The sequence below is a fragment of the Anser anser genome (genome assembly GCF_964211835.1).
Source record: "Anser anser genome assembly, chromosome: 1".
NCBI lineage: Eukaryota > Metazoa > Chordata > Aves > Anseriformes > Anatidae > Anser > Anser anser.
In genome coordinates, this window is record NC_139720.1 from 45,756,624 (window position 1) to 46,910,056 (window position 1,153,433).

At 38.0% G+C, this 1,153,433-nt stretch overlaps 15 protein-coding genes and 6 long non-coding RNA genes across 58 annotated transcripts in view; 8 read left to right on the plus strand and 13 right to left on the minus strand.

Moving 5' to 3' along the window:
- The window catches only part of UTP20 (UTP20 small subunit processome component), a 63,579-nt gene extending 61,426 nt beyond the window's left edge, over nt 1–2,153 (minus strand). The window contains exons 1-4 of the mRNA XM_083821201.1: nt 1,996–2,153; nt 1,460–1,540; nt 597–663; nt 269–401 (exon numbers count right to left, since the gene is read on the minus strand). Of these exons, the coding sequence (XP_083677327.1) occupies nt 269–401; nt 597–663; nt 1,460–1,540; nt 1,996–2,040 (326 nt within the window). The 5' untranslated portion in view covers nt 2,041–2,153. The remainder of the gene's footprint in view (nt 1–268; nt 402–596; nt 664–1,459; nt 1,541–1,995) is intronic.
- A 9,951-nt stretch (nt 2,154–12,104) lies between these two features.
- On the minus strand, nt 12,105–15,981 carry LOC310892947. Its single transcript, XR_014578589.1, has 3 exons — nt 15,842–15,981; nt 15,066–15,228; nt 12,105–14,231 (listed from the first exon to the last, which is right to left on the minus strand). It is a non-coding gene; the product is annotated as an uncharacterized lncRNA (long non-coding RNA).
- Nucleotides 15,982–16,196: 215 nt separating this feature from the next.
- On the plus strand, nt 16,197–42,133 carry SLC5A8 (solute carrier family 5 member 8). Of its 2 annotated transcripts, XM_083821224.1 has the most exons (15): nt 16,197–16,668; nt 18,734–18,799; nt 21,755–21,806; nt 23,014–23,081; nt 23,926–24,080; nt 25,108–25,248; nt 29,263–29,392; nt 30,393–30,481; nt 31,112–31,224; nt 32,547–32,614; nt 32,903–32,989; nt 33,774–33,973; nt 34,823–34,926; nt 36,776–36,861; nt 38,343–42,133. In XM_083821224.1, the coding sequence occupies exons 1-15, from the start codon at nt 16,336–16,338 to the stop codon at nt 38,472–38,474; spliced, it is 1,824 nt and encodes a 607-aa protein (XP_083677350.1). In that variant the 5' UTR covers nt 16,197–16,335; the 3' UTR covers nt 38,475–42,133. The 2 variants fall into 2 exon arrangements, with proteins under 2 accessions (XP_083677350.1, XP_083677351.1); XM_083821225.1 differs by lacking the exons at nt 36,776–36,861; nt 38,343–42,133 and adding an exon at nt 35,425–35,532.
- On the minus strand, nt 41,894–262,288 carry ANO4 (anoctamin 4). 3 transcript variants are annotated; one of them, XM_083821204.1, is made up of 30 exons: nt 261,506–262,288; nt 258,758–258,994; nt 169,165–169,371; nt 153,283–153,393; nt 145,154–145,290; nt 138,939–139,097; nt 113,741–113,841; nt 113,396–113,497; nt 110,516–110,560; nt 105,813–105,944; nt 95,050–95,156; nt 93,186–93,241; nt 92,534–92,655; nt 87,356–87,490; nt 86,488–86,584; nt 85,884–85,944; nt 79,332–79,414; nt 72,931–73,071; nt 70,388–70,552; nt 66,717–66,753; nt 64,086–64,197; nt 63,230–63,287; nt 60,908–61,005; nt 57,446–57,588; nt 56,307–56,459; nt 54,523–54,670; nt 51,076–51,195; nt 48,795–48,900; nt 45,608–45,803; nt 41,894–42,559 (listed from the first exon to the last, which is right to left on the minus strand). In XM_083821204.1, the coding sequence occupies exons 1-29, from the start codon at nt 261,675–261,677 to the stop codon at nt 45,612–45,614; spliced, it is 3,537 nt and encodes a 1,178-aa protein (XP_083677330.1). In that variant the 5' UTR covers nt 261,678–262,288; the 3' UTR covers nt 41,894–42,559; nt 45,608–45,611. The 3 variants fall into 3 exon arrangements, with proteins under 3 accessions (XP_083677330.1, XP_083677331.1, XP_083677332.1); XM_083821205.1 differs by lacking the exon at nt 113,396–113,497 and having other exon boundaries at nt 261,506–262,287; XM_083821206.1 differs by lacking the exons at nt 258,758–258,994; nt 261,506–262,288 and adding an exon at nt 230,363–231,517.
- A 12,085-nt stretch (nt 262,289–274,373) lies between these two features.
- Nucleotides 274,374–293,480, minus strand: GAS2L3 (growth arrest specific 2 like 3). Of its 4 annotated transcripts, none has more exons than XM_083847987.1 (9): nt 293,424–293,480; nt 288,825–288,872; nt 287,657–287,825; nt 286,883–287,001; nt 285,298–285,439; nt 281,557–281,620; nt 280,692–280,830; nt 279,629–279,736; nt 274,374–278,918 (listed from the first exon to the last, which is right to left on the minus strand). In XM_083847987.1, exons 2-9 carry the CDS (start codon nt 288,852–288,854, stop codon nt 277,500–277,502), a joined length of 2,190 nt encoding a protein of 729 aa, XP_083704113.1. In that variant the 5' UTR covers nt 288,855–288,872; nt 293,424–293,480; the 3' UTR covers nt 274,374–277,499. The 4 variants fall into 4 exon arrangements, with proteins under 4 accessions (XP_083704113.1, XP_083704114.1, XP_083704112.1 ...); XM_083847988.1 differs by lacking the exon at nt 293,424–293,480 and adding an exon at nt 292,827–293,398; XM_083847986.1 differs by lacking the exon at nt 293,424–293,480 and adding an exon at nt 290,154–293,398.
- A 255-nt stretch (nt 293,481–293,735) lies between these two features.
- NR1H4 (nuclear receptor subfamily 1 group H member 4) lies at nt 293,736–338,276 on the minus strand. 5 transcript variants are annotated; one of them, XM_083848034.1, is made up of 10 exons: nt 338,202–338,276; nt 326,899–327,035; nt 317,152–317,514; nt 311,553–311,705; nt 308,044–308,177; nt 307,434–307,532; nt 306,286–306,385; nt 304,619–304,765; nt 296,128–296,241; nt 293,736–294,693 (listed from the first exon to the last, which is right to left on the minus strand). In XM_083848034.1, the coding sequence occupies exons 2-10, from the start codon at nt 326,981–326,983 to the stop codon at nt 294,455–294,457; spliced, it is 1,434 nt and encodes a 477-aa protein (XP_083704160.1). In that variant the 5' UTR covers nt 326,984–327,035; nt 338,202–338,276; the 3' UTR covers nt 293,736–294,454. The 5 variants fall into 5 exon arrangements, with proteins under 5 accessions (XP_083704160.1, XP_083704159.1, XP_083704158.1 ...); XM_083848033.1 differs by lacking the exon at nt 338,202–338,276 and adding an exon at nt 334,405–334,995; XM_083848032.1 differs by lacking the exon at nt 338,202–338,276 and adding an exon at nt 333,570–333,796.
- An 11,674-nt stretch (nt 338,277–349,950) lies between these two features.
- SLC17A8 (solute carrier family 17 member 8) lies at nt 349,951–378,777 on the minus strand. The gene is made up of 12 exons (XM_083833413.1): nt 378,090–378,777; nt 371,202–371,454; nt 368,739–368,857; nt 362,364–362,478; nt 361,814–361,901; nt 359,074–359,160; nt 358,163–358,302; nt 356,389–356,538; nt 355,441–355,573; nt 353,988–354,098; nt 352,478–352,605; nt 349,951–351,826 (listed from the first exon to the last, which is right to left on the minus strand). Exons 1-12 carry the CDS (start codon nt 378,188–378,190, stop codon nt 351,488–351,490), a joined length of 1,764 nt encoding a protein of 587 aa, XP_083689539.1. The 5' UTR covers nt 378,191–378,777; the 3' UTR covers nt 349,951–351,487.
- An 8,687-nt stretch (nt 378,778–387,464) lies between these two features.
- SCYL2 (SCY1 like pseudokinase 2) lies at nt 387,465–425,547 on the minus strand. The gene is made up of 18 exons (XM_083820762.1): nt 425,262–425,547; nt 420,310–420,507; nt 411,935–412,092; nt 409,487–409,631; nt 408,776–408,925; nt 407,911–408,132; nt 406,934–407,050; nt 405,223–405,348; nt 403,666–403,842; nt 400,870–400,992; nt 399,637–399,750; nt 399,030–399,162; nt 397,082–397,200; nt 396,304–396,404; nt 395,557–395,623; nt 395,340–395,429; nt 394,032–394,151; nt 387,465–393,401 (listed from the first exon to the last, which is right to left on the minus strand). The coding sequence occupies exons 2-18, from the start codon at nt 420,484–420,486 to the stop codon at nt 392,748–392,750; spliced, it is 2,793 nt and encodes a 930-aa protein (XP_083676888.1). The 5' UTR covers nt 420,487–420,507; nt 425,262–425,547; the 3' UTR covers nt 387,465–392,747.
- A 1,659-nt stretch (nt 425,548–427,206) lies between these two features.
- Nucleotides 427,207–436,166, minus strand: ACTR6 (actin related protein 6). The gene is made up of 11 exons (XM_083820763.1): nt 435,919–436,166; nt 435,499–435,616; nt 434,441–434,509; nt 432,927–433,050; nt 432,049–432,184; nt 431,902–431,958; nt 431,094–431,192; nt 430,829–430,907; nt 429,319–429,490; nt 428,317–428,455; nt 427,207–427,499 (listed from the first exon to the last, which is right to left on the minus strand). Exons 1-11 carry the CDS (start codon nt 435,984–435,986, stop codon nt 427,370–427,372), a joined length of 1,191 nt encoding a protein of 396 aa, XP_083676889.1. The 5' UTR covers nt 435,987–436,166; the 3' UTR covers nt 427,207–427,369.
- A 4,884-nt stretch (nt 436,167–441,050) lies between these two features.
- BLTP3B (bridge-like lipid transfer protein family member 3B) lies at nt 441,051–498,605 on the plus strand. 4 transcript variants are annotated; one of them, XM_083820759.1, is made up of 21 exons: nt 441,100–441,337; nt 458,343–458,505; nt 459,553–459,591; nt 462,646–462,737; nt 464,236–464,425; nt 466,615–466,755; nt 467,287–467,457; nt 468,764–468,944; nt 470,317–470,400; nt 475,717–475,899; nt 475,999–476,117; nt 477,941–478,082; nt 479,795–479,988; nt 481,033–482,522; nt 482,955–483,130; nt 484,548–484,684; nt 486,160–486,310; nt 489,522–489,778; nt 491,911–492,019; nt 494,564–494,733; nt 496,533–498,605. In XM_083820759.1, exons 1-21 carry the CDS (start codon nt 441,294–441,296, stop codon nt 496,656–496,658), a joined length of 4,359 nt encoding a protein of 1,452 aa, XP_083676885.1. In that variant the 5' UTR covers nt 441,100–441,293; the 3' UTR covers nt 496,659–498,605. The 4 variants fall into 4 exon arrangements, 3 of the variants coding, with proteins under 3 accessions (XP_083676885.1, XP_083676886.1, XP_083676887.1); XM_083820760.1 differs by lacking the exon at nt 441,100–441,337 and adding an exon at nt 448,612–448,743; XM_083820761.1 differs by lacking the exon at nt 441,100–441,337 and adding an exon at nt 448,797–450,884.
- A 273-nt stretch (nt 498,606–498,878) lies between these two features.
- Nucleotides 498,879–513,386, plus strand: LOC310892666. The gene is made up of 3 exons (XR_014578298.1): nt 498,879–501,209; nt 505,322–505,494; nt 509,752–513,386. It is a non-coding gene; the product is annotated as an uncharacterized lncRNA (long non-coding RNA).
- A 306-nt stretch (nt 513,387–513,692) lies between these two features.
- ANKS1B (ankyrin repeat and sterile alpha motif domain containing 1B) lies at nt 513,693–954,583 on the plus strand. 13 transcript variants are annotated; one of them, XM_083852386.1, is made up of 26 exons: nt 513,693–514,149; nt 564,250–564,330; nt 567,972–568,128; nt 579,932–580,228; nt 588,403–588,478; nt 591,615–591,716; nt 600,172–600,282; nt 603,398–603,573; nt 625,115–625,255; nt 647,500–647,665; nt 670,864–671,000; nt 689,977–690,157; nt 730,988–731,571; nt 733,573–733,645; nt 756,169–756,275; nt 783,202–783,300; nt 795,584–795,736; nt 901,571–901,678; nt 907,026–907,205; nt 919,710–919,784; nt 924,914–925,042; nt 929,349–929,420; nt 939,701–939,787; nt 944,418–944,555; nt 951,190–951,357; nt 952,673–954,583. In XM_083852386.1, the coding sequence occupies exons 1-26, from the start codon at nt 514,016–514,018 to the stop codon at nt 952,781–952,783; spliced, it is 3,843 nt and encodes a 1,280-aa protein (XP_083708512.1). In that variant the 5' UTR covers nt 513,693–514,015; the 3' UTR covers nt 952,784–954,583. The 13 variants fall into 13 exon arrangements, with proteins under 13 accessions (XP_083708512.1, XP_083708517.1, XP_083708518.1 ...); XM_083852391.1 differs by having other exon boundaries at nt 919,713–919,784; XM_083852392.1 differs by lacking the exon at nt 919,710–919,784.
- On the minus strand, nt 946,872–951,182 carry LOC310879825. The gene is made up of 3 exons (XR_014571121.1): nt 950,750–951,182; nt 950,491–950,590; nt 946,872–948,872 (listed from the first exon to the last, which is right to left on the minus strand). It is a non-coding gene; the product is annotated as an uncharacterized lncRNA (long non-coding RNA).
- A 13,283-nt stretch (nt 954,584–967,866) lies between the features above and the next one.
- Nucleotides 967,867–1,005,841, minus strand: APAF1 (apoptotic peptidase activating factor 1). The gene is made up of 28 exons (XM_083851312.1): nt 1,005,629–1,005,841; nt 1,005,107–1,005,182; nt 1,003,602–1,003,743; nt 1,003,128–1,003,317; nt 1,002,045–1,002,242; nt 1,000,835–1,001,018; nt 996,786–996,898; nt 996,123–996,254; nt 995,509–995,747; nt 994,749–994,916; nt 993,442–993,573; nt 992,196–992,309; nt 991,679–991,857; nt 988,696–988,822; nt 986,507–986,632; nt 985,528–985,659; nt 983,272–983,397; nt 982,058–982,216; nt 981,657–981,785; nt 980,765–980,890; nt 979,839–979,958; nt 977,257–977,382; nt 976,801–976,926; nt 974,369–974,488; nt 973,964–974,089; nt 973,048–973,173; nt 972,456–972,602; nt 967,867–969,485 (listed from the first exon to the last, which is right to left on the minus strand). Exons 3-28 carry the CDS (start codon nt 1,003,737–1,003,739, stop codon nt 969,342–969,344), a joined length of 3,747 nt encoding a protein of 1,248 aa, XP_083707438.1. The 5' UTR covers nt 1,003,740–1,003,743; nt 1,005,107–1,005,182; nt 1,005,629–1,005,841; the 3' UTR covers nt 967,867–969,341.
- Nucleotides 1,005,830–1,015,982, plus strand: IKBIP (IKBKB interacting protein). Of its 3 annotated transcripts, XM_083851409.1 has the most exons (5): nt 1,005,870–1,006,009; nt 1,006,097–1,006,197; nt 1,007,025–1,007,252; nt 1,008,866–1,008,983; nt 1,010,341–1,012,460. In XM_083851409.1, exons 3-5 carry the CDS (start codon nt 1,007,059–1,007,061, stop codon nt 1,011,169–1,011,171), a joined length of 1,143 nt encoding a protein of 380 aa, XP_083707535.1. In that variant the 5' UTR covers nt 1,005,870–1,006,009; nt 1,006,097–1,006,197; nt 1,007,025–1,007,058; the 3' UTR covers nt 1,011,172–1,012,460. The 3 variants fall into 3 exon arrangements, with proteins under 3 accessions (XP_083707536.1, XP_083707534.1, XP_083707535.1); XM_083851410.1 differs by lacking the exon at nt 1,010,341–1,012,460 and adding an exon at nt 1,014,951–1,015,982 and having other exon boundaries at nt 1,005,830–1,006,197; XM_083851408.1 differs by having other exon boundaries at nt 1,005,830–1,006,197.
- A 913-nt stretch (nt 1,015,983–1,016,895) lies between these two features.
- On the minus strand, nt 1,016,896–1,018,381 carry LOC310905313. 2 transcript variants are annotated; one of them, XR_014588938.1, is made up of 4 exons: nt 1,018,257–1,018,381; nt 1,017,860–1,017,957; nt 1,017,697–1,017,779; nt 1,016,896–1,017,012 (listed from the first exon to the last, which is right to left on the minus strand). It is a non-coding gene; the product is annotated as an uncharacterized lncRNA (long non-coding RNA). The 2 variants fall into 2 exon arrangements; XR_014588939.1 differs by lacking the exon at nt 1,016,896–1,017,012 and having other exon boundaries at nt 1,017,646–1,017,779.
- A 3,063-nt stretch (nt 1,018,382–1,021,444) lies between these two features.
- Nucleotides 1,021,445–1,030,904, minus strand: SLC25A3 (solute carrier family 25 member 3). Its single transcript, XM_083851431.1, has 8 exons — nt 1,030,696–1,030,904; nt 1,030,411–1,030,564; nt 1,026,516–1,026,637; nt 1,023,707–1,023,886; nt 1,023,415–1,023,596; nt 1,022,579–1,022,751; nt 1,021,887–1,021,997; nt 1,021,445–1,021,778 (listed from the first exon to the last, which is right to left on the minus strand). Exons 2-8 carry the CDS (start codon nt 1,030,556–1,030,558, stop codon nt 1,021,618–1,021,620), a joined length of 1,077 nt encoding a protein of 358 aa, XP_083707557.1. The 5' UTR covers nt 1,030,559–1,030,564; nt 1,030,696–1,030,904; the 3' UTR covers nt 1,021,445–1,021,617.
- Nucleotides 1,030,905–1,034,994: 4,090 nt separating this feature from the next.
- Nucleotides 1,034,995–1,057,930, minus strand: TMPO (thymopoietin). 9 transcript variants are annotated; one of them, XM_083851333.1, is made up of 11 exons: nt 1,057,540–1,057,930; nt 1,048,496–1,048,622; nt 1,046,680–1,046,838; nt 1,045,119–1,045,219; nt 1,040,363–1,040,482; nt 1,040,164–1,040,259; nt 1,039,499–1,039,612; nt 1,038,501–1,038,590; nt 1,038,353–1,038,418; nt 1,038,096–1,038,190; nt 1,034,995–1,036,843 (listed from the first exon to the last, which is right to left on the minus strand). In XM_083851333.1, the coding sequence occupies exons 1-11, from the start codon at nt 1,057,780–1,057,782 to the stop codon at nt 1,036,552–1,036,554; spliced, it is 1,503 nt and encodes a 500-aa protein (XP_083707459.1). In that variant the 5' UTR covers nt 1,057,783–1,057,930; the 3' UTR covers nt 1,034,995–1,036,551. The 9 variants fall into 9 exon arrangements, with proteins under 9 accessions (XP_083707459.1, XP_083707452.1, XP_083707454.1 ...); XM_083851326.1 differs by having other exon boundaries at nt 1,039,499–1,039,609; nt 1,057,540–1,057,914; XM_083851328.1 differs by lacking the exon at nt 1,038,353–1,038,418 and having other exon boundaries at nt 1,039,499–1,039,609; nt 1,057,540–1,057,914.
- A 20,958-nt stretch (nt 1,057,931–1,078,888) lies between these two features.
- Nucleotides 1,078,889–1,097,827, plus strand: LOC310892860. The gene is made up of 2 exons (XR_014578526.1): nt 1,078,889–1,079,034; nt 1,096,962–1,097,827. It is a non-coding gene; the product is annotated as an uncharacterized lncRNA (long non-coding RNA).
- A 15,935-nt stretch (nt 1,097,828–1,113,762) lies between these two features.
- Nucleotides 1,113,763–1,116,253, plus strand: LOC310892866. The gene is made up of 3 exons (XR_014578531.1): nt 1,113,763–1,113,929; nt 1,114,496–1,114,605; nt 1,115,881–1,116,253. It is a non-coding gene; the product is annotated as an uncharacterized lncRNA (long non-coding RNA).
- Nucleotides 1,116,254–1,146,726: 30,473 nt separating this feature from the next.
- Nucleotides 1,146,727–1,153,433, plus strand: part of LOC310893794 (uncharacterized protein) — a 22,684-nt gene continuing 15,977 nt past the window's right edge. For both annotated transcript variants that reach the window (XR_014579292.1, XR_014579293.1), the window contains exon 1: nt 1,146,727–1,149,250. The gene's annotated coding sequence lies outside the window, so the exon portion shown is untranslated. The remainder of the gene's footprint in view (nt 1,149,251–1,153,433) is intronic.

The following is a 1,153,433-nucleotide window of genomic DNA, read 5'->3' on the forward strand; positions in this document are numbered from 1 at the left end:
CACATTAATTTCTGCCTGACACTTAGGAGGCACTCATGCTAATTTGCTTGCCTTGTCATAGTTTTTTTTTTTTTTTTTTTTTTTTAAAGACTCGGGACCATGAAGCTCTATAAGATAAATGCCAATTATCTAATCCCATTTTGGACATCTCATTGCTATACCTCTTTCCTCATGCACAATAAAGAAAAATAGCACTCACAACAGAACTTGAATTACTTACTTGTAATACCTTCAGATTTCTGACTACATTTTGTCAACAAATACTTACTCTAATAAGGGTTGATAGGCAAGACTGCCTTTGACTTGCAAATGTGTCTTCAAGCTCTGCACAACAGTACTCTGGTAATAGACCAGCTGGTTGAAGGACTGACATTTGTTGGCCACTTCTTTGTAGAACTGCACTGTTCAAAGCACAAAAAAGAAACCATGAAAACTCTAGTCCAGTTCCTGGTGAACATGAAGGATGCTAAAAGTTAATAGCTCTCCAGAGCCCAATACAAAACCCAATCAATGGAAAATCTCCCAGGTGGCTCTGGATGCAGAAGAAACGCATTTTTACAGTTTAGGGCAAACAGTGACAAATAAAAATTAGGTACCAAAATGTTGAGTAAGGTTCAGTTCCCTCCATTTCTGTAGTCCTTCAAAAAAGTAGGTTTCAACCTCCTGTCAAAATAAAGACAAAATAACAGTTTGTCAACTCCTGTGAAAACAGCCTGTAAAGATGAGAGGTTCAAGTGAAAAGAACTATCAAGTGCTTCAAATATTTTAAGAATATTTAAAAAAAATGTGATGACTTCATTTCAAAAGGTGCTGTGGAATTTGCCTGAAAATAAGACTTTTGTTTCTATATTCAAAAAACATTTGAAAATATTTTCTAGTGATAGGACTCATTTACATAATTGTTTTTTAGACTTCCATTGACTGGCCTTGATAATCTATGACGCTGAACCACAGACCACACTGCACAAACGCTCTGGGACTTCTTTTGGCATCATCACAGCTATTGAATGGGAAGTTCACAAAAACAATCCAGCAGGCCAGGAGGCTATAACCCGCTAAAGACTCCATTCACTGATGATCTACAGGACATGTGGATGATCTTTAAAGACATGCACATGCTGTGACTATTGCAACTACTCAGCATCCTTAAGTCTTTGCAGGGCTGGACTTAGAACTGCTGTCAGAGCCATGACTTCCATGCTCAGAGGCCCATGAGCTACATGGAAGCGATCAGGGTGACGCTGTCAAAGAGTCTCTATGGCAATACCGTTTAATATTTCAAAAAGAAATGGGGAACAAAGCAGGAAACGAGACTCCAGAAAAGGCAACTCTTCCATGAGCTTTCTTCTAATTTCCGGCCCCCAAGAGAAGTTTTTAAGTGAATATTTCAGGGAGTGCGTCTACTTGTGTTGTGATCTGAGATCCTCTTGCAGAACATGACTGCTGTCGCTTTTCTCACCTCAGCATAACTTCCAGTTCTGTCAATCCGATGAATAATATCAATATTAACATTACTTAAGCGCTCCGAAAAGGTCAGAAACTGTAAAACAAAAGGACATACATGTTTATGCTCTGTTCTGAAAAATTAGGAAGCCCTTCTTAATAGCACGCACACTACAAAGAACCTGCTTCTGGAGGTGGACCATCAGATCGCACCAATCAATCTGTAAATGGCTCAATCCCAATCTTAAGGCAAAAAAAGAGCTCACAGTACCAATAAAGGGAGGAGAGGCCGTTTGTAACCGAAGAGAGGAATTAAAAGCCCACCCCACAACACCTACAGCCACAGCGTGCTTCCTGTGCACCAAAGGGCGCAGGGAGCACTTCGGGTGTCCCCAAAACACGGCGCAAGGGATGCAGGAAAATCTACCCAAATGCCCATCAGTGGGTAAGGCTAAATTCAGCCGCCGCTCCCCCGTGTCCCCCCCAGCTCCGTGCAGGTGGCACCGCCGCCCCGTTACCAAACCCTAGCGACCCGGCGACGCGGGCGCTCACCCGGTGCGTGTTCCCCGACTTGGGGGCCGAGGGCTTGCCCGGCATGGTGGCGGCGGCCACACGTGCAGCACTACGCGCTGGGCGCCGCCATGCCGGCCGGGGCTGCCGGGAGCAGGGGGAGGAGAACGAGGAGGAGGAGGAGAAGGAGGAGGAAGCTGGCCCGCCGGCGGAAGGGGCGGGCGGCGGGGCTGGGGCTGGCTCCGGCCGGGGTTTGGCAGCGTCCCGCCCGTCCCGCAGCGGTGGGCGTCTCGCTGCCTTGGCCGGGACCTGCGTTTCCCGGAGGAGTCTGGCCCGAGCCTGTTTTTGGGAAATAGCGGCAGACTGTCACGGGCAGACAGCGATAGGGCAAGGGGGGGTGGTTTTAAACTAAAAGGGGAGATTAGATTAGATGTTAGGAAGAAATTCTTCACTGTAAGGGTGGTGAGGCACTGGAACAGGTTGCCCAGAGAAGCTGTGGATGCCTCATCACTGGAGGTGTTCAAGGCCAGGCTGGATGGGGCTTTGGGCAGCCTGACCCAGTGGAAGATGTCCTTAGGGGGATTGGGGTTAGATGATCTGTAAGGTCCCTTCTAACCCAAGCCATTCTATGAAAGCAGGGAGAAGCTTCTAGGTAGATGGACACAACTGCCAGCTAAGCAATGATGGCAGGGGATGAAATCACAGAATTGTAGGGGTTGGAAGGGACCTCAAGAGATCATTGCGTCCAACCCCCCTGCCAAAGCAGATTCCCTACAGCAGGTTGCTCAGGTAGGCGTCCAGACAGGCCTTGAGTATCTCCAGAGAAGGAGACTCCACAACCTCCTTGGGCGGCCTGTTCCAGTGCTCCGTCACCCTCACCATGAAGAAGTTCTTTCGCATGGTGGTGCGGAGCTTTCTGTGATCCATTTTGTGGCCATTGCCCCTTATCCTGTCCCCACAACCACTGAAAAGAGGTTGGCCATATCCCTCTGTCTCCCACACTTAAGGTATTTATAAACATTGATAAGATCCCCTCTCAGTCTTCTCAAGGCCGAACAGACCCAGGTCTCTCAGCCTTTCCTCATACGGAAGATGCTCCAGGCCCCGTACCACCTTTGTGGCCCTCCGCTGGACTCTTTCCAGGAGATCCCTGTCTTTGTAGCCGAGAGCCCAGAACTGGACACAGTACTCCAGCTGAGGCCTGACCAGGGCCTCACCTGGTCATCGCACAGCTATGCCCTGCTTTTAGTAGACTTTTTTCCAGAGCTCAAAGAAACAAAACAAAACCAACAAACATCCCAGGCAAAGTAAGTGCAAACTAATGCTTCGCAAATAACTATGGACTGACCATTGCATGCATGCTGCTGTGCTCACAGAAGTACCTGGGCCTGTGGGAGCTTCTGGCTGTGGTTGCAATTACGGAGGTAGAGAGTGTGGGCTAGGAAGATAAGAGGTGAACTGGAAGTTGGTTGAAGCTTTGGTTTGGGCAGATGCGTTATGAGCAGCCCCGAGCTGTGTGTGCCATCTCGTGAGGCAGCTGACAGGGCTGGGCAGTTTGCCTTTCCCTAGCCTGCCTGCCCTGCTTGTTAGAGGCAGCTCGAGGCCACCCTGACCAGCCAGGCATGCAGTTACTCCGCAAGCCACCAGGCTGGACTTGAGCATGGCTGAAGTGCACGTGGGGACCCACTGCTCTGAACAGACCTGACAGGTTAAGTGCTGCCAGGTGTATCAAGAAAAGCTGCCCAGGGGCAGCCAATAAGCTATTAACACAATAGCCATCTGGACAGGCAGGGGAGTGTGTTCACTTCAGCACCTGCTCCCAAAGAACCACAGGTTTTGGAGCTTGCTATTCTATGGGAATAAATAAACAAACAAACAAACAAACAAATAAATAAGGACTGCTGGCATTTGCATTGAGTCAGAAGAGAATGTCTAGGCACTGGAATTTGAGAAGTTTGGCTTTAATGCCTTCAGCCCAAATACCTCCATGGCAATGTGCAGCTATGAGCATGTGGAAAGGGCTAGATCCACAGAAGAGCTTAGTCACCAATATGCCACTGTTTATGTGTACAAATACCTCTCTGGCTATGGTTAGTAAATTCGTCTAATATACTCCTCATATATATATCGTGAGCTTGTGAAAAACAGTCCACAAGATCTTTTTCTTCTGTTACGAATAGCATCTTGTAGAGTTGTGCAAATTCCTGGGATGCTCCAAAATAATCCTGGGATGCTCCTGGGATGGCTCCAAAATCATCCAGGGGTAAGAATCAGCTCTAACACCCATGGAAAGCATGAGGGGGAAGAGCTCAGGTGTGCTTTGCCTGTTGCAGAAAAGGCAAATCACCAACAATAATAAAAGATAGTAGGGGAAGTTTTAAAAAGTTACAGATGTTATTTTATGTTTGTAGGCTGGCAACTTTGCAGAAGAATGAGCCTGGCTAGCCCTGCAACCACTGATGTGTGTGAGAGCTGCCTGAAGAACTGATAGACTGCAGTTCAGCCAGCACTGTGAATATAGCGCTTGGAGAGACATCTGAGTGAGCCTCTGGGGAGTAGCTCAGGTACCGAAACCAGTGTGGCCACAGCAGTAGGGCTGAAACTTCAGCTGGGAGGGTTCAGTGACACAGAAGATCCCTTGTCTGCTTCTGCATGAGCAACATCTAAATTAACAACATCCTGCCTACAAGAACTCCTCTCTGACTGCAGTGCCTCAGGCCTTAATCCTTTACACTTCCAGGAAGAGATGTGACTCTCCCACCTTTGGGCAGGCCCCGGCTCCAACACCCTGGGATTATATGGCAGGCCCAGCTGTCAAACAGTCTCTCCTTCAGAAAGCCATGCTAACGGCAAGCAGATGGCCTTCTGAAGAGTGATGGTTTATTGGTAGTAATACCTGCAGAGGCACGTAGTGGAAACTTCTAAAACAGCACGTGTGTGTCTATCAAAGTAGTCACCTATGCAGATCTAACTTCAATCACTTGCTGTGGGCTACAACCTGACAGTAATACATCAGCACTTCTGGAGCCCGTCTAAGATTCCTATTGTCTTCTCCATTCCTGGGCTTTTTAGTCCTGCTGTCCAAAATTTATTTGCTGGACTCAGCAAGAGCAAGAACCACTGTGTAGACCCAAAAGCATGTTTGTCCTCTGGAAATGTGTCTTACCTTGAGTCAGTGTTATGCTTTCCAGGTTGTTTTTTTGTGTTGTTTGTTTTTTCTTTTAAATCAGCACTGTCAATTTAGCATAATAATAGTAATTTGGATAAAATACATTAGTATTTTATACTCAGGCTGGTCTCACAGAACTCCTCTTGCACAGTTTGCAACATTTACAATGCACCTGTCTGTCTCTTTAGGCTCCCTTTTTATTCAGAGGAGATCTAGACACATTCTTGTGTTTAAATAATCCATGTTAGAATAAAACAAATCATGCCTTAGAAGTGTAGTCTAGATGACCTCATTATATGTGTGTATCTGCAGCTGACCCTGCTGAATGCCCCTCAGTTGAAACAGATTAAGAGAAACACCGTGAATTGAGCCAAACTACTTCCAAGCTTGAATGCCCAAAGGTAGATTCTTCAATCAGTATTTAAGACACTAAATAAGTTACTGGAGTTTTGAAGTGTTGAGAGTTACCTGCCTTGCTTGTGATCCCAGAAGTCCTTCTCTTTGTTTCGAGTCGCCCCACAGAACAACTTGAGGTGCACAGTTTGTGTGCTACACGGCTGGAATCCCGCTGCATCACAGGATCTCTCTGAGATCCTCAGTGAGGGGGAGGCTGGCATGGGTCTGATTACAAGTTATACAGGTGCATGATGTCTTTGGAATACTTATACAGCTAATGAAAACAGATTTTTATTTATTTATTTTTAATTTGTCTGGAAAGCATGAAAAGCCCTTTGAAACACAAAGACATTTTTTCTTTGCCAGTTTCCTCCTCAGCTTCTAGCTGGCATTTTGCCTTGTCTTGCAGAAGAAAACCCCACAAGATTATGTGGGATATGGTCGAAAGCACTTGCATTTTCAAAAACAAAGCAGACAAGATATTGGAATCCTGCTCTGCAAACTGGTGGAACTGTTTGGCCACATTTTTTCTAATATGCCTGGAGCACAGAGATCCTGTAAATAGTGCAACTCCAGGTCAATGCTGGCTGAGTCCTGGGGAGAATTTCACCTACATTTAGGTTTGCAGATCAGAGAGAGTTTTGAACTAGGAGCCGGACTATAGATCCCAGATTTCTATTTGAGTAGGGGGAGAAGCATTCATCCCTGAAATATCCTGAATTTAGAGCCTTCTTTCATGGAAGGGAGCACCAATAACATGACTTAGCCCTTCAAGGCATCTACGTCAGTGGCTCCTCTATTGCTAGACAGGTTTCTGCTGCAGATCTGGAGCAGGTGTGCTGCTCTAGCTCCCTCTCTGGAAGTAAACTGAATAGTGCCAGAGCACAGGGATCATCCAGATCAATTAATCGTTAACACAATCCCTGGCACAATTTTGTTTCATGCCAAACAGTACCGTTCCAACATTTCTGTTCAGTAGGAAGTCACACTTTTTATTTTATTTTATTTTATTTTATTTTATTTTATTTTATTTTATTTTATTTTATTTTATTTTATTTTATTTTATTTTATTTTATTCTATTTTATTCTATTTTATTCTATTTTATTCTATTTTTTTGAGGTGGGAAAGAAAGTGTAGTATAATTTGTGTTGGAAAGAAGAAGGGCCTGATTTCTGCATGGACAACATTTATACAGATGGCCCTGAGACAGGAAGGGATTACAGTGCTGCTGTTCTTTATCCCACTGCTTTGTCACAATGGCAGCATCAGAACTGGCTTCAGCCTTGTTGACAGCAACAGCAACACGGACAACAGGCGCAGGACCCACAGAAAAAGCAAGGGACACAAAAAGGCAAATGAATAGGGAGGATGGAGTCTTTTCTCACAAAAAGGATGTGAATTGTCTCCTGTATTTTTCCCTCACTACTAGAATGAAGGGCATCTGGATCTGACAGAGACAGTCTACATTTCAGGCTGTCTGTTAGCTGTCTGGGAGTACTAAACATCTGATTACAGTCTAGCTCAGATTTCTGACAAGTGACCTGAAACCTGGATATTTGGCGTGTCTAGGAACAAAGCATAAAGCTTAGTAGTAAATCTGACTATGCTGCCAGATTTCTCCTTCCCCCAAACGCCACATCCCTCTTCATTGTTTGGTAGCTTGAAGCTACAGCGTAAGGTGAAGAACTGGGTGGGGCGAGATCACAACCGTACGTTTTAAGGTAGAGTCTGACCTTCCAAACCAGGGAAGATGGAAAATGGTAAAGATCTCTTAGAAACAGGTACACACAGGGGAATGCTTCCCTCAACATAATTGCCACCTTTCACATACAATTTTCTTACTCTTTTTTTGTTCTCTTGTTTTGCTATGTCTTTATTGGATCCTTTATCTGTAAAAGGCCACTGAAGAAATAATAAATCAATAATCCAGAACAGCAGTTTCCCTGCTGAAAACAGTACTCATGTCACAAGGATGTTGAGAAGCCAGTGTTCTTGAGTGGAAAACATGAACTGATAGAAGGATGGGATCAAGTACCCTTTCTCAAATAGTTTCTGCCTTCAAACTTGCAAAGTCAGCTGTGCATAGCATTCAGGAGTAAATAAGGCCAGGCTCAGCATTTTGTTACTGAAAGGAACAGCACGTTCCTGCCACTGAATAGAAGATAACAGACAAAACAAATGATGCTATTCTTCATGTCTCTGCATACACCTGGTTCATACAAGATGAGTCCAGAATTTAGGTACTTAGATTTGACATTTTGGCTAATTATTTATTTTTATTTATTTATTTATTTTTCTTGTTTGCAGCTTGAGCTATCCTAATATTCATGCAGCTCTCATTTTGCTCTCAGGTACCAGTGAAGGCAGTACCTCAGTTAAACCTTCTGATTTTGGTGTATATTGCTTGGTGAAATATTTGAGAGTAGCCTGGAGAAGCGGAAGAACTTACACAACATCAAGATACAAAACCCTTCTTGCCACTTCCAGTGTGTCAGGAGATTTTCATCAGCTATTGGTGCTGGCTGCTAAATCATAGATGTTCATGAGAAAATTCCAGCATTGGACTATACAAGCTAGAAAAAAACATGGCTAGATTCTTGGCCTGTTTTCCAAAATCCCGCATGATCTGAAGAAGGATTTGTCACCATAATCAATTATGCTTCCAGACAACATCCCTAATCATAAAGCAGTAGGACTTTCAGAGACTTCTCAAATGTATGCTTTTAACTATATAGCAGATACAACTCTGCTTTGCTTGGAAAATTATCATCTCTGGAGAAAGAAATGCAAAACTTTATTAATGCTCTGACTGCAGACATATTGATAACTCAAAGGAAAGAAATAGGGCTGTCCCTTCTTTTCCAGTAACCTTATATATGCTTTTGGATGCTGCTGCTTCTTCTAATACTGCTTGTAGGTCTGAATCAAATAGGAGCCATTAAAGCAACCGATACAAGTAACATGCACTAAAATGATAGATCCCTGTGTGAAAGATATCCATGTGGAGACTGGCATTTCAGAAACAGAAAACTGTCATGGGCATCACCTTCCAAGTGAGGAAAAGGATGACACTGAGGCACATTAAGTCCTCGTTGCTTGTAATGGTAAGCAGCTTGCTTACACAAGGGCGCAGTGCATCTCTCCGGCTACGGCTCTCTGCTGTGTGGACAGCTGCATTTGACCTAGTGTTCCTAGCCAGTGGAAGACAATCAATACTTACAGGGTGCCATATATTATATGGCATCAGTACTTATAGGGTCAGTTTGCAGGTGCTCCACAAGTGCCTATTCTGAAGCAAAATGAAAGAAGCTGTCTTCAAATGGTGATCAGCTAATCCTACTGTACAGATACAGAGTACCTGCTGAGTGAAAAGATGGATTCCCTTAAACCCACCTGCGACCAAAGTGCTCCTCCGAAACTGCCATTTCTACCTCTATGCTTCTTTGTACATCATTGCATTTGATGATTTGTGAATTGCTAACACTATAACATGACATTTACACGATGGGTATTAACCTGCATGTGCAGAAGCTATGTGGGGTTTGTGGCATTGGATCTGCACCATTCCTTCTTGCATCTTCAGAAATGGATATTAAAGTTACTGTGTCTTCCCCCTTGCCTTAGGCCACAATCCTCATTTTCCTCAAAAAAACCCATCGTCTATTTGAATGCATACCGACACCGAAAACCAACACACTACAATAATATAGACATTCACTGTAAAAGTCCCAGTGTGCTGGGATTGGTAAAGTCCTACCCCCATGGAGTTTGGCCACGAAAATCATGCTTTCTGCCCTCCACACCTCACTCACCAGCACCCTGCAACAGCCTTAAGACTGCAGTCCAAGAGACCACAAAAACTATGGTGTGGCCCAGCAGGATACTGGGAGAGACCAAGGATGCTGGCAGTATCTCTGCTCTCCAAAATGTCAGGGATTTGCTATTTGAAATGTCCAGACAGTATCAGAAATAGGTGCAATGAGTCCCGTGTTCCGGAGGAAAACAGAAGAAATGAATTAAATCAAAGCCAACAGCTGCAGACAGCTGTTTTCCCTTGGACCCACGGGAAAACCTCCTCTCTGATCTGCATTTGGTGATGATTACATCTTTGAGGATGTCTGACAAGCAAATCAGATAAACATAGAGAGCTGGTGCAAATATGTGTAACTGCCTTGAAACATTTGCAAGCAGTGTATGTGTCTGTGATCTCCTGCATGGGCAGCCTCAACAGAGAGTAGAAGAGGGGCTGGAGAGGATCAAAAAGGGGTTTAAAGAGAGGCAAGGCAGTCAGCTCTTAGAGAGACTTTAAAAATGGAGGAATGAACTGAATAGCAAACAGCAATTTGGGGGGAAATGCCTCTTAAGACTGAGGTTCAAAAAAAAGGGATTCTGGCAGAAGAAATGTTTGGGCTAAGAGAAAGAGAGGAGATGAAGGGATGAAAGGAATGAGGGAGCACGAGGATTTAGCACTAGGAATTACAAAGAAGGATGGGAAGTAGATATCAAGGGACGTGCCAGAACTGGTGAAAGACATTCCTGAGTATGAATGGAAGAATACATCAAAATAATCAAAAAGAAGAGCTACTCAGGGCATTGGGATAGTGGCAGGGAACATTTTTCAGAGTATTCTTAAGTGCCAAGGTGAGGAGGCTCATTTTCAGAGGCTTCCTCTGCAGATAAGAGGAAGAGACAAGTTCCTCCAGGGAACACATCAAAGCAGCAAGCAGTTTCTTTCTGAAGAGGCTGTCTCTCTGCACTGGTTAGAGAGGAAACATAGGGAGCCAAGCTGCACAACCACAGTAGCTACACCGTGTACCTAGAGCAAACACATCTCAAAATAACAGCAGCTAGGACATGTGAACAGAGATCATCTGGATAGCAAGTAGTGGAAAAAGGGAAAACAACAGAAATAAAACAAGGAAATTCAGAAAAGATCTACTCAGAAAAAAATCAATTTTCCTTGATCATTCTGGTGAACTTTCGACAGCCCTTTCTCATACATTAACTGCGAGTAAGCAAACTAGTTGAATTGTAATTCTGTTGATGCAAAATTGAACACCTTAGATAAACAAAAGATCCCAAAGCTATGAGAATAAAGTTCAAGCATGTAACTTATTTATCCTTTTCAGTTAAAGAAGGGACATCTGTACCAAAATTTTATTCCCAAAGTAATTATTCTCTTGAGCAAATAATTATGCATGTCACATCTCACTGCATGAACAGTCCACAAATAAATTGTGAAATTTGTTCTTTTAAATTAAAGAGCAGAATTCTCTAGCAAATAAACTATAGGCTCCAAATCAGTCAGATTTAAATACTCAGCATTCATGGGTAACTTAACTACTTCCTTCAATCCTGAGGCACTGCCTATTGATTTTAAAAGGTGCGTTGGTATTAGGGGGTTACACAACCTCAAGGTTTCTTCTCAGGACCATTAAGCGTTCACGTTTAAATCATTTTGCTTGCAAATTGCATTCGTTCGCATTTCTGTTGAATGCAAAATAGAAAAAAACAAACAGCCAAGGAGGTTTCATTCAAAATGTCAATAGGAACTTGATTTATTTCTGTAACTTTAATGCAGCTCTCTGGCTCTGAGAATGGAATCATAGAATGGCTTGGGTTGGAAGGGACCTTAAAGGTCATCTAGTTCCAACCCGCCTGCCATGGGCAGGGATGCCCTGCCTCTGTTGCTCTCTTTCTCTGAAAGTCACTCCATCTCTCTTCTGTGTCCTAAAGCTAAACATGAGAGGACAACCACATCAAGCAATCAAGTTGTTACTCAGGTAGCAATAATCAGGGTCTTAATTTTATCTTCCTTTTGCAAACCTAGCCTCTGAAAATTTAGGAATAGGTTTGGAAATGCTAGAGAAATAGAATTAGGGAACTATACTTCTTGAAATATTTAACCTTTAATATTTTGTTTATGGTGGTGTTTTGAGGCATAAGGCACTTGTAAATTGCATCACATTCTTGCTATTGCACACAGTGCACAGTCTACATAAGAGGAACTTTCAAACATACTAACCTGTGCTTTTACCATTGGAAATCCTGCTAGCTGGATATAGGTTTCCAGAAATATTTCTGGAAATGTACTCGAGTGATTAGAAATAAGCAGGTGACAACTGCAGGACATCTCTGTGCAAGAAAACCCCAGTGCTCAAAATACGGGTGCCACATGGCTATATCTGATCCTAAGGAATTCATCCAAATTTCACAGCGAATGTGGATGATGATACTGCTCTTCTGAATACACTTACTTGCAATGTCATTCTTTAATGTCCAAACACTATCAACAGAAGAAGAACTGACCAAAAAAAAAAAAAAAGTTAGACAGCTAAGAACACCACTGATAACACCACGGAAAAATTTGCTAAGGGTCACATTAAATCAGGGGAAACAAGGCCAATGATGATGGCAGTCAGGTAACTAGCTGTACCGAGCTCAGCCATTCAAAGCAACAGCATGGACAAGCACAGCAGCAGGAGAGATTAGAGTGGAGCCAAACACTAACTGGTGTTCAGATATGTAAAACTACCACCAGCAATGAACTTCCATGACACCAAAATCCCAACAGGTTTTTCAAGGTGATAAATGAATGCTGTGCATTTTATTAAATTTGTTGGGAAAAAATCTTTCAGAAATATAAGAAGTGCGTTTTCATAGAATCATAGAATCACTGAGATTGGAAAAGACCTTCAAGTCCAGCCATCAGCTTACCCTCCCAAGTCCCATCACTACACCATGCCCCTTAGTGCCATGTCCACACACCTCTTAAATACCTCCCAGGGATGGGGGCTCCACCACTCCCCTGGGCAGCCCGTTCCAATGCTTGACCACCCTCTCCGGGAAGAAATTCCTCATCATATACCAATCTAAACCCTCCCGGGTGCAACTTGAGGCCATTTCCTTGTGTTCTGTCACTTGTCACCCGAGAAAAGAGACCAACACCCTTCTGGTTGCAACCTTCTTTCAGGTAGTTTGGAGAGCCCTTCAGGTAGTTGTAGAGAGATTTTGACTAGAAGCACTGGGAGAAAAATCAAACTGTCTAATTTGATATGTTATTGCTAATAATGATGATTAAAGGAAAATTAAGCAGTTAGCTCCATGAACAGAGGAGTAAATGGAACCTGGATCCCCACAGCTCTCAGTGTTGGTTGGAGCACATTCTTAAGAAGATGAGGAGCTTTGCCTGCAGTTGGGTGTTTTTAAGGTCTTTCTCTCATATGGTTTCACTGTTATCTAACAGAGGCTCAGTTCCCGCTGCAGTCTTCCTTTCAACAAGTCCATTTACAGGATGTCTCTTTCCTCCCCATCTACTTTGATAAAAACTGGTAGCACGTTACTACCTCTGAGGCCTCCACCCCTCTGTTAAATTTGGTCATGGTGTTCAATGGTTACCGGAGAATGGGCAAACACCTTCCATTTACATACATGTATGTATATACACAGAGGGCATGATCCCATGCCTTTCATTTCCTAAGCAACTTATCCAAACAAAAATAAACAGAGTTTTTCCAAGTAATAAATCACAACACATTGTTCCCAGAAAAGGCCAAACTTGACATTTTTTTCTTATCAAAATTATTTTTTGCAGCTTTCATTTTGAAATGATTTTTTATCTTACCAAGTCATTCTCTGGGAAAGTTTCCAAACAGATCTCTGTATAAGCAGAGGAGAACAGAGCTCAGACTTCTTAACCCAGCCCTTGCACTACACCGGACTGTTGCTTGGTGTGAACATCATCTGCACTCAGCTCTGCTGCTGTAGGTGCAGTTGAGCCCTACACAGCCTGAAACTGCATACTCGAGAACAGAACCACAGGAAGTCAGAGGGCTCCCAGGCTATCAGGGCAAATTGCAAAGAGCCTCACAGCACTGCTGAGCAGCATCACCAAGCCTCCGATGCTCTCCTACCTCACCTGCAGGAGCTTTTGCCTGTGCCTATGAGCAGGAGAATCCCTCAAAGTGTATTTCCACAAGTCAGTTCAGACAGGTGGGCAGTATATCAAGTGCAGGGCATGATATTCTTGTCTCTTGTCTATAGAGGGAAACCCATCTCACTGATCTCCTACCCATGCCTATCCACGTGACAAGCAGTTGGGAGGGACTGTCCTTCACAACATCACAGACACTTCCAGTGACTCCTCACAGCCATGTCCAGTGATGGAAATGAGCCCTTCCCAGCTCAAAGGAAGGAATTGCTTGGACCAAATAGAGAGGTTTGGGGTTTGTTCACAGCTTTTTTAAATTGAAGATGCCAGAGGGATGTGAATCTCATGCTTCCCAATATTAAACACAAAATTCCACTGATGTCAGTGGCTGTCACAAGAGCGGAGTCACAGTGAGCTGAGGGGGCACATAAGAGCCCATGGAGATGGGGCCAGGCATTACAAGAAAACAATGAGATACACTCTGTGAGTTTGGAAGGCATTTAAATATCTACTGTAGCATGAGAAAAAGCAAACACACACTGTTCTCTGCTACACAGCACAAGTCCGCTGTGTTCCATGGAACTGATTTGATTTTGTGTGAAAAAAAATCCAGACGAAAAATATTTAGCGTTGTTCTCCAGGTCCACTTGCTGTGATTTAGGACATGGGTGTCATACAGCTTTGCTGCTGGTTCCTAAGATGGAAACATCCCAAAGGGAGGATCCAGCCTCGCTTGCCGTATCGTTCATGATGACATTTGAAAGACAATTTGCATAACACTCCTATAAAAGAATCAAAGATGCCACCTGAAACCACTGAGTGTGATGTATTTCCTTATAGCACTGCTTGCGTTTCAGTTAAGAAACACGGTTTGTTTTCCAATACATGTTATTGCTTGCTGTGTTTACACTATGTCAAAAATGATAAAGAAGCAGAATCAAAACTGTATTAATCCTGTGCAGTTAATACTTTAAATACATGTTATTGTTTGAATGGTTTGAGCAACATAACACCTGAAAGAGTGCAAGTAACTAACACCAAGCGCTGAGCAGTACGAGACGTGGATCTGGGCAGAAGGCTGCTCCTGTCCTTTCTACATGAATGTGCCTCATGTTTTTTGAAATCGCATATTTATGCTGGTCAACACCAGTTCATTGCACTGTGTGGGAAGGTGCTGGTTTCACTGAGGTTTTGCTGGCAAGGCTTCTCATTTTCCGTGTGGTCAAAAGCTGACAGCAAATGAGGACAACCACCTCACTACGGCAACCACCTAAGGTAATCAATAGCTCAATAGCCTAATTGGTAGGGGTACAGGGTAAGTTTCTCTCTTGTTCTCTCCCAGCAGGCCATCTGGAAGCTGTTACTCATTGTGTAAGTAATTACAGAGGAATTGGGCCAGGGACAGACGCCCTAACCTGCTCCGGTGAGATTAGGACATGCCGCTTGCACCACAGTGGCTGGCTTCTGTATGTTCGGGGACGCTTACACTTCCAGATGGGTGTCTAGAGGCCAGGTCAGCTCACACACGATTTCACAGCAGCACAGTTCAGCCTAACAGCCCTGCCAGCCCAGCCTTCCACCTGCACCCCCTGCTTCCAACATGCACTCAGAAATACCTGCAAATGGCCTGCCAGGTGGAGAACTCCCAAGGAGATAAATGAGCTCCGTGAGCTGGGCTGGCCGTCGGGTGTCTGGTCAATCATTGGTCTGCCATAGGGAAGAAGCCTGCTAAAAACGGTCCCAAATTGGTCAGATTCAGGCAGGAGGGCGTGCCCTGTGCTGAACCCAGAGAATTTGCGTCAAAGACCACTTCCAGCGAACCCAGCTGTAGATTAGAGCAGGGCAAGGCTGAGCAGGAAAGAGCCATAAAAGGAAACTCTGGGATTTTTATCCTCAAATTGGTGCCGTCTCATGCCAGGAAATCTCCTCCAGCAGAGCACTTTGCCAAAGCACAGGGGAAGCCTGAAAGCCTCTGTGCAAAGCAGCCGAGCCCTGCTGCAAGGCGTGCAGCTGCCCAGCTGCCAGGCCAACCTTGGCCACCTTTGGCATCCTTACATCTCAGTCCCCCCTCGGGGGCTGCTGACACATGGCACGGCGGCCAGATGTAGTGTCGGCTGGTTTAGTCCTGGATGTGCTGCTGGCCGCGGAGCCAGGCGCACATCTCCACCGCACAACATCCCTGGCCTTGAAATCCCCCAGATGGTTTTGGTGCATTACCCTGTGGATCAGATAAACGGAGCTCCATCTGCGATACCCCTGCGCACTTTGACTCTTGAACCTGCGGTTCGCTGAGGAGCGAGAGCAACGCTTCCGTGAGCGGAACGCAGGTAGCGGGGCTTCCCTACCACGCAGCCTTGGCGAGCCTGCCGAGAGATCCCAGTTAGCAGCTTACCTTCCAGATTGCTCAACCCATTGAAAACGTATGGAATAAAACGTATTCTCGCCTTCTTCGCGTGAGGCGACGGTGGCGTGTCCTAACGGAGAGAGCTAGGGGACACCACCCCGCGGGGCGAGCTGCCTTCCCTCTGAAACCCAGAGGCTGCGGGGGCTGAGGGAAGGAGGGAACGAGGGAAGGAGGGAAAGAAGGATGGAAGGAGGGCACCGGGGCGGCGGGGGCGCGCTTCCCCGCCTCACGGCCCCGCGGGGCGGGCGGGAGCTGCGCGCCGTGCCCCGGCCGCCGGGATCGCCGCCCCTTGCCGCTCGGCGGGGGCGCGCAGCGCCGCGGGGAGGAGCGGGCGCCGGGGCCCTATAAGGCCGTCCCGGCGGCGCGGCCCCGGCTCTCGCCTCACACACACACACACACACACACACACACAGACACAGACACAACACCGGGGAAGCCCCGTGTGGGTCTGTGTCAGGCCGTCGGGCGCTAGGGCAGGTGGCATGGGGCGCTTCAGCGTGTGGGACTACGTGGTCTTCGCGGCCATGCTGCTGGTGTCGGCTGCCATCGGCATCTACTACGCGTTCGCGGGAGGGGGGCAGAAGACGTCCAAGGACTTTCTGATGGGGGGCCGCAGCATGAGCGCCCTCCCCGTCGCGCTGTCCCTCACCGCCAGCTTCATGTCGGCTGTCACGGTGCTGGGCACCCCCGCCGAGATCTACCGCTACGGGGCTATCTTCTGCATCTTCGCCATCACCTACGCGCTGGTGGTGCTGTGCAGTGCTGAGATCTTCCTGCCTGTCTTCTACAGGCTGGGCATTACCAGCACCTACGAGGTAAGGTGGAGCAGCAGGAGCCTTTCCGCAGCCTTCAGGGAGCTGGGGGCCTTCTCACGTCTGCTCTCTCTGTGACTTCTCTCACGCTTTTTCCCAACAACTCCCCACACTCTGTGCCGCCCCGTGTCTCGTGTCTCTCCCGAGGACGGGCTGCAACACGCTCTGTCCCCAGATCTGCTCACACTGCCTCTGCAGAGAGGAGATGCTCACCCTGCTGTCGCAGCTCAGGAGCTTTGCACCGTGCCAGATCTGTTTCCTCACTTCAGCTGCTCAGTTTAGTGGTGGGTTAATCCTTGTGCAGCTTGGGTGGTGACGTGTGATTAATGATGTGTAATTAATATACCAAGAGCATCTAACATACAGAGTGCATCCAACATCAACAGCATCTAACGTAGTAACCAGAGTTCTCGATTCATGCTCCCTCCAGGTAGGTTTCTAAGCTCAGGTGCAGCCACAAAAGTCCCCCTCTGGCAGAGTATATGTGTGTGCTGTTCCTAGAGATTTTGGGGAGACACCTGCTGCAGCAGTAAATGTCATTTCCATTGCTTGAACGGTGAGGTCAGCAAGTGCTCTGTGTCTGCAAAGGTTTTTTTGCTTTCACCAAAATATGGCTGAACTGGTCTTCAGCCCAGAATGTAAGTTTAAGCTATAGCTAGCAGTGCAAAGAAATCTGGGGTGGTGAGATGCATCACAGGTCAAGTCTGACTCTTTTTAGGTGAGGAAGCATCTGGTCAGGGCTTTCTTCTGACACAGAAGGTCCATGCAACCTCTTGATCGTGCATGGAAGATGGTTCCTAGCTGCAGATTTGGAGGCAAATTGCTTTTCTCACAGAGGGTGTTAGGGAAGGGGCGTCAGTGCAGGTGAAAGTCCTTGGATAGCTACTTTGGTCTTTTGTATTTTATTACACTGAGCAGGGGCGTTGCAGCACTGAAGGCTGAAAACAAGACTTCTGTTGGTAGATTTAGATAAGAATTCCCCAACAGAAATGACTGGTGGCTTCCAGTGCATTTTAAACTACTAATCTTTGGACCTGTTACTTGTGATATTTAAAATACGTCCCTTCTCATTAAAGGCTGTTAATTATGACTAGAAACTCACTGATAATCTCAGTGTTTAGTCAGGGTAACACACCTATAAAAGATATACATTCTATCTGCGGACAGAGTTCAGAGATCAGACAACCTTTTACATCCATCTGGGGGTTCAGCATTGCTTCCAGGCATGAGTATGCTTGCAGATCACAATTTAAATGCTTACCTCACGAGTGAGCTCTCTAGATTTTTCAGTGTTTGTCTGTGTTAAATTAATAGATTGGCAGGTAAAGGAGATCCCTTTTGTGCCACCACATGCCCTAGGGGGTTGTTAGGACAGAGGGTGGAACGAAATCTGCCCTACAGCGTGACAAACTCATTCAGAGGTTGTGTGCTCCCAGGCTGGACATAAAAGCGATAGTTCCTCTTTTGAGAAAGGCTAAATTTCCACTTACTAGTAGAAAATGGCAAGCTGCCTTGGGCAGCACAAGGTGAGGTTACCGTGGGAGGAAGAAACCGCTGGCCACTGAAGATCTTCTGCCCTCTCTCAGCAGTCTAGATGGATGTTCATAATGCTGGAGTTTCCAAACCGACTAAGGCTCAGGCATAACCGTAATGTTTTTCTTTTCACTCTGATTTCACAATGCAAACAGGTTCTGTTGTTTGCTGGAACGTCGTTGTGAGCGTTGCAGAGTGCATAGCAGGTGCTGGTCTTTGCCAAGTCCCAGTGCGCAGCTCCCTGCCTATGGAGTGCCCTGAGGCAGCAATGTAGCACCAGTTTCCACTGGGGGGGCTCTGTCACTGACTAGCTGATGTCTATTTCACCTGCTCAGGTGTGGTTACCTAGCAGTGAGGTCTGAAGAAATATCAAATGAAGTTGAAAGAGATATCCGTCACAATTATACTAAGTTTTGTCCATTCGTGAAAACGTTAAAAAAACACTATGCCCTTTCTGTATTGCTCATTGCCTCACTGTAGTCCTACCGATAATGCCAAGTTCTGATAAACATTTGGTTTTTCTTCTCTTTTGCAGTATTTAGAGCTTCGATTTAATAAATACCTGCGGCTCTGTGGAACGGTCCTCTTCATTATACAAACGGCAAGTAAACCTCAGAGCACTTCCCTGGTCCTTGTAGCCACCAGGACTGTCCAGCTCAGCATAGCTGGCTGTTTCTCTGAGCAGCTGACGAGGTCACCGCAGTGCACAGGTGACTGGGAGCAAGACAAAGAAATCTCTGCTCCAAAGCATGCAGTGGATGCTGGGCTGCCTGCCCCAGTGGTCTCCCCAGGTGCTGCTGAGCACCCAGAGCAGTCACTTGGCATCAGCGCCCCTGCCAAGAGACGAATGAGCCTTCCTGGCAGGGAAACAGCATGTAAAGGAGTTGTTTGCCTGCCCTCATGAGAAACCCACAACAGGTTCAAAATGTACATGTCCCTATTATCTACCGCGTCAGTTTTTATCCTGTGGTCCGTGGATTCTGGGAGTCTGACTAATTCCCAAGGGTCTGTGACAGGTGACGAGGAAAACAAGCTGTCAGGAGCCTGTCGCTAGCGGTACAAGGGTTTGCACCACTGCTGGGAAAAACCTGGGCGTCTGCAAACAAAAGTTGCAAATCACTGCCTTAGGGAATGTCAAACTAAAGCAGTCCCTGCAACTTTTCTTGGTGCGGTTTGCTGTATCCAGCCCGTTCGGTAAGTCAGTGTGAGACCACAGCTTTCAGATGTACAGTGAGCGTGTGCCAGATGCTGTGAAACACCAGCAAGAAAAATGTGTTCTGTTCACAGTTATGAAGTGGATGTTTTCTGGAATTCAAAGCAAGAATGAATACAGAATTAGAAGGCTTTTCAAGTTACACTTCTGCTTGGTGACCTTTTTGGTATTTTTAAGACCCGCTATGGGAGTTTTAGGGCAATCACAGTTGCACCACTAAGATAGTGATCACTGAAGTGTTAATTTCTTGTGTAAACAGTGCTACTTAGCTGGATTTTGTGGATACACAAATTCATAGGAAAAGTGGAGTGGTAGCATGCATGAATCATGGTGGTATTTCATGGGCAGACATGAAGACATCACAGTTGAGTAAGTTGGAACAAACCAACTGTAATCTTGTAAAGATCAGAAAAATAATTCTATACAATTTAAATATGTGTACAAGGAAATTAACTAATGATCTATAGCTGTCTTTCCGTGCCCAGCACTAACAACTTAAATAACCTGAATCATTAAAAGAATAGTGAGGAAAGGGAACTCCCTAAGATCCTAACGGTGTAGTTTTAACCGTTCTGTGACTATTGGCATGTGTTTAAAATACAAATAATAAGGATAAATAGTAATACAACTATTTGCATTTAAATGCAAATATGAAAAATGCAAAATGAAAAAAACACTGAAGATATGGAAAGATTTTTTTATCTTTCTTGCTTCAATTGACACAAAAATGTGATTGTATTTGCATCATAAAAATTAATTTCTGATGGTTCAAAGCTTCTGGCACTGATTCATACAAGAAAACCCCTTTCTTGTGGTGACCCTGAGTGAGTGGGATTCAGCAGCCCACGCTGATGGTCATGGGCGGAAGTCACACGGAGAGAAGTCACACACGGGGCTTGACAAGTGTCAGTACTTGTTGGTTATGAAGTGATGCAGCTGGTGCTGAGGGGAGGTTTGTCAGGGCTGGGAGCTCTCTGGGTGTACAAGCTATGTGTGTAAATCTGGGGAGGACTTAGAGCACAGAGAGAAACAAGCACATGCACACACACATGGGCAGCTGTAGACTATTTCCCTGGTTTTCCCACCATCAGCAGATGCTGATCTCTTCTTCCCCGGTGGTCCCACAGTCAGGGGCAGATGCTGATCTCTTCTGTGGCAGTCCCACCACCCTTTCTGGCCTGTGCTTGTACCAGGCACGCAGCATGGGGCCAGGGTGATGTGGTAATGCTGGGTGCAGTTGCCCCTCCATGCTCGTTGCTTCTCACAGCTGCACGACCACTCCCTGTACCTCCTGGCTCGCCCCAGCATAGCTGCTGGCCATGTGGCAGAGCTCTGTCATGGGGACTGGGTTTTTCCTGCCCAAAAGCCACAGCAAGTGGTCCACCAGTTAGCTATCCTGTGCTGGATTAGCTGGGCTGGACTCCATATTTGCAGGAAGGGCAAAGGCTTGCTGAATTCTGGATAACTTCTGATTCTGCTGCACTTCCGTGCCCAGGTCCCACTGGTATAAATCAGGGAATCAAAAGAGTTCAATCATGAAAAGCTGATGCAAGTCAGCTCAGCCTGGATTTCAATCCCTTGAATCAAGACCGCTGACCTTCACAGAAGTCATCTGCTCATTGCAAGCTGTATTGCTCAGATCCATGCCACTGCTGAGCTTGTCCTGGTAGTACAAGGCAGTAATAACAGTGGTGAAAAGGCACTTAAAAATAAACATGAAGAAATTATAGAGGATACCAGTGTATGAATCCCGCTGTGCTCTTAAAAGTGGATAGAGTAGCTCTTTGATTTGTATGTATCTTCCTGTATTGGGTGAAAATCAGCTGATCATGCATGGCTTCATCTTACATCAAGGACTGTAAACCCTTATAATGCAATCCATAATGCCTAACTAATGCTGTATTTCTTGTTCTTATTCATGTGCATTGCAGTTGCATACTGAGAGCCATATTGATCCCAAGACTGAGAAAATAAATTGTAATAGATTCCTTGGCAAACCATGTGTAAACCTCACCAATTTCCTTTTGCTCTTGTTTCTGCAATATGACTGCAGTTTTAAAGCAATAAAACAAGTTAATTATAAGAGCCAGGAAAAACTGAAGAGGAATTGGGTATTTAAGAGTCACTGTGGTATTTGTTTTAAGCAGACTAAGTTGTGAGACTGCAGTGCTGGTTAGTATCAGACATGCGTCTTCTAACAGTTTAAATTATTTCTCAGCAGTTAAGAATTTAGGAAATATAGGCTGCATAAGTGCTTGAAGAGAAACCATCTCAGAAACCTGTCACCTTTTCCAGGAATTTATGATTCTTCTTTTCATTTTATATCTTTTTTTCTCCATCTAGATTTTATATACTGGCATTGTCATTTACGCTCCAGCGTTAGCACTAAATCAAGGTAAGATGACCGTATTGCACTGTTTTCTAAATTATAGTTTTATTCTGCACGTAGCACTGGCGTGCTTTTCTTTTTGTAATGCTCACCAAAAGATACAGCTGAAGGACTGACTGTGAAGTCTTCCAGGATTTGTTGATCCTGATGGGAACACTGATAGAAAGCCTCCCAGCTGTAATTCTGCTCCCTAATCCTGGCTGTAAAGAATTACAGAAGTGGCTCAACAAAAAAATCTGCTCTCACTTAGTCCAGCTCTCTCGTGCTGTCCTTAGGTCATGGCTACACTCAGAAAACTTATGAAAAATTAAGTATATTTTGAAGGAATGGACAGAATAAGACACATTTAATCCCCCTGATTAAGTGCATTTCTTCAAAAGGAGACAGCTAGGGAAATGTTCTGCATTTTTTTTCCATACAAATCTGTTTTGGGGCTGCCTGGAACTGTTAATCCAGCCTATCTTTTTGCCTGGAAAAAGAAAAATTCAAGAACAATGACATTATGAATTTAAGATACTGGTTGTGATATTTACAAAATGAAATATTGCCATTGTTAGTTCCAGAATGACTTATTGCTTTGAAGATGGGCTACATTTATTTTTAAATGGGGGAAAAGCTTTCACAGGGAGCCAAATGAAACTTTTAATTAGGCACAATTAATTTGTGTACTTGGCAAGAAAAGGCAATAACAAAGTGAAAATAGAAAAATTAATTGTTTTGGCTAGAATGAAAATCACAATCATTCTTTTTTTGTCCATTTGTTTGTTTGTTTTTGGCTTGTTCGTTGAACAAAAAGGAAGAAAAAAAACCAACGCTGTCTGCACTGGTGTCCTCCGGTGTACGAGTCCCACATGTTTTGTGTCCTTGATGCTGATACTTGACCTGTAATTACAGGCCATAACAAACTATGACCTAGCTAGAAGCAATGTTTTCTGTGAGCTTTGCTGCTGTGCTTCCCGTTAGCCGGGGCTGTCTGTCAGGGAGCCCCACAGAGCCGTGCCGCACAGCACGTGAGTGTGTCAAGCTCAGGCACTGATGGGAATCCCCTGGTTCAGACATGCAAATCTTTTCATTGCAATTTTTTATTACTTTCTGCTTTTGCATTTAACTTGTTTCCATTTGTCTTCAGTAACCAGACTGGTGTGAAAAATAGACCTTAAGTGTTTTGTCCCCAGTGCCTCCCTCGTACTAATGTCCTTTCACTCTTTTTCAGTCACGGGCTTCGACTTGTGGGGTGCCGTGGTGGCGACCGGCGTGGTCTGCACTTTCTACTGCACATTGGTACGTTGGCCCTTCAGCTGAGAGAAATGTCTTTTCCTCTCACCATTCACATCAAATGTGGAATTTACTGAAAAGTCACCTAGTAACTGGGTTGCCCCATTTCACAGCACAGCTGTAGGCCCAGACTTCACCCAGGGACTTCCCTGGATGCATAGGCAGCCACAACGTGACTCAAACTTTTTCTGTTTTAATACATTCAAAATGGTGTTGTTGCTGAAATAACAGCAAAAAGATAGATTTCCTTCCTTAAGATCCTCCTGTGACTTTTCTGCTAGTCTTGTAGAGTTTAGATACGTAATTTGGCAAGCACATGCTCACTGAAACCATAATAGTCCATGCTCATATGGACAAGAACCACTGAAAATAGCAAGTGCCTTATGAAACAATAGGCCTTTAGATCACTGCTAATTGACCAAATGCCTAGAAATGTGTAAATGGAACCTCCATGACATATTTTTTTTTGTGTATTTTAATACATGTGTGAATGGTATGCCTTCTGGAGGTAGTCTTACTATATAAGCAAGATGAGTACAGTCTGATCATTAATCTTTTGATAAAAACAAACTTCTGAATCAGTGGGATATGATGAAGGAAATACTGGCTTAACCTATGCGTATGGCCACCGTAATTTTTAGTGCACCTCACAGAAAGGCCAGCATGTCTTGAACAGATTGCAGGACGCAATTTCTGAACATCCCAATACAGAATTATCTCTGTTCAGGGGTAAAATGGAATTAATCTATCATGCATAATCTGTATAGTAACATTTCTCTTAGCTGCATGTAAGTGTGAAGCAAGAGCACGGCTGCCTCGTTGTACCTGATATGTGCTGTTCCTCATGCAGGGAGGTCTGAAGGCAGTGGTGTGGACAGACGTTTTCCAGGTTGGAATTATGGTCGCTGGATTCTCGTCTGTGATTATACGAGCTGTGGTGGTACAGGAAGGAATTGGACGCATTGTAAATGATTCCTACCATGGAGGAAGACTGAACTTTTGGGAGTGAGTTTGTACTTGCAGATGTTGTGCCTTTTTATTCTGACAAGTAGAGCCCATGTGACAAACCGTGAAATTAATTTCCTACCGAAGGTGGGGAGGAGAGTTGGGACCCAAATTTTACGTAATTTTAAACAAATTTACGTAGTTTGAGGGAGATATTTTAGGGTTTACACCATGCAAAATCCTGTGAAGAGCAAAATCTTTTTACTTTGTCAAGTAGGTGTCTTAAGGACTCATTTTGGGTTCCACCAAATGTGAATGGGGATATTCATCAGGTCATTCTATAAAATTCTTCCCCAAGTTCGTCAGTAAATAATAGTTTATCTACAGATATTTTTTTTCTTCTTGTGAACAGTGATTTTTCAACCTTTTTGGCTGAACTGCAGTGTTATACAGCATTGCTTCTTCCCCCAGTCATAGAGTTCACAGATGGAAAAAGAAAAGGAATAAAAGCATGTAATAGGTGAATTAATATTACATTATTCACCAAGCTAAGCACTTTCTAATGTTTAAATAACACTAATAAAGTGTCATTTAAAAATATTCATGCCATTTAAAATCTGTTCTTCACTTAGAGCTAAATCAGCAAATTTTTTACAGTCTGTCCACAAAGGCTGGGCATGCAAACACACCTTTGTATTGGTGTTAGACTCATGTCCTTCTAGATAAGCAGGCGTATTAGACTTTCTACTGGAACTTCATTTCATCACAATAGTCACAGAAATCATACTGCTTTACTTATAACTAGAGTTTATAGGCAAATAAATTAGTTAAAATTCACCTTTGGATAGATCAGAGTTTTGCTAGGTCAGGATTTCAGCTCCGAGTTTAAAATCTGCTTTCTGTGATTTCATGTAAAAGTGGAATATCGGAATATTCAACATCTGGCCAAATTAGGAGAGTTTATTTTAGAATTAGAGGAAATTTTTTCTCCTAGTCTTTAAGGTCTTCTGATAATGAGTTTTCCATCAATTTTTTTTCACAAGTTCCATTTCAATTTTTTTTTTTCTTTTTTCCCTTCTCATTGTAGCTTTAATCCTAATCCTTTGCAAAGGCATACCTTCTGGACAATTGTTATAGGTGGGACCTTCACATGGACTGGCATTTATGGCGTCAACCAGTCCCAAGTACAGAGATACATTGCATGCAAAAGCAGGTTCCACGCAAAAATGTAAGTCTGCCTACAGTAATTCTTAATGTCTTAATTTAGCAATGACTGTTCTTTATAGTGGAGACTTTTTTTTATAAATATGTTTTTTTGCCTCTATAAAACCTATTTGTAAAAGGTAACAACTTTTGCTTTCTGCTTTGTGGACCAGGTACAATACAAATCGTCACAATAAATGCTGGTATTTGAATTACGTATAAATGACTCTAACGTTCAGCTTTCTGCCAGACTGTTTCACTGTGCCACTATTCTTGCATACAAATAGCTGCATTAAGTTTATATGCAACCTAAAGGCCAAATAATATAGTACTTACTTGTGCTGAAGCCTTATCAAGACAGCATCTTGAATTGCTACTCTACTAAATATAAACCAGTGTGGGGGAATTTTACCTAAGTAAAAACTAAAAGATTTTTGGGTGTAAACGTGAGAAAATGTAGGAATGTTTTATTCAGTGATAAAATTGTTGGGGAATCATATATTTTGTTTTCACAATAGTCTTGACTTTTTCGATGGGAATTCATTATGGACACTGTCAGAGAGTTCTGTTTTCCTTGAGTTTATAAATTTCTGATCAGTCTTTACTCTAGAACAGAGTATATTTACTAACTCTATTATCTTACCTTTATCTTTAGTGTCATTCCCATACTTCACAACTCTGGATGTAAGAATTATTACCAAGTTTATATAGTATATTTATAGGAGAAATATATAAATACACATTGTAACTATAGTCCCTAAATTCCATAATGCAGCGATATGTGGTAGAGAAGGAGTTTTATGAGGGTTTTCACTTCATAAAGTCAGCAAAATGCCCGCAAAATCATGTACAATTTAGAACTGAAATATTTTTGGTTTCAGCAATAATGGAAATATGCTTTCCGGTCATTTATGCTGCAGACGTTTATGGCTCATCGGCAGCCACATCTCCAGTGTACAGTGCCACATTCCCAGCACACCATGTGGCTTCTCCACAGCACCTCGCATGACTGCGTAGAGGGGAACAGCCGCATACGTTGTGCCCAATCTGTGTGCCAGTGAGACTGTCCTTCCCAAGCACCTGCTCCACTTAGGACTATGGCCCTGTCTTACACCCTCCCTGCCCTCTTTGTGAGGTGGGACACCTCCAGGGCATCCCAGAGGAAGCATGGCCAAGGGGAATGTGACACCACAGCAGCTTCTGGGCTGATTTTCTGGGCTGTTGCAGTGGCTTTGACCAAGACTGGAGGCTGTCTGGTTCTGGAGGGTTTGGGTGGGATTCAAGAGTTACGAATAAAAGTACACATTTATTTGGTTGGACTTGATGATCTTTAAGGTCTTTTTCAACCTAAATGATTCTATGATGCTATGACTCTATAGCTCATACCATATTAGCGTTGGCACAGCCTTAATTGCTGGAGTCCTCTCCTGCTGGCGTGGGCAGCTGAACTCCATGGCATCTTGCTTGTGCCTCCCTTGCATGGAGAAATCTTTTTGTATAATGGTTACGGTTTGTTACAGCTGTAAACACTGTCATTCTGTGATGATAATCTAGTTCATTTGCAAACATAATTAAACACATCTGGCAAGTTACATTGGTGGCCTGCACCTCTTGTTGCCATTTAACCTGTACATAGAAGTGTCTAGTGTCATCAGGTCAAAATAATAAGGCTTTGCACCTCCATGTAATTTATTGTAAGGCTTTACTTAATAATAAATCAGATCTGAGGAAGTAATTCTTCCATGTGTCCCAACTTGTGGGCTGTAGGAAGGCCTTAAATGATGGCACAAAAGTTCTCAGCCTTTGGGAAAGGATCTCACCCCATTCAAGAAACAAACCAGTAGGTATGAATATGTGCTGTCATCCTAAAACAGTGACTAGGCAAATCAAACATAATGCTTAAATACGAGCAATATCAGGCACTCAGAGCAGGAGAGCTATGCTTTCAGAAAAATATAGTCTACTAGCATATTTTCCTCTACTTTCTTTTCAAGGTCATCAGCTGTCATGTTGCAGTGCTAAAATCTTAGAGACAGACTGAAACAACCAACCAAAAATAAGCCTTGCACAGTCACAGTACCTTCTTCACCCAAACTCCACCTCATGTTACTCATCTAGAATTAATGGGAACACCTCCCTCCTGCTACAATTATTATACTACAGTGCTTAGTCATAGGGTGTACCAGGAGCTAGAGGTGTAAATCAGATGAAAAACGCAGTTTTCTTTTCACTGTCAAACACTGACGCAATTTAAAAACAGGAATTGCTGGATGCAGACAATTTCTTTTGCTTTCATGTGTTTCTCTTGACTTTCTAATCTTTACTACAGGCTTTAGGCTAACACTACTATTGCATCTATTGAAAAGTTTTACATTGATTTAACTCATTGGTTAAATTTTGAGCTGTATCAGCTTCTGACTGCCTTATGTCAAGGTAGATTATGCCATGCCAATGCAGGAACAGCTTCAGCTAAATCGATGCTAGACATCCAGCCAATATGTAAGTGTCTATAAGAAGGGGACTACTTCATTTTTACGTACTTAGCCTAGAGAGAAATTTAAAGTGCTGCTAGTGCTGTGTTTCGACGAGCACTAATTGCAAATATGAAGCATAAATGCAGAGTTTTCCCTTCTGTGTTATCCAATCAGCCTTTATTTACACAGGTCTTTTTAAGAGTTTACATTGTGCTTGCCAATAATTTTTCAATGGTATAAAACTGCTGGCTCATCTAGTTAACCTATACTACTGCATTCTAAAAATACACATTTCAATGCCTAACAAGGTCTATAAAGTTATGTTTACTTCTTCATTCATCCTGATGATCCTCTGGAGCAGTCCAAAGGCTGATGCTCCTTGCCTTCCTGGAAATTGAAAGCACTAAAAGGCCCACTGCAGCAGTGCAGGCATGGATATGTTTGCACGGATACCAAAGGTCCTCCAGGGATCCACCCAGCAGAGGTCTTAGTTGGCACAGGTCTAGTGTATGTGATCTGTCAGGCAGTTCAATCTCTATCAGGAAATGATACGCAGATAACCAGAAGGCCACTGCTGGAAAGGAACGCTGTTTTTCAAGGCCAGGCTCCCTCTGAGTGTGTTTGCTTGAACTGACCACCTTAGGTGAGCCACAGCTTGAAGAGCTTTGTGAATCAGGAGTCAACAAGAGCTGAGAAACATCTGAGAAGATGGGATAGTTAGGTAGAACGGAAAAACCTTCACGGGGCAGGGGGGGGGGGGACGGCTTGGGAGAACGATTTGTTTTTCATGACCCATAGAGGTTGCTCGCTGTGTGTGGCAAAAGCAGCATTAATGCATCACAACCACACATTTCTTCTCTGTGTCAGCTGTAGCTCCCAGCAGGACATGGGGAGGGAACAGGATTCTTTGACTCTGTCAGGCTCCAAGGGGGTAAATTAGTAATGGGGAAGTTCTGGGGTCGGTGATCTTGATCTCTGATCTCTGAATCTCTGGAAGTGGAATCTGGAAGTGGCTCCAAAGCAGGTCCCTGGAGAAGGGAACACGTGCCTTGTTGCTGCCTTCCATGGAGGCTTTCCTGGGAGGAAACGGTGACTTTGTTGCTTTATGAGCATGATTCCAGCATTGTGTAAGTGTGGTAGTGCAGCTCCAGAGGCAAATGATTGCTGGTGCTGATTAAAGGTACCCAACACTTTGATCTGGGGCACCCCACCTTGCAAATCGATCTGGGGTTTGTCTCTGCCAAGGGGCATGGTGAGGGGGAAAGAGTGTTTTCTTGCCAGCTGCCGGTAAAGTAAAACTCGTGCACATGACGAAATATGTGGATTGACATATCACTGCCATCATCCCTCGAGTAGACCTTGTCAGAGGACAGGCACTGAGACTGCTACCAAGAACAATATCATGTCACATGGAGCCATGCCATGATTCCCTTTCAGGTGGGCAGCCACATGAGGCATGGGCACCTGCTTGCTTGGCTCTGGAGGGGACTCGTGGTCCAGTCTCTCAATTGTAGCATGGGGGGACGTCTAGCTCTAACATGTTGTGTCCGTGCATGTTGGCACAGGTCCCTCTACATCAACCTGGTGGGCCTCTGGGCGATCCTGGTCTGTGCAACGCTCTGTGGGCTGTCCCTGTACTCCATCTACAAGGACTGCGACCCCTGGTCTGCAAAGCAGGTGTCGGCACTCGACCAGGTATGGCCCCACATCTCAGCAGGTAGCAAGGGGCAGGGGCATCCTTCCCCTTGGGAAGGGTGATAAGGGAGCATGCGTAACCATTCCGGTGGGTTCAAGAGCTGGGGGATGGGAATGAGGACATGCCAAGTCCACATTGTGTGAGTCTGTAATACAGGGATTAAGTTTAGACCATGGTGGGAGGGAATACCTGGAGAAGGCAGCAGACCTGTCTTCAGGACCAGTCAGTCCCACCATCTCCTTGGCTCTCACAGATCTGCAGATCTTTTTGTTTGTTTGTTTATGCCTCAGATAATTGCAGGCTCTGGACAAATCCCCATGGATAATAGCTGGAAGTTGAGGAAAGGAGCAGAGATAATGGAGTATTGGAGGCAGTACTTAAGGATAGAGTAAGATGAGGTATGGAAGGCCAAGATGGATACCTGAAGACTCTTAGGTGCCTCCTTTCACTCAAATTATTTTGGTGGAACCTAGAAGTAAGATACTTCAAGAAGTAAGATACTACAAGACCGACTTGTTGGTAAAAAAAAAAAACGGTTCACAGGCAGAAAATCTTAAAATCTGTACCTTTTTCCAATACTCTGATCTTGCAAAGGTCAACAGATGGCACACAGCTTCCAATATGGAAATAGTTCTAAGGTACCTTAAAGTTATTGGACTGTATCTAAAACCTTTCCTTGGTGTCAACAGCAGATATAAGAATCTACTGACAGAGTGAAGTACAATCCAGACTACCTGCTGGTCAGTGCTAGCTACCTATACTGTCATCATTGGATATGTTCACCTCTGCTAGGTTGTCTTAACAGACTTGTCTGTATCTCAAGTGGATGTTTTAAGAATCGTTTTCTTTGTAGAAAACCAATAACTACTGCAAAATGGGACATTCAAAATTAGAAGAGCTAGGCAGAATGCCAGTGAGAAGGTTATAAAAAAATAATACAGCAAAAAAAGAAAACTTACAGCAAGATAGTAGTAATTCTTACACTCTGAATTTTTTCAGCTAATGCCTTACCTAGTGTTGGATATTTTCAAGGATTTTCCAGGAATGCCAGGGCTTTTTGTAGCTAGTGCCTACAGTGGGACATTAAGGTAAGTTGGATTCTAATGTCTTTTTTTCTTTTCTTTTTTCTTTTGTTAACACTAAAGGTGCATTTATACTAAAACTTCTGCATTTCATTTCCTTTTTCTTTAAGAAAAGCACTATGAGCTGTTTGATGTTGCATCTTACAAATTCATAGTTTTCAATAGCAGTGCTCTGAGGTCCTAAAACTCAAAGCTGTTTGGAGTTCCCTACTAACAGCATGAAGAAATAGCTAGCCACAGGCGATGTACAGAGCTAACAAGCCCTGTCTCTCTGTGCTTTAAAGCCCCTCTGCTGAAGGAATTCTTAAATATTATAAACACGTAATTGTACAACATAGCTACAGTAATGTTTATAGCATAACCACATGTAACAGATACTTTCATTGACTTCTCCAGCCCCATCTTTTCATTAAGATTTGCCTTGTCTTCACTAAGAGCAATTATTTTAAATGATTTTTATAAGCTATTAACCACATCACCTGCAGCAATAAGTCATTTCGACCAATACAGTGGTTGCATTTGTTCTCTGACACCGTTCTAGACAGCAGCGGTTTCTCTCTGCCAGTAATCCATCTGTTATCTGTGATTTCAGCATCTAAGATAAACAAAGAAATGTATAAATCTTGTGTTCTGCAGTACAGTGTCCTCCAGCATCAATGCTCTGGCTGCTGTGACTGTTGAAGACCTCATTAGGCCATACTTCAGATCGCTCTCTGAAAAGAAGCTGTCATGGATTTCCATGGGGATGAGTATGTCTGGAAAATCTCTTACACTTTTTCTTTACAAAGTGAGGGCTTGATTCAGATCTCACTTATGGCAGCATAAGGCAAGAGTAAGTGCATTCAAACCAGTAGGGCTACATTGGTGCAATACTAGGGGGAGCAGAGATCAGCTGTGCAAGTTTTATGCAGAATGGGGGACAAGCTATTTCTAGGGAAAAAAAGAAAAAAATCCATCATTTGATGTTTAAGCAGTAAAGCCAGACTGCCTCTGTATTCAATATTGATCTATAATAGTACAGAACCAAATATCTTGGATTAAAATTGGTGCTGTTTTTCTTTAATCTGTCAAAACCTAGAAGCATAGGAAACAGTTTTGTAACAAACCTTGTGAACAGAGCGATATGTGAACTACAGCACTGCAGAGAATGAGCAACTTCATGTCTTCCCTGATGTACCCTTGGACTTGCAGTCTGATAATCTCCTATGTTGAATGACCTTCCTCAGGGAAGAGGGTCAAAACTGTGCTGAGCAGATGGCTTACATCTCTGACATACATTTGCTGTCTCTGCTGGTTGTACAGCCTGATACCAGCTGCAGGTGTGGCCCAAGGCAGTGTGTGTAATAGATGTGAAAAAACACAGTCCCAGCACAGTGTCATAGCCCCTACCACAGAGCACAGCAGACTGGTGACAGGTGCCAAATATGAAATATTTTCACCTAAGAGCAGTTTCTTAAACATTTTTGCAAGCAGTGTTTATGCCAAAATTGTTGGTGCTCTGATATTGTCATGAGTTGCCTGAGCTATCACATTAACATTGCTTGTGCCCTTGTGCAGTGTAACTCAACAGGGGTGGAGGTGGAGAAAACAAATGAGCCAGTGTTGTGGGTGCTGACAAGAGCGGCTATGTCCTGGTGGCCCAGGATGTTCTTTGTCACACTGCTAGCTCCCGGTAATCTGCCATCATTTACTTTCTTGCTCAAAAGAAAAGCAAATTTATTCATTCAAAATAAGAACCACATCACAGGAGATAAGCTGAAAAATGTGAACAATGCATGGTGTATTGTCGTTATGACTAATCCGTATGGATCAATCCATCTAGGATCAAGTGCTTAAATAATCTTTAGTAGTATACAGGAATAGGATTTTGTCACGTTTGCATCATTTCCTTTTAATACAAACAGAAAACTGGCCATTTGGGCTCTTTTAGGAAAAAACAAAACAAAACAAAACAAAGAAGATGCTAGCAGGTTTGTTTTAGGGATGTCAGAGCCCTGCTGGGTTAGAAGGAAGCATTTCTCCATCTGTGGACATTTTGTCAGATGCACATCATTCTGCCTTTCCCACACAGGCCTTTTTTATGGTGGAGTCTGCATCGCTATGGCTGCGCTGGCATCTCTCCTGGGAGCCTTGCTGCAGGTGAGTGTCAGGCTGCTTTTTTATGCCTGCATTGAATAATCCAGAATGAGTTGTGTAAGGAAATAATTGCTGGATACCATTATGAGATTAGCTTTTATTCTTTGTTTGGTACTGGCCTCAAACAGACTAAGCTTCCACTCTGAGCACCCGTGTCACTATACCAAGTCCTGCCAGCTGAGAGGGACAATTAAAAACCCATAATATCCTTCTTACCAGCTTCCTTTCTTGCCCTGTTGGAAGCTTTAACTTTTCCTGCACAGCACTTAATAGACTCTCTTCCTTCCACAGGCAGCACTCAGCATTTTTGGCATGGTCGGTGGCCCCCTTTTAGGACTTTTTGCCTTGGGAATCCTCTGCTCCTTTGCAAATGGAATTGTAAGTACAAATTTAAAGCCCTGTTGGACCAAAATTAATTGATAATTTGTGGTTTGTCCTTCCCCCTCCACCCCTAATAATTTTGTGTTGGGCAGCAAGGATATGTCTTTGATAATTTCCATGTGGATCTTTACCCTTTCTCACCTTCCACCTTATCTCAATGAAGTGATGAACCTCTTTAAATGGCAGGCTCAATTGGAGTGCTCTGCTAGAGTGCTTCAGTGTCATGATATCAGCATTTCCAGAGGAAAAAGCTACTCCATCAAAAATGTATTTGACCAGCTCTGTGAGTATGGTCAGTCTGAGAGGATTGTTATTTAGTAAGATTTGCTAGTCACTAACCTTTACGTTTTTACAGTTGCAAATTTTAAGTATATGCTGCAAAAAGAATCACTAGCCGTCAGCTAGCAAACTCACCCAGAAGAGACTTTTGCAAAAACAAATCACATGAAGAAAAGGGGAAAATGCTTTTGTAGTCATTTAAGGAGGGCCTCAAATAAACCAGCTTTTTCCCAATACTAAACAACCCAAAGCTATCCTTTGATTATAAATTCACAGTGGCAAAATAAAAAGCGGTATGTTCAGGAGCCACAAGCAAACACTGTACTCTCCAAAAGTTAAATGAAGTAAATTCCCAGTTCTCCCCAACTGTATATTTTATTTTTCCTATGTAGCTTTCAGTTTAGATTAAGTGTTTCTTACTTATCTAGTTTTTGTTGTCGATATTGTTTTAAATATACCTTTGCTTTCCTTGTAAGTCCAAGTTTTGTTTTCTGTTTTGCAGGGTGCATTTGTGGGTCTTGTCACTGGCTTCGTTGTTTCACTTTGGGTTGGAATTGGTTCTCAGATTTATCCTCCACTCCCAGAGAGGACTTTGCCACTGCCCCTCTCAACTGCAGGCTGTAATATATCCATTTCAAGCAATCTGACTACATCAACAGCAAATCCATTAACAACAATTTTCAGCACACAAGCTCCCGAAAGGTATACGACGAGTTCCTCATCTGCAATATCTGCAGCATGTGTTTGATATAAAGCAACATGAACATCTGCCTAGCATTTGAGTTACTTCAGGAGAGATTATGATTGGTGTAATGGGAAAAACATAAGGGGGTTTCTCCCCTCTGCAATTGCTGTATGTCTGTCTTTGGGCACTCACAATTAAACATAAAAATTACAAATGATAGTACAGGGAACAGCTGGAACAGGAGCTAAACAAACATACTTCTAGAGATTCTTAATCATTATACTTCAGAGCATCGTATAATCAGCAGTGGATACCCTGGTGCACACACAGGTGCCCAACATCCAGTCTGACAGACTGTACCTCTCACACAAGACCTCCAGCATGATTCGTGGCTGTAGGGAAGCAGCAGAGCACATCCTCAAGGTGACCAAAACAAGATGTAACGTGAGGTGTGAGAATTGCCCTATTATTTCTGGCTGTTTAGAGCAGCACATGGCTGATGTCCTACCATATTTTTTTCTTTAAATAATGCAGCACATTCTAAAGATGGTATCCCCTCGTCTGGATAGCTGGAGTGCTCAGCTCTGCACTAGATTCTGAGCAGAGACAAGACTGTCCTGTTTTACCTGCTCAGTCCCACGTTGCCTACTGCGCTGACCAGTCTCCTCCCCTGTGAGGGCACTTCTGCAAGTTTTGTAACAGATTTTCAATGCACTTTTTATTGTTTGGAGGTACAGTACTAAGAGTACCAGCTCATTTCATTCAGAAAGTAACTCTTTATTTATACTCTGTCTGGAAACAGACAACATTTTCAGGTTGCCTGGAAGAAGAAAGCAGAGATTAATTCTTTTTCTGCTCCTTTTCAGGCCTGTCCTGGCAGACCGCTGGTATTCCTTGTCCTATCTCTACTTCAGCACACTTGGGACACTTATCACGATAGTTGTGGGAATGATTATCAGCCTCCTAACAGGTACTAGTTCCACAGCTGAGGTTGAACATAAGTCTTAGATCTGTTTCAAACTAAGATGACCAAATGGAGAACTGTCATTTCCGCAGTCAATGCCAGTGACCGTACTGCAAAGACTGGATATTAAGAAAAGGTTCTTCACCAAGAGGGTGGTTGGGCACTGCAACAGGTTACCCGGGGAAGTGGTCACAGCAGCGAGCCTGATGAAGTTCAAGAAGCATTTGGACAACACTCTCGAACAAATAGTTTAATTTTTAGGTAGTCCTGTGTGAAGCCAGGAGTTGGAATTGCTGATCCTTGTGGGTCCCTTCCAACTGTTACATGTTCTGTTGCATAAGGGTTCCCATCCTAACTCTCATTTCCTCTTCTCAGCCCTTCTGCGTTCTATGCTTAGTCTCTAATCACAGGAAAGAAAACTTCAAATTTCTAAGGAGAAAGAAGTTTCAGCAGTTTTTTAACCTGAGGGTCAAAAAACTCCATCTATCTTACCTGTTCTGTTAGATCCCAGCAGGGTCTGAAGTTGAAGGGTAGTCCCCGAACATGGCAGCAACTCGAAGCAAGGAGATGTACCCATGCTTCTTCTAGAGGACAAAAACAGTTTTACTTTAAGTGAGTTCAGAGCACTCAGGCATGCACCTGTGCACTGCATGCTTTTCACCACATTTCCCATGCATGTAGCAAAGAGTTGCAGACTGTGTGCATGTCAGTGTTAACTCCTTTCTCAGTTGCTCTGTACTATTTGTGAAGAGATAAAAGCAACGAATGAGAGCAGGGACATCAGTTCCAGCTTGTGGCCTCTCTACTCTTGCAGCTAAGTGAGATACAAACTGCACTTGTCATCTGCATTGTGCATGGCAGGAATAGCACAAAATCAGCTGCTCTCACTGCTTTCCCCACTATGCCTGGCCAGATGCCTGCTATATCACTCATCAGACTTTGGTGCTGTTAGAATTCAGACCTACTAGCCTGACCTATAACTACTTCAGGGATGAATTCTCTTTTCTTCAGGACTACAAAACTCCAAACTCAGCAGACAGATTGGCTTCCAGTACATTCCTTGTGCCTTGTAACTATGTGCACAAGATATGCTTCTACCATTTTCTTTTCCTCACAGACTTGTGGAGGATTTTCTCCCCTTTCTTCCCTCCGTTCTGTCCTTAGTTCCCTCACTGACATGCTCCTCTCTGCAAAGGCAAGGTTGAGCTCTGGCAGTGATGCTTGTAGACATATTTCACTTCTTACTAGTTTGGGATCGGGTCACCCGTAGTCACGCCACTGAAAGCCTCTCCATTGGACCATAAAACAAAGTGCAAAATCTGAGTAACTCAGTAAATCCAGATGAGAATTCCTCAGCCCAAGAAATAGAAACTCCAGAGAACCAACTCAACATCACCCTGGTCTTTGTGGAACAAGATGCCATTTAATTCTCAGGTGATAGAGATAATTCCCAGTACCCACCTCTCCTCTCTTTCCCACACACGTACTCACACAGTAGTTCATCTTCCATGCCCTAAAAGTGCCCAAACATCCAACTAATCCCCTACCCACCTCAGATGGTTGTCACAGCATTTTACATATATTTCATAGAGAAACCTGGGGAGGACCTAGAAAACTCTGAAGAGGGGTTGAGGCATTTCAAGTAGATCCTGAGGATCATTTCATATTTTGAAAGATGCAGGGGACACTTCATTGTAAAGAAATGATCCCTAAGGAAAGTAACATCCAGCCCGTGACTGCTTGATGGCTTTTCCTGCATGACTGTTCTGCTCACCTGGCTTGGTGCCCATAGCTGGGCTCTGACACATCATTCACATGTGTAAACTTGGCTGATTGAAACGTGCCTATTTTGTAGGAGGACTGAAGCAGAACACAGACCGTAAATTCCTGCTGACCAAAGAAGATTTCCTTTCCAACTTCTCACGGTCTAAATCGGATACAGTAAGTGTAGTTATTTATGCATCCTCTAATTTAAAGTAATATCTCCTCCTGGGGACAAAGGCAAGCAATCCTTGGTTTATCTTTTCCCACCAGGATGAATAGCACCTGATGCTTTAAGGCAGGAGCAGAGCACAAGGAGGGTGGGAGAAAAGCAGCTAGAACAGACAGGGAAGCTGTGTTTGGCCACAGCTTGACTTCAGTAACAACAGAGCAGCAGCTGAGATTAAAAGGGACAGTTGTTCTCCAGGTTTCTGCCAAAATACTCCCTCACTAGTCTTTTGGAAGCTGATCCAAGGCACACGTTGGACTCAGCAAAGCTTCCTTTGTTTGTAAACTTGTTCTCTAAATTCTTTTTTTTTTTTTTTTTTTTTCCAACATCAGCTACTGTTTGAGAGAAAGCATTTCTAGATAGACGGTGTTTCTATTTCCTCCCTCCCTCCCTATAATACAAGAAAAGGGGAGAAATTATTGGGAAGAGCAGAATAACATCCCTTAGAAACGCTAACATAGGGGAAATATAGTTTTTAAAATAAACTAGAAATAACCCCTCAGTTAGCGCCATCAGGATGCTGAACATGCAAGTTTAGATTTGCTCAGTGCTTTTTGAATACTGTAGTATGGGCAATGGTCATATTTTTAAGATGGACCAGTTTGCAAAATGTTTCTCCCTATGACAATAACACCTTTTAGTATGATCTCGTCTATTTTTGCTGAATACCAGAGAAATGAGGGACTTTTTACAGCACTCCATTCTATTTGCCCATGTCAAAACTGGACACCAGCTATCCAGGTGTTGTCATTCAGTCTTAAATGGACCAGCATCTGTTTTCACCGTCTGGGAGTTTAATCTCTGACGTCTTTTGAAACAAAAAGAAAAAACACCAAACATATGGAAGCTAATGTTCACAGCTGTACTGTTTTCTGCATGGAGTCAGAAACAAGTGTCTGCCTGGGTAGCAAGTGGCTGGCATCACCACTAGTGCAGAAAGTTAATTACTGAGAATAAATTGGGGGCAACTAAGCAACTTTCTGCACGTGAAGCGCTCAACATCTCATTATGTTTAGTGAAGATGGAGCGTCAAAGCAATGATGCATATTAATTTGCTTTTCGTGTCAAAGATGGGGCAAGGACCAAGGGTTGGGATCCAATAGCTCAGGGACGTGGTGGTGACAGAACACCAGACATGAAAACAGCAATTAAAACTTTGCACACCCAAAAATGCTTTAGATGCTTTACAGGACAAGAACATTTTATGTGACAAGAACATTTTACACAACTAGCGTCTTATGCAATAAGAAATTTTCCATACCCCTAGAAAAATACCAGCTGCTGCAAAGAATAACTATGCTCTGTCAGCAACTGACATGCGTTTTCCTGCAAGGCCTTCTGTAAATCGGGCCTGACTCTGCTTCCTACAGGTCAAAGAGAGGAAAACTGTTTCTTCCACTTCACAGCATGGCTTTTGTCTTTTCCTTTTTAGGCAGAGAAAGTGGTAGTGTTGAGCTGGAAAACATCTACTAATGCAGCTGAAGGAACCGACAACCCTGCTTTCAGCCACATCGAAATGGACGTAGCAACTGATAAGAACAAAGTCAATGGCCTCCACATATGACACGGGGCCTTGTCAGCCCTCGAGGACAGTTTTGTTGACGTGAAGCACTGCTGACATTCTTGTGCTGGGTCAGTTACCAGCCCTGCCGGGGGTACAGGCAGGAGTCTGCTGAGCTTCGTGGTACTGTTACCCTTGCACAACCTTGACGTGAGTTAAGAAAGGAATCAGGTCTTTCCTGCTGCTCTCTCTCTCACTCTGGATCTTGGTGACAGGGCTTAAGGTGATGGTTCAATGTGAAATATTTGCCTGATATTCTTGAGCCTCCTGGAAAATAACTGCTTTGAATTTCAGTTCACTCTTGGGGTAAATTTTTTATTTGGGAAGAGCACTGTTCCCCCCGACATGCTTGTTGTTCTCCTTTTTTTTTTTTTTTTTTTAAGTCATTAAAAGTACAAGGAGGTAGGTACTGTAGGATCATTGCAGGGTGCATCAGATTGAAAGAAACAGTGGATCTTTTTTTGTAGCACAGGAGATGTACTTATCTCCATCTGGTTGCTTTGCAGAACTGAGCCTGAGAGCATATTTATTTTGCTGGTTCTGTCGTATATATTTGCTTTCTTTAAGCCACTCATTCTTTGGTTACCTGCATCTACTCCTGTGTGCTCACTGTTGGAAGCTACAAGAGTGTCTTTGGAGATGGGTGAAAGCAAACATCACTAATATCTTGCTCTTTACTCCCTGCCTCACTCTTCTGCCTTGTCTTCCCCTTACGGATCTGGCCCTCATGATGAAGTGAGCTATCTGGGCTCTTTATTCAGTGCCATGTAGCAGAACCACTTGCTGGCCCAAGACCACTCTTGTACTGGGCTGGGTGTACTGTAGCAAAGATGTAAATGGAAGAAGATGGCCCTCTTTGCTGTACTGGGCAAGAGAGAAGGCTGCACCTGCAGTTGCCACTGCCGTTATGTGTGGGGCTGTGAGCTGAAATCTGCTATAGCCATTTGTGTTCGTGCAGTCCCTGTTGTCATTCTGGGGATTCACTTGCAAGATTGGGCCAGATCAGGCCAGAGCACGTTGTTTGTTTTGTCGTGGGCAGAGTCCACTGTGCAGTCCCCAGGTAGGGAAGGGATTACATAGGCTGTAGTTTGGTAAAGTCTCGTCCATGGCTGCAGGGCACTGGATGGCTCACCCTCTGGCGGGGCTGCCAAGAGGAGCTGAACAGCACATCCATCCTTGACCAGGTACTTCTGGCTTGGAAGGGTAAAAACCACCATAGCTTCCTTATTCTGTCTGCTTTCTGGTACAACAGGGACTAGACTCTTTGACCCACTGTGTTGTTTTTGCACTGCAGACTTTCTGCTACGGGTACACGTAGGTGTTCAAAACTTGTCTACAGCAATGGAACCAAGTTGGGTAATAAAAGTCATTGCAGGAAAGCCCAGCTGTGAAGCTTATAAAGCAGTCATGCTTGAGACTTAAAACAGTGACTGTGTAAGACACTCTGTAGAAGTTATGCTGCAGTTGTACCCTGTGCTGAGCTGCTATAATTTGGGGTTTGACACAGTGCTGGTTTATGCTGATTTGGGCCTTTTAGCTCTTAATCTATTCTATGCCCCAGTGACAGCGGGCGTTTGATGATCTCCTGCGTAAGATGAGCTGACAAGATCAGAAAACATTAGGAAGAAAAAATGGGAGCAGACCTCTCCTAGAGGAGTACAGACCAGATAGACCCTGCATGGCTTGCCACCAGGAGCACATCTCCATCAGCTAACCCAGTGCGAAATGACATGATGAAGGCAGGCTTCCTCTCTGCCTCCTGAAACATGGGTTTGCACAATCCAGTGCAGAGTTTAGGGCCAGCCCCTTGTCTCTCATTCCTCTGCTGCAGTGCTGTGATCAGGTTAGTGTCAGAACACTGTGCAGAAGGGCTGTGAGCAAGCAGAATAAATCCCAGGTGTTACACCTTGTGTCCCTATATCTAAGATCTGATGTGAGATGATCGATAGCATGCTGAATAAAGTATTCTGGGATTCCGGACAGAGGCCTCTGCTCTGGAACTGTCCTAGTCTCCCTGACAACTAGCCCACTGAGTGAATGAGCTGGCTATGCTTCCCAAACCTCAAATGGTTAAGTGCAGCCCATGCAGCCTTGTGCCTTGACTTCATGACAGAAACTGATATTGCATTTTGTGCTGCAAAATAGTTTTTGAGCCTTGGAGTAAAATAATTTGTAGTTACCAGGTACTTTTGGCCCACAGATCTGATCAAGGGTAAGTAGTGGTATCTCCACTCTGCTACAGAGAACCAAAATGTGGTGAAAAGGTCTGGTGTCCCTCTGTGTGTCTCTGCTTAGTGGCACATAGTAAGCCATGAACAAAAGAGAAGCCTACTGCAAGCCCTTGTCTTATGTACCTTCTGGTATGGCTACAGCACTCCCAACCCACATGCTGAACTCCCATCTGAACCTGTTCCTCAGGAAGGTGACCGATTGCTGTTTTATTAAACAGCATCAGTATGGCCTATGTTGCACCACTCTGTGCTGAGATCCCTGTTTGCACTGTTGTCGATACTGCCTTAAACTGTCCTGGGTGACCTGTGGCTTCTACCTGTTCTGTTCATGGAGAGAAGACTAATCTTTGCAGTTATCATAGTTAAGAAAAAAATGTAGTATCATGGAGTTTTTCTCAGTACTTTGAATTCACATAATTTATTAAAACAGAGAAAGCACAAGTCATTGCTTGAAGTTACTATTTGAGCACTGAGCAGTCGTTTAACTCTAATTTTGGTATGAAGTGAAAGTTTGGGCCAGATGATATCTGTGGGTCCACAGTCATGTCAAGATGAGTTTTTACTGGGGAAAATACCTTGCTGTAAGAGGCAAACATTTTTAAACTTTACAGATGACCCTTACAACTGTCTCTTTTCTTGTTCGTTCACCTCCCATGATTGCTGCAGAGCTCAAAAGTGACTCTTCCTGCTTTGCTTTTTTCTATATGCTTGTTACTTTAATTGACATCACTAATTAAAACAGTTAATTTTGAATAATATTTTATCTGGGATTATATACTGTCCTCAGCTGGTTGGACACAGAGCCAGGGCCTTGTGTAAAAGCAGCAAGGCAATTCTCAGGGTCTCCATCATGCTCCTGCACCTTGATCCTTCATCTGTCCCAGCTGAAAACTCACCCAACAATGAAATGAAGGATGGCCAAGCCCATTAATTCCGCAATGTCCAAATTACATGCAGCATCTGGCAGGGTTAAGAGAAAAAGCAAGTGGGAACATTAAAAAGTGAACTAAATACACAACAGGAAGAATAATTGACTATGTAAATACACAAAGGATTCACGGAGAGAAAGTAGTGATGGATCCTGGCCCTTTTTGCTTTGCATTTACTTTTGCTTCTACTCAACTGGTCTGTTTGCTTTCTGAACAAATAAGGGAAACAGAAAAAAAAATCATGAATGCCAAACAGCAAATATTTCATATGCATAATTTATTTTAAAGTTTATTGCGTCACATTATATAAGCATTATACATGGCTTTATGTTGATGATTTTTTTAAAGTGTGAAAACTTGATGTTCTTCTTCATAGGATTTTTTTTCTATTTACAAATAAACAATCTCTCTATATACTTTATATATATATTATATATATATATGGTAAATAACATAACTTCCATCCGAAAGACTTTAAATAAAGAAAGAACTGATTTGTAAACAGGGTTTCAGTTGTAATATTTGGTGGTCTGAACACAGATGATGTTCTATACTTAGGCTTTTTCTTTTGTCAAAGTATCCAGGTTGTTCATTTACATTTCTTCTAAGATTTGTAAAACCAATATGGGACAGAATGCAAAAAACGTAGCAAACAGGCTGAAAAACAGTCCCAATATACAATTTTTTCCTTGGTTTTAAAAACTGGCGTGTAACTGCTCATGAAGTACATGCTTGCTGTCAAGAGTGGTCTATTGAGATCAATCTATGCTGATTGCAGGATGATTTCACAGTAAATCCTTTGATGTGTGCTGTCCTGCTTGCTATGGAAAATGTCTGTGGCATGCATTGAGGTTGCACTTTTTCTCATTCCTTTGAAGGTAGCGCTCTCGTGGAGCTTGAGTAAGTAAACAACATATAGGACCATCACCTGGAGGTTTAAACAAAACCCATCAGCAGATCAGAAAGAAGGGAACGACATAAATTTGCTATCTAGAGACCATTTAAAATTCCTTTTATTATTATTACCCTATTGCTTGTATTATATTTTCCTAATTAATGAAATAAATAGAAAGAGGTAGTCTTTCCTGAGTGTTCCGCTATATAGCTTTGAAGGACTAAAGGGAAATCTATTCTGCAGCACTGAAACATCAGTGGGGTGACTGGTCAACATTAAGTGACAGAAATGTACTCAGGAACTGCCAGGGAGGTCAGAGCCCCTTTCAGCATCATGCTCAACACGAGCTTGGTAAACAGCCAACTCACATTCTCGGTTCGAACAGAACAGGACGCAACTTCTAGTAAGGTAGTGTCATGAAAATTTATCACAACGTAGCTATGTTGAAAACTTCTATCAAAAGCAATTAGTATGTATTGTATTTTTGATGCACTTTGTTTTGACACGTTATATTGCTGTGATTCCTCTGGAGTGGAAGTCAACTTATACTCTACTAGATTTCAGTTCAGTTCTGGGAAGTTACTGAGATCTCCAGTGACAAAGCTTTATCTTACTGCAGGAGTTGGCAAAGCTTTGCACTCATTTGGGTGAGACTGATATTATGCATGACTCACAACTCATTTTACTACTTAGCAAACAGTTCCTAAGCTAGTCATCTGTTAATTTAGATATTAAACAGAGGGTATGCAATCTAATCCGATTGATCATGTAAATTTGGTCTGAATGTGATTTTGCATGGTGATCCTGCTTGAGAGCATCCAGATTGCAAGTGCAATAGACACCCGTAGGTGGTGGATGGTAGATACTAACCCATCTGGCATGTGTGTATCGAAGGATGCCATTGCCTAACCTCCATCCCCTATTTACAGAGACAGAATATCCCCATTTCTGTACTGCCCATATGGGCTGTGTCCACAGCTGCTGAAGCAATGATGAACAAACAAGTTCACTTGCTTGTTAGGCAGAAATACACCCCATAACCATTAGTGGTCTTCCTCATTCATTTTGGCACCAAGTCAACACAGAACAGATTCATCCTGAAACCCCTTCAGTGACTACACTGCCTCATGGGAACACCAAGCTTGTACCAGGAGCACCTGATAATGGGAGCTGCTGTGGCATTTATCCTCTTCAAGTAGGATGACGGTCACTACTGGAGGATGTACCTTATTGCAAGGAAGCAAAGGGTAGGCAGGCAGTGGCTCTACAGAGATCAGGGTGCAAACATTTTCTTCCACTAAGACATATTACCTTTTATTAAAACTTTCTTCCCCATAGAAGTAACACAGTTCTACCCTGCAGTGGAAAAAAGTTAATGGATCTAATTTGGCAATATGTGCAAGTGGTCCTGATGTCTTGTTGAGTCCGAGGCATCCATCCACAGGGTCATGCACTGTGTGGTCACTCCAGAAGGGCAAATTCTGGCCCTTCTGTCAAATGGTTTCTAGAGGAACTTGTAGGAACAATTTGCCGATTTTTCCTCCTTCTTAAACACCTTCAGACTAACAAGGTCAATATTCCTTGATATTTCTGATGGAGCTCCAGTTATTTGGAAAAGGGTAAAGTGAATTGATCAGCTCCTGGACTTTGTATCTAGCTGTATCGTCACCAAGATATACATTTACTTCCACCTGTCTTCTTACAGTCTTGGCTTTTGAACCTCCTTCTTCATGTTGTGGCTGACTATGCCTCCGCACATTCTGCAAGAATTGCAGTGTTATCACTTCGAGACAAGAGGTGGTAGGGCTTTCACAACACTCAGCATTTTGATTCATGTTGCTCCATCCAACACTTCAGCAGTCTTCAGACTTACAACTCTCCTATTTTGGGCTAATGGTCAGCAAATTCTTTAATTTCTTAATGCTAAATGATTTGCAAAAGGATATAGACAGCGGCCCATTTCAGCCAAATCTAATTCTACAGCCTGTGTAGAATTGTTGTGCATGAAGGATTTCAAGCCATTTTGTGTTACCACAGTCTGGTTGTTTCCCACTCCTCCCCTCCTTAGATAACGAAGAGGAATAAAGAAAAAGTTACAAGAGCAGAGATTTTGAATGACTGTGTTCTCTTGTTCTGCTGACCTTGTTCATCTGTTTTTTTTTTCTTCTTTTTTTTTTTTTTCCCACTTAGGTCTTTAAGACACAGACTGTCTGCTGTTATGTGTATCATACACCCTAATTCCCGATGGGGCCTAGGTGTGATCTGGCAATACAACTATGTTGGCAATTTTGGGCAAGATGTCCTATCCTGATTTGTTTCCTTCAGAGAGCAGACAGTCCTGTAGCTGAATAGGCACCGTTCAAATATTTAAAACTTGTTACCAACCTTTCACAATAATACTTCCAAATAAGTGACACTACAGTTAGTCACCTCTGGCCACATTTGGATGCTTGTCTATCTGCCAGCACTTCTGCACACATAAATTGCTAGACCAGCGGATTGTGCTCATGATCAAGCATATCCTCCTAAAAATACTTAGGTACTGCTGAAGTTATAGAAACAGTTCACATATGTGACCTTAACTGATGGTAAATGCAAGCTAACACATCTTAGTCCACCATGGGAGAAGCCATCACTGCTGTGCATATGCTGCGGGTGCTGGCCACACACATGGACACGTACTGTTGTGTTGTTAATGTGCAGTCATTGGCTATGAAATAGCAGCTTGGTCATGAGCAGGAGCCATGGTTCTGTAAAGCACTGTAAGATATATAATTGCTTTAAAGTTCAGGGCCCTGAACTTAAGTCATGCATGGGAGCTTCCTGGAAAGAGTGCAGAGACTTACTCATTGGTCTACTCTGCTCATGCCAACATTAGCTCTGGAGAAGACTAAGCCTTGTAAGACCCCTAACTTCGAAAGATTTACCACAATATACACCATATTAACCATGGGCACATTTGTGATAAGTGCACACAACAGTGATTAACTAATCCTCTTTCACTGCACTCTCCACTGCAGAAAACCAGGAATTTTTTTATAAACTGAATTCCTATCTTCTTTTAAGCAGTTTCTTCCTCACCCCATCATGGCCACTCATTGTGATAAGATTTTCCGTTCTTCTTTCTTTCCTTTCGTTCTTTCTGTAGACGTTCTAATTCTGCTTCGTACATCATTTCCTGAATCAGGTATTTTTCTCTCCTCATCCGATCCCTCAGGTCTTTTGGGAGATCTGGGATTAAGTAGGAAATCAGGTGCTTTATGCAAAAGACAAGGTGCTGTGAAAAGAAAAGAAAAAAGTTGAAGAATGAAAATCTTAAGAAAACAAGTACTTTCCATACCTCCTGAAAACCCTTTCCTTCCAATTCACACAAAGATGCTGTGTTAGAACTAAAGCATTACTAAATCTGAAGAAACCAAATCATGAAGATTTTCCCCCACAAAAACTCCAGCCAAAGTCAACGGACTATGGATCTCAGCAAAGATCAAGAGCAGCTGGGTCCAAATGAAGCCTCGAAATTGTTGTATGACCTCCGTGTTCAAACAGTAAGGTTGTCTGGGCAGGGACTGGTATTAGTGGATTCCTCTGCAGGAGAAGGAAGATCAAATGATATAATACTTTCCTGTTGCTGGAAAACTCTTGCATCAGTACTGGAAGCAATGTTACCCATACAAAACAAAGCTTTTTTTTTTTTCTTTTTTTTTTTTCCTTACACTCTGTATCTCTAATCCAAAGGCATATTGCTATTTATTAAACATCCCAATTAAACACAAGGTGATCTTTTGTCCCTTGTGTTTTAGGCATGCCACAGCAAAGCTTGAGTGTGATGGGGGAGGACAGCTCAGGCGTCCTCTTTTGATTGATCAAAGATGGTGCTAGGAGATGTACACACTTCACTTGAGAGGAGGTGCTGAGAAACCAAAATCCTCCATCTCAGCAAGAACACTCATTCCAGATTGGAGAAATAAAAGTACTTCTCCAAACAGACCTCTTCCTTTGAAAGGCACTGAAAAGAAAATGTAACATATTTTCCCATATATTCTTCCCTCATGAGAAACAAACAAACAAACAAAAACTCAAACCTGCAAGACCTTAATTGCTGTTTGTATTCCAAATCTAAAAAAAACAAAAACAACAACAACAAAAATGCTTCTTCAGTCATAGCATTTTCACTGAACTCTCGGTTTAGCCTGGACAAATAATTCCTCTTACAGTGATAGGAAGTACTTTTTGTTTTTGAGGGAGGCCAAGATAGCCAGAAATAATTACATCCACTTGGTCAGTGTCAAATGGTTGTCTGAGCTGAAGTAGTTACTTAATTTGTGAAAAAAAACACAACAACAACCTGTCTTGAATCTCTTACCTCTTAATGCAATCTTCTACTGTAACTGCCATGGCAAACACAATACATCTATCAGTGTCTTCCATAGCGAAAGACAGGCATCATTTCTGCTGCAATTACGTTTATGATTTCACAGAGATAGTTAAGGAAGTGGTTTGCAGTGCCAAGAAATGGAGTGGTCCTCGCTGAGGGAGACAGCCATGAGCCAGTCTATGGCTTTGGCTGGAGCAAAACAAAGTCAGTTCTCTTGTGCAAGCATTGGGCAGATCCAAAAAGCTATTCCACAACAGGCTGCACATTTGGCCGGGCACTGATACTTCAGCAGGACTGATCCATCTTGCTGCAGTTACCTTTGTCCTTATTGCATGCTGCCTTTACACAGCATCACAGAATGGTTCAGGTTGAAAGGGGCCTCTGGAGGTCATCCTGTCCAACCCCCCTGCTCAGGCAGGGCCACCTGGAGCAGGCCCATGGAGCCAGGACCATGTCCAGGTGGCTTTTGAAGATCTCCAATGACCTATATACCAAGTACCTATTTGTGTCAAAAAACTAGGCTCTCTTCAGTTTTAAAACTCCTTAGGCTGACCTGCCAAGGCCATTCTTGTAGTCCTTTTTGGGAAGTGGTACCCTGGCTCTCAGTATGGACAGCTCAGGAAACAAAGAGATGAAGCCCACGAGGCCTCTATGAAATCTTTTTTTGCCCTAATGTTTCCTTGAGCATGGCAGAGGTCACAGAACAGCTGATCTACATAGGACTGGTCTCCAATTAGTTAGCCCAGCATAGGGCAAGGAGAGATGCCAGCCTGTGATGCTGTATTCCACCTTTATTTGGGGAGGGCTGAAAACTACAGTCAGGGGAATTCACTTGGACTTGTGCTGAGCCACCAAGACAACCCAAGGCAAGAAATAATCTAGAAAAGGTTTCCCCTTCACTTTTCTTCTAACTCAGAAGCTCAAATGTTCTGTCTAAAAGAGGTGCTTTGAGAGCTCAGTTCAGAATTAATTTACACAGTAACGTGAGTCAGAAATGCAGTATGTATTCATGAACAGTATGCCAATAATTTATGGTGATTACAGCTTCCATATCTGTGTTGGAAACCATGTTGCTATGACTTCAGAGAAGAGGATTGAGTAAAGAGTAGTTAAAATTTTTTTGTTCCCTGTTTGGCTTCTTCACAGTATAAAATGCATCTGAAACTGCTTGTGCTGAGCACTTGGGTTCAGACAGGAAATATTCAGGCACCTGAAATTTAGGCCTTATGAGTTGCATCTTATTTTGTAAATGATCACAGCTTATTTATCTACCTTCTTCTCTCTCTTTTTCAAAATCAGGATGGGAATACCAGCCATGTGAAGCTGGGTTTTCTCTGGTTTGTTTTAAATATTTTTGAGATAGTGACAGTAAGTACTAATATTATGAACGCTGTCAAAGGTATTTAATCTTTTTTATCATCTTCAGCTTTGTGATGCTAATCATTCTGTGGAAATGACTGGTATTTAAAATAGAGAAAAAAGCTAAATGAATAAACACTGTAACTTAAACTATCTTCATTTTTCACTTATTCAAATTTTATCTTTTCTTATTATGTTCCATACTTACTCACTAGCCCACATACATCTTTCCAGCCTAACTAGGGTACTAATGCCAAAACTCAAAAAGTAATTAAAAGCATCATTTCTTTCTCCTTTGCATGTCACTGTTATAGCTTTTAAATTGCTGCATTCCCCTGCTTGTTAAAACCTAAATACTTGTGACTGTTCAGAAAACAGATAGGAGAATATAAAGCACAATGCAAATAGCAGAAACTAACACAAGAAGCTCAAGAGGTGGCATCATGGAACAGCCCAATGAAAAAGCTTAAAATGGAAATCTGTTTCACTTTGTTGTTTTTGTTATAAATACTTGTCACCTGAACGGTCACTGACCTCAAATACAATAATGAAAGCCAACCGTGCTGCTAGCACATGCCAGAACTGCAGCGTGTAGCCATAGGGCACTGGGGAGTGAGGAGGGTCTCGGTAGTCTCTGTACCTGAAAGACAAGCAAAGTATTTTATTTAGTAAAATACCTGCCCTGCTGCAACATATTTCTATTAGCAACATGATAATTCCAACATATTATTGCAGAAACAATTTAAAAGTAGTGGAAAAATTGTATTCTCCTTAATTTGTTTTCTACATGGGACAGAAAATTCATTTTATAATGACTTATAAATTCCCCAAATCCCATATATAAGTTAGTTTTAAGAAACTAAAGAAAACACAGATGAACAAAAGAAACAAATGGTTATTTCATCTCTATGAGAGATAATGCACATTTCTCCCTGAAGATTCACCTTAGATTGCAGAGGGTGCTACACTAAATGAAATACACTATGTCTTGATGTCTAAGTCAGGAACAAAACCCTATCAAATTGTATTATCTCCAGTGCAAAATCTTAAATCTGAGATGATCTGCCCTTCTGCAAATGGCACTGTGACTTCATAGGTTAGGATGTTTTACAATATCCTAAGCATCCTGAAAACAGAAGCCCCCAGACAAAAGTCCCAAGTCAATAGAGTGTGTCTCCATGTTAGGAAGCACACACTACACGTGAAGAAATGGGGAAACATTTAATAAACAATCAGTATAGCATGGCATCATCTAGGTTCTGGCTGAGTTAACAGAATATAACCACTGTTTCTTGTTCAGACAGACTGCCTTCCTGGAAAAGTGCCTACACTACAGCAGGACATATTTCCTTACCTCACTATCAATACCTGGCTTAAAATGCAATTAAAATGACTGATGCTTTAGCAGAATTCAGATGGGCTAAGTAGCTGATAAACGCAGCTAAAGAAAGTAAGATGTTCACTTTCTTTCAAGGGTAGATATACATAACAATTCAGTGTCCCTCCAAGAACAGATTTATCTTCTAGAGATTTATGGCAACGGTTTTAATAGCATTCTATATATGGGATATTGAGGCGACAACTTTTGCATTTATTGATGGGTTTTCTACCACTAGCTTTAAGTAGCAGCAACCTCATGCTTGAAGCTGGGGAAGAAAGAAATTAAAGAAGAAAATTATCAGAATCCAAAAACGTTATCAAAAGGTGTGATGGCAAACTATGGGGAATGAAGTATTCTGAAAGCAGCTCTGCTCCACAGAAAATATTACCTGTGGATTCAACATTTGGATGTTCTTTCTGAAAAATAAGTTTCAACAGAGTCCTAAATATCAGTTATTTAAATGAAAGCATTAATCTCTCTCTCTCACACACAGCTCACTATGCTACACCACTTGATCTTATAAGTACAAATAAAAATGCGACGATATCACAAGGTATCAGTGACTTTTGGTGTATCACAGAGAATCTTTTTCTTGAGGCACTCATGAAAACATATATTAATTTTTCAAAGTGAAAAATACTGGGGCTACCTGTACCTGCAGCTACCAGGACTCTTGCCGGCAAACTAGTATTGCCATAGAAAAATGGCAACAGTATTTGTCATTTGCTATTTTTGCCTGGGACTCCATTTAAGACTTTGATTCTCTGGACCATTAAAATTAATCAGTTGCAAGTCTCATCACAGGCTACTCTCAGACTGCTATTTCCCCAATCTACTGGCTAATGATGAAGACACAAAGATGATTAACTGCTCATTTTATTCTGATTCAAACCAGAAGCATGTGATTACTACTAATAATTATACCTGTAAGCAATGACAAACATATTAACTATTCATCTGTTAGGAAATGATTGACTTGATGTTTCATAAAGGTAGCTTAGGACAGACCCTGTTTATGCCAGACAGACGTGAAATAACTCAATGTGGTCACTTCTATGCAATCTTTAGTTGACTTCCTTGTACAGGATATGATAAAATCTGATTAAAACTTCATCTGATATAATCAGTCACTCATTATTGGCCCTTTGATGCCATATTTCTCCACGATGGTTGCATCTGATTCAAGCCATGACATTATACTAATCCTGTATTAGGAACATCTCCCAGATATCCACTTTTCAACTTCTCCAGCATCTAAGGAAGGAATCATGTGGGTAACAACCAAGACGTATGCCACGTGCATCTTTGAATAGCACAGTTTTTTTTTGTTGTTTGTTTGTTAAGTTCTGAAAAGCAGTTTCAAACCAAAATGTACCATGATGTTTCCCCTTTAAAATGTCTTAAAGCAGAAAGGTATTTTGATCAGATACTTACCTACAATATTTTAATGGTGAACCAGAGAATTCACTTCCATTTGATGTAGGTTCTGAGCGGTTTTCAAAGTCAGACACCAGAAATACTGATAAACTGGCATTAACATAGCCAACCATACACCTAGAGGGGAAAAAATCCTTTAGACAAGACACAGCAAGGTTTTTCCATTAACTGTTGCACCCAGGAGGATGTTCTCTGGGTTTCACGAAATCTGCAGTTTAACTGTGATGCTTATTAATATTTGAAAGGGGTACTGAGGCAGTATAAAAGAATTCTGAAGTAGATCAGATGGACAATAAAAGTGAAGCAATGACAGATTTTTATTGGCAAAGATAATGGTGAAGACTAGGACTGGTTACCTTTGAAAAGAAGGGAGGCTTAGAAAATAATGAGTGGCACCTGGAAGATAATTAGAATACTCCCACTGTCACCCACTTGGTACAAGCACAAAGGGACATTAAATTAAATGGAATAGCAATACACCTAAAACAAGCTAAGGGAAATATGATTTTTTTTTAAGATTTTTTTTACAAAATGTCTAGTTAATCAGAGGAACTCATTGTTAACAGATCCCAGGGTGGCTGAGCATTGGGAGGGTTAGGCAGAGTTTGGAGAACAGAGTAGGAGAATGTGCATTGCCTGATAAAGGGTTGTAGGAGTCACAAGAAGGCTCAAATTTAGTATTAATAAGGCTGAGGAGAGATATGGCACATGCATTGTGCTTTTCACTCTGTACTGCTCAAGCACATATAAGTCTACACACACTGCTCAGCATGCTGCAGAGCTGTGGGGATGAGAAAGTGCTAAATTCTCCGGTCAACTAAGAAAAGATTGCAGCTAGCAAAACCTGAAATAAGCAGCCACATCACCACTGTGGCCATCTGTTTTCAGCGCTGTCCCACTGTTCTTGATATACTTGACCCAAATCATCTACAAATCTAAACTTAGAGACCATCAACAGAATTATAAAGGGTTACCAGATTTTGAGCGAGGGTGAAGGACGGATTGAATCAACCTATCTTCATTCGCCTAACCTATACGCTGAACTGAGCAAATCAGAAAGATATTTAAAACCTATTTTGCAACACTGAAAGAGGTACAATCTTAGCCATCCATGAAACAGTACTGCATACTGTCTTTAAATACTGTATTAGAACCCAAAAGATGAATATAATTACCACACAAAACACAGCTAATTCTCTCAAAAGCTGTAATCAATGAACAAATTTAGCTACCATAAGGATAGCTTCTAAGTACCCCTGTTGGTACAGTTTTGCCAGGCAGTTCTTACCCACAGGGATTTTTAAGACAGCAAGAGAAAGTGATTCTTACACATCCATTGAACCAGATCTGCTATAATACTGCTTTGATTTGAAAAATTCTACAGTTATTTAGACAAGTATCTGAACAGAGGAATGATAGGTCAGGCAACTTAGGTGTGAAAGCTGCTTTTAAAGTATATTTGAAAATCAATTTTGTCCTGCCAAGAACTGCTGCAGGTATTAACAGCCTTGGGTGATCTACACAGAAGTTTAAAAATCCACTTTGGCGTGATCTGGTGGACTTGGTCTAATACTGTTATCATTAAAATTCAGCACTACGAAACCAGAAAGCTTAAATTTGAGTTATTGTTTCTGGTTGTTTTTTTTTTTTAAGAAAAAAATTCTTTAAGAAATTCTCCATTATATCATTTTCTGTACAGTTAGAGTTGACTTTTTTTTTTTTTTTAAACTATGGATTTTAAAACCTTTCAGAAATTGCATTTAACTACCATGTAGCTTTGAGTCAAAATCTCCATAATGATTGGATTTGGAACTTAATTTAATCTCAATATTTTTCTAGTATCACTGGGTGTTATACAGATCTAATACCTACAGATGTCTTGGGAAAGAAAGGAGAACCTCTCTCATGGTTAGTTAATAGCAGGTGTTCTTGACTCCTTAATTTGAGAAAATTCAATATTCCTTTGTATTTTTTAATAGCTTCCTGCTTTTGTAACAGAGTTATGAATAACAATATCTAGAATGATGACATATATAGTTTTTATGTTAGTTGGCTCTTCCACAGGATTAATATCTGATGGTTTCAACTGAGAAATTCACTCAGAAAAGCAGCAAAGGTGTGATAACACTGTACAAGAGTTTTGTAAAAAATTAAGAGCTTTCTCTGTGAGCCAAGCTACTTCCCCTATGCAGAACAAGTTTCAAAACAAGTTTCAGTGAGTCATTTGATTCCTTACACAAATCAGATTTCTAAAGGCATTGTTTTTGTCCTGCGCAGTGGCTCTGAGAAAATCAGTAGCAAGGAAAATTGCTGACAGTGCCTCAGTGTCCTATGGATCTTCATCACAGCACAAGCAGAGGCACATGCTCAGCAACAGCTGGCACCAGACCAAACACCTTACCAGCAAAGGGACTTTAACTCTTCATGAAAATAAATGGAACGTTTCCCCAGGTACCTACTAAAATGCCAGACCCCTTGTAGGACAGCAAGTTAGCAGCATTGCTAATCAAGAACTGCAACACCAGCTGCTCTTCTTCTGTCAGTACAGTTATACAGTATTGGCAACCAAAAGATGGCAAAAAAAGCAGCGACAGGAGAAACCACTTCCTATAGCAAGGAAGAAAAATCAATCTGCCTTAAGTCCAACAGCAGAACGTAAGCTCTCCTGTTTAGCTTGGGTTTCTCTGAACAGCAGGTTCTTACTAATGGAGCTATCAGATTGTTTGCAAAATGTGTCCATCTGTGGTCAGCTGGATTCAGTGACCTTCCCTCTGCTCAACAGCCAGGGTTTTACAAGTTGCAATGTAGCAGCTATACTCGTACTTGCTGGCAGTGTGCACACTCTAAAGTAATCTCAGTGTTTACCAACACTGAAAGAAAATCTACTTAGGCAGCAGGGGTTCAGTTCACAAATGTCTCCTGAAAGATGTAATTGAAGGACTCTAGTTTTAGAAGAAAGACAAATTACTTTGCTCTGTAAGCGTATCTTGATTTATTACTTGGGAACTGCTTCATCTCGTTAGACACTACTTTTTGGAACAACACATACTGAATACAGGAAATACAGCTTAATGAATAAGTTTCAAATGCTGATTAAATCAAATCCATAACTGATAAATATCTGCACAGCTTTGTAATGAAGAGAGGATTTTATCCATGTACACCAGCTAGGAAATGCAACTTGTGCAGCATACTATTAGACATGCCAAATTTCTGCAATAGTTCTGCCATATTTTCCTTGAATTAATGTCACAGATTATAGTCACTCAGCAAGCCACTCTATGAATATGCAAAGTGTCAATATCTATGCCTAGTATCTGCTAACTAAGCACAAACAATCCATTTGGGTTAGTGTAATCAGTACATACACAGACGGTACTGTCGCATCTATTCAAGAAGTAAGAGATTTTTCATGCACAACTGTTTTCCAAAGGAAAAGCTTACTTTTGTCCAGCTTCTCCTTGGCCTGCACAAGGTCCGTATTTGTAAGCATAAACAAGTCGAGGGATGAAATCCGATGTCACAGCTATAACGAATGCATTTGTGATAACAGAAAGAATTCCAATGCCTTCCAGAATCCCATACCAGATTCCTGTATAATAAGGAGGGTATGTTAGCTCCGGGAAAAACAAGGTCCAAAATACTTCAAATACTGCATGCTCTGAAGCAGCTGTCCCACCACCCAAAACCTTTTTATGTAGTTTCTATTAGAGTCACTGACTGAAAATTATTTTTCTTATTGAGCAGCAGGACCTCAGTGGACAAGATTTATGTTCCCACAGTGTGGGAATTTTGTTTATCCTGCAAAGTATCTCAATGCTCATGAAGATCTTGGTTCCAGCAAACCCCATAACCATGTGGACAGTTTTAAACATGGTAAGCCTCCTTGCTTATGATGACGGCTATCCAGCATTTGAGGGGAATCTGCAGTGGCATATGTTCACACAGTGTGTCTGCTGTGAGTATATGTAATCTATGATCTGCAGGCCACAAAGGCCTTGCATATAACTTGTGTATGGCCGGTCAGCACGTACCTCTGCATCAAAATCTTCATGGCATGCTAATGCTATATAGTGGTACATGGCCCCCAGTATGCTCAGTTTTAACTGCCTGACAGATCTTGTGGTACAGACACAACAACTCTGATCATGAGGACCACCAGTGAGGAATACATGAAAGGCAGGTTAGATGTACCATTGATTTTAATGAGGCATCATGCTACCCCTAAAAACTTTTCTGAATAGGGACCAAGTGCAACTCATTTTGAGAAATAATACCTCAATCTGCCTGAAAAACAAAACAAAACAAAACAAAACAAAACAAAAACCCAAGAACTGTTTTTCTGTGCTTTTATTATTTAAATTACATAACCGTCTTTTCAGAAATTTTCTTCTGTGTATGCTGTGTACTGGCTGACCTCCTCATAGAGCGACACTGTTCACACACAAGGCTTTATTCAGACATAGATTTGAGGTACATGGTAGAGCTCTCTGAGAGCAGAAAGCCTGGGATTCTGCTATTTCATGGGAAGTGCTGCTCTTTTTTGGAGTGCACCAGGGATTCAGCATTGGGCAAATAAGTTTGCTTTATTGTGTCCTTCTGCTTTTGCACACTGGAAGGATGGAGGAGATTTATAATCAATATGTGTCCACAGAGCCCTTGCAGCAATGTATAGACGACTGACCTCAAAGTTATGCGAACCCTGTGTTTAGCAGTGTAGTCATTCCTCACTGAGGACAAGTAGTCTCTTGGGATTTAGACCCATCCTGTCTCATGCGAGTGGACCTAGTGGACATAGCCACTGAGTCACAGGTGAGATTTTTGGTCAGGTAAATAGAAAAAACACAGTAATCGTATCAAATGGTGGCTGCTTTAATTTGACTTTGATGTTTCTGCTGCTCTCCCTAGTTGTTATATTCAAACTGAGCAGTGGCATGTGTTCAGATAGTGTGTCTGCCACAAGAAGAAACCTGCAGAGAACATTGATCACTTCATTACACCATCTTGGCTGTTAAGTCACCCAGAAAGTCATTAAAGGAAGTTTTTTTTTTTTTTTTTTTCCCAATATTGACTATTAATTGCATAAATAGACTGGTATCTGTATAGATGTTTAAAGATTTTTGGAACAGTCAAATTGTGTATTGTTAATGTGGAAGAAGACTGAAAATTTCTTGAAGTGGTCAGTATTTTGCCCTAAAAATAGCACACACATGTAACAAAGAACTCACCTATATCTTTGGCTCTTGAAGCTAAAGGTCTTCTCCACTGGGTGACAAATTTGTATGCATCAAGCCGAATTTCAATAATATTGTTAAGTAAGGCCAGAAGTGGTGCCAGTGGAAAAGCTGCCACAAAAATGGTTGTGAATCCAAATTGAAGAACTAGGAAAGAAAGGGAAAGGTCACAGTGTAACTATTGAGCTCTAATTCCAAGTTCTCAGATACTGAAGTATCACACGTACAAACATTCCTTATTGTGCTGTACTATACAATAATCTTGTGACAATTATGCAGAACTTTCTTGCCAAATCTCAGAGCAAGGATGACCAAATCAAATGCACATCAATCACCAGAATGGACTTCAACATCTAGATTTTGTAATTTGGAGAAGAGTTTGGAGGTGGACAATCTATGCTTTTAGAAATTTACATTTTTATTCCAGCACCAATTAGGATCTCTCAATATTTGCAAAGATTAGGGTTTACTGTACAAGTAGGCAGCAGTTTGAAACCTTATGTAAGTTTCCTGAGGCAGGTCTTCAGACTCCCAGATTTGCCATTAATTCGAAAAGAATTGTTTGAGGGAGAAAAGAAAAAAACTTTCATGATAAACACAGTTCGGTCACACAGGGCAAAAGTTTTTTGTTCTTTAACATTTGTTACAGCAGTTATTCTCCCCTTTCCTCTGGATAAAGCAATGCCTTTTGACAGCAAGCTAATTTGTAAACATGAGGCAGTAGATGATGGTGAATTTTAAACATAACCAAGCATCCAAGTCTGTTCCATTCAGTTTAAAATAAAAGCCCAAGGGAACTTCCTTAAGCAAAACCCAGCAAACTTCTTCAGAAACATATACAGGTGAAGAGATGGGCTGCTGTTTAGAAAACAACCTTCCTCATACGAAGCCAGATTCAGAAGCATGTCATAAATGCGGGGTTAGCAAACCAGCAGCAGTGTGGTTAGCTGCATTGACTTGGTTTGGCTCTTAGAAATCCACTCCCATTCCTCACCTGACTTGTAAGAATAAGAACTGTTTTGCAGCCTCTTTAGCTCCACACAGCAATAGTTTAAGAAGTACACCAGCCCACATCAAAAAAAACCAATACCATTAAAATCTAGTGAAAGAGAGAGCTAAGGTCAGTGTCATACTCATTTCTAAGTATTCATCAAAGAGTCCATAAGCATTCATAGGCTGCAGATTGTAGTCCTTTTCCCACTGGGGGAAGCTTGTTTTTCTCTGTGTGCCATACTCTTGCCGTAGTTTTCTCCTGGTCCACCAGTTTTGAATTAGCCTACATTTTCAAATAAATTAAAGAGAACAAGTAAAGACTGTTATTGGGTATTCATCGATAAACTGGAAGAGGCTGAGCGTGCACAACATACCTTGCAGAATGAATTTTCCAATGCACAGGAAAACGGAGCATTAGTAATGCATGTGGCCGAAGACACAGTGTAATAGGTATGAAAACAGATAAGTCTAGTAGGATGTTACTAAAATGAAAAAGGGGTTTTGACATCTTTTTATTACTTATTTAGCTTATTTTTGCCTATACAAAATGGCAAATCATTTCAGGGTCTGTTTATAAGGCAGGACACAATGTTGTGTGAAGACAGTTAAGCTCTAAATGAGAAACCAGTAACCAGAGTGCTAATGCTGCTTGATCCCTTCCTGTGTGTGATGGCATCTCTGCACGGCTCTACACTGTGTGGGGGTGGCAGTCCCTGAGCTATCCTGGGAGGGAAGGAAATACATTGAACGTAATTATAGGGTCTGCAGCCAAATATTCAGAGAAATGAGGGGCAGAAAGAAGTGTGTGGACTACTGACAACATGTGGTGGCCAAGAGATTAACAGCGGACTTAAGAGAGCTCTCCACCTCACGGAAGGGGAAGACTGAACTGGACTTCAGAGGAAATATGCTGTTCCTGAAGAAATGCAAGTGTAGGGGCACGGGAGAGACTGAGCCAGAACGGAAATGAGTGCCCACATCTGAAGTAAACACCTTTGTCTCTCCAGGTCAAGGAATTGCACTTACTGGGCCAAAAAGGACTTGAGCTATAATTAGTATAGAAAGCAAAACAACACGAGCTTTTCTCCAAAATTGTGGTGGGCCCCTTCATCTCAGCAAGTTAGAAGGTGCTAACTCACCCAAATAATTCAGCCAGTCATCAATGTGAAAACTGGCTAAAAAGGATATTCCTGTGAATGAAAGATGGTTGTGACTGATGATTATGGGGCTTTGCCTCTCTTGTCCTGACTATGAGAAGGTGAGAGGGCTGAAAAATGAATTCCTGCAAAAAAGGCAAAACGCAGGATGAGGTGGGTGGGAGACCTATACTCTGAGATGTATCCCAGTTATTTCCTCCTTTGTGTGAGCAGAAACCCATAACCAGTGTTATTAATGTTGAAGACTGACAGTAAAATTCGAAGTGATGTCTTTTTCTGATTTATATTTGAGCAAAATATGAGCAATGTAATGCAATAAGGTTTTAATATTGATATGTGTTCTTCTTCCAGGAATAATATCAACTTGAAATTGCAGTTTCCCACCTCCAAATGAAGCAATAATTTATACTTTGTTTCCTAGTTATTGCAAATGTACATACAGTGCAGGAGAGAACTGTAAAATACTTTCAAAGGTCTTGAGGTGGTGTTTGTATGAAGCAGAAGCACCACACTGACATGCCAGCATTTGTATGAACACATAGAACTATGAAACAATAAAGGCCTTTGCACACCAAACCTAGAGCCTCTCTTTGATACCTTTGAAACCTAGTTTTTAAATTTCAGGTATAAATTTCAAAACACAAGCCAGTGCCGTACATATCAGTGTGAGATGAAACAGCAGGCACTGGAGTTCCTGTTGCTAAAGAACACCTGGAGCCCTGGGCAGCATGGCAGACTCCTGCTGCGTGCCCCCATGGTCCCTGTGGGAGCACACACCAGCACCAGGGCTGGACTGCCACCCTGAAATGATGCAAAATAGCACTCTCCAAAACAGGCTGCTGTGGCATCTCTCCTAGGACTGTCTTACGGAGAAGTACTCCCCACTATCAGCTTTGGAGTGGCACAGTGCTGGCACTGCCTGGGACTTGGCAGGCAATAGCCAGAGTATGCATGGAGGGGCAGTGATGTTCTAGACTGCAGAACAGTCAACAACATTTAGCAACATTTAGTTGCCTCTAAATCCTCTGGCCATCCATGTGGCTCCAACCATGCTGCTAGCAGAAATAACTGTTTTTTCATACAAAAAGGAAATGTGCTTGCCTGCAGCATATCAGGGCTAGAGAGGTAGTGTGAAAGGGCTGGAGAGAAAACACATCTCCCAGTAGAATAGGTTTAAGCTTCTCACATTGCTGTGACTGTGTGATTTGTGTTGTGACTCTAAATGAAGGGACTGACTTTACTTAAAATAGTTTATTCCTATTAAAGCACTTCTTCTTAAACAACCCCCTCTTATCTACTTCTGTCACCTTCTTTAATTCTCTTCAGTGTTTATTATTAGGTTTCAAAATCCCTATTAGTAGGTAGCAGAAAGATCTAATGAAAACTGACAAAAGAGTCTGGGAGCGGAAAGAGAAGTATCAGTGTTGCTGCTGCTGTTCCCCCCTCCCCACCCCGCTAATTCCTCCAGCCCTAACAGCTGCAAAATCCTGGCGAGAAGCGCGCTAGGCACTGGCTGGGGAAAACAGACGAATGGTGAATGTTGAGTACCTTGATTGCCCATTACTCTGTGCATTTAAATCATTTACTCCATTCTCCTTACGGCTGGATGTGATCACCGCAGAGGCTGCCTGAAATCACTGCTGCGACACGTTCTGCAGTTCAGGCACCGGCCTCTGCACTAGCTCTGCTGTGGATCCTGCAGCGATGCAAATCCCTCCGAACTGCAGAACTTTGCAAGGGCAAACTTTCTGACAATGTCAACTCTCTCTAATGTTTTCACACTTGCTAATTTCACTTGATGATCTGCCACAGTCTCTAGCATCAACTGTCTCTATTAATCATGCTTATTAAATACTAATCAATAAGAAATGAACCAATAGAAAATGAATAACTGTCAACCTTTGTAGCTAGGGCACAGCTCCACAATACCCAGAAGATCACCAGGGAATTTGTCTACATACCAGTCAGTACATTTTTCTATCTCTGAGAGCGAATATGCCAGCAATGCATTTTTTCCAGCTCATACCTGCCCTTTCAGGCATCTTTTATCACCCAGCAAGGAGAAATCCAATTTAGAATTTCCTGGTATAGATAAAAAATGATACATATAATATTGCCTATGCAAGGAATACAGTGGTCCTACAGTTATTTTTAAGGAGTTTTGAAACAGGGAATATGATTTAATGGAATCAAGTACTTCTCACATATTATTTATTTGTTAATATCTATATTACACTTTCCTTTTTTCAAACCATATCCAACATAAAAAAGCTACAACAACTATCTCTACAAGTCTGGAAATCTAGTTTAAGAGCTGTCTGTCTTAAGGGAAATTTTCTATATTAATGGCTACTGTACCTTGCTTTTTTGTAACTGTTCATAAAAAACCAATAAACTTAGTATCCTTCTGTGACCTACAAAAGCATAGACGTTATGTTTACTTACGGGTAGCCCAGTTCCATGAAATTATTCCATGTCTGCTTTAGCACCATTATAATACCCATTTGCATACAGAGATCAATAAGGCATCCACTAGGGTGGCACTACAGAAAAAAAGAAACAAAAGGTTAAGTAGAAATAATGCTCAGTTTAAGCATTTTTTAAAGAGCAAACACTTATATTAGACAATTTACTTAAAGGAAATTTAATGCTGTTCTGTTTAATGTTTTTTATAATATAAACTCACGGGAGCATACAAAACTGTATCATACCATGACCCCTGTAAGCCTATCATCTAATTCTCTGCAGGGGACAGAATCAGCTGAAACAAATATGGTTTTCACACTAATACTGCTAATATGTGCTGTGGTTTAACCTGGCCAGCAGCTAAGCACCACACCAGCTACTCAAATAACTCTATCCTTGCTGAAACCAGGACAGTATATTATGGAATTGTGGGTAGGATAGAGGTAAAGGCTACCAAATTCCTCCAAGGATTACAATAGCTTTTAAGGAGTCTGATTATGCCTCAAGTCAAAAAATGAAGAAAAAATTTCTCCTGGCTGCACATGCAAAGAGTTTATGCCTAGAGGATAATCCTAATACTGTTTATTGAGTACTTGTAACGTATACGACTTAGTAGATTCCTGAAAGTATTCTCTTCTTGAAGAACTGAAAGTCCCTAACTGTCAAACAGCAGTTCTCAGTGTCTCTTTCTGAGTGCTTACTTGTTTTAGCCATAGGTCCAGGCCTTGAAGAAATGGTGTTGGTCTGGGGAGAGATGCTCAGCTAATAAAAATTTAGGCAATGCCATAAAGAAGAAACAGAAAGTGCCCAAAACTTTCTGCCCTCAAACAGCATTTTTTACAATTGACTTTGCAGATCCAAACAGTGGAGTCCAAGATGTATCATTAAATCCTGGGTATTATGGGTAAGTGAAGCAGGTTACTGTCACATAACTGGAACTATTTCTCTTTATTTTTTAGGGAGAAAAAAACTGAAATTAGTTATGACCTGTAACAAAACGTAATACGAATTTCTAATACATACTGCATTATACAGTCCTCATAATCAGGGTCCCTGCTGAGGTTTCTGTTGACCTCATTGAGTTTCTTTTTAGATTAACAGGGTAGCACAAACACTTTTTAATTAACTTCACTAGCATTATTATTAAATCATCATCCTTCTATTTTTAGGAATCATCACACAAGCAAATATAGCCTAAGAGAGGTAGATGAAGTACTAATGAAGTAGCAGTGATGTTACAGCCATAACACCACTAATGTGCTATGTACACTGGGGTCTGAATATAACCAGGGACACCGGCCTAGGCTATATCATGTTCTTTTAGCAGCAGCTTAGGTCAACTTGGTCCCCCTCAGACTTTGGAGGGTTGTTCAGTCTATCTGTCCATTTATTACTTTTTCCTTGAATGTACAGAATTCACTACTTCAAAATTAGGACAGCCTTTTCAAATTATTCATTTTTTGCTAACGTTTGGATGACCTCTGTAAATGAAAATATTTAGACATCTGGAAGTGTTTGTAAATTCATGTTGGCAGTGTAAAGACCTGCATTTTCCACTTGCCGTTTGTCATGTATTTGCAAAGCTGTTTCCATTATTCATCTGCAAAGCAGGAAAGAAACCACAGGATTTGACTGTACAAACAGCAGCACTGAATGCTACAGGACCAATACAGAAACTGCTGCTGTTCACCTTCAATAACTGGTTTTTGAATTCTGAATGTATTTGCCAAAAAAATAATAGGGTTGGTACTTGACTTGCAAAAGCAATCCCTCACTTCTCTCGAATTTCATACGACTTTGTAGACATCCAACACTATGTCAATCACTCTTTTGGGAAGTTTGTTCAGGTGTTTTGGTCAATTTTTAAGTACATTTTATGTATCTATGTTTTAAATTGTTATTTTATTAATACAGCTCCCTGGTCAGCAAGGCTAGAAAAGCTGAGAGGAAGGAATTTTTCAGAAGCAAAAATTTGTCAGATTCATATCTGACTTTGATTCATTTTAAGGATGAAAGCCTTCCAACACAAAAATGTAAGAAAAGGCTAAACTATACAAATGTGATGCACTGACTGAAACTGCTAGCACTGAAAGGGCATATATCAATATAAGGACGGTTTTGTAGCAGATGGTAGAGTGTCAGCAGTATGGAGTTAGAAAGCATCTCAAAACCCAATAGCACACTCAAAAATACTTAGACAGAGTTATGTGTCTGCCTCTGCTTGCATTTACTGCATCTATGGGCAGCAAATAAATCACCGTGTAGCTTGTTTCAGAATCATAGGAGTTAAGAAGCACCCACCTCTTCCAGTCTCCACCGGTTTATCAGCCTTAGGTAGGCACCAGGGTGTCCTGTAAATCTTTAACACACAAATATACATCAACGATGTTGTATGAGCAGTCTGTTCACAGCAGTAGAAGAAAGCTCACACTGTTGTTTTAATCTAATGTCACCTTAGCATGACCAACTATAAAAGATGTTGTGCAGCAAAAACGATTTGGGGATCCCTGGAATAATTCACACGAAGGGCTAAATATATTTTTACTTCAAGTTTTATGTGAATACCAAGTACTGTGCTGTTTGATGTTCAGCATATGCAGAGCAGAGAGGAAATGTAAATAAAACTGCTTATGTCAGTCAAAAATGGTTTTCAACTGCCAGTCCATTTTCTTATTCAGGCTGTGGTATCTGCCTTTCCATGAAAACAGTGTAAATGTTAGTTTTCCCTAGGAAAAAAAATCTGATGGCTCCTAATTCATTGTTAACAGTTCAAATCTCATAATAAAAGCAGCAAAGTATTCAATACTCAGAAAGAAAAAAAAAGACACAATGTTGAATTATTTACTTACCATACAAATTACACACATCAAGAGAGAGCTAAGTGGCCTGCATGCGTATTATTGGGGGTGGCATCAGTTCCCAGTTGTGAAATTGCTAAGAGTTAGCATTAAGTCAATACGATGCTAGGAAATGAAAACTACATGTCTGTTTCTGGGCCTTTGAAAAGAAAATAAAACTGTAATTTGCCCACTTTGCTAGTAAGAAATTTGCATTTTAAGATGTGAGATAGTATGGTCCTATTTTGTTTCATTACTGACAATCTTATTTCTCCTCTCTACTTATTTCGTGAATATGAGGTTGAAGATATCAATCCTACCTTCCAAGGAAGAATGCTATATAAAAGGTAGAGCTGTTCAGGTTGACAAACTGAAAAAGAAACATTTTCAGAGTGAAGCTGTTCTCCCACTCAGATTCGGTACGAGGCTGTTCTGTGAAGAAAGAGAGCAGAGTCTGAGAGGCTTAATCAGATTAACAATTTCACTTGGCACAAAGGCTGCAGGAACCTATCTGAGCTGGCAATGTTTTTGTAAATAGCCTGCTGATTTCAATATATAAGCTGACAGTAGAAATCGTATCCAAAAGAAGCACACAGCAAGCTAGCTTGTAAAGTCTCAGAAACCTGTTTAGGTATCTGGATACGTATATTTCCAGGAGACTGCAAGATAACATGTATATTCTTACAGACTCAGGTTTTTCTCTCATTTCCCGCTCTGCAGCCTACCATGATGACACAGATGCAAAGCATGTCACTATAAGCTGTGCCTTTTTGTTACAAATGTCACACTGAACCGAAATAAATCCTCCTTCTGGTTCTGTTTCATGGATGTGCCTACCTTGCTGGCACCTAAGGACTTTACACAGGTATCAGCAGAGTGCCACTTTCCTTGTCCCAGGGAGCTCCTCACAGAAGATAGAGAAAAAATACTTTGCAATAGATGGGTAGGCAAATGGGAAAGGGGAAGACATATGCCTTCACTTCAGCTTGGCCCTTAATCTACAGAGTAATCAAGGCAGGAGTTAACAAAATAACTACTACACCAACACACCACTACCATGTCCTGCAACTGCTTTCCAGTAGTCATGAGCCTGTTTGTTAGTAATACATTGCTATGAACAGGAGTAATCAGAGAAGTAGAGGTAGTTATGACTACTACTATGAGTTCTGGGCATCATAATGGTAGTACTCGTATATGTACTTCAAAGGGTGTACAATCACAAAAATGATAAACTAGATTCTCTTTAATTGGAGCCACACTACCCATGAGGAAATTTCAAATAGACGATTCAACAAAACTGTAAAATAGACTATTAATTAACAACTGCTCTATAAATTTGGAAGTAACTTGTCAAGAAAGCCAAGTCTGTGCATGCCACTACATATATATTCAGCTAAGCAGAAAGAAATGAAGCATAGTGGATTTTTGATGTCAGTCTGTGGAAAGGATAAGCTTGACTTTTATAGGGCTGCTGCAGCTGAAGCTTTGCTCATATTTCTATCAGAGTGAATGGCAAAACTCTTGAGTAACACAGACATGAGCTCCAAAAAGGTCATGTAAAATACGAAGAAGGACATCCTGAATGTAGCTTTGCTGCCAAATCCACTCTGAGCTTATTACACTGATAAAGATCATTCAAATTAAATCAGCTACTTAGGCCACCAGAGTAAATAGCACAATAAAGGCTGAACATGGTCAGAACAGCTTGACCCACTGAGTCCTCAACACAAGTGCTATCTGCAGAGGCTACAAGAAGCAGACCTACCTCGATGATAACCTGGCAGAAAGTAATCAAACTTCAAGGTCTCTAGACCACGTCTTACTGTCCCCAAGATGTCAAAGGGAAAAAAGTGCATAGCCTACACAAACCACATACTTGAAAGTTGTATTTCTTAACTGTAACTAGTAGGTGTCTTTTCCATGGATGCAGAATGGCAATAATATTTTAAATTTAAGACATAAAAATGAGGAATCTTAATCTAAGAAACAACAGAACAAAATACTACCTCACACCGACACACTTTGGACACATCACCTAGGACTTTCCAGATGTAGAAAAGCCCTGACATTAGCTAACATTACCTGTTCCTCTAAGCAGAGGTGGAAATCTGTAGTCCTGGTCCAAAATATATTACTGAACATCAGCAACGTACACAGATAATCCACAAACTCTGAATAATCGCTTAAAACAACTTCTCATGCACATTCAATGATATGGTTGATTTAGCAGGACTTTAGCAGCATTTCATTTCAGGCTTCTTGACATCAAGGAGCCCTTGCCAACTGCCACCAACCACTGCAATCTTCCAGTGTGATCAAGATCTCCAGAGACTGCCTGAGCTGAAGGTAGATGAGTGATTTGCTACTCTAGTACAAGCTGCCTGTAAAACCAAAGAAATATGTCAACCTTACCCTAGCATAAAGATCACCTTTAAGGCTGACCTGAAAAATTACTTAAACTTAGAGCACCACTAGAGTTCAGGTGTTGGCAAAGCTGACAAGTCACCTTCTTATTTTCCCTCCCAAATACTGACCCTCCTACACAGATATGTTTGAGAGTCAGTAAGAACTTCAGTTTCAAGCTACAGATCTGGCTTCCAAAAGTGATTCCCTTGTTTCCAGGTTTCTGCAAAATCTGGGAGTTTTGAACATTCAGTCTCTCTGAAAACTTATGCTTCTGCCCTCATGGTAACAATTTGTTTAACTTTTTACAAGGTGAGGGGTTGGAACAGGAACCTAGGACTGCAGGTGGGTTTCTTGTTACTGCTGATTCAATTGCACTATAGCTTAGTTGATACACTTCTTTATTAAACTTTAGAAAAACATTCATTCTTATAGACATAAAATTAATCAGGACTTTTCATATCTATACAGACAGTTTGAATGCTGTCACAATATAGGGACAAAAAATCAGCACAATATCATTCAACTGTGTATTTAACTCCACTTACCTAAATTTGTCAGGAAAAGAGCTACCTTTTCATACAGCTGTAACAGAGGAGAAACAGCCTCTTAGAACATGGCCAATTCAAAAACTATCATACTGTTTCTAAGTAATCGCTTTTCCATGTTAAATCTGACATTCAAATGATCCCTGTGATGCTCTGGCAATGAGGATAATAAAACTATATAGTAATAATACAATAATCAGAGAATCAATCAAAGAATAATAATATTTGTAAAGCTTGTACACAGCGCTTTTCATCCCCAATACATGTGGAAAAAAAGCTATCATTGTCCCTATTTTATGTACACAGTGAAAAAGTGTTTGACAACTTTTCCAAAACACAAAGCAGAATTGTAGATTGGGATTTTTGTTTTAATTACTTATGGAACATTTTTCTCACAAAGAAAACCACTCTGTGCTCTGGGATGCAGTTTTCTGGTGCTTTTTTGTTTTTCTTTCTTTTTTTCCCCCTTTTTCTTTTTCCTTTTGTTTTCTTTTTCTCTTTCTCTCTGGTGCTGAAAAGAATGAAAGTCACTGGGGAGTCAGGGTTCTTCAGAGAAAGCCTTTCATAATCCCTACCTCCAGACACATATCTTACCCTGCGTCAGTGACGCTGTTCTAAATCCTAAGTGGCACTTGCTGAGGTTAGCATGTACCAAGATCTCAAATTCTCTGTGAAACTGCTAACTTAATAAAGCTTACGAAAACTAACTTGGAGTGTTTCCACAGTTACTGTTTGCAAAGAGCTTTTGAACCTGTAAAGCACACCACCATCATTATTCATGTAAATTAATACAACCATTTCCATTTGCTTCAAATGAGGCTAGGGCCTGCTCCCACAAAATGCTAAATGTCCTTAATTCTCACTGATGCATACAGGGGTAAAAAACTCCTCATATTTCAGGCTCAAGTACTTAGTTATTTCTGAAGTTCATATAAGCAATGTTTCTTTTTATTTGCAGTTATCCCTATAAACTGTTGTTACTTAAATTGAAGTAAGTACAATTTATAGATTAAACTGACTGTTTAAAATCTGAAGTTATCCTGAATTATCTCATCTGTGTTAACAACCACTTCTTGCTATGAACAGCTTTTTGCTGCCTTTGGTGTAAAAGGTTTTGATTCAAGTAATGAAAAAGATGGTTTCTACTAGGTTTAAAAGCATCTCCTAAGGGCAACTGTAAAAGTGCTAAGTGTCTGGAAGGTTTATATCTCGATCCCAGCAGGGAGTACACTATTTTATAAATGTACATTGCTCTGTGGATGTGGGTATCAAACCTGTATGTTGTTGCTGTTCCTCGTGGAACAGTAAGACTGCACTAGAGATTCTCTTAACAGCATTTGGACCAGATTACCTGCTACTGCAGTTTATCACTACTCATCCCAAGGGACCTCCTTTAGGATTATATAGTTGTTCTTATTTTCTGTGGACAGTGTCACTGGAATTAACAGCTTTTATTAACCTAAGTAAAGCCAATGATTGTTCCCAGGTCAGGCAGCATGACTGTCTGGGTGATTTTACGCTTGAAGGTCAGATCATTCTGTCATGATGGATGCGTCAGTGTATTTACCTAGCTCTCAGAGCACCCAGTCTAGAACTTACTTGTGGTCTGTACCTTTCCTCTGATGATTAGAGAGGTTGTTAACTTGTATTAGAATCACTGGCTGTTTTCCAGGCTTCCAAGCAGTGAATTCCCTACTGTTATATATGTCTTGGTCCATTCTGGTTTTATTACGCTGTCTTAGCTTTCTCTACTGCTGTTTTTCTTGAGTCACAGTTTGTACACGATTCAACTACCTGATTGCTGATGGGAAAAAAAGATTTTTTTTTTCAAAAGAAACCGCACTACTGTCCTTCAGTAAACTACATTCATCCATCATAGGAAGTGAGGTTTTATGTTTGTAACTCCTCTTACTAATGCAGCTAATGCAGTTTCATATTTTGGAGATCTTTTGTTTCCATGAGTGATATCCAGTTCTAAGGATATGGTGCCTATTGCATGGCAATGTGCACAAGGCTTAAGGAATCCATCTTTGCAGTGCTCTATTAATTTGATATATTTTGGGAAATAAATTTTCTCAAAAGGCAACCTCAAGCCATCCTTCATTATTTTAAAAATTTCTCTAAGCTGTAGAACTCTTTGAGAACCAAATATTTTTGTTTGTGCAATATTGCTTTGTTGCTGCTTCACTGCATATACAATGGCTTATACTAAGGACTTGGAAACAGATGCTGTACTGACATAGATATATATATAGTTTTCTTTTTATTTCTTCTATGCTTATTGTGTGCTCTAGGTAGATTAAAGAAAATCCCCCAAAGCTGCAGATAACAAACAATAAATGAAAAATAGCATAGAAGAAGGGAGCCCTCAGTACAAATTCAAAGAGAATTAATAGCTTCCACCTCTTTCTGCCCTTTCTCAGCCTATTGTCCCACCCTAGGGGAAACATAGTCAATAGTTCTTGATAGACTGTTCTAATCACCAATCCAGTCTTGCCTATGACAAGGGAGAAGTGAAGTCCTGCCACAACACTTCTTGGAACCTACTGCTGTATAAAAGATGGGCTGTTAGAATTATTTTTTTAGATGATGGAAATGCTTGGGTATTGCATAGGTAAGAAAATAATCTCCAAGCCAGCCCTTGTAAGTATGCAGGCCTGAAATAACACCTTATAATTCCTCTATAAGTTGCCCAGGTAAGTCAGCATATATTCTGAAGCAAAGCCTAACATGCTTTTGACAGAAGACTCTAGCCATTGAGTGGGCAGAGATACTCGGCCCTGGCTCCAGTACCTGGATGATTCGTAGGCTGATTCCTCCGCTCCCTTAAAATGCATTCTTATAATGACAATTGACAAAACACAATTATCTGAGAGTAAAAGGCCATACATTTCTTGCCAAGATCAATTAACAGAAGGCACATTGCTACCACAGCAGTATCTGCATCTTGATGGGAGGATGAAACTCTTCCCCTGTTTAGTCTATGGTAAATTCTCTTACTGGGGCTGTTGCTATCTGGAAATGTCCAAGCCCAGTTCCAAACCATCTCACATGTCCACAGTAGGCTAACCTCAGCCAGCCAGCAACCCCTTCCCCCCAAATGCACCTAGATCACATCTCTGCTGCTGTCAGCTTGAAAAGGCCATAAGCAGCTCATGGAACAAATCATGTCTGCTCAAGCCTTGTGAAGCTTTCCCCTTTCTGCATATGGGCATTGTATCTGTACATGCATATCCTGACTGGTGCTACCATGAAAACTGAAGCTGAAATAACAGAAATTAGTTTAAATAAGAGCTAAGCTTGGCCACTGTATTTAAAAAAGAACAACCAAACACTTATTAAAAACAAGGATATTAATGAAACAGACTGAAACCTGCAAACATGAAAAAGGAAAAAAAAAAAAAGAGGCAAAGGATAAAACAGAAGCATGGACGTGTCTTCCTAAAACATTTTTAGAACAATCAAACATGCTTTACTTAATGTATTGGTTTTAGAATTGTACTTTACATAAGTGGTGACATGTCCATAAACAAAAATGTCATGTCCAGCTTAGCAAGGCACCGTGTAACCTCTGTTTCTGCTGAAGTCAGGATTTGAAAGTATTCAGTACTCTGCAGGCTGAGATATCTACCAATCTGGTGACTCACTTTGGATATATGAGTTTTACTCACCACATTCAGTAGCATGATAATGCAAAAGTTGATGCACACTGCAGTCCCTGTAGTTGCAACCTGAGAGTTATTCCTGATTAAAGCCCACTTAAAGGCAGCAAAAGTGCTGACAGTCACAACACGGTAAATAACAATGCCAAAAACAGCAGCAATCACCACACATATCTGAAGGAGGAAAACAAAACAAAACAAAACAAAAAAAGAGAGATAGAACAGGGGTTAACTTTTTTCTGAAACTGAAAACTATACCAACGTAAAGAAAGGCTTGAAATAAACATCAACTTTGGTTCTAGAGAAAAGCTTCAACATGAACATTCCTCTTATTCTGAATTCCTTTTTATTTCCATAATGCAAAATACCTATAAAGTCATAATAAAATAATTTTTCATTTTAAGTATTTTCTTGGCCAATGTACCTGCTCCACAGCATTAATGTGGAAAACAGTATTGCCAGTTCTGGGAATTGGGAATTTTTCTTACACACATGTTTGACAATGTACAAAGACTATTCTCAAACTGATGTCCCAGTGTGATGGTGTTGTATCTGGGGTGGAATTTGTGCTTCACGCTTGCAGGAAAAAGTCTCCATTTGTAAGCACTGCCTCAGCAACAACCATGGCAAGCTCCCCTTGCAAGCTGTTTCTTGCTACAGTTCTGTAAAGATTCTATCTGGGGAAGGTAACAAATTCAATTGCCCTGGTAATGTCTTCTCTGATGAGTCTTTCAGCAAATGTGACAGTTATAATGTGAGAGCCATGCAGCTGAGCCAGCCTGCTAAATTGCTTGATGTTCCATATGCAACAGTTGAGCACTAAATGACAACTGTTTTCCATCGTGACCAATTTATGTCACAGTTTAGCAAACCACCTAAAGGACAAACAGTTGGGAATTAGTATGGGTGACTCATCTCATACAAATGCTGACACAGTACCCGTTAGCTATCTAATTAGATAGGGAGAGTTTCTTCAGTAAAAGACAGATAGTACTTCCAAAAGCTAGATGTATACTGAAGTTATGCAAAAACAACTGAAACCTGTCAAAACCAAAGCATATCTAAGGTAATTGAATGGGAAAAATGATTCTGAAAACATTAAGTGCTAATCAAGCTGCTTTCATATGTTATTAGTGACAACACTGTCTGACACAATCACAGTGCAGAAGAACAAAAAAAGTTAGGTGTGTGTGAATGTGAAGGGGCAGTTTATTAGATTCTCTGCTACCACACTGGCAGCACACAGAAACATTGCAGAGTTACTGAGTTAGAGGATTGCCTCTGGATTCCCTGCATAGTGCCAAGAGGAAGGACCCCTTTCCTTTGGTAACAAGGAACCACCGATCCAGTTGCAGCTGTATTTATAACTGCACTGTGAGTCAGTGCTGTGAGATTTTGAGAAAAGCTCTAACTTGAAGTTTTGGTAAGCATATCTCCTGTGCTTAAAACTATTCTTTTTAAGGGATATTTTTTACCTAAAAGGGGAAAAATCGTTGTTTTTCTACCTCATTGGAAACCCATGTTATGCCAACATTAAAAAGTATCTTCAGTGAAAACAATCCTTGTCTTGTTTCAAGGACTATTATGGAGACAATTTGTAGAGCATTTCATGAAATTCAGGGCAAGGCTACTCTCCCTGGCACTTTGAGCAAGATCTACCACTAGGCCAAGAAGATAAACAAATGCCTTTTCAAAGGGTAGAGAGTGAAAATTGTCCCCTTCAAGAAAAAAATACTATAATATATATATATATATATATATATAGGCAAAATACAGAAACACACCTGGAAAAGCACTAGTAAATTCCACTGGGGTCCAAGTTGATGACAACTGTGTTTTCAAGACAATCCTACTGCTACTGCTGTCATGTGAATAATACTGAATAACAGATTCAGTAGAGTTAGGGGATAGGGAGCATTTTAGCAGAAATGCATGCTGCTCTGTTAGGAGAGACTTCCCTGGTGCATGTAGCTTTGTGCTTTGGAAGGGGGAGGGATGCTTCATTTTCGAGAAGGAACATCAGTTTCTCTGTTTCAATTGCACTAGGAATATAAGCCCTCTTTTCTTACCCCTGTGGTACACTGAAAAAATACAAATATCTTTAATCACTTTAGTCACCTAAGCTAAGTTCTCTGTAGAGTATACAAAGAACAACAGACTCCCCCATGGCACCTCTTCATCACTCTGCCTTATCTACATGGGGAGGGTAAGGAAATTCATTCAGCTGAAGTTGGTGCCTAAATGTGATAATATCACTATTCCAGCACTTGTATAGTTACACATAGCCCTATGCATATAGCCTTAGTAATACTCCGGAATCTGGACCTCGAAAGAAAGATTTAACTAACTGTGAGAGTCAGTGAAGAGTAAACTAGTGTGGGACTTCACAGAAACTCAGGATATTTGCTCTGTGCAGATTTTCAGTCAGCAGTAAACATGATAGAGCTTATGGTACTTTCAAGCAGTCATATCCAGTATCTCCATACTCTCTCATCAGAGATAAAGTTACTTTGTATTATTTTAAACAGGAAAAGAAATAAAAGTTCTCAAACCATAAAAAATATTCCAGATGCAGAAACAATGAGTCTGCTGCATTTATCTGCAAATGCTTGATAAGGCTCTGGCTTTCCGGATATGGGGTTCATTCGTTCTTTCTTGGAGTACTTGGCTTCAAACTGCGGGCGTATTTCCTCCTAGAGAACAGACAGACAATGTTCATGTACAGTACAGCTAGGAAAGACTCTGTAGGAAACTTCAGATCATTTTTTCAGATCACCGTTAATGAGAATTACACCTTGGAATTCAGCAGCTGGCACAGCTACTATAAAAGCTGAGGTGGGAAATCAGGTATCCGTCATGAGGACTCAAATACATCACTATACCCATAAAACCATATTGGAACCATTTAGTGAACTCCCCAGTTGGCTACTTATCTAAACAATGCTTTTTCAAACTGTATGACTGCAAGCCATGTCATTTCAACATCATTATCACAGGGTTTTCCAGACTGGTATTATCCTATTTATACTGTAACTTTACAACAATGATGGGAGGATACTCCTTTTTCCAAACCCAATTGCTGTTTGCTTGGTAGTTAGGTAACAGCAGCAAAAGACTCTCATTATTTAGAGAGGCCATGCCATCCAGTATTGCTCAATTCCTTTCTAGCTTGGACAATACTAATAGCAGGAGCAGCTTTCAGCAGCAGACATTTCAAGTCTTGCTTTGCTGTAATACTCTCTTCTGAAATGAAACCTGGGGATTTCTTAGACTGCAACTTGGTTACATCTCTTCACAGCTGTGTTAGAAGACAGGGTTCAGCTGAGACTGTGTGGTTTTCAGCTGCAGTACAGCTCCCCCCCCCGCCCTGCCATCCAGCAGGTTCACCGCCAGCCTGTCCTGGCTTGTCCTGGGCCACCTCTCCCAAGTCTGACATCAGGGATGCTGCCAGAGACAAGGGCAAGCACCAGGCTGCGGGGATGCACTCTGGCAGCTGCTGGCAGACCATACACGTCGGATCGAGTGTTACAGTGCTCTGGTGCATGCTGGAGAACTGGCTCATCATACAGCTGGCTATGAGGAAGCACAGAGGCACCTTTCGACTGCCTTTGCAGGTTTTCTGCCAGGCCTCTGCTGCGCATTTTGTTGTAATAGTTAAGAGCCTAATGCACTGATTTCGTTCACTTCCAACACTTCAGCTGCTCTTAATTGAACTTTGCCTGACTGAAAGTTATTGATTATGGCTATAGGTTAATCATTCTAATAGCTTAGAAATAAGCAGACCTTAAATGGCTACATTGAAACTGGTGAATGTTAGTTGCTCATGCAAGCCTTTAAAACGTGAATAAAAATAAGATATCCTAAAATCTTACATTCTTTTAATAAAATTCCTCTGGGGAAAGAAAAAAAGTCTCATTCTCAGTCTTAAATTTTGAAGGCACTTTCTCAATACACTTAATTTCCAAATTCAAACAGCAACTTGGTAACATGCTATTTAAATAAAGATGAGAGTCATGTATGCTTGGCTGCAATGTTTGTCTAAGTATGTGCTTGAGGGAACCAGCACTGCATTAGCTAGTGGCTAAGCTAGACAAGCTAATATCTCTTTTCTCTGCCTATCCCTATGATTAAACACAGACAAAAATCTGCATGTGTAAAAAAAAATTAGAGAAAGTGAGAATGCAACATGACATACAGGAAATAAGCTTCTGAATCTTGGCAGAGCAAAACTTATTTGGGGTATACACAAAGGCAAAGCATGTTTCTGTGGAGGCGGGGTACTACCTCGCTCTTATTCTGCCCTGCTCACATTGTTTCTGCCATATCAGGGCAGAAGGCTGTTGAGAAGACGAGAATCTAGCAAGAGAAACAATACAAGTAATATTACCATGTGCCCAGGGACATCCAAAAGGACAGAGTGTGATGGCATTGAAGCAGGGCACTCGAGAACTGAGCTCTGCAGATTGTGGAAGGGCTCTGCCAGCTGACCCACTGAGCAATATGCAAGAAACCCTTTCTTTTCTGCAGCCCTTTCTAAGCCAAAGCTTGATTACATTTTACGATCTGCACTATAAGGAAGTTTTCTTACTGTACACACCTGTCCATAAATCTAGGTATCTTCTACAATCTCCAGTCAATTCAGATAATGCAAATGCAAATGCTATTTTTATAGATAAATCTCCACACAGAACTGAAACTCTGGCATGAACCTTCATACCTGTTTAATGACACTCAGCAATGCTGAGCACACCTTTGGGAAGGAAGCGGACAGTCCTGTATCTGCCTCACATTAACAATATACAGAAAGTGACACTGAAGAAAAGGAAAAGTGCACTGCAAATAGTGACAGAAGCCATATCTCAGCTCGGAGTCCCAGGAACACGGTGCAGTTGGTTTCTTGTTGCACACCCCAGGCAAGACCCTGTTACTGTCCATGTTTCTCACCTTGCATCTCATTTGCAAGGAAAGAAAATACAGATATGCAGGGCTGAAGGAGGCAGTACACCTTGTGCCCATGTCCCCAGGCTGGAGGACCCAGACACTCCAGGGGCTGTGGCATGCCTTCCTTTAGTGAAAAGCTGTAGTGGTCAGGAATTCACAAGGTCATGTATGTGAATAGTTTGAATTCTCCTTCCTGTTGTCTTAATTGCTTCATTTCTTTGTCTCTTCATTTAGAACAGAAAAGTGACAGTAACGTGATAGGAAGCCCTATAAATCTTTTTTTTTTTTTTTTTTTTTTTAATTTCAATCTATTGTTGGTAGGAATTAGCAAATTTCCCTTTGTAGCAGAACATTTTTCAATTTGACAACAAAAATTGAAAGAAGCAAAGGCTAGACATGGCAGCTAATGCTAATAAAAACAACAATTTTCATTAATAGAAGCTTGTGACTTAGAATGGTAATTAGAACTGTTTAATTGATTTCTGTGAAATAGCTAATAAAAGAAGTTGGCTGGGTTTGTCCAGTGCTAACTGAATGGAAATGAGAGATGAAATCTAATTGTCAGAGATTTTATTAGAAAGCAGGATTTTTAGGAGTAACGTTTCACCTTATGGAGACAAAGTTTCACTGACATGTACATCATGATCAACTCCACAAGATGTGACTTTTTCAATCTACAGACATTTCTCAATAAAACAGGCTGTTCTCCTTCCCTCCTTCTCAAACATGCATCATCCAAATTCTCTCTCTCTTTTTTTTTTTTTTTTTCCCCACAGAAGAAACCTTTCTGGTTTCTGGAATATCAAATACAGATTAATGTGTACTGCCTTAGCCCAGACCTTTCTGCACTAGAAGATCTACTCTAAATTTCTTTCTGCAATATATCCTTTTCTTTCAGGAGGTTTCTGAGTTCTTCAACAAGTGAATTCTTGTAGGAATCCAGTCTTTCCTAATCCAAGTATATATTGTCCTGTTTATCCCAGATGTAGAAAGGGAATTAACCAAAAAAACTACCAAAGTCTGAATCTTGATCACTGGGACAATGAGAGCAGAGCCACCCATGGAACTAAGTCTCCTTTGTGAAGGCCATGATTCGCATGTCATCCTGCTTGCAGCTGAAGGCAATTGCAAAGTGAAGGTGGACTTCGAACCACAGAACAGGGAAATAATCTCAATACTTCTTCACCTTGGGACACATGCTTCCAAATCTGTGACTGTCTTGGTGTCAATGTCCAGCAAAGAGCCCGGTGGCAAAGGAAAAGTGCGTTATCTGATACTTTTAGGAGAGAAGTCAGCGATCAGTAGAGCTGACCTTAAAGCAAGAACATTTTTGAGTGCAGCAGGGTTGGGCACTGGCAGCTGTAGCATCTCCAGAGAAGACACCTCTGGGAGGCAAGCAGCTCCCACCTCTGGGACCCCACTGCACACTGAACAAAGTAGAAGGGAGGAGGTGATGTCTCAAATGACAATTGAATACTGATGGTCTGATGTCTGGTCACATAAATCTTTGAGAAGCAGCCAATTGAGTTCTTATTGGCATGTTTAACCTCTAATTCAGGAGGGAAAAGTACCATCTGGCACACTGCTTCTGAAAGGCTTCTGCTTCCTGAGGTAGAGACCGACAAAACTCCCTCCAGAATGGCTCAGTGAATAGCTGTGGAGCAGGTACACTCAACACTGCCCCAGGATACAAGATTACAGCCTTGTTGACAGACCTCACTGGTAAAAGCCTGGTGTGAGAAAAAAGGACCAGCTGACCAGGGAGCAGGTGTCCTCTGAAAATCACTGATATGCATATGCTATTCTGCAGGCCAGACTGAAATAATATGCCAGTGGGACATAAACGTCTCTTATAAAACGTAATGTTATTTGACAAACATCATAAAATAAATGCATCACATTTCTATGAGGATAGTTTCAACTACCAGAAGCTCAGACAGTCTTTATGACTGGAAGAGAAAAAATCAAACTCTGTTGCTTGCCTTCTGTCTTTTCAGTTATTCCAGCTGATGGGATGGCTGCCTTTTTATTTATTTATTTATTTATTTTTCCTAAGACATAGACATGGTACTGCTTTTAGAAATCAGAGAGCAAATCTTACATACGAAATCTTTCCTCCAGCCTCTGCAAGAGGACAAGAACCTTCAGTGGAAGCAGCAAGGTTGCAAGTAGAGTTGTGGGCATGTGCATGAAGAGGAAACAGAATAAGGACTGGTCCTGAATGGGCTTGGACCTGTGGTTCTCACTCCTAAGAGAAAGGCTCTTCTGAACCTTACCACAGCAGACAGATATTGCTTAGTACTATTATTACAGGAAAGAATATAAAAAAGAAAAATGAAAAAAAGGAAAAAGGAAAGAGAAAAAAGAAAAAAAGAAAAAAGGAAAGAGAAAAAAGAAAAAAGAAAAAAGAAAAAAGAAAAAAGAAAAAAGAAAAAAGAAAAAAAAGAAAAAAGAAAAGAGGAAAAGAAAAAAAGAAAAAAAGAAAAGAGGAAAAGGAAAAAAGAAAAAAGAAAAGTTGAAAAGAAAAAAGAAAAGGAGAAAAGAAAAAGAAACGGAAAAGCAAGGCATCACCTAAAGATAACTTTACCAGGGAATCCAGTATTTGTAAATAAATTGACTATAAAAAAGAAAAAAATGGGTGGATGGCTTTATAAATCTGCATAAATCCCAATTCCAGGAAGCTTAAATGGCAAAAGGTGCAGACATATAACATCCCATTCCATGAATGTCTGCCAGACCCGTCTTCCTGGGGAAAAAAAAAAAAAAAAAGACTTGGTGGTGTATTTTTTCAGTCCAAAGGTTTCTTCTCCTTGTGGGACACTGAACTGGAATCCTGTCCTGACTTAACGTTTGATATATCTGTATTCTGCCCTACCTGCCAGCAGCAGCAGTGGCCTTTTTGCAACTAGCCAAGAGGGACAAGATCACTGCAATTCAATGGTGATCAATATCTGAAGCTCAGGCAGGACTGTCTCAGTGTCCTCTCTCTGTTACTCATCAGCATTGGCAAGAGCAGGCTGCTAATCTCAGGAGAGGTAAATCAGTATCAGTGTTCTCTAAATATACCAGAAAAGTCCTGAAGTGATGAAGACTTGGCAGCCTATGTGCACGAATACTGATAATCCTGTTGATATAAAGAAACCAGTATCTAGTTGTGTAAGTTATTTCACTTCAGGTTCTTGGCTTATTTTCCTAGTCATTAAGCATTTCAAAAAACAAACAAACAAATGAACAAATGAAAAAACCAACAAAAACAAACAGACAAACCAAATCAAAACAAAAACACACAGACACAAAAACCATCCTACCAGCAAATGAGCAATTGTACCATGTCATGGCCTCAATGAACTACATTGCCTCATGGACAAAAAGCCCATAACTCAGAAGTCTGCTTCTCTGCTGGCAAGACTAGTGAAAAAGATTTTTTTTTCCATGGAGGCAGCAATATAGAAGTTCAGCTGTATTCATACCACTCCAGCAGTCTCTTACAGTCCCTCCATGAACTTCAGTACAGTCTCTGGAGAGTAAGGAAAGCAAACTGTGGACACCTGTACATCCAAATCCCACTCAAGGAACAATTTTCCTGCCACACCCACAGAATCTTGCTTTTCTCCCGCACAATAAAACCTGCTAGTTCTCCTTAGACATCAGTTCTCAGTCCCAAGAGCACGGTGTTCCTTTCTAGTAACCACCACGGGAAATGATTAAGACCGCTTTTCACTGTTTGCTACTTTAAGGGACTTCTTCTGCCAGCAGGGAATGAATTAAGTGCATTGGGTTGGTTTAACTCCTTCAGTTTGGATTTGCAAAGGTGTAAAAGAGAGGCTGGTTTGCCCTGGGGAAAGTTTCTTCACATTCCAGAGGAAACATCTAAGGAAAAAAATGCTTATTTTCTAGTTTATGAAGTTTTGAAGAATGAATTAAAAATAAATCCGAAAGAAAAATGTTCTTACATTTTTAACCAAATCTTTTTGTATTGATGATTAGAGAGTACATTTTTTTTAATACAAACCTCTTCTTCTTCCCAGTCTATCAAGTCCCAGTCATAAGCAATTACTGCTCGCCTTCTTTTCCAAAACTCCAGAAAAACAGTAGCTGAAGCAAACAGAAAAACAAAAACAAAAACAAAACCACACGGAATTGTTATTAAGACTAGAAAATGTTAAGTACTATCACAGAGCTGTTGAATGAAGCTGTTGCGTTATTTTCATCTCTTTGCATAGAAGGGTTCTTTTGAACAAGAAATCAGGCTGATGATCAAAACTGCTTTTAAAACGTATTGCTTTCTAAGGATTACTCTGCTTGTGTCAAGTATGACTGAGGCTTTAGAGATTTCACTTAGTGCTAAATGAAAATGTTTAATTTCTAACCAACCAAGGGAGGACTCTCAAAAAATAAAATTGTTCCTATGAGTCATCATTACTAAACACAGCAGACTTCTGATGAAGCTAAATGTTTACCGAGGCTACTGTAGATAATGAAGTAACTTTCCTTCTTTGAAGATGATTTAAAATACACAGGAAATGGAATCCAGGGGAAGCCTATTCAGGTGAATGTGCAAATCTGCTGACTACTACTGAAGAAAATGGAATATTTGTCTTACACTTTTCTAATCCAGATGATGTCTTTTACCCTACATGATTGTGTATATATAGTGTGTCACACAGCTGACAATTAAACATTCTGTGCTGAATAGCATTTAATGACAGAGTTCAAGATGCTGTAATGTTCTTGTACATGACTGTGCTTCCACTTTGTGATGGAAAGAACAACCAAGGAAGCTCTCAGTCATCCAATCATACATTCATATTCTGGAGATTAATACTGAACGACTATTTATGGTTAGACTTTTAAAAATTTATTTTGTTAAAAGAATATGTGAGCTCCCACTGTGAGGTTTAGATCTTGCATTTACTGCTCAGTGAAAAGCATCTGACTGAAAACCATGAAGAACATAAACCTTTTTGTTCATGAACTAGGACAGTATCTGCTGTAACAGCGTCATGATAGCCTGGCAATATGTCCCACATCCAGTTCTAAAAGGATCTCCTTAATGGACCATCTGCCTTACTGCAGCATATTGATAATGACATGCTATCATACTAAGCACTGGAGTAAGTTTGGTGAATTTTTTAGCCAGGAAGAATTATTATAGTTTAATGCATCAGTCAGTGCAGCTAAGATATGCTTAGAAAATGAACACTGCAAGCAGATCAGGAAAGATATCAAAAAGCATGTTTAAGGAGGTAGTTTTTCTGTTTGAAGGCATTTTCATATATCATGCCATCCTCATTCTGAAAGCTGTAGTCCTGTTACAGCAGGTAACCGGCTACTTTAATATAATTAAGGAAGTCAGTTAATCTCCTGATCCTAATGTCTATGACTTTTTACAATAATTGCAGTGTGATTGGTTGGGATCAACAAAACTACTAAGTGCTAATGAGGCTCTGCTGCTGCTGCTGCTGCTGAACTACCACATTGGTTCATTCCTTGACTTGTCTTCTGGTGGAGCTGATTCTCTCCTATCAGCTCATGCTGATTTATTTTGTACAGGCTAAGCAAGTAGCCCTGCCCTTTTTGGAGTTCTGGGAGAAACAAGTCTGATTGACTACTGCCACTCTGCTTCCATACCAAAAAGCAGCTGGAAGCAGAACTTTAGTGGGTGTATGAGTACACAGGCCTGAACCTCTCAGATACATCTATGACAAATTGTACTTACTTTCTTTCTTGTTTTTCACTCACCTGTAGTGAGGACTCTATTCACACTATATTTAGAATATTTAGCACCTGTCAGAGTTAGTAGGTGCAGTTTCTGAAGCTTCTTTTGAAAGCTATTTTCAAATCATTAAGTATAAACTAGGATGAGCTCTACAACTCTGTTCTAGCTTTTACTGTACCACACTTCCCTCTATCCAGGTCATATGCAGTTGTCCCTTGCTAGATATTATAAAATGTGCTATAAATAATCGTCTTTGATTGATTCACTGTACTACTGATGTCTTCTCAAAAGTATTGCATTTTGAAATTTCTCTGCTCCTTTTGAAGTAACCACTAATAGCCTATATCACAGTTCAGCATTCTTTTCTGACTTTGACAGCGTAACATGACACAGTTGTACTTACTGTCCTCCTATTTTCCAACTGGTATATTTAAACCAGATGCTAATAATTCTCCAAAAATCCTGCTTGGAATTTTGAATTTCTCATTGGCCTTAACTCCCAGGTCTTCTGATATATATATATATATATAGTATATTATTTTTGCCCTGCTTTAGAGATCAGCCTTGCAACTCAAACTTCAGCTTCCACTCGAATAAACAGCTCTCTTAATATCACCTCCTCTGATGCTTTTGAACCAAGTTATGATCTTGTCTAGTAATGCAAATGGCCTTTTGCAGCAAACAGCTTAGTCCTGACTTTCTCTCAGAAATTCTCTCCCTACTGTATTTAAGAACACCTTTTAATATATCTATTCTCACCTTTAGAATATGTTCTACATGCCACTACTACTGCTAAAGGACCTCCTTAAATTCTGTCTCCTCAGAGAGCACATCAATGTGAATGTTTTATGCTAGTGGCAGGGTTTTTAGGAATATAGTATCTTTTATTAGACCACCTGATATATTTAGAAAAATGTTTTATGTTGGCATTTCTTATTGCTTGGAAAAAAAGTGTTAAGTTTTTCATGTAAGGCCTTTTTTCCTCTCCCGACTTTGCCTTTCAGCAAGTGTTCTAATGCTATCTCCTTTATCAAAGGAAACATGCTTGTAGATAGACAAGAAGAGATTATAAAAAGGACTTTTCTTGCATCCCATAGTCCCCCAAAGATATGCAGAGGAATGAACCAACATCAGTCCACTGTGTCTCTAGCAAAGCATTAGAAATGATAAATAGTTGGACTTTCTAGTTGAACTTTGCTGTTGAGCTTCAGGCAATGTCTAGACAGTGACATTTTTGCACTGGCTTTCTCCAGTACTGGAAAAGCAAAAGTTTCCTCCAACTGGAAAAGCAAAAACTACTTTTTGTCTGGCTTACAACAGTATAGTGGAAGTCAAATGATTTACCTATTTTTTTTTTCTTTTCTGAGAATTACTTCTTTCTGCACTTTAAATGACAACATTTATTTGGAATGAACATGTTTCTCTCATATTCTGTCTTTGCTATGAATCCAGTTCGGATAGAAAAAACAGAGAATGAGTCTTTCCCAGAAACTGGACCTATGATTTTGTCAAGCTTGACATATCTCAAGGCATACATAAAGGGTAAAGTGTAGGTGGTTCCCTCTAGCACAGAAACACAAAAACTACTATTGCTTCCCTCTTTTTGAAAGCTTTGATCATCTGAAAAACATTATTAAGACTACAGATTCTCAAAAGGAAAATTATTCTGCAGTTTCTGAGGCGAAACTGAGCATCAATGACAGTCTGTCCACCAAAAAAAAGAGTATTAGTGATTATAGGAACTTATTGTTTCCTATAAACAGCAGAGATTTATAGCTTTGACCATTTTGGAAGGATTTTTTCTTTCAACAGAAGCTCCAATACACAAAAGTTTAGAAAAACTATCAGGAAATTCCTTCAGTGTACTAAAGGAAGAATTTTGTTCTTTGCCCCATCAATTTAAAATAAAAATTACCTTAAGTCTTTTGTCTTTTGTATATACTTTAGTTAGTGTCTTTTTTTCCTATTATATGATTTACTTTCACTTCTTATGTAGTACTTTGCTTAAATAAGGCAGAAATACAACAAGTGAAGTGGTGGGTCAAAATATTTTTTTGATGAAAAGCGTGTTTCTCATCCAGTATTTCCTGGTGCACTTGGCAATTTCAGCCTTACTCTGATGGGACCCACTTCCTTCACAATGAAGCATTATAAAAGATGGGTACCTGTGCTTCAGAGTACTACAGCCAGGCTCTTTGCTTCTCCACTGCTCAAGCAGCCCACTTGTGGGGTGTGATGTTTGTGGTGGTGATTTCTCTCCCTAGGGTAGCCACAGCAGTTTTTTCATCATCTGGAGATGCATTTTATTTCTATTTATAAAGCAAGCAGGTAGCCTGCTTTGTCCATCAACTAAAGATGACTTTAGAATAAAAGGAAGAAAACAACCTTTTTCTTCAAAGAAAGCCCAACCACGGCTGGTTTCTGAAACCCCCACACAAATGGCTGAGACTTCTCCCTCAGGATGGGAATTTACCAATGTATTTAAAGATGGTGAAAAAGGTTCTTTGGATAATAAGGCAGTGGCACTGCCATCATCATTTTGTATGTCACTCTCTGTCAAACTGGATCATCTAGAAGGCTGAATTTTTCTTAGCCAATTTGTCACCTGCTTGCCATTTGTTTCACTCTGACAGAAAAATCATTTCCATGATCAAAATGTTATCATTGCTTCTTCTCTTCTCCTACGATTTACTGAAATGAAGGTAACACCTGCAGCTGCCAGTAGGCTTACTGCAGACTGAGAATCTATTTAAGACAGGAGGTAAGCCAACTCATAAACACAGGACCATAAAATCACTGAGGAGTGTGGTTTTCCTTATGCTAATGCAGATTTAGCCCTAACTGTATTGAGAATATCTCCATAATCTCATTGTTGTCTCAGCCAAGTGTTACTCAAGGGACTAGATTTTGGGTGGAGCTATAGCACTGGCCCATTCCCCAAACCATCACCCTATACTCACACCCTCCTTCCTGTTGCTGCCTCTACATCCCTCTGGGTGGCAAGCTCACAAGCACAGTGTAATCAAACAAAACTGGGGGAGAAAGTCCTTGCCCTAGCTACTGTCCTATATTCGCTTTCCACTAGCCAAAAATACACAGAGGACAACTTTTATTGTATTTTTTACTTTCTTCCCTGTGTGCTTAGGTGCTGGAGATGCACGGATGGGCAGTGCAATCCCCAGACCTGACAGGCTGGTGGGAAGACAACCCCCGAGGGCACTGGGGCTTGTAGTCTGACAGTGATACCTAAGAAGAGAGAAGAAGGAGAAGCTGACCCAAGTGGGGTGCAGCTTCTATCAACTAGAGCTAGGAGAGAGAGAAAGCCTACTCAACTAGGCATGCTCAGCTGGCCCAGCCTTCTCCCAGACATGGGAGACAGCAGGCATGGCTATGTGAGTAAGGGACTTCCCTAGAGCTGCTTTTTCCCTGTTTATGGGCAGTGCTAAGACATAGGTGCACAGTTGTTTCCAGGAAGCCGTGTTACTACTAAGGAAGAACAAAAACACTGGTGTAAAAAGCTTCACTCCAAAGACACACTCACCAACAATTAGAAACAGTGGTACACACATTCTGCTAACCTGTCAATTTTCCTATCTGAGATGAAAGTCCCTGTCTTGGAAATTCTCATCTTCCGTAAGCATATGGAAAAGAGGTTGGAAAAGCTAGGTATGCCCCTCAAAATTTCTTTAAGGCTTGACTTAGAAATTTTTGGTGATGCTCAGCTCTAGTGAAGCTCTAAAACAAAGCTGGAAATACAAAGGAGAAACAAAAAATCTGTACATTCTGTGGGTTTTTCCCTTAATATAACTTGTGATATTTTAATAGCATCAATATTACATGAAATGTCATGAATAGGCTTGATTAGAATATGACTTAATTTAATTAGTCGACTTAGACAAAAGCATAGTTTTGGAGGAAGGAACTAAGGCAGACCACTAAGATAATTTATCTTCTCCTGATGGCTCTGGCACTGTCTTTTGGATCTCTCTTGCAGTTCAGTAAAGAGATTCACAGATAAAAATGGAGATTATAAAAATTAATTTGACATCTTTCCCAAGCAGTTTAAGATGTGAATAAGAACTGGAAAACAATGACTAGGTCAGGATAGCTCAAGTACCTGGAGTTGTGAGATGGAAGCCATTTCTGAGGCACCTCATTAAGCCATTTTCTAAAGGTGTTAACCTTCTCTCAAGACAGTGTAGTAGCAGCAAAACATCTTGGCATGCTCAGGGCATGTTTGAAAGACTTTATGTGTTGCTAGAAATGACTGTTTCTTGTCTTGAATTCTGCCTACAAGACTACAGTAGGCAAAATAGTTGAGCCAAAAACAGAACTGTCCTGTGGGCAAAATTCAGCCTCCATGGCAACGGTTAGACCAATTTCGGATCAGTTTGTCATTCAAATAATTTTCAATTTATTTCATCAGATTCTTGCTTTGATTACAACCAGCTCACATGTATTTAAGCTTTACTGCCTTTCTGCAGGGAAGGTAAAACAATGCATTAATACATTTTAGTGAAGACAGAAAACTGGGCTTCCCTAAGCTAAGAGAAGCCCTAAGTATTAGCAGGCCTCAAAAACACACACAAAACCAGAATATAACTACCTGCACACACAGACACTGTATGTTGCATACTTTTTTTTTTAAAATTAAAATGATTATCACATAAAAAAATGATTTAAATCATTTCCATATTCCTTCTGCAGAAATAGAAAATAAGCAAGCCTATATTGTTTTCCTCAGTGTCTAAAAAAAAAGTGTGCTGGAAATTACAAAGACCTATGTTGCATCACAAGGTTTATGAAAAGCATTCTGCAGTCACTCATATTAAAACAAAAACTTACCCCACACTGCCATGAAAACAGCAAAAAAGACAGTAGCTCCATTGTCAAAAAGGTGTGTTACCTGATGGGGATATTAATAATCTGATCAATTTATGATAATATGGCTTTATTTTCTATTTTCCCCTAATAAAATTAGCACAATCATGAGTGCAGCTGGCCTGACAATCCTGAGGACTGAAACCCTTCCCTTGTTGTATGACATGCACCTGTCAATGAACTCCATATCAACTGACTAGTCACCAGCCTGGCCTGGGACTCACCCCTGCCAACAGTAAGCATGAGCATAATTTCAGACCCAAAGCATTCATTTTATGGAGCCACTTACAAAGGATGGATCATAAGATAATAGTTGATGCCAAGGACACCGTAGCACATGCATCTAGGATGTGACCTCTGGGACTGCTGAATCTGTAAGTGCAAATTGCATTCAAGTGTTTTACAGCCCAAACTGTGTCCTCGTAAAAGACAATGGATGTTAACATTGGCTGAATTTGATCTGTCCTTTGAAGATTTTATCTACCCAAGCTCACTAAAGACAAATGCAAAAGGTGAAAGGAATTCTATTACCAGGAAAACATTTCTACTTGAATAGTTTAAAATGTACCTTGGCATAAACACAGCTGTCTGACAACCTCATGAAGGGACAGTATTTATCACATATAGGACACATTATGATATCTGTAGCTTGACAGACTTCTTTACTGGAAAAATCAAGAAGATAAAAGTTAATAGTTTGATGCACAACAATCAGTCATAGAATAGATTGATAGGTTTCACTAATAAAAGTCAGTTACTTATTGAACAATATTGGTTCTTTCTGTAACTGAAGCCAAGATGTACACAACTGTATGTGCCTAATTAAGATTTGTTCACTATCCAAGACTTCAGCATTTGTAGTCCTAGCTGCAAGGAACAGTTCTTCAAGGCCAACTCAACAGTAGCTCTTTACCATTTCCAGCTTCTCTTTGAGTCAGAAGTGACCTTCAGCTGGACAAGGGTGAGAATGAGCGCAGGTAAGCTTGACTCAAGGATTCTCTCAAGGATTGTTTTAAGTGGGCAAGAAAACAGAGGTGGGGCACTCAGCAGAAGACTGAGGGGGTTCTTTGTCTGAAAAATGCCTCACTGAGGTGGACCTTTGGAAAAGGCCTTGAAGAGAGTGAAAATTCCCCACTCTTCACCTGGTCTGTTATGACTGCAGTGAAGGAGCCCAAGCTCTACTTTTCCTACTTCATGCTGAGAGGCCAACACCATCAGGAACTGGAACTGGGCTAGAAACATTGCCTCCCATTCCAGTTTAGGAACACAAAACAAGGGAAGCTCAAAACTGGGTATCTTACAAGTACCAAAGAGTCTTTTCCTGAGTATTCATTCAACAGTTCAAAATTAAATAATTGACTATTTGTACTAAGATCTCTTACATTATTCATAATATCCCAAAGCTGTAATTTCTATTATGAAAGTGTCCACATTACCTGACTTGGCAGTGGTTCAAAGTGGTGACTCCATACAAAAACACAAACAATCCAATGAAGGCAGCTGGGAAGAGCATCCCCGTGTACCAGCCTAACCAGGCAAAGTACAGCCCAATTTTCTCACCAAAGTATCGTCTGTTTTAAAATACAACACAGAGAAATTACCTGTCAATTAGAATAAATCTGCTTAATCATTCTTGTTAATAGAAAATAAATATTTCTATTATACCTGAAGAGCAGAGCCAGACCTTCCTAAAGAAAAAGACTGCAATTAGGCTTCTCAATCCACACTGAGGAATCTGCCCATTTCTAAAATGAATTTAAATATTCACTAAACACAGTTCATAATGAAATTACTGGAGACATCGGAGAGGAAACACTGAGAACATTAAAAAAATAGTTCTTTATGTCTGGGAAACTGATGAATTTGAGCTGAGTAACTGTATTTCCCAAGTAATTTCATTGAAATCAGTTTCATCACTAAAAATGGTATAATAGAAAAAAAAAAGACTTGAGCCCAAATTATTTCTAAGAAATTAATTAACTAGAGGTTATTCTCCAATCAAGTTTATTTTCATTTGCTTATTTCTTTTCTTATCTCAGTTCCTGGAAAATTAATCTCATGACTGTAACACAGGTGTAGCGTAGAGTGCAAGCGATGTAAAGAAATTATGTTTCATTTTACACTGATTTGAGGAAAATAGTCTGAATCAACACTAATCTGTTAGCTATATTGTTTAAAAACTAACAGCAATGTGATCAGGAACTTCCTATTTGTGACATATTCATTGGTATTTTTCCTCTTCCCAAACACAATCACACTTTATGTATCAATGAACACATCCAGCACGTAAAAAATCTTCTGGACTTATCAGCATAGGAGCAGTCTGCATGCGTTGTCCTGTGTTTGGGTATTATGTGTACCGTATGCTCTGATCAGATTAGAATGCTTTACAAATTAGTATGCAATGAGCATGAATACGATGGAATTTTTGAGAGATTATTTGCAAGAATAGTTTTAAAGAATGAGGTAAAATAGGTAAAATGATATTCTTGCACTTCAGAGACTTCATGGACAACTTAAAAGTGCATGTCAAGTGAATTTGAGAACAGCGGCTGATGAAAACCCACATTTACACTAATGATGAAACTTCTGATCTCTCCGGAAAAAAAGTGAAGTGAGCTAGCATTGCTGGCTCCTTTATGCTACCAGAACACTTTTTTTTTGGTAGAACTTTCAAAGTCAGGAAGAGCCCCACAATGGGCTTTGGGGCTGGAGGCAATGGGGAAGAGAAAGAAACACTTGGTCTGGAATAGACAAAATCATCAGTTTTCAAATGAATGTCAAGATTTTCCAGCATTAGAAATATCTATCAGAGCCCAGCTCACACTTTGCTGGATGATAGGAAGAAGACTGACCTGCACTGTTTATTATCAGTTGAGTTTACCAACATTGCATCAGAGGCCAAATACTGTCATGTTGTTTTTATTCTTCTGTCATTCAACAGAGAAACAAATTTTGGGGCTAAAGAGGTGGTAAGCTAACAATAACATACGCAGTTCTGACAAGGGCAGCAGGTCTGGTTATAAAAAGACACACTGGAAACTGCTTTTTGAGCCCTGACTTAGGAGAGTTAGTGAACCTTTTGGCCTTATTCTTTGTCTGACACACAGGATATAAAGCTGTGTCTGCTCCACTGAAAAAGAAAGCTCATATTTTAAGCTTTCTTCCAATTAATATTTATGGACTTATTTTCTCCATGTACATAGTTCAAAGTAAACCTAACATTCATCAAGATTTATCTTTTTGTTTCATTCCCTGCATTCAGGGATGAATGTTGCCCCTAATGTCTGCAATGAAAGGAAAAGGCACATTTCCCTTTTGTGAGGCCACTTGTGAACCTGGTTTTAAAAATAAGCGCTGTATGCAGACTTTTACTTTTGTGCCTATTGGCTTAATTATGAACAGCTTCAATATTTCACCATCACCCTTTGCTTCACAACAGGTATTCCACAGGCTGTACTACTATAACCAATGTCAGGATCAAGGTAGAATTTATTTCATTTCCTCTGAACCTGTAGATAGCATAGATATATATTTTTTTCTGTAAGTCTCTGCTTAGATGCTACTAGGTTGAGTGTTGTAGAAACAAACTATGACAATAACACGGTCTTTGGAGACCTCCCCAGGTACCACTTTCAGAGCAGTTCCACATGTATTCCAACCCATAACTGGGTTCACCTGCACGCTTAACATCCTCAGGAGGAGGTGGCTTAGAAAATCCTTTGCCACTCATTTTGTATCACATATAGTGAGCAAGGTCTTTGTATCTTTTCGGTAAGTATATACTGAAAATAAATTTCATAGACCTCTCCGAAGTGATGGCAGTTCTCTTATCTGGATGCTGGCACTTCACATAAAACTCAGCAATGTATATAAAGACTTCCAGGGATTTTTTTTTCTTCTCTTTTTTAGGGTGTACCAGTGTGCATTATTTATACCTGAATTTCACCTGTTATCACCCTGCTCACTGTAGGCCTCTTTGCATTTTTCCAGCCTTGATGACATTTGCATGTTTGTTAATTTTGCTGTCTCATTAGCATTCAATTTTTCAGGCTGTTAATCATAATAGAAAAAAAAAGTTCTGTATCTTTTATGGTTCTCCCACAGAAATTTTCCTCTACATAAAACCTTAAAAGCAGAGAAATAAAATCACTCCCAAGCACCTAATAGAATAACCCATTGCTCCTATGCTCATATATACTGTATCACTGGAATTAAAAAAAAGAAAAAAAAAAAGAAATCTCAGTTTCTTGGTTTTATGCCGATGTTTATGAGCTCTCCAATACAACCTATCTTAGCATCAAATTGTCTCTCTCTTTACCCCATTTCAGTGGAAGAACTGCCACAGATTGGGCCAAGATTTCAATTTCAGTATTTATCATTAAGGTACATTTTTGAAATTTAGCAAACTACAAAATCTGATTTCAAACCCACAAAATGTGTATTGGATTCTTCTATGTTTACTGACCTTCATTATATAGTTTTTTTTGTTTGTTTCAAGATGCCTAGAAGAAAGTCATGGAGCTAGAATATAGACAAGTCTGGTCTCAAGCTAAAAATATATCTTCATTAATCTTTTTGCAGGTCAGAATGAAATCTGATACAGAAATTTTTACACCACTGAAACAAGTTCTGAAGGAGCTAAAGTTTTCTAACATGTTTTGGATACATAATGCTCTCTGTAATATCTAGAACAATGTGGTGGGGAGGAAGGCTTGATGAGGGTTTGAAAAGAAGTTAGGTTGCAATCAAATCATTTAATGTACTAAGTGATAATGCACGTTATTCAGGCATTATTTTTGCTTTCAGATTCATTTAGGTTGCTTTATAATCAATTTATAAATATAGTTTTTTCCCACCCTTTCTTGTCCTGTAAATGGCATGTACAAGCAGCAGCAGGAATCATCTGTGAAAAGTCTAGGGGACAGCAGTTATACAAAGAAGTGTGAAGGAAACGATCCAATGCCCTTAGGAATTACTGCAACTGTTTTCATTGATGTATGTCATCCCAGAGCATATAAATATAAAAAGTCCTGCCTTTTTCCAATTGCTATCAGTTCTAAGGATCTTAAATTATTCTTGTTAAGTAACTACTGATACTAAACTCCAACAGAAGTGTAATTAAAATCACACTGCTACATCCTGATTCATAATGGTGCCTCTGCAATTGTGCTGAGTCTGCACCTTCATATTGCTGTGTGTTTCAAAGCAGAGTGAAAGCAGAATCGTGCAATTACCCTCAAATGACTTTTTCTCATTCATTTCTAGTGACTAGCATCTCCAATAACAGCCAGCTGATGAGAACAAATGAAATCTGGAAGGCACCAAATTAACAACAACAGAGATGTGAGCCTTCATTTTAACAGCTAAGGAAAACAAAATAGTATCAATGTATGTATGGACATTTTCACTTACCATTGTGGCACTTGACTTTAAGGTGGAAATATCATGTCTGTTAACGAGATTTTATGTTGTTTTATTATCTACACCTAACCTACTCCTTAGCTTTTCTAAAACATATAGTAAAGGGGAATATCAGCTAGCAGCAGTGAGTTCTGGCCAGATGTCTGTGAAGAATTAACAGCCATTCACTCCTTTTGTACAGATGACAACACTATGCCCTTCAAGCACACCCAACATAGTTGTTCTGGGGGGAAAAAAGCAAACAGAACCATACAAAATTGCCTCTGCTGCACAACTGGTACTAAAAAAGCTTTTGTTTAATCTATGCTTGCTGAGATACTTCCAAGTGAAATTAACAACAGGTCTTGCTGGTGTTGTCAGCTCTTCAAGTAAAAATCTCCCTATCACTAGACACGTGAGTTCCTGAGGCAGTAGAGAGGAAAGATGTGGCAGGAGCTAGAGAAATGTGAGGGATCTAGTATCCATGAAGTGAGACAAAAAAGGCATTCCTCCTCTTTTCTATCACTCCTCCTTCAGCGAATTCATTGCAGCCAACAGCGCACTCTAGGAAGCTAATGGCAAGACTGGGTTGGGGCTGCAGCTTTGAACCCTGCTGAGCTTGATGGCTGCTGAGACTCATGCTGCTGTGAACAGTCAGAGCCCTGCAGCTCTCCTTGCCCCTCTCCTCCTTGAATCGGCAACTACTCTGAACCACCACAGGACACCCATGACCATAGCTAAGGGGTCTGCTACTTTGCTTATTTTCTCTTGTAAGACAGTTCTGGAAAAATCTTTGCATGTTACTGTCTGATGAAAAGCTGGAGGATCTTACAAAATGTTAAACACCACACTTGGACTACTTAAGTAGGCTGCTACCAAAGCCCAGTACAATTGTGTGTCCAACCTTGTTTATTCTCACACTTAGAAAATCTTCCAGATGGCTGACGGACCATACTCACAAACCAAATTAAACTAAAACCCTGATATTGCTCGACAGCACTTTCACAAACAAGAAATGCTGATGAAGAACGTAGACTTGACAACCATGGGCAAATAATTAAAAAACATTGTAAAGAGAAGTTGTTTATACTGTGACATTGATATCTTATTGTATACATGGAAATCAAAAACAAACATGCATGGTGTTGTGAGAAGATAATCTATGCCCACATGACCTATAATTCAGCATATTAAAAGCAGGGAAGTTTTACCTCACAAGATCCAGTGGCTGGTATTTATACCAGACTCCCCAGGAAGCCCAGCACTCATAGAGCAGGTGTCTGTGGTTTTCTGCCCCATGGGTTTTTATTGAATTCTTGCTTCTGTAACTTCCCTAAAATATAGATCTGGACATTAATGAACAACAACAACAACAAAGAATACCTAAGAAATCTCTTTCACTAGTGGTATGGATAACACAATTTATGCAAATTCCATACCTGTGCATCAAAAGCTAAACAGGACATTAGAAGGAATATTTCCTCTGCCCACAGTGAGATTTGAGATTGTTCTTCCTAAGAAACTGGTGTTATGATAACTGGTGTTCTAGTCAAAAGGTATAAACTGGAGAATTTCAAAGAGAAAACCACAACATATTTTTCCCTTCTGAGAACATACTGATTTATCACATCCAAATACTTTTTCCGAAACAAATCCAGAACAACTTTTCTTACTCCTCTTTTTATAAGAAAAAAAGCATTTTTTTTCAAGAAAAAAAAGCATTACTAAATGGTGAGATGCCAGAGGCAGCTGTAGAATGTAAAAGAGAATAATAACATTAGTAAGACTGAGAATATTTACACAATTAAGTATTCATTTTGTGGGAAGCATCTCTTCAAAAAAGAAAGAAAAAGAGAAAAATACCTCATGAAGAGGAAATGCAGCTTCATAGGAGCCATTACTGAGCAATCGATTCAGACCTAAGAACCAAAAGTATCCAGTTATTTACCAATAAGGCCAGTAAAACTGCTAAGTAAAAAGCAAAGTACATTTTCATGATATACTGCTAAGTGAAGTCTGAAGCTCATTGACCGTAAGAGAGACAAGTAAAAAAATTCATCTTTAATAGGTTTTGAGGAACTAAGATATAACACAAGCAAAGATTTGGTCTAATATTAACCACAACCTATCATTTATTATGCCTGATGTTTAAAGATTCATTTGCCAAATCCATTTTTTAGTGTAACTTCAGTGAAATTAGGGACCTCACATCAAGACTGCAGTTTGATGCCATGTATTTTGTTCTAAAGAAGCTATACAGAGGAAGGGCAGTATTTCTTGGGAGATGAAAACTTCAGGGAAGACCTTTCCATTTCTGAACTCCAGGCCAGTAAAACAACAGAAGCTTTTAATTTCCATTTGATGACAATGTTGTAAAATATGTTCAATTTATGTCTTATGAAAGCTGCTGGACTAACAGACAGAACAGGAACAAGACAGACCGCAGTAACAGAAAACCAGGAAATATATTTGAACCTGAATCAAAATGTCATGAAAAAGTAATCATATGACCCACTCAGTCAGGTCTTGACTCTCTTTAATGAGAACTAGGACAGAAATAATGAATGATTCTGAGATGTGGGCCCTTTTCACTTGGAAAGTCACCAAAATAGGACTGAACGACTATATGGCAATGCAAAATTAAATACTGGCACTAACAGCCTGAAGGTAGTTGAACCCCACTGATGTAAAGGAAAAGGATCATGATTCCATTCCTAATTCACAGAGGAATGATAGCAGTGACAACACAGCAATGAGAAGTATTAATTCAACATAAACAGCACTTTCAGTGATAGCATTAGTATCTGCTTAGCAGAATACGCTTTCTCCTGAAGTATCTTTGGCAGAAAAGCAAAACCTGTACAGCTGAGCTGGGCTTTACTCAGCCCAGTGATCTGTGCAATCTTTTGTTCATGGTGGGTACCAGACAAGTAGATATGTGAGGGAACTTGGGATCTTGAGGCAGGCAAGGACTGCAGATGTATGTGCTACATGCAATGGCTGGATGCACTGCATGAATTGTCCCCTTTCTTTTCTCCTCTCTGCACACCACCATTACTCAGAGCTATCACTGCCCTCATTCCAGGATCTGGGGAAGAGACAAGTTAAATTCTGGTATACTTCTTTACCTCTTGAAGATGCATGGGGTTTAAACAGCAGGGAAATGAAATGTGCTGTAGACTTTTATGGGGATTGCATCTCTGTGTGTGATGACCAAGTCTCTATATGGTACAGAAGCAGTAAATGCTCTGTATCACAAGACAGAAAAGGTCCACTCTTTTGTGCTCCAGCCCTCATCCATCACTGTCTGCTTTCCTGGATCCACATATGTGCTACTCCAAAGGCCCACTCCACTCACTGTTTGAAAGAGATGCCATAGCTATGCACAGCATCCTTTGCACTGAGGACGTCTTGGTGAACTCCCCTTTGACCTATGGCAGCTACGGAGTTACAGGACCTCACATCTCCCTTAGGGAGGAACAGATATCCAGGGATGTACAACAGCATAAATCTTGCCTTCCTTTCAAATACATTTTTATGAAGGAGTAAATGCTTTTCTCCATAAGCATGATGATTTTGCTAGGACAAGTCCCTACCACAGCAATGGGTGAGGTGTACACAGTTCAAAACTGAGGCCATTGAAAATGAAGTAAGAGAGTGTAATCAGCCCCACCAGACTCCTCCTATTTTTCTGATGGAATTTAGCATCCACATTAAAATCACTTACCAATTTTGTTTTTCCCTTCTTCATATTTCACTCTTTGTAAGATATGGTGTACAATTCTACTTCTGGTAGCATTATTGAAGAAAGTGTCTTTGTTGTGTATGATGAAGCTGTATAAAAACACAAACAAGGCCATTTCAGGAATTATAGTATCATGTTTAAAGCAAATATTAAATTCCATTAATTTCTGTAGCACATTAAAAATCTACAGTTTGAGAGCAAGTGCAAGAAAGATTAAAGGACATCAGATTAAGTGAGATGATTCACCACATGAGATGATCTCAGTAACAGCATTCATTTCCTAGCAAAGAATGACATGAACGAGTCTGGAGAAAGATCAAAGATATTTATGATAAGCATCACATTCACTATGATAAGCATCACATTTAGATAAGTCATTGAAAACTACCAAATACTTGCACAAAAATTTGCAAAAGCAAAAGATTTATAAGTGCAGCTGTAGAAATCACATTTGATTTCTATTTCAGGCTTCTTTATTATGCTTTACCACTAAAAGTTGGATGGAAACATCCACTTGGTAAAAAATGACTGTTAACCATGCTTAATGAAAATCAAAATACTGATAGAAACTGAAAATATTAGATATTCCTATGTTTAGTGCTGGAAGCTAAAATAGAGTAGAAAATTAGCTTTCAGAAGGTATTCTTGGCATTACGTATGAATGCAGTTTCAATAGTTTAGACAGAATTGTGAGGAGTCTAGGGTATTAAAAAACTAGCCACAAAATATATTTATTAGATTTTCTGCTATAATATATTTTATATAGATTTATTAGTTACAACATACGTACTTACAGAAAACATATTTTAACATATCACCATAGTCACTGGAAAAATGTGAACAATATAAGTGTTTTAGTTTAGAAATACTGGTTCAACATGTCAGCTAAAAACTGCTAAAGAATTCTTATGTTTGCTTGAGTCATGTAGGGGCTTCAGAATACACTCTGGAAGTAATTTAGATACTTCAATAAGCATACAAGTGGTTGGAGTTTCTGATGAAGTAGGCCTCTGCATATATTTAAACAAATTAAATATTTTTGAAAATGTAGTCCTTAGTAACTGATTGAATGGAAAGGTTCATATTCTTAAAAATACTGTGGATAGGATGTAAGATTGTTTTCTTCCTCAGTATTCGTGAAGAGCTCTAGAGAATTGAATAAAGTGATAAATAAAATGGTAAAATCATAGAGATGTTATAAAGAGGCCAGCCTGTGTGCTGAACAGATGTGACATAAAAAGAGAAAATCTTAATAGGGAGCTTGGCATATATTTATGCTACCTTCTCTTCTGCACAACGTGGGATTCACTGCTCAGTTTTCACCTCAGGTGATTTTCCCAAATGAAAACCCTGTTTTTCAGAGTGATTGTTTACCCATGGGAAATGAGATATGGTTTTGCACCTCCACATTCATTTGGAAAGCCAGGTGAGGAGTCCAAATTATGGACTTTAAGGACTCCACGCACTCCTTCCTTCCTTATTATCCAAAAATCTCTGTGGAATTTTCCAAAAAAGACGGCCTATAAATTCATTATGTTCAGCCTCAAAGGTACATAGTAAAAAAATTCAAAAGTAAAGGTATAAAAGACAAGTTGCTCCAAGAGCAGCTTAATTAATGGAACCTGGTTTTCTAGAGATTACTGTCTCATGGCTTCTTTCCCTCTCCACTCCAAATACTCGTAGGTCATTTCTTTGTCCGCCATATATTCACTACTGCACTTCTGGCTTCCTCTCACATCCCACGGTCCTACACGTGCCCTAGAGTACCTACCATGATTTATGCATACTGGCTGACTACCATGTGTGTGATCATTTACTAGTGGGCTGGTACCAAACACCATGTACAGTTGGTGTGCACCAGCTGCCTTTTCTGCATAGGCACAAATTGTAGGCCACTGTCCCGTTTCTATCAGCTGATACTCATAAAGTAAATAAGATTCTGCTTATCTTTGAGACAGCTACACCTTTACCAAATTTAGCTGAAAACAACCAATATGCAAAACAAGAGTTAGTAGAAGGATTCTGACAAAAAAAGAGGAAACACTGCCATCACAGAATGCCTAGTGTTTAAGGATTAAATCAGAACAGATTAAAAAAAGCCTAAACTCCAAGCTGGAGCTCTGTATTAGGCTGTTTTCGTAGCAGCAGAAACAAATTAAAAGACAGTGGTGAAACAGAAATGAATAGCTATGAATTTTCCCACTTTATTTCATTTTCTTGTAATGTCTGACTTCCATCTCTAAGACCTCACCTTCCAGGTAGCACCGAATGTTAAAGGTCTATGAAAATAACTTTTGAAATCAAAACAGCACAGTAATTTTCATTAGCTACGAGTTCTTGCAGGATTCAATTGCAAATGGAATAGACTCATTTGGGAAACTAGCAACATTGACTCAGGTAATGGTAAAAAAATAATATCTATTATTTTTGCAATATAATGCTATTTTACCTATTTGTTATCATGACTATGACATTCTGCAACTACAGGTAATTCTTTCAACCACTTTTCTGGACAAGTAGGTTAATAGCCTTTCTACATTTAGTTGCTTCTATCTTTGTGAGTCATGAGTAGGGAAAAAAAAGGCTAAAACCAAACACTGTTCAATCTTGAAAGGCAATAAGAACTAGTTGTTTTAAAGAGCACTTTAGATATTTGCATTCATTTGTAAACTTAGCAACAGTATTGTATCTGTTGATCTCACTTGGCCACAAAGGAACAAGCAGATGTGTCTGTGAAGCAGATGTCAACACTTCAGTATGATAACTACCATGAAGAACACTGCCAATTCCAGCACTAACTGAAACAGTCCTAAAACATATGTGAATATGACAGCTGTAGAGGTTCTGCCCTGCCCATCCTTTGTGCCATTAAACTGCACCTGTCAACAAGATGGGGAGAGGAGAGGGAGAAGTCACCCCAGCTGGAGCAGGCCAAGAACATGTCCTTCAGTGTTTTCCAGCATTACTCACAGAGACATGGGTGCGGAGGAAATACTAGAGTTCACCAAAGGTGAGAGAGGAGTGCCAAACATGAGTCCTCTGGATGTACTGGACTATTCCTGTGTCACAGTTTTGGGGAGTAATTGCACATGGCAAAGGTTAAAATAAATCCTTGCCTATTTTTTAATAGAAAAATCTTTTTTTTTTCTTTTTGGTTATTTGGTCATTTTGATAATTTATGCATAATCGTATATAGAACAGCCCCAGACAGAGCAGTATCAGCACAGCCAAAGGGGCAGTGGGCTCTGGTACAGGGAATAAAAATAGGGAATAAAAATGACTGGGAGGCACTGAAAGACAGAAACTATCTGAAGTAGTTTTAACCATGTGTTGCAACATCTCAGTTAGAGGTTGACATATATTAGGACCATGTTGGGGGAGGTTCAAATTTGTCTCCAAAATCACAGGGGTTTCCCTTGTCTGCTGAGAATCACGCATTTCAGTGCAGGATCTATCCTTTTCTATCAACACCCTTCTCTCCTGCACTTTCTGGGCCTTCCTTCCTCCAAGGTTTTTGTGCTCTAGGTTGTCTCCTTTCTGAATGTGAGTGATAAATCCATATTCACAGAATAGTCATCAGGGCTCTTTCAAGGTCTACAGCATCCAAATTCAGAGGAGAAAGTCTTTTTCAGTCTATGTAGAATCTCACCCTTCAAATTTCACTGCACAGGGGTCAGAGCTGAAAATATTTCCAAACTAGGTGTAGAAAAACATTCATCAGACATTACTGAGCTACAAAATACACAAAATAGAGGCTTTGTAAGGAACTTTTTAACCCTTGCTACTTCCAGATGGAACAGTTTCCTCAGCTGTTCTATTTCTACTGCCATTGTTAGAATTTCAATACACACAAAGGTTTGAATATTCATGAGTAATGCAGCTTGTTTTCAGGATCAGTGAGGGTTCAGGCATTATTTAGGAGACAGTTCAGTTGAAGGTTTTGGTCACTTTGTCACCTCTTCTGTAGGACAAAAAAAATAAGTAAGGATTAATACACTAATATTTTTATTCCTTGTGAAGGTAATGCATAGGTAGATAATAAAATCAGTGATTTGTTCCACAACAGTTATACCCATTAACCTGGTCCTGTAAACCATATTTCTGTGAGCTGTCCTTACTCAAAAGGAGAATCCCAATGAAGATAATGAGAGCACTTCTGGCAGTAAAGGTTCCAGAGCTGATCCTTAATTAAAGTGCCTTTTAAAAATGTTGTTGTGGAAATATTGCTCTTAAATTCCTACTGTAAACGATGTGACAAGTCACTGAAGGTTAATTGCTTTGAAATTATATTTGTAGCTTTCTTAATTAGACTCTGAACTGGAGATTTCAAACTGTCTTTCCATGGATAAAGCACAGCAAAGCCAACCATCATCTAGAGAAGGCCCTCAAATGAATGTGAATTCAACAAACTGCCAATGAATTCCTGTTCTTACATTCTCCTTGTTCATTCTGCAGGTTGTACAAACCCACTGGGGGTAAAATTAAGTCTTGAATATGTGTCTAATAATTTGAAAAATCTGTGCTTACTCTTCAGTTTATATTGGAGAAGCAAAAGGCTTGAAAATGCTATTTTCTGCTGTACTGGTGAGATATACATGCTGAAAGCTGAACACCCATGGTCTGGTTACAAAACTACAATTGAGCATGGGTGCATACCCAATGCGTATTTTTGCTCCATTGTATCCCCAGACACTGAAAAGTTTAATGTCTGACACTCACCATATTAAAATGTATGATCTAAGCAAATCTGGTGCTGGAAGCAGTACACACTGGAAGCACAGATGCTGTCTGAACTTAGGAATCACTACCTGAGAAGCGTATTCCTCTGTACAGAAAAAAATGCCCACCTCTCTGCACTGCTAGGTAAAACACTGGAGCTAGCTAGCTGTTGTTGGCTGAGGCAATGGCAGGTCATTACCTCATTTGACAACAGAGAAAGAAAGTCATCAGCAACAAGATGAGGCTGCAGTATTGCAGTGAGAATATTACCACACATCCCTGTAGTTTATTTGTTTGAAAATGGGTGTATGATGATTACTTGCTGTTTATTTTCATTTTGCGTGACTTACAAGGCTGTGAGAGACTTTTTTGTTTATCTGAAATAAAATGTTTATTAGTGGTTATCAGTGATTTTTCCCATCATGTGCCTAAACCAGGACCACTTTTCACTTTGGGATGAAGAATGTATTAGTGGCTTTGTCTGTCTCAGATCTGGCACATCACAGCCTCAAAACTGCTAAAGGAAAATAGAGCCTTGAAAGTGCTGAACCTCTCCTCCACCTTCCTCTCCCAAATCACCCTGCTCCCTAAATCACTTCTTAATTTAAATTAGTTCACTCGGGAATATTAAACAGAGATAGAATGAGCTTTATTTATTTATTTTTTAGTAAAAATAATCTTAAAATTTATTTTACAAATTAAATAGTTTTTAAATTTATTTAAATTTAGCCCTGTTTTATTCAGTTTGCCAGGCAATTAGAACTTTCAGAATCAAAGAGAATTTAAGAAACCCATTGCAAGGTGCTTACAAGTTTGGTCAGGCAAAGATTTGTTTAGGAGCATGAATCTTACAGATATATGATCCCCTGCTTATAAGAAGCCATTTGCAAATGTGTAGTTATTACACTGTAGATTTATACAAACACAAGAACGACCATCCTGGTTTAAACCACGTAAGTGTCCATGCAGTTCCTTCCTGACCCATCCATGATCTCTGTGTGAAGCAGCTTGGTGGGACATAGTCACAGGTCATCTTGGTGAGGACAGCATTTATCAGAGCCAATCTGAGCATCAGAAAAAATGTAAAATGTAACTCCACCCTGACAGACAGATATCTTGGAAATCTGAGAAAAATACAGGACAATATGTACAAGGGGATTTGGTAGAAAGGAAAACAACTGCATTAATCTCTGGTATATATTTTAATTTTACTTTTTAATTGATTTTTAATTAATACAGGTACTTTCCCAGTCTCCAAATTGTGTAAAGTTTTTATCTAATTTTCACTGAAGTAATAAATATTTATTTAAAGAGGCTTATTCAATTATATATTATATTAATATTTAACCAGAGGGTTTATCACCTTTGGAAGAAAAAAAAAAAGGAAAATAGCTCCTGATAAAGTCTGAAATCTCTAAGCAGCAATTAAAAGCATTTTCCTAGCTACTATACAACTATCAAAGAAATTTCAGATAATTACCACTGTTACTATTCCCAGCTGACTAGCAGCTCACTACATAAAATAACTAAGATGTAGTAGAAAAATAATTAATTGTCATAATGTCTGAGGGAAAACATTTTTTAGATATTGTGAACTGTGCATTCTTGTAACTGATAATTTTCAGAAAAAATGGTTTGGCATTAAAAAAAACCCTTCCCTAGCTGTGGCTGAAGAAGAGAGATACTGCTCAGAAGACTATCTTGCAAATTATGATTTTGTATTCCACAAAATTCCAACAAAATGCTTGCCTCAGCCAGACAGAGCTTCTTTCCTCCAAAAAAAAAGATTTCCTATTGCTTAGGAAATATGATGAATTTTGGTCTTCTCTTGTACTGACAATTCTACGATATACCCTGTAAAGTATAATAATAATCTCTTTAAAAAAAAACCTGAACCCATGCTGCAAAAATTATAGGCACATCTTACAAATATGATTCTTACAGTTTTCTTTGCCTGTTTTGGAGGTACTGCAAAGGGTTTGCTATGTCTCTGAAAACACATCTAATTTTTTTTTTCAAGTTAGCCTTTTTCCATCTGAATGGGAACGAAATATTCAAGAAGGAACAAGGCTAGAAAACAACCTTTAAAGTTGCTCACTGTATTTCAGTACCTCAAAAGTATTAATTCCTATTGAAACAAGGCCAAATCAGGCCTTGTTGTTTTATTTTTATTTTTTGTTTTTATTTTTATTTTATGTTTATTTTAACTGTTTTCCTTCCCTGGAGGAAACTTGTCATTCCATGCTTTTAACGGTGACTATCACAAATGAAGACTGTAGTCATACCATGTTTCAAGCATCATCTGTATCAGACCAGAGACCTGGATATGAAAACTGTTTCTAGATCTAAAAAAGGATAAACGTTCTATTTTTTTGCTGAGATGAAAAACATCTGAGACTGTGAAGAAAGGAAGAAATTAGGAATTCAAGATGAACATCAAATATGAACAAGCTCATGTGAATATTTAAGGAATGATACCTTAGAAAATTGAAAGCACATAAGACAAGTTTAGAAGGAAGAACTCTGCAACCTCCAGCTATAGCATGTGGCCAAACCTACAGTGAGGACATGGACATCTTGTCAGCAAACTCAGGATATGCAGATTTATACTTCCAGGACAGTAGCATTTGTGAATGTTTTACTATGTGATTATTAAGAGTTCAGAATGTCTCGGACAAACATTGATTAATGATAACACAGAATTCCTAGACATATTCAACTGGCAAAAGAACATAGCTTGCTCTTGAGAAATACTTGTACAATAGCCAGCAAAATCCTCCTTAGTGTAATTAAAAGACTGATCATATATTTTAAGCTCCTGTAGATATTTCTTAAAGAAAGGTTTAATATACTTTTCACTTAGGATTCCAGATTTGCAAGAGAATTTCATCTTTTTTACTATAAACTTAAAACTGAAAATCTGTATGCAAGATATGATAAAAAGGAAAAGCAGACACTAATGACATTATTTATCTACAACCTTAACACAATGCAAAAGACTTGCATTTATTCTCCGTTTTCTGAGGACTTAAAGAACTTCAGAAAATGGCCCTGCATTGGCTGAAAGGTCTTAAACCTGAGGTCAGCCAGCTGAGCTTCTGTATGGTATTGGGATCCACCATGTCCTCTGCATGTTCTGTGTGAATCAGTTTTGGGACGTGTGTGAGAGAAACAGAAGCAGAGCTGTATCTAAAAGCCCAAGCGTAAGGAAGAGACTGTCACTGATACTCTAGACTACAGGATAATGTACCTGCAGAAGAGAATGTGAATTCCACGTGTCACTGCCCATGACAATAATGTAGGCCCCGTTATAATGCTAGGAGATAATTTAGTTGTAATGGCAATATGGTATGGTAACAGCACTCTAGCAAAACTTTAACTACACCAAATATGAAAATGCATAGACTTTTCCTATCATCAACCATCTGTAAGCTAAATTATCATAACTTTATTGCAGATAGCAATTATCATTTCTCAAGAATTTCACTATGTATCTTCACATTCCTAAAAGAGCATTGTGGGTCTCTGGGATATAAATTTAAATAAAAGACCTGATGGGTTTCAAAAAATCGCATTAAATTCAATCAGCAGCTTTTTTTGTTATTAAAAAGCAAGTGAAAGTTTATGTAACACATCAGTGACAACTGATAACTGAAGCTTCAATTTAATACGGAGGCATGACGTTTATCAACTTTGGAGGGTTTCTGTTACTCTTCTCAGTAGGGGACAATTAACAGTGCAGTCTTTGTGAAGGTTACAATACATAGCAGGGGGTAGATGTGAAAGAGAAATTATTTTCTTACTGATCAAACCCCATCTGTCAAAACTGACCCACACAAATGAAGGTGCCAGTCGCAGTATTTGTTACATCAGTTAATATGTGTTGAGATACACATCAACATTAATACATAAACCAACAATTTCTACTAGTATGTTCGCCATGTTTGATGTTCTGGCTGGTTGTATACAGGTTTTCCAACAGAATGTTTATCTATATCTTGGAAGAAACAGAAATTTACGTAAAGTAAGCAGCAACTTATATAAAGTAAGTGAACCTCAACATAATACACTTTTGGACTGGTAACTGATACTAATAAAATAATTCTAAAAAGAATTCTAAAATCATTTTATATCTACATTTCCAAATATTAGATACTCACACTCTACCACCAAAGATTAGAAGTATAGACCAAAGATGTTCCTGAAATGCTCTGCTTACCAACGTCCCCTGAAATTCTTGGAACAATTAAAAAGCTTGCATGCAATTCACTTGACAAATATTGAACAAGTCATTAGATTTCAAAATTCTGGTGAAGAATAATAAGATAGATACAGGCAACAGGCTGGAGCATAAGGGGAGTACAAGAAACCTGCCAGAGCCAGCACCTCTGGGGGGCAGGAGGGCAGCTCAGCCAGCATTATATCAGTCCCCACACAGCAGGAATGGTAGACTAAACAGAAAGCAAACTGAAAATATCAGACCTGCTGTGGGGTGGAGCTATAAAGTCTGTAATGATATAAAAGAAGCGCCAAACAACAGCGGGAATGCAAATGATCAGCATTTACTAAAAAGCTTGCTAGTTTACCAATTCAAATATAAGCAAGGCAGAACAATATAAAAAATACTCTGGTTCATATATGCCAATTCTCCTTCCAGCCACACACATACACACAAAGTCACATGCCATAATTTTAAGGACAGTTAACAGTTAATATTAATAAAAACATAAGTCCAGACTTTTTTTTTTTTTTTTTTTTAAATTACCACTGGTCTGCACATACTCTTCCTATTGCAGGGCGAAATAACGGAAACATCTTTTTGCTTAAATCTCAGAAGACTCTCTAGCCTGAATCCAATGTCTATTCAGGGCACAGACGTTTAGTGGAGATAACTCTGGCTGGTGACTGGTGCTAAGAGCACACTTCTACTGAAATTTCCCTGGAGATTTGCACCTGTTTTTGTTTTTCTGCTGTATTTGAAAAGACACTACTTGCAGCAGAGGACATCTATTTTATTCACTCCTATTGCAGTAAATAAATCCACTCCCTGAAAAACTGTTCATTCAAAGTGAGGCATTTGAATGAAATGTTTATTCAAAGAGCAGTAACTGTACTTGTCTTCTCCCTAAATAAAATCACATATTTCATATTTTTAGTCTTTGATCTGCCTGTGACTCATTCCACATCACATGAGTTTTCTGTTAGTACCTTGGTCACTGCTGCCTATTCTTTGTGGTTTTGTTTTGAGGTAGTCAGTGATTGCTCCCAATATCACAGGCCCAGTAACTAACCATAAGACACACTCTTTCTCCAAAGTTTGCCAGCCTTAAAAATTCAACATGGGATCTGAAAACAATACTAAGCCTTTTTCTGTTTTGCATTTTGCAAGAGAGTAAAGGCTTCTACTAGTCAAATGATTTCTTTTGTAACATTGGTGCAATACTGATACCACTGGTATTCTTGGACAAGGGCAACTGATAGACCTTAACACTGGCATTATGCAAGCAGCATTGCTTCTGTTGAAGTAAAAGGCAGAGAAATTCAAACAAAATAACACTGTCCTGTTTCTAGAGTTCTGTTTGGTTTACAGACATAACTAGGAATGAAATGCAGTATCAGTTTATTTTGACCATCAGTGTTAGAAAGACTAATATTGATTATATAAAAGACAGAAATGCTGAATAAGTTTTAATCACATCTTAAATACACAAAGAAAAGCTGTAGTTCTGACCCAAGAGAGAATTAGCCAGTTGACTACTTTAAGTATATAATTGAAATTCCAGTGAATCAAAAGGAACTTTTCCATTGATTTCTTTTAGCTTTGAGCTGGACCTTTAATTACTACAAACGTAGGCAGACTTTATGCTCTCTCAAGACTCTCTCCCTTTGTGTGACAAAGAACTAATCTGAAGACACTAGTCTTTAAGACGTGAACTAAGAAATTGATTTTTTCCAAGGTGAATCCAGAAGGAAAAAATTTAATCTTGTAATTAAGTTATGATGCTACGATATAATAAAGTACTCACTGATGGATCCTTTGTTGGCTGAATGGTGCAGTATAGCAGTCATTCTCCTCCAGATCCGGCAGTGTCTCCTTATCCAGTTTCATTGGCTTTCTAGGTAACCATCCTCGAAACCTGCTTATTTGTTTCTCGATCCTGCAGAACACGAAAAGTGTGAGCATTTGAGACAGTGAATGAGATATATCTTACTTTTTCATTACATTGCAGAACTCTTACAAAGAATATCTGTTGGCAAACTAGACCACTTAATATTTACAACTACAAAAGAAGCAATGTCTGATATTTTTGAGGCAGATTGAATTATACATGCTGAACTTGATTATTAATAACAAGCTTTTAGTGGAGAAACATCTTATTTTGTCTCAACAGAAAAGCAATGCCAACGTTACACACTCCTAAAAATCCATACTCATTAAGCTCTTGGCTACTCTCTAAACCTTTATTCTCAGCTTTTCAGTTACTTTAAATTTCAGGCTTAACTACACAGTAGACTTTGGACATATAAACCTTAGAATAACCCAGATCGTGACAGAGAGCTTTGGAACCTAAACCCCAGCAAACCGCATCCTTCTTCTGCTCTCTACAGGTTCTTACCTTGCAGCTGACGGTATACAAAATAGGCTACTTTGTTCATTTGGTTTAACTGTGTCTTGCAATACTACTGCCTCCACAAAAACAAAATACTCAGTGTATAGATTAATAGGTGACAGCTGCACAGATCCTTACATTTAGAAGGTGAAAGCAAACTAAGATTAAGTTGGAGAAAGTGTTGATTTAATCACAAGGGCACTCATGCCAAGATGTGCACTGGAATTACGGTAAAGGGAAGAATTAGAGCTGACAGGAGAAGACAATCTAAAACAAATTCACATCCAAACTAAAACATTATAATGAAAAAACATAACAAAGATGTGCTGGGTCGTCAAAATGAAACCTACCCTCCCTCACACCTTCAGTTCCTAACCAGTGATCTCTGCCTCCAAAAATCAGACAACAAATTACGGACATGCACGTTCTTCCTTGACTCCAACAAATGCTGTAAGTCCTGCGCAGTCACTTTGAAGGAGGGTAATTCATATACACGCAACTGAGTGTGTGGGACAGTGACATGAAATTATGATATAGTTCCATTTAAAATACGTATAATATTTCCTTGAATATTCAACCTTCTCCACACAAGGTTATCTTCGATAGGAAAGCTAATGCTAATTTTTAAATATGGGCATTCAAAATTGTAACCACATGAGCTCTACCTGTTTTGGTACCATTTGTGCATTCCCTGTCTGTGAGTAGCATGGGAGCAGGCACTCCAACTTACCATTGGGACTGTTCAGAAGAATGGCAATGTGTATGTGAGCATGACATAAGGCTTACACAAAATTTAATAAAAACTCTTAATGGGCATTGTTCACACCAACCCAGCAGTTCAGAGTGCAGGTGGAGGTAGCCTGCAAGTGTCTGTGCCTGAATGCAGGTGAGACGTTGTCAGATCCCAGCACTGCAAAGGGTCAGACCTATTATAAGTCTCCACTTGTCCTTTCAAGACTGCCAGCCTTGAGCCAGTCTGTGCAGAGACTGATAGGAATGACAAGGGAAAAGTAAGTTATCTCCTGAGGAATTCTTTCTCGGCCTTCAGTTCTTCCTCCGTAAAGGTTACAAGCCCTGCATTACAATATGTTCAGCAGGCTTAGTGACCCTGGGTGTGGAAAAGGGAAGAGGAATCAGGGAATTTCTAAATATCCCGGTCCATGCTTATATGTTGACTAAAATTGTTTGAATTCTCTAAGCGATTAACACCCTTGCTAATCTGCAATCCTTTCCCATTCACCCTGCAAGTCAATGTGCACATTTGAGATATGCATACTGCAGGTTTATCACAGCGCATGCAGGCACGCACAAAGTGCTTTCTCCACTTGAGAAAACTACATTATTCATTTCAGCTTCTCATCGAGCATACCCAGAATTTGACTGGTTTGCCACTTGCAAGGTTCAGATTACTTGGCACGCTCAGGGAGCGTGCTCCTTCCCTGCTGGCAACCAGGTCTGGAAAGGTTGCAAGGCCTTTCTGCAAAGCTTGCATCCTAGAATACAGCAAAGCCATCCCTAGGAAAAAAATGTACTTTTTTCCTTGGAAAAGAAAAATGACCAAACTTAAAATACATCCAGGCCACTTCAACAGTGCCATGAGCAAGCAGTGCAGGCTTTGCATTCTACCCGAGCCTCTCTCTTAAGAAAAGAAGCACAGTTTTAAAAATGTATTGTGCTTAATTGTTTCTTCAAGGCTAATCCAGGCCTCACTTTCCTTTATGGAGAAGCACCAGGTGCTAATATACTCAGCTGTATAGGGGGATGGTGTTTGGAAAGCAGAACAACCTACACAAGAGCAGTATAGCGCATGGAGTGAGGAGGCACTGTAGTCAGCCAGAATGAATGAGGAGAATGGAAACATTTCCTTCCTAAATTCCATTTTAAAATACTTGTTAGCCTCACATGCCCAAAATGCACTGTCTTAATTCACATGGTGTCTCAAAGACATGTCTGTTCCACTTCAGTCCTGACCTGGCCTCTGCTCTCCAGGTCTAGCCTTTACTCAGTATCCTCTTTGTGAAAACAGGTGTTTTACTTAAACCACACAAAGGGTTTCTCAAAGAATTTCAAATAAACACTTTACTTGCTAGAAAGTAGGGTAGAGAGAGAATATTTTTCTTTTTCTTTCTTTCTTTTTTATTTTATTTTTATTTCTATTTTTAATTTTTCTCCAAAAGAAAGAGGAAATTGGGAAAATAAAAACAATTTCTTTGAATTGAGATTGATTTTATTTTTCACTCAACTTTGAAAGAGCTTTATGCATATTGTAGTGCTAGATATTGTCTTAGTTTATTTTTTAACCACAGCCCAGGTACAGTTCTAGATACTGTGTATGCACCTGATACCCATACTTTCCTCTAGACTATACTAGGGGAGTTTTGTTATTTAAAACTTTGGGGTCACTAGAATTTTTCAGAAAGAAAATTCAAGTGTGACTGACAAGTTGCAAGAGATCTGCTCTGGACTTTGCCCTGTAACAAAAGTCCTCCTTAAAATAAATTTTGCCTAAATGACAATTTAATTTTAGCTTAGCGCAAAAAAATGGATCAAAGCTTCACTTGCTTCTGTTCTTCACTGAACTAAGGGTAGAGGAAATAGACAGTTTTATTGAAGCTGTAAATCTGAATTTTACATAAATGAAAATAGAGCTGAATATGTTTTCCTTTTTTCCCACTGGAACTATTCAGTTATAGATTTTCTGCCTCAAGTAGCTATTCATAGACCTGAACATAAAAATTGAATTTAGTCAAGTGTTGTCATCACTCAGGAGCAAGAAAAACCACAAACCCACAGAAAAAGATCGCACTATTTGTGACTTCAAATCATATGCTGACTCAAGAGAAAATGAACGTAAGGCAAAATTTCATATGCCACATATAGATGTTAAAATCTTTACCTACTCCTTCCTTTTAATCTATTGCTGTAGTGAAAGCAGCCATGTCTTAACTAAAATCATGACAAACTCTGAAATTGACAGGTGTTATGTATTCATCGTAAGGTGGGGATGGCAAGTGGGGGAACATTGACAAACTTCAGAAGAACAGCATGTGTTTCTTAGCTCTCATAAAGAGCCCATTTGGTGTTTGCCAGTGTAAAAAAGCATATACCATAATGTGAGGTCAGTGTTGGTACTCTCAAGTCACCAGCATAGTGTGATGGGATTTAATATATGAAATGCTTTTTAATATGCTTATGCAGCAGAGTGATAATACATCATTTATTTTCCCATGGATGTTCATTTAGTGATATTATCTGCAGAGTGATACAGCTGTTTACTCCAATACGCAGATATTTCAAATCTAATTCTTCTCTCTCAGAAGTTCAGGGGAGTTTCTCCACTGACTTAAGAGTGAGACAGTAAATCAAACATTAGAGCCTTTTGAAAACTGCATCAACAGCACTGTGGCATTAAATGTCAATGTATGAGCTGGTCTTTGCAAAGCTTTTATATATATTTTAGTCTTTTTGGAGACATTTTCATTTAATTGTCTGAGATATCGAAAATGCAAACTGTGGCACTGGAAGTTTTTTATTCCATAAAGTCAGGCACAAACCACATCAAACCCAACGTTAAGATATTTAATAATTGAGTGAAAGAACTTCAAAGACTCTTCAAAAGTACTCATCTCTCAAGCTCACACCAGAGATGAATTTGGTTCATTGCCTTCCTATCTACCAACAAAGTACTAAGCATCCCCACAGAGGAAGCAATAAATAAATAATGCCATCACTGTAAGAAGTAGGCAAGGTGTATGGAAATGCAAAAAAAGCAGTACCTGTGGTATTTTAACCCTAAGAAACTCCCTAATGAGCTATGTGAAAAGATAGTGTTTGCACTAACTCACTTATTCTTCCTTAAAAAAAAAGACTCCATCAGCTGGAAAACATTTCCTTATTCCTAAAAAAGGCAACACTGGTAAAATGAATTTCACATAGCAAATGCCTTAAAAATATAACTGCTGTATTTGTTTTTGCATATGTCCTAGTGTGTGATCACTCCCTCCAACCTTCCTACAAATGCAGCTAATAACCTTTTACTTCCAGCTTGACCTTCACAATTATTTTAGTTATCAGGTTCAAATTAACATAAGCTGAACTAACATGAGAACTGTACTCACCTATTCATGAACTTGTATCGGCGGTGCAGGTAATAGATTTTTCTCCTGGAAGAACAGCAAAAATGAAGCCAGTCGAGAAGAAAACCCATCGTCAGTTACAGTATGAACTAGCAAGGAAGGAAAGGAGATTGAAGACAGAAGCCTGTAAGAGGTGGAGGAAGAGACTAAAAGAGAGATTAACAGAACTGTCACAGGAAAGCCACACAGACTCTGGTGGCATTTGAATTGCAAGAAGGTCATCGTTTTCGTACTGTCTTCTCTTTTTCTGCTACTTGTCATGTGTGAAAGACAGGGACCCAAAGATGTTTCTATTTCCAAGACGTCCATAAAAAGTTGCAGGAATTTTATAGGACCAATACTAATATGGATAAATTATCCTCTATGCATCTCTTATCCACTAGTGAATTACTAAAACTGCATTTGATAAAATGCAAGGGAAATCATTTAGAAAAGCCAGGGAAGTAGTGCCTGATGTTGCAATATGCCAATAACACATGTAGTGACAACCAGGACCAGTGTTTGCTGCTGGAGTATCATCCCCAGAAACAGAATATAGGCTACACAAACAAATTAGTATGTACTCAACACCCACCCCAGGATACAGCCGCCCCTTCTGCCCCTCAAACAGGCATTGCTGATTTTTGTTGTCAGTGCAATAAGCTGTGTGGGAGTGCCTGTGGGGAGCCAGTGAGCAGACAAGGGTGCACAAGCAGATGCATGCTGACCACACTCTCTTGGCTGGCTTTCCGATGGGCCCTGTAGGGTTCACATCACCCAGGGCAGGTGGAGTGGCCCCAAGCCATTCTGTGTAGCTCCAGAATGGGCTGTCCACCTCCTGTCCCACTCTGCTGCTCTTGCTCTCTTCTTACGTGCCTATAGCACCACAGCTGTCAGGATTTGACCCATCACCTTCAGCAGAGATCACATCGTGATGAGAGGTAAGAAAATGTGAGGGCTTTAGGTGTGGCTTTGGGACTGATACTCTTACAGCAAGATTCGTGTGCCTGCCTGAACGTCAGTATCTTCCTCTGACTTTCCTCTAACCACTAGAGGTTACTGCTAAATGAAGGTGGTGTATTCTGAGAGGTGCCATCATGTAACACTGAACTGTATCACTTCTGGAAAAGGAAGGGCCACACCACACATTTCATTCTGAATATTTGTGAATATTAAATACAGTGTAGTAACGCTGCTGGTGCCTTGGAAGCAATCATGGTTGAGAGCATTCTAGAATAAGACAACCCCGATGCTCTATAAACTATAGAAAAAAAAGTGGTTAGTTTCCATGTTAATTTTCAGAACTTAGATTTAACACAATATTTTGACATTATTGTTGTTACTAGTGCCCATATTGTGCTGATGAAGTGAAAATTTGAAGAGAAATTCATGCTGGTCAGCATCCTTTGGTCAAATCCTCCATAAGATAGTGCTGTATCTCTTGCCCTACTCAGCAGGAGCAGAGATGAGTCAAAGATAAGTGTTACTGAAGATGACATACACCCCTTGATTTGCTTCAAATATTCAGAGGTATCCATTGCTTAGGGACCCCTGCTTTGAAACAGCAAGTTTTTTATTCAGTGATGTGTGGACCTTGGACAATTTCAACCTAAACTTACTGGGAGCTGTAAGCAATCAGCAACCCTTAAAACAAGGGTCAGACAAGTGTGCCTGGAAACAGGCAGTCTAGAATAGTGTACATTTTTAAAAATGCTGATTCTTGTCTTTAAGTGGTAAACAACATTGTTGCCCTTAAAATAAAAATTAAGAGCCTGCCTGTCAGACAAAAAAAACCAAAACAAAACAAAACAAAAAACAACCCACAATTTCCTCTTAGCAACACTGTCGATAAGAATGAAGCTGTGGACATGAAGCACATCTTTCTGTATGGCAGCTGATTTGCTAACTGCTGAGAAATAGATCTCAAAGCAGGGACTTCAGATCAGGAAAGAACAAACTGATCACAGTGACTAAAATCTGAGTTCCTGGTGTACTTCTTAATCATGGGACCTTATCCTTCTACTGGGCCAGGTTCATCTCAAGGAATGCCAGGGAATATAAAGGAGGTACACTTTTGACCCAGTCCATCTTTTCTGTGGCTAGAACACATTTTTAAAAGAATATGAATGTTTTGTAATGATCCATGATAACGTTTATGTTTTTCTCTAGCACTAGAAGCCCAGATAAGAGCAATTGAAGATTTGCTGTGTAAATGAAAACAAAACAAAACAAAACTAAGCATACAGACATAGAAAATAAGCCTGCAATTTTGTCCTTAATTCATATCCATTATTCCTAGGAAGTTCTGTAATATTACAGCTTGTCTCATACCAGAGGCATTTGTCATCCTTAAGTAAGAAGAAAACAGGAATAGAAATCCTGCAAAGGACACAAACTCACTAGTTGCATATTCTGGGTCTGATCCTTTTCTTGCTCAGGAGTAATTCCATTAAAATCAATAGAGTTATGCATCTATAAACCCTGCTAATTGAAAGAAGAATCAAGACCTCTCAGTTCATGGGTTTTGGTCAGTTTGAGTGGAAATCTTCATGCTATTTTAAATCTTCTGGTAACCAGCAGAGTAAAATAGATATTTTACAGAGAAAATTTCATAGCTCAACATGCAAATAATATTAAATAAATGATAAAAATAATCTGAATGATTATGTGAAATTAATTTGGTTGTCAGTGACATTTTATACAATTTCTTTATTTTCTCCACAGGCAAAAGCACTTACAGTCTGAATTGTTCTCTTATTAGATGTGATACTTATTTATAACCTGCATTTCCATAATTATGCACTATACAAGCAGAAAATTTACAGGTGCTGAACATACCAGATACGTCCAACAGACATGCACTTTCTGTGCTGCCTTACGTACCTGGATCTTCTTGACCTCCCATTGATTTCAATGAAATGTCCATTTAAAAAACAGCAGCGCACAAGTATGCAGGGGGCTCCAGCAGTGAAGGGGTTAAAGGGCCTAAGGATAGAATACCCCATGAAAACAGCTGCACTGCTACAGCTCACCTTAATTTCAAACCAATACTCTACTGAAATTGCAGGCATTAACAAGAAAGAACAATGACTATGGTATCTACGGCACTCCGTTTATACTTTCACAGGATGTGTGGTATCTTACAGATGAGCTTTCCATGTGCATTTCGGAGTTATTTTTACTTTAGCTTTACAGTAAAGTGTGAAGACAAAATACAGCTACACCTACCTGAAAGGCATTCTTACATTCATTAGTTCAGCATATTTGCCCAGGACCTCCCAAGGGGCATGCAGCTTCACAAAGATGATGTCACTGTTTGTTAGAGATGACTGCAAAAGAAGAAGAAAACAGCCACCACGGCTTACTTTTTCAGGCAAGAAAGAGAGAAATCACCGGCGGTGGTCAGTATTTAGTCTTGTCTTGTGTCACCCCTCCCATTTCCTGATTCTTCCTCAAGCACATGGAGCTCTATCTGGATTTTACCAACTTATTTTCCTTCTGGTTTCCTTCTGGTTTTCCCTGTGACTCCCGTCTGGCCTGTACACACATTCACTGACACTGTCTTCTTTCCTATGGGTTATATGTAGCGTATAGAGATTTTTATGCAGGATATTCACATCAGAATATCTAGTACTTTTTTAATAGTACTTTTCAAGAAAGCTACAGCAGGGTCAGCTGAAGCTGTATTTATTGAGAACACTGACAGTCAAATGTTAATACTGAAAGATGAATTTTTCAAATTCTAATGAAAATCAATGATATTCTCATAAATCTGCACTTAATAGAGCTTGCAACAACTAAACGGATCACATTAACAGGGACAACTACCACTGGCTGAATTCAAGGAATATCGAGGAAATGGGTGAAGGTGTACAGGTTATAAGAAAAGGAAAGTGTGAGGACTGAGAAACTAGGCAAGAAATTTGTTAGTTTAGAGATTAGTTAGGCTTTAGGGATGATATCCTAGTCTTTTATACATTGTAGTATATTAAATATTTCTCACATTAATTCTTAGCTATTACAACATACTGGGGGTTCTTAAATCTGGTGTCACTTATTTGGAAGCTGCAGTGACTATAAGGGTTGAAGGCTGACGTTTGTATTTTTGATGTCTTTTGATTCTTCCCTCCACTACTCTGATAGATGTAGAAATCATTGGAATTGTCATAGCATGTTCATATCCTTAAAGTAGCCAGAACATTATTACTAGTCTGTGAAGGGTGACAGGAATTAAAACTCCAGCAGTTAAGACACATATATATGACTTTTCTCAGCACAGACAAAAACAACAGACCAATACAAAACAAACCAATAACAACGAAACAGGAAAACAAAACAAAACAAAAGAGTCATTACAGAGATAACATTTTTTAAAACAAGTAGATTTTTTTGAATCCTCAAAAAAGGACACAGAAATTTTTGTTGCCAAATTATTATTAAGCTGCAAGAAAAAAATAGACGTAGTGCATAGTAGAACAAGTGAATTTCTGGTATTAAAAACTTCAGAAAAAATATCTTACTGTTCTATTGGTAACTTCCTGCAAAATATTTCAACAAGAAATGATAGAACAGCAAAAAAATGCCCTCAGGAGAGTTGCATCAGAGACAATGAATTCAGCTGTAATCTTTCCATTGACTTCTATGGATTCCAAATCAGATCCTTAATGATGTTTTTCTTTATAAGTACATTTTGCAAATTATCTTTAATTTGCCTACGAGACTTTAGCAAGTAGATACCACAAAAACAAGACTAAGTTCTGCTACTCTAAAATTTTACAGCAAACTACTCTCAATGATAAGGTTCAGAATATTCAGTGCAAAGAAGGCATTCTTAATAAAACAATTTCTTACAGGAATGTATTTTTAAAATTCTTGTTAAACACACTAGCAAGGCGTATTTAGTTTAATTGAAACCTGATCTTCAAAACCTAGAATCATAGAATCATGCAGGTTGGAAAAGATCTCTAAGATCACCTGGTCCAACCTTTAACCTAGTATAGACAAGTCGACTACTAAACATGATAGAATGTCTTGAATTAAAAGCACCACAGTCTGGCTTACAGATGTACAATATACAATGAGTTTCAGTCCTCAGTTTCATCCATCTACTATTTTTTACAAGCTGTAATTTTTCTCTCCTTCTTCCTGCTCACCTACTTCCTTTTTCAGTTGATCTGAAACAATCATATTATGTAATTCCTGAAAATACTGTATCAGTATTGAATAATCGCAAGTAGATGTTTTAGTAGCCCATACTTCAGTATCAGACATATTCCTTAATTCCCAACCTTTCCGGCTTCACTGACAAATCACTTCTAGCACTTTATCATTGCAGCTAATCTCAGAATACAGGTAGTGCCATAGGCACCTGTATAATAGACTTGCCCGACTAGCAAGATTATCTTTCTCTTATACCACTAAGTTTGTACAGGTACTGTGTTCCCAAAGAAAACAAATCTAACACAGATGTGCTTAAAAAGTAAGTACCATATTTCTCGGGTATCACTATGTAAGGAGTGGAAGAAACTAATGTCGGGGCCATTTACATAACTCCAAAAGTATAAACATCTTTGGCGAGTTACAGTCATCAGATAGGCCAAGGAAAATTTGTAAAGAAAGGGCAGGTTTTTCTTCTTCTGAAAACAGGCTTTCATGTCTAGAAACAGAGTGGTGTTAACTGCTGTTTAATTTAAGTCCTGGCCATCAAAGTCACATGTATTCCCACAAGCATTCTAGGTCCAAGACTTAAAAATATATATTCACTATTGACCTGACTCTTCTCTTTCTGAAGTTATCATTGTTAGTCTGAATGGAAGCAAAGTTATGCTGACATTGAACATCTCTTGAAAAGCCCACGTTTTGCAGTATTTGCAGGCTGTTTCTCAGGATCAAGGCTGGAGATTAGTGTCCTTTGTCAAATATACTCTTGAACACTCTCCTCCAACAACAAAGATATTTTTGTTCATTATCAATAATATTGTCAAGTCATTTTATGACAAAAACAACTGTAGGACTCACGTTTGGGTGAGTGTAATTGTTTATTTGCCTTGAGGCTACTAGGCAGACAACTGCAAATATCAATGCTCTAATTTATGTATGTACATCAACAGGGAAAAGATGTGAAAGGAAAACAAACCAGGATTTACCGTTAATGTGTTTTCCTTAACATAATTTAAGGAAACAAAATACTCAAGATTGGGACTCCTCCCACATTTTAGTCTTCCTTATCAAAGTAAAAGAAGAGGAAGAGATTTTGTAACAGACCCAGCAACCAGACTTAAATCTTACCTACATTAGGAAGACCCAGCAAGGCAACTTAAAAAGCCAGAATGGGAATAGTGCCATAATTACTGGCAAACAGCTTATTCTTGTTAGGAACAACATGCAGAAAAATCTAGAAAATAAGAGAAAATCAATGTCCTTCCCCTGATAACAGTCTTCTCTATATCAAGCTCCATATGATGTCTCAGTGCAGAGTATTAAATAGTAACTTCCATAAGTCCCACTTTTTGAAAATTACTCTGTTATGTTAATGGCACAGATTGATTTGCCATGTCAAGTGAATTAGGTGGAAAAAAACCAAACCCCACCAAATTATAGCTGATTAAATCATTCTTCCTCTGCAAAAACAAAGTAAATGTAAATTCACAAAGGTAATTCCATAGAACTGGACAAGCAGCAGTGATGTTCTGCCAATACTTTTCAAAAGTGCACACATTACCCCTAGGTAAGTACTTACATACTATTAATATATGTCCAGTTTGAGGGAAAATATTACACATTCAAATGCATTAACTTCTATGTTCATGGATCAAAGGAAAGTAGTAAATAATAGTGCCAATATCTTTCAAATACATCCTTTCAATCACAGCACAGGCTTGTTTGAAAAGTGGAATATACAGCTCACATTTAAACCAAGATTTTAAGAAGCTTTTGGCTTACAAGAAACCATAGGGCAAAGCAGTAAGGATGAAAATTAGATAAGAAAGAAAGAAAGAAAGAAAGAAAGAAAGAAAGAAAGAAAGAAAGAAAGAAAGAAAGAAAGAAAAAGGAAGTCCTAACTAATCAATAGAAAGCTGTTAATAAAATAATTTTTGCATAAAAGAACATGTATAAAATACAGAATGACTTGGTATAAGGAGACAGAGGTAAGTGATTACAATTTAATATGATTTTGATATGAAAATTTGATGATAGGGTAAAGCTTTATCTTTACTTAGCAAAATACTTCCAGAGGTTCAGCTTCACTGGAGTTAGTAATGCAAGCAGGTGGCTGGCTATTGCCAGCATTCAGGCAATGTGTCATCTAATCCAGCTCAGAGCAGGTGTCATTGTTACAGTGCTTAATTTCTGGCATCATCTGACAGAATCTCACTGCTGGAACAGAACAGAGTTAGTAACAAGGGGAAATGTTTGCAAATATCCTTTCATGTAGACAGAAGTGTGAGTGGAGAGGGAACTTAAAGAACAGGGTAGGTTACCTGAGTAGAAGCAAAATGCAAATATTATCTCATTGCTCAAGTTTACTGTGCAACAATGAGCTTAGAGTCTGCAAGAAAGAAATACAAATTGCTTAGAGTTAAGAAACAGTGTGAGAAAGGATGCCTTTAATCCTATCTCATGTCATCTGCATTCACTTAGAGTGGAGAGTGTGAATGTCCCAGTAACGTAACATAGATGTAGTAAATCTACCATGGAAACAATATTCTGACTTGGACTCCACTTCCTAGAGAAAGGATTAAAAATACCTGCAGCATGACCATCTTAATGGAAGAGGTTGAACTGTCTGTGAGGCAATGATAAAACATTTCTTGATAATCCCATTAGTAAATACTGAGTACAGGTTTGACGTGTGTGGATAAGATTCCTGTGACAAAATAGCTAATCACATGGATTTCATCTGACAGTTGATGGGATGCATCTTTTAATTCTTCTGGACTGGAAGATAGTACAAACATGTGAAATTATTTGCAGGGTTAAAAATTCAAATAGGTGAAACGTCTGAGTAGAAGAATATATTTTTACTTATGTACATGTTATTTCATATTGACTCTTTATGAGTGATCAGTTATACACTGCCATTTTAGATTAAAAATGTTAATATTTTATATAGTGATAGTTGAGATCATCAAACCTTTTGATTGTATTACGGACCAAGAAAGGTCCCTTAAGTACAATATTTTACTTTTAGCACCACAGGCTGTGAAAAATATATCGTAAAACTGAATTACGTTTTATCAGGCACTTCCACAGTGATTTATCCCAAGTGTAAAATAAAAAACCAATATTTTCACAATATAGATATATGTCGTATTAATCATTTTTTGAAGTTTAAAATGCTTACATTTAATGAATTGTCTATTAAATATTCATATTTTCTTTTAGAGGCTTGTTGGAGAAACATTGCTTTGACACAGAAAAGGCAATTTATTTTTTGTCAAACAGTTAATTTCACAAACTTAACAATCAGTCAAACACACAAAATGTGCAGGCAGGCTTATTATAGTTTTTGCATACAAATAACCTAGAGGAACTGAACAAGATGCTTATCACATAATCATAGAATAAATGAGGTTGGAAGGGACCTCTGGAGGTCATCTAGTCAAAACCCTGCTCAAGGCAGGGACAGCCACAACCACAACTGTGGTTGAATATCTCCATGGGTGGACACCTCACAACCTCTCTGGGCATCACAGCCACTCTGGGTGTAAGGACCATTACTGGCCTTCCACATGGTTGCAGAAGTGTTTGCAGCAGCACAGGTTCTGAGCACCTGCTCATGCTCCAGCAAGATGAAGGCATTTGTTTTTTCAACTTCCTTTTCAGGCTCTCTTAGTTCACACATTCAAGGAAGATAAGAATTACTTATATGACTGCCAACCAGGACACCAAAGTCTTTTTGGTGTCAATGCTTTCTCTGTAGTTCTCAATTGCAGTCTGTACACCTTTGTATTTGCCAGTGTAGTGCAAAATTCTTTCTCAAGAGAGATGCCAGTGAACTTAGCAAGACCACAGCTGAGGAAGATCCTAGTCCAGATTACACTGTTAGGAGAGAGGCTTTAGTGCAGACCACATGCCATAATGTAGCCCCAAGTTACTCAGGTCAGCTGCACACTCACAAAGTGATATGATATTCCTCACATCGAGGGAGTAGCAGAGTCAGTGCATGCACCTGGTTGTGCAGGGCACACGTGCTCTGAGACTGCTGCCTGCCTCTGCTCTGCAAGAAAGGGGAAGTCTCAGAAGACCACTCTGACAGTTCCTTCTCAGACGTAACACAGGTCCCCATTCTGCCAGACAAAGGAAAAGCACCAAACAAAACACATGATCCAGTTAAATGAAGGGGAATGATGCCCATGAAGAACATGAATAATTACCAGTTATAGTTGTCCGTAAACTCTGAGAGTTTGGGCAGCTTAGATGCTTGTTCCCCCAACCTATATCCCAGTTTTCTGTGCTTTATCTTACTGCTAGTATTATTAGAACTGGGAAGAGTTTGAGGAACCGTCTTTTGATAAGTCATTTTGCATTGTTTAACTCAATGATGCAAAACTATTCTGTCTGGCTCATTTGTGGGCAGACACTGAGTGAACCACTTTCCCATTCCTCTCTGCCATTATGCAAATAGTTAGAATATCCTTTAATAAGATGGCTATAGTGAATTTCTGAGCAACTGCACTCTGTAGTCTTACTAAAGGTACTCAAGTTATCTGATACAATGACAGGGTGTAAACAACAATTTTACAAGGGAAGTTGTTTTGGAAACTTGCAAAAGCATATCGCAGAACAGCTGACTCTCCAGATACAACACCATTACTACATGAAAGGAAAGTGCTTTCCAAAGCAAAATATGATGGTGAGAATAGGCTTGATTACTGCTGTTCAGCTCCCAGTTCAGATTACTGCACTTAGGTAGATTTACCTTTTTTTCCAAGTCCCAAACCATGCTCAGACTGTGCAAGACTTCCTACCAAAAAATAAAAATACATATAAAACAACAAGAATTAAAGGCTAATCCATCCTAATATTCTGGCTTCACCACATCACAGTTTCATGTTGATCATGAAAATGAAATTTTACAGTCTAGTGCAGAGAGGAAGTTCCTAATAATTGATAGTCTACATGATTTTTCATCTGTCTCTGCTCCTCTAGGTTCATAGTAGTTTGACTTCCATATTTAATTAAATCATCTGAAGTTAAAAATGCATACATTGGAAACAGAAGAAAAATAAAAGTTTCTTAAGAAAACATAGCATAATTAGAACTTAACTGGAGACAGAAGATGAAATTGAAATATGTAATAGGATCTCTAAACCTAGAAGGGAGTATACTGGATCCTTTGTGCATTTCTGTACAAATCCCTTCATTTGCTGGATGTACTTTAAATGAAACAGGGTAAATATGTGATAAGGACAAATTATGATTTTTCTCTGTTCTAATTTGTCATAGTAAGGCAACATCCCTTCATGGCACAAGGTACTGACAAGGCAGACACCTAAACAATAGCTCCAGTTCTAAACAATTATTGCCATTCGTAATATGCCTGTTGGCATAAGGTGCTTGATGAAAACACCTCCCGTATGACACAGAAAAGCAAAGCAGCACCATATGGAGCCCAGTATTTTAATGGTTTGGCTAAATGGGATAGAGGACAAGGATGATTTGCTCTCCTAGTTCAGAGCTCTTACATGAAGATATAGCAAGAGGTGTAGAAAACAAACAAGTCTTTTTTTTTTTTTTTTTTTGCCTGAAGGCCAACATCATCATCAAATGAGGTAATGTTAGTTTTGATCTGCTTGCATATGTTTCAATGTGATGAAACTAACCCTAAAATTGTTTGCTGAATAATGCTGAAATTTAAGATCCTTAACGATACACAGTTATTACGATAACACAGTGAAACTAAGTCTTCAAGTAATACATACACTGGCAAAGAATCCCCCCTCCAAATTCTCTTCCTCCATCGAAACCACTATAAAAATATCTTTGCTTAATAGACAGTATCATCTTTTTCTACAGATGAAGAAATATTCATTCTGTTTAAGAAGTCTTCAGCTAGCAAAAGGCAGACTGTTCAGATTAGGAAAGTGCAAACATCTTTGTTATCTATTGAGATCTTTTTTATCTATTGAGAGAATTAACATTATGTGTAAAGTTTTCTAGAATCTTTTATTTTGCCCACTTTACATAGAGGGGCTGTGTCACTAAGGGCTGCAGCAGAGAAATCACAGCCCAAAGGTGGAACAGAAGACATCAAAGTGCTTTTTATCTCTGTAGTACTATTTGGATACTTTTATTCAGAGTAGAACTTTGGAGTAGAATTGAAATTACCACCTATCATACCTCTAAAACTAATAGATTTGGTATACTTACAGCAATCTGTTTTATTCTCTTGTATGGGGAAGTGTAAAAATGCAAATTGAAAAGGAAACTAAGATAAAATCCCACTTCAATTAATAATCCCAGTCTTTCTATACACTTTGTAAATGCAATATAATTAGACTTTTTCTTCTATAGCAAAGATTTCCTGACTGAAAAATTACAATTCCATTAGATTAGATCTCTGAAAAGAGTCAATATGACTCATACACCAAGGGCCCTGTAACTTATAATTCAATCATTTTGTTGAAAGGAATTTGTTTAAAACCAAAGCTGGGCTTAATGAATATTGGAAAATATATTTTAAAAATGGGGGAAAATTCCATTAGTGCTACAGTAGTAGACAATGGGAAGAAATTATCCAAACTACAGAAAACTTTCTCAATATATCACCACTTAAGGAATTATAATTGTTAATACACTGCAGGCTGTCCTTCCACATATTTAAAATACAGAAATTTTAGTATGTCCAAGAAATGCAGTGTAGAAATGTTGTATTTTGAACCATTTTTGATTCAACTTTATAGAGACACTATACTTCTGCTGTAGAAACACCTATACCCTCAGGCATGATAACTTCCACACATGACAATATAGTAGTGAATTTGTTAAGAAAGAAATGGTATTAAAATTGTATGGCAGATACTTTTCTCTGTTCTTGTTAGTAGTTACTGAAAGGTGTATGACTGAATTGTTATCATCTCAGTAATAAAACTGATGAATTTCTTTCCTAAAATAATCTCCTTGCCCTACTCTCCACAATTGCCATATTGCTTTTCAAAGAAAAATAAAATAATAAAACAAAACAACAAACAAAAGTGATTTCTGCAGTGTAACATTTTAAAGCAGCTTCTCTCCCACCTTTCTGTCTTACACACACACAACTGACAAATGTTTCCCACTGATATATTTGTTTCCTCTTGCAGAATCCCATCTCTCTGTCTTGCTTGTCTCCTCCTCATCAGTCTGTGTCACTTTTCTCTCACCAGGTTCCTTAACACCACCACAGAAGGCTACTTCTCCTGCCGATCACTCTCTGACTGCACCATAACTCTAACAGATGTACGAAGGAGGCAGTTCCAACATCAGACCTCTTCTAATTACATAATTACAACCTCCAGAGTGTAATAAATTATTATTATTATTATTATTTTTTGAGCTGGAGGAAAATTGTATTAAATGAACTTATGTAAAATTTCACAGACTACCAAGATATGGACTAATTAAAGAAGGATCAGAGAAGGACAATAAGAATAATCATGAGTTTTGGGAAACTTGACCTAGAGGAAAAAATGTAAAGAACTGGGATGATTCAAAATACAGAAGAAAATGCTAAGCACATAACAGTATGTTTATTTATTTATTTATTTATTTATTTTTATTTATAAAATATGTAACAAGTAGTTGTGACTAGGAAGAGAATGAACTGCTCTCCACCTTCTGAATGAGGCAAGAAATAACAGGATTAAATTGTAGCAAATAAGATTTAGGTCAGATACAGAAAAAAAAAAAAATCAGGCTGAACAGTGCTGAAACATTAGAGTGATTTGTAAGGGAAGGCTTCTGACGTTAAGGCAGAGGTTAGACAAACTCTTGGCAGTGTGTCACTGTCCTGCCCTTGGAGCTGTGGGAGCCCTCCAGTCTCCTCTACTGCAATTTGCTAGAGGATCAAGTAGTTTTTAAAACATTATAAAATCAAACCTCTCTTATTTGGCATTGTTCATCTTCATTCTGCCCTGGAAGATGTGATAATACAAGGTCAATGAAACAGAGTATGTCATCACAAGAAATAATACACTAGGAAACATGAACGTAGCATGAACCAAGTACTAGGAAAAAAAAGAAAAGGCAATTCAGAGAGCAAATAGTGGTTAAATTTCCTTTTCAAAGCCACAGATCTGAAAGGGAGGTTCTATGCTCAGCACAACTACCTCTTGGATTTAGCTGTGCCAAAAAGCTGTGAAGCCCTGAAGTGTTGTTAGGGCTGAGTTAATAAGTAGGATTTCCATTGGCAAGGGAAACAAAGAATTTTGTAAATGGAGTCAGAACAATAAAGAGCAGTGCTGGGGACTGAGACATCACTGGTATATTTGGTATAAATCCCTGACATTCCTACCAGGAACAGGATGTAGAAGAAATGTGGGAATGTTTGAAAGAGGATGAGAGATTCAGCCTTGGGAAAAAGGCAGGGCTAAGAAGCAAACTCAGAGCACTCCACAGGACAAGCCAGTGCTGGGAGACCCAGAGTGGGAGAAGCAGGACAAAAAGAATTCCTTAGTTCCCCTGGTGTGGCTGAAACAATGGCTCAAGCAGGAAGACCTTTAAGTGTTAAGTATGAGCTAAAAGTATTGTTTGCCATATTTTCTGCTTAAGTTCCAGTACCTAATCCTTTGCTAAAGTAGGATGTGTTTGCTATTTTTATTATTATTATTTGGTATTTTTAGTAACCTCAGGTGAATCTGAAAAGACCAAGGCATAGCACCTTCCCAAAGGCAACAGATGCAACTAAAATGGGTCCACATGTCCCATCTAGTACCAGTCTGGGATTTCCAAGAGTTGGGATGTGGGGCTGGAAGGATCATAGGGTGCTTGTGAGTGTTAAATGTGGGGAAAAAATCCTATATCATGCTCCCATGGGGCTGTTAACATAATATGTCCTGGAAAGACGGCAGAAGTAAAGAGAACTCTTGACTCTGGAGAAATTAAAACTGTCACCCATCCACCCCATTGTTTTGCTTTCACCATTCTAAAATGTAATTTTTGAACATTATTTGTCTGCAGTACTTTCTGTGGAATACAGCATTATTTTACTTACAATCAAAATGAATTTCTGAGATCTCCAGGTTCTGTAGGCATCAAGATCAAAGTTAAGAGGTTAAGGGCATTAGAAAGATATCATTTTATAAGCTTCAAGATCAAAATTAAGAGGTTAAGGTCATTAGAAGCATATCTTCCCTTTGTTAAAGACATCCACTTGACTGAGAACAATTCAATTTACAAGAGGCTGGGACCTCAAGAGTAACACAATGTAACAGATCAGTGCTTTTGGATATTACCTGGATATAGCTTGTTGACAGTGCTCTAGGGCTTTATGGACAGTTAGTGAGAATGTTTTTTCCAGCCTTCAGAGAGGTGTATATGCACTTTTTAGAAAATACAAATTCTAAGTATTCAAGAAAACCTGAAACATATTCATGCTTCCATTGCAAGTTTTTAGGATGTGAATGTGACAATCTCTGAACATGGAATGAGAGATGGATGTGCAAGTAGTTCATTCACTTCCAAGTATACTCCGATGAGATCTGTACCAAACTGTAGGTCTGGCACTGTACCTCAGACTACTTATCTAATTGTACTTTCCTGTAGTCACAGGAAATAAAATGGCAGTGCAGTGAACCTGACTACAAAGGCTGCTGTCAGTTCTTTTCTGCACCAGGGTTCTAGTCAGGGCTTTAGAAAATCTGTTTTTTTTTATATTAAACAGTATCTGATGGAAAATGTCCTTACAGGTAATCTATGAAATAAATTCAGAATAAAATCAGTAAATAAATATTTTTGCTAGGTATACATAGTTAGTCCTACAGGAACCTTTCAGTGATCAGCTGTGATGACATTTAAGAGAACTGCATTTTATTTCAACACAGAACTGAACAAATTATATGAAAATGAAGAAAATTGAACACTATTTTTAAAAATGTGTAGTTAAACACATGAAAAACTTCAATTTGATTTAACTTCAAAAGTCATAGTCCACATGAAATAACATGTTTTCATGTGTTTCTGGATTATATAAGCACTTTTAAACATTCTGTTGTCTTTTTCCCCCCATTTTCTCTTTCACAAAGCTAAATCTTTCTAATCAACTATCATGGCATCAAACTATCAAACACCTAATTTTAAAAATTCAAAAAAGTTTTCACATTTTTTTTTCTCAGCTAAAACTGGTTGCCCCCTGATTTTACTACTAACAGATTTGTCTTTACAGTGGGGCTGTCCTACCTGCATCACATTATAGTGTATTGCTGTAAAGAAACATCAACTTCTTTAGCTCATGTCCAGGAGAAGAATGCAATCCCAGCCTGGGGCATCACTCCTGAGTTTTAACGCTGTGATATTACATATCCAGTGATGTGCAGTGTTATGGTTATATATGTTTCATCTCTGGTTTTGCTAGTGATTTCTTGGGTAAGCGGATGTTTTCTCTGTGCAGTTTTTCTTCAGCACTGAAATGGGAATGACACTTTCTTCCCCACAGTAGTTATGTGTAGACCCTGAATAGATGTTCTGTAAGTGCTTTGAGGGCCATCTTGCAAACAGTAGATTTGGAAATGGACTTTCATTCCCTCTCTCCTTCACTATCTTCAGTTATGTCATACTTCATATATATATAAGATTTGTCTTAAGATGGTAAGGGCTTGTGCAGTATTTCTAAATGTATTTTATACCCAGATTTTTTATATGGGAGCTGTACAGTGAGAAGATGTCTTTTCTTACTTGTCTGCCCTGATTTAATGAAGATATACCTCCATATCTTGACACTAGCTTCTTAATGCTTAATAACCATTATCTTTTTCCCCCTCTGCTCCAAAACTCCAATATGTTCATCTTCCCCATATCATTTTCACTTTGTGCCTTTTGGCTGGTGTAATGCATTAGAAACACACATGGATTCTGTTTCCTTTTGCAACATGGACAAAAAAAGTCCAATATTTAAATGTAAATTGACATAGAAAGCACTCATCAGTTCACAGTCAAAAAAACATAGAATAGGAGATGTCAAAGACTGGAAAATCTGTAGAAGCATAGTTTGGGGGGATGGGTGTAGAATTGAATGTTACAGTTGTCTCACAATTCTGTTTGCTGTTTGTTTTACACTCTACCAGTATGGGGGTGACCCTACAATCCATAGATCTACTCATGTAAAGCTGCAGATATCACCTGGGGACAAGAAGAACAAAAATGTGTATCTTTAGCAGTTTAAAGCTATGTTGTGTGCCTTATATCTGACCCAGTTTCCCCTGCTGGACACTGGCAAGCTGATATATTTGCATCAAAACTCTGGTTCTATCATGGCTCTAAACCCACTAATCCTGAGAAGTTGCCTGAAGGCTTAGTCCCAAAGAGCAGACATCACAGGTGTGATTCACGGCAACTATGTTTAGAAGTCTGCACTGGAGAGGAACAGGCACCTTCAGGGTACAATTCACTTGTTCTATTTTAGCCTTCCATCCTAGATTGAAATGAATTGCTGCCCAGAAGGACCTGTTACTTCCCAGCCAGATATCTGTTTTGCAAACAGCCACAGTCAAGAAGATTTTTTTTTTTCTTCCTCTTTTGGGTCTCTGTACCTTATTTTCACTGGGTCCCCATTACCCTCCTTCCTCATCATCCACCCCAACTTCTGCAGTAGTGTAGATACGCTAGTTCCTATAACTCCACCTTCATGGGTGGCTCTAATTCACTCTCCTATGAATTTCTGAAACTAATGATAAAATCCATAAACTTGCACTGGGTTATTGACCCTAGGTACTCTATATAGAGTAGAGTACAAGCTTCCCTCCAGACAATTGCTGTTTCAGGACATTTGTTTATCCCGGTGCTGTCTCAGAAAGCCACAGTTTCCAATAGCAGTGGCACTCATAGTACAAAATCAAGAACATGAAGGGCCAGGTTGTATTCTGCATTGAGCTACATATACAGACAAACAACAACAGCAACAACAACAACAACAAAAACAACTTCCAGCCAGCTCTTCTATGGCAGTAAGAGTGCTTGAGCTTCTCCAGATTACCCAGGAAGAGTGGTCACAGATCTGATTATTAATTTGTGAAGGGCATAGGCACAGAAGTTTAGGAATGGAAAGACAAGTTCCTAAGTGGAGAAAAACATATAAAAAGAAGTGTATGGTTTTGGGAATTTCTGGAAGTTAGGCTAACATATACTAAAACTGGGTCAATAGCTGCCTTTCACTTAAGACAAATGTAAAAAGTATTTGGGATCCTGTTTGGAATGGATATATATAAAAACAAATGAGAAAAAAAAAAGGAAAAAATGAGCAAAATAAGCAGGAGGTTGGACTACGCACCTCCTGAGGTCTTTTCCAAACCCAATTATCCTATAATTCTATGAAAGCGCAGGGAAAGAGCCAGTCCTCTGGACTAGGCATGAGTGCTTTGTGATATGCAAACAAACTTGAGAGACACAAGTCACTGCTCACCTAGTCAGAAGAGGTAGATGTGCATACACTGGGAGGAGGAAAAAATCACAATTTTAAAGAAACAGAGCTGGTGAAGAAAATGATCCTAAGAAAAATCTTTAGAGAGAGAACTTTTTGCCTCAGAGCTGGCTGACAAGTGTTCAGTATTATGAGCAAATAAAGCATCTTCCAAGTGATTCCACCATACTCTAAGGAAACTTTATACATTTCTTTTCAACAAACAGGATTGCAACAAAGGGAGAAAAAACTTCCTTCTGCTTTTCACTCCCTGGTCAAAATAGTGTGCAGGGTTCTTAACTGGAGCATGCTTCGGGTTACTTGGTGAAGGGATTTACAAGCCTAATCTGTAGAATAGTAGAATAACTCTAGAGCTGTTAAATCCCCATAAGGCCATCAAATTAAGGTCTGTTTCAAAACAGTTTCATATGCCTGCATTACAACAGATCAGAAAAAGTGATGCATGTAAACATGCCTGCATAGCTTTCTCCTGAATGTGGACAGCTTCTATTTTAAATAAATAAAAAAATGCATTACAGTAATGTATTTTATTGATGTTTGGTAATTGAGAAAATCAGACGTGAACAATTATTGGAATCATAAGAATGTCTTAAGTGTCTCATTTAAATTGATATTTTAAAGGGAATGGCCTGAATTAAAAAAGGTAGTATTAGACCGATTAAAAAGACTTCATGTAATTTTCCTCTCTCACACATGCACAAATAATAAGAAAAGAGATGAAAGTCACAATATATTCATTAGAATTTAGGAACTGCCGGTCACTACCAGTCAAGCAAATAAACTAGCTGATATATTGCTTTCAAAAAACATTTTTCCTTCTGAAACTAAGCCAATTAAACTAAAAATGTGAAAAGAATACACTAAAATCAGATGAATGGGTTGTAACAGCTCATTATGAAAGATAATTTTCCAACCAATTTAATTTTAAAACCTAAATTCAAACTCTTACATTTTCTACATAATGAAAAGGTTTATATTCAATGGTAGGTATGTCACTTCAGAAACACAGAAAGATGTAGGAAAACTATATACTTCTACTTCTTATGTATAAAAGTATGTGAAAGTCCTTGATTATTGAACCCTTATAACCAGCATATAATGGCATTTTTTCAAAATATGATATTTATAAACCAACCTGAAAGAAGGTAAAAAAAAAACAAAAAACCCACAAACAAACAAAAACAAACAAAACAACAACAAACAAACAAACAAACAAAAAAACACCCACACCACTACCATCAAAAAAAAAACAACACAGAAAACAAAGAGAAAATTTCCCCAAATCTACCAGTCATTAAAAATAATGGTAATTTTGCATTTTACAAGATGGAGTTATATTTTTGAAATTCCAAATGTACATGTCTCTATTGTTTTCTTCTGTCTTCATTCATTTTCAGTGTGGAGGTTTTCTTCTTTTTGAATAGTTTTGAATTTTAAACAGATTAAAGAAATGGTTGTTACAAAAGTAACCTCAAAGGTCTTATATTAGTGCTTGACAATGGAGACTTCAGAAAGGAGAATCAATCTTATTTCTTATAAAAGGAAATATCTACTTGAGTCTATTAACAGAAACAACAAGCTACACCTAAGAAAAGTAGTAAGTACTGCACCATGAAACTCTTCAAGAGGAAAGAAATGGGTTTCTAAATTGTTCCACCTACAAGGCACTTTTATAGATTCTTTCAAAAGCTTTCATGTATAAATACAAGTTGTCTGTACACAGAAGAGAGTTTTGTAAATTAGATAGGACTGTAAACAGAAGGACATGACTAATTAGGACAGAGGTTTCAGTCAATGGGCTATCTCAGAAATGTTATTTCCTCAGCTTTATTAAACTGAATTTACAACATCACTTCATTACCAGTCTGAAACGGCAAGAAACGAATACATATATACGCAGTGAATAATGTTGGTTTTAATTTGGGTCCAGAGAGCCATAAACTGAAACATCTTTGTCAATAAAGTCTGAGCACTGAGGTCATTTGACTAGCTCTATTTGTGAGGCTGCTACTGCAATTCAAATACAGTTAATCCAAGGCGCACAGCACCAGTACTCCGCTCACTCCATGACTGAGCTAACCTGGCACACCAAAGAAAGAAAGTGGCCGATGAGAGGACTTGGAGCCCCTGTGCCAAGAGACCATGAGGAAGGGAATTTTCCTCTCCAGAATCATGCTGCCCTCCTGGGACTGCTTGCAAGGGGTGCAGCCCTACACCACTTCGTGCTGCAGGGGAAGACTCAAACAATCCCTAACCATGAGGGTACTACAGGTATTTGAAATCATCACTATTTGTTCAGAAACATAATGCAGTAGATACAATGCCATCTTTTCAAAACAAGCTCAATGCCAAAATCACCAACACAATATGAGAACCTGAAACACACTCCTGGCATTTCCATATACTCTGTCTTTCTGCTCCCTACAGACAGCTCTAGATTTCTGCTCATTAAGACAGCACAGTCAGGGAGAGTTGCAGCAAGCCAGTCATGTCACCTTTGGGCAATAAAAACTCTCACTGTGCATTAAGTGATTGCAGCCTTGTGGATTAAACTTGGTCCTGATGCCACTGGCATGCAAATAACATCTCAAAAATAATTGCCGTTTAAGAGCAATTACTGTAAAGGGAAAGGTGACTTTTGACATATAGGGGACATCTCATATGAAACATGTTCTGTGTTTTTTAATCTATCTCCTGTCTGTTTTTTCCCTTGAGCTTGGTGTCCTTCAAAAGTTTTTTGACATCCTGATTTCTAAAGATTGATGACAAGAAACTCTTTGACAAAAAAGCCTACTCAGCATTTCTGAAGGAAAAGAAGTATCTCAAGGGCCTTTATATCCTTTTGCAGTTACCAACATATTTTCTATATTACCTCTGCACTTCATGCAAAAGCTATAGGTTTTTTTCAAATGTAAAACAAATTTTCAGCAACAGTTACATCCAATTTCTTAGTCTACTAGCTTTACATAGTCCTGTTAAGGAGTTTGTCAACTCAAAACATATATATTTCAGGGCTCCCTCAATCATTCAAAAAGGTAATTTTTAAAAACTGTTCACTGAAATTTGAGTTCAGACTCTCTCCATCCAGACCTCTATGAAACTCCTTAAATTTCTATTCAAGATTGTCACTGTGCTATTCAGTGGACATAGTATCTGAAAGTTAAAATCATTTCCCTCGGAGGCCCAGGTAGCTGGAAACACCTCCACTGTTCAGTGCCAATGTTTTTTGGTACAGAGCACTCTCTGGAAAAATACATCTGTTTATTCATACCTACACATTTTTCTGTAGAACACTGCTAAAAGAGACTCCACTTGCTACTTGCACCAGATAATTAACTCACAATAAATCTTTGGGAGACTAGTCTGCTTATAACTTGTTCTGACTGAACTTGGATGAAATGAACAGCCTTATGTTTAAATTAAATAGCTGGAAGCACTTTACTCGTAATGCTTGTGGTGGGCTTGTATTTCAGCCTGTTACCCTTTTTGCAGGAATAGTTTATGTCACTTTGATGTCTCCATCCATGATTTGTGGATGCAATCAGACACAGTGCTTAAACATTAAATAACAAACTGCACCTGCTAATGATGCGATATTATGCTGTTTGTGAAACTGAGCTCCTGCAGGCTGTGTAATTTGTACTGTAAGTTCATTAGCTGTAGTTATTTGCATATGGAATAATAGGATCAGGAAAGTGAGAGACTGAAATAACTTACTAGAGTGCATGAAAGCACCATGCACTAGAGTGCATGAATGGTTGGTATTAGTTACAGTAGTAGATCAACATTGAACTTCTCCTGATCTTCTCCAAAGACCAAAAAGTCCTAATGTTGCCCAAATGCAAGTTACTCATACTGGAGGATATCCATGCCACTGTTACTCACAGCTTACTGTTACACTCATTGTAGCTCTAGCACAAAAACAAAATTCTCTCCCATATGTCAAGTGACTGGAACATCTACATAGTATTTTTCATTATCTTCAGATTGATACTAGCTATCCTTGTTTTCAGTGTGCCTATACATGAGTGCACATATTTGTGTGCCCAAGGATGTATATGGGTAATTATGGACAACTGGAGGCACTGAGAGGAATTAGAAGAAGGAGGGTCTTCCATCCTTATTAAAAAGAGAAAAGAATGGGAAATAACTTGATTTTATTTCTTCTTGAAAATATCCTTGAGTATGTTTTAAAATTAAATCAGCATGGAAAGAAAGAATGTATAAACTGTAATACATACAAAACCATGTAATTTAAAGTGCATTAACATGAAAAGATCCCTCAGCTGACAAACAGTTGCAGAGCTGTTGACTTAAATGATAAGGTGACTGCCAGCAATCTGCCCCATTGCAATCAAAGAAGTCACACATTATTATAGAACAGAAAAGGAAGATATGAACTGTGTCAGAAATAAGAGACTCATTAGGTCAGCAACCCTTTTAAAATTATTTTTATTTATTTATTTATTTATTTTCCTAGCTGGAGCTATATAGTTTTTCCTAAAAGGAATCCTGGTAGCCGTGAGTGACATCCTCCATGTGGCCTGACCTACCATGGCTGTGCAGTATGGGTGATTATCACCCACACAGTTGTCCTGGTGCTTCCTAGTGGCAGGGTATATACTGCACAAGCATCACACTGTGCATGCACACAGATATCTTCCTCTCTGTAAAAAAAAGGCTCAGACAACAGCAGACACAACATTCGTGGTGGAAACTTTCCCTAGACACCCTTTTCTCTAGTGGATAGTGTGTTTGGTTTTTTTTTTTTTGGTACGTGCAGAGTAAGTTCAACACGACAGGGGAGAGATATGAAGACCAAAGGAAAAGAACAGCTAGGAAAAAGGATTACCTGGCAGAATGATTCACCTGACCTACACCCTGCTCCTGCCCATCACATAAACTATCCTCGCAAGCTGCAGATAGTTACTAGGCCAGAGGCTGAGCACTCTTATAAACTGTATGCCTTGACTAAATTAACATCTATAGCAGCAATAAATTACGTACAAACCATCGTCCTTTCAGTAAATGAATAAACTGAAGTCATAACTGAAAAAGAAACTTAGAAGGCACTGATACTTTATTGTGCACTGCTTCTCAGGGAGAGACAAATTACGTAAGCTAAGTTTATAAAACACCTTTTCTCACTCAGCCACTTGGGGACTGGGAGTCAGCTTAATTCTTTTCTGCCCATGAACCACAATCAGCAGCAACATTTATGTAACAGGACCCTCATGAACAATTGCAGTGATGACGCACAAGCTAGAAAAAAGCGGATCAGTCTAACATAATTGTTCTAGCTCTGCAGTACTACCAGCAACAAGAAGAAAAGTAGTAGATATCATTTTTTGCCAGAAAGAAAGATGATAATATTTGACTGTGCTCAAGAGGAACAGCTTTTGATTGTAACATCTCATATTCACATCATCACTTTCTGAGCATAACTATATTTAAAGTTTCAGTCTTTGAAGTTCCTGGTTTTTTTCATACTTGTTATTTCTAACTTTTACCTCACTTTGACATGGTCATAAGTCTATTTTGGTTTTACACTCGGGGACAAGCCAAGAGTCACAGAGACACTATATAGTGTGCTCTTTCTGTCATCTGTAATTTCTCACGACATTCATCATTTTAAACCAGTCTTCAAGTTGCTGCTAAATATATGTCTCTTACTGAATACATGTTTCTAGCCCCTAAAGTCCTGCCCCATTAGCGCAAAATTACAGCCACATTAAGAGAAACTGCTTTATAGAACTACTACTACCTCACCATGAAGTAATCTATATCTGTCTCCAAACTTGAAAAGTCATAAAATAACAGTATCCTCTAATTATACTGCATCAACTACTGGAAAAGATCTTAAAACAAACATTCAGGTACAGCTTATGCCTGATAGCAGATGTTTGTTCATACAACAAAAGTGAAGCTTATATTGAGCTTTTTTCCCCTTTCTTTCTTTCTATTTTATTCTTTTTCTTCAGAGAACACCTATTGTATACACCAGCTGCATATCTGCTGCCAGATGTTGCCCCAGAAATGTCAGCTCCTGCTTGAGGCATGGAGTGAATGCAATTAGGGATGCCCTGGTGACAGCTTGACACTTCTGGTAGCAATGTTTAAATTTTTAATCAGGCACGCAACACAAAAAACATACTGTTTGGATAGTTCCTGAAAACTGGACCAGCACACTAAAGTAACATCTTTCATGTGGGAGACACAAAGATGAATGTAGAGGCAGAACCCCAAATAGATTGACTGCTTTCTGTAAAATATCATAAACTACTTCCTGAAACATATTCCACGTACAATAACCGTGACAAGACTTGCTTTTTAGGGTGGTAAGCAATGCTATTGCTTTAAAGCAGTTCATTGGTTTTATATTGAAATATGAGTATACATAAATATGCAAAATATATGAAATATATAAAATACAGGGCCTGAATACTACTTTCGCTACTTAAGTGAATAGTTTCCCTTTACTAAATTTCTATTTATCAGTTTCTACTGGGGTGTCAAATGCCTTTTCAAATAAAGTCTGTATCAAATCAATTTACAAATTATAAAGTAAAAATTTGAGACACAATTATTAAGGAAAATTTATTTAGTACATTTAGTGGTACAACTGCTCTATATTAAGTAGTTTAGTGCAGTCATGAGAAGGAAAATAAAATAAAAGAGATCATGCCAAGCTCAACTTAAAAGTAGTCTATTCCTAGGGCTACACGGCTAGATCCTACCCAGCATCAATTCTTTTTCTATATACAGTAATTACTTAAATCTAAAATGACCCTCTTTTTTTCTCTTTCAAGAATTACAAATCCAAGGGTAGTTTGTTTTTGTTCAACCTACGTAGATTTCTTTGCAGTACCTTACCTCTGTCCTGCATTTGAATTGCATTGTAGTCCAGTGTAAATACGTTGCAGGTGAACAAGCAATGCCTGTTAACTGTTCCATGATGGCTACCTCTGTGCATGATCTATTAGTGTAGTATGATTTAAAGTACCTTATTAAAAGCTGTATCCACACACCAGCACAGCATAGTTACTGTTTACAGCTTACTTCTACTTCACCATTTAGGATAGGAACTGAAATATATTAGTTGAAGCTGCAGCAATAATTTAGGTTAGGGGAACTAAGCTGGATTTGGACCAAGAGGTTGAATTTATAAATCCTTATTCCTATGAAATATCCATGTGCCCAATGTAATCCTGACTCTTCATTTTCTCTTGCAAATATGGGCTTTCCATAAAAAAAAAGCTGGGTTTTTACTTTCTCAGAGGGATGAATGCTGTATTTTGAATGACAGAGACAATCTGCATTTTCTCTTTACATAAAAGAGAAAAGTAAATTTTTTTTTTTTTTCGTAGAGTTAATAGGCTGATCTTAGTCTCAGGGTAATCCTGGACTTGGATGAATATGAAACATACCCTCAGAATGTGGACATTCATTCTCTGTCTCCTGATAACCATTTGCTGGTTAACTCTGGCAGGCACGAGTCCCACATAATATTTACAGAAAGTACCAATTCCTGTTTGCAATCTTATAATCTTTGGTAAGAACTTGCTTCATTTGAAGACTGTTCTCTCCATTCTGCCCAATACACAAGCCCGTTTCAGAGTATTAAAAAATCAAAACAGTGAGGTCGTCAGGAATCCCAGAGCCAGGATATCATACTTAGTTACCTCTCTTGTGAGAGGCTGTAAAAAGGACAAATAAAGATAATAAATTTTATATCTCACTGAAAAGAAAACACAGTCTCTCTTCCCAGAGTGACCTATATTTTGCATTAACTTTCTTAGAGCTTCTGTGTACATCATCACATGTGTTGGATGTGATCCATACTGGGCTGGGACAGCACAGTAAATCTTATACGAATGGACTCAATATACACAGAAAAGCAAGGAGAAGGGTCACAAAAAAATCTATGCTGTTCCACTACATTAGCATTCATTCTTAGACCTCTGTTTTCCATACTTTCACTAATTCAGTGATCTATTCCTTGCTTTGAGATCTCCTTGTTGTTTACCACTGGTTATACAGAGCACAAAAACTGGAAGAACTTGCATAGGACAATGCTGTGGTACAGACAAAAAAATTTGAGTGTGAATTCATTGGGCAATACCTCCAAAAAGTTATCACCATTTTCTACCGTCAGAAACATATACCTGTTCAGGTCTTTCTTAGCTACATGTTCCTATTATTTTGCCTCAAGTTATCTCAACAATCATGAATTCATTTCAGATTTACTTTTTCATTTCATACAGTTAAGTAAATATTTCACTCCCTTCACCCAACATTTCCTAGGTATTTTGCTGTGTTATGCTTCTCAGTGAGTCACGGCATTGTTACTGAGGAATGTGGTTACAAAACAGCTGTGTGAATTGCTCTTTAGGTTTTCCTCTCTGCCACTGATTTCACTTTAAAAAAAAAAATAGGACTAGCGTGTTTGAATGTCAATATATAGGCAGCCAGAAGCCAAAGGAGAATGAACCCAGCACCACACAAAATTCATGGAATATTAAAAGTTTCTTTCTTTCAGTCCAGCAATTACAACCTGTTGCCTCTGTATAAGTTGTCTGGCCAAAGAGACAGAAAATTCTCTCATTTTATCTGTAAGCAAACTTTTCCCAGTGGAAGCAATATGTTTCATATGAACAACAATTAGAAAACAGACCTGCTGTTAAAATATTCCAGGACTGAAATTCATGTCAGTAGTCTCACCAAAAAAGAAAAGTAGAAATCATGAGAAATAATCTAGGCATTAACAAATCACACCACTTAGTTTAAATCTAAATGTTATTCAGCACCGTTTTTACTCTACAGAAAGGGAAAGAGAGTGTACAATGAATGTACTTATTTCCTTCAGGATTATAATTCAATTTGGAAACTAAAATGGTCATAAAATATACATGTTAGGTTTTAATTTTTAGGTCAGAGTCATACGTTTAAAAAGATTGGTATCCTAGCCTGAGTCATGTAGCACAGCCTCATTTTGATCGTTCTGAGTTTAGGAAATGTACAATTACTGATGCTGGCAAGAAGTCACACCAAGGCCAAATGAGATTAATAAGAAATAAAACTGCATGTCAGTAGCATAATAGAAACTGAAATGAATAATCAAATAGGCAGAACATTCATGCAGCCAAGGCAGCAAACTCCAAGTAAATGGGCTTGAAAGCCACAGGAAAAGTCTATAGTAAGCACTTAAATCATTAAGTTGAAAAAGCTCTCTGTACAGAATGCTGCAATAAGTTTCATAATACTTAAATTATAAAATGATTTCATAACTTTCACTGCTGAGCTTAGCACAGTAGTAAATGGCAAGATCTGCAAAAATCACAAAGTAGCAAAAGAATGATTCAAAACTGTTGGACAGATTTATCAATTAGGAAAATTCATTCCATGTTCACTTTCTGTCCAAACTTCAGAGACATTTTCAGTGTCTCTCCTGGTGGAAGTAGAGCACAATTCTAGGATGTGAAGCTGAACAACCACAGAAATGCTCCCATGTTCTTAGGTCTCAGGTTACAACTCTTACAGACAATGGTACTTTTACAGGAAGCAAAAGTAATAAGGGAACGATGGCTGCCATTTAAAGCATCTAGCAACTACTGCAGCATCAAAGATGCTAACTTCCAGGTTATTTCAAGGAATGTAACTGTATGGTATGGTAACTGATGTAAACAGTGACATGTATTTATACAGTTATATCTACCAGTAACTGTTCATTCATTCATTTAAAAAAAAAAAAAAAAAAAAAAACAAGGAAAAGAAGAAAGGAAACATTGTCATTATACTGGAGAGAAACAGCTTCCCTTCCATCATTCCTTCCCCTGGTATTCTGCGAAGGAGTGTGCCTTTCAAGCACACAGGCAGAATATCTATACATATAACAAGTATTCAGTGACAGAAGGGGAGAAAATGTACAGCACTTACATAGTTGACCAAAGCCTGTAACCTGAAAATTCCCGTACCATTTGCATCAGTGACAGCACAACAATGCATATCAATATCAGTGTAAGATGGTCAAGCACTAGTAAAGCTAAGTATTCAGAATATCTGTTCTACATGGAAGTGAGACTTAGGTCCTGTTTAAACATGCACAAGAAAGTTTAAGAAAGAACATCAGCAAAAAAGAGTCTCTTTGAGCCCTGTTCCTGCTACCTATCTTGTCAATACACTTTTAGACAGATTACATTCATTTTATACTCCTGTCCAGAAAAGATTCACTTTTTTAGGTCATTGTGCTAGAAATAGCATTGACATAAAAGATTCATATGTACTGTTCAATTATTTTGATGTTTAGGATTATGAAAGTAGGAGAGATTTTAGTCTGTTTTCAAGCTACCAAAATACCACCTAAGTTCCTGTGCCTAAGCTGACAGGAAAAGGAATGCAGGGGTCTTTGGAAAAAATCCCAAGAACCTCAGCAAGGAGTGGAGCAGGAAGGTGGCTAAAAGGAAAATGATGTGAAGAAGTGCAGATTGCATTCCACAGAATGTAGGCCATCCAAACCCAGCACTTGCTTTCTCTATAGCACAACTCGGTGGATGAAATTCTATGGCCTACTTGTGCATCAGGTTGAAAAAGATGACTGTAATGGCCTGTTTTGGCCTTCAGTCCATGTGTCTGATTTTCCTTCAAGCTATGCTTTCCTGCTGCTCTGGCAATAAGTAGCCTATATTCAGGCATGTTTAAAAGCACTTTTCCACTACTACAACAAAACAAAGAAGTTTCAGAGTAAATACAAACCATATACTGCCCAGCTTTAAATGTTGATTTTTATTTTTTTTTTCAGGGAAACTCTCTTACCTCTTTTTCCATCTGAAGTCCTTCTGCCCTGATATTTCTCTCAAATACTTCCCTCTTTTCTGTCTGTGGATTGGATTTTCGATATACCAGGATGTAGTCAATCCGACATTTCCCATCTCTAAAATATAGTCCATTGGCTTTGTTTTTGTCAGGTACTTCCTGTAAAGAGAAAGTTAAATATTTCAGTAAAGTTAATTAGCTTTGGTAATTGCTGTATCACCATTTGCATCAACAATTTTCAGTAATACTCAAAAGGAAAGATAAGGAATCAGAACAAGTCGTTCAAAATCGTTCGGTGTTTTGCATGCAGTTGTCTGAGGTTGTCTGAAAGGACTACAGACTTCCCCAGTTCAAAATCAGGAGGTCTTCTTAGGTAGATATTTGCTGAGACAGAGATAGGAAAGAACAGAGAATGCAAGTCAACCTTCCTCCCCTGTCACTTTCCAGAAAATGAGTAATAACTTCTTACAGAGAAGTTCTCTTCAAAGCAGAGAATCACATAATTGAAATTTAAGTTTGAAAGAACTTAGTATGGTAGAATACGCATGAGAAAAATAAACAATGGCTTGAACATTCACTGTGCTGAGAAACACTAAAACCTGGCGCAGAGATTCTCGTTGCTTTGTGATAACAGTAGTTCCTCTGCCTCACAGGACACAGAAAAGGAGATGAGTCTCGTACCTACCTCACCATACCTCATCAAACTAACTACAGAATTTTATTGGCTTATGAAAAAGCTGAGAAAACCCACTGAATTTATTTGAAAATAATTCCCAGTGTTTGGTCTAACAGTACATAAATTAAATATTATTTCTTGGCTATTTCCAGCAAAGAATGTGTCTGTTCAAAAGTTTGCTCTGAGAGAAGGAAGCAAGATGATTTCACTGTTAAGAAGAGGTCAGGCAGGTCCCTCTCCTGAGATCTGAGAGGCAAACTGCTGGTCTTTTTTAGAAATTCATGAAATGAAATTCTCTACAGCTTCTCCTCGCAATTTAACACTACTTCCACATAATCCAAATCTTGCTCAGGGGTTAAGCTTTTGCTTTCAAACAAGTTGAAATTGTGTGTCTGTTTGTGAATTTGGACTTTTTCATATAAGAAATTTACACAGTGAATGGAATACATGGCACTTGATATACACAGAAACAAACAGCTCTCCCTCAGAGGAGGATAATGGGCAGGGCCTCCAGGAATCTTAAGATGAGTTGAACTCCAAGCTGAAGGGAGGATTAGGATAATTCCTCTTTCTTTTCCTACAATTTGCTAAGTCATTCCTGCCATAAAAAGCCATGCCCAAAAATATAGGATCTTATCTCTGAAAAAAAAATAAAATTCACCTTTCACTTGTAGGAAAAGTAGGAAATTTTCAAAATACTTTCTCTTAGGAGAATTGCTTTCTGATTTAAATCACAAAACATGAACATATTTACCATAATAATAGTAGGTCGTGTTCTTACTGAAAAATGAAAAAAAAGAATATTCCCATTCAAGGAGTTCAGTGTAAACTGCTTTCCTGATTCTCAGTGTGCATTTTCTTTTAAAAACAAACAAACAAACACGAATGAAAGCATCCTAAATATCCCATCCCTTTGGTACACCCTGTTTACTGAAGACAGAAAGGCAAATTTTTCTAAGATTCTTTTATTACAGTGCCTGACTCCTGACACAGCTTAATACAGACTTGATATAGTGGGAACAGTTCTTTGGGCTGAAAATGAAGGCAAGAAAAAAGATTTAAGCCCTAAGGAAATAACAGTAACAAACCATTTATATCTATACTGCATATCATGCTGACAAATGTTATTATCAGGATATCAGAAGTATTTTTCACAGAGCATTAAATATGAAAACAGCTCAGGAAGCACAGTCATTTTTTTTCTTTTCTGTAAGCTATCTATGTTGGGGAGACATGAAAAACCCAAAAGGGTATTTAAACAAAAGGGTACGGCAGGAGATTTAGAGTTGGGGGCAGCTTGGTGGTCCTGCTCTGATTGCTAAGCCTTCTACTGAGCCATTCTTCCTGTTCTGTAAGTCCCACAGACACTATGTGTATTTTATCAAGTAAAGCAGTGCCATAGGAATGGGCTCATAGAGTAGAGTAAAATAAGAGTGCCTGCTGTCCACACCATATAGGCTTGAGGGCTTACTTTGGGTCAATTCTAATTTGGTTCATGAGACTCACTGGCCATTATCAGGTGGAGTACATCTCACCCTTATCTGTACTTGGAAGTCCTTTTTATTTTAAGAATATAGTATGCCAAATTCAGAGTAATTTGACTCTATTTGACTGGTATGGACTCTGAGAAGAAACCCTTGCTGTTGCCCTCTTATAGCTGTTCTAGCCTGTAAAGAGGATTTATAGACTGAACTTGTACTTATAAATACTCTGAGGATGCAGAGATCTTATATGATATGGAGACACTTAAGCTGGCTTTGCAGCATTAGGAAATAGCAGTTGCAGGGCTTTTGCAGTGTCCACAGTATTCCTGGCTTCCACTATTCTAGAGACTTTTCTGCCATCTTGGAATTCACCCTTTCCAGACATTGCCTCTTCTTTACCTCTGTCATAACTTCAAAATTCACTTTTGCTGCACTGATTAAAAAAAAATAAATAAAAAATCTAGAGCTGGGTTTGACTGGAGCTTTTATAGTCCCACTTTTGTAATCTATTCATGTATGTCAAATCTCCATTCCTTCACCTGAAGTATGCCAAAAGATAGTGGCAGAACATGGAAGACTTCACTTAAGCAATAAGTTTAGTATTTCTGGCTATCTGCAGGTTTAATGCAGTACGCATATCCAAAGTTGTGTGATTCAGAACTCTTTTTCAGGAACACACTAGTTCCCATAACCTCAGACCCTAAACTGGCAGCTGTTAATATTCATAGACATATGACTCATACACACATACATGCTTGGAAGTCTTTAGACTAAAGGTTTACTCCAAATATTTCAGTACCCCAAATCAGAGAATTTGTAATCCTGACAGCTATAGAGACATAAAATGAAACTTTTTAAACAAAAGCGTAGTTAAGAAAATAAGGAAATTCAAAGTTTTATCTGCAGGTCTTCTAGAAGATAAATCAGAATGGACTCCGGTGTTCGCTAATTTAATGACAGATTATATTTTTTCTTCATTGCTAGTTATTTTGGTACTTAGTCATTATTAATATGAGTGTTCAATTAAGATTAGATCCTTGAATTTTAAAGAGATCATCTTTTCCTGTTGTTTGTGGCTACTTGAAATTACAGTGCCCTGCATGCAACTTCACAACGGGTAGAGGTGGTTAATACTTGTGGTGACTTATGCGGAAATAGAAGAAGACAGAACTACTCAGTTTTTACAGCACAGTTCTAATCAAAATAGAAGTATATTTTCCCCATGTTTTCTTTTTTTTGTAATGTCATTCTACCCATTTAGATTATAATTTTGTGGATACTGCAACTGTATTTTTTCATATATCTTCACTGGTCAGTATATTCTTCTTGACATCATAATATATTTAATTACATGGAGCTTTTTAAATAATGAATTTATCTATGCTGCAAAATCAAGTGCCTAAAAGTTAAAAAGTAACAGATTTGTAGTTTTCTGTGAAAGCTTAAATAGTGTTTTTCTATAGCCATCCTCATCACTGAAGAAGACAGGGATTTGATGGAAAACTGATGTAGTTAGCATATATTCTGGTAAATAGACACAAGAAAACTGAGCTGAAACTGGGTATCAGAACTGCCATAAAGAACATCAGAATTCTTATCTGCAATATGAATAACAGTTTTTTGGCCATATTCTCTAGTGCAATTTCCAATTTATAACAAAAATTGTTAAAACTAACATTATTTTGCACTATGTTAATAACACTACACCCAAATATCATCAGAATTTTGAGTTTAGAGTGAAGACTGTAGGGGTGACTTCTACAATTTAAATATCAAAACTACTTAAATTGGCTGGAATCTCAAGAATGGGGCATATACACTAATTTAACTTGAAGACAGATTTTATACCAGTTCCATTATTCTGCATTCCTTAAGTACGGAAGGGTAATTTAATACTCCATAGAACAAAAAGCTGAATTCATGCATACCTGGAGTACAGCTCCTAAACCATTTTTACCTTTAATTTTTACCTTCTTTCTGCTGCATTTTGACAATACGTCCTAGGATTTAGGTTTTAAAATGTATACCTAATACCTTATGTTTTTTAATCAATGCTAACATGGGAACATGTAATTTTTAATTCAGCTGTGTCCAAATGAAACATAAAACTAAGAAATGATGTATCTTTGGCCAAAGGGCAAGCCAAATCCTTATCTGGCTCTGTATCTGTGAAGGAAATGTTGATAAAGCTCCATCCATAAACTGTTCCTGGGATCTTCTGGTCAAGCATTAACAACTGAAGCGAACAATATTTTATCTTGTCAGCTAAACAAACTGAAAAGAAACCTTTGTATTTTTTTTCTCCAAAGTTTTTGTAATATAAATTCATTTTAATGGATTGAAACAGCAACAGCTAAACAGTATCATTTCATTCTGCAGTTAATCAAGGGCCCACATGGACTTTGAAATATTTTTCATAGGCTACAGCATCCCTCAGCTCCAACTAAGACTTTCAATTTTCTGGTATTTTTTTTCTCTCCTCCCCGCCCCCCCCCCCCCTTTTTTTTTTTTTCCTCTTATACATATACATTACTCTTTTTTACGGTTATGGGTACACAAAAAAATAAATCCGTTCAACTAGGAAATTTCTCAGACATTTTCACTTTCCCTTTAAAAAATAACAAATAATACATCAAACAGTTGAAAAGTGGTTTAGCAGCATTGCTAAATTAACAGCAGCATATATTGCTCTCTGTCATCACTTGTCCTCTTGATCGTCTTCTGTTTAGCTTTCCTCCTCAACATGCAAAGACCACATACCTTTCACTCCATCCTTTAGTTAGGCACCATATGGTACATGATCACAAAATGCTACACAGGAATATTATGTCAGGTTACCCTATTATAATGCAAGCAGGTGAAGAGGGCCCTTTGTAAATTGCATGGGAAGCTGGGGAAGAGCAGTGAGAGAAGGGGAAGATGAAATTGTGAGCAAGGTCAAACATATCTCTGGATAGCCTGAATTTAGTTGCTTTAATTATCTGTCTAAACATTCCAGGAGCACAGCTCTCTGAACGCTGAAATTCTAGCACAAGGAAAATCTCTGACTCTTCTAAGCAGTGTTTTACAAAGTAGCTTGCACCACAAAATACTTTAGCTCCTGAAAAAGACACTGTCTGTCATTATATCTCCTAAATTGTATCTAAACCAGTAAATAAAAGAGGGTCAGGGCCGGGGCTACAACAATATCTTATGGTCTTCCATGCTTCTTAATTGTTAGTTATGTTTCCTGACAGTTCTGGTCTGCGCCAGTCAGTGCTCTGCCAAAAAATCCTCAGGCACAGCTTGGAGGTAACAACAGACCACTCCAGGTAAGTAGTCTGGATACAGCCACACTCCTGAGGCAGGGGAAAGGAGGCCTCAGGGCCAGAGGTGAGTCCCTGGACTTTTCACTTCCTGAGGAGATAGATCTAGTGTCCATGAGCTGTAGGGCAGTCAACGTAAAGTTAAAGGGTACCATGTTTTTTTCTGCATGAAGGACACAAAATAGAGTTTCAGCCCAAATTTTCATATTTAGGCTATAATGTTTTGCCTCCATTAAGACTTTATTTAAAAGGGACTATGCGATGAACATACCTGCCCAGTATGTTCACTGCATCACCATTATGCACCATCAAATCTCTTCTGTTCTTTATTGGATGGGAATGTGCTACGTATTTGACACTAAGTACCTCTCACAAGAGATTTATGATAATTTCTCTTCCTTCCTTTCGCCTAAGGGATTAATATAGGCAAATATTTTCCAGTGTTTTCAGAAGCAGTAAAACATTAGACTTCGCTGGTTCAGAAAACAAGTAGACAACAAAGGTCTGTATAGACATTTCAGTGGGTATGCATGAAGCCAGTAAAATCTATTTTGAGCTTGAGATATTTTGTCTCAAATTAAGATTGTAATATTAAAATTATAAACAAAGTTTATAATCTTAGAATGGAAAAACAATCCCCCTACCAAAGGTCAGATAAAAGATGTCTTGCAGAGAATGAGATTTTAAATGAAACTACATTTATTCCCTTTTTATAATGACCATCATATTAATAATTTTCTGTGTTCTTACCTCTCCCACTACTTCCAACCTGCTGGCATCATCAGAAGTACTGGTCAAGTTACCATGGTGAAGCAGGGAGTCATCATCTTTGGAAGGGCTGTTCACACCTTCTAACTCATCAAAAAAAATGTTGACATCCTTAGCTACTAAAAACAAAAATAAAAACATGTTCGAATCACATTTGAGCCAAATGAAGACACTGAGTGTAACACATCAACAACCCCACTTTTTAGTTCTGCTCTAAGTATCTATGTTAAGCTTAAAATCTCCTGATGCACATTGATGGAGATTTAGGATACCATAGTACCTCTCTGATGTCAAATAAGTAATCATCTGTCACAGTAAAACATACAGTAGCTATTTGCTTGGCTTCTCTCTTGGGATAAGTAGCTAAATGATTGCTTTCTGGATTATTATGGCCTCTGAAAATTTATTTATATAAGGAAGATGTTTTTAACCTACTACAAAAAGTATCCAGTTAGAACTTGTACAGATCTGTGGCAGAAGACCTCAGATAAGTACTACTACTTGAAAGACACTGAATAAATGAGCCTGAGGAGATGATTGCCTTTGTACAATCTGGTATCTTTTGGTACATGTAATGCTTGCACATTCAGATCTACCTACTGCACAACCCTCAGACATGCGTGAAACAATAGCTTAAGTCTCTAGGACACTATTTTAATTAAAACCAACCAGCCAAATAAAACAAACAAACAAACAAACAAAACAAACAACCCCCCGAACAAAAACAAAGCAAACAAACAAACAATGGAAGGCTAGGAATGTGTTAGGTGCTGGCGCTATACTCAAGATCAGAGCAGATTTAGCTTTAGGGTGACATTCCCTGCTCTGCTGAGTAAGGAGGTGATGTGAAGCTGTGGGCAGAGTGGCTGTGCACATCTGTAGTACTACATAAGGGTCATGGCTTCAAAGACTGAGTAGCTGTTGGATGGGAGACACGGGGCAAACAGGCTGCAGTCAGAATGGTCCACTGCTGCACCCCGGAGGCTGCAGATCTGGGGTGAAAGGATGCTGAAAACATGCGTGTGGGGAGAAGAAAGATGTCTCTGCTGAGGACCAAGACTTAGCTGTGCAGACTTCACCTCTCCAGCCTCATGTTTCATAGGCAAAATTCAGAATTATGACAGTATAGTCACAACTGTTGGAGGGAACCTGCAAGGTCAGCTGCTGAGCCTCTTTCCCTGACTAAGGCAGTATCCAATAATCATCATTCCTGGCAGAAATTTGTCTAGCCCACTATTCCTCATTGTTTTACAAACCTGACTGACTTTCGGACTCTTTCTGTTGTGCAATATCCTCCTGGTCCTTTTTCTTTTCTGCAGCTCCCCTAAGTAGGTGACAGGCAGTTGTAATTCCTGTTGATGTGAATTTATATTAGCAGGGAACAGCCAAAAATCTCCTAATTACTGATGGCAATTTAGCTCCATTTCTATCTACTGGCTGCAGGTGTAAATTCCCATTCCTTCACTGTGGAGAGACTGAAGAGCTGCCAGAAATTAAAGGACATTAACTGTTACCCAGACATCATGAGCACTTTGTGGCCTCCTTTTCACCCTTCCCTTCTTCATGGGGTTACAGCCTAGTTTAAGAAATCTTTTTAAAAAAATCTCCAGTGCTACAGACTCCACAGTATCTGCAGGTAACCTGCTCTTCACTATCACAAGCCAGAGAAAATTTTCTTCATAATATTTGTCCTGGATATGAACATATGCTGCAATTTATATATATTATTCTTTTCCTGTCAATCACAAACATTGCTCCCTTTTTCCACCAGCCTTGTACAGTATCTAAAGTCTGTTATTACAGCTTTAGGTAGATAAAAAACTCTATTTAAAAATTCAAGAATTCTTCTTCATTTTTATGCACATAATGAAGAGAGTGTCAAGAACATACCTTGCATTTTAGATTGCAGTGCATTAGCTTGTGAGGCCACTAATATTTTCAGCAGTAAAAGAAAAGTATTCATATCCAAATTAATCCACCCTATATACTAGGCTAATGAACCAACCTGAGCAGTATAATTTGGAAGTTAGAATTTTTAATACTTTTAACAGCATTTTTTTTCCATCTAGGCATCATAACAATAAGAAATTCTGTGCCCGTTTAACTGTTTTTAGGATAACATACTACTCAAGTTTAACAATTTTGGATTTGAACATTTCACCCTGTAAAATAATAATCTGGATGTAGATGATGACCAGCTTTTGCACACATGTTCATATGAGAAGAATTCATCTCAATGCTCAACATAAAGAACTACTGGAATAGAAGAAATTTTGAATTAATTTGAAACTTCAGTGAACTGAAACCCAGAAGAGCGCCTCCAAAAAAAGAGATGCATTAACCTGTATATGATCAACACCTCAGCACAGTCTGAAAAGAATTGTAAGAAAAAGAACCCACAAAAATAATTAAACAGTGAAACTCTCTGAAGATTATGAGAGACCTATATCTGTTGCAGACAGAGGCAATGAAAGATGTAGAAATGAAAGAAGTTTTGCCTGTACGCTGTCCTCCAGGGAATTTGAACTATATGCTCTTCCTGCTGTGAAGACTGCCCTGGTATAACTGATGAGACATTTGAGATACTAAATTTGCTGCTTCCTGAAGTGCCAGTAATGCTTTGGCTTGCAAAACAGATGTTTTTAAGTGGGTGTTTGAGATACACAAGTTGGTGTGTAAGAGAGTGAATATGTTTGGGGGTTTCAAGCAGAGAATTACTGGATTAATATGAGGTCTTGTGAGGAACGCAAAATCTTATTTCAAGGTCATTTTAAAAACCAGCCCATCTCAGCAGAGAGTAGAAGTTGTGGAAGCAGTGAATCCCAGCTGGCTAGTGAAATTAGCTACTGGGATCTGTCCAGACAGCCTGTAGTAGAAAACTGCTTATATCAAAAGTACACAGATAATTGGCATGCAGGTTGGTAGCTTCAGTAAACAGGATAGTGGAGAGTGTTAGGGGGATCGTTGGCCCAGATGATCTTGGAGATCTTTTCCAACCATAATGATTCTATGATTCTGTGATAGAGATGTGCTGAACTACCTTATCAGCGCTAAAGGTATCTATGACTCTCTTCCAGTCATGGTAAAGTTATGCTACTGGTGAGAATGTGGAGATCTGTACAATGCACTTCCCTTGCTGCTTCTCCAAGATAAACTCCTAGTATTTCAGTCATGGGCCCTAAACATGGGGCTGAAACATTTGCTGAGAACATCGTTCTACCCCAAATCTCATTGGACAGTTAAATATATTGTTTAAAAAAATATTGTTCCACAAAACCAAATAAATAATTAAAAAAGCAAATTCTAGTTGCATCACTTTAATAACGGTGATGGTACTTCAAATCCGACCCTTCTGCTGGCTGTACCTTTCTCAGCCACTCCCCTCCAATGAACATGAATAGTCTAACACCGCTGCTAAAGTCAAAATCAGGGCTCCACTTTTTCCGTTCCCCTCAGACCGCAATATAAATACATAGATATCCCCAAATGATCTTAACAGAATGATATGTAATAATTTTATTATATATATGCTTTTGACCTATTATTTGGGAGACAGACTGCTGCTAGTATCCAGTCATAACTTTTTAGGCAATGAAATTTAACAGCAATACACAGCAGCATGTATGTTACTACAGGAGAAATCAAGAACCCCACATACAACTTTAGATCAGCTTCGTTATGTAAGTTCATTTCTCTCTCTCATGGGAGGAAAAAAAATCAAAATGACTTTATAATCCAGAATACCTTGAGGAGTTAAAAAAATTAGTGTATATAAATATTTTTAAACCAAATGTAGCAGAATCACATATCCTGAAAAGCGAACACTAGGAAATTATGAGCAAGAGTCCCTGTGAGAAATCTCAGTGGTTCTAAAAACCTCTTTGGACCAGGAGGCTGATTTAGGTAGTGCTCAAAAGCAAGGTAAGATAATACCGTTACCTTCTGAGGATGGACACTCAAAACCCAAAATAAGAACATTCATTCAATAATAGGACCTGAATAATACTTGACAAGATGGAAGTATTATGTTTCTGTTAATTAACATCTCTTCTATTATCAATTGTCACACCATGCCACAGAGTACATTCTAGTTTTGGATAATGCAAGTTGTAGATCAATATTGCAGAAGCTGCCCTTGGGAGACTTTTAGGCCTACCAGTAACATTGAAGAATGAATTTCTTTAAAACTTAATATTTGCAATGTTTATAAGTGGAGAGCATTTCTATGTGTAGATGGTGGTGAAAATCATTGAGTTTAAAACCACTAGTACTGGAGAATACTCCTTAATAAAAACCCTGAGTAAAAAATACCTGGTTTTCAGAGACTTGGGAAGCAGAAAAGTTTGAGTATGAAAAACCAAGACTCCTTCTGCATCTTGTTGTGCTACATGCTATGTTTTTACTTCATTATGGTGGATTTTTTGTATACAAACATTTTCCTTAACTCAGTAGCCTGCCAGGTACAAGACAGAAATATTTTTGCAAGGTGGGCATCCTAGAGTGACCACAGCCCAGAACTTTTTCTCATGTTAAGTCTTAAATTCAGTAACTATGCAGTGATAAATTACCCTGTCTCAGGAAATTCATTGATTTCTGACTTCCAGACTAGGAGAGGAAAAATGACATAACAAAATTATTTATTTATTTTTATTAAACACTGTGGGAGTCAGTGTAAACTGGATGCTGAGAAATATTCTGAAAAGCCAGAAATTTCTTAGTTTTGACTTTACTGCAATGGCAGTGGAAAGAAGTTTCATACGTTGAAGCAAATTATGGGGATTCACGAAAAGAGCTTTGAAATCAGAGTTGTCTTTTCATTAACACAGTTGTTTAACACTTCTCCATAAGAAAAGTGGTTTTCCCTTCCAACCCAAACCATTCTACGATTCTTTGATTCTATGATTCCATGACACTATGAAGTCTATCTTCTCAGGATAATAACTAGGAAACAGCCATGAAAGCCTTTGCCAGCTTTTGTCAGGGTGCTGAGGGCACCCTCAGCCATGATGGCCCTTGGCCAGACTCCCAGGACTCCCTCCACCCTGTCCCAGGCCCAGAACCCCACGTCACCTCTGGGCCTGTCAACCCCTGCACCATCGAGGCTGCAGCAGGACTGGGCTCCGGATCCCCACAGCCCTGCCCTGCCAGGCCTTGGCTCGTCCTTAGCCGAGGTGAGGCCAGATGCATCACCCTGTTTGGCAGTTTTACACCCAGTGCAATCCTATATTTTACAGTGCATGTTTATAGCCATTTTCAGATTAGTAATTATGGTTTCCAGACTCTCTCTGATAGGCTACTGGTAATTTCTGAGTATACTGTGGTCAAGAAGAAACTTATAAAGACTTAGCAGAAATCTTTGGAAAAATGTATGTAAGAGTCTAACACAAACTATGGTAGTCAAGTGTAAAATTTAGCTCGGAAGCAGTAGAAATGACTATTAATTCTTTTATAATATTATATTCACATAAAAGTAAATAATATAATGGTAATTTTTTATCTTCATTTGCAGTCTAAGAGAGATTCAGGACAGAAATTAAAAAAATAGCTTTTGACCAAACTGTTTGTTTTAGGTAATAAAAAAATAAAAAAAATCTCTGCTATTGAATGATCACTCTTGGCAGTATACCAAACAGAAAGATATACCAGCTGGCTAAGTTTACAGAACACAGCTCCTGAAAAGTGAAATGCTCAGAAAACTCATGTTAGGAAGAAAAAAATGTGATCTTTAAAAGCATCACTAGCCTTTTTAAATTTTCATTCAGTACTAACAACCACTGGGAATAAAAGTAACAATGACTATTTGGAGCAACTACTCTGGAAAGAATATTTAGGCCTGTTTTATCCTAATTATTTGCTATTCACAACAGACTGCAAGTGACAAGATGCTCCCTTCGACATGTAGCAAGCCTTTGCAAATGGGGTTGTACAGCCATAGTGATGCTTTCATCTTTTCACAACAGAATGTATCTGAGGGTTACAGAGGTTAACTTCCCAACAGCAAATGTGTCTGTTCTGGATAAATGAAAAACACTGTATCAAGCCTGTAAAAGTGGCATCCTTTCCAAATGGCTCTAAAATAATCTTTAAATCAAAATGCTAATTCTCTTTTTTTTTTTTTTAAGAATGTTAAGACTCTTTGTGTAATGCCATTTAGTTTTGAAATTATATTCAAATTGCTAAAACAATTTAGAGCCTATTTCTATTCAGTTTATATCCAATAATCACTTTCAAATATTTGCTTTATATAAGGTAGGTTTCAACTAGATGCACATATCCATGGTGAAGAAATTTGTGCCTAAGCTATGGCTCTGATTTAAAGTAGCTTATCTCCTTAAATTCCATCTTCAGACAACAGAGAGAAATAACCACTTTCAAGTTTCAGGTCATGTAATCTATATTAGCCACCTACTTTAAAATGAGACAAACTGGATATACACACCTTTTTTACTTTCTATTGAATGTCAAAGGATCTTAGGCAATGAATGCAGATGTTTATATCTTCATTGCAAACCCTTGAGATTGAGTCAGATTAATCCCCTTTTTATAACCACAGAAAAATGGCATACTTTTAAAAGGAACTAGGAGTTTTTTCTAGAAGTTAAACATTTGAGGTTTTAAATAAATCTGTTCCCTGTTGAATAGAAATTTCAGGTTATTCAGCACAGGGATATAACCAGAGAGTATGCTATTGAAGTATGGCATAGCACCAAGGGAAGATGAGGTCTGGCCATTTAAATAAGAATCTGTTTTTGAAAAGCATTGTTAATAAATCTAATCTTGGCATCTAATTGTTTTAACCAAATCATGCATTTTTATTCTACTCCACCACATGCTTGAAATGGAGAAGATAATAGCTTCTTGTATTCAGACGTAGTCTCTTTCCAAACAGAATCTGCTTATCCTTTTTCATCTGTCTTGTCTATTCAGCCTCTGAAAGATTATAGTGTCTTTTCGGCCTTTCCAGTACACACCCACAACTTGCCCCAGGCTTGTATTTGGGCTGTGACATATTAATGGGGTGAGGAGAAGAAGGGAGAAAGCAAAATTTCATATTAACATTTCCAGATGCGAAAAGCTTTCTAAGGTAGAAAAAACAGAGTTCATCCTAAACATACAACTTCAAGAACCAGGTGATACATTTTCAAATGATTACCTCTGTCGTTAACTAACCTGAGAGTTTCCCTACCATACCCAAACTAATACCATCACCAAATGCCTTGATTCTAGCAGTGCATGAGTACTGATTCTCATTATAAAAATCAGAAGAAGTGCAGAGTTTTAGACATTCTTATACGCCTTTTAGCACTCAAGAATGTAAGTTGCTATTTCTTGCTTTAGAAAATTGTTACATAAAACCCCCAATTTAAAATAAAACTGGAAAAAAGGGAAAGTAGGAAGCTAGCTACCAATGTCATCATGCCATGCATTTTGTTTTTTCAACTTATTATGTAAAATTCTCACTGAAATTCCAGATTCATTTGGATTCCAGATTTGCATCAGTCTTTGGGGTGGGGTGTCTTCAGCCTTTGTTAATAAGACTAGTATTTTTTTTCTAGCATAAGTCTTGAGATTATTATGCAGTTAAATTTGAGAAGGGTGGACTAATCACTTCTCAGACCACATGTGAAAAGAGAGGGTTCCACACACTATCTGAGATATGCAGGCATTTGTTTATCATGTTAAGCTTATCATTTCTGGTCCCCAAAGTTGCTGGATGCAAAAATGTGAATATACCACAATACTCTGTAACAGATAAAACTTCAAGTCTACTCTTAGATCCCAGACAGAAGCATGTATATGTTAATATTAATTTACACAGGCATTCAAGAATGGATTAAAGTAACATGAATCAATATATCTCATTACTTCTGCACAGGAAATATATACTGCTGGATTCCTTAGGTACGTAGTAATCCAAATCTTACTATGACTTCTCTGATATTAAGATTTCTTACTGTCCTTCAATAGCCTATTGAAATTTCTCACTAATTTTAGTTACACATACTTATCATTCAGTTTTTTACTTTGTATGTTCCTTCAGTTATAATTTCAATGCATCACAATTGATTCTTTGACTGTATACTTGATTTTACATCCAAGTAATAACTTACTTTCTTGTATTGCATTAAGAATTTCTGAAAAGTCCACATCTGTCTTCTGTATGTCTGGTTTTATCCATATTTGCGTTTCCAACTGGTTAACCTGCAAATCCTCTGTTCCTTCTGAAGAAATTGAAGAGATTGATGGGGTTTGTGACAGTGCAGTAGAAAATCCAGCCAAGGGGCTTTCAGGTGAGGGAACACACACATTGGATAATACTACCTATTTTTTTTTTTTCCTACAGCAGAAATAATTTTTCTTCAAGCAGCTTTCAATATAGCCAGGACTGATTTAAAGCTAAATAGAACGAAACAACATTTCCTGCTATCAGCAATGATGCAGTCACCATTGGTGTGCTGCTCATTCAGAAGAACGTATGCCACCATGCCATGAGCATCCCCTCACCATACCATCCAGAAAACTAACTCCAAAATACAAAAACAGACAAGAGGTGTTCTTACAAATGACACGATACTACAGGAACAGCTGTAGTAAAATAAAAAACACACTAACACATGAACAACAAAATAAATCTCAAGACAGGAAGCAACCATTAGGATAAAAAGAGCATGGACAACATGTTTCAGCCACGGGACACCATATGGTCTCACATGACATGGTGGTGTGCTATGGTCTAGGAAGCACTCCAGTACTGCAGTCCTGCCGAAGGAGGTCACAGTGACATGTAAAGGCGTCAGTCTGAATGCCATGATGTTGGCTTAAAAGCATAACAGAACATAAAAAACATAGGCCGGGGATGACAGCTTCAATGCCCATGTAAATAGGCACGAGATTTGCACCTCTCTCAAGAATCAGGGTTCTTTCAACGTGAACGAAGAAACTAGGAAGTTTTCAAAAAACACTCTTTCCATGTTTAAAAAAAATAAAAAATGTCAAGAGCAGATAGGAAAAGATACTGGGCATAGGGGCTTAAACTCCTGGCTCCGGGGTGCTTCGATGCAGCTAGAGACAAAGAAAGACCTACTGGGCATACGGCCAGTTTTTAGAGTGACAGCAAAACCTGACATTTCACAAAGGCGTCTGTTAGAATTGATGCTCTTGAGTAACTGGTACAAAGATTTAGCAGAGAGCTGCAGGGATCAGGGAGATACCTGAGAAAGGACTTCAGAACAAAAAGGCCATGGTACAGGAACGAAATGTCAGGTTGTTTAGGCCATTACTCTGCCTCCACTAGAGGCTATCACTCATGCTTTTGATGGAAGCATTTTCCTTTCTTACACAGTTTGTCTATAACAAGCCAGTCTTCTTTTGAATTCCCTCCCAAACTACCGTAGCCACAGGAGGGGCAGAGACCTACTGTTGGTGCTCCCCAAGTGACCACTGCCTTGATGGGAGTGATGAATTATATTTCTGGGCACCAAATTACTCAACCCTATTTTAAAGACCCTAATTCACTTTCTGGAAATATGGACCTCAAAATGAGTATATTGCATTTTCAGTCTTTTTTTTTTTTTTTTAATTTGCCAATGCTAAAATATTATAAATTGCAAACTCCCTCATTCTTGCCCCAGCATATTCATTTGTTCCACAGTAAAGACCCACTGTTAATATGAGACACAGCTCCCCTTATAGATTCCTGTAAAGTGATCTGTCATAGCAACAGCAGGAGTCAGCATTTAATGATGTAGAACAAAGAGAATTTCTTAAGTGAGACAGCTGATTATTCATACAATAGCAGCCTTGGGAAATCTGCAGATGGCCTCAAAGGTGGCAGTCTTGAATCTGCCCCAGAGAAGAATTCTGGAGACTAAGGAAAAATACTGCAGCTGCTGGAAAAGACATATAAGCAGAGGATAGAATTAAATAATGGACAGCAATTCAGTCAAGCAGCTTTGTCAGTGATGTCATTCATTTTCCTGTTAAATACTTAACTGTCATTTGAAAACGTATAGAAATGAATGTTTGGATCCTCAATCCACCAGCCTGTCTTCATTCGAACCCGAGCTGGAGCAAAATAATGACACTACTGGTATATATATAATACCTCCTCTTCCCCAAAAGCCTCCATTCCTGTCACACTCAAATTACTTCTCCCCAGAACAGATGAAGGTAACACAATCCCTGCAGCATCTCCAACAGATCTGAACTAATTGGGCGGGAGAGAGAGGAAATGACAGCCAACCAACAATGGAGGTCCCAAAGTGCTGACATCAGATGAAAACCACAAGCCTATTAATAAAAAGAAGCTGTTGGAAAATTCATATGTTCCATTTCAAAACCACTTTTAATTAATGAAAAATACTGTCTAGAAAGGCATCAGAAAGTGTCCAGTCTAAACCAGACTGTTGTTCAGCCAAACACAACCTATGAAGCCAATACAAGTTTTGCTACAGTCAGATCTCTCCTGTATTTGACCCATTTGTAGTAAAGGGAGCTTCCAGCAATCCAATATAGACATGAATGACAGTCTCATACATTTATCTGATATACAAGAGTCTTAATATCTAGATTCACTGCACAAGTATCAGACCAACAATATCAGCCAGCCTATTTTCACTCAAAACTGTAGGCAGTCTTCCACCACTCCTTTGTGATTTAATACATGGTTAATCACAAACTTGCCTCCTCCAACACAAAGAGAAAAAGAAATGCATCTGCCAGCAACATAGTCTCTAAATAAGCGGTTACAGGAATACTCTTCTCCCACAATCTTCATGGTGTCAATAAACACAGTCAGATCAGGGCACATTTGTTTCTTCCCTTCTCCCTCTCCCTCTACACCCACTTTGCAGAAGGAACACTTCGCTGTTTTTTTTTTGTTTGTTTGTTTGTTTTTGTCTTAGCGAAACAACCCCTATGTGTTAGGTCAGGGACTGGCCAACTCAATCATTTCTGATTTGCTGGTGGACAGAGGTTTTACTCCAGCAGGTGTTTGGACAGTCTACAGTGTTCTCTCCTACATCTTTTGTCTTAACAGTGTTCTCCAGTACAACAAACCAGGTAGTACCTGGTGCTGCTGTTGCTTTTGAGGGATAACTAACCTGGCTTTAGCATATCCTTCTTGCTTTAGCAGCTGCTGATTCATACTTTATCAGTGACAGGTTTCACTGACTAAACTGTAAGAAATATTGCCCAGAAGGCCAAGAGGGAAAGATCTTCTATCTATGGAAACATGAGAAATAAGCAAACATAAATAAAAATGAAGTAAATATTAGATTTAACAAACTTTAAGTGATTTTATTAAAAGGTCAGTCTGAGATTTTTCTCGGCCTATTCAGACAGTAGTTCATCTGAGATCACATTTTAAATTAGCTTATTACATTTACTTTGATGTACTCTTTAAACTAGTGAATAAGTAGCATACTGTTACTGATTTTGAAGGGCCTCTACTAACTCACATAGCAAAACATATGAGATTTTTTAAAAGGCATTTAATTTTTTGAGGCTGGACGAAATGGCTTGTTCTAAAGTGGAATTTTATTAAAATTATATGTAACAGATAAGCAAATTGTGTGGCAAGGTAGTTAATATGGTGCTGATGTTAAACAAGGTTTTCCACTGCAGTGAGAGAGTTTCTGTATCTACTTAAAATTACGAACATATGTAGCACCTTGCTGGATGAGAGTCTTGCTACATATATCATCTAGTATCTACTCAATTATCACAAACAGCATTTCGAGCATGAGCTTTGAAAAGCAAAAGACTATTTTCTTGAACAATAAATACTTGGAGCCAGATTTTCCAAGCCTGCACATTTTTACATGTGATTTTCTGTGATGGGCAAACCATGTTTGCAGATGAGTTACTTCACACAGTGTTCTGAAATTGAGCATGAGCATTTGGATGCACAGAAAATGTGCAGAGTTTCAGTGTATGGCACCAAAATAAAGATCATGCAAATAAGTTGATGGGGCAAGTGCTTCTGTTTCTCAAGGCACAGTAAGGTTTCCATATTTACTCAATAATTTTGAATGAACATGTAAGAACATCTTTGTAATTTGCTGTGGCAGTCAGGTTTCTTGAGTAATTTTACTACTTGAATTTTTCTATTCTTGAAGAATTTTCCTACTTAGGTTCTGCTCATTGGTAAGAATAGAAATATTTAACTCAGTTGCTTGCTGAACAGTCTTCTTCGTCCTCCCTCAATTCCAATTAACTCAGCAAGTGCAAATAAATGTTTTGTCTACAGCTCTAGAAGTCTCTGCAGAGGAAAATTTATAGCTTCAAAACATCTTTCTGAAGAGGCAGCTAGCCAGAGACTTTTATCAGTGCAGTGAGATGATTTTTTTTAATCATTTTGGCAGCAAACTTGTACTTTCACAATGACTGTACATTAGCCTGGAAATGGAATACAAGTGGTAAATACCTAGTATGCCACGTGGGTATATGCTCTTGTCACAGAAAACCATCTACTTATTCATCAGTGACTTGGATGCTGCAACGAAGTCCACCCTCAGCAAGTTTGCTGATAGAAAACTGGGAGGAGTGGCTGGTAGACCAGAAGGCTGTGCTGCCATTCAGAGGTACCTGGACAGTCTGGAGAGTTTGGCAGAGAGAAACATCAGGAAGTTCAACAGAGGCAAGTGCAGGGTCCTGCACCTATGGAGGAATAACCCTGTGCCCCATTACAGGTTGGGGTTGATGTGCTGGAACGCAGCTCTATGGAGAAGGACCTGGAGTCCTGGTGGACAGCAAGGTTAACCATGAGCCATCAATGTGCCCTTGTGGCCAAGAAGGCCAATGGTGTCCTGGGGTGCATTAGGAAGAGCATTGCCTACAGGTAGAGGGAGGTGATCCTCCCACTCTGCTCAGACCTGGTGAGCCCACACCTGTAGTTTTGTGTCCAATTCTGGGCTCCCCAGTACAAGAGAGACATGGAGCTCCTGGAGAGAGTCCAGTGGAGGGCTACTAAGATGATGAGGGGCCTGGAACACCTGTCGTATGAGGACAGGCTGAGAGAGCTGGGCCTGTTTAGCCTAGAAAAGAAAAGACTGAAGGGAGATCTTATAAATGTATACAAGTATCTGAAGGGAAGGCGTCAAGAGGATGGGCCCAGGCTCTTTTCAGTGGTGCCTGAAGACAGGACAAGAGGAAATGGGCACAAACTGAAACACAGGAAGTTCCATCTGAAAATGAGAAAAACTTCTTTACTGCGAGGGTGATAGAACACTAGAACAAGTTGCCCACAGAGGCTGTGTACTCTCCTTCTCTGGAGATATTCAAAACCCACCTGGATGTGATCCTGTGCTATGTGTTCGAGGTGACCCTGCTTGGCAGGGGGGTTGGACTGGATGATCTTCAGAGGTCCCTTCCAACCTCAGCTATTCTGTGATTCTGTCATACTTCTAAGAGGGCCAAAGCACATGGTGCCCTTTTCACTAAAGGCAACCCTAGTCAATATGGGGTGAAGGATCACCCATGCAGGTACTTTTTCTACTGTCTTCTTACTCTGAATGTTAGGCAGGTCAGCTGCAGCAAAAGTGCAATTTGAAATGGAAATTGTTTAGAGTATTATCTAAACATCTTAGGGCTACACACGCATATGAAATCAATAGCTTTACTCATCTCAATTCTGGCATCATGTTTTCAGTGACAGAAATAAAGTAAAATCTACACCATAGTGGTTCTTCTCAGCATCCATCCCAGGATTATAGTGGACAACAAACCTCAAAGTATGAAGTACATGTTGGTTCAGTTACTGAAACTCAAAAAGTTTCAAGTACATCAGTTTTTTTTTTTTTTTTTTTTTCCCCACCAGAGGGATTAAAACAAAAAGTGTTTGGAAATGTTAAAGACTGCAGCTTTTTGACCCACCGGTCCAACACTTTTCTCTTTTCTGGAACAAGAGCATTACTTAGGAGCTTTCATTGATCCTTACAAGTAGTACTAAGTTTCCTCTATCTTGCAGTTTCAACACAATTTCAAATTTCTACAGGGTGTAGATTCCCTTTTTCTTTCATTTTGATGCTTGTTTCCAATCTTGTGTTACTTTTGAAGATTGCAGTCAAAAGGACAGGAAAAGGTATGTGTTTAATTCTCTGTTTCTAAGAACGTGTTGACAGATCTTTTTATTTAAGATACAACAAGGCAAAACCATCTGTCTACCATGTCTGCAGTGGTTTCAGTGTGGTAGGACAGTGCCAGCACGTATGTACCTGTTGTGACATATCAGGAGTATCTTAAACCCCAATTTTGCTATCTATACAGTTTTCCCTCATTTGAGGTACTTATTTTTACCTATGTAGGTCACAGGATTTGCCCCTATCTGTCTACAAAGCACAGTTCTGGAAGAATTATAGATACTAAGTAATGATACATGTTGAAAGAGAGACCTTTAGAGACTTCTAATTTAAGTAAAAGCACTGTATCCTTACAGCATTAATACACAATGTGTTTCCAAGACAGAAACATTTGGGTACCCTGTGGTAATATCTGCAGACCTTTGAAAAGCCTCTGACCTGGTAGACTGCTACATATGTCCATAACTCCTGGTAGTCTTAATTGGTTTACCAATTACTTTAAAAAATAGTATAATCTGTCAATGTTCAACATAGATAATTGAATATTTCACTGTGCAGAAAACATCATTTCTCTTAATGGTTTTCTCACTGATTATGGACAAAATAGTGTGTCTGTATATTAGTGCGAGAGAATCAAAAGCTGAGTGTAAAAACACAAAAATGCCTTGTTAGTTTCAACAATGCTTTGAAAGTGATTGGAATGAATACATAGGACTACTTCATTTTCTGTAGGAAAGTACAAACAACACTAGAAAAAAAAGAATTAAAAAACTCATGTCATTTTATTTATCATAAAGAATCTATGCAATGGCTGTCTCTGTGCATGGTCATGTCAAGGGTATCATAATAACTATACTGGAATTAATTTTGAAAGGCTACTTAAAAACAGTTTCCCTTTGCATTTCAATATACTGTAAGGCATGTCATATGTTTAATTGTTAACACAAACTCTTTCCTTATCTTACAGAAGCAGCAATAGTGAAGAGGGGACTTCTAAACACCTAGTACTACTAAATTATCACAGCCTAAGGTATTTTTAAGACTTATGGTGTCCACTCTGCTCTCTGTTAAACCCTGGCTGGCATCAGAAGCAGAGAAGTCCTCTCAGCAAATTAACCACAGAGAAGTGGGATGTCCTGCATTCAGCATGCCCTTTCTTTCTGTGTCTCTCATGCTGCCTATGCTTTTTCCAAAGACAACTACTGACAAAATGGATGGATAGCCCTCAGTGCAAACTCATATTTTGAAAAATTTCCTCTCCTGACAATGTCAGGAGTTGTTAGCAGGCAATCCAGGAAGGGGAGAGGGAGAAAACATTTGCTGAATAAACTGTTCATTGCAAAGCTTGCCTGGTTCTGAAGTCACTAGTTTATGATGAGAAAAAGAGAAAAGCTGGCTGCACAGGGGCATGACCTAACAGATAACTTTAGTGTGCCAAAGATTTACTTCATTATAACATGGAATACCAAGATAGCTTTTATAAGATACCCAGCTTGTCTTCCAGGGGTATTTTATGTAACAATCGTTTATACAGACTCACATTATACCATAGCCTATCATAGCCTTTTCAGTGACACACATCCTGCCAATTCATTCCCTCATAAAACACCAGCAGCTAAACCATTTTGGGAACTTCAGCTGTCCTGAAACTGCTGAGGAATTAACGTAGCAAAGGAATGTGAAAATGGTTATCCTAAATAGATGGTAGCAGAATAGAGGTGTATCCAGTGCAGGATCCTACATCTGACAGCAAATGCTTTCACAAAGGGAATATGAACAGAGTAAGCAAATACAGTCTATCCCCAGTCTGTCTCTTCCAATTTGCAGAGATTTAGAGGCTTCTGGAGTGGAAGGTTTAATCTAGACAATAATAACTAATGGCTACCAATGCCCCTCAATGTCTCAATGGCTTTGAGAGTATCTCACAAGCAATAGGAATCCTGCCCCTAAACCTGGTGCAGTTGGCCTTTCTTATAAAACCCTGTGACCTCCTAAAATTACCAAGAGTAACCAAAGAGAAATACAGCACTTCACCATTAAAATGCGTGGACTAGCTCTGGGCTGCTCACACAGGATGCCTGTCCAAAAGAGAGAATTTTCAGTAATTAGTGTTAAGCAGAAACTCCTTCACAAGCGGCAAGACAGTGTCTGAACCTCAAGGATCATCATTTTCAGGCATTCTGGCAGCACAAAGGGCCTTTAAATTATGTGCAGTTTTGATGACCCTTAAAAACCTTCCATTTTCCTTGAAGTTCAGGTTACTTCTTCATGCCATAGTCCAGGTGCTAAATTCCTTTTCTGTGGTGCATGTTCCTAAAGTAAGGTCAAAATAAAGCAATAAGCCTGTAGTGCTATCTCTCTTTTTCTGTTGTAAGCACCCTAAACTGTTGTCTGTAGGTTCATGCCCGGTGCACCACACAGATATCATAATGAAGACCTCAGAAGTGTGTCTTTCATGTTCTGCTGGACCTCTTAAGCCCAACACAATACAGAACTGCATACCCCAAGTATGTAACTAGCAAATACTGAGCCTCCATGGAGTTATACAGCATGTGGGAGAACACATCTGTTTCCCTGAGATGTTCAGCCACTTGTGGCACAGGGAAGGGTAGCAGTCTGCATGTCCCAACGGGAGTTTGCTCGTTTCTTGGAACAAGGAACAGATCAAAAATGATGCCACCTTTGCTACCCTTATATCTGCTGTAAGCAGTGATGTTTTTTTCATGCAATTCTTTTTAGGCTTGCCACCTCCATGTATTGCAGTAGTAGGATTTTTTGGTGGGTTCTGATACATAGATGTACTTACTTATGTCTAATTGTCCATGCAAATTCCACCCCCCACACACTTTTTTTTTTTTTTTCCCCTGAATTATAAATAAAGGTTTGGCTTAATTTTGAGATTTCAGAATGAAGCACAGGCTTGGAAAACGTTCTTGCTGTTTTTTGGACTGCATGAAAGCTTTGGTGGAAATTAGTAAAATGGTGCAGTCATGTTACAGACAAATATATTTCCTGATCTCAAAAACATCTCTGTCAAAGTAGAACCTAGTTAGTTCCATTTTTGACAGTCAACCTCAAGAAGCTTTCCTTAGAATATATGAAGCATATTTTACATTAGAAATAGAGGCTTACATAATACCTAGTCCCCTTTAAGTAAGGACTCTATCTATGAAAAAGCCCTATGTTTTCAGTAAAGCAATACAGGAATATAATAACTGATTATTCAAAGTCTCCCTGATTGCTCCTTGAATGATAAGCTATTTGCTTTTAATAAAATGGGTCATTAATTTCTCAGAAACACACCTTTCTTTCTTTCTTTCTCTCTTTCTCTCTCTCACTCTTTGTCTCTTTCTCTCTTCCTCTCTTTCTTCCTCTCTTCCTCTCTTTCTTCATCTCTTCCTCTTTCTTTCTCTTTCTCTCTTTCTTTCCTTTCTTCCTTCCTTTCTCTCCCCTCCTTCTCTCTTTCTCTCTCTTTTTAATTTATTGTCTTGTCATTTTTCTTCAGCAAAATCTACTGAGGTCAAAAATATTCTTAACTGTCTTAAGACAGTTATGGTACACTGGTCTTAGGACATTATGACCTTGCCTTGGAATCAGCAATATTCCGTATTTGGTGCAAAGCTACATCTGGCTGCTGGTTCCTATTTCAGACATGTTTCCCTCTGCGAGGAAACTGTCTGAGGGTGGAATGATCAAGAACGCCCAGAGAGACTGCCATTTTGCAGCCTTTGTGAGCTGACTGCGTGTTGTAAACTAACAACAGCTACAAGAGCTGAAATCTGAGGGTGAGCCATACTAATTTTAAAGTAAGCATACATAATTGATTGCAAGAGTGAATGAAAGATCATTTTACAACAGCAAACAGGAGGCTGATCAAAGCAGGAAGGGAAAAAAAAGAAGTATTTGAAAAGAGATAAGTTTAAAAATACATACTTCCCCAGAGAAGTAGAACGCTCTCAAAGCCACCAGTTAAAATTATTATTTTTGAAGGCCATTATTGAGGGTGTGCACAGGTCCCAAGCAGGATCAATATTTTTTGTGTCAGGTGGAGCACAAATTGAAAAAGAAGGGTGCAATTTGTGCCTAAACCATATCTTTTAAAATTAAACACGAGAGTTGCCAATGAAAAATACAGTTTATTCTCTAGCTTTGTTTGTTTATTTGTTTGTTTGATTTGGTTTAGGTGCAGGTATTTTCAAATAACTGGCTTTTGCCCTGAGAAAAGTAAAGTGATGAATGAACCAGGCTGAATGACTAAGCAAAGTGAAAAAAGATTTCACATTTCATGCTCTGCATCATCTACTAGCTAGTTCAACCCTTAAATTCAAAGTACTGCATAATCACCATCTGACGACCTGTCATTCAGCCCAGGGACAAAATGTCCTCCTTGTAATTGAAGCAAGCTCCCTGTTAGCAGCTTTGCAGAGGCTCCAGAGCTCCAACAGTCAGGAGAAAGTGTCCCTTTGTGCATCAAGGAGTTATTTCCAGCTCACACTTGAGGTAGAGATGTGGGAGAAATTTAGTTGGATGCATTGGACTTCCATTGTATGGAACACAGGCCGTAGATAAAGAGAAAAGTTAAATATCCAGGGCTGTTTCATTTGACATTAATCAAGATACTTCTGCACAGAAGTATCTGTCTATCTGTAAGCATGTCTTTTTTTGTAATGTGCAAATAAGCTTAATGAAGAGAATGTGAAACTTCTTTGAAATCTGCTTGCTTTTCACACGCTTCATTCCACATGAGAGGAAGTTCTTATATACACCTGGTGGAAGACATTGAAAAAGGCTGTGTCCCTAAGAGTGTTAGACAAGCAGAATAAAAGCACTACCGTCAATGTGAAGACAAATTTTCAGGTGAGTTGACACCAGCCATTCCCAATACACTGTGTGCATTTGCTGCCAAGAAGTACTTGCATGACAGAGCTTTCTGGCAGAATTATTTGCAGGAGTTTATTCTTTTTATCTGAGAGGGATATATGACATACATCCTGCCAGTCAGCAAAGAACAGAGAACGTGATTTAACCAAGAAATCACATCTAACTAACACAGATCTTCCGAAGAACATTCACACCAAATGTAAATGCTGACAAGCATGTGCACATTTTGTGATGAGAAAAGGTTATCTTTTGTGCAATAAATTATCGGTTTTATAGGGTTCAGTTCTAGCTTCCTTGATGATTCAAAGTTCATTATGTGGTGACTAAGCTCATTAAACATACATTTCCTCTTTTGCTTTAATTTTGATTGCCATAGCTTCAAGAACTGTGCTTTTTTCCTTGCTTCCTAAAGTCAGTTGTTCTGCTCGCCAATGCCTTTAGATCTTGCTTCTTCTTTCCTAACCAACAACTAAGTGCATCAATAAAAATGATGCAGTTCAATAAGCAATAATAAAATAACAAAAGGATCCAAAAATCTAGAAAAGCATGCCTAAGACAACATATATTCCTTTAACAATCACGGCCTCTCTATCAGGTACTATTTGTGGTAAAAGGCAAGAGACTGATGAAAAAAAATTCTCTCTGAATTCCAATGACTGCACTAAACTTCCATTGTAATGCCAGAAGCCAAACATTTCAGGAGGTGTTTCCTTGCTATTGAACATAAAGCTCATTCATATACCATGCATATGCCTCTATCATTTCAGATAGCAAGCAATCCCTATTCCAAAACGTACCATTCTCTGACACTGAAGGAGATCTATTTGAACAGTAAACTATTGAAAGCAGAAATCTCTAGGAAATTTTTATGCATTTCCTGGGGTGAAGTCTTTACATATTTACTAAATTCTGAAGACAAAGAATTTCAAAGACCATCCTTCCTGTTGGAAGAACTAATTTTTACAATTGATACAGAATATCTACTTTATTAAATATGTAAGATATGGGCTTATGTATATGGTGGAATTTAAAGATAACTTCAATAACACAATAAAAAATTGTATTATGCAGTCTTACAGAGTTACAGTTACTTTTTTTTTTTTTTCTTCTCCTTAAGCTCTGGCTTACCCAAAGACCTTCATCCTTCACAGAAAGTAAAGAGAGAGAAAATCTTTCTGGAGGACCTTCAAATCTTTCTTACTGCAGAAGTGGGTAACTGCTAGCAAGTGTTGCAAGTAGAGAAGACATCGGAAGTTTCCAGTGTTCTACACAATGAAGAATTCACTATACAACAGCGTAGAAGTATTGAGCAAGGTAGCCAGCAGACTTAACAACAGCAAGAGGAAATAGGTTTGATAAGTTCTTCAGAGTTTGAGAATAAAGGAATTCATCGTCGTGAGGAAAAAGTAAGGTAACATCACCCTTATATGAAATAAGCAGTGTCAATGGAAACGGCAGGCAGAAAATCAGAAACTGAAATCCTGCTCATTCCATAACAAAGGTGCAATGCAATCACAAGTGAGGATTTTTTTGTTCACAGATTTGCCTCATTGAGGGAATAGAGCGGGAAGACTTTAACTTTCAGGATTATTTGGTACCTGGAACTTCTGCTGTTACAGACAACCTAGATGCTGTTTACCATAGCTCTCAAAATAAGCCTCCTGTGTGCAACACAGACACGTTGGTCATAAACCTTCTTCAGGAGAGTTGTAACAATTTACACCAGGCAGGTGCTTTGAACCCTGTACTTCAGAATCCAGTATCCCATTAGCCACAATACACCACATCTGCTCAGATAAATGGGAGATGACAACTGAAGGTTTCTCAAAAATTTAAATACTGTCCTTCCATGAATCTGGCAGGAATGCACGTTTGCCGTTAATATGTCAATGCTGAAGTCATTGCAGCTATATTTAGCTATATTTACCTATATTTACCACCCGGTTGTTTTACTTGTCTTTGCTCTTCTCCTTTCCAAGAGAAACTTTCCTCAGACAGATGCATATGCAGAGGTATCAGAAATCTTTGCTCACAACACAGTTAATAACTTTCTTCGACTTATTTCTCCATTTCCCTCTCTATTTTGTTTCAGTTTTGTGATACCTTCTGATTTGGTTAATATCGGAGCTTAGAAGTTGGGATTCCACTTGTGGCTGAGCAGTCAGTACCTCTGCAAGTTTGCACAAGACTTTTATTTTATTTTATTTTATTTTAAGGACTTATCATGGGCAATTTACTGCTCGTTAGCCACTCTCACAGCTTACAACACCCAGAGTAATAGCAGAAGTCATCAACTTCAAGTTCCTGGCCAGCAGTAAATAAAACTGGCAGGGAAGCAAGCTGAAAAGGAATGCTGTAATGCTGAGTAATATCTCTAGTTCCTCCTCCTCAGACTGTAGCTAGCTATGAACCACAGTCAAAGAAAACAGCTGCCAATCAGAAAGAATTCACAATAAATAATAAAAAATGTCATTCTGAAAAGAAGTGGCCAAGGGAAACAAAGCAGAACTCAGAAAACAGAAGTAGTGTGCTGTCAGAGGGAAAAAATAGACTCGATCGTTTCTCTGTCACTTTATCAAAAACCTTTTCTTTCCATGGTGCTAACTTCTTTGGTTGATAAGAATTAGAAATAGCATTTTAAATCCTCAGAATACTTTTCTGTACAATCAATTATGCTGGACTGTCTTCATGTTCAAAATATTTGTTAACTGGACAAAGGAAATTTCAGACTGAATATGATGTATACTGTTTCAACAGCAATACCTATTTGATTGTGATAACAACACTCCAGTGTAAGGAAGAACTCAAATTGTATAAGATATTTAAAATTAGACTGAACAAAAACCTCAGGAATCTACTGTATGAAGCAGCAGGAAGATAGCTTAGAAAATGATAGTGCAAGATCTTTTACCTGGGTAATTCATATAGTCAAAACATTTTATACTAAACTATTTATAATGTATAGCCTTCAATAAGGTACTGTTACTGGCTAATTAGTGTATAAGAAAAAATATTCATGAAGTTAGAGCTGTTAATTTGTGGATGAGAAGGAATTAATAACATATGATTTCAATATTAAATTAAAATTTTCTCCTAGTAATTCCACTTATTACAATTGTTGCATAGTTACTATTATTACTTTCTTGGACTCTACCAACATATACAGAGAATACAGCTCTAACAATTGTAATTCAGCCCAGACAGAGAAAAAATTTAGTGTTCTTGAAAATAATAATAATAATAATAAACAGATCCAAATGATAAAATCATTATTTCTTTTCAGATGAAACAATGACACTGTAAATTGTCTAAGACAATACTTCTGTCATGCAAACTATTTATAAAAGTCTGCAGTCTTTAAGGCTCACGGTTCTATTAACTTCTATTAACTTCCATGAAACTCATGATAGAAAATGCCTCCTTAAACCAAGCTGCTGAGCAAACTCTCTGAAGGTCATAGATGCTGTTATTGTCTAAAAAGGAAGATATGACAGACAAAGCTAATCTTATATGACTGTAGTGAAAGCTAAAATCCTCTGACAAGCATAATCCAAATGATGCTCACTAATGAGCTCCATTTTAGGAAACCTCTGGGGTCTACCCAAAAAGGTGTCTTTTTCTCAGTCAGAAACCAGCTATATTGCTTGTGCATTATTTAGTATTAAAACATAGGCCATATCTATTAACACATAGCAGCAGCTCAAAATGAGCAGCTCAGAATAGCTAGTGTTACCTATTGTGCATGTTCATGATACTTGTTTCACAAACTGTGGTGCTGTTTCTTTTAATTGGTATTTTAACACGCTGCAGTCATGATTACATATCTTTAGCAGCAACAACATTTTGTAGTAGTAGTCTCTCTGTACTTCAAAGGAAAAAGACCAAAGATGAAAAAATAGAAGGACAAACAAGTGAACAGAAGAAATAAACAAAGCAAATGGTTACAAGTCACTGTAAATTTTTAATTAATACATGTTGACAAAGATTATGGTGACTGAATAGTATTGGTGTATGAAACTCATGGCAATAGACCTGCATAGCAAAACAAAATAAGCACTCAATATTTTCAACTTGTACAAAAATTGAGGCATTTCCTAGATCTGCAAGGCAATGGAAACACATGAAGGGTTTGCAGACAGAGCGACCTGTTTCACACAAATGGACTCTGTCCCATGGCACCCCAGCAGCTGTTACAGGGTGCCTCATGCCCTTTCCTGGGCAGCCGAGAGACTGTTGAAACCCTTCAATATGAAAGCTACAAAACTGACTTTATGGGCAGCCTTAATTCACTCTACTCAGGAAAGAAAGTTGGAGTTTAATTTTCACTTTGAAGAACAACTGAACATGGCCGACACAAATACACTCCCCTGTTATAAGAAAAGATACTTCTAAAATAGCTCTGGCAATTAACATAAGAAGGAATGAATTCATGATGTCAATTAGAATTTGATGGTTCCCAGGAGATTCTGGCTTTTGTTTAAAAAGTTTCATTTTGTTAACTATTTAATACATGTTGCAAAATCTCCTTCAGATCTAAAGTTTTTGTTTTCATTCTAGCAGCAAGACTTTGATCTGCATTCTGCATCATGCCACATCCTTAGTTCAAAACCAACATTAGTGTCAATTATGGAGTTCCATGGGGATGCCTGTAGCCTTTACAGCATTGACATCAGCTCAGGGCTTATCCAAATTAAGTGTATTGAAAGGGTATCAAAAAACAATAGCCCAAAGTTCTTTCTGCGTTAACATTTTGAACACGACTACTGATTGTTTTATGGCTTTTTTTTTTTAATGACTAAACTTACATTTTTATTCCCCAGTTTCAGCTGTCCCAACTCTTGTTACTCCTAGTGAAATATACAACTGTCAAAAACATACCAAACATACACAAACTATCAATCTGTAGCTCTGATGATCAATAAATTGATCTCCATGCAAGCATGATCTGATGCTATTAGTACCAGCTTCACAACACAATGGCACACCACACAAGAAATGGAACTGAAAAAGGTGTCAGACCAAATCGGTTACCTGGCTGATGGGGTTTTGCTTTTCCACCAGTGACTGCTGAAATACTAGATCCAGCAGACGATGCTTCCATCTTTATTGACCTTCTGACTTGTGGGAGTGAAGGTTGCCCAACCACAGGCGGATGCTGTAACACTGGGTAGCTTGCTGCAGTTCTCCTCTGACAGATTTGCACACGCTTTTCAGCCCCATGAATAGATAAACTTATACCTGACAGGAATAAGAATTAGTACTGTTAGATACAAGAGATCAGCATGGAATAACTACAATATAAGAAGTGCAATGGATAAAACGGGGCTATAAAAGCCTTCTTAAGGAAGGGAAAAAAAAAAGAAAAAAAAGAAAAAAAAAAGGAAAGGAAGAAAACTATAAAAAACTGAATTTTCCATAAAAAGGAAAAAATGTAAAAGTCTTTCCTGCTGTTGTGCTGTGGACATCAGAACCAGACACACTAATAGATATTTAAATTAATACAAAGTCATGGCTTACTGCATTACTTGCCTGAAGGAGGAATTATCTTCCATTCCTTCAAAAAACCCACACAGCTCACACAGGACAATATTAATGAGGTAACTACCACAGAGTTTTTTTAAATGACAGTTTTCTGATTGATGGACTAAAACGTGGAAATAATGGGTTCTTTTCTTCTGAGCATTCATGTGTACCAGAATATCTCATCATATGGAAAAGATGCTACACTTCAGGTAGTGACTAGTTTTTAACAACAACAACAAAAAGTATATTTTTAAGAAAACAGCAAGGCTACAACCAACAACAACATGACCTTAAGCTTGAAAAACAATTCCACTTTCACCAGTCACAAAATTTTCCCTGCAACACTGGAAATTATTTCACACCAAACATTCTCAAATTTGTCACATAGCTATTTTTTAAATAGAAATTGTTGTCTATGATGAAAAACAGACTTTACTTTTCCACAGAGAATAACAAAGTTGAATTTTTCGGTGTCTGTTGTATACTTTCAGAAATAAATGTTATTTTATAGCAGAAAATATTGCTTCTGACTTTATGTTGATATTAATGCAATTGCTCCAGCTTAATTTGAGTTACCCTCAGTATCCTCTGCTGAAAACCTTTAAACAAACTCTTTTAGGTAACAAAGTTGAATGGTACATAATTCAACAATATCGTTTTAATTTAATTGTGATTCTTGTTTCTTTCATCACCAGCCACTTTTTTTAAGGGAAGGGAAGGAAAAAGGAAAGGAGAAAGGAGAAAGGAGAAAGGAGAAAGGAGAAAGAGGAAAAAGAAATCGACTAAGCAGAAATAAATGGGTAAACTGAGAAGCAGACGGAAACAGCAGGCTCTAAGAACTGGAAATCCAAATACTGTGAGCACATGAACTGTAAATAGTAAAACTGGTCACTCAGACATCATTGACTAGACTGCATGTGTTTGTGAAAGGCGTTCTCTACTGCAATGTCCAAGAATGCCTTGGTGACTCCAATCTTCTAGTTCCACTGAAGGTCAATGTGACACTAATCTCCAGTCCACAGAAGAGATTTTGAAACTCTGACATCTTAATACACTTTGATACATAACATACTGGCATGGGGAAGAGAGCTTCTTCTTCTGTAGGCAGATGGTGGAAAAAGTGGGTTTGCACACATACACAACAGGTTGTGCGAATTGCTCTCCTCTGAGATGGCTTTGTGCACTCAAAACAGAAGCTGCATGCTCGCTACCTCATTTGCCTGCACTTCATCAGAGCTGATTTCCTGCAGGAAGCATAAATGGAAGAGTGCTCCTATGAGCAACCTCCCAGTTACAGCGCTAATGTAACTGCTGCCCGCTTCTAAGGACTGTTGAAATCACATCTTCGTTAACACAGACAGCAAATCCCAGTCACTTTATTCAGTTGATTCATCTTGTGAAAGCCAGTGTAATAAGCCACACGAGCAGAATGACAATGAGTGTGCCTGGACAGCACATTTGAATAAAGAATTTAGCTATAATGGGCTTCAACCAATGGAAAGATAAGCCCCACCTGTAAAACGAACTCTTTACTTCTCACACAGCCACTAGAAGTTCATGATGCTCGAGTTCTTGTGCAATGATCTCTAAGGTATAACAAAGGTATTCCTTTTAGCATAACAATTGTTTGTTGGATCATTTTAAACCACCACCTCTCTGAAGTTTAAAATGGAGTCAAGGTATATACTCTACCAATGCTAAACTTGAACTTGGCACAGGCACATCCATACGGGTTGGACCTCAGTAAGGCTGTATTTTAATTTGCTCATGAAACAAGGTATCTGTTTTAGGAACTGGTTCCAACATGAGCTGACTGCTACATTTCTCTGAGGTTCAAGTAAATTGCTTCTTTGCATTCCAAAAAATACATCTTTAAAGTGTTGTGCAGCTGTGATTCAGCTTCCTGAACTATTTGTGCAGCCACCAAATAAAGGATACTGCAGCCATATCATTCTTCCTAAGGACTGCAAAATCTGCACATTGATCACATCCAAAATGATGTTCAATCTACAGTTTAACTCTGATTACAGGCAACTTTTTGTTTTTGTTTCCACTTACGAGTGGCGCTATAAAGTGATAACACTGAACTATGTGAGAAAGAATGTGCCAACATTACAGGAAATTTTACAGAGTATTCCTTGGACATATTTATAATGCAAAAATGTTCAGAAAGTACCACAGTTTACATCAAAGATGTGTCACCAATATATTCAGTATATCTGGGAGTTCAACACACTCTCCTGATTTGCCACTGCAGTTATTATCTCCACATATGGCATTCTCTTGACTAGGAGAGTGAATTTCCCTTGTATATTCAAGAGAACCAAGTGTTCTTGTTTAATTAGTATTTCAGATTTTTCCAGAGAGAGCCCAGATCTTACTTTTCTCTGTGTGTTTCTTTTGTTAAATTAAATGTCTGCAAAAATGTAAGACTAATATTGCAGTAAGTTGAGGTATTACCTTGTCTTCATGTGGGCGAAAGTCCTTTTAAAAGAGATATTGGCACTTGAAAGTACATCTCCAGATAACATGCATAAAAGCAGAGATGAAGGGAGGTGGAATCAGACGCAGAGAAGCCATTAGGAACAGTGCATATAGCTTATGGGGGATGAAAACCTGGTGAACTATTGGCACTAGGCAGACTCCAGTGCAAACTCCCCCATTCTTCCTGCGAATAACCCACACTGTTGCTGAATCATGGAGTCTGTGGGTCAGTGATGTGAGAAAAGGGTGTGGAGAACTGAAGAATAGATAATCAAGTTGACACCTATTACTTTTTACAGTATGACAATACCCACGCAAAACATCTAGGAAGAAAGACAAGCTCTCCAGCAGTACACTGCAGACTGGATCCTCAGTTAACTCTGCTTGGTGGAGTGTTCCCCTACTTTCAGGTTTGGCACCACATAGTGGTTGACCACGGAAATCCCAGTGCTGTTGTATGCCTGACTGCACCTGTCCCTGCAGCATGGCCATTGGTAAGTGAGCTTGGCAACACCAGTAGCTGGAGGTATGAACACACTCAAATGATCTGACAGGTAGTAGAGATGCTACAAAAAATAAAATAAAACAAAACAAAAAAAATCACAGAAACAAACATACAAAAAACACCAAAAAACTTGCAGGTGTTTCTTTTATTGCTTTTCCCTCTGACTTACTATAAACAGATCATAAGAACCATTGCAACTTAGGTTTGCATGGCAGATGTAAGGGGAAGTCTAACATGCTGGCCAGTAGAACCTTAGTGTTTTCAAGCTGGACGAGATTTGGGCCTTCACGAGTTATATGCATCACTCAGTCCTTTTCATTTCCTGCTTAGAGCATAGAGATCCTTCTCTGTATTTTCAATCTTCATGTGCCTTTCCCTTCCTTACCTATGTTCCTGTCTTTTTTTTTCTTTTTTTTTTTTTCTTGTACAAGCTTCTTGTCTCCATGAGGAGCTGCTCTTCTTGATGTTCTTTTGTTCTCCTCTGAGGCCTCTGTTTGAGCTTGCAGGTTCATGTAGGAGAAACATCTTCACTCCTTTCCTAAAAAAACATCTCAGCTGTGCAGTTTGCCAGCAGGGATGAACAGCCTCCATCCTGCTCCTGGCTAACTTTTATTGTTCCCAGTTATGTCTTTGTATGATAATTCTTTTTTTCCAAAGCTTCATTTCTTTTATATTGAGCATATTTTGCCTTATATAAAGCCACAGTATGCTTATGAAACTAGAGAATTGATAATGCTCCAGATAAAACCTGTATATGAGCACATTAAAAGTGGAGTACTGAAGTACTTCAAAGTCAGGAAGCAATAAAACCAAACATAAAGAAAAAAAAGGAGGGAGAAATTACTAAAAGTAGAAAACACCACAGCATGCCTGTGGCTTAGAACTAGCCGGCGTGCAGAGCTTTATGTGACACTGGTATTTGTTTTGCTGGCTCTTCAGATGCTACTGTGGTGAACATCAACCTGTGCACACAGAAATCACTCAGACAAGGCATTTGACGGGGCATCTGCCGTGGTCATGCCTCAGCCCTGGCTATCAGGCACTGAGCACCATGCACCTCTGCATGCAGTAACACCTGCCACCAGCTGGCCTCATCCTGCACCATTTGACTGAGAGTAATTCAGCAGCTCTGGTACTGACAGAGAGGACTTTAATGCCAGAGCTGGGGTCAGCAAAGCACTGTGTCCAAATTACGCTGTGCTGGGACTGAGACAGTCTTTCCGACTGGGGAGGCAGGCTTGGGTAAGCCCCAGTTCTGTTCCAGTCTGCACCACCTTTAGCTACAGTCAAGTACTTACAGGCTCCTTCCTGATGTGTCTTTCTCTAGACAGAGATAATACGAACATGAATAAACAACAACAGTGCAATGCAGGCTCACAAAGCTGTATAAACAATCCATTAGCTAACAGTGCTTAATTAACCTCAAGTGCCCTGACCTGCATTGTAGATCTTCTCTGGGATAACAAACTGAGGCTGGCAGGTGCAATAAGGACTTTTGATTTGATATTATCAGCATGTCAGCGCTCATGCTAGAGACAAATTATTTCAACTATTTCTTTTCTTTATGTGGGTCTTTTATTCTGTTTTGGCCCTATGCAGAGGCCTTGAGAGCAGACTGAGGCATAGCCTTTCTTCAAGGTCCCTTTCTGAGCATATCGAATGGAGGGTTGCACAGAGCAAGAAGTAAGGAAGAAAATCTCAGCTGCAGTGTTATGTAGGGCCACAAGAAGCAAGGCAGCTCTGGGGAGTCTGCAGTCGTCAAGGCACAGATGAGCAAGGTCATAAGGAAGTACTTTGGAAAAATAGGCAGATAGCAAAAAATGGGGCATTAAGGTGTGATACATAAATAGGCAAATTGCGTATTTTATTCCTTTCGACTTTTACGCTCAGTAAAGGAGAAAATGAGCCAATTTGTCCACCTTAAAAAACTAGGGTCCCTTTCCTCAGCTTGCACAAATTGCCACATCTCCTATTAAAGTCAATGATGCTCCACAGACATATTCAGTTTTTTCACATTTTGAAGTTAGCCTTGAAAAGGAGGAGCTCAGAAAGCGAAGCAAGATAAAAGGTTTCTCATGAAAAATCATTTTCATCTGAGGCTCAGCAGAGAGACAGCTATGCTTGATGCCACAATTGACTCTTCTGCTTACCCTGAATCCTAGGTGAAAATGAATGAGCAGGAGAGAAAAATTCACTGCTGCCCTCTGTACTCATGCCTGAAAACATAGTCTAAAGGTAGATCTTTTTTCCTTCCCATCCTGTGCTCTACTTAGATAACAAACACATCCAGAAAAGCATAGCTATCTTTCTCTATACCTTGGAGAAAAATGTTACAACAGCATTAGGATTCCTACATGAGATTATATCATTTTTCATAGGTTTAAATATCACCTCTCTAACACTGCATCAACTCCTTTGCCATTGGTAACACAAATCATATCTAAACACAGATTATACTGTGTATATGTACTTATACAAGTACAGCTTTGAAAATGTTGAAATACTTCTGACTATATTGGATGAAAAACAACAACAACAAACTCCTCACAACAGCAAACCTTTAAATGAACAAACAAAAAAGCTTCTAGTTACAGAACTTCCCTGAAACGGGACAGGCTGGAGAGAAAACTGCTTAATAATATTGTGCATTTTGATAAATTACATGTTTTTGCTCTGCATAATCTTTTCTTTTTTCCCCTATATATTGGAGAAATGAAAATTGTCAAGATCCATAGAAGTTTGAGAAAATGTTCTGTGAATGTTACTTTTTTTCTGTTTTCTCTCAAAAACTCACACATTCATGGTGGATATAGACGTGGTGTATGTATCTTGGTTTTCAGTGTGGTTTAACATGCAGGATGCACTAATTTGTTGTTTAATTTTATATATATATATATATATTTTTTTTTTAAATTACATTTCTTACCCCCCACCTCTGCCAGACAGCCTCACCATTTATCCTCCAAAGGCCTTAAATTTCCTTAAAATTTCCTGGGCCTTGTGGCACATGATACAGAACTATTGTATGTTCGCCATGAACCTGATTTCATGATCTTTCATGCTTCTTAAGAAAGCCAAGGAAGAGAGATGTCATCGATCCACCCCATTTCCATTGTTTTGTTTGTTTGTTTTTGCTTTTGTTTTTATATAACTACTATAAACTGTAGGGGGTCAGAATACAGTTTCATCCAGCCCATCATCCTATCACTACTGGTGACCAATAGAAATTACATAGGAGAAAAGGGTGAACATGGTGATATTTTCCCAGCACTTTCTCCAAGCCTCCAACAAATTGCCAGCTTAAGGATTTTTTGAGGCAGAAGTGTACTATTTGAACTCATCATTGAGTTCATCTGTCCAGCTGAATTCTGAATTTATGTAAATGTTTTAACATTCATAAATTCCTATGGAAAGAAGCTACACAGTTTAAATATACAATCTGAAGGAATAACTCTTTTTCTCTGTCTGGAACCTGTCACCTTCAAACTTGTATTGGGATAGATCATGAATAACTATTTTATTTTACCTCTCTGTTCCACTCATGATACTATGGAGCTCCATGTTATCCTCTCTCTGTTGTTTCTATTCCCAAGCTTAGGAGACTCAATTTACACTGTTGCACCTCACAGATAGGCTGCTGTGGACCTCTGATCATCCCTGGCTATTCCTTCTCTGTCCCCTTCCTTTTTTAAGAATGGGGGGCCTGAAATGTACATGAAGAATGTTTCAAAAAGTAGGACCAGCAACTCACATGATGTTCAGGCTGTGGCTTCAACATGGGTTTACACAGTGACACTTTGACATACATTTCCAATTTTGTTCTTTCCCTTGTAACATTGTTTGCCCCAAGACACAGATGTACATGGACTTTGCCTCCCTGTTGCATGTGCCAGCTCTTCAAGCAATCCTCTAGTGAATCAGGGACCTCCTTCCTAACCCACCTGCTCTAGGTCCTCATGTCAAGCAAAGGCTACTGGGAACAATACTGTGCTCCCTCTCTCATGGGCAAGTTGCATCTTTTTCCACAGAGTTGCTTTCCAGGTCTCACATTTATCACATCTGTAAGAGCACTGCTGTACAGCCTCCCTGTATCAGCAAATCAAATCTTCACAAAGGCATTTTACCTGTCAGAGCATTTTTTTTTTTTTTTTCCAATCACCCTCCTTCAACTAGATGGCTGGCATCGTCCTGTGCCTGCCAGTCACTATCAGTGTTAAGATCTATGTTTTGAACTGCGATCAAAAGGATGTCTGAACTAGAACCAGGACTCCAGGAAGAAAGAGCTTGTGTACCCGCTGGGGTTGCACAGATTTCTCTGCACCAATTTAGAAAAGAATAGCTAAAATGACACAGACTCCAGGAGGACAAAGGTTTATACTTGCAAATATGCTTTAGGTCAGGAAAGCTTATTCTCCCCACCTTAACAGAAGTGGCTACATTACCTGTGGTATACCTGCAATCCAGAGCCAGTGTTAATTTAACTCTGTTGACACAAAACAAATCCCTAATGAATAAAAAGTTTATGCTTACCTTAGGCCCATCATCAGAAGGATTATTTTATAGACTTGAATGTAGTTTATTAAAGTATAACAAGCTCTAAAAAGTATAACAAACTTTAATAACAATTTTTTTAAAGTATATTAAAGTATAACAACCATATTCGATGGTGATTATCTACCATGACTGAAACATTCCTGTAGGGCTCAAAGAGAAGCAGGACAAAGCCATGAAAATACCTTGGAGAGAATCATAAAAGTCCTACTTTAATAGCCAGCATGACAAGCCGAAAAACTATTTGTTGTCTTTAGGCATGAATGAAGAAAAAAGAGTAGCTGAGTGAATATAAAGCTCTTTTTGGTTGCTCTTGACTTGTCGGTTGTTGTCGTGGGTATGCTGCAGGCAGCTTGCAGGAGGGACCTATGCTTTACTTGAGAGTGATGATGGGACTCCTTGTTGGAGGGCATAACCATAAAACAAGTGCTCAGAGGTGCACGGAGCTGTCCCTTCGTGTCCCTGAAGCTGGGCTGCTTCCACCTGTACTGCCTCAGGTACTGGCCATGGTACTGAATGCAAGGTGCTGCTTATGCAAACCTTATGAGCCCAAGTGAGTAAATGGATTTTTTTTTTTTTTTTTTTTCTCCCCAAGATGTCTAGTTTGATGCATTTCTAACTCTTGTATTATCATTTCTGTCTAATGTTTCACTTTTTATTTCCTCTCTACAAAAAAAAAGTAAAATAAAATAAATAAAATAAATTAAAAAAATAAAAAGTGTCTATACGCTTCTCTTTTTTTTTCAAGACTGTCAGGATATATGCCTAACAATTTTGTAAAACATGCCACACATCAGTTCTCCCAGCAAGCTGCCATCAGTGTCATTTGTCACCATTCCCACTGACTTAATTCCTACTGGGTTTCACTGTGTTGAGGTCTTTGTTACTCTTTTTGTTTTAGTATCCACTTTGATTTACTCTATTGTTGCACCTGTAACTGTCAACAGCATTAAAACCATATATACTCATATGTACCATTTGTAAGCATAATTTGTTAAAAAAAAAAAAAGGAGAAAGTTCATTTGCTTGCTCTAACATGGAAATAGGTGTGAGAAAGTACACCTTGTCCTGAAATGCCTGAAACATGATAGTCACAGTAGACACTGAAAACTAAGTTTTCAGTAGATGGTTTCTCTATCAAAAAATTGTCATTTTGTTAAGAAAAAATATATATTGCTGTTTGTGCTGTCAAAAAATTTGTTTAGAAAATAAATCTGACCCTATCTGGACTGGAATATCTTGGCTTTTTATATTGTAATGACTTGTTACTTTGAAAATGCAATCTAACATATCAAATTGAATATAAATTACCAATTAGAATACCAGTTGTCTCTGAGCAAGCCAAAAAACAATTATCGTATCAATTACTGAAACACCATCTGGAATACCAATCATCAATTAATGTTTTACTGTAATACACAAAGAGTAAGAAATAATTTGAAACATAGAAACTAAAACCAGAGAGCAAAACACATTGACAAAATAAAACAAAATACAGTGAAACAAGGAATCCCATCAATATGAAATATTTCATCTGTCTAGAAGCTAATTTTGATAGAAATATTTTAAGCTATGTGTTCAAAAGTGACTTCCAAAATTGCTCAAAAGAGATTCAAAGAAAAAAAATTCAAGAATATCAGAATTTCTGTTGATTGGGTGTTCTGGCTTTTGACCTGCTCTCACTACCATGAATGTAGATTCATACAGAAAACAACAGATTCAGATCTCTGTTTTTGTCACAATAAATAACATTGTGTCAGCTCTTCATTTTCTGAGGCAATATCTATGTTTTAAAAGAAATTGGGAGATTGGCTCTGTATTCTTAAGTGGCACTTACTGATTTGGAAAGTATACAGTAACTCGTCTCACTCATTTTACTACATATGCGCAGCATTTACTTGCCAAAAATAGACTCAGCGTTGAGATCATTTAAAACTTACTTTCACTTGCGTTAAGTGCTGTGTTCAAGATTGTTTTCTTCATTCACAACTAGCTATTTCTCCGATTTTCTAAAATCAAGGACATTCTCTTTAAGCCAGCCTGCACTGATTTTTAGCCTTTTGCTTGTATGTGCGCAGTGAAAGGTAACAGCACACACAGCTCTAATAGGCAGTAAAAACATCAGGGCAAACCACAATATCCAGTGAAACCAAACACTAAGACAAGTCCCAGAGGCTTTTTACTGACCAAAGAAAGAAGTGAAGCACTAACCATCAGATATACTTCATGTGTAGGTAGTTTTTAAAAGCAGAGCCTTCTTTTTTGATCTCTCTCTCCCTCTCCCTCTCCCCCCCACCTCCCCCCCACCTTCCCCCTCCCCCTCTCTCTTTTTACGTTATAATATGCTGCCTGAATACCAACTGCTACATTTCAAGTATCGTAAGTCTCATTTTATTTTATTTAATTGGATATTCTCTATAATGCAGAACAGCACAATCAATCTGAGACATCATCTGTGGAACAGGAAAAACCCAGAAGACTTCACAGATGGGGAAAACGATAGCTCAGGATATGTCTGAATGTGTCTGCCTCCATAGCGCAGTCAGTAACAATTTTCAGCACAGTAACTAGGCTTAATTTAACTGCCTTTTTTACATCCCATTTAGAGGACCAGTGTGCAATCCATACTCTCGGGCACTACAGCATGGTCCCTTACACAGCTTGGGTAGAAAAATAAGGATGGAGAAAATGAGGGGAATTCATGTTGACTTGTAGAAACCACCCTCACACAGCTCCAGCCCCATGAACTCTCCCTGATGGTAAAAAAAATATCTTGTGTCCTATACTGCAGCAAGGTGAATTTGAATAAAACACTTTTGAATAAAATACATTTGAATAAAACACTTTTGAACTAAATATGTATCTGGATTGATGTACATCTGACTATGTAGGTCACCTGTGCTGGGTTAAGTCCAGTGCCTAGGAGGGTTTTTGCCCTCTGGAACGACTGTCCTTGGTGGACATAGAGGCTGTTCACAATATCTGGGAACTGTGGGCACATCCTAGGCCCTAAAAGATGTTATCAAGGGCCAATTATATAAAAAATGTTGAGGCATGTGTGGTGCATGTCTTTCTCTCGTGCACCATTAATTTCCAGCACACTCTCTTGGCAAGTAACCATTTTGTTTGCAATAAAGCCTATGGTGCCAAGATTTCTAAATGGTCATAAAGTGAAGGTGATCCCCAGAGGAGATGGCAGCTGTAGTGTGCAGCAGATGCCAGCGAAAATCTGTGTTCATCTGCTATTTCATCTTTCTGTCAGGACTCTAGGCAATTAACAATAACAAGATGCTCTTGAAAAGAGTATGTAAACCTGCCATGTTCATACACACATTCCTCAGAGGGATCCAATTGATTGTTCTCAACTTATGTCAACACGGACTGACTAAAGTGCGTAGGTCATACTTATTTCTGTTCTGAGCTACATCATATTTCTGGTGGAAGACCAATAATCTCTGAAACAAAGCAATAATCACATAATGGTTGTCTGAACTTGTCAGAGTGGAGATGGGGAAAAAGTGCTCTACTGACCACTACCATTTTAATTTCTGAAGCTCTTTATAGCAGGATCAGAAAAAAATGTTAGGAAGCAATAAAAACCCAGTAACTACATCATAGGATGTGAAGTCTATAATATACAGATTCTCTTTTGTAAAAGGCAGTCAGTGTAACACATTTACTGAAGAACAAGCTTGTGCAAGGGCAAGGCCCATCGTTCTTTCATGTGTGAATAATTCTCTGACACATTAACTATTCAGAAAACCACATAACGTATGACAGACTTTAAGGTGTGTGTTATGCACAACATGTATAAGAAGTTAGTTGTATATTCCTAAAGGTTAAAGAAAGGCACAGGAGAGACATAAATTTTCTAAATCCACCTGAAAAAAATCTGATTATAGAGAGAATCTGTAAAAAGAAACATGTGCCTAGAGTTAGCTTCTGTGACCACCATCTTTTTCAGTGAAAGGACATTCACAAATATCGTTCCTAGAAAACTTCCTTGTCTTCATTCATACCTCTGACACCAAATGTCCCATTACTGATGATTCGTTTAAAAAAACACCTACAGAAAGTAATAAATAAATAAATAAATCACAAAGCATGTGCAGCAAACTTTATAAACATTTCTAAATTATCTTTGTCAGGACATTCCAATCTGAGAACGATGCTTAAATTGTTCTGAATATCTCAAGTGCTGAACATTTCAGTATTCAAAAAAAGCAGATAGTTAAGGAAGAAAGACTGTTCCTGTTCACAGATACCATTCCTCTGAGTCCAGACCATGCAGTTAAAGAGATTTGTAGAATTCAGTCCTTATGAACATTCCACAAAGTAAAATTTCATCACTAAAACTACCTGTACGATCATGAATCTTGTTAGTAATAATTCAGAGAAGAGCCTAATGTGTCATTAACCAGGGCTGTCTTTGAAAAATATGCAGCACCTGAGTGGTTAAGTATGATTGTGTTCTCTGCTGCTAAGATGGTACCATCCACAAAGAGAAAACTCAAATACAGAAGGTAGCAGCATATTTAGAAACCAAGAGAATAGTCAAATCCATCACTAGGGCACTTAAACCTAAAAATACTGAAGGGCCTGATAGTCAATGGGAAATAACAAACAATCAAAAAAAAAATCAAAACAAGACAAGCAAAAAACACCTAACAAACCCCAACATAACATCAATGCCTTCCAAATGCAAGACCCTTCTTTAAAAATAAAATAAAATTAAAAAAAAATCAAACAAACAAAACAATAATAAAAATAAATACACATGGACTCCTTAATTCATCCCCTGGGTGAATGTCTGGTTACACACAATTATGGAAAGCTGTCTTAGAAAGTCCCTAAAAGAAAGAGAAATGTGTACCTCTTTGTATTAGATATCAGCCCTAGAATCAAAATGGCACTAAAAAATCATGGATCCCACTGGACTCATCTCTTTCTTCAAATACCTTTATGATCACAAATCTATGTCCTGAAAGGGATGGACTTTAAAAATAGATACTCTTGTTAAATTTGCATGAGGAGCTAACCACCAAACAGCAACATTTTTCTTCATTTACAAAGCAATATGAGCCTGTTTACAAAGGACTGTTCCAGCAGTCATAATTCCAACTGCACTAACTGCAGTCCTGAAATAGATTTCCAAAGATGATTTTAATGTTTCAAACAATAAAGTATATTATGTGCCTAGGAGTGAAAGAAATAGATGAATTAGAATTGTAAGGGATGAAGTTTTGTGAGAAAAGTGAGTATCAAGTAAGAACATAATATGTTAGACTATTTCCTTTCAGTTCCTGACAATATTCATGATGTTTTCAGTCTCCTTATGTGACATCTCTACTTGGTACTAATTTTACGGCATGGTATTCATTTTATGGCTGCTGCTGCTATCTCCTTCAGTAATCAAGCCATGGTAAGAAAATTATTATTATATATATATGTATATATATTTTTTCTCCCACAAATGGCTGGTTTTGTGTACAACCAGGACAGCAACTCTCAAACTCATTCCTCACATAATGTATTTTCTAATGATGGGTCTTTACCAGCTCCTTAAAAAGTAAACCTAAACCAACCAAGATAAAGAAAATTCCATCATTTACAATCTTGAGCCTTTTTTTCTTCTCAGCTTTCTCAGTTAACAACCCATTTTATGGGAAAGTACATCAGAAGTTAAATATTAGACCAAATACAATGGTGAGTCATAAGAATTCCTAAACCCCAAATAGTGCTGTCCAAATGTACTTAAGCTACTTGGTGCTCTTGTCTGTTCGCTCCCTGTTTTTTTCCTTCTTTGAATTTAACTACTTATGTCGAAATATCTTATATATTATCTTCAATTAGAAAAAATTTAAAAAATCAAAGCAGTTACTTTAATCCAATCTCTCTGAATATCCACAGTTTAGAATTCAGTGATTATTCTCCCTGACACAAAGTTCCCATTCAGTGAATATAGGCCATAAATGTTCTTAATTCATGCATAATGATTATTCCCTGAGTACTTTCCTTCTGATTTATACAAGTGCAAGAGTCTGTAAATGCACAAAATAAAGTTCTACCTTTTTTATTGGTCTGTGTCGCAGCTCGTCTCTTCTTAGTTATAAAATTACAGTTGTTATTTATGATGCATAAAGACTAATTTTCACCCTTTCTATAGAAATGAGCAGGCATTGTCTTTAAAAACATGAAAATAAAAATGCATCTTCCATACTTGCAAATTCCAAATCTAACTTTCTCGGTAAAAAGTGTATGTTCTAGGTTTTGCTACATGCAGATGGATTGTATGAGAAATATTTTGATCCACCTATAATCCCATCAATCAGAAGCAATGGGGAAGGAAAGCGTTTGACAGCCTGCTTAAGGTCAGTCTTTCAGCCAATTTTTCAGAAACTCAGTCATGGTAATTCATGACAATTATTTATTTTCTGAAACCCTCTTGTTCAACTTGCAGTCATTTGGTATAACCTGCAGTTGGCTTTCTTACAGACACAATCCCATGCCTCAGTGGTATTTTGTAAATGTACTGCTTGCTGAGCTGCTCTCCGCCCAAACACCCGGTCAAGCTTTCAGCTGACTTTGGAATTTAAAATAAAGTTCTTGATAGGACTTTTACACACAAGAAGAAGCAACCCTTCAGCTCACACTGATGATATCCTCCATTAAAAAAGGCAATCTTTTGCTTACTCATATTTCACATGAATTAAGAATACCACTGTATGGTGGCAGAGATGTCTTAAAAGAGCATACACTTCAGACAACAAACTTTACTGCTAACTTTGCTGTAAAGGTGAGACTTTTCTAAAGATGTTACATAATATGAATAATTCAGTAATTGAGCTTATTTTTAACTGCATTTCCTTTTAATTGAACTACTGAGGTATCGAACTTAAGGCTGTCACTTTTAAATGACTTGTTATATTAATAAAATGAAATGAAAAGAAGTTTTTCCTGAACTTTCCCATGCTTGGAGGTGCTTTGTGAATTATTTCCTCCAGACAGGCACTGCACAGAGAAATACATCTGGAGCACCGACAGCATCACCCAGCCCTGACCCCAGAAGAATCTCTTTGCTCTCTCCATGTTGAAGACCAGACCAGTGTAATACAACAGAACAAGAGACTTCTATTTAGCAAGACAGCTAAGTAAAACCTGGTGGCAAGCACACAGCCAGAGCCCACTGTGCCTGTTACAGATGTCAGCGGTGTGGCTCAACCACCCACCTGCGGGCAGCCCAGACCCTGCAGTTACGCTCCCAGATGATGTGAAAGGAGATGAGGACACCTCTCTGCTGACCTGTCCTCCTGCACCCTATGTGCCTTGCGGGAACACTCCCCCGCTCTCACATACACTTTCTGATCATTGTATTCACCCTCAGTAGAGCTGACTGTTTCTTTTTTTTTTTTTTTAAACATTCTCCATGGTAAAATTGCAATTTGATTAAAACTGTCTCTCGCCAGTCCATCAGCCTCCATACCACCCTCTGAAGTCTTCGCTGAGATGGAGTTTCTCCCAGAAGAAGTCTCACACCTTTGGACATTAAAAGTTTCACTGTAAAATGCTCTTACTGCGATTCAGAATGAAACAGGTGATTTCACAATGAAACACCAGAGTTCCCATTTCAGGGAAAAAGTCAGGATTTCATATGGTGTGTAACAATATTTTCACTGGCGAATTTCCAGTAGGAAAAGAAATTCCACGTTCCTTGGATATAATACACACGGATATAGGGATATTAAATAATTCAGCTGAGTACTGAGAGAAATTGGAGGAACACAGAGATGACTACTAAAGTTACATTTCACTGAGCTGTAATGTGTGAGGGATTTTCTGCTTTTAGTGCATGAATGGCTTTTCCCCCCCCTTATTCTATTACTTCACATTCTTTTTATTATTATCTTTTTATTTTTTTTATTTTTTTTTTTAATTTTAAAAACAGTATTTAGTATTTACTAGTAGGATTCTGGATATGCATAAAAAACAGTCCAAAACTAGGAAAAATATTATTATATATATGAAAGAATCATTGGCAAATAGTTAACTATAAATTCACCTAGATGATATTTAGCGATATCACAAGTATTTCTGCTAGGCTCTATCTAGTTCTCCAAGTCTATTTTAAGCCAGCATTATGATGAAATTAGTTAGCACGCAGACTCTTTAAATAATAATAAAAAAAGACAACCACCACAACCATATAACTTTTCCTTTCTTTCTGTAAAACTCTCTAACTGATTTCTGTAAAATCTTATATTCTCTGGGAGCATTGTCAGAAGCTGTAAAAACTCACCTTTCTTTTAGAGAACCATGCTTCTTAAAGGCAACTTTCTATGTTTGGAAATTCACTGTAAGGGTTGCCATGGTGATTAATTTTAAAAGTGAAATTCTCCCTTTTTGAAGTTTTTTCTTTAAAGAAGAAGTGCTCCATACTAGGGCCCAGTCCTCTGCAAGGCAAATGGGAATGAAAATCTGTCTGTCTTGAAGACTAAAAGATAGAGCATCTGTGCCACTGAAACTTCAGCAACAGAGACATTTCTACTGAACAAGAACATTAGAAACATTTATTTTTACCTAAAAATGAAAGAAAAATATATTAATGGAAGAAAGAACTGATGGACAAAAGCAGCATCTTCCAGAGGTCCGACTGCAGCCAACAGACCAGGTTACATTAGTGAAAGGAAGGAGAAAAGGTAAGGAGGGAATAGCAGTGGTAACTGGTGCTCAGCAGCAAAAACAGTGAAGCAGTCAACTGAGCACCATTGCATGACAAGAGACAGAAGTGCATACTCAAAGAAGGGTCTTGAAGGCAAAGGTCATCAACAACTCTTTACCTAAGGCATCTTCAGTTTTCTTTTCATGGCTCAAGATGAAATTTCACATGGATGTCTCCATCTATTGACTCCTCCCCAGTACAGTGCTGCATTAAACCTTGGCTTTCCACACGGCTCTGTTACTGCAGGGAGCAGACAAGCATGCAGCCCTGCTCCTGCAGTGGGAGATGGAGAAGTACAATTTCTTCTCTAAAAACATATATAATGTTCAACATTACATCATGCAACTTGTACCTGCATAAGCTGTCACTCCAGAAATAATAGTAAATGTTGTGCAAGTTCAATACCCAGGCAATTTATGACTTCCTTATTCACAGTATTGTGAGACAGCTGCATTATTCATTATGTGTTTAATATTTTATTTTTCTAGACAGAAAGATCTGTACAAGCACAATTAAAATTTCTGACATAGACAAAGTTGATTTTAAAACAATCAAAAATTTTTTTCAAAGACTTTTTTGACCTTAAAGCTATAGTTTAAATGGCAAAAAGGAAAAAGCATGCTGCATCTCATGAGGTTTGGTGCCTGGGTGTCACTCATTTTACTTTGAATGACTAGCCAGGAAAGACTTTACTTGATCTACTACTACACCAGTCGTAGTAAACAAAAAATAGTCTAAGTTATAGCAAATGATTTTAAGAAATTAAACAAATGGTCATGAAGACAATGAAACAAATCAACAATTTAAAATGGCAGAACAGACAAACAGACACTATTACTACTTTATCTTTACTAACCATAATGTTTAATAAATCCTTATGCTTCATATTTACCTATTATGGCTTCCAGGAGAAAAACTGTTATCTGCGTGACACCAGAATTACAGCTATAAATGAAATGAAAGTTGGATAAGAAATGGGCATCACCTCTGCCCCCAGCCTTTAGAGAAGCAATGGTGCTCCTAAATCACTTGTACAACAGCACATGCCATTTTTCTTTTTCATACAGAGAAGGATCACACCTCTCAGTAACTCCCTGTTCCCTAAAAAAAGTCCAGTCTGATTTCAATGTACAAGAATTGCCAGAGAACTGTATTTAGCAGCTAACTGTTTTAAACACAAGAAACGTTTTTGCTGAGCAGGGAGAAAACAGGAGTCCAAAGTGCAAACAGTTAAACTGCTACAAGTGTCTCAAGACTTTATGTCTGTTATCAACAGTTAAGTTCACTCTTTTGCACACTAACTTTTATGGAGAAAGCAAATAGATGAAACCTCTACCTATTCCCTATATTCATTCTTGAATAAGAGTCTTTTTAAAAACCACATAGACAAACTACACTTCAGAAATCCAATCTTAAAACTTCCCAAATCTCCTTAGAGATTGATAGTTTCCAGTGTTCCTCTACTTTCATGGAAATAAGCCCAGGATTCCTCAAGATTATTCCAGACAGGTAAGAAAACAAGCTTTTGTCAGCTTCAGTTGATGGGGAAAAAATAAAAATAAAAACAAAAGAACAAGAGCAACCATATCCTGAATACTATCTTCCTCCATTGATTTTCATCAAAGCGATTTTGTTCCTAGCACTGAAAACACGTACACAGCTTTTGACTCAGTGATAAATATACACAAACTTATTATCAAAAGGTCATTTCAGGAATGCACATTCATGCAACAGAAGTGGAAGCACATGCTTACAGAGCACAAGAATTCTAAATTCTACAAAGCCCCAGAAACAAAAATGTTGAGATCTGTGAAAACTAAGCAGGAATTTGAAATATTAACTGCTCTGGGTCACAAGAGACAGAACATTCTGAGAAGTTATTGCTCAGTTTTTGGATTTATCTTGAAGAAATTATATTTGTCCCAGAAGAGCTTTTTAGAGAGATAATCAGCAACTCCATGTTACTAACAGTGTATGTTTCAAACTAAGCACACACAGTACTGGGCACACAAGTAAGCTGGGCACACAAATGGTGGAACTGAGAGATACTGGAAGAGAGATAAATCACTCCAGTCACTACTCAGCTTTGCTACTCAGCACCATCAAAGACTAACTTCTAAGTTATTGGTTTATCTTCATTTAAAGGTATGAATGTTCATACTGGACTTGAAAAGCACCATACGTCACTGGAAGACACTGAGGTGAGATGGTGAGGAGCATTATGTATTGCTAATATTCCTCTATAACCTATAATCCTCTATAAACCTCTATAATTTTCAGTGGTCTACAAACCTGTGTAGCCCTTGCCTGCTACCTCCAAATTCCACCTGGGAGCAGAGAAGGGGATGGAGGTTTCCATGCAGCTGACAGAGGTCTCTGTTTAGCTCAGAAAAAGAAAACAACAACAACAACAACAAAAATACAACTGAGAATCACTGGAACTAACTCACTCCATTAAATGTCTGTGAAAGTTGAGATGAATTTTGTGTCCATGAGTAAAGTAAACAAACTGAGAACAGTACTGAAACATCATTCATGTGCTTTGTACTTTTGTTTCTTTCCTTTCGCCTCTTTATGTTTCATGTTCTTGAACTAGCATCTTCCTTAGACTATGATTTTTTTCTTGTTTACTTGGCTTCAGGAAGCTGCAAAACAATTTCTTCCTACCTAAGGTGTTTGTGAATGGCTTTGGAAACACTACGGCTTAGGGGGGATATAAACTAGATGGGAACTAGTCTGAATACTGGCCAGTGAAGCCTGTAACACCCACTCTACTTGAAAGGCAATATCATATCTGCAACAGGCATTGGATTATGCATGAATTCAAGATCACAGCTTGCAGACATGGCACTTTGAAGGCAGGAAATCCCTAAAGAGGACAGGATTGATGGTTCAGCAAGCTGTATGAGCTGGCATTGAAGGAGAGGTGAATGAGCTACTGATCAGGCCTTACATACTGGCCTGGGACTCCTGCAAGACTTGGACCTAACCACCACAAACAGCCAGAAGAAAAAGTGGGAGCTATTTCATAGTTCTTCACACAGTGATGTGAGCCTGTTTATATCCTGAAAGGATGTAACCAGTGCTGATCTGTTCAAGCTTTGGCATTCAATTGAACAAGTACATGAAAAATGAACAAACACATTTTGTATAACTATCCTCTATTTTTAATTTGTTCTGAGCTTTACAAATAATAATGCCAAGAAAGCTTTAGTTTAAAACTTAATTTAAGAGGTACTGTTGTCTTTGAAGAGTCCAAGGCACACAGATGGAAGTTTTGGTGATTATACGTTATCTGGTAACTAAGTGCTAAGATGACTGACTGTTGCCCTTCTGGTCCTTCACTAGGATAGTGTCAGTATTCAGAACAAGCAGGCAATACATGAACATACTGTGGAGGATGCTGGCTGGCAAGGAGAGACCAACCGGCTAATTCTTGACACTGTGAAAGAGAAGGAACCCATGGAGTTGGAAGCAAGGTTTTCACCTAAGCCAAGGCTAAATGAACCAAATAAACCAGAAGAAAATGCTCTGGTCTTAGCTGACCCTTTCCCGCAGCAGCCTTGCTCAAGCTGCTGGTGTTTCTTTGTGCCCACACTGACATGTTACAACAATCTCCTCTGCACCCAAAAAAAAAAAAAAAGCACTTCAAGGGATTCTAGCACATTAGGCACATTAGGGAGGGGGGAAAGCCCTAGGGTCAGATATCAGGGGAGGCAGCCAGAGAAATCCCTGGGCCACCATGGGCAGACATATGTCAGTTCAGATACATGTTGTAATCTCCTTTCTCTCCTTAGAACACATCTGAGGTCCTCCCAGGAGCTTGCTCCCTAGGAAATGAAGGTAAGAAGCGAATGAAGACACAGCTGCCCAATACAATATCCAAAACGTGAATACATGGTAAAAGTTCTGTACAGTTTTTGACCTTACAAAGAATGGGAATAAAAAATTGATTTTTTTTGCCCTCCTCTCAGAAAGAGAAGACACGGCATGAGAAATAGGTACTTTCATTACAAACTTGGAAATTCAATGTTATAGGTAGCCTTGGAAACATAAGGGACTCTTTTAATTAGACAGAAAAACTTTTCTGGATGTTTCCAGCTGTCAAGAAGGCACTGCAGAGACACAGATCTAAACATCAAGACAAGTTTCCAGATAGTAAGACCAGCTGAGCTATCCTGGGACTGGATCAAAATGATGTGTGCTAGTAGCACAGAACAAAGAGATAAGGCTTTAACTGACAGATCCCAGAAATCAGAAAAGAGAAAAGAATTTACTTGGAAAGGGAGAAGAAAAACACAGGTTCCTCCCTTCACCCAGGGCCTTTCTCATTATCATGGGGCAGAGTGACAGGTCAGTATTCCCCCTTCCAATGCAGTCCAGTTTTACCTTCCCCATCATTTCCAGATGAGAGAGAGCTGCTGTGTGAATATAGCAAATTCAATGACTCAGTATCCTGCATTACCAGATCAAGCTGCCAGCAATTCAGCTGCTAAATTTGCAACTTTGCTATGAGATCAATGACCAATTCAGCTCCAGCTGGATGGGGGAGTCACTGCAATGTAATCTCCTGCAGCACTCCTAAGTGGCACCATTAGACAGAGGAATTGTGGCCAAGGGTTATTAATATGCCATAGCAGCAATCTGTGACTGCTACATAAATGTATGGCATCTAGTATATCTATGAAAGAGCAGACATTGCCGTTCAGAGCCTTCAGAAGCAGACTTTGGGGACATTTTCCACACTGCATGTCAGAAGTGCAGTGTAAACCAAGGTCGGAGAGCAGTACTGGGAGAGGACTGCACATGATGTTCCCAAGGTGCTGCATGCTCAGAGCTTGAGCGATAAATCATCTGGTTTCCCTCTGTACAGCTCCAAGCTTCCTGAAATACTTGGTTATGTTACCCACAGAGGAGTCATTGAAAAAGTAACTGGACTGACTGTGATGAAAATGTGCCTAACTGAAACAAACAACAGCCTAGTATGAGGGACAAAACCCTCTGGCAGGAGCCTCCACAGACCCATGGACAAAAGCACTGACTATAAATTCCTGTTTAGGAGGAATCATTCCAATTTAGTACCTGTGAAGGACATGGGAACCCATTTAACCTAGGGCAAAATTATCCACTACCTGTGGCATTGAGAAGTCTTGGCATGGTGATTAGCTTCCTTGGTGTCTTTGATGGAGAGGTCTAAAGTACTGTTGACTCTGATCTGTGGCAAACATCAGCCAGGGTCTAGAGGTGAAGTGTGAACTGAACCAACAAGTAACAACATTTCAGCAAGGAATGCTTTTGTAGGAGAAACTGAGATGAGGCAGAGACAATCCAGGAATGTGGCATTAAGTTGCATCCAATTCTTAGCAAGTACTTAGAGCAGCATACTGGGGAAGCTGCCTACATCAAACATCTGAGGACATTGGAAAGGCTCTACCCAAGTCTAGGAAACGTTCAGACCAAGGAGGCAAAAGGACTCAAGTAATGATCAGTTATACCTCCTTATCCTTCATACAGCATCCTGAGGGTGCTCAAGACAGCTAGCAAAAGCTGGTGACCAGTGGCAATAGTCCAAGTCTGGGAACAGACATTTGACTGGGTAAGTAAAGAAAAAAGCAAAGCAGTAATCTTAGCATATTACTACAGGATTAATTAGTGATTAGTGAAGAGATGGCCCATGAACCAGCCACAACTGTACCGCTGAGCAGGAGACATCAACCACAGCAGCCTTCAAGCAGTCCCATCAGCTCAGAATACATAATAGCAGACCTGACAAAACAGAAGCAGTTGTATAGACTGAAAACAAGATGGTCGCTAGTGCTAGCAGAAATACCAAAAAGCACATACTTTCTACAGTGCTCAAAAATCATTCACAGGCAATTTTTCTGATTAGGCAGAGTACAAGGGGCAAATGTATCTCCTTGCACCTCCTGCTGCCAGGTGAGAGATGTGGTCCCCATTCGAGACTGGATTCTGTCTGAGGGGAGTTCCATATTGTCCCAGCAGAATTAAGGGATGACAGCATGAGATGAACAACACTTCTGATGGAAGGACAGAGAAAAGCAAAGTTGTATATCACAATACCAGCCCTGGGGCTTGAACATATGCCTGCCTCATACAGTGGAAGTTGAGGAACAGATCAGAGGGGGATTTATCATTCTCAGAGAACACAGAGGAGGTCTGTTCACTTTCAGTGATAGGTAGCGTGTAATCACAGCAGATGACTCTTCCAAATTCTGAGACACAGGCTATGCAAATGGCTTGTGATCCTTTCACTAGTATTACTGTATGTAAACAGAAGGCAGCTGTTTTACCATCCAACACATTAAGTTCAAAAGATAAGTCAGAATAAACATAATAAAGCAGTTCGACTTCAGAGAGAAGTGTATGCACACATCCTCTTCACCTGGATATTCAGCAATTAAAAAGAGCTTAGTGGCAAGGGCAAGACAGGTGGGAAGGCACCAACATCTTTTAAAGTGGGACCACTCTACTGCAACCGCCCCAGCTCTGCAGAGCAGCCCAGCACAAGCCAGAGAAGTGAGGCCACCGGCGGGCTGGGAGGTGTGCTGGGCTGTGAATCACACACCTCAGGGACAGCCAAGGAGTGCCAGCTGGGCAGGCAGACCATCACAACAAGAGAACAGAGGATGGAGGCCACAACACGCAGATGCATCAGTCCAAGTCTTTTGTGTGGACAAAAGAAAAACCGATGCTCTAAAATGCTGGAACTAGGAGATGGCTCTTAGTGCAGGAAAAAGATGGAGATGAAAGGAAAGACAACTGCAAAGTAGCTGCATAGTAGCTATAGCATGTCTGCATCAGGTAAAACTAGAGCCAGCTCATCTGACACAGGCAATTCAAACCCACGAGGGGCCAGTGGGAAGCTGCCCCGCACCATGCAACCCAGTAGACAAACTCAAATACAAGAGAAGGAATGTTACCACCTCCTGTAATGACAGGAGCTGGAAGGGGGAGGTTAGTGAGAGGTTCTTTAGAGGAATACGAAACCTACCGGGTAGAATGGGCTGATAGGCAAGGCACTAACAACCTCTGGCCTCAAAAAAAAGAGAAAACATTTGCAAAAATAAATACCGCCTTGCAATGACAAAAACAAAAATGGAAACCTGTAGCAACTTGCACAGTGCTTGGAGGGAGGAATAGGTCTTGCAGAGAATACAGGTTGAGTACCAATCAGTCTAAATGTGGCTCCGTGGCTAGAAATGCTGCTATACTTTCAGCACCTCTGCAAATAGCTAATTCAGATGCCCGCTGTTACATGACTCATGAAACATAGTGATTTTCCTTTCCTTGTTGAAAAAGATTAAAACATTATTTCTATATATTCTCAATACAAGGAATAGTGAAGTTATTAACAACAACAACAACAAAAAGTGAGCTCAAGGTTTCAAAAACAGTTTTTATTTTCCCTTCTGAGTTCCACTTGTGTAATCATTCACTCTTAATTCTGTCTAGCTTTAACTTTTCTTCTCCAGGCTTTTCATAAAATAAAAGTTTTCCTGCCCTGCTCTTTTTGTTTGCTAATGTATTATAAGATAATAAAAAGTATGTATGCAGCCTTAAACTTTAGTCATGCATCTAGCAGTTCTGGAGCTACAATGATTTTATACTAAATAAAACATCTTACAATGTATAATGACAGAGAGAGTAACAAAAACTTTTCTCATATTAAGTGTTCATTCATTTTAATGATACTGCACAATCCTGCAAAACTACTTAGAAAATATCATGAAAAAAAGAAAACAAAGGTGAATATCTGATAATGTGTCTCACTTAAATATCTGCCTGTGAAAGTCACCCCCCCTTCAAAGCTGAAAGGGGGAGGTTCCCTTCCCCACAAATACAGGGAAGCCTCAAAAAAAGCAAAGTCCTTGGCTATGATGACATATGCTTTGTTAAGAAATTTCACTTGTAGTCTGAGAGCTTATTAATCATTTTTCATTCCTGAAGAGTCATTTTTCCTCAGCAGAGTTACGCCATAAGCAATGTCACATTGTAATAGATCACGTAGTACCACTGACACGCTGTAATTTGCTCTGTATGCAGACATTTATGGTTTCGTACTGACTTACTTCATGCTAATGGTAAAATAATGTCAAACCGTGGTTTTTACAAAGAAAAAAGAAAGTGGTAAATCACAGGCAAATGGCCACTGTGGCAAGTAGCCACATTTTCCAGAAGAGGACCTGGTCTTGCTGTTAATGATGCCCCCTCCAGTTAACCAGCTCAGTCCCAAGTAATACGGTTTAAAAAGTGAAGTTGTTGGTGTCACTCTGGGGGGCTCATTAACCACTCCCAACATAAAAAAAAGCTGTCATGTATCAGAGACATTGCACTGAGTTAGTGACAATGCTGTGCAGCCCTGGCTACAGATTGACGCCATCATCCCTGATGTGATGCTGGGCTGGGCTAGGGCAGGGCCAAAACCCTCCCAAAATGGCGAGAGATGGGATCTGCTGCTCTGAGGATGGAGGGGTGGAGTAACACCTCATTTTCAAGAAGACTTCTCAACCTCCAGTCTTGCTGCTTCATCTCCCCCTGCCTCACCAGTAGTGGCCAGGCTGCCTTTCCAGGCTGCTGGCATAAGCACCAAAAGAGCAAAGCTGTTTGCTCTCTCCTGTGGCTCTCAGCAGATGCCAGGGGTACCTCTGCCAGGAGCCGGCCCTGCCTCTTGGCACTTGGACTCCATCTTTGCTAAATTTCAGCCCACTCTGCATCACCTCTGGGGCTGCTTAGGCTTTCTCAGCAGCTGGAGGAGCTTGCCCCCTCTTCGCCACCCAATCTCATTGGTCCCTCAAAGATTTACCTTCTTTCTAAAAAGATCCCCATTACACTTACTCTCCATCTCCTTTCTGTTCCCTTAAACCATACTTCTCTCCATTTCCTCTATCTTTGATCTTTTAATTAATCTGCTTTCATTTGTTCAACTGCAGCACAATGTCTTTGCAGCGCTATTTTCTGTACTGTACATTGCTTCAGTTATCTTATAATTCTCTAAAGCGTTCTGGAGATGGCTTATTTACAAGATATCATATAATTATAGAAAGCATTTTAGATTACACTGGAAATGAAGTTGTCATTTTTAAAGCAGCAGTGAAATACGCTGTGGATTTAATCCACTGTTTTAGTGTTATACCAAGGTACAAACAAAAACTAACTGCCAAAACCATGAATGCAGGTTTCATAGTAAAAAGAGTTTACTCCCAAACAAAACAAAAACATCCTCACATAATTGCACCCACTAAAATTATCTATTAATTACATTTTAAAATCAGCATTCAGAAAAAATGCTTCAGCAGGTGGTAAACTGTACGCCATTCACAAATATTCCAGTATGCCAAATGATAGTTAGGCATAGTGTTTAATGAAAGCAAACCCTTACTTCTGCTCTAACAGCTGGGAAATAGCACTGCTGGGACTGGTGTAACATAGGACTGAGGTCTGTTCTCCAGTCTGCGTGGTGGCACACAGTGACAGCACAATCTTGGAGTGCAGGCAGATTGTTACGTAGTGAATCCATGCAAAACGTTTCTGTTTCAGGCTGCAGCAGAAAGCAGGGAAGATCAAAAACCACTACTATTTTCTTTCCATTGTGTTGCAGGATGCTATTGGCTAGAGTCAGCAAACTTCTAACACCAGAATGTGTTCCTCCACAATCACAAAGATATAGAAAAAAGGATGAATATTGTATTCATTTGTGGATTTCAGCTGCAGGATGCCGGGAATTCCGTGACAATGCTGTCACTCTGGTTACTTGCTGATAGTTTACACTGGTTGAAAGATATGAGGATTTAACCAGTACTTTTTTGGACTAGGATTCTACAACAGCTAAATGGTTTACACCTTCAGGTTTCTATATATCGCACACCAATTTGCGTCTGGGTTTACCTAATGCATCAGTTATTCTAGAAGGCCAGATTTATCCAATTCAGTGCAGACTCCTCATTTAAATATCAACTTCTTCCTGACATTTTAAAAGCAAAGGTTCCTCTGCTATCCTCATGGTAAAGGTAAAATTCTTATTTAAAAAGCAAAAGAAATAATAACCCAGGAAAATCTTGCTTTAAAGTACTTTCAAAGGAGTTGACTAATTATAGTTGGGTTAGCACATCGCATTCTGTAAATAATTCAAATTATTTCTCCCACCACATACCTAATTTTGGGTCTATCTTCTTAGAATTTCATCTACCATCGTGCTGTCCATTAACTTTATTTTGTTGAGTCCCACTAGGGATTTGCAATTTTTTTCTAGTTTTGCTATTCCTAAGTCATTCTTTATTGCCTGCCAGTGTTGCTGCATTAGTGTTCACCATACAAAAAGCCTTTCAATTTTCTCTCCCAACTGTAGTCTCTGCTCTCTTTCATGCTTCCCCTGTGCATACAACAGCCTCTGTCATCCAGTTATGACTAAGTTCCTCTTGCCTTGCACCTTTTACTTTACCCTAAACTACCTTGGAAAGATATCTTTTTGGTTTGTCCTTTTACTATGAACTGTCTCCCTTTCCTAGAAAAGCAATCCTTGATTGACAAAGCACGAGACAAATTTCAGTGGTTTTCATTCATGGCTTCTGCTCTGTGCTCCCCCCTGTCATCCCTGCCTTCTCTGCTCAGCTCATTTCTGGGGGCCACAACTGCACCCCCCTTATTTGTCAGAGAAATGCCGTGGCAGTCTCTGGCATTGCAGGCAGAAATCATTTAAGTGTCTTACAACCATCTAAAATGTTTCACATTCATTGCTTAAACTAGTGACATTTCAGATATTATAATGTTACAAATAGTAGTACCAGACATTTCCCTGTCTGCAGGGCTCCAAGGAACTCCAACTACAACGTATTTGATTCAGCAGTCATCTTCAAACAACTGGAGATGTTTTCTCACTTGGCCTCCAGAGAAAACCTGCACTACTGACATTTCTTTAAATGAAAGCAATAAAAAGCCAGCTGGTTAAAAAAAACAAAAACAAAGACATAAAATTGACTAAAGAATAAAAACCATCTACTAAAATGCCTGTCCTACTCATAGGAGATCAATCAGAAAACCAAACCAAAGGAAATGTGCAGAACAAGGATTTTTTTCCCTCTCTCATACTGTGTATGTGTGTATATAAATATATATTTTTATATATTTAATATATATATATTTTAAAAATATATTTGTATATTTAACAAGTCATCATGACTATTACAACAGTAATACTCATACTTGCCATCTCTGCAAAATACAGTTATAATGATATTCTAAGTCTAACAGCTTTAACAGTCCTGATTTCCCTTGGGAATAGCAGGGTAAGAAAGATCTTGGAGGCAGTGGTAACACGTAGCAATATTGCAGGATTCCCTCAGGGCAATTTGTTTCAAAAAAAATAATAAATGCAAATATAATGACAAGGAAGCTATAGCAACACTTTGGAATAAAACTACACAGGATACAAGAAGATTACCTATCAGGTTGTTAACTTGTGTTGTACTTGGCCAAGCAGCCTGATTTGAACGCCAGAGGTGCTTTCAATTCAAGAGTGTTGAGTAACCAGCTGAAATAAAAGTAAATTCAAAGCAGAGAAACATGCAATGTATAGCTAAACTTACCTAAGCTAATAAAATGTAAAAAGGCTGAGTGGAGCCAGGGCAGCAAGTGAACAAGCTAACAAGTGAATGAAGTCAAGCTGCAACTCAGCTGTTGCCCTGCAGGGTTAGGAGAGATGTGTAGCACAGTGCTGAAGCGGAGCATCTGCTGTGGGGCAGAGCAGCAACACTCTGGGCCACAGGTAATGGAGATAAAACACAGTATGCCAAAACCACAAAACTGGAAAGGGCATTTAGAAGCACCACCATGCAAACTCTTGTCAAGATTTCATGCTTCTTTAGCATCCACACTTCACTCACAATCTATTAAAAGCACAACAGCAATCTAATATTAGCATATTCTGACAATCCAGAGCCTAGGTGAATCTTTATATCTTTTACTTCAAAGTTAATCTTTCACTCTCAACACAGTTTTTCTTTTGATGGTCAAAGAATATCAGAGATTTATTTCCTAATTCTCTTTTCTGCTTTTCTAATGGTCAGCTAGTTAGCAACTAAACTGAAGAATCAGCTATATTCAATTACCAAGAAAGCTAGCACAATATTTGTATTGAAAACACATTTTCTTTTGTTTGTTTCATGTGTGAGGAAAGCATGAAAGAGATCAGCTCTTTTGCATCTTCTGTTTATAGCAAATTCCCTAAATACACTGACTTTTAATTTTATTTGCAGTCATACTACGTTATGTATTTCTTATTTTTGTTGTATAAATGTGGAAAAGCTTTCCTCTCTTTAAGGTAAACTGAGGGAAATATACCTATCTAAACACTGTCAGAGGTGAAGGAGATAAAAGGTATAAAATGTCAGGAAATGAACTCGTAAATACCAACTTCAGTATAAAATGACTAAGCCTCGGTAAGTCTCGTGGATATCTGGATCCTGCCCTACCTCAATGGCAAACATTATTTGTCTGCATTACATTTTTTTTCATTACATTTTTTCACTTGGTGCTTTATTTTACTGCACATGGTATCAGTGTGATGTGGGCTGCAAAGTCCCCAATCACATCGCCAGTGACACTACTCACACATGTGGAGCAGCTGAACACTCATCTAGTATATTTATAGGAACCTGATGGAAATATCCAAAGCACTCAAATGACATTGTGATAACTCGCAGCATGCATGTCATGACTCTCAGTGAAGGCACAAAAATCTTATTTTTCTTTTCTGTTCTCTGTGAAAGTCTAGGTTGATCTGGCTGGATTCCAAATTGTCATTGCAAAGATTCTATCTTAATAAATCCAGCACAAGACACAGAACATTACTGTCTTATTATATAGTAACCTATTATTATTATTATTTGGTTACTGTCTTATTATATAGTAACCTTTTATTATTATTATTTGGTTGAAGTCATCTTAGCCTTTGGCCCTTACCTAAAAAAGAAATACAAAATTTTATGTCCTTTAGTGTTTTGTTTGATTATAGATGTAGAATTTGAAATGACAAAATAAAAAGCCACTCATTTGGTACTAAAGCATCAGGGAGAAGAGATCATTTTTTATATGACATCCCTTCTCAAGCACATCTTTTTCTCTAGCACAATTGTAGCTGTAAATAGAATAAAAATGACTATTCCCAAGTCCTTTACAACAAAGTTCGAATTTCCTTGTGGAAAATACTGTTACCTGGAAGCTATGAACATGATGAACTGATGGAGCCTTCTTCAGTCATCAATTGCCTCAGAGAGGAAGATTCATTTTAGTTTGACTGGAGTGATTTTTGACTACATAATTACCACCTGGATTGCCTTTAGCATGATTTTGCTATACAGTTCTTAAAAATGTCAGTGCATTGCTTATCTAATTCTATGTGTGTTATAAAACTTTCCTTCAGATTCACAATAGCAAGCCAGAGTTAGTAGCAGATACTGAGCCTATACAGGAGTGAAGGCAGGGAAGAGACGGCAAGCGAGCTCACCTTTTTTCTCAGTGCAGATTTGAATTAAAATGTCATCACAAGTTCACTGCACTATGTTTTATGACATTTACCACCTTACATCTTTATAATCCTTCCCCCTTCTTGTTTAAAGCACATAAGCGTTGCTAATCATTTTGCTTAAACCAATTCAGTTTTACTGAGGATACGCTATAACTGGGTTTTATGGGATGATGAACTTTTTGAAATTGACCCATTAAAATATGGCCACTCTAACCCATACGAGCCCTTTTGAAACACAAGTGATATTTGCTTAAAAAACAGAGGATTGTTGTATGGTGGTTTAGCAGCAAGGTGCAAGTGACTGCGAGTGGAGCCAGGCTGCCACTGAGACGTTCCACTGTAGCAGTTCAGGAAGACACAATTTCTTAGTCCACAGCTGTTCTCACGTAGCAAGAGACATTTAAGAAGTGAGACATAAGAAAGATAAATCTCATTATCTGAAATGAGGTTACTTAGTAACTGGGACTCTTTTAAAGTATTACCTGGAGACATTTATCTTAAAGCAGTCTCACACGTGGCCTTGTGAATCTGAAATATTGGCAGGAATTAAAGCCCTAATCCCAACAGGAACAAAGCATCACAAGGACTGCAGGCATGAAAGTACACTTAGCCCAGAGCCTGGCAGCTTGTCTGGCCTCAAAAGGTAAGAGCCTAGACTGATGTACAGTAGCTCTGCAGCACTGTAAAAGATGGTCTGAGACCTTGTTCCCTTAATACAACCAGGTAATACCTACAATGACATTACAAAGGTGTCCAAAATCTGGTGCCATAATGTCCCCGATAGCAGTGGGTGGGGTGCTTGCACCGAGCAGCGTCACTGCAGAGCTCAGCTGGGAAGCACAGACCCTGTTTTGTCAGGGCAAGTGTCTCAGCAATGTGGGAAGCAGGGCTGCAAGGAACTTGAAAGGCTCCAAGCATCTCTTTTACCCTCTACATTGGGAGACCAAAGCCATGAGGACACAAGGCAGTTTAACCCACACCGAAGCTTCCAGGATTAATCACACAGCCCCCCTACTCTGCCCCAGGCAGCCTCTTCCGCTGTTCCACTCTCGTCACAATTAGGAAGTTATCTGTAACATTTAGAGCTCCTCTGCTCTAGGTTGAGGTGTTTATTCCTTGATCTACTCACTGTGGACAGATTATTCCTTTCCTGTCTGCCACCATCTTTGACAGGGACAAAGGGACAAGCACACACACTCTCAACCTGCTCTCCTCTGGACTGAGCATCAGCTGCATTTTGGGTGTACTTTTGGAGACCTTGTCTTCCAGGTCTTTAACGCCCTTGCTGATCTACGGCAAAATTTCTTTCTCCAGTTTTTCCACCTCCTCCTAGAACTCACTGCCCCAAACTAGGTAAAATACTGCAGTTGTGATCTTCCTTGCACCAGCAACAGAAGGTTTTCTCCAGTTATCTTCCAGAGAGCTATCCTCTTCCCAGCAGTACAAAATTATTGTCTCATACTCACTTTTTGTGTTACTGTAACCCCCTTACCCCTGGATCTTTTTCCAGAAAATGGCTGTTTCTTGATCCCAATCCTCCACAGCTGCAGTTATTTTTTCTGCCTAAATGCAGTCGCCCTGACTGAATAGCATCCTATTTTTTTCAAACTACTTTTCCATTTTACTGTGATCATATTGAGCTTGACTCCTGCTCTTTGACATGTCTGCACTCCTGATGGGTTTGTGTCATGTGTAAATGTTCTCATGGTATAGCATATTCTATCACCCCAGTTTCTAACATATTATTGTTCAATACCAAACACCAGATGGGCTTCCTAAAAAGCCCCATTTGAAACATCCTGTCAGGGTAACAGGTTTAATATCTACTCTGAGACTGCCTTCTTTTTTTTTTTTTTCTCCCCAGAACAATGAGGTACCCACATTATAAGAGTTTCATAAGTATCAGGCTTCAGTAGTTTGCGAATGAGAACATCATGAAAGACTTTGTCAAAAAGCATTACCGGAGCCAAGAAATACATCAGCTACTATTTCTCCCATATCCAGAGAACTTGTTACTCTGTCACAGAAGAAAATCAGATCGTTTTCACACCGTGTCTTGACAATCTGAGAGCTGCTGCTCTTCTCCTTGTTATCTTCTACATATGAACCAAAAGCTTATTTGCTTAGTGGCTTTTCCCAGGATTCTCTTCCAGAGACGAATGCCAAACTAACTAGTCAATAATTTCCTGGCTCCTCTTTTTATTTCCTTTGTAAAGGTGCTAGATCTGTATTTTGCTAGTAAAACCGTCCTGTAGTGTCTTGATTAACCATAGTTCCTTTCTAATATATTAAGGTCAAATGAAGTCCTTTGCCAGCTCTGTAAAACAGGGAAGCCTTGCCAGTGTTGCTCTTTCCCTCTCATTACCCTAAATAGGTCTTTTTAAGTCAGTCTCTCCTTTTTCTGTTCCTTCTGCCTTTGAAAATGTCTCTCTCCTACTTGCTTAAAATGTAACCCCTTTCTAGTGGGATTCTTCACTGGAAGGCATGCTTGGTTTGAAACATCTGAGGCCAGCAGCGGCTGCTAGTTGGGGCCTGGCAGGGCTGGTGGGATGAGTTTTGCTCTTTTGATGCTGTGGCTGCACATATCCAGAGCTTCAATTATTATGGTCCTTTAGTCTGGCTTAGCACTGGTTTGCTCAGAGGTGTTTTTACTTAACTCACACAAGTCTTACACATAGCCCCTGCCCTAGGAGTGCCAGAATATTGAGTCTACAATCCTGTGTGACAGGTGAAAAAGAGATGAATGGTTTCCTTTGCATAAATATTTTATCCTCCATTGTAACCTTTTTATATGATGACCTGTGTTTGGGAATGTTTGGGAGTGGGAACATGTGTAAAGATTATCTTTGTTCCACTTGAGAAGGGTGCACTGCTCTGATGCTGAAGTGAATGAGGCAAAACTGAAGTGCATCAGCTGCCAAAACACACCACTGACACTTCTTCAAATATTTTCTATTTGTTTCATGAGGCTTTAATTGCTGAATTTGACTTAAATTTGCAAATCAGTTCAATCAACCTACAATTACATATGTTACTGTTTATGTGGGGGGCAAATAAACACTCTGAAATATTTGCTATATGCCACTTTGTTTTCTGTGTCAAAACACAATTTTATCACTTTGTCTTTGAATTAATTCTGCTTTTTATAAGGTTTTGTATCTTGGCAAAACATTGATAGTTTTTCACCAAAACAGCAAAGATATACCACCCTGTTGAAAAATATTTGCTGTAAAGCAAAGATTTGCTACAGCTACTGAACAGAATGATACGATAACTAGATCTTACTAACATTAGCAGAACAAATTTCTATAATGGTATATAAAAACTAAAATGCTTTAACAGAAATTTCAGAGAGTCAAAACCATCTGGCAATGGAAACACCAAATCTCAGGTGTTTTTTATTTGTTTTTGTCTTTGTTTTTATAACCTGCCCTTTTTCTTGGCCCTCACTTTGCTGCTGCCACTCAGATGCCACAAAACAAAAAAACTAACTGCTCAGACTGCACAGATGAGTTTTATCCAGAGAAGCAGCTGTTTAGTGCTGGCTCTGATACTTATTCATCTGGAGTGTTCTTCAGCAAAATTTCAGGGCACCAGGCTAGCACTGTTCTGTCGGTGCTAACAGAAAAGACAGCTGCTGTAAAAGACACGTTTTTTCTCCTTAACATAAAAAACTATAGGGCTTAAGTAACTACAAGAGAGTGAGAGAGATAAGCAGGGAAACATCAAGGTTATCAGTAGAGCACACAAAGCACTAATCCTGGGTTTGACCTGAATTTTCCTAGTAAACGTTGGATTAGCTCAGATACTTTGCATTAATCTTTTCCATCAGACATTTTAATTCTGTGTTTCAAAAGTGGCTGGTTTTGCACAGCTTCCCTCCCAAGCCATTTTCATCCTCATTACATTACATTAATTTGAAATTATAGAAATAAACTGCCAAAGAGATAATGGTCTTCCCTATTTATTTTACTTCTCACTCACTAAGCGGTAATCTGTTTGTCTTCTGCAATGTCATATATAACCATATATTTCCTTACAGCCAAACTGCTTCATAGAATAGATTCATTTTCCTCCTGACTTCATATATATGCACTCTGCAGCACATGGCTCATTTAACTAGAAAGACTGACTACTATAATTACAAGTTTTCACGATTATGTGAAAAAAAAAAAGAAAAGTAAACTTTTTGGATAGTTAATCCAAACAAATAATTCAATCAGTTCTAAATATTTCCCAAATATTTCCTTAGGACAGCTTGTAGGAGAACAAATTGTTTTCTGTCAGTTCATGAATGAAATACAGAAAATGATCTTGCAGAATAAGGGGTAGACTTCAGCAATGCTCAGCTCTTGTCAAACATCTCTGGTCATAGTATGACAACTTTGTTCTGAGCCTTACATGCCTTATATTGATCACTAAACTGGAATGTCATGGATAATTCCTTGGTATGGGATTTGGGGGCAGTAAAACTAAAAGTGAATGGGGAAAGATAACGAATGTGACTGTATGACACTTGCCACACATGAAAGGAATAACAGATATGATTTAATAGCAATGTGATTACTGTAGTGATGGACTAAGAATATTAAGAACATTGTTACATACACATTTCTTCCAGAAAAAGAGAGAAAACAATTGATCAAGATGATACATACTGTACTAACACTACAACAAAATTCAAACTTGTGAACTTAGGAAACTGGAGTCTCTGAGATAAGATGTTATGTTTCAACAGGCACACCTGCACAACAGATATTTGGGAAATCCGGTCTTCAAAAAAGCAGAGAAAGTATTTGCAGAAGTTCTTCCAATACATAATATAAATTTCCAATACAAATTTTAAAAAGAGAGACTGAAATAAGCAGATGATGCAGGCATTAATAGAGACATCAGCAATGCTGGCTTTCCCTGGGTTATCTCTTAGATAACCGGTGGGCTTTTCCTGCAATCGCTCTTCTGCCTCACTGAAGTGCCACTACATCTCAGAAAGCCCCAATGGCACAAAGATTAAGTAGCAAGGTAGGATACTGTTTCTTGGAATTAGGGGAGCAGAGGACAAGGTACTAATTAAACTGTCTTTCCGTTGTTGTTTGGCCCTCTTGATGCCATTAGCATTTATTTTGCTATGGAGCAGAAATGAGAGGGAGCTCTGCTGTATTCAAATGAATTATGGTAAATTATGGCGCCGCTGCTTTACTTCAAAAAAGATTAATATATTCATGTTCTAAATAAATATTTAAAGAGTTTTCAGTTTCCAGTATATTCTAATTACTGTTGGTTTTCTTCAATCCTGCATTAAATATATGATCCACTCACAGCATACAGTAGGGTCACTGGGGATTCAGAAAAACTATACTGAAAAACATGTAAGTAGTATCAAGATATAAAAATTTTGAACATGTTAAGAAAAAACTTCTTTCCGCCAGCAGTGCACTTCTACACCACGTATATACTCAATACCAACAAACAGCACAAGTATTCTTGGTGCTTATTTTTAGCCTGTATACAGTTTTTACCTCAACCCTCTCTTTCTTCATGCATTTTTTTTTTAATTTATTTCAGGATACAACAGCCAGATAAAAAAAGAATTGCTGTAAGACCAGAGCATTTGAAAAGGTGTTTTGGAGGAGTGCAACAAATAAGTTGACAGGCAAAACAAAATGTAGAGGAAAACAAGGGCCACCTTTGACCCGCTTAGTCAGCCCCCACCATGACCCACGTGGACAAGAGCCTCGGACCTGCCGAGGCAGGCTGTCTGGTCAGCAGAGCTGTGTGCATGCACCACTCTTGCAGCAAGATGCTGAGCCCACCCCAGGGTCTGATGCACTGCCCTCGCCTCCAGGGGTGTCTGGGAACCTGCACCAGTGGGATCAGCAGCACCAGTAACTGCCCACCTCACATCCACTGCTGACAACAGCTGCCATGCTTGGATCCTCACAGTCTCTACCTGAAAATAATTTTGGTGCTAAGAGGCAAGACTTTCAGAAAGCAGTCCTTGAGCACTGAGGGCTAAGGAAGTGCGCTTTCCCCAGCTACTTCTGCCTTTGTCTCCTGTTCTTGGAGGTTGGGTCAGCTCCCTCAGGTATGAGTGACCAAGGACAACAAAGCGCATAATGAATATTTGGTACAAAAAGCAGCAGGCATTTGCCAGCTTGCTTAAACCTGAAATATCTCACAGCTGGAACAACAACAACAAAAACAAACAAAAAAACCAACCAAATAACAACAACAACAAAAACACCAAAGTGCTACTTTTCTTGCTCTTAATTTATAGCTTGTTTAGGTGAGGAACCTCAGCACATTCAAGCTTCATTACTGTAGGCAAACAGCTCAAACATGTATCTGCCACACCAGTCCCTGAAACTGACAGCAGAGTTGCAAAGCCAACAAAAAATACTTCCAGTAGGATTCCTAGTCTGGGAAAGGAACTGATATTGTTTTTACCTTACATGCTGCAAACTAGACAGTAGGTACCTAAAACTGTTCCAGTGGCCGCACTATTTGCATTGAAGACAGTGACCCATTTCCTTTGGCTTCCTTTCCGTTGGCTGCTATGACTGCAGCCTGATGGACATGCCATGCATGTACTCATAAACAAGATTTTTCTTTCCTAGAAGCTGACTCAGTTTGAAACCTACAAGAATGATAAAGCCCTGGGTAACCCATTCCAGCACACTGATCCCCCGCGGCAGTGCCTTCACACACCAAGCAGGGCACACGGAGCCTCACAAGACAAGAGACACCTCAACAAAAGGCAGAAACCCAGAGCTCCCCTTCACAGCATCAGGTTCTGCATGCTGCCTCCCATCATGTTCAGCTTTGGAAGAAGCTTGGTCCTGCCAACTTGTAAACACGTGAGTAATCTTGCCTAATATAAAAGCAGAGGAAATATTCACATGAATAAGGAATTGCAAGGACAAGCCCATTATTTACCAGAGTACACAGCTGGTAACAAAACCGGTCACTTTACACTCGTAAGGCCCTTAGGCACTGTGCTTGTTGTTACTAATTTTTTTCTTTTTTCAATTCATAGACTAAATTTCTTTGAATCACTTAGGTTTGGAGATCAATTAAATAATAAAAGTGTTCTGTTCGCAAAATTCCAGCACATTGCCCTCACACAACGCAAAGCACCAGATGGGAATTTGCCTGGCTGCTAAGGAGTCTGTAGTTGTTGTCTGTCGTTTTGCTCTCACTTAAAAAACAAACAAACAAACAAACAAACAAAAAACAACTATTAACTTTAGGGTAAGTTTTTGCCAAGGGCAGTTTTCAGACTACAAGACTGGTCTCAGAAAGGCCCACAGTACAGAGCTAGATGTTCTCTTGCAGAAATCTGTGGAAATCTCTAAGTGCTTCGTTCTTTTGAGAAGCAGACCATTTACTTTACCTCCAAAGATACAGACTTGGGAGCCCCACTTTTCTAAAATGCTGTTTCAACCGAATAAAGGAAAGCCAACTCTTATTTTCAAAGGCATGTATGAACATCTATCCACTTGTTCTTCAATCTCTAGTTTTCACAGTACTAAAATACTTACCAGTGAACTAACAGAAAAATGCAACGGTATGACGCTGCCACTTGTGTGGGAAGTACAAAAGAAAACAAACACTTTCAAATCAGTATTTAGCATCTGGCATCCATTGACCAGAGTGTCATCAACATTCTTCTTACTCCTGAGGAAAGATGGGAGTACTTCTCTGACAGCATGATATATGTGAAGTGGCAAGTGCATATAATAAAATATGAATAGAAAAAATACCTTGAGGGCTTTCTAATAACTCGCATTAACTACGCTTTAAAAAAAAAAAAAAAGAAGATAACAATTACTGCGACCTCATGAAATGATGCCTCAGAGAGATATATTGCTCATTTTCCTAGCATAAATCTTTCTTTGAAAAGTATATGGATCAGCCCCATGGGATCTGAATGTCTCAAAGTCTCTTATGGATTTATCCTCATTTAAAAAAAAAAAAAGACCAAACAAACAAACAAAAAAAAGCCAAACCACGAGACAGAAAAGTTACTTTCCTTATCCTACGGGATGCACACTGCTTGTGATATGGCTAAGGTCACACGAAGATAACACATGTAGTCCAGACAGAGCTACAGTAAAGACCTGTCCACCTAGCTTTTTTAAAATCTATCACTTTCAGCCTACAGATCTAGCAGAATGAAAATTATATATATATACACAATATATACACATTCAGAAATATTAAAAAGTTTGATGGCTGTGTGATGCTAATAGTTCATCTACCACAAAAGTCAGGAGTTGAAAGCACAACAACATAGCAGTTTTTGTCTCCTATTGCGTAGTCTTGGTTGTAGAACTATTAAAAGTCTGATATACCAGTATGCTTGGTTTCCCTAGAAATAAGAGAATTAACTAATGTAATTTATTCTTCTATGCTTCTGTGTTTAAACAATCCACAAATACACATTTGTATGTCCATGCCTGCTTAACTACTTGCATTACAGATGGTTGTTCCTTTATTTAATAATTTTTTTTCACCAAACCAGCATATTTCCTGAGAAGCCAGGTGGTTTGTTTGAGACCACACTGCATGTCAGAGTCGCAGATGGTATCAGGAGTTGCAGCTAGCACCTGCAAGTCTGTGGAGAAGTTCTCTGTTCACACACATTTGGACTGTGTTCCTTCTGCTTCTTCTGACCTTCCAGTCACTGCTGGACACAGCTCTAGTTTGAAGAATCAGGAATGACAAAACTGCCACATGACATTAATACGCTCAATATGTGTGTCTGACAATTCCTTCACTGCCATCACTGACCACATAAATGACATGTGGATTAGACCCACAAACACTCTTAGTACTGAAAGACTATGCCTTGGGCCTAAGAAATGTAGGACACAATTCCTGAAACAGAAGAACAACAAATGGCACAAAATCAAGGCTTAAACAAGCAAAGCAAAAGACTGCCAGAAAATTCAATAGAATCACAGCTTCCCATGTTCTTGCTCATGCGTATAACTGCTTGGATCTCCACTAAATATTTGGGTTGGGGACAGATTAATATCTGGATGCATTCACTTTGGGTATTTCTGGTATTGATTTTTTATGATCGTTAACCTCTGCAGGTATACTCTGCAAGACAACCAATGGTCAGTGTCTTACTCTTAAAGGTTCAAATACAAATAGATATTAAGTGTTTTACCGGAAGCTCACAGTATGTTGACAACAGAGCTCAAACTACATCAGTAGTGGTTGATAATCCAGGGTCAATCCACCATTTATCTTTTTTTTTTTTTTTTTTTAAATGAAATTCTTATTTCACAAGGCATACTCAAGAAATCTCCAATTCTATTCTGGGATATAGTTCAGAAAATGGGAACATACAAAGGATCCCTACCTTAATCTCTGTTTCCTTTGGGTGTTTCCCATATATTTCATGACACATTAGGAACTAACTTCTTGTAAGAAGATAAAAAGGAAGGGAAAAGACATCTTTTGTATTGTTCAATATTTTCTGTATGTTCTGTAGCCTAGTAGCTCTTCAGAAGTAGTAAATTAGCCTGCAGCACTGATTTTTCCCCAGACACCTCTATTACTTTGAATTTGCATCCTTATCCTGTACATTATGTATGCCTGTGCGTCACTGTGCCTGAATTAGACTACAAGTTCCTTGCAGCAGAATACCTTATTCTGTTCACAGTGTTACACTCAATTTTGATGTTCAAATAATAAAGTAACATAGGAAACATAACGCCAAGAAAAATCAACCAAAATATGCTTAGCACAAGAGTGACAGTAGGTATAACAGCTACTTGATAAAAATCGATAGACCTCACAACTTAAACATTCACAGTTGAAGACTTACAAAAGTAGCTCCACAGACTTCAGATGATCATTTCTTTTCCTAAACACGCATCGTGGGAGCTTTTCTACTGAGGGAGAACAGCTCTTCCTAAAATAACTCCCTGCATGGAAATGCTTATTCTGAGATCCTAAGCATTGACTCCTGTTTTCTCCTTTTCCTGGCTCCCTGCAAGACGTGTGGGGTAAAAGAGGCCAAATTCTACCTTGGAGCTGGACTTTCGGAGATGAAGGGATGCACCCATGTCTCTCACCTCTTGGCCAGGGGTGTGTGGTTGCAGATAGGACACATTATTCAGCTCAGTGCAAGGGAGCAGTAAGAAAAACATATCAAGACTCTTCAGAACCACATTCATAAATCTTACAGAAGCATGAGGAGGAAGAAGCCCACTTTGTCCAGAGCAAAGACTCAAGGAAAAGGAGTCCTACCAGCTGTGCCAAATACAGGACAGTTCATGTAAGTCATCACTGGTCACCTGTTCCTTTCCCAGGCCTGGTTTTTACACTTCTGAAAACACTAAGAACAGCTGGGATCAATAAGGGCTTTTTGTTTCAATTTAAATCCATTACACTGTCAACCTGCAAGCCTTACTGAGAAACAATCACCAACAATGCCAACATCACTAAAGGATTCTTACATCTACTTGATCATTTCAAGGTATTTGTAATTTTTCAATTTCTGAGTGTCACATGGGAAAGCAGACCTTGTGCTTAAAAACAACAACAACAACAAAAACAAACAAAAAAAAAAAACAGAAAAAAAAACCCTAATCACCTCAAAGGGGTAAAAATTGGCCTTATTTCCTCAATTATCTCCATAGTATTACATTGACCAGATCAACCATGAGGACTTTGTTCTCTTCAGCATTAAGAGCAGCCCATTCCAAATGCAATGCAGTAGATGAAGAAATGGTCTGATTTACCACATTCTATTCTATTTTGTAATCATTCACGGGCTTGTTTAATCTGCTGTAGGGACTTGACAATCTTAGTTTTTCCATCAAGACCTGGCTTTTTAGGTAAGGAGACAATGTCCAAAAAATTACACTGCTGTATATTATATCATAGAATCATAGAATCACTAAGGTTGGAAAATACCTCCAATATCATCTAGTCCAACCATCCCCTTACCACCAATGTCACCCACTGAACCATGTCCCTAAGCATCAAGTCCAACCTTTCCTTAAAAATTGACATTTCCTTAAAATATTGACATTGCCCTGTGCCATGTCTGGAATTACTGAAGATGAAAAGGATTAGAGGAAGGAAACAATTAGTCAGCTGTTTTATTCTATTTTCACTGGACAGCCTTCATATATGTTTTTCTTCCCCGTAGAGCTGATACCCATTTTCACTTTATGCTCTGCATTAATCTTGCTTTGCAATCTTGTGAGTCCTACTCCCTGTGCAGCTGCTGCTGTCCTGGATAGGATACAGCTGGATGCAGCCCTCTCATTTGGCAAAACTTCATTTATTTATTTATTAAATTTATGGCTCTGTAAAACATTTATGCCTCCTGCAAGATTTATGCAGCAAGCCCAAGTTTAGTTCTACAGAAGTTGTTCCTTGGAGCTCCACCACCTGTGGAGGTGCCAGGAGGGGCATTATCTGGGAGGATGCATCCTCATCTTGCAGCTCCCAGCAGCTAGCAGAGTGTGTGCGCGCTCTGCTCTCCCTCCATCTCCTGCTGAGCAATTGCTGCTTGGAGCTGTGCAGAGCACAGGGACAGGAGAAGCCCTGCTATGTCAGGTACCAGGAAACGCAGTGGCTGTTTCAAAGACAGCAATTCTTTCAAAATGGAGAGCGTGGCTTAATCAGCAAATAGCTAGTGACCTGGAAAGACAGGTAATTTAGTGCTTGGCTGCAAGATGAACACTTAATTGAAGCTTTATCAAGTGCTTGAAGAACTTATTCCCAAGGCTGGTGAACAGGCCCAAATACCCCACGAAGCGAAAGGGATTGGTGTTATCTTACACCATGCAAACCGGTTGCCTTGCATTTCCAAGCAGACAAACAATCCAGATGGAAACAGATGGGATTTCCTAGCGCTTTACTGCCTTCTCCCTCCTGGTTGTCAACTTCCTGTGATGTCAAAGCAGTCACAGATTACGCACTGCGGTATAAGCACCAATGCTCAAGTTCACCAGCTCCAGTCTGGAGGCATGTCTGTGTTTGGGCAGCTCTTGGGTTCTCAGTTAAGACCACATAGGGGTTAACACAGCTGGGGGAAGGTTAAAATCACCGGTCCAGTTTTCATCTACCACCAGGAAGGTGACTTCCAGCCTGGGCTAGGTTACAGGGCACAAACAAACAGCAACGATCTCAGAAACCAGTTGCCATCTGCCCACAAATGCTAACTATTCTGCTAGGCCCATTCGCTTGCATGAACTGGCTGAGGAAACTGGTTTTTAAACTATGGATGTTTTCACGGGTGCTGCCATATTGTCTCAAGCTGTCATTGCCTCTAGGGCAACACATTAAAACATCCAAAAGAGCAAAAGAAACTGAGGAGAATAAAAATCACAGGCCATTTTTCCTGCAGCTTCATGACTGCATCTTGCCACAACTAAATTTAAATAGAAAGATTTAAAGCATTACTGAGTCAATTCCTCTTTATTTTACTGCCTGTGACTATCTTTCCTTGCTGCCCCATCAATGTTTGATGGAAGCAGAACTGTTTCTCTGGAGAGTATCCCTGTTTCCAAATCTTGCCAGCGCTCCCTGATCAGTGAGGCTTCAGAAATATGAATGTGGTAACCACCACACCTATCCAAACCTGAAACATGAGCTTATCATGCGTTATACTCACCTAGAGCCTGGAAATGTGCTCCTTTGTTTTTCTTACACTTTTAAGGATATAAGGAGAAGACAGGTAGCAGTTAATTGCATTGCATCCAAATGGGGGGAAAAACACCATTTTTTTCTGGTGCACTGATAAAAGCCAGGATGTTAATTCTTTAACTGACTTTGGAAATGAATAAGAATTGTTTTAGATCAGTCTCTAGGGTAGCAGCACTCAGCTATGGTCAGAACCCCTGTCACTGGTGTTATCAACGAACATAAATGTCAGGCTTTGCAGCGCTCCTGACCAAACCAAGTATAAATTTTCAGTGTCAGTTCTTTCCCCTCTGCATCATCTGGAAAGTACACATAGGACATAACTTGGTTCTAGCTGCCAAATGGAGATCAGCAGCAAGAGAGGGGAACTCTCAGCAGGCAGGAAGGCAGCCAGGGCTGTGCCCTGCACTGGCAGTGGGTTGCGTCAGAAGAAAGCAGAGGTCCTTGCCTGCTGTCTGCTTGTGCTGATGCAGCAGGGGCACCTGCTAAGTCAACTATCAGGACAGGGCAGTGCAAGGACTGGGAGCTGTTGCTTCTAATTTTACCCTTTTTCCAAGCACAGAATGGAAATGGAGAAAATCTGGACCAATACCAGTCCTTCTTATGAAGACAATAATGTTCCTTCTTATGATGACAGTAATCTGTTCACGCTTGAGCAATTGGCTTGAGTTGTAAAAGAAATTTTGCTTGCTAATGCCTCTGGATATATTTTCTTCAGAATACAAAAGCATGACAAAGACAGAACCTTCAATATTTCCTCAGTAAGAATGATGTAGCGATGGAGGTCTTAACAACAGTATGGCATTACACAGCAACTGACGTTAAGTGAATTTGTCAGAACAGCTCTGACATTAACTAAGCAGAAAATCAAAGCAAAACCTGGTTCTCCTAGAGGTTCATTAGTTTTAAGACTTCATGTAAATCTTGTGGCCCTTCCTCATGGTTCCTTCAAATGTGTATTATTATAGCAATGGATGAGACACTACACTGCAGCTCTTCGGAAACTTTTGCTGTTGTTGCAAAATACACAGTCAATTTAGTTTACTGCAGTGGATTATAGATAAACCTGCTGATCTGAAGAAATGACCTTCAATTCCTTTTTTATCAGGAGCTCAGTAAGCTCTTGGATGTCATTGGCTTGACAGCACAGCAGAGCAGTTCTCTAACTCACTTGCAAATAGAAGTAAAAATGCACTGAAAGGGAAGTGATGAAGTCCAGTTTAAACCTGAGCACTGTACACTGCACGGCGTGTATCGCTTCCTCACCAGGGCCCTGCTGCCAGCTCTCAGCCCCATCCCCTGCCCCAGGCGCTACGCTCCAATCAGGTAAGCTTGTTACAGATAACCATGCCTGGAGTCAGGCATTAAGAAACCTTATGTTATTTCCCCCTCAATTTAGAACCAAAGTAAATTTCAGTAGAAATGTAGAGCTTTAGATGTATACATTTATCATCTGTTTCCAACCTTTGGCTAATCCATCTTTGATACCTCTTCCACAAGACAAATTTTATTTTACACACAAGAAGAGAAGAAGATATGGATGGCTGTCTGTGTTTCAGTCATCAGTGTAGTGTTATTGATGGATCCTTGTGACATGAACAGCTGTATCTTGCCTGTATGTGCCATTCATTCCTATACAGATCTGCTGGAGTCACAGCAGTGCTTGCAGCATAGCCTAATCAGCAAAGCAGTAAGCAAGGCCCATGTGATTCACCCAAAAGCCAGACTTCAAAATATTGGCAGAATCAGAAGACAGATCCCCCTACTTCACATTTGCTTATGCTGAGATCATTACACTAACACCATTTTCTGCTTCTCTTTAGAATATTTTTTATTTATTTATTTTTTTAAAGTTAAATAATTAGGAAAAACGACAGAGATTCACTACACTTCCAAACACTGATCTCATTAAAGTGGGAAATCAAACTGAAGAATTCTAGCAGCAATGAATTTGTTTCCAAATATTTGCTTTCTATTAAAGTAGCTCAAGGAAGCCCATGCTTAAAAGTTCAAGATCTTCTTGTATCTGCAGAAATACTAGAGTGGGTTTGTGACCATCCTATACTGATGGTTTCATTCTGCTCATTATAACTCTGGTATTAACGAAGAAGGTACTGAAACATACACTCGCTCTGATTAAGTACATTGTCTCTGGCTAATAGAACCCAAATAACATATCTCAGCGTAACTTAATAAATTACCTATCATTGACATGACTCAGCCACGTCAGTGCTGTCCTCCCCATGTCTGTATGCAGCTTGTGCACTGACTTTGCAACTTTTCTCTCTCTCTTTTTTTCTTTTTTTTTCAGTAGTAGGGTAAGCATTCAGGCTGGTTTGCACTGCAGCTATTCAGAAACAGATAAACACTGCAGACACTATTAAAGTAAGCTTATATTGTATCAATTTCTTGTCTCATTTAGGTATCCCTAAATGAGATTACTCTCTAGACCACTGCTGGTCGCTGCTGTTGGGCTTCCTTGATTGTTGCATTCATCACATTCTAGAGGGTTTTGCCTTATTTTCTCTACAAAAAAATCCAATACATCTAGACACATCTCACATGGAGTTTCATTAAGTGGTTCAAAAACACTTTCAACACTGACTATATTAATTCCTTGCCTAGATGTCAATATTTTCTTTTCTTTCTTTCTTTCTTCCTTCCTTCCTTTCTTCCTTTCTTTCTTATTCTTTCTCTTCCTTCCTTCCTCTTTCTTTTTTTCCTTTTCTTTTCCTTTTCCTTTTCTTTTTCTTTTTCTCTTTCTCTTTCCTTTTCTTTTCCTATATCCAAGGGAATTTCTCTTCCAGATATGACAATCCAAAACTAGTTCATATGGTCAAAGTGAGAAGTTTGGAAAAAAGCAATTTACTTATTTATTTTTTAATCAAAAGTGCTCTGTGAGATGTTACAGAACCAAAAGTCACCTAATCTAGGTTTTTAAAAACATTCACTTTGTTGATTTGTAAGAGCCATCATCCTGAAACTAGCACTTATGTTTTATTTTTTTTTATACCATCTTATTATGATTGTGATGAGGTCATGGTGTGGGAACTGTGGTACTTTTAAAAACTGCATAATTGTCTTCCACATTTCTCTCTTTTTTGGTGTGCTTAGGGTACTCACTGCATAAAGAGACATAAAAGTGTATAATTCCTTTCTAGATTCTTCGAGCTCTTTATGGGAAGGAAGAAGAAAATATTTTTTTTATTGATGCTGTTTAACACATTTTTTTAGTGTCAGGTTTATCCCTACATATTTATTTTCACAACTGCCAGTATAAAAATGAAAAAGACTTAAAGTAAGAGATACAGTCCAAATGTTATTATGGATAATGTTGAACAGTGACTAAGAAATAAAATGAACTTAGGCTCCTCATGATACTACTTAAGTTTACTCTATTTAAATTAATACCATGCAAGTCGAATGCTGGTTTTCGTAGGACCAATAAGCACTGAGACTGCCAGAGGAAAAGGTGCCCTGTTTGAATAATGCTTTTGCACTTGCTAAGGTAGTTTCACCTGTGAGCTTTCAAGAAGTATCTTGACTCTCCCACTGGGCATCTTTGGCATCCATAGCTCTAGATGGACACCTTTCTTCTTGGTTCATGTCATGGTAGAATCAGCTCATTCATTTGCAATCTCCTGAACACTATGATCCCCTTAAAGGCTCTTCAGAGACTCCACTGTAACAAGCCAGGGGCAGTCCTTGGCTGCTCACAAGTTCAGCCACAACAAGAAACACTCCCCACTTCAAACCTGAATTGGGCACTGCCCCATGTGAAACTCCTGGAAACTGTAATACAAACGACTATGGGAACCATAGGGAATGGTTCCAGGGAATCAGCTAGCTGGAACCAAGGAGTTTTTTCTGTCTGCAAATGAATGTCTCACATTAAAAATTAATTGGCAAATTAATCTGTTTATTTATTCCAGGCTCTTTCTATCCAATGATCCTCAAAAAAAAAAAAAATTAAAGTAAAACAGAATTTATTTTCTTTTCTTAGTTGATCATTCTATAAACTTTAAGCAAGGCATTGTTAATTTCTAGTAATTTAGCCTTCAAATTCAATACTGGATTTAGAGCCCATGAAATCTATGGGTCTTCTGTGATTATGGTATGAATATACACACCATTTATTTCTCTGTGCTGGCTTGAATATGTTTATGAAAAAAAAAAATTGTATCAAGTAAAATTAGAGCTTCACAGCAGTGAACAAGTTTCAGTATACTGTATCCTATCCTCATACTTTCTTCTACAAATTTTCTGTGCTAAAGCTATACACGCTTCCTATCCCAATTCATTGCTCTCTGCCCTTCAATTCCCCTTTAACACAAAAAGCCACATCTCTTTCTAAAGGAGGCAGAGAGGGAAAAAACACTCAATTTCCTTTTTTCCTTTTTCTTTTTTTCCCTTTTCCTTTTCCCTTTTTATTTTTTTCCTTCTTCCTTTTCCTAGCGTGAAAAATAGAAAGGCCTAATTAAAACCAAAACCATACACTTCTGAATTTCCTGGCCTGATGCTTTCCCTGCAGCCCGTAACTGCTCAGTGCAGACACTGCTGGTATGCATCAGAAAGCGTCCTGCCTCCAGGGCTGCACAGGAGCCTGAATTGCATCTTAACCTAGGAGGGGTCCCAGAGACTCCTGGAGGACAGATGGATGACATCACAGAGTGATGGACTGAGACCCAATCATCACCAAGAGTAAGTGCTAATTAACAGCTGTCAGCTATCCTCACAGCATGGGCAAGAGAAATGCAAAACTCCCTGCCTGTTTCCCACCTACTTCGTTTCCTGAACATCCTCGGTAAGATCCAGCTCCAAACCAAGAACTGTGCAAGGTGAACTCAACTCTGCTACTTCTCATCGTTCACACTTCCACTTGTTACTGCCATTCATTTCTACAGAGTTATTCCTCTTCAACACTCCAAACCAGAACTGGCCAAAAAGTTGCATGGAAACAAGGGGATATTTTGCTTCTCATCTCCACAAAGACTTTCAGCCCATTGTCTGTAACACAACAGCCCACTCTCCAAAGCAGACACAGAGGAACGTGCTCCCTGTCCCCACTGGTAGGTTTGTGTGCTGACCTCTGTATTGTTTGGGGCTTTCTCTGTAATAAATATCAGAATTATCCAAAACAGCCTAGAAAACAAATTAGGAGCTTAAAAATCTGCACAGTGCAGCCAACGTTATTTGGTTTGCAACAGCATTCAGAATCTCATAATATCAGGGGCCAGACATCATGTGCTTTAAAAAATAGAAGTAAAAATCTTCTGTCCAAAGTGCTTACAGTCTGTATAAGGGGGACAAAACTAGAAAAAGGATGTGCTTAATATAATAAGTAGGAATTGGAACAAACTTAATTTGCTTGCTTCACTCATTCCCCATGACTCAATTGTATGGGCCATTTACTAAAACTTTCAAAATAATAAAATGTACTTCATAAAAACAGATACCATTCCATGAGGAAGATGTGACTACAATCAACAATATTACACCAAATCAGGCTTTGAATTTTAAGCTTATTTGCAAATTTATTCTAACATCCTCCAGACAGCTATCACTAATTGAGGGATTCTGTTGACTGCAGCTGAACAGCAGCTTCTGCCTGAGCCAGGCGACACCCTGGTGCAAAAGCAGGATGAAAAAAAAAGCATGCATTTCTACTTATAATTAATTTCCTGACAAACTGCACCACTAGATTCTATTTCCCTCTTTCACCAAAGATTTCAATTACATCAATTCCTGCTGATGTTCTTATGTGAGATCAGAAGTTCTGCAGTGCCTCTTGCATGATTCCATTTATTGAAAGCACCTGCCTCTGAATTATTTCATCCCACTTGAAGTCTGAGCTTGCTCAGCAAAATAGCAATACTAAATCCAGAAGGATTAACACTGTACCAAAGTGCTCAGCATTTTACAGTTAACAGTGTACATTATTGGTGTGTTAGACTTTTCATTAGAGGAGTAATGTAAAACTTCTCCACTTTCCCAAAATGTGAAATTTAACACAGAAGTGACCCTTTGCAAAAGTACTGAAGGTTGCAAGCCTGACTTTTTCTAGATCAACTGTTAAGTGCTTGGCTGTGCAGAAAGGAAATGGTCTTTGTGGGAAACCAAGGGTTCTCCATGGAAATCAATAAATCTCTAATTTCCTTGACACAAAATTAGGTACTTACTGCCTGAAAATTGCCCTGTGGAGTAACTGAACGTACCATCTTGCTCTCAATGTTTCTATTTATGCAAATGGATGCCTCCACCTTCTGACTGTATTTTTATCACACAATCGTGTGGTTACATGTAAAAACATTTATGATACATTCAAGTTATTATTTTAAGTGATAAACAGTGATTGAAGGAGCATCCTCACTTGCATTTCCTTAGCTTTGAAATTCTTCATCTTCAGCTACCAAGTGTACTAAGTCCACGATGTATCTACTGTGTCTCAATCCAGAAACAATCTCTAAAGCTATTGAAAGAAATTGTTTTAAAGCATGGGAAATTTAACTCGCAATTTTCAGAGGCCCAACAGGTAGAAACAGGGGCAGGTTCTTTCCTGGGACCATGCATCAAATGCAGCTCTTGTTCCTGCACTGGGACTGAAATGCGCAGGTGATGAAGTGCCACAAAGCCACAGGCATCGCAGGATGCCATGCTGTGACATTTCCCTGCAAACTGCGCTCCAGCAGCATTTAAGAGTCATTTCTCACTCAAAATTTGCATTCCCATAACCTTGGCTCACAGGCCAGACCCTCTGGCAAAGCTTCTGAAACACAGCCATGACTGTTAGTTTCAAGGGCGCACAAGTGAAGTTTTAGCCACTTTACTCAAAGCACTTACAACAGGACAGAAAAAGATTTGGGGAGTTTTGGATTTGACCGATTACAATTATTACTTACACTATTTATATTATGCCCTTACTAAAAATGTTAATGAGGTGGAATGAAAACATTTTCACAGTTTAATTGGATTTACATATAATGCCAAAACTGTAAAGATAGAATTTATGCTCACATAATAGCTAATCAAGATTGATTTTTCTTTTAAAACGGCAGTTTTAAAGTGTTAATCACATCAGTGAATACACTATAAAATCACTAACCATGCACATACAAACAGAGGTTCCTCAAAATTTCAGATGCTCTTGCTGACTTGGGACATTTACTATGAGGCATTTAAAAGCAACTTTGCTTGAAATTTAGAGGGAGAACTTTAGTTTCAGGCTCTTTTATAACATCTTACTTACCAAAAAGCACTAGTAAATTTCAAAGATTTGAAGATGTATGTTATCAAAATCTATGCATCTGTAGCTAGAGAGACAGAGAGATTACAGTAAAAAAATAAAATAACATTACTAAATGTTATAGGCTACATTTTTTTCTCTCAACAATAGATCTGTCAAAAAATCTTTTGGGTGAAATAATAAATTCCAGCTTTTACTGTAGGTTGGTTTATTAAATTCTACAGCAAAATATACTCAGTTGCTTATGACAACACAAGTAACAAGACATGTACTTTGGTATGCCAAAATATACATATATATATCTTCTGTACATTAGACCAGGGATTTAATATTTGATAGATGCTCATTATCGCATTAAGGCAGACCTTAATCAGTCATGAGAAATCCACCCAAAATTTTCACAACATAAAAACTTCAGAAATAGTGTTTGTCACGTGCAGTTAGGGTTATTGGATTTTGGCATCCAAATTCTCTAAAGATTCCCCTGCCCTGACCATGCCATGCTCCTATGCTGTTAATTCCTGACAACTGGATGAAAATACACTTCTGCTGTGTTCAAGAGCACTTTAACAAAGACAATTCCCCCCAATCCCGCCCCCTGTTATCCCCCCCCAATCCCGCCCCCCAATTTAACCCTGTTACAGCTCAAGGGAATCCCTGCAGCAGTAGCAGGAAGAGAGCAAAGACTCCTGTGACCTTCTGGGCAGCAGCCACACTACATTGCAAGAAAGGAAGAACAACCCTGATGGTGAGGTAGAAAGGCAGCAGAGGATACTTTCTACCTTTATACAAACCTCAACACATTATGAAGATAAATTCCCACCTTGTGACTACTCTGTCTAGGGAACGAGGAGTGCAGCTCCAGGCTGACTCCACAGTATGCTCATGCCCAGGAAGAAGAAAAGCTCTTAAATATCTGTCCTCCATATATGTATATCTGTCCTCCATATATGTCCAACATTTTTCTCACTATCAGAGGACAAAATTCCTGGATGTTACATTGTCTTTTAAAATATTTAGTTGTTGACATGTTAAAAGTGCTATTATCAAAGGAGAGTTGAGTTAGCAATATCAAGACATCAGACTTAAAGAAATGCCAGGTTTAAGGCTGCTCTGTGAAATACATTCAGCATTTTGTGCTTATGCAATATGATACAGGTTTTAATTCCTGACCACACAATTTTTATCCTCACTGTGTACTTGGGACACACTTCTGAGATAATCGTCAGCTCCACGTGGACTCTCCCTCAGCAGAGGGGAAGCTGCATACAGAAATGCAGTCTGAATCTGCATGAAGAGAAATGTTTGTCTCGGGTTTGAAGAACTGGAATTTTTATCTTGAGGTACTTGTATACCTCTGCTTTCAATGCTCTTAACTAAAGGCTTCGACGGGTGTATACCGCTATCCAAATACCCAGCTTATAACACCTAATCAAAGTTACAGTAAGCATATCTCTGGTGTCAGTTTAAGCCTTATTCTGATTATATGAAATGCTAAAATGTGCTAAAGGCATGGAAAAAATCATTCCCTCAAAATTTCAAATTCAGTAGCCTAAGCTAATGGACATTTCTCACTCTCATGTGAAATCTCAGCTCATTATCTATAAAATAATAAAACCCACCGACAACAACAAGGGAAATAATAATACGGCAAGTCATAGTTCCCATGAAGAAAAAATATTTGCCATCTGGAGATTAGCAGAAGTTATGGTGATGGCCAGAAAAATACATCTAACAAGATTATTCTTTTTTTGTGGGAAGGAGGAATGGTTTGAATCATACACACTAACTATAACATGAGACAAACTACTTAACAAGGTAAATAAAAAGAAAGAAGAATATCTATGAAAAACATTGCATGTGAACGTATGACTAAAATCTACAGGATAAAGCATAGATGCAGCCAAATTCTGACATTTATTAATTCTCAAATCATTGATTCTGCACCCTCCCATGCTTTTTAGTATAATAAAATATATCTAGACTGTGCAATGCTAGCACCCAAGAATGCACTGCAGTACTCACAAAGCCATATCTGAGGCATAACATCTATTAGCAGGCTTACAGATGTTTCAAAAAATGCAGTTCAAAAGATCTAAGAGCTAACAGCGTGGCCTCAGAACATAGTTTTCCCCTGGAGTCTATAAAGCAAAGAGGACATATGTTTGACAACAGTGAAGCAGAAACACCACTTCAATTGCAAGTCAGTTAGCACAGAGTGCACCACAACCACAGCAAGTGAGAGCTTCAGAGCACATAAAAATCTAACCAGACGTCATGATATGCCCTGGAAAGCAATCAACTGGGAATGTTTAGACAGGCCATGACAAGCAGCAGTGATATGAAAATTATTTAGCAAATACCCTAAATATTACTCCAAATTCTGTAACTACATTTTTTTTTCTGTTAAAAATATCTCTAAGGACTTTTATCTATTTCAGAAGCCAGAAGATAATAAGTTTTCTTTTTTTACCTTGCCTATTTGAATGTAGTTTATCTATTCTGAAACTCCCGTTTTCCCCTGTACTGTCTCTGTGGAAAAATAGGCCTGCCTGGCATGAGCCCTGGTTTCAACAAAGACACAAATTTCTATATGATCTTGAGCAGGTGATGTAAATCTTTGACAAGGAACAAGTTTCTGTGCAGCAATTGTCACAAATGTCATATGATTGCAGAAAGCTCATAGCAAATCCTGGATTTACAAAGTTTCTGTCATCACAACCTGACCTTAAGAAAATGTTGGAACTGAGTGAATCTGTGTCACATCCATCACACTATCTCCCTACTACTACTCCTCTCCCTCTTGGGACTGACGCGAAGCAAATATCCTAAACCCATCTCCCTTTCCTCACCGTTTCTCTTTTGTATGTAACCCATGAGCCAAGGCGTCCTTCAGCAAACAATGACACACGAGGAGCATGAGGACAAGTAGAGGCCTGCCATGCATCCTCATTGTAACACGTATTGAATTTCATTTCTGACATTTTCCTTGAGCTTAGGAAATTAGATTATCATACTGAAATTTCACACTGCACTTCTGTTATGCCTCTGCATCATAATGTGACCTTTAACTCTGTCATTGTATCGTTTACCAAACAATTAATGGGAAATCATTATTTGCTATTGCTGTTGCAAGGAACGTTAATCTGCGCAAGAAGCACTGCTGAAGTATTGTAATTCAGAGGTCTGACTGGGTGCGTTTTTTTCACAGCTTGGAACTTGAAATGGGAGAGGAAAAACTGTTATGTGAGTGGGACATCAGGACACAGAAATAGGTTTCAGGAGTGGGTAAAGAACAGAAGGAGCAAGAAGAAATGCTGGAGGGGAAATGGAGTAGAACCTGGAAGTGAGTCAAGATACAGCATGTCCAGCAAATGGCAAAACACAGAGTGGAGGCTTAGAAGAAATAAGATCAGAGACAGAAGTTGAAAGAGAGGAGGAAGAATTAAAACAGCAGAGAAAGTTACCTGACCACTGATCTGATTGAGTTTTAGCCCTAAAGGAAAGCAAAGACCTCGAAGTTTCTCACAAATAAATTATGTTGCAGTACGCTAATGTGCAAAAGTCTCAGTACTAATACAAAAATGATTGAGTGTCACTGCTTGTTAGTTTAAAAGAAAACTAAAGTAATATGTTTTTTTTAAGAGCATTTAGATTGTTGGCAGAGTTCTTTCTGGTGACAATAGTGCAATACTAAGCTACAGCAACAACTTCACCATGGGGCACTAAATGTTGATGTAAGCTTTGCAAAAGTTGTGTAGCCAGAATTTAACCATAATATAGTAATAAAAATGATTGAAAGCCTATTGTTTTTATGAATGTAAACTAAATAGGCTGCATGAAGCATGCTGAAGCAGAGGGTTATCAAATCTTTTGCCAAGGCATTTCTGAAGTCTACGTCACAAATTCTATATTGTCAAAGGAAAAAGGAAATGCATTGTTCTGATTTTAGCCATGTGGTATGTTGTTACTACCTCTTGACCTCTCCTGAGTCTAGCCATGGTTCAACAATAATTTCAGTGTGACTAGTTAGAAAGAACCTCTTAACTTAAGCTGACCCAGTGGTCTATAGAAAGATGCAGAGAGAGAAAAATGGGGACAATTATCAACACTCGGCACCACACGAAACAAAAATAATTATATGGGTGGAAACTATACTACCTTGGATTTAATCTAAATGGGATCAGGAATTTCTCCCTATCTATTTCTAGAAGAGTTTGTTACTTAAATGACGTAGGTTAGAAAATCAAACACTGCAGGTGTTTCTATGGGGACAATAGGAAATCAGATGAGGTGTTCTTTTTATTCTCCTGAGGGCAGGACAGCCTTCAATTTTTTTTCCCCTTCTTATCTAAAATAAAGAACTTTTATGGCAGTAGCCTCAAAAACACTGAGCATAAACCAAATCAGTGCTGCCAGCTTTAATCCTCAAAGACTGAAATAACTCTGGTCAGTATAAATTGCCTAATTCTTCTTCATTATGGCTCTTTGACCTCGAGAGTCCATAATTATGGAATATGCTATTTTTCTAGTATATTCTGGAAAACAGGATTCATGCTAATGAGATTGCCATTTCATTTGGCTCTTAGGTTCCAATTCTTTTGTCTTGCTAAACCTGCCTATGGCTGTCTCCTGTTCTCCAGTTTTCTATACAAGCTTAACAGTCTCTTGGAAAAACACAATATTTGCTGATTCCCAGGACCTGAATCAGAGAAGGACTCTACCTGAACTGAATACAGTATAGGGCAGCAACTAATACATCAGAAAGCAACAACAACAACAAAAAGCAAACAAAAAAACACTTGTAGGAGGACAATCAGTATGAAGAACAACCAACCAACCAACCAACCAACAACCCCAAAACTAACACTGATATCATCCCTATAAAGAACAAAGGAGATCCAACAAAGGAAAACCAAAAATGAGAAAAATATGAAGGCAATCCAATATGTTAAAAGGCAAAAGATGTATGTGCCAAGGGAAAACTGTGATATACATAGCAAGATGGAGCACAAACATGAAAAGGTCTTGTTTCTTGAAAAAAAGAAAACCAGCCTGGGGGATAGATAAACAAAATGGAGAGGATACGGGTCTGCCAGGATACACAGAGACATACCAACGCACTTCAGAAAGCCTTGGGTTTCAGTCTGCATTTAAAGGAACTGATTCTCCAAGAACTCCCAAGCTTGTTTAGAAAAAGTCTCCAGGATTCCAGTATGGCACGGAATATTGTGACTAATTTTCATGAAAAACAGTTTTGACAAAGAAAAAGAACTGAAACAGGAATAATCTCTTGGAGATCCAAAATAGATCATACCCAGGCTAGCTTTTCCCTACAGCAACCTGGCTCAGAGGAGATTCAGTCTTTCTCTTCCCAGGTAATTCTGTTAATTAAATTCCTCCTTCAAAAAACAAGGGGGGCACAATCATTTTTCTATACTTAAAGGCACCATATAAAATAACTTGCTGTAAGCATCATATAAAACAATGAATTAAAATCAATACTGCAGGGGTCTACAAGCCGGAGCAAATGGATTAAGTTAAAAAAAATAATCTATCCTGAAACAGGCATCTATGCCACCCATCTATCAGCAGTGATGATATTAAACCTACAGATAGCTTAAATTATACAGAAGCTTCTCTTCCTAGCTTCACATCGAACTGGAATAGGCTCCTTTAGGAGATTTGGGATAGACATCTTAGATGTGTTTCAAACCACAATCTAGAATCTTTAACTTCTACTATTCTACTGATGCAGACAGCATGAGGAGCCAACCTGCTACAATCAGCATCCATACCTTCATAATCCAGAGATTTTAGATCACACTTACAGCCAGCATGACACGACCCTAATCCTTCTTGGTGTCATCTAAATATCGACTGTTCAAAATTTTTTTTATTTTTATTTTTTTCATGTTGCAAGACTGGTGCCACTTGTTCTGCTGGCTGTAATCTCACATGGGTGACCTGCTAGCTCAGATCTGACACTTAACCACCAGAACAAAGAGAACCAGTACTGAAGTGATTCTAGAGAGTGCATTCAGAATAATTCAGAGGGTTTATTTAATAAATAAATAAAGAAAAAACAAACAAATAAACAATACATTTATCCATTGGTAGAATGGGCTTTCACATGACCAAGTTGTGCAAAATTCTTGGACAGCAAACCTGCCTTTGGAGAGTTAAATCCTAAGTGCAGAGTCTGGAAATCTCTGAATCAAATTCAGACTTTACCATCTGGTGGGGACCAGAGTTCTCTCAGGGCTGGATTTGGAGGCATGCTTGCTGTAATTCCTTCTGAGGTGGTAGAGGAAAGGGAAGGTATTTTGAGAGATGAGCCTTGCAGCATTGTGTCTACATTCGGCTCTTAGAAATTAATCCCATTGTCTCTGCTCTACAGAAACATGAGGCTTTCCTGAAAATATTCTCTCTGACTTGTGTTCTCCTAGGGCAAAATCCATCCATGTGCAGAAAGCTGTGTGCTATTAGCACTCCTGTTAGGGGACTTAATTGAAGCTTCAGTGATATTCATCCTATTCAGAGGTGTTGTTCTTAGAGATTGAACATTTGCATTAACATGCTCCAGTACGAAAATCCCTTCCACTGGGATACTGAGGAGCTATCCCATAACTTTTAACCAGATTAATATTTCATTTTATTCTGCAAACAGAACAATGTAAACTTCTTGATTTGAGATATCACAGATTACCAGAACAGGATCACTTAAAGTTGGTTGACCCAACTTTAGGTAGTCTTGCCTTCTCCCCACCTTCCACCAAAAAAGGCTATGAATGTTTCCAGAGTCACTTGAAAGTAAACAATTTACAATTTCTTATTAAACTTTATGTTCAGATGTGTCTGAACATGTGAAGAAACCTATAAGATAGAGTGGTCCCTCAGGAATGTCTCAGTTCTTTGATCTTTCCCAGAATAAGCAGGCCTAATGATGCTCCACTGAATCTGGAATGGCATGGTTGTGACTTATGCTATGCAAGAAAAAGTTCTTTAACATACAGAAGACCTCTCAACTTACTGTCTGGTATTTCCTGTGCAGAAATTGTACATGAGCAAACCTGAATGGCATGAACTGAAAGCCCACAGTTCCAAGGAAGAGTCAGACAGATCTACACAAGTGCTATACTGTTGCATAGACAGAGAAAAAGTGACGCCCTGAGATCTGACAGGCATAGAGTGCAAGCGCCTACTTAGAGGGCAACATATCCACAGAAGATGTGTTAGGCACATTTAACGATGCCCAACAAAACCTTCCACACAGGCACAGAGGAAACAAACAACACATAAAACCTGTAAAATATTTCCCAAAGCACCGAACTTCTCCTGACAGGTTATGCAGCACAGCATTCATGCACAGGACTTCTGGACATCCACTGCATCCAGGTTGCATCCAGTAGCACCTGGACTGAAGACAGCTCACCTGTTAAGGTCCTTGTATTGGTAGGGATGAAGAAGCAACCATACAAAACCACAATTAATATATCATATAATATATGCCTATAATATATGTTATAACGTGTAATTACATGAACACTATAAAAATATAATGTAGTACAGTACCTTTGGAAACATTTGTAAACAGTTTTCAGAATGAGCTTTGAAAACCACTAACCAGTGCACCGCCTGGTACTGATGATGCAAGCTCTGCATCATGCACAGCCCAGTGTCCCATGCCAGTCTGGGGCACAGAAGGAAGCTGGGGTATGGTTAATCCACCCCCTGCATTCTTCAACCAGTGATAATCAACAGCTGACTGCATAGGTTTTCTCCGAAAGGATATGAGTACATAGAAAACATAAAACTACCGTAGTAATTTTATGGAAAATTAATGAGCCTTCTGCAAAATGTACCCCTTTATGTTTGCAACATAAAAGTATACAGCAGTTGAGCATTTGTGCAGTATAAAGTTTTAAAGAACTTGGTTCTACGGACAAATCAAGTGAAGAATGCATACTGATCATACACAGGAAAAAAAAAATAGTGCAGTGACTTCATCAGACCATTGGGTGATTTTGGCTGGCTAAGGAACCGAGCTGATTTTTTTTTTTTTCCCTGCAGTTGTTTTCTATGCAGTCTTTAGACACTCTCTGCAAAGGAATTAACATGACACCATGCTGTGAAACAAGGAAGTACTATGCATGCATTCCTGTATCTGAGCATTCGTGGGATTCCTAAGAACAGAAAAGCACATCTACCTACTTGGATTTCTTGTTATTTGGGGGATTTCACTCTTCTCTCTACCTCTCAATGCTTTCATGGGAGATTGCATCTTTATTTTTAAGGCCCTGAGTCTGCAACAGGATATGCTGGCAGATTTTAGGTGCAGTCATCTCAGTTGCATCACACAGACATCAGGTTCCAAACATAAACATCCCATTGCAAGCTCATGTGGCTTAAACTGGAAAAAAACACTTCAAGATTATTGGTTTTTCTCCTTTTCTTTTTGCCTCATGACTATTCAGAAAGCGCATTGCTTCACATATTTCAGCTTTTAAACTTTTACTGAAAAAGGCAAATGTGATTATACATTTAGGTTAAAAAATTGCTTTTATAAGATAGTCTTTTAGACATGAGTCATTTTTTCAAGTGAAAATAGTCCTTTTGATTAAATGTTAGGTAAGAATGTAAATTTTAAAGTATGGGAATGTCAGATTTTAAAAATAAGCATTTAAAAAATAAAACGCCATACCATACTTAACTGATGTTCATAATTATTTAGATTATGAATTTATTTTGCAAATCCCCTTGCTTCTAAAGTTTAAAATAATTGTCTATGGAACAAAAGGGCTCAGTAAACAGCTCCACATGCAGATGTACAAACATAATTACTCGTTACATTTAATCCAGAGAAGACTAAACTTGGTCTCCCAAAAGCAGTGCTATGACCTGCAGGCACTTAGGACTGTTTCCGCACGTGTGCTAACAAGACCACTGACGGTCCTACTTCACAACCCAAAGTTTCTTTGCTGCTGCAACTGTGTCAGCACTTATTGAACCGGGAAGAGAACAAACACAGGCACCTTTGTTACCCATTAAAAATAAAATAAAATAAAATAAAATTAAGTAACACACAGACCCCACAGGGTGCCAAAGCCTTTTTGTTACGGACAGTGGGGAGGACTGCTTTAGGGATGGCTGTTGTTTGAGCTGTACAGATGCCAAGAGAGCGGGAGAGGCAGCTTTGCAGCATGTCCTCACAGATCACTGAGGCGGGAAACAGGTCTCAGATCTGCTGCACCAGCGGGTACAGCGTGATGCCAAGACGCATGGGCTGATGAGGCAGCTGACTTGGGCCACTGACGTTGGGGCTATGTGCTGGCCCCTACCATGTCTTTTTTTATCCCCTGGAGGCAATGCAGCAGGTACCTCACTGCACCATGAAGTCCCCTACCTGCAGATCTGTGTAAGCCCTCCTCCTCTCCCCAGTGCCCCTTGCAGGTGTCAAGCACAGCGTGTCCTGCTCTGATCCCTGAGTGTCCTCCCGCCCACAATGCACGCACTTATCGATACAACAAGACATAATACCCTTCATTTCTTTTCTGTACTTGGATGCAAAAATAACTGCAGTGTTTGAAAGTTTTTACTCATTTGGGAGAGGGAAGGAGGTACACAAACTCTGCTGAACTAAGCAGTTCAAGTGAAGTAGTATCTTCTGAATTACAGAATAAATCACCAGAAAAATTATGTTATTAAGCCACAATGTAAGACACATTAAATAATGAAAACAATTTCCAGATATCATTATCTCTCTTGTTTAAACCCAAGGCAATGCAAAGACAGAACAAAAGCTTTACTCTTATCCTACCTCAGTAAAACAAAGGGATGCGAACACATCACCTCATTGCCTTGCTTTGAAAGCAGATCAGCCTGGGATGAGTCTGATCCGGTGTTACATGCCTGCCTTCAGCAGACCTTTGGAGATTTAGTAAAGTCTTATTATTCCTGCAGTGTGCAAGTGTTATGCGTAGTCAACCCAGATCATGGATTCACAATATGAAACATATAACATATGTTAATATATTTGCAGCTCTCATACTGAAAGTGAAGAAATATATCTATCTATCAGAAGAAATATATTTGCATGTACTTTAAATCTAATGCAACAAACTAGAACAAAAAGGATATATAAGGGCACAGTTGACTGTAGATTAAATAATGACCTTTCTTAATTACAAAATCAGAGCTGTTAAAATGACTTAAAGCATGGATGAAGTAAGCCCAGATTTTCAAACACTTAATTTAAATGCACTTCTTTTCTACTGCAAAGTTGTAAAAGCACTTCAAAAGGCTAAGAATTTGCAATTGTATAGATCAGAGAGGGACCAGGGTTATTGGGCTGCCTATGCTGTAACTTCTCATCCTAGCCAGTCTGCACTTGTAAGATGCAATGGGTCCAATTTACAAGCACCTGATGACATAGGCTTATGTTGAAAATGCTGAAAAAGCTGGTCCTTCCTATGCCAGTAATAAACAGTGGCACAAACCACATGTACTCCTCACACTTGAACACTGAGGGGTTTCAGAGTTTTCTAGATGGCTAGCTAAGCAGGGGCTTTCTGTGCCCTTCCAGCACAGAGGTGCAGACCTACAGAAATGAGTCACACCTTTACCCAACCTTTCATTCTGGTTCCCCAAAACCTTATCCCATCGCTGCCACGGGCAATTGCGAGCAATGTTCAAGCCTCCCATTTCAAGGACAAAGAGGCAGTGCTCAGATTGCAATCAATACTTCAGAGCCCCGGGTTGGAGAGGGGAAAGAGCAAAATCAAGAGAAAACTTGTATGTTAGTTGGCTAACATCTGCTGTGAAGTAGATGAAAATGATGACTAGTATTGAGTGAAGGTCACGAGGCTTATCTAAGAACACAGGGGGAGAAAAACAGACGGGGGAAGGGGGGAGGGAGAGAGAAAGAGGGAGAGAGCACGAGCACTGCAGCAAAGCTATGCTCAGCCAATACATGCTGGCACTTACCATAAAAATAGAAAGATCCAAAGAGAATCAGATTAAGGATCCTTTTTATCTCTCTTCAATAGAAAGATTTCCACATGAAGTTCTGAACACAGCTGTCCAGGGAAAAGCAAGGCAATATGATGCTACACAGAAAACACTAACGCACCAATGGCAAGTCCTTTCACAGCCTTCCGAAACCTGCAAGCAGTTTGTGCTGAAAAACCTACGGTAACAAGTCTGAAGACGACTCCTACATAACACTGCAGCTACGGCAGACTGCTGTATTTCTCCAGTCACTCAGGCTGCACTGCTTTCATCTTCATCTTCTCACCATTACTTACATGCTAGAGGTGGGCTTGGGGGTGGGGAAAGAGATTTCTCCTCCAAGTGGAAAGGAGCGTAGAGACGGCATCAGCATTTTCAATCAGTGCCTGGGAGTACCCAATCAGAGGAACTGAGTTGTGCCAGCGTGACAGTTGTCCAAAGCACGGCAGCCTGGTGCGGTCCCTGCTTGCACAAGAAGACTTTTAGGGTAATCTGCTGCTTAACCCCTGCAAGCTTTCCCGTGCCCACACACAAACAGTCTCCCTGCACTGCGTCTTCTCCTCTGAGGAGCAGTGTTTTGAAAACTACGAGGTTTTTCCTGGGTTGCTGCTCTGATATGCTGTTTTCTACATCTGGGCAATAGTACAAAAGCAGGAAAAGTTTGGAAGCTTGAATCCCAGCATTATCTGACTTTACAATTTATTACCCAGTAGCTTCCATATATAAACACACATTAAACTCCTTCCTCTTCAAAGGTTTCTCTTTGGAAGAGAAAGAAATCTGTCAGAGATTTTACAGCACAGATCCGCTGCTGTGAACTGCCTTGTAAAAGCCAGTGCTGCTTTTGACATGTCATCATGAAACACTGAGAGCAGCAGATTCCCCCCAAAATATATAACCAAGGTCTCCTCCAGCAACCCCCTCAAATGACAACAGCATTAGATGTTTGTGCTGTTACCTACCATGCCATTGGACATTTTATAAACAAACATAGACAGACCTCAACCTAGTTTGCAATAGGGATGCAAGTAGGGATACAAAGCATTCTATGGCATTTTACCCAACAAACCAATCAGAAAATTGATGCAGTCAATATTAAAGCTGCCAAGCACTGCAACTTCCAGAGAATGATCCTGCTTCTAAAATATAAATGCCTTCATTTGACTATGAGGAAAAATTCTGCTGGTCCTACTGCACAATGCCATCCACAGTGGAGCAGACATAAATACAGCATGCAATTTGCATTTAATTAAAACAGATGGTCTGCTGGTAGACACACAAGGTTAGATGTTCACCTTTTAAAAATGTTTTTTAAATGGCCAATCCCAGCTGATATTCACCTTTCAGAAGGTGAAAAGGCCATGTAGTTTAATGGGGGAATGAGAGAAAAATGAACCTCAAAGCATTCCCAGCAGTGCAGTGTCTCATACTTGTAAAATACGCCATGCAACAACAACACAAACCTACTGAGGAATGGATTGGGGCATAAAATAAATAAACAAATAAAAATCAGAGGTTTTACAGCCTAAAGTCTAAGCTAAAAGTCTGAAGTCCAACTTAGTACAGCAGGTCAGTTCTGAAATGTTTAAAAGTGTGAATATAATGAAGGAGAATACAAATTCCACTACTAGGCAGCAGTGATTGCCATAGAAGAATGCCAGGTTGACATACCAGATTGGTCATAATCAAGATTTAATTTAAAATAAAGCAGAAAAAGATAAAGTTTGCATGAGAAATAGAAGGCACTGGTGAAGGACAGCTCATCAAGAGAACAAATAAGAGGGGAAATGACCATATACAAAGATGCACGTAGGAAGATACACATAACAACCAAATTAAAAATATATCCAATATAGGATGGAGGACAATAAAAAGCAGGAAGCAGTACAAGAAAATAAATTTAAACCCGGTAGAAGGTTTTCAAAACATATTGCAATGCTAGCAGAAAGATTACTATTTGACACACCACATGCTTGGTAAAGAAGGTGAGTTATTGTTTCAGAAAATTATCAGGAAACTGAGGCCTTCAAAAAGTGTCTCAAGACACCCACTACAGAAGAAAGCCTGTTCACACCCACCCCTAAGGTCACGTTTTAATATTCATTCCACTGCCAAAAAATAATGCTTTTCCCCCCACATTATATAGACAAAGCTTTGAACTAGGCAATACACAGAGGAAAAATCAGAGACAAATCCTTTGTAAACAAAGCTCTCAATTCCATTTTTCTCCTGTAAAGATGCATACAGAACCAAACATTGGCACAACAGCTCTGGAGAGAAGAAAGCAAGGTCACGGGCAGAATTTAGTGGACATGCCATGAACATTTTCCAGTGAGTCTCTTAACAAATAAACTTGGGTTTAATCTTTGTGAAAAGAAAGGATTGCAGGGTCTTTCCCCAACTTTTCCCATGTAAACGTGAGGTGCCAGAAGAAGCTGCCCACAGAAGCAGGAAGAGCTGCCGTGATGCCATCCAGATGCTCTCTGGTGACAGCTATAACAAACCAAAAGGCACGAAGAAAGGCCAATAGAGCAATTAATTCAAGCTTTCAGCTAAGAGCAAAGGATTCAGCACTCACGTAATTTAGGTTTAAGTTCCTTTTGAGGCCACCTTCAAGAATCTGGAAGAAGTCTCTGATAGATATTCAGAGTGGATTTAGTGCAGAATCCATATTTCTGGTGAACAAAAGATCCCAATTTCTTTGCAGCCTTTTATTATAGCTGAGGGAATGACAGTAAATTCCTTTGGAAACCTGATTTTTCCTCTCCCCCTTCATTTGCAGATGGTCCTCTTCATAATCCTCAGGAACTGTGGTCGGTGAGGCTATAACCATGGGCCAGGGGCACTGGCAACCTGCCTAAATGTTATCTTTCAGACCATTTCAGGGATAGGGAGTAATGGGGGTAAAAACACATATATGTCCACAGAAAGAAGATAATTAATGCTCTCTTCTCTTCCAGTAGAACAATGCCACCTGAGAAAAACATATTGAAACTAGCTGCTCTTCTACATCTAGTTAAAGGAGCAAAGAAGAACTTTGTCATTTTTTGTTTGATTGTTTGTTTCTGTAAAAGAAAGCCAAGGGTGTGATGTCAATCAAATCTGAGGTTTGTTTTATCCTACCTATTTACATGTTTGTCCAGAAAGCAAAACAAACTCAGGACTGGGTGGTTCAGAGACGTTCTTTCTATTCCTCCTCAACATATGTAACAACAGTTCAAACCAACATTTCTGAGCCAGAAGGTAAATGTGATACCCAGGATTTAATAAAGCTCCGGTCTCACTACTGGAGCCTCTACTGATCCGCCAGCTGCTCAAAATGAAAAATTTTGGAAGGCAGAGGGGTGATGGACTCTGCCAGCGTGCAGGTCCTAGCTTTGCAGTGCCCTTCAACAGCTGACTGTGTGAATGTTGCACAGAGGAGAGGGAAGAAGCAGAACTGAGTATAAAAGAATAAAACAAATTTCAATGTTAAAATTTTCAGCGGGTAGTTTCAGTGCAAGTGTTGGGATTCTCCAAGCCGTCAGGATCACTCCTGCATGCAGAAGGTTTCCGAGCTCTGAGTTAAATGAAGCAGACAGGAAAGAAATAATAATTAAGAATGTAAGAATGCATAAAACTTTCCTCCCGTTTGCTAAGAGTGCTTTGACACCTCACCTCTCCATTGGATTCGACACGACCCTGGTGCCCTGTTTTGAGGTGCTTGACAAGAGCAATGGAAAGCAGAAAAGTTTCTGCTAATTTGGTCTTGGGTGACAGTCACTAAGGAAAATTAGTACTTGGTAATGCCCAGTTCAAACATCCCTCAACTTTTGGATTTTCCATTTTGTAACTGTTACAATCCATTACACTGAAGTGTTTTCAGTTATCAAAACTTTAACCTCTACACTGATCATTGAGCACTGTGACAAAGTCTCTCCTTAGTCATCTTCTTGGTAGGTTTAAGATACTGTCTGGTCTATTAGCCTGGCACGATGGCTATCTTTTGCAAGCGATCTTCCTTTTTTTTTTTTTTTTTTTTGAGGTCAGGTAGGAATTTAAGCATTTCTTTTAAAACACATTAAAATAAGATATCTTTCTGCTGAGTCTAAAACAATTTGCTTTGTGGTTTCTAGTTAGAAAATTATCGAGTTAATGTTGCAGCAAAGTATCTCAGGTTATGATATTTTTTCTCCTAAAGGCAAAACAGGAATAGTTATTGAATCTCTCTACTTTTCAGATTATTACAGACTACCCTATGATTTCTACAAAAGAACTGAGACAGACCAACACATTCTAAGTAAAAATTCAATTCCTAGTGTACTGTAAAATCTTTCCTGACTATAAGAGACACCATATCTATTTTCTACTGTATTGCACATTAATATTCATGGCTTTCAAAATAGCATTTTTTTATATTTTATGTTTTTTTTTTCTATTTTTTTTCATTTCTTTTTCTATTTTATGTTTTCCTCAGTAAGGAAAAATATTTCTTTTACAACTGTAAGACTTCACTCTTCAAAATGTCCCTTACTTGGATAAACTAAATGCTATTAAATGATTTTCAGATAAATAAAAAATTCCTAATTGTAAAAAAATGACTTCCTTTTTTCAAATCTCTTAACAATGCATCAGGAAGTATCAATATCAGTCCGGAGAGAAACTTTATCTATCCTTGTTTTCTAGAAAAGTGAAAACTAGTAGTTCACAAGATTTCACACATGTAATTTCAGACATGTAATTTTGCTACGTTCCTAATGTAGCATTAGGAATTTGTTAAAGGAGATTCTGAATTGCTCATGCAGATAAAAAGGAAAGAAAAATGAAAAACATGACAGAATTCAAGACAAAATGCCAGTAATGAAAAATCAAGATGACCACTAATATTTTCTACTTTGAATTTTTAAAAAAATATTTTATAAAATCATCCATACAGCAATTTCTGAAGTACCAAAAATACCAAAAATAACCAGATGGAACAGAAGAGAATATTTTGTCATCTAGATTTTCATTTCCTTAACATAAATTTAAATCTAACGCAGGTGGGAAGCAGTACAAGTAACTGACAAGACTGTGTGGATAGAAACCACTGCTGCTGTGTATGACACCTCTAATTCTAAGTAAAGAGTTTGTAAGATGTATTCTGTAAGAATAAGAAAATCTGAACTTTTCAATGATCAAGCCAAAATCCCTGGAAGAAAAGCAGTTCATCGAAAACAAACAAATGAACCAAACCACCACCAAAAAAAGCAAATAAACAAAACAAAACAATGTTTTAAAACATAATTTTGCAGAAAAATCTGTAATATCCATGTCTTTATTTTAGAGACTGAGTAAAGGGAATTTATCTAGGGAATAATGGTAAACTCCCCTCACAGATTTTTTTCCAGTCATGTAGAATTTTCTAGTTGTTGCATATAAAAAGTTCTGATAGATAGCTTCATTGTGGGAAAAGGGGGTAGGCTTGCACCCACATTTGTCAAACAAAAACATAAATTCTAACATTTAACCATAAATATTTTTCCACCTACATAAGAAGGTCTCTTCCTCCACTCCCCACCGCCTCACCTACTTCCGGAAGATCAAAGCTATGGAGAGGCAGATGAGGGATACAACTTATACCAAGAATATACCATTACCAGTTTTACCATCTATAGTATCACATTTGTTTTTTACCTCAGGACCTCAGAATAAGACTCTATAAATCAAGTAAGAAAATTATACATGTAATACTTCTTAAAGTACAAATTATGGGTTTTATTAATGCATTTACAAGAAGGTTGTAACAAACAAACAAACCAACAAACAAACAAACAAAAAAACCCACAGCCATGTAGCCTGAAGCCAAAACTAGTGGGTAGAATCAGGGAATGTAAAAATCCTACAGACAATATCAAAACACAAGTATGACAGCACAAGAAGCAGTTACAGCACTCTTCACAGATCATACTTTAATGGTACAGAATATTCTATTAATTTCTGATTTCTCTAATTAAAAAAAAAAAAAATAAACTCCTAACAATAAAGCAAACTTATAATAGGCCATAAAAATTACATCTCTCTTTTAAACAAAGCATTTATCCTCTTATCTACAGTAAACCCGGAACAGATGGTCAGGAGATAATCCAGACCAGAAAAAAAAAAAAGCTTTTTTTTTTTTTTTTAACGCTGAAGTTATTTTGCCACACATCTTTGTGCTTTTACTGTAAATAAACAAAAAAGTTTGCTGCTCATTTGAAAGAAAAAAAAAAAAGACTGACTTTTCCAGGATGAGTCATTGGAGAACAATGATTTAGAATACACAAAGACATAATCTCAAAAAGCCCAGTCTGTATGTTAGTTCCTAGTACAGATAACCACAGTACTAAGAAGACAGGCTGTCCAATAGGGGATTAAACTGAGGTCCACTTATCTTCTACTGCCAGAAGCTAGATCATCTTCCTTGCTCAAGATCCAAAAGTTGGTGGACAAGCCAAAGAGGATAGTATGCCAGCCCACCAAACATGAGGAGGCAAACACAAGAACATTACCAATTAGGAGATACACGTGCAGACATGCACATGAGAGACAAGCATTTCACTTTACAATATTAACTTAGAAAGTGCTGCTGAGCATCTAAATGCTTTGCACCTTCACTGCTATTTTTAAGAGATTCATATAAAGAATCATTTAAAATAATAAAAAATGACCGAGAATGTAAGATCTCCATGAAACAACAAAGTATTTTATTAACTCTTGTTTTGAAGTCTACTGTTCCACGTTCAAAGGTATGAAACTAATTTGAACTAACCGAATCCTAAACTAATTAAGATGATACAAGTTGGTCCTGTTTTCAGTGGAGGGCTGGAGTGACATCTTGAGATGCCTTCTAACCTAAATTACTGTATGACACTGAAGAACTCTCTCTTAAATACAAATAAAACTGCAAAATTTATTGCTCAGTCATAACCACTGATGCATATACACACACATACACATATCACAATAAAAGGCCTGAACATATTTTACAGCAAAAGAGAAACCAGAAATCCCAAACACAAGAGGCATTCCATGCCTCATTCCCTCCCCATAGTACTCACTGGGATTTCAGGCACTGAAGTTTTGAAAATTGGCTGATCAGACTCTGGAAACTGACTCCACCTAACGATGACCTTTTAAAAGCCACCCATGCCTACTAAGGTTGGGATGAGTTCCCCATGTTCTAGTTCTTTAATCAAAATTTAAAGGAGTTTCTCTTCTACAGAAACTTTAATTTTATCTTAGTAGTGGGATTATTTATAAGTGTTCTCTTGTGACTTACGTGAGATTATTTTTTTAATGTATTTTTAATGTAAAAAAAGGAAATTCTGGAAATATCACAATCAATAATCCTGTTGGAACTGTGTTTTACCAAAAGCAAGAGGAAATGAAAACAGAAATCCTGAAGTAGTTCTTGTAGTTGGAACTATACTTCCAAATACATCACTGTAGGCCACAGTCAAGTACTGCCAGCCACTGACAAGAGTATTTCAACAAAACCTTTTAATAGCAGCTTGTATCCCCTTGTAAGAGATCTTTTATAAAGAGCTGAAAAATACTGGCTCCCCACCAAGAAATAAATGATATACTATACACATAAGACACAATATAATGGAAAAATGCAATAAAATGAATATGTTTGTGATTAACTTAATAGATTGCCTGTGTTTACTCATCTTTGTCTACATGTGATAAGAAAATCTGTGAACCAAAATAAACAATTTAATATTTTTAGACTATTGTGGATTCTCCAGCATAGAAAGTCAAAGAAGACCAGAGGCTAAAGATGTCAACACAACTCTTCCTTCAGCTTAGCAGGTAAACTGAAGAATTACTTGGGGGGGAGGGGGAGGGGGTTGATTCAAATCAGAGTCAGCATTATTTTTACAGGTTCTTCTGACATAAGTAAAGAATCTTTCTGGGACAGTGAAAGCTATTTTGACTGAAGCAGACGGAAGTGCTTTATTTAGTTCTGGGTTTATGAAACCCAGTATTGATTTTTTTCTTCTCTTTATTCAGACACAATTTGTAAAGCAGGGAAAAAAAGAAAAAAGGAAAAGCATTTTGACAAGTAGTTTTCAAAATTTCAAAATGCATTTTTGGAAGAGAGACCTTAAAAGAGAATGTCTGTAGTGTAACACTGTGCTTTGCATATACACATTCAACACCTCTCTGGTGGGAAGCCAATAGGCTCAGGGCACAAAGAAGCTAAACGTACAGTGTAGAGGGTCCTGCACCTAATCACTGTGCTGCTGCTCAGAGACGCAGGACAAGTAAGGGAGGTCTGGGGAGCACTGTCACATGCCTAAAGTTATAATCTGGAAAAAGAAAAGCAACCAAACTATAAATAGTCCAGGGAAAAACAAAACAATGACAACAAAAATATAAATAGTTTGGGAAATTTCAATATATCCCAAATGAAACACAAAAGCAAAAAACATTGACATTGCAACAGCTGTCTGATTAAGATTATTCACTAAATTTCTCCTGAACTCACAATTTTAATTGCAGACCTATCTTCCCCATGCATACATCCAAATCCACTGTGTATGTAAGCCTACAGTTCACAATTTTCTTATTTTCATTGTAATTGCTGTTGTTTTTAATTTAAAAAACAAACAAAACAAAACAAAACAACAAAAAAACCAACACTCTAGAACTGCTTCTCATTTGTAGGAAGGATCAGGAATCAGTGCAGTCTCGCAGTCTTGGACGCTTGCTGCGAATGTGGAAGACAGCTACACATTCATGTGCCATCTTATACTTCTCATGCTAAGAGTATGAAGTCCTACACAACTCAACAGAAAGAGTCAGGAAGAAAATCCAGATGTAGCCCAACAGGCCTGTCCTTGTTAGTATCTACAAAGAATTTATATTGACATCAGGGATTCATGTTGCTTTAGGTTCTAAGCAAGTTTCTTGAAAGACCAGTAAGTCATATGCAAGGGAAGAAGATTCTTGGGACATGACTATCCCTGGTGGAAAAAAAAAAAAATATCTGTTGTATTACTTAAAGATAATAATCTGGCTTTATCTGTTTCCTGAACTTGCAGCTTTCTCTGTTGAAGCAGACAGAAGGTGCACTCCGTAAAGCGGTAAAGATTTCAGCTTGCCCTTTCTCCTTTCATGTACAAGATGTCTCAGAACCTTTTTCACATGCAGGAAGCTAACCATTGCATTACCTGATAGTGCGTGACAGCAATGTCCTCCTCTACTTTACTCCATCTCCCCATCTGTGCCTTCACAACGCTGTAAGAATGATGAGAATCTCTCTGCAACTTGAATAACTTGGAAAATTAAAAAAGTTGGAAAGGCTCAATTTCTTAAGCCCTTTGATGCTGGGCATGGGTATTCCTCAGTCAGATGCTTTTTGCCATTCTCCCTGCTTCTGGGCAAGTCACCTCCTTCATTTGGCCAGACCATGTAAGCCCCCGCAGAGCAAAACAGGTTCCTTGCCAAACACTTTCTATCCACTTTAAAGGCTGGTATACTCTTTAGGCATGCCAATGCAAGTAATACAACTGACTTGATAAAAAGGTTTTAAATTCATATACCTCCTTGGAATCAGGAAGGAAGGTACGCATTTTAAGAAAGATACAGAACATCTAGAAATGAGATACAGAAAGGGAGAAATGAATCATCTACCTGAATGCAATGAGAGACGTAACTTCTTTATTTCTAAAGTGATGGTTTAATTCAATCCAGGCCATTCCATTTTTAAGGAATTTGTTAATATGATGGCTTTTGTGTTCTGCAGCTATCTGGTCACCATTACAGCAGACATTTAAAACTATTTCTCATACCTAAATAAAACCAATAAAATTTCCCCTGTTATTACGAGAAACTGTTACTCCTGCTACTGCATGAAACTAACATTGGGTCAAACGACTGCTGACTTTGGTGATGATTACTTTGCAAGACAGCAGTAAAGCACCATGCAAGCAGCCGTGTCCAGCTGGCACTAATGATATGTCACAACGCTCCATCTGCAACTCCCCATGTGCACACTGTGAAGGGAAATCCTGTGCACAGTACAGGAGATAATTGGGCAAGTGAGACTAGAAATATAAACAAAACAAACCCTTCTTGCTTACGATACACCGTCAGTTCTCCAATACCACCAAAGACTGATTAACGGCCAGTGCATACTTGGAAGTACCAGTGGCCATTTGCTTTTATATTTTTGCACCTTCAGTACTATTACCACCTGATGTTAAACACAACTTGAAGACGGTTGTGAAAGCAGGATGAGATTTTTGTAGCCAGACATACTCTGACTCTCTTTTCCCATCTCACCCTGAGAAAAACTGCTTGCATTCCCCAAACCAACATTTTGACATGTTTAACACTTTCCAAAACCATAGATTCAGAACAACAATTTTCTAACTTGCTATTTTGGCTCATCTCTGTATTTATCAGGTGTGGATTTGAAGTGCTAGTATGGCCTTGGAAGTAGCAATTGTTTAGTTCTTCAGATTAATGGACATTTCTACACGAAAAGTCCATTGCAAAGTATGTGATGTAAGAAGAAAATGAAGGAATGATCGCTATAAGCAGCTGAGGAACACAGAAAATAAGCCAATCAGATAATTATAGCAGTTATTATTATTTTCTTCCACATTCCTCCCTCACATTTCATTTGCTTCATTGCCTGGGGCTAGCAAAAAAATTTGGAAGATTTTTGGAAGCAGCAGAACAGTTAGTCTCATAACTGTAAATTCAGAAACACATCTTGCTAAGTTTAAAGACACTTGGAGTCTGTGTATAATTAAAGAGGACAGAAGCACCTCCGTGTTCCAATCCCAGCCAGGGTTCGACTGGTGCAGTCACAAAACCACCCTGACACTGAAGCCAGGTCAGTGAGGAAGGCAGGTGGCAGATCACCACCAGGAGTCTTGCAGGGACAGCACCCAGGCCAGGCTGTGAGCCTGCAGAGGGTCCTCATTGGGCCTGATCCTGGCCCCAGCCCTGGGCTGATGTCCCAGCTCAGCCTGTCCCCAGAGAGGTGCATGGCCCCCAGCTGCCCCGCTGGGTGGTGGGACAGGCTGCAGGGCCCTGCCCTGACGGACCTGTAGGAGCCCCTCTTTCATCTCTGGGCATATGAAAGGTGGTTTCCCAAGGAGACTGCTGGGTTTCAGGACGTTCAGTTTTATCACGAGGTGCTCAGTCCTGCTTGAATGCATGTGATTAAATCCCTAACTTCCCTGATCATGCAAGTACTTGCACAGATTTTTTTTATTATTATTATTTTTAATTATCTTCTGGAACGCTATCAGCCAGTGGAAATAATATAAACATTCTGAAAGTTCAGGTTTCAATTTGATATGCAACATAGGCTCTGGTGCTTGCTGGCAATGCAGCAGAGCACCCAGCTCCCCATCTCCCTTCCTCCCTCCAGCAAGAAGATGCAGGTGTCTGCTAAGTGTCCTGCATCCAGCTCCTCAGCTTTGGCAGGCCTCAGCCGAGAGCTGCACCTTGCCTCTCTGCCTCTGGGTTCGTTCAACGACAATAAGGTATTTCATAACTCCGAAGACGCTTCAGGATATTTTTTTGATAACCTGGATGCAGACGTTAAGTGCAGAAGGATGTACAGAGCAGCACAACACTATGCCCTTGCACCTGGCCATTTCACACTAACCAAGTGCCCATGTTCTCTCCTTTGGTTTTGCTTAGCCACCCTGCCTGTTGCACACGTTCACGTTTAACACTGTTTTTGTCATTTCTCTCTAGGCAGATGTGGAAATGAGCTGACGTGTTGCCATGGATCCATCTGCATCGTGGATGCTGCAGGGCCAGAGTGTGTGCCTCCTCACAGCACTGCCCCTCTTCCTGTGCAGAGGCATTTCTGGGCACACCCTGCTATGAGTGCCTCCATGGCCTCCCTGCCTCTTGAGGCCAGGCAGCAGGACTTGCTCAGGCAGAAGAGGGCTACAGTTTTCCAAGGCACAAATCCCACTGAAGATATTCTGACGCCAGCGATGCAGTGACAGTGCATAGCACAAAAGGGACCTCCAGAGTTTCTGCTGCATTGGCAACTCAGCGGTCTCTGCTTGCCACAAACAGGGTTGTTTTTTGCAGTTACTAGGAAAGGTAATAGTGGCATAGCAGTGAAAAAGGATGAACAAAGGAACCAGGACAGCACAAATGTCTCCTCAGCGCAAAAATCAAAAGCTCTTGACAGCCTGGCATGGAAGTGAAACCATTTCAGCTTCTACAACACCTTTTGTCAAACACGGCATGAGGTGGCCAAGGAAAGATCAAAATGTTTCTTGGCCACCTGTCCTTGTGAGGACACACTAATCTATGCCAGACTTCCCAGTTTCTCCCGGTAACTTGGCGTCTCATAATATCAGTCCTTAAACTGCCCTTGCAGCTTGGCATGAGTCGCCCATTCCCTCCTCTTGTACCTCCCAAGTGGCTGTCTATACGTACTCACTGTAATTGGAGGCATAACGTACATTAAGGTTGCCAGCTTCATTGGGATTCATTTTTAATAAGAAGATTGAAAAGGTGAAACCAGTACAAATTCATTCTGTCAGAGCCAAAGACTTGTTCCTGATGACAAAGGTGCTGAAGAGAACAGAAGAACCAAAACCCGTTTTATATGTTGACAGATCCTTCCCTGAGCTGTCACCTGAAACTCCTGAAGCACCTCTTTTGCTGTAGGGGAAAAAAAAAAGTGAGGCTACTGCATCCCCTGAGAGCAGAGCCCTACAGACAGCAGATGGGCTGGGGCACCAGACCACTTCCCTTCTGCTCAAGTGAAGCCTCCCTGTTCTCATACCTACATTTGTTCACAGTATCTCCGTTGTTGGTGGTATTATCTACTTTCTTAACATACAGGAAAGCCACTCCTGGTTTCATGCTCCTTTTCAACAACTGTTCTACCATTTTCCAAGTCTCAGCCCCAAATTCTAGGATATGAAAGTGCAGGAAGTGAGACCTCTCCTGTCCCTGCAGCCTCTCTGATCAGACAGAGCCATCATACTAATATGTTTCTCCTAGCCGGATTAGCTTTTCAGGTGGTTGCACTGCTCAGGACCATCTTGCCTTTTCATATATAGCAAACCATCACAAATGTTTGTCATACACATGCCTTATAAAACTTGCCTTTTGCAGTTTGTCCTCTCATAGTGACCACACTGCAGAATAAAATCTGGATTGCAAAAGCAGTCTTACAGTTGTCCTGCTGAACAGGGTCCACAGAGAAGTTTGTTTTCCTTACACAGGCCAAGTTCCTCAGCACACCCCCGGCCACCAGCAGAGTCCAGCACAGAGTATGTCAGCAGAAAGCTGTTACTGAATAAGATGAGGGAAAAAAAAAAAAAACTTTTTCTGAAGTTTGAAAGTGGAAGTCAGTCATCAGAAGGCATATAGAGATTTTTAAATGCCTGAAAGTGTTTTGACAGGTACCCAACATTAAAGAATGTCAAAATTCCTTACGAATAAATGCATTCTGAGAACGTTAAGTCCTACCTCTTGGCAAACACTTGTAGCACCACTGAAGGACTTTTTTTCTTTCTCAATGCTGACCAAGTTTTCTTGAGTGAAACCTCCAGAAAGCCTCACGCCAACAAGCTTCCCTGCAACTAGCAAAGGTGTAATCTGAGGTCATGCGCACAGGAGACTAAATGCCAGCGCTGCAAAAATATCAACTAAGATATCGAGCATTCAACCCCCAATCAAACAGAAATGTTTTAACATTAATCCTAAAGAAAAAGAAAGCACCACTTAAGTCAAAAGATTAGTCATATGCTCAAAAGCACACATTAGCTAAAATGTTTTGCTAGATCATCCATGATATTACTAGAAGGACACATGATCCATTGGCTTCTTTAGCTAAGAAAATTAAGGGTCTCTGATATACCTATCTTTTACTTTGGTTAGAAAAGAAAAAGCAACTATTCTAATAATATTAAAAAACATAAGCATGAATAATTAGATGTTAGTGTTTTCAGAATGGATTATAAACACATTTACACTGATTATTTATTTACTTTTCCTAAGTGCTCTGCATATAAACGTATTAATATACAAATTTAACCCACTTCATTAAATTAATACATTTGTCACCATCATAGAAATTTTAGATTTTATTAAACAAATGCACTGCTGAAAGCAAGAATATCTTTACTTTGTATGGAAGAAACAGGTTGAAAGAAAGGGAGGAATTTAACAAAAAAAAATGTTTTAAACATATGCAATAAAACCAATACAGTTGTACAGACTTGCATACAGATCTGGAGGATTCATTTTAAGCAACTATGCAGAGGATCTGCAGAGTCAACTGAATGTTTATTACAGTTATTGAAACAGATATAACAAATTTTAAATGAAATATCCAAATCTGCAAGTACTCATGCATGCAAACAACTTCTAGACAACTGGCATGCTTGAGGTGAAATACATCTAAGTGGTTTCAGATGAAACCTAAATCACCATAAAACAACATTAAGAATAAAATACATCTAGTAAGTCTTGCAGCTTCTCCTCAGCTGCCAAAGAGAATTTTAAACACTGCTTGAAAACAACAAAAAAAAATGCAGCCTTTGAGACTCATAGATATTTTAAATAATCGTTATACAAGGGGCTATACATTGTCGTTAAAAAGGATTCTACCAATAAAAATGTTTGATTACTAGCATGGAAGTAATGGAATAAGATGGTGTCACAGTCAGATAACAGCGTTGATCAGAATTGTATCATGTGGTGAGGTTAGTGTATACTACACTAATATGTTACAATTATACTAAAATATAAATTTAATTGACACTGACCCTGATAACGAATTTATAAATAAATAACAAAAATTCCTTATTTATAGATATGTATATAGTACTAGTCAAGTCTACATGTATTAGAGTTTGCAATTACAATTTTTCAAAGGTAGATTTACTATCACTTTAATATCCACAATTCACATTATCCACAAAAATTAGTCACTCTAAATAAGAGCAAACAGTATATTCATGGTCCAAGGACAGTATCACTGAGCTTGTGAAACTACAGATGATGGAATGACTGTATCCTAAAATACGCATTGAAACTACTTTAGTTCTGTATTGGTTCTCCTATACATAAGCACAATAAATGAGAATTTCAGGGTCCCATTTCTGTGAAGATAACCTGATCTGATGTTATTCCAAAGTATATCTGGAGTTGTTTCACTGATGCTCACTTGAGTCAACCCTCAGGTTTTTAAACAAAGCCTTCTTTATTCAATCATTGATGATTCTTCTGGTTCAATTTTTGATTATGCACTGACTGATTTATACACTGCGCTGAGAAAAACCATTAATGGCAAGTTTCAATAATATTTTAATTTAAAAAAAAACAAAGGAAAATTAAACTTTTCAAAAATAAGTTAGGCAAGGATTGTATTTCTGGACTAAAGAGCCAGCAGTGTGCAGAAGTGTGTGAATAATTTTACTGAGCTTGTGAGTCTCCCTGTGTAGGATGTCTAGATATTCACAAAGAAATGTAGTGGTATTACTACAAATGACCAATGTTAGCCACTCCTTAATTGAAAGAGTTCTCCACCATGCTTTGAAGCAATTGGCCTTTAACCTTGACACGTGTCCAAAGAGTTAAGCACTGAATTACTTTGGTATAGCCCCCATTTGTATGTTTTAACCTTACATAAAAACCTGATTTCAGCAAACTGGGTTATTATTATAGTATTATTATATATTTATAATGTTTATTAAGTTACTGTACTATTCTTTAAAGACAATTATTTGTATTTTGAGAAGTTTACTCCTCTCTAACATATGAAAATCAAACTAGAGCACTGAAGAGGAGATAAACATTTTGAAACACGTGCATGTTTATTGTAACTGGAAGTCAGTAAAAAGTATTACCAAATATACAACCTCTTCATCAAAAGCCTTGTTTCCAAGGTGACCAGCAAATCCTCTGATTTTTTTTGTTTGGTTTTGTTTTTTCAAGACTTTGGTTTCAATGACAGCCATCTCTACAGTGAGGATGCAAAATAAGCTCAAAGAAACACGCTTTTTTCCCCCTCCAGTATCTAAACCAAGTGGTGGACTTGGATACCTACACAGCACTGGCATAATACATGGTGCTTTTTATCCAAAGTGATGTGATCTGATTATGAATACTTACACATGCAACATAGTTACTATTAGTTACTCTAATATGGTTATGGAAAATGTTCAATGAATTTTCTTTAAGTCACCTGAACTACAGTGACAAGCAGGTGAACTCAAGTTCATAGAGCTACAGCTTTAAATAGTGTAGAAATATAACCTACGATTTGGCATGTTGGGTCAGACTAGAAGCATTTCTAATCCACTTGCTGGAGCATTCTGTCTATGGTAATAGCCAGAGGTCATCATTTCCTGCTGTGTTTAGAAGTGATCTTCCCACACCCTATTAATGGAATCTTCCTAGCCGTGAGACAACCTCCATTCTAACTAGCTATAGCTTAAAACCAAGTTGAGCTCATGATTTCCTGTATTTGCCAATATAACTGCTTTTTATTTTTGCTATTTCTCTGTGACTTATATAGTCATCTCAACACTTGCTACTCATGATATTTAATACAAAGAATGATTTAAAAAGTGCTCTGTGAGCAACTGAGGAAACTGGAATGGTTTAGTCCATATTTTATGTAAATAAAATATTTACATAAAAGCCTTTTAGAAGGCTCAGGGGAGACCTTATTGCCCTTTATAATTACATTAAAGGAGGTTGTAGTGAAGTGAGGGTCGGGCACTTCTTCCAGGTACCAAGCGATAAGACAATGGGAAATGGCCTCAAGTTGCATCAGGGGAGGTTTAGGTTGGATATTAGGATACATTTTCTTACTGAAAGGCTCATGTAGCATTGGAACAGGCTGCCCAGGGAAGTGGTTGAGTTGCCGCCTCTGGAGGTCTTCAAAAAACGTGTAGATGTAGAGCTTAGGGACATGATTTAGTGGTGGACTTGCCAGCACTAGGTTGAAGGTTGGACCAGATATCTTAGAGTTTTTTCCCAACATGATTCTATGATTCTATAATCTTGCGCAGGAGGCAACAGTGGACCAGGCAGATGCTTTTCTTTCTCTGCTGGATCAGTTGTAACAATACACACAATTCCCAGATTATTTCATTTTAAGAAGGTTTTTTTATTTTTTACAACTAAAATTGCCACTAACCCCCTAATAATTATGAGCTTATGTAGCATTCAGAGTTTATGTAGTGTAGACACAACCTATTCATCACAGCAAATTGCATCCTCTATTCAGCTACCCAGCTCACTCAACATCTAATTCAGATCCAGATCCTATTTTTAACAATGACTCATTTAATTTCGTCCTCACTGTCTTGCTGTCTCAGTTCAAGATTATTATATAATTCAACCCAACAAAACATACAGCTAGAAATTTTTATGTTACAGTTTCATTGCTTGCTCATAATTTATAGCAAAGATGCTTTTTACTTCATCAGAACAAAGGATGTTTACTAATGCAGGTTATAAACTATTAGCTCTACTAATAACAGAAGAGACAATATTTTGTTTACTATCCTAAAGATCATCTAGAGGGGTCTGATTTCAGCCTCTGTCAAAAACTGCCTTTGTGACCTTGCAGAATATTTCGATAACTGCTCTACCTTTCTGTCTCTTCCTCACTTACCTACCATGTAAATAATGGCACAGTTTAATACCTCTGCCGAAAAAAAAATAAAATTAACAACAGAAAAAACCACCCTGAAGCTTATTTTCAGCAAGCGTTTTGTGCAGCTTGTTTTTATCTTTATGTATGGAGCTGCAGTGATATTCTCCCTTCCCCCACAAGCTTCTTCTCAAATATCTTATTTTTCCTCTGCAGTATTTTCATCTTAAAGAAAGAAGTTTTCCAAGCATGTGAATTGTGTAATTTTTGGCAACAGAGAAAGAAGCATCAAGGTGAAGCATTTTAGAAGAAAGAAGTGTGCAACTTCTTGTGCCTCAGGTGTGTTTCTAGTTTTTATTCTCGACATACAAAAGGTGACTGGGCTTTGAGAACTTGTCATTTGCAAAGCAGCAATTACTTCCGTATCCACAGAGTAGTATCCTATATGTACATTTTCTTTCTATGCAGACAACAAGAAGCAAGTACCCCTTTCAGGGGATTTCTGCAGCTTTATTTCTAGGTTAAAAGGGGATCAAGAGGGCAAAAGGAATCATAGGCAATGCAGAGAGAGCAGTTGTGTAACAGCAAAATAGAGGTTGCTCTATAAACACAGTAATTCAAATTCATGAACTTACACAGGAGGCAGCAGAGGATGCTTCTAACACATGCTTGAGCAAGTTAGGTTAAATTTGAGTAAAAGTTTTGCTCATCCTGGATTATATTACCTTACACCACAGCCCAAGTTGGTCTTCCCATTGATTCCAAAGGAGTTTAAACAGAGCCTTGAATTTCAAACTGAAAATCAAAGTAAAGAAGTTCTTGCACTCTGGTAAGAAGGATTCAACCACAAGTGTATCAGTAGACTTCAGAAGTCTGTCTGAGGTTTTTCCCTCAAAATAAGCACTTTTCAGCCTTCTCAACCAAAAGACATTGCTTCAGCATAAATGGCATGGAAGTATTAGAACTGATCAGACAAGTACAAAGCAGTAGATAGCCTACTGGACACTAGATCAGCAAGTGGCAAATAAGCCCCCTGCTTCCCTCCTCCAGCTAGAGGCTGGCAGCTGCCACAGAGCATGGTGACCCGCTCTGCCCTCAACCCTCACCAGCTAGGTCAGCAGCCTGCCATCTCCTCTGGCCCATGGACGTCCATCCTGACTACACAGGAGCCACAGGCAACACCATGGCTTGCTGGTCTTATTGTTCTCAGTCTTAACCTTTCAATTTCCTGAAGCCACAAGCAAAGCAAAACTTGTTGACTGTAAGCCAGGAGATGGGAAACCACTTCTCTTGCAGCAGCCAGCATAAGAGAAAAGGTGTTACATGGAGCTTCCTCCAGGCTGTCCCCTCCTGAGAGCTGAGCAGAGGCATGCTGAGGGCGATCAAAGACAAAAAGCAAAATAAATAAATAAATAAAAGGGGATGTGTGTACAAATTCGCAGGGCATATACACAGAGGACAAAGCTGAGAGGAAGGACAAGGGGAAGAGGAAGAGATTCTGAGAGGTATGCAATAAATATTGGGCAAAAGACTGAAAAGGGAGAAATACAAAATGAAAGAAAAAATAAGCAAAGAGAAGGAAACGAAGTAGGTGAAAGTAGACAGAATTGCATATTTCAAATTTGCATATTCATCTTTTTTCAGAAAATTGATAATCCCTCTTTTAATTGGGGGACTGAGGGGAAAGAAAACAAGTTATCTCAAGCTAAGCTTTAAAGACAGAGGAACAAAATAAATGAGGGCTTGATTGGAGCTCAATCTGCATAGTTCTTTCCATTTTAATTATACGGCTCCTGCTCTCTGTCTCAGTCTTGAACTGTAGTGCTACATTTGAGTGCTTCCTACTTGACATCTGCAACTCTGACACATCCTTTCCCTTTCAAGAGACCGAGACTTCATTACCCATATTGAATAGAAAAAAAATCATTAAGAATTTGTGTTTTCTTTCTAGTTTTCTCACATTAGCCATTATTTTTTCTTCTGGTTCACTCTCTTCAACATGAATATCAAACAGAGACATTAGACTTTTTTTTTTATATTAGATTTCCAGAAGAAGGACAGATCAGCTACTTACAGATACAACACTTCAAGGTTTAACCGTGCAGTACTCACTAATAAGCAACAAAAAAAAGAACGTTCTTCTTCTGCACACTAATTTTTCTTGAGATATAGTTGGGAAATGCACCATTTGGGTTCTGTAAAGTTAATAACGTTTTACATAAATAATAATTTTATGCTTGTCTTTTACTACACACTATTAATTTGATTATAAAATATGCAAGATAGGTACACTGTTCACAAAGAAAGGCATGTCATTGACAGAAAAGAGAAACAGATTGCTGCTTTGCAGAGTATCAGTAAATCTCTATCAGATTTAAAGTGCTAATTAAACACTTCCATCTTGCACTAAGACTCCATAGTGCTACAGGACTGCAACTGAAAAAGTGGTTCAGAGACATCCTTATGTAAATACATTCTTCTGGTACCATTCATAACTCCATCCTAGCACTTTTTTACTTTGACCAGCTACCATACAAAAACAAAATATGGCCCAGAGAAAAGGTATTTCCATGAAATCTGAAATTCAATGTAATTTTTTTTTCTTTGCATCACCTGTGGTCAATAGACATTGTTAGATGTCAGCAACAAAGAATATGTCAAGCAAAAGGAATGAAAACTTGTAAATCCAAGCCAGTGTTAGCCAGGTAGAAATTTTAGAAGAAGACTCTATATTCCAGACCCTACTGAGTTTAAGTTCACATGAAGCACCAGCAACGAGCAAATGGTGATAGCATCAGTTTAAGCTTGTGCAATAATGGGCCAACCTCAGATCAGCAAGAAAGTCAAATACCCACATTCCAGATAAAAAGAAAGGCCTTGTAGTTAATTTCAGAGGAAAAATTAGCAGAAAAGGCTAGAGTAAATGCACTTCCAGCTCTAAAGATGCACTAAAAAAACAACACTGAAGCACTGATACAGCACAAGAGGCATGCATTAGCACTGTCTGTGCTAAATGTCTTCAACCAATAGAGCATGATCCATGTTGGTTAGCATTTCTAAAAATATGCCTTATAAAAGGAATTATCAACTCATTGTTCTTAAGCAAATTTGAATTTCCCATTGCTATGTGGGAAGAACCATTAGAGAAGCAGATAAATTGATTTCAGTGGCATAACTCTCAAGTCCAAAATTAAGCATATTCTTAAATGCTCTGCTGGATCAGAACCAGGGAGCTCAGCAGCTTCTAGACTTGAACCTATGATAAGGTCAGAAGACAATGAAGGTTCAAAATTGTTCTTCTCTGTAAATGTGAGTTTTTTAGAATCATCTGTGAACTTATTGTAAGCCATGAATTTTGGGAAACAATATTGCACATCTTTGAATTCTAAAAGAAATTCTATTGGTAGACAGGATCTTGAAACTGGTTAAATACACACATTTGTATAATATACAATATAATATGATGTATAATATACAATATAATATGATATATTGAATGATATTTGAAAATATAGACTTAACGGTACTCTGTGTCCTGAGAGTCAGCAAGGATGCTGATGTTAGCAAAATACTTAGTGTTCTTTTTTCGGATCCTAATTTGTCATGCTTATTGAATGCAGTATGCTTTTTAGCCATTACACTTTTAAACACTTCTGGTCTCATTTTACGCAGGGGAAAAAAAAAAGCATGGTGCATTTAGCAACAAAAGACAATACAGCATTGCAGGAAAGGTATTCCATTAACAAATTGCACTCCCCCTAATTTTGATAAAAGTAGTTAGCAGTTACCATTCGTAACACAGGGAGACTGCTGGCAGCTGGATGAAAAAAATTGAGAAAGATAAACCTGACCCCAATCAACACATGAAAGAACAGGTAGCATCTGGATCTTCAGGTGAGGATTCTAACCAGAATCCCCATGTGTCTATTCAGAAACATGTATTTTCTTTCTACTTCTCAGTTTTGTAAGTTCATCAATCTCTTTGCAGCTGAAAGACGAGCAAAAAGAAGGCACAACTTCAAAAGAAATAACCATCACCTTTCCAATTCCTTTCTTTCTGTCTACCTTTCCAATTCCTTTCTTTCTGTCTTCCTCTTTTCCTGTGATATACAGAGTTTGTATTCAGACTCCATAACAAGAATCAGCACATAACTACGAGCTTCAGATCAAACTGAGCCACTGACTTGACAGGGTAACAAGCACTGAGTTCGGCATTGAGCAGTTACGCCAAGGCCAACACATTGCTCCGTTGCTCTCATAATGCTTCCAACTGTGATAAGGAGTGTCAGCACCATCTCGTGGCTTTCACCTTTGTACACAGTCCCAGGAAGCCAGACAGTTTATGAGCCCTTCAAATTAAGATTTGCAACTGGAACCCATTAACTTCTAAGTACTAACACCAGCAGTTGTGTCCCAGGGGTCACTTAACAGGTTCATCAAACTCAGAAAGCTGCTGATCAGGATAAATGAACATATCAGATGCCTGTTTTTTGTAATAGTTATTTCCCAAACTTAAAAATCAGTAAATAATTAAATAAGCAGAAAATGAAACCTACTGGAGAGATTTTTCTTTTTTCTTTTTTAATTGCTTTTGCTTTGCTAATCTAAATACAGTAAGCTTCCTTACTCTCTTCCTATTAGGTGTGCTCTCCTCTCCCATATTGTACTAGTAATTCTTTTCTGCTTAAGCTCCAGTAGATCTCTATCCTTTTTGAAAATAGCAGTCAATTTGGATAAACAACTTTAATCTCTCCCTCTGCAGCAAATATTTCACCTGAGACATCCCAGGCTTCCATTTGTTTTTTCACAGCTGCAGCACACTCCTGATTAGTAGCTGGATTTATCTTCCTCAGCCATTTCCAGCTGAGGACTCCCAGCTTACAGGATAAATAAAATAAATAAATAAATAAATCATTTTATGTACAATCTGGAAATCTGCACTGTTGTATTTTATCACATTTCTCTTTTTCTGTTCCCCAAAGCCATCCGTTTCTTCCCACACAATATTCAGATTTTCCTCTGCAGTGATGATGTCTCCAGCTTAGACTCACCAGCACAGCTCATCAGTGCATTCCTCCTTTACAGGCAGACATCATACATAAAAATATTAACCTTTTCCAGGACCAGTACCGGGGAAACTCTACTGTTAATCTTCTTTCCATTTAGTACTCCCTTTCCCAAGACTGTTGTCATCTCCCCAATCACATTATAATTATTCTAAGCCTTGATTTTCTCCAGGTGAAAAACAAACAAACAAAGACTTCCTAGGTAGTCCAATATTACCTGAATTAGCAGAATTATGAAATTCAGCTAACATTAGATCAATTGCACTCACTTCCTTTGTGTCTCTCTTATTAAATAAATTGGAGTCCTACACCATACTAAGAAGGAGTCACTGTCACAAATTATTTCTTTATATAGCTTCCTAATGTTATTGGGTGATTTAAAACAGGCCTTAAAAGCTGCATGAGACAAGATAGCTCTGTCAAAAAAAAATAAATATGGAAGCTGCAGAATCAAATAATCCAGTTAAGCATGCACTTAATGCACAGTATCAAGAAACACCTAAGTTAATTTGAGCTTTGTTCATGTCACATACAGTGTTCACAGCAGATGGCAATATTACTGTGAAACTACATCCTACAGCATAGATACAAACGGAAAATATTTGATGCTATAATCTCACAGGTAAAATAAAACAGGGATGTGGCAAGAATGCAGGTGAAACCGTGGACTTGAGCTCCAACCAGCCTTCCAACTGTTTTGAGCAAGGAAGCTGGAACACTCAAGTTTTCTCATGTTATGCTTGCAAAAAGTTGCATACCACAAGCATAATAATTCTATTATTTTTTTTTCATCAGCTACAAGACAAATATGGGTGCATCCCTGAAGAGGACCCTGTGACTTGCACCCTTTGCATTTTCTCTGTCTTTGTTGGGAATACAAGTTCTCTTGAAAGTGCTCCATTCTGTACATTCACACAGTAGGGACTCAGGCACAGACCAGGAAAGGCACAGAGGTGCCTATTTCACATTTCAGTTGTCTCACTGGGATTTAGGAACCTATAAACATTTTAAGGAGTACTCCAGCCAAAGAAAGATGAAGTAAGTTCCCCTAACAGTGGAAAAGGGCAAATAAAGTACAGGTAAAATAAAGGTAATTACTGTGCAGTCAGCCTAACATCAATATTTGAAAAGAAATGATGACAAGTTAGAAAGCAAGTAATAAATCAAGTAGTCTGTAAGCACCTTGAAGAAAACAAGATGATAACAAAGATTTGTCAGGAACAATTCATGGTAAATCAATATAATTGTTTTCAAAACAGCTGACCTAGTATATGAGGGGGACAAGTCATTATAATAAAACAGAGAAATACAGTCCAGATGAAGGTGCACTAATTTCAGCTCAGAAATGGTTGAAAGAAAAAATTTAGATTATAAGTAGTAACATTGAGAAATAATTTCAAGATGACAGAGGCTTGTTATATTGAATATTTTTGTGAATTATGGTATTCCATGTTTCTTTAAAAGTTGCAGATGGCCAAAACTTGATATGTATTGTAAGCCACGTGTAGGACTGGTTCAGAATTTCAAATGAACCGCATGAAGGTGAAGGAATGGCCTAAAGATCAAAGACAATTAAAAAAAGAAAAAAAAGAAATGCATTAAAAGAGTCTTAGAGGAGAATAGATGCTTGCGATATCAGTGATGAAGAGAAATTAGCAGGTTGTACTGCTAAACAAATGCAAATAGGGTCAGTAATAGTGCTCTTCAAAAAGACATTTTAGCTAGGGAAATATTAATTTGTGTCTTTGTAACAGACTGAAGAGGTAACTATTCTACACTAATTAATTAGTGCTAGTTGTACTTTCATTGCAAAAATCATACCTTGTCCTAGGCACAACACTTAAAATGAAGACAAACTGGAGCAAGCTCAGGAAAGGGCAAAAATGATGACAAAATGTTTAAATAAAACAGCCTATGGGAAGAGGATCAGGTTTGTTAATTTTGGGAAAGAGACAACTACACATGGCTATGAAAACAATGTCCCATCGTTGAAAAATTGTGCAGCAAGTAGCAGGTGAGGCATTTCCCAAGTCTACTGAAGGAGGAGAGGAAAGGCAATACTGATCTGGATTAACTCTGAAGTCAAGAAGATTGAGGATAAATATTAGTAAATGCCTATAGTGTAAAGGATACTAAACATATATCTGCAACAAGGAATAACAAAATATTTAAATTTATACGCATGCATGCATTTCCAGTTTTAGTGTAGTCAGCTTCCTGTCCTGCCCCACACAACAATAGCAGAGTGGATTACATTTAGCTGGTTTTGTTTGTTGTTGTTGACTTTTTTTTTATATATATATGTATTTTTTTTTTATCTGCTACCAGAAATTCACATAATTAATGTAATGTTCAGCTCCCAACTCTTTTTGGCTCAGTGCAAATCTATCGCTCAGAATCCAGCTGGTGGTTTCTAGCAGTTTTCTGGGTATTCTGAAATATATTGTTTAATGTATTTAGCATTGAATAACGAACATAATAACAGACAAAGTTAATCAACAGAAACTCTTTGGGAACCAGTTCAAAAACTGATATGTTGTTATCAAATAGTTACCAAAACTAAATCGTTCTCTTTTCTTCCTGACAAGATTTCTGAGCTGGGAAATGAGTACAGAATAATTCCTCGTGTTTTGTCCCATTCAAAACAGAAGTATGTTTTTTATTAATCAGTGCAATCCTCTCAAAAATGTTATTTCAAAATATAAGTAATATTAAAAGCTCAAGATTTCCTTCCCAAAGTACAGAAAATTGTTTCTGATGTCAATTATACTCCAATATGTAAGGACAAAATCTGTCATTACTCTGAAGATAACCTAGCATTACAGAATACTGTGAAGCAACAAATGTACCAAATTGAAAGTAATGTTTCAAAGTAGTATACAAAGCACCCACTGAAATCTGCTCCCCAAATGCTATTAGCTGCAGTTCTACATCTTTCATAGTGAGTGTCTTAAAACACAAAGTTTTATTGTGACACTGAAATTCATCTCAAACTTCCCAAGCACAGCTTATTACAAGGCTCTGAACATGCAGAGGAAGCAGCCAGAATTTTCCCAGTATCAGTAGATAAAAAATAATTCTTTTGAAACTACAATGCATCTATCCATTGTATACTGCTGGCTTAACACGGTTTGCTTTTTTGATTATGTTAAGGTTAGAGAATTTGATATAAATTCACAAGAGAGTAGCTTCACAGCAAGCCCGTGGCACGGTATTCTTTTTCATACCAAGTTCCTGTAAATGAGCTGATCAAGTAGTCTTGGACATGAATGAGCCTGGATATAGCCTTAGGATATACTCTACCTCATTAATCAATCTACCTCTGTCTTTTCAAAACATCACCCATTTCAGCTGATGCAGTACTCTTGCCTGAACTTGCAGAGAATTGCTGTACGCTGTTGAAAAGCTGTTATCTTTGCTGCAAATAAGCTTCTTAATCATGGGAAGACAGTCCCTGAAAGCTTGTAATGTTTAAAAAAAAATTAAGAACTTTTTGTGTTAGAAGTGTTATAATTAGGTAAGGATTATCACTGGTGTTGCAGCCACAACATCCAGTCACACCATACCCTTCTTGGGCCCCCAGGCAGTAGGGCAGAGCACGACTGACCAGTAGATAGGAGCAGTTCACCACGCTCACACGAAGTACCCTCACGTCTGCAGCAGGAGACGCATCTAGATTTAAAATAATCACATGGATTATCAGCTGTTGCAGTGCATTTAGAAATCAGGAAATTAACTCAGGATGAAGGCTGTATCTCCCTGGGCCACGAATCATACTTTGCACCAGCACCTCCCACCTTGTTGGGAATGGACACTGCCTCAACCCATCTGTGCTGCCCTGCCAGCCAGGCTGCTATGCTGCTCTTCAGTGTAATACTTTTCTAAACATCTCACCATGATCTCTTCAAAGACACTAACATCTTAAATAAAGAACATATTTAGGGTATATTTATTTGACTTGCTAATATAATATCATGCTGACACCCATGGCTATATGTAGCCATGCTTCAGACCCAGGAAATTGTTTCTGCAGGGCTAGCAGTTTCTTATCGGGCTTTATTACAGTTTTATTATGCTACTATGCTTATTAGTATTTTTCCGTCCTTCCACAACATCACCTCTAGGTGGCAGGTGCTTGTGAACCTTAAAGTAGCGAGAAGGTGTTTCATACCATGTGAGCAATTAAAATGGGAGTCATCGCTCCTTGCATGGGAAAGATACGAAGTATTTCATGGTACGTTCATTATTTCTATCACTAAAACAGGGGGTAAAATATATATATATATAAATTAAGCTTCTAGAATACAGTCATGAAGTTCATACAAAGGATACTGAATTGTGCACAGGATGTGCAGATTTACACTGCTCTTAACTGGAACCAGGAATACAGATAAATGAAAGTCACATTTACCTTTGCATGGACTGATTAGCAATTTGCAATAGCACTCCTGTTTTATAAGTGTCACCATCAGAGTAGACATTAGGAATGGTGCTTATCCTGGGACTTGTGGCTGCTACGAGCACCCAGCCAGCCTGGGAGGATAAGCCATTAGATTAGAATGCTCTGGGAGGTAAGAAATCCGTTTTGCTCAGATTTCAGCATCAACACAGAATTTCAAGCCCATTATTTTTTGGCAACATGATTACATCAGTTACAGTAAATTATATTTATGTACTACAATACTTACAATGAAAAAAGAGTAATACAATCAACAGTATGATATATACTCGATTATACTTTTACTGCAGATCACATTCAGTCCTTTGTCAGCAAGCATTACATGCATTTAAGAACTGTGACAGCACTAGGTATTCAGACCAGCCCTTTTCCAGCATTACGCCTTTCAATACCGGATCCACTAGGAACCCACTCCCCATATATAACTTTCAGCTGCCTGGCACCTAGGCAGAACCTTGCTAATCTCTCCCACTTAGCAACACAACGGAGGCAACATTAATCAAAATCTTTATATGAGGGTCCATTCAGGAAGCATGTAGATCAGGGCTTCATCTGCCATCCAGAAGAATTCACTGAGTTCGTGACCTGCTTCCTTACTGTCATCATAATAAAAGACCCTCCATATACAAATGAGAGCAGACTACAGGGCAAGTTATTTGTCCAAACACCACAGCCCCATCTCTGTCAGGGGTGCTTCAAGTCTGAGAAACGACATGACAGGCACGCTGCTTTCTGTAGCTTCTGATACATGTAAGCCCTGTGACAGCTGGAAGCACAAGTGCATTCCCATGGATGTGACTGGATGCTCCTTTTACATCCTATCTTGTCATTAGTCAGGTGCTCATAGCATTTTGGATGCATGATGGATATATGGGGGTATCCTCCATCACACACAGTTTTATGATAGGCACGGAAGAGATGATACTGCCCTAAATGGTTCCATATGCTACTACGGCTCCATCCTCATCAGAAAGGTGGTCTACCAGCTTTAAAGCAAATGTATTATTGTGGTTGAAAACATGTCGCTATTTCTGATACTTTTTAAACCATGAAATAATTTGTTTGAACAAGCATTACTTGGGAAAAGCTAATTCCGTGATGGAATTTCCATGGTCTAATCCTTCCCTAGGAGCAGTCAAAGCTGTCTGGCAGCTGAAACAGCTATTTAACTTGAGCACTAAAACTGCTGATTAAACTAGGCTCCGAAGTGTAAGAAAGAAATAATTGCTTACCTGTACAGTCTTGACTTAAAGTTTCTTGACTACTACTGCTGTATGAAGGCACTGGAGTGATAGAAAGTGAAGCCGGGCAGGATAATGGATATGATAAGTCATTTTGCGTAGGCAAATGTTGAAATACAGGACTACAGACATCTTCAGAAAAGGTGAGAGGGTGGTGAGGGTTTCCATATGTATACAGATTTTTCCAACGAAGCAGTCCTATTGCAAGGGTGCCAACAGCATCAGAACCTAACAACAAACATCTGAAGTTAAAACCTGTGCCCTTGTTATGTAATAACTCATGATTTTTGAGAAAAAAAAGCCATAATAAGGTAATATGAATTCCTATTTTGAGTTTATTTGAGGCAATCAATAGGCAAATATGTACATACATCAAAGACTCTCAGGTATGGCCACTCCAGAGAAAGTACAGAGTGGCGCTGCAGAAAGTTCAGTGAAATACAGTAGAATATTACTAGATAACAGAGAGGGTTGCAGTAGATGACATTTAACCCCCATCCTTCCTACTTTCACCCCTTTCTTTAGACAAAATTTTGGTTCATGCTTTTTTGGAAACAGAATTGGTGGATTTTCTAAGGAACTAACCTCCATTATATTATTAGATTTGTGTTGCAACCTTCAACACATTTCAGCATAGCAATAATACTGACCATGGAGCTGGCAGCAGATGGCTTTGTCTGAGTGTACCTAAAACACAGCTTTTTGCTCAGCTTTCTTTGTGGTCATTTGGATTTCTCTGTATGCAGGTACACACTAACTGAAGAATACTGTTATACCGTAGTGTCTTACAGCTTTATTATGAATGCTCAGGAAGATGAAAGCATTAACATGTACATATGATATAGAATTTATGGCTAGTTTTTGACTGTACATATAATAAGAAAAAATCCAGAAGCACTTCTAACATTTCACTCTATGTTCGGATTTTTAAAATAAGCTTGCAGCCCCTCCTTTCTCCAATATCATTTCCAGTACACATTGATTTTCACTTTTACCAATAGAGAGTCATTTTATAAACTCATCTGGAAGCACACAGAATTGATTTTTGTGGGGAGGGAGGAGGACACCACAAACCACAAATTCTACAGATGGAAGCGACCATTCGTTTTCTTATTTATCCATTAATCTATTCAGGAACATACTGCCTATACTAAAACCTCCAGTTACTCTTTGAGGTTTGTATGCAAGGGAGCATATGCTGCAGCTATAAGCGTGTAACATACAGACTCTGAGACTGACAAACTAAGCTACACTATGGAGAAGGTGTAAATAAAACTACTCAGAACTCTTGAGTGAAGACAGACCATCCAAGGTCTTAGCTGATGTGGCTATTGAGATTAAACAAGTAAACAACAGCTATCGCCATAGCCACTTCTTGTAGCCACATTAGAATAATTGTCAAAAAAAATGCATATATATTGATAGCACATAAGTGTACCTAGATATAAATGTCTAGATACAGATATATTTCCACACACATGAAAGCACAAGAGTGAGAGAGAATTAATAAATCTAGGACACTCAGTTAATGTTATAAGTCTAAATTACTAAATCTCAAAGCCTTAGAAGTGGTTTCTTTTGTGCTTGATGAACTATAAAGCTTTTAGGAAAGAAAGAAAGAAAAGCTCTGAGGGTGTACCACTTTAAAAAAAAAGAAGCAGCAGAAATCATTTTAAAAAGTTGTCAGAGTTCAAAAATTTATCTTTCAAGGTATGCACAACTTCATGAATCATTGCCAAAGGCAAGGAACTGTCTAACCTTGCTGCTGCATGGACAGATGTGCTTGACTGCGCGATACACACACAGGCTCTTTCTGCCTGCTTTGCTTTACCAGCTGACAGCAAAGCAGCAGCTGAAACAGAATAAGATATTCCCCCCCCCCCCAAAAAAAAAAAAATCTTCTGCAGTGACTACACTTTTTTTTTTTTTAAATTGTGCCAAGAATTTCACAATTTAAAGCAGGCAGGGAAAGCAATATCTAGCTCTCAATGCAGCTGCTCAATCCCAAGGCAGGGAAAGGGTTGCTGAGGCGTGCCGAAGGAGATTGCTTCGCGGCGTGATAGAGTTTACGGCTGGAAGCACAGCAGCACTTACGGATCTGCAGACAATGTTCCTGCTGCAAGCTTAACGCTCCTCCCAGATGTGTAGGTACAGCTACACTTTGCGGAAAAACAAGTACATGCACTCTTTATTAGCAATATGTAAATTAAATTAAATTGCATGTTCTGGAACTGTTTCTCCCAGTGAAGACGACAGAAAGGGGCTTGATAGTTCCCTAGAGCTTTGCAGATGCAATCAAAGCCCCGAGGAATAAATCTTGAAGCTTGAAAATGGATACAGACCTGGCTATCCCAGTCCCTCAGGTTTTCCTATCAGACAACCACTCTTTAGGCACTGCCCTGGCCACTACGAATGTTTCCCTTCCTCCCTGCAGCTTTATATGAGATGGTTGATTTGCATCTCCTAAAAGGTGTCTGCTGCTCCTGGATTGCTCCCAGGCTGGTTCTCTCACAGACACCACCATGCACAAAAATTCTCCCTGAAAACCTAAAAATGTGTGTATCCTCCTGCAATAGTAATCCTCAAAACCAATTCCTCCTTCCCCCATCGCCACAGGAATGCCATACACCAAACATAACTCGGTAAGCTCCTGCCTCTGCCCCACAACAGAACAAACCCAAACTACCCAAGTGAGACAAAGAATTTATTTACCCCAAATGGTCCATGAACCCATCCTACCTGGGCTGCAGGCTGCTGCAGCGTGACGGTGGCCTGTCCCTCTTGCCCCATGTACCCGCAGACCCCTGCTGCCAGCTGGCGTGCGGGAAGCCCCCATCCTGCAGCACCTCTTCTCCCCTCCACCGCCGCTCCTGCTGCCTCCTGAAGCCTGCAGGGAACACACTGGCCACATGCTGCAAGCTCAGTCTTGCCATTTAAAGCTTTTTTTTTTTTTTCTCTCTCTCTCTCACTTTGGCAGCTAGTCCCAGTCCTCACAGTCAGACACACCTTTCCCCTCCTGCACGGCTGCTGCTCCAGGTGGGGAGCTCCATAGGGAGCCAAACTCCACAAGAGGAGATAAAAAAGCGCCAACATGCTCGGGAGGCTTTGCAGAGACACACACGTGTTCGCTCAGTTAACACCTTCCCAGTGCACAGCCGCTGTGAGTGACAGTGTTAAGGACAGCCAGGTGCGGCTGCCTCACGTGGGGATGCGAGGCTGCTTTGGGATGAGGCAAACACACCCGCACAAAAGACGGTGCAGTAAGGTGTATGTATGTATGGAGAGCAAACCCCACGCAGTACCTTCTACAGGAAACACAAAGCCAAGAGACTTTGGGCACGGATTTCATCCCTACGTTACTGACTAGGCTGCCTCACCTGCCCCTGCTCAGGGCAGGAAGCCCAACAAATTTGTTGGGCCTGATGGTAAGTGCCCGCTGTGGTGAGCAGGGCCAGCTCCTCCCTTCCCTCCTCTGCAGAGGCCCTGGGAAGGAAGGAGACCAGGGACACCTGAGTTGCAGGCCCTGCTGTTCTCCTTCAGAGGCTTAAACTCAGCTGTTTGTCCCTGGCTTACAGCTGTCTGGAAACCCCTAAAACCCCTTCCTGGTAAGATACCATCCTACAGAACCCCTCTAGCAGAGCAACCCCCTGAGAGACCTCAACTCACCGGGGAGGGCCTGCTGCTGCTGGTCACAGCTAGAGCAGGTGGGGCAGGACACCCCTCATCTCCTGGTGTGACCCCCCCCACCTAGTTCTAGCAGCAGCTCTGGGGCTCTCCCAGGAGGACAATTAAAAGCCCTGTAATGCAGGGAAGGAGGACAGAACAGGAGCAGGACCATGCCTGAGATCAGAGTTCACCTTTCTGCCTGCTCAGCCTGCTTACGAGCCTGACCTGAAATATTACCTGGGGTACCTGCTCTGGAAGATGCTCTCTGTGTTTGGTTAATCCTTCTAAGCAGTTAAGAAGGGTTAGATGCCTCATCTCCAAATGTCTTAAGCATAATGAAAAGTCTCGGTCCCTTTTGTTCTCTATAGACAGTGATGATCTTGTTTCCAAGTGACCTACTTAAAAGGAATACGATAACTCGAAGATACTGGGAAATCCTGCTCTTCTCTGTTTTGACTGAATCAGAGGGTGATGCATATGCTAATAATGAACTTTAAAGTGCCATCTATGGTCTAAAAGGTCATATAGCAAAACCAGTGACCAGCCCACAGAAATTATAAATAAAAATAGAAAATAAAACTTAATGAAGCCATATGTCACAAGCATCATCCTTAAAAGAGAAGGAAATGTATCAACTTTAAGTGGGTAGTGATGGGGAAACAAAAACAGGATTTGGGAGTGGGGAAAGGTTTGAAACATCTGGTTCAAAACTGAATCTGGTGCAGTCCCCTTTGAGATTCATCCTCAGCAAGTGGAATATCCCCATCTCAATGGTATTCTAGTCTCCATCAAGTTGCACACTATTTTGAATCAAATTGCAGCAATAAGTCCAGCTATACTGGGTCTTTAAGAGACTTAACCCTCGTAGAGGAATCCAACAGATGAATGATTGCTAGGAAAATGTTCAAATGGAAATGTTTTTATTGGCCAAGGAGACAGAGCATTTGAGGAATGGGGTGTTCAGAGCCCAACAGCCAACATGCATGTATCTTGTACAGATCAAGCTGAGGAAAGTCTGTTTTATCCAAGTTGTTTTCCCACCCCAACTATTCCTTTTGAGGATTTCTGTCCCCAGCAGATTCTTCCCCCTATGTATTCAGACAAAATCTATTTTCCGAATAGATCAGCACCTTGCTCTTCAGCCCTATCCTTGTCTTTCTTCTTCACCCTAACCCTACATCATCCTTATCTAAATTCATCTAGCAATCTGGCATTCATGATCCAGAAAGCAGAAGCACACCATGGAAGAGCACATCATCTCGTCTGTACTGATGGGCCACTTGAAGTCACCATGGTCCAGCATACACATTAACAGGTTACAGAATGATTACATGCTACTCCTACTGCAATTAAACGGACAGATGTGCATAGCACATTCATAGCCATCACCTCTGTTCTTCATCAGAAATAAAAAAAAAAAAAATGTAGTCACCAAGTATTCCACAGAAAATATTAAGAAGTATAAACATGTATACAGAAACAAAGATTTAAGTTGTCCAAACTCTGCAGGAGTACAGTTGAATTGTCAATATACTAATCTAACATACTTGCTGTATTTTTTTCTGTATATTAAAGCACATGTACATAAATATATATTGTGAAGCAAAGTGGTTTTTTTTTAAGTAAAAGATTATATATTGAGACTTTATTTATTTTTACTAAATAATTTTATTTTTTTTCAATCTGCTAATGCAATACAGTTTTGCATGCAGAACAGGTGCTAACTAGCCTACACAGAAAGGAATTGGTTTTATCCAGAGTATTTTTGTGGATGAATTCATAATAATTTGTCCTGAATAAAACTTTGCCTTTCTTTCCCCTGGAAAGTTACATTTAGGGTATAGGCAACTTATAGGTAATACAGCAACAAAAAACACAGAACAACAGTACCACTCTATACAAAGTAAAATGACTCATTAGCCTATATCAGCATTTTTTAATCTTGCATATTTCTGGTATGTATACGTATATATAGATAAATTTAGCCAAATGGGATGACAATAATTACTTTCAAGAAACTCTGTGCCAGCTAAGCATATTTGACATTTGTACACAGCATAAAACTGAAAGTGCATATGTAGGACTTTTTTCAAAGTTTGGGTTAAGCAGAAAAGCAGCTTTTAGCCTTATTATATCTATACGTGTCCCAGTTCAAGCTTTTGAGTTTAATGTCTCCTTGTCCAGCTTTCAAATGCTGGCATTAGCTAGCAGAAGAATATCTAACACAACCAGATACAAAAAAGTGGCTTATCCATGTAATGTTAACAATGATTTGAAGTGACATATTTATTTTCCATTTTGGCAGTCTACCCTTTCCCCTTTGTGGAAAAGGGATTTAGCCTTTTACTGCCTCTCATTTCAGATATATACTCTTGGATATTCTCAAATATATATAGCTATAATATATTGCCAGATTTCCCATGGTTGTTATTAATTGCTTCACATCTAGAATGGATGAGAACTGGTATTTGTCAAATTTTTGCTAAAATCTAAAGCTAAAATGAGATCTTTAACAGAGGAAACAAATTGCTAAGTATCATTTTTATATGTATGTATACATACACAAACATATACAAACATTTAAGAAATAAAATGAGTACTATTATTGAACCTACTATTGCATTATTTTCCTATGGTTCATATTAAGACTACACATGCACATCCAAGGACAGAGTTTGTGTTTCAACCACAGAACAAGAGACATATAGCAGACCCTACAGCATAAAGCAGAAGGATATATCCTCTCTGCGTTACTTCAGTTAACTGAGTTAGATGGGTAGTGTCCCCAGGTTCTTTTAATAAATAGCAAGAGCAAAGACCATTTCAAGAGTCATTTGTAGCAAGATCATAACTGTGATCTGTAAATTATTCTCAAGAAGAACTTTTCTCTGACTCCATTAAGTACAGATACAGCATAAAGGAACTAACTACCTACTTAGCTGGTCAAATTAATCTCCTGAAGATGGGCAGTGCAAACAATTATTCCAAGCATCCATTTTGTGATTCAGTCTTCTTCCAACTTTTGCTGGGTTCAATAAGCACTGAGGTTGTTGTGGAGAGGCAATTCTACAAATGCATTTACCAGTTCTGCAGGAAAAAGCAGCACCAGACACTACCAATGCTACTGGACCTGCTCTACAGAGGGTTTGCACCAAAATCCAGGAGAGAGAGAAAATCATAAGCAGATGACAGAGATCACACTGCCCATGTATATGGGCAAGGCAAAATCTGATAATAACGACAAGGTGTCATTCCCCCCGGTCTCACTGCAGAGCACAGGGCAGAACACCTGGCAGAAACAGCTCAGCCCAAGGTTCAAAAACTGCAAAAAAAAATTCTTGCCTTCTTACCTAAGGATTTTGAGAGTGCATCCTACGGAAAGAGAAATTTGAAATAGCAATTTTGGAAACACATAAAAGAAAATTGGAGAAAAACTTCTCTCCTGGTTATTTTGCACAGAAGGATCTATGTCAGTAACATAAACCTAGAGCTTTAGCTGATCAACTCAGACCATGCTTATCTGTCAGATGACTTCAACTTGACTGGGAGCTATTGGTGGGTCTTTTCATTTTAATGCAATAGAGCAGACTGTTATGGATGTCCACTCCATCAATGGTGGGATTAGCAGGATGGATTTTCTTGATAATCTGTTAGCAATATAAGATGCAGTAGGAGAAATGCAAATCCCTGGCATAGGCAAACCATAGTGGAGTGACTGGGGAAAGTCTGAGGATACTGAACAGGAAAAAGACTTGATTTACAGCAATATTTTATGCCTACATTAGGGACTAGAACTTCATTAAAAATCTCCACTGCAGAAAAAGCCCTGGAGAACAATCATTACAAACATTATCCCTGAAAATGTCTAATGCACATCCTATCGGTGTTCTTCTCACTTCCTTCATATCTCACTGAGATAGCAAAAGCACTGCCAAAGAAAGAAAGCCATTTACCCCTCTCGTATGGTGGGGTTAAAATCCACTTCAGTCTCATGCCCCGCAGGCGGTATAAATTATTCTCTAATTTCCACTTCCTCCCAAGTATTTTTCTCCTTGCTGACCTATAGTCATAAGTCCAAATACAGGTATTTTGCTAAAGCCCACACAGGAACAGAGAGATCTTTAATTCTTTGTCTGGACATCACTCTAACCTGCAATTCAATGTCTGTTTCAATCATTTAGCAGTAAAAAGCATTCTATTAATTTTAGTATAATTCTCTCTTGTTCACGTTCATGGCATATATTTGCTAAATGCATTTGAGTAGGGTCAAAGCACTGGAAGAGAGGCTATTGCAGCAATTACAGAGTCTGGAACCTACGTGATTCAAGATGAGGAGTTACTAGTTGTCCTCTTTCCCAGTAGCAGTTTAAAAAGGTTAAAGTATTTTTTTTTATATTAATTTTTTTTAAAATATATATATGCTATTGATACTACACACAGGCATTTTAATGAAAAGACAAGCTTTTTAAGAAGGGACTGGCTTGCTGTGTTCTCTAGTCTATACAGGAAGAAACCTTTAAATGGTCTGACATCTAACTACCAAAACCAACAAGCCTAACAGCTTTTCTTCCCAACAGTAACTATGATATTCTGGCTGAATAGCAGTTTAATAAATCTTAAAACATTTACTTTTTCTATGGAAGAGGAGAAGAAATGATTATACTTCACAGCAATAAGAAATTTGCTCAGGTTTCTCTATTTAACTAAGATTTCATACCTAGAAAAAGGAGAACTGCATTCAGAAAACCACCCTCTTGTTGCAAGTGCTGACAAATAGGTAATATGGGATTTGCTGTAGACCTTGACAGAAAAAATAAATGAGAACATCAATCACAATCTATTTGGGAAATTTTACTGTGGACTGGATGCAAGTTAGGAACAGACTTCCCTAAATCATATATATTCAGACATACATTACAGGCAGCTGGCTCTCTATCTAACATCATGGATAACTTAAATATCAGTGTAAAGTTCTCAGTTTACCACTTTACCTCCACATTGCAGACTGCGGTTTGAATGAAGGTAGGGCAAACTTTCTTGCTTCTCCACCAGAGGAGCATCGTTTCAGCGTATCAGGCTCCGTAAGGTTTGCCAAGCTAAAACGAACAGTTTGATAGATGGCACATGGAGCAGCTTGTTTCTCCTTGTCATCAGATAGTGTAGTGGCACTAGAAATTTCAGCCAAATTGGAATGACTATTCAGCTTTTCTGACCCCCTTCCTGATCTCACACAGATTTCTAACATTTTTACTTCAATCCTAAAACACTTGTTTCTGTCCAGTTATTGCATCTTTTGGCCCTAAATTACTGAGCCTTACACAGTTTTCATTGTTAATAAAATAAGGGATTGTTTTCTAGCTCAGTGTTTATGATTATGAGCAAAAGAACAGATATATAAAATATCAGCTTTTAGCTTAAAACTCATCTGTTATTACTGACTTACACCAGTTGAATTTAATGGCAAGCCTAAGTTTTCACTACATTTTATTGCACAGCTGAGGAAAAGATGAAAGGAGGGCTGTACTGGCTCACTTGACAGATCTCTCACAGCATCTTGAGCATGGTCTTACATTACACACAGAAGGATGCTAGCACAGCTGGAAAACTCCTCCTGCATAGAATTGCAGCATGCAGACACACATGGAGTCTGAAACTTGTTTCCAAAGAGCCTATCAAGACACCATTACACAAAAAGCTCCAATTAAAACACTGGGTTGACCTTAGCCTCAAGAAACATCATTATGTTTCTTGTTGGTTTTATACTTTATGAATTACAGAAGCCTGGAAAGATCGTGCAGCTTAATAGCACATGCCTTTGAACTTTTATTAGTCTGCCTGTATGGAATCAGATTTTAGAGAGGTCAGTACTTGTTCAGCTAAAACTAAATGCTTTATTATCACACACACACACAAGATAAAAAGCAGCACTTACAACCACTTGCTATTTTCTAAAATATCGAATTTTATGTGTTTTTAGAAATTCCTTTTTGTTTATTTGTGCCAAGTGAAGGCAGCAAAGTTTAATGCTACTTTAATTCATTATCTAGTAGAACATTTGGTAGTGAACATTTCCAAAGAAGAGTCTTTCCAGAGAAGAAAAGAGACAGTCTGAGAGCAGGAACAAGGTCACCTGCTAACTGCACACCTTTGCTTTGCAGAGATCTTATTCAGTAATCCAGCGCCACAAAGGCAATTTTCCTACTGATCCAACCCATAGGCAGTCACCAAGATGCTCTTGGTCTTGAGCACCTAGATGTTCTTGCTTGAGATGGTCTTGCTCTTGGAACACCAAGATGTTCTTAGTTCGTTAGTTTGGGGTTTGAGAGTTTCTGTAGACATGATAAAATGCTGTAGAGACAGTGCTTCTTACTCTTCCAGGTATGAAAATGTTTCTTGTCTCAAACAACAGAGTATAGCACGTGGCTAAGGTGGTTTTAGGCTGTGATTGTCATTCCAGGGGTGAAGATGGAGAAGGCAATGTCTGAATGACATTATAGAAACTTAAAAATAGAATTTCAAGATCACAGGTATGAATTTGTGACTGTAGAATACAATTGCTGCACTGGGGAAGGGTTGAGGGAGAAGAAGTAAGGGTCCTAAAATAAGTTTACATACTTTTTAAACTTTTTAACACGCTCTGAAAGCCAGTTCTTGGAAAACCAGTCATGCAATGTCTTTTTGGACAGGCAGAGCAAGAACAATTTCTCTCACTAACCATAGTCTTCCAAGTATTCATTTCTGTTAAAAAGTTCACAAGAAGATTGTTGACTAACTAATCAGTGGCTATGAAAATACAAAAAATATATATATATGTATATAGATAAAAAGATTAATAAAACATCATCTGGATGTTGTATGCAGTTACTCTCTTAATTGCTTTTTCACTTTTGGTGCAGGGACTGGACTATCCCTTTATAACCCAAACTGAGGGCTTTGTCTAAATCTGGCTTAATCTTTCAGAAAACACAACACTCTTACTTGATTTGAACAGGAATGCTTGTGGCAGTAACATGTCTACCAGTAAGATCCAGAGCTTATAGAGCACCAAGAATATTTCAGGTTTTATTCTACAGAGCAACACATAAAACCACATTAAAAAATATAAATAACATCGAGGTGGTATAAATTCATGAAATAAAATTAAATTGATCAGAATTGCTTGTGCCTCCATACTTAAGAGCTGAGTTGTAATCTCCTGAATACTTCCTGCTTCTGTTTTTATGGGATCAATATACAGGAATGGCCCACTTCTTTACCACAGGAAAACTGAATGATTCTTTGGTCTTCTGCATCAGGCAACTAATTTCTGCCTCTAGGAACATGAGCTCACTGAATTTCAGACCAGCACCAGACAAATAAGCCAAACTCCCCGTCTCACAAGAGGATTACTCCTCTTTATACAAGTGCCTGATTTAGCCCATTAGTCAAATTTGCAAGACTACTAAACACTCCCAGCTATGAGTAAAGTCCCCTGAAGTTGTTTTCTAGTTATTCAGTCCTGTACCACACTAACTGCTTTGAATAATGAAGTGCAAGACAACTCAATTACCTCAGCTGAGTGGATAATTTAATTTCAGTGACTTTCCGCCCTGATTTTCCTTCTGTTTAAGGAGCTAAGGCAGTTTGCTTTACACCTCAAGAAATACCCAGAGGCCAGTGACGTGGTCCTGGAAGAAATCCTGTGAGAATGAATCATGGTCTTCAGCACAGGGTAGAGAACTGGGCAAGGGTCTACATGCTGAAGTACAGGGGGAATCCCAAGTATTGAACAACTGCTCATGCAGTCAGAGCTCTCTTCTACATGCTGAGTGAAATAGCATCCTGATGAAAAAAAAAAAAAAAAAAGGCATAACTTATAATGAAAGTATGAAGTGTGTGTCAAAATCCATCCATGCAACTTGAAGGTAGTGCTGACCATCAGAATTATCACATTTTCTAAACTGTGAATATTTGGTTTAACAGTCCTAAAAAGTTACTTTCAGAGTTCAATGTAAATGGACTGTGACTAAAAGTCCCGAGTCTCAGAGGAAATTGATGGTTTTTTTTAACAGTTATTACAGAAAACTTCCCAGCATTTTCATTTACATGGCCAAAATCAGGCATACGCTATCATAGAGGTTTCTATGAACATTTTCGTATAGATCATCGGATAACAGAAATGCTATAGATGAGAATATTTAAAATCCAGACCATACAACTGTGTATTCAAAAAACCCTCCCAAATCTGTTGTACTATACAGGAGTCTAATTCCAGGACTAGAGATCCAAAGCATATGTATTTAATTTGACATTTAAATAAACTCATTCTGCTGGTCTTTTATTTGGATGCAGTAATAAATTATTTCAAAGTACTGCAAGGGTCAATGCTGCAGTATGTACACAATAAAAATAATTTATTATGATCCTGTTTCACAGGTGTCTATAGAATAGTATGCTCAGCAAAAAATAATAATAATAAAAAAAGCTATGGAGAAGCATACAGTTCAACAGAATGACACACCACGGTAATTACTTATGTTCTTCTGGGAATATAGGTTCCAGTACAGGAAGCTCTCTGTTACAATAGCTACGCTTCAGAAAAGTAAAAATAATGTTTATATAAAGAATCAGCAAATTACAAGATTCTGAACTTCAGCAATTACTTTTATCTTCAAATGCAAGAGAGGTAGAACTTATGATTTTACAATGTGAATATGCATATAAACTAATCTTAATATGGTTTGTGTGACATGATGTGTTTGAGTACTTTGACAAACATTATTTTATGATACTTTTCCTCTGTGTGACTATCCAAACTTTTTTTTTTTTTTTTTTGAGGAAACGTGCAAGTTTAGCTTTATTTTGTAGGACTGCAGCTTTGCACAGTACTTTCTGACTCAGCATTACATACCAATTTGTTATCTAAGTTCTAGCTGCAAATCTACCACCAAAAACCTCTTAACACCACTAATCTGTCAACATTTTCTGCCTATCTACATTCCTCAGGGAAATGGCCAGTTGTCTCCTGCCCTGTAAGGTTTTTCTTCCATCTGGAATGCAATACTTCACACAAAGTGCCGTAACAGCACTGGTTTTAGACAGCAGCAGTTCCCCTCCCCAACTAGAAAGCCATCTGCTGCTGGCATCTGCACTGGTGACACACCAGAAAGTTCAGTTCTGAGTTAATGGTGACTACTGGCTACCTAGGAAGGCTGTACTGTCAGCAGACCACACCTCTCAGATATTTTAAAGCTTTAATGTTTTTAATGTCTGAAACCTGTAAAAGTGCTGAGCTTATTTAAATTTCACGCTATTTATTTTTCAAAACTTTTCATAATGAAGTGATTTCTTCAGTCTTGGCTCTCATGAAAAGAAGATTTTCAAAATGTATTTGCATGAAATTAAAGGGTCTTACAAAACTAAACATCTCTTGCATTATTTATTGCATGCCACGTCTGGATTTTCCTAGCCAAAAGGTTTAATTTGAATCAAAGAGAAATGTTTTGCCTGTGGATTCTGAGAAGTTAATTTGTCTGAGGAACATCTATTAAATTTGTAGACACCAGAGGGCCCCATAACATTGAGGGCCCCATGATGAACAGTTTTCGATTCCCCAGTGGAGAACTAAACTGTAGAGTGTGCACTTTGAAGCTATGGCTGGTTAAGTCTTAGAAGGAAAACTGCCTTGAATTTTACCAATTCATTTATATACATAAAATAACCAACCCAGACCTGAAGTCCTTTGAACTGGATTGTGGTGGTTTTACTTGGGTGGGCAGTCGAGCTCTCTCACTCCCCCTCCTCAAAGGGAAGGGGGAGAAAACACGATGCAAAGGGCTCAAGGGTTGAGATAAGGATGGGGAGATTACTCAACAATTATCGTGACGGGCAAAACAGACTCAGAGTAGGGAGACTGTAAGATTTACCAATTACTTACAAGCTAGAGAAGTGAGAAATGAAAGAAACCAAAAACACCTCCCCCCCATCCACCCTCTTCCACTTCCTCCCCCCAAGCGGCACAGGAGAACGGGGGAATGGGGGCTATGGTCAGTCTACAGCGCTTCATCTCTGCCCCTCCTTCTCGGTCACTCTCGTCCCCTACTCCAACGTGGGGTCCCTCCCATGGGATGCTGTCCTTCCCGAACCGAGCCTGCGGGGGCTGCCCACAGGCAGCAGCTCTTCAAGAACTAACTGCTCCAGATATGGGTCCATACCATTGGGTCCATCCGTCAGGAGAAAACTGCTCCAACCTGGGTCCTCCACGGGTGGCAGCTCCTCCCACACCCCCTGTTCCTGCGTGGGCTCCTCTCCACGGGCTACAGGTCTGGCCTGGAATCTGCTCCGGCACGGGTCCTCCACAGGCCGCAGCCTCTGTCAGTGCAGGTCCACCTGCTCCACCATGGTCTCCTCCACGGGCTGCAGCGTGGAGATCTGCTCCGTGTGGGACCCATGGGCTGCAGGGGGACAGCCTGCTCCACCGGGGGCCTCTCCACAGGCCGCAGTGGACTTCTGCTCCGGTGCCTGGAGCACCTCTCCCCCTCCTTCATCATTGACCTTGGCGCCTGCAAGGCTGTTTCTCACTCCTTTCTCTCTCCCAGCTGCTGTTCTGCAGCAGTTTTTTTTTTTTCCCTGTCTTAAATATGCTGTCACAGAGGCACAAACAATATCGCTTATTGGCCCGGCTCTGGCCAGCAGCAGGCCCTTTATCTAACATGGGGGCAGCTTCTGGATTCGCGCAGAAGCCAGCCCTATGCCCCCCCCGCTGCCAAAACCTTGCCACGTAAACCCACTACATGGATATATACTTTGCAGTCAGTCAACTGTACTTCACAAATCATAAAACAATTTGAGTTGGAAGGAACATTAAAGATCATGTAATTCCATCCTGATGCCAAAGGTCAGGGATACCTCCCACTAGATCAGGTTGCTCAAATCCAAGTTCAGAAATTTTCTGGCTGTTAGTAGTTACCTGATGCTTGTGGTTTTTGTGTTTTCATGTTTCTCCTGAACCAGGTATTGGCATAGAAGGGAGAATGAAGTTTTGAGGTGTTACAGAGCAGCCCAGCTCTACAGGGCCCTTGTATCAGCCACATGCAAACGAAACTCTCAGAGCCCTATGTGCATATTAAAGTGGGCTATGATTTTCAGTGACTTTGCTGATGTTTCTTGAGGCTTTATTGTCAGCCCTAAGTGAGACACATTTGAGCCATTTCAAGGCAACTTCTTACAGGGCCCAAAATCCATTTGGATGGCCTCTGCCTTTTGGTCGCTCCATTCTGAACAAAACGCAGGGTAGTCCAACTATTTTCTTCCATTGTAAATAGAAAACCATTAGTAGCAGAGCTAAATTCACTGCGTGAATATGTAGGACTTTGGGAAGAAAACAGTGACCTGTAGCTTGATATGAACTCATTTGCAATCTTCAGTATGACTTTGGAACATATTCTTAGGGATACATTATACAGTATATATATTTGTAAAAAAAACAAACAAAAAACTTGGCTTCCCCCGCTTCGGAACTCCAAACAGGAATAGAAACTGGGGACCTCAGTTAAGCAGCTAGAATCCAACATAGAAGTTGTTCTGATTTGATGACCACAGAAGCAGAGATGGGTCTAAAGTGTGTCGAGAAAATGTAAAGGCTGAAAAGACTGGCACACAAGTGCTTTTTATTTCAAGTAGAGCTCCAAAGAATAAAACCCAGAGGTGTACCTGAAACTAATCAGGCACATTGCCTGGTAGAAAAGGATTAGGAGGGGCTCCTTCTGCTCAAATAGTATTTTACTAAAACAAGGGTTGTAGATCTTGAACTCCAAACAAAGCAATAGACTAGATGCAGCTATTTATGTCTTTATAATACCCTGATATTGAAACTATGATTTACGTGGTGGTAGAGCAAAAACATAAGCCTTCTGAAAAATATGCAGTTTTCCCTCCCCCCCCAGTAAAAAGCGTGTGCATGTAAAAAGGTGCAATATGTTTATTTCAAATAAGTACTCAAAGACAGACTGGTAACACATGGTTAACACTGCTCCAAGTTATCTTTCCCACACAAAAAGTAATACAAGCTGAAGATTAGACTTGCCCTTTGGCAATATAAACATCGCAGAAAGTATGTATTCCAGTAGGAGGTATTTTGTTACATTTTGATTATTAGCTCACTTCATGCCATGTGTCATCCTTAGTTATAACAGGAATGACTACAAAGTTGGAGACTGCAATTATTTGCACAAGTGAGACCATGCTCATACTATTTTTTAATAATGTAAAACCAAACCAAGCCTACCCACATGTAACAGGTGAACCACCCTTAGATTAAGCTGTTTAAGGTTTCAAAAGTAAAAGGATTATTTTTTCCTTTTTCAGAGCCAGTGTCTCGTCTCACTCTTTTCATTTTGAACCATAAAATTTGGTGTATTACATGAGATTAACAGATCACAAAGATGAAGCCATCCACTTCATTTTCTCTGAAGTCATTGCTAAAAAAGCTAGATGCTGAGATCCAAAAGTCTCAGTGTTTAAAGTACTACTAAGAAACCTGTAAACAGTTCAAAAAGTGTTGAGGGTTGACCCCAGCCAGTAGCCAAGCGCCCACACAGCCACTCAATCACTCCCTTCTGGGACAGCAGAGAATAAGAGCAAATCAAGAAAACTCATGGGTTGAGAAAAAGACAGTTTAATAAATGAAAGAAGGGGGGGGGGGGGAGGGGTAGAGAAACAACACACACAAAAAGAAACAAACAAAAAAAAACAATAGATGCAATGGCAATCACTCACCACCTCCCAAAGGCAGACTAATACCCAGCCAGTCTCCAAGCAATCCCCCCGCCACGCTCTTCCTCTACCTACAGTTTTTATTACTGAGCATGATGTTACGTGGCACAGAACATCCCTTCGGTCAGTTCAAGTTAGCTGTCCAAGCCATGTTCCCCTCCCAGCCGTTCACCCACTGCCAGCCCACTTGCTGAGAGGGACAGAGTGGGGAAAAGAAAAAGCCCTGACCCTGTGCAAGCAGGGCTCAGCAACTGCCCAAAGCCTGCCGTGCCATCAGCATCATTTCAGCCACAAATCCAAACACAGCAACATATAGACTGCTGTGAAGACAGTGAACTCCACCCCAGCCAGACTCAGTAAAGAAAGAAACCCCAAGAATTTCACTATTAATCTGCATGAGATATTGCATCATAGCTAACTATCTGGAAGCCCAAAATCAAATGCAAGTCATCTACTGCAAAATGCTTTCAGAGTGTGAAACTGTCAATTTTATCAAACATGAAAACACTCCCCTACAGTCAATACTATCCTTAACATTTGCAGTAGTGACTTTGACCAGTGCATTTATAAAATAAATGTGATAAGGCTGTCCCCAAACATACAACTTTGTATGTAAGATTGTGGGACTTGTGTACACAGTATTAAAATTGATTTTTTCCTCCTACAGTTTGCATATTGTTATTTACTGTTTACTCCCAGCAGGTTGTAAGCAGTATTGTACAGTAGAGATGCATAAATAAAACCATAAATAAACAAAGCTAACAAGGTGCTCAGAAAGGTAGCTCAATAACTTTGCCACTGCATATAAAAACTCATTATTAGTTTATGATGCTTGCTTATTGTATTCTTGCTTATTCCAGGAAAAAAAAAAAAGATAACATAAGCATCAGAAGCTGTGATTTCCGTGCACCTCCTCATAAGTAAACATCTTGGGAATGGAGAGAAGTAAGAGTCTGTGGAAGTCAGCAGTGTCTCCTCACAGAACCTGAGAGTTCCTCGGCATTCATAGGTTCATTAAACCTGAAATATCTCAAACAATGCTACTCCCAGAGACAGTAGTTTTATTCATCTACCATGAAACTCATTTCTGTTAAGGATTAAGCACCACAGATGTTTAACCCACTAAGAGCCTTCAGGAGCTGAGTATAAACAGTGCTCAGCTTTCTGGCACTTTCAGATGTTAAAAGGCAAATGTAGGCCCTCATTAGCTCTTTGGAAAACTACTCTTCACCTCCCAAAAGGTAATACAGGAGAGCCAGTAATAAAATCTCCATAAACAAAACAACAAAGGCCACTGCAGACTAAGACTGTCCACAAAATTGGCCTCTAGCACTGAGAAGTATTTAATGATTCAGTTTTACGGATAAAGGCCACTCCTGCAGAGCAGCGAGGCTCTGCCTGTGCAGGTCAGGACTCATGGCCCAGTGTCGCCATGATGGGAGTTGCTTTGGGGCCCATCCCAGTGGAAAGCATCCGTGCAGCAACTCATGTACTACTTCTGCCCACACAGCAAGAGCTTTCTAGGAAAACTGAGCTTACCTGTAGTCACGTCTGAACATATACTATGCAAAATTGTCTCCCCCAGCTTTTAGAAGCAGTATCACTAAGGCACAACAAGAGTGTGACTAAGGACATGACTTTCCATGTCCAACTTAACCCAAGCCAAGGAGGCTCCACATCCAAGTAAGCTGAAGCCACGTTAAGGAATATAGGGCACAATGAACAGTGAAAACTGCAGCTGTCAAACTGAACAGGGCTAGAGATTTCTTTCTCTAATACGTGCAGGTCACACAAATTTGTGTTCTGGAATACTGCTGAACGTAAAAAACAGTACAAATTTAAAAAAAACAGTAGTTTTGAGGTATTAGAAATGTTATAGCATGTGCACAGCTCTATCGCTTATCACAGGCCTTGATGCAGATGTGCCTGAAAAAGCAGAATTGCTCAGGCTGTGCCCTAGGTAGACATTTCTTGAATAGGCTTCACTCCCTTGAAAGTGAGCAGCAGCAGCAGCAGCTCCAGCTTCCCTTCCTCTCTCCTGCCTTTCCCCACAGCAGGTCAGGCTAGCAGCAAACAGGGATATTCTCTATTCCACAGTGCAAGCAAGCTCACCTCTAAATATATCTAAGTAGAAGTTCTTAAACTGCAAAATAAATACAGTTCTTACTGTACATTTTGCTGCATAGTTTACAGTATGCCTAATATTTGACATGGCACACGTAGTGTTATTTAACCTGTTTTTCCCTTCAGTGTAGCAGATACAAGAGGCCCATTTGAACAATATTAGGATCTCCCCAAAAGGTAACAAATAAGATTACTTTCTGGGCTTTTTACTCCCTGTCATAACAAAATAGTGATCATCTTGTCTGCTCTTCAGAAGCGGACCTTTTGATACACTAGGTGCTCCTTTGTTACACGCTGTTGCTGATTTTGCTTTAGAGAGAGGTTTCTTGGCTGCTGGCACCAAGCTTCCATTCACTTGCAAGTTTCTGGCTGAAGGCTGACTTTTTGTGGAAGGCTGTGCTGGGTTTTTGGTCACTGCCACTTTGGCTGAAGTTTGAGGAAGCCGTACAACAGACAGGGGAGTGCGTTCAGGAGGTTTGGATGAAGTGGATACAATCTCAGGGGTTTTACTGATATCTTGGGTCTGTAGACACTCTGTGGCTGGCTTCTTATTGACAGCTGATGGTACATTTTTGCTTGTAGATACAAGTGTAGGTGGGGGGTTTGACACTTTACTAACTGCCAGGGAAGGTGCAGAAGCTGAGTGCTTTAGTACTGAAGCAGTCTTCAGGTTCTTTGCCAGGACAGAAGCTGTTTGTGGAGCTTTCTGAGGTTTCTGAGACCCAGTTCCTGAAGCCTGAGTTGTATTTTCAGGTGGTTTTGCAAGGAGCTGCTGAGAATGTGAAAATTTGGCAACAGCACGCAGATTTGTAACGGGTGGCCGAGCTGACCTCGGAGCAACAGAATTAATTTTGGTTTTAGTGACAGGTACAGGTTTGCATTTAGAGGGGACACGCTTCTGTTTTGAAGCCATTGTTTCAATTGTTGCAGGCAACTGAGACAACTGTTTTTTAGAGGATGAGACAGAGTGCGTTCCTGGTGCTGGGGAGCCTTGGGCCAGGGCAAATCTCACCTTTGGAGCATCAGGGGACCGAATACGTTTGCGTAACGTTTCAGAGTGAACGAGAGCTGTTCTTGATCCCGCAGATGAAGAGCTTTTGCTTGCAGGCTGTGCAGGAGCAGGAGCTGGTGAGTTGCATGCAGGAGACTCCAGTTTCTTTGAGGTGCCCATTAATGGTTTTAAAGGAGACTGTGAGCCCGTTGCTGAAGACCCATGTAGTTTGGGCCTGGCTGACAACAACTTGGCAGCAGAGGATGGGTGCACTGGCACTTTTGGTGATGCCAGGGCAGGGGACTGAGGACGTTTAGATAAAGCTTTCTTCACAGTTGCCCCATGAACAGCCTTTACTGCTGGAACAGGAGTAGGGGGTTTTGATGGTTGCTTTTGAAACATATTGACAGCTGACATTGGGTTCATGACAGGAGGTTCCTGAATTCTGGCTGATGAGCTGGGAACACTGTCACTGGTGACGCCTTTCTGAAACGCCAGGATTTTCTGCTCCAGAGTTGCAAATTGAAGCACTCGGCAGGGATCGTATTTAAGCAGAAAACCTTGAAGAGTGTCCCAGCCTCCACCAACACGTACCATCACATGCTTGCCGTGTAGCATCTGAGAATGGAGGAAGAGGGGGGTGGGAACAGGAGAAGAACATGAGAAATCTTGTTTTATGCAGCTCTAAGTCTTCTTCATACATTATAATTTATTGAAATTAACCAAAAATAGGACCTCTTTTCTTACAGGGAAAGATTTTAAGAAATTATGTAGCAAATAAAGTTTGTTTCCCAATTCTTCTACTAGTTTCTCCTGACACATAATGATTCTCTGCAGGAAGTAATGAAAAAATATATACAAGAATGCATTTCAACCATTCCGTCAGCATTTTTGTTTAGTACACAGAGTTTTGGATACAGGTTTTGTTCAAATTATCAACGTCCTCATAACTTTTTAAGCCCATTAATTCCAGAAGAGAATGCTCACCTAGCTGCAAATTATAAATCCAAGTGTCCGGATTTCAAACAAGCACTTTTCTCAGGATATTCTACTGCATTATCCTTATTTATACTGCAAATTGTTACTGAAATTTTAGAAACTCAGAAAAGCATTAACTTGCTTAGTTTAGTGTGGTTGTAACTGCAAAATCAATGGTTGTAAGATCTAGTTAGCTAGACCTGTTTTGAATAGGGGATTGGATCATGTGGAATCCCAATCTAAATCATTCTGTAATTTTAAAACAATTCCAAAAAACAAAAAGCGTATTTAAGTTATAAGTATTTTTTACCCATTTAGAATATAAATTGCAGTACTGAGAAACCACTTACTCGTATGAAAAGTATTTTATCTCCCAGTCTATAACGTCCTTCAGATAAGTATTCAATTGAAAATCGATGGGAACAACTGCAAGGAGGATCTTCTGCTATATGTTTAACCTAGTTATTAAAATTGAAACCTGTTAGTATTTTGACAAATGCAGGTTTAATAGATGAAATAATCAGTACCTCTTGTTGTATTAAATATTATCACCCCAGAATCTAAGAAAACACTAGAATTCTCTTCCCTCACTAGAGAATCTCAGCTACATCAAGCTTCAAAATGGAGAACAAAAGATTAAAAGAAATAAAGAGTACATGCAGACAAATATTTTGGAGTTGTCCAACTCCAATTTTCATGATTTCTTTAATTTAAACATATTTCTATTTTCCTTTTAAAGATTTGTTCATAGTAGCATCAAATTCCAACCATAACCGTTTGAAGACATGGTTATGGTCTCAAGAAAGTGAAATACCAGTGCCTGGATCTCTCCTGTGAGTAAATTGGTGTTCAGCAGAACCAAATCCATTGCTACACCTTGCCCAGAGGCACTTCAGCATTCTCCCTCACTTTTTCGAAGAATTTGGTAAGTTAATCTTCTATGTAACACCCAAGAAGCAAATGACTGATGAAAGGAGAAAGGTAGTCCCCAGAAAAGTCCAGAGTTAGAGGAGGTGGGGAAAGGAGAAAAGGGAGAGGGGAAAAGTTTTATTTAAAGTGTTTGTTGAAGCATTTCAAAGCCTACTTTAACATTTGATGAAGTTCATATACAGTCATAGAATACCGATGCACAACAACAATTGAATGAGAGGCTAATTCCTATACTCAAAGCAGCAGTGAAAGAAAGGGAGAATCAAAGTAAGTTATATGCACCGAGGCACTACCTCCAAAACAAAAAACAAACAACAACAAAAAAGCCAACAAAATTGTTTAAAAGAGGTGCATCGCTTCTGTTTTCTACTTAAGGCTCACATATATTAGATGAAAAACTAAGTCTGATTACTGAGCCAGATCACACAAGTACTAGGCTAAGAGTTTGACTTAAAGACCTTTTCACAATAAATAAGTACTTACTGCCTCATGTAGTTCCCCATGGTGACAACATGACTTTGCTGTGCTAACAGGTGATGCTGGTCCAGAGGTCATTAGCAATGTTTCTTCTAGCTCAATTTCCTTCTCCAGTTTTACTAGCACAGGAGGTTCAACTCCATACCTCAACACAATTAAGTAGAAAGTTTAAGTAATAATATAAAGAAAACAAAGAAGTGATGATGACAAGCAAGAAAAATTCTGAGTAGCTAGACTAAGAGGGAGCAGAACTACTATTCAGAGGAATAATTGTTTTGATAATCAAAAGCAAAGAAGCAGCTCCAAGTTTCTGGTGGAAGTCCTCTCAAAGGTGGTCCTAGAGCTACCAGGGAAGGCAATAATAATATCGCAAAACCTGCACAACTTAGGTCACGACCAATTTAAACAAACTATCTTAAAGCTTCCTGCTCTGTGCCAAAAAGAAACTGGCATTCTAAATTTAGTGAATAATAGAGTTGATTCATATTTAAAGCTTACATAAAGCTACCAAAAAGCTTAAAAAAATAAAGACCTTAAGAGAGTATTTACTGCTCACAAAATTCTTCCATGATGTACACATACCTATCAGCTGATGGTAGCATTTAAAAACAGCTATAAAAACCTATATAAAATAAACCTCCACAAAAAAACATATAAAAATAAATGGATCAGCACCTCTTCATGAAAAGAATGAAATAAATATTTGAGAAAAATATTCATATTGTACAGTAGTCCTAGAAATACTACTCATTACTTTCTGCACATAATTAACATCTACTGCATTGCACTTAATGACCAAGAATTGCCTTAACTTTTACTTAATAGAATATATTCTTCAGTTTCTGGTTAAGAGGATGTATGGATCACATACCTGGATACAATGCGTCCAATTTCCAACAAACAGAGATACACTTGTCTTGGATCCTTGTGCAAAACTAAAATTGAATTAAAAATAAAAGGGAATTTACTGTGGGAAGGCCTCTGCAATGAGGTACAGAAAATAAAGAATAGATTATTACAACTCAGTCATAATTCCACCTAGAGGCATGCTATGTTAGTCCACTGAGCCAATCTGACATGTACTGTATCATGGATAAAGCACTAAAATGCTTTTCAACTGTAATTTTCTTGTCCATAAAACGTCTAAATTCATCCTGGCACTCCTGAAATTACATTCTTCTTTATCTCCTAAGAGAAATGTGCTGTAGGTGTTTCTTTGCTCTTCCTTCTAGACATGAACTGGAAAGCAAGAGAGCTGAAGAGCTTTTCTTTCCCCATCCTTAAATACATTATAGCAGTCTTATAGATAAAGAGCATAAAACACTGAAAAATAAGAAAATATATTGTCTGTTAATATATGTGCATACAAAGATACGCGCCACGCACTCTATGGGTGAACAGCCACGGGAGAACTCAACACAAGAGGTCTAGCTGACCAGCGGATGCCTATGCACAGCCAGTCAGCCTTAGTGGTTTAAATCACTGACTGTGAAGAATAGTCCAGGTGATTGTCACCATTTCAGCAACGTATCTTTTTTTTCTTATTGCTTTAAAAATTCAGGATCTGTCCACATTGCAGATTCACTCAGTTGCACTAGAAGATACCACTTTGCCAGTGGAAGCTCTACCTCATACTACACGCTCCTTTCACCCTCCCTGCTTATCAGTCCCCACTCTACCCACTCAAAGGTTTTCTTCAGAATTTGGAATCTTGGTGAGTCTGTACTCTGAGAAAGAGGGCCAAACCCCTTGTAAGGGGTGAGGATGAATTTGGTTTAAGAGCAAACACTCGGACTTGAATATCAGGTACTGGCAGTGATCACAGCAAACCAGCAACACGAGCTCAGATACGCTTATTAGCAGAGTTTTGCACTAGGCTTTGCTTTTCCAGGGCTGTACCTAGACGAGCTGCTCTGCACACCCCTCTTTTCAGAACAGCTCTAACAGTTTCATGCACTTGACTGTGTAGGCCCACTAAATCATGAGCTCCTGAATTTTGAATCATGAATCTGGATGAATCATGAAGCTGAAGAAAGATGGAAGGGTAGAGTGATAGCCAAATGGTATGTAGATGACCATGGTAGCCAGTCAGGGTTTTCTTGACAACTTTGGAATGAAAAGATTCAATTATTTTTACTACCACACTACAGAATGGAAAAGGCAGAAGGAAATCAATGTCTGATTTGTTTTTGGTTTCTTGCACCTTCCATCTTTAGGTGTACAAACAGGAAAAAGAGAAAAGAACAGAGAAAGAAAAGAGTTTTAAATCTCACACAAGTAATTACTTCCTCCCCTGCCTCCACTTAAGCCTCAAAACTGAGATGCTGTCAACATTTTCTAAGTAGTCCATAAGAAGTTGTTTGAATGCTCTAGAAAACAAGGCAACCCCGTACTTTCTTAGCCAACTAGGAACGCTGCCTAATAATTCAGAAACCAAAGGCTGGGAGAAAGGTCATTCAACTCCCATCAATACAAATGGGCATTGTTTTTTCCCCACCATATCAAATATAAGAAATAGCAAAAACTGTATATATAATTTTATATAGTGTACCATTTATATAAACAAGTCTGACTTCCTTCATGCTGTGCAGTAACAATATTCAGTAGAAACTGAAAATTCACTCTGAAGAGAAACTTAATGATCCAGCTCCTTATTTACAGATGAAATTAGTATCTTTTGGACGTTCAATTTGATATTTAAAATTACTTCACTTTAAATAAGTCTGAAATGTTTCCTAAAGTGTAACAAGAGAATGAAGTCAGATGTTCTTGCTTACATTTGTTAGTCTACTTATTAAAAGATCTGATTATGAAGGGTAAATCTACAATAGAAAGTTGACCCAAAAATAATCCAAAAAGTACTGGAAGTAATTTCATCTTCTTTTCTTTAAGTGGTTCTGTCAGCTCTAAGAAATGGTGTAAACAACAACAAAAAAACACTCTTAGCAGAAACCAAGATATTGGACTTGATGTCAAAGGCATCCCATGATGGCTACTTGCTCTGATATCTCAGGAGCAATTTATTTCCTCCATGGCCATCCCTGCTTTTCAGGAGTTGCTGCTACATGCATCTGGCAGGAAAGGAGAAATATCAAATTGTCTTTCCCCTATTTCATTCATAAAGAATGGCTTGAAAGTTTGATGGACAACATCAATGGAAAGAATGTGTCATCAAGGAGGCTGCAAGTCTGCTCATTTCAACTGCCAAAAAGGCTCACAGGCGATATTTATGCCACAAAGCAAGTTTGTGTCATGAGTTACAATCAGACTTCAAAACACTTCTTGACTATGAGCAAAAGCCACAGCATTAGGAAATCCTGTCTGCTTATCTCAGGGAGGCTAAACAGGTTTTATTAACCCATCCAGTAAAGGAACTAAGATGTTTAGGCAATGAAATTCATACAAGCTGAAATTAAAAGAAAAAAAAACACAGAATGCTAGAACTAATTTTCTTATACCCCAGTTCTCCTACTCATCTGTATTTCATGGCTCTGAAAAAAGAAACACTCCCTAGTTAAATGAGAATTAGACAGATGCAAATAAGGATGTTTTCTCAACCGCTTTAAAAATGAGTGATGCAGCAGAGAAGACATAGGTAGTCCAACTAGCAAGAACTTAAAAGAAAAGCAGTTAGTCAAAGCAGCACCTCCCACTCAAATAACATTAAATGATACAAAGACTTCAAGAAAATCTAGTAAATATCGTAACACATTCATTTGATTACTGAAAATTAAGACTTTTTGCAGTTTTTTTGCTGTTGGTTGAGAAGATATTTTGCCTTTTTTTTAAAGTAGTTGGCTCACCAAAGAAAAGTTTATATTAATTCCTTTTCATTGACATAATGAAATGTTCTTCTACCAACTATTATTTGCCATACAATGGAAGCACATTCTCTTAATTAGCAGTCAAAAAATTTTATTCCATCTGTAAGTATCTGTCTAGTAGCTGTTACAAGTGACAGGCTGTGTGCTCGAGCAGGCATACACACAGTTGGTAATATTTATTTTTATAACTATCTTGTTAGACAGGAAAATAAAAATGGCTTAGAGTTATGTCAAGTAGGTCCTGAAGTAAATGTTAATTACCAACAGACTGTTGTCACTTCAGGCCCAACGCCCCGATGTAGTTACCAAATTTAGCAGTCATGAATGCATTATTCTGAGTACTTTCTGCAATAAGAACGAGCTCTAATACCAAATAAAGGATCTTATTGTGAGTTGACTCCATGGCCCTATGATCTTCCAGCACAGGGAAAGCATAGGGAGAGGGGAAGGGAAGGAACACCACAACTCCTCTTTTCTCAGTTGGCCTTTTTACTGAAGAAAAACATGAGAGTTTGCTGCCCAGCTCTCACTCCCCTCTTCCTCCCACATGGCACTTTTAGAAGGCTGGAAAAGCATCATTCATGTTAAAGCAGTTACTGAACTGATCTTTCAAGGCTTTTACATAAATACTGCCTTAAAATAAATAAAATCATTAATAGCTTACACCAGACAGACCCAGTCATGACAAAGACTATATAGACTTCACAAGACTATATGCAACAGTTCTCCTGGACCAGGTAGCTATCCACATACAGATCAAAACAAGTCTTACAAAAAGGTACATTTACCTAAACCTTCGGATTCAAAGAGGTAAGTTTCATCAACTCCAATGGCCCTACACCAGTTAAGAAAGTTGGCTGTATTATCTCTGGCAAAAAAAGATCCTGATGGAGCATCCTTCTTACATGGAACTTTTCTCATTGGAAAATTCTGACAAGGGAAGAAAACAAAGTACATTGGACACATCAACATTACCAACAAATTTCAAAGCATATTTTTCAAAGGAAAATAAGCCCTAAATTCAGAGTACAGAAACAGTGGCTGATAATTATTTGGGGTTCAGGAAAGACACCATGTATTCTGTTAAAAAAGGTACTCTAATGTAGAAGACATTCAGCCTTATCTATGATAACAGTAACTGAATGAACAAACCATAGCTCTGCAACCCCTCCCAAAACTGCCCATACAGTTGGCTTTCCCATTTCCCAGATATAAGTCTTCCTGTCGCTTTCAGAGGGCTAGACAATGATTCCCTCCTCCCAGGCTCTGTTCATACCAGTAGAATGAGCACAGACAGAGAACCCCAAGCCAGCTAAACTCCCTGACTTGGAGCACGAGACTTGACAGCATTTGGCTGCCCAGTTGCAACATTTTAAAGTCCAGTCTAGAAAGCAGAAGAAATCAGATCAATCAGCAAGGGACAGTTTATTTTTATTGGACAAAGGTACAGAAGTTAGGCATCTTGCCCTCCTTAAAAAAAAACAACTAAGGATTCACAGCATTCATACAGCTCTTGTATAAATACCATTTGGCATCCTAAGACTGTTGTCTTGTTCCCTCCCCATTAATAATAATTCTAGCATTGGTCATCATATTGCTTACTGGTAAATATCTATTGTTTAAGACTTGAAGTTTGTAAAAATAAGCACTAATGCCCTCATACAGATAAAACACTAAAATCTAAACACACCCGAAAAAATGGTTTGGATGAGAAATGGTTCCCCCTCATCAGTGGAAATGCTATCTATCAAGGAACACTAGCTGGTGATCTACTGTTTGACAAATCCAAGCAATGTTGTAACTATACTGAGTACCTGTACTTGAACATGCACTGTGCATGTACATGGTATTATACTCCAAAGTGACAGAGCACTATTTTTCATTTTATAAACACAGAATCATATATTGCAAGTTGCTTGAGAGTCACATTTCAGCTCAGCCTTGGTTCCTAACAAAAACACTGAAGCCCATTTCCAAGCACATCTCAGTTTGGACACTTTCATGGCTAACCTATATAGAATTTACCCACGAGTTTCTGGAATAAAACATACCACCAAGAGTCAATGGGTATCTTGTTACCAACACACACTGCTGTTATCAAAGGAGAAAGCAGAGTCCAGTCTTAGACTGGATGTTCCTCTGGCAAGACTTCCCCTGAAATCAAACTAAAAACCTAGTAAGGACCTTAGGATTCGATTAAAAAAAGTGACTTATTTATTGCATAGAACCAGTTTAACATCTATAAAGCCACGCTGCTGTTGGTGTCTGGATACACAGCATACAGAACACCATGTTGGGAAATCCCACCTGCTTTCCTTTTACTACTTCTTAAATCAAAGAGCTTATATATGAATTAAAAAAAAAATAACTCACCCTTAAGTTATTTGAGCTACAACATTTTTTAATTGTGTTTTGAAGAACACCAACCAATTGGCAGAGTAGTACTCCATTATCAAGTTCTTCTAGCAGTTGTTCTGCTGTGACTTCTATTCCTAAAAAAGAAGGCCAACATTGGAGTTACTCCACAGAAGATAAAGAATTTTCATACAAGCTTACAGGCAACTCAAACAGTGTTTGAGTGTTAAAAACTTCCCTTAAACTAGGGTCCATAAAGGAAGAGATGTTTGGTGATCACCACTAAGCACTATTATTGCTTAGGCTCATTTAACACAGGTTGACGAACTTGAATAGTTCTTCCCATCTATGGGCCAGACCACAAAGAAATTGCCACTGAAGTAATAAAATAATGAAAGCATTTACAAGGGAATTTCTGAAATGTTATTTTTAAAGAAAGACTTGTTACTCCTGCCCATCTATATGGTACAGCTATCCCCCCATACAAAAAAAAAGTAATTTAACAGACTGAAAACTAGTAGAAATATCTAAGTAAACTAAAATCTAATATTCACTTAATTAGACTAGCAAGATTCAGAAATATAAATTAGAAGGATTAATCATCTTGCCTTTAGGAGTTGGAAGCTAATAAAATCTGAAACCAGAACATGCATTTTAATGCAATTCTCCTAACCATTCAGGTTCAAATGCACCAAGCCTTAATAGCATAATGGATATTAAGTGTCAAGTGTTCAGCTGGATATTGGAATGTGCTTTGAAATTTATTGGACAGTGATTTATTTTTAACCTCACCCAGCAAGCCAGACAGCCAGATTGACAGATCTTCTTGCATAGGCACCAAAGTTGCTTCATGTCGCACAGATATCCACTGGTCATACAGGCACACATCTGCCAAGCCTGGGCCATGTCTGGGGGTCAGAGGACTTCGGGGACTTAAGGGAAGGTCATCTCCAAACCACACCTGTGGGAGATTTCAGTAAGCTCAAGACAGTGAGTTGTAATATTTGCAGTCAGATGATGAAATCTCAGTTCTGAATTATGCTAAATAGTTATTATTCAAAGAGTAAGTTTTAATTTCCCTTCAGACAGACACACCAAACCAACACAACAGTAATCAAGAATGCTGCAGCTCTCATTAGTAACTCCTGTATTAAAAGCACCACTACATTCATTCTCTTGGCTTCACAGTTACTTTTATGAGGCTATAAACAAATATTCTTTGGCTTTACAAAGACATACTTTACTGCATATGAAATAAAAAAAAAAAACCATGCATAACATTTGTGCTGGTTTTTTCCCTCTTCAGCACATGTTAAGTAATACTGTCTGTAGTTTAACATAAAACTTACTGCAAACTACTGATTTATCTGGTCAAACTTTTCTGATGCATTTGTATTTAAATCATTAAACTGCTGATGTTAAAAGAGGGAATATTCCTATGTAAGAACACACACACTTGAATGTAAATCCTTAGCATTTCTCTTAAGGAGTGCGTATTTTCAGACTGATAGGTACCTTCTCATTTCAAGAAAAGGACCGCATAGAAATGTCATGTATAGAATTCACAAGGAGGAAGAGTCCTTCCCATATTCTTGGCTACTTTCCTTTAGTTTGGGAAGTATGTGTGTCCAAAATATTTTTAAGTGATTAACTAAAATGTAGGGTTTTAAAAAACACCTCTTAATTATCAAGAAAGTTTTTAAATAATCTCATCCTTTAACTTAGAAACCTTCTTAGGCAATAGTACTTAGGAAAAGAAAGTATCACGTACCTGATTACAACACTGGGTTAACCATCTTGCCCCACTAGTCCATTTGTAAAAAGGGAATACTTTTTTTTTTTTTTTTTTTTTAAAGTCCGGAGATTACTCCGGGATTTCTAGCATTTCATCTGCTTCAGGGTAGAAGAGTTTGCGTAAACAAGTATTATACAGAACTTGAACGTTGCAAAAGGCATTTACCTGAACGGCATTCTGCATGGTCACCTGCATTTACATTAGCTTCTCCCCCTGGGGAAAGAAGAGAATTTTTAATACAGTCATTCCTGCTTTCTGAAAGGTCCCAATAAAAACTCACCAGGCAAAATAAGAGCATGTCTAATCAGGAATGGAGGGAGGAAAGAAGGAAGTATCTTGGCAGTTAAGGTTTTGATCCAGTGTTCAGGCTATTTCAGCTCTCTGCCCTTGAATAAAGTAGTAATTATTACAGCACAAAGTAGCAACGAACTTCATGTGCGTAAATAATACTCAAAGAGTTGCATTGTTTTAAAGAGCTGTAAGGCATTTACTTTGCCAAAGAGAAATATTAATACTCAAACCATTCTTGACTTAATAGTTCTGGCATTTACTCTCTCCTTCTAACCTATCAGAAGTATATCTTGTACATGCACTCAGACACACATATGCATCCTGAATTTACTTTAAATAGTTCAAAGATTATGAATAATCTTAAAAGGAGAAAAACATTTTGAAGAATAAAATTTCTTCTTGCATAGATACATGAGAGAAATCAATGTTTTTATTGGTTTCTATATGGATTTTCACTTAGATTTCCAGGCAGCTACCATAAACCTAAGTTTTCAACAGAATGTTGCAAGTTACTGCAACAATATGGTTATCAGGACAATACCCTTGCAAAGCAATCCTTAAGGAAAGGTTTAGAGGCAACCTGGTCAACACCTCCTCTCCTGCAACCAACACAGTATTTTCCAGCAATATTTTCAATAATAGAAAAACCCAGTACAAGCTCTGTGCTGGGCTGGGGATCAGGAAGTCTCTCCATATAGGCTCCAGGTTTACAGATATGCAGCATTACCAAGTTAGCTGTATAAGCACATACTGGAAGGAATTTCCTCAGCATAATTCTCCACAGTGGTTGTGGAGAGCATTACCTACAAACATACCCACGCAAGTCTTTAAGCCAGTTAAAAACAATTTTCTTGCTACATTACTTAAGAGTTGTAGTAAAGCTTCACCTTAGGCTGAAAAACAGACTGCAGACAGTCAACAGCAGTTGTAACTCACGTAATTTCCTTTAAAAATTACTAACTCAACGTTACTGCCTCAAACACTTAAGTGTTATACATAGATGGCATACTTCTCACCTTCTCCATCAGCTTCACAACATAGCCTTGGTTAGACATGAGACCCAACACAGAGGACCTAATGCTCCTAAAAATCCCCTTCCTCCTTACTAGAAAGCAGAGAGGTGTTGCTGGTTTTCCCCTCGCACTACCTTGAGCCTCATGCATCACATAGGACCACGCATATCAGAAATTTCAAACAACTTACCTCTACGATAGGCAACTGAGCAACTGCTTTGTCTTTGGACTACAGGCACTTCCTTGTATCAGGACTCAAAGATACTCAGTGGTATCTTTCCCTCTCCTTTACTTTTATTTCTAGGGAATTAAAAACAACAACAAAAAAAGAAAGACGTCCTCCCCTTGATGTTATTTTTCCTTCTATGAATGAACAAGGGAAGGACGGGGTATATACCAAGCATTACTAATGAGCAAGTTATGCTTCCCACAGCTCCGTCCAGGGGAATACATTTTCCTTTAGCATAAGAAAGCTATTGTCCCAAGAGAGTCGCAGTAAGAGCCTCCATTGATTAAAAAAATAAATAAAACAACAGCAGAAGAGCCAGTAGAGAAGTTGGTCTCATTAAAATAAGGAGCTCCACATAGGCTAACAAGAGCTCTAGCATGCTAACTGCCAAGAGGAGAACAAAAGGCAGCCTAATTCACAAGGAGTGCTCAAAACACGAACAAAGCGAAATATTCACACGACAGCTATCATAAGAATGTTCAGCATCTGCAGTTTTGTAGAATGCCTAACAAAAATCCAGTCTTAAAAAAATATGGAGATTGAGGAAAGTTGTGGCACTTGAACTTCAAGGGCCTGTTCTTCTAAAACAAGTTATTTTGTAAGCCCGTATGCCTCAGGGCTCTTTAGAAAGTCAGATGGCTTCGCTTATTATTGGGGCAACTGAATCGCTTTTAACAAAAAAAAACTCTGATGAGACAGACTATCCTGAGTGGATTTTGAGCTGAAAGCTTGATTTAGCTTAAGTGTTATCCATTCTCATAACCCCAAACAGTCCGGTTCTCAGACTGCAAGGAGTGCTGATCAACACAGACTCAGCACTGACAGGGAGAGGCATGGCATGAGAAGTCCCAGAAATCTCCCATCTTCAAGCAGCCAACATGCAAAGGTGCAGAATATGTTATGGCAAGGAAAACATTGCAGGAATAGGTAGTCATAATCAAATCTGATTTCTTCTAAAACCAGTAGGGTTCCCTGCATCAAAAAGTTGTACGCAACTGATGAGGCAAGTATTTGATACCGAATTCAGACAGCTCCAGCTAGAACTGTATCAGTTTCTATGCACATCAGTTTTTTACAACTCACCTTCATTCAACAGGCATTTAGCGCGCAGGTGTCACAGCTGTTAAAGAGAAGGTCCCAGAATGAAAAGATACCATGTCATTTGGCCATGTCTGGCCATGCCATTCCCATTTCCAGGTCAGCTGGTACCCCTGTGGTGCCTAGAGGCACCCCTTTAAACTGGGGAAGCAGGAGAAACTTGCAAGTGCTTCCCGTCCAGGGGCCAACAGCTCCAAGCTTGGCAAATGTAGAAATTCCTGACCACCAGCACCACCCCCAGAAAACACCTCATCTCCTCTGGCCCTTCTGCTGCCAACAGGCTCCAAGGGATGGGAGGAGAGGAAAAACACTGCTTAGTAGTACCTGATGGCAGGGCCGATACTGCAACACTGATTTATTGCAAGATGGCTGGTCAGCCCCAAATTATATATTGGGGAAGGCAGGAGCCGCCTTCAGCTGCCTGATTGCCAAGCCTCAAGTAAAGGACTGGAGATGTGGACCAACATTAGCAAAGAAAGGAGGAAATATCCACGGACACAGGGCATAGGTACAGGCATTTCTCAGGAAACGGGGTGCAGACACCCTGGACAGCTTCACAAGACCATACTGCCCGCTTCTGCTCCCTGGAGTGCTGCCCACCACTTTGCCCCCAGGCAACCTGAGCAACAGCACCAAAGCCTAATACTAAAGCACTTCACGCCAATACCTCAGGATGCTAAGCACATGCTCTTAGATACTACCCAAGATAGCCTGCTTAGTATCACTCGTATCAGGTTTTACAGATGGGGCCCAACCAGCAAGACATGCTACACTAATTACAAGCTGCTCTTTAGCAGATGAGCCACATCCAAATCCCATTTTATTAGATGGCACAGATTACAAGGAAACAAAAAAATCCACAACTCTGCAGCTATGTAAAACATAGATGAAGCAGCCACTGATCTAGCTTACGTGGAACCTGAAGGGATTCACAGACTCATTAAAAAAAAAAACACAGCCTTGGATAGGTAGTTTTACATCTTCACCCTTTGTTTAGGATATATCACACATCATCTTCTATTCCATCAACATCCCAAGGTAGTCACAACAGACTAACCCAGAGCAGCTGGAAACTGTGGATTTGTCTTGACAGCACCTACTGAAACCCACATTTTAAAATGCTCTGAAATGAAAGAAGCTGTCAAATCAGGATCTGTTGAAAGATATCCCCAGGATATCCAAAATTTTTTTTTGTGCACATATCCCAACATGCAGAAGAAGAGAGGTTAGCCCAACAGGAGACATCCTCGGAGCGCTACTCTGTCACTACAGCAATTACAGAGCCCTTTTGCCACATGGCTGAGTCAGCAGGAGCTCTGCTTCCCTGGGGAGGCCTCAGAGGCACGAAGGAGAAGGAACCAGACAGGTCAGTCCGCGACGAAGGGCTCGGAGGTGGCAGCCCTCTCCTTCCATCGAGGCGCGCTGACGGAGCTCCCCGGGGGCTGCCTTTCCGCACCCCTCAACGAGGGCAGGCACAGCGTGCACCCACTCTCCTCTTGCAAAGGGGGAAGCGCCCGCGGGGCTCAGGAAACCCACCTGAGCTCAGGAACAAGGGTTTCACCACAACAGCTGCCATCTCCGCAGATGTGCAGCCGGCTCCTCCACCCCAAGAGCATCCAGTCTGCTTTCACCCCGCCACCTGCTTGCAGCGAGCCAGGTCGGCTGAGCAGGGTGATGGAAACGATCTCACTGCTCTCCCTCCCTGCCTTTTCCGCAGGAGCCTCACGGAGAGGAGCATCGCTTGACGCCCAGCGAGCAGCCTGCTGGCCGGCCGGCATCAGGAGGAAAATCCTGGGGCTTCAACAGGAAACCCTGCATCACTCCCAAAGACCCACGCGTGCGTTTACCACTACAAACGATAAATGTGATAAATGACCAGCCGTGCCTTGTAGCTCCTAAACACACCCACGCACTCTCCCCATGTCTCTACGTGACACCGCGCCAAAGGTGACACGCAGCATCCCTGAAATACACCCAGCTTTCGCTTCCCCCAAGCGCAACACGGCAGCCCCGGGCACCCGGGAGGCCACCCTGCAGGCTGCGGGGCCACAGCTGCCCCCGGCCCCCGGCAGCGCTTGGCCACGCGTGGCGGCCGCCCCCCCCCCCCCCTCCGAGAGACCCCCCGGGACTCACCGGGACCCGCCGGCAGCCGCCGCAGCACCGCGCTCCGCTCCCCCGCCCCGCCCCGCCCCGCGCCGGCTGCTCGGTTCGAAAGAGCCAATCAGCGCCCGAGGGGCGGGGCCTGGATGGGGCGGGGGCGGGGCTTGTCGGGGCGGGGCCGTGAGGGGCGGGGCCGGGTGTGTGTGGGGAGGGGGTGTGGGTGCCCCCCCCCGCCATTTTGTGGCTTTGTCGTTGTGCTTGGTGTCCCGGTGAGCTTCCCCCCTGTTTGTAGCCAGGCAAGAAACGAGCGGTGCTGAGAATAACATTGAGCCAACTGAGACGTCAAGGGAAAAGGAAAGTGTGTTTATAGGACCGCTGCTTCGCAATACATTTATGGGTGGCACCGTTATAAAGGCGGTGGAAGGCAAAACGACCCGTGCCGCGCTCGCACAAAGCATGCAGGTGTATAACTTTTACTGCGAAATAGTAACGCGAAAGAAGTCACACATCCGTGTCACAAAAACGTTTTTCTCGTGTGCGTGGCTTTTCTCCACCATTCCTCGCCGCCTGCAGAAATCAGGGCTTGTGCATCTTTACGCGAACACGCGCCGCGGTTAGACAGCAAATGGCTACAGCGTTAGTCAAGTCTGCTGGTTTATTGCAGTAAGTATCTGGCATCTACTCTTTAATGGAGACCAAGCGCAAAGATGCTGCAATGAAAAAAAAATACAAATGGAAACATGCGTTGCCCCATTTTTCAAGAGGAACTGCAACTGCAATCAGCCTAATTGCAGAAGGAATTAATGGGGCTCCTCCAAGGAGATGGTGAATTCTTCCTGATCAGAGAATATAAATACAGAGAAAGTTACAACTTATATGAAAATCTCATAGCTACATGGTATTCTGTGTCTAATGAACAAAATGAGTTTTATGAATCCACGGCATGTTTCTATAAAAATGCAAGAAAGAGAATTTAATGTATTGTGGTGTATTTTTCTATGAAAATAAATGCTTTGTGGTCCTTTAATAATATATTTACCCTGAAATAAAATAAACAATATCCATCACTGCACATCCCAGATCTCACAGAGAAGAGGCGTGAATTTGTGATCGTTCACTCTCCATGACATCAGCATCTCTGCGTGATGATGGTTAAATGTCCGTAATTCTGTGAGGCGGCCCAGAAGACATGCAAAGTGTTGAGGGTTGTCTGGGTGGTGAAGTTTGCAGAACTTTTGCAGAATATCCAGCAGGGGTTCTTGAAGCCTTTCCACGGACTCTCTGTCCTTTATGTATTGTCGATCTGGTTATGGTTTCAAAAGAAAAGAAGTAATTAGCAAACATATGCTCTGATACAATGTAAATATTTATTCAATAAACAAATATCAAGATATTTATATATTTACATTGGGCACTGATTTTCACACCTACCAAGAATACTTCTTTTCAAATTAAGAGGGAATAAAAATGCCTTAACATTGTATTTTTTGGCTCAGGGTTCTCATACATGTGTCCCACTTCTATCCAAGGAAAACTTCAAACTTTTTCAAAAGTAAAGAGTGGTGGGTTGCTTTCTATTATTGCTGTGTGTTTTTTTGTTGTTGTTGTTGTTTGTTTGTTTCTTTGTTTTTTAACGTGGTTGGTTGTTGGTGGTGGTTTGTTGTTGTTGTTTGCTTTTTAACTAAGGAACGTTTCTCTGGGGTTTTATCATCATCTCCCAGTAAAGTTCTGCTCTCGAGGATGTCCTGTGATGCACTGCAAAAACTGAGGAGCACAGCAGAAATCTTTGGAGATGTAGTACAACCAGGGAACTTGGCCAGTAGAAGAGTGTGCTTACAGGTCACCAGGAAAAAAAAAATCAAACACCTTCACCCTCAGATGAAGTCTCTTGTGTTGGACAATACTTCTCTTTTTATTTTGTGGAAGTATGAAAGTATGCTTGGAGAAGGAGGAAGGGTTATTTATTGGGTTATTTATGCTACTGAAATTTTTAGTGTTAAAAAAAATCCTGATCAGCACTGACTCCAAGAGCAATGGAATTGCTTCACCTTTCCCACTTTGAGTGAAGCCTTACTTGGAAACCATAGTGTCTGTCTTTTCTCCTAAACCACCAGGCTTCTCTCCTCCCTTCCTGCAATAGCTCATCTGAGGCACTATGCAATTTCTCTATAGTTTGCAGGTTGCTTTTGTGTTGTTAAAGAATTAGTTTTTACACCAAAGCCTGACATTATTACAACAATACTACTGAAAAGTCAGTTTTCAACTCCCTACAGCCTAAAGAACAACTCACCACTGTCCTGCTTTTGCCAGCTGCTGTTTGTGCAATAGAGGTTGAAGACCTTCATTGCCATTCTCAGGTCTAGCATAGAGGGTCTTCCAATTGCCTTTTAAAAAATGTGACATTCCGCAATGGGCTGTAGTGATACACATGTAACCACATTTGGGATTTTCTTAAGGTGCAAACCCATCATGCTGAGCAGTGATAAATTACCAATAATGTTTTTCAAGCACTTCAAGCACAATTTAGGCACTTTTTTTTTTCCATGTACACAAAGCCAGTTGGTGCAGCAGGACACTTGGTGTTTCTATTTGCTTGTTTTCTGGTTTAACAACTGAATATACTGAATGAGAATGTATTCTCACTTACTCCGTGTAGTAAGTTTTTACAAGACTCAGGTCACACATCTCACGCTTTCTTTCCAAATGCACCAATATTTAATTCTGAAATAGAAGTTACCTGGGGACAGGATAACTATTGCTGTGAGCAGCGCGTATTCTTCCTGTGTCATCTTCAGCTCTCCAACACTTTTATAAAAATTAAACATGGGAGTTATGAATTCATCTGAGATACCTGGGAAGAAAAAAAAATAAAAAGTTGCATTATTTCTTTGATTATTGAAATAGTCTGGTTTATTGCCACTGAGCAATTCGTTAATATTTGAAACCTTGACTGTTTGTCTTAGTGGGAGAAATTTACTACACCAATCAGGTCTGATGCAATACAATTCGTTACAAAGTGCCAGCATGCCCTTGTTTTCCAGAACAGGGTAGAAATAGGGAAGTCCCGGCAATTTCTTTTCACCTTGTTTCAAAGTCTTTCAAGTAAGTTCATTTTCTCTACAGGTTTGTCCATCTTGCTCCTCAGGACAAGTCTCATGTGTGTTCTTCTTGCTGTCTGCTGATACCCTAGATGTCTTCTGTTTCCAGTATTCACAGTTGGTGAAACAGTCCCATGTTCCCTACCTTTACATTAGTTATATAGGAAACCTCTCAGGGTGTATGGCTTAATTCCAGCCCAACTCTACCATACAGCTAACTGCCTTGGGCAGCTGCTTTGGTTGTCTCCATGAAGAGCCTTAATTGCTCCTTTTATGTAGCCTGAAACTTTAGCTAGGGCTAGGATTACCTGTAGGCCGAGATCAACTTGCTTGCAACTATTATTACCTTCCAGCATGAACTAGTGTATTATAAAGTACAGAGCCATAAATAATTAAAACCCAGCCTAGTTTAAGCTGGCATCATGTGATTCTCTTGATCCATCAGTGAAACCCACTGGGGTTACTGCACTGGGGCATGCCGACTGGGCTTCCTCTTACGGACTTTGTCATCAGGTCACACTGTTCTGACGTAGCCTTAGATTACAGATGTACTTCACTCTGCCCTGTGGTGTAAAAGAGAAGTAGGTCCTGTGACATCCATTTTCTTATTTTATTTTTTATTTTTTGTAAGTAGTGTGTCAGAGTCAGTCAGAGCAGTCACTAGACTGCTGAAAACAGATGCTTGCAGCTCTGATGCAGCAGCGCCTACAAGGTCTAGAGATCCAAACCAATGGTTCTTGGCTGAAAGGACAGAAACCTCCTCTGTTTTCACAGAGCTATAGGGTAGGGCTATAGGATTTCTCATCATTTCACTCTGTTTAGTTTTGAGCTGTTCTGGAATGAGACTTTACAACTTAGTTTGGAAACTGTGAACTAACGTGGTTTTGAGTATTTTATACAACACGAAATCCAAGACTGGTAGTCAGAGGCTGCTGTGAGGTTTGGAGTGCCTCCAACAGGGGAAATTCAAAATGAAACTCAGCAGATGCAACTCAAAGACAGGAAATGTAAAGTCACTGGACTTAACTGTGAACAAGTCACATTTTGCTGTGACAGTGACAACTAATTTCAATCAGTGGAATTGTTATGTGACCCAGCAGAGTGAAAGTATAGTCTTGCAGAGTGTGGCACATTTTGTGGCTGAAAGGTATTTAAACACATGACATTAGCAGCTAAGTTTGCTTCAGATTTCAAACCACAGATCCAGCTTTTGCAACACGTTCAATGATATTGAGAAGAGTCTATGGCCATTAAGCAGATCTGTATGACAAGAGTCAGCTCATCCTGTGGTAGTAACACAGCTCGAGCTTCATACAGAGCATCTGGTGTGCTGCATAACTTATGTCATTAGTCACCAGAGTTAACTATTCAAACTATTTAACGATTTAAAATTTTGAACACTTGTTATTACTAACTTTTGGGCAACCGCATGTCTCTGGCAGTTTTTATTGTAGGTCCTTACAATATGACACACGTAAGGAACACATACATGTGTTTTAAAGTGCATGTGAATCTAGAACCATGAAAAAAAAAAGTCTAACTGAGCCCTAAAGCAGAGCAAACAAATTCCTTTCATGAATAGCTCAACAGTGTCATGAGAAAAGTCCAAGACAACTGCAGATATTTTTAGAACTCCCCAGGCAAGGTGTCATGCCGCTGGGCACATCATCTTGGCAGCGGGCGGGAAACAGGAAAAAGTGGGTTGTGACTAAGACTCTCCTCATTTGTTTCTCACATTCATCATTTGATTTTTCTTTTTTATTATTATTATTATTACCATTTTTTTTTTGGGGGGGGGGGAGGGGGAGGTCAGGTTACTTTTCAGCTGGATGAAATTGTTCGTTGATTTACTGACCACAGAGCTCCTCAAGTCCTGATGTCAATATAACAAGAGTGGGATGAAAACGATGCTGGTGAAGAACAAGGTGTGGAATATCTAAATTCTGGTCCTCCTTGCACCTATAAGTATGCAGTAAAACAGTCCTTGCACCAGAAAGCTTATAATTTAACATTAAGAAACTAAAGCATGGGAGGGAGGGAGTGTAGACGTGAAAACAAATAAAATTACATCAGAACATGTTTCTACACTACTGCAATCCAAACAGAGAAACAAATCAAAACAGAAGAGGGAGTAAAAAGGGATAAAAATGGATAAATAAGAAAGGGATAAATAAAAAGAGATGTTATAGCAATGCTGCTAAAGTTTACTGCATTTACTAAAAACAAAACAAAACAAAATCCACCAGAACTATGAAATCTTTAAATAGATATATGTCGCAATGTAATTATGAACAAAACGATGCAAAATGGCAATTTTAAGGCTAGGCTAATGGAATTTTTTCCTGGTTACTAATTTTGCCTCTATCCTGTCTGTGCTGGCCTTTCCTAGTTATTTCCTTATTCTGGATGAACATTACACAAACTGCTGTTCCATCACAAGAGGGGGCTGTTTTCTAATGTGATTGAAAGCGCTTCAGTTTAGATTTAATAAGCTCCACCAGAAAGCAAAAAAAAAGCAGGAAACAGATGTTTATAGTTCTCGCTTTTTTCCCTCTTATCTACTGTGTGAGATGTCACTTCCACTCAGGTTATCAGAAAAAGAATTAAAGGTGATTTGTTGTTTGTAACTAGAAGGGCTGGAGGAGAAATGAATTATATGGCTTTTCAAAAGTCAGTGTTACCAATCATACTCCAAAAGTGGAAAAAAAAATCAAACAGATAAAGTTATAATGTGTTTCTGGCCTCAGTGAGAACAGAAAAGCTAGCTCTGTTTAACCTTCTTTATTAAGTTCAGATGAGAGCACTGTACATACTATATCAAATAGGCAGAACTTCCTGCTCTGTGTTAATGATGCCTCCTGCTTAACTTTTTTCGAAAAGGTTTCAAAAACTTTGAATCATGTGGCATTAAGGCAGTAAGAACTGGCCCTTCCTTTGGGTTTTGTGGTGCATCATTCTGAATTACACAGATTTCTACCTAACCACCAGCCCAACCCTATCATCTGCTGAAGACACTGCAATTGAATTTGATTTCGCTATGTTAATGCCTGAGTGGCATAACCCCAGGGCAGTTAACGAGAAATACTACCTTTATTGAATATGGCCTTCAGCATTAGACTAGAGGAGATTCAAATTTGTGAGCATTATTCATTCAGCACCCCTTACTTCTTACACAATTTTATTCATCTCTGTAGCCTAGGATGCAGTATTTTTTCAGCCTTTGCCTTGTGTTTTAGAGTTTTGTTCCTATGATTTCCCTACGCTGAAAATAAAAGGACTGTTGCTTTCATAAGGTTTGCAGTTTCCAGTCGTAAATAATTACATCTGGTTAACATAGCCCTGGCATATACTTTTTTTTTTCTTTTTTTTTTTTTCCTGTGATATCAAGTCATTATTGCCATTTTTTTGAGATCAGTATTCTCTCTTTCATTCTGGCTATTCATTAAAACAGATTAGATTGATCTATTGCAAGAGGAAAGCTTGAGAGTAAGTACTAATTAATAGTAACTAGCACTGTGTGATTAATATGGATGAAGAGATCTTTTTTTCGTGATAAACATGGAGCTGCCAGTGGGTATTAAACCAAGAGTTTATTAGTAGCTGTTTTATGAAAATGAAATATATTAATTACTCTCAAAATTACATCTTATCTTTCACAGAGCTTCATCTACCAGAACTGTTTCCCAGGCTGCAATGTTTTTGTTATAAACGCTGCCTTCTAATCTATTCAGATGTATCAGTGACCCTTCAAACACTGACCGAATTCCCCTTATTGATGCTGAGAGCTGAAAAGGGGAAAGTCTAGCCAGCAGAGAAGGTACACCAGAACATGGACATCTGACCTCTCCTCTGTCCTCATCTTCTGCAGGTGAGGAACTTAAATGAGAGGTTACTGTGTGCCAAAAAGAATTCACAAGTTGGACAGCAGAATCCCTTCTTCTCAAAATCAAGTAGTAGGACCACCGTGGAGCCATTACTGCAAGAGCAGAAACCCCAGTAAACCTGCAAGGAGGATGCAAATGACCATGTCACATCCCATTCTCTGGCAGCAGCCTGCATGCCTGCTGTCAGGAGAGAGGTGCAGCCTGGCACACAGCAGCGGCATCTGCACTGCCTTGAGCTAGTCTTCATAGGTCGAGGCTATTTACCTAAGTACGTTTTTGGCCTGGAGAGGCACACTTATGCAGAAGAAAAGAGATTGGGTCTCTGACATCTGTTCTTACTTTCATGTGCATAAATTAACTCTGTAGATATGATTTATACATTTGTGTAAACTGTGTAATTCATGGCACTGGCTAAGTCAGCATGGTAGATCATGCAGGACTGTATATGAACAGAAAAGCTCTTTCCTATACTCTAATTAAAAGTGGCCCTAATTTCTAAATGTTTTTGGCAGGGTGCCACATTGGGATCGAGTCACAGGATGGCAAATGACTCCTTCTGTGTGGATGCACACAACCACTGGGAGGGCTAGACAGCCTTCATGTGCAGGTATGTTTGGAAACAAGGAGCAAGATATAGGCCGGGTTACTCTCTCACATTATCTGGACTCAGCAGTGGCAATCATTTCATTTTGTTTCTCTGCACAACCTCCAGCAGCACAGTGGGGTTCTGAAGCACTACGGTTACTCAGTACTAACAATCAAACAATGAAAGCCAAAGGTAGCGGAAGTGATTGGGTATCCATTGTTCCTCTGCCAAATTTTGCCCTAAGTTGCAGGGGTGTCTCGTCCAAATCAATGGGAACTTTGTATCCACATTCAAGGGCAAAAGGTGGCCTCTTTCCAATGTTTTGAAATACTGTCTATTTCATTTTTGCCTTGGATTTCATCGTACTTCAGCACCTGTAAGCCATCCAGGAAAACAAGAGCATATTTCACAATGACAGGTGTCCTGCTGCCAACTGAAAGTTCGGGTCCAGATTCTTCCATTTCTATTCATATCAGATAGTATCTAATTCCCCGATACTGAAATTAGTAGAAGTGTTCTAAGAATAAAATGATTAAATAAATATCTATGGCTCTTAATGATCGCTGAAAGCAGATGTCGTTACGAAAACAAGGTATAAATGCTCTCTGTGATAACATTCAGCATTTCAGCAGTGTTTTTTAAATTATTTTACTGCTAGACAATGCAGACAATTTGCTTTCAAAATAACAGAAAGAAACTAAGCATTAAATTACCCAGATGTCAACTTTTCACAAAATAAGTGAATTGGTGACAACATGGTGTATGTGTAAGTGAAGCATCAAGTAAGATGAGTAAGTTGTACAAGCTCTCATTAACATTACATAAAACGTCTGTATTTCTCATTAAGTCTCAATATTAGAGTGAGTAAGAGAGGATTTCAATTTCAGGAGCAGCAAATGAAAGAATTTCCATAACACCTTGTGGAGAGACTATAAGGGCACAAAGGCAGTCACTGAGATGCGCCAGGACTTAGGCAATATGCTCAAGTTAAGAAATAAAAATACACCTCATCAGCATGAGAATAAAAATGAATACTGCTCGTGCTCAAAGGTCATCACCATCAGATCTCTGGCTTCTTTATCAGAAAAAAAAATAAATAAAAATACAGGCATAAATATTAATAGACGAGAGCAGCTTCCAAACTGACATGGTGGCAGGTGACAAAAGTCTGAACAGCTTGTGACTTTTAGGCAGGATCTCTCCCTATACCCTCAATTTTATGGATACAGATATCAAGGATTGACAATAGGACTTATGTGACATTCTGACACCTGTCTGCATCTAAAATATGTGGACAGGAGTTCTGACTTATGACGATCTATGGCTGATGGCCTGACAGTACTTAGGACCTCACTAGAAGCTATGAATAGTCCTGATGCTTTTTCTTCACTCATTACCTTTAAATTGATATCTAAACTCTCATTCAGCTATCACTGTGTTTCCTCTGCGCTCTCAACTGATTTTGTGGGGTTTTGGTTTGCTGTATTTAGTCTTGTTTCTCAGTCAGGTGTATTTTAAAGTGAAGTTCATATCTCCATATTTATGTATAATTCTTTTGGGCTTTCTTCTTTGTTTGACTTGAGTTTAATCTCATCTGGCCAGTTTCTCTCTTGGACCACTCTACAGCATGATAAAGGTCAGCTGCAGAACTTTTTGTAAGTAGCACACGTCGTTACTGGTTAAGGCTGAGACAGGCTATAAAAGTTTCTACCCTAATATCAAATTTGGTACAGGCTGCTGTTCAAGCCAGCAAAGCCTGCCAAGCAGGCAAAGAGGAATTTTAAACCCACATTTAAGTCTTTTCATGCAAGGGACATTGCCAGTTTGAACGGCTATGCTCTAGCATGCAGCAATGACAATGAGCCAATGTCTGTCCAAAATCAAGGACTCTTGCAAGCTTGGAAATTCTGAGTGACTTCTGGGTCTGTGCTGTAGATCTTATAGTTAACATCATCATCTGTAGCAGCAGTAGCAGCAGTAAAGTTAACACAGCTACAGCTGCAAAGATTTACAAGCTGCTTTTGTTTACTCTTACAAGCTCATTAAGTGCAGTCAAGGAAAATGCTCTTAACTAGGCTTGAATTTGCACAGCGTGGAGAAATAGAATACATGGCAAAGAGTATTATATCTTGTATTCTGGTCATTAGTGGAAGGAAAAAATGCAGCCAGCAGCAAGTAGCTGGGTAATGCTTTATCCTCCTGCAATATAGGAAGGGAGAAATTCTAGCAGCAGCATGTCTTTTTATGCTCTCAACTTGATCCTGTCTTGAGGAAAGATGCTTCAGAAAGCCTTTTTTTTTCCCATGAGCAGTAAGATACATATATGTATATATGCAGTGTGTACATATACACACACTAAAAAAGTTACAGTGCTTCATTTCTTGGAAACTATTCAACCCAGGGTCTGATCCAATACTCATTTTAAATCTGACTGCAGAGCCTGGCCTACAAGCTATCCATATCACTCTCAAAACCACCCATTTCCAGTCCTTCAAACAACAGCCTCTTCTAATAAATCAAAATAAAAGAAATGTTAAAAACTACAAAATGTAAACCTAGAAATGAGTGTGGTAAGTCAAACTAAAACCAAAACTTTAGCAAGGAAATTATTCTCACATTTTCTGACTCCTTTTAATGGTTGCAAATATATAAATATTGGCATCATTTTCCATGCATTGCTAGTCCCTTCATGTCATGGATTTTAAGAGTTTCAGAGCTGAGTTCAAGCCCATTTCCACGACTAGCATTGAGGTTAAATGTTCTCCCATATATTTTCCTTCTGATCATTATAAAGGAAGCCAGAATCAAAGCAGCCTGAGTATAGACAGCCTCTTTGATTGATAATTTTTATTGCTTTTGAATTTTTAATGATAAGTAGGTGAGGGGTAGGTAAAGTTTGTTTATCAAGACAGAAAAAGGCAAAACACATTCTGTATTGCATCAATGGAGAGCGAAGACTATGTAACAAAGCAAAATACATCTTTGCCTGCTTTAAGGAACAAATACCAAGCCCAGTTTGGCTTTTCATCATTTTCTGGTCTTATACCTTAAGCAGGACCTTAAGAAGCAGAAAATATATTGAGAATATTCCATATTTATAATTCTTCTATGCACTGAGTCAGTTTTACTAAATAGATACTAAGAATAGATGTTTCCTTTCTACGATAACATTCCACGGTATATCTACAGTAATATCCTAAAATTCTTCCTTCCTTCCTTCTTTTTCTTTTTCTTTCTCCTCCCTTCCTTCCTTCCCTGAACTTTCCTTGTTTCTTTGTTTCCCTCATTACTTCTCTCTCTTTCTTTGTTTCTTACAGTAATTGTATTTGCAAGCAATGATAATAAATAATAATATTTTATGTGAATAATTTGAAATGGATTTTTTTCATCATTTTTTTATGCTTGTCATTGGAGACTTGCACTGGTTTTATTTGATATAGCATTATTCATAATGCTTGCAATGTATTTATGAATAAACCTTTACCTTATGATCTTTAGACTCAAGGCTGAAATAGATTTGTTCTAGTTAATATAAAGAACAGCATTTAGATAAACCTGTTTCAATGCTAGTAAACAATTTTACTAACTTTTCAAGGTCAAAATACCAACACAGAACTGCAATGGTGTCTTCTGTTTTTTCCTTGTAAAGAACATACTCACCACTGTTACGAATTCTTTCTTCTAAAAGAACAGTATGTCCTGTAGGAAGTTTCCTACTGAAGATCTCAGCTGAACGGAGGAACATGGCTTCTACAGCTGAGCCCTTCAGCAAAGCAATCTGATCTTCATGGTCAAGGGTTTGGAAGCCTGGGAAGACATTGTAGATAAGTAAGGCAGCAACAGAAAACTCCCACAGCAACAGAAAAGTACTTTTTTGTCCTGAACTTCTTCCACAGGAGGTGCTACACATTTGTATAACCTTGACGCTGGTGTTGGCTGGCTTGACAAGCGCTGCAGAGACTGAAACCTAGATTCCATAAAATAACACAGACTCGGTCCCCACTGAAGTTTAGGTGAATTAGACTCAGTGGGGGCCTTCCCTATCACTACTGGCAATTGATTTTGAAAATCAAGCTCCAGAAGCCAGGCAGGCAGCATTTGTGGAGACTTTAAGACCACAAGCCTGTGCCTTTTCTGCAGCATAAAGTCATTTGGATTGCAGAAATCTGGTAGGGCTTTTTCCTTATTACCAAACCACTATCAAATTTCTAGCTCATAGCTCTGTTCACTCTCAGGTGTGTTATGTGCAAACATAATGCTGAACTTGACCAGTGATTGCATTCAACCAGAGCAGCACATAGCACGCTGAATTCTTTTATTTCGTTAAGGAGCTGTGTTAGCATCTGTCAGCTGACACTGCTGTACCCTTTTGCTTAATTTGTACTCTGTTCGTGTCCTGAGAGCTGGTATTCCAGTTAGCATAAAATTAAAGTTACAGCTGCAGTACTAGCCTTTGAAGCAAGCTTATAACACACAAATAAAGGGTCAATATCATGGGAATGCCAGGAAAATAATATTTTGCTACAGTTAGGCATTCCAGTGCACCTTCCTTAAAAAAAAAAAAAAAAAAGTGCCTGAAGAATCTTCTCAGGGGTGGCTTGGTCTGTGGCTCCAAGGCTGAGTGCAGAGAAAGGAGCTGGAAGCACGGCTCCAAGTGCTGCAGTAGCAGGAGACTGGCTTCAGAGGGTGGGCAAAGGCTTGAAGCTGGTGAGAAAACACCTGTAAACACAGCTTCCAGGCAGAGAAGGAGGGGTGGGAGTTGTCTCACAAGGAACCTGTACTGTACCCAGCATTCACTCTTGAGGTAACATCCACTTGGGGGTTTAATAACAACAATAACAATAACAAAAATAAACAACTCAGGTCTTCAGTATTTGTCCATAACACACCATGCAAGGTCTATAAGTACTGGTGCCTCCAACAAGACAAAGTTCTTGTTTAGACTCGTAATTCAGTGGATGTCATGGCTTAAAGGCTTTTCTAGAAAGGCAGCAAAGCACAAGTCTGGTGGATGTTAGTGGTAACTTACAGGCAAACTATTTGGCATTGCACTGATACACAAAAAGTCTCCCAGAGACCTAACCTCTTCTCTGAATATTTTGTTTGTCAATAGATAAAAAGTGCCACATCCCAGAGTGCCAGAATTTGAATTATTCAAAATGTTCACTGCAGAGCACAAATCTCCTTTTCTTTAGACAGTGTCTGAAGAATGCATGTGTCAGAGGAGGTGGTGTTTTCATATAGCATTCAAAATACAATAATCAAATGGCAACTGAAGGTATCTAAGTCTCGCAATAACAAAATTTGCCCCAGCAGACTGGATATACCTGGTAGTTTTTTAGTGAATTCCACAAGAACCTGAACGTGACTGGTAGCCATTTCTGTTAAAATCAGAAAATTCCCTTCAGCACTGAATTCCTCATGTAACTGTTAAAAATCAGACCAAACAAAATCTGTTAATATTCATCATCACTTCACATTTAAAAATATAAAATACAAAAATTATTAGAGTGGATCATGTAAGAGGTCTATCTAATCCTGCAGTTTGTCTTCACTGGTTGATAAAAACAAGTATTTTGGAAGGCAATGTGAGAAATAGAAGTAGACAGTGTCCTTTCACTGAAGCATGTCACATTTTCAATGCTATGTCCAAAAGTCAATGATTTAGACACTTCTTGAGCTAGAAGTTATATGTGAACCATAATATTTAACCAAAAGCCTTGTTATCCATGAATTTGTCTACTTTCTTTTTTGAATTGTCTTTATTTTTAACCTCCTCAATCTCCCATGGAAATAAGTTGCACAAGTTAATTACAGGTTATACGGCCATCCCCCTGCAAGTGTCTTCCTTTTATTTTTCAAAGTTGAGAACTTAGAAAATAATCTTGTTCATTTGTTTTGCTTGGTTTTGTTTGTTTGTTTGTTTGTTTTTAAAGAATTAACATGACAGTTTTGTGAAAAGAAAACGGTAAAAATCTTGTTTAAATCCTTTTTTGTCTCTTCTGCCTATTTCCCAACATTTTGCCATCTTAGTATGAAAAATTGAATTTTTAAAGGGAAAACAGAATTTCTAGAAGGTATAGAGGAAAAGGAAAGAAAACTGAATTAAACAAAAACCTGGAAGATGTTGGGAATTTGGGTCCAATAAACTGAAAGACTTTCAAGCTTCCAGGCTGGTAGCTTTAAAGAAAGGAAGCTTGGAAGTCTAACTCAAATCACTGCCTATACTGATAAAAGGAAAACAAAGTTCCAATCAGCAAAAGTTACATTTGAGTATAAAAGTGTGTTTTCAAAGAGTAGAAAGCTTTTTCTTAGCATTTAAATTTAGTAAACAATGATGTGGTCTAACTAATGACTAAATAGCAGAGTTTATGTCCCCTTGCAGCATGTTTAAGCTGTAAACTTATACCCATAGTCTACCTAATCTTCAGTTTTTTCATCCACATCTCAATAATCAATCAATCAATGTACTTACTAGCTTTTTTGACACCTCCTGAGGTATTTGTTGTTTACTGTATGAATCCATGATGTAATCAAGAAGGTTCTGCTGTTCTGGGGTAAATTCTACTTTCTCCTATACTGGCAAAAAAAAAAAGCCCATCATGAAATGCAGTTAAATAGAAATGATCTAGCATCTTGTGCATTAGGCAAAAGATATACACCTATTTCTTACACTTGGAGTTAAAGCAGGTGAGATTTGCTTGCCACCACAAGACTTCAGATTTCTATAGAAGTCCACGGGGAAGCATTTAAGGGTTTTAAATAGCATGAGTTTATGTGGTTTATTCTTAGAAATTAGGAAACAATTATCAAATAACTAAGTATGCTCAAACTTCGCTATCACTCCTCACTATATATGATATATACCTGAGATACATCACAGAAAAAAATATTTTATGGATGCTTTACAGAGTTTTGACTAAAAATATCAAAACTACTTCTATATGCAAGGTATTTCCTTGACATGGGTGGGAGATGGATTTTTAATTAATGTGGATAGCTCCATAGAGTTTATGGGTACTTATTCACTGTACAAGCCACATTTACCTCAAACATCGCCACTACTATTACAAGAATTTTATTACCCTATACATTTTAGTTGTAGATGTCACTTGTTTCATGTCATGTCCTTCGTTATCTTCATTGACCGTTTGATCTGGGGGCTGTTTCACATTTTTCCGTAGCCTTTTTGACTTGCATTGTATTTCTGTTAACAGACCTAGAACACACAATACAATAGGTATTTTTTGGATTTATATATGCTTTAGGCACTGACTAACTATATAAACATGCCCATGAATGCCCTTTACACTAACAAATCTACTTACCTGTACAGAACATTTCCTGAACATGTCATTATCTTTGGATGTGAGCCTAATGAGATATACAACTATACACTAATGAGTAGTCTAGCCCAATAGGAGCCCATCTACAGAGCAAAACAGTTGGTGCTAGTGACTCAGCATTCACACAGTGTGCATGTCAGGGGGCTTGTTTTTGGACCAGCTCTAATATGGTGTTACAGAGTGTGATGGGAGCGCGATGGAGTATGTTTTTGGTTTCATTTCATCCAAAATTAAGCCCTTTCTTGTGCTCCAAGACTAGAACCAATGCACAGTAAACAGGGACAACTAGAAGACTGTAGTTAAAGGCGTGCTTGTGATCTGATCCAAAGGAGTAGTTGAGGTGCTGCTGTTCTCACACAAAGGGCAGTGGATATTTTCAATAATCTTTAAGCATTACTATGGCTATAGTGCAGATTCTTTGCAAAGTCCTCTTAGAAGAGGACTCACAGGCTTTAACTGTTGGAGTGTCATTATATGAATAGACCAACAGCTGAAAATTTTGGCTCATAAGTAACTCAGACTGGCAAATGTACCTGAAAAAATGTATTAATTTAAAATGTTAATGTTTAATGTTTAAAATGCCTTGATATTTTGCATCCCTTTGTCTTAGAGGACTGAATAAAGCCATGGTTTTACTCTAAAATTTAATTTGCCCTACTGAAAAGATATTTGCATTGCTGTATTTTTTTTTTTGTTCTAGGCTACATTTCAGTCCCTTGAACCAAGAAGCATCCTTATGTGGATGTAAAAAAAAAAAAAAAAAAAAAAAAAAAACCAAACAACTAGCAATTTGCTTGTGCTAACAAAAGAAAGGGACAATACGTACCCTAAACAACCTGTGGAAGACAGCCAGAAAGCACAAATGAAAAAGTGAACAGCTAAGTATTCATCTAAAAATAAACCTATCAGCACAGGGCTTTTTTTTTTTTTTTCTTTAAAAAAAGAGCTGCTTTCAAGTATCCTTCCCATTCTTCACCTCTGAAAATGCAGAGCAGGAAAAGAGGCTCATTCAGTGAGTATATGATGGTAGAGGAAGATACCATGAAAACAGTGAATTTCGTTGTGAATGTTTTTAATTTCCTGTTTAAGCACTATATAAAATAACCTACCTGAACTGCTGAGAAAAGAGGAAATTTCCATGATTCAAATAAGACCTTCAAATAATACCTTGAAAGGGGGGAATAGGAATGGTGGAGATAATAATTGGTATTGAGCCATGTAATTTGTGCTGCTGCCCAGCATCATAGATTTCGTTTTCTAAATATTATTTGATGGATACTTGGCGGTGTTAATGGGTTTGTACCATTTTCCACCAACTTAGGATACTAACCTTCCTAGGGAAAATGTTGTTTACTTTTGCCTTAATCAGTAAGACTAGACTTTTTTATGCTTTCTGCTACTGAATTGTACATTGACTTCTTATTCTGACTCCATTTAGGTTAACTGCAAAACTCATGTGAAACAGGACTTTACTTTTTACTTCAGACCTAGCTGGACTTCCATGAGTATTAACTGGCTATCAAGTTCCAGGAAGAGTGGCATAACCTGTGTCTTCCCTAGGTAGACATTTCACACAAGAAAGTTACAGTTTATAACAAAACCACAGCAAACAACCAAACCTGATGGTTAGCAATTTTGATCTTTTGTGTATAAAGGGCAGGAGTAGGATTATTGAGTAGACATACCATAAATGTTTATAAGACTTTACCTCCTTGTTCAGAGAAAAAAAAGAATCCACAGTGCTTGTAATTACAATCCTACAAAATGAGTAAGTGAAACAAAGTTCAAGGTAGCCTTTTATTTCCTAGTCACTTTTTTTCAAATAAATGCTCTATACTCCTAGAAGCTTTGTGTTTTACTGTCCTGGATTGCCTTGAACTAAAAGCAATTATACAACACACTCCTTCTTAAAAGCCATTAAATAGTACCTTGCAGAACATCCTCATTGCAGTACATTAGAGCACGCTTATGTTTAAGTCATGAGCGACACAAGATACCCAGAGTTTCCATTGCAGAGAGAGAGTCAAATAGCAGTGGCACTCATTGGCTTTTATTTCACGTGTGCCAATTTGTGAAAATGATCAGCCAGTTTAAAAGTTTCATGTCTGCCTAGTCAGTATTATTTACGCTGACCTATTTTTTTCAGTGATCACTTGCTTTTTGTCGTACTAAGTCACTCAGGCTATTTTGAACCATCCAAATATTGGAACAATGGATCTGGGATCGGCACTGAAGGGGACTCATTCTCCTCTGACACTCAGGGACCCACTAAGTGCTGTCATCTCAGTGACGGTGTCTGTTCATATATTTACATACTGCACGAGAATATGTCATATCTCAGGATCTTTGTAGCCTGTTCAATTTGCAGAATGAAAGATTAATTACATTATGCTGGCAGTGTGTTCCAAATATTGATGGAGCTTATTGTTTCTCACAAAACCAACAGTTAATATAGCATCTTCTGATCAGATTGAGGGATAGAAGTATATTAAAAATTCCAAGTAGATTAATTTCCTGTATGAACCCAAATTGGTTTCACACATACGTGCATGCTAAAATAATTGGATCCGTCAAGAAAAATAAATTGTAGCCCTGTTTGTTCATGAAAAGCAGAAGAGCAGATGTTTACAGACCTTTTTCAGGAGCCAGCCTGCAAAAACATTTTACTCTAAATGTTTTAAACATGTTTAAAGTTGCACTCCAATATCCCTGTTGTTCTAAGTTGCTCAGTGAAGTTTATAAGCTGTCAGCCTGAATAGAGTATTCGCTTTAATATGAAACATTATTAAAGTCCATCAGCCTCATTTCTGGACCCAGTTCTACCTATGTGTCTATATTCAAGGCAGGAAAATCCATAGCACCACACAAAAAGCTAATGAGACTATAAAAAAGGGCTAGCCCTCAGAAGGCTTTGCGTGATTGCTGGGTGAGGTCTGGGAACATACACTTGGCAAGCCCACAGAAACTTCATGTTAATGGCAGTCTTCCTCTTTTCTGAAAAACAATGTTGTTTGAATACCAGCATTTGGACTAGCAAGAACTTGACAGGGAGAGGCCCAGAAGGAGTAGTGAAGCAAATGTGTTTGCCTATTCCAATAGGATTTGATGCATAGTTTCAGCATCATCTTTAATGCACCTTCTACCGGCTAGAGTGTATCTTTTATAGATTTATTATTAAGACCATATTGATTAAACAAATACAGTATTTGATGTGTTCTCTGCACACTCTCACTATATGATGCAAATACCTGTATACATACATTCAGCCAACATTCCCATTTGCTTGCATTTCCTTAGACGGCACTCCTGGCATTTTCTCCTCATATACATGTCCATCTCGCAGTTGCCTCCATTTTTACACTTGTATACTGCATTTTTTGTGATGCTTCTTCTGAAGAACCCTGCACAACACAACAGTGACATAGATAAAAGAAAACACCCAAAACGGCAGAGTAATCAAATTGATGAGCACCTCCATCTGGGTTTTCTGAATGACAAAAGCTCTGCTGCACTGCTAGTTTCTTTCAGTGCCTAGGTGACTACATTCTTGCTGTTTGCTTTGAGAATAGTATCAAAGTTGTATAATTTAGTTGGGGGGTGGGGTGGGATGTTGAAGATGTGGGGTGTTGCACGCACATACATTAGGAATAAGGTCCTGGAACTGTCAGCCTTAGGAAAATTCAGACCTAAATCTGAAATATGCCTACAGCACTAGAGCTGTAGGGATGATGCCGTACAAATAGTTAGTGAAAAAAATATGAGCCTGATAAGTCTCTTGAGATACAGAACGCACTGGAAGAGATCTGTGTAACTAGGTACACTTCCCTCAGCCCCTGGAAGCAGGAAATCCCAAGTACTGGTCTGCTTGCCTACCCCCAGGTTTAGTGTACATGTGGCCTCCTACTCTGTGTACAAGATACTCCAGCCTCTTTCACTAAATATTGTCCACCTGATGAGCTAAGCAGTCACATAACTTCAACTACACAAGCAGCTGAACTGGTATCGTTACTGGATTCACAGCAAAGTTGCACAGTGATAACTGCAAACCACAATTGATCCCAGAAGTCTACAGGACGTTGACTCACTCTGTAGAAATCTACTATTTGGCTGCTGCCTAGCACATCTCGGAGAGAAGAACCATGGGCAAAACATGCAATGTTCCAGATACAAAATTTAATACAATGAAAGTCATCACAAAACAGAGTCATTGCTGCCAATCATGACTTGAATGAACGTTTCCTGAATTTTTAGTGGTACTCGCTGTACCATCACTATCTTTTATGTTATCCTTCATACGGCAGATACTATTTAGCATCAGCTGCAGATGGAATTAACTCTCTATGGCACAGGGGGGAAGCTCTGTTCTCCTTCTCACCCGAGGGCAGGCTTTTGAGATAGACTCCTGGGAGCTTTTGCTGGCAGATCACTTATTTATAGTGCAATTCAAAGTAGAGCTCTGTGTAAATTTACATTAACCAAAACTATTCACAAAACTTTTGCTTTCTCCTCGCCACTGTCTGGCGCAATAAAAACGCAATTGTTTTCCAACCTGGCACTTTCATGCAGTAGGAGAGGCACCAGATAACACACAGTCTCCCACACTCAGATGTGAATCTGAATTTTTGTCCATTGAAGGACTTGTCTGCTTGTTTTCAGAATGTGTTGACCTGGGAAAACATCCTGTTGAATCTGTGCAAGATAACGTGGTAGAAGACGTGATGATTTTGCCATTGTCAGATGACAATTTCCCAACTTTGGCCCAAGTTATTATAATTGTATTATCTCTTTCAAGCACCAGTGTGTGGCTACCACTAAAACAATTCCACTATCTGGTCACAAAAAAAATCTGGCATTTCTCTGAATCTGCTTTATTTCCTGCTTGAAATCTCTTTCGTACTGTTTTACTGGCTTCTTTTCAGATAAATATACTTGACTGGCACCAGTCTCCTTTGAAATGCAGATTGCTTAGAACCTTCTGCAGCCCTAGGCATTATTTTTATCCATCATTCACGTGGTGTTTAATACATTACCATTTACTGCTCAGGGAAGGGAGATAAAGGCCTGGATTTAAGCTGTAGGTTCTCAGTGTCAGTTAAAGGCAATTATTTGTTAAATTAAAACCTGTAATTTGTGACAAATATTAAATAGTAGTAAATATTAAAAAGCTCTACTCAAATCTTTTTGACATTCTTAGTCCAATTTATCACTCACCCTCTCTACAAGGTGTGCGTTTGCTTTTTCAGGGGGGAACAAAGAAAAAGAGCTTTAGTAAATGAATGTTTAAAAAACACAAAAGAATGTGAAAGAATGCAAAAATAGGGATGCAACATGATAGGAGCCAATAGGATTCAAGTGGTCAAATATTTGCTCTTTAAAACAAGGTGTTTGGAAAAGTGAAATGAGAAATTAAATGTATATTTTTTTCACACACACAAAAAAAGTAGTTTTAACCCTACTCTCACTTCAGTTTTATCATGAAGTGGCTCTTGAATCATGGTCTTCTTGAACAGACTTCATAATTAATTTTTAAATTAGCTTTTAGGTGCGAGTAAAAAAATGTAATAAATGTTCTTTACTAAAAATTACAAATTAACTTAAATTGTTTGAAATATTTTATGAGTGACCATCTATACCAGGGGAAGTTTAAAAAAAAATAAAATTGGAGATGAATCAGAAATGGCATCTGTTAGGATAATGAAGGGGCAGCCCCAAAAGGTGAAGGTTTTTCTGGCACCATCTAACTTTTATCTGATCTTACCAAATTACAAAAACCATTTGGCTGGAAATGTTGATTTTTCTTTGTTCTCTTAGCTAGTCATGAATATGATTAATTATGCCTAGAGTTGCTCCAATATTACTGATGCTGATTTTCTTATGGAAATTATGAACATTGAAGGAAGACAGCTGTTAAAAATGTAGATGAAAGCTTTGTAAATATCTCAGTTTGCCATCCTGTTGTCTAACTGCTTTGGGGATCTCAATTAAAAAGTTTTTGAAGTTCACTGTTGCTAACAAAGCACCTGCTCCACTCTGTCAGACTATCAGGGTGTACGATAGCATTCCTTCCACCTATCCTCACGTGATGGGTGCCAACACGAAGAGAAGATTAATGTAGCACCACTCTTCACAGAAAGTATGCTTGTTCTGGTGTAAGAGACATCAAGCATTATCAGCAGTGGTTTGAAGACTGCCAGAACTCTTACCTCTGCTCTCTGTAGAGGGAATTCACAACCAGTTCTCTCAGCAGAACATATTCAGTGTCTCTACTGAACAAGGGCAATTCTATATCACTTGTTCTGTAGCATCTCAAAATGGCCCTTAAAACCCAGTGCCACTATACAGACTAAGGCTATACAAAAAAGTCTTCAATGTCTATCTGCAAAGACTGTCTCAGAAATGACCTCTACAGCAGCAGGCTTTAAAGCATAATATGATGGTCCTTATACTGTAATATTGCCCATGAATGGTCCTTTATGGACAAAGACTGTGATGCTATTATTTTAGATCAAGGCAGCATTTACTAAAGTGATGTATTAGAGGTGAGAGGAACCTCGGGATAACCTCTTATTTTTCTTTCTATTTTCCTTTTTTTTTTTTTAATTAGTACCACTGGCAACTATCCTCTGAGAGCAAATGTTCTGCTTAAATTGTAAAATATTAATGAAATAGTTCATATTTATTTAATGGATGATAATGTATTTTTATATATATACATGTATGTGTGTGTATATTTCTGTCCATGTCTTTAGATTGCTGTTCTCATGAGGGAAGATAAATAAGATCTTAATATTGCTCTGCCCAAGAAGGAAGAATGGAGGGTGATGCTGAATGCATTATCCAAGAAAGAAATAAGAAAAACAAAATAAAATATATTCATCACAGAGGACTGAATTCCATGCATGCTAAGTCTCCCCCTTTGAATTAGTGTCCACAGCATCAATGGAGCAGGGATACTGCAGGTTAGGCACCAGTCCTGCAGAAAGGGATCTGTGTATTATTCTGAATCACATAGAACATGAATTAACAGTCTTGTTGCTGAAAAGGAGTTAATCTCATACTTGGATGCCTGATAAGAGCTCAACTGGCTTACTGAGCCCCATTTGTGCACTGTGTCTTGAGGTAGTATATAGCAATGTGAAAAATTCCACAGATACACAAGAATGATCAGAGGTCTAGAAAAGACAGTATTGTCTTCACCTTGTCAAACAGAATCACTGTCCTCAGCACATCTTTTTACTGAATCAGCTGTTACTTTAACCACCTCTGAAGTTTATTGTAGAAATTGAATGCATTATCTTTAAATAATTGAACTTTTACTGTGTTTGATCAAGGGTACTATTCCTTCTAATTGATGTTGCAGTCATGAAATGGAGTGAAAACATAAAATAAATTATCCCAATAAAGCAGTAAAATTATGGTTATGCAGAGTGATTCAAACTGAATTGGTAGAGAGGTGGACACATTTCCTTCTGCCATAGCTTTTAGTCTGTGTATTTACCCAGTGATCTTAACCTCACTCCTACAGACATTTTTTAAACATTCCACATTTTGTAATTGTTAGTCTTTGAAAAAATTATTAAGTCATTTCATAATCAAGTTAATAAACAGTAGGAGTAGCTTACTAACAGAATTAATGTATCATGAATTGGAACCTTTACATTAAAACTGAGTTTAATTGGGTTTATAATGACAGAATTAGTACAAATTAATTCATATTTTTTGACTTTGAGAAAATTCACACAGGCAGCAGAAAGAAAGAAATCTCGTATTTACTGGTATTATTGAGATAAGCATTATGACCCTTGATTGTACTTATGTTTAGAGTGTTTGACCATTTTGGTCTGTTTTGCGCTCAGAAATGAATCCACAATAGGTAAAGCAAAGCCCAAAATTAGTTCAGTCCACCGTCCATGACAATGAGCTCCACATTAAGATTAGCAGCCGTGTATTTCAGTGCTTCTGCAATGTCTGAGCTTTTAGCCCTTATCTGTAGAACGGAAACTATAGTGAAATATTTATTCACAGAATAGAATGAAAAACTGGGGCATTATTTTTCTTCCTATAGTGTACATCAGCCCCATAATTAGGTATAGTAGTTATTCCATCAGCATATCTTTTTTGTTCCCTTCTGATAAAATATCTGGCAATAATGTTTCCAATAATGCCAATCATTTTCTGTATCCTGTTTTATCCTGACACCAATTTGTGAATACTGTTCTCCTAGGAAGGAAGATTTTTATGCTATGAATACAACCTGAAGTTCCCTCCCTAGGAATAGTGGCTGTCCCTAGAAATAAGTCTAGAATTAGAAAAGCCCTTTCGTTTCACAAACCTGAGGATCCACTCCATATGCATTGGGAGCAGAGGGAAAGAGGTTCTCTGGGAACATTTTGCAGATGGGAGCTGACAGCTTTCACTTCAATACACACTACAAGAGGCACTTGGGCTGGGGTTGCAGTTGATTTTCAGGGCAATCTAGCACTGAGATAGATCCCAAGGGGCCTCCATGGGTTTGGCTCCTTCCACAGGCACAGAGCAGGATCAACAGCCACCAAGACATCAGAGCCCTCTGCATGGAAGTCACTCTTAAGCTTACAGAGAACTAATGATGGCTTGAGAGCCGTAGGTTTGCTAACTGTGCTCTGTATTCACAGGACAACGGTGGAGGATGCAGACAGTTTGTCATGGGGAAAATACAGAATAACGCACAACATATCCAAATGGAAATCTCTACAATACTTAATGACTAGGATAAAAAAAATCAAGAAATTAAAAAATAAGAATAAGAAAATCTGATAGTGCTGTGCTTAATACCTGAATAGTATTCTAAAATTGATTTCATCCTACCTTTGCATCCTTCACAAGTAAGAGCATTGTAGTGGTACCCAGAGGCTTTGTCACCACAGACCACGCAGAGCTCTTCTCCTTTCACTCTTCCTGTGGAGTGACCCAGTCTAGGCTTTTTGGCTGCAGGGATATCCATTATCTCTGTCTCCCTTGTGTAAAATGTCTCTGAGGGAATTCTTCGGAGCTCGTACATCCCAGGGGAATACCATTCCTCATGCTGCGGAGGGTAGAAGCCCAGGTTGGAGTAATAAGGTGGCGATGAAATCTGAGGCTGAACTTGGGGAAATGGCACACTGTTGTACTGTGTGTAAGGTGAAACATCTGCCTCTTGCACTGGAGAACTCATTGGCTCTGAAAGGACACCTGGAAAATAATAACGCCAAAAATAATAATAATAATAAAAAATACAACTATGAAACCACAATTGTCAGAGAAGTTTCCACTTCCTAAGACATCTATCTCAAAAACAATAAGGCATAATCATGAAGACCATACATTCTGAGCTTAGATTTGATGTGGTCCTAGTCCTATACACATTCACTGCAAGATGTTTTCAGAGTAACCACCCATTCTCAGCCACCCCTTCATTATTGTTGGAATGTCCTGCACTGCCACTCACACACAAAAACATTGAAGATACCATGCAGCAAGTAGTAATGTTTTGTTTACAAGAAAGAACAATCCACTCCACAGAGAAGCTAGCAACCTGAATTAGGTCTCACAGCAGAATAAAAGAAATCCAAACAAAAGTAAAAAAATAAAAAAATAAAACAAGCTATAGTATTTATGAAAGTTAGATCAAGACAGAAGCATTTTGTTAATTTCTATACAATTTCAAATGAATACACTGTTGACAGGGGAAAACTGGACTGGGGCAAGAAAGCAAGGCTGAGGCTTAATTGTAAGACTAAGCAGATGAAATAAACCTTCAAGAAGAGCCTGAAAGGGGTTCCATGAAGGAGTGGGGAAGATATTCTTAACATACGTGATGAAATGGGACCTCCCTGTAAGCCATCTTCTGCAGCCTGGTCCCCAGCCCCTACAAGCCTGTGAGACTTAGAGCATTGGTGCACTTCTCGTGTGAAACACCTCCATAAGCTGGCACTATTCACCTCTGAGCCAGCAACAAACTTGACAATGGTGAATGAGCTGTGACGAGGAATTGCATCCTTTTTCTGTAAAAGTAGCTTGTAAAGTCAGTATCAAAGAAGTATCTGGAGGCTACTTTAACTCTGTCCATCACATTCTGTCTGTCGTATTCAAAACACAAACAACTTATATCTCGTTTTTTCAATAACACAATTACAATGACATCTAACAGATGCTAGATGATATAATTAAAAGCAAGCCCATGTCAACCAGATGGAAAACTAATTAAAAGTTATTTGCAAACTACTTCATATTTTCTGACAGTTTCTTTATTTGTTCCAAGAAGACAGTCTGAGAAAAATAGTGCATATTTCCAGGAAGATGCCAAGTCCCACTCTCAACAGCAGAATTTCTAAGGAAATCATAGATAAATGTTTGTTGGTGACCATTACTTAGCAGTGCTTCTAAAGCACTCAAAAATGTTTTTGTTGACATAAAATTGGTTTCCTGGAAAGGCTCCTTCACTTCTGAGGAATCAGAAACAATGAAGAAATGCTAACAGTTAAGGAGGAACATGTCAGCCAAGAATAAAAATCTATAGGAGGAGATTCTTCCCTCTCCTTTGTCTCACTTCAGTTAGTGACAGAAACTAACCTTTGCTTTTCAAATACTTTTTCACTTTCAAGGTCCTGTGCTCTTGCTCTGCAACTTTCTGTCCTTCCTATTTGACTGTGCTGCAGAAGTGATACAGGTGGTTTGGGTTTGCCTGAGCACTGTATTGTCCACAGCACCTTTTTGCCAATAGCAAATGCGGAGATTCTGGTTCAAGAATAAGCAGCAAGATGCAAGTCTTGAAAAATGGGATATAATCCCAAATAAAAGTAATGGTGCCATTTATTATTAACAATTATTTCAGTTATGGTTGCATTTAGTTGCTCCAGAAGATGCCAAGGCCCCGGTTACTACACTAATGTATAGCAGAAGGCATTCCCCAAGCCAAAGCTTATGTCCTTTATATAAGTAATATGGAGACCTCAGACAAAACACAGGCATTTGAGGACTTCATAGAAGAGTCTGGAGGTGAAGTCAGAGCTTTGTGCGTCAAAACTAAACTGTCACTGATAACTGTCAGCTGCAGCGGTGACAAAACGTGTGAAGGGTGAAGGCAGCAATGATTTGATGCTGACCTTTGCTGTTCGGTACGAAATTCTAATGCAAAGAAAGGCCTTGCAAACTATAGGTTTAATGGTGGTCTTTCTTTGATTTTAAAATGTGGTCTTTCTTTAATTTTATTTCCAGTGTGTTGGTACTGCTGTTCTTTGAGACCGTTCAAAGTACTTAAAGTACAAAAAACAGTGTTATTTTAATTGCAAGACGTTCAATCATTACACATATCATCCAGTCTCTTTGGAAAGGAATCTGTTCACCATGGAAACCTAAGCTGTCATTTGCTAGTTTGTAATTACTTAGCTGATTGAGTTTCTTAACGGAAAGTGGGAATATTCCAAAATGAAAACAAAGAAACTGTTGATTTTTATCTCTATGCCATCCACCGGAAAATTCACAAAAGCTCTATATCAGTCTCTTGAACTACTTGGGCCTTTGAAAGAACAAGAGAAGGCAACATTCGTTCCACAGCAGAAAACTATCTCAGGACTTATTAGAAAGTCAGGATTGTTAAAGAACTGCAGCATATACTGAGACGATATTGGGTATTTATTTAAACTAGTGCAGACCAATTGCATTACAGATGTTTACAAAAATCTCCATAATCATTAATTTTTTTCTGCGTCTGGGGAAAAATAAAAATCATCTGAATCAATCTATAAAGTAAAATACAAAAGAAAGAGAGAAAAAAATTCAGCTGAATTCTCTCCATGCTCAGAACAACAGAAGGGAAAAGGGAGAATAGGCAGGGTTGAGAGAGAGACTGAGAGAACACAATCTTGTTTCATGTAAAACAAGTTACAGCTAAAACTTCGGAAAGAGCATAGATTGTACTTTCATGGAGACCAGAGTGATTTTTAAGGATATTTATGTTGTAACTGTATAGGTTTTCCCACTACAGCTTAAGGCTGTTTTTTTTTTTTGTTTTATGTTGACTTGATTAGTCTTCTTTGAAGAGCTTGGTGGATACTTTTATTTCATCCTTAGAACTTAGCTGACTTGGCTAAGCGAGATGCCTTTCTCTTGGTTAAGTGAGATGCCTTTTACCCAGAGCAGATCAACAACAATTGTCAAATGATGATTTTCCCACAAAATTATCAATAAGGCTAGAATTAAACATTACAAGAAATGGTTTGCTTCAAAGCATTAGTGATTTAAATCTTTCCTAAAAATATTTTGAAATGTAGAGGTGTTCCATAAAGACACTATAAATATGAAACTGTCTCATTTTTTGGTTGAAGTGTCCTTTTTTCTGAGATATTTTCTTTAGAAATGAAACAAATGGTGAGGTTGAAGTAGGAACTAACTGCTTTGAAATTACCGGAGCAAAGAATTTCTATGACCCAATCCAAAACATGTGGTCTGAGCAGAGTTCCCCAGACAGCTGTGTGCACAGGGCTTCTAACAAAGGCTGGAGGGATTCTGCTTTCAGAAGCATACAGCGTACTGCACTGTCTTGCATGACATTTTAAATCCACACCAAATTTTACAATTATGCTTTGCAAAGTATATGTAAGTCTAGAACAAATAGTTTCTTATCACAAAAGAATATTAATCTTATCTTGTTAACCAGAATGCACATATGCTTTTATCAAGACATCAGAAGTAGTCTGAGATGGGCTGGTCTCGTGCCACTGTAAAGCATGAGACAGCCCACTGAAATCGCTGGAGGTGCAGTAGTAAAAAAGGAGTGAAAGTGAAGTCAGAAATGAACTCACTAGAATATGGTATTATTTTATATTTGCATAGTCTTAGCTATTTTGAAACATGTATCTGTTTTTCATTTCGGAAGCCTACTTCCTAAAATTTTAAAGACTATTTAAACATACACAAATGTATATTACTTATAGTTGATCTTTTAGGTTATATTTTATAAAAGAATGTTTTTCAATTGAAACGTTTTACAAAAGTCTGAAACATTCACCAATATCAAAGTGAAACATTTACATGGATGTGGTCACAATTTTATAAATATTTTTCTACTTTTCATCTACTTTCTATTTGCAACCGGAACACATCAGAGTTTTGTTTTTGTTTTTTTAAATTTTGCACAGATTGTTTTACATACAACTTTAAAAATATTTGATGTAGGCTTAAGTGCTTGTAGAAATGAAAAGAAATTTTCCATGTAGAACCTAAGGAAAGTGTTTTCAATTATACTGAGGTTATGTGCAGATTCAAGAATAATACAGTTTTATTCGGAATATTACAGAAAGTACGACGATATCACATTTTAATGTAAAAGTTATTGTTCCACTAAAATAAAGCTAATAAAGGAAAAAAATTCTGAGCAGGTTTGAAATATGAGCCCCTGGCACAATGTGGGATATACATGAAGGAACTTAAGGAAATAGGCACAAGATTCATGATTAAGTTATTTGGAAACCATAGCACAACCATTAATGAAATCCTGATTTAATTCCAAACAAATTATTTTCAGATCTTGAAAAACCACTTGAATTTTAGCAACACAACTTTGTAACAACCTTCAGTTTCAATGAAGAACATAAGATCAGCTAACACACACACCTAAATGAGATCACAGAATTATCCTACCTTAGGTAGCCTTCAGTCAGACCATTTCTTGAAGAAAAATGCTGTCTTTAAGGTACTCAGTCCTTTCTCTCTTTCTCTCCTTTTCCCTAAAGACTATTTAGAAACAAAACTTCTTTGTTCTGCTTTGTCTATATCTTGCTGACTTCTTTACAGTGAGAACTTTCCTTAAGACTAGCAAAGGAGTGACACAGGCCAGAGGTTATATAGTTTACTGATTAACTTCATTACAGAGAAACTTGTTTGTAAATGCCTGAAACAATAGCAACACCTGCTCCCACCGTGAATTTACCTGCATAAAATTTGGTTTCCATTCAAGGGGGTGCCTCCACATAGCTGAGACATTTTTTTGTAACTATTAGAGTTTACTTAAAACAAAATATTCCTCAATAAAGGTATAACAACATCAGGCAGTTCTGTGCAATAGATTAACCACTTCAATGTCGCAAAAAGCATGTTTTTAGCTGACTGGATTAACAGATGCATTTTAAGAACAGAAATGCTTGTATTCTCCTAAACAGGCCAGAGTGCTTAGGCCTTACTGGACACATCAGATGACATAGAAGAGTGCCAGGGAGACCTCCCTAACTCAAGGCCATGTGCCAAGGATCAGTTCTCCTCTATGTCACTTAGGGGTAAAGCTATCTCTCTTTAGAGTGGACAGGACGCATCTGCACTTTGAAGGCATTGCTGCTGACCTTACTCTTCTGGGCCCACATAGCCTCCCTGTGGCTCTCAGATACTTGTGTTTAATATGTGTCATTTCAGCTCAAAGCATCTGTAATAATGTGAGGGTTCTGTTGGATGCCACCACAGTGGCATGAAGCTATGAGAGTGTGTTGCATGCCTTGGTTTGATGGCAGCTAAGATCTGAACCCACTGAGACAGTGTTAGAGGACAACGTAGGGCAAAGGCATACAAACGTACTGCAGTCTTGTCCAAGCTGCCTTTTGGGGTACAGTTCCTGGAGTTAGGCCATGTCTTAAAGACACCTACTACAACAATCCAAAACAGAGCCCTAGAGCAAGCTAAGAATTGAGTAGTGTCAAGATGGACCGTCAGAGGTGCTGTGCCCCTTTCATTCTTCAGCCTCTTTTATTTAGAAATGTGAATATGCTCCCTGAGACCCAACATCAGATTTGTGGCCAGAAGTACATCTGAGGACCACACCTGGAAGTAAATAGCCAGAGAATTAAGCCCCAGAGTGTAAAATTACTGTGTAATTTCACAAAACGTCTTGCTTTCCAGGCTAAGATCCATAGAACTCGCACATACACACAAAAGGAAGCATCACACGCATTTTGATTTTGCCTTTCTCTGTGGTGCAACCTTCATTCTCAGAGTCCTATTCATTTGCATTATTTTTCTTGATATTTTTTTCCTCAGATTCCACACTGTTTGCTTTGGGTCTCTTCACAATAATTATTATATACACATAATTTTCTATTTTAATTTGTCTTGCTTTGTTTCTTTTTGATTTGGGGGTTTGTTAAAGGCCTAATTATCTTCTGTGCAAGGATGAAGACAGATGTTTCATCACCTGCCAGGTGGTGTTGAAGACAAATAGTTATTCAACATATCTTATGATCTGGAAGGTGTTTAATCAGTTTGGACACTTGTTCCTGCTACTATTGAAAAAAAAAATATATATATATATTTATATTTTTAAAGGCATAACCAGAACAAATATAAATTTATCTGAAAGGAGTGAGTCTCTTTAGTTCATCTTAGGTGCAGTTCTATGCCTACAATTTTCAGTGGCAGTTGCTGTTCTTACATTGTCAAATATTTAAGACAAGTTTAGATGTGTTGCTTTCTTTTGCCCTTTGTTACATTTCTTTTTTGTTTGTTTGTTTTGTTTATTCTCCATTGTCCACATCAATACAGATTTTAAGAGTACTTTTTCACTGCAAAATACTTTTCTCAAATAGGGACATGTACAATGAGGATAGCATTTCTTGTCACATTGTTTTGACATTACATTATAAGAAAACATTGTCAGACCACCAAAAATACTTAAAATATATCTCTAATCAAATTAAACATGCAATAGCATTGACTTATTTCTCCAGCTTCTTTTCAAAAAATCCTTCTGTCTTAATTGAAGTTTCACACTTGATATCTTGCATATTAATAATTCCTATATAAGGTGCTTTAACAGAAAATAGAACGGGGCTATTCCATTAAAGGCCTGCCACCTATGGTTTGAGCGAAATGTATATATTTCAAATGCCATACAAATATGTAAGCTTACACCCCACATTTAAAATATGAAGGAGATATTTTTGGTGTCTGAAAGTTGCCTCAGTCCCTTGTAAAAAATGGCAAGTGATAACCACTGAAAGAGAGGAGATACTGGATATATGGGTATTTAATGTATGTATTGGCCCTAAAATAGAGAACTTTCTAAGGTAATTGGAAGATGTAATCAAATATCATTTTGCAACAGTCTTTCTAGGACAGTGCTACCCCAGCTGAATTTTTAAACCTTGGAGCTAGGCTTGTTAGTGTCAGCACAGTGCTCTGCTGATGTCCTTCAGCATCATCTGGGTCAGAGCTTACCTCCAGCCAATTTGGAGCAAAGCAGAGGAGCTCAGTTCAGTCCATGGATACCATTGTGGGAGCATTCACAGAACAAACTAATGGCTCTAAAGTGCGCTACAAAGCTCCTAAAGGTTTTAAATGAGACCAGGATTATGGTCCTAAGTTACAGGGGTTCAAAAATTCAGGTTAGCAAATTGGACCAGTCTTCACAAAGCTGCCCCTATTTGATTCAAAGGGGCCTGTGAAATAAGAACAGGATTTGACTGAGGAAGAGAAGCACCTTAATAGGACAGGTCTCATGGAGGCCTACACTCCTCTGCAATTTCTTTCCTCTGGGATTTTTTTTTTTTTTCCCAGAAAGTGAGTATATATCTTTGAAAAGGACACTTTTTTAATAAAGGCTGATGTTTGTAAGTCAGCAATTTCTAATTTGTATTACATCAGAGCTGTAATGTGTGAGAATTTCTGTGAGAAATGTATAATCTAAGGGTCATTTAAGAGAAAAATTATTTCCTGTTTCCTTGGGTGTACAAGTCTCTACCTGACAAAACTGAATGTCAATGTCAAAAAAATGCAAGTAGTTTACAAATATAAAATTGATAGGCAACGCCAGTTCCTACAAGAATCTTGATGGAATCATGAATCACTTCACAATGAGTAATTTGTTCTATGGAATCAGTTACATGTTATTTCTTTCTTTTTTTTTTTTTTTTTCTTTTCCATCTCTAAAAGCAAAAGACACCAAATTTATAAAGAATTCAGTTTTGAGACTTAGCTGAGTGACAACCCACAAAACAGGACCAAGTGACCATAAAAACCAGTTGGAAGTCAGCTTAAGTGAAACAGCAAGAAGGCTAAGTCTCCTTCCTAACAGAACTCCTAATTCAACCCCTTAATACGTTATTTCTTTCTGTTACAGAAATGTCAGTTTGAATTTAATCTCCATTGTGGTAAGCTCTGAATATCTATAATGGGGGAGGCAATCCCTCTTCTGAAGACCTGAAAGTTTCTGAATGAGACATCAATGTGGAGGAAAAGTCTTTTACATTAACATATTCCCTTGTGTTTTGAAGCTGCCTGATTCTCTTTCAAAATAATTCACTAGCAGAGGAAAAACCTAAAGATCTGAATTAGCTCAATTCATCAGGACTTTTAAAGGGATGATTGAATATAAAATTTGGCACCTTAAATTTGGATATCATCCTCTTCTTTGGGTGTTATGACCTGACATTGGAGTTAACAGATAGCAATGTTTCAGCTATTTATATGTAGGGTTTTTTTTGTTTTTGTTTTTGTTTTAACTATTGGCAAAACATTTCCTCTGCTAAAAAGTATTTCTCACACAGACAAAAACAAACAAAACAAAACAAAACAAAACAAAAAAAAAACACATTTAGAGAAAAAAATACAATAACATACAGTAATGCAATGTTTTTGGTTATCTTTAATAATAGTACTTTAGGTTAGTTGCATGGAGGTGGTCCTCTTCAGAGAAACACTCCAAACTTCTAGGTGCTCTGCAGCAGGAGTGGCTCTACATTTCAGAGTCTCTCAGAACCCAAGATGCTATTCTTGTTTCAGATAGATGAAATTTAAATGTTTGCAGCTTTTTCCATCATTCAAAAAGACAGAATTCTGGTCTTATTTGGCGTGGAAATTTCTGATGTGCCTACAGCACTTTCTGTGGGGGGTCTGTATTATGTGTGAGGCTCTCAATATATCATGTCACTTAACAAAGGTCTTCCTATGCTGCCAAAAGAAAGGCTAAAAAAATGTGTTATTCTTTTTTTTTTTTTTTCTCTGAGTAGAAGACAGCTTCCCCTTGGTCACAAAATATTGACCAAGAATTCTTCATTCATTAACAAGCCCATGTTTAGCCTTTAAAAAATTAGTGGAACTGGGAAAAGGAGAGATTTTGCAGCCCACATTACACATTTTCTTGTATTGATATTAATAGTGTAAGTTTTTAATAGTAATCCCACAGTTTTAATTTAGGTGAAATGACTTTCATAAATATGCATAGTATAGCAATGCAAATATATTGCAGTATATTTTTATTAGTAATTAACTGAAAATACATTTGCTTAGCTTGGTTTAAATGACGCATGTGAAGATAACATCCAGCCTGTACATTAAGTGTCTTTTTTTCTGTCCGTTAGGTATTAGAGTGTTATAATAATAACCTACTGTCAGCATTGATGAGAGCAATAGTGTGAAAGATTATATTATATACACAGATTCGTTATTTATCTTTCTTTCCATAGGAACTGATGATTCAAGAAGGTTGGCATGTCTCAACTACACATCATTGACTTTGACATGATTTCAATGCATTTTCTTCTAGGTTTTCAAGTAAAGCTAAAAGAGCAAACTATCCTTAATTTGGTAACTTACCAAATAAATGAGGACCTTCAACAAGAGAAAATCCATCTGCAGTAGCTAGCTGGGGATGTCCTATTAAATTCATTTCAGATCCCATTTATTCTTCAGTTCAGGAGGAATATAATTAAGAAAAAAATCAAAAGGAGATCCTGGAAGATAGAAAACAAAAAGGATATTTAAAACAACATATTTCATTTCTGTGTACCTTTTGTAAGGCAGGATTGAGGAGATTGTTTCAATATTTACTGTAACAAAACTTGGCTTGAAGTTACAATATTTAATTAAGTCTTCAAATAAAATGCTGCATATAGTTTGTTTGTTTTTTCCTTGCTGTGATGTATCTTATTTGCCATCCTTCTGCTGTTCAATTAAAACCAATGGCAGTTTATGCTTAACCTTACTCAAATATTCACAGACTGAAACACTGGGCTGACCTGCTGAGGACATGCTGCCCAGCCCCTTTCCCAGGAAATACTAATTGTTTGCATTATTTTTTCATCACTCTTTCATCATTTCTTTGGTTTCACTTACTGAAAAAGAGCGAGCTTATGGTTAGATCAGAAGACTCCAAGTCAGGAAACTTGAGTTTAATTTCCAGTGACTGGCTCTTTATCGTGCCTTGGGTAATTGCTGGCTGAAGAAGAGAAACGGTGGCAGAAACCAGAAAGCAAAGCCTTGCTCTAATAACCAGGCTTACCCACCTCCTCCCTTTATGGTCTCAAGCAGCCATACAACTCTCTCACATCAGGAAGTTGGGAGGTGTTTGTGCCTGGTCACTGCCATACTTTCCTAACGGGTAAGAGCAGCTGCTATCTCCCAAGGTTGACATTGGCACCGAACCCAGAAAACACAACGGGGTCGTCTCCTTCCCGCTCCAACCACTAGGGGTTGGACCCTGCCATGGCCTCCTACTGAAGTGGGGGCTATAGCTAGGGCAGCACTGTGTTCAGGACAAAGGCATACCAAGAGGCTCCCATACCCAGGTCTGGCCAGTTTGGGTGGAGGAAAAGAGGCTGTGCTCATGTGGGTGAGCTGGGACAGCTCAAGGTTACATTTGGGGCAGCAGAAGAACAGAGCTCCAGGAAGGAGGTGTCACAGGGGCTCACACAGGCACCAAGAAGATTCTGAATAAAGTTGATAAAAAACTTTTTTTTTTTTTTAAAAAAAGCAATTCTTTCTTTGTTTTCATTCCCATGGGATTGTCCCTAGGACTATGTTTCCACTCACAGTAGTCGTTTGAGAGATAGAGCCTGGTCTGCTTCCCAGTGAGGGCTCAGCGTGTTTCTCTAGCAAAAGTGAAGTCATCTGACAAAAATGTGAATGCAGCAGGAGGCCCCAGAGCTGAGCAGACTGGGAAGTAGTTTGCAAGACCAGCAAGCACACTGTGTAATTATATTCAGATTTGTCCACAAGGATTCATTAAGTTCTTTCTTAACATAAACAAAGGCCCTCTAATTAGACAGATGCATCTTAAATATCTGCCCATAGATAATTTAAACAGTTTACTCAGAAATGTCAAAAGCTGCTTGTGTCACAGACCAGATACGGGTCCTGCAGCAAATAACATGTAAACACACAGTCTCAAATCTAGCACAGAAACAGTTTTGCATCAGCAAAAAACTCCACATATCTTGGGATGGGATTTAACAACTGGCCCAGCCATCCCAGCAGGCCCACATCTACTTCCAGCCATGTCACCATCTCCATCATATTTGCTGGGGAAGGTATCCACTACCAAAACACCTCAAGAAAAGGGAATGGGGGTTCTCTTACAGCTCCTTTCTAAGGGTCCTACAATGGACAAGACAGCAGCACAGTCAGGACTTTTATAATGGGAAATTATAAAGAGAAAAATCAAAATCAGACATCTTCAGAGGGCTTCTGAAGTTTTCTCTGGATTTTCATGCTGAAGATACGAGAGAGGCCATCCCCACCCTGTCGTCAAGTGCAAGCCCATTAACAGATTTCTTACAGCCCAGAGGAGTGCAACTCTGTCAGTTCCTTGCAGGATTCTCTCTCCCTGCAGCCAAACTTGAAGATGAAGTTCCATCACTACTGTTACTTCTCGTGTTTCTTTATCAGATTTTATAAGAGGAGCTAACATTGCTATGTCTGAAACGGTGATGTTGGGATTGTGAATTTCTATATGTTCATACAAAACCTAGAACTTATCTTCTTAGGGAATTTTGGGCATTATATCAAGAAATTTTAAACAGAGTCCCAAAAAGACATCAATTGCAAAGTATTTTGGTATACAGTTAGATATTTAATGAGCAGTTTCTTAGATTATCAGGGATATAACCTACATCTCTCTAGTCTGTGCTGCAAATAGGGAAAAGAAAGCAAGCTGCATTTTCAGCCCTAATATTTTGTTTGTATTTTTACAGCCTCTGAGCTGTATATAAACATTTTTGTTCCTTTCACGCTATCACATTTTTTGTTTTGTTTTGTTTTAACACCAGTAATTAACATCACTCTTTAACCTCAAGGTAGACTTCTTAGAATCTGTTATTCTTTATACATACACACACGTCATTAATAGTGCCTTGTTCATGGTAATAAATTTGGGGATGTATTTAGTACAATTTGTTAGTATGCTAGGATATTATGAATTTTGTAACTCCACCTCTCCTACCACATTAATTTTGAACTGGATGAACTCAGTTCCAGTCAAATATTCATGATGATTTTAGAGAGTTCCTTTTTTTATTTTATTTTTTATTTTTTTTTTAATAGATAAAAAGATAGATAGATATACTTCATTTCCCTTAATATATTCAGCTGATGTAGGCCATTTACTGGATTTCATGAAAGAAATTAATCCTATTTTCTGAGGATTTCTGCAATGCATAGGAGAGGATCACCATTAAAATGCTAGAAATATACCTTCCATTACAGGTAGCTTTGCTATTGTAAGTTTTCCTGAACACCAAACTCTTCATTAAATATTGATTGATATTTTGCTTTGGTATGCTCATGAATCCAACCTACTGTGAAGCATCTATCCTGTTAGATTTATACAATTAATTTCATTAGTAATTTAAAAACAGCAGCAACTGATTTCCAGCTCTCAGACCTACACCACATACAAAATACAGAGCATTTAAACGTCAGTACTTTCACACATTCAGTTCTAGAAAATAGTATAGGCCACCAGAAGTCAGTGTTGCAAGCCATCATAGACCCAGAGGTAGACTCCTCTGCTTTCAAAGAGCTGGTTCCATGACTTACGTCCTGTTATTAGCCACTTCTCAGCCTAATCCTCCTAGGCCGTTGCTGCAGTTAAATAGCTGGGATCCCAGCTTGCTGGAGCTCCCATGGCACAACTCCAGGAGCACTGCTCTGGCTGGCAGGGTAGTCCCACCCAGCAGACATACAGAGGTACCCAGTACCCAACTTGCTGGTGACACAGCCAGGTGACATACAGTGCCATCTGCAGCACAGTACCTATGCACAGAACCTCTCTGCAGAAATATATTTTCCAAAGATAGAAGGCTTTTTGGTTTGATGACAAAACTATGTCATCTCAGTTTCCAGAATCAGTTCATTTATATGAAGTGCGATCAGCAACTACTCTCTTAATTCAGGCTTCTTTATCCACAAAACTCACAAAATTGTGAAGTGGTTCTTGATATTCTCACCTTTGGTATGACTAAACTTTCATAGTTATTTATACCTCCTGTTAGTTTCCTTACATGAAGTGTATTTTTATCTACTTCTATCTAGATTAAACTCAATTAACTTAGCATACCTGACTGATATTTAATGCATTCAGCTCTGGGACTCCCAGCACAAGGAGGACACGTATGTATTAGAACAAGTCAAGAGGAGGGCCACAGGGATGACTGGGGGCTGGAGCACCTCTCCTCTAAAGACAGGCTGCGGGAGTTGGGGTTGTTCAGCCTGGAGAAGAGAAGGCCCCAGGGAGACCTTACAGTGGTCTTCCAGTACCTAAAGGGGGCCTACAGGAAAGCTGGGGAGGGAATTCGTGTCAGGGAGCGGAGTGACAAGACAAGAGTAATAGCTTTGAACTGAAAGAGGGTAGGTTTAGATTAGATACTAGGAGGAAATTCTTCACTCAGAAAGTGGTGAGGCCCTGGCACAGGTTGCCCAGAGAAGCTGTGGATGCCCCATCCCTGGAGGTGCTCAAGGCCAGGCTGGATGAGGCTTTGGGCAGCCTGCTCTGGTGGGAGGTGTCCCTGCCCATGGCAGGGGGAGTGGAAACAGGTGATCCTTAAGTTCCCTTCCAACCCAAACCATTCTGTGAGTCTGTGTTCCATCCTGATGCATAACTAAAAAAAATACTCATCGTATCAGGAGAAAAGCTGAAATAAAGTTAATAGGTGCACAGGAAATCAACAGTGCTCTTCAAAATAAATACCTCTCAAGAGAAATTAAGAGTCATGATGTAAGTAACAAAGCAGTATTTTAAAGAATTACTTTAGCTAAGTTTATTCAAAAAACTATTTACTCCACCTTTTGAGATTATTTCATAGGGTTAAATTATGCACTAAAGAAAAAGATCAGAATATATAAAGTAAAATATATGCCCATTTACTTGAGATTATTTTCACCAATTACATGTTAAGAGCTTCGAATTACACAATTTTATTACACACAGTCTTTAGCATATTTCAAAACAGTCAGTCAATGCATGTCTATATATCTGATGTTTAACATCAAAATTGAGATACATATGGTGAAATAAGTCACATAATACAGTATATATGTACATGCATGTTTATTCAGTTTTCTTATGGGTTATATGTTCCTGGGTGTATTCCTATATATATGTATACACAAATGCACTTGCATGTGAGTGTAGGTTTCAGTTTTATTGTGGAATCTTATCAGTGGACTGCCTCTGACCCTTCTACAGTCAATACCAAAGCTTCTCCTGGCTTCTGTGTAAGCAAAACCAAGCCTCTTAATGAAGTAATTAAAGTCAAAATCAACTGGGCTCACTGAAAGACAAAAGCATTATAGACCCATCCTTTCAGGTAAAATAAATATGTGTGATCATCGGAAAGGCTCCATAAAAATCAAATTGAATTTTACCTTCAGAAAAAAATGATTGAATATTTCAAGTTCTCAGTAAAGACAGATGTATCAAAGCACTGGCAAAAAAAGATTACAAATAGTGAGATACATTTCCTTCCTTCTTCCCTGTAATTTTGTCCTATTCTTTACACATCTGGCTGCCAATTCTCAAAGAGAAATTTCTGTAACAACATTAATCTATGGCCTGATCCACACACTGTTAATATTAATGGGAATATTCCCATCTAGTTCACAAGCTTTTGATCTGGCCTCATAGCCTTTTTGTAGAATATTTAATGTGGTGCCTCACATATATGAAAGGCTTTTTTATTTGCCTTCTTGTTTGTTGTAAACTGTATCAAAGACATGAAAGCGTTACGAAGATTTGCACTCCTCGTTTCTAGCCTTTTGCTGCCAGAGCGCTTTGGCATGCATGGCACCATTGGCAGCTACGCAGCAACCGATGCAGAATACAAGCAAAAATACCAGCAAGCTTGAGAACCAAGGGCAGGACTGTTACTGTGGTTGGTTGAAATTTACTGTGTGTTTGTTTGTTTTGTTTAAATATGATCTTTAAAATCAAAGGAACAAAACAATAAAAAACACAGATGAAGTGTGGGATATTCACGCAGCTTGTGTTGAGGGAAAATGTGAATCTTCATATCAGGCACAAGTAGAACTGAAAACTCTGCCAAAAGAGTTGATGCCATTTCTGAACCTAGGCATGTAACTTCAAAGAGTGGGGTAGCTTTTGACTGTCCCTGGGATGCACTAAATACCGTTTCTCTGCACCTTTCCTTCTCTAGCACCTTTTTCCTGGCTCACCTCATAAGACTGCAAACTTTCTATCTTAACCTGTATTTGAACTCCCTTCTAGCCTAGCGGGATCTCCATCTAGTACAAGTCTAAACTATCTGTAACATGAGCAATAGAAGTAAATATAAATTTAAGTCAAATCTGTGCCACTCTTGGACTATTCTGAAGATAAATGGCTAGCGGGAGCATTCAAAATAAACTATCATTTTCTTAAAAAAACAGCAAGAGATTTAAACAGTAGCCACTTGAAATGTGAAACCCCCTTTCGCTTGTACTAGTTTTGTGAAATAAGTACTAAAGTCCCGGGCTTCGGAAGATGCACCTGGAATCTGTACACAAGACAGTTAAAGAAATTACATAAAACAAGTGTAACTGTCCCGTCCCAGATCATTCCATTTTCCCATTAACCACTTTTATTTTTTTTTTCTTTTCTAAAAATGAAAAAAAAAGAGCAAACCAGTACAATCATAAAGCTGAGGCACATAATTAACTAGATTGCGTTACTGAAGGAAAAACTTATGTCAAAGTTAAGCTTTCTTTTTTACTGACACACAGACACTGATCTCAGCTTTCTAATGACAAATTCCGACACTGTCATTTTTTTCCATAACCTTAATATGTTTCCCAAGCGGAGTTTCTGCTTTTGCACCAGTTTTACAGATTAAATCACTTCTCCATATATTATTCTTCCATAAATTATTAGTTTTAAAATTCCCTCTTTTCTGGCCAAGAATCCATTAACATACTCTAACTAATTCAGAGGAGAAAATTTTTCATACTACACAACTTCACAGCAAAATATATTGATTTAAGGAATTATTACTTACTGTCCTTTTCTGCAAGATTGTGGATGGCAGGATGTAAAACAGTTCTGCACTCAGTTCAGTATCCTAGTGATTCTCACACAGGAACATTTATGTTTTGTTTTGTTTTTAGGTTTAGCAGAAGCCTGTAGTGATAACACAATGAATCAAAGCTTGGGCTCATTGGCTCAGTGCCCTAATGGACAAGGATTACTCATTAACAATTCTTTCTTTGCGAAACTTCCTAAATGCAGGCTGTATTAAAATGTTGTGAATCCCAGCTTGTCCATCAAGACAGAGACTTGAAATTCTCATTAATACTCTGGCTGGGTGCAGGGGGGCGGTTGGCTCAAAAGGTGGGGTAATAGCACCATGTTGTTGAAAAGTGTTGTGCACTTTTCATGCACACATACATTTTTACGACACTCTCAGCATCTTTTTCTTTTCCAGCCAAGGAATCCAAAAGGCATTCCAAAACAGATACTTGACTTTTAAGTATTTCTGTTATATTTTACGCTTATGAGGGCAATTGAGCATTTCAGAATATTACACCAAGTACTGAAGAAGGAGAATCATTTACAGCATTTCAGGGATTTGGGGACACTAAAGTTCAGTTCCCAGATCTCCCACACTCTCTAACAAACCACATCATTTTGATTTGGGCTCATCCCATAAAGCTTTAGGAATGAAACTGAGACCCTTTACTTTAAGCCTAGCAGACTCATGCACCATTTGTGCAAAAAGGGAAGAAATTGGTACCTGTAGAAGGTGAATCAAATCATGGTTGCACTGCACCTGAAAATGCTGATCCCTTGCTACTGACAAAAATGTAGCCTTGAACAAAAATGTCCTCACTTACCCAGTAGAGGAATAAAATAAAGGATGAATGCAGGCTGTTCTGTTACAACATCACACCTACACAGCAAGAGTAATAATTCTCTGTTCTGTATTGACAACATATCCTCTGGGAATCAGTTGATTTGGCAATGGAATTGAGACAAACTTCAGCCAGAAGGACAGCTGGCAGCATCACTCATGGTTAATGAGTTCATGTCTGCCCCACAGTATATGTTCTCCCTCCTTCTCCTCTTCATATTTGCACTGCCTGATCAAGAGTGCATACACAAAAGCTGTGCCTCCTACTCCAGGAGAGAGGCATTGGGCAACAAACACATTCCTTTCTGGGAGAAAGGTGAGAGTTACTGGCCCTGAAGTTATCAACAGTAACATTCCTTTCCATTTAAGAGGAAATAGAAAAAAAATAAAAGAAAAAGAAAAAGAAAAAAACATTATAAAAGATGTATTCATCCTCAATCCTCATGGAAACTGGAACTGTCTATCTTTCTCTTTAAAATGTAATTATGTCTTTCTCATATTCTTTCCCTTGCAGAATCACCTGGTAGCCAAACACTCATGGGTCTGTCAGGTTTCTGAAGAGATCAAAGCCATAAGACTGGACACCACTGTTTTCAGGGGCTTTTGCCTGCAATTCATTCTACCAGGCACTACTAAGGACATTTAAGACCAACGTTATCTCAGTCCTCATGGCTGACTCTCTGAATGTCGTCACCACTCTAAATGATGAGATTTCTGTTTTACAAATTCATGTTTAGCAAAATTGACAGTGCTTGCTAAGAATTCTTCCAAAATGGCCTGGCCCACAGGAGGCAGGTGATCTCCACAACGCAGACCATGCCAACATCCTATTTGACACTTTTCAGTAAATGTCCACTACAGTAGTGTCTAGGAAACACATGCAAAAAATAAAAAAAAAAAAAAATGCTTTCTTCAGTCATCTTGAGGCCAGTAATGGGATTTGCCCTTTAGCAGGTGAAGCAGCAGAAGCTGCATGAAGATGTCCAACAAATGTTATGTTATGTCATATGTCATCATATTATGTCTCATCTCTTGACGAGTCCTGAAGACCTTAAATCCTTTTTCAGCTTTCAGTTTCCAGCAAGACTGGTCCTAGATATTTAGTGCCATAGCACATTTGCTATTTAGAAGCCCTTAGAGACCAACCTTCTGTTAAGACTTCCACAAAAACCATTTTTCACTCACTGTGTGGATGCTGTTTTACAGACAGAGAAGAGCTCACAAAAAATAAAATAAAATAAAATGAATCAAAATTTAATATCTCCATTCACCAATTAATTTGTTGCATTAAAATGTTTTTCCTTTCCCCTACAATAATAAAAAGGCAAGTGACAAAGTGATGCTTTGTCCACTAATCAATACTTTCAACACATTATTGGAAAAAGCAAAGAAAGAATCCACACAATCAAAAAAGATGTTGCATGTAGCAATGACATGTGGCATTACTAGTTAAAGCCAGGTGTTCATATTTTATTGTGCCTGATGTGCAAATGAAAATTTAATAAAAAACAGAGCAAAACAAATGTCTTCTGTAGTGTAATGAGACTATCTAAACAGCATTAAGGGAGAGAAGTGGGAGGAAAATTATCCAAATCCAGCTACCTATATATAGAATATCTTTTCTAAATGGCCCACTCAGACCATGCTGTGCCCCAGAACAAGCCATTGCCTTTAGCTGGGAAAGTTTCTGACTTGGTTATAAACAGTGGCCTGGCCACCGTACAACAGAGTCACCCACACCTTTTCTTGCATCCCTTCAGCATTCTGTTTTTATTGTTGCTGCACAGAGAACACAAGTCATTTAAATCACTTTTGGTGTCTGTCTACTTGGGCTGGCCATTCCTTACTCTTAGGCACTCTCAGAAATATCACTGTTCATCAATGTAATGAAAAGGAAGGATTTTATTTCTTGAAGGATAGCCAAAATTATCAGCAGCTTACAATAAATTTTATCATACAAAGATAATTAAGTAATCTTAATAGATAAGGGTGCTTCTGTACTGGTTAAAAAAATAGGAAAGAAATGGGAAGCAAAGTTTCAGTGAATTAACCCTAGCAGTTGTTCATCTTTTTTTCCCCATCCTGTATTTCAAAAGTGGAGAATTAACTCCACTTTTAAGATTAGCTTTGATTATTGAATAAGCCTTTCACAGACCTGAACCTTTTAGTTATAAGTTGCTCTCTGATTATGTAGTATCTAAATAGGGATGAATTTGTTCAACAATTGTATGTTTTGCACTGATGTAATGCAGTATTTTGTCTTTATCACTCACATTTTTAGTCATGAAACTGTAAGATGACCATGGAACAATCAGTCCTAAGGGGGGAATTCCTCTCTGATGGCAGGCAGTTAATAGTTAGCTAGCATGCTCTGGCAAGAGGATATATGTTATTAACAAGATACCGTCTTACAGCTGACGGTGCAAGGGAAGAGCTGAATATATGTGGAATCAGCAACAGAGTCAGATAATGCAATTCAGTATGTGGAACATGGTCTACCTCCCTGTAGCTGACTGCAACTGAAATTCAGAATATATTTTGCTATAAATAGGTTCCAGTTATTCCATAACATCAGATTCTCTCATTTATTTTAAATTTTAATTAAGGCACTGATACTACATGCATATATTGTTCTACTTCCTGCTAGGGGTTACAAGTTTAAAAGTTACTAAAGGAATCACAGCTAAGTTACTAGAAGAAACTCAGTTAAATATGTTCATACAGTATTAGCTGATAAGAAGTCCTGCTAGAGGCTTCAAAGTAAAGCTTTTTCCTCTTGATATTTTGATGTTATACAGTAAGACAGTGATTGAGTTCAATAAGGGTTAGCCTTCATTTATGTAAATATTTGGAGAGAGAAAGAAAAATGTGAAATGCTGATCTATTCCAGTAAATGAATGTACTACCCTTTCATTAAAAAGCAGTTCTTTTAAACTAAATGTCAAAGGTGATGAGTGAAGTATCATTAATAAATAGATATCGGGATATTTTTAACTGGGCTTTTAAATTGTTGTCTGAAACATATGAAGGAAATTCCTTCTACAAACATTTAAACTTCAACTTGTTTTTAACAATGTGTTTTGCATCCAGGGAAAAGAAAGATGTTTAACAGTAGTTCAATTGCTAACAAGAAGCCATTTATTTTAGGATAGGGGAGGAAGTACAGTCTGCATATCATGAATGGACTGTGTAAGCGATAGACCTTTGGAGGTGTAGGAGGAGTGTCCACTAATGCAATTTAGCAAGTCAGAGTCACTATTGGCCTTTTAAGTTGTCTATTCCTCTGTTCTGTACTTTTTGTTCTAGAAGAGGAATTACCATGCTCTGAAGCATGGCACATAAACAACTGTTCTCATTGCATTGCTGCACCCTAGATGGGGGCCCAGAGCTCAGGAGAACTGCCCCATCCTACCCCAATAACTCCATGACCACCCAGGGCACAGGGGGCTATCCTACATTTGGTAGTTGATAGAAAGCTCATTATATCTGCCTACACATCCAGAGGGAAGGGAAACATCAGATTTGGCTGTGAGAAGTCATGCAGGATTCAGTTTGGAAGAAACTGCATTCTTCCTTATGCAAGGAAGACATTTGTGGGTCAGGGATGAGCAGGGCTGCTTCATGAGGAGAAGGAGTCAAGAACCAAAGATAGTCCCACAATGGCTGAGCAGGGCCCAGGTTCTGATAGCAACAGGCCCAGGAAAAGCAGGGTAGCAAATCAGGCCCCACAGCCCATCCAGAGATCAGTGAAGGCCAGGTATAGAACTAGAGATACATTACCTGCAGTGTCAGCCTGATGTCACCCAGGACTAGAGATGAAGCTCATACCCACAGTCAACCACCTACATTAAGCCAGCACAGGAGAAGAAACCAAGCACACCCCATGCTTTGCTCAGGCCAGGAATGAAGGCCCTGGCTTGAGCTTAAATAGTACCCTGACCCAATTGGCTCTGTGTATGGGAGGCCCCAGCAGAGGACAGTCAGGGCCATCAAGACCTATTGATGTCCTTTGGTTCCTGATGTACAGTTACTCTCAAAGCCTTCACTGATTTTAAGAGCAGCTTGTTTCTTTTTTCCTGTCAGAAGTAGGACAACTGGTGAACACAGTTTCAGACATCTGGAACAGGATTAGACCCCTAATGTCCAACTTGTGCTGGAAAGACTAAGATGAAAAGTCCATGTCACAAGTTCAGCTGAAGAATATTTGTGACTCCACTCACCTAAGAAAAAACAAAAGGGGCTGAAAATTAGATAATTTTGGATCCTGGACATAGATGAAATTTGTCAAATTCGGAGAAGTGAGAAAGTATATAACCTTTATCTTTTGATTATCCCCATCTTAATTCCAACAGAGGCATCCACAAATGTGTTTGTAGAGCCCTTCCCACCCCAGTGTAGGGAATTTTGGTGAGATGACTGACTGAAACTGCACAGCTCATAGATACGTTCCAGCAAAGAGGCCATGGCTTTCCCAGAACAATGGTATCCTTAGCCACAGGGGCCCACAGAGGTACAAACAAAGCATGAGGTACAGCAATAGTGCCCTGCTGTGACACACATGAAATGCTCATTAATCTGGAGTAACATTGGCTATGCATGGTTATGTGGGGTGCAGTAAAGAGCAAGTGAGTAGGCAATGCCTGTGTACTGGGGACTAAGAAACACAGGTGAAATGGAGGACAGTAAGGGTGAACACAGACAGCTGGGCAGAGGATCCTTACTCCATGCACTAGGGCCCAGGTCACTGATACCATCCTCTTGGCAGCCACCTCGAAAACAGCTGGTACTGAGGAGAGAAGGAAATCTGAAGGATGAATAAAAGTATGAAAGTTGAAGAAGGGAATGTTAAACAGTAGATCTTGGGAGAATTGAGGGATTCAGTTTATTTTCCTTTCTTTTCTTATCTTCAATTTACATCTTGCCATTCTGAAAAAAAAATATATTACTTCCCTTTATGGAAGAAAGAAATTAAATGCAATAGTAATTTTATTAGATTTAAACAACACAAACCAGGAAATGCAGCTGTTACTTATCTCATAGCAGTATTAACATGGGCTCACTATAAAGAAAAGCTTTATTTATCAAAACCTAATCTGAATACCCCTTTTGTCCAAAATTGGGTTATATCCCAAAACATGAACATTTGCATTGGCAGATCCCTCATTTATTTCAAATCTCACTTGGCAGATATATTTCATGTTCCCATCTCACCCAACAACAGAAATAGTATAACAAAAACATGTTATCTAGAGTAGATTATATGCATGAGAAAATTGTATAGTTCTCTTTCTGACTTTGATGATGCCTCCTGCCAAACCTTGACAAGGAAGAGAGTCTTACAAATTTTTTACTTTTGGGGTTTGCCTATTTCTATAAATAGTTGTTTAGGACCGAGATAATTTATGTGAAAAAGTGGAAAAATTGGTTCAAAGCATGACACTGTTCCTCCCTCTGCATGGGCTCCTCACAAATTTGGAGCCAAATTAGAAGTTCCTATCATTTCCCTCCAGGTTTCCACAAAATTGCCTCAAGCTAGGGAGGGAATGTGGTCTCCCTCTCTTCACTGACAAGTCTTTCCCCAGAACTGGTGTTTCCCCTGAGCAATGGAGTGTCCTGCCAGGAGGATGAACCCTGCTCATATAGGAGGCTGCTCTCAGCCTCAGTAGCTAATCCATGGTAGAATAAGTCCTCGAGAGCCTTTGTGATTAGTCACAATGTTCCAACATCTTATTTTAGACGTACTTGTATTTCTTGAGCAAATAAACCAATTACCACAATGGGAAAGGGGAAAGGAGAGGTGTTTCTTTCACAGAAATAGTGGCTAGGAAGTTCTTTTGAACAAAGGCTGAACCAAGCAGCTGGTATTGGTGTTAACACTTTTGTCTAGCAAGACCTAGTGGAGAAGTGGGCTCCAGCAGCAATCAGGAACCCTCTTACGAGCCACTTTGATGTACAGAACTGCTCAGTGAAAAATTCTCCAGGCCACATGAAACAGCCTCTATGTAGCACGGAAAATTAAGTCTTGCTTTCTGATCTGGTTTGGCTCCATATTTGTGAGGAGACTGTACAGAGAAAAGAACAATGCCATGCTTTGAACTGCTTTTTCCCACTTTTTCACATAAATTATCTCAGTCCTATACACCTATTTATAAAAACAGACAAACTCAAAGTCATGAATTAAATTTGAGTGAAAAGTTAAAACAAGACAGAGCAAATGATCAAGAACTAGGGAGCTGCTGTTCTGGTTATCACGTGGACTACAGCTGAGTCTTAGCTGCAGACAACATATATGAAAGTTGTTTGGCTGAAGCATATGTGTGTGCATATGTGCAGGTGTTGCTATTTCTACTCAAAGGAAACAGAATCTGCACCTGTGATTAACAAAGAAATTAATGTCACTGACACCTGAGGGGCAAATATTGTGCCCTTTTTTTTTTCCAGTACTTTTCCCTGTAATATCTGCTAATGATAAAAAACAGAAGTAGAAGCTGATGAAAGCATCAAAGGCACCAATAACTAGAACAACAGTATGATTATTAGATACAATTAATGCTGTTCTAAAGATGCTGTTCTAAAGCTATTAAAATGATGACTTCCCACATATAACACTTGTTCATGTAAACATAACAAAAGGGATTCCTTCCTTTATGCATGGAAATTACACAGATGACTATTTCAGATTGGATGTTTCATTAATGTGTAGCCAATAAATACACATCCTGCCAAATAGAAGATTGGTAGAAGGGGAAACAATCATTGTAGCAACATCAATTTTTAAGAACAGAAAGTATTTTTCTCCTGAGTATGTGGTATCAACATGGAAGTATACATAAACCCTGAAACAGCATTGTGTTTGCTGCACATCCAACTCATTCCAGGGAGGGCCAAAGAAGGGCATACCTAACTCTTACCATTTTCAATTTAGTCCAAGAAAGATAACTCAAAATTAGAAAACATTAGGGAACTGCTTTTGTCCCAGTGAGAGAACCACTATCCAAGTAGGTAATGAGCGCCTTGAACTATGCCAGATATTAGTGTCACTGCTGTAGCACAATACCCTCTATATTCAGATGTTTGCTTGAAAAATCATCAATTCTTAAATCTTTTAGGAAAATATAGCAAAGCATAACCATGTTGTACTGTAAAGTTGGATTAAAAATTAGATATACCAAACACGTGCCTCTCCTCTGGCATTAAAATTTATACAAAAATAATTTGCCCAAGAAATATGATAATGAATAAATATTGGAGACTGTAATTAAGTGGTAGCACAAAAAAAGACAAACCATCACTGAAGCTGCAAATCATTTCAACTTACAACTCAGAGAAGTATATTTTATATACTTTATACTTTCTAAAGAGCTTTTGAAACTATCATAGTTGATACTTATTTTATCAGTTTAATCATTAACTCATTGCTTAACCTGTCTTGTTACTTAGGTCTTTAAAAGTCAACAGATAATAAAATGAAATAAATAAAACCTTTGTCACTCATTCCTACATCGTTTTACGTAACCCTCCTAAATATGAGTTGCAACAGAAACCTTTGAACAGCATGCCAGTAAAACGGACTGTATTGCAAAGAAGCTGATAAAGTCTTATTTGGAATATTGTCAATATATTCCAGGAATTTAACTGTATGTAACTAGATGCTTTAAGCTTCTTGAATGTTATAAATCTTTGTTCCGTAAATAATGCTCTCCCTTATTTCTTCAAGTGGAAAAGCTTGATCTATAATGGCCCAAATAACTGTATTCTTTTCTGAGGTTGCCAGCAAAAGTGGGCAGAGACATGATGATTTCTGTAATAGGAATGTCAGCCAGCAAGTGCTGAAATGAAATGAGACCTTCACTGCCTTTACACCTGACCTTGGATTACTTCAAGGCAATAACTGAGGTGTGAAAAAGCACTATTTTCCTGTAGCCACCCTTCATCCCTCCACTTAGTATCACAGTGTAACAGTAGTTTAGCAATCTACTTCCTAGTCCGGATTTTTAGAAGTGAATTAAAAATTTATAGTGCCTCCATTTTTTAATTTTTTTTATTTATTTTTTTCCTTATAAGGTGGATACTCAGTCAGTTCTTGCTGAAAAATTAGCTGTTCCCTAATGCAACATGGGGGAAAACCAAGGGTAATTACAGGTCTGTGTGCAACTGCTGGGCTCTGATTTCATTGGGATACTAGAGACATGGTGGGATAGTTCACAGTACTGGAGTGCTGCCTTGGATGAATACAGGTTCTTTAAGAAGGGCAGAGCAAGGCAGTGAGAAAGTGGAATTGCCCTGCATGCAAGAGCAGGAGGAATGCTTGGAGGTCTGCCTTAGAATGGAGTAGGGTGCTATGGGAGACAGTGCTGAAAGACTATCAGGCTTGTACAATGACAGGTCTCTCTTGGTGAACAAGGGGAGAGCTTTAAACTTCACTTTAGCAGGGCTTTCAGCACTGTCTCCCATAGCATCCTAATTGACAAAATGATGAAGTACAAACTGGATCAGCACACAGTGAGGTAGATAGGAAACTGGAGAAACTGTTGGTCTCAAGGAGTTGTGATCAGCAGCATGAAGTCCATCTGGAGGCAGTCATTAGTGACGTACCCCGAAGGTCAGCGTTGGGGCAATGATATCTTCCTTAATGGCTTGAATGATGGGACAGAGTGCACCCTCAACAGCTTTGAAGAAGATGCAAAATTGAGAGGAGGTGTTGATACACTGGCTGAGTGTGTTGCCATTCAGAGGGACTTTGGCAGGTTGGAGAAATGGCCTGAAAGGAATTTCATGAAGTTCAACATAAGGAAATCCCAATTCTGCACTTGGGAAGGAGTGACCTGTGCATCAGTAAATATTGGGGACTAACCGGCTGGGAAACAGCTTAGCAGAGAAGGCCCTGGGTGTCCTGGCGGGCAACAAATTGAAGATGAGCCAGCAATATGCCCTCATGGCAAAAAAGGCCAGCAGGTCAAAGGTGGTGAAACCTCCCATTAGCCCCAGTCAGACCCATCTGGAGTGCTGGGTCTAGTTCTAGGCTCCCCAGTACAAATAGGACACAGACTTGCAGAAGCAAGTCCAGTGAAGAGCCATGAAGATGTTTAAGGTGTTGAGACATTTGATATACAATGAAAGGCTAAGAGAGCTGTGTCTGCTCAGTCTGTACAAGAGAAGGCTCAAGTGGGATCTCATCAGTGTGTATGAATACCTGAAGGTGGGAAGTAAAGAAGACGGAGACAGACTCTTCTCAGTAATATTCAGTGACAAGATGTTGTTGTTTAATACAGCAGGTAGCTAAGTATCACACAGCCATTTGCTCAATGCTCCCCCAACCCAGTGAGATGAGAGAGAATTGAAAAAATAAAATAAAATTGCAAGAACTTATGGGTGGAGATAATGCCAGTTTAATACAAAATATAGAGGGGGGAAAAAAAAAAAGGAAAAAAAAAAGGGATGCACAGCACAATTGCTCCCCGCCAGCCAACCAATGTCCAACCTGCTATGCTGAACCTAGCATAGCAGGGCAGCAGGAGAAGCTCAAAAGTCCTTCATTTAGTGTAAGCATTGCTCAGCAACAACTAAAATGTCAGGGTGTTATCAACGTTATTTTCTTCCTAAATTCAAAACACAGCAACATACCAGCTACCAGGAAGAAAATTAACTCTGTCCCAGCCAGGACAAGAAGAAAGAGGCATTAATTGAAATACAGGAAAAAACATTTAAACATAAGCAAAAAAATATATTTCATTGTGAGAATGGTTAAACACTGGAGCAGATTGTGCAGAGAGGCTGTGGTGTCTCCATTTTTGGAGATACTCAAAACCCTACTGGACACAGTCCTGGGCAGCTTGTTCTGGCTTACCCTACTTTAGCAGGGGGTTTGGAATAGATTACCTCTGGAGGTCCCTTCCAACCTCAATTGTTCTGTGGTGCTGTAATAAATTATGTATTTTGGAGTAAGCAAACTTATTAAGGTCCCTTTCAATAAGTCCCTAGCTACAGAAATGCAGCTTCCTGAAGAAAATGTAGCATCACAAAATAAAATGCTAAGCCTACTTACCCTTTGGGAGGCACACCATGTGCTGAAACTCAAATTCCACACAAATTTGACAGCTATAATCATCTTTAGTTATTTCATAATTTCTTTGGGGAAGGACTAATGAAAAATATTGCTGAAGGAAAAAACTATGCTCCCTAAAATGTTTCAAACAAAACATTCCTGATGAGGAAATCTACATGTTTGTTACGTTGGGTTGGAGGGCTTGCTGAACTTCAGCTGTTACAACTATTTGATGGCTCAAGGAAACAACCATTGATTCTTGAGCGTAACAAGTGCCTGTGTCTTTCAAGAGTAAACTCAACCATTGACACAAGCCAGAGAACAGCCTGTTAGCAAACTTCTCCTACGTGCCTTTTTGAAGAGGCAAATTCTTTTCTAAAACTTTGGGGAAGTCTTTCTCAATAATTGGCTCAAGTCAACACCATTTCATCTCTGAAAGATATAAAATTGCCCAAGAACAACTGCTAGATAATCCTGCTGCCTGAGCCATGGCATGTGATAGTCAGCAGCCTAGTGGGCTTTGAGCCTGCCCTTACCCGTCTTGTGCATGCCACAATTTGAGGGGACTCCACAATGTTAAGGAAGAGCAGAGCCACCAGTGCAGGCTGAAGTTATTCAAGCTCCTGCATGGTGGGGCTACGGATATGCCCTCCCACTGCACATATGGATGCACTGCATGCAGAGGTGCACAAGGGCCACAGGCGCAACTCAAGAGCAATGAGCTGGACCAGGAGCCCTGGGGAAAAAAAAAGGAGGCTCAGCTTTGGATACAGGTTAGAAGAGAAGGAACTATCAGCGGGCTGCACCTTGCCAGAAGTAAATCTAGCAGCAGTGGGTACCGATCAGCAAGGGGTAGCTTTAAGCTGTTCACAGCTTTTAGTAAAGCTGGAACAGAGATTGGAACTAGGACAAATGTTCATGAACTATGCAGAAATGGACTTGGAAACACCAGCTGTTTCTCATGCTCTTACAGTTCCTGTAACCAGTTCAGCCAACAAGGGTAGGGCACAGAGATCCTGACTGCAGTTTCCCTCCCAGTTTTGTCAGTGACTTTGCCCCTCAGCTCTGTCCAAGGGTGGCGTTCCCTTTGTGCACTGGCAGAGCAGACAGCGCAGGGCAGGCCAGTGCAGCCTTGACCTTTGGCCAGCCAGGGCAACACTTCAGCTACTGCTGCGGCTGCACTGCTGCTGCAAACAAGAGCGTCAGACCAAAATGACCCTCCTTTTGGAAAAAATAAAAAATGAAAAAGAAAAAAAAAAGAAAACAAAAAAACCACAGAAGTTACTAAAAAACCCAAACTTGTCTCATGTACTGTTTCACGAGGTGGCAAGGGTCAGGAGAAACCACTGGTAAAAACAAGAACATACACAATAAAGATAAGGTCCACTGCAATTGTAGCTATTTTCTGCTCCATGCCCAAAGCCCTGTAAACACTTAATTTGCAGCCAGTATAGAGCAATGGGAAATGGGAAGTGAACAGTGCAGGACAGAGGATATTGCGTTCCCTTGCTAAGGGAAAACCTACTTTCTAGGGTTCTCCAAGCTGACTCTGCCTGCCCCATATGACTGGATTATTCCACAGGAGTAACAATATACCCATTCATGTTGATTGTCCTTCACTTGTTTTTCTCATTAAAGGTAACGTCTTCTTCTAAATTCAGATTACCCTTTAGTACTATGATTTTCCCTTCCCATTGTGAATCAGCAGGGATCCATAAGCTGCTTATAACCCCTGCAAATTTCTACCAGCACAAACTACAGAAGTGGTCGCTGTCAGGATATAAATTGAGTCTCCGAGGACATCTTTCTTTTGATTACACACATGGAGAGGCAGCAGGGAACAAGCAGATGGGATCAAAGTCCTCTCCCTAAAACAAGAGAAAGCCCAATTCCCCTTATCTTAATCATGGCATCAGCAAGTTTCTCTGACTAATTCCCCCGCTGTTCATTACAGCTATGCCCAGCAGAGAGAAAACACCTGGCACAGTGCTGGCTATGACTGCCAATTCCTGAGAGTACAGCTATCTTTATTGGCTACCTTAAATATTTCCTGGTTTACAAAAGTTGTTCTCTTACTGAAGGTGGTGCTCCAAAGATTCATGACAAACCTCTGGGCAACCATAACTCTGACCTAATGAAGATTTATTTTTCATGAGTTCTAGTTTGCCTAACACATATTTAACTGAGCTGCCATGACCTGCTCAAAGGAGCTCTAAATTTGTGGTGTGCTAGAACTGAGCCTAAAACAAGGAGCAAAGTAGATGCCAATTTTCTACAACAAGATTCCGAGCTCTGGCTTTATTGAGCAGATAAACCCAGTTATAGATAAACAACCATAGTCTGTTGGCTGCTGCAGATATCTAATACACTAATTAAATGAGAGGCTAAATGATTCAAGCTTTTATTATGAGGGAGACTTAAAATATCCAAATGGTTTGCTCTCAGGGAAGAAATTGTTGGCTCTCATTGTGTTATTTCAAAGATAGCTCAGCATGAAGAAACCAAATCTTACTGCATTTTTTACATATATTCCTCATTTTCCTCGTGCAATTCTGCATATAGAAGAGCTGTAAAAATGCTAGGCATTATAAGCACTAAATCACAAAAAGTTTGAGATAAAAAGGGGACAATTTTTGCTGTCACATCTAAACACTCTTATCAACTGGATGTTAAAAAATAACTGATATCAGTATGTGAGTAATTAAATGCATTTTTAGAAAGAAGCCTACCAGACTTTCTTCTGCATATACACATGGAGCTTTGTAGTGCGAGTTGTGTTATCTACACAACATAAGCATTCATATGGCGTAAGAATGAGGGGTTTTGAATCTCTCCATTTATTTATTCCTGATTTCATGACAGTTAAACTTTGAAATCAGACCTGAGTGGATCTCTCTGAACTTTTGTGCCATGCAGAATATCAGGTTTTGACCCATCTTGTAGGTTTTGAACTCAAAAATCTGCAAACCACGAAGTTCTGTTTCTGGAATTTTGATGCTGAATTCAAGCCCTTCACCAGCCCTCTGTCTGCAGTGTCTCTCAACTACAACTTGCGTTCGCTTTTTCTCTTTTTTGCTTTCTGCTTTTTCATCACACAGAATGCTCATTCCTCTCTCTTAAAATACAAATAGTTAAATAGCGCTTTCAAATTAAGGTCTTCAAAGGAGAACGGGAAGAATCTTTTTTTACCAGAATTTTCCTTTTAAAAAATCCTTAAAGATACAACTAAACTTAAAGTTCTCTGCAACTAACTGACATCAGGAGTCAATTGGAAATATTCATTTAAAGCCATGACACATTTTGCATGACCTTGAATTAATTTTTGCCTTGCTACTTTCAAATTAATTATGTTACACACATGAGACTCCTCCTGGCACTTTGCTAACATCTGGATGTGCTCGTTATGTATTTTACCCAGAAGTCTGTATGCTTTTTTGGACCAAGTGATTATTTCCCTGGGTAAGTTTCTACTCAGGTGAACTTTCATCGTTTCTGTCATTAATTTGTCCCTTCTTACTACAAGGAAAATTTCATTTAATGCTAACATAAATGTAAGAGGAGTATTAACTACCGTTAAGCTTCTGTTGTGGTACCTGGAAAAAAAAACAGGTGTCAAGGAAGTAATAGCTGCAGCTTTGTTAAGAAAGACCAGTGAACAATTTACACCCAGGACTTACTGTGCTACTTTTCCTCTACTCAAATTATTATTTTGTGGCCTGTCTATTTTGCCGTTTGACATTGAGGAGGGATGTATCTTCCTCTAGCTTGATTCAGATCTCTTTTCTGATATAAACCAAATCTTTCTTCCTTCTACAATCAGAAAACTATTTTCAAATCAAACACTGAGTTTACTAGTGCTGTTTTATATTTGAAAATGTGAAGAAGCAATTTTTGACAAGGGGAAAGAAAAATCTGCAAATAATGCAATAACTGAATTTTAATCAAAATAATATTTCTTAGAAAAAATCATTTGGGTTATTTGCATCCATTAACATTAGAGCTGCAACTTTTTAGGAGTCAGCTTAGGGTTATGTCAGTTGTTTTCTTGGTTCTTTAAATGTTTCAAATTCTAACATATTTTAAGAGGACAGTTTTAGCAGAAACACCCTCAATGACTGTGTTCTCTCAGATCACACAAGAGAAGACTCTTGAAGCAGATTGCAGATAAAGAGATCCAGTAATCCTGGAGTTGTGAAGCCTATTTAATCTCAATAAATTGGCTTCATTCTTGGTCATACAGTAATGTGGAAGCCACAAAGTAGATCAAACAGTTGATTAAGTAACAAAGATTTCCAGGAAAGAAAAGTAACTTCAACCAGTGCTGGTGTTTACAGTTTATGCAATACAACAGAAAATTTTAAAGCAGATGAAAAGGAAACGGAGAAGGCCCAAATATCTGAATGTGATTTCCGGAAAGCCGTAGCTTTGCAGTACATAAATAACTTCAGCTTCTCAGACATAATACTGTGCCTGTGGAAGTTACGTTTAGAAAATAAAGTGCTTATATGCAAAAGCTTGTTCAAAATTTTTTGAACCATTTCTTTCAAGGTTTTAAGTAATGCTCAACTATTCAATGAAGTCAAACATTTTCTGAACTAAATCAGTGTGGTCTGTTTGTGGATATGAAATGATTCTTCCACGCTGTACCAAGTGTCACTTCTGACAGCTGTGATGCATATCTATGTCAGCAAGAAATAGCAGCTACACTGACCACAAAGGCAACCGAGCTCTCATGTTTGGCTATTTCTGAAATTTTCAGGATGTTTGTAATTCTTTGTCATAATAAAAACATTCACTCACTTTGTGTTCCTCCTAGTGAAACAGTAGTGTTAGCCCTCTTTATTACTTGAAAAATCATTGTGTGGTCTTCTCTTACTAAAGCTAGTTGATTCTCTTCCTCTTTCCTCTCTGCCAGATTATAGTTAAATTCTTATATTAAATCCTTTCATAATGCTGTTTTCCAGATAAAGAGTTCCTGTAGTAACTACGTATAACATGATTGAAGATGGAAGGAGAAGCTGTCTGTTTTGTGCATATGCAAAGAAGTGGCCTTCTTTTTATCACAAGATGTGATGGATGTTGCAACCTAGTTTGACATCAGCTGGTCCAGCTTTTTTGATATACCGGTGAGAGCATTTGTCCGCCTCCTGCCACTTAAATCCCCAAATGTTGACTACCACCTGCAAGAAAGATTATATTTTCCTGTATCTGTTCTAAAAGTCAATAGTGAAATAAACAACTCTAGTCTAAACTGAAGTGTAAAATTTTGAATAAATATCTATATATATATTTGAAGAGGCTTATTAATAAACCGCATTGTGTCGAGGTAGGATTGCACTGTACCATAACAATGCTCATATAATTAAATTAACTGATAATACCAATTAAAAATCCTCATCGAAATGACATTAGACATGCCTTCACCTCACTTTACTTCTCATCCATATATACTGTTGTAGAATAGGAAATGTGTAGGGTAGGAAATGAAGGAGTGATATATAAAGAGAATTCACTAACTTCCCAATCTCCGTGTTTAGTTACATTTGTAGGGAATATAAATCATCCACAGATTCAAATGAATGTACAAGTGTAATTCCACTCATAGTATTCAATTGTGCTTCAACAAAACAGCAAAATGAATATTAGAAATATTCTCATCTTGTGTGCATCACAGTGGCTATATACGGTACATGAGAACAATAATAATGAAATATCACAAAGCACATCATAGACTAGACAGAATCGCTTTCACTTGATTTAATGAGGCAACAATAATAATGTAAGACAATTTAAATCATATCTTACTGAAATTCTCCATTCTGAAATGAATAGTAATGCCACAGTGGGTCTCTGAGTTGCAGCTAACTGTTTGTGATGACACAGCATGCTCCACTGGTTGATTCTAAAACGTGTAGGAAAATGCTAAAGCCACTTTATATTGTAAACCATATACCTATAGCAAAATAAAATTACTTTTAGACACAGATATTCTGTTAACTCTTAGATGGTACAGTGCTTCATTTGTAGCAACAGTGAGACTGTGGCATAGATGAAAAAAAAGTTATAGATCCAGAACTAAAGACTTTACTTGTGTAAGCTCATTTGCCTAAATAAAGATTGTTGGGGTTGACACAGGAACTCTATCATTATAATACTAGAAAAATATATTTAAATGACTTCACAATAATGAATTGAGTGAGAAACCTAATCCCAGCAGGATGATTTCCTTTCATAAGGATTAATAATATTACATCACTAATGATGATTTTGTATTCAAAATTATTTCATGCCGGCACAAAATCTTTGGAGGGGGACAAATCTCACAAGTATCCATTTTATCTCCTTATCCAGACCCTGTGGACTATCCATATAAAGCAGACTGATGATCAATTTAAAGGAACTGTTGAAGCAATACTGTGCCATCTTTGCTATATGTTCCTCTTCCTGTTGTTGAGTGACTATTAGTAATTAATTAGAGCCTCATGTCATAAATCTTTTTTTCCCTCCACTTTGATCTTTTGGCATGAGCTTGCAGTTTGACATGGGTTAAGCAGCTCAAATGCCAACCTACAAGAATCCTAAAAAGGCAAAACAGGGTCCCTCAGGGCAAACTCTCACACTGCTAGAGCCCCAGTAACCACATATATCACTGTGGATCCACCATTTGATATGACATTGTCCTTTCTCTGTTCAGATGAGAAGGTGAGGGCACTCATTGCTCCCACAGTCATAGGCTTCCACCAGGCAGGATCTTTACCAGGGCTGTTCATCTCCTACCAGGCACAGGAGCTTCTCCCAAAGGGATCCAGTGGCAGAGTGAAGACCTAGTGTCACTTCTCTCAGTGCCACTGTTAAATATCTTCTACACTGCTAGAAGGGAATTACCACTCCTTGTGTCTGGCCACAAGGCCAATTTTACACAATTGAATAAGAAAATAAATATGGATACCAGATGATTTGGGGCAGCTAGGCAGAAGGGGAGATGGGACTAGCTGCTATACAAACCTTACAATTTCAAGTACTATGACAAATCTTGAAAATTTCCATTTTCATAATGGTAAGAAGTCTGTTCTTCCATGTCTTGAGTCATTTGCTTTTGTTTTCTCCATTCCCTTCTCTGTACTTCACTGTTTTGACTGGTAGCACCATACATTTTCTTTGGACTTACAAAAGTTTCATTGTTCATCTCAGTTTCTTCAGCCAGTTCATCTTGATCAATTATGCCACATTTCTCTTCATTGAGATTTTCAGGGTCAGCCCATTCCTGCTTCTCCCCAGAAGCAAAGATAGCATAGAATATCACTCCACTGTAATGCACCAAGGCTGCAATCAGAAAGACGTTTTGCCATTCTTCACGGGTCTGAAAGAACAGTGCAGGTCTCATTAAGTTTGCAGTAAAAAGAAATATTAATGTGTGAATTGGACCATGAATTAGCACATACTGAACAATGACTGTGATCATTGTTTGATTCCTGATGTTACAGATAGAAAAATATATGAGATGTATTCTGAAGATTTTTTATTTCATAATAATGGCTAATACAATAGAAAAATGTTGGGTTTTGTTATTTTGGTTTTTGTTTGCTTATATTTTAGCACAGTGAAGTTTCTCTCTGCAATGTGAAATATTCATGGAGTTGGAAAAGCTGAGCTCTCACTAAAAACTGAGTTAATCTTAATCGTAAATCAGTGATTGCTTAGGAACCCTACCAGAGTTGCATTGCAGAGGAGTTTCCCAAGTCGGCCCCTTAATCATTTCCTAGTAGAATACATATATTGCAGAGACTCAGCCTGAGGTGGTATAAAATAATATCTCCCTACACAGATAATTAGTTTTTAATAGCTGAGAATCTGGCCCCTGCACTGTTGTAGAAGTGGACTTTTAAAATAAACAAACAACAACAGAAAGAAGTTGCAGAGATTGATGATGAAATGGGGTTCCCAGAAAGCTTTGAAATGTCTTTTGCTGCATAATGTAATCCTTTTCCTAGAAGACATGGAGAATTGTTACCTTATGTTTTGTCATTGCACCAACAATGAGTGGGCACACCATGCCTGACAGTGTCCCCACGCCATTGGAGATCCCCATCAGAATGCTGGCGTAACGCGGGGCTATGTCCAAGTGATTCACGTTGAATCCTACAACACATAAGAGAAATAGTCAACTTTGTGCTACCAAGCCAACAGGGTTTTCTCCAGCCATTCTGGCTGAACAAGGCTGAAACAGGTAGGAAAACACATATAAGAAGGGTAGTATTTTCTTAGTGATAAAGATGGAAGATACATTGTAACTCTTTTCTCTTTTTCAAACACCCTTTTTCCCCCACCTATGGGGACCATGTTGTATGGAAAATATAGTTTGTTCTTGCTTCTTGGTAGTGGGAAGTCCCATCTTATACTGAAACAATGCACTCAGCAAACATTTTTAATTAGGAAGTGAAGGTCTGATGTTTGTTTGTCTGATGTTTTTAAAAAAGTTTTCTTTTTATTTATGTAGTAGTGTTTTTTAAATACATTTTCCAATTCCTTAAAGAATATTTTAACAACATACTGAAACAAACAAACAAAAAGCCAACAACAAAATCAGGATATAAAACAGTAAGAAAATTAATTACCCTGACTATAGCATATCTTCTGGGTAAATATTTCATTAAGAAATAAAAACAAAGAGTAAAAATCAGCTCAGATAATAATCGTGCGTTAAGTAATGAAAATTAGTCGTATGAACCATGGATGATCACAGGAAAGGGTGATGAATTCCAAATTCGTGGGATTAAGTACAGTAAAAAGCTGAGTGCTGGGAAAATTCTACAATAAAAATTGATTGATAGAAATGGCCTGCCAAGCAAAAACCTCATAACTGAGTAGCACAACTATTTCCCATCTGTGTAATCCTGAGAAGACTGAAGACCAGCAGTTATTTTGCTGGTCAGTTTTGTTCATCTCCTTGGCATTTTCCAGCTGGTGGGCTTCCATTTTCATGAGAGTTATGTTATTTTTAATAGCAGAGGTAGTGTTGGAGCTACAAAGTCAGTCTGAGACTGGCAAGCCCCATGCAACTGGCAGAAACAGCTGTTCTGGAGAAGGGGTGGTTATAGGACACAACAGAGGTGGAACTGGCCTAGAAAGAGCAAACTGGCAGCTACAGTTGGCCATGGGGTTGCAACCAGTACCCTTTGAGTAACTATTAATTCCAGAGTAATTCTTTCTCCCTCTTTTAAGAGATACCCTTTATGGAAGGATAAGAGGTGTCCAACACCATAAATAGGCATTAGAAACCAAACAGCACAAAGCTGTTGTAAAATGGAAACAATATAGAGCAGGTTCTTTCAAAGATTCATATTCTACATGCAACATGTTTCATAGATATAGAAATAAATTATTCCTGATCTAGGAAGTAGTAGGGAATACCCCATAAACAGCCATGCTAAGAAGAAACACAATAATAGAAATTATGATAGTGACAACAGTAACATCACTTTTATTATTAATAATAAAATCAATAGTAAGATTATTCTTACCTGAAATTGCAAAGCCACTGAAACCTACTGCTAAAACCAGAAAGGAAATAGCCACACCTTTTGTATGAGAATAGCCAACCACCAAAAGCAAGGTTGCTTCCATTCCAAAGCCTTCAAATTAAACACATGGGAATAAATTACATTCTAATTGCTGTTAGTCACAGAGATACCATTAAGGTCTAGCCAAAATAGTAGCTTAATATGACTCAAAGTTCTGTCATATCTTAAAGCTATTCTTGAATATACTTGGCAGCCTCGTGGATTCACAGGAACATTTAAATATTTATTGTTGAGAATATACTTGCAGGAATATTTTAATTTTTTTTTCTTTTTGTTCAGAATATACTTTTTACTCCCTGTTGTTGTATAAATGACCCAAGGAACAGGGGAAGTTAATTCATCGAGCAGTAAAGAGAAACAATGAAAAAGTGATTCTGTGAAAAGCAATGTAAAATTCACAGAACAAAATACATGACAGGGTAAGGAGAAAAATACATTTTGCCTTCAATTTCTTATGGCTGTAGTGATGTGACAAGTTCTTGGCAGATGGAACAAAAGAGTATTTTTCAGATAAGTGTTTCATCAAGACAATAGGACATGCCTGGGTGTCACAGGCAACTTCTAGTCTCTGGCATTACTGGAAATTATCATTTTCTAACATGTTACATTATGGTCCTTCTGTTTGTTTTTTTTTGAGTGACACTGAAAGTACTCCCTGAAAATACAATGAATAAATAGAAGATGAGAATTCTTTGTGAAGATGTGTAGCCAAACTGTGGCATCTCTGACTGCAGGCATCTCTATTTCAGGGAGCCTGTGCCATCCATAAATAATGTAAGCCAGGATCTGGCACAGGAGCATGACTCCACAGGCTATCTGGCTTCAAATTTTTGCTCTAATTTAGTATATCCCAGTTACATGCAGATGTCATTGATTTTTCAGTTCTAGTGACTAAACTAGAAATAAATTATTTTGTGCTGAGTAAAAATGAGTCAGTCCATCCCCCACTTTTCTTTTACATGACATCTCCAGCCTAAATTTGTCAGTGGGCTCCGCTGGAAGTAGCACACAGGAACACAGCCAGTTAATGCAAAGCTGTATCCACTGGGAAGGGGTCTCTCCAGCACCACAGGACATGGGTAGCTTAGTCAATACAAATTTTCAGAATGAGACCTGTTTTATCACAATCTCATCTTAGCGAGTCCTTATTGCCTTTATAATTATTAACAATGCATCTTGCCTCCTCCCTTTTTAAAAGGATGTGCCTGATGAGTAAGGATTTACAGCATGAGGACATCTAACATCTGCTCTCCATTAAATGTTTCAGATTAATCAACTGCAAAAGTAAACTAGAATTTTTTCTCTTATTACAATAAAATGTGGACCAAACTATGATATCTGCATCAGGTGCAGCACACAACTGTAATATTGTATTTTCAGAATACAGTAGTACCTCCACAATTCATGACCTTCCTTACAGTGGTAGTGGTTAAAATCTTCCTGCTCCGTAAGAAGTCAGCTAGCTGCCCTCCAATGGGTACGATGATTGTCATGACCATGTGGGGAACTGCAGACAAAAGGCCAACCTGCAATTAGACAAACGAGTGCTTACTGCTGATATACTTCCTCAGGATTTAGGGGGAAAAGATCAAGAACTGTATCTCTTTTCTTCACCTTTTTTTTTCTTCCCCTCTCAGACACATTTTTAGCATGAATCTTTGTGTGGATTATGGACCCTTCCTCCAAGAGGACCTGCAGACAAAATCTGGGTGACCTTAGGCTACCTTTATCCCAGCTTTAAGGATTTCTAGCAGCTTGAGAGACTCCAGCATGCTCCCATCCAGGTAGTACCAGCTTTTCTCCCAGGTATTTCCCAGCTCTGAGTCCTTGTGCCTATGCAACGGACACAGGAAAAGGACCCAAGCTATAATAAAAAGAAAGAAGAGAACTCTGTCTAAAAAGTCTGGAGCTGGTGCTCCAAAGGAGTTTTTCCTCTTTCCAACGACCAGCAAAGGAGCACAAGTCTGCTTAATTTAGCTAGTTAGAGTAGATGCCCAAAGCAGGGTGATGTGAATACCTCCTCATGGCCCAGGAGGAGAAGCCAGAGCAGAAGTGAAAATCTGGCAAGTAACACTAAACAAAATGTGCATTTCTCTTTACTTACCTGGTGTTTTTGATTATGTGTTTCTTTTTTATCAATGAAAGTAACTTTCCTGTTCTTTCTTTTTGTTAACAATTTGATATTAGCAAGCTTTCATATCTATCAGATCAGTAAAAGCATGCCATCCCAGCTACTGGGAATAATCTACTGAAATGGCTCAAGAGGGATCTGGAGATCCTCAAGCACTCTGGATCTCCTGTGGTGGGGTCTGAAGGTCACTGCTTCATCTCAGATGTTTACCTTGCTTATTGCAAATCCAAAGACCTCTTCAAAGTAAGCAGGCTGACTTATAAGGAGCAAATAAAAGGTCCAGCTTCTGCAAAAGTTCGCCACAATGATTGCATAAACTGGCATTGAAGTGAAAAATCTTTTCCAGGGAGTACTAAATTTCTAGGAAAAACAAAAAAACAACAACAACAAAAAAGGCATTTTTGAGTAGGCATAAGGCAGAATGAAGAGATGAGTATCTTTTATTATCAGGACTATTCAGTATATTGCATCCAATTTACAACAAAAAATTGATGAAAAGATATGTCCTGAATTAGTGGTTAAAGAGAGGCAGAGAAACTTTCTTGGAATAGATAAGATTTTTAGGATTACTACTGTACTATTATTGCTCTGTTTACTGAAATTACAAATGGTCTTCTGAAATCCCATAGCTGGGATAACAGGATCAATCAGAGTCAAAGAAAACTAGATAAAATATTGTGCTGTTCCCAACTCTTTGATATAATGAGGTTTGAGACATTCCAGCAAACAGATTATGAAAAAAGTATTTTCCAAGCTAAAAAACACCTGCTAGCACAGCAGCAGGCAGCTTCAACCTATTTCATTTAATTCAGCAAAAAAAGTCTGTGGCAGAGCATTTAATTTATATAACTTCTTTTTGGCGTTTCCAGTTTCTATTTATGCTTCAGTATTCCATACAGCAGGAAAAAAACAAAAATGAAAACAAACAAATAAACAAACAAAAAAAAAACACTTCAGATTTCACTTGAAATAGAATTGAAACCAGAAGGTAAACCAAGTAACTATGGCAATACACATTAGTATTCATCTTTCATTAAAATTGTAGTTGTGTTCTACAAGCAACCGTCTGCCTGCAGACATGTATGAACACATGATGGTGCTACTAGTGTCCTCTGCAGTAAAACCACTGTACAGCAAGAGCAAAAGCATGACCAGGAACACGTGTGTGTCTCCAAACAAAACCTGAGTAACTTCAGCCAATTTTCAGGAGCATGCGCAAAAGGAGTCTGATACTTCATACTTTCACCAAGACTGTTATCCAAAACATGTAGAGGAAAGAGTTTGGAGTTATTTTTTTTCATAATGTTCAAGACTAAAAGCCAAGAAGGGAATGTATATCAAGAAATATCATTGGTTTTAACATCTAGCAAAAAAGTGTAACCTAAAGGAACGGAGAGAATTGTGATAGGAAAATAGGATTTTGCTTTTAAGTTGGCAGGATCTTCCAGATCCTCTTGGAGAGAGAAGTCTTAAAATAATGCACTGAGGTACTGTGAGAGAGAGCAGGGCAGAAATCCTGGTCTGAGCTCTCGGAATTTCAATCATCCTTGGCAGGAGCCCAAAAGGCAGATGGATAATTTAACAACTGGATTCAGCTTCTTATTTAGGTATTTCCATAAGCTTTGTTTTTTTTAAACAAACCTGGTAATTTTTTTATTTTTATTTTTAACTAACCTGGTGATTACTCAAGATCAGGAGATCAGAGTGCGTTGTTCCCTGCTCTCCCCACTCCTTTCCCCTCCCTAGATCGGGTGTGCTCTATAAGTCAAGAGATGAAACAGCACTACATGTTTTGCCTGTTGCTGAACTTCTCCAGCTGCATGAGCTTGATCCTGCAGATTTCATAAGATGAAAAGCCCCTAAATATCAACACAAATAGCTTTGCTGTTCTTATGAAGCTAACAGTATCCATCCCATTATACGCTAGCATTGTGCAAAGTGCTCATAAATTATAATCAGCCACTAAAAAGCTTTTTTTACTTACGTTTGCACTAGCTAGGTTAGCTCCTTCTCCAATACTTGTTTCTATATATATTCTTTCTTCACTGGTTATTGTTGGATGTGCAGCAGGGCTCTCATAGGCATGAAGCAGCCAGAACAAGTACCAAACTATCCCAAACATTCCTGGAGAGGCAGGAAAAGCAAAGCTTGGTTTTAAAAGCTAATAAAGTCATACTTCAATATCTACAGGCCTTGAAGTTTGTTTCAAGAGCCAAATAAACCAAGTCTGCATAGAAAATATGCTAAAGGAAGGAAGAAAAAATGATTCCCAACTCTGTGTATATTGTATGTCATTTGAGTATTCTGTCACTCATGTGACGTGGTACATATGGGACAGAGAAAAGGCAGAAGCAAAGTTTCATGTGGGACCAGGAGTAGGAACTAAACAGATTCATCTTAACACTGTCACACTCTGCATACAAAGACTTCACAATCAGATTTCAATGGCAAATCTTATGGTGCATTCTGTGTCTCCAGAGAAGACAGAGAAAACCCACCTCAGCCACATGGGGCAGATTTCTCAGAGCAGGTTTCAGAGGCATTAGGCTCCCCGCTGGCAGCACATGCTGCCCCACACGCTGTAGCATGTGCTCTGGGACACGAAACACGAAACAACCATGAGTGTTTGTGCTATGGAGCAACCTGCACAACTGCATCCAGTTCTGTCACTGGGTGACCATGGGCTGTAGTCTGGCCTTTAGAATTTTAAAACATGCTACAATATACTACAAAAGAAAAGTCATAGAAGCTGCAATAAGTAGAGAATAAAGTGGAAGATCCATTTGTAACCACTTCACTCCCCAGAATGATTTTGATTCATACCCTATACATAGACTTAATAAAACTGCTGGCAGTACCAGTCTAGGAGAAGAGATCCTTTGTTAAGCAACTCACCATAAATATAAAAGACTGATGACCATCCTATATACTGTACTAGCACACCTGCCAATGGCATGGCGACCACTGCACCTGCATAAGACCCTGAGGAGAAAAAGGGTGAAGAAGACATGTCAGCAAAGATAGATGAGCCCAGTCTTCACTATAGCCAGTATAGGCAGGTGCACACAGGGGCAGAACTGGAGGGATGCTTCTGTTTGAGCAGCATCTTGTTTTCTTTTGAACATACATGATAGGATATGTGATAGAACTGTGAAATTTTGCTTGGGATGGTGAAAAGGACTCGCCCTCAGTGGGATGGGATCACCCAGCTCATTTTGCAGCTAGAAGGGCTGTGTCTGTAAAATGGGTAAATGGGATTCACAAAGCTGACAGTGTTGGCGTACAACCATTCAGGCATGTTTTATAAGCTCAAGAGGGGAGTCCCTCCTAACCCTGTGGCACAGAAGGTAAAGTCCAGAGGAGCCAGTGGCCCAAGTTTCAAAAGCCTTCTTGGTGTCCAGAAATCCCAATGGCTGCAGATATGCCGAGAAGCTTGTATTGTGGCTCTAGTCCCACCACCTAACAAGCACCATGAGTGGCGGGAGTGTTCAGACCAACCATGAGTCTGTTTAACCATGTTTAGTTCATGTCAGCAGCATGGACAAACAGCTGGAATATATAGCCAAATATTGTCAGGAAAAAGAAAAAAAAAAAAAAAAGATAAAAAAGTGGGCTGTGCCAAGATTTTCAGATTGGGAAATATGTAAAATTGGTGAAACATATTGCTGAGTGACTTGCAGAAAGTGCTGAGTATTTAAATGTTTGGCAAGGAATTTCCATGAAGATCCAAAGGTGAATTTATGTAATCTGGACATTTGATTTCAGTTCAAAACAATGCCAGTGGCTTCACATATGAGACGTATTGCTTTGAATTATTCCAGAGAATCAGATAGTTTTTGACATTATTACGTGCTTTGTTAATGAACACCTTTAACCTAAAACTGCTGGCAAATGCAGAGGAACACCTCAGTCTGTTCTTCAGCAAATACTTCTCTGCAATCAGAAGTGACCCTTCTCTTTTGTCTCTGTGTAAGTCAATGTTCTTGCAGCAGTAGCAAAGCCCCAGGCAAGAAAATAGAGAATCAGGGAATGTGTTTCCTAATTTTTTCATTGTTCCTCTTCACCTTTCAAGTGTAAGAATTGGTGCTCTGTAGAAACTGAAATGGGTGCTGAGCTACAAGGTAGATCTTCCTCTACCCAGTGCTAGGAATTCAGCATTGAGGGTGGAGGGTTTTCTTTGGTCTGTTCTTATGCAGTAATTTGAAACCCATAAATAATCGCTATATCCCGGAGTCATTTGTAGAAAAATAAAATTCCCACAGTATTAAAGAAGGCTTTTTTTCACATTTTACTCTTCTTTTTACCTTTTCACGTGTATTTTAGTGCTGTATTTTCCCAAGACTTCCAGTTCCCCTGCTAATGGACAGACTGTTTTTTCCTGTGACTCTTACATTTTCTATTGAATATTATCTCTAACAGACATTTATCTACAGGTGGCTTTATCCTACCACCTACATTTGTTTTAATTGTTTTCTACTCCTCCATTCTGACCTGCTCACTCTTCAAAATATCACTGTTTCTGTTTTTTGTTCAGTATTATTAGACACTGGCTCACCTGTCCAATTTCACTTTTACAAATGGGAAAGGACACCAAATACAGATGACGAGTGTGTCTTAGAGGATGAGAAATGACAGACTGAATTAATGAGTAGTGCCTTTTCCATCACTCCCAACACAGCTCATCTGAAATTGCAGCAGAAACATTTCAGCTCTGTACTCCACATGTCTGGACCTTTTAGGGTGAGAGTGGAAGGAGTACATTTTGTTTATGCTTTATCTTCCTCCCATGTAGCCATCTACACAAATCTAGCCTGGAGTCAATGAGGAGATACTAGCATTCACAGTTTTCTCTGGAATTAGCAGCCAGACAGGCTCACCAAAAGAAGAAATGAAAGGGCCAGTAAGGTGTGAGAGTCACAGTTATTTTTTCTAGCAAGACAATGTGGTGGTGCAGAGTGACCTGCAGCGTCTCTTTTCAAAAATTGCTACCCAGGGAATGGAATTAAAAGAAGAAAAAAAAATTACTTTTTGTAGTGTGGCTGTGACCAAAAAGAGAGTATCCTTGAAGAACAAGGTGTAAACCTCAGTATTTTTCCTGCTCCCTGTTCCATAACAAGGTTTAAGGCTCTTGCCAGAGGCTAGAAAGATTCCAAAAGGAATGAAAGAGTTTGATTTCTCCCATCTTTCCACTGGGTTCCTCTCCCCAGAGTCTTCTCAAACTTCCCACCAACCATCTTCTAGAAAGTTGGCTGTCAACATTAGAAAGGAACCCAGTAAGCAGAGCAAAGTACAAGCCTGACCAAGTCCTCAAGTCCTTTAAAATAATCATTAAGTGCATACTTGATTAGAAGAGTCAATCCAATACATATAACAAATAGAATCCCTGAAGTAATTTCTCTCATCTGACATCTCTAGACTTGTTTTACTTTACTATTGGAGTCATTTTGAGGATTGGTTTTAAATAATAAAGGGGGTACATTAAAAAAAAAAAAAGAAAAGACTCGTTCCTGAGCTCAGAGTGCAAGCTAATGTGGCCATGGGCAGATGCAGCAAAAGGCAGAGGGTTCACATTTCTCTTGTAAATCATAAAATGACTAAAATATACGTCTATATACTTGCAAACCTATCAACTTACCACAGAATGATGTGGTTGCCAACCTGCTTCTCTCCAGTGGAGGAGCCCACTTACTCCACATCCCATGGCAGGCTGGGTAGGTGACACCCTGTTAGACATTTCACACATCATATGATTTGCTTTCACTGCATTTCTACTTCAAGCAGTTGCTGACACTGTCAACCTGTCTAACTGTTTGTCACCACGGAACTATGTAGAAATGGTTAAGTAAGTCTGGAAGACCTTCATTTTTGCAGTATGAAGATGGTAAACTTACTTGAATAATAAGTCAAATGGTAAGGTGTGCTGGGGTAAAAATGCTGTTTAACATATGCCATGGATGGCACAAATATTCTAAGCTAGATAAAATTCCAGCACTATAAACCTAAACTCTTTATCTCCTTTTAAGATAAACTTAAAAATATAAATTAGCATGATTTTAAAATATCATCCTAAAAATACCAATGGAAAAAATGAGTACCAAGTAAAACTGCAGAGAGATCAGAAAACCTGACCAAAATTTTTATAATGTTTTAGAACCAAATCTCCCAAAAGTGGTAAGTGTTCCTACCTCCACCAGACCTTGCAGAATTCTTACAAACATCACACAGCCATAATGTACTCTTGCTGCAGAAGGGATGAACATGTTCAGTGTAGATGTTAGAAAAATAGCTGCTCCAAATACCCTTTGGGGAAAAAAAAAAAAAAGGTAGCAATAGAAGAGAATATAGTTATTATCTACTTTTCAGACTGTACTTAGGTTCAGTCTCAAAGACAATCTCACCGCTGCCCACCAAGTCATAAGCCGTTTTATTATTAAAAGGGGGTAAGTCCCCATAATGTCAATGCATTTTTTCCCTGAATGAAAGAGGAGTTTAATGTACACAGAAACAAAGATTCTGAGTTTGTTTGTTTGCTTTTTCTTTATATCAGAGAACTAGGCATGGGTGTTTTTATGCCACCAGCTGGTAGCTAAGCTGTTTATATGAGACCTGAACTGTGAGAAGCACATCTATCCTTGAAAGTACTTGAATTCAGTTATATCAGTAGGGTTTAACTTAAATCAAGTAAAGCCTAATGTAAGTGCCTTTCAGAAATATGTGAGTGTGCTGATTATTTTCACTTCCTGCTGCTAAAACATAGAACAGAACAGTTTAAGATTAACTCCTTTCCAACATTAGTTCTCTAAATAATAGCAGCAAGTGTCCTTTGTAACTATGGCATAGAAGAAATGTTTCTACAAGAGGGTTTCTATGAAAACCATGATATAAATATTTTGTTATCCTGCTTAGGAAGAGCACTTCCTAGAGCTGGGTACAAGTCTAAATGCCCCTGAAGCCTATAGCTTTTGGGAAATCATTTGCAGTTTTCCAGGTATTACCACCCATTAGAGAAACAGGCAGCAGAAACCTCTGTGTGGCAGTTATAGATCTGAGCAGCATCACTGAAACTCCAGGACAGTCAGAGGCCCTGGGATGACACTCAGAGCTGGGTCTGCCTCGTTTACCACAGTCTGTGGGAGCTCTCCCCGCACGGACTTGGGGTTTCCTAAGTTTAGCCAAAGAGTGGTGCACACTTACTGCATTGTGTCAATAATAAACCATAGTGACAATAGACATGATGGACAGCTGGGACACAGGGAAGTCATTGCAGTATGAGATGGGCTGCAGGCTTGCCAGGCACCGATGCTGAAGCGCAAGGAAAAAGCATCCCTGGGTGCCCACTTATGTTCCCTTATATAGTTCATAAAAGGACATCTGGAGAGCTGGGGCTGTTGCACCATGGAAAACACCACTGGAAACCAAGAAAGAGACTGAGAACAACCTTTTGGAACAACCATTTAAATTAATACCATTAGGAATTTTGAGCTATATTTGATTTATTAGAATCATAGAATCATAGAATATCCCAAGTTGGAAGGGACCCATAAGGATTTCATATATATTCACACCTGGCTGACTGAAGGCTTGGTTTCCTTTCTGTACCACAAATGGTCTTCAAAAGCTGTGTCACACACTCTGAATATCAAGAGTTCATGACTCTAGCATCTGTGGAAGCTGATATACAGGAGGATCCCCTCTTAGATCCTGTTACAGAACTGAAAACTATCAGAACCAGCAGAAAGGGTTCTCCACAACTGCTGAGCACTGTTTAAATTGAATGGATTCCTGTTAATCCTCAAAAGTTTATTGTCATCTTTATGTTGTCTGCAACCCAAAGCAACCATGCCTGGTTCCCTGTGGACTGCCTCTGTGTGGGATATCATTCATTCTGTAGATAGAAAGTTGCAGATGTTGATAGCCCTGGGGACCACAGCAGGTTAGGAGATGGGAGTTCAGCTCAGAGCTGCCCTGTCTTGCTCCAAGACTCAAGGTGACACCTTGAGAGTCAAGAACTCCCTTGTGGCAAAGGGCCCCAGTTCCCAGCTACACTGATGCTAGCTGGCACCACGCTGCTGTTTGAGGACCATAATTCACATTCCTTCTTCAAACTGTTCAAATTCAGTGATGTTGAACAAGTTCTGAATTGGCTTGCTATGCCAGTGGCATTTCAAAAATGACACATTAAGCTTCATTCTGATGTATGAATGGTATTAGACAGATATTTGATCTGAAGTCATGAGATCTGGATAGTAGAAATATTTTCTCCTTTTTCATTTTTCTACTAAATACATACACAGATCTTACTATGCATAGCTATTTATCATCTTCCACTTCAAAATATTTATGAACTTTCATAGAATCATAGAATCATTAAGGCTGCAAAAGATCTCCAAGATCATCTGATCCAACCATCCCCCTACCACCAATGTCAACCATGTCCCTAAGCACCACGTCCAACCTTGCCTTGAACACCCCCAGGGACGGTGACACCACCGCCTCCCTGGGCAACCCGTTCCAATGCCTGACTGCTCTTTCTGGAAAGAAATATCTCCTATTTCCAACCTAAACCTCCCCTGGCACAACGTGAGGCCATTCCCTCTAGTCCTATCACTAGTTATGTATGAGAAGCAGCTGACTCTCAGCTCCCCACACCTTCCTTTCAGGTAGTTGCAGAGGGCAATAAGGTCTCCCCTGAGCTTCCTCTTCTCCAGACTAAACAATCCCAGTTCCCTCAGCCACTCCTCATAGGACTTGTGTTCCAGGCCCTTCACCAGCTTCGTAGCCCTTCTCCAGACGCGTTCCAGGGCCTCAATGTCCTTCTTGTACTGAGGGTCCCAAAGCTGAACACAGCACTCGAGGTGCGGCCTCACCAGAGCAGAGTACGGGGGATGATCACCTCCCTGGTCCTGCTGGCTACACTATTTCTGATACAAGCCAGGATGCCATTGGCCTTCTTGGCCACCTGGGCATACTGACAGCTCATGTTCAAGCACGAGATCCTTCTCTTCTGCACAGTTTTCCAGCCACTCTGCCCCAAGGTTTTAGCATTGCATGGGGTTGTTGTGTCACAACTTTTTGTTGTCAGATTCTTTTTCTCTTTTTTCTTTTTCTTTCTTTCTTTCTTTCTTTTTCTTTCTTTCTTTCTTTCTTTCTTTCTTTCTTTCTTTCTTTCTTTCTTTCTTTCTTTCTTCTTTCTTTCTTCCTTCCTTTCTTCCTTTCTTCCTTTCTTCCTTTCTTCCTTTCTTCCTTCCTTTCTTCCTTTCTTCCTTTCCTCCTCTTTTTTTCTTTCTTTTTTTCTTTCTCTCTCTCTCTCTCTCTCTCTCTTTCTTTCTGTTATAAGGATTTTGATTGTTTATATTTCTTTTTGGAAACATTCACAGGAAATATTCATCACCTCATATTTTGAATCTGGGCTTATTATTGATAGCAGTATTAATGGTAGCATTATAGCGCAAAGAATCTACAGTCAGAGATCAACGCTATTTTCTCTAAATTCTGTACACCTATTGAGGAAAACAACAGCCAATGCCTAGACAGCTCATAATCTGAATGACAAGAAAGCACTTAGCAAATGAACACAAAAGCAAAGAGGCTGGGCAGGCTGACAGAGGGAAGTGACAAAGGAATGAATTTATATAGAAAGCGGTCTGAAAATCTGAAATGGCACACAAAGCCTCTGATCGTATCTTGACATTTAGGAGACTGTTTTCAAAGCCAAGTAAGCATCTAGCTGAGAAAAAAGTATTACTTAGCTCTCTGTTATAATCAGAGAAGAAAAAAGTTTTGCACTTTGCCTCTTCCTTGCCACTAATACTGATATCACGTGTTATCATAACACGGTTAACCATCTCAGGGAACTACAGCAAATTATGTTAAAATGTAAGTTAATGAGCAAGTGGAAGAATAAGCCATAAGAAAGAGAACGTGTTTTCTTATCCAAACAGTTAGCTCTGTGTATTGATTTTCCAGTCTTTGCTACTTCATTTAATGCCAACCATAATACGCCTACTGTAAATGTATGATTTATACTGTTAGAAGCAGACACTCTTGTGTTACTGTTCAAGAGGCTAAGTATTGTTTTCACAAACAGCCAGCATCTTTCCAGCAGTTCACTGCCTTTAATCCCAAAGAAACTGGTCTCCACCGTGACCAAGAATATCCCAGTTCTTTTCAGTTCATTGACATATTCTTTTCTCCTCACCACCATGATCCTTGGCCAGCTGCTACTTTTGGATCGAAACAGAATTCTCCAGCAAAAGACTCCTCTGGTCAGCAGGGTGCTGTTACTGAAAACTGATATAATGGAGTGCCTTATGTTTCATGTCTCCTTGTCACCACCAAACAATGATGAAATTTTGCTATTATGCATGTTTGAGGATAAGCAGCAAGATAAAGGGACATAGTCACTAAATGGTTCATGAACTTTTGGGGGGAATGCAGATCCATACAAATTTGGACATGTATAAAGCAATTTATGCAGTTTCAGATGACTTTGGTGCAAAACCGTATATCACTCATTATTTTCAGCTGAGATCCATCTTAATCCCACGTTATTATAGATAACTATTTGCATTAGAGAAATGCCTGAGGTGTGGAAGGGTCCATGTGTGTTCAAGGTTCCACAGTGCTGAGCGGGATTTAAACAGGTGACAAAAGAGTCTATACCTAAATCTATAATGTCAATAACAGGACAGAATAATACATATCATTACCAGTGTGCAGTTGGGAAATAGAAAGCATTTGTCTTTCTAGGGGAGGTGGGTTCACAGACAATCCCCAGCTCTGTTTCCTGCCCTGTGGTCTTAGCAAGCAGATGTTACCCCCCTGAAACAGAAACTCAATACCACTGCTGAATCTACCCAAGCTGAAATTGGTTGGGCAAACAACAAATAAAGGAAAAATGTGGAGTCAGCCAGATTTGTGATCCCTATTATTACAAACAGGAATTCTCTTTGAGATCATCCTTTGGGGTGTTGTTCCTTGAGCAAATTCTACTCCTAAATGCAGTTATGTTAATCAAATCTATAATGTGGTGTTGTATTGTCTGAAATTTCTGAAAGAGTCTGAAAGTATCCTGGGGACAGAAGTATAGCTTTCTGTGCATATGCATAATATGTACCTAAGAAAGCAGTCATCTGACAGAATAAATTGAGCTAGAGGGTAAACTTAGCTGATTTTACTGGTTGTAAGAAAATAAAGGGAACGAAAGCCAAATTAATAATATGCTGAATTATTCAGCCAACAGTGTGCACATCTGTGGTTTTGGGCCCTTCTGCTGCAAAATCTGGTGGCAAGAGTGGAAACACTGGGGAAATTATTAAGCTTAGCTAATTTGTTTGGCTTATTCAACAGAGTGAAAAGTACCCTGTTTAGGCACTTTATGTGATAGAGAAATGAAAAACAGATTGCTAGTAGTGTTGAAGAAGGAGTACAAACTGAATGCAGAGGAACTTTGGGTTATGGACAGAGGAGAGTTGGGGCTGAACTTCTGGAGAATTCTATGGGATGACTCTATCCTGAAGTCATTTCATAAAGGATATGGGTGGGAAGAATGTCCAGTCTTGTAACCCCTATAACTCTCTGTAGAATACAGAGAGCAAAGTACTTTGAATTCGGGCAAAACCACATAGATCTGGTCTTAAAGATTTTTTTCCTATTATGAAAGCCTTTGTAGATAAGTCATATCTTATTTGCAGAGAATGGTATGAGTGCCAATCCTCTTTCATCTGTAGATCCCAAACTTCCTTCACATGCACATCTCATGAGCTCATTTACAACCAGCTGTCTTCAGACAACCTCCCTGTTTCAGATGTGATCGTAGTCCAAATTCTGAAGATTTTCTGAAGTAAAGCCTAACACTAAAGTTATCTTTGGCAAAATTAGCTACTTTTTTATCATTTTCAGAAACAGTTGAATTAAAAAAAAATGCCAGCCCACAAACACAATAAGCATGGAAGAAATCCATATAGATGCTCATTGTTTGCCAAAGAGAAATCATTAGGCTCTATTAGAAAAGTTCTAGGCAATCCTAATTACAGACATAAGTATTGTATCCAGCCACAGACAAGATGTCCATGTGCATGAGGATGGGTTTGTGCCTTCAGAACATGTAATTCCTACGTGCCCAGCTTCAAAAATTCTGGAAGACATTTCAATTCACTGGGAAATTTTAAAGGAGATAAGTCAAATTTCATTGGAAAAAAACTCATTTGCTGGTAAGATGAGCTATGAAGCACTAAGGCAACTTCTGAAAGACAAATGTTACAAGCATTGTTTGAAATACCAGGTATGATTTTCCTAACAGTCTCCAGGAAGCATTATTGTTTAGAAAACAAGAAATGTGTACATATTTGAGATGAATGAGTTAAATTGGGAATATCAGAAATCAGATCAATAATAGAAATCTAGGGTTAGTTTTTTTTTTTGGTTATAGACATATTGCAAGTTCAGCTTCAGATTCCTGAAACACTTTTATTCACTACTTTGTAATCATCATCTAAACTGTGTAAAACAGTCATCTGTAAAGCTGTAGGTCTTAACTCTTTCAATTATTGTTTTCTTACCTGTTAGCAGCCAATTTGTTTGAGATGAACCCTCCTGGAATTTGTGTCACAATGTAACCCCAGAAAAAAGAGCCATGTATGAGTCCCACTGTCTCTGGATCCCAATTGAATTGGGCTTTCTGCAAAGGAAACAAACAAAAAAATGCTGTAAAATGAAGCATACTGATTATGAGGTAAACGCTATTTGAAAGTCAAATGGAAGTCACCCCATCATGCAAATCAAGACAGCCTCCTTGCACTGGTGTTGCTGAGCTTGAACCCTCTCCCAGTTAAAGCAAAAAGACGTCAAATTGCTTTGTGAGATTACTGCTTCTGCTCTTAGCTTATAATCAGGGTGAATGAGAGGAAAAAGTTTCAGCCAAAGAGCAGTTGGTGATGGACCTTCATCTTTGCTTCTTGCCACTGCTTCCCTTTGGGCTGAAACCTTTGTTTTCAGGCCTGCTTAGTGTTATAACAAGGACCTGCTACCTTTCAGTGAACACATCCATTTACACAGTTATCAAGGTTGCTCATCCTCTTTGAATTGATCTGGTCATGCTAGTTCTGTATTATCCATGTTTTTTCTCATCACTGTCAAGCTCTGACCATCCAGCATCTACATTAAGTAGTAGTATGGGAGCAGAAAATGTGTACGGGAGAAGGAGAGGAGGGTGTAACACCTGAAGACAAGACAATATAGAAATAAAGATAGGTAACATTAGCTAGCTGACTAGTGTATCTTTTATTAAAAGTGATGCCAGTCATTGAGCTGGATTTGGATACTGAAGGCTACCCCCAGGCTGGTCAGAAATGCTTCAGAGTCAAAAATGTCTACAGCCAAGACAAACGCTTTTGCAATGCACCTCAGCCTTGGATAGCAAGCAGTTTCAGTCTTCTCAAAACTCATCCTGAATAAGGTCATTCCTGTTCTGTGATGAGCCCGTTTTGATGTACTTTGCTTGGAAGAGCAATGGCCAAAGCCCAGAACAAAACATAGGGGCAGTGAAGAAAAGGTGACCCAAGGTGCCCCTCCTGCCCTTCATTCTGGGAGGTCAGAACAGCACCTGACTCTTTATAATCACACTAACATAAGGTTAGCGTCGACATTTTCTCCTTGAACCCTCAGTTCAGAAGGGCTGTTCTGGAGCAAAGAGAAACCATGATGTTTTGCTTGATGCTTATTTTCTTGGTAACTACATGGCAGGGAAAGGTGTTTAATCGTCTTAAGAGAAAACGGCACGGATTGTCTTTTAGATTCTGAACTAAAACTGTCACTAAAACACTACGTAAATATGAAAACTAAAGTGACAGATCTTAACATCTCTTTTTTCTATATTACTTCGTGTGTGTAAAAGCAAGAACCAGTTTTCCTCAGTAGGTTGATTTTTTTTCCAAACAAGCAAACTACAAAACAGCTCCTCATTTGACTTGCTGGGAGAAAGATGGCATTAATTAGCCAGGCACGTTTTACAGGGGCTAAAGGATTTCCCTCCCCACCAATGTAAACTCTGTCAAGAGATCTGCTTTCCTGTGCTGACCTGCATTTCTTTTTTTAAATACCTAATTTTCTGCTAGTGTTTTCCAGGTTAGTTTCTAAGTAGTGTTAATTTCTGAAGGCAAAGACACCATGAGACATGGAGAAAGTTCCCATATCAGGAGGGTTCACATATCATGCCCAAAACAGAGCAGATATTTGTGATATCTCAAGGGAAATATGAGGAAATGTCAAGTAAGAGTCAATATTCCTGTGAATAATATATTATAAAAGGATCCAAAAATAAGTCAATTTTATACATTCATGTTTATAAAGTCCAGAAAGAGATTTATGATATCACAACCCTGAACCAAGGCAGGAGTGGAGAAACAAAGATATGCTTTGAATCTACATTTCCTTGGGTGCATTTTTAAAAGTTTGTAGGCATCTGCTATGAGCCATGTAATCTACTGCAAATTTGAAATAGCTTGCCACCTAATTCCAAATACTTCTAGACAACAATCCACGCTGTCAGTAACCCATAAAACCTGTTGCCAGACTGCCAAATGACTACTTAAAGGTCTTGAAAGTCATCCACTAATCTGAATAGAGTGTGCCCAGCGTTATGTACAGCAGTTGATCATTCCTTCTGTACTGGCATCAGGGTGCATTTCCCTGAGAGACAGTGAACAGTAAAAGCTTCTGCCACTACAACAAAATTTGTCTATGACAAAAAGATTGGGGACCTGATAAACATATAAGCCAACTCAGCTCTCGTTTCTGTTACTTACACTCTGTATGACATTGCAAATGCTCAGACCTTACAGACTTTTAGTGTGATTTAGAGACCTAAATAAGGGTTAAGCATGTGCACATATACGGGAATCCAGACTCACATGTGTGCCTGCCTAAGTTGTTAACCTACACATATACAGTGCTTTGATATGTGGCACTTCAATGATTCTGCAATGGGGCCGGGTCACAACAGGGAAAGGAGGATCGTTTCTCACCTGCAGCACTGGTTTGCCATTGACATAAACAGTGCTATTGTTCACCATTTCCACGATGGCAACACCCAGGTTGCACCTAATCCCAAAGGAAATGCAAAAGCCCAGGCCGCTCATGATGGCAATGATGTAGCGCTTGGGCAGTCCGCAGCAGTAGCAGTTGCACAGGGCCGGCCTGCGGGCGCTGGCCTGCACAGGCTGCCCCTCTTCTGTCAGCTCAATGTGATCCTCCTCTACGTTGGTGCCATCAATTTTCCTAAATGAAAGAAGCAAGAGAAAATGAAAATGTAAACACAGTAAAATATAGATGGTAGGTGCTCCAGTCAGCTGCTAAATCACCTCTGTCTGAGGTGTTTGTCTCTTGGTACTGTGATGAGTTAAAGCTGGTCAGACTTCGAAAGGTCGGCACAGCCTGCATATTTTTTTCACCAACAAACACTGAAGTTTCTAAGCTCTAAACACTTGGCTGGACAGCTAGCTACAAAAATGCTTGCAGGATGTTCATGAGAATGATTATGAGAGGTGTATTGAGCTCTGTTGTGATAAATCCTGCTGGTTGTTAGGAATATATACATATGAAAAAAAAAAAAAGATTGTAACTTCTAATTAGATCCACTAAGCAGAGCTATCAGTAGGTTTCAAGGAAAGGGCAAATACAGCACAAAGCATGGTGTTATGTATTTGTATATTTTTCTCAGCCCCAAACTTGCTGTGAGTTTGTTTTGACCTGTGAGACAAACATCAGGGCTAAGCTGCAGAGGGGCAGAGGCTCAGGCCCCAGGGTACCTACTGAAGGCGTGGAAGAGCCAGGCCCAGGCTTTCTCTGCCTGGAGGGATTTGACGCCAAGTGTTCCCTCTGCTCTGAAACATCCTATCACCACGAGGCTTTAGCTCCTTGCAAAACTCAACCTTTTCTTTAAAGTACTTAATACGCAACAAGATCTGAAGATTAAGTGACTTTCTGGTCTGTTGATTCACCACCCCTCAGCAGAAGAGGCTGAACGAGCTTTACCTGGGAGCAAATTTAGTGTGGGCACTGCAGTGAGACTGGGGGGAATAGGGAGGAAACAGCCAGGCACAGGGGCCCTCCCATTTGCTTGGGAATAGGAGCAAATGTTCTCCCTATAGCCCTGCACCACCAGCAGTGAAATGGAGGACCCCATGGGGGGCAAACAGCTGCTGCCATCAGCCAAAGCAGGAGCAGCGGCTTAAGAGGCAAATGGTCTCATCAGTACAGCTGTTGCCCATCACTGTTTCCTGCACTTATGGAAGTTTTTCCTGTGGTAGTGCAATTAAAAATTAATTTGATCTCCCAATCTGATTGGAGATACTAACATCCTGTGCTATATGAACAGGGAATTTCTCTGGTAAGAAAGATGAGATCAGAAGGAACTGAAGACACACTGTTAGACTGGAGATAAATACTTCCTTTCCTAACATTAACTTCTCATGCTTTTGTTTTAAATGCAGAATATAGGCTTTCTAACATGCTGAAATACTCAAGCACATGGTTAGCTCTGAATACACGAAAAGCCCACTGAACACTGCCCACGAGCTTAAGGTTAAGTGTTCACTAAAGTGTAGCCCCAAACCTTGATGGGCAGTTACGTTAGGAAGCCTTTCAGCTTTGGCTTTGCTGTGAAGCAATGAGCACGTGATCCAGCTCCTTTTGTGTATGCCATGGAGTTGCTCATGCTACTAGGGAAATATGAACAGATACTTAATATAAAAGAAGCCCATCTTGCTGTATAAGATGATGAAATGATTTAATTCACTCCTTTCTGATAAGGAGTAACTTATTTCCTTTTTTTCACACACCTGGCCTAAAATGTATTTGAAATCCAATGGACTTCAGTTTTCCATATAATAATCAGCTATGAAAGAATGTTGCCAAAGCATATATGGATGGGCTGCACCTGGCTGATCTACACAGTAGTTGGTTGGCTCTTTCAGGAGACCAATTTTGGTTTAATCACAGCTTTTGATTAATCACTCCAATTGCTGTAAGTCTATTGTACTGCCCATGACTTAGTGGATAGTATTCTATATTAAGGGTTTTACAAATATAGATCGTATATATGGTTTCTTGGGGTGCTTCCTGTGAATTTAAACTTATCTTTCCAATATGAATTTTCCCTTATATCATCAGTATTTCTAGGCTTTATAGCTACATGCTAAGGTATGCATCATTCACTATATTAATCCTTTTTAATTTGAACCATAAAACTGCTACTGTAGCCTTACTCTTAGCAACAAGAAAAAGCATGCTACAGTCCATCAGTTTGCATGTGTAACAAGCACCAGAATCAGGGTGTTTTGGCCAGAAGGGATCTCCGGGGGTTATTTGATTTGACCCCTTGCTCAAAGCAGTGCTAACTTCTAAGTTAAATCAGTTCTTTGTAAGCTGGAGTTTGCATTAAAGCAAGGTAACACAGGAAATGTGATATGACTATGGTGTTATTGAAGGTGATTGAGATCTTATGATTCATTGGCAGGGAGACAGCATTGTTAGTGAAATGAGAGTACAGAGAGTAATGTAGCCAGGCACTTAAAAAAAAAAAAAAAAAAAAGACACCATATATTTCTTGCTCAGTGTGCTTATATCAGTAGGTGTACACTGAATAGAATTTCAAAAATAAAGACCTCAGGAAGTGAAAAGACAATTGAATAATTATTTTTTTAGTGCTGTTGTTATCTTAAACGAGTTATTAACAACCAAAAGAAGTAATTTTATTGTCTTACTCTAGCATAATCTAAGATACTGAATGAATTAAATCAAAGCACAATTCCTCAATTTTTCATACCTTTACCACACCATTTATACGAGAGAGATTAAACGTTAATTTGTGCATTATTTTGGACAGCTGGCAAAGATTAGACACATCATGTGAAGCCAAAACATCTGTTCCTATCTGGACATTTTCAGCTGGCTGTCACTTCACATAGGCATGAAAACATCCTTCTACTCCAAATTCACTGTTAGAAGTGATGAGCCAGGAGGACTAGCACTGTGGTCCAACATTGTTTCTGCAGTGAAATTAATTGTTTTGCTATTGTATTCAACTACTCCTTAATAAAAGCAGGTTGAGGACTGATTCATGACCCCAAATATTCACAGAATATTTCATGCCCTCAAAGCTCAACATTAACCCCCTGTGGAAGATTTCTATCAGAGAAAATGATTTTGCAATAGCAATCCAAAAATGGAACTGGCGTGAAACATTAGCAGTACAAGCAATCATAGAGCTAGTGTTTGACCTTGCTTTTTGGTCTTATTTTATTAAACACTGTAGACATAAAATGAAGGTATGTCAAATCCACAAAAAGACTGATACTTATATTTTGGTAGTGCCACTGAAATTTTCACTTGTTATACACCAATAATTTAGAAGAAAGCTGCTTTAGTTATCTGACTAACACTGGAGAATATTTTGCTGCATGGGAATATGTTTAGTCTTTACATCACTCTGCTCTTTTCAGCAAACATGCAACACTCAGCAAGTAAGAAAAGCTTGGTAATTTGAAGATACCTGCATCCATGTCCCATGCCCAAATGTCATAACTATGGTATTTGAAATTTCTCCAGCTGACATTGTTTCTTTTCTTTTCTGAATGGCTTTACTCTGGCATATACAGAGTTTTGGAAGTATGAAAGAAATTTTTAAAATTCAAATCAGTAATAAAAATAATAATAATAAAAAACTAGAACACGTAGACATTTACCAGTTGGTATTTATTCAGTTTAGCGTAGGAATTAGTCATTTCTTCAAACTGTGTAAGTGGAATAGAACTACATTGTTCCGCTTCATTTGATTAAAACGACATAGATTCTACAAAAACAGGCAAATGTTAATACCTGCCATGTGTTAGAATGCATTCCCAAATGACTTTTACCAGATAGTACAGGCTTTTACAGCACCTGTAGGTGTTCAAACTTCACACCTGCATAACCAACAACAGTCACCACGTGCAACAATTATTGATGATCCTGATGTAGAAGCCTATACACTGACTATTGAAAAAATATTATTTATCCAAAAGCAAATACAATCTTCTGAGATCTCATCTACTCTCTGGGGATTGCCCAGGTGATAATTTTCTATAGCAAATCCTGTTGTATTCATACAATATCCCAGGGCAGATTGGCAAACCCTCTTAAGTCACTTGGTGCACGGGACCTGTGAAGCTGGCTTCTGTGTTATATTTGCATGAAACTCAAGCATGTTTCAAGCTTTTACACATGATGGGACTACTACATCTCTCAGGCATTGCAATCTCACTCTGTAGGGCAGAATCCCAGCGCCTTCCCAGCACAGCGTCAATGCAATGGGCTCATGCCCCATGGGTGCTGCAGCACTGCACATGCGTAGTGTGCCCTTGCACTAATGCCTTTGTACAAGGGGCCTCACACAACTGAGTCAGGGCACCCCACACGGTATTCATGGTGTTGCTTGCTCTGTGGTGCATTAAACTTTCTGTACTTCTGTGCAAAGGAAAACTTTGAGAGGACCAAGACTATGACACAGCGCAGGCAGAGGAGCCCTGTCCAACTCAGGGGTAATTCACCCAGCTTCAGGTTGCAGTTTTTAGCAGGTTGGGCAGTTTAATTCATTAAGGAAGGTCTGCAGGAGTCAGAGCTACACCTAGTAGAACCCAGACTACGTACAGCTATGCTGTGGGCATAGCCCATATTACTTTTCATATTAACAGTGATATTATTGGGAAGTAAACACACTTAGTCAATTCCCAATTCATTGGTAAGCCCCGAGTTGCCGTTGGCTGGTCAGGGACTCTTGAAATCCTCAGGAGAGGCAGAGACTAAGATTTTATTTGAATACATGATTTTTTCTTTGCATACACTAAGTACAAAGAAGGCCCAAAGTGTTTGTACCTGTCAAGAAGCGCTGCAGGAAAAGGAGGTTTCTTTTCTGGGAAACTTATAAGGTTTTCAGAGCCCCAGCTCTGACTGATATTATTCAACCAAGCCTTGATTCCTCTAAATTGTTTTTTTGTTTGTTTGTTTGGTTGGTTGGTTGGTTGGTTTGTTTTATACCCTACTGTAATTAACTAATTAAGAGCAAGCCCTATGTTGCATAAAATATAATTTGGTATGTTTCTATCTATTTTCTGAAACATCTGGTGTATTTACTGCAGCTGGTGATACTCTAGCAACAAACGGATCTTCTTCTGAGATCTTGCAAATGAAACTGCTGGCAACAGCCCAGAGAAAGGATGCCTCTCAGGTCTCTCCAGCTCCGTCCCCTTTGCCTCGTCACCAGGTGCCAGCTACCCTGAGGTAACCTGTGGGCAGACTCTTGTTTTGCAGCACCCACAAAATAGTACACCTAAGAAAGGCACTGACATTCAGATATTTAAAACAGAAAATAATGAAGTCCAGCAAACTTTATTGTATCTCAGCTCAGATTTTTTGTTTTGATTCAGCAGCAACATTGATGAAGTTGAGTACCAGCACTATCATCTATATAGGAGCCAGCATGATATCCTTGATACCCAGCTGCAAGAGGAAAATAATCCAGATAATCCAAAGCATGAATGCCATATCCACATAGCAAACCCTTTGTACTGCCACATTATATAATCACTAAATAGAAAGCCTGCATGTATTTGGTCAGATTGACCAACAGAGCCCACAGCAATAAGAATTTATGGTTGAATAAATGACTTAGTTTGATGTTGTGAAAGAAAAACATTCCCTGAATCACCGTAGAATATCTTAAAAGTCAAAAAAGCAAAATGTCAGACTTCATCTATAAGACTGTAAATGAAAAAAAGTTAAGTTGAAGCTCTGTGGAACACAGATACTTTGTTCACATGGCATAGGAACAGTGTAACTGGCAAGGTAATGGTGCATATTAATAACTTCCATAAAAGTGTACATTCTTATTTACTTGCACATGCACGCTTTAATGCAGTATATGCAAATTATTGTACATTTTCTTGTGATCAAATGCGTGTTCAGATGTGCCAGGAACTGTATCTTGACTCAAAATAACATTCCCAAAAGGAAATAACAGGATACATACAAAAGCAAATGCAATTCAAACACTGAAAAGATGTATAATTAAAATATTGTCCTGCTCCTTGCAAAGTTTTAAAGCACTTAACATGAAGCAGGCAAGAAATGGCACTGAACTCTCCGGCTGTCAGCTATCCGTTACACAAGTAAATGTTGTCAGTGGCCATTACTAATTGAAATAATCTTCCATTTAAATGAACAATCTCTATCCCTTTATGAAACTTGTCATTTGTTACATCATACATTCATTCATCGAAAAATATGTATTTGTTTGTTTTTTCATAAAGTGTCAGATTAAGATAAGTGTCTTTAATCTTCTTTTTGCAAACAACTGCTTTTTTTCTTTCTAATGTGTTAGTCTCAATAAATACACACATATACAGATCTGCTTCATATAATTTCTCTTAATGATTCAGAACAAGATTTTCTAAAATGTCCCTGTAATTTAGGGACTTTACTCTAATTCCAGGAGCAGCATCATTTTGGAATGTTAATTCCCATTAAATCATCAGGTTTTTTCATGCAAGCTAAAAAAGAAGAATTCACATTTAATTATTTAAAACTATTTTTTTTAATTAAAACACTCTTTTCATGTTTCTTGTAATATTAAAACAATATTTTATAACTTATTTTCACCTCTTCTTTGATTTAATATAAATATTCTATCATCTATAGCCACATGCTCTTGTAACACTGCTCCTTTTAATCTGTCTTGCAGCGAGGTATCTCTCACCATCTGGACTCAGAGATTAGTTTTGCAACCCTGTTTTATATTTAGATATTTTTCTATATTTCATTTATCTTTAATAAATGTAACCAGGGGATCCCTCTGGGAGTTTTCTATAGGATTTTACCTTCGCAGATTCCCCAGCGAGTCACTAATGGTGTTCTTCACCTCTTCCTTTCCTGGGTTAAAAAATCTTTCCTTCAGTGAACTGAACCCTTTGAAAGGCATTTTGTCTTCCTTCTTCAGTAAATCCCTTATGTTAACAAGCGTTCGCTTCTGCTGTCATATTTCCTGATTCCAGACCCAGGAGTCTGTGCCGGTCCCCTTCGTGACCTCTACCTATAACAACCAGTTGCTCAAGAAAGGAGCATGGAAAAGAAAAAATGAAAAGAAAAAAAAGAAAGGACACAGATCTTCTTCCCAAGCCAGCAAGTCAGTTGGGAAGAGCCCTGGTGCGAAACCCCCGGGACGTGCTCAGGGACTCAGCAGCACGCTTGCAGCAGCGCTGCCGTGCATCCGTGCAGGGTCGGGCACCTGTACGCAGGCAGCTGGTCCAGCGGCTGCAGCAGGCGAGCAGGAGGCACCGCTGAGGGCTGCTGTCCCTGGGCAGGATGCTGCTGCTGCTGCTGCACCACGGGCGGACCTCACACCGCCTTGCCAGGACTCATCCTCCGTGCCTGCCTCCCTCCCTCCCCTGCTCCTTCACACCGAGATGTGTGCAAGGTGGTGCTATAGTAACGGACACAATACCTGTCCTCAGGCCGCGCCAGTTCATTAGCAGGACCTCACCTATGGCAAGGGCAAGAAGTTTATTAAACATTCACGAGTCCTTTCGGCAGGAAGGGGAACACAGGCTGCAGCTCCCGTTCACTATTTACCCCCATCTGGATGAGCCCCCCTGCACCTGCTCATGTGGGCCCACCACCCCCTTCCCAGCCCGGGCATTTATTACTGGTGCTGCTGGGCCCGCGGGCAGACAGGTACAGAGGTGTGTTAGTGTGATGCTGTTTGAAAAAGCAGTGAAAGTGCCTGTAAATGAAAGGCATTGTGTTTTCAAAACACGAAGTGGCTGAAAGAGGCAAACTATTCCAACTCGACACGAATTTGTGATGACAGCACACCTTTCCTGCTGTGTAGAAGCATTTAATGGAAACTCCTGTGGAAACGCAGCCTCATCAAGCCTGCGTGTTGTCTGGAGTCAAATGAGTCAAGACCTCACTTATCGGGTTTGGGTTCTGGAAGCAAAAAAAGAAAAGAGAGATCTCCCATTTCAGATTAGCTTTGGGCTCCTGTCAGCAATTCCAGCTTCCCTGGCTGGAGGGGAAGGCAGAAACTGTCCTGACTGTCAGAAAAATGGAATGCTTTATATTCTCCACCTTCCCCCAAGGAGAGTTAAATTTGGAGCCTGCCAGGCCACCAGCGGGGAGGGAAGAGGTGGGACAGCAGCCCCCACTCCCGAGGAGCTTCACTCCTGCTCTGCCACTGGCCTGGGCTCTCCTCCCTCCCCATGCAGTCTGGGGAGAGAGAAGGAAGAAGAAGAAGAGAAACAAGCTCCTCCAGAAAACAGCCCGGGTTTTGGCTGTTTTCATCTGCCTTGGGGCACTTCCAGGCTCCGAGTTTGGGTGTCTGAACTGTGTCAGTAGGACTGAGAGGGATGTGCATCTGGGCCAAAGCTTGGTGAGGACTGTCCTCCTCTCCACTTGGCCCCTGGCACCCAGCATGGGCCACCAGCCTCTGGGTTTTAGATGTCACTGTACATTTAGTATTTATTACAAATACTATATATAAATTACAAAGACGTTGGTATTTAGTACAAATACCAAATGTCTGGATCATCCCAGCTCCACTGTAAGGAAATATCAGGAAAAACACTTCCTCATGGTTGGGAGAGCAAAGAAAAGAGCAAGGCATGCACTGAAATCCTTTATTCCAAGTATAAATGGAAAGGAGAGGAGAGGAGAGGAGAGGAGAGGAGAGGAGAGGAGAGGAGAGGAGAGGAGAGGAGAGGAGAGGAGAGGAGAGGAGAGGAGAGGAGAGGAGAGGAGAGGAGAGGAGAGGAGAGGAGAGGAGAGGAGAGGAGAGGAGAGGAGAGGAGAGGAGAGGAGAGGAGAGGAGGAGAGGAGAACTTTTTGCTGCAGAACTGGTTATGGTTTCTTTCTCCCTTTTGAATAATTCATGTGCTGTACAGCAGCATTGGAAAGCTCAGGTTCAGCACAGGTGACCCACACTGAACCTTGCAGGCAGCCCACCCACAGCAGAGGTGAGGGCCACAAGGCGATCTCCCAGCACTGCCCACCCGTGTGCCTTAGAGCCCCCCTGCAGCATGGCAGCACAACAACCCATGCTCAGCAGCTGCACCTCCTCCTCCTCTTCACACTGTTCAGGCTTGAGCCTGGCCATCGCCACAGCCGAATTCCTCCTGTTTTCTCACTCCAGACCCTGGCCACAGCACACCCCGGCCCATCAGGACACAATGACAGAGCAGCAAGGTCACCGCTGTGGGAGGGAGCAGAGGCCCAACATAACCCCCCACACACAGCAAAACTGGGTCTCCAGTTTTCAAAAGGCACCCAGAAAACAATACTGGCAGGGTAATCGCCAAACAGCCGAGGTACGAATATTTGTAGGGATATACACATGCAGAAGCCTGCAATGAAATTGTCTTGCATTTCAGCAAATGTCTATTTGCTGACATTTGGGACAGCATGGGGCAGCTGGACACCCACAGCCATGTAGGAACCCAGCTCCAGACTGGAAAGGGTGCAAATTCAAGTGCAAGGAATTTGCCTTGAAAGACTGGGGGCTCAGCTTGGAAAATGGGGTTCAAAATCCATCTCTCCCAGCAGCTGTAGAGTGGAAGCTTTTAATTTGCTCTCCTGTGTCTTCTGGTTCTGCTTCAAATGAAAGGAGCGCAGAGCATACACCCTAAAGGCTCTGTGCTCAAAACTTAATGCTTTGTTCACTTTCCTACGCATACAGTAGTTGCCCTTAGTGTGAAAGTTTAAGTCCATCCTTCATGCAGTTGGGAACCCATCAAGCATCTCCCCTGGGGATACGTCCTAGGTGGTACCTGGCTTGGTACGTTCCCCTCAGTGCTGTTGATGCTCTCATTGGCGATGTCACTCACCTCACCGCTAGCACAACTGTCCGTTTCTCACAGCGATTTTCACCTCTGCCCCCTCTTTACACCTTGAAATCCTTCCACTACCTGCAGTTCTGCTGTGCCACAGCAGTGGCCCCTTTTGAAATTTCCTGACCTTTCTCCCAGGAGTTAAAGAAAGGGTGTTGCTAACTCCTGCTTTTCTGCAGGGAAGCTGCTAGACAGGAGCAGTGCTGCTTCTCCACTTCCCCCTCCCCAGGCTCACCAGGTGGCAGAACGCCCTGACCCCAAGCAGCTGCTGCTGGATGAGGTGACGGCAACCCCTCGAGACTAACCCCTGTGTGTGTTTCGGAGTGTCAGCTGAGGAACTCTCTTGTCTTCCTTTACAACACCTAATGTGATAGCCCTGCTGGCCCTAGCTGTCATTACAACTAATTTTTTTTTTTTCCTGATTTAACCCTATACCTTAATTTTCTTTTGCACTTGCAGAGAAATATTTTGCAAAATTAAAACCACGCCTGGCTCCCAGAACTTGTAGTTATAGCTGAAACTAGAGACTCATATTCCCAAAGGCCTCTAGTAAGGCTGTATTAAAGCTGTATTTTCAAGACAATATGGACATAAAACCAGCATGCAGACAGCTGCCGCTGAGGGCTCACATGCTATCATTACCTTGGATGCTCAAGAATAAAATGAGTTGTAAGAAAACTTGGACAGTGATCAAATACACACACAGGAGATCCGCTGTTCTAGCTATAACTGAAGACATGTGGAATATTCAGGATGGCAGCATCCCCTCAAGAATGCAAGGCATGAAAGCACCTGAGCTATCAATAAAGATAACTCTCAGCTGTAAGAATAATCTGTACATGTGTAAGGAAATGTACACCTGGAGGCTATCTACTTTGTTAGTTATTTCTTTAGTTGAAAAGCCTAGAAAAGCCATCGTTATGCTACTCCTGCTGTTAAGTCCTCAAAATGTTTGGGGCAAAGCCTGCCATATTTAAGGGGAGAATTTTGTTACTGGTTTCAATGCAGGTTGAACAGCGTACATGTTTCACATGCAGGCACCTTTTAAACAGCATGATTCTGTTTGCTATGGCCCCTGACATAACCTTGCAGGCAGCCACTTCTACTAGTGCTTGTAAAACAGAAAAACTTGAGCTCTTTACAAATATTTAATCATCATAGTCACTCTTGCCATGACCATAAGACCCTAGGAAAGTCGATTCAAATTTTTAGTGTCTCTGCTAAATTAGCATACAACACCCTCACTTCACAGGGCATGGTCAACTTTGTAAAATCTGTCTCACAGATTTTTTGGTATTTTTTCAAGTGTGCGCAATCCTGATGCTTACTTTTTATAAAATGTAGCAACTTAGGATCTAGAAAATTTCTACTCCTGTAAAAAGCGTTGAAATTGGTTCAAAAGTTATGAGGAGACATGGAGGATGAGACAGAATGATCAAGTGTGCTATGTATTGGTAGGACACAAAGCTAAAAATCACAGTCGGGGCCCCAAGAAATCACAAGATGAAGTTTAGAAAGCATGAGAGCTCTTCTCTAAATGAATTTATTTTGTATTCCTCGCTTCTGAAGTTTCAGGGAGAATTAAAGGCATTCAAAGCTGAAATTGTCAATTCACCTCAGGAGGCAGAGCATTAAACAAGATAAATAACAATCTCGTGCTGAGAGACAGGAGTTGCAATTTTGCACTTCTCCAGAGACCAGGGCACCAACCACAAGGAACAAAAATGCTCTTGTGACTCTTGCTGATGGTCAGCTTCTTCAGCGGAGGAAACTGCAGCAGCCTGAGCTTTCTCCTGAAGCCCATTATTCTCAAAAAAAAACACCAACTGAATTTTATATGAGAGTCTCTTTCAGCCGTATTTCCAACGCAAATCACAACTATAGGCACAGTAAATAAAACCAAAAAAGAGAACACATTCAGACATGTTGTCATGTATTATACAGTGGCTGTGTAATAGGTAAGTGTGAGCGAAGATCATTTCTTTCATCATGTGGCCAAGTCTCAACCCCTCAGAGTCTGAAAGCTAACCTAAGTGATAACGCTTCAAATCACAAACCTTGTCACAACATCTAATTTCTGGAGCCTGCGGCAGCTCCATGCTCCCTGGAACCATAAGATTATCAGGACACATCAGGGTACGAGCTTGGGATTCAGAGGTTAAGATCAGGGTTTGCAGGTGTGTTTCCATGATCCTATTACCTTCTCAGCAGAGTTTCTTCCAGCACTTTGCACATGCAAAACTCCACTCAAAGGACAAGAACTTCTTCTCAAACTTGAAACTCTTGGGTGAAAGCATATGTCCCTGTGTATTTCTCCACATTGCCTGGTGAACTGGAGACCCTATTTCTGTTGGCATCCCTAAGAGTCACTGTAACATTACACAAAAGAAGGGCACTGTAGGAGTTCAGCCTTCGTGGTCTACAGCATCTGATATCAAAGATAAATGGGGTGACCTGCAATCCCATCTTATACAAGGATTTGGCATAAATGATTGAAATCACTTTGTGTTGAGTCAGCCCAAATCAGATGTTCAGATGACGTGTTTATTTCCCTGATGTCTATGGGAAAAAATTGCATTAATTTCAAAGGGTTAAAAAGTCATCTTCAGTTTCTTGTTTTTGCTTCCTGATCAGGTAGCTGATACCAAAAACGTTTTATCACAGTTAGCTGAGAAATAAAAAGAGACTGCTGGCATGCTAGCAGCAAATAACAACAAACAGAAAGTCTTATTTATAGTTTCCCTTACTGAAAACTGCTAAATGAGCAGTAATTTCTTACACCTTACACAGTAGGTGGGGGGGGAGAGGGGTGAGTTTAAAGCATTTCTGTGTGGAAGGTATCAGGTAAAGGACAGAGCTTCTATATAATTTTAAAAGGCACAAAATTTGAACTCATTTCTGCAGATATACTTAATGCTAGAAAACCTTTTTTTAATTTTCACTTTCATACAAGTAAATATGTTTAGCATGAACTTCAATAGAAGCCCTCCCTAAGGCTAAAAAATAAATTAAACGTTACAGACATAGAGCCAGTTACCACTATGCAAAATGTAGTCAGCTAAATGTGGCTAACTTTGGAAAGTCTTTACTGCTCTCCCAAAAGTGAACAGGTCTAAATGTTAAGAAAGGGTGACAAGATAAAACAACCACAATAACTATTCTATTTCTGTGCATACATAAAAATAAACTACTATAAAAAAGGCTTTTTTTTTTTTTACTTTCATAAAGCAAAAATAACTTGTAGCTGGATCAGAATGTGTGTGTGATGCTGCAATTTATTTGAAAGTTACTTAGGTTATAGTGACACCTTATGGCAGTTTTATTATATTTTACAGAACGATTGGAAAGTTAAGAACTACAGCTTGTTAAAGCCTGTCATTATCAGCAAGGAACTGCTTTGATGTTTTTAGAAAGCATTTACCTATAAATTACTGAAAACCTCAAAAACGTCTGGTTTTCCTTTCACTCTCACTGAGGAAATAGCTTTCTAGAGATGCATAGTCTTTGGAATTGTCTTCTCACCATGTTCAACAGGTTATCTATGCCAGTCAGCACATGCATACGCTCTATTAAACATTACCTATGGCAAATACAGGCTGTTACTGAGCTGATTCACCAAATTGTCATGTAGTTCATTGTGTTCCTCTAATCCCAAAGCTGAACTCTTTAAAAGAAAACAGCATAAGAGAAGCTAATGAAAACATTCTCCCCCTTTAAATGTTGTTGAAAACCAAACCTGTCGAATACAAAAATACCCAAACCAGATACTAATTATAAAGAAACACAGTTGATCAAAATCAGAAACTCATCACATCAATTTAAATGCTATATTAGCTTGAAATAATGATCTAAAGAAGAATTATATTAAAGTGAAGAATTTAAAAAAGGACATTTAACAAAGAGTATTTTATAAATACATCAGTTATTTTCTTGGACCCAGCAATTTCAGCAGTCTGGAACACACAGGTAATCAAAATACATAGTCATTTTATTTTTCCTGATCTTCTTGACCTGATTTAGTAATATATAATTGTTCTAAGACAAAACTATTTTTTAGCAAATCTCCCCCAAATTTATCTGATGGTGTGCTAGGACAGATTGTTTAGACAAAAGTTTGTTGCTCTAATTATAGACGTATCTGATAGCCAAAAATGCTGTAGAAACTATTTGAACTTGAGGTTATTTCTGTGACTTCAGCGAAGCACTTACAGCTTTGGTGATGTAGGTAAGCATCTATTTTATCAGCATGACAGAGGCAGAAGTTTATTTTCTATTTTTATTTATTTGTATTTTTTGAGTTCTTAAGACACCCAATGGAAAGCAAACTCTCCAAAAACTCCAAAGTTTTACCTGGTTTACTCTTATAGAGACTTACACTAGCATGAAGCAAACATATACAACAACCCCAGCTTGTGTAGTAACTGACACAAGCAGCTTCCATCTCCAAAGCACTGTGTTCAGGCCAACGATAATGCTTTTATTGATGCTGTGAGGAGTTTTGAATGGAGTTTCTCCTTTGATTATCCTTAATTATTGCAGAACAGTGTAAAAAAGTCTTTTGAATGTTCTGCAAAAGATGCACTGTGAGAAATTCCACTCAAAAGGCAAAACAATGATTAATGCACAAGTAAAAAGGCCAGAACAAAAACCTTCAAGAATTGGTAAGTAGATACAGGCAGGACATAAATCTCTACCATTTCTAATTTTCAAGTTGCTCCACATCCACAACTGGCTTACTTTGCGGTAAAAAACTGTATTAGAACCATAACAACATAGCTCAAAGGCACATGTCATATGCAGGAGGAAATAAAAGTGTTTTGTTTTTTTTTTTTTTAAAGATCTCTACTGTTAAATCTTAAATTGATGTTTAAAGTACACTGTAAATTATTTGAAAACTATCAAATAACTAGTATTTACTTAGCTGCTCTTGGTTTGTGCACAGGTAGGATTTTAATTCTGAATTGCAAACTGTATTGCTTTGGGGGGAATGTTTTTACAAAACAGACTGGAATCCCCCTTGTCACACCAAGAGCCAGCCTTCCAATCTACCAAGCAACTGCAGTGGTCTCCAGCTGGTGATGTGAGCACAGTGAGCTTCAGAGATCCAGATCAGAAGTGTACATTTCCACTAGCAATAGCAAAAGAACACCAAGCGAACCATGTCTTTTTGCATAACTCCTGACAAACAGCTCATTTCCTACACCTACGGAGCTGCACTCCTCATGACTGCAAACTTGACAGAGCAACACAGCTCTAATCAATTTTAAATCAGTGTTTATAATCTTAAAGCTCTGGTGTACCACATACATCAAAGGAGGAACTAGAGATATCAAATAAAGGGATGGAGACATAATTAGCTCCCAGTATCAAAGTATTTGACACAAGGAGCAATAAACTGCAAAGTTTTCCATCTTTTCCTGTTTGAAGTCATCAGTGCATTCATGAAAGTATGAAATTATGAATTCTAAGCCACTGCAAACCAACCCAGAACAACTGGATTTCAGCACTTAAGACTTTCCTGTTCAAGAAAAAGGCAATAGTTATGAACCCCACCAATGCCCAGACCCAGAAACAGAGTGGACAAAGAGAACGTTAGCATGTCAAGGACTCTCAAGTTTGAGATCAGGACCATGGTTTTCATTGCAGGGTACCATCAAGTACATCACTACTGTACTGAAACCTTACTCTCTCATCTACTACCATGGACCGAAAGCTGGCATATGGGAAGGCTGTCCTCCCTTAAGAGATACAGACAGGGTAGGAATGGGGATGCTGTCATCCACAGCAAAAAAACACGAAGAGGGAATTGGAGCTACTTGCTACCTTTCAACTTCTACCTGATCCACACCTTTCTTCCTTTACTCTTCTCTCTCGTATCAGCTCCAGCCAAGGATGATGCTTCTAAGCATCTGATCTTAGATGTCTCATACTTGATCAATTTATGCCATACACAGAACTGAACACTGGCTTCCTTCAAAGCACTGGCAAACTTGTGAGCCTGACAAAGCAGCATATCCTGAAAGCCAGGTTCAGAGCAAGGGCTGGTTTCTGGGAAATAAGCGATGAAAACACAAATTGAGATCACTATGTAGCATCAAAACCCCGGATTTGGGCATGGGCTTAGTGTATTTTCAGAAGTAAAGGCTAACTTTAGAGATATCTAGCCTGTCAGTTTTTCCTAACAACTTTCATTCTTTTGTACAGGAAATATATGATCACATTTCAAGGCAACCACTTGTGGACAGCAACCATGATAAGAAATAAACTCAAAATTACATTGTATAAACTATGTTTCAAACAAAATATAAAGTGAAAGTTTTCCACACAAGTTATTATTTTATAGAAATTGAAAATAATCATCCAACACCAAAATATGAAAAGTTCTTTTATTTCTATAGGCAACCTCATTCACAGTACAAAGTGATATGAATTTCTCAAAACTGTCACTGTACCTTTTACATTTTTTTTAAGTAACTTATTTAAAAGTTGATACAAGAATAAATTTGTTTCTGAAGAGCTGTCCATTAAGTTGGAGATACACTAATGCCATGCTATGACAGTTCTAATTATGAATCACAGCTGACACTACAGTAACACCACTTTATACATGAGAATTTTCATGTTTTACAATCAAAACATAGAATTGCCACTAGTACAGAGACTGTACAATTAGACAAAAACAAATATTAAATATTTTGCACAAGGCCTGAGTTCACTATAACACATTTTGATTTACAACTTCATATCAGAAATCTGTACAGCAGTTAGAACTGTTTCAGAGAACTTAAAGACAATACAACTTCAGGGGCTTGCTTATATGTTCAGTTGATACAGGTGTGAGGCCTGGAAGGCAAGAGGATTTGGTGTATGAATCCCAGGTTTTACTGCCCTGTGTACTTTCCTTGTACAGCAGTCAAAACCTAGTGGAAAGATGGGTACGAAGCAGGACCTCACTTGAAAATCAGCTAAATCATCTGAAATTCTCCAGATAGTTTTCCTCACAGCTATTTCAGAATAAAAGTTCACAATGAGTATATAAAATGCAGCATTTCTCTTAACAAAGAACAAAAAAGGGTCACATATACAACAGGATATTTCTGTATTCCCCTTCCCTACATTTCTTTAATTGGAAATGGCACAAATTAGTCATATCACTCCCCCCCATAAAAAACTCAAAAAACAAAAACCACTGCAGAGTCCAAAAATTTCGTCTATAATGAGAGACCCAGTTTTCATAAACTTACCTTTTAAAAACCATACTCTTTTGCTCAAGTCATGTAGATGTAAGTGGACTAAACAATATGAATTTATAATACTTAACAGAAGTATCATATAATTGCTTGCCTGTATGGAAGTCTTGTGGGATTTGATTTAAATCTAACTTCTCATTTAATCTTTGCTCTCACGGTGCAATAGAGCTTCAAAATCTGTAATCCTGCAGTCCAAATACACACCTACCTACCTACAGACATATACACAACAGGGATTACAGTAAAAAAAGAATTTTTTCTAACTTTAGGAGGCCACTGGGATATTTCTGGAAGTTCCAAATCAATCTGAAAGAGATATTGCTAACAAAGCTTTACAGGAAAGAAATGTTTTAAATAATAAGGCTCGAAACATTGCGCACCCATGCATTCAAAAATTCAGCATTCTACTTGGGAGTACTCAACATCTGGGTAGACCTCTAAGGACACAACTTCCCTAAGCCATTTCTAATTCACATCACTACTGAGAGAGGCAGACATACAATCTTCATTAAAACAAACTAGGACACTCTACCCATGTTCCCAGTAAAATTTCTCTTCGTCTCCCAGATAGTTGGTGGACTCCATTACCTTTCAAAAGACTGGTACTGCTGTCCTCTTTACATATGCAGGTTCCACAGGCTGTTTTCTGCCTGATCCATACCATTTGTACGAAAAGAAACAGAAAACCTGCTCCTTCCTCCATCCTTGAAACGACACTCATAGCATTTCACTCCCATTTCTCTCCTCTTGAGAAAGGCAGGCCTACAGGCTTTTAAGCTACTCAGTTAAGTCAATAGTTTCAAGGTTCCTCTCCAACAGCCCCAGCAGAACAGGTTTTTGAAGCCTCTTTAGTACAATCTTTGCATCTACAGGATTAGTTTTCTAAGACTGGGTTTTCATAGAATGCTTCAGAGACTTTTAAACTTAAAAAAAAAAAAAATACAAAAACAGTGAGCTAACAATTCTAATACGGAAAAGACTGTCTTGCTTGGTACAAGAGTATTCATTTAGCATACAACAGAACAGCCAAAGCACCATTAATGCTTATGCTTAAAATGTGCAGATATTTCCACTTCTTCTCTTTGCATTTCTCCTTTTGTAGTAAATAGATAAATCAATTAAAGAACAGGAACTTACTCCCCTCTCCTCTTTGCTCCTCTTTTACAAATGAGCAGAAAGTGAACCAGGTGAGCTGGGCATGCACAGTGGATGTGCAGGGTGAAGGGCTGTAGTATGATGATATAACCTGCCACGTTTCCATATATTATTATTCCTTTAAATTAGGTTGAATATACAGTGCTGAAATTTTATGTAACTTAAATTTGTCAAAGCATTATAATAAATATGCATTTTATATCAGCTTACTATTTCTGTAACACAATTTGCAATTTCTTCATCATATACCATTTCAAACTTCTTTTTAAAAAAAATAAGGTTAGATAGTCCCCTCTACTTCAGGCCAAACTAGATGTAACTGCTTTCCATCCAAGTCCAGAAATAGAAGGCCCCTGGAAGGCCCACAATTTATAACATAGTCCCTTCCTCCTACTCTTACCCAAACAATGAACTGGATCTGAAGTACGGCTGTTGCTTTCAGACAGAGGTGTTCACTTTGGCCACAACATGAGTCTTTCAGCTTCAGAGCCACAGAATGATGACATGCAAGGGGAAAGATGATCTGGACAAGCCTTCCTAGAGAAAAGCTATTGTAGCAGGCACTAAGTGGCATACGGCCTTGGTGACTTACTTCTTGCAACTGCTCTTCTCTCTAAGTTAAGCAGAAATAATTGGAGAAGTTCACAAATATATAGCTTCCTGACACACTAAATAGGAAGTACCTGCATGGAAGAGGGATGCAACCCTCTGATTTTAACTGAAATTACTTTTCCTTTTGTATTTTTAAATAACTGAAAAGAAAAACTGCTATTGTTTTCATAAGCTCCCTTTTCAGTTTTTTTTTGTAGCTATTCTTCTACTCTGATCATTCTGAAAATTGTGACAGAAATCAAAATTATGTTTGAAATACAAAATAGAAAACATTTCATATTACTTGAGCAAGATAAAAATATTATTCCAACACATTAGCACTGCATGGAAGAATTTCTCTTACTTTTAACTTGCACATTTTTTTGGCTTTCTTACAAAATACTTTATATTCTCCAGCAGCCCATGCCAAAAGTACATGCCCCAAACCCCGGAGTTTAGGAGTCTAGTATACAAAATTTTATCACAATCTGATCAAATTTTTTCAGTTAACTTTCCCTCCATAGCTACTTTCCCTCCATAACTTAAACCTAAATCCAGTTCTGAAAGCTTCTCACAAAAGAAGGATCAGGTACTGAAAACCCAAGTCACGACACTGATGTGTAAGACTGCCTTTACCATAGATATGTTAATGTAATATATTGTAGAGTCCAGAGAGATGTTATTTTTGATATAACCTTATTTTCTCAATAATTTAGAGGAATACAGATTCAAGTAATTCTTCAAAGTGTTGCCTTAAGATACCCTATGAAAATGTAGCTTTCTAAAGTTGACATAAAAGAAGACATTAGTGTGATTGAGAGTATAGAGTACTAGTGACTGTAAATGAACTTAAATAGTTTAACAGTTCTAGTATCGTAGTTAAGTTTACACAGATATTTTAACATAACCTAGATGTTTACCATGAATATTAACAGCACATAAGCATCACAATGTGTTAGGCATTGTTTTCTAAACCACAATTTCACTGGTCCCAGGTATTTTAAAATAATAGGACTAAGGCAGCAGCTATAATACATAAACAATTCTTTAAGAAATATGCTTAATGCTATTACCGCTTAGAACTGTGGAAATATACCAAAATACAAGTCACATTTACAGCATAAGGCCCTTTGGTTTCTTAAGCAGCAAATGAAAGAACGATTTCTTCAGTGAAAGGCTTTGAAAAATAAAGCATGTAGGCTTTCCATAAAAAAAGGTAACTAGTTCTTTCCTTCTCAAAATAGCCAGCTAGGGTCTCCGAAATATTACATAAGAAAGTTCCTGAAATTCCTAGGAAAGAAGAAATTAAAACCCAACAGTAGTATCTGACAGAGCAGAGATTCTATCATGGGCAAGCTGAACATCAGCCTTCTGGGAAGTAGAAGAAACTACTGCTTCATTTTCTGGAGAACTTTATTAAATTTGGAATAATACAATAAAAGGGATCTGAAATACCTGTGTATTTACCGTATATTCTAGAGCTTACAAATCTGTATTTGAGAACTCACTTCATAGTCATCTATCCTTCATAAGGACTTAAATTAAAACAAAATTAAAATATAATAGTTTATTCTAGGCAAGGCAATTTATGGCAGTCTGCTTTTTCACAAAACCATGTGAAACTTCTACCAGGCAGCCCTTTCTCGTCTTCCCAACAGAGCCCAAAACAACTAATCCAAGATATTTCTGTGTAACCAAACCAACTGTAAGAAGCTGGGGCAGTCAACACTTGAATTTTACAGACTTTTTTTTCTGGGAGGTTCCATAATAAGTCATATTCTTCTTCTTCACACCAGTTAGAAGCAGTATCAAGGTAACCAAAACACTGAAATGTATAGTAAACACGACCAAGTCACCACACGCATTTTAAAATCCCACTTAAGTGGTATGTGGCTTTTGCTATGGGTTTGGTAACAAGGATCTGACATTGTAAAACAGGTTGTCAATTGGAGCAAAGTTCTTCCTCTATTCCAAACTTGGACAAAATTTTATAACCACTCAATCTTGCAGTTTACTACCTCATCAATCATCTCATCAGAGAAGAAAGGCAAAATATTCTTTCTTAGCCTCTTTCACAGTTATCAGTTAGAGATATTACTATATAGCATGGCTAACAAAGCATTCTGAGGTAACATAAGAATGTACTTTCTGCAAACTGTCATAATAGCGCATAATGACAGCTAGTGTGAAATTCAGGTGACAACTTATCAAAAAAAGAGTTGAATTTAGCAGACACCAAAAAAAAATGATCCACAGGACAGGATAGCACTAAGTTGTATTTGCTAGTGTTATTACCCCCTAAGCATTTCTGTTTAAGAAACACAGTTTTGTATAAATCCAGGAGTTGATTGAATACACTTCTAAATATATTTGAAATTTTAGCTCCTTCTTTTTCAATTCAATACATGCATCCTACCTTCAGTGCTCTGAAGTTGGGTAAAAAGATGGGAATCTTTAGTACATAAGATGGCTGTGCACTTACGCAATTCCACTGCATTACCAGGTGAATGCAAGAATTAGTCTTTTTTCCAGTGCAGAATTCTACTTTGGTGGGTGGAAAGTTTCCCCAAGCCATGCTTTTACTAATCAAAAAAAGATGTTAATCAGCTTACCCATGATTCAAATTTTATCAATCTTTGAAAGAAGAAAACAAAACATTTTACCCAAAAAGATCTTTTAAGTCATTGCTAGCTGAGCTGCTGTTTGTCATCGTGTTTGCTGGTTGTGCAAAGTTCTGAGGAGCAAAGAAAGGATTACCCTGTATACCAAAGCCAGGCTGTCCTATCATGTTCATCTGAGGTCCCATGACTGAACTGCTCACACTTGGGGACCCTTGTGGGGGTACAAACTGATTAACCCACTGGTTTGACTTCTGTTGAGCCAACTGTTTCATGCTAACTTTGGGTTTTTGAGGACCAAAAAGATTATCTAAAGCAGACATATCTGGGGGTCTGTTTTGTTGTGTCAGTGGAGAGATTGCAGATGCAGCACTCATAGGACTGTAATTTGGCATATTGGCAGTTGGTACAATGTTCATCTTGGTTGTTCCTGTTGCACTTGGACCACTGAAGAAATTCTGAGTAGTGGGACCACTTCCCATACTGAATCCAGCAGTCTGAAAACCCATAGTAGTATTCAGTCCATTTGTTGTTACATTTCTCTTTGTGCTGTCAACAGGTGATGAAAATCCCATTCCAACACCCATAGAAGGGACAGACGAGAAGCTGTTTGAAGATGCCACTATAGCTTTGTTGATGGAATGGCTAGTCAGAGATGACATATTATCTATCAGTGTATCTGTCAAGTCTTTTGTCTGCAAAATATATAAAATGTAGTTAATATATAAAATGTAGTTAAATGCTTTTCCTGTATATGCACACTAGTAACAGTAGTTATCACTGCTCCCGTGGAAGTGGCATTCATTTTTCAGAAACTCTAATTTATTGCATGGAATTGGGCATCAGATGTAATTATATATAAGTGGAATTAGGTTATTTTCATTCTTTGCTACTTGGAACTAATTGTTTTGCAGTTTTTCTTTGACAACGAGGACTTTACATCAAGTACTACTTGGTATATACCAAGCACAATCTGCTTGCAAGCCCCCCATTCCTAACTCCAAGACCTTTGTGTATTTAGATAATAAAAAGCCTTCAGAGCAATTTTTTTCTTTTTTTTTTTTTCTTTCCCCTATATGCTTTTCCCATACCTAAACAATGGTCTTCAATGCCTTTAGAAACTGCTACAATTTTAGAAGTGGGAAATATTGCTAATGATACAAATGGAAGGGAGGTCAAAATTTAGTTTTTCTCAACTGTACCATTGTAGTACCAGTTGGAACAAAGATGATTCACAGGACAAAAATGCTAAATACATACAGTAGTTGAAAGAAAAAAGCATCACGGCTCCAATGGAAACAGTACAATACTTTGCTGTATCTCACCTGCTTCACTGAAGGTGTTATTGCAGTTGCTTGTGGCTTAAGAGGTGGTTGGCTTTTCAGTTTCTGTGCCTGTTCTTGTTCTTTAGCTAACTTTTGCTTCTCTTCAAGTGTAAGTGATGCCTTGAAAAGGGAAATTACTAACACTAAGTTGGACAGTATGGTTATTTATTGTTATTTTTATTTTATAAATTGCACTGTCAATTCAACAATATGTGGTAGAACAGAAAATATTACTTATATAAAACAAAGTGGATAAGCACAAAATCTCTTACTATAGATTGCTAAAAAGTACTTAAATAAATACAATATTAAAAGCACCATAATGAGAAATTCTGGGCAGATCTGAAATAAAAAGGTATCACAACAAAATCATTTTAGCTTTGACTTCTTAATATTGGGCATAAGATAAAGTCTTCCCAGTTTTTGAGTTCATTTAAGTATCTGCTGGTACTCGATACAGAACTACAACCAACAGTGGAATTGAAAGGGAATTTTATTTTAAGATTGCTTAGGAAACCTTTCAGGATTTTAACTCTTCTTAATGAGGGATAAAATCATAAAAATCACACAATCGCAGAATGGTTGAGGTTGGAAAGGACCTTTAGAGGTCATCTGGTCCAACCTCCCCGCTCAAACAGGGACACTCCCCCTCCACCTAAAATTAGGGAAAGGCTTCAGGTAATTAGAAATAGAAACGATAAAACATATATAATCTAGGAAGGCATTTAAATAATTAATAGCCATGAAAATAATTTTATAATTGAGTATTAACTGCAAGCATAAGCTATGTCATGTCATGCTTTTTCTTTGTTTCCTGTACCGAACCATAATTTCACATATCCTAAACATAACATTAACAATCCTTAACATATTGACTGTTCTTTTTCACATAACTTTGAATTTGTGCACTAGAAATTAGTGTTGGTTACTACATGAAAATCTATTTTTGATCCTCATCTCCATTCGTGATTTTATAAAAAAAAGTTGCCTGATCTACTGAAGCTTTAGTTTTACTAATATCTGTAAGGAGGAAGAAAGTGATGAAAAATTTATAATCCTAATTTGCCTACTTTGTGCAGAGCTATTTTTAAGGCAAGACTTTCACAGAAATTCAAGGATGTGATTTGAACATTTTTCAGTACACTTTCACATGTGAGTAGGCATTGCACTGTATAATACAGGAACAGTTTTTCTTTTAAAGCTTTAAATATGGTAAATATTTACACATACTCATTTTATGCAACCATACCAAACTTGTAGTAGACAGACACATATAAGAGAATTCCAGAACAACAAAAAAAACCATACCTTTTTCTGTTTTGATGATAACTCATTGTCTTTACTGTCAGGTCCACTAGTTAGAAGGTCCGTTCCGGTATTATTGAATACCTTGTCAATCTATTTAAGATCAAACAAACAAAATTAAGTTATGTGAAATGCTACAATTTAAGATAATGTAAATATTGACTTATTTTAAATTTTAAATTTCTATATCTAAGTAATGCAATGAAATACTGACTCTTACCTGATTACTTGTACTACTAGATCTTGCCTCTTCGGACACATTCATTTGATTAGCTATATCCAAAGATCTATACAATATCATAAAAAGATAGCTTTACAGTCACATCCACAACACTAAATCAGCAGCATAGAAAATTCTTCTGCATTTAAATAACATATAAAAAGTGCTACAACAGCAGTGCCATATTTAGAATGCTTACAAGAGACTGGAAAATTATAATATTCTAATTTGTAAAGGTTTCCTAACAATCGTTTCACGTGGTTTTTAGTTCCTCCCTTTGAATGAGGTGACACAGACTTTGGATAGCTCAAGTTAATTTGACTCAGAAACTTCAATAGTTCAAAATATTCAAATACTGCTGCCTTCTACCACTGCCACTATGTTTATGTTTCTCCAGTGTGGCTTGTGTTCTCAACAACTACAGAAAAGCAACTATCCTTGGCATATACATGTAAGGCAGAACTGTACTAGTGGAGCTGAGTATGAACTATAATAAACTGTGACTGAACAACATAAGGGTAAAGGATTTTGCTTTATAAAACCACTTATATCAAAATAACACTATCATTCTAGGACTAATACATCTTTGCTAACAATTGCGCTTATTTGAGGTAATTCTCAACCACTGAACTAAGAATTACCTAGATTTTTATTGGTATGGCTAGTTTTCTCATATTTGCTAAAAAAGAAATTTCTGCTTACTTAGTTCATCTCTAATACACATGCACTTAATACACATGCACTTACTTCTGTTGCTCTTGCATGACATGAAGTTGCTCAAGTTTTGTTTTATGCTCTGCTTCCAATCTATTAAGCATATCTCTTATAACACAGATAAAAGAATTGAACTGTAAAAGAAACATACAAGAAGTTTGGATTTTGCAGTGACAGAATTCAGACGTGTAACTTAAAAGGCAGTATCTCATAAAACTTACAGTATATGATGTGAGATAAACTACAGGCTTTTAAATTATTTATAACCCAGTTTCAATACCTTGTGTTAGATACTCAACTACAAGTGGAGTGTATACTGAAACAGTGAAAACAATATACTACTGAAAAAAACAGAAGTGAGATAACTCAGACAAAAAGCACAGTTGAATGCTACCAGATACGTTTCCCCTCCCTCAGAAAAATCCTATTAGGTATTCCATTTCTTAGTTATTTCATAGGAACACTGCTAAACTTTTATATTATCTGCAACATTTACATACAAAACTAAATGAAGAAACATTAAGATTACACTTTAACTTTTAATCTGAATTATAATTATGCTAGTTGTTAACTGCTTTTTCAGGATATTTGGAAGGTGACAGTATTCACTTTGAAGTTTTATACTAGATCAGTTATCTCCACTGAGAAAATAACAAAGTTAAGCATGCAAATACAGTAATATTGGAAGCATTTGTATTACTTTAAAAAAGAGAGACAAACAGCAATATGTTTTTTTTCCCTGTGACAACAGTTTAAATATATTCTCTGCAAATTTATCAAGTAAAAGCATGCAGAACATTTTTGTTCCTACCTGATTGAGATTAAGATTGTTCTCAATACTAAGAGGAATCAGATGCGGCAATACTTTTCCTGCAAGTTGTTCTTTGGTAATTCCCAATTTCTTATGAGTAAATGTGCATTTGTAAATACCTGACATACAATATCAAAATAGCAAAATTGTTAAGTTTAGAAAATAAAGTGAACAAACTCCAAGTTGCACTCTCCGTATATTGATCACCCGAGTGAGTACATATTGTTTCTTTGAAAATAAGAAACAAGTACTCATCCACAATATAAACACATTACAGTAAGATGTTTTGCTAACATTCAGAACAAGAGAAGACCCAAAGTAATACTTGGCAGCTATGAAACCTGGTATTACTAGTCAATGTATTGTTCAGGTCAATTACCTAAGAATATCTACCTTTGAAGAGATCATCATGAGCAAATGAGTTACCACTAACTGACAAATTGCCAAAAGAAACTAACCTGCATTAACTAAGGAAGTGTTCTTGCCTAGCAGGACAAGTGACTAGGAGTAATTATTATGCTGCTGTAACTAACAGTGACTGCATTTTACAAAGACTCTTCTTACCTAGAAGTTTGGGTCTGTGTTATACATAGGATCAGAAATCATGGGACATGTTTTATTTGTTGTGTAATCACTGAAAAAGAAACAGTGACAGGCACAAGGGATACAGCGTTAAGCGTACCGGTTCTATACAGCTTCTGAGAGGATTCCTGTGTGCTTAAATAGTTCATTTCTGGTGGCAAACACTGAACGTACTGGCACAGAAAGTGCTTCATCTGCTATGGTTTGTATTAGAACAGAGTGGTTAGCTGGCTAAAGAGGATACCACACACAAGATGCAAAGTATTATTATTCCAAAAAAAGGGGAACCCTAGTATAATGAATTGATTTCAACCCATCATTTCCAAACGGCGTTTCGCTTATCCACTGTATCCAAGTAGAATTCCAGAATACAACTGAGGTAAAAGATACGCTTTCCCTCATTCTTAGATAGCAAATGCAAGCCAAAGAATCAGGGATTAAGGAAGAGAGGGCAGCTAAAATTACTACAGATAGATGCCCTCTTGCTGATTTTGAGCATGTTAAAATAGTTTTGCCGTCACATATTTGTTACTGTGATGTTACAGCTTAGCGAGGATTGCTGTCTGTATGATTCAACTGTTGCAAATGGTCTTCTGTCTACCACTTTGCTAACAGTAAGATAAATGGTCACTGTCCTCCACACCTGGCCACACAGTCACCTCTTTCTTGGCAGTGACTCTGGTCAACTGGTCTCTGCAAGCCCATTCAGGCTGTTAAAATCACACAACCTAAGTTAGCCAAGCACCAGAGCGGTACCAGAAAAGCACAACTGGGAGTGAGGTCTCCCCCTCTAGAAGTAATAAGCCATGCCAGGTTTTGTTAGCTGTTTTGTGAAACCTCACCCAGACTACATTCCATTTCAGTGCAAAGGCACTGTACGTTTGCTTAAAACTCCAACAAAATAAGTCTAACAAAACCAGCAGTGAAGAGCAATATATCTGTACAGACAATGATTTATAGCACCTGACACACGAGAGTGGTAAGAAAACCCAATAATTACACCTTAAAAGCTCCAGCAAGGTGCTCAGCATCTGAAGAAGGAAAGATTATCTACTCTTCTCAAGAAAAGAAGCTCTGTCACTCTGTTGGCCATGAAAGTGTCACAGCTTAAGAACTGCAAAGAACACTCAGAACTACGTTGGGCCTTGAAGTCTACAAATATATATACTAGTGATACTCTAGTGATATACTAGAAGTACCAACAATACATAAAGTAACTGAACTGAGACATACTTAAGAAACAGAAACAAAGTTTTTAATAGATGTTTTTAGCAACACGCTATGTAAAGATCATCAATGATTACAAAGAATCTCTGAAATTCACAACATCAAAAGAATAAAAGAGAAAGTTGAAAATATTAATTACCTAGAATTCCCATTAGCACTGCAGGTTCCTTGGATGGAATTTGTTGTAGAAAAGGTAGAATATCATCAAGCACAAACCATTTATCTAAGTACTCCAAAATCTTTCCTAGGCAGACTAGTGAGTTTACCCGGACCTACGAAGTACGGTAACAAAATTTTAAACAAAATCTTAACTGTATTTTGCCTAAGAACACACAAAACTCAGAAGAAAGGCATTTCTGAACCTACAACCTTCAGATCTGAAATTTCAAGACAATTTAAAGCAAACTTTTGTGTTATGAAAGGAAAATATACAATTGCATATTGCTCACAAAAAAATTAGCTTTTCTACAAGAGAAACACTGTTAACATATAATACTCTGGAACACACTTTACCAATAGTTACAGTATTGTTAACAACAGTTGGCAGTTGCCAACAACACTTTAAAAATTGTTAAAGTAAACAAAAAAGTAAACTATTTTGAAAAAAAGTAAAAAAATCAAAGAAGAAATTTGGGCACATTGATGAGCTTTCCTTTGAAAACACAACAGCAGAAAGAAACAATGTAATTAACACTAACGACATTTTCTGAGGACTGAGAAATAGGTAAAATTATTAGAATACTTACAGCAAGAGAAGAAGTTTGCAAACATGCATTTTTAATTCTTGGAATTAATGAATTTTTCATTGATGGGTAATCTATTAAATTGGCAAACGTGGGAATTATGTTTAGGCAAAGCTCCTATAAAAAATATTTCACGTAAGTTTAAAGAGAAAGATGCCTGTTTATTATAAAATTAGTACTAATATTACTCAAGGTCAAAGTTAGTTTAAAATGTCTTCTCAAGCTTTCCTCTTAAGGAAATATTCATCATGTTCAGCTATGCAGACTGACTTAAAAATATCCAGAATGATAAAACAATGACACACAGATAGAACTTGGAAAATGTATTTGAAAGAGTATTCATAAATTTATAATAAAATACGTAGATAACAAGAATATCTTGCATTTACACAAAGCACCTTTACAAGAACCACAACTTATATTACGAGGGTCATCAAAATGTAACGTTTCTCTACAAATGTCAAGCAAATTTGAGCACTATCAATAATGCTCTGCAGCAATATGATAGCAGATTGAATTATAAAAGAGCATATTTAACATACTTAAGAAACAAAGAAAGAAATTACCCAATTTCAGCCCAATCTCAAAAAATAAGAGAGACAGCAATATTAGGTATAGGTTGCAAGTAAATACCTGAATAACTGAACTGCTACTGCAGATAAATCTCAAGCCAAGTATGTAGAAACAAAAACTTCTCTCCGTAATACTGCAAAGGCTTTGCAAGGGTAAGAGTCACATCTGTTTATCCAAGTCCTTCTTTAATTAATATTGTGTTTATCTCCCCCCTCCCACTCCTGAATACCTTTGGCTAAATGGAAGTTAATTCCAGTGGAAGTTAATCCACTTCTAGTGGAAAATTCCATTTTCAAAAACAACAAAAAACACCTTAGAAGTGTATAGAAAGCATAAAGAGAAAGATTAAAATACAGATGTGTAGAAATGTCACCAGAAGTTAGTTGTACTAACATGATTTTACAGCAAAGCAGATCTTCCACGTTAACTGTCAACACAGATGTTCATATCAGTGGGACCGCAGAGTAAGGCACCTATCACTAACTGGTAAGAGCATGCATGCATGCACGGTTTCTGCAGCACAGGTAATGTGTCATAAAGGTACATCCTACTTTTTGCTACGGTACCTTAGTTAGAATCCAGGATAAGAGCATTAGAACAACAGTTAAGTGGTTACTCCTTGTGAAATCAGGCAGTTTTAAATAAAGGTGGCAATTGCTATACCTGGATCTGAATTGAAGGTGCTTCCAAGGCTCTATAAACCATTGGTAGAACACTGTTCTTTATTTCATCGGGTGGAGTTTTGGTTAGAAGCAAGTCCATTTTTTGCAGGAAGATCAGTAAGATCTATGAAAAGAAGGACAGTTCAGAAGCCAAAAGTTTTAACTCCAGAAACGTATACTTACAATTTAAAGTATATTGCATCTATCATTAAAAGTTCAGAAGTTTTCTTGTAACTCAGTAAATGGTATCACTTACCATGTTGCTTGCCTGAAGGCATGGAAAACAAAAAACACTTTGACATATTATTGCATTTTAAGAACAGCAAATACAAATCAAACAAAATGTCTTCTAGACTTATATTTCTGAAATAAGTAGCCATAATGACTGAGGAGGGCGTTCTTGTTTCTATTTACAACATGGTCTTTTGTTAAAATCAACCCACAGAAATTCTTCACACACATCACTACTGAAAAATCTAAAGACCCCCAAAAACATGGATCAAATGCTGTCTTCAACACATCTAATCACAACTCCACCTGTAAAAGCCGCATTCCATGCGAATCTGAAATCAAAACTGGGAACAGGTGAAACGAATTATTACAGCTACCACATGGACATAAAATAGCTTTATTCCATTTCATGTTGGTATTGTATGTCATAAAATGGAAAAAAAAATAAAGCTGAAAAAACTCACATCTAGTTTGACTAAAAAGCAAAACTAGAATGGCACATTCACAAAGTGGGATTCATCTTGCTTAGGCTTAGCCATCCAAAAGTTAGCTGCTAGTCTTATTCATCCAGACTTGGTCTCCAATACAGAGAGCTTTGCAACTCATTTCAAGGTAACCATCTGAAATAGGTGAGACAACCTCCTACTGCTGACTGACTTCCCATTGATATCTAGGCTCCTTATAGAAAGTGGGTTGTAGTGCATGGATAAATTGTGGTAAGTGATATTATGTTCATAATAAAAAGCCAGGTATTTCACAGGAGAAAGTGATTTCAATTTTTTAAGTCTAAAAATATGTAGCTATCAGTGCTTGAAGGTCAAATAAACAGAAGCATCAGAAAGTAAAAATACAAGTGTACTAGGATGTTAATTTATAGCACTCCAGTTATTCCACACTAACTCCAAGAGCGTGATATGAACAAACAGTTTAATTAATTATTCAATGGTAATACTATAAATTGCATCATATGAAGACACTGTGAACACTGGATAACAATTTCATACTGAAATGCAGTAGCCTCCCAAGATATATTTGCTTCAAACTCAAGTGTTCTGCAAAAGCCAAGCAACAAGCTTCAAACAGATCTAAAACATCCTGAGAGGGTGTTTGGAAGAAACACTTACAGACCCTCCCCATTAGTTTAAAAAAAAAAAAAAAACAAAAAACAACAACACAGGAACTCTAAGTTTGTGCCTTGCACAGACATGATGTTGCCAATCAGACCTGGAATTCTGTTCTCTGGGACCACAAACTTTTTTTTTGCCCCAAATTCATGGTATATTGACTTTGAAAACCTGTCCTAGTCGTCTTAGAAAAACTTTCTCAAACTTTAAAGTCCATAGAAATAAAAGTGAAATGAGTCATCTAGTACACAGTGCACATTAAAAATATCAATGTATAAAAATAAAACCCATTGTGCTCCAGATATAACCTTGAGACAAACTTTTTGCAGAGAGGATGCCTCACATATCTGACGTTAAAGGTAGAAAAACACAATGTAATCTTTTAGGATGAAACAGTAGAAATGAAACATTTATTAGCTTCCTGTCAATTAGACATTTAGTTTTTTCAAGACAAAACAAAAAAACACAATGTACCAAAGAAAAAGGACACTAAGAAATTCTAATTTTCTGAGCTATTCTGAGGTAATACAGCTGTACCCTTTCTCCCCTCCACAGAATAATGGGAGTTCTCCAATGTGGTTTTCACAGAAATAAAACATCTACTTGTTCTTTCCTACGTTTAAAGCCTTTTAGTGCTTTGCAGAGAAATAACAGCAGCCAGCATTAAAGCAAGGTGAGCTAGAAGGAATGCATAGCTACCTCTTATCTGTTGAGGTGTGATGCCTAATATAGCAACAAAATTCTCAAAAATCGTCATACATAGAGTTGAAAAAAGGATGCAAATCTTCTGCTCCTTTACAGTAATTATAACTTACTACTTTTATGCATATAAACAATAATTAAAAAATATATTTTACTTGCACTGTCGCAGTACATTTGTCGAGTAAGATGGAAAAAGTTTGCAAATCTGTGCACAGCCCCCAAATAAATGATTTATTATCATAAGTAAACAGCAGTTTAAGAGAGTTTAAGAGAGCGTCAAAGTTTGAACTTTTCCACCCCAAGATTCCAGTGTTAAAGATCCAGACACGAGCAAAAAAAACATAGGTTCAGTTACCAGCAGAATATGTGCAAATATTGTACTGTACAACATGGTGGAGATCAGCCATAATAGTGATATAATGATTTAAAATATACCTTCTACAACCAACTGAAGGTAAGAGTTGAGTAGAAAACTGAATGTTTCCTTTATACTAATCTAATCTCATGTATAAATGCAAATATACCTTCAGAAAACCCAAATAAAAAGGCAGGAGCAAAGGTAAATTTTCTGAAAAAATCTGTTTTGTATGAATCAAGGCTGACTGTCTGGACAATTACAGAGCAGGTTGGGCAACCTGTGTGAAGGTAAGAGAAGAGAACTAGAACAGTCATTTTTCAGAGAAGAAGCACTGAAGAGAAAATCTGTAATCTGAACCGTAATCGAAACAACTGTAACATACCTGGATTGGTTCTTGCTGCTTAAAAACAGGACCAAGATCAGGCAGAATGAGCCTGATATATTCCTCTTTGGTGCATTCCTCAGCAATTAGTAGAACATTGGGCAAAACAAAGGGTACCATATCAGGATTCACAAACTCAGAGGTCAAGCAAGGCAAAATTCGCTGAATTATAACACGCTGAGAGATAAAAACAATCATACATCAAGTTATAACATGCTGCTATTGTGCCATTTCAACAGCTTTTGTATTAACCTGATATTAATCCCCCCCCCAACTCCCAAAAAGACAATTTTCAATTTTGAAAATATTTTCACAGTATAGTTAAGCTAATTTAAACTGTGCTACTTTCATTACTTTTCTGTTTGCACTCAAGACACAATTGGAGACTACAACCTATGAAGGACAATAAAAAGCTATTAAACGTACAGAAAACAGGACTTTAAATCACTTATATGAATTATGAAAACTCATTCTACATACTTGGTTTAGAAAAAAAATAAAAACTTTTACCACCAGAAGATTTATATATCAGTTTTTCACTACCCCATCACTCACTTTTTTCTGAACATACGAAGCTACTATACTGCCCCATAGACTCCAAGTACATTCCCACTACAAGCAGGATTCAGCTGACAAAATACGGACAATTACAATGTGGAGGTCTACTGCAGAGTTAGGCAAGCTTAAATGCTTTTAAAATCAATAAAGAGAAATACGCAGCTCGAGGGCACAGTCCCTCTCCATAATTTGTTTTTAAGACAGAAAAAAAGTGAATGCACTAAAGACAATGTGGTTATCTTATCTACGCCCTATCTATGCCCAAATTCAAAATGTCAACAATTTTTGATCAAAGGGAAAAGCTAAATTAAAAAGAAGATAGCGTTAAATATGAAGTCTGAATTTTGCACTGTGTAGTTCAAAATTGAATTCAATTAAAAATAAAGAAATGTAACACGATGGTTGAGAAGTTCAGCTATTCTATTATGTATTAAACTACTTTTCCATCATTTATGCATTATGTCTTACATAAATTTGAGAATACCACAAAAAGAAAAGGAGTCAGTCTAGACAGTGTCTAGCACTACAGAGGAGAGAAGTGGAATGACAGACCCTTTGAGAGTTCTGGGTACTGCTAGTACAGCAAAGCATTTAGTCTGTTGAGGGAAGGAAGCTTTACATCCTTCAACATTAAAGTGCCATAAAGACGCTGAAGCAATCCTACATACAAATTGGGAGAAAACATGGCAAGATAACTTCAAATAGCTATGACAGCACCTGGAAACAAAGGGAAAGCCTTATAACAGGGGAGAAGATAATGTCCTTTCAAAGTGGGATGAACTACAACAGGACATGCAACCAACGATTCCTTACACATGCTATATAGCACAATTTGCCATTTCCTGTTCCCAAATTTATTGATAGTTGAAAAAAATTTCCACAAATTATTTTCCAATCTCCTCTTTTTTCCTACTGCTCTATTCTGACAACCTCACGGCAGTCCATTATGGTACACTACTACGTATTTTTAAACTATTTCAAGAAATCATACAGACATACCTTAGGCAGCTTTGGCAGAACCTTTGGTAGCCCTTTAAAAAACTGTGATTTCTGAAGGTTATCCCTTTGAAATAATGAATCAAAATACTGAAGTGTCACTGCTCCTACGTCATCAAAGAATGGTATCTAAAAATAAGAGAAAAAGTTTATGATCTGGAGGGATACAATATTGATAATACTACAAAGATTCCATACACAATCATATTTTTACCTTCTCAATGCATCACAGTAAACAACCTTTACAACGAAGTAGCTGCAATTAACGATTAGAAAAGTAAATTTTTACATACTAAGTACTGTAACATTCACAGATAAAGGTTGATTGAGACAATTTTCCTAGCATTTTATAGTACACAATAACGCACATCATGTTTACATAAATTAACTTTGTATATGAAATAATAATTTGTCTACAAAAAAGGAAAAAAACTTTAATACTAACAGAACATCATTCATGAAAGACTGACGCAAATGCATAATGAGGACAGGATTTATTTATTTTTGTTAAATCTAAAATCCATCCCTGAATATTCAGCTTTTGGTTGGCAGTTGAATGAAAAGAATAGAAGGGTGTCTATCCCAGACCTACACAGACTGGAATGGGATGTTCTGCATTTGAAAACTTGTATGGTTAAGAGTCCTCCTTTCTGCTCGTTCTGTTTCAGGGAGGGATATATCAAACTTCATGGTCTTGTCATGCTTAGAGAGTGTCTCTCAGACCATTTAGACAACTGTTTTCACTTGAAAAATGTATGCCAATTGAAAGGATATAAAATCATATAAAGAATTTCTGCCATCAGGCAGAAAGAGAAGCTCATAGGAGTAGGGCAATAAAGAAAAAAATAAATCTGCATAGAATTCAAGCTAGTCTGAAGCGTAGACTTAAATTCTATATTCTAAATCACATACCAAAAGGAGTCTTAAGTACAGGATCGTGGCACTGTGCATAGGTTACCTTAACCTCATTTAAAATAGCAAGGCCCATGTAAAGCTCCACATTAGCTTTAGGAAGACCTTAAAGCAGCCTTCCAGTACCTAAAGGGGGCCTACAAGAAAGATGGAGAGGGACTTTTTGCAAGGGCATGTAGTGATAGGCCCACGGGTAACGGCTTTAAACTGAAAAAGGTAGATTTAGATTAGATAATAGGAAGAAATTCTTCACTCAGAGGGTGGTGAGGCACTGGCACAGGTTGCCCAGAGAAGCTGTGGATGCCCCATACCTGGAAGTGTTCAAGGCCAGGTCGGGTGGGGGGCTTTGAGCAACCTGATCTAGTGGAATGTGTCCCTGCTCATGGCTGGGGGGTTGGAACTACATGATAATACACAAAAATCATAAGCCAAAAGTTAATCCTGAAATTCAGTGCTCTTTGTCACTTCATGGCTTTAAAATCCTTCCAGTACATTTTGAAAGACTGAATTTAATAAAATGTATCATAGAAAATACTGTATTGGAAAGTAACAAAATACTGTTGCACTGAATGATTATTTTAAATTCTGTTTCAGCATACACTTCTTTCATACTAACAAAGGTTAGAGTAAGGACAACTTTAGGCACCAGCTAACACTACTATTTCCCAAGTAATTCAAAAACATTTAACATTTCAACCAAAAGATTAACAAGAAGAAAAACTTTAAAATAGCTTTATTGTTTCTACAAGTCAAACACTATTTTCCCTCTTTCCTATAGCCACTGTAGTTTCCACGAACTGACCTTAGTCATTTGATCTGCATCTGGTCTGACTGCTGGAGCTACATTTAAGAGTAGCTTTACATGTTCACGCACCTCCTCTGGTATATTCTGAAGATTACTGGAGCTTAAACGGCTCAGCTGCACAAGTAATTAAAGCACATGCACCATGAAGTCAGGAAATCCTGCATATGACTATTTCCAATATACATTAGGACTATACTTTATCCTCTTGGTGGTTTCTCTACCCACACCTTTGATATCCCTCCCTCCTCCCCTTTCACAACCCATTTGCTTCTGATACCTCGGTTTTCTTTCCATTTCCCAATAGCCTACCTGTGTCAGGTCACATCCCCCTGTTCCCAACTTCTAATTGTGTTCAGGTTATTAGAAAACACAAAAGCAGTATTTTTAAAGAGGTACACATTATTATCTGAAGTCTTGTTTAGACATATTAAAATACATTACATAATATTAAAACAACGGGCACCCAAAGAAGATACAAAGGAAATTTGCACATGAATGTACATTATGCCAGCTGTTCCAATTGACTGTCTTCTGTTAATGTTCATAGCCCACAGAGAATGTAAAATAGCTGGTAATTAAATGGACACCAATTGATCAAGTCACTCTGAACTCGGCAATCTTCACCAGTCCTACACTGGTCATTCATTGCTTTCTGTTAAAACACTGTTCACCCTGACAGGTAAAGCATTTATCCTACAAGACCAGCATTCAACATGGTTACAGAGCAAACAGCTGAAAAACAAACTTTGTAGTTCATAAAGTTGGTACACGTAACTTCCTCTACACATATTTTAATTTTCCATATTTTACCAGGATTTTTTTTCCTTATTGTAAAGACAGCATGCAAAGTAAGATAACATTACTGGATTGGTTGTGGTGGAGCACTGGTATCGCGTCTAAGATATTTAAATCTGCTGTAAAACAGTCACTTTTCAAATATGAAAATCAATGTATAATATTTATAAATAGAATACCTGATCGAGTTGTCTACTAAAACTTTTATAAATATCCTGCTTGTTGACCTCAAAAATTGGTTTCCCTTTATTAAACACTGCATACATAACAGCTCCTAGGGAGTACATATCACTGGCTGTCTCACAGCTCACAGAAAGAATGTATTCTGGTGCCAGATATTCAGGATTTGGAAGACACAAGGATGGCAAGTTTGGATCCCATTCCTTACAAGGGAACTTTGGCTACGAGAGAAATAAAAAAAAGTACATTTATTACGGATTTTTATAGAATTTAAATAGGAAACTCGAGCAGCAAAAAAAGAAAAACTAATCCACTCAAATTCAATTATGCATGAAACAGAAATGGAGTAAGGCAAAACTATTAAGAATCTATGTCTGTAACTTCAAGTGATCAGCTCGCGGTTAAGTCTGAACATTAGAATTAGTAACAGTAATGTGAATGTGATAGCACTGCTGTAAAGAGGGAAACAAACTATGATAGGAATTCATTTCAGGAGATAGCAAGCACAGAATGGATGTTATAGACTAAACTATTTGGGCACATGCCTACAGGTGAGCATTCTCCTGTACATTCTGCAGGTGAGCAGAAGTGCCACAGGCACTTTCAGCTGGTCTGAGACCATCACTAGCCTATTCTGAGTCTACTGAGCCAAGTTGGCCTCTTTCTCTCTGATGACCAAAGGCATCAGTCCAGACCTGTACCATATGTTCAAGCCTGTACCGTATGTTCAAACTTTCTGCCAACAAAATAGAGGTGAACATTAAATAAATGATTCTGTATTAAAATGCAAGCTCAAGAACCTGGTTTCAGATAGAAATCTGAATTTGAAATTTAATAATGAAAATCTATCTGAAGATCTATTACCTCCTGTTCAGATGGATTTGTTGATTGGATACAAAAATCGAAGCCTGTAATTTTCCATGCTCCACTCTTATTCAAAATTATATTTTCAGGAGTAACATTTCCATGGACCATTTTAACACTGCTATGCAAAAAGGACAAGCCTTCAGAAACCTGTTAATAAAAGATTATTTCAGGTTAAATATTTCCCTAGATATGCTGTACAACATTTATAAAATTTCTGTCATGTCTACAACCTTATTTCTTGTGGTCATGGTTATATTGATGTTAACAAAGGAATTTTTTACCACTGACTTTAGACTATGTTTTAAAAATTATGTACGAAGGAAATTAAATACAGATAGGTAAGCAGCAGATGAAATTACTAACATTGATGAACTATCAATGTTGAACAAAATTTTCACCAAATAAAAACCTGAAAGCTATTGTCCCTCCACAGAAAGTAAAGATTCACGAATGACACCTCTAGTACAAACATTTATATAGAATATAAAAGATTCATTTCGTTTCTTATTTTCCATGTCAGAATAAGCAAAAATAGCAGCAACTTATAGAGCATCTAGTATTCATCCTCTCTTAAACTTATAGTGATCAGGCCACTATCATCTCTCACTTCGCAATTATTTGATTTACTATACACAGACAACGTAAACTTTGTAAAATGATGATTAATACTAAATGCATAAGAAATTTTTAAATGCAAAATTGCCATACCTGAAGCAAGCCATATTTGGTCTCCACATCATAAAGTTTGTATTCTTTAATGTCAGATGGTAAAGGAGAAGGTAGATTGTCCCAGCTGCCAAGAACATTAGCTAAACTTGCACACACTGGTTCTGTACAAAATGCCAAGCAGTCTCTATAGAGAAAACAACAGAAAAACAACAAAAAAAAGTTTCTTGTAAATAAATGTAATAGAACTCTTGACTGCAAACAAAGAACAATACAGACATCATATCACGCATTATCAGACTTGGTATTAACCTAAAAACATGTTTTATTTCAGGTTTTGAATCACTGTAAGCATTTATATTAGAAGTTTTATATATATTTACACATATATAAAAACTTAAAATTTAAAAAAATAATCTTATGAAAATATATAAATCAGCTTAAGTTATTCTATTCTGATAACACTCCGATGAGGTTATTCTGTTAACATCACCGATGATGCACACAGAGCTTCATAAAAAGTTTTTTTTTTTTTAAATAGGTACTTTTCTTGTCCTGACTCAAGAAAAATCAAATGAATAATTCTTGCTATTGTTAAACCTTGTAAAATCAGGCTGTTAGCTGTGCCTAAAACTGGCATGCCCCCAACTGAAGCAATGCTTAATGTAGTCAAACTGTAATCAGAAGCAAAAGTAACAACATGTAAGGTAGCATCTGAATATTCTTTTACTTTGCAAAGTAATATAAAACAAGTACACACAAATATGCTTGTTATATGACCTGCACTTTGCCTGCAAAGTGACTGCTTTCCTAATTATTTGTTCTACTGCTTTCTTCGTGAACAACTGAAGGTCTTGTTTATGGATCTTTGTATTAGCGGTATCTAAAAAGCATAGATGAAGCAAGTTTCCACACATAAAGTAGACTAGTTGTAACACTTTGCTTCCAAATTTCAAATGTTGAAGTCCTGATTTTTTTTATTGGAGAAAGCACATTGTAGATGGTAGTGCACATTGTCGGTCTAAGAAGGAATATTTCATGAGAACACTAAAACATTGCATCAGTATCAACATAGAAAACGAGGCTGAGTACCACTAATGAAGATATATTTCTGAATAATAAAATTATAGGCAAGAAGACTAACCTAACTTTTTGTTTATTCCTTAAAAATAACACAGAAGACACAATGTCTCAGCATGAATCTACAACAAAGCTTTTCTGTATCTCAACAGATTAACATGCTTGCTCTTTGTAAAATAAGACTGATGAAACATGCAAGACTCTTACTACTCATCCAGATTTAGTGACTTAAGTCTTTCCTGCTGCCTTTCTGAAGGGAAAAAAATGAAAATTAAAATTCCCTGATTCATAAGCCTCAGCTACCCTGACTGAACCCTCATCACCATTCTGTTGAGAGCATCCCCTCCACTTCTATTAACACAACTAGGGCTACAAACTCATTCGGGAGTAATCACAAGGAAGAATCAGAGCACAGAAAGACAAAGTTCTTCATTTTTAATTCAATTTCAGCTTTACCATGGAACTTATACATTTAGTTATAGTTAAGGCATAGATGATAAAAAATACCTAGGAAATGGTTATTCTGTGTTTTTCACAACATACAAACTCTGGTTGCTGTTGTTTTGAGGGCATAATAAAAGGCTTTTGTTTATTTATTTTTTTTAAAAACTTTAGGAGTTAATTAAATAAGGACCCAAGACAGAGAAACGGAAGGATGGGCAAATCTAATTAAAGGAACTGAACACTGCAAGGGCTGATGTCTGCTGTACAGTGCAGCTTCTTTAACTGTTCCCTGAATAACATTAAGATGACATTCAGAGTGACAATAAAAAGTTGAAAACCCTCATGACCTTCCCCAGTAGGATCAGCTTTCTATTTTAACACAAAACCTTCATTTTATTTGTCAGATTTTAGTGTGCTGTTATCACTACAGTTGAATAATAAATGTGTAAGACTAACCCATTACTGTGCCTAGCGACCAATCACACATAAATCCAATAAGCACTACAAAAATGCACCAAATTTTGTCTCCCTCAAACGCCAAATGAGGATCTTATAAACACATGCGGCCACAATGGATACAGTTCACCCAAAGTCTCCAATCTCCCATGCATGAAGTATCTCATAAATGGAACAAGTGAATGAACAACCTTTTGAAGGAAAACGAATATAAGAGACTTCTTTAAAAGTGAAATTAATTGAACTACCACATATTCTTGCTGTAAGGGTCATGTGTAGTTACACCTAAGATCACACAATAGATTATCAATTAGATTTACAACAGGGATGCATCCTACGACTTGGTGAAAAAAGATCTGAGGGTGGGCAGAATACCATTCTCACATGAGTAAATATATTCAGATGTATATAAATATATACATCAGATGTACATGCTGAATGCTCCAGGTATTTTTTTATTCAATAAAACAATAACTAAGAAAGTCTGTTCTAAACTTTACTACAGGTTACCTGGATTCTTCCAATGGATGTTGAACAGTAAGCAGTCGAGGGTGTCGAAGTCTGGTTAGCTGCTGAACACCTCGTTTTAAAGAATCAATAATCTGATCCTTTTCAAATTTTTGGTACTTGTCTATTAGCTTCTTATCAAATACAAAAACAGCCACTTCCTAGAAATAAGCAACAAAAATCTTTCAGTATATAACACATCCAAAAAACAAAGCCTATACACAATTACATGTGCACACATTTTTTAAATCAACAGTTCAATGCTACCAATGCAAGAAGTATTTCAATGTGTATCTACGTATATATCAATGTTTATCTACTTACTCTATCCTAGTCATAATCATTGTGTTTGCATATAACCTCTGGAATATATATTTTAAGATTATTGTGCTACTGCTCCCAACCTTACAAACAGTAATGCATAAACTATAACGTCTACCTATAGAATGACCAAGCAATGGATACACAAGACAGACAATTGCTTGATTTTAAGTAGACGGAAGCATTTACATTAACTATGAACAAATAAAATATTCTGAGGATATGCATTCATTCGGCATTAAATATATCAAGTGGTACTTTATTAAACTACACCCTGTCTCAGTGTTATGTTCCAAACCAATATGTTTTATATTAAATTAGATTTTCATGAGAGAGAATTTATGGTGACAGAATATCTGAGTAATCACTTAACCTGACCATTCACAAGATAACACATTTGGAATTTTTTTTACATTTCACATGTGAAATGAAACGCCAGAAATGCAATAGATTTTAAAATAGAGGAAAGAGTTCTTCCAACCAACCTCTGCAAATGGAAAAGGAGAAAATTAAGGAATTTATATGAAACTTCAAAATTACATAATTGGATGTGAAATAAAAAAAATTTTTTAGTGGAGACTACATCTCCACTATGGAGGCCATTAAACAGAAATAAATCAATTGAAGAAAAAAGGAATTAAAAAATTTTATCATGAAACAAAACTGAAGCCTTTTTATATCCTACAACAGTGTCATGATGAATAATAAAGTTAAAAAACAGTAGAAAATAATATGAAAACACAGTTTTAGTTCCAAGAGGAAACATATGCTCTAGTATTGCACATTTTATATCCATTATTTTAACTAAAATCTTCAGGAACAGTTACATTATTCATTAAAAAAAGATGACCTCTAGCAATAGACTAACATAAATAAATAAATCAGTCCAATACACAAAAATAAGTTTATATTTTTTATCTGGTGCCTGTTTCATTAAACTGCTAGCAGGTGAATGCCTATAACTAACTCAACTAAGCACGCGTTTCCTGATTCTGTCCATCTCCTCTCCCTGTTCCAGCCCCAAGTGGGATGAGTCGAACAGTAACATTGACATAACACAGGGAAGAACCAATCACAGGGGATGGCAGACATACTTTTTACTCACAATTCAAAAGAAACACATGTTCCAGTACAGCATATTAATGGTTTGAGCAGTAAAGTGACCAATAACAAAATCTCCAACTAATATCGCAGTTCTGAAAACATTTCTGTTTTCAACAAGTCAACAATATCAGATAGTGAATATTTAAATCAGAAAGCATGGGACATCAGCCATATTTTGAATATTTTATGATGGCTATAAGTCCTGTTGGTGCTTGCTGCAATCCTGCATGATTTGAAGTTTGACAGAATATTTACATGTTCAAAATTAGCTCAAATACTTATATGCATATGAAATTCCGGTATTCTAGTTGCTGTCACGTTGACTTTGTAGGTACAAATGCCTTTTTTTTTTTTTTTAAAACATCATTATGAAGTTTCAAGAATCAAAACAATTTGAGCTGTGTGGCAACATTCTTTCAATACCTTCCTTTCATGTAACACATCTGATACCAGAAGAAAATCACCATGCTGCCCATGGACTACCCATGTCCCCTAAAATGTTCAATGTGTTCTGGTATTAATAATTCAAAATACAGCATTCTGAAATGGGAGATATTCAATTCTATAACCTACACCAATTTCATATGCAAGCATCAACAACATAGTATCTTCACACCCATAAGTCACCAAGTATCGTGCAGAAAAATGACAGAAGAGCTGAGTCTATAGAGAGACCAGAGAGACTGCGGAACATACTCAAGTTACAAAAATTACTGAAATGATATAATATACCTGGAAGCACTTAAAAGCATTCAGAATTTTGCACTGCATAAGACAAATAACCCTGTCAGATTTTGACTATGAACACATCATTTTTGTTCTTCCTTTTCTATTTTACAACACCTGATATTCAACCCTAAAAAGGAAGGAGGGCTACTGACTGTAGCTGATAGAGGTTCCATTTGCTGGTGATATAACTCCTTTCATGGAAACTTGAAACTGCAAAGGTTTATGTAAAGTTAGTAATTCTTTCCACAGAAAGACCTAGGAAAACTTCCAATTGTATTTTTTACTTCATAGGCTTAAAAGAAGAGAAACTTCCTTCTGCAAATGACGACTTGTTATTTAGTTCTTCAGTTGCATCGTAATTCCAACTTTATGATATGAAAATAAATTCAGCATAAAAGAGAATAAAATATATTCAAAAATACAACTGCTTTAAAAAAAGTGAAAAAAAAATAATTTAAGAAACATTTGTACTATGCTTTTAGTCATATGGTCTGAATTTTTGGGTAGACCTGTATGGTGCCAGGAATTGGACTCGATGATCCTTGAGGGTCCCTTCCAACTCAGGATATTCTATGAAATTAGGGGCAAAACAGCCTTTATCTTTAATTACAAAAACTTCCATTCATTACGTGACAGAAAGTAAACACACCTTGTTCAGCATGCTCTTGTCTCAGCAGTGTACTGATAGCTCCACCACCTGAGCCAGGAAGAACAGACAAGTACATAGAGCTGTAGATAGCCACTCAAGAGATCTCTGTTTAGATCACAATTCTGCTCACAAACACGAGCCAGCCCGCACCTTCTTTCTCACCTCCTACATGCTTAAAGGGCTTCACTTCAAAGCAGTATTAGAAAGGTAACGCTCAGTGATGATGTTAACACAGTTGTATGCTATGATGTGCACCATGCAAATACTTGCCGAGATAAAGATCTTAAAGAAATCATCTGTTGTTAGAATTTTTATCATGAATCACTGAAAAAAAAAAAAAAAAACAGTTCTACAATACCTTTGCCAAGGAATTAAATGTCACTCTAAGTATTTTGCATACAACTTGTAAAAATGGTGTTAACTGTGCAAACAGGAGTAAGCATTGCCCACAACATGCAAGACATAGGACATATTTTAATTGGGCTATAATCACATTAGCTCACCAGTAACACTTTTAGACCCTAAACAGAAAAGGGTAAATCAGTGTTCTTGGATTGTGCTCACCTATTTCAGGGGAATCCTGTTGACCATTGTCCCAAAGACCTGTTTTTCACCAATACTTGCATTTGTAAAGGTTTTGTATCCTTGTAGTACGAATCACTAAATGCTCCAATTTCCTTTTTTTTTTTTTTTTTTTTCCCTTTTTCTGGCTTCTTTGGGCGGTTTTTATTTGTGCTGGGTGTGGATGAGATGGAGTTCATTTTCTCTATATAGCAGCCCACATGGTGCTGTGTTTCAGACTTGTGGCTGAAACGGTGCTGATAGCACATCTACCTTTTGGCTGTGGCTGAACAGAGCTTGTACAGGGTTCAAGGTTTCCTCATTTTCCCACTCTGCCCTGTCAGCATGTGGGCTGGGGGTAGGCAAGAGACTGGGAGGAGACGCAGCTGGGACAGCAGATCCAAACTGACAAAAGGGACATTCCATGCCACATAATGTCACATTCTGCAATATTAACAATGTAGAGGAAGAACAAGGGGTAGGGGGAGGTTTGTCTTCCAAGGTGGCCATTGTTCAGGGACTGGCTGAGTATTAGTCTGCCTGTGGGAAGTGGTGAACAATTGCTTTTGCTCTGCCTGTTGGTTTGTGCTCCCTCCCCTTTTTCTACACTTATTAAGCTACGAAACCTGCAACTCTTCTCACTTCTGTTCTTCCTATTTTTCTCCCCTGTCCTGCTGAGGACACTGAGTGAGCAACTGTGTGGGTGCTATTTGAGGTCTCCCAACACATCCTCAAAGTCCACTTCCAGTCCTGCTTCTTGTGGGATCTGCATTCCTTATAAAGGCACACCAGCTCTGGAGACTTGCTAACATTGTCAGTTTGAAATATGCATCCACATTTACTCAACTAAACACCTTATTAGCCAACAGAAAACAAAAATCCAGCTACCATCTCAGCCAATACAACTGCTAAAAAAAAAAAGGAAAAAAAAGTAATTCCTGGATCTTAAGAAACCAGGTAATGAAGAGTCAAAACTAAAAGCAAGTCCTACCCTGTTCTCATGCAAAGAGAAAGAAGTATTACCGATGTCCATCAACAAATGCCATGACCAAAGGAAACAAATATAAACAGTGCACCTACTAAGAACTTTTGGTGCTTCTTAGTAACTTGTGCCCCATCACTTCAATTCTAGCTCTTGGTGTCCTCTACCCCCAACCAGGAAAAGGCAACCAGTCAGCCATGTCATACTTTCCTCTTTTGCCCCCAAGAGAAAGGCAAGCCACCCAAAGACTGCAGAAACACACTGGGTTTGTGTGTCAATAAAGAAGCAAACACAACTACGAAGAACTTCTACATAAAGATTCTAAAAGCTGTGGAAATACAATGATAATGTAATAGCAACACTTGTGCCTATCCATTTCATTGCATCTTGAGAAAGGACGTTAACGATACAAAACACATCCAAGTACTACAGTACTCCATCACTCTACTTCCAAGGACATACAGAATAGTGTACAGGAATAATGGCAGAGATTAAGCACAAAACAATAAGGAAAGGAAAAAACACAATACTGAATAACTGCAGTTCACCATCTATCCTGTGAACTGAATGATGTATTTGTGGAAATAAATGTGATCATGTTGTTAAAGGCTAAGTTGTAAACATAGAAACAAAGGGAATTCTAAGGTAGAGGGCTTGATTTTAGGAACTTTGTTTTGCCTTTCACATGTTCTCCTTTTTACTTATATGCACTCATACGTTTAAAAAAAAGTTTGCCTTTATTTTACCTTGCTTTCCCATCAATTTGTTTCAGACATAAGGTATACAACACAACTATTTCAGTTTTGAAATTAATTAACCTTTATAGTTTGAATAACAAAAAGTTTTAATTTTAAAGATACTGCATGTACATTAGCCAAAACCAAACAGCTGATTTACCTACCATTAATATATTTAGTACTATCACAATAAAAGCTAAACATGACTGTAGCAGTCCTGAAGTACAAACCATTATCTCTTTAATTCTGCTAGTTTTTATGATTAAACTGGCAAGAACATTCTGAAGCGATCTTACCCTATCTTTTTCTTTGATTGCTCTTTCTACACAGAAAAAAGGACAAGTACCACATTATGCCAGAAAAACCTAAGCATATAAAGATGTAATGTTGTATAACTAGAAAGGGTGTTAACTAGAAAGACTAGAAAAATATTTTAAACAAGCAGTAAATCAGCTATCAAATAGCACGAAACAAATACATGCACACAGGTAAGTATTTTCCTCACTTTCTGTTAGTTTACCATTCAGTCACCAAGAAAGTAAGCAAGAAAAGGCATGATGTATTAAAAAAAGGTAAGCATTTGGAAAACCAGGAAAAACAGAAAGGGAGGAACCAGGTAGAAGTCTGAAAAGAATGTATCTACTGTAGTATCATACGTATCTACTGTCACAAGATAGGGAATTTTGTAACTGTCACAGACTTAAAATAGAAACCGAATTAATACACATTTGAAATCTTAAATTCAGCTGATCAACTTCTGTAAGACAGATGACTTCCACTTGTTCTGGGAACAAACATTTCAGATAAGCTACTGTTGCAAAACTAGTGATCCAAACATAGCTGTTTTTATATGGCTACAATGACTTATTACTTGTGTTGTTACAAAGCAACAAGAAGGATGATTAAGCTTACATCCAGCTTGTCAGATCACAACATACATTTGCTGTAAAAATACATAAATAAGTAATTAAATAGAAGCTAAGCGCTTGTAGCTCCATGCATGACTTCACAGAAATGACTGTTACCACTTTTAAAAAAGACAGCCAGCCACTTCCACATTGCCCAAGCAACACTCTAAAGGTACGTGCAAAAGAAAAAAAAATGTAACGTTAAACAACAGATATAGTGCAATGCAATTGAGCACACAGTGTTGGTCTTGATGGGCAGCTTCGTTCTGCAATATCAAACTATGCTGACATGATGTTACCTAACTGGCAATATTAATAATGAATGGTAATTACATGTCAAATCACCAGCCAGCTAAAATTCTCTGCAATACAACTGCCTCTGTATTTTTAATGACCGAGGATGGCATACAAACGCACAGGCGTTTGGAAGGATTTATGGAGACAATACAGATTCAAATACAGTAACACTTGGACTAACCTTCTGTAAAGTCAGCCATCAGAACGCTCATCCAAAGCTGAAAAAACATGACAGACTGGAAACAAGTTCCATATACTGTCAACTGGGCAGACTGAAAGGAAGTTTCAGTAACCCTCTATACCCTCAAAGCTATGCCTGGTACAGGTCAATTACTTACTGAACACTGAGATTGTATCAGCTCTATCAAAATTATATTTTCAGTGTTATCACTGCTTTGAATAAGACAAAAAAAATCATTACATTTGGTAAATTCAGTAAACAATGGATGTATTGAGTCCTGGAACAACTAGACAGATGCAGGAGAATCATACGAGCACAATATATGCTTAACATTATGCAGATTCTGACACAATCAGATCACACATTCCCCACATATTATTCACTCTGCATGTTATGTTTCTTTTCCATTTGCTACAGTTTATTTTCCTACCATCTAACAGATTATACCCATGTTTTCCAAAGTTATTCCCTTGTATCCTGTTCTTTTTGGTGCATCTGTAGCATTGATTCATTCTCTAAGTGACTTCATATCACTTCAGCATCAAGTTTAACGGAAGGCTGTATCTTATTAACTCTTATATTTACTCACTGAAAATTCTATTTCCTCTCCAAGTTTGAAAGAGAGATTTCACATTTCTCCCATACAACAAAATCACACTCTATAATAACAGCTCTTACAACTCTATTTCTGACAAGCCTTCTTCCAAAGTCACTGTTGTAGTTCAACCCAGCCAGCAGCTCAGCACCACATAGCTGTTTGCTCACTTCCCCCAGGTGGGATGGGGGAGAGAACTGCGGAAAAAGGTAAAACTCATGGGACAAGAAAGCATAATAGGACAGAAAAGGAAGGGAAAAATAATACTATATATAAAACAAGCAATACACAATGCAATTGCTCACCACCTGCCAACTGATGCCCAGCCAGTCCCTGAGCAGCAGCCGTCCGCTGCCCTGTCCAACTCCCTCCAGTTCTACTGTTCAGCATGACACCACACAGTACGGGACATCCCTTTGACCAGTCTGGGCCAGCTGTCCTGGCTCTGTCCCCTCCCAGCCTCCTCGGTAGCACAGCAGCATGAAAAGCTGAAAAGTCCTTGACTCAATATAAGAACTGCTCTGCAACCACTAAAACATCGGTGTGTAATCACCATTATTGCTCTCCTAAATCCAAAACACAGCAGCATGCCAGCTACTACGCAGAAAATTAACTCTATCTCAACCAAAACCAGGATAGCCGCAGTTCCACTTTTACCTACACGTGGCTTCACATGAGGCAAAAGTTTATATACTAGTGCTCTACATACTAATACTTTAATCAGAGTTACTTTAGAAGGCAAATATACCTGGCTGAAAGTTGCACAAGAAAGGCAAACCTCACTTCCACCACACCCTCCTCCTCTACCCCACACCCTTCTGTCACTCTATCTCCTGACTTAATAGTATCTCTAACCTTTCAATTTCTGTGTTGCAGCTGAGCAAAAAAATACAGCTTATTTTTCTGAGATCAAATAATGGCACAGTTCACGATCTTTTAATACTGTAAAGAGTTAGTATTATTCCCCCCAGAACTGCAAGGTAAACTAAACTGGAGAACTGATCCATGTTAAAACAAACAAGCTTCTTCCTTCTTGTCAGGTCAGTTTTAACTCAAGTTAATTCTTGATCTTCGTGTCAAGTTTTACGCTATGAATACAGAACCACTTCCTTCTCTGGCAGCGAAAGCTGAATGTATCTATAACCTATGTAGATGAGAACATTATATTTAAATAGTTTTGGTGTCTTCAATTCATTTTACACCCTTAGAACTCGTCTGCCCAGTTGGGTTTTGTTTTAAATACCACTTAAGAGCTGCTACCTACCAGCCTGTTATCTAATGCTTATAAACACAGGTCTTTACTTGACTACCCACCTGTTTTGTTGATTTTTTAGTTCCATTAAATATCTTCCAAGCAAGACCGTTACCACCACTGGCAATATGTCGGCCAACATCAAACTCCCTGGTCACAGGATTTCCCATGACAGCGCTGGTGACATCCGCCGTTACCTTCGTAACGGTACTCTTCAGTTTATTCAGCATGGACTCCATGGTCTCTACCAAGGTAGTATCCTAAAAGGACAGGAAAAAAAAAGGCATCAGTCTCTCAGACATTCTATTAATATAAAAGAAATGTTGAAAATTATAATATTAAAGGACATCTAACCAAGGATCCAATAGGATATAGGAGTAACCCCCCAAAAAAAGAATACTGAAATAGAATTTCCAGGGCTCTGCAGTCAGACATATTCATACTGCGCAAACATATTTGTGAGCACACACATGAGGACTGTACGTCTTTGTTCCCCCTCCTCAAAAACTTTTGAATCTGTTGATCATTCTTCGTTAGATCTACCAAAGCAATTGAGGACTGAAACACACAACCATTTCTTGAAAACGAATGACTGAATAAAGCAGAGAACCTAGAAACTGCTCCCATGAAAGGAAAGGTTCACACCTTATGCATCAATATCAATCAAGCGGGAAAACCAAGTCCGAATGAAACCAGGCTCCATTAATTCCAGCGCTTATGGAACTACACATTTTCTGCAAGGAAAGACTGCTTAAAATCCCAGATCAGCAAGTGAAAAGATTTGTACTATACAAAAGACAATTATAAAATATGTTCTTTCCTACATTGAGCCTGCCAAAATGCAAACTCAAGATTTAGAATTTTACTCATCAGAATTGCTGACATTATTTGTCTGACCTGAGTATTCATGAGCTGATCAGCTCCTGATGGAGTAGGGAACAACAAACTGCCTTTTTATGCAGCAAAATTGTACGTGCAAGTTTATTTATATCACCTTGCAAATTTAAGAGCTAACTGTGGCTGCTTATCGTTTAGTTCACCTTCCCCTCTACTGTGCACTTTCATGGTTTCCTTAGTTGTCATAATTAGTTCCAAAAATCTGATTTGTCTATTCCATGAGACAAAAGTTTGAAGAATATATCCCATTTATACAACTGTCTCTCTGATAGCAGATACACAAGAAAGAATGGAGACATGAAAGAAATAGTGAAAGAGAGACACAGACATTCATCTTTATCGGTGTGTGCAAAGATGAATAGAGAAGGCAAAGAAATGATTTCCTGGAATCAGTATTATGTGGTATATTCAAATGCAACATCTAAGGATATTTCTTCATCCAACTTTTCAAATAAGAATACTAATGCCTTCAGCCTATAGGAGAATAAACCTAAAACAGTACATCAGCAAATACGTTGAGATCTGTAGAAATACTATTTTCACTTACAGCCTTATTTTTCATATACTCAGTTAATTGGTACAATTGGTACATAATTTGTGCAAAACTACCTTGAAAAATAGCAGAGGTCACTACTGTTCAAATGGAAGAGACTAGATTCAGTTGTGATAAAGAAGTTCTCCAAGTCATACTAACGAGGACAAAAGAAGCAGAAGGCACTAACAAGCAATCCAGGGAGCAGTGAGACTAATCAGCCCCGATGCCCATCAGATCTGATGTGAAGTGCCTATCTGCAGCAAATTAAACCTTTACCCCTCTGCTCAGGTATTATAAGGCATTGTTCTGGTCTACACAGATTATCTGGTGTCTGATCAGCCAGCGTTTTCCACATTCATGACATAGATGGGAGTTTGTTTCCTCTCCACAGTTCCTTACTCTCACAAAACCCGTAGCTATTTATCTTTGGCAACTGCGTATGTCAGTCAAACTTGACTGAAATGACTGCACTAAAGTTATTCAGACATACACACCTTCTCCCCCTGGTACTACAGAGCTGATTCCATACAAATTCAAGGCAAATAATCTGGCTAGTACTAAATTGGACAGACAGACTTGTTTACTAAAAGAGGTAATAAAAACACTAAACAATTTTTCTTAAAAGAATTGTCTGAGTAACTGAAGAATTCGCTCAGCGTAGATGTATGGCATGGTGCTAACCTAGTTCTACGCAAATGCTAGCCCTGTGCTGGAAGCAACACAGGATGTTGCCGTGTCCTGACTACCACAGCAGTTATATCCCACCCTCAGTAACCTTCCACAGCGAAACACGCAATTACACTACCGTTGTGACTCCAGAGACACTTCTCCAATGTCCACGTCAGCTGAGTAACACTACTTTGTGCCTCTAAAGGGAGAGCCAGACTAGAAGATTTAAGAAAACATATTATAAAAAATAAAAGTATCAGCTTTAAAATTGGAAAAAGTTATGGCTTCATCAGGACCACTCAGGAGCAGAACCAGATTATGAAGCACTTTGGGATGAAGTAGGTCTTAATTATGGGGATGAGGAGCTGAGCCTGAATACAGTGAGATAATCTTAAGAGTAATTATGTGCTTGCTTGGTATTTACTAACTCCCTTGTTGAGAACACTGCTGAAAATAAACTATGGAATCACAGAATTCCTTTAGTAAATAATTGTATTATTTGCGATACTTTATTATAATATATCAATTTTACCTTATCAATTCTGCTACGGAAAAACACGTGCAATTCTTAAGCGTGCAGCCCAAGACCAAACAGCTTTGGACACTGTCCAAGATCCCTCTATAAAGGAACTTCTCTTTAACCTGCTAAGTTGTTAGAAACAAGGATCATGGAGTATTCTAATTAGGAGCAATAGGTATCTCTAGGTTTTATTCTGCAGGAAAAAACTCTATATACTAAAGGACTACAAAAACAATCCTAATGAGTTTAAGATAATCACTAATCTAATTTGTTTTTAAGTTTTGTGCTATTTGTGTTCAGTTTTGTTCACTCCCAGCCAACAAATCTGTAGTATCAACACAACATAATCTTATGTTGGAATTCTCAAATCCAGAGAAAGACTTCACAAAAATAGTTGCAGTGATGGGATGAAGAAAATGTATGTGTGTGCATGCTCAAATTAGTTGGATAAACTCAAAAAACAACTTCTCTATATATACAGACAGTGGAAAAATGTAGTACTAATTGTATGAGAACCGCCTTGTGCTGCGGGTGACAGACTAACTGCAGTGAGAAGCCTGGAAAAGCCGCGAGGTGAGAATGCTAACAGCATTCCAGTGTCTGAAGGGTTAGGGTTTAAAAAGCAATCCTGGCAGGCCCTGTCCAACAGGCTTGACGGTATGCAAACTACTGATTAATTCAGCTAAGGGAAAACTCGTACTGAGAAACTTACTTCTCAATAAGCAGTCTGAGTTTTAAGTTTATGTCCATCTAACACCATCTATACATTTGTAGAAATCCTCATGTCAACATTTGGACTGTGTTCTACAAAAGAGTTTTTCTTTGGCTCTATAAAAAATGATTGTTGTTACCAACTTCAGTAAAAACTCAAATGTACATCAACAGGAACAGCGTACCTAGAAAATCCATACAAAAACAGTTTAAAAACTAAACTATTTGGGGTAATAACTAAAATACCAGAAAACATGATGATCCTAACTATATCTGAAACATGACATTTTAGATCTCAATTGTAGGAAGCCGTTTGATTGTTCACTTCTTTTAAGACTTAACTACTATTTATAGAAAAATTAACAACCACAGGACAATAAAGCAAGTCAGTTACCCAGAATGGAACTTCAAATTAAAGTTAAAAGGTAATAAATGATAAAAATACAAGATCTTATGAGTATTCGTGTCCAGACAAGCAACCCAGGACAGGCAATAACATTTAAGAACTTTGCCTTCCTCCTGTTTCAATTTGAAGGGTATTCTTAACGTTACTGATATCAAGCCAGTGAAAGCAAGAACCTGATCCCAATACAAAGTGTATGAAATCTAGAAACAATCCTAAGAAGACATCTGGTATACGGTATGAAGTCCCCTCACAACTGACAGTGGTGTCTCTGCTGGTATACATCAGCAAGAATACATCAGCACAGCAGCAATCTAACCACTCGGCAAGGGTAATCAGCAACAACCGCCCAGAAGTAAGAACTGAGACAAAACACTGAAAATGCTGAAGTAAAAGTGAATCCTAAATAAATGTCCCCCATCACTTTAATTCTCATTTAAATTAACTGCATGACTTAAAGCTATTAATTTATCCCTGAAGTAATTCACAGCTTCACCTGCTGTACTACAGGGGTGCACTCTGCACTCCCAGCAGCGCACGCAGTGCCAGACCTCTGATCCCACAAGAAGCTGGGATTCCCCATTGCGAAACAAGGCAGGTGCACGGCTACTTCAGGCCACGCAACCCAAACTACCAGCCCGCCAGCTGGACTTGTGCAATGATGTATTCACAGGAAAAAAAAAAAAAACAAAAAAAAAAAACAGGTGCTTGAACAACTGACTCTCAGAGAAAAAAAAGAAATAAATGCAAAAAAAAAGGAAAAGGAAAATAAAGGAAAAGGAAAATCGGGCTTAACCGAGTTCTGGCACTTGTTTTAACAATGACGCGAGGACCCAACACGATGATGTAATGTGCACGGTGCCGCTGCCTCCGAGCAAGTCACCTTCATGACTTTTTTTCCAGCATTTGGGGACTGAGCCGCAACCGAAACCTTGAAGACCCGCGGAGCGGGCCCCACGGGGCTCTGAGCGGGGCTCTCCCCGCCTGTCACCCGCTGCCAGCGGGCGATCCCTGCGCTGCGCAACCCGCGGGGCTGCCTCCCGCGGCCGGCCCCCCGCACGCAGCGCGCCCCGCTCCTTACCCACGGCGAGCCCGGAGCCGCCAGCGGCGCGCGGCGGGTCCCCGCCCGCCCCCAGCCGCCCCAGGGCCGCTCCCGGCCGGCAGCGACCGCGGCTCCAGGCCGGGCCCCTTCCCCTCCGCTCCGCAGCCCCGGCGGAGCCAGCGGCGCTAGGCCGCGGGCAGCCGCCGTGCCGCGGGGCCGGGCGGGCCCCTCACCCACCTCAGCGCGGGGGAAGCCGCTGGCGCGGGGCCCTGCTGCCGGGCCCGGCGGGCCGCCCGTCCCGCTGCCTCCGCCTCGGCCCCGTCCCGCTCCGGTTACTCCATAGCGACGGCGGCAGCGCCTCACTTCCGCCCCGGCGGGGCGGCGGCCGAGGGGGGCGGCGGGAAGTGAGGTGCTGCCGGCTTCCGCCGGGCCGCTCTGCCTGCACCGGGGGGCGGCAGCGACGGCCCCTGCCCGCCCGCCCGCCTGCCCAACCGCCGACCCCCGGCCCCGCCGCTAAGGACGGGGCAGGGCGCGGGGCTCCCCTCCCGCCCCTCGTTTCTGACGGTTCCACCCAAAATCACCTGGGGGGTGGGGATTCTGGCCGCACCCCCACCTCTGCTTGTAGGTTCTGTGTCATCAAACCCGTTCCCAGCATGAATCCGTATGTGAACAACCTCTATATGAAGATTTCAAAGTAACAGCATACTATGCTCCTTGGAGTGGTGTCCCATATTTTCTTACACAGAATAATACAAGTTATATTCAAGAGTTTGTAGAAGTTATTGTTCTGCACGAACATCTTAGTTGTCCCCTCTATGGCTAATAAACAGAAGCAGGAGGATACCTCTTCCACTTAGAGGAAAGCCACCAGGAGTTGCTAGTCCAAAGTATAAAAAACTGTATTTGTGAAGAAGGATCATCTCAGTAAACTGTTTAATTGGGACAGCTTGTTATCCAGATTTCTCATTCCCTGGAGTGCTGGGTTTAGTTCTCATCTGTATTGCTCTTATTCTGAGACCTCTGGGTAGTAACAGGAGCTTACCAAATTGGGAGCGAGATGGCTGTAACACCACATGCTCATCTGAAGAAGAAAAGAAGCACAAGCCAGCAATGAGGATATGTATGTATCTTAATGCTCTGAGTGATCCCGGGGGCTGGTGGTATGCACCTTTGTTTCCCCTGTTCATTTGGTCAACTCTGACTGTTCAACTAGATCGATTAGGTCATATAGATCATGAAAAACAATTTTCAGAAAATAATAGCATCTAGTTTTGCTTCAGTCCCCCTCACTGGAAGGAGACTTGTTAAAGTCCTCTGAAGGGCATGAAATCCACTGAAGCTTCTCCTTAACTCATGTCATCAACTGGCTAAGCCAGCCACCTTCATTTCAAGCTAGGTAAATAGCGCTTTAACATAAGGCAGACAAGAGAGGGAATATGGCCCTGCAGCTGGGAATAGGCCATTCCTGAGCCCATTTGAGTATCACCAGCCCAACTAAAGAATTCACCTACAGTCATGAGTCAAGATCAGTGTCAGCAGCTGCCCACCCATTATCCACCCTGAGTGAGTGCCTAACTGTCCTGACACCCAAGGCAGCCAGGTGTAGCAACATACACCAGCACAGCTCTCCTATCTGGCTATTGCTTGTCAACGTTGCTCTTTCCTGCCCCACGTGCACTGATGGCAAAGTAAAGGAGCTTCTTCTGATGCCACAGTTGCATTGTAGACAGAACTAGTAACTACAGGCTGGGGCATTTCTGTTTGTGTGGAATGCAGGTCTAGGACACAGATAGGATTAACCAAGCCACAGCTGCAAACTTGGTTCATCTCAGACTATATAAGCCTGGTAGAAATTCCAAAAGGTGAGAGGAAGGGGAAGAGGTTTGTTTGCTCTCCAAAACAAGAACCCACTAACCCAAAACCCCTTTTTAAGAAGGAAGTGTTCAGATTACTCTTGGGCAATTTTGAGTGAACTTTTAAGAAGTGTTTAATGTCCAGTCAGTTTCATAAAAATTCCCCCCCTCCCATTAATGTATCTTAATTTCTTCTTAATACGTGTGTTATACCAGTAAGAGCATTCACTATTTTTATCGCCTCATGCTATCAGTTTTTTGCAGTGAGAATAATAATGAAGCTATCAGTAAAAGATGAGAACGTAATGAAATGCAACACACACATTTCATAGTATTAGGTTTGTAAAACTTTATTTTTAACTCTGAAAATGAATTTTCCCCAATCCAGTTAAGTACAGGAAAGCTAAAACACAATCCTAACTGACAGAGAACAAGCCACAGTTCACAGTTCTGAGTAAAACACTGGAATAACAATATAAGCAACTATACTACTTATATATCAAATTTCTCTTCACAGATATTGTGCCCATGCTCTTCATAATCTTCTCTAGTTACTACCATGTCTTCAAAGTCATCGTTTTCAGAAATGAGCTTCCCACCTTCCCAAGAATAAGTAATAGGGCTGAAAAATGAATAAAACTATTGTTAATTTTATCCAAGTTCATTTAAAATATAAGTATGCAGTGATGATTTCCAGTAATTATTTAGCGATACCTAACAAAAAATATCTAAAATCAGAAGAGACTGTTTCAAGATAATTTTTTTGATTGCTAAATGAAACCATCCAGCACCAGACAAATTTTGAGACAGTTTCAAATTTTACCACTGCTAAGTGGCTTCCTTTTTTATAAAATATTAAGTACCTTTTGTGGGAAAGGAAGTAGAGATTTCTTTGTATTTACTTTGTACAGGTAACAATTCCTTAATATTTAAAAATACTCTTTAATAATACTTTAAAAGGTAAATTTTTTTTGTACTATCAAAGACTACTTGTTTTGGCTCAAATGTAAATTCACTTGGTGTAAAGATGTTATCCCTTCCAAATCCATAAAGTGGCTACAATACTAATGACATGACAGCATTCCTGTGCTGAAAATTCTTTCAAGTAAAGGACTAAACTCTAATTGTGCATACTTATGTATCCAATTCTCTTGATGAAACTATAGTCTTACTGATCGATTTGTAATAGGACTGTTCCTGGAAACACCTACTTGTGTGCTTAACTTTATTAGGCAAAGTAACAGACAAGCAGGCAGTCTGTAATACATTGTTTGTCAGAAAACACACCAGATTAAAACATCCTTCTTGTACAATGTTGGTTCACTTAAATTAAGGGGATGAATTTAAATATTAATTATCCTTTTATCAGCAAAAGAAATCCTACTTTATATTTTTTTCTGCTAGAAGAAAATGCTTATTCTGTACAGTTTAGGACTTACTTTTCAGGAAGAACAACAGAAACATCATAGTCAGTTGGAGTGAGGCATCGAACTTCAGAATAGACCCGATCTCTGAAGCCCGGAAAAAGGGTGTTTCCTCCAGTCAGAACTATATTCTTGAAGAAATGAGGTTGCATTTCTTTAAAATTAAAAAGAAATAATAATATCTGTAATTAGAGACTAAAGATTTATTTAGAAATTGAAGTTTATTCCCAAATTTGTTATGAATTCAAAATGGAGTAAGAAATACTCAAAGTAGTGATCATATAGTGATCACATCAGTTAAATAGTTTTAATGCAAAACAGGAAAGTGATCAGTCTGTTCATTAATTATCAAAGCCAAAGTCTAAAAAATCACATTTTAATTGTCTGTTAGATTGCATGCCTACCAACACATTTCCCTTTCAAAAGGGATTTTATTTTGTACTTAAAAAAAAATATATACATATATCATTTCATAGCCTCAACACCTCCGTACTTATGTGTTCTCACAAAACCTATGGAAGTCTTCTTTGTAGTAACATTAATGTTACTACTACTTTAGTGTATATAATCTGTAACATGAAAGCATTAATACTACTCCTGAAAAACACAGTAGGCAGAAAGGTTTTAGACTTTGATGCTTGAATGACTGGACTGGCTTTGGCCAGTTTGAGTTTTCTTTCAGTGAAGAAATATTCTAAAACATAAAACTAATTTCAGGTATATTCTATCATTGAAGACATGTAAGTCACATTAGTAAATGATGTTGGGAAGAGTTCAGTATGCAGTGATTAACTGAAACAGAAATAGAAGCCAATCTATGTACCGCCACAAAGCTCTGTTTGCATAACACGGCATCTTGCAGACAATAATCCGTCCTAGGGCATGTGACACATACCAGAAGACAGAACAGTTCACATCTTAATAATTGGCATATTGAGAGTATTAGCATCCAAAGAGTCTTAAGAAGCTAAAAGAAACAAACAACGAGAACAAATTTCAGAACACTTGAAGTTATACCTTCGGGTAAATTCTGAATAGAATCAACAATAGCTTCAGGAATTCCCATCTCTTGAATACCAATATCTGAAGGATGGAAGAGTATTTCTGGAACTGCAAATCTTTCATTTGTTAGACGAAGTATTTGTTCACCAGTCTTGTATTTTCCACTTAACACCATCTCCTCCCTTGGCTAAATTAAAGATAAGGATAGTAACCACAGTTTAGGAAAAGAAATTATATCCTGGAGTCTTTAGCTAATCTTTTTCATATACTGCAGTGGAAGGCCAAATATTCTACATTAAGTTATACTACCTACGAAGTCTTTTAAGAATAATACAAACTGTGGTATTAAATTTGAGTCTATCAACTTATCAGCTGCAGTTTTGCCAATGCAAAATACAGTGAATATACGCAGGAGTGACACTTAAGATACAGGGACTGCTTTTGAAACTCTGGCCAACTCAGTAAATAAGGTAACACTGTTAAATTTTCATTCCTATGAAGATTTTCCAGGCTGTTCTACTAAACAGCTCTGAACTTTCTACATACTAGGGCATTTAGATGAAATTCAGAGACTTACTAAAACAAAGCAAAGCAAACTTCCTTCAACAAATAATAAAAAAAAAGGCACAATACAATAACGTTACATGATAATTGAGAGTAGGGTGTGTGACAGCACTACTATAGAAAGCTGCAAGTTTTAAATAATAGAACATAAAGTCCTATGCCAGAAATGTAGCATTTCATTTTCATGCCAACTTCCTAAGGAAATGAGTGATCCGCTGTCTACTTTCCCTCTCATCTGAGATGCAAATTAGAGGAAAACTTTAGGTAACTGGTCAGAATCCGTTTTTTCCACAAAGCTCACAGGATTCTCAGAAGGAAGGTAAAACCTACCTCCAGAAGAAGGAGGTAGCAAAAAAACAAGTCAGCACATGGAATTACTTCTTAGCTACAGTGGTTGCAACCAAATTAACACAAACGCAGCGACTAAATACACGTGTTATTAGGTTTGCACTGACAGCAATCTGAAATCTGAGGATAGTCAAGTGCATTTGGCTTTGTGATTACATTTAGATGTATACTACAAGTTAGTATCATTGTATGTGTGAATTGCTATATACAAACAAGCTTCAGGAAGAACGAAAGCTAAATAAATGCTTCATTCTGAGCAGTTAGTGTGTGTGGAATCATCCTACGAAACAACAATATACCGTTTGACAAAGTCAACAAAAATAGATGACGGATTTTGTCATTTTCCTACCAGAATATGGAAGGAAGAGACGGAGCCTATGCCATCATTCATTATTCAAACAATACACAATATTTCTAAAAGCATCTGAGCTACTTCACGGATTTGCCACTGAAAATTAATACAACTTGTGATACTCGGGCATTTTGAAACTTTAGCCAGTTAATGCATAGCACAGAAAGAAGTTACAATGCAGCACTAGAAAAAAAAGTCTATTTGACCATCAGGAGTGTATCTGTGCAGGGGAAAACAGTCCAAAAATACTTAAAATATTACCTTACAAAATCCTTTTTTGATTGTGCTGAAGTCTGGCAAAACATAATCTACCATTACAGTATTTTCCTCTCCTTTCAATCTAAAAGAGAAGAATGCAAAACCCAACAAAATAAAGAACAAGTTCTACATCCCAACGATTTTTTACTGACTGGACTTCTCTTGCCTTAACTGGAAAAAATTCTAAATTACAGGATATATTTTTTTTCTGTACAAATACATTATTCAGAAGTACCAACTTTTACATTTAATAGCATTGTATCCATACTTGGCAATCTCCATGTCCTTGTAAAAGTCTTGAGACACATAACACACATCTTCTTTTACTTGGTTAATTACATGCGTTTCATCCATAACATGCAGTTGCCTGTGCAAAACAAACAAACAAACAAAAACAAAACAAAGAAGTTTGAGAATAATTATAATTCTTAGTATTACCTGTTCAAGTTTTGCATTGGAGATAGGTTACCATAATTTCAAATCACAGAAATGTACTAGTATCTAAAGCTTGCATTCAATTTACAAAAGCATAACTGACATACCAGAACTTAGTATTTTATTACATTGCAACTTAATAAACACAAATATCTACCTGCGTTTGCCCTGTCTTAAGAAGAATAGCTGTAACTCTGCAATTAGTTTTAATAGCAAAGGTATTACACCTTTGCTATCTCTTTACCTAGGTAAAGTCTTAAACTAAAAGAACAATAAAATGTCAACTCTATTGAATTTTATTTGTGGTGTAGATAGAATCAAAATGTAGCACTTATTTGACAGCTGACTTATGAACTACTGAAACATCTGAGAAAACATATAAGAACCTGTATAACTGTGCACATGCACACACCCTCAGCAACTTCAAAAGCCCTGGCACTGGGATGAATTAGGCTGTTGGTTTTTAATTATTTTTTTGATGGCCTAAGCTCAAGACGACAGCAGATTATAATAGACAAAAATCCCCTTTAAACAGCATTTAACCTAAAATTCATATAACCAGAAAGAATATCCCCATAAACTTCCCGCACATTTTATATCAAGTCTCAAAATGATGGTCAGTAATTAATCCCTTACTTTACCTGTAAGATATTATCTCCTTCAGATGGTTGGTTAAGAGTTTTCCTCCAACATTAATCCTACATAAAAAAAGTAACACAAGGAATTCTGTAATTATTAACTTCAGGCATAACAAACAATTCTCCTAAAAAATTAATAATAGTGTTTACCTGATAATTGCCTCTTTCTTCTTTTTACTTCTGCAATATGGTACAATATGTGTAAAAGAGTATCCACTATCCACAATGATACAACATAGCTCAGATGGATTATCCCGGAAATACCTGTGTGCACTAAGAGCTCCAGCTGAAAAACAGAAAATTTCATTCAAACTTTACATGAATATACACTTTTAGAATTCGCATTGATATGAAAGTGCTTTAAATTTTAAATGTCTTTTTCAGACTTCTAAGAACTCAATACAGAACACTATAGCCAACAAGTGAACTAATTTTGACAGTGGATAAAATTAAGTATTGTATATCCTCTCCCCCTTTATTCTTTTTCATGGATTCCAGTGCACGTTCTGTTCCCTCTCCTGTGGTCTAAACAGATTGATCACACCACAATTTATCAAAACAATCTAAAGGGATATCTATTTTTCAAAAGGGTTGAGATGTTATTTTACCATTTCCTGTGATCCCTGTAAGGTAATGCATTTCTCGACCACAATGCTGCATTTTATTTGAAATACAAAGCAAAATTAAAAATTACCACCACCCCCAAAAGAGGAATGCTGTCAAAGTCTCCACACAAATCTTTGGTAGACTTCCTCAAATGATATCTTATTTCAAAATATATTAATTATCTCTGCCATCTTTTTCTCTTCCCAGATTTGCTTTAATTATATGCAAGACACTCTTAAAAAAGTAGTATAAAAGTAAAGGTTCAATTTCCATAAAGATTTTTAATCGAGTCTGAGTACATGTATTAGTGTATTATTCAAGAACCAGGAAAGAAATTAAGTGATTTGTATGTGTATGCATTTAAACATAGTTGGAATTTTAACCTTGAAAATAATAAGTGAAATAGAAGGGGATATACTCACCATTTACTCTAAGAACTGCTTGAAACTGATATTCTTCAAATAGGATTTCATTCATGGATTCTTGTATTGAACTGAAGTTAAAATAAGGTTCAGTGATAATAATGTTGGTATCTACAAAATCCACCTATGAAAAATACACAAAGATTGTCCTTAAACAAAAATTAAAAAATAATCCACTATGACATTTTGCAGCAATTGAAGACTGTGTAAATTTGAAGACATGATTATCACTTGCCATATCTGTTAGCAGAAGCTAGGCTTATAAACTTTTACTTTTTTTTTTCCCTTTGTGAAGACTTTATGAGCAGTGATACAATTAAATGTATTCATGGTTTAAAACATAATAAAAGGGAGCACCTCCTTATATACTCTGCTCCTGTTACCATCCTTAGATATTGTAATGTAACATTTTAAAGAGATACCCATAAAGAACACTACAATACTCATAAAAGATACTTTACACCAATTGTATCAACTACAGCAAGATTTCTTTTCAACAGCTCAGCATTTGCATCAAGAAATCATGTATCTATTAACCAAAGACAAAGTCCAGCACAAAGCAGAAACAACAAAACTCCCAGTGACCTCTTACAAGGCCAGCGAAAGATCCTGGACTTTCTGTGTTTGCTAATGCCTCGAATTCCATTAGAGAAAACTTCACAGTTATTTTCACCATAACTAGATACAGCCCCAAACATATTACCAGCTGTATCTCCCTCTGTAGGTTTTACTCATGAAAAAACAAACAAACAAACAAAAACTGTCAAGGAATGGAATCTAGTTCCAAAATGTAAATGAAAGCTAAATACCAAAAGCCAGAACTGTGTATTTTTAAGTATGAAGATTAAGATATTTAAGGTACTCTTTCATTCTGTATCCTACATATTAACAAAACAAAACAAAAACTTTCAGAGTAAGTAACAATACACCATATTTAAAAAAAAAATACAAGAGAAGCCTTATTATACATCTTGGGCTACATCCAGTTGGTGTGACAAACAAGAAAATTGCATTTCATATATTTATATTTTATAAATTCAGTTTATTCATTGGCAATAAATGGTTAGCCAAAAATACAGCTACTTAATGCCTGTCTTTTGGCCTACTGACTTAGTTCATCACTATCTTAAATGAAGAGTTTCTTAATCTCTAAACCACATTGTATCTGTCTATAATGATGTTTTTGTTTTTTTATTTTACAAACTTGAACTCTTAATTATATTGATGTGAATTTAAGATTGACATATGTAAATTGACCTCAGTATGGATACACACAAAACTGGAAAGTTAAATGCTTTTGAAATTCCTATACCAGAGCTCAAAGTCATAATTTTCATCAGTTTACAATAAATCCTTGTGATTTCTAATGGAAGTCACTTACAAAGAGAATAGTAAGCTCAGCAGTTTTATTTAATATTTGATGTACTTATGTTAAATCCACTTGTCAAGGCTTAACCTACACAAATTGATTATTTAAAAAAAAAAAAAAGAGAAAGAAAGAAAGAGGCTCTTACTTGATACATTTCTTTTCCAAAAAGATAATCCCAAACTTGTCTCTGGACATCCCAATTAACCAGGTAACCCTGTGGGAATTTTGAAAAAAAAAAAACAAAAAACACTACTATTTAGAAAATAAAAATATACTTCACTTTTTAAACAATTACTAGAGATCGAAAAATGTCAAAATTGATGATCTGGCAGTATAAAGAAATCCGAGAGTAAAAGTGTCTAAATTGTCACAATTCTATGCCAAGAGTAAAGGTAACAAGAAATAAACAATGTTACAAATATCCTCCACCTAAATCAAAGAATCACAGAATGGTTTGGGCTGGAAGGGACCTTAAAGCCCATCTAGTCCAACCCCCTACTACGGGCAGGGACACCTCCCACCAAACCACATTGCCCAAAGCCCCATCCAGCCTGGCCTTGAAGACCTCCAGGGATGGGGAAGCTGTGTCGACAGGTACTGTCTTTAGAGGAGGACATACATGATTTGACATTGATCAATCATTAAATCATCCTACTTCATTCATACCACTACATACTCTATACATTCATATATACAGCATACTCTTATATAAAAACCATATTCACGTGTTTATCAGTTTTTAACAGTATGCAGACATAAAAAAGGCAGTCTAACATTTGACAAAGAGATTCTCCATAGTAACAACTGTCCAACTAGCATATAAATTTAAATCACATACGTACAGGTTCCAAATAGTTATATATATTATACATTTATGTTATATACTTGACAGATGCAGCGTATGGGGGCAGCACCAGGTGGAAACAAGACTACACGCAGATTTTGAATTCCAGCTAAGGAACTTGAGGTGTGACACACAGATAAGGCTGCCAGAAGCTGTGCAAGAAGAAGAGCAAGGTAACTCGTTCCCTGCACACACTTACTGCGTTTGGCAGCAGCGCTGTGACACTGCCCGCTGCCCAGCGTGCCTCTTGTACGTCACGACACCAAAACCTGCCGTGGGCGCACACGGCACAAGAAGTATGCCAGGAAGCACCTGCTGCTGCCCGGCAGCGCCGCTCGGCTCAGGCTCTGCCCCGTTACCTTCTGAAAGGGGAGGATGTAGAAGAGGCCCGAGGGGTCCTTGATCTCATCCAGCTGATTCGCCGTGAAGGTTTTCAAGCGCGCCGTCTTCGACCTGAACTGGCAGTTGGGGATAACGCTGCGAGAGACGGGCACAGCTCCATGACACACGTCTTAACCGGCCTCCTCCCGTCACATCCCCGGGCCGCGGGTCGCCTGGAGCCCACTCGGGGCCGGGGGCTACCGGGGGGCGAGCTCGGCCCTGGCCCCCCTCAGCCCCCCCCCCCCCCCCAACCCAGCGCTGAAGGAGAGGGGCGGGGCCTCCCCCCACGGCCCGCGGGGGCGGGGCCTCGCGGCGGCGAGTGCGCAGGCGCAGTACCGGCGGTGGGCGGGGGAGGGAGGGGCCCAGTTCGGCGCGGCTCGCCCCGCCCCGCCCCTCACCTGACGTGCGCGTGGCTGTAGCCGATCTTGGCGGTGTAGGCGCCGTTATCCAGCACCAGCGTGGCCATGCTCCCCACGGCGCCACGGCCGCCGCCGTCCCAGTATTGATCCGCCACCGCCGTGGGTCTCTGTGGTTACCATAGAGCGGAGGGGCAGCGCGCGCGCGTTGCCTGTCGGGACGCAGCCGTGCCGCCGGGACCGCCCCACGCCGAGAGCCCGCCTCCGGCGCCGGAAGCTGTCGCCGGGGGAAGTGACGGGTGTGGGGCCCGGTGCGGCTGCGTCACGGCACCGCCCCCTAGCGGGGAGGACTGGAGGGTGTGGGGAGCTGGGGGCGGCCTCTTCTCGCGGATAGCCAGCGATAGGGCTGGAGGGAACGGCCTCAAGTTGCCCTAGGGAAGGGTCAGGTTGGAAATGAGGAGACATTTCTTCTCAGAACGAGCGGTCAGGCCTTGGGACGGGTTGCCCAGGGAGGTGGTGGGGTCACCGTCCCTGGGGGTGTTCGAGGAAAGGTTGGGCCTGGTGCTTAGGGACATGGTTTAGTGGGTGACATTGGTGGGAAGGGGGTGGCCGGACCAGATGATCTTGGAGGTCTTTTCCAACCTTAATGATTCCATAATTTTGCTTTATCCTTTACATACCATCACAGCGCCTGCTGTCATTCAATAAAATAGGTAACGCAGCACTTTGTACCTCCACGTAACTCCGCCAGAAACATAAACCATAAGGATAACTGCTACTCCGTGTGATTCTTGTTCATCCTAACAAACATCAGACGTCTTTCCATGAGCCACCATGTGCAGCGGAACATACCAGTTTTTAGACCAATCTCTGCTTGTCAGATCTTAAGAACAGCATCATTAATCCCTGCACTAGCAGATCCGTTCTTTGGCTCTTGAGGTGAGGTCACAGGAATTACCAGAGGTCTGTTTCTCCAGGTCAGGAGTTCCAGGATTCTGTTAGAGGACACTGTGAAGTGTTGTTTTCCTTCTTTGTCCGTTGACAGGTACCATAACAGTAAATTTTGGTTTTGTAATTAAAACTCCAAGCCCAAAACACACAAAACACAATGCTTTAGGTATTTACAGATTTACAATGAAGCACACAACATTATTCGTAAAATCATGTAAACGTTACTTCACCCTTTATTAACGATATAAAGTTCTCAGAGTAAGAGACAAATTCATTATAGCTGTTGCTAACTTTTGTCTTATGAAATTAAATGAGAAAGCCAGAATTTAATTAATTCCTTTTCCTCTTCTAGATACCAGCTCCAGCTCTATTAGATTATCATTCGTTATCATGTAATAACTTGTATTGAATTCAGTTAGCTGTTCTTTTTTTTTCTTCTGTTTTAGATCTCATAAAATAAATACCAGACCCTTAACAGTTCACTTACGTTTATGTATATAAGTATTTTAAATCACTAGGAACTAAAGATTATTATTATTTTTTTTTACTATCGTTGCTAACAGGGGACAGGTTGCATACGTGTTTATTGTGTTTGCTTACACACTCACCCAGATATTTGCATGGCACTTCTGATAAAACTTCTTTGTTGTTAATGGAGTACCTAACAAAGTCAGTGCCATAGCAAGGATACAAAAATATGACCTTCAAAGTCACTTTTACACAGCAGCAAACTTTGTACATTGATATTTGTATATTGTATATTACAATAGTTTAGAATTCATATTTTGTGATGGTTTTCAACTTAGAGCAATGGTCCATCAGACTACTCAAGCTTTGCATGTCTGGAATTGTTTGGTTTTTTTTTTCCATTATCCCTACAAAGCCATGCTGAATTTCTCATGCAGCAAGTATAAAACAAAGTACACACTGAAAGCAAATCAGAACTTCTTAGGTCACACTTTATTTGTTCTTTTTCCACATCCTCTACTGCCTCATTTAATGGAAAAAATAATAACATTTTTGTTAATTCTTCTGTTTTCTTCATGTTTCTGAAGTTACTTTGATTCTAGTTATGTATTTTTTCCCTGTCTGTATTCCATTCCAGTTTACACAGTGAAGGAATCCACACGACCACATGAAAAGTTGGACTCCATCTGCACACCCCCTGCAAAGCACAGAAATGCTGATTTGCTGTGCTCTGTTGGAATACATGGCCTCAGAATGGTCAAACAGTGCCAACTGTGATTTTGCAGGTTGTTTAAAGCATCCAGAAGTCATCCCTGAGGAATGCGTTATTGCATTCTTTGATCCTGACGCCAGAAGTGCATCCTGGACTTGGCACCCATAAACTGAACACAGTGCGCCTTTCTTTGCCTAGCTGATGGTGAAAGATGAGCAGCCTGATGGGAAATGCTGTACGGCCTTGGGTTCTAGGGTCTTCTATTGAAGGGAGGGAATTCACAGATAGGCTGTAGAAACTATCTGTGGTAAATATGAGCCAAAGATCTTCTTTGAGATCATTTTACTATCCCGGACACACCCATTAGTGGGGTTCTTTGTTGGTGTCATGAGGGCCAACTGCTCTTTGAAGGAGGAAAGCCAGGAGCTGAGGCAGATTCTGCAGCCACGAGGGCAGGGCCTTCCCAGCCCAGGCCTGTCCCACCACCCCTAGCCAGGGAGCAGGGCAGGCAGGGCAGGGCTGTGGGGGTTAGCCCAGAGCCCAGGTCATCAGGCAGGTTTCTGGTGATGAAGCAGGCCTGAGGCCAAGCACAGAAGTCAATTCTCAGGTCAGTTCTCAGGAGCAGATCTGGTGGGGTCAGCCAGGGACAGACACAGCCCAAGGTTCATCAGGCAGGTCTGTTGTGACCAGGCAGATCTAAGGTCAAGAAGGAAAATCAATGGGTCAGGTTCCAGATCAGCAGGACCCATAGCAATACATGCACAGATCTGCCACTACAGCCTCCCCTTCTTTTCTTCTCCTGTGACTGTTGTTTCTTGTTGTATGGGGGTTCAACATGATAAATCAAGAGCAAAGAGCCTTTCTTGCTATATGAAGAAATCCTACACAGCAATGTTAAGGGCAAAGTAGTCAGGAAGGCTAAACCACTCTTTCCTGCTTGTGGTTGTATTAAGGTGACAGCTGATGAGTCTCTCACAAGGTTCTTCATAAATAATTGCTTTCCTCCATTCAGAGCAGATCTTTGGGATGTTGTTTTAAGCATCATCTTCACATAGCGGTGGTCTAATTAGTACGAGCATTTTACCAGAAATTCATCTGCTTGAAAACATGGGACTGTGATTTGAAGAATCAGACCACAGTCTAATTAATATAGTCTGGGGATATCCTGATAGTAATTTGTGTCAGGATCTAAAAAACACCAGATATTCTGCTCCAAGCAAGAGGGGTTGATCTATGCATTTTCCTCCATTCGATGTGCTCCAGGAAACTGGGGAGAAAGTGAAGTCATGACTCAGATCAGCCCTGCCAGGTAGGAATATTTCTGTTTTCAGTTTCCTTCAGCCTGTCCTCTGGACTTACCCTTTTCTACCAGACCTATGTGAGCAGAACACTTGAAAGAGAACACACAGCATGGGTCCTGCTTACCTTGTCCCCTATATTTTCTTCCTTGGTGGGAAACTGATCTATCACGATAAACAACATTTCTCCAAGAATTCCAAGATGTTGGGTATTTTTTTTCTAGCTGAAGAAAATAGAACTTAAAACATAAATAAAGGTGTTAGCAGCTCATTTCCACTTTATAAATCTCTTTAAAGAATATAATGAGGTCAGTATTACACACTGACTGATTTTTAAATGCCTGGAAAAATCAATTGAAAATGTTAATTTCCTGACCTATTTTTTCATCTGTTACTGCTTCATGTATCTGACTTGAAGGTCCTTGGGGTTTTGGTTCATTGCGTGTAAATTATTAATCTGTTATGTATATGAGAAGCAAAGAAAGTAGTGTCTGATGTCTTTCCTCTCCAGCTCTAGATTATATTCTAGAGCCAGCAAATGGCCTTCAGAAAGAGGTTACACCTGAAAAACATGTCCGTTTTAGCTATTTATTTTATTTTATTTTATTTTATTTTATTTTATTTTATTTTATTTTATTTTATTTTATTTTATTTTATTTCTGATTAAAAATATTATTTAGAGCACCTGGTTACCCACCACTGAAATTCTCAAGTTACATTTTCTAAAATGAGGGAGCCCCAGAGAAGATGGTTACTGGAACAAAACTATTACCGGTCATTTAATTTTTAACTTGCTTAGAAATTTTGCCACAGCATGAGATGCTATCCTCATAAAATTATCATAAGGCTTTATACTTGCCATGATTACCCTGAGAAATACAAGCACCTGGAGAAGAACCTGATTTTAAAAGTCTAGGGGTTTGAGTAAGTGCCAAGAAACCGAGTTTAGGGGAAATACGACGTATACATGCACATGAATTCATTCCCATAGCATTTTATGTCAGTAAGCGTTTCTTGCGTTGTCCCTTTTGGGCAGCGCGGAGCAGCAGTAGCCATCCTGGATCATGGCTGGGCTGGGAAGAGGCCCAGGAGCAGGGGCTGTTCCTGGACAACTTCCTATGGAAGAAGAGTTGACAGCGTCAAATTTATTGCTGCCGGGGTTGTTGATTTGCTTGGCACAGCATTTTGGACCGATTTTGGGGATTCCGGATGGAACAAATTTTAGGAATGTTTTTTGTAGCTGTAAATGAGCATTGCTTGTAAAGAGAGGTATAAAAAGGATAAATGTCTCACTTGGCTCATGAAACTGAACAAAGGAGCTAGACTAATGGAATTTATCTGGAAAACTAAGAGGAACTCCAGATTTTGCTTCCGTGAACGACCTCTTGGGTGGATCTGTCACAGCTCTGACACTTGGGGAGCACGCGATGTGCAGGTATTACGCCAGCTATTAGCGCACATAGGCAAATGAGCATTTCATCTGGAGGAATCTCTGCTGCCGCATATTAGAACCATTTGTGGTACACATTACACCTTTCAGCCGCCCTTCACGACAGATTTCTCACCCAGATACCGACCAGTGTCGGTGGCTTGGGGCTGGGGGCACGGGGGGGAGGCGGGAGGCAAGCTCCGCGGGGCAGCCGAGGGCACGGAGGGAGAGCGAAGACCAGACACCGGGACGGAGAGGGGGGACACCAGAAGCACCGCTCGGCCTCCCGAGGGGGTCGCCAGGCACCGGGGGGAGGCGGTGCCCCCCTCCCGCCCCGCCTCGGGCCCGCCTCTCCCCGTGCCGGGCGGCGGTGCCACCGCCCCCCGTCACTAGGCGATGGTGCAGCCAAGATGGCGGCGGGCGCCGAGTGAGGGGGAGCGGCGGCAGCGGCTGCGCGCCCCGCGGTCTGCCCGAGCAGCTCGGGCTGGGGCGGGCGGAGGGATGAGGCGCGGCCCCGGTGCCGGCCGGTCGTCGTGAGGGGCGCGGGCAGGCGGACGCCATGGCGGGCATCATCAAGAAGCAGATCCTGAAGCATCTCTCCAGGTCAGCGCCCTTGCCCGGGGTGGGCTGAGGCGTGCGGGGGGGATCGGCGGCGGGCGAGAGGCCCCGAGGCCCGGTCAGGCGTGGGGCGAAGAGGAGCCGGGCATCGTTTGGCCGGCGGAGGGGAGACCCGGAGCCGCCTCCCGGGGGCTTGGAGGGGGGCGAGGCGGCTCGCCAGGGCTCGTCCCGCCGTGACAGCCGTGGGCACGGCCACTAGCCCCTCGCCCGGCGGCGGAGGGGGGACACCGAGCGAGTCCCCGCCCGCCGCACCGTGCCCGGGGGGGGCGCTGAGGGACGACCCCCGGCGGCCGCGGGGGGCGCCCGGGGAGCGGGGAGGAGCCGGGGGGCGCACGGGTGCGGGGTCCCTGCGGATCCTGCGGCCGCCCCCGAGCTGTGGGAGCGCCAGGTGGGGCCGGGCGGCCAAGGCGGCTGGCGGCGGCGCTGCCGGAGGGATGAGCCAACTTGGGCGGCTTGTGGGGAACTTAACTGCACCCGGCGTGGGCAGCAGGAGGAAAAATTGCCACACTGGAACGTTTTGGGGGCTGTCAGGGTCCTGTGCGGGAAGGTCGTGGAAACTATGCAAACACACAAACTGCACAACAATTCCCAAAAGCCACAGCTAAATTTCTTCCGTTTGTAAAGAAAGGCAAAAGCCTAGTAGGTACCTCATCTGTCACGATACTGCAGCACTGTTGTTCTTCAGGATTTACTTTTATAAATTCAGTATTGCTTGAAAAGTTGGCCCCATACTACTTTTTTTTTTCTTTAACATTTCATTCTGTTTTTTTTTTTTTTTTTTATGGTTTTTCAAAGGTGTTTATCTTACTGTTAATTAACAGAGAAAACCAAATAAAATGCCAGATTGCCGTTTGACAATTGTGCCAACGGTGCACAGGGAAGGCACAATTCCCATTCCCAACCCGTCGCTGTCCGTCCCTTAAAGATGATGTATCAAACAACAGTGAAGTAATTTTTCTCCTCCGCCCTGTCTGTGAGCTTTTGTAGCTGGGAATGCTGATGCAGAAGTCTTGGTTTCGCAAGACGGTAACTGAGCACTGCGAGAATGGGAATGCTGGACGAAGATGTCATCTGCCTTGAGCGAGCCTGCTCGTCAGCAGTGTGCAGGAAATCACTGAGCTTAATTCACTGATACGGTTCACTTCCTATAGCACCATTTAGCAAGCTGTATCAGAAGGGAAGTGAACTGGTCTCGATGCTACAGGTTAAAGTAAAACACGTGTCTAGTAACTGAGCACGAGTAACGTGAGCTGGCTCTTGTCTGGTTTGTGAAATAAATAGCTTTCGAAAAGCAGCGTTAAGTACTTTTTGATGTTGATAAATCTGTATGTTTTCTTGTGGGATGTGATGAAGCTTATTCAACAAGACTACCTTAATTGATTGGTGCAAGTTTTGGCATTTTTGAAAAGCTTATGGGATATGTCTAACGATCTGAGGTTTGCAGTTTAAAGCTGAGGCTCAGGATCATTGAGGCTACACCAACATTAATATAGTGAAATACAGACCTTATTATTAAGGCCCTTATTATGGGTGTTCTTAAGCACATGATCAGATAATCTTTTCTCCCTGCAGAACTGGTACTTCAGTGATTGCAGAACTTGGTTACACCAGAGAACAAATTCAGGTGGCTCTTTGAATTTCAAGGATTTTTTTTTCCCCCCAACAAAAGTCACAACATTGTTCTTTATTTCAGGTTTTCCTTTCTTATTAGATTTTATAAGACTGGGGTTAACGTAGGCTTCACACATTGTTTTGTGTCAGTCTGGAGCCAAAGGCATAAGGAAGTTCCTGTAATAGAGAGGGTGCCAAAAGACACTTTCACTTCAGATTCTATTACTATATTGGTTCCTGTTCTGCAATTCTCATAGTTCCTCAAAACTGATGCCTTTTTGTCATCTTCACCAAGGGAAGTATTACTGTCTGGATTGAAACGTACTGGAAAAAGTCCACGTATAATAAAGGAAAAGTTGAAGGAATTATCCAGTTATCTTGATTTATTTTCATCTTTGTTTCCTCTCTTTGTATTCCATTTTTGGTGATTAGATTTCTCTTTGAACAAAGCCAAATGTGATTTGTACTTCACAGAACAAATAGAAGACATAATCTTTTACCTTCAGTTACAGTTCTCTGTGCTTTCCTTTTTTCTTTTTTGGTCACAAATCAGAGAATGGTTGAGGTTGGCAGGGCCCTCTGGCTGGCATATTGTCCAGGCCTTCCTCCCCGAATCCCACCCCCCCGGATATTGATTTAGCAATATTTTCTATAGAGATTGCTGCAATATCTGTCACCACATCCATTAGCAAATTTCAGCTTTCTTACAGCCATCTGGATATTGCGTATGCAAAATTAAAAGCGTAATTTGTGTCATTCAGTTATTGTAGCTTCCATTAATTCAGTTTTATGGTGCTTTTAGATGGACTGATGGACACTGGGGGTGTGAAGCAGCCTTACGCTATATTTGTTATCTAGGGGAAACTCTTGTAGATACGGATCTTTAAGGTCTGAAAAGAAGGAGAAGAGGGAGATCCAAACTGGATTCTGAAAACGTTTTGATATCTAAATGGCTTTTTAGATTGTAAAATATTTTTTTTTAATACTGTATTGCAGCTTAGAAACAAATCTGCAGCTTTGTAACAAATCTGAACCTTCTTTCAGGGTCTGCTGGTGGGTTTTCAGTTTTCTTACAGTCTTTTAGAAATTTCTTGAAGTATTAGCTCAGTCCACTCCCTTCAATGCGCATTGCTTTTCTCCAAGGCTGCAGAAGAAAATGTGGAGAAGGAAGGAAGAGGGAACACAGTTACATTTTTCTGTTATTTGGATTATATGGTGCTTGATACAGCATTTGAAACTAAGCATGGTTTACTAAGCTGAAGAGATGAGTTTGTTGTTTGAAAGCTAGATACCTTGAATTTTTGTCAGCTGCTTATTGTAGTAGGATCATTTTTTCTGGCGAACATGCATGGTGGAGTACCTTTGTTTCATAACATTATCTGCCCTACAATGAATCAAGTATATCTGAATAATGGCGATACCCTTCACAAAGGTGGAAATGAAACATGGTGGCTAGGAGTTTGGTATCGCTTACTCGTCTTGTCAGGCTTTTTCTCTGAATGAAATGAACTGAAACACACATTGAATCTTAACGTGTGCTATTATGTCTTTTCATGGGCGAGAGATTTCTTGCTGAAGAGCAGCTTTTCTTGCAAGATTTTCTGTGGACTGCTTTGCTGTGATAAGCAGATACCTTCCAGTTTTGCATCTTTTTCCTTTGTTAGACTTTGTGGACGAGTGTTTAAAGCAGTGGTTTTAAAGATTGCCAGCAGGACTCTAGATTTCACTATGCATGATCCCAATAGTGTGCCTGTTGTACTACCTGTAGTTAGAAAGGTGTCATCATCACTATCAGGGTTTGACTCTTGAGTTGTTCAGATCCAAAATACTGTCAGGGATCAGGAGTTGCTGACACAGGCTTGTATAAGACTTTTTTTTTTTGTCTTTTAATATAATTGACTAAAATTTCCTTTCTAGCTAACCTGTGGTCTAACAGGGAGCCCTCTATGTGTCTTCAAGATCCATGCCTTTTTATAAAAAAAGTTTTATTTAAGTGTAAGTGTGAGAAGCATGAAGGAAAGCTTCCAAACTTGCCTCTGCATTAATTCATCCCCACTGACTGTGATATTCTTCATCTTAATTGCATATTAACTCTGAAGTTTACCAATGATAGCGCATACTTCAACTTGAAAAAGAAAATCACATTTTTTGTTTTAGTCTTACGTATTTGCTATTTTTACACATGTGCACACACTGAAAAATCTTAAGTGGCTTAAAAATGTTTGGTGTGGCAGAAATCCAGGTCACTTTCTGTTCATGCCAGTTTCTGTGGTTCTGGGTGAACTTGCTTTTGCTCACCTGCAGCAGTAGATGCAAAAACACTAAGATTTCAGTAGAAGAAAATCGCAGTATGTTTCACGATAACATTATCCATCACGTAGTTGGAAAATCATCCTAAAATGCCTAGGAAGATTAATTCTACAAAGAGTAACGTAAGGATTGCACGGATCCAAGGGATCGGTTGATCCTGCTGTGAGCAGCGGTATCACATCACCTGGTACAGCGTCACCGATATCAGTCCCGGCTAATATTTGACCAGTGCGTCACTCTGCTCGGTACCTGTGAGATACACCTCTTTGGCGGGGCACGTTGCCACCCCAAGAGATTGGGGTTATTTCTCTTCGAACTTGCTAGTGTAGCAGGGTTACATACTTGGCCAGAAAGGACAATTTTCTTCTTGTAATTACCTGTAGTTGTTTGGATGACCTTTGAAACTTCCAACTTCGACTAGTAGCATAAGAAGCAAGGGGCGTTTGCTTCTTTTCACCCTACTGAATATCCTACTTCTGTCTTACTGCAGTTTTGTGAAAGTTACCCCATTTTTTAGCCAGCCAAAGAACACAAAGCTTGTACTTTCCCTAGAATAAGCGTAAAACAGGTTCTTTCTCTGCTTACACTGAAGTATTTACAGGATGTTTTCTACATGACTGACTTTATTGGCTTATGTGGTATATGGAAGGACTTCAAAGCACAATGTAAGTGGGTGGAACAATCTACATTGTTCTGAATAAGTCTATATTTAATCTGAATGCGTACAGAAAGTGTTATCTGTTTATTACAAACATCATGCTGCTGAACCTAGTGAAAGAATTGAGTCTGAAAAAAAATGGAACAGGCAGTAAAGCAAAACTGCTTGGGGTGGCAGAAGAAAACAGAGGAAGATACAAAAAGTATTGAATTTCAAACATAAAGGAACTGAAAAAATACAGCACAATGTAAAATTTCATTATGATTCTAAGTGGAGACTTCATGCCAACGATTTTGCCTGTGTGAATGTGTTGGTAGTATTCTGATAAGCATAAAAGAATCAATGAATGTGTTTTTTTTCAATCAGAAAAAAAAACCCTTTTCACTTCTATTTTTATTAGTAGTTTCACAATTGTATTGCATTTTAAGCTTTTGTAGCAGAATGTCATCTAAAAAGCCAAACTGAAATTGCTGTGGTGCTTTGTTTGAATTTAAAAAGTTTATTTTGGAGATAAACGGGCAATAATCTATTTGCTGGTAGAGTTCTTAATCAGTACATTTGTTAATATTAAGATATAAATTATTAAATCTTGTGTGTCCCCATTCATAAAAATCTCTTGAGACTTCAGGAGCATTTGGGTTAATGAAATAAACTCACTGAATTTTATTTCTAACTTTCAGTTTGTTTTATATCATTTTTGCAAAGGTATTATAAATCTGGATGCTGATTTTGCAGACTTTTGTACCATTAAAGTTCTGCTGAAGTTTTGTTTGTCAGACCAGTCTTGTGTATACATATTAAAAATTAATGCATTTACAGAATCGCCATGAATTAATCAGTAGCATTTTAGTTGCATAGTATGTGATCATTTCCTTTGAAGCAATTCTCACAATAGGTTGACAGGGAAATAAGTTTCCAGAATTAAAATGATGTAGAAGATTACTTCATGTACAAGCAGCTGATACACGAGTGCAAAGCATTCTTAGGGAGAAGGGTATTTAAATAATGTCTGTGGGGAATAAAATTGTTATGTTTAAACAAGTATGCAGTGGGGAAGAATCAAAACAGAACACACAGTGATTTTTTTTTTTTTTTTTAAATTTGGTATTTCTCCTGAAGCCTTAGTGTTTTTTATATCAAAGAGGTATAAAACTGTGTACAAAACTTTGAGTAGAAGGCACTTGTTAAAGGGTATTTGGTTTTAATTCCAGTTTTCTTGTACAAACAGACTGGGCAAAGGATATCAGGTGATTTCTGATGAAAAACTAACAGAATTAGGAAGGCTCACACAAAGTAATTTGTTTCATGATTTTTTTTGTTTCAAATCAAGAGAATAATTGCTAACAACTAATTATGTGACAAATACCTACCTAATTTTTGGCAGGTTGCTGGGGAACCAAGGTTTCTTAAACAGTAGGTCCTACAGTTCTTCTGTACACCTCTGAGGAGCTGACGCTAACCAAAGTTTGGATCTCTTCATTCCATCAGCTTTTCATTAGAAGAATCAGGAGAGGAATGTACCAAGTACAAGAGCTCCAGCTCAGGCTATGGCTTTCCATCCTTCCAGGCTTCCTAGCATGGATCTAGGAGCCTTGCTCCTAGACGTGTGAGGCAGGACCCCAGCGCAAATCTTGTGGCAGCTCTGCCATACAACTACCATACAGCTTGAGAACACCAGAGCTCTTGTTTTCTCCGACTGGCTTCTTCATCTGACTCCTGAGGAAGCAATCTTGGGACCCACGATTTTCATGTTATAGTCGCTCCCATTGCTTGGGGATCTGGAGACTGTAGAAAAATTCTCATTCATAACTACTACTACTAACTACATATCTGTAATTCAGTTCTGTAATAAATCTCATAAATATCATTCAGATATCCTAACAAATAGCCTATGAAGGGCTAGGATTGTACTGTCCCTGCAATAATAGAGTGTAAGTATTAGTTATATTTAGTCTGAGGCATCTTTTCAAAGTGAAGACAGTTAACAAAGAATTTCTTTTCTTCCATTGCCATTTGACTTGCTAAGTTAAATATTCTATTTTTTTTTTTTTAATTTTTGAGAGGCTTAATGTGCTACAGTTTCAAACCCTGTGAAATTTGAAAATGCTGGTCCTCGTTGCACTGCCACAAGTACAGAATGAAACCCAGCAAGTCCTGCTCCCTTATCTCTGTAGAGTCATGTTTCTGTAGGGTGACTTTTAAACAGGTGTAGTGGAGATGCTGAATGGGAACAAATAACGTGGGCTGAGAAATCTCAGGCAAAACAAAACTGAAAAGTTGTCTCCCATTTCAAAATACACTAACAGCCTCTTGTGTGCTGCAGCTCCAGGATAGCTGCCTTCTCACATTCCAAATATACTTACTGAGTGTCTCTGAAACCGCTTGGCTGTATTATATGGATCCTTGGATTGATTTTTTTTTCTACATAAGCTGTTCATTTAAACACAGCTGCAATGTCTTAGTATGAGACAGTAAGGGATATTCTCATGGGAATGTAGCACTTTGTACAGCTCTATTTCCTTTTCAGCTATAGAATGTCTTAATGTATAGCAAACTGTTGTGACTGCGGTTCTCGTTAGCTAAAAATCTCTTACATTATTGTATCACTCCTTTTTCCCCTTTGAACTTGCTCCCTTGTGTGTCCCCTGTGTCCCGTTCCCTGCAGCGATCCCTGCTGGCTCTGGTGGAGATTGGTTTGCTGTGAATATCCTTACTACCAAAATGAGCACCAGGCGCTTCTCAGAAACCGTGGCAACTGACCACTTGCTTTCACCAGGAGTAGGGGCCTTTTGTCTGAATACCTTGCCCTCAGGTAACTTCCCCTCTCCCACCTTTGTAGATTAAATGTAAGAGGTGGTATGTATTTGTACAGATTTGGGACTGAAATGAATTCTATAAAATGTCAATTGGGTTTTCTCTCTTTTGTTTTTGGAACTTACGATTCTGCAAAAAGTAATTGCTTGCTATGCAGGTATGTTTGAAAACAAGAAAGTCCTAAACTAAATTTACAAAACTGACTTGGGAAGTACACCAGCAATCCCGTTATAAACATATATTTATGTATAATTTCTAAATGTAATCTTTTAGACGTATCTCCATATCTATAGGCTACTTGACATTTGCTGTTTATTGCTTTCACCTACTTAATTCCTTTGTGTAACTTAATCTTTTTTTTTTTTTTTCTCTCTATCGATAGATATTTGGAGGATCAGTCAGCTTTTATCCTGGTTTATGTAAGAGAATAGCTGATTTTTTTAAAAATTAAAATAGGCTTTGTAGTTTATGTCGTACTGAAAAATCTTTTTTTTTGTTGTAAAATCTGATTGCTTAGCATTAATAAGATATCTGCTAATGTTACATAAATAAATGGTGCAGTTTCCAGAAGGCAGATGGTGTCCTGCTTTTATGCCTCACTCTTGTTTCTTGGTTTAAATTTATAAAATTATTTTGTGTCAAGTGCCTTTTCTGTGCATTAGTTACAGAATGTCGTATTTTGACTGGAATGGAACAGTTACCAAGTATCAATAGATTCGCAGTGTGATGTGTTACTTTTGCTGCCTGCAATATGGAAATAGCATGTACCTTCCCAGATGTGTCTTAGCATATTAAGGATTTTGTTTTCTTGTACTCAACATACACATTAAGGTCTGTCGTATATAAGATTGTCAAGTTTTAAACAATTTTTTTGGGATTTGATGGTATTGGCCATTTGTACGCATGGTTAACGATGCATGAAAAAGCTCGTGGAATAGACAAGCTGATATTGGTCTGTTTGAGGTTTTATCATAAACGAACGATTGAGCAATATTTTACTTACAAGGTGATTAGCATTCATGCAATGAAAGCTCCTCATCTCTGTGCAATGCTTGGCTATTTCTGAGCAGATTTGGTGCATGACATGTAATTAGATAATAGCTATTGATGACAGCAGCTGTTTCGGTTCTATCAGTACCCAAAGAACAACCAAGACCTTCCTTTACAAATAGAAGGAAAATAATTTCCTGTATGTATTACTACAGAACTAATTAGGGGGAGATTTATATACTGTTAAGAGAGTTGGTGGGAATGTCTGTATTTGAGAAAGCGTCGACTTAGAAATGGGACTTAGAGCGCCCTTGAGTGTATTAAGTTGTCTTTAGGAAGGCAGCTGAGTAGAAGTCCACGCTGAAGCCTGCCTGTGTAGTGATGAAATAGAAGCGGTTATTTGGAAGGCATCAGAAAACTAAATGTAATATTCAGGCACCCGCCCCCTAGGATGGGAGAGGAGAGAAGGGGGATGGCGTGACAGGTTGTGGACGCATGGGCTGGGTGCTGAGTCAGGATTCCAGTTAGTGATCTGCCTGGTCAGGGGTGGGGAAAGGAGATCTGTCTTTAGACTATGACAAGTCAAAAGGCCTGATAAGAGGCCGTTCAGGTGTTCCAGGTCGTGTTTCTTAGCCTGAAAACTCCTGCCTGAAGCCTGTAGGGTCACAGGTGGTGGTGGTGTGGTCACATCTGGTGTTTTGTTTTTTTTTTTTTTTTTTTTTTTTACAGTTGAGTGCAGTAGGTCCAGGCAGGGTGTGCAAACGGGAATGCCCTCTAAAAGGGCATTAGGGTTAAGTTGTTAGACTCGTGTAGAAATTGTTGTCAGTGGGTGGAAAGAAGTGCCAGTCTGGTACTATAGACAGACAATGGTAGGTGTTCTTGAGAAATTTGCAGGTTGGTGCAGCTGCTGCAGTTGGTATTGCCATTTACGAGTCTCCTGTGATTACCTCTATGAGAATACAGGGAATGGCAGCCCTTGCAGTGTATTTACTGATAGGGGCTTCTTGGCAGAAAAGCGCATGGTATTTGAGAATCCACGCAAGACACAACCTTGCCGATACAAACGACTTCTGGACAAAGGCTGGAGGATAGCCTCTGAGACCACCAAAGTTATGCCCGTTGTAGGCTAATTACCTGCTAATAGTGGTGGTGAGTTTTTTACGGTGTTATGGCAATTCTTTTTGTGGTGCAGATTGGGAGAGTGTCATTGTTTTTGGTAGGGTTTTAGTCCAGAAATATTAAAATTTATCCTCACAAGTTTTTATTTTCAGCCTAATGTACTGCGAACATTCTTCAGTAAAGAACTTGAAGTGTTTGTGCAAGTGTGTCTGGTCAATTGTACTGTGGTGATGGCATAAAAGGTATTACCCCTCCCTACAAATCTTACCATGAGTGCCTGATCATTATTATTATTATTATTTTTTAATTCTACTAAGCTTTTAATTTTGGTACTGTGTTCTGTACTGGTGGTCCATGGTCATTAAAATGTTCCGTAATGAGTGTTTCCCTTTATTGGTTTTAAAGGCATTCTCTTTTGGCTTGGTATGTCTTTTTTGTTCTTATATTGATAAATGAGTACCCAATTAACTTTCTGTGCAGTTTTCATTACTTCATCATTATTTTTTCTGTTTATCCTATCTGTTTTTAAATTGGCTTTAATATTTTCAGAAATGAATGTTTTATCCAAAATGAGGGCATGCCATCATATTTTATGGTGAAATTTAGTGCTACTTCCTATTCATACTTTTTATATAGTAGTACTTGAGCCTTATATGTCAGGCAATTTTTCATCATTTTCTCTTATCTTCCAATTTTATTTTCTTAAAACAAAACAAAAACAAATAAACAAAAAACCCTTTCATTTACAATTCATGGAAATTACTGGGTTTTATCTTCAAACATCTAGTATCTTGCATCATCAATGAGTCAGCTGTTGTTGCAAAGCTGTTTGTTGATCTGTTGAGTTCTTCAGAAGGTCAATTTTCTGAGGACTTGATGAATGTGACTTTAATGTTACCTGTCAGCTATCACACATTTTAACTCATTCTCTGGAGCTAAAATTCATTTACTCTAAATCTTACATAAACCATAGTTAATGATTTCATTCTGGGTGAAATACTGCTGTGATGCACTGCATTAAAAATAGAACATCGCTAGGACAGCCAGAATTCACTCAAAGGTTTCTGTTACTCACAATCTACTACCTTTTCCACTGCCTTTATATTTCTGCTTATCCTTTGGGCTTATTACATGGTGCTCTTGTAGTCTCCTGACCAATTCCTACTAACCTTAAGCCGCTTAATGTATACTTAATTTCTGTACCAGCTTTTGTGACATCTTGATTGGAGTTTTTTTTTTCTTTTTTCTTCTAAGTACAAAGAAAATATGAAGTTGCTTGATTCTAGTCTTGTTGCATGGACAGCTTCCACAGAAATGTGTTGTTTGTATTCAATACAGGTCAAGCACTTTGCATCTGTGAAGTTTCTTGTCTTTAGATGACACTTTTGCCTCAATGGCAGCTAAATCTTTTTAATGCTGTATAACTGTTTTCAGTCTCTTATCCCTTCTCCTTCTTGTCATACATGGGTCAAGAAGGGACAGTTACTAAGAACTCTTCTGAAGGTCATTGTGCTTAATGTTATTGGTATGTAGAGTTGTTTTTTTTTTAATCTAGGGAGTCTGTCTTTTCTCATCTAGGACTTGCTCCCATGTAAATCTAAGCATCCTGGTACTTTGGACTTAACTAATGATACGCTGTCAAGAGGAGAAGTATTGCAATGCTCCTGAACTTAGTGTCTGCAGGTGATGTTTTGTTCCTGAGAGACTTTGGTATTTATTGCTTCTGGTTACAGTAGATAAATACGAGAGAAAATTATTATGTCGCCTGCAGCAGGTTATTTTCTGTTTTCTGGGACACTTTTTTTTTTTTGGCTTAGTGAAAGGTGGGGGGCTTTAAAGGTTTTTCAGATCAGAGCAGTTAATGAAAATCAACTTTGATCTGCAGTATTACAAATGAGATACACATGCAAATATGCAAGGAAGTCATTCATAACAGTAAATGCTGTGGATGCTGTGGTGATCTTTTTTTTTTTTTTTTACAGAGTTAGTTCTTTTCAATTTAAATGCTAAGTCTTAAGTTTTAAAGTGGTACAGTGAGCAGAATAATGGTAGACCTCCTTTCTGCCAAGAGTCATGGAAACCTTTATCTTCCACTGAACTACAATTTAAAAAAAAACAAGACTGTGTTTCTTGCTTCAGAAATTACATTGAATTTCTTAGTGATCTAATAACTTGGTTCGGCCAGGTGGAACAGGAAGAAAGTAATCTTTCTGGTGAGTTCCTACTGTTTTATTATTGATACAGTTGCCAGTTCTTTTTAGGACATTCTGCCCTTTTTCCGAGCCTGTTGTTTTGAACCATGTATCTTCTAAAGGATTTCTGGTTCATAGTAAGGCCATCAGCAAGACATGTGGCTCATATTAACATTTAATAGTCTGTCACGATCAGGGCATATACGTAGGATCAAATCACTGGAGGAATTTTATTTAGAAGGCAGGGGGGACATATGGTAGAGCCAGGTGGAACAGATTATCTATTCAGTAGATGAGCAAAACATCTGAGTGTCCCATGTCCAAATGAGATTCAGACTTCCATAATTTCTCTATTAAATCTAGAGGTCGGAGTTTCTGTTCATTGAACGTGACAAGGCATCTCTCCAAACCTTTGTGGAGCACTGCTCTGAACTTCACGTAATCTGTGGGCTCGATTCTATAAAACATGAGCTAATCCTTTCAGAATAGCTTCTTCCCCTGTCCACTCCACTGTATTTTTTCCTAGTTTCATTTTTTGGCCATCTTTCCTGTTTGCAACGTGGAGATCCCATGCAGAACTCCAAGCCTTTCTTGTCCAAGCAAAACTTCAGAATATAAATATTTTGGGCAAGGAAAAAATCATCTCTGTATGGGTTTTTAGTTCTTTTACTGAGACCTCTAGATTACTATTCATTGTGCTCCTGACTACTGTACATACGTTTATTTAGTACCGTGCTGTTATTCTGTGACCTTTTATGCTTTTCATTGAACTCCTAATCAATAGTCTGTAAAAAGAAGATTGAACCGTCTGTCTAACAGCACAATTATATTAATTGTGTGTGTGACACAGCTCAGGGGAGTTGTGTCAAGTTGCTTGTGGTATTAACTGTATTTCAGGATTCTTGCATTTAAAGTGTCAGATATTTTATGGCGTTAATCTATCACCTTATAGAATTGAATATTAAACTGGTTTGAAATTCATGCTATTAGATGTAGTAATTCAAACTTCAGACTGCATGTTCTGAGAAGGGAAGGGTAGTTTGTTAAATTGAAACTAAATCAATGAAAACATTTTTGCTAAGAATAGCTCGTGGTATTAACAAGCCAACTAAGTATTGTCTCATTAACAATGATGTCTTATCTCATTGTTTTGCTGAGTTAGTAAAAAACCTTGTTGAACGCAGCCATGTACATTATTATATTTCTGTTCCTCTTGCCCTTTCCTTTTGCTTTCCTCTGTTCTCCTTGATTCATTTCTTGCACCAAGCAGTGGTCACCAACACTGTTCCCTCAGAAAGGAAGCTCATGGGATGTTATGCAGAGACTTGGCCCAGTTGTTAAGGCTTCTGCTCCCAGTTTGAGCCAGTTTTTAAGGAGTAACTAAGCTGTTCTAAGGAATGTACGCCAGGGTGAAAAACAAAAGACAGGATGGGGGGAGCTGTTTGCATGGACTGAGTCAGAGAGAAGGGTGTGTGCATGTCGTCAAGTTGGTGACGCTGCTAGTTCCAGGAAATTACATGAAAAGCTCAGAGAATTTTAAAATGTTTTTCTGTCTAACATGTTCACAATGTCAAACATTATCAAATATTTCTGATGGCTGCTTATTCAGAATAACAAGATTCTGTTCTAACTTTCTGGTACGTACTTCTCGATTTTATATAAAAAAAAAAGTATAATAAATAATAATAAATATGATAGCCGAATAAGTTCTCAAAGTTTAAGCAATTTCAGCATTCCAGATTGTAGTGCTAAGAGAGAGAGTCATTATTTAGATGTAGAGGTAATTTGCCAGCCTAAAAATCCATGCTGTGGTGTTCTTAAACCTTGACAGTAAATATTTGAAAACGTCCCCGAGGCATTGTTAACACCAGAGTTTTAAAAATATTATTAACATTAAATTGAATAATAAAATTAAAATTTAATAGTATTAAAACATAGTTTCAGATTTTATCTGATTTTATCTATTTTATTTAACAATATTGTCAGTGATGGGTTTTGCCCACTCATAGCAAGTTCACTGGAACCTGTACTAGAAATGCGTCAACGTGTCCATGGCTCAGCTTCTGGGCATGTCCTGGTTTGATACACGGTGGGATCCTAGAACAAAGCCATTTGGAGAGTTGTAGTTACCCTAAGAGGGTTTTGTTGTTGTTGTTGTTGATTTTGTTTGTTTTGTTTTTAAATGCAAAATACTGTTCTTTTTGTTGTTTGGCCCTTCTTTATTTTTATCCATGAAGTTTCAAATTCTTCTAAATTTGAACTGGTATGATCACGTGTTTTGCAGGGTTAGCTGCTCAAATATGCCAGCTTGTAATTTTGAATTATTTATTTATAAATCAGAAACTACCATATGAAACTAAACTTTCCTGTTATTTGAAGTAGTGTATGAAATAGTGCTAAAGTGCTAAACAATCAGAAGTATATTCTGTGGAACAATTAACTTTAGAAGGAGCAGGGAATTATTAGAGAAACGTAAAGTGTTGGCATCCTCTGTGGAAAACTGGCTCTGGGCAGAGCAGATGTGGTTGTCATATGTTATGAAGTTACTATGGATTTTGGGGAGGTGCCACTGTCTCGCCAGCATCCGCTCATCAGTGACATTCCAGCTGGGGGAGTGGAATGAAGAAATCAGCTGTTAGAGGTGCCTAAACCTGAAATACCTTCTCGCAACCTTCCTACTAAAGTTCCTTTCTCTGACCTTTGAAATGAAAGGTGTAGACTTCCAGGTGGATATCCTCTTGTGTTGGTTGGTGCTAGATGAAGCAGCACACAGAGCTTTCTCCCTTTCACTGGTTGCAAGGAAAGGTGAAAAGTTGAAAGCAGCGCTCAGAACAATTATTTAAAAAAAAAAAAAAAAAAAAAGCTATGCTGAAAGGAAGGAAAAATGACACTGCTTGCTGATATTGCCTTCCCTGTCCTTCTGCTCCCTGTTGGTAGGATACAGCTCTTATTTTGTCCAAGGGTGTTGGAAGTAACTTAAGATTAGCTTTACTGTCTCTATTCTCATCCTTAATGGTATTTTGGTGTCTTTCTCACTGTGGAATTTGGAAACGTGTTCCTGTAGATCCTCTGGGTTTTACTGTGATTTGTCTGCAGTACAAAGACAAAGCTGGTGGTTACATCTGTCTGCCTTTGAGTTGAGTGCTGTTTCTTGTGTGCCATAGCTATTGGGGACCCAGAGGGGAGTTGCTACAAAGAGCATCAGAGTCTCAGTAAGCCATGTGTGTATGTAATGGCAGAATATTTTGCGTTTGCTGTATAAATGTGACTTAAAAGTCACAAGCTGGTGTTATTTAAAGGTGATTATCATCTAGTAAGTAGAGAAAGATACTGTGTTATGACCGAAAATGTTCAATGGCTGTTTATTTTAGGAATTTCAATTAAGAAGTTGGATGAGACTTGTCAGTATGATTTCTGATATACGAGACCTTATATTTTGCAGTTATTGACGGGGTGGTTTACTGAGGCAGGATATTCAGCTCTTCAATTTATTCTTTCTTGTTAAAAGGAACAAAGAAGGGTAACTGGAAAACGATGTGAGGAATAGAGGGCTTAAATAATTTTCATGTTTCTAAATGGAGCATTTAGAAGTACTAGTTGTCAAGGAAAATATATTTATTAGTAGTCTGATCTTAATATATTTTTTAATACTGTAATTATTAAAATATATTATTCTTGAGTCAAAGCTCATTTCTTCTGGTTATTTTTTTTTTTTAAGCCAACAGAAACAACTACAGCTATTCTCTCATAAGCAGCACGTCTAGTATTTTTTTGCAAATACACCCTGGATAACTTCAGACTTGGTATAATTTAAAAAATAAAAATAATTGAACCTTAAGTTCTGAACAAGCTTCTGTGCTCCCTCCACCCTCAGATGTTTTGGTCTTTGAGAGTCCTTCTTTATGCTTAAACTGACAGGGAGATGAAATTCTGTAGGTTTGTGATGTCTGTCTGAATGTCTGTAGAAGTGGTAAATATGGGCATTTTGGTTTTGTCAGGCTAGGTAAATGCATTTCCAAAGCTTACCATGATAAGAAAGCAATGAAACAGTTGGGCTAAGAAAATGGTAGCCAGTTTTCAAGCCACAGTTGGAAACTGTTAGGAGGAAAAGGTTGCCAGCCTTCTTCACCTTCTTCTACCATCTCCCCCTGAGTGTCTTACTCAATAGGGACTTTGTACAGAAACCAGTCTGAATGGAAAGGGAACTTCTGGGTCACACCAGAGCCACCATTTTGGACAGAGCAACCCTTTTGCGCTCTGCCTGGAAAATACCAGCATGGGCAGATTTCAGTGGGAAATGTCTCAAAGTGTAATGCAAGCAGCAGTATTTTCTTCTATCTAATCTTGTAAAATTAGACCCACTCATGAGCAGAAACAGATTTCCATGGCTGTATGTGGGTGCGGTTAAATACAGCCAGTCTTTAGCTTGTGGTAGGTATAATGCTATGGTTGTTGACTTGAGGGCAGAGCGCTCATGATTTTGTCGTGTTCTCTCACAAGGATGTCAACCATTTGACACAGTTACATCGACTGCTCTATTGTATAAGCAAATCATAGCACCTTTTAAGTATAGTGACATATATTGCATGTCTTCTCTATTAAGTAGCTACAGTTTTTTAGCCTTTGCATATCAGACTATTTTTTCAAGCTTCCAGCCAGTATATTATATTCACCATACTGCCGTGTGCCTGTTTATATAAATGTATAATTTCTTTGTTAAATTCTGACTAAAACAATATTATAAATGAAACTTTTCAAGATATAGTGTGTGTACATATATATATACACACATACAGTGTGTATATATATATATATACATACAGTACCTATATATATATATATATAAATATAGGTACTGTTTAAAAGTACCTTTTTGTTACCTGTCCTGAGTTAAATTATCAGCCATTTCTGCATGCTCCAGGAATTACGGTATATGTCACAGAGGTTTTGATTTTTTTTTTTCTTTTGAAAAAATAGAGTGAGATGGGTTCAATTCTACTTTATATAGTTTGAAATAAGTAGTTAAGTATTTTGAATTAAATATCTGTTATTCTGGGTGATGAACAAGTAGGGAAATACCTCATAGTGTATTTAATTGTCTACGTATTTAGTGAGACAAAGCAAACATGAAATTTCGTGGTACTAATTCTTTTCAGGGTGAAATTGTACCTAAGATAATTTCCATCTCCCCTGCCTGCTGTGCCAGACCATTCCTTTAAGTTAAATTGTCTGCTGCATGCAGGACAGCTCTGATTTGCTGTACGTGCATTTACTTAAGTTGCATGTTTGTTCTTAGGTTCACCAAAAATCTGTCGCCTGACAAGATCAACCTGAGCACGTTAAAGGGGGAAGGTCAGCTGACCAATTTAGAGTTGGATCAAGAGGTGCTTCAGAACATGCTGGATCTTCCCACGTGGCTTGCTATAAACAAAGTCTTTTGCAATAAGGCATCCATTAGGGTGAGTGTTTTATTATGCTGAAGTGGCAATTAACCGTATCTTTTTTTTTTTCCCCCTTTCTGTCTCTGCAAACTTTTGAGCAACATTGTATTAACAGAAAATTGGGGTGAATACCTGATAAAATTTTAGAGAAAGACGAAGCTGTTACCAGCAATAATTTCTCACTATTTTTTTCTCTTATGATGGCATGAAATACATAAAGAAATGGTGAAAATAAACAGTGATTTTAATTTTTTTTTCTTTGTATGGAATGTATTCTTGCATATTCAGAAATAGAAGTAGAGGTATAAGCTTATATTTGCCCATGATATAATTGGTATCTTTTAATGATTCACTATGTTCTTTTTTATGTTTTATTTCTTCTATTTCACCCTCTGTTGTTTTTTTTTTACTGTTTTCCCTCTTGTTCCTTTCCAATCTCCAAAAATATCTTTTGGAGGGATTCTGTCTCTGTGGGAGATGTGAAAACGCTCTAAATCTAGCCAACTTCACTTTTTTGATCCTGGTGGCTGTGAAGAATTGAAGCAATGTATCTCCTCTCCTAGATTTTCCTTGTATTTAGAGTAAGAAATGAAGCTATGGGTTGTTTTGACAGAAGTTATCTGGTCAAATTTTAGCAGTTTCTCAGTCTCTTCTTTCTTTACTTAATACTTTAGTTCTTAATACTTTGTTACAGACAAGCAATTATTTATAGGCCAAGCGAGCAAATGTGGATTTTTATTTCCTTTTAAAGGTAAGAATGTGGAAGGCAGTGTTGCCTTTGTGGATGTTTGACAACTCAGTGTTAAAGAGACAGGTTCTGTTTTGCTCCTCTGTGTTTTCCTTTCAGAGCTCAGTAGATTTTGAAGTTTATTTCTTAACACCTGAAAGAGATGTGTGCATAAGTTTCTTATACAGTACTTTCAGATAAACTTTGTAACTTGAAAGTGATGTTCTTTTGAGTCCAGGAGTTATAATTTGTATATCTAAACCACATCCTAAGCAAGTGCTTTATTTTGCTGTATCTTTAATATTTACTTTGTCTTAGAGTAATGTTTTCCATTGCAGATACCATGGACAAAATTGAAAACACATCCCATCTCTTTGGTGAGTCCTGAGATCAGCTCCTAAATATAGACTCTGTAGCAGAATTTATCTCAAATATTTATATTGTTCTCTCAAATTGGTTCTAGAAATAGCTGAAACATTAAGGGACAGTTAGGAAGTGTCCTCTGGGTAGCAGCAGATCAAGATACCGTAATGTTTTTGTTAGTTTACTGTTGTAATTATTTAATCTTTTTTTCTTTGGGCATTGTCATAATGTTTGGCTGTTAGCTGATTTCTGTCAAGATCCTCAGGCATTACGTTTTAACTCAAGTTCATCTGAAGGGTAGTTATTTGTCCAAGTAGTACTTTTACAAGTTCCTACCTATCTTTTAGAGCTATCTTTTTCTGAGGACTTTTCTGTTCTGTATCTGCAGTCTATCCAGTGGTCCCAGTTACAGCAGGTTTGATACAGACAACATTCACAGGATTTCTATAACACCCTAGGATACAGCTTGGATATAAATAGGATGTAAAAGATGTACATGAGACTCAAAACCAATTAGAATGGATGCTATGTCTTGCACTTCTTTTATTTTTCTCTTTAACGAGTTTACTGAGAATTGTGGTAACACCAGAAGTAATTTGCTTGATGGTGGTTAAACTTTCTTAATTGGGCTTGCCTAGGAATGAACAGGCCTTTAACTGTTGTGTTTCCCAGACACACGGTGACTTTTTGAATGTGCTTCTGATTCCTTAGCTCTGAATCAGACTTGGAAAAAAAGATGTTGTTTTAAATACTTGATGGATTTGCTAGTGACCTAGTTGTAATGTACTAATGCCTGTGCCGCTTTTCCCTGACACACAAAGATTAAAGGATAGTAATGCTGAAGTGGGATGGTTCAACCTCTTGCCTGTAAGATGCAATTGCCAAATTAGGAAAGCAGTTTAAGCCATGGTATTCTTAAGGATTACGTACTTTGACCTACAGTAACAAGGCCAGTTTGCTTTGCTTGCTGTGAACTTACTTTAGTAATCTTTGAGGTTAAGGTGATTTTCAAGGTCAACTTTGTCATATAAATTTTTTCTTGAACAAATGTGTTAAATGAAAACTGACATCAAAAGATAACTGTTCAATGGTAGATTGTACAACAGTCTTTCTGGCTTCTCAAGGAAGACAAATGTAAAGGCCTAAGTGTCCAACTTCAGCCCTTTATTACATCTGAATTTCCACTATTTTGGTTGGGATATCTTTATCACTGAAACTTTGATTACATTTTAATTAACATTCCCTAGTTGGCATCCTTTTTTGCATAGCTAGGAGGTAGCTAGAACCCAGTTGTCTAGCCAAAAGTACTTTCTTGGAACTGAGTCATCCTTTGTAAAACTCCATCTGTTAACACAGTGGCAAATATTAAATTTCCTTTGCTCTTCATCAATCTCTCCTCCTGTTTCTATGTGATGAGCAGTAAAATTTTGAAGATTGCTTTGTAGACCTGTGGATGCTATGCAGCAGTTTTTCCTCTAACAAAGTACAAATAGATTCCAGTGAGGAAACAACAGACAGATGTCTACATCCAGGTGTTCGTAATTAACTCTTATTTATATTACAGAGAATTCTGTATTCAGTGCCCTACTGTTCTTTGCATGAATCGTGTAACAAAGGAGAATGTTCCGAAGGTCTTAATTTAACCTCAAAAGAACGGTCAAAAATTCCAAAATGGTAGGATAACTAGAATAAACCTTTGCTTCCCCTGTCCCTCCCCAGACTAAGGGATTAGATTCCCCAACCCCCCCCCCCCGCCATGTTTTGCAAAGCAAGTCATTAACTGAGACAGCAGTATTCACAATATGGTGAAGTATAAGAAAATACGGAGTAGGAAGCTAATGAGTTTCTAGGTAGTAGCCAGGGATCATGGATAAGATCTATGATCTTATCACTTCATGGACAAGAGTAGCATAGTTTGTGGATCAAGTGAATTGTGGTGATCATCATGATAATAAAATACAGTAGGTAGGGCAGGTTGACCTGTGAAAAAATCTAATTTGAGGACAAAGCTTTTTGGTGTGTTTTGTCTGACTGGCGAAGGGAGTAAATGGAGGAATTCAGAAGAGGTGGTATAAACTCAGAGCTAGACAGGGACATAATATTAGCTGTTGAGTTTCTAATGAGCATGAAATGGGACAAGATTGCAGAACTATAAGCCTTAAATCAAGAGCCTTCCCAGTTTATATCAAAATTTAGGTCACAAACATTGCACTGTGAATAAGCTAGGAGATTAATGGATTTATTCAGTTGCTAGAAATAAAGTTTTGCTTTTGGTATATTCACATCTTATTCTTCATCCCTGTTATTATGCATTATGTGTAATTTGTGTTATAGCTCTGCTATTTTAATAAAGCCTTCAATTAAAATAGGATTTGGGTCTCATTCCCTTAATTCCCAGCTTCTTTTTTAAGGATCCCACTTCAAGTACCAAAAATACAATAACAGCATACAATTATACTAGAATATGCTGTGTTGCAAATTATACTAGAATGCATCTTTCTATAAAATACTTCTGCTAGATTAGCCAAGAGTCATATAATGAATTTTTATGTACAGATTCTGTTTTAAAGATTCAGCGCTAAACTTCCACTATTATTATGAATTTTAGTGGACTAGGTTCAAATATTTTCCATTAACATTTTTTTGAACTGTGTTAAATATTTCTTTGAAAGAACAACCATGTAGGAAGAAAACCCAGATGAGTATGCATTAAATCAAAATGCTTTTTTTTTTAAATGCCCTTTTCAAAATGCTATTTTTCAAAATATATATGATGGGTAAATAATGACAAAGAATCAAGAATTCTACAATCCAATATTTAACTGGGGCAGTGTGTTAGAATTCTCAAAATATGAAAACCTTTATAAACAAATTTAAAAAATAAAAGTAATTCTGGTACTTTACAAAAGTTTATGGGAAAATGCCATGGTCTGGAATGTCTTATGTATATTTAGAAAAAAAAAAATTCAGTGATTTTCTTTCTTTCTTTCTTTCTTTCTTTCTTCATATATCAGCCTTTTACTTTGTTACCTCTTATGTCTCCAACTTTTTTTCTGTTGTTTTTCAAGTCCTTGGATAAAGTTGTAATGGAAATGAGCACATGTGAAGAACCACGAGCCCCTAATGGACCCTCTCCTATAGCAACTGCGTCAGGACAGAGGTCAGCAATGATCCTTACTTGTACTTGATTTAAAAAAAGTTTAATTTTCTCTTTTTGAATTAGTGTAGAACACTTAGATTCACTGCGTATTTCCTGTAGTATATAGTGTTGCAGCTCTAAAATATTATTACTTCTGGACGGAGTTACATATGTATACTGATAGAGCTGTTTAATTTCAGACCTGTGTCTGGAAAAAACATCTAAACCGTATATGGAACTTGCTAGAAATGTTTCATTTAAGTATAACTACTGCGTTAAAAATATACTCATTTGATTTGTCTTTAATTTTCAAAATTTTAAATATCTTGCCTTTCAACTTATTTGGAAAATATATATAATGGTGTGGGAGTGTGTGTTTTGTATAATGAATGTTGTTAAAATTTGTTAGTGTGGTATTTTAATGTTCTAGCTTCTTTTTGAAATCTTATTGAAAGATTTCACGCTTGCTATATATCTGGTAATCTGTGAAGATGACATATTGCTACAGCAGTGTTTTTTTTTTTTCCCAATCTTTTTCTTTTATGGACCCAAAATGTTTTTCAGTGAGCATAGGGACCCATGTATAGAGAAATGAATTTTATGATACAATTCGTTTTCTTATTGTAATTTATGTATAATACTTAGAAGTAGTCCATGGTTCTCTGTCTCCTTGTACAGAGTACAGCTTGAAAATCATTGCCATAGAGATTCTGTGTAGGATGAAAGTTATAAAAAGGCAAAGGAATGACGAACCACTTAAACTGTACTTTTAAAACAAGCAGGAAAAAAACCAAAGCCAAATAAATTTAGATGTTAAAAGAATATATGAAACAGTATTTTCCATTCACTAATCTAGAACTTTCAGAGTGGTTAAGATTTTTACTAAAAATTTAATTGCAGCTGCTTTATCTCAGTACTGGGATACCTGTTGATCTGGTCTGTAAATTTGACTATTTAGGATGCCTTTCTTTTGTAGGATGAAACAAAGCGAACTGTTTATGCTATTTTGCATATAAAAAGGTAGTTGTCTTGATGGGCAGCATAACTTAGTATAACTTAGTATAACTTAGCTCACAGAAAGAAATACCAGCCAGATTGGAACTGTCAGATAGTTCAACACTAATTACTCTTGTATACATGAAGAAGAGTAGTGTATCTACATAGTAGTGTAGATTGTTTTAATACAAACACAGCAATTTTTATCTATTTTTATAAGTATACCACTCTATTCATATTTTACCATGGAAAGTTGTGTTAATTGTTATAGTTCATGGAGTTTGATCATTGTCCAAAATATGTTCTTTATTCACAGAATGATTGTTTTGAGATTAGGATCAGAGGGTAGAGAAGAAGTTAGTGTAAATTGGGTCAAATATTTAACAAAAAATTGTAACTGATAAAGAATAAATTATGAACTTATATTATGGTCTGTGTTATGTTGTATTTCAGTTGTTTAATAAGTATAATTTGTGACATTTCCTTTGGCTTGTAATTAATACATTGTCATTTCACCTTCTAGTGAATATGGCTTTGCTGAAAAAGTGGTAGAAGGAATTTCGGTTTCTGTGAACTCCATTGTAATAAGGATTGGTGCAAAAGCCTTTAATGCTTCATTTGAACTTTCCCAGCTAAGAATATATAGTGTAAATGCAAATTGGGAACATGCTGACCTGAGATTTACCAGGATACAAGAAGGTCAACGTGGAGAGGTGAATATTATCTTTTGCTAACTTTTTTTATATTATTTTTGTGGTAGAAGAGGAGGTAGTTGAAATGCACACTAGGAAACATGCTGTTACCAGGAATGGAGAAACTGCACTCAGTAATTTCAGCTGTTCCCTAAGAACCCAAGGACATAAAAATGGTAGGTGAGAGTCAGATCAAACGATATGTCTGTAGCAGTGCCCAAAGGGGATGTTCAGGGAAGACTGAATACCAAGGCAAGCATATGTAGAGTTCCACTGTTACATTCTCCAAGACCCTGACCATTTTAAAATGCAAACTACAGCAGATGTGAAGAAAACAGGAAGGAAAAAAAAAGTCAATATTAACTAAGTGGTGTTTTTTGTTTTTGTTTTTTTTTTTTAATTTTTAAAGCTTTAGCTGGTCATTTATTTGCTTGTGAGAGCTTTCCTAAAAAAGATTTTTTTCTTTAAACAATTTTAACTGAGTTCTAATAAAGATTCTATGCAAGAGTTGAACATTTTTCTGGGGATAATTAAATCATACATGTACAAAAAAGTAATAGCACTAAAGTACATACTTTGCTACTCTCTGGGAAAAGTAACATGCAAGTCCTGCATTGGTGTACATCATTCTTTTGCTTTCTCCCATGTAACTGAAGTAAAATGTGTACTAAGTGCAAGGCTGATGCCGAATGTTGTGTTTTCTATTGACAACTAGTTACTTTTGACATGCAGCAGACCTTGAATATATTTAAAAAAAAAAAAAAGGTGAAACTTAGAGCTAATTATTACTGATTATTAATTATTACAGTTTGCATCATGTCCCTTCTGCAGTTTATCTGTGTGTTAATGAAGTCTAAATAGGAAGAATTCAAGTTTGAATAGATGGAATTTTGTATTGCTATATTTTTTGATTTTATGCTTTTTAAGAAGAATTTGGTTCGGAATAGCCTCCCCCTATACAACAGTGCTTTCCTTGAGGAGTGTTTCATTAGGTTCAATGAGTTCTGGAAACACAGACTTGTAGGAACTGTAGCAAGTGATTTATTAGCGATAAATTGCATTAAAATAAATGGTGAGAGAACGAAACCGACACTGTACTATAAAGGTAATTTATGCTAAAAGGTAATTTATGCTAAAAACATTTTAAGGAAGTAAGTTCTTCTAGATCGTGTTCTACCTACACGTAGTATAATGAGGAATCTCCTTAGAATTTTTAGGAGGTTCTATTTACGCTGCTTCTGGACAAACAGGGTAGATACTTTCCTTTTCTGCAAACAGTATTTTTCAGGCTGCTTTTCACTATGCCTTTCCATCTTTTCTACTTCCTTGTGTGTACCTCCTCAAACAAACTGGGTATGTTTTACTTAAGTCTCTGCTTATATTTGCAGGACATAGGCTGTACAGTTTTCTGGATGACAAGAGAATGGCAACTGCAAAATAAGACACATACCTAACAAACTCTTCCCTCTTCCGCTTCTCCCTGTGGCGGAACTTTTTTCTTCAAAGAGTAATGTAGGAATGAGTTTTAAGGAAACTAGAATTAACTTTTTTTCCTCTTGATGCCCCAGTTTATTTGATGATTTTCCATGTTGCTACTGGATAATCACTCATTTTCCTATATTTGACTTTCAATATCCAGCTCTACTTGATGTTCTTGTGTTGTTATTTTCACATTTGCCTACTGTCTTCTAGAAATCTATCTCCTGGTTTGAAAGTTTGTGGAGTCTATGTAGCTTAAAATATATTTAATGTTTAACTTTCTTTAATTGAAACAAAAAAATAAACCCCCCTACTCTTTTGTAGCTTTGCTTCCTTCCTGACTCTGTTCCTACATACTAGGATTTAGCGTTCTGAGACCACACTAGACAATCTTTTTTGCTGTCTACTAAAAGCAACCTAGTATGAAATATGCCTTCATTGTTGTGGTTTTTTCTGGATATTTTAAATGCTGGTTCTTCGCTCTGCCTGCTTTGAACTCACTTGACATTTCTGCGATATTCTGGAGGTAAAGAGCAGGATAAGGGCTTTTATTCTTGACTCCTCTAAGTGGAATAAATGAGTAAAATGTACTTGTTCATATAGCTCTGCATGAAGGATGTGCGTGTGCGTATAGATATATGCGTACACCCACATGTGCTTCTGCACATACTTTGTTGGAAGTAAACTGTCATATTTCATGAAGGTGTGTTTCTCTTTTTCTCTGTTTAAAGGTTTTGACTTTTAAAGAAATCAACTGGCAGATGATCAGAATAGAAGCGGATGCAATCCAGAGTTCTAAGCATGAAATCATGAGTGCTCCAGTTCGACTCATTACGAACCAATCAAAAATCAGGGTCACACTTAAAAGAAGGGTAAACTTGAAAACTTTGAAATCTTCTATTATTTTATGAATTCATAGTTAACTTAGGCTCTCCATGCATATATGCACATTGTGAAGATTTTTAATTTAATCCAGTTTAATTTTTTATAACATGTAATCAGTAAGACTGAAAGAGTGGTCAGAATTTAAATAACTGCAGACAGAATTTAAAAATGAAGAACTTCCACAGGTCCTACTAATTAAATTATTTGACCTCCAGAGCTTTATTTATGATGATGCATCTTGTCTTATCTCTCTAGATTCAGACGATATTTACATTACTTATGGTTACATAAGCAGTTCAGAATTCAATGCATGCTACGCACATAATAAGTTAGGCAATAATAAAGATGCTGTGGTATATCATAGGCACTTTTTAGTTAGTAAGATAAATAATAAGAGTATCTTTCATTTAAAATCTTATTCAATATGGGAGAAACTTCCTTTTAAAGAAGTGTGAGGTTCTGTTCAGTCTTTTTCATACATTTTATATAAGACACTTTTTAAAATTTTCATTCTATAGCTAAAGGATTGTAACGTGGTGGCATCAAAACTGGTTCTGATTCTGGATGACTTGCTGTGGGTTTTGACTGATTCCCAGTTGAAAGCCATGGTGCAGTATGCCAAATCTCTTAGTGAAGCCATAGAGAAATCAACAGAGCAGAGAAAAAGCTTGGCTTCCGAAACAGCTCAGGTACGATAACTGCTTGTCTCACTTTATGAGTATCAAGTTTTTAAAAATATAATATGTGGTTAGTTGCATTAATTGATTTTTTTTTTGAGGATGCAAGTTACTCATTTTCATTCAACTGTCTATCTTGAATTACATCATGAATGATCACAGTAGTATAAAAGACTTCATTTTACAAGATTTTGTGTATTAATGTCAATTACAGGAAAGAAAAAATGTTTCTATATTCATGTACAGAGTATTTTGACTTCTGCGTTTACTTAAAAATTGATAAATTATTTAGTAAATCTGGTCTTAAAATAGATTCTGATGAAGAATTATAAATAAATAAAATTGAGACACTCAAGTAACATTAATGGATGAATAGATACACTTACTGTAATGGTTTAAGGTGCTGGTCCAGTTTGTTTTCGTGGTCCTGAAATGCTAGGTTTTAATCAGAGCTTTCCTTAATGCAGCTCTCTTGTTGGAATACATGGTGAAAAAATAATTCTACTTTTAACATATCTGCTGGCATAGATGTTATGTTTATGCTGTATGTAAAATAGTCTTACATAAACATTTTTGTCATCTTTCAGCACATATAGCATGCTAGACCAACTGGTCTTTCTAGTGAGTGTTGTGGGGAGGATCTCTTTTTGTCTGTGAAGCAGCAGCACAAATACCCTGATAAAAGATGGGACTGTAAACGACAGTTTATTACTAGGACTGATTGAATAAATTCACTTGTGTCGAATCTCATACAATAAAACTATTGTACTGTAATGCAGAGTTCAGTTCTTGTGGTGGTCCTGATGATTTGCAAAGTGATTTGATGGTTCAGATACAGCAATCAAATGGCTAGCTGTCATTGAGCAGGGAGGTTCTGATTCTTCAATTCCCTGTACTTGCATCTTGCCGATTCTCTGATCCTGGTGCTGGCTTGTGTTTGAGCCTATAGTGATACAGTTTGGGGAGCTAAACTAGCAGAAATGATGCCAGCAAAAAAAAATTTTCTGCTAGTCTGGCTTGCAACAAAAATTAGAGAAATACCAGTGCTGCAAGAACAGGGTATAAAGATGTGGGGAAAGGGAAAAACAGGGCATGAATTGACATTGTCTCTTTGTGACACCTAGCCATTAGATCAACCTATCTGTATTCTAAAATAACACTCTTAAATCTCATTCACGATCCAAAGTGAACATAATGTATATGATGCATATTTTTCCTTATTTGAAAGGTCTATTTATAGTAAGTGAAGAGTTGTGGTGGTTTTAAGCTTGAAGGGAAGGATAAATTTCTACCAATTGATGTGACTAAATATTTTCAGAGCTCTGCTCCTGCACCCAGCTCTCAGCAGGTGAAAGCGCACCAGACTACAGCAGCACCTGATCAAAATGATGCGATAGTGAAATTGTTTAATGATTTCGATGTTAAGGAAACTTCTCATCACTTAGTAATTTCCCATTTGGACCTACATATATGTGATGATATCCACTCTAAAGAAAAAGGTAACTGTTCAGGTTTTGCTTTCCTTTTTTTTTTTTTTTGAGTAACATGCATATAAACTGTAATTGTCTTTACTGGATTCTTCAAAATGTCTTCTGATGTTAATCAACAGCTTTTATTTTAGAGGAATTGTCTTCCTGTGTCTCTAGACACACATAAAATTGGCTAGATGCCTCTACCAGGAGAATATTACATTGTTAAATGCAATTACTTTAAAATAAATGTAACAAAAACTGCTAATAGTACTAGAATCTTCAGTGCTTTTTTGTCTTCTAGAAACTGATTTTGTCCAGACTGATGGTTTCTGCTGATTTTTCCTTTATATTGCTAGCTAACTGTATTATCAGCACTGCAGTGGCAATAGTACTGTTGCTTGAAAGGGTCACTGTGCAATCTGTTTGTGTAAATATTCCTTATAAAATACAGATAGTTTACACTAATAAACAAGCAATCTTCTCTATGTTACTAATTTTGAAAATTTAGGATGTTCTGCAGCGAATTGGAGGAACAAAACAAGTGTTCTGTGGCCGTATAGTTTTTGTCTGTAGTACTTGTACTATTTTAATCCAAGGCTACTGCAGTGTACCACGTTTATAATTAGAGGAAAAAAGACAAATGACCCATTTCATGCCTTTGAAAGTGGTCAGAAGAGAATGACGTATCAGTGTATATTCAAGGAGCTGGCTAGTCACTGAAAAATGTACAGAGGGATACAAGGTCTGCTATAAAAGAGAGTGAAAAACTTAAGACTTAGTGAATGTATTTCCCTGACTGGGAAAGATACTTGTACAGCAGCAGAGCATACAGCTCACTGGCTAGAGATAAATTACATGCAAGGAAATGTGTCTACTGAAGTTGAGATTTATTGTTCTCAGAGAGATCTCTTTTTTTCAATCTTTTTTTTCCTTTTTTTAATGAAATTTTAAATTTAGTGGAAAATCAGGACAGAGAGATTCTCAGCATCCCTCTTCACTGCAGGAATATCTGTCAGATAAGAAAACAGATTATATTTACAGTATCCTTGTACATCTGTCTTTGGTCATAATCTTCAGTATGAAAAGTTTTGTTTCAGGAAAAACTGCAGGATTATGTGTACAAAGAGTTAGTTACCTTTATTTTTCAGTAACATTTAAAATAATATGCAGTTTGTTAGTAGTGATTGAGCACAGAACATAGATTTCTTTCTACAAGCTGATATTTAGAAAACAGTGAAGACGACCTGAGTGAAAATTTTGAGGGAAGTTGATGAGATTGTAGGGGGGGAGAGAGATAGTAGAGGGGGTAGAAAAAATAGCTGTTAGGTGTTTCAGGGAACATTAGAACTACCGTTCTAAATCCAAGACCTGCAGAGCTGAGCATTGCTTTATTTTACAGATTCAAATAGACGTGTCACAGGAGGGGCCATGCAGCTTTCTTTCAGCTATTTAACAGTGGACTATTATCCATTTCACAAAGCAGGTATGAAAGTGAGCATTTTTTGAACTACCTGTAAATGGAACTGCATAGCTAAAATTAAAAAATAAATAAATATGTGTATATGGCTTGAATAATAATAGTTTTACAAACACTTGAAATGTACACTTTCTGTATGTAAAATGAAACAACAAAAACAATCTGGAACCAATTAAATTCCTGTAAATGAACTATTCTAGGCCAAACAGTTTTCCTGTTCACTGTTTCGTTTGGCCAACAAAATGGTGTTTGCACTTTTCTGACGTGAAAAAAAATGTGTTTTGACAGGAGAAGACAGACTGAGAATTCACTAATTGGATACCTACAGGAGTCAGATGCAGCCTTCTAATATGGCAGATTTCTTTCCATATAGAAGTTTTATCATTTTATGGGCATTTACAAACTGCTTTTTTTTTCTAAACAAGAACGCTAGTGTGTAGGGAGTCAGTTGGGCAGCATTTTGTTATATTTTTGGGGAATTTTTATGGAAACATCTGTTAGCAGTTTCCAACCAAGAATTTCTTATAAAGCATTCCTAGTAAATCTGTTCTTCAGAAGTCTTAAAATAAAATTCCAGCAGCAATTATCCAATTATCAAAATAAAAGAGACAAAAGAGGTTTGCTCTTGAATTTGTGATCAAATGCAATCTATTTCAGTGTGAGAGGGACTTCTGCTTGGCGGATTGGGGGCATTGTGCTTTTGTTTTGCTTTTTACAAACACAAACCAGTCTCTTTGGAGTGATATCCATGCGCATTAAAGACAGGAATTAGCAGTAGCTTGCTGTAGTCATTCTTGTTACTCATGGATGCAGATGGAATCATTTAATGCCAATCTACTTCACTTCTAAATAGCAAGCATAGTTTTAGCACCTTATAAAATTTATAGTAATTTAGCGTGGGTTAGACAAGCATATTCATTTCTATAGATTGGCCCAATATCAGTTGAGTTGTGTAATGTTAGTTTTCTTTCCTGTGAAAGTGGGAAGTCAAGTCACAGGTGTTTAACATGCCTGTCTTGTGACTCAGCTGTTCATATACTGTTTTTCATTGCTACTTCCTACGAAGTCTAGGGGAACATCTGGTCTCACTGTTTACACTTCCTGTGAGGTCTGCTCTTGAAAGGAGGAAGAAATGGAAGAAGTAGACTAATAATTAGATTTTTATTTTCTTCTGGAAGAATTTTTAGCCAGGTTGAAGCAGTAGGCTCTTGAATGGGCATGTTAGAAGCCGACTGAGAATGCTTTAAAAGAAATGAATACTTGGGGCATGACTCCCACAGCATGAAAACAGAGATGGAAACAGTCATCTGTAGGGCAAAGGTAGTGTTCTCCTGCAGTCTTAAACAGTGTTCCATACAGTACGTTTAAGTAGCAGAAATCAAAGTCTCTCTAACAGCAGGCAACCACAAAAACATGTAGGAGGGTGCTCCTCTTTGGTCCAGTCTGTGGAGGGGAAGGGCCCATGCCAGAACTTCTTCTTTCCAATTTAAGAAGTTGTCGTCTTCTCACTATATTAGAATAATGTGGCAATTCTATGGGCAAGCAATTGTAAGAGGTGGGAGAGCCCCTTTACTCCAGGGAAAAGGAGCACTTTTTAATTTTGTAAGTTCAAAGGGAGTTCTCTACCCATGTAGGTGTCATGCTTATATATACTGCTGAGTCTGGTACTGTCATCTGATATGCAGAGCACTTTACTGAGATGAGATGCTGCAATACTGTGTCCTTAAAGAAAACAGCATATTAATACTTCCTAACAGTGGGCAAGGAAGAAACAACTATGTATCTCTGAGACTGTTACCAGGCTGTTTTCCAGTTTTGTACTTCTCTGGCCCATGGAATATTTAGAAATGCTCCTTTTGGTATAGTCTTTCTGGGAATTGCAATGAACTCTTCAGGAAAAAGTCCTCAATAATTAATAATAATATTTGCAGATGGAGCTATTGTGGGTTTTTGGTTTTGTTTTGTTCCATACCACAGCAAGACTAATGGGAGCGTGGGTGCTGTAAGATACACTTCTAATCCGTTGAGCATCAATCCTTCCAACAACAGCCTTTCGTAGTACTTAAGAAAAGTGAAGCAGGATGTGGGTCCATTGACTGTGATAATCCTAACATAAGACAGACTGTTGCTGGATGTTGTAAACCTGTCTGTACAGCAATCCATTTCTTTACTGGTCTTCCCAGACCTGCTCTCACAGAAGCTTATACCAGATCCCTTACCTGTGCAGCTGATCTTGTCTACCAGGATTCCCACGTTGTTCTGCAAAGCTGCTTCTCAGCTGGTCAGCCCCTAGCCTGTACAGTTGCATGGGGTTATTCCTGTCTGGGACTTAGATTTTTCTTTGACCTTCCTACTGGGTCACTTTTCTAGCCTTTTAAGGTCTCTGTGAATGGCAGCACAACTACCTGGTTTATCAATTATTTCTCCCATCTGCAAAGTTAAAGCCTGTTCTATCATCCAGGTCATTAATGAAGTTATATTGTCCCCAGTATTGACCTTTGGGATACACCACCATTATTGACTGCCTCCAGTGGACTTCATACTGCTTATCCTAGCCCTTTGAAACCAACAGTTAAACCAGTTTTCTGTCTACCTCACCACGTACTTATCGTCGTCATTTTGTCACAGAACGTGTCTTGGGACAGTGTTGAAAGCCTTGCTATAATATTCAAGGTAAACAACATCCACTATTCTTCCCTCATCACCAAGCCAGTCATCTTACAGTAGAAGGCTATGAAGTTCAAGAGGCATGACTTCCCTTCCATAAATTCATGCTGACTAGTCTGTCACCTTCCTGTCCTTAATGTGTTTTGAAATGGTTTTCAGGATTCTGACTTCTCTGCTGCCTTCTTGGGAATTGAGATGAAGCTGTTGTTCCTTTTGTCCTTCTTGAAGATAGGAATGGCACTTGCTTCCTTTCAGTCCTTAGGAACTTCTCTTGATCACCATTCACTAATAACATTTCAAAGATAATTTGGAATGGCCTTCCTGTGGCATTAGACAGCTCTCTCAACCCTCATGTGCATCCCTTTCAGGATCCGGTGGACTTGGGCATGTCTAATCTGTTAAAGTGTTTCCTAAGTTAACACTCCTCTGCTGAGGGGAAGGTCTTCTTGCTCCAAACTCTCACATGGTCTCAGGGACCTAGGACTTTTGAAGGCAAGTCTTACCAGTGAATATTGTGGCAAAGAAGGCAAAGAGGATCTCTGCCTTCTGCATGTCCTTTATCTCCTGCTCAAGAGCAGCAAGTCCAAATTTTCCCTAGTTTTCCTTTTGCTGCTGATACACCTGTAGAAGGGTTTCTTGTTGCCCTTCACACGTCTTACCAGATGTCATGTCAGCTTGTGAGGTCAGCTTCGGCATTCCTAGCCCCATCTTCTGTATTCTTTCTGGGTCACCTGCTGCTGCTTCCACATCTTGTACCCTTCCTTTTTATATTTGAAATTAGTCAGGAACATCTGGTTCATCCACAGAGGCCTCCTGCCTCTTCTGCTTGATTTCCTGCTTTTCAGTGTGGATCTTTCTTGAGCTTGGAATTGATTCTTGAAAATCAACCAGTTTTCCTGTACCCCTCCTCTATCCAGGGTTATATACCATGAAATTCTTTCAAGTACTCCAGTCTGTTCTCCTGAAGTCCTGGGTTGTCATTCTGCTTTTTGCCTTGTTGCTTTACCTCAGGATTCTGAACTCCACCATCTCACGGTAACTGGAGCCAAGGCTGCCCCTGACCTTCACATCCCTGGCCAGTACTTCCTTTTCGGTAAGAATCGGGTCCAGCAGAGCATGTGAATGTGATACTTCTTCCAGTTGTCTGAGGAGCGCCTCATGGTCTTCGAGATGAGATGACCTGATCTGTAAGCTCTCGGCTGGTTGATCATGCATCGCAAGGCACCGCTCTCACAGTAAGGGACACTCCCCCTCCTTGCCTTCCCAAAGAGCCTGTATCCATCCTTAGTGGTGTTTCAGTTGTGTGTGTCTCTGTGATCCCGATAAGATCATAGCCCTGCAACTGCATGCAGATCTCTAATTACTCCTGCTTCCACTTGTTCCTCATGCTGCATGCATTGGTGTAAAGTTACTTCAGAGAGGCACCCACCCATACTGACTTCCCAGGAAGGGTAAGAGACCTTTCCCTGTAATGCTGCTGTCCTGTAGTTTATATACATATGCCTGGGGTGACCCCACTTTATCCCTGTTTTGGAAAAAAACATCCTCCTGGACTTGAATTTAATCTATGATTCTACCTCTGCCCTCTTGCACTCTTTCTGTTTTCTTCCCTTTTCCCTTCTCTTCTTCCTTAGCTAGAAAGATGCAAATAGCCATCAAAACACTACGAGGTAGGAGGATGGGGAAAATGCCATCTCCTGTGGTACTTTTCTCTGTTACTGTGTCTTCCATGCTGAAATCTTTGCTTTTAGACTTGAAATCAGAATTTTTTTCCAAGGCATTTTCCTATTTTAATGTCAACTGTATTTACACAACTCCGGTGTTAGTTTCCACGTCTTCATTAAGTCCCAAATGAAGTAAGTTTTCACATACTGATACTTAAAGAGTAATGTACTGCTTGGTAAAAGTTACTTGTATTGCATACTTACGGTTGAACAGGTTAGTAGACTGTCTTTACAGAGACTCTTAGAAGATATCCCAATTTCTTTCACAGGTTTAAATGCTTTACAAACAGAAACTTGCTATAAATAAAAGAATTTCCACTGGTATTGATTTTTAAGGCTGTGTGCTGTGCTAGAATACTGATTGCTTTCTTCTTGGTCGTTCAGCATGAAGGTGCTAAAGAACCAAGACAAAAAGAGAAAAGAGTACATTTCTGAAAAGAGACCAGGAACAACTTAGGACACAGTTTGGTGGGGAAGATAAGATTAGAAAGAGTGAGCATGGGAAAATTCTCTTTTTTTTTTTTTAGTGAAACATATATACAGATGCAAACACACACACATATACACATATATATGTATAGATATATATGTACATCTGCATGTATATATTTGACATCTTCTAGCATATGAAATTAGCATCATCAAATTTCTCGGAACTGGAAATACCCAGTGATGTTTTGAGCATTAGTTAATGGTGTTAAAAGGCAGGTAGCAATATTATATTATTTTATGAGTGAATTTATGAAGCAGTGCAACTTGTTTTTATGCAATATGTAACTTTTGTTGTAACATCTAAGTTCTGTAATTGCAGCATGCAATGGAATTTTATTTTGAAGAAAACATAGTGAAGTAGTGAAAATCTGTTATCCAGTTAGAAGCAAACTTTCAAATAAAATGAGTTAATATTTTCTCCCATCCTTCATATTTGCAGGAGATAGCTGCAATCACTGGATGCATTATAGTGATGCCACTAAAGCCAGAAGTGGATGGGCCACAGAATTATTAAATGAATTCAAAAGCAATGTTGAATTGCTTAAGCAGGCTGTGAAGGATCAGTTTATAGGTTCTCCTGCCACATCACCACCTGCTGTATCTCCTCAAAAGCTACAGACAGGTACTTTGCTTACATCGCTAATGCTCTAATTCCATTCAATATTGAAACTATCGTAAAGACAACTGTTTTCAATGATTCCATCATTGTTCTTTCCTACAGGCAAGGAACAGATACCGAAAGGAACATCTAGGGCTTCCTCTGTATCTTCCCAACAACCAAAGGGCAAACTGATGTCTAGTCCTATTGTGGTTAGACTTGCAGATTTCAATATATATCAGGTAAATTTCTTTGAGTTAGTAAAACTGGGGCTGCTTTGCCCTTGACTGGTATGTAACCATGTTTTTTAAGGGGCAATTCTAAAGCTGTTGAAATTTAACAGAAGTCTTTCCATTCATTGTTGTATTAGACTTTTATGGGCCTGCTTCTACTTTATTAAAACTGGTGAATATTTCCTTACTGACCTTATATTGCATGGTACCCTACCACAATACCACAATTATGTTTTGGATCCAGGTTCTATCATCCCACAAATCCTGACATTTAAAATTTCATCCTTCACTATACTTTGTTAGGTACCCAGTATTTTAATGTGATTTTGTACTTCATGTTTCTCTTATTGATATCTTTTTCAAAGTACATAGTTTTTGTTGTCTTTTTTTTGTTTGCTTTTAAGAAATGTTAAATGATGGTTTTTATTCTTCTCTAGTCTGTTCCCCCAGTGATATTTTGAGTAGAATTTAACCATTTTTTTTGTTTGTTTCAGTTAGTTGTTTTAACTGCTGGCGGTGGTCCAGATTAACTCTGGGGTGGATAGGAGGCAACTGGATTAGAGGAGTATAATTCTAAGGCAGAATGGTAGTGATACTGGAGGACCAACTCCAAATTTCAGGTCCAAACAAAAACGCCTGGTGTGTTCCCCTAGTCATTGTGACTTATATTTGTTCTTGTTCAGATTTCCAGGGCTTTTTTTCCATATCGCTTCTGGTAGAGTGGGAGGTTGGAGCTTGCTTCCAGGAGCCTTCATCTGGGTTTCAAGTGTTTTTGTACCGTCAGTGTTTTCATTTGTCTTCTACTCTTCTGACGCTTGTCTGCCTGTCCTTCCTACACAGCTACTTTTTCAGTTTTTAAAAAATAATATAGAAATAATGACATTACAATAAAATTTTTCTAGATATATCTGTCATTTCTTTAAATTTGTGTTAATACAGAGATGTTTGTAACCTGAAAACAGCTATATAGGTGAAGCAGGCTTATAAAGGTTATCTATTCATCTTTTCCAGTGAAACTATTATATATATCATCATATATTGAGTATTTAAAAGTTGGCAACTTCAAATGAGCAGTCAGACCTACAAAGTGTTGGATGAAAGAGCTTTGTTTTGACAAGTTATGTTTTAAACTAAGGTACATTCCATGAAATTTAGAGTCCAATATATACCAAAAGGCAATCTCCTCCTTGGTTCACAATTTATATTGTAAAGAAACAGAAGTAGTAGATTATTCTTCTGTGGTGTCTTGATTCTTCTGTAAAGTAGACCTTTGGGCACAGCCAAATATACATATCCCTTCTAGTTGCATGCTGAATACCTTGCCTAGCAACATACAATTCAGAGTTGGCCCATGTACTGGAATCTGTCCTTTTGACAGTACAAGGACTTCATGACGTTTGCATAATAAACTTACCTAGCTTATTGATCCCTTATCATCTAGATACGGGATCCTTTTTGGACAACTGGTATGCAAATATGCCATGTCCTAGCATAATTGCTTATATAGGAACTGTAGTGTTTGCAATAAAGATATCAGACCACTCTAGGCTTCTACTGAATGCTTTTGAAAGTGACCTACTGCATCCTGCCTCACGAGTGAACGGGATCTGGTACCATTAATACCATACAGTTTTCTTGTGCAACTGTTCTGTGAAGACTCCTACTAAAAGTTAACCAGGTGTTTTGTACTGTTTGCGCTTTGTGTAGACGGGGATCTACATCTGAGAGCAGTGGAATGTTACCCTACCAGGGGCAGTCCTTTGCAATTATAAATGCTTAATGATTGATGAAAATATAATGTATTAATGAAGTTAATCTTCTGTCTTTTACAGGTCTCAACAGCAGACCAGTGCCGTTCTTCCCCTAAAACATTGGTCTCCTGCAATAAAAAGTCACTTTATCTTCCACCAGAAATGCCAGCTATTCATTTTGAATTCACAGAATATTACTACCCAGATGGAAAGGACTTTCCTAGTAAGATGATTTTTTTGTACTGATAGATAATTTTTTATGTAATCTTCCCCTTTATGAAACTTAATATTGACTCCAGGTTGACAGTTCAAAATGGTCAATGGTTTTCTAAATTTGAAAGTACATAATACTGCTTCATTTCCTCAGTGCTTGCATCTGGCAAATCACTATAAATATTGACTTTTATAAATACTGTTTTTTAAGTCTGAAAATAAGCACAACGTTTTTATTATTCTATGAAGAAAGGCTGAGAGAGCTGGGGATGTTCAGTCTCTGAAGAAGAGAAGGCTTTGGAGTGACCTCACTGCAGCTTTTCAATATTTAAAGGGGGCTTACAAAAAAAATATGGAGAACAACTTTTTGCTCGGGCAGATAATGATAAGACAAGGGGGAATAGTTTTAAACTAAAAGAGGGGAGGTTTAGATTAGATGTTAAGAGGAAATCCTTCACTCCGAGGCTGTTGAGGCACTGGAACAGGTTGCCCAGAGAGGTGGTGGATGCCCCATCCCTGGAGGTGTTCAAGGTCAGGTTGGGCAACCTGATCTAGTGGGTGGCATCACTGCCCATGGCAGGGGGGTTGGAACTAGAAAAGGTCTTTGAGGTCCTTTCCAACCTGAGCCATTCTGTGATTCTGTGATTTTTACTGAGAAATTTCTCATTCTCCAATACATACTGTTTCTGTAGTTACACTGCCTGGCTACATAAAAACTCAAACTAATGCAGTAGTATCTAAGATGCTATGAAAGATCTGCTGGAGTTAATTTAATTAATGTGTTACGGGACTAGCCCTGTTTTATATTACAGAAATGTCAGTAGATTTCTTGGATAGATAGGACGTGAGGACAGCAAATCTCCTTGGTTCTGCCCTTCCTCTGTAAGGAGGACAGCCTCCTCCTTTTCTCTGACTCCATTATATTTTAATATTTTACAAAAAATTCAGTTAGTTGCTGTTGTGGTTTAACCCGGCCGGCAGCTAAACACCACACAGCCGTTCGCTCACCCTCCCCTCTCCCTCTCTGGGACGGGGGAGAGAAACGGGAAAGTGAAGCCAGTGAGTTGAGATAAAGACAGTTTATTAAGACAGGAATATAATAACAACAATAATAATAATAATAGTGATAATGATAATAGTATTAATAATAATAATGTGTAAGAAACAAGTGATGCACAATGCAATTGCTCACCACCCGCTGACCGATGCCCAGCCTATCCCCGAGCAGCCGGCCCCCCACCCCGGCCAGCCACCCCTATATATTGTTTAGCATGACGTCAGATGGTATGGAATACCCCTTTGGCCAGTTTGGGTCAGCTGTCCTGGGTCTGTCCCCTCCCAGCTTCTGCTGCACCCCTAGCCTGCTCGCTGGCAGGACAGAGCGAGAAGCCGAAAAGTCCTTGGCCTGGTGTAAACACCGCTCTGCAACAATTAAAACATCAGCATGTTATCAGCGCTCTTCTCATCCTAATCCAAAACATAGCACCCTAACAGCTAGTATGAGGAAAAATTAACTCTGTCCTAACTGGAACCAGGACAGTTGCTTGAAGAGAAAAGAGTATTGCTTTAGGCATCCCCTGACAACATAGTCTTCCTTTGGACCAAAAGAGTGGGTTTCCATTATTCTGACATAAAATACAGATGGAAATGGAAGTCTGTACTCACTTTAAATAAATAAATAAATAAATTTACTCTAATGATTTATTTTGTCTTCTCTTTTAGTTCCATGTCCAAATTTGTATGGCCAGCTGAATGCTTTACAGTTCACCCTGGATGAGAGAAGTATTCTTTGGCTAAACCAGTTTGTGTTGGATTTGAAACAGAGTCTTATTCAGTTCATGGCCATGTACAAGTTAAATGATAACTCAAAATCAGATGAACATGTTGATGTCAGAGTTGATGGACTAATGTTAAAGGTATACTGTCACTGATTAGGGGTTTTGAGGTTCTTTGGAAGAAAATGCTTATTCTCTTACTCTGAAAAGCCATTAGCCGAGCACCTTAAGGAATAAGTGAACAAACAACCCCTGCAGTAAGCAGCATTGCTCTAGAAAACTATGCAAATATGATGGTTTGGACACAGACTTGTCTTAGATGCTAATTCATACCCTAGTGTTCTTTTGTGTTTTTGTGTTTTTAACAGAAGATCTGAATTGGGAGTATTAACACACGTTATTTCAGTGTGTTCAGTGAAGCTGACATAGCAAAAAGAAAAACTTTAGAACTGCATTTAAAATAACTAGCAAACATATGTGCACTCTGCATATTAATGCAAGCGACTTTCCTTGCTCCTCTGATTGTAGTATATCAAAGCTCTTTGGTCTTCTTAGGGAATGCCTGGAGTAAAGAAACTAGTCCATCTGAAGGCATACGTCCTTCTCTAAAACCAATTCTTTACATTTCTTGTTTCATATTGGCCCTTTGCTGTAGTTCAGGTAGAGAAGTTTGTTCTCTACATGTTTATTCCAGAGGAATGACATTAGTTAATGCAGCTGAACATCAGATTTTTGCCTTCCTTGTCATCATCTTTGGAGGAGAAGGTTTGTCGAGGAGGGTTTTTCTTTTTTTTTTTTTTAGCTGAACTAAGAAATAAGACACATCAGTCTAACATAGCTGTCTTAAATCTAAGTCTTTCAGAGAAGAAAAACCTGAGTCCCTTATGTTTTTGTACAAACACTGAGTTTTAGATGCCACAGTATCCCTCTTAAAAATTAGAAGAAATAAATGTTAATCTGCGAGCCTGACTTACCCCTCTTCTGTATTAGTATACTTGAGTTATATACATATAATTAATAATATAAAATTAATATATAATTATGTTGCTGTATTTTAGCTCTTGTGGCTGCTATTTTTTTAAATTATACATTTTCTTAATCTATATCTAACTAAATCTATAGATATCTATTAGATAATCTATTAGATATCTATATCTAACTAAATGAAATGTATTTCTCTTGCAGTTCATCATCCCATCTGAAAATAAACCTGAAATTCATAAAGATCAACCTCGTGCAATTTCCATTCAGAGTTCAGAGATGATTGCTACAAATACAAGATACTCGCCAAACTGCAGGCACTCTGATCTGGAAGCTTTGTTTCAGAACTTCAAAGACTGTGAATTTTTCAGTAGAACTTTCACAACGTTTCCTAAGTCCCAGAAGAATTTTAATCTTTTGCATCCTATCTTCCAGAGACATGCTCATGAACAAGATACTAAAATGCATGATGTTTATAAAGGTTATATCATCCCCAAGTTGAATAAGTATGCATTAAAGACATCTGCAGCTACTGATGTTTGGGCCTTGCATTTTTCCCAGTTTTGGATAGATTACGAAGGAACAAAAAGTGGGAAGGGCCGACCAATAAGCTTCGTGGACTCTTTCCCTCTTTCTCTTTGGATTTGCCAGCCATTAAGATTTGCAAAGTCGCAAAAGGAGCTTTTATTGCATAATCAGACAACTTTTAACATTCCAAAAAGTGAATCTAGTGATCTTGCTAATAGGTTGCAACGTAAAAAACTTTTAAAAGAGTATTACAGGAGTGAGTCAGAGCCCTTGAGCAATGGCATTCAAGTGTCTCATTTCTCAGACACTTCAGGAGTGCTTTCTGAAAGCTCTTCCTCTGATGCAGATGTACATGTTCTAGTCCATGTTCAAAAACATGTAAGCATGCAGATCAATCATTATCAGTATCTTTTTTTGCTGTTTCTCCATGAATCCCTTGTATTGCTCCTAGAAAACTTAAGGAATGATGTAGAAGCAGTGACAGGAAAACCTGCAAAGCAAACAGATATCTGCATTGGGATCCTGCTGAAAAGCGCAGAACTAGCCTTACTACTCCACCCAGTGACTCAGGGAAACCCTTGTAAGTCTCCAGTTGTGGAAAAAGAAAGCCCTGTGGCATCAGAGCTCTCTCCTTCAGGAAATGGAGTAGCTCTTACTTCAGAGAATAAATTAGTTGGTAATAAGATAGTACTTGATTATGTATCTGACTGCAAGCCTATGAATGCTGAAGCTAACAAAGGCATTTTAACGGATCCTCTTTTGTTTAAGTCAGAGAGTAATACGGATTTTCAGAAAGGAATGTCATTTTCAGATGATGCATCAGATAAAGGTTTGGGAGATACCAGTGAAGGAGGAAGCAGTGGACTTTTTAGTAGAAGTGATTCAGAGGAGGTCTGTGGACCTCTAAGTGACAAAAGTAGCTTGCATCATAGAGACTCAGTGTCCATTTTAAATAAGAGAGAAGATTCTACTGAATTTTTCATTGATAAAGAGGATGACAAAAATATGTTCTCAAATAAGTTAAATGAACCGGAAGGTACAACTGAAGGCTTTCTTAACCAAGTCACTGACTTGGAAACAGAAACTACCTTAGAATCTGAAGAGCTTGAAATCAACAAAGAGAAAGTGACCTCAGTTAGAATGTTTACATCCCAGCCTTCATCAAGGTATAGAAGATCTAATACTAAATCAGTTTTACTGCAATTTGAAAATATTTATCAATCTTTTTGTCCATGTACTTCTAGTAATGGTCAGTGAAAGTGAACATCTAGTAGATGAAAATTTTAAAAGTATTTAAATTCTGAAGATATGTGGTAACATTCAGTAAAAGCTAAAACGAACTGTTAGCTAATAGCGTTAAACAATTTACTTAACTTTCAGTTTAAATGTTACAAAATATATATTGAGAAAATAATTGATACAAATATGTACAGGAATGCATGTTGTTTCTCTGCTTAACTCTTTCTTGCCAAAGGATTATAGAATAATCAGATTTTTTTTCTTTTATATCTTATCTGGTTTAGAGGATTTTTGAGAGTAACTTCTAGGAAATTCCCTTCACGTAAAGTAGTAATATCCTGTGTCTTTCTATTTCAAAGTGCAAAGCCTAAGGAACGCTGCCCATCCAGCCTTCCTGCGTTCTCTGTTTCTTACAAGAATATGAAAAGAAGTCCATCGCAAGTCTCTCTGGATACCATCTCTATTGATAGTATGATGCTAGAGGAGCATTTGGTGGAGAGTGACGGAAGTGATAGCCAAAGCTTTCTGGAGAAAGGTAAATAGATTTAACAAAATATTTTTAAGCAATCTATGAAAATGTTGTTTGTTACTAAAATAATACCCAAAAGGATTGTGGTACAGCAAACCCTGAGTATCTTACAACACTATTGCTGTTAGCTTCACTAGTGAGTAATACCGAGTATGTTCACAGCACATCATTTCAAGGGAAAACAGCTGGGTGTGCTACTTAAGTAGTGCTGCTTAATTAAGCACTAGTCAGTTTACATCTCTTGAGGAGAGTAAAAGCATTGCAGTGCTGTGTGGGAGCCCTGAGTTAAGCAGAATTATTCCCTGCTTTGCTTTTAAGCACCCATTTTTGGCTGTAAGTGCTTACAGGCTGGCACCTTGAATCAGTGTTACACCTGAAGTGGTAAAGAATCTTCAATTTTAAGAGTAGATGGGGGGAAAAAAAAAATTCACTAATGCTTGTCGTGAAAATCGTCAGGCAGATAATTTGGTAGTCTCCTTGCAGCTTGTTCCATATGAAGCAGTTTCTTCCTATTGACTGTGTAACAACAAATACTTGTCCAGTTTTTGCTCATCTGTGCATGTGCCTTTGCTCCTGATCTGAGGGATGAAGTCAGCTGTACAGTAATTGTCTCTATATAGTCTGTAGCGTTGTGCAAATATAATGATTTAACTCTCTGGTAGAACTGATTAAATAATTTTCTAATGTCAGGAAATACAATAATAAGATTTTATTGGTACCTCTTTTCTGATAAATTCTATTTTTGAATGAGGAATAACAACATTCTTTTTCTGTAGATTTTCTTTTTGGCCTAGAGCAGTAATGAGAAGAATGTTTCACTTGCAGACCTGTTATAAATTTGGATTGTAGGAGCATTTCTGCATATGCATATGTAGGAGTATGCCATAAAATATTTTTTCCATTTTTAATAACCTTTATGTGTCTTTTTAACTTAAACAATATTTAACTGCAAGTTAAGTCTGCATGCTTCCCAGTTGTCAAGGAAACACTAACTGTCATGATGACTCTAATGAAAAAACATACATACTTTCTCTAAACATAAACCTGCAAGCATTTCCTTTAGAGGTGCTGTGTAGTGTTTTAGATACACACCTTGGAATCCTTAACCTTTTTTTCTGCTGAATCAGATTTGATTTGGAAGACTAAGGCCCTTTGCAGTTTTTCATGCAATGCATGCAGAGTGTCGTTTCATTTTTGTCAGTATATCCTGCCTTACTTTCATAGCATCTAAAACTTCAAACTCTGAATGAGGAATGGATTTGGCAGTTCAGTCATAAATATTTGTTTAATATGCTGTTCAACTCATTTTTAAAAATGAGTTAACGTATTTATGCAGTACCGGACACTGAGTTTATTCTTAATGCAGGACCGATTCAGGTTATGCTCTGCTAACTTTGCGTTTTTTCTGATGCATGTATGGAAGGTATTACAGCCACAAACTATCAAAGCCCATCAGAAAATGCCCATGAAGGAGGCACAGTGATTGAAAATTGTGATGGGTCATCTCCAGATGCCATGAGTGCTGCTTCAGAGAATGCCCATGAGACTAGTGAAGAAATGGTAATACTATTGAATTGCATTAGAATACATGGTTCAGTAAATTGAACTTTAAAATAAAGATAAAATTAATGCTTTTTGAGGGGATTTTCTACTATTTTTGGGAGTTTTTGTTAGTGCGCTATGTAGGCCTATGGATCTAGTGCCATTGTAATAAATACAAATGAAGATTATAATTCAAGTTATGCTGAGCATTCTCTGTTCTTATCTCCTCTGTGTAGCCACTATTGATAAATGACAGTAGCCACTTTAAAGTGTCAGGAAATATTTTCGCTTTAATACATAGTGATGTTTCATAATAGCATGTTCTTTTATGCTCCTACATATTGAGTATGATATTTAAAAAGAGTTTTTTCATATCAAGAGTATATTAAGCATAACTCTGACATCTATTACATGGAGATATTTCATCAGCACTGGTAGCATTCTGTAGTATTTGCAAATGGGACCTTAACAACTGTCCAGCCAGGTCAGATGAGAAATGCTTCTTGTCCAGGATGATGTCAGGACAATGGCCAGTATTTAGAGAAGACTATAAAGACAGGAGTTGTGGAGAAAGATTCTCTTCCTGAGACACCATGCGGGCACCAACTTTCTTTATTTGCCTATCTACTTCTTGCTGTTCTTTGTACTAATCAACACTTCTCAAATTATGTTCTTGTATCAGTTAAGGTTGAGAACTGGAAACCTAAGAGAGTATGGGTCAAACAAAATACAATGAATTTCACCTTCATTTAAAAAAAAAAAAAAAAAGCTCACCTGAATTATTGGTTCCTTCCAAATAAACTTTGTTACTTACACATATTAATAATATGAAGAAAATAAAATTCATGCAGCTTGTTACACAAATATATGCTGGCATTTTTTTCTATTTGCAGAATATAACTAAAACAAACAAAAAAATAGAAAAAAGCCCAAAGTAGTAGTAATGGTGATGGACATATAAAACATTCCAATAACAAAGCTGACTTTTGAAACTGGCTACTACTTTTTTCAAAAGACACTGCAATTCAATAAGTAGAGAAAAAGGGCTGACTGCTGTGCAAATTGCCGAAGTTTAGTATTCTGTCCTGGTTCTTCACCGTGGTCTGGTTCAGCACTGGAAATGCTTGGTTGCATTTATAATACACATGAAGCTGGGTGCAGCCTCAAAAAATGTCAGGTATCACACATGCTTCTTTAACAAGAGTGGGGAAGGGCTATCTCACTTTCATGACTTTTCTGGCGAGTTCTGAATTGTTACGGGTGGGTTATGAACACAAGGGTCTGTCTGGGCAGACAGTTGAGCCAACCCATTGTCAAGCCGATGGGTACAAAAAGAAAAGAAGAAATGAGAAAACTTTCTGTGAGCAAGGGTTATGGGTACAAAGATTCTTTTCCTTTTGAGGGAGGAGAGAAAGGTTTAGGTAACTTCATAAACAATAACCAATATAAATTCAATTTTAAATCTCATTTTTTAATCTTAATATTGTTGACAGATGTCTGTTGTGGTTTTCCAAATATTTGGTGTTAATGGCGAAATCGACATCAGAGGCGAAGATACAGAAATATGCCTTCAGGTCAACCAAGTGATACCAAATCAACTGGGAAATATCAGCGTTCGACACTATCTTTGCAACAGAACTGTGGGTAAGAACTAATAACGAGATTTCTATTGTGAAATTGGAGTTGGAAACATTTGTTTTAAATAAATGAAAACACTGTATTACCCTTAAAGCGCAAAAACAGTTTTATGCTTCTGCTAGTATGGTAACATCCTTTTTATGCTGGTTTAGAATATCTACTCTGGTTTCTTTCCTAATTGCCATACATTGAATAGGAGGCAAAAATATGAAAAAAAAAAAAAAAAAAAAAGGAAACATTTCTGATGGGAGGGTTAAAAAAAATGCATTAATTGCATTGACTTCTCCTCATTAATACAACTTGAGTTTAAAAAAAATAAATTACATTTTGCTATTGTTTCATCAATATGGAACTCTTACTGCTCTAATGATACTTATTTGTACCCTGGTTTGAAGGGCTGTTTCTGAAGACAGCTTCTTCATTTCTTAAAGATACTTTTCTGTACAATAAATTAAAACCCACAGTTTAAACCGATTTATAATCTGTGCTTTAAAAAAAGTTAAAATTGCCTTTGTATCAGGAAAAACAAGCTGCCTTGACAGCCTTTATTCTTTTTCTTTTTTAAATACACTTGATAAGCATACAGAGAGTAGTTTCATGCCAGATATTGGCACAACTAGATCAACCAGTATATTAAGTCTGAGCTGTTCTTGGGCATGGATACATGTACATTATCTGCCAGGAAACCTAGTTCACATACTGTGAGGTTTTCTTCTTGGCATGCTGTATTGGCATGCCAGTCTGTCACAGTTTGTTTTGCTCCCCTTTGCCAGCCGTCCACACGGATTGCTAGATGCCAGCTCTGCTGCACTGCAGGGTTTGGGGGGGGTGCAGATCCCCGATGCACCTGCCTCCTGCTTCTGGTTCATCTCCTTTCCCAGGAAACAATTATAGCAGCAGTTGGCTGCCATTTATTTCCAGCCTTGCAGCAGTACGGATTTTCTTCAGGAGGTTCTGCTTGGTGAAGCAGCCTCCAATGTCCTAGCTAAAAAAAAAAAAAAAAAAAAAGTCACTTTCTGGTAAGCTGAGCTGTTGCCAGCAGCTGCTGCTTGAGCAGCTGTTGAGTGATGTTGCAATTGTGTTCTTGCATCTGAAGGCGTGAGGGAGGTCCAGCAGGGAAGTCTCATTGATGACCTTCAGACAACAGGCAGCCAGTTCTGGTTATCTGTCATGTCCTCGTAAAAGCAAGAGGAAGTAAACAGTAAGAACATGGCACCTTCCTGCTCTCACTTGGATCTGAAACTAGAACATGCCTCCAGCTCAGCTGCGTATGAGAGGCTTGTGCACGGATTCCTTTATGGACAATCGGTTACAATGTGACTGGGATCTACAAATACTGATGTTATGTATCTCTTCCTTTCTGTTTCTGGTGGCTTTCTGGATAGGTGGCATATCAACACTTCTTTCTACATTGGTCACTCTCACTCCACAACATACATCTTTTCTCTTCTCCACAGAGCTCTGCTTTCTGTACCAAGTCAGGAATCTTCTGCAGCCAGTGCTGCTCCATATCTGCTACGTGTATCCTAATATAAGAACTAAGGAGGGAAGCAATTTAAAAATAAAAAAATTCTAGAGGATCAAGGTTAGGATTAAGCTTGAGAATTGGGTTGAAAGAAAGAATTTGAGTTAACAGTAAGAAAAGGTAACTAAAAGAACGAATGAGCAAAAGCATAAGAAAAGTATCCAAAAAACAGCAACTTTCCCCCTAGACCTTTAACAAAACTTACTCAAATGTTGAATTAACAGTTGTAACCAGTTACAGCTTGCTATAATGTTAGCACAGTAAATGTAGGAAGGGAAAAGTGTGCTATTGCAGGAGTAAATTTGAGGGCAGTGTGGCAGCTGTGCACGTCCCAGCAGAGCTGGCTACAGGACGATGACTTTCATCAGATCGTGTGTCTGGCAGCAATAACAAAAGAAGTGGGGCAGAGGTACTCTGCATAGGAGAGAATGCTTTTCACTGAGACCTTGTCGTGCATGTGGAAGTTTGTAGAAACTTCTGAATTGCTTAACCCTATTTCTCTCCCATTCTCTCTCAATTATGGCAGTTTCAGGTAGCTACAAGATAACTGACGTTGGCTTCATGGCTGAGACTTAATGCACGGTCTTTTAGTTTTCTACACTTTGGAGTCTTTGAGCAATGTTGCAGGTGCTCTTTCCTGGTCCCACAATACCTAGGGCCTACCTTTTTTCCGACTTCTAAGCTTGTAAGCATTGGACTTTGCTGAGGTTAAACCAAGAAGCATCTGTATGATTTTTTTTATTAATTCTGTCCTCAAATTCATTTAACAGGTAGATGCTCTACTAATATAAACGGACATAATTCAATTAGTTTTAATTGAGTTACTTTTTAAAATATCTTTCAAATTTCAGTGTTTGTTTCTTAACGTGATTGTTGTGAACATTATATGCTTTTTGTTGTATAAGTCAGTTCTCTAAGTCAGACATCATAGTGACAGATATGACCTTTAACAAATCCCTTGGGGTAGCTGTTTCTGGTGGTGAACCCTTTTTTTCTGAACTACACATGGATACTGGGCTTAGTTTTTCAGTATCTTGTTACCTTAGGTTTTTTTATTTTGTTTTTAGAACTGTTCAGTTGAATGTTACAGTTGTCCTTACTGGTTAAAAATACTGAAACTAACAAGAAAATGCTAGTTCCCTTTAAGGTTCAAATCTACTGCCACCCAAATAATAGAAGCAACACATGCTCATGTTCTCTATCTTACTAAATTGCTGTTTACGTTCCTGTGTGTTAGCAAGTAAGTTCCTGAATCAGGAAATTATGCCTTTCCAAGAGAATACCTGCTCTCCTGAGAGTGTGAGCTGACTTAAATGTTTTTCTGAATTAAGACTGAAGGATTTAGTGGAAAAATATGTAAAATAATTGTTTTTCAGTTCTCAAGACATTGAGAAAACACAAATCCTTTATGCACAACTATGCTTCTATATCACCCTTTTCTGTTGTCACAGTGATGTACAAGTACTATATACGGATTATTTTTCTATAGTGCTTTTAATGATATGCTTTTTGTGATATACGTACAAAATTCATCTGAATTTATTATATATACACAGTGTTGTAATTCCTGGAATATACTTCCAAAGTACTTCTGGGAAATTATTTGGACAATAGAAGCATAATTAATTGCATCATAATTGCTTTTTGTACATTGCAAAATTTTAATGCAAACTTATTTTTCTTTTGTAACAGGTTCTGATTGTAAATCTGTGGCCGGACCAGTTAGTTCATCACCTGAGATTAGTTTGAGATGGGAAAGTGGGCCCAGTGCTATCATACATTCTATGCTGGCTGTAAAAAATGGTTTTCTCCAGTGTCATGTAGAGAACTTCAGTGCTGAATTCCTAACTTCTTCCCTCACAAACATTCAGCATTTTCTAGAAGATGAAACTGTTGCAGAAGTGATGCCTATGAAGATAAAAGTTTCTAATGCGAAGATTAATTTAAAAGTATGTTAACGATAAGCTATTTGGCTGCTTTAAAGAAATTGTGTTCTTATTTCTTTGATGATAACCTTCTAATCTGGATACAGTTAACTTCAAAGAAACTGCCATCATACTCTGTAAAGTCTTTAGATAACAGTAAAACAATTTAAAAATCCATAGATTTGGTTAACTCTGTGGTATGCCTAGAGAGGAATTCTCTGCATGACCAAGCTAGTTACGTGAATTAATACTTTGTACTTTTTTCCATCCTTTCCTAGTCAGTTTTATAGAGTGACAAGTATTACAGGTAATGTATACCAAATTCCTACAGGCACAGTGTGCTTTTTTGTTTTGGTTTGGTTTTGTTTGTTTTTTGTTGGCTGGGCTTTTTTGCTTAGCATGGTGATGATATTTTAATTACAAAACAGATTTTTGAGGGTAATTGTCTTTCCTACTTAAAGAACAGGTTATGTAATGAAAGTGCAGTACAAAAGAAGGAAGAGATTACAAGAACTCCAGTTCAAACCACTTGAATACTGCTTCTTAGGACCCAGATTTTTCTGTTCTGCTCTACCTAGAAACAGTTACTAAACAGTGCAAGCTTTTCTCACCACTCTAGCTGAAAATAGTAACACTAAGAGGACAGTGCTACTCCAGTCTTCCAGGTGATATCCTTTTGGGCACTTAAAAGGAGTGTCTGTGCTGCACAACCATTGGATTCAAGGATGATTACACTTGGAAAAAAATCATTATAACATTGCATTGGAAATTAATAATCACCTATGTAAATGTGGAATATAGCAAGGACTGGAGTAGCAGCTCCAATTCTGCATCATAGGCTAAGGCCTTGAACCTGTTAACCTTCTGGACTGGAAGGTCAAATGTTACCTGTACAATATTCTACTCAGACTTGAATATCAAAATCCACCAGTATTCCCTCTCTACTTGGTGCAGCTTTTCCATCCCCTGAGGATTCTTAAACACTCCTTTAGGGCTATTTCTATACCAGCAGTAGTGCAAGGACGTTCTGTAAGAGCTGTGAATCTGTTCACCAGATTTAGGTGCATCACAAATGTGAATGTTCAAGTGCAGAAAGAAAGGTTTCAATACACAATCACCTAAATTTTAAAAACAGGATTGTGCTGATTTATTGGAAAGAAAGCAGACTTAAGCAAACTGCTCGAGAAAACAGCTGTGCATTAATAAACAGGCAATAAGGGTCTGCCTGGTAGCATTAGCACTAAAGTGCTCACTCAGCTGTGCACATGTCACAGGGAAGCTGCTCATGGTGGCTGACGGATGGCAGATATGAGACACAGATGATTCCTTTCCAGAGCATTGTTGGGTAGTAAAGAGTAAGAAGATATGGTTCAACTTTATGCTGCACTGACTATTCAATACTGTATATTATTGTTATTATTTTTTTTTCTGAATGGGACTTGATGCAGTGTGTTTCCTGGAGAAAAAAGAAAATAACCTTCCTTAAACTCTTGATTTATTTTTTGCACTTTCTACTGCAATCTCAGTGATGTTTCAAGAAACTTTATCAGTTACACCTCAACAGCTTTCTTTTTATGTGCTTAATGCTGATATGTATAGTTTATGATTATACTGCATTACTTTGCTTGACAGGGATAATGAACTTAAAAAATGTCCTGCGGGGACCTCAAAGGAAGTAATTTGTGTCGTTTCCCTTCTGATGAGTATAATAATGTAACTGAACTACAGCTGGTGTCATCCCAAACTAAATTCTAAAATGACAAAGTCCCCTTAAGAATGATACATGTCCCTTAGAATCTTTAAATCATTCAAAAGAAAATCAGATATAGTGTGGGGTTCTTATCTCTGACTCTGAGAGCTCCTGAGCTAAAGGATGTCTTGAGTTGGGATTTAATCTTATTGAGATGACTGTAAAAATACTTTGAAGTATTTCAGTCAGATTGTATATACAGAGTTCAGTGAACTTACTCAAGAGATAAATATAGGCCTTTAATATGATCCACAGGAAAAAAAAATGGAGTAGTGGAGGTCCTGTTAGAAATTTCTGCTCTGAAATGTTCCCTTTCAAGGTTCGTTAAATGAACTTATGTTTAATTTAACATCTTAGCTATTTTGATTTCCTAGTAAACTCATCTTTGAATATTCATATTTTTTAGGATGACAGTCCACGTGAAAATCTCAAGGTGTCTGAGCTAGTACCCATAAAACTACATATTGACATACTCTGGATAGAAAGAAATGACGATGGCTCTTTTTTCATTAGAGGTTTGTATCTTCGTGCCACTGGATATCTCAACATTGTAATCTAATTATTATTAACACTGTTTTTTTTTGTGTAGACGTGTCTAATAATGAAAAAATAATTGCTGATAATTTGTGTAAGTAGTGTTGCACTAAACCTTAATTCTAAGTGTAGTTAGAAGAAAGTTACCTTTTTGAGTAATGTATTGTCTGTGATAACCTACAGCTGAATCAATCTGTGAGAAATAGAAATATGCATATAACTTCCTGAGGGTATGTTTCCTCAGTGCTTCATCATAATAAGTCTCAGATTCTTTCAAGATCAACTACAAATCAAACAAAAAGTTGCATTTCTTTACAATTAGCCAAGAGAGTTCTGTGTTGTCTTTGTGTTTTTGTCTTACAGGTAGTAGGTAGAGCATATTGTAAAACAAAAATTTACCTGAAAAGTCCAAGTAACTTTTCAATTTTGTATATTATGGTAGCGTCTTGGCAGGTTATGGCTATGATGGCACTGCAATTGTATTTCGAATAGGGATTTAACTTTATACCTTTCATGAACTATGTATATCCTTTTCTCTTTCTACATGTATAGGCAAATACTAAATACTGTTAACAAAGCAATACGTTTAGAGGTAGAGCTGCACTGTTGTCTTACACAGATATGTCAAAGCATCACGGAGTAATCTAGGTTGGAAGAAACCACAGAAGGTCATCTGGTCCTTCTCCCTGTGCAAAGCAGGAGCAATTTAGATCAGGTTGCTCAACACCCTGTCCAGTCAAGTTCTGAGCATCAAATAGGTGATTTCACAATGTGTCCTAAGCAATCTGTCCTAATCCTTGGCCACCCTTATCGTTAATTTCATTTAGTAATGCCTACTTAGAATTTCCTTTGTTGCAGCTCATGTCTCTTGCCGCCTGTCTTGCCAGAGGTGCTTGAGGACTTCCCAAACACTTCTGGGAAAGTCTGGTCCATCTTCTCAATACCCTTTCACTTGGCAGGCAAAGGTAGCTTACAGATCACCCCATAGCCTTCCCATCTTCAGATTGACAAATGCATTTCTCTTAATCCCCTTATTTGTACATCATGTACTCCTAGCCATGATCATCTTGGTAGTCCTCTGCTGTCAGTATCTTTCTTACACTGGGGAATCCAGAACTAGATCCAGTACTCCAGATGTGGTCTTACTGCTGCTGAGTATAGGGAGGGATAATAACTTCTTTGTTTGGTCATCTACACCCTTGGTAGTGCAGCCTGTATGTGGTTGGTCTTGGCTGTGAGGGCTCACTGCTGACTTACGTTCAACTTCTTGCTCACCAAGGCCTACAGATCCTTTCCTGTAATGTTGCTTTCTGTTGATTTGATCCCTGTCCTACAGTGGCGTAAGAAGTTATTTACTCCCACCTGCAGGACTTCACACGTGAGCTGAATTTCCTGAGACTCCAGTCAGCCTATTTCTACAGCATGTTCAGGTCCCTCTGAAGAACAGCCTTGCTCATCTTGTCAGTCACTTACCCTTCAGTTTGGTATTGTTTATACACTTGTAGAGGATGCACCCACCCCTTCATCCAGGCCCTTAATAAATTAATCTGACAATATATGAAGTATTGTGTCACTTGAGGAAGAGAAGGTTGCAGCGTGATCTTAATACTGCCTTCACGTACCTAATGGGAGGTTATGGAAAAGATGGACCAGACTACTCAGAGATGCATGGTGGCATGATGTGTTTGTATTTTAATTTCTCCACGTTATCTAATAGACTGAATATCTTTAAATGCTTGAAAAACGCATTTTGGTCATCTTTAGATACTAGACATTGGAGGAAATATTAATTTAACAAGAAAATTTAGAAGAAATTCTTTAAGAAAAAGGAATTTTAGACTATTAAGAATGGCGCCCTCATTTTACCCTTGGTGTACAGCAGTATATTTTAATAGAAGTTATAGTGCACTTCTGTTATAAATGCTAGAAAGTTTCCTTAATGGTAAATCTTTAAAGTTGTTTTCTAATTTAAAAACTTGATTCTGCAAGTTTATCTCACTGTCTTCAAATATAAATGCAGTCATCAGATCTAATTTGGACTTGCAGACATTACTGCAGTAGCAATATTAATAGTTACCAAACTTGTGCTCCCTCCCCCCTGTTTCAGTGCATGTTTCAGGCATTGGATAATGAAGATCTGAAATATATAGTTCTTTAGATACACTTTCTGAATTGCAAGCTCTGTTGTCTCTGTTGTATAGCTAATTACTCAGGATACGTATCATGTGGTGATAATAGCAGTCAGTATAAAAATGTGGTAATTTTCTTTGAGCTGGAAGATGCACATATAGTTTCTTCTTATGCCTTCTTTCCTTTCTCTCTTCCTCCAAAAGGGTATACAATGTTTATTTAATTTTATTTTAAATTTTGTATTTGATTTTGTAAGGTAAATATAGACATGCCTAATATCAAAAATGTGTTTGCTAAGGTGCTTTTAATTTAGTGCTGATGGCAATTAAACTTTATAAAAAAAAAAAAAATACAAAAACCTAAATGCTACTCTCAAGTATCTTTCTGTGTTACAGACAATCAAAGAGTAAATGATGTGTCAAAGATGAAGAATTCAAGTAGTGCATTGCAACAAGCAACTAGACCTGCTGGATTTAAAACACAGGACCAAGCCACACAGACTACTTGTGAAATTCCCAGACCTTTTAAATCAAGCAGTGATTCAGCTGACTTCCTCAAAAATGAGGTATTGAGAATTCCTTCACTCCCATAAAGTTGCAATAATCATTGATGTGGTGGTTTTACTCGGGTGGGCAGCTGAGCTCTACCACAACCACTCTCTCACTCCCCCTCCTCAAAGAGGAACGGGGAGAAAATACGATGAAAAGGGCTCAAGGGTTGAGATAAGGACGAGGAGATCGCACAGTAATCATTGTGATGGGCAAAACAGACTCAGCATAGGGAGATAGTAGGATTTATTACCTACTACTAACAAGCTAGAGAAGTGAGAAACGAAGGAAAGAAACCAAAAGCACCTTCCCCCCCAACCACCCTCTTCCACCTCCTCCCCCCGAGCGGCGCAGGGGAACAGGGGAATGGGGGTTATGGTCAGTCTATAGCACTTCTTCTCCGCTGCTCCTTCGCAGTCACTCTCGTCCCCTGTGCTGTGGGGTCCCTCTCACAGGATGCAGTCCTTGCTGAACTGATCTGACGTGGGCTGCCCACAGGCAGCAGCTCTTCAAGAACTGCTCCAGGTATGGTTCTGTACCACAGGGTCCATCCCTCAGGAGCAAACTTCTCCAACCTGGATCCCCCATGGGCAGCAGCTCCTGCCAGGTCACCTGCTCCTGCGTGGTCTCCTCTCCATGGGCTACAGGTCCGGCCCGGAATCTGCTCCGGCAGGGGTCTTCCACAGGCCGCAGTCTCCATCGGTGCAGGTCCACCTGCTCCACCGTGGTCTCCTCCATGGGCTGCAGGGTAGAACCCTGCTCCACCGTGGTACTCCATGGGCTGCAGGGGGACAGCCTGCTTCACCATGGTCCTCACCACAGGCCGCAGGGGACTTCTGCTCTGGCGCCTGGAGTACCTCTCCCCCTCCTTCTTCACTGACCTTGGCGCCTGCAAGGCTGTTCCTCACTCCTCTCACTCTCCCAGCTGCTGTGTGGCGCAGAGTTTTTTTTCCCTGTCTTAAATATGCTCTCACAGAGGTGCGAAACAACATCGCTTATTGGCTCAGCTCTGGTCAGCAGTGGGGCCCCTACCAAACATGGGGCAGCTTCTAGATCCCTCTCACAGAAGCCACCCCTATGGCCCCCTGCTACCAAAACCTTGCCACGTAAACCCACTACAATTGATCATCACAGTTGTTTGGTTATCCAGGAGTAGGCTGGGGGAGGGTTACTTCTGTTTAGAGATCTGAGCTGGAAACTATGAAATACAGATAATATAGTTCAGTATATAGGCATGCAAAATAAATGTAATACTACTTTCTAAATAGGGTGGTAATACACTGCAGACTAATTCTTCCCCTTTACGTCAGATGGAGCTTTATGAAGAAGCGATTCACAAACTCTGTAATAATCCTCTCTCCTCTCTTCTGAACATCTCCCTGATCCCTACACAGCACAACTGCCACAGGTGAAGGATTAGATGGTTGAGTCAGGTCCTTAGTAACCTAACCTGTCAGTCATACATGAACTTTGAATTGATGGTGAAAAAATTCACACATCACTTTAGCTTTTTTTCCCCCACTGGATACCAATCTATTCCTGGAGCTCAGAACCCAGTGTCATTGCCACTCCTCTCCCGAATGGAAATGGCGTAACTAAAATATGAAGTCCAGGGTACCTTGCCTTTTGATCTATCTTCATCAATTCTCTCCATGTTCCACTGTCATTACCTGGGTATCAGTCAGCTGGCCCCAACAAACCTAAACCAAGCAATGAATGTAACCATTGGTTTATATTATTTTAAAATGTGCTGTACTGGAAAAAGTCGGCAGTATGCAGGAATATTAATAACGTGTTTCTAACCTGATCATTTCAGCTTCTTGAAGAAAATGAATGTCTCAAACAGGAACTAGCCAAAGCTAAAATGGCTCTTGCTGAGGTCCAAATGGAAAATGATGCCCTCCTTCATCGTATAAAGAAGATGAATGTTGATCATCAGTAGGACAATGTTCTGTTGGTGTGAGGCATCAACAGAATTTTGGGTGATCACAGCATCTGAAGTACTGTTTGTGAATTGCTGGAAGACATGGTTATTTTTTTGTCACAAAGTTCTCTCATCACAAACAAAATGTTTGTGAAAAGCTACTATTCTGAAATTATCATTAAACATTGTAACTTTTTTCAGCCTGTTTTAAACCGAGATGACTTTGGAGAAATCAGTTTATACTGTACTTTATTAATTTACTGAAGAAAAAAATCATATCATCTACTTTTAATATTATCAAAGGAGATGTTATTTTTAAAATGTTTTTTGAAAACCAGATGGCTCAGCAATGAAAGAAGGTGCCTAGCTGCGTAACTGAGTAAAATGTACCATGCCTCATTAACAAACTGTACCTCTGTTTGTTAAGATTATGTTCTATTATTACCAGATGTCTGTATAGGAGGTTGCATTTGCACTATGATAATATGGGTTAGATCCTCTAGAATAGTATAGCTATTGAAAATCAAAATAGTAGCCCTAAACTAGTCCCGAAATTCAGTATAATTTGCCCAGAGAGGATTTTAAGAATAGTCCTCTGGTGCTATATTGTTCCAGACACCCTTTCCACGTGCACTCCTAAAATACCACAGTAAATGTTGGAGAAATTAAGTAAGAGGGCATACTACTGGGCTTTCCTCCTGCATGAAAGTCCGCTACATCTGTACAGCTAGTCTAATTTAGACATTCACACATTTGTTTTTCTCTCTCTGTGATGAGGAGATAGCCCTGCCGTAGGATCCAGCAGTTCGTGAAAGGTGAGATTTGAGCCATTTTGCTTCCATGTCTGATTCTGTGCACTTCATCAGACATGACCAAGGATTTGGTCCAGTGTATTTAAATATGTAATGTCAATGCTTGTTGGGGGGTGGGGGTGGAAATTCCTACAGGGATTCATTAATTGTATATTGCTTTTTTGATTATATATATACATATATATTTAAAAAAAAAAAAGCTTTAGAGAATCAATTACCCTATGAAATGGTGAGATTACATGAGATGTAACTATACAATTTAAACCATGGCTGATTTGTATAAATTAATAATTTTCAGCTAAAAACTGGTACAGATGGATAAATAAAAAAGCACAACACTAAAAGAGAATATCAGAGTGTGCTTCTAAACGATTTTGGAAACAACATACAAAAAACATACATGCCCATAAGAGATTGTTTTCGCTAGAAATAAAAATGATTGAATATTTTAACTAGTGACCTTGAATCTGACAACTAACAATATTTTAATTACCACCACAGTTGTTTCTGCTCCATGGGATGTTTGAGGGAAGTTTTATTTGTAGATATGCAGATAAGACTCAAAAATACTTAGTATCCTACGGTTTGACTTTGCATGTTTAATTAAAACCAGTTTGATAGCCTAAACTGATTTTCATCAAAACTTTTTGGAGGGCACGAAATTTTCACTGCTGTAAGTAGTTATTGAAAGTATGTAATTTTAATCAGGGACTCTATGGAAGAACTGGTTCAGGCACTATTTAAAAGCCTGCCTCCCAAAACCATAGTTGAAACTCCCTTTATTACCCATGGGAACTTTTATCTTATTCTGAATAAGATTTAAAAAAAAAAAAAAAAAAAAAGAACAAGGCTGTTTCTAAGAGAGAAACTTAATATGTGCATTTCAAAAAGGTATTTAAGACAACACAGTATTAAATATAGGTAGTGCAATTTAACATGAATGTCATGTCAGATTCAGGGGAGGAGTTCTCAGCTGGTTGAGTTCTGATTGGTACTGTTAAAGTCGGTAATTCTAACTCAGTTTACCCCTGCCAAGCTCTAGTTAGAATTATTCTAAAGAAAGGAATGTATAGAGTGGTTAGTAGCATGTGGCTGGAATAATATGTTGAGACTTGTTTAATTTTTAAAAAGAAATAAACAGCAATATTAAACACCTCTTCCTTCTTACTGCACAAGCTAGTACCTGTTTCTGTTAGCAACAACAACAACAACAAAAAAAAATCCCAAAACAGCTCTTTCCAGTACAGATGCAGAAATTCTGGGCGTCACCTTCTTGCACTTCATTACAATTGAATACATTTCTCTTCAGGGCAGTTTTGTAGCAATGAGCATAATATGCTCATATTATGCTCTATATATCCTCATATAGAGGTGTATGTTTGCTTGTGGATTTGGCACTACTGAGAATGTCACTGTGCACTACTGTGTCACTCTGAAATGAGTTTTGCTGTTGAAAAAGTACAAAGGGAGAGAGAGTTTATTCATGTCCAAAAGAATGATTTTAAACTAAGCCTTAGTAGGTTATCCCAAAAAATAGTGATTAGAAGTCCTTGGACTAAATAAAAAGATTTAATTCATTCTCGGAGCTCTGCTAGTGTTTGTAACCTCCTTAACTCATACATGTGAGATTTGTACCATTGGTAGAGCCTCTTAAATGAATCGTGGCCTTTTATTCTGCAAAGAACGGTAGGGAACAGTTTGGAGAACTTCAATGTGTGCAGAAAACTGACTCCAGAAGGTTTACAGGCAAACTGTTACCAAGTTTTATTTTACATTTTCTGTGGAAATTTAAACTGGTCTACATGTTAGCCTAACACTCATTCAACTTATTTAGAAACACTGTTCTAAAGTCTAATAGTGTGTCAAGCTAGCTCACCTTGAAAAGGCCATGCACTTTCTCAAGAAAAGTCATCGAATCATTTGGCAAGCTTTGTCCTAGTTTTTACATTAACTCTTAACATACCGATAAGCACCAATTTTAAATTGTTATATGCCTTACAGAATTACTTATAAAATACCTGTTGGAGAGGCAGTGGTGTGTAGATCCTAGCTGTTCTCTGACGTCCCTGTTCCTGCTTCACGCCAGTAGCTTTTCCTGTCCTTGGATTAAGCCCACTGTGGCCATTGTTAGAAAGAACCATGGCACTGGCTGGGAGGGAACTGAATTTTTTTTCCATGCCTGCATCCATTTTCCCTGGTCCCATTAGCTATGTCTGTTTATCCATAAGCTGTCTCCCCTAGGAATTGATTTAGAGGCTTAAGTGGGAATCATAATTGATCTCTAAAGGATAATTGCTAGCTGCAGAACATTTCCTAAGCCTGATGTGGTGATGGTTACCCTTAGTCACAATAAATGTAAGAGGAACGTGATGATCAAGGTAAAAACTTCTATCAAGCATCTACAATTCCAAGAGTACAAAACATGCCAATGTATTGCAGAAGTAAACAGTTCCAAGTGACCAGATTTGGGGTAAGTAAAGATGGAGAAAGCAGTTTCTGTATAAAAATGTTCTTTTATTGGTCAAGTTCTAAAAGCATTGATCACAAAATGCTTGAAGTAGATTTTAAGCTCACTGTTGATATCTGTGAACTTTGGAGAGTACTTTGGATTCTGATTCAGGTATTGATTTAAACCAATGTCTCTTTATCTGTTGTAGGAACTGAAAATGACTTTGCTAATATGTCAAGTAGCAACAGAGTGGGTACTTGCTGAGAAATCCACTAATTCATCCTTCCCAGTAGGGAAATGAGCTTTTCAGCAGCACTGTGATACAATCTTATCTTTTTCTCTTCCAACCTGTACCATTTCACTTCAGCTGACAGCTTTTGAACAGCAGCCCCATTGCCTCAGTTAAGATACCTAACTTTGTGAACCTCCTAGCAGGCTTTGGAGATGTGCTTCAGCTGTGCAATGTGTGGAGGCAAACACATGGCTTCTAACGGTGCAGACAATTTGCACTGAGGTGCACTCTGTTTAGTTTTGTGGCAATGTACCTCCTGATTTTCTGTTACTTATTAACCACATGGAACGTGACAGGATGAGCAGCACAAAGATCAGGTGAATCAGTAGTAGGTGATGCGAAGAATGTATAGGGAAAGGTTGCCAACATGATCTTTTGCTGGAGGAACAGAACTATTTCTCAATGCAATTAATAGAAAGCATCAATCTTAATAATAAATAGGAGTTGTTTGGTCACAGTTGTTACTATGTATTTTTTAGCATTCTTATGGAAGAACTTAAATTTTAAAATCTCATAATTCTAAAATTATTTTTTCTTTTTTCTTTTTTATTTTTTCTTTTGAATTTTAAGTGATTTTTTAAAATTTGATTGTCTCCTCAGTGTAAGTACAGGACCAAACCTGTTGCCACTTCACAAGCTTCAAGCAGTTTAAACTTCTGCATGAGTGTAAGGAAGGATTTGGCATTTTATCTTTACATTGTCTGGCTACTAACTAAAATCTTTGCTTATTGGCTAGTGTGGATTTTGGATATGAAAAATCAAAATTATGAAAGAGGTATTTTTGGAACACTCTGAAGATTTACAAAAGACTTTTTTGCAACTTGCAGCTTCTCAAATACTATAGAACATCTTTCAAGCATGCCACATGACTTTGCTAGCTGAAACAAACTGCAGGAGTGAGTGAATCTTCAAAAACCAACTGAACTCTCCTAATAGCCTGTGTTCCTACCCAAAGGAAGGGGAAGCTTCTGCACTCCAAAGAGAGAACTCTATCACATTGCCAGCTACTTAAATAGGTAAACATTATTAACTTTGTTAAAAGGTCATTTTGGTTTTTATGCATCACTGCCCAAACCACGCCTAACCAGTTACATGAAAGCATCTCTATTTTGTTGTTTCTTTGCTATCACCTCCTTTTCTGTTGCTGTCACTCTGTTTAACACCAGCAGAAGTGGAGTACCTGCATTTCCTAAAGCTTTTCCCCTGTAATTCCAGTGCTAAATCTTGCTTCGTTTAAGAATTTCTGAGGGCGTAAGTTTGGACATAAAAATAAGTTGCACCACAACTAGGCAAGGAGCTTCTGAAAATGCTGACTGCCTTGCATAGTGTGTGGGATAAGGACTAATGCTGTGTCTTCTGTGATAGTAAGCAGGTAGCATGGGGATGCATGAACTGGTTAATGCAGTTCTTCTAGGCTAGGGTAGGTTTGAAACCACCATGACTTGACTCAAGCTGGATGGTTGGTAAGCATCTCAAACATCAGGTAGACGTATGCACAGATGAGTACTTCAGAAGTGGTAGTGCGAACTGCTGAGGGCTGAATAATGAGTGAGACTCTGGAACAAGCCTAGATGTCTTCACATTGTCTCCAAACCTCAGTAAGCCATTACCATGGAAAGTACAACTGTCATAAATTTTACAGTGTAATTACATTGCACTAGTAACTATTGTTTTACTAATAAGGAAAAATAGTGCTTAACAGCTCTCAGAATTCCGAATTATTCATTCATTCTCCTTATAAACAGGAACAAAACATGGTGAGCAGGTCTGCCCTCACCCAGCTACCGCTAGATGGCAGTCCAAGAAGTCACTTGTAGCTTCATTTCCTTCTGGGAACCAATCTGCTTTGTTTCTCGGCTCATGAACAATCTCATTAAACTAGAAAATGTCAGGATACACATTTGGAGATATTATAAACTTTTGATGATTAATTTCATAGCATGATTTTTAAGTCAGGCTTTTTTCACTTTTAATTTAGATATTCTTTGTTTCTACTGACTTCTTTATGGCATATTCATGTTTTCTTCTTTAAATAAGCCATATGAACTGCCTGAACGCTTAAAGATTTTATTTCTTCTTTTTAGATTTAAATTATAAAAACATAATCTTGTGCATTTTTTGCCTTTCATATTAAAATATTTATTGTGTTTATAGTGCTTCAACATTTTTTGTTAAAATAGAAAGTTTGGATTTTTTTTTTCTATTTTTCGTAGGATTGTGCAGATGAACAACTCTACCTTGACATTTTCAGTTTATTCAATTATCTTGCTAAGTAGAAAACCTCTGATTTTATTTATTCATTTTTAGTAAATGGAGCATATAGAAAAGTTTTTCTGTGTTTTGGGGGAATAACCATATATAATCCCTTACAAATGCCTTCACCAGATGGTAATCTAACAAGATAGTTTATATTAACACTGTAGTGTGTGATCTGGAGTCATGTCTTTTTATATCCTGTTCAGCTTTCCAAAAAACATACAGGCAGAATGACTAAGCAGAGAGAAAAGCAATCTATATAAAATTTACTGTAGGAATGGGGCTGCTTTATTTTTGTCAGATAGTTGGAAAAAATAACATAGCAAGCAGATGTCTTTTCATTCCACTGGAATCTTAATGTGGTTTGTTCCTTCCACTTTTTTTTTCTTTTTTTTTTTTTCTTTTTCTTTTTTTTTAATTTATTTTATTTTATTTTTTTTTAATTTTAAGTAAGAGACTGCAGTTCAAGATAGGTATGATGGAGAGTTGTGTTTTTTTTGTTGTTGTTTGTTTGTTTTTAAGGTGTCATGCTGCAATGCCACATGGTAGAACATGTTGCAAAATTTGTCAATATACTGGAAAACAACATAATCACAGCCACTTAATCTGAACTGAATTTGGTGTAGAAATGAGGCACCTCTGCTCAAACTTAACAGGAAAATTCCTGAAAAATCATTTACATCTAAAACAAGATTCAATGTCTGTGCTAGAAAACAGTCACCAAAAAAAATCTATTTACATACTTCTTGAGTACAGTAGCTTTCTTAAAAAATTATAATAAAATCCCCAGCATTTCGTTACTTATCCAGGAGTAATGCAAGAAATATGGTCAGTTGCAAACAGTCATTGATAAATTCTTTAAAGCAGCATCAGAGCTGTTTGCTTTAACTGCATCCTAAGTCCTCCTAAATCACTAACAGCTGGCAACAAGTAACTCTCAAGAAAAATTGCAAGTTAAAAGTTCCCAACTCATATTCATCTGAAGGGATATCTGAGAGAGTTCATGACCTGAATGCTGAGGCCCGTAAATCTTCCTTTGCAATTATCAGAAGTATCTTCAGCTTATACCACAGGAAAGTATTCCTTCAGTCATAACATTAAGAAGATTTTAAAAGACCCTGTGAAATGGGGCTCAAGAAAATATTGCAGTGGAAACAGACAATGCAGTTTCTCTTTTTCTTTGCCATTATGCAAAACGTGCACTCTGTTCAGCTCCTGTAAGTCACTGCTGTCAGAAGAGGGGAGGAAAAGAGTGTTTGAAATAAGTGCAGAGAAAACAATACATTAGAGCAAATTCTGAGTAACTTTTATAAGAAAAATTGTTACTATCCAGCTGAATTGTTGTCATCCTTAAGGTCATTGTGATTGCCTTTATGTCCAGGGTGCTGCAGTCAAAAGCAAGGGCTGTACCTAGCAGTGTTAGTGATTTATAAGCAGTAATGGTTTTTGTTTGTTTTTTCCATGTGGTGATAGAAACTTTTATGTGGAGCAACACCGTAATGTACATACTAGCTGGCTACTAACTGCTAAATGCTGCCATTAGAGTATCACTGCCATAGTTTCCCACTTCGCTGATGTCCCTTCGCTTTGTGGACACTTGGAAACTTATGCTAATTGGTATAAACTACCTAAAGTGAGACTTAGGATAAAAGGAGCCTCCACTATATCAGGTAGTGTTTCCAAGAGCTCACCTACAGCACAGTTCCTTAGATCCACGGGAAATGGGCCAGCCAGAAGGATCTGAGACTCAGAAGCAGTGGAGGCGAAGTGTTCTTACTGGACAAAGGTAACTGAAGCAGCACATACTTAAAAAGGATGAGGCAGAGCTGTAACTCGAATGTATCCTAAGCATGATGTACGCTACAGCCATCCTAACAGAGTAATCTTCCCTGTGAGAAATATGGAGTGATACTATAGAAGATAAGAAAGTAGAAAACAGACAATTTTTATGAAGGGAGTTTAAACCTTGATTGTAGCAAGAAAGAAATAGGCAAGAAATGAAGACATGCTGATTACTAAAACAGGTGGTATGAGTGTTATAAAAGTACCAAAAGATTCAAAATGAGTGGGATAGATGATTTGATGTAAAAGCAGTCCTACATGAAACAAAAGAAGCTGACTCAGCTTATACATTAAAGCTGAATCGTTTCCTTGCTAAAATAAGGGAGAGGGAGAAGGTGAGGGGAAACAAACTAGACCATAGAAAGGTCTTAGACTAATGCAGGGTCAGTCTTCACTGGGGTATTGCTCACAGAAGCAATAGTTTGATGAAATGCTAGCATCAAAATAAAACCGGGCAGTTCTGTATTTTGCTGTTTCAATTTTACAATTGTTTTATGGTGGCTTCTTCACCGTAAAAAGGAATTATGTGATGAAATAGTAGTGCCACAAGCTCACAAATTTGACATAGCAAAACTTATTTTCAAGAAATTATATAGTGCTTGACAGGTTCACATGTGAATGGAGAAAAAAAAAGTAAAAGATTTCACAGAATCATCTAGTTTGGAAGAGACCTTCAAGATCACCGAGTCCAACCTCTGACCTAACACTAACAAGTCCTCCACTAAACCATCACAGCAGTTATCAGATTTATGTGACTGAAGAATTTTCCTACTTTAATTATTCACCCTGCTTTTAAATACATTCATACACACTCCTTATGCTGAACCTTTTTTTTTTTTGGGGGGGGGGGGGGGAGAGGTGAGGATCTAAAAATATTTGTGTTATATTAAATTGCTTTGATTTGTCTTATACCTAATTATTTGATTAAAGATTACATTGCATTAATTATTGCATGCTTTTCTACAACGATGTCAGCCTGTTTTCATATCCACAGCAGAGTGTGTCTCTGTACTCTCTATCCTCTTGACAGAATATGGAAGTAAAACATCTATCATGTATAGCCGTGCCCCTTTTCTTCCTATGGAAAAGGATCCACAGATTAAATCCTAAATGCATTTTGCTGAATCAGCTCCACTAAGAAGAGTGTTGTGGATACGCTGGTATTCCTGTAATCCTCTCCACTAACTTTGCTACTAGGTCTAGGTAAATATGCCTTTGTGTTCTTTAAACATTTATCTTACATTTGATATTTTTTGTGTATGTTTCTGCCCCTGAGCTCTTAGCTTTAACTCAGCTGCTGAATTAAAATTAGTAGTGCTTTTTTTGCTTGGGGTCGATAGTCACCTTCAGTTCAGATAAATAAGGCATAAATCAAATGAATTGGCTGTTTTAGCCAGAAACTTTACCAATTATTATTTTTGACCAAAATCTATTGTATTGTCTGAAGGCTGAGAATGAGAGAGTTGTCACATTAGCAAACAAATTACTCATGCTAATATTTTCCTCCCTAATCCAGTTACACAAGAGATAAATGAGATTTAGAAATTCACTGCATAACCATGTCCTCTCATGCAAAAAACAATAACTTTCTTCCTTAGGCAGTACAGGACTAGCTTTCAAATTTCAATAAACACTCTAGAATGTTGTTTTGTGGGACTTGGAGAAGTAATTAACAATGAAGAGCCTTTTCACTGTTGGGCTAACTGAATAAAACATTAGGGGCCCTAATTTTGTGCTGCAAGTGAAGTATCAGCTTCCCAAAATCATCATCTCTGTCAAACTTGGTATTAACTGTTCTTCTGGGCAGATAGGAGAAGCAGCCTTAACATCAGACTGACTTTGCGGTTGTATATATATACTGTACAAAAATATAGTAAGCAATACGCTGTGTATTTAAATTTCCATAAGACATTAAGCCTCATTCTTACGCAGGGCAGTATCCTCAGTCATGACAGATCTGTTAGCAAGATGATGAGCAAAGCTTATACAGCTATTGCTTGTGCTGTGTTAGCACCGGTGTGCATGCATCAGTCTCTGTTCTAAAAGGTGATTTATCAGAGTAAAAGTGTATGCAGTCGAGCATAATGCAAAGCAACCCTAAGCCTATTCTAAATTGAAATGTTTGAATGAAAGGAATACATTAATGTGTTTTAAGCCTGTCCCCTGAATTTTTCACTGTTTCCCTAGTTCTTGTTTAGGAAAAAATAATGGGTACTGGTTTTATATTTTTTCCCTTTCCTTACCACTTGAGATTTTATATGCTGCTATTATACCTCTCCTTGATCAACCTTTTTAAAGCTAAGGTGGCCTCATCTATTTAGGCTACACAAAGGCTGTACTGTACATCTGGTTGCACCTCTTATCCTTTAGTGTGTCCTGCTTCTGATAAAATCTTTTTGAGACAGATCTAACACAATGGTTTTATAGGTTGCCATAATGATGCTTAATTCCTTTCCTAATAATTCCCAACAATTTTATTTGCCGTTTTAATTACCATGTAGCATTAAACTGGCATTTTCAACTGGCGTCCCACATCAATATGAAATTCTGGAGATGCAATAGCAGTTTTGGAACTCTAAAAAAGGGAATCCAAAATCTCCCTCTTACATCACAACAGAGAAATTATTACTTTCTTTTGTCAATGTTGAATTCCAATTCCTGTTTGCTTTCTACTAGAACAATGACATGACGTTGCCTTTCATACTCAGTTTTATGAAAGCAATTTTATTCTGCAATTTTTTGTTTCACTAGCAGACTTTGGTACTTGCTTTATACTCTCTTCTGAGACTATGAGTTTGTTGGACAGTGCAAGTCCTAGGGGAGACCTCTGCATAGCTGTCCCGACAACCTCTCACCACTGTGAAAACTGGCTTTTTAGAAATCCAAATACAATCTATTGATTGAATTGCCATTTTCTGTATGCTCTTTGACTCCTTCAAAGAACTCCGACAGATGAGTGAGACATGACTAGCTTTTCGAAAAGCTGTACTGGATCTTCATCACAGTATGTAACCAGATGTTATCCGTTTGCCAGGCACAGAGATCAGACCCTGGTTCTCCAAACCCCTCTTCAAGCTCTTAGAAAGTTATTAGTATGACATTCACTACCTTCCTCTCTTCTAACACCGAGGCCAATTTATACAAAAGTTTGCACCTCACAGTTTTTCATTGCATGAGTTTTAGATTTGAGGTTCCACCAGACTCTTTGGGAAATGAATCTGGTCCAGGCAAGCTGTTTTTATTTATTGATATGTTTAAAAAAAACCTCTTCTTATGGCACTGTAATGCCAGTTGATCCCTTGGATCTGGCGTGTGAAGAAGGGCCAGAAGAAGTTAAAATGACAAAAACTTCTTTCATTGGAAATAGTTATGTTCATTTAAAAACAAACAAACAAACAAAACCAAAACAAAACAAAAACAACTAGCCAGACCCAAGAGCCCAGTACAAAGTTAGCTTGCTGCATCATTTCTGTTAAGGATAACTATCAAAATTAGAAACTGCAATGATTTGGTAAATTACAGCTAGTAAGAGAATTAGTGGAAGATTGTTCTTGTGTATTTGACAGTCCTATATCCATTTGATTTTTGAGGGAAAAAAAAAAGCATTGTGCTAATTTGATTCCATGTTAATTTCCACTACAACATTAACAATAACTTGTCTAACTTTGTATTTCTCCTTTCAAATGTTTATCATTAGGTATACAACTGTTATTCTTAGTTGTACCAACCTATTACTTCCCAGCTCTCAGTCTGACATTTATACGTTTTAAATACCTATAGACAGGTCCAAGTCTTCCCAAATCATTAACTAAATTTATTCTGTTTTCTTCTATATGCATGATTCATTTCCACTTTTGGACCAGTGAGGTCAGAAGCCGCGTATTGTGGAGAAGCACAGCTGGAAGTTCAAATACATTCTGCCTTATTGGTCATCAAAATGTGTACCCACGAGCATAACTATGCCTGAAGGATGTATGATGAACTAGTGTTTGCTCAGCCATTTATAGAATCACAGAATGGTTTGGGTTGGAAGGAACCTTAAGGATCACTCAGTTCCAGCCCCCTGCCATGGGCAGGGACACCTCCCACCAGACCAGGCTGCCCAGAGCCCCATCCAGCCTGGCCTTGAACACTTCCAGGGATGGGGCATCTACAACTTCCCCGGTCATTTCTGTTACTCTTGAGTGATTTCCTATGTATTCCTATATACTAATTACTATTAGTAGAGCCACAAATAGAATGGAAATCATTGTCAGAATACCTCTAGCTATGCTATTGCCTTAGAGTGCACCAGCCCCCCTGTATACTCCTGTTCAAGGGCCAGGGATAATATTTGCACACACTTTTAACATCTGCCTGTGCTTCCAGTCTCTGTCTCTCATTGCTAGCATGCTTCATCAGAGATTTATAATCTTTCAAGAAGTCAAAATCTGATGTGTTGGCAATGCTATACATATCTTAAAAGACAAGAAGGGAGAAATATTTTCAAGTCAGAAAGAGGTTGCAGTGTATCAAAGGTAGAAACGAGCTATTTTTATTTCAGCAAGCTTTACAGGCAGAGCTTTAGTACTGTATTGTAACTGTCAGCATACGCTGGTTTGGGGCATCTAATCAGCATGCTGCTCTTACCTACTTGTATTCACATTTCATTCTGCATTTCTCTCTAATGCATGAAGAAGTCTTAGGCATATTTTGATAGCAAACTGATGGAAACCTACATCAGAGCAGAAGGATTGGATGAATAATTATACTGCTAATCCCACCTGCTGTCACACAACAAATACATGTAAAGAAATGTATAGATATGCTAGTTAATCTTAGCAGTTATCATCCCAGCAAAATCGCAGTTGCACTGGCGAGGGCACGGCAGGCATTGACTTACTGTCAGAGCTATCCCAGCGCTGCTTCCTGGAGGCTCGGCTCTCCGGGGCAGACACAACCCGCAGCCTGCGCGCACCTTCGACTTTCAGGCAGTGGGATATCACAGCCCGCTGGGGAAAGCGGCACGCTTCCCGTGCTACGTTCAGATGATTCCGCAGGTCAGTGCCTGGGTGACAGAATAATGGTTTAATTTCTTGCTCTTCTCCAGTGTGTTCCCAACCCCAAGAGAGCGACGCAGTGGGATCAGTCAGTGCAAGTGCTCAGACAGCATCTTGCAGCTGTGCACAGTCACTAAGAAAGGGACCGTCTCCTTGCATGATCTTTTCCATTACAAATTTACACCATGACAATGTGCCTCAAAGCAAATAATTGCTTACAGAAAGTATGATCTAGTCAGAATTGTATAGTCAGCTGACTGTTGGGGCCAAGTCTTCAACAATGACTTACGTGTTACTTCAGCTGCTACTTGATCTGATGAGTCCAAGTGATCGTGCTCCCTTTTGGAACCACAGCACCTTCGAGTTTTTATATTCCTTGTAAGTCATGTTTAGTACCCTCCGTTTCTGTTTTCTTTTCCAGGGGAAGAGGATGTAAGTCCTTCTAACCTTTCAGTGGAGCAACCCGAACCAAGCTGCATATAAATATTGTGGCCTGGATGTCTAAACTAAAGCCGATTGCTGAGCGGGGCCATCAGAAGAAGGCAGATGTGCATCTCACAGAATCACAGAATCATCTAGGTTGGAAGAGACCTCCAAGATCACCCAGTCCAACCTCTGACCTTACGCTAACAAGTCCTCCACTAAACCGTATCACAAAGCTCTAAATCTAAATGTCTTTTAAAGATCTCCAGGGATGGTGACTGAACCACTTCCCTGGGCAGCCTATCTTGGTTCCACCCTGGCAGGGAACAGGGACACGACACACATCTGCACCTGGCCCCAAGAGCTCAGACCTGCTCCCAGGACCCCAGCTTTGGACTTAGCCAAGCCTGATGTTTAGATATCTGCTAGATGAGCACCGCACACAGAAAGGTAGTTGTGGTTGATTGACATTCACGATTTTAACACAATGTATGTACTGGAAAGACCAACAGACACTATCAAGCCTAAAAGAGCCTCGCCACCTAGGCAGTGTATGAGAAATACCTCTTTCTCTAGGGTACTTTTGCAGCTCTTGTCCCCAGTCTACTGTGGGCATATAATAATGATAAAAATAATTGGGCTTATTTAATACCTATTTGTTTTTTATTGCCAAATTGATCTGATGTCTTATTCCAGCATTTTGAGCTCTCTCAAAACATCCATCACAATTTGTATAGGGTTCTAAGACTTTCTCATCCTTACACGAGAGAATTAACAACAGGCAGTCCTGAAATATGATGTTAGCATTTGCAATTCTACACAGCTATTTTTAATACCACAGTCGTTTTTTTGTTTTGTTTTGTTTTTTTTTTTCCAATATTTGCAACTCAGTTTTTCATATCTCTTCCATGCTCCTGCTTGAAAATAGAGGAGAAAGACAGAGAATTTTAGAAAACACCCATTTAATTTGCTGTACGAATGGGAGGCTGCAGGAGGAGGAAATCAAGAAGTTGTCACCCTGAAATGAGAACAAAGCCATGTGGTAGTTGCATTGTAAAAACATTAAGGAAAGTCTCTGCTTATTATAGTCAATCCCAGCCCTTTCAAATAACAAACCCATTAAGGAATTTCTAGGTAGGCTAACTGCTTTCTGTGGTATTTTAGAAAATGGAAGAAAACAGAAGGTAAGGCATATGTTGTGTTAAGCGAATTTTTAAGATTGAAGGTGTGATGCCACTTAAGCACTGACAGCTGCAGTGGTCATAACTTGAAATGTCTTTGCAAATACTAAAATCATAAAATCAAAATTCTGCTGTGGTATAGAACAGCACTGCTCGGAAGCCATATAATGCTTTTGAAAGATCTTTTGGCTGTTTTACAAATTATCTTTCTCATTTCTAACTACTGCAAGTCATAAAGATGTTTCATCATTCCATGCCTATTTATCATATTTGGGGTGTGTGTGATGGTGAATACTGTCCATGGTGTCATTCTGGTATTACCAGGAACAACGAATGTAGGACATGTAAAAACACAAAGGAGTCCACCTAACAGGTTCGACCATTTACATTCAACTCAGTCTCAGTACCTCTTTTTTTTTTCTTACTACAGTCCACTACTGATTTCATCTCTGGATACAGACCAACCCATGTTCTGAATTCTTGGCTTCAGTAGCCTTCAGAATTTATCCATGTTTAACCCTTCCATTAAATAGTGCTGCCTAAATTCCTTTTTATTTTTTCAGATTAGTAGAATAAATGTTTTCTGCTCCACTTGCTAATTAAACCAAACCTTCTGTTTGGAATTTGCCATTTTGTTGGGCTGATGGGTTTACTGGGGTATGTTTTGAGCCTTGCTACATTCATAAAACCGTCCTGAATTTGCTGGCTACTGCATGCATCTGCTCCATTGATATTTCTATCCTGATTCTCCATACTGTTCTTCCACAGCTTTCTGGATGATCTTTTCAATTAGAGCACAGTCTTGAGATTTTATTTTCCCAAGAAGAATTATGTAACGTTTATACTGAGTCATATTTGCCATCTGCTGATCCAACCACATAAACAATCCAAATTCTTTAAAAACTGAGTTTTCCCTAGTATCTGCTTCTAATCTAATTGTTCACTAATGTGCAGGTTTACACACATACCCCTGCCTTACAGTTAGCTCTTCACAGAATACTGGCACCTCTTCAGGCTCTCAGCAAACATCAAGAAGCTTATCCAAGCCACATATACAGAAGAAACACGTGAGAAGGTATTTATCAGGTGATGAATGAGACTGTATACAAAATCAAATGCAAGGCAGAAATAAAGGGAAATTATGGCTACTCCAACAAAGGACATCGCGAACCTTCAGAACAGAAAGCTGGAGTATTCTTAGTTTATGGCCAGCCTTTTTGGAGCTAACTAATGAACTCAAGTGGCTGATAACAAGATACAGAACTTTTTATTTCAGCTTTACATCGGTTTTCCACTGGGACTCTGCTGTGACTAAGGACTTAAGCCGTAAATCCAAACTCATGTGATTATGCATTTATTTATTCAAAAACAAACTTTAATGAAACACTTGTGATCACAGAATCAGACCTTACAATTGCTATTTATATCAGACTGTTTCAATCAGAAAGGCCATAGTTATAGAGTCTCTGTACCTAATAATTTTATGTCAGTGCTCAATTACGTGTCCTGTTGACAACATTGCAGAAGACAGTTTCACATTCTGAAAACGCCAAACTAGGTAAAAGATATTTTATGTTGTTTTGTTGCTGTGGACAACTATATTGGAAAGATAGGTCTCTGTGATGATATATATATGTATATATATATATTTTTTTCTATTTGAAAGATTAAAATAGTTTCATTAGGTAAAAAAAAAAGCATGAAAACATCTGTTCAACTTTTGCTGACAAGGACTAAAACCAATTATTTGTGAAATCAACATGGATCTTTCTATTGACTTGAAGGTACTATAGAACTGAAGTAATTAACACTCACTCTGAAAACATAACATTAAAATCCTGCCTGCCACAATGCTATTTTGCCATTGCTGTGTTTTACATCTTGCGAGTACAGTTAATGGGAGAATGCTATTGAAATCAGTGGGGGAACAGCATGGGGTCTTAACTTCTTTGCCTGTTGTACCTCTGGTGCTACCTACACAAAGTGCTAAACTTAAACAGGGCCATGGGGCTGTAATGGGACTTTTTGTGTACGCACAGCATCAAGCTGTGCATTAAACAAGGATGTGCTTATGGGTTGGCCAGCTTAGCTTGTAACAACCAAAAGCTGTGAGCGTGATTCATTTTGTTGCCAGAAAGCCATGCAATTGACGAGGCTGCGGGTCTGAAACCCGTCCCAGAACGAGGGGCAGGCTGACAGGACACCTCGGATACCGGGACACCGGGTGGTGCGGGGCTCACCCCTCGCACCACCACAGCGCTGCGGTCCCCCACCTGACTGACCCCCGTCGGCAGCCCCGCTTGCCCCGCTCGCCGAGCCGACACCTCACGCCGACGGGGCCCGGCACTGCCTTTCTGCTCACCCTACGGAACGAAGCCGCTCCGGGCTAGCCCCGCGATGCCGGCCGCCTCCCCTCACGTCCCCTCAGCGCCGCCTCGCCCCCCGCCCTGGCGGCGGCCCGCCCCGCCCGCCCTCCCTTTCCCCTTGCGCAGCGCCAGGCGGCGCCACCTCCCCGGAGCTCCCCGGGGGCACCCCTGCGGCTGACAGACCCCGGTCCTTTCCCCGCTCCCTCCCTCCCCTCACGGGCCCGATGGCGGCGCAGCCCTAACGGCCGCCAACGGCCGGAGCCTGCCGTTGGGCGGGGCGGGCGGAGGGAGGGACGGGAGGGAGCAGCCCCCGGGAGCGCGCCGGCCGCGTCTCCCCAGCAACCGCCCCCCCGGCCCGCCCCGCCGCCCCCCGTCAGGGCGCTGCCCCCCCACCCGCCCCACCGCACCCCGGCCCGCCTCAGGCGCGGGGGGCCGAGGCTGTCCCTGCAGGCCGGGGTGCCCGGGGAGGGAGCGAGGCCGATGAAGAGCCGCCCTCCTCCCTCCTTCCCTCCCGCACTCCACCCAGGAGCGATCCAGTGAAAGCAGGAGGAGGTGATTCTCCTCCTCCTCCTCCTTCTCCTTCCCTCCCTCCCTCCCGCCGCTGCTCCCGCTGGTGTGGAGGGGACTGCAGGAATCTCCGCGCCGCGCCGAGGCAGGGCTGTGGGGCGAGCGGAGCCGCGCTGTGGAGAGCGGGGGCCGCCCCCGGTCCCTGGCCATGGGCAAGGACCAGGAGCTGCTGGAGGCTGCTCGCACGGGGAATGTGGCTCTGGTGGAGAAACTCCTGTCTGGGAGGAAAGGAGGGATCCTGGGCAGTGGATCTGGAGCTATTCCCTTATCCAGCTTGCTGAGGTAGGGGCACCATTCCCCGTCAGGCGCTGGTGTATTCACCTCCTCTTCCTCACCATCACCATCGCCCCTCTCATCTCCATTCCCACCCCTGTATCCTGGTAGTGACAATAAATGGTTCACTCTCTAGCCGAGTACGAGAGTGTCTGTGTTTAAAGTCGCAGGCAGGCATTTTATTAACACGGCGGTTCTGAATTTCTTGCCTTCAATGCGTCAGTGAGGTACTTGTTCATTCTGTTACTAGCGGCGGTGCAGAACTTGTATGTCTATGGCCAGGCTAACATGCACGATATATTAACCGCTCACCTTTGGTATCTCATCTCCAAATTACTACTTTTAATCACGGGTTAATCACAGAAAAGGCGTTGCATGTGGAAAATTTGGTGTGGAAAGCCGTAGCTTCCCCCCTCACCCACAGTTGCTACCCTCACTTGCAGAAGAAATTAGGCATGCCATAGTAATGAGCCTACACAACAAAGACGGGGAATCTTTCCTCTGAGAGATCATCGAGCCAGACAGAGGCGTAAAACTTAGGGAGCAGGTTAGGTAATAGCAGGATTACTTTCAAGGTACCTGGATTTAGCGGAGTGAAACTGGGTTACTGGCCGTGCTGGTGGAAGGACTTAACTTGAACCATGTCATGTCTCAGACAATCTACAGCACGGCTCTGGTGTGAAGTTTCATCATACTCCCAAGAGCATGATCTCAGGCATTTATGACATTTGGCAGTGTTCAGAGAGGTCTGCAGCACGCAGCCAAGTGCTAGTGGTGAATACCACACTAGCCGTAGCAGGAGATGACAAAATGAACAGACACACTGTTGACCTAGAACTTGAATCGATTGTTAAGTCTATTTATTTATTTATTTGTGAAAGAAGGAAAAGGCCTGGAGAAATGGAAACCGCTTAAATGAAAATGTATTTTTGATTCTATTGCCAGTACATCCTAGTCACTATATTTATATTATTTCAGTATTCCCTATCAGAGGATATTTCATGTAACTGTCCAAATTTTAGTTGTGTAAATTCTATTATAAAGTCTTTTTATTTTGAGGATGTTTTTAGTGCTGTAAACAACAACAGTCCACATATTCATAGTTTACCAAACTTCTGTGGTGCTCCAATTCAATTACTTATTGAACTATTGTTTAATTACTAGCCCATTGACCAAAATCAAAACACAGCGTGCAATTGCTTTTTGTGCTGTACTTGCATGTGTTGCTTAGCAGGGGATATGCCAGATAATTGGTTTAATTTAAAATATAAGGCTTTTTAAAAAAGTGATGACCATTTTTGGTAATAGAGTGAAGTTCACTTTAGTACAGTGATTAGCCATTTATAATCTGGTTCTACCGCGTGATTTGTGTAGTGAGTTTCTTCAGGGCTAGCACCTGTGCTATGTTCTTGCACTATTACTTTCATGTTGTATATCACAAGTTCCGTATATCCAGAGGGAATGTCTTTGCTTGTGTTTTTCTCTTTTTTATTAAACAAGTGTTATACTTTGTGTATACAGAACCCATTAACCACATGTTTTGTATATACAGATGTGTGGTGGTAGTAATTGTTGGCCACTCAGAATCGAAGTATTTCACATTGTAAACTCAAATGCTTTTTTTTTTTTTTTTTTCTCTTCTGGAAGGGCACTCAACTTAAAACGAAGTAAAGTAAAACTCACATTGTTTTATTTATGCTGTTTCTTTCTAGTGGTATAAAGGATTTTTATGGCTTCTGTAAACATAGCTTCAAAAATCAAAAGCAAATATTTAGCACACAGTTGCTAAAATGTTTCCTATTTTAAAGAAGTTGATTCAATACATTTAAAAAGAAGTCAGTAGTGGTTAGATGTGTAAACATTTCACAATGTAACATGCTATTGAACATAATGCTGTTTAGAGGGAATCTTAACAATTTCATTGACTTCACCAGAAATGCTCAAAGAAGCAGCTACTATGTAGCTATAGAACATGCTTTCCAGAAAGAGGTATATGTGCTAGGTATTTTAGTTCACCTTTACTGGAGAAGTTATGTGACTGAGCAGATGCCAGTAACCATAGGTTAGGTCCATAATGACATGCAAGATTAAGTCAAAGAGGTAGGATTGTGTCTTGGTACAGGACACATGGAAACAATAGGAGGTATTGAAAGGGAGTCGTACTAACATCTAGACCCTCTTTAGGAGAACAACACTCACTGAAAATAAGTTTTAGAGGAGCATAATATAAAAGTTTGAACTTGAGGACGGGGGGGAATCTGAAGATTTCTTAATAGAAAAATGATTGCAGTAGCTTTACAAATAGCTATGCTTGTGTTTTTTGCATACAGTTTATTAGACTGAAAATTGGTTTTCCAGAAGTGCTTTTGAAAGTTATGATGAAGAGAAAGTGATAAGAAAAAAATATGGGGACATATTTTTCTTCTTTTTGTACACTCTTTAGGAGATATTGTGTTTGATAGTGTCTTCTAGCGTTTCACTATAGTTGTCATTGAGTTCCTGAAATGGTACCCCAGAAAGGCACACGTTGTTTGTTTCTCCTTCTGGCAATGCTGTTCCTAGCATTAGACTGGGAGAGTTCAAATCTGTCAGCATGCAGGTGGACTAATACTGTGCCTGATGTATTGGTCTAAGTAGCAGTTCATCTTCCCTTTCTTCTAAGAACAAAACTCAGTTGATGTGGCTGAACCTTCCACGGCCTGGTGCGTTTCTTTGTGGAAATTTGCTTTGCAGGAATTATGTACCTTGTGAATGAAATTTAATATTCATGAATTGACAGATGCACATTGATTGTTATCTGAAACAAGGAACAAACTACCTGAACTCTGATCTTCTATTTACATTTTTATAACTTTTTTTCTGACTCAGCACCTTTTATGGCACTTGAGGGAAAAAACAGGGCAAGCCTCTGCATGGTTATTTTCTAGTTGAACATATTCATTGATGCTAATTGTGTAGTAAATTATCTGTTGTTTAAAGGGCAGGCTTCTAACTTAAAAATCATTATACTAAATTATGGCAGTTCAGGAAACAACACAGTTCAGCAAGCCTAGTTAAGCACACAAACAGATATAAGAATGAGTTCCTGTGAGGACTTAACACATGCTTAAATCACAGTATGTGCAAAGTGCATAAAAACGGTATATGCTTAATTAAGAGGTCATAGGCACCCAGATATCTATAATGGCTGCTGTGTAAGACTTCATGCCCTAATTGGTTTATCTGAAGGAATGACAACAAACCTGTTGTGTTTGACTGTGTGGACGGTATAGCACTTCAGGAGATGTGCTGCAAGGCCCCAGATCAGTTTGTGGCCCCTTACCTCAATCTTCGTTCTTTGCTCTGGAATGTAAAGATTGCACAGTGAGGGTGAATTCCTCACATAAGGCATGGTAACATACTACTTCAAGTATAATCCTCAGGGAACAGATGACAGAGAATAATTTAGTTGCTTAAACCTACCTATTTAGTTGTACTTTAGATACGCGTGGGTTTCTGAGTCATCTGCAAGGACTGATGGACTTAACGAAGACTTGTGCCCTTTGGAGATGCAGCTAGACTCTAGGACATCTGAGGTTGAATTGCACACCTCTGTGTGGGCTACAGTTTCCAACCAAGCTCAGTAGTGCAGGGCTGGGATCTGTTCTTTACCTATGAAACAAGAATATTTTGAGACACCTCAAAAACTGTTCAGAGTTTAGAAGGCCAAAAAGCAAGGTAATTTTCTTTTCTCTCTTTCCTCGGAGATTCCACTTCCTGGAATTGTCATGCATTAATATATTAACTATGTTTCAAAATTCTTCTTCTTCAAAAAAAGTTTTTTAGGGATTTGATTGGAAATAAATAGGAGGAATTTTCACTGTTTTTTTAAAAATTATTTCACTGTCTTTAATGTTACTCCAGTATAAACCTAAAAATTTGAATGAAATCCTGCTGTCCCTCTAACAATCTATCATTCAGTATCCCAAGCCCTTAAATGTACATTAATTGACTTAACACATTAAGTAAAAGTATTAAAGTGTTTCTAAATAAACTAGTATTTTTTTCCATATCTTTGTTTGATTATACACGTACACATAACATTGTTTTATTGACCAACAGGTTTTTCATTGCTAGGTAGAGACAGACTTAGTTTCTTTCAAAGTGTTTTAGTAAAAAACAAACAAACAAACAAAAAAACAACTTTAAAGTTTTCATAGATCTCAGAGACCTTATATCATTTTGCCATATGCAGTCACGTACAACCCTTTTTGCCCAACTAGTATGTTATAGCCTAAATAAAATGGTTAGTTCTTGATTAAATACTAATCCGTAGTCTTTTTAAACTCTGCATTTTAAAGGAGCTTTGGATTTTTTGCAGGACTAAGGGATAGATTATGAATTACTATGTGAACTGGCATGGAGCAGTAGGGAAGGGTGAGTTGGCCCATTTTTGCTCTTTGTTGGCTCCTGCCATTACACAGCATGGGCGGGCGGAGCAGCCTGCATGGAGCTGTTTTTTCCCCTTCTCCACTTGGCAGGAGGTGGTGGGGAATGGCTCCATTCTTTGCTCATCCTAACTTAGTGCAAATACGCCACATATATGCCTGGCCCAAGATATTTCTTCTCTAAAGTATAAGAAACCCAGCAAGCAGATTGTCAGTCTGCGAGTCACAATCTGTTTCCTCATCTGTTTCTCAGAGCAGTGTCTTGCTCGCAGCAAAGCCACAGTTTAGCCTGATGGCCCTGGTGCATGCTGAGAACCACACAAATCTACTTCTATCCTTATGCAGAGCCCTGCGATTCACTCAACTTCCTGTGACAAATCAGATCACACTTAAGAACAGCTTGTAGAGCAAAAAGTATGTTAAAATTAAAATATTTTACAAAGCTTTGGTTAAAAGATTAACAGCCTTTTTTCACATTTTAATTTAAATAACAAAAGGATCCCTTATCAACAAAAATAGAGGCACTAGTTCTGTTCTTCATTGCAAATAACATTGTTTGAAGGAAGAGAAAAAAAATTCTTTGGTTGATTTTTATAGAGATTCTATTATATGAGGGTTGCTGCAGCAGGTTCCTGGGCTCACATACTTCTGAGTTCAGTTTTAGTCTTGCTTCTAAGTTAAAAGGTATTTATTCCAGATAATCAGTGCTGATAGCAAACTGGCAAGTATTTGTTACATATAGGTCAATGGGGCATTCATTTAGTCTATGCTTATTTCTAATTTTAGTTACACTTTTTTTAATTAATACATACTAGTTTTTGTAGTGGTGTCCCAAGCACAAACCAGCATTTCCAGATTCCCAAATTACCTTCTTTGTAACAGATTTCATTTTTTCTTCCTTTTGTCTTTCAGTATGAAATGCAAATTAATAACCACTACAGCGCTTAATTTATGGTGTTCAGTATACGGTGTTCAATGATAGTTGATTGCTGCCTTGATTCTGCATGTATGCCCTTTCAAATGTATGGGCTTCTGCTACAATGTAACCTTAATTTTGTTATTTTCTATCTTTCTTAGACTTATTTTTATTCTTATATCTGATAAATGTTTTCAATCAATGTTTAGACTAGACTTTATTTATAAAGTTCCTTAAATTTCTTCATAAGTTTGAAATATTTACAATAAGTAAAGATAGCAATATGGACAGTTTTCAGGACATCTGGTAGAAATCTTATTGTTAAGGGCAAGTCAATTCACAAAGTTTGTGTAATGAATTTTCACTAAGAGCTCAACATGCCCCTGCATTCACAGCTCTGTAGTCAATCTCTGTCCATAAATTTCTCACTTTTCATTTCACATCTTATTTTCTGAGTGCTGTTAAATTTTACATTCTACTAATTTTCTAAAAAACGTTGGACCAAATGTAAAATAAATAAATAAATAAATAAATAAATAAATGAGAACTGCAGATCTACTGTAAAATCTACTGTGGTCATATCTGCCCATAGAGAGAATGATATGGGATGTAGTAGTGCTGGGAGGACCGATGGAGATTATGATGGGGTCAGGGAAGACTAATAAGAAAAAATTTACAAACAGTTTAAGGAGAAAGTGGGGAGTGGAAAGGAGGAAGAAAAGCTGAAGTATCTAAAAAGAATACTACTAAAACAATTCTTTAGGAGGTGGTGAATGTCTAAATCTTCAGTGGACCATAAAAATGTATTTTGCACACCATCTTGTTTTCCCTTTTGTCTGACATCGATGATGTTAGTAGTTTGGTGATTCAATAGAATTAATGCTGCATTATACATTTTTAAATGACTTTACTAATTTTAAGTGGTGGTGTGTTACGAGAACTAAGAGGGGAAATAAATGAAATAGAACAATGAAGAATGATGTAATCTGAAAGGTCTGCTATCTTGTGACTTGTCAAGGTTGGAAATGTTATGATGAGCAAATGCAGATGCTTTTAGGACAATCATTTTTACAGTAACTGCACTGGTGACCGAGAAGAACATATCCATGTTTTTAAAATTCTACAGCTAAATTCTCTTCTTATAGCTCTATAGGCCATTTTTATTGCCCTGACAATAGCACTAGTTGAAGCATCCTATAAACTGCTTTAATTCACGCTACTGGTATACAATCCTTAAGAGACAATATTGTTCAGAGTACAATTTCACTCCCTTTCCTCCAGCAAGCTTAGCCTGCTTGGCTGGGGAAATGGCATATACACAAGTTCCACAGCTGCAGAATTCCCTTCTGCTATGGGATTTTTCTGTTGGCCACTTCCAATCAGAGTACACATCCTAATCATTTTTATTACTTCAAGATAAAATATTTTGACAGCTTCTTATGTTAAATGCGTAAGACATAATGAGTGGTGTTAATTCCTGCCTACTGATATGACATTTTCATGTACATAGATCCTTTTGGGAAGTAGGGAATACATTTTGTTTGAACTTCATAGCCTTTATGTGAAGACTTTTATTACTTTTTAATTACTTTTTCCTGATGACAGTATTTTCAATATGTTCATTTTGCATTTAAGAAGTGATATAACAACTCTTCTGTACCTAATTTAACATCTTTGAATTTCTAATAATGTATATCTATCTAATATAAGAGGTTCTGAGAGATTTAATTCCATGAGGTTGTGCTTTTATTAAAATAATTTTACAGTTTCCGATCTAGTGCACGTACATTTTCTAAGGAAAGAAGAAACGACATCTTGAGTGCAATATAGTTCCTGTTTAAAACACCCAGTGGTAGATATGTTTCTATAGGTGCTGATGTCTGTGGTAGGTGTCCAAGTTCCGGTTACAGCTAATGGAGATCTAGTCAGTATAGTTAGGGAGCAGAATGATTTACTTCACCCTGAAGTAGACATAGAGTGATTTTATTTCAAACTGGGCCGCATCCCTGATTTAAATATTTTTCGTGGGTAAAACATTTCAGTGAAGAACAGAAAAAGGGCAATTCTATTAGAAGGTTTATGTGGAATGTATGTATAAATGACCACTTAAATAGCTAAGTTTTAAAACAAACAACACAGAATTTCTCTCCATATTTTATAGTTGATTTTGTTAAATTTGTACATAGTAGTAGGCATTAAGTAATGTAGAGAAAATCAAAAGATTATGTGATCTAGGGTCAGAATCAAGTGCTAGATGGTTGAAGTTAGACATACATGAAAGATACTTAAAAAGGTTTGTTACAGATGCACCATGTGTGTAGGGATGGAACTAGAAAAAGCTTAGCAAGAGTTGAAACTAGTGAGGGATGGGAAGGGCAAAATCAAATACACTGGCAGCAAAAGAAAAGTGGACCAACTGCTCAGTAGGGCAGGAGACATAATGACAAAGGACAAAGAAAAGGCAAAGCACTCACTCCCTTTTCTGCCGTGTTTTTTGGTGGTAAAGTTTAACTTTCCAAGTTCTTGAGCTTAGCAGCAAAATTTGTATGGCAAAGAAACATGGAAGAGGAAGGCCAGAATAACACTTAAATTCAATGGAATGTGTTGTCCAAGATGTGTTATGTCCGAGGGTGTTAACCAATGTTGCTGTGAGGCTACTGAAAGGTCAATCATATGAAATTTCTGAAAACTGGAAAAGGAAAATGTCATGGCCTTCTTCAAAAAGGGCAAGAAAGAGACTCTGGGCACATCAGCCTAATCTCTCTTCTACAGAAAATTATAGAGCATAACTAACATCATGGAAACCATTTCCAGGCACATGAAGGACAAGGTGATTGGAAACAGCCAGCATGGATTTACCAAACTCAGATTGTGCCTGATCAACCTTAATTGCTCTCTACAATGAGCTGACTGCCTTTGTAGATGAGGGAAACACCATGAATGTTGTTTAACTTGACTTTAGAGCAGTCTCTTTCAGACCAAATGGTGAGCTATGGATTGAATAAGAGGATAATAAGATGGTTGGAAAGTTGGCTGGACTTCATGGCTTGCAGGGTTGTGATCAACAGTGCAAACTCTCACTGCTGGTGTCTACTACAGATTTTCCTCAGGATTTAAGGGCCAGAAATTGATTACAATGGAGGTACACCAGTTTTGTAGATACTACCAAACTTGGGGGCATCATGAGATGACCTGCTACTGAGGGACTTGGTCAGGTTAGAGAAATGGGCTGATTGGAGCCTCATGAAGTTCAGCTAAAGCCAGTGTGAAGTCCTGCAGCTAGAAGTGAATAACATCTTGCTCCCCTATAGGCCAGGGACCAAGTGGACAGAAAACAACATTACAGGAAAGGATCTGTAGGTGATAGTGAACAAGAAGTTGAACATGAGTCAGCAGTGAGCCTTCACAGCCAAGGTCAGCCAAACACATATAGGCTGTGCTAGGAAGGGTGTAGGTGGCGAGATGAAGGAAGTTATTATCCCCCATATTCAGGTATAGTCCCATAGGTGGTGGAGTATGTGGATTCTCCAGATGAGAAAGATAAACAGCAGAAGACTGGCAACATTACTGTGGGCTGGTGCACATGATGCACAATGAGAGGCTGAGAGAATTCCAGTTGTCCTGTGTGAAGATGGGAAGGCTAGTGGTTGATCTTAGTGCTGCCTTCACCTACCAAGTAGAAGGGTGAGAAGATGGGCTGGAATTCTTGGATGTGTGTAGTGGCAGGACAAGAAGCAACAGACAGCAGCTGCCACATACGAAATTCTAGTTAGACAGTAGGACTAATTTTTTAAATAAGTGGGTGGTCAAATCCTGGGGAAGGTTGTTCATAGACTTTTGTGGAATCTCTGTCCCTGGAGAAATCTAAGCTCAAGAAGTTCTGGGGCAGCCTTACCTCGTTGGCCTTACTTTGAGAGAGTGAATGGTCCTTGCGAGCCTTACTTTTTCTGTCATATCATATCACAGCCTGTGTAACATACCAGCTCCAAAGTATCATGATTTGTTGACCTTAAATTACCCTTGCACCCTGTTGCTGTAAGCCCTTTTCTTTACTTTTGGAGTCTGAATACTCGATGGCAGTGAAATTTACAACACCATCCCACTGCATCTTTAATTCTTTTAAGAATTGTCTTCTGTATTCTTCCTACACTTTTGAGAGAAAGGAGACTGGAGTTAGAAAGGTGGTGTATTAGGAAGAATGAATTTCCTCACTGGCTGCATTCAGTGATTTGGTGGAAGGATTTTGAGTTCACTAGGGGATCATTTAGAATCTCTTTCCTAGTGTGGGCCCAATTTTGCTTTGTCTAAATTATTCCTTTTCTACTTACTCTCTTATGCTTGAGATGGACATTTTTTTAAATTTTTTTTTCTCCCATGACATTAGTCACTACAAAAAACATCTGTATTGTATTTAGTCTTTGAGTTTGCTCATTAATAACTTTTTTTTCTCTTGTAAGAATGGTGTGATTGGTGTGAGATTGTTTCTTTCCGAACCCTTCGTATCTTAGAGAAATGCTGAAACAGTTTTAAGTTGTACAGTATTTATAGTGTCCCAGTATAAATATCCTGTAAAGACATGCCTTTTAGAGAAGGTAAAATAATAATAAAAATAAATCTTATAAATGAGAATTGGGAATATCTGCTTGAATAGCTATTTTCCATCTACATGTTCCCTGAATTTCAAACCTTTGTGAAGTAACTTTCCAGTGTGTTTGTTACTGACAGTTCTGAGACTTAACTGTGAGTTTAAGGTCTTCCATGTTTACTTACTGACTTATCCAGGTCATTTTTAGATGCCACTAGATACAAGGAGTGAATCTGTGTATCTAGGTTATTTTTGCAGATTAAAAACCCCAGCATATTAGTATTAGCAGTTTGACCCCAGAATCTCAATTAAGTTGTTGGTAAGGTTTCCTAAAAAAAAACACACATAATTTACACTTATTTTTAGTTTTCAATTTTCTCAAGTAATTATTTATCCACTTCCATATCCTCCTTGTCATCTGTATAGCTAATTTGTCAGATTATGCTCATAAGTAATTTGCAATCACTCTTCTTCCTGTTTTGTGCACATTTATTGCAGAGCAGTATCTTGCATAACCAAGTGGTCTAATGATCTGTTAGGGCTCTTCTCACGTAATGTGCACAAGTACATTTTCGCAGGACCAAATATGTTGAATACAGAAATAAAGCATGTGTTTTATAGTATATGTGTATGTTACAAATCTGTTGTTTGGCTGTCACAGTGGTGAAATCTATTCCTTCTGTTTTTATTTTCATGTAGACTATGTAAGTCTTGATTTGGAAAGCCTAATAGTCATGACGTAAGTAGAAAATGGAGCCTGCAAAAGCATGGAATAGGCATGTGTTCTGGGTGGAGATGTGCCTAGCAGATAGGCAGGGAGAAAGACAGACTTGATTTGGAGTGTTTGGGCAAGTAGGTTGTATTTAAAAAAAATAAATAAATAAAGGGGAGGGGTTCAAATGCTAGATATGTTTCATAAAAGAAATGGGTATAAGAATTGAGACTGGTTGACTGTGGAGATTAGCACTGGTGAGAAGTGAAAGAGGCAAATTTAGGAGTCAAGATACAAGGAACAGAGCAAAGAGGAGTTATATTCAGCAGGATAAAGAGACAATGTATATCCAGTGAAATATAGTTTTCACTCAAAGCCTGATACTTCCATATTTCCCTGCTATTACAAATAATTGTGAAATGTATTTGCAAACTGTCTCATTCTCTTTTAACGTTAAAATAAGTAGAACTGCCATCAGTCACTCCCTTAGTTTAAGTGGAAGAAATTGTTGGATATAGAGATCTTAAATCATCTATTAAAGCTTTGTCAAGGTGACACCACATGGTGGAATTTCAGGAGTTTTAGTCTGCTTTTTTAGAGTCAAGAAAATTCTACGTGCCTAAAAGCATGTAGAAAATCAATCATTCTGATGTTGTTAATTGTAAAAATAAGGTTGTCTGTGCAGTTTTTATTTGTCCCTCTGAATGGGGGCATTACATACATTTAATGACAGCCATGTACTCTTTTCTTCCACAAGGTCCTTACCTCAGTTGCAGCCCAGGATAGACAATGCTCATTGAATGAATAGTTAATTCAATGTTTTTTATCCTTACTATTCAATGTTTAGCTATGAGTCTTATTTACTGCACGCTATTCAAACACTTCTCTAGAAAAAGAATGATTCATTTTTCTCCTGGGCTTTTCAGTGCTGTTTGTCACTATAGTATTTGACTGCTTCACAACGTTAATGAGTATATTTTCACAGGACTTCTGTAACTGAGGAAGGGTGTTAATATCGGTTCACAAATGCTAACTGAAGCACAGTTAGGTTATGGTGAGAAGTGTCCACTGAATTGGTGTTTCCAACAGGAGACTGTAAGGAGTTCATTTCTCACTGTATTTATATAGTTCATCTGAAAAAATAGGAACACCTCTTCTGGGCCAGAATGAATGTCCCTCTAGCCCAGTATTCTTCTCCAGCAGGGTCTGGAAGTTAAAGGCTAAAAGCTGGTCTTGGTAAGATTAAACATCAAAGCAAACATATAGTAAGTAATATATCCTTGAATGTAGTCCTACAGCTTCCAGCAATTTACAGCAGCTTTCCAAGACAGATGTATTGTCTTTGTATTTAATAGCTCCAGTGGATTTTTCTTCCATGCATTTGTTCAAATGGTCTTTGAAAAAATGCAAATTTTTAGCATTCATACTATCCCACAGCAAGGGTTTCACATCTTAATGAAGTATTATGTGAAGAACATTCCCTATAAATTATGTAGCATTTTATGTGTTCAAATGTATAAAGATATGTTCAGATGTTCAGTGGTTTGTTCCTGGAGTACAGACACGGATAGAATCCATTTCTGTGCAGAATTAAACTGCTGTTCCTTTTCTTTGCTTGTTTTATTGATTTAGTAAATTCCAGCACACCTTTTAATACCTTTGATTTACAAAAATAAAACAGTTCTTATATCATCTATTATACAGCCTCAAATCATCCCAAGACCAGTTTTCATTGCACAGGGAAAAATAATCTGGAATAATGTAATTTTTAAGGCTAATACATATGCATAAGTGGGATGACTTAGCAGCAGTACTTTCATCCTTGCCTTTACAACCTCAATATTTTATTTTTATTTTTTAAATACACATTGCAGTCTAATGTACGTATCTGTTGACAATGTAGGTGTAGACTATCTTTGTGGTGGTGAACAGAGGATTTGGAGGATGCCTCCATTAATTCACAAAGAGTGTAACTGCTGATGTGTATTTCATGTCCTTATGAAGAGTAATGTGGGATTCAGGGCCCTGAAGATTTTTTATTTATTTATTTATTTTTTCATATTGCCTGAAACAGCAAAGGTGAGGTGAGGAAAATCAAGCTTTAATTACTGAAAGTAATTTGTGAAGATGGTAATGAAAATTGGCATACAGGAAAAGGGTGGTCTGTCCTCTCTTCTTGAGAGGGAAACAATTATTGAGGAAACAGCAAGGTCATTCATCAGTGATGAAATATTTCCTCCTATATATTGTGCCCTAGACAGATAGTTTGAGGCATAAGTGGGATGTGTATCATTTCTCCATTTATGCTGGCTAATCAGAGTTAATGAATTACTTTAAGAGTATCAGCTTTACAATAGATGAAGTTAGTTCTGGTCACCAGTACTTGCCATGTTGGCACTGCTTAACCAAAATGAGAAAAACTTCAACTTTCAGTCTCTCTCTCTCTCTCTTTTTTTTTTTTTTATTTTTTTATTTTTTTATTCAGGCAGGAATAAGTGAAAGAAAGGTAAAATGAGAAGTTTATACATTTACAGGTCCAAGGATTCTGAGATAATACCAGTATTTGAGGGCATACCCATCCAGTGTTATCTGAAGAATGTATGTGATAGATTTGGAACTGCCTAGAGCAGTCTGAAAACCTTAGTACTTGATTATGATGTTATTGTGACACTGGTCTTATGAAGATTATCAGAAATGCAATCAAGAAAGAGGATTTAGATCCAGATGCAGATTTTGCAGAAAATTTGGAAAACAATGAGAGCCTCAGTGTGATGCTATGATTTGACCTTTTCAAAATCCTAAGAAACTGATTTGGGGGAGCAGGTTCAGGTTTGGATATCAGGAGGATTTAAAGGTGGTCTGCTGAGGCAGAGATGGGATGATGAGGAATGCAGTGAGATCTGGAGCCTTACAGGCTAAGGTTCCTTTACTCAACACTCATTATGATCTAGATCACATCTATCATTTAAAACAAACAAACAAGAAACACCGCTAGAAAGAGAAATTTACCTTGAAGAGGTACAAGTATGTACTTAAAGGGCACCTGTCTAAACGCTTTCTTCACTTCAAGGATTAAGTACAAATGGCAAATGTTTCAAAGGGTTAAAGTTCTGGATGTTTAGTCAAGTGACCTGTATGTATATTTTAAACCTGCTTTTACACCTGCTAAAGAATGTTAGTTTATTTTGGGGGTGCCAAAATCTTCATATTGAGATGGAAATACATTGCACTAGATATGAAGACACTGCAGTCTTTTGTTTTTTGATTTTTTAAATATACTACTATTGTTAAAATGGGGCAGTCATCTCAAGAAAGCCAGTTAACTCTGCATATTCCATAACTTTACCTTTCATTGAAATAAATAAATAAAAAAAATCCTGCTAAATGACCATTTGATATTTCAAGCTATTAATATATGAACAATATGATTTATGCTGACATTTAAAACAATGGGAATGCATTTTTGTATATTTTTATAGATATTTCCTATTAAGTCTAATGTAGTATAAGATAATAGTTTAAAACAATTAAATTTTTGCTGAAATAAAAGATCTGGGAATTTATATAACTAAAGGGCTGTCAGGAAAACAAAAGCAAAAACACACAGACGATTGTTAGATTTCCAAAATACTTCTAAGGCATTAACTTGTGAAAAAAAAAAAAAGACTCAACTATGCTGAAATGGGAACACTTTCTTTTTATCTTGTATTTTCCCTTGTTGAATGTGCCTGATACCCTCAGAAGACTCTTTGGCTAGTATTGCTCAAACTAGACCAGTGTGACTTCTTAAGTTTGAGTTTGTGTTTAGGACGTGTTTAGGAATAAATTCCAGGTGGTTGCTTTTTTTTTTTTTTTTGGTTGTTATTGTACTTTTTAATACTGTTTCACACGATACTAGATACTTGTCTCATGCCTAAACAAAATTGTACCAATTTTAAAATACAGTGTGACTATATTGGTAATGATAGACACTAACTCTTTTCTCTCTGTGAACGTTGTGTAGTATTTGTTGGTAGTTTCCAAGACATACTTGGAGTTGACTTTAATCATACGGTCTTGTCACTCTTTTGATCAAACCTGAGGGTATAAAAAAAACTCAGAGACATAGACCCAGTAGCAGTTAAGACAATGTATCCTTACCACTGGAATCATTTAAGTGCTACAGAACTGTGTAAGAGTTGTACGCGTATAAATGTCAGAAAAGAAGGAACAGCAGCATAAATCTTTCCAATTTTTTTTGTTTCCAATGCATAAATGTGGTTTTCGTTTGTTTGTTTTTTGTTTTGCCACTGAATGAACCACTGCAGCATTTGCTTCTCCTCTTCTTGCTTTAAAGCTCACCTGGCTGTAATAGGGCACAGAATCAGGAAATAAATTTTGAAAAAAACAAGCGAGGTTGCTAAGAAATGTCTCTTTGCTAAACAGATGAGGGAACATCTTTTCTGAGAGGCTGCCTACCTCAGTAGGTAACCTCCAGGGAACAAATCAGCTAACTACCATAGTTGTTAGAGACAAGCAGAGCTTTCTTTCCCTTCCCTCAGCAACAAAGTGTTGTTTTCATAGTATTTTTTCTCCTCATTCCTTCTTTCCCCACTATTTGTCTCCCATTCCTTTTTCTTACTATGACACATGGCTTGAACAAGGGGAGGGGACAAAATTAGGAAGTTAAGAATCCTGAAGTTCCTTATGCCAATCTTGAAAAAGAGGACTTTGCTGCTGATACCCACCCCAAGGTCAGGGAGACCTGTAAGAAAAATTGAAGATTTAAGTTCATACTTTTGGAGAATGTAGAAGGAACTACATTTGAGAAAGGCACATAAAAACAACAACATTCATTGGGAAGCCTGAAAGGACAGATAGAAAACTGGGTGAGAGTAAGAGGAACAGGGAGATAGGATTGTTTTGGGATATGGGGCACAGTAACTTGTTGGAGTGAGAGGTAGAGATCCACTTTCAGCACCTTCCTCAAAGACTGATGAACACTATGAAATGTCAAATAAATGTATTTAAAGTGACAAGAAAAGACACAAGTGGTTGGATGTTGTCTTGTCTTTGCCCAGCAGACTTATAGCATATGTGAATGAATCTGCCTAGCTACTTGGGCAAATGCCAAAACCAAAAACCACCAGCTCTGAAAAAAGGCAGAGGAAAGGAACTGAATCCTTTTGTGGTGTTTCTGTTTAAATGTATTCTTGGTAAAACAACAACAACAAAAACTCAAGAGAGAATGAGACAGCAGGCCTCAGGATTACTCTTTAAAGGTTGGAGCCAGAGTGTCTAGACCTCTTTGGACGGAAGTATAATATCTTGGCTAGTCTTCAATTCATAGTACCTCATTACCCAAATCTCCTTTGAAAATAGGACTTTCTTAAATGCCACAAGATGTCATCATTTCTGGGTAAGTTCCCAATATACTCTAAAGAGGAATTAAGAACAATTATCCAGAAGGTCAGCTCATGGTAGACGTCTCTCTCCAAGTTTTCCCTGACCTGTGAGATGCTGTGGCATTTTCAGTAGTATCAGCAATCACCATGCAGTGCTGCTGTCTTCTGGGATTCTTAGAAAAGTCTGGAATACAGCTGAGATCTTCCTGAGTGGAATGAACTTTTTGGTAAAAATGGCAATTCATTACATTCCTGAAAAGAATCGAGTTATATTTGGGTCTTTAGGTATTTCCTTTCCCAGTTCTATAGAAAGCAATCTATATATTCCTTTAGATTCCTTCCAGAGAACCAGCTAATTGCACTGCCACACTTGTTGGGCATCAGATGAGGCTTCTATAAAGCATAAGAAACTCTGCAAAGGATTGCTTAACTTTTACTGTAACTAAAAATCAAATGCTACCTTTCAAAGCAGCTGGATTGACACTCACATAGGGAGTTGTCAGGAACCATTTAAATGAGTGCAGATTTATCAGAGCAGCAAAGGGGGCTGTCCTGTCCCTGTTAGCACTGCTCAGTGCATTCCTCTAATCAAATGCAACTTTAGTCACGCACCCTAACATTCAGATCATTGCAGACAGATGCGCTATAGTTTTGATGACAGATCTCTTTCCCTTTACAACACTATTAAGGCTCATTCTTGTGCATCTAAGCATACAGAACTTGACAGTGATATGAATGATTAAAATATTTGTTTCTTTCATTTAATGTTGAAGACTTGCACACATAAACATTAAATCGCATTTCAGTTGTATTTACTTTCTGCTTTGTTGTTGTTGTTGGGTGATTTATTTTTTTTTTAATTTTTTAGGACCACATACTAAATCCAATTTCTCTTAAAAGTAATAGGTTTTTGTTTCAAGTTAACAAAATGCAGTTTGGCTAACAGAATTGTATTCAGTAACTAGACACTGAGCATATTAATGATACTGTGTAACTGAGTGTTGCTGCTCACATTTGTGCTAAATATTACACATATCAAATTCTTAGATTCTCTTTTCCATTTGAAATGGTATCAGGTTGCTTTTGTGTGTTTCACTGTTAATCAGTACTGAGCTAGCCTATCAATTTCTCAGTCAGATCAGGATTTTCCACTACAGCTTAAATATCTTCTGTAAATCATTGCATTGCTCAGTTTATCTTCACACACTTTTCTGTTTATGGATGTTACTTAAATGCTAATGAGACAGGACTTGGTATTTCCGTCCTCCAGAAAATAATACAAGCAGGAGAAAGCATGCTGAAGAAATTTAGTAAGTTATTCTGAGTAGTGTCCTGCCTATCAAGGAAATAAATTCTGGAAGTGAGTGCAGTCACAGGTAGCCATATGTCCTTTTTGTAGATTTAAACTTCAGTGAAAAGAGGAAGCTTTTTTCCTTAGTGGCATGCATTCCTCAAATGATACAATGACACTGAAGCTGTGACCTCTTCCATACCCCCTCCCCATCTATTTTCAAGACAGTAGAAGTGTTGGTCTGACTGTCACATACAGGTGTGCATGAATGTATGACATAGCCATGAAGGGCAGCTAATCCTACTGAAACGGGTAGTAAAATTAAAATGGATAACTTTTTTTTTTTTTTAAATAAGCTAGTTTAGTGGAGAAATACCAGCTTTTTGCACTGAACTGCACTAGCTTTTATGGAACTTGTAGTGATAAAAAACTAAAAAACCACATAAAAAAGTGGAATTATCAAAAAATCAAGAAGGGGAAGTCAAACTGAACTGTAAAGGCAATATGTCACAAAGTAAGGGAGTGTTCTGTTTGTACTGCATTGAATCCTCTTCCAACAACACTTCTAAACTGCATTATTTTTTAGTGAAAACTTTTTTGAATGACTAAGAAATGTGTCAGAGCATTCGTGGTAGTTTCAGAAATGTTAGCAGTGTTTGAAATGGACTTGTAGTTTTCTTTTCGTTGTTGCTTGGACTTCAAAGAAGTACAGAATACAGAACTGAACTTCTCAAAGTAGACTGTCTGTATTTTTATAGACTTAGCAAGAACTTCACAATTATACCTGTATCAGTCATAGGTTTTATTTGTTTAAACACTGAACAAAATTTAAAACTATTCTCTTTCCACATGTATATCGCCAGTCCATTCTTGTCCATGGTAAAGTTTTGTACTTCTGTAGTTACTTTCATCAGCTGAAATAATCCCTGTTCATATATGGCTTCTAGCTGAACTGTTTGGGGATGAAGATATGTTTACTGAAGTATAGAATTATTGAAATATGATGATTTAGAGCAGAGAGGTCTCTCAAGTGTCTTTATATTCTTTCTCTCCCTTTCCCCCACACATTCTCTCTCTCTTTCTCTCTCTCTCCCCCAGTCTCTCACACTATCTCCTTATACCCTCCCTCCTGGTGTGTCTCCCTCCATTAATTTCTCTCTCTTTCCATCTATCTATCCATCCATCCAACACCCTACCAATGTCTCACTCTCCAGCTCTCCCTCCACAATGCATCTCTCTTCCTCTCTCTCCCCATCCATCTCTCTCAGCCTCTATTTTTCTCTCTCTCTACCAGTTAACATCACAAAGAGAATCACCTGAAACAATATAATACAAGAAAACAAATCAGGAAACTTTGTTTGTTGAGCTGGAAATAGTTAGATGTAATGATGTAGTTACAAATAGTAGTAGTCTCTTTTGAAAAGAGAAGTTAATGTATTTGTTTAGGAAAAAAAAAAAAGGTATTCCTCCCTGAGGATGAGCTAATGACAAGTATGATCAGACTAAAATAGGCCAAAGTCACCCGTAATCCCATCTAACATTGAAAAGAAAAAGAATGAAATAATAGAGGAAAAGACATGCCTACTTAGACTATGGAAATATGCTTGTGTTGTATGCTCTTTACTTGGGACTGAGGCTGTTATACTAATAGCAAACATCCTAAAGAGTTGCTGGAATATTTAATTGATTATACTTAAGTTCATAAGGGAATAAAAGCCTGTAGAGAAATATCTGATAGGAACATGAAGTACTTCAGACATCTAAGAAAAGAGCTTTAGATCAGAATGTCTGATATATTTTCAGAGGTAATGTAGATGACAGCTATAAGCAAAAAGAAAAATAGAATGTAACTAGGGATTACTGGCACTAAAGAGGAAAAAATTTTGGATTCAAAAGCATTTGATTGACTTTGGTGATATTACTAGATTGTGTTGGATGGGTATCATGTTCAGAAATGTCTCTACTCCGCTTTCTAAGCCTGTCTTGTTTCAGAAAGATCTTAAGTTTAGGCATGGATCCATTGAAGGCAATAGAGCACATTTAAAGTCTCTTAAACCCAAAAGCACTAGGAAGTGCTTACAGCCAGATAATAATCTATAAATTGCTCTGGTTAGATTCACATACATGGAGGGATGACACTCAGCTTAAATCTACCCAGTGCAAGCTTGGGTCTAGCAGGACTTAACAGCTCAGATTCAGTGGCATGACAATGTGGCTACAGTTCTTCCAGACCTTAGCTGGCTTTGGAAGCATTATAAGTGCAGGTGGCTGGTTAAGGAGCATGGACAGATCCAAACTACCTTTATGAAGGCAGATACTATGCCTCTGTCCTCATGTTTGTCTCCAGAGAGTCTGCCCATGAAATGTGGCGTGTGGACTGTATGCTGAGCGTATGTTGTATGTACCACTGAATGTTGGACATTATTGCATGGTATTTTTCAGATAAAATTTTCTCCTCTTTCAGGGCACAAGATGGATGATGTTCACTTAGTAAGTTGCTATTTAGTATTTCATTTCCTCACTGTTAATGTGGTCTTATGCCTTTAGTGCACATTATGCAGGTATTTCTGTAAAGAGAATTATTTTCCCCACATGCTTCTCAGTAGAGTTTTGTAAACATACTGCATTTATTTTCAAAACAACTCTGTTTGATGACAGGGTATTATTACTCCATTTTACAAATGGATATGCGAAGCTTTGAGACATTAAGTTCTATGTTACTGGATAATTTTAGATGTGTAGTTCAAAGCATCTAAAACATTATTTCTGATTTTGCAGAATATTTGTTTTACATACCATTTAAAAGTGCAAAGCACAGCCCTAACTGCCAGAGCAACTGCAAATAGTCAGTGCTTTTACAGTCATATCTCAGGATATGAAGTTGGGTACCCTGAAAGTCACATGCTTAATGACCATTTTTTCTAAATGAGATTTAGGAGACTTTCCTACTGTCAACATCCCACCATTCCCCCAACCCCCAACCCCCCCCCCAAAAAAAAAAAAAAACCAAAAAACCACCGTACAATTAGTAGATCATGGTATCAAATATTATGCATTCATAAGGAGGAGTTGAATAAGTATTATAAAGTCCTATTTGTGCTAGTAACTTTTCAGCGTGTGACTTATGTTCTTTTGAAGTAATTGTATCTATGTAATTTCTTTTTTTTTCTTTTTTTGAAAACAAACAAACAAACCAACCGATAGATTAGAAATTAAAATGTTGTGGTGTACTCATGTACATTAGGCCTGCACAATTTTTGCATCACAGCTGGCTGGCTGCCTAGTAACAGCTTATAAAAGAACATGAGCACATGTGGCCAAAGTCATCTTTCAGGCCAGATCAAGCTTGCAAGCCACTAACAAAATGGACCTGATATAGCTCAACAGCAGAGATGGCATTTTAAGATATGCTGCAGAGAATTCTGTGTACCTTAGTTGAATGCTTGGTCGGAGCAGACAGTGGTCATATACATTATTATTTTGCCAGAAGGGTTGCTGACATTTTCTCAGTTATTATGGGACTCACTTTAGGAAAATGTGTTCTGGGAGAGTGTCTTACAAATGTTTCTGCTCACTCTGTGGAAGTTCAGTGCTTGTAATCTGTCCAGCTGTCGTCTTAGACTTAGCCTTTATTCCAAACATCTCACTCTTCTTGTTACAGTCTTTGTGTCCTTTCACAAGTCTTGGCCTTACCCTGGAGGCTGACACATCCAGTCTTTTCACTCAATTATTTCCATTCCTTCAACTCCTCCTAACCAAATTTCTGGTCTTGCCTGTACCAGTTGACTCCTCTTTTTCTATCTTCCCATTTAATTTTATTTTAATTTCTTGCGAATTTCCATTCATCTGCTCATTCACATTCCCTGTCCTCAGAAGTCCCATATTTTCTCCTTAGACTCTCGATCTCCTTTCTTAGAAGTCTTCAGTCTGGGGTAGATATTTGACATATGAAATCCCAACCCAAATGAAGCAGTTGTAGTCATAAGCAAAATAAAATGTGATTTTACACTGGGGATTGGAGGTAATCATTAATAATAGGCAGTGTTGCTAGGGCACCTTCTAAATTTACCATCCATAAAGAAGAAAGTTAGCCAGAGAAAGAACATCCATGGATCTTTTGTTTTTTTTTTTTAATTGGCAGTAACATTTTAGTGTAGTTAGTACAAAAGACCATGATTTATTTAATTCTGCGTGGTAGGATGAACAGATTCACAGAATGCATTAGTGCGTGAACTTTAGTGTTTATGAAAAACAATCTGATGTTTTTAGTAAAATGAAGGGAATACTGTAATCAAGTACTGTAGAAATAGTTTGAGAAATCATAAAATAATATAATTTATGAAAGTTTTCAAAAAATCATCCATAAGAGTGCATGAAAATCTGCAGATTAAAAACCTACTTTTTTTAAGAAAAAAAAGGAATATTAAATGTACAGAAAAATATTCAGTTCCATGAGATTTACAGAGAAGAGTTAGGAGCAGCAAAAAAATGTTAAACATGATTTTCATGGCAAACAGGACTAGAAAGATGCCATGAAATGTGTTCAAAGGGTAGGAAAGGGAATACATGCACACATGCAGTCTAATCCTATTCTATGAGATATTTATGTGTGTGTTTATACACACACGTATATATATACAAAAGAAACATCTCTCAGTAAATGAAGTTAATTTTATTGATTTGTGTAGTTACTCTGGAAAGCAAATGTGAGAATCCTTTGTGGCATTAAGCATATTTTTCTGGAATCCACCATATATGCATGTTAAAGGTACTCAGTGTTACACTATTACCACTGTATATATGAGATGTTCCAAGTGGAGAAGTAGCTCCAATATATTGTACAATGAGTACTTAACCTTTATAAATCAGTCTTGACTGAGAACAGTACATTTTCAAAGTATTTAGCTGATATATAATGGGGGAAGACCTTGCAAAATTTCTTCAATAAAATACTCAAATTTTTGAGTATTTGATACTTAAGTACTTTTTTGTTATATTGCGTGGGTGGTTTATTTTATTGAAGACATTATCTATTTTATTTGAAGAAAAATCTAATACATGTTTGGGACTTTGTGTTAAAGAAAGCTGTGAAGAACTGAAATCATCTGACAATATTGTTGATAGTTTTTGAAAGGAAAAATATTATACCAAAGATTATTTCCCATAAATTTAATATCATATTTTCCTGTAAGTTTACTCTGAATAATAAGAAAAAAAATTGTTAATTATCTAGAACCTGGACAGAAAACATTAATTATTCATGAATCACAATTTATGAAAAACTCACTTCCATTTAAAATACAATTATAAAATTGGATAATGAAGGGAATACAGAATATGCAACATTTTTATTTTAAATACATAATTACATTTAAGTAAACCAAATGACACTGATTTTTAAAACCATAATTATGGAGAAAAAAACATTTGCTTGAATATAAATGATTTAATGGATTAAAGTTTTGCTAGATAACAGACTACAAAATTGGTGATAAAAACAGAATAAAAATAAAAAAGATATAATAATAATAATAATAATAAAGATTCTAAACTTAGTAACTAGAAGGTTACTCTAACTGAAAAACAAAAAGGAAGGTGCATTTAAATGTGGCTTACTTCCAAGCTAACCACAAGAAAGTCTGGTATGAAGGGTGTCATGTTCCTTCAACCTATTTTTTTGCTTTGAGCAGTGTCTTGAGATGAGTTGTCACTTGAGGAAATGCCAAAGTTTGATTCTGCTCAGTATATTCATTTTGGAGGAAGAAACCAAAGTTAAATTACTTAAATTGGCAGATGCTCAAAAATTTGAAAAGACTACAAAATACCTTATAGGACAGGATTGGACTATCAACTAAAACCTTGATAATCTACAGAAATGGGTTGAAACCAATAAAATACTTTGATAATTAAATAATATTTATAAGAATATAAATAAAATGATAATAACAGAATATAGAAAGAATACTGAGTATGCAGAATTTGATATCAGGTACTTTAAATAGCCATTCTATACAGATACTTTTGTTCACACTACCAAAAGAACAGAGATCTCAAGTAAGCTCAGTGCACCTAAATTTTCTGGCAACATACAGTAATATTCCTAATCCCAAATAGTTTACAATACAATGACAAAGCAAACAAAAGTCATAGAAAGAAGTAACACTTCATCTCATTTTTTTTTTCCAAAAAAGGGAGTGCCACAGCTGGGATTTCTTTTCACATTATTTTGTATGGGTGACTGGTTCTTGTTGTTTCACAGTCTGTGTAGAGATCCTCAGATGCCTGCATTTTGGTATTCAGTTCCTTTCAACTTTATCTCGTTTACTTTGTCTTATTATTTCTTCTTCTTCTTTTTCCAGCTCTTTTGTAGCAGTTGTTGCATCTTGGTATTTGTTTTCCTCCTTTTTGATGTCTCTAATAAAAATAGTGTTGGTGCCTGGGAGACATTCTGGTGCCTGGCTCATTTTTTGATGAAACACTCAGAGGAATTCATATCTGGCACTACCTGCAGGGAGATGGGGCAAAAGCTGTTATTTAGCTATGGAGCTGAAATTTGGTCTATACGAAAATATCAAGATCTGTTCTTGACATCTCAAACAATTAACATTTTTGACTCAAGTGGTGTATTAAGGCTAGCATATTATCACTATGAATGAGTTGTGATTTCTTTTCAATAATTTCTTAAATGATTTGAGGTAAAAGCAGATCCTCAGATTTCTGAAAGTTTTCTCTTGCCTGCTGATAAAATCTGTGCTAGTGTAACTTGATAAACTGACATGTTGCATCTATAGGTTTGCCATTTTGTTTTCAGAAGCTATATCAAACCTAATGGTAAAGTGAATTTCACTGCTACTATAGGCAGTACCTAAAATGTTTACTTATAATTTAAGCTTGACGTCTAAGTGCCTATATTTTGAAAATAGATCCTTAAATTTTTACTGGATCTGTGGTGATTGTCCTCTCTGTCCTTCACCACTCAAGATGTGGTTCGCAGTGAAGTTACAAACCCACCTTCAGCTGGAGGTGTTTGAGGCTGAATCTGAGAACTGAAAAGGTTCTATGAACCTCAAGAGGTATCAGTTTCACTTCCAGTAGATCACCAAGGCAACTGAAGCCAACAGGATTCTAAACGCATATTCAGATAGTTGCACTGACATTCTGAGAAGAGTACTGCATTTAAACAGTTGAAACAGGCCCATTATGTATGAGTTTTTTGTTACATTATTCTATTTCAGTTGCATTAGATTATTTCCTATGAAGGTGTTCATGAACATGTTTAGTGAAGTGCATGACTGAAAATTCATGGAAAGCGTAATAGACGGTGAATTGGAAATGACAAGGAGCAATGTCAGTGAAACATCATGCAGTTGACTGATACCAGATTAATCAAATCCATTAAGGCTTAATTTAAACAGATCTAGCATCATCCATCTCCCAAAGTCTTCCACACACATAGTTTGCCTTCTAAAGTGATTTTGTGATAGCTGTCCTCAAAATAAAACATAGCTCTCATTCTTTGTCAGGCTTAACATTGAAAAAAGTCAGAAGACAGTTTGAAATTGTCATTAATTTCTGACTTATAAATAGATAAACTTTATATATATATATATAAATATATATATATATTTTTGTTTAGAAATGAGTCCTAATAAGTTCTGAGTAGTTCCTATAAGGATAGTAATTATTGTTAATGTTTGTCTTCTAGTTTGTTATTAATACAATATTATACCAAGTCTTATTATCAAGTTATTCTCTATTTATCTTGATCTTTTACTCTAACAACATGCTTTTAATGGCAGTTTTCAATTGAACTTCAATATTAGTCAGTCATCAAGAAGAAAATGTAAGACTTACTATCCATTAATTTGAGCATACATTAAAAATGTATTAGTTGATTGTCAATTGCAGAATTCAAGATAAACTAGGAAAGCAAGAATTTAAATCTCAACAAATTTCAGATTTCTGTAGGCATCCAAGTTCATAGAACTCAAAGTTCTGGAAAATGGAAGCTTCTATCAAAAATGATTTATCATGGGGAGAAATAAAGTGGGAGGAAGAGAATAAAGGTAAAAAGGATAAAAACACTCAAGTATCTTCCTTGAAATTGTAGATGTTTTTCAGGAACCAGTGTGAGACAATAAAATCAGGAAGGGTGTGTTCAGTGAGAGTGAAAGTGTGTGCATGTGTGTGTGGCTAAGTGAGTATCTTACTTGGCAGTGGTTTACGCTGTCTTTGGCAAATCATTTTAATTTAGAAAGAAAACATTTTCCCAAGGCTATTAAATTTAGAACGGAATTGTATGGACAGCTGGCTTCAGGATAATTGGTAAATTTGAACTCTGACAGACCAGGCTGACAGCAATGAGAGTATCTGTTGCTTTAACCCTTTAATCCCCAAGACAAGTGTCTTTGTCCTTAGAACTCTAAATTAACACAGCTCCCATACCTTTTCCCAGCTTCCTCTCACATGCTATAAGACATAGGTCATATGTATAAGACAGCACAGTCTTGTTCTTCTCTTAAGCTTCTTTCCTTCTGAGAGATGCTTACTGCTTCTCTAATTGCTCTTCTTGGAAGAAATCTACACAGAAAAAGAAAGTTCACCTTCATTCAATTTTTTCTACTCACTTGGTATGTAGTAGACCTCCTTAATGATGAAGTATTCTGGATTCTTTGGCTGTTATACTCTCTTCCCTTCTGAGATGGTCCTGAGAAATGCTCATCCTTTTGACTTTCCTGCAAGGATGACCAGCAGTAAGAGAACCTGGAATTAGTTAGTTTTTGGGTCTTGAACAATTTTAGATCCTATGGAGTTAAGGACAACATTTATTTTATCCTTTTTGATATGTTGTAATCTACCACTCGTAAATACAAGAAATGGGTTAGTCATGAAGATATAGTGCGTTTCAGAAAATCTTCTGACGGTTACTATAGGCAAAACTGAGATGGTCTAATTTTCCTTTGGTGAGATTCCTTACACATTTTATAAAGGGGAAAAAAAAAAACAAACACACCAACTCCCTGGTTTCAAATGACTGAGTATATTTATTCTATCAGGTGAAATTTTATGTTTTTCAGTCTGTGCCCATTGCCTCTTGTCTTGTCATGGGGTACCACTGAGAGCCTGTCTTCTTTACAGCTCCCCTCCCCCCCGATATTTCTTGGCAAGATCCTCCCTAAGCTTTCTCCAGTCTAAATGATCCCAGCTCTCTCAGTCTCTACTCTTAGGAAAGATGCTTCAGTCTCTTAGTTTTGGAAGTCAAACAAATAATATGTTTATCTCAGTAGTAATTGTAAGTAACTATGCTGATGATTTGGACTAGGATTTGTAAAATCTTGTTGTTTTAATTTCTCTTATCCTGAAAATGTAGCTTTATTTAAAGATTTTTTTTCCCTTCACATAGAAAGAATTATCAGGAAAACATTATTTTATGTAAGTACTAAACAGCTATAGCTTATCCTCATTTTATATTTTCATCAAGTACAAAAAGAAAACAACAACAAAAAAACCCATAACAGAACCTATAAAAGTAGAAAGAAATATTGTTAGAAGGACTGTTGTATGGGGAATTGTTGTTCTTGTATTGCCTGAATTATTGACAAAGCAACTTCGCTCATTCAACTTCAAAATATTTTATGTATAATTTATATATAATAGGATAGTACCAGATGTTGTAGTAAAAAGTAATTTTGTATTGCTGTCTTTACAATGCTGAAATATTGATGACAATTTCTATAGTAACTTTGTTGTCTTTTTTATAGTTTTTATTCATTTAAAGCTTATGTTGAGTTCAGTGTAGTGAGACTTTAAGTGGGTGCTTTTATGCAGATAAAATCCACAAATTTTCTTTTGGAGAATATGAAACTTTTTCCCTCAGAAATATTAAAAATATGAATTATACTTGATATTTCTCAGTATCTAGGTATGGAAATGATTTCCAAAAAAGGATATTTGCCTTAGGAAGAAGTGAATAATCATACTATATACATATATCTCCTACTTACAAAATCTTCCACAGCACGTAGCATTTAGAAAATTATCCTGTGTTTGTAGATGTGTGTCTTTGCTTATAGCAATAACTATCTCTAAAATATTTTAAATTTAAAATAAGGTTATGTTATGCAGTGTGTGAGGAGATAGTAGTAGTTTCTAACTGTGGATTGTATGCGTATGGATTATTGTTCATTTATATTTTAATTGAGGTCCATGAGTTGGAGTCTAAGTTTAGGATTATATATTTCTTTTATTTCACAGTGAACCACATCACTATAAAGTGTAAACAAAGATTAACAAAAGAATATGACTTCTGTATTATAACTAACTTTAGTTATTATTATCTGTAATCTTGTGATTGACAGATACTCTGCGCAATTGAGTAGGACCACTACAATTTTTTTCTCTTCTTTCCCTTCCCTTCTTCTGTATAAATATTCTTCTCATTATCATCCTTTTTCTTCTTCTTTTCTCATTACACAAACAACACCCAAGCCAATCTAGAAGGGCTTGACGTATATTGTTTTCTCATTCCTCAAGCACTTGAAAATTTTATTGTTCCTAAATGTTGCTCCATGCTTGACTTCTGCACACATAAGTTTGTGCAGCTGAAACCAGAACTCTTCAACCAGCTGTGTCTGTAATTCACAACAGCCACTATGTACATGCATAAAGAAGATGGTACAGCCAATTAACAAATCTTCAGGTCCTTTTCATGCCAGTAATTACAAGATTGAACTCATAGGAGCTCAATTCACATACTTTAAATTTCTGATTTACTTATTTCTTTTTGTTGTTTTGTCAAGCAAAACAATGTTTGACATTTATTTTCTAGTTGATTTTTAATACACAATACATTGCAGATATCTTTTTATAGGTATTTTAGCTTATGACCATTATGTACTTATTAGGGCTTCAAGTCATCAGAAGAGAAGGGAGAACTGTAAAAGCTTCAGCCCTTTCTGTCTACTAGATCACTTTCTTTGGAACCAAGTAGTGACACTTCTGTGAAATCTTCACAGCCAGGGAAGAATCACAGAATCGTCTAGGTTGGAAGAGACCTCCAAGATCACCTAGTCCAACCTCTGACCTAACACTAACAAGTCCTCCACTAAACCATATCACTAAGCTCAACATCTAAACATCTTTTAAAGACCTCCAGGGATGGTGACTCAACCACCTCCCTGGGCAGTCCATTCCAATGCCTAACGACCCTTTCGGTAAAGAATTTTTTCCTAATATCTAATCTAAACCTCCCATGGTGCAACTTTAGCCCATTCCCCCTCATCCTGTCACCAGGCACATGGGAGAATAGACCAACCCCCACCTCTCTACAGCCTCCTTTAAAGTACCTGTAGAGAGAGATAAGGTTGCCCCTGAGCCTCCTCTTCTGCAGGCTGAACAGTCCCAGCTCCCTCAGCCGCTCCTCATAAGACTTGTTCTCCAGACCCCTCACCAGCTTCGTTGCCCTTCTGTGGACCCTCTCGAACACCTCCATGTCCTTCTTGTAGCGAGGGGCCCAAAATTGAGCACAGTACTCAAGGTGCGGCCTCACCAGAGCCGAGTACGGGGGCAATCACTTCCCTAGACCTGCTGGCCACACTGCTGCTTATACAAGCCAGGATGCTGTTGGCCTTCTTGGCCACCTGAGCACACTGCTGGCTCATATTCAGCTGACTATCAACCAATACTCCCAGGTCCTTCTCAGCCAGGCAGCTTTCCAACCATTCATCTCCCAGCCTGTAGCTCTGCTTGGGGTTGTTGTGCCCCAGGTGCAGGACCCGGCACTTGGCCTTGTTGTACTTCATACAGTTGGCCTCAGCCCATCGGTCCAGCCTATCCAGATCCTCCTGCAGAGCCTTCCTACCCTCGAGCAGATTGACACATGCACCTAACTTGGTGTCGTCTGCAAACTTACTGAGGGTGCACTCGATCCCCTCATCCAGATCATCGATAAAGATATTAAAGAGGACTGACCACAGTACTGAGCCCTGGGGGACACCACTAGTGACCAGCCTCCAACTGGATTTGACTCCATTCACCACAACTCTTTGGGCCTGGCCATCCAGCCAGTTTTTAACCCAATGAAGCGTACGCCAGTCCAAGCCATGAGCAGCCAGTTTCTTGAGGAGAATGCTGTGGGAAACGGTGTCAAAAGCCTTACTGAAATCAAGGTAGACCACATCCACAGCCTTTCCCTCATCCACCAAGCGCGTCACTTTGTCATAGAAGTAGTTCAGGTTCATCAAGCAGGACCTGCCTTTCATAAACCCATGCTGACTGGGCCTGATCGCCTGGTTGCCCTCTAAGTGCCGTGTGATGACACTCAAGATAATCTGCTCCATGAGCTTCCCTGGCACTGAGGTCAAACTAACAGGCCTATAGTTCCCCGGGTCTACCCTCCGGCCCTTCTTGTAGATGGGCGTCACGTTTGCTAGCCGCCAGTCGATTGGGACCTCCCCTGATAGCCAGGACTGCCGATAAATGATGGAAAGCAGCTTGGCCAGCTCCTACGCCAGTTCTCTCAGTACCCTCGGGTGGATCCCATCTGGTCCCATCAACTTGTGTACATCCAAGTGCTGTAGCAGGTTGCCAACCATTTCCTCGTGGATTATGAGGGCCACATCCTGCTCCCCATCCCCTTCCACCAGCTTAGGGTACTGGGTACCCTGGTTTTGCCGCTAAAGACTGAGGCAAAGAAGGCATTAAGCACCCCAGCCTTTTCCTCATCTCTTGTAACTAAGTTTCCCCCCACATCCAGTAAAGGATGGAGATTCTCCTTAGTCCTCCTTTTTGTGTTGATGTATTTATACAAACATTTTTTGTTATCTTTAACAGCAGTAGCCAGATTGAGCTCCAGATGAGTTTTGGCCTTTCTAATTTTGTCCCTGCACAGCCTTGCAACACCCTTATAGTCCTCCTGGGTGGCCTGCCCTCTTTTCCAAAGATTATAAACCCTCTTTTTTCTCCTAAGCTCAAGCCATAATTCTCTGTTCAGCCAGGCCAGTCTTCTTCCGCGCCGGCTCATCTTTGGGCATGTGGGGACAGACCGCTCCTGAGCCATTAAGATTTCCTTCTTGAAGAGTGCCCAGCCTCCCTGGACTCCTCTGCCCTTCAGAACCACCTCCCAAGGGACTCTGCCAACCAGTGTCCTGAACAGCTCAAAGTCAGCCCTCCGGAAGTCCAAGACAGCAGTTTTACTGATCCCCTTCCTGACTTCGCCAAGAATAGAGAACTCTACCATTTCATGGTCATTCTGCCCAAGACAGCTCCCGAAGAAATCAAGAGTCTTTAGGAATGCATTTCCAATGTGCATTGTGGTCAGGACAGTGATTTCATCTTTTATCAGATACTTTGAGTTGTTCCAGCATGCAGAGGATACTGGAGAAATGTGTTAAAAATCCTGGACTTAAAATAGTCTTAGTGCCAAGGCTGATAGTGTTGTCACAGCTGTGCCCAAAAAAGAGGTACTTCCATTTTCTAGTTATTGATGCCAGAAAATTTAACATTGAAGTTTTTCATGGAATTATAAGATTAAATATCCAATCCCCCAGGTTAAATGTACCATGAACGATGACTTGCCTCATTAATTACAAAGTCTACCACCTAAAGATTATCAGCACAAGGAAAATGCCATATCAAGCAGATCTCAGATCTCTGTAGCATTGCTTTTTAGTGCATGTGGTCAGGATTCTGTGTCACCTCCTCAGGAAAATATTGTTCTGTACTGTTCTGTGCTACAGACTTGGCTACTTGAAGAAGCACACTGGAGAATATGATTTCCATGTTGTTCTGCGCAGACAAACTGCTAACAACATTTGAAGCACAAAATACTGCTATATGTCTAATACACTATGAGAGTGCTACACTTTTTTTTTTTTTCTAGAAACAGGGAGAAATAATAATATAATTCACTTTTAATTCATTGAAGTTATGTTTACAATAAGGTGCCTCTACTTTTGTTGCATATACATGTGTGTCATACTGGACATCACTGGCACTAGCTAAAACATCCACTTACTTCTCTCCTTCCAACCCCATTATTGCACAGAACCATTCCAATTTTCTTATAGCTTTGAACAAAAGTGGCCAAGAAATCAATTCCTTTTTTTTTTTTTTTTTTTTAATAGGATACCAGCTACTTTCGAGTTCGAAGGGAAGCAGAGATCTACTTTGAACTTAGAGAAGAATTCAAATGATAAAATACAATGCTATTTTATGTTTATATCATCAGGAGTTGTTTGTATCTCTTGGTTTGTAAAAGTCTTCTTTCCATAGTGTTATTTATCTGTCTGGGAATTATCTTCTATTTACAGCTGGTCACTATCACTTCCAATATAGGATCCTGCAGTTTGGATTTTCCATGGCTCCAAGTGTCCTCAGGACAGTTTCCATTATTTGGTAGACTAGAATGCCTTTTTATCCTCACCATATTTGGGTATAGAAAAGTAGCTTTCTTGAACAGGTATTAAGTTTTCATTTTCATCTCCTCTACTTTGTTGGACAAGAGTTTCTATGCAGAAATATCACTTCCAACAGCTCTTCAAACATCTGTCAGGTTGTGTGGGACCACCTGGTGTCATTTACTTTAATGACCTTTCCTCACGGAATCCACTAACATTATAAACTTGATTCTTGGTTGCTTATTGAACAGAAAAGCACTTTAAGACTATTTAGACTGTAATTTTGCCTGCAAATTTAAAATTTTCCATAATAATGGACCATCCCATTCAGTGGTTCTAAAAGGATGCTCTTTTATTCCAACTTCTTGCATATGCCTTTTTCCTCCCCTGGAGATACCAGTAAGCCTTGGTGCAAAGAATCACTGGCCTTCATGGTAGACTCCTCTCAGTGAAAATATGCCATTCAAAGTAAATGTCATATATTTCTTTACCAAATCAAAAGATACCAGAGATTACATGTGGCACAGCCACAATGAGATATGTAAACAAAGATAGGAAATTCTTTCTTCTGTATTAGGAACTGGTTAATCTTTCAGACTGGTGCATTTAATGTAAGATTTGCCATAGGAATTCCAAAAAGCTCTGTATACACTATCCAACAATTTGACCTATTTTAGGCTTGTGAAATATAAGTGGGTGGTTTAAGACAACTTACTAAAATTTAATTTTATGATCTGATCCTTTCAGAATCTTATCTTTTTGTCTCAGAGATAATAGAAGGCATCCCCTGTCCTGTTTCAAGTGTAGTCATACCCTGGAATCTCTTTTATTTGTCCGTCCTCTGTCCTCTGATTAAATTTCCTGGTGTATACCCTCCTTTCATTTCCCTTTTTTTTTTTTTTTTTTTTTAGAGATTCTAAAAGGAAGTATGACAGTCTGGTACTATGGAAATACCTAGTTCCAGGACGTCCTTCATCATAGGTGTAGGTGTCCAACTCTCACTTTCATCCTAGACTTGTTCTCACAAGGCGCAGACGTGTTCTTCTTTCTGGAGAGACCATTTAATTAGTTATATGAAATACTATTCCTGATAAGTAGGCCAAATTTCCAACACACAACTAGGTCTCTCTCACCTAAGAAGGCTTCTTTCTCTTTGATTTGTGAAGAAGTGAGAAATCTGTCAATTTAGTAAAGGCTTTGGCTGGCCTTCATTTCAACTCTTTACCTCCTGGTGGGAGGAATTCTCTTCTCCCACCCAGTCACTTCTAGGTTCCTTCCATACTATTTGGTTGTGAGTTTTTTCCAAGAGCTCCTGTTCCTCTATAGAAACTACATTTGTGTGTTTTTCGCGTGGGAATTTTTCAGGTCTGTGCCCAGCTTGTCATTTCAGAACCATTTTTTTAAAAACTTTTTTTTTTTTTTTAAATTATTTTAAATATTCTTTCTACTAAGAGGCTGAGGAGACACATGATGCTATAGCTATTAATCTTTTATTGGAATAAGACCACTCTCTGAGTCCATTGTGGATTCCTTTCTTAGCTTGAGACCAGAGAACTAGTCTGCTAGACCACTTTGCAGATAAACTGTTCAGTTGTGGACGTACTGCTTGAGTTTTGATCAATATGAGTATGCATGTGAAGAAGGACAAAAAGAAGTTACTTCGGGATATTCACATACACAAAAACTTTCCTCACTCTTACCCTTTATCCCAGAGTATGGCAAAGGGCTGAAAAAGAGGGTGGAGTAGGTTTACCATTTGTCCCTTTCTGTGCCATCTGCTGGAGGCTCAAGCACATAAAGCAGAAACATGAACAGCAGAGCGATGTTCATCCAGCCTATCTGGACCCAAACCCAGACGATATTGCTGTTCTATCCTCTAAGCTGAGAAGTGCTGTTGTTAGGAGACTGGTTTCTGACAAATTTATGACAGGAATGTGAGGCAACAACTTAAACCTGCCAAGGAACATTTCTGGGTACTGGCATGTGCCATGTGGCCTTCTCCCAAAGAGTGAGTTACCAGACACAGCTACGAATTAGTATGTGCCTGATAGACAGTTTGGATGCAGCTATCTTGTTTGGAAGGTTTGAATAATATAGGTGTGGAGCATTCTATGCCAATATAATCTCAATGCCAGTGAATGATCCCAAACAGGTTTAATTTACTGAGTTCCTAGATGGTTCAGACTGGAAGTGGCAAGGGAACTGACATAGCCTTCACAGTATGGCAGAATGGAGGGTCCTAACCTGTATATAACCCATGGTGTAACTTCTGGAAGCTAAGCAGATGCAGATGGTTTTGATGATGCAGATTGTACTTCAAACTCAACAGTACATAAGCATTCTAGATCTCAAATTGCCCACTGCCATTTTATAAATCAAAATACTCAATGAGAACTACACCAGTTCTGCTTATTTTACATGGAGGACAAGTAAACAAAACTCCACTACCTCAACACGATTGTCCAGAAAATTTGTTAAATTTCAGATGGCTCAGAGTGACTGGGAAGTACATGAAAACCTATCAGAGAAGTAGTTTCTGTTTGCAAACTTAAAGAGACAGTCTAGTATCTTTTTAACTTTAGGCAAAGGTTTTATAACCAGGGTGTTATCAAAACTGAAGCTGTAAATTTCATCTTGACATTTAAAATAAGCCTCCAAAGACATTCTCAAATGATTTCGTGTCCCAAATTTGTTACTAATTTTTTGTCTCCTAGGTGGCAGAACTATATGGTGTACTAGGTTAAAATTCATATTTCACTTTAATGAGAATCTATTGCTACACTGGCTATTGAACTGCTAATATTTTCTGTTTTTCAGAAAGGTAAGAAGTTTTGTTTCTGTTTTTGTTTGGTGCAGATTTAAAATTTCTACAATCTTAAACTGCTCAGGACTGCATCCTGTTATGTTTTTGTTTTCAAGGAGAAAGCAATGTTTCAACTTTGACTACTCTCTTACTTAAAACTTTTTACAGATTGTCTGTCCATACAGAGCCAGGAACTGGCATGATCAAAAACTGTGGAATTATTCTGATCATGGCTGGTAATTCTTTTTGCTAGTAAAGTATCCCCAGTTAATTCAGTGTCTCAGTTATAAACATTAACGTTGTATCACTATGGGACAATCTTTTTATCAGTGCAGGTATTTCATATAAATCTGGGATGAGCTGTTGTGCCTTTTGAGGTGCCAAACACCTTCAAATCACTTTGCGTTCTTTTCAGTTGACTTCTTGAAAATACAAAAGAGATGAACCAGCTAATCAGTAGGTGATTAAACATTTACTTTTTACTTGCTACAGCACCCCACACTAGAATAGAGTTGTTCGTAGCTCGAGCTCTGTCAGACACACCTGTATGAGGTTCTCTGCCTGGATAGTGGGGCCAAAAAAGACCAGCCAAGAACCAGTCACACCTTACACGAGCATACACAGTTCAAGGATTGAATCTCTTTTTCTATAGTTCTTCTTGGGTGCTGGATATCCGGCTACTCAGGAAAGCTGAACTAAAAAAAGTCCAGATTCAATTTAATAGCCTCTTCTGGGTGGAGCCTCCACCAGGTTATAAATTGCTTTCTGCTAGAATAAATAAATAAATAAATAAATAACTTTTTCTGATATGACTCCAAATATAGAAAAAACCTCCCTCTTACTACTACCCCAAATCAGATTGTGTGCCCTCTGGTGAAACAATTATTTCTTGTTTTAAAAGAATAATTATGCTGTCAAGATTGAACTTGCAGTCAAATCTGCCTGTTGAAAGAGCTCTTAAAATGAGATGTAGACAGGATCTTTTTGTTCCCCAGATTAAAGATAATAAAAACTTAATGTAAATTCAACAGGGACTTCTTTTTTTTTTTTTTTTTTTTTTTTTTTTTTTTTTTTTTTTCTTTTCAGGGGATTTTGGATCTGGATTCTCTCAAAAGTTACTATTAAGTAGCTTCCAGAGAGTCTGGCCCATACATCTGTCATGGGCCTTCCATCATTCTCTAAAAATTTAAACCTTTCTAGTGATTACAAAAACAAGGAACCCTTTCTCTGAGCAAATGATTTATGTTTAATGAACTTTAACATAAAACAACAAAATAACTATGATTTATACATATAATAAAGAAAAAAAAGACAAAATCTGCCATCTCCAAAATCCATATTTTTTTGTGTGTATCACTTCCCCTTTTTATATTGTATGCCAATCTATTCTTATATGTAATGGTTACTTAAGTACCTCTTTAGTCATGGATTGTTCATTTTTTGTTGTATTATTATAAAGAGCTAGGAACACTATTGGTATTAAATACAACTGAACAATTGATAGTATTTTTTTCATGAGTCCTGCATGTACCATGTTGCTAATAGTAGTGTATAGGGAGAGTTCAGATGAATTATTTTGCATAGTCTTTCACTGTGGAACTGGGTTCTCTTCTCCAATGTTTCTCCAAACCTGTTGTACTGGGAGAAATATTTGCATGCAAATTTGGGTTCTCCAAATATCTCTCACAAATGAGTAAGTTCAGAAAGAGCATTAATTTATTTCTGTAACGCTTTTTACATGAAGGTATCTGCCAAAAGAGATTTTTTGGAGTATCCTATCAGTTCTATTTTAAGGAGAAGAAAGTTATTTGGTTAACATTCTCTAAGTAGTTTTCCCCAAATTTCGCATTTGCATTTTAGGATTGCTGATAAGTTTATGATCTGAAGTTGCAACTGAACAGAGCACTTAGAATACTTAGTGTAGGTAGCTGTTTTGTTTTCTGGAAAGCATGCTTCAGTAGAACTATTTGAGGTACAAAGAACGTTTAGCTTATTTGTTAGTATTTCATTGTTTTTGTAGAACTCAAAAGCCTAGTGTTCACTTTAGATACGTTGAGATTTTTTTTTTCTCTTTTAGGTTATTTGATGCTCTACATCAGTGAGGTCTTCCTTTATAGTAGAAGCTTCTGAGTCATTTAAACCTCTTAGACTTGGATTTAATTTCTGCATTCAATAAGGTTTTTTACAGAAACAATAGAAACAATGTTTTTATATTTTTATATTTTTTATATTTTTATATTTTTTATATTTTCATAGAAATAATAGATATAATAACATTGAATGGATTTGAATAGGGAATTCTAATATAAATAGACTTAGATTTACTGAATATTTTTTCAGTAATTATATTTTTGCCTTCTAAGCTATGTATCATAAATGATTTTGTTCAATAAAAGACGTTATGTAGGCTGAATTTATTTTTTCTGACTAATCCAAGTGATTATTAGTACATCCTATAAAATATTTTATTGGTGACATGATGGATATTGACCTTTGATTATTTCAGTAACAGTGTTCATGACATTGTAAAGTGGTGACATTCTTGTTAGATACCCAAAAGCTTTGGAAGTTCTTTAAAATATGTAAAGTTGTGAAACTTTAGCCTTTTTAGTTAAAGTATGTTATTTGTCTTTATGAAAGTAGTAATTTTGTGCTGATAAAGTAATTCTAATCATGATCATAGTAATGCTTTGGATGCTCCTGAGGTAATTCTGACCTCTGTTGGCAAAGCAGAGCAAATGAAATGCGTGCTCTGTAACACACATCTGTTTTGATACTGTTTATTTCAGACATGATTAATTCTATGTTTTTCTTATTGGAAAGCTCCTTTGTTTTCTTTTTCTTTTTTCTTTCTTTTTTCCTCCAACCATTCTGATTAGATTGAGCATAGGGTAGAGGATTTATGCCCAAATTGTTCCAAATGAATAAAATTTTCTGTTTTAGTATTTTATTTTTGTCCCAGAAAACATATCCCAGTGTCTTTCTTATCTGTATTTTCTATATTATGCCAATGACATTTGACAACGTCACATTATAATAGCCCTATGTGTTAAAGATCGGATGTCACAAAGACTCCATTTTAGGTTATGCAACAACCATTCTGGAATAGAATGTTTAAGCCTCTTATAAAACATGATCAGCGGATTGGCTTTGCTCGGTTGTACATATTGCAATAGCTAATTTCACACTAATCAACCTTATTTAATATGTTAATCCACTTAAAAGAAATAAAGAAAATGAATATTAGATTGATGTAATCTAAACAGGTGCTAGTTTTTTTGCTCTGCATAACATCATTTCTCATTTGCGCAATCTATCGTTTCTAACTTTTTTTTTTCATATTTATTTTTCAGATGTCTTTCCTAGTTTTTGTTTTTGATAACAAAATTGATATTACACTGATGGAAAGAGAGAGTGTTAGCACTTTAATGAGGCTAGGTAACATACAGATAAACTGTGTTAACATTCTAGAGAAGACATTAAGTGCACCTCTGTTTTGAAACTATGCTACTCTAGAGAACAGGCTTGAATTGTTTAATATTTTATGTTATGGATAAGAAGGGTTTTTATGACTATTTTGAATTCCTTTTTACTGAGGTTCCTTTCAATTACTTTATATCTTGCAAAGACATACTGTTGTAGGCATCAGATAGTCTCCATCTTGCTCACTGTCTGTTTAGGGCTAAAGAGTCTTGAGTAATTGAGGAAGTACACTACCAGAAAGCACAAGTGTTATCTATATGTTGTCTGTATGTTATAGACTCTTGATAGAATTTAACAGCCTTAATATCACAGTGTTTGTATTTTGGAATTTAGTTGCTGAAGCTGCACTCTTTTACTGTTCTGAGTTTAGCTTAATTTTTTGTTAGGTTGTCGGAAAGAGTTGGATATTGTTGCTGCTGTTATGGCATGAAGATATGAAAGCTTTGAACTGAGAAAATGGCAAACTGCCTGGAGAGTTGAGCTAATACCACGTGGATATAAACAGAAAAACGTGAGATGATTAGACATGTTACATCCTTATATGTCACAATAGCTATTGATGGATTTCACTGATGCAGAGATTAAGACTCTACTATATATAGGGTGATTTGTGAATCTCTTTTGCAAATCTCAGCGTAAACTGAAAATGAGGTATAGAATGGCCTTTTAGAATCTAGGGGGAAAAGGAATCTTATTTTTTTTTCCTGTTGTTTGGTGGAATTACTCTATGTTTGAGGAAAAACAGATTGGAAAGGCAACATACTAAAGGCATACCAGATAGAGAGTTCTGTTCTGTGTGTCCTAGATCCAGAACAAAGAATCTAATCCCAGGTTGGCTTCTAGGATGAACAACGCTTAATTCTGGAATGAGGTCATGATTCTAACAGCATCCATAACTCAAAAAATGTTGAAATATATAGTTAGATTTCCCGATGCTCCTTCAAGTGTCAAAAATTCAGGAATTTTTATTACATATGACCAAGTGGCAGTAACTGTTCCAAGAAGCATAATTAATCATTTAGATTTTTAAAAATCTGCTTTTATAGCAAATATTGACTTTGCCTGTCCATGATAAGAATAAGTTTAAAGTTGCAAACTCCATGAATCTATGATGAATGTGAATACTATGTTGGGCATCCAAAAATGTATTCTGGAAAAGCTCTCTATAGCTCTTCTTCCTGAAAGCTCACAGACATTTGAATGAAGAAAAAAGAACAGTTAAAGGAATATATCTTCTAACAAAATATGTCATCATATCTGTGTTCTTGAGAGAAAGAGAAATGTGACTTTGTTTCAGTTTGTTTCTGCTTTGAGAAATATTATGCTGATGTGGGTATTTTAGATCTCAATTCCTTTTCACAAAAGAAAAAATTTGGAGTGGTCTGTCTCAGAACACATTCAGTTTTTCCAAAGAAAATACTGGTAGTATGTACTACATTTCAGTGTTCATAGATGTATTCATGTAAGTATATCTTACAATCATGAGATATGCAGGGGCTTTTAAAACCTTTCAGAACCTTTTTACTTCTAATTGGAGTTCAATATATGTGTAAATATATACTGAAAAATATACAGTCAAGTATGTCTTATTGCTTTTCTCTCTCTATTGTATAGGCTAATATTACCTGATACAGCGGAGCCCTTGTTGATCTTGACAAATGTAGAGATCTTACACAAAGCCTATAGGTCTGATTCATAACAAACATGTAGAACTCTTCTAACTTGTATATGTAGGGAGCCCAAATCCATGAAACATAGCATGTGGAGTTTCTCTCCATGGGAGCAGCTAATCTGATGCACTGATCTTCAGCATTAGCTGTATGGCATCCCTGCAGATTGCTCAGATCGCATAAGAGCATACCTGCAGATATCATCAACAACAATTTAAAAACATGGCTCAGATTGCTTAAACATCAATGATTCCACTTATTAAAGGTATTGCCTGCTGATCTAGCTTTGGAGTGGGTATTTTCATAATTTAGTTAATAGCTGTTCCCACAGTGTTCTTGTGCAGGATGATGCAGAATGAGAGTTAACATTTTTTCCTATCTGGATGAGTGGATTCTTAAGGACAGAACTCTGGAATGGATCCAAGGATCTGTCTGACTCATCATTGCCAAGCTGCAGATACCAAGGTTCGCTATGAACTAAGCAAAACCCCAGTTTGTCCCTGTAGACAACTGGAATACAGAGGAACCCTGCTGTCATAACTGATGAAAGCTTTCTCCCTTTCAACAACTCAAGGCAAATTGGTCTTGACTGTTAGGATAAGGCAAAGCTTACGAACATTAGTCAGGAACATATTGCTCTCTGAATATAGCCACAGTATTATGCAGTATATCCAGGCAGTGTACTTCGAGATGAATATTCCATAAAGAATGATGAAGCCTTGCTGGTTAGAAAAAGGTCAAATGCAAAGCAACCTCATATATGACAGATTCCTTTAATAAAGAATGACTAATTTATCGACTGTTCCTTTGCATGACATCATCAAAAAGACAAAGTGTTTCTCCTTTATAAAAAATCAGATAATATGCAAAAAGATAACGGTTACACTGATACAACTATTAACTCTATCAAAATAACATAACATACCTTTAAATGAAACTGATTACCAATTCAAGTAAACTGAATTCCAGTTCAGTGAAGCTAGGCTGTGTGAATTTTGTTTGGGTTTAGTACTGCATGAACTACTCTAGTGGAAGACTGAGTACTCATCAACATTTTTTATTTTTCTTCCAGCTAGACTCTTTACCAAACAAAGTGTGTGTCAATATGCATGTATGTACACACACACAGGCTGCCTGATCTGCAGACTCCCAGAACGCATTTCCTAGTGGCCGAAGTCTGCTATGCACCTACTTTTTGGCTAAGTAGTTTGACCTTTGCTAGCAATCACACAATCCTGCACACATGAACTCCCTACAGTTGCAAGCTCTGTGGACGCATGGGCCTTCAGACCTATGGTCCCATTCAACTTGCTGACTCCCAGACACGTGGGTCCTTCAACCATGCAACTGTGTCTGACCCAGTTGCTGGCAGCTGGACTTTCATACACACACAGGCACAGAATAGAGTCCCTCATCCAGGAAAACAGGAATGGAATTTAATAAGGTTGGGTGCAGGACATGGCCAGACAATTGTACTGACCAGACAACTATCTACGTGTGACTGGCCCTTTTTGTTCCCTTATCACTCTATTTTCCTACACTTGTTCCTCCCCAAATCACCTAAATCCATCCATTTCCATGCCTTTGGTTCCTCCCCAAACAATCCCATAGGACATATTGTGCAATCCCATAATGTGTCCCTACTCCTGGGCAGTAACTGCCCTTAGTCTGAAAGGTGCTCCAGCATGGCCTTATCTTGATGGCTATCACCCCTGGACAATGGGGGTAGACTCTTGCAGGACAGCCCTGGGAGAGGCCCCAACAGGCTATCACTTACTCTGAGTCCATAATTTGGGTTCTCACCTGCCATTGTGCCTCTGTGCTTTGCTGGCTCAGTCAGCAAAGTCATGGCCTGATGGCTCTCCTGTGATGAGCTTGGGAGTAGGTGGAGTGGGGTATTATTTGGCCTCCCTCACCTGACACAGTCTCTGTGTTCCTTTGCGGATGTGCAGATGAGCTTTTTATCATTAACACTCACATGTATGATACTTTGTATAATTACTGTCATCTATCACAGTACTGTGCTGGCCTCTTCTTTGGCCAATCTGTATGTCCTCATATGCAGGTTCTACAATGTCTTGCCTAAGAAGATCCTTTACAGTTGCTCGTTAGGTCCTAACTGTGTCAAAATATGCTTTTATAAGACCATATCTACTTCCCTCAATTGTAATTCTTCTGTTGCCCTAAGATTATTCAAATGATACGGCACGGCAGTGTCACACTGACTGTCCAAGACTCATGGCTAAGGGTATTTTGGATGTTGAGGACTTTTGTGTCTCTTTGTATGTGTCTGGGATTCTGCCTCTCCTCAGGCACACACACTTTTGTCATTTATAATTGGCCTTCTCTCAGCTCATTCCATGGGAGAAAGTGTGGATGGCCAATGGGATTCCTGACTGTACTAGCCTTGTACCAATCAGAAATATAGTTGGCAATAGCAAGAATGGTATTGGGCAAGTATACTAGGTTTTCTATTTGAAATTCAGGTTATTTGTATATTTCTAAATACTGCCACCTTACTCCAAATTTTAGTCTGGGTATATGTGGCCTGTTAAGTTTGTCAGTGTTCATTTAGCAGTGGTATTTGGCAAAACTTGAAAAACAATAATTACAAATAAGGTACTATTTCTTGAGTCTTAGATTGCTGGATATGATGCTTTTGTTCTATATGATTTAATTACTCTTTTTTCTTTCATGCATATGTTATTACTTTAACTGCTGATCTTGCTTTTTTCAGGTTTTGAAAAAGATCATCATCTAACCAACTGTTGTTATAGCTCTCCATGGAGGAAAGAAGCATGATCCATGGAAGATAAATATGTCAGTAGTGCTAAATTCATAATTTTTTTCCCTCTTTTTGTACTGCTTGATAATCATCTTTGTGGAACTACTACTGTACATATAATTCTTTTGACAGACTTTCAAAACCAAATTCTGAACTCAAGCACAGTGTATATAGCAGGAATGCTCTGTAAAGATGAACAGTATTAGGTTGTTATTGGTGCGTGCCTTAGATAGGGTAGAATGACTCTAATTTATCTTTACTTGTCAGCTCCCAGTTAACATCCAAAAGGAGTTGTATATACACTGGAGGCTTCTACAACAGATGGAAGAAACCCTTCTCTGCCATTCAGAGAGACATAGAGTCACAAATAGACGCTACTGAAGCATCCCAGCATTATTTTTTGTGAATGTCTGTATATCTCCATAATGAGAAATCAAATGGCTTTCTAAATGCTCCCTTCTTAGCTTATCTCTACTTGCTCTTCAGGTTTCCATGTTGAAGTGTATAACTCCTTGGTAGGAAAGGAGTGGAGATACTTGAACAGAATCTTTGTATCTTACCCATTTGCTGCATGGTGGAATTTCCTTTACTTCTGGAAATCATTGCCAAAGAAAGGTGGAGGCTGGATTTGCCTTAAATTACTGTCTGCATGCCATTCCAATCATAATTTAATATTACTATGAAATTTATGGAATGTAGGCCATACCTGTATATCTTGTACAGGTAAACATCTTGTAAGACGCCTGACCTTTCACTGAAATAAGGTTTGTTGGATTAACTTGGCCATATACCTATAAAGAGGAAGGACAACCTAGAGTTTCTTTGTCATCCTTTCTGTCTTGATCACAGTCAATATACGCTTGCAGTAAAATTCAGGCACGATATCCATCTATTTAGAACACTTCAAGGTAGAGGTGCCTAGGTATATGGATTCACAGTTTCTAAATGGGTAGATAGATTTTCACGTAAGCTATTGAAGGAGGAAGTCATTTATTGGACATAACTTTACCTCATTATCACACCACTGTGGTGGATTGAGACCTGCTTGTACAGGAGCCACTCCAGGTATGATTCTTAACCCATCTAATTACTTATGATAGTCAATAGAAATAGGATATCCAACCTCTATGATATTTAATATCATACTAATATGTAAATGTGTTACAAAATGTAATAGAACTCATCATAGTTAGAAACAGGTAGATGTGCTGAAAAGAACGAAGCTGTTGGAGGGACTGAGAAAGATGTGAGGAGCAACTGAGGGAACTAGGGTTGTTTAGTTTGGAGTAAAGGAGACTGAGGGGAGACCTCATCACTGTCTACAACTACTTGAAAGGTGGTTGTAGAGAGGAGGGTGTTGGTCTCTTTTCTTAGGTGACGAGTGATAGGACTCAAGGAAATGGTCTTAAGTGGCACCAGGGGAGCTTTAGATTGGATATTAGGAAGAATTTCTTCACACAGAGGGTGTTCAAACATTGGAACAGGCTGCCCAGGGGAGTGGTGATGGAGTCCCCATTAGTGGAAATATTTAAGAGACACGTGGATGTGGCACTAAGGGACATGGTTTAGTGGCGGGACTCATTAGGTCAGGTTGACAGTTGGACTTGAAGGTCTTTGTCAACTTAAATGATTCTATGGTACTAAATAGAAATCACATCAATTGAACAGAATCAGTATGGAAATAACATGGTTCAGTGAAGTTCCATGTTTTTCCAGGCTTAAACTATTTATGGCCCAAACTGTAAATAGATCAAAGTTAAAGAAAACAAATGCAATAATTTGTTTCAAAGCCTCAACTTGAATAACATACTTGATCCCATAAATTATTTGACCACAAATTTTTGCTTTATTTTTTACACTGACACAACTAGACATCAGTAAACAAAACAAGATAAGCACATGCACACATTCAAAAATGAAATGTGTTTGAGATGTATTTCACAGTGAAACAATCAGAATTATATAAAATAAACTTAAAAAAAAAAAAGAAAAAAAGAAAAAAGTTAATTGAGTGGATAGTCTCTCTGCCCTTTCCATTCTGAAATATTAAGAGAGAGAGATTCAGAGGGTTTATGAAATACAGTTGTTGGAGGTTTCCTTCTAATATACCAAGCAATAAGTAAATTCTGACCTGGTCTGAAGTGTGGTTACTCTTAATCCCTACCCAGGAAGAAATCACACTATTCCTTGTTACGTTATTAGGAATATAGCTCCCTTTCATCCTGACTTTCACAGTTATCCTTCCACTATATGCAAGAAACATTACCTCTCCATGTGTATTTTAATTGTGTTCCAACAAATTTGATTTGACACTTTCACAGAAATTGTAGCTACTCAATTGTACTGACTTCTCATGTACTACAATATGCCTAAAAGAAAAATTCTCTGTACTGAAGGAATAGAGATTACTACTTTGCCAGGCTTTCAGCTTTATTTTGGGTTTCTTATCACGAGTATGACTTTTTTTTTTTTTTTTTCCAAAATAATTGTTCTACTTATGGCAGAATTTCATTTCTATAATGATTTTTTTTAAAATGAAAGCCATAAATTAAGAACTACTTCAGTTTACATTTCAAAAGTAAATTTTGAACAATTTCTTGTAAAAGTTAAATTAGTGTTTCAAAGAATGGTTCACCCAGTCTCTTTTTATTTAGTTAATAATATTAATTTTAAATGAGTAGAAATAAGTAAAAGTTATTTTCAAACTGTTTTTTATTTTCTCATTTTGATTATTTTCATTTTGATCTTTTTAACTCTCAGTTCATACATGCAAAAGCAGTTTTCAATACTGAAAATATCTAAGATGTTCAAGATATCATCTATTGTTGTCAGTTTACACCAATAATTGTGCTTGCCCATAAATAATCCTAGAATGCATTTGGGAGGTTGGTTTTGGCTCTGCTTCTGACTACCTTATTGTATTTATTATGCTTTAAAGTGTGAATTTCTAAAAGGGGTTTTGCTCAGTGTCACTAAAGCCAATTGGTAATTTGAAAGCCAAAGTAATTTGAAAGTGTACTTCAAAGACAGCAAAGCAGTGTAAACAATAGTTAAAACCATACAAGAAAAGAACACATATTCTTTATACAGGCTAATATACCTTATATTACACTGGATCCCATCAAAGAAGAATCTGTGGGAAGAAAAAAATATTACATTTACTAAAAAGAAGCACTTCTGTGTTTGATAAATAACATTATTACTTTAAAGAGGTTAGAGCAACATGGTTGTCAATTTGATTTATTTGTGCATACAGTAGAGAATGGGAAGTATTTTGCTGTGATTCATAGCAAGTAAAAATGCAATTATGTCTGAATAACTGATGATATATATAATATTGTGTAAAAAATTTGCATTTTCAGAATTGCTCTTTAAATTGTCCATATATATTGAATAAGCTCAGTTTACATGACTGAAAATATATCTGAATGTAGGCAGAGCAATAATTAGTACAGGAACCTGGCTATATGCTCTTTTGGCAATGTATATCTTTTGGCAATGTATTTATGTCAGATTATGCAACAATAGACATGTAAATTTTGGAAGATTTTGACTCAGAGTAACACAAATACCTATATATATACGCATATATATAATTCCATGTTTATTCTATGGAACACATGAAAAATAAGGAATCTGGACTTACATGAGCTGCTTGGTGTTTACCACTGATATCAATGGGAACAGGGTGAAGCTTAGTATTTCCCGACACTAGAACTGACCTGGAAAGATGAGATTCACTACTTCTGTAGTTGTGAAGAAGCAGTGGGTCTCTGGGAACAGCTTCAAAAGATATTGAAAACCTGGGAAGGGTGGGGAGAGGAATGGAAGGGGCAAGGTCTAGGCCTTTGCTAGGCTTCTCTCAGCCCTCATGAATTAGACCTCAAAATATGCAGGCTTGAACACTGCGCTCTGTCATTTTTCTCTGGAGGAACTGATTCCATCCAGGCAGTGTCATCCTCTTCCTTGCCACATCATTTCAGAGAAGAAAGAAATGGGAGAGTGTTATCACTTGGTTGTCAGATAAACTTTAAGTGAAACCAATGGGTCGACAGACACTGATGTCATCGGACAGCTCTCTTCAGCTTTTAAAGACTAATAATTTTACCACAATATTTTCCTTTGATCTTGGTAGAACAATCATATAAAGACAATCATATGTTCTAGTACTGTTGATAGGGAATGTGACTATGTTCTGAAGTTTAAGTGAATTAACTTTTCCTTTCTTTTGTGTTCATATGTGTGTAACAACAAGTACTTCACAACTATTTTTTTTCCATATAGCAAAAAGCATGGCAAAGAGCATTGCAAAAAAACAAATCAATCAACCAGCTTTTTCTTAAGTAGTCTGTCATTTTCATATCACTTTTGAAATGCAATTTTTTGTATGCAATTATCTTCAGCTTGTAAAAAAGAAAAAATAATTTTCTTACTAAGTAAATAGTATTTCAAATTAATATTTGACATCAGTTCAAAAGGTCAATATTCTTTGTCCACAGTGAGAACAAACTGTAATTAGAAGGCCTTTTTGCTTTTGGCAATGCAGTTGAAGTAGCATAACATAGTTTCTTTGAGCCTCACTCCAGCAAGTTATAATGGAAGAAAAATCATTGATGATCATGTTTTAATTCGGAGTTCTAACTCATCATTCACAGAAAACTGATTGTTTGTTTGTTGCTACACACACACACAAAAATGTTTTGATTAATTTCTTAAAATTAATTAAGAATTTTAGATTTTCATAATTTGTGATATAGGTAGGAAAAAAAATCCCTAACTTACTAAGTACGTAAAATGAAGAAGCTTGCTTGTTGGCTGCATCAGAGAAATAGTAGAAACATATTTTTCAGAACATTCTATATTAATGGAAATCTAAAGAACAGTTAATCTCCTGTCACTGAACATGTTTTCTGGAGGTTGAATTTTAATTTTTTTTGTTCCAGGTTCTCCTTAGTGTTGGTTTCACAGTAACTATTTAAGTGTCTTAATACACAGATATATTGATATGTTTGATAATTCATCATGTATTATATGTATGATGCCAAAGAAGGGGTCTTTAGGCTTCCTCTCTTTCTCCAACCCACATTTCTTTAAAGTCAGATGGTTTCTACAGAGCTGATATACCACTATACTTTTGTCCTGCTATATTCTGATTACATGAGAAGATATTTAAATGAACCATTCACCACATCTGGTAGTTTTGGGGGGTAAGAATTTCTATTTATGAACTGTCCAATTTGAATTTGATTGTCAGTAATTAAAGCATAAATATCTACTGTATTTACTGAACTTGCATTCATTTTGTAGGAAATAATGTTGCAACACTACAGCAATGCAAGATCTCCTAGGAGGGGATTCCTGCACAAGGGAAGAGATGCCTGCAGCTGAGTCCTGCTCATGTCTCCTGATTCCTTTAGTTTGATAACCAAGTTCTGATTTTGAACATGTGTTTCTGGGAGGTGACAGTGATTAGTCTCTCCATCCTGTCTCATCTCTCTGCATCATCAGCATTTACTCACTCTCCTTTGTATCCCAAGCTGGGTGTCCTGTAAAGCTTCATATAGATACATTTATATAGTACCAGTTTTGAAAAAAAATCCTGTATAGTTTCAGTATTGAAAAATATTTCCTAAAACCATAGCGAGGAAGAAAAACAACACATTAAAGCATGCCTGAATTAAACGAGAAAATTAGGGCAGAAAAGAACTGTTTTTTGTTTTGTTTTGTTTTAAGAAGGGCCAAATGCATCATGAATAATATATGAACTGCATTTTGAGAAAACAATCAGGAAACAAATATTAAAAACTCCAAACCAAAGCAAGCAAGCAAGCAAAACCAAGTAAATTAGTATTCTGATTGTTTATACATTTATTTTAACATTTAAAGTATGACTTTCTATACCACTTTGTATTTTCTGATTCTTTCTTCTCTGAACTGGTACAAATCAAAGGAAGAAAGTAGGATCTAATGCATAAGAAAATAACTAATAATGTATTATGCAAAACTATAAAAGAGGTTATAAAATATCAATAGATAGGGATTTCTTTCCTTCCAGTATATGAGGTCTACCTGTCTTTGCCATATAAATAACATCTGTCTATTATGGAAGACCTATCATTTCAAGGACTCATTTTTTTCTATTTCAAGAAATTAAAAAAAAAATAATTGGAAAAAATTACAGTGTCTTTTACAGCTGGAAGTTGCCATCACTAGAAAAGAACATCTATATACTTCTGAGAAGGTTAAAAAAAAAAACACCTTTTTTTTTCTTTGTGCTCAAAGAAATGTTTTAGTCCTGTTTTTCCAAGAAGTGAAATTGCAGGGAGAGGTGAGGTACCCAGAATTATGTAGAATTACATTCACTTAGTAGAATTACAGAACACAGTTTATCACACAAATAATTCTGTGTGCATGTAGTATTTATGGGAAAACAACTGTTGCAATTTATGAGCTATTTAATCATGATACTTAGTAATGAAGTAGGGATCATTCTGTGAAACAAGCATTCCATCAGTAATAAAACACAGATTCAGTAGTACAGAATTTAAAAAAAAGCATGTCATAGCACGTCATTTTATTGATGTAGATCATGAAAAATGACAACATGAAAAAAAATCTTTTTCCTTATTAGCTTCAGATTATTTTCTTTAAACTGCAGCATTTAATTCTAAAGTATGAAGTAATAGGAATATATTGCTTGCCAATGACTGGTTAACAGTATATTACAAGCTGAGGAAAACAGACTATAATTCAAGATTTATAATCATGTATCCTGGAAGTTGTAATACTAATGATTGAAAACTCTGTTACTAAATGAAAAATAGGTATAAAATTGCTTCCACAAATGATACTGTCAACTTAAAATTTAGTCAGTTAGAAAAAAGAAATGCAGGTACTCAATCTGCCTCTGGTATCCAATTTCTATATATATTTTTTTTTTGGTAGATTAGCAGTCACATTTTCTTCTTTGAAACAAAATACCTCCTATATTGTTTTGTGAGCAGTCCATAATAGGTTGGGAAATGGGGCATACAATAAAGCTAACTGTAAAAAAGTGTTGTAAAATATGGAAAGATAACAAAAATAAAACACTGTTCATTACTTTATTTAATATGTATAATTTATGTCAAAACATAACTGTCAAAATGGGAAATAAAATATCAGACCAAACAAAGTATTAATTTAGTGTCCCTTGAAAGAATATGATTGGTTCTCACTAGTCTTATCTTTGTATGAATCTAGACTAACTGGCCCAAAGTCAATTAATACATACTCATGAAAAAAATAGTGCAAAATCAGATTATAACCTCAGAGTAATAACCACAGTAATACTGGGAGAACAGATCTAATTGAAATGACAGAATAGTTATTAGTCTTTGAGAACTGCCCTACATTTAGTTCATGACTTCTATAACGATGAATATGTAAAATAAATTTTATAAGTAAATTATATTGATATCAACATGACGTTTGCTATTTTAAGGTCTTTCTAAAATAATTTGTCTCTTATAAAGTCTAATCACACTTGTTGCAGTAGTCTTTAGATGAGTTATACATAGAATTCCTGATATTTCTTTACTTGCCAAAAAAAAAAAAACAACAACCAGCACCACAACAACAACAAAACCCAAACCTTTAAATTGTGCTTTATTTGCAGCATCTGGCGTGGACCAAATATAAACTGCACAGACAGTTCAGGTTATACTGCTTTACATCATGCAGCTTTAAATGGACACAAGTAAGTACCTCATGTTTAGTTCTTATGTAGAATTATATTTAACTCTGTACTTTGATATATGTAGCATAGCACTGAAATTTTCATTGAAAAGTGGGAAATTCAGACTTACTATATCCTCTTGGTGATAAGATTATTTAAGTAATATAAGAATTTTTGACCCCATCGATATCACCATGTAGTAATTACAAATGGGAAATGCATTTCAGAAGTTATTGATTCTATACCAGGTCTTCCAAATTCTTACTTGTTTTTGATTTGTTTCTTATCATTTCTGCTAGTGGTGGCTCTAGTGTTTTTCAGCTAGGGGGAAAATGCAACAGAAAATGTAGTATACTTGTGTGTGTGGACGTACACATATATAGTATATATAGTACAACGGATGTTTAAGGAAACGATACTGTGAAAAAAATATATACGTTATTCATTGTCAAAGTAAAACTAGTTTGAAACAACACTTGGTAGTTTTGCACTTGAAGACAGAAAAAAACTGTCCATCACCTTGTATGGGACTCTGTAGTTTTTACCATTACCATATGCATTCTTCTACAGGCCTGGGGAAAACCTGCAATATCCCCACTGGGTGCTACTGCACAGGCATACCGATGCAGGTGAACTCTTTAAGTAATTTAAGTATCAGTTTGAAACAAAACAAAACAAAACAAGCAAACAAACAAACAAAAACCACAACAGCTGTGGAAACTTGCTACATATTCTGGTTTTACACCTTGAAATTTGTTGCGTGTAGCTCCTGTTATTACAAGTTGACCCTTATTCCATGTTACCTCAATTGTATTATGCTGACAACTGCATGTTATTAAGACAAACCAAGAAAGAAAGATTTTCAAGGTCTATAACATTCCAGTGGGATGGACCTCACTATCACCAAGGTAAGAGCTGCCCTATTTAATGCAGTCCAGCTGTCCTGTTTGTAAACTGAGGTTGTTAACACTGTCTGAATTTTCACTTAAGGAAATTTTGACATAAGGCTTTAGATTATTCCGCTGTGGGAGATAAGGAACTGGTCAAAACACAACTGAAATTGAGAGTGATTTTCAGTAACTGTAAAGTGATTTTGGACTGTCTGTAAGATAACATGAATCTTTAAGTTCATTTAGTTCATTTATTTCACAATTTTTGCATTCTTGCTTAAAAAAAAAACACACAACAAAAACAACAACAAAAACACCTTTAGGATAGTATTTAATTATATTCTAGAGACCTGCATATTTTCTGCAGACCAGATTAATGTTTTGGTGAAAATATGATATACTATTTCTGAATAAATAAATAATGTTAAAATACTATTAAACTAGATATTATATATTTTCCAAAATTTCAATTCTGTAGCAAGATTTAGAATCACCCATCAGCATATTTTAACTCCCTGGAATTAGTTCTAAGTTTAATATGAAATATTAAACTATGTCATTATTAAAAAAGGGAAAATTAATTTTCTCTTGTTTATGGATTGTTTCCCCTGCAATTGCATATTTCTGATTGTCAAAAGCCAAAGCCCTAGCTTGCAAAATTTTCTCATTTTTTAAACAAACTAGAACTGTTTTTATGATATTTAATACTGAGTATAAACCAATAGTTACCCAGCAAAGTAAAAATATTGTGGTATAAAGCTGAATTTATTGCATATTTCAAGTGAATCCTACCAATATAAACAATGAAATTCTGAAGCATTCAAAAGCCAAATTGTATTTTCAGTCACAATGTTGGCCAAACTTCTGCTGAAGTCTGAAAGAACTTCAAGATGTGGACTTGTGTACAGCAGTAGATAAAACTGCAGTTTTTGGAAAGATCATAATGGTCACTGGATGCTATAATCCCTTACCCTCATAGCAGGGTAAGGAGCACTTCCTGAAACCATATTTATAGTTTGGTATATTAAAGTAAATTGAAATACATTATGATGTATTTCATGATAAATCATGATGGTTCAGGACCTCCTGTCCAGCTCATCATACTGACCCCCCTACAATGGTAGCATTGTCAGCAACAGAATTGGACAGACACCTTGTATCTCTAATTTCATTAGTCATCACAGATAACAAATAGCTCTACTCTCTGTTTCAGAATAGAAACTTCATATTCAAAATCAATAGTGGGTACAATATTTTGACTGGAGCCTTCCTGAATAAGAAAGGTTCTTCTTCTGGGGTTTTAATTTTTCACTCTTTACACTAAGATGAACTTCATCTATTTCAGAGTTTTTCATCAAAAGTGAGAGCATAAGACTCAGTGACCTAAGCAGCTATTTGTGGCTGGGACACTTGGACACCAGGCTTCAAGTGCCTTTTTGATCATTGTACGCCATGAATTCACTCCTCATTGGTTATTCTGGGATGGTTCTCTTTCCTATTGAAGCTACTCTGCTTTATATAGGTAATTAAATCATATCTGGGGCAGGGATTTGAATCTCAGTCTCCCCTAAGTAATTTTACTTAGCCCAGTAATTGTACTGGGCTAAGGACTCTCAGTATTTCGCTCTCTCAAACTTAGATCAGAAAGTTCCTATGGAGCACCGAAAAAGACCCACCCTAGAAAAGTGTGATAGGTCAGGGCATTCCTGAAGGTTGAAGAATGTGTAATATTTTGTAACTTGACAACAGGGGACTGAAGTCTAAGTTTTCACATTCCAAGTAAGTGTCCAATATTCAATCAACTCTGCTGGGGCACAGCTTATCATATTTTTACTGTATTTGACTTGAAATTCTCTTCCAGATCCAGGAAGCTTTTTCTGGTAAAAATGTGTACATGTTTATGCGTTTCTTTAAACCAATTAGATATTGTGGATCAGAATTACATGACTGAAGAAAATTCTGAACTACTTCTTCTCCCAATTGTTTCTGTACATCGACATCTATATATTGTGGAGCATTGTTTTGTTTGTTTTGTGTTTGTTTTTCCCCAAAGTATTTCAATTTCAGTTTCTTTTGATTTGTGTCCCTTTCAAACTACTTCGTAGCTCTAACCTGCATTAGACTACCTACTAGACTACCTACTAGACTACCTACTGCAAGACCAACTATTGTGACGTGAGAAGGCTTTCAAACCTTATTTGCACTAAGAAGTCTCTCTGAGGAGTCACTTTTCGGGAACTTTCCATGTAGCAAAAGTCTTTCTTAGTGGAGCTACTCTTTCTTAGCTGTTTTCATGCTATTCGACCTTACCAGGGAGAAGCAAAATTCAGTTTAAAGTCTTCCTCAAGGCTTAGATGAGATGACTCCAATATCTCTATGACTTCTTTTGGAGACAATTGGGGTTTCCTTTTGACCTGTATATATTCACTCTTCTTTGCCACATTTTATCCACAATAGGCAATTAAATAAGGTTCCATCAAGGTTGGGAGAACAACTGTCTTGGGATTTACCTTCATGTATTACTACAATCTTCATTTGTAGTCAAGTGTTTCATTTATAGTCATAACATAGGCTGCACATTTTGGCTATATTTTCCTGTCTATTTAATATTTAGAAATGATTGGTCTTCATTTTTATAACTGTTTTACTTCAATAACCTTTTTTTTTTTTTTTCTGTTATTCAGGGTAAAAATTTTGGTAATATGTATGTTCATGTAAAACTTAACAAAATAAGCTTCCCATCAATTTTTAGATTTACTTCCTGTTTTCCAGGGATATAGTTCTCAAATTACTTCAGTATGAAGCATCAACTAATGTGGCAGATAATAAAGGTTATTTTCCTATTCACTTGGCTGCCTGGAGAGGAGATGTAGACATTGTGAAGATTCTCATCCATCATGGGCCATCACACTCCAGAGTGAATGAACAGGTGAAGTGATTAAAAATATTTGTGTACATCATCAGAATAGAGCCGCACATACTCTTTAGGTCTGGCAAATTTATAGCCAAATTGAAAAAAATAATAATAATCTGTTTTCCATCATTCCAGTAATTCCTTCTCCAAGACTAAGATCTTCCAAAATATGCATACCAGATTCTAGTTGGACACTGACCTAAAAATACTAGATTTAAAGAGTATGAAAAATCTTTCTGCTTGTTTCCGAAAAATCACATGAAGACATACTATACCTAATGCATTGGAAATATTAATGTAAATTTTCATTAATGCTACCTTTTTTTTTTTTTACTTTATTAGATATCAAATTCACAAAAAAAACTTTGTGATAAGATTAATATTGTTGGTATTTTTTGAGTGCACTGTAAATGTACTGATATGCAGAGATAAATGACAAACCACATGAACTACGTGTGTTCATATGTGTGTACATATACACACATATCCAAAAAGAAATGGATTAATTTGCCTGGCATGTACAGCAGAAAAGACATAAATATTAGGAAAAATGATGAGAGTATTAATGTGGGTAAGGGCAGGATAAATACATTGCATTCTGTTGTCAAGCATATGGCACGCCTTCTGTTTTCATTCTGTATACACTTATAAGGTCTATTTGTAGGATTAATATTCAGAAATAGGAGATCTGATGCCATCTATAATCAGCTGAACTGCTTGAGGACTGGAGGTGGACTTTTAAATATGAGTACTAACCATAAGTTATTGAATTTCACAGTGTAATCAAAAGGTTATCAGAATACAAAGGTGGGAGTCAGCTCCAGATTCAGATCTACCTCTTAGTAGACATGTCCTGTTTGTGTACTGTTATATTCCAGAGAGGTCTAGTCAGTGTAATCAGAGGAGTCAACAGGGTTATTCTGGTGACTAAAGTAAAGGCAGGATTAATTTGCCCTAACACAGAAATCCAGTACCTTCTAAGACCTTGCAGCAGCTGAGATGTCTGCAGAGGTTGGAAGGTACGGTGGCAGAGGAAGCTCACAATTTCCATGTCCCTGTGGAGTGGCTGCTGGACTCCAGGTAGGATATCCTAGAGCATCTCAAATAGCAAAGTACAATCTGACAAATGAAAGGCACCCACAGTGTCTAAATTAATGTGTCAGGAAAGCAAACTGAAAGAAAGAAAAATATTGAGGACCTAAATATCAAACCAAATCAATGGGAGATGCCATCCCTTGAATAATCTATTTGATATGTGAGGTTATACACTTAGCCATTGGAATCCATACAATAATTATGATTTGAATATGAAGTATTAGTGGAGGAAATAAAGGAATATAAACTAATAAAATCCACTGATGTGACAGACTTCTGGGAAATCCTATAATATTATAAGACTTCTGGGAAATCCTGGCTCATCCAAGAAAAAGTACAAGAAACAAAACTTGTCATTCTGTGGTTTGATTTGTAGATTAGTAGTTTCTGTGAGCTCCTAATTCTCATCAGGTGTTGCATGCAGGATGGAGCCTGTTGAATTACAGGATTATCATTTGTCAATGTGAAGGTTTTCTTCTATTTTATTTCTGTGGCAAACTAGAAATAAGCAACTTTCTGGTTGCATGTTATCCATTTGCTTGAAGAAATTCCTTATGTTCTACTGACAGAAACCTGGAAGCTATGCAGGAACTTCAGAGAGAGGGATGCTGAAAAACATTTTATTAAGATCAGAAAGAGAAATGTAAATTCAAACCTGTTTCTTCCCAATCCCCCACACATCCAAATTTTTACAATATTTTTGAGCTTGATTATGTGTGGGGTCCAGTTTCTCTGGTTTGATTACTGGAGCAAATAAGCAGAGATATACCTGGTTCTATACTCCATAGACTGAAGAAAGGTCTGGTGTTCAGATCCCCTGCTGATTGTCCATTTTACTCAAAAATTTCATAATGGAAAATGTGTGAGCAATTCTTACAGGAATTGGACCCTTAAAGAAGTCTCAATCATATTAAACTTTGAAGTTAAACTCACCCATACACAGTTCTAACTTTATAAATCCCCTGGTGTTCTGCTCCAGACAATGGCTAGCTTTAGCAGTGGACCACTTTGCTAGCACCTAGACGTTACCCTGCTAGATAGCACTCCACACAGGAGAATATTATCCACATCACAGAATGAGGGGAATGCCATATTCATATGAAGCCAACTCCACCCATACATCTTCAAGTAACACCAGAGTGTCATCCTCATCTGAATACGTGTGTTTTGCATTCTTGAGTCTGTATGTTTCTAAAGTTTTTGCTTATTTGCTAATAGGGTCAATAAGGCATGTAGCTTCTCACAGCAGCCATAGCAGTTCTTAAATCTGTGCAGCTGAAGCACAGTTTATAAAAACATCCCTTCCCTTCCCTTCCCTTCCCTTCCCTTCCCTTCCCTTCCCTTCCCTTCCCTTCCCTTCCCTTCCCTTCCCTTCCCTTCCCTTCCCTTCCCTTCCCTTCCCTTCCCTTCCCTTCCCTTCCCTTCCCTTCCCTTCCCTTCCCTTCCCTTCCCTTCCCTTCCCTTCCCTTCCCTTCCCTTCCCTTCCCTTCCCTTCCCTTCCCTTCCCTTCCCTTCCCTTCCCTTCCCTTCCCTTCCCTTCCCTTCCCTTCCCTTCCCTTCCCTTCCCCTCCTTTCCCCTTCCCCTCCTTTCCCCCTCCCCTCCCCTCCCCTCCCCTCCCCTCCTTTCCCCTTCCCCTTCCCCTTCCCCTTCCCCTTCCCCTTGGGATAAGGACAACCATTTTATCCTGATACTTTCCTGATACTTTTCACTACAGCAAATAATGTATTCAAGTCAGACTTTATTACTATTATTATTTTTTGTGAGGATCAGATTAAGAATTTATGTGCTTTCAGCTTAAGGAAATAAATTTATTCATTAAAAAAAACAAACTGTTGCAGTTAATATATAGTACGTCTTTGCTTTTAATTTTTTTATTAAAATTCCATGTGAAATAAATACTTCTAAACACTTAAATGAGAGTAAGATTGAATAACTCAACAAAGAAGTAAATGAGAAGCTTATGATGCATAAATGTATATTAAATTTATTAATGGATTTAATATGGTATACTGTAAATTAATTGAACTGCTCTCTACACATTTATAATGCAGTTAACTAATATCATAGGATCATATCCAGCATCTAAAGCTCTGAATGCCCCCTACTGTTCCTCTCACATAAAGTTAAGAAAAAAAAAAAAAAGTAAAGAGTCTTACAGTTAAATGATAATTATTTCATGGGGGTGGTGGAATGTAGGCTGGTAATTCTACATATAGAAGATAGTTATAGCATAACAAATATGCAAGAATAATTTCAAAACTGTTTAATACAACAATCTTAGTTGACACATGTAAACCAAATGATGTATGTTTTAAATTTCAAAATGTGGTGAAATGACAAATAATGTCTCAAGCTTCATCGATGAAGACCTGAAAATAGGTAAATTATGGAGTGTATGAAGATTAAGGAGGTAGTAAGAGATCAAAATTTGTCAGTAAATGAATACCAAATGTAATAAAAATGTGTGCTGTTAAGACTCCAACTACTTACATGTTTGTTTATGTAAAGACATCTTGGTAGTACAAACATTTATTTTGGCAACTCTTATCACAAAATTAATGTAACTGATAAGAAATCCTATTATACACAAAAGTTAATAATAACAGTTACATATAGCTCAATATGCAGTGTTCAATATAAACATAGGAAAGAATGAACATAATCTCATGCAAAAAATGAATCACATCAGGAAGAAATATAAAGTTCAAAATATATTTTAAATATATATTGGGAAAATGTGAATACTAAAACATTTACAAGAAAAAATATGAATGCTTGTGAAATTTCTAGGTGGTGTTCTCTGTTTTGTGAATATTCCTCTTTTTCTTTCTGAACACAGCACATATTTTACTTACATTTACATATTTAATGCACTGTGGATTTTTTCAGTGTGTCAAATTGTAATAGTCATAAAGAACACTCAGATTTCCTTAATGCTGTTTGACATTTCTTCTGAAACGTGAAGGAAAAGAATACAGGATGCATTAATAATATTTAAATCACAGAATGGCTTGGGTTGGAAGTGACCTTAAAGATCATCTAGTTCCAACCCCCCTGCCATGGGCAATGATGCCACCCACTAGATCAGGGCCTCATCCAACCTGATCTTGAACACCTCCAGGGATGGGGCATCCACAGCTTCTCTGGGCAACCCGTGCCAGTGCCTCACCACCCTCTGAGTGATGAACTTCCTCCTAACACTCAATCTGAATCTCCTGTCTTTTAGTTTAAAACCATCCCCCCTTGTTCTATCATTGTTTGCCTGAGCAAAAAGTCACTCTCCATCTTTTTTATAAGTCCTGTTTAAGTATTGAAAGGCCTTCTCTTCTTCAGGCTGAACACCCCCAGTTCTCTCAGCTTTTCTTTGTAGGAGAGGTGCTCTAGCCCTCTGATCAACTTCATGACCTTCCTCTGGACCCACTCTAACAGATCCACATCCTTCTTGTGCTGGGGGCCTCAGATCTGGATGCAGCACTCCAAGTGGGGCCTCACAAGGGCAGAGCAGAGGGGGACAATCATCTCCCTTGACCTGCTGGCCACACATCTGTTGATGCGGCCCAGGATTCAGTTGGCCTTCTGGGCTGCAAGTGCACGCTGCTGGCTGATGTCGAGCTTTTTGTCCACCAGAACCCCCAAGTCCTCTGCTGGGCTACTCTCAGTGCGTTCTTCTCCCAGTCTGTACTCATGTCTGGGATTGCAGCAACCCAGGTGCAGCACCTTGCCCTTGGACTTGTTGAACCTCATTAGGTTCACATGGGCCCACTTTTCTAGCTTGTCCAGGTCCCTTTCTATGGCATGCCTTCTTTCTGTTGTATCAACCGCACCAATCAGCTTGGTGTCATCTGCAAACTTGCTGACAATACACTTGATCCCATTGTCTATGTTGATAAAGATATTAGACTACAATGGTCCCAAGACAGATCTCTGAGGGACACCACTTGTCACTGGCCTCCACCTGGACAAAGAGCCATTGGCTATCACTTGCTGGGTGTGACCTGCAAGCCAATTCCTTATCCACTGAATGGTCCACCCTTCAAATCCATATCGGTCAAATTTGGAGATCAGGATGTCAAGTGGGACCATGTCAAAGGCCTTTCAGAAGTCCAGGTGGATGATTTCGGTTGGTTTTCCCTTTTCAACTGATGCAGTCACACCATGATAGAAGGCCACCAGATTCGTCAGGCATGATTTGCCCTTGGTGAAGCCATTCTGGCTGTCTTGGATCACCTCTTTTTCTTGCATGTACCTTGACATTGCTTCGAGGAGGATCTGTTCTGTGATCTTTCTAGGCACAGAGGTGAGGCTCAGCAGTCTGTAGTTCCCTGGCTCCTCCCTTCTACTCTATATAAATATGGGAGTGGTGTTTCCCCTTTTCCAGTCACCAGGGACTTCACCTGATTGCCAGGACTTTTCAAATATAACGTAGTGTGGCTTGGCAACTCCATCAGCCAGCTATTTCAGGACCCTGGGAAGTATGGCATCAGACCCCACAGACTTGTACCAGTTCAGTTTCATCAGGTGGTCTTGAACTTGCTCTTTGCTTACAGTGGGAGGATCTTCACTGCCCCAGCCCACAACTACAGGTTCAGGAAAATGAAAGACACGGAAAGCCAGACTGCCAGTAAAGACTGAGGCAAAGAAGTTGTTGAGTACCTCAGCCTTCTCCATGTCTGTCGTTACCAGTTCTCCCTCCTTGTATTTCAGAGGGGGTACGCTCTCCTTAGCCTTTCTTTTCTGGTCAATGTACCTATAGAATCCCTTGTTATTCTTTGCATCCCTTGCCAAGCTCAGTTCCGTCTGTAAATGCCTAATATCTATATATTTACTGACTTGCCCAAAACATCAGGATAAAATATAGGCATCACATGCTTTTCTTAATGACACATCAGTGACTTCCAGAAATATAAATTCAGTTCCAAAGGTACCTGAAAAAAAGCGATCATTTTCATGTTCTACATTTGATATTTTTTCCCCAATTTAAATTGGAGAATATGCACATGAACTCTGGAATTTCCCTTGCAACTATTATTATACTTGTTTTAGATTTTTTTTTTTAAGTTCAGATGCAATTGAACTGATTTGATCCATTTGCAGCAATAAATTTGAAGAAGACTTTTGTTTAAAATAATCAACTAAATTACACAGTAACTTTAAACATTTTATTTTTTTAATAATAAAAATATTTTTTTTATTAAGTAAAGGCATATTTCCATAGAAATTCAATTAGAAATTATGCCAACAACTTTTATGAGAATTATCTTTTTCAAAAAGTCTATCTAGATCCAAGTATTCTCCAAATTATTCTTATCCATATAAGAACAATATAGATTCAATTTTTTTCGTAATTTATCCTTTAATAAAGATGTTCATTTGAACATGTTTATTAGGAATTAGAATACAGAGGCTTAAACTGCACTGAGAAAGGAAAAGTAGTAATGGATCTGAGTATCATGCAGTAAAGAATTTCTGTATCTCTGTACTATTCTTTTTTTTTGGTAGATTTAAAGAGAAGTGTAAAGAAATATAGTAGTACTACAGGGAGAGGGAAATGTCCAAGTCCAACTAGGTTATATATGGGTATTTCTCCTCTTAAAACTGATATCTAGTTTAAGTAAAATACTTGTCATTATATTACATTTCTGTTGTAAACAACTGTAAACCATCTGATTTTCAAATTAGATAGGTCCAGTACTGACATATGGTAAGAAGGATGCCATTAGTTATTTTTCCACATAAACTGTATAAATCTGTGTACCATGTAAAAACTGTTTCATTCCTCAAAGGGAATGGACAATGACGTCACAATGTTGTTCCCAAGAGCTTTTGTCATTCTTGGCTCTGTTTAGAGTTGCTGTTGTAAAATCACTCAACCCTTGACCTAGACATCCAGGAAAGCACTTTAATTCCCATTGTAATTGATTACAATGACATGCTACTTGTTGAATTAAACAGGCAAACTTTTTTTTTTTTTTTAAAAATTAACATATAGTGGTGGAACTTCTCAGGCAAACAGCCTACCTGCTATAATAGATGAAGACAGACCATTCTGAGATCATTTCTTTTTCTATCTTGAATATATTATTTCTATATTTTTTCTCTATGTAATTATTTAATCATTGAAGCCTTATTTTTGTATCATTTTATCTCTATTAGACTATTGAGCAAATTTCCTTATACATACAGATTTTTTCAAACTTTCCCAGTGCTCCATCCTATGTAACTTAAATTCTTCTTTCATAATGGAGGCAGTACCACAAAAGTTTTCAAAAAAAAAAAAGTCTTGCTTGATAACTACATGGGGTTATGTGACAAAGAAATGGCTTGGTGATTTAGGGAAGTCTGCCTTTTAAAGTTCATCGTCAAAATGTTCAGATAATAAAGATGTTGAGCATTCTCTGGAAAGGTCTGTAAAATCACTATCTGATAGTTATTATTGCTTGTACAATACTTGCATGGACTTCAAAAGCTTTAAAATGTGCTTGGCAAAAATAAGGAACTACAGAACTGTGCAATCAAAGTCTTGCATATGCCTATTGTTTTTTACTGGCTTTACGAGGACCTATATAATATTCATAGGAGACATTCATTTCCTGGATATCTCCTGTACCTTTCCACTATCAGACAGGCAATCTATAATAATTTTGTGTACAATGGATTTGCTAATCTGTCCTCTAATTAATAGACCTTAAAATACGATCTAGATTTTGTGGTGGCATGCATTCTTAGCTCAATTATGTAATACAGCCAGCAATACTGACCAGACACAATGTTTTGAAGGCACTATTCAATTTTGGAGCAACAGAAGTCTAAGTTCTGGTTGTATATGGAAGAGAACAGATTCAGAGAAAGGCTAGAAAATGCCAAGACTATGCCCATGAAGAGACCCATGTAAGCGATGAATTATAAGGTACCTTCTTTGGTTCTGAAAGAGGCCCTTTGGGCTATAGGAATAACTATTTGGTTAAAATATTATTATGAATATTAAGGACTTCTGTTTTGTTCTATTTTTCATAATAATGGTCTATTTTTCTTACATTGGTCTTACATTTTGTATCTCTTAGTTTGCTCTGATCCTCAGGTCTCTGCTTTTTGTCTTAACAGCTGTTCTGTAGTTTCTAACATGAAATCAATATCTGAAATTTCGAACAGAATTCTAGTCTATTTCTTCAGTACTATGTGCAGTATTTAGTCTTTGGATACCAGATTTGAAGATCTAATCACATAATGTTAACTTGCATGCAGACTCATTTTCATATCAGGTTATTTGCTCACTCTAATGAGTGTTAACTCACAAACTTTCTGTACTTGAGGAACAACTGTTTATGTTTGGGCTTGAAAATGTAGGCAATAGTACTAAATTATCATGAAATTCTTCAGGAATAATTTTTCATGTCTTCCAAATTTTTTATTTTTATTTTTTAAATAATAAGCTATTTCAGAGATACAAGGACAAAAAGTACCTTAAAGGTTACACCTGATTTAGAATTGTCTGAAAAGTTTAGACAAGTCAGAAGGAACATCATTTTTGCGACCAAAGAAATCACATAACAGCAGCTTTTAAACTAGCAACGTTTCTTATCATCATATGTCAGGGTACTTTATTTTTTGTTTTGCTTTGTTTTATTTTGTTTGTTTTAATTCTTACTGTGTGTCTTCTATAAACAAATGCCTTAAGGAGGAAGTTCATAACACTTACTGAGACATCGCTGTTAATATACTCTTATAATCCCCTCCATCTTAGGGGTCTCCCTGGTAATGCTGAACCTACTCTATCTATCAGTAGGCACTCGCTCCTTTCCTGAATTTGAAGATGGCAGGCTCTGTCAAAACCTACTTAAAAACTCTGTCCTCTCTCCTCAGGAAAAATGTTTGTTTCCAAGGTGATTTATTTCATGTAAACACAACTAAATTGTTAAAGCGGATAAAATTAAAATTTTAGAGGATGGTTAAACAAGTTGTAATTCTTTTTTTGAAAGTTAAAAATTATTCTGCCTTTTATTCCTGAATTGAGTTCATTAATTTATATCTTAAGGAGGGAAGAATGTCATACTGTTAAGTTTTAATTAGGTAGTACCTTTCAGTTCTGATAACAATAAATGCAATGCAATGGCTGCATACATGCAGGTAATTCAAATGCTATGTTTGTCCAGGTTGGATTCTTCTATTTTATTTCTTTGTTACCTAATTCATTTTGATTTTGAATCAGTTTGACATTTCATTAACTGAAATGTAGATTTACTTTGGCAAATGTGAAGAACAAACCATACAAAAACGTTCAACAATGTTCATTTGAAAATAATTACATTTTGTTCAAATTTACAGATGGTCTTATGCTCCATGCTGTTTTAAAACATCCTTTTTTGTAAATATGCCGTTGAATGAAAATTCATCTGGATATTCTCTATTTAGAGGGAGAAAATTTCAGTTTACTGAGCAGCAGCATTAATTTGGACCAATTGGTTTCTATGTCTATATCTGATGCTGAAATTGGCCAGTCACCATTTTTTGAGAAAATGACCACAGCCAAGTTAAATCTTATGTCTCTGAAATTTTAATGAGAATATTTTTATAATATAATATTGGCATAAGATTCCAAATAATTTACATATTATTCAGAAACGCTTGAAAAGAAATAAAACATAAGCAGATATTGAAGAGATAGATATATTTGTTTGGCAATTATATACTAAATGTGTATTTCACTATTTACCTCTCAGAATGTGGAGGTAGTTATACATCTAATTTCTTTGTGGAACTATTTCCATTGGATATGTAAATACTGTAACTGCAGGCAGAAATTACCATAATCGTCTGATTTTAATACTTAATTGTGGTAATTGTACACAACATTATTCCGCAATAGCCTGTTAATTTATATGGTTCTGACCATGAAATATTGAAAATCTGTGCTTTTATAAATAGGTTCTAATAAACTGTGTAAATATATTCCAATAGACTATGCCTACGAATTGTGGGTATACCATTGTACAAAAACAAATTTGTTTTGTCCAGTCTTGGGCCCTGTCTATATCCTGTAAAGGATACGTTAGGCTTCAGAAGAACTCAGAAAGCATATCACAGGTAGTTGATAAATCATTGCAGCCATGTAGTATTGTGATAGTACATATTTTTACCTGAATTTACAGTTAGTGTAATAGAGGAAAGACCATGGGTGGTCTAACAATTCACAATAATTCAAATAATTATTACTCATCAAGTCATACCTACCAATGGAAACCTATCACTTTCTACCTGTCTCTTCCTACTTTCCAACTTATGTCTTGCAGCTTAGCAGGAAATACATTACCTTCTTTGGGATCCTCAAACTTGTATGGTGTTGCAGTTACCCGAAGAGTTTATTTGCAGCATAAATATTTCTGAATCTATTGATCTGTGTCTTCTGTTTCCCAGGTTCATCTGAGTCATATTAAATTACAAAATGAGATTAAAATAAGAGTAATGTTAAAATCACAAAGCAGAGTTTTCAATTCCTAATAAATAATAAATAATTCCTAATAAAATTAGGAGCAATGTTACAAGGAAATAACAACAACAACAACAACAACAACAACAACAACAACAACAACAATAATAAAGTAAATATTTTCTTTCTAGATATTACTATGCAATCATCCTGGCTAGCTTTTGAGTAAAACCCAAACCCTCATTTCTCTGACTCTGTCACTGTTTCTGTCTTTCAAAAGACATTTTTACCTACTTTCACCTCTTTGTTCCCAGAACTTTCTTCAGTTGTTTCCTTTAGAAATGCAGCTTGTTGGTTCAGACTTACTTCTTCTTTCTTCAAAACTGTATTTCTTTGCTTCCCTAGTATCTCTTTTGATTTTACATTAAATTTATAATTCTTTACATGGCACACTGGCTTATTGGGTTTCTACTTTTAAAACCTTTTCAACTGTCACAAAATTTTATACATGATATATCAGAAGAGGCAGTTGATGTACATAGTTTTTAAATTTATAGTGTCTAGCCTCTTTTAAGTCTTCATAGTGACTACATATGATATATTAATAATATAGATGGCATACAGAATTCAGAGAGCTTTATAAATTATTTCTTTCCTCTCTGCCTGAACTTACTTGTCTGGGATTGCAAGTATACAAGCAGAACTGGAATAAAGCAGTTAAGGAATACTGCTTATTCCCAATATTTATTTATTATTATTTAATATTTTTGGGGAAAAACTTGAGGGTGGAGTTGTTTTGTGAAAGAAAACTACACACCATCCACAGCATACAAATACTCATATTCCTTAAAATGTCATATGCAAAGTCTTTCGAATATTGACAGTTGCTATTTTACCTTTTTCCAAGCTTTGATTATTGTCTTTATAGTAACTTTTATAGTGATATATGAAAGTAGCCTTGTGCCTGACATACTTTTATTACTCAGTTTTTCTCTGTATTTTTACTACTCTAATCATCATGAGCAACATGTTTTTTGGGGGTCATGTTGTTAAAAATTTATTGGGAACAATGTGGACACACAGTGACCTGATCTGTTTGAGACTCACAAAGCTGAAGTATTGATGTATTATTACTAAAATTTTAGTGGAGTCATTCTGAAGTATTTAGCGTGTATTACCATACATTGTATTGCAAACCCTGACTAGGTAGTTATCTCATGGAGGCAATTTATGCAAGCAGAGCCATTCTGTTGTGTGATTAAACATGAATTTCTGAAGCTTTTGTTTTGTTTTAACAGAACAATGAAAATGAAACAGCATTGCATTGTGCAGCTCAGTATGGTCATTCAGAAGTAGTTGCTGTTTTGTTGGAAGAGCTAACAGACCCTACAATAAGGAACAACAAACTAGAAACACCTCTGGATCTGGCAGCACTTTATGGACGTCTGCGTGTTGTAAAAATGATCATCAAAGCATATCCAAACCTGATGAACTGTAATACAAGAAAACACACACCTTTGCATCTTGCTGCACGTAATGGCCACAAAGCTGTTGTGCAGGTGCTTCTGGAGGCTGGAATGGATGTCAGCTGCCAAGTTAGTGCACGATTTCTTCCCTTCTTCCTTTCCTCCTTTTTTCCTATCCTTACTTACTTTCTTTTATCATTAGAATATGATTGAAATGCAACTTTTTTTTTCCTTTCATATATACTTGCATTTACTTTGTTAGAAATACTACAATATAATAATATATAAAATATACATTTATCTTTTACAACCCAAATTATGTGTTCTCAAGTAAGATCTGTGTAGATACAGAAATCATATCGATCATTCATGTAAATAAATATATATATTACACCTCATTTACCCAGGGCTATCCCATTCTAAAAATGAAGCAAATAAGTGATAATAATTTTGATTTCTTTTTCCTTTTCTAAATATTTGTTGTATAAATCTAAAAGAAAATTCTATAGCAATACACTCCTGCAGCTACTGACTCCAATATATTAGCTGTTTCATGCGTGTAATTCCATGCACAATACAATATAATGGTGTAGAAGGGGTAACTTTAAATAAAAGTGGCATGGATGGGAACAGAGACAAGGTACAGCAACAGTAAATTTTACATCCACTTCATTGTAGTGGAAAGTGTCCAAGACTTTTAACTACAGAAGACCTGATTCCGTTATGTGTGAAATCAAGATTTCTCTTGACTTGATTGGTGGTGTACTTTATCTGAGGTTAAAATGTGTTTTATCTTCAGATTTAAAGTAGCTTTCTTGCTGTCTTAGTATAAATAATGCACTTTGAATTAAAGTGGTTTCTACTTTGTATCTATGTTCAAATTGAAAAAAGTAAACACATAATTACATCTGTCTTAGAGCCACATCCAAGCATTCTTTATCAATAGGTACTAATTAATCTTGTGAATTTGCCTAAACTTTGGCTAAGATCTGTAGTCGTTAAGCTTCCATCATATTTAATCAAACACCTTTGAATACTAAGAAAGATTACACCTGTTTCCATGCACTTTTGTTATTCATGGGTTTTCAATCAAGGCTTTTTTTATTATTATTTTTTTTTTTAGCTTTTGAGGAAAAGAATGTAAAGTGGGAGAAAAAAGATAATTGAAAAAAGGCAAACAAAATCTTAATATATATTACGATTAAATATCTTAAATGATAATGAAAATGTGATAAAATTATTTTACAACTTTTATTAGCTCTAGTATGTTTAAAGCTGACGTTGTTAGTTGCTTCAAACTATTTTGACCTGAAACAGTTTTTCTTCTGTACTTTACCTTCTTGTGTATTTGCCTACCATTTTGTTTGCATCTAGGGCAGCATGAAATTTGCTTTTAATCTTCTTTGCTAAAAAGTGATTCACTTGCAAAGGCAAACTCATGCGGCTCTTTTGTTTCAGCTGTAATTTACTATCACTACAACTTCAGTAATTTAGAAAAGTTTAATGCTAAAGCAACACATAACTGAACTCTCAAATATATGTTTCTGAATGTACAATTTCTTTTCTATCTGTAGCAAATTAATGGGGAAAAAGACAGAAGGAGGCTGAAATGATGCTTGAATTGATGCTAAAGAAATAGAATAATTGAAGAAAAATAGTTTGTCTTGGCAACTTACAAACTGATGGTTACGTGAGGGTTGAATATTACACAATGCTTTTATGAAATATGTTCTTCCCCTTATGTAATCTAGATATTTTTAGCACTACTGTGAATTCTCCGAAGCTATTTCTATCTATAGTTATACCATTTTTTCACATTTTTTTTAAATAAATATAGTGGCTGCAAATTTTATAAAATGACATCTCTTAAGTAGAAATGAGAGGTTCTTTCAGTAATGATGATCTATTTGCCATGCACAATAGAATCATAAGATTGGTTTGTTAGTTTTTTGACAATCTAATTTTTTAAGTTATTTATATTCCTATTTTTCTTTGTTATTTTTAGACTTTTTTTATTTTTTAACTTTTGCAGTGCCATAAGGAAATATAATTTATTTATTTCCTCAGCAGTATCCATTTTCTCCATCAATATGTTTCTTTAGTTCTGCATCTTAGCATATTGGCAAGTTGGCTCTGCACATACTGTTAACTTCTATAACCTCTGAAAACTTCTTTGTTGATGATAACTGTCAGCTCATTAAAATGAGCAGAGCATACAATATCAGCCTATTAGTTAAAATGAACTCAGTGGTTTAATATTCATTAAATTGCTCTGCATCACTGATTAGGAAAGAACAATATACAAAATATAATTCCATGTGGTAAATAAAATTGTACACATTCATACACATTAAATAAATTCAGCTTATCAGCAACAAAGAGTTACCAGAATGTAAAGAGACAATTATAGAAGTAGCCTGACATCACTCTCTGTAAATGTAAATATTTGTTTGTTTAAATGGGAAGCTTACTTTAGCCATGTTCTCTTTCTCTTCTGTACTTCCAGAGCACTTCTGATCATAGCAAATATTTGGACTAATAATAGACAGCATTTATTTTTTGATTGAATTAATCACACATTCATTTCCCAGGTCTATCCAATATCCTTCAATCTGAAATTATTTAGAAGTGGGCAATACAAATCTGCTTCATCTCTTTATGCTTTGAAGTTTTCATTTTAATTGAAACATATGAAAAATACACAGGTTTTGGTGAGTCATAGATTTTGGGCCCTCAGTATAAAATAAGATACTGCACAGTACAGTATGTTTCATGTAAACAGTAATTTTATAATCGTAACTAACTTTGCAACTTTTGCCCCATCTGCCTATCCCACTTTTATCTACCCCTATTTGCCTTCCCTGTCTGACTCAGTAACGATGGCAATTTCCATTGCTTGTCACCGAAGTTCTGCAAAGAGCTATGTCCCTTTTTGCTGTCACTACGTATGGTGGATATTCCGTGAATCAATTTGCAAAGCTACCAGTCTGTGATTCAGAGCATCTCTGAAACCCATATCAAACATATAGTAAATTGCCAATGAATAAGGACTAGACAAGTAACCTAATTACAAACTCTCTCATATTTACATGATTAAAACAACAACAACAACAAGCAATTCTAATAAAAACCTTAATGATTTTATGTGAGCCTGCAAACTGTACACCAAATTGATCTGTGTATCTTGGTGTTCTTACTCACAATGTCCTTCTACCCTTGCTTGTTTTGTGTGCCCAGCTCTAACACTCTGCCTGTATTTAGCTGTAAGCTAGTTGGGGCAGGGACATTTTATTACACGCTTAGCACAGTTTGTGCTATAGTTCTTTTTATTTGGTACACAGAAAACTTAAGTCAGGGAATCGATATGTAATACATTGGTGCAAACTAAAACAGACTGTAGCTCACTGTGTTCATGAAAAAATATTGTCATTTCTTGCATTAAATGTCACTGTGGAAGAATTTCCAGATATTATGGTAGTGTTCACTTTGCTATATGATCCAAGGCAATGAAAGCTTCAGAGAGTGAAGCAGAGAATATTGTCTATAAATTTCAAGTTTACTTGTTGTAGTATAGACATCAAGAGTATATTAGTGCATATGTACACCTTTATAAGTGAAAAAGATCTACACTTAAAAACTCTAGTGCATTTCACATAATATAGAATACAGAGAGTATTTGCAACTACATTTTTAATACTTCCAGTTTAAGTAATGTACTCTATTGCACCCAAAACAACAACAACAACAATAAACATTATTTCTGTCTTCAAATAGTAGTCCACATGTACATTTACAAAGGGATATGAATCTACTCTGCCAGTCCTCCCAGTAACTCTTGGCTCTGTTCATCCTGAGCATCAGCACCTTGTGTTAAAATGGAGTTTGGTAACTGAACACTTTGCTAACAAGGACAGCTCTGCCATCTGGACAGTTTTTTGGGTCAAGAAGGATCTGATTCACTCATTAGGTATTCACTATTACCATGAAATCCTGCCTAGAGCTTTTAGGATTTACGTCAGCATTCATCCTTGTGACATCTCATGCAGGATTATATATCTGCATTTCACAAGTCTGTTTTCAATCTCCATATTCCCAGACTGATTTTCTTTCAATTTGCTGGTAATATTTCTCTTCCTGTTTAGAAAATCACCTACATAGTGGACAAATCAGTCCACCGTTTATACGGTGTGTCTTTCAAATTCCTCTTCCTGACAGATTGCTTGTAACATATGCCTCATTTCTCAGATATGGCATTCATTAGCATTGACTGATAGCTTGGAGTTGTAAAGCAAAGACTGCCCTGGAACTCAGGGCAGTGCAGAATACCTGCAAAGAGTTTCAGGATCATGTACAGATATGACAGGAAATACCACCATAGAATACATCAAGGAACAAGAAAATGCAAAAAGAAAAAAAAATATCATTTAGCTTTGGATGCTCTCAGGTTGTCCCCAGATTTATTTGTCTTAGTCATCACCAGTAAATTTCCTCTTCTCATGTTAATCTTCGTTTCATTTCTTATGAGGTATATGCTTTGGTCAACTGTTACTTGCCTTCCCTTCAGTCACTCTGATTTGGGCAATTTTGATCAATAGGAAGGACTACTTCCAGTTCTGATAACTGTCATATCAGGACCTTTCCCACCTCTTAACTAAGGAGTCTAAGGATCAGTTCTCTTCCTTGTCCTCTAAGCAGTTGATTCAGCATACCAGAGCATTAATCCTGATCACCCCACACAAATGGATTCTAGATAGATGTCATTAAAATATGTTGGCTTTTTCCACTGAAAAAGGTTCCTTATTAATGTTAATACAGAAATCTCTCTACAATTTCAGCCAAGACACATCTGGTTTCTCTTCCTACACTTCATCTGCAGGACTAAAACTTAGTGCTGAGGCTTCTGATAACATTTGAACCTCTGTGGATTTCATTGCTGGCACATCACAAAATCACAGAATCATCTAGGTTGGAAGAAACCTCCAAGATCACCTAGTCCAACCTCTGACCTAACACTAACAAGTCCTCCACTAAACCACTAAACCATATCACTAAGCTCAACATCTAAACATCTTTTAAAGACCTCCGTGACTCAACCACTTCCCTGGGCGGTCCATTCCAATGCCTAACGACCCTTTCAGTAAAGAAGTTTTTTCTAATATCTAACCTAAACCTCCCCTGGCGCAACTTTAGCCCATTCCCCCTCGTCCTATCACCGGGCACGTGTGAGAATAGACCAATCCCCACCTCGCTACAGCCACCTTTAAAGTACCTACAGAGAGCGATAAGGTTGCCCCTGAGCCTCCTCTTCTGCAGGCTGAACAGTCCCAGCTCCCTCAGCCGCTCCTCATAAGACTTGTTCTCCAGACCCCTCACCAGCTTCGTTGCCCTTCTGTGGACTCTCTCGAGCACCTTGATATCCTTGTAGTGAGGGGCCCAAAACTGAACATAGTACTCAAGGTGCAGCCTCACCAGAGCCAAGTACTCTATAGATGCAAATACGCATCACTGTAATTATTATCCCTTACAGAATCACAGAATGGCTGAGCTTGGAAGGGACCTCTGGAGTTTGTCTGGTCCAAAACCCTGCTCAAGCAAGGTCACCTAGAGCATGTCACACAGGATCACAACCAGGTGGGTTTTGAATATCTCCAAAGAAGGAGACTCCACAACCTCTCTGGGCAGCCTGTTCCAGTGCTCTGTCACCCAAACTGTAAAGAAGTTCTTCCTCTTATGGCGATGAAACCTCCTGTAGTTCAATTTATACCCATTACCCCTTGTCCTATCACTGGCCACCACTGAGAAGAGTTTGGCCCCTTCCACTTTACATTGTCCCCTCAGGTATTTATAGAGGTTGATAAGATCCCCACTCCATCTCCTCTTCTCTAGGCTAAACAGGCCCAGCTTGCTTAGTCTTTCCTCATAGGACAGATGCTCCAATCTCTTAATCATCTTTGTGGATCTATGCTGGACCCTCTCTGGAAGTTCTACGTTCCTCTTGTACTGGGGAGCCCAGAACTGCACAAAATATTCCAGGTGTGGCCTCACCAGAGCTGAGTAGAGGGAGAGGATCACCTCTCTTGACCTGCTGTCCACACTCCTCTTGATGCAGGCTAGGATCCCATTGGCCTTCTTGGCCACAAGGGTATACTGCTGGCTCGTGGTTAACTTGCTTTCCGCCATGACCCCCAGGTCCCTCTCCATGGAGCTGCTCTCCAGCAGGTCATCCCCCAGCCTGTACTCCTTTTTTTTTTTCTACTAGGACACATTGCTGGCGCATGTTCAGATATGAGAGAATATGTTCAACTATAGTCAATTATGTTCAAAGATGAGAAAGACATTCCAATTTTCTTAAAACAGTGAGTGATCCATTGTGACTGACCATCTCTTTTGGTGTTCTTCTCTGACAGGTTACTATGCCAAGCCTCTCCCCATTATGGCTTTTGAATTTCACTTTCTGTATTTCCTAAGTCAAATACTTTGGGGGCCAAAGCTCTACTTCACATCCTTGACGACAATGAACTGTATGTTAACAGTACCAGGTCCACCCAACAGTCTTAAGGTTTTTTCTTGTCAGTAAGTGACCAATCCAAAGGAAATGCTATATCTGCACAAACACTGAATGCAGTATGGTGAAAATATGTTGTGTCAAGGCATTATGTGAGATTTCTGAGGTCAAGCCTTTTTCAATAATCAGACCTCTAGCTATCAATGCCCTTTATTAGAACTGTTTCCATTCCCAGTAATTTCTGAGCTGCACCTTAAGCTCTGTGTGTACCTTTGTGGTTGCACTATGTCATTGAAGAGTCACCCAGTGTTAAAGATGGTCACAGTTAGTGCAAAACTCCTGTAGATGCTTTTTGAATGAAGGATTCTGAAATTATCTCTAAATAAATCTCAATGTTTAGTTTTCTCATTCAAAATGTCTGTGAATGTACATCTGGATTGAAAGATGAAAAATTGAAAGATTAGAAATTGTTTTGAGATATGTATTTCATATGCATATTATCTTATTGACTTTCTTCTCCTATCTACTATACCAATGGTGTACCTGATATGCTGAATGTAAATGCCATTTGGCATGCTCTACTTTATACATCCATGTACTAAGTATGAAGAAAGATAAAAAGTGAGTTCCTATTAAGGATATAACAAGGAGTTTTCAGGCTCAACTGATAGAACGTATATGTATGCTTACCATGTGCCCACATCCCACCTCAAGATCACTGATTATTTCTAAGTATCTATTATTTGCATCTCTGTAACACTAGTGCATTCTGATATAGCTAATAAATAATAAAGTACTATTTTATTTCAGAGTTAAAATACTTTTTTTTTTTTTTCCTGGAAGTCTTTCCATCATAACAAAAATGACAGCTGCATTTGGATAGAAATGTAGCAAAAGTGAATAATACAACCAGCAAATCCTTTAACAGTTGCCCACGAATCAAAACCACTCAAAAACTAATTTACTATCCAAAAAAAGCAGATGAGCCAGAGATTCAGTGAGATCTAATAGTGCTTTAGCTATTGCTGATGCTATTGTTTGGAAAGGCATTTCCAAACAATGTTCAGATTCTTGAGTAACAGTCAGCAATACAAAATAATAAGTAGCTTGTTAAGAGAGTTAGTTTGTTTTCAGAGCTTTACATTTAAGCAAAATTTCCATTCACATAGAATTTTGTGTCAAGGAATTCTGCAAAATCAGGCTCACAGATGTCTAAGGCAGGGTTTAAATGATCTAAATATAAACTTCTAATGATGGAGGTGCCTTAGGGTATCCAAGGCATCTGCATGGGGCAGATAAGATGCAGATCAAAGGCAGCATCAACTGGAATAACAGCCGGAGGCCAGGTGGGGTATCCTCGGGCAGCTCTCACTGTGCACCTGAATTGAACCCCTAGGGTGTGATCCACTTTCAGACTAAAATACCTAAGCGTAGATGTCTACACATAAACTGACTCTGCTGAATAGCTATGTTCCACTGACTACTAATTACCTTCTCACTGCCCATAACAGGAGTTTAGAAATTTTGCACAAATGCAATTTTGTTAACTGGGAGTTTTATTTCACATGCCTTATATTTTCTTATATATTTGTTAATTTTTATAGTAGATCTGACAGCATTTATGTTCTTATTTTGAAGAAAAAAAATACGTTAGGGTAGTATTTTTTCTTGCCCAGTCAATATTATTTAATAATATATAGAGAAAAAAATACTTATTTTCTAAATGTATTATTTTCAAAAAGATTCCTTGGTATTTCAGATTTGTATTTTAAATATCACAATATTTTTGTTTTTCTAGACAGAAAAAGGGAGTGCACTACATGAAGCAGCCCTGTTTGGAAAGGTGGAAGTAGTACGCATTTTGCTTGAAACAGGTAAATTTAACTTACAGGAAGCACTGAACAACTACTCTAAGTATTCCTAATCTGGTGTTTGCCTCCTCACATTTTGTTTATTCAAATTACTGTTATATTTCTCAACCCTTGCAAATCTAATCACATGTAATTATCATTAAAATAATGTCCTTTTAGAATAAGAAATGAAGATACACAATGAGAACAAAAGTAATGTTTTCACTAAGACTCAGAAATTCCATGTATGAGTCAGTGTATGCCACTGTATTCTGAGAATAAATGTGTTCTGAGAATGAAATGGCTACATAATTTTTTTTTATTCACTCTGAAAGACAGCCAAGAGTATTCAGGTTCAGCAAGGAAATAAAAGGCATTATTGTCCCATTTCTTCTTTTATCCCGTTTATTGGAGCCTGTGGTGGTCTCCATGACTTTAAGATTATAAAGCAGTGTAGTCTCTTGTCACTATGCCTGAACTGACCTAAGCTGCCTATTGGCTTTCCTCCCCAAACTGTTCTGTAACCACTGTGAAGGAAGTTTGATTATATGTCATCACTCAGAGATGACAGTGTTATTATGGAAATTCCATATACTCTAACTCTTCATTTCCTGTTTTGCAGACACTTATTTTTAGTCGTTTCGCCATGCATTAAAAAGAGGTGATATACCACTGTGCAGTTCTGGCTTTTTATTAAGCAAGATTCTGGGGATTTAATCTCCATTAAAACATTTTCAGAGCTCCCATGTACAAGGTCTAATTCTCCTGCTTTACTGCCACTAGCAATGTGACCAAGGTTGTCCAAGCAATAGGATGCACTGGCTGCATGTTTGATCCCTTGGTACTCCATTCATATTTCATCTTCCTGCATAATATCTTCATCAGAGCCTCAGCATTTTCTCCTCAATTTGTCTTCTCATGGTAAAAGAGGCATAGGACACATGCGTAGATGAGTAGGAGAAGATGAAAAATCAGCTCAAGAGGAGCTATCAGGAACCTGTTTTGAAAGTGAGAACAATGCAGAGTATGATGAAAGGAGAGGTTATTTAGCAGTTCCAATAGGAAGATATAGAGCTTCATACATTCTGATAGTCTTTGGTCATAGCCTTTGCTTTGACTTACCCTTTAGTCAATAGAGGTACATGTTCTAAAAGCTGTATTTATGCATTTATACACACCCCTGTCTACTCATATGTATATTTACCCATAGTTCTGCACACACACCCTGGATGCCCTTGTTCTGCAATTAAATTGACCCAAGAGATCATAAACTAAGCCAGAACAGGTTTCTTTCTTTGATCTAGACACCAGAATACTAATTTGCACATTTATTTACTAACAAACATGCCATCCTGCCTGCTCCTTCATTGCCTGGATAAACTTAGGCTGCCTCTGAAGGAAGGCACTGGGTCTATCAGAATTGCTTTTGTACTGAAAGGAGAGGAGAACATAGATAATAGTCTCAACAAACCTATCTACTACGTAAGAGTTTCAGAATTATTTGAGGTAAATTGTTATCTGAACAACTGTCTTCTCAGATAAGTAAGAAGACCAGTGAAGATGAGAATATCCAGAAACAACTCTTCTGAGATACATGAAATTCCATTGTAGCGAGGTTTTTACTGATCTTTATTATCAGTGCTTATGGGATTATACTGTACAAAAGAAGGAATGTCACAGCTCCTCAACTAAATCTCAGCTTGTGTATATGTGATCTGAGATCTACTTTCAGAAAAAAAGGTTCTTCCAAAATGTTTTTCTGTACGGATGACTAAGGAGGATGCAGAAAGGGATCTGCACATGCCCTCAGAAACACAGGGCCTCTTTATATTAATTCACATAAATAGTAAGGAATGGAGAATATCACAGAAATATGGGAAGCCCTTAGACCACAGATAAATAATACTTCTCAAAGACTAGTACATGTTATAGCCTCTACCACTGTATGATTGTACAAGACATCAGAGTAGGAACTTCACTGTGAATTCCTTCAACTCTTAAATGCTCTGCACTTCTGCAGTGTTCCTCACCTGGTCCCTTTTCATCTAGCAATCCCCTTTTCTCTAGTTGTGCTTCAAAAATGGCTCAGATGTTATGAGTAGCATTGCAAATGAAAAGTGTAAGTTGGTGTCTTCAGACTCTGAAAATAAGCTACCATAGCTAACTAGCCCAGCAATCTTTTGGCTTTATTTTCATTGAGAAAACAAATATCTCTTTCTCACAAAATGAATTAGGAAACTCTCCTTCAGTAAGGAAATAGCAAGAGCTGCAGCTTTTTCTGGTGAGTATAGAGATCCCATCTTGCTTCCAGAACATCTTCATAAATCCTGCTTCTTCTGATTTCTTCTATTCAGTTTCCTGAGAAGAATCTTATTCCGGTTCTTATGATCTTTTATCCCTCTACTTTTTCTGAAAGTACATCTAAATTAAAAAACAACTTCATTCTTATACCATAAGTTAAACATTCCCAAAGAAGTCCCCACAAGACAAAGATGAAGATTCATGCAGCAGCATGTGCATCGTATTCTCTGAGACCTATCTAGGATAAACCTCAAACTTACGTATTTGTGCTTATGTTCACGGTTTGAGCCAATTACTTAGTCAACAGTTTGAGCAGTCTGTGAGTAACTGTTCTGGCTTTGCATACAGCCCTTACATTACATATGGGTATTTCAGTCTTTTCAGGGAGTACAAAACTTTGAAGGTTAATAACTTTTTCAGTGTTGCTCCCAACACACATACTAGTAGTAGGCACTAGAAAAATACACAATGAATTAGAGAAGACTGGGGAGTGTTAGAATCAAGACATGTAGGAAAAACATTCAGAGTGTTTCTTGGTTTTATAAAACATTGTTTTCAGAATGGTTGTTTCGTAGGAACAGTCTGTTATAGTACCCCTAAATTTGGTTAAAGAAGCTTACTTTATATTGTCATGAGTGACAGAAACATAAAAACAATCCATGTCAGCATGTGAATTTTAGGCTACTCAAGCTTTAAACAGAAATGGATGTTGTACTTCAACTGTAGCACAGCTGTTAATCTGCTACAGTTGTATAACTGCTTGCATTCAATTTGTCATATAATTGAGTCTGATATGCCACATTTATAATCAGAAGTACTTGAGATTAAAATTTCCACCACAGATCATTCTCTTTTTCAGGAATTGATACCAACATAAAGGACAGTTTGGGTAGAACAGTTTTAGATATTCTTAAAGAACATCCATCTCAACAGTCACTCCAAATTGCTGCTCTACTTCAAGGTAAGTCGTATTCAGTTACATTTGTTAGAGACAAATCAGAATAGCATGGAGGCATACTAAGATATATAGTAATTTCTAATTTTAAAATATTTTATTAAACAAAAGAGTTCTTCTTTTGACTTAAGAACATAAAATTCTTGTTTGCTAGATACACAAAATTAAGTTTCTGAATACCTGGATTTCAGAGTAAACTCTTCCCTTTTTCTGACAATAGACATTAGTATGGTGTGTTGCTTTGTACATTCTTCATTGCAAGACAATATATTGTAATGTTTCACTGCAGTTCCATTCAATTGTGATGGCAAACTAGAATTGAGATACCTGATTCATTCATAAATAACAAATGTGACTGAATGATGATGACAAACTTTCAAAACATTTCATTGCATTTTTCTCATTGTCTTTAAATTAAAAAAATAAATAAATAAAGCAGGCAGTAACTCTTGTCATTATAGCAGAAACAATGTAAATTTTTTTGCACGTGTTTGTTCTCATTCATCTTAGTTTCGTGCTACAAAACTGATGGAACTTCATTATTTCCCTTTTTTTTTTTTTTTAAACTCTAAAACATGACAGTAAAGTGGTCAAATATGAACAAGTACATAATTCAGTATTACACATCATTCTTTCCTTGTATGAAATTTTCCCCTGCATTTTCAGATTAGTCTTTCATTAGCTGTGTTTAACTAAGGAGATCACTGCAAGTATCAGCTTCATCTACACATGTATTTTTCCTGTGTTTGAATGAGCCGTTTTAGTCAGTTCACTATGGGTGCTACAAGTGTACTAGCTCATGCTTCAGTCTCCCTGATACCTAATAATATAAGTAAATTTTCTAGAGAAAATGAGGTCATGTGGCCACACAGTGTCCTTCAGGTTTTCTTTTCTTTACAGACTGGCTATTGAGCTTTGATAACCTTTTCCAATGAGGTGGTGTACCAAAAGATACAAAGTTCCTCTAATAAAAATTTTGCAGGCTGGATGGGGAGATTTCTCTTAAGCTGCAGGTTCATGTTATAGCTCAACTGAATTAACAACCTGCTGTTACTGAAAGGGATAGTTTAACTCCTCTCCATCCTTCCTATTTTCTTTTTCCCTTTGTCCCATTCTGTGTTCCTTCTCCCTTATTTCCAGTTATACAGTTCTATTCCTTACTCCCATCTTACAGCAGATTGCAAGTTGATCTGATTCTTTTAATTAACCAGTAATATATAAAATATATAATTTATTACATATATTTAATAGTACATAAAAATAATATAAAACAATGTTGTAATTATATAAATAAACATTTGTTTGTTTTAATGAGCTTGTCTCCTATATGACTCAGGTCCCAGAGTTAGCTCTGTCCCAGGTAACTGACAGAGACGGTCATCAAAAAGTGGGAAGAAAGGTCCATCTGAGGCAAGCAGAACTTCCCTCTGCCAGCAGAAGGGAGCTCCTAATTTGATACAGACCATATGGTGAAACTATATCTCACTGAGTTGCCACTATGTAGAGGGAAAGAAGGTTATTATCATACCTAAACTTCTTCAGAGAAAGGAAAAGGATCAGCCAGAGCTTCCATTTTCTTAGACATCAAAATCAATCAACCTTCAGACATAAATCTAAGCTTCATTATAATATTCCATTGCCAAATAAAACAGCTGTCATTTTAGTATCTCTGCATTGTTCCATTTTCTCTTCAGTGTGATATCCTTACAGTATCAACCCCACCGGTCAACATTTTCTTCAAAGTACCCTTGCTTTATGAACAGCACCCAAACCCATCTCAAGGGTTTGTCCTTTTTATGGGTCAGTAACTGCCCTTAGTTTTTACCACAAAAAAAGAAATTTATCAATTTCAAGGCTTCTTGGTGCTTTGACATGCAATCTCTTTCATACGTGTGCCTTGAATATATAAAGTCTGCTAAGTAGTTGCAGCTCATATTATGATGTCTTGTAACAAAGAGCTGTTTATTTTTCTCTGTCTGCCTTATAGTCAGAAGTGATGTGCAAGGATGAACAATGTTTACAAAGATGTCATTTTGAACCTTAAGAAAACAGGAGGAGCCCCTTCAGAACTCTCTTGTGGAGCCCAGTGAGATTCTTTTTCATCAGCAAAGGGTTTGCTAAAGCTTTAACCATCAAAGATCAAGTTTGAACTATGAGAAGAAGTTGAAAGATAAAAACAGGAATGGCAGGATTCAGTGCTAGCACTGTTGATGATAGAGCAGACCTATCCTGCCTCTAAAAATCCAATGAATATATTCTTCATTGAAGTGTGGGCATTTATTCCATTGTAGCTGAAAAATCAGTGCAGCACTGGAATTTTGGGAAACCTGAATGTACTGTAATTAAGTTCAACTTCAGTGGGTAATGAATACCATGCAAAGAAAGGTCAAATGCTGACAGAGAGTTAGAGACTTCCAAATACATTCCTGTTTAACCTCCCATGTACAGATGATTGTCTAGGGAAGCTTACATGTCTCCTTCATGTAGACCTACAGGAAAAAGGAAAGAAATGAATGGTGTCAGATACTGTCTGGATTTTGTAAGTTTCTTCTTTTTTTCTTTAAGCAGACACAATGGTATTGAGTTGATTATTTCACCTTGTTGTCAGGCTAAAGTAAGATTTTATCCCCTGGCATTCTTACTGATTTCTACCATTTCCCCCTTGTATTGTTATGAAACCTAGTAACCCTAGTTAGGTCCCAAAGTATCTCTGTACAGTTTATAGTATTAACATCGAGCATAATATTTATTCCTGCCACAAGACAACAGTTTTCAAAAATTTAAAACAAAGGCTGAAAGATGCATATAAACAGATTGACAGAAATAGGCTAGAAAATAAACCGACTGGTATTTCTGGTGGGCCTGACAGATAGTGTTCAATGCTATAAGTAGAGCCAAAACCCAAAGTCATACGGAAAGATTTGAGGGAGAATAATCAGTTGGTTATGAGGATATTGATGAGAAACTTCTTTGAAGGGAAAGCAGTTCCTTGAAAGAAATTAATTTACATCTTTGGAAGCAGTTCATGGAGGCAGCAATACTAAATCTGTTCAGCTGATACTAAAACCCACAGGACTGGTAGTTTTCTGTGAATAATACTTCCAGAACTGAGGAACTGTGGATAGAAGTTTCTATTAGTGTTCTGCCTTTATATAAGGATATTTTTAAAAACTACTTTTTACAGATTATAGCTTAAAAAGAAATAAAAACTTTTGCCAGTGAGGTTTTAGAAGTGATCTTAATGTTTTTGTGATCTTTAGTTTATAATCTTTTCCACCATACTGAGAAAACAGTAATTGAAGTTGCTAAAAAAAATGGTTTTAAGAGTTATTATCTGATAGATGGCAAATAAATAATTAAATCACTTTCAAAAGCAACCCTAATAAGGCTGATTAAACTATATTCCACCTGAACTTTCTTTTTACTGCCTGTTAAATACAGATGGAATTATTAGAATAACAGTTCAAGTTTTAATTCTTTGTCTTTCATATATGTCCCATCTTTTTCTGTGTCTGGTTCTGCTCTGAACTACATTGAGCTTATTTAAAAATATAGTATAGTATCGTATAGTATTGTATAGTATAGTATCGTATAGTATAGTATCATATAGTATAGTATAATGTAGTATTATTATAGATTCTTTACATGATAAGGAAGAATTAGCTGTTTTGTTGTTATATACTCAAAAAGCAGAGAATTAGAATACTGTGCCAAGTGTGGCTATTTTACAGTGCAAATGCATTTCTTGGATGCAATGAAATGACAGCATTCAGTGCTGAAGCAGTTAACAGTATTGGCACTTAGGGCTTTATAATTAGACACTGAAGATAAAAGGGATGTTGCCAAGGCTAGTATTCCTAAAATTAAACCGACCAGCTGTGTTTTAGTTTTAGCACATGTGAACGTGACACAGGTGCATTCTATACTATCTTTCAACCCTTTCTCCACAGACCACTATGTTCTCTATTAGAATCTTGTTCTTTTACTATTATTTTATTTTATTTTTGGAAACAGAATTATTGTTATTATGAAAAAAAGGAGATAGTAGAAAAACAGATGAGAAAAGACAGGAGTACCAGGAAGGCACAGTAAGCTCTGCTCTACAGACAATATGGAGGGAGATGTAATGGAAAGCTCTTTCCTTTCTCTTCTGCTGCTGCTGCTTGAGAAACTAATGTAGTTTGTACATGTTACCTAATTATTCATAAGTGGAAAATACATAAGCAGCTGCTGGAATAGAAGCAGAACCAGAACTCCTTTTTTTTCCCCCCAGCTTAAATAGCTGCAATGTCATTAGCGCAGGCCTTTTGTTTATTCTCGCTCTCTTTCTCTCCCTTTCTGTAGACAAGTAGATTTTCCAGTCCCTCCAGTACACATCTTCAACCTCACTGGAAGGATGGAAGAGATTTCCAGTCTAGAATTTATTAGAACTTTGTGGGAGGAAAAGAATGGGGGTACTAATTACCCCCCCCCCCCCCCATTTTTTTTTTTCTTGTGGGGATTTCTCAACTCCTTTTGTAAGGCTATTCTGCAAATGCTGCATAGTATTAACTATGTTAATTAATTAACTTAAGTGCTATTTAGCTGTTTCCTCTGCTACCTCAGAATCATAGCAGTACTCAGTACTTATTTCTGTTTATCATCCTTGAACACGTGTACAAATGTCTTCTGATGTGCCTACAACCTAAACATCTACAGTTTTCTGGTTTCTCTGGCATTATGCTAAAATTGAGTCATTCAAATTGTGCTTTGAAATTTAGGAGGCTAAAGTCAGCCCAGCCTCAGCCTTAGCTCAAGCATGTCATCTTAGCAGATGTGAAGGCAGCAGTTACCAGTTGCTTTCCTGTCATTGCTGCTCCTGTAGAGTCAGAAGGAACTGGGTCATGATGCCTCTTCTGGGCTGGGGATCATTCCTGCCCAAGGGAGCAAGGGAGCCATTTTGTTAGGAGCTTCTAGAGAGCTCCCGGGCTGAGGCAGGATGCAGGGGACCTGGCGGAGCTCAGCCAGGTGCTGGGAGGCATAAGGCTCTGGGCCCCGGGGGAAGCCCTGGTGAGGACAGAGGCGGCTGTGAAGACAGCTGCTGTTCAGGAGGACATGGAGCAGTGGAGGAGCAAAGGATACAAGCAGTGTCAGGGTGGGGCCTGCAGGCCTGCCTCATTCTTCTGACCTAGTTATTGGAGATTCTTCTGTTTGAAAAGGCACGTGTTCTTATTTTTATGCTAATTAAATTTCACTTTTTGGAGTTTAAAAAGACCTTTTGGTCTCTTGAGTGGAAGTCACTCTAGTGAGGAACTCTGGGTGAATCCAACCTGTGGTTTGGCTGATAGAGGCTATCAAAAGGGAAAAGTGCTTATATTAAATTAAAGGGACAAAGATCTCTCTCTAAAAGGCATGGTTTATAAATGAAGCAAAAATCCTGACGTCAATGAGGAATGAGGACCTAGAGGAGCTGAAGTTAGAGCAAGCCTGAGCCAAGGCTTTCACTGCCCAGGACATTCGGCAGCAATTCCAGCTGAGCTGGGCCCTGTGGCCTTCTTGGCTGAGCTTTCTGGCGCTCACTGCTCTGTGAGGCGAGACAGCTGCGTGTCGGCTTACGTGTTAAAGCCTTCCCTTCTGCTTGGCTTTGACTTAGCACATGTTAAAGTGAGGAAGCTGGAGTTGCTGCTGTAGTTTGACCTTTCTGGCACGTATTACCTTCTTGGGGACATATTCCCTACTTCTCTTATTTCCACTGATATGGGACCACTTCTACACTACTACTTTTTGTGTACGTGGCCCTTTAGATTGAGTAAGACTATTTTAAAATCAAATAGCTGTAGAAAAGAATGCTACTAAGTAGGCAAATTTTCTGAAATTCTTATTATTAATCCTTATTTAACTGTAATCTTCTGTTTGAGTCAACAGATGTAAAATACTCCATTCTTCCCAGTTTGGTGAAGAACCATCTCTAGCATGTGTATATTAGCACATGTGTCACCCACCATGATCCTGCTAGTCATTCCCGCTGTCTGTGGAATGTGGAACAAGATGACATGATGCAGAAAGCTGGTGAAAGACGCATTATGCATTGGCAGGTTGTGTCCTGAGCAGACTTTACCCTCCCCATTACGGGAACGAGTCTTTTCTCTAAACTCCGTGATACCACAACTGAGGAAAATGTTCTGGTCATTAAGTGGTCTAACTGGCTAAGCATGCCTTTGTTCTGAATTATCCTTTTTTTTTTTTTTTGAGGACAGTGATGGAATCCAGAGCAGTCTTTCAAGTATACCACCATAGTCAGGGCAGATGATGGTTAACAGTACCATCTTTTTCAGTGAGTTTGGACAGGCATGGAAGATGAATTTCTAACTAGCTGTAGGTGAACTGAATTTTGGTGCTGATGAAAGCATCCACTGCTTTTGTGTAGTTTGTCTTTGGCTCTTAAAATAGATCACCTGATTTGTGTCTGTTTCTTTGATAACATTATGGGTAAGTTTTCATTTACCTAGACTACAAGCTCTTACAACCGAATCCATGTCTTTATTTTTCTTACATGTACCCCATAGAATTTTCAATAGCAGGAAAAACAAGTTAGAAGTCCCACAGAAATCCAAAACTGTATGGTACTTTTTGTTGTCCTGTTCTAAACCTCTGTAGCACTCTGTGTGCTGAGCCTTTTGTGGAAGTTTTCTGGAAATAATTGTGTAGTTTTTAAGTATTTAAGAGACTTACCTCAAACTTGGGATTTCCACCTCAGAACTAGTCTTCAGCAGGTAAGTGCATTGGTCTGAAAATGGGGCTGCCAAAGAGTTAAAATAGAGTACTATTTTAAAACCAGAGTCTTATATGAATATCAGACTACAAGGTTAAAATTCTTCACAATCCCTCCCCTGCATTTCCTTTCCTAATAATATCATTATCATTATCCAATAATTTGAACACTCACAACTGGTAGAACTTTATTTTTGGTGTGCTTTCGGACAGTTGCAGAATTGTCAAGCATATATTTTCAGACATGATTTTTTTTCCGTTCCTTTTTTTTTTTTTTTCTTTGGGTCTAGCTTCCCTTTTATTTCTCCTCCACCTCATACAATAACGTGACCAATAATATAGCTCACAGAGCTGGAAAACATTCCAGAGCATTTTGTCATGCTGCTGGTTTTCTCATGGTCTTTTGCTTATAACTCATCTTTGCTTCTTTGCTTACAGCACTACACACAAAAAATAAAAAATGAAAAAAATAAACTTGCTTATTTTCATATGGAGAAATATATGACAGATTATCCAGGGGACCATTACAAGCCATCAGACATAATGTAGGGCATTTTCAAATCTTACAGACTTAAAAACTGGCAACCTGCATAGCATTCTGAAACTGCATGCTGTTCTCTGCCATTTCCAATTTCATTTTCTCAGATGCCTATTTTATTACAGATTGTATTTGGGTTTTGGGATTTGTTATTTAATCAGGAATAAAAGCAAGCTAAACAAGTGTGTTGTAGACTGCAGAAATTAAATTAGAGAGATTTTCAGTTTCCAGAAACTCTTCAGTCCTTCAGTGTGAAATTGATGAAAGTGGTTATTGTAGTTCACTGTGGTGTGTGTTGCCATTTGTGCTGTTGTACTTACTGTCTGGTTAGGAAACTTCAGGAAATCAAGCAAGTAAAGATGTAAAGTAACTGCCTGAACTGAGAACCATTCACTCTGCTGGAAAAAAAAAATCCACTAGTGCATAAATTAATTTCTAATTTATTATTTAATATTTGTCCTGGAATAACATTCATTAAAGTCTTAGTGTTTCATTGAGCTAGACTGTGTACAAAACCACATGAAAATAATGTATGTTTACACAAAAATAATAGTAGTGAAACTGAAGTCTATTTCATTCATCATTCCAAATTTACCTGTTTTTATAAACACAGTAATGAAGGTGGAACAATGGAAATTTTAAACATAAAAGGGAGGAAAATTTTAGAATGCAGTTTTGTAGACTGCTACTTAAATGTAATTTTTTTTTGGACAATGCATTCTTTTTCCTCATGTACTCAGTCTCTGTACTGCAAGTAGAGTATTTGGTCTTTTTAGTATCAATATTTCCACTCACTGTGAACATCTGTAATATCATGACTAAAAAATCTTAACAAATTTTAAACAAAAGAAGACTCAACAGTAATAATATAATGGAAAAGTTACTTGGATATTTCAAGAAGACGGGAAAAAGACAGTGATAGTCACAACTCATTACTCTTACAATGAGCTTTCTGTAACAGTTTCAGCAGATTAGATGAGGTGACTGGCCATTATAGTGTTTTATAGTATTTTCAATAAATGATTGCCTGTAGCAATGTTTATGAGTAATTACAAGGATATATGAAAAATTGGAAAGGGTTTTATAAAAAAAAAGAAATAGCAAATATACTTTTCGTTGGAATAAACCAGTATAATTCATGAGTTTAAGTGTATTTGTGTCTTTAAATTACAGAATATATGGAAACAGGAAATGCAAGTGTTTCAGAGGAACGCCCACTGGAATGCGCAGAACATCAGTCTTGCATTTTGTCCCCAGAAGTTCCTCCATCTCCAAAGGCTAAAAGTAAATACATGTACTCTGTGAATAAAGAAGCTGTATTAAATTCTCTTTACTATTAAAATAATATTGCTAACACATTTATACAAACATATGAATTGAAAAAGATAAAGAGATAGATATTGAGAAGCTTTTTTCCATTATTAACTACCTATCTTGACTGCATACACTGTAATCTGTGTCATACAGGGAAACGAAGAACTATTCTCAAAAAGGACAAGTCACAGATTGATGACCATGTATTACATTATTTGATCTTAAATCTTTTAAATTTATATAGCATAATGCATTTCATAAGTAGAATAGAAGGTTAATAAATATGCCAAAATACTCTGCAGACATTCAAGTCAGAGAGAGAATTTGTCACGAGTACCTTTTCCAGTTGTGTTACATTTGAATGACTCTTTCAAGGACCATTTGGGTACTGCTCTCCCATTCTTCCTGCAGATAAGCCTACTAACATACCTTTCATGTAACCTCACTGTCACTGTACATGTTCTTACTCACCCTTTATACACCACAGTCTCTTGAGAAGGGCATTTCCTGATTGCAATGTAATTGTGCTGTTCCATAAAAACCATCCTATTGTAGAACCAAACCTCATTACTGGCTTCTAAAATCATCCAAAGTTAATGCAATTGACTGTTGGCAAATAACTCTGCCTCTCCTTGTTGTTTTTTTTAATTTTTTTTTTCTGCCCCCCCCTTTTTTTTACCCTTTTACCATGAGAGTTTAATTCATGAGAAAACTAAGCTTACTGCTGCAAGCCAGATTATGATCTTCATGGTGACAGTAAACAAATGCTCTAGTTCCAGTCACATTTCCCATTGGGATACTTAACACTTATATAATGTATGAAAAGATATATAGTTCCTTTGAGTTTAGTAGAATCATTCATGAAGTCAGCTACCCTATGCAATAGAAATGTCCATCCTGAAATTAAGTAGTAAATAATTCTAATCTATGTTTTACTTCTTAATGAAGTCATGATATCTCATTCCATTTTTCCACTTGCAAGATATAAATACTATAAAATATGCTAGTTTTCTTTTCCTCATCTGTTGTGTAATCTGATTCTAAAGGAAAGAAATTGCACATTATTGTACTTCCCATCCATCCATCTGTCATTTTCTAACAATCTAATTTCAAATAATTTAAATTTAAACCCGATTTGGAAGAGAGATAGATGTATCAATTACCTTCCTGGGACTTTCATGAAAATAGATATTTGGATAGAGGGGAGAGACCTTAACTAGTACCTGTACTGAAAGAAGCTTAGGCAAAATTCATCTTTTATGCATTCTTTCTGGCAGCAGTTAGCCAGTTAGCATACACTTACAGACAGGTCAGTCAGCACACTTGCAGTTCCCATCTCACCACACTCAACTCATTCATGCCCAGTAAGAAATATTGCAAGGCATATGTAGAAGAACACAAAGTTTTTGCACTGAGAGCAAGCTAGGGGACATGAACATGAATCTGTAGGAAACAGTAGTCCTGTGTTTTCCTGGGGGCACTCTAGCATGTTTTAAAAATTGTTCTTAACATTCAGGTCTTTTACTTCTGATTTTATGTAATATTAATCTGCAATAATTTCAATTTTCTAAATAGAAAGCTGAATATAAATAGTCCTAATTGCACCTTTGTTTCATTTACAGGTTTTGAGCAAACTTACCATTGACTAAGAGCAACAAAAGTTTTGAATACATAATTTCTGTTACTTAGATATTAAAATTCAGTTAGATATTTTTAATTAACAACTTCTGTTCTTGGCTCTAAAAATGCAGTCATAACTGGCCATAATTGTAATTTATAAAATATTTTAGAATAAATTGTGTTAATGCTTACCTAGCATACCAAACAATGGAAAAAAAAAAAAAGAAAGGCTATGAAGAAAAATGACATATAAAGAGCTGTAGACCAAGCAGAAAGAAGCCTCTTACCTGGGGCTTCTTTAGTTACATCAATGTACATATACTCAGTTTACACATGCTGAGTTTAATATGCTCATTCTGTTTATTCTTCGCTGCATTTTGTTCCCAAGGATGGAAAAAAAAAAATTATCTCTGTATTTTATTAAGTAGAAGGACTGTAGTTTCCAACAGTATGACTCTTGGAAAACACTCAAGAGAAGAGGTTTCTTACTTGCCTCTGGAAAAAACTTTGCTTTCATTTACATGTTTGTTGTTATTACTAAAGATAACTGTGTAACACATATGCAATAGATTATCAGGACCTAATGGAGTTGTTTCTAAGACAGAGGCTTTTTACTCCGTGGAGGTCTTCTGCTGCCAGTGGGCTATTTGCTGAAGAGTTAACACTGAATGTGATTCTAATCTTGTATTACTCAATGTAATTCTAATAGTTATCTTTCTAATAGTGGCCCTCAGTGCAGACGTACAAAACACATTGTCCTTCTATTTTGGTAAACTGCTTAACTGAAGCTATGTGATAAATGAAGGAGAAATCATGAAATACAATACAGAATGCACTAAATATGGGTTTCTTATAGTCTGCTGTAGGGAGGTATATTTTAAACTTTTGGTTTTATCCCAGTATACCCTTCCACCATTCCAATAAATTGGGTCCTGGGAAAGTGAGCAAGAATTATTTGTAAAACATTGCAACCTTGATGGGACAGATGTGCATTCTCAGAAACTCAGTTCCAACCTAATTAAGAGCTTATGGAACCTATGTAATGTCTTAACTGATCACAGCAGCAAACATGAATACAATGCAGAGTATGAAACAGTAATTTTATGTATTTATAGCCACTTTCCTTTTTTGGATTAACCTCACATGTTTGGGTAGTTGCTGTTTTTAGCTACTTTTTAGAGTTAGAAAACAGAGAAGGGGTAAGTACATGTTGTCTGTCATCCTAACTAAAATACAAAGTATAGGGAATATGGAAGTATGTAGATTTCTTCCACTGATTCCCATTCTACAAAGAGACACTGTTAAGTCTTGAAGGGAGAATTGTGCATGAAGATCACTGTTTAGATGATCAGGCATGGAATGTAAGAAATATTAAGCAAAAATGTAAAAAACATGCATTTCCTTTTTCGGCATAAATGAGCTCTGATATTCTAAGTATTGACTAATGGTATGTCTGTTTTTAAAGGTGAAGCTGTGACGGGAGAATTATCAAAGCTCTTAGATGAAATCAAATTGTGCCAAGAAAAGGAATACTCTTTTGAAGATCTGTCTCATACAATATCTGATCATTATCTGGACAATTTTAGTAAAATATCAGAGGAAGAACTTATGACGAGTGGAAGCCAAACCAAGCTTAATGTAGTAAGTAAGATGGGATACAAAGGCATTATATATATATATATATATATACACATTTTTATGGCACATTCAAGAAATAGTACAAGAGTAAGCATAGTACAAGTCTAACAATATAACAGTAAAAAAGAATATAATGTGCTCATTATATATATTATATTCATGTAGAATTTAATGTTCCCCTAATTTTATAAAGTTATTGTCTGCCAGACCTAAGAAAAGCTTTTGATGGCACCACTAATATGACCAAAAGCTCAGGCTAGTTTGTCTTTTGAGCATGGGGAGTGCAAGGAGATGGTGGTTTTTGTTTTGAGAAATCAATTGAAATCCGTGTGCTTAGTACCATACCTGAGACTAAAGGCTTGTAGGATCTAATCAGAAGTGCCCCCCAAAATAAGAAGCTAACCATCTTCAGTTATGATTCCTACACATTTTATTTCCTGGTAGTTAATGGTATTAAAGACTGAGTGTGTAATACTGAAAATTGTTGTGGTTCTGATACTTCAGTGATTTCCAACTGCAGTTAAAAATTTAACTTGATTAATACGATTCCTGTGAATAAAGTCCTATAGGATTCATTTTTTCATTACATGGTAACAAGGCACTTTTTTTTTTCTTTTAATTGAATTCTCTTCCTCAGTAAGTAAAGTAAACGGAATTGCCCAGGAAATAATGCACGGAACAGAGCGAAAATATTACATGCTAACTTTCAATTTTATTTATTTATTTATTTATTTTTTTAATAAGTTAACAACAATTACGCTCATGTGCAGGGAGAAGCATAGCAAGTTAAGGAATTTTATGTGCTGAAGGATTTGTTACAATGTATGTAGACAGAATGAAATTTACAAAGATGGTTAGCTGCCCTAAAGTGCAGTAGCTACTTTTATAAAGCCCTTCTACATTTGAGCAATTAGGTACGTAACCCAAATTGAAGTCAGTCTAAACAAGGTACTGAACCCGTTTAAGCATTTTTATGCATCTTTTTAGTGTCTCTCTGTATTTAGGTGCTAACTGCTATTTAAATCTGCTCAGCTGCTGTTTTGCAGAAAATGTAATCCATATAATTCTGTCTACTTGGAATGAAATTTTTAGTGACCTAAATGAAATAGAATGTGAATAGGAAGTATTCAGTCAGTAAATCTGTAATTTACCTGGAGCCGGTAAATCAGGCAAATACATTTGCTGAGATTTTATCTATTTGTTTCTTGAACCAGAGGTGTAAACAAATCTTCAGAAACAGGGACTGGTTAAAGCATATTCTGTCTCTTTCCTACTAGTGAAACAAGCTTTTCTTTCAAAGAAAACTAGAATCAGGGTGATTGTACACACTCCAGAGCATGTTTTCCCCTAGAGTAGACCCAACTACACAGGCTTATATATGGAAAGAACTCTGCTTTGATGTGTGATTTTGCTGTTTGATCTAAAAGATCCATTTCATCTTTAAAAGTATCTTAAGGTTACTAAGTCTGTTCAGTTGCTGCCTGGCTGCCTAGTAGCCAGAAAGTTTGTTATTCCCAGTTTGACATTCAGTCTTATAGTTTGGGGAAGTGCTGCCTTCCCTTGGTGTACAGACTCCCTGTGTATTGCATGGGTGATATGAAAACCCACAGGCTCTGTAAGGAGCCATCCAGGCATCATCAGGAAAAAGCACTGAAATGAAGAGAAGTGTTTAGCTCTGGTGCAAAGGTTAATGTTGCCAACTATTCTGGGGGCAGAACCAACAAGCAAGGTGGTTGTGAAGGGTGGAATGAAGGGCGATGACTGAAGAAACCTAAATGAGTATTTATATATAAGAATGTAGATATACAGAGAGAAAGAGACAAGTAGAAACATATATAGACATGGAGAGGCATAAATAGATCCCTGGATATGTATTAAGGAAGAAAAAGATTCTTACAACTTTTTTCTGACTTCAGTTTCCTCCTTGCTGGGAAGCTTCCATAAATAATCTCAGTAGGGTAAATGGGGACTCCTCTGTTTTCTACATCCATTTAGCTCACATTCATTGCTACTGCATGTGCCAAGACCCTTTGGAAGCAGGGGCATCACAGGAGTGTGGTGACACTGGAGCACAGACTCTTTCTGCCTGTGGGACAAAGTGTTGTCTTTCTTTTTTACCAGCTCCAGCACAGGGGTGAGAACTGCACCAGGTGAACCTCTACAAGCAAGCACTTGCTTCAGGTTCAAATCAGCAGTTTTTCCCCTAACAGGCATTGCTGATTGAATCAAGGCAGTGTCAGCTCTGAGCTGGTGCAGAAGTCAGTTCTCCATTGGTAATGTATCAGGTGATGTTATGTCCTGGACAAATGCTGGGTCCAGAGATTGGTGCAAGCTTTTGAACTTCTGTAATCCAGTGATCTGAACAGGTTCCAAAACCTGTCATGTTGTTTTTTGAACCTTGAGAGATTCTCCAAAGGAACTGGCTGCTAGGAGACATCATATCCGTCCCTTTGCATCATGCTATTCTTCAGAGAAATAGGAGGGCAAGGCTGAGGAACTTCTGTTGGTAATAGGAGCTTGTGAGTCAAGACCTGGTCAGTTGGAACAAGGACCATCAGCAGCCACCTCCTGAAGTTAGCTAGCATGGGCATATGAAAGAGAAAGCTTCAGGAAATGAGGGATGTTTGCTAGCTTTTTTTTTTTTTTTTTTTTTTAACAACTGGTTCTTTTGAAGAGGACCAAATCACCTGTGGCACTGCTCTGGCTTCGTAAAGTTTAAATTGATTCAGAACTGAAGAAAGGTAAGTCTGTCTATCTAGTACGCAGTTTGGACTTCTGTCCTGTTATTTGAAAGAGCAGAACTCGCTGTTTTTGTTTTGCACAAGGATACCGGGGATGTTTACTTTTTAATGCAGTAACTGGACCATAAAAGGCTTCATCTGGAAAGTGGGAAAGTGGGGTTCAGTTCTCTCTATGGAATAAAGATGGGTTTGACATCACATTTACAGTCTCCCAAATAAAAGGTCTGAGTTGATCCCTCCAGGATTCTTTGTGCATGACAGCCACTGGAAAAATACCAGTGCAATCCTGACAGCATGACTTAGGACTGCATATTCACTAGTAATTCTGTTCTGTCTCTGGCCTCAGATGCCTTGCATTGTTTGTTAATCAATGATAAAGCATCTATAGAATACTACATTTTCTTTTGAAGAAGTTGTGTGTTAGAACTCTCTTAGGGCAAGGACAGAATTGAATCCAGTCATCCACTTGCCAAGTTGTTGGATGAGTAGTGGTCCAACTACTCAGCATGTTTTTCTGATATGTTTGAATTAGTGGACTTCAACCTCCAGTACAAGCTTTTTGTCAAATTTTGCATTGAAAAGACTACATGTTTTACTACAAGTTTTATTATGTTTCTGTTGACCAGGTGTATGACTTGCGACATAAGGCATTAACAAAACCAGAGGTCAACGTGTTTACAGTATCTTAAAGTCAAATAAGAAGTAGAGTTTACACAGCTCTGATGTCAGGTGAAACTGAAAAGGAGGTTCCTAGATAAAAATTTTTGGTTTAGTCACCTTAATTCCAAATTACAAGTCAGCTCTCTGTTGACGTGAGTAAAAATGCCCCCACAGCACAATTCCATTCCAAAAGCTGAAAGGGAAACTGGATAAAATTTGGGGTTCTTGAAGAACAGTTTGTGGACCGTGCTATCTTCCTGAATAAGAACAGAGGATAAAAGTTTTGAATGCTTGTTTGTTAAATAGTACAAAGTCAGATGAGAATAAGTGTTTATTTGAAGAGCACATTATTAAGAATAAACTAAAGAAAGTTAAAGCTACACCAGAACCTTTATAATTTTCAGTGCTTGATTTTGCAACTCTGTCTTTGTTTTTATGTACTTCTGATGTGCTATCATGTAAAATATTCCATATTTTCTTAATCTGTCTTCACTATTCATTAAAGTAAGTGTTGTAAAAGTTATCACGCAGCAACCCCCTGTTCATTGTCTCCACAAATTAAAGGCCAGATTGAACATAATTTTGTGTCTGGAAATGGGGGTCATTATGCTATTTTGGAGTGAGCTCCAAAAAGGCGTTTATATATCTAGGCATCATTTCAGTTCGAATTGAGCATTTCTCTCAAAGGTGCATACACTGGGTGGAGTTGATGTTGGATTCATAGATTTTTACTCCCGTTTCCCTTCTGCCTTATTTTTCATTTTGCTCATTATGACTTGAATATACTGTTTAGCTCCTCTGTGCATGCAAAGACATGGAAAGCCTAGACAGCTGCTGCACAGGTGAGCTGGGAGAGTTTTCTATCTATGTATTTGTTCAATGCTGGCATATTACATAGTACAATTTTACTATGTTTGCAAAGTGCATTACTTTAACTCCAAATAACTGGGATTTGACTGTTCAGGAAATCAGAAAATGAACTGTGCTTCCAGAATATGAGATGGGAAAAGATGTAGGAAAATCCTTGATTGCAACAGTTCAGTTAACTTAGGAATTTCTTTTTAAAAAATTAAACCGTTTTAAGTATGGTTGCTAGCAAAATCAGGTTTTCACAATAACCTATAATATTTTCAGTTTTCAAAAAAAAGTATAATTTTAGAAGTATTTATTTTCCAATAGATGGCAGTCTGGCTCAGTAATTTCAAGAACAAAAGCAGCCATCTTATATAAGAGTTTTCCAACTTTTTTCATTGCTATGTTAAAATCATGCATTTTTAACACAGTTGATAGTACAAACTACTTTAAAATGTCTCTAGTTCCTGTAAGAAGAAAAATTTTTGAACATCATGGCATGCATTTAAGCTACAAACTAAAATCTCAGGGCTAAATTTACAGGTATTTTATAACATAGAAGTTACACGTCAAGTGTATATTCAAAAGATCTCTGTGAATTCTAGAGCAGGTAAGAAAATTTAAATGGGTATAACTTGCAAACCAAAGATCCAGAAGAATTAAGTGTCAGGAAAACAAACACAAGATTGTTGCAGTGTATATTGTGAGGAATCTTCCAGAGCTCTTGCAAGTAAAATGCTTTGATTTAGATTCCTCTTCTCCTGGAGTATTAACAAACATCATTATCCATTTTTTGTCATGTTTGGGGTTCCTGTGTATGTACTCCTGTGGGAATGAATTGTTCTAAACATGGTATTAAAAACACAAATATGCTTTTTTATTATGATGTACTTACTCATTGTGTTTCTTAATTTAAAAACAATCAGTAAGTTGAGAGATTTTTTTTGTGTCCACATAAGAAAAAATTCCTATAGATACCAATGTTATGCTACTTTTTGTTTGTATGTGTTTGCAAAACAAAATATAGAGTATTAAGAACTTCTGCACTCCCCTATGTACACATGTGCATGTATATATATATATGTGCAAGATATACGTGTTGGATACAATACATTTCAATCTTTTGTAATTTTGATAATGTAATGAACATTATTAATTGACTCAATCAGGTTTATCTTATTCTGTTCAGAAGGTGATTATATATTTCTAATCCTCAATTAAGAATGAATATGAGAAGTGTTGTGTTCCTTACACCGTGAGTATAAACAAATATTCTCCATATTTGGAGTTAAGGAACAACAACAACAAAAAAAAGGGCAGAGAAATTTTGAACTAATTTTAAAATAATAAAACTCTGCCAGACACACTAAATAAAAATGAAGCTCCAAATGGAATTATTTTCTTCAGATCAGTCATCTTAATCTTGTGTGGTACATATTTGCTTGCAATGTTTGCTTTTACATTTATGCTATTATGTTGAGAAGCATAATACATAACCTACATTATAGATTTGCAAGTGGAAATGCAGTATCTTCGGATTTGTGACATGAGTTCAGACTAAATAAGATACAATTCCAGAAAATGCTTTTGTTCTTTTAAGATTCTACTTAATTACCTGGAGTATATACTGAGAAACTTGTTATCAGGTGCCCCCATTTTTTTTGCTTACAGAATAAAACTGAAGTACTAAAACCATGTAGGATTATAGGGACTGTACTACGGAGGGATTTCTCAGAAGTGGCAGCAGTACATCTGATTAAATTTAATGCAGTTATATAATAGATAATAAAGGCTGGCAGCAGTAATTTAAATTTAAACATGAAAAAAGGTTCTGTATAGTCTCAGGAAAAAGATTTGGATTTCATCACAAGAATATAAATGTCAATTTATCCTTAATTCTGTCATCCAAAAAGGGAAGTTGATACTTATGTACACTCAGACAGAATGAGAAAAATAGTCTTAAAAACTTGTCAGATTAACATTGTTGAAAACCCTGATGGTACACATTCAAGTGAAGATTCACTTTCAGCTCCCATGTCAGAAAATCAAGGTGAGGTTATATAAAGACAATAAAGCTATGATTATGGATTTCTTTTATGTTTAAGAGATTTGAAATGATAGAACTGTGTGTTTTGGAAATAAGTTAGTTTAGAATGAATATATTAAAGTTGAATAAAATTTATGCATGGTCCGTTATTCTTATCTTTTATCTAATACAAAGAAAAATTAATTTAGATAAAAAGCACATGCACAAAAATTTGAAAGTGATTACTTTTTATTTTGCAAAGTAATAATCACTGGAATTTGTTGAAGAATTTTGAGACAATTTAGAAGGATTATTTGAGGATTCAATAATACTGCGTTTTTCTTTAACACAACATTTAAATAAATAATGGGTGTGCTGAAATAGTACAATTGCTGAGATTGATTGCTGTCTTGGATCAAAAGTGGCATCTTTGACAATATCACACATTTGCATATAGGCATTATTTGGAGAGTGAGACAAAATTCCACATGATGATGATGGGCAAGCTAGAAGTATGTAGCTGATTGATGAGGATAAATTAAAAACACATTCAAGAACAAATTTGGTTACTTATTTATTAAGGAATATTAAGGAATTTATTATGGAATAGTAAAACAATCTGACCTTATTTTTTGGGACTCCATGGAGAGAAGCAGGTATATTTTAAATTATTTAATATACTAAAAATTACTGATTTTGATAATACATCTTAGCTATAATTATTTTCACATTTTGTCTTTTTGATGTCAAAGAAAAAGTAAAAATAATTTTACCAAGGGTCAGTGTTTGGAATACCTTACTTAATTCCCTTTTTATGATAGTGATAGATAATTTATATATGGCCAAATTATGACATGGAAAGGATATTGTATTGTTGATCCCTAGCTCTTAGTTCTAGTTTGGTTACAAATCTCATTTTACAAGCAAATGCTAAGTCTTGTTTCTGTTGGAGATAAAGATATGAAAGCCATCCCTCACAGGGTATATAAACCTTACATTTTAAGATTCCCTTGTTGCAAAGGTCTACCCACTCTCTGAAGATAAGATTATATAACTTTATAAATTGTTTTTAAAAGCTACCACCCAACTGAAAACCATCTGTTAGTTCCAGTTTCTTATGCACACAGTGGTATTTCCCACTGAGAACTGTTGTTGCTGTAATTAGTTTGATCAGACATTTATAATCTGACATCCAGTACCAAGCATCCACAGTTTCTGTCGTCAGGTATGGTACCTTGCTATAAGGTACTTTACAAAATGGTTTCTAAATTCTATCTAAATATGAGGTAGTCATTGTAAAGAAGCAGAGGGAAACATACGAACTTCATACAAATGTTTGCCCCTTCTGTTAGTTAGCTTACCTAGCCAAGGGAAGTTCAGACATTTCTTTGTTATTCTTTCCTAGCCTATGTTCTGCAGTTATTAAAAGAACTACAGCAGGTTATTTTCTGTATCTGTAAGTTATGCTATGCTTCAGTACAACATCATAAAGATTTCTTTGTTGGAGGGATCCTAACTGCAACCGGGTGGAACTCTACATAGAATAATTTGCCCGGTGGCATGCTTCACAGCCAACTAAATTAGCCTGCAGCTCCCTGCTGCTGTGATTTCTGGTAGAAGTATTGCTAGACAATCCTCCAGTGTGCTGCACAGACATACCCTGTGAGACAGTCAGCACTTATTTAAGAATATAAAATCCCGAAACATGACAACAATTTAAACTACATGGAGTAAAGAATAACTAGGGGAAGGTGCTGGCCAAGCCACCAGTTCATCTGATCTGTATTATTAAGTACTACTACTTTTCTGCTATGATGGTTTTCTGAATATTTAGTCAGTCTGCCCAATTACATATGTGTGGCAAATTCCTTGACTCTCAGATACTTGCAGGAAAATAGCTTACAGACATATGAATCTTTCTGAATGTAGTTAGGTGTTTACCTTGCACTGGTGTGTAAATGTATCTAATCCTTTTGCTCCAATATGCCACAGTGTTTACCTCAATAACCCCTGTATCAGGATGTTTTGCAGAACGTGTGCGGTATGTATAGGAATTTTCTTTTATTTCCCAAGTATATACTTGCATTTATTCTTCCCTGGTAAAATCTGACAGAGTAGAAAAGAACAAATAGTTTGTGCACACCCTCCATAACTTGCAGTACTTCAGGCTTGTTCTTTCTTAAAGCTTTCATTTTCCTGACTAAGTAATCCTAGCATTTGCAAGTTTATTTTGTATGTAAATCTTGCTGTGCTACCAACCACTTTGCTTGCCCTGCTGTGGACTCTTTCATTCTAGCTAAATCTCTTTTACATAAGGATCTCAGATATGGGGGTAGCATTTTTTTCCATATAAAGTCATTATAATATAAGCTTTTCAGATCAAAGAGCTTGTTTGTTTTCATGGCTACAAAGCTGTATGTAAATTTGGGATGTTTTGCAAATGATTCGTACTACTTTATCTACTCGAGAATCCTGTTGGACAGCTATGTTTATTAAATTAACCACAGCAGATCCTTGCATTTTTTCACAAATACCATTTTAGATCAGAGACTGTCATACACTGTAGTAGTGAGCACATATGTAATTTGAAGACTAATCTCTGTGTCATTATACTCAACTGGGTACCAAAGAAATCTACTAATCTCAGGAAGATTACCCAGGGTCTGTAGACTATCAGAACTGATCTTGAGATCATTTTACCAATATGAAGAATATTTGCTTTAATTAGATATTTTGTGTGTGTGTTATTCAGTGTTTAAGTGAACCTTCTTTTTCATCCCCGTTTGTGCCTTTCCTTTTCACTTTTAAGCTGCCTGTTCCATTGTGGGCATTCTTGCCAGGTTTATGCAGCAGAACACTTCGCTCTTCTTTTTCTTCCATACTCTCAGTACCCATTATCCTGTGAGTGTGCAGTACTGAGCAACATGGTGTGCATTTTTAAGTTACAGTTTCCAGCTTAATTTGGGATTTTCTGAGAGAGTTTCAATCACTTCTGAAAAACAATGAGAAGATAATACTATGAGATTTTCATCTAGAAATGTGATTTTGCAATATTAACTTCAATGACTTTGTGTCATACAAAAATAAATCATCAACAAGACTGATGACTTTTGCTATTACTGCTAGCTATTACTGCTATGACTGGTATCAGTCAACAAAGATATTTCCTTCAAGCCTTGGCTTTCCCTAGAGGCCTGCCAAAAAACTGTCATGGACTCACACTCTCCATTTCCCATGGGTTTCTCCTCTCCTCAGACTTTTCTCCAGTACTTCAGCCAAAATGAAGTTTGCAACTTCTCCCTCAGAAGAGAACAAAAAATTTTTTTCAACATGATCTTCTTGTTTTTCTTCCTTTCTTAAAATTCATTTTCTTCCTAATCAATCAGAGTATCACCAGCACAGATGTAGAAACTCCAAAGGTACGATTCAGCTGTATAAACATTAAGTATCTCATGTCGCTGCAGATACACAAGGTGTCTTGCATGAGGCTAAAATGGGCTCTGTCATGCTTTCTGGAGCAGTGATTAAGGTTCAACAGCTACCATGCAGTGTCTAAAATAGCACAGGATGCCTGTTATTGGCAGCTGAATCCTTCAAATCAGTTGCATAAACAGAGACATCTAGTCCTGTTCTGGTCAGCAGCTGAGCCATCTTCATGGGTCTCACAGATGTGAAAAAGGGCTTGGAAAGTTGTGATGTCCTAGAATTGAAGTTAGAGGCAGAGTACCCAATGATGGCACTTGACCTCAGTGTAGAGGCAACTTAATCAAGACCCAAATGTCCATCCAGTAGATGGGCAGTGTTAACAGTAAGGATTCAGAAATATTTGTGAAACTTTAATAATCCATTTGAGCAATAGACTATGTAACTAAGTATGAGACTGACAAAGAATGTGAGGGATCTCTCTAAAATATAGTTACATTTAGCTTTTAGTTTCTAAAAACATATTTAGTCTCTTTGAAAAAAATAGTTTTGGTAGTTTTTAAAAAGCATGAGTTTGAATATGTAGGAGATTTATTTTTCACAGTCATATGTAGGTGTTTACCATAGGGCAAAGGTAACTGAGTTAATAAGGAAAGAAGGAGAATGAAGTTGCACCAGGGGAGGTTTAAGTTGGATGTTAGGAAAAAATGTTAGTTTTAGGTAGGATGTTAGGAAAAAATTCTTTATTTAAGTTGTGAAGTTTTGGAACAGTCTGCCCAGGGAAGCAGTTAAGTCACGATCCCTGAAGGTCTTCCAAAAACATATAGATGTAGAGCTTAGTGATATGATTTAATGGTGGACTTGGCAGTGCTAGGTTAAAGGTTGGACCAGAGGGTCTTAGAGGTCTTTTCCAACCTAAGTGATTCTATCATTCTATGAAAGCTTTCAAATGTACTCTTTTCTATCCCACAAACTTAAAACAAAAAGTAAATAATTTTAGAACTTTTTAGTATTTGATTTTTCTGCATGTTACATTGGTAAGTTTTTCTGTAATATTTCTAGAACTTTCCCTCTGTTGTCAACCAAACCAGTGCAGGTTTGGTTGTATGTTTTAATATATAGTGACATGAGAATAAATGAGTGTTCTACTATACAACAGGAGACAAATAGTAGAGAAAAAATGATAAAATTCTTAAATGCCTTTTGTATATACCTGAAATCAACATTGATTTCATGTTTGCTCCATTAGTAGAAGAATAAACTCAATAAGTTTGGAACTGGCAGATGAATAAAGCCTGATGATTACCATCTGATAGGACATGCATGAGAAGAGTGAAAACCATATGGGTATGTCTATCATATGTTTTCTGTTGTGAGGGGAACAGCATAGAAGTTTTGTCCTTATGGTCTAAACAGAAGATGGAGTGTACAAATCCGTTAAAGCTACATGGGTCCCTACAGGATCCATTAAGGGATGGAGATAAATACCAATGTATTGTTTCACTGTATCATATTCTATGATTCTTTTGAAGTTGAATAAGCAGGTACTTTCTTAGCAGTAGCAGTACCAGTTTCCCTTGTTCCCTTCTTCTTAATAAGAGAGAACAGGATACGAGTAATATGAATGGTCACTATTTTGCCATACTTCAGAGGGCAAAATCCCACGATAAGATAATACAAAAAGAATGTTTTCTTTAAAAAATGTTTAGTAGATGAAATTAGAACATTTGGGCAAATGGACATTTTTGTATTACTTGCTTAATTTCTTTCTTTAATTTTTTTTCCCATCCTGCTTGCAAAAAACACATTCATTTGTTCCTTGACACATAAAAAGAGATTAAGTATGTTTGTCCTTAAATCTTGAAGTAGCTGACCACTCATGACATAGAGTTTCATTACATTCTGTTGATAGATTTTTTTCAGTCCCTGTGAATAAGCTCAGCAAATAGAAAAAGAATGACAGAAAAGTACATTGGACCAGATTCTTACACCTCCATAAAGTATGTGATCAGGAGTAATTCAGAGTTGAGGGGCAACTGCATAATTTTTACAGTGCATTAGAAATGTTTGCCCATGGAATTAGTGCAGATCAACAATGTACTATAAATGCGCTCCTTAGTCTTTCTCTAACTTTCCTATATACCAAAATCGTAGTCTGAGTTCAGTGGTATAACCTTTTGCACTGGGATTAGAAGCAGAAACTAGGGTTACTTGGCCATACACACATCTGTTTTTACATTGCTTTCTCTGCTTTTCCAGAAGGATGTAAGAGTTGAATGATTTATGCCATTTTTGATAACCTATTTTCTTTTCTCTTGTCATCTGTCCTTCCTAAACTTATTATAAGCCTCAGTTTAGTGCCATGAGGGAAAATCTCGGAAGAGGCTCTTCATTTTTATTTGCTTCAGTAGTTATTTGAAATTGAGCAGTTTCTATTAATACTACTGTTATTATTTCTGTTGATATTGGTACTTTGCCCAATATCTTTGGAATATGAACTATTAAAGCCCGCAAAGAAGCACCCTCAGCACTGCCAGCCAATCTTAGACACAAATCATATTAAAATGTAATAATGTTTTATTCCCATGCTGAACTTTCTTTTAATTATTAGTAGTTGATTCCTTACAGGTTTTGGAATATTTACTACCCTGCCCTTTTCTCTATCCAGAATGGTGTTTCCTTTAAGGAATCTCAATAATTTTACCATATTACTGATTTAGTCATAGATACTTCATAAGAAGTAGTATTGCGTAGGAGTTGTAGGTGAAGGCATGTCACACTGGTTTGATTACCTTTTTTTTTTATGGTACTTTTAGGACATTGTATGATCACTGGCTGAAGAAAGAATTTAAGTATTAGCTCGTAAGTTATCGAGGAGTATGTCTGGAAAACAAAGTAAGGGTGTACTTTTGTTGGGGTAGGTCTGTCCATACTATGTTGAATATACCACAGCTAAAAAGAACAGTATAGAAGAGTATAGAAGAGAGAGTGTGGGAAGAGCAATGAATGTCCTAAATCTTCTGGTAGTCCTCATTAGTGAGATAACTGCAATGAAATGACTATTTTAATTATATAAGACAGGAAGAAGCAGCAGCTTGCAGTATGTGAGCTTCATGCTGGTAGTTTTTCTTGCCATCCATAGGAAAACCTTTGCCTTCCTAGTGAAGACGATTTTGAATTCTGCTTCCACATATCTTTTGAATTACGAAAGAGTAGGAGTGGGAGACAGGATTTAGCTGGACTCTGTGTAAGTCAGGCTGCACAGAGAATTGTTGACAGTGCTGGTCAACATCGTCGCTGACAAGAGATAGTTGATGTGCTATTCAGCATCTCTTATGGTGTGTGTGTGTGTATATATCTGTAATCCTTTTTTTCACCTGTAGGAGAGTCTGAGGCCTTGTACATTTTACTGAGATCAAAAGGTGTATTACTGTTTGACTGATCTTTTCCAGTTAGTCCTTCAACTTCTGTAGCCCACTGACTTGACTGTCAAGTGGCATCATCCGGCTGATTGTTAGTTATTCTTCTGTATTGTTTTTATATTGTATTTAGCATTTAGGTACAATATGAGAAACTGCTGGCAATTTGTTACTAATGGATCTAAAGATAATCTAGTACAAATGTTCTTTAAGGTCTTTTTGATTAGCTGCTCTTAACCAGCATTCATCTTCAGATAGATGACTAACTCAGTGCTGTATATAATTCCTCTTTAGAATGGCTTTGTCTGCTCAGGTATGGTTTTCTCTTATGTCCTTCATTAAACCAACAGCATCTTAATGGAATAATAACTGCATTTTCAGTAACACACTTTTACTGAGAATATGTATGCTAAATAAAAAACTGCACTGGAGGAGTAATAAAGTGGTGACTTCTGCCTACTCAGTTACCACCTGATTTTTCCCCTACTTTAATTTCTGTTCCTTCTGCTCTATTTCATGACAAATAATGTATTTTCTATAAGTTTCATCATTCTGCCACCCACTTACCCACCCTCTCTTTCACAACTTTAAAAAAAGAAAAATACATGGTTTACAGCTGATTTGCTTTGCAATTACATTGCACTGAGTTTTTCAAATGTTATATGATAATATTCAGATAGTATAGGGATGTTGAATACAGAGATGCCTCTGTAGTTATTCTCCAAGCAGTATTTTCTTTACTTTCTGTGACATTTAAAGCAAAAAATGCTGGTCTTTGCTTTGAATTACATTTTTATCCTTTATGAAAAGTAAATATGCATAAGCTTTTATTTCTATTTAATATTTCTGAAAATATTAATGGTCAATTTTGCTTTTCTGCAGGCTCCTGTACCTTTCATTGTCAGTTTTTCTCAACTGATACATGAATTTTTCACAGTGAGTCACATTTTGGAGTGAGTCATGTGCATATAAACACAGTCCTTGATACAGGGAGACACATAAGCCTATCATTAACATGAGAAATCCCATTAACTTAATTGGAACTATTCATGTGCTTAATGCTTAAGACTCAAGAAAAGTTGCCAAATTCATGCATTTTTGCATAGCCTACATTTGTGTATGCCCTTTCTACATACCAACTAAGGTCAAACCTCCTATGCCTGTGGGATGGGAAGGCATCCCTAGAAATGCATTTCTGTTGCATAGAGTGTCATTGCAGACTATATGGCTTGCTGGACTGAATTCCCCCTTGGGGCTTTATCCTTCAAAGCGATAAATTCTTTTTCCATGGCCAAGCAAAGCTCTTGAAGTGCTTTGATATTAGGTAATATCAAATCAGTTATTCTCAGTTAATGCCAAGTATCAATACCAAGTATCAATAGCAATCAATACCAAATACTTGGTATTGATACTTGGTATTAACCGTGCAGGCAAATGCTTAAAAGACAGTTTCAATTTGTTTTACCTAATGTTAGGAGGAAGAAATTTGGAAGGCAATTCAGTCCTCTCCCACAGGACAGGATGGAGGAGATGGAGGATTAGGGTGGAGTACATAAGATGTGAAAGTGCCTGTATGTTCATATGTTAAAGACAACTAGTTTAATCCATAGATTAAACAATACATAGATCAGTTTAATCCATAGATTAAGCAAGTAGCTCAAATGAAAGATTTAGCTTTTAAGCAGTTCTAACTAGTTTAAAAGAAAGATGTTTTAAATTCATTTATGAATCAGGAACATGCATATTGCAGCTTCAAGTAGCTTATGCCTTTTGCAGTTAATTTCCCACTGAAAAACAAATGCAGTTATGCTTCCAAAGACACCAAAAAAAAAAAAAAAAGATTCTATAGGCTTTATACACTACTTTATTCTTAAATAATACCTGCTTATTATAGCTAAAATATAATTTCTAAAAGCATTTGGTGATCCATTCTCATTTTTGCAGTTTACCGAATTCTTGAATTTTCTGCCATTTGAAAATCTTAATGTACTTTGAACTGAATGTGGTAATCTTCATATGAATACTACTTCATCTATACGATATTACAACATTCACTTCAGAAGCTTTCACCTGTAGTGAAAAATCAATTAGCCAAGATTGACCTTTTTGTTAGTATATAAACAATGCAGAATAGAGGGGAAGGAACACTTCCCTTGAATGATTAATTTCTTGGATGCTCATCATGATGGGTATCAATAGCACTTTCTTACTGAGCAGCAGTAACTGCATAACAGTAACGTTTATGTACTTTTCAGCAAATATGTAAATTAATCATGTTTGTCCAAAGTTTTTAAATATTTTACTATTGTTATATGTAGTAAATGACTGTGAATCAACTGACCTTCTGGTGACTTCCAGTTACAGTAATTTCTTTCCAGGTTCAGACATGATTGTGCTTGAGTTCAAACCAGTTGACTTCTTCAGACAAAGTTTAGTTTTACAGAACTGCAAGCAAAAAAGGCAGTCGTGCTGCTTGGCTGGTGTGCAGTGGTGCAGTGATCAAGATTCTCTCTTCAAGGACTGCTAAAGCTTGTTCTTTCAGAGCACTTGGTCTCATATAACACTGGAAAGGGTCACAGAATATCTCATGCTGATTCCTGATGTAGCTCAGCATCTCTGCAAACTTGCCTCTGTGATTTTGATATAGCCAAGAAATGAAGACCACAAACTTAGCAACTGTCTTTGAAGTTTGAGAAACTTGGGACATGCTCAGCATCTCACAGGGATGGTGGCAGAGGCAGATACAGTACAGTTCTCCATCGTTCAGCTGCCTTAAGTACAAGACCATCCTTCTCCTGGCATCCCATTGCTGAATACAGGAAGTGAAATCAAATTCTAACCACACTCATAGCAAGGCTATGATGAAAGAAATATAAAATAGGAACGTATTTGTGAAAGAATGGCTGCAGATTTGCAGTGCAAGATGGAAGACAAGATAATGAGGATAACAAATAGAAAAACACCAAGCAGGGTGCCTTGGGGAATGTGGGAAAGGTGTGCCCAGGCTACCAAAACATTTCACCATTGTTCTGTCTGCAAGACATAGCGTGTCTTGTAAATGAAGCTTCTCTCTGCTGGGATCCTTACTGAATCCCAGAAGGGTACATTTGGTTAATGCAGGGATCCTGCTGTGGAAAAATAGTTATTGACAGTGTTATATTTCATTCCCAAATGCTGCTTTTTTCCCTTCCACAGCCAGCAAGCTATTCCCTGGTCATGGCCTGGGCATCAGCAAGTGAGCATGGGGAGCCTTCTGGCCACGGGAGCAGTAGCAACAGAGCAGCCTGCTCAACCCAATTTATAATGGACAGTTACAAACAGATTCCCTCTTTATGAGTTCCTCACTCAGTATAACATAAATTTAGACTATCAGAAAAAGAACTGCAGTGTTTTCATCTTCATTTCACAACATTATTACATAACCTTTGGGCCAGATGAAGGAGAGGCAGAAGCATGCCTCTGTCTCACAGTGGTTAGGATCATAGGAAATATTTGCATGGTCCTATGCTGTCAAGTCACTTCTTCCAAAGAAAACTGCCATTGAATTAATTGTTCCAGACTAAGTGGTAGCATTTAGATTACCAAATGTCTGGTTGCTTTCTGCCTTCTATAAGCAGAAAGAGATTGCCTTCCAGAAGAAGAATTGATTTTGTCCTTGCTGCTCCATTTCAAAGAGCATATCTTTCTTACTATGCAATATGCTGCAAAATAAACAAAATGTTAACGTTAGTGTCTATGGTGCAATACCAAATGGTATGTCCTGTTATTTTATCACTAACTGTTTTGCTGATGCTGTTCTGTTCTGGTTGGTACTGGCAGAAAGGGTATTTGCAGTACCACAGCAGCCAGATGATAGTTATGCTGAAACAGAGATACAACAGGTAAAGAAAGCTTTTGATGTTTGGTTTTAGAGACTACAGGAAAGTCTCTTCTCTATCCTGAAACCAGGGGATTTAATCACATTTGCCTACCACTGACTAGTACAAATTTTAAGGTAGAAAGCAGTCCAGTTTTCATTAAAAAATCAAAAAACCGGGGAAGAAAAGGAAGATGAGAGGTTTCATTTGATTTAACTGTATTCATAAAAAAGACTTGTCTAGATAATAAGGTCATATAGTACTCAAGCAATTGTCATCTGTAAAAAGGAATGCCAAAACTTTATGTATGTTTTATACATGGCATAACGCTTTTTAAGCTGTGAACATGGTAGTTTTAAGTAATAGTTAAGACTGGAGGTGCTCTCTTTTTCTTTTTGTGTTGACTTTTAAGGATGGAAAAGACTTTCTCTGATTTAATTAAATATGTATTTTTTATTATTATTATTTTTTCCATCTGTACTCACTATCCTGTCTGTTGCTAAATATTAGCTTGTTCTCAGATCAGGAGGGAGATGTCAGGTTATTGTGATAGCCAAGCTGATGTACACAAACCTACTGGAAGAACAAATAGCTGTTTTACAGAATAAAATATCCTTCAGTGCAAGGTTTCCTACGGGGAAAATTCTGCCATTTATGTAGATGGAGACATAAAGAGGAAGACTTCTATGCCTAAATTTTCAAAGACATTATCTAAATACTCATCAGATACGAGAATTAGAAGTAATGCGTCAGACCCAGTGAAGTCTGAGGAAAACTTGCCTCTAATTGTAGATCTTACTACTCACTTACTGCTATATTCTTATACTTTCTCTTTTACATACACAGAAAATTAATTTATTTTATTATTCTGTTTATTTTATTAGCAGTAGTCTGCTACTGCTTTAAGTAATTTTAATACTTATTTCAATGTTCTAATAACAATATAACTGTCTTTTATTAAATGTTTTATTTTGTATCAGCCTTGTGGTTCCCTATCAATTACTCCTCTTTACATATGATATCTAATATCTTTTAAGATTTTCTATCTGTTTTGTTTGAGGATATGTGATATTTATATTCATGCCTCTTGTAGTTTGCACAGAGTTGGCTTTTTGAAAGCTTAGCATTACAGGTTATGTTGACATCACCATTTCATAATGTCAAATTCAGTTAATTGAGCAACTATGATCTAAGTGGCATTTTCTAACTACTTTTTCTGTTTCTTTTCCAAGTCAGAACAGGTATTATAAAAGGTTTGTAATTGTGTCTGTTTTTCTTCAGGTGACAGAAATCTCTTTCTCTCTATTTATTTCATATTTTTTTTTCTTCGGAGAAGTGGGCATAAATAACCTCAGTTTCACTAAACCTCTCCCCACAGGGCTATTTCAAGGCTTCCCAGCAGCGCACACAAAATTAGATTTTCATGTCCAAAGGATCTCTGAGGAGGCAAAATTAAATTTACAACATAACAGAAAAACGAGGGAGTTCTGAGAAAGGAATGAAGGCTGGGAGAGGATAGTAGAAAACTGGGTGGTCTGGATTGGGGGTTTTATGGGCTTGTGTGACAGTCTGAGGTCCATGGATAGATTATAGATCTTTCTCTATCTCATATGCCTCCCCCAGGTGTCTCCGTCTCCCTAGTGTATGCAAACCCAGTCTGTCGCATTTGGGGGACTTCTGACTCCCCTTTCTGTCATGCAGCCATTAACTCCTTCCCTTCTTTGCAAATGCAGCTGTCCTTCCTTGCAGCAACTCCTACCACGCCCTTTTTGCCTGTTGTTTGGGAAGAATGGGGCTTCTAGCATCAGGGATGTGTGAGAAAGCTGATAGTGGTAACTGTTTCTTGGGCCTTCATATACATTTGTCCTAATACTTCCTTTTTAGTGCTTTACCTGTAGCAGAAATATGGGGAAGAAGAAGACAGAAAACAGTCATTCAGTATACAAAGAGCCATCCCTACTCTTCAGTTCTCTTTAAATTAGCCAGTGTCATGTCATAAACTGGATTGTCTCATGGCATCAGAGTATTAGTCAATGTATTCCAAACGTCTCTAATGAATTTTGACATCTGCTGCTTTTTTATTATTACTTTTGATGCCCAGGAGATCTGACTACATAATATTTCCCACTTCTCATCCATATCGACGGCATTAATTTCAATTTCTGTGATCTCCGTTCTTTCTCTATATACAGAGCATCAGTATAAATAATACAACTCTCACTCATTCTGCTTGTTTACTTTTTGTTGCTCAATAATATTTTTGCTATAATGATTTTCTACTCTGTTTCTGTAATAGCTAAAAACTCATATGTTCTCCCTTGAATGATTCAAATGTATTGAATTTCATTATTCATCCTCCTTTGATTGTGTTAAGAAATATCTCTGATTTTGTGTCTATTTTTTGCCTTTGGAAAGTGAATTGAGTATAATTTTTTTCTGTGTCCTTTGTCTTTATCCACTTATATTGGCTTTTAAGATGTATGTTACAGGCTTTCCTGTACCTAGCACTGCTGCAGTTCTTTGCTTTTTGCTCCAGGGGGCAAGAAGCACTTTATTCTGTGATCCAGCAATTCTGAGATTTAAAATACAAACATAGGGCAAACACCATGGAAGATGGCATCATAAATAGATGGGAAAGACTCATAGTCTGCTTCCTTTGTCTATGCAAATGCAGAGCAGTAATAGTCCTTCATGACCGACACTGTGCAGAGTTAACCCAATCCTTTTAATAGTCCCTGTAAGAATACTGGTTGCTACGGCAACACATTCTGTGGTACCACTTGACTGTCAAAATAACCTCATAAAATATCATGCTAAGAATGGTTTAGAAATTGACTTTTAAAATAAGAAGTAAATAAATCCACCTAACTTTAGAAGATATGGCTAGATTCAAGGAGTCTGCAACAAGGGAACAACCGTTTCCTAAGTGAGGGGAATCAGACTAGTGGAGATGGATGTGTCATGTTTCTCATCCATGGTGAGTGAGCTGGCATAGAATTTAGAAATATTTATTCTGCTTAAGGTAATGGTATACCGACCACATATGCGTATAATATGTTAGCACAGGAGTCAAGGGTTAAATGGCCCTCAGATGTTATACAGTTTTATAGTATTTGCTTTTGCAGTGCCTTTGCCTCGCTTACTCATATCCATCAGCTTGTATTCATCTTCAGAACTGCTTTTGTTTCTGCTCTTCCTTTCCCCCCTACATTTCCTTCACCTCTACATGCCGTTTCTTGCAGCATACTCCCCACTCCACATATTTCTATATTCTATTGGCTAAAATAATCTGCAGTTAAGTGGTGTTCTTCCTTTATTTTTTTATTTTTATTATTTTTTTTTTTACTTGTGGGCCTCATAACAGTGCTTTAGAGCCTATGTTACCACCACATTAATAGATGCGGTCAGCCATTGTCTCAAACAGCATTATGTTGGTCAGACAAAAATCCAGCCACTTCTGAAAGCTTGTTTAAGATAAGCACGCATTCTTAGAGATAGAACTTGGCATCTGAATATCAGGTAGGCTGCACAAACAAATGTCAAACAGACTGGAACAGCTATTGCAAATTCCAGTTTAAATATAGACAAGATAATTATCTGTGGCATAAAATTCAGTTGTGAGTAAAACATGAAATTTTTTACTGTCATGATTTTTTTAACATGAGATTTAAAAAATCATTTGTAACTGGTTTAACTCTCCTCCTTTTTCTCCTGAAATCAACAGAAGTTACTATTGCGATTCATTTAGTAGGAGTGAACTATCCTGTGTAGCAAAAGAACATAAATAAATGGGAAGTGTCCACTTTTTCTGCTTCCAGCTGTCATTAGAAAGATAGAATACCAGTTTAAGCAAAGCTAGCATTATTCCTTTCTAACTGAGGCCAATATAGAAACCTTAACACTCACAAATTAATAGCATTTTCCAGTACCCTTCAGACCTTCTAGTCAGTGAAAAAATACATTTTAAAATATATATATTTTTGCCAACATAATAAGCTAATGTGTCTGCTATTGGTAAATGTCAGAGAAAAAAAAAAAAAAAGAAACCTCATTACTTTGACTGAATTTAACTTTTTTTTTTTCTTTTCTTTTTTTTTTTTCCTGAAAAAACCTTGGACTTATCCAGGCAAATGTTTTTGTCTTCTGAACACAACAGATGACTGTTGAAACTAGATCCTCTCAGCTATTATTTCCTTCTAGAAGATTTTTTTTTTTAAATGTTAGTTTTTATTCTCTCCAGGCTGTCCTCAACTTAATTTTAATTTAAAATGAAGTAGAAATTGCCAAATACCTGATAATGAGGAAAATAAATACACATTTTTAATGTATATTATTATATTCACTCATATTTAAAGTATAATTACAGGTAGCTCAACACGCACCTTCTTGAGAAAGTGTGATTTTCATACAACAGAATAATGATTGAGTAATTGCTATGTATTAAAATAGGAGGTTATCTTTTGACATTTATAAATGGGAATCTTTTAAGCTCATTTCATTAAGTAAAATGGTTCTTTGCAATGTATCACTATGTTTAATTTGAAAGTACTGTTTCTTTATGCACAGAGGCCTGCTTCAACATGTTTATCAACAAGGGAGGAGGAAGAAGACGATACAGGTGAAAACACTTGTGGTCCTTCGGGTATATGGGAAGCACTGACACCTTGTAATGGATGCAGAAACCTTGGATTTCCCATGCTTGCACAGGTATATGTTTACCTATTCATCCTAAAGCTTAATAACTACAGAATAACTGCTTAATCTCTTCTGTGCCTTATCTCTTACAGTCATTTATAGACTTGCTTTATTCACTTCAAAATTGTTGCCTTCAGTCTTCATTTTAACCTTAAAATCCAATTTTAAAATGAAATGTTGAGTTTCAGTTTTCCTGCAGTAACACTTATACAGCTGAGTTTAATATCGACACAGTTTGATGTTTATTACTCTCATTTTAGACAGTTTTTATGTTGTATAGCTTTCTCTTATGATTCAATTGGGAAAGACATTTTTGCAGTCCACAGTTTCCTTTGGGATAAACACTCTAATTTTGACCAGCTTCTAATTAATATAATGATATCTCAGCTACTTTCTTTATAGAATTAATTAAGGTCATCATGCATAGCTCTACTGATGTAAGAATATAGCCTGTCTTCTCTTTGAAGATTATGTAAGTTTAAATAAAAAAAGTCCCCTAACATTTTTGAATGCTCATGATATTACAGAGGAGAATAAATAAAAATGGGCAATATACTTGGGTCTAAGTCTCAACAGCTCAGAGTAGACCAGTTTGCAGTATCCACCAATGCATGCCAACAGCTGTGTCCTAAACAAACGGTATTGTACTGCTACAGAACAGGATGATGCTTATGGCTGCTTCTGGGTCTCCCTTGTTCTTTCCCTCTGCTATAGTTTAGTGTTCTAATTTCTGTTACATCTTTCCTGAGCTTTTCTTGTAGCATTGAATGGAGGCCTGCCAAACTTCTGTTTAGAAAAGTCTGTTTTTTCAGTTGCATCCTTACTTGGCACTACATTTAAAGAACTTTGTCAGATTCTTGTGTACCAGATTGGAATTACATATCCTGTCTCACCACACTTTATACACTGTTGCTTTCATACCATGACTGTACGTTTTATTCCCCTTAGTCTCATGAGACTTGCACCTGTTTGAAGTCAATGCTAAAGCTTCCACTGCAGTCAATGGAAACAGGATATGACAACTAATGTACTTGAATAACAATGAACACTGTCCTATCTTTTTATAAGCAGTTTTTGTACTCCTTTCTGTTTTCAGTAGCTGTTTTCTACTTCAAACTATCTGTCATTTTAGACATTTGGCAAGGTATAGAGCTATTGGAGTCACCCTGATTAACAATAGGAGCCCAGTAATTGCTAATTCCTTATTTTGAAGAATTTGTTTCAAAAAATATTTCTTAAATGCAACTTTTCTTCTCTAAGTATGTATTAGCTATGTTATAATTATTGTTAAACTTTCTATGATGAACATGTGTGCCATTTTGGAGTGATTTCCTGATTTTAAAGAACATTTTGTTTTCCTAGTTTCTTTTTAATATATATATTTGATATATTTAAAGAGTATTATAGAATTGAGGAAAGCATTTGAATAATAAAATAAAGTTAGCTTGGTTGGCTCTTTCCTTTTCATAAAGAGAGATTAATTTCAAGAAGGATGTATATTATAAGGTAGTCACTGCTGAATTATTTTGATTCTTCTTATTTAACTTTTAAATTCAAGTTCACAATAACTTTCTTGCTCTGAGAACTAACAACATTTTTAATTATGGATACAAAAAAGAGTATATTTAACCTATGTTCTTTCATGAAATGACATACTTTGTTTCTAGCTCATTTCTCTCCATAAGAATTGAAGATGGAAATATTATTTTTTTATTATTATTTGATTTTCTTTCTTATGCAAGAAAGGAAAGAAGATAACTAGTGAGAAGCCTCAAAATTACAAGCCAGTGAATTCAGCTGAAAAGGTGTTACCAACACTATGTGCAGTTTTCTAGACTATTCAGTGGGATCTTCTGCATTCAATTCAGAATGCAGCAGAGAGTATCATGTTCAAAGGGATCAAGAACACAAACTTTTTTATTTCAGTGTTTATAATGACTTTATAATGAATATGTTGAATTAGCCTGAAAATAATATGATGGATAAAGTCTACAACAGTATGTTTTAGGTAAAAGTACAAAAATGTATTTTTGATACTCAGGTCAGGACACTACCATGTCAAAAAAAATTCAGATTTTATCATGAAGAAATAAAAAAACATAATTGGCTGTATGTCTTCAAATCCATACTTTACTTAGGAGCACTAAATAGTCAAAAGGCCCTGTGAATTACTCTACAAGTTCATTTTTCCAGTTCTCTTCCAGTTAAAAATAGATTTTACAGTTATGTAATTATACTGTATTTTCACATTGAAGGAAACCAAACATAAAATTGATCCTTGATTTGTAAAATGGTAAAATGAATGTGAATTTTAGGTGAGATTATGACAGTATCCATCTATGGCCTTATGAGTTAACAGTATTCATTATGCCAAATAGAAGAACAGTTATCTCCTTGACATTTGAGATCAAATATCTCCTTGATTTCTTTATGGTAGTTATGAAAAAAGGCTTGGCTGGAGATATGATATACAGTATGTAATTTCTGTCCATACAGTGCTGAGAAGTGTCATTTTTAAAAAGGGCTATTAGAGAAAGTTCTGTGTAAATTGTTTTAAAACCTAACATAATAGTAATACAGGTATTCTCAGAGGTGGCATAAGCACCTCTCTTTTGCAGTCTCACAATTGGTAAAGTTCTGGAAGAGAATGATGGAAAAGCTTTACATCTTGTAAAAATTTCAGTATTTTAGAAATTCCTCAATTCTACATCAGAATGGAGTTGAAAAACAGCTTCATCCACCCCCAAAATAATCAAAAGCCAGACAGCAAGGATACCCAGCTGGATTCTGGGAGACTGAAATTTAAATGCCTCTTCTTATTTTAGCAGGCTGTGAATTCCACTTGTAGTTTATGATTTATGTTACTGTGTGTGGCTGCTGTTTTTTTTTTCTTCTTTTTTTTTTTTTTCCTGAAATTAATCTTTCTCTTTGAACAGAAATTCCATCCTTGGTAAAATTGTTACGTGCATTTTTGTGAAAATATTGGCTTCCACAAATGGGTATTTTATATCTGAAAGAACCTTTCTTAGGAAATTCCAGATTATATATTCTCTAACTGTCAGTCAGTACAAAAGAAAATCCCTTGTTCAACCTACATAATTGAGTAACTATTTTCTACAGATTCAGAAATTTCAAATAATCTTAAAGATAAGCAAATAGAATAAAAACAACTTTGACAATGTTAAAGCATGTAAACCTCCACTCTAAAATTCTAGCATTCCAGGCTTTGTTGGAAGCAGTTTACTTTGCAGTGACACAGCTGTTAAACTGAAACTAAACTTTTATAAGTGGTATGATAGTATTAACACCTCTCCCATGGATCTCCAGTTCTTGTAAAGTCTTTCTGCAGTAACTACCAAGATTTTTAACATAAAAATAGTTTTGAGCAGTGCCTGATAATCATATAAAAGCTGGAAGCAATGTTTTGACATTGTTATTGACCATCTAAATGAGGAAGATTTCATGAAGAGAGTGGTAATTGAGCTAAATATATAATAGGAAAGTTCAGAGGTAGAAATAGGACAATCAGTCTAATATATGTGTGGGTAGTTATGAGGATCTCCGAAGAAACACAGGCTGTTGGGACAGAGTTCAGCAGATATCTGGGTTGATTCTACAGCTTTATTTATGCTCTTGAAGGAATGATCACAGAACAGGTAATGATAGTAGTGAAGTAGGAGCAGATGCTTCAGCACAGTAACTGACCTTGACTACAAACCTGCTGAGGCTGCTAGTCATATATTGTAAGACTGTACCACCACATTGTCTGCAGCTTGTTAATTAATTATAGTGATAGCTACAGTATAACTGTAGAAACACAGCTACCTCCTTGGTAGCAGTCAGACCTTTTAGTTTCTGAGCTAACGTGCCACAGGTCATATTTTTAACCTCTCATGCTCCCATGGTTGGAGTAGGAGACTGACTCCTGTGAAATACAACCTTCAACTCATTTTTCCCAGTCTGAATTTCAGTGTTTCTCATCCTAATCTGCTCCTTTTCAATGCGTATGAAAGTTTATATGGAGTTTACATAGATAAGCAGAAGACTACAGAGTTATGGTCATTTTTGGATGCTACTTTCTCATCTGGTTGATTTTCAACTCATATAAAACTTTTTTCAGCATAGTAGAAGGCTTGAAAATATCCCTATATCAGAAAAGCCTGTAATAATAGATAAGGGCTGTGGATGTGAATCTCTAAAACAGAAAAAAGATGGAACTTGATCATATCTACTGTGAGTGCTCTAATTCCTTTAGTACTTTTTGCAAGACACACGATCCTAACAGCCTCGTTTAAAAATAAAAATTAAACAAACTCCCCAAACATAGCTGTTTCCACTGTATTCTGGTAGTAACCTCATCCACTAGGTGTGTGAGGCCTTTTCTCAGGGCAGGAAGGATCACAAAATCCTAGGGAAGGCAGTGTGCTTCTATTTAGATAGTTCACAAGTGTTCAATGACATTTTGGTCTATCTTATTTTATTGTAAACTAACATTCAGAAAAAGACCATAAAAGAACTTGGAGGTGTGCTGTGGTAAAAGAGCTGGGCCTAAGCTCTACCCTAGCCCAAGCAAAGCCTGTGTTTTGTTGGACGTGCATAGAAGAGCTACACCAAGTTCTACCCCTTAACAGAGAAACATTCAGTGCACGCTAGTAAAAAAGACAAAATGGCATGAAAACTACAGTTTCGTGTGATTGGAATACACTGCTTTATTCAGTATGGGGATGTCATTGGGGTGCACCGAGGTCTGGTGACTCCCTGGGTGTCCGAGTGCCAAGGAACCATGGGATCAGCCCTCAGGTAGCAGGGCTGGTCCTTGCCAGGCAGGGTCTCACCACCTTAACCCAGTGAGGGAGCGGGACAAGCTGAAGGGGCAGCTAGGGGTGGCCCTAGGGCAAGCACATCCAACAAGTTTAGAGTGCTGAGGCAGGTCTAAGAAGCCAGAAGGTCAGTCCGTATGTTGGGGTCAGGATCAGGTCTCATGAGGTTAATCAGGAACCAGGGCCAGACCATGGTGATGAGGCAAGTCTGAAGTCTAGCTGCAAAGTCAGTCTGCAAGTCGGAGTCCAGATCAACAGTGTTGTTGGGCAGACACAGATGTGGCACAGCTGTGCCAAAATTAGAGACTGGCACTCTTGCAGCTTTTCTGAGACAGGAACTGAGGGCCCATGGCTGAGCTGAAATGGGGCTCCTGGGCCCATGGACTCAGGTATGGGAAAGGGCCCCAGATGAGGCTGTTCAGGGACAGTAAGGCCAATTGGTGCACTCAGGTCTGTGACAGATACTGATGAAACGGATAAAATACATAAACTAGAAGCTGAAATGTGGTTGTTATTTGGCCTGTTATAGCAGAAAAGAAGTGTAAGACCAAGAAGGTACTCCTATTGATGTACTAGGTTGTTTCCATGCACTTCATACATAGGTTCTCTATGTAAATGTGTAAACATATTTCATCTGCTTTTATAGATGCGCATCTTGGCTATTATTTGTATAGACAGAGTACTCCACCACAGGATCTTTTCTCGAATACTCCCAATGCTGTGTGCTGAAAGAGCAGATAGGATTTGTGAAAAACTGTGTTTGTGTGTCTTTGTAATGGTGTTATTATGTGGTACCAAAGTACGGGGACAACACTGGTAACAGTGGGTACTGGGATATGAAAAATACTAAATATTAGTGTATTGGCTCTCATTCTTACCTTGTGGTGAAGGCAGTACCTTACCTTCTGCAGTCTCATTATATTTATATGTGAAATAGCCGTTAAACTGTTCAGATATGGAGGTAAAGGTACTGCAATAGTTTAGCTGTTTTTCCCATAAAGTCTTCTTATGACAGCAACTTAAAATATTGAGCAAAGGATAGCTCCTCTCACTGGAACATAGGTTTTGGGAAAGTAGTAGGAAGCAATATGAACAGTTTGGCAAGGACATTTAATCGATTTATTAATTGGTTAAAGGGTGCAAGGTAAAGAAGTGATAAGAAATATATTAAGTATATGTAGAGCATTCCTTTTTTTCCAGTAATAGAATTATTTCTTGGTCTTAATCTTCTATTATGTGGTGTAGGTTAGTTTACTATTCAGCTCCTAATATGTTTGTTTTACAAATTCTATCAGTATCCACATACATATGTACCCACATTTTCTTTGGAATAAAACATCAGACTCCAAATGTATCAAATTCTGTAGTTTCCATTTCATTTTCTCTTTTTATGGATAGTGTGCTCTGCTTATTTCTCTGCTAAGCAACAGAACTTGTTAGGGCTTGATGTACAGAGATAAATACAGGGCTGTCTGGCATGTCAGAGAGATGGGTGGTGCAGAGTCCTGTGTGATCACACCAATATTATCAGTTTAAAGCAAGTGGTCTGCACACCTTAATCTTGACAGTCATGCCAGCATTTTTTCCTAATTGTGGTATAAAATAATTGTGGGATAAAGTAGGTTTAGCTATGTCCCATTTAGGAAGCTGCTGGATCAGCTTGAGTGCACTTTGTCTTGAATTAAATGTCGTATGTATAACTTAAAAACCCTGACAGTTATTCCCTACGTTTGACATGAGAGCCAGCCAGGAACACCACATGTGTATAACTATTACAACATAAAAGTAATATCAGTAAAGAGAGTAGTGCAGTTGCTATGGAAAAAAAAATGAGCTTTGATTTAAGAGCCTTAAACATAAATCATACTACCGGTTACCAGAAGCATGGCTGTTTACAAAAAACATACAGACGAGGAAAGTTTAAAGAAGGACTGAATTGCTAGCATAAGGTCAGATTTTCACCTTTTTATTACCAATGAACTTCTGAGAAACCTCCACATTTACTTTTAAGTAAATGATCTACATACTCTGCTTATACAACTCCTAAATTGCTAGAAGTGAGAACTCTAGCAACATTGTCCCTGGCTTTTCCTGTGGAAGTAAATTTTCCTCATTTGGAAGGAGGGAAGAGAAAGTAGAATCTAGACTACATTTCTAGATGATAAACTCTAATACTGTTTCAGTGTATGCTATGATAGGAATACTTAGAGTTTGGAGTTTGATGCATTAGTTAATAGGATTGTGTATTTCACGTCCTGTTTCAAGAAGATTATCACATCTGTCTGTACTTCTTTTTATTGTCATTTCAAAAAGTTGTTTCTAATGGAGAGGAATTTATATTGCCAAATGGAGTAATTTTCTCCTACATCATGTGTATTTCCATGATAAAAGCAGTTTAAAGTTGATTCTACAGAAAGCCTGACAATAACAATTATTATGTTACGATTATGTTTACAATCCCCAAAACAGTTCTGGATATATAAGAGATGAACAAGGAAATTAGGTAAGAAGCTAACTGAGTTTTCACATAGATATTAAATCAATTCCTAAAAAATCTCTGTACTGATACAGTCTAGAGAGAGACAGCATGAATCCATGTTGTCTCTTTTTGGAGAATATTAATATTGTGAGATGTATTAGGCATTATATGTTTTCATTTTAACATGTTCATCCAACTTGAACTTATTCTATTTTCAGCTGCTTCTAAAAATTTTCATAAATTTTAAGCTCAGTGCAAGTGTTACAGTTACTTTTTGAATGCTGAAGTACGGAGGAGGGACTATAGAAGAGGGATTATTTCTTCTTTGCTATTTAACAAGAGAAAACTAAAGAGCATTTTTTCAAATAAACACTCTTGGCTAAAGTATTTGAACAAGTTGTACCCAAGAAGTTGTGTCATCCTTCACTTCCCTAACAACTTTCTCTCTCAGTGCATTCAGTGGAAGAACATTTCAAATTAGGCTGGTAAATAAACAGATTAGACTAATATTTCTTGATGTTGAAGTTCACCAAAACTAGAAATAGAAAGCCTTGTGTGTTAGTCTAATTTATATGTTACAGAGCAGGAAATCTGTTATCTTCTTTGATGATGCATTAATTTGATAAGTTATGATAAGAATGATGTAGAGACTGAGTTATCTTCCTGGAACCACCATTAGCCAGGAACGCTTTGGCATACCTGAAACAGGCTGTCCTGGTTCTGTCCGCTCCCAGCCAGACTGCAATTGTTATATTATCTATAATATTTTCATATAGTTTCTAACATCTAGTGAGAAATATGATTATATTTCCTAATTTAGTAGATTAAATGGTGAGTTTATTTAAATTGGGTTGATGTGGAAAGCTGTATTACTGATAAAAAAACTATTTCTGTTAAACTCTTACTTTACGTTGTTGTCTCTTCGGAGTAAGCTGAAGTTTTATTAGTAACTTCAGGAACATACCACCCACACACTGAAGTAGCTACAGAAAAGTGCAGTATGTATTCTGCCTAGAAAGAATCAGCAGGTGATGATTATACCCTGCTGAACAGTGATGGGAAATAAGTATATTGGAAAAACTGCAGCTTATTTTAGTGCTATGCTATATTTTCTGATTGTTTTAAGGCATGAAACTGAGCGTTTTGTTCTTGTATGTAATATGTAACTTCTTAATTTCCAATGTAAATTTCTAGTTGCCAATGACTTCAGACGTCTTTGTGTCGTATGCATTTTTACTGTACTAGTAGCACAATCTAGACACCACTACACAGGTATGTCATGTAACCAGAAATGTTGTAATCTATTAATCCTTGGATACTTTCAGAATTGACTGGAAAATGTCTAGAGCAACCTGAGCAAATGATTAATATTGCTTTGACAAAGAGGTTGGATAACTTCCAGGGTTCTCTTCTATGTAATTATATGTAAACATCTACATCCTGTAATTCTATATAAAATTCTAGTTATGTGACCTGAAATGAGCTCAATATTTGAAAAATTTAGGAATGAATCACCTTTTTTCAGTTTGTAAATTACTGTTTGTCAAAGATTGGTAATCCCTGACTGGCACTGAGTTGATCTGGGCACTGTTGGTTTGTGCTTGTTGGCTCTTGGTATGATAATAAAACAGAAAAATTAAATGTGCTGAGACAGAGAAAGAGAGAGGTCAAACAATACTGGAAGTGTTAATATATTTCAGATGATATCTGACATATATTATTGCTAATCATACTGGTTTTCAAGATGGACTTAATAACTGTTAATATTCACATTCATGTACAAATTAATGTTGGGTTGGACACTGTCCTGGCAAATGTACACTGTGCCACAAAACTAAAATATGGCACAGTGATGGACTAGGAAGATCTTAAACAGAGTAAGTATAGTACATTTTGTTACTCTGTGGTTTGCAATTTAGCGGTAACCAGAAGATGCACTTTCAGGGAATTTTTGCTTTCAGTATTGTTTGAAAAATTAAGGGAAAATGGAACAAAAAATCAGTTCCAATTGCACAGCAAATGGATAGTGATAATGCATAATAGTTTTGTACATGAAAGAAGTTCAACTTTATATTAAAAACTTAATGTTAGTCCTTCAGCTATGTACCTGAAATATTAAAGCAGTCCGTTGAAACTTGAAAACTTAGAAGTTCCAGTTTAGTCTGACCAAATTGGGTGTACAGTTCAGTCTTAATTTTTATGGAATAAAAGCCATGATAGATACTTTGGATTTGTTGTTTCTATAATAATAACAGGAAGAAAAGACTTTATGAATAAAGAAATGGGTATTTGAGGTACCTGGGTGCCAGTACTTAACACTGTCCAAAGGCAGTTCAAAGGCACTTGACATTTTACAACTTTTTTTTATGAGCCTGGATTTTTTATTTTGGTAGTGTTCAAATGTATTTGACAACTGTTGGCAAGATAATACTGGAAATTGAAGGGGCTTTTTTTTTTTCTTCAGGAGTTTTTAGTAGTAAGGAAATTCATGGCTTTGCAGAACAGTGAGAGTAAGTCCCTAGATAAGTGTCTAAAATTGATAGGACCTGATTTCTTTCTAAAGAAGAGACCTGACTAACAATTGAGCATTTAAAATGAACAATTTTGTAGTCTGTTATTGTGAATCCCCTCCTGTTGTACAAAAGAGATTGTGCCTTGGTTTAATCTCATGTCTGATTGTTGTATTTCACTGAAAACTGTTTCTATTATCAATACCTATTATACTGAGGCTGAAAGTGAGATAAACCCTGATTCACCAAATTACTTAAGCCTACTAAGCATAAGCATTAATTTGCTTAATCCCATTTGGGCTTCCATACATCCAGAACTTTATCAGGAGATATGTATTTGCAAAAATCCAAACCCAGTTTAAGGCTAAGAGTTCTCAATGATGTCAAACTCATTCTGATGAATTTTTCCATTATTGATAATTCATAATTAATATGAAATCATGAATTGGAAGTCAAAGAAAATGAAACTGAAGTTAAGGATAGTCCTTGCTTGAGATATAAAAGGGAAATATGTAAGACTACATTGTTTTATGTTTTCATGATAAGGTATTTTGACTTTGTTTACTGATAGAAAACATGCTCTGCCAATTCTAGTCAAATAAGTCTTTTGACTTCAGGGCCTCTACAGAAAGGCAATTCAGATAGGAAATGAGGAATTTAATTTTTTTATGTTTTTCTACCTAGAATGCTAGTAATTGTTCATATTGCTATAAAATGCAAATGCTCTGTTCACATTTCAGAAACAATAAACAGTCCTGATACAGAAAATCTTATTGTAATAAATAGAAATAACAGTAACACTAACAATAATATAGACAATAGTTGTTTTTCCTTGGAGAAAGAGGGATTTTTTTTTAAAAAAAAAAACAAAACAACAGCTTCTAAATGTTTCTCCCTATAACCAGAACAATCCACCAGGCATTTTGCAGAGCTTTTCAACATGAAGGATGTAAATGTGAAGACAATGACGTAAATTAATAACTTGACAGTAACAAGTTGAGTATACAATTTCAGAGGTGGCTTTAATTTTATTACATCTCAATTTTTGATTCACAAAATTTTATATTGTGAAAAAGAAGAGAAAAAATAAACTCTTTAGGCAATGTTAAGTCCTATTTAATTCTTAATTTTGAATGTAGCATAACATTCATAACTCTCAGTGCTTTAGACTTCCTAATTCTCTAAGTACTACAGCCCACTAGCTTCCTCCCTAGTCAGCCTCTATATCTGACAGATGCTGAAGTTCTATATACTCACAAGGCTTTCTGAATAGATTGTTGTAATCCACTTGTATGTGGAGAGGTGCCTAAATTCTGATTCATTCAGATTGGTTTTACAGAGTTATTGGTTTTGCATTGTGACGAATAAATATTGACTGCCAGAAGTTCATTCAGAAGCCCATCTGGGTTCTTGTGGTCTCTGCATCAATGCGAAAGTGTAGACATCTCTTATTGATTCAATTAATTTCAACTGATTGCTCTTTTCTGTTGAACAGGAAGCCACTGGAAGCCAGCCAGTGTAAGACATAGAGTAGAGGGGTGTGTTTGACTGCATGACTAGCCTTAGAGCTGAATTTGTGCGCAAATTAAGCACTGGAGCACTTACTGAGGGTATGCAACTGACAAAGCAGAAGGTCTGTCTATGCTCCTTACTGCCCACTTCTAAAGTGGGCAGATTAGTGTACCCTTTTTGTTTCTTCTGACTGGAATAATGTACAGTGTAAGTGGCTAGGATCTCATTTTCAATCTGATTCAGGTGTTTAAGAGTCAGAAAGAGGAATCCGCTGCCAAGCGTTTCCTGTTGCCCAGCTTTAGGGTATTCCACATTACATCCAGGCTTTTTGCTTTGTAGATTTCTTCTGACCAAATCTGTTTCCTCATCATAAAAGGATGAAAAGATCTTGAGTTTTCAAATCACTCAAGTATATGTTAACTTCAAGCAGTTACATTGCTATTGTGAAGTTTATTCATTTGTTGAAGTATGAGAAACTAACTTAGTTGAATCACAGCCTGAAAAAATAGAATCAGTAAGCAAAGAGTTTTGTATTCTTTTTAGCATTTTGTTGGTGTGAAACACTGACATAGTAATTTGTTCACATACGAAGGACAATTGCACAGCATTAAAGGAGAGTATCTGCAGTGAAAGCTGGTGTGACTGCAAATCTGTGGCAAGATTCCTGCACACTGACCAAATAAATGTCTAATTCTGTGTTAGCTTTTTTGAAACAGGAATTTGCAGTGAAACTATAGAAAGTTTTCTAAGTTCAAATTTAATTGAAAATGCAACATCATTTCCCTTATAATCCTTATTCACCTCATTTTATATAATCTCAATATTTTCAGTTTCCATTGTTCAATAAATAAGGGTATTTGCAATAGATAAGTAGATTATCACACCATAGAAATCATTATGGTAACAATTAAAGCTTAAATAAACTTTGATATAAAACAGTGGGACTCCTTAATTAGAGAGCCATAAGGAAGTAGAATGTTTTTTAGCTGAATGTATCTCCTTCATTGATGTGTATTGAATTAGGTAAATACGTTGATATATAGCTCTTATATTTCAGTCTTAGTCAATTGAGTTCAGTCCTCATAGAATTTCTGAATATGTAGACAACATGAAAAGATAACACTGTATCATGGAACTTGTACCTGTAAATAGCCATGTTACAAAAGGCACATTTTTTTGGCACATTCCTGGCCAGGAAACTGCATAGCTCATAGAGTCCCATTGAGTTCTGAACTACAGTTCTGAATGGGAAAATACTGGGTTCTTTGAAACAATATTGTACTAAAATTTGTCTACTACAATGGTGCACGTTTCTCATTCTGTTTTAATGCCATAACTTATTTTCCAGTTTTTAAATGCTGATTCTAACTTACAATATGAATATTTCCCTCTGAATGTCTGTTATTGTTAGATTCCATTTTCACACTGCTGAAAAGTATGCAGTAAAAATACCATACTTATTGTAGACACTTGAAGATTGTTTTGTTCTATTTAATTAGGAAGTGTGTGCCATACTTTTCATGCCTCCTGGGACCTTTAAAGAGCAATTTCAGAATATTGTTCTCTCATTGATTTTGTATCTCATTTTCTCTTCAGCTTTGTACCAGATAAAGGTATTATTCATAACAAAGTTTTTATTTTTTGATTATATGTCTTTCAATAACTTTAATATTCAGAGAAGCATTTTCTCATCCTTTCTACTTTATGGTGGGAGCTTGTGTAGGAGGGGTTTCTTCCAAGAGGCTTGATTTACACTATTGCAATAACAACTTTTATACCAAATGTAGTTACATTTTTAAATCTTCATATCAAACTGGAAGTTTTAAATGTGAGATACTCCCTTTCCTGAAATACAAAATGTTTTTTTGTAGCTTATACTAAATCCATTTCACGTGGCATCAGATCATTGATGTATATTGTGCAAATCTGTGAAGTATTTACATGACTTCTTAACAAGCTGCATGGGCAGATACAGAATATTTTCTAAAAATGCACAGATTATTACTAACAAATGCTGGATTAGCAAGCTGCAATGGTACAGCTTTGCAAGGAAAGTGCTGACAATAATACTTCTCTTTACTGATGTTATCTGCCCTGTAATCAAGTCAGTTTGCTTTTCTAGGATTATTTTCTGTTTTAGGTTAGTAGTGAAAATTTCCATTTACACAGATAGCAAGGGGTAATAGCTTTAAACTAAAAGAGTAGGTTTAGATTAGATATCAGGAAAAATTCTTTACTTAGAGGGTGATGAGGCACTGGTACAAGTTGCCCAGAGATGTTGTGGATGCCCATCCCTGGAAGTGTTCAAGGCCAGATTGGATGGGGCTTTGAGCACCCTGGTTTAGTGGGAGGTGTCCCTGCCCATTGGAGGGGGTTGGAAACAGGTGCTCCTTAAGGTCTGTTCCAACCCAAAGCATTCTATGTCGTGTTTTACTTCCAGATCTTAGGTGTATTCAATTCCTCTGTCTCCTCTGTAGCAACCCCTTTATTCTTCATTTACCGGCACTGTTACAGATAGGAGTGAAACTATGAAATGTGAGGAAATTCCAGCCTGTCTACTTAACACAGATGAGTAAGAGAAGGGGATTTCATAACATTTTTGCTGCATTTGCTCTCCAGTAAATACTGAATCTGCTTCAGGGTTTTTCAGTACCTAATATTTTCTGTGGTATGGCTCTTATCATTTGAGAGATTATTTTCACTTTGTGTTTTCTGCTTCTACTGGAAACATGAGATTGGCAAACCTTAGAAAAGTTTTAGTAGGGTAGAAGACAAAATTTGCTTCAGAGCTGGACTGAGCCTGTGCATCTTTCATAGTGGAGGTGGAAGCATGAATGGTTCACTGCCTTGTGTCCCAAAGGCAGAAGAATGAATTCTAATTCACTCTTTCTTCTCATATTTCACACCTAATCTTTCTCAGGCATGTTCAAAATCATTAACCAAAAGAGGAAAATATTTCTTTTATTGGCTTAGAGGAAAGTGATTTAATGTTGACAGTTTAAAAAAAATCACGTGGTGCTCATAATGAACCTGTCAGTTGTTGGTCACATAGTGTTGGGATCCCTGTATGTCAGGAGTCTACCACTTTTTCCATAAAACTCTTATGACCCTTTTCTTAAAAACAAAACAAAGCAAAAACAAACAATTGCTCTCTTTCTCGCTTTCTTTCTCTCTCCTTTTTTTTTTTTTTTTTTTAGGTGAAGAGGTCTGATTATGTAACAAACTGATAGTGTGTAAAAATGTCCCTTTATAACCACCTTTGAATTTTAGGGCTGTTACCAAATGAAATTCAGAGCCTGACAGAAATACGTATGCATTTATCAGTGTCTAGGAAAGAGGAAAGGAGTTTCTTTCCTCTTCAGGCTTCAATATCAGAAGAACGTTCCTCCTACACTTCTGTGTGCTTTGAACTTTGAAACTTACCTATTGAAACTGTGAAGCTCTGTGAAGCTTTTTCATTCTTCTGATGCATCACTCCAGATCCTCATTTTCTAATGAGTTATTCTCTCACTTACTGGAGAAAGTGATGTAAGATGTTTGTGTGGACCTTCCTTCATATATAAAGTTCTGTCTTTGCAATGATATCCAAATACTTTGACAGCCAATGATTAAATCAGTGTTTTTATTAACATACTTAGTAATGCATAAAAATTCTATTCTTCTTTTATCCTGATTTTTGTAAGTTTACTGAAATTTGAACAACTTGCAGAGACTTAGTAATGCATAAATATTCTATTCTTATTTTTTTTTGTCATGATTTTTCTAAATTTACTGAAATTTGAGCTAACTGCTTGTGTTTGTGAGAGAGGGAGTTTAAAACCTAAGTATAAGAGCATAAGCAACTTGCAGAGAAGCATTGTTTCCATGGAGCCGAGGTTTCTACTTGTTTTATCTTTCTAATATAATAGCCTTTGTTTTAAATACGCATTTTCCTATTGCTTGATATTCAAGCAAGACGTGTTTTTTTTGTTTAACTCTGTTCATGAAAACAGTGTTAAAAATGGAAGGATATTTAACCTGGAAATTACTTTCTAGTTTGTAAATGCATTTTGTTCAGCTAAACTAAGAGTCATTTATTAAACCAGTTACTGCATTATGTTAACATTGTCACACACAACCATTAGCATTTGCATAAACCAGATTAGTTAGGCTCAGTACATTCTTTCTCATAGTGAGTTATTTATTAGAGTAAGCATCTGCTCTTTTTCATGGCCTGAATATTGCATGTATGGAAAAACGTGCAGCATGACTACAACAATATAATGTCATTTGAAATTATGAGTATCTGCTAGATAGAATTATGAAAACTCTACTTAAGATATAGGGATATGTTTCTGCTGCTGAGATTAACAATGCATTCATTATGCTCACAATTTACCCCAATTCTAAGACGTTTGTAATTTAGGTTACACTAGCTACTTATGTGTTGTAAAACTTTGTGGGAACCTTCAGCTCTCAAGGATTGACATCTGCAGACTTTTCATATGAAATGTTAGATTTTTAACAACACAATTGAAAAAGAGAGGATAAACCTACATTTGGGGTGCCATATAAATGATGCTCTTTTTTTTTTTTCAAACAAAAAATTGAAATAGTGGATCTAGCTTTCTTGAATGGTTTCTGAAAAATTATGCATCATTTTTATTTTACATTTCTAATAATATAAATATACAAAAATAAAACCTCCCAGTTTCTTTTTGTGTAAACATTATTATCATCCATTATTATCAGCTCTGGGAATGACCTACTGAAACATTATCACTACTGCTGTTTCAGGTGCTGGACGGAAAGAATTATTTTGGATAACTTTGGACATTTATTAGTCCTACAACAGCAAAGCCACAGTTTCAGAAGCTTGGTAAGAGGGTAGAAAGGAATGCTCTTTAAAAATCTTTATTATAAATATTTCATGCAGACCAGAGTAGATCCTCTGATGTCATTACCCTTAAATGAGATTATTGGGGATTTTCCAAAATCTGTAATATATCATGAAGTGAACCTTATTATCTGTTCTGTGACAAATTACATATTCAAGTGTTTCTAGCTGTCATAACAATGAACATTCATCATAGTTTGACTCATGAAAAATGATTCTAATTACATGATACTATACAAACGACTTTGATTAAATTATTAGCAATAGATAAAAGAGATTTTACTAGCCATAAAATTACAGTAATATTACCGCTTTGTTTCAGTGTAGATGCAGTCAAAATAAATATTTCACCATCTAATTGTGGTTTTGGGTTATGATGACACAGGAAATATTTTCAGTTATTTTTTCTCAGTACATCATTGTAACATACTCACACAACATTGTTCAGATTCAGGCATTCTCCCCACCACCTTGCTGCATGTCAAAAAACTGTCCAGTCATCTTCAGTCACTGATCAGAAGTCACTTCAGGACTTCTTTCTTGAGAGGAATCAAGAATTCAATCAGCGACCTTTGGTGACTTATCAAGAACATTTCAGTGTGAAGTTTCCCAGTCAGACAACATTGCTTGTAAACAGATTGCTATACATTGAGAAGTATGTTTGACACAAACACATGAATGTGGTAAATGCAATACTCATTCCTCATCCTTATGGTAATCACCAGCTTTGGGCTGGCAGTGCATTTAGGATCAATAACTCTCCAAAGACTTATTAATAGAAGTATCATAATGTTCTAAAGATAGGTTGGGCAGAACATAGTCTACTATGGTGGTTAGAATTTAGGCAGAATTTAAGGGTAAGAATTTAATGGCAGTTTGTCATTGTCTATATAAATGAAAAAGAAAATTTCTAAAGGTGGCAGATACATTGCATTCTTCCTTTGTACTTTTATTAGAATATTTCTCCTTTAAGGGTTATCCAGGGGGGAAAAAAAAAAAAAAAGGAAAACCTGCATATCATACTTCTTATCTGTTAGCAGCAGTAATTATAGCCTTAGATTTTTCTTTAAAATCTGAATTATCCAACAATAAGGCCATTGAAACTGCCTACTAGTCATTCTCTTTCTAGATCAGTGTCCTTAAATTATATTTTCAAGTATAAATATTTATAGGGACATACATTTTCCATATATTTTTTTAATAAAGTTCCTTAAGGCTAAACTAATTATTTCGTCTAATCTTTGTGATTCTTATTAGGTTTCTCACATAAGTTTTGATGACGGTTAGTGTTTAATGACAATGAAGTCATACATCAAAAGAGAGACTTAAGCAAATCCAGTTCCAGCAAGTTTTCAAATAAGAGGATACAGTATGGCCTTCAAATGTGAATAGGCTAGACCACAGGAGGTCAAGGCAACTGTTCATGAATTTAGAATTTCTAAGTTATACAGAAATTAAGAATTATCTGTTGAAACACAACATACCTCCATGAGTTGTCACTGTAGAGAAATTATGAATGATAGCAAATGATGTGCAACAGCCCATCTTTTAAGAATGGCTTTTCTGCTATTGCTCATCTGGCAGTCATGTCTGACTGATGTATTTTTCACATAATAATATACTTGAAATAATAAACTTGACCTGATTTCTGTAGGATAAGAGATGGATGGTGTGGAAAAAAAAAACAACATTAAAGACAAATTCTTTCTTCTTGTCAGAATGTCATTTCAGATTAGATGCTTACTGAGCTCACTCTACCCTTCTGTTCTCAGGTCATACAAAAGTTTATATATACTGCTTATATTGCATTCTTTGAGCATCTATCATTCAGACTGATTCTTGTAAGGAATGTAAGAGTATCTAGAAGGCTAAAGATTGGCAGAAACATGGAGAAAAGGCCTAACTCGAAATCATGTAGGATTTGAAGATATGCTCTTGAAATGGAATACTGTTTTTTCATACTTGTAAATTACCACTTGCAATCACCATATTTATTTTTTTAGAAGCACATTCACCCCCACTGGTCAACAATCACATCCTTTTTCTTTCCTCTTCTGTTTTCTAGTCCTATTTGGGTTTTGGATTACAGCTGATATACATTAGACCATCAAGTATATGCTCAGAAGAGACCCAGTTGGCCAAGTACCTCTGGTAAAAGGGCTTGGTGTTTTCCTTGCATGTTGTCCACAACTTGAGTCTCACATTGATATTTATTATATAATAAGCTAATTTATATCTTAACAGGATGGGCAGCTGTTCTCTAATACTTTCTGAGTGACTCACCCCCTCTCACTCATTCTTTCACTTCTATTGTGTATATATTTTTATCTTCCACTAAAGTACTCATTTTAATGTACCAACCCAGCACATTACTTTTATAAAGTTTTAATTTCAAACAAGAAATAATTCTGACATTATAGCGGATGGTGAGTTACGTTTGTCATCTTCAACTTTTTGGAACAGCTTACCGAAATTTGATATCGGATCATCTCTGAATTTTAAAAATTAAACTCAGATTAATTTGATTTCAGAACTAAAGATTGCTCAACTATTATGGAATTTTGTATTTCTTTAAAAGGTTTTATTATGCAGATGAAAATATCTAGGACATATGTAGGATTTCTGTAGAATTACTGCACATTAAAGTGGGTGAGGTGAGACAACAGACCTGATATTATTGAGAAGATTGTTGAAGAGTTTTTAGTCTTAGAAAAAATACCGAATCACATTGCTTGATGCTTGAAGATAATTTTATGTGATCTGCTAACATCTAACTTGAATGGTTTTAGAGCTTAAAACTTTCTAGAAGGCGCACAGTAACTGCAAAATGGAGAACACGTTACAGCAACCAGAAGAGTACATTGCTTTCCTCCAGCAATGAGATTTTTGTCTGTTTTGCTACAAGTACACTTTTTAATTAAGGCTTAACATCTTCAGTTTATTGTTCATTTGATAGAATTACAGATGTTTTTAATCAATAACCTTTTTTTTTGACTAACTTATTTAAGTTCTGTTTGGCAGAAATTATATTTGCTTTTTTAAGGAAAGAGTTAGGAAGAATTTACTTGTCAGTGATTTACATTCCAGCCACTTTCCCAATAACCTCATCATTTTTATGTATTCTTCTCTGACATTTATATTCCTGCAATGTTAATTATACAATATTGAATAATATTCAGAAAATTGAATAAAGTGTTGAAGGCAATTAGGAAAGGAATAGAGTACAAAAGGGAGAACATCATTATGTCACTAAGGGATTTTTTGGTGAGTCCCATCTCGAATGCCATGTGAAAATCTGAACTCTGTCACATCACTGAAGACTGAGAGGGTGGGGGTGACAGGGATGGTCTAAAGCTTGGAACACCTGTGTAAGTAGAGAATAATTTCTCATTTTCTAAAAGAGAGAACCAGGTAGTGTATGATGGAGGTTTGTGAAATCACGAGTGGATATGTAAGGAACAACCATTTGTTGCCTCCTAAAATAGAAGAATTAGGGGACGTCAAATGTAGTGAGATAGCTAAAAACAAAATAGGGTGCCTACAACCTTTAAAAAAGTTACATGTGCTCTGAAGGCAACTGGAGAAGGTAATTTTAGAAAGTTTGGTTAATGGACATGAAATACAAAGTCAGCACCTTTTACCTAAGAAGTGCGGGACTCTTAAAGGGTTGTAGGCCGGAGAAGTACTATATTCTTTTGCTGGCCTTGTGCTTGTCTCACTGTTCTCTGGGCCATCCCTGTTGGCTGACTTTGTCTACAGAGTATTGGGAGAGAGAGACGTAAAATCTAATGTCTATTCTCCTTTCTTTTTTTTTTTGTATATCCATTTTGAATGTATTTTCTGTAGCTGAATTCAGGAGCTGAAAAGGGTGTTGCTGCAGTATTTGGTGATAATTTTAAGACTACAATAAATCTTTATGGGCTTGTCTAGATAGATTTTCTATTACTAAGGTTTTGGCATTCTGACTTACTCTTGTAGAAACTTGCATGTACAGGATGAAATTGAAGTCTGCTGTTTTAGTCATTGCACTTGTAAAGAATTTTTTACCTTTGTCTTGATACAGATGACTTAAATGTGCAAGGTAGCAATTCCTTTTTTTCAAGATATGAAAGAACTTTCTTCTTGTACCGCAGTTGCATTTCGGCCACTTCAGTGCCTCCATGCTACACAATACAGTCTTGGGAGAAATATTTTCTATATTTATTGTGATAAAAAGGAATATGTTACAAAGTTAACAGCGCTATTATTTATAAATTGCAAGGATTTTAAAGTCTTATTGGATTTAAGCCTAAGGTTTCAACTCATGCATACTTATTTGACTAATAAAGCTGTGTATTTTTAAGCTTTTTTCTTTTGCTTGTACTCTTCAAAATGTCCATGCTTCATTTTATGCAAGTGTAATTCACAGGATTCAAAATAAATATATATTTTTAAATAAATAAATATATTTTATATTTAAAATAAAATTTAATAAATATATATTTATAATATATTTAATAAATATGTTTTATAATAAAAATTAAATTTATATTTATCCACAGAGGATATGGATTGCAGAAATAATTTTTGCTTACCTTCATTTAAGGAATAAGATGACTCAAGTTTGAAAAGTTGTATTTCGAATTTCAGTTGGCTCACTTACAAACTTTGTCTAATTCTTTGTTTTGTCTTTGGAGTCCCAGAGCTTAAACATATAGATATCTTGCTCATGCAGGAAGCTCATACTGTGACTAAACATAAACAAGAAAGGGTCAAAGATGAAGAGATGCAACCATTTTGTATATATTTTTTTCCTTTAATTCTTTCCATTATTCATTTTCAAATTCTTTATTCAGCAGCCAGTTAACCTGGGAGTTGTTTAAAATTTGGATCAACTGAATTCATCATGTACAATTTTGAAGTAGGTCTCCTGTTGCTGCCATCTCAGCACTCTTTCTAGAGTCCTTAAATTTCTACCAGGTTTTGAACTCTCATAAAAATTCAGTCATGACACAACGAGCGGGAAAAACTGCAAGAAGTTTAATAGTGTAATGATCTGCTAACACTACAAATCATTTACCTACAAAAAGGGACTGCTATCCACAGCCACAGTTTACACTAGGTGATATGAAGAAAAAGGTGTTATTCCACATCCTGCGCTGGTCATCACATTCTTCAGTCACTTTCTAAGTACCACTATGATAATATCTATCCATTTTATTATATCATATTTGATTTATGTAAAGTCCTTGACATTCTCAGTCATCCATGTGTCCTATATGTGTGGGAATATCTTTGACCATGTAATTGCTTTCTGATGCAATTAAAAAACACACCAAAACAGAAACACATGTCAAGAAACACCATTGGGATTGTATGGTATCTTCTTACAGAGACAGTCTGCTTGATCGGACAGCTCAGCATTCTACCAAAACTTCTAGCTATTGGCTTTTTACCCTCCCTTAACATTTCCTAATGTTGGGAGTTCGCTGTATGTATAACTGTTAAGGGACTTTGTGCCATTATTGCTGCTCACTCAAATATACAGAAGTTAGTCATCTTCATTCACATCCTGGGATTCTGACATCAAAATGTAGGTGGCACATCTTTAGCTTTCTTATATATAATATAAGCATATTGTAAAAGCATCCCCAAAGACAAAGTAATTGCAGTGGTAAATGGAATTGTCTCTTTGATGAGATATAATCTTTAAAAAAAAATATGAATAAAAGACATCCCCTGAATTAGAACCTAGCAAAGCAGGTATGGCGACACCAGCTATGTTGGAGCGTTTGCTAAACGCAACAATTGATGAATAAAGATTTTTCTGTAACCACACAAGTACTATATTACAAAACAAAAACAAAACAAAACAAAAAACACTACAAACAAACAAACCAAAAAAGAAATGTTATCTTTGTCTGAGCATGTAGATAATCCTTCCAGTCTGTTACAGTTTGGATTTCATCAGAATGTGGTATTTAACTTGCGGAATTTTAAATCCTGATAGCCAGTTACTTACTTTGCCTTTGTCAACTGAGAAACATTTCTCTTACCTAATTATATTTTTTGCATTTCAGGAATCTTATTCAAAGAAGAGAGGTTATGCATTGGAAACGATACCCTCTGCACCTCTGGATGCAGTTCCTTCAGAAAATGACAACAATCTTTGTGATTCAATAGACATAGCAGTGACCAAAAAGCCTTGTTCCCTAGAGATAGCAAGAGTACCTTCCTCAAGACCAGGTAAATCACCAAATAATTCTTTAACTAGTCTTTTGTGTAAGTGTAATGTTGTAGGAGGTGTAGACTTTCACCTATTTATGTTTTTTAAGAATAAAGTACTATATTAACTTATCTCAGCGTGATTATAGCCTTTCATAAGCAACCATAAGAGCTTAATATCAGAATAAAGATTAACATCAAAATGCTATAGGAGGGAAAATAAAGCAGAGGTTTAAATAATTTCCTAGATAAACATAAGACAATTGTGAAAAGCCAACATTAAAAATCAAATTTCTTTAAGCCCAGTCATTTCCAATAATCTATTTACCAACTTGTTTCTTTTTTTTTTTTTAATGAAGTGCTTAGCAAAAACATTATACAACTACTTCAGAATTTAAAGTACTCTGAGTTTCCATGTTATATAAAGGAAGACCTGCTCCCTGTTTGAAAATGAAACAGTGAAAAAGAATTGATAGAGTTATTAAATGACAGTGAAATATCTTTTCACTCTGGTAGATTGCTATTTGTATTACACAGGTTTAAACAGCAGTGAAGGTACAGTGGTTACTAAACAACAAAATTATGCTGAGTCAGATGAATCATATTATCTGTAAGGACTCTGTTTATTCTGTTATACAAAATCATATGCTCTTTTCCATTAGCCTTGCTTGAATTCTTCATTAGTCACCACCTGGTACAGGATTCAGAATATAGTAGTTTCACTGTAAGTAATTGGACAGAGAGACTTCTTTGACAAATGAGAGTTCTCAGCAGCACAAACCTATTTGAAAGGGTCTGTTGACTTTTTGACTTATGCTATCTTTATTATGAGTTATGATTTGGGAAATATGCAAGAATAACAGATGATTATTGACTACACCATGTTACATATCTATTCTGCATAAGTGGAAGCACCTTCTTGATTTCACAGATGAACTAGAATTGGAAGAGTGACAGCTGTATCAGGCATAGTATATAAGGACCAAAAATCAAGCCACAGCTTTGGATTCTGCAAGCTGAGGTGGGGTAGATCATAATTCCCATCTCACCAAAACATCTGGGCAGAAGATGGCTTGAGGCAACCTGCTACGAACAATGAGCTAAGAGGTGACACAAGATAGGATAGCATCTTTATTGCAGAGTTGCACAGAATGGATCAGAATCTGACCCAAACATCAGTACAACTTTGCATGTAACTGAAGCTTTACATTGTTGATGATTTTTTGGCTCTGAAAATCTGAAAAATTAGCAGCGTGTACAGAACAGTGCTGAACAATTTTATGGTTTGTTGTTCACTATAGGAAGAAAATGCCAAATTATCCTTGTTTTTCAGACTTCAGACTTGATTAATCACTGTAAACATACTTATTGCAATGGGAAGATTGCCATACAGTGCCTCAGCCCCATGAATTTGCTGAGGGAGTTCATTATATGCCTCCATAGTAAATAGGGCTCAACTGCAAAACTTTCTACTGTAATTAGTATGAAAAAATGCAGATGGACTTTTCACTAGTTAAAATACCAGGCTTTGGAAAAGTGCTGTCTGGTGAGCACAGGCATTTTTGATAGGCTTAGTAAGTCCATTAAAATCAGTATGTAAACCAGGTGCTAAAAAGGACATTTTTAGGTCTTAATCTGAAAATATATTTTGTGTATGGTTAAAAATGGGTTGTATCAGAGGACCACAGAATAATCAAGGAAGCTGTGGTACGTTCATGAGGCACCCGTCATCTTTGTAATATATAACAGTCAAGTTAACAATACAAATGTATTGTAATTCTTTCTGTCTTAATGTTCCTATATACTGCTATAATCTTTTCCTTGGCATTTTATTGGGAAGAACATTCAGCTGTATAGATGAGCAAATTCCAAAATGTGATTTTATTTTAAGCTATAAATATAGTAGTTATCTAACGGAATGGCTTGTAACTTATATTTGTAATCACATTGAATGCTATCTTACACCAGAAATGACCCAAATAAAATCAGCCATATCACTCACAGTTTTAATTACTTAATAATATGCATAATTTTATGTGAATGTCAGGCTGCCAGTTTAGTTCATGCACATTTATTGCTTGAATAAGTTATGCAGGATTGCAGAGATCATTCATTTAAAACAAATATTTAATTTGCATTCCTTTTTTTTTTTCTTTTTTCTGAAATTTCCTATTTTTGTATCACTGAGTTGCTGACTTTGGGAATACTCTTTTTCAAATTGCTGTTCTGTGTCATGTGTAGTGCTCATTTTCAGAGCATGAGGCAGTGCTTTGAACATAAAATTGCATCTGTCAGTCTCCTTTCCCCAGGTGGTAGGATGCTCTGATGAACTCTTCCCACTGTCTGGGGCATTACTAGCTCTTGCCAAGTAGAAATGAGACTGACTGCATTCAGTCACTGAATTTCCTGGATTGAGAAGAAAGGTCATTCTGGCTGGCCTTTTACGCTAGAGAGCTGTATGTTGTAACTATTATCTGTCCTGCTAGTAAACACCTGACAGGTTGGAAATAATTACCTTTCCAGTTATTGTTCTCTGATCTACTGGGAAGAAAAAGACTGGTTTGTAGGTTGCTGTATTATTTTTAATTTCCTGAATGTTACTCTTGAACTGGTAGGGAATAACAGAGGATGAGAACTCCATGCACCAAATGGCAAATGATTGTTAGGTGTAGTGGAGAAAAACTGGACAGAAAGTAAACTAAGTTTGTTATTTCCACTTCTGAAATCCTGTGTTGTGTGAGTTCTATGTCTACCTGCTTGCCAGAAATTAGGTTTATATACGAAGAACAGTTACATTATTGGTCTATACGGGCAGCTAAAACAATTGCTTCCCATTAGGACTGGTCTAAGAGAAAAAAAAAATTGTCTGAGTTTGAGTTGAGCTGGTCTTTGTTTCTGCAGTAGATTGATAGGACAAGGTTGACATCTCTGTCAACCTCTGATGATGTGCTGGCATCTCTGCCACAGTTTCATTACTTTTAAACTAACAGCTAAGACTTGATAGGAATGTTCTGAAATATGGCACTCTGACACATTTTTTTCTGCTAAGTAAAATGTAAATTTGGATTGAAGATTTACTAAATGAATCTCATAAAATCAGTGTCACCAAAATCAATTGATTCATAAATCAATCTTATTAATATTTCTGCTAAGCTATTCCTGAGAAGCATCTGCATTTCTTGCAGTGGACATTTCTACCAGTCATTTCAGACTGTCTTTCCTTCAGGAAAAAAATAATAATAAATGGATGTGGAATATTTAACCTTGAAAAATAACCATAAAATTGTATTAGTTCATCTTAAGGATGTAATTAAGTTTTCTGAACAATTAGCAACAAAGTTGTTACCTCAGATAGGTGTAAAATCTTAATAAATGTCTGAAGCTCAAGGTACTGGATAATTGTAATGCTAAAGTAGACACTGTCAAGTATCTTCATGAAGTCAGTGTTGTTTTTATCAGTTATCTAGTGTCTAGAATTCTGGTAGCAGAAATCTGGCTGCAACACCATGCTGTATTTGGACATGCGCTGTTGAAGACCCTTACAGCCTTAACTTACACCCTTGGACCCTTTTACCATACTCCATCCTTGAACCTCTTGGTGTCATACCCACTTTATGTAGCAGAAATATAGAATGAAATATGGGCTACATTACAAATAAAAATAAATAAATAAATAAAATCAGTGGAATAAGCATGTGTCTCTCCTGTTAGAGAGATCATATCTCTTTCAGTTTGCCTCTATAGTTTCTCCTGCAGAAGGTCCCTGAGAGACTAGGTGGCAGTCTAGGTGCTAAAATTTTAATAATAATGACTGGTGTTCAGTACATTACTTAAATTGTTCTTAGGTCTCATCAAGTATCATTAGGAAATAGAGAGGACTTTTCAGACCTTTTTTTTTTTTTTTTGAACTTGTGAAAAAATATCCTTTTTTGGAAAAGTCAGTCTGGCCGTGCAGATTAACAAAGGTTTTAATGCAGCATCTTTATAACAGAAAGAGACATTGCTATCCATGTATTGCATGAAAATCTTTCTTGGAGAAGAGTTCTAGTTCACGGAACCTACTTTTTCCAGATGTTATCTTACAGTGGTTGAAGACTGAGTAGACCTTAGTGAACCATCTGTAGCTCTGGAAACATCTCAGCTGCAGCAGTGCAGAACTCAGCGTAGGTTGCAAAATCCACCTGAGAAATAAGTTAAATACTTAGGTGCTTCATTTATACTGAGCTCTCATCCACTACATAGTCAAGAGTTCCCAAGTCAACAATTTTAAAGATAACCCTGGCACAGATCCTTTACACAGTTACATCTAAGATACGGCTTTTGTCAAGGGGATAAAAATGTTGCAAGGATTTGAAAAAGGAAGAAATAAAGGAAGGGATATCTTAGCAGCCGTTTTGGACATTTACCCACCTAAGTATATTTTGGAGAAATCTTGCTGTTGTCTGTCATGATATGTTTGATACTTAGGAAAATTACATAATTTGCACTTGAATTCCATTAACTTGTAGGAATGATCATACAAGATAATAAATCTATAATGGACTATACCTTTTTCTTATAACCTCATAATCATAGAAGAGAAACTAATAAAACATCATATAATCATTAAGGTTGGAAAAGACCTCCAAGATCATCTGGTCCAACCATCATGCTTGTCACGGATACTTGTCACTTATTACAATATGTTAACTGCCCCCAAGTTGCCCTATTTGTTGCGATGTTTTAAATATTTATTTATTTATTTATTTTGCTTTCTCAGCTTGGAGTTCCTCCTCTTCTATCACTACAGTGGAAAGGAATCTAGGAATCTGAAAATCTGTAGCCACAGACAGGTGTCTGCTCACCTCTTCTTTCATTCCTGTGTTTGCTATATAACACCGTGTTGTCAACAATCTCATACAGATATATAGTAGAGAGCTCTTTAGAAACCTGAACCAAAAAATACCCTAGCTGTGATAACATTGTTATCAATTGTTATCAAAATGAAAATATGAATCTTCTACAGAGTTTCCAAGGTCGTCAAACACTTGGCTTGGTAAATAAAGTACTGTTTGTCAGGTCATGAGTTCTGATTTTTTCAGCAACAAATCTTCACAGCACTTTTCTGAATATTTGGACATTTCAATTCTCCAGATTGAGATTTAGATAGCAAATGCATATTTTCTTGTGTAACAAATTTATACCTTCACTTTTGTGCAGCTATTTTCTAGCTGTAAGTAAACCAGTGCAAAATGGCCATAAGAAGCAACAATCACACTGCCAAATATACAAAACTGCCTGCTTGCCCTTCAATTTGTTTTATGGAATGGCAATTAAATAGGCTAGCCTGTGTCACCTATGCCTCATCATTTTGAAACTATAACTAATCTAAAGGATCATGCACTAACATTTTGAAGTCCATGTAGCCAAATTGCTTCAAACAGAATGGCTGCTGGTAGACCTGTATTTCATTTAAACATGCTATTTAAAACAGAGATAGTAGGATGTAGTGCACTTAAACACATGACCCTCAGTGTCTTCTCAGGATTAAATACTGTCAGTGATCAAGAAAGATCTTTTTAGCTGTATAGAGAGAAGAGCATAATAAGAAAGGCAGTCTCTTACCAATGAGAGTAACTGCAGTGTGTAACAATTAATCTAGAGTCATCTGAAAATAGCTAGAATCTATGAAATTTAACCTAATTTGACACATGCATGTCTATAGATACACTCTTGTTATGATGGCTAGAGTACTCCATACAGTGGTAAAATTGTCACATGGAAGTCTTCCAAAGATGTGTACTTGTTATCACAGAATATTTAGGTTGTTTTTTCTTACTTCTGCCTATATGCATCCATTTAAAGTACTGGCCTCTGTTGAAATTTGGATGATAATATCTGCATACTCGTATTCCTCCCTTCTTTTGTGTAAGAAGAGGAAAGTGAAGCTATCAGGGTTATAAAAAGACCTGAAATAGCTGAACCAAAAAACAGATACCTTTTTTTCAGTTATACGCTATATTAGTCCTTTTGAAAATACTTTTAATGTTTGCTGTTTTTAGCTGATTTCTAGTGAAATTTACTTTGAAATGAAAATAGTAAATTATGAGACAATTTTTCGGCTGTACTTTTTGGTCAGTAATTTATTCATAGTGACATACCTTGCCCAACCTTAGTTATAAGACCTGTATAAACTTTTTCTCTGCTCTTATTTGTCTTCCTTTAACCTTTTTCTGAGCCATATGGAGAGAATTTGGCTATAGCACAGAACTTCTCAATTTAGTTAACAGATTAATTTATAAAGATACAAGGATAACATTCAGAGCTCCAAGACGAAAATCATTGCCAGAACACAGTGTATTGGAAACCAGACCTACCTTCTCCTGACTGAGTTTCAGTTATGATACGTTTCATATTTATCATTCCTCCTGCCACAGTATGGACTACACACTTCTTATCAAAAGCATTTTCATCTAATGCATTAGCATATGTTTGCAATTAGAATTTTTAACTTCACATGACATTTTAGTAAAGGTTAAGGGAGTGCTGGCTGAAGAACAAAATATACAATAGCTCTTTGTATAGCTCTTTACAATCCATTTTGTTATTTTTTCTTCAGTGCAAATAATATATATTAATTACCTTTTAAATATAAAAGAAAAGATTTATGAAAATTATGCCTGGAGAGTGTTTGCTGATATAGCTGTTCCTATAATATAAACTATAAAAGTATACATTTTTATTTTAAAGTATTTTCTGGCATTTTGTAATTCATTTTTCTCAAATTCATTTTTTGTTATTTGCAATATACAGCACCACAGAGATGCAATTTCAACTATTAAATTATTTTCTTGATCTTAAAATATCTTCAGTTACTATGAGGGATTTATTTCAAAGTTGGAATTTTTTAGCATGTTACACCACTTAATTATGTTTGGACATAGGAACAATACTGTGTACATCTTCTGTGTATTTTTTTCAAGATCCAAGAAGTTCTGTATTTGCTCATGAGAACAGAAAAAAGAAATAGATGCAGGTGTACAACTGAATAATGTCCCATTAATGTAGAGTCTTCCTGTGACTTTCACAGCCTTACAAGCATCTTTTCTTAAAGCACTTTCTGGCAAGCACTAATTTGCTTCTATTTTTCAGGATTTTTCTATTCATGTAAAAAACAAAACAAAACTGAAACAATAATTCGTAGTTCATTTTATCCGAGTAAAAATCCCCAAAATGTGGACAGCTCAGGAGTTCTGTTTTATCATACTAACATTTTCTTACTAATTTCCTTTTTTGTGTTTTTCCAATGGCACTATCAATTCTTGGAGTACCAACAGGATGCTTTATATTAGCTTTTTTAGTATTCTCTTTCTTAAAGAAGCACAGTTCATCTGCATTTATGATTCTATGTTGATTTATATTTTGTTAACAGGTATTATTTGACAAAAACAGATTTTATGCAGGCAAGCAAAAATCAAGCATCAGCATCTCAAAAGAGATGAGAGAACTGAGAAAGCAGGAAGTGGAAGTATTCAGTACTCTGTTTGTTTTTTCATACTTGACTGATTCTTGTGCATTTAACCAGCAGCTTTAAGAATCCCAACAGACAATATGAAAAGAAATGAGGTTTACATGGGCTTTTTGACCCTCCCACACCAAATGGTATTTATACGTTAAAGATGTGTAGAAATTAGATATATATATACATAATATATATATATTATTTTTTTTCCACGTGGGTAGTTTGAAAAATAAGATTGAGTGAGTGTGATATACAGTGGATGCTTTCATGCAAATAAATCTGGAACCATTACTAACTTTTTCAAATTATCTCCGTTGCAAACATAGACCACATTACTAAATTTTAATAACCCAAATGTAATATTACCCCAATGTATTATAAAGGGAATGTCAGATAAACTCTATTTACTTGTATTAAACAAACTTATATTTACATTTAAAAAACAGATTAATTAATAACTGTTTTTGCTGAAGCTATGCTAATTTGCATTGCCTGTACCCCTTTCATTTATTATTGATGGTGATCCATATCAGCTATTCTATTTTCCTTATGTTGGACTGAAAGCCTATAACTACTAAGTGTATTCCATTAGCTTTCTTCTAGTCTTCTCAAATATTATCACTATTCTAAGTCCCATTAAGAACTAAGTCCAGCACCATTTGTTGAGATAACTTCCTGCCAGATCTTTATGAATTCTTGTATATAAATTAGATAGATCCATTGATTAAATTATTTTAGCATTAGTACCTCTCATTTATCATTCCCTTTGGATGAAAACATATTTTCATGCGAGTTTCTGTTTGATATTTAGCGAAGATATTCCACATTTCTACTGTTTTTATAATACTAGTTCTCCTGCCACATCCATAGAGTAATGTGCAGCAAGTTGGTTTGTTCTATTGACCATTTTCCCCACTCCTTTATGTCCTCAGCGCAGCAGATTTTTATTTATTTATTTATTTAATTACTTTATTTATTTATTTTTGTGGGAAAATAGCTTTACAATCATAATTAAAGACTTCAGAATGCATATGCACAGGGGGCTGACATAAGCCACTTCAGTTCTTACATATTTCAGCTTTAATGTACTTTCCTTTACAACATTATCATCCTTCTAAGAGTTTGTTAGTATATAATTAAGATAATTGCTCCCTATCATATTCTCCTCTAGATAACGTCTTTGATAACATCCTTAACAATAAAATGTTATTAAAAATACCATGTCATTTCTGAAATTAAAGCACACGGGAATGACTGATACCATGTGACCAGTTCATTGTCAAATTGCATGCACGTCTCCACCTATCCAGTATTTTCTAATAAACATATTTATATTGTTAAAATAATTCCACTTTCCAGAGGACTAGCATGCATTTTCTCTACACAGAGAAAGAAAAAGGCTGCTGCTTGACATATGCTACGCATTTTCTCATGATTCATTACTTATTATTCATTGAAATACTGTTGAAAGAGAAGTTAGCTTTCATAGGAGTTTTGGACAATTTTTGCAGATGAGTGATGAAAGTATTTATCATCAAAATGCACACGTACTGACCAACACAGAGCTTCATCCATCCCAGTGTGATTATCATTTAGAATGGTGTCATTATACACTGGACTGCTTGCTATCAGACAAGAACATTTATTTCAAATCGAGACAATAATTCAAAGGAACATAATTATTTTGAGGTATTCTGCATTTTAAAGCCCATATGAAAATCTATTTATCAGTATTTTAATGTTTTCTTTGTTAAATGGTTATTGGTTCCAGCATCCTTTGCAAGTAGTTTTGAGTAAGGGATGAAATATACACGTATCATATAAAACATATTCCATTCTGATAAGTAATTCTACACTTCAAAATTGGATTGTTTTATAATTGAGCAGATATAAATAACTGTCCCTCTTATAAGTGACATTGATTTTACAGATATGTAAAGAATAACATTGCTGTAAACTCCATTAAATTGCTAACAATAGCAGTAATAGTACAACTATAATAATGGTTTAATTTGTTTACATTTTATGTGCATCTGGCATGTTCTAGAGAAATATCATCTTTTGTAATGGGTTTAGAGAGATCTTCAGTAGGCATTTAGCTCATATGCCTCCTAGTGCCCCTGTGGATTTTCTACAAACCTTTAATTTAATTTTCTACAAACCTTTTCAGATTGAATTTTGCTCAGTTTAGAACCTGAAGGGAAGCAGTTATTTTGTACTCCATACTTTCTGTTAAGTTATACTCAAGAGTTTGCACATTCTCCTATTTTGCATTAGGATGAAACTGAGCCCTAGAATTTGAGAGATCCAGTCCTCGAGAGTCCATGCTTCACTGGGCTTGTGTCTATAATGCTGTAAAGTTCAAGTATTATAAAAAGAGCTAAAGTTTTTTTTCAGAAGCTGTAGTGGGGAATTCAGTATAGGCATGCCTTGAACTGCGCAAAGAACTCTGCTGTCTTTTGTTATAGATGAATTTTTCCACTGTTTTGGTGTCTCAATGTCCCATGATAAAGCTGTTTGACTCTGAACAATTAATTAGACACTGAAATATACATATCTTAAGATCGTCTAGGCATTCTCAGCTGTTGCAGAGAATTATGACATTAAAAATACTACTTTTCTCTCCTGCTGTTTTTGTATATTTTCAGGCTTTTTTGATATTTTGTATTAAAGTTTGTAAATTTAGTATACAATTTGTTAGGGAGTGCTCTGTAACTAGCTGTAGATGGGGAATAGAAAATGTGTAGTCTACAGTTGCCTTACAGCACAATTATATGATTGCTTGCAAGTTAGGGATTAGATCTGATAGCAGGGTGATCCCTGCAATTTCTGTGGCCTATGGTAGGGCCCTTATATGGGATGTGGGGGATCGATCAAGCTGAGAACCCTAAGTACCAGGCTATGGTACGAGTGACTACATTTGTATCATAGCATGTAAGAATGCTTTTAAGTATTGAGCACGCTTCTATCCTAGCTGCATCCTAGTTTTATGTCATGCCAAGATATAAGCACTCAATCTCTGCCCTCTCTGTCAGAACAGAGGGGTGAGCTCCAGTGGAACCTGTGAACTAAATGGTCAAAAGATCAGGCTTATGGAATACCTGCTCTGCACACTTCATGTTTTTGTTTGTTTGTTTCTTTTTTTCCACATTAACCTTTCTTGTAGACAAGCAACAGGAGCTCTGTCCTGCTCCAAGAATAATTTCTGATGAAAATGCCCTGAAAATGAAAATTTTCCCCATGAAAATCAGTTTTGATTAATCAATTTTGATTAATAAGTTTTTATATGGTGAAAATAATTTGTCAAAAGATTCCCAACTACCTGTACACAGCATGCATATGTCAGTTTGGTGGCTCTGCTAACAGATGTTGAAGTCTCTGATATGTGTTATGAATTTTTTAGGTAAACTTTTCTACTAACTTTAGTACACTTGGAAAGCAGAAATCTTGGCATAGCTTGCTAAATGTTGTTAAAATCAAAATATTTGCAGAAATATTAAGCAATTACTAAAATAAACCATTTTTGTACATAATGAACAGATTTATTTGTTTTGTTCAGTGTCAGAGATGATTAAAAAATAGAAAAACATTGATTCCTAGTGAAGGTACAGTGTTACATTCTGTAAAAAAAAAAAGATTTTCCCTCCTGTTTTATTTTAAGTTAAATAAATTAAAAAAAAAAAAACTCATTTACTTCCATTTTCTCTGCTTCTGGCTCTCTTTCTGCATCTGCTAGTCCTGATGGCAGTATGTAACTTGCTGCCAAAAAGTTTCCCTCTACTGCTTTGCAGAGATTTTGGTTTTACTCATTTATATAATTTTCATTTTTGTACAGGCCATCTCAAAGGCAAATTTGAAGTGTGCAAGAAATGTAGGATTTTGCTAAATATCAAAATACGATGGGAATGGGTTTGCATTGCCAATCCACATATGTATAGATACAGCATATTTTTACTAACAGCCAGTGACAGAATGATTTTCTACTTCACGCAGGATATCAAACTACTCTTTTCCTTTTTTCCCAGTATAACTTCAAACACTGCAGATTTGGAAGAACCCATAGGAAAGAATGTTTTCACCCTTGCTTGCTTTATTGTTCTCAAAAAGCAGGAAAAAAAAAATTAGAAGGATCACTTCATTTAGTTTTACTCCAGAGCAAAGCGCATTATTTTTTCTATAATATTTTCTATTACTGTATGCAATATTATCTGTTCTGGATGAGGATAGTAAAACCAGCTGTTAATTTCTGTTCTTTCCACTGTAGCTCCAGCTGTTCAGTCCATTCCATTTACTTTCAGATAATGATTCCCTCCCTGCTAGAAGATATTTAAATAATTTAGTACAATTAAAATTATTTTCTTACCAGTAATACTGGGATTGAAGTTAAAATTCTCTTCAAGAGCAAGTCTATTACTTCAACATCTCTTTCTGTCCTATGTTGTGAAGAAAAAACATCAAAACTTTCTGTGACTATTTTGTAAGTAAAGCTAGCAAGAAATATTTTTTTCTGGTAAATTCTATAGGTTGTCTTTCAGAGTTTGTATCATCCAAACTATTAAAACTTTAACAAGGATTTGCTATGGATGGGTTTCTTAAAAGTATTAAAGGCCTTGTGAAGCCATTGCAAACACAAAGCGATATGTTTTTTAATTGCTTGCCCAACTCCTAGATATCAGCCTTAGAAACACAGTGTGCAATGAATTTGTGACTCATATTCACATAGAATAATAACATTTGAAATACAAAGTTTGTGGTGGTTATGAGTTCTGGCAGTAAAACTGACAGGAATTCTGTGAATTCTGCCTTTTGTTGCTTACCCGTTGTCCTGTAAGAACTGTATGTGAGGAAAATCAGAGTAAGCATGTTATGTTTCAGCCAGGAGGAGCAGGTAACCCCAGTTTTACTGCTACTGAAATGTGTATCCCTGTTACTTCATTGTCTTTTCTGAATTTGGAACATGAAGGTATGGTTCTTATGTGAGTCATAGAATCACAGAATGGCTTGGGTTGGAAGGGACCTTGAAGATCATCTAACTCCCTTGCCATCATCAGGGATGCCACCCACTAGATCAGGTTGGCCAAGGCCCCATACAACCTGGCCTTGAACACCTCCAGAGATGGGACAGGTTAAGAAGAAGGTGAAGAAGGTTAAAATTAAGGAATTTTGCAGCATCAGGAGCAACATGTATGTGATCATACTTTACAGGTGATTCTTTAGAAATTGTTTGAAAATTTTTTTTTAAAAAAATTAGTGCTAAGAATTAGGAAGATACACCACGTCTTTGCTGCATTGGTGGTATGCTTTCCTGTCTTAACTTTACTTTGGCTTTCCCCTACTCCTGGCCCTGATGGGAGAATTCAGCCAGTTCTATTTTCTCTCTAAACTAGGAAAGACTGACAGTTAAAGATGGTCTGAAGAAGAGCAGAAGTATTTAATTCATTCAAAACAGAAAAAAAATGAAAGAAAGAAAAGAAGAACAAAAGAATTCCAGTGCAATTCAATAGTAATAATTTGTTGAAGTTAAAGACTGAAAGTTAAGGGATGTTAAATATTTTTAAGCCATATTTTTCTCCATCAAACTTGGAAAAAACAAAAAAGAAAAAAAATACTTTTATCTAATTATGATCTCTCATTTATTATTAATTAGAATCATAGAATCATAGAATATCCTGAGTTGGAAGGGACCCTTAAGGATCATCAAGTCCAACTCTTGATACCGCACAGGTCTACCCAAAAGTTCAGACCATGTGACTAAGTGCACAGTCCAATCTCTTCTTAAATTCAGACAGGCTTGGTGCAGTGACCACTTCCCTGGGGAGCCTGTTCCAGTGTGCAACCACCCTCTCTGTGAAGAACCCCCTCCTGATGTCAAGCCTAAATTTCCCCTGCCTCAGCTTAACCCCGTTCCCGCGGGTCCTGTCACTGGTGTTAATGGAGAAAAGGTCTCCTGCCTCTCGACACCCCCTTACGAGGAAGTTGTAGACTGTGATGAGGTCTCCCCTCAGCCTCCTCTTCTCCAGGCTGAACAGGCCCAGTGACCTCAGCCGTTCCTCGTACGTCTTCCCCTCCAGGCCTTTTGTTGGCCAACCAATTGTCGGATGCCATCAGGTACTTCATTTCTGACCCAGTTTATGTGAATATTTCTTCATGTTTGGATATACTATTTTGGCTCTATTTCAAATGGGCCAAAGCAGAATGATGTAGAAATTTCAATTTATTCATTGGATATCAATAGCAAATACAAATAGCATGCTTTTTTTTTTTTTATTATTTGAAAAGTTTCGTGTGATCTTTATCATTCTTTTATATAGTTAAATGCAGCTCTTAAAAATTCCAAGGATCTATGCAAACTCCATAACAAGTGTGGTTTCTATAAGAAATGTAGCAGGTTTCACTATGGGAACATTCAATAGGAAGAATTTTAAGAACTCTGCAAAGCTAGCAGGTACTTGGATAATATAAAACTAAGCTAAGAAGATAAAAACAGTGAAGAAAATTGCAAATTGTAAGACCAACTAAATTAAACATGTTGAAGTGTATAGATGATTCAAAACACATAGTAGAAGTTGCTATGGTAAATATTGGTTTTTCAGTTGGAAGGTAGGCTTAATGCTATGCAATAAATGAGTTCATTATAACATTTCACCTGAATTTCCTCCGATGGAAAGTAACTTATTGTGTGAATATTAATAAAAAGGGAAGAAATTTAGTATTTTTCAGAAGAAAATGCTAAGTGTAAATAACAATAACTAAAAGTAATATATTACAAAATTGTTTTGAGGTTCCATTATAAAAAAGATCTGATTTGGAAATTCAAAAATAGGATCAAGGTTTTTTTGTTTGTTTGTTTGTTTTGTTTTTTGATTACTGAAAACTCTAATTCTGTAGTGCTTTAGTGTCACAAATTAGCTGTTTGTGCTTGGAAATTGGGTTGTATTGTTACAAAATTACCCACGGTACTCCCTTTTTCTTTCTCAAATGACGTGGATGTTATTGGGGCAACATATTGGACTAGATAGCTGATTTGCTTTGTTACAGGTGTTTCCATACTGCTTTCAAAATTAATAGCAGAGATTTTTAAGATTCCCTGAATTCTGACTGTGTATCAGGTGTGCATACTACCTGCTGGACAACTTCTTTATGGTTAATCAGTATACTCTTACTATGGATAAAATATACATTTCTGGTTTGGAACAAAATACTTTAAATATATATTACATGCAAAAATGTAAGATTTCCAGAGTTAGAGTTGAGCCAAAATGAGAGCGAGTGAGTTGCTTGAATATTTACAAACCTTAGATAAGAACATCTGGATATTTAAATATTTATAAATAAAATTTCTAGCTCTTTGGCTTTTAAATGTTTGGTTTTATGACTTCAGTGTTTTATTAGAGAGCTTTACTAACTAACTGATACTTCAGAAGAAATGAAGCTTATGAAAATGTAGTTTTGTCCATAAATTGCATTTCCTTGTAATTAAAGATAGATGCATATTGGGAGGTTTATCTTCAGGACTACTTAAATTATTTATTAATGGAACTTGTGGCTATCATTAGTATTATTTAAATGATTTGAAAGTACTTACTCTGATCACATATGCAGTTTATATTATGATCCAATTTGAAAACATAGCTTAATTCACCTGTTGACTACAATATTTGCAAGAGTAAAGTACTTTCCCTGCACAGCACAGTTTGGACGTTCTCTTTGGATTGTAGAAGAAACCTTGTGAAATACTAAGTCATGCAAATGATAGCATTCAGGGTCATCTCACTGGTGAGATAAACTTAATAATAAGCATGAAGATCCCCAATATGGATCATTATTTGAGGGCGGGGGAATTGTTTTACAAGACTACTAAGCTTTCTAGCTTTTAGTGAATGACTGAAATAAACAAAAATAATTTTTTCACCTATATGAAATGGTACACCTATGGTATACTTAGACCTTGGGCATTTCACTGAACTTCCACAAACATGAAGACTACATGCTGAGACAACACAAATGTAGCCATCTATGAAATATCTGTTGTAGACCATACAGTCATTTCACTACAAAACTTTTAAACATGTGAAACCCAACAACAACAAAAAATATAACAAAAAATAAGTATATGGCAACTGTGTAGTGTTGTTTTTGAATGCTCAGTTAGACACCAACAGCTTACAGAGGCAGTCTCAAAAGGTTACACAGGAAATGGTGGAAATCACCCATCATCTCTCATTAGTATTTAATGAGAGATGTTATTCCAGACAGTTGCCTGGTATTACAAGGGTTATGCAAGCTTGAAGCAGTGCCAAAGTCTATTTGTGCAGGTGGGTGATTAGGGGAAATAAAAAGTTGATAACAGTCATACCAAACTCTTGTGGATGATGCAGAAACAACTAAACAGACCCCCTGTTGCCACTGGAATGCACTTCACTGCTAATTAATTCCAAACACTATCCTGAAATAGCTGCCACATCCAAGACTGGACCAGTTATAGCTTCAAGTGCTTTCAGCAAGACAGTTGCAGATATATATTTACAATCCTACTCAGAACAATGGTTATTCAGGTTTAAGTGTTCAGGAAACAAAACAAATTCAAAAGAGCAAATTCAAACAGCTTAGTCCAGCTGTTCTCTGTATGCATCCAGTTTAGCTACCTACTGACTCCATTATTCAGTATTCCATCTGCTCTTTTGAAAATTCTCCTGTAATGTTCATTCCTTGAAATCCTGAAATACATGGCTGTCTTTATCCATAGTTCCTAGATTTGTGCCATGTTGAATAGTTATCTAGGAGAGATTTACTTTGGGGATTTAATCAAGTTAGAATAATTTTAAAGTTGAATCCTATACTATGGAAAATTGCCTAGTCCCTCAACTGGGGCTACTTTAGAATGTGCATGTCTTTGTTCTCCGTCTGACAAAATAGGAGGTTTTCTATTGTTTTCTCCAGGTTTTCTCCTTGAACTGCAGCACTTCATTTTCTTTATGCAATTGCTGTGAATCTTTGCAATAGATCCAGGAGATTCAGGAGACATAACACTTTTATATCACTTGCTGTCCAAGAAATCTTATACGTGGTAGCCCTGTATCAAACCAGGGGAATTCCTACTGTCTTGTGATCTACTCTGCTCAGTTTTGGGTCTTTCACTGTTATCTTCTACCTACTTATTGGTGTATGCTGCTGCCTTGTAAATTTACTACTGGTGGAACCAGTAGTAAATCCACAATGAATGAGCTGAGCCTAAATAGCACTGGCTCCATAGAAAATTTTCAGATATATTGTTTTAGGACTTACACTGAAATCTGTTGATGGGAATGTTGTAAGGTAATGGAGTGATTCTCCTTGCTGTCCTTTAGAATGAATTAATTGAGTTTTAATGAACCCTCTGCAAGCCTCAGTGAGCTCACCATGCCCAAACTCTCTTTAATCCCACAGAATCAGATTCATAGATTCTTCACGTGGGCCTGGTACTCTCTTACTCAGTTAGAGAAAGCTTAGCAATGGTAGGAAAGATTCCTTGAGGCACAATTTGGAAAAGTTTCTTAGTCTTATCCTCAGCATGATCCTATATTCGTGCTACAGCTTCCATATTTTTGATCATCTATGGAAGGAGAAAATACTGGCGTATCTGTCACTCCAGTGTATTTATAACTGACAAGTGTTCTTCCATACCACTTTATGAAGATTTAAAGGACTAGATGATAACTGCCATTTAGGTGAGATCCCATTATTGAAGTTAAAAAAAATAAGTTCTTATGTCCATAATGAGACCTATGTCAACTTGTTCATTTCTCAGCCAGTCAGTGAAATTAGCCTTTCTGGTGGCCATTACCTCTGTGAGGAGACTTATGTAAATTCATCTACTGGTGACTGATCTTCCACAAATAGTACCATTTCCTGATATCTTCTTTTATAATCTTCCAAGATTTCTGTTGAGGCTATGACTGATTTCTGTCTGAGACAGATGATTTGTCTGATGACTTAATGTTCCTTTCAGAGCTTTATGCCTCTTTATAATACATTTGATGTTAAGAGGACATATAACATATACAGACAAAGGCATTCCAACAGTTTCCCACTGTATTTTTTCTAAAGACAGGTCCAAAATCATAGATATTACTGGATTAGATGAGTGCTTTTCTAACAGTTTTCTAATAGGCCATCAAATTGCATCTGCTAGAACTGATCAAGCTTAGATCTGTCCTGACACCACACTAAAAAGCATTTTGATCCCATACAACATCAAGCCATTTGGATCTTTATTCACATTTTTGCATTTTCGCAATGCTGGGATCCAAAAGAGATGTGGGGTTTTGGCCCACTTTCACATTTAGAACATTGCATGAAATCATCTGCACTGGTGCACCCCTGGCCTGCTCACTGGCAGGACAGAACAAGAAGCTGAAAAGTCTTTGGCTTAGTGTAAGCACTGCTCTGCAACAATTAAAACAACAGCATGTTATCAACATTATTCTCATCCTAAATCCAAAACGCATCTCTGAGGAGGAAAATTAACTCTATCCTAGCTGAAACCAGGACAGCAACTCTGAAATTTAGTTTCTGATTTGCTCAAAATTTTGAGAAAAAAAAAATGCTATTTCTTTGGAAAGCAATTTAGTTACCAGCATATTAACACAGAAATTTAACTTTAGACCCTAAATTTCTGTTCCAAAAATTAGTCTTATTAGATAGACATATATAATACATTACATCACTACATAATGTACTTTTCATTTCATTCAGAAATACTTTTTGTACTGAAAGGTTGCATTACAAATGAATCACTGAGTATTTCTAATGTCAGCGGTAGTAGACCAATGTTTCTTCCTGTAAAAGGACTGATTGATTGTTACATAATATCTGTTGTGTTAGACACGATTATAGAGTATATTCATAGTTTAAAATATTTTTATGAACAAGATTAAACTGGGTAATAGATAAAACTACACACACAAAAAGAACAAAAAGCATCATTGTTTGCAATTGTATAGTATATGACAATGTGGTGAAAAATAGATTTTGTGAGGTGTTTGTCTTGCTGCTTCCTTCCTCCCTTAGCATCCTCATAAACAGGTGCTGTAAAAAATGAACATATCCCATACTAAATGACTTACAAACTTTTAATTTGTTAAATTTCAAAGAACAAATTATGTAAATTTGTTCTTGTTCAATGCTATTCAATTTCTTTTTAGCATTTTCTTGTAAGAATAGATAAATAACTGTTGGTGAAATATGGAATAACAGGAATGGACCAATAAAAGGCTGATCTGGACTTAGTGGAGTTGATTCGATATTCATGTTTTAGTATAACTAAAATCAATCCACCTGTCTATTAATCAAAGAAAAAAATATCTGTAATTGAAATAATGCTAGTGTGGCTTGAGTATAAGAAGATTTTTTTAAATAACAGTAAGAACAATATGACCTTTAACTTCCAAGCAATGTTGTAATTTTTATCTACAGTCTTTTGATGTGTAAGGAAAAGGCTAGTAAGTATAGACAGATTGTTTCTCTTTTGCATGAAGGACTACATTATTGTGACCATTACTGTTTACTTCCTCTGTAAATACTTCAAAAATTGGGAGAAATAGCAAACAGAATTTTGAGATGTATTAAGATTTGAGGTATGGAACCCTGTCTAATCCTGTAAGAAATTTAAGAATAACTTTTTAGTTATTTAGTAGTTTATTTAGTTATTTAGTTATTTAGTATATTCTTTAGTTATAAATGTACTTTTTAGTACATCCATCAGATGTTTAATGGTAAATGTGATCATGACAGTACGGTAATGCTTTCTGTCCTTTAAAACCTCATATGCTGAACCAATCAATATACAAACAAACCAACCAAATTAGTAAGATTTGCCAGAATGTAAAACAGCATAGCTATTTTTGCAGTCCACATTATATGAGTCCAGTTAATCCAAAACCTGAGTTTATCTAACCTCTTTAGAAATTATTTTGTTTATTATGAAAAAAAAATTAGAAAAAATAACATGATATAATTTCTTTATTTTTTTTCTTTGCCTTCAGTAACCATTTTTCAACATCAGACTGACTCCAGTAACATAATCCCTGTGACAGTCTGTCGTGTATGATGGAGGCAGGAAGGAATATTGTTAGAGCATACTGCACTTCAGTAATTTTAACTGCCAGATGATCCCTGGAGCCTGTTGTTATCTGACTTGTACAGAAACATCTCTTAGCTTATTGTAACTTGAGCCTGAAACTAGAAGAGAATGACAGCCATAAATACTTCCCTTTTGGCCCTGCACATAGCACCTGTCAGAAACTCGGTACTGTAGCTAATCTTTCATAGGGAAATTTAGTAGGTAAGATCTTTTTGAGATAATAGGATGCAATAAAACTTCCAGTGATATTATTATGGTTACCTGAAGGAAGGAAAAAAAATAGTTTTGTTACTAGCAGAAGAGAAAGGAAAATGAACACATGATTATTATAGCATGTAATTACAAAAGAGAATATATTTCAATTTATTCTTAATGAAACAGCGAGTACTGTATATATAACCAGAGAAGTCCTCCAAATTGTTTGCAGTAGCTAATTTGATGGTGATATTCTATCTCTGATGGAGCAGACCCAGGTAGTAAATCATTATTGGTTGCCTAATGGGAAGATCCTACTGTGAAAATAAACAGCTGTCCACAATAAAGAAATTGTTTACAAGAAACCATTACATGTCAGATGCTTTATTCCCTTGAGAAAAGACTGAAGGCATGAAATATTGAGCAGTTGTATTTTTTTCTGGGATGTTTATTTCAAAGAGAAATATTGTTTTTATTTATTTATTTATTTATTTTTGTAAAGCTTTATTTTTAGATTCTAAAAGCCAGATGCTTTGTTGTATTACCACTTCATTTTCCTTGGAAGGAAAGACTGTAACTACTATTTTTTGAGATTTCTGCATATTGTGTATGTTCCTGAATTGGTTATAGTTTATGTATACACTGTAGCTCAAAAAGTTTTTTCTCATCTCTGTCTAGGGGGCATACAATAGCTCTGCCTCCCTGCATGAGTATCTTCCAATAAATCTTCATTCCAAGAATTTCTCTTCCGGTTAGTTCCACACTTCTCAGTTAGGACTGTATTTAGGGGCAAAACCTAGTAGTGACCTGTCATTGAACAGGGTCAACAAGAAGCTCCAGATCCCCATGGAAAAAAAAAAAAAAACAAAACAACAACGTATTTATACAACTTGACCTCTGTTACCTCTGCAGCACATTTAAAAAGTGAGTAAACAAAGCTGAGGTGAGTCAAGGGCTTAAAACAGAATGAAAAGGCAGGCAGAAAACTGTGTTCCTTACCACCAGCATCAATCTGTCATTCTAACTGTCTGGCCTTTGAGAGAGGCATCCTCAAGATACTTCCCCATCTGCGAGACTTCCTGATTTCACTTTAAAGGCTTTCATGTGCTAAATAGCTAAAGGGCAGCTGTGCTTAAGCACAGCTACACAGGCTTTACAGTGGAAGAACAGTAACAGAAACCCATGGACTGCTAAAGTACCAGGGAGGTTTTGTTCCTTATAGGTTTAGATGTTTGATCGAGACAATCCTTCTGTTTGTTTTTCACACAAGTATGTAAATAAGTAACTACACTAAGTACACTTCAATAGACTCACATGGAACGTTTATCCCTCTAGAAGTTATTTCTTAGCTTCTTAGATGGCTCTTGTATTACTGTGTGTCTTGGCAGCAGTATAATCTCTTGTTTGGGATCTCCATACACAGTGTAGGGTTTTCTCAAAGAAAGTTTCTGATTCCCCAGTTGGGGGGTTTAATTTATAATTATATTTTATGAGTCTTTTTTCCATAGAGTGTAACAGGATAGTATTTCATATTCTGGAGCACAAAAGGATGAGACTTTCAGCTCAATTTAAATGCTCCTAACATTCCTATTTAACTTTCATCCTCAGTATGGGATTTCCAAACAGTATGGAAAGGCCTTGGTGGGGTGTTTTCCTGTCAAGTCCTTACCAAAAATTCTCTAGTACATGGCGCTGGAGCTGGCTTTGTTTATTTGTCTATTTGGAATTTGAGTTTTTTCTTTGGAGTGGATTTGCCCACAAAGTGAAAGGATAGACTGGTAATCCACCTCAATTACAAATAAATAGGCTTTCATCTGTGAACCCTGCAGGCTCGCAGACATGAGGTTTGAATGTAATCATCATCTTATTGCGGAGCTGCAGGCAATATAGCACATTAAGGAACTTGGCCCACATGCCTTTGTGACCCAGAAAAAAAGGTACTCTATAAATTTTCAGACTCATAAAGACCACCATGACCGTGCCCAGGCAATGGAGTTTTTCTGGAACCTGAACTAAACCATTTCTTTAATAATACAGTTCTAACGGCGTGAAGTAACGTGGAGCTTTTGGCCTTCTGCTGAGTTCTTCTGGTGCTTGGTTACCATCACAGCTGGGAAGTTATGCCTTACTTCTCAGTCCTCTCTATCATCTGACCTGTTTTTCACTAATTTTACTTTACATTGTTCCAACTGCATTAAGAACGTTTAAAGTTAAAAATGATATTCTAAGTCCCTTTAATGGTTCTTTACTGTGCCATAAAGTGATAACAGTATCACAAAACATTTCTGAACAGCTGTTTCCCAAGTACCTGGACATATGTGGACATTTCTATGCCAGCTGTAGGTTATCTAGATGAGATACTGCTAGAAAGGTGGCTACTGTAGTGCAAAGCTCTATGAAGGATGAAGATTTCTTGTGAGAAGCTGAATATGTTTCTGTGTAACTAATTGTCAATGATCAGTTATGTTGCTCATGGTGTTCAGGAAAATTGTGAATGACAGCTGCTAGCATGCTCTACGTCAAGTATGTGTTTCAATAACTTGTTGATTCGGGTCTTATGTGTTAGGATTTACCAGTATGACAGATGAGTTACATTAAAAAGCCCCCTTTTAAGTCACTGCTGTTATAGTGATAACAGTTGGATTCGCAATTACTAATTCAAGGTAACAAATGTAAAATATTTGTGGGGTTTTTTTTGGTGCTTGATTTTACTTAAGTATTAAGAGAGTGTTATATCCTGACTTAACATAGAATGATCATAGAATGGCTTGGGTTGGAAGGGACCTTAAAGACCATCCAGTTCCAACCCCCCTGCCATGGGCAGGGATGCCACCCGCTAGATCAGGTTGCCCAAAGCCCCATCCAGCCTGGCCTTGAACATTTCCAGAGATGGGGCATCCACAACTTCTCTGGGCAACATGTTCTAGTGCCTCACCATCCTCTGAGTGAAAAATTTCCTCCAAAATGTATGCTTTAAATGTATGTATCCTCCTAAACGTACCCATTAAATGTACGTATCCTCCTAAATGTATGCTTATCTTCTCAGAAAGAGCAGTCAGGCATTGGAACAGGTTGCCGAGGGAGGTGGTGGCATCACCATCCCTGGGGATGTTTAAGGAAAGGTTGGATGTGGTGCTTAGGGACATGGTTTAATGGGTGATGTTGGTAATAAGGGGATGGTTGGACCAGATGATCTTGGAAATTATTTCTAACCTTAATGATTCTATGATTTAAAAAAAAGCATAGATATACAATCTATTCCTCACCAAGCACATTTAAATTTCAATAGTTTTTTTGAAGTTGAAATAGTGTTCCAAGTAACGCTTTGTTTTCAAAATAATTTTTGATTTCAAAATGTATAAAGTATTTGTAAGTTCACATGAATGCTATTTTTATTCACAGATAATGCACCTCAGGTAGCAATTACCGCACCAGGATCTGGTAACCATAGAAACAGCTCTACAGGCCCAACACCTGACTGCTCTCCTCCGTCACCAGACACTGCACTTAAGAACATAGTAAAAGTTATACGTCCTCAGGTAGGTGATCACCAAAAGCATCCTCTTCTTAGTTGTACTTTTCATGTGAAAAGCAGGATCTGCTGCATGTATTCTAAGAAAATGTTGTTGCTAAACACATATATAGATCAAAGACAGATAAACAGAATCTAAAATATTTTCTGTGCTTAGGAAGCAGTCTTGATAACAGGAGGACATAGAATATTTTATGAATGAGCCCAACAAGGCACAAAGATATCAGTACATTTTTATTGCAGCATTAATAATGAATGAAATCTTTATGCAACTTTTTTTGTATTTTTATATACTATTGGATTTCTTCCACTTTTTTTTTTTTTCTGCATTAGTGGTGCATTACCTTTACAGGTTTTCTTCCCTTTTTATTTATCTCTATTTACATAGCCCCCTAATATTTTATACCTTCACGAGGTTACATACATTCTTTTATAGGATATGAAAATTGAGAAACAGTACTAGCTATATACATATTCATGTATTGGTAAACAACATGCTTTAGCACATTGAAATCTAGGTGCCCTCTTGTAGTTCTTCAAGGAGTACAACAATTTATGAACAGGTCAGTGGGACACACTTGCATTTGAAGCAGAAGGGTAGAAATATTTCTTATAGCTCTTGGTCCCTAGCGAGATCATGCTGTAAAAAAATTCTTCCTAGTGCACTATGATAGCAATTTCTTTCATGCTAAAGGAAAAAAGAAGCTATTTGTCTTAATTTGGAAGTTTTAACATATTTCTTGATGTCCTTGGCCTCATCTCCGAGATGTCTTTAAAATGGATAAAACTTAGAACTTGATTCAGCAGTGTAGCAGTAACCAGGCTAGAAGAGGCTATTTTAGAATCACAAGATTGTATAATAATATAGGTCAGAAGAGACCTCAGGGTTACCTAGCACCCTAATTAAATAGGTCTGCCAAAGTAAGCTGTCACAACTAGATACTGAATTGACTAATTGTGAAACTTCATTGGCGTGAATCTTTAACCAGAATAACTTCTATTCTTCTCCTACCCATTACTGGGTTCAAATGCAACCATCTGTTCTTCATTGCTGATCTGATCTCTGCCACTAAGCCACTGATGCGAGTGGATCCAGGCTTTGCATCATCAGTATGGTGCTGGCATGTTGCTGGCACTTGTGTTATCTGAGAAGTAAGCTGATGGATGCATGGTATTTTGGTAAGAATTATATAAGGCAGATTGTTTGGGTGCTGCATAAGTGAACACGTTACTGTGATGGAAGTGGGCCTTCTTTTCAGTATTCGTTGGAGCATGCAATTCAGAAGGTCTTAGAAAATTAAAGTTAATTGCTAGGTGCACCTGCCATTCCTCTCTGAGGAGCTGTTAACATCCTATGGCTGAAACTGTCGATGCACAATAATTCTAGCCACTGACTGGTGCAGAGCATCCCTCTGTGACATTGCAGTAGTTCGGGTTCCCCATCCTGGTTTAAATCTAGATTGCGGGGGGTCTAAAATAACGGCTTCTTCTTTTCTCTGTTTATAGTTCTTTCTAGTTTTGCTTGTTCCTGTAGTCTGTCTGTACCTCCCACCATACATCAGTATAGTACTAAAATGCCTCCTTTCCTCTAAACAGTTTTTTTTGTAGTAGGCGGCAAGCAAACAGAAAGGTATTGGAATATTGTTGGAACAAGCTGTTGTGTGATAGCTTATTGAAAATAGCATTTAAAAAGCTGTTTTCATCATGATATTGCCAACAGATGGACCCAGAACACTGAATGGTGATGTTCTCCTGCTAGTTAACTCTGAATGGATTCAGCAGATTCTGGGGAGCTATTTTCAAATTTAAATCATACCATTTACTGACTCCCAGTATTCTCATCATTCTGCAGAACAAAAGCTAGCTGTGCAGTATAGATGATCAGAACTTCACCACATCCGATAATCTCTGTCTTGTATGGGCCTATTACCTGTGCTGACAACAGTAGAAAGGCACATGTAGGCAGGTACTTAATGTACATTGTAAATCTATACGCTAATATATAGAGAAGCTGAATGCACTACAGCATTCACATCCCATTATGTTTCTCATTTCTCTGTGTGTTTTATGGACATGCTTTCAGTATTCCTTTTCTTTTTCTTTTACTTTCTTTTTTTTTTTTTAACCTATTTACTTAATCTCCTCCCCCAAAATATCAACCCAAGAATTTAGACAAAGAAGTTGTAGATTTGCAATGTGATGTTTGCAAACCATTAGTGTTAATTCTGCCAGAGTATTTAATTCCTTTATTCCATGCCTTTTGCATTAATTTACACTGCAAGCTCTTTGAAGGTTAATACAATGGGTTTCTATTCTTGACTGACCTCTCACCACTCACGTAAAATTAATGAACAGCGATACATAATGCATACAAAATAATTTTCTGTTGTCTGCCAGGGCCTCTTTGCACATTTTTAGCAAAATAAACAGACTTTAAATAGTTGCATAACAAGGAGCACATACATTTCCAAACCAGCTTTCACTCTTTTTCCCTTCTCATACATCTTGTGCATCCAGCACAGGAAAAGGCCGGTGAGTTGTCCAATGAAAGGCAGAACTGGGAACTAGCAGCAACTAGCTTTGCATTGGGCAGGCTTTGGTAGCTTCGAAGAAACTGCCAGTGGAATCTGGTGCTTCAACATATATTGTCATTTTCACTTATAGCATCACATTATTTTCCTGGAGGGTTGTGCATATAATATTACCCCCAGTAACAAGGAACACCATGTTAACTACTCTCTGTGATATGTATAAGCAGCAGCAGAAGAGACCAAAGATTCCTGCCTCCCAGAAGGCTGGTGAGGACAGGTGGTGGCAGAGAGTAGAAAAGAGAAACCTGGCAAGCTGGGCTTGGAGGCACCTAAGACTGTGTGCCAGGTCACATGGTGGCAGTGTATATACATGCTTCAGCACATGAGGGATTCTGAATATATTCCTATATATGTGAAGTTCAGCACAGCACAGTGGCCTCTCTGCTCTCCTCTTCTAGAAATTCACAGACCAAACACAGCTGGGCTGGGGGCCCTGACAGCTACATCTGCTACGTGGGGTCCCTGAAAAAGGAGGGAGGCTGTGATGCTGCACTGCCAGCCCATGGGGTGAAAGTACCATGTCTAGGAAGTATAAGACAGGAACAATCTTGTACATAAAAAGTGAATCCTGAGAGGTCTGGATCGTGGAAAGTTAAGGGATTCCTCAGACTACACAGAAAATTTGATTTTTCCTTCCAGTTTTCCCTTAACCTGGCCTTCAATTCACCCCTTATATTAAAAACATATCCTCACAAAACCTGGCTGGAAATTTCTCTTTTCTTCCCATCTTTCACTACATTTTTGGCAATTAATCCTTTCTTCATTTAGTTATGATGAATTTTGAGCTGAGAAGCCTGCAATTTTTTGTGACCCTACCACTTGTCCCTTATGAGATCCCACTGCTCTCTAAAATCTATCCAAAACTCTCTTTGGGTATGTCTCAACTATTCAGTTCAGTGTGCTATTACTGAAACTGTAGCCCAGTTTCACTGAACTGGTGTTTCTCCCTGGCACAGTGCAGCACCCTGGAGAGAGATTAACTCAGATCTCAGAAGCAGCATTAAGTTCACTGCCACAGTGCCACCCACCTCTACTGCTCCAGTCCTAAAGCTAGCTCATGTAACAGTAATTCGGGATCTGTGCTATGTTGCCTGTGCACCTCAGCTATGGCCTCTACCTGTGATCAAGCATTTTGCAAACATGTTTTTTGTTTTCAGATTTTCACAGGGTCTGTAAGCTTCTGCCACATAGTGCATAGGTCAAAAAAACTCTGAAAGAGGTTTTGCTGAAAATTTATATGCATGCAGATAAGTATATGCAGCTAAGAAACAAACAGAATTTAGTGTAGTGTTTTGAATCACTTGATACCTTTTTCCAGATTGTCCAGATAAATCTTAGTAAGTTTTTAACTCATGAATTGCTGTTTAATGAAGACTTAGATAAAGTAATACAGTTGCAAATTAAAGGCCCATGCCTCTGTGAGGTATACTAACAGGACGTGGGAGAAAAAATAATAGATGTGGTAGGAGACCAAGCAGGTTAATGCACTAAATAGAGTCCTCTGAAATTTTAGGCTCTATTCTGATTTTTAATGTAGATACATTAGCACATATAGTAAAATATAACATCTTATCAGAACTGGAATTTTAGAAAGTGATAGTAAAATTGAGTATTCTAACATAATTCCTATAGCTTTCTGTCTGGATGAAGCCTGAACAAAGCTGGGTTGCATATGAAGCTTCATATATTTTTAGTATTAATCATAGAAAAGAATAAGACTGTCCTTATTTTTACTTATTTATATCTATTATTTATTTATATCTATTACTTATTTCAGCTCCATTTGAACAAATAACCTATATACATAGAGCACCTTTTTTCCTAAGAGACTGTTTCTTTTGCCGGTGCTGTTCACCTGGGAGTCATTGGCTAGTTGTCGTAAAATTTAATTCTAACTTTTCACCTTTTAAATCCTAAATTTATTAAATGTGATCCAGCATTTGCATATTCTCTTGTCTTTATAAGGTACGCTTCAAATGGTTAACTGTAGGTGCAGCTTTTGATGATGTGTGGATTTCACATTTTTGTGTTGAAATGTGGATTATATAGAAGTGACCTGTATTTTATCCATCATAAATTACTGCTGTCCCCATTTTATGTGAGGCAAACTTCCTAAGAGTGTTGTTTCAGTAATGTAAAGAGGACTTCTGATGGAATGACAAAGGAACAGAGATTTTCTTCATCTCATTCTTGCCTTTTTAATTCAAAGATCTGCAACTATCTACATAATTTTTTTTTTGGGGGGGGGGAGGGGGTTGTATGTGCTGTCTTTATATATATATATATTTTTTTCTATTCAGCTTTTTAAACCTCTTTAAAAACCTCTTTAAACAAAGTTACAATTCCATCTATGGTTCAATGTGTCCCTCTGGCTAAGATGTCTAAGAGTATAATAGAAGATAATAGTTTAAATGTTAGAGAACAGAATAAATTGCCTCATTTCTGAAAGCAGTCATAGAAACCTTCAGGACATCTGTAGTCTCTGATAGGCCTATCCCACCTGTTTGAGCTATAAGGTGTGCCTTGTCTACAGTATAACAATTTTGTGCATGTATAAGTAAGCCTGGTATACTTATTTATGTGTAGTACATCTAGGCATATGGAAAGATAGGGACTGTGATGTTCCACCCTCAGTGGCCTGGGCATGAATAGACAGATCATTCACAGGACATGTCCTCCAGAGCCTCTCCAGTTGAACTAAAAATTGGCAGTCACTTATATTCAAGGAAATTATGTCTCATCCTTTTTGCAGTTAGCTGCAGGAAGTCCTTTGAACTAATAATAATAATAATAAATTATACATGTATATAATTTCAGCCAGCTCTTTAAAACCACTGTTCCAGAAAATCACTTTTCCCTATGGTGAAATAATCTTGTTTCCTCTGCCATGACCCTGGCAAACTGCAGTACCCCTAGCTCTTCCCAAACCATCTACTGGCCACTATTGCAGTGTTTCAAGTTCCGCTACCAATGTTCTACTTTGCCCCATTTCTCCTGTACTTCTGACACCTTCCTATGTCACCTATCCATTTGTCTGACCATCTGAGCATGTAGCTGCTCTGAATACATGCACATACACGTGGCAGCTCTAATGACTTTTGCTGATGGCAATCTCAAGGCACAATTTAATTTTTTTAGTGGAATTTTATAAGTGTGTGCAACAAAGATTGGACAGATCAAGAATAGAGTATGTTATTCATTACGAAGATAATATTAACAAAGTGGGAATATTTCATTATTATATTTGAAAAAGAGTGTTTGAATGTTCATTACCTTGTAGAACCTTTTAACTTTCTGCTTTGTGACCCTCGTCACAGTTAGCTTGCAAGATTAGACAATATCAGTGAAATGCCCACTGAAGGCTATTGCATCCATGCACAAATGAATGAGAACTCTATTATGCATTTACTAAACGTGTTTTGCAACACAAAAAGTTTGCTTTGCTAGATTTGATCACAAAAAGAGAGTTGGACAACACTGTTACACAGTAAGTTCTCAACACTCACCTTCTGAATGAGATCACAGGACAGATGGGGGACCTTCTTTTCTCCTACGAGCTGCTTTCTGTGCTCAGCCTAAGCTACCATGCACTCAGCCAGCCAGGGAATAACCATGAATATCTCCTTGGAGAAGTACTGCTCATGACACGGTATGTTCCCAGTTCAGTTGCACACTCCATGTTTTCGTGTTTTGCTGCTGGAATTCATACAACCATATGCACTGTCCATGCTTAGCAGAAAAGGGAAAGATGACTAAAATATTTTATTGAGAGTTAGGATTTTGTGGGGGATAAACCCCATATGACAAAGCTAAAAACCACCCCTGTGTACATGATATTATGAAGTTTGGACTATCTTTGAAAGGTGCTGAGCATTCCCCAAACCCACTAAAATCTGAATGTATTCTATTGTCCACAGATGGGCAGATTCATACTTCATCTCTGTCTGGTCTGGAAATTTTTCCTGCAATATATAGTGTTTTCAAGGTTATATAGATCCATTAAGGCTGCAAGCACTTAAAGGTAGTTGACAGCAGTCAATAAGGTTAATTCTAGGTATGTAGATTTTTCAGAAAATTATCTCTAAATATGCTTTTTTTTATAAACCTTTAAAGTGTCTACGCAAATCCACTGCAAACAATTTGATATCTTCTCCTTCTAATGATGTTGAAATGAATAAACAAAGAAGCAAATAGATAAATAAAGCTCCTAAGCAGTCCTAAAAAAGAAAACAAAGATGGAAAAGATTTACTGTCAATGCCATTAAGATGTGATTAGTAATTCATATATGCATGACTGAAAATAGGACAGACATGATAAAATTCTGTTATTTCAGAATACGGAGTACAAAATACAAAAGAGGATATGGTTAGAGTTGCCTTACAGGATGGATTTTTTTTTTATTTTATTTTTCTGTATTGCTGCACAGTTAATGGGTGGAAGATGTAACAGCTCCAGAGGAGGATATTTTCAAAAAATTTCCTTAGAGGATAATGGATACTTTGTGATCACTTATTAACAACTTTAGCCAAAATATTATTAAAGAGATGCATTGTAAAATATCCCCTTTGTCACGTAACTATAAAACATAATTCTATTTGGACTATTTTAATTAGAGCTGAGATAATATGAAAATACAAATAAATCTACCCAACACAGTACTAATGAAAATAGCAAGCAGTATGTGTGAGTGCATTAAATCACAGTTCAACAACATACTGAAGCACAAGACTAACAACACAGAAAAACACTCTTTATTTTAAGGAGTGTTGTGCTTTAAGAATATTACTTCATTTTCCTGGTGAAATTGGTCGTTTACCTCAAGAACTTCTCTTGGCTTAGTTTCCTGGTTCAATATAAACATAAATGATACAGAACAATTGAAAATTTTTCATATCTGAATTTGTAACAGTCCAAGTTGGTGAAATACTGAGCGTAAAGATTGGATACTGAATGGTAGGTATGTACTTTGACACTAGTGAATTAAGCAGTGTCAGAGAATGTCTCTGAGCTCTCTAAGGTAGTCATCTATACTATATGTTGCATTCTTAACACAGTCTTTGTACAGTTATGGTCCTGTACAATTCCCTCTCTCCAAAATTGTCCATTGTTGGGCCTAATTTGGAATTTTAATGGGCCAAGGTCCATTCCAAGGAGGCAGATTTTTTTTGCAGACCCTTCTCTGAAAGTTTAATAGTTTTAATAGCAAGAGTGTGAACTAATCCATACCAGCTGCCCTACCCTACTATATATATGTTTGGAGATGGTAATACGTTCAAAATTATGAAGTTGAAAGCCTTATCTACAGTGCTATAATGGATAGTCACCAGATTTGTAGCATTTTCCTTTGTTTCTATGTAGTATGTAGTACCGGGCAGTTTTGAGCACCTTACTTACTGAATAATCTTTTATCATCATCAGAAAATGCACCACATTTTCACACATGCATGCTATCTGTAGCATGCAACTTAAAAAACAGCTATCACCTTGACCCTTCAAAATTTGTAATATGCAAATGTAATGATATAAGTAATTTTCATAATCTGTGGCTCAAAATGGGATATTGGTAACAGCTGAAAACTGAGCTTTTCTTCTTTTTTTTTTTTTTAAAGAAAAGGGCCTTACAGTATCCATTTTCCAGGTGTTTCACTGAAGATAACATTTTCTTATCTTTAAAAGCTAGAAATTTATATAAATGAGGAACAAGACATCCTTATTTATCAAAATTATTTTTCACCATTTGGAGCTCATTTCAAGCAATGTTTTCTAGGATAGGAATAATGGAGTATCTTCAAATTTTAGTCAGAGAGGGAAACACTGCAAAAGTGTTATGGTTTTTAGTGTTAAAACTACTACACCTCACAACCCACAGCTGCGATATGGTTGCAATTAAATGGAAAGTAAAAGCCAAGGGAAAAGGAAACTGGGAGAAGAACCATTCTTCCCCTTATTCATTCCCAGTCTCACTTGTCATATGAGACAAGACCAGAGGTAAGATGGAAGGCAGCAGCAACCCCCCGATGTTCAGTAATGTACTCCAGTGGAGGACATCTAAAGGAGGAGCTAGTAAAACATGCACAGAGAACAGAAACACAGAAACAGAAAACACTGTGCATATATGGTACCTAGTCACATTGCATGACTTTCTAGCCACAGAGAAAAGAGCTGTGTATGTGCCTTGAATGTGCCTTGATGGTGAGATGATCAAAGTGTGCTGATAGGTCATGGAGATCATTGTGAAGAAGTATGCACTTTCTGCTCATGTTGGATGGAAGAGGTGTCTTTCCCTAAACAGAAAATCAAACAATTTTCTAGTACTTTCATAGTGCCATTAAAAATTAACTTAGTTTTAAAATGTGTTATACTATTAGTAAGGGATTTACAGTTCACAGAAAAAAAAAAAAGGCAAGAAAAAAAAAACTACAGTGAAACCATTTTATTTTTATATCTGTGTGTGTGTTTTTCTAAATTCTCATGATCTTGTAAGCTCCCTGTTGTGGCTGCTTGGGATATATATGTTCCAGCCACTGTGTAATTTCTGCCTTCTGCTCTTAAACTAAATTAAGATGTTAAGAAATAAAAACAAGAATGTCAAGATGGGTGTTGAAAATGCCTATATTTTATTTTTAATTGTAGTTGTACGTGTAATTTAAGATAAAATTATATGAAATGAAGTAACAGAAGACTAGATTACCTTGTTAAAAAGACAATGCATCTTCAGCTTGTTTAACATAGTATTTTGAGACTTGACAGAATAATTGATTCAGGAGTACAGTAGCAATTCAGTGCATTCTGTCACTTTTAGGTGACATACATTACTCAAAACCAGATCCATCATAATCTCCAGATTTTGCAATTTCAAAGCTACTTGATCATTGGTGATGGATGGTGTCCCTTAGGGGACTGTCTTGGGACAAGCGCTGTTGAATATCTTTATGAACAACATAGACAAAGGGATCAAGTGTACTGTCAGCAAGTTTGCAGCTGAGTGGTGCAGTTGATACAACTGAAAGAAGGCATGCCATCGAAGGGGACCTGGACAAGCTAGAAAAGTTGGCCCATGTGAACCTAATGAGGTTCAGCAAGTCTAAGGGCAAGGTGCTGCACCTGGGTCGGGGAAATCCTTGACATGAGTACAGACTGGGAAAAGAACGCACTGAGAGTAGCCCAGCAGAGGACTTGGGGGTTCTGGTGGACAAAAAGCTCAACATGAGCCAGCAGCGTGCACTTGCAGCCCAGAAGGCCAACTGAATCCTGGGCTGTATCAACAGAGGAGTGGCCAGCAGGTCAAGGGAGATGATTGTCCCCCTCTCTCTGCCCTTGTGAGGCCCCACCCAGAGTGCTGCATCCAGATCTGAGGCCCCCAGCACAAGAAGGATGTCGATCTCTTAGAACGAGTCCAGAGAAGGGCTGTGAAGTTGGTCAGAGGGCTGGAGCAGCTGTCCTATGAAGAAAGGCTGAGAGAGCTGGGGATGTTCAGCCTGAAGAGGAGAAGGCTCCTGGGAGACCTCATTGCACCTTTTCAGTACTTAAAGGGGATTTATAAAAGAAGTTGGAGAGAAACTTTTTGCTCAGGCAAACAATGAGAGGACAAGAGGGAATGGTTTTAAACTAAAAGAGGGGAGATTTAGATTGGGTGTTAGGAGGAAGTTCATCACTCAGACGGTGGTAAGGCACTGGAACAGGTTGCCCAGAGAAGCTGTGGATGCACCGTCTCTGGAGGTGTTCAAGACCCTCGGCAACCTGATCTAGTGGGTGGCATCACTGCCCATGGCAGGGGGGTTGGAACTAGATGGGCTTTAAGGTCCCTTCCAACCCAAGACATTCTATGATCTTAGTTCAGATCCTATAAACCAAGTAACTTTTGGCAGCATGCTTGACTGATGAGAATTAATCAGGCCTGCTGATTTCTGCAGATTAAAACTGAGTGACCATCCGCCAGCCTGATGCAACCCCATTTACAACCGTTTGAGCCCTGCCCATCAGTCAATTGCTCACCCATCGTATGATGTTTTTGTTTAGCTGTATGCTGGACTTGTGTCCACTAGGATCCTATGGGAAACTGTGTCAAAAGCTTTGCTGAAATCCAAAAAGATCGCATCAGCTGGTTTCCCTTGATCGACTAGATGGGTGATCTTATCATAAAAGGAAATCAAGTAAGTCAAACAGGACCTACCCCTCGTGAACCTACGTTGGCTGGGACCAATGACTGCATTGTCCCCCAGATGCGCTTTAATAACTTCAAGGATAATCTTCTCCATAATTTTACCAGGCACTGACGTGAGACTGAGAGGCCTGTAGTGCCAGGGTCTTTTTTCTTACCCTTCTTGAAAATTGGTACAACATTTGCCAGCTTCCAGTCTACTGGGACCTCTCCAGATTCCCAAGACCATTGAAAAATAATTGAGAGGGGTCCTGCAATGACATCAGCCAGCTCTCTAAGCACAATGGAATGAAACCCAGTTTATTCCTCATACTGCAAGCGTTTGTGTAGAAGCACTTCAAATGCACCTCACTGTACGCAATACCTCGTGGAGCAGACCAAAGGACCTCACTAGCACACGGTTCCTCTGATTCTAGCACGCCATCCTTTAGCTTATCACCGGCAGGCCTGGTTTTATCCATTTCCCCTTCCAACTCTAGTTTAAAGCCCTATCTGTCAGCCCTGCTAACTCCTGGGCAAAAATCCTTTTCCCCTTCTGAGAGAGGTGCATCCCATCTGCTGCAGGCAGGCCTGGTGTTGTGTAGACCTTCCTGTGATCAACAAACCCAAAGTTCTGCTGGTGGCACCAGTCTCGAAGCCATGTATTGATGGGCTGAGTCTGCCTGTCAACACTGATCCCTCCTATCGGAAGGACAGAGGCAGACACAACCTGTGCCCCTGATCCTTTAACCAGTCGCCCCAAATCCCTAAAGTCCCTTTTGATCACTCTCGGACTTCTCCTTGCTACTTCATCATTACCAGACTGAAAAACCAGTATTGGGTAGTAGTCGGTGGGCTCTACATGGCAAATGACTTTCCTGGCAATATCTCTTACCCAAGCCCCAGGGAAGCAGCAGACTTCCCTGTGGGTTGGGTCCGGACAGCATATCAGGCCCTCTGTCCCTTTCAGAAGGGAGTCCCCCATGACGATAACCCTTCTTTCTTTCTTGACAGAAGATGTAGCGATGCCGGGGGGTAGATTGCTTTGCCTTAGGCACCCCTTCCAACCCAGATGGGCTTTCGTCTACATTGTTGTTTTGACTGTCATGTTCTAGAGCCTCATACCTATTATATAAGGGTAGATGGGAGGGTGAGGTGGGCAGGGAGAGGGCTCGCCTACCACCCCGAGCAGCAACCTGCTTCCATTCCCCCTGCTAGCCTAGGTCCCCTCCTGCTGCCTGGCGGGATGGGGTAACTTTTGACTTCTGTGTAGTGGCTGCCTGGTGGGATAGAGGAACCTTTGTTACTTGTGTTGTGGCTTGTGAGTCTGTCTCAGGGAGGGTAGAGTACACTTCCACCAGTCAATTTCCCTCTCTGACTCCCTGATGCTCCTTAGCCTACTCATTTCCTTCCGAAGCTCCACCACCAGGCCGAGCAATTCTTCAACCTGGGCACACCTCCCACAGGCATACCCACTGCTGCTGCTGTTGGATACCGACAGAAGACTCAGGCACACCCTGCAGCCCAAGACCTGGACGGCTGTGTGTTTCCCTGAGACCTCTGTCTGGGTAGCCACATCAGTGACTGTGGCTGGAGAGGCCACAAGAGATGTGGAGGCCGTGTTTTCCTGCCTGGTGGATACCATGGCTGGGCTCTTCATGAGCAGGTCACAACCACCATTTGGAAAGACAGTCGGAAAAGAGCGGTGAGGGCGCCCCCCATTCTTGCCCTGCCTGCGCGCACTGCTGTGCCCTGCCCTGACTGAAGCGTGTTTGCCCGTCCTGGTCGCCGCGCTCCTGCTCTCTCGCGCTCCCTAGGGGCTGCCTTTGTACGGCCAGGGAGGGGGCGCTGCTGGCTCCGCCCACGCCTCGTCAGGGCCCTCGCGAGGGCTGCCGAGCTCTGGCAGCTCCCTCGGCTGCTGTGAGTGGCATCGATGCTGGAAAGAAAGCCCTGCCCACCTTGATCCTCTGCTCCGCTGCAGAACGCGTCTGCCCCAGAGCCGATCAACTCGGCGACTGGCTGCAATACCTCCCGTGGCGCAACCTGAGGCCATTTTCTCTAGTCCTGTCACTAGTTATCTGTGAGAAGAGGCTGACCCCCAGCTCCCCACAACTTCCTTTCAGGTAGTTGTAGAGAGCAGTAAGGTCTCCCCTGAGCCTCCTCTTCTCCAGACTAAACAACCCCAATTCCCTCAGCTGCTCCTCACAGGACTTGTGTTCCAGGCCCTTCACCAGCTTCGTAGCCCTTTTCTGGACATGTTCCAGGGCTTCAATGACGTTATTGTTATGAGGGGCCCAAAACTGAACACAGTACTTGAGGTACGGCCTCACCAGAGCAGAGTGCAGATCTGTACAGAGTACAGATCACCTCCCTGGTCCTGCTGGCTACACTGTTCCTGATACAAGGAATGCCAGGATGCCCTTGGCCTTCATGGCCACCTGGGCACACTGCCGGCTCATATTCAGGCAAGCATCAATCAGCGTCCCTAGATACTTTTCCTCTGCACAGCTTTCCAGCCACTCTGCCCCAAGTAGGACATTATGTCGGGCAGCTGGAAGTTATCAGGAACACTGCAGAATTTCTACTGGGTTTTTGTTTCTCAGTGATTGAATGAGTCACACATCTGTCACTTGTGAGAGTTCTGTACCCCTGTTCGGCATCTGTAAAATGGGTCTAATAACTGCCAGAGTGCAGAGAAGTGTTGTGAGAATTAATTCTGTGAAGACTGTGAAGTAGCTCTGTACACAAATTCCAGATAAGAGAAGGTAGAGTCACAAGCTTGTATTGCAGAGTACTTCAAAGTTGTAGAAATATTTTGATGTTTAATTGGGAACGGAATTGGAAATACGGATATTTAATTGGAGTAAAACTCCCTTTCCTGAATGTTGTGAGAAATATTGAATGATCCTTCTCATGCTCACTTACAAGTCATGCTAGCATACAGAATTTGCATGTAGCTTCCATTCATTGGAGCAGTTAAGTAATGTCTTCCTTGTACATTTAGTAGAAAGGCAATTCAATATGTGTACTTTGATGCCTTTCCTGTTTTTCAGTATTCTAAGTGGTATCTTTCATTGATATATATTCACTACTGACTTAGCATGAAAATATTCTTATTAGACCTGATTTGAAAGTTAGTTAAATCTTGTTGTTGCAATATCTTCAAATATTTTTATTGATATATTTTTGCTTTTGCACTGATGATGAATTTCTTTGTTAGGGTGATTTGATATGTTTTAGACTGATCTAGGATTTTCTAGGTCTGTGTTAGGACAACTGAAATAATAGTCATCAAGAAACATTTCAAAGTAAACAAAATCAGACATTAAAGAAATTGACACATAACAAATTAAATATGTGAATGTAATGAATAAAGAAAACTACTTAAGGACAAATCTGTATGTGGTTATGTAGCATACATATGGGGGTAAAGTTAAGTCATGAGCATGCTGTAGATTCACAAGGATTATCTAAGTGCGTACAGACCTTCTCAGTAGTATGAAGCGGATGTGATGACTGACAAAGCCGACTTTGGTACAAAGAATGAAGGAAGCATTCTCTTTGGGACAGAGTTTTGTGTTTGTACAATTTCCACTGCTCTAAAACTTTGACCCCAACTACATTTCCTGGACATTATGGTGTTCTACATAGTAAATAATCTTTTTAGAATTATTCAGTACCTGTCTTGACAGATCTTGGGAAATGTAATCTGGGAGTGGCTTTGGCAGATGCAATCCAGGAGGCCAAGGTGCAAGACTCCAGTAAGTGACTTGTTCATTACTGGCTATAAATTCTGCTAGTAAGACTGGAATTTGGCTCCATATTCTAACAAATGAAGTAAGGTGTCAAGTGTGTCTACATGTGTGCTAGAGGTGGAATTCAACATGGGAGTAAAACAGCTGTGCTTTTCTCTCTGTACATAAAAATCTCTGATTTGGATGTCCAATCTACCATAATGCTCCAGAGAGATGTAGGATTCAACACAGTTGCCTAAAAATAGGCATCTAATGTCATTTGAGATGCCATGAAGTTGTCTTTCACATGCATATGGAGGCTATCAGATATGATACGAAACGTAGGGGAGACCTGCAGTCTTCTGGATGGCTGCTGGAGGCTCAGGTGGGATGCCCCAGAGAATATCCAGTGATGCTAAATGCCTGTATTAAGACAAGCGAACTAAAATCAAGTTGATTGGGGTGAGGTGAATTATTTTCTGGGCTCTAATGATTGATGCAGAAAAGTGCCTGCCTGCCACAATCCCCCGCTCCACTGCAGAACGCAACTGCCTCAGAACCGATCACCTGTGGCTGTGAAATGGCAGCAATGCCTGATTTAAATGGCCAGCCACCACCGCTGCTGGCTCTGCCTGTGAGGAAACTGAGGCCCTGGAACATGTCCAGAAAAGGGCTACGAAGCTGGTGAAGGGCCTGGAACACAAGTCCTGTGAGGAGCAGCTGAGGGAATTGGGGTTGTTTAGTCTGGAGAAGAGGAGGCTCAGGGGAGACCTTATTGCCCTCTACAACTACCTGAAAGGAAGTTGTGGGGAGCTGGAGGTCAGCCTCTTCTCACAGATAACTAGTGATAGGGCTAGAGGGAATGGCCTCAAGTTGCGCCACGGCAGGCATAGGTTGGGAATTAGGAGACATTTCTTCTCAGAAAGAGCAGTCAGGCATTGGAACTGGTTGCCTAGTGAAGTGGTAGTGTCACCATCCCTGGGAGTGTTTATGGAAAGGTTGGACGTGGTGCTTAGGAACATGATTTAGTGGGTGCTTAGGGACATGGTTTAGTGATGGTAGGGGGATGGTTGGACCAAATGATCTTGGAGGTCTTTTCCAACCTTAATGATTCTTTGATTCTATGACTGTATTGAGTATATCTCAATTGACTGTAATGGGAGCTTAGTTACCTAGTGTAGATGTAAATTGCTATGTTATAAATTTAGTTATCTGAATCTGTAGCTGAATTTAATCTTAACTGTAGAAAAAAAAAGGTGTGAACTGTAGTTTAGAGAATGAGAAACAGAGGGATGCAATCAACATAAATTGTTTTACTGTGTCTCTATGGCTTATCAACTACACACATATACACGGGCACAAGCAGGTGTTATAAGCAATGAGTTTTTGAGGTTAATTCACTCAGAGAAGAGAAGATCTTTACACAGAATCTGTGCTTAATTGAACCATGTTCCTCACTGAACCACTGCTTACTCCAACACTCTGAAGAATAAAATGAAAGAGATGCATGTGCCGTTATATGTATCATAAAGAGAAACTGTTAGCTCTCAATAGCAGAACATCATCCTTTCTTGCCTATCTGATATTTTCAGTGTTCTTCTGTGGCTTAACTTTGCACTTGATGAATTTGGACTCCCAGATATAGTTAGAATATATTAATGAACCATTAGCATACTTTAACAACAAAATATTTTACACGACCCAGCAATGGAGCAAAAGGCTTCTCTAGTTAGCTACAAAAGCTCGGATGTAAGATGCGTCAGTAATTATGTAGAGAAATTACTGGCACATGTTGGCAGATGAACCTTGTTAACTCCAAACAGTAAATCAGAAGTGTTATGCTGCAGCATGCTAGAGCCTGCCTGAGGTTATGTTCAGAACCCTTACATTGGAAAGACATATTAAGCTGAGATATGTTGAATTAATAATAATAATGTCAAAGCCCAAAATAATATAGGAAGTATTTTGTGTCACCCAGATCAACAGATGGTCGCATGTTAGCACGAACAAATAGAAAGCATATTTCAGCTTCCATAATTATCTTTTGAAAATCACTATAGACATATTTTAAAATCACTATCCCATGTATCCAGAGAAAATCATGACTACTTATTGATGGACATGTTTTTTAGAAGTTAGGAGCATTTGCATACTAAACTGGTCTGTAAAACAAGCTTCAGAATATTATTTTTGCTCCAGATACTTCTGCAGGTATTTTTGTCAAACTTTTTAATATTACAGTAGTTTGTAATAGTACAGTAAGGAGTAGTGAAACACCTGATCATCCGTAAATTAGCAGAGGGGTATATGATGCATCAGATGCTGTCATTCAGATTCTAACAAAGCGGCACACAGTTGAGGCAGTGGTTGGAAACCTGACTGGACAAAGGCCAGAGCAGTTGTTTATGTACCTGCTTGGGACGATTAAGCTGGACCATCCCAGCTGCCCTTTTGGATAAGAACTGTCTCAGTTTAAGAGTAACCAGGATCCTGCACATCATGTTACTTGAAGTGTCTTTCAGCTCAGAAGCTGAATTCCTGCAAAACCACAAAGACACATTGCTTGGAAAAGGGCCAGCAACATTTTTCTAAATTACCAGAGATCTTTTTTGCTTTTAGAAATAATTAAGTCATTGATGAATTTGTTGTCTAGCAAGTGTGCAGTTTAGGTTTAATTAACACATGTGGGTATTTTTGGCCTGATAAGAGACTTATTTTGGCTTAGGTCCCAAACAATGACTTTTAACCAGACTCTGATGTTGGAAGCTGGCCTTGTTCACTGAACTCTCCCATGAAATTACTGGCCCTAGGAATCAGCTTTTCAAAGCAAAAAGCTATATTTAATTATTAACAAAAGTAAATTCCCTTAATAGACCATAGATGAGTTCCAGATGAATGCCCAAATTTACCCTTCACAATTTTTATCAGTATGAACAGGACACAGTTAATTCATATGGCGCCCAACACAACTTTAAAAAACAATCAGTGTTATCCAAACCCAAGTCTATTAATTATGTATTTATTTTTTGGTCAGACATTCCAATAGAAAGTGTACATTTTTGGTGAAAGCAGTCTAGTTCTGTATTTGTAACACAAACATTGTAGCTCTCATAACCTAAAAATGAAATAGACCACAAACAAAATTGAAAATTGCTCCACTGGGATAGATTGTATTTTAATAGGTAGTTCTAAGTAAGGAATGGTGAACAGCTTCATGGTCCAAGGAAGATCTCATTGCTCCCGGGACAATAATTTAGTCGTGACACCAGTAAGTAGCAAATCCTTGACCTTTACAAATGTTCTGTCCTGCTAAGCCTAACATGTTGCAACAAGACAACATGTTTATTCTCTTTCTCTATTAATTTATTTCCAGTTTTAGTTATCTTGGGCAGCAGTTCACAAGATATTTTTCCCTGTCATGCAGGGTAAAATATACAGACAGCTGTACCCCAGGATGCAGGACCTCCTCTGTTTTGGAGAAGCCATTTAATGTTTCAGGTCATTGCATCTAAAGCAGCAAGGAGCATCAAGGCTATTTAGTGTGTGGAGCCATATCAGTGCTGCAGGTTAGCAACAAACTGCTTATCATGATGTTGCAAACCATTATTGGTCTGTGCCTTGTAGTCTATGACTGAGAGCACTATGGTTATGTCTATATTAATAAGAAGTGCAGTGTAATGGGAACAGATCTGTGGAGTGAAAAAATTGTTGCTGACCTGATATTCAAACTATATAGATTTCATGGATTTTACTTTGGACTAGCTTTAGCGTAGTCTTATCATCAAAAGGACATAAGGACCTGGAATTATACAATCCTGGAATGTACATTATGGTGTAGGTCCACCCAAAAGGAATGAGTTTCTAATGCTCTGAAGCTGGTCTGCAGTGCAAAGTACAGTCCATTGAGTAGGGTCAATCCAGAAGTTTACTTCAAAAGTACATGCTTGATAGAAACTAGTATAGATGCATTCCATGAAAACTTATTAAGAAAATCTGATTTCCATATATGTTTTTTTTTAAGCTGACAATTTTCCCCTAAGCTTTCAGACATTTCAATCTTTGAAAACTTAAGGTAGCCCTTCAAAAACTGAATAAACAGTAGAGGGTTGCTTTTGAGTATTGAGTGCTTGGTATTATTTTGTAAATTTCTTTATACAGGCATAAGTAGTCTAATTGTTTTTCAAGATGTATCCAGCAAGGCAGCTGGTGCAGAGCTGCCTGTGTAGCAAAAGATGATTCCAGTTACATATGAGGTTGTAAAGCCTTATTTTGAATTAAATTGATTAGAATTGATACGCGGTTTTTTTCTAATAAAGATTAATCCAAATTTTGAAAGAAATTATCTTTAATTCATAACAGCTTGTTGATTGAAATTATTTTTACTAGTATAACCTTTGGGCCAAATAAAAACAGTAAAAAGAAAGAAACTCTAAGTAAATTTACTAAATGTCAAGTGATAAAAATTATACACGAATATAAATTCTATATTTTTTACTCCAAACTTCTTTTTCTTATAGCCCAAGCAGCGCACATCAATAGTATCTTCTCTGGAATTTCACCGAATGAATCACAGCCATGACTACTTCGAAATCAACTCATCCATTGCCTGTACAAGTTTTATTTCTAGTCCTGCAATCAGTCCACCTAATTATTCCTTTGGATCTCTGGAAGACAGCGTTGAAGAGAGAGAACTTACAGGTATAGAAAGAAAGCTTACTTTGCCTATAAACAATAAAACCATAGGTCTGTGGGCTTTTGCTGGAATTGCTGTTGTCTTCAGTAGTGAAATACATTTATTATAAATATGCATAATTATTCCTGAATTTTTAATGTTGCTCAACAAAGGGGTCTCATTTAACATGACCTATAATATTAAAATACACTTGTTCCTGGATGTTGTATTTTGAATAAACCAAACTCTGTTGGTTTGGCAACTTGTTGCTAACTCTTGTTGGCATCTCTCAGATGGCATCTCAAATGCCTAGAATTTAGGTACCATATGTTTGGAAATTACACTGATTCAGATACTCGTCTACTTCCATCATTGTGTGGTCAGCATATTTAAAATGAATTTAAATTGGAAAAGTTGAATAAGAAATCATTATGTAGACCTCAATAAATATATATATATATATATAAAGAAAAAAAAAAAAGGAAGCAAAGATTTCTAAGTAGCCTGACATTTTCCTTTTTCTTCATTAGTAATGGGATTAACTAAAGCAAAACTTATGTCTATTGGCTCTGACAGTAAGAATTGCATAGAATTATAGTGTGATTGTAACTGTGAGGGTTTTATATATATATATAGATTTATATAATGAAAACACTTTAAAAAGGATCAAAATCTTTTCTTCTTCACAGAACAGAACTTCAGGAGCAAGAAAGTGTTAATAAACCATGTATTTAGCTACTTCTGTCCTTTCAAACTTCATATGGAAGTTGCTTTATTTAGGTTAAATCTATAGCAGAAGACTCTAGTATTTGGGAATGCTAGTGTACTGAAACAAATGTCTTTGATAGCTAGTTTACCTGACCTGCAGATAGCGTTATTTCTTTTAAAGGGATACTGTATTTAAGGTATAAATAGATTACTATAAAACAAAAAGCATATGTAAATGTAGAGATTTAGTACAAACTTATTGATAAGCTTCTGTACAATTTTTCTTCAAATGGTGTGAATCCTGTACATTTCTGGTTGGTAGGGTTTGAAAATTCTGAAATCTGTAGAACTTATTGCTTTTAAATGACCATAAAAATTTTAATTTCATAGTTAAAGGAAAATAAAACTTTATTGTTAAAGAACTGTCTTGAAAAAAGCCAAGAATGATCTTTATTATGAAGAAAGAGTTAAAATGTCCAGAAAGTATTCATATTTCTTTTCTTGAACTGGCTGTAACATTATCTTTGAAAGTAAAAGAATGTGCCTGATTTCATGATTATTAGCAAAACTTTTCAAGCCTAACTGGAAATAATTAATTTGAATGGTATCGGGGGCATTTGGTTCTTTCAATTGGGGGGTTCTGTTTCTGCTGTAAATTTTCTTCAGTAATCACAATTTTATTTCAGGTAGTTTAATGGTACTAAATACATCCTGATCCTTAAAAACAAAATTAAGAAAACTGAAAGAAATTTCATTGGAGTCAGATAAGGAACTTCTCCAGATTTCTGCTGTTGCACAATTCTGTTTAATTTCTTCACAATTTCTGGATTTGTTTTCATTTTGTCTCATTTGGTTATATCTACAATGGATTATGTTCAGTAACTTGTAATCACCGCATTTCATACGATCTGAAACTGGAACTGTAATCTTATGCTCATTAGAACTGTATTTTTCTAATTTGTGGATGATTTGATTTATGAATTGAGTGGAAGCTAAATTTCCTTTTCTGTCTCTGCCTAGAAAGCTAAGAAAAAATAACAAAGGGAAAATGACTGAAGTTCTGGCCATCTTTTATAAATTTGTCAAGAGTACAATTTACCATAAATAAATCATTAATTTACCATCAGTAAATGAAATATTATAGTAAAAGTGCAATCCCCCATTCTCAGGTGGCTTATAGCCTAAAATTATTTAAAAAGTAGCATCACAGATTAGACACAGTCTTAGTTTGAATGAAAAGACCAAAGCTTTATTTTGCTCACCATTAAGATCATTTTGATACCTTAACGATAGATGATGCTCTATTTCTGCACAAGATGAAGGATGCTAATTTGTAATGAGAATAGCAAAATCCAGAAAGAACGGAAAAATATTGTCTCTCTTAGAAAAGTTGCTGAGGTTTGTCTCTCACTTGAAAAGCCAAACCTTGAATAATAATGCTCAGCAAGGAGTAGCAGAAACAGTGTTCTCTACTGCTCTCTTTAACTAGCTGCTGTTTCACTGAATGGTTCCTTGTTCCTTTTCCAGATCTACAGTGACAATTAAATTCTTCATATGTCTTGATTATAATCCTCTGAATTGCCAACTTGTTCTGAAAATTCATGGAAGATATGCATCTTGAAAAAAATTTAGTTCAATAATTGAGGATTTGTGTGTATTTGAGTGTTTCCTGTTGCATTATATTCTTAGGCATTTATGTGTCTTGGGATTTTTTAAAAAGCATCAGTAAAAGCAAAAAAGATATTTTATCGTACTTCTTGAGTTCAAGGTTCTTCTGCCTGAACACAAAAGAAGAACATACAGAAGGAAGCCGTTTTCATAGTAACTGCAGCTAGTAGTTTTCTGTTGCCTTCCTTGAAACAATCAAAATGCTTGTTACAGGATTTCTAAATCAGGAACTACCATCTAAATAAGGCATTAGTATTTCCCTACTCAGTTTCAGGGTTTTTTATGTTTCCTTCAGGATGAGTGCAGGAGATTAATACAACAAAATAAGATTCTGTCTAATTCTTAAATCTTCAGCATTTTACATCTACCCCAACAGTTTGCTGACAAAGAAGAATCAATCTCTTGTACCTTTTGGTGAACTAGAGAAAATTCCATTTTAGATTTGGGGATGGCAGTTTTACTTGGTGTTTACTATTCCCTACATCCCCTGAGTTGAAATAGGGATCCTGGTATTCAAGAAGTTTGTTTCTTTCAAGTAGAAAAACACTGAACTCTACAACAACAGCACTATATTATCCTACTGATAGCATATTGCAACATTTTCTGATTAATTAGCTGGAGAACAGTCCATGGTAATTATGTGTTTTAGCTGTGGGTCAGGTGGCTTTGTCAACAGCAGTGTAAACAAAAATGCCTATATGTATGTTGCCTGCATGAATGGCAGAAGATACTTTAGTATCAGGTTGCCTGCACTTAAATCGTAAAGGTGAAAAATCTGTTATTTGTTTTGAACTTTTTTAATGGGTGGAAGAACCCACAGCAAGTAGACAGAAACTTTCTTACTCCAGTATGTACAAGGTGGACTTTGAATGCAGCTTTGGCATGGTATATATATACATATTTTTACAGCTCTATTTGTGGTAAGAAGATTGACCATATAGAAGCATTCTAGAATTCAAAGTGAATGATCATGATTTTATAGTGTTGCATTTCACCTCAAGTTGAAGGTCAGTCAATGCAAATATCAGCTACTACCATTAAAATTTCTGTAGTAAAAGTGAGTCCATTTCATTGCACGAGGAAGTTATTACTGCATGAACCTCTGTCATGGTGAAATGCTAATAATTTTCTTGATCATCTAAATGCATGTTTGGCAGGCATTTTGTATGACAACACAAATGAAAAAATAAAGACCTGATAATCAGGTGATGATTTTTATTAGTGAGATGGTCCTCACATTGAACAAAAGTGAAGACCACTAGATGTGCAAGATCATTTACTCCAGAAGAGGGCAGTAAGGACTTTCAGGGAGATGCCTGTCTAATTTATACCTCTGTGTTTTATTATAGAGCATCCCCAAAGTCCTTTTGAAACTCTTAAGTCTTAAAGATCAAAGATGGCAAAATTGTGGACATCTTGGTAATATCAGCTTGGTGCAATCAACATTTGCAGCTGAAGTTGTCACTCTGCTTTTCATTTCTGCTTAATCAGTGAGAATAAAGGATCTTTCTCTAAACTCATATTAACTTTCCTACATCTTCACGGAGTTAATGTAGTTGCGTTGTGAAATTGAAAAGACAGCTCTGCATATATTCGTGTTCCATTTCAGATCAGAAAATAGTCTACAAAGTTCATGTATGCAGCAAAAAATGTAAGCAGTTGTCTGTAATCTCATTGCAATCTGTGTTTTCAGTTCATGAAAATCTCTACATTTTCAGTAAATTCTACATATCATTCATCTGTAAAAGAGCATACAGTTTTTCCCTCGTCTTATTGTAATATCTAGAGGTCCTTACCGAGTTTATTTCTTAGTTACAAAGTCTGTCTCCACTGTCATACCCTAATGCAATTCTTATTCTTTTTACATCTTGTTTTCTGGCTAGTATTAACATTACTTCATTCATCTAAGAAGTCAACCTTGTTCCTTAGAACAATCCAGAGCGTACAATTCAAGAATGCAGTCTTTGATATGTAGACTATGATTTTTTTTTGTTCTACAAGGGAAAAATATTATTTGAGTCACACATTAGGTTTCTTCAGAAGTATCTTCAGATCTTTCTTTAAAGTAAATTTCTGATCAAATTGTTTTGTCTCACAAGCCTGATATTTATGAAGCAAAACCAGCCCTACACTTAAACATAAGCTTGTGGTTCTTTCTTTTTCAAGAGAATCACAATATTCAGCATATTATTGTAGTTATTTAGATATGTTGCAAAGAGAGAGAAGTATTAGAAACTTGGTTCAGAGGTCTGGTTTAAAATTCCTGGCTATATTTCGTTCCTAGGTGCAGTCAAACTTTATTCTGCTGGAGGAATGATCCTTTCTGTGACATTATCAAAGCTACTATTTAAACTAGGTCACGTATTTATCAATGCTAGTTTTCTACTCAAATATCTCATTTATTATGATCTGATTTAATAAGATCAAACTGTGATGCCTATATATACTCTTCAAGCATTATTTCCTCAATTATAAGTAGTTGTGGAATTACTAGAAGTGAAATACAAAATGAAGGGAATGCAAAGAAAAAAGAAAATACCTTTCATTGCTAGAGGGGAATTTTAGGTGTCTTTGTCTGTTGACAGTCCCTTAGTAATTACCAAAAGAACCTCATGGTATTCCAGTGACAGAAAAAGGGGAAAATATTGCCATGTAATAAAGTAAACATAGTCAACAAATGCTGGTAAATAAAGCATTCCCCTCTTCAACATACAGACACTTCCAGGTAGAGAGCATCTCAAACAAACAAACAAACAAACAACTCCAGATGAAATGCCTGAGAAGGTCAAATTTAAGGCCTCTTTTCTCTGTGTTTTTTCATTTTCTTCATCATGTTCTTGCTTACAAGATTACAATACACCAAAATCTGCTAAGACATTCTTTAAACCAAGGTAACTTGAGCCTTCATCTTTAAGATTATCCCTTTTCTTCCTGTCAATTTTTAATCAAGTTCAACTGAGTGCAATTAGTGTGAAGTAATAGAGCTATTCCAGGAACTGCTACTTGGAATTGTACTTGGTACTGTCTCAAACCATTTCTTTTATGTCCCCCTAAAGCTGTCCAGCATATGTAGCCTGTTACAGTCTCCTTATGTTGCCCTTCTTTTTGCTGCTTCTAATTCCAGCATCTTCTTTGCACAGTTATACAAGGCAAAGATACAGTCTATTCCATGGGAATAGAGAAATGTAGGGTTAATTAATACTATAAACTTTTATTTGTCAAGTTATTCATAATAACTTGCTTCACAAAGTTCATTGCAATTATAGCTCAGTGTTACAAGGAATGTGTTCACCACAGAGTGTATAATGTCCAAAAATCTGATAGCAGTGGTACCTGGAAAGCTGTAGATGAAGCTGACTCCTGTGATTCCATCCAAAAACAATATGTCTTTTTGCAAGAAACTGATCTTTTGTACTAGTGATTGCATGAAAATTTAGATACAATTCTAACTGACCTAAATTCCATCCCACCTGAACTACAAAATAGTCTTGCTGGAGAAAGTTAAGTTTTTCCAATCTAATTTCATTATTGTGTTATCGAGCTCTTCAGTAATTACAATACACTGTTATCTTTCAGCCTTTTCTCAGGCTTAAATGAATTTTCTAGACTAAACCCTCTTAGCCAATGTTAGTTTGAAGCTGCTTTCCAAACATACTATCTTCTATGTCACTAACTACGTGGATATTCTGATCACTAAGTTGGTACTAAACTAATATGAAAATAAAAGAATTTGAAGAAGGCATATTGAAGGAAAAAAACTGCAGACGGGACCTCTAAGTCCTGCTGTCAGAAATAGCATTGGATGTGTTAATAAAATAAGAAGTGACATGAACTGTTTATCTCTATTCAAATCAACTTCTAAACCATCTGACCTCATGTGGATAAGCATGTATGGAGCAATGTGTATCTGTCTTTTATTCAAATGACTGTTCTTTAGAGGATTTGTTCCTTTCCCCCATATTTGCTTTCTCTGAATAAGGCTAATTAGCAATTAAATGTTGACAATAAGGGAAACAAACACCATATAATAAGTGGAATGCGGTTACTAATTTTGGAAACCTAAGTTCTTGGGCATAAATCTGGCAAACAGGGAGGTAGGAAATACAGCAATGCTGTGATGATGCTGGAAACGAGAATTTCTTAGAGACTGTCTTAAAATGGGGGAATATTTCCCTCAGGATCCCTAGGAACAGGTGGTTTCAGGTCACTTCTTTGACTCTATTTTTCCCTTAAAGTAAAATCATAAAGTAATATATGCTTGCTTGGCTACATGTCTATTTGCGCTATTAAAAATATGTTACATAGCATTGAGTTGTACACATCCCCTTTTCTTTGTAAGATGATAGAACAGAAATGTAGCAGTGGTTCATCATACTATAATTTATTTTTTTTTCTGAAAGAACATTGAATATTACAACAGTAAACCTATAAAAAAAGTTTTAAAGAGCTCTTTTGGAGCTTCTTCTTCTCCCTTCCAGAATGTTTCTAACTTATAGAAAGTTTTCTGTTCAACAGCTGTATTTCTGAGGCCTATATGAGATGATTAGAATGGAAGGAACCGGAAAAAAAAAAAAAGTGCCTTTTAAAAAAAATAATAATTTTTAGTCCTCTGAGCATACGTAGTGAGTTGCAGTTAAGATAATAATAATAATAATAATAATAATAATAATAACAAAGGTTTATCTGTATTACTGTATTGTATACCAACCAGTAAGGTAAAGCTTTTATTTGTTTTCTCTTCTTCTAAGTCCATTCTGAAGTGAAAGACAATTTCTGTTTCTCTTTCTTACTGTGTGTGTAACTCAACTATACGTTTCTGAATTTAATATTTTGGTATGAAACAGAAACAGCTAAAAGTAAAATGTACAAGTCTCACACAACTCAATTTAATTCAAACATAATCAGAATTTTAAAGTTGATTATCAATATCTATCAAAAGTATTTTTAATGTTAAGACATGTAGATGTCTGCTAGGTGGAAAGTTTGGAGCAAATTTGCATTTTAGTTGTTACTCTTAATCTGGTTTGTTTTTCAGCAGCAACCTATTCATTTGGTTTAGATGATAACAAACTAATTGTTCTAAAAATCTGTAGCACTCTCTATAAATTTTGTTCCTTTTGAGTTTGTTGCATACATGAAATGTAGATAATAGTGAACTTTTCTATGTATTACCTATAAGTGGAGCTGGTTCAGTAATCAGAAAAAGAAGTTAAATTCTAGTCTTTTCATTGGTGTAACTTGATTACGTTCTAGTGCAATTTGAGAGGAATTTCAGGTCTGTATGCAACTGCTTATACGTAATTTTTGATATGATGCAAGAGGGGAGATACATGGTGATAGTTTAATGAATTTAAGATTTTAATCTGAAAAGTATGCTAAAAGCATTACTTTACATTGTAAATAAAACACGTTCTATTGTGTCTGTTGAGTGCCTTTCAAGGATAAAAAAAGTTAAGCTACTAATTTAAGTACCCTCATTGGTGTCATGCAGATGACACCAAGTTGGGTGGGAGAGTTCATCTTCTTGAGGGTAAGAAGGGTCTACCGAGGGATCCGGATTGGCTGGACCAATGGACCGAGGGCAACTGTATGATGTTCAACAAGGCCAAGTGCTGGGTCTTACAACTGGGACACAACAACCTCATGCAACGCTACAAGCTGGGGGAAGAGTGGCTGGAAAGCTGCCTGGTGGAAAGGCACCTGGGGGTATTGGTCAATAGCTGACTGAATATGAGCCAGCAGTGCTCAGGTGGCCAAGAAGGCCAACAGCATCCTGGCTTGTATCAGAAATAGCAAGGCCAGCAGGACTAGGCAGGTGATTGTCCCCCTGTATTCAGCTCTGGTGAGGCTGCACCTTGAATACTGTGTTCAGTTTTCGGCCCCTCACTACAAGAAGGGCATTGAGGTGCTGGAGTGTGTCCAAAGAAAGGCAACAAAACTGGTGAAGGGTCTATAAAACAAGTCTTATGAGGAGAAATTGAGGGAACTGAGGTTATTTAGCCTACAGAAAAGAAGGCTTAGGGGAGATTTCATTGCTCTCTATAACTACCTCAAAGGAGATTGTAGCAGGGTAGTGATCGGTCTCTTCTCCCAAACTACAAGTGATAGAACAAGAGGAAATGGCCTCAAGTTGTGCCAGGGAGGTCTAGGTTTGATATTAGGAAAAAAATGTCACTGAAAGGGTAGTGAAGCATTTGAGCAGACTACCCAGGGAAGTAGTTGAGTCACCATCCATGAAGGTCTTCAAAAGATGGGTATATGCGGAGCTTAGGGACATGGTTTAGTGGTGTACTTGACAGTGCTAGGTTGACGGTTGTACTTGATGATCTTGGAGGTCTTTTCCAACATAAATGATTCTATGATTCTACAAATCATTTTCTGCTTTTCCTTCCTTGCTATCCAGTTGTAATGCTACTATTATTTGCTGTAATAAATCTCACTTTTTATGTTTTTTTACAACATAAACAATATTGTTGTTTTATTTTAGTGGGAAAACAAGCCTTCTATACCCTTGGTGAATATCCAACAGATAGGGTAGAGACAGTCTCACTCATTAACTAATTAACTATGTATTTTATAACCAGTTCTAGTTGAATATGTAAAAGAGACACATATGAGAGTATTATGCAGTTGGCAGCATCGTTACAGAAAATGAAAGTTTGATGTCATTTAATGAAAGATAAAATTGAATCCAGATTGCCCTCATTCTGGAATAGCTACTATGCTTTTATGTGGAGATGACACCATGCATTCCAGAATTTTGAATGAAGCATCGAAAATCAATTTTTGGCAGAAACTGGTTGATAAATCAGAGCCACTTCTGACTGATTTCAGAATGAATGAATAGATCTTTCTGTAAACCTGGGTGAAATATTTTCATCTAGGTTTTTTTGTTTGTTTGTTTTCAAATTCAAAAACATACTGAAAAATTTGAAAAATTTTAAAAATATGCCTCACTCTCAGGTGAAGTGTAACTTTCTAAGCTTTGGTAGAAATAAATAATTGCATAAATTCAGGATAAAAATTGTGGCCTGGACGGTAACTTTTTAGAAATGAATCTGAGGGGTCATAACTTGTAAGCTAATCACATCATGTCTTGCAAATTAAAGTTATCAAGGGGTGTATTTGAAAATACATAAACTACTATAAATTATGGACTTGGTCATGTAAGTTCTGTTTATGAATGTTCATATTGTATTTCAAGTCATAGTGTAGTTCTAATTGTAGAGTTGTATTAATTCAAAGTGGTTATTTATTTATTTCTAATTGTTACATAGTAAGAGACTTGTTTTCTTCTTAGAAGTACACAGAGGGTGCTGTTCTCTGAGAGTTTTGACTTGTTCAGATGAGGAAGATAGGGATAGATGGTGAAGTCTGGGGAAGATACAAAGCTGTACTCTGAAAAATCTATGAAAACTGCTTGAGACCCAATTGAATAAATTCTCATAAGTTTAATAAAACCAAAAAGACATAAAATAAAAGCATTATAAATATTGGCCTGTGTAACAGTAAAGTTTTATCTATCCTGTATTGTGTTTGACAATAACCAAATACGAATGCCTTGGGAAACGCGTAATTGAAAAAAAAATTCATAGTGACACTTCTTCACAGTATTGTTACACCCTTCAACTATTTGCAGACCAATGGCCTCATAAGCAGTAGATGTTTCCTACGTAGTAAGTACCCTTAGCAGATTTATGTTCTGTGGATTTTTCCATTCTCCTTTGAACCAATGCATAATTTTTGCATCCACAAGAAGTTATTGCAAGGAGTTCCACATTTAACTAAGCATCTATTCCCCATAAGGCATTTGTCCCTTTTAATTCCAATCACTTAAAATCACGAAAGCTGAAGATTTAGTCCACTGCTGATGTTATATAGCTTTCATTTGTGTGTCTTGGAGCTGAAAGACTATGACACCAGCTGATAGCAGTTTTCTGCATGTCAGCTGCACCATTCATAGAGCTAAGATTTGTAATTCATAGGATTAAAATTCTTAATTCCTGCAACATAGAATAATTTTCTTCTGGATCATAGCTTTTTTTTTTCTTTTTTTCTTTTTTCTTCTAGTTAGAGATATTTTTCTCATATCAGGAAAAGTCCTTTGTTAAATCATTTGAAAGAAAAGTCTTATTCCCACTTTTGTTGATGTTTGCTTATTAGACTTCTATATTTGTGTAGAGCTTATTAGTGGTTATTTACTGTTTGTAAATTTACACAAATGAAAGCACTGAGCACATACTCTGTAGAGGCATTATTTATGTATTTTATTTCTTTGTATTTATCATGATGAAGTATGCTATTAAGAAAAACCTCTAGGTCCATCTTGTACAAATCATAAAGAAGAATATTATCCATCTCCCAAGGATGTTATTTTTAAAAGATATTTTAAAAAGAATGTTAGTGACCATATGTATCTCTGGCAGGATTCTCTGTAGTCCTCCCTCCCCAGCATCCATATTGGCACTAGTACACATCTCCAGTGTTATCAAACAAATCAAACACAGAGTTCTGCGTAATCTTACCAAGGAGCTTGTTACTGTTGTTGACATTTGTAATGCTAGCTGCAGTATTTATTTATTTTTTTTAAATGCACTTAATGACTTGTAGCTTTGATAATAAGATCCATGATCCTAAGATCAGTCAGGCTTTAAGTGGCTTGACTTTATGTGTAGAGAAGTATGTCTTTGCACAACTGCATTCAGGATCTTAATTTGTGAAGAGAAAAACTCCATGCAAAACCTCAAGCTATATGTGAAAACCCAAACAAGTACAAAAAAAAAAAAAAATCATTGCAGCATTTATAGTACCACTCTAATTAAAATCTAGTTTAGTTTAAATTCAACTTAGTTGCATTTTCTTGCGCCCACTATGTTTGATTTTTTCATTCAAGTTTTTCTTTTCTTTGCTTTCCCTTCCTAAGTGATGTACTCCCCTTCAGAGCTTACTGTACTCTAATAAATCCCCCAGGTAAATAAATAAATAAATAAATAAATAAAACAAAAAAACCAACGATATTATTGCAAGTCTGTGGAACTTAGAGTAGCCCTGATCTGCCTAGATATGCATGTATGTGTTGTGAGGAGAAGCTTACTTTGGACGGTGTGTTATTTACTCAGAAGTACTCCGTGAAATTTATGCATGAGTTGTGTTTTTGTGGCTTGAGAAGTTAACTAGTCCTAGCCTGATCTGTTGAATCTTCATGCTACAAAAAATGTTAAATTAATCTACTTTACAGTGGGATAGAGCTATCTCCTACTGTTCCTTACCACCCATATAGGAGCGCTAAGAATATACTCATGGCCTGTAAGAGTTACTATGGAGTTACTATAAGAGCACTGATGATCAAGTGACTTGTTTCTCAATACCATGTATCTAAACTGTGCAAATGGTGCGGGAATATCACCTAATCTCATTTAAGATAAGGTAAGCAGCACCAAGGGGCTAAGTGCCTTGCATAATTTTTTAAGAAAAATTTTTGAAAAGACCTTTTTTGAGTTCCAATCAAGTGTCATAATCAGACACGCTTATTTCAGGAAATGATCAAACATGATTTCAGGAAATTCTGAACTGTTACATATTCTTTCCCTCAAAAACATTCTTCCACAGTATAGCAGCAACTGGTACATCCCTATAGCAACTGTAGCCATGGGGAATTTTTTTTTTCTCTAGCAGTGAAAGCAAACCACTATCAAAAAATGTAGTATATACAATATCCAAGCAAGAATATCATATGACAGTGGTTACCTGAAATCTTGATCAAGTATACATACTTAATGCATATTTTAGATTTTTAGTTTTTTAAATGACATCTCTTTAAGTTTTATAATGTCATGTATTCTGGTCTAGACTACACTTCCTTTATTACTCCATGGGTGACATTGGGTTGCACTACATAAGTAATCAACACAATTAGAAAGTATAATATAGTTGTTTCCTTTATTCACTTTCTGTTATTTAAATAATCACAGGTGATTAGTCCTTGAATCATATTATAACTTCTCATTATAGATACATATTGTGTTATGTTTTCCTAATGGGAGTTTATTTCCTTTTCTGGGAGCTATATGCACTCTTGTTAGGACTTATAAGCAAACTTGCTTATTTTACGAGCTTTCCTTCCTATCTTTTCTTTTGTGTCACAACCACAAAGACCCCTTTTGCTGCTAAAAACCATATTCACATATTGATACTCAACTACAGTAATTTCAACCAATGAAAATACATCCATCAATCTGTATATAAATAAGCTCCACTTCATCAACACAGAAAACATCTTGTACATTTAGCATCTTATCTGTAAGCAAATTAAACTGAAATAAATAATTGCCAAGTACTGTAATTAAAAAATAGTATTAAGAAAAAATATGGAAAACAGTAAAAGAACATTAACTATATTGTACATCTATTAGTCTTTCTAGTCCTACATCTGATAACCCAAGGATAATGACAGTGTTGATACAGAAAAAAAAATATTTTTGTGTTTCTGATCAAATAAATGTTCATCTAAGAGAAATTTGTTCCTTAGCAGTCATTATACCCGTCATTTAGTCCATGAAAACTTGTGATGTAAGCCTGAAATAAACTAAACATATGGCAGTAGGTCCAGTGGTTGTCTTAAGTAAATGTCAGTGATATGATTATACTAACATCTGGTGGGAAATTTAAAAGTATTTTTTATTCCCACTCAGGAATACTGTTGCCTGTCAAAACCATGTGAGAAAAGAAGAAGAATGAAGTAGGTCAAAATAAGAGAAGAGAAGAAAGATAAAGCAAATAATCAGCAGTTAGGATAGTATCCTAACTCAGTAGTTAGGATATTTATCTATGGTATAAAATCCTACTTTCAAGTACACAGGCCGAGCAGAAATTTAAGCCTCTGTTTTCCACATCACCAGTTGAATACCCCATGCTCCTGGTCTTGTAGTTTCATATGTTCTCTAGTTTAATCCATTCTTTTCAGAAGCACAGAATCACAGAACTGGACATGGTAGTTCAGGTGTGGAGCCTCACCAATGCTGAGTAGATCGCCTCTCTTGACCTGCTGGCAATACTTTGCCTAATGTAGCCAAGAATACCATTAGCCTTACTAGTTGCAGGGGCACATTGCTGACTCCTGTTCTACTTGGTGTCCACCAGGACTCTTAGGTCCTTTTCTCCAGAGTTGCTTTCCATCTGGGTGACCCCCAACATAACCCGGTGCCTGGGGTTGTTCCTCCCCAGGTGCAGGACTCTTCGCTTCTCCTTGCTGAACTTCATGAGATTCTTGTCAGCCCACTTCTCCTGTCTGTTGAGGTCCCTGTAGATGGCAGCACAGCCCTCTGGCGAGGCAGCCACTCCCCCCAGTTTCATGTGGTCTGTGAATTTACTGCGGGTGCACTCTACTCTATTGTCCAGATCGTTAATGAATGTGTTAAATGGGTCTAGATTCAGTATTGACCCCTGAGGTATTCCATTCATTACTGGCCTCCAAATAGACATTGCACCACTGACCACTACCCTTTGGGCCTGCCATCCAGACAGTTCTTGATCCACCTCACTGTCTGCTCATCCAGCCCATACCTGAACAGCTTCTCTATGAGAATCTTTTCGGGAACAGTGTCAAAAGCCTTACTGAGTCCAGGAAGACAACATCTACTGCTCTCCCTCATCCATCTGGCTGGTGATTTCATTATAGATGCTTATTGGGTTGGTTGGCATGACTTACACTGGTGAATCCATGCTAACTATTGAGAAACCTTTCAGTAGTTACCTAGACTATGTAATTCTTTGAATTCACTGTGTAGACCCAAATTTGCAAATATATTTTGAAAAATAAAATATTTGGTAAGATGTCTATGGTTATAATTATCTTCAGAAGATGTAATAGAATACTTGATAGTGAAAATCTTTTCAATTCAGTAAGAAATGTGTTCAGAAAGCAGATTACCAGTTAAAATTCTCTAGGGGCCTGATCTAAAGCTTATTGGTAATAGTGGAAATATTCATACCAAGTTTAGCAGATTTTAGATATAATCAGACTCCAACACATTAAAAATTACCAGCATGGAAGACCTTTTTCTTTCTAATAACACCAGAGGCAAATACATTAGTTCAAAACCAGTGGGATATCATTCTGAACTAAATCTATAATTCTGAACTAGAATATGTGCATGATAGGTCAGAACAGTGATTTAAAACAGATTTGAATTGCATTGGCACACTTAACTGACAGTACTTGGGATTATTCTGTGCTTTAAAAAAGCATTTAAATCTGCATGCTTCCTGTGTTTTTAGGGCTAAAGATCAAATTGGGGCATTTTAGCACAGTGCATCACTTATTTCTGTTTCAGATTCTAAAAATTGCTTTGAAGTGTATGCCAGAAGCAAAATTATTTCTACCCATAGATGAAATAACTCTTCTCTGTGGTTTCCTCGTGAAGTCAATCTCTGCTTGGGAAAAATACACTTTTAAAACCAGAATAATATGAAATTCCTAATTTTAAGTTTAGCACTTAGGACTCAGAAAACATTATGGGCTAAATTGGGGCAGAGTGTCACAATCTCTTCTGAACGAGGTGCATTAAAGATGATCTGTGTCGGTTGGGTAGAATCTACTCTAGGAAAGAAGAAAAAGAGGGTCTGTTGTTCATTGCACATTATGCCAATGAAGAAGTTTCTGTGAATCCTGCTGGATAAGTGATTATTAGATAAGCATGAAGGTGCTGGAAAAACGTACTCTATTTCCTTTGAGCCTTAATAGAGGCTATTATCTCCTTGCCTGGTATTCTCATATATATAATGTATAATGTGCCAAAAGAAAACAGGATTGGTGTATTTCTTCAGTCCCTAGCATGAAAATTTTTCAGGGAGAGTTGCTGTCTGCTGTTCTTGAACAGCTGTCTTGCTAGCTGGTGCAAGGTCTTATGGCAGGCTTTCACACATGCACAGAAGATCAGGAACAGTATGCAGTCTGCCCTGTGTAGATTCAGAGCAGTATATAAATAGAAAATGAAAAATTATGTTGTGTTTGAAAGAGACATTTAGTTTAGACCATCACAGCTAGTCACATTGCCACTATCTAGTTTTCAGAATATTTTATTACCCATTTTCTGTAAAATTATGATTTTTGAAATATTATAAGATCATTGCATTGAAGCATCTTCTCTACTGCGGAGGCCTTCAGGATCAATTATGTCTTCCTATATTAGTAAGGATTATAAGGAGATTTATAAGGAGATTTCATAAAAAGTGAAGGCAGGACATGGTATCACTAAGGAGGGGACCTCTGGATCATACTGGAGACAGTTCTAGTATTGTCCAGGATACCAAAAGGGTTTCATCAGTAGCCAAAGTGTATCTTTGAAGCTATTTATTTTGCCACCTTTCTATTCTCAGACTTCCCAGATTTAGTACAAATATCACAGTGCCTTCCTAGTTTGAGGTTGGGAAGATGCATTTCCTTTTAATGACCTATCACTGGAATTTTTGTCTGCATAAACTAGCAATGATTTTTGACTGACGGTATAAAAGCTAAAGTGCAACTGAAAATAAACATCTTAAACATAGGAAAATTAATCTAACATGCTTTTCTGAGCATCCAGGTTTCTGGAATGAATAAAATGGATGTGTTGCTACATACTTTAGAATACCATGTTTGGGAAAGAGTAATAGGATAGAAGATGCTTATCCAAAATGTGAAAGGTGTTTGCAATATTTAATGGTATTTGCCGTAATATTTGGGAAATGAAAGTATATAGGATAGTTTCTTATGGGATTATCTTTTAGTGAGTTTGAACTTCTGTCTGGAACCAGATTGGAACTGGAAATGCACAGTAAATGTGCAGGCTGCCTTGAAAAGTGTGGTTAACAATGGAAGTGTACCTTTCAGATGAGGTATTTATTAAAGCTGTTCTAAGCTTCAAATCCTGAATAAGCAAAACAGACACAAAAGTTATACCAATTATGGTTTAAGTGTGATTCTGCATTTTTTTAATTAGATAGCATATTGGAATTATAGATTTGTTATAAAGAAAGATTTGGTGAAAACTGTGCTGCTCTGATATTTTGCAAAGAGTTACTGAAAATAAGTTAAGTGTGAAGCATTTCCCAGATGGCAAAAATTCACTCCAAGGAATTTAAATTGATACTCAAAATGTTGCTGTGTTCATGAAGCTTTTTTTTGCATCTTTAAAAAGAAAATTGCAATGTACTGTAATCACTGCCAATTGTACTGTAATTTATTACAGGGAAGATTAAATGAACACAAAAATTGCAGGTGGAAATTTGATCTTTCCCTGCATTAAAAACTTGAATATTATATCCTCATCTTTCAAGTTTTGACCTATTTTTGCTACATTATCATGAAACTGAGCTTTCTTCAGGGAAATATCAGTAAAACATCATGCCCTTATGAAACAACTGTCATTGTTAATTTAATTTCAGAGACATTTCCTTCAGTGTAAGCAGTTCTTGTAGTCTATTGATGGAAGTATTAGTTTCCAAAAAAATATTCTTAATCAAAGGATTTATTATTGGGTTTGAAATATCTGAGTCAGTTTGAGATAACAATTTAATATAAACCTTCTTCAAATTCCTTAACATTGCAATAGACTCATCAGTGTAAATTGTTTTGCTGTCTAAAGTACACAATTGTGGGTTACCACTGGACTTTTTTTTCTTCATAATTTGCATAATATTTTGTTATCTAACATTTGAAATATGCTTTATGCCAACTGTGAGTCAATTCAAGTAATGCTTGGTTGATTAAACAACAGAAACATACTGATTTAGTTTGGTGTTATCAGTGAAATAATCAAAACTAATTCATATAATAAATGGCACACTCTTTGTCAAATGTGACTTACATTGAAAAAAAATTAACTATTTTCATAATTAAAGTATCTATAAACTCTATGCAGAGGAAGATTCTTCTAATTTAAGCAAATGCTTGTGCATGCCTCTACATAGACATGCTCTGTTTTCCTAGGATTTCCAACATAGAACTTTAATGTTTGATGAAAAATAAACAAGAGTGAAAGGACTTCAGCTGTGACTGATCCTATTTTTCTCCTTGCTCATGCATCATTCAGAAGCTGATTACAGTTTCACCCATATAGATCATAATAGTTTGTCTATTTAAAATATTAAGCAAGGGAAGTAAATTGTTTAATTTCTATGGAAAAAAAAAAAAACACAAACAAACAAAAAAACACGTAATGTTGCTCATAGTCTGATGAATAGTTTCCATTGTGTTCTTCAGAGGTAGCTGCCTGATAGGGGTAGTTAAAATGTGTTCATGATATTTGGATCAAAGCAGTTGAATGAATGTCTGTGCTTCTAATTATTAATTTCTGTGCATTTCGAAAGGTGTATTATTGCATCCTTTTCTGTGTACAGCACTGTGAAAGCAAGCAATGTAAGACTTTAAGTTTGATTTTGGGAAACAAAGGTGCTGTTATGAGAACATAGTTCCTGGGTTCCTGTTTTGTTTTGTTTTGTTTTTTTTGTTTGTTTTAGTTTTTTTTCTTTTCTTTTTTTTTTTTTTTTTTTAGAGCATGCAGTGAAAGACTGGAGGAAAACCTAAACTAAAAAAAAAAATATGGAGATGACTAGAATTCATTTTGTAAGGCAGCCAAAGCTGATGTTCTCACAGCATCAATATTTTTAAATAAATAAATAAGTAAATAAATAAATACATAGTAATTTTTATTTCTCTTAAAAGCTGAAATATGGATCCAGAATTCTTGAGCATTTACATCAAATGAAGATAGTTGGAAGGACATGTATTCAACAGTACAGGAATGTTTGACTGTGTGCTAACCTATGACACAGCGGAAAACTAAAAATTGTTTTCTATTTGCAGAGACATAAACTCACGTCTACGTTAAGTATAAAAATATACAGCCCCTGTAATAGATGACATATTTATTGTCAGATTTATTAGTAGAAATTATACAGAAAAACAGTATTGTAGGCATATCACTGAGTTAAATGCCAAGTCCTACAATTTTACATTGAAACTAAACTACGTAAAGAAGAACGTTTAGCAGCTTCAGTATTTACTTTCATATTTGCCTCATTGCTATGATTAAGATTATTTTTCTATATCTGATGTACTGAAAGTAACTTATTCTAAGATTTAGTTGCTGGGCATTAATCACTGTTTTCCTAACATTTTTATCACTGGTCTTCTGTTGTTTAAATGGAGGCCATCACTTTGTAAAAGACAAGGAATGACCACTCATCTGCTATTTTTCAAATTCAATGGAATATGCTTAATATTGAGCTCTTGGCTATGAACCAGCCCATTTCAACTCTTTATTTGTTTGTGTTGTCCTTCTAACTTAGCATATCCCAATTACCTTGATTTCTTTGTCAAATGATATTCATTTGTTTAAATGAAAACCAGATTATCTAGGAAGACTATGGTGGAGGATGACTGCTAAAATTAAAATTAACTTTACTGTAAATAGTATTCTTAAATTACTATGGGGGAGGTAATATTAATGCTACAATTTATATTCTTTATTCCATTATTATTACATATTTAGAAAGTATAGATTACTGGATTTTTTTTCTGAGATGTCACCAGAACCCCATCAGCAAAATCAAAGGTGGTGCCAGGGGTGTACTATGACCACCTTAATTTGGTACAACAGTACTAGTGTTTAGATTGCAATGATTTTACAAAACCGATGCTCTGTTCTTTGGGACATCAGCTGGGTCATTCAGCTCAAGAAGCTCAAAAACTTATCCATTACATCTTACCGATGTAAAACTTCCTGCGAAGTTGGTAAGAATCATAGAATCACAGAATCATTTAGGTTGGAGAAGACCTCTAAGATCATCTGGTCCAGCCTTTAAGAGAATGGCTTCCATAATTTTTGCATGTATCTATTACAGAAATTAATCCAAAACATTTTAATGCTTCACTTGTTATGAAGCTGATATCAGTGAGTGTTTTTGGTTGAATGAGTTTAAAATTCAGCTTTCCTAATCATTCAATGCATTTTGGAAAGAATGTAAGTTGTTGATATCAGTTCTTTTCCAGTTTTGTTGGTGTAAAATACTCAACAAAACAAAACAAAAAAAAGTTTCTCACCTTATGTAAAAAATGTACTACTGCAGAAACTGGATATTTCTGATTCCAAATTGGGTGGATTCCCATTCAGTGTGATTACTTTTCCATGTTATCAGTTTCCTTGTAGTGGAGCTGGGTTGCCTAAGCAACCAGTAAAATACCAGGACTGGAACACGGCTGCTGCTTTCTTGCTCACTTTTATCCTGAACACAGTCACTGCTGTGCAGAGCTTGCAGTATCGAGTGCCTGCAGAAGGAAGGTGCCCATTGCACCTCACAAAGCACAAAGTTCATGTTGAGGGGTCTTCTAGAAAATACAGGAAAGAGGTGGAACTGCAGAGCTCCTTGTGTCCCTGAGCAGCGTACTTCTCAGGAGTCCTGTTAGTGGATTTCATGTTTCCACTTTTGCTAGGTAAAGAGGTGCTTAACTGCTCCTCCTCTTGGATTAAATAGAAAGTGGACAGTAAACCCAAAACTTCCACAAAATGTATCAATCTAATCAGTTTTTTTACAAATCGAATATATGAAATTCTTTGAAGTCTCCTACCTCTGTGTTAAATCTACAGCAAATTTCATTGGTACATTATATTGAAATTTGTGGTAGATCAGAAATAACCATTTTATGTTCTTAACTTGCTCTTAAATATATTAATTAGATTAAGTACCCTTCAGATCATATGCTGTAATATGAAAAACAGAGAAATGACATATTAAAAAGATGTGGGATTGTTGGAGTTGGTACAATGAGAAAGGTTGAAATTCTAACACTGCCATTGCCTTTCCTGGCTTTAAATACTTGATATCACACATTCATTTTTGAAGCAATGTTTGTCATGCAATTTTATTTTTATTATTTATTTCTGAATATTCTCTACAGGGCTGTAGAAGTAAATGTTATTTACCTTATTTTAGGTAAAAACTGAGGCAATAAGGAGGCATTTTAATAAGATGCTTAGATGCAATGAAAGGAAAAATTAAAACATTTATTCCTTTTAGTGGTGAAGAAAATAAAACACAAACTTAGCATAAACTAACGGAGTGTAACTTTTCTGCATATACAGATAAGGAACTCTGATGCTTTTATCTCACTTCCTTGAGTGTACCGTTCTTGTACCCGGAGGGGGAAATGATAGGTTTTAAAGTTGTATTTTTCCTTTTCTCATCTTTGATCAGCTAAGAATCACAACTGACCATAGTTAAAACAGGAGCATTTTGCAGTCCCCAAAACATGAAAATACTGAGATGGGGTCTACGCAACAAATTTTTCTTGTATAGCCAGGCTGGGTAAAAGTATGAAAAAGTCATGTACCTATTCATATCTCTGCTACCAAAGAGCTGTGTACTAAGGCAATTTATTCTATAAAAACAGCGCTTTTGCTGAAGTACCTGCTGGTTTTGCCTTTTGCTTGTATAAACTGTCTCTTCTCTGCAGGGTGCTTGTGTCTTCTAAAACACTTAAACTGAAAATCCAGACCTGTGGCTATTTTAGTATCAGGAGAAGACAGTTTTACAGACTCCAGTCCATGCAACAGTTCCACATATGGATAGCTTTGCTCACGCACTGGAATTTGAAGTTAACTGGCCAATTCAAATGAATAATGAAGCTTCTTTTTTTTTTCTAGAAAAAAAAAAAGGGAGGGGTTTCAAAATTTATTGCTTTTTCTTGAAAAAAAAAAAAGTTTTTCCACAATTTAAGTCTTTTGAAACACCACTAATTAACATAAGAAAAGTGCAGACTATATAAGAGGTAATTGCCAGGATATAGAATTGACAGCAAAATTAGTGCTCTTAGTTTTTTATCATATTATTAGCCTTCTACATACAGACTGAACAAATCTGTTTTATGTTCCTGGTAGCTAATTAGAAATATTAATACACTTACTGCAGGGAAAAACACTAACTGATCGCTTGGAGACCATGTTGATAAAAAGATCTATGCTCATATGTAAATACCAAACAAAACATGGCTGTATTTAGTTTTCAATATTTGAAAACTTAAACTGCATTTAAACTTTTGACTAGTATGTATTCTATTTCTTAACAGTTTCATTATAAGATTTGTTTTTTAAAGGTTTGTATGTCTTACAATGTGACATAGGTAGATGTAATAAATAAATAGAAGGCTTGCATTTTAAAACTTTACATATTAGTAGTGTGAACAGAATAGGAAAATGTAGCTTAATATAATACTAGGCTTCCAAAATAAAGATTTAAACTACTGCATATCTGTTCCTGAAAAATGATGCCAGAGGATTTTGACAGTTATAATTACACATTGCTAGCAAAAAGTAAGTTGCTTCTAAAAATACTTTGACAATCTATTTTATTTTCTAGCAATTCATTAAAGACACGATTTTTATTGTAATAAAATTAGCACTAAAACTCATAAACATTAAGCAAATGGTCATGTTAAGAAATATATTCCTTAAATTGGTTCTGAGGCAGTATCATATATTCATTCATTGACTTCAGTAGGCTTTGTACAAGGCTTCACATACCAAACTTAATGGCAGTCTATCACCATTTTATGTTTTCTTGGAAGCAGAATTATTACAAAATCATTATTTTGTAGTCATTCATGCTATCTGTGAGAAATGTGGTACTGCAAATGAATATTATATTGAAAAGTAGCAGATGTTACACCATATGGATTACTCAGGAACTATTGTATCAGTTTCATGAATGTTAGTTTTATCAGAGGATCTTCTGGGTATTTTCACCCAAAGAACTTTATGGAGATGAAAAAACAAAGGACAACTGAAGTATTCTTAATCTCTCCTGCCAATTTACTGTAACATAGAGTCTTTTTTTTTTTTTTTAATTTTAATTTTAATTTCTTTTTTGTATGTCTTAAAATGCTAGGAAGAGCTGTTTTGGAACCTGTACTTCATGCCATGCCCATCAATGGTCTCTCAACTCTTTAGTACTGAAGTTCTGCAGCACCAATGCCTGTTCTTATGAAGAACTAGATTTGGTGACCCAGTCCTACATTCCTGTGTATCTTTGTGAATGCTTTAGTGATTGTATTTTGCCATCAGAGTCACAGTTTTCTCTTGGAACTGGTTTATGGATAGTAGTTAATATAAATAGTATGTTTTGGCACAGTGCAAGTATCTTGTCTGTGAAGTTTTTGCCACTATTGGAATAAGAAAAAATGAGTCCAAGAAAGCTGGAAGACACAGAAATAAAAAGTAAATGTTCTGAGTTAATGTAAATATCCTTTTTCCCTCAATCCAGAGATGAACAGATGATGCTCAGTAAAGAAAAGACTTGTAAGATAGTTTGATAATCTTTAACAATAGTAATTGTAGTAGTAATAACATAATAATACCTAGTTCTTAAATATGGATTCATATTAATTATTTCTTATACCATCAAAAGTCAGTATTGTCTCCATTTTACAATGTTTCTGAATTGTACAGCAAGGTAGGCAAAAACCTTATTCTTCCTTGACAACTCCAGTATTTTACCTTAACAGAGAATATGCCTACAAAACTGGCAAGTATGAAATCTTTAAACTGCCTCTAGCTTGAGAATTGGTATTAAAATACAACATAGAATAGACTAATTTGCTCTGGTTTTAGGGGCAAGTTTCACAACCTATTCTACATACTGTAATGATACTGTATGTGTATAAGTAGGTAGGCTTTTTTTTAAGCTACCTTGGTCAGTACTGTGTATCCTTTGGTGCACTTTAGTTATTTTTGTGACTGCAGTGTGGTCACATCTGATGTCCCTTTGAGTAGTTTTGTTTTTATTTCTTCCTGCTCACTTTTTATATCACCTATTCCTTTTCTCCTCTTACTATGATTCAGCCACATTAAATAGTGATAGAACTTGATGCAAAGGTGTTCATTTTAACTTACAATAAAAAGATTTCTATAAATTTTCTGTAGGCATCTAGATAGGCAAGCATTAAACAAGACAATGTTGAAGTATTTATATCTGCAGAGTTTATTTCTAGTATACACCTGTATTAATATGTAGAGGAGAAGGATATTTTACACAATTTCAATACATACTCCTATTTTCAGTCAAATTACTTTTAATCTCTTATGCTTTTTCCATCATCTAGAAAGTCTTTTGGACAAGAAGCAAATTTGCCATTAAAGTTGGTAACTAAAACATTGACTGTTTCATAAGCAAGGTCTATACATTCTCTTTTGTATCTAGCTGAGTTGTATAAAATCTTATTTTCCCTTACTGCAAGGAAAATTATCACTTCAGGTAGTTCAGATTTTTTCACTAAAATCAGTGCTGATTCAACTGGTTACCACAACTTATTTTGGGAAGGGGCAGTCTCTTAACAGAGTACTCTCAGTGAACAGCTGGTACACAGTAACATTTTATATCATTACAGCTGCCTTCAAAGTGATTTTATGACTCAGCCTTCAGTTTGATACCAAGACTAGAAGCTTAAATTATGTTCAACTTTCTCTTCTCATATTTCAGAAAAGAAGTTTTCTTCAGAAATAAATGACCTATATCTTTATCACTTGATTTATGGAATTCTTGACAGTTTGCAAATTTCTAATAAATAATTGCTCTTTTAAACAATTTGATTAATTTCCAGTGGAATATGTAAAAAACATTTTTTTTTCTAAACATGTTAAATCTTTACTCAGGTCTTTATTTGGTAGGTTTTGAATATTCTACTGTGAAAAAAAAATCAGTGGAACTATATTTTTCTTCCATCACCAAGTGGCTTCATATTTGTGAATTTAATGTAATCATTATTATTATTCAGCTAGTTTGTGTCACATCTGCAAAGATGTCTTCCAGGAAAGCACCTATGCATCCCCAATTCTCAAGCAAAAGCAGTTGGTATTGTGAAAACTATTAGAACAGTAGAAATTTGGCATGATGACAGATTTATGAGAGAAACTTACCAACAGAGTTGGAAAATTCCCACTGAAATTGTGGAAAGGGTGTTTTTTATAAGAAGACAGAAAGCTTCAAGCTGGAGGTAACTGCTTGGAAACCATGGCAGAGAGTGGTGCCTGTTTTGCCAGACATGCAATTGGAGTGGGATATGAGAGAAGATGAACTGCATCTAAAAGATGGTGGTTGGTGTCTTGTAAGATCCAGTTGCTGTTCATACTTTTGTGAGTGCTATAGAGCCATATCCCAGTCCCCGTATTGTTTAGCTGCATGAGAATGTGCAAGGGATGATAGAAACATCTAGTGCTGAGGGCCGATGCTTTCAAATTGATCATAGTATTTATACCTGAAATTAAGAAACAAGTCTGCCTAGTTCACCAGCTTATATTAAGAGTAGGTGTTGAAGTTGAGGAGGAAGCAGGACAGTAACCATCTCAAACCTAACACTTCTAAACGTTCCTTGTGCTATGTTGCAAACAGTGGACCTGCACATTGTCAGTGTTTCCATTTTCTGCAGAATGCAGCAGGTATGGTGTGCAAATTATTAGCTCGTCAAATAACTGTTTTGTCAAAAGGCTGAAAGGCATTATGAAAAGGCTAAAAAGCATCCTTAGATTTTGTAATACTCTTCAGAGTGATACAACCTGATGACTCCTTTACCTAATTATTTTCCACTCTTCCCTCCACCTCCATCTTTTTCTTTGATACAACCTCCATGAATGGTTTTGTAGTCACATAAGGATACAGGATAAAACTTTACCGTTTAAGGCTGAAGTCTCTCTGTAAAGTTAGCATAAGCAAAAGTAGATTCTGTATATGTACACATGAATATCTTCCTCCTTGTATCATCTGTGATTCTAAAAATAAGTCTATGTATTACTGGGGATGTTTGTTTGGGATTTTTTCCAGCATAGGACACCTTCTTACAAGAAAGGAATGTGTTCATGAAAGAGGTCAAAAAAAGACTGTGGTGTTCTGTTCCTTCATTTTGACCTCTTCTGCCTTTACAAACTGTTACTTGGTTGAGCTTGTCCTCATTTGCCCTCCTTTGTGCAGATATTATTGGAATTCTTGAAGATATTCTTCAAGGTCTTGAAGTGTTGATTTTTTCTTGTGCTGCTCCAGAGATCAGCTGTGATCTTGGTATCCACTACCAGCCATGCCTGAAGCTTGGCTTCCAGCTTTTTACTATTTGAGCTTTTCTCCATTTATTTTGGTTTGGGATGATGTTTGTTTGTTTGTTTGTTTGTTCTCATATGGTTCTGGAGACTTACAACAACTGAAGGAGAAGAAGTCACTTGGGATGGAGGATTTTGAGCTGAGGGCTATGAATATATTTTGAATTTGAATTGTTGTTCAGGAGTAAAAACACGGGCCATATGTAAGATTGCACATAAAAGTGTATAAGGATTGACAAGCTGTCTAAAAAAATTTTGGCTCATGGCCGTTGGAAGTTTATCTTGGCATAAAAATAAATTGTATTTACAACCTGGCAAAATCAAATATAATACCAAAACTAACTCCATTGTTATTTGCCTAAGAAAAGTCATATTTAAACATGATTGACCTCAGACAAGGGGCACAGTAAAACTAACAATTTTATACAATAGAGGGACATCAAACTGAGAGCTGTCCATAGAACAAGTGTTTGAAAACCTAAGCTTATACTCAGGCAGTAATTTAACTTTGCAGTTACTGTGTTAATATGGGAGAGGAACATGGCAGAAATGAAAAGAGAGGCATCTAATTTTGATTTCTTGATCAAGCGAGCTGCCTGGCAGGAGATACAGATGTAGCAAGAAGACTGAAAGTTCTTACAGGGAAGTACAGTTTTGGTAACATGCAATAGTTCCCTGGAATTGGAATTCAGACTCTTCCAATATCCCCTGTTAGCTTCTGCTTCTATTTTCTATTTTACCACTTTCCTTTTCTAATTCATTATTCTTGAATATTTTTACTTTTTATGCATTTTAAATCTTGAAAATGTCCTTTTCTGCTTCCCTTCCCTTCCCTTCCCTTCCCTTCCCTTCCCTTCCCTTCCCTTCCCTTCCCTTCCCTTCCCTTCCCTTCCCTTCCCTTCCCTTCCCTTCCCTTCCCTTCCCTTCCCTTCCCTTCCCTTCCCTTCCCTTCCCTTCCCTTCCCTTCCCTTCCCTTCCCTTCCCTTCCCTTCCCTTCCCTTCCCTTCCCTTCCCTTCCCTTCCCTTCCCTTCCCTTCCCTTCCCTTCCCTTCCCTTCCCTTCCCTTCCCTTCCCTTCCCTTTCCATTTAAGCTGTTTTATGCATTATATTTAGCATGAAGTGTAAAATAGAGATTAAATTAAATCGGAGGGGCTTTGCCTTTTACAAATATTTCAATAAACCTTAAATTGTGAAGAAATGATTCCATAATTAAAACTAAAAACTGATTTCATAGTTAGTACCTAAGAACGGGGATCATCTTTTTTTCCTCTTTTGGGTCTGCTATTGTATGTTCATACTGTTCAGGGAGACAAATCTCCTAATTATATGCTATTATACGCAGGACAGATACAAATGGGACTTCCTGAGCTTAAGTTTATGAATTTGAGTAGCCAACAGCTGTGTGGATATTCTTTTTTGAAACATTTTACCATTCATATAAGCTTTAGGAGAAAACAGACTAGCACTGCCTTAAACTCAGGTCCACTTTAACAATCCGAGAACCCTTGTCTGTTGCCTACCTTTAGCATTTTCACATCTCGATATATGGTGATACTTCCACATCCAGAGTGAAGTTATGATGAAATATTTGTGTTTGATCTGAGTCAGTTTACAGTTCTTACATTTCAACATGAATTCTTAGAGGTTTAGCTATGCAGAGAAATAATATTATTGCTCTGCCATTCTACTTGAGAATTGCAAAGTAGTTGTACAAGTGTGATTGTGTTCTCTACTTAATGTTCTATATCAATGATCTGGCTTCCAAAACTGGCAAAAAGTACCTTGGAACTTATCAGTGTATGCTGAGTCTTTGTCTTTCATGTAGTAAATATATCACAATGTTGGCTTTAGAATAAAGTATGGTTTAACTGAAGCAGATGAAAGATGCTGACTTTAAGAAGCACACAGTAACTTTTACTCAGACTTATGTACTTCTCTACTGATATTACTGCATGCCTTGGGCTTCTGTAAAACAGTGAAAGATTGATTACAGATATTCTTAAGCCACTTACAAATTATAGACTTTTAGTCTATGTTGGTGGTCAGACTGTGAAATTAAGTGAATGTAACTCAAATTTCATATAAAAGTTACTTTTAAACTTCACTGATCAGTTGGAAACACACAGCATATTTCCCCTTATATTTTTAGATTGTTATTATTTTTTTTAAGATTGATCAAGGTGTTGTTACACATATCAACAGAGGGTTGGAAGAAAGGAAGCTCAAAAGAAAAAGTGTATATGCCTATTATGTCTCAACAAATTCATTCTCTGCTTAACAGTACTGCAGCTATTCCAATTACTTTAAAATTTAGTTCATTCTTTATTCTCTGAGTAGAAGGTTTTAATAGCTTAATGCATTTTTTTCTGTCTAAAGACTAGAAAAACACAGTTGCCTGTTAACTAGTCTAGAAAGAAGAAAGCAAATGTCACAACTGGTAGTTCACTCCTTGTTCATTTAAGAACTGGCATTCTCCCTTGAAATTTCTAATGCATGTCACTTCTTTCCAACACCCCCAACAGCCTTCTTTCATTTAGGTTGGTACAGACAGAATAATTAAAGAACATAAGCTGAAGTGTTAATAATCTCATAATGTTCAAGGTAACCTAATCCAGGAGTGAACATTTCTACTTTTTTTAGTAGTTTTCCTTCCCATTATGTGTTTACATAACAGTATTATGCTCTTAAGGTGCAAGTACCAGCTAAACACTTGTCATTTCATCTTCGTATTTTCATGGGACTTTTGAAAGGTATTAAAAACATCATTAAACATACTAAAAACACTTTGCACATTTAAAAAATCCTTTTTAGGACCAATTGCAAACAAAATTCTAATGAAAGTTTTCTGGGTTTAAAACATTTGGTCTTCAGAATGCTTCCCTTCTTTTTCTTTTATTCTTACATTCTTCCCGCTTCCTTTCTCCGTCTTTTTTTTTTTTTTTCTTTCCCGTTAGATACAAAAGGAGACCAACAAGGTGTTTGCCCACATTTAATCAGAAACATGATTAGAATGTTTTCATTATCATTTCTGATTATCTAACATTAAAAGCTTTTTTTCTGAAAAAAAAAAAATCTGCAAGATTTAGTCCTGTACTGGTATCTGTTACAGTGCTATGTGATAAAATGAGCTGCTTGTGATACTTCATTTTTTTTCTTTTTCCTTTTTTTTTTTTTTTAAGAGAGGGAAAAATGATTAGTGTAAATTACTCAGGAGACTGCGATCATTTGATTTCCAATTTATTCCAAGTGAGAAATATGCTAATTAAAACAATTGTAATATTGTTTCTGTGATTATTTGTTAATTATGATTGATTTAATGAACTACTTCTGCATACTCAGTTCTCCTGAGTGTGTCGGGTAGGTTAGATAGTTTGTTGGATCAACTTCAAGTCTGCACCAAAGAAATCACTGCAAGATTCACTGTTATTTCAAAGTAAGTTGATCCTGAATCTCCACAGAGCTTCATAGGAACAACAGTGGATTTGAGGCAAGCAAGGAATTGTCTTTTTCAGCAACATAATTAACTAAAGTTAATTCTTCTACAGCTCTCAATTTAATTGAAATATGAAGTTTTACAACTGTTTTGCAATCCCTTTGACTCGTGAAGTATTGTAGCGATCCAATTCTGCTACATGATTTCTTAGCAGAAATAAAAATAGCAAAACAATAATAATGGGTCAGCACATGGAAAACAGGAATTAATTATTTGATGACTTTTGAAGGTTTATATTAATAATGTGCATGCCACAAATTGCCTTAAAAGTAACAGTGAGAACTGAAGAGTTGCAAAGTACCAAGAAGGTGATTTTTGTAGAAGAGTTCTTGAATGGGTCGAAATCAAGGAACCTGAAGTTTAATAGATACAAGACAGTGGTTTGGGCAGCAATTTTTAGCTGGGCAGATAGCGGCTACAATTTAGAAATACTCTGCAGAAAGACGTGCTGAAGCTTAAGCGTGGTACAAATGCATTAATCTGTGGAAGTAAGAGACAAATTATCAGCTAAGTTACAGAAGAACGCATGTGAGAAAATAGTAGGCCTGTTGTTTCCTGCTGTGTTTGTATGTCTGACTGATGAAGAAATTAGCCACTCTGTCAGTTTTCATAATTTTCCTTTTCTTTTGGGGTAACAGTGGAAAAGGAGGGGGTGGGGGAAAGGAGAGTGTGCATGAAAACTGAGTCCAGTACCTTTCTGTAGGGACTGAAAACAAGTGTTCCAGAAAGGACAATTTGAAGCAAGCCACTCTCACCCAAAAATATAATATGTATCTGGTGAGAATCCCTTAGGTACTCTAAAAGCTCCAAGGATAAATGTGAACACTTTTACTTCTGATTCTACCATCCAATCCCAAAGAAGTGTTTGAAATCTGGGAAGTACTTCTGTAATGAAAAATACCAAGGTTTGAAAGTTTGTTTTCATATGAAATGGAAGAGCAGCCTTTGTAAGTTTTCAGTGAGAAATGCTGAGAGCAATATAGCAGGTTCTTTCACTGTAACCACACAAACCTTACAGTTAGAAACCATACCACAAATGTGAACCATCTACCTCCTGACTGACCACAGTAACTAGAACCTGAATTGAGGGGAACTGTTATACCTAAAGGGCAAATAGTAGCTCAGATACCTTCACAGGCAATATTCAATACACCCAAGACTATATTGTGGCCAGTAGAAAAGTGAGTGGATTGCCATGTACAGAGCTTCATTGTCTTTTGTCTTCAGTACAAATTTTTCAGTTATCACCTATGGACATCCCACTGAAGAAAGGTCCTAATGATCCACTGGTTTATGAGCAAAATGATAGGTCCAAGAAGGTCCAACAGATTAACGAAATCCTATCCAATGAAAAAATAAAAAATAAAAATTCACCTCTGTCATTTACATTCTCAGCTTCCCTCATCTTTGAAGGAGTCAGGTGATCTGTTCTAACTGTTGTTTCATTCTACAAAGATTTTGAAGAGATTTTTCTAAAGATGAATAAAATAAATGATAGAGATCCTATAATTCTTTCTCTGCATTCATAAAAACGTTGAGTTCACAGAAGCCTGTCTGAATAGCAGTCATGACTGTACAAACCTTTTAGGAAACCTGTACTATCTTTTTCCATCTCCTCTATCCATTCTATCTTAGAAATACATCTGTCCTTTAAAATGCTATCACTTTAGACTGTTGAATATTGGTGTTTATAAATATGGATTATTCTGTGCAGTTTTGGAGCTTTTCTAGTTACAATTCACTGTCCTTTGTCCGAGTCCTCTCTTGAGAATCTGTTACAGCAAGAAGCAAAAACTATTCTAAAGGTCTTTCTCAGTTTCGTCTGTTGTTTCCATTTGAAAATGATAACCCCTAGCTATGAGATTGGTGAACCAAGATAGAATTCACAGCTCTGTCTGCAAGAGGTATATGTTCAAAAATCACTTGACATTCACAAGGGACCTCCCCCTGTATATTCTGCCCATCTAAGTATTTACAAAACATGATCATAGTGGTCTGATTTCCTCTTTATCAAGCTGCAGGCAGAAACTTTTCCAAGTACAGGAGGAGTATGATATTCTTTGCTGTTTCCTACATGTAAACTAGTGGTTGCTAGTGCTTCAGTACTACGGTGATGGCAAACTAGGTCAATGAAAGTTCCTTGAACACCAGAAATGGCACATTAATGATGGAGCTCTACCAAAAGTGTTTCTCAGGTGAAATGTAGACACATTTGCTTAAAGAGCAGAAATACACAGTATGAAAGGAACAATCAGATCTGGCTTGACTGAGCCCTCAGGTCACAGATGACTAATTATTTATGTCTGTTAATTAGTCTTCCTCATACTGAGTGACATATTAGTAAATCAGAGCAGAATGAAGGAATAGTAACATTCTTGGCCTGTCCTGCTTGAGATATTTCCGGTTTAGGGACCTGGTGAACTTGTAGCCTATATTGAAGCATTTATTTCTTCCAGCACCATAGATAAGAACTAGTTAACTACCTAATTTGACGCAGTTGATTTGCCTTAAGATTAGGGACCATTCTTACTAATTTCTCTGGCAAGGGCACTGTTGGAGTTATACCTTTTGACTGAAGAATGAGTGGCAATGTTTTCTGTTGCCACAGCTATTCCCTAATGTTCTGTGCTCTAACTTTCACATGCTCCTGAAAGAAGATTAATCATTCAGATTTCTATGAGTAGCACTTGCATTGCATGTCTTTTCAACCAGTTATGTAAGTGGGGGTTTAATTGGATTAAATTGTGCCCCTCTGCATCAAACTCTGTAGATCAGAAACATGGATGGCAGTCCCTCTGTTTCTAACCAAGAGAACTGACCTATATTTGGAAATATCAAGAAAATGTCTCTGACGGAGCTTGTGACCAGCAACTAGTTAGAATGATTCATGCAGTTTTTAATAATCATATTTGTTGTTAATGTAAGTACACCAAGGAGAAAAAAAAGTATTCAAATAAATTTTTCTTACCTGTATCTGTTATTTTAAGACAAGGAGGAAACTTCTGTATGTTTTGGTAATATACAGTTAACCCAAATACTCATGCAAATAGTCTGAAACAGGCTGTTTTGGAAACTTTGCCTAAAACAGCTGCGGATTAATAATTTCTCTTTCCTATTTTCAACTGGCCCTTTTAGCTCCTTAGGTGCTTTTTGTTCTGTGCTAGTAAGAAAACTTAATAAAGTGAGATTTATGATGGAGCCTGAAAGTTGCTGTCTTTCAGGTTTATTCATTGCTCTTCTGTGTTTCAACTACTGTCTAATGCTTGCTTTTCCTATAACTAAATCTGGAATTGATCTAGTGCTTTTCTGCATTCCAGCAGCTTAATAAAACTACACACTGACTCTCCTAAGAGTGATAGACAATTCATAGCAGGTTAATTCCATGTTCCAAGTGCACGTATGTTTCCAAAATGTCCGGAGCTGAGTAGTTATTTGTGAAAATTAAACATATTTTAGAGATTCTCACAGTGTCTAGAAAACAAATATTCTTAGTTAAAATTATTTTGCACATAATTGTACAGGTGCACAGAATCACAGAATGGTTTAGGTTGGAAGGGCCCTCTGAAGGCCATCTGGTCCAACCTCCACTCAAGCAGGACCATCTAGAGCAGTTGCCCAGCACCAAGTCAAGGTTATTTGCTTGTTGTGGTTGTTGTTTGTTTGTTGTTTTTTTTTTAATTTTTTTAAGATGTTTATATTTTGTAAATACATCTCAAGAGAATTTATATTACACCAAGAATTGGAAAACTTTGCAGTTCTGGATGTAATCTTCTATGATTATGCATGTATGCACATCTAGGACTGTGCGATAATTCTACAGTCTATATTCTAGGCATTTTTAAGACTTAGACACTTTGTGTCATTACAGCTTTATTTATACTACCTAACAGAAAAAAAATTGTACAGGAGAGGAGAGGACAGCAGAGGAGAGGAGAAGCAAACTATCTTGTATCCCATGCTAAGTATCTTAAAAATACTGCTCAGATAAGAAATAGATGCTTTATCTAGGTTAGGAATGACAGAAGTGTATCATCAGTGCAAAGGCCAGAACATATATTTTCTATTCTTTCTGATTTTTTTCTTATGTTTGGGGAAATTGTAAAGTTACTTAGGATAATCCTTCCGTCCAAGTAGAAGTGTTGAAATTGTTAAGCAAAATCTCCTTTTAGGAACAGTACTTTAAAAATCCATTTTTTTTTTCCATTTTCTTTGCCTTGACAATTACTAAGTTTTGTTCCTAGTTGGCGGAGGATTTACTTTGTCATTCATTCCTTCTTTGTACATGATGTGTGAAATATCAGGAGTGGAACAATTAACTAGATTTCATAGAGTATTCAAGACAGGGATTTGGTTTCAGGAGCTCATCTGTCATACTCATATTGGTTTGCACAGATTTTGGTTATTAGGTGTCACCAAATTTTCCTCTTCTACTGCTGTACTACATTGCCAGATTAACATGTACTTTATGAGCACTGCCACATCCCACTCAACTGCTAGCTTTCTCCTGCAAGAAGAAAAGATTACCACAGAATTTCTCAATGCAATTATATGTGAGCTTTCTGCAAAATTACATTTTGCACCAATTTCCATTCATTTTGCAGAATTCCTTATGAAAGATTGCTTGAGTATTACCAAGAATTACCGATGTATTTTTTATTATATATATATATACACTTTTGTATATATATTATATATATATATATTTATTTATTTTTTTTCTGTATGGCAGAGTTGAGATATTCTAATAGAATTTTAGCTTGAACCTGGGTGTTGAAATAGTCCGCTGTATTACCTGGGGTATGTTGAACATTAGTTCATCTGCATGAAATTTTTAATCCATAAACCTGTTAACATATGTTAGTTTTCTGTATAATTCTTATTTTAAGGAGCAGGTATAAGGCAGATTCTTGTGCTGTAAAATGTAACGGTTCATGAACAGCTGTCATTAAAACGTCTAGGAACCATGCCTTATATAGTCACATAGAAAGAAATTCTCATGGAAACAGCATTATGGAGGTGGCAGTTGTAGCTCTGCATTTTTTGTCTAGGCTGAATTTTGCAGTTAAAGATTAACCCTGTGTGATCTATGTAAAAATTACACTTCTGCCCCCCTCAAATACAGAATGAGTACATATGAGTATCAAAAATAAATCCTGAAAATGTACAACAGAGTGAATACGTCTCTACAAAAGTAAAAATTAACTCTATTTGCACCAGATTACACTCCTGTTTCTGATATTTTTTGCAAGAACTTTATTTGGATATTATAATGTGCTTAGAATTAGCAGTAATTACCAGCTAATATCCTTCCTTACTGAGAGCATTTTTCTTCATTAGGGGCTGGCAAGCAGTGTTCAGAAAACTCCTTATGGAACTGTCTTTCCCCAAAAATCTTTCTTTCCCCCTGTAGTTCCTGATGGGTCACTGTGAAATAAATTAGTAAAACATGGACAGTGAAACTATAGAAAATGTAGGAAGCAATACGCCGTAGAATCCTTCAGTACACAGTCAAGACAGGGGGGTGTGGGTGTGTGTGTGTGTCTGTGTGTGTGTGTGTGAGTGATTTCTAAGCGACTACATGGCTTTGAGTGTGTGTGTGTGTGTGTGATATTTCTAAGTGACTACATGGCTTTGAAAGGCTGGTAGTATTGGAACCTGGGCACAGAGCCTGGAAACCACTGACACTAACCTTGCAAACCACCTCCTGGTGGTATCATTACATTTAGAAGGAAGCAGAAGGAGAAGCAGCAGTCTGGCTGGACAGTGTTGCTCCTTTTCTGTGCTGTTGCTGTTGACAGTAGAAGCCAACATTCTTCATTAGTTGTTTAGTAATCATGTTGTTATATCTCCCACACAGGTCCATGGTACCTTGCTATAACATTTCCTAGAGTGAGAAAACATTGCACTTCCTCATCAAAGATATCTGCAGACAACATACTGACATCAAAGATCTGGATCTTGGTCAGAGCACCATGTTGTTTGCTGGGTGAACTAATGACGTACTGAATATTGCTACTTCAATTTTTAAATACTTTGAATCTTCAATCTTACACGTTTTCTTGTTGATAATCCCATTATTATGATCATTTTGACAATACAACCAATATCACTAGTGAAGGTATTCTAGTGTGTCCAAAGCGATCTTTACCATGAAAATATGACTTCGCTTACCATCGTTCTGTTTCAAATGGTTCCAGCTTACCTAAGTGGTAGGAATTGATGAGAGGGTACTCTCCAAATATTATTCAGGTGTGACTGTTAGTTTTATCAATCAACTCTGTGGAAAAAAGAGTTGAGAGTAAATTTTTGGACTGACATTACACATGTGCAGAGTATGCTGCTAAAAACATCTTTCTGGATCAAATGAAAACAGAATATGAATATATTAGTAGTACAGGTGTCACAATACAGTTGTTACCATAGCTATAGAACAAATTTTTAATGGATTTTTATTTTACATTAGAAACTTGTGCCATGGCAACAGCAGTGCCTGTTAAAGATGTAACTCTGTCGTTATAATTTATCTATTACAGCTCTTTTCATTACTATTATTAATAACTATTATTCTGCTGAATGTATTTCCATTTTAAACATGGAATCTCTTGAGATACAAATGTGAATAAGCTGACTTCTAAGTTTACATGAATGCAAATTTTCTAAAAAATAAAGTGAGAAATGGTATTCCACAGAGATCTATGTATGTACCACAAACAACTGTGCTGGGGTGCACCAGTGTGTAAATAAATAGCTGATTGAATTGCAATCTGCTGCCTAAATGCCAGTTGGGTTGTATATAAACTGGTGATAATAGCAATGCTTATCTGTGGCTTTGAGATTATGACAGAACTGAATTATTTGTTCCAAATGTAAATGTATTCCATGCAACACAGATACGGCAGTATCACAGTGATTTTCATAACAAATGGGAAAGCTGTGGGTGCACTTGTAATGACACTAGGAATCTATTTATATATTGGTATTTAGGATAATATTTACAAGTAAAAAGATAAGGAGGGAAGACAAGCAGCATCTGATGAGGAAGCAAGATCTTACAAAAATAAACATCCATACAAAAAGAAAGAAAAGAGTTTATAATAGAAAACTTCTCTTGATCAGGATTTGATCCAAGAGCTTTACCTTCTACATCTATTCTCTCTCCATGGTATCCCCATGCTGTTTCTTAAAGTCCATTCTCAGATGATTTATGCAAGAGACTATGAGAAAACAAAACTATTATCATAACTCACATACATCTATACTCAGTGAACTCAGTAATATAAGTTTGTACAATATTCTTAGTGCCAGCTAAGTTGGTTAAAAAAAAAAATCTAATGAAAAGGTTCAAAAACATATGATAAATTAGGAGATAGATAGAACACCTTAGGAATGGACAGTCCTGATTTCTGAGATGTATCAGCAGATTTAAGATTAATTCTAACCACAAAGGACATGGATCATCAGTATAGACAACTTACTGAAAGGATCTTTTCAATGCATAGTTCAAAAGAAAAAAATAATTTTAATATGTTTGAAAAAAAAGACAGGAAAAAATACACAAAACATCACATTTTATACATCACTAAGAAGTCTCAGAAGAAATACTGGTTTTGGTATCATTTTGGTGTCTTAAAGTTTATGGCATAAATATTCAGCAGTAAAAAGACACCTGTAAGTATTAGGAATTGGTAATTATTAAAAGCTAAGTAAAGATTTTATTTTATTCAAGTACAGTTGCCTATTGTAGCAGTTATAGAAAAAGCATTACGTTATCCTATTTAGTGTTTTTCATACTTTAAGTTCTTGAGACTGAGATCTTAGTAGGACATTCACATGGGCAATGAAGACAGGTAGTTGCAGTTTTAGATATAGCAGTTTGAAGAGGATTTTTCATATCTCGTGTTTCAGGTATTAAAACAATAAATATTTCCTTGTAGAAAAAAAAAAATCTAACAAATTATTTTACGATTATCTCTTGCAGGGATTTTTTTTCCTCCTATGATTTATTTAGAACATTACAATGACTGATATGCTACTATACTGCTTAGAGCAGTGGTATAGTTCAGCTCTGTATTCTTACTCGTAATAATCATTAGCTGTGGTAGGAAACTAAAATAATAATACCAAACTGTATTGGTAAAAAAAAAAAAAAAAAAAAAAGCCTAACAGTTACGAATTTAAAAGTCAGAATATTTAGAATTACTATTGGTCATGGAAGTGTTGGTTGGAAGGGACCTCTGAGGTCCTCTAGTCCAGCACTCTGTTTTGATGATCAGACCATACATGATCTTTCCTAGCCTAGTCTTGAAAACCTCCACAGATGGAGACACCACCTGTCTGGATAATCTGTTCTAGGACTGTGGTGCTGCATGCATGCAGCATGCTTCTTAACCTTTATCATAACTGCATACTATATTTTCTTGACAACCCCAGTCTTTTTTATTGCCCAATATAGATTTGGTCTGCATTGCTCAAAATCAGTGTGAAGCAGGCATACCTATGACATCTTTGCTTCCTTTGTAATATAATTTAAAAAATTCTTAGTTAAATCAAAAGGTATCAAAGAAAATAAATGACAGTTGAGGCAGCTGAATACTGCCCAGAGAAAATGCTATCTCTGACAGAGCTTTTGTTTTGCTCATCAAGACAGACCAAACTTTATCCAAGTAGTTATTAACAGCGTTCCTTATTTTTTGAATGCTGAATTTGAGACTTTAGGGCTTTGACTTACAGAACTACTAAGTCAATAACAACCGTGCTTTGAAAATATTCTGTGTTATATGTTAAATACTCTGAACAAAGCAAATCTCAAAGAATATCAAATTGGATGCCCAAAATTTCTGGACTCCCTGTGCCTTTGTCACATTTATCAGATTAGGATGTTATCACATTATAGACTCACCTTGTAAAGATAATGTGTGAACCACAGAGATAATGGGCATCATACAAAAGTCTCAGGAGGTGCTGACTTACTTGGCATTCAAAGAAGGATTTCTATACTATGGTATATAGGTAATAGTACTACTCTTTCTGAACAAGGAGAATATAATATATTGAAAAATTCTCCACTAAGCAAACTTAATTCTGAACAGTAAAAGAAACAGGCAAGGTTTTTTTGGAACAATAGTAGGTGATCATATAAAAAGTGAAATACAATGTTAACACAGAAAACTACATGTTGTACTGGCAACCTTTGTTTTCATCTTCCCTATCTTCCTTAAAGTGTTTGTGTTTACATCTTTATGTCTTGTTTAAAAGGTGAAAATTACAGGTAGGATAGAATGCATATGTATACAATACAATAACTGTACTAACAGATCAAGTTGAAAAGATGCATACAATATACTTAGAATCCTTCCATCCATTGCAAAATTCTGCCACTTCAACTAACAAAATAACTGAAAATAATGTTTTGGTATGGTGTCACAGCATCACGGCTAAATAGAAGTGAGATACGCTTTTTAGTTGTGACTACATAAAGTTAATGACCATAGAAGAATGGGAGTTCTCAGAAACAATAGTTTTTGTCTATAGTAGCAAAGTGAACAAAATCATGGTATGAGATGGTGCTTGGAGTCTGTACTGTTAAACTGTTATGTGGATTTTGGCAAGGTTTACCCAATGACCAATGGATACCAAGCAGTACCTAACTAAGACAGTGCCCAGACATTGCTCAAGTTTTAGCCGAGGCCAGAGACCATTCCCAGTAACTGGATGTGCCAGCTGTCTTGGGAAGAAGGAGAGTATGTAGGATATGAGGCAAGTAATTCCTTTAGATCCTAAGAATATTGCTTGGCCATTTTTATTTGCTAGTATAGATGTAGCAAAAATCACATAGGTATTAGTGAAAGCCTTGCAATCCAGGTGTCTGTAATCTTTTCTTTTTCCTGATTTACTCTTCTTTCTTTATCTTGACAAACACATTTATCTTTTAAGTGAATTCAACAGAAAGTTGTAAGACTTGTCTCTGGAAGAGTGGGATAGGATTCAGTTTGTGATTATGTAGGTATCCGAATGCAGACTGGATGCCATCTCCCATTATAGTCATTGGCAGTCTAGTCAATACAGATAATGGAGTACGGAGAGAAATTCAACTGACTAGCCACAACATACGGTGTGTGGCATCACTCTCTAGCATCCATTGACTTTATCAAACTGATCTCTAACTATGGTGGGACATACTTGTTACCCTTTCAGATACCTAAAAAGAAGTGTCTTAATCTGGATCTGAATCCCATCTACTGAAAATTTTATAGAAGTGAAGAACACCAAGGTCAATCATTATTTACATCATTTATTTTTCATGCTAAGTTCACCTTCAAGATGTCAGACTTACAATTAATTCAGCCACTTTCAGAAATCAAAGAAAGTAAGAATATTCCATGTCCTCTCTTTCTCATGCTTTTTGCCCCCACATCAACATTTCTGGAGTTATTAATTCCTTAAACTCTGTCGTGTTCCATATTCAACCTTTCAATATAACAGTCATTATCTTTTTAGTTGCAAAATGTCTAAAGTATGTATTTTAGTCTCTCTTTTTTTTTTCCCAATGAGAAAAGTAGATTTTCTTAGGTTGCACTCCTAATCTTGATTAGAATTTTATAATGATAGTTTAACAAATGCCAGAAACATGTAATTTTAAATTTTCAAGCTGCTGACTAGTAGAAGAATTGATGGGGATTTGAAATGCACACCAAAATATTTTTCCTACTATATATGTATATCAAATACTGTCTTATTTTAGAAGTGATATTTTGAGATTTTATTTTATTTTGTTTTACAAGAGATATTTTAGCCAATAGCAGGAAACTGCTCAATTTCTTTGCAAATAATGACGTATACCATGTTTGATTCCTTCTGGTGGCTCTTGGTGTCCATACAGTCCTACAGTTAAGAGTTTACATATGTACATAGGCTTCTAGCAGGAATGAGATATATGTCTTTATCTTTCATGAAGTAGTTATTGAGATGCAACTGTTTGTGGGGTCACAGTTATTCTGAATAGAATACGCTAACTTAATGCCGTGTGGATAGAGTGATGTGATCAATAGGATGACTTTAAATGATAAGTTAGAAGAAGTTAGAAAAAGATACAGATAGAAAAAAGGTCTTTTTTTTTTTTTCCTGATCCTTACAGAAACAGGCATAAATAAGAGCTATACATTTTTAATAATCCGCTATGAATTGTGTCAAGAAATACATTTTTCTGCAGTTCCTTTTTTTTTTTTTTTATGCTAAATTGCCTATAAAACTTGTTTCAGTTCTTAGGAAAAGACTTGATTTCATATTATTTTACAAAGGTTACTATAACTCTGAAACTATTCTTGCAAGTTCCCAGAAATAAAAACAACACTCAGATCTATTCCTTAGAGACTGTCAGTTAAAAGGCATAATAGTGTAAATTCACTATTATTATAATGACTATAAAAAGAAATATTATTAACAATACTCCTGATAATACAGGTTCTTCATGTATTTTAATACCTATAAAGTAACTAGCTAATTCATTTTACAAAGTTGTATAATTTGTACACAATTCAACTCAGTAACAAATTAAAAGAGACACCATCAAATTAATAGAACAGCAACAACCTATTTTATTTTATAAATTTTCTTTTTCCTGGAATTTACGTGTAGTATTGAGTGGTTTGGGCTTTTTTTTCAACCACTCAGGATAAATCTGTCAAGTTCAAGGAGAGAATTGTTTTTAAGAGAATAATAAATCAATTCATATCATAAGTATCTTTTCTTTCTGTACATAAAAAAGAACCAAGCAGCATACAAAAACCATTTTGCAGAGAGTAAGGTTTTTGTTGTTTACAGTATTTTATCACCCAGTTTTTTTTACAAGTTACTCTCTCTCATTTCAGAGCGTCTTTGCCATGGAGAGACATCTACTGAAAGTGAGCTTCCTGAAGGACACCCCGCTGAGCAGTTTGCAGGTTTACTTCATGGATCATCACCTGCATGTGACCCACCTGATAACCCACTCCAGCTGTACAGCAAAACAAACCAGTGCAGTAGTCCACTGGAGAAAAACATTTTGAGCAAGAGCACAGTGCAGCAGATACAGCTACGGAAAGAAAACAACCCTGATCCTCCTGTTAAGAAAAAAAAGCCACAGGTTGTAAACAGAACCATATTTCATACTAAAACTAAACCAGTGGAAAACCATACACTGGTTGGCACATCAACAAGGATAAGTGAACAGTGGGTTATTACTACTGGAGGATTTGTTGAGCGAGCATGCACACTTGGGAGAATACGATCTTTACCAAAGACTTTGCTTGAAATGCATTTGTACAAAAATGTTTCAAAATCTGATTCTAATCTTATCACCCATCCTCCAAGTGACAAAAAAGCAAGAAGCAACTGGAGTGAACCCACACCAAATCAACAGTGCTCTAAAGGAAATTCTGAAAGAACACCTTCCTTCACATCAGAATGGGAAGAAGTAAGTTTTGATCATTTTTAAGAACAAGCAAATATACGGTATTGTGAAAATACTGTTATTTTTTCCATATCAGAGATGAAATAAAAAATGAACTTCCACACTACAAATCCTGAGAGTGTATCATAGTCTAATGCATGGTAGTTCGACAGCTGGCACAAAATGCAATGCATTTTTATTCAAAGTGCTATACGTTTAATGAAATCTATTGTTTCCATAGCGAATGAGGTAATGCTATAATTTGTTGTGACATTTAAATTATTTTCTACTAAACCCCTCACCACTTACACTATTAAAATTCATAAAAGTATTGTGGCTATTCCCATTATTTATATGTTTGCTAATTATTTCCCATCACAGCAATGCCCCCCAAGAGACAAAAGATGATGGCAGAAATGGAGAGTCTAAGATTTTAGGTTGATTATGCATTCCCAAACCCTGTACATATAATGTTCCTCTAACTGGTGTATAGCCTGTGTACCCAATACTTGGCACATATCTTGTGCCTTGGTTCATGTGTGAAATGGGAATACCCTTGTAGCTACAATGAATTCAGAACTATAAAAAGAAATTTCCGTGCTGAATTGATAGTACACATGCTTTCTCATACAAAATTCTTTATTTTAGTTTTAGAGCTTGATTTAAATTAACTTTTATACCTCTTTCTTCTAATTTATTTTTTTCTTTCTACTATACTACATTAAAAGAATGTAAGCAATTCTTCATAGACATGAAAGTTGCCATCTTACTGAGGTAAATTAAGAATGCAAAATGTTTATATCTTTACTGCTGATATAGAGAAGCAAGCATTTCTCTTTAAAATGACTGTCATGGGGCTCTATATACATCTCCAGAGTGCCATTTTATTTCAGAAAAGCAGAGAGTTTGTTTGTGTGATTGTTTACTTTTCTGGGAAAAGGTTTCCAGCTCATTTAAATGTCTGGTTCGATAGGACATATGAAGGTAGTTTTTGCTGTAAAGGAGATACTTTCTCAGTGGAAAGGTACTTAGGATCAGGTTTTGATCCATTAACCTAGATATATTGAAATCCTGAAACTAGTCAGTTTGTCTTTTCAGAAGGTTTGATTGTTCTTAAGGGTAAGAAAAATGTAGTTTATCAAAAAAGTATGTATGAATTCTAAGTTGTCTAGATTTTCTCCTGTCACCAGTGACAAATACATAGTATTAAAAAAGGAGTCAGATTTCAGAGTAGTCCTAATATTAAGCTCTGTAAAAATTGGTTCCCTGTGTCTGCCTTAGCAACACCAGTCTTTTCATTCACTTTTTGTATGTGTGTGTGTATGCCGTTCTTATGGAAAAAATAGTAGGTATAAAAGTTCTGACATAGTAAGTACAATGTAATTTGCAAATGAACTTTGGCATGAATGTAGCTCTGTTTCACAAGTGGTATATGTGGGCACAGCTATGTTTCATACCTATCCAGGGTCCTTGGAGCAGACAGAAAAAAAGGGAGCTAGGAAGTTCTCTGGAAATCTTAAATGAACAATTGATTTAGTACTTTATAACACAAAAAAGTATATATAATAATAATAAAAAATATTCTTATGCATTAATATTACTGCTTAAATCATGTTCTTGTGGTTCACGGCTATCACCAAATAAAATTATCCTATATAATTAAAATCCATTCTGTCGTATACTTTAATACATGCACTTTTCTCCTTTGTATCCATATACAGAAATGTCATGAAGTAGTTTCAAAGACTGAGATATAGCTAGATGACCATAATCATTGGTATGACAGGAGCTATACAGCAGGAAAAGAAAAGAAACATTAGTTTCAAGGTTTAGCTTTTGATGTGTACAAATATGTTGCAAAATAAAAACCAAAGTGGAGAAGTTAGTTGTCACCATTTGATTTTTGCCTTTTGCAGTCTTGATTATACTGTTGTTTTCTTAACGAAAGTAATTATTCCAGAATTTCATGCATGAAAAACTAAATATAACAATCATCAATTGTTTTCACTGTTCTCTTTTTTATAGATTGATAAAATCATGAGTTCCATAGATGCTGGAATTAATACTGGTCTGGGGGAAATGAACGATCACGCTACAAGTAAGGAAAACCAGCTTAAACTCTTGTTTAATTGTGCTTTAGCTGGCTATAGGGAAATCATAGATATATATTGCAAAGTAAACCATTGTTTTGAAATCATTTGTAAGTATTTGAATAACCATGAACAGAATCAATCTTGTTTACTTTTAGAGAAGCATTAGGCTCAGTATCCTGGAGCTGTTACTTTAAATAGCAATTTGGAATCATTAATGTTGCTTTGAAATCTTAACAGAAAAATACTTCGTAACGAAGCCCTTCTACTAGGGCTATTTTCCAATCTTTTTCAGCTAAATTTTTGTTCGAAATGGTAGGACACTCAATGTATATATAGTCCAATAGCTGCCGACACTTTTTAAAGCATTATATTATCTAATATTTGGCACAGTACGGAAAATGTTGCTGACAGCCAGTGAATGGTGTTAACAATGATGGGAAAATTTGCAAACCTTCTCTACCGTGGTGAATTCTAAGAACTTTAGTCATGACTAGCTTGTTGGTGTGTTAGCATAAATCTGTGGAACTGTACTGATAAGAATTTTGGAAGTATTTTACTATGTCTTTTTCCTAGCTGGTGGAAAGAAAACTGACTTGCATGACTGAATAATTTGGTCTGGAGGCATATTTATTTAAGCTCACCTCTACTAGCACATTCCTGCTAGCGATTCCATACAATTATATATGTTTATGTGTCAGGCAGGACACTATGTACCTTATCACTTAAGATTTTTTTCAAAAAAGTATTTTAACAACCATTAATTTCATAGAGAATTATATCTATATGGCATGAAACTCTTATCAATTAAATAGAGTTGACACAGCTATTTTAACGTAAGCTGGACAATAACAAGGGAATCTAGGAAAATGAGAAAATGATTGATTTGAATGCAAATATGATTGCAGATCAAACAAGCAGATTCAGATTTTGTTTTGGAAAAAAGTAGGGAGTAATACAATGAAAACTGCTAGGCATGTTATTGTGGCAGGCTTTTTTTTTTTCTTTCTGCAACTTGCAGTGTCAGTATAGAGAATTATTCACAGAGAAACTTTAGGTTATGAGATAGTAATTTCTGAAGATATAAGAAATTCAGGATTTGCTTCTTATTATTTTTATCATGATAGTGCACAGGCACCACACAAAATCAGGCCTCTATTAAATTGTGCAGCAAGTAAGAGCTATGAAAAGGAGACAAAAGCTACAGTATGAGTATTCAAGTTTGCATAACTTAGTGAGTCACCAACCCTGGAGGTCTTCAAGAAACACGTAGCTGTAGAACTTAGTAGCATGATTTAGTGGTAGACTTGTCAGTACTAGGTTAAAGGTTGGACCAGATAATCTTAAAATGTTTTTTCCAACCTGAATGATTCTATGATTCTGTAATTCTATGATATCCAAGCACTACTCCAACCCTTCCTTTGACTGACCACAGTTGTTTTTGTTTTGTTTTGTTTTGTTTTGTTTCATGTAAGATCAAAAAGAATCTCTCAGAAACACTTGTCATTAGGCATTTTGTGACTTCTTCTGTACACATTATTTTTCTTGTCATTCAAACATTACATTTGATTCTTCAGTTCTTTCAACTGGCAGGAGATCTACTCTTTTCATCGCTCTTCTTTTTCCAGAAGGGACTCTTAAGTCACAACTTTTCTATTCAGTGTGCAGCTGCCTGCAAACTAACATTTTTTCCTTTCTGTCATCTAATGGTCTTCAGCTTGTTTAGAATGATAATCTGATTTTGCTCTTAATGAAGGAATCAAGCTATGTACTATGAATCAAAACAAAACTACATTTCTGTAAATATAATCAATTTTGCTGTACATGCAAACTGTAATAAAAACATTTATTTCTGTTACAGAGCTAGCTATATTAAGCTTTGCATATATGATTTCCAGTTTTCATTCCTTTATGCCTTTCCAGCTTCAGTCAAACTCAGTTCAGGCAGCAAGCAATAGAAAGTGTTATAATATTATGATATCAAATATTTGATTTATAATAATGTCAATACATTTGATATAACACAACATTAAACGCATTATAAAATATAAAATCATAAATTATAATTTATTAACTTGTAAATTATTAATTATAAAATGCATTATATCTAAGATTCTATACTTAAAGAACATTCTTATTTTGTATTAACAAAGTAGTATGGTTATCTAGCAGAAAATAAGGAGTGTTTATTTCACACAGCAGACTGGGTTCTGCTCCCACTCAAATTGAGCCTTAATACAGCGATATGTGTATATCTAATAACATATTTTACTTGACTAATGTTTTTAGCTTGTATTAATTACTACTTGCTAACTAGCACAAGACAATAAATGTCTTTCTTACTGATAAAGTAGCAAAAGAGATTTTTAGATAGGTCTTTGGCCCTAATGAATGAGTTAGTTTGAAGTGTTCTGCAGTAATTCATCTCATGCTCCTCCTATTTAAAATATATTTTATTGGCAAAAAGTGTCTCAGGTGCCTCATTGTTTCTCATGGGTGCTGCCTCTGCCAATATTCAGATGTTGGCATTGTCTGGATCCCAGTGCACTTTACTTAGGGTTTTATCTGCCCAAGTGTTGTAGTGCTAAGAACCTAAATTCCATCTCAGAACTTGCCATTCACATTTTCTCTTCTTCCTAGCTCTGTGCTAAGCATAACACAGCCAAACATAAAGAACTGGCCTATGCTTAGGAAGAAAAATTAAGTAACATATGATCACATAATCAGAAATAACTTTATCCATTTATATATAAATATAGGGGTTTTGTTAGTTTTATTTTACTATATGAGTAAAAAAAAAATTAGCTAGTAGAAATTAAAAATAATGAATTATTTAATATTCAGACTGTATAAGTCAAAAAGATTTCACATAGAGCTGAAATCGGCTAAATTATTGAGCATTATATAAAGCTTCACTTTTCTTGCTAGCTTTTTAAACAGTAAAATTTCTGATAATACTGAAAAGCAAATGTAGCTTGATATGCAGTTCTTCGTTTTAGTATTTAATTAGTCCTGTGTTTTGGTGTTATTATGAACCATTAATGAAAAAAAAAAGAAATTAAATTTAAGCACAAATAATCTAGTATGCATTAAGAGCTTTTTCTGTTGCATAGTATCACACTCAGCAAAATATATATATGTATATATTTGAGAGGAAATACATCACAAACTGATAAATCAATAGCTATATTTTAAATTAAACAATGATGACATCTTGTGATGAAATCCTTGAATGGATTTACAGGAACTTTGGGCTGTATTTTCCTAATGGTGAAATCTAGGAAAACTTCATTTAAGTTTTCAGAGGAATCTCTTAAGAAGCAATTAGAGAGGCAGGGAAAGAAGAGAATCTAAACTGAGTATATCATGAGAACTTCATCCACAGCATGTATCTGGAAGCAAAAAATATTAATCAGCGCTTTCAGTTTGTTGGCAGTACAGGTACTCGAAAAATAACTTGACACTAGAGAGGCTGCTCACTGCAGGTTTCTTCTGAGGGCAGGTAGCATTCCACATCTGAGTAGCTCGCAACTGAAATCAAAGCCAGGAGTGCTGACCAGGGAGCAAGTAATAACTAATCTTAAGTAGAGATTTAACACATGAAAAAAACATTTCTCCATAGCCTATAAAATTTTCCTTGCTGAGAGGAAATAAAAGATGGTGTTGGCTAGTGACCTTCTACTATAAGTGATATGGAGACATCTACACCACTTGGAACTTAGGTTATGGCTGGTGTGTTTCTTCACAGGAGCCCAGATTTACCAAGTTGTAAAGTATCCTATTGATCACTATCATATGATAAACATTTACCTGGATCCTAATAATACTGCCAAGAATTATTCTAAGTAAATCAAAAGTGCTTCATAGGTCTCTGTGGCAATGGATGAAATGGTTGAAGATTCAAGATATATCATTGTCTATCCTCTTCATTCTTAGTCAAGTTACACCTTATTCTACACCCTAAATATAACTGCATGAATTCTATTCTGAGAGAAAGGAAATTAAGAAATGTGGTGAGGACAAAAATCTTCATCCTAAAATAAAGCAAATTGGACATTGCTCTAACCCCTGAGAAAGATAGGATTACTGAAAACAGGATTAAAGAAGTGACTAGACAAAAAGTCATGGGTCAGTTTGCTGTCTATCTTAGCTGTTAGTATACTAACAGAAGAAGAATGAGGAATGGATAAGAATTAATGGAAGAATTAATGAGGAATAGACAAGAATTAATTGAAGATTATGACAAAGCTAGCATTGCAGAGAATCTATCATATATACTACGTTAAAAGTCCAGTCATTTAGAGGGTATAAATTCTTCAGGAAGATGAGGAAGGGGAAGGAGAGACGAAACATTGGCTTGTGTTTTAAAAATATGTTTGCTTTGAGATCTTTAACATAGGATTAGTTTAGAGCTGTTGAATGTCTGTTGGCATGCATGAAAACAGAGAAGAATATGGTGGTTCTTGGTACATATCTGAAACAATAGAACTTGATAGTAATTGGAGATTTAGCTATCATGGCAGTTGTTGGGAATGAAATTACATTGGCAGGCTACCCAGGAAAACATGTCTCAAGGAGGTAGATGTCAATAAATTTAGATAATTTATTTAAAAAAAAAAATCTCTAGGATGCAAGTTAAAGGGAACTTTGCCTGGAAATGTTCAAGGCAAGGCTGGATGGGGCTTTGGGCAACATGGTCTAGTGGAAAGTGCCCCCACCCACGGCAGGGGTGTTGGAACTGGATGATCTTTAAGGTCCCTTGGAACCCAAACCACACAGGTGTTGGACTCAATGATCCTTGTGCGTCCCTTTCAACTTGGGATATTCTATGATTTGAAAACATTACAAAAGAAAATAGATGCAAAGTTTTAGGCTGCATTTTGCTGTAGCTAATCATATGAAATCCTATGTAGGAGATATGTTGTGGGGATTTCTTTTTCTTCTTTGTTTTTTACCTATTGTTATGAACACTTCATAGTGGCTTGCCATGCTTTCTGCTCAGCTGACAATATTTGCACTCTCAGCAAATTAGTAATAGCTGATGCTATTTTGCCTGGTTTTGCTACTAGACGCTGACCGTTCCTAGCTCCAATTCAAGCAAAATCAGGAAAGGTCAAGGAAACCAGCATTTGTACACGTGAAACCAACACTTGAGCAGTCGTTTGCCTTGACACCCATCTGGATTGCAGCTGCAAGAGCTGCAGCTATGGCTGTAACTGGGAAAGGTCCTCAGCCTCCACCGGGCCTCAGACCCTTTGCACAAGGCAGAACCACCTTTTTGCCTTTTAAAGCTGGTAGTAGTTTATAATCAAGGGAATTGTTGGGCAACATCAGGGCTAAATGGGTGCATGCAAATAGAAATATGCTTTTGCCACCTTATGTGGCTGTCATACTAGAAGACTCCAGCTGAGCCCTTACCCTCATGCCTCTAATAGCAGACTTTGTCTCTGATGGTGAGTCTGAAGACTTGTCTAATTCTTTAAAGTTTCTTGGCGGCACCTGTAAGAAAGTGGAGCTTAGCAAGTAACCCATTTAGGACAATGGCCCAGATTGCACATCAGACAAGACTACTGCTACTCTGTATTTCTCTGAAATTTGTGGGTTCTTCAAAAGAGCACTACTAGAGGCATAAATATAAGCTGCACCAATGTGAAGAAAAAAAGTCTCAATGACCAGCTTGGTTAAATTGTCATCCTTTCTTTCACCTTAGAAATAATGAGGAAGATTTCTCTATTTATTAAGTATAGTAGAATAATGCAAGCATGAACAGACAAGTCAGAATTGCCAAAGCACTCTGTCAGATGCAACTAGCAAGAGAAATAGAGATGTAATATAATTATATTGGTATATTAATAACGAGAAGAGAAACAAAGAAATCTTTGGCACCATAAGAGGTACCATAAGAAGGGATAAGCTGCTCATAGTGGGTGCAGAGAAGGCAAAATATGTAATAACCTTTTATCACACATTTCCTGAAAAGGTCATTGGTGAGCATATGGCATGCACAGCTAATCCTAGGGCTAGAACCTTAATGGTAGATAAAGAAAGAACAGGTTTTATAGGTTAGGTATCTTTAAATTGATTTTATGAACTTCATTTTGTGTTTCATAACAGTGTGAAATAATTTTAGACCCATTTGTTGTTTCCTGAGATAATTCTTGGGGAATGGATGAGTTACCAACAGACTAAACGACAATGATGTAAAGTTTATCTTTAAAAGAGGAGAGGAAGGAGAATGTAAGGAATTATTTTCAATTCATGGAAGAGTTGCTGAACAGATAACTATTAAAGTATCTAGAAAATAACAGTGAAATAAGTAACAAACATGAATTTGTCAAGAGCAAAACTATTAAAGCAGTCTAATGCCCTGTTATGAGCAGATATCAGATTTTGTAGGTGAGGAAAGAGCAGTAGATGCCCAGTATTCTAACTTCAGCTAAGCTTTTGACATTGTCTCATATGTTCTTCCTGTAAGCGAATTAAGTAACCATGTGTTTTATGAAAATAATGTTAGGTTAAACAGAGTAATCTTATCCTTAATGTCTAAATTTAGACTTCCATCATGCAGACTACATTGAATACAACTGAGCTAGTTATACGGAGTTAGATAAGCGAGCATTTCTTCAGTATCGTATTCATCATCTAAATATATGTAGCATAGAAAATGGCACTAGACGTATCTAAAAAGGGAGCCTAGAGGACCTCCTCAGATGTAGATATCTAAAACTATTTGAAATGAATCTCCATCTCCTCTATAGAACAATATTATAAGGGGAAATATAAGGTGGGGTTTAATAAATGGAACAGCTGTGTGTTTTTTCTATTTTTTTTCTTTTTCCAATACAGTAGATACTTCCACTGATCAGTAACACACATTTCGCAAAGGATTTAGAAAAGCTAATATGTTTAAATATCAGCCATCTGCACTTCTCTGGTAAAAAAGAAGAAACACTTCAATTTCATATTTGCTTTGCCTAATTATAAACATTTTTTCTGGAATAAAGAAAGCCATGGTTAGCAGTATTTCTGTGTTAGCTAGAGCCCAGCAGCTTTTCAGAGATATGTGATTCGGTTTACTCTTGCAAGTCACTTGAAAGGGAATGATCAAGGAATTTTCTACTGTGGAGGTAAGCTTTTTAAACATGGGTAATGGCTATCATATCATCATCATGATTAAAGTAATAATTGTTTCAAGTCAGAGCAATTAAAATAAAGACAAGGAAAATAATAAAGGTCATTCCACATTGAGTTAATCTACAAACAATTTAGGACTGAGCTAGGCTTTTGAGAGAACCACTTCTGTCAAACGTATTCTAGCATGTGGAGGCTGATAGGCAAATTTATAATTTTGCTAATCATTAGTTCTTATTTGGATGCTGTCCATAAATGCAATACAAGTCCACTGTAGTCAGGTTTTCTTTGTTTAGATGAGCATGTACCTTGAGTGCCCTTGTTGTTCTAATTAGAGGAATACAGGGTGTATTTTCCTGAATTATCCTTCAGTCACTTGATCTGCATGGCCTGGAGTGTAATATACTGGAAAGCTTTTTTCTTACAACTGAAGGAAGTAAATTTCTTAGTACAGTTAGCAAGTTTGGTTTTCACAAAGTGTATTTTCTGGCCCCCCCCCCCCCCCCCCTTTTTTTTTGGTGCTTGGTGATAATCCTAGCATCTCATTCAACATCTGTGTCTAAATATCAATATGAAGACTCCAGACTTTACTCACTGAGACTACCTGAGGAAGTGCCTTTCAAAGATTAATGCTGATTGTTTCTGGGTGTATACAACAACTGTAACATATATAAGATCATTGTCAAGGAAGCTAGCATAACTTCTCAAATATTTACTCTAGCAGTGTGTAATATCATGTCTATGACTTCAGAGAGACCAATGAGTTGGCTATTCTAGGGCTACTTTGACACCAGAAGGACTCTGGAACAGACAGGTATGCCTGAGCTGACTACATATGAGCCCTATCTCATTTGAAACTAGCAGAGTTGTAGTGGGCTGTGCTGTGTTCAGAATAAACCCTACAACTCCAATTTACATCAAGTTTTTCCACAGACAAGACCTTACTGCTTCTGCATGCTATGTATGCGTGTTTCTATGTCAAGCAGTACAGATTTAATGCCGCACATTGACAGTAGATCATGGAGAACTGTATTAGAATGCATTTTGTGGTGTACTTCCTCTGATAGTTCATATTGGAACTGAAGTTGTAAGCATTCATCGTTTAAACATTATTTTCTTTGTTTGTTTTGCCTTGTCTACTGATATGACCAAGGCTACTGCTATCAATTGACTCCTCCTTCTCAATATAGGGAAAATTGCAAGAAATTTTCCTCTTTAGATTTATGAGGGATGTGAGTTTGAGCACGAAGGCTGTGAAAGTAAAGCAGATATTACTTCAGCAGACTAGGAAAAGGTGGAATCATGTGGGGCCATAGTCAGAAAAGCTGAGTAAGAGGAATAAGAGTTTACATTACACACTGTACAATTGTAATGTAATTGAAATTGCACAAACCTTTGACTGCCAGAAGCAACATGCTCAGCTTCCTCTCTTTCTTCTGTCTGTTCTGCTGCCACTACTCAGACATGAAGCCTTCATCTTCCCTAGTAAGGTTCTGCCTATGAAAGCTAACATTTCACTCCAAAGAAGTACAACTTTCTTTTAACAAACGAAGCCTTGTTAGGCTGGCCCTTTTCTGTTTGCTGCCATATGGTTGCAGTTTTGGCAAAGTGGTCTTCCTCCAAAGCTGTTAATATCCTCCCTCCTCAAGGGCAGAAAACAGATAAAATATAAGTACTTAATTAAGGCAGAATTTTAATTAGATATGTGTAGGCATGTTGGCATAAGGCAATTTTCACAGCGGTAAGTAATATATTTGAAAGTATGTACTTTAATTGTAATTTAGTGTCTCTTTTGCAGTAGTTCTTTCTCCTTTTTAAATCTTCATGTGGTTAAACTAAGCACTTTGATAAAGTGAGTTTAATTCATGGATTTTAATAAAATGAGACATGCACCCTCTCACAAAGTGGGAGACCTCTTAAAGTTTGAACCCACAACTCTTAACTTTGCAATAGCCAATGATAACAACCAGACTATAAAACAAGGATAATATCACTTCCCTCCCAAATTCTGCCTTCTTATTGAAGTTGATATGCAGTGTAAAAAGACCAAAATATCTGTAGCATCATAAAGAGGAAAAAAAGAATAGGCAGAGGGATCCTGACTGGGTAGCTGAGAGAAAAGGGGGTTGATAAGAGCGGACAGCTCAGCAACTGGTCTCTGCTCCCAGTGCTGTTTGATGCTTCATCAGTAGCAAATGCAGTTTAAATTTCTTAAACTGCAAGCCTCTGAACTCTTTATCACCATTTATAGGACTGCACTGTAGGGAATAGGCCCATACCTTTGGGTCCGATTCTGTAATTCCTTATATCTGTTTAAAACTCCAAAGTCAACATGAAATTTTAAGTCAGAATGGCAGACTTGCTGGGGGGAATTCAAGTAACTAAAGTCAATATGAGATGTTATGGAAGGTGAAGGTGATGCTTTTTTTAGACAAAACTATTTTCAGTCACTCTCATTCTCTTACAAATATCACTCACTTTCACATTCAGTGCCCAAAGGTGCCATGGCTTGTGTGTGTGTGTGTGTGTGTGTGTGTGTTCGCGCGTGTGTGTGTGTCCATCCAACTTGCATCCATGGTCAATTGTGTGTGATATAAAAGGCAAGAGTTGCTTACTATTGTATCATCATTACATCTGTTGGGTTGCTTTGATTAGCAGTAGCTAATAACTCTTTTTGATAGGTGTTAAGGGGTCAGCAGTTACTATGCTGTGATTGTTTTGATTTAGAATTTTTCTAACTTCAATGGTGCTCATTGTTTTTGCTTCCTTATCTTTCATATTTTAGGGCTAGAGTCTTGTCTTCCTTTTGGAATAACAAGGAGATACATATCACATACAATGCTCTGTAAAGTTGTTGCTTTTCTCTTGTGTGAGTGTAGGGTCTTTTGCTGGCAAATCATCTGTGCTCTTGTTTTATCAGAGTGTCTTGATAAAAACATTCCTTAGTATTTTATAACTGTCAGCTATGTCCTTTGTTACCAATGCAGACTACACCTGTAACCCTTTGTACCACTGTCTTCTGGTGGTTTCACACATGCGTTTGTATTAATGCATCATTCATACCAATCTTCATATTTATTTTACAAATCTCTGCATTTCAAATGATTTCAATGGTCATTTAGGTGCATGTGATTGCCTAGATTATAACATAATGGAGGACAGACGGCATAACGCTATAATTATCTAGAAGAAGTATTTTTGACATTTATTTACTGAGATCATGATAGTCATAATGCATTACACTGAGCTTACCCAAAGATCATATAAATTCTCCAGAAGAAATTGTAAATAATTGGATTAATGTTCTGTTGACTACTACATTGTAAAAGCCTAACAAGAGATAAAGATGCATCTGTTTTAATGATCCGTTGAGTACCAAAACAAACCTTACAGACGACTGGGCAAACTGCAGGATAATTGTAGAGCTTTTAGCTATGTTTTATAATAAACACAATGGGAGTTGGATGCAAAAAGCTGCAAGCATTTCTTTCATTTTCCATTATTCATGTATTCCTACTATATTGGCAATTTTACCCTGTAGTATCGTAAATGTAATATTCAGCTATATGCTCTTCATATACCAATTAATTAAAGTTGTTTTTGCAACAGCCTACTACAAATGAAGACAGACTAAACTGAAAGTAGAATAAAAATGTATAAATCAGATCATATTTACCCGTGTAGGTGCTCTCATGAATTATCTTTTTGCATTTCCACTGAGCTGTACATACTGTATCTTTTTGCACTGCCTGGTTAAACATTGCCAGTCTATGTCTATCTAGATAGGAGATAAAAGGAACAACATAGATAGATTGTTTGGAGACGTCAGAACTTAAAAAAATGGCTTAAAACATTTTTGAGGTTATTTGCAGTAGGACTGAAGTCTTGCTGTTTCTCATTTGAACCACGACAGTCCAGGTGGAGTATTCAGAATCTGTGTGGTCTCCACAAGGGTTGTTTGGTTGGGTTTCACAAAGGTAATGTCAGAATGTTTGTTGGTGTACTTAAAAAGTGACAGGCTAATGGTGCCTTCATTCTACAATCCTCTCATAATCATTCTACTGTAATTCCAGAGGTTGAGACATTTATTTCAAGCTGTGATAAATGATAGAAAAAGAAAATTATCAGATTACTTGAGATTTTGAGAAGTCCTGCTTAAATTCAATTTTTTCCTTGCAGTTTAATTTGAACCTTGTAGTCATTTACACCCATGTATATTAATACTGAATTCAACTGATGTCACTGAATTGAACAGCATTTACTCCTTAAGATGAAGTTTAATATCAGGTTCAAAATGTATGCAAAATAGGATTTAGCACCTCAGTGGAGTTGAAAGCATCTGTTGAAAAATGAGGCTTTCACAGTCTGTGGCTAGGAAATACTTTAAAGAGAACAGAATATTCCTAACTTCTAAAACAGACTTTATGAAAACCATAAAGTGATTACCAAGGATAAATCTCTAAAAGTTTGTTCACTATCTTTGTTTTTCTTTTGTCTGAGTTGAAATAGATACTACTCTTGTACTTGACCACCAAACATATGAGGGTTAGGGATTTCGTGGCTACTGAGACTATGATGGAGTTTATCTTTCATAAAATATATAAAGATCTAAGTCTGCTAAAACTGAATTAATAACAGATTCTTGAAAGTTCAGTTGATTCACTCATCTTTCCTTCTTAATCTAGTAGTCCTTAGACTTAAATAGATATGAATCCTTGGAAGCTCACATTTCTAGTAATCACAAGAACATCACATGCTAGTTAAAAATGTTTGGCTTATTATAGAATTTACAGCACAGAATTGTTTCTAGTTTTAGTTCCACCTACAGAAAATGAATTAATTTAAAATATTAAACTAACTAAAGTGTATTCGTTTGCTTTCTAACCCAGACTGTTAACCAAGTTCGTGATCATAACACTAGAATCAATTTTCCTGTTTCCTTGTCATTTATTCAGAAATATACTGTTTGAACGCCTTAAAATCCTTCAAGAATTATTTGCTTTACTACATACCACCTCTGCTTCTAACCCATGATGTAAGAAACTTCCCAGAACTTTGTTTTTCTAGTTTTTATCCACTGCTGACTTTAGCTCTTTATTTTAGTTTATTGCATTACTATAAATCTTAGATGTCTGAGGTTAAATTATTGATTGCTAATATGAATTAGTATTAAATGCTAAGAATAGCATTTATTGTAAAATTGTGAATTGTTCTGATATCTACTTCTAAAGTATATTTATTATTCATGAACATGCATAAGTTTGGATAAATATATCTTATGAATTCTGCAGTTTGATTGTTTTTTCTATTTATGAGATGTGATGGACCACCTCAGTTACTTAGTGCTATTTCTGTTTTCTGGTAGACTATTTGAAATGTTTTAGAGAACATAATTACAAAGAATAAATCTTAGTACACAGATCCCCCTATTTGCAGATCAATATAGTGTTCATATAGAGACCAGCCATTCCTCTCAAATTTATACAAGCAAAAATCCATGTTCATGAAAGTTTTCAAACAGTGAATAGCAGGGAATGTAGCTAAACAGCTCTAGACCTGAATTTAAGAATGACTGTAGGTGTTATTTTTGATTATTAAAACAGATCTAGTTTTGATCTTGGTTTAGTATATTGATTATTGTTAACATCTTATGAAATGTTAGTGAAACCAATCTGACTACTACCTTTTCAGGTGACCTACAGCCTGTAGGACCACTTGAGCTTTTGCTGAGATCCATTAGCCTTGAGAAAGGAAAGATGGAAAAAATGATGCCTGGAGTACAGTTAATTAAACTTGTCCAGGAATCTGCATTTCTATCATTCCAATTTCTAAAACAAAACATTGTGCTGGAGCAAGTACAATGCCATGAGAAGTGTTCACAGTGTCTGTAGGCATCAGTGCAGATTCCTGAAGCAGGATCCTAGGCTCCATCTGCGGGTAGGGGAGGCCAATTCAGAGTTCCTACTCCAGAGGCGGTAGAGTGAGAGTTGAGAAGTCAGGCGTGAAGGAGCTTGCAGACAGGAAGAGCAGGGTTTATGTAACCTCATGCATATGCAAACAGTCCAGTGAATTGCCAGAACTGCGGCAGCATGCCCACCCACTGAAGTAATGTCTTTATCGTTCATTGAAAGATACTGCAGTTTTCCTTTGGTGTTGCACAGCCTGTATTAGCAGGGATAAACATTACAGAAGGTGGTCAGATTTAGATTTTTTTGTACAATGAGGCAAGTTTCTGTTGATATCCTGACTTTTTGTGAAGGAGCAGAGAGGACCAGCTGTTCCCTAGTGGTGGCAAGCTGTACCCTCACCCACTAAGTGCAGTCCCAAAGAGCTATGTGGTGGAAACAGGCTCCATTGACAGGTGCAGACAAGGGGAGTGATGAGCCATGTCCAGGGTCTGTCCAGGGAGCCAGCCTGGAGCAAAAGGGGACAGGTTCAGGGACAGGAATGCTGACAAGGTTAAAACATGAGTTTCAAAAAATATGTAGTGTATGTCTGAGGGGTCCACCCAGGACACGAACTACCCACAATGTAGGTCCAGTGTCCATCCAGGAGGTAGGGCCAGAGACAGCATCACAAGGGAAGGGACTGATGGCCTCAGACTGAGCCAAAATGGGATCCCACACCATGGACAGGGACAGCCCATTGGTGCCCTAAGGGCCCTGACACTTCTGCTTTTTATTCATTTTTATAACTTTTTCCTATCATATCAGTGAATTGTGTTCAGTTTTATCTCATTTATATATTATTATTTTCTGAGATTTTAAATATTCTGGGAAGGAAATGGCTGAGGGATAGTTTGGTGTTATTTATAACAAAGAGCTTCAAGTTACCTTAGCTCCCATCTAAGCATATTTTTCTAATACAGATTTAGATTCTCACCTTTACACTTAGCTGCTGGTTGCGTTGAAAAGAAAATGTTCTCCTGTATATAATCTTTATAAATGTTGAATCGTAGAATCAGAATATCTTGAGTTGGAAGAGACCTGCAAGGATCATTGAGTCCAACACCTGGCTCCACACAAGACTACCTAAAAATTTAATTGTATGTCTGAGAGCATTGTCCAAATACTACTTAAACTCCACGAGGTGTAGTGCTGTGACCACTTCCCTGGAGAGCCTGCTCCAGTTAAGTCAGGACTAACCTAATGCCTAAACCTCACATAGTCTCAACTCTAGACAAATCTCAGGAGATAAGCTATCAGAATAAATAATTTAATTTTAAAATGAATTACTTTCCCCTATTTTAAAAAGGCTGGAAAGGGGAAGTGGAATAAAAAGTAAGTAAAACAAAAAAAAGGCAGATGTGAAGCAAAATAACAGATTGTTGTAGCTGCAGATGAAGGATGAAAAGAGAGCAAATGATCATAATATATTAGGTGAATAAGTAAAAGTGAAGGTAAATAGGGACTGTTGAAAAGGAATTATAAAATGAAGCTAGAAAGACCAGGAAGGAGAGAGGGAATTTACTGATTAGTTATTGAAAAGAGATCACAGTAAAATCAGGTGCGTTTGGGGCAGGGGAGCCTCTCAGCCCAACTAGGCAAAAGAAAACAAATGACAAAGTGCCTCAGGTTGAATCTGATTTGTAAAATGACCCCAGGAGAAATTCTTAAGCCTACATCTTGTATACTTTCAAGTTTCATCATTTCAAGGATCTGACAGTTTACTACAGTGTTAGTACAGGCCTCTGTGTTTCCATTGCTCTCCACAGGACCTTGCAGCACTTCCCAAATCTATGAAATGACAGCTGCCATTGATTTCATAGCTATATTTAACTTCTTGTGATATCTCTGTCTAGTGGGTGTTATTTCTTTTTTTTTTCTCTTTTTTTTTTTGAACATTTTCTTCAAATATTTCTCTGTTCTTCTTGTTTGCTAGTCCAGTATTGCTTAGCACAGAGCTGTACAAAGGTTTCCTCAAATTTGAAATTACATGAATTTATTTTTATGGTGCCAGGAATTATAGCCTAAAGGGTTGGGCCTGCATAGCATTTTTAGAAACGCTATACATTCATATATATATATGCATGTAGTGTACTAGTTTTTAACAGTAGTCTAAAGTCCTTACTGAATTAAATACAACATTTTGATTGGTCATGGTGTCATGTAAATCTTCAAGCTATTTTTTCATTCTAGATGAATGCAGTGAAAATGATTACTCATAGGTGGTAAGTGTAGTGTTACTATTATCCTGTAAGAGCTCCTGAAACAAATGCAGAAATTGTTCTAAGAAACTAACTCCTCTTTTTCAGAAAATGTTATTAGCTTGTATTGAAGCCAGAATTAGGATGTATACTTTTACCCTTTGGTTGTGAATAGGATTCCTGAAAAAATGACAGGCAACTGAAATATCCTTGTCCTACCAGAGGAAATCGTATTAGAGTAATATAGTGTAGCAGGGACCCACTGAGATTTGGCGTCATGTCACTTGCTTGACACTCCCTCCATCAGTAGCAGCTCCTTCCATGCTTATGAAAAAAACAGCTGGGTTTTAATTGCATCCTAAATGTAGCTTTCCTGAGTGAACTACAAGATCACAATAACATATTACCTTTGGGTGGCATCCAGAAGGCACAGAGTCACATTCCATCCATTTCCCGTTGAACAGAGTTACAGAAGGAGGGTGGATGAATCTAGCTTTCCCTGCAACCCTCTGTCTCTTGGTATATCTTGTAAACCACCAAACTGTCTAGTTTTTCTTTAAAATTAGATGAAATTCTGGCAGAAAAAAACATAAAATACTATTAAACATGAAGACATGATTGCTCTTTCAGGAAAACATTGAGCTGCATACTGCTGGAAAGTGGGAGAATGATAGTAAAGGATCACTGTATGCCTTTTTTTATTCTTATGCTCTTCTGCAAGCATATAATACTAGCCACTATGAATGAAGCTAGTGAATGGCTGAAGCTAGATGAAGCTGTGGTGTGAACCAGTGCCTTTGATCATGTGCTCTCTCAGTGAAACATCCATCTGTTCTTAAGTAATTTTTGCAATTTAGCAGGTTGCATTTTGTATTGTTGTTCTGTCAGCCAAGGATATAAATATCACTGATGTCATTACAATGCTATCACAATAATATATAATATAGTTTGGTTTTCCTGTTGTCTTTAGAAAAGAAAAATTCATTTAAATTACAAAATCAGAATCTAGAAACTATATCTAAGTACATCTCAAGCAACCTTGCTGTGTGGTGATATATGTTACTGTATACCCTGTGTATACTGTTCAGCATCACAAAGCTGCATCAGGGGAGGTTCAGTCTGGATATAATGAAAATTTTCTTTACCGTGCCGGTGGTCAAACACTGGAACAGACTTCCTAGAGTAGTGGATGATGCCCCATGCTTGTCAGTGTTTAAGATGCATTTGGATAATGCCCTCAATAAGATGCTTTAACTTTCATTTAACCCTGAAGTGGTCAGGCAGTTGGACTTTATGATCTTTGTAGGTGCCTTCCAAGTAAACTATTATATTGTGTTGTGTTATGTTGTGTCCTGTCCTGCTCTATTCTGTAGTAATGACAGGGTATTGAACAGAATCAAGTTCCCCCAGTCTTAGTCCCATGGCTGTGCTCTCAAGAACAAATCTAATTTTCCTATATTATCTATCCCTCATTCACTGAATGTGAAGGATTCTGAAGAAGGCTAAACTGAAGTTGCCAAACCAGTCAATTGAACACAAAAATATGTTAACTTTGGAGTGTCTGTAATAAATACATGTTACATGATGGAATACTTCGACTGAGCTGTTACTGGGTAAATAATACATCAAAAGTCAGAAACACAAACTCAGAGAAAGACCAGTGGAGTTCAGAAAGTACAATTCACCATTGACAGTGCTTTAATAGTTATTATAGAAACAATTATTGTACTTACATAATGATAATGTAGGACTATAATAAATATTGGTATGAAAATTAGAAAATAACTTTGAGGATGATTTTCCTAGTCAGTGAGGGTTGCTCCACTAGCTTGCATTAGTTGTGGTCCAGAATTATTTTTGTGTTCTGACCCATACATAAGCAATGGAATGTAACCTTTAGAATATAGATACTAGATAATGTTATTTAAATTCAAGCTGTTTCTATTCATTTTGTTTTGTTTCTGTACGTACCATGAAAAATGTCTCTAAGAGAAGTTTCAGGAAAATATTCAGCATCACCAAACATGATATCATCATCCAAAGAGCTGGGCTTATCACAGAAGTTACAGTTTTTCTGTAAGGTACCCAGGTTTTTCTGTTTTCTGGGGAAAATAATTTAAAACCTAAGCACTTGAGTTGCTAATAATATAAATAACTGAAATGTGCAAGGCAAAGCAGAACCTTGCAGACACCTCTTGGAACCCCTATACTTCTCCTGTAATACATGTATTTAACTATATTGGTCTGCTGGATGTTAGGCACAGTTTTCCTTATACAACGTCCTTTTCCTAGTTATTCTTATCATCTCTCCAAGAATATACATTGTTTGATTAGTTTATTCACTAGAATACCCAGTCACACTAACTCTCCTTTAGCACTGTTGAGATACAGTTGAGAACTTTTTTCTCCAGCTGAAATCATAAATACAAGAGTAAAATCAATGTAGCCAGCAGGACCAGGGGTGTGACTGTCCCCCTGTACTCTGCTCTGGTGAGGCCACACCTCGAGTACTGTGTTCAGCTTTGGGCCCCTCAGTACAAGAAGGACATCGAGGCCCTGGAACATGTCCAGAGAAGGGCTACGAGGCTGGTGAAGGGCCTGGAACACAGGTCCTGTGGGGAGCGGCGGTGTTTAGTCAGGAGAAGAGGAGGCTCAGGGGAGACCTCATTGCTCTCTACAGGTACCTGAAAAGAAGGTGTGGGGAGCTGGGAGTCAGCCTCTTCTCACAGATAACTGGTGATAGGGCTAGAGGGAATGGCCTCAAGTTGCACCGGGGAGGTTTAGTTTGGAAATAGGAGACATTTCTTCTCAGAAAGAGCACTCAGGCATTGGAACAGATTGCCCAGGGAAGTGGTGGTGTCACCATCCCTGGGAGTGTTTAAGGAAAGGTTGGACGTGGTGCTTAGGGACATGGTTTAGTGGGTGACATTGGTAGTAAGAGGATGGTTGGACCAGCTGATCTTGAAGGTCTTTTCCAACCTAATGATTCTATGATTCTATTCTGTGATTCTATACCCCATTTAGCGTTAAGGCAGAAAGCCGTAATTCACCAAAAAAAAAAGTTTACAATACTTAGTATGGATTTCTTCTACAGAACTGCTAAACTGATTGTCAACTGAAATATTAATTCTTTTATATTATGATATCATCATACAGTCTCCATTCAGAAATTTCTTGATTAGTAGCTACTAAAATTTTCCCGGTTTTGATTCTCTAACACTGGAAGCATTTAGCCATTTTCAAAAGGTATTGACCTACCTAAGAAAATAGATTGCAATAATCTATTCATGTTAACTGGGGCAGCACCTCCTCTGCAAGTAAATTATGATAATCATTGTATTTATTTCTTTTTCTCAATCAAAAAAAAATTAAGAAAGAAAAATGTATGTTGGTAACAGTAGAAACAACAGAATAGAGGGGACCATAAATTCCTTAGCATTTAGAGAAAATCTGCCTTCCATCGTATGAAATCATGTGCGCTCTGATATCACAGATTCAGTCAATTCCAACACCACAATACAGATATTCTGAGTCTCACTGGGAACAAGACATCTTGTAGAAATTATCGTATAGCATACCAGATGGCATCTTTCTTGCAGACATCACTTGAATGTGCTTCTTCTATTGCTGTGGAGAAAGAACCAAGTATTTCTGTTCCTGTAAGAGATTTATGCGTCAGTTTTCCCATGCAGGAATAGGTACATTGTTTTTGGTTGTGGTGCCACAGAATTATCACAGGATTTTTGTTCTTTGAAATCACAGGAAAGCACAATGATATGTAAATATGTTGCAGGGGAGACCATGTCTTGCAGTTTGCACCAAGTTTTTCAATATTGGGACCAGCTTTAGGCATAGGCAAAGTAGGCACTGCTTGCTGCAGCTCACACCCATGGGGCTGGCACTGAATCATAGATTTCAGCAAAATGAAGAGATAGGCTTTTGGTCCCAAACCAACAGCAGCTGTTCCAGGTTCCACTTGTACTAGCTCAGAAAAACTGTCCAAGCAGACCCCCTAAAATGTCTCCTTGACTGGTAAAGGACAAGGAGATCAAGTGAGCTGCAAGTTCCTGTAATGGCAGATTTAATCCTAATTCCTGTTATTGCTCTTTGCCTTCCGTTGCCTTTGCCTTACTACTACCTTTGGTGGAAGAAGGAGGGGAAAAAAAAGTGTTAGAGATAACAGGATACTCTCTGCAATGAGATGATAGTCAGGGATAAGGACAAGGCTGTAAGCTGGCCATGTTTCTCCTTATGTACTCTCCCCTTGCTGAGCAACCTTATGTTGTGTTGTCAATGGGCTCAGCCGGAGTTATTACTGGCAGGGGACAGAACTGGAGGAGAGCGCACAGTGCTATAAGCATCCAGTGCTGGGGCCATGGAGATAGACACAATACCAACAGCTACATGAAGAAATGTATCTGAGGAGCCACTCAAAAGTGGAATTTTGTCTACATTTTTGCTAGGCATTGAGCCAAGCATTTCTCATATAGTCACTGGCAGCATAACTTCCATGCTGTTTATAGTAAGGTCAGGAAGAAGCAGTTTGGCAGTGTAACTGGTATATTGATTATTGGCTGTGCCTTATTGTGGGCAGGACATTTTCGTTGGTGGAGGACACTAGTTACAGAAACATTTGTGTCTGTAAATGTACGAGAAATAAAGGACTCAGTCAAACAATTCTTTGAAATGGTACGATTATGCTTCACTAGGTCTCCTTCCAAAATAATTTTTTCTGCGTAGGGGGAGAGGGGACAACAAAGTCAGGAATCCTTTACAAAGGACTTCATGATTTCTCAGTCAACTAAGAAAAAATGAGCAAGGTCTTAATTCTCATTGTGTTTGAGATAATTCTGTTCTCTGAAGAGCTTACCCACCCTTTCAAATTTACTTATCCTCTTGACTGGACACAACCAGTGTGGATTATGTACAAAGATACTGATTCAAGTAGAAAAAAAACTTTACAAAAAAGGGAAGATTTACAGACAAGTGTGAAGAAATGTATTTGTATCTCCATGAGACCTAGATTCCTGTCATTTTGGAACATCTACTTTCTCTGAGGAAAAAAAATGGATTACCTGTTAATCTGTTTGAGGTGCATTTAGGTGCACACTGTACTCATCAAAAATATATGCTCTGTATTGGAGATATTCACATGCTGTTTTTATTAAATTCCTGAGAAAACTCATAAAAGTTTGTTCAGCAATTGCAGGTTGACCATCTCCTGGTGAGGCTTCTGTATTTTTTTTTATTTTTTATTTCTGAGAGGCCCAACGAACCATTTGTTCTTCATGTATTAACATATTAAATCAGTAGACCTGAAGTAATGTGAACTCCCACAACAGACCTGGGCTAGGCAACTTTCCAACCTCATAAAAGATCTTCTATGGCTCAGCTAAAGTTACTCTAAAAAATCATTATGGACTTCAGTTTGCATAAGTTGTTCCACAAATCCAAGCAGCAATATCAGACAGTGAGAGGTCATCCAATTTTAGGCCAAGGACTAGTCAGGTTGCTGTTGAAACTCTTACAGTATTGTTAATTTTAAGTATCTACCTCAGTTTAGAATCCATTCTGCTACTGCTCGGGAAGCCTCCGCATATCACTTGCAAAAAATTTGTATTATAACTTGTTGGTTGAAATGTAGGTTTGGATTTTTATGAAACATTTTCCTGCTTAATGTGATACATTCCAAATGATGCCCTTGACAGATATCTGTAATTTTCTTATGTCTAGATTTAAATTCCTCTTTAGAGCTGGTCAATACTTGAGGTTCACAGTGGGTAAGAAAAACAATGAAAAGTATTAACATTCTATAAACAGAGTTCCACTGGAGTTCTTAGAATTGTATCCTGAATATATTCATTTTCTGCCTCTAACCTTTGAGCCTGTTATGAAAATCAAAAGTTTAGTAAACTTTTCCTCTCAGAAGAAAGGTGTAAAATGTTTCTGTTTGAGAAACCATCTCAAAAATGGAACATCGATGTAAAATCCATCTTGAAATATTCAGTTTCTTGTGCAGAAAATGAATTTTGCTTTTGTTTTAAATTCACTATTTCTTATTTAATTTTTTTCCAGCTATAGTTGCTAAAGTATACAGACTCATTATAAATTATGCATATCTTCTATGTCTGCCTGCTATCATTCATATTTCTGTAAGAAAATGATATAAACTTAAAATTTTATTTAGTAAAAATATTCTTTAATTATTCATTTGAAATGGTGACCTTTTCAAGTTGAATTATTACATGTTGGCATGAAGGTTTTCTTGTGTCTTATAGTATTTTACGGTTGAAGAAATCATGCAGCTAATTTAATTACTTGGACTAAAATTGTTGTGCAGTTTATGTCATTTGCTGTACCACAGGAGAAAAACTGTGAAATGTATTCATTATTGATTTTTTTAAAGGGTTTTGCTCTTATATAAGCAGAAATGCAGACCACTACCTATGTTGCTTTAAAAGAGGAAAAGGGAATAACTGTGCCATAGGCTATGGTTTATGTATTGCCTTTCCTAATGCCTTGTGAAACGTAAAAATCTACAACAAACAGATATGTAAAGCGTAACTGGTATGAAGATTCTATTCAGATTTAAGTGCTCTAGGTTGCTTTTGAATCTTGCTATTTTCTGCATTTGTTTTGACTGCTCTCATCATTCAAGATTGACGCTTGGATGGGTGTGTAGGAGGAAGCAGCAGCAGCAGGCTTACAGCTTGCAGACAAAAAAAAAATCTGCCTTATCTGATGGCTATTATTGAAAATGCGAGGTGTAGCCTAGGCTGGGTAATGAAGGGGAGCGAGCGAGGGGGAGCAAGAAGCATGGAGCTGCATACTGATGAGTGTAGGAGTACTTGATAAAAAGAATTCTTGCTGCTGGCAGTGCATTGCTCATTGTGGAGTATTCCAACAATCACATATAACGGAGAGCAGCTTAGCTGACAGCTTGATATGCTTTTTTTTTTTCTTTTTCTTTTTTTTTTTTTTCCTGTATGACGTACTGGTCTGTAGTAAAGATTAATAACTAAGAAATGTAGAGCTAGGATCAGATCTTACGGTATATGCTGCCCTGTAAACTATGTTTTACTTCTGACTTTTCTGCTTGCTGAAAACATTAATCTGTCAAGCTGGCGGGCTCCTTTGATACCAACTTTCCCAGGAACACAATGTGGCAATGCCACCTCTCAGCCCAGGACTACCGCTATTATCCAGTGGATGGTTATTCGTTGCTTAAACGCCTCCCTCTTCACCCTCCTACAGGACCCCGATGCCCTGTCCAGACAGTGGGACAATGGTTGGAAAATATTGGGCTACCTCAGTATGAAAACCACTTGCTGGCTAATGGATTTGACAATGTGCAATTTATGGTAAGAAATCTTCTGTGCATAGCTGTGTATATACACTGTAGCTGCCTTTTTTGTGTGCGTCTTATGTGATCATAAAAACCTTAGAGCTATTCTGCATTGCACTAAGAAGATCTGTGTAGTGTTTCACTTTTCTGTGTCTAGCTAAATTAATATATAGACTGTCCTAGCATAAACTTCCAAATTATACACGTTACAAAATATTCTAGACAGAAATATGGTAAAAGAAAAGCTGCATATTAAGGTTCTTTCTCTCCCTCATCAATCCTCAGGTTAAAAAAGAAAAATGCACTGTTCTTTTAATCCACTGCAGGAGGCAATTTCACAATATTTAAAGCTGTAAGCACCCCTGTCTGAAATACCTCACATATTATTACTTTTATTTAAACATTAACATCATCATTGCAATAACTAAATAGCATGCAATGCCATTCTTGCATTGAGAGGTATTTTAATAGCAGATAATTACTTAATAATATGCGCTCTCTTTGCAAGTGATTCTGGATGTCTCAGTTAAATGTTTTTGCATCTTAGACAATCAGGCTGTGGGATTCACTTGTTGAAACTTATGCCCTGTGTGGAAAAGTAATGCATTCCTCTTAATAGTTCCATTTTTCTGTTTTAACTCTCAGTATTTATCAGGAACCAATGAATGAAATAAATTTTGCATACTTCAGAATTTACAGTATTAACATGAGGTGTTAAGTAACTAGATCTGTCCGACAAACTTTCCATTGAAATGAATATTCACAGTAAAGAAATAAGCTTGCTTATAAGATTATTCTACAATCACATTCAACCTGCTTTGGTATTCCCATTACTTCTATCTCCTGCAAAAATCCTGAACACATTTCTTTTAAGTATCAGATCTTAAAATATTATTAATCACCCCTTATTTACAGTATTTTTAGTAACCGTGTATGTCTTGGAACAGTTCTAACTTTTCACAGCTTACACCTGGCATATAAGAAACAGAAGTGAAACAGTATGAATATTATGACTATTGAATTATCTTATGAGTTGCAGTTTTCCTATTTAATTTCTTTTGCCAAATCACTATACAGTTATGAGTTACCAATTAGAAAATTAAGGCATAGATGTATGTTATCTCCCCATTATAATAGTGTAGAGATTTCTTCCTGTTTTTACATGGCTGCCCTGTGATATTTTGCTTATATCAATAAAAAGCCTTAGAATCTTTTCCTTTAAATATTCTTGAAACAAAGTACCAAGGGTGTGCTGTCAGCCCTGCAAAGTAAAATAAAAATAAAAAATGTTCTAAAATGCATTTCAAGACACAGTTTCCCAAAATGTACAAATTCTTGTATATATTGTAGCATTAGTTACATAAGTAGGTGATCATTTAGTCTTAAAGAGACTACGGAAGGAAATTGTTCACAAGAGGCTGTAGGTGGCATAACAAATTCAGAGGGTTACACCTACCACAGGTAAATGATGAACACCCAAGGAGCTAAAAGAAACTGCCTTGGAGGGCTTCCCAGTCATTCCCTGGCTGTGGAGGGACCCCAGCCACATTCTGTGGGAATTTATGACTTGCATTCCCTAAGTCTCTTATTGGTACAGTTTTGTAAATATACAAATTCTATCTGAGAGTCTAATATTCAATACTAAAATCAAACTTTTCAGGTATTGGGCAGATGAAGTTATGTCTGTAAACATGTGTACTAGCTGATGTTTTCCAATCATTTTAAATTAATTATTTTCCTAAGTATACATTGCAGGTAAAATACACAACTACTCTTAATTATAGTTGTGGTAGCATGCATATATGAATGGAAGATTAGACTCGTAAATACAATGATTAGGCAAAAAGCTGGAAAATTGTCTAGTAATACAAATATATAATTTCGATAATTTAATAGTTACTAATGTATTGATTTCACACTATTTATCATGCTGTTGCATGTTTCAATTTTTGTTTGTATCAGAAATTGAGCATTTCCATTATTATATTGGAAGTAAAATGAACAGAAAATACCAATTTATTTGATATTATTCTTTCGGTTATGTCAGCATTATGTAATGAAAATCTCTCCTGAAAAATTTAAAAGAGAGTTTGTTAAGATATTTTCCATCCTAGACAAAATGTTAATAAAAAAATTAAACTTGGAAGATATATAAGAAAATGAGAGAGGGAAACACCTTCTATGGCAATACAAAATTCCAGATTTCTCCAAACTTAAATGTGTTATAGTCTTCTTTAATATAAGAGAAATGGTTTGCCTTTATTAAGCTTTATAAGCTTGTTAAATCAAGTGTTTCAGATGGGTTAGCTGCTTCACATCTAACAACTCTAATACTTCAATGCAGTAAAAATCAGTTAGACATATTTGTTCTTCATTCTGTACCATATTCCTGCTTTTGTTTTTCTGGAAGCACATTCTGACCTGCATTTATTCATTCTGTTGCCTAAGCAACAACCATCACACTCCTATTAAGTATGATTTAGTAGTACAGGTCTTTCTAGATGTTCAGAACAGGAAAGGGGATATCACAACAATATAGTTAATGTCCATGTAATAACATACATCTGAGAACAAATATATCTTATTTATACAACTCTCAATGGCAAAATTCTACTAATTAAATTAACATTCTAATATAAAGGTGTTTTTCAGATAAAAGGATTTCATGGTTAATCATTCATTAGATCATAGAAATTAACTCCTTATGTTTACTCACCCTCAGGCATTTGGAAAGTTATTCCCTAAACTGTGCTTAGAATTAGGAAGATTTGTTAATGCTACCTCAGTGTGTGGACTTTATAGGAAGAAACAGCCTGGTTGCTATTAACCTGAAAGTATGAATAGTTTTGCTTTAGTTCATCAATATTTATGTTTTTAAAATATGTTTAAACATACTATTAAAATCTTAGTTTTGTTTTCCTTAACTACTCTATTTGCATTTACAGAATATTTGAGCACATAGCAAGTTGCAGTTCCTACCTACTATTATTGTTGTGCAGGAATGACACTTGCATAACATTTAGTAGGCCTGAGGCAGATTCAGTTCCAAGTCTTGGTTCATGTATGCTTATAGGAATAGAATCGTACTTGAATATATATATATGCAATCATTATTAACTTCGACATTTTGTTGTGTAATAGGCTGCAGTGTCCTTCAGATGTAAAAACTTGTCATGACTTTGTGCAGGGATAGGCTATATTTGAAGATGCAGATGATACTGCGGTGTTCATAATGTAAATGTTATTTTGCAGTTAAACTAATTCTAAAGCACAGGAAAACAATTAGATCAGTCTTAAATTGTAGTATATAAGCTAGATATAAACCATGAGGAAACCTAATGAATCACAGAACATCTTTCTGATGCATAAGACCCATGGAAATCCCTGGGGCAAGTTATAATCTCTATGCAGACTTGCAGGCCTACGTAACTTAGTCTGCTGAGAAAAAAATTGAATTGCAGAGGAACAGATGAAAATATACAAATGTGTGATGTCACTAGATCCTTCACTGCAGCTTTCTACAACTTTGGAACTTCATCAAAGACTCCATTCTGGATTCACAGAGATAAAAGCAGTTCAATCAAATCACTGCCCAGTGGGGACTAGTCCTGATTAAAGACTTCATATGACTGTCTATTTATAGGTTGTTCTAATCATTTAAGATATTCTGAAATTTTATCACTTGCTTAATATTGCAATTTGATGAAGATAATCTCTCTTAAAAAATCTTTAAAACACTGTATGAGTGAAAATGGGACCAGAAACCATTTATGATGAGTTAACATAAAAGTATGAAGCACTAGATTATGTTTTTTGTTTGTTTGTTTATTTTTGACATTCCAAAATATTGTTCACTAATAACAGTTAATATGTGAATTGGCATTGTACACTAGACATTCTTTAGCTTTGCTGTGGATTTACAAGCATGCACCTCTACCCCTCCGAGTACTTAAATGGCTTGCATTGCCTGAGGATCTACATATTGCCTAAATAATTTTAAAATTCTCTCTCTTTCACTGTTAGGAATCTGAGGCATAGAGTGACTGCAGGACAGAATTTAAAACTGCTTAAAAATCTGAGATGAGGATCTACGTCTTGAAATATCTGCTAACATAATGTTTAACAGATCAATTCAGTTGCTTAAACATTGGTATCTAGTACCAGCTGAGATACTGTAGGGAATCCAGGAGTTTCCAGACAGGGCTGACAGATATTACTGTCACGAAAACTGGAGACAGGCCAGCCCTTCATGATTAACAGCTGGAGGCAAGTGCCACACCACTGAGCATCTGAGGCGGTTCTAGAGTCCTGATGCTTATGCAGCTGAAACGAATCATAAATGTTCCAGGCCACACAGAGCTCATGATGTGTATAGGAACTCAAAACAGATGTCTTGATTTTCCATGTAGTATCTCTGGTGCATATGCATTTCTTTTCCTTCTAATTATTTTCTATTTATATTTATACATATGGTATTGCTATTCATCCTGTGAACTAACCTGCACAAGTATTTACCCATTTTTGCAACGCTAGGCATGGACTACCTTTTCAATTCCCCTTGGCTGCCTGTTTTGAATTTAGTTTTGAGTGAAGTTTTGACTTTTCTTCTCTCTCTCTCTCCCTCTCTCTCTCTCTCTCTCTCTGTTACTTTTTCTTTATTTTTCTTTTTTTTACTGGGTCTGGAGGTTTATTTGTCTGCTGAAGTTTATCTGCAGTCTATCCTCAGGTCTCATTCCTGGGATTTGCTGTCCTGGTATACCTAGTAATTCTTGCCTTTAATCTCTCTAGAGGATTTTAAACTCTGTATCAAGTATCAAGGACAGATGCAATTTTATTTCTTTACAGAGACATGCACTTGAACAAAATTCTCTACGTGCATTGGCCCCGAGTCTTGCACTTGTAGAGACCACTGCAGCTTTTGTCCAAAAATACCCAGTGCAGAGATTGATGATTTGAGCATGAGATGAAAGCTTGAAAGAGTGTCAGTCTGCCAACATCTTTCTTAAATTAACCATGCTGTAGATAATGAAAAAAAGGCCAATGTTTGACATGTTGCTAGTCTGTAGTGATTTTGGTGACTTTCAGCTGACTGACCTTTGCAACATTCAGGCTCTGAGCTCTCCAGGTCCACAATGGCTACTACAGGGACTGATCAGGGCAGTCATGAATCATCTGAAGCACAAGAACATTCAGAGCCTTGTCTATGTGTAATGTAGCCAGAGTTGATGAACTGTTGAAGGCAACCTTAAAACTCACAGTCAGTAATATGCAGCAAGCCATGTTTTTAGCAGAGCAGAAAGAATACAAGTTCCACTGATTCTGGAATAAGCTGTGGTTTTCTGTATATCTGGTACAATCTCAGAGTATATACCCAGAACCATGAATTTCAGCCTAGTCATCTGAACCTCACTTGTAAACCCCAGGACTTGCTTTTAGTTTCATGGTAGATTTACAGAGCTTGGCCCTAACTGTGGAGCTCCTCTCAGTGTCAGTGTGGCCCTGGCTTTTACCCCGAGCCAAGTACCTAGTTGTCAGTCTGTACTCTTCCTAGTCTTCCTCTCCTTCACCTTGGTAACCTTTTATGACTGTGGATCTTGAGGCAGGCCAACTCCTTCCTTAGTTCAACCTGTTAGTTAAATGTAGAGTGGGGCAGAGTTTAGGTTTAGTGAGGCAGTCAGTAGATGTTTAGTACTCAGTTGTCCACATATTGGAATCACTTGAGTCGTTTGAGACATCTGAAATGGCCAGGAATATATGATACAGAATCTATGGGGAACCCCTACCCATCTGGAGCTTCATTTGGATTCCAGTACATTACAGCACTTCAAATGACTAGATTCTTATTTGTGGACTACTACGTGAAGCACCTTGTCATCTATTAAAATGAAGGGAGCATAAAGTGTAATTAGCTGACTGGCTAACTATCAGGGTACTTATTTTACAACAAGTTAAAGCAGATTCATCTGGTCAGCTGAATCTCTCTCCTGGTTCTATTGATTTAATTTATTTATTTATTTATTTTTCAGTAGCTATCCTGTAGACAGAAAAATTTCAATGGCTCAGTTTGGGCTAGAATCTACCCAGTGTTCACAAAAAAAGAAAACACAAAATATTTTTATTAGAGTTTTTTTTTTTTCTTCCCTCTGAACATCCATCCCAGAGGCTTGAAGTTCTTTTTTTTCATCCTAGTAGGGATTCTTATTATAAGACCTGCACAGTTGATCTCAGGTACATGCCAGAGATGAAGACTGTGCATCTCATCCTGCAACAGCAGCAGGTCTAACAAATAATCCAATTCTGTGTGCTCCAGTTAATGCTTCTGTCCTGGCATTCCTCAAGCTAGTCAAGGGGCAGAAAAGCTTGTTAATATACTCCTCAATATCACATGCAAATAATAGCTTGTGCTGTCTTTCTATGTTGAGGGGACCTCAAACCATTCTTCATCATCCTATGTGAGTGCATACAGATAAAAGATCTGGGGCAGCAGTGCTCATTCTGATTTTCCCTACAAGAAAGGGAATTTAGAAGGATCTGCTTCATGTTTATATATATATATTTATGGTGTGTGAGTGTCTATGTAAAAAACACAAGCATTGTAGGTCGGATCCTGCACTTGACAAATGACCTTATGAAAGATTTGGCAATAATGATTGTGCACCAGAAGAAAGAAAAACAAGACAGAATTTTTATTAGTGTCAAATGGAAAATTAATTCATAAGAAGCCCATCTCCAAACAGACTGTTGTCTTCATTAAGACATCCTGGACATGGTGGATTCCTGGAGAGTTAGAAGGAATAGTTTTCATCTAAACCTCTCTCAACAATTGTATCTTAAAGGTATGATCTTGGATGGGTTCATCTACCTCTCTGCTAGGTTCTGCTAAGTTAACCTTTAGATGAGGGTTTGTCTGGCTGTTCTAGAATATTTGGCCATCTATATTTAAATGTTTTTTCACACAAGGTTGTAAATACAAGGCACACAGACTGTACACTGAGTAGGATACCTGGGTCCCAGTGTATGTAGTGGAATGTCCTTCCACTCACCTCTGCCATTCAAGTTAGTGACATGCAGTGTCTGTGTGTCTCTTTGGGAAGCTCACTGCAACAGTTTGAGAGACAAGAGCTTGTCCAACGTACATATCAATGCACCGGGCTCAGTCTTACCCACATTAAGAACAGAGGGTCAAACTTTCTATCCAGACTTTGAAAAACATTGCATGTACTTTCACCACTAAAAATGAAATTATTTCATAGTACATGTCTTCAAGTATGGTACTTAAGGGCTGGAATTTGTCCCATCTGCTCTAACAATATGTTAAATGTTAATGTTAAATGTTGTGCTTGAGCTAAAAGCTTGCCTTGTGCAGAAACAGACCTTCATCTCAGTGTGCAAACACTGATGAACCCTAAAAAGAGTATTCTGAGACTTCGCATGTAAGGAATTTTCTATTGGCCCTAAACAGAAGTTTATGAGAAACTATTAGAATATATTTAATCTGAAAATTACGTTGATAAAACAGCTGAAAATTCTGAACATGTTATAATGAAGCATGATATTTTAATAACTCATAAAGTAAGAGATATCATGCTGATACAATGTTCTTGCTATGTATTTATTTAAGGCCAAAACCTTTCCAGATGATTTTGCTACCAAAAAAGACGATGGTAAAACTTCAAGAATTAGCAATGTTTGTATAACAATTATATGTATAATGCTATTCTTAATAAATTATGAAAGATATGGAAAACATGTCAATATGAAAAGGTCATTAAAAGAAAAAGTTTAAAGGTTAAAATAGGAGAAAGTCTAAGATCTTTTACTCTTCAGGCTAAAAAACTGAAGATTCGAAGGATAATTGGTTTATTTACATTTGCATGTTTACATAATAATATTTACATTATAAATAATGGAAATCTTTACCATCCAGGACAATGGTAGACTTAAAATCAGTAGCCCATATGTAAAATAAAGTTACAGTTTGCTCTTAGTTATTTTATTTGGAAATACTTCATAATACTAAAATAAATTATGCAATGAGAGATATTAAATAAGGAACAAAATATACAGTGTTTTATGATGCCACTTAAGAAAAATAGTCCGACAAGAAACAAATAAATGGAGTCTGGACCAATAGGTAAACTAATCTCAAACAATGACAGACTTCCCTGACGAAGTTAAATGTTTGAAGGAGACAGCAGTACAGAGGAGCTTGATTACAGATAATTACATTGTGTGATTCTGAAGGAGTTATCAGGGAAAGATTAATGGGTACTAACAGGTAACTGGAAATCGGTATAAAATTCTTGGACATGTTATTCTTTATGAAAGAATACTGGGTGATGTAAAAAAAGCTCAGGCATTTATGCAGATGAAAAAATAAACAAACAAAACAGAAACTGTATCTAAAATAAAGACAAGACAGAAGACATCATGAAGTAATAGGTAAATAATGAAAATACAATAAGGAGACAAATTAGTAGAGAGAAAATGACGTTACATTAGCTATGTTAGTAAAATGCATTCTGAAAAAACTGTGATAAATATACTATAGCTAAAATGAATATTTAAAAAGTTATGACCACTGCTAGAACTCAGATAAGAGTCATTTTTGTCTTAGGCTAAAGAAAAAAGTGCAATATTAGTGAAATACAGTATTAATGAAAGCCACTGAGATATTTGGGGTGGGGGGGTGGGGGAGGGGGGAAGGAGAGAGAGTGATCATACTACAAGCTAAAACAGTACTCTGTTGATTAATATATGTGAATCATCTAGGTTAGTGAAGTTTGATTAAGAGTCTTAAGAAACTAAAGAAGAAATATGAGATCCTTTAATAATCACATTTGAGAACTGGACAATGAATGAATTAGTAGAGGATGAATAAAATACAAATATAGTTGCAATATGTATTTCAGGTCACAGGATTCATCTTAAATATAGATTTCCAGTCTCTTGACCTGTGTCTTCATCCTTTCACCATACAACTAATTCCCTATTCAAGAAGGAAATGGTAGCAACAGATAGCTACTGTCATCAGTAGTGAGTCTGGTGAGAACAGGAGGAATTGAATAGAATGTGGTGATGGGATGAAGAAGGGCGAAAATAAGTTCAAATGAATTAACTCTGCTCTTAACAGGTAATCAAAATATTTAAGAGAAACCAGTAAAGGAAACAATTTATTGTACCTCTCAGCAAGTAGATGAGAATTTTTCCTTACATCAAAAACAATTAAGATTTCAACAAAGGCAGGCTTAATTTTGCTAGTAAAACTATGGTCACCTTTTAAAAGCTGTTCTAAAGTGATGTACCAGAATTGCCATGCAAGCAACACCCTGGTATAGAGTTCGCCTGACCACTTTAAATTTCTTGGGCAACCAAAATTTCCTTCAGGTTAGAGATCTTCCATTTTCCCACACATTGGTGAAAATGATTCCTTCTCCCATATCCCATGCCCATATATTTTTAATGGTACCAACTCCTCAGCATCAGTTTTAATCTTTATACTGACAAATGCAATGAAGCCTGTGAAGCCCTTATTAGCATGCTGCTACCTGTTCTGACTGCTTTTCACAGTCCATGCTGTCCATTCTGCTTGATCTCACACACACGTGCACACACACATGCACACACATTACACAAAAAGAGCCCTAAGGTGAAAAATTACGTATATTCAGATATACAGAACCAGGGAGTTACATGTGCAACCTCAGTTAGTCCTTCACATTCATGTGCCTTACGATACAGTCTTCAATTACAGGGTTATTTACTTTTTTTTTTTTTCCCTCAGAACTGCTGCTGCTCATTGTACTGAGACATGAGCATGCACAAGCACACATTTCAAAGAACTAACTTTTAACAGTAAAACATATATTTATTTTTCTGCTGTTGCATGGCTTAATGACTTTACAACCTTAGCCCAATGTTTTTTTAAAACTATGAAACCCCAAAGTGCCTTCCTTTCTCATTCAGCAGTGATATACATGTGGCTAGTATTGATCATCTGGAACATCGGAATTGTGTTATCACTTTTAAGTGTTTCTACATCTAAATACACATCTTGTTTTTGGAAGTAATGGTTGCATTTTAGTAAATGGGTTATGAAGAGTTAGCAAAGATAAAAGGGTAACACTTCCAAAGATAACTTGTTTCAGACAAATAAAAATGAATGTCTTCAGTTAGAAACACTTTTGTCACAATTCTTTGGAAACTAAGCACTGTTTGTCAGAGGCCACCTCCAAAAATGTTGTCCAAGTGTTTTATGTGGGTCTAAACACAGATTCAGTTCTAAGGAAATTTGGTGTTTTTGATTTTTAAAGGGAAAAAAAGTTATATTGTTCAGCTGCTGAAAGTCAGGTAAAGGTGTACTGCTGACAAAGCATACTGCCTTTCCTTTTCTATGATTGTATGCTACAGAAGCATAATTGATTAGCAACAGACTTAAACTCATCATAAGTACAATATTACACAATGAAATCCATATCTGCTGTCTGATCTTTTCCTTAGTCTACTTCTGACTGAAATATATTTTCAGGAAACAAGTAATACAAATGCTATTTTCTTCCCCAAATAATTTACTTCTGTAGACTTTCAAACACTACATTAAACATTTCAAACATCTTATTCACTGTGGAACATAATCATATTCTGTATCTTTTGCATTCTCATTAAGCTTCAATTACTGTGCATATGGGATAAAATCTCCGTGCAACAATAAACTGTGTTTGTTTTAGACTGGCTGCCCTGAAACTGATGGTAAATACACTTGTACATACAACCCATGATTTACTTGAAATCTCGTTTCAGGCTTTTGTTAGTATTATCTTATGAAGTACTATATTAAATTACTGGAAACTGAATGATTTAACAACATTACTGATGTGAACACCAATGGGCTAAATTTGCAAAATCTACTGTGCCCGCTCTAGGTTTGTGTTGCAAGTCTTTGACTGATTATTAGAAAAATTTTGATCCAAAGACCAGATCGAGATGCAAGTTTTGAAGTATCAAAGCCAAAGTATTTACCCGGGTGGCAGATGTGGAGGGATAAGGTTATTGAGGATATGAGTGCTAATGATCACTTGAAATATTAAAAACTGGAATACCATGAGTAAGAGTATACTGGATAAGCACCTATCAAATGATCTTTCTGGTATGAAGCCAAAAAAGTATTTTCACTGACTCCCTACATAGCAGCCAGGAACTGGTTAAGAGTGGCCCTCTCTGTGCACAATCCTCCTTTGCAATTAGGAAGAGGGGGAAAAAATCTGCATCTTACTCACTAGAATCTTATATCTCACACTAAAAACAAATATCTGTGCAGATGGTTACAGCTCTTAAAATTTCTTAAATGATTAATAGCTTCCATTCTTCAGCAGCCACACTATTTAACAGCTTTTTCACTGCTTCAGGTATGCTCTCGCAAAACAACAGCTCCCCTTTCAAACACATAGAAAGCCTACATCTTTAAGATGGCGTTTATAAAAAATAATAGTTCTTAGCTGCTATGCTGCATTAAGATAAAAGATTGCACAATACTGAGTTGTTTTTTAGCCTTGATCCATTTTTAAATATAGTATGAATATTATAGTTGTTAGCTTCTCTGAACTCCCTAGGCATCCCTCTTGTTGCCAGAAAGGAATTATAAATTGACAATGCAAGTGATTTTATTTCATTTTCCTTCTCTCTTGGAATTTGGAAATGTGTCTATTCTGTCCATGATGTTTTTTATTTCCTGATGTTCAGATTTTTTAACTTACTTGTTTCATTGCCTGTAGATATAGTAAGTCTTCATTTTCTACCCAGAAAAATAACTTTATACAGCAAGAGTGAAGTATTATGCCAAAGAACCCAGATACAAACAAATCTTTACTTCCCTGCAATTACAGGCTTTTTGACTGCAAATTCTGCTATTCCTGTTGTAAGGTCTGTTTTCTCTCTGTCTCTAACTGTGCTATGTATTTAATAGCATCTTGCTTCATGTATATATTTATTTAAGATGCCTGCTGATTTTCTTTCTTCTTGAACCATAAGAAATGGAGACTCAAGGGAAAAGGGAATAAAGAAAACACTTTATGGCACAAGCAGAAGAAACGTGGTCTATAGAGAATGTACAGGACAATATGTCTGAGGATCTTTTTTGATTCGGATTATGAGTTTGTGGAAGCTGCTTCTCCATTCCCTTAATTATCTGCCTATGAAATTATGTAATATTGATGGCCTACAAATATGAAATCAAGAGAGGATCCTGGCATAGAATTATCTGTATATTAAGAGCTATCTTGTCATCAACTGCTTGTGTCTGTCCTTAGACAATAAAGGTTTCTAAGTACCTGTAGTTAGAAAGCATAGTTTCTTAGGAGGGTCCCAGAGTTAACCAGATCACCTGAGGAATCTCACTGAGTACTGTCAGTTAAGTTCTTAATAAATTCAGTGACAATGATTGGACTCATGCTAAAAATATTGCATGAAAACAAAATGAGTATTTAATACTTATTAATATTTTTATGCCCCAAACAAAATGAATCAGGAACATTTTCAGTGCATGAGCTAACTATATGTAATTTATAATTACTTTAATCTTGAATTCACACATTTTATTGCTTCTGTAAGCCAAACTCATGGCAGAAACTATCTCAGTATTCCTCTTGTCTCTCCTGTAGATACCTGGGTACCATTCTTCCAATTTATTTCCAAGATAGTCAGATCTGTATCTTACTTCCAAAAAATGCATGTGTATGTGAGCTCTCTCCCTGCCATGCTATTCCTTCAGGATGGACTCTTCTTGTGCTCCCCATCTCTTCCTTTCCCCCATTTCCTCTTTACTCAGTAGAAATTCCTGTGTGCCTTTTTTGTCTCCAAATCCAAGAAGGAAGGAAAGAAGGAAGAAAGGAAAGGAGTGGGGAGAAAGGGAGGAGAGGAGAGGAGAGGAGAGGAGAGGAGGGGAGGGGAGGGGAGGGGAGGGGAGGGGAGGGGAGGGGAGGGGAGGGGAGGGGAGGGGAGGGGAGGGGAGGGGAGAGGAGAGGAGAGGAGAGGAGAGGAGAGGAGAGGAGAGGAGAGGAGAGGAGAGGAGAGGAGAGGAGAGGAGAGGAGAGGAGAGGAGAGGAGAGGAGAGGAGAGGAGAGGAGAGGAGAGGAGAGGAGAGGAGAGGAGAGGAGAGGAGAGGAGAGGAGAGGAGAGGAGAAGGGAGAATATGAAGAGGAGAGGAGAGAAAAGAAAATGAAGAGGGAAAGAGAGGAAATCTGACTCTAAGTCTTTTTACTGATTTAACAAATTTTAGAAAGTCCTGAACAGAAGCAGAAGGACATTAAACTGAATGGTTGTCACAAAAGCATTCTTGTCACTCTGAGAGATAGCTGTGGCCTAATAGAGCTGAAGCTGAGTGAGAGCTAGTTTGCTTGGCTGGACGTCCGCTGACTCCTTGAAGAAAGCTGGATATGTTATCCAGAATGCTTTGCAATACCATATTATTCAGATTTTTCTATTTTCTAAGGCGACTCAGTCTTCTGACTTACTTGGACAGTTAGCTACAAATTGAGACAACCTCTCCTGACAAAACTTGTGTCGAAAATGCTTTGATACACACGTACAAAAGAAGCAGCAAAATTCGGATTTGCAAAAGTGTGAGTGCTCACAGCTAGAACTGAATTTGACTTTAGTTCTCCTTTGAATACATATGTAGATAGGTCCTAAGTACTCATTGGACTGGAAGAAAACAATCCCTACACTTAGGCAGTGAGAACTAATCGAATTCATTTTTTTCAAATTCAGGCCCTAATTAGTCCTATTCCAATTCTTTATCTGTATAATGGGCATAAAAAGGCACCTTGCAGGAGTCTTATAAAATATATTAATTGCTGTTTGGAACTGTCTATTATTATTTCAATGAATGTCTAAAAAAAGTCAGAAGAAAGTGAGTCATTCTTACTGGTGAAGCTTTCAATGGAGAACTATATATAAGACATGGACCCACACAGAGAGTGATAAAGGCTAAAAAGAGAAATATCAGCTATCTTGTTTCGTAAGTACCATCCATCCTCCTGCACTGAATTCATGGATTGTTCAGAAATACAATTATACTGTATGTATGGTACCATATAGAATATGTATCCTGTGGTGAAGGGTGGTAAGCCAGTGGTGAATAGTCTTCATTCTGATAGTTTGAAGCTTTGTGACTTTGCAACATTCCTCTAATGTGTAGTGGAGATCAGCAGTTCTTATTTTGTCTGTTTTATTCAATGCAGTAATCTTCCCTTTTAAGAATGCGTACTAAAGTACAGAAATTATATCAAGTGAAGTTACATGGTCTCTCACTATTTTGTCTTGCTCAGTCAAGAGCATGCATTTTGATTATCTGATTTGTTGGTTTAATGGTCTGTTTTGGACCTGCTATTTGAGGCAGAAAGGAGCAGTGAGACTCCTAAGTGTTCATCATGACCATTAGGAACATTTTTTATTATTATTATTACAAAGAAAAGTTAAATTAGAAAAAGCTTGCTTACAAAAAATCTGCAAAGCATCAGTAAATAAGCTACTTGAATTTGGATAGAATGGAGGCCCCAAAAAACTCCGTAAATGTTGATTGTCAAATGCAGTATCCTTGTGTAGGAAATGGATTGGTGAAAAGGCTTATTGCAGTGGATACCACACAAGATGGACTGACTTGCATGAAAGTGTTCTTATGACTGAGGGAAATGAAGTATTAGAGTGTCGGATTACAGGTCTCTTGCAATAGGTGTCCCTCCATGTGTACTTGGAAAATCAGCTGTAACAACATTGCAGAGTTCTTCTGCAGTGTCTTGGGACTGGGTCAGTCTGCATATGGGTAATACTATCCTAAGAATATATCAAACTGTTCTCTCATTCATTTTGAACATGTTAACTCAGAGTTTTAAGAAAATACAACAGGTCTATGGGAAGAATAATCACTCCCTCAGTTAAATAACAGTATACATTTACCTTTATATAAGGTTCTTGAAACCAAATAATATTTGCAAGGCAGGTGGAAGAGTTGAAAGGACTATATCAAGATGCTAGAACTGTACATAAAATATGTAAAACCAGTCTGTGACTTTAAGTTTTGCAGACAGAAGTTTCTTTGGCTGGAGACAAGTTACATAGTTCAGTTTCCAAGAACAGACTTCTTGAAATGCATGAATTTTATTTTTTTTTTATATTCACTGGTAATAAAATATTATATCTGTATGTAAATAGTTACTAATGGATTGGTATAAAAATGTCATGTCCTGTAAGTAATTTACTAAGTATTTGTAGTTCCTAACTACTTAGCTATGGGTAGAAAATGGAACCACAGTAGTTGAATTAGTTACTGCTTTTGTGTTGTATCTGAGATAAACAATACAAGAATATTTGCAAAAGAGTAAAAAATGTGTAAATAAAGAGGAGAATGTGAACAGAAAGGAAGGTCACAGTATTTGAACGACATCTGAATACGTGTATTGAGAATGAATTACACAGGAAGTAAAAGTATATATGTAGGAAGAAAGGGAATAGAAAGTACCAAGTTTAGGGTCTGCCTCACACAGACAGAAAACTGATTTCACATTTGTTTGTTTATTTATTGAATTTGGATGGTTATTTTACATTTCAGATTTATAAAGGTTGTTTTTCAATGGCAAGATACTTCAAAATCGTTGGCAAACTCTTTAAATGCCTGTGATAATTAGTATAGTATATGGGATCCACTCTATAGCTACACAGCTTGTCATAGGTTCTGGGTGACAGATATTGTATTACTGGTGACATCCAGATCACACCACATTTTTATGGTTCAATTTAATATATATATATGTTGTCATGGGTTGACAAAATATATATATATATATATATATATATTAAGAAATGCAGTGTTCTGTGAATCATTCCAGAGTGCACTGCTTTCTTTATCAGTGGCTACCCAGTTGTTTTCCAAAATTGAAACTTTAGTTTTTAAAGAAACTTAGTGCAAACAGAACAGCTTTCCATTATTCTTTGGACTCATTCCCCAATTATACCATGTTCAAGTTTTAGGAATCAGTACAGGACAGAGTGAAATACCCCCTTAGGAATGAAGATATATCCTTTCTTCCATGCAGTCTACAATTTTGGGCCTATTAACTTAACACCGTTTTTGAAGGGATAGCTCTTATTTTGTTTTATGTGGAATATATCATCCCAAAGTTAATTTGTAAGCAGGGTAGTCCAGAGCCTCTGCCACCTCTGCGACACACAAAAAGAAATCAGCTTTGTGGTGCAAGGATGATTTGCTGCAAGCTGGAACAGGGATGGTAAATCAGCTTCCCCCAAACACTAAAGAGCAACTGAGCCTTATGTATCACTCAAAATCTATGTTGGATTTCTGTTTAGTAAAATCAGGTGTTTTGCCTGCTATATATTCAGCATTCAGTCTCTAATGTAGCTAAATACTGGTGCACTTCACTTTAACTTAACCCATTAATAACAGCACGAAAGCATTATATAAGACAAATTATTTATATATTTTGCTATTCCGGGCATTCAGTTTTGGCTACTGGCAGAGACGCCAAACCAATGAGGTAGACCTTTGATCTCACCTAGCACGGTCATGCTAGTGATTCTCAAGAGCTGAAGCCGTGGCTGTCCAGCACGTTTCCAAGGAGCAGTGCCTGCTTGGCACTGGGCACAGGCTTCGTGGCACGAACCCTTCGTGGAGTCGCTGTGTGTGAAGCACTTCCTTACACGACACTGCAGTCCACGCGTGACACGCGGGACGGCCATGCGGTGGAACACTCATTAATCTTTCTTTACGAGAATATGGAAATGCATTTCCCAAATTGTTCTCCGGGAACAATAACCCCATGTAGTGACATCAAGCACATGGGATCGTATTACAGCAATCTGCTGGTTGCCATGGTGACAAGAGTGGGCCCGTGAAGCAAGCCACCCAGCTGCTGAATTGGAAGGAATAAGAAAAACACAGCCCACTTCCCATGTGAAATGAATTACAAGAACAAGGAAGGGAAGAAAAGAAAATTGTCAACCCTTAATCAAATGTTCTCATATTTTTAGAAAGAGTATGAAGAAAATGGAGACAATCTCCATTTACCTCTTAGGCCTCAGGGACCTGAAGAGTAATATCTCTGCATATACCGTGGCAATAAATCACAACTGTTTGTATAAGAAAAACCACACATAACAGAAATCTCTTCTGTGTGCAATGGGAAACAATACCTTGTTCAATCATGCTATGCATTGTGTCTGCCTTAACAAACAAAATCTGTAGGAATATATCAAAATACTTCTCAGCGTAATGGTTGCACTTAGACAGCAAGCCTGATTCTGTATTTTCCCTGCACCCTTTTAATTTTAAGCTAGAGACAGTTAGTATATTCCAGTTTGTTTTACAGCAGCCTTCTTCACTTATAAGCTCTCTTTTACCCTTGCTGCACCACAACAGATCAAAAGAGGCATGGAAGAACGTGAAACTCATTTAAACACAGCAATCAATCAGCAATGCATAGAAAACACAATTAATTTTCCAGTAGTTTTTGGAAGCTGCTTCATAATTCATTCTATTTTGTAATAAAATTTTAAAACAGCGAGTTCAGTTGACCTAATAGCCTCCAGTTACTAAGATGTATGTCTGAAAAAGGGTTTGGGTATGTGAAAATTAGACTGTGGCTTCATTTTGCAGTGTAGAGAGTGGGCCCCAAACAGCCAGGTGAGGCTTCCACAAGATCACATTACAAATACAGCTAGCGGCAGCTATGGTGGACATGACCACATATGACTTTACAGTTCGTGTGTCTGGGAGCAGGATCCCTGCAATTGAGTTTGGCACACAAGACCCTGCATAACTTAATAGGAAGAGCAAGGCACTTAATAAAGAGATTTGCAGTGATAAGCAGAGGAAGCCAGTAAGATAATCCAAGGCAAGAGTTATATTGAAAAGTTTTGCCTCCCTTTGAAGCTCTGGTTTAGAAACCATTTGGAGGCTGGATTTTCCATCTTGCTCCCTAGATCCCGACATCAAAGTTGTCCCTCTGAATGAGGACAGCTGGCTCACTCTTTCAAATTACAGTACTATCTAGAGGCTCAAATGACTCTTTAGCTCAGAAGTTACGATACTCAGTTGCAAGAGATAGTCCTGAATTTGTAGATTTCTCTCTGCTTTTTATAGCTAGCTGTTATTGGATGTAAACCAGAAACATTTCTAGCAACAGCACTGGAAGATTGATTTACCACACCTATCTCTCACTGGTCTAAAGGATAATGTTCCTTTCTGGTTTACTGGCTGAATTTCATGGTAATTTAGTTTCAGCAGGACTGTAGAACAATTCCTCCTCAATCCCAGAATGCCCTTCCCTGTCAGTTATTGCATAGCTTGTTCTCCTTTTTAGGAAATCCAAAATTCGAGTTTGAGAAAGACACATAAACCTGATCTCCCTTCTGCATGAATCCTCTCATAACGGTGCTGTGATATGAACAAGAAAGATAAAGCAATTCTTCCTCTTTCAGTCACATTTTTAGGAAAGAACAGCTTACAGTTCATGCCATGCTCCTGTGGCTCTGCCCTAGGCATTCTCTAAGACTTCCCATCAGATCAAGCTCCCATGGTACCTATGAGAAGCAGGGCCTCATTTCTAGACTCTTTGCAAATGCAAAGTTGGATGTAGTTTCCAAGATGCTCCATCTACTCAGAACAGAAAACCAGGGAGCCCAGAGGTAAAAATGCAAAAAGATATGAGTGGAGTTCAGCTGCAGGCAGGAGATGAGCAAAGGCTTGCAAGACCACAACCATAACTTTAGGGCATAATCTTTTGGAGGCTTAAGTATTTTTCTGAGCATATGTTTTTCTTGCTGCTGTTTCACAGACCTTCTCTGTGAATAAGCTATTTTTAAGATATGGATTCCGCTCAGAATTTTAAAGTCTAAGTCTATACTCTTTGGGCTGATTTGTGTGGCTCAACATGGCTAGGGTTGATAAAAATGTGAGCAAAAAAATACCTGACAGACAGAAATGTGGTTTGAAACATACACATTTACTCAGTGAGACTTTCTGGGAGGTAAGCAGAGTTTCTACATTTATTACAAAAACACCAGCATTAATGTCAAGTTTGAACAGAATTCCATGTTACATGCAGAGCAGGTATTCAGCATTTTTGTTATTTCTGAAAATACCATTTGCCCCTTCTTGCACTCCCCAAACTTATATATTCACTGGAGAAAGGAGTGTTTTCCCAAGAATTTAGAAGTTTGTTAATTAGCTCACAGTAATATTGATTTTAAATTGGGTCCTTTGAGAAATTTAACATCTAGGATAACTAGCATTTATCTCAAGTAATCTGAATAATGGTACAATATAGACTCCTCAGAATTTTCATTACTCAAATGAAGTGAAATTATCTTTGCAATATACATTCAAGACATTAAGATGTAATTTAGGTAAGTATTAATAATTATTTTATTGAATTGTTATGACTAAATAGGCAGACAGAGTTGGGTCAACAGTGTTCATAATTAAGTGGGCCAAGTGCAACATCAGAGGTAATTTTTTCAATTGCCACCTTATCTGTGCAGCTAATTTGCATGTGACAATTGTGTTGGTTGTAATGAATCAGTGCTACAAGGAAGAGGGGATAAAAATAGCAGAAATTCTTCCTACAAGAATCCTTGTCCCAGCTATCAGTATTGTTTAATTATCACTATACTTTAATTAACTATTACTGTTGTGTGAAGGGGCTGTGACTATATGTTCATTTGAATCTCAGTATTTGAAGGTCTTTCAATGGTACTGGTTACTTCAGGTTCATTTTAGGGAGAGCTGACTATGAACCAGATCTTTAAAACATGGGTAGAGTGGGACTCAGGGTCTGGTGGGTCTCCACTTCTTTTGAAAGAAGTGCACACCACTGCATAGTTTGCAGATTAGGGGTCAAATTCCCTGAGTTGTGCCTTAACTGCTTTGAATTGCTGTCCATTTCTCTTGTCTGTGACTAAATTTACCTTTTTTTTTTAGTTAACATTTCAATAGTAGTTTATTATTACTTTCTGAAGAAATGACAGTAACATGGAAAACCATCTTCAATTTTCTTCTTTATTTTTGTGGGGTTTTTAATTGCTAAGGAAGTCATAAATATAAAGACTGATAATAGAGGAGGGTGAGGATTGAGAATTAGTTTCAGTATCAGTAGTTTAAAGGCAATATAATTTTAGAAGAATGTTATCAAATGATTCGCAATATGCTCAGTCCATTCTTCCTAACATATTTTACAATCAATATTTTTTCCCCAAGGCAGAATTTCAGGCTTCTGCAAGAGATTTTTCTAACATGGTCTTGTCAGGCTTGCAGGTGAAATAACAATTTCTGCAGTATCTCCAGGAATCTGATAAATCTTTCTGACCTTAAAGTACAAGTTAAACATTTCACTCAATAATCATTCTTACAGATCTTGTTTTCATGTTAACAGTGGCAGTACTAGTGAGAGGCAACCCTTCACTCATACTGAAGCTTGCTAAATTCTGATCGCTCGCCAGTTCTCATTTGGAAAAGAAATGTGTGACACATGCCTGAAATTTTTGCACTAATAAAAAGCAGTTTACATTATTGAAAACTGCATTTCTCTGGTCATTTCTTGCAAGCCTTCAAGGAATAACCTCTTTTACCTTGTGGAAAAGCTATGTTGTGATGAAAATGTATAAACCTTGTGGCATATGATTGAGACAATGAAAAGTCCTGATTATTCAATGTGTCCTTACCATCTTGCGCAACCATCTCGTGAGATGCCTTTAATTGGTTCCCAGCCAGAGGACAGTTTAAATGTCACCTACTTTGGGGGGTGCAGTTTGAAAAAATATTAGCATTAGGTGGGTGAGAAGCAAAGTGATTTGGAATGAAGACTGTCAAAGCTATGCTTCACAACAGGACTCTTTCTCATTGATGTCAGGTGGCTGCAACTCTTTGGTGCTATTGGTGTCAGTTTTCTATCTCCATGCATGTATAATGATAGAACAATCCCATCTGCCCCTGTCCTGCTCCCCCCTCTTTTCCCTGAGTGGCAGGAACACAAGTACTCTCACATACCCCAGCTAAGTGTACTGCATTGTATATTATCCTTTTTTCTGTCTCTGCCAATCCGTATTTCCAGCAATCCTGCAAACCCAAGTGCAAGATCTGTTCTTCAAACTCAAATATCCCCAGTTGAGCTCCTGCAGTGACAACTCTCAGGAAGCCAGTGATTTGCTGCAATACAAATTGGAAGAAATAGTGACAAGGTCCTTCAAACACACACCAAACCTTGTCTGTGACACACATACACCATGATCTTACCCAATGCTATGTATTACATCCGACTGATACTGGCTTTTCAGAGTCCCTGCTGATAATATGTTGAAGGTGCAGCTGATTGCTACATGGGTAGCTGCAAGAGGAAAAGGGAGAGTGCATATCTCTGCCCAAGGAAAAACAGTGAGGCATCTATTAGTGCTACCCCATCAACATTATACTCGGCACAGGAGTCATCCTTCCCTCACCCACACCAATCCTGTTGCTGGGCAAACCAACTCCAGTGACACTTGGCACCTGCAGTTGAATTTGGTCTCACTAATGGCTGCACAGCAAGTCAATTCCATCTCATGAGTAGTTCTTACACAGCTTTAGGAACCAGATTCACTGCTTTTCCTCTTCTAGCTGACATAGATGAGCATAGAAAAGCTGGTCTAATTGGTGCTGCCAGTCTATAAAAAGAACTCTTCCAAATCTTCCATTTCTTACATAAGGATATTTTCTTTCATATAGGAAAAAAATAGCCTCAAATGCACAATTAATTTGTTCTTTCTCTCTTTCTTCCAACTAGTTTTTACTCAGTTTACACAAAGTGATGCATAGATGATTTTAGAATTTCAGCAGCATACACTACTGGACATGAGGCTCACAGCCACAGCTTGGTAGCCTCACATATGAGGATTGCTAGTACAATCACACGCAAGTAGTTATCCTTGTGTTTAAGATAGGATGTTATTTCAGCCTCCAAAGGCTGTGAGGGATTACCGTGCAGGGGTCATGTACAGAAGAGTTAACTGGAAAGCATGAAAGAAAACTGTTTTGTTAAAAGTACATTGGGGGATGGAAGGGAAGGTGGGAAGCTCTTACAGGACATGTTTATATAGACATCATCTATTCATTAAAGAGAATAAGGTTGGATGGGGCTTTGAGAAATCTGGTCTAGTAGAAGTTGTCCTTGCCCATGGCAGGGGGGGTTGGAATTAGATGGTCTTTAAGGTCTCTTCCAACCCAAACCATTTTATTATTCTATAGGTGTTTATCTCCTCACTGAGTTGTGTTTTGTTGTTGTTGTTGTTGTTTGTTTGTTTGTTTTTCCAGAACTTTGAGTGCAATGAAGATCTAAGGAACTTCTTTCTAACCTTTATCAGATTGTCAATCTATTAGTCAAGGTGAAGTGCAAGAATAAGACCAAAATGCATATTCCCAATACCCCTTCACTTCCAGCTTCAATGGCTGAGTTTTCAGATAAGTCTAGTGATGTGTCTGGCATCTGTTTTAAAGTTTCTTTAACATTTTTACTTTACTTAGATGCCAGAACCAGACACTGGATTTTTTTGCCATAGGTTTCCACTACAGAAAATATATGAAGGAAGATTAAAAACATAGGTACAAAAGGGGAACAATGAGAAACATGCACTTATGTCTGCCATTGTAATATGTTCTAATCAACATATTTTAATATCTTTAGGGACAAATCTTAAAGAGTTTTTGTTCCTACAGGATGCGGAATGTGTATTGGTCTTTAAAATATATATATATAAATATAATATTGAAAAATGTCCTGTTTTGATAGTAAATGAAGTCTACAAGTTTATGAATCTTTTGCATTGACTGGATTTTAGAGGTTCTTTGAGCTGTTTAATGTATTAAAATTAGGCTGTTTTTAATAGAGGTAGTACTTCTGTTGCTACAAGTCTGACATATTCCAAATTAAATTGTTTTATAAAGATTCTGTATACATATGTATGTTCTTAGATGCATTTGGAATCTAGTATAAAAATCTAACCCAGCATTTTTTGGAAAGGCTGTATTAACCTTAGGTGGAGGATTCTGGAGATGGTTTTGTGTGGGACACCCCAAATAAATGCCAGTGAAATCTTTATCTTATACTATACCATCATGTCTTTTGTTCTTAACTTATTTATAGGAACTATCTGAGATTTTGGCAGAGTTTCTGAGTTTTCTCAATTATATTGTTTTTCATATGCCTCCAGTCTCCCACATGCAGAGTCATTTTTCCTTCATTCTTGAGCCCAACTGTTCTGTGAAACTATTGCCTTTTTACTCAGGAGATCAACTTCCTTTGTGTATTTATAGGGAAAAAGATGATATTTCTGAGAGTAGTGCAGAACCACAAAGCCCCGGGAGGATAAGCTGTATTCCTTCCTAACTTGAACTTCAGAACCACAATATTTCTAATTCATATATAAGACTATCTCTTACGCATTTGCATGACAGGAATTTCAACAGTGTAAACTGACACGCATGAGATCTGAATCTGCCCTAGTATAAGCAATTTTTATATATTCTTCCTGCTTTAATTCTGAGAAGTAAGTTTTCCTTCCAGCTAAGTTTTCCGATAGACTTAGGAAAGCTGTAATATTACAAAGCCTCTTATGTTTTTATTACATAATAAGAACATAATAACCCCAGAAGAGATTGCTGTCCCATATTTTCTGTTACAAGAACCTGTTTTCTCTTTTATATAAGCATATCACAGTTAAATCTTCGGACTGAAATTCTGTAGGTGTGTACTAGGATAATCTCTTTTTGGTGAATGTTTCAGCTAATATAGCTCAACTATTTTCGAGGGTGAAATAATGTGAAAAGACATTATTGTATTCGTATTCATTTTAATTACATTTACCATGTCATCTCCATAAAGTTAATTGAGGTTAAGTTTGGCCCAGCTTATAATAAATATGTGTACAGCAGCTAAAAGAAGGGAGACAAATTCTCCTCTTGTCTCTGATCTGCCACAGCAAAAAAAAAAAAAAAGGAAGGAAAGCTTTCCTCACTCTTGATGTAGGAGGCTATGGAAGGAGGCTGGAGGACAGCAAGAAGAGGAATCAGGTAAAAAGAGTATCAGAGACCACGATTAAGGGAAGAATGGGAGCAGACACCAGGGAGATAGAAATACAGGGGACTGTTTCTTTCTCTTCAAAGGCATGTCTGCAGAGGAGACAGCAGCTTTCTACTATCAGTTTACTCCTCTATAGAGAATTATTATTTAAAGCAATAGAGAATTATTATCTAAAGTTCCCCAGTTTGCTCGTGTGGAGAGATGAAGAGCTGGTGTAGGTCCTTGGCAGGAGACAAGGAGGTCTGTTTTACAGGAGAGATGAGTGGCTGCTACCATTGGCACTGATGGAAATGCACAGGAAAAGCTCTGAAGCCTGAAGACATTAACGGACCGGGTTCTTGCCTTCCCAGAGTGGGGACAAGGAGGCAACATTAATTCCAGGCTTTCCTGAGTTTTAAATATTTGTAACCTTGACATACTTTAAAATATAAAAAAAAAATACCAGCTGAAAAAAAAAATATATATATATATGAGCTAATACATAAAGAAAAAAAATAGTAAAGAATTAATAAAATAATGCTGTCTCTGCCATGCACTTGGCACAAACAGGCAGGCTCTTTCTTGTGCCTAAGTATTTGTTGAACTGGGTTTTAAACTTAGAATACTTTAAACTGCCAAGGTTGCTGACACCAATAAACAGTGTATAGTAGCTCAGTGATGAGTACACCCTGATTGTGCGTAAACATCTTGCAGTGATGAAGGGTGAAATCTGAAAAACAGTAAACGAAGTGAAAGCAGTAGCTGAAACAAATAGCTGCATTTATTAATATGAATGAAAATATGTAGTCCTTTTTTTTTTTTTTTTTTTTTTTGGACTGGATCCTGTGTTGGCTCAGTTTGCCTAAAGCCTTTTATGCTAGCTATTTCTAGCAGCAATAACCCCAAATGCATTTTTTTCCCCCAGTTCTTCCCCTAAATTTACAGCCCTCTTTAGGTTAATTAACATAGGGGAAGAAAGGAGAAGTGACATTTTGTATGTGTTTACAAGGGAGATAAATGGGATATTAACCCCACCTCATCACTGTCGCTGTTTGCACAGCCTGTGCTGCATGCACTCTTATACCACATGATGTACTTATAACGACATGACTGCACAGTTTCTCACTTCAGAGCAGGGCTCTGCCTGAGCCAGTTCTGATCCTGCACACAAATTCTTTCAGGGTATGATTTGTAGACTTGTAGTCTTAAATCATACCCCGTACTGTGAAATATAATTTTAAATGTAGTAGCTTTGTAATGTTTCCATGATTGCCTTAAAAAGACCTCCCCTAGATTTTGCAGGATATTCTGCAGAGTAGCACTTGAGAGTCCTCAAGAGTACATCTGTAAACTAATCAGTCCATCTGAAAAGAGTGAAGATTTAACAGCTGAATAGGGTGAAGTATTGCTTATTCCACTGTGCTTTTTGAAAGAAAGCCATGTTGCTCTGGGACAGGAGATTTGATATTCAGAAATAATTAATGTCCATTATTAAGCCCTGATTCAGCAAAGTATTTAAGCATGTTCTGTTATGCGCCTCTCAGCTTTTGATTTTGTTGCTGCTTAAGAGCTCTACTGAGTCAGAAGTAGCAAGCAAAATGGAAAGGTGGAGATGAAGCTTTTCATGGATTTGCCCACATAAAGCCTATTTCATGGTGATTTTAAATGAGTGCAAATAAAAATTCTCACTTATAGCAAATTAGCTTCATGAAACTGCATCAGGAGTACAAGTTCGGAGAGGTCAACTGGGCTATTTTTGTGGGTTTTGATCACAAATGTAATAGAAAATGTATTTTTTAAAATTTGTGTGTGTGTGGTCTGAAATGAGGTAGTCTAAAAATGGAATGTAGGTTTTCCAGCCTACTTTGAACCATCCTGATTTGATCCCTGGCTGCAATTCACTTTTTAAGCTACTGTAGTGTCTCCGGTGATTCCCAGTAATCACCGCCAAATAACCAAGTACCTTATCCTTCAAACACTAAACTTTCCACCTAGGTGGAATCAGACTCCTTGATCTTCAGCCTGTACTGCTCACTGTTTGGATGAATTCCAGGATCATCTTTTAGGAGTCATACTTCCCTCTTACATGTGTAGCTCTAGGTCATCTTCTACTGCTAGCAGATCTTAAGAATAGAAGCTTGAATTCTGGAGGCTTTTTTTCTCGATTTTTATGGACTCCTCTTTTGTGTATTGTTTGAACAGATGGTCTTTTTCTGCTGTTTGCATGTTAGGAATTCTTTGACCTGCCCACAAGCACGGAGATAAGAGCAGTGACAGGTAAAGTTAGGACTGCACTGGTACAATTAAATTCAGGGGGATGGGAGCCATATGGTTTTTTTTGATACTACTCCCCCTCTTGGTTTCTTCAGCATTTTACTAACAAGTAACTAAAGAATTTTATCCTTGTCCACTCTACTGTTCTTCCTATGTGTTAAGTATTTTCCAGACTGGATTAAAATGAACATAAGACATTGCTGGGTGAGACAGGAGTCGAATGAAAAAAAAAAACAGACTTTGAATGCACTTATCTGTAGTCATGTCCTTGTTTCCAGCCAAATAAAAGGAGGTTCACAGCCAGTATTTTGCTTGAGTGGACCCTACAGTTTCTCCACTGACACGGTTGCCAGCAGTATAGCAATTGTCCATAAGTTCAAGTGCCTTCCCCCACATTTTGTCAATGTGACAGTGAGTGCAGTCACCAGTAATTTATTAATCTTGTCAAATGTCCTAAGTTATGCAAAGTGTTCTCTTTTAAACACAATGAAAGGGCTTGTTTCAAGCTATTGAAGGAATCTTTTATTTTTTCATCTTAATTTTACCTTTTTTTTCCCCCCACTTCTTTAGGGAAGCAACGTAATGGAAGACCAGGATCTCCTGGAAATAGGAATACTTAACTCTGGACACAGACAGAGAATACTCCAGGCAATCCAGCTTCTCCCAAAGGTATAGTTTCTGTTATTATCCAAGCAAGGGAATTAACACCTACAGCTTTCACATTATTTAAAACACTTTTTTGAATGGAGATAAACATAATTCCCTACTGTTTTTGCAGCCATTTGTTGCATATGCAAAAGTGGCATAAAGTAATGTCACACTGGACCCACCTTGTGTAGATGTAGTTGACAAACGAAGCAGAAGGGAGTAACATCTGTAGTTTGAAATGATAGCTGTTTAGAATTTATTGTAATGATTTTTGGCTTTTCAATCTGTTTATGGACTCTGTCATTACAGATATGTAAATAAGGCTGTCAATGAATACCAGGTGTTTGTCTTTATATAGCAGATGACCTAAAAATACTTTGCCTTTTGAAACAGGAATTATATAAACATTCTTCAGAACTTTGGATGAAAAATGCTTTTCCTAATACCTGTCTTTCATGTATGATTTGGAGACTTCCTGCAGGCTCCACATTGATTTGCTCCTGTGTATTTTTGCTTCTCAGCTGTGGACATATTAACTTGAAGTCATTTTTCCAGTCATTTTTAGTGCTAACTGATTTAAACTATAGATTCTAAAATCAGTGGTATAAAGCTGTGGTTCTTATATTTTACACACTAGAATATATCAGTGCAGGCTTCTGCTAGTTTCTACATACAGAAACCTGAATAGGTAAATGAGGGACACACTGGGCCAAGCATGAAAACTTACTGATTTTGGGAAGCTGTGTGAGGAGAATGAATGAGCAGCAGTAGACACTACTAAAGCCCAGAAGGCTGCCACAAATGATACAAATACTCACTCGGTGCAAGATACTGGGGCAGGAATAACACCTTAAGTAAAGTGCATGGAGTGCTCTAGAGCTTGGTAGCGGCATGTGTGGAATAATCAAGGTAAATAGAGATTAGTCTGTTTGCAGTTTGATAACACTGGAGAGTAAGAATAGTTGTTAAAGGACTTTTCAGCCTGGAGCATGAGGATGACTTTGCCAGAAGAGGCTTTTTGATGCAGCATAGTTTACTAGATAAGTTCTTATGGACAACTTGTAAAAGAGAACAAGGATTTATTTTGTATGGAAAAAAATGTAAAATTGTGAACTGTATGTGTATCTGGATGTGCTAGACAATCTGTATATACTACAGAATGAGTCTGTGCACTGATACACTGAAGATGATTAAAGACAGCAATGTTCCACATAGCGTTATTAGACAAGTGAGATAAATGGTACAGTATTAGTAGTACTAAGTACTAAGTAGTACAAGGAGTACTTGATGAATTACAACAGATATTTATGGTTTTAACTATAAATTTATGAATTTTTGAACAATGCTATCATTCAAAACATTTTATGGGATTTTAATCCCTGCTCTTAGCTGATGAAATATTTTTGTTTTTCATATTTCTTAGAGAAGCCAGATTTTTTGTATTCTTGCTTAAATTGTTCAAAATTAATGAATGGATTTTTAATATATCATAATTTTAGTGCTATCTAGATTTGGTAACTGGTGTTTATGAAAACATTGTTAATAATGTCTGCTTTTGGAGAATATACTAATGCTGAGAGCCAGATTTTGTCATATGACTCCAACTAAGGTCTTTTTATAAAATATGCTTAATATGAGAAATGATGATAGAATTAAGATCTAGAAGCCCTCTTAAAACCAGTTGAGATCAAGCTGTTTATGCAGTTACTCGGAAGAATTAACATCTTCTGAACCAAAGATAATTAAGTAACAAAGAAAGGCTTAAAGCATGGGCTTCAGTGAGGTAGTCTTTAGCAGCTTCCCTGTTGAGAAAACAGTCCTCAAAGACCAACTTTCTAATGTGTCTTTGATGCAAGAATATCATATCAAAATAAAGGCAGCAAAAGCTGTGCATCATATTTTTTCACTTAAATGATTCACCAACACAAGAGAGCTTACATAGTAAAAATACTTAATTTCATATTCAAAATCCAATTCGTTTGAACAGCTGTTGGAATAGTTATGGGGCCCACAAATTGGGATTCTGGTAAATTTTATCTCGTGTAACTGACCCTTGATTTATTTACAAGTTTGCTGTAAATCTAAAAAACTTTCACATCCTGCAGGAAAACATGAAATGGTTTCTGCATATCCATTTGCTAATAAGTTCATCTCTGTCATCATCCATTCAAAATAGTCTGTACCTTCTAAATACTTTAGGATCTCAAATCATAATTGGATTCTTACTAATTTGAATCTCATTAGATATTCTTTTAGTTGGTTTGTTTGAAAAGGTACCTCTTTCTACTCCTTGTTTAATTTAAGACTTGACTCCTTGCATTTGAGTAGTTAACAATATGGCTGCTGCTGCTGTTGTTAGTTTTACTATTAATCCTTCCTGTCTTGTGATACTTCTTAACTCAGAAGTTGAGGTAGAAGTTAAATGCTTTAAAAAACATCTACAGAATGACACTTCCTTAGGGCCATATACTAAGGCAGTATAGAATAAACTTGGAGACTAAAAAATTAAGAAACTAATCTATTGTCAATGTTTTAAAATATTAATTTTTAAAGCTTCTTTTGTTATTCTCATCAGCCTTCATCTCTGCAGCCTGAAAATGCAACAGGCATTTAAATGTTAGCAAGGCTTTGTTCACTCCTAAATGCTGGTTTCCTAAAGAGTGATGAGATTTCTGTATTTCAAACACCAGAAATACATTTAGGAACCACTTGCTAGAGCTTGAAGTAGTTTTAAATAGGAAAAAAGCACATATCTGTTGAAATATAGATGAATTAATTGTTGCATTTTATTATGTTGTGTTTAATCAGTATAAAAAAGCATGTTTGACCCAGTTTTTTCAAAATATAATCTTTCCTTAATTATTTTGTGTTTCAGGAGAGCATTTCATGAGAGTAAGCTAGTATGTTTGTAGGGAGAATTGAAATCTTTCAATGAGATCTCTGCTTGTCATTATACCCTTTATTTTTGTTGGATTAGAGATAGAGCCCAGTCTCATCTTACATTAATGTAATTTAAGTTATTCAAGTTTCACATTAATATTAACTAGAGCACTTTATAGCTTATTATTATTAGATAAGGTTAAGACACTCCAGTAGAAATATAATTTGTAAAGTTAATTCTTAAAATGGAAATATTTTATACATGACACCAGTTTTAGAGCAAATCTCTTAGCAGAGTTTGATACTGCATTTAGCATTTTTTGTTCGAACAGAATGAAATCAATAATCTTTGGAGAGGGATTTTATATGCTTTATTAAAAGGACTTTCAGCTGTATGGAGTTCTAGGGACAATGCCTAAAAGTATAGTACAAGGACTTCAGAAAAAAAATATATATAATACTGAGGGAGAACTTGTTTGCAAGATATGCTTAGTTGACTAAGAAAATAATAGCAGTCACAGTGTATCATTTTCAAGTTATTTTGGCATCCAAAGCCTGTGTGCAATTGACTTCTCAATGGGTTCCTAAGAGGCTGCAGTGTTTTTGAAAACAATTATCCTGGCTTATCTGAGGACCTAGATAAGAAAAGGGATTGTTTTCATGTGGGTTGCTCAGTGTAAAGCTCCTTCTCCCAGTCCATAATGGGAACACATTCTCTCATTTGACAAATGGAAGAAAGATGATAGTTGAAAGCATCTTTCTCCTGGCTTCAGAGCTATTCTTACAGTATGCAGCTTGTTTCTTCCTGCATGGAGAGGTCTCAGGCACAGAGCATGTCTGGGGATCTTGTAGCAGTGGAATGCAGGCAGCGAGCCTGTTTCCTGGGTGCTTTGCAGAACCAGACAAGAAGTAGGACATGAGTGGGGTATTGAGCACATGCTCTCTGCAAGTAGTGTTACATGAGCAGTAAAGCTGTGCTTCCAAAAACTGCTAGATCTATTACTCATATGTAACACCCATTTTTGCAAGCACAGTAAATCTGGCATTTAGGAAAACAGAACTACTGTGCCTGTGCACATCAACTATGCTGTGTATATAGCAGACAGGGACCACATCATATGTTTGCTATTGCTATGTATCTGTTGGTTTAGAAGTTACAGAGCTTAGCAAGCTATTTTGAATCATGGTATTTAATTATCTCCCATTCAGCACAGCTAACAGGTAGATCACTGCAACTTCCATTCCTAAAGATAGTGACCAAACTAGAAGATGCTGCAAAGTCAAGCTTTTAACATTTATGACCCTTTCTGGCTGCAACTTCTTGCTTCTGGTCTGCTGGAATTGAAGATGAAAAGCAGCATTCAAGAGAAGTGCTTTCTACCCTGCTTATTCCTCCTTCTTATGCCTTTTGGAATTACTTACCAGGCTTGGAAGGAGGCCACTCACCTGCTCATTACACTGCTTATAAGACCTTAACCATAAAGACAGAAAAGAAGAGTTACATCCACAAAATACACGAGTTTTGCCACTCTGAAACACAAAGGAACGAATCAGTAGAACAACGCAGTTAGAAACATCTATGCTATAGCTCAGGGTGTTTACCTCATGGTCCCTCCATGCATGTGCTTCATAGTTGTCTGATTAAAGCAGTCCCACAAATGTTTTACATTTTCCTTCTTTCAGTCAGTGAGCCACTCTGTATGGGATACACTGTCATTTATTTTTTTTGTGTAGATTACAGTAGCATGTCACTGGTCCTGCAACCATTCCCCATACAGCAAGCCTTATTCCTGTACATGCTTTTTTATACTTCCTTTTTTGTGGTTGACTCCATATTGCCTGCTGTCTACACTGAGGCAAGCTAAAATTCTATTTGAGAGAGAGTGCTATTTTTTTCCTATTCTTTCTTCTGCAGCTGGCCCACTGGTCACTGTACAGAGCATAGTTAAATACCTCTGGCCTCCTCACAGCAGTCATGAAGTCGGCAGCCTTCTGATATTGACACCAGCTTAGATTGCTATCAGGAAGCTTTCAACTTTCTTACAGGTTGTTGATGAAAAGCATCATTTCCTTGGGCCTCTAGTTAGCACCCCCATGGAATTTTCTGTGAAGCTGAAGAGAGTGATGGGTTTTCTGACCGTCACAAAAAGCGTTAATAAAAGGTGGAGAATAATGAAATCATTATAGAAGCAACAAAAAATTCAGCAAGCAGAGTTCTGAGCAAGGCAACAGAAAGTGAGGCAGTGAAATCAGGAAAAGTATCAAGGAAGAAGAAAATATGAGTCAAGAAAAGTTAAGGGCAGTTGAAAGTAAACAGAAAGGTATACCTCCACCATTTGATCAGTGTGTGTGTGTCCTTTTTCCCATTGGAGGACTTGGAGTCAAGGTTGTCAACCACTTGATTCAAATCTTTGTATCCCTTGAACAGTGTCATTTCCTTGGGGCTCAAGTTAGCACCCCAAGGGATCTTCTGTGGAGCTGAAGAGCTTGATTGGTTTTTCGATCATCAAGAAAAAGAGCATTAGTAAAAGGCAGAGAAAAAAAAATAGAGGTTGAAATGTATTCGGTGCACGTCTCGTGTTGATCTTCTGATTTACTTTCCTCTAAAAACAAAGCTGTATAGTGTGTACCCAGATTATTCAGCAAACCAAACCAATGCTAAGTAGAGGCAATGATCAGATTACTTTTAAATCATATTGTGGCACCAAACCATAGTACTGTTGGGCCAAGGAAATCATCACTAGTGTAGCCTCTGAGAGGGATGGAAAGAACTAAAGTGAAGTTGATAGCATATTGTCAAAAGTAAACCAGGCAGAATTACTGAGGTTCCAGCAAAGGATGAATGTTTAACTTCAGAGGTGTAAGTCTGTGCTAAAATAGCCAGTTTTTGAAAGTGTGCCTGTAAATCTCTAGCACTGAGCACAGAATCACTAACAGGACTGCTCTCAGAAGTGATAATCATAGAAACTCATGAGATCAAAGGCCATGCATTCCACTTAGTTCACAAATTCCAGATTCAGGTCTTCTTAAGGTTACATTATACCAAATAGAAATGCCCTGAACGGTTGCATAAAGCATCCTCAGTAATACTGAATGAGACTTCTTCCCTTGACCCAGACAGGGTGTCTGATGAAGAACTAGGAAGTCTTTTCAGTCTTCTGGATGTATGAGAAAAATCTCAATAATTTTCTTCAGATAGGATCTTCTGTGAAGCTATTTTATTCGCAATTGCAATGGCGGGCATCCTGCAAGCAGGAGCACACAGTACAAGTTTGTCATAACCTTATATTTCCTGTTACCCAACACCTGATTTCTCCTGTTTCCTCACTGGCTGAGTACTACAGGTTCGCAACCTACTCGACACACTTCTGTACCATATATGTACTATTTAATTTGACCAACCATCAATTTCTCCTTTTCCTTCTTTTTTTTTATTTTTTTTTTCTTCTTCTCTTGTGACTAGAGGGCCGGTGATTTTTGTTCTTACTGATTTCGTACTGCTCACCCTGTTTTTCTTAGCTAGCCTCTTTATTTAGGGACAGTGGGACCTTCCCCTTATCTGCTTAACATACTCCCCACTGCTATGCTGCACAATCACTTTTGAATATGCAAGGTTAGTGGAATTTTCCACTGCAAAAACACCTTCTATTGCAAAAACACAACTATGTTTCTCACAGATGTGAATCCAACTATTTAAAATTTAAAAAAATAAAAAAATAATAAAAAAGTTAGTGTGTATCTATCTTTCTTTTTATTGAGAAGACAGATTCAAACTGCAAAAAGTCACAGAGAAGATGTGTGCCAGAATGGTGGTAGGAAAAGCTGAACTGAGTTCATGGTAGTCTGGATTTACCATTAGGGTGGGACCCTGAATCAGGCAGTGTTGTGAATATGACTATACTGTCTTTTGATAGTAAACTCCACAAAAAGATGGAAGGATTTTATTTAGTAGAAAGAAAAGTCAAACATTATTAAAACACAGCCTGAATAGTTAACTTTTTTAATAAGTGACAAGGTAGACAGAATAGAAAACCAAAAAAAAATAAGAGCTCTTCCTTACCCATTGTGCCTTTACAGGCATGTCCTAGTTTTCACTTAGTCACTTTCTCAGCAGCAGTAAATGAAAAGTGTCCTCAGGTCCATAGGAAGTTCAGCTGATCCTCCTTGACAGCTGTCTGTCTGTCCCTGACTGCAGGCTCAAGTCCTGCTCAAGCACTGCAGGTGCTAGCTTCTTGTGGTGTCCCTGTGCCAGCCAGGCACTGTGGTCTTCAGAAGTGTCTCCCCTCAGCCTTCTCTTTCACCACCCCCAGAGAAGGAATGATCTCCTCTTCCAACAATATGAGTATACCTGATCACTTTTTGGACATGCATACTTTTTAATAGACAACACACAAAGACAGGAAAAAATATCACCACCACAACCACCCATAACAACAATCCAGAATGAATCAGATTGGAAGCTGATTGTTTGGTACACGCTTTTGAGAGGGCTGATTAAATATCTCAGATAGGCCAGCATTTTTAAAGAAAGCATTATATGCCTGCTAAAAAATGTTTCTTGCAAACCAACACAGGTGTGTAAATTCATTGTAATTGTTGCTGTCATTTAAAAAGCTGTGAAAGTCAAGTCATCTCTTTCTCCTTACAAAGGGAATAAAAAGCTTGATTTTAATACAGTGATGAGATCCACCAGATACTGATATTGCCGGTGGAGAAAATAGCATTAGTTTCCCAGCTGTCTGAGATGATCACAGAAAACTGGTAATGGGTCATGTTACTGAATTCACCTCGATGCTTCTGGTGCATGTGATTACTTTGAAGCTCCATTCATGTTTATTTGGCTACATTTCAGAGACAAAAAGTCAACTAAAGTACTTTCTATCTAGATGTAAAATACCATACAGTTATAGTAGTGATGCACTTCCAAAAAGACTGATGTACACGCAGTCCCTTGTAAAGGATTTCTCAGCCAACTAGGATGATATTTGATATTACCATTTTATTTTGAGAAACAGCTCCTTCTGGCTTCTGGCTTCTATTCATTTCAAAGCAAGCAATAGTCATGATAGTTCAGTAGAACCAAGGAGAGTGTGTTTTGTATCTCCTGTGTTTTGTATCTTCCTCCATACTTAGTTTATATTATATTTTCTTAAACATTTCTTTTTCTCTATCACTTCTAAATCCTATGGGCCTCCTCCTTAGCGTTTTCCATATTTGTCATGCTAAAATTATCTGCAGTTAAACAGCTAGCACTGGTATTGCTCTTTATAGATATCCTAATGAATTGGGAGCACTGTCTGAGGAAGAACAATATTGCCTCTATTTATGAGCAGTTAATCCTTGAAAGGCTGTATTTACAACAGACATGACTTGAAGCTCAGAGATTTTATACTACGCTGAGTCAAACAGTGTGCACATAGCCGGTTTGATGTTTGACACCACTGGTGCATCTGTTGTAGCTGGTGTGAAATGATTGAAGTCTTACATGTGCAAATACGGTCAGTAGACAGGAGGCCTTTTCTTTCCAAAAACAAACAAACAAACACAAAATAACCAAACAGCAAACAGCATCAGCAAGGTAGTCTACAAGGTGCAAATGATCTGTGAGAGGAGGCTGAGATCACAGTGCAATACAGAAAAGAAAAAATATATGCAGTCCAAGAGCCATAACCTGTTAATGAGAACATGGATAAGATGCAACTAAACTGCAGCTCTAATAAAGTAAAGGGGCAGCATTTCTAGGCAGGTACATTTCAAAGTGTTTTTGCTTTTATTTAAAAACTCCATAATCTTTTATATGAAAAGCAGATACTGTTAATGATACTATCATGTCTAGATAACTAATCTGTCAATAAATAGTTGAAAGGAAAAAAAATACAGCCAGCTATGAATGACACTTAATAAGCTAGTTGATGTTATTAACAGACATAACAAAACCTTACATACAAGGGGACTGATAGTGAAAGTTTATTAGTTTTCATGTATTAGACACATTTTAGAAAATCTCTATAGAAAAGAGATTGTTTCTTTGATCATGACAAAACAGTATTGCTTTTTGGCTGAAACTTACAGGAAATATCCTAGTTCTGAGATTAATTTTCTGTCATCGGTGTTGGGGAGCAGCAGGAGGCGGCTCCCTACCAGGGCAGGGGAGTTGAGAGCTGAGGAGAACTCTGGGGCAGGCAGGACTGTGCTGTCACCAACAAGGACAAAACACCTGCCCAAGGCGAGCAGTGCAGGGACAGTGGCAGTGCCTGGGGATAGCCATAGCCCAGGGCAAATTCACAGGGACGAGGACAGGCTGAGGTTGATTCAGAAGGATGTGTCAGTTGTTGAGGGTCAGCAAGGTACATGGCCAGGCACAGGCGTACCTACAGCATAGCTCAGGTGAGGCCCAGGGGCATGGGTCTGAGCTCAAATGCAGCTCCTGCAGAAGGCAAGGTGGCCCCAACAAGGGGCACATTCTTGCATGGGTCCAACCCAAGGTTACACAGCTGCACCATCCCTGACTTGGCCTTCAGCACAGGCAGCCAAATCACAGAATCACGGCATTGTAGAACGGCTGAGGTTGGCAGGGCCCTCTGGAGGCCATCTGCTAAAACCCCCCCCAGCTCAAGCAGGGCCACCCAGAGCAGGCTGCCCAGGACCATGTCCAGGCATCTTTTGAAGATCTCTAAGGAGGGAGACTACAAAAGCTTTCTGGCCAACCTATGCCAGTGCTCTTTCACCTGCACAGTAAGAAAGTGCTTGTACTCGAGGCTTTGGGGTAGGGAGAGGGAAAATGTTTCCAGAACCTGCTGGTTCCCAAAAATACTCTAGTGCATGCTCATATAGGCTGCTGAGTGACTACCTAACAATTTTGTCTATTGGCACCAAATTCAGAAATGTGAAAATTTCACATACATTTCAGTTGTTCTCAGCCTTTTGCTTTTTGGATTGTTCTGTATTTTCTTGCCTGCATCCCTTTGCAACACATCACAGTGGTACTGATAACTGTTTTAACAGCCCATCTGATGGAGATGTTCACTGGGAACTGAGAATTCAGAAGTTTCCCATGCTGTGTTTGTCATTCATAGAAACTGATGGGTTACCAGTATTACAAACTAGATGAGATTTCTCTGGATTTCTCATCCAGTTTGGTCAAAAAGAAAAAATCATATCAAAATCAGGTCAAAAGAAAAATCATGTTAATATCAACATTTATTAAACATAAAGGTCAAATAGTACTAACCAAAAGAATAAATTTGCATAATGTTTCCCATCTGAATACTCTAAAAAATGTTTTGAAGGTGCTTCACTTTTCTTTGTTAGAGAAAGGAAACAAAAATACTTTATATCTTTCAAAAGCCATGGCTACCCTGTGAACCCAATACATCTTCTTCATGTTGTTTCTGTATTAGATTTTTCTTCTGGTTATTGAGTCCTTTCTTTTCAAGAATCAGTTTTTTAAACATAACTTATTTCAAATCAACTCTTGAACTAAGCATCACAGGAGGCAGAGCTACCAGGGTTCTCCATGTTTTTACAGTCTGCTGGACAGACTACCTTTAATAAAAAATTTGAAATAAATCTGAATGACAATGAAAGAAGAGTTTGCCATGCTTTTGACATCTAGAACTTTCATTCCAAATCAGGATGAAACTAACTTTCACAATGTGTAGATCAGCAACAACATTGTATTCACTGTCATACAGTCATAACTTAATTCCTGCCTGTAAACTCTCACCTCCTAATACAAATCCTTTGCTTCAGACGTGACCTGAAAGGCTGTAATTCCCATAGCTAATTATGGGGATTCTCTACTCTCTCTTTTATGATATAAGATAACAATTTCATTGCATCATTTAAGTATTTCCAGTAATATTTTATACCCAACATATGCAGCAAAAGACCAAAGAGTAAACTGTTATATCCATGATGCAGTGTGTCTGCATCCCTTGTCTCTGCTACTGTAAGAAACCATGATCAAGATCATGATGTGCTGGCTTTCTGCATTTGAAAAGACAGATAGACGAACACTACTCTGGCTTTCAAATGTAGACTTTAACTTTTTTCCCTGCTTTGAATTGAAATTGTATTTCAAATAAACTGTGAGAAATAAATGGGTTCAGGCAAGATATTAAGATAATAATTCTCTCATTTTTAAATTACTTTGTCACTCACTTCAAACTTAAGCTCAAAGCATTATGTTTCTGTCACACTTCCCTTGTTTCTCAGAAAATAAGAATGCGTATAATCAGGCAGGCAGAAATGGGAGACTGGCTTTCACCATGCAACTCTTGCATATTCTGGAGATGCTGTACAAAATACAAGGCCTTCTAAACTTCTGAATCTTCATATAAGTTTACCGGTTCAGTGTTTTAGAAATAGTTACACTTCAATACAAAGATGATATGCAAATAATCCTGTTGAAAACTGAAGCTATTGCATAATTTTTTCTAATTCTTTGTGCCACTGTTGCAAATTGCTTTAAAATTCGTAAGAGCAGTATGTCATAACTATCTGCACAGGAAGCAGATTTAAACATTTTTTTCTTTAATGGTTAGCTTGAAAATCTTCACTAGTGCCACTGAGAGGTAATTGTGAAAGAGAAATTGAGTTCTTTACCTCTCAGTAGCTTAACAAAATTCAGAAAAATAAGATGCCAGTGGTATTTCTTATTTTTTTATGAAAACGAGATTTATGTGATTATGCTTTCTGTGCCTGTGTTGGTATATAAATGTACATGGTGCTTTTCTGTATATGTCATTCTGTCAGTTCTATTCCAATAATATTTGTTTCGATTGTCCAATCTCAATCAACTTTACAGAAACAGAGCAATCTAAACTATATTAAATTCCCAAGAGCTCAATGAAATATGTGACCAGGTAGAGGAACGAGACTATTTCAAACTTCCCCTGGGGGTGGAAAAATATACCGTGGCTTCAACCACTATGAAATATCAGATAACCTAGTAGAAGAGATGAATTAGGAGTAATATAACCAAGGAAATATGTTTCATTTGGAATTTGATAGCAAAATATCCAATCCTCAGTCTAATTTCTTCCCCTGCTATGAAATCTTAGGTGCAAATCTGACATTTTTATGCAGTCAGGATATTAATAATGTCTCTCTCTATCTCTTTCTTTTGCCCTCCCTTGCTTATGGATTCTATGATGTCTTGTAAAAACTGAACTCATGCTACAGTCTTAATATATTTTGGTTTAAAAACAAACAGCTGTGAGAAGAAAATCCATTGAAAACTAAGTTTTATAAGTGCTTTTACTCACAAAATTGTTTCTTCATGTTATGCCAATCATTAGATGGATGTTGGTCAGAAAATAAAAACCCAGAAAAAAAATAATACAAATAACCACTGTACTGAATTGTGTTTAAAGAATATTAGCAGTAATTCGTGCTCATTCTTTCTTTTTTTTTTTTTCAGATGAAGCAGATTGGTCATGATGGCTACAACCCCACCTCTGTAGCTGAATGGTTGGATTCCATTGAATTGGGTGACTATACCAAATCCTTTCTAATTAATGGCTATACATCGATGGACCTTGTGAAAAAAATCTGGGAGATTGAATTAATTAATGTAAGTTGGTCAATTTGTAGCAGTAGTTCCTCCAAAATACATTACAGCACATGTCCTTACATAGTAAAGTGAAATCACAAAAGCAAATTGCACTACAAATACCATCGTCAAGTACTGTTAATGATTACAGCTTTTATGGCTATACCTAGGCTCACCATATCCTTTGCTTCCATTTGCTTTTCCATTGTCTTTAGCATGGTATTCAATCAGCGTGATTGTGTCTGACTTCAGGATGTTGAATGACATTTAAAAATATGTTTTTATAGTTTATAGCTACAAAGCATGTCTTCACTTATAAAGTGCTTAACAACAGTACTTCTTATAAAGATAATTAAAGTTTGCTTTTTCCACATGCTGCGGCTAAGTTAAACTTAAAAGAAAGAAACCTTAAATATAGCCAAGTTATGCTGGGGGGAACAAAATATTTTTTAATCACTTTTGCTTGACACTTTATTTACATGAATCAATTAAATTAGAGGCCCAAATATGGGCAAACATAAACTTTCATTTGGACTGTACTGCATATTAATTTGGAATAAGATGAATTTTGTACTGTTACAGTGAAGACATTGACAGTACAATTCTACCACTGGAATATTCCTGTAAGTTTTGTATCTGAAACTGAGTTGTTTGGTTTTGTAAAAGATAATTATAGCTTTGGATCTGCTGTGACTTTTGAAATCAACTATATCATCATATTATCTGATCTTTAAGGCAGTCCCTGTATGGACAAAAGTTCAATGTCGTATTTTACCAGTTCTTTACAGACAAAAAGCTGTGTTCTTCCTTCCCATATAGAAGGTCCTGCATCTCTGCCTCTAATTAGTGCCTAGTTCCCAGAAGACTGAAAGGGCTACCAGTAGCCATAGGCAATCAAGCATAAGATAGAGCAGCTGATATAGCTTTAAAGTGGGGAACAGTTCCCGCTTCCCTCCAAGCTAGAGAAATGGAAAATGTAAGGATGGTGCAAAGCCATGTTCCAGCACAGTAGCTGGTGTACAAGGTACAAGCATGTATATTGTGAGACCAGTGTTTAAAAGAGTTATTTCATATTAACTGAAAGACAAAGCTATTACTTGTTAAAATTTATTTTCTTACCATCACACTACGGTTAATTTTAGCTAGCATGAAAATGTAGAATTAAGAGTAAGGATCAAAGTCAACCTTATGTGTTCAGTCTGTTGCATTCAATGTATGTTGTAGGTGTATAAAGGAAGTTAGGATATGATTGATTTTATGGCCGTCTGCTGCTAAGCTATTTATAACTGTAATTCTTTTTTCTGTAAGCGGCTGAAATTTTAATAAGAACTGGGGATCCTTTGCTCTAGAACCTTATATAACTGAAAAACCAGCACTGAGTTGAAAAAAGTGGAAGTCTGCTCACATTACCTTTTGTAACTTTATTTTGCATCCCAACCATTTTGCCATTATCAATTCAGAAACAAATTACCCTTTAGCTCCCCCAAGTGGATCATTAAATCCTCATTAAAGGCTTGTGGTTTAATTCCAAACTTACTTAAACTGATGAAATGGGAAGTACCTGCACTGAAGTTAACAAGAATACACTTCTGTAAAATTAGTATAAACGAAACCAGTACATACGTCTCTTAATTTCAAGGCTTAACAGCATGTTCTCATTTAAGGCCTGTGCTTTATGGGAAAACATTCCTTTCTGCCATGGTTTGCAAGGAGGAGCTGTTAAACAGTTGCTAAAGTATTTGTATAGTTATAGATACCCAAACAGTATATATTTTTCCCACCTGATTGTGTTGTTCAAGAGCACAGTAAGTAAACCAGTTCTACATTCTCAGAATTTTCTTTTTAGTCTAGTCAATATATATTTCCTTTCTTTTTTTTTTTTTTTTCTGATTTTTCCCACCAATCAGTAGTATCTAATCATAAAGAAATAATTGTCTCCCAAGAAAATCTGTAGCTCAGAGAAGTATTTATTGTTATTTTGGTGTTTGGATGGAGGGGAATCTTTCAGAAATGGATAAAAAATTGGTCTGAGGCACTGTGAAGTCTGACAGAACAAGATGATTATCTCTGACCTGTAGTCCTGCCATCTCAAATCAATTTCAAAGGCTCCAACTCCCCATTCAGACCAGGGCAAACAAGACCTTATTACAGAAAGTTTTTCATGAAGCATCATGAATTTTCATAAGCATCAAAAACACTAACAGTGGAATTATGACTTCTGTATTTAGTAGTTCAGAATCCAGGCACTTGGAAAATAACAGAAAATCGCAACCCAACATCCTGAAAAGAATTCAAAGTACCCTTGATTTGGTGGTTCTTAGTGCTTCAGTTGTAGATTGAGCAAGAAGTTTCATTTGTGTCTATTCCAAGTACTCAATAGAAACATAACAAAAGGGTTACAGGTATGATAACTTTTTCATTTTAGCCGTCAGTTAAGCAGTTGCAGCCACTGAATTTGACAGAAAAGCCGTTCTTGCTTCCTATTTCTTAGTCGGTACTTCCTTCCATTATGCTATTGGGAAATCATCTATGGCTTCTGGAGTGGTAGAAACAGATTTGAGGGTAGATATATTTTATTAAGTAAAGTAGCATAGCTGAAAGGGTAGGGGAGACAAGGAGACAACTTTGCTTTTGCACAAGCCCTTGTTTACATTCTAAAAAATGAAAATTCTTTGCTATATTCTTTCTACACTTTTTGTCATCATCAACTCATATGCTGGTGGATGAAGTTCATGAAGTCTTAGATTTTTTCCTATGCTAATAGTAAGGTCATTCTTTATCATAATGACATCTAATATACCATTGTGAGTTTTACTGATGACATGTCTCTGAACTTCCATGTGTGATGCTGACCAAGGTGTTCTATTTCTATTTCAATACATAAATCTATTAAATTAAGTTATTAAAGCAAACAGTCCATTTTGGGGGAAGAAAAAAAAGCAGAGAGCATATTCTGAAAGTCTCCCTGCAGCTGAATGAAGCTAGCCTCCATAAATTCCTTTGATAAACTATAACAGGTGGCGAGAGATAGGATCATGCAGAGGATGATTCAAAGTGGTTAAATTATGGCTAATTATCTGGATTGCTTCCTAGAGGAATTTGTCTCTCCCTACTGACATGTAGAGATGCTAAGAAGATTAGCTTTAGTACATTAAGGTTAACCTTTGTGAGTTACTCCTTACTCCCATGGGAAACTGGAATGATCAGAGCTTTAAATATTCCTAAAAAGAACATCTTTTACTTTTATTTCTGACACTGTTTTACTATCCTTGGAAGTTAGCATCTAGTCAAGCACATTTGGAAAAAGAGAGAGGAGAATGCCAAGCACATGAGAAAAGAAGAAATTCCAAGACGCCAGCGGTAAAGTCCATCTTCCTTCAGCTTCTCTGGTCTTCCAGCTACCTTACTGGCAGAAACAATTTTAATATGCAGCTTTCTGCATCAAGTTAATGTCAGCTCTAATTTATGTGCTAGTCTCTTTCGGACTTTTATGTATACATACATATAATGTTTGTTCTTTCAAGCACAATCAAGCAGCAATTACTTAAAGCAATTGTATCATAAAAGTCATTTTAAAAGTAATTAATTTGTGTTATCTTTCATCAGCCTTTCCAGTCCTTTTTCAACAAGCCAGACTTTGGAGTTTAGATTCTGTTTCACTAATTTATTTCTCATTTAGATCAAGAATTTTCCCAAATTCATTGCCTAATTTCTCAGGTGTGTGCTTCTTGGGACGCATATGTCTAATTACACAGAATGACAGAATGGTTGAGGTTAGAAGGGACTTCTGAAGATCACCCAGTCCAACCCCCCTGCCAAGCAGGATCACCTAGAGCACATTGTGCAGGATGGCATCCAGGTGGGTTTTGAATATCTCGAGAGAAGGAGAATTCACAACCTCTCTGGGCAACCTGTTCTCTGTCACCTTCATGGTAAAGTGTCCTCTCACATTCAGACGGAACTTCCTGTGCTTCAGTTTGTGCCCATTGAAGCACAATTGCCTTGTCCTTAGATTTTAAGTATTCAGGATATTCCTTTTCCCAGAACTGGCTTTTCCAATACTTCTGCTTTTATCTCCCAGATTCCTTGTCTCAGTAGAAAGGTCAAATTCTATACTCAGATTCAGATACCATCTATTCAATGCAGTAGCTATGTGTAACATTTCTGAAAAATGTCTAATCTGCTGAAAGAAGTCCACTATGTTCTGAAATCCTATAACCCATCTAAAGTATGTACCTTGCTTTAAAGGATAAATGCTCTTCTACATGACTAATCATATTATTCTTGTCTGTTATTCTGGATTACTTACGTAACCCTCCCCCTCTGGGATTCACTCTGTTCACAGAACTTTTACCAAAAAGATTCTTCATGCAAGATATAAACAAGTTAAAAGTACAAAGTGAGTTATTTATTGTCTAATACACACAATACATTGCAGGACTAATGAACTAAGCATTAGATCACCCCCCCCACCAAATGAGTCACTCAGTCTACTGGGCGAGTAGTCATCAGTCAGGTAGGGAAGCGCTGGCCTTTGCTGCTCTGTGGAACAGGATAATCTATGATGTTGCTGAATTGCTGTCGTCCGATTCCCTTTTTTTCTTTGGATTTTATGCCTTTTCATTTGAGTGTTGTTATTACTGAATCCTCAAGGTGCTGGTTTCCTCAGCCTCAACAATCCTACTTATGTCTGCAATTTCACCTTTCTTATCTTGTGTGCTTCTAGCCTATGTACTCTCTCACAGCTACTTCTCACGCCCTAGCACTTTTCTCAAAAGAAAACTGAGAATGGTTACACAGCTGTGTTATCCTGAAAGTAGGCCTTGAATCACAGATAGATGAACTCCTGGGAGGAAGGGTGCATGTAAGTGGCCTGGTTTAAATTTCTTCTCAAGTAGTTCATTCTGCATTGTGAGCCTCTTCTATTTTTGTACAATGATCTTTCACATGGATGATTCAGTCTTTTCTTTAAAATTAATGTTAAGAAAATAGTTTCATAAATTCAATTAGATTCCATATTTTGAGCTTTTGGGGAAGTGTTAATGATACAGTCTAGCCCAACTTGTATTCCTGGTTTATATTAGGATATGATTGCTGTTCAGGATCAGATCAAAGATACTGCAGAAAGGAAATAGCTACCAATGGACTGTCTCCCATTAGTTTATAACTAAATACTTTGGACTATCCACAATATTGTTGGCAAGTTTCACAATTTAAATATGCACTGTGTGAAAAAGTGACTCTTTATTTAGAGCTGCTACATGATATTTTCACTGCAGCTCACTAGATTTTGTACTGTAGTAACAAAAGTGCATAAAAATGGCCATACTTAAACAGATCAGAGGCTCTACCTTGCCCACTGGGCTGTCTATAAAAATGACTTTAAACAGGTGACCAGGGAAAGCTATGTAAAAAGGACAAGTGTATTACAAGCTATCTGCACGGTATTCTTCTCGTCATTAATCACGCTCAGCTGAAGGATTTCTGGAATTGGGCCATTTCTTCACAACTGGTCCTTGTCTTTCTTACCTTGAAAAGCTTACAATCATCATCAAGTTTTGTAATCTTACTGCTAGTCCTCTTTCCGCTGGAATTTATAAATATATTGAACAGCAGATGTCTATTCACAAATCTACTCAGAAATTCACTAGGAACCTTATTCCACTGTGAAAACTGTGTTTTCTTCTACAGTTTCCTGTTTTAACAATCTATTTGGCCGTAAAAGAACCTCTTCTTATGGGATCATGCCATGATTGTTTTTTTTTGTTTGACTCTTGTTTGTTTGTTTGTTTGTTTGTTTGTTTTTCAAGCCTTTTGAGATTGGGTTTGTCAAAAGACTTCAGAAATCCGGACAAGCTGTATCAAACATATCATCAACTTTATCTATGTATTTTTTGACTGTTTCAAAGAGTTCTAATAGGCTTTTTAGATATGAGGTGCCTTTACGACAGTCACTTTGACTCTTCCTGGTTATATTTATCCATGTGTCCACATGGATACATTATTAATGCATTATTAAATTCTTACTACTTTGCCTTGGACAGGCTTAGAGGCCTTTATTTCCACAAATCTTCCATGAAATTCTTTTTTTAAAATTAGTATCAATTTTTTCACCCTCAGATAGCAAGGTTTTCAACAAGTTCATCCCTGAATTACTTCTCTATTTATCTTTTTCTGTTCTATGGTTCATTTTACACTTCTATCATTTCTTTCAGTCATCTCTTTTGCAAACTGAAGAGTTTTGCAAAATGGCTAAACTTAGCCATTTCATACTTTCAGAAATCTTTGTCCTGTATCTTTCTAGTGCTTCTCTGTACAATTGTGATGCACAGAATGCCAGCTACACAATCCTAATTTCAAAGTCAGAATTACTTTATTCATATTAAACCTGCATCTATGGATATAAATAATAGTGACCTCTGTATTGAACTTAGCTCTCAAAGCTCTTCTGAGGCCTTAGACAACTAATGCACCTATAATGTCAGTAGAACTTAAAGTCTCTGCTTAAAAGACTTGAAAATGGACCACATACTGCATTCAGATTTCTTGACAAGGTTAATGTCTCGCTTAGCAGCCTCTCCATCTTCTCCAACAAAACAGATAGCAACTTCACAGCTTGACTGGGTAATACACACCAAATGGATGGATTTTGTACAGTGCTCACTTGACAGCTTAATTTCTCATGCTCTACAGCATGAAAGATGCCTTTTTCTTAGGAGGGCTGTCCTTCAGATTCTGTTTGACAAATTATTCTGCAACTCTTCTCCTGTTAATACTTAATTTCCCAAGTGTACCACTCTGCAAAGGCAGATTTTGAGGAAGAATGAAACATTACATATCAAAAACATATCCTTATACATTGCAATTGCAGACCTACAATTCTCATTCCTTTTCCTCTCTGACTCAGAGCCCTGTGCTAGATTTCAGGTCATTGAAAGAATTAGGACTGTTTGGAGCCACATTCCTTTCTGATCTCCAAGAGACACTGCTGACTGATAAAGATGCCCATAGCTCTTCTTGTAGTTGCTTTGTAAATGGCACCATTTTTGATAATCAGAAGAGCTTTCAAGACTATAAATCTGCATTAGCAATAGCCTGTGGGATTTCAACTTATTAGCAACCTTATTAAAAATAATTTCTATAGTTGTTTAATTTAGAAAAATTCTCTGTATGACATTTTCTTGTTCATGCCTTTCCAAATATTCAGGAGCATTTTGCTAGTATAATTGATTAAGAAAGTATTTAAAATTAATTTATGTGAACAAATACTTTTAAAACAGCTACAAAGATGCACATGTGCACACACGTGTGTATATATTTATTTATATTTAAGTGTATATAACTGAAAGTAAAGAATTATGCAGCAAGCTAAATGATGGACTCTCACCCTTCAAATATAAGTGCCACTTCTGCAGAGACAACCATGTTTTATGAACTGGTGCGAAATAAAACGTCTTGTATTCCAAAGGTTCTAGGTAGTGTAGAATGATTGAGAATCTCTCTGCCATCCTGCAAAAGGAAATGGGCTTGTTTACTAAGAAACGGATGTTTCCACCCTATGAAAATTTTGTGGGAATCTCTAAAATTCTTTGCCAGGCAGGCTGAACTTTCGGTCTTCACATTCATTAGTCAGGTAATAATCTGTGCATTGAGACACTTAGGAGAAGCTTTTCTACTACATTTGTGGTGTTTTATATGTTAAATAACTGCAATTTTGAAATGGCTAATTCACAGCCTTTATTGATATGAGAAAACATGAAAGAAACTTTCTAAAAACGCTCAAATTCTCTGGCTTATCTGTTTGCAAAACTATCCTGATTTGCTTAAATAATATGATCAAGTATTAAGCAGTTTTTTTGACAGCAGGATAGTTGCTTATACATTTGAAATTATGTATACTGAAGATGGGTCTGAAACAGAAGAGCTTTCATCATGATGCATGATTTCTTGCTGCATTATTTCTTGATGAGCTAAGGCATGTATATGGATTTGCTCAGTTGCTCCTACATTAGTAGAACAATGCCTCAAATGACATTACATTAATTCATGTGAGCTGCTACAGTTGTAAGTAACTCTCTAAATTACTCTATTTGCCTTTGAAATGGGATCAGTAAGTTCACTGCATGTATAAAAAAAGCTATGAAATATCATACAAGTAGCATTTTTTCCCATACACGATAGCTGTGTAGATTTTGTTATCCACAGCACCCACAGAGGTCTCAAAAAGGTTTTAATAATGCACATTTTTGTTCCTTTTGCAAGTATGATATTCTTAACAATTGCAATTGTGTAGTAAATTTGCTCTATTGGATCTTGCATTTTAAAAGATTCTGCAGTCAGATCCTTTCTGCTTTGAATACTGCTAGCAGCTCCATCAGTCACTCAGCTCGTAAATGATTGTGGATTTTACTGATCATTTAGAAATGGTTGTTATGTTGTAGCAATGCAGTGGCAGTCTCTAGCAATCGTAATGGAAGTGCTTTTATCCTCAACAAATCCACGTACCAGTATTGTAACTTTATAATATGTTTAACTCTTTTGTACAATTTCTGCATGTAACATTTTGAATAGATAGTGGTCTTGGCTTCTTGAGTGATTTGATGTACAAACTTCCATCTGTTCCTCATGGTAATGCAAAATACTTTTTAAATATGCCATCATCTTTTGCCTACACTGTTATTTGCAAAAGATCGGAAGACAATGTAAAACATGGCAATTTCTTCAAGCCATCCGCTATTTACCTCTTTCTGCTTCCACCTTGGATGATAACAGTGTTTAGACAGGGGAAAGGGGGAGGAAAAACACTTCTTCTAGTTTAAACACAGTGCTTTGGTTCAAATACAAGGGAAGAAAAGAAGAGAAAGCATTTGTACTGTGAGGATTTTCACAGCATTTACTTTTTTGATAATATAATTTTTTAGTCCATCCAGTATCATTTTAAACTACAGATTATTTAAGTAAAAGAGACTATCTAAGTATTTTACAATAATTTCCCTGATGCTGTATTTATATTTCCTTATATTATGACTGTAATTTTAAAAACTTCATTTCTGATTTTAAAAATATAGTAAAATGACAGTGTTTGATCATTAAATCAAGTAATTGAAATTTGCAATTTCTTTTAATGTTTCCCATTTCCTCAATGTATTTCTAATTTTAAAGATTTCAGTCATATCAAAATGATATAATTTTTAACAATGAGTTACCTCTTTCTTGAGGTAAATCTTTGCTCTTATATTAGAATTCTTAAAACCTTTTTTTTTTCTCTCTCTCTCTTTCTCTCTTTTTTCTTTCTCTCTGCCCCATGTGCTCTTCAAAACAAATTATAATCAGGTAGTGATTGGCAGCAATTTTTAGCACTAATAATCAAAGCTGAGCAATTTTAGCACCTATTGTGTTCCACCTGCAGGATCATTTTCTTGTCCTGTAACACACTAGGTAGCACAAATGATTGATTTGTAATGCAAGATAATTTTTTTATTAAAGCTCTGCCTAGTGCTAGAGAGGGTATCATCTCTGAAGTATCCTAACAAAATCTCCTTTCATTCAGGCAGCAAATAAATTGCCTTATCATCTGATTTTCTGTCTAAAATGTTAGTGTTCTATAAAAAGGTTCGTACTTCAAGATTCAGAATGTGATCTTTCTGGAGAGTACAACTGAAGAAGCTCAAGCCAAGAGTTCTTACTCTCTTTAAATAAGCTAGAAAATAACCTCTCTGCAGAGCCTACAAGCTCTCTACAAAAACAAAACAAAAAAGAAAAAAAGATAAAATAAATAGTAACTAAATATTTTGTTGCCCTAGGCAACAACTTGTTCTGCCTTCAGTGTCTTAGAAGAACCCTGAACAAAGAGTTATATTTTATCAATTTAACCTTTTCAGTGTTGGGGAGCCTGTAGGAAAACCTGGTTTCTATTTTAAGATCATGTCCTTTTTCATATCCTTCAATCTGATGTTTAGATATTTTAGACACATCGTACTTCAAATATGGCCCCCCAAACATTCAGTCTAAACATTAATTACATTAAACATTCATTACAATAATAATTGTACATTGTAATAGAAGGTAGATTCTTTAAAAAGATTTCATTATGAGTATTTAAATTTTGTTTTCTAGACAATTTGTGCTAGTTTTGCTGAAATAAAATGCTTGTTTCATATGTTTTCATTTTCATCCCCAAAAACCTACCTCTCATGGTTTTAGCTTGTCATTTTAAAATAGATTATGTTGATTGAAGGTCAGTGTGAAATACCTGAAGTTCATCATAGATAAAAGCAAGTGAATATACTGATGTAAATATTGTAAACCTCTACTTCTGCCTTTACTTTGAAGAAATTTGTCCAGTTATAAAAATCATAAAGAAGTATCCCCTGTTTGCAAGGAAATAATACTAGTGAATGTTTTACATAATGTTTTAGAGGACTACAGTACTATTTTGGTGCTTTTAAAAGAATACTGGGATTTTCAACTAACTTTCAGCAGCGTGCAAAGGAGAAATCATTCCACTTTAAAGTGTTTTATTATTTTTTTCTACTTCTTCATTGCTTTATAGGATATTGTGATGGGTTAATATTTCCCATAAAAAATCCCAAGAATGTATCAGATCTTGACTTGCATCATTTGTCTTCTGTTCACCACTGGTTTTAATAGTTAAGGGTACAGAGGACTGAACGGTAGTCATTTTAGCTAAAAGGATGTCGAAGTTCACAGTCATTTTAGAAATATTCTCCCTGCACAGCAGATTTTGTTAACATTCTCAGGTGTAAGACCAAATGCAGTGCTGTGCCATGTAGACCTATCAGAGTGCTTAATGTACCAGAAATAGGACAGCAGCATTACCCAGGGTCTTCCGCCTGGTTCTCCCTTCTCACATTGTTCACAGCCAGCTTGGATATCCCTGCAATCCTCTGCATTTGTATCATACAGACACAGCCTGGATTTCAAAAAAGAGTGAAAAGTATTATACCAAGAGTATTAATAGAAGTAAACTCAGATTTTTTGAACACAATAAGGACGAGAGGAAAGGAAATATTCATATAGCTGGAAACGATGTATTGGTTCTATTGTAGCCTAAAGCCAACAGGGCTTGAGTCCCTAATGTAATCTTCAAGGATTTTACTCTTCTTTGTTTTTAACTTTCAAAGGAAAAAGGGTTCAGTCACTTTTTATAAGAGGCAATTCAAAATAGCTGGTGGTGCTGAGAAACCTTTCGTATTCAGTCTATATTATTTCAAAATTAGATATTGTTATCTCTAGTTGCCAGTTTTCAACAGATGTAGATACCATATAGGCAGCCCCACTGTTTACACCCTTGAAATAGTTATTGACAGGTATCTGTGATCCCTTTCATAGTGATCATGTCATCACAAGGCTATGTACATTTAACTCCTGATTTATATTCCTACATTAGTTTGCACTTTTCCTTGCTTGGTTTAAAGAATGTTCTTAATATCATGTAGAGATCTTAAAAATGCAGCATTCATCTAAAAGTCGTGTGTTGTATAATTTCAAATTCAATTCCATAATTTGAAAAAAAAAAAAAAAAAGAGAGAGAGAGAGAGAGAAAACAGTTAAAAAATTATATGTGCAATGATATTCAGTGATATTCAGATAACAAATGATAACATAGCTGTTGCAAATCTGTTATTAGTCTGTTAATAGAAAATGAAAGATCTTTCTGCTTTTTTGGGGTTCAAAAGACAAAGTCAGTCTCAAAGTCTCTTACAGTGTTTATCTATTTTTGTTCATCAATGAGTTAAACATCTGATTTAGATGCAGTAAGGAGAGAATCTAGTGAGAAATATAGTTTAATCTTACTTATACTATTTTTTAAATGTTGAAAGATGGACCAGAACCTGTCTGAGACAGAGTTATGTTCCACAATGGCATTCGTCAGAAAAAGGGTATGCACCTGTTTTCCAGATAGCTGTTTTTATTATTGTAGAAGAGTCAGGCCAAGTCCTTGGCCATTCTGTTTTTCTCAGAGTCTAGACTGCACGCTACCATTTCAAACAGCAAATTAAAAAATAAACATATTGTACAGATGCAGGTGAGCTGCTATTGACTGTCTGGCAATCACCATAACTGAAAAGAATTTCTTGTCATCCCCTCTTTCACAAGCATGATCTACTTGAAGATGGAAAATCTTCTGTCATAATGTCCTTGTTTCAAATACCCTTCAGGAAAGCCAAATAAATAAATAATAAAAATATAAATAAATATGTTAATATATAAATATATAAATATAAACACTCACATGCACACATAAAGCAACAGCAGAAGAATTGTGCATATCTAAGTACTTTAAACATTTGTGTTCCCACATGCAATATGGTTCTACCGTGTTTTCTGTGAACGTAACCAAACACAAGGCTTGTGCTTCCTGTCTTATGAGTTACATTTAGTTAAGATTCATATAAGCAATATCAAAGTCATACCCGAGGAGGATGGATGACAAAACATTGGGCTAGTTCATAAATTTACATTATTAAAGAGTAGTCAGAGATCTATGCTGCTTCTTTTTTTGAAGCTGAGAACAATTTGCAAGCAGAAATAATTCTTCTTACCTGCTTTTAATAGCAAAGGTCATTATCTTGGGTTATCTGCTTTGATCTGTGAACATTTTTGTGTTAATCTGTGGCTCCCTGGGAAGTAGAAGCAGTAAGATGTGACTTAATGTGAGAGAAAAAAAAATGACAGAAGTTTTGTTTGCCTTTAAGCATATGGAGAGGTTGGCTTTGGAAATTCACCAGAACAAAAGTGTGGGAAAGAGGAAACTGCAAACAGGGGAAAGCAGTAAATGAGGGAGTTATAAGCAAGGATGAGATGTCAAGAGTGGGAAACAACTGTCATTAGATTTCTTAGCAAGAAAGTTTAGAAATATATAGTGGAGTAACATACATGGGGTATATAAGTATCATTAAAAAAAAAAAAAGATTAGGTGAAGTCCTTACTTTATGTCTGCAGTGTAAATATATGACCACACTAGTATATGGAGAGTTTCAAATATTTAGAATTATTTTCACAATTAGGTTTTCCATGTTTTCCTTTGGTCTTCATATTTGTTAGCTTGCTAGCTCTTTGTGGCAGAGAATCATCTTCACGGATAGCTAGAGAGCTCCTAGAACACTCTCTAAAATATGATCTAAAATTTTAGTTTCTCTCACTATTTTTCCTACTGTTATTAGTAAACAACTACAGGGTATCAAAATGATAATTTATCTAAAATGTGGAAGATGACCACATCATTTACAGAAGGAATAAAACATTGGGTAGTGTTCCAGGTAAGATTTGTGTCAATGATACCTTGATATGAGAAGCAGTTTAAGGAATATTCATTAAGGGTGTTTGATTTAAGCTAAGGTTCTGGGCAAAACATTTTCCTAAGGATTTTGGTCTAATATAATTCAGCTTTTCACCATAACATTTTGAATGGTCTCAGAATTCAGATACAGAAGCAAACCAGCTGCTGTCTTCTCTGCATTTCCCCAGGGATCTAACAGAAATTATTCCAATGTGTCAAGGATAAAAACCCTTCACTGTCTTGCAGGAGGTGCTGTTAAGCAAAATAGCTGAGATTTTGTGTTTATTGCTGACAATTTTTTTTATATTTCCATAAGTAGCATAATTTTAGTGTTCCTGTTTTTTTGTTCTGATAAGTATTTTTTCTGTGTAAGTACGCAATGAGCTACTGTTATTTCTCTTCTGAGAGTCAAAGAAGATATTGCTCATAATTCAGTACAGACTGTTAATAGACCAATGAAAAATTTTATTTGGTTCTGAAACTCACTTATTTGGTTTGACTGTACATGTGGCAATTATCAAGAGAGTAAATATACTCAGAGGGTCTGAACTGTAAATCTTCTGATGGGAAAATGTCAAGGTAAATTTAAATGAATAAGAGAATCAGAAATATGTTTACAGATGCAGCAGAAATCTGTCATCAGAATCACAACAGGCATAATTCTGAATATCTAAAATCTTATACTCGAATTCAATCTTTGTCAAGTCCTACTGATGTTTTAAAAGTAGCAAAATTTAAAATAAATAAATAAATAAATAAATACACTTCCCAATTATCTGTCAAAGTGAGAGTAGGATGATGTGGCAAAGGAGATATCTCTTTATAACAAATCATTTCACTTAACTGTAAAAGAGGTGAGTATTTCTGATAATACCCAGAGTCAGTCTTTACAGGCAACTAGCAGTACAACAATAAAAATGTAGCATGTTTTATTTACTTTAGAAGCTAGCTGACACTTATCTCAGAAAAATACCATGTAGAATCCAATCTGTTTATTGTTTGTGTTTTCTGCTTCAGCCTTTTTGTCTCGAAGGGCTGTTTCCATGAAAGTATTTCAGAGCTCTGTTTGCTCTCACCATTAGTTTCCCACCTGAGTTCCTAGTCCTGTTTAGCTGACATGCTGAAAGTAAGTTGTAATAATACATAAAGAACAAATGTTGCTCAGTGCAATGTACATTCTGGGAAATACCTGAAGGTTTTGTATCTCCAGTACTTTCACCAAAGCAGTGTTGCAAGCAGCTGAGAAGTGGCTTGGGGATATGTGTGTCATTGTGTGTGCATGCATGCATATGCTGTGCGTAAAGTTCTGGAAATCTTCTCTATCTCTTCAGAAAACGTACTGATATTTTAGTAATCCAGCATGCTTAGTCAATGTATTATTTGATATGAAGCTCTTGAGAATGTTTTAAATGTATGAACTAAAGTTATTGTTGCAGTAAGGTACAGTGAGGTGTGCAGGTAATATGTAAAGATGTATATAGTAACATAAAAACAAAGCATACAGAAACACTGAAGAACGTACTATAACTTAATATATCTTTAACCAATCTGCTCCTTGTGTTATGCTTAATTTGCTCATGTCCTTCCTCCCTTGGCTTTTATTTTTTTAGGACTTTTCCACTGCCAGCCTTCACACAATATTACAGTCATATGAGCCATATGAACAATAAAAAAAAAAAAAAGAGACCAATAACATTCCCATACTGTTTGGACCCAACCAGTCTCTTTCTTCTGAAGGATAAGCAGAAAGAACCCCAGATACATTGTTCAGTATTTTAGAGTGCATCATCTAAATAGCCTTTCTGCAAATGCTTTTTATTTCCAAATGAGGTTTTAAGACACACCTTTATAAAATTATGCCCCCAAAAAGGCAATGTTGGGCAAAATTCACAACTGTCTTTCATTTGTACTTCATCTGTACGTTATATTAATTAGTCTTTTTGCATATTCCAGTCATTAAGTGGGTGGAAGCAAGACACTACATTGTTAGAAAAAACTCTGCTTTTCGTATACATCTTACAGTTCCTTGCAATGATTGGTCCTACAGTGCTCAATCATGGATATCTTGGAAGCTTGCCATGCTTTTTTTTTTTTTATAATTTCTGCTAAAACAAAAGAACAAATAGGCTTAAGAAAGAGAGATAATTTTTTATAATAGTATCACAGTTCTGAAAAGAAAATTCATCTCTCGTCTTGAAATATATTTTTTCAAACTTAAAATATTCAAAATTTAAAAAATTACATTAGAAAATCCAAAACATGCAAAAGTATCTTCTTGAAAATATATTTTATATAGCAAAATGATAACTTGAAATTTCAGGCATTTTGAAAGCAATCGTTTGTGTTTTATTTAACTTGTATGAAACATGCTAGGTCATATTCTACTAGCACAAGAGGAATTTATGAAGGCATAACATATCAGTTGCTGGCCATATTAGTGGAATTCATATGTACAACTCAGGCATAGTCATAGGAGATACATGTCTAGATTCTCACTGTAATCATTGAAGAAATGTAGTCATTTCTTTGATATGAATCATCCCATCCTAAAGCAAATGCTTAAATTGCATCAGATGAGTCATGCCTTAAAACTGTCTATTTCTCTCTGCTAAGTTAAAAGGATCCTTACTCAGGTACTGAGGTTGTTGTTGTGGATATTTTATGTTCCATAAAATTAATATCCCTCTAAATCTGAACGTGGTGTCGTACATGAGAGAATAGAAATTATTGACTAAAAATATGGTAAATGGGAAACATAATAAGCTATATTCAGGAAAAAAAAATACAAACAAACAAGCAAACAAGCAAACAAAGAATAGCACGCAAACAAAACAGTCGCAGTATAGAAATTTCTGAGATGAAACCTGGCTCCTATGTAACCCTGCTTCACTGTTGTGGAAACATAGAGGATAGTCTTGGTATGTTCAGAGAAAGTTATTTTAGCTCACCATTGTATACCAACACATTTTATCATGAAATATCACTGGCTGTGCCAGACTGTTAAATACAACCTACTCCTTAGGAAAGTCATATATCATACATCTGTTTTTATTTTCTTTTCCTGTAGCTATCTGCCTCATTTACTGCTATGGCAATTGTATTACAAAACAGATCAATTTTTGCCCTATCTTTATAAACCTACAGTCTTCAGTATTGAAAGAGTGGCTAAAGTAAATAGTATTTCTCTTTTAGTCTCACTTTTCAAACATGCCACTTTTGTGAGAAAGTGTAGAATAATCCATATTGAACAAGTTTTCAGGTTCTCTTTTTAATTTCCTGTGTCCTACCCTGAGGTCATCAGTCAAATTCTGTGTTTCTTATTCATGCAAGGTAAGTTCCATTCAACACAGACCTTGATTTTCTGATGGCTGTGCTCTTCACAGCTGTGCCTACAGGAGTATGGAAGTATTTGAACCTAAATGCACTTCCTAAGGATAAGTTTTATACAAGATGATACTTTGTAAACTTAATCACAGGAAAATTAAAATTCATTCTGTGTTTGGCAGCTAAACCAAACACTTGCTCAGATTATCTCTGTATATGTCTCCCAGGTTCAACTAGTACATATGCTTTACATCTGTGACCTATATAACTTTACATTTTCCTAGTGGGCTCTTAGAAAATGTGTACCTGTGTGGCATAGAAGGAATGAATTAATTACGTTTTCCTGACACTGAGGATAGATGAACCACACATGCAGAATCACCAGCTCCCTCCCATATTCCTACGATTAGTTTAGAATACAAAAAAAGTTTGAATATGTTGCTATAAAAAGAAATTATCTAAATATATTTTGTATTGCCATTGATATTTCTGTGCATTATTTTCATACTATATCAATACTGCTATGGAGTACAGAATGGACATGACAGAACTCTATAGGTTTGAAGTGTAACACAAAAAGGGTGTCAGAATAATGCATTAGAATAACAATAATTTTTAAAAATTGCATTAAAAACATTTTAAAAGTAATTTAAAGAAAAAATTGTTTATGCCATGTAAAAACCTAGAAGGCTGTATTTCAGAATGAGCAGTGTGAACATCAATTGATGCATTTAAAATAAGTGAAAACAGTGGTGTACAATAAACAGGACAGGAAGATGGGCCAGAAACCTAGTAGGAGGCTCCCCATCCCTAAATTCTGTGATTCAGTGCTGATACCACATAACAACTTTCCTATAAAACAGCATATATTGCTACTACAGTTTACAAGAGTAAGGCATTTTAGAGGCATTGTAATAAGTGAAAACTCCACTAGGTGGTTCTGGTGCTCTTCTAACGAGTACTGAGAATGTTAGTGCACGGCAATTTTTCTTTCTTTTCTTTTCTTTTCTTTTCTTTTCTTTTCTTTTCTTTTCTTTTTCTTTTCTTTTCTTTTCTTTTCTTTTCTTTTCTTTTCTTTTCTTTTCTTTTCTTTTCTTTTTCTTTTCTTTTCTTTTCCTTTCCTTTCCTTTCCTTTCCTTTCCTTTCCTTTCCTTTCCTTTCCTTTCCTTTCCTTTCCTTTCCTTTCCTTTCCTTTCCTTTCCTTTCCTTTCCTTTCCCTTTCCTTTCCTTTCCTTTCCTTTCCTTTCCTTTCCTTTCCTTTCCTTTCCTTTCCTTTCCTTTCCTTTCCTTTCCTTTCCTTTCCTTTCCTTTCCTTTCCTTTCCTTTCCTTTCCTTTCCTTTCCTTTCCTTTCCTTTCCTTTCCTTTCCTTTCCTTTCCTTTCCTTTCCTTTCCTTTCCTTTCCTTTCTTTTCCTTTCTTTTCCTTTCTTTTCCTTTCTTTTCTTTGCCTTGCCTGCCTTGCCTTGCCTTGCCTTGCCTTGCCTTGCCTTGCCTTGCCTTGCCTTTCTTTTCTTTTCCTTTCCTTGCCTTTCTTTTTCTTTTCCTTTCCTTGCCTTTCCCTTCCCTTTCCCTTCCCTTTCCCTTCCCTTCCCTTCCCTTCCTTCCCTTCCCTTCCCTTCCCTTCCCTTCCCTTCCCTTCCCTTCCCTTCCCTTCCCTTCCTTCCCTTCCCTTCCCTTCCTTCCCTTCCCTTCCCTTCCCCTTCCCTTCCCTTCCCTTCCCTTCCCTTCCCTTCCCTTCCCTTCCCTTCCCTTCCCTTCCCTTCCCTTCCCTTCCCTTCCCTTCCCTTCCCTTCCCTTCCCTTCCCTTCCCCTCCCTTCCCCTCCCTTCCCTTCCCTTCCCCTCCCTTCCCCTCCCTTCCCCTCCCTTCCCCTCCCTTCCCCTCCCTTCCCCTCCCTTCTTCCCCTTCCCCTTCCTTCCTTCCCTTCCCCTTCCCCTTCCCCTTCCCCTTCCCCTTCCCCTTCCCCTTCCCCTTCCCCTTCCCCTTCCCCTTCCCCTTCCCCTTCCCCTTCCCCTTCCCCTTCCCCTTCCCCTTCCCCTTCCCCTTCCCCTTCCCCTTCCCCTTCCCCTTCCCCTTCCCCTTCCCCTTTCCCTTTCCCTTTCCCTTCCCTTTCCCTTCATTTTTTTCTTTATTTTTCTTTTCTTTCTTTTTTTTTTCTTTTCTGTGTTGTTTTTCTAACTATACTCATGTTATAAATATGTCAGAATCCAAACATTTAGCTATATGTGAAATGGTGATATTAATAACATAATTCTTGATTAAAGATAAAATACCCTTGTTCAAAGGTATGACACTTTAATACTGTGAAATTCTATTGCTAGTTATAGATAGTATTTATCAAGCAAACTGCTAGAGCTAGGTTTTTCTTTAGCCTTAGAAATGATCTTCTTAGATTGTGCTGTGTAATTGAAGTGGACTTGTAATTAGTTCCTTTTGTGAGGTATCATTAAACTAGTATAATTTTAAATGACTAGAGTGCTTATTGCATATACAATATTGCTATCATGTAGGGTGGTGTGTGACTGAAGAACATGAATAACTATGCAATCATAGGAATTATATTTTTGTATGGGCCATTGTTTAAGATAGGATACTGATTTAAACAGATCTCTACTTTAGAGCTCTGCTATGGCCCAGTACAACAACTCTTGAATTATTAGTCAGCTTATACTTATCACCTTTACCCTTTGCACTTCCTCTCTTTAACAAATACCAACTACTTGTTCTCTCAGATGGCTTGAGATATGAAACTTAAGATAGACAGTTTGCATTTACCTTTAAAGGCTACTGTTGCTATTTTAGACCTGAAGAAAGGTCTTTGTGCCCAAATGCTTGCCTGGATCTCATAGATGTGTCAATCTGGTCTAGTAAAAGGTGTTATTCATTATTATAAATCTTGTTCTGCTGAGTAGGTTCAGAGTATGTTCCTAGTTCTACAAAAGTGTTTTGTTGTTTTTTTTAAAGGTATGATTTTTTTTTCCTCTCTGATATGCCATTTCAGGTGTTACACAGATGGTTCTTTTTGCTACCATGGTACATGGTATTAATGCTAGGTAACTACTCCAAACATTTCCACAAACAGACTACAGAATTCAGTTTCCTTCAGCTATGTTTGCATTTTCCTAATACACTAATGAATGAGTTTCATAGGCGTGTTCGTGGGAGAAATTTACAGAATGTTAAGGAGAATGTTACAGAAGATACCACAGAACAGGTATGGTAAACAAGGTCTGCACATCAAAAGCCTGATAACTATTTTTTTTGAACCACTTCAGTAATGTACTCTTTCTCTCTCTCCTTTTTTTTTTTTTTTTTCCTGGTGGAGTTGTGGACTTGTATGTAGCAAATATAAGTTTATTGACCGTTGCCCTGCTGATCCATTATAAATCACATCGACAGGCCCACTGAGCTCCACAATACAGACAGCATAAACTCTCATCAGGCCAGAAATGAGAGCTCATATCATCTACTATGGACAATCACAATTCATCTGCCACGGGTTTTCAACATTAGATATTGACTGCTCATAAAATAAAAATAAATAAATAAATAAATAAATAAATAAAAAGCCCATGGATCAAATTTCACAAAAATTAGGATGCAAAAGGCAAACACATCTTGCAACTTCTTCTATTTCCTCTGCCTTTTCTAGTTCTTGAACCTACCTTTTTGGATGGTCCATTTTACAAACGGTTTGTATAAAGAAAAGCAATCCCTGCTAGTTTGTGCTTGGGCCAAGTTTTTCTGAGCTCGTATTTGTTCTGGTTTGTATTTGGGGCTTAGCAGCACTTCCATAATTAACTTGCTCATCATCTCCAAAACTTTTGGATACTTTCAATAGGTGATGTTTTTATTCCTTTTGGTATAATGTAACCCACTGTTTAGAAAGCTTGTAAAATCCATCTATATTCACCATTAAATATAAAGCTGCAAAACGTCTACACATCAGCTATTGCAGCCTATGCCAAAAACAGTTCATCTGATGCTTTGCCATACAACCTGCACAGGGAATTTCAGCTGGATTGGTACCCCACTTTGCCACATTCTTGCTTGTTTTCATGGCAGGTGTAGAATAGAAATCTGTTTCAGTCATTGGCAAGACCAGAACTAGGGATGATTCCCTGTGCACAAGGATGTCAAAAAGATTGCAGCAAACACTTCCAAAAACTTTCATCAAGAAAAGTAAACCAGTCTGGAAAGTATTCGGACATGCTTGAACATGCTCTGATTTGGATGGCAGTCATAGAAAGCTCCATCTTTCTATGCAAGAGTGAAAGTCACCTTAGGAAAATCCATAATCTGAAAAAGTGGTACACTTTTTCTAAAACTCATACTCATTCTTTCATCCTGCCATAGCTAACCATCCATATCTGAAATATTGTAAACCTATGATCTAAATGCCTTCTAAGCTCTAGAAAGCTCCCCTAAAAATACCACATAAATAGAAGATGAAATGTGCAGTGGACTGTGATTTATGTGTTGAAATTCTCTTGTGACCTCTGTTATTTCAGAAAAACATAAGACCATTTAGACTGAGGTAGTTCAGCACAGATGTGGATACAGAGAGAAATTAATTCTCTTTGTAGCCAAGCCTGTAGTGTAATGTAATTAAGCACTCAGTAGCCATTTCTGGATGCAAGAATGCATGAATTTATTTCTGCCAAAGTTTGTTACTGAAGTTGGAGAGGATGTGTGTTTGAAATACAAGAAACACCCAGTCTTTATGTTTAAACCCCAGAACCTTGCTAGTTAACAACCTGTGGAAGTTTGCTTTTCACATACTTAAACTAGTGTTGCTTGACATTTCCAGGGACTATCATTGCAAGCAATACTGGTCATTTGTGGGTGTGAAGCACCATCAAGGAGCAGTCTCCTTTTTCTTTTTTCCAAGCAGTACAATAGGTGAAGCAATACTACTGTGTTTCAGTTCTGCCCACAAGCCCTACCTTAAACAAAGGAATAGTACATAATTTTAGAATGCCGTCATTCATGGTCTAAAAAAATCACGTGGAATACGCAAACAAAATAATCTTCTGCCATCATTTGGATGTTTCAAGTTTGTCTTATTCCTGGAGATAGAGACCACTGAGGTGAGTCATGCTAGCATGATCCACTTTTTCATACGGTTCATAAACAGTACCTCCAGAACTGACCTTGAGGTCAGAAGCCTGAAAGTGTATTTCTTTTCTCTCGGTACTTCAAAGTACTATTTCTATTATATCTTAACTGATGTTTGTCATTGTGTACTTTGTTTCTGGTGCAACCTCTTACAGTATATTGTTTCTCGGAAGAACACATAAAATGGTACAGCCTGACAGATTTTAAATTGTCTTGGTGTTTCTTAACACTGTACTATCTTAGCACACTACTAGAGACAGAAAATATTACAGAATGGTCTTGATTTAGGATTCGGAATTCACACATGTTTTTCAAATACCATTATTGCATGCATTTCTGTCAGGACCCCCCAGGATATTAGTATTTAAGTTACCTGTAAGCTTCTGTTATTCTAGCTGGATTTGCACTAGCTGCAATAATAGGCAAACAACTAATGTATCCTCTCTGGCTTATGGTACATTACCAAATTAGTTGCAACTTTTGGAGGACAAACTCCCCAGCTATGTCTGTATTAGTAAATTAAACAGCATTCATAAATGTCTCCAGGCACTAGGATGTAGTCGTCTGTATGAGTAAACATTCAGAAGGACCCTGTTAATAGTCCTGAAGGACTTTTGGCATATACCAACTAGCATTGTCCCCCAGTGAATCTCAGAGGCAGATCCAGAATTGGAATGTTTTAGAGACCATTCCCTACAGGCAGACTGCATGCCATCACTCAGTTTTGCAAAGTCAGAATTTACTAACATAGATGCGGTCTATTTCATACCATTTGGCCTTGATGCCCAACAATGTTCTTGTGCATATTTAAATTATTACTATGGCTATAGATCCATGCTTCAGGCTCAGACAGTATCTCAGTCCTGACACTGTTATAAAGTTACATGGGCACTGTGAACCTGAAAATCGTATTTTTTTGGCTATCTGTCTTTAGAAAATTGTCCCTTTTTAAGTTTATTTGACTATATATTCTTTTTTTTTTTTTTCTTTATTCTGGATATCTCATTTATTAACAGTTTTATAAGTGTTCTTAGACCAACATAGAGAAGCCATAAAATTGATAACATAAAGTAGATATTTCAAAACAAACTAATACCAGTAGTTTATTAGAAAAGGTCAACAATGATACCTAACAACTACACTTTTCTTCTTTACAGTCCTCTCGAGCCTAGTTCTTCTTAGAACTAGTTCTTAGAAAAGAACTTAGAACTAGTTCTTTTAAGAAGAGCTGCTTGAAAAAATGTATAGATTCTTTTTTGCTTGTTTCCTCCATCTTCCCACTCATTGTATTTTATCCTGGTATTACCAGTCTTTTTTGTCTCGGTTATATGAAAACTCATCTTGATTACTGTCTTGCTTATAACAATATTTTATATGAAGTTCTAACTACTTGGATCTCAGCAGGGAGTTTTAATTAGTGCCAAAAATATTCAATTTTTGTCTTTCTTACAATACTGTCATACAAGCAGCAGATGAAAGGGTTAAATTTTAATGTACACTCCAGTATACTCATTTGATTTGTGTTGTAAATACCATACAGGCAGTCTGCTCTTCTTACTCTTTTACTTTATTACTGTACATGCCATTAAAAATGACTTTAAATGTTGATACAAAGTATGGCCAAGAATAATCTAGGTATTTGTCTGTGATACATCTTTCATCATCATCTTGTTTCTTTACAAAATTTTTCCTGTTTTTCCGCAAGCTCATATTCTGATATCCAGGTTTTTGGATTGCATTCTAACTTTGACATCCACTGTAAATTAAAGTCTGCTATTTTTTCCATTGCACACTCTGTAGACATTGCTACATTAATATTGTAAACTCCTCAGAGCAAGGATTGCTTTATTCTCTGTGCAGTACTTGATACAGTGACTTCCTGATCCATAATCAGTGTTTCTATCCACACAAACAGAAAAAGAAAAAAAAAAAAGAAAAAAGAAAAAAAAAGGTAATTTCCATATTTTATTATGGGTGTTTTTAATTTTATTTCCATTTGATCAGGTATAAAGCAAATGAACTGGAATCTCCCTGTTTTCCTTCACCAACAGATTTGCTATGACTGCCTGCACTGCAGTGCAAAGGTGTGATTTCAGATTTCCCATACACCTGCTTGCCCAGTGAAAGTTAATTTATCTTTCACAATAGAATTGTTGATAGGTGTTGAATCGATCCTTATATATTTCTTAGCCCATGAATCATTTTCATCAGCAATTCTTTACATGTCTTGTGGTATTACAGAAATCCCACGTGGGGTGCCTCACACCTCATTTACCATAATGCAGAGCTTCAGCAGTCAGCTGTGCCTTTCAAGGGAAGTGTTAGGGGTGTAGAGGATGCCCTGTAGTTCAGTTGCAGAATCTTTCCCTGCTATTGACAATGCCTGAACCAGAAATGATTCAACTTTTGTTTAATATACCAACAGAAGTCTTGAGCAGTCTTATTTAAAGTCACAGTATTTTAAAGCTGAACTAAGCTGATGTGTAATGCATGCCACAAAGATCCATGGTGCATGTACCAGAATCACTTTGCAGAAGACTGAAAGCAATGCTTTACCATTGATGATGAAAAAGAAAGAATGGATACTGAGAAAAGATGGAGAAACATATGGATTTAGCAGGAGTCCACAAGAGTCAGGACTCTTTGACCCTAATGTAGATGAGTTCACTGTAAGCGTAATGACTCCTTTTCTCACTCCAGTTGTTAAGGTCCTCCAGAATGTAATAACCTGGTTACTTATGTAGTTGACATTATACTGATAATTTTCCATAAGCCATTTTGTATTGATGATACCAGACTTTAGATATTTCTACAAGTTCATAGAGTTGATGCAGTGACCTACTTGCTTGTATTCCTTCTGATAAATTTGGGTATAATAGTGATCACTTTACTGGGGATTACTGTTGCTTAAAGGTAGCAGGTAACCATTTTCTATTGAAAACTTCTTCAGAATATAGATAATGATACAGAAACATTCTAAGCATTTCTACTTGAGTCATTTTCTAGTTTATCTGACTTTTTTCTTTGTGTGTGACAATCTAGGTCTTTTAAGTCTTTTAACTGTTGAGATGTGTACAAAGTATGGTAATTTGGTTCTTGTTTGTTTTGATTACATTTCTGCAAATTAATTTCTAACTTTTTTATAGGTGTATAGCTATTAAGTTTTGATGATATGGATGATGTATGGTATGCTTGCTGGCAGAAAACTGACACTTTCTATGAAATATCATATCCTTACCACTGAGGTCTTTTTCAGTTTCAAAGATGAGAAAGTAAAGCTATGCTAGATTAAATTTCATGTTTATAATTAACAAGCAATATATTCATTGGTTATTGTAATATTTAAGTTCAGGAATATGTAGATAGATAATTTAGTAATTCTACCCTTTGATATAAGTGTATTCGTTTATTATCCCTGGTATTGTGTAGGTGCTCTCCAAGGTCAGTGGAGGAGAATAGCTACCTCCAGAGACTAATTATCCTTTGCTAAAGTTATTACTTTTTTACACTAGAAGCCTAGCCTTTATGTGACTAAAACTGGGAGAATTTCATCCCACCTAAAGTTTGAAAACTCAAGAGTATGATGACAATCAACATCTGTCATAAGCCAAGAACCTGTGAAATTTCCATTCCTGAAAACCCAAACCCTCTTTTGTGTTAGCCAGTTACTCCAATGAATGTTGGGGTGAAGACAGGAAGCTGCTGTGGATAGACAGCTTTCAGCTATCTCTGCAGTACACCTGATTTACAGCAAATACATTCCCTAGGTATGTCCACATGGAAAGTTAGTGTGGAACAATTTATGTACTGTAAAATGGCATTTTAACTTAACACAGACTCTTGATACACAGTATCGCAGTCTTTAAAGGCATGCTGTAGCACTGTTGGTTTATTTTGTTATGGTTCTTTTGACCTCCACTGTTCAAAGGCTACTATATAATGGGAAATAAAAATTGCACAAAGCAAATATACAAATTCCATGGTACTCTGTTCCAGCAAAATATTGCCTCACTACATCTTGGTAGTGATCTCTAATGTAGTGTTTGGGGATGAGAGCAATGTTTGCATCATAGCAATGACTAAGTGTTGAGTAATAGGCCAAAACACTTCTGAGCTCTGTGAGTCACCAAAACTGAGTGGTGTGGAGATCCTCTGGGCTGATTTGGAGGGGAAGGCATGACGTATTTCAGAATGTTTCTGTATTCCTATAATCATCTTTAAGTGACCCATTAGTTTATTGCAATTCTTTTAAGTTTCTACTACATCAAATTCATCATATACATTGAGCATAGAAATGTTCTTACTTACTAAGCAGGCAACAGCCAGAGGGGTTTGAATCTGTATGCTTTTTGAGGTTGAATTTTCCAGGGGTTTTGATTTGGAGATGATTTTGAAGGGTAGGAGGTTTCTTCCGAAAAGATTTGAAAGCAAATTGTCTTATTTCCGAAGCAAAATACTTCCACTCAGTAAAACGTCTTGTATAGTATAGCTGTGGGGAGATTTCTGAGTTTGAAAATTGATACCTACTAAAAAAAAAAAAAAATAGTACTGTTTGGTATTTGTGCAACTTTCATGCTAACAGTATATAAAAGGTTTGTGGAAATTCTCTGGTCAACATTTCTTGCTATCAAGTAGTATTCACAACGCTGAAGTTTCAGTTTTCTTCCTTCTTATTTTCAGGTCCCTTAAGTATACAAGCAGACCACATGAGCCTTTTAAGAGTTTAAGGAAAGCAGTTAGGTTCAGTGTATGATGCAAGTCTGTAGGTATTGGAAAGCAGTAAAGGTTGTTTTCAGGTTGTGGACGTAAATAGGATACAGTAGATATTGATCAAGTTAGAGAATATCTAAAGAAAGATTTTAACAGAGCTAGTGATACTCAGACTGACATTGCTAACTAGATATGGTTAGGGACAGTCCTCTGAAATGTAGTGACATGACCTGACTTTTATCTGTTCATCAGAAATCTCATTTTTACTCCTACAAAAACAGGTGATCATGTCCAAACTACCTATTGAGAACGGTCCCTGGAGCAGGCTGTCTTGTGAACTATGCCCCAGAGAGCGCTAATTGGCTATCCCAGGGAGAAGGTTATCAGTTAATTAACGTGGATGATCAGCAGTGTGGTGCCTGAGCTCACTCCCTGGCTCTGTTCCACTGAGCAGTTTAGCCATAAACAGAGGTATCCTTTCTAGTGTGAGCAGCTTTTCTCTGCAGGTTTCAGGCTCACTAATGGGCATTTCTGATTGATCCAAAAGTAGGTTGTGATTTAGTCTCATTCAGTGGTCCGCTTCTCTCACTTTGCTTCATAACACAAGTTGATGGGAGCAGTGACAGAACTTAGTGTATAGGACGGCAGGTAGAAGATCGGCATATACCTCATTCTCTTTCATGCAGTCTTACTGCATTTTTGTTATAAGATAAAGAACTTCTGAGCAACCAAGCCAAGTAATCTGGTTTTGTATGTACAGAATAAAATGCACTGACACACAGTCACAAATCACATTCTACAGGAAAATAAATAAATTAATTAAATATTTGAATTTATATACAGCAACCTATCAATTCCAGATCTCTGATCTTTTTCTCTTGGGTGCAATGGGTGAATTAGATTTGAAGCAGTCTGTATTTGTTTTTATGAGAACTATAATTCTTTCCTTCCCTGCTGCACAAAAAAGACTGTTTTCCCAGAAGAGCTTTGTGAGAAACACTGAAAAAAATACGAATCTGTAGCCCCAGCTGTCAGTTCTTGTTCATATTCTGCCTCAGTTCTCTCTCCTGTGCTATAGTGGTAGGTCAGTGAAGATATGACTCTTCTTCCATCTGGATGCTTCAGAGCAACAGGTCCTTCCTGAGCTGGGAGGAGGCAGATGCTTACCCCTTGAAGTTTAATACATTCATAATACATTACTTAGCTGGGTTCTGCCACCTGTAGTATCAATATTCATAGGCAGACTTGTTTTCTTTGGACATAAAATACTATTTACATGTCAGTAATGAATATATAGGATTGTTTTATTAAAATCCTCAAACAACCAGAAGATGCACTGGTTTTTGCATCTTGAAGGAATATTGAGAAACACTTACAGCTTCTCATTTTAATTACTCCAAGCATTCAGCAGGTATCATTCAGAAGTTGGTCACAGCAACAAGAATTGATGCGACCAAATGCTAAGTCCTATCTTTATAAGTTTGGACAAATGAATCTTTGTGGTAGGGTGATACACCTGATTCTACCTAAAATATTTGGAATAGATTGTGAAGTTTCTTGCATTTGCAGACTCTACCGTGCTATTGAACACCATCAAAGAACAGTCTACAGAGTAATGAGGGGAGGGCAGGTATTACAGAAAGCATTCAAAAAAGTGATCAAGAAAAAGAGCACACCTGTTCTGGAAGGGAAAACATCTCTCTGGACCTGCATGAGAGCTTACTGTAAGAAGTGAAACAGAGGGCTATCGAAAGTAATGAAGCCACCAGACAAGGTATTTTGCTTTTTAATGTCATGGTTCTTATGGGTGTGTGTTTTTGTGGGAACAGATGTCATATTTTCTAACTTCAGCAGACAGTATCCAGGATACTGTATATTTTTTCATTAATGTCTCAACCAACCACCTGCAAAAGTCAACCACAATATTCTTTGTAGTTGTTTTCTTAGTTTTACATTTCACTTTAATAAGCCGCTCTATTTTAATTTGCTGTTCAGACACAAGAGCTATGCTGGCCCCCAAAATTAATATTGAATTTTATTGTTGGCTGTCACCAAAAGATACATGCCATGCAGAATGTGAGTATTCCAGAGGAGAAACAGTAAGCATTAAATTCATTTACTAGAAAATAACTAGCCTACTTTGTGGCCTATCTAGTAATTACTATTAATGATTAAAGAAGGTGCTCGGATGATGGCACTGGAATAGCTGCCTATCCTGTTTTCAGTCTGTGATTACTTTGTTGGCTGCTTCACATTATCAAGACTTTTTCACTGTGCTGGTTTAGTAAGTTTGACTTTTATTTACAGTATTTGCTAATACTGAAAACTAAAGCTTGCAAGGCCAAGAGGTCTTCCACATCTTCTATAATTGATGCTAACTAGTGCAAGCAGGACCTCCTGGATTAGGACTGAGTGCAGATTTGCAGTATCTACTGCTGTAGCCTGACATAGCATTTGGTCCTCTAACAAGGAGTATTCCCAATAAGGTGACTTATCAATAGTACGTGTTAGGTTCTCAGAGGTTCTGAATCAATGTTGCTCCACTGCCAACTTATCTTTCACATATTGCATATTTAAAACTTGATGAGAAATGCATTACATTGAATATTGCTGTTAACCCCCTCAAACCTTTCATTTCTTTTCAAGATATTGCAGTTGAAAGTGAGAAGACATTGCATATGGTCTTACAACAGAAGGAAGCCAGAGGAGAGGTCAGCTGCATAGCCACTGAACTTCAAGAAGAACAGAAGAACAAGGGATGATGTCTTCCTCCTTTTATACAAGGAGTCTTGAAGGTAGCCTGGATTGAAACAGTCCAAGAGAATAAGTAAGGGGAAGGTAGTAAACAAGAATAGGATATGAACCCCTTTGACTTTATATAGAGATTCCATGTTCAGCATCTCAAAACAGTACTGAAAAAGAACAGGGACCAATAACATCAAAAAGAAATATTACAGAAGAAGGTAAGCTAGAAAGAGAAAATCATCTCCTAAACTCAGTTTTTTGAAGAAAGAAAACACTTAGCAACATTCATAGCCAAGTTGTCACTAATCTTGTATTGTGACTGTTCCTGGTCAAGTGTGCTGTATATCAAATCTGAATTAGTAGATAAGCAGAACACTTCTGTCTCCTAAAAAAAAAAAAAAAAAAAAAAAAAAAAAAGGTGGAAAAATATTTTCTTCAAAATGAAAGAGTCTCGTCTGTTATCCAACAAGATATGCAAAAATAACATGCCTAACAATCCCTTCTTCTCCAACATGATATATCCTGATATCCTGAGAGGATACTGGTTCAGCTTTCTGAGACAAGCTCTGAGAGCCTTCTAGAGGAATCTGCACCCTTTGGAAGGCAGTCTTTCAAGTCCCTGTACCACTTCCTCATGGTCTCCTCTTATTAAAACAAAAATACAAGCAACAACCTTCTTTCTTCCTTCCTATCATACAAACAGAAGTGTCTCCATTTTAAGACACTCATGTTGCTTTAATATGTCTAGCTTTTTATATATGCCAGAGAATGGTACCCATGTTTGTCCCGTCACTCTGCTTTTTTGCCAACATGCCAGAGTGAAGTTACTGCCTGCCTGTTTGCCACGTACCCAGCATACTGTGGCTGGCTTTTCCTGAGGGAATAAAAGTGTTTCAAGATATCTTCATCTTCTAGTTCTTAGAAACCTCATTTACCTTGGACTATAGGAATGACAAGCACAGGCTCACTCTTTCTGTCTGAGTTATAGCATCAGGACTGCAACAAAACATGAAGAGGGAAGCACAGTTTTGCTGTTAGTGAGCAAAGACTAGTTTTTCTCTGAAACCATTCTTTTATTTCCATAGGCTGCTTGCCCTTCATGTTTTCTTTCTGTCTTCCATTGGAGAAGTAGGTGTGAATGAGTGTAAGTCATCTATTGGCAAATATTCATGTTATGGTGTATTCCAGGGGTGAATCATGAGACTGAATTATAGGGCAGTGATGAATTAAAGAAGCTCTCAGTGTTTTCAAATTTTGGAAATCATCAATTTTAATATTGAACTTTGACCCCTTCATAAGTGTCATCTTTGAAGTGCGTTGCACTGCATTTTCTCTTTCTCCCACTTGCTCTCTCTGCTCCAGAAATGTTCTGCCTGTTTGACATACCTGATACCATATCTATTCCTCTTCCTGCGCTGCTGCCTCTCAGGCCATTCTCAGAATCATCTACATGAATTACGAATGTGAATTTAAAAATTGCAAGCACTGAAGTAAAAAATATTCAAATAAATTGTTTTTAATACCTACTAATCCAGCTGTTCCACTTTACAGCTGTATGTAATTGTCCCCTGTAGACTTGAGAGAGAGCTGTCTTCTCACAGTTTCTTGGGCAGAGGCAGAAAACATTAAAAAGCGCTAATGTGGACCATTATCCCCAAAGTTCAAACTGAGCTCCTGGCTCTTGGAACAAACTTCACCCTTCCCCTGGAGAATGTCTTAAACAGATTTCTTTTGGAGGCAATTCACAGCTCCATCTCAAAGCACTGTCACATTAGCCATTTGTTTTTGGTTAGGGTGGAAATATTAGCAAATCTCCAATTTAAAGGTTGCTTTTCTCACTCAGGTTTCTTTCTGTCTCTAGTGACTACTCAGCAACAGAAAGCAGTTTTAGTCAGGGGTTAAGCGATCTGTGCCCAAACCACTTCACTGACTGTAGGTCTAAAGCCATACTGTTGGGCTGATGGAGTACATCTTCTTGGCCCTAGGCTGCAGGTTAAGGTTTTATGCTAAGTTAACAGTTTCAAAGTTTGCAAGTAGTTTTTCTATACATTGTCAAATTGAACAATTTTTTTTTCCATTGCTGCTTTGTGGTGTTTGCACAGAGATCTCTGACCATACTGTTTATCCAAATATATAGTGCATATTGATTATGAGCTAATAATCAATCACTCTGTCATTTTACTGTTGTGTTTTATGTTTTTTTATTTTCTTCCAATAAATTGTTGGAAAGCTAAAAGCAAAAGCATTCTTACAATAAACTTTTTGCACAAAGTTTATTTTCTTCTCTTTGCACTGTATGTCATGGAGCATTCTTCCAGTAGTTGTAACAATGCTGATCTCTCTCAAAAATTATAATAAAAATGGAAAACAATGTAAATAAGCCTGATTGTATTTTGTCATATCTAAAAATGTAAGTAATAAATTTGTGAGGAAGGATGTGCACATTGCCTACTATGTATGATACTATTCTTGCTTAAAGTATTTTTACTCTTTCTTCACAAGCTTAGTACCTCATATTGGTTGGTGATGACTAGAGATTTAGAAATAACTCTCAGTGAATAATGTATTCAGTTAGTTTCAGCTCAATTTCTGCATGTGATTTTGTCATGAACATCTTATAATTTTCCTAAATTCATGAGATAATTTCTATGAGTAAGTTTTAGTGTATATACTGTTCACGATTACAAATATTTGAAATTCAACATCTAAGCTGTTTTAAAGAGCTTTGATTGGATGTATGAGTCATATACTATTTTTCCAAGACTGGTTAAAAGAAAATTACAAAGTTTATTAGTAGTCACATTTACAGGTTCAAAATTTATTGTGCTCTTATTCTCCAATACTCATTTTAAAGGTCCTTTTCTGTGGACTATTCTGCTATTTGAATCCTTTGTCTGAATAGGAACATGAAATTATACTTAGAATGAGTCCAAACACAGCCAAGGTAGAGTCACAATTTTTCCAAGTAAGTATTTATGGAAATGCTTTTCAGTTAGCTCTCTCTTATTAACTGGCCATTTCAAATGTGCTTTGACATACTTATCAGAAATTTCTGTGAATTCCCCTGGAAGGAGGACTTTATTTAGAATGACTTTATAATTGAAATATTTTAATGATGAAAAATGGTGGAGGGGGATTTAGAAAAGCTCATTTGCAAGTTTTAGGTATTTTGCACTGTGGTTAGGGAAAGGTACTAAGTCTTCTTTAGTGGCTGAGTTTATGTGATCAACATTGCATTGCATGCTAGCCCAAAATATCTGATGCAACTAAATATTCTTTTTTTTTTCTTTTTTTCTTTTTTTTAGTAGTAGTTTGCTTACTCTGATAACATTAAAGGAACCTGAACTAATACTTGACTATGATAGAGTTAAGATGTACATATGTTTCTCATACTGTAACTTCTATAACTAAATCGTCTTTCTGACATATGAGTAATTATACACAATGATTAAAAATTAAAGCTCTGATTCACTAATACCCCAAGGCAGCTGTTCTGTTTTGCTGATACATCATGCTGAATTAAGCTGGTCACTTTTGACCTGTTCACTTAATTCATACACTCCCTAATGGAATGAAATACTTTATTACATTTTGGTTGACCTGCCCTTTACCTCTAATAATTTGTGGAAGAGATAGAAACAAACAAAAACTATTGATTTCATGCTCCACAGCTGTGTAGAGGTTAGTATAATTTAAAAAGAAAGTTAGATATAAGAATATGTTTATTAGTATAGACTCTCACTCCTGATGTCATTAGAGTCAAATTTAATACATAATAAAATATAATACATACAAAACTCAGAACATGCTTAAATTCTTTGTAGAGTTCGAGTTTAGAAGCATGTAAGAATTACATATACTCTGTGATTTCCACTAGGAATTTTTGTGCTCTCTGGTAACTAAAAACAACTGTATAGTAGTCTCACCAGAGGAAAATTACATATATTTAACAGAAAGTTTTAAGTGTTCAAATGAGTTTATTCAACTCAATTCACTACTATGTAAGTTTGCTTCATCAGAAACATTTATTCATACATCTTAATTGTCAATAATAATTGTAAAGACTCTTTTCAAGTGGCATTGCTAGGGCTACTTTTATCAGCAAGGTGATTAGTAAAATGGTATCTTGCATAATATCCGTTAAATTTACTGAGGTTAGTATATTTTAACCTTCATTTCCATTCACTTCTATACTCTTAGGCAGAAAATAACAATGTGTTTCCAAACCTTATAACCAAATACTGCGTTCAGTTATATTTTCTCATTTCAAAGTAACTATTAAATTTCTGAAGAGTGATTCTGGAACTACATGAAAGTAACTGAGGGCAGAGTATGTCCAGAGTTTCCATGAAGTTCTATCCCTCTCCTGTTTGTATATTTTAATTGTCTGGTTTTCATTTCTAGTTGTTAGCAGATGTTCCTTCTGGCAACCTTACACAAAACTATGAAGGTGTCCCTAGTAAATTATTGTCTTGAATATACAATAGACACAATTAAATGAATGGTATTTTTCCAGAGCAATTCCAACACTTAGAACAGATAATGCTCTGACAACAAACACTATCTTTAGAACAAAATGAACTTTTCTATTTTGCCCTTTGTAGAGATGTGCTTAAAAATTTAGCAACACTATCTAGAACCAAAAAGAGTAACTACAGCTTTCTCCTTCTCTTACTATGTAAATTAATTTAACAAAATACACAAGGATATCCCTTATGTTTTATGATGGCTTGTTCTTCTGCCTTTTTTTCACGCAGAGGGACAACCATACCTTACATAGGATCCCAGCAGGAAAAACACTAGAAATTCCTGGAAGCCCTGCCATCTGTTGGAGCATAGCAGAATGGGAGCTCTCAAATATGTAGGAGTTTTTGGTCCATCACCTCTTCTACACTTTCTGTAAAGAACAGAAGATAACACACAGCCCTCCATTTGAATTTTGGGTAAGCCCCTTTAACATAATTCTTATACAAGGATGTTGCTGGCTTACCTGAGGCCCTCTGAGATCACCAGCTTGTGATCATCATTATTTTACTATATTAAGTAAAAATAAAGTAGTGAAGATGTAGCAAACTAAATGGCACCAAATAAACACAGGTTTTGCAGTTTGTTTTCATGTATGAGCTTCATGTCCTCAGACAATAGCTAAAGATCATTGTTATTTATCAGTACACAAATTTTGTAGCATAAAAGAAATATAAAGGTTATTCCTTCAGCAACTGAATTTACAGAGATAGTATACTACTGACAACATTTTAACGAATAGGGAAGCTTTATCAGGTATTCCTTGCCTTCCATATAAATACCCTGTGTCTGTTTCCTTTTTCCATTTTTAAAAACAAAGGTGAAACAGACTGGAGAGGCAGAATTAAATGACATGAAAATATTTCCTGTGCAGTCCCTTTCACTCTACTGCTTTAGACAGATTATCATAGATATCAAGATAACCACTCTTTTTTTCAGTCTAGATAAAGAGACAGATAAGGCATATTTGTTACTAAGGACGATACAGATTTAAAATAATCTTCTGGCAAACGGCACAGTGAAATAGGAGTAGAAAGGTCACATTAGACAGCATCTGGGTGGATTGTGACAAGGAAGAAATGGAGATGAATGACTAGTTTTAGATTAAAGATTCTCAGAAGAGTCTTACGGTAGAGTAATCATCATTGCAAAGGTGATTAAAATAGCACGCTTAGTCATGTTGTATCCACTAATCTGGAGATAGCACATTATTATACAGTGCTTATTCATGTATGTAGTGCATGAAGGCAGATCTGCAGAATTTTGAAATGGTATATTCCATTTGGCTTGTGAGTCAAGTGAAGATTATGGAACACCCATTTAATTGCCTCTGTAATGCCACAGCTGCAGCATGTGTATTTCTGCATTCAAATATTAGAATCTACTTTTCTAGCTATTTTAGCTCATTTTACCTTCATTCTCTTCACTCCCTGCTAAACCAGCTGCCCAAGGCCTACAGTGAAAAATGGCTTTCTGCAGTCTTCCGGAGGAAGATGAGGTGCCTCCTGCATCCAGCTGGACTGCAGTAAATCCTCCAACATTTCTTCTCAAGAGGAGAAAAGCTTCCATACTCTGACTGAAGAAAGCGTTGCTGACATTCTTAACAGGCCAATACAAACTAAGCTGCTCATGAAATCTTCCTAAAATATTTTCATCTCATTTTAATTAACATTTATGCTATCTAATCTATCCAGTCATCTCTTTTAATTCACAGAACTAATTCCTCTGATTCATAATTAGTTGCATGATATGAAATTTCATATGAAAAAATGCAGCATGCATACTGGAAAATTCAGATTACCACACTGTTGTATTACTTGTGGCTTACGTTATTCCACATCAGTTTTACAACTAGTCTTTATTCTTGGTATTTCCCGAACTGAGTGGATTCCAGTTTGCTTGTTCTCCCTGAAAAGGCAAGGTTGATACTGAACGTCCTGCAGCCACTGAGAAATCTAAGAAAACAGTTAAGTATTAAAAGAGATCTTCTCCAAATGTCTCCAAGATGAATAAACTATCCCACGTGCACATTTTTATCCACTTTATGTTCATATTTTATTGTGCACATGGAGACTAATTAAGGCAAGAAATTCATTTAACTGAAAGTATTACCATCATAAGCAAAAAACAGAATCTGAGAATGAGAATGCAAAACAGTGAGACTGTTTTATCTCTGATATTTTAAATTTTTGAATTGATAATGATCACAAAACTAGAAGAAAATGATCAACATATTTAGCCAAAAAAAAAAACTATAAAAATGAAATAATTAGAAAAATATGTGCACTTTCATAAGTTCAATACTTCCATTTCTTGATTAATCAAGGCAATAGTTAAACATGGAATGTAGTCTTAGTGGGAGCTGTAGTGCCTGGTGTAGATGGCTTTGTGAAGCCCTAACCTCTTGGTTGTTTACAAGAGAGTGATAAACAACTTACCTAGCAAAAAGCAATATAGCCTTATTGCACTCTGCTTTCTTTAATTTATCCTACCAAGAAGTTGTATATGTTGGACAGGACACATCCCCAGTCTGGTGAGATTATGATGCTGCTAGTCACTGAACTATGGTGTACTGAACTGTGATGCACAGGCAAAATTGAAAAGGTTCTCTGGTAAAAAAAGGTTCTCTGGTAAAAAATTAAAGATAACCAATTATAGAAGATTTTTTTTACTCTTTCATATATGATTCTGAGTGATATTACCTGTTCCTCATTCTTTTTTTTTTTTTTTTTTTTTTTCATCTGACACAAAGGAAATTCTGTTGTAGTGCCTAAAGTGCCTAGGTAAATGATTCCTCAGTTGTCATCGCTCTCAAATCCCTTATGATACCCAGAAGATTTTTCAAGATTATCTTGCATAATTTCACTAATGAGGTGATTTCACTAATTTCACACAACTGCCTACAGAACAAAACTATAGAAACTAGTTGAAGGGCTTTTTATGTGTGTGTGTGTGTATGTGTGATATGTTTCAAGCAGTGTTTCTTCCTTGTTCCAGTTTGGGCAACATATATTGATTAATTACAAATTCAAATAAGTTATGGTACAGACTCAGATTTTTATGTCCTTTCAACCAAAGAAATAAAACTATTACTGACATTTGCTAGCCCAAGGATATCAGCCCACTGTGAGGAGCTGTGCCAAACCTGATAGCATCCAGAGTAAATAGGCAAGATCTTTTTCTCTTCTTCCTCCTCTTCATCTGTGAAATGTATTCAACTCAAACAAGATATTGGCCTCTTCCCAGGGGATCCAGAACTTCATATCCCTAGAAGCTAATAAGCTTCTCTGTTCAGCAGCAGTATCATGAATATTATTCAAGAGTCAAGATACTGTCTGTTCTGCCAGAGAAAAGAAGGCTTTTGCCAGATCTTAATCATGAACCATATAACCTAATATTCTATGTTTAGAAACTTCTCTTCCAGATGGAGTACATTTCCGTTTTTCATGTTAGGATTTCTTCTACTCAGTTGAACTGTTTATGTTATTCTTTCCTGTTTTTCCCTCCATTTCTCTTCAAATAAGACTCAGAATTAGTCAATACAGTTACTGTAAAAATTCAAAATCCTTCTCAAAGTTAAGTCTCTCATTTGGAATATGTAGTCTGCCTCAGGGTAAAAATCAGTATTTTTAGCTACCGTAGTGCCATTTTTCCCAGATGACTCCAAAAATATATCTGAAATTATTTTATAAGTACTCTGAATGTTCTGTCATTTCCTTTTATTTGAGGAGGCAGTAATTTTGTTGGATTCACACTGCAAGGTTACATTTTAGACTTTGCACTGATAGAAAACAGTGAAGTTTTGAAAATGAGAAGTTTGAAAGGCATTGTTCCTTAGAGACTCTACTGGCAAGAAAAGAAATCATAAATCATTATTGCATAATTGTAGGGGCATATGAGAAAAGAAAAAAAGTTCAATAAAACTCCAAGCTTCGTAAAAATGTTCATTAGAAAGGAAGGGAAGAGGGTGTTTTTGTTTTTGTTTTTGCTTTTTTCTCTTTTCAAGAGAGAAATACCATTCTCATTCTTTCAGCAGTGTAGAATTTTACAAGAAAAAAATCCAAGAAGCAGGAAGTAAGTGTAAATACTGTCAGGTGTACATTGGGGTGCATGTTTTTTTTCTCATGGTTGAGAAATGCACCTCAGACTTCTAAGGTGCACTTGATCACAAGGTAGCAATGCCATGATGCTGATGAGAGCCTGTCTTTATTGCTGTCTCTTTGCCAAAGGGAAAGTGCTGTTGTACAGGAGCACAGCCCAAATAGCTTTGCTTTTGCTGTCAGTCTAGAAGCTGAAGGAAGAACAGCAGAATGCTGAACATCATAGAAATAGGAGTGAAAAGGAACAAATAGAGGTAAAGATAAGAAAAAAAAAAAGGTTTAAAGACAGAGAAGTGGCATTAGGAATCAATGTGAAGTCCAACAAAATACTATTTTTAAAACCTTCATCTACTCCAATGCTTAGGCACTGACATTGCATCTACTTATAAAAGACTGTTGCTCAGTGTTAGTGTTATTCCTGCTTCCATTCCCTTTTTAATGTTTAGGACTTGTAGCAAGATATTCTGATAAGATATGTAATTGTGGGAAACAGCTCATGGAGCACAAAATAATAGATAAGTATTTGTATCTTAGAAGAGTATCGTTGCATTAGTAATGAACTATATAATTTGATGCTGTCTTGATAATGATAGTAACAAAAGAGAATCATGGTAGCCCTAAGTTATTGCTGTTCTATTAAATCTTTGGACTGAAGAGCCTCAAAGTTTCAAGGGCCTGAGGTGGGATTTTTCTCTCTCTCCCTTTCCTACTGTCCAACTAATCTGATCTCAGTGGTCTAGGATCATGGGTCAACTGTACCATATGGTGAAGGCTGCAGTTAGCAATGTTAGCATGCTGCGATGCCACATTCCTCCTACACTCTTTTCCTGCAATATGGGCCCCTAAATGCCTTTTATCCACTGCCTTCTTGGGTTTTAGGACACCAGCTCACAGCTGTTGTCTGTTTCAGCATTTGTGAGGGACTAGGGGGAATACTGCAGGCTGAGGGAAATGGTGTCTTTCAGGCATTTTACATCCTCACTTTGGGGAACTACAGAGGTGGAATCAACTCAGCTTTCAGAAGGAATAGCATTAGGAGGTCAAGGGACTGGAGGCAGATGAACAGTGCAAGACCAGGACGTGCTATACAGAACAAAGAACAATATTCATGTTGTGTTTACTGTAATACTACAGTAGTAGCAGTGCCTAATAATTCTGTGCAATTCAGTATTAAGTCCTTTTAAAATTTCAGTGGTATCAGTTGTGTAGTGTGGTGATACATGGTGATATTTTATCTACATTGATAAGGATATTGCTTTTTTGAGTAGCAAGGAAGAGAGAATTCCTTTTAGGTCATACATTCTCATTTACATTTACTTGCAGCTAGATGGTTTGAGGAATTAAGAGTATCATTCAGAGCCTGTGCTTTATTTTCAGATCTGAAATCCTTCAAAGCTGGCAAAAGCTGTTAATACCAAGCTGTTAATACTGACACTTGGTGACTCTGGAGTGGACTATATGAAACGTATTTCATGGCTGCCATTCTAGCTTCTATATTTGTCACAAATTGTCAGTGATGTTGGTTAAAAACTATGTGTACTCAAGACAAAATTATTCACATGTCTGCAGAACTGATGCTTCCAAAAATGGTTTGAAGAATGCTGGCAGAACTGTGGGGAAGTTTGCAATGGGAACTGATATGCTTATCCAGTAATGGAATGTGAGCTTGAAAGAATGAACAAGATGACCAAAAATGGTTTGAAAAAATACATAGGCAGTTGGAATCAGTTATAAGAGAGAAAAACTGAGCTAACTGTGAACATGAACAAAAAAAGAATATATAATAATGAACAGATTAAAAAATACTAAGAGAAAATTACAAAGAACAATTCACAGGAAAATGAATAATGAAGGGGATCAAAAGGTGGAAAATCTCAAAATTACTAGATAATTAATTAATTTCTATTTACATTCCTGAGAGAAGGTCATTTTTAACTTTATTTTTCTCTAAGCTAGTTATTGACAGATCCTGTATATCTAAATGTCTTTTTTGCAATTCTATTGTTAAATGGCAAAATACATTTCAAATATATTTTAGCTGTTAAAAGGTGGTGTTTTTTTTCACTTTCTACTTATTATATAACAATCAAAAATGTATCTTTTCATGTAAAAAAAAGCTAGTCTGCATATTTTTGAATCTAGTAATAGGGCAAAACAGATCCTACTATGGGACATTACTTTTTCTTTTATTAAAGATAGATCAAGTTTAATATTAAAAACAATTTTACATGTACTTAAACACACAAAATCAGCAACGGTCTACTTACTTAGGGTAGGTTCAGTAAGATGACTTTTTGTGGTTTTATATACTAAGTTTTCCAAGTTTCATTTTTTCCAGGTTTTTTCCTTCTCTCATTAGAAATTATGTTACAAAGCTTGTATCTCTTGAAAAGTGCCTTTAATAACAATTGCATAATATTCTGGACAGGTACTGACACATCATGGGATTTTGCCATGGTGAATATTGAGATATCTACTGAATAAAATTCCTGAAATTACAATCAAACACCACTGCTTCCTTCATTCTTTTCCTTTTAGCTTGTAATATTTTCCAATTATTTCTAAACAGATTTCAAAATAATGTTAAACAGCAGGTGGGAACATTGGTGATTAACTGTGCAAGGCATATGAATAGGTTATGGTGAACAGATAACAATCATGATGGCTAATGTCTTTGGAACGTATGGAACAGCATCAGAACCTTCATGCATAAAGAAGAGAATAGAGATGAGCCCAGCCATTACTTCTACAGGATATTTTTCTGAAGTGCCTTCAGCTGGTGGGATAAGGCTATTTTTTGGACACTTCAGAACACAGAAGGCTATCTGCCTGTAAATCTAAATGACACTATCTTGGGCTCTAATCGCGTCGTCTCAGATGTGAAATGTATGTATCCTTTACCATCTAGCAACTCTCTTTCTTTGCAGTCAGCCATTTTAATGTTGGTAAAACAGCCATGGGGGTATTTTAATACGGACGGGTGCTCTGATAAGTCAAAACAAGTCTGCATCATCCATGAAACTTGGAGTAAAAAAGACAAATTACAGTTTTTTGTCCCTACATTATATAGTCATACATAGCTAATATTTGCCCTCTCTGCACTGGGCAAAAGACACTACAAGTTCTAGTTGATTAGGTATGATCGATCCATTAACATTAACAAGTATCTGAAAAGGTCCATTGTACCATGACATTTTGAAGTTTCACCCTGCTCCACACAATGAAAAATGAAACTGTTCCCTGAGATAGATGATAATAGTGGTATAATTCCAGACCATATTTGAAAAGATCCACCTTGTCTCATGCTTCCTTCTTTCACAAAACTTTTTGCTGTTTATATGGTGAAGTAAGGTGCTTCTACCCAAATTACAGAGTAATATTTATTTCATATGGTAGATATTTGTGGTGTTTGCACATCAGAAAGATGCTTACACAGAGGTGATGGTTGGGGACCAGATATGGAGAGGCTTTCTAAAGTCTCTCAGCAGACTGCAAAGCTGTTTCTTCATATGTCCTCTTGGATGTAAGGATCATGACCAAGTAAGCACTGTGCTTTGTTTGGAAAGCAGATTTTGTGTTGTGCATGTGTAATGTTGTGTATGAAATTATTGCAGACCAAGGTATCTACTTCGATTTTGTTAGTAAAATACTTTATTAGAGAGCTATGCAACTTAATGGCATTTTTCAGTTAAATGCAATTCTAAAGAGCAATAAAGCTTTATAGTTTTCATAGAATCATAGAATATTCCAAGTTGGAACGGACCCAGAAGGATCATCGAGTCCAACTCCTGGCACCACAGAAGTCTACCCAAAAATTCAGTCCATATGACTAAAAGCATAGTCCAAACGCTTCTTAAACTCTTACAGGCTTGGTGCCATGACTACATCCCTAAGCTTTGATATATAACAACATAGAAGCTGGAAAACAGAAGTAATGTGGAAATAGTCAATGTGCAGGATGGATGAATATTTGTACAACTGTGAACTACTACAATTTTTAGAGGGATTATAGGCATGCTTGTTGTGATTCACAGCATGAAGAGGATCTGTCTAGAGCAACTAGAAGAATTAAATTACTTTCAGTGGTCTGTGTTCTCAGGTGTTTTCAGGACAGTGTCAGATAGGCTGATACATGTTGATACACTTAACCATTGTCAATCAAAGTTCTTCACTGAGCTCACTTCTGCGTCATATCCAGTATCCATTCCTGAATACAACTTTTCCTGTCTAGTCTTCATTTTCTTGACTATTTCTGGCATTTTGCTAGTTCTTGTCCCTTATTCTTCTCTTTTAATATGTCTTCTGTTGCTGTTCAGCTGCTGACTTGGAGGCGTAGCTGGGCTTCGTTAAAGCAACACAGTTCTCCGGCTTCATTCACTTTCTCATCCCTTACAGATGTAACAAAATATTAACTACTGGTACCACCTTTTTCCCTTCATCTTGTGCAGTGCTTCGTGCTAAAAGATGGACATTTTGCATTCCTTTTCTTATGGTGTATTCTCCAGAAAGAAGAGTAGGATTTTAGGATTTAATTTTATTTTGTTTTGTAGTTTTTTCATTCTACTGTGCTTTCCCTACAGTGCAGTGTAACAATAGTCTTTCAGTGACTACAACACATCTTACTAAGTGGAGGCAAAGGATTCAAAAGCAGTAGGACTAGTAACTTCATTTCAACCCATCTAAGACAGGACGCTGTTACACTGAAGATAGTACCTGGCAGCAGACCTTCAGAACTAAAATGTACTCTTAATGAAAAAGGGAACACTGGAAAGATGTGCTGCAGTTGTACTGTTTAAGTGTTCTCTGCACATAGCGATCATGGGATGCACCATCAGAAAAACATTCTGTTAGTTCCTTTGTATCTTTTTCTAATTCTTCCTTCAAAGATCTTCGTTGTTCTTAGAACAAAGATTTAGTAAAGGCATAAAACCTGAGAGTTACCAATGAATGTTATACCGCATTTTCCTGCTTTTTGCAGGCAAGGATAATAACATAGGAGAGCAAGTCAGCAGGGACCAATGCATATGCGTGAATAGGCTCAAATAGATCTAGTTCACTGAGATATATTCAACCTTTTCCTCAGCCCAGGACTGCCAAAGATAAGCTGCCATTATCAGATTCTTCTGAACAGGAGGAAAAATACATTACACTAGAGAAATGCTCTTTCCTTTTACACAACACATGATTAAGATATAACTTGCAGTATTACTAATTGATTCTGTATGAACAAGATAACAGATATGTGAAGTTTCTTCATTTCTCCAGCAGTATTCTGCCAGTGATACCAGATGTAGTTCATAAACAGGATAAGAAAATTTATCACCCAGGCCTTCTTATTATACAGGGGATAAAGGATTTAAATGGTCCTTGAAAACCCACTCTCTCTGAGATGCAGAATGATTAATTCCAGGAAGATATCATGGGAGCTAAATGTTTAAACTAGACCCCGACCAACATCTTGATCCCATGTGAGTATCAGTACAATGCATTTCTGCATATTTACTGTACTTGAAGTGTCTAGACAAATTTCTATCTACTGTTGTAATATCACTAATCAGCCGAAGTACATTATATCCTGTCCTGGTTCCAGTTAGGACAGAGTTAAGTAGCTCATAGTAGCTGGTAGGGTGCTATGTTTTGGATTAGGATGAGAAGAGCGCTGATAACATGCTGATGTTTTAATTGTTGCAGAGCAGTGTTTACACCAGGCCAAGGACTTTTCGGCTTCTTGCTCTGTCCTGCCAGCGAGCAGGCTGGGGGTGCAGCAGGAGCTGGGAGGGGACAGACCCAGGACAGCTGACCCAAACTGGCCAAAGGGGTATTCCATACCATCTGACGTCATGCTAAACAATATATAGGGGTGGCTGGCCGGGGTGGGGGGGCCGGCTGCTCGGGAATAGGCTGGGCATCGGTCAGCGGGTGGTGAGCAATTCCATTGTGCATCACTTGTTTTCTTACACATTATTATTGTTAATACTATTACCATTATCACTATTATTATTATTATTGTTATTATTATTTTCCTGTCTTAATAAACCGTCTTTATCTCAACTCACAGACTTCACTTTCCCGTTTCTCTCCCCCCATCCCAGAGAGGGAGGGGGGAGGGTGAGCGAACGGCTGTGTGGTGTTTAGCTGCCAGCCGGGTTAAACCACAACATATCCCCACAGACAAATTTGCCTTTGCACATGATATAGTTTAAAAATGTATGAAAGGTCTTGTTAATTTGTACTCACCAGTAAAAGATGAAGTTCTGTCATGGGAACTTCATTTGGCCAGGATATAGCCTGGATCCATTTGAAAACTTGGTGGATTATCTTTTATTTCATTTATGTATTTTTCAACAGCTTTTGTAAGACTCATTTTTTCTAGAGGTTAGAGGAATTTGCTAGCAATAGTTGCAGCTGCTCTTTTTTGAAATGTTGACCTTCTCTAGGATCTTTTTGATAAGGTGGGCTCTGACTATCGTATTAGTCTTATCAATTGATTTGCCATTTATCATTCTAAGCCTTCCTGTTCATAAATGAGACTATAAATACACATTTCATATTAATTAACACTTAATTCACAATTTGAATAAGATGTTTCAAGAGCAACCTAAGTTTGCATTTCTTGGGATTGTTTTATCTCTTATCTTTATTACAAATACGGAAAGATATTTCTCAGACATTATCCAGATGGATTAGTCAGGATGGAGAAGAGGGATATAGGGCAATACCACTTGTTCTTCTCTGAGAATTTGGATTGAATTGATGACAACAGCAGTGGCCATATAGTTAGCATGTCTCTGACATGTTCCAGTCCTTGAAGGATCTCTATTAATACTTTACAAAATAGTATTAATTAGATCTGTCTTCTAGGTCAGCTGCTCGGTTTGACAGAACAGTATTTCAATACCCTTTCAACTATGATTCAAATATACTGTGACTGGCAGAGGACACCTGAAGAAGAAATGGATGTTACGTATTCATATACCTTCAGGTTCCACTCACCTTATCTTTTTGAGGTGGAAGGTAGAGGGATTCTGGCCAGAATGTTAACAAGATCAAAAAGGTTCTTGAAGTTGATAGAAAAGGGCTGAGACATTGGAAATACCATGACCTGCCTTTAGTGGCACTGCTTTCAAGTTAGGTATAAACTCAGAGGGAAGGGCTGATAGGAGCACACAAGGCTTCTAATGGGAAGTCTAGACAACAGCAGTTCTCTGGGGTATGAAGCTTCAACTACTCTCTTAACTCTGATATAATACTACAGAAGAAACATCCTTTTTTGCAAAATGGTGATGAACTAGGGGAAAGACTACCTACACAGCATATAACGAAGGCTCTAGATCTCTTTCTGTGAACTTTTCCTTTATACCACCATTTCCAAAGCAAAGCAAAATAGTAATATCTGTAGTAATTGTTTATTTATCATGAGGTGTATCCTGTCACAAATTTATGTGTTATTTACAAATGAATATTCATTGAAAAAACTTTTGTAGTCCTTGCTACAACAATATCTTACAGCATTTATGTGATTTTTAAAAGAAACTTTTAAATTAACAGAATTTAACCTCAAGTGTGTAGTTTAATTTAATTTTATGTACAAGAAAATCTTATTATCTCTACAAGTTATGGGCAACAACACCAAATTTGTGACCTTATGTTAATTTTATACTGGTATATTTCTTGGACTATTCTTTTTTTCATTTAAAATATAGCCATGGTAGGTTCAAGGGCATTAATATTTATTTCTGAATGTTGTTACATTGCCAAGTAAAAAAATGAAGATCAGAGCAAATCAGAAAAGGAGGGAGAAGTAATATATTTTGATTTACAGATCGGGGATTAAAATATGTAGTGGAGAAAAAAATGTTGCCACTTTTACTGCGCTGTTTTCATACTTGAGTAATACTGTGAATGGGCTACAGCATTAGAAAAAAAACCAAGCAGCTGTAGGATTTAAGGACATTGGGGTCCTGGATTATTTATCTTCTGTTCTGTCATTATTTACAAAACATGGAGGTAGACCAGAAGAAAAGTTTTCAAATCCTTTTCAACAAGCAGTAATGGGAGACCTAGTTATTTTAAAGCACTTTGTACCAACAGGATTAGAGACTTTCCGCAGTATTGTCAATTGACTTTCTTATAGACTATCAAATGTTCATACTCTTAGTGGGTAGATAACAGGATGAAGACAGCCAAATGCAGACATTTCACTTGGTTGGACTCTGGTCACTTAAATGGTGTCAAAGGAATGTATGATTTATTGCAGGTCAAACCCCAAATACTCAATACTCATTGTGGTTCTGTGGTTACTGCCAGGTGAAAATCTGGTCCAGTGCAGTGCATGTGCAAATAGACTGGTGCACTGAGAAAGGGTATTTTGTCTTTGATATTCTGTAGTTCTCCATGAGTTCTTTGACAAGGCCCCATAGGAATTTTTTGTTTGCTGTAATGTGCTAGAAAATACATAACGCAAAGTAAAATATATGCCTCTTCTCCAAAGTGTGAAACAACAGCATCTTTTCATGGCTGTTAAGAAGCACGGGACTTATGCATTTAGCAGATTCACAGTTGATGACCTTGTCACAAGCTAGAATTACAAGCTGCCAATTTTGGATATATCTACATTTAAAAAGATGGGACTATGACTTAGGATGAAGGGGATCATAGAGCAGAAGAGAGCACACAGTTCCCTAAGCAGAGGAGACCAGATGTGGAGCAATGCAGTTTGGAATAATGGTAGCAAGGACTACTTGAATTGATAATTAAAAGAGTTACAACAACATAAATCATTATAAAATAAACCAATGCAGGACAGAATTTGACAAAGGACAAAAATGATTGGTCTGTTCTATGAAAATCTTCAACGTATAGACAAGACCTGCATTTTGATAAAAGACTCCTTTTGCTGAAATGTTTACTATTAACTTTGCAGAAAAAATAACCCTCTAAGATTTTCACATAATCACATATATACATATATTTTTTGTGCGTAACAAACATTCAGTTTTCAATAAAACTTAACATTTCAGTATAGTGATTCAATAGAAGCCAGCAGAAGCACTTCAACAACAACTTCAAAATGCTTTCTTAAATATGAAGAAACTAGCTATCAAAGAAGGTCAGCCAAAGCACTAACATAATTTTGTCAGTTCAATTCATGATCTAAATAGAAAATAATATTTTACTTTAGAGCACTTTAAAATAGTTCTCTCTTCCTAACACTGCATATACTGTCTGATTAGTAGAAAACGATAACAATACATTTCTTTATTCCAGTAGTTAATCAAATAACATGAAAATTTTCAGCAATAAGTTGTTTGTTTTTGTTGTTGTTGTTGTTGTTGTGGTTGCTTTTTTCTTTTTTAATAACACAATATGGGCATCGTCCAAAGCCCATGGCAACAGGAAGGAAAAGTAATGATATCTTCCTGAAACCCATCAGCTCATTATGCAATTAGTTTCCTTGGAGATGACATCTGAACCCCTCTCTACTGAAAGTTTTCTGTTGCAAGCATGAAGTGAGGGTGATAATAAATATAGCTGTTAAAGAAATTTATCTGCTTTATCAAATGCAAGTTTGTTTATTTTTAATTAAAAAAGCTTTTCTGAAGAAAAAAAAGTCTGTTTATTCTTTGTACATCATCCAGTTTTTTTAATTTCTTAACTAACTCTTGTCATGCTAGCAGCTAAATATTTAATTTCTAAGATTTTTTTCTCACTGCTGAAATTTCTGCAGGAAGGCATAGTAGCATATATTTTATTATGAAAGTCTGCCATGCCTAGACCTTGAGCTAACAGCAGAAACTACTGAAGTTCTTTTCAGTGACATTTTGCCCAGTACGTGCCCTGGAACTCTTTTCACAATTAGAAAAAGACCCGCTGAAATATTATTGTTATTGTAAATCCATAGAATATACACAGTTCTTATTTTAAAATGGTTATTTAAATATTTAAATAACCATTCAATAATATATTTAAACATATTATTTAAAAATCTTCCAATTATGAACTGAACTAACAGTCAAATAAAGAAGAATTCTTCTGCCTGTTTTAATAACTTTTCTTTTCTTCTTATTTTTTAGGTTATTGTTTTCCTGCTTCAGGACAGTTCTCCCCTACCCTTAATGTGCCAGAACTGCAGGGCTTAGTCATCCCTTCCCCTTCCTCTCCTCCTCCAATGACAGAACTTTTCACTTACGCTTTCATTCTTTCTAAAAGCTAAAGCAACATTCGTGTTCTGTTCATGATTTATCCCCTGAAGTTCAAGGAAAACTTGATCACAGTATTTTACAGAATATATGGGTAATAAAATGTGCCTCAGAAGAGCTCCTCAGGTTCCCAATTTAAAATTCTTGCTTTGCTCTTTCTGAAACTGCTGTTGTGGACAAGATCCTAAATAACATTTTAATGTTTATCACTGACTCCTGGTCTAGGAAAACAGGATTCTATTGGGAGCCCATTAACACTAAGTAGTTTCCCCAAAGAGTTACTACTGGGCAACATGGACACTTCTTCACCTGTAGGGATAAGCATTTGGCATCTGCATGCCCTTTCATCTTTAAATTGAGAAGCCTGAGAATGACATTGGTGCTAAGCCTTCATCGTGATAAGGCAAAGAAAATAATTAGTTTTAAACAGATTATTTTGGGGTTATGGGAACAACTTTTTTTTTCTTTTTCTTTGTTTCTTTTTTCTTTTAAATGGCACGGGCATGGATTCATGTAAAAGCAAATCACATAGTAGCTTGGAGATTTTTTTTTTATTGAAAAATGTCACCAAACTAAAACTATTGATCCTATATTCTAGAATGCTGTTGCTCAGTTTAAACATTGTTCTTGTGATGTCCAATCCAGATATGAACAGATGTCATTAAAACATAATGAATTAGAATTCACCAACCACCCTTTTAAAAGCAGTAGATTGGTTTAACTAAGCTGCTTAGAATATTGTCAGAAAGGGAAGAATTTGGGATCTATGGTGTCTTCATTGGTATTGATGGAGGGGGATTGGAATTTGTGTTATGGTCTGACAGGAGGTGGGTGCCTTAGGTATTTAAATCACTATTTTCCCACAAAGTGCAGCTGTTTTCCTTTGACAGTTATGTAATAATAAACATTCCTGTAATACAAAGAGAGAATGTGGCAGAAATTCAGAACCTAGCTACAACAAAAAATAAATGCTCAAAACCAGACTGATTCCAACTAAGTACGCAGCTTATCACTGTTGACAGTGCAGATGTATTCTGTGGGGATGATGACCTGTGTTTCACATTGTCAGTCTTGCCTGGGCACTCAACAATTTCAGTTCTGCAAAGTGCTCAGCAATTTTTGAAGTGCTTGTGGTTCTCACTGACTTGCTTTGGGTCACCACATTCAGAGGAATAAACCCAGAGGGAGATACTGCACCCCTGCTAAAACTGGGACTGTGAAAGACAGATAATAAGAAAAAGTGATTGCTAAATAGGCTGTGGACAGGAACTGACAATGCTGTCTACTGTAGGAAATTATCTGGTTTACTTGGCATGTTTTATATTTAGTATGCATCCTGGTGTTTTTACTGCTTCCCTTTTATGGGTTGTGTTCAGTTTGTAAGACCATTGTTTACTCTTTTTGTATTTGGAAGCATATATGCCAGATGTTTCCAGATATGTGGAGGCTATAATTGATTAATATATTCTTTGGAGGATCAAATAATAATACATTGAATGTAGGAGTTTACAAAATATAGTCATTGTGGCATGCTATTGGATGCATCAGAAATAACTTCTAATGTTTTAAATTTGCATTTCACATATCTTGTCAATTTGTGTTACTGGATGCATTGATTTTTCTCAGCTTGATTTTGAAGTTATTTATGCTCATTGGCATATGTTAGTATATATTCTGCACAGTTATTCTTTTCCAGAACTTTAACTTTATTTCAAAAAACATTATAGCTGGGTAGAAAAAAAAAAGTAATATATAAAACAAGAAAAATTATGCAGCAAGTCTACCTATGTTTGCAAAGTGAAGTTAAAAGAAGTTCTTAATTTTAAGCTTTGAGAATTATGAGTAACAGTTTACCTCTATGTTTAAGTACTAAACGTCTATCAAAAAAAAAAAGGGAAACGAAGGAATACAATCTGAAAGTTGCAAATAGTATTCTGAACAGCAGCTCACTGTTGGTACAGGTATTTGGATTTAGGAATTATTTCTGCTTTTTACTGTCACTCAGAAGAATGAAGTAAAGATGAGCAAACCATCTCACTCACATTGGGGAAAAGGCAGACAAGTGTTATTTAACATAGAAGAGAGAACACAGATGCTCATAATTTAAGAATACCTTCTTCTGAAAGCATCAGGTTACTATGGCTCCTCATGGATAAAGACTAGAAGAGTTGAGGTATTTTCCCCAAATTTCTTTGCTGATGTGAAAGTATTTTGAATTACACATGCTGGTGAAATTATCCCAGTAAATTTGATGTGAAATCTATACATTAATGAAATGAGAAAAAATAAATAAAGTGAGTTATCTATTCAGATAGGAGCATTTGGCCTTTAATAATTTATTCTGACATATCCAGGACTTGGATAAAGGTCATTGGCAAAGGCAAAACCCTTGGATTTGTGGTGTTTGTTGTGCTGTGTGGAATAAGGCGAGTTTTCATTCCGTGATGGACCTGGACATGGCTCCTGCTATGCGGGCATGAATCTTTATGGTGTACCTGCCATAATACCTTAGGCCAACTAATACATACAAAGGATGATGTGTGTTGATTAAAATGTGCTTTAGCCATTCTCAGAGTGATTTATAGTGAATGAAAACATTTTAAATGACTTAAATTAATTTCTGATAATTATCGTGCAATAACAATTCAATGTGGCAAATATTTTGTCATTTGACTAGGGTAGTTGTTATTGCACAGTAGTTTGCTTGAGTTTTTGTATAACTTACTGTTAGGCAAGTATCCCCATAGAAATTAGAATAATAAAATAAACTTATTGTTTAATTCTAACATCTTCAGTCAGTTTTGGCCTACCAAAGCAGTCAGTTTTCACAGGTGGTTTGTGTAACTGCGTGCCTATATGACCCCACTACAGCAGGGATACATACAGCACAACAAATAGGGTATTGGAAGGAGTTCTGTTCTAAAGAAAAGTAACATTTTTTTGCTTCAATCTTTCTAATGACTTGAATGAAGGCTTAATGAAAATTTTGTTCTTGTGCTTTTACTTCTCCTACTATCTTAATAATTCTGTCAATAAAGAATTAAGTTTTCAGTGGTCCTGCAAAAACCCAAGATACTGTCTCTTACAACTCCCTCACAAGTGGGGAATTTCCCTTGCAATTTCCTCACCACCTCCAAGCTGAGTGGTGCAGTTGGTACACTAGAGGGAATGGATACCATCAAGATGGACATTCAGAGGCTTGAGGAGCAGGCCCATATGAACTTCATGAAGGTCAACCAGACCATATGCAAGGTCCTGCGTCTGGGTTGGGTCAGTCTGCAGTATTAGTACAGACTGGGTGGTGAACTGATTGAGAGCAGCCCTGCAGAGAAGGACCTGGGGATACTGGTTGATGAAAAAATGGTTATGAGCCAGCAGTACATGCTTAAAAACAAACAAACAAACAAACAAACAACAACAAAAAAAACCATGGGCAATGTTAAGGGGAGTGATTCTCCCAATCTGTCATGCTCTGGTGAGAGCCCACCGGGAGTACTGCACCCATATCTGTGGTCCCCAGCACAAGCAAGGCATGGACCTGTTAAATAGAGGGCTGGAATGCTTCGCCTATGAAGAAAGATTTAGTAAACTGGGATTGTTCATCCTAGAAAGGAGGAGGCTCCAAGGAAACCTTATTGCAGCTTTTCAAAAGGGCGCTCATAAGATGAAGACTTTTTACCAGGACCTGTAGTGACAGGACAAGGGGCAATGGTTTTAAATTGAAAGATAGATTTAGAATGGGCATAAGAAAATGTTCATGTTAAGGATGTTTAGACACTGGAACAGGTTGCCCAGTGTACTTGTGGATGCGCCATCATCGGAAATGTTCAGACCTGGGCTGGATGCGGCTTTGAGAAACCTGATCTAGTCAAAAGATGTCCCTGCTCATGGCAGGGGAGTTAATGACCTTTAAGGGCTCCTTCCAACCCAAACCTCATAGAATCTTATGATACTAAGATTCTATGAACTCTGGATTGTGACTTTTTTGTTAACTACTTCCAGCACTTGAACTTTGGTTCATGTTCAGTATAGGAAACCCCCAAGTGTTTTCTTCACTATAACAGGTGAATACTATTCCTTCTTCACTTCTGTAGATAGCATGGAAAGTGTAGTGACTTACTTGGATTACCTTCTAAGAAGACCTGCCAAAAGTGGCTGCTCCATTTTGGGGTGTCAAGGAACAAATCTCTGCCAAAAGCAGCAGCATGATTCCTCCCTGTTCTGGCAGGAAGTAAGCTGGGAGTGGTAATTAAGCACCACAAAGTAGCAAATTGCTGGGTTTGCTCTTCCTTCTTCATTTACTTTTCCTCAACTGTCCACTATGTGTCAAAAATAACTGTCACTTTCAGACTAGTCTGTTATACCTCATTATTATTATTATTATCCAAACTGGCTAATTTGTGCCAATTTTCTTCCTTGCCTTCTTTTTCAGAACACTGAAAACATTCCATTTAATAATGACATAAATTTTCTGTCTTGCCCTTTTTGTGGCCAGAGGTTACCCTGGGCAAAGAGCATCTCTGGTGTTCTAAAGAAAATGTTTCTTTAGGTCCTAGGGATGGGGAAGAAAAACAAGGAAGAGGACAGGGAAGGGGACACATAAATGAATATGGGACTTTGAGGAGAGCTGCCGTGACAGAGTTCAGCTTTCTGCATTCAGAAAACCCTCAACAAATAGTCAGTCTGCAATATGATTTTATTTAAATGTCTGCTTTTCCTGCTGTAGAAGTTAATAGTGGCAAATGATATGATCGCAGTATATATAGCATACTTATTAGGGATTCTTGTCTGCTTTCTTTCTTTCTACTATAGATCTAGCACACCTGTTTGCATTGGAAGCATTTGGTCATACTCACTTTGTAGTTTGTCTTCTACCATAGGTCTTCTATAATTTCTTCAGTGGTAGTTCTCAGTGGTTCTAGTGGTTGGCTAAATGTTAGATTTTATCTTTTGTTCCTTAGGTGGTTGTATTTATTGGTGAATCTGATAAAACAGTGGTTTCACTCAGCTTTATAAATGTGCTTTAGCTATAGCAAATTGAAAATTTTATTAGAGGCTAGGAAGGCAGCTGTCTTACTTTGAATCATCTCTATAGAAATATGGTGCAAAAATAATATAAGGTTTTATTATGAAAACAACATTTTCAGGGAAATAACAGCAACAAAAAACAGAGTGAAGCAAATAAACCTTTAGCTTGAGAGACAAAATACAAAAATTATAAAGCACAAAATAGATCTTGCTTGACTTACGGGTGCAGATTTGGGGAATATTTGTATAACTTTTCATACATGAATAGGAACATAATAGTCTGCAAATGACTAAAATGTGAAAGAAGGAGAAGGATTGGATTTTGTTCACAAAGGCGTATGTGGCAGCAAAGACATAAGATTAGTAAAAGAAGAACAGAGTTAATTAGCAATGAGGTCTTAGAGATACAGTGTGTAAGACTTCTGGAAGTGGCTGAAAATTCCCCATTTGGGGTCCTTTTAATTTAGGCTGGACAAAACAAAAAAAATATAGGTAATAGCCTTGTATTAACAGAGAGTTAATTGGACATTAACATTTTTTACTTTCAACATTAAATTGATTTATAAAAGTTAGAGATAGAGAAAATAATAATATTAAAGACAAAATAACAAAAGAAAATATGGTTCAAATGTCCATGGACAATGAGCACACACACACAAAAGTGAAGCTGATATTAGATAGAAATGTAAAACCATTATTGCAATATCTTGTGGGGGTTAGGAAAATAAACATACTACATGGATATTTCAGCCGAGAAGAGCAAAAGTCAGGAAAAAAACTACCACAAAAGACAGTAAGACCAGTAAAACAACCTAAAGTACTCTGGTTGGCCAGCAGCACACCACTGTAGAGAGTAAATAAATTAGGCTTGTAAACATGAGCAAGCACATCTTGAGGATATATTGTTACACTGATGTTCCTTAGCAGATAATCCCTTTTTTTTTTTTTTCTCTAAAAGATTTTTTCGTACTAAAAACTACAGGTATGTATAATTTCACCATGTGAAACTTGTCACTTAAATGTCTTAATTTTCAAGTCAAGCCTCCATATGGAGCATTGATTTTGTGGACCTCAGATGTCTGCTGTTTGGGCTTCCATGACCTTCAACTTTTTAGGGTTCCTACCATGAAATTTAGGACAGAAATTGATTGTATCTTTCAATTTATCTTGGATGCCAGACATCTTCACTGTTAACAAAATTCTCATTCTATCATTTCCAATTTTTACCAGATCTTGAGATACTATTCCAAAAATGTTTCTTTAACTCTTGGTCACATTTATTGTGATTGCTTTTTTGTGCCATCTGCCTTTTTTAATGCTTTGTTTTGTAATACAATCTGTAATTCTTATTTCAGATGTTAAAAGGGTGTGTTTCATTGTAATTTTTACTATATTCTATCACGTTTTTAATAACATCCAGAATCTCTACATTTATCAGGGGAGTTCTCATTTGGCGGTTAAATTATTTTTATCATAAAGTGGATGTTATCAGATGCTTTGAGAGGAAGCATGAGACTGGATTAATGGGACAGAGATCAAAGCCAGTAGCTACACAGAATTTCTTGAGAGGAATCCCTTACTGGAAAAGAGAAGCTGGCTGATGGCATTTTTTTCAACAACTAATGAAAATTTCCCAAGTGGTTAAACCCTCTAATAGTTTGGAAGAAGTAATAAAAAGTCATTTCAGACTAGCACAGAGTTCCCAGCAACTGTTTACATGTATTCAGTTTGCCCTTTGCTGCTGGTACTTTTTTACCACCTTAAGCTTTTCTCCTGAAAACATGTGCAGGATCAGTCCTGTTTATTTCAGTGATTATTCAAAGAGTAACTGTAAAATAGGGTCACACTGCTGCTGATTTTTCTCTATCCATTGTATTAATATGTTCTGATCTTTGCATCAGTATTTTTGTGTTTTATCAGTACTGAAATTTAATCTCAAACCCTTCGATAAACTTGATAGAATAACTACCTGTGAGTATACATATTCCTTTACCAAAATTCCTCTAGATAAATGTAATAATTTAAATTCTAGTAAATCAATAGAAGTGGTAAAATATTAGTACATTTTCACCAAACTCCTTGATATCTCATTAGGAACTTTAATAAATTCTGACTTGTAATTAAGACCAAGTGTTTCATTCAATTATCTGATTTATACTCATTTCATATCTATTTTAACATAACTGCCTTTTCTATTATTTAAAATGGATTTTTTTTAAAGTCTTGAATGCAGATCATGGAATGCAAGAAGCAGAAAACAGTTGTGCAAGATAGGCAGAAAAAGAATTGAAGATAACAGGAAAAAATGATAATGATAAAAGGGTTATTAATGTATCATATGAAAAAGTATGAGAATTACACAATTTAGGTAATTTATTGAACATAGTGAGTCAAATTATCCAAAATATGACTCAGTAAGAAAAATTAATCTGCTTTCTGAGAAACTTAAAAAAAAATCCCCTTACAACAGCAACTAATTAGGTATAATGTTTATATAATGTGGTCTGTGGTTTGTTTGCTAATTTGTTATTTACTCACAAGGAAGAGTACCGTTCATTAAACCACTAGAAACATTTTGTGCAGTGTTATGGGTTTTCCTTACAGGACATCCATCAAAATAAAGAGGACTGCAATTATTAAGATCTGACAACTACACAATCCAAGTGATAAATTTAAAACCTGTTTAACTACCATTCTAACAGACTGTAACCTGCAATAATCTCTAAAAATATAAAGCACTTAAACATTTATGTCCTGAATAGTCTATTTTGAGTGCTTTTGGTTTTCAAAAATTGGTAGAGGCTTATCAGGAAAGTAAATATTACCCTGAAATCATATGATATGTTCCTGTTTCCTGTTTTTGTCAGGGCTCAGTGAGGGCTGGCTGCTCTGTAATGGAGGAGATAAAATGGGAAGAAATATAGCATCAAAAAAGAGATTTTTCATTGTGATCAGTGAGATTTCCTCATGCATGCTGCAGCAGCGTGTAGACTTCAACACACCCAGTACTTTTTTCCCTCATTTACAGTAGAAAAGATCCTCTAAAAACTGACACAATGATACTGAAAATGTCTATTGCCTATCAGGTAGCATTAGCTGTTTTCTAACTAGTTTGACACCGGTGGTTTTGGTGATTTTTTTTTATTATTATTGTTATTTTATCTTTTGTCAGTAAAGGTGTGCTCCATAGCCCTAAAAAATATGTGACCATGACCTCAGATTAAGTCACCATTTCCAGGACCAACCTTGTTCACTCATAAACCAAGTGAAGTTTTCAGCACAGACAAACAGAAATGTTGAACAGCTAGCTGGATTGTAAGAAAACGATGTCAATTAACACTCATTTAGAGGCGCTGAGGACACACAAAATGTCTTACAGTAGCATTTCAGCTATCTTAGTTATCCAGTCTTTCCACCAGAATCAGGAACATCTTTTTCAAGGAGAGTTCTTACTGGAAGCTCCTTCTTGAATGAAGATTCTCTTGCTTTCTTATCTCAAAACTGGGCTTTACTGGAGAACCATAATAGCAATTAATTAACTGATTTGAAACATTTTTTACTCATCAGGTTTGTCTGGAGAATAACATTAAATATTCTCTGTGATTGCTTCTGTTTATCCAAACCTGATAAGGCAAAATATTTCCATGAAAGAGAATCATCCAGTTTCCCTCTCTAACTGAATTAGTTGCTTCCTGGAAAGGCAATCTTTTACTTCATGAAGACCACCCTCACCCCAGCCTGGACTGATTTGCTCTTGGCAATTCTCTGCTCTGATCTTAGAGTCAGGCAATGTGATTAGCCTTTGCTGTTGCTGTCATTGCTTAAGAGCTAATTTAAAGTATCCTTTGACCGTCCACACATTTTTAAGACAGAATGCTATCCTGGTGCTGTCATGCTTTTCTTTCCTTTATTTCTTTTTTATCCAAGACATTAGAAAAATATATAACTGTGAGTATACGTGGAGTATTACTGAAATCCATCAGGATACTTAATTTATTACAGGTTTGGGTTTTTGTTTGTTTGTTTGTTGTTAGCTTGTTTGGCAATGGGCCTGGCTAGACAAATAAGTGAAGTGCTCCACTAGACAGTACTATAGTGCAGGTAACAAAGAATGCAGGGAAAGACGTAAAGGGAACTTAATTTTTCTCCTGAAATATGAAAAATATGGAGCAGCAAATTGTTTTTCCAAGGTTGAAAGATTACTGTGTTTTTATTCTGGTAAAAGAGGTAAGGAAATATAGTTTATATGTCTAAAATAGCATCAAAAGTTAGTTTTTCATGTGAGAACTGTAATTCTAGAACTCAGCTATTATCATTGGGCCCAAGCATATAGGTGGCAGAAGTTAGTATAAGTTTTCCCCCAGTAATACGTGTGATACCATTAATCACTATTTCAGCTACTGCTGACACAGGGGAGAGAAAATGCAGAGATGCTGATTTAGTCACTGTTGATAACGCAACATTAGATAACAACAACAAAAAAATTACAGATAACACAACACTTTGTGGTTTTATAAAATCGTGTATAAAAGTAGTAAAGCTGAATTAATTTCTACATAAATCTCAATAACTTTTAAAGAAAAGCTAAGAAGAAAAGTAGTTTTGCAGGAACAAGCTTTCTTCACCTTAATTGTCTACTAAAAACAGATTGAGCATCTTTACTGAACTATTAGCATATTTTCCCTGCTATTTTTGTCTGAGAAGGCTCTGTTCTTCTCTAGGCTCAGATTTTAAGGAAAATGTTTTGCTTTTGAATAATTTTGTAGTTGTGGTGGGTTGCTCCAGTGGCACAACCCACTTACTTAAATCACTATACTACTCTCCAGATTGGTAAAGAGTAATTTTATTCTGTTCTGTGATTCCATTATTCTTTCTTTGCTGAGATCTGTTCCGTGCATGTGGCAAAAATGGAGGGTATAATGAAGGAAAAAAAAGACATACTCCATTCAAATTTTCAAAGTATTACATTGTTTATGTCTCAGAAATGTCATTACAATTTTCTATTTGAGCTCAATATGGTTATTTAAGGTTGTCTTCTTTTCTTCAGGTTATTTTAGCAGAAGTAAATATACTGTTAAAATTGATTCTATGTTATAGTTGGCTTTAGTGCTTTGGCCTCTAAAAGATGTCATTTATTTGATAAGACATAGTGCTTTACATAAGTAAATATGAGTTGATATATCCATTATTTAAATACTGCAAAAGGTTATACACATTATATTTATCAACAACAAAGCTTCCTGTATCAATGGCAAACAGAAGCAGTTTGATTTCATGCTCCAGATTGGAAAAAACAACTTCAAAATGCTGATTATCTCAGAGCTACCTTTTCTGACAGCCTGAAAGCAATTGTGTTGTTATCACCACCTGCCACTGCTGTTATAGATTTGTAGGTGAAGATGAAAACTGTAACCAGTAAATCTTGCCATATTCTAATGGAAAAAATAACTACCAAAATTATGCACTCCTGAAAAAAAAAAAAAAAAAAAAGAGGGAGAAAATGAAGGAGGTTTCTTTCTAGTGTGTCCAGATTTTGCTGGGTACAAAAAAAAAAAAAAAACAAAAAAAAAAACCAGTATCCATTAGGGAAGAGGTGAGAGGTGCAAGCTTCCAGGGATTTTGCCCCATTTCTGCCTGAAACAACACAAAAGAAAGAGAATGGCTGAGAAAAACTTTTACAAAAGTTAGACAAAGTAGAAAAGTTAGACAAGTAGAAAACAATTTTCTAAAAAGCCCACTCCCTGATACATGCATTCACCCCGCTCCGAATTAGTGGACATCTTTATCTCCTAACAGATTTTTTGTTTTTGAGGGCCTTTCCTCATTCCTACTGCCGTGCTCACTGTGGAGTGCCGATGTAATGCTGGAACCATATGCATAAGAACTATCAGACCTTCAGATTTAATTAACAGCTAATTAACAGCCCTTCTGGCCCTTGTAGTTAATACTGTGCTGAACTCAAGAAATAATTTGGATAGGTAATTATGAATGCTATCTGAAAATAATGAATTGAAGCATCTACAAGATTTTACCTTGACCAGAAAAAAAAAAAAAAAAAAGTGATTGCTAAAATTGTCACTGACTAATATGCATTTGGGAAGAGCAGGCAGCATTTCAAAAGAAAAAATATATTCCCATTGTCTACAAAAGCTCATTAGAAGTGAGAAAGAAGTTCATAAGATCTCCAAAGAAAATGAAAGTGCAATAGATTAAAAAATAAATTAATAAAAAAGTAATTTCTTAGAAATCCTTTTGAATGGATGAAAATATGCAACATACAGTGCCAGTTACCAGGGACTGGGCTTTGCAACATGCTGGGTGTGATTGTCTCACCACAATTCATATTACAAGACTGGGGACCAAGCAGTCACTGTCATGCACAATTCAATTTTATAGCGTTTTTTATTCCATCTTTACAGCCTTGCAAAAGTTGTTATTTACAAAATCAAATTTATTCTTTGATAATCTGGCTTTTCAGCCTGCTTTTCATTCACTCGTGCCCATAACTCACCATTTTCTGTTTATATTATAAGGTTACATGGAAGTCCTTAATGTAACAGTATTTGAAGCAAAACATTTATGAAAATAAATGGTTTGTATATATAATAGTAAACGTCTAAAGCACCTAGAGGGTGGTTTAAATACAGTCTAATTGCATACAATGCAAGGGGTAAATCAGTCTCCAATTTTTGTTGCCTTTTAGGGAAAGCCTTAGGTTAGGGTAGCCACAGGGTTGTGTGGACTTTAGATGACCTCTAGGGGTCTCCTGATGCTTTCTCTTCTAAAGCATGAGGTCTAGTTGTTTCTGAATCCCCCCAAGAAATAAGACTTCTTGAATGGTTTTTCAGTTTAAGCTAGTGATGGCACGAATATTTGTTCAGATATTATACAGCCTTTCCCAATGTTTAACCTAAATTTTCGCTTCTATGTGTTAAATGAGTTCCTCAGTTGTCTTTGATTAATCCAGAAAAATGGCCTACTTTATGACATGCCTTTAATTACTTGTAGACGGTTCCTGTTATGTCATTTTCCTCGAGATGGAATTTGCTTAACACTTTAATCCCATGTAGATCTTGTTTCCCAAATATCTGAATTCCTTGGCTAGAGTGCATCTCTTTTAAACACTGTGTCCCTAGTCAGTGCTTTGTTCTTTTAATCAGTGTCGAGTACTGCATAGCCATCTTGCTCAGTACTTGGGTTGAGTTTTTTCAGAGGGTATGAAAAATAATATCTGAGCCTAAAGAGGACACAACAAACAAGGAGAAGGGAAAGGACAATTTGAAGGCAAAGGAGTGATGTTAAGAGAGACAGCAGCTGAGAGAGTTCTGAAATTCTCCTGGTTTACTAGTGGCAGTCAGGCGTAACCATGGACAAGAAAGAGACGATGTACTGATTAGCCCAGGAGTATGTACATTATCACCTTTCTTCTATACCAGTGTTCCTGTGATCAGCTTAAATAATCCCTGTTGCCATAAATTCTTATGTATGAAATGCCAATATCTTAATACAGCAAAATAACAATTTTATCTCTTCTGCAGCAGTGTGAACTATTAATGTAGCATCAATTTATATTGGATCCTGGGAAGAGAATTAAAGGTCATTGTACCTTTGTTTGCATTTAGTATATAGCAATCCCTCCTGCTCTAACAGATAGGTATTTTCTGAATCATTACTGTGGTTTTGTATTTTTATAACATATCTTGGTCTTTCGTTAATTTCTAAAATTGTATTAAATTTTCATCCTAAACTGATTAAATTATGTAATCTTCATCCTGTGAATATTCCATAATTTAAATTTTCTTTTAACTCTGAATCATAGTGAGCAACTGAAACAATACAAATATTCGATGGAGAAAATATTCTGAAATAGTTTAATTTGGACATAGCCAAATATTTGTTTTGAAATTTCAATCAAAACAAAATTGTAGCAATGTAATTTAGAAGCCTGCTGTATTCATTTTCTTGTGGGATCACTCTCCACAGACATATTTCATAATAGTCTGTAGTCTATTGAGTTCTCTGATTGACCGTGATATTTGTTCAGAAGGAATCTCATGCTGTAGTGGAAATCAGACCTTGAGGGACTCTACCCTTCTGGGAAAATAAAGAAATCTTAATTATTGATCCCATGAGAAAGTCACTGGTTTGGAAAGATACTCAGTTTTTGTATTTTATTGACTTGAAAAAGTTGACTTGAAAAAGAAAAAGTGATTTAAATGGAGTATTTTGTTTTGTTTTACTTATTCAAAATACATCCTCCCAGGACAAAATGCTTCAACTAGATTTTCCAACTGTAAATTCAGTATTTTTTAGTGGAACATGTTAATTGAGAAGCAACCACGTCTATCAGTAACTTAGGATATCCAAATAGGCTGTTTATTAATGTTCCTGCTTATCTTTTGATCCTCTTCTGACTCTGATCACTCTACTTTATAAACCATCTAAGAATCTTCTAATAGTATATCGACCAATTTTACACTGCAGTCTCAGAAATAGACCATTTGCGTCTAATATTTGTATATTGCCAACATATTATGGCCACCATTATAGTGCAGTAATTATTATGCAGCATGGTATTTGACACCAATACAAATATTCAGTATTAAACTTTTTTTAAACAAATGCATATCCATCTTACAGTACCATTAAAAACATATATATAGTGTTCCATTATCTTCTCTGTGCATTTCCAAATCAAAGGAAATTTTCTTACTTTACTGAGCTGATCGTCTCATGGTATTTTCAGATTATTTCAGACTACTTTCAATCCCGCTCAAAAGTCATATTTTTCAACTAGCTGTCTAACTCAATTATTCCTTCTGCTGTGAATGACAGGTTTTGAAAACAATATATTTACAGGAAAACAATAGAACAAAGCAACTTTTATTTCATGCTTTCTTCTTCTACACAAAGATAGTCAATCCAATAAGCCATGTGTCTCCTTACTTCTGTTCAAGGCCATATAACTGCTTCTGTTCTCCTCCAGAAAACATAAACACTAATATTCATGTACATTCATTTCATGGTTCCCTGTTTGGTTATCTGATAATAAGGAAGCAACGATTCTATTCTACAGTCCTGAGGTAATATTCCAGTTTATGAATTTCTTCGTCAGGATTTTGACTCTATTTCATTGCTTTGCCTTCTGATCACTCATTAAATTATATCTATTCATTCATCTTTATTTTCTTTTTTAGTTAGTCAAAGTTAGAAAAACCATCATGGTCACAAGAATAAAATGTCTCTATGTACTTTTCCAAAATTTCTGTTTCTTTTAACAATTTCAAGAATCATTTACCTACCATAAATCAGATTATACTTTATAGTCATATGGATATTCCATACAGAAACATTAAAGAGGCTTCAAACTAGATTGTATATGGGCAAATTACAAATAGTTTCTTTCAGAAAACTGTATTTTCTTTCAGAAAACTATTTGTAGAAACCTAAAAAAAGTTACTTTTAGAAGCTATTTTTGTATCAATTTGGGTTGCAGTCTCCTGATTTCTGGACTGTTTTAGTGAAATAAGCAAAATGGAAAGGCCTAAAACTTGTACTGTCTCAAGAACTCCCTTGTGCTGTCTTCTGCTTACAGATAAACTGTGTTCACAAATATTTCATGTTACAGGCTTTGGGCTGAGTGGCTGGAAAGCTGTGCAGAGGGAAAGGATCAAGAGTGTTGGTTAATGCTTGACTGAACATGAGCCAGCAGTGTGCCCAGGTGGCCAAGAAGGCCAAAGGCAACCTGACTTGTATCAGGAACAGTGTAGCCAGCAGGACCACAGAGGTGATCATCCCCCTGTACTCTGCTCTGGTGAGGCCACACCTCCAGTACTATGTTCAGTTTTAGGCCCCTCACTACAAGAAGGACATCAAGGCCCTGCAGCATGTCCAGAGAAGGGCTATGAAGCTGGTGAAGGGCCTGGAACACAGGTCCTGTGGGGAGAGGCCAAGGGAACAGGGATTGTTTAGTCTGGAGAAAAGGAGGCTCGGGGGAGACCTTATTGCTCTCTACAACTACCTGAAAGGAAGTTGTGGGGAGCTGGGGGGTCAGCCTCTTCTCCCAGATAACTAGCATTAGGACAAGAGGAAATGGCCTCAAGTTGTGCCAGGGGAGTTTTAGGTTGGAAATTAGAAGACATTTCTTCTCAGAAAGAGTGGTTAGGCATTGAAACAGGTTTCCCAGGGAAACCGCTGTCATCGACCCTGGGGGTGTTTAAGAAAAGGTTGGACCTGGTGCTTAGGGACATGGTTTAGTGGGTGACATTGGTGGTTGGGGGACAGTTGGACCAGATGACCTTGGAGGTCTTTTCCAACCTTTATGATTCTATGATTCTATAACCACCATCGTCCCCAGGAATTGCTCAGCTCATTTCTTGACACCTTATCTAAAGGCAGGTTAAAGTGCTTTGTATTTATTCCTTCCTTTGGCACTCGGGTACTAATTAGTTCTCAGACCGTGAGAACCAGATGTGTCAACCTGTATGAACCAGACATCTCCATTCACGCATTCAAGTCTTATTCAGATCTTAGATGTCTTTGACTAATGCTTTTTTTTTTTTTTTTTTTAATAGACCCATAAGAACATCGGGGGCGGGGGGGAGGAGGGGATTTTTATTTCTTTTAAAGATGTGTAATCTGTTTGTTGGTGAAATTCCTTCCCAAACCCCAGCAGCCTGCAGCATGAGCTCCTGCAGAGTTTCCAGCAGTTTCAGAAGATAGCCCCAGTTATCTCTTCGAGTATGGATCCTGCAGTAACTCCATGTACACACAACTTTACAACTTTGGATTTGCTATTTCCAAATAGACCGTATAGCCCAAATTTATCAGCTTCTTCAGACTTCTCTTCAACTCTGTACAAGTTTAAGAAAAAAAAATTCAAAATGAAGATTTATTCTGAAAGATAGGATCTTGAGCTTCTAATTATGAGACTGGAAGTAAGCGAAATATATAAAGACTATTCTGTTGTTAGTATAATAGCTAGATTTCTTTCTAGTTCTTAAGTTTTCTCCTCAAGGAAAGCAATCAGAAGGGTTTGTCCTATACAGCAAGATCCCATCCTCTGAGTGCTGACCCAGAGCTGAAAATAAAACCAGCTTGCAGGACTGGCAATAAATTCCCCAGGAGACTTTCCTGCTTAAAACAGCATTCTGTGAGTTGTCTTTGTGTTCAAAAGATGACAACTTCCTTTCTCTTCCTCACTTTAAACTTAAGTCCTTGCTTCTTACCCAAGCTAACACAGCTTTTTCATCTCTTTGCAGTTAGTACATTCATTTTGCCCTGATCTATTACAGCGCTATTAGAAGTTACAGTCTCTGTCAACTGTTAGGTACATATATTTTTCCAAGTGCAGTCTTTCTTGCAAGTTTAATTTTCTTTAAGGACCATGTGTCATACATAAGTCCAATAACAGACTTTTGCAACTCTTGTTTGCAGAAATCCCTCTCCCCTGCTTCCTTTCTCAACTGTATACTCAACCTTAGCTACAGGGTCTATTGGCATCTTATTTTGAAAGTATAACTTGCTACTAAAAATTTCTAATTATATTTTTTTATCTACTGGTTTCACAATATGATTTTCTTGCTCAGTAAACATACCTATGCAATTATTTACTTCAATATCTGAATATTATTATGCTCATGTGTACTTACAGTAACCTATGGTATGGAGTCAGTCTGTTTGGTCCCTATTCAGGGAATTCAAAACCGATTAATGTGAATCTGAGAAAGGATTGTAAAAACAGTTCTCTTACATACTTTAAAATAATTTTATCTTGCTTTTTATTGAAGATCTCTTTCCTACTTACAAACAAGAATTAATTTTATTTTGTATCAGCAAAGCAGTTTAAATTAGCAAATACTTATATCTAGCAAAGAGTCAAGTTATAAGGCAGAACTTTTCAGAAAAAAAAAATAGCACAAACTTTCAGAGAAATTATTTGAACAATCAGAATATAATATTGTTAAATTTTGCTTAAAAGAAGCTGCTTCAACTTAATTTCATGGAATAAACTGTATTACTAGAGGATAATAATTTTCTATGACTAAAAATTTTCAGTATGAATTTAACCAGAAGTTTTTAACAATGAATTTTAAGTAGCAAACAATTTTATCACTTTGTTCTAACAGATTTCATTTTCCCTGAAGATATGTGTAACATTGTTTGTCAGTAGGAAAAGTAACTGCTAGAGGCCATTTTGCTGCAAATCTAAGTGTTTTTACTTCTTCATTGAAGAGCAGTGTGGTGATACTGTTGGCTTGAGCCTGGGAAATATGGCATGTGAACAACTCTGTGGATGTGATAACTGTTTTCTTTATTTAATGTGGTCTTTTTTGCTATAGATGAATGATGATCCTTTTCCAGAAATAATCTAATATAATCTGATGACCCTAACGCTCCAACTTCTGACATTGCATTTGTATTAGGTGTTTCCATTACATTCACGTAGAGGTTACTTGGGTATAGATTCCATGGTCATTGATGTTTTTGCCTACAAGTGGTTTCCATAATGATTTCAAGGTGTGTATAGCTAGAAAAACAAGCATAGGAAAGCAGATCTAGTTTTAGCCAGGAGTGGAGACTTCCTCAGTGTGCTACCCTGCTGGTCAGATATTTTTTGATTCATACAAATGTCATAATGGTAGGCTTCTCCCATGAGGCTAGTTAACAACTAGCCTTAGTCATCTTAAAATTCCTGAACAGCCCCCCCCCTTTTTTTTTTTTTTTTTAACACACTCTAGTAGAGTCACTGCTGCTTATCCTAAAATGCTGCCAGGTTAGGAGGATAACAGGATAACATGGTATCCACCTTTCTCCATCTTTTAGGACCTACAAGTTTCCCTGCAGCATCACAACAGCTAAGAGAACCAGGCCCACAAATTGCCCACTGCAGAGGAAGCTTGCGTTTAAATAATTCTAAAGCCATTCATAAAAAAGAACAGGTAATCTGACAGGATTGTCCCAGTGCTGTAAAAGAGAAAGCAGGCTGCCTAGCTCCCTACAGGAAAAATCACGGCCACCAGAGCAGCTCCTCATAGTAATCTACAGAGTGCATAAACGAAGTTTTGAAACAAGCTTTCATGACCGTGATCAGCACATCAGCATACGTTGCTGATCATTTCAATGAAAAGCACAGTGAATTCATAAGAAAATAAAAACATTTTTCTGATCTGATCAGATCCAACCATACTATCACAGAGTTTGGCCTTTACATACATATCTAGGATTTTGGAGCTTTGAAAAGTATTTGCTAGAACTCTTTAAATGGATCCCTACCCCTTCCACCGAGATCCCCAGTACTAAAATAAGTTATTAATCTGCCTTCAGGAAAAGACATTCACCACACTTGTTGAAACGCACAGTGGCCCAAGTAGCCCTCAAGCTGAAACTGCAGCCTCTCAACCCCATTTCTGCCCAACCTGTAACGTTCACAAGAAGGTTAACTGAAGAAATGGCCTGTTCACGGCAATGAGGGAGGCAACATTTTTCCCTATATAGTAACAGATCTCTGACAGAACAGACTGTGAAGTATCCTACCATACGTTCCTGACATGACAGAGGTAAATGGTCCAGCACTTCATTTATTTTTATCTTCACTTATTTGGACCTGTCAGCATCCATGGTAGCCAAACTTCTCTTTGATTCCAAAACAAGAGCAGGGTGAGAGCACGAGGTATGTCTGTCTTTGGCTGGTGGCAGCACACAGGTGCAGATATGTCTCACTCACCACTGACACAGCCATGACACCTACTCAGCTACAGGCAGCCAGACCTCAGAGAAAGAGCTGTCAGCTCAAAAGGAATCCAGCCACCGTGAAGGTAAGAGTGGCAAAATGGGAGACGTACCTCATTCTGAAATCGTGCAGATCTTTCTTCTCAACATAGTCCAACAATCTGGGTTCATGTTTGCCTCCTCACCAAACTTCTACATTTCTAAAAATGCCCTTTATTTCACCATCTTGCCAGAAACCTTCATCCTTTTCTAGGATTTGCTGGTTGTTACACACTTCCTTCCTTCATGCAGAGCTGCTGTAGTCTGCAATATGTTACAATCAGTGGAGGTAATGAAGTTTATGGCAGGTATAGAAAACGGCTGGCACTTCTACCACGCTCTGCCATCATCACATTGGGCTCACGCTGACATCCTTAACTTGTTCCTCCTCTGGCTCAGATTCCATTAAGGTATTGCTCCTAATTCAGAAAGCTGTTAATGGATCACATCCCATTTATATCGAAAATCTGATTTCAATTTACAAATGCAGATCACACAATCCAGGACAAAGAGAGATGGAACTGTGCAGAAAGCCTTCTTAGCTGGAGAGCTAGAGAAGTGGTTCCAAGGTACCAGAAAAATTTAGACAAACTTGTAACCATCATTAGACATTTTAAGGAAATACTGCCAAGCTTTAAAAAGGCCTTGATGTCAGAACAAAAAATGATGTCATTTAGACGTGGTACTTTATCCTGCATTAACATGTTTTTAAACAATGGAGAAGAAATGTTTTGAAATGGTCATTTTCATACCTACGGTCTAAATCTTTGGAATTCTACTCAGGAAACATTTCAAAATGTTTATGTTTTCTCCTGATTCAGGATGAAACTAAACTTTTGTATTCTGTTCAGTCTGTCTCCGTATGGACTATATCAAATCTACATAAACACCAGACTGCATCTATAAGGTTTTATTGAAAAACGAGCTGTGAGAAAAAGCAGAGTCTCCAGCTAAAATCAAAATAACTTTCCAAACCTCTTCCTGCAATGCGCTTTTTGAGTTTTGAGCTGAAGGTTCCCCGACATTAATTTGTCGGGGCTGGTTAACTAAACTCAGTTACGACATCGAAGCTTGCATTACTGCTTTAAGCAAACCTTTCAACTCTTAAATAGTCAACAGTTGCTATTAGTAATTCGTAGAAAAACCTACTCTGCTGTCTTTGCTCACACACGTAGTGCCGTGTTCGATATCAGCTCCGCGTTGCACCTCAGCGAACCCAGCTGCCCTGCTATGAGCTGGTGAACTGGGTGGCTACGTGCCCACCTCCGAGGGGCTTTTTGTTGAGAGAGCGAGGCTGGGCTGCACGACCAAAGCTGTTTATAACAAAGTGAGCCATTTATGAGTATGATCGTTTACTTCGTGAAAGGTTTGCTTTTGAGAATTTCAGCCTAGCGGTGGTTTAAGACCTAATGAAAGCTCTGAGGGTCAAACACGGGAAAGAGCCTCAGAGAGGGTTATTTTGGAGCACAAAGCTACCCATGCTTGAAGTTTTCTATAAATGCATGCAGCTGGGCATGCAGAATGAAAGGGCGCGTGGATTACGTTGCCACATTCAGTCAATGAGATGTCTTGGAGAAATGTAGACAGTGGACTTGCCCTGCACGTGCGCTTCAAAAGCGCACCTCGTCAGCGTACCAGGTCAGCAGCTTCCACATCAGTCAGCCGCGTGCTTCCTCTTGCACTGTACATTTCAGCACAGTGACTTTGTTGCGTACAGCTGTGCCTGGACAGTGACACTCTTAATTTTTCTCTGACTTTCTAATTAAGCTTTGTATTTCACAGGCTATGGCAAAGCCACCTCTCCTTGAGGCTTGGTGGCTCCAAAGCCAGGGGAGTCACCTCACGGGCTGGCAGCTCCGATAGCTCTGCTGGGAGCAGGCCAGGGCGATGTCACCTGCCTTAGGAACCGTAGCCGCCGGATCACTTTGCCTGCCGGGACGGAGTCAAATTTTTTGACTTGGCAAAACGTTTCATCTGGCCCCAACGGGCTGAACTTGCCTGATAATGTACTCAGCCACCAAGTGTCTCGCTTCCTCGGGGAAGCAGAGTGAGAGATAAGAGCCACCATGGGGGACCGAAAGTGCGGCTCCGTCCTCTGACATTTCCCGAAGTTAAATTGGAGGGGCGTTCTCTTCTGCGCTCCGTGCCCTTTATTAGGCAGCGCGGCGGCTGCTTAATGGGATGCACTTACTCAAGTAAACAATCCTGTGGGATGCTTATTTGTTCCTATTACCGCACGAATCCCAGCCCTGCTAAGATTTATTTAGACGCTGGTGTTAAAAAAAAAAAAAAAAAGACAAAAAAAAAAAAAAAAAAAAAAACGTTTTGCCGGGGGAGCAGCGGGAGGTGCCCGCGGGCCGGCGGCGGGAACGGAGCTCCGCGGCGGCTCCCCCGGTCCCCGGGGGGATGAAGGCGGGGGGGCGAGCTCCGGGTCCGCCCGCGCGGGTGGGCGCGGAGGATCCGCCGGCTCCGCATATCCATAGTAACGGCGGGGGCCGGGGGGAGGCGCCGCGGCAGCTCCCCGCCCGCCGCAGCCCCGCGCGGCGCCGGGACCGCACCGAGCCGCGGTGAGCGCGCGCGCGCCCCCGCCCCCGCGCCCGCGCAAGGTTGGGAGCGGGGGGGGAGCGGCGGGGGCGCGCGCGGCGGCGGCGGCTGCTGCTGGACGGGGAGGGCGGCGGGGGCTCCGGTGTGCGCGGCTCCGCGGCGCTCTCCCTGCCTGACTCACCGCGGGGCGCGGGGAGGATGCTGAGCGCCGAGGGGTAGCGGCTGCGAGCACACGCCGGGGCCCCCCCTCTCCCCTCCCTCCATCCCTCCCCGCCCCCGCCGGGCTCGGCAGCTGAGCCCCGCCGCCGCCGCCGCCGTTCCTAGGTGAGACCGGGGGGCAGGGGAGGGCCGGGCGAGCCCCGGGCGCGCACGCGGGGGGGGGGCGGCCACGGGGCCACCGGGCGCCGCCCCCGCCCCGCCGTGCGGCCCGGAGGGACGGGGACGGGGACGCGGCGCCTTCCCCCCCTCCCCCCGGGGGGCGGCGGATCGCCGGCAGCGGACCCCCGGGTGTGGGGGCGGGAGGCTGCGGCTGCCGGTTTCGCAGGATTATGTCAGCCCCGGCCTCGCCGGTGCCCCCTCCGCCGGCGCCGGGGCGGGCGGCGGCGGTGGCGGCTCCCGGCCGGCGGCGCTGCGGGGCTCCGCGCTCCCGGGGCGGGCGGCGGGGCCGGCGGAGTTTCGGCCTCCCGCTGGTGCTCGGGGCTGGGGATGGAGGCAGCCCCGGTGGGCTCCCTCCTCCCGAGCCGCGCTCAGCGCCGGTGGGCGGCGGGGGGGAGCCGGAGGGCGGCGAGCGGGGTCCGGGGAGGGGGGTGAAGGGGGTAGGGGGGCGCGTCGGGACCGCCCGGTGCTCCGGGGCTCTGCAACTCGCCCGCGCCCCGCCGTCCGAAACTTGTCCCGGGCGAGGTGTCGGCTTCACGGCACCGCGGCCGGTCCTGCGGGTTGGCTGAGGGGCCGGAGCGGAGCGGAGCGCTGCGGTCGGCCACCCAAAAATACAAATAAAAGGAGAATAAGGGGGGGATGCAAAGCAGAAGTGTGCGGGGTCGTGGTTCGCGCGGCGGTGTCTCGGGAGGCTCGCGTTGGAGCAGCGCATCTTTGCGGACAGTTGTTGGACCGTACGGCGAGAAGGCGCCGCCGGTATTAGGAGAGGCAGAAGCCGTACCTGACAGTTTCGTTTGGCACGCAGTTTACCGCACACGTGCAGGAAGGCTTTTCGACAGGCTTTTTAACATGTGGGCTAAGGCGTGTTGCCATGTGCCTTGCAAAATGCCTCCCGCTCTCGCTGGGATCAGTGGTGGTGTGTGCCCACATGCACGAAATCAAGGTGTGCTCCAGGCCGTCCTCGGCAGCACCGGCGGTAATGAGGAAAACTCCGGTGTCCGTCTGCAGCGGGATCACTGGCGTGGTGCATCGCAGCGATTCCGTAGAGAGCATCTTAACTTCTTCCCCTAGTGAGCCACAGAGTAGTGGTGAAGCAGACCCCGACGTGACAGATAGTAACTTGTTCAAATACGCATTAAGAATCAAGCTGTCATCTTCTGTATATGCCAAAATGTAAAATATAATAACCTGCTTTAAAAAAAAAAAAAAAAAGAAAGAAAGAAAGAAAGAAAGAAAGAAAGAAAGAAAGAAAGAAAGAAAGAAAGAAAGAAAGAAAGGAAGAAAGAAAGAAAGAAAAAGAAAGAAAAAGGCAATGGAATAAGATCCAGTTGCATGATAATAGGGGCTTTATCATAAATAAGTACGAATACAGGTTATAAGTATTCATGTAAAGTTGATACTTGTTTGCCAGGTAGGAAACCTTGATCCTGCAGCGTGGTAATTACTGTGATGGGCTAAAACTTCGTTCCGATAGCATCCTAAAAATCTCCATAACACAATGAAAAGCATGGAGAGTAAGGGATTTTAACTGATGAATTTTGGTCTAGCAACATTTGTTCGCTAAGAGCTCTGTTCTTCTATTAATATGTGTACATAAGTAATAGCAGCTGCGCTCATGTGGTCACTCGGAGACCCTTCTGACCTTGCACACCTGAGAAGTTCTATTTCAAGGATTTGTGCAAGTGGTTGACAGGTTAAAATTGCAAGAATTCGCTGATGTATTCAAAGCAAACTCTGCTTTTTGTAGTAAAGGTGAACTTCTTTATTTTATTCTTCAGAGAAAGGAGATGTGAGAGGTGGGTAGAGAGAAATGTACCTAGTAAGAAGGCAAATTAAAATACACTATGCCTATTCATTCTATTTAGAAGGCTTTTAAATGCAGTACCCTGAAATAAATTTACAAAGCTAAGGGCTCGATGCTTTTTCTTTTAGCACATTTTTCTGCAGAGGGGAAAACAACATATCTATGTGGAATTGGGCACATGGAGTTAAAAAGGGAGGGTAGAAGATGGGAAAATTAGGAACAGAGCTGTCAATGAAGATACTGTCTGTGAAGGCTGCAGCGAACTTAGCAGAAACTAAGGCAGATGGACTCTCGGTAAGAGTTTCACTACTGAGGAACTTGAAGAAGGAGCCGTGACCCAGGTCAGACATTATTTGCCTTGCATTTTGAGAATAAGATATATTTTAAAGTAGAAGTGGTCAGAATTCCGTGTTGGCAATGCTTATTTTATTTCCAATAACTGGGAGGATACAGATTTTGCTTTCTTGTTGAATGAACGTCTGGCGTTTTGGTAAGGATCTTTGTATTTATTCATTAAGTGTTAGTGATAGGCATAATGAATAATAGGAGACTTCCACCTTGCATTGAGTAGACTGAGAAACTGCCAAACGTTGGATTTAAGATCTCTTGGCCCTTGGTCCTGAGTTTTTACTCTGCATGCAGACTGGAAGTTAAAACAGAAATGAGTGAATGGTATAATTCTTGGTCCAGTCTGTATTTGTTTGTCAGATGCTAAGCAAGACAAAGTTACGTTCATAGGACTGGACCTTTTTCTTGGCGATCCTATTATCACAATGCTTTGCTTGCTAAATGTTGAAAATTTATATTAGTCTTCCAAATTAGCAATGGTCTTGATGAACTGGCCAATTTTTACGCAGAGAGGTATGATTTGCAATTGTTTGCACATTTGGGAAAATGTTGGTTTACGCTAGTTCACATTTTCAATGTTATTTTCACAGTTATATGAGCTACAAGCTTATTTTTAAGAAATCACAGTCAAATTCTAGAGAATAACACCTTCAGAAAATTGTACCAGCCTGGCACTCTTTACAATCCAATGTATTTTTTTTTTCCTTTTGTGCAGGCAATAGCAGAGGACTGCTTGTGTTTGATCTTTTAGTCCATGTGCCAACTATGCCAGCTTGTCTCCAAGACAGTAGTCTTGGTTCCTAGTATGAAAGTGTCATGATCTAGATAAACCTGGCTTTGACAAGGTAATCAAGCTAGGAAAAACATTTCTGTCATAGTTTGACTGCAGTCTCTATCCGTACACTTTCAGTATATTTCTTTCCTTTGAGGAGAGAAGCTAGGAAATGTGATAATATCTGTAGCGCTTGAGCATGTTAACAAGTATCGTGAGCACTGAGATTCAAAAATCTTCATGTATTCAAAATCTTCACATACCTTATTCTCAACAGTTTATTTCTATAAACTATGCATCTGCTCTTTTATTTGAACCTTGACCTCTCGGAGGTCATTTTGGTTTATGGATTACATGTAGAGATTACGCAGAGTTGCTGGGGGAATTTCAGTGGTCATGTTGCTTTTGCATAGGGCCAGATATTTCTCTGGAAGAAGATGAGGAGATACCTGTTTTTTTTCCTGCCATTCTGTTTACATACTCTGGAGCAATGCATTTTTTCTGAAGGTCCTTCAACTAGGAAACGTTTTTTCCTCTCCAAAGATATATTTTTTTTATTTCAAAAAAATATATATATAATAATTTGTGTTTGATTCATTCTCATCAGCTTGAGCATAGTGTAAAAGAAAGGAAACAATCTCATTGACATTCATCACCCCCCACGAGTTTCTCTAAAGTGAAGTGTCTTGCAATATTGCAGTGGGTATGTGTGCCCAAATTCATGTGAGCTGCAGATAACAATCATTGTGCCTAGCGTAAGGGAATGATGATGCTAGTGTTAACCAATCATTAGCCAAACGTAAAGTGCTTGAGAGCTAGCCTCTCTTCCTTGGAAGAAGAACAGTGATTCTGAGATGAGAAGTTCTCTCAGACCTCATGGACCAGGGAGTGGAAGCTGTTCTTATTGTCAGAACTGGAAGTATTCTAAGCACAAAGGGAAAAACCAGGACCACCTCTGGTGTTCCTCCATTCCTTAGTTACCACCGTCAGCCTCCTAGTAGTGGGTTATTTCTAACTCAGTTGACTGAGGAGCATCTTGGAGAGCTCTGCAATGCCATTCTTAAAGTCAACCAATGTCTTCATAGTCCTTGTCTGCCCCATTCCTGTGGGTTTTCACAATGGACTGTCTTTGTGATACCTCTAGAGAAATTGCAGGAACATTGAGGCTGCTGTGTTACAGTGAAATGATGATACCTGGGCCTTTGTCTCCTTTTCAGTAGGACTCAGATGCCAATATATGAGAACTGAGATCAAGTTAAAGTCAAATGGCTGAAACACAGCTTGATTCAGGAAAGAGGTAATGAGCAAGGACAGTAGCTCTGAAGATCTTCTAAAGTCTCTGGCTTGTCTGTTGCTTGATGGCTCTTGTTCAATATTATAAATTGGTGTTCAACACTGGGGCATTTTCACTTCATAGATGGTTCAGATTTGGAATTTTTTCCCCATGTAGATGTTTGAATCATTTTCAAGACTTGTGTGTTCCCTTGCTAAACTACCAAAACATGCGGTTTTCCTTTGGGAAAACCAATTTCAGCTAGTTGAGAACTAAGTAATTACAACCATCCTGGTTCTTCTAAATGTACTACACATGCTATGTGATTACCACCAATGCCAGAAATATGCATCTGGTGGGCAAAGAAGGCCTTACAAAGCTTGAGGGGGGAATTTTCTCCTAGACCTTTACCTTTGGAGTTTGCTCTTATTAGAAACACATGAAAATGTGAACTGGGACACGTTAAGATATGATGTACCTCTTTGCTTATGTTCTTACAGCTTTTTGGTGTAGGAAATCCAAGGTGATATGTATGAGGTTTGTTACATATAATTGGTTTGTTCTTCTTTCTGTCCCTGGTTCCTGCAGTCAGCAAAGATCCAAATAGGTTTTATTGTTGTTTAGAACACTTTAAGTTTTGCTAATGTAAAAAGGGTAAATTTAATGGTAGCTGCAGTAATAACAAATGAAGTCACCAGGGAGTTTTACCTTTTTGACAGCAGATTTAGCCCATTGTTTAATTTCTGAAGTACTTTTTCCGGAAAGTGCTTCTCTGCAGCGGGAAATAAGCATTTAGTTTTTTAGTACATTTAAGTGTAGTAAAATTTGAAGGTGATAAATACTTTTTCTGCTTGTCTGACTGTGGATGATCATAGAACGTCTTCATTTAGTTGACTGGTCTTCTTGACTGCACTGTGGAGTCAGACCTTCAATGCTGGTAGGTGTTTGCATGTATGCCTTACCCACATATGAGGTTCCTTATACATTGAAGTTAAGCTTTGGCAAAGATTTCAGTGAGAATATATGGCTCTTGTACAAGGCTATACTGAAACTCATTTATTTCTTTATCATGTATCTGTGCAGTGAAGAACACCATATTACACTTAATACCTTTTTATTTTTGGGTATCGTGAATGACTAAAACCACTGGTAAATTGGTAAGCCACAAAAATAGTTGGATGTAATTATTCCTAATATAGGAAAATGCAAAGTCAATTCCAGTGATCATCAAGATTTATTATATAATACTAAAATGTATGTGGATATAAGGAATAACTATAAATATACACGTTTTACAGCTATAATGTATGTTCATCTGACTGTTTTTAGGCTTCGTCTTGCCCAAATGAAATTGGTATGAAAGCTCTCACTTTAAATAGATTCATAAAAAATGCTTGTAGAAATAATATAGCAATTTCATAGTGTTATATAAAGTTTTAGATAATGTCACTTATTGCATAAATAAATATATTGGGTATTTGTCAGTTTGCAAATTGTTGATGTACTTAAAATTCAAGGTAACTGAAGACTGTCCAAGTATCTACTTGAAGATCCCATAATCAGAGAGTTGTTATACTATTGTCATGCTTTGTAATGCTTTTATTTCTCAGGTATGATATATATATGATATAACTCTAAAATCTGGAAAAAGTATTACTTTGTTAATCATGCAGTCACCTGGCAAACTCATTATTAGTGAGTACCCAATTGGTTTGTGAAACACCTGCATTATTATTATATGATAAAAATACATAGAACTAAAACATTCTGTACTAATATTTATAAACCACCACAGAGGTAAGTGGGTATTGGAGCGAATTGTCACACAGAAAAATACTGTATCAAAACCTAGGGGATGTATTACGTGACTCATTTGTATTTTTACTGAAGCCGTTACAAAACTGAATGCAAGTTGTTATTTTTATTTAAAAACTGAACATGGTGTTGTTCCTGCTCTTAGCACTAGCAAGAAACAAGATATCAAGGTTTTTCATAGACCTTTGCAAGTACGTCTCAGTCCTAATCTGTGTTATGCTCAGCTCAGGTATCTTGGAAGCAAAGATTGGCTCTACAGAAGTCACTTTATAAAGAGACTTCCGAACCTTATCTTTTTCTTTTTAAACCTCACAGTTAAAATACTAAGTGTAACAGGTACTCACAGGTTTGAAAGTATGTGGTGCTCACATTTTTCTAGGGGTTTACCCAATGCTTATTAATTTAATTAATTGACTGTCCATATGAGTTTTACGTTCCCATGCAACATGGCGATAAATCTTTGATATTGTCTGAATACCGCAGCATTGCACTTTAAGCATGAAAGCACAGAAAGAGTACTAAATATGACAACTATCATTTTCCACCTGGGTTCTGCTGATAATATTTTTGGGTTGGTTTTTTTGAGTGCTTCTAAACTGTTGTCTGCAGCCAACCATCTCAGCACCAAACAGCTCCACACTTGTCCATCAAATACTTTACACATGCATTAGTCGCAGTCACAACACAGTACTTGTGTGGCGGTGTCCGCATCATGTTAATTTCGTAAGCATTACTTACCACCACCACCCTCCAGCTGCCACAGGATGCCATTTTGGGTTGACCTGAATTAAATACATCCATTCCAGCTCTAGCGTTTGCTGTGCCCATTCCTGCTCCCTCTCTAAGGCTTGCTGTAGCCATTTTTATTCTTTACAGAGCTGTACGGGACTAAGTGGTAGTTGTGCAGTGATGATATGTACAAGGGTACATAGGGCAGGAGAGGAAAGCATCATCTACCCCAAAGGGTTGCACTCAGAGTTTACAAACAAGGTTCTCAGCAGGTGTAAAGTGTCATAGTGCTGTTGATTTCATTGAGTATGCAGGCTGAAGACTGTGTCCCATGTACTTTGTCAGGAGTAATCCTCCTGAATACAGGGAAGAAGGACAAGCAATAACATTTTTAGAAAGAGTAGGTTTGGTTACCACTGCAGTAAAGCAGTGTTTGGGGAGCTCCTGAAATGCTGCTCTGAAAGTAGTGAGCATCCCCCTATTGCTATCTCTAGTATGGGAGCACTAACACTGATAGAAGCCCTATAGATTCTTTCTAGAGATGCCTCTTTTGGTGTGATTGTATTTAGTTCTTGATTCATTTGCATTGTCCAGTTAATTGGCTAGAGTTTCTGAGAAGATGAAATGTTGAACAGGAAAGCTCAAGACCAGTATTTTTAATCTTTGTTGCCTAAAAATTAGGCTTTAAACTTCATAATTCAATATGTGATTTTCGAAGGGAGAGATGCCTTTAGAGAAAGCACTATTATAGTTGATATTCATCTCTGTAAATGCTGGTTGTAGAAATAGGAAACTGAATTTACGCAATCCTAATTTGGAAAGCTGGGCTGTAGAGTGTTGATTTTCCCTTTTGAACTATCTTTCATTAAATATGCCTTGTTCTACTATATCTACAAGCAAGTGACCTTCCTAGGTTGAAAATTTTGTTGAAATCCTTTGGTCTTGATATTTAAGGATAGTACTGCAGGACAATGCTTCTGCAATCAGAATATTGGTAACATTCATTAAAAAATAAAGACAATTTAAAGCATAAGGTAAAGAGCAAGTCCTAGCCCCCCAAATAATCATTTTTCCCATTTAAATAATACTTGACTGAATTTAGGTGATATTTTCTTTGTTGTTGTATATACCAAAGACTGCTCTAGTTGACAGAAAATTGTGAAGCTTCTGTATTTCTAATGAAATAGTTTCCTAATTATTTTGACAAGTAAGGAAAAGCTACCCTTTCTGCTGACTCTTGATGTGGTGCAGCATCATACATGTGTTGTACCCTAGGACTTGCTAATGCCTTGTTTGAGTCAGCCCACAGTAGCTGAGGGTAGTGGCTTGTTTGACCAAGAAGAGATTCCCCAGCCTGCTGCTTTTTGGTGTCTGAGGCTGGTTAATCTGTGCTGGGATTTTGCGAAATAACAGCCCCTTTTTATCTGCAGAGCATAGCACAGAATTTTTTTAGAAAATGTCTTTCTTACTGTATGGTATAAGAACTTTGCGTAAGAAAAATTATTTTGCTAAAGGTAGTTAGAACAGAATTACTGTAAAAGAAACAATCTGAATTAAAGTAGTCAATATATACAAAACGGCAGTCATCTTTCCATTTTCCTGCATTGACATGCATCCTATTTTGAGTTATGTAACACAAGTAATGGGATTGTTATTTGACCTTCATAATCTCATTATTGCTCTGGAGGTACAATCCTTACTTTTAGTTATCTGTATATGATGATGATTTTATAGTTTAATGCAAAACTGTTGATTCATGGAAGTAATCCTGTGTTCATGCATTATACAGAAGCTATATCTGCTGTTTCTCCTATTGCTAGGGGGCTGATGTGTCACATTTATAAAAATCTTTTCTTTAGAGTATCTTATTTCAGCCACCACAACCAGTTCTGGTTAAAACCCTGTTATGTTGATCCTAATACAGTGATGATGTAACCAAGAGGGTGAGGGAGCCAGTTAAAAACTAGTAATATTCCTGAAGCATTACTTGCATTTATTAGGAATGTAGTAGTCCTTACAAGTCAGATTCTCTGGGAGAGGTGATAATAGCAAGTAAACATGTCTACCATTTCCAAAGACTGAGTCCTAAGCTTTTGCCATGGTGCCTTTGCACTTCTCTGTGGGTGAAGGAGAGGTGGAGCTACCTTACTGGAGTGTGCGAAGAGTATCCCTGCAGCTGGTGGTCTCCAAGGCAGATCTCACCATCCAGCTTCCTGTCGTTCCTCCCATTCCTGCTCTCCCCATCTCAGCACAGGACCCTTCTGAAGAGGATGAGACAATGGTCTGGATCTCCATGCTTGTGGGAGGGAGTGGGTGGTTGAAGCTTAGCTCAGCCCTGAGGCATCTCCACGTCCTACAGACTCAAACTGAGGATTAGGGGATCATAACTATGAAAAAGTGACTTCAAATCGCTTTTTGTCACACATTACTGCAGTGATCAGAGGATCTCGTCCAGCAGTATGAGAACTGGCATAGCCAAGTTCACGCTAACGGTTTCCATGTTGCTGTGTTCACACATAGAGCAGTCTGAGTTTGGCTCACAAACTTAAATGACATTTGTGAATCTGTGTAATCAAATTTGGAGGTATTTACATAATTACTGAATTATCAGAAGTATTAAGAGAGCTGTCATGCATTATTATGCTATAAAACCTGATATCTTTTGTAGACTATGACACATGGAGTGTTTTTGTTTATGCTTTTGACATATAACAAAAGATTGTGTGATGCATTCAGAAATTACATTGACACCATAGCAATCTCTGTCTCCCTTCTCTACACAGCAGTTCCTCAAAAAGAAAAATGTCAATTGTGGTTTTCTGTAATCTGAAAAGCGATAACAGTTGAGGTAGTTCATCAAAATAAAACAATAAAATGTTTGTACAGGCTTTTCTACTTCTTGAAGCTCTGAAAAAGTGGACTCCCTTCTAACTTGACAGTACATTTTCAGGCAGTGAAACTTGGACGCTAGGGACAGAAAGCTCATTAAATTGCAGACATAAGTAGTTGAAAAGAGGCAGTTTTATTGTTGTCTGTTTGAATTCTGGAAAAAGTAGTGATGGCAGAAGGGAATAGAAACTTCAGGCCTGCAGGAGAGATTCTAGATATTCCAGTAATTGGACTGTAATCAAGGTTTAAAATGATTACAATATTTATTTGAGTTCTGGTATCTTCTTCCACAGACAAGAATCCAGTAGGCATATGTTAGTTTAGATTTTAGTAAGGCTGCTCTGAAACATCATATTACCTGTTAATACTGCGATGGGGTTGTTTTACTTCTTGGGAAACAAGACTCGCAGAGCTCCACTTGTGAGCATTCTGCAAAGATATTGTTTTCTATTATGCTGAAGGTTTGGGCTGGAGAACTTATCTGAATTGATTTACAGTCCAAGGACTCTGAATGGAGGTGTAGTCCACCTGCTGTAATGCATCTGAAAGGTATATTTATACCTATGTATGTTCAAGATGAATATGTAAGATGCATCTACTTTACAGAAAGTATGAGTGTAAGAGCAAAGGGTGAATTAGTTTTGTCAGAAAGCATCCTTCCTGTCCGACATCAATTTGAAATGGAATATTCTTATTCTTTAACTGATTATCCAAAACATTTCTGGAGCTTCTATGTTTTGTACTGCATACACACCTGTAGCACTACAGCACTTAGTTGATGAGAACATTCTGGTAGATGGCATTTTGTAGAAGACTTTAACCCAAATGGCACAAAGTTTGAGTGGCTGAAGACAAGTAACAAACATAGCCCATCACTAGTCCTGCGCTGCCACAAAAGACATTGCAAAGCTTTACCTGTCTTTTTAACAGTAGGGAGTGAGAGAGCAGGGTCTCTGAGATGTCTGTTCAACTAAAGCAAATGCTCCTGTGTAAGGTCACTCCATTTGTTCTTATTCCCAGCTTTCTGTAGAAGATTAGAAAAGATTATGCTAGTCTGCTACAAATAGCCACAGTATCAGTCCATGAGTTTTGATTTTCTTGTAGTAGTGATTCAAATACTTCTGCTCGCTGTAGTGAATCATCCGTCTGAGGCAAGGATGTTTTCTACCAACCAAACCAAGACTCTGTCAGTGATAGGTTTGATTGCTCCTTCAAAGTATAACAAATCCTACTGGAAAGCAAGAATACTTTTACCAGGAATGCTTGGTCCATGATGAAAGTGGAAATGATTTTCTGGATGAAGTAGATAAGAAATTGATTGAGGCTAATTTCAAACACTTTCATCCTAAACTATTGACCTCTTTTTAAGCAGTCTTGAATTTCTGTCAGCTCAGTAAAAGCCCGGGACTTTCATCTGTCTGTTTAGGATAATACTATGTGTGTGATTATTCTACAGTTAAGAAGTTTTTGAGGGATTTATTCCCTGTGTTTGCTCTGCTGCCTGAACCATACCTATCCTAGGAGTTGATTGCAGTATTTATCAAAGCTATGGAGCCCCGTTTGAGCCATCTGTAGGTAGTGGTTGTGCCATCTGTCACTGAAGACTGCATTCCAGAGAGAGAGAGAGACAATATGCACAGACTTCATCATACAAAGCCTGTAGGGTATGATGTTTGCTTTATCCTTGTAGGATGTATAGGTTGTAGTGTTTTCCTAACTTCTAAAATTTTTATTGAAAGAAGCTTTTGAATGCCACATTAACCAATAAATCATCCTCACCCATGTGTATGTATTTTGCTCTTTACTGAAACCCACCCATTGCTATATGTTCCACATTCGTTAAAAGGCTGTAAGAATGTTCAAAAATGGGCAAAACCAAGCTGCAGAAGACTTTGAACTAGTATTTAACACTTGGAGATAATGGTAAGGGCCACACAAAATGAGGAGCCTTTGGGTGCAAGCATATTATCATTTTCTGTATATTCTTGGTATGAATCAGCAAGGATTACAGCAGCAGCAGATGTTCGAGACAGCATGATATAGGTAGTGTATAGTTTTGTCTTATGATTAACTAATCCAATATCCTTGTGTTGTAAGAGATAGGTGACTTTAAAAAGTCTCAAGAGGACTTTAACAACATGTTTCAGGAACACTTTTACTACATAAGCTGCTAGCAGGAGCAGCATTCAAAGCTTTGCATGGTATCACTATTTGTGTTTAATGTAATTTGATGTAATGATCGACGATGATGTAATTTTTCATTACCTGTAATAATGTGTGATTGGCTCCTACCTCTGAAGTGAAATTTAGCAAAACCATCCTGCATTGTCTTCAGATGTATTTTGTATTGGATTTGTAGGCAGTGTAATGACTTAGTATTGAATGCAAAAACAGTTACCTTCTAATGAAACTGTGGGCCTTCAGGACAGCAATTTTCATGGCTTCATATTCTCCCTACTTCACAAGCTTATTGGCAGTCCTTGTTGTAGTGAAGGGTATGTCTTCATACTGTGTGGTCATGGGGCCATGAATCCTTCTGCATTCTTCAGCTCAGGGTAGAGCGTGGGCCAGACACACACAGAGGGTTCAGAGGCTGCTGCAGAATCTGCATGTTGCCCAGAACAAGTAGCTCATCCACACAAGTAGGACTCCTGAGCTCTCATTTTTCATTTTTGACCAAGGTAGTGTTGGCGATCTGTCAGAAACTGACATGAAATATAAAGCAATGAAGTGATGAGGTTTGTAGTACGTATGGTTGCGTGCTTTTCTTTTTGTATGAAACACAAGGACAAATTTGTACAAATGACAGAATCCTAAAAAGAGACATTGCATCAGTCAAAGGTAATACTGTGCATTGCTATGTTAAAAAGGAAAGGAACTGATTTAGCATAAGCAAGCAGACTTTAAAGAAAGCCCTGTGATAGCTGTTCCTATTCTAATACAGATCAGAAGTAGCATTAAGTGTATGCCATGACTTATATATGTAATGTCTGTGTACATATATATGCACTAATAAAATATTCCAAGAAATGCATAGCAAGAACATTGTATTGTCAGTGATATGTAATGCATGTTTAATTTAGACCCAGCTTCTGAGGATACTTAGGGAATGCAGAGGATCAAATATTTTATTTAAATATTGAATTTCAGGGCATTTAAGTGGATTATTCTTTGTTCTTTATGGATGTTCTCTCAACGTGAAACCAAGAGGATATATAAATACATATATTTCGTTTTTTTTTTCCTTTTTTTTTTTTTTTTGCAGTGTAGCAGCGACTTGCTCAGTTGCTAGGTAACAAGGTATCGCTTTATTTGCAGGAGCAGTAGCAGAGTTGATAGTAGAGGCAATGATTTATACAAAATGTATTAATATATACTGTAGCAGTAATAATGGTTATTGAAATTGCCTATTTTTATGTGCTCTGTGCCATAGAAAAATATAGTTGATACATTAGAATATTTCCTTCTGCTCTGTGTAGAAAAGCTGCTTAATTACTGAGAATGTCCAGTTATATAGTGAAACATCAGAATCAGCACTATTTATTTAGTAGTCTTAAAATGAGTTATTTTAACAATAAAAAATAAAAAAATAAAAAAATAAAAAAGAGGAAGTAAAGTGTTAATGAAAAAGGGGGATTTATAAGAAGTTATTTCCCTAAATTGTCCATTCATACTTTTTTTTGGCCTTTCACAGATGAGCTTGCTTTTCCAGCAACAATACGTTTTCCTCCAGGGATCAAGACCAAACCTGTCAGTCACCAGGGCAGAAGTTGGCTCAGTCCCAGTGGCAGGCTGCCATCTCGCTTCTGCCTCCAAGAAGACTGGCAGGTGGTCTGCAGGCCACTCTACCTCCTCCTTCCTCACACAAGTCTGGAAATTCAGAATGGTCAGAGTTGCCTTCAGGGCAAATGCTAATGCCACCTGCTTCCACTTCTGGCACAGTGACTGGCTAGGTGGTGCTGGGTGCTTTGTCATCCGTGGCCAAAGATGTCACTGCAGTTCATTTTTTTCGTTTTGCTGGTGTTTGGGAGAGGGAAGCATATACAGTCCAGGTGGATTCCTCATCATCTTGATGCACCTCTTCGGTCAGGTTATTCTTATTCAGTCCAGCCAGGTAACACTTTCACCCTGCTCTTCAAACCTCCTGTCTTTTACATATCATGTATTAACCAGGTCTTGCTGCAGTTCGTGGGTCCTGGAAGACTATGCTTGAATGCAGGGAGCAGGATTTCTGCAGTTCGTTAAAGAGGAACAGTTGTTCTTTCCAGATGATGGGAGCCAGTGACTTAAGAGAAGAAAGTTTTCTTTGGCATTAGCCAAGTTACTGCATATAGAATAACTGAGCATAGTTTTAGTTTTAGATTTATTCAAATCTATCTTGCCTGAATTTTTGCCCCAACTTTCCTCCTCACAAAGACTTGAAATTTAATAATACATCACATGTATAATTCTGCTATTTTTAAAGCAAACATTGACCTTTTCCCCACATTGATCGTTTTTAACCCATAAGCTCACCTGTTGGGGTATGAACTTGGTTCTCAGACATTCGCACAGAGCTCCAAAAGGCTACAGTTCACCTCCTCTAAGGAGTTATTCCTCATGCTGATTTTCTTATCCTGGTGGATTTATTTTTCAAAAGTCTATTATGTGTATCATTCAGGTTTGGTGGTGGTGGTTTGTTGTGCTTTTGTTGTGTGTTTTTTTTATTTGTTTGTTTGTTTTTCCAAAGCAAGATCCATCTTTATTTAAACAGAATTTAAGTGGTGTTTATCAATGTGTGATGGAGAGAAAGGTTAGCCTACAAGCCATGGGTGATAGGCAGACAAAAACAGGGCAGTGCAGATGGCAAAGCTGATCTCTGTGGTGCCTCAACACCTGTGCTAACAGGGATTTGCAGCTGTGGATAGTGTATTACACTGCTGCTTGAAAACCAGCTGTTATTTCCAGTTTTTATATTATAACCTACATGACATTTTCCCTTAGACCTCTAATGACTTCTAACACAGTCATTCATATAATTAGTTCATAAGTAAATAGCTGCAGGCTTGGGCAGTATCTTAACTAAAGTATTCCTGCTCCTTTGGTTTTCATTTCAGTGGAATAAATGGGCAGATTAAATAAAAGGAGGCAAAATGACACTTTCACAGTGTTTGGATTCCTGAAAAGTCACAGAAAAGAAAGAACGACAGCACAAGAGAGTTAAAAGAGAATAAAAGTTAGAAAGCTATATCTGTAAATCTAGAAGATTAAAACAAATAAAAGGAAAACAAAGGACAGATGAGACAAAATGGGTGCAGCAATAAAAAAAAAAGTAATTAGGCTTCAGCATGAGTCAAAAGGACACATGAGGATGGCACTCTTCTGTGAATCATGAAAAGGGGAAGGTATTTAGAACCATTGCAGGATAAAGTTTTCAGAATATACAATGGTATCTGGTTCCTATTGTCTTCAATTTATAGGATTTTTTAAAATTTTTGAAGTTTTAATGTTTCATGTACTGTGAAGTGAAATTGGTATATGAAGGAAGCTTGTGCATCCAGAGTTGGTTGTTACCTGTCTGTTTACTCTCATCTTCACTTCCATAAGTTTCACCTCACATGCCAGAGCAAAGATGCAGCTGGTGGGTTCTCGGTGTGCAGCTGTCCTGGATGCTTTATCTCAGCAGTGGGAGCATCTAAAGAGTTATTGGATCATTATCATCACATAAAGGCATCCTAACCTGGACTATAGGACTCCCTTAACTCCTAAGATTTAGTAAGCTTTGTGTAATTCATTTCACTGCTACTTAAAATTCCCCATTAAAATTAAATTAAAATAATGAGCTTCCCTGACAGAGGACATTTGCCTTCCTGATGTTTTTGTTATTTGAACAGTCAGGTTCACTACTTCGTTCTTCCCTGAATGGTAGATTTTCTGTATGGCTATTTTGATAAAAATTATTATTTCTAATTTTGCAATGCTTTAATATGATTATATTGGTACGTTTTAAACTTTGACCAACCTGATGCTTGCTAGTCCTAAGTAGCAGATATCTTCTTCCAATCTCAGTCAAATGAGTAGTGTGTGGGAATTGGGGTTGTGCATACTCAGGTAAGAGAAATCACTTAGGATCGTTGCTTAATTAATCACTTCTCTGTCATGAGCGTAGAATGACATTCATTCCACATGAATGTCATGTCATTCTGTAGACATGAAGCACAGCCTAGGTTTGTTTCACTGCTTTGTGTTTATCATTACTGAAGTACTGAGCTGAGTCTAAATTTGGGGTGCTTTATCTTTTCTGGTTTTAGAAAGCAAAACAGTATTAAGAGTATCATATCCCTTTTATTCTTATTTTTTGTTAGGTGAAATTTGATTAAATAGCTGTGGTTATTCTGTATGCAGTTATGTAAGAAACATTTGAAGTTCTTGCTCTGGGCTATAATGATTATTAAAACCAATGTATTTTGTAATTTTTCATCACTGATTTACTCATCTAAACTTTAATTTGGGGGAATGCTTTTTAACTTAAGGAAGTAATTTTTTGCATTTGTGCTGTCAGCCTTTTGAACTTCTGAACCGGTAGGCCATTTAACTGGAAGAATGATTGATTTCAAAAGTATTAAGTTTCTCCAACTCCCATGTGGGGTAGAGAGAACCCTTTTAAAATCCTCCTCACAGTGCTGGGGTTGAGAAAAACTGGAGGTAAGGAGCGGTAAAGCCATGGTGGGATGCTGAAATTACTATAAGGATTAGGGAAGCTGGAGATAATACAGAGGAGGAAGGTACAGAGTTGTGGTCTGGGGCAAGGGAAGGATTGTGTAGATATTCATTGCAAATCCATCCACACTGCACCCTTGCTTATGTTCCTGGTGGAACATGTCAGTCACCAGGTGCCTCTTCAAAGTCACTGTACGATGAGTGGCTCAAGTAAAAGCACTAGCACAGTTGCATATAGCTTCTCGTAGCATGCTCCTCGCGGCACTAAGTGCCTTCCAGTAGCGCGATGTGACTGATGAGGGTCACGAGTGCCCGGCACTCACGGGTTCTCCCTGGGGGAAAAGCCTATGCTGCAGAACAGAGTGTTACAGTTTGTGGAAAAGGGCTCCTCAGTGTACAAATTGCTGTTTAGTAGGTGGGGAAAGCAGTCAGATAAATACAGCTTCCACCTATAATGGAAAGAGACAGAGTGGAGCAATATGTACAAATGATTACCTTGAAAATTACTTTTGCTCTTTTTTCTCTTTCTAATCAAATATTTTACTGTTTAACAAGGATTAGGGTATGGTAATCCTTGACTGAGCAAAGAGTACATATTCTTTTAAAGGTGGTGTTTTTTTTCCCTTGTAGTCAGCAAGTGCAATATCACTTAGATAGTTATGATCGTGTTTCTCTTAAAGTAGTGGTCCATGAGAAAGAGTCTTATGATTTTCTTAAGTATCATAGTTTATGAGAACAAAGACCAGTATAAGAAAACAGTGCAAAATATCTGTTTTTTAAGGTGGCAGAGAGTGAAAACTGTGAACCAAATCTAATAGTGGCTGGCCAAACTGCACCCAGGGTGGACATTTCTTATGGCTCTTACTTATTTCTTCCACTCTGATTGTGGGGATACAGCATGGAAGGCCAGAATGATTTTGTGAATGGAATTAGGATTTTGGAGATGTGGTTTCACTCCTGTTAGTATTTCAGGTTTCATCCATAGCCCTAATTATCAGTTAATCCACACGTTTCAGGTTTTCCTTTGTTAAGAAGAAAATATGGAAGAGAAATCAGTTTTTTTTTCTCCTGTGCACCTGTAGAAACATGTGCCAGTGCTGTTCAATGACTCAAGGGCCATGCTCTATCAGCATTACAGAATGAAGTGAGCACATTGCAACAGAGAAAGTTAACTCTATATAAAATTAAAATCAATACATTAAAAAAATAGGTTTATAATCTGATGTTTATACTATGGTAAGACTCACTAGAGTATAATAAAGCTTGATCATATGCAATGTAGTATAGTGGATTAAATTTCATAATTGCTAATAATAAGTAATCCTTCTGTCTCCAGGGTATATAGAAGGTTGAAAGGCAGCCAAACCACTGCATTTTCATTGTGTCAGTCTCCTTGGCAGTTCTTAGTGGAAGCATGCTGACGGTATGGGAGGGAGGATAGGAAGAGCCTGTAGGTAGGTATGGCATTGCTGTCAGGTTCATAAGTTACACAGGTTCACTGAAAAGTGGGTGCACAGTAGCACAGATTTTATATCCTCCCGCAGCACTCCAGCATGACATTCTTCTAGCTCAAGGGATTCAGTTATTCACTGCTCTCTCCCTCTCTTAATTTCATTTGTGAGGTCATTTCACAGGAGTCTATCCTACTTTTAATGCTTCTACATAATTTTCTTGAATACTGGAAGTATATAAAAGCAGTAAGAGGAGAATAGACCCCCAAGCTTGGACTGTGTTTTCACTGTGCTAAATTCCTGTTTTACCATTCATAAGCTTTCACTCTGCGAAACCTGTGCTGCTGCTCTAAGGTAAAATGTGTAGGTCTAGATTTCATTTTTTCTAAGATGGATAATAGGCATACAAGTGGTGCATACAGCGGCATATCAGAGTGGTTCTGTTATATTACTGTATGTGAAAGTAAAGCTAAAAGAGCAAGTCTTTTACTCTTCTTCACATTTCTTTAATCATTTTTTACCATGCTGTGAAATAAAACATACTGTGTCATATAATTTTCTTTTTAAATCACATTGCTAAACTCAATACTTATTTATCTAGTGAAGCAGGAGGCCACATCTGAGCACATGTACTTTGGAGCCAGAGCAAGCAGGGATCAAACTCATTTGATGTTCAGTTTACAGCCCCTTTGCTTTTCATCTTGCTGGGCTGTGTCTTCTCTCATACTTTGCCATAGAGCAACAGAAATCCTGGATGCCTGAGATGCAAGGACAAATCTTACAAAATTGGGTATACCCAACTCCCGTCCCTGTTGTAGTAAAACGTGTGTGTTTACAAAACAGGCTAGAGGTAAGGAGTTGACAATATTACAGGATCAAGAGTGGCTTTTAGTAAAAGTAGCTATCATCTTTGTCCTATACTACTATATGACTAATGTCATGACTGGGGTGAGTTGATCTGTGGCTCTTGCTAACCACTGATCCCAACAGCCAAGGAGAGGTTCCTGTAGGGTCTAGCGGAAGGAGAGATATTAAAACTGCAGGTCACCCTCAGCTTGTCTCAAGTCTGCCTCAGTTTTGCACAACACATCAGTGGGCGAGGAGGAGAGAATTAATGCCAACAACAGTGTCCTTTACAGGTGAGTCTCAGCAGTCCTTCATGGAGCACAGCCAGGGAGAAATATTGCCACACAACTTCTCTCATTCAGTTTTGCATGAGGTTTTTGCTTTTAGTGGTTTGATTACACTTGAGTTGTGTCCAACTTTTTTTTCCATCCCTGAGAGATTATAAATTCCGTCTTCCTAAGTGAAAGTCAGAACCCAGTGCTGTGAAATACTGACAATTTATTGAAGGTAGCAAAGTGGCATATTCGTTTTGTCTTAGAGAGCACAAGGTAAAAGTTTTCAAGTTTGAAAATAAAAGGTTTATCTTAGGTACAACAGGCATACTGACTGCAAGTCTAAGCTGGTATCTGAAAGACCATCTTTCTCTTTTACATAATATTAAAGTTTCTGTGAGCAGTATTTTCAGTAGGGGTGCTCCAGCTTGTGGCAGATTGTTACTGTAAGTAGAATTTTAAAATTCATCTGTCACTTACAATTTTATAAATGATTAGAAGCTAGTCAAACTCAGAGCTTCAGATATTACAGAAAAATTAGGATGTGTCGGGTTTTTTCTTCTCTTTCCTTCTCCTGTATGATAATTAAAAGCTTCTTCTGCAGTTATGGGATTTTCTTCCCCAATTAATATTGCTGATATTCAAGAGGTTGTGGCTTTGAGAGGAAGATAGACTTTGGTGAGACTAACGATGAAATCACAGTAGTGTGAAACAGTATAATCCAGATCTGCTTGTTCTAACCATAATGTGCACCTCTGAAATTGAAATGAAATTAAGTATGCTATAAGTACATAGCTAGAAGTATAAGCAGCTATATGACTGAATGTGTTTGTAGGGTAGGATTGTTGAATAAGAAAATAGTATTTTTACACAGTCAGCTTTCATTCTAGCATTCATTTTAACTGTACACATCTTTTCAGTTCTGCAAAGCACTGTAATCCTTATTTTATTGGAATACAGCATCTCTAAGTGAGACACTGTCTTCATTGCAGTTGGTGGTATTTTGCCATTAGCATCAAGAAAACCAGGATGTCACCTTTGTTAACAACAGGAAACATTTGACAGAGACTTTTAGTGGCATTAGATCTTTGCAGGCAGGTAATTTATAACCTTGTGCAAAATATTTTAGATACTGTCAAAGTCCTAACATAAGTATTCTTGATAATTTATTAAACTGTGTTAAGCTGATATTCAGTGTACATTCAGAAATTAAAGTAAAGCAAGGCATATCTTAGCCTTTGGGAGCAAGGAGCCTTGGCCTGAGAACAAATGTGCAAATCTAGCTAAAAGGTAAAGTGTTAGGTGGGAACTAAACGCAATTTCAATGGGGAACATAAGTTGCGCAGCCCCAGATTTCTTGCACTGTGGTACTTTTGGCATGCTGGGAAGGTTTCTCAGTGGGTTCTGCTGCCCTGAACAAGTACATAGGTCCACAGGCAAAAAAAAAAGTATAATAATAATTATTCTGCTTGGATGATTTTGTTGTTTAATATTAAAGTTAATGAAATGGCTGACCTATTGAATTATTTTCCTAACCATTTATCCAACTTTAAAATGCATGAAAAATTCAATACTAACAGCAAAAATGATTTAAATGTTGTGTGTTCAGTGAGCACATAATAATCTGCAATGCACAGATAACTTTTCAGTTTGCTGCACAGAGATTTAGCTGTGTAACTCTGAGCTAAGTTAAAATAATGATGTACATTTTCCTGTTTAATTTTAGATTCTATTTTTCTGTATATGGGTCAGCTCTTTAACTCAGTCCTGCATTAGTCTTGTTGCACAAAGCAGTTTTCGAACTACAATCAGGTCTTCCATGTTTTTATTTCTTTAAAATACTGAACTGTAAATGAGGTTTAGTTTCTATCTAGAAATACAGAGGTTTCCAATGACAGTTATTGTCTTGTAATCTGCACAACAAAAGTTATGTTTACTCTCTGAAACTAATTATTTTTATTAGTGACTCTTCTACTGGTAAATCTCTGTCTTTTGTTGTTGTTGTTGTTTTTCTTTTTTAACCTTTCAGGAATTATAGAGTTTAAAGAGAAAAAACAGTTGCTTTTTTCCCATCCTATTCCATTGTAAAGTTCAATAGGTTTTTCTATCATTCACTTATCCATGTATCTTCTGTACTGTTGTGAGGAAATTTTTAGCACACTCGCTTGTGTCTACATTTTCACTAAGTGGGGGAAGGTGGGAAGGGGAGGGAAAAACCTGTCTTATTTTGAACTTGCTATAGACCATATGAGCTTCTGTGAGCAAATCTGAATGAGTAATTCTTCAGTTAAGCATCTCAGAAATATGAGACTCTGCTCCCAATTTTCTCTAGTATGGAGTAGTTTGATGCTGATCAAGTTCTGGCCTTGGCAGTCACTGTCTTTTCAGACGTGTTGTGATTTTCTGCAGCGGTGTAAGGGCTCCCTTGCACATTTTTATTTCTTGCTTTCTATTCACATGTGCATGGATGAACAGAATAAATATGTCACACATCTTTATATAAAGGTGTGTGTGTGTTTAAACTCCACTTACACGTTTCCGTACACTTGCATGCCAAGTATTTGGAATCAAGTCAATGGATTATGCCCATTCAGGTTACGCTATGCTCTCTGTTTTATGCCATAACACTACACCTTCCTGAGGACAGCAGTTTGGATCTCTCAGCAGAGTTCACTGGATGGTACTGCTGAGGGATACCAGCCCAGGTCTTGTCCATAGAGCTCTCCGTATTTAGTTCACTTGTACTATTCATACATGGAAATTCCAATTGCCCTCGGTTTATGTTTGATATAGGTGTTCTTAATGCATACTTTATTATTAAACATATGGAATAAAAATGTGGTTGTAGTTACAAGAATGAGTGTCATCACATGAATAGAAGCTGTATTCTGTGGGTATATCACCCGGCCTTTAATTTTAACAGGTGTTATAAAGTGGTGAGCTGCTCAGTAAATATTACTTTTTTCCCTTCTCTGATTTTAGGTGATGCATGTAGGGAAAAAAAATGGCTAGTGTTGGCTTTTGACTTTTTAGTGTCTATTGAAAAATAATTTCATGCAGATCTTACAGTAGACACACTTCATTGTGCTTGTCAATTGTTTCACAGCTTTACACATATTTTAAATGAGATAGCTGGACTATGCAGCTTTAGCATTTAAATGAAGCCAAATTAGTATTCTGTCAGCAAGCAGAAGGGGTTTTTATACTAGAAAGGTGTAGGAGGGAGATGGATAATGACGGGTGAAACTTGCTGATACAAACACATGCCATGTTTTCTAAAAAAAAAAAAAAAATTTAAATGTAAAATTCTGAACCACTGAAGCTCATACATTGATAAAGCTGACCCTGGATGATTTTAACATATATGGCAATTCCTGGGGGCTTAGAAAATTTGTTAGCAAAATAATAATGTACAGAAGTAAATTTTGATATTTGCTAAGTATTTTTTACATCATGAAACTGTAATAATTTGCAATTTAGACAATACAAAAATTGTATCCTAGTGTTCTAGTGAAGAGATTTCATAAGATTTTACGTAGCTAAAAATTTAAACTTTAGCAATTTAAAAAATAAAATAAACGACAATTTAAAAAATAAAATAAAATCCTCAGCAGGAGCCAAAATTTTGAGCATGTGCACAACACTTATTTATTTGAAACATTCTCGAACAGCCGTTCTGCAAAATGCTTCATGTTGGTAAAACATTTTCTCTATATAGCTCATCTCAGTAGAGAATTAAGCAATCATTTTGTGCCAGGTAGTGCTCTAAGCCATCACAGGCCGCAGCTGGGGAGGGGAGCTGGTTGCAGTGGTCCCAGCAGCACCACTTGTGCAGAAGACGCACTGTACAGACTACGAAAGAATAGAAATGTATGTGGGTGTTTGTTCTCTTCATTTCAACGGTATTCTAGAGGTGCAAAATAAGGACAGAGACTGCTGAAGAATGAGGCTGTCTCTTGCTGCAAGCTGAACCACTTGGGTGGTTATACCATAAATGACATATAAAATGGAAATTAAACATACATTCAAAATGTTTATTGCATGGTTATTTCACTGCTTGGAGTGAAGAGCAGATGCCTTTAAATCACATCTGATTTTACAGCTTCCTTTTCATTTTTCCCCAGGCTCTTTACTCCTTGGTCAGCAGGTTTTGCTTGTACTTTTGTTGCTGTTTCTCCCTGTTGCCTCCATAGTAGTCAGTAGATGAGGTGGTGATATGGTTGCAAATGCAGATTAAATTGCTGAGCTGGGTGGGAGTCAGTTAATAAATAAAGGAGACCTGGAACAAAGCTGAAAGGGGAAAAGGAACTTGGAGAAGGAACTGTTGAGCTGAAAATAAGATGTGAAGAGAGGTAGGGAGAAGGATGACAAGTGAGAGAGAAGGAAGTGGAATTTGTTAAGGAAGAGGATAGGAAAAGTGTCTGAACAGCCAGAGCAAACAAAATAAATATACTCTGGTTTATCAGAAATGCCTTGTGGATGTCACCTATTGGTATCTTTCGAATAGCTACCTTTTAATTTTATTGTAAAATGTAAGTCCTTCCATTAGCTATTTCTCATCTGATTAGTATAATGACCCATTTTTTAGTCTCCCTGTTCTTCTCCTGTGTTATTCAGCCTCTTCAAATTTCTGCTGCTCATTTTGTCTCTCATAGGTTCCAAATTCCCATTTTACCTTATTATTTCGGGAGCTTGCGTTGGTTGTCTCTGCAGTTAAGAAAAGGATTAATAAAACTTAACATTTTCATTTTAAGTTCTCAGCAGATACAACTGCTTGTACAGTCACAGCTTGGTTCTAGCTTGTGCCTTCCCTTGCCATCCTTTTGCTTATGGTTTGCACATGGCTTTTTTTTTTTTTTTTTTCCTGCTTCCCCCTCACTCCCCAACCATGGATACGGAGGAATCCCATGCCTGTGTGAGGTTCCTTACACTGAATCTCATCTCACATTGGTCTGTAAGACAAGTGCGGGCTGCAACATTATACAGGCATAGTTCTCTGGCAGTACTCATTGCTGTCTGCACGTCCTGGTGCTGAGGTGTGTGGAGATGCGCTCAGCATCACCCCACGTCCCCGGTTGCTCTCGGCAGCCAAACATAGGACGGCTGCAGGACAGCTCCGAGCAGGGACGACACTGAGTGGATGGCGTGGAAAAGTGCATGTGAAAGCATCCCACTGTGTTCCATAGCCCTCTCTGCCTGGCAGCATCACAGCATGCTGCTTTAGAACCGGCTCTGTGACAATGCCCAGAGGGCTATGCCAGCAGAGAACGATTTTCAGGAGCAAATTTGAAACTTTCAGGGTTCACCATGCTCTCTGTTTTCTGAACTGGAATACGGCTTATATCTCCTGGGTAGGTGATGTGCCAGAATCTCATGTTTTCTTTGAAAATATTTTGTTAACTTTACATACAGTTCTGAACCTTGAAGTTCAGAATCTGGAGAATTATCTTGAAGGAATCTAGAGAATTATCCCTAAACCGGCTGTGCTGTACTTGCACGGGAAAACTTTGTTGCACTGCTGCAATGGTGGTTCTGTCGCTTTGGCTGACAGCAAGGCAGGTGGCTGTGCCCTGGGAGTGCCCTTCCTGACAGTAGCAGCATTAGCACTTGGTAGATGACTTATGAAAGATAAGACTTCAGAAAGACTTCAGAAAACATCAGCTGCACCCATCTCTGATCAAGTTAAGGTAAAACACAGGCGTTCCTGAAAATTAAGAAATTGTCCCTAGCTGAGTAAGCCCTTTATGTGCGATACAGCAGCATAACAAAAAACTTCAAAAGTATGTCTTAACCTTTTAGCTAACGTATTTTTCATCCTACTACTAAAGTAGCACAGTCATTTACTTTTCCTTCTGTGCAGAAATTTGGTTTACTTATGTTGCTGAGTATCTGTAACAAATTTATTTGAGAAGAAAATATTTTATGATTCAAAGGTTAATATTGCAGCAGAAGCAGATAAGTATAAATGTCAGGGCTCTTAAAGTAAGAAAAGCCCTATATTTTTCTAAATCCAGATTATCACAAATACAAAAAAGAAAGAAACCAACATATAAACAAGATGTGTACATGAATAGAAAAGTTTTTAAAACTATACTTAACTGACAACGATTAAATTTAGGCTTATTTTTTCATTTGAAAAGCCCCAAATTCTGTAGTACAACTCAGAAGTACATTCTAAGTCTAAATAAATCACGTGAAGACATCCCAAGTAGCTGCATATTGGAACACAGCAAATACGTAAGTTACATTGTCATCTAATTGTCCATAATAAGCTTTTTTTTTTCCTCTTTGCTTGTTATTCATATAAATCTACTCTTCTGATTCATCATTAATCATAGTTCATGTAGTGATTTGGTATAAAATGTTCATGACAGGATTTCTTATGTTACAGTGGGTTAATGTGATCTGTACTGTAGTGCATATTTCTGACAAGATCATGTAGAAACGTGGCTTCACAATAGTATCACGGATTACTATACCTAATGCGATAAGTTAATACATATAAATAAATATACATATAAACTAATGCATTTTCTTTCAGGTTTAAAATTTCAAGCTCCAGCAAAATTAAAGGTCCCAAATAACTTGTCCCAAATAAATGTGAATTTTCATGACATTTCTGATTTGAAGGGTGATTATTTAAGGGTGTAGCAGCATTTGTAAAATAGGATTAAAATAGAGTATGATCTTTTTAATGCATAAATGGGCTGAATCAGTTATATAAGATTTAATTGAAGAAATGTGAAAGTGATTTATTTTGGAAGTACAGATCAGATCACATGAAAGAATGTAACAAGCTCTGAGTATATTACTGAGCAGCAGTACTGGGGGAATAATTTGGGCAGGAGTAGAGCTGCTGGATATTAAACTGATCATCAGTCAGTAGCATAACGCAGAAAAAGACAGTGATGTATGGGTGTTGTGCATACTAACAAGGAGAGCATGTATAAAACCTTGTAGATGTCTGCTCCTTTGTACAGTTTACAAATTTAGGAGTGTGTGATATTCTTGGTAGAAAAGTTTTGTGAAATTGCATGTATGTTATGATAAATGACTTGCCAAAAAAAGGAAAACTGTTCTTTTATCTCTTCTGTTTTATATTATTTATTTTAAAGGTAAACATTTTATGTATATATTTATATTGCTTTTTAGATGAGGGGAGGAGGATAGTTGTCTTTTTTTCTGCTTGTGTTGTACTTTAGAAATCATGGCTGTGCCTCAACTGGAAAACTTGACCAGACACATAGTATAATGAGCATGTTCCTTTTAGAGAGAATGAGATTGAGAGCATATGTAACTTTCCGCCAACATGTGAGTGGATGTTACAAAGGAGATAATGATTAATTATTTTCATAAATCAGTGAGGACAGAACAAGAGCTAGAGAAGAGACAATTTAAGTTAAATATTAATGATAACATAATTCAAGAATCAGAACAGTTAATCATTGGATCAAGGGTATTTGCTATATTGCAATATTTAGAATTATAGAAAGGTATGACTAGACATTGTGGAGACTCCTAACAAAATTAGGAGCTGTTTGGGAATTGTTATAGATGTGATTCAAGGCCTTTGACTTCTTGCAATGTGGGGTTGCTGTCCTGTGGTTAGCTGTGTGCACAGTACCACTAAGTCATTTTGGTTTCCTGTAGATCCAAGAATCTTCTCTGCAAAATGAGGACTGATGGTATTTACTGATGGGGAAAGTGGAGAATGAACTCCTTGAACTCTTTCCTTCTTTTGACTCTATCATGTGGGTGGATGGGCCTAAGGTAAAGAACAAGAAAGGCAAAGTCTGAGCCATGCAGATGAGGCTTATCTCCTTTTTGACACTCCCTCTGAAGAGAGCTTTCTCTGTTCAGGAACTTTTGATAAGGATGAAGAAAAAATAGAGAAAGAGCAGAGGTGAAGAAAACATGCTACACGACCAACCCCTCTCAGTGAGAAAATTCAAATGGAATTTATAGCGAGAAAGACTCCCGTGATAATCCATTCACTTGTGGGTTTTGCCAGGGTGCTTCATTAATAATATAGCTGCCAAAACTGGTGGAATTCTAAAAGATACACACTTATATTCTTTTTAATTTAAGAAGTAACTTCAAGGAAAACAAGTTCAATATGACCAAACTCTGCTTTTTGATGTTGTATAAAGTTAACTGTAGTGAAGAATCAGCCTCCTTTTGGAGAGTTCTTCAGTACAGTTTGCCCACTTTCTTTGTTCTGAATTAGTTATGTACAAAAATTTCTCTTCCTTAAGCCAGACTAATGTTGAATGTTTAATGAAGGGATCTACATAAGAGTATGTGTATGATCTGAAAAGCCTTGCAGTTTTAATTTATCTCAAATGATGCAGACAATCTTTCATGCTGAAATTTGTCATGTTGCTCAAAGCTACAAGGGAAGAACTCACTTGAGCTATTGATGGCCAAATATTTTTGCCACTTTATTTGTATCCTTTTGTAACCCCACTTTTTGATGGTGTTCCTTCCTGCTCTTACCTCAAGGCATGAAAGAAAAAGATATTTTGAGAAATGCTTGCGCTGTCCCCTTGCTGCCCCTGGCAGAGTTAATCCAGCCATCCTGCTGTGCTCGTAGAGCCTGTTCTCTCCCACCCGCAGTGCTTCCTCCTCACAGATTAAGAGTCAAAGTACAGCGTGATGCCAGCGCTGCCTGTGATATATGATTCTGGTCTGCCATGGTGGCCATTGCCTTTTTAAAGGCATTAGGAGTGTTGCTACAGTTGTGATGGTATAGAGTTTATAAACAAAGGAAGAATCTAAGGGAGAACTAATGGCTTTTTTTTTTCAAGCTATATAATGTATCTGGAAAATGGACAAGATGTTGTGTTCAGGTGTTCAGTTGACAGGTAATATCACAGCCCAAATCAAACAAAGATTAGACAAAATTGCTCTTAATTTATTTCAGTTATGCTAATCAATTAGACTACCTGAAAGAAAGCAATGGATTATAACAGCTGCAGTTGAAATGAGCTAGTGGCTTGTACATTTGTAGCTTCTTCCAGTTGGTGCTGGAGGATGAGGCTGATGAAGGTTGAGGAGGGTGTGAAGCCTAGGAAGGGGTGCTACTACAATTTATTTAAAGCTATGAGTTTCTTTCAGAATCTGTAATAATTGTTTTAATGAGCTTATGTAAAGATTGCAAACCAAAGAAGTATAAGACAACTGGGAAAATAGTTTGGTGGAGGTTCTTTTTAAATATTGTTATAGTAAGGTTGTATGTCATGCCATAACCTGTACTAAGGTTATAGGTCATTCAAAATTTATTCTTTTCGGGATTGTCCTTACTGAAAGTAACATGGTGAAATGATCATCTAGCCGTTGCTACAGAACTAGTATATCAATAATTGAGGTTCCTCTTTACATCATGTCTTATATGTGTAGCTGCATATTTCCTGTGAAGTAATGAAATGGTAAAGATCTTGATAGAAGAGATATCCCTGGACAGCATAACCCAAAATAGAGTCAATGGTGCCTATACTAGCACATGACAAAATATGTTTTATTTCATCCAGTGTGCCAAATGCTGTCAAAGAAAACTGTATGGCCAAGGCTAAACAGCCACTCTGCAGCGGAGTGAATCTGCACTGATTACTGATAAGACAGAAACAGTTAGGCGAAGAAAAACAATTTTCATGAAATGGCTACCCTTTTTGTGACAGTTTTGTTCCAGTCCTCGGAGGGAAAATGACAGACACATCTGACAAACAAACTAGAAAAATAAAGGTAGTAACCGCTGAATACTGAAAAGAATAGGCTCATGGACCACGGTTTCTGTTAAAACATTGGCTTTAGGGTTCTTTGTTTGGTGCTAGCTGGCCACATCTTTCAGGTGGTCCAGTGTGAGAGAAGGTGTGATTTCATCATACTGGATGCATCTCATGTCTGACATGCACTTCTGTAAGCATAAAATTTACACCCCATTTCTCTTTCCCCTATCATCAGTCCTCAGTGTGAGTTCTTCTGTGGTCAAGCGAGGAAACAGATAAGGAGCTGGCTTTACAGTGGACTGCTCCTCACCTGTCTCCCAGGTTTGTTTCAGCCAGGTTGGCTCCCTGGGGTACAGTCCTGGGAGCTTGCTCTGCCATGGTGTGTTTCTGCTCTGCAGAGCAGCACCTGTCCCATCCATCTGGTATTTTTCCCAGCCCTGGTACTTTCTTCTGCAGATCTTCTTTATTTTCAGGTGTCAGGTCCATGTAGATTTCCTGAAACTTACATGACATATCACCTGTACTTTGGCAATGTATTGGGGTGGGTTGTGTCCTGACCATCATGCTCTCAATTTATAATAGTAGAGTATTGACATTGCCAGTGATGGGTCTTGTATCAGAGGTTATAAATGCTTTTCATATTGAATGTTTAATACTTTAGGGGATAAGTGTATTTTAGGTTGCTGTGTGTGCTGTTCTGTGCAAATCACTCCACAAAGCAGCCTAAATGTAAGCCATAGATAGCCTCTTCATATCAATTTTGCTTGAACTAGTTATTCAGGGGTGGAGGCCATGCTTTTAATGTAAATGTTTTACGATATGCAAAAATAATTTAATAAATTGAAAATACCTTAATACAGTAATACTTAGGTCTTCAAGCATCCAATGGTAACTTGCAAACACAACAGGATTTTGAATGCTTTTGGAATAACCTATCTCAACATTTGTTCTAATGCTTGGCCCAGGTTCTCCTGTCCAGTGTTTGGCTTTTCTGTATGTAAGCTGAAATCAATCTTTTTTTTTTTTTTAAGAAAAAAAACACCCTTTTTATTTAGAATGTCCCATTCTTTAAGAGCTTGAATGTTTTGATTTTGGTTTAGGATTGTTTATTTATTTTCCTTTTACTTGGAATTAAGTCCATGATGAAAATGAATCAAGATCAGAAACAGGATCAACTAACTTTACAGCTGTTAGCATTTTCTGCAGAGATTTGTATTTTATCTCCAGTTTCTCATTATATGAGCTATATTTCAGCCTTGTGTACAAATTAATGCGTTTGGCTGATAATTGCATATTAAACGTAGATAAGTAAATGATTAGCTCATTATGAAATGTGTTGTAGTACCAGTAACATTAATTAAAACGTATCCACTATGTAAGTAATCCTGCAAAATATAATAGGATAACATATTGGTGTTGCAATTGCTCTTTCATCGTCCTGTATGATTAACATTGAGGACCTCAAGGAGGTTGGCCAGGAACAACACTGCTGGTCTCTTTGATTGCACATTTTCCAAATCCGATCTGAGCCAGCAACTAGACCCGCTATTAGTTCAGTACAGAAGTAAAAATGCAAGTCAGTACTGGAGAGAACAGTCTAAGAATACTCTTCTAGTATTCAGTTTGGGAATTTATTCCACCTTCCAAGCTGTCCAATATTTTTTCCACTTAATGCCTGTGAAAATAGAAGGAATTTATTTCACTCTGTATACAGACCTGCTTAGTGCTTGCTGTTTTTCACATAAAGAATATTTTCAGTCTTTCCTCTTAGAATCATTATTGTAATAGTCTATGTGTTTGTATGTATAATACACTTCTAGGATTTCTGAGTTATGTTTTTGAGCCTCATGTGTGTAAAAAAAAAAAAAAAGAATGCACATATGTAATATTTGTCATTAAATCTGAGGCTTCCAAAAATATTAAATTGTGACATTTTTAAAGATCATGGATTTGACTTCTTTGTAATTAAAAAATAAAAAATAAAATTAAAATTAAAATGCATGTTAAAAGTGGTTCATTCAGCACATAGCCTGAGACATCCTCAGGAGATAAAATGCCCAGGTCTCGTTTTTGTTCAGGTTTCGTTGTATTTTCTTGATTTTTATTAATGAAAAATTAAACTAATATTTTTCCACTGAAATAATGAGAGTTATCAATTGCAAGCACAAAATCATTATTTTGTTTTTATCCTTAATGGAGCCAAAAGTACCAGCACCTGATATATTCAGACAGCCAATTCTTAAACTAATGAGAAATTTGAAAACAATTTAATGACAAAAATGTCCAGTGAAGTCAAGGCAAAAATTCCCATGGCCTCCACAGTACCAAAGGCTATCCTGAGCACTTCTGCAAAAAAAATAGTAAATCCTCATGCACCTGAGTCTGAGGTGGGATGGCAGGGGCTGAGCATCACTGCAGCACCGCTGATCTGCAGCAAGCTAACTGGCAGCACTGCAGCTCGGATGGGAATAAGTACCTGTGATTCAAAATTGTTTTTTCCTTGAGAAGGTTCTTGCTCTTTGGCTGGCTACTCAGTACCATTAAACTGCAGATTTGCAACTATTTTTTTTCTTTTTTTGGGGGGGGATGGGGGGGTGGGGAACAACATCAGTTCTTCATGATCAACATATAGAAACAGGACTTGTTAGGCAGCCATCTGTCTCTGAAATGCTATCACCAAGACAACTGACATCTGTTTCCAGTTGGGTGATTAATTCAGGGGGATAATGACACATATTTCGTATCATTATGATATGAAATCATAAGTCTCTTGCAAGTCTTTTCATATACATAAAAAAATGATTGCTTCCATTGTAATTGTGGAAAGCAGAGGTGTCTTGCTCCGGGCAGAATTGCAGCAAGGATGCTTGGGAGCCTCTCTCTTGCTATGCGCCTGCACTTTGCTGTGCTTTTGGGGTGCTACCACAGAATCCCTGCACTGTTTAAAAACGAACAAGGGTTTGTGATAATTTGGGGTCATGATTGTAGGGCTGGAAGGAACTAGCAGCTACAGCATGAGGATCAGCATGAGAAAGATAATAAGGTATTGGTATGTGAAAAATGCAATGGAAGTTTAATATGGTTTGGGTGTGTCTGGTGCCGATAAGCCACCAGGCATTCAATATTGTAGCTACCTTACATAGTTTTTGCTTTCTTTTGCCTGCACGTCTCATGTTCCTGCACGTGAGATGGGAAGAAAAGAGGTGGGAGGGATGCAGGATCTTGCCTTTTCCCACAGCTCTCAGTCATTTCAGGTCTAGGGCTGATCCCATGGGAGCTCGCCCTCGTGGAGGAGATTAACGAGCCTACTTGGTAAATGGGACTCCTGGGTCTCCGACATCCCACAACAGCTTTAGCTGAGCTGGGAGGTTGGGGCATGGGGTCATTTATCAGCTCTGCCATGTGGTGACTGTCATCATTTTTTATGAAAGTATAATGACTCAGACATATTATATTTCAAATTATGCCATTATTACACTATGGAATTTTGGTTGGTGTGTGGTTTTTTGTTTGGTGTTGTTTTGTGTGTGTGTATGTGTATTTATTTTTTGGGGTGATGGTGAATTGTTGATCAGAGATATCAGTTAGATGAGTAGGAGTTTTCAAACTTTGAGTAAAAGTGTCCTCCATCCTGGCCATTTATATAGTAATGCATTTAATCCATTTTCAAATTTTCAGTTATACCAAGCATGATGATCAGGTGAGCTGTGCTGGATGACCTAAGCTAGCTGCATGAGTATTCTGGGCATTATCATGTTTTAGGATTAGTCCCGTGGTGTGATATTGTGGCAGAAAAATGGTAATAATCAATATATTCTTCACCCACACTTCCAGAATAGCCTGGAGTTTATTGCAGCATGATCAGCAGTACAACAGTTTAATAAAATTGAATTTAGCTAGCTTTTTAGGCTGGTTGCTTGCAGAAATAGAAGAACCACGCCTTATTGGTTTGTATTTAAATTTTTTTCTTCTTAGCTCTAAATGTTAAGGTTGTTTACTAATTAAATGAAGCTTAAATTCTGAAGTGTCTGATGCTGCCACTAGAGAATTACCAGTACTGTTCTGATCACTCTCTGCTTTTCCACGTTGAAGCTAGCTCCTAGTGTCTGATTGCTGTTGCTGTTTTAGACCAGACTGCTTGCACTACTGCAGTATTAATTTTGCACCATACAGCACCATAACTTTTCACATTATTCCTAAAGAAAGGGAATTGATGTCTTGAATTTCAGTAATCTTTATAATGCCAATTTAAAAAAAAAAAAAGTAGAATAATTATAAAAATGCGATGTTCATTCCTATTATTCAATCAGAAGAAAAGATCAGGCAGAAGTTTGTTGCAGAAATAATGCTCAGTTTTAGATGGAGTAACTTGTTAATTCCAGCATCTGCATATATACAGCCATCAGGGAGTTGCTGTGCTACATGTGTTTGTTTTTTAAACATCTGTCAGCTAAGTCAGAAATCTAAATGTTGAGTGTTTCATTGGTCATATTTCTGGATTTCTTACATTTCCTTGTGGAATTTTATTTTATATACTAATCATTGGAGAAGATAGAGATAAAAATAGGATTGTGTTTGTGTGCATATACAATTTCTTTGGACAAATGATTTGGGCCATTCTCCTTAATTATATTACAAATACAAGCAAATATATTAGATGGAGTTGCATTATTTTTGTCTTAGGTATTGTACAGTTGGTGTGGATCACCATTGTACCATTGTGCTTTTCCTGTCCTAATAATGAAATACAGGCTGTGCAGTGCCTTAAGCTACACTCACAGTTTGATGACATCTTCTAGCTGATTACTGCAGCCGCACTGTAAAACTTATTTCATTGTCATGTATGAAGTAGGCTCCAGTTCACTTGACAAAATGTCTTGCTACATAGCCCTTGAGTGCATGGTATTTGTTTCACTGTTACATGGTACAAAGAAGACATTTATTCACCAGCAACTAACTTGTGGGCTAAATATGTGCAAGACTTTTAATGGTGTTTTGATATAAAACCTTAAGGTGTTCCTAAGATATTGCATTAGGCAACTTTACTATTACACATCATTGGCCTATATTTGTGATATTTGACAGTTGTGATAAACACTGTTGAGGATAATCCATCACAGAACAACTTATTGGCATTTCAGGGTGTTTGTCTCAGAACTCAAATATAGAAGTGCCTCAGAAAACAGTATTTTACATTCATTAGTCAAGTATCAGGCTTTACAAGTCCGTTTCAAGAAGAAAACAAGTGTCTTCAGTTGACAATACATAGTTCAGATGAGTAAATAGATCTATTAGCTGAGGGTGATATGTTTGTGTAGATTGCATCTTTAAATCCCTACTACTACCACTTCTTTCTTGGGTTGACCACCTTTTTAGTGGAATAACAAAATATGGAATAAACTTAGAAGTGTTGATGGTGTTTAAAGATCTGTATTGTTTTGAATATGAGCACACTTTTTGAAATAGGTTAACCATTTAGACCTGTATCCTGATCTCTGATGTGGGAAGTCCCACAAGACTCCTCTCCTGTTCAGCAGCTGTATGAAGTCACAGAGAATTGCTTTGTGTGGATTTCTTTGCCTGGTTTGATATGGCTAATAAGGCATTCAAAGCACTGAGGACCTCAACATGACCCACAAACTGTAGATTGACTTAAAAATCTCTGGGTAGATGCTCTTGATGATGGGGAAGCATTATGAAAGAAACAAGTTCACTGAAGTGCATTACCTGAGTAATGCTTAAAGCAGCTGTAGTTCTTTCACGTGTTTCATACAGTTAAATACTGAGATAAACTGTGCACCCTTGTGTTTAACATTCAATGTAAACTGAATACATAAGTCTCCCGAATGCCTCTGGCATTTCTGTATGCTGTGCTGTCTGAAGCTGTGCTTTATGAGTGATTCTGCAGATTTAGACTAACGTGAGAGAGAACATAACAGGCCTGTGGGACTCCGCAGCTTGGGTCTGCTGCTGGGCTTCAAGGTCTCAACAACCCTCTTCAGCTGCCTCTCATGTCATAGCCCATCATTTTATAGTTGCAGGCAAACAGGATGTTCTTGATGTTCAATGATGTTGGATAGTGCAGTAAAATTTAACAAAGTGTGAGTGAATTCACTTGCCTATGGATAGGAGGTCACCCACCAGAATGATGGCTGTGTTGCCGTACCATAGCCTGAGATACTGGATCTAAGAGATGCCTTTGGAAAGTTGTTGCATTTTCTTTGTTGTTGTTTTCTGTTTTGTTTGTTTGTTGTTGTTTTGTTTTGTTTTGTTTTTCATGAATGTTATTTCTTAATATTACTGCTTAAGCTGAAGTAGTTGTTCACTGAAGAGGTACCATTTTCAGGGTTTTTGTGGGTACTATTACTTTTTCTAGGATGAGTGAGAAGTTTCTTTCGACTGAAGGGTGTTGACACGCGGTGGTCCTAAATATAGTGGGAAGTACTGTCTTCTGGGAGTGAATGGAGGCAGCTCTGGAGTATGAAACCATACACAGTCTGCAAGAGTTATGTGAGGATACCTCTGAGGACAGAGGCTTGCTTCTGCAGTTATGGCTGCTTTACACTTTGAAGCAATTGTAGCCATTAAAGAATAGCATCAAAATATGTGTTTGTTTTTGTTTTTGCCAATAATGCTTAAGTTTCCTACTTTCTGCTTCTTCTGTTCTTCTGTTTCCCCAAGAACAGTGGGTTTTTTTGTATGTGGTAGGGACATGGAGAGGTACAGGTGGGGAGTAGTTGCAGTAAATTTAGAACACTTTTTCAGCAGTGTTTTTGGAGTTTAGACAAGCAGAAGGCATTTGAACCTGTCCACTGACGGTCAGGTTTGTGTGCAATAGAGATTTTTCATTGCATATGATAAAAGTAGTAGACCACCAGGACAAGGTTGGGGAGAATGTTTGTCCTGGTTTTCTTACATGAGGATGATTCTCCAAGATAAATGCAAACTCTGCGTGTCATTCAGAGATTACCTGCAAAAGGCATGGTGAATAGATTTAAAAGTAATACTATTTGATCATTGTGCAGTTCATTTTCTCCCTTGTCGCTGTCTCAAAGTATTTCCTGGCTGTTCCTCACTCTCTGGTCCTTAATATCCGCATATTTCCCATACCTATGAATCCCTTTATCATTCACTTTTTGCCTCCGTCTCTACGTTTCCAGTCTCTCCCTCCCCTTCCCTTGTTTTTGCTTCTGCTTTGCTGACTCTCTTCCTGTGTCATTTCTCTCTCCTCCTTACTCATCTGTGAGCCTATTTCTCATTTTCTGCATCCATACCTACTTTGGTATCTTCCTCCATTTTACAGGATTTTTCCTCTGATCTCACTTCTCATTTTCTCTGTCTTTTGTTGCCTTGCACTGTTCTGTGTCTCCTTAACCTGCGTGGTAGACTAACTTGTTAAAATGTTTAAAGTGAGAATGGTCTCAGTGCAAATGGATCTTTATTTAATGATTCCAATGTGTTCTTTTTAATGAGATCTTTTTGTTACTTTTTCAGGTCTTAAAAATTAGCTTGATTGGCCACCGGAAGCGCGTTCTGGCATCTTTGGGAGACAGGCTGCACGAAGATCCTCCTCAGAAACCACCTAGGTCGATAACCCTCAGGGTGAGTCCCCATGAAAATTTGTTTGCATTTCTTTAAAAGTCAGCAAACGTTTCATAATATTCACATGAAATCAATGGCTGCTTTGAGTGGGATTCAGCTTAATGTCTCTTCGGCAGTTTACAGTGTGGATGTCTTAGGCTGACCTGATCAGCCACACCTGCTCTTATAGCCATTGGAGAAAATTTGACATTTTTACTGGGTGATTCATCTGACCTGGTTCAGATGTCTACGTTAGGATGAGATAAGTAGTGTCTTAGAAGTGCCAGCTTATCCTCTCAGCTGAAGAAGTTAGCTCAGGAACAGATGTCTACAAGCTGCATGTCTGCATCAGCCCTTAGGAGTCCCAGCCCAAGCGATCAATATTGCAGAACGAGAGTTACTGTTTTCCGTTCATGTTTTGAAAATGCTTTCACTTACTTTTCAGAGGAACGCTTTATACTTTCTTTAAAGATTGCCTCTTGAAATTGTTGAGATAAAAATGCCATCAAGGCATTTACTGTGTTACCGTGTATAAAAAATTTATTTGCATTTTTATTTTTTATTTGTATTCCCACCCCCAGAAGCCTTGTTGCAGTGTCCCTGTTTTTTTTTCACACTTGCCCAGTTTTAGTCTCCTCTCATTACACCAAATTCTCTCAGTTTCTTTGGTCCAGCGTCTTAGCTGTCTGTTACCCTTACCAAGTTATGGTCTGATGACCCATTCCTACTGTGTTCTCTGCAAGGGAGTTCATATTCATCAGCACTTTTTATTTTGATATTTTAGGTCACATCTCCTGCATTTGATTGGTTTTGATTATTGTCATGGGGCTGAATTTGTGACTGGAATCTCATTTGGGACTAAATTTCCAAATGTCAGAGAGTGGCCTGTGCTCCTAGGTTAAATTTCCTGGTGTGAAGAGAAATAGAGAAAGACAGAATGAGGGCTCCTGATTTCTGTGACCAGCCTGTTTTCAGCCTGCTTAATCTCAAATGCCACATATAGACATCTTAAATCCAAATTCAACCTATTCCTAATGCCATGTCAAAAAATGTGTCACAAGCCTATGATGTCCTGCTCTAAGGCACATAGCACAAATGTGTGGATATTTTTCTAGTATCTTGTATTTGTTGTATTACGTGAATAATTTCCTGATGCATGGCAGGTGTTAAAACACTCCCAGGAAAGAGGAAACATGGGCCAGCATTTGAAAGTCACACATTTTTCCTCAGTACTGTCAGTGCCTTGGACTGGGGAATTAGTTCCTCTTCAGCAGGTGGGAACGTTTCCACAACCTATGCTACTGGTTAGAATTGTGTATTCTCAGTTAATAGTGAAGATAAAGCTGGATGTCCTCCATCTGTAGTCAAAATGATAAAAAGTAGTCTGCTGCTCCACAGCTAGAGCTACTGATGCGGGCAAATGCTAAATGTCATTCATCACTTCATAGTATAGGAGTCTTCACAAAGAATCTTAAAGTAAAGGACATGAGTTTGGAGTAAGATTTCTTTCACATCAACCATGCCATTTCACCCAAAACAAAGACATAGTATTTGGTCTGTAGTTTGCAACAATTTTAGCTTGAAAATTGGTTTAAATAAAATATCCGCTGCTATTAGATTGATTTATATCTAATAGAAAAGATTGTTCCTTATTAAAAGAGTCTCTCTTTAAGGTCCCAAGGTCAACCTAATTATTGCAAACACTTTATCTTTTTTTTTTAACTCTTTTCATACTAGTTTTTAAGGTATTTTATATATTTAAAGGAAAAAAAAAGTTAAATATTTAGAATAGGAACAAATAGACTAATTTCCAGAAAATACATTATTTCCACATTAACTGTGTGATAAGGAAACATTATTTTGATTTCTAAGTCATATACTCAAAAGTTAGAAAATGCTGAATCTCAGGTTACCTGTGCAGTCTTACTTTCCTTTCTTGAGTGCATTATAATGTAATATTTAATTACATGACCAGTTTCACTGTTTTCCATGGAACCCCACCTTCACCCAGTCAGCCTTGGAGGTCAGAATTTAAACTAGGTATGACAATTTAGAGTGAAATGTTGAAGAAGTGTTAACATTAGTAATGATAGTTTAACACAAAATTCAATGCACTAGAAAGAATTCCTTTTTTTTGGAGCTGGCTAGGCAAACATCAGTGAGGCATCAGGGGAGCCAGGGTGGTCTGGAGAAGGATCTCCTGAAGATCACTTTCCAGCCCTGAGCTGCGTGGTTCCAGCTTGTGGTGGGTCTGAGAGGTGGGGACAAAGGAGGTTTCAATAGTGAAATGTATTGTCAAGCATCCCTGCGTTCACAGTGGGGTGGAAACATGGTAGTGAATACACAGTAACTAGCAACAGCACAGTACTGAATACGTGATAGCACACTGCGTGGCCATCCATGCCTGATCTGCAGCTCCGTGAAGGAAATGAGAAAGTGGGTATGGAGTGAAGAGGAATGAAGGAAGAATGAGAGAGAGCTTCGTGATTAAAAGAATAGCTGTAGCTATGAGAATACAGATTCACACCTGCTTTTGCCACAAAGCTCTTGGATAATTCTTGGCAAGTTATTTAAGTAATTGCCTCATAAACAGTCACTAATTGTATGTAACAGACATTCTGCGTATTTGACTGGAGTCTGGAGTCTGATTTATACAAGTGCTAAGCACACAGTACTGCAAATTAGATCAATAGAAGCAGGGTTTTGAATACAAGCACTTGGAAAATCAGGCAATAGATACTGTAATTGGGCATCCAGAGTGGCTGATATTTATTAGCCTTTGTCTGTGTGTCTCAGTTCCCTCGCACTAAAGTGGTGATTATAAAATGCCAGAAGTCACAGGGTGTGGTGAAAATAAATTGATTGAAGTTTGTAAAGCACTTACAAGCATCATGAAAATGACAATATTAATCATTCTATCTTCAGAGCGGGATCTGAATAGAATTTAGGGAAGAGGTTTGGGGCCATGAAATGAGGTGAGAATAAAATACTGATTACACAATAACTAATGGTAACATGGTGCTGAGTATATGACAACATGCTGCACAATTGAGGATCCATCTGTGCTGTGAAGGACTTCTCTGAGAAAATAGCATGAAATCATACAGTTAAATACTGTACCGTAATGCAGAGGCACCATTATTCTTTTATTTCTTGCCTTTGTAATTCTTGCCTTTATAGCAATCTTCCAATATTGATTTTTGGGTGAATTTCTTCTTTATATGCAGTTTGATAAAATATGAAAAACTTGTGGAACCTTGATAACCGTTGCAGACTCTTCTGACACTGAGAGCCACTGATGGCCATGTCAGTCGATTGGTGCTAGCACCGGGTGAATTGTGGTTAGGGTAAGAAAGAGGTTACATACCTTGCTGGAACAGCAGGTAGCAGCAATTAGAAAGGAAGTCGTTTGGTGCCCCTGTACTCAGATTATTTTCAGCAGAGGGTTGTGTGCACCATTGTGTCAGTGCTAGGTCTGTGGAAGAACCGGGAACAGGCTTTAGGGATGATGCCTCACCAAACCTTCTGAGTGTATGCAAACTCCAGATTTTCAGAAGAATTTAACTGGGCCAAATGTAGGTGGATTTGCATGAAGGAGGAAAAGACTATTCCTGAGAGGAAAACATTCCTTTCTTTGCCCTGGGAAATGTCAAGTACTTGTCTCAGATCACAGGAAAGCTAGAGAATTAAAATAAAAATAATAATAATGGAAAAAAAAAACAACTCAGTGAATTAAAAGTTGTAAACAACTACCCTGATTTTAGTCAACCAATGTGGAAAACACTAACCTGTTATTGTGACTGTGAGGAATAATGTCACGTAGACTCCTACAATTCAAATGTTAACATCAGATATTACTATTACTTGAGCACAGAAAGAGATTTTGCAACTTTTCTTTCCATTTGGAAGAGATTACAACTCTGTTTTCTTTCACTATATCTTGTTTCTTAACAGCATGGAGTAAAGTACCTTAATGCTTTGCAGAATTAGGTTTGGTTCAATGTAATCAGGCATGAAATATCCACTTTAATTCTTTATTTAAATGAAAAAGCACTTTTTTTTTTTTTTATCTCCATGCACACTGGAACAGTTCTTTGCTGCTTCTCATTGTGGAGCATGTTCAGGTCGCTTCTTGCTTTTCAGTATTAAAATACAGTATTACAGCAATAGGTAATTCAGACACTGCAAACACACTCCTGGATATGTTCTTTGCTCCAGAGAGCTTACTGCCGGAGGAACCACTTGTGTCAGAGAAGTTGAGCATTGTGGGAGAGAAACTTTTACACCCTTCCAGTCACTACAGCAGTGTTTTACTGTCCATGCTGGATGGTGTGTCCACTGACTGAACAGCAAGGCTGTTGATGATGATTGCAGTCATCATCTCTGATGATGATGATTGCAGTCACCAAGGCAGTGCTGAGCAGTGGACTTGGGCAGTGGTGTTCATAATTTGTGTTTGAACAACTGATGGGGTGTGCAAGAGAACAGGTGTTTCCAAAGGTACGTGCGGTGGCTGTCTGTCGCCAGTGTGGTGGCAGATCCTGGTAAAATGTGTGATCAAGAGGATGTGTTTAGCTCTTAATCAGATAGAGGTCATGTATCAATTTGCATGGTATTTGCACATTGACTGATACAAGGTCACAGTTCAGCACAGGAAAAGCCTGGTGAAATGTTTGTACTCTGATGCTTTCCATCATTCTAGGAATTGTTATTTGGCTTGTTTCTGATGTCCAGTACCTCAAGTTAAAGTATGTTCTGCAAGACCTATAAAACTTGTAAACAAAGTATCTATATTTTGTAAATGTTCATGCATTTATTTTTTCAGGCAAGGGATGTTGCTAGAGTTCAAATCACTTTCAAATCACTTTTGCTTCTCAGAGTGGCTTAAAAGGTGGTGAAAATGTATTTCATCTTACAAACAACTAGTCCTAAATCACAACTTCCTTTGGGCCTTGACAAGAAGTAACTCACTGTTTATCTCTCTGTCAGTCCTAGTAAGGGATTGCTATATTATACAAGGAAGTTTTGGGGAAGGAATTTGCCACTTGCTCAGAGCAGTAATGAAGTATTCTTCCCTCCATGTGGGCTCTGCACCTTTGGTAGCACATTTTTGGGCAAAGAGCCAGTTTTCTGAGTGTAGTCTGTCACCTCCCTAGCCACATGCACAGGAAGAAGAGAATCGTCTCCTAGAACCTGCCTTCCTCCTGGTCATGTACAAGGGAGATGGAGAGGTTCTGAGGAAAGAAAATGACTGCTTGCTCTGTGCCTATTTTTTTTTTTTTAAGTATTATATGAAATACACTTTAAAATGTGTAGTTTGAACAATATGCTGCTCTTGTTATGCTGTATTTTTGTCCTCTCTGTTCAGGAACCCAGCGGTAACCACACTCCTCCTCAGTTGTCTCCATCACTTAGCCAAAGCACTTTCACTACTGGTGGCTCCCTGGACGTTCCCCACATTATCATGCAGGGCGATGCAAGGAGGAGAAGAAATGAGAACTATTTTGATGATATTCCTCGGTCAAAGCTGGAGAGGCAGATGGCACAGGTAGGATTACAACTATGCCATTAAAAGGCTGCACTTTGCTGCAGTTGGTTACAGAGCTAATTCTAACCGTAGCTATGGGTCATACATATATTAAGGCTGAATTGTAAACCACAAAGATTGACATTTTTTCCAAGCTGGTTGTTCCAGTTCTATTTCAAATACTGTAAGTTGGTGTGCCATTTCTCTTGAGAGGAAGAGTTTTGGGGGTGTTTAGGTGCCTGCAGGCTGAGATGAAGGTGCCTGCTGCATACCGGAGCATGCAGACTCCCACTGGCACTGCCTCTGCCTCTAGTTTCTGTAAGAAGGTGCAGATTCCTCAGTTTCTGAGCAACTTAGATAAAAATGAGCTGTCAAAAAATCAGAGGACTGGTGGGTGTGGTGATGAGGGTCAGCAATCTGCTAAACTTTGATCTGGGGATACATCTGAGTGTTTAATAAAAGATTTAACTGTGTAACAGCTCATTTTAGAATCACAGCAGCACTACATCCGAATGGACATTAAATCAAGCTGTTCATGAAAGACTAAAGTAACCTCCATCTCCAAAAATCTTCACCCAACCAAAATATGGGTACTGATAATTTTAAATCAAGCACGTGTTGACCAGAGTAATATCCTGTACCGCTCCAAAGGTCAGTAAAGTTGAGCTTTGGCATCTTGTCAGCAAAAATGCCTTAGGATGAACTGAGCTGTGTTTTGGTGGCACATACTATGCAAGACAGCCATGCTTTGCAATGCATGCTGGGGACATGCCTTCGATGTGCCATTGGAAGCAGCCGGGCAGCCTGTGCAGTTCACAGCGTGGTTCATCCCATCACATAGCAGGATGCTGCCTTCAGCCTTGCCTGATACTTCACAGTGGTTGTCAGGCATAGCCCAAAATAGAGTCTCTACCCAAAATCCAGCCTCGAAATGGAAATAGCTATGCAAATAACTATATTATGGTTAACATAATGAACAAAAGGCTGCAGTCTCTGAGCTAATTGCATGAACAAGAAGAAGTAATTAAATAAACAAGCAAAACAAGGTGCTGCTGTTACCTGGGAACACAGAAACAAATTGAATTTGATCTGTTCAGAGGACATTTCTAGGCAAGTGAAATTGCATTTGTTAGGGCGGGGCTGTTTCCTTGCCTTTTTAAATCACCTCATTTTCTGCTGTATTTTCTGCTGTGTAATGTTATTGTACAGAATTAAGGGGAAAGTTGCCTGGTGAATGAGCTTGTTTTCCAATCAAAGTCTGCTGGGCTTTCGGGGCAAGAACAAGGCTGAGCTGAAGTCCAGCAAGGAAAAGCCAACTTCTTACTGTGAAAATATTTCTTTGAAGGTCATGAAACTTAGTAGTGTGAAAATTAAGTACGCACTTGCTCATGGCTGAGTAGACTGGTTCATCTGCTTAGTTTATCACATCACTTGGTTTACAAATCCCCATTCTCACTTCCTCTTTTAGTCTTTTAGTCACTAACATTGGAGAAGAAAAAAGCCATAGTAGCAATTCTTCCTCTCTACTTTTCACTCTTTTCTCTTCCTCCTTGAAGTCCTGATATTCCCTTGAGGTATGACACACTCATACCTCAGAGATTTTCTTCAGGCAGTTGAGATTGCTTTTCGAGAGGCTGTAATATGTTGCATAGCCAAAGAGAGAACTGAGTAGTCAGTACTTAGGCCACTCCAAACCACTTAAAACCAATTACATGATCTTTTATATATATATATATATTTTTGAAGTGGAGGATGTGGGGAAGGCAGGAGTTTATACCTAGTTTGTAGCCACTGCATGACTTCAGTGCCTTCTAACTTTCACTGTGGAATATAACAGTTATCCTTTGGGACTCCAAAGGGGAAAATGGGTTCAGTGAAATCTGTAAGACAGTACTTTTTGTTAGTCCCTGAACTCCAATCTGTTTGGAGTCTTTCTCAGCTCTGCCCCCAAATTCTACATTGCTGATGTATGCAAAATTCCCTTTGACTTTAATGGGAAAGTCAGTGACTCCCTCTGGTGATCATTCTCACTAAATTGGACTCACCCCATTAAGAGGCTAATCAGGGATTTCTTCAACCATTCTGGCCCAAAAATAGATTTTTAAATTTACTTTTTGCAATATGTGAAGTGGCACTTTGTGAAAATAAACCCTATTTCCATCAATTTTTTTTCCCCTAAAGCCCCTTTGAAACTAAAGGTGTGATAATTATTTCTGGAAAATAAAGGATATCCATTTGATTAACATGAGCCTTCTGCTCCATGTTTTATCTAACAACTTCCTCCTTGCAGTTTTCAGGCTCCTTTGGCTTATGTCAGTTCAACACATCTTCTGAGGCTGATACCAATCCTGCTTTCCAGCTAGAATATTTCTCACAAACAAAATAATCTAGAGTGATTATTGGAAGAACCATATTATTTATCTTAACCATTTCTTTGCTAAGCTGTTTGCATGCTGCTGTATGAATCTGCATGTTTACTGGGTGCCATGGTAAACAGATGTGCATAACAATGTCTTTGCTGTGATTTTCTGAAAGGGTTATAGGTATACTGTTCACAATGAAATTAATGGGTATTTTATGGCCTTGAAGAGAGAGGCAAACACAGGAATGAGAGCTTTTTCATGGTATTGCCTTCATGAACTTGATTAGACTATGTTAGGATAAGGCTGTTTGTAGCCTCAATTTAAAATTTAAAATCTGAAGGGGATATTTTGAGAAAATCACAAGATCTAAAGTTGCCATCTTTACTATGGCCTGTGTTTTCACTGACATTTTACATGGGAATCATCAAGCATGTTGATCTTTGCATCAGATATCAACCAGTGTTTGTTGAAACAATGAGCACATCAGTTTAAATCTGTTTTCCTTTGATCTGCTAAATGGGCTTAAACAATTCTCTAAATCATAATCAAATCTGCTTGTAAGTAATACAAGACTTTGTTTCCTGGAGGAAGCACTGATTTAAATTTACTTAATGTGGGTGGTTTTGTCTCAAGGCCAGCATGTACCTTCATTCACAGTTCCCTAGCAGACTGTTTGCGACCTAAGAGGAAAAATCCGAATATAAACAATGAGTCTAACCAATTTACGTTCCCCACTGGAGTAGGTTTGGTCATCCAGCTCTCCAGTTCACATCCAAACTGTTAACTGTGGAATTCTTCAGCGTCTGGTTGGATAAATCACAACTGCCAAGAAGGTAGTACAGAAGATTGTGAGATAGTTTGTTTTCAGAAAAAGGAAGAAGAAAAAAAATTCAGAAAGGCTTGAGTAGTCTGAGTCATCTCTGACTGTGGATGTTGAGTTCTGTGCCTGCAAGCTGCACATTAATGCGATCAAATTAAAGTAGTTTAAAATAGCTGAGATTGCTCTTAAGATTGCCTAGACCTTTAAAATAGAAGTGAAGTCATAGAGGCAAAGCATAAGAAATCAGAAGGAGGAGCCCATTGAAGGCAGTGGGCTCTTAATTCACCCCAGACATTGCAGGGAAAAAAAAAAAAATGTGGGCAAGAGCTTGGGGGGTTGACACACTGAAAACGCCCTCCCCATGGCAAGCAGGCAGGGAGGTGTGGGGAGGGGAGTGCTGGTGGAGCAGGGCTGGCACGTGCTCTCCCCACAAATGAAGGCACCGTGTGCCCAGAGGTGCCGGAATTCTGTTGTTTTGTGAGGGGGCACATGGGTGGGAGCCTCTTCAGGGCTCTCAGGAGAGCTCTGGGCTGTCGCTGACTTTGGTAAAACAGGTAGTAAGTCAGGTTAAGCTTTCTGGTAGGATCATCATGGTCCGTATGAGGGGCACCCCAGTGGGATGTGATGGGAGGAAGGGAATCACTTAGATCTGAGAGTTGGAAAAAATGTACGCAAATCCTAGCAAGAGTAGTTCTTTCCCAGAAATGCTAAACCCAAACTTAATTCTGAAAGCCCTTCTGGGTGCTTTGGTTCCCATTGGCTGAGGGATTCTATTGTTCTCTTCCCTAAAGCACAAGCTAACCAAACTGTAGTAAGTTTGAAATAAAGCTTCCCCCAACTAGTGGGATACTGCTTTGTAACATTGTTTTGTGAGATATAGTAATTCACTGAAGGAAGGATTACGACTGATGTCTTAGAGGTCTTTTCCAACCTAAATGATTCTATGACTCTATGTGTAGAAGCTGGTTATTTAAATGGGTTTAGCAGCTGAGATCCTTTTTCTACAGTAAAGGAAAAGTGTAATAAAAAGAAGAGACAGAATTAAAGAAGACCTGTTTGTAGGAAAATAGTTGTGATTTTTTTTCTCTCTGAAATTTTATCTTCAACTAAATAATATCTTCCAAATACTTCATAGATCTTAATGCATTCATTTTTCCAGTGCATTGTGGTTTAAAACTATGGCTACATAGTTTAAAATTATGTTTTCCGTTTTACAGCTAAGAAAATGAAGTTATAAGGATTTTGCAACTTGGCTAAGATGACACAGAAATTTTCTAGAAACCAAAAGTAGAACTCCTGTATGATAGGACCCGTTTTTAGGTGGTGGCTGCAGTGTTGTGGGGTTTTTTGTTGTTGTTTTGTTTTGTTTTAACTTTTAACCATAGTATAGCATTTTTATTTGCTTGTTTCCTGCATGCTTTTCTGTCTCCTTCTCTGCTTTAGAAGGATTTAAAGATTATGGTGAGTGAAGGAAAATATGCCCAGGAGAAAATCAGTGTGTAAAATGAGATTATCTAAGAAGCAACGAAAAATGGATTTTATGAATGGTGGAAATTACTGGTGAAATAACAGAATTCTTTATAGTGGATTTAAGAAACAGTAAATACAAAAGTATGGATGTCCAGTTTATTTCATTCTGTTCTTTTTTTCTAAGATTTTCTTAATTCTGTTTTTCAAATAAGCAAAAAATAGTGTACGGTCTGGGGATGAACAAAAGCCATTTTAAAGAAAAGTATATAAAATCTAAACAAGATGTTCTATGGTTCATATTTTGAGGTGCATCTTATTTTTAAATATGGAAAGATGACATCTATGATAACCTTCAATTTAACATCAAAAGAAAAATGGTTTCTAAATCTATTTTTATTGCATTATATAGGTGTTACTGGATTTTGTCTTTTTAATTCAGATACATATTAATGCCAAAAATTGCTATGTCTTGAAGTGTAAATTTTAACAAACCCTAGAGTATTTTTTATTCAGTGGACAAGTAAACTGATAAAGACATGAAAAATCTAAGCAATTTCTGTCTAAATAAAAAGGTGCATATTTTCATGAAGGTTACAGAAGCTAACATTTTAGAAATAAAGCCGTGGGATGTGGATCATACCTACATGCTGCTTCATCGTATGGAATTAAGGAAGTTGTTTCTATATTTGGTACTAATGATCCAAACAAATGCCATAAATACTACACCAAGATGGGGACAGATGTTCTTTCAAGATGGGGACAGATGTTCTTTATTAATTTACTGTTTTTTCACACTCAGCCTTGTGAGCTAGAAGCTCTGTATTGGAAAGATCATATGAAAAATGGAGGCGGACTATATGAAAAATGGAAAAGGCTGGGTAGCTTTTACTGACAAAGAGACTATATTCTTATTGAAAGGCTGAATATTTCAGAGTCAAAGCTGAATTTTAGTATGTAACGTCTACATGTTTGAGCTCCTGGGAAATAACTTGTACTGAGAGTTTGGGGTGCTCTTCTGAAAGAGCTCGGGTTGTTGCATTTTGGTTTTGTTTTGCTAAAATGTTGTTACCTGTGCCTAATGTTGAGGACTGAAGCCACAAATTTTATTTTTATGGGTGGTATTTGTCCAGAAGTTTCTCTCCTATATGCAAGACTAAAGGGCTAGGGAGCACTTGTAACTGGCAGCACCAGCAGAAAGGGGAGTAATCAATTGGCAAAGATTTGGCAGCTCACCACACATTGCTGGGCCAGTGCCGCGGCTGTAAAGCTGCACCTCCAGAAACCAGGCACGGCAGCGGCAGCCTTAGCAAACTGGTGGGAAGACCCTCAATCAGTCCTCCCCACCAGGAGCCCAAATCCTGGGTTACTGGATGGAAATCAAATGAAAACTGACTGCATCATGTGAGGGAGGGTGTCAGCTGGCTGAGAGGGAAACCCAGGTGTGTTAACAGTCAATTCTCATTAGAGAAAATTTTTCCAGGCATGTCCCTGTGTGCAGCAGGCACCCAGAGGCAAAGCAGCGTGGGACCTCAAGCCCTGCCTCTGGCTGGGGGGACAGACCTTGCAGGATCACGGTGGTCCTGGGCCTGTCGTCTGCCTTCCCATGGTGTGCTGGGGCACACTCCTGCTTGTGAAAGCTGCCTGAGGGTGCTCGTTTCTTGCTCTAATAAGAATTGTTATTTCTGATTTTGGCTCTGTCTATAAAAGAACTCATTTCAGATGTCACTCTCCATCTCTGAAGATCTTTTTTCCACTGGAGGATGTGTGATTATTCCTGTTGGTAAGACAGGCTCTCCCCAGAGCTTGGGGAACATTCAGGGACGCAACATCTATCGAGATTGCACAACTGCTCTCCCACAGTCCTGAAACATTTGGAGTGATGAATACAAAAGGGGCCAGCCAGCCCCATTCATCCCATTTCATTTGTTTCTTTCAGCTGTTGCACCTTTAAAGATTGTTTGCTGTGCCACAAGTGATTTTCTGGGATTTGATCCAAAATTCTCCTCATTTCTGGAACAAGACTGAATTATAGTCAGCGAGTTACTGCTAGATAATTTGCATCAGAGAGTAGGGGTTGCTGTTGTTTCTTTGCTTCCCTTCTGTGCCTTACTGGAGCTTAAGTGCCAGGATGTGGGAGCAGTTTCCTGAGGCTCAGCCCTGTGGTGGGACACACAGTAGAGGCGGTGGGGAGATCAGGTTCATGGCTCCTCTTCTTGCACCAGATCTGCAAGGTGGACATGCAGGCCTTGCAGAGTAGACATGGAAGCCAACAGAAGAAAGAGCTCTCTAAACATGATCAGAAGGCATCAACTCCCTCTTCTCAGGCTTGCTTAGGACTGATCAGACCATTTGGGGCTGATGTTTGCCTAACTATGGCCATGCCTTGGTGTTTTCTAGACTTGTTGTTCTCTCCTGGATTCCCTTTGTTTGCCTCCATCCTCCTTGAAGTGCAGTGTCTAACACTGGACTCTGCCCCCAGATGATGCCTCACTGGTGACTGTGCATGGCACAGAAATTCCTCCCCATGCATTACTATATTCTACCTGTATTAAATACTTTCTTTTTTATTTAGGAGAGGGGAGTTCCATGAAGGGCCACCAAGACAGTTGGGGGCCGGATCCAGCACTTGTCCTATGAGGAGAGGCTGAGTGAGCAGGGCTGGCTGGAGAAGAGATGGCTTTGGGTACAAAAATGGAAAGAAGAAAAGCTCAGACTGGATGTCAAGAGAAACTTCCTCCCCACAAGGAGAGGCAAGCAGTGGGACAGGTTGCTCATAGAGGCTGAGGAATCTCTGTCCTTGGAGGTTTTCAGGACCTGACTGGATGAAACCCTGAGCAAGCAGGTCACATTTCACAGCTGCTCAAGCTTTGAGCTGGGGTTGTAAAGAAAGTTTCCTCAGCTCCCTTCCAACTTGAATTATCCTGTGATAATTGCTTATATTGCTTTGCTTATTCATTTGCAAAACCTCTGTATTTCACTTGTAGTATACTGAAACTTCCAGATCTGTGTGACCTCCCCGTTAAAACACTCTGTTAATCTATTTGATATTTTATTTGTATATTTAATCTTACTTTACCAAGGCATACTCTTAATGTACTGAATATCATCTGACCAATTTCTGCAGTTCATCAAATCCATTCTCAGTTCTTACCCTGGAAAGTCCCTAAGTTCTGGATCCTCCCCAGAGGGTCTGCATAGAGCAGGTCATTACAGATTCTCTCGACATGTCCAGTCCAGTTCTGCTTAAATACTGATAATTTTTCTCTAAATGTATATTTCAACTTCTTGTGCAAACGCTGCATTTTGATTCAGGCTAGTTTGTGTACAGGGAACATCACGTGACATCGCATCAGAAGTTGCATAATCAGTGTCCACGTCCTGCTGTGCTTCTCCTTGCTGATGATGATTTAGTAGGCCCATTTTCCAACAAAGGAAGGAAATTTATCTAAGATGATTCATCATGAACAACCTCATTATAAACATCTTGAATTTTTCTTGGCCCATAAATGCTCTGGTGGGTAACACATTGCAGCAAGATCACACTTTTTCATTAGGCTCAATTTTGTATGTGTGCATAGAGGGAGAGAGGGAGATACATGCACATTTATTTATTGATACATGAGCATTTATTTCACATGGCCAAGAGCAATGTCAGGAGATTCCAAAGGCCACAAGGACCAGGGAATAGTGACTGGATTTTTAAATGATTTTGCTAGAAATTTGCTGGTCCCTGCAGTTTGGCTGGCTATAAATTCCCAAACCTTTGTTTACTTCCATCTGAAATATTCTTTTAGCCCTTCTTTGGTCCTTTTATTATCTTCCATGACTTTTTGAGGATAAGTACTCCTACTTTAAGTAAATCTTTGACATCCCCTTAAGTGCCACGAAGTTGACCTGTGTTGAATACATCAGGACTGCTTTCTACCGAGCCCCTGTTCCTTCTGCGTATGTTGCCCACATATTCTTTCTGTTGCTTTCCTTCTTTCTTCTTCTTAAAAAGGGTATCATTTCCATGATCAATCCTATTGGTGTGTGATCACCTTTGGTAAAATTATTTTCTGTCTTCAGATTATCAAGTCATCCCTGTCAACAGGGATGGAGCTTACACTAACTTTTCAGGTAATTTTGTTCACCTTACAAAGCACTAAGTTATCTCTGACACAGCCTGCCACATTGAAGACCAACATATGTCCTGTCCTACATTTTTTCAAGTAAATATATGAGTAACTAGAAAGAGTTGAAGCAGATGGGAATGTGGAAACACTTTGTAACATGATTGGCTACTAACTTCACTGCAGGTGTCTGAAATAATTACACCTTGTTGACTTCTATCACAGATGAAGTTAGCAAGAGCAGTAAGAAATATTTTTTCTTATGTGAGTGTGTTTTCTGGAAATCACAGAGGTTAATTTAGATAAACAGGAGAACTGAAAATGTCCATAAAACAACTCTTTTAAAAGGCAATCATGAAGTGACTAGGAGGCTATGTCAGAACTGACTGCTGGGAAAGGAAGGGAGATGGCTGAGTGGAGAGCAGGTGGCACAGAGCCTCACCTCCCTCCCTCTGGCACTGTTAACCAGCCATCTATATCATCAGTAGCACATGGTAGGAGCTGTGCAGTGCAGGCTACTCCCTTTCCCTCTTCCTTCACCCCTCCTGTCTGTCAGAGTTGTGTTCCATGGTGACAACTGGGAAGTCTTTCATGCATGGGACATCTATAGCTTTTATATCAGGATATCAGATTCTTGTTGGAACATAGTTCTTCCCAAAAGATAAATGCATACCAATAAGATAAGTGCATGTTTGATGTTAATCAGACAATAGCTGGTGCTGTTTTTATTATTTTTAGCTATGTTCCTTAAGAAAAAAAAAATATTTGTGAAACTCTCTTTTTCACAGAACCTTCTACATCAGTGGTATTAAATGCCCAAGTGTATTTCTGTTTATTACTGTGGAAGTGCATGCACAGATTTAGTTCTTTTCCTTCTTTTTGAGGGCATATGTTTTGGGAACTGAAAATTGGGCATGTTTGAAGTCTAATACCAACTCTCCCTCCTACTGCCTACTGATTTTCTGGCCTCAGATGTTCACTTAACCTTTTTCCTTTCCTTGTTTCCTTCCACTTCAGCACAAGGGTATGCAACCTTAAGTACTTCTCACAGGGATTTCATAATTCATTAAAAAAATTCAGCACTTTGGAGACATAAAATATGTATATAATAAATGCTAAATATTTTTACAGTGGTCCAAAGAAGAGGTTGGCTTTTGAATTTCAATTCATTACCTTCCATAAAATTAATGTTCCTTCTGTATTGCATGTCAGTACCTTAGTCATTCAAACATTAATGAGTACAGAACTGAGTAATGAGTTTTGCATGGCTGTACTTCCCACTGGCCATTGATGCAGTCATGAGACATTCTCAGTCTCTGCTGGTCCTCTTTAATAAATCTAGTCACCTGTACTTAAAGGTAATTCAGCTTAATTCTAGACCCTCTAAACCATTAATCCTGGAGGTATAGAGCAGGGACCTGGACCCAGAGCTCGTCTCTCGCATATGAGTGCTTCAAACATCTGCTTTTGTGCACTCTTCTTTCTCCAATGAATTAAAAATAAGAAGCACTTCCCTTCATTTATAAAAGGGATTGAAGACAGCCTATCTTCTGCTGCTTTAACCCGTAAGAGAGGAAGGTGAAATACGTAGGTGTGAATTCCCTCGGTCAGAGAAAGGCATCAGATTCAGAGCTCCCAGCTCTTGGAGTGAGTGGACTAACCCACAAGGTTCTTTCTGGGGACGGAGGGACAGGGTGGGCAGCATTGGCATGTGTAAGAAAGGATTGATTTCTTGCCCATATTTAAAAGCTTAAAACTTGCTTATGCAGTTACTGCAGTGTTGTGTTACCTGTTCCCAAGTAAGTTAGCACCTAAGCAGCCGTAGATGGACCTGGTGTATTCATACATTTCCTGCCACAGCAGTGTAGGGCTGTTATCACAGAACGGCTATGCCAGGGCCACAGCTGCTTGCAGGAGGCACCAGGCACCACTGCTTGAGGGCAAGTCCTCAGGAGGGGCAGGACTGAAGGATAACCTTTGTCTCCAGAATATCAAGGTGGTGAGAACCAGCTGTACGATAAGACAGCGTCACGGCAACCTTGTGCCAGCACCCTTAGTGCTGGAGAGAAATTAAATGTCTGTTAGCATGCAGTGCCGTGCTAATTTATCTTATTCCTTTCAGGACCTCAGCAAGTGTGTCTAAATAGCACTGCAATATGTTTTCTTGACTGCCAGATGCTTGGGGATGCTGCACCTGGCATGGAAGTGCCTTCACTTTTACACTTTTCTTGAAAGGCTGAGGCACAGCCTCTGGTAGGCATCACAGTGATGGGCATGGCTGGAGCATCCAGAAATCAGTTTTCTAGACATACAGACGAGGAGGAAAAAAAAAAAAAAAGGTAACTACTGCTAGGTAGTTCAGCAGGAGTCACTGGAGTGGTGCTTGCTGCTGGCCTTACACTGAGAGCCCTCTGCATCACTAAGGAAACACAAATAATTTTGAAAACAAGATAGGGAAGAAATTAACTGGATATGGGAAAATTTAAAAATAACTGAAGCAGGGGGAAGGGATGTGTGTGCATGCACTTCAAATTATGAAGGAAATAAGGGACAATTAACAACATTAGGCAGCCACCAGCCTGTCTGGCAGCACGCAGTAGTCAGTGCAGAGGGTGCCAGCCTGCCCTGACAGTAACCAGAGCTGATAACCTAGTCTGTCGCCAGCCAGGCAGCCAGGTTTCAGGCTGCTGAAGGTAAGAGCAAGAGCCATATTTCTGAGAAGAGCTGCGCTTTTGGGGTTATCTGTTTTGAGCATCGATGCTGAATTCCTGCTGCTGCTTCTAAGAACCAGCAATGCACACTCTGCTGCTGTTAAATTACTGATACTTTAATTGCTAGCTATTCTGGATGCTGCAGTTGCATTTTTCATGTGTGTTTAGTGCTCTTTGTTGCTGCCTGCCTAAGATACTGTGGGCAGCTCCTACATCTGATGCTTTGTTTTAGTTGCCTGGCTACTGTAAAATGTTATCTTAGCTTTTGCTAAGGTGTCAGGATGCTTTCTTGATGATTGTCCAAACAAGGAAATATGTAGCGGATGCTGGTGAATGCTGTGCTCGTCTAGCTCTGTTGCTTTTGCTAGAGATGCTACAGTATGCTTACTTTGCTTTGCCTACTACACACTATCTACAAAATAATGTAGAATGCTGAAAGAAACCTTTTTAATTGCTAAGTGGGGGCATGGTCAATACCAAAGGTAATATTGTCTGTAACTTTATATGCAAAGGAACTGTTGGTGGAAGGAGATGGTGGCTGACTGCTTCACTTAATTGCAGTGCATTCTTTCCTGGTAATTGTTGCAAAGAGAACTGATCTTTCCTGTTGACTATATTGCCAGATTTTTCCCTCTCTCTATCCCTGTGAAAATCTCCAGCAGAGTGAGATTCAAATCTCAAAACTTAATTGGGGGTGTTGACTTCAAACTTCTTTCCTGCCAAAAACTGAAAATAACCAATTCTTCTGCTCTCTGCGTTTTCTGTTTATGCCTGCATAACTTTCTCTCTTTACATCACCAGCACTTCTGACTAAATTGTTTTCTTGTACTCACAGTTTGAAGCCTCTTCTAACATCTCTGAATAAACTATGTTTCCTTCCAGTCAGTCCAAAAATATTTTGTCAGCAAATAAATAAAAAATTACTTTTAACAGCTGTTTTTCTCCGTTCTTTAATGTTATTGCAAGCCTTTTCTTAATTATTCTTGCCTTTTGGCAGTTGCGGTGCATTAATATTTACAAGATGAGATGTAGTTTTCTGTTTATATTAGCAGTCCTCTGTCTGTGAGATCTGGACCAACCAGAATGCAGGATATCCTTTCTCATCGATTCATCAGGTTCATAATGTAAGATACAGTGATAAATGGCTATGTTGTCACTCTATGGATGTACAGTCTGTCGCCATGCTGTTATCTACGGGTGTCATGTTGTTGAAATTACAAAAAAAAAAAAAGTTTGTAACTTGTCCTCCCTCTTTTGGGACTATGTGTGCGCGCATCCATGTATCGTGCCGTGTGGTTCGCGTATGTTGGCTGTATGATGCGCATACAGGATGCGGGGGGATTGCCAGCAGCAGTCTCGCTCGGTGGGAGCTTTGATTTCTGTTCCTGGTGTTTTTGTTTGCTCACTTCTTCAAAGCACGAAACAGTGTAAACAGCGCAGTTTGCACTGTTTCACCCCCACACTGTGTTGTTGCTGCCCTTTCTGTCTTAATCTATAGGCTTCGCCTAGCCAAGGAACGTGTTGTGTTTGCAAAGGCAGTAAGGCACTTTTGGGGAATTAGCTAGCATCAGTAGTGCTCTGAATTTTCATAACTTCTGTGACAAATCCACATGGGCTGTACAAGTGAGAGCAAAACCAGTTATCTGTATTGCAGTGTGGTGAGAACAAGTCAGGGGTTCAAACTTCAACAAGCACAGTCATTCAAAGGGTCTGTAAACGTCTCCTGGTTTCTACCATTTAACTGCCTTCTTGCACTATTTCTGGCAGAGAGGGGCCATTTTGGCTACCAGGCTTTAGAGTCTTTTAAAAGGTAGGTACACCACACACCCATCTCTATTATATCAAATATATATATATTTATATATATATATAAGGAACTAATAATAAGGAAATAATTAGGATTTGGCTGGCCCGCAGAACATTTAAAATTCTTACAGAGAGAAAATTATTAATTTTTCAGCGAAAAGCAGTGTATCTATGTGTGCTCTAATTTATTGTTGTCATGGCAACTAATGCACGTTACCATAACTAGGCATGAGGCTTTAACAGGTGAAGAGTTAGAAGCTGTAGGCCTTGTTAAAAATGAATACATTCATGCCAATCAAAACTAGGCCTAATTTTTTATATAGCATGGAGGTTTTTTTGACTTGACATTTTAATAAAAAGATGAGGCAGATGTTAGATTTTATAGAATTTGTAGTCAGATGACTTCTTACCTGTGACTACTACTGCATCCAGGTGCCTTTAATATGAGTCAAATATGGTTCTCGGAGAATTGGATGAATTAGAATAACCTGTGCTACAACAGTAGAAATTACCTAATAGCAGTAGTCTGCTTCAGCAGTTCATTTGACATCAAGTATGTGAGCCCTGAGAAGTGCACATCTGCCTGTTTCCAGGCCTATGAAGCACTGCAAAGGCATGAGAAATTGGTCTTTAAGGCCATGACCTTTATGGTTAAAAATTGTCACTGTAAAAGCATTGAATCTCATCCATTCTGGCACCTTACTTGAGATGGCTTTGGTATGTAAATTATTTATCTGCAAAATGTGGAACAAAAAATCTTTTTTGTCAAGGTGACTGAGGCCAGTGAGAAGAAAGATGCTGGCTAGAGACATGGAACACCATACCACAGGCAGCACAGTGAAAACCACGTGAGAAGCTGCACAGCTGCCTGATGAGATGCAAAGTGAGATGAGGAGTAGATTCTCTCTTCCCTTTCTACTTCATCAGATAGATTAAAATCTCCATACGTATATAGTCTCATAAAAAATACATAAGCTTAAATGTTTGATTATTTCTTGCAAATATATATTGCAAATTAAATATTCAAATAAGAAAATTCTTATCTTACGATATGTATTTTTAAAAACTAAATCAAATATTATAGTTGGTCCGGTACAACAATTTCCGAACATTTCTATAGTGCTTGAAAGTGTTCTAGGTGCTTATTAAAGACCTGAATCTCCAAACGTCAACACTGAGTTGTTCCACACCAATTCCTCAGATTTACAATTCATATTCTTCTACCCCAGGCTTAACTGTCATCCCAACTCTTCTCTAGGTCAAAGATGTTTCTGCACCTTTGCATTTAAACTGGAGTTAATTGCCATCATGACACAATCATAATCATCCTAAATCTCAGAATTTTAGAATCTGACTGGTGTGAGTCAGCTGAAGAACTTCTCCTTCCTGTAGAGGTTTTTAAGCCCAAATTTATGAAAGTATTTTAGCTGCCTTAATGCAGTTTAAATGCTTTCTTCCCTTTCAATTAAAAAAAAAAAATAGATGGGGAGTATGTGATAGGAATTACATTTTTAAGCATATACATGGATCTGGTCTTTGGAGAGTACCTTGCTGTAACTCAGTCTAAGTAGATAATGAATAGTAGCCATAGTATAGTTTAAAAATCTAAGGACTTTGGTAAGAAACAAATAAAAGGAAATGAGACCAGAAAACTGAATATAAAAGCACTTATTATACAGTTACAAAAGAATTTTTTATGACTATGTATAACTCTTCTTCGCCTTCATCTATCATAATAATATATTACCTATGATGTTTAATTTTATGCTGCTTTTCTTAGTATCTGCTCCCTCTGCAAGAAACACCAGAGTACATGAAAGGTCTTCAGCTGCAGTTGTCTGTCAGGAACTGCAGAAATTCCCCCTCTCTACCTTCCCTTAATCTCAGTTATATTGTGAATTTAGATCATCCTAGAGACATGTATAGCAATATTATTGCTTCTGTTTTGTCTAATTTAAAAGGAGGAGATACTTGGATGACTGTATGTATTTATAGAGTAATTGATGGATACAAATCAACAGTCTCCTCACAGTCCCTCTCTAAGTTTCTTATACACTACTTTTATTAGCCTGATTGAAGATTATTTCTGATTTCCTTATTATTATTGCTTCCTAGCTCCTTTATAAAATTGAACCAATATGAGAGGTAGTCACTGTTTCTCTTGTCACCGCTCTTCATTTACAGGCAGAAGGGATGCAGTTCCCCATGCATTGACTCCCTTTTGCATGAAAGATATTAAATCTGTAAAATGTTGTATTCATTTTAGTCCTTAAGTACCCTTCTTACTTTGCCAGTAGCATCCATTTTCTGTATTCAAGACCAGTGCAACAAAAGGGTTTGGAGCACTACACAATGTCACTTATTCTGTAGAAATACTGCTCCTCCCTGACTGCCATCCCTGGGCTTCCTCGGTGGAAAGACAGATGGTCAAAGGATATACTTTTATAGCTTCTGTATTCTGAATTTACTCCTGTTCTATCGTAATAACCTTTTGCTAAATGGTTAGGATATATCTCCTGAGATCTGTTTCCTTACAGAGAAGATGCAGGAGTATATCTTTGTTAGAGGAAAGGACTGTTTCAGGTGTTCCATTAGTTACGGCCTTGAACACTTCGTGACAGACAGCTGAGCATGCTGTGGAAATTTGTGAGGGATGCAGTCCATCTTCTTTTGTAGTCAAATACAAACTGTATTAATAAGGATACAGATTCTTACCCCTTGTAATATGATTGAAACCATATTTTATAAGAAGAACTGATTCTTAAATCAAATTCTCACTGCAGATTAAATATGATGAAGGGTTTTATAAATTACTGGTCAGAAGGATTAATTTCTGTGGATAAAGAATGCTAAACACTTGAGCAATTGCTGATGTTTCCCTTTCAAAATTTGAGGTTCAAGTCAGATCCCATAGCATATAAACAACTTAAGTGGGCAAAACAGAAATTACAATGCTGTATAATTTGTAGATGTACTAATAGTGTCAACATAAAGTAGGTTGGACTTGTTTTATGATGTTCACTTGCTTGAAGTTACCATATTGGCAGGGTAATGTTGCTGTTTCCAGATTTATCTCTGGCTTTTCATTGCAGAGTTGTGCAAATGTGTGTCATTTCATTATTTTGTGACACATGAAAATGATGTACTTGTTTTGTTTACTCTGTCCTGATTTAATTAGTAGGATGTGATAGTTTGCCAGACTTTTGAATGTGTTCAATAAGAATTGTTTTCGTGTGTTTTCGATGCTTAACTACTTCTTACTTTAAAAGTCTTAACTTCTAGCCATATTTTGTGTGAAAAGGTGATTCCTTGCTAGTTTCAACACACATTTTAGCAATATTACATACACAGAAAATTCACAAGATATGCACAGTTAAAGAAAGTGGTAGCGTAATCCAAATTGAAAGACTCATATAGAAGAGGATTAAATAGTTTGAGAAAGAACAACTAAGGGAGGAAGAAGGATCAGGAAGGAGAGATCTGATCCCAAAAGTCAGAGAAAGAAGGGGAGCGGAATTCAGAGAGACCAGACCAGATAGGCTAAGGGATGAGTGGGATCGGTGACAGAGGAGAGGTTGGGAAGAGGAGAAAGACGCCATCTATGGGTGGAAGGAGCCTCAAAGGCTTCAAAGGGCCCAAATGTCAGTCCAGGTCCAGTAAAGCCATGTCCAAAATATGTGGTGTCAGATGAAACCCAGACCAGCATTGCTGTGCTGTGGGGATCCCAGTACAGATGCCTGCACTGGCTCTTTTTGAAAGGGAGAAGAGTGCCATGTGAAGGGGTTTGGCAACAAGCTGCAGTCCTGCCCTTGTTCCTTGAGGAAAGAGGGGAGATGACAGCTCTAGGAAGACAATCATTTATCAGTGAGAATGATGCACATGGAAGGGCAGTGTTAGTAATTCTACAATGAGGCATTGAGAGAAGGTGATCAAAGTAAATATTCATAAAGAGATTAAAGAATACCTCATATGTTTGAAGAATGTATAATAAGTCTTCAGATAAAAGCAAAGTCTCAGTTATTTAGCCATTTAGGAAAGTTAGTTATCAGTTATATATGCTGGATAATGGAAGACTTATTAGCTGTGTAGAAAAGCTTGCAAAACACATAGCGGAATTTGTGAATGGCACTTTTGTGCATCTCATGATTTTTTTCAAGTGCTCTCATCCTCATACATATATTGTAAACAGTTATTTTTAAGGAAGATTTCTGGTGCCTAATGATTTTATTCTAAAGGTAAATAGATTTAATTAAAGCATCATTAAACACTACAGTAGATGAGTTTGGATTATAAATTAAGTCATGAAAAATGCTGTAACTAAAATAAGTGAGTACAACTTCTACATGGCTCTATATGTAGAAAATATGTCAATTGATCACAATTATGGAAGGCTACTTTATAGTGAATTTCTGCAACTTTTTTTATATCTTGAGCATCTGATTTTCAGACAGGAGACTGGGGAGAGCCTTCAATTACCTTGCGACCTCCAAATGAAGCTACAGCATCAACACCTGTACAATATTGGCAACATCATCCAGAGAAACTCATCTTCCAGTCTTGTGATTATAAAGCATTTGTAAGTGTTTATAAATTCAGTGGTTTGATTTGGAGTAAATATATTAATGTTAGATTTTGATAACTTTTTTTTAATTTATAATATTTTGTCAATCACTTTTAATGAAACAAACCACTTTCTCTGCAATACTGTAATTATAATAAATGAGAAACAAGCATGCACAGTAATTTTTGCTATGAATTTTCTGATATATTGCAGCCCATGTAGCAATAGTGTTAGGGAAATGACACTACGAATAAGTGGCTAAGTGTTGTAGAAATGACAGTGAGAGAAAACACTCCTACTCCTCATCCTTCAAAAATGCCTGTCTAGTGTTTATAGGACAAATAATAAAACAACATAATATTGAGATCCTTATACCTACCATAATGTTTAGTGCACGTTATTTAAAGTGAGTATCGCCTTGCCTGAATTTTTTACACTTATTTTGGGAAATTGAAGTTGGAGGTCATGGTCTGAAGCAGCATTTTCCATCTGTGAGATGAGGGCAAATTCAAACCTCCCCTAAACTGATGATGACTTAAAGTACCAGTAGCAGTCAGTTCCTTCAAGGCAGAGAGTATTTATTTTTACCTCCCAGTAGCTGTAACTCATTCCCACTTCCATTTCTGGAGAAATGGAGCTTCTTTCTACAGCTAAGGAAGATTGGTGTTCTTTGGCTGTTATGCATGCTTGTGAAGGAGGGGAAGGTCTCCTGAAGTATAAAAAAAGACATATTGAGAGACTTTTAAATGAAAAACACGTTTCTGAAGCCTTGAGTTTGCTTTGTCAATGGAGGGCAGCTCGTTCTTCTGCAGATCTCAAGAGGTGCCTCAGCCTACCTATTTAAACTGCTATGTTTCCCCTTTTGGCTTTACTGGAAAGCACTGGTAAAGTTGCTGAAGATGCTTCCATCTACTTGGGATCCACACAGCTGCATCCTCTTTAGAAGAGGGCACCTAATGAAGCAAGACTGATATTTTTAAAAGGAAAGGGGCTAAATATTTTTTGTGCCTTTAGCATAACAGCTGGAGGTTAACCACTTGCCCAGGATATGGGTTTTAGGTCCTCTTCACCTGATGGGACTTGGATCCAGAGTGCTTTTTAGGATAATGCTCTGTTCACGAAGCACTAGGGCATTTTTGTGGAGAGCTGGGGGCTACTGAACCTGATTTAAAACATAATTCAGAAAGGTAGAAATAAGGAACTAAGTAAGCACAAGTGAGAGCCTGGATCCCACTGAGGAGGGGCAGAAGGGTTGTTACAGGCCTGGCTCACTAAAGTGCATCTGTATCTTCCATAAGACCTTCATGCTGTAGAAATTACCACAAATGGAGTAACTGTCCCTGTTCAGTAACAGGAACCTCCCAACTTCCTCAGCAAGACATGGTCAAAGTCCACCTCACCTGTTCTTGGGCCTTCTCTCCCTGTGCAGCACCTGAAATTCAATAGGCAGCTTAATGACTTCAAGTTTTCTTAATGTTTTTGGTATAGTGAATGGGTTTATCTGAAGAGGGCCTCTTAACTCATTCCTTGATCCAGCAATAAATTCATAATTGGATGTAATCTTAGCACTAGATTGATAGGCATATTGATCATTGAAGTAATTAAGTTGGGATTAAAAGGAAAAAGGGACTATCAAAATATCCAAGTTAGCAGTGGTGAAGGAGACATTTTTCTTCCCGAAGGACCATGCATCAATGAACTGTCTTAGCTCCTTGAGCTGTAACGACCTCAGCTTTATAGAGTAAAACACTGGCTTGGAAGTTAGTAATGAGGGTAACTTTCGTTGTATCTCACTTCACTCAGTTGAACTGATATCCTCTACTTTGCTCCCACACGTTCTGCGTCTTTGAGAAGGAACGTTTCTGAAAGCAAAGCAAGTCAAAGAAAAGTAAAATTCTTTCAAAGAATTTCAGAGTCTTCTGACACCTACCTGGACAGTAGCTTTGTGATTTGTTTGTCAGTTCTTCAGTCCACCCTGGGAAGCATTTTTGAATGCCTGCAGCCGAGTCTTTTTGCCACTGTGCAGATGGTACCAGAGCTGCCCAGGTCTTCTCTTCCTTCCTCTTCTGCCGTGAGCTCAAAAGCAGTTTAGTGTGTTTTTTTTGTTGTTGGTTTTTTTTTGGTTTTTTTTTTTTTTTTTTTTGCATGATGCCTGCCCAACTGGTAGCTTTCAAGCTTCTCAAGCAATCCCAAATCCTTGTGCCATAGCGCATTTGATAAATAAACAAATAAAATTGAAGAACTAAATTGCATCCTTCTCAGAGAAGGCTAATGATTCCAAAGGTCAGACAGCAAAGGACTCAGAGAAAGATACAGTTCAACTCCAAAGGCTTTTGTTTAATTTTCTAATTTCTGAACTTGCTCTAAATCAGTTGCTTGTTTGTAAGGGTGATATCAAGCCATCACATCAAATTAATGCCCAAAGCCCTGTTCATGTCACCATCAAACCCCCGGCTGGACTCACAGCTGCTAGACCTACAAATCTTTCACATCTGTGGTCCTGTAGGAATGCCCTTCACTTGTTCCTCTCTGCCTGCACTTATCTGATAGCAGTGGTGTTGCTCACCCTTCCGTTTATAATGCTCTGTAAAGTGTTGCTCACTAATCACCATCTTGGCTACTGCCTACATTGAAATATTTATGCATTTTCTTGCAGGTCAGAGACTCCTGTGGTACACAATGTGAACTGAAGGCTTTAAAGAAAACATCTCAGTCTAGGTCAAGAGACCAGAGAGTTGAACCAGTACACTTTCTGTTCTGTTTGCAGTTTACATTTATCTGTAAATGAAGTTGTATTTTGATCAGTTCTTGTTTGAGGTGAAGCTGGTTCACGCTCTGGTTTGGTTAGGTTGTAGAATCATAGGAGCGTTTAGAGTAGCGAAGACCTTCAAGTCAAGATCAAAAGATCATCAAGTCCACCCATCAACCTGACCTACCAAGTCCCATCAATAAACCATGTGCCTTACTGCCTTTTAACTTAAACCACCTTAGGGTATTCCCAAGGGAAGTCAGCGTGGCAGAATGAAATGGGCCAGGCAGCAGTGGTGGGCTGCAGTATCCTCTGGGAAGAGGCTCCTGCCTACAGTGCTGGGTTTCCTCCTGGAGCTCACCTAGCCTGTTCTCACCAGTGGTATGACTTCTCTTCAACTTACTTAGTTGCTTACTTAGGATGGAAGACTTAAGAGAAGCCGTGGCATTGAAGTGCAGTCGGAATGCAGAGAGACATCTCTGTGCCTGGGAAGAAGATAAGGGGCAGCCTGCTGTCCTCTTTCTCTTTCCTTGATTAAGCCAAGCCTGCATGTGACACTATATAGAAATGCAGAAACATCCATGTGCACAGAGCTATACAAAATACATGCACATCAACAAATCTGCATACCTCTAGTGTATAGAGGAGAAATGCAGCCTATGGCCCTTGCACAACCCTGTTGACAGTAACAGGACCACTCTCTAACAGGCAAGAACAGCAGCGAGGACGTAGCCAACTTCATCCCTGGGGAACCAGTGCAACTCACACTTTGTTGAGAAAGTACTGAGTCCCCAGATCTACAAATCCAGAGGAGTGGAGCCTGCTGTTAGGGTGCAGAAGGGAGGGCTCAAAGTGCCCTCACCAGCAAGTCATGCGGTGAGGAAGAGGCAGGTAGGATGTGCATGCCCTCAGAGGTGAGCAGGCTGATTGTGGAGGAAGGTGGCTTTCAGCGAGCTGAGCCAGGACCCAGCACTCACTGCCACCCTGTTCAGGTCCAATAACAGCCTTGAAATAATAGTTCAGGGTCAGTCTTTTCTTAGGAAGCAATAATGGTTTAAGCTAGTTTGCAGCTCAGATCTGTTTTCTGTTTGCTGACATCAGGCTCTGTTTGCTGTTTACACATAAAGTAGTTACAGATTGAGTACAGAGAGGTTAGCATCTCTGCTGCCCTTCATGTCCACAGGATTGTACACATAGCAATACAAGTTTGGGAGATGGCAACTAAAAAAAGCAAACTCTCCATTTTTTAATCAAGTGGTATTTTTCAGATGGAATCTGTAGTATGTGATTGTTGCTTGAGTGACTAAGGTTACAAGCTAGAATACTTTCACATGCTGTTTCAAAGGGCTCCATCTGATTTAATACACTTGCTGTGCATTCCTGTTTCATAGTTTGATTAACATAATTTTAAATGATCTATCAGAGAACAGCAGGGTGGAAAAACTCTAAAACCATACAATATTAAATTGTCTGGTAGAACTATGGTTTTTGAGGCATTTTTAGTGCATTTCTGAAAATGTTTTTCTGTTCTGAAATATTAGCTATGTGAAGTTTAATGGGTTTTTATTTTAGTATTTAGGTTCTATGCTGGTAAAAGAATTAAGAGGCACAGAGTCAACACAGGATGCATGTGCAAAGATGAGGGTAAGTTAGTAAATTAACGTGCTTCTGTAATCTTCATAATATTAAATAATAATAGGTGATGATTACTTGTACTATACCTTTTTTGGTTTTATAATGTTTTGTTACCTATTTGTTTCTGGTGCCCTTACATTTACATTGGCATTCAGTAAGAGGCCTGCTCTGCCTTTTAACTTAGCACCAAAATTTGAAGGTAGACTTTATTTTGCATGTTGTCTAAGAAAAGCAAATGCGTACATTATATCCTTTGTTTCCTCTTGAATCTTTGAGACTGTTTCAAAGTACTTTTCACACACTTAAATGTGCTATATTGGTTTCTTTTTATAAACAGAATTGATCCATAACATATACAATAATATATGATTATATATATTATATATGATAATAAGGATTGAATTTACTATATAAAACATGTACTAGTAAGTATGTTAACGTTACCAAAGTCATTGTTTTTTACATATGTGATGTCTACAATCACATAATCATGCGTGTGCCTTTACTCACATGAGTATTACCATGTATCATGAGTTATGAATTACTTACCCATTTAATGACCAAAGGATGAAAAGGATACCAATTCAGGTTCATCTGTTAATGGAAAAGCAGTTAGACTTCCATCCATTTGGTAAGCATATATTATACTGTAGCTCTTTGGGTTGATGCTGGTTTGTAGAAAATTACTATGAGGGTCAGTCTATCTACAACAAATATAATGCTGCCAGAAACTCAAAACAACACCAGGCCAGCTACCTGATACATTCCCAATTGTAGTGAAGTAAAAACACTCCTGGTTATAGAGATGGCAAACATATGTCTGGCATGATGAAATAATGAAGAATATAATTGTTTCATGATCTACTGAAGATGTAAAAATGTATAGACGAGTGAGTGAAAAACTTCATTTTATGGATCATAAATCTTTTAGACAAGATGTCTCTGAACACTAGATGTAGCATGTGGATCAATTATAAAGCTAGAAGACATGTAAAATTCATGCAATCAGACAACCATTTACTATTGGTTACGTATCTACAGTACACAGACTTCTGCACAAGCTGTTTAAGCTAAGGGCTGGCAGTAATTCATGCTTACTGGATTGCTTGAAGATCCGTGGCTAATTACATGCTAATCATTCCTTACCTGGGCTTAAACTCCTCTTTAAAAAACCAACAACTTGACAGAGAGAGGATCTGTAGTCATATACACGTGTTCTGGGGAGATTAAGTGAGGCTGGAAGTGTACCATCTTCCAACTCAGTTTTCAAGCTGTCTAATGTAGCACTTCAATTTTTAAGGAATATCCTTATACAGATCTTAGGGTGGAATTTGACACTATGGTAGCATATGACACCTTCAGTAAATTATTTGACTGAACTAGCTAAACATCAAAAAAGCCACTGTTAATAATTTATAGCATTTTTAAGTTTTTTTTGGAAATATGCTCTAAACTTGGCAAATTTAAATTACACACCTGAAAAACTGTTTGAAAACAAACATAATATAAATTAATAATTTTTCCATAAAAATAATGGAGTTATACGAACAGTCTGTAGCACCATACGGGGCACTTATATAAACACTATTGCTGTATTGTTTATATATATATTTATATTATATTTTGAAACCATTATGCTGTGAGAATGTTTATTTTGCAGTTTAAGGGACTTTTTTATTTTATTTTTATTGCAAAAAGATTTGAATGAAACAGTTCTTAATCAAGATTTTATCTATCCTTTCAAGGTAGTCTATTTTATCATATTCCTATTCAAGTCAGAACCAAAAAAAAGCACATTGACTTAATGAGAACAAATTATTATCTTAGAGTAAGTTTGCCAGTGAAAAAAATGTATCTTTTTCCAAAATTTCTCCCCCAGTTGTATTCTAAATGTTGGTGTCTTTGAATTGGGTGTTCAGGTTGTCCTAAGCCATGCTGAAGTATCGATGTGATGTTGTCGTTGAAAATATGGATTATTTTATAATTCCATTTTACTTTAAATGTACTGAAAGGGACATTTCATTTACTAAGAAGAGGTTAAAAGTTAGATTTACTTACTTTACTTACTTTACTTACTTTACTACGTTACCTGACTGCTTCTCAGGTACTGAATTTTGTCCACTTGTTCAGTCTCTTTTGTATACTCTTATTAATAAGTAAGGTTGTACACAAGGCTATACTAATGTGATACAGCACTGTTTAATTTTAGTATTTGTTTTATTTTACTACTTCTATATTTCAAATACACAACATGTTGAACTTCATGCTGTAGTCTGAAACGGGCTGGGGGCAAAATACTTTACATGTAACTTTGTATCATGTTGGGGTCCATTCCAACAAATTTTTAATCTTTCTGGAGTTTGCCAGATAATGTTTTTTTATCAGAAGGTATGAAAATTAGGTATCTAGTATTTCTGTCAATGTGATTTTTGCTTCTTCTTCAACCTAATGCTGTTCAAAATAGTGTTGGTATTCACTGGACATTTTCCTGTCAGCAAGTGCACACAAGGATGAAAGTCTATCAGTGGGAAAAAATCTTGATCTTCCTTAATCATTCATATATACAGAAAAAGCAACAAAAATTACAACTTGCTGACTGCTAATCCCTCCCTGGTAGCCGTGGAGGCTTCCTGAACTTTCAGTTATTGCTATTTATGGTTTGGGTTCTTCAAAAGAAGTGTAATGAGGATATCCCTCGCTTCTCTCCACAGACAGGCTTACAGGAGCCTATTCCTCTTATATACTCTTATAGTTTAAGAGAGAAGGGAGATCCTAAATCTACTATAATGTCTAAGAAAATCTACTATAATGTCTAAGAAAAAAAAAAAAAGAAAAAAAAAAGAGACAGATGTTCATAGCTGTCTTAATAACTCTTCTTGGCCATCCACTGTGCTTCTCAGCATTGTACAGCTGTATGCTCCAGCAGGGCAGATGATGGGTTTGTTTGGGGAAAATCATGCAGATATATTAGATTGAGTTCTACACAATGGTAGGGTTATATACATTTTTTGTTCCCACCCAAATTGCAGACTCTTGCAGACATTCAAAATTACAGATATTTGGCAAGAACTGTGCCTATTAGAGGAATTATACTTTATTTTTCCAGTCACATATTTGCGCTCCAAGGATGGATTTATGTTTTATGATTTCCTATTTGTTTCCAGCTATTTTCTCTCATAAACTCCCTTTGCAGTTGACAGTACTGTCTCCTTATCTCCTTTCCTCACCTGTTGTAAACTGACCTTTGTTTCTTGGATATTAAATCTTGCTGTCCTGACCAGGAGAGATTTATTAATTATATTTTAGAGATGCCTTCAAGAACTTAGGAGCTTTCATCTTTCCCAGCATGGAATGGGAAATATTATAAGTTGTGTTTTCAGTCAGATTACTGCCTTCACTTCAAATCACCATAGGAACAAGAAGAGAATAAAATGTGTTTACATCAAAATAAAGAAAAGGAATAAAGTTTAATTGCAGCTGGGAAAAGACTTGTTTTCTACAGTAGACTCCATCTGGCATTTACACATCTGAATTCCTTGACCTTGTAGGAAGGGAATGGTTTCGTGCTTACCAGCACAAGTGCAGCAGCAATGTAGATTCTTTCCTTGATGTGATGTTAAATCACTCATGTTGCATACACCAAATTGCACAATCTGAACCAATCAGCCCCCTCCCAAGAGAGAGATGAGATTCTGTTCTTGGATCCTGCTACCTTGCCGAACATTGCATATTTTTCTTAGAAGTTTTCCTTATTAGGAAAGAGGTTCTTAAATTTCAAATCAAAGTTCTGGGGAACCAGCAATGCAATTCTATTCAAAAAGCATGTTCTGACTTGAGAACAAAATGTCAAAGTTGGAATTGTCACAAAATCTGCTTCCCTTATCTCTGGAGAGGAAGATGAAGCAGTGAAGAGGTGACTCTTTCTCTGATAACAGAAAAGTGAGATAGGGTCTAAGGCATTCCTTCCTTACTCCTTCCTACATAAAGAAGAAGTTGGATATAAATGACCTTCTCCTTGTTTCTGCTAATCCCTTTCTGCTTCTCAATTCCCATTTCTCCTCCAGAAGTAGAAGAGAGAACTACTGCCTGTCACAGGCCTCCTAGTGAAACTAGCCGGTAAAACACCACATCAGGATCAAATACCGCATTTGAGAATGAACAGATTCTCTGTGCTCCCAAGTGGGACCTGTAGCTCTCTATCTCTTGTGTCACCACTGCTTTGGGAGCAGTGAGGTCCTGCAGTGTAACAGGTGCATGGATATTATTCAAAAGGGAAAAAGAAGAGGTGGGAAGTTTTAAAGACATTTAGTCTTTATGCATGTCTACATCATGCCATCCCATGTTCTTCAGAAGACTACATCCTTGAACTCTCTGGCTGACAGGAATCCAAGGTGCAGAAGGGCTGCAATGCCCTGTCAGCAGCAGATGAGTGTGTATAGATATTGCAAAAACAAGGAGCTCTCATTCCCAAGTAGATGAGTTGCAGGTGCATCCCCAGTGCAATGTTCATATTAATGATGTAGCTTGGAGGCATCCACTAATTGTAGAGAAGTAAACAGTTCTGTACCACAGGGATTACAGATGTTATCATATTCCAAGAGGTATTAAATTATGTCAGTGAAGCATTTTTAAACCTTTTGGACTGTGAGAAGTTAGTAAATATTTGTTACAAGGCAGACTGCATTTTCAAAATTGGCTTCAAATCTACCAGGTCAAAAGCAAACTTTGTCTTTTTATTTCATCTCATGCATGCTGTTGCCAAAGTGATTCACTCAAAAGGAAATGCTTAACAAGGCTTCATAAGCCTTACATAAGGAACAGACTTACGGATCTGATAGTAGGTGGTATACCAACACATATTTTGAAGTGTGCACTTTGATTCCATTTAGAATTAAGAGCAACTACCAGTATGGGAAAGTGTTCAGACTCTCTGAGTGAAGTCAATTCCAGTACGTAATGGAATAGTAAAATTACCAGCTGCAGTCTTCAGATAGCTATTAAAAAGTAGTATAAGACAGAATTAGGAGATTTGTTTGCAAAAGTAAAAAGCCAAGATGAAATTTTAAGATTTTACAGGCTCATAAACTTGCATGCAAAATTTATTTATGAAGTTGTTAGTGAGTTGGCATAGTTGAATAATGTCTTTTCACTGTGTATTTGCAAGATCAAGTATAATTACATATGCAGTAAAACCTAAAAGTGAACGTGGTTTCATTTTGGTTTCATTTGAAAGCGGAGTAATCCAGTTATAAATGTACTTCTATGTACATATAAGTACATGAAAGTGGTCAAGGTGGCAAAGTAGAAGTACCATTGTATCTTGATTCCTTTTGTCAGAAAATAAATAGATGTGGTGAAAGCATTTTGAGAGTGGGCTGGATTACACCATATGCTACAATATATCAAGTGAATGTGTGAGCACCTTTCTTAGACACCATTCTGTGTGCTTCTTAATTTCTTCTTCAGCTGCTTTGTGTGCATGTATGTGCATAGAGATACTGTGTTTTGTATACCGCAGGTGTATTCAGAAGAGCTGGATTAATGCTCTCAGTTCTGCACAGAACAAGGTATTGCTGTGCAATCCTGTCTTGAAAGGATTAAAAGCCCTTTAGGATTTTATGTTATGTATATGCATGTATTTCCTTTTTAAAAGCAAACAGCTAGTTTATATTTCTGTATTCACAGAAAAAAAAATCCTCTGCCTCTTAAGTCATCATTGACTAATTTGATTTGGTAGGTGCAATGGCTGGGTGGATCTCAAATTAAATTATCTGGAGCTTAGTTTGTATTCTAAATAAACATCTGGCAGTTCTGCACAGCCTTTAGCTCAAAATCAAAATACAGGTAGAAATGCTTCACTCTGGAGAGTTTGTAGTACTATAAAAATCTATTTAGAGTCCACTTGGGAGTAGTAGTTTTGCTTTTTTTCAGTGAAACTAAGGAAAATTCATAAACAGGATTGGAAGTAACAGCTAGAACCCCAGACTGCTCTTTTTCTTCCAGGAAATGCATTCAGAGTTGAACTTGCTGTCTCTCTGTCTGGCCCCCTGCTAGACATGGGTTTGTCACTGTCCTGCATAGTGGCAGCAATGGGTTCAGATGCAGACTGAGAAAGGTGTAAATCCCGGCCTTTACTGTAAAAGTAAGCACCGTAATAACCAGGCAAATATGCAGAAAAGCAGTAGCTCACTTAGAAAGTCAGATGTGCTTGCAGTGTGGCCAGTGCCCTCCACAGAGTTCACAGGCGCCGTGAATTCCAGCAGATGCCAGATCCCTCACTCTGAGGCTGCAGCAGGGCAAGTTCTGAGGGGCACTGAAGCCCTAAGGTCAATTTAAACCCAGCCGCTAACCTGTAAGAATTACCATGTTGTTGTCCATAGATAGCTTATTTATTTCTATACTGTGACCACTCACTCTTCTTGTTCTTTTCAGAGATATTCTTTTTCTTCAGAAAAGTCTATTAGCAAAAGAAGCTTTGGCACAGCAGCAGTGCATCAAAATAAAGGAGAGGCTTCTATTCCAAATGGTATTGATTCATAAGAAAAAGGGGCTCCATGTCTTTTAGGGGGGTCTACGGAAGCTGAACAAATGTCACATTAGATTTAGGATGGCAGTGCTTTCCTCCATCTTCCCATATCTGTAGTCAAGCCTGTTTTATGGCACTTGTGTTTCACATGGTGTACTTCCCCACTGTCATCTACCTATCCTATAGGAAGTATTTCAGAACTGGGACCAAATTTCACTGTATGGCATACAGACTCTCTGCAGAATTAAGACTCCTCACTGCAGGAGCAGTGCACTTGAGGAGACAGGACATGCACATCTGTCCCTTTGTGGATGACCAGCTGATCCTCTGGCAATGGCAGAGACAGGCAATGGCAATAAGCCTAGAATACACTTGCTGTTCATCCAGATGATTCTCCTAAAGTTGTATATTAAAATAAAAAGCCAAAGTTACAGTCACCATGGAGTTCATAGTAACTGTGACCAGTTCCAGGCTAGTGAGCACTTGCCCAAAGACAGGGTCCTGTCACTACGATTACTTCTACATGAGGTAAAATCTAGTCCTGCTACTCTGGTATGAACATGCCTTGCAGCATTAGACCATATGCTAACATACACATGACATTCTATGCCAGCCTTCAGCTGTGGGTCCCATAACCTTGGCTCAGGTCCATATGCTTCCCACAGAGTCAACAGATGGATGAAAATATTTTGTCACCTCATTATGTCCTCAACAGAATTGATATGGTGGTTAGCACCTGAAAAGCCTGAGGAAAGGAAGTACTGATGCCTGTGTCCCTCCTTCTCAAATTCTGGTCACAGGCATGGGCAGAGATGCCCACTTGGCCTGCACAGAGGACCGAAAGAGCTGACCAAGAAAGCTGTGGGATGTCTGTCAACATCCTAGAGTCTAGAGCCAAAGCAGTTACAGTGCCCGAGCGAATGATATTTGTATTGTATCTCTGAAAACTCACGTTACACTTCCTGGCTGCCACCCTCTCCATTAAAAAAGGAATGAACAAACAAATAGTATGAGCTCACCATGGCAACTCAAAACTCTTGAGTAATTTTATGTGGACTTCAGTTAATCTGTCACTAGGAGTGGAGTGAGGGAAAGAGAGCTGTGTGTTTTTCACAATAGCACTTTACCAAGGATATTACCCCACTGCCCAACTGTTTGTTGCAACAGGCATATAAGTATATGCTTATATGCTTAACAGGCATATAAGCATAGAATTGTTTCCCGAAATCATGTTTGTATGCTGGATTGCAATCTTCCAGAACACCTTTGCACAAATCCTGGTTTTTGTTTGGTTTGCAAGTTGATGAGGAATGTCCACTGCTCCTTACCAGCTGAGATGGTTTGGCATAATAAATTGCAAATGTCAATCAGCTTCTGATTCATTTCCTAATTTGCCACGTACAGATTAATGGCATCTTGATGATCTATTTCACTCAGATACTGTCTTCTGTCTGTTCACAACCTTCAATAAATATGAAAGATCAGGTCTGCCCTAGACAAAGCAAGGTGAATGTAGAACAGATAAAGAAGATGATTAAAGTACAAAGTACTGGTCTAGATGAAGGAGGACTATCAGGGGGCTGATACAACAAAGCCAACAGGAGGCTTCACCTTTATGGCAAGTAGCAGATAGTACAAATTAGACCAAAAAGCTAAAATAAGTGAACTAAGTAGCTGTGTTTGTATAGTGTATGGGAGGAGAAGAGGAATTTTGCTGCTAAGGAGACGAGGAAGGAGATAATTACAATAATCAAAATGGGAGACAAAGAGCTCCTGAATGTAGCTGTCGGGATAGAAAGAAAGGACAAAAGTTGGATGATTGCTGCATTGCCAGATGATTAAAGTGATGTTGTCATATTTGCGAATGTTTTGCCTAGATATGAGCATATGTGGGGTATATTGCTTGTTATTCTGATGGATGTATGTACTGCAGCTTCTGTGCAGTCACTGTCATGCTTTGTGTGCATTGAAATTGTATTTTATGAAAAGAGTCAGTTGAAATCTATTGTAGAGACACGCAGGTATGTGCTTTGCTCTCCTTTTGGCAGGGATGCCATTTCGTTTTCCACTCGGAGACATGCAAATCAGATTAGTGTCTTCCCTCAGACTTTGTAAGATTTTTCAGAATGTTTAATCATTTAAGCTTTCATTTTTAAAAAGTGTCTAGGCTTCTGGGTAAAAGAAGCTTTCTCCAGCATAAATTGACACTTGACATCATCTTGAGTCTCTTGTCTTTTGATACTGAGAGATGCAATATTCCTCTCTGTTGTATGGATGGGTGGGGCTCTCTTCAAAACTTAATTAGAGGTTTTAGCCTTCACAGTACGGGACACTAATTGCAGAATGTGGTTGGATCTGTAGCTTTGAATGTTATGTTGGCAAAAATGGAGCCTTGTTTGATTCAGGAAGAAATGAGATCTGATAAAGGGACTCACAGTTTTTTTCTTTTAAGCTATTATTTGTTTGCTGTCTTGCGTTACCATCACCTTTTTTTTTTTTCCAGATACAGTCTGTGTTTTCAAGCTTAAATCTCTTTTTTTAAATTTCCTTTCAAGAATACAAAACCACTGCTGCTGCTTTTGTTTCAACTGCTCTCGTGATCTTTTTGGATGGCATTTCTAGACCTTTTGATGTGCTTGCACCCTCATTCTATGTGCTGGTATTTCTTCATATTTAACTGTATCTGAACTTAGGGTTTCCTCTCAAGAACATGTTTGATTGATCTCTATGATCATTGGCAGAAATTATCATGAGTGAGCGTTCTCTGAACTTCATCTACATTATTTATCTATGGTTGTTTCGTAGATAATAGTTTTCTCTGTAATTGCCTCCCACCTTAAAAAAATTCAAATCAGTTCTAAGCTATGCCACACTTATTTTTCTTCCTCTCTCTTTTTTTTTTTTTTTAAGTAAATTTAGTCTGTAAACTAATCAATAGGCTTTCTGCAGAGAATTTACATCTATCCCAAATATTTGCCCAATCATTCGGCAAGAAATATCTTAGCTGCATGTCTCACGTTGAAGGCACACAAAGGTAGAACAGCATAAAAGAAAAATAGCTTTATACAAAGATATAAACTGTAGGTAAGAGAACCTGGCACTAAGGGAATGCAGAATAAACCTCAGTGCTAATTCATGTGTAAAGCAGATTGCAGTAGAAACCACGTTGGAGGAAGTGCAGACAGTTAGACTTTACAAGATACAACATCGGACTGACAGATTGACTGGCAGGCCTGGAGGGCTGCAGGGGTATCTCATGTCACGAATATAACAGCAAGAAGGTAAGAGAGAGAGTGAAATATTCCTAAATAACAACTAATTGCAGCAAAGAAGTAGTCCTACAAAAAAACACTGCACTGTAAATTTTTACAGCTGGGAAGGACAGGGAGAGGTGAGGCAGAGCTGAATGGGGCACATCAGATGGATGTGTTAAACATGAATATTTTGGGAAATCCTTGACTGGTCACTTTAAATATAGCAAACTTACTTCATTCTCTTCCCATGGTACTAAGAAAAAAGAGAGTTTTTATCATTCTTGCAATAAACTGCAGGACTCTGCAGTTCTTGCATCCTTGCAATAAACTGTGGAATTTTGTAACTTCAAAGCAGCTATTTCAAAAGCCCAGAACACAGTCAGCTCAAGAAAAAGTCAAATACTTGGATAAGTACCTGTTGTTTAACTAAAGCATTTAGTCAGAAGAAGAAAAGATCACTGTTCTTGCAATGCAATGTAACTTCACCTGCATCTTCATTTTCGTTTCAGAAGTCTACAGAACAAATGAAGAAAGTGCCAACCATTGTCCTGTCTGTCTCGTACAAAGGAGTCAAATTTATTGATGCAACAAATAAGGTATGTGCAATCATTGAATATCAGCTTTTTGTCCTCACAGATAGGAATACTTATGAGGCTGGCTCTGTAAGAGCACCAGGCCACAGAGGGGACAGATATGCACTTTGTGTTTCCTTTCTTTTTCTCTTCTCTTCTCTTCTCTCCAAAATGAAAGTAATCTTATTGTCAATCTCCAGAAACACTGTCTGGAGGACAAGTGAGGCACACTTAATGGCTCAGTTGGAGAACATTGTGTCCGGCCTTCTGCTGTTAAAATGCAAGCTCACCACAACAGACATTTGGCAAGGGGCCTCCACAGAATCCTTAACTGTGTTCTTCTCTATGCAATTCCTTAAATATGCAGAAAATATATACATATTTGTTGGTCTATATAATTTTTGTCTAAAAATACGAATGTAAAGATGTTTCAATAAACAATGAAGATGCAAGGTTTTATCCAGGGCCAGCCATTGTAAGAATAAGAAACATGAGCCGTGAGTGTACTTTTCAAATGTTAGAGCCTCTCTGACAGCTATGTTCCTAGTAGTAGCCGTTTGACTCAATGAACTCCAGCAGCTTCTTCGCAGTTATAATTCCATATTTTGTTCATCTTTCTATGTGGCAATGCTCCTGTGCTTTGCTTCTTACATTTCAAAATACAGACAACATACCTCCCTTCCCCTTTAAAAAAAAAAAAAAAGGCAGAAATAGATAGATTGGGGAACTCAGTGATGGACGGAACAATGGGTTATTGTTTAGCCAAAGTAAAATGTAAAATCCCTGTAAGCAGGAGTAAAATAATGCATGGATTTCTCTTCTGATGTCTAAGTTGGCAAGAAAATGCAATTCATACTGATGCTTGCATACGAATAGAAATGATTTTTTTTTTCCTGTTATGTGACTAAAATGCACTACACAATATAAAAAGTAAGTCAGGCAACCCAGCTTCCTGACCAGGTTAATAATATATATAACTGCTTTGTGTTGCTGAGCATTCAGATCACACCATACATCTAACCCAGTATCCCTCAAACTTGACAAAGCAGTCAGTTTTTAAAGGTGTGTAACTAGAACTGGGTTTTAAGTGAAGGGACAAAAGCAGGTTTGTGATCTGCTACAGTTTGGAAACCACATGCAGGGTTAGAAGACAGCATGAAAGAAAAACAGAGATGAAATTAGTATTATGTCAGGTATGGCATATTGGCTAGAGTAGAGAGGCCAGGGAATCCTGTCAGTTTCTTTTTCTCCCATTGCACCAAAATGGAGCTTCTGCAACCCTCATATCCTTTATGTTCTCTGATGTGCAGGGCATAAATCAGGACATTGTAATGCTATTAACTATAACTTGGATAAGGCTGTATTCAGCTCTTAAATCTCCTCTGTAGTGTAAGGGATATTACTGCAATGTCCTTAGGTTAAACAAAATTTAAAAAATCAAGAGAACACAAGGAGCTTCCAGTGTCTCTTTGTACAGTGCATCTCGTCTTATGTATGAAGGAAATTTGAAGTAAGTTGGGCAAATTGTATTAAGTGCCTCTAGTTCGATCCCACTGAAAATTATGCCAGTAGTGCAATAGATGTACTTGATCAAGATAAATTATGCCACAGTCCTGTGTGTTTGCTCAAGTGGTAGAATGCTTTCTTCAGTTCAAAATCTGCACTGCCTTTCCCTTCTGTAAAAACCAGGTAATAGCCTGAAACCCTCCCAGGAGCATTGTTATCAGCCTTGTCCACAGTGTGCTGTACCCAATTCCTTCAAGACCCAAAACAGATTAGCACTAAGGTGAGATCCTATTCAGACTTGTACTGCTTCTGTATGAGCTAATAGTTGACAGCGCTGGGCACCACTTAGCAATAAATGCATACTTTTAAATGACAAAAATAGCTAGCAGTTATGTGCTTGAAAACTCAGCTCTCATGGCTGTTCATCCTTTTACTTTATGCCACCAAGCTAAGAATTTTTATTCTAAGTTACAGCAGGCAAAGCTTCAGGTAACAAAGGGGCTCTGACCTCATTCTACTAAAGCTATTTCAGTGACGCCTTGAAGCTTGGCATGACACCACTTTGACATGACACCATTTCTTTGCAAGTGAGGCCAGAAAGAAATTGCTGCTTAGAAAAAAGCAGACTTTCAGAAATTTCTCGTGGATCAGAGCTAACCCTAACTTCAGGATAATTTCTGCAAGGAGAGGGATTGCCTGACACAAGGTAGGCAAGCAAGGGGAAGGTTGCTTATCAAAAACTTGATCTCTCAGGGGTATTTCCTTGGCAGAAGCAGAACTGACTTTCGCCTTCCCTTCTTTTTTCAGAAGCTCTGGAGGTTGCTCTCGACAAACTGAGTAACAATTTTAGAACAATAATTTTTCATTGTCGGTCAGTGCCAGAGGAGTGCACCCAGAAGAGCAAACTGGTTCATAACCTTACAATTTCTATAGACTAAGACTATAGGTCTACTGGAGTAGTGACCCTAGGAAACAGTAAATGCATGCACCGAAAACATTGTTAACTTGGAAAGGAGATCACAGCATAATCCTGTAGAAGCTAGGGAAAAGCCTATTTCACTACTAATTTTCATCCACAGGATTTATTTTAGGCACACCTTATTTTATTCAAAACAAAGTTGATAATGGGTATGTTTCCAAACTTCACTTGGTTTAACGTTAAAATAAGCTCTAAAGCACAAACCCCTGTGTCGACCCCAGGTCACCTAGGAAAAGTTTCAGCATGGCAGAGCAGTTTTTATCTGGTTGCTTTGTGAGTTGTGAATTAACATAAATATTTCACACGATTTTAACACCTTCCAAGCGTTAATTCTTTCTGCTTATTAAACTACAATGTTGACACTACAACATCAATGACAATATATTACAGCTATATCTGTAATCTTAAAGGGATATCTAAATCCCTGGTTTTGGTATAATTACAATTCTCATCAAAATCTTTACTGAGGGTAAAAGTTATCAATTTGAGAACAAAGGAACTAAAACGTTTAAAGTAACATAAAAAGCCAATGGTCGTTAAGCAGAGATTATACGTGTCATTATAAACCAGCATATATTGAAACATAAGTAATGTTTTTGTCATTTTTATGAATAATGCATTAAACAGAAATAATCAAGTATGTTGCAACACTACAAGATTAAGAGGATTATTTTGTGTCTTTGGTAAGCATTTCCTTATCATGTTTTTTCTGTAATTTGAAATCTAGAATGCTTTTTATTAAGATTTTTCCCAACCCGTTATTTCTTCAATTAGGTGTATTAAAACATCTTTTAGAAAACTTGACACCTACATACAAGGGGGAAAGTTGCCACTTAGCAAATGAAAGAAGATATGGCAAAGCATCCTAAGTAACTTAGCTGTATATATTTCCTGTACTTAAAAAAAAAAAAAAAAAAAAGGAGGAGGAGGGGAGTTGGAAAGGAAAAAAGGAAAAGGCAAGGGTGAGGGAAAAACAGAGATGCTCAGAGATTGTTTTAACTTGAACAGATGCCACTAAGGCAACAGTGAAATGTAGAGCTGTGAGGGACTGTGACATTACAGATGTCATGTGTTCTTTGGTGCAATAGAGATGTCATACTGCAGCAGGCTTGTTCTCTTTCTTTGTTATTTTTTTGTTTGTTTGCTTTATGGAAAAGCCGTAGCTACAGTCAGGAGGGCCACAATTCAGAAGATCATATAAACTAACCTCTAAGGAAATTCCTATTTAATGAGTCGTTCTTCTGTTAAATTATTTGAAATGTGTGTGTTGAAGAAGCAAGGCCTAATCATAAGCCACTATGCAGTATCTTCTTCTCTGGCTTCATGGTTCCTTTGGTCTGAACACAATAATTACATATCAGTAATTTATGTAATGAATATTCATAATTTTCTTCAAAGCTTTAGACAGCTTTTTATTTATTTATTTATTTCATCAGACAGCCACGCCCCACCTCTACCTCAGTCATATGCTGTAGCTTACATTGGCTGTTGCAAGTAGTGTTGCTCAGTGCATGAACAGTTTAATATTTCTAAATCTCTTACAGGATGCTGTTGTTGCTAAGTGGAGAAAAGTTGCCAGATCCTTCTATAGTTAAACTTCTTGCTAAGCAGAAACCTTTCAAGAGCTCAGGGTTTTAATTAGAAATGATGATGCTTTGTTTTGTTTTCTTGAAAGAATGTATCTGAATTTTATCAAACACCACATGCAAAAAAAAAAAAAAGGATATTGAGCCTGTTGGGTTTCGACAGATCCTGTCCTGAAAACCATGTAGCCTGAAAGAGTGTGAGGTAGTGACCACCAGACAGAAAACCAGCAGCATTGGAAGATGCTTGTATAGTGCTCTGAAACTGTATTTACAGCCCTATGCCAGAAAGATGTCTTTTTGTCAAAAATACTGCATAAACTGTATAAAACCCAAGCAAAATCATAGGGAAGACCGTAGAATGCATTTGTTGCCTACCAGCTTATTGACAGTTTTAGTTATTGTTGGAGAGGATCAAAACTGAAATGAAATGTATAAGCTCACACATGGAGCGTATTAAATCTCTTCTTAGTAAGAAACTTCTGAAATACTTCAGCACACTAGATGAATGTAAATACAAATCTAAAAGCAATCTTTTTGCAGCTTTTACATGTAATTCCTAAATTGATTGATTTTTTTTGAACAGAATATTATTGCTGAACATGAAATCCGTAACATTTCCTGTGCTGCACAAGACCCTGAAGACCTTTCTACATTTGCGTACATCACTAAAGACTTGAAGACTAATCACCACTACTGCCATGTATTCACTGCGTTTGATGTGGTCAGTTTATAGAAGATACTTCCTTTAATAGTGCTTTGTAATAGTTATAGTTCTTTAATTCTGTTAAATCATTTTCGGGCTATAAAGTGATTAATAGAAGGTATTGTTCATTTACCACATGAAAATACTAATCTACTATGGAGTAGTAAACGAACATTTTTGGAGAAAAGCAAAGATTTTCTTTGATACTATCTTATTTCACATCTGAAATAATTCACTTCTGTAATTACAGATTTTTACTGTAACTTCAGTGAGTAGCACAAGAGAAATTTGAAATGCTATTGAAACAAAAATTATTCAAAAACATTAATACAGTATAACATGTATGAATTCTTGAAACATGTTTACAAGTGAGTCTTGACACACAAGTCTTCTAATCTACGCTATAGCTTTCCAAGAAGTTCACAAAAAGCACTTTTGGCCACCCAGTCTGAAATTTTAGCACATAGCACATAAATCAGAAATGAATCAATATTCGTTACATTCAGTGCTTAGTCCTGCTGAAAGGCTGACTCAAGAGGTAGCTTAAACTAACTTTGCATTTTGGACTATGTTCCACCGCCTGCAAAGTCAAGGAAGGACTGGTTTGGTGACTTCCAGCTTTTTGGCTTTTACCCTCATCAGTCTCTCCAAACCAACAAACAAAGGGTGAGAGGGAAAAACACTTTATTATGGAGGCCTTTGGAAACATCCCATGTTTATGATGTGGATGTGGTCTGCTTTTTGGACAGAGATCAGATGTTATCTCAGTAAGTGATTTCTTTGGATTTCTTAGCCCAGCTGCTCCATGGGTTTCAGTGTTTAGCTGGATCAGTCCCAATAACACAAACATCTTTCTAAGTATTCCTTAAACCTTTTGGTATTGTATTGAATAACCTGGAAAACTGAAACTTCTGCAAACGTATAGGGAAAATATGAAAAGTTTTATTCTTACTTTAAACAGACAACCAAAAAAAAAAAAAAAACTTAGATCTGAGAAAGAGGAGACCACACAGAGAGATAACTACATATCTCAAGAGGTCCTAGGAATATTTGGCTACCACACTAAATCTCATAGATCTGAAACATCTGTGATAACAGAGATCTGGGCAGAACACTGTCCTTTTTATGTTCCTGTGTAAAAAGTTACACCCGTAACCATCATCAGATTATTATTACTAGATGGCCCCTCTGTTCTCTTCTGCTCTCTGTCACGGCAGTGGGAGTTTTAGCTTAACAAATAATCCAGATATGGAGTTTGGGGAAAATTTATTCTAACACCACTTTTTCCTTTTGAAAACAGATTGCATTCATTTGTAAATAAGTCTCAAAACTCTTATTTCAGTTAAAAAACAAATAGTTTCCAAATACCATGTCTTCATTTATAGGTCTAATAATCAAGCACAAACACAGACCCAGGTAAAATTCATTTTCCCTTGCTTGTCAAGGAAAGAACAGTGATCCAGGAATAATTCTAACATTTTGCTCACTTCCCATACCTTAGGAGGAGCATTTAATACCCCAAGCACTTTAAAGTTTCTGTATTGCATAAAATAGCCATTTAATGTCTAACTGTCGTAGTTTTTTCCTGCTACATAATCCTCAGTTGGGTGTTATCTACTCAAATATTCTTTTTGTGTGTGTGTGTTCTTTTATGTTTCAGGATCTAACATTTCTTATGGAAGTACAAGCTCCATGAAAAAAATATCTAGATACTCAGAACATAAGCATAGAGTAACTTAAATTTTCTGTTTAAGTCTAGTATTTATGGAGCCTGATCTTACAGTTTGCTAATAGAAACAGCCCTGTCATTTTTTTAGTAGATAGAAATCCAACCATGGTAAGAAAAGTAAAGTTCAAAATGGTAAAATCCACAACAAAGTATAAAAAAGATGCATCTTAAATCATATATATTATGGTAATATAATGTACACTATTAGATGATTTTTTCACTCTCTTAGGTCCTTCAATTCCTCAGGAAATGTGGGAAATAGCTTTTTTTTTTTTTTTGAGTAGGAAAGTATTTTAGTATAACATGTCAACTACCAGCGTTACTGACACTTACTATTTAGAAGTGACTGTACATTCAACTTCTCTACTCAGAGTTATAATGCTATAATCAAAATTGGGAAAAACATCAGACTTGCTTGAAGAATATTGAAGGAGACAAGGCTTGGGGGGAGAAGAGGATTTACTGAGCAATATTTGAAACCCACTTCACTCATTCACTTAGAAAAAGCAGCCCTAAAACTACCAGTGAGGGATTCCTACTGGAGAAAAAGCCATCATAACAGTCCCTGTTCCAAAGTTCAGTTCATATATGGGAGATATCCAAAGTAATTTCAGTCAGGTATTCTTTCATTGCGCCACACACTAATTAATAGAAGACAATCCGCATAAACTAGAGCAGTATCTGCTTTTGTTCATGTAAAGGGCCAGACTAGTACTCTGCATAACCCAAAGACTTTCCTTTTCTGTATTCTTCTGTCCTTCATTGCACAGATTAAGCTGGATAAGCATTGGAAACAGCTAGTATACATATATAGCAGAGATGAAAAAACATGTTTTCAGGTCTCAAAGTTCTCTTTATTGCCTTCTTCCAGTGGATTTGGAGACTGAAATTTGTTTTGAAAGTTGTTCTCTGTTCGCGTGACCATCCAGGTACAATCAATATAGCATCTGCATGTCCTCAGAACAGAATACTTCTTTCCTTTCCTAAACCCAGAGAGAGCATGCCCAGATGCTATCCTCTCAGGGGCAAATTAGGCAGAATGTGTAAAAGCTTTTAATTCCTCCTCACAACTTTCTTGAGATGGAGCACACTCAGGCACAGAGAGCTTTCAGCTCATGAGCAAATGAGTCTCTCCTCTTTGTCTAGTCTACATAGATGGCTTTTGCAGCAGCCTGAAAAGCACATTTTGAAAGCCTGTTTCCATCTTTGTATTGCATACAATATCTCTGTCATGTTAGAAGAGAGGGAAGGATTCAAAAGAGTTTGACACCCATCATTGCTTTAAATCCACAATGAGAAAGGATCTAGAATTTAAGTTGCATGAATGCCTGTTCATGAAAACCTCGTGCAGCACAGGAGTCCACAGCTGTTAAAGGCAAATGCCAGGTGTGCTTCTCTTGTCATACCAGCTTCGGTGAGCTGAGCTTTCTTCCTCTTGAATGCACAAAGGCTGACGCATTAGAGTGCAGACAAATGTACGTCCTTTCAGGTGCCCCTAAATGTAAATGTTTTGTGGTCTGGAGGGTAAAGCATCTGTACAGTCAACAGTGTAAACATACGTGTATAGCAGCTCTACACCCAAAGAACTCAATTTACTAATAAATAATCTTCCATATTTGTCAGGTTTTTATAGTAGAAATCCTTGACATCAGGCCTTGAAGACTCCATCATGACTAAGAATTGGGCAAATGATTGCATCCCAGGGAATGGAAATTTTGAACTGGGATAGAATTTTCAGATTTTTCAAGTTAAGATTTCATTTACTGTGTTTGGTTTGGTTTTATCTACTGGGATTTTAAGTTCAGTACATTGCAGAGAGGGTCTCCTAATCGACATTCCTACACAGCCAATGAGGTGGGGAGCTCATACCAATTATCTGTGAGATATCAAAGGAAGCTTCTCCAGTAAATTCAGTCTAAAGACCAAATATAACATTGATCACAAAGGGGAAAAAATTAGTTGCCTAAAAGCAAAAACCCATCAAATCCTCATTATATCCAAAGTGTTTTTCCAAAAGGGCAAAATGTTACTTTTTCAAAAAAAAAAAAAAATCCCTTGCAAAATCCCTTGCAAGTGACATTTTAAGTTTTTGTAGATCAAAAGACAGAAACTAGCAATCTTGCTCTCATTCTTAAAATAATCCTGAAGCCTCAACATAGCTTTATGGAAGCATGAAAATACAATGAAGAAACAGTGCCTGCTGCAACTTATGCAGGAAAAAAAAAAAAGAAAAAGGTAAGCTAAACTGTAGCAAAACAATTAGCTGTTGTAATTGGTTGGCTGAATTAAAGTGGTTGAAGAATAGACTCAGACTTGCACTAAGGAATTGAAATATAACATTACACTGGAAACAAGGCAGTTGACCTCAGTTTCTCATAACACACAAATTGTTGCTTAAAGACATTAGCTTACTCACTTTCCTTCTCTGCCATGCTGAGCAAAGAATGGGATTGTAGCAGCACTCGGAATCACCATGGTCCTAAAAAATTTACCTCCTTTCCAAGGAGCTTGATGGGGTGACGTAAAGGTCAATGTCTTCCACAGCGACCACAGGGTCTACAACTTTTGTTCTAAGCATCTCTTGGGTAGACAGACCTGTTTACTTCCTTTTGTGTCATATGTTAAAAAAAAAAAAAAAATCAAATGGTCTGATCAGTCTATCAGAAGGATTTCCATTATGGTTTTTACAGTTGTTGTCTTCCTCCCATATCCTCAAGGGAATCCTGCTCTTACCTCTCCAGTAATAGCCCATCCAAGAATATATGCTAACTCTCATCTTCATATTCCTCTCCTAGTACTACAAGTGAGAAATTTCTCAAACCAAACCTATTTGCTTCTGTTGTGTTTTGTTTTTTTTTTTCAGTTATAATTTTGCAGATACTTTGTTTTAAATTTTAAAAGGTAAAATTCTAAAGCCCTCCATTATATCCAAGTGAAGTGCATGCTTCACTTCTTCAAAGCTCTATCACAGTACACCATGTGTAACATTTATGCACAAGTTATGGTTCGGTTTATGTTTAGAATATTGAACAGAACAGTACACACTTTGTATTGTTTGTCATATTTCAAATACATATTAACTATAGAAACATCTACATGTTTGCATGCTCCAGGCAGGCCTATTTTTTTTCATTTTACACACTATACAAGAAAACAAACCATAGTGGCTTACGACAAGATGCAGGACCTAGACTAGATTTCCCATGTCTCTGCATGGCAGACTCTCTGCTTTTCTCTACTCTGATCTCAGAACTGTTCAGTCTGCCTCTCAGGGACCTTTATGTATACCTCTCTGGATAGTGCATTCTCCCAGTCCCAATAGTATTACAGTCTGCTTTTTCTCCAAGCCTTTATTACACCCTGTTCTGTTGATGTATTCCTTTATCAATAATAATATCCAGTGTAGATAATCCCATGGTGACATAGTACACTACTTTAGTGTCACAAAAGCAGATTAAGATGTTGTTAGAATAATATCCTCGTGCTACTAATACGTGCAGTCTATTTCAAATAATATTATTCTGTACCTTTTTAACGATTATACTCAATTGGTCTTAATTCTATAACTAGTGTCCTGCTAAAAGGCAGACCACTTTATAATAGTCTCTTTAGCCTTTCATTTATGACTCCACTGGCAAACTGTAACCTCAGTATTTCTCAGTCCTGGCCAGTTTCCTTAAATTAAGCGTGAGACAATTTGGAGACTATTGCTATCAAATCAGACAAACATTTTTACTCAGGAAACTATGCAACTTTGGCTAGCTTGCTGTTGTTAATGCAGTCATAACAGCTGAGAGGATGTCCCCGTGGAGGAGTATAATTGTTTTCTCTCTGACCTAACAAAGGCCAGAGTTGGCACCTTTATAAGATTGTTGTAATGAGCCAAATAGGCTGAATTTAGCCTACACTTTTTCTACAGAGTATAAAGACTCTCATTACAGAGAAAATGTAGGTTATAAAGTACATCACTCAGTGTAGTGCGATAACAAAGGGATAGAATTTCTTCATGACTGCAGTGAAATTGTAGTATATGGCATGAAATAAGACACAGTCTTTTAACTATTTAATGACTGAAGGGCAGATAGTGTATTTCTGTGTGTCTTGCACTGCTTTCTCACATATTACAAACCCAACAGTTAGACTTGACAAGCTAAAAAGATGCATCATGTAAAATTACTACATCTGAAATTACATCAAAAGCATGTAGGTGATTTAAGGGCTCACCTGATTTCAAAGCAATACAGGAATGCACCCAGCTATGGGCTACAGATGTTCAGGAAGGAGAGAGTAACTTCTGAATTACATCCAAGATGTATGAATTACTCTAAGGAGAATGCAGGACATAAGAAAGTAAGCCTGCAGGCTTGTGTTTGCTCTGCAGGTGTTCAAAATATTATTGGAAAGTTTATAGGAGCCTAGAAATAAATATACCAAAACAACCCCACAAACCTGGAGGAAAAAAAAAAAAAAGACTTTCACTTGCAGTTTGGATTATGGTCAGCCAGCTCTGGAGAAGGAGAGGTCAGCAAAGGAGGTCTGAACCAGAGGAAGGTGGAATGTCAGATACCCACAGCAGTGCAAGATGGGTGGGGTCTTGAGAACAGCAGATACAGGGTGAGATGGGAAGAGGTGAGGGGGTTAATGACTTGTTCTAAGAAAAGGTGACACCCATCCACCCACTCCTTTTCTCATGTTTAGTGAGATAATGTTTTCAAAGTTTTTTAAAGTAGTTATTTTCACTACAGTAGATTACATATAGATTGTCCTTAATAAATGAAAAATCAAATAACAGATGTAAATATAGCAGATATTGTTTTTAATTATTTTCATTACAATGCATTCTGTAAACAGTACTACGTCACTTCTTATATCTAACAATAACTCCACCTAACTCCAATCTTAAATGTTTTTGTTTTGTTCCAGAATTTAGCTTATGAAATCATTCTTACATTAGGACAAGCATTTGAGGTGGCCTATCAGCTTGCACTACAAGCACGAAAAGGGGGCCATTCTTCAACCCTCCCAGAAAGCTTTGAAAATAAACCCTCCAAACCTATTCCAAAACCACGTGTTAGTATTCGGAAGTCAGTGGTAAGTAGAAAGGAGTGGTGCATGCAAAAAAGAAAAATAACAATAATAATAATAGTAAGCTATACAGTAAGAATTGATGCATGTGTAGAAGCTGTGTAAGTTAATACACCTGTTGAGTCAGAAATTCTCCACGTCTCAGCTGTGCCACCTCTGCTCATCACCTGGTAGGGTTATGTCACTGCAGTGCAGAAAGCCACTCAGAACTGCCCAATTTGTGTTCCTCCGGTTTAGAAAGTTGCTTGACTAGTGTTGAACATATCTCTTTTCTAGTTATTCCAAAGTTTTAATTGATTCAGCCTAATTCCAATGTATTGTCCTTTTTTAAGTGTTGTGTATCACAGACAATGCATACATCTAAAACTGTTCAGTTCCATGGGCTTCCCGGAGCTCGTGTCAAGAAATAAAATCAGCACTAAACCTATCTTTGGTACACAATCACTGCATGTGCAAATCAGTATCTCAAAAATTTTGATGTTTGATTTGGGTATGATTGCCAGATGATGAAACCTAATCAAATAGCAAATCCAAATCAATCTCCAATGATCTTCTTGTCACACCAAACAACTTCTTTTCTTACCTTTTTTTTTTTTTTTTGCTTTTTTGACCCTCTATGGAACCTCCTGTTTCAGAACAGCATTTCAGTACACCTTTTCAATATCTTCTTTGGAATCCCAAATTCCTAAAAATCGTAGGTCATCAGAGCAACATATTGAGTTTCTTTATTTAAAGTGTCATCCTAGAGTGCACAGCTGACAGGGAAACGCGCTTTTACGATACAGCTTTTCAAAAATTACGAAAATTATTTTAAATCAAGTGAGCATAGTGTGATCGTGTAGTTGACTACATAGTGTATCATATTCACTGGCTGTAAAGGAGAACCATACTCTGCGATATTTAATTCTGGGATGCGGGGAAGGGGACATGTATACATGAACGTGTATGTATGACCATACACTTTCTTGTTCATCACCATAGGATTTTAAGAAAGAACATTTCCTGATTTCATCTGTCTCAGTACTGAAAGGACTTTGCAGGATCAAGTGTTGCTTTAAATGTAGCGTTAACAAGCTTTGATGCGCTACAGCTTGGGGATCAGCACAGCTCTGATCTAAACTGTAAATCAGGGCAACCATCAGCAGGTAGATGGGAATGCAGACCACTGCAGACTACTGTTGTAGACGTTAGAACAGGACTTTGTTGATAAAGGTTTTGTGGTGTGTTCTAGTATTTTATTTTATTTTTAAGAAAAAACTTCTACTAGAAATGCTGTGTGCAGAGATGGTAACCCATCTGTTTATTTGCATTTGTTTTAAAGCAAATAGATCCATCTGAACAAAAGACTCTTGCGAATCTACCATGGATTGTTGAACCTGGACAAGAAGCCAAAAGAGGCATTAATACCAAGTATGAAACTACAATTTTCTGATACAAAACTGTCCCCCTGTTCCTTGTTGTGCCTTGCACTCCAAGCAGTCACAGCACAGCCTTTCCTTTATGGCAACGTTTCAATCCAGCAGAGAGGAAGACTGCACTGTATGAGTGGCCTTGTAACTAACGAAAAAGGCTGATAGTCATTTCTGGTGATCTTCTTCCTGCAGCACTGACAGAAGAATGACACTATATGAAGACTTTTAAAATTACAGTCCACAAGAGGAGTGAGAAACATTATTTTTCACACAGTTCTCCCTTGTGACTTTGCCACAGTGCTTTCTTTGATTTCTTATTTTAGAATTCTACTTTTTAAAAAAAACAAAAGGTCTCCTAACTAACACTAATGCTGCCTACAAGTAGGATATTTGATTGGTTTTTTATTTAAATCTTGGCAGTTTTTAATTGAAATAGAACCAGAATTAATAAATAGAGTATTTGTGAAACCACTGAATTCATTAATAATTGCTGTGTTGAATAAAGAACTCATTAAAGTGACAAGAAATTAGGTACCCTGATTTCTGTGTGCGCTGGTTTTATATGTAATCATTGGTGTCCTTTGATCCTCTACAGAAATAGGAGCTTCTTGAATTGTAACAAAGGATCAGAGTTTTATGAATGGTTAGAAAAAAAGTATTAATAATGCACAGAAAACATTTATTAGATATTTTTATGGAAGAGAAGAACTATAGGAAAGCATATGAGTATTTATGGAAAAGAAGCCAGATTAATTATGACAAATATTGTTTATTTTAAAGTTGATTAAACCATTGCTATTGCAGCATTATTAAAATTATAAAAGTTGTAGCATCAGTGCACTGGATGTTCCGTGTGATCAGTCTGGAATGCAAGTGGAATGAATGGTCATTCTACTACACCTACATAATAGTTTATGCAGTTTGACATTGCTATAGCCATGAATTCTACTAGTATTTTTAAAAATAATCTCAGTGGTTCTAAAACAAAATCAAAACTCTGGATTTTGCTATCAAGATTTCTGTCACAGAAAACTTGTTTGGAAGATTGTTGATAAAATTATACTGCAAAACATTTTCTAAATAAAAATGGTGAGAAAAAGAAAAAAATTCCAAAGTAATAAAAATGTTTTCATGGAACAAAATGGTTAAGCATTTGCTTAATATTTGATTAAATAATATTTACTTACATTTTCTTTAAAGTGTTTTAATTTTTTTAATGTCTGTGGAGTATTTGTATAATACCATGATGTATATTTATGTAGAACTGAAATTATAACAGTACAAATATCACTATAGGAGAAAAATGGCATTTTAACGTATATTGTTCTATCCAGTCAAATTGTGAATCATTTTGAAGTTCATTATAGAGATATTGATAAATTGTGTGGTTGTCTTAACGTTTTTTTAATTATTATTTCATATCCAGCTGAGATTTTCAGTTAGAATGGTCAGTTGGTAAATTCCAAAAATGGATAACTGAACTTGGTTTAAACCTGATAATTGTATATGGTTTAGTTAAACCTAATCATAGCGCTGAGTGATGACATACTTTTAATACAGTATTCAATTTACTTGAACAAAATAGTTCCTTGTACATATTTTGCCTATTCACTGTTGATATGTACGTAGTCAACTGACAGTAAAAAAACTAACACTAAAAATATGGTACCAAAAGGAAAATTGTATAGGAGAACAGTAAATAGTAGCCTCACTGCAACAAAACTTATGTAAATATGCTTGGGCTTCCAGTTATAAATTTTGTAATTTTGTCATTTATTTATATCCTATAAAAGCACACAAAATAAAATGAAGTTGTACAGTCACAAGGCTTTGTGTGTCATTTTATCATTGCTAAATGAAACAAGGGGCTGAGCCAAGGGATACTGAAGTCAGGGAAATGTCCTCCCTCCCCTTCCCCCGATTTCACTGGACTTTGAATCTTGTCCCACGCAAACTCAGGCACTGCTGTGGAGACAGCTTTATTTTAGAATACAGATTTTGTTTACAGATGGTAAACACCTTATACTTTAAAGCTCTTAATTAACTGTTTTTTTCAGTGCACTATTCAATTGCTGACTTTCCATATTTAATCGCATACTCTTAAGAGTTGCAGGGGGAGTTATGTTAAAATGCATACACCTCAGACACCAAAAGTAAAAAATGTCCAGATTTTCAGGCTATAAAACTGGGTAGCTGAGTGACCCCAAAATTAAAGGAAAAGGCAGGAGCTGTAACACAACCCTAAGATACAAGGGAAGTGAAGCAACAGGAAGGATGGCAACTTGTGGGAGAAATTTGATCCAGGTTTATCAAAGAGATGTCAAACAGGTATGGTGGCACAGCGAGCAGCTGGACTTGTTTGGGAGAGATAATAAGAGGCAAAATCAACTGAGGATGGCTAGCAAGACTGATGAAAGACGAGACGGATGAAAGACTGCTAGGACAGGGAATGAGTATGAAGAGAATAGTTTGGGGGGACAGTGAGTCAGCAAATGACTGGAGCCCCCACAGCAGACGTAAATTGAAACGGGAAGGAAAGATAAGAGTTAATGGGTATAAGGTACTTCTGTGTTTGCAGAAACCTGGGATTTTAGAGGAAAACATTTCCTGCACTTACTGATTTTATATAAGCCCACTGGAGGCAAATTGATGGGGTCCCCTCTGTCATGGGACAATGGCTCAGCATTCCTTTCTTCAGAGCCAAAGAGACTTCTCTGAACACAGGACACAAATCTGCACTAACCCAAAGGAGTTAGCACTTGATCATTAGTCCTTTTGGTGAACAGCTGACTTTTTTTTTTTTCTTTTTAAGTCTGTAGGATGCTGGCATTTTATAGGAAGTAAGGAGACAATGGTCAATCTTAAAAGTGAAGGTAGAGAAAAAGCCAGACACCTCCAAAAGATCAGGAAGTGAGGAAGATTGCTTTTCGTGCTATCTACTCAAGGTAAGAGGGAAGCAGAGGCAATCAAGGAGAGTACATGAAGAAACTGGAGCATCTGCATGTTGTGAGCACGGGAGTTAATTGCAACAACTGCCTTACAGTGGAAGGGTGGAGTACTGGCGAAAGATGAGAGATGATAAAAAGATTGCATTTGACATGAGATGATAAGGAAATTGGAATCAAAGTGAGGTAAGCGTGGGTGTCAAAGGATTGTGAACATTATTTGGGTAGTGAAATCTCTATTATACAAGGCAAGAAGCTGCTGGGAGAATTCATAAGGACTGGAGGAACTCAGGAGGTAACAAGGGGGGAATCCTGTGTTGTGGAGCTGGAAGGCTTTCTGAAGCAGCTGTTGCTTTTGAGACTGGACATGGTGGTAATTCCAACCTGGCCTGGCATTTATTAAACGTCAGAGGAGCTACTGCTCACTGCGGACAGGAGGGGGCATACAGCAAATCTGGTTCTGGTAGTCTGCCAGCACATATAAGAGAGGCTGCTTCTCCTGCAGAACCCCAGCACTATACACGGCTTTTAGTTTCTACCCATCTCAGCATCAAAAACTGGCATAGCCATAAGATGGTGACCACTTGGAAGAGAATTAGATGGTCATGAAAAAGGTTGTGTCAGTCCTTTGCAAAAGACAACATCATGATAGACAGCTAATAAGCTTTCATGTCCAAAGATGAAATAAGTTTATAGTTTCCATTCTAGAATAAAATTTTGTGCCATGTGCAGACTCTGATCTAATTTTGCCCTAGATTTCTTTCAGTGTATTCTGTTCATCTATCCTTTTTCACACTTCACTGTAGGATGATGTCTAAGATGTCAACAAGACAACAGTCTAGAAATAGTAACTTCAACTGTCTCCAAACCATAAGCCCAAACAATTGACTCTACACTGTGTGGCAGTGACAAACTAAGTGAAAGACAAGGCATAAGGATCAGAGACAATATTTAAATGAGGGCATGTACCTAAGAAAAGGTATGTCCATTATCTCATGTAAAAAGACCACATGAAGAAAGTGAAAGAATGTATATAAGGAAACGGAAAATTCAGGAAGAATGGAAGAAGAAAGGACTCCAAACCAGGGGAGCACAGGGGAATACTGTTCAGGCTGAACCGTTTCTCTGAAACAGTTTAGAGCTCTGTAACTTCTTTGCTAAAGCAGCATAGTTAATGTTCCTGGCCGTATCACTATCCAGTCCACCTTTGAATACCCTGGTTCTAGTTAGCTTTCATACCTGTGAGCTCATAACCCAGCTAGATGGAGGCTATGGTCTATGGTTCTTGCCATGAAGGAAGGATGCGTCCCAAATGCTGGAAGGGGAAGCTGCACCTCCATGACTGACTCCCTCTCCTGTACAATACCACAAGCAAATCTGTCGTCAGTCCAATTAACATGCATATGTATTCACGACTGCCACATCACTCCTGCTATGGAAGTGAGTTACCCAGCTGTCTTTGAGAATGTGGGTGTGGGTTATGTTGCAATAAATGGACAGAAAAAGACGTGATCAATATGTAAACCAAACAAAATTCTCACTCTCTCCTGTCCTTGTTCTTGCCACCAAGTGTGTGGAAAAGAAAACTATTCTTTCTATCAATCAGAAAAATCTGAATTCAAAACACTTTCTGTTTAGGGAGTAACTGAGGGCCTTAGACTACTTTCTCACATACAAGAAACGTGTTAGAGTTCATAGAATCACAAAATGGTTTGTGTTGGAAGGGATTCTAAGTATCACCTAGTACCAACCCACTGCCATGGGCAGGGGCACCTCCCACCAGACCAGGTTGCCCAAAGCCCCATCCAGCCTGGCCTTGAACACTTCCAGGGATGGGGCATCCACAGCTTCTCTGGGCAGCCTGTGCCAGGGCCTCTCCACCCTTGTAGAAAATAATTTCTTCCTGATACCTAAAATAATCCAGCCTCTTTTAGTTTAAAGCCATTACTCCTTGTCCTATCACTATACTCCCTGATAAAGAGTCCATCCACAGATTTCTTGTAGCAAAGACCACTATAAGTTATCCTCAGATAACCTCTTCTCCAGGCTGAGCAACCTTAACACCCTCAGCCTGGATCTTTAACATAACAAACACATTTAATTAGAAGCTACATGCCTTTTTTATATATAACTACCTTCAAATCATTAGAACTGCTTAGATTCTCCAGATCCTTTTCCAAAGCTAAATTTATTCCAATAATAAATCCATTTAAAAAAGAAAATATATATATTCATGCACAATGTTAAGGGTGGTCAATGACAGAGAGAACACGTCCACATTTCAAGGCAATATATTTGTTATCATCTCCTCTAAACAAGTATTAGAAAGACCAGAAATCCAGTGAGACAGGGGAAATCAAAGCATTTTCCAATATGGAGGCTACCCAAGGAACATTAAATTTATCCTATAGTGACACCATGAGGAAAAAAGAAGTAGACTACACTGATTTTAAAGATATAGTAGATGCAATGCAATCTTCACTCTTTTGCCTGTGATTATTACATAATGATAATTGCTAGGCTGCAGAATTAAGGGCTTGGGCATGTTCTAAGCAAAAATATCCTAACGTATATAATTGGGGCTAGCAGTACTTATTCCTTGAGCTTATGTTGAAAATAAATAAATAAATAAATAAAATAATAATAGTATACTGTTATCTGCTGTCTTGAAGATAAAGTTACAGATTATCTGAACAATTTTGCATTAGAATTGAATTAAATCTACTGCTGCATCCAGGTATCTGGAAATGGTGTATATGATTAGAAGTTAATTTTAAAAGATGCTAGATCAGTCACTGACCATCCTTGTATCACAACCATTTATGTTTCACGCAGCTATACTTAAACAAATCTTCAGAAATGATCTAGGCCAAAAGCCTCAATCATAGAAAATTAAACTGGTTGCTACAAGAAGTAAAAATATGAAAGAGACTATTAATATGCCACCATTGTCCCCAGCTTTTGATATGGCAGGAAAGCACTTCAGTAAGAAGTTCCTAAGTAATTGCAGCTGCTAATGCACATGTTCTGTTCCCTGTGCTACAGAAAAAGATGGGAAAAAATACCCCTGCCAACCTGCTTTTGGGGAAAACTGCTTCCCAGCCAGAAGTCTTAAATGGTGGTCTGCAAGGAAACTACACCAACAGAAAAAAAAAATGAACAGCTGTTGCACCTGAAGGCATGGCTCAACTGTGTTAAATACTGCACTTACTAAAGCAGCCTAAATCAAAGGAAGGTAAGAGGTTAAGAAGCAAAATTATACATTGCAAGAAATAAATTTTTCCTGACCCACAGATGATCAACAGAAGCTCTAAGTCTCAGTATCTCATTACAATCACTGTTCTAGCACAGACTACACAGAACTGAGGCAAGGAACATGATCAGATGGTCTCAGGTTCATCTGTGCACCTATTTTTGGGTGAGACATGCAAAGCAAGGCAATAAAGATCTTAGCTTTATAATAATCCATAACTTTAGAAGCAGAATCCATAGTTACAGAACAGATGGGAGCATATAAGTAGAAACTGAATGTTTTACTGAGACTTTTGTTTAGATTCAGTTTTGTGTAGAGAAGTAGAAACTAAGATCTTAATTCCCTTGCTTTACATGACTTTACAAGTTCTTTTTCTTTCTTTCTTTCTTTTTTTCCTTCCATCCGCTAGACCTTGTTATTCTTTTGTCTGCAAACCTGAAATGTCCTGCCTCTCTCACATGCCTCACTAACGGGTCAGTTCTCAGCTTTTTCTCCAATTCAACTAAATAGATTCAGCTCTTAAACTTTGCATTGCAAGACTTTTCCCCAGCCCATGGATTACTTTTTGCAGTCCTCTTCTAAATTTTGGTTGAAGCCAGTTCATCCCTGAAATATAAATAACAGAGCTTCATACACTCTTCCAGCTGATGAATTATTAATGAAACACATAGATCACTTCCTCACTCCATCAAGCTCAATCTTTTTTATGTACTTGCTTACATACCGATGCAAACACTTTGGAAATTATATGGATGACCTCATCAAGTTTCATTTCCACACCACCATTTTCAAGATGGTCTCACTGGCGTTCTTGACTCCATTATGTATGACATAACTATACCTTATTCATAACATAACAAAACAACACGTTGTTGAATGTGTTCACGTTATCTAGTGATAACTACTTATTCTTGCTGTTTACTTTTAACCAATTTATATCATCTGCATTTTTATCATAAAAGGTTTTCTAGGTCATGGACAAAAGCACTAAATAACATTGTAACAATGAAGTGGCCCATGTTTTAATCCATCTAATACGTTTTCTACCAATGCTATAAAATAGAAGCACTTCAAAATGCTGTGAAAGAATGAATCAAATTTCCTAAAGAAATTCAAAGTTCATGTATTGACATTGATGGGGTAAAAAAAAATAAAAATAAAAATAAAAAACACAAGATAAACAACTAGATATCTGCCAGTAATGTCTGACAAAACCAATCTCTCATAAAACCATAACAATCAGCAATACATAGAAAATTTCTGCAATGTTCAGGCTAGATTCTACTTTTTCATATAGCCCTAAATCTTCCATTCCACTATTTTACTCAGGACTGAATTGAAAACAATAGTTCCCTCGGTCTCCTTATTTTAAACACTAGAATTGTCATGATTCACGATCCTTTAGTAATTTGTCATTTTTTCAAGACATGATGAATTTTACCAGGAGTGGTTCAAAAGACTCTTCATCTTACATGTCTCAGACATTTGGCTATTTAGTGTTTGGATTTGCTGATTGAATATTCTTTAGTTTGAACAAATCATCCTTGCCACCTGTTAAGATTATAAACTTCCTGTTCCTGTGATTAAAATTACATGGAATAGATACACTTTGCCATTTATTTCCAAATATTCTCTCTCCAACATCATATTTCACAACTGTATCACTGTGATCAATGGCCTAAGCTGCATTTTGCTAACTGCAGCGTTTTAATACTAAATGACCTCTCATTTACTTTGCTTATTGATATTTCACTGACTGGTATACAAACCCTAATCATTTGCTCCTATACTTTACTTTGTAATTTATACTTTAATGTATCATAAGCATCTTTTAATATATTTGTATATGTTTTACTGCAGTTTCTACACCTCTTTTTAAGGCAATATTTAATATCATAAGATAGCATCTCATTCAGTAGGTTAGATGTTTTTTCCACATCTGTGGAACTGTGGCTCTGTGGAACCCTTTCAGTGATTCCTAGCTCTAACACGTCCTACATTAATTACATCTATGTTCCCACCTATGCCAAAATTAGCTTTTCTGGAAAGATTCCAAACATGTAATTCCCTGCTCAAGGTGATATCCTGTTATACAAGGAAAATGCAAGCAGAGTACAATCACTGACACCTGGAAAACTGCTAATTTTTACACCTTGTATTTGATTTTGTAATTTTGTTATATAATAAAGATTTCTTAAGGTTTGCTTTTCAAGAATGTCTTGGCTGATCCAGAGCCAACTGTGTGGGTGTTCTTCATCTCACTATAGTTGATTTAACTTGTAAAATGGAGACATAACTTCCTCTCTATATTTTCTTTCAATTATATAAACATTCCTGTGAACAAGTCAGTAAGAAATTATGACAGATTTAGAGCTGCCTGGTGATAATTTATGAGTACTTTGGCCTGATTACCAAAATGTTTGTTTTATGGCTTCACTTGTTTAACACAGTAAGAATCTCTCGTGAATAAACAACTCTGAAAGAGAAGAATAACTCAAGGTACCCAGTTTTCCATTTCTTGTGAGTTGTTAGGGAAAATGCCAGAATTGCTTGAATAACCTATTCAAAATAGCCTACAAAACTTAGATGTAGAAAAAAAAAAATCCCCCAAATACATAAGAGCTAAATTTGCCTTTCAAATGAAAAACAAAAAGTTCTTAACTGTTAAACAAAGAAAAAACAACTACTGTCACTGTACAAAAACTACCACCACAATTACACCTTGACCTTTAACATGCCACAATTACTGGGTTATCTGTGTTAATTTTGTCTTTACTTCCTCTGGGGAATAGCTTTTACAGTCTTCTCACTTTGACCAAGTCCTTGGGTTACAATACCAAATTCAGCTGTTCTTGCCTTTAAGTATTGACTGTGCGTAGGTACTTCTGATTTTTCCTTCTAAGGAATCCTACCAGCCATGAACACTCACCTTAGAAATAGGAACAAAATACCTCAGTGTAGTCATTTCAATAAGGAAAACCAATTTGTTAGAACTTAAACTTTGTGCAAAACACACAAGTTTCTAAACAGAAGACACCTAGGCTCAAAGCCCTGTACTATTTGTCATAATTATCAATTCCAAATGAGAAAACCAAACTTCATTTTTGTGAGAAAGGAGAATATATTAAAGTTAAGAAATCTTGTCTTTGCTGCTAACTACTTGAAGTATTCACTGCATCAAGTTCTCATTTTCTGGATGGATTCCTGCTTAACAAGAAGAAGAAAAAGATGTACTACATAGGTAAGTAGATACCCTAAAATAATTTCTAACAGAACTCAAGCAAAATGAGTATGGCAAAATGGAGGTAAAAAGCTGCATGCTGGAGGCACTGTGGTACAGTTTTTGAAAAGCAGGAAGTTTAATTTGCATGCAAACTAAAAATACAGATAGGGAAAGGATTTTCATTAATAGAGAAGGTGATCTTAATTGCCTAGATTCATACTTCAGTGACAAAAGCATCCTGATACTCCTATCTAACCGTCTGTTAAGGGTCATTCTTTTTTTCAGTAATACAAGGTGAAAAAAGAGATGCGGAGCACACACTGAGAAAATGTCCTATTCCACACTTTGTGATAAAAGAAAGGATAGTAAAGTCCAACCTTGCTTTCAGCAAATCTTCTCCAGCAAATATTACCAATACTAGAACATAGAACAGTGGAAACTCCTATCTGAAAGCAGGTTAACAGTTACTGAGGGTTAAATATGATATGTAATGACAGATAAAGCATCTTATGAAACTGCAAAGTGTAAAGAACTGCACAGCTGGTAGAAATTTAAAAGAAAAAAAAAGACCATAACTTCAAGGGATAGACTTTTTTCCCATGTCTATCATAAAGAAAAGTTTAATCATTTCAACAGATATTTCTAGAAAAAGGAGATAAAACAATCAAATTGGCAGACTTTTAGCTTATTCTGATCTACTGTATTTAATTCTTTAACCGATTTTTAATGCTTAGGATATGCTATGAAGAGAATTCCAGGTCATGTTTAGTTCAATTGAACTGTACCTGTCTCTTGCAGGTATTCACTGATACCATCATGAAAAACAAACAATTCTTCCACAGATTCAGTTTGGCCATTTACCACTCTTCTTTTTGAATGAATGTGTACCCAGGGAATTGACCTCAAACTCAGTTCTCCAGAGTGATGAAAAACAAACTGCTGAGTCAGAAGAGCAATCTTATAGCTGAATCCTTGATACTGCGGAAAAAGAGAAGAATTACTATCTGCTCTACAGTTTTTAGATGGGACAAAAACACAACTGCTTGGCTTTGAGAAATATGAAAGTGCAGAATCTGAAAGATGTTTAAAATATTTCTGTAACTGCTTTGAAATTTCAAATGCACTGAGGCAACATTTTTTTTGTGTGTGTGCTTTTGTTAAACATATACTCAACTAGAAATAAGATTTTACCAGCATTTAAACCATTTAAAGTCTTTGAAAAATTGTTCCTCTTCTCATTTCCCAATTCTTGAAATTAAGTCACAAAGTCAAATACTGATAAGACCCCTTCCACATAGTTCCTCAATCTCTCATTTGTAAAGCTGTTAATATAAAATGCATAATTGTTATCGTGTACTGAATATAAACTCCACAGCATATTTTAAGAATTCATATAAATGCACTGAAAAATTTTGGCTCTACCAACCTGCATAAGTGTACCTTACTTTATTATCTAATATGATGAGTACTCAACCATCAAGGCATGACTATCAGTTTCAGATTAGATCCTTTAAAGTAAAATGCATGATCTGTATTTAGAGACAAATTTCCACTGGCCAATACCTATTTCTGTTCATTCATTTATTCTCTTTCTTAAAATAAATAAAGAAAGAAAGTTAAAAAGACAAAACTCCAAGCATTTCCAAACCTCACATTAAAAATGTCAGGCGTCTCATGCATTATTGCAGTGGTTTTTAACCAAAAGTATATTTTTCAGTGTTTTCTTATTTTTTTTTTTTCCTCAACACTTCTGCCAATGGCCTTATCTACAACAGCTAACACTGCTCATAATATTAAAAGATGACGTTAAGTGGTTCTAACCGAGAAGTGCAGAAAGAAAAGAAACGTATCTGTCATTGTATCTCTGGGATCTAAAAACATTCTCTGATGACAAGACTGAAATTTCTTAGTATTGGAGTAAGGGTTTGCATCAGCACACTATAAAGTCTTAGTGTACGTAAACCTGAAGCACCATCTCATCTTGTCTTTTTCCTCTGGAAACCCAACAAGCCTCTGGTGACCAGCAATAGGACCTGAGGAAATGGCATGAGGCTGCATCAGGGGAGGTTCAGGCTGGATGCTGAGAAAAGGTTCTTCATGACGCAAAAGGTCAGGCACTAGAAGAGGCTCCCTAGGGAAATGGTCACAGAACCAAGCTTGCTGGAGTTTAAGGAGTGTTTGGCCAACACTCTCAGACACATGGTCTGATTTTTGGGTGGTCCTATGTGGAGCCAGGTGTTTGACTCAATGATTCCTGTGGGTCCTTTCCAACTCAGGATATACTGTGATTCTGTGAATATTGACTCTAGTGAAGAAGAGAAGCGTGGACCTGTTCTTACTATGTTTGGAGACAGTAACAGAAAAAATAATGTGATTTTCAGAACTGCATGAGTAAGGAAATCCCTGCTCTCATCTGCTAGAAAGTACCTATGTATCTATGGGAATGAAATTACTTACACAATTGCAGAGAACAATTAAAATAGCCTATTGCTTCAGAAGCATGACTAATAGAAAATACCATTTTTAAAATATTAAACATTAAGTATACTTTAAATGCATTTATGCATTAGAAATAATACATGCATTGCCTAAATAGCATCATATTTACGTTTACACAGCTGAACTGGGTAAATTTGTCTTTGCCTCATTTAGAGTCATTTTAGGCATCGTAGTTTTCAAAATTCATCTGAGTTCAGGCGGTATTAGAGAAAGCTGAAAAAAAAATCACAGAGACACAAAGAAAGTGTAATGAAGTAAATATAAGAAGAAATTAAAAATACCACATAAGTATACAGTTTAATTATGGCACCCTAAATAGCCACCCAGATGATCCCTCTTGAGCACAGAACAAGTAGAATCCTCTCTAGCCTGAAGGACCAGGATCTATAATTGTCCTCAGAGCCCCAGTTACACATACAATATATGGCTTGTTACATGGAAACAAGCACAGGAAGCTGATGTGTTTTGTAGATCAGGCCCCAGTCAGTTAGGCCCCAAGAGGCCTACTGAAATACTTATGAGATACTTCACCATTCTCATCTTTCTAAATGAACACACACCTCATTTAAATAGTCCAACTATCACACAGTTGTGCTGCATCCCCCAAGTGTCACAGTAGGAGATGGTATAGGAAGTACTGAAGTTGTCAATAATACAAGCAGACTAAAAATCTTACTCCTTTACACTCACTGGATCTTTTCGGTTGCACTCTGACACCCCAGCTTAGGCCTCTATCAGACCTAGCCTTTGGAAGACCAGCATGAGTTACTTTGAAAAAAAGATCAAACAAGCAAGGTAGGTAGCAGCACACAGCATGGCAGCTTTGTAAGTGCTGAAAAATATTGGTCAACCTACTTCAGAGCTCATGCCACAAACAAGCCTAGTCTGTTTAACAGCTTATTGCATATTTGCAGAGCCAGTAATTGTGTCCCATTCTTAGCTGGAAAGAGCAAAGTGAAATCGGGCATGAAAATCACACAGTTTTGAGTAGATGGCACGCTATCCTCTCTCCAAACAGGAAGGTTTATTTGGCTTCTGCTCTTTTTGAAATCACAACAGAAATAAGGTGCCTCAAGTCCTCAGAGATCTTGTTTCATCATCACCACCTCTGAGACAATATAAATTTGTAGTAGACAGAAGGAAGAAGGAAAGATGTGGACAAACACATCTGAGTGCACCATCAGGGAAACACTAGAAAGCACCTCTCAGACACAAGGTTGGCCTTCGCTGCACTCCTTGGCATTGCCATTTGTGTTGCATCTGAACTTACTACGGAGGAGAGACAGCAACTGAACAGTTCGTGTAAGGCGTTCATGTTCTGCTAGCAACTGGAAGAAGACACACAAATTCTCTGTAACCTACTGGTGTTCTGGATTTACTGTCTTCTTAAAGATAAGACAGCATGGCCTCTCTGCACTGTTCTCTTCCAGGAAGGAAAAAAAAAAAACTATCAGACTTCTTTCTCAGCGTGGCTTTCCCCTAAGACCTTCAAAGGCATCCTCTTCTGTGAAAGAGCAGAGATGAGGACACACACTGTTGTAGCTAGGTATAACTAGACTCCATACAGAGACTGTAATTCTCACAGCATTCTCTAAGAGAGAGTCTAGCCACATAATTTTCTAGGGGAGGCAGAATAATTTTGGGGCAGAGGACATTCCCCTACTTGTAACAGGTTACCAGTTCCAGCTGTACCCACACACTCCAGCAGTAGACAAGAAGTCTATAAACCTCTACATGGAAAAACCTCAGGGAATACCTGCACAGCTCCATTTCAAATGACTGTTAGAAAGAAGAATGATGTAGTTAAGGGAATGGCACAATTCAAGGCAATAAAAGATCTCCTTTTAAGCAGTTGCACTGCGTGGGTACAGTTTTTTGTTAATAAAGGAGACGGCGCAAAGGAGAAAAAATTGTAAAGGAGCTGTAGGCCTAATTGCCAAAATGAAGAGACTCGAAACTTCTACAGAAGCTAACGGGCATCATTAATAGAAAGTGTACCTAAAGTTGTTTGCACAAAAGCACATAATTTCAGTTAAAGAACTACATAAAATTGGCAATGCCCATTAGTTAAATTTGGGTGACGCTACTTGCTCTGGCATTACAAGACATAATGGAAGCACTAGTGTTCAATAAAAAATAAATAAAAAAATCTTGTGGTCAAACTATATTTCGTGTCTTTTAAAATACATCTAAGCATCAAAGAAAACAGCCAAATCTTACAGCAATGCAGCACTTTGTTTTTGTTTCAATGAACTGCCTTAAACTTCTTAAACATTTAAAGATGTTGCTGTCTTGGTTGGCCCCCTCTCTTAACAGTTTTTCATTTTCTTCTTGTGAATCATATTTATTCTTTGTTTCTTCAGGCTTTCTCATCACTATTTCTCTTCTTTCACCACACCTATGAAGTCTTAGTAGTCAACTCCATCCATTTGTACATAAATGCCAACGTCCAGACTCTAACACCACCTTCTATGAAGCACAGCTTCCCCCGTGGCAGCAACACAATCCTACGGTGCTGTCATCCTTGAAGAATAATTCAAGAATGCACTGTATGTTCCTCACATTTCCAAGCTTATGTGCTACTTGTCACCCACTTGCTTCAAAATCAAAATGCACTATAAAATCCAATCATTCGTTTTCTTCATTAAGCTGTGATCAGATTTTCCTATCATTCAAGATTCATTAACACTGTAATGAAAGACAGCTTTCTGACCTGGTTTCTCATGTGAAACATTTATCCCATATCTTTTTACCTAGTTGGGTCTCTAAGTTGACTAACATGGTCAGTGCAGTAAGGACAGCACTGCCTGTGCAATCAAGGGAAACTGGCTGAGAGGAGCATCCCACTACTTGCACCTTCAGGTAATCAGGGAGGATATTGATGAGGTCTGTATAAACTAGACAGAGTAGAAGCAACTATGTCCCAAACATTAAAGGACATGTTCCAAGGCTTCAGTTTCCCTTTGTTCACTTTTTCCTCCATCATCATATTTAATACTATTGTTTATCTGCCAAAGAAGTTTTGATGTGGTTTGAAAAGTAGCATTATATTCAGATTGACAATAAAGACACAATAGAACTTAATAAAGAAGGCAGCACTTCCCCTCCCTCCCATCCCACAAGAAATAAAATAAACCAACAACAACAACAAACTCGCACTCAAGAATTGAAATTCATTCATAATTTCAGCCAATATTACTTGGATTATCTTTATTGAATGCTGTACTTACTTAGAATACAAAACATTACATTTTTTCTATCAATTTTTTTCTCTTTACATTTCTGCCAGCAGTACTTTAATTACCCCGACCCGTATTCAATAGCACCTTAGAAACAGTGGAATTTCAAGTTAGAAAAGAGGAAAAAAATGATTGTCAAAAACAGGCAGATATTAAGAACGTATATTAAATCTTCTGTAATGCGCACAAAAATTACTAGAAGTGTGAATTTCACTATTTAGTATCACTTGATACACACTTACTAATGTACCTTTGGCAATCAAGTATTTAAATGAAGTGTTCTACCGCCAACAACAAAAATATGAAAATCGTGACATTAATGCTTGTGCAGTTGATCATAGTAGTTGAGAGGCAACTTACTAGAACAAGGCTTACTGGCACCTCAGAAAAAAAGTTAACTAATTATTCACAAAAGATATGTCAAGTACAATTATTAAGTACAAAATGTCAAAGATTCTAGTCCATATAGAATCTATAAATAGACTGTAAAAAATAAAAAAATCACATATTACCAGGAAAGAGAGCCCTGTACAAAGAATCTCATGTAAACAAAGCTGACAACAATAAAATGTCTCTATTGCGTACAGTGATTAACTGAATAGTAATTTCAAAAGGAAAAATAACCAAAATTCACACTTCCTAATATTTTTCAATATAAGTCTTTTAAAGAATTTCCAATCTCAGTTTAGCTGGTTAGTTCTGTTCATCCTCTGAATGGATACGTGGCACAATCTCTTCCACTTGAATTCCAATATCCCTTCAGATTTTGCCTCGAGCAAACAGAACTCAAGATGTCCCCCTTAACAAGAAATAGCTCGTACATGTTACAATACACTTTTATCTCCACAAGGTTAGAAGCATGAAGGTTCTCATTGAAAGAGGGAAGCAATGCTGCTGAAAACTGAACAGCTACTTGATTTGTTTTGAACTAGAAGCACCAAGATATTTCATTTTTCAAATGAAGGATGTCTCCAATTCTTTCCATTCTGTTGTAAACGAAAAACCTTGCATCATAGGAAACTTTTTTTCTTATCGTATGGTTGTGTCCATGACTAGAGAGCATTTAGCCATCAGCCTTAGCACAAAATACATTACCTATTATATTCCTATTATTTTTTACCGACTTTTATTATTAACTTCACCTAATTTGAATAAATCTTAATAAAATTTTGTTAAAAAATTGGAAGCAATATACTTAAGATGCAAATCAAGACTTAAATATTATAATAATGCTTATTAAAAACAAAATTAAATGCAAATTAATTTGCCAAAACGTGCACAAATGTACATAAATATGCATGAAAACATCATGAATGCAACACTGCACTATAATTCACAGCTTAATGAGACAAAAAATTAGCAGAATTTGTTTCCAGCTCAAAAAAAATGAATTAATCTCTGCAATGTTCAGCCCATTAATCACAATTTCTGTAATACATAAAGAATACCAAGATTATCAACAGTCACGTACACTTTGAAATCAGGGGACACATGTATCGACTTAAGGTTAGTTCCATTTGTGTAGAATGTTTGTAAGGATTCTCCAGTAGTTACATTCCACCACTGTAAAATAAAACAATACACTTTCAGTTAGTTAAAGTACAGTTAGAATAAATCATATAAAAAGGCCTAGCATGGCTAGCCCAATTGACTGCTTTCCTCGTAGAGGTAGAGCTAAGGGAGAAAAATACAAGCAATCTTAAATAGAAGAGGTTTAGCGAAAGACTAATTACTAGAGATATAAGACTTTCAGATGAAAAGAAACTTCAAAAAGACTGAAGCTGTTCAATTTAAGGAACACATATAAAACAAATTCAGGTACTGCTCTTTCATAAAATACAATCAATAGAAGTAAACTGTAGCACAGCTAATTTTTTTTTAAGATTATGTATTTTTATACAACCAAATGAATACACAAAACTTACTGCCATACAGTATAACTGAAACTATAGCTAAAGTGAAAAAAAAAAAAGCAAACCAAAAAAACCCACGCACTTCACTGGAATCACAAAAGGATTAATCACTTATACAGATTAACCTTTTTCAGTTACATCAGCAGGACAGCCTTTTTTCCAGTTAGTCTGTACATCCTTTTTTGTTGTTGTTGAGGCTGTACAGTAAGCAGTAGTAACAAAGAACAACCTTCTACCAACAGTTTATTCCATGCCTGTAGAATCGTTTCACATTTCTTATACTGCTCTCAGAAGAACTGGAGACCACAATGAACCAAAATCAGTCCAGCAAAAACCTTTTACTTGTTCCAATAAGAAGTCTACCCTCTACTGTTCCAATATTTGAGTGCAGTAGAAAAATACTGAAACAGATTACCCTTAATTTTGATTACCTTTGACAAAAGCAGCTGACATTACTACTTTTTAACTTACTCACTTCATGAAGTATGTAACGATAGTAGTTGTGTGCATAATTCAGTTTTGTAACTACACAGCTATGTTTTGATTAAAAACACCTTTCCCAAAGTGTCTGTTATTTAATGAATCATTTGTTTAAAGGTATGTTCCATGTAGCATAATCTAACTCCACTCAATTTTCTGACGTACAAACTCCTGAAATGTTTCAGACTTTCACTGACTAGGATCTCCCTTTAAAAAGGAGTTTGTATGGGTGTGTTTGCATGCACATCATACTCATCCACCTGTAGATTTTGAAAGAAAAACAGTAATACAATACTTTGAGAAGACACGGTGACAGAATCTGGTCTCAGTGATGAGAAAATGGCATTTGCCATTCCAATTTTCTAAAAAGGGAAAGGACAACCCTGGGAAATACAGGCCAATAATCTTCACTGCAGTCCCTGGGAATATTATGTAACAAGTTTTCAGGAAGCCATTCCAAGGCACATGAATGACAAGACAGCAGTCATTAACAGCCAGCATGGATTTACCAAAACAAATCATGCCAAACCACCCAGTTGACTTCTATGACATTAATGGTGGCTCTGTAAACACCACGGCAAGAGCGGTGGATGTGATTTACCTTAACTATAGTCAGACCTTCACTATGGTCTCCCATATTATCTTGTAGTCAAACTGGAGAGATAAAGACTGGGTGGGTGGAATATATTGTAGGTGACAAACTGGGTGGACTGCTAGATTCAAAAAGCAGCAATTTAGTCACTGTGTGTTGAGCTCCCTCCTCCAGTACAGGAAAGAGGCTGACAGACTGCAGCAAGTTCAGTACATGGCCACTGAGATGGCTGGATGCCTGGAACAGGTCATAGAAGAGAGATAGAGTATTGAATATGTTTAGCCTGGAGAAGGCTAACTGCCATCTTCAACTACCAAAAAGATGGTTAGTGATGACAGAGCCAGACTCTTCTCTCAGGGCCCAGAGAGCTCCCTGTTTCGGTTGGAGGGGAAAGATTTGTCACGGCAAGGCCCTAAGCAATCTTACCTAACACTCTAAACAACTGGCTGGATTAGATGAGATCCAGAGGTCCCTAACATCCTAAACCATTTGACAACTAAGAACCATCACAACACCATACTTTGTAACCACAAGACAAAACACGAAGGAAACTACAAACAGGATGCATGCCTTATTCTTTAAGAAGAAATGAATGTCAGAAAATGTTTTCAATGCAAAATTAGACAATTCAATGGTCTTTGTTTAGTGGTTACTAACTGACTTGAAAGAATTAGTCTGGTAGCACAACCAATGCTCATCCACTGACCAACAATTAACTACCCTTTGGCACTTTGTGAAATGAGAACTCCACAAATGGTCATCCATCCATCCATCCAACCCCTCCTTGGTCTCTTAGCTGTTGGTACATGTGCACACGCACATACACACACACCCCACTTCAACTAAGGTGTTAGCTACTGCATGAGGGGAAAAAATAAAACTCATGAGAAATTTAAAATTATGAGGAACCCAATTCACAGACTTAAAGACAGACCTATGCTTTTCCTGTCTAGTACAACTCTGAGCAACGAAAGACTAATGAAGACTGAGTTTCTCAGTTCCAACATACCATTTTCCAATAGTTACCTACAGAACGTCTTTCAAGGCAGAATATTCCCCCTTACAATGCCTTCTGAATTTTTATTTATGAAAAAAAATAAAACTCAGTTATCTTAAAAAAAAAAAAAAAAGGATTATTTTTCTGCTCATTAGAAAGAACATATTGCTGCTGAAATTGAGAGGATATTAAAGCAAACAGAAATGACTGAGATCCTTAATATTAAAAATGTTAATGAAGGTCTTTGCTAATAAAATTCTCAAGTTCCTAATTGTTTCTTGAACTCTGTGAACAATAGCACATATGGAGTTCAAAAACCAACTCCATCCTAGAAGTCTGAAGAATTCTTAAGACATATTCAGGGAGCTTTCAGATTGGAGAAGAAAAGTGAAAAGTGCCAGACAATCACGAAAATGGAGTGGTCTTGTTTTAAGGAAAACATGTACGGTTTGTTTGTTTTAAGCATGTAAGATTTGTGTTTTCCTTTAGAATTATCAGTGCATTGCCTTTTAATTAGGTATGTTAGAGTATTTTATTATTTCAGGGCTTACCTTAAGATAGCCTCCAGATGACACAAGCATCTCACTGTCAGGTGAAAACGAGAGGTCGGTTACCCAGCCACCGTGTGTTGGTTCTCCTTCATCTACAGTGACTGGGGAGCAGAAGTGAAGTAACCCACCTGTTAAAATGTCCCAAATCTAAGAGAGAGAAAAGGTTATGTATACAAGTGAACTTAGGCAAAAAAAATCTCCAATAAGGAAAGCTGAAATATGTGTTCCCATATTATTATTATCTTTTTTTAAATAAACATTCTATTTGAAGTGACAGACTAACCACCCAAAATGGGCTCCCATCTTACCACTGTATCATATTTGCAGAATTTAATCATACATGCAATTCACAGTAGAATTGCCAGTAAATCATGTGAATCATAGTTCCTCAGCATTCATGGAACATAAACCTATTAATATGTTTACAAACTACTGTCTCCCTGTATTAACATTCAAAGTATCTTTGTTATTTTCAACTGTCTGATATTCACTATGTTAATTAATTAGACATGCAGAACACAAACTATTAGAATTCTTTAGTATGAGAACTATCAATTGAATTATAAAATAAACAACAAGGTAAAAGCAGTACCCTTATATCTCCTTTGTCATCCCCAGTGGCTAGTAATTTGTTATTAGGAGAGAAAGTACAGCACCGCACACAGGCTTCATGACCTTTCAGCTCATGAAGAACACATGAACTTTCAAAGCTCCATATCTAAATTAAAAAGAAGAGTAAAAACAGTAATTTTACAAACAATTATGACTTCATCCACTTTTTCTATAAAAGGTTTAGTGTTCAAATGTACAAAGTACTTTATATATATATATAGGCATATATGTGTTTACTTATGTACGGATTATACCATAGCCTGTTTCTTTTTATTAATCACACAAGAATGCATTTGCTACAAATTACAGAACCAAGTGCGAACATATTTTTCTTTGGAACATGCTCTTTAATGCAACTGATTCGTTTATAACGAAGTTCATAGAATTGTCCCTAGAAAAAGGATTCATCAGTCAATTCAAAACTATATTTAAAAAAGCTAATGGGACACTTTAAAAAGCTAATGGGGTAGCCCCAGAACATTTAACATTTCACTACTTTTTGAGCCTAGCTTCTGAACAGAAATGATACCAGCAACTATGGACAACACTTTCTCTAGAAGTTTCAGAAATTTTCTTAATTTATATTTCCAAACTATATCACTAGGCTATTAACAGAGAAATCAATAGAGAAAAGTAAATGAAATGTTCTGCACAGACGTCTGCATTAAATGTGTATTTTATTTGTATAGAGGTCACCAGGACAGCCTCAAATTATATCCAGATCAATTCTGAATGCCTGTAACAGCATTAGAAACATCTTCACACATATAGGAAACTTAACACTAGAAATACAACAGGATAACAAATAATCACCTGTTACCTCATAATAAAAAATATAGCAGACATTTCAGGCCAAACAAGGTATTGTGTTTATTTTTGTATACAAAGCAACCAACCTTTGCAGTTTTGTCAGCAGAAGTAGATGAAAACTTCCTACCATCAGGTGAAACAGCACAGGAAAGAACAGCACCTCCATGGCAAGCAAAATCTTTTTCTGTGTTTCCAGTGATGATATTCCAAACCTACAAAATACGAAAGTACCCTATTTTTCCACTATAACACTAAAAAAAAAAAAATTTTAAAGCATGCATCTTACAGGACAATACATAAGAGATAAAGCTCAGCTTTTGCTAAAATGTAACAATATAAATCTTACTAGAAATAGAAAACATATTTTCGTCTTAAGTCTCTGCAGCTTCCATTTTAAGATCAATAAACTGTATAAATAAATATAATAAAAATACAATAAAAAGATAGCAAAATGTATTACACAATTTGTCAATAAACAGTCTTTTACTTACCTTAACTGTTCCATCAAATGACCAAGAAAGAAGTTTTGCACTTTCCAGAAGCCTAAAGTCCTTGATAGCTTCCTTGTGCCCTCTTAGAAAGACACATTCGTTCAGCTGCCAATTCCATACCTAATTATAAAGATGGAATACTTTAAAAATATATATATCAAACATAACTGAAGAATGAAATAGCTGATTTATTTTTAACCCGCAAGAAATGCAAAAAGGTTTTATGGAGGTGGCAACTTATTAAAAGGTAAGATATTGAGGAGGCATGCTGTAATACTTAATAATCAACCTATGGGATAATTTGCTTTAATTGCTTGGCAGCCAAAAGAGTCAACTGTATCCTGGGGTACATCGAGCACAGCACAGCTAGCTGGTCAAGGGAAGTGACTGTCTACTGCACTGGTGTGGCCTCACCTCAAGCATTGAGTACAGTTTTGTGCACCACAATATAAGGGCATAAAAGTATTAGAGAGCATCCAAAAGAGTGCTATAAGGATGGCGAAGAGTCTAGAGGGCAGGACGTATGAGGAGCAGCTGAGGTCCCTTGGTTTGTTCAGCCCAGAGCAGAGCAGGCTGAGGGGAGGCCTCATGGCGGCCTGCAGCTCCCTCACGAGGGGAGCGGAGGGGCAGGCGCTGAGCTCTGCTCTCTGGGGACAGCGACAGGACCCGAGGGAATGGCATGGAGCTGGGACAGGGGAGGGTCAGGCTGGGGGTTAGGGAAAGGTTCTGCACCCAGAGGGTGGTCGGGCACTGGGACAGGCTTGACCACCAGACAAATGGTCTGATTTCTGTGTGGTCCTGTGCGGAGCCAAGAGTTGGCCTCAAATGATCCTTGCGGGTCCCTTCCAACTTGGAATATACTGTGATTTTATGATTCTATAAAAACTTAGTGGTAATTAAAAAAAAAGGCAAAACCATCATTTTCTAGGCACCCCAAAAGTTTTCCACTTCCAACCTCTGATTACTGCAATAAATACATTTCTGTTATCTGGAAGACCTCATACTTCTCTATACCTGATTTAAATTTCTTTTGTATTTTTAAAGTGTACTTTTAATGCAATATCATTTCAATTTGTTTTGATAGCAAAATTACATTCCTATTTTTAATTTAACTATTCAATGAAAATTGAAGAAGTGTCATTTTACCTTACAGAAGCTATTCAACCTCAATTTAATTTAAATAGCGATGATTTAATTGCTTTTCAAATTAATAGGCTTTCTGCATCAAAGAAAGAACAGTAACCAAACATGGTCAGATGACATCTGGTGCACTGTCCACTAGGGGGAGCTGAGGACCTAGGCAAAAAAGCACCCACATCAGAAAGGTGATAAACTGGCGAGCTGTCCATACTACTACCTTAACTAGTAGTGAGTGAGTGCCATAGCGAAGGCAGTCAAGCTAGCCTCAGACCCACAAGTTCCGTGCAGTCAGAGCAAAACAAAAATCGAAGTAGGACACAGCATAGTCTATATGTACATTAGCAAGTAGGTAGAAGAGAAGTTGAAATAGATCGCTGAGCAAAACAGTGCTCGAGGACCAGCATCCATGGGGATTTTGGAGGTTTTATTTCAAACTCAAGTTTGGTTGTATTAACTGAATGTCCATACGTAGCTGGAGTACACACACTTTAGTTCACTTTAGGAATCCTGTCTGCATACCTGCAACTGTGCTGCAAGCGCAAACTAAAGCACAAAGTATAAATGGCCAGGAGATTCACTTCAAAAGTGCGTCCCTGATATGAGCTCTAATACTAGTTTAGTAGCTAGGCTTAGTTTATTAATTTGAGCCTACGTTAGTGCAGTCATTCTATGTCTAGCTAGTATCTGTACTCAGCACCAGCCCACTCAGAGATGGGTCTTTTAATCCTATTCCCTTACACAATATAGGCAAGCCCACTGACAGACCCACGATACTTAGCCAATGCTGGGTTGCATCCCAAGCCCTTCACTTATGTAATCTGAACTGTTATCTTGTTCAAAAATTAATCTTTCTTTTCACCCAACTGACAGGAGTTAGTTCTATCATCCACAGTATTAAAAACAGAACTGTGTAATACTCATTAGTCTGTAGGGTATAAATAGAGGGCACAATTTCTAGAGCCCCTTGCCTCTGTCTGGTGCTCTAACTTGCTGCTTCCTGTTTCTGGTCATCCAGAGAAAAGTAACTTTTTATTTTCAATTCCTTGGCAACAAATAAATTACTTGCAAAGTGCAAAAGCTGGAAAGCATCAATTAAAGCAACAATAGAACCAAGAGTACCAACTTACCCTTATGCAACATAAAGATGCTCCATTCAAAATGCACAGAACCAAAATGGTTCCACACACACAATACAGTAGACATTGACTAAGTTTACATTAGGTATAGTAGAAAAGATCGTTTTAAATGAGCTTTTGGGTACAATATAATCTTTTAAAATATATCTTCCAAACCTGTATTACTGCGTCATGAGCACTTGAAATCAGAGTCTGACAATCAGAGGTAAACCGACAATGCTGCACGGATGTCCTGTAGGCCTCCCGGTAATTCAGAACTTTCCCATCCAACAACTGTAATACCTTTACAATGAAGAATGCAGTAAATCTATTTACTTTACATAGTTTATAGAAAGGAAGAGAAGAACTTCTAAATTCTTTTTAAGTAATAAAGAGACTAAATACATCATTCTCAGTCAACACAAAAATTGCATGAGCTCAGTATTTGGTAAAAAGAAATGCAGAGCTATGTTATTAATATTACCTCTAAATTATTGGCATTTCAGCAGCACTCAAACATAAAAACTTTAAAGTACTATACTAAAGAATATGATTGTAGAGTCATTAAAATGACATTCTTTTAAATAAAAGTATTTTTTCCTATTGTTTTAAATAAAGTTTACGATATAATACCTTTACTGTTCCATTCTCCTGTCCAAATGCTGCAAATTTTAGATCTTCACTTAAGCAACAGCAGCAAATTAGGGATTCCTGAGGTTCTGTCTGCATAATAATGTTGTCTGTATTTCCATTAATGAGCTGCAAGACAGGAAGTTAATTAAGTTAATAAAATATTTTAAAATGTAAAGTAAAATAAATTACAAGAGAGAGCTAAGAATGGTAAGAGAATAGTTTGTCAGTTTCTAAAATTTGAATTATCTGGATCAGTTACTTTCATAAATCAACTTCTTTAAAGGTCAGTGTAACCACCTCCATAGAACGGAACGCTCTCTGAATGGGAAAAGTTTGCAGAAGGAAGAACACCTCAATATTAGAAGGCTTTTAAAAGTTTGAGTACAGAAAACAGTAACTCAACATGTTATTCCTAGATTTCAAAAGCCATATAAGAAGCTCTGAGCTCAAAGCTACTTGCCAGACAGATTTTCCAATTCATGCCAAACGGAGCAGAAGTATGACTTAAAACTTATTAGCATATACAGTGCACCAAATTTCAACTCAGTGTTGCCCTCAAATTAATTCTCCAGGGGGAAGAAAAAAAATCTTTAGAATACAATGATTTACAAAAAAAAAAAAATCTACCAGTATGATGTATTTAAAAACAACCATACAGTACATCAAAAGGTGAGTAGGAAATCATTTCTGAGAAATTACTAATTTACTAATTGCAAAAGGTAAAACATCACAGTTAGGAGAAAAACTACAGATGTGATAGTAGAGATTTACTGTGGAATTACAGTACACATGCTTAACTGCAATTTGTCTTTTTGGTCAATTTCTCTTCTTGTACGAAGGTGAAAAACCTATTCTCTTACTACAATAAAGTCTTCTCTCATGACTGCACCTCTCCAGGATGTCAAAATACTGTATTTAGGGCAGCAAATCTAAGCACCAACTTCCTCAAGGAAAAGGTTCAACTAGAAAGCTATAATAGAAATATACTACTAATAGACACACATCTCAGATCTACTAATTTAGATGGCAGTCAGATTACACCATTACATAGTAGTTTTACAGATTTTATAATTCTGGAAAATTAAAGAATAGACTATCCTACACCCATTTACATGTGAGGAGTAATTCAACTCCATTCATTGTGTTTTTTCTCTTCACTGTGGCTGTTACAGCTTCTTTTCTCACATATTTGAAATGTTCACACAAATTTTAATTTCAACATTTACTGCTTCCTGTTGGCTCTAAGTCAAAAATATCTTTATTGCCAAGGCTCTGATGGAGACACTTGAATTATTTCTATAGCTATATTACCTATTATTCAAATATCATCAATATTCCACTTAAAGTTTCCTTTTTTTTTTTTTAAACAGAATTTTTAGGTAGAGTAAGAACTGGCTAATTTGCTGACAGGACAGAAAAAAGACAGACAGAAAATAGGAAAAGAAAAAGAGGAAATCCCAAGGAACTCTAGGACTAGAAATAAAGACGATGGTCATGCTGATTAGCCACGATTACATAGCTTACATGCTTGTGTCTGGCCAAACTAGGAGAAAGGACACGACCCTACACAAAGAGATTATCTGCACCATGTCCTGCAGGGCGGCAGAATCTATTCCAACACTCACCTACCTACATATCCAGCTATAAGAATTCACTGATTTCACACGCCAGAACAAAGGTTCTACCCTAGACAGCTGCTGCTTTAGGCTAAATACCTGAAATAGCTACCTCATAGCCAAAGGCACAGCATTGCCCATTTTATGGCTTCACACACAATCAGTTTGCATAAGCAGCACTCTGCAACAAATACGAAAATGTTTTTGCTTTTGAACAGTTGTAATCAAGTAAAAGAATAACCTGAGTGAATAAGAAAAGAATAGCCTGATTGCCTTCACTTCATAGAAAATCCTATCAACTGACATTATTTGATATATGAGAGAATCATGCTAAAAACAAACAAAAACAACAAAAAAAATGTCCGTGCTTTTGCTATCACAGAATGGCAAAAAAAATATGTTGAAAGTTGCTGTATTATTACTTGGCACACGAGGTGGTGGGGAGGAAGTCTCACAGTAAAAATAGTATATACACTATTAATGATTTTTTTTAGAACACAAAAGGTTCTATGCTGTCCTAAGGCTACCAGGCTGACGTGGGCTTATATGTATCATTACCCCAGTTTGAGATTATTACTTCAGCAGTAGGTCTGATGCATTAGGTACCTGTGTTGTGTAACAACACCTTGTCTATCTGTACTGTACACTGTGCATATTGCTGTGCATGTCTGAGCACACTTCCAGGGCTCACAACCTCCCGAGTCTTGAAGAAAAAACAGTTTTGTTCCTCCACATCGAGCTTCAGTTCCTACGTCAGTGTGGAAACTTCCCCTCAATCTTCAGTTTTTGCTTACTAAACTAGGCAGAGTTCCTAGAAATAAAAATGTTACCATACATTAAGAGTCATCTGCTACAGATTCAGCTGCTAGAAGTAATGAACAAGCAGTTCTTTCAGTTCTTCCTCTCTCCTACTGAGATTTGCAGATAACATTCAAATGTACCAATGCATTGAGAAATACAGCTTACTTGTATATACTTCTGATTGTAAATTGCTAAAATCATCACTTCACCATTGTGAAATACAGCGTCTAGTTCACTTTTTAGCACAGCATCAGAAGACTTGCACACCTTGTTCGTTTCCCAAATCTGTTGAAGAACACATTAGTTTTATTTCATTAGTTTTATTAAAGGACAAGATATAAAACTTGCTGAGTACCTATACATCTAAGTCACATAAACTTGCAAGTAACTTTAACTGTAAAACAGTGAAGTTATCCTCCTTCTATATTTATTTACTAGGTGAGGTTGTGCAATTACTATAGTGATTCCAATAGATGAAACAGAACTACTTTTTTTTCCAAGGCTGACCAGCAGACTCCTCTGTATTTGGTATCATAGCTATACAGTCCACAATTTTCCATTTCAAAGAGTGTTAAAATTCAATTACAATAAACATTAAGTACCGATTTCTATATTTCAATTGCTTTCAAAACGTTAAGAATGTTAAGTGTCAACTTGGAAAGAAGGAAATGTTATTTTGGTAAGCTACAGTTCAACTTACACAGTTTTTAATGAGGCATTACAACTACAGGAATTTATCTTAAATATTAACACACAAATATATCTAATAATGAAAGAAACATCAACTTTGTAAGCTTACAAAAGAACCCTCAAAATAGTTCACAATTTTTTATGTAGATAAAACCTAAAACAAGATAGGTTACAATTACTCTTGAAGAGCCACTGGACTTAAATATGCAAAAAAAAGAGAACTCATTTTACTGTATATACAGATAACTTTATAATAAATATCTACATTTATATTATATAAACATGTACCCATACATAATACCAAATACATGGTTGTATTATATATATGATGTTATAACTACTTAAACAAATAATATTATACACACATACACAAAATCATATTTAAAAAAAAGCGATCTTACTCGTATTGTCTGGTCATCAGAGGATGTCAGAAACAGAGACCCATCTGGGGAAAATGTCACACAGTGAACCCAGCTCATGTGTCCCCTGCAATCTGCTACTTTTGATAAGGATTTAATATTCCATAACTACAACAAAAATATGAAAACTTAAATTGATTTAGATTGTGTATTCAGGGAAAATAGTGCAAAACACAGAAGTATACTTAATTACTATTTCTTCTAGTATTTTCTTACTTCTTACTCTGAAATCAGACAAGTAACAAGAACTGTGCCTGTTTATCACATTTTGATGGTCAGAGAAATGGAATCAGCAACCTCTTTGACTACTAAAAGAGATGAAGGTGGGAGAAGAAATAACGAAATAGAAAGAACACCACATATCACTTGTTATAAAAACACATGTTGATCTGACCAAGTAGGTTGCAAAAACGAAACAAAAACAAATAAAAGCAAAACAAAGAGCCAGAAAACCCTGATACTTTACAGGCTTAGTTAGCCATGCTAGTCAAAGTTATTTCAGCTGTTGCATTCCTCTTTAGTAAACTGCCACATCCTGTAACAGTAATAAGAGGAAAGGAGGGTGTTTTGTTTGCTTGTGTTGAATTAAGCAACAGGAAGGTATACACTCCGCAGAGTGGTAACATTAACTAAATACAGTAGCGTGGTGGTTTTATATAAAACTAAGCTGAGTGTATAGCTTTGAAGTACTATTTCCCAATTTACATTTTATATTTTAGAAGCAAACAAAAATTATAACAATGAAGGACATTGAAAGCCTGTTAAAAGAGCTACATTTGTTTGAACTCTGCATACACAGAGTTAAAATGCATACAGATACAGACAAATGTATTACTTTATATTACACCAAAAAAAAAAAAATCAAATCACTTACCTCAACAGAACAATGAGACAAAGCAATTGCTACTAACTCATCACCAGCACAGAAGTCACAATATTGGATTGTACTGTGATGACTTACTATGACTTGCGTTAACAAATTGCTTGTTTTAACATCAAAAAGCTGTGAACACATAATTGCAATACTTAGCACAGTTGGAATGACTTCACTACAAACATAGTTTATCTACTCAGCAGCATACAACTTCAAATCTAAAACGTATTTCTCTCAGTCAATGCTTGTCACCCACATATTTTTACTTAACACACACTTAAAACCATGCAACTTATGTCTGAAACATCTAGGTGGCCTATAATATAATCGTTATTTGTAATTTTGATCTAGATAGTAGTATACTAACTACCTTTAGAAAATTATTAATGTGAGGTACTTACCAAAAGTTTATTTTTGGCAACGGCCAAAATCATGTCACTATTTCTGGACCAAGAGCAACATTTTACTAAAACCTCCACATCATCTTGCTCATCTGCATTTTGGAAGAAATCTTTTATCTCAATAGTTTTCAGTTCATTTGCTGAGCGCACTTCCCAAAGCTTCAAGAAAAAAAAAATACAGAAAATACATGAAATCTCTGTTTACTGCGGAGGATAAAGAATATAACAGGGAAGAGCTATCTCCCAATCACTTCTAGGGAGGAAAGCGAGGAAGACACACACACACAAAAACCACCAACAACAACAAAAAAAGAAGAGAACAGAAAGGAACACCAAAACAACCCTTTGCTACTTTCCCACTACCCCAATCAACAAATGGCATTAAATATTCACATGCCCAGATGGCCATCTCAACCTCTACTCTGCAAAAGAATAAAAACAAAAATAACATCTGCTCTGCAACTCTATTTAATAAAGCCCACTCACAATGAGAAATCTGGTATACATCCAGTTTTGTACCCTAATTTCACAGAGGCACCTGCCAATGAACTAGAGTACTTCTGTATCCTCCACCACAACTTTCCTTCTGAATGACAACAGCTACTGCAACCCTTCTTTCCCAACTTCTTTTCAGCAACTCTACAGAAATATAATGTTTTAAGAACTGCAATTCTGGAATAGCATAGATCTGTTGCAGCCAAAGGCAGTAAAAACAAATCTTACATTCTAAGGAAAAACAAAACAAAACCCTCTCAAATTCTCTTCTGGTACACACATGGCAAACAGCGCACAAATTACTTTTAATACTTATGTCTACTGATGGCTCATTTTCAGAGATGACAGATGTTTCAACTAAAATTAAAAAATATACATATGTGTATATATATTAACATTTTTTGTTTAAGTAAGTTTCAAAACACCCTCTACCCTTGCTTTCTTAGCCACGTACATTTTTTCAAAAAGATGGTGAAAAGTAAAGGATTCAAAATGAAGCTAGGTAGAATTTGTTTTGAACAGCAGACACCCAACTTTTTTTCTGGTAATGGACAAGCCTGTTGCAAGTATTGCATTGAAAACAGTACCAATACTCAACTGTTTCAGGGTTTAATTCATTAAAATCTAATTATGCAAATGCAGAGCTTTCTTATACATATTTTGCATTTTATGAAAAAAAAATCAAACCAAGCATTTGATTTAACAAATATGCTGTGTACCTTTACTGTTCCATCTGTTGAGCAGCTGGCAACATATTCATCATTTGGCGAAAATCTACAGTGATTGACAGAATTTACATGACCAAACATCGTATTTCTACAATACTTTCCCTTCAGATCCCAAAGCTGCATGAGAAACAAACATATAAATATCATTATATTCATGAACTGTTCCAAGATAAATTTGAAAAGAGAAATTTCTCTTCAAAGAGAAATTTCTTTACTGAAAGGATTGTGCAGCATTGAAATAGGCTGCCCAGGGAAGTGGTTGAGTCACCATCCTGGAGATCTTCAAGAAACATGTAGACTACATGTAGTAGCATGGTTTAGTGGTGGACTTGTCAGTACTAGGTTAAAGGTTAGAACAGATGATCTTAGAAGTCTTTTCCAACCTGAATGATTCTATGATTCACACAGTTCACATTCTTAAAGTGCACTGGCAACCAAATCCTCAAAAATTTTTTCTTAGTTTTACCCACATGCTCACAGACTTTACGCTATGCCTGAGGCTCCCCCACAAATTATTTCAATCTGCTAGCTTGCATGAAAATTATTCACATCAGTATTATATAGAACATTTTGTACAGTGAGGACAAGGCCCTTAAACAGAACAAAGTTACTGAAATTTTCTTCAGACTGAAGAATAAACTTTGTCTTGCCTTTCTTTCCCTTTCAATTTCAAAGTTCAGAATTACATAGCTTATATACAATAACTAAAATGAGATCTCTCTAGTTATTCTTGGATTACTGCATCCTTATTAATAAAGACAGAAGAACATTCCACGTGTTTAGGGCCACGTGCACGCACAGTTTTCCAAGCCTACAGCCCACACTTTCTTTCTGTTTCCAAATTTCTTCCCCTTCTCCTATATAAATGCAATACACTTGACCGCTCAAGTGAGAGTTCAAAGCAAGAGCAATTATCTGGACAGTGTTCTCTGAAAACAATCAGGTCTTTTCAACTATTATTTTACTATTCTATTCTATTATTGTGCATACTTCAGTTCTATCATTCATTCCACATGAAAACTGCTGAACAGTCTAAAACTTCAGCCACGTTTACAGCATGAGAGTGGTCATTTTAAACAGGTTTGTTCTAAATCTATTTGTTCCAAGATGTAAGTTTCTGGCAACAAACACATCTCTCAGGACATCCAGGTCAGCACAAAAGCCTCGTCTTTTCATCTTGATATTGGCTCCTCAAGTCTATTTTAACTCCAATTTACACAAACACAAGCTCTTGCCAGAACGCTTCAGATGAAATTTCACATTGCAATTAAAATATCTCACAGCCTGCTACAACTGGAAAAGGTAGTCCTGCCCCCTCCAAAACTCCCACACCTCACTGTCTATTCCCAGCATTTCTCTTGTACTGACACTGGACAGTGGAGCCACTACAGGGAACTAAAGAGAAAAATCAATCCCACCAGAACTGGCTCCTTGAACCATACTATGCAGAGTAAGATCAGTACACGCATTGCAACAAATGCAAGACAGACTGCAAGCATAGTAGGTCCATCATCTTCAGTACCAGTAAACTATTTGATTTGCCCAACTGTGCTGTGAAATTCCACCCTTATCCAACAGCCTAAGTCATCCTTCATTCTCCTTTTTTCCCCCTTTCCTCAAATACAGACTTCAGTTACCTCGTTTCTGCTCTCTCTGTACACATACCGCCTGCCAGTCTGAACAATGCCAGGTGGCTAACCTGACAAATCTCATTTTGATTACTCTTATTTTGTTGGCTTCCACTTTTATTTCTTTACTATGCCCTATGAATTTAGGAAAGAAAAAAAATTACACCTGCTACACTTCCATAAGGTAAAACTTTTAATCCTTCAGCACCCAGGTTGGATGTTTGTTCGTTTGGTTGTTGTTTTCCTGATTTTTTTTAAACATATTTAAAAAATGTTTAAAATCTTAAATTTCTGCTTCATTTTTTCTTATTTTGTTTTTAAGCAGGTATTCCACTCCCAAACTTTCCCATTCCACCCTCCAAAAGTCTTGCCAAGAGTCCCTATCATTGTACCCTACTAGTAAGGATTTGTTTATTCTCTTTCACTAAGCACAAACATTTCTTCTATTCTGCCTTGTTGAAATCCAGTGACAGAGCTGCGGTAAGTACTCCTGATCTATTTCCTTCTCTCTTCTTTAAGTTAAAAAAACTAATTTACAATGTTTGAAGTGCATTTATACAACAACAATTAGTCTGTTGTGGTTATTCTTATGCTGCTAATCATAATCTTTTCCACTTACTTTGATGAAAGTATCATTTGAGCACGTGGCTAAAAGATACTGACCACTTCTGTTATTGAACTGGCAGCAATTGACCTGCTCTGTGTGTTCTTCATATATGTGCATACACTTGCCTGTTCTTGAATTCCAGATCTAGACAGAATTGAAGGACAAAAAACACTTTAAAATATATTCAGTGTACTTGATTTAAAAATATACATATATAAACTATGCTGAAATACAAATAACGTCCTAAAATGTTCTCAATTACACATCGAAAATGTTTGGAAGAGAAATAGAAAACATGTATATTTATATTTAGGCATAAAAAGCTGTAATTTTAAATTGTTTCCACTAATGTAGCCGAGATAGAGATACATACGCTTTTCAAGATAAGAATCAGAACACAGTATCTACAGTCAAAGTTTCTAATGACAAAGTGTCTACGACCAAACAGAACTGATCTGGTCTTGTTAAAATTCAGGTTTAGCTTATTATTAATTATACAAACTTTCATGGCAAAGTGTTTGAACAATTTAGAAATCAAAGGGGAAGGGGAAAAATCATAGTTCAGATTAGAATCTGAGAAAGACTAGAATATCAATCAAGGTTTTGCTGCAATACTGAAGAATTAAAAATAAACAAATAATTCATATATACCAGAAAAATAATATGAAAAAAGCTTTATGGGCATTCACATTATGTTATGAACAGGATTGGACTCATACATTATGCTCTACTTAAAATGAATCACCTGATAATACAAGGAAAATGAGCATCATACATACAGAATTGCAACTAACATAACTTCATTATAACTAACAAAGTATGCTTAATGTAACAAGTACGAGTTTTTCTTTTTTTGTTTTTTCAACATCAGGTTTAAGACAGTTTAAAAAAAAAAAAAATTAGTCCTAAGACTCTCTTCTGTTTGAATTGGTTAAAACTGAAATCAGAACTATCGCACTGAAAAAAAAAAAAGTGTTTTCCATTTCCTTACCTTCACTTTTTTATCAGCTGAACAAGTTGCTACATACTTATCATCTGCAGAGAAAGCGCAACAGAGTATTTCATCTTCATGAGCAGTTATTTCCAGCAGCATCTCTCCACTTTCTGTTTTAAACACCTGAAGAAATACAATAAAGAATGAAATCTTGTAACTGGCATATAATTTTGAAACGTGCTATGCAAGTATAAGTTTGTGTTCCTTCAAACAGATCTCTACACTCTTCATTAAATTGGTTGCATTTTGAAAGCATTTATAATTTCAAGGTAACATAATATAAAAACATTTAATTGGAGCTTCAGTTTTGTAAAGATAATAGAAATTGTTACGGAAAGAAATACTGAAAAAATATTTTTTAAAAAGTTTCTGTATGCATTACGTTTCGTTAATGACAACCCTTTAAGCTTAAGTCTAAACCTAAGTCTTCTAGCATTTAAGCCTTTTCTACTCTTTAAATCTAAGTCCATGCCCTCTCTCATTTTAAGAATAACTGCACAAAACAATATCTATTAACAAAACCTAATCTGTTATTAAAAGTACAAATTCCAGGTTGATATATCATGATATTCTTCTAACGAAAGAAAGAATTTTAACAGCAAGTGATGATTTGGGGAAGAAAGAGGAAAAAAAGTAATAGTAAGAAGTTGTACAGAATGACACAAATCTGTCTTGATCTGGAAGAATAGAGCAGTTGGGAAGAAGTACTACAAATTAATCGTTTTTCCCCAAATTGTGAGATTTTGCTTTACAAGTGTGAAAAAAATCAAGCCATCCTTTCCTTTACAAGGGTATATACTCCTAAGTTATGTAAACAAATCACAAACTCTTCCTTACAGCAGCATTCAGGATGCTACAATTGTAAAGTCCCTATTTTTCCCACTCTTTTTTTCATCAAACGGGAATGTAATAATGTAATATAGTTGGTATTTGTTAAAACAAGAAGATAAATATCAAAGTAAAAGGATATCTAAATTTACAGTAAATTCTGTGGAATATCTATTCTTAATCTAATGCTATATTTGATTCCATGGAAACAGTAGTAGTAGTTTTAAAACTTGAAAAACATTAGTTTTATTTCCATGCCACTATTAGGAAAAACACAAATAAGTTCAAAGTTAAACAATGTAAAAATATTATTAATTTTACAATTATTTCTTTCATGTAAGTTTAGGTTAAATGCAGTCACAATCCACAAATTTTACTCTTTTTTGCTAGAAAAATCAAGAAAAACAAGAAAACTGCAGTCTCAGTAATGAGGCCATGAAGGACAGAAGCACGGCACAGTAACTTCAGCAGAGCATAGAACTAGTACATCCACCAAGTATCTCCTTAAGTGGATGCCACGTAGAAGCCAGCAAATAAAATAAACAAACGAACAACAACACACTAAATAGGCAAATGAACAGCAACTAAGGACCACTCAATGTTTTTACTTCAGTACTGAACTTATCAAGCACCCAAAACAATACCAAAGGCTTGCAGAAAAGTTGCTCTTTACCCTTACCTTTGTCTGTCTGGAATATGCATACTTTACCAGGTTAGTGGCTGGCTGATTGCTAGTTTTCTCAAGAGCTGTCTGGCTCCCCTCCAGGCAGACTGCTGGCAAATTTGGATTAGTCACTTTCCTCTCTGTCTCCCCTTATCCACTTCCTAAGCACTTTGTACCTGTTTCCCGTCTACTACTGTCCTCAACTTCTGGGGCTCATTTTTATCCATTTATAGATTTATTTCTTTCACATAAGAAAATTTACTTACTAAGCACCGAAGTAGTATAACATCCATTACAATCCCATGGAAATTGCAGAGCTGTAACTAAAATGTCTTTTCAGTTCTGTAGAAAATCCACTATGATGGGAAATATTTTTGCAAACAAATAGAAAACATGCTGGGACGTATTTCTTTGGCTGTTGGCTTTCTTGTATCATTAAAAGGTATTTCATGTTGATGTATTACACTGGTTAGAGTAAAAACCCTGACATCAAAGTTTAGTTTTTGAACTAGAAAATAATATTCTAAACATGCAACTTGATATTTATGTAATAATACATTCCTTTCAATTACTTGTCTCCAGTATGTTCTAGATCCGTAAGATCTTCGTATCAAAAGAAAAGCAACAAGACTTTTAACAAACGTTATGAAAATAGTACACAGTGTTACATTTCACTCATGCGTAGGTATGTTACCTGAAGTGTTTTATCAGCTCCACATGATGCTATTCTTTGTCTGTCCTGAGAAAAGCAGGCATGGTAAACCGCATCTCTATGCGGACGAACAACCAGACGGGAGAGGTTTTTCAAAGATTTTTTATTTCTGCAAGGTAAGACAGTGGATATTAGATGAGTTAGATTTCCAAGAGTTTATTGTTCAAAATCCTCCCTAAAAAGATAACATTTGTTCACACATCTTGAGCAGCAAGCTTTAGAAGCAACTGGCCTCTCATCCTTCATGCAGAAGAAGGGAAACAAATTACTCCTTTCACTGAGAATTTTCGTTGCCCTCCTCCAACACTTAAAGCTTAGGAACCATGAAAGATACTATGTGCATGAGAAACTAACATGCTACTTCATGTGCACAGCTCTTGCAGTGCAAGACAGTCTTCCTCATGACATCTTAATGAGGGGGTACGTGCTATGTCCAAATATAAACTTCTTTGAGACTTCTTGCTCTCCTACAGGTTCTCTTTGAATTTTACTCAAAAACATTCACTCATTTGTTTAGATCTAAGGAAAAATACTTCATTTTTACAGCAATGACTCATTTTTCATGGTTCTTGCCTCACTTCAAAAAAGACTTAGGATTAGTAGCAACCATAATCATCCTGTTAAGCCAGGTGTTAATACAGAAAGCTGTCACTGTAATATGATGATTTTTGGTGATGAATATATTGTTACAAGATTTTTTTTTCTAGAGTCAATAAATCCACGTACTTTTTTGTTCTTTATGATCAACAGCTTCAATCTTCACGCTCAGCAATAAAAAAAATGAGTAAAATATCTTGAATAAGGTTACTGAGCTTTAGAACAAAAACAAATTTCACTGCAAAACAGTGAGTTTTCAAAACATTTCTTTTTCCCTTATATTTTAATAAGGCTAAAATTACTAGTCAAGAGTACAACTTATTCACCTGCATATCCTACAAATCATTTTGAAAACCCTGTTCTAGGATTCAAGACAAAGTCATCCATCATTCAGGGCTTGGACTGGCATACGCTTCGCTGGGTTAGAAACTGGCTGGATAGCCGGGCCCAGAGAGTTGTGGTGAATGGAGTCAAATCTGGTTGGAGGCCGGTCACTAGTGGTGTCCCCCAGGGCTCGGTACTGGGGCCGGTCCTCTTTAATATCTTTATCGATGACGTGGATGAGGGCATCCAGTGCACCCTCAGTAAGTTTGCAGATGACACCAAGCTAAGTGCGTGTGTCGATCTGCTCGAGGGCAGGAAGGCTCTGCAGGAGGACCTGGATAGGCTGGAGCGATGGGCTGAGGTCAACTGTATGAAGTTCAACAAGGCCAAGTGCCGGGTCCTGCACCTGGGGCGCAACAACCCCAAGCAGAGCTACAGGCTGGGAGATGAATGGTTGGAAAGCTGCCTGGCCGAGAAGGACCTGGGAGTATTGGTGGATAGTCAGCTGAATATGAGCCAGCAGTGTGCCCAGGTGGCCAAGAAGGCCAACAGCATCCTGGCTTGTATAAGCAGCAGTGTGGCCAGCAGGTCTAGGGAAGTGATTGTGCCCCTGTACTCGGCTCTGGTGAGGCCGCACCTTGAGTACTGTGTCCAGTTTTGGGCCCCTCGCTACAGGAAGGACATGGACGTGCTCGAGCGAGTCCAGAGAAGGGCGACCAAGCTGGTGAGGGGTCTGGAGAACAAGTCTTACGAGGAGCGGCTGAGGGAGCTGGGCTTGTTCAGCCTGGAGAAGAGGAGGCTCAGGGGCGACCTTATCGCTCTCTACAGTTACCTTAAAGGAGGCTGTAAAGAGGTGGGGGTTGGTCTGTTCTCCCACGTGCCTGGTGACAGGACGAGGGGGAATGGGCGAAAGTTGCGACAGGGGAGTTTTAGGTTGGATGTTAGGAAGTACTTCTTTACCGAAAGGGTTATTAAGCATTGGAACGGGCTGCCCAGGGAGGTGGTGGAGTCACCATCCCTGGAGGTCTTTAAAAGACGTTTAGATGTAGAGCTTAGCGATATGGTTTAGTGGAGTACTTAGTGTTAGGTCGGAGGTTGGACTCGATGATCTTGAGGTCTCTTCCAACCTAGAAATCTGTGATACTGTGATCTTCATTCTGCTCATTTCAGCTTAAGTCTCCTATACCCAAAGTAACTAACACCCCTAAACTACCTGGACATTGACTCTTCTAAAGCATGTATCTTCCCATTGTTTTTGTTACAATTCTGTTAGCTATGCAAAATGAAATAACCAAATATTCGAAGTGATGATAGAATTCAAGTCCACCTGGTTTGATCTGCCTTGTTATTACCCTGATTACCCAAAAGTCATTTTGTTTTATAACCATCAAGGACTGTAGAACAGAAACACTGAACAGGAGAATCTAATTGACAGTTACATGGTCAGATGACTACTGGGCTACTTGCTATCCTGGAAAAATATTTATATACATATACATTTTTCCTTAAACAACTTAATAAGATACTAAAGCAGCAAAAAAAAAATATTTAAATGCCAGAAATATCAAATCTGGGCAGAGATTACAAAGCCTTTTAGTATTTCTCACCTCACTACTTCCAAAAAATTTGACAAGTTAACATAACTACTTTCTTTTTTTAAAGTGCATATTTTACTAGAAAATCTAACAACGTACTGCAAACACACCCAATATTTACCCTACATTTCTAACTTTTCTAAAAAATGTATTTAGAGAATTTTCAAAGAGTCTTAGTTTCATCTTTGTATAGATATTCAAGATACACAATCACTGAGTAAAAAACATATTCCTTTATTTCTATGTAGGTATTACTAATTTGCAGCTTTCCATATCCAGTTACCCTCCCCCCAACAAACTCCTGAAAATTATTTCACATTCTTTTCCCATGGAAAATATTGTACTTCTTAAAGTCCTTATAAAAGCCATACAATGTATTTAGTTGCACATGACATGATTTTATTGAACCAAGGGATTAATATATCAGCAGATGGATGCTTGCTACTTACATCCATTCCAAATAAAATGCTCCTGTTTCACTCTGAGCACGTAGCTTGGCTTGTTGATATACCTCTGATGTCTCTGGTTGACAAAGACCCAGCTGTATAATGTCAGGAAATGGCTGTCGTCCAAGAAGGTGCCCATTTAAAGACAGAAATTCCTGGAAATTCTCACGTACTATGCTATCCTACGTACAGAGCAAGAACAGATAATATTTGGTAACACAGAAAGTGGATACATTTTCTAGATGCCCTTTGCTTTTTTTAATTTCCTATACAGGTTATATTCTTACAGAAACTTTTAGTTCTTAGTTCTATTAGCAAGTACATATGATAGACTGAAATATTTCATTATCCTATTCAGAAAAGCATATTATCCTTATTTTTCAAGTAAGTTTAACTTCACACTGCCTTTATGTTTCACTTTTTAAAGTTTTCTACATAACTCCCATAAATACATAAATAACATGCAGTTAAAGATAGAAAATCATATTTTGAACAGACTGATCATTTACCTTTTACATACCTTTTGATCCAGGACTGAACTATATTCCACATATTCATGAATCAGATGAGCAGGCCCTACCAATTCTGTTTTAGCTTTAATCCAATCTAGAGAAAACATAAGCTCACGGAGTTCCTGCAAGAAATACAAATTAAAGTTCACAGCATGAGTTCCAAGACTGCATCTACCTAAGAGGAAAAGGAAAAGCATAGGAAAACACAAGAGGTATTTAATATACAATTAACACCATTAATATACAATTAGCATTAACTGGAGTACAATTGACTCCAGTTAAAAAGTTATGTGATTTCCTGTTTCCTGCCTCTTACTTGATTGGCTATGAAAATTCTGGATATAGAAGACTAAGCCTGGTATTATAGGGAACCAAAGGATTGTACCTTGGTACAACTAATCAGAGAAGGAATGGGGAGGATGAAGCAAATCTTGACTTCTGTAGTACAGAAGACCTGGTTTAGGATACAACTCTGAAAAAAGCTTCTTCTAGTCCAGTCTAGCAAAGATCAATCTGCTAATAGTGATCTGTTGTTGTTGTTCACAAATGAAAAGTTTCAGTAAAATAAGAAGATGCTATAGTTGCATTGAATTTAAAAATGAGAGCGCTACCTCAAGAAAAACAGAAGCAAGAAGTATTAGAGAAACATACTTGCTGGGGTCAGAAAAAACTGCTTAGAGAAAACACTTCAAACTTGAAGTATATTACCAGTTTAAAAACAGTAAACACTGATTTAAATATTGCCTAACATTAAATGGCTCCCGAAGTCTGTCAATATAGAGAACAAACATTTACACAGAAATGAATATGACATAACGGGAAAAGCTAACAATAATTCTATAGAAAAAATTAACTCTCCACTAATCTAACTGAATCCTCTGAATAAATCAATTTTACTTTTATCATATAATGTAGTGAGCCTGGATTTTCAGAAAAGCTTAGAGAAGATTTCTTACCAAATCTTCCTCAAAAGGAAGAGAAAAAACACAAACTGTTATAAGAAATCTTCTCATGAACTGGTCGAAAAGACAAAAACACAAAGGGTAGAAATAAAGTAGTTTTCATCGTAATAGACAATGATTATCAGTGGACACCCTAAAGAACCTTATGTTCAGTGCAGTTTTGTGCATATCTGCACAAAAGCCTGGGAGCAGAGAGGTTTGAGAGGGAAGAAGTGGCCTGGATGGGAAGGGCAGGTGTAAGGGAGAGAGGTGGGGGATCAAGAAGGGAAACAAAAACCCAGTCAGAACTCACCTTCTGCATGTTGGCACCAGCCATGTGATATGCTAGGAAGTTATACCAGTACATGCAATCCTCTTGAGATGGAATAGGCATGTTAAGCTTGTAGTATTTCTTGTACTGATTGACTATGTTTTTGTGTAGCTCCTGCAACGTGAATCAAAACACACCTTCAGCGAATACTATACCAAAGTACAGACTGATTTTAGTATTAAGGTTTTTATTATTGTTATTTCTCAAACTAAGATGTCAACAAATGAAATAAGAAAAAATTATCTTCAAAAACTGTACATTTAATTTACTGCTAAAGGCTTTCCCCAGAAACATTCTCTGGATATTAAAAATAGAAAATTTAGCTGATAACCTTCCTTCTTAGACTGAGAACAGCTATCAAGTCACTACATTAATCACGGATAGCCAACAATAAAAACGACCCTAACATATGTAGAACTAAAGCAAGTCTAGAAGTCATATGTAAATCTAAAGCAAGCAACTTGCCTTTTCTTCATATCTACTCTTCCTGCCCTCTCCTTCAAAACTGATAAATTTATTTGGCCCAACTTTTAGGACATTTCCCTGCAAGCACTGCCTTAAATTGAGAAAAGGAGTAAAAAGCATTTCTCAGTATTAAAGAAGAAATTTTCTATTCTGGTAGGGTCTTGATTTCTTTGGAATTACCAGTGGAACACTCCTTCTCCTGAGGGAAACATCTTTGACAGAGATACAGTGTGTATAGAATCTTCTCTCAGATTAGCCTGAATACAGGCTTGGCAACAAGTAAATAGAGAGCAGCCCTCCAGAGAAGGGCTTGGAGTACTCGTGTATGAAAAACTTGACATTTCATTGAAAACTTGACAATATGCTCTTGCAGCCCAGAAACCATATTCTGGGCTTCATCAAATGAAGTGTAGCTAGCAGGTCAAAGGAGGAGATTCTCCCCCCTCTACTCTGTTCTCATGAGACTCCACCTGGAGTGCTGTGCTCAGCTGTGGGGCTCCCAGCATAAGAAAGACATGGAGCTGTTAGAGTGGTCCAGAGAAGGACCATGAGGATGATCAGAGGGCTGGAGCACCTCTCCTATGAAGACACGCTGAGAAAGTTGGGGTCATTTAGCCTAGAAAAGAGAAGGCTCCAGGGAGACATTACAGCAGCCTTCCAGTATTTAAGGGGGTCTTCAGGACAGATGGGAAGCATTAAGTTCAACTGCAGTGTGGGTTTATTATATGAACCTGCTCTGGATACTATTTAACAAAGGAACATTTTCTGAATGCCCAACTTTGGGAGAGCAAGGTTAGCAGTAAGTAGATTAGCCAAAATTGTACCTGAAGCTGGTTGCGATTCTTCTCTGTAAGAAAGTCAAGCTGAAGATCATGTAAATAATAATGAAATGACTTCCCATTACGATCACAGAACAATAGTGATTTGTTAACAAATTCCTGCAGTATATCTTCGACTTCTTCGGTTTCCATATCCCAAAGAATACAGAGCACCTAGAAATGCACATTAAGACAGAAAAGATAATCAGAACTAATATCATAAAAGAACAGTTAACTGACAACAAAACACATGGTAAAAGTTATAGACATTTTACAAACTGTAGTAAGTTCAGTAAGTTACCAGTTCTTTCATACCAGACTATGCATATGACAGATAATACAAATTACCCCTTCATTTGTCCATTTGTGCTGACTTATGGTGGTCGTATCTTTTCTTAAGAGACGAATTTCGTAGGAGTTTTCAAGCCCTCAGAGAGCTCAATTATTAGTTAGTACAACTAACTAAAGAGCTATACATGCAGTGCACGTTAAACCAACATTATGAACAAGTTTACTCAGTTACAATTTTTTAGTTTCACTACTAACAATAAAAGTCACGATATAACAATGAATCCAATCTACCATTTATTATTATGTTGAATACAACAAGTTATACACAATTACAAATTTTATGACTAATTCATTGCTTCTAACTCACTAAAAATCACAGAATATCCCAAACTGAATGGGGTCCATGAGGACCACAGAGCAACACACACACACAAAACAACAACAAAAAAAGCCCACACTGCATTTCTGTTATTACCTTAGTAGGTACTTTAACATCTTTTGGAAGAATAGAGAGATCTTTATAGTAGTCTTTAAAATCATTATCCAGTTGCTCAACACTTATGGACATTGCTTCATCAAGGGCTTCATAATCATAAGACGAAGATTTTCTTATTCTTTTAAATTGCTTGTTCTGCAGCTGTTTGAGATAGTACTCCCAGCGACTGGGGAAGTCCCGTAATAATGCACCTATCAAGGATATCACAAGAGGAGAACCTGAGGGAAGAAAATTAAATTAATCTTAGAGGTTTTCAAGGAACAATTCAATAGTTTAGTGGTTGAATAAATCAGGTAATTTTCCCAATTTATCAGTAGAATTCTTGAGGTGTAGAGAACGAACAAAATGTTATCCATGTAGACATCTGCAAACCCACCAAATTATTCTCTTTTAAGTATACTGAAGAAAAATACACTGAAGAGAACTACTTGAAAAATCATCATGAGACTTTTGTTTAAAGAAACAGAAGACATCCAACAAACACCTGTGTTTTACTTAAGGGATACAGCATCAAGGAATGTTCTCTCCTCTTTCTCTAAGTCAAAACAGAAGAAAAAATCCATTGGTAAGTTAAAAAGTGGAGAGTATCATACCTTTGCATTCTCTTATAATGCAGTTAGCCTGTTCTGGCAGTTCTGATATTTTCATATTCACAAAAAGGGATAAAACCTCCAGTCCTTTCTCATGTGCAAGTCCACTTTCTACATGAATCTCATATTTATTGCCTAGACACAGAAAAATAGGGAAAAAACGTAAAGAATTTTTAAAGTGCTATGGAAATGAGTATTTTCTGATAAAAATCTGGAGCAAAAGATTTGGTTCATGATTGTATGCATAGTATTTTACATGCTTAGTACTAAGGATAGTAGAAAAATAGTATAAGTAAATAATCAAGTTTGCATTATGGACAAAGAATTAGATTTATAACCTAATAATTACAACTGCATTACGGGTATGTCATAGCAATGACTTCTTCATACTGTAATCAGTTTAATAGCAGCAGTGTCACACAGTGACAATTTATCCTGTTGAGAATCACTGCACTCTTCAATATAGATGTACAACTTTTAGGATAACATGTAACATGTATTTCATGTAAGAGCATAAGGTCTTATAGAACAGACTTCTAAAACTTTGTCACTTGTGCACAAGTTGACAGACACAAGTTCTATCAGATTCTTTTAAATGCTCACAAAATCAAACTGCATACATATTCATCCACAATTCGTACTGCAGGAGAAGACACTGTTCCTTACCAGACACAGCGTCTGTTACACTCCTGTCCCTGCTGGTGATAAGAACTTGACATTGATTATCAAATGCTTTTAATACCCAAGAATCCCAGATGTCATCCAGGACCAAAAGAGACCTAATACAAGAAAAAACATTGCAGATTTTAGATCAACTATTAGTAATAAGACACAGCATTTCATCTTAATAATGAAAGAACATTTTCAGAATTAATAACATACCACTTTATAATTTTCTTCCGCTAACGTAAGATATCTTAAAAGGGCATTAAACACTGCGCCAGAAAGCTGAATGTATCTCCAGAATGAAGTTTTTAGTATTTATTACTTTTACTTTTTTTTTTTTTAACCATTTTACCATTTTTTCCAATTTTTACCATTTATGGCTGCAATTGAAGTGCACTTGATAAAATTTTAAAGAATATTTCTATTACAAGATGTCAATAAAAGCAGAAATATTTACTCCATTTTTTAACAGAATTCTGCTTGACACAAGCTAGAGATAAACTTCTTGAGATAAACAATTTCAACTTCCTCTTAACTCAAAAATTTTCAGTTTTGTCCTTCTGTCTTCAGAAAGCTGTACGAGACTAATCTTCTTCTGAAGGAAGACGATGGGGCTCTTTTTATGTAACCATCATTTTATAGGGACCACATATTCATATCTTATACCTAGTCACATTTGTATGTTACTCATACAACCTCACAAGAATGATGTATAGCAGACTTCCTATACCTTCCTATATCTGACAGTGAAGTTAGTGAAAACTGTATTTAAAAAAGTCGGTTCCAAGAGAGAAAGAAGTCCAAAAGACTGGCTGGGAAAAAGATTTATAAAAAGAAATACCGATTACTTGCTTTGTGTGTTCTGTGGAGAAAAAATTACCAATCCTACTAAGTTTAAATGCACTGCCTTTTTCCTGCCCCTGCCCCAGGAATAGTTTTCAGCTACACTAGTCATTGATTACATTGTCCCATTCCCACTGAAATGGGCAAAACTTCCATATTTTACTTCTGCTAAATGATTCATAAATAAGCATTGATGGCAAAAGCATTTTATCCTTCATAAACAAGTGCATCTGCATTACATCATATTTTCAAAGTTGCATATGAATCTTGGCTACCCAAGTTTCATTTTCATACAATATCCCCATTAATTCTCCACATTTAACTTTTGGGTAAATCAAAGATTTTGCAAGAATACTATCATAGCCACAAATGACTAATTTTGTGGTACCTTCACACTTGAAAATATGCTGGGCAGCATGTATTACAGCCTGATCATATGCTTTTAAACAGTCTCAAAACTTCAAAGTTCTCCCAGCTTTTGGTTCCAGTGACTTTGTTGTCCAACCATACCAACAAATAGTCAACCCTAATTAGAACTATTTAAAAAGAAAAGGGAAAAAAAACAGACCCAACAAACAAGCAAACAAAAATACTGAAAACAAATGCAGGATATTTAATTCTGAACTTTATGACTTTAGGAAATTGAATCTATGATGTTCTTTAACCACAATATGACAATATACATAATGCTGTCTTGCTCAGAGAGTTTTCATTTGACTAGTATTTTACTCCCAAGAAGCAGACCACGTTTGCAATTTGAATTCGGAAAGAGATGAAGTATCTTTTTGTTACCAAAGAGATTTCTAGTGGAGACCAAGCTCATTCACAAGCCACAGAAAGCGAAGCTTGGTTTCCAGCACACTTGCACTGTATGAACCTCACACCCCGTAAGAAGCAGTCCCTCTACCTCCAAGCCCACTGTGACATCCCATCACCAACAACACACAATTTGTTCTTACAGCATTCTGACATATACCTAACTGGGCAGGATGCAGCACAGAGACTGTAACCTCTTCCCAGCTCAGAGAGGCTGTGAATGCCCCATCCCTGGAGGCGTTCAAGACCAAGTTAGATGAGGCCCTGAGCAACCTGATCTAGTGGGTGGTGTCGCTGCCCATGGCAGGGGGCTTGGAACTAAGTGATCTTTAAGGCCCCTTCCAACCCAAACCATTCTATGATTCTATGAATGCTATCTGGCCATTTAGCAAGAGAACAGATACGTTCCCTTGAACTCATTCTGTCCATCCCTTTTTTCCACTGTAGGCACCTACTTGGGTTTTTCTTCTTTATCCAACTGTCAATTTTCATAAACACACAGAATTTTCAAAGATATGAAGTTCCTACCTTCGGAGTCAACTTTGTCAATACGTTCCAAGTGTTTAGGATAGAGATGTAGAAGGGAAGGGAAACAGGACTAAAATGAACAGTATGGGCACATCAACATAGGTTCAAAATAACGAAAAGCAGTCAGACTAGAAAACCTTTATTTCTCATTCCTTTTCCTTGAGATGCAGGTATTCTCTGCAATATTCCTATCTAAGATATTATCTTGCATCAGCATTTCCAGGTCAGCAGCATCCTACATGAGATGTACAGCAGTCTGTAAGACACTTCCAAGGCTGGAACTGAAATTCCCTCGAATACAACGAAGTGCCTACTGTTTTCCAAAGCCAGCATTTTCTCTTCCCCTCAGTATCCTCAGCATAAAGGCTTTTTTGAAATAAGGTCTCTCTTAAATAAGTCACTTTGTGCACTACACACAATATAGCACAGCATAGCAGCCATGTTAGACCGTGGTGCTGGTTAGCTTTACAGCTGCCATGATGTTCACAATACCATAGAGTTGTATCTCCCAAGAAAATAACACACAGTTCCCACTTCTACTCAGAAGAGACTAATATTGCGCATGAACTAAAAATCCAAATTCTGCTTTAGTGAGGAGCTTTGTTTGTAAATGTTTTTTGGGTTTTTTTAATATTTTCTTTGCAAGAAAGACTTTTTTTCCTTACAAAAATGACTCTTCTAGTACATATCATCTGTAGAAGATCACAACATTGGAGTATTATTCCTAAGGTACCTCACTCAGGTGCAGGGTTTGTTTAGTTTACTACAGGTTTTCCCAGGGAGTAATGAAGTCCCCAACAAATAAAAACTATTGCTCAAACATGCAAAAAGCTGTGCAGTGGCCAAGACTCTGCTTGATCAAATCAAGTCAATTTTCTTGAAGCGTGAAAGCCTTCTTGGCCATGACTGATCATCTCATGAAAACTTGCTTTCACTTTAAAACTCTAAAGCAAACATTTTAAAAAGACTTTAACTGTTTTGGAAATGAAAGATTTTCTCCAGTAATATACACATGCTTTTACTGCTCTATGATCCCCAGACACCTGCAAAACACTGAAGCTGGAGCAATTCTTATTTCCAACTGCATCCATTCCCAACTTTCAGTATTCAATGACTCTTTTTTTTTTATGTGAAGGTGACTCCTGCATGGCTGGTTAACATTTGTTATTTTTTTTAAGCAGAAGCCTAGATATCCTGGTAAATACAATGATATCAAGACTACCCTTAAGTTACCCCATTAAAAAACATCTGAACAGGGAAAGAGTTTATGTATATTACATATCTGCTTCAAGCATCTGTTTATGCTTCAGCTTTTTACCCTTATTTCAGTCTTTAGAAATATAGAAAATTTTAATGGTAGTCCCTACATGAGAATTCCAGAAGCATTGTTAGCTTTAACTTGAATACCACTTCCTAATGATCTAGGACAAGACCGAATGGCCTCAAGCTGTATCAGGGGAGGTTCAAGTTGGAAATTAGGATAAATTTCTTCTCAAAAAGTACAGTCAGGCATTGGACCGGGTTTCCCAGGGAGGTGGTGGAATCCCCGTCCCTGGCGGTGCTTAAGGAAAGGTTGGACCTGGTGCTTAGGGACATGGTTTAGTAGGTGTTACTGGTGGTAGGGGACTGGTTGGACCAGATGATCTTGGAGGTCTTTTCCAACCTTAATGATTCTATGATTCTACAGTAAAACAGAAAAAGGGAAAGCAAAAAATGAAAGAGTTAGGATGTTCTCTTCTGTTGTTTTTTTTTTTTAGAAACAGAAACATGTAGACATAACACAGACACTTCAGATGATTAGACCAAAGTAACTGACCAAACTTTCAGAGTAAACGAATAATGTTTCATTTTACTGACATCACCTGGGATATTTGCGTAGCATCAGCAAACGAAGACGATCTTTAGCCTCCTCAATGTTAAGCGGTGGTCGCTGTGAAAGAGTAGAGTCATGTTCTAATCTACTACAGAGATTTTGTAGTTTTATAAGGAGCCCTGCTTTGTCCTGTTTTCCAACAGAGATCCAGTGAACTCCTCCTGGAAAATAATCTGACAGGAGCAGCAATGTTAATCATGCTTTACATTTAAAACTGGAAGTATTTATAGCAGAGTAGAACAGCAATCAATAATACAATTGAAAATATAAACTGCAAAGTCAATTGCAAGCAACCTTAAAACTCTACTGTTAACACAGAAGGTTGATTCTACAGGACTACTGGTTTTTCTTTTTGAAGGAACAGGCTCTGTAGGGCAAGTTTCCACAGAGAATTCACACTGCCACTGATGCTGCCCCTCCTCTCTACTTGCATTCCTGCCTGACCCTTGACAACCCCTTCTGCATCCAACCTTCCTGCTACTCTGACTCAGCATTCATTGTTTTCACCCTACAGAAAGAGGCTGGGATGTGAAATCATCACAAAACAGTGAGTAAGAAAGCATCTAGAAGAGTCAGCTGCAGCAGAGGATGCTGTATTCTCTATCCCTCCATTATGTTTTCTATTATCTCAGTTGCATTTTCTCCTCCAAGTGTCCTATGCAGAAAAAATACTAGTAGATTATTTCATTTATGATGCACTGACTGTAAGCTAACATAATGCTAGCATAATCGCACCACAAACATATGTCCTAATTAAAATCTGTGTTACAGTTTGAGCACGATTTTTTAAACTCACAAAGCATGGGTAAAAGTCTGACTCAACAAGCAGAGTCCAAAAGGAATAAAGACTAAAATGATTATTTTGCATTTTACACTGACAGAAATAACAATTTCAGGTTAATTAAGGGTGTATCTACTCTCATAAACCAAAGCAGATTCCAAGGTAAAAAGCTACTCAGAATCTTTTTCCATACATTAGTAAAATATTCAGTGGTCCTAGAGCACTATGAAAGCACTATGAGAGCACTATGGATATGAAAGCTATAACTTGCAAGCCAATATTTCAAAAACACCTATGGAATTTAGCAACGTAAATACTAAATTACTTTTAAGATGACATAAAAATACTTCATCATACACAGCCAATATGTGTATACTTGTAGCAATATATAAAAACAGAGATGTTTCTATAAAAGTACCTTCCAAGAGCTGGTGATCCCTTAAAGCTTCTGCTGTTAAAACAGTCTTTCCGCAGCCTGCCATTCCATAAACTGTGACCCAGCCTGGATCACTTCCCAAGCAGTACAGTTTCTGTTTAATAGCATCTACCAGTTTTGGCCGAGTGACAAACACAACCGGTCTTTGTGGTACTCCTCCTTCACAGAGAATTCTCTTAACTGAAGTTAAAAACAAGAAACATGAAAATGAAAAGCAATTTCTAAACATGACACCTCTTCAAAACAAAGCAAAACAGAAACAAAACAAAGAATTCTCTATCAATAACTAGTCACCTCTTTCCCCTAGCTTGTATCCCATACAAATGCTCTAAAAGCTATTGGACTAACAAGAGCAGATACTGAAAAAATATTGCTTGTTTGACATAAATTACTAAGTGGGTACCAGCCCCTCACCTACAGTAATGTCACAATTATTAACTATATTTTCTGCAAGCTAGACCTAGTTACATCAATCCCAGGAAGGGAAAAGATAATTAACAAAACCAATAGAAACTATGGCAAACAAACACGGGAACTCAACATTACTATTCCCAACAGTCAAGTCACTTTCTCAGCCAGAAGTTACTGTTCCAAGGATGCAGCAGAAAAGAAAATATGCTACGTAGGGCTTTTACTTTGCGGGTAACAGCACAGCATTGTGGTCCATGCCAGCCTTCCATTGATTGAAGCTAAGACAGCAGGACTTGTAATAGGGCCACTAAAGCATAACAGGAAAGTAAATGTGCACCTGATCTTAAGTAAAGTAAACTTAAGTAAAATGTTACAATTTAGGAAAAAAAAAAAAAACAGGAAGTTTCCAGTCTTTTAAAATACACATTACTAGATAAGAACATTTTCAAGATGACCTACAAAAGTCAACCATCCTCTCCTACTGTATTAAATATGTGAAATACAGGAATACTGATTACTGTGCTAGCAAAGCAAGTGAATGCACTTGTTGGTTACTCCTGCTTCATTGGAACAGGTATTATAGTCACTTGGCAAGGAATAAAAATACAACTTCTCTTTACTTTGAAGCACAGGGATCACTGTAGTTACACTTACCATAAGAAGTCATTCCATCCAGAGAACTCTTTCCATTACCAGAGGAGAAGACAGGAATGCCATCCTGAAGAAGTGCAGCAAGATCTCTGTACCCTTCATGAAGCAGTGCATTATAAAAGGATCTATATGAATTATTATCTTTTTCAAGAATAATGTTTATTAGCATAGCTGCTCGCTCCTTCTGTGTGTTCTAGAATAAATATTAAAACAGATGTTATACAAAACTGGGAGACTTCAGAAATCATCTAATCTATCACTGTCAATTATAGACCACGATTTTAGTTACAGAAACAGGCTACAATTGGAGCAAGCCCTCAACTCAACGTTATGAATTGCAATAAAGACTGCAAGCTAAGCATACGATTAAGAATTTGCTGAATCCAGTAATAATAGGCAGAAATAATTATTTTTAAAAAGGACAATAAAACACGTAAGCAGCCAAGGGAGATAAAAATCAGTGAGAGATGATTCTACCTGCTGTTTCACTTTCTCTTCCTCCTGTAACGTTAGTACTTGGTCAGCTACCATATGATCCATAATATAAGAGGTCTTGATGTCTCTCTCCAGTGCTTGACGATTCATGAGTAAATAATTTCTACTTTTCACATCCATGTTTCTTCAGTGTGGGGAAAAAAAAAAGAAAAAAATAAAAGTCAAGCTGGAAACAGAACATAACTTACAAGTACAATGAAAACAGTTTTAAGTTATCTTAAGAATTTTTATATTAAAGTCAGAAAAAGTAGCAGAGTAGCTGCATTAGTGGAAAACAGACTGAATCTTCAGGTAAGCTGCTATTACAAACTGCAGAAACTTAATTGATATTCACTTCTGTTCTGATAAAAATGACTTTCATACTACTGTTGCGTAAGTTTAGTTATACTGTTTGAGACCTACTTGTCCAGCTTGGCTGGACAGCACAACAGCATCAAGGAAGTACTACAAGGGAAATTTAATATCATTCCTCTTCAACAGAGTAAAAGGGTACATTAAATATTTACATTTTAATAGTTCACAAGCTACTGTGAATATGAATAATAGTCTTCAGTTATTACGTAGATACCAGATGCTATTATTTTAAATCAAAACATCCAGCTGAACATTACCAAAATTAATTTACTACAGTCTGATACAGTGTTCAGTTTTGGGCCCCTCACTATAAGGGCATCCAGGTGCTGGAGCATGTCCAAAGGGCAATGAAGCTTGTGGAGGGCCCGGAGAACAAGTCTTATGAGAAGCGGCTGAGGGAGCTGGGGTTGTTTAGCCCGGAGGAAAGGAAGCACTCAGGGCAGACTTCATTATGCTCTACAACCACCTTAAAGGAGGCAAGGTAGGAATCAGGCTCTTCTCCCATTCACCAAGTGACAAGAAAAGATGAAACAGCCTTAAATTTTGCCAGGAGAGGTTTAAGGTTGAATATTAGGTAAAATTTCTGCACTGAAAGGGATGTGCTGCATTGGAACAGGCTGCCAGGGAAGTGGTTGAATCACCATCTGTGGAGGTCAACAGTTGTGTAGATGTAGAGCTTAGGGACGTGGTTTAATGGTTGACTTGGCAGTGATAGGTTAATGATTGGACCAGATGATCTTAGAGGCCTTTTCTAACCTAAATGATCCTATGATTTTCCACAATTGCTCCACTTGGAGGCATATAAACCAGGTATAAACATAAATACATATATAAAGACTTCATGTAAACATATAAAGACTATACATATAAAGACTTCAGTCTTTAACAATTAATGAGACTCATAGAAGACTACTTGCATTCACTGTGAGAATGGAAGTTTCCAATAATAATAAAAAAAACCAGATACGTACTGATAATTTTGGGGGTGACGACCCACAAACATGAACTGAAGTCCTTTACCACATTTCTGTCACTTTATGTTTATGAAAGCTTGCAGAACTAAAGATTCATGGCCTGTGAAAGCTCACATACTTGTTAAGTGTATCTGTGTATCATCTCCTCACGCTACATACCTCAAAATTTTGAAGTCCTTGGATCGTGCAATGGGGACACGAGGACTCCTCTTGCAGTTGGCAGCACTGGGCTGAACTACAACACAAAACAAACCCTCACAGTTTCCCACAAGATCAACCCAACGTCCTCCAGGTCCAGGACTCCCCACAGGTGCACTGCGATACCATGGACACACGACGGAGCACCCAACACTGCCAAAGGCTGGGCTAAACCTTCCTTTGGCAGCCCCCGGTGCACAAACATACATTTACGCGCTTCCGAGGTAAGAGCTATTTTTTAGGGAAAAGCTTTCCAGTACTGACCAAGACACAAACTGCTCCTTTCCCCCGCAGTCTTGGGCAGGTACCGAGGCCGGCTACAGGCACTTTCCCTTTCCCTTTCCCCACCGCCCCAGCCACGCAGCGAAACCAGAACAAAAACCGCAGCGGCCGCAGCCGCCTCCCCACACCCCGCCACGGCCCGACCGCCCCCGTGGGGCCGCAGCCGCTCTCCCCTCGGTGCGGGGGGGCGACGCTGGTTACCTGCCGCTCGGAGCCGCCGGCAGCGAGGCCTCGCCCGGAGCAGCAGCCGCTCACCGCCCGAGCGGCGGCCCACGGGCGCTTCCTCCTTCCGGGCCCGGGGGCGGGCGGAGCGGCGGGGCCGTCCCGGTGCCGGCGGCAGCCCCCGCCCCGCCCCGCCCCGCGGCGCACAACGCCCGGAGCCCAGAGCCCGGCGCTGCCGCCCCACGCCGGCGCAGAGCCGTGGCGGAGGCCTCGGCGGCGCGCTGCGAGCCCCAGCGGCCTGCTGAGGCGGGCACGCGCCTGACGTGGCGAGCTGGGGGCCGCCCTCCTCGCCCCGAGCCGTTGTCCTGTGCTGCCCCCCTCGGAGCTGGCACCCCGCAAGGCCCGCTCTCAGCCCCGCAGGTACCAGAGGAGATACGAAGCAGTTTCCCTGCTAGGCTTTTGTGAGGGGGAGACGTGTTTTATTTTATTTCTTCCTGCGTACTTCAGGCGCGGAGCGCGCGCCCCGGTGCCGTTACTTGCAGACAGCCCAAAGCTTCGGACGCTTGTGACAGTCTTAAAAAGGGCCTTGTAGGCGTGCATGCAACCGAGTAAGTATCTCTGGTATCCAAACGTTTACATTTTGATGTGCGCCTAAGCTGCGGTGTTGCGGAGTGATGCGGAAAGAAGCACCGCGCTCCTGTCCCAAACGGTGCCAAAGCGAATCCAGCACGGGCGCAATTAATCCCTTTTTAATTAAGTGCTGGCAGACCTCGGGTCTGACACTGCCTCAAGGTTTCCACGTGGCTGGGCAGAATGTGAGCTTCTGCACTCTTTGAAAGTGGAGATTCACTTAGCTGGACCTCACTTTTAATGAAAGTAACAGTTTTTCTTTTATCTAAATGTATTTCATTAGTCTTCTGTGTTTTTCTGTGAATGGCTTCATATTAGCTGCTGCCTATAGTTTCACAGATGAAATAATTTCAACAGGACCATGTCTAAACTAAATCTTTATTTGTAATGCTATATTTATAAATGGGAGCTAACATTTTTAAAAATGTACAAATATTTAAAACAGGATACAGAAACTTCTGCTAATATCCTGACAATAATCACCAACTATAAAAATAATAATTATCATGCTTATTTCAGTTCTTGTGCTTCTAAATATGTCTTCAAAATGGCTTATTCTTCAACAGCTAAAATATTTCTGGAAAAGTGAAATTAGCTAAGGTTTGAAGAGTCAGTTCAGTTTGTTCAGAAAAAAAAAAGAAAGTTGTGCTCTGTTGTACATAAAAAAAGTCTTCACAAAGTCTTATGGAAGTATTGTGACGCTTTATGGAAGTTCACCTCACTAGGTAAGATATTAAGCACCAAAGGAAACGTTTTGGGGGTATTTGTGTAAATAAAAAGTCTCTTGTTTTGTTTTGTTTGGTAGCTCTCTTTTTGCTCCTGCTTTTTAAAAACACAAAATGTCTGAAGTTAAGCAGAGGAAAAAAGGTATTTCTTTATCCAAGACCAATGAAGATTCGCAAAAGCTTGAGAAGCACAGTAATCATGGGAAGCTGGCAAGTCCCAGGATGAGCAATAATCAGAGTTCTTTTTGGGTAGACTCGCGGACAGCCTTGAATGTAATTTCCCTTGCAGCTTGCCTGGTGCTGACCTGGTAGGTAATCCTCTACAGTGGATTTTAATATTTTCATTTGTATTCTATACTGTATTCAGTCATGGACAACATGATTAGTAACGTTTGAATATATTGTTTGTATTAAGTGACTGTAGAAATATGTTAAAGCTAGAAGGGTCAAGAAAAGAATAGCAGTATTCACAGGTGTGGAAATATCGTTATACAGTGAGGCATTCACAGAAGCTTAATCTGTTTAATCATGCTGAAAGTTTAAAAGGTGCCTTGCTCATGAATTGTAAATATCTGCTTTGGAGGCTACATCTAACTCTGAAGAGCAACTTAATCTTGCAGTAAGCACAATAAGGCTCAGTTGGCAGGGAATAAATAAATCAACAGTAGAAGGGAAGTAGAGTAGATTTGCTCAGCAGTGTGGTAAAATGTTCTTCATGCAGTCTTCAAGAAGATGACAACTAATCTTTGTAAAAGGTGTTCCAGTATATCTTAGTGACATCCATACATTAGTTCCATCAGAAACTGAGCTTTGTGCAGAACTGCTATGATGAAATTCTCAGAACTCTAGTGCAAGAAATTAATCCAGACTATTACGTTCTTTAAAAAATCCTGCAGAACTTGTTCTTATTTTAGATAATGCAATCTGTGTGATGCTAAGTCTTTGATAAATGCATGACATACATAAATAGATACACATAAAACATTGGGCAGAAACATCGCTAATCATTTTATTTCTCTGTGTCATTCTGTTTATCAGTTTGTAGCTATCACTTTTAGCTTTCATTGCATACCTTAATCCATGTAGACTTATCATAGTTCTTTTAGAGACTTTTAACTGCTATGCAATATACTAAAGAATATCAATTTATGATAGTGCAAGTATTTTAAATAAACTGTATTCTAGATAAAATGTCTCTTACTATTAAGAGGACTGCTGGATAGTCTACAATAAAGCTTGATTAGGGATTAATAGGTGCCCAGTAAAAATCAGGGGTTTGCTTGGTTGTCTCACTTTGTTTCTGCTCCCAAGTTCACAGTGAGTGAATCCAGTATGTACAGAACTGAGATATCTACTGTCTGTTCACAAAGCTAGCATCATCATAACAGAAGCTTTACTGTTCTTGGATGGTCACATGTTGATTAATGTTAAATGATTAATGCTGTTTAACATTAGGCAGCATTAGCTTAACCAGCCTTTCTAAATCTAAAGGTTGCTATACATGATTTTGTGATGCTTTGTAAGAAAGTCCAAATTAGTCTTGTGTGTTTTATTTCCACCAGTTGAATCATACTTTATCAGTGAAATATACTACTTTAACTGTGTGGCAAAGCATTACAAACATGTAATGACCTCACTGTATTCTCTGAAATGTTTGCCTTCTCAGATGTTTTTGTTTGAAAGGTACCCTGTGTAAAAATGAAGCACATCTACAAATATTTCCTTATTTTTACACATCTATTAGAAACTGGCAGTTCCATTACGAAGACAGATCAGATTCATTAAGCCCTGTATTTTTTTTCCCCCCGTCACATATTGATCTGGCAAATTCTATCAGCACGAATCCCTGTGAATCAGATCCTGGAATACTTAACTATAGTTATATAGTTATATTTATTATTTATTTGTTTGCAATTTGCAGGTTCCTATTTCAGCAGTCAGGGCGATTTGCTGATATGGAAAAAAGGTACAACTTCTTGCAGCAAGAAGCTGAAAAGTTCCTGGACATGGAAAATAAAGTCAACTTAATTTCTGAAAAGGTATCCAGTTAAGATGTTAATCATTAACTTCTGATGAACATTTTTCATTGTCTTATTTCATTGTCCTTTAGTCAAATTTAACTGACTTTTCTTTTTGATAATTTTTTATAATGTGTTCTACTTGCCTATGAATTGGCCTTTGAATATTTCATTGAAACATTTGTGAAGACGGCACAAGAAATCAGGTCTCACTTCTGATTCGTTAATTTCATTTATTGATTTGCTACTGAATCTTGTTCAGGTTGCTTTTTGCCAGTTTTTTATGTCTTTCAAATGAAGATAAATGTAAAATCTGCCTTACAGAAGTGTTTTTTTGAAGATAAAGAATATTTTGAAGTTCTCTGTATTATACTTGCAATGTAGCAATCATTGAAAAAAGTTTAAGGAGTGTGTTGCTTAGCATTATTTATTTAAATCCTAATTTACTGACCTTGTGTACATATTAGAATGAACATTAATACATGAACAGTGAGCACATTGATAAGGAAATCATAACCATGGTGAAAGTAGTAGCAAAACTCACTTAGTCCATCAAAAGCTATTCTGACTCTTGAAATATAAAAATGATTTTATTCTTATTTTAAAAAGACACCTTAGGAATGGGATTCGTCTTAATTTTATTAATGCACCTACGTGTATCAATCCATTACCATTGTTCAAGGATGTAAATATAGCAGTTGTATCTGTCTTATTTTTTTTAGACGCTAAACTGCTTAGAGAACTTATGTTTATGCGCATACTTCATTCTACCATTACTGTTCTGTATATAATTCAAATATACATTTGCTTGAAGAAAAGTTACTAGAACTGGTCTACTACATAACTGTAATAGGAAAGAAACACTGAAATGTTAGGAGAACAAAGTAGTATTTATTTTTTTCATTGCTATGTGTGACACTATTAAGTAGAAAACTTAGGCTGGCTGCAGAATTATCACTTGTATCGTAGAAAGAATGAGAACAACATGGCTTATGTAAGTGATGTTGTTTTAGCACTGATCTCATAATGTTGTCGTCTATATATATAAACACCATAATTATGCTATAATTTGGGTGTTTATATACTGCATTCAGATAACCTAAATCCCGTGCAATATTTTGCAGTATGATAAATTTTACCAAAAAAAGTATGTATCCTATGGAAATTCATCAACAAACATACCTTTTTACGTGGCTCTTTAACGCTAAATAAATCAATATTTTTAACAACAAAATGTGAAAACTAATATTAACATTGAGCTTTGTAACAATTAAACTGGCTTCTAAGGGACTTTATACTCTGATAAATAAATGCGAGTGGTTTTCTAGTCTTACTTTTGTTAAGTAGATATGGACGTTGTTTTGTGTTATAAATACAGCTTGAGTCTTCTGAAAGTGTCCTACAAGACGCTGCTTCATCTATGTCTGTGATGACTGAGTTTAAGCAGGAAGTATCTTCTCTTCATAACATCATAAGGGATATTCAGAGCAATGAACAGACTCTCTCTATAAAGATGCAGAGCATTAACGAGAAGTTTCAAAATATTACAAATTCCTGGAGAAGAAGCTTGGATGAAATGCACACAAACACTAGTGGAATAAAATCTGAAGCGAAGTTCATACATACAGAAGTTACTTCCCAAATTAATGAGGTTGACCAAAGAATTAAATCCCTTTCAGAAAGATTAAAAGATTTGGAAGACAGCACAGCCAGAAATATTAAAACAGTAAAAAGGCAAGAAGATGAGGAATTCACTAGAGTTGAACAAAAGTTGGATTTACACGCAAAGGCAGTCAAGAAGCTAGAAGAGGAACAGAATGGTCTGTTAGCCAAAGACACAGACCTGAATCAGAAACTTGCAGCCTATGAACCTAAAATTGAGGAGTGCAAGACCTATTTGCCAACAATTGAAAACGCTATTCATTCTATTCTTAGACTATCAAGTGAATTGCTAACTATGGAGAAAAAGATAGAGGGATTAACAACAAAGCTGTATACTGTGGAAAACAATATGTTGAAAACTCTCTCTGATACAAAGATGATGCAAAACATTCTTGAAGGCATGCAGTACAACGGCAGCATATTGAAACTGCAAAATAAAACAGTGGTTTTAGAAGAAGTAGTACCTGACATAAAAGCATCTTCAAGTGCTGAAGGAATAACTTTAGAAGGCTCTAAGTTAAAAAATAACCAGGATGGGGATAAGTGAATTTGGACTTAGGGTTTTCATTGATGAAAAAGCACTTTATTAGTTTATTTATAATTTGACTCCAGCATATGCGGGGAGGAGGGAGAAAGGCTGAGCGGGGAAATAAAGACATCAGATTAAAATTTGTAATTTATATTTCATTTCCATTAAAAAGAAAAAAACTTTGGTTTTTATGTTGTTACTTCTTGTTACCATATTCCATGGACTTCGTAACACAACGAACTAAGTTCTTGGCTCTAGACAGCTGTACACTGTAGATAATTTTTAATATGTTACATATATCATCACGTTTTTGTGCTTACGATACAGACTTCTCAATGGGAAGTGGGAATCTCCGCATGTTATTATATGCAAGAAAGCACGAAATACATATTTAACAGCTGATGCTGAATTTTAGGTACAACAGCACTACAGAAAATAGTAAAGTACCCCTTACTGAGAACCTTGTATTTGATTGGTATGTATAGGTGGGGGGTATATAGCAGCTGGTGTTATCTTTTATTTGTTCGACTTCATGCAAATAGCCTCATTAGACTTCACCTCCATCCTTTTCCTTCCTAAACTCAGTCACGGTTTTGTTCTCCCATTGAAGTCTTTGGACTAAGTATAGACTGAAGTCCTTATTCCTGCTGGGATTCTTATTCCATTATTTCTTTTGCAAGTTTTTGTGATCAGTCATCGTATTAGACTGAGAGGTTTTTTTATTGCTGTTAGAAATGTTAACGAGTTTTCCTCTATGGAATGTTCTCTTTTAGGCATAACATGACTTGTTTGGTATTGGTTTGCATTTCAAAGGAGAAGAAACTGTTTGTCAACTGACAATGTTTCCTAAACTTTGGTGAAACAAGGGCTGCAATTCATGGAAGCCATTGATACTAATGCACTTCTGGTGGGGGGGGGGGTGGAATCTATTCATAGATCAGTTTACACAGGGCATAGTGCTACATTATAGGGCTGGTAGCTATGTATTGAAATTTGGATCTCAGGACCACCATAATTTTGTGTCTACAGACATACATCTTGGTAATGTCCATTTTCTGAATTCTGGGAAGGAAATTGCTTAGTAGGCAGTATGAATGTATAATGTTTATGAATTAATTTGTTTTAAGTTATTCAATTTTTCTACATTCATTTATCTGTACTGAATAAATCTCTAAGTAGTTAATGCTGCACATTGATACAAATTAAACTTGTACTTCTCAATGCTAAGAAATCAGTTTCATATATTTATTGCTTAGGTACAGATTACATCTGTTTACAGTTATTCAATAAAAATATGTTGCGGTGTATTGCCCTGTCCTGGTGCATAATCTAATTGAAAATGAATTGGTCTTCCAGAAAAGAGTGCAGAATACATACTTTAATGTTCAGTGTTTGATTAAAAATATTATAAATATATACTATACTAAAATATTTTTTAAATATTCTTCACAAGTGTGTTTTACTGTGTTTTTATTTCATCTCTGCTTGGAGAAGGGTGGTAACACTACCAATGGTATGGTCCCCAATTTAATGCCTTCCATCATCACTGTCTGTGTTAAAAATTAAATATACATAAGATGGAACAGGAAATCCTCATCCTTAGGAGGCGTTAACTAGGAAACCCAGCACAGCTCTTTACAATGTAAATTCTAATATTTTGTTCTTAAGCAAACAGTTCTGTGCTAATGAGGAATGACCAACACTAACAAGTTGTTTAAATGCTTGTTTCTTTGGTGTTATTTTTACTACTGGCCTCAGAAAAAAAGATTAGTATGATTTTGTGAAACTAATTATGGCCTCTAGAATATGTTTGTTTGATTGTTTGGTGGTGTGTTTTTTTTTTCCTCCAAGATCTGCACTGGCTTATTGTGGATTGAACAAATTAATATCATTCATGCAGGTCAGCGGGTCAAACCTATTCTGAAAACTTGATCAATTAATAAAAAAGAATAGAGATCATAAAACATTTTCTACTGAGTTGCATGGGAGCTTGCTCAGCAACAATACAAATGTGGATGATTAAAAGCTATGTGTCAGTCAAAGAAAGCAATCTGGATTAAAAGTTTGCCAGCAGACAGTACCCAGAAGATTTTACATTGTAGCTTTGTTTACAATGCCATTCCAATTAAAAAAAAAAAAAAGTAGATGGGTTTTTTGTTGTTTTTGTTTTTAAAATTAGTAGTGTGGCTAACCTTAATTTTAATTTGTTTAATTTGTCAACCTCTGTTTTCATGTTCTGTGTGTGCCTAGTTGCAGAATTATTAGCTTTTAATAGTCAAGCGGATGGTTGATAGGATACTTTTTATTAGTTGAGGGAAATTACTGACAATTAATCATTTTAATGAAGATGCATTTTGAGTTGTGAAATACTAGTTAATTAGGAACATATGTTGTCGGTTCTTTAACAAATAAGCATTGTTATTGTTCTGCTTACCCTTTCAATTTGGTCATTAAGTTTTATGTTTGAAAGGAAACATAATTTAAAAGTGCATTTAAGTATTGAAAACAACCTGGTAGTCCTTTAATAGGGTATTAAGATAAGTGCAAAAAACAGGTGCAGTACTGAATAAAAGATCTGTCCTTAGTGTTTCTCATAAAAATAGTAATAAAAAAAATACGGAGACTTTATATTTTGCTCTGAGTTTTCAAATATTATTCTGTTACCAGAGAAAAGAACCATTTGTTAGGGAGAAGAGTAAGATGCCTGTCATAGGTCTGGTTCCAGCCTTCATGTGCATTGATGTTTCCACTGCTGAAAACCAAGCTATTACTAGTGTGTGTGTTTGAAGACCTGACCTGCTCCTCTCTTCTTGTATCTTTTTCTAGTATCTTGTGTAATTTGGAGTCTCTGTTGCTTTAAAATTAAATTTAACCATTATATCATAACCATCATTGCCAATTTAGGTAGCTAGTCAACAGTTATTACTGACATGAAGAATCAGCATAATCCCAACCAGATTTCATCTCAGATATAGAAACTAAGTGATAACGTGAATGATTCTGAAATACTTCAACATGTCTGTAGTGTATTATTTTCCTATGAGGTATGAATAAGAGAGCAGATATTTTCATTTCTTCCTCTCAAATTTGAAAACCAAGAGCCAATCATTTAAAGTAACAAAACACAACAGTGAACTAGCAAATTCAGCCAAAAATCCAAGAGTAGCATGAGTTTTCCCTCGTTAACATAGTTTTCAGGAAAGTGGGCTATCCAAGTAATATTTTTTTGTGTGTGATGCATTTTGGTGGCTGTTTAAACAAAAGAGAATGATGCCTAATTCATTTTGGTTTTTTTCTCATGTGAATGTTTTGTTCAAAATACATGTTGCAATCCCCAAAATAAAAACGCATCTGTTAATTATGCTCCATGACTTTGGAATTAAATCTTTAAAGTAGGCAGATTTCTAAAATGTTTCTGAATATCTTCCTACATGAATCTTTCTGGATCACACAGATTATAGACAATAGAAAAAAATTCTGTAAATCAAAAGAAATTTGCATTTGATGATTTGTTTCCCCCTCCCTCCCTCAGGTCATGCTACAAAATGATATAGAACCTTCCTGTATTTTTTTTTTTTAAGAACAGAAAAAGTAGTAATATTTGAATTTGTTACATATGCTGAAAGGAAAAATGAATGTTTTAATTGTTTTGCAACACAAGTTTATTTCCTAAAGACAGGGTTTACTCTCAATTTCAATATCAGAATACTAAGGTATTTCATTAGAGTATAACTTTAATCTTGATGTAGGAGTTAAGTTAGAAAAATTGTCAAATATTTTTATTTGTATTTCCCTAGTGTGAAAAGACTTGGAACTTATTGGAACAGCTGGAAGATCTCCAAGTAACTTCTCACATTAAACATCTACAGGAAGATATTTATACAATGAAAACATGGTCTAGCAACATAATTAAAAAGAAAGAAGAACTGCAGAAGAATTTAACAACCCTTTTTCATGCAGTTACAAGTGCTGAAGAGAATGCAGCTTCTGTAGCAAAAAACATAACTTTGAAGATTGTGACAGTAAAAACTGACATAAGGCGTATTTCAGGCCTTGTCTCAGAGATGACTGCATTGACAAGTTCTTTGCAAGCACTAGAAGATAAAGTAGAAAAAGGTGAAAAGAAGACAGTAGAAAATATAGGTGACCTGCTTACTAGTAGCATTGACCGAAGTACAAAGCTACAAAGCTTAGCATCCAGTAATGCAAGAAAAATTGAACAAATTAAGACAGCATTGTCTGAGTTAAGGAGTGATTTTGACAAACATTCAGATAGACTTTTGAATCTCGAAGGTGACAGAGCAAAAGTTCTGAAGACTGTTACATTTGCAAATGATTTAAAACCCAAGATGTACAATCTTAAAAAGGATTTTGCCATCTTGGAACCTTTAATAAATGACCTAACACTGAGAATAGGAAGATTAGTTGAGGATGTATTGCGAGGTGAGAAAGAAATTGCTTTACTGAACGAGAAATTGACCAATCTAACAAGAGTTCAAACTGAGATCGAAGATATGAAAGATGAAATAACCAAGATTTCAGAGATGAATTGATCACTGGGAAATGACATTGCCTGGAGAATAGTAGTGTTTGAGGAGTGTTACTCTATTATGAGTAGTACTAAGGAAAGACAATATTTAAAGGCTTCATTTGGAAGCACACTGAAACTTAAGACTTGTCCTCTTTCTTTTAAAAGAGCGGGAAAAAAGATCATACTGATTTTGAGCGACAAGCTAATAATATGAGCAAAAAACTTCTCTTTGCATGTTTGTGTCTTTCTGAAGCATGATGTGCTATATTTAATAAACTGCTTGTTTTGTACAATAAAACAGTATACAAGCATAAAATGTTGTATCTACCTTTACTTTCATTCAGTAAGCAGGACCAAGGCTGACAAATCGGCTTTCCTTTGCTCCTTCAAAGGAGCAGTTTCCAAATTGCAAACTGCATAAAATTGCAGTTTCCAAATAAACAAAAGTTAATCAAACTACACTAGCAGTCTCAATACGTTAATTCTGACTTTTGAAACTATAGTAGTTCACTTTTTTTTTTCTAAATAATACAGGGAACCAAGCAATGCCCAGAAATACTGTTGACGCCCTGCAAAAAGTTTTTCACATCAGTCATGGTTGATTTTCTGTGAGACCTTATAATTGTAATCATGTAATTGTAATCACATAATTGTGCAACATCATTGTTATATCTTTAAAACATCGAACTCTATATACGGGTGGTGCTTTGAAAGACCTTCTAAGCCTATTGATGGCCTCCCAGTGTCACCATATCCACTCAGGAATCCTAACAGTGCCATTTATTGTTATTTAGCCTTACACTACTGTGAGCAGCAAGATCAGCAAAGAGAAACTACTTAAGTCTCAAAGTGTCAGACTGATGTAAGCCCCTGGCAGTATTTCTGTGGTGAAGAACAAGAGTTTAAGTGAGCTGAGGCATTTGAAAATGCAGTAGAAGAGAGACTGAAGTAACATGATGCTGAGGTATGGCTTAGCAGAGAAAAGAGGGGAAAATGACTTAATTAGGAATAGAAATAATTTTAAAAACAATTAGGAGAGAGGCAGCAATTGAGAAAAATCCCTAAAAATGAAATTATATTAAAAAGTATAACAGTATAGTAAGGCCTTTACAACTTCTTGATTGTTTAGTTGGTCATATTTGAACATCTTGCAACTAGTTGGCTACTGGTTTGATGGAAGAGATGACCATTCCTCCCACTCACTATTCTCACCTTCATTCAGCATTTGGTATCTTTTCTTCGTCATGTTGCTGTCTCCCATACCTTGCTTGCTGTGTTGCCTTCATCCTTAAACCACTCTTTTTTTTCTGTGCAACCTCATATTAGTCCTGTCAAAGAGGGCACCAAGCATAGTAGTCGTAACTAGCAAAAGAAAATTGATATAACTGAGAAATCTGTTCTAAGTGTTTTTCACAAAGGCCCTCATGATGCAATTAATCTCCTGGTATCAAAATCTTCAGAGGCAAAACTAGGTAAAAATAGATCACTATTAAATATTTTTGGTCTGAAATACAGTAACTACGCAGTGTTTTGCCAGGCAAATACACTGCCTGCAATGAATAAATTTGCTTTCCAGTGTAGGAACAGAGACTTACAATTTGAAACAGAGCTGTGCAACCCTCATGACAAGTTATGAAAATATGAGTGAAGGTAGCTTGAATGTATCATAAAAATATCAGATTTTGACTAATATGAAGATTGTCGCCTCAACAAAATCTCTACATGGTTTAATCCACACAAGTGAGAGAAATGGAAACTACACTTCAGCTGCACAGTTGATCAGAGAAATCTTGCAACAGCAGAAAGGTCTTTCTGAATGAAAAGAGCACTCACTCTCTTTGAACAGTAACCAGAAAATAAGCCACGAAAAACAACTGGTGATTTCACTTTCAAACACAAATGAGTAAGCTCCAAATACTAGAACATAAAAATTAGTATACAGTCATACACGTGGTGTCCATGGGAAATTACGTATGCAAAATCTGTTAACAGAATCATCAATTTCCCTTCACCTATAGAGGTATGCAGGCCACCCTTCCTTCCTGGGAGGTTCAGGTCCAAATCAGGTATTATGATCCTTTCAGACACTTTGTTGCTACCAAGCAAAAGAGAAAAAGTTTAAGTCACAGAAGTAAAATTTACTTAAAATAATAATAATAATCAAAGTTCACACACCCACTGTAACATCCTCAGAGGGCGAGTTATCTGTGATACTCCCAGAGTCTGTACAGGTGTTATGAACCTTTACTTTGCCTTTCAAGATCTGTACTGTACTAAAAAAGAAAGAAAAAAAAATGAAAGTTTTAGAGTAGCTTTGGTCTAAGGACAGAGGTAAAGCTTGTTGTATAGTGGAAAAGGTGAGGTATGTTTTCACAAGTTTAGTTCAGACTGCTAGCCTTGCTTACTTGCTTTAGTGCTGTCAGCAGTGAGGAGTGTATCAGATTGGGAAAGTTAAAAACTTTACTTATTTCATTTCTAAGGGTGCTCAATGATACCCTCTACAATTATTATTGTATTTATTTTTTAAGTGATAGATTCAGGTAGTAATGAATATTACAGCTACGCTACTTACAGCATTATCATCCCATACAGTCCAACCTGTTACGCTATTCAGGACACGTTTACTTTTAGCATGTAGAACTGCCAATTATATTCTAGACAGTAACTAATAAGGAGAACAAGAAAAAAAAAGTTAACAATGGTAAATGATGAATACTGAAAAATGACACAAGTACAGTAATTCCAATGCACTAAAATCTGCTTTTAGACGCCAGAACATCAGTTCAGCCAAGAAGTTTGCTAGCAACAGCCTTCTCCCTTAACACTCAAGTCACAAAAATTGTATCCTGTAAGAAGGCCATGTAGATATTAAGCTCATCTATCCAAAAGGTACTCATATTTGCTATAAAAAAACACAAGATGTTTATTGGTTTCACTGTGAACTACATCATTTCTATGTAGAAATGCAAATGAATTACAACTATTTGTATTATTATAGCCCATTTTGAAATATGTAACAAGCATTTCAGCAAGTATCAGCATATTTGATCTGCAGTACACTCTAATACAAACACGGGGTGTCAATGGAGTTCTTATTCCAAATTTATGGAGACAGTATGTTTTAAAGCAGAAAGCAGATCTCAGCTCCAGCAATAGCAAGAATGTTTTCTCCTTCATAATGCAATTTACACAAGTAGCACATACACAATCCATGTTTTACAAAGCACTCTTGGGTTTAATGATCATTCTGGAGTTACCTAAGTTATATTTTGTTCCAGGGGAGTGCTCCTTTTTGATACAGGACTTTCCTTGCATTGAAAACTAAGCCCATCAAAGGACTGTAGCTCTCCCGCCCCATCTTCTCTACTTTCAGAAAACATACTACGTTATGCTATAAAGCACAGTTATCAATAACAAAGCTGAGCTTTAAATAAGTTTAATACCACCATTTTCCCACTGAAGCTGAATAAAGATTTCAGTGGGTGACCCTTTGTGCAACAGCATTTTATATGTTAAAGCCTTCCATCTCAAACATCCAAACTATGGCTGAACATCAACAAAGTTAGCAGCTGCAAGGCAATTCTCTCCACGGGTTTTCCACTGGAACAGAACACTGGAAGTGGAACTCTTTTGCCTTTCTCAGTCAAAAAAAGAAAAAAAAAAAAAAGGAAAATGAGAAGAGTTGGCTGTCCCCTGAAGTCTTATCTCAGATTTACCTTGATAAAACTATCTGAGCATCTTTAATAGGAGAGTTTCAGGAAGGAGAAAAAGAATTTAAGATTCTCTTATTACTGCACATATTTAAAACAACTGCCCACAGGTTATCCAACTTTTTCTAGAGAAGAACTGCATGATTTTGCTCCATACGACACGAAACAGTCTTGTCTGAGAAATTTAGCTTATCATTGGCTTACTTGACATTTAGTTTACCTCACTGTATAAAGTAACTTTGTCTCACTCTTCTGCCTGTCTTAAAAGTTCACAGTAGTGCCTCACTTTCCCAAGATTAGAAGTTGAAATTTTTTCAGCAAAGTCCAGTGTGTTAAAGCATACCTTTAAACATATTCAGATATAAACTATGATATTCAGTGCACAAGTGATGCTTTTTTTTCTTCTTCCCAGAGTAACTCATACAATGTACAAAGTCTCCTTTTAACGCTGTCCTCCATGGAGGGTCTTAGGAGCATTTCACATTTTGTTAAACTTCAAAGCTTCCTGCTCACAACAAAGGCAACAGCACGTATGTACTTTTATCACTGAAATTCAACATCAACGTACTTCATAAAGTATTTTATTTACTTACAGAAGTTGACTTTGCAGTATAACAGAGTTACCAAGAATGTGTATTTCCAAGAATGTATGGAAATGTACATTCTTGGAAGAATGTACACTACTTGAATGTTTAGTGTCATGGTAGCAGGGAAATAACAGTAGTTTTAATAGGTTTTACTTTGAATTGCTCCCTTTGAAAATGTGAAATGTTAGTTTACTTGTGTAACATAACTATCCCAAATCTCGGAAAGTCATAGGGTATCCCAAGTGGCAGGATTCTCGATGCTATACGATGTAGTAGCAGAACATCAGATTCCAGTAAGATGTATGTACCGGTCTAGGTATGTCTGCTACTCCAAACACAGCCTGCTTTAATTCTCCTTTTGACTCTAAGGAAGTAGAAGCAATATAACTTACATAAAGCCAAGCTAAGTTTAACATCATCAGCTCAAACACTGAAAGACAACAGATCTGAATGGCTTTGCACAAAGGACACTTATGTTCCAGCTCCACTAAGTGAACAAAGCAGTACTGGACACGGTGAACCCTTTATATGCTATTAGGCATTTTTTGGATTTTGCTCTGTGATTATAAAGTTTCTTGAACAAGCAAAACTCAAAAGGCAGCCTGCTAATTTTACACAAAAGACCAGGGGAAAAAAAATTGTCTTTATAAAACATTGCTAGTTTGCAATGCCTACAAGTCTAGAGTTCTTTAAACCAATTAAGGTTCAAAAAAATGGTATGGGCTTCTTGCACTGCAGAAATGTACAGTTCAATCAAAACTCAGTATTAAGGTAATTGAGCCCCCAAAAAAGGGGGAAAGAATCAAATTACAGAAGTACCACGCTTAAGGAAAAGCTGGCAAGTTGAATCTCTACAGTAAGAGACAGTCACTTTTTATTTTACTATAAAGCTGTAGTAAACTTTTAGTGGTTGGATATCTTTGAGAATCTTCACTAACATCAGCTTTATTATTGTTAAAGTAGCAGCTACCATTTAATTCCACACTACAAGCAGAAGGACTAAGATCTTTGGATACAGTTCAAAGGCAAGAGAAGCAGAAATCAGTCAAGTAAGCATAAGTTATGTTGGGATGATCACTTCAGTGCAGAAATAGTTTTATGTGTAAGGCTCCCCTCAACTCTATGGAGAATGCAGATGCCTTAAGCCAGATACCCTACCAGACTGCAGTCTCATCTCATTCGTTTCAGAGTCCAGCTACTGTATAGTAACAGCCGGTATAGGCAAGTGAAAGAGGACTCAAAAAAATAGCACAGAACTGCAGTTAGTTTCTGAATTACTACATGGAGAGATTCTTGGGACTTCTCTGGGAACAGCGAAAGCCTACTTTGTTGCAGTTATTTCCTAATTCTCTAATTCCTGAAGTGTAGCAAAGCCTATTTTTTATTTTACTTGGGAAGTATTTGAGGCATTTGCTGCTGTGAAGTGAAGCTTACATATGCAGTAGTAAACAGACACTAAGCACTCCGTTTCTCATTTATTTCAGGCAATGACAGTGGTAGAATTTAAACCCTCACATGGGATGAGGGCACAGCCAATAATGATATCATATAGAGTTTGTTTTCTACATAGTCAAATATATAAAAGTTTCATGAAACTCATCACTGGGACAGCCAGCAAAGTCAGTCCATGAGTTGTCTACTGAGTTAAACCAAGCTTCTTCTTCAGAGATTCTGGCATTTCAGGTGGAGGTGGACGAGGAAGTCTGAAATAAACCTTCACAGAATCATAGATGAACCACTGTAGTGCAGTCAGGGTACCGATCATGATGATACGGGCAAACAGGCCTTTCCATACACCTGTAGAACAAAATAAAAGCCATGAGCATAAGAAGCCAGGGAATACGAAAGCTCTTGAGAACACAGGAGACCACAAACAATACAAAATGCATGAAGGTAAGGATTTACCTTTGAATCCAAGCCTCATAAGAACCTGTGAGGCAGAACTGCCCTTTTCCTTGTTCAACACAGACACCACAGAGTCAGCAGGATGAGAAACAATTGCACAGAACACACCAGCTGAAAAAACAGTTTGACATTAGTTCTGTGGTATTTTAACTGTACCATTACTATGTACACTAAGCACAACCAACTGAAACCACACCTTCCCTAGACCAATAATAAACTGCACAGAGTTTCGCCAAACCTCCTGGTATCCTAAAAGGTCCATTCTTATTAGTGTTATGTGACTATCAGAAAACACCTCAGCCCTGATCATGCAGCTAAACCTTCTGCCGAAATAAAACTCATTTGGAGTCTCTGGAAGTTAAAAATCACTTTTCCGTCCTGATTTCTCCCCCCTTCTTTCAACCTTCCTGGACCTTTCCCATCACAGCAAAGATGCAAGTTTTCCTACTTGAAGCAGCTGTTGTTTCTAAACTTGACATTAACGTAAGAACAATCAAGAGTACCATCCTACTACAGACCCATTTAACCACTCATTCCACTCACAAATTGAATCAAGGTTTTTCAGCTTCACATTTTAATGTTACATGTAAATCCTCCCATTCTGATTCCACCTATTTGATATTCTGAAAAGGGTTAGGCTTCCAGAGTTACTGTACTCCATTAACAAAGTGCAGGACTTCAAGATTGCTTACCAATATAGCCTGCAATAAATGTGACTACCAGCTGTTCTCCTTTTGAACATTCACTTCGTGGCTTGGGAACAACATACTTGTAGAGAGCTTCAACAGTACGTTCAAAGCAGGCAAATTTCATCATTGTGTATGGAATCTGTCTCATCCATAGTGGAGCGACACCTTTGTAGAAACTTAACCAGAGAAGAGAAACTCAGTTTCATTTTCTCTAGCATTTAAGGTATATTTGCAACCTAAAAAAAATTGTTAGCTTATTGCTGTTATCTGCAAAACAACTTCTAAAAACTGACACCGTGAGGCCAGATTGTCACAATACCTATGGAACAGGAACATCCTTGGTTTATTCATTTCCAAGAACTAACAGTTATCACTTTTCAGATTACAATGCACTGCACTAATGCAGTACTGCTACTATAAGTGCAGCAAGGCTCATGTCTGCATACCAGCCAAGTCCTGATAGTGATAAATGACTTGCATATTTACAGCCACTTTTATCAGAACAGAAGGCTAACATGCAGTTATATTACTCTCACATGCCAATGACTCAAGCATCTTTGACTGTACAACCAAAAAAGTTGCTGAGTATCTCTGACTGGAACTGCTGGAAACTGAAGTTATCCAGCAGAACTCAGCACAAAGATACTCACAAAGATGGATCTAAGGAGCATGTGGAACTAACAGACATCTCAGCACAGATTCTTTGATGTTAATTATGTTATCTTGAACTATAAAGACGAAAAATATTATAAGCTAAAGCCAATATTAGTTTTAGCAACAGCCCTTCATTACGAAAAATATTCCAAATCAAGAACCTGAATCGAAATTAAGAGACTTACGCCCAGATGCCTTCTTCTCCAAACATTTTAGGTACAGCTTGCCGCAGAGTGTTAGCATATCCAGGCTGTGTCTGGATGCGAACTTTAGCAGCTTCCATTGGAGCCAGAGCAATGTCAGCAAAAAACTCTGCACTGGCAGATGCAGCTAGATATAGTGAAGTACGCCACAAATATGCATTTTCCTGAAGTGAATTTGAACACATTTTCATTAATCAATCATCCTTTTGTGATTCCTCTGTGTCAGAAATACTGTTGCTGATATACAGTCTCATGCCAAACACTTAAGGCTTACCTCTCCAAGCATGTTGCCATATAGGATTTTGAAAACTTCATAGAAACCAAATTTACAAAGCCCCTGCATCGAATATCCAATAAAGGTTGGAGCCCATCCCTTAGCCAAGCCACGAACTCCATCTTCTTTGACCGTCACTGAAAATCCATTGAAGATGCTCTTGTATTTTTGTGGATCAACCTAAACAGAATAGACAGTTAATTACACAATATAGCTTATCATTTCCCTTCTCACACCCCCATTTGAAATAGAAAATTCTTTTCCTTACAAATGTGGATTCCTATGGTTCCCTCTATATCATCACAACCACAAGGTTACACTAACGTAAATGCAGTAGGTTGCTTGCTAGTCTCAAACCCTAACTTATTTCAACAGTCAGTATATTCCTCAGTCAGGAACCAAGCAGCCTGAATTGTGCTTTACATTTATTCTCTGTAGCCCTTCTACATAAGAAAGATTTACTGAAGTCACTATTCTAACACTGACAGTACTATTTTTGTACAATTATACTTAGATTTGATTCTTTAAAAATTTGACAGCTTCTGTCAGCAATCTACTCAACCCTACATGTCACACCTACTTATGAACAAGGTGCTGCACCTACGCCATGTTACCAAGCCTTAAGAATCACCTGATTTTTAAGGAAAAAAAGGTTACTTGTCCATTATTAGTTTGATCCCTCAAGACAGTCAGACTAAGATAGGTAGAGAAAAGCAAATCAAAGAACACTCAAGAACTTCTGCACTTGTGCTTTGACTTTACAGTAAACACTATATTGAAAATATTTTCTGCACACAAAAACTTTGGTTGAGGTCAGAATGGACCTCTAGAGGTCATCTGATACTCTGAGTATCAGACCTTATTAAAAAAGTCAACCTGAATATTTTTGTTTCATCTGAAAGCAAACAACAGAAATTCTGAAGCGGGTCATTCTGACAAATTTTAAGTCATGTCCTCTTGCCTTTCATACTTGATATCACCCAACATTTCCTTCAGAGGATGAAAAGTATCAAATTAGAAGCCAACCAAAGCTTTCATGAAAAACTATGGGACATGCATGCAAAACTGCAATGTCTAATTCTTTGTCTCACAGTCTGGCAACAACCTACTTGAGACCTAATTCACTTAAACATTTCAAGTTTAAAAGACTCAATTTCAGAACACTGAAATTCAGAATATTTAATTGGGTACTGTAAAATGAGACAGTCTCATGTCAGAACCATGTTTAATGATCCATAGAACATAATGAACATAGGAGACCACCTCCTCTTAAAAAGATAAGAGAGGATAGGAAACAGCTTTCTTCCTGGAGAATCAAGGAAGAATTGGTAACATGATCTCCTACCGGACCTGTAAAAAGACAAATGTTGACAGGTTTTACAAGGTCACACTGCAAGCCACATGGAACGTTTCTCATTGCACTTTTCTCTACGTGCTAGAGAAGGAAGGGGATGCATCACCACCCTCATCACAGAAGATAGCCCAAGTAACACACATCTGTCAAGCAACTGAAGCCTAGGATGTATCAGGCTTTGTTCCCAGTGATATATGCAACATTGTAGCACTCTCAGGCGTTCTGTCCATTAACCCAATTCACAATCAGATTAAGAACTGTTTGAGATGCTACATCCTCTTTACCCATGATCAATGTCTTCCTTCCCCTGAAACCCATCCTTGTCTGCGTAGTCAAGCTACCTATCTTGGATTTTGAAGACACACTTTGTCCATAACAATAAATGAGTGCACTTCAGCCACACTCTCAGAAATAACACACACATGCAACTACAGCTTTTCCCTACTGGTAGAAATAGAGATTCTCCACACAGTTAGTTAAGCCCTCAATCCAAATTTTGTAGAAAGCATTTTGTAGAAGTGTGTTGCCCACTCTTGAAGCACCCTGTTTGTCCAATGAGTTACAAAATGACTAGTCTGAGACCAGAATTTCAAGTGTTCTCAAGCATGCAAAAACCCTTTCCCTGTAAAGTGCTAAGACCTTCTAGAACACAGTTTTAAAGAGTATCACATGCAATTCTCCTAGTGTGACTAGTAGTTCTGACCAGAAAGTAGCGTCCTCTTCCTTTCCTCCTCATTTTCAGGCATTCTGTCATTACAAAATTGCCACTTTTAGAATTGGTGTCAGCCTATGCAACAGGGAAGCCATTAACTATTACATTTTCAGAGATTATTAGGTGTGCTTTAATTGGCTTCATTCTTGAGGCACAGACTGGCCTGAATAAACACCGTGGTACTTTTAGCCACAGCTGTTCAGCAGATGATTTTAGTGTTGAATCTGGTATCATAATTAATTGTAATGAGACTTCACTACTTACAGTTCAATGAAGAAACACTTCTATCACTTCAAGGAAACTAGCCAAGCCATAATTCATGCAGTAATATCCAAGATGTTAATTGCTAAAATTATACACACGTTACTCCAAGCTAAAAAAAACTATTAAGTCTTCAAAACACTGATAGTTTTTCCCTACTTCACACACACATTAATTGTGCGAGGTAGCCTACCAGCCAGCAAGGAATAACATCGTAGTGGGTGCTGTTTGTTTTTTCAAGCAAATATAGTAAGCTGAACCTGTCTTAAATACAGTCAAAAATAACTCACCCAGGTTAGCCTAAATGCCTCATCTTCCCTTGGAAGTGGTATTTTGTTAAGCTGCACAGCAGTAGACTTCAGAACTTATGCTCAATTTATTTGCTGTGTGTTGACCAGAAAAGGTTGTACAACCTACTGTAAACTCTTAGTATGCTGGCTATGTACAGAAAAAGTTTAAGAAACATATAAGTTAATACAAACCTGCATACGACATTTCACTAAATCCAGAGGTACGACAGCAGTGTGTGTCAGGCCACAACTTAGGACCCCACCAAAGCCACAGAGAGCATAAAACTTGAGCGAGCCATATTCACAACTGTATTCTGCAGCAAAAAATAAAGACACACCATGCTTTTACATAAACTCCATGCTCTGTTGGACAATGATGTCCACGTGATAGTTTAATGCTCCATTTCATTAGTAGATTAATTATACCACACTAAACATGCTTTATCAGCTTCACCACATACTGACATGCAGAACAAACCTGTATTCTGCATTTAACCAGGTCTAGAGGAACCAGTGCTGTATGTGTTGTTCCACAGCTAATAATCCCACCAAGGCCACAAAGCATAAAGAATCTGCCTGAGCCATATGCACAGCTGTATTCTATTTAATTAGAAAAAAATTACAAATATATGATCAACCAGACATGGTAATGAAGATCAGAAAAGAAACAAGATTGACTGAGTGCTATCTTCTCAAAATTATTAAACTAAAACAAGCTCCCAAGCTATACTGCGTAACTATAGCATTAAAAATAATTCCCTTGTTTTAAATTAACACATTTTAGACTGTCAAAATCTGATTCTAGGCCTTCCAACTTAAGTTTATGCCTTTAAAAAAAAAGCAGTGAAAGTTTTAGCATACAGTACACTTATCTCATATAAATCCCATAAACTACTAGTAGTAATTATGACTCAAAATTGCAACATCAAACGTTCTCTTATATCAAGGAAATAAGCAAGGGAAGTGTTTCTCTAGTATCCTGGAAAGAAAGCTGCTCTTTTCTTTAAGCCCTTTCCTTAGTTCTTAAGGAAATACTATAGTTAAAATCTCACACTAACATTGATTGTGAAGACCACAGAGATCAGATTAAGGTTGAATTTTTTCTTTATACAGGTAATTTTCAGATTCTTCATGCAGACACATTTTTCTTTCAAATGTAGAAACTGAGATTTACACATCTTCTGTGTAACGAAACTCTAGATTTTTCTTAGACTTAATCATCACATTTAATGTTAATTAATAAGGCTCATTAAAGAAGCTTTTGGGTCATGTTCAGTCAAGGGATATTTAACTTGCACTGCTCCACGCAGCACTGTGTATAAAATCATCCACTTTTAAAAGTTGTTTTTGTTTTGATACATGAATTCTAATGGAGCAAAGTTACTGCAGTTAAAAAAACAAGAATCAGTTTCTCTTCCATTTTTTAAGAAGCTATACAGGATAAGAACTATTATGATTACACGCAACCAGAAAACACTCAATATACTATTAACAGCAAAAATAAGCATAAGATAGCAGCACATTTCTGCTTCTGTGACAAATATTATATATATAAATAAAAAAAAGCTATAATACAGAATAAGAACATAGAAAAAACACTTATAGAAAATATTCCCCAAGAGTGGAAATGGATAATTTAGGTTCCTTTGCTATTAGTGCTATATACGCCACTGTAATAGAACAGACATTGTGTTACACCAATTTAGGAAGAAACATATCCAGAGAAGCGCTAATGAAAATCACGACACCAAAAATTCACCCTTGAATTCAGAGTTTCTCTGCCGTGTTTTTTTCCTTCTGAAATAAATTCCTTTGTGAACATGAACAAAAATTTCCAATTACATTTAAAAGTATCAAGAGATCACCCATTAACACTAGCTGACTTATTCAATTTATAGCTTCCCTATTACAGAAAAGCTTCCCCAAAGCGTTCCAGATTTTTCATCACACTATTTCTCACCATATTCTTCAAAATTAATCACGAAGACAATAAAAATGACATTTTCTCTTTAACCTGTAAGAATTTTTTAAATTTTTTAAACTTACTGCTCATTGCTATACACATGCTACTCCCGGACTTGCATATACCTAGCATGGTTAAGCTGGCAGCTTTCCAGACAGTAGTAATATTCTGTTTAAAACTCATCAGAATGATTAGTTAAACATACACAGGTGAGGTTTTCTATGCAGATGCATTCAGAGCAGACTCCAGGTCTGAATTACTGGGCAGCTCTGTCCAGCTGTATCTTTGGCCTGTGGCATAGTAAGTACTACAGTACTGCCATACTGCCAAGATACCTGAACTGCTTTTTCACACTCCCTTTTACACATCAGTTTACTGTTACTCCCCAACCTTTGTAAAAGCCATAGAAACTTAGAGCTTTAAATATCTACTTTATTAAAATGGTACTCAGACTGATCTGTCAGCCAGACATTCAGAAACAGTACCTAAGACAAGCAAGCCATTATCAATTTGCCGTATGCTCTTTACGTGTACCTATGCCTGCAGTTGTATAGCAGTATTAGGAAAAGAAAGCCATAGTAGATACCTGAATTTCTATTTCAGAAGCAGAGTCAAGAACGCCATTCTAACATACCTAGATGCCCACGTAAGATAAATGCCCTGAAGCTACTCAAATATACAGTGCAAAAACATGTCTACTCTGTTACGTAAAATAGTCATAGTCCTTGTTGTGATGTAGCTGTCATCTTTGCTTCAGATTTGAAGCATTAACAAGGACAAATTCCAAGAGCTGATCATAAAACACTCTGCCTCGAGCTGCGTTATGGTTGATGCCCCAAGCTGAACTCAAAAGGTCTTGTGCTTTGTACTGACTTTGTGTGACCTTGCATAAGCTCAGATATCTTCTGCAACGTGGTTATTCTCCGAACACAAAAGGCCAAGAGAACTATGTGACATGTAGAACAAAAAAAATACCAGGAAAGACTAGCAAAGACTAAGAGTCAAAGGTAATCAGTATCTGCCTATAAAATAGATGAAAATTTAACATAATACTTTTAAGAAATACGTGTACTTACAGAATATATTTAGCACACTGAAGAGTGATTTTGGGCTTTATTTAGCTAAATTATTACTACTGAAAGCCAGAAATATTTTTAATTTAATAAAAATCCAACACTCAGTTGTCTTTCACATCCTACATTGAATATGAAAGCATTAACATACTTCAACAGTTACAGTATTTCAGAAGATGTGTCTTGTTGAAATCATTTTACGGTATTTTTTGATAAAAGCAAGCACTAACATACTTAAGCAGTTATACTATTTCAAAACATATATGTTATTGAAATCCTTTTATAGTTTTTGTTTTTTTTTTTAATAAAAAAGCAGGCAGATGCTTTCCTATCAACATCTTCAAAGAATTTGAATTTTAAGACCTACTTTCACTATTGGGAGTATCGTCAAGGTCTGACCTTTGGAAGTCATGACTGCTATAACAAGACATGCAGGACACATTTGGACTTGAACCTAAAAAGCATCACTGTATCTTATGTAACAGCTATCTTGAGTACGCCCTACATCTACTGAACTTACAAGGAGAAAAAGAAAGCAGAACAGAATGCATATGAACGTTCAGGTTTCCAGCTGTGATCAAAGGCTCAAAAAAAAAAAAAAACCTAAAACCAACAAATAAAAAGGATATTTCATCTCCATCCAGAGTCACCGATTCATATGGTGCTTCCTCTTCTCCTCAGGAAGAAGCACGGGCCTACAGCCTCTGCCCCCGAGGCCGCAGGCCCAGCAGAGCTAGATGAAGCAGCCTCCCACCCCCGAGGGGGCCTCCATCGGGGCCCCTGCAATCGCCCCGGCCCAGGACCTTCCCGTGTCCTCTGCCGGTAACGCCGGGCCCTTGGTGCCACCCAGCACACGCCGCCCGGTGAGCGCTGCAGGCTGCCAGCGCCTCCCCCGCCCGTGCCCTTCCTCGTCCTCCAAGCGGCCGCGCGTAGGCCCAGCGCCGGCTCCTCCCCACCCCGGGGGCCGCTGCGCCCTCTCCGTCGTCCTAACGGGCGCGGGTACCGGGCCCCGCTCCGCCGCCACCCCCCCGTCCCCCCCCGCCGCTCTCACCTTCAGCAGCGGACGCGGCCGCCAAGCTCCGCCGCGTGCTGGGCGCCTCGGCGGGCTCCGGGCGCTTCCTCACGCCGTCCTGCACCAGCTGGAAGTGCGGCGCGTAAAACGGGTTGAGCCGAGCGAGCGGCGCGATGGACGAGAACATGGCGACCTGGGGCGGGCGACAAGAGCACAGCGGGGCGGCGAGGGCCGGGCCCGGCACGCGTGAGGCGGCCGTGGCGAGCGGCGGGCCCGGCCGGGCGGTTCGCCCCCTCGCGCCCCCCCTCCCCCAACCCGACTCACCTCCTAAGATGGCGGCGGCGCGCGGCCCGCTGCTCGGCCGGCGGCAGGGCTGAGAGGCTGACCGCGGCCCCGGCGCGGTGACTTTGTCCTTCGCCGACGCCGCGGGGAGGAGCCAGCGCCCAAGAAGCCGCCAGGCGATTGGCGGAGGCGCACCGAGAACCGGCACCGCCGCGCGCGCGCGCGGCCCGCGCCGACGCCCTTCCTGCGGTGGGGGAGGGGGCGGCGGGGGCCTCAGCGCGGGCACGGGGGCCGGGCACGGGGCCACTCGGCCCGGCACTGCCCTGCGAGCCCTCCCGGTGCCGCCGCAGCCGTGCTGGGTGCTGGCCCCGTGGCCGTGGCTCACCCCGCCCTGCCCACACGCAGGCCCTCACCCGGCTTTGGCCATCCATGTCCCGCGGTCACCTCACGGTGACAGTGACCAGAGGCGGCCCTGGCCCCGTCTGAACGCCCTTTCTGTCTCCACAGACTCTATTCTTAACAACGGGCTCGCCCCCACGGCCCTGGATAAGGCCAAGCCCGGCGAGGAGGCCCAGCCACCGGCCCCCACGGGCTGCGGCCTCCCCGGCTCGTTTCACCCTTGTAGGATGAGCACAGCAGGCACCCAGATACAGCCCGCACCTCGGTTACTGCAGCCACAGGAGGGGCAGTTACCGATTTTGAAGGCAGAACATTTAATGCAGCAGCCCTGCTTTAGCTTAGCTACCTTAACTATGCCTTTTCTAACATTCTTCACATGCTACAAAACTAGAACAACACAGATCACCTCTCTATTCACTGAAGAGGTAAAAACTCCAAGGTTTCTCTAACTTCAAGGCAGCTATTCTATTATAGTGCTCCTTAATGTAAGCCCACAAGACAAAGCACCAGACACAGCCACAATAAAATAAAGGGCTCAAAGCAGTAACACAACTAGTAGCACACCTGTACCGCTACACAGAAGAAATATCCCTTTGGAACTTCCAGCAGCATGACCACCTGCTATGCTAACCTTACAACTTAGCTCCACTCGACTTGTTTCACAATAACGTTAATCCAGGCAGACTGTCAAAAACGACAAGCATAACAGCATTGTCACAGAAGTCTGGGTTGGCTAACTCCCCCTTGACTAAACTAGACTCCGGCTGCTGAGTATGAAAAGGTCAGCTGAAACTTGCATACTTTAAATAGCTTCATTTAGCAAGCAGTTGAGAACCTGAAGTACAGTTCCCTTCATTGCCACTGACAGCAAGGACAACAGGCCAGAATTGTTCTTTTTGCCATTACTCGTTCTACTCTACTCACTTGCATCTAAATTGATAGCAATATCTTTTATCTGAAAGCCAAACACTAACACTTATTTTTAATTAGTCATGTTTGGAGGTTATTAGCTGAGACTTGGGCTGTTATCTTGAAGTTACATATAAAGGACTCCAATTCTTGCAAACTTGTCTGATTTTTAACACGCAGAAAACCTCTGCTCCTTCCAATTATGAAACATGTGACTATATTTATATTCACAGTGGCAATTTGTGTGTGTAACCAGTACTGATACTTGAAGAGTTACAGCCTGTAGAACAACCAGTTATTTGGGTTTAGCTAACAATTAACTTCAAACCACTGTACTATTAAATACTATTAAAAGGCAGAACCTAACCTGTGAAAATACAGGGATAACATGTTCCTGTTGAATGCCTATCATTTTATGCAGTTTCTTTTCCTACATGTGAAGGAATAAAATTGCAATAGCCTGTAATTTGAACCATCTGACTTCTGATCACAGTGAAAATAGTAATGGATGAAGACTTGAAAGACGCTACCTTTTCATGTCTGCCTGTCTCAGATTCATAGAAAAGACAGCCATTTTAAGATAAATCCATCTTTTTAAAATCAGCAGTTTCCCAAACATTGGGGAAATAGGAAAATACCAGTTTGGAAACCAAAGCTTTCCTAAACACACTTCTTTTTCTATTATTAATACACACCCCAGAAGCATGCAATGAAGAAACTTTACACTAGTTTGTTTTACAAGAACTTGTCTTAACAAGAACCTGGCACACATCTACCATTTTGGTGAAGCCCATGAAGTCAAAGCTCTTATAAGCCCATTCTCCACGTTAACCTACTGTTTTCACAAATATACTAAGAGATATCAAAGGTGTGGATGGATGCTTTGCTAATCTGGTTAGCACAAGTAGCATCTGCTCCGCTGGTAAGCATGTATTTTACATACCCAGTCACTGTAAAAGTGTCAAGAGCTACCAAACAGTGATTCCAGAGAATCAGTAACAGGTCAAGTCAAAGCTGTGAGTAGATTTCATAGCCCAAGGGAAGAAGCTTTAACACCACAGCACCTCCCTCACCAGGATCCAAAGTAACTAGACTGAACTACAGCAGTCACCTCCTCAGAATGCAGACGCAACAAAACCTTTCCTATTCTTACTATTCACTACCATAAGCCTCCTCACCTTAGTAATTCTTTTCTAATTTGAGTTCTCCCCAGACATACTAATATATAACCAGTACATATATGCATATTTGTCACCTTAGGACTATTTTACAAGTTGAATTGACTCAGACCATATGCTGTATGAACACATTCATGTATGCAACTGTCATAGCCTGCAGTTGCACCAGTGCAAAGCAGCCTGGTGCACTCCCCGAGGAAACAGAAAAGTAATAGGAAAAATGTTAGACAAATGTAATTAGCCTTAACAAGCAATATTAAAAAAACTGCCAAGTAAAAGCTAAACAGACAACTGAAAGTACACTGAAATACCTGAGCTTGCAAACACAAGATTTTAAAAATTATACATCACAACCTAACCCACATCTGTTTTGACTAGCTAGGTGAAGCAAGCCAAAAATAATACACAACATATACCACACAATTTTACAAGTTTCACTTGCAGTATACACATTTTTTCTGCTGAAGAGCCTTCTTACAGAGCTCTGTTATTTAAAGGCATTATTTTTGAACTAACCTGTTCCTATTTAACTTCATACAAACTAGTTACAAATAAAATAAAGGCATTTTGTGTACAGAACCATCTGAGAAGGTGGTGGCAAAAACTGAGGATTTTGGTACTGTAGAGACTTTCACAGGTCAAGCCATGAGAAAAACGGCATTCTGCAGGACAGTACAGACATACTGCTATGTAAACCTGAAGAGGAAATAGTTCCTTCACAATGTTTCCTACTTAAATGCAATTGATGTTTCAAACCTCAATTTTAAATTAAAGACCCTCCTTGAGAGTTTCCTGTCTTATATACCATGTAAACTCTCACAGCCTTACCATGAATCAGGTGCATAAAATTAAGTTCCAACACTGGAAGTGTTGGAACATGGAAGTGATTCTTAGCCTGATACCAGACACCTGAAACTGTGAATGTTAACAGATTACCACACAGTTTAAATGGGAGAAGTTTAAGCTTCATGTTAGAAAGCTCTCATTCAGACTGGGAAAATAAAAATCTGCCGTGTTTTCAGTATCCTACACAGCAAGACCAATGATGGAAGGGGGAATACAGCATAACATACACCCAACAAAAAACATTTGTCCTGATTAATTGACACAGACTCTTTTCAGATGTTTTGTAACCTCTAGCCTAAAAGTAAACTTAAATAATTACTACATAAGAATTCAACTGATCTTTGTAACTGGAATTTGGATGCTATTATATTACTAGCCAATACAATTGCTCTATTTTGTGATTGCTGCTGAAATTTTAACCCGATTCTGTCTAAATGTCAAGAAAAACAAAAAGATCACTCATTTCTGGAAGATAAATTGTTTCCAACTACAAGTGAACTGCACATAGATCACTTTAAAGACTGACGTGGAAAAGTCTTTACCTACTGTGAATTAACGCTGAAGTTGAAAGGTGTCTTTTGGAGATTCTCCAAAACAGTGCATAAATGAAAGAATGATGACATTTAATTGCACTGCAGGGTTTTTGTTTGTTTTTGATGACACTAGCAGTATCCCTGAGGAAGGTCGACTGAAAGTATTCCATGTAACTAGAGAAGATAAAGATATATTTCACATTAACACATGTAGCAAAGTGGGATGAAAAATAACATGAAAAGGAAAATTCTTCATCACCAAAAAGCTGCCTAGCTTTTCCCCTGTTCAAAGTAAAGACCTAATGTATGCTAAAAGATTACTGTACAAAAATTATAGTGCAAGTGTTATGAATATTTCCCTTACCAAATGTTGACACAAACCATTCTGTTTTTAGTATCAGATTTATTTACCTTTATAAACATGGAATTCCTAGCAGCACAAAACACCACTGATGCACCAGTTGTCTTACTTTCGCTTTTTTTTTTCAAGCAATGCATTTATTTTGGTAAGGAAAACCTACACACATTAAAAACATCTTTATTTTCCTGCATTTTGACACCAAAAGTGAATGTCTTACGTTACAATTTTCTATAGGATGGACACAAGTTCAGCTATCTGAAATACTCAAAAAGCAGATTAGAAGAAAAAACATTACTCTTAACAGAAAAAACTATTGCTTTGCTACAAAATTACCGAGTTTGTCCCAAAGGTCACAGAAAGTAATGTTTTCCCCATAACTACAGTCTACACAGTAATTGTACCTAAAGTAAAAACAGACTATTAACTAATGTTCTCAGCTTTTCATAAGTAGCACTTTAAGAATAAGTATGATTTATTGCAATTTTGTATGAAGCAATGAGACTGAACATCTGTATGCTGCAGATTTAAGCACACCAAAAATGTATACATTCACTTTGAAAAGTTGTTGCTTATCACTCCTTATTGGTAGTAGTGAAGCCAGCTGCCTGCTCAACTAAGTTACACAATATAGAGTGTTTCAGCATGCTTCCACTGAGAAAAATACTCAACTGCATGAATGTAGTAAATCTCACCTTTGAAGATGAAACTGTAAAAGAAAACGCAGCAATGCCCTCTTCATATAAGAATAAAACTTCATATGGAATTTTCACACTTTGAGAATACCTCTCTACATGAATATTCAAAAATCACATAAAGCTGTATTGGAAAGACCTCGCTTTTTTAAGAAAGACCACTGCCGAAGTTGAAGTTCAGATTAATTTAGATAACAACCTTTACCCAAAGAAAGGCATTTTAGTAGCAAATTATATTTGATGCAATTTTTGTCTTACACATGTATTACTAATAAATAAGTTCGTCTAAAATATCTGTCGCCAATTAAGTTTGTACTCAGCTCCTACAACACTGTAAGCATTAAAATGAAGTGATACACTTAAATGTTACGCTTAAACAGAGTTACTAATATGATTCTATGACTTACAGAAATGCAAACAGGTCTACAGTTACATTTACTAAAATGTTACAGTAACCTACAGAAAAGATTGTTGTACTCTCCCTACATCCTAAGACACCAAAATCAGTTAAAGTGTTACTGAAAAACGCATGGAAATGCATTTCCCTTTATCACTTGTGTTAAAAATCTTCCTCCACCATAATCTATAGACAAAAGTACAACTTCTTTTCTGTACAAAGAAAGCTTTAAAAAACACAGCTTCACATTTTACTACATGTTCACCCTTCTCAGCTTCCAAGATCTTGCAAAAACAAATATACAGTTTCTCAAAAATGAATTTAAAGGATGTCCACATTAAAAAAATAAAGCCTACAAAAGTTCAAAGATCTAAAAAAATGTTACTCTTATGGCAAAGTGATCTCCTAGTCCAAAGTCCAGAAAGTTACTGATGTCCATTTAATGTTAGCTTGTTTCATTTATCCAATTTATCAGGTTCCAATCACATTATTTGTAAGTAGTCCTTGAGCCGATGAGAGGGCAGAAGAGTTCTCTACAATTAAAAATAGGAGATCGAATCAGGTGTGCCTTTCAGAAAGATACTCATTTGGCACTGTCTCGAGAGACAATATTCAGATATTTAGAGAAAGGGTTTCCTTGATTAGTTTCCATAGACTGATAAACCAGAAACAAGAAGACTGAAACAAGAACAAAGAGAAGAATTTTTATCCAAAGGGGAATGGAGCGTTCTTTTTTTGTTGGTGGTTTCTCTGACTTGATGTCACTTGAGGTACCATATCTTGGAGCATACTTAGCGAAACTTTCCTCCATTCTGAAGTCAGTGTGCTCTATAGGCCGGCTAGCAGCTCCTTTAATTGGTCTACGGCAGCTAGCGCTGTTAATTAAAGAGAAGAGAATGTTGTACATTTAAAAGAGCAATCTAAAGTATACAGGAAAATTTTTAGTACAGATGAAGAATTATAAATTACTTCCAGTGAATGGGGTACCTGAAACACTTTGTAATGACGTGCTATATTTTAAAGATACAATAGTTAAAGTCAACCATTCAGCATTCAAATATACATCCCTTTAAAAAAAAATCAATGTCACTTTATCAATCTATCCATTCATATCATGACTAGAAATAAAACTCTACAAAGCATTTCTGTGTCTTTACTCACCACTTACACAGTCCTTCCAGGATTTCTAAACCTAGGTTTAGCCAAGGCCATTAAACTGTTACCAGTGGCTAATGGCTACGTCAACACACTGAGCCAGGTAACAAAGTGGTAAGGGTTAAGGGACCCACATACATTGCCATGCCCTTATATTCAATGAGAGCATGCAAGCATGGTTTTAATAAAAAACGGGGCATAGATTTAACTAGACTGATAAACCTCAAACAAGAGAAAACAGAGCTGAATGGTGCCCATAAAAGTAGTAACTGATTCTATACGTTCTCCTTACAGCATGATTTTATGCAACTGCATTTCACATTGAAGTTTTAGTTAACACATTGGAAATAATGTAAGAGTGGACTTCACGGTATCTTAACACAGAAGAAATTACTACCTCAGTCTCTAAAAGGGACAGTCAAAATTTTATGAATTGATTATACAGAGGGTTGTTCCAGTTTTTATTTAAAAGCTGAGTTCCAGAAGAACTTCATAGCCCTTCCTAGTCTATCCTTATTCATACACAGTAGTCTTTGACTACAACAGGACTGTTACTTAAGGAAAAAACAGTATTTGAAAGTTACTTTTAGCTTTCAAAAAGAAAGCTCAAATCTGTGCTGGGAGACTTTTCCTTAAGTAACAGCAGAACAAAAGCAGTTGCATCTAGCCAAAAACTCAAATACTGAAACATTACCACAGAGAAGCCCCTTCATTTAACCTCCAGCATCCAAGAGTTCCAGTAATAATTACTACTATAACGCTATATTCTCTCCATCCTCTCCAGTTTAAATAAAAGGGCTTTTTGACTGAAAAAACTACGTACACAAACAGAATTGTTTCTCTCTCCTGTCACTGAGCCAGAATACAAAAAGTCATTCCTCAGAAGTCTAGCAATGTAATTTAATGAAAACCTATTTAAGTTGAAAAGCATCTTTAACTGAGAAACAAGCCCCCCATAAACATCAACAATACCTAATTCCTGTAGGTGTTGATACTTCGTAAGGGAACATTTCCTTAAGAATATCCCTTTCTACTCTTCGTTCTTCTGTATGAGTTCTTTCCAGCACCTAGAAAAACAAAAATAGTTATAGACCTAACAAACTTCAAAACAATAAGCTCCTATATAACTATCTCAGTGACCATAACCGCATGCAGTTTGCAAGAAAGCATTTGAGTCACCCAGTGACATTTAAGCAGCTTAATTCTTGGGTTTTAAAAGTTGGTTTAACCTTCATTACTGGCAGCTGTCTGGTCACTTTTGGTGTCTTAAAGCATTCAGTGCTCTCCTCAGTTTCCTTTAAGATAAAGAATATGTTGTATAAATCAAATACAACTGCCAGCCAATGATCTAGATGATCAAAAAAAATTAACCATCACCTCTATCATGGCTGTGTTGAGCAGGTCACGGGAATGTTTATGGCCAACATGATTAAACAAGCATTGATGGGGATACTCTGTCTCTTTTTGCTGTAATAAACAATGCCATAGTACAGTGAAACACCAGCCAACTGAAAACATATGCAGTTTGAAATAATAAAACAAGTTTTCCCACCACCTCCTATTTGACAACTAAGTCTAAACTGCAGTTACCCATGTTATAAAAAAAATAGACCATTTCATAAATCTCATGTCCATTGGTAGAGCAGGCTTCATAAGTGTTAATGCACATTTATCTACAGTAATTACTTGGAGCAATAAACTCCATTTAAATTTAGCCAAGCATAATCTTGTTACATAGAATTGCACAATATTACAGTACTACATTAATACAATTACATGGGCTTGCCAGTGCTTTAGACATTTCTCCAATAAGTACTTAATCTTGACAGCTTGAATAGGCTAAGAGTAGAAGAATCCCTGCCCCCCCCCCCCCCCCCCCCCCCCCCCCCAAGTAACTGACAGGAATCTGCAGCTGCTTTCTAAACTCAGACTTTAAAGTAATTCTGCTATTCTAGTCCTTCAATTAAGGCACATTGTGGTTTTTTTTTTCCTTCAGAAAATGCTGATATATGAAATCAATGCTAGGTAACAATTTCACGCTGTCTTTGAACTAGTTAATAGTTTAAAAGAAAAAGTTACATTCTGTACAGAAAAAATAGCAGCATATGGAGAAATAGCCCCAAACATACTTGGCTTGGGAAAAAGAACACAGGATCCTCCCACCCTTCCCCATTCCCTTAAAAAAGCTGAAAGGGGAAGATCATAAACTTTTATATTCTCTTTGATGCCACATGACAATGCTAGTCTAGTTCAACTATTGTGCCACCAGGGCAATGACACCTTCCATCCCTTCTATACCAAGGGCTAAACACATACACACAAGAATCTCGTTCACAGAAAGTAAGCAATATCAATCTGAATTTTAGTTTATTTACTTCAGCTGTCATCAATGGTTTCTTTGGTGTTCTTCTGGGCATGTCTGAGAGTTCACTGATTGACAGTGTAGGAGCTGCATGCTTGAAATTTCCAGGCACCCTATTGCCAACCTGCCGAGATTCAAAATTGTTCAAACTCAGAATTAACCAAAAACACAAAATAAAAAGGGGGAAGGGGAATAGAACCAAACAACAAAACCCTTACAATGTATCAAAAATATGTATGTTAGCAATAAATTCAAGAAAGTTATGTAACAGATACTCTGAAATAAGCACAGGAAATGCATTGCTTTTCATTCCAAATAGTTTCTTTTAAGCCATTTAGAAACATAAAAGCTGTTTAGTTCACACAAAAAGCCAAACTTTAAAGCAGATATTCTGCATGTGCTTAAATGAACTAAATAGAAATCAAGGCCTTTAAAGTGGTTCTTCTCAACCCTCCCCCGAAAAAGACACGAGACTAGGTGACTACCTAGTGCCATCTCAAAGTGATCACCACTAGGCACTAATATAGATACTGAATGTGGTTTCAAAGACTACTTAATAGAAGACAGTCTTGCTTTCTTTAAAATAATGTCTTCAAAAGGAATGGTTCTGTCAGCAGATATATTACAGAAGAATACCACTCGCATGATTTATTACATATATTTACTAAGCATATTTACTAGGGTTTCGTCGCTTGCAGTCAGTATAGTGTCAGCTAGGGAAGTACTCTCTGATATTACAGCATCATCTACAGGCAACTGTGCTGTAGCTTCCACCTGTTTGTTTAAAACAAACAAAAGAAAACAGTTGAATGAAATAGCCACTGGGACCCTAATAGTGAGAAAAAAAGCTTTTCTATTATAATAAGCCTCTCATCACCCTTTTCCTTGGTGTTCTTCTTGACACTCTGGTAGACTCCCTAGAAAATGCCTGAAGAGGTCCACTTTTTGAAGATCCACTTGTCCAGGCAGTCTCAGTAAATCCATCTTGAGAATAAGTCTATTCAAGCATCAAACACATGATCAAACACATGAAAGCCAGCTCTCAACATCAGATACCCAAAAACAAACGCCAAAATAGCATGCATACTCCAGAACCAATTTATCTAGAATACATTAAAAACCCCCACCAAGAACAAAACCAACAACAAAAAAACTTGAAACCTTATGTTCAATAATGCCTGGCTAACTACACAGGTAGTGTTGACCACAATACTCATGTTAGACCATGCTATTTTTCAAATACAGAACGGACTAAATAATGACCAAGAGCTAATCTGCTCACTGCAATAGCATGAAATCCATAATGCTGCAAGTAGTCACATCAAGTCATGGACAGCAGATATAACTTCTACGCCTGTTACATTACCTACCTATACAAAAAAAATGAAGGAAAAACCAAACAGTACAATCATAAGCAGAATGCAACAACTTGTTCTTTACCCAACAGCATATTCTCTCAAGCCAAGACAATAGTGGTTTAGGCACAGATACCTGCATTTCAACAGGATCTTATCTCCATATGGGAGAGGGGAAGAGGGATGGAGAGATGTTTTATAATCTTAGAAGTTCCCACATAATGCTGAAAAATCACTCAATTCTCACTTAACTGTGGGTTAAACGATCAAGCCTGAAACAGATCATTACACAACCGTGTAACAACATGAAGTGCCAGATTTTTATAGCCATTAACAAACGGACCATTCCCCATGCCTTATCACAAGCTATATTTAAAATTAAATTAAAATCCTCCTCAAACCTAATTCCAAGCACACACCTGGAAGGAAAGGGAGATGAAGGAGGGCCTGTTTCTTCAAAATTAAAGAATATTTTCCTTTTTATTTGGTTATCTTTAAAAAACTATAGAAATAAAAAGCTATTTGTTAATACTGAAGTCTTTGCACATTAACATCTCTTCCACTGGCACATTGCCAAGCTTTAAGTTACATTTGGTGCTAGTGGGAATTACACAGACCAGTGCTGCACAACAAAATAACTTCTCTGGAAGAATATTAGCCACAAAACTGAATGCATTCGGAGTAGACTGGAAAGTACCTATCTATCGAGAGGTAAAAAAAAAAAAGTTTAACACCCTTCTCAGTTCCCCACTTGTACCTTGTAAGTTACTCCAGTGAAACTAGAAGCTAAGCAGTTTAATGTTTATAAATAGAAGTTCTGTGTTACAGCTGCTACATATCCAGCAGAGGGAGCACAAGTGTTTTGCCTATTCCAAAGTTACTGAAATACTTTGAAAACCAAATGATGGATATTCATGCACAGACTTCACGCAAATAGATTCAAATGCTTCATATAGAATTGTAGATTTCAGCCTATGTCTCCCAGTATTCTTTTAAATTTAAATAGACTTCTAATGAAAGGTCTCCTGATCCCTCTTTATACATTCACCAGACACTGACTTCTCAGCTTTTCCTGTTAACAAAAGCTTAACCTGCAACACCTTCAATCGTATCTCCTTCTCCCCATATCCTTCTTTCTATTTGAGAGATGTTCTTCCTTAGAAGCTTAGAGAAAACACTAATTTCAGAGTAGTCCCATTCAAATACATTCCACTTCAGAAAGCAGAGAGGCAATTCCCTAATCCTACTATTGGAAAGCTCCCCTGCCCCAGACTGTTTTACTAGGAACTAATCTTTTTTCCCCCCACAATAAAAAATTAGAAGTGCTTCAATAAATAAGCCCTTATCTCCTTACTTTTTCATGTTTGACACTCACGTATTTTAAGTACCAGGGAGATCTTGCATGAGAAGTCTAGGAAAAGACCAAGTCTACTGCATGAAAACCATCCAGACTTCAGCAGGGCATATTCCACAGACAAAAAGTCTACACTTAGGATTATCCTCACCATTAATTCAAGAGGTGTTCTCTGCTTATTCCACAAATACTCAAAGTAAATAAACCCTACTAAAATGCAATACATTTAGATACACCAACACCCTGTATACGATCACAGAAAGCTACAGCGCTGTGGTTCAGAAGTATCATTCAGCATATGCATACAGGTAGTCAAAAACAAAAGAGCAGGGAAGAGTAAGAACAGCACAACCAGAATGCCACTATAGAAATACTTGCTCTTCTTGAGACTTTCTACACTGTGAGGAGGCCTCAAGTGGCTTAGCCCACCTCTTTCTGTCCAGTGCCATCCACTATGAGGCCTTAAGCTCAAGGTTTTCACCTTTAACTCTATGTTCACCTACTTGGTTGGAAGAGGACATTCAAGCTAGGGTTTTCTTCCAATTCTTCCAGTTCACTATGAGGAGGCAAATATGTACAAAGAACTAAGCTCAAATTTATTTAGTCCTCCACTGCTATCTGATAAGACCCACAGACCTCATAAAATCCCCCCCCAAATTTCTATTGCAACCAGCCTGCTCTAAGACTTATTTGCACTCTTTTCTTAAAAGAGAATAGCAACATCCATCAGTGCCAAGTCTTCAGTTCAGCACCAGATGACAGACAATCCTTTCACTATTCTAGGTTAAGAATAGTGCTGCACAGGACCTAGAAGTGTCTAACAGGTTGTTAACACCACACTGCCAACCAGTCCAAGCCCACCACTCTTCAGAGCCCCAGTCTTAGATCCAGTGCCACACAGCAAACACGAGTTGCATATAATTCTGTAGAATGAGTATGGTTAATTGACACATAAGCTGCAATCTTAAGATCCAATTTCACAGAAGGGGAAAATAAAGGTTATAATTTTCCCAGTCTTCCAGTTTCGTTCTCAGCAAAATGCATGGCTATGTATTTGCTGGCCCAAGACACTGGGTTTTGCATCCTCTTGGCTTCGAGCAATTATAAAGCATTGGTGGTTTTTTTGTTTGTTTTGTTTTTTAAACAGCAGTCAGGAGTTCACAGGTTGAACAAGCTAGAGTTCTTGAAGAATGTGTCATCACTTTGAAATGATACCTTTTTGGATTAATCAAGTGATATTACATTAACCACTGGTTACTAAAATATGGAAGTAGCAAAAACATTGCATCTATACTACGCATGATAAAGATTACAAAGATTACAAGAGAAAATAGTAATAACCCAATGTTATGACAGTGAAATTGGATGAACAAAAAAGTAAGACCTCATCACTTAAAAAATGTCATGAAAATACAGAATAAAAAGGGAATGGGTTCCTAAAGATTATGAAGCTTTGTCTGTTGATAGCTGTATTAAATAACCCTAACATATTGAGGCTAGCAGGGATTTTGGGGTGGATAGCAACTTAGGAAGCAATAATCCTAGAAGTACAAGAACTTTATAAATCTAGATGCCCATTATAAACACCATCACGAGCTGAAATTGACTGAATAATGAATATTGATTTTGTGTGTTGAACCATGTGTTTGTTTTGATTTGTAGAAGTGAGATCAGTTTAGTCTGTATCCCTAAGAAGCCAGTCAAAAATACGCAGAACTAGTTATGGAACTCCATAGTTGTGTTGTATTACCCAAGCTCACAGCTGCGTGTTACCTGCTTTAAGAAATACCCATAGTAAAAGGATGCTGATACACACACATGCCATCTGAATAGGAAGAATCTAGCATTTACCATACTACAGAGTAGTCAGACAAGTCTGATCCACTAAGATACTGATCTGCTAATATCAAACTATTAGCAGGTTAGGTTTTGTGCCCCTCCTGAATGTTTTCTGGACAAGTCCTTACTGTAGCACAACTCTGCTACTTATTGGTCAGATGAGTAGTGCTGTAAATATCCTAAGTAATCTAAGCTGTGCAACAGGATATTTACTGACACTGTCACATCGTAAGGACAGATCAGCCACCAAACACTGAATCCAGGCTTTTGAACTGCTGGCTAAATACTGAGGTGCTTCTGTAAAATCCTTCTTTCCCCAGGAAAAGAGAACCAATAATAGTATTTCTAAAGACAATCAGTACATACAGTGAGATTCAAATCAGTTATCATTTTCTTCTAAGGAGAAGCTTTCCAATGAATTAATGTCTACTCTAGTAATGCTGCTACATGTGTGGCTGAAGAACTATTATATAGAAACTGCATGCATGTGTACACACATGCGGGTATTTCTGTATATGCCTGCATTTATTTATGTGCATATATATGCAATACATGACTTTATGGATTGTTATATTTAACTCAATTATAAACACATGAATTTATAAATGCATACATGTATCTAGAGATAGATACTAAAATAGATAGAAATATGATAATGTTTCTGGCATTTAAAAAAATATTTATCAGACAAAAAGATTGGGAACATTTTCCAAGTCTTTTGTTTGACAAACCGTTCCTTTTATTAAGTCGTCTACAAACATAAAACAGGACTACATCAGTACCTCTGACTTATTTTCTTCCAAAGCTAAGCATGTTACGATTGACCTAGTGTTTTCCTCTACATAGAGCTACAGATGCCGGCAAGAGAGGCAAATAGTTTTTTGCAGACCATAATTTTGAATGTTCTCACACAAGCAAAAACCAGCAGCTACAGTTAATTCACAGAATTTTCATGCTGTATTAGAATAGGCTAAGAAAAACTAAACTTGAAAACAGCATAGCCCGTTTTGTCAAGTGCGATTATATTTAGTAAGTACACTGCCTGCAGTTAGTAGCTGTTCTAGATGCCATTAAATGAAGCATACCTGGTTGTGTTCAACAATTCTTCTTTGTTTGAGTGCTACTGGAGTCTTTGTCCTGCCTTTCAGTGGTTCTCTCTTCTCAAGCCTCAGCTCAGTCTTCGGATCTGTAAGTGGTTTTAATATTTTTTTTTAAATACTACTTGTTAATAAACTACACCTGGTTTAAATTAGTACCAAAAAAAAATTTTAAGATGCACTATTACTGTTACAAACTATTGTTTCCTTAAAAAAGTTGTGAAGTACAGGTTAAGTTTCTCCACTGAATGGAGAACTAAGTCTCCTGAAGAATAACCTTATTATTTCCAAATTCTGACCCAAGTATGTCACTTCTATCCTCAAAAAAATAATCCTACACTTCAGATAAGCTTTGACTAATCCAGCAGTTCCATTTAGGAACTGATACCAAGTTACAATTGCTTTAACAAAAGTAACATCATACTGTTTATTGTAGTAAGGGGACTGAAGCTTTCAACATTGCTTTAGGTTGTAAATTTAGTCTCCTTTAGAATAGGTACTTATACAGAACTCCTTTTTGATGCAAGAGAATTGCAAGTGGTTAGCAGTCATCTCACCAGTAAGAGAATGCATCACTTCCAGTCCCCTTACTAAAACTCTAACAGCATTACACCACAGATTTCAAGTTCAGTTATTAACATCCCTTGGGCTTTTTAAGCCTGAATGTATAGAAACTTTCCATTTTTCCTTCAATGTTTGAACAGTTCGGTAATTAAATGGAGACAGCTGTCAAGTTACGATTGGGGTCTTGACTATCCCAGAACAAAAACAAAACCCTCTAACAACCCCATCACCACCACCAAGTACAAGAAATCAAAGATCAAAAGCAAGCACAACAATACAAAGGAGATCCAACTAATTTCCTAGTTGTATTTCAATCCCTTATGCTCTATCTCTGGATGTTCCTTTCAAAAAAAAAATCCACAGAACTACAGCAATCACCATGAACCACACAAAATAATCATCTTCAAACATTCCATCCAATGTATTCCTTAGAGCCTATTGTTTTTACTTTTTGTAATTGGTGATGGTGTTTTAGGTCCCGCCTCTCCTGCCCCATACTTTTTTTTTTTTTACAAACATATTAAAACACCCAGAAAATAATCAACTCAAACCAAGCTACATCCATAAGGAACAGAACATAAGAGATTATCATACACAAGAAACACATTAAACGATACTTTTAATGTACTGAAATTTAACAAACATTTATAGACTATCCCCTAATGAAGATAACTACTGGGTGCATTGTAAGACAAGACTCAAAGATAAGGTGCAATGAAAACTGGAACCAGATTTACAGGCTCAACTCCATGTGAAAAAATGGACAAACAGAAGGGAACATTTTACCACTGGAGTGTCCTTTCCCAAAGCAGGCCCCTAGATCACTGTGCTAGCACTCCATGATGAAGTATACTTATCACATGGTCTACAACAGTATATTAAAGCCTCAACAACAGATCATGCCCTCTTTAGATATTTCTTCTACTTCAAGTATTACTTATGTATAATTTGAGTAGTTCACATGCAAGTTCCACTTCAGTCTTACCTTCTTCATTGTCACTGTACTGGTCAGAATCATTACTTCCGTTCTGTCTGGTGTTCTCAGTAGTTGAAGAAATCACTGGCAGAGGCATGGGTGACTTCAATTCTGGACCTTGCTCCATCAGTTTCAACAGTTTTTTCTCATAAAGTTTCCTAGTTGTAGCTGTAGCAAGGGAAGATACATGGTACAGATGCAGTTTTAGTCTTTCCTGATGACTGCTAGAACATGACCATTATATAATCCCTTGTGAATTTCCAGACACGTTTTCTATTTTTAATCAGTCTGTATGACCCAAAGCATATACCTCCAGGTATATAATTCTTCCTCTAAGGCTTCTAAATTTTTGGTTCAAGAAAATTAAGACAAGCTTAGATCTGTTAGCAAACTGAATATTACAAGCATTTCTCTAGGGAAGGATAACTTACCTGCTTTTTAGATTTTTTGTTTCATTTGCCACAATATGCAAGTTGTCATGCCCTTGCAGTGTCAATCTCACTAAATTTTGTGAGGGTAAGTGTCCATGCAGATTCCACTATCCTCTTAACCTCTTTATCCTGGAATTAACATACCTTCTCCTAGTTTAACGTTTGACCTATTAGCAAATTCAGCCCAATAAGCAGAGGTGGTATAAATAAGCAGCAAAAACAGAACCCCTTGTTTCCCGCATTTAGCTGTTAGGACGGCTCACCTAATCTGACAGGACAGCCGTTTCAAACAAAAAATTATTACATACTCTCACATCAGGATTGGGCAGGCAAAAATCTGCAGAAGTGACCAGTGCCTGCACTGCTAGCAGCCAAAAGTCCAACCTCATCAGGAAACTTCTAAGAAGAAGCCATCCTTAAAAAGAAGCGGAAGACTCTCACAAGAAACAGAATCCACATGCTGTAATAACTAAGGCTTTTACTTAAAACCAAAAACTTAAACGTCTTTCTAAACATATTTTTGTAGACTGCAGAGGTATTTGCATTTTCCAGAAGGCTTAAGTGCTATCTGAGAGAACGGAGTTGAATGGGAAAACATACAGAAACAGCTAACAAAGTATTATGCATAAAAGACTATTTGAATGCACACAGGACTCCAGACTCTATCACTGTCATTTCCCAGGCTCTATCACTGGCACTTCCACTCAGGATTTCAAACATTCTACAAAAGGCTCAGCATGCTAGAGTAGACCATCTTCTACTGAAGAGCTGTGAAATCGAAGTACCTTGCTATCAGGTCAGCGCACAGTCTTTTAAGGCAAGGAGCTTTGATCTTGTAACACAGGAGACTGCCTAAGGCAGGAGATTAAGTTGGGGTGGGGACTTCTCCCTATTCCTCCTGCTGAAGTAGGTCAGCAGGCAGGATGGAAGAACACAAAGTTCAAGGGGCCAGAAAAGAAATAAGCAAAGGAAAAGATTTCTGCACAATACAGAGTAGGAAACGCTCTAAGGAAGGGCAAATTCTGTATTCTTGTCCTGCTCTTGAATAATAATGTCTTATTATGTAACATATTTTGTACTTAAGGTTTTCTAGTACAGATGTTGCCTGCTTATTACCACACTGCTAAACTTTAATAGTTACATAGCTTCAGAACAGAAGCTGGAACACGTACAGCTGGCCTAGAACATGAAGAACAAACTGGATTTGCCTACACAGGAGTGCTTCAAGCATTTTCAGTGTAAATAGCTCAATGAAAACATCCCATCCTCAGCAAAACACAAGACTATAACAGTATTGATTATGTAAGTGACCAAATCAGAAAAGCTCAGAGTACTCAGAAGTGAAGTTCAACACATTCAACAGGTGATCATTTTAGCTAGTTCAGTTGACTTACCTACAATTGGACCAGGATTTATTCCATACTTCATAAGTTGTTCTTGAAGATCTTCATTACTCAGCTCTGTTATATCTAGGTCATCCTTCTCCTCTGCCCTAGGTTTGTCAGATTTTTTCGTGGCTTTCTGCAAAAACAAAAGGCAGAATGTTTCCAGTTAATACATTTTTATTTATTCATTTATTCTGAGGGCACAGGGAGCTATGAGAGTCCAGAAAAGTGATGATATTCACACACACCTCAACTTAAAGCATATATGAAACCCTTCGAACCATTTCCACCTACCAAATAAACACGTGTTTCCTACTTATAAAGGGAAATAACCATTAAAAGATGTCTCTATAATAATAATAAAGAAATCTTACTCATTATTCTGATCACATATTTTAATTTGAAGTATACAACAGGAGAGAGTCTCTCCAATAACTGGAGAGGCAAGCTACTAGACATTTAACCAGCACTAAACAACAAATATCTGTGTGCCATTAGCATTTTTTGCATTATCCTCCTACCTAGCAGGTCAATACCTCTTCCTCTAATGATAAGAAGGAGGTCCCTCAGTATTCACATCCTCCCATCCAAGTTCCCCAAATGCCTATTCCCTCTCTTCTCCTAGTGTTCTCTGTGAGATTACACGATGTTATGAAACAAGTAGAGAAAAGGCAAAGCCAAGAACACCCTCAAATTCTGAGAAGCCTGCCTGCCTGCTTAGGCCACTGCTACTGTAGCTCTATCTTGCTAAACCCAACTCTGGCAACACAACTTGAACAGTTGGCAACACACCACCATCACATACAGATGGTTATCAAAATAATCTGCCAAGATGCTACTCCCAAATTAGCAGTTTCCACGATATCCAAACAGAGTGATCATGAAGGCTTCCCAAGTTGAACAAGTGTTGTTACTACAATAGACATTTCCAGGCTCCAAGATCTGCAAGACTGATGAGGTATGACAGCAGAAATATGCTTAGGAACTGCTTGCTCTCAACTATGAGAAAATCCGATAGAAACACAAAGTACTTTGAAGTACTATCTCGAAGTAGGAGGATATAAACAGATATAAGTTATACACTTAATGTAATGCAACTTGATTGCCCAGAAGAGCTATTTGGGTCTTCTACTTACTGAAGACCCTAAAATTCCAAATGCAAGTATGTTGTCATATTCACTCACAATTAACAGCTTTTCCTTGGTATATTTAGTAAGATAGCACTGAAGACTGTAAGATCACCAATACAAGTCTACAGTACCTAGCTAGCCATTAGTGCCGGTTTAATACTGGTTTGAATATAAGCTGGGTCTTGATATTTAAAGCTAAACAGCTATAAGGATTTCCAGCGTAAACTGTTTCTGTAATTAAGTTAGATTTTCTTTAACTCTTGGACTGCGAAAATGCCAGCATGATGAACTTAAAACTAACTGCTGACAAACAAGAATCTAAGAACTTAGGGTTCTCAAGAAACAGACTCCAAGAAGTCTGAAGAAAGGATAAGATCACTGAAGTAGCAAATCTGACTAATGACTGATCAAGTGAGGTATAAATCTGTCATTCAATTTCTTTAACATGTAAAAATCTGATTATTTTTTGAAATAACTGAACCCACTGAACCCATACACAAAAAAACAACCAACCTTAAACTACAGGACACTTGAATTTACTTTTGAATCTGTCGGTCACACTTAACTTGAAATAGTGTTGCTATATAACAAGAATTTCATATCTGGACTTTTTCCCCCCCCTCAACTATTGACCTGTACAAACAGTGGAAGAGTTCCAAAACGCATGCTGGGTTTTCTTGTTAGGATCTGTTTAGACTATTGTCAGCTCCAGCATTTGCACACATCACCAGTCAGGTTAACTGGGATGATACTTGGGTATTTCAGAAGACAACTAACGTGGTGCAGCAAGTCAACGTTCCAATGCTGTTAAAGAAACTGCAACCATTTTAACTTACCATTGCCTTTATATTTCTTACATGCCACAAAAGAGGCTGTACTCTTTGAAAATAGATATCAGAAGAACTATGCAGCATTCTAAGTAGTTTACAAAAATCTTGGCTACCAGAAATCTAACTGCAACTTATGAGTAATAAGGTCCTCCAGTGCAAGCGAACTCGCATCCTACAGTATCTTTGATACTTTTCTTCCAAGCACCATTTCACTTTGTCTTATTTTGTTTCACTTTGTATTAACACAAGTCTAGATCATCAGAATAGTCAGTTTCAGCAGAAAAGAAGCGCAGTGGAGGGATGAAAAGTTGAAGGTAATTGTGTCCTTCAATAACAGGGCACAATGCATTGATTACCTTGTGTTCTGCGAGGTCTCGAATTTTTACTTTTGAATACCTATTCTCCTTAAAGGAGAAGCAAATGATTTCATTCGTACAAGTACACAGCTGCCATTTAACCACTTACCAGTCCATAGGATTAGTCCCTAGAAGCAGGGACTGCTTCTAGAAGACAGGAAAGAACCTCTCACATACCTTGTCCGTGGTGCAACCACATTAATCTCAGCAACATTACTTGAAGTTACCACAATCATATTATAACACACCACTACACTTTCTGTGCATCATAACTTTTTCGTTGGACTACCCTGTGAGACAGATCAAAAGAACCTGCAATAAAATTTTATCACTGCAAATATAAAGAAAAATACAAAAAACGCATATTCCCGGTTTGGTGACTTTCAGTAAAATTAAAGTCTTACTGCAGTGCAGAGGAAGTGTTTAAAATGAAGTTGTGTTGAACACCAAGATTTGCTGAAGTAAGGTGGTATAGCTGATCACTTTGCCTATAATGCTGTCAATATTCTTGCAGTGCTGTACCCAGACTAATAAATCCTTATCTGAAGATCCTGTAATTCCAACAAGAGCTAGCAGCATTAAAAAAATTCCAGTCATGCCCATTTTCTAGGAAGAGCATCAGCATACTTCACTAGGGAGAGATTTGTTCATGTCAAATACATACCCATTTGATAGCGTATCTGTCAGGCTCAGTTTCAGAATAGAAATCCAACAGCCACACACCAGTTTGTCAGACAGACCATACCACTACCTTTACTAGTTCTAGCACTAGCCCACCAAACAAGAACTAACATCTTCAAGCAGTCGCTGAATAATACCAAAACTATGGGACATCAAGCAAAAGAAGTATTTTCAAATCTTGAGATAAATTGCCCCATACACTAGGATATTCAAGGGCTTTAATTGCAAGCAGGTGCAGCTTCATCACCAGCAGCAGAAAGGCTTAGGGCTTCTTTACTATTTCTCTGAATGAGGTTAAGACAGGCTAAGGAAGCCCAATTCATGTCAACAGAATGCTCTTTAATTCTCTGTTTGTACAGCGTCATCTCTGGCAGCAACTAGTTATTTCTCCTTGGGAAAAGATAAGGAACAGCAGTTACCAAGTCTCAATACCAGACTTGCACAGGGAAATAGAGAGGGCTATTCCCCTTGCACTTCTTATTCAATCATACAAAAAGTTCTCTGCTGCAGAATAATTTAATTTTAAACTGAGTCCTCTTGGACTTTGGCATAATATTTACAAAGCTACATGGCAGACAAAATAAACAACGGAAAGGAAGTTATGCAGCAATAATTCAGAGATGCCGATACACTCAGCTTTGAGAATTCTACCTTTTAACCCTAGCTAGTACATGTCAGACTTGGAATTTCCATGCCTATGTATGGTAACAGTCCTAAACGATAAGATTAGGGACTACTTACCCCTCCCACTCCTTCCTCCCCAGGCACTAAATTCTACATTAGTCAGCAAAAGGAATGTATCTGCTCTGAAAACAGATCAATGCTGCACGGTGAAGAGTTGTTTCACCACAGTCTCTGGTGAAAAAGTAAAAATTCAGAACAAGAAGCAAATCAAGAAACCAAACTCAAGATGTTCCCAGGGCTCAACCAGCTGAACACTGACCTGGAAATGCAGCTTTTGTCACGTCAGTTCAGGAGTGACAGAGAAGTGTTAGACAAAATTGCTTCACCAGGACACTTGGGTCTATTTTATTTAAATATGGCCACTATTCTTACACTAGCATACTAACAAGTGTGCCTTCCAAGTTCAAGATCCTACAGCTGCAGAAAGTCTGAGGTGCAGAAGAGCCTGGCAGGACTTCTCACTGAGGCGGGAATTACTCAGTTGCTCACACTGCAGATGAGCACCATTTAAAAGCCCACAAAGGTGTTGATCTGCACTCTAGGTCACATTTGTACAACAAATCATCATCAGGAGATACGACCACATAGGAAACACCAAGTAGATCCTCTTTTGTCACCAGGTAGCTTATAAACTTTACATTCTCTCACCTACCCAAGCAGGCAGTCCCACCTTCCACATTCTTCATCTTACAAAGTGTACAGATTTATTATTCTGCCCATTTCCAACAGGGAAGGGATTGAAATTGTACAGTTATATCAGCTACAGCTATTGTTACGTATCAACTACACCACTAAGCGCAGATGCTAGCTCTGTGTTTACCTGGCTACCTGATCAAAAAAATAAAAACATTTGATAGGCATCTCCTGTAAAATTTCAATAGGTCCTTCAGGTCCAAATGTCATTATACCTTCATCTACAGAAGTACTGAGAAGATATCCAACTGATCTTTTTTATATCACCACTTTAAAGGTAAAAAAAAAAATATCACTTTCAGAAGAAATTCTTCCAGGGAGACATGAAAGGCGTCAGTAACCAAAGTCAAAAAACTACGTGTTCTGAGATCTGAATAGCTCCTGTTTGGCAACAATGTCAAGGCGGTTTTTTTTGGTACGTACTTGAAAGCAATGCTCTTCCAGAGGCAAAAATGCTATTTTGTAGTTATTTCCGTTTTGAGCTGTCTGTCTTGACATTCAGGTCATGATCAACCAACACCATGAGCATCCAGATGCAGATGGTTCCCCCTGCAGCAAAAAGGTGTCTCCTGTACCAGTCACTGTCCTCACATACCAGTGTGCTAAAAAGGAGGACAAATCCCCCTCCTCCCCTCAAAAAAACACCAGACAAAAAAAACATACACATTAGTAGAGCAGGAGAAGCTGGATACTGCAGACATCATCGTCAGAAAGCGTGTTCCCAAAAAGCATTATTTTAAAAGCCTTTTCCCCTCCTGGTAAACACATATAGCTACAGTGAAACCCCTGGCACGTGCTCAAGAAGAGAGGTGTTACATCTACAGAAGTGTCCACACTTAAAAAGACACTTTCAAATATTTCACAGGGAAGTTCTTTTAAGCAATATATTTGGGATGACATTTTTTCCTGACTTTGATTTGGGAAGTTTTATGTATTTCACAGCACTTAAAGTCACCTTGTGCAATGCAGAGTGCAGCATAAGCAATAGAAATTTTTACTGTATCACATTACATGTAAGAAAATGAGTTTCAGAGGAGATACAAGATCTTACTACATTACAATAGTCTATTTGTGACATTCAGGTTCCAAAAAATACACTAACTGCCTTAGGAGTTTACTGTTCCAACATGTGATGTCTTCAGGTCCTAAAAATACCATCTACAGAACAATTCCCCTTTCAGGTATTATCTGCTCATACATTCATGTTAATCACCTGTACGTTCACTACTGTATCGGAACAAAAAAGTTCTACAACTCACACAAATATAAATGAAACAAGAACAGGCACTATAGGTGCATGAAGCTTGCTGTCCTCCAATACATCACTAATATAGTGAGGCTTTTAGTTTTGAGAAAGGTAATCAGGATGTAGTATTGATAAAGCTGTGCTGGAAGAGCAGCGGATTTAAAAGATCCAAGTTGCAGCAGGAGAATGAAAATGTTTTTCTTCTCAATCTCTGTTGATAAAGATCCACAGAGCAACTTGCACCTGAATGCATTACCAAATGCCCAGAGCTCAGAGAAGAACGTCAGGATGGCAGCATAACCTGTTTAAAGCCATCACTGCCCGCAGCAGAAGGTTTAACATTATCAATGACCGCAGCAACACCAAACTACCCACCTGTGCTGTCCGGAGAGCCGGTTTAGCTCCCATCTTCCCAACACCTGCAGCGTGGCTGCCCAGGGCACCCTCCAGGCCAGCTGCTCGCAGCCACCCCGGGGCACCCAAAGACGACCTCCCTCCCTTAACCTCTCCCCGCCGTGCCTCCTGGCGGCTGCCCCCCGCCCCGTGCCGTGCCCGGCCCCCCGGCACCCAGCCCGGGCAGTCCCTGCTGGCCCGGGGCTGGGTCCCTGCGGGCAGGGGCACCAGAGGGCCGGGACCGCTGAAGGCAAGCCCTGGAAGGCAGAGGTGAGTGAGGCTTCCCGCCTGCGTTGCTGCTCTCCGCTCAAAGCGCTCGTTTGCTTGCCCTGGGCGCGGTTCTGGCCCCTCTCTCCCTCCATGCATCAGGCATTCGCTCGTCCAACAGTGGGAGCGAGAATTCAGCGCCGAGCCAGATTTGGTTTTAAATGCTCGTATGAAGTTAAGCTATGCCCAAAGAAATACACAAAGAAAAAAAGCACAGTGGGCCAGAACCCTCCAACATGCAAATCCACCTAAGTGCTCTCTCAGTGTTTTTTACAAGTTCATACTAGCCTCAACTGAATCACCTGGATGGGAGAGACTTTTGCAACCTTCAAATTAAGCAGTACTCCAACTTTCAGGAGTGATACAGAAGACGGTAGCCCACTGTTTTCTTAATCCCACAGAATAACAGGAGATATCTTTACAGTTTTGTCAAGTTGATTACCTAAAGGCTTGAAACAGCCCATTTACATTTTCCCCCTCAATATACACAAACTAATATTATAATTTCTAAGACCTGCAATAAAAATAAAAACGGAACTAGTAAAGCATTGCAACTTTGTTGGTCTCATCTCAGCCTAAAAATAATGCAGCTCTTCCTATTGTACCAGTGCAAGTTATAGAGTACACTTCTATTTCCTTACGCATGCAGCACAAACTGTTTGCTGATCCTTTTTAAGTGCACACCTAACCGAAATACTGAAGACAAAACAATGCAGTTGCAAAGAACAGTGAAAGGTAGAGGATGCTGAATCCACCTTTGTTTCCAGGCCCTACAAAGGCACTTTGAGGAAATACAGTATTCCTTTATCTATTCCATAATGCCTCGTAGCCTCAATATCCTCCCTTTGCCCCGTGCTTGTAGTTCCTCTCTCAGAAGTCTGAGTGCTTTCCCTCCTGTCCCCTCTTAGTCTTATCAAAATATTTTACTTTGTTTCCATAACAGAATCCCACTCCCTTGGATGTCGGGCTTCAGACAGGACACAGGACACCCAAATCCAAACAAGTGCCACTAGCATATTCCGTGAAGTTTTGGAACACGAAGATACGCTGCTATGAAATTAACACACAACACTAGCAGAAACAGCGCAGCACCTTACAGCTGTTGTTAACAGAACTGTAATGGTAACACCCACTCTGCAAACAACAGAAAAGTCACCCGCAATTGTTCAAGCTCAAGCACAGGAAAAGGGAAAGGAGGTTAAAAAACATCTCGGAACTTTAGCAGTTATGAGACTTTCGTTTTTCAGTTTCGAGCCCCTCAGTACAAGAAGGGCATCAAGGCCCTGGAACACGTCCAGAGAAGGGCTACGAGGCTGGTGAAGGGTCTGGAACACAAGTCCTGTGAGGAGCGCCTGAGGGAAGTGGGGTTGTTTAGTCTGGAAAAGAGGAGGCTCAGGAGAGATCTTGTTGCTCTCTATAACTACCCAAAAGGAAGGTGTGGGGAGCTGGGGGTCGGCCTCTTCTCACAGATAACTAGTGACAGGACTAGAGGGAACAGCCTCAAGTTGTGTCAGGGGAGGTTTAGGTTGGAAATGAGGAGACATTTCTTCTCAGAAAGAGCAGTCAGGCAATGGAACAGGTTGCCCAGGGAGGTGGTAGCATCACCATCCCTGGGGGTGTTCAAGGAAAGGTTGGACGTGTTGCTTAGGGACGTGGTTTAGTGGTGACATTGGTGGTAGGGGGATGGTTGGACCAGATGTTCTTGGAGGTCTTTTCCAACCTTAATGGTTCTATCTACCCAATAATTCTATTCTATTCTCCTACAGGCTGTGAAACACAAACAGCCTATTGGACTCGAAAACACTTTTAACATGCTACACGCAGACTATTGTAAGTTACAGAAATGTCTAGGTCAATATAAAGTTACTCCAGTGAATACTAGTTAAGTGTTTGAATTGAGCAGATATTAGGAAAAAAAACAGATGAGTAATTTGGTTAGAAATATTCTTTTAGCTGCAATTTTCAGTCTCTTAATTCACCAACCGTTGTTCCCCCCCCCCTTAAAAAACTTTAAGTATGAAATCTCTTTTAAAGAGTCTGTTTCTCTGCCCCTGATTTACAAATGAGCTTTTAAAGATAGTATTTCAGAGTAATGTAGTGTCACACAAATCTCAACTCCAGTAGCTTGCAATCACTGTACAAACCTTTGCGTGAGAGCAGACAGTGCACCCTCCTTTAAATTATGAATAAAAAGAAAGCTTTCTCAATACATGCAAATTTACAGGGTACTCGTTAAAATATAAAAGGGAAAACATGTTTCCCTAAAGGGAAAGATTTTAAGAGGCAATGGCTCCCATCTTTTTCCTTACACATACGTGACATTAAAAACGAGGTCTGGGAAAGCGTGCAGCAGCTGGCCGGCAGAACGCAGAGCAGCGGCACTGCTATAAAGCATGTGCTGGGACACACGGGAGGGCACCCTCGCACCAAAGCAGCACCACACAACCCAAACACGCTGCTCTTCCGCAGCCTCCCCCTTCCACGTGGGGACACTCACACACCCGGCGCTGCCTCGGGGCGACTCCGGGCGGCTTGGGGGAAGGCTCCCTCCTGAATGAAGCCGCGGGCTCCCCTCCCTCACCCCTCCAACCCTCACCTCCCCCCATCGGGGGTGTCCCGGGGGGTAGAGGTCGCTCCACACGGCCCAGGGGAGGCCGAGCCGTCCCCACTTCTCCCCCCCCCGGCCCCGGGGAGCGGCCCCGCGCCTCCAGCGGCCGTCGGGGGAGCGGCGGGCGGGCCCCGGGCGGCAGTGAAGCGCGGCGGCGGCACTCACCCTGCCGGCGGCGGCGGCCCCGCGGCCCCGGGGGCCGAGCGGCGTGGGCTCCCGCTCCTCGTCGCTGGAGAAGTCGGGCTGCGCGGCGGCGGGCGGGTTGCGGGCGGTGAGGTGCTGCAGGTAGAGCTGCACATACACGTCCTTGCGCTGCTCGCCGCCCGGCAGGCTCACATTGTTGGCGATCAGCTCGCTCTTCAGCTTCTCCTTGGTCAGCACCGACGGGTCGGCCAGGAACTCGGGCATCGCCGCCGCCGCCCCGCCGGGAGAGGCGGCAACAAAGCGCGGCGAGGGGGGGACGCGCCTGCCCCGCGCCAGGAGCGCAGCTCGGCGACGGGCGCTTCGCCCAGCCCGCAATAAGCCGCGCCCCGATTGGCGAGGAGGGGGACGAAGAGGCTCCGCGATTGGCCGCCGGGCGGGAACAGCGAGAGGCGCGCGGGCTCGGGCCGCGTTGGTGCTTTGCGCGAGGGCTGGCAGCGCAGTTTAAATTCGGCTCGGGCGGGAGAGGCGCGGGCGGCGCCGCCATCTCCCCTCTCGCCGCCATCTCCCTCCCTCCCTCCCGGGCGGCGTCTCCCCGCCGCCACCACCTTACGGGCGACTCTGTGGGCCCGCTATCGCGCCTCTCTCGCGCCTCTATCGCGCCTGTCGCGATAGTAGGGGGTTTTAGGGGGAGCCCACGACGTGTGGCGCCGGCTCTAGCCCCGGCAGGGCTCCTCATACGCCAAAAGCCCTTCCCTGAGGCTCGCTGAAGCGCTGCCAAGGCGCCCGCCCTTATCGCCGCCGAGGTGCCCGGGTTCCCGCACCGCCTCATCGCGAACCCGCGCGGGAAGCGGGAAATTTGGCGGGGCGGCTGCCGCAGCCGTGACGGCTTGCGTGTTTAAAAACCGTAAACAAACAAAAACCCGATTCGAGTGGTTTCTGTCGTATTGCAAAACTGGAAAAGCTTGTCGGTTTTTTTTTGTTTGTTTTGCTTTGCTTTTTGCTTGTTTGTTTGCTTTCAAGCTGACTTCAAAAATTTCACGGGAGTCTGCCCAGCCGGGGAAGAAGGGCTCACTTTAAAATACAGTCTTCAGAACAAGCGTGTATGTTTTCCTGTGTTTACATACTGCCTGCTGGGAATGCACACCGCTGTGAATTTGCTCACATTCTACAATAGGAACTGTTTAGTATTTACCTCTGGTTATGCACGCTACACTTTTGAGAACCGTATTGCAGTATCAGAGGTGAACGTAATTGAAATGTGAATATTTCAATTTGTCCATCAACCCTGGACGTGAAACAGGATTGTTAGTGTTTGCACCCGCTCCTCTTGAAGTTCCTGAAAGACTTTAAGGTTATTGACAAAAAGGAATTCCCCTGGCTTGATTTGCTCCATCACTAAATATGATGGCTGTCATTCTGGTTTGCCTAGGCACTGCCATGGTGTCAGCTGTAGTACAGCAGTGTCAGTGCTGAGGGTTATCTGCAGAAGGGAACTTTGAGGTAAAGCAGGGGCCTACCCACAACAAGTCTGATGCTTCCTACTCGGGAACTGGTGTGGTGTAACAACGTCATGAATACAAGGGAGAAGCTTAGTTTGCAGAATTTCATTTACCTTAGTGAAAGTAATGATATGAGGTGGCTGGCCATCATCCACAGTTCATTATAACATATCTAAAAGTATAAATTTCTTCGTGTTGTGTATTTTATCTGTTCAGTTTGTTAGACAATGAGGCTGAACTGCGGGTGGAAGTTTTCCTCCCATGGAAGGAAATACGGTATGAAGTAATAAGTACAAAGTATGAAGTATCAGCACAAAGTTACGCTCCCAGTTCTGATTTGTTTGTAACAAATGGATGGGTTAACTGGCTTTATGTTGGACCTGTATTTTTTGTCTTTCTGCTCTCAGGCCATGCTGGCTTGGAAGCATAAAGACAGTAGAAACTCTGCATCGTGCACTGGCTAGCTTCAAAATCCAGTAGAGTGATTGTGGAACCACAGTCTCAGATTAATCTTACTTATAGTTCTTATCTACATTCCATTTATGTTTTTAAAGTTATTTCCTCAACCACAGACATACACATTATCTGTCATGAGCGATTTTCTTGGTTGTATTTTTACATTGCTTGGACACTGGACTCTCATTGCCTTATCTTCAGGTGCTTCCAAAGTGACAAAAACTAAAAAAGCATCATATCACCCATATCACTTTTGTATCTCCCAATTTCAGAGCAGTAGACTTCTCTTTGAAGCAAAAAAAAAAAAAAAAAAAACCCTTGGCACAAAACTGTCCTCTATTCCCTAGCTCTACAATTTTCATTTTGTTCCCTAAGAACAGGCATTCTCCAGGCAAGGTAAAGATACAGAAAGTAACATGTGAGAGAGCCAACATGTGCACATACATAATGATTAGCACTGGAAAATCTTCACTGCGAGCGTGCCAGCGCTCAAACAGGCTGCCTAGAGAAGTTGTGGAGTCTCCTTCTCTGGAGATGCTCAAACCCTGCCTGGACGTGGTGCTGGGCAGCCTGCTCTAGGGAGCCCTGCTCCAGTCTGTGACTGTAACCTGCAAACCTGCAACTAACACCACAATTAGACCTTAATATAGCTGAGGATCTGCGCCTTTATTGTTTGATTTCTTTGAAGGAAAGAAAGCTTTCATTTTGAAGCATAGTGCAGCACTCAAAGGGAATAAGTTCGTTATGAATCAGCTCGAAAGATCTTTCTAATATTTTACAGGAAAAGAAAAAAACACAAAGTGGTCCATACGCCTGTTAGACGATTCGCGTCTTAAAGGCTGGAGTACAACTCTTCTTTTGCCATGCCTTGTGAGAAACATTTCAGTACTTAAATGATTATTGCTAACAGCAAGTTCCGTTTTTCAAAGACCCGAATACCTACTTCTACCTGAGAAACAGGTAGTCATGTTTTACTTCTTGTCAGTGTAAGTGGTGACAAAAAGAAGGTTTAGGAAAAAAGTGAAAATGGTGTAAGACTGTAGCCATTTTCATTGGCTGAAAAAGGGTGTAAGCTTGCCTAAAAATGTGAAATATGCTGAAAGTAGAAGCCAAAAATCCTTCCTTTGTAGAACCCTCCCAAATGTCTGGAATTTGTTAGCTTTCCTGAGTGTGAGGAAAAGATTTTCTGTCATACAGTCATCTTTGATATGAGAAGACTGAAGGCCTCTTAATTATCTCAGATTTCTAGCTTAGAGTTTCCCCATGTTTATGGTACTTAACCTCTAATGCCACTGATAGATGATAAAAACTACACTGACAAAATATGTTATCTCTATCTGCGTGTTCAAAAAATTATCCTAAATTCAATGGAATTTTTTGATAACATTTAATCCATAGTGAAATATGAATGTATCATTTGCATTCATGTTAGATATTTGCCTCAAAATACATATTAAAATTGTGAAAACTGTAAATCCATTCATGGCAAAGACATTTAAGGAAGTGCTACGGACATGCCCTTGTCTCAGACTGTGTTGATATGGAAATTTCCTTATTTAAATGAAATGTAAAAAACCTATATGAAACATTAATTCAGTCTCGCTGTACAGCGAGTTTGACAATGAAAATAATACTGCCTCTTAGAAAGGCAATAGAAACTGGAAAGCATTGCTATAAATAAAATAAGCAGTTGCCCAATCATTATGGCGTAATGTAACTATACCTTCTAGAATCACTTGTTGCTTGTCCATCTTCTTGGCTAATTTAGAAAAATAATGTGGCTTTCTATGAGCACTAGCATTCTTATCAGAAATGTCTTTTTAAATGTAATCCATGTAGAAATGGCAAAGCAGGAAGAAAAAAAGCATGCCTTACTGAAAGTTACATCTCTTCCTGAATTTGCCAGAGGACGTGGTTTTACCAGGGCACCAAGCTGGGCTCCTGCACCCACTGGGGAACACTCTTGGTCTCCTGATGTGGTAGGCAGGCAGGCGGCTGCCCTTGTTCTGAATGCAGGGGTGTCCAGCTTTGTGGGAAGTCTGTATGCCTCTGTATGCAGGCAGGGAAAGAAAAGTGCACAACTGGATGGTCTAGCTGGTTTAAAACTTATTACTGGCGTTGTGATGGACAAGGGCCTGTATCAGTGAGGAATGGAAACTGAACTATCAGTTTCCACTTAAGTACACCGACAGTTAAAAATGAAGTGAAAAGAACAGTTCACAGGAGTGTCCTGCACTGAATCATTTCCAAACAAGATGTATGTGGTATGTATTTTTATCATATACGGACAAAGATAAAGCAGAAGCTATATTTACCATATGTGAGCTATTATTTCAGCTCCAAGATTTTTTAACCTTATGAGAATTTAAGTTATTGTCTATATGTCTATATTTAATTTGTAATAATTTCATAAGAAAAAAAAATCTGTATTAGGAGATCAGGCAGGTTACAAAATGCAGTATTCGAAAGCTAAAAGGGACAAAAGCACAGAAGCACATGTACTGTAGAAACAAATACACAGCAGAGTACTCGAGTGCCTCAGAATTAATGGAGCCAACTTGATAGTACATCTATGGGACTGAAGAGAATTATTATCCCCGTTTTACCAATAGGGAACTGAGAGGGAGAAAAAACGCTCACAAGATCTCAGACATTTCAAAGTTTGAACATAGCATTAATTCTTTCATTTAATTTTGAATTAAATTACTTTGATTTTGGGAGAACGGCTGTCCCTCCAAAGAACAACTGACAGAAAATTAAACCTAATCATTGGTAGTTGTGTGTTGCTGTTGAAAGGGACAATTACGCTTTTCATCCCATCCCAGGCCACGCGCTGCTGACGCCTGCCTTGTGTCGGGTCTCGTAGCTGTGCCGCCAGGCCCGCACGCTGAGCCAGCAGCTGTTGCTGCACAATGGCAAGATGTGATGCAAGTGGAATGGGGGAAACGGGCAGGCAGGGATGGTGAGGGGAAGGCGAGACTGACCTCTGTGTGACAGCCTGCCCTCACATTAGATGCAGGGTGAAACCACACCCTGAGAGCGGCGATGCTATTAATAGATCTTCTGTATTGGCATCAGATGAACTCCGCACCGCAAGCCAGGGGTGTCATCTGGCAGCAATCTGGAATGCTTGGAGCAGCACACCTGCTTTGGCAGCAGAACAGGAATGCAAGCAGATTGCCACTACTTCTTACATCCACCTCTCCGATGGGTGCTAAAGTGAAGACATAAGACATTTTGTAGGACCAGTGAAGCATGTAACAGACTATGCATCCGGTCTAGTTTTCCTCACCTGACTTTTCTGCAGGGGATCTCTGTATCTTAGAAAGTTTATGAAGAATATGCATATTCTTTTTGGGGTAGGATACACTGTTTATTTTAATTGGATATATCTCTCTATTACCATTTAACTGATTCAGGCTTTTCTAAATAATTTGACAGCATTTAACACCGTTAGCACTGCAGGGGAAAGAACCCAGGCTACTACAGGAAAAAAACAAGTCAGAAAGTAATCAAGTAAGTCAGATGTTTTCATATTGGGGAATTCATCGTATGATTCTGAGAAACTTAGCAGCTGCAAGATCTTAAGTGGGTATCTTCAGAAACTTGTAAAGCTGAAAGTACCTTCTAGGAAAAGGGTAAATAAAGTGCTCTTATTGACTGTTATGACTAAGCTGATCTCATCTTTCATTCTTGGAGAAAAAAAAAGTTAGAAATACTAAAATAATTTGTAAGCATTTAGCAGATAAGGTCAAGACTAAATGTGTGCCAAGAGGAAATCACATCAAGCCAGTTCTCTTCTGTGATGAACCAAAGGGCCTTGTAAATAGAGCAGAAGGAACAGGAATTACATCACAGAATCACAGGATGGTTGATGTTGGAAGGGACCTCTGGAGGTCATTTGGTCCAACCCCCTGGCTCAAGCAGGGACACCCAGAGCAGGTTGCCCAGGACGATGTCCAGGTGGCTTTTGAAGACCTCCAAAGAAGGAGACTACACCATCTCTCTGGGCAACGTGTACCAGTGCTCCGTCACCCACGCAGTGGAGAAGTGCTTTCTGGTGTTCAAACAGAACCTCTTGTGTTCCAGTTTGTGCCCATTGCCTCTTGTCCTGACACTGGGCACCACTGACAAGAGCCTGGCTCTTTGTACCCTCCCTTCAGGTATTTGGGCACCTTGATGAGATCCCCCCTGAGCATTCTCTTATCCAGGCTGAACAACCCCAGCTCTCTCAGCCTCTTCTAACAGGAGAGCTGCTCCAGTTCCTTGATCATCTCGGTGGCCTTCCATTGGATTTTTTCCAGTATGTCCATGTCTCTCTTGTACTGGGGCGCCCAGAACTGGACACAGTGCTCCAGGTGCAGCCTCACCAATGCTGAGTAGAGGGGAAGGAAGGATCACCTCTCTTGACCTGCTGGCGATACTTTGCCTAATGCAGCGAAGAATACCATTAGCCTTACTAGTGGCAGGGGCACATTGCTGACTCATGTTCAACTTGGTGTCCACCAGGACTCTTAGGTCCTTTTCTGCTTTCCAGCTGGGTGGCTCCCACCATGTCCTGGTGCCTGGGGTTGTTCCTCCCCAGGTGGAGGACTCTTCGCTTCTTCTTGCTGAACTTCATGAGATTCTTGTGAGACCACCTTTCCAGTCTGTCGCGGTCCCTGTGGATGGTGGCACAGCCCTCTGGTGAGGCAGCCACTCCGCCCAGTTTCATGTGGTCTGTGAATTTACTGAGGGTGCACTCTACTCCATTGTCCAGATTGTTAATGAAGGTGTTGAATGAGGCTGGATTCAGTATTGACCCCTGCGGTATTCCGCTCATTACTGGCCTCCACATAGACATTGCACCACAGTCCACTACCCTCCGGGCCCAAACAGTTTTTGATCAACCTTACTGTCTGCTCATGCAATATATGTTGTATATATACCCTGACTGTACACATACCCTGATTGTACCAGCATCTTTCAAATTATCACACAATATGACCAAACACAATCCAGGAAAACGTGGAGTAGATCAAACTGGTATATGTATACATATATGTACATATATGTATATACGTATGTGTGTATATATGTATATGGTTGCTGCAAAAACTGTCAATATTTTACTAATTTCTGCAAAAAATATCAATTATTTTCTGCAAAAGCTGTGAAGAATTCATGCATTCCATTCTGTACAATATTTCCATTAAAAATCTGTGTGATGGGATAGAAAACATAGGTATAAATTTGCACATTATATGAGCCTCGCAGGTACCGTAATTATATTGACAGACAAAATTAAGATTCAAATTAATTCTGAAGAACTGGAAATGATCTAGAAAAACAGAATGAAATTAAATAGGGATAAGTGCAAAATATTGAGGCTGGAGTAATCGAGTTAACAAGAACAGGACAGGGAAAAGGCAGTAGTTGTATCAGCCCTGCAGAGGAGTTGCTAGGTGCTGTGGTGGAAAACAGGCTGACCCTTAGTAACAATATCACGTTGTTAAGGAAAAAAAAAAAGGTACTAACCTCATAAACGGATGTACGGTCAGCACAGCATGTGAGGCACTCCTCCTTGTCTGTTCAGAACCAGTACAATCTACGTTGACTGAAATACTACGTCTAGATCTGGGCACTTTAAAAATGCAACTCATGTGGAAAGACTCCAGAGGCAGGCAATACAAATATTTAGAGGCCCAGCAAGCAGGGTCTTAGTCTGAAACAGACAGCTATGGGGAGGCACAACAAATTTGTAATATGGAAGAAGTAGCTATAAAAAGGAAGGGAATAAACTGTTCGCCATTGATGCTGGCAATAGCATGAGTACTGGATTTAAGTTACAACAAAAGAGACATCATGGTTAAACTACACGTATTAGCTTCATAACAGTAATGATAGCAAAACACTAGAACAGAGCACATAAAAGGCTGCATAATTTGTGTAAGGCTTTAAGGGTATATGGAACAAATCTTAGGCTTTAAAAACAAAAGTGTCTAAAAAAAAGTGTGATGATTCTGCTGCGTTTGGTTTCTAAGACTTGTGTATTCTCTTCATTTTCTGCCATGGTTTACAACACTAATAAACCATCCTTACAAACCTAGATCTCTCTGCCATGTTTGTCTCTCAAATTCAGGCCTTTGACAAGCCATTCTGTTTCCGTCCTAAGGAAATTTCGTTAAGTGTCAAACTTCCTAGCCCACCCAAACCACAAAAATACTAGCTCTCGGGCTCACTATCTCACATCTAGATCAAAATAAATTATTTTCTGTGTCTTTCTGCCTTCGGCACCTCAGTGTGTGGAAATGGCGACTCGGAACATTGTTCTGTGGCGTAGCCTAAAGCCACCACGTCCTGACATGACTCTCCTCACCTGGCACCCCCAGTTCAGGGCTTTGTTTGCCCCCGAGGTTGCTGGCGCCAAAGGTCTGGGGCCGCCCTGTACCACAGGCTGCCCGCCCTCACTTTCACTTCTCGTGTGAGCTGGAGCACGAACACAGCGTCTTCCTGCCAGGTTTCTTTATTTTTTTTTTTGGCCTCAGTTCCACTGAAAGTTTAGAACTCCTCTTTTTGTGCATCTTTCCAACTTTTTCTCATAATTCCCACCGTCTTTGTGGAGCTCTTGGACACATGTTTACGTGTGAAGTTAGAGAGTCCTGTACGCACACCCATAACGCCTAAAGAAGCGCCTAGGTTGAAGTCCCGCCTTAAAAACAAAACCGAACAGCACGGCGAGTCCTTCCTTTTCCCCCGAGATGAGGCAGGCTAAGGCCGGGGGAGGAAAAGCAGGAAAAGGAAGTGACCCCGACGTGATTCGAACACGCAGCCTTCTGATCTGGAGTCAGACGCGCTACCGTTGCGCCACGAGGTCCTGCTGGGCAGCCTTAGGCAGAGCCTTACAACTCGCCCACCGCAGGCCGCGGCCGGGCCGGGGCCGAACCTTCGGGGACCATCCCGGCGAAGCCCCCTCCGCCCCCGCTGCGGTAACCGAACCGACCCGAGCCGCAGCCCGCCGCCGCGGCCCCTCCCCTCCGCCACGGGCTCCTTTCCCGCTTCCCGCGCAGAATCGTGAACGCCCCTCGCCTACACCCCCACTGCCGGCCCCTCGCAGCGGGGGCCTCTCGCTGCCTCGGGGGCGTCGAGCTCAGCGCCGCCGGCCGGCCGCCACACGCGGGCTGGCGGGGCCCGGTTACCGGCCAGAGGCCGCCCCTTGGCCGGACCCCCGCTACAAACGTTGGGGCTGGTGGAAGATGGTCCTGCCCATAAAACCGTGCCCATGAACGCCCTTAACATGGCAGTTCCTCGTTAGTATAGTGGTGAGTATCCCCGCCTGTCACGCGGGAGACCGGGGTTCGATTCCCCGACGGGGAGGCTAAAAACGATTTTTTTCAAAAAACAACAGCTCCAAAGCCCCTCCCGCACCGCCGCTCCGCCAACGACAACAAACAAAAAGCGGCACGGGGGGAAGCGGCGCCCCCCGGGCACGGCCTTTTTCTGGCCGCCTCCTTGAGGCCCGAAACGACAAAAACAAGTGCGGAGCAGCAGCGCCTCTCCCCGTCGGGGAATCGAACCCCGGTCTCCCGCGTGACAGGCGGGGATACTCACCACTATACTAACGAGGAGCCGCGGGGCTGCGCCCGCCGCGCCGCCGCTCCCCGGGCAGGGCCGCGGACTCGGGCCCCGGCCACCGGGCCCCAGGCCTCGACCTCGTGTGCGGGGCAGCCCGGAGCCCCGCAGCGCCCTGCGGGGTGGGGAAGCGAGGGGCTGAGCCTCGGGGAGCAGCCGGTGGAGCGTGGGGGGGAGCCAGCCCCGCTGCGCTTCGTTTTCTGTGTGCTTTTGGGCCTCGTTTGCTTGCAGGGAGGGAGGGAAGTTCCCGTGCCTCGGGGCAGCGAGGAGCAAAGCAGCGCGGATAGCCTTCGCGTTCGTATTTTTGCATCTGGTTCACGCAGAGAGTTTTTTTTTTTTACGGGAACCTGAGAAGCCCTGCAGTCAGCAGTCCTTGGGGTGAAGGGACTCCAGCACCTGCTCCTCACCTACCTAAAAAGGGAAAGAGAGAAATGGAAACCAATTCCTTCGAGATTTGAGAATAAAGGCTGAAGGACACACGCCGGCTGCGCGGCTCTGTCCTGGTTTGGTCAGCAGTAAGGTGGTTGTAAGTTGGTAACACAGCGACATAAGACAGGAAACTCTATTTCCTTTATTAACTTCTTAGATGAAGCATTAGCTCCACACGCAAGCAGGCGATTGCAATAAGCCATGCTCTCTTTTGATGATCTCTGCTACTACTAATACTTCTTTGGATAAAAGGACACCAGGGTGGCTTCTTCAGACAAGCACAGCTGAAGAACAAACAGCAATCCGTATGTAGGCATCTCAAGATGTGACCCGTGACTGACGCATTTCAGAAAACTGGCCTACTCATTTGAGCATGTGAATATAAATATGTTCCTGAGCAGATGCAACAAATTCCTGTTTTATCCTGACAAGTGAAAACCAAGAACTAAAGTCTCATAATAATTTCATTACTTTAGAGGTGGTGTCATGAGACATACTGCTAGGGCCATGATCAAGTGATGGACTTTAAACCTCACGGAGCAGGATCAAAACCAGTGGTGCTAGGCTGGTCTAAACTTGCTGGGCAGGTTCAAATTTTATTCAAAAGGTGCTGATGGTTAACTTTAACCTGTGGGACTTCCTGCTGGATCAAATATTGCCTGCTTGCATGTTGTGGGACCACCTGTGCTTGGCTAGTTTAGCCTTTTCACCAGTCACTTCCCAGTGCTTTCGGTTCCTTGGTCCCCATGGTCAGGCAGCTGAGGTGGAACCAACTGTGTGTAAGCAGTGGTGTTTGCTGCAGTCTGACCTTCCTTTGATGCTGCTCTTTGCCTCAGAGCTGGTTTTGCCTAAAGCTTTTACACAGACCTCTCCTTTCTCAGAACAGGACTTCTGCTACCTCCATAACATATCTTGCAAATTTCTAGCATCGCTAAGTACTTTTGGACTACCAGAACCGGGCTCGCTGCAAATTATGTAGGTATTTTGTTTTGCTCCTTGGCTTTGGCCATGATGGCACAAGTGGATCTGTCTGGGAGTTCTGAACCTCCTGGAGATACAAGGAAAGGCTATGGTGTGACACACTCTTGAAGCATTTTCAGCAAAGGTACAGGGGGGCTCTGCAGAGCCCAAGCCAAGGCTCTGAAGAGTTTAAAGGAAGAACAAGTGGCCATATTAGCACTGCAGTCCAAGGAGGAGGCAGCTTGCAGTGTTACGAGGAACTTGAGTGATGTTGCTTGCATAATTCTCATGGTCCTTGTGATTCTGCAGCAGAGTGTTGGTACCGCTTCTACAGTTTACCATTTCAGAGAATCCAGGGATGAACGCTGCATCAATGCAGGTACCTTGCAGTGAGAGAACGGCTGTTGGCAGCTGGGACTGACCTCCTCGTTTCCCAGGCTTCCTCTGAAAGGCCCCAAGAACAAGTGACACAAAGTTTGCAACAGCTTACTAAAGATGTTCTCCTCTCTGTTATGTTTCACCCCATTTTCAATGGCTTAGTACATTGCTAAGGGTATCGTATCAGAACAGAAGCTACTTTAGTAGTGAGAGTCCTTGGTCATGCCTCAACTGCCCCACTCCCATTTCAGGACAGCTACTGTTACCTGCATCAGCCATCTTACACAGTTTGTATACCTTCTTCCAACCAGTGCAATGCTGAAACAAAAGTGCCCGTAAATATGCAAGCTCATGCTCTTGCACAACCTCTTCCCACTCCCCATCTGGCAAGGATAATAATCATATCTGCTAAAATACGTACTATGACCTGAGCTGTTGATGGTACATAGGCTTAAAGAAGGGTTAATCAACTACGCTGCTATGGTGAAAACAATAAACACCTTTGCTTCCTCATTGAAGCCGATATGCACTTCTGAAGCTAGTCTTCAAAGTCATCATTGTGTGCTCCAACCTAGAAGATGATTAACTGCAGAACAGAAGCAGGAAGAGGCACTGAGCTATGAAGCAAAAGTGTTGTTTTAAAGTGGATGGACTATTACAATGCTGCAGTGACTCACAGTTACACAGCAAATGCGTTCCCTGATGATTTGTCATAGAGACATGTAAGTGCAAAGCAGAACAGGTACTAGGAGCTAGAATCAATGCTCCAAGGTGTATGAAGCATCTACCTTCTCTTCAGGATTTGCATATAGCTATTCCATGTGCCCAACCCAAACCTCATTTCATCCTTTCCTCATCATGGTACGTTTAGTGATCGGCTATCACTAGAGTGTTGATCCCTGGAGCAACAGTCATCTGTAAGAGGCCCTTTTATGACCATAAGCAGGAGTAGGTCTGGGATCTAGCTCAGCCTTGTAACTGGAATCTTGTTACCCCGCCTTCAGCTTGCTTACCTGAAAGTCAGCTTGCGATGTACTTGCCCAGTTGAGTTTTGAGTATCATCATGGATGGGACATTCCACAACCTCATTGCTGCAATGGGTTGTCCTCCCTCACTGTAGTATTTTTTTCCCCTTGTATCTGCTTGGAATTTGCCAAGTTGCTGCTTGATTGGTTGGCCTTTTCATTTTGCTGTGCTTCTCCGAGAAGAGTCTGGCTCCATCGTCTCTATACCATCCTGCTGGGTAGCTGAAGACAACAATTAGATAATCCTGTAGCCTTGTTTTCTGTGGACTGAATAGACCCATCTGTCTCAGTGACATGCGCTCCAGCTCCCTTATCTTTTTGGTGAGCCCGGTTAATTCCAGTTCATCAATATCTTTCTTGTATTGCAGAGCCCCAGTGCACAGTACTCCATAGGCAGTCTCAAACAAGACCAATGAGTGTGGGGAGCAGTAATCACTTCTCTTGACCTACTGGCTGTGCAGTTACTAATGCTGCCCAGTATGTGATTAGCTTTCACTGCTACAAGAGCAATTGCTCCCTCGTTTCCATCCCTGTTGTTCACTGGGACATCCAGAGCCTTTTCCACAAAGCTGCTGTTTAAGCAGTCAGCTCCTGGCTGCCGCATGGGGTTATTCTATCCTTGCTGCAGGACTTTGCATTTGCCTTTGCTGAATTGGAAGACATTCATGTTGTTTTATTTCTCCAGCCTGGCAAAGTCCCAGTGAATGGCACTCCTGCCTTTGAGAGCATCAGTTGCTTTTATAATTGGAGATGCTGCTAGGTTTCCCAAACTAAAGGCTAGGCTGCACACAATATCCTCACAGTGCAGCTGTGCTCATATCCCAGAGTCCAGAAGCAGTGGATTTGACACAGTGCATGCAGGATACAAGGCAACATGTTCATGGGTAACAGAGGTACAAAGTCAAGTCACCTCTAATTTGAAGTAGCCACTTAAAATTTGGCCATGTAACAATGCCTTGAACTAGACCAAACCTCTTACATCAGGGCATATCTCAGTATGAACTGCTTTGTTAAACCTCACTATAAAAATGATGTCTTCTATTAAATACATTAAGCTTTGTTTTTCATAAAGACAACATGACTGATGGCCACATTAAAAAAATAGGAAGCTATTTGATGTTGCAATTGCTTTCTATTTTCTTGAGATAGCTTTTGATAGGCTTAGAATATATTAATACTTAAAAATATACCTGCTTCAGAGTAGTCAAGGTGAGTACTTGTCAACACCTGCACCGTGTCACCTCTAAAGTACTACAGCCTCTGGAAAATTGCCCTGATGAAGGAAAGTTATCTACAGGGTTTTTCAAACCAGAACCCATGAAGAAAGCTAGGAAAAGTGACCCAATTGTCAGTGGGTTTAGATTTGCTGTATAGATGACTATAACCCCATCCAAAGGGGTCCAAACAAGAGAAAGACAAAAAAGCTACCAAATAATGCTCCTAAATCAATGTAAAAATAAACCCTAGAAGAGAAGACAAGCTCTTTGGTGCTGTTGTCTTCAGTGGTTGTTGCCTGAGTCCATAAGAGATGCTGTGAACTGAATATATGTGGTTCTGATTACTCTTAGCTATTTTTTACACTCCTGCTGATGCCCATTCATACATACCCAGCCCTCTGTCTGCTCTTTGTGTTCTATTTTACATTTAATTTTTGTCTGTGTCTTCACCCTGTAAGTTCACAGCACAGGATTTAGTTAGCTTTTTGCTAAGAATTTATGAGTTATAAAACAGCATATTAAGTTACGGGACTCATTTATTTACAGTTTTTCACCTTATGTAATTTCTGCACAGTGTCATGGATTTGTTGTGCAGTCTGTATGACTTAGCGATCTTTTTCTGTGCTAATGTACTATGATCAAGCTAAAACAAAGATTTAGAAGTCATTAGAAAAATTTACATCACTTAAGGAAAAGAGTGATGGGACTTCCTGTGTAAAATCAGCAACTGAAGAGCTGAAAAAATTCCAGGTAAAGGGGACTGTGACATTGTATCGCACTGCTTGGTGGATTACTGGGAGGAAAGATGTAAGGGGCCTTCCCTTATTAGCATGCCTGATATAGTTCATACAGTACTAAATGCAGCCACACAGCTGGGCAGCTTCCTCTCCGTGTTGCATCATGTGAGCTGTCTAATAAAGAGAGTCTGTTAAAAACTTGTTGGAAGAATCTCGGGGCTTGAAAATTTATGTCCTAAGAATTGTGAAATAAAACAGACAAGAAGTGCCCATGCAGAACTGCATTTTCTATTTAGGTAAAAAACATTATGAAAGAAGAGTTGAACAGTTGAATCTAGCTGTTTATGTTCCTATAGCAAGGTATAAATCTATTGGATATTCCCAATAAGAATAAACTTCTTACCAGACAGAATCTACATTCTGATCACTTCTCCCCTCAAAGGGGATTGCCAAGCAATTGTATTGAATAGATACTATAAAAAACTGGAAAATTCAATTAAATTGGGAAAAGTAGAGGCTAGCTGTTTTTAATGAATGTTTTCAACTTCAGAGCAGCAAAAAACTGAGATGTCCTGCTTAGAAAGCAGAGGATAGGACTCAGTAATTAAAGGGAAGATGGTTGATTAAATTTGTGTACAGAATTCAGGTGTCAGGGATGTATAGTTTCAGAGTAATCTCAGAAGAGTGTTTATGCAGCAAAATCCTTAGAGATGTTAGGATACGGCAAAATCTGGATACGCTGTGTACTGATATAATTGTCCTTGAGTAATGCACTTCTGGATACCAGAATATCCCTATCATGTAGCTGTAAGAACAGTCATAACTTCCTAGCTGTGATGAAAGACTGCAGTGGATCCAAACAATTATACCATTGGTCTGTCTTGGTCTAAAATACGGCATTTCTTAGGAGCTTGAAACTGTCAATAAATTGCCTCAAAGTAGACCACAATATAGTGCCTAAGAAGGAGAATTCTAGAGATAAAGACGTGGAAATAAATCAGGTACTGTCATACACAGCCATCATGTAATCGTGAGGTCCAGCTCTCTCATCATATCACTTCTTGGAGTGAACACCTGCCATTCCAAAAAAAAAGGAACAGTGAATCTAAGAAAGCAAAATGGAGTGTAGAGACAGCAAAAAACATGAGATAACAAAAGCCACAGAAAGTACTACAGGCAAATGCATCACAGACTGAAGTTAGGTGACTAAATCAAAAATGTCATGAGGCATCACACAGAGAAATGAATCATACTGTAAAGAGGATGGGAAGACCTTTAAAGGTGTCCATTTTACACAATCGTGAATAAATGAATGTTCAGTGAATTTAACTTAATCCTAGAAAGTTGATCATCAGAAATTTCTTTCATGCATTCTGATGCTCACTAGGTACAAACATCATGGACAAGTGCAGGCCAAGTGATTATGATGGGGTAAACTGGACATCTAAAACAGAGATGAGCTTAAGGATGAAGTGGTATTAAAACCAAATAGTCAATGCTTGCCTAAGGTATAAAATTAGAAGTAAACAAAAGAACCTGCAGGAAGCTTTGGAGAAAGAATTGTATGCTCCCACATCAGAACTTAGTAATGCCAGAGCCCTTGAATAGTGCTGCTCTGTACATTTGAGAGATTGTCCTAGTGTAGTACTGGAAAATCCGTAGGTTAAAAAATGTCAGTGTACTGAGCCAAGAATGAATAAAAGTCAGTTTAGTTTTTATCTAGCAGTTCACAGAAGGGAAACTGACCTCACCTTGAAAATGCTATCAGAACGTGCTTTGGAAGTATAATGGGGGTGACCTCATTGCAGCTTTTCGGTACTTAAAGGAGACTTATAAAAGAGATGGAGAGCAACTTTTTGCTTAGGCAGACAATGACAGAACAAGGGGGAATGGTTTTAAACTAAAAGTGGGGAGTTTTAGATTGGGTGTTAGGAGGAACTTCTTCACTCAGAGGGTGGTGAGGCACTGGCACAGGCTGCCCAGAGAACCTGTGGATGCCCCATCCCTGGAGGTGTTCAAGACCAGGCTGGACGAGGCCCTGGGCAACCTGATCTAGTGGGTGGCATCACTGCCCATGGCAGGGGGGTTGGAAATAGATGGGCTTTAAGGTCCCTTCCAACCCAAGCAGTTCTATGATTCTATGATTCTTTGTTTTGCTGCTTTTGTGAAGATTTTGAGAAGTTTCAGCATGACAGACAGATATGCATCACTAAAAAATGTCTTGGTGACTCACAAAATCCAGAATTAAGAAAACCCCGCAACTGAGACAGAAAGCAGCATTGTGAACAGACACTGAAACATCACACTGCATCATCAAGGTACATTTTGTTTGAGAAAGCATTTGGTATTGAGTGGAAAGCAAAATGAATGGCAGTTTGGAATCTTCTAAATAGCATCTGAGTTAATGGAGCTTAGATGAACAATGTAATGTAGGCTGGCAATCTTTCTCTAAGGGTTCAATTAGAGAAGACCTTCTGAACTTGATGAATGTTTTCAAAAAAAAAAAAAAGATAAATGTTAAAAAAATAACAAAAGTGGTAAAAGCAGTCTCAGCAAAAGACAAAGTTGACAACTCATTTATTTTAACAACCAAGCACTAGATCACAGCTACCAGCACTCTAGCAGTTTATCGTAGTGCTGGCTTCACTGTGTGTTCCTGATCCTCTGGCCACCACCACGTACTATTTCATTGTGCTGTGCACAGGGAAGAGAAGAATAGCTTCTGTTCTAGACAAACCCATGGCTTGATGGGGTAATAGTTTGCTCCCTTCCCCTTTCTTTGGGATATAGGGGCCACACAACATAGAAACCACAGTCGTCTTTTCCTTACTCAAGGGAATGCTGCAAGGACTGTAGTAATCTGTGCGCACAGGGAAACACTGAGAAACCCCAAGTGGTCCTCATGGCTTATAAAAGCCAGTAAGGCTTAAGTCTTATTTCAGTAGTGTTTTTTGTTTTGTTTTGTTTTGTTTTGTTTTGTTCTGTGTCATGCATTGTAATATTACGCCTACTTCTGGCTTTTCCACTTTGCAGTTTTGCTCGCCTTTCCCTTCCCTTTTCACTATTCTTCCCTATTCTTTTAGCTTTTTGGTTGGTTGCTTGGTTTACTCTTTCTCCTTAAGGAAAAATTGGAAGCCCAGCTCTTGTCCAAATCATGGGGATGCAAAAGAGTGATTTAGATTCTAGAGGAAACTGCTGCTCCTCTTCAGCTATGCTTGGAGAAGATTCTGGGATTGGCCTCTTTTGCTTCTGATGCAATTTTTAGGGGATGGATGAACAATAGAAGGGAAATGGATAGGGTTTTAGATTTGTCAAATGAAAGAAGGAAGATGGTATAGAACAAAACATTAAAAAGCCTTTACAGAAATTAATTGCCATTTCCAATGTTATTCATGATAGAGAAATACAAATGTACACTTTCATAGCATCACGGAATGGTTTGGAAGGGACCTAAAAGACCATCTGGTTCCAACCCCTGCCATGGGCAGGGACACCTCCCACCAGACCAGGCTGCCCAAAGCCCCATCCAGCCTGGCCTTGAACACCTCCAGGGATGGGGCACCCACAGCTTCACTGGGCAGCCTGTGCCAGTGCCTCACCACCCTCTGAGTGAAGAATTTCTTCCTTATATCTAATCTAAATCTAACCTCTTTTAATTTAAAGCCTTTACTCCTTGTCCTATCACTATACTCCCTGACAAAGAGTCCCTCCCCAGCTTTCCTGTGGGCCCCCTTTTAGGTAGTGTAAAGCTGCTGTAAGGTCTTCCTGGAGCCTCTTCTTCTCCAGGCTGAACAACCCCAACTCCTTCAGCCTGTCGTCATAGATGTGCTCCATCCCTTTGATCATCCTCGTGGCCCTCCTCTGGACTTGCTCTAATACTTCCATGCCCTTCTTGTGCTGGGGACCCCAGACCTGAACGCAGGGCTCCAGGTGGGGTCTCACAAGCAGAGTAGAAGGGGAGAATCAACTCCCTCAACATGCTAGTCATGCTTCTTTTGAGGTAGCCCAGGATACGTTTGGCTTTCTGGGCTGCAAGTGCACGTTGCTGGCCCACAATTCACCAGTGAGTGTTCAAGATGTGATAGATGGTTAACTATCTTGTTCAATTGTAATGGCCTGACACTTAAAAAAGATGCAGAAATGAATCATAGTGCACTTTAAATTTTGAAACGAGATGAATATTTAAAGGCAGTTGAAGAGCCAAAACCACAAATGAGGAACAGTTGAGAATGATGTGCTTAGAGCGCAGCTGCTTTAAGTAAGAGCTCAACACTACCGTGTCTCTGCAATGCATTGTCTGACAATCACGATATCTAATTCTAGTTAATTCACAATCACTAATTCTAATAAAAGAAAAGAAAAAGCAGCAAGAGAAAAATATCAGATACATTGCTAGGTACAACCAGGTTCAGAGAAGACAGGGCATTTTATAACTTTCTCACAGCTGCTAAAGATGGGAGATGTTGATCTGCACTCACTGGCTTGGAGATGTCACTTCAAAGTGATGATAAAAAGGCTTAGTAATTGGTGTGGGGCAATATGTGAAGGGAGCCATTGTCAAGGTAACAATAATTAAAATAATGGGTTAATAAAATTCAACGCAATGCAAAATAACACATCTACGCCTGTGGAAAAATGTATAAACAATTTTTTTTTTCATTTATGTTAGTGTTTCTCATCAAGTGCGGTTAGAATGTGGAGGAGATTTTTGCTCCAAAAAGCACAAACAGTGTTCCTCAGAACAATAATCTTTATTTCTTTCACTGCTATTTCGCAGGGTGATAATCATCTTTCCTTGAGTTTCTTTGCAGAACTAGAATTTCAAGTTTGCAATTGCATTGGCTCCCTCTGGTGGCATTCAGAAATATTCTAATTTACAGTCCAGCAAAACTATTCAAAACACATTTGATATCAGAAATTGATATTATCATTTTATTTTAATTGCAGTATTAAAAAGAGGAGGAAAAAATAATCATATCCCTGAAGTCCAATTCAGCCTACAAAAAATCAGTTCATAAAAATGAAATCCTATCAGCAATCTGGGTCAAAATGGCTGGAGAAAACATCACTTGTTTCCCTTCCCTCACATTCTTTTAACTGAATTAATGGACAGCATTTTACTATTATGTGTTTGGAAAGCAGAGGACTTACAACAATGTCTTAGCTATGGCCATACCCTGTTTCACTTGGCAGCAGAGATCAATCAGTCTTTTACAGAAAGTTTTCACAGGAAAATTTCCGTTTTGAAATTAAGGCACTTGGCAGTTGTTGCCACTTGCATCCTGAGAGCTCTTGCCAGAGCTAAAACAGATGTGCAGTTAATGCCTGTTTTTGTCCACTTTTTTTTTTTTAATAATGAACGTGGATAAGAGAGGAAAGAAAGGGTAAAGAGGAGCAGGAAATGGGGAAGCAGTTAGATCATTTCCTTTATTTATCTATGCAGGAAGACCCACATTTTGAGAATGTTGCCAAGGATGAAACTAGCCTTTTTGTCTAAAGTTGGGTAACTCTGCAATTACCCATCCTCAGCAAAGCAGGACTGACTGAGGGGAAGAAAATGATGAAAGTTGCATCATCAGTTCAGTCCAGTCTCCCATCTCTGCAGTCCAACTCCTCATTATTGAACACAGTAGGTTTCCTGAATGACCGAATGTTCCTGCCCCTTCTTCTACTTAATAATAATGGAGAGATTAAGGAATATCACCTGGAACCAGAAAGGGAGAACAGGGTTTGGTCAATTTAAGTCCACTGTATTAACATTCATGGGTTGATACACAGATATATTTCCAATGATAGCACTTTAGAAACTATGAAAACAAGAAAACAGAAAAAAAGTAATTTTTTTCTATACATATTGCAGAACAATATATCAAAAGATCACTGAAAAAGCATCAGGCACTTGAATATGTACTGAAACTTTACAGAGAGGAAAGAATGTGTTCACCATGATGGTCTGAATTTTTGGGTAGACCTGTGTGGAGCCAGGAGTTGGACTCAATGACCCTTCTGGGTCCCTTGCAACTCGTGATATTCTATGATTCTACGATTCTATGATAAGTACTCATATTGGAAGAAATGGTGTAGTAGGCTCTTCTGTTTAAATGGATAAAGGGGGCACAATCTTTTCTGATATAGCTTAAAAAAGTAAAAAAAGGAAATGCTAAAAGTATTTTTTGAACCATTATTTTTTAAATGGTTTGAATACTCTGCTTTTTGAAAGCACTTTAATGCTAAATACCAATAATATTTTGCAAATTCTCTGATCTTGGCCAAATTCTGATCCTACAAACTCTTCTGCTTAAGCAAACAAACAAACAAACAAAAACCCAAACCAAAAAAAAAAAAACTTATTAAATAAAATTTAATGAATTTACTGGATTAGCAAGTCTGAAGATTCAGCTTTTCAGAATATTTCAGGCTTAAAACAAAAATAAAAAAATGGTATTATGAGTAACAGCTGTATATATGTCAAATATGCATATATATGTATATCTGCTACAGAATGAAGAATTCTCTCTGACTCGTTTATTAGTATATTTAATCATAATAGCTTGGCATTCTTGAGGCTTATGTATGTAATTCTGCACACCTGCAAGTTCTTGGAACATTTCTTTAACCTTTAAGAAACACACCATCAGACAAGCAATATATTGTGTGTGTCAGCATGTTATTCTAAAACATTTAATATGAACTTTATTATTTGTAAATCTTGTTTCTTCATATGAGAAAGTTCTGTGTTATTCAGCAAATTCTTTACCTGACATTTCCACAGTTAGTTTTACATCTATGAAACCCACTAATTTTGGACAATGCCTTTTTGTTTTCAAAATCAGTTCAGTCAGTAATAATTCACCAAATTTTAAATAAAGCTACCTTTTGAACCATGAAAGAACACAAGAAATTTGAGCCTTGTTTAAGAGGCAAAAATAATTGAAACTGTGCGTTAAGAATGGCAAGTCATTCATAACTCTACATCACACAATTAAAAGCTAAGCTAGACTATTTATAGCTAAGCACTGTCAAGAGCAATATGTGTTGATGAGAGAACCTGACTGTTAGTACATTCCTAGATTAGGTGCATGCTAATAAGGCCTGTGCAAAGCAATAAAAGCGTTGAAGATTTAAGATAATATTTAGAAGCCAGAAAACTTGTTTAGATTGCTTAGGTAGAAAAAATGGAAAATTAAAGACAAAAGGAGATAAAGTAGGTAAAATTTTCACTTTCTAATTATTTGTAAAGCAATTCTGTTTTCTATAGATATTTAAAACATGCTGACTGGTAATACTTTTAAAATTTACTTCTAATAATCAATGATAATATTAATTATAATAATTATTAGCATTTTATATTAGTAATTAAATAGTAATATATTAAAAACACTGTTAAATAATAACGAGTACATTGTAGTGTACATTTTCTTGAAGGTATTTTTTTTAAACAAAGGAAAGAAAAACACTTTTCAGAAGGGTTTAGTTGGGAACTGAATCACTTCTGCAGTACAGAAGATTCCGAAGACAGTGGGATGCGGCTTTGCAAGACTGTATGGATCAGTCTGGGAATCTGATGTGCTTTTGTGTCAGAAGATCAATTAGTGTTCTGGTCATCACTTTTATTCAGAAACAATTCCTTAGTATGCAAAGGAGAGAGAGATTCTAAATTATCAGCATTCCCGTAGAATAACACTGTATTTCTACAGGATGAAAGATCAACATAAAAATTAAAGTTTTTTTCTCTTATATATATATTAATTAATTTTATTATTATTATTTTTTTTTTAGGTAAATGTATGTGTTTTAGGTTTTGTATGTTACAACATGCATCCTTATCATGTGCTCCCTGCTGCCTCCTGTAGCACAGCGTAACAGTCTGTTTTCCCTATATTTGGAACCGAAAGTAAAACTGTACTTAAAATTGGCACTGCAGGGCCAAATAATATTGCTGTTCTCTTAACAAGAGGCGTGCTTGTATCTAGAGCTGAGTCTGCCTACAATCTAGGGAGGGACAGAAAAGTGTTCTAGTTCTTCAGACCGGATGCAGAACTTCAGCTGAGATATTTCGGAGAAGGATGTTGTGGATAGATACATATCTCAGATTCGAATACCTTTGTGTTTCAGGATGCATTCAGAATTTGGGTGTTGCCTTGTGCTAGTGCCATTTTTAAACTTCCTTTGGGGAAAAGCAATGACTTAGTTCGAGGTTTTGGTAAGTGAAATAAAGAGAATGCGTAACTTTTAAAAGACATGGAAAAAGACAAATAAAGCTATGTTTGTAGAGAGGATATTATGCATGGAATTCATGGAAAGAGGATATGAAATTTGGAAGGCTCTAACCACAGTTTCTACAGCCCATAAACCACAACATTTTCTTTATGCATTCAAAGATACAGCCAAAAGACAGTCACTGTGCAGTCCACTCTCCCCCTGCACCAGGTTGCTTTCTCAAAGAGAAACCAGCATGAAGTTACGCATCAAGAACGGCAGTTTTATGGCTCACCCTGAACAGTTGGATCAGGTACAAAAGGATGGGGATGGGTGATTGACCAAAAAACTGCCAGGAAGTCCAAAAACTGCCGGGCATGCCTTGCACATTGTCCTAAGTTTACTGGTCAGGGATCTGAGTGACTCAGCAGGCTCTTTTGCCTGCCTTCATCTTCTCACTCTGTATGCACATAACTGTGATGCCTAAATTACAGTCACCTATCTCCTAGCTCCTAACTGCAATACTTCATGAACATACTGTGAACACTCCCTCCCTATGTAGTCAGTAGAGAGGCAGCCACAGGATTTCAGTGTTAGGACACCAGCGTGTTATTTCAGACTATCCACAGTGTCCAAAGTTAGGCAGGTAAAGGTAAGCATGCTTAACTAGGAAACTGTTATTCCTGCTTGTTTCACATCCCCCTCCTTGTCCCAAGAAGTTAGATATATTTCCCCTAAAATTTGTCATGATTTTGGCAACACAGATTTTTTTTCTACTCTGACCCATTTTTTTTCTTTCATTAAGTTTGTCTACAGGAAGATGGTCATATACAAAAGGTTTAATTTGTATTCTTGATATTCTATTGCTAAGAAGATGGTTATACTGCGAATGAAGATTGCTTTATATTAAAATGTGTTTCATTACGTAATTTAATTGATAGGTTTGGTATCTCACACGGCAACTCCCAAGAAAAGAGGATATTTTAACTTACTATACTATGCATAAACACTTTCCAAGCATGGATGATAATTGCTCATCATTATGTCTGAAGCAATGGTCTTTTGGCAGAAACTTAATGACTGTTATTCCATTGGGCAAGATAAGGCTTTGGTATTCACTTAGTGAATTATTGTCTTAATTCTTTGTGTCTGGATGATCACGGACAATGTTATTAATAATAGATTGGAAATGAAGAATAAGAGGGACTATTCATCAGAGACCATATCCAAAGGACATACCAACTCTGGCTTGCTGGACTGATTGTTTTCTACAAGTGGTAGTGTCATTTGTACAGCAGATGCCTAATAGCAGCTGCTGAAGAGTGACTGAATTACATTGTTCTAAGGTAGATGTATGCATCTTGCTGCCTTTGCAAATTGTAAAAATAAATTTATAGAATACAAGTACATTTTCATAGATGAAATTCCTTTCAGGCAACTGAAGATTTGATATGACTAGTCATTACATGACTAACTATTCCTTGCTTTCCAAATGCTGATAAATTGGAATAGAGAACAATGTGTTGTAGTAGATAACATGAGGAGAAAGACTTTAAAAAGTCTTGGAAGTAGTTGTATCAGGAAGAGCTCCTCTATCATGCACCTAGTGGACATAGTTATGGTTCCTGATTTTTCTGAAGGGGAGAGGTTTTTCTTCCTCTTTTGAAGTACATTAAAATAGTTGACCTTTTATATACCTGGTATTTGCTGGGCAGTGGCTGCTGTTGTTCTGCAAACAGCATAATTTTCTCCAAGACATAACCATTTATGAGGAACTCACAGGAGGATTATGTCTTACAGGAGGAGTACGTCTCACAGGAGGAGACATTTGGAGTAGGCACAGGCAAGTCATAAAACTGGCATGCTGCAGGAATACCCCATTTACAACATCTCTTTAAGCAGTCCTGTAAACCATTTTTCATTGTCCTGGAGACAAACTGCAAGTTGGGGTGGGATGTAAAACAGCAGATGGCATGTGATGCCATTTGGGCACGTGCTGGGTATGTTGGTCATATTGAAGCAGAAGATCCGAGGTGCTGCAGTTGCCACTGCTTGTCAGGGGCTAATTTCAATACAGGGGCTGGGAAAATATGGGCTACAATGCAATACTGTTACCTCTTTACAGCTTGTACAGAGGTCACCAAGAAACTGCATCTGCAGGTGGGATAGGTTGGTAGGAGAGTTTGTAGTGCTGTATCGCCAGTGAAATCCAGGCCCTTTGGTAAGATCAGCAATATGGCCTCACCACTAAGAAGACTAATGGTATTCTTGTGTGCATTAGGCAAAGTATTGCCAGCAGCTCAAGAGAGGTGCTTCTTCCCCTCTAGTCAGCATTGGTGAGGCTGCACCTGGAGAACCGTGTCCAGTTCTGTGCCCCCAAGTACAAGAGAAGCATGGACGTACTGGAAAGAATCCAATGGAGGGCCACCAAGACGATCAAGGGGCTGGAGCAGCTCTCCGGTTAGAACAGGCTGAGAGATCTGGGGCTGTTCATGCTGGAGAAGAGAAAGCTCAGAGGGGATCTCATCAATGTGCATAAATACCTGAAGGGAAGGTGCAAAGAGGATGGAGCCAGGCTGTTGTCAGTGGTGCCCAGTGTCAGGACAAGAGGCAATGGGCACAAAGTGGAACACAAATAGTTCCCTCTCAATACCAGGAAGCACTTCTCCTACTGAGTGGGTGATGGCGCACTGGCCATGTGGTCAATTTCCAAAACCTTTTCATCTGATCCCAGGTATGAGGGGATCGAGGTCATGCAACATCTTTCTTGTGACATGATAGATCAATAATATTTCTACTCAGAGTCAAGAACAAACAATTTTTATTTTTAACACTGGGAAACAGACAGCTTTCCATTTGACCTTAAAGTTCATTGGAAGGAAAATAAATGATAAGCTTGCACTTTGTCAAGCATTTGTTGCTGAAAAGGTCTTTGTTATCAAGATTTGTGAGTCAAAATAATGGATTAAACTATGCTAGAGCATTTTAACAAGGAAACATAATAATACCATCCATATGCAAGAATGTGGATCCCTCCTTTCTATCATAAATATCTATTAAAGTTTTACATTTATTTTTTATATATTACATTTATTATATTGCAATTTCTTAAAGTAATTACCTTTTGTCTCTGGTCATTCAATATTCAATGAATACTGAATTTCAATATTCACCTGTATGTCTGGGGAGAACAGAAGGTATATATAGATTTTTACTAGGGAGGAGTATATTCCCTCCATAGTGGTACTAGCTAACAAGATATGGGGAGGAAGGACTATTCTCCAGCTCTTTTCAACTCCTTCCAATCAAATATGGCCATCTGAAACTCTAAGGAGTCCATCAACACTTACATTCAGAAGATCGAGGGGTTCTAATTATAACCAGTTATTCACCACAGACATGGATGACAAGGAGGAGAAAATGAGATCTCAGTGTGCACCTTCTGTTTTTTATTCACCTGCAGTGAGCGTCAGAGATAACTGGCTTCTATTGATTGCATATGGCACCACTATCTCTGGATACTGGGAAAAAGTAATGTGAACAGATTTGTGTAACTGATTTGTTCTAAATTTGGTACTCACTTCTGAATTAAAGCCTCAGTACACAAACCTGCATGTACAAACTCTCTCGAGTTATTACATTTCTGTCAAGAATTAAGCCTGGTGCTCAGGAAAAATTACACAGTAGCTGGAGAGGAATAAAAAAACCAACAGGACAGAAGTGCATAATAGGAAAAAATGAAGACACAAAAAAAGAACTGGTTGTTGGTGAGGTTAAGGGAATAGGGCTCTCTGGCTTAACCCAGCTGGCCTGGGGGAAAAGAAAAATAGGATAAATAAAAATACGCAGGAAAGAAGCATTGCCAATTAAGTTTTAATGTGATTTGGGCAAGAAAGTAGAAATGTTTAATAAAGATCTAATTAAACTTGAGTGTGTTAACTGGCAGGGGCAAAGATACATAAGGGGGGAGTTCTTAAAGAACTAGCACATATATATACTGGTCTCAACAATGTCATTTCTCCAAGCAGAATTTCAGAACATGACACTAATTCCAACAGTACTTCCATTTCCTAGACCAGTTTTTCTTCCCATTTTTGAATCTCTGCACACTTTAATAGCTTCAGAAATGTCGCAGAGGGATAGTTAAATTGTTCAGTAGTTAAACTTGCAGGCAGTACTTAGGAGAGATTTGCAAGATGGGAGAAAGTGAGAAAAACAAAAAGTTCTGCATAAAGAAAATAAAAATAGCAACAGAAATCAAAGTATGCTTTAGAGAAAGCAGTTCTTTATGACTGCAGCAAGTGATGTAGCTTTGCTGTGCTATGAGGTTAAGACAGGCCATTGTGCATTGTCTGAAAAGGACTTGACATATGATTGTTGCCTAAGCAGAACAGATTGCCTTACTATAGCTTACAGGGATGGGAAGAATCACAGAATTGTAGGGGTTGGAAAGGATCTCCAGAGATCATCGGGTCCAACCCCCCTGCCAAAGCAGGTTCCCTAGAGCAGGTTGCCCAGGTAGGCATCCAGACGGGCCTTGAATATCTCCAGAGAAGGAGACTCCACAACCTCCCTGGGCAGCCTGTTCCAGTGCTCCGTCACCCTTACCATGAAGAAGTTCTTTCACATGTTGGTGCGGAACTTCCTGTGATCCATTTTTTGGCCATTGCCCCTTGTCATGTCCTCACAAACCGCTGAAAAGAGGTTGGCCAAATCCCTCTGTCTCCCACACTTAAGGTATTTGTAAACATTAATAAGATCCCTGGTCTCTCAGCCTTTCTTCATAGGGAAGATGCTCCAGGCCCCGTATCACCTTTGTGGCCCTCCGCTGGACTCTTTCCAGGAGACCCCTGTCTTTTTTGTACCAGGGAGCCCAGAACTGGACACAGTACTCCAGGTGAGGCCTGACCAGGGCAGAGTAGAAGGGGAGGATCACCTCTCTTGACTTGCTGGCCACGCTCCTTTTAATGCACCCCAGGATGCCATCGGCCTTCTTGGCCACCAGGGCACACTGCTGGCTCATGGTCAACCTGTCGTCCACCAGGACCCCCAGGTTCTTCTCCACAGAGCTCCTCTCCAGCAGGTCGTTCCCCCAGCCTGTACTGATACGTGCGGTTGTTCCTTCCCAGGTGCAGGACTCTACACTTGCTCTTGTTAAACTTCATTTGGTTTCTTCCTGCCCATCTCTCCAGCCTGTCCAGGTCTTGCTGAATGGCAGCACAGCCTTCTGGTGTGTCAGCCACTCCTCCCAGCTTTGGGTCATTGGCATACTTGCTGAGGGTAGACACTATTCCCTCATCAAGGTTGTCGATGAAGATGAACAAGACCGGATCCAGCACTGACCCCTGGGGAACGCCGCTAGTCACAGGTCTCCAGCTGGAGAAGATGGCCTTCTGACAAACTTGAGGGTGATGGGGGCCAGACATGCTTATCAAATTTCCTTGAGATTTTACTAAAGAAATGATGTCACCAAAGTGACTACTCCAAACTTTAGACTAGTGCAGATTTCTGTGGGTAGGCAGAATATTGGATGCTTTGGGACAGAGAAGTTCTCCTTCTGTCCTTTACTTAGTTTGACTAGTGCTCATCTGAGAAATTGCTCATTAGTGAGTATTAACACTGGCTTGGATGTCCCTTCTATTCAGCTGTAATGGGGTTGCTCCCTGTGATACAGAGATTTTGGTATGCTGCTTGCAGGCTCCGAAACATTCTTCACATTGAATAACGTATATAACAGATGTTGCCTTTACGAAAACATCATATGATATTGACAAATTAATTTTTATTTTATTTTTTTATTAAAAACAATTGAAAATATCAGATGACTAGGATGCACTTGGTAGACTAGACATTTGCATTGGCAGAGAGTAAAGCATACTCTCCAACCAGAAAGTGCCAGCACTTTGGCGTGCAGCCAGTCAACTTATTTGCACTACTCACAGTTATGGGATCAGAGCAGTTCACAGGAATATTTCAGAGTTTATAAATCTATATTCCAGCTACTGCCTTAGCAGGATGTTCCCTGTGTTCACTGTCATAGGACCAGATATGCCTAACCTACACTTTTGAAGACAAAATGATGCCAGTGCAATTTCATATATTCTCATCACTGGTGTCTGTTGGAGCCATTGGTCTGCAGTGGCTTTGACTGTGCCCCATGTGCAGGGTTGCATAAAGCTGGTGGGAACGTGATCATATGTTCAGCTGCTCTTGATGCATTTTTCCCACCTTAAATTCATGACAGTAAAAAAATAATCCACATGGTGGCCAGGTGGAATGAACTTTAAACCTTCCATGTGCCATTTTAGCTGTTTCTATGACAAATAGCTTGTCACTGTTTCCCATATGACTCTATATGATATAGAAAATGATTAAAGAAAGCATACGAAGAAACAATTTTACCTGAAAGTGAAAAATAAGATGGCTATGAATGTTAGAGCTCCTTTTCAGGGGGGAAAATAGTACGATAAAAGCATTTAGAATGTAATTTGTGAAGTGAACCCAAGTCGAAGGGTATTCTTTGGGAAACAACTCAAAACATTGCCCTAGCTTATTGCTCAGGACACATTGCTAAACGTTTTTAGTGTGACAGTAACAGATCCTTTGTTATTAGCATACACATGAGCAAAGTATGATCACTTCAACCTGGGAGATAATTAACAGGAGCAGAAAACAGCATATCCAAAAGCTGGTCCCTCTCTGCTGTATTGTGTGATCCCTTCTGGGAGGCATAGGATGCAGTAATATCAACAAGTATTAAGCTAAGGCTTAATCTCAAGCCTCAGGCTCTGCCACCCTCTGCATTGCTCTATAAATCATCCTTTCTTCTTAGCAGAGCTTGGTTGGGTATTAAGGATGTGTTTATGTTTAAGCTTCAAAGTCAGCACTTGCTGATACAATTAACTAATCTACATCTCTCCAAGCTAAAGCTGGTTGTTTATTTTTATATAGAACAATTTTTCATCTGAAAGTGCTGATTTATCAAAACTGAAGTGTTTTGTGGGAAGATGTTTTAGCAAAAAGTGAACAGATCTGTCTGCTGAGGAGGCATGTGTGAGAAGCTGCCAGTTTGACTAAGCAAGGGGCTAGTGGTAAGCTGAGAGCATGCAGCCCTGGAGCCAAGCGTGTGGCTCCTTGCAAGCTCAGCTCCTCTGTTCCCTGTTTTTAAGTATCTCACCTCAGGGCTGCCAGGAACCAACACTTAGAAAGGTAAAAACACAAGAAGGTCTGGACATTTGAAAGCCATGATCTCAGATTTTCTTTGCTGTGACAACCTGAGTTTGCATTTGACTGGAAAGTGGTTTTTCTACATTGTCAGCAAACAAAAATCCAGTTTCTAGACATTCATATCTGCAAATGTATGTATGCAGCATTAGCAAGCTGTCTTCACTGGATTTCTTAAACCCTACCTGTTTCAAACATGAAAATATAGGTTTTGAGACACATAGCACCAGTCACCAAGGGACAATGCTAAGACAGCAGCATGGTATGAACTAGCCAAATAGAAATCCCATGTTGCAGCTACACCACTTTCAGAAAGGAGTCTAAGAATGCATGCATAAATAGATGCCATTATCAGCAATACTGAGGTAAATACAGACCCCTGTCCTGCTCCCTCCAGCTCTGGGCTGCTGCATTTAGGACTTGCAGTTTCACCTCATGTTTGCCTTTGGACAAAGCACAAACAGAGCATCTGCTCTGGTCCCCTGAATAGTGACTCTAAAGATCTAGAGTCAGAATCTGTGAAGTAACTACTCTCAATTCCCTGAACAAGCTTGCTATTGAACAAGCTTGCTATTGAACAGGCTCCTTTGTTCTTACCCAGCAAGAGTACTCATCTCTCTAATTTGCTTGGCAGCCAAACCACAACCTCCTACTATTCAACTTACTCTGAAACCATAACGCATTGATTTGGATAGTGTTTTATAGTGAGGAGTGATATAAAAGATGAGAGACACTGACAAAGGCAACCTAAGTACTCATCTACATAATTACATTGGTATAATTATACTGCTAAGATAATACCTGTATAACACACCCCAGACAAGTGTCTTTTTTTTTTCCTGTAGCTTTATACCTGTTTTAAAGCAATGTGATGATATAAGTCCTGTCCTAGTATTGTGTTTGCTAGGACTTGAAACTTTTAGTATTTAGGTATTCTGATTAGGAAAGAATGAAACTTTGGTTGATACAGAACAGAACAATGCCTCCTCTCAGATCTGGCCTCCAGGGTCTACCTACAAGCACTTTCCATAGCATTCAGCTAAGTCTGCTTTCTTAGTACCTATATTCAAGCAACAAGTATCAGAAGGGAGCTGCTCACTTTCCTAAGGCTTCTGGCCATTGGTTTACTCTAATCTCATATTGCTTTCCCAGTCTCTACACACACATTTGAAAAGTCTGCCAGGATTATCAGCCATTCCTTGAAGTATGCTGGGAAATCGTGTCTGAATTTTTATTCCTCATCAGCCAAAATATGTTGTTTTGTACAGTGGCAAATTGGGAAGGAATGCGAGAGAAGCACACGTAAAGAATTGTAGTAGTGCACAGTACACATTCCTGGTTTCTGATAATCCACACTTTATGGATTTCTAAAGCCAGAGTTTGCATCATACCAGTGTTTAAAATGAGCAGTATTCATTTCTTTTTATGAGCCTTGAGGGCTGTTTGGAGAAGCAGAAGAATATATATATACATTTTGGGCAAGATTTTGTTTCTTTAATAGGAATAAAAATTTCCATAGGCTGTGTCAGGCCATAAGGTTCTTTTCTCAAGCAGGATTTTGGAAAGCATTTATTCAGGAAATATCTTATAGTCCTTTAAGGTTAATCATATATGGAATTTAATGCTGACATAGCAGGAGCTGGAATGAACCACTTAGTTTCAAAGGTGAATTTTAGATTTTAGAATTCCCTTTTCTATCTTCCTGATAATTAAGTGATTCACTTTTATCTTGCCATGATACTCTTACATCTGTGTAAGTGTGGTTATTACTGGGCTTTTGCAGCTGAAATATTGCCAAGTTGTATCCAAATTCGTGTTTAATTTGGGATAATGAAACCACGTTTCTGCATTTTGCTCACTAGTGAGAGATATTTGACTCCCAAATTATAAAACAGTTGGACATATTTGACTATTTTAGTATCACCTATTTTCCCTTTTCTATCTTTCAATGCAAATAACCTTTTAAAAGAAAGCCAATGCTGTGAATGACATGTAACAACATGTGAACTTTGCACTAGAGGTAAATACAATGTGGTTGTATTTTCATAGCTGTGAGAGAATCATCTAAAAAGGTTAGACTGAACTACTATTTCTTTTTGGTTTGAATACATAAAATAGATCAGTACACAGTCAGTGGACATCATCCATTTTGGCCTTAGACCTGTCGGGCCACATCCAGAGCTAACTGACATGCTTTCCTCCACCTTCTTGTACCTGTCTACTGAGACAGGGGAGTCCAGTTGTTGACTACAGAAACCAAACAGTGTTACTTAAAACTCCTCGCCATGAAGAACTGGAAGTTAAAGCATGTGGTGGCCTACTTTGACACTGACGTTCAGCATGCTGTCATTATTTTTCTTGTCACCCTTACGTGGTGGTTGTGATATGACCTAATGTACAGAGCAATTGTGTTTCTTTGTTTTGTGCTCTTCCCCCTGTCTCTCACCTGCTGTCTCTGGTTTTATATTTAAATTTTCATCTCCCTGGCTAGGACAAATGCTGTCACTCACTGTGGAGGAACAGGGAGGGAGTCGGCCTGCAGTGTCTAGGAGCCCTTCACTGGTAAATTCTGGGTAGAAATGGGAATAGGTTTTGATCTCTACAGTTAATTAGTAACATGATTAACATTTTGCCCAAATGTTAGTACTGCAAATGCACTATTTGCTCCCCATCTTTCTACAATTTATCAAATTAGAGGTTCAAAGCCATACTGTGCAGTGAAGGACAGCACCTTAGCCACACCGAGGAGCACGGTGCAGTCTGGACAACTGGGCCCTGCAGCTGGCCAGCTAAAGGCACCTCATGTTTTTAGCACACAAAAACCCAGACTGGATTAATTCTGTGTGACCACAACGGGAAAACAAAACAAAACAAATAAATTCATGACAAAATATTAAACTGAAAACTTAGTCTAGCTCTAATTCATTTTTGAAAGCTTCACGTCTCTATGCGAAAAGCGCTTTCAAGCCGGCATTTTGGCACTCCCTTAGCAGGGATTGTACTGGCGTACGGAGGACATCTTGTGGTCAGTCTGGAAAACTCGTCCTCTGCCAGCACACTTTCAATCTTCAGCTTCCTCGAGGAAGCAAGATACCCTGCCAATAAATTCTGAATCCACTGCATGTTTTCAGCCATGTTTAACTGGGAGGAACAGGCTCCCGTGATGCGGTGGCCTTTTGCGTTTGTTGAAGTGAGGCCAGTAGGAGCAAAGGGCAGCCCCAGCATGCTGGCGGAGGTGGCTGTTGGGAGAGTTTGCTCCCTGCCCCGAGTACCTCCTGGTCCTCCTGTGGAGCCAGGGTTTTTGTCAGGTGGCAGTTGTGTGTGGAGAGTTTCTGTTTCCAGCCGGGGTTGGGGAGATAGAGGTGCTCAGGGCTGCTGAAAAATCACATTTCTGTGAGCGGTGTGCATTACTGGGGAGGGGGGTGTATGTGTGTGTTATTCTCTCTTTAACATACAACTCGGAGACCCATCTGTCTGCCCTGAACAAATTGTCACCTTGGGGGGAGCATTTTGTGTCAGTCTGCTCCAAGAGAGGCACACAGTCATAAAGCTTGTGTCAGGAAAAGGGATTAAAAAACTGCCTTCTAAATAAATGTAACCAAGGCAGGAGAGTGGGACAAAGCCTCTGAAGCTGGATAGTGTTAGCGTTCATTATTCAAAGCCTGATTAGTGGGTTTACGACTGTGAACTGAGAGCGGGGCCTGCAGCGTGGGACAGCAGTGAATGGAGGCCTTGTTACAGGCTGGCCTTGCAGGGCACTGAGGCGAGGGAGGAAGCCCCAGGCAGGCCAAACTGGGCCAGGCCGACCAGGCCCATTCACATGCCAGAGCAGCAACCAGCGGCAGGAGGCTGCCAGGATTCCCTAAAAACACACACGGAGGGCTGAGCAGCGAAGCCCTGGGTCTGGCTGATTACAAAGCAGGATTGGAGCTAATGGTGTCACCAGTCTTCTGCGTTCCTCCTGCCGTCCTCACACCAAACTGCATCAGGCACTTGGCAGCATCAGGCACATGAAATAAAAAGCAATAATTTGTCATGGGTGGGGTTGCCATGTGTCTGCCTCTGCAGAAGGAGGTTCGCAGGTACTGTTGCTGCTTATGTCAGGCATGCTGAACATGTGCTGCACGGACATTGTGCAGGAACCGTCACAGTACATACATTGTGGGGAATTCACCAAGATTTCTGCTAACAGCCTTCATTTTGGATCAGTGTGCAACACTGTGCCACCAATTCAGTCAAACCAGACACATGGAAATCCAAAACAAATGTAGCAAATCCTCCAAATCCACTGGGTAAGCATCTCTAGAGGGAAAAGGGGAATTTGGGGAAGTACAGATGTCAGTTAATCAGGGCTACAGAAGGATGGAGGACAAGAGCAAAATGGAGGAAGGTAGTGAAAAGCATGCTGGGCTTATCATGGAGTATGTAAATGAAAGCCTGGCTTTGTCTTTTAAAAGGTATTAACTAAATCTGCACTTAAGATTATGTATGTTTTCTCCCTGATCTTCATATGCCCTTTTGGGTCAAGAACTATCTGCTTTGTGTTTGTGCAAGGTCTACCACAAGGAGGCTGATTTTTATCTATTTTATATCTGCTTCTACAACTGGACTGATTAGCTGCCACATTTTGACTCTCTAGTGCAGACAGGTGAGATCAGCCATGTGAAAGACATGCTGATTAAACTTGGTAATTGTGCTTTTTATGGATCTGACAAAAACAAATGTCGAAAAAACATAGACCCTTGTGTTTTATCTCAGTTTAATTCTGCATATAGGGCAAGCAGATGTACACTTGACTGCTTTAATCACTGCACTCAAACATTTATTTTCATATCAGCTTACTATAATAGGGGTAAGACTGTTGGGATGGTGCTCTAATAGGACTTCTGTTGTCCAAAAGTGTTTTGTTTAGAGTTCTGCCCTTCAGTCCTGCCATAAAGCTCTTTGCTGCAAATGCCATTTTTGGGAGGACTTTCACTGTACTGTGACCATCTTTTATTTCAGTGAGTACTACCATCTCACTGTTTTCTTGCTCTCACCTGTGCCAGCTTGTGTGTTACCATCTTATGATGTAATCACCTGAGCATCTACTTTTCATATGATTGTACAATACCTAATGCAACAAAGTCCCGAGGCTACAGGTACTACCACAGTAGGGCAGAATTAGAGTGGCCTTGTGGCCATGAATTTTGCCAACATGAAGTACTGTAAGCAGCACATCCAGCTCCTTCTGCATTGTGTTTCCAAGGATTCTCTCTAGAAATCGTAAGCCACAGTCTTGTGATGGACATTGCTTCTGCCTGTGATACCACCTGGAAACTTTCCGTTGTTTCAGCTTAAAATAACTTGAACCTTTCTTTGGAATTCTGTACAGATGTAGTTCAGCTGCTGAAGAAAAAGGAAATGTTATTAATCTGGATAGAAAAATATACACAATAATACCAATGAAAAGAAAATTTCAATTTAGCCTACTTCCATCAAGGATTTAGTTTCAGTAAATAGAACCAGCTTAAGGGAGACAAACAAGATTTGCCTCTGATATCAGTATGCCTACAGGAACATGAGCAATTTTGTTTTATTTGTGCAAATTCTTTGATTTCCATTTTTTTCTTTTTTTATATCATAACAATTTTCTTCTGTTACAACTCTTCATGACACTGAAATGTAATATTTTTGTGTTCTGTCTTTGATCTTTAAACAGTAAGTTTTCAGTTGGAATTTTAAAATTAGGATCTTTTTGCTTATTTTGGAGGTGGAAAAATTATTCCACTAACGAGCTCTTTGGTCTTAATTTCAGTCCTAGTCCGCTACATTTATCATTCAGTAGACTGCTTTAAAAAAAAAAAAAAAAGTGTTCTTTTCTTCATAATCAGAGACAATTTAATTTCCAGGACTGTTCAGGACTGTTCTCCACATCTCTCCCCTCCTTTTCCTTTTTTTTTTTTTTTCCCCTCGTGTTTTCTGTATTCTAAACCATTTCATTTCAGTCTGCATTTTGCTTCTAGGGCACGTTGTGCACATTTCTCTCCTCAGAGTGAGGTAATGTATGTTTCATTATGAGGCAAAGTAAGAGTAATCCGCAGGTGATCTTTTGCCAAGGCAAAAAGGAGCTAGAACCATAAAAGCCAGAAAACATAGGAACTATTGCAAATGTGAAAACAGAACCAAACTGGAATGAAACAAGCACTATTTCAGTTGCAGAGAACTGCATTGTCTCTGATTGCCTGTTATTGCCTGACACTAACACACAGTGCATATCTATCAATATTCTTATGTTTAATGCATATCCAATCATATATGCAGCAGAAAATATACTTGTTTTGCACAATCATGGACCAAAATGTATCTTTAGGTATACCTGATATCCTGTTAAGTTCAGACATGGCTTTCCTTACATCTTGCACATTTGCGCTAATGGGAATATGTGACATTTGACAGTTCTGTTGCAACCATTGTATCACAGATTCTGTGTTTTGTAGTAGTTTGGCTTATGAATCAAAACTAGACAGCTTAAAAATACCTGCAGCATATGGTCATATGCAGTTTGAGTCTATGTGCTTTCACAGGAAAAATGGTGTTTCATACTGTACTGCTAATGCCCTACAGATAAAGAATTCGCTACACTGATTTAGCTCACCTTTAACCTTACTTCTGTTATATCTGTCCTATAGCCTTTGCCACTCTTCACTACCACGATACTGCAAGAGTCCAAAGTGAAAAGAGATGTTAGCACTGTGGCAGCTGTAGCTGCTCTGGTTGTTTCAGAAGCATTGCCTGTGGATGTCTGCCTTGCCCATCTGACATGGCAGCAGCCGTACCCGTAGCATAAGTGGGCACAATGTAGCTCAGGTGTGTTATGCCTGGGTTCATAGCCTACTACATCACTTTGCACTGTTTTAATAAAACATCAGGAATAGCTGTTATTACCAGAGTTTGACATGCAGTGTCTGAGAGACGGAAAACAGTTGTTTCTGATGCCTCACTTTTGGGAAAAAATCGCCCAGAAACTGATGGGATAGGGATCTGAGAGAATTAAACTCTCCATATACAGGGGAGCTCTTTGGTGTATTTAAACTGGCACAGTGTTTTTTGAAAAGTGTTTGCCACTGCTGCTGATCCCAGAGTACTGCCCACATGGGTACTGACAGACGGAGTTGACCAGCTGACCAGGCTCTTCCCATTCCTTGGCGATGCTAATGATGTGTCATCAAAACTGTCTGAGACTGTTTTGCAACAAGCCACTGCACTTTAATACATTTGCTTTATTTCTCTGTATAAAAAAAATTGATTTTTGAAATCAAAGCTTGCAGGCTATTCCCCCATAATGTAAATGAATCACTTTGGTATTCCTTTTTAGATGAATCCAGCAGTTGTGATAATGACATTTTTAAAGTGGCTGCTGCCTAATGCTGTGTAATTATTTTTAATAACGATTGATCCATAAAATAAAATTCATACCATTCTTAATACACAGTCTAACTAGAAGCAGTGATGGGGTTTGTGCAGAGCATGCAAATCAAGAAGTGTCTGAGTCCCTGTTTCATAGGGCGTTTCAAGCCCCGGCTGGTCTAAAAGTAGGTATTCTACTTCAGCTTCAGGAGTATTTCAGTTGTTTTCAGCAGTAGAGAATTTCGTCTATGACCCAAACAGCAGTTAGACTCCATAGCATGTTATAAAAAATAAAAAGTAAAACAGTATTATGTGTGGATACTTGATGGTTTGTCCTATACAATGAATGAAAGGAAGTCAAGAAGAACAGAGACAGTGCTGGGAACCCCCTTGTTTATACCAGGGATGTTCTCTGTGATAAAGTAAACTGCTGTTCTGGATGGATTTTCAGTTGTAGGATCTCAGGCTAGTGTAACATACAGTCAAAAAAAGACTAAATTGTGGGACATTTTATAAGTGAAATGAAATGTATGCATAACTTTTTATTTATAAGTTGTCTTTGTTTTTACAAAGACATACTTTACTCACTTGTTCAAATACATATTGTTCAAATACTCATATACAGGGCATACCTGAAGGTAGCTATTATTAAAGACAATACAAAGAGGACAGGATGAGGGAGAAGAAAAAGACTTCTCTTTGGTCTTGAGTGAATATGATTCCAATGTAATAAATTTCTAAGTAAGCAGTATCTTTTTTCCTGTGAAGTGGAGGAAGAGAGCATTACTTTAGACCCTGTGATATATTCGTGGCATTTGCTATGGCATGGTGTATATGTAGAGATTTTGTTAAGCAGCATTGTTTGGCCACTGGGACAGTAATCTAGGCCAATTCCTGCCTATTACTGTAATATTATTCAGCTTGTGTCTTTTCACAAAATCTGAGAATATCTTTTCTTTGTTGTTGCTCTTTGATGGAAGTTCCATTCTCCTAGAGTCCAAAGTTCAGCTGAATGCAGGCATAGGTATTATTTTTAATTTATGCATCGGCTGTTTTAAACCCTTTTAAAAGGCATTGTACATTAACTCTAATTTGGTACCTACAGTTCTTATCAACAGTTGTATTTTAGAAGCAGCCCATTCTACATGAGTTCAACAAACTGTTTTTGAGAGCTGATAGGTGCATTGGGTTACAAAGGCTTTCCTGGATTATGACATTCCCTTGCATTAGGATGTGAACTGCTTTCAGCAGGCTGCCAGTTAAAAGGGATCGTATCAGTTGTGACCTACTGAGTAAGCGTGGGACCCAGCCCTTTGTTAGCACACAGACGCTAATACCTGGAAGGTGAAAGCACTTAAGTGACATTGCCAGTAGAAAAAAATTTTTTTTTGGTTTGTTGTTTTTGGTTTGTTTGTTTGTTCTTCTCTTCTAGAGGTATAACAAAAGGAAGTTAATGCATTGGGTGGAACATGTTGCATCTCTGACATTACCGCCATTCCTCCTCTGTGTGCCTGTGTGGACACTTTCCTTACCCAGGGACCTTAATCCTGGAGAGCTCCACTCCAGCCTTGGTCCTGCTGTGCTGGGGCACTTGCCTAAAGCACAGTCTCTACAGCTGAAAGTAGTGCCTGCATCTGTAAATTGGGGCTTTTTACCAACTAGAGAGCCAGCCTGACTTGGGAAACTGAGGATCTAAGATCAATGAGATGAAGTTTAGGAGGAGGAAATGTAGATGATGATGCAAAATCAAGCACAAAATGGCTGATACCTGGCAAGATAGCAGAATTGCAGAACAGGGTCTGGGGCTTCTACTGAACCACAAACTGAAAATAATCTGGCAGTGAGATACTGTTGCATAGCAAATCAATCTCCCTCTGGGATGTATTAACAAGAGTGTCACAGAACTGAGAAGAATTTACTCTTTGCAGTGCTGGTGTGACAGCATTTGGAGAGGTCAGAGTGCCATGCTTTGAAAGGAAGACATTCCAAAAAAGAGCAGTGAAAATAGTCAGAGGTGTTTAAAAAACATTATCTGTAAGAAATGAAAGAGGAAAGGATTTGTTGCCTTCAGAAAAGAGATAACTGTAATTGGGGAGAGGTAATTCCGATAGCCTTTCAACCCTGCAAAATTTAAAAGATTATTATAAGAGGACAGTGACCCATCTGTGCTCAACAGCACAGTCTTGGGAAAATAGCAGCTGAAGTTTCATCAAGCATTACCTTAGCTAAATATTTAGGAAAAAAAATCAAACTATAAATATGTTTATGTTCTGGAACAGGCTTCTGAAGGATGTTTTATTTTGTACCAACATTTTTCAGGGAAGGCCATATAAATGCATTTCTCTTCATAGTGGGAGACTGAATGTCATCAGGTCCTTTCCAAGCCTACAGCAGGAATACCAGGAAGGACTGCAGGGCTACCTGTGTGACAAAATCCTCTTCGAACTCCAAGGCTACATCAGTGGATGGCGTTATCAGGTCTTCCTGCTGACATGGGCCATTGCACTGTGTGCAGGATTACCTTCATGCTATAATGTTTTAATACCCTTGTTGGTTGTAAGTATATTTTGAACTCTCAGGTCAGTTCGTGTGAGAAGCACAGCGTACACAGAGCTGCTTGCAAGACACCCCACTCCTCTCCGAGGCACAGCAGTACTCCCCTGTATCTGCTTTCATAGGATCATGACATGGGACTGTGGGATCTGCAACAGACCTGTGAAAATTGGAACCATTGTAAATGTAACCTTTGCTTGTCCAGTGTGTCTGTGGTCTAACTCCTTTGAAATCCTGCATCTATTTTCCTACCTCCTGGGCTGTGTCTGAAGTAAATAGAGATGAGCTGAAGGACTTAATGCTGGTGGCCTGGAAGGCAAATAATTCTGTGCCTGGGACTGTAACCAGGCAGCTAGCCAATATCAACTTCAGTAAATCAGCAACACTCACTGCTCTCAGCAAAAACCACTTCTTTCTGTAAAAGAGCACATTCTTGGAAAACTACACTCAAAAACCCACTTAGGAACTTTCCAGACAATTACTTTACATTTCTTTGGCTTTTAACTCCCTCCCCCATTTGGTTACAAAATTTGGGCTGCTCAAAAGACTGCTGTAGCAATCACAGCAGGAAAACTCAACACCACTACAAATCTGTGCATAGATCTTTTTGGCTTAATACACTTTTTTCTTTCCCTTTTTTTTTTTTTTTTTTTGAACTGGGGACAGTATGCAGTATGAGTATGCAGTAATGTTTTGATGGAACATAATATATATGGGAATAATTTGTATGTAATGACAAACAGGCTTTCAAATCAGTTATTACTCCTGTTTCTTTGGCAGGCATAAAAGCATGCTGGGTCCTGTACAAGCAAGAAGAGGTTCAGGTGTTATTCCGTATGGTGTATTGGAAATGGCAGGAATGCAGAAAATTGTGGTACTGCTGGGGCTCTGTGCAGGTGAAAGCCGACTGTTTAAAAGTGCTTGTCCACACTTCTTCTGTCACCTGGAGATCCTTGGGCAGCTCTGTAATCTTGACTGACTCCTTAAAAGATATCTCTAGAAACTGAAACATGCTATTTCATGCAAGAAAGGTTTCCTACATTTTAGATTTAGAGAGTCTGATTGCTGAAATGGTACTTTAATACAGCCTCTTCTTCTAAAAATTGGTTTTCCCAAAATGATCCCAAACTTTGTGAAATAACTGACAAATCCTAATTCCCAGAGAACTTTTTTTTTCTTTCTTTCTTATTTTTCATGTTATCATTGGTAAACATACCTCTAGGCTGGTATTAACTGGCAAACTCTTGACGTACCTCTAATAACTTAACACCTGCCTTTTTTTAAGAGCAGAATAAATCCTGCTGAAAAATGTTTATAGTGACCATCAACAATAAGTCTAGGGGACTTAAGAGAAAGTGTTGATCATTTCTATGGGGCTCCATAACTGCAGTGAGTTTGACTGCAATAAGTCACAGCTCCCAAAGGGACTTTGATTATATAGATTCAAATGCAGAGAGAGCAAAGATAAGTGCCAGAGCTTAAAAGCACTGAATCCTGCCTTAAAATTAACAATCACAAAGGCTATATTTATTTAGAGCTTTGATTTGATTGAATCTCTCAAAGCACAGATCAATCATAGACACGGTAACGAAGCCAATCACCATAATGTCTAAGTAAGGATGGTTATCCCAGTCTTATTGTTCCCTGCATTAGTCTAGAGATATGGTAGGATCAAGCTCTCTTGTTAGTCTCTGAGCCATTCCTCCTTTTCTATCTACAAATGACAGACAAGGGACAGAAACAGATATGTCTTGTAGTCCACAGCAGCATATCAATATCCCAATCTGCATAGCACACAACAGGAGTCACCTTGCAGATGGATTAGTGTGCCAGCTCCCTATTGCAGGTAGGTAATACAATGAGTTACATAAAAGTTAATTAGGAAAGCAAAGAAAGCAGAGAGCCTAGAAAAGCTCTGATGATTTGTTTAAATTCTATAATCCTCCGATGTTCTGGTGATTTACAGTGAGGCTCAAGGATTCCTCTTCTTTAGGGTAGAATATAGGGGATGGGTTGCTTGGAGAATTTGGTTCACTGCTTGGTGAATTTGACTCTTTAGGTGCATAACTGAATAATCCGCAGGCCATACTTATCAGACAGGGTAATGTTTCACGAATCAGTCCCAGAGCTACATGCTATTTAGAGTCCTTTTGATTGATTTCACACAGCTAACATTTAATAGGACTGTCAGATCGCTTCTGAGTTTGGCTAGCTGGGGCAGACCTCCAAAAGGAGGAACTTGAAAGAGTCTGAGTACAAAACTGTTTCAAAGCTTTTAATGTCTTTATTTGCCTGATTGTTGCAACCCACTAGTTACTTTTATTTTTATAAAATAAACTACATTTTTGTGCTAACCCTTCTATCATTAGTAATATGTGTGACCTTTAACATATCTGTCATATACAGTTCAACCCGATACCACAGACAGGTCAAATATTTACCCTCAAAGGTCTTGCATACTTTGAAACAAATACCATCTAGTCCAAATGCCAGAACTCCACTCCAGACCTAAGGAAAAAGCTTTCACTGCATGAACTGCTTTGCAGCTTGGTGAGATAATGGCTGTACTTACAGGCAACAGTTTCCCTTAATGGGGATAAGGACTTTGTGGGCATGGGTTTCCAAGCACCATGATACCGTCTGTGTAAGGTGAGACAACAGGTCTGCATAACCTGGTGGATATCAGATGAATGTGGTGAGAAGAAAGTAGAACCAGGCGGCTTATGGACCTGGGAAAGGAGCAGAACTTCTTAATTTCCCCCCAGCGTGGGCCATGATTCAAAGGAACTGGGTCACAGTAATAACTAATACGACTGTTCTCAATCTCATTTCCTATGGATTAGCACCTCCTTTGCAAAGATGACTGCTGCTGCTGCTGCTCTTATTAAAAACTATCAGTGTTCTCCAAGGAAATTAAGCCCCCAGTTGAATTTCTGCTGCTGTGCCTCTAACTCCCCCTGACCATCTGCAAATCCCGGTGTAGGTCTGCAAAGGAACAGAGGGTTAACTAGAGATGAAGATCAAATGTGGTCCCTCCAGCTCAGAGCTGAGCGTGGGTGACAAGGTGGCAGAAGGAAACTCACCATCTCTGCCCATGCTCTAGATATCCTGTGGTAAAGCAAAAGAATTAGTTGCCAGGGGCAACATGTGGAGCTTCCAAGGGTTTCAATCCCCCAAAAGAGGGTAAAAACAGTGGTGAAGCTTTTGGGAATAAGGCAACTCCAGGGGACTTCAGACAGAAAGCTAGCAGGATGGGATAAAGGAGAGTGAGGAATGACATTCAGCTGGAAAAATGATGATATTACATTTTCCTTGCAGGATCTGGGCTGCATGGTCTTTGGTTTGCCACTTGACACCTTTGGGCTTTCACTTCTCTGTTGCAAACTCCCCGTGTGGGAGATACACCACAGATAGAGAAGTGATTTTTTTCTCTGAGATTTAAATGTAAATACAATTCATTGCTATGAGAAAGTAATGTTTATTTAAAAAGCATACAACTTGAAAGAACTGAAGACCCTCGGTATTTGAGCTTTTTGTCTGGAATTGTGGTGCTAATGCAGAGACCAGCGCGGTTTCATAAAACAGAAGAGCAGGAATGCCATAATCCCTAGCGTTTTCCTCTTCCACAAAGGGGAGGGTTGGAAATTGCACAAACAGCCACTAGATGGCAATGTTTCACACACAATTTCAGTTTCAGCGATTTTTTAAGACTTGGAATGCAGGTGCTCATCTGATTAAAACTTTCATCCAAATCCTAGTCTAACACTTATTTCAATTCCATGTTTATATCACTGACAAAAATTGAACTGACAGTTGTATTATGGAGAGGCTACTGGCTCTGCATAGCTAAGGTCGAAACTTGTTTTCCATTATAAACTCAATCTTGGCCTTACCTCTGAAATTCTCAGTAAAGACCATTCCTCTTTCACATAGTGGGACCACAATGAGTAGCAAAGAGAGATGTTTTGTTCACATTTCGGATAACTCAAGCAAGGTACCCATTTGGTTCAGATCTATGGACAGCTGGGTGTTAACATACCTTTTAACTTTTTTTGCCACATTTTGCAGTGTCTCCTCTGTGAAACTGCCTATGAAATTTAAGAGTCCAAGGACATCATGTGCTGGGGCTGAAAGGCTCTCTGGGTAGAATACAAAGTGAAGTTCCTGTGGCTGAATTCACACCTCTTCCCTTATGTTTGCTGCAGTGGAAATTCACCTATCCAAGTTTTCCTGAACATTTTCAGCAAATGAAAACCCAGTGACAAGTAACACAGTGACAGGTGCAAGTATTCACAGGAAGCAATTTGTTATGCTCATCTGTCAGTATTCATGCTGGAAGCACTCACACCTGGATTCGGCTAGAAAACAAGCACAGTGCAAATTGGGTGACTTGGCTGGCAAATTACAGCTGACCAACACAGCTCACAATGAAAATGCTGAATGCATAGAGAACATGGCATCTGCCCACTGTTTGTTGTTGCTGTTGTTCTTCGTTTTTTCTTTTAAAAAGAATAGTGTAATGCTTTGGGAGGTGAAGTGAAATAAGAAAGTTGAAGAATCCTGATCATTAGAAGTAGTTATTGTGAGAAAGGAAAACAGTAAAAATCACTGACGATATTATTTACTTTGACTCACTTACTGCCTTACATACAGGTCTCCTTTCTATATAGCTGCTCTAGTTACCTATTTCTGGCCAGCACATCCCTGACAGGTATGTCATATGTCAGGCAAGAAAATAGGAAATCACCATAACCAAGAAATCATTCAAAAATTTGGTTTCTTGTTTCAGTACAGGTTTCAGTAGTAATTCTGGGAGTTATGTTTACAGTGCATTCCTTCCTGTCTGGGTCCGTTTAATATGGTGTTTACTGGATCTGAGGAAACCAGCTCCTTTGGAGGAGGATTGTCTCTGGAGCTTTTTATTGATGCTGCGATCATCCAGGAATGAATGCACTATAATATAATATATAATCTGAATAATAATCAGAATAATAATAATCTGCCACTGATTTTGAGCAACAAGCTTTTCAGACATCCTTCAGAGAATTCGTAATTCCTCTAGATGTGAAAAGTCCATTCACATTCCTATATTGGCATGGGCTTTGAATCTTTTGCTTTACTTCTAAAGATTGTAGAGAATTCTCTTAGCAGATTTTGCATAACAGATAAAAAGATACACAGAGAGGAGGATTGAAAGATTGGTATTGCTGCAGAGGAGAACTAAGGTTAGAACTACACCTGAAGATCATTTCCACTTTCAAGTGGTCTCAGTTTAGTCTTAGAGTGTGTTCCCTAACTTCACAATCGCTCTCTTAGAGAATTAAAGTGCTCTTATATTTTCCTTCTCTGATACTGACAGGCACTCTCATGCTGTACACAAGCTTCTGTCTGGGAAGTGCATGACTTCTCTTGCTTTGCTGCTGTGTAGAGCTAAATTCACGAGGTGAATCTGTATTTGATCAAGCCATTTTGAACTTGGCAGTTCCACCTTTCTTGATCATGAATGATGATATGCCACAAAACTACATAAACCATTATAATACAAACTTAAGGTACAGGCAGACAGTAAGTCGAAAATAAATTAGACTTACATTGCCTAGACCTTGCTGAGAAAATGATGTAACTTAGTCAGGTGATACCGTTTTGCGTCACTGAAATTCATTTATAAGGTCACCATTTCTCTAAGGAAAACCGTTGCTTCAGGTGTTAATCATCTGAGTATGAATGTCTGTTTTGACAGCACTTTTATCAGTTTGCATATATTTCAGTCAATTATTAAAAAGGGAGGTATTTTAAAAATAACTAGAAGTGTTCATGCAATTAAAGCGGATTTTTAAAACCCTGAACACATTAGCCAAATATGTTTTACAGGGTATATCATAAAGAAATTTTTGTTAACAAGCATCTGTTGATGGCCTAGGAGCTCAGGTTCTTGGCTGATGCAGTAGGTCAGTCATACAGAAAGGGTAAGTCTCAATGGCACTCAACAGCTATTTGCATAAGCTTCTCAAAATACCCAGGTCCTGATTTTTGTAAGGGTATGATTTTATTGAAATGAGTGAGTTCAGGCCATAGGTCTAATATACAGCTGCAGCTATGCATGCAAATCTGGCTCCGGGAATTCACATTACATGTTCTTCTGTATATGGGGAGCACACAAATAGTGATAACCTGTTATCATTTCAGTCTAAATGCCTTGCCCAAAGTCAGAAAGGACCTCTTTGGCAGAGACAGGGAAATACTTTGAATTACGAAAGATTTAAGTGAATCTTTTCTTTTTCACAAACATCCAAGGTTGCCTATCTGGATCAAAATAGAATGTTTTATTTTGGGACCTTATATCATGACAGACTGCATATTGACACACTTGGGTACAAATCACAATAAGAGTTGTCCCTGTGTATCCCTTCAAGTAATGAGTAGTTCCTGAATGAACTAGACATATGTTTGAAGCCAATCATGCAGATTTAAGTCTTCAGCATCAAGCTTCTCTCTCAACACTGAATTTCTTTCATTGTGTTGTAGCGGGCTCAGATCAGATAGATTTACATAAAAACAGTACCTTCAATTTTACTTTTTAGCAAAGAAGTTACTGAAGTCATCAGGACTTTGCTCAAGTAAAGAATTTAAGATTTTCCCCACTATTTGTGGTAAAGCAAACAAAGTAATTTTCTCCTGTCATCAAAGAATACATTTCTAAAATGCCATCCCTGCAGAAGCACATAATCAAGTCAGTAAGAAAATGAAATTGAGAAAACAGAGAACAATGAAGAACAGTACTTCCACGAGTAAAACTTGGGGGTGACTTTAGGCAGGCAGAAAAAGAGCACTTAAAATGATGTATTTAGAAAACATTTTTGGTCATTTATGAGAATCTTCTGAATATGACTACCGTATTTCCTTTGTAAAATGTTAAACTTTTACTTGTTAAAAGTAAATAAAACTGCATTAGCAAATTAATGGCCCACTATAAATATTCTAAGAGGCAGTAGTCAAAGTTTCTTCAAGTGAAACATTCTGTAGTACATCATGGACAAACACAGAAGTAAGGCCAGAAACACCATGAAACAGAATGTAAAATGAGTCTGGTATTCTTCAGTGTGTCAGCTTTCATTGTGCTGTGAAGTTGACTAGATGTAAGGGAGATGGACTGATTTGAAAATGCAGTGAAATCATAGTATAAATTATTCCTAACTTTTTTTTTTTTTGACCAATATTAATGACTTGAAAGACTGCATTTACTTCATATTGAATGTGACAATGAACCGATACTTTCTCCATATAAGATTTGTTAATTTTCTGTGTACTTACATCTGTTTAGGAATAGCAGCTATCAAATCCAAGAGCTCATCAAATAATGAGGGTAAGTGAGAAGGAAAACCAAGACTCTGTGGGAGTACATATAAGACCTGAAATACTGTTTAGTGCTGACTGATTTTATGGCTGGGTGAATTCAAGGGCTTCCAGGATGGAGACTCAACTATTCCAGGAACTGACAGCTACCCTGTGACTGAGGTTTCAAGGGAAGCTTCAAGAAATTTGGGGAAAGACAATTAGGGAATAATTGACCTATTAGAGAAATATCATCCCTTGCTTCATCATCTGTTGTCTCATCAGCTCAGCACAGAGACTGAGGTTAGAAGACAGTTATGCTTTTAATGCAGGACTGGTGTTTTTCCTCCGGGCTACTTTAGGTAAATGGTGCTTCTCTCCTCAAAGTGTGACACCTCCAGGTGGCAGGGATGTTGACACCAGTGTCTTCTACAAAGACCTTGTAATGGAAGAGGCAGCATCACTTGTGAATGCTGGGCCAACAGCCTTGCTTCAACGCTTAGTGAGGGCTTGATCATGTCAGCAGGACTCCAGACCTGTGATCCTTCACAGTTTCAAAGGAATTTTTGGCCTGTCCTACACTTTTGCCTTATACATAACATGCCACCACAAGGCACTCTGCCCTATCTGCTGCTCAATGACAGACTGATGCAGACAGGCAAGTGTTTCTGGTGGTGTTCTTCTTTTTGACCAGGAATGGAGGCTGTGGGCAATGAGGGCATGTCAGAAATACAACCCTTCCCTGCCTTGTGACAGCTGTGAGAGGAATCATAGACAATCACGTGGTGAGAAGATAGGGAGGACAGAAATGCTTATGAACAAAGGAGCAAATGAGGTGGAATGTGAAACCTAGCATCTGCTAAGGTCAGTTGTACCAAGAACGGGAGGCAGAGAGAGACAGAGGCTCAAAAGGGTTCACATGGAAGCTGGCTTTTAGTTTTGTTCAGTTGCACTGGAAATTAAATGTGGAAAATATCAAACGGTTTAGACTTTGGCAGGAGATCCTTCCCTTCTCCCCCACTATGGGAAAGAAAGGAACAGATTCCTTAGAAAACTTTTAAAATTGAAAGGATGTTTTGAGGTTTTGGAAACCAAAGATGAAATGTATTGAAGCCTGAAAGGGAACAATCTGGGGGTTAGTTATATTGTCAGCAGCAACTGTGTGTTTTATTAGAAGGCAAAGGTTTTCACAGCTATTTTATGCACCTTCATTTGCCAGCAAAATGTTTTCATCCATTTCTTTTAATGACCTTGTGTCAGTATCCATTAAACTCTTTTATTGTGTCATTTCCTGATTTCAGTATTTTAGTCCACAGAAAATTTTGCACAGTGGACCTACAGAAATGTTTCTGTGGCAGAGAACATCTGACCAGCATGAAAGGAGAAGGTGGCTCAAGCAGTTCCTCTCAACTGGGTCAGAGAACTAAACACTAAATGATTGTGTCCCCTTGCTCACTGCTGCTCTCCTGCTTAAACTGCGATTTCAGGTTCTCATCCAGTTTTTGGAATAGACAAGATTTCTGGTTGCTGTCTTATTTTGCTATAGTATATCTTTAGCAGTGTTATAATCTCTAGCTGTGCTACCACTTAGCAGTTTGTATTTTTTAAAATTATCCCTTAAATTTTAATCTACTAAAAGGATACTCTTAAGCACACAGTGGAATTATACCATTTCTTTGCTTTGACAGCATCTTGAAAAAATCTTTATCTGTCTGTAAATCTATAAAGAAAGTCTAATTTCCACCTTAATTCCAGACACAACAGAATGAAGAGAAGACTCCGTATCTATTTCACTGATGTATGAGAGACTTAAAGAAAGTAACCATTGCAGAGATTGATTCTGCAGACTCAGCAACTTTGAAAGTAAAGTAGGAGGTTTAAAATCACCAGCTTCAGCATTTTCAGAATCTAAAAAATTGTTGTGAAAGTGAAAAACATCTCTCAGTCTGGAGTTACATGGAACAGCATCTGTTACATTATGACTTATGAATGATGATAAGAGAAGAAAGAGCAAGCAAATAGGTTCATATATTTAGGAAGGCTTTATTTTGGATCCAAGAAACTATTTCTCATATGAAAGAAAATTACTATAACATGTCCAAGAAATGTGTTACAACAAGCCTGGTTGTTTTCAGAACAGAATAGTCAGTAAAATGTTTTTGTGGAAAACTTAGTGTTAGACATACTCAGTATACACAATCTTAGCTTTTTTTTGGATGCTTAAGTGGCAACAGAACTTGAATTGATGTTCTGGGAGAGCCACAGAGTAGTGCTCCAGTAGTTTTTGAGTCTTGATCTGAAGCCTGAAGCAGGACTCTCAATCTTTTTATTCTATTTTGCTTTCCTATGAGGTGCCACATGCCTGTCATGCAGCGTAAACACACAAAAAAATGTCTTCACCATTCAGGACAGAGAGAAGTAAAAATGCATGTTGATAACATTGAAGTGAGTTTTCCTCTGTGTTAACAGCATTAGCTTGTCTGAGGAGTGGTCTGAGAAAGTCACTGAGATGCAAAAGCTTCTGCTGATTAGTCACGCTTTGTTCAAGAATGTTCAAGGAATTTGCTTCTCGGTTCTTCAGTATTTTTGTACAAAATGAGGCTGATGATGGATTTGCAGACAGATCTGTTGAAGACACTGGGGACTGCCTGGAGAACTCTCTAGGGCAGCTCTGGTAATCTTACTACTTGTGGGCTTGTGGATTTTTAAGGTATTATCATTTAAAAATTATGATAATTCTAGGCAGGAAAAGGACAATCTTGTTTAGTGAGTCCAGTCACCTTCTACATTTTCCTCTATCCCTTTCGTATGCTTCTGAGTTTTCCATTCAAGCAACAGTATTTATTACCTCCATTACTTTTAATATTTGCATAATTTCTATGACAACGTGAAGGGGGATCTTTGGGTGTCTTTTTGCCTGCACTAAAATATTGCCTTGATATCATCTTGTCTGGAGTTTGGTGTGCCTGGGGAAATGTTGATCATCATGCACTCCCAATTCTTGTTAGCAGTTCTGAAGGAGCCCCACAGGAGAGAGAAACAGATTTAAGATGTTTCTCATGAGAAAATTAAGAGATCACGGTGACTACAGTCACAGCTAAACAGCTCCAAAGACAGTTCACTCCTCGGATCAGCGTGTAGTCCATGCTGACTTTGCAGCCAGAGTGGGACAGCCCTTTGATGCCTGCAATTAACACCTCTCATTTCCACCAAAAGGTTGAAGCAACATTCACCCACCAACACTGGAGAGAGGATGAGTGAGACCTACTTATACACAGCACCTTTTGCTCTCCGTAACTTTTTTTTCTTTTTCCATTCAAAGCTACCAGCTGAAATGCAGCCATACACCCTGGAGACTGTTGGATTGCTTTGCCAAGGGACACTTGTTTGCATAATGGGACCAGCTGGTCATGGCAGGTTATGTGATGCTGGCAGCTGCCTCTTTTCAAACAGCTTTAGTGGCTCCTAGCCCTTGCCAATTGCAAGGGTGAGATGCGAGGTCCTTAGGGAGCTCAGTCTTTATTAAGCAACCTGGAGAAACCCTGTTGTTTTAAAAAATTGAAGCAAATTAGAAGATTGATTGACTACTTCATGGCTAGGTCTACCAGTATTTCTCCTAATCCAGAGAAAGATGAGTGAACAAAAGGTCTAACACGTACTTTTTTAGTAGTCTATTTCTTCACCAAATCTTTTCTGCATTGGAGTAGCTCACGAAAAAGTGTTGTAAACATTTGCTACTTTCCAGCTTGATGTTAACTATGTAAGTCACATATATTGTTTCTGCTCTCTGATTGAATGATTTAGGTAATCAACCATGTCAATGAAAACAGTAACAATCAAACTTAAATGTTTTTGTTTGTTTGTTTGTTTGTTTGTTTGCTGAATAGCTCAGAATCCAAAGGTGAAAATCAATGTTTTGAACATCAGTGGAACTGAAGCTTGACTGCATGAATATTTACTGACAGTAAAGATGTCAGATTGGAAAATCATATGAATCAAATTTGGTTTTGCTTGTTATAATTGATAATAATAGCTGGTTGTGTGACAGTATTCCTCAATATTCTTTTGGTGTTCAAGGTACAGCAAAAGCATACAACTAAGTGATAGTCTGATCCTCAAAGATGTTACGATATAAGAACACAACATAAGGGTTTTACTGGCCTTGGGACAAACATTTGCAGAATTTCCCTCTTTTCTTCCTGTCTCCTGTCTCTCACACACAGAAATATATTATTTTCCCAATTATAAGAACCACTCTGAAAAATTTGATTTAATGTTACCACTATATATTCCCCAAGATAGGGCTGCATAAAGCTTTTAGTTTCTCTAACTTCTGCAAGTGCTTTGTTTTAGACAGAAGAGAGAAATCAAATCACACTAATCACATTTCTGTGATGTCAAAAGATTCAGTTATATTTTTGGTATGGTTCTATAACTCATTCTGCAGAGGGATCTGCTGCAAAAAAAATGTCTTCTGTCGTAGTGCTAGCATGGAAATCTATCATCTGTAGTAATGGTTTTGGTAATTTATATAGTGAAGAGGGTCAGGTAAATATCTATAAAACTTTTCTGTGTATATTAACACCCTTACTATTAGACTCTGTTTAAAACTTTCCACCAATAATAATCATTCAAAATTGAAACTTCAGCTGCTGAACTTACTGGAGAGACTGCTTATTGAAAGCTTGTATTTTGACAGTTTTCATAGATTGACTCATAAATTCATAAGTAAAGAACGACAACTGAATTTAAAAGTTTGAGCTTTTAAACTAGACACACTAGTCTAAAAGTTGTGATATGTAATCAGGGCATTGAAAGATGCCAAGAAAACTATATGGAGTTGGAACGTGACATTTCAAACAGTGAATCCCTTCTCCAGATTACTCCAGCATAATTTGCAAACGAGAAATTTGGGGAAGGTACTCAATATCATGAAGCAATACATACATTCAGGAAAATCATAGTAAAATAATAACAAGGGGAAAAAAATTGTAAGCATCTTCTCTACTTGTAAGAGTAGTTTGGCACGGAGATGCAGGATCAGCCTCAGAACAACCAGCAAAGTGAAAGAGATCTAGAAGCCTCAGCTAGCAGTGGCTAGCAAAACACATACTCCTAAATTACATGATGTGGTTGCAGTACCCTCCATTTAAGCTAGGGCTGTTTCCATCCATGAAAGCATTATTTTATTTTATTTTTGCCTAGTAATTGAAGAATCTCATAACACAGGCATTCACAAACCGCAATGTTAGAAACGAATGAAGTTCATAACCCCTAGCAAGATTACAGCAATGAAATCAGAGTCTGGTCAAATGCCAGAGGAAATCAATGGCAGATAATCTGCAGGCTTCAGTGGGGTGGGATTGAAACCAGAGCATCTAATTTCAAATCTGATCCTCACTCTTTCTGTGAATTTGGGCAAATTATTTCTACTTTATAGCCTCCGTTTCTTTTTGGAATAGTTGTGAGGCTTCAGCTGATGCTTCAGCTTTCAGAAGAGTGTCAAAACCTCAAATGAAAATATGAACAATTTCAGACTTATAAACCAATACCAACAATGCTAAATATGGGCTTTTTATCTTAATTGAAAGCAAGTAGCAACAAGATGATGATATGTATAAAGTGTACTAGAAGTGCACTTAAACTTCTGACATAGATTCAGTTAGAAAGAGAGATATGGTAGGAGTAAAATGAAATATGTAAGGATGCTGAAGAAAAGCAATAAAACATCCAAACCACCCAAATGCCTGCCATATGAAAACTTTCCCTTACATACAGAGAAAACATACAGATACTGAAAATATTGGCAAAACAAAGGCAGAAGGACATTTCAAAGTAAGCAGGTGCTTGCAGAAATAAAACAATTCAAAGAATCTCAATGAACAATAATATGACTACTTAGCACTTAAATAATGAAGGAAACATTTTTTATTTCTTTTTCCTAGGTCTCAATACTAGTGCAACTTAACAAAACTGTGACTGAAGAAAAAGGAGCATTGTCAAAAGGTTATTGGATTTCATAGATGCGGGATCAGGATTTGGATATTCAAATTTCCCCTTTCTGAGTCTGAATCATCCTTATTTCTAGTCCCACAAGAATGCTCTACTAGCAGCTAATTACTCCTTCAGGTTGTTCAAATACATATATAACTGCACACTTTTGAATTATTTTAGCCTTACCATTTCTGCAAATGAGGGATCATTTCCTCAGACTGATTAAGCCAAAAGGACATTATCATTGAATTGGGATGATTCATAAATCGGTATTTTACATTTTTACTGATATCGGGCAAAGCACTGCTCTGCACTTAGAGAAAATTCTGTGTTATCCAGTACTGATCTCATGTCAGTACTGTCAAACTGACAGTTTCTGTCATTTTTCCTTTGTTCCTGAACCATCTCTTTGCAGGCTTTTTTTTTTTTTTTTTTTCCGGTGCTCTCACTTTTTTTTTTTTTTTAACTATATGCAAAACATTCTTGAGCCAGTAAGCCAGTTTTTCACAAGAGTATTTTTGCCAAGTATTTCCATGCATGCAGGACTACAAGTCCTCTGTTAGCACTTTTGTCCTCTCACTGCGGTACCGTGAAAACTCAAAGCTGTTTTTATACAGATCAGTTCTCCCTGTATACTAATAATTTATATTTTGACAACGTATTTTTGAGGAAAAAACAAAACAAAACTGTGTAATGTGAGGTATATCTGTAGAGCTACACTGATATAAGTTAGAAATGGTGGTATTTTACCAACATTCTCTGACAGCTACATAATGGAAAGCATGTGAGACAATAGCATTTAATTTTTTAAAGGGCAGAATTCTCTATATGTTAATGAAATCCTGAAAAATGTGACTGATTTATTTGAATTTCACATGAAGAGGGGCCAGTTTGTCCATGATAATGTTGTATAACCCAAAAGGACTCCATCTGACAGCTGTTGAATAGCATATGTAAAAGATGGGATGTGGGAGCAGTCAAGTCCATTATAACCTATATTGATGCCCCCCTTTGGCAATTTTACTATAGAAATCAAGACTTAGTGTGCCTGAAAATAATTGCCTTCTCCTCACTAGAGATAGTCCTTCTGTTCTGGGATAATGCTCTGCGGACAATGGCTACGGGACTGCTTTTGTCATGCTCCTCATGCAATCTGTATTTGACTGACAAACAAAGAATTCCAAGGGCAAAAGTTCAGGTTTTTACAAGTACTAGTTGTAAACCCACAAGGTAAAATCCTTGCCTCATACGTGTCAAGACACTCTGCTCTCCCTCATGTATGAGACATCTCAGAATGTGGGTAGCAGGGAATAATGACTATCCGAACAGTTCTGTGGCTCCGAGATGAGACTTTAGCTGTGAGAACACTCAGTTCATTTAAACAGCAGAGGAGTCATTATCCCCGCCGCCTGTGACAAAACTTTAAAGGCTAATTTCATTTCAGGCTTTTTGTCTGCCTGTGGAAAATGAACCGTTCCAATTCCTGTTTGCTCTCATTTGCCTGAGCTGGGTAATTTCAGGCTCTCCGTTTCCTGATTTTAACAACAATTAGACCTCTTGCTGAAGTGGCTTGGATTTTTACGACTAAACCTTCAGACTTGCACAGGCTGCAAAAATAAAAACAACCTGGTGCCTTCTCCCACACGGAGGGCTGCTTAGCTCACTGCTTGTGGAACACTCCCTGCCCCAGTGCACGTGTTCGACATCTGCTTTTTCTAGAGTGAGCTGTTCAGGAAACCACAGGACTCGAAAGCCTAGGACTCAAAAGGACAAGATCGGAAGTTGCCTGCAGGCACACGTGGCCCAGCTTCTTTGCCTGTCCTGTGCACCATAAACCATTCTCCAACACTCTGCAGCAATGTCAGTAGAAAGAGCAGAAGCCTCAGCAGCTACTCATTGCCCCAGGAAGGGAGTGGGGGCAACGAGATTTGGTTTGTTTGAAAACCAAGCAGTTGGTCTGGTGAGGATGTCTCAGTGGTCCTGAACAGGGGTCTGTCCCCTGCAGTAACAGGAGAAGTTAAAAAAATATATAAATAAAGGCAATTTGTCACATTTTTTCTCCACTCCTCTATGCCCTTCCCTGCTTTCACAATGACACACTCTCCCGATCTTTTCAAATGCTGAATTTTTTGGTAGTCTCGTCTGGCTCCCTGTAGACTCACTGCATCTTAGCGGGCAGATGTGGGACTGGGCGACCAGGCAGTGAATGGAGCTCTCGCTGGGGAGAGGAGGAGTGTTTGAGCTGATGCTGTGTTTGTGCTGGGATGTGGCCGTGAGGTCAGGTGCAAGTTATGCTAGCTTAGATTCTCTCTGGCCTCAAGTCATTTTTGCTAGGGTTGTATTTTCAGAAGTGCTTAGCATCTATCACTGGGATCTGATTTTTAGATAAGCACTGAAATAAGCAGACATTTCAAAAATAAAAAAATTAAAAAAAAATCAAACTCTTGGACTGAACTCTTTTGAATTCTGGCTGCACTTGTGGGTGGTGAGTATTTGTGGATCTTTCACTGAGATTTTCAAAAATGACTCCAACTCTAGCTGTAAAATAAGATTTACAGCTGAATTTCAATTTTCCACAACTAAGGGACAGTACAGGCAGATGCTGCCTTCTCATCCTATTGATGACTTGACTGAAAAATAAACTGAAAGTTCATCTACCTGTGGCTTATTTCATCCATTAAAGTGGGCCAGATCTAAGATGAGTAGGATCTGAGCAGTTAGCTCAAAGCCTCTTGGGAAGTTAGGGGCCATATTTGCATTATTCTGTAAATGCATGCATGAGAAAGCTCCTGGAGGAACAACTTGTTAGCTACCCATGAATTGTCGTTTTGGTCTTGTCCAGGTCAATAAAAAACTTCTGAGAGATCTGCTAATATGCTGCAAAACCTGTTACTTGAAGATAGTAATTCTGGAGTGTCCCCTCTGGGTACTCTTCTGGTTCCTGGAAAGAAGGGAATCATTCACACAGGAAGATATTAACAAAAATGAGAGACCAATAAATGCACCTGTCACTGTTCAGCAACAGCTAAAATTAATTCAGAAATCCAAACAATCTGCAGAAAACTGAACACAATTATATAGGAAATTAAGTTATACAGTTGCCATGACCTTTAATCAATCATTCCAGCTGTTAATGTTAATTTTGTGATCTGAAAATCATAGTTCTATTTGCATTTTAATGGCTGTTAAATGAGAGTCATCAGGAAGAAATAGTGGCAGCTTGGCCTTTTGATACCAAGTTCTTCCTTCCTAATGTGATTTGGAAGATTTGGAATTCCTCTTCAGAAAGGGTTTTGTTTCTAAACTGCAGCAGGCATAGGGAGCCAACTTCACAGAGGGAAAACAAGCAACTCAGAGCAAAATCCCATTTTAATCTGATTGTAGCTTCAAACAGATCATAAAAATCAGGTAAAAAGCTATAATGGCAATTTCATTACCCTCAAACTAAGAAAAAAATCTAGTGCCTTTTCCAGAGAGATATAAACTACTTTAACATTTTTCCAACAGCAGGGTTTTTGTACCTAGCAGAGATTTTTGTCAAATGGGGCAAGAATTGAAACCGAAATAAAATCCAGCAAATAAAAGTGCTAAATAACCCCAAATCTAGGGTTTGCTCAATTTGTTTATTTTGTACTGTCCTGGCCAAAGTGTTTCATACAGGATTGTCTTATAAAATAAATACTGCTCTTTGGCTTATTTTGCAGATAATGACTTAGTGGTATCACATTAGACCTAAACTCTATTCAGATCAGATTCCCACTCTGGAATAACTGTGAACTTGTTGACTGCTTTAATTTTTAATAGGATCTAAATGTCTGCCAGCCTCTTGTGCTAGTATTTTCCATTCTAACATTAATACATTTTCTTATTAATATAAAGACCTTCATTGTTACATGAAAATTTATTTGTATGCAAAATGCACAAATCTGATTAAAATGAGATGTTCTGCTTAAATCTTCATCTAAATCTCCTAGGAGACAGTCCCCAGGTGAATCTTCACGGGTTAAAAAAGGAGGTCTTGGAACTACATGTTCAGAAAGGAAAGCAGTGAGCTGCAGACAGATTTCAGCAATTCGAAAGCAAAGTAAGTATTAACAATGAAAGAAGAAAATGGTTTAGTTCTATCCAAAGTCCTTTTTATTTAAAACAGGTAAATTGTAAGTGGAAGAAAGTTTCAGCAGATGTTTTCAGGCTGAGTTTCATAAAGGATTGAATAGCAATAGGGAAGAGGAACATTGATAAATGCCCTGCCTTTTATCACACAAGTAGGACTTCTGTCCATAAAGGCAGTCTAATTTGAATGCATCGAACAGCACACCCTCTTCTTTCCCCAAGCAGAGAACCTATGCATTTTCTGCTTCTACATTACTTCTACAAATAAAACTTGTGCAGACGGAGTGCATGCTAATGGGGCTCCTCTCCGAACTCAGAGCAGTGACTGACGCAGGAAGTTGTTGCAGGGCAAAGCTCCCATCCTTGCGGTGACAAGCCCTGCCCTGAGTTCTTATGCAGCCATACTGTTGCCCTTCAAGCTTTCCAGTTTAAAATTTAACCAGGAAATGGGGCAGGTCTTAGCTTTAGAGAGATGCAAATAAAAAACAAAAGTTTCAGGATATTTTGGTTTTGCTGGACTTCAGGAAGTGTGTTGCTCTAGAAGTCCAAGGATTTTGCTGTCTGTCCAGTAATGTTCTGATCTGCAGCAAAGCTCTGTACAAAGTCAGTGCAGTCGCGTACGTGTGTGTGTGTATGGTGTGCATAAATAGTGATAGACAGAGATCCCAGGTCTGAAATTTTGGCTTTACAGAAGTCAGTGAGAACTTTGCTGTCAGTTTCCATGAAACCAGGCTGTCATCCAGCAGTCTGAAGTCCTTTAGTCCAGACTGAGAATGGGTGAAGTGTAGGGCTTTGAGGGCTTCTCCACACCGGACCTGTAACAAGTGTAAACTTTACATCTGGAGAAGGAATTAAGAATGCTTGGCATGAAAAGTTAACTTATTCTCCAAGTTCAGATAGATTCTAATGAATCTGCTTAGATAACTAGTTGTGATGTTAATTAGCATTAATTGTGTTTTTTTTCCTTTTTTTTCTTTTTTTTTTTCTTCTTTTTATATGTATTTCCACTATGTGTCCTCTCATAGTTAAATAGGAATAGACAAATCTCCAAAGGTTTGGTGGACGATTTCGGCAGGTGTTCCAAAGGTCAATGGCTAATTCTAAATCTCTTCTATGGACCTCTTCAGTTAAGACAGCAGTTGACAGATCTTGAGCACAAGGTCTCTCATAGCATTCCTAGTAATTCTAATTTTTATCAGTTTAGAAAAAAGAACTTTTTTTTAATTATTATTATTTTTTTCCCCAGGTTCTGGAAGATTTCTGTGCACATAAAGTAAATGGATATTAAACATTCTTCAAGAGGAATGGCATGTGGAAATGATTGACCTATTTTTTTTTTTTGCTAAAGAATCATGTTTCTCCTTTTTAACTTGAACCATATATATCTGTCCTGAATTTTCATTGCTGGATTAAAAGTATTAAAGAGATCCCAGCAGAGTGATATCTTAATTTATTATTTTACACCTGTTGCTAATCTTCTGCATTTAAAATGTCACTATTTTACTTTTGAGTCAAAGCTTTCTAAGGAAACCCTCTGTGTGGTGTTTATCATGCAACAGATATCATGTTCCTCAACAAACTTCAGGAAACAAGCCAGCAGATTAGCTCCAGGAGAACAGACAAATCTCAAAGGTATCTTTATAACTATATTGCACGTCAGAGAATCAATGCAAATGGGATCCATTTTGTTACTTACAAATTGCTAAATTGAAGGACATTTATAGAATATTATCCTAAACAAATATGTTCTTCCTGTTATTCCTGATCACATTTTACTTATATTCCTTTTCTCTTAATCTGGTATTTTAGCATTAGACTGAAATGGTTTTAACAAATCAGACCCTAGAGGGCTTTAATTCACTTTTTTTCTCTGATTTCACCATTTTTACTATTTTTTTCTACCTGCCCTTTTAAAGACATGTTAAAGTTTGGGAAAACCGAATATTTTTCAAGACATTTTTATCCTGATTTAAGACATTTATAACATTTGATAGCTCTTTTTTTTTTTTTTTTGATGATGATGATCTATCCTGGGAACTAACACCTGATGCTGGCTGAAAAATCTTTTTGCAAAACCAAGTCAATTTTCAATTTCCTTTCTGAAAGCCTGCTGGAAGTAATGATAGATGGTGCATAGTTTGGGTGTCATGAATATGCTCTTATTTTTCTTCAGAAAACTCTGACCAACCTTGTTCCATCTGAAAGTATATTTTTTTTTAGAAGCCTTACATCATTAAAATGCAATGATAGGAGTTGTCAAAAGGAGTTTTGTTTCTATGCACTTCCCCAGTTTGTTGGCCCTAGTGATAAAATACACACAAAGGCCATCTGGCCCACAGAAGATAGTTTCTGTCAAGATAGATTTATGCCAGGGGATTTATGTATACAAAGATAAATGAGAAGATTGTTGAGAGTGAAGGAGAAGGTCCTTCTTGGTAAAATACTGGCAACTGGAGGCCTTCATCTGAAAACAGAACTGGGATTCTTCATACTCCCTTTAAGAAGACAGGCTGGTTGTAGTCTTGATTCCTTTTGTTGTCCCGAAGATAAAAGAAGAGATTTGGGGATGGGCGTCTTCCGGGTCAGGCAGGTACTGGAGAAAGGTGATGGGAGAAAGTGAACAGAGCTTCCCACATGCTCTGAAGAGTGGGCTTGTGGTCAAACACTGCAGGCAGCATTGCTGAGACAGGCAACTCCACTCCCAGAAGCAAGAGACAAGAACTGGCCTGATGGGCAGCTGCCTCGAAAACTGGCATGGGAGAGCTGTGTTGCAGAGTCTTTTCTGGGTTTGTTACCTCTCAGCCTCTCACCTGCCTCACTTTGCAGAAGGGATGCCTCTTGGGATCCCAGCAGTGGTTATTACAAGACTTAATAAGCTCACCTGTTACGGTAATTATAAGAAATGGGTAAATGTTATGCGATATGTTTCTAAGCTGCACTGTGCTACCAGATCCCCAAAAGTGGAGATAGCCCTTTCCTTACCTCTTCGTAGAAGAGTTTATCACATCATGTTCAAGTGGTAAGTTTGGAATAGCTGCTGGTGTCCTGCTCAGATGACTTTCCAGACCAGAGGATTTCTCATTTGCCTCAGGAATGAGTCATTAAAGATGGTTTTGGAGTGCCAGGCTTTGCAGACTTAATAGAAAAACAAAAACAACAACAAAGGAAAACAGTGTAATAAAGTGAATGAACAACAAAGTATGTGACAGGCAAATAGGTGAAATAAATCTCTGAAGAGAAATGATGTCTCAGCAGAGAACCAGATTTAATGGAGAAAAGAAATTTATTGGGAATTTAAGCAGAATCTGCAGGAAGGAAGGTTAAAGTGAACTAATCAATAAACATTTAGAAAGTTGCCATTTCCCCAAGTCTCCTAACACTCACAAAGTCCTAATCCCAGTTTCTTAAGCTGTATAGCAGAGCTGAGGTTGCAGGACAAGATAGTATATCTGGTCTTGTGCTGGCAGACATAAACAAAGTTTCCTGTATTCTTTTCATCCCTGGGACCTACAAGTAAACTAAGCTGATTTACCAGAGCTGAAGTTCTGACTTAGAATAGCTCCAGAGGCTATAAAACAAGTTTGGACTTAACATTGTTTTTTTTTTTTTTCAGAAAATTAATAATTCAGAATGCAGATGATTTCAGATAGAGATATATTTTAAATAGCTTTCCTGACTTTAAATTAATGGATAGGAGCATATCACAAAATCATAATAAATGTAACTCTGCATTATGTGAAGCACTGTTGGTAAGCTGCTTCTAGTGACAATGTTATTGCTCATTATATCAGGGAACATACTGCAGATGTCACAGATAATTTCTGAAAAAAAATAATATTCAGAATATTTACTGGTTAGCCTGATAGGATTATTCTTTTGGATGGGAAAAGTCAGGAATAGGCTCTATTCTGACTCATATGAGTGATCATAAAATGCCTAACAGAAATTCTCCATCATTGCAGAAATATTTATAGTGAGGTGCAGTTTCATCTGCACAAGAATAAGTAACATCCATTTTAAAGTAGGCTAACCTACAGCACTGTGTATGTGAGCATTCATATTTCGGAAACTTTTGCAGTATGATTACTCTCCTGTTATACAATCTGGAACATAAATTGGCAGCATTAGGAAGAGCTTTTCATTCATTGGCATAATGGTTCAACGTGTTATGGAAATAACTTAGATTCATTTATATTCAAGGGCTTTGGAAGGACTTCTATGCAGAATGGTGCTCAAATGCAAATTTCCAACATATCCAAATTCACTTGACATATTTTTCTCTTAAAATGAATTATCAAATTCTAGGATAATGTTACAGAAAAAATCCATGTTTTTAACCAACAGCAGTCATTTTATTACGGACTGTCCTATTAATGTACATGGTAATGTCCTGTTATCACAAAAATGTCAGATATTTCCTGTATTTATTTTGCACGTACCCAAGAATGTGTGCGTGGTTTGTTTTACATTTTTTTTTTATTTAAAGTTTTTGTGGTGAGGCAGTAACAAACTGCTCCATACTTAAGTCTGAGAGTAGCCTGTTAGTAACGAACTTCTGAAAGTAATCTGAAATCCAATTGGTTATGTGAACCATCCCGAGCGCTGCTGCATCTGATGAGGATGTGGGGAAGAATTCAGCATCCACAGCAGAAGTCATAATAGGTTGCTTTGCTGATAGATGAGTAGCGGCTCATTCACATGTCCTCAGAAATGTCTTATTATTGCTGTTATCTGATGCCCAGAAAAGGAGAGTGACCATCTACAAAGTCACTCAGATCAACAGATCCAGACTTCTTGTCACAGGTGAAAATTAAGTGTAATGTTAATCCCCTATTCAACCCCTATGTTTCACTGTTATCAGGAAGCAGTGGAGCCCAGGCGTCCCAGCTGTCAGTCTATATTGATGAAAAGCCACACTTCATCCATTCAGAAAGCTTAGGAGACATTAACTGCTGGAGTCCTCTCTGCTTGTTCAAGTCAGAGACCACAGAAAAAAACCAAACAGCTGAATAAATAAAGCTGCCCAGAGAGAAGGATAGGGCCTTCATATGTTCACTGAGAATCTTTCAAGAACTATTGACACACACGCCAAATTAAGATATTTTCTTTCCATAGTAACAAGCTTCTGTTCACCCAGAATGTCAGGAACTAAAACCATCATAGGATACAAAACCATTTGACGGTGGGCTGAGGATTTACTATACCACTAACTGTAGTGCATTCATCCATCATGGCCCCAATGCATAGGCTACGTTATCCAAATTGGCCTCTCTGCTCATTTCCCTCTGATATTTCTGAGAGGTTACTAGATATCATTGCTTATATATATTCAGAGACGACTCCAGTATTCCTCTGATGCTAACTAATTAATGGAGCTCTATTTAAAATGGGTGGATGGTAAATGGAACTCTATTTAAAGGAATGAAAACTCTAAATGTGAAGTTGGGGAGCTCCTTCAATTAAGTGACCAGAGAGAAGAGTTAGGCTCTGAAAAGGAAAGTAAGGCTCTGAAAATCTCACTGAGGAAAAGCTGATTCATGGCCAGGACAGGAGAACTGAATGAATTTTAGTTTTTATTCCTGCATGTTGAAGTATTTTCAATGCAAGTCTAAAATAAACCTTTAAACTAAAGTTTAAAATACCACTGAACAGTTCAAGGAAGTTTCTGTGAATATAAGAGTCAGATTCAATTCCAGAGTCTGAGATGCCACCACTACAGCTCAAACAATAATGTCCCTTAGGCATTAGGTGTGTCTTAGAATCGCAGAATCATAGAATATCCCAAGTTGGAAGGGACCCATAAGGATCATCAAGTCCAACTCTTGTCTTGGTCATACCCTTTAGAGTACCAGCCAAGGAAACAGAGAGACATGGATATCATTTTGAAGAACTGCTTTTCTGAGGGCATGAGAGTCTACCCAGAAACATCCAAAACATAATTTTCTGGGGATCAGGAAAGGACTGAGATTCCCAGGATATACCTTCTTTCCAGCATACCTTCTTTACCCCATCAGTACAGAAGCCATGTGTAGAGACACCAAGTTGTCATCTCTCGTTTATTCTTGTTCTGATTGTGCTGTCCAGGCTAAATGTCACTCATCCTTTGGGATCTGCAAACTGGAAGACTTAATTGCCATAGGTTGAATGTGCATCTGCTGAGGAGGCAGCCTTTCTGCCCTCTTTTGCACAGTGAGCAGCAGAGGTGTCGAGAAGGTGAGGAAGGGAATGCCCTTTTCTCCCTGAAGAGGGCTGGTGGACTGCATCCCATGCACATCCCCTCAGGTCTGTCCCGCTCTCCTTCACTTCCCATGATTAGTCCCTGATCCCTCTCTACACAGCTGCCTTGGGGCTCCCTACAAGCTCCCCTGCTGCCTGCTTATGCAGGATATAAGGCATTACACGATTTCCACAGTTTCTCAGGGGACCCTTCTAACCACAGGTGGTTTATAGTTGAATGTCTATTTGCAAACTGATAATTTTGCATCATATTGCAAGAGGCTGCTTAGCCCTGGGCAGTGAGGTATTAGGAATGACATTAATTCCCCCCATGGACTCCTGAGCAGAAACTACAAAGGCTGGAAATAGAGCAGAGAGGTGGTGTTGGTGGCCTCGGGGGGAGCTCCTGATAGCTCAGCACTGCAGAGCAGGACTCGTTGTCTTGGGGCACGATGGACGAACTGCTGCTGCTGACTCAGAGACACTGTCTTTCTTCCCATTCACTGCCTACCAGAAGAGGCTGACCTCTGGGGCTGCAGCCTCCGTCAAGGATGCAGATAACCATGCTACACTCTTACAGCTTTTGTCTGAGTGGGATAGTTCAGCATACCACATATGCCATGCACAGCTTTCAGCACCAGTAGGAAAGCCGAGCGCTTAGCTTTGCGCTACATTAACGAACACTTTGCTGTCCTGTAACCTCATGAAGCTGCAAGTGAGGACATGGGCAACTTATCCTTGTGAGCTATCAAGCTGTACATTGCTCTCCCATGGCAGCTCTCATGCTTCAGGTCTGCAGCGCTACTCTCCCCTTGGACAGGAGAATATAAAAAGAAAGGGTTATTTTAATCGGGGAAGCAACTAGGAGGGTGTGAAAGATGTCGGAGAGGGAAACTAGGAAGGAAAATGTAGTTCAATCTCAGGAAGTCACGTTTGTATTGAACAGTGCAGTAGCTGACTGGGAATAGAAGAAATTGAATAGTTAATGCATTAATGCCAGTTGGATAGTTTTGTGCAAAAGAAATTGGAAATTCTCACTGATGAAAGGAGGTCTGCTGTAACTGCCATTGCAGGGAGTTAACAGGGTGATTGACCTGAATGAAATCTTTGAATCTCAGGTTGCAGTTCTCATAGGAAGGACTGAGGCGGAGGGATGGCACCCTGCATTATCCTACCCCCTCTAAAGTGATCAGTGGCTGGAGGAGTGTGAAAATATGCTAACTACAAACTCCAGAAGGGTTGCTGGGGACTGAGGTGGAATAAAGAGATGATGTCTGCTTCAAAACATTAGATCAAACCAGAAAGTAGGATGAATTACTCATAAAGCGTCTGTCTATATTGTAAATTGAAAACTGCATTATTATGAGGAACTAAAGTTTGGAAGAGCTCCTGCAGCTGGTAGTAAAACAGTCTGAGTTTTAGTGATTTAAAAGTGTTTTTTTCTCTCTATGGAAAAGGAGATTGCACTTGACAGCTATGTGTTTGGAGCCTCATTCCAACAGATAACAATAGATTAATTCCCAGACTACAAGTTGTTGATTGCCTAGGGCTTATACGGTTTGGTTACATTCATTATGAACAAACAAAGGACAGTCCTAACTAATAATATTTATATTTGGAGTTTCACAGAATTGAATTTCTCATCATTAAGGAATATTAAGAGAATCTTACTGGAGGGAGGATGCAAGTCAGAAAATATGCTTGAAAATCAGGAGCTGTTTAAGAAGTTTGCTAGATGGGCAACAAGCCATGGCCTAGAGTCAAGAACAAGGACGACGCTGGCAGAATGCTCATGATGGTTGAAGGAGGGAGCCCATGACAACAGGTTTCTTAAGCACAACAGGCTATAAAGGGGCAGTGAACTGTTGCATGGAGACAACCGCAGCATATGGCTTCTAGCACAGCACATGGACATCCTTGGATATTGGCACTTTTTCTACAGCCTTTCAGGCCTTTTGGAATGATCTGGTGCAGAAGTCTATTCACTAGGAGGATGACCCTGGCTGAAGGACAAAGGTAACCTATGCAGCAGCAGCAGCTTAGAGCTGGCCTCAGAAAGTTAGCAATTGCCTTCAGCCTGGCATCCAATTTCAAAAATATCTTATTTGGTGTTCCTGGTGACCTGGTGAAACTACACTTTCCCCTTTGTGAATGATGAGCCTGTGTTTGAAACAAAAAACTGTTTTAACAGGAGGAGGAAAAGAACATTAATTTAGGAAAAAACAACAAAGAAAAACCAAACACCAAAACAACTGAAGCAAATCAATGGCTCAGCTGTACAAATAACAGGTGAAACATCTGCCTACGCAGAAACCTCCAGTAGTCTTTTATCTTCCTGTTCTTATAGCTACCTGACTGACCAAAAAATGACTGCACTTTCACATGCTGCTTTCCTCCCACACTTTGCGTTTTGATGCCCCACTCTCAGCCCAGCATCATTAGCTAACAAAGTACAGCATCGGGACTCAGGCAGGTTCATCCCCAGCCCTAAGGAAAAATGGTACTCATGTTTCTGTGGCAGGGCTCCTATGCCACTTGTCCCTGCATGACCCTGTGCCAGTCTGGCCCAGTCCTGTGCACCAGCTGCTGCCTGTGGCAATGGGGACTGCAACGCCCAGCATGGAGGGTAGAAAAGGGGGAGGCACCTCAGTTCTTCATAGCAGTGCTGCCTTCTGCAGATCCACCACCCCATCAGTCCTGCGTGCTTCCATCCCAGCTTCGGAGGTGAAGAGCTGCTCAGGACTCAATGCGATCAGGTTACTAGGCTGCATGATGGAACCGCAGTTTCCCCATATTGTCTCCACTCAATTTATTTGTAAAGAACCTGTTTATTTAAAAAATAAAAAACAACTGGGTGGTTGCACCAAATGACCTTCAGAAGTCTCTTCCAACCTTAACCATTCTGTGATTTGGTGAAAATTCCCTCCTGGTCATGCAAACATGCAAACCAAGTTAGTTATTAAACCACCTTTTGGAGTCAAGTTTATAAGGGTCTTAGGAAGGCCCTCATTTAGATCAGTGTGGTACTTCTCATAGCCAGCAGACAAAAATCTGTTCATTACCACAAACTGAATCCAAGTACTTCCCACCACAAAAAAAAAAAAAAAAGCCCAGAAGAGCCAAGAAACCTTGTGTGACTATGTCAAAGCTCTCCTGTTTTGAGGGGATGAAGGAATCATTTGTGAGGAAACAGGCATCCAGCTTCGGTAAGGCCCTGTTCTGTTCTGGAGTGCTCCCGGCCTTGAGGGGCGGCCTGCTTGGTGCAGCACCTTGGTAAGGACAAAGAAATGGAAGCAAAAGCCCATATAACAGGCACTCCATGCCCTGTAACATGACGGGCCTTCTCCTCTGCCACTCCAGCACTGTCTGGAGAAGCTAGTGCAAGATGTTTCACTTTGCATCAGCTTGCACTTGTGCTGGTTTCTCTCATGCGGTTACTGCCAGGTTGGGCTCAAACTCCCTGATCTGGCTGTATTTATTGCATTTTCAGCTGTGTCTGTGCTAGAACCAGACCTCACTCTCAATTCCAGCTGAGGGTTTGATCTAGCATTTAACATAACGGGATGGTTTTCACATCTGCTCCTGGATGAACACTTGGAAGTCTGGTTTATATCAGCTTCATTACGTTCATGAATAATTCCACTTATAAATACCCCTGTCTTAAAGAGTTAAAGGGGAAGATGTTCTCCATGGAGAGATGTTTCTGGGAGACCTATCAAATCCAGAATTCGGAAACTCTGTGAGTGTGTACATTGATGTGAAGAAGTTTTTTTCAAGAAGAGGTGAAAATTTCAGCAATTTCCATTAGCAGTCATTTGTTTCAGATGTGTTTGCTCCCTTTTTATTGCCCTTGTTTGAATATGATATATATTAGCTAGCAAGAGTGATAGGTGAAACAAGTGACATTTTGAATGATTACAAGAGAATTCTCATCGGAAGTAATTTTGGAATTAAAAAAACATTAGAATTAGCATTGGAAAACTCTTACTATAAGAGTGTCATCTAATCACGGAACAGAAAACTATCATCTGATACATGTTATCAATCAATATTAACCAACACAGCTCAACAAATAATGTTGAATACTGTTGTAAATTTCTCTTGTACAAACTATAAATCAAGAATATACACTTAAATTATATGTCAAATAAATTCTAGCAATGAATTACATTAAGGTGAAAAAAACTTCTATATTGTTTGCCAACAATTCACAAAACAATTGGTAAAGTGATAGAGTCATTGTGGGAAATAAACCCTCTTCTAATTTTTTGTAAATAGTTTTGCAATTGCAATTACATTTTCTGAAACGTTATCCATTTTTTGTAGCTAAGTAATTTTGATTCAATGAGATTCAAGCTAAAAGCTCTATTCTTTTAAAAATGATTGCTGTGTGTATGGAAATATTTCAGAGCTCAGATAACTGTCCCACTGAATGCACATTGCATGAATATTAACCTAACAATATATACTGATGGTCATGTGGGTCTGGAAATTATTACCTTCTCAAATATGAAAAATGAAAAATAAAAACTTCATCCAGCATTTACCAAAGCTAGGAAACCACGAAAATGGACATGATATTGACAATCTTTGCTAGCGCTATAGGAGGTACTTCTGGTGCCAGAAAGGATATTTGGGGAAAGCAGCACAAGCATTGTATTGCCTTGCTCCTAGTCATCTTGTAGCATCTGCAACATCCGTGTTAGTCTCCCTGTACAGCACATGTACAGAAGTGTTTGCCTTGAGATGGTTTCCAAGGAGCTTCTCTGCTGTGAGAAGATGAGAATGGGCAACAGCAAATGCTAACAAATAGTGCACCTGCCTAAATTCTTTCTCTGTTGGACGTGAGTGTTCAGAAAGGATTTTCCTATCTGGAGATAAGGTGTTGAATCTCCCTCATTCTCTAAGGGGGAAGAAGATCTTCTCTCAGGAGTTAGCAGGGCTCATTGATAGGGTTTTAAACTAGATTTGAAGGGGGAAAGGGATAAAACCAGGCTTGACAGAGACAAGACTTGCGGTGGCACGATAATGGTTAAAGGACAGTGTGCTAGCAAGATCCACTGGTCTGCCGCCCCTGATGAGGTAGGGGATTGAGAGCCATACAGCTGCAAAGGCACAAGGGACATGGACGGGGTAGAAATCACAAAAGTGCACAGGAATGGCTATGCATGAATTAGGGCTTCTCCCTGCAAAAAGGTGGCAGAATCACTAGCACAGCTGAAATGCATCTACACCAATGCACACAGTACAGGCAACAAACTGGAGCAGCTGGAAGCCATTTTGCAGCAGGAGGGATATGACACAGTTGCTACCACCGGAACATGGTGGGGTGGCTCGCGTGAATGGAGCACTGCAATGGATGGCTACAAACTCCTCAGAAGGGATAGGCTGGGAAGGAAAGGCCATGCGGTAGCCCTCTATGTTAGGGAGTGTTTTAATTGTCATGAGAATAATAATGGTGATGACAGGGTTGAATGTTTATGGGTAAGAATTAGGGGGAAGGCCAATGAGGCAGATGTCCTAGTGGGTGTCTTTTATGGACAAGCCAACCAGGCCAAAAAGGCAGATGAAATATTCTATGAACGGCTGGGAGAAATCTCACAATCACCAGCCCTTGCTCTTGTTAGGGACTTCAACTTACCAGATGCCTGCTGGAAATACAACACAGCAAAGAGGAAACAGTATAGGAAGTTTCTGCAATGTGTGGAAAATAACTTCCTGACACAGCTGGTGAGTGAGCCACTGAGTGTTGGCGCCCCCCTGGGCCATTTGCTCATAAATAGAGAAAGGCTTGTGGGTGATGTGGAGGTTGGAGGACATTTCTGGCACAGCGATTGCAAATTAATAGAGTTTTCGATTCTTGGAAAACTAAGGGCGGGGGGGGGGGGGGAGTAGCAGAATTGCCACCACGGGCTTTGGGAGGGCAGTTTAGGAGACTGATTGGCAGAGTCTCTTAGGAGGCAGTCCTGAAGAGCAAAGGAGTCTAGGAAGGCTGGACAGTCTTCAAGAAGGAAATGCTAAAGGCACAGGAGCAGGTTCTCCCCACATGCTGAAAGATGAGCTGGCACAGAAGAAGACCAGCCTAGCTGAACAGAGAGCTGTGGCTAGAGCTCAGGAAGAAAAAGAGCGTTTATGACCTTTGGAAGAAGGGACAAGCCACTCAGGACAACTACAAAGATGTTGTGAGGCTGTGCGAGGACAAAATTAGAAGGGCAAAAGCCCAATTTGAGCTCAATCTGTCTATCGCTGTTAAAGATAATAAAAAATGTTTTTATAAATACATAAACAAGAAGAGGAGGACTAAGGAGAATCTCCATCCTTTATTGGATGTGGGGGGAAACATGGTGACAAGAGATGAGGTAAAGGCTGAGGTAAATGTAAAGGTAATGCCTTCTTTGCCTTATTTTTTAGCAGCAAGACCAGTTGTTCTCCAGGCATTTAGCCTCCTGAGCTGGTAGATAGAGGCAGGAGAGCAGAATGAAGACGTCATAATCCAGGAAGAAATGGTTAGCAACCTGCTACTCCACTTAGATGTATGCAAGTCTATGGAATCCACCTGAAGGTACTGAGGGAGTTGGCAAGCCACTTTCCATCATTTACCAGCAGTAGTGGCTATCAGGGGAGGTCCCAGCTGACTGGTGGCTAGCAAATGTGATGCCCATCTACAAGAAGGGCCAGAAGGAGGATCTGGGAAACTACAGGCCTCTCAGTCTGACCTTGGTGCTGGGGAAGCTCATAGAGCAGTTTATCTTGAGTGTCATCACGCAGCACTTACAGGACAACCAGGTGATCAGGCCCAGTCAGCATAGGTTTATCAGAGGCAGGTCCTACTTGAAAAGCCTGGTCTCTTTCTATGACAAGGTGACGTGCTAAGTGGATGAGGGAAAGACAAATGTTGTCCACCTAGACTTCAGTAAGGCTTTTGACACCATTTCCCACAGCACTCTCCTGAAGAAATTGGCTGCTCAAGGCTTGGGCAGGTGTACACTTCATTGGATTAAAAATTGTCTGGTTGTCCAGGCCAAAGAGTCGTGGTGAATGGAGTTAAATCCAGCTGGATGATGGTCACAACTGGTGTTCTCCAGGGCTTAGTACTGGGGCCAGTTCTCTTCAATATCTTTATCAATGATCTGGATGAGGGGATCGAGTAAGTTTGCACTATGACACCAAGTTAGGAACAAGTGTTGATGTGCCTGAGGGCATGAGGGCTCTGCAAATGGATCTGGTTAGGCTGGGGACTAGGCCAACTGTATGAGGTTCAACAAGGCCAAGTGCTGGGTCCTGCACTTGGGGCACAACAACCCCATGCAATGCTACAGGCTAGGTGAAGAGTGTCTGGAAAGCTGCCTGGCAGAAAGGGACCTAGGGGTATTGGTTGATAGCCGGCTGAATATGAGCCAGCAGTGTGCTGAGGTGGCCAAGAAGGCCAAGAGCATTCTGGCTTGTATCAGAAATAGGGTGGCCAGCAGGACTAGGGAAGTGTTTGTCCCTCTGTACTCATGTCTGGTGAGGCTTCACCTCAAATACTGTGTTCAGTTTTGGACCCCTCACTACAAGAAGGGCATTGAGGTGCTGGAGCATGTCCAAAGAAGAGCAACAAAGGTGGTGAAGCATCGTCTAGCGAACATGTCTTACGAGGAGTGGTTGAGGGAGCCAGGGTTGTTTAGCTTGGAGAAGAGAAGGCTCAAGGAAGACATTACCGTACTTTATAAAGGAGGTTGTAGCGAGGTGGGGATTGAGCTCTTCCCCCAAGCACCAAGTGATAAGATGAGGGGAAATGGCCTCAAGTTGTGCCAGGGCAGGTTTAGGTTGGATATTAGGAGAAATTTCTTTACTGAAAGGGTTGTGCAGCATTGGAACAGGCTGCATCAAGTGCCCCCTTCCCATCTCTCATTTCTAAGAAGAATTTTATTATTCTGTGCAAGAGAACTTGCCCAGAATTAGTCCAAATCCAGCCCAGAAGACAGGCCAACAGGCCTGTGGTTAGGGCAGCATCTGGGCAGCTGGCAGTGCAATGGAATCCCTTCAGGTATAGGGGACTGATTGCACCATCCCAGCTGAATCCCTGAAATGGGGTGCTGCACCTCTGGGAACCCTGCAGCAGCAAGCCTGAAGAAAAGCACAGCCTCTGGTTTAGGGGTCCCAGCTGCACTCCTGTCTGAGAAGGAGCTGAGCTATGCACTGGGGCTGTGGGAGAGGCTTCTCTGGAAAGAGACGGAATCAGACACTGGTTGAGAAAAAGATGAGTGAGAGCTACAGCCTTCAGGTGCTTCCAGAGTAAAGGGAATGGGGCTTACAAAGACCTGAGTTTTGGAAGCAGCATTTTAATGCCTGTGTGGATGTAGCTTCCATCTTCCAGAGGGAAAAAAAAAAAAGATTTCTTTTATTCAAATGTAAGGTTAATTAATGGAAAGGTGACGTTGAATTTATGACCAAAAAGAAAGACAAGAAAGAGTTTGATTGTCAGGTGTCTCATTTATACCTGTCCTACTCCCACTCCTGGCAGAAGTTCCCAGACCTTAGGCAAGATAGAGAAGTGCAGAGAGAACAGATGAAACTGTTCTTACAGCCACAGAGTGGCTAAAAGAAAAGCTTTGAGAAAAGGGGTAGCTGCGAGTCTAAGCATACAAAGTATATTGTGCAGTCAAGGCCTTTTAGTTTTATTTCCACAAAAGAAATCTAAAGATCAGCCAGAGATAACTTCTCCCCCTCTTTTGGCCTAAACTAAATTGCTTTAAGGTATACTGATGTTGTTCATGATAACCTTGTTGCAGTTACATGCACTTACCATTAATAAATAACATCAATATAATTAATAAATACACAAAGCTCTAAGTCTTTCTTAGCTAAGTTGAACAAATTTTTCACAGAACAAACTTTTGCAAAGGTTTTTATCTTCATGACACTAAAACAGAGCCTTTTAAAAAGTATTTCAAAACCAGAACCACTAATTTAAAAATGGCTTTGAGATACTATCTGTTAACAGTTTTTCCTGCAAAAGTGTTTTAATGTGCATACAAATAGCGATGGGACAGACCATTAATATTTTACATAGTAAAATATTGCAGTTTATGGAAGCTGTGGCCTGAACAGTCTGGGAAAAAAATACTGAAGAAATTTTATCTTCCCTTCCTTTTCTGTGTGGGTGCCTCATATCACTGGCTACAGGAGGAAGAGGGCATCAGGCCTCTACACAGAGGGTGCTAAGAGAGGGGAGTTTGTTTCATATTGCTGCTGCGTGGTGGCTGTCCATACTTGTCTGGCAAAGGGAATCCTTTTCACTGCTTCCAGGTCTGGCCCAAGATCTCTCTGCTTGAAGCAAAAGTCAAGTAGAGATTATCTGAGTCACGGCATAACTCCATGGCTATTCCATATACCTGAATTAGGATTTATGTACCCTTAAATGTAAAGAAGGAGGTAAATCTTAACCGTAGGGGCTTCAGAGAATTTGGATATATCCCTAATGTCTTAAATTATGTTAAAAATATCAGATAAAATACATCAGATAAACCATAACCATAGGTATATGTTTGTATCAACATGTTTTTCTGTACACACATGGCAAATACAGAGATTTTAAACACATATGTGGTTAAAATGAGTGTTTTCCATATATTTTAATAAGACTTGTACAAGAAAACATTTGCTGTTAAGACAACACAAGAAAACTCAGTTGCTAGACACTGCCCGTCACTTAGCAAAGATATTATGACAGCTTCATATTCTGAAACAAAATTCTACCAATTTTAAAAGAGCTTTTAAAAAAAGGAATGGAAGCCTTAGCAGCAAGCAGGTATTAGCCCCCGAGACAATGTCTTCAACACTGGCAGCATTTTATCTTTGCAGCTGAAAGTTACATCATCAAGTGCCCAGGCTGTGTTTGTATGCACATCTTTTTCTCCTTGGTCTTCCCTACACCTGCTAAGAGAAAGAGCAGTAACATTTTCAAGAGGATGGCAGTGTCCCGCATGATGTCCGAGTGAACTCAAATGGCACCGGTTATTTTGGGCATGGCAGCTTTCCACTCAAGAGTCATCATTGCAGTCATTCATGGCTCTTCTGTCATTAGACACCATCATCGGGATGGCAGAGACTCCTGCATGACTGCTGGTGAATTAGTGTTACACTTGTTAAACATACAGGTTCCCTGTGTGATTATTCAGATGAGCAATCAGGTGATTCATTTCCTCTTTTAAGCCTCTAGACACCGAGCAGAGCACCCAGACTACTGCTATTATTTGTATTTGCAGCTGTGTGTAATGGCCTCACTCATTACTGCCTGTGCAGTACCATTAGTGGGTAGTGTATTACTGACACAAAGACACACTTGCCCTGAGGAGCCTACAGTCAAAAGCAGACACCAGCATAGTGTAGGCAACAAATATTCAGAAAGCACATGAACGAGGGTTATAACACTGAAAGATTATGAGATATGCTTGTTATGTTCACCTCTTGCTAGTGCCTTGTTTTTTCAGTCTGTGCTGACACCTAACCTGAACGATCTTGCAAGAGAATCATGTTCTGAATTCATATAGCTTCCTGTGATAAGCTGTTGATGTGCTAGTGGTATTTTTAAGACACAGAGGAGATATGTCAGAGAAACAGGAGCCTGATTTCACTGCAGATAGAATATTCTAATCAGCGAGCAGCTTATCAACACACTTACGGGCAGCAAATGCTTCACAAATGCTGGGGAACGCCAGCTGAAAATCCCCATCATTACTGACATAAATTTCTCGATAAGCCTCCTCAACAATATGAGCTATTGTTTATACCGAGAAGCACTGCTGAGGTTCAGTGGAAAGGTGCATGGAGCTTTTTTCCCCCCAAACAAATGAAGTACTGGATTCATGGGTGAGAAGCAGGCCTGCTGGCATTCACAGCCCTTATTCTATTCAATGGTCACAGCAAATGACGCCCTTTCATTTTCCTTTCCTGCACTTCACAGTACAAAAGAAAAACTTAAACCTAAACCAGCTATTTTTATTTTTGATCAAATCTTTCTTTCCCCTCTCCAGATGGTACATGCAGGGGCACGACATTAACCTGACACAAAAATGAGCATCCAGAAGCAAGTGTTCCATTAGCTCAGCTCAGCGTCTGATGTGTTTATTTTCAGAGGATCTGTGAAACAGGCTGACAAGCAGAATCTTTTGCTTCACATATCACTTACAGAGCTCCAGTGAGCAGGCACTGTAGGAAACAGCCAGTGGAAAAAGATTCAGCAAGGCATGGCTGTTTATTTTATTTTTTCTTTTTAGGCACAGATACAGTCAATCAAAACCTCGATTGATGAAACAGGTTCATCAGAGAAAAAATTAAGATAATTGCATCATAACTACAAATTGTTATAAGAAACATTTTATGACACAATCATTTGAATTAAAGACTGTTTACCTCAGAGTGGTATATCTAGGCAGAAAAAATAAGTTAACTTAAAAGAGTTACAGGTCCTCTGAATACAAATGGTAAGCTGTGTTTTTCAACTTCTTTTTGACTTTTTTGAGATCAGGTGGGCTACTTTGATTTACAGTCACCAAAAAGGAGAGCTCTGGTTTTCAAGCTACTCTCATGCATGAACACAGCAGAACCAGAAGGTTCACAAAGTGACATCATGTGGCTTTGTCTATGCTAGTGAAGGAAGCCATGCCAGGACACCGGTCTGCTTGTTGGCCCAGGATCATTTATACTGGAAGTTGCTTAACAAGGTCCCTGACGTGGTTTTGGCCAGTGCCATTTAGAATTCCCCAGGTTTCAGGCACAGCCCTAGGGTTAGCACAATGACCCGCACAACTGCAGGCCACGTGCAGCTCCATGTTCTCCAGAAGTTTGGGTGTATGAAGGAGAGAGGTGCTGTACCAGTGGCCTCAGGGACAGAGAACAATCTCTGCTTATTCCTATGGATGCACCTTCCGATATCAGACAGAGAAGAGGCAAAAAATGTCTTCAGCACCAAAGTCACATAATCACAGAATGGCTGAAGTTGGAAAGGATGTCTGAAGATCATCTAGTACAACCCCCCCATTCCTGTGCAATGAGCACATTGCACAGGAAGGCATCCAGGTGGGTATTGAATATCTCCAGAGCAGGAGACACCACTACCTCTCTGGGCATCTTTCCAGTAAATAGTGCTGATGGGCGGACTTGTTATTGCTTAGTGACTGTGTAAGAGTGTTCTGCTGTGGTAAAGCATCTCAGCAGGCATGGCTAATTTGGAAATACAGAGGAGAAATTGGCTTCCTTTGAACTATTTCCAGAGCTGGACATGCAGAAGAATGTGACATACAGAAGAATGTACACTTGTTAGATGTGAGCCAGCTAGCACTCGGAGGTCTCAGGTCTCTGCTAGCTGGCGGAGACTGCCTTTATTGTCTGGTGCCTTCCCCAAGCTTTCTGTGTCAGCCAGGAGGCATCTTTTGTTAGGAGTCTCTATGCAGTAGAGCACTGGGGTGGGAGGGGTTTGACCAAAGGGTTTAGCTATTATTGAAACAAAAGCAATAGATAACGGGAGTCACTAAAAATGAAAATTAACAGCATCAATTAGTGTGAAAGTCTGACTTGCCTGGAGAGACAATTAGTGGCTTCAACCCAGACAAAACTGAGATGTCCTCTGCCACCTCTAACTTCATTAAACCAATGAGGTTTTCCACTGAATGTACTTGGCAAGCACACCACAAATCTTTTCTGAATTCTCTGCTGCTTTCAAAAAGTAGCACCTCTTGGGACCTGGAATCTGCTGACACAGGTGTTATAAAAGACTTTTTGTAGGATTGACAGCAAATAAAATATTCTGCTACTTATTGCAAGCCTTTTGACGGCATAATTATGGGTATCCTTGCTCCAGGCTTCCTGACTGATTCCCACGTGACAGACATCCTCACAGATTTTATGCATTCAACAAATGCATCGACACTCTCCGCAATATTTCAGCATAAATCCAGGAATGGAGCAGGCATCAGGTGACTGTCTATTTTGAATCTGTCTCACAGCTTTCAGTGTTGCCGTCTTTTCTATGTTGCAGAAATTCTTGCTTTTGCCTCTCAGCTTTCTGAAACAGAAATAAAGGGATGGATCACAAACATCAGAAACAAAAGACGAGAACCATGGCTGAACCAGGGTTCTGTATATATACATGAAATGCATATTAGAGTGAACAACTCAATATAATGTTTTTTATTACAGATAGATTAAAGGGAAGTTGAGACAAACTAGAAAACCAGAGCCTTCTCTTCACAGGTGTTGAGCACCTGAAACTTCCATTAGCTTTCTAAAGGCCTCTGTTTCTTTTAGGTTCAAGGTGCTCTGGGAACAAAAAGCACTTAAGAGAAACATGCTGCTTTGTAAATGGCAGTGGCCAATGACAGACAATAACAATCTGAGGAAGGACAAGGAGCATTTTTCTGTACAAAGACAGGAGCACCTCTGAAAAAAAAAAAAAAAGGAAAAGAAAAGAAAAAAAAACAACAGGACAACCTTTTTTTTTTTTTTTTTTTTTTTTTCCTGTGCTTATTTGAACAGAATGCTCTGGAGCAGACCTATTAAAAATATCCACTAAACCTTGTTTCCATTAAGGACTGATATCATTTGTGAACATGGACACCATCTTTAGCTTTGACTCAAAGTACATTATGCTGCTTTTCCCTTATTCTTTGTAACTTTAATTGTGCAGTAAAGTATTCTTAACCTCCTTATGTGGCACTATTCTAGGAGTCAGCTTTCTACTGTACATCTACCTCCTTTTATCGCATCTTTGGCTTTTCTTTCCATAGCTATTGCATTTCAGTACCGCTCTCATTTTTACTAACCTGTAGCCTAGCTTTCAAAAATCCCTCTCTTTTCAAAATATGCTTTATAACGTCTAATCATCGCTTTCTATGGGTTTCTCCCAGAGCAACAAATTTCAGTGCCAATGTGCAAAGTGCAATGCTTAGCTTCCTTTCACTCTTGTGCAACCCGTTGAGATCCGAGGAAGTTGTACAGGTGTAGCAAAGATGAGTTCAGCTCATTATATTTGCAGTCCCAAACCCCTCCTTGCTGTTTCTCTGAAGTGTATATCCTCAGTCATCTTTCTTGCTCACACATGCCATGGAGCCTCAGGGAGTGATCCCTGAGTGTGGGTGCTGCTGGAAATCAGCAGATGAGAATGCAGTGAAGACTGGAAGCTTTTCTTCTTCTCGGCTTGTCCCTAATGCTAGTCATGCTTCTTTGTAGTTACTTTCCCCTGGGTGATATAAATGCCCGATAACTCAGTCTGTAGCCCTGAGACCTTCCAGTAGAAATTGTCATACCTGTGTTTCAACAATAGTGCCACTACACCAATATTACTGGTAATGTAATTGGCATATAGAAGGAAAAATATTGTAATTTTGCATCCTAAAGCTGCAGAGAGGAGGACTAGAGCCTCTTAAATCACACCAAAGTTCGTAATATAGCTGCAAAAATAGTGGGAAGGGGAGGAGGGAGAGGAGGAGGAGGAGGATATCCAGCTTAATTTTGACCTTTCAGAAAACAATTGGTGAGCTAAAGAACTGCCTGAATTTGTGGTCTGGAGGTGACAGGTAACATGTAATATACAGTTCACAGTTTCCTTCTTTTCTCCATCCTGTGTGGTACTTGATAATGCAGCCGACAACTCTCTTCCCATAAAGGACATTGCTTTAAGCATGGTTCAGTAATCCCCAAACTCATTCCTCATTGTGGCTGTGGAAAAGGGTTTTACCTATGCTATTCTGCCCATGTTTGTGGAAATGAGGCCAATAACAATCCCTCACCTTCACCATGAGGGTGTTACAGGGAAGACATTATTCCATGAAGATGAAAAGGTACAGCCTATTATTTGAGATTTCTACTGTTATCCATCATTTTTCTGTTAACTTCCACATTCTAATTCTATTTCACCTTGCTAATTTTGAGAAAAGTTTGATAAAGAAGGGAAATGCACAGGCACAGCAGGAGGATATTTAAGAAAATTAAAGTGTTCCACTTGGCATGGTGCTTCTGTAATTCTTATTTCCTATTCAGGGCTTGGGTGTACCAGTTCAGGGTACAAGATACCTGGGATTGAAACCTGCCTAATCACAGTGCTCCCTCTGCCTTGCAGTCTCTGTGATACCTCTGCTTTCCCTGGAGCATGTTCCTGACTCTGAAAGGTCTGAAAGGAAATTTACATTTCTGCATTATAAAGAACACTGCAATGCCTGCATGGAAATAGCATTACCACACAATAAATAAAGGGTGGGGTGAAAGGATACTATCTCTGCTCCAAATATCTGATATTTCTTCCAAGAGGGGCAGTACATCAAACTCTTCACTCTATATAAGCACATTAGGCTGAGGAAGAGAACTCAGCATAGACTAGGGAGGATTCTGGACTTTACACTGAATGAGTGAAGGACCAAAGGAGAAGGATAAAAGTTATTCACGGAAGACTGAGGTGCTTTACCAGGGTGACACTGAGTGGTAGTCCAGTAGGGAGAGCAATCAATAGCAATTTTGCCAACTCTTACTGCCTAATATAATGTAATGAGGAATGACCACAAGCGGTCATTTGAGAAGCAATATTGCTTGTTAAGACCAGCAGTCCATTGATACAGCAGGGCTGCAGTGCAACATCTGGCAAGAAGTGCCATCACAGGGGTTGTCAGGAGCAGGCACCCTCACACGGGGAGCACCCAAATGCTGTGGTGAGAAAAGCCAAAATTAGTTACATCATTGTCTCTGTGGGAGTCCTGAGCATGAAAAGACTCTGCTCCACAGGACCTCCAATGAGATATCCTGGTGCTGCTGTCTGCCAGGCTCAGCAGGCATCTGCCACCAATAGGGAGCCTCCTGGGCAGACAGAATTAAAGGGTGAAACAAATATCTGTGTGTATGGCCTATGAGAAACATTGGCACTGAAAACTGATAAGACAAGGAGGCAGCAGGGAAAGAAAAAGCGTAAATGAAGTTCGTTTTTGAGGGAAGCAGCAATGACCAGAACACAGTAGCTAGCCCTGAACTCTTCCTTCAAAAGCGGAAAGACCTGCTGAAGAGCAAAATCACGAATGTTCAATCCTGTTAAGTGAGCTCCCAGTAGGAGTAATTTTTAAAATGAAAAGCATGCCCACTGTTCAGAGATACAAGCAGGAGAATGGCAGGGGAATCTACAAAAGGAGAGAGGTGATGAAGAGAGACAGCAGGAAATCAAACTCCACTCAGAATAGCAACCTGCAAAGATCCAGCGCACTCCTGCCTACAAAATAACAAATAAAACTCTCCCCAAGATGAATAAACTGCTAAAAGCACTGGTAGAAAAAAAATGAGTTGTACCTACAGGTACCTCATGGCCCTTTTAAATGGTAACAGTTAGAAGTCTGAATGTGAATACAAACCTACATTTTTTTTCCTCTAATTCACATTATACATGCTTTTGTACTAGCAACGCATTGAATACGGAGTTTGGCAACTCAGGAAAAAACATTTTGTTTCAAACAACCTACATCACCAATAAAGTTTTTTTTGATTTTTTTTTCATTTTATTTTGATATTTTAATCTTCAGAGGGGATATCAATTATAGACCCAAATTACTGTAAATGAGATACCTTCATATTAGATTTATGCTTGGTATAGTGAGGGAAGCCAGAAGCTAGTGTCATCTCTACCTTAATCAGAAAAAGTCTGCTTAAGGAATATATTCTTGATTTGTAGGTGTTCTCACTGCCCACTTTCATTATTCAGGTGTAAAAATTGCTCCATGTGTTAATCCATGGCATTAGCTTTCTGATAAGGAAGTTTGCAATGAGTTGCACATAATTTACTGTTGAAATAGCTGTGACTCTCATATTAGGAATATCAAACACTATTTCAGGCAGATAAAGTAAGTAGATTTATATATTTATTTGTTTGTTTTTCAACTTCATTGCCTTCACCAAGTTCAGAGGCATTTACTGTACCCTTCTCCAAAGTCTGACACTGTCTGAACTCATTAGAGTTAGGAGCTTTGAGTGGTCAGGCATGGTACTAGACCATAAGGACTCAATTAGGAATTTAAAGTTACTGCTCAAAACTAGAAAGATGGGTTGATTTCATTACTATTGACAGGCAGGTCCTTGAGAAGTTCACTACAGGAGGAACTCATTTAGATAATAAATCATCACTGGTGTTTACAAGATAAGCTTTAATTCCTGTCCAAAAGAAAAATAAAGGATTTCTTCTTTTTCCAGTAATGACGTATTAGGACTTAATGCAGACATATTTAGACTATAGGCTGGTCAACAGTTTCACTGGGAAACTTTGGACAAACCTGTCCAAGCAGTAACTTTCACTAAGTATAGCACCATTGTCACTTCTGCTTCAAGTTATAGATATTTCAGTACTGTACAAAACATCAGAATTACAAGACAGTTATTAACTTACTATGGCTATTTATGAATTCTTCAAGACCAAAACGCTTGATTCAATAGTATGAAACTTCATTTAACTTACTACCTCCTGTTAATTTATCTTGTCCAAATTGCTTAGTAATCCTAAATCATTAAAGTGCTTAAAGTAATTAGTTTCAATTTTTATTTTGGCCCATTTTCATTAATGAAGTTTCTTTTTCAGCTGCTTAGAGAAATCTGGTTAGGAAACAATTGTGTTGAGGTGGTATTTTCTGCTTCCACAGGTGTGGTACTTTCGGTCAGTGTCTGTTTATACGGCATCCTCTTCCACAAATACACTGTAGGCAACTGAGCTAGGATGTCCCCATCGTGTTTGGGATAGTCACTAAGGACATATTTAGCAGCACATTAACCTGGATTCTGCACAGTTGACAGAAGTGGGGTTAGGTGAAGAATAAATCTTTCCTCTTCAGCTTGTGAAACCTAGCAAAGCGATTGTGGCAGCAGCTGTGAATAGCAAACACTTTACTGATTTTTATTTAATGGGTTTAGTTGTTTTAGGATCCATGCAGGCACACCTGGACTTTTCCTTAAGACTGTTCTCTTTTTTGTTACTGCTGCCTTAGATAACAATAGCTGAGCATTTCCTGATGCAGGTGGCTAATTTGCAGCAAAACCCAGAGAAGCGTTGAATTTCCCCAAGAATGATTTTCTAAGTAGTTAAAACAAGCACCCAAATTTGAGGAATTTTTAGGAGGGCTACAACAATCTGTTAGGATGGTTTCAACTGTGCAGGTTGAACTGTCTTACAGCTGGAAGTGATTGTCCCTGTGGTCTTCAATGTATTGAAAATAAAGATAGTGCTCGAAATTTGTGGCATAAGTAACTGTATACCCAAGAATATTCATGACAGTTGCACCAATTTAGTGTGTGATCAAGATTTTGAGATTGCTATGATAATCAGGTTGGTAAGTATATGCCCAGGCACGTAATATCTGGCTTTGGAAATAGGCTGAACACGCAAAGAGGCACTCTTGTTAATCCTTTACTTTGTTTAAAGCACTGGAGATCACCAGCTCTACTGTTCACTTTAATAGGTCGAGTAGTACCCTCTATAGATTTTTTTCTTTGTTTCTTTCTTTGTAATAGAAATAACCAGTAGGCAGTATTTTTTCCAGAATGAGGTGGAAGCCAAGTCAGAGAAGTAAGTGTATATATGTACTCCTATGTGTAGAATCACAGAATGGCTTGGGTTGGAAAGGACCTTAAAGATCATCTAAATCCAACTCCTCTGCCATGGGCAGGGACACCTCCCACTCAATCAGGTTGCTCAAAGCCCCATTCAACCTTGCTCAAAATTTCCTCTTTAAAGGATACGACTGTTTAGAAAATGAAGCTCTGAAAACTTAGGAAGTGACAGAATCAGGCTTGCCCCTGCACATTTTGTAGAGTTCTATTCTGTTTCTTTTTCTTTCTTTTTCTTTTTTTTTTTTTTCATTATGATGAGTGCTTGATTGTATGGATACATGTTTTTTTACCCACAGGTGCCTGGGATGGATTAGAATCACTTGCTGGGCAGCTTTTCAATATTCTGTTTTATCATCATCGTTCAGCACGTGGCCCCATGTCTCGGGTATTGCTCTGTATTCAAGCCGTGCTCTGGATGCATAATTATTAATTTCATCAACAGCTTTTTGGTGGCAGTTACTGCTATTGTTTTCAAGTGGCTTGCAAGTAGTGGTGAATTCTGTTTCTCCTCTCTGAGATGACGGGACATTGTTATCTTTATTTTTCAGGTGGAACGAAAAGACGCAGGAAGATTAAAGTCCAGAGGTTCTGCTAATTTCAGCCACCAAAGATCTCTACTAATTACCCTTGTGGAAAGCTGATAGCATTAGCAATAGCCTTCATGTGGTTCAGTGCTAACAAAGCCTTGCCAACGGCTGTCACAGCCATTTGCTAACGGGAGAGGCTCTGGAGGCCTAAGCTCCTTCCAAACTCTGAAGGCAAATGTGCTGTAGACAGACACAGGCTCACTGGCTTGTCCCCTCCGCAGTGTATGATCCATGGACAGCCAGATGCTCTGCTCTCCACCCTCACCTCCAGCTGGAAGGGGGAGCTTTTCCCCATGTGCTGCCGAGAGCCAGCTGAGTCGAAACTGCTGCTAGCCCTGCTGACTGGATCTTAGGAAGGCTTATAATGTGGTCAAGTTTGGGTTGATTTGCACAGAATTAGCAAAGGGTCTGTTAACCTTTCCAGGAAATGATGCCAGGGTATATATTGTTCCTTCAAGTTGTTCTTAGAAAAAAATGAACAGTTGGCTATTTCCCTACGTATTTAACCTGCAGGAAAATCTGCCTAGAATACTTCAGCCCCACAGATTAAAATGTAGCAAAATTAAGAAGCAGGGAAATCCTGGATGACTTTACTGTTGAAGAGTACTTGTAGTGGCCTTGCTGCTAATAAGAAGGCATATACATGCAGGGATGCGCCCATGGAGACTTCATGCACATACACAAGCACAATAATTAGCAGGATGCTGGATGCCCTCTCATTTATTTCATTTGTTCTTCTCTGTACAGCTTAATCGTGCAGACAGTTTGCTTTAATCCTGAGTGGATGAAAACGGCAGGAGTTTGTATAAAACTGGTGTAAGTTTTCAGCCACTGAGAGCAGAACCCATCAGAAGGCGATGCTGAATAAATCCACAGGAATACCATGGCATTAATTGTGCATCGTGCTGAGCATACCTACTGTGGTAGAAGGTGACTCCCACCCCAGTGATGGATGGCATCCTGAATGAGGTAGGACCTCCTCATGTTTCACCTACGCAGAATTGCTGAAAGCTTCATGTTGTGGTCTAATGCAAATTAATTGAATTTAAATGGTAAACACAGAATTGTACAAACAACAGAAGTACAAAGTGAAGGAACACACCACGGTCATTCCTCTTTTGGAAATGTGGTAACACCTTCAGAGAAAAAATGATGAAATGCGTAGGGGAAAAAAAAATCATTTGCCAATGGAAAAAAAATGCATTAGGCCTTTTAAAAAGTGACCTGCCAGATGTTTTGTATATTAATGATATCTTTTACATAATATAAGTGAGGGTAATGCATCTATCAGTAAGGGCTCAAATTTACATGGAGTGTGAAACAATAATTTAATTCTCCTGAGATATGTTGTCAACTCCAGTCCCATGCTTTTTATACACATGTAAACTTCAGTGGAAACCATCTTAACTGCTTTCCTTCTTATTAAACAGTCTTCCAAAATCTATAATTCAGTGAGACATTAAGCAGTTGGCATTTGTTGCTATACAATCCAATTCCACAAGCCCCACTGTGAATTCAGCGGGGCATTCTCTACTAGCCAGCTTCTGTTATCAGTAACTCTACATGAAAGAACTTGCATTTTCCTACTAATGAAGAAGACTGAAGAATAATAAAGTTGTTCAGTATTTTAAAACCTTAGTGTGGATTGTAGCCTTGAGATTTAAATGCAGAGAACTGTTGAGATGCTTTTGAATCGAAGTGTCTCTCACTAGTAAGTGCCCGTATGCTTTTACCTCCTACAGATGAACGGACACAAGTTACAGTAACATTTAGACATCAAGAGGATAACATCACTGAATTCTGTTTTGAAATCTCAAATATTAAATGAGCTGTATCTATATTAGCAAATTATGAGTATGATCTGTGTCTTTTAGGAGCATTATTTTTGCAGAATGATAACAGTTTTGCCCTTCACACAATCTATTGACTGATAAGCATTTGAACAGCACTCCTGCCATAGGTACTGACCTCCTAGGCCTCTACAGACATAAAGTGCACTAAGGTCCTCATTACTCCTTCATTATCAACCTTGAGTTTGCATGGTGTGCCACCACCTCACCTACATGAGCCCACTGGAGCTTGCGGAATCAGCTTTCATTAAGCGAAGCAGCTGGTGGTGCTCCCAAGATGACCAAAGTACAATGGATGTGGCAGGTAGCTATTCCCTACCGATGAAGCAGCTAAGCTGGATGTGGAGGCATGGTGCTTGTATTGGGTCTACATGACAAGGTTTTTGTAGTGTGGGGCTGTAGGGGTGGCCTCTGTGAGAATAGCTCAGAAGCTGCCCCATGTTAGGTAAGGGCCAGTTTCAGCTGGTGGATGTGGCCTGGAGGAGGCTGCAGCCCATGGAGACCCCCAGCAGGAACAGGCCCTGGGCTGGAGCTGCAGCCCGTGGAGAGGAGCCCACGCAGGAGCAAGGGGTCGGGGGGAGCTGCTGCCCATCTTTTCTGGTTACTTGCCTGAAGAACGGGGTATTTACTCTCTGTTAAAACATGTAATGCCCTGTCTGTTTCTTGGATTATCATTTCTGCTGCAAAGTCTTCCCTATGCTGTTCTACCTAGCTCTGTTAAATCAAGGGGTACATCATTGCTTTTAGAAAACCACAGACCTAGCTTACTTCCTTGGATATCACTGTCTATCTGCCTTGGTCCTACACAACCAAAGAAGGGAATATCAGCATTGTGGGAGTAATGTGCAACATCAAATTAATCTGGAGAAATGTTTTCAACAGGGAGGATTTTCAATTTAGCAGATAAATACTGTTTTGGGGAATAAAGTGCTCTGAGTTTTTGACTCTCTGAGTGGAGGAGAGCCTGTATCCCAAAATCAGTAATATTAGGGTGAGTTTGCACCACTGAAACCAGGACAAGTTTTGCCACTTATCTGTAGATGGGCAGGCTGGAGATTTTGCTTTTCTGGGCTTGTATTTTTCAGTTTTTTGACTAGATGAATTATTGCCATAAGAACATTGCTAAAATCATTGTCAAGAATCAGCTGAAAATATCTTTTACAGAAAAATGCTCCATCTCCCTACCTTCTGCACCAACAAATATGAGCTGACTCATCTGCTTTGCTTGTTGGTGGATATCACATTGGAGCTAGGAACATGATTTTGCAGGCAGCAAGGTTAGAAAAGGTTAGAGAAGTTGCTGCATGGGGCTTTTTTTTTTTTTTTTTTCCCAGTACAACATTGTGCCAGCAGAAGATTTCTAGGATGCACAAAAGTATGTAACACATTAATGATCCTGATTTTTAATGAATTTTTAAATGAATTTGTGCTGGTGCAATCAGTTTTGTTAACTGCTGAGCAACAGTGTCTGTGTTCACAATTAATTGTGGAAGTACAATGACAGCCATGTAGATAGAAGCTGGATTTAAGTCAGCAAGTTCCAATTAAATACATGTCTGCAAACTACACAACTGCAGATCTGTAACAATGATATTGTCAGTAAAGATCAGAGAGGTGTTTGAAGACAATTATGACATCAGCTTAAGGGTTGAAATTCTGTACTTTCTGATGTCTGTAAGGAGACCTGGATCTTTCACTTCAAAAACCTAAACTATAGGGGTGAATGGGAAGCACAGAGAAAGGCCATGACAACGGTGTGTTTCAAGGACTCCAGATATGCCAGGATAGCAAGGTCGCAGGGCCTCTGTTTTGTTAAATGGTCTAGAGAAAGAAGGTTTGTTCCTCCTGTGGACTACTGTGGAGACAGAGTGCCAGCCCCTGTGTGCAATAATTGCAACTTTAAACTATCCTGTTTGGATAAGATTTCTTAGGAAACTAGTTGTTAAGTGTATGGATTGTTCTGGCTAAGAGTAAAGAAGAGCACTGCATTTTAGGACATTAGGACACGGAAAGGTGGCATCCATTGCCTCAGAGAACAACTCAGGATCACTGCTGCATTATTTGAATTGCCTTTATTTTTCAATTTTTTTTTTTCTCATTTTGGGACATACAAGAATGTTTTACATACAGGAACAGGAATAGTTGCCTATGTTTAGACCTTTTGAAATTTACTAGTTGTATAGAAATTTCTGAGAGAAAAAAACACAGAGTACAGTTGTTCATTTGCCAGAACACTTTTGCTGATCTCTTTTTGTAGATTTTTTGGCAATGCGTGAGTAAGATGTGTGCCACACCTGCTGCGGTGTAGGCTAATGTGCAATTGTCCATCAGGAGACCCATCTCAGTGGTATTCTTTAGGACTCTGAAGCAGCTTTGAATAACCTTCAATTGTGCTATTGTTGTGTATTGGAGAAGAGTTTGTAAGCTTCCTGAATTTGCGGATGTGGGGGACAATCAAAGTGTCTTTCTCTGTGAATTGTATGCACCCTACAGAGATGCTTCTTTCCTTCATGTTCTTCACCACCAGCAGCTGTGCAGGGGGGGCAGATAAGAATGCCTCAGTCACTTCTCAAGTGACGTCCTGTATTTTTGCCATTGCAACATGGGGACTCGGAAACTTTCTGTGAGTCCCTCCTGTTGACAGCCAAGCCTGGCTTCCACGGGTCGCTGGGTTTGAAGACCTTGAGGTAGGACAAAGGACATGCCCACAAGAATGGTCTTATTTCATAGCTAGTGAAGTAGAAAATGTTTCCTAAATTTATTACAAATCTTGAGGAAAAAAGGAGAGGGACATAGAGAAGCAGAGAGTCTATATTCATTCAGCCCCAGGCTCCTTTCATCCAGCATAAATGTCACATGACAGTGAGAGATACCAAAGACAGAAAACACTGGCCAGATTTTTTTCTCGTCTGCTTCTGTTTTCATCTGCATGTAGCCAGCTGGAGATGCAGATTACAGCTAGTTTATTATTTTCTTGAAGAAGTGTTTAGTTCTTGGCAGGCCAAATGCAGGCAGAGACACAGTAAGAGACCCTCCACATGTTCCAGGAGCACCAAGGAGAGGGGCTTGGAGCAACATCCAGGTCCAGCAGTGAACATCTGTCCTAGCCACTGGTGCTGCAGGGACAGGAGGATAAGTGGAGGCTTGGCACTGGGCAGGACATGTGCTACCTGCAGGCTGGTGACTCTGGCAGCCTGGTCCTGCTCCAGGGGTGCACAGACCTCTGTGCACTGGGAGGAGAGACAGTGATGGGTCTTGTCCTCTATTATCCTTTGAAATAGGGATTATCAGTGCTAGTGATGCTCAGCTATTCTTCTGGGCACATTTGCTATCCCTGTCTGTGCCAAGCTCTGATACAGTTGCAGGCCCAGCTGCAGTTGTCTGGCTTGTTCACTTTGCCAAGGGCTAAAGGGAGATTGATCAGAAAGTTGAGTTACTGGGGTGAAGATACAGGGTGGATGGCATGGAAATGGCATGCCATGGCATAGAATAGAACAGAACAGAGCAGAATACATTTTTAAAGCTGATAGCTGCTTTGCCATCCTATTCCCTGGCCTCCTGATCTTGAGGTCTATTCCTCTGCTGTGGCAGAAAGAGCAAGAGAGGTTAACTGGGGAATTAGCCACTCCTTATACAACTGGCACATTTTCTGCACTGGAGAAACATAAGCAGCAAAATGAGTGATCTTAAAGGAAAAGTGGAAGTGTGGATTCTTGGCAGGATGGAGGAAATAAAGTGATTTTAGTCCTTTTGACTTTGGATTACAGTTAAGTGGCTTTGGGGCAGTTGGTCTATGCAAGAAAAACTGGTCACACAGAGGGGCAGCTCGGGAAGTATTACTTAAATATTAGGATCACATGACAGTAAATACTGGGATTACAGAACAGCATGACAGTTAAGCAGTTTATTTATTTATTTGTTTGTTTGTTTATTTTCAAAATTGATTTTAAGGGCATCCCCTGCCTCAGGTGGTCAGCCAAAGGGTCCTCTTCTTGCAATGGCTGCGAAAGTATCGCAGAGACTAATTTGTCAGCGCAACTGACAATGGTATCACAATAGCCAGACTTAGACTGTGCTTCAAGGTCCTCCTTGAAGAATCTGATGCAGGGCAGAGGAGAAGTGACCAGGGTGAGGTAGCCTATTTTTGCCAAATTTTCAGTGATTTTAAAATTTTGCTGCTGAAGAAAATTGGACCAAGACAAAAATAAATCTATTCTGTATGCATAAGGCTATAAAAATCATTTTTGTACTTGTTTTGCATTGCCTGTCCTTCCCCCCACACCTCTTTGTCATTCAAAGTATGCTCATAGGAAACTTCAAGGGAAGCTGCCAACATTATCAACATCAAGAGAGACAGACACACCAATGACATAGGATGCAAGTGAAAGGATACCACTGAGAAAAGCTACACAGATGGTATTATAGATTAAAAAAACTGGCATTTCTACAGCTCAGGATTGTTAAAAACAGAAACACATAGAAGGTGAGAGGGTGAGAGAGAGGAGTAGCTTGCTTATTCAATCCTTCTGGTTTGATATTTCTAGAGACCCCATCTGTACTTTGCAAGAATGGATTTGTGCTTTTGGTTGTACTCCCAGCTTGTTCTTCTTGGTGTTTATAGACTATCCCACATGAAAAGTTCTCCTTTGCCAAGCATGCTGATAGGTCCTTGCAGCAAGAATTGTTCTGTTCCAGGACTGTGCTGAGGCGTTTTACATTCCCAAAGTGAGGTACAGTCCAAAGAAGTCCTGCGAGGAATGGCTTTGCTGTTCCTAGGGCAGAGCAATACTAGGTCTCTCTCTTGGCCTGCCTTGCTTTTAACTAGAATGACAAATTCTGTTATAGCCATTGCTCATTCATTCCCTCTGCCTAAAACTAAATCACTTACTCTAATAGTTCCCAAACTATAGCCTCTTGCACCCTATTAAAATGTGTTTTCTAGGGTGCTCTGAAATGATTTCAGGAAGGGAACGTGTTCTGAGAAATTTTGGTAGTGCTATATTTGAGCAAAAGTTTTCAAAAACCAGACTTGTCTCTTTCACAAGACCTCTGGTATTACTGGCACTGAAATTTCAGTAAGGAGATTGAAAAGGCAAAAGGGGCTCTGTAAGCCTTCTGAAATATTTGCCCAAAGTTGCAAAATTTCAGGAATTCCGACTTCTGAACAAACTACCCCAAAAGAGCCATCTCCTTCCTAGTAAGTAATTTACGTCAACAGCCCCCCTCCCGGTGTGACAGCCTGCCACCAGCTCGCTGTTCTCCCTGCCTCTAGGAGGAACAAAGCTCTTCTCTCCCTCTGAGCACTGCAGCTTTGCAGTACAGCTGGTGCCACCTCCTACTGCTGGGCACCCTGTCCACACCTCCTGGCACCTTCCCTCCTCCTGGCTCTCCTGCCAGGTGATGCACCCAAACGTCCACATTTATGGGGCACATCCAGTATCTTGCCTATGGGCCCAGCCAACAAGAAGGCAATAAGGAGATCCAGAAATATTTTCTACTCTCCCAGTACCCTTTGTGTTGAAATTTCACTTTTCCGTCTATACATCTGCCAGGAATAGCACTTTTTTTTCAGGCAATATGCTTCAGGTGACCGGGGACAGTTTGTGCTCGCAGTTACTCTCTGAGACCTCTGCAGTCAACACTTCATGGCACTCCATTTAATAAACCAAGCCCAAGTTTGCATCTCTGTCATCATCTCTGTTTAAATGTTTGAGATTATGGCAAGTATTTGATGCAAAAAAGCATTTCTAAGTGAACAAACGTTATTTTCTTTCTGAGGACTAGGTTCGACAGATATGAGCCTCTGAGAAATAAACAGTCAGACAGAAATGTATAGAAAGACAAATGGGCGATTGACAAAATTGGTCTTTTACTCTGATCTGTTTCCAACATATTTCAAAATAGCAGCTTTGGAAGATGCCACTTCCTTTTACAGCCCTGTTCACAAATGATAAGTATAGTTTGCTAGAATTTTGGTCTAACAATTTAATCACCAAATTACCTTTTAGCAAAGGTTTGCCTCCCATCATTAAGTGATTCACTCAAGGTAACAAGTGAAATAAAGCCTGAGGGATACAGTAGTCTCAGATGTAAGCCTTATTTTACAAGAAAGAACAGTGTAGTCAGGCTTTCTTCTGAGTTATTTTTGTGTTTTTGTGCTTTATCACAGCTTGCAAAAGCAGGGATTACAATATGTAGCTGTTGATCAATATTAAACTAGTAGAGAAAAATGTCAAGGAGAAAAAAATTTGAAATCATACTACATTTCAACACCAACAGAGAAAATCCCAGCATTGTTAAATGGCAGCAATAAAACTAGCAATTGTTATTTAGTTTTAAGTAATGAACCAAATAAAAAATATGGAACTTGCTACATTGCCTCCCAAATGGAGCTTATTACACTGCTGCTTGAATGTTCGTACAATCTTTAATCTAAACATTTTCTCTTCAGGTCTTAATAATAGGCATGGGTAGTTGCAATTTGCTCCCTCTTCAAAGGCAAAAATGAAAGAGGAAAACAAAATGCTCTAACAAATCAGATGTGCACAGAAGTGGCTCTTGCAGCCAGAGGAGGTTGGTTGTTAGGGCTGAAAGTCAGAGAATTTCACCCCACAATTTATCTTTCAACCAGGTAAGGGCAGGATTAGCATGTGGGCTCTCCAAAGCTGCTCCCCCAGTGAGAAGGAAGAGCCATTCATCACTATTTACTGGGCTTTTGTTCTGCTGCAAGCCCTTGCAGAGAAGAAATAAAAAAGAGTAATTTGTGTTTCTCAAAAGGAGACCAACACACATTCTCATAGATGCTTCAAGGATTTTTTTATTATATTTTTAATATATAAGCAACCGAGGAAAACATTTAGAGGTGAATGTTAATATATTCCACTCATGGCCCACAGTATTCTCAATTCTCAGTTCGTTTTTTTTCATTATGCACCCTTTGTTTCTAGAATTACTGTGATAGTTTACTGGTTTGAAGGATTTTAGAGTTGCAGTCATAAATAGGAGCAAATCTTAACCTTGAAACTTGAATGAGAAAATAATCCTATTTGAAACAACTCCTGAGTGGCACATGGACGAGACAGAAAGAAATTAATTCCCTTTTTTCCTGCACATGCCTACCTCAAGCTCAAGCTGCTGTTTAAAATTGATCATCTGATAAAATCCCAAATTTTAAAATGTTTGGCTCTGATTTTTGATGAGGGAAGGAGACAGGCTGGGGTATTCATTCCTGGCCTTGGACCTGTGGTTGCATGACTCCTCATATTCCCCTTCCCTCTGGGACCCTGATGCTCACAGCTCCACATGCAGACAGAAATCATTATGAAAGGCATGGATTCAGATTCTCACCTGCAAGGTAAATAAGTAAATCTCCCTCTTGGGCTGCAGCTGGTTTCTTTAGATATTTCTCCGGTGTCTGGAGTGCTTGTTGCATGGAAGCGTGGCTCTCTATTCACCCAGCTGGGCTGGGGGCAGGACCTGCCTGTGGGGGCCTAGGCACACAGCCTTCATCCAGGTGCCTTCTCCTCTGGGTGGCTTCAGGAGCCAGGTCAAGCAGGTGATGGAGTATTTTGGGAGGGCTGGAGGTGCAAGAGACCCACCCTTTGCAGCCTGGGACATGGTGTGGTCGCTTCTGTGAGTGCTTGTATCTGAATCTATCCCTGCCCTTGTTGGTCCTGGGTACCCAGGACATGTCAGACACTTCCCTCTGTGACCCACAGCACAGCTTGCTACGGGACATATAAAGCTACAGTCTATGAGCTTTTTGTAGAATACTGGAGTGACATTTAATAAGTTCATGACATTTAGTAGGTCAGATTAGAGAGCCTAGTGCAGCATTTGGTGTTAATTTTTATTGTACCTATAGCCTTTACCCTTCCTTATAGGAACTCTCCCTCAAGAGAGTCAAGTCTGTATTAAAAATAGAAAATGTATGAATGTTCTTATCAACATAAAGTGGAACAGACAGTAAAGCACAATGCCATGGAAAAAGTTCCAAATAACCAGACCTTGACTTACTGCACTTCATTAGTGTGCAGCAAAGCTAAGACCTGGCTTGCCCTTCTGCTGGGCAGCCAAGGATACCCAGCTCAAACCTGATGCCACTTGGGCTGAGATCCTGCTACAACTTCCCAAGTATTTACATCCACACTCAGAAGTCTCTGGAACACAATGGATCCTATGCTTCAAACTACTCACACATACCTAACCTGTAGGATCCTCCAGGATCTGTTTCAGATAGACTCATACAACCACTTTAAACATTATACTTTTTTTCCAGATTAGGGACACAGTATGCATTTCTGGCTTCCACATTCCTTGCAATGAGAATTTCTAGCACATTCAAACCATTGGTCAGCCACTAATCTGTAAGCCACAAGAGAATGCCCACTAGGAATTGGGATAGCAATTTATTTTCCAAATTATGATAGAGAATTTTTCCTCATTCAAAGTTAAGTTAAAGGAAAAAAGCAATTAGAAAGATATTATTTAAGCCTGAGTATATACCAGGCAAAGAGACAGTTCTTGCTGCCAGCAACAAGACTCTTGAGATCTATCAAATACTGTAAGTTGAATATAGATCTTTAAAATCTAGGACCAATTAAATATCCAGAAGGACTACAATTTAAAAGAGACTGGAAATTTCAATTAAGTATAAAAATTTAACAAAGGTTACCCATAGTTAAAAGGACATAATTCATTGCTACTTGTGCTGAGGGATGGATATGTTGAATGGCAGGTCTGTATGGTGGGTAGAGAAACCTGAATCCTAAATCTGACTGGTTCAGTGAAATTCAGAGGTATGACGTCAGTGTAGATAGAAAAGAGTGTTACAATAAAACTAAATCTCAAGTGCTTACTGTTCTGAGAGAGAATGTGTCTTAGGGAAAAATACCCACACACGTACATGCACAAGACACTGGAAGCTTTAATGATTTTTTTACCCCGTTTTATTAAGTTTTACAGACATTATGTTCTTCCTGGGATCATCCAGCATCAACATTAATGGGGAAGACTTGTGGCCATATCAAGTGACCAGGAGTGTGTGTGACACAGCTAGACCAGCTAAACCAGGCTGTGATCTTCATAATTTTCCTGGTAATTCCTTGCTTCTTTTTTATCAAGATATATACCTACATAAACCTGGGGAAAATGCCTAGTGTTTCTACGGTCACCCAGGCCAGTGCTAGGTAAATACTGTAAGACAGGGAATTTCAGGCAGTAGTTCCTACGTCTTAGGATGTTCCATCCTTGCCTTGGAGTAGGGGATCTCCTTGGGATATCACTGGGCAGTCTTTAGGTGCACAATGATTTCATGACAATTTCAGGAGATGTTAGCACCTTCCTCCTAAGATGGGCAAAGGTAATTTATCTTATCAGGAACAATATAAGAAAAAAAGAAAAAAAAAAGAAAAGAAAAAAAAGTGATGAGAATTTCAGTCTGGCTGATAAAACTGAAGTCTTGCACCTCTTGGGAAATGTTTTTGAGTCTGGCTCAGATTAACAGTGATCAAAATACATTTTTGTCCTTGGAAGGCAAGAGAGTGCTTTTGTCTCAGGCCTTCACTTGCTGACAAAGGTTAGTTTTTTGCATCTACAGATCTGACCTGAGGCTGCTGAAGTGCTCAGACAGGAGAATGTGGAAAGCAAGGAGGAATTATCTGCAGCTAAAAGACAAGCCTCCCAACACAGGTTAAAGCTGTTTTGCTTTCAGCTGCTGCCTCTCATCTCATGTTGTCTGATCTAGCATCTGGCTGACAGTCAGAGACACCCTGCAAAATGAGGCACAACAAAGGCAGGAGACAGAGGGGAACTGCTTCCTTTTACATCAGTGTCTTATGTTTAGTGCCAGGGAGGAGAGGAAAGCACGGGTGTGAGGTCTGAAGGCTGTGTCCCTGCTAGGTGAGAGAGGAAGAACCTGAAAGTGGGAGCTTTTAGAAAATTTCCAATGTTTATTGGGGCCACAGGATAACAAAGGAAATTATGTACTGCGAAAGAAGGTACACCTCTCTGAGACAGGAGAAAGGCTGAAACATAATCCTGAATGAAGAATTTCCTTGGAAGGAAAGAGCCAAAAAAGATGGTATCCCTGCTTGGAAGATAAGACAAAAAGGAAAGACAAATCAGGAAAGAGTTGTTTAATTAGGGAGGAAAAAATGATCACAGTAGTAGAAATGATGTAGTTTGCACCATAATAGCAAGCACCAAATATAGATGGTGAATGAAACTCTTCAAGAGAGACAGTGGGACTCGGTGCTTGTTACGGCTAATGCCAAGCAATATTCATTTACCCCCCCAGGTATTGGTGAATATTAATATTATGTCGTTAGCAAGCTTTCAGTACTACTGGCAATATGTTGTGCCTTTTCTGGCGTGGAATAAAAGAACTCAGTTTCTAGCCCTACTAATTTTATATCTTTTATGAGCAACACATTTACTTTTAAAAATAAAATAGAGCATGTAAAAGTGGTAATTTACAACTAAAGCAACTAATTTCTGGTGTTCTCATTAAGTCTATTTTATGCACCTGTCTTCTATTCACTCTTTTGAAATTGTAGACCACAAATAAGTGTACTGGGAGTGAGTAATTAGCCATAATTATTGTTTCTTTGTAATATTTTGGGATGTTGAGAAGATTTCTTACATGAGGATGCCTTCTGTAAGGAGGGAAATATTTGTAGTGATTCTGAAGCTTATGACTTGAGCCTGCACATTGATAGCAGCCTGCAGTGAGGAGAGCAAGAATGAATTAAAGCAGGGTGCTTGCGACTGCAGGTTTCACCAAGGACAAATCCCAACATAATTTAATCACCGCTAGGTTTTAAATAATTTTCATGAAATATTTACATTTTTATGTCTGCTAAAGGCTTCGATAGTTGCAAGCTCTTTGATTTCCCAAATTTGCCATAATGGCATGTATGTTTAAATACACCTGTACGTATAATGATCTTCAACATTGCTGATCTTCTGTGTAATGAATTAGACTGTTCACTGTTGTAAATAGACATGATGCAAGATTAATAAACTAAGCCAAAGAGTATTGATACATGGAATTGATGTAAAGCAGGTTAGATGGAAGCTAATTAACATGCTTGAGTGATTTACAATCTAATCCCATACAAAATATTGGAAAACAAACTTGTGAACACTGAAACATTGAATCTCACCTGAAGTATTAAAAACAATGGTTCAAATTACGCCATGGTTTGTCCCCTCAGCACTCCTTCATATTACAATAGGTATGATTTTGCAGACTAAATATAAGCATTGGTATTTATTTTAAAGTTGGATTTAAAGTGAAATCTCTTCTTCTCACAGATTTTTTCAAGAAATGAGTGGATTTCTCCATCAATTTGCAAATCTAAACTATTCAATTCAAAAAGTAACTGCAACAGTGTGAAAAGCTATTTACAGGTCTGCAGCCATCTCTGGTTTCATCAATTTGTTTTTCAGTCTTTGTTGTTATTTCTTGTTTCTTATGGATCTCCTGGGACAGCTTCTTGCTTCAGGAGAGAATGTCAATAGCTCATTCGTCCTCC

Bases quoted from the DNA above. Each gene is read 5' to 3' on its own strand.
- APAF1 (XM_083851312.1), bottom strand. From the start codon at position 1,003,739: ATGGATGTGAAAAGTAGAAATTATTTACTCATGAATCGTCAAGCACTG. The intron at 993,574-994,748 runs GTACAATTTTGG...TTCACGTTGCAG, and splicing joins AGAATCGCAACCAGCTTCAG to GAGCTACACAAAAACATAGT. The intron at 974,090-974,368 runs GTAAGTAAAAGA...CGTATTTTGTAG, and splicing joins CATTTGATGGAACAGTTAAG to GTTTGGAATATCATCACTGG.
- ANO4 (XM_083821204.1), bottom strand. From the start codon at position 261,677: ATGTGGCCAGTGTGTTCCCTGCAGGCTTCAGGAGGCAGCAGGAGCGGC. The intron at 139,098-145,153 runs GTAAGAACACAG...TTCTCTTTACAG, and splicing joins GGTTGGAAGTAGTGGGAGAG to GAAGTACCTGACAAAAACAA. The intron at 92,656-93,185 runs GTATTTTTCTCT...TCTATATTTTAG, and splicing joins CTGCATTTCCTCTTCATGAG to GGAAGTTACAGAAGCAAGAA.
- SLC17A8 (XM_083833413.1), bottom strand. From the start codon at position 378,190: ATGCCTTTCAAAGGGTTCAGTTCACTGAAGGAAAGATTTTTTAACCCA. The intron at 355,574-356,388 runs GTAAACATCTGA...GTCTAATTGCAG, and splicing joins TTGGATTTGCAATAAGCAAG to GTTGGCCTTTTGTCTGCAGT. The intron at 352,606-353,987 runs GTAAGAATAATC...TATGTGTTGTAG, and splicing joins CAGTGGCTTTGCAATTTCAG to GATTCAACGTGAATCACTTG.
- TMPO (XM_083851333.1), bottom strand. From the start codon at position 1,057,782: ATGCCCGAGTTCCTGGCCGACCCGTCGGTGCTGACCAAGGAGAAGCTG. The intron at 1,039,613-1,040,163 runs GTAAATATGCTT...TTTGAATCTCGG, and splicing joins CTGCAAGCGACGAAACCCTA to CAGGTTGGCAATAGGGTGCC. The intron at 1,036,844-1,038,095 runs GTATTGTTGATG...TTTAATTAACAG, and splicing joins TCAACACCTACAGGAATTAG to CGCTAGCTGCCGTAGACCAA.
- BLTP3B (XM_083820759.1), top strand. From the start codon at position 441,294: ATGGCGGGCATCATCAAGAAGCAGATCCTGAAGCATCTCTCCAG. The intron at 462,738-464,235 runs GTCAGCAATGAT...TTCACCTTCTAG, and splicing joins GCAACTGCGTCAGGACAGAG to TGAATATGGCTTTGCTGAAA. The intron at 468,945-470,316 runs GTAACTGTTCAG...TTTATTTTACAG, and splicing joins TATCCACTCTAAAGAAAAAG to ATTCAAATAGACGTGTCACA.
- IKBIP (XM_083851408.1), top strand. From the start codon at position 1,007,059: ATGTCTGAAGTTAAGCAGAGGAAAAAAGGTATTTCTTTATCCAAGACC. The intron at 1,007,253-1,008,865 runs GTAGGTAATCCT...TGCAATTTGCAG, and splicing joins GCTTGCCTGGTGCTGACCTG to GTTCCTATTTCAGCAGTCAG. The intron at 1,008,984-1,010,340 runs GTATCCAGTTAA...TTATAAATACAG, and splicing joins TCAACTTAATTTCTGAAAAG to CTTGAGTCTTCTGAAAGTGT.
- ACTR6 (XM_083820763.1), bottom strand. From the start codon at position 435,986: ATGGCCACGCTGGTGCTGGATAACGGCGCCTACACCGCCAAGATCGGC. The intron at 432,185-432,926 runs GTGAGTATATCC...TCTGTTTTTCAG, and splicing joins AGCAGTTCTTAGAGTAAATG to CTGGAGCTCTTAGTGCACAC. The intron at 430,908-431,093 runs GTATGGATACAA...CTTCTCTTTTAG, and splicing joins AAGGACATGGAGATTGCCAA to ATTGAAAGGAGAGGAAAATA.
- ANKS1B (XM_083852386.1), top strand. From the start codon at position 514,016: ATGGGCAAGGACCAGGAGCTGCTGGAGGCTGCTCGCACGGGGAATGTG. The intron at 600,283-603,397 runs GTAAATACATGT...CTGTTTTTAAAG, and splicing joins TCCATCTCCAAAGGCTAAAA to GTGAAGCTGTGACGGGAGAA. The intron at 939,788-944,417 runs GTATGTGCAATC...TTTTTTGAACAG, and splicing joins TTATTGATGCAACAAATAAG to AATATTATTGCTGAACATGA.
- SCYL2 (XM_083820762.1), bottom strand. From the start codon at position 420,486: ATGGAGTCCATGCTGAATAAACTGAAGAGTACCGTTACGAAGGTAACG. The intron at 412,093-420,309 runs GTGGGTAGTCAA...GCTTATTTCTAG, and splicing joins CTAAAAAATCAACAAAACAG to GAAGTGGCTGTTTTTGTATT. The intron at 396,405-397,081 runs GTAGGAACAAAA...TTTCTTTTACAG, and splicing joins ACAATCTTAATCTCAATCAG to TTCAATTCTTTTATCTGTGT.
- SLC25A3 (XM_083851431.1), bottom strand. From the start codon at position 1,030,558: ATGTTCTCGTCCATCGCGCCGCTCGCTCGGCTCAACCCGTTTTACGCG. The intron at 1,023,887-1,026,515 runs GTTTGTATTAAC...TATTCTGTTTAG, and splicing joins TAGTGAAATGTCGTATGCAG to GTTGATCCACAAAAATACAA. The intron at 1,021,779-1,021,886 runs GTAAATCCTTAC...TTTGTTCTACAG, and splicing joins TATGAGGCTTGGATTCAAAG to GTGTATGGAAAGGCCTGTTT.
- GAS2L3 (XM_083847987.1), bottom strand. From the start codon at position 288,854: ATGCAGGTGACCATGCAGAATGCCGTTCAG. The intron at 285,440-286,882 runs GTGAGTTATTTT...TTCCCTTGTCAG, and splicing joins GTAGCTCAAATAACTTAAGG to AATTTTCCAATGAGAAAAGT. The intron at 280,831-281,556 runs GTATGTGATCCA...AATTGTGTTGAG, and splicing joins ATTGGACGCATTGTATCCAG to GTATGGAGTTGAACCTCCTG.
- SLC5A8 (XM_083821224.1), top strand. From the start codon at position 16,336: ATGGGGCGCTTCAGCGTGTGGGACTACGTGGTCTTCGCGGCCATGCTG. The intron at 24,081-25,107 runs GTGAGTTTGTAC...TTCTCATTGTAG, and splicing joins GGAAGACTGAACTTTTGGGA to CTTTAATCCTAATCCTTTGC. The intron at 29,393-30,392 runs GTATGGCCCCAC...GAATTTTTTCAG, and splicing joins AGGTGTCGGCACTCGACCAG to CTAATGCCTTACCTAGTGTT.
- NR1H4 (XM_083848034.1), bottom strand. From the start codon at position 326,983: ATGGGATCTGAAATGAATTTAATAGGACATCCCCAGCTAGCTACTGCA. The intron at 317,515-326,898 runs GTAAGTTACCAA...ATTATTTTCCAG, and splicing joins TGAAGGTCCTCATTTATTTG to GTGTCCTTTCAGAGCCAATG. The intron at 294,694-296,127 runs GTAACTTCTATT...AACCATAACCAG, and splicing joins AATAGTTATCCTGTCCCCAG to ATCGACAATACATAAAGGAC.